Source organism: Erithacus rubecula (genome assembly GCF_903797595.1).
Source record: "Erithacus rubecula genome assembly, chromosome: 6".
NCBI classification, from domain to species: domain Eukaryota; kingdom Metazoa; phylum Chordata; class Aves; order Passeriformes; family Muscicapidae; genus Erithacus; species Erithacus rubecula.
The window spans coordinates 22,535,919-23,505,475 of record NC_136688.1 but is presented as its reverse complement, the minus strand read 5'-3'; the positions used below and the strand labels follow the sequence as shown (position 1 = coordinate 23,505,475).

The following is a 969,557-nucleotide window of genomic DNA, read 5'->3' as shown; positions in this document are numbered from 1 at the left end:
TTAAGTCTTTGTGATCCCACACACCTCTACCTCTGAATGTGATGTTTGTGCTGCTTATCAAAAGTCATAGTTCAGTTTGTCTGGGTTTTCCACTTTCTGCTTAATCACATCACTTTAGATGCTCAGTCCCCTTTGCCTGTTTTTTATCCTAAGAGCACTTAGAAATACAAGCCAAATCCAAAGCCTTATCAAATTTAGTGGAAAACTCACAAAACTCAACAGAATTTGGTGAGAACTTGTAAGCAGCTGCTAGATCTTATTTCTCATTGAATATTATTTCACTAGTTTGGAAGAATTTCAGAGAAAGAAGAACAGTCCATGTAAAGTATTAATGCAGAGGCATCTCAAGAACAATAGTCATTTTTAACAGTTAGTGTACCAATCTAGCATAACATGCTAGCTCTGCTGTAGCCAGCCCATCCTGCAGTGCTGTTTGTTGAGGATACTTAGAACAAAGTCTGAGAAGATATTAGTTAACATGCAGAAACAGTCTTCTTGCAACTTGTGTTAAAAGGAATTAGCAGAAAGTGCACTGACAGGTCACAGATTAGGTTGACAGTGGAGTAGCCACATAGCACTTTCTGTTGCCCTGTTTTTCAGCAACAAAACTACCTTAAAAACTAAACCAAGAGTTAGTTACTTGCCTATTGCTGTTTTTCACTGTGCTTTTGGCAGGAATGCTGAATGGCTGCAACTAAGAGGGGAGATAGCCTATGCAGCTTAAAAATGAAAGCCATAAGACCATTTTGGGAAAGACGTACCCCAGCCTAAGGAAACAGTTGGGAATCTGTTTGAACACAGGGTTATCTCAGCAGTTGGATGCAGGCAAAGGGTGCCTTCTACAAGCAAATATCTTCCCCTTCCCGGGTCAGGGAAGGATAGGGCATTGCTCACTTCCAGATGATAAGGAAAATTATCCCGATTGTTTAGACCGTCAGTTGGGGCCAGAGCCTGAACACATCATGTGCATGAGGCACTCGCCATTAAGAACATCAGCCTAAGTGGAAACTGCATTGCTTAACACAACTTCTGACTTTAATTGTGGATTTTTGCCTTACACAGGAGTTATTGCTTACAGCAGCCAATGAAGCAGACCCTTGCTTACCCTGTCTCCTCCCAAAACTACTTTCTTACTTGTCAGCTCTCAGCTGGTCCAGCCATGAGTGGTGCAGCTGCAAATTTCACTGTCCTGATTGCTCCGCCTAGGAGGCAGCTAGGGTGAGCTAAAAACAGTCATGGGAGTATATTGCCCGGGATCTATATTCAGGTAAAAGTAATTCAACATTCAAGCTGCCCTGTTGCTTTTGTAAAATTCATGTTCTCCAGGCTGCCCTCAGCAGCTGAGCCAGGAAAGGCCTGTCAGCACAGCACAGCATTGTGTCACTGGGGATGTGAGATCTTCTGAGAGTAGCCTTGAAAGGAGACTCTGACCTGCTGTCTCTTCCCCTGATCACTTACTGCTTTGCTTAGCAGAGATACTGGTTATTTCATACAGAAAGTAGACTGTAGCTCAGAGGGGGTAGCCTGGCCTGTTTCAACAGAGAGCATGGGGAGGATCACCACTGTCTCATACCTGCCAGCAGCTCCCAGAGCTCTTCTTGCTTGGCTTCCCTCTTAGGCTTTCAGTCTTGTTAAGGTTTCAATATGTAAAGTCAGGAAGGTTGTTAGCTGCTTATCTAATCTGACCTCCAGCAAAACACTATTTCAACCAGAACTTCTGTATCAGATCTGCAATTAGGGGGGGCCAGAAAGCATTTTACCTTTCACAAGCCATTGCTTTCTTCTGAATATGCATCTGCTTTCAGAGAGGCTGGTGATGTTGCTGCTCCATACTGACGGAAGATCTGAGGAGTGATACTGTCTCTGGGAGTCAAGAGGAATGGGTTTCCTTGCCTTTTTTTTCCTTTCTCCTTAAGTAGAAGTGAGCAGTCATAAAGGGGACACTGCTCATGGCTCTCAGGTGGCTGGCCAGGCTGACTAAGCATGGTTTCGGATCCTGTACACTGTTTAGAATCACAATGAGCTAGAGATTCTTTGCCAAGATGCAAATGGTCCAGGGAAAGGATCCTCATTTTTAAGCCAGCAGTATGAAGTATCCTAGGAGCAATTGCAGTTCCATTATCAGATCAAAGAAACTGGTTTTGACTCATTGTCCTTTTTGTTAAACAATATAATGCCTCCTAATTCAAGCTGATATGTTGTAATGTTGGTCACCCTCCTAAATTTTTGAGCTGGAATTGTTGGACCATTAGTGATTAGAGATATCTAGTCTCCATCAAAATACCCTTTCCCAGATGCTTCCACTTCTATTTTTGAGGAACTTGGAGGGGAAAAAAGTAGAATTGGAAAACTGTGGATGGAAATGAAACCACTGAGTATGTTTTCAAGGACTGCTGAAAGGAAATGACAACTTTTGTAATGAAGCATTTCAGTGTGTCGCTAACCTGACAAGCAAATAGAAATGCAGAGTGGTAAACCAAGGGCATGAGCCACAGACCAAGACAGCAGCTACCAGGATGTATTGCAGGCATATAGACATCTCAACAGCCTCCCACATGCATAGATATCAGACATTGTGACAAAAACAGCAACCAAAAAGAAATTTAGAAGTCAATTTCTGTAAACAATAAAACACAAGTAGAAAGGACATGTTTTTTTAGTCCTTTTAGGTGTCAGTGGTCATTTTGGCACCTTGAGGAGAGACATCATAACGCAAAGTCTGTTCCAAAGTCCAAGGAATATATAGTCTAAAGGTCACTAAAGGGAAAGGCAGGGAATCAGAGGACCTAAAGTAAACTACAGGATGATGATAATTCCAGGATGTTAAGTATTTAAAATATAAATACTGATTGTGGTTTCCAAAAATTCTTCCATAAATTTGTCCCCAAAACCCTTCAATGTCACTAAATACATAAACAGCCTGAAGTTTGAGTGGATGGAGCATCTGAAAAGCAATTCAGTTCTCTAAGTATTTAATTAAGCATATATTTGAGCCACCAGTTTGGGACTACCAGCTGAGCAGCATCTTGTCCTATAGAGTAATGTAGCAAGAGCATCAGTGTTTGATAGCAATAAAAAAAAGTATAAGCTTTGAGAAGTATTAAACAACTGGAATCTTGTGTATTATTACAGGTTGTCTTGATTTTACCATACTGAAAAGTAGCCCAGCATAGGCACAGAGACGAGGGAGGGAAGATGAGCTGTGAAACAAGTTTTATGAAGGGATGAGAAAGGGGGAGCAGAGGAGCAGAGCTGTGCCTGGCTTTGCATGCAAGAGTAAGAGTTAACAGTGACTCAGTGGACAGAAAGGTCAGTGCTAGTGCAGGTATTCAAAGTGAGTTTTCATGGCCTAACCATAAATGGTATTAGTCACCTCTAGATTATCTGGGATTAAGTGTATCATGGATAAAGATACCCCTGAGGTGACTGATGCTGAACTAGCATGGGCTCGCTCACACTGCACTGTGCCACACAGCACTGCATCTTCTGAGGAGCTGTGACCATCACAGCCTCTGGAGACACCAGTCCCTGCTGATGGCATGACACCTCCTTCTCCAAGCTTCCCTGACTGTTTTTGGGTTTCTGCTTTGACTGTGTTACCTCGTCTTGCTGCTTTCTGGGATAATCTGGAGTTTATTGTAGCTGGGTTTTGAACAGAGTGAGAAGGGGCAAAGTAAAGATCAAAAAAAGTCAATAAACCTGATGGACAAGGGAGGCATCTGCAGAGAGACAAAATGCCCTTTTTATTTAGTCATGTCTTACACTACAGATACCACATCATAAATTCAGAGACATTTTTGTAGAGAGAGGTCCTCACAGATATTTTATTTATAATTGATTTTAATATCTTCCACTCATGTCTTCTGTTGTTTGAGTGATAGGCAAGTTGCAAAATATTTCACTCAAGACTTAGGGAATTGGGCAATTAAACATATTTGTGTGTTCTTTGTGTTCAAAATTGATTAATAACGGTAAGATACACCAACATCGCACTTTTCAGCAAAAAGACAGTTAGATAATGTCAATAAATTCACAAATCTCATTGGCATTGCTTCTGTATATGAAGAGCACACATAAGCATAAATGTGGGGTTTTTTTCTCACTAGAAGGAACAGAATGAAAAGAATGTTTCTTTCAAAATTTTTATTATGTTATCAAGTAAAAATCATAGAATCATAGAATATTCATAGAAGGGGCCCACAAGGATCAATGAAATCAATTCCTTGCCCTGCACAGAAGAGCCCCTGAAATTGCACCATGTGCCTGAGGACATTGTCCAAACACTTCTTGAACTCAGGCTGGTGCTGGGACCTTTTCCTTGGGGAGCTGTTCCAGTGTCCAGCCACCCTCTAGGTGAAAAACCTTTTCCTAATATCCAATCTAAACCTCCCCTGACACAACTTCAGGCTGTTCCCTCAGGCCCTGTCACTGATCACCAGAGAGAAGAGATCAGTGCCTGGCTCTCTACTTCCCTTTGAGAGGATGCTGAACACCACAATGAGGTTTCCCCTCAGTGTCTTCTCCAGGCTGAACAGAGCAAGTGACCTCAGCCACTCCTCATAAGGCTTCCCCTCCAGACCCTCCACCATCTTCACTGGCCTCCTTTGGACAATCTGTAATAGTTTCATGCCTTTCTTATGTTGTGGCACCCAGAACTGTCTCCAGCACTCGAGGTGAGGCTGCCCCAGTGCAGAGCAGAGCAGAGCAGGACAATTCCCTCCCTTGCCCAGCTGGCCATGCTGTGCCTGATGCACCCCAGGACACACTTGGCTCTCCTGGCTGCCTGCAGTCTCCACTGCTGACTGCAATCCACTTTCTGTCAACCAGGACCCTTGTGTCCCTTTCCTGTGGCACTGCTCTCCAGCCTTTTGCTCCCCAGTCTGTCCACACATCCAGGGTTGCCCCATCAGGTGCTGAATCAGGCACCTGCCCTTGTTAAATTTCATGTGGTTGGTGGATGCCCAGCCCTTTGATTTGTCAAGGTCTCTCTGCAGGGCCTCCCTGCCTTTCAGGGAGTCAGCAGCTCCTCTCAATTTTTAGTATTATTGGCAGACTTTCTTAGTATGCCTTTGAGCCCTGCATCCAGTTCTTTAATGAAGGTGTTGATGAGCACTGGCCCCAAGATGCAGCCCTGTAGAACCCCACTAATGACCAGCTGCCAGTCTGATCTCACCCTATTCACTGTAAGCCTTCGTGCCCAACCTGCAAGCCAGTTGCTCACCCATCACATGGTATGTTTATCCAGCTGTGGGCTCGACATTTGAAGGATGCTGTGAAAGACAGTATCAAAAACTTTACTGAAATCCAAAGATTACTTCAAATTACTTCCCTTGACCAACCAGGTGGGTTTCCTATGAACTTGTGCTGGCTGTGTCTGATAATCATGTTGTCCTTTCAGATGTTTTTCAATAACTCCCAGAATAATCTTCTTCATATGATTATGCCATTTTCAGGTCATGATAATCATGGCATGGCATAATTTAATTAGTTTGTCTTGCAGTGGACTTGGAATACCACATGGAATTTCAATAAAATCCTCTGATAGTTTGAAAACATTGCAAAGTTCCAGGTCATGCTAGTGTCATTGGTAATATCAGTGGGGTTCCTGAAAACATTCACTCAGTGCTTGCCATCAGGTAGGTAGTTAAACAAGGAATTGGAAATTATCTGAAGTGTATAAATGTCAATAGGAGTTTGTATTTTGTCTATTTGTGAAGCTATTACGCACCCACCCCCTCAGAGCAAGCTGAAGGATGTTGTTGCAAAAAATATATGCTAGAATTAGAAAGCCAGCAGAAGGGATAGGGAAAAATTTTCACCTTGAAGAAAAAAAAAAAACAACCTGGAGACTAGGGCATTTCAGATGAAATAAAAGAAACTGAAGAGGGAACATAAGAGGCCTGCTAAAGGGAGAGGAGCATGGAGAAGGAAAATCGGGAGTGATTGTTCACCATCAAGTTGCAAGAGTAAGTGGTACTGAGTGAAATGATTAGACAGTGTTTGAAACAAACAAAAAGCAATACTTTTTTTGTTCAATGCATAATCACATTTGGAACTCATTGGTGCAAGATTTCATGGACCCTGATAGTATAAATGTGTTTAGAAAGGCATGAAACAAATCTACTGAAGGATGCAACATCTGACTCAGCAAGCACTTTTACCAATGTCTGCCAGAAGCTCACGGGGGAAGATCCTTCTGGATGCATCCCATTTCTTACCATTCTCCTTAAACATCTGAGTTGGGACATCATCAGAGAAAGCCTGCTCTAGATGACCCACCTTCAGCCTCCTTCAGTATTTTTACTTTTATGAGTTCAGGAATACAGGAAGCAGTAATATTTCCGTGAAGAACAAAAAAATCAGTGCAAGAGGCTTTTGTATTCATGAGTGCCAGTGGTATACAGGTTTTGCTCATCACTTGAATGAAGTGAAACTTCTTGTACTGTGGGTTGAGTTTTTTCTTCTAAGAATGGAAGCAGACCTTACATTGTCATTCTTATCCCATTTTTTTGAATGAGACGCAGTATATCTTTTAATAAAAAACTGTTGGGAATCACATAAGTTTGAAAGCTGTGGAGGAAATGGGCTGTGTGTCCCTAATAAACCACCCTGGAGAGTTTGAGGTCAGGGCTAACCCACACAGCAGCTTCTGCTTAGGGGTCACTGCTACAGCAAGGAGGAGGAGGAGGAGGAAGGGAAAGAAGAAAGATTTCAGAGAACATCAGAGTCTTGAGGGTTTATTTCCAGGCATGAGCACATCTGTCTGTAAATGGCTTGGTGAATGGGTATGAAGTATCAGTAGTCCTGCTGAGGTGCACAAGAAAAAAAGGATGGCCATGGGGGGCTGGTTTGCTGAAAAGTCACCACTCTTTCCAAACCCTTCTCCCTGAACCATATAAACTTAGAAGAGGATCACATCCCTCATTCCTGAGGGAACATCTGAAGGTGAAATGTCCAGTAAGCAGCACTTCAGAGACAAAGTAAGGCATGTTACACAACAATGAAGTTCTATTTACAAATATCTCTATGAAATTTGAAGCTTCCAGTTTGGACCTAAGAAAAGGCTTGTGTGCCTAGAAGCTTGTTGGTGTTTTTCAGCAATACTGGTTGATTTCATAATACATATATTACCTTCACAACTTGCCCTTCTTTATCCTTAGACCATGGCAACGACAGCACTACTAAATATAATATTGAGACTTGGCAAAATATATTTTTAACTCCCTATTTTCACATGAACCATGTCTTCCCTTGCTTGCATGGGATACTTGCAGCTTTCTAGAGCTTCAATATAAGGAAAACAACTTAGAGGGCCAGAGAGTACATCAATGGATACTTCTGGGGAGTTCACTCAAAAGTTTAAAATCCTTTCTGGAATGCCTCTGGCAAAGATGAGAACACTGGTCATTAACCTTGATGGATAAAATGAGAGACCTCAAACTCTACATGCCCTCGTGGAGAAGAAATGTCTCCCCTACAGATTTAGAGAAATATTCAAGGAAAATTTTAAAATACATATAACCATTTCCCAACCACCACACCCCTCAGCAATTCTACTTTCACCTAGAACTGAAATTAATTATTCCCCAGAAACAAATGTTTTTCTGCTATTTGTAAAATGCCAAGGGATAGGAAGTTAGTCCCCTTCTACCATGGAGTCCTTAGAGGGGATCAAATAGCTTGTGTTTATTTATCTTTACTAGCATAACCAGCTGTCAGTGGATTATCTCCTTCTGTCATCGATATGGCTTCCTTTCACCATCAGGCAGCTGCAGGGGCAGCAGAGATTTTTTTTCCCCCTGATTTTTGGCTTGCTAGTTAATTGTGTCTCTCACTTTTGGTTGAGGGAGTGAACTGCTTGGTGGAGAATCTGCCCCTGAGGCCAGTCTGTCCTGCTTCTCTACTATACAACTGAAAAATTTAGAAGCTTCTTCTTTGTTTCAATGGTGAGACTAAAACGGTATAATCAGATAAACAATAGCATAATTTTGCACCCTCTGGCTCAAGATACAGCTGCCCCATAGATGTGCTTTGAAATGATACAGGCATGGGACCTCATGGTGGGAAGTGGGGGCATTTTCCACTGGAAGGTAGGATTGTCCCAGATGTAAAATATTGACCACAGTGCAGCAGCATCAACACCTGATTCAAATGAGAATGATTTGGCACTGTACACATTTTTTGGCACAGTTAAGGAAAAGACTGACTATTTCCACCCCTAGAAACTTAATATACAGCATCAGCATTAACAAACTCTAGCCCTTAGCTCAGTCTGAATCTGCATGCAGAGAGAAAACATTCACCTGTCTTTCTGCTACTGCCACCCGCAAACCTGGGATTAACATCTGCAGGGGGGATATGCCTGTGCTCAGCACAGAGTGTGCAGCATCAGGATTATTTAGTTATGGGCCTTATCTTCACCTGGGAGAAGAAACTGAACAGTAATAAGGAGTCCTCCACAATGCCAACTTTCCACATTGCCCAAGCTTCTTTCTGCATTACCACAGTTTAGTGGATGCAGGAAGCTCCATTCTGTTGACTTCAGGCGGGACCATCTCCAGCTGGATCACTTTGAGGGAGACCCCAAGTAAGTGGTGTGGGGTCAGAAAAGTCCCTGTGATACTTTAATCTATGAGGATGTAGGATAACCCAGTAGTGTGTGAGCTGGAGCAGGGTGGTGCCTGGGTGGTACATCTGTATTTGGAGTGCTCCACAGTAATTTGATGGCTGAGATTCCTTTGGATTTTAAGGTGGGAACAGGTCATCTCAATTAAAAGGGTACTGAGATGCTTCTTTTGGGACCAGCTGAGGCTACTCAGTCCCAGGCAGATGGATGATTCTTCAAGAAAAACACCTCAGACTGCCACAATTCAGAAGTGTCCCTTAAGCCTCCATCTGGGGTGATGTGGGACATCTCAGGCTGGCACTGACAGGACACCTCAGATTCACTGCAGAGCACTGATTCTGTGAGAGGCACTTAGGGAGCACTCAACATTCAGGAACCTCCAGATCTGAGTCCTCAATTTGCTAGTACTTATGTTAAGGATACAACCATCTGGATGGGGAGCTAGCTTAAGGAACATCAGTTTTTGGAATTCAAGACTGTATGATATAGAAGAGACCAGAGAACTTCAGTTGTGAGGGAGAATTTGCCCAAGGGCACCTCCATGGTGCTGCCAGGATCCTTGGGTATGGTGGGTACCAGAAGGGCAGAGCTTGGAGGTCTATGGGTGTCTGGATCTGGGAGGATACCTTAGTATGAAACTTAGATGCAAGACACAAATGGTGCTGAGCACCATCTCCCCTGTGTCTCTGGCTTCTTAATTTGGGAAGATCCATTATGCCTTCACCCTCTGGGAAACCCCTGGTCCAAACAGTACTTCTAGCAACCTCTATGCAGTTGGTGGGAGGAGTGTAGGAAAACATTCAAGTCCAAATTTGTATGGGCTTTCTGTGTCTACATCCAAGCTTCGTGGGGCTTGGCCAAGGGGTGGTAAACAGACTTGAGCAGCATTTTTGGGGATGGCAAGCTAGTGGTCAAAGCCAAGAGAGTGGATGGTGTTGCATTAGTTCCTGTGCTGGACAGCAAGGTGAGGGCTTGCAAGCTACAGTGAGGCTGAGAAAATGTCATGGTGAGGCACTGTCCTTCCAGTCCTTTCTTGCTTTAGAGGTCTGATACTATGTTCAATTCTGGGCTGTCACTACTAGAAAGACTTTGTGGCACTGGAGCAAGTCCAGAGAAGGGCAGCAGAGCTGGTGAAGGGTCTGGAGCACAAGTGGATGAGGAATAGTTGAGGGAGATGGGGTGTTTAGCCTGGGAAAAAGAAGGCTCAGGAGTAGCTTTATCACTCTCTACAACTACCTGAAAGGAGATTATAGTGAGGTGGGGGTCAGCCTTTTCTCATAGGTATCAAGTGTTAGGACAAGAGAAAATAGCTTCATGTTGCACCAGGGAAGGTTTAGATTGGATATGAGGCAAAAAATTTCACTAAGAGTTGTAAAGCATAGACTGTCCAGGGAAGTGGTGAAGTCGGAAATGCTCTAAAAACATCTGGATCTAACACTTGAGAACATAGTTTGATGATGACTATGGTTGTGGTTCTAGGTTGATGGTAGGACTTCATGATATTAAAGGTCTTTTATTCCCTTTTTCCCTTAACTTTCCCTTAAGTGTGAGAATACTTCTACCTTTAATTCTACCTCCTCCATAAAATCTCCCTTCTCTCCTAATGCGTATTCTCTCTCACATCCTTCTGTTTCCCTTTGCTGTTGTGTATGTGCCTCCCTAGCTTCCCATCTCTTTTCCCCTCACTCCTTCCCTCCTTTTTGTTCCTTGTATCCCAGGGAGTGTCCCTTCCTGCCTTCCTCTTCCTCCAGCCTCTTCCTTGCTCTCTTGCAACTTCCCTAGCTCCCAGATTTCTCTTCCTGCTAGTGCCCCTCTCCAGCCCAAAAGTCTCCAACTCTCACTCTGTTTCTGGAAAGACTGGCTTGAGATAGCCTGTGAGGGTGACAAGCCTGAAAGGAAGGACTTACAATGAGAAATCGTGAAGAACAAGCCACAGGGAAAGCTGAAGAAGTGAAGTGTGTAGGAAGAAAGTACAAGAAGGGAAATGAGACCAGGGAGGCAAAACCAGAGAGAAGTAAGAGTCACAAATCTCCCAGACATGGTAGGGGGAGAGAAAAAAACAGAATAAAACAGCTGGAAAACACAGTAGAAAAGATAAGGCTGTTCCTAGTTATCTAATGCTGTGGCAATGAGTCAGAATCAGTGAGTTTCTGATCTCCTACTCAAATGTAAACAAATATTCCTTCATCTTTATTGCAGTGGTGCCCAAAGGATGCCAATCACACAGCGCAGCAGGTTTATTTGCACACAAGAGACCTCACAACAAACTCTGGCAGCACTTCTACTGTAAGGCAAAGTCAAAGAGAATGAGGAGGGTACAGTGTACCTGCAAAGCTGTCAGGTGGGTATCAGACTGGGGGTTAATAACTGGTTGAGGTTTTCTGGGGTTTTTTCCCTGCCAAACCTGAACACATGAAGATTACCTGCTGGAAAGATGACATGGTTTGACCTGCTGGAATACTGCTCTGTGGGTCCTGTCCATGAGCCAGCAGTGCCTTTGTGATCAAGAAGGCTAATGGTGTCTGGGGGGGCATCAGGAAGAGCACTGGCAGCAGGTTGAGAGGTGATCCTACTCTACCCAGCCATGATGAGGCTTCACCTGAATCACTGGGTCAGTTCTGTGCTCCTGAGTACAAGTGAGGGATGGAACCCCTGGAGCGGGTTCAGTGGAGGACAACAAAGATGGTAAAGGGACTGGAGCATTTCTCTTACAAGGAAAGACAGAAAATTTGGCCTGTTCACCTTCAAGAAGAGACAACTGAGAGGGGACTTAATCAATGTCTGTCAGTATCTGAAGGTAGGGTGTCAGAGGATGGAACCAGGCTCTGCTCAGTGGTGCCAAGCATAGGACAAGAGGCAACAGGCAGAGAGTGAAACACAGGAAGTTCCATAAACATGAGAAACAACTTTAGCATGTGGGTGACCAAGCTTTGTAGCAGGTTCCCCAGAGAGGATGTGGAGTCTCCTTTCTCCTTTCCTGGAGATACTCAAAAGCCATCTGGACACCATTGTGAGTCAAGTGCTCTTGGGTACCCTGTTTGAGCAGGGAGGTTGGACTAGATCACCTCCAGTGGTCCCTTCCAACCTTCCTGATTCTGTGATGATGCTTGCCCACAGGTGAGCCAGCCTGGCCACTCTGGCAGGAGAGCGTGGCCTCACAGCTCTGGTCCTTCTCTTTGGCCCAAGATATATCAAGCAGCTAGATATTCTGCTCTCCTGCCCTTTGCTTCTTGTAACTGAATCCTACACAGTTCCAAATAACTCTTACCTTGTGTATTCAGTAAAGTCCAATCCCCATGTTTAGCTATGTTACTGCAAAGTGCTAGACACACCCTTGTTAAAGATTACTGTATTCTAGGACTGTGAAGTCTGTAAATTCTACTGATTTTGCTCATCCCTTTGGACCCAAACCATATGAAAATAGTTATGATAGAGAGGGATTACCTTTTCTAGGTACATCTTGCCTATATCTGACCATGTGTCAGTGTGAGACTGCCTCACCCTTTATATTTGTCAGGGGAAGCTAAGTAAAGGTTGTATTAACTGCTATTTACCCTTGTCCTGTGGTATGCATGCAGAAATTCAAAGACAATTCAGAATGCTGTCACCAGCCCTACTAATGGTATTTTGCACTCCCTTTATTTAGTGCCAAGCAAATGGTACTTCAGGTGCTTAATGTTTTGCTAAAAATTAAGATATTAAACATATTCAGCTTGCAATGCTCCATTCCTCTGATACAGTGGCTCTGTCTTCCAGGGGGATGCCTTTCTAGAAATGTTTGTGCACAGCTGCTCACTGTACAAATACACCCTTAGGATCCACTCGTGGTGAGTACCCTCCCTTTAAATCCATGTAAGCTGGTTGTGAAGCAGAAGGGTCACTGAATATACTTTGGTACTTTGTAATCAGTCTCTGAAGAGCAGAAAGTTTCCTTTGGCACCATAGATCTGTTAGTTCCGTCAGCAAAACAGCACAGATTGAAGCTGCTGGCACTTAATATATGTAAATTGTCAGGAATTCCAAGCCACTCATCCACACCAGCTCTTCTGAAAACAAAGTACTGTGCCCCATGTCTCAAATCCAGCACAGTCTTGACCAACTTTTGTTGACTATTTCTGGCATGAACTAGGGAAGCCCTTACATAGATTTTAGCACTTGAAGAGATCACACCTGTTGCAGTGCTGTATTTCAAACATGTAGCAGAAAACAGAAAAACAAAGTGCAAGAGAAGTGATCTGCATTCAAATCTTCTTTTTTCCAGTGGCTTGCTGGTGGTGCACTAGCCAAATCACTGGATTTCTCTCCCTCCTCTTCCTTATGCAAACAAGGGGAAGTGATACTTAGTCATTATTAGAACATCCAGGGATGCAAATTACTGTGTAAATGATTACTGTTTGTTCTCAAAATACATGCCATTTCCCTTTATCCCATTTACAACACTGGCTTAGTCACTTCCAATATTACAGAATCATAACCATTCATTCCTTCAGATAAAGTACTAAAAAAAATGGGTCTCTGATCTCTGAGAGGTGGGCCACTATTTAACCCACATGTATGTGGGATCAAGTTGCTTGGATACTGGAGTGATGGAGGATATTAAGCACAGAGGTGACCAATAAACAGCACAAGAAAGTGCATAATATAATGAGGATATAGCAAATGCTTGTCTCATGTAACATCTGATGGCTAATGAGTATTTGTAACTCAAGTGCAAGAACAGCTTTACTTTTTTGCAATGATACTGATTGCATCAGGAACTTCATAGTAGTACAGAACAGTACATAAATTAAAATCATTAGACTGAGGGGATACACAGCTATTAGCACACATCAGCATGCTTTTTTGAATGTGGATTTTACAAAGTAGGAAATGTCTTCAAGAATCTACCTACATCTTTGTGGTTTTGCAAAGGCGTTTTTTGCTGCTGCATGTGTATTAGTGCCAACTTCTCCCTTACTGATTTTGGAATTATATTAAAAAAAAACCAACCTGATCTTTGACTATATATTGTTGTAGCAAGGAAGGAAAATGTCTTATTGAAGCTTGCTGGAATTTTGAATGAGCTTTAATCACAGAGATACTGGAGACAATTACTCAGGCTGTGGCTACACAGAAAATTGCAGCAATTGAACTGAAGATTGGAAACTGATAAAGCAGTTCAAGGCTGTAGAAAAATCCCTTTCTCTGCTTAGGTCAGCATGGGCCCCACACACCTTTCTTTGCAGGTAAGGAGGAAGTACCAGTAGTCATTCATCTTCATTCTTACAAAGTTTGAACACCATTCCACACAATGTTCTTCTAAGAAAACAAAGAAAATACAGTTTAGATTAAAAAATTCATAAAGTAGGCACCTGTCTGTTAAAAAAAAAAGCTTTAAAACCAAGTTATCTATTGTTCTCTGTCAGACTTAGAGGAATTTTCAAATGGGATCCTTCCAACATCTGTGTGGAATCCATTTTATGCAGTATTTTCATTAACAACCTGTGACGAGGGAATAAAGAGTACTCATAAAATCTGCAGACATCATCTAGCTGGGAGAGGATGCAAACAGTTTGGCGGATGGACTGAGAATTCAAAATGATGTTGCTAAATTGGAGAAAATCAACGACTCAGTAAAGAAAAGTGCAAAGTGCTACACTTAAGAGGAAGAAATCAAAAGCACAAAGAGAAAATGGGGACTAAGTGGCCAGGCAGCAGTACTGTGGAAAAGCAGCTCAGGGTGTCAGCCATGAACTGAAGTCAACAGAATGATGCTGTTCCAAAAAAAGCCTGAGCTACTGCAGGGTGCTGGGTGCACAATGCAGCAGATGACCAGTTTGCTCTTCCTGGCCTGGGGAATGACAGACACAAATGGAGGGTTTCACATCCCAGCAGCAAACCTGAGAAGAGGCTTTGGAAGATTAAGGAGGTTTGTCTAAAATGGGCAGAAATAGAGAATGATACAGTAATCATTGGCTTCTTGCTGACTGCTGGGAGTGGGACAAATAAAGGTTTCTGCTTCCAAACAGAGACCCTAGGAAGGTGTGAAAACCTCTGCCATTTAGGCACAAGGGTGTGAAGTCACAGAGCTGCAGAGGTGGCCCTGCACAGTATCCTTTGCCCTGCTGTGACCTGCTTAATCCAGGGATGCTCTAGGTAAGACCAGGCCTGACAGTGGGCAGCAAATTTAGGATGCAGATGGAAACAAGCTCAAGGCACCTGCTCAGGGTGACCAGGGTTGAATTATGCCATCCTAGAAATGCAGACAAAATTACTTATTTTGCTGTAAAGCCTGCAGATGCCAACATTTAATTTGACACTGAAAGCAGAGCAAATTCCTCCTGCCTACCAAGTTATGGAGAAACGCTGTGGCAGCTGACAGTAAAAGGCCATGAATTATGTCCTTGGCCTTTTCCATTGAGACATTTCTAAACATGCTGGTGAGGAGATCCTGGGAGCCTTCCAGGAGGCAATATAAAGTGCCTAAGTCTTTGTCAGTGCAAGCAGTCACTGCTTGCCTGCCTGTATCCATGTGGACAGTTTTTGTTTCAGTAGCTACTAGTCTCTGTTGTGATTTAAATGGGGAAAAAATGACAGTATTTTCCTCCATGTTCTCAGTTTTCTCTAGAGCTGGCTGTGCTTTCATCAAATACCAGAGCTTTGAATTTCATTGAGGAAACAAGAAAACAAAAAATACAGAAGAATTCTGAAATCCACTGAGTTTTTCACTCTGATTCTCAACCAAGAGAAGAAAAGCCTAGCTAATGCTAAGTGACAAATATGGGTTTGCCAACCCCCACTGGCCAAATCTAGTAACTAATATCTCCTTTCTTTTGGATGAAATGGGATTAGCAGATATATATTGGTCTTGAAAATTGATCAAGAAACATGGGATTCTCGTAAGAGTTGGGAAGCTGAGAAGGTCCATGGTGATCCATCATTACTTTGGAAGCTGTGTCCCCTGCAGCAGACCATGGTTGGAAGGATGTGAGAAAACTGAACTATCCTGTTTGCTGTGGAGTGGGGTGGAGAGGAAAAAAGAGCGCTGTGGCTGAGCAGGCAGAGGGATGGATGGGCAGGTAGTGGGAGGTGAGACTAACCAGACTTGCTGCATGACACTGAGGAAACTTTTCACCTGTCCCTGTGCCACAACATCTCCAACTATAAAGTAAGATCAGCCTAGCTTTTCCTTAAAAATAACTCTAACTAACTTTCTTTATGAATGACTTTCCTTATAAATAGCTTGCCTTATAAATAGCTTACATGGCAAACACTACAGGACATAATGGGCTCTGTGGCATTTTTCATAATAAACACATTTCTAAACCCAAATAGCTCAGTAAAACAGTTACAGATGCTATGCTACTTAAGGGAAGCATGTGCTTTCAAAATGTGTTGTTAGTATAAAAACCCAATTCATTGGACTGATTTAAATGTATTAGCAAGCATCTAACCTGCAGTAATTGCAAAAATCTAATTACAAAAATAAAATTATTATCAAGGCAGCCCTCAATGTTTATGATACTGGATCTATTTTATATAGAAATTCATCGTATCTGAAGTATCCCATAAAATAAACAAAATAATGGCTAACTAAAGAAGGAGCTGTTTTTCGCAAATCTTTTGAGTTAGAGTTAAAATAAGTAACTTTACCGATTAGTCACAGAGTGTTTGCTTACTCGGGCTAGAAGCCAGTCCATGTCAGCACCCTCTGGAGTAAATCCATGTGCAACAGCCCAGTGTCACAGAGATGCCCCAGGTGACAGTGACTAACAGTGTAAAGGGGTGTCTTGTGACCCCAACTCATGTGCACACAGGGCAAGACCCACATCTTCCAAAACTTACAAAGATAAACAAGCTGAAAGCTCGGACTGAGATGGTTCAGCAGGGAAACTGCTTCACTTGAAAGACCCCATCTGCTCCCCTTTCTTGAAGCATTCTTGCCAGTAAGGGATTCCTGTATAGTGGAGCTTCTCCTCTACTTGTAGATTGCAGTTTATATGCTGTGTAATGCTTATTGGTGGCCCTAACATGACGCTATTTGTTGGAGAAAATAAAACACATCAGTCCATTTTTTTCTTTCTCCCAATGGCCAGACAGTGATGATTAGCTGGGAAATGTTTGAATGGGCATTGGCAAGTCAGTGCTTTTTTGCAGTACGGATAATTTGGGACTCTTCATGACTTTGTCTGGGGCTTCCGAAGACAAGTTCACCTCAGGGCCTTCCTTTCCATCATCTTCGCTTTTCAGTTCTGAGAATTACCAAGTGCCAAGACTGGTGGCTGAGGTGGCTGCTGGTGGAGCAGGAAGAGAGGATGAACTCGACCTGGTTAGCAGGAACATACTGATCTTGTCAAATATTTCTGACAAAGCATTCAGTGGTTTTATTTCAGTTAGGGTCAAAGAAACCTTCCCTTCCACAGGATGAAAAGGTCTCATTTAAATTATCTTAAAGGAAAACATGAAGTTCAGTTCTCCCATCTTGTCAAAACAAGGGTCTTCAACCAGGTGCTCCTGGTACCATCTCTCAGGACCATTTCTCTGTACAGGCAGTTGTTTGTGAAACTCAGCTTAGCCCTTTCATAACACCCGCTTAGCACCTTCCAAGAGCCATTTAGCACTTAGCACAGCAAGCAATAGTGGCCAAGGACAAGGGAAAAGAAGAGGGATATATTAGAGCTGACTGCTGTTCGAGGGAATTTGCTTATTAAAGTAGGTTACAGTATCAGAAACAGTAATTGGTACTGTTGTGGGGAAAAAAAAACCAACAAACCAAAACCCGCCCCCCCCCCCAAAAAAACAACAAAAAAAACCCCAAAAACAAAAACAAAACCCAAAACAAACCAAACCCAAACAACCTTCCAAGGATAAATTTCTCCAGACTCTGGTCCTGACTACTTTTTAACCAAATCAAAATCTGCAGTCACCAGAAGCTCACTGGAATCTATGTCTTTGTTCAATATATAATTTTTTTAACTTAGTTGCCATCTTCTGAAGAACTTACTAATTAATCAGATATTTTCCTCCTTTAAATAACTATGCACTACAACTGAGAATCTGCCCATGGAATATCTGTTAAAATGAATAGGATATATGGCGAACTGTTCCAGGACAAGCTGCTCCTGAGCAATATTTCTATCACTGTCAGCTCTGGTGTCCATGATTTGGACTTGAGACTGAAGTCTTCTGTGTCTGATGCTCCACTTGCTGCACTTCTCTGCAGTCTCTGCAGTACCTTGTGGCTGGGAAAGATCTGCCCATCCTCTCTGTGGAGCAGACAGCTCAGCCCTTACATGCATTTAAAATTCTTTATATTTCCCAGCTTATATACAGACAATTTTCTGCATAGTTTCTTACCATATGCAATACAGTGTGTTCAGCTTCACTATCACGTTTCTCGTAGATTTTTCATAAGTTGGCATCACTTTATAGATCTTCCACTGATTTCCACTTCTGTTTCTATGGATGTTCTTTCCTCTGCATGACCTGGAGACAGCTTGGCAACCCAAGGCAGCCTAAAGAGCTACTTGTATGCAGAAACTGCAGGTCCTAGAGTGTGCTGAGCCAACATCAAAGATAAAACATTAAAGATACTGACACAGCAATGGCACTGGCAATCAGCTCTTGCACGTGTGAAGAATCTCTAAGGATGCTTTTATGCAGTTCCTTCAATCCATCTGATTAAGGTGATCTGCTACCGTTTTACATCACTTTGTCAAATGTATGTTTGCCAGCACAGTCTGCTGTCACCAAGAACATTAATGTCTGTGCAACTTCCCATGTTCTGCTAATTATCCTCCATCTGATACAACTTTGATCACTTCTTGAATATGGGATTTTCCCTTTAGCCAAGCACTACGAATGCTTTATAAATCCTAGTTTTTACAAGGGTGGGGAGCTAACCTGGTTAAACTCTGAACTTTGGATTTTGTTTTAAATACTGGGTGGTTTTGCAAAAGGTATGTGTTTGATGCAATTAAGAACATAAGTCAAAAGACTGCAAAAAGTGGAAAGAATTAATTTCTCGCTTATCCCATCCTTCTGCACTGCAAACCCAGGCTCCTGCAGGGAACAGATGACACGACACCATCAACATACTGACACACAGTGAGCAGCAGCACTTCTCACTGCACGGTCACCTTGCTGCCAGGGCAGTGGAGACAGACTGGAGCCAGCTGCCAGCTAGCAACTCCCACCAGTACAGCCGTGGCTTTTGGGGGTTCAATCCTGGGTCTTTCCCCAGCCTCTCAGCAAGTTTGCAGTTGGCATGAAACGTCATGCTGCTCACAACATTCTGCTTAGAGGTCAAGCTACCAGTGAAAACCAGCTCTACCATTCGAACAGCTCTTCTACATTACAGAGCCAGCTTTATTCAGTAGGGAAATAGTTGGACAGGTAATTGCATCCTCAGTTATCTCTTCCTTGAAAATCTTCCTCCATGTTTATATCTTGGACCTGTTTTGGCATTTGAACAAGGCTGGTCTCATCCGTCAGTGCAGTGATGCAAAGTTGTAAAGAACCCCTACACAATGACCTCTGTCGTTAAGAGGCAGCTTTAGTGTCGCCCGCCCTGCATCCTCCAAGGAAAGCTCTTCTCTTGGGTGGCTTAATGAAACCAGTAAATTTTGAGATGGAGCTGAAGAAGTGGCCGCTTAGCCAGAGCAGCCATTCGAGGACTTCTCTCCCACGGCCTTGCTTAAGGATGGAGGGGAGGCAGCTCCTCTCCGCTGGAATGGACAGCTCGAGAGAAGGCTGGGCAGGCCTGACACCGGCTCATCCGAAGGTGTGACCCGGCACAGCCGCTCCTCCCGGCGCTTTCCCCGCCGTCCCGGCCGCCCGCGGGAGCGCGCCCCGGCTGCCCGCGGGAGCGCGCACGGCGGCGCACGCGGACCCGCCCAGGCGCGCCGTGGCCGCGGCGGCGGCGCCCTCTGGCGGCCGTGCCGGGTGCGCGCGGCTCCGGTGCCGCGGCTGCCCGGGCCCGCCCGGCGCCCCTGCTCCGGCACACGAGTGTCCCGGGGCTCGGCTCTGGGGTTTCTTGTGGCTAAAGTGACGTTAAAGACCAGCGGGTTTTACGGGAAAGATTGCGCAAACTTTCCGGAAAATCACCGGTAATTGCATTATGGGGGAGAATACATCGGAGGAGAGAATACTCTGCTCTCCTTTTACGGCCCGGGCAGTGGATCCGTCGTGTAGGTTTGTCTACAAAAACAACCTCGAGGCTTGGCTCAGCACTCCTGGTACACATGGTGCGGACACTGGCACGGCCACGATTTTGGCATAGGCACGGGCTCAGTCACAGCGTGGCCACAGGCACGGACACATTACAGGCACAAACGAGGACATAGGCATGAACAAAGATACGGCCACAGCCACTACCACGGCACGGCTATGGACAAGGACACTTGTCATGGCCGCGGTTATGGACACAACACAGGCATGGGCAAGGATATCACAGACAAAAAGGCCACGGCCATGAGCACGGCCACGGGCAAAAAGACACTTGGCCACAACCATAGCACAGGCACAGGCAAGGACACGGCCCTGGCCATGTCCACAGCCAAAACGCCATGGACACAGCCATACGCACAGTGCGACCAGGGCCATGCCACCAGCAAAGCCATATGCACAGACACGGACAAGGGCACTGGCACGGGCATGGGCATGGACACTGACACTGGCACGGGCACTAGCATAGGCATAGGCAAAAACACAGCTACGGCACAGACACGGACACGGACACGGACACGGACACGGACACGGACACGGACACGGACACGGACACGGACACAGACGCGGAAGCAGACACGGACACGGACAGACACGGAGCCTGCAGCCCCGCCCGCCGGCCGGCAGGGGGCAGCAGCGGCGCGGGCCGGGCCGCGCGCTCCCTCACGGCGCCCCGGCGGGCCGGCGGGCGGGGCTGATGGCGGCCCCGCGGCTGGGGCACCCGCCGGGCGGGGGGAAACCGCTCTCGTCCTCCCACACTGCTCCGCTGCGGTGCTCTCCACTAAAACGAGCAGCAAAGAGTGAGTGGGGTTGAGGTCCAAGAGAGAGGATCAGATCGCTTCAAAAAGAGAGGCGAGAGAGAGGGCGAATAAACAACTTCCCAGATTTTCCTGATTTTTCAATTAGAAAGGGGAGTATCTGTAAGATAGGCGAGGCCCTGGCCCACATACATCACCAGCACAGGCGGTGGCAGGTTTCAGGACTAGAACAGCCATCAGTAGATTCCAGCTCAGCAAGCTCTGTTTTCCTTTGATTAAGAGATCCAGTGCAGAAGGCCAACCACCAGTCAGCTTGAGGGGGGGAAACAACCCCAAAGAAACAAAAAAAGAATTGAAGCAGTCAATTTCTTTTGATGATAAGGGTGAGGTGGCACAAATGTCATCCAGACCGCTGAGCATCTCAGTATTGCGTGTGTTACTCTCACAGGTCAAGTGCAGTGTGAAGTCAGTGAGAATATCCAACTGCCAGGGCGTCTGGGCTGTGTCAGAGAGACTTGCTGCTCCCTGCTCTCTTAGAGCTAAAAGAAAATTCACTAAGTTGTGAAGCTGAATGCTTTTTATTCCTCCCTCACAAGCTCGAGGAGGTGACAGATGTTTCCTCAGGGCCTGTTATTTTAGACACCTCCATGATTTATATATCTCTGCAAGCCTGGTGGGTGGAATTGCATGTCACAGACGAGCTGAAAATAACTTGTATATGCTTCTATACAGATTCTGATATCTATTGGCCCATGTAGAAAAACTCCAAATTGAATCACATGATCTGTGCCTGGCAGATGCATTAAGATGTACTGATGGAGCAATGGTGAGTTAAAGCGAAGTTGAAATGTTCAGTGAAGAACACTGGCAAGGACTCTGGGGTAACATTGTGCACAGCAGAACCACCACGACTTAGCCTTCATTTTGCTAAGATATGCAGTCACAGTCACACACAGAGGAAAAAATCGTATTTAGAACAATATGCGATTCCCTGTGGGATCATATAACTGGATAGACTGCCTTTGGCCTCTGCATGAGAGGTTCAGAAGATACCTGGAAAAGTGTTTGCAGAACTTCATTTGTATGTGTGGGTCCTTCCCACTAGAAGCAGTACTTGGGGAAATTCTGCTGTGCAACCTTGGAGTGTCACGCTGTTAACACCTGGTCAAGTATTTTGGGATAGCCTGGTAAAAGAGGCAGACAAATAAATATGCTACATCCATGCATGCCCAGCACTCCAAAAACCTGTTAGGTGGCACTGCCTATGGCACATAGGCATACACTGGGCTGAAAACCCAGTGACAAGGCTAAGATGTAAGAGAATGTTTTCAGGTGAACTTCTCAAGAGCGAAGGTTTCTGCTTCCCTGCGTGTGTAGAGCCCAGGGAGTTTCACCCAGCTGCTTATTAACTTTTCCCCTGAGTGCTGCCTGGCTTCCTTTGGATACAACTCAGAACCAGCATTCTCTGGGAGACGATAATATTTTCCAAGGCTGGGCCATTCATCCATGCCAGCCTCTAGAGAATATGGAGAAGCTGTGCAGAAAAGGGCCTGGGCACACTTGTCCACACCCTGTAACCCGCAGTAGACATTCACATCCTGCCAAGGTAAACTGTGTGCCTGATTCACAGCCAGGTCTGCAGCAAAAGCAGTGAGTGAAGAGTGGCAGAACTTTAACTCCTTGCAAGGGGCTGAAGGCAGAACTCGCAGCAAATGACCCAAATTATTGGTGGGACGTGTATCTCACAGGGTTTCCTGCCAGAGTTTCTGCTGCACCACATGTCATCTCTGCACTTAAAGCCTTTTTTGTTTGGTGAGTTTTTTTGTTGGGTTTGGGGTTTTTTCCCCTCAAACATCACCTTCAGACACTTGTTCCCACTTACCTGAGTGCTTCCCAAACACTGGGGTTAAACTTACTGTTGTCTAGTTCCCTTTGATCGCCAATATGTGCTGACTTCGATCTGGAGCCTAACCCAGTGCTTTCACTCAGAAATTGTTCAACCTACCTATTTAATTCCTCAGAAATTATCTGGATTCAGCATGTGTTCCTTTCCCTTTGGTCAAGGCCACATGACTTCCACTTTTCCTTGCGTTTTCCAACTTCCCTGTCTCTGTGACTGCTATTCCTTTTCCTTGGAGTCTCTCTGCCACAAAGTGTCACACAAAGTGATACTTTCAGATACATAGTGGGTGTGACAGGAATGTAATTCTGCTCTCGGAGGTTCCTTTAGAAAAAACACCCACCTCTTTAAACACCCACAAGACAAAAGGGTTTAATTTTTATACAAATAATTTGTCCACAGTCAAAATGCTCATGATGATAATGGTGCTGTGCCCTGAGGGAATCAATTCAACTAGCACTTTCCTGCTCACAAATGCCTCAGTCCAGCGATGTCCCATGTTGTATCCTGGTCTGAGACCCATGGCCTCACTCTTGCAGGAGGAATATGCTTTCACCTTTGGAAAACGTGTGAAATTTTAAATGGCACAGCAGGAGTAGAACCCAAGGTCTTCTGCTGGTTTACTCTTACCCAATACAATTTAGACCCCTCTGTCCAAAACTTTGGGTGATGTGAGTGGATAAATGGTATAAAATTGTCATTCTGTCTGGGAAGATGGTAGATCTGTTTGGTCCTGCAATGTCATGGTGTGTGTGTGGCCATATGGAAGTGTTGCAATACCTCCTCTAATCTTCACCCTATGACTGTAGTGGAAAAAATAATGTAGAAATGTCATGTAATTGTTTTTTTAAAACTATGTTGTGTTTTTGTTGGTTTTTTTAAACACCTCCCAGTTCTCCTATACTAGTTGCAGTCCAGGAAACTTTGTGTTTATTAAGCACTGTGTAAATTTGCACCTCTCTATAAATGTAAAATCAATAGCAGTGATAACAGCAGCAAAGTGCTCAGTCCAGCCCTGGTAATAACCCAAGAGTGCTAATTTCTTTGTAAGGTCACTTGTTTCACACAGGCACCTCCTCTCCATGTAAAAACACAGGGTACAGCACAGAAAATATTTGTGTTCTCTGGCAAGACAGCAGACACTGAAAACATGTCATTTGCAGCAGATGACAATGGTGGACAACAACCTGAAGGATTCTTACTATCTATTGTAGAGGCCTTCATCTCTCCACTGAGTGCTGCAAACATATTCTCTTTTAGGAAATCAAATCCTTAGCAAACATCTGGTATCCTTTTTAGTCTCTTCTTATAGCAGATGAGAAATGGGAATCTCCAGTAACCTAATGGAGTGAGCAAAATTTTATTTCTGGAGGATGAGCCGAGCAACAAGACAAAGGCTTGTGTGGCTGACCGCTGTGAACTGTAATCTCCATCAGTGATGCCACCACCTTATGGGCAGTTTCTGGGGTTCACTGAGTGTGTGTAGGGACCATGTTCCCACTTCTCCCAAAGTGTCCTGGTGCTCTAATGGCAGCTCTGCCTGTTCAGGCTACTCCACTTCTATCCAAACTGACAGGTGGAAGGGCTTTGGGCTTTTCACAGCTGGAACTTCACTTGATGGAACTTGTGGCAATAGTTCACAAGCTGGAACTTGTTAAGTATTTACTATGGAAAAGTAGTTTGTATGCCCCTAATGTCTCATTGTCCCCTCTACCTTCTACTATAGAGATTCTCTCAATGGTGGAATTGCTTCAGACAGCTCTGGTTGGCTCCATGCTTTTCTTCCCGTTCAGGTCCCATTTAAACCTGGTTTAAAGTTCCCAGGTGGCTTACAGCTATTCATATAACCTCTGTCATGACTTCCCTAGGGAGAACCTCTACAGGTTCTCTTTGTAGACCTGAGAACCCTCCTCCCTGCCTAGCACTGTCAGTGAAGCTGGTATTATTTTGCTCTGTGGTGGGTCCACAGTCACCTTTGGGCTTTTTCCTTGTCATACTGCTGCAGTAAATCAAATCCATCTGCACATCAGTACCCTTCTGTTTTCTTCTTCCCTGATCTCTGCCTGCTAACACATCCCTTGGTCTGGTGACCTTAGGCATAGGAAGAATCCTCCTTAAGCCCCTATCCCAAAGGTGGCAACTCCTGCTATTAAACAATAATCATACAGCAGAGAGCTGGCAGGAACTCTGGGAGATCTCTGAAGCTCTCCAAGGTGGAATCACCCAGGAGCAGAGCGTGACATGGGCGTTAAATGCTTCCAGCAACTGGGATGCCCCAGCCTCCCCAGCAGCCCCCTGCAGCCCAGGAGACCATCCTGGAGAAAAAGCACTTTCTTGAGCATAGCATAAATCCTTTCTCCTGCAAATAAGGCTGGTGATTACTTGTCCTTCTTCTGGTGAATCTGGAATAGAACTGATCGCTGTCTACTTTATAGAACCTTTTATATAATAACAAAACAGCTTTTAGAATAACTGAGAAAGAGCGTTTGCTCACTTGCAAAGTCAGGAAATTCCCTGCCAATGGACATTCTTTGTCGGGGATCCTTTGCCAGCATAGGCTGAGCACTAAGCCCCACAATCTGCATTTTCCTTTTGAATGACTCCCACAAAATAAACCAAATATCACATCCAAGGAGATTTATTACATCCCTTCCAAGGGCGAAGCATTCCTCAGCTACATTCCACTTCTGCCTTTTGTGCTTAGGAAAGGGGAAAAAAATCGCTGTGATGCCTCTGGATCCCACCCCTCCAGGGCTTCTGTCGTTAATAAAGTCGAGCAGCTGGAGCCAGATTTGTCAGACTAGTCCTGAATGGCTGGCTCGCTCCTGCTGCAAGAGAAGCACCATCAGAGCAGTGCTAGGATTCCTGCTTCTGCTGGAAGACTAATAAGTCGTGGCACCACGTTTCCTCAGTAAAACCACCTTTTGTTGTTCCCAGTGACACCCTATCCCCGTGCAGCAGCTTGCCAGAGTGGATCTTCTCGCTTCCTAGCTGCTTTGCCTTCTCTGCCTCTGCATGATGCAAGAGTTTGCAATGCTTTTTGGGAGCTCAGATGTGCTTTCAGAGACTCTGCTTGAAGCAATTGCTCTCTCCAGGCTTTGCAGTGAAGCTTTTATCCAGATGTGTAAATGAGGATTTGTATAGAGGGAGGGCAAGGTAGTGAAACCTCTGTTGTGTTATCTGAGCTTAATTAAGTTTCTCCCCTAGGCGGTTGCTAATTGGTTGACCCCAGGACTGTAAAAGGGAGCAAATTTACCAGAGCTCATTAAAAGAGCAGAGTTTGAAATTTGAATTTTTTTTTATTTTGTAGATGAATACCTTTGACTGACGTCTTGCTGACTGATATTCATGAAACAAACTCGGTTCAGCAAATGTTGGTAGGTGGATTTGTCTTTTTAATTCCAAATAAGAGAAGTGGTGAGTACACAGATGCCTGTTAATCCTCACTGTGTGCCTTGCCAGCATTTATAGGTATCACTTAACTGGAGCTCTGATACTGCTTTCTGCCCCAGCCAAGGCTATGCTAACCAGCTTGTTGTCCATTCCAGCAAGGTATCAAGCACATTTCCATTTCACAGGCTACAAAAGCTTTTCACAAAATTTACAAAAAACCCCTCACCTAACCAAAAATCAGTTCACCCACCACAAAATGCAGTCACTGCAGGTGTGGGTGAAGGCAGCTATGCAACAGCACAGGCCAACAGCCAGGTGCAATGGTGTAGTAGGTGGAGAAGGGGAAAAGATGCTGTGTTCAAGGGGAGCTGCAGGAAGAATTAGAGTGAAGAGGGTTGTCTTTTCCCAAACAGCTGGAACACGGACTATACCAAACGTTCAAAGATGGTTTCCAATCTGATGGTGTTCACATCTGTCCTACACAGTCTCCCATGTGAGCGGGAGTCACCCAAGTGACAATTGCCTTTTTCTCAAATACATCAGGGCACTGTTTGCAGGCTTCCTCTCCAAGTACTACTCAACCTTTTGTTTGACACAAAGGGAGCTCATCCTGTCAGAACTGAGACATAGCGTGTGCAGTAAAGGCTACAGAAAATAAGGTATGCAGAACAGTGTGGAATAGATATGCACACCTGAATATGTGAAGGATGAAGGACACCATTATGAGCACTGTGGAAGAACAGCCACTGCCCAAGTGACAGGCAGCTATTAGAAGGCAAACTTGCACAACCAGCCAGCAAAAGCTCCTTTTATCACTTGGTCCCAGTTCGCTGCTGCTCCCATCAGCCTTAAAACCATTTCAGATGGGTTTTAAAGCTATTTATAGTGTGGAGGGAAAAGTCCTATTGTGTAGCAAACTCAAAAAGTAGTATGTGCACCCTGGATGTGAGAAGTTGCAGCATATTTGAAGTTTCTCGTGTCAGCCTGTGAGTTGCTTCCCTTTTTTTTTTCTTGCAAAGACAGACTGGTTCTATTCCCTGGACCTATTCCCTCCAGCTTGCCATCCTCAAAGAAGATGCTCATCTCTCCTGAAGAGATTTCATGCATTCTATGAAGGCTTTCAAAAATTTGATGGAACTGTGAACTCAACAGCAACATGGACAAATGACACCTGTCCTACATGGGTTTCACTGTGAACATAACACTACAGTTATGATTACCTACCCCTGTCCTAGGCCTGTTTGCCTCTAGGCCCTTCAGGGCCTTTCTGAGTTGCTTTTCTGTAACATGTTTAACATCTGTGAGCACTTACAGGAAAGTTCCAAGTTTCACACTGTATTTGAAAGCTGTTGCTTTGTTTGGTCTCTAGTTTAGGTAGTGGTTCCCAAGAATAAGTCCCTAGTTGTGGCTGTGAGGAAGAAGGACTATTACTGTCTCTGTAGTGAAATTACACTTGTTGACAGGAAAAACTGACCTTCCAGGAGAAGATGTTACTGAGGAAAGAGAGGGAGCCAAGTGTCTTCTCCTTGGAGCATATGGACTTCCCCCTCCTGAGCGCACTTGTGACCCTCACAACTGCCTCCCTACTGATTGCTCTGTCTGCTTCTTTCTCTTTCTTCTTTTCCTCTCTCCCCAACCACACCCACTATTTAACCATTTAGATATAAAAATAAAAAATAAGAAAACCACCCAACCCACTAGACAGAGGGTTTGCTAAAGAAGGGTAATTTTAAAAGCAAGTCTTTGAGGTCAGTGTGTAATTGTACCATTGGGACTATGTGATCTGAGACAAAAATAATCCACTGGGTATCTGGTCAAGAAGCAGAGGACGGCAGCCTGCAGCGAGGGAAGAGTGACTTACATGGGATTGAGCAGGCAGCAAAAGGCCAGGCAAAACTACTTGCTGGCACCAGAATTAATATTTGTGTAGAATACTGCAAAATATTCTGTCTCGATGGGGTCATTACAGCTGTTGCTCAGGTCATGGCCTCCCTTTGTCTGTGCCAGGAGGCACTGGAAATTTAAAGGGTCTTCCACAGAAATAAATATATGATGTGAAGTATATTTATATATTAACTTGCTCATGAAGAACATTTCAGGTTTGATGTGCAGTTTAGGGTGCTGAGGTTTTTTTAATGGTTTCCATTTTCAAACCCCTCTTTCAGGTTTATGAAAACCTGAATTCTGCAAATGGTTCATAGGACTGTAAACCATGCCCTCAGAATAAAGAAGGATGTTTTCACCCCTATAAATATCAGTTCTTTTCTGTGCAGTTCCTTCTCAGTTATAAGTGACAGCAGTAAGTTATGTGGACCATTCATACATTGTATTTTGTCAGTATTTCTTTTAGTGCATTTTAAAAGAAGAAGCGAGCCTGCTAAGTGCCCAAATATCTCTGCTGTCTGCTACCCCTGTGAGTACAATACAGGGGTTAGGAGGACCACACCACAGTGCTTTATTTTGTTTATAGTTCTGGCAGAGACAATGGCAGCCCCCATCACTTGGAAATAATGATGCTAATTCTCATACTGAGGCAAAACACCAACTGTTTACAGAGAACCATGATTTTCTAGGCTTCAGAGGTGGCTTGGGGACATGAAGCAGACTTTCATCTCTGTTGTTCCTAAGACTGAGTTACTTTCACACTATCCCAGATAAAAGCACCATAAAAATCAGTTTTATTGTGAAAGAAGTTAAATTTGAGAGGAGGGAGTACTCTTGTACATTGATGCCAGTGGCTGGGGGTATAGAGCTTTACCTGAATTGATGCCACTTGTGTTTCTAAGGTGCCCAGCCATGAACTCTCCAAGATTTCACTGTAGTTCAATATTTTCCTTTCTCAAACCACTGTCTGTGCATAAAAGGATTTCTTTTTAATCAGAGGCCAGTGGTGGTTGCAGGGGTCTTTACTTTGTGACCTTCAATTCTGTTTCTAGAAGGAGACAGTGGGTTTCAGTACCTTCTTGCTGTGGCTGTTTTTGGGCCAGCCCTTCCCAGAACAGATGCCACTGATTCAGGAGGTCTTGCTGCCTCCCCTTTATTTAAGTGCTGGTTACACAGCTCTGCCAGGATCCATTGCCATTGTAAACCACGTTCAAGGGATAAGGAATTTAGGGTTTGGAGTTATTGTAGACCAGCCCTAGCGACTTCATGCAATTTTTTCATCCTTCTTACACCCACAGTTCTGCTAGATTAGAGATACTGCACAATCCAGACACTTTCTGACTTGAATTTTAGTTGGGAAAGACACACAAAACAAAGAATTTTGTGTTGTAAATTAGATTTCTCAGATTTCAGTGATTTGTCATGGTAATGTGGCTCAATCTATGCAGTCATAGAAACATTTCACAAGTGCAAACTCTTCCAATGTTATTAACTTCCCCAGTGTGGCAGGGTGCAGTGCCTGTAGGAGGTAAGGTTAATTTTAAATCATCTGTGGTAGAAAAAAGACATGGCACCCTACATGGGGAAGCATTAAACCTACAAAATGAGGATTAATCTAGAAAGCATTACCCAACCATAGAGATCTATTTGGGAAGACTGGATACTTGGCTCAATTGTTTTGTATCCCTTTGTGCCCCTGTACAAGTCCAATGGGGTATATGCTACCTCTTGGTGCAGCTCAGGTCAGTGGGACAGCCCTCAAACACTTTCCTGTGTGTGTTGTGCTTGCCTACAAGCCAAACCAAAAACTGTAATTCAGAACTCACTCAATGGGGGTGATCTAAAAATAATAGGATTAAAACCAGTAAATGATGGTTTCCCAGGTTTGCCCACCTATGTTGGAGCCAGCAGGATGTATTTTCAGCCAGTTCCCTGCAACTGTCAGAAGTCACCTAAGAGCAGGGAAGGTGGGAAGTTTCCACTTTTCCAGGACTTCAGGTGCCCAGGGTTTGAGAGAACTGCTACATGTTCTGAGATACTTGGAGAAAGGAAGATCTGGCAACACTGTTAACCCTGTTTGCCACACAAACCAGAACATCTCATTTTTCTTCTCCTACTACATGTTTTCCTAGAAAAACTGGCTGCTCATGGCTTGGATGGGTGGTCTCTTCAATGGGTAAAAAATTGGCTGTATGGCCAGACCTTGAAAATTGTGGTGAATGGAGCTAAATCCATTTGGCAGCTGGCTGCTAGTGGTACTCCCTAGGGCTCCGTTTTGAGACTGGTCCTGTTTGGCATCCTTATTGAGGGCTTGGACATTGGGATTGACAGCACCCTCAGTAAATTTGCAGACAACACTAAGTTGTGTGGGGGTGTTGATCTCCTTGAGGATAGGAGGCTCTGCAGAGGGCTCTGGACAGGCTCAATGGACTGAGGACATTCATGAGGTTCAATAAGGCAAAGTGCTGGGTCGTGCACAACTTCAACAATCCCAAGCAGCACTACAGGCTTGGAGAAGAGTGTCTGGAAAACTGCCCAGCAGAAAAGGACCTTGTGCTGATCAGCAGTGGCTGCACAGATATTGGAATAAATTGCCCAGACAGGTGGTGAAATCACTATCCCTGAAGGTGTTTAAGAGGCATCTGGATCTGAATGCTGAATGATATTGTTTAGTGGTTTAAGAGTTACTATGATACTGCTGTGTGGATGTTTGAATGTTTGGTGATCTTAAAGGTCTCTTCCAACTTAGATGATTGTATAATCACTGGATGTTAGAGATGCATGGGTTCAGAGCCATGGTCAGGGAGTTCTTGAGCACTTCAAAGAGCCTCTTTCTCAGTGATGCTGCCTTTGGCCATGTTTCATGCATCATGTTTTAGGCTGCTGTTATACTCAAGTTCTTGCTGAATCAAAAGCTGTACAGGAAATGGCAGCAACAAGGGGATCTGCTCAATATGCCAAGGAGACACAGGTACTCTGAGACAGAGGACCCAGGGACTATTGCTTTGCCTTTCCTTGCTTTGCATTGCCTAACCTACCTACCCCACAGTCTGCTGCAGAAAGCATATCTCTCCCCAATTCTGTTTCCTTGCTGGGCATCTCTTTAGCAGTCATGAAGGATTTGCTCAGTGGGGTTTACAGAAGGCAGCTGAAAATTTTTATTTCTTTATTTCAGATCTCAATCCATGAAGAGCAATGCCACACTTGGCAGCAGCTGTATAAGACTAGCTGATCCAGGTAGTCCCTCCCCTTCTTTCTGCAAGTTGAGAAAGTCACACTAGGGGCAAATTCATTCACCAAGGCTTCCCCCAAAGTAGTTCTTGCTCCACAAGAGGGTAGTTGGCTGGCCCAGGTGAGCTTTGCTAAGCTGGGAGAGCAGCGAGGCCAGTTCCCAAGAACAACTGCATGCCCAAGTGATGTGGACAGTGCCAGCCTCACCCAGTTGTCCTGCATCCCACCCCAGCCCCGTGTACTGCTCAGGCAAGGAGAGGAAGGCAGGGGAGTTTGCTGCTGAGAGTGACATGTCTGTGTGTGCCTGACAGCATCTGTTGCCATGGCAATGAGTATTTGAGTCTGAGCCGAGTTGCATCTTCCCTGAAGTTGTGAATTGAGCTTAGCTTTATTTATTTAAAACCAACCATAATGAGTGAAAGAAAGACAAGAGACACATTACAAATCCTCTTGCACAGGACATAGCCAAATGAGTCAGAGGCACTGCAGGCTTTAATCAGCCCACCTGACGTCAAACCTCTCCATCAGAGGAAAGTGCCGCCTGGAAATGTCAACATGCCCAAATGGAAAGGCCAGAAGGTAAATCTTTTCCTGTGCTCACTCACTGAGTAGGAAAGAACAATTAAAATTCAGCCAGTTCCCTAGGCACATCTTAATAGCACTCTGATTGAATGTTTTTCTCCTCCTGGTCCTCTCCCACCCCTGCTGTTTGCTGCCAGGGGACAAGACCTATTGGCTTGAAGGATATTTCTAATGTAGCATCAAACCCCAGATCCTGCAAGAATAAGGTGTTACCAACAACAACAAAAAAGGGCTCTGTAGGAAAATTTTGTCACTGAAGTGACCTCTCCCATAAACACTGAGTTTACCATGCCATGATAGTGGTTCTCAGTTTCACACATGTGAATGCCCAGGGGTAAAAAGAGCAACTTAGCTTGGACCCATGCCACTTGTCAACAGAAAGTTGGAATGAGGGAAAAAAAAGCAGCAGGAATAAGACCATTTTTTTGCCAGAGGTGTCAGCCACCTAAGGGTAGGTCAACACCAATCCCAACAGATGCACCACAGTAATAGGAAATGGTCATGGGATGTTGCGGATCACTTACTGGGAAGAAAAACCCTTTGTATCCTTTGTAACAAAATTCAAACTTTGGGCCCCTATAACACACACAAGGTGAGAAGGAGCCCCCAGCTTTGAATACAAGAAGCCTATTCTCGAGTATATATCTTAAGCTAGGTGTTCAACAGAATGAGGGGTCAGCCAAGGACACCTACAGCTTTATGTACCCCTTTGACAAGCATCAAGCTAGGAAGCCTAGGAAAACCATCCATTCCCAGCCCACTGGTGTATGCCAGGGGTGACAAAGGGACACATGCAGACATCAGGGAAAACAACCACCCGGAGAAGGAGGAAGGAAGGAAGAATGTAAATGCAAACCGCACCACTTAAAAGCAGGGCAACATTCCAGTTACTCCAAAGTGCTCCCCACACCCAGCACTGTACAGCAGCCAACCTGGTGGGCTTCTGATCTTCCCAAATCACTTAACACTTCTCCTCCTTTTATTTTTGTCCTAAATGTGTTTTGCTTTGGTGGCTGATCCTGGCTATGTGCCTGAGACATTACACTGAGGTTGCTTTTCTCTAGATGTCTATAATGAAGGTTTCTTCCACCGTGTTCTCTTCCCCCGGTAGTGAAAGTCTGTAATTACCACTGAGGGGTGAGGCAGACAGCCCTGAAACAATGTCATTTGAATGGGGGGTGAGACATGCCTGAATTGCTGGGTTGTGCTTTTCTCCTCACAGGATTTCTTGTGGATCTGGACCTTGCTTTTAACCCTTGGCAGTACAGGGAACATCACTCTTCCCACACCCCTGACCAGCCTGTGTGTGCTGTATCTGCTTGATTCTGACCAGAGAAGATTCTGTTGGATGTGACCAAGATGTAAGTGTCCAACTTCTCTACTATGCTTGAGAGGTCAAGTGGCACAGATCTGCATAGATTGCTCTCTAGTCATTCATGTGGGTAACTGGGAGTTTGGAGTTAACTCTATATTGCACATACGTGTGTCAAAGCAGAGTGTTGCCATCCCTTGCCTTGACCCATCCAGTCCTGTTCCAGCAGCTCTTCAGCTGCCTTCTGTACCAAAGCCATTTACTTCCCACTCCTTGATGCAAGGTATCTCCTTGGTGTAAAATTCAGTCAGAGTATGCAGCTCTTCATCCTTCCGAGGGAAAGATTGGGGTTGTAGGACATGGTTAGGAGAAATGAGGTGATACATCCCCCTAAAAATGACTCTTCAGGTTGTCTCTAGCCCTGTGAGTTCTGCTTGGGTCCCTTTCACAAGCAGATCTTGCAACCATGAAAGCTAAAAGCCTAGTAAATAAAATGTAGTGCATAGGAATCAGAGGTAGCTACTCTCTTCTGCTGTCCTGCAGATTCCCATTCATACAATGCTTTCAAATGCTAACAAGCTGCTGGAAGGAGATGCCCTCATAATGAAGTTACTCTGCACCCAGTCAGCCTGAAAGTTGTCTGATTCCCCAGGGAGATTGTCAGCCTATGCTCGTTCTGAGGTATAGAGCAGGAAGGGGAGCTTGTGTGTGACAAGTCAAAGGAACAGTCTTAACTTGCCATGAAGAAACGAAGGAATTACAGAGATTTTTTCCTCCTATATTAGTTACTTCCAAAGTGGTGAGTTTTCAGTTCTCATATTTTGTTACAGTACCCATTTACTATTTGGGGGCTTTGCTTTCTGACTGGTAGAAAGGCATATAGCCACAGGCAGCTCAGCCACATTCCAGGAAGCTAAAGGGGTTCTGTGAAGGGATGCTCCTACTGTCTGGTGTCTTGTACTCAAGGCTTTCCTTTTCCTAGGGCTTTCCTCCTTCCTTCTGTCACTCACTCCTTGCTTGCAAGGCTGATTTAAATCTATCCAAGGGCCCCAAGTTTACCTCAGAAAGAATAATAATTGCAGTGCTGAGCTCTGTGGCTTCCCTTTCATTTCCCACATAGCATTAGGGTGCTCACTGAAACCACAGCATTCATGGATGCTTGCCATATGCAAACATGCAATTAATATGCTCTTCACTTTCCCCTCTACTTCCTAAGCAAGATGGGGGGAAAAAGCACAAGTTGGGGTACACATTTCCTTATGACACACACATGTGTTTCTGCACTTCTCTGCAGTGATCCAGCATGGTTCACACCTACCTGGATTTGGTGGTCATTAAAGAAGTGTGTCTGCTGCAGACAGACATTTAATTTGATGTTCTGTGTAGCTGCACACAAAGCAACGGGCAGAACACAAATCATTCCCTCTTTCAGTTGTGGCAGCAGATCTATGAACACTCTGGTTTCACAGGTGTTACCCCCTTCTATGTTTTTAGCAGGGAGCTGCAATGGGTGTGATCTCTTTGCTGGCTCCCCTCCCTGTCCCACTGCTGCTTGCTGGTGGTGGGAACAGGTGTGCTGGGTACCTGGCTGGGAGTGCACACAGCAGGAGGAAGGAAATGGAAAACAGCTGAAGCTGGCTGGAGAGAGAAGTGTGTGTGCAAGAGAGAGAGTTTAAACCAGCTGCTGAAAGGAAATCAAAAAGGAGACAGATTTCCTGGATGAGGCAGGACTGTGGATCAGAGGGAAAAGAGGCTCCAGCCATTACAAATCCTTCCTCAAAAGTTAACTTTTGAGAAAATGTTTTGCTGTATCAATCCCTATCTTAACTTTTTTTCCTGGGTTTTTAATTGTCCCATAAAAAGCTAAATGAAAAAATCACAGCCAAAGGGTTAGATATGTAACTACTTGTGCCATCATACATGACCTGACTCCTAAGAGCCTGTCTGGGGATTGTAGTACCTCTTCTTTGAATTAGGCTGAAAGTCCCATTTCCATCCTCCCCTTGTTCTCTGTGAGCCTTCAGGAGCAGTGGGGACCTACAATGCTGCAGTTGCTCCCTCTGTCCGTGATGAAAACAGTGAGCAAAACCACACCAAAGCAATATGCGGACAAGTAATCAAATCCAGAGAAAAGACAAAGCAAAATGAAGGCAGGACTGTTGCAAAGAGCTACTGAAGGGCCAAAGTATGGAGTCTGCATGACTCCAGAAAACTTCCATGGCTAGGAAGACAGCTTGTGGCAGAAACTGTCTATTCCATCTATATGAACACCAATGCTGGAAAAATAAACAGGACAAATGGTATCTTTCACAGACTTGAAGTAAAAGATTGTCTTTGGTGGCAGTCTTAAAAAGCCAGCCTGACCCCCAAAGCAAAGCAGTTCTTACAGCATGAATCATTCCCATACCAGCTGTCCAGGCTGCAAACACTACACAGATGACCCCTTCTGTAACAACAGAGACTGCATGCAGCAGACTAAAAATCACCGACATTTCACCCTACATTCCTCAAGAAACACTCATCCTCAAAGAGTCTGTGAGACCTCCTGGCACAGTCCTGGGTGGGAGAACCAAAAGCTTCAGCCTGGCTTGTAGCAGAGTGGCCATCCACATGTTCAAGCCCAGGGCTTGATTACCTTGTCTTGTGTGTCCTGCTCACAACAATGCGGGGTGAAGGCAAAGCAAATGCAAAGTGGAACAATGTACGATGAGAGACTTGCAGTTCTCACTCCATGGACATAAAGGCAAGCAGTGGGAGCAGGACCAGGCAGGATGGAGCACAGGAGAGCAGGATCCATTTCTTACAAGAAATGGACTGATGATTCACTTCTCAGCATGATAAAATTAGCTTGGTTGGTCATACATGTGTATTTGCAGCACCAAATATGGTGACACCAGGAAGACTTACCTGATTGTCAGTTTGACTTGTTCAGCCTGAACATATTTTATTGCTGTTTCAACCTCCTGTAATCAGATTGCAAATAAATCTAAGTATAAAATCAGAGAAAACTGGGCTAGGAAGGAATTTGAATGATCATGTAATTCAGCCCCTGCCCCAAAGTTGCTTCCTGCTTTGCCGTATCTATGTCCCAAGAGTTGGCTGCAGAACTTGGTTGTAAAGATGCTCTAGTAAGAGTGATACACCATTCAAATGTTGCAAGCACTGCAGTCGCCAGGCCTCTGTTTCAGCAGTGCTGCTCAGCCTGTTCTTTTCCCCCTTTGCTGCAGGCACCCATGGCCAGCTGCAGCAGCACATCTGAGTTTTTCTGAAATGCCATCACGTCCCCTCAGCCATCATCAATTTACCTGTCTCCACGTCTCTTCTGGAGCACAAAACTGCTTGCCTGCACAAATAACTCTCCTTTTTGGCTTTGGAGGGTCAGCAGCAACACTCTTTGACCACCTAGATGACATTTCTATTGCCTTTAGTGAACTGCACTCATGTTTGACATAAGTCAAGTGTCCATTTCAAAGCTCTACAGAAATGCTAGGGTTGGGGGTTCTCATCAGAGCTCTCCAAGATGTGACAGAGCAGCTTTCCTGTTCAACACCAAAACGGAATATTTGTTATGATTCTTCCTTGCCTGAAAAGGTGCAGCAGTGATAGGCAGAGAACTTGCATCTGGGCAGTTACACTCAGTACTAAAAGCACTGAATAGAAACAGGGTTTCAGATTAGGCAATTCCTTTTCTTTTTTTCTTTTTTTCTTTTTTTTTTTCTGAGATATTTTAATCTCCAGAATGGATTTCACAGCTCCTATCTGACTGTGCCAAAGCATTTTCCCTTCAGAGCACAGACAAACAAGCGAGGTTTACTTTGCTTGACCTTTTCTGATGACACTGCCACCCATGCTGTGCAAACCGTAGCTGACACCATCTGAGCTTCCTCAGCCTGAGGATAAATACAGTGTGTGTCCTGAGAAGCGGCTTCCTTGTGTAAGCTTGGGCGAGTCACTGAATCAGAAGCTCTTGGTTTCCACCAGTGAGTCTTCATAGTTAGGGAAGCGATATCTGTGTTTGGTAAGTGGCAGGAGGGGAAGCTGCCCCTGCTGTGGCTCTGTGACCCTGGCTGTTACTCCATTGCTATGGCAGGATTCAGTCTGTCAATTCTTTGTACCTGAAAACCCTGCTGACTGGGATATTAAAGGAAAGGTGTCTTCCCCCTTACTAGGAGACAGGTTTACTTCTTGCTGAAGGGTCTGGACATATTTCTTCTTCCCATCTTACAGTGGCAAAGGTTTTTGTGTTTCCCTTTTTAAACCCAGTGGCATCCACATTAACAAAGAGGTTTCTTTACCATTCAGGAAGTAGGAACAGCATTATTTTCTCAGCACAACTTCATCCTGGTTGAATTTATGTCTCTGACCTTTTACCCAAAGGCTCTTTACACTTGACTGAAACATAAGGTAAAAGTAAATGTAACTGAAAGAGCTCATTGTGTGTGTGAGTATAAAGGCTTTTGTGTGCAGGATGTGGCTGTTTGTGCAACCAGTAGCCAAGGAGCACCTTGGGTTGTGCTGTTAGTTCTGACAGCCATGGAGAATGTGGAGCGAGAGCCTGGATGGATGAAAACCCCATGTCCAACTCAAGTACAGGTTCCAGCCAGCTTCAAATCAGCACTTCTTTGCCAGAACTTTTACCACTGGCAACTTCTGGTCAAGTTTCCCCCAGGAGAGATGCACTGCGATCTTTGGGCTTTTTTATCCAGGGTGCCTGTGACCAAAAAAGCCCCTTCTTAGAGCTGGGAGGCTCTGTGGAGCCATGAAAACAGGGACAGATTAGTAAAACATCAGGGCTTCTTCAACGGGATTATTATAAGTGGTTTTCCTGAGTGTTGGTTGAAGTAATGATCAGAGAAGACAGGGATCCATAATCCTATTTATCTGAAACCATATAATCTTCCTGAAGCTCTTTAATGGTGCCCAGCTCTTTAATTACGGAGCAGCCACATGTGCTTCTGCAGCCAGGCCTACCTGCAAGCCCACTGCGGGGAGCGGGGGCAAGGAGACCTCCCTGCCGGCTGCCCTTCAGGCTCCGACCCCGCGGAATGTCCATTTTTCCCGGCTCTGCTCCCCGAGGGATGCAGAGGAGCCGTCAAAGCCGGCCGGCCGGCTGCTGACAGAAGAGTGTGTTCAGTTCCTCAAGCTGACACGCCTCTGTCGGGGACCAGCAGCGCCCTCGGGTCCCTGCGCAGCGCCGGGAAGATGACGGGAGCCCCGGGCAGGCAGCGGCCTCGCCCCGCCCGGCGGAGCGGGGGCTGCCCGGGAGGCGGGGGCGCTGCCTCGAGGGGGTGTCTGCGAGGGAAGTCCCGCCCCGGCGGCTCCCGGAGAGCGGCGGGGGCGTGCCGCGGCCGCCCGCCGGCCCCTCGGCAGCGGGGCACTGACAGCCGCCCCGAGCGGCACCGGCGCGGCGCTCGGCTCCCGTGCCCGGCCGGCGGTCGCTGCCGCCCCGCCGCCCATGGGCCGCCGTCGCCGGGGGGCGGGCGGGAGCGTGCGGCCGCATTGAGCCCGGCCGGCCGACCGACCGTGGGGGCGGCCGAGCCCCGGCGCCGCGGGCACCATGGACAGTATCCTGGAGCCCTTCCCCGCCGAGCGGCTCTTCCCTGCCGCCGGCACCGGCTTCCTCGACTTCGGCGACTTCAGCGAGGCGGACTTCCTCAGCAATGTGGTAAGGGACCGCCGGCAGCACCCCCGCTCCGCCGGGCCGGCCCCGGCAGCGGGGACGGGACACGGCGGCGGGCTCTTCTCGGTCCCCGCCCTGCTCCGCCTGCCCCGGCGTGCCCCGGAGATGCAGGTAGCCGGTTACTCGCCGTCGCACGCGACCAGCTCCCCCCTGGACTGGCCCGGCCGCTGTTCCCCGAGGACACCTCGCCGGGGAATCTCAGGGCTGTTCTACACTCTGTTTTTATGAGCCTGATGGCTTGGGAGAAGTGTGCGTTGCCGGGGGGGAACTGTACGACTGCCGTGTGTGAGCTCGGGCAGCAGCGGAGGCACGGCCGGTTGCCGTCGGGAGAGCTTTGGGCTCAGCGCCTCCTCTCTTCTTTGCCTGTAACTTTTCGTCAGAGTGGCATTTGGGAAATGAAGCGTCTACCGCTTGGCGCTTTGGCTGGGCTGATTTACTTTGGAGAGAAGGGTGAGGAGGAAAAGTGACTTGGGAGGAAAATGTGTTGCCAGTCTCAGGGAACCAAAGGGGCATTGTTCACCTCTAGGGAAACTGCCCAGCCTCTCCCAGGAGTCAGGCGAGTTCTCAGTCCAGCAGCTCTCCCTGAGAAGATGCGCACACTCTTTGCTGTAGAGCTTTCCATGGGAGTTTCCATGGGATCCTGCAGCCCCTCTGCCAGGCAGGACCCAACACTGAGGCAGAAGTGAGAAGGGCCCCACCCCAGAGGTGGTTTGGAGCGAGGGTATCTGGCGCTGGGCAGCAGGGCACTGCCTGAACGCGAGGCTCCGCCAGCCTCTGAGCGGCTGCAGCCATGGGACAGTGTGCCTGCCCCGGACTGGGGTCTGAACAATGGCTTGTTACTCCCCTTTGACAGTAGTCCCGTGTTCCCGGTGTAGCACTGTGAGCGTCCCTGAGGACTGCCCTTGCAGTGGAAGCAGGAAACAGGGAGAGGGTGAATCTACTGATGAATCCACTTTCTGCTTTGCTACACAAAAGATAATCTAAAGCCTTTTATGTTGCCTTCTTTGTTTGGGAGACGGTAGAGATGCAGAATTTGCATAAATACTAAATGCACTGCACCAAGCAGAGGCACACAGGGTCTGGGAAAGAGATTATGGAGGCAGCCCCATCCCTCAGAGATCTTGCCAGCTCCTAATTTCCGAGATAGCACTGTGCCTCAAGGACTGATTCCACTGGGCTCTAGCAGAGGCAACAGAGTCCACAGTGTGCAGGCAGACCTTCCAATGGCACGTCACCCCAAGAAGGAGCACTTGCCTTGCTTGCTCATATCTGAGAGACCTGTTGCTAGGAGTTTTGTGCTTTCCCTAATTCAGTGTACATCCAGCATGGATGAAGCTATGCTGATAGAAAGTGCTTTATGCCAAGAGCATTTATTCCTTTATCCAAATTAAAATAGTATGTATTGGCACCAGCCCTTTTACCAGGTGCAGCACGGGCTGTTATCACAAGTTAGGGAACCCCTAACCAATATAGGTGGCACCTTTTCATAGTTAAACACAACTTCTGCCTGCAAGCAGACCCCATGAAAAAAAAGCTTTTGTGTAAGAGTGCCATCTGGTGCCACCTGCCAGGACAGTGTGTTTAAAGTGTGTGGTGGCCGTGAGCAGGGTGGCTCTGTCCTGCCTTATTTAAATGGCTTTTCTGCTTGGAGAGCTGCTTCTGGAAGCAACTTGCCCTTGTCTTCTCATTTAACTGTGTTGCAATGACTCAGGCATCGTTGAGCTCAGCTGACAGCAGAAAAGTGCTTTTTTAAAGGTTTTGGTTTTTGTTTTTTTTTTCTCCTGTGGATTTTTTCTCAACTGCCAGCACCACAAACTTCTGCTGGAGTGAGAGAGACAAACTGAAGCCTTCTCTTCCTGCAGATGATACATATAAGAGATTCTGCAGCCACTTCTCAACTACCAAATCTGTTGGTGATACAAGAGCCAGAACATAATACATCACCCTCTTTGTTCTCGCTCTGCATGACAATGGAGAGGATGGAAGAAATACACTTGGATTTTCTTACTAAATTCAGCAAATCTCCTGGGATCTTGCAATGTGTGGAGAAGTTCTTTTGACACAGAACTGTGCAAGGCAAAGCATCACCGTGCACAATAGTTCACAAAGTTGCCAGTGCCTTTGCTTCAAAGATGGGCAAACTTTTCCAGATATTGTTCAGCAGGCATTTTTCTTAAAACAGGCCAAGCATTTCGGCCAGAAAATGTCACTATGAAATTTTAGTGAGTATGATTTCCTCTTTTCAGAAAGGAAGCAGAAAGAAAAGATGGGTGAACCTTTCTGCAGAGTCTGTGCTCCTTTGGGGCAAGAATTGTGTGTGTCTAAACTACTCTTTTCTGCAGCCTTGGCAGTCCTAATGAGTCATCTTGGTCTTTAAAAAATGGCTCTGTGTATTGCTCATCTGAAGCTATGACAAAGAATTAATTAAGGCACGTCTGTAGATGCATCTTCAGAAAGGTCTATGTGCTTGCAACAGAAAAAAAATTTGAATGTGTGCAGGCTGCCTTTCAGAGACATCTGCCTAGGTTGTAGGAATAGGTTGACAGAAACCTCATGAAATTCAGCAAAAACAAATCCTGACTCCTGCCCCTGCTGGGATGGATGGATGGATGGATGGATGGATGGATGGATGGATGGATGGATGGATGGATGGATGGATGAATGGATGGACTCATCCATCAGGGGTCATGGAGCACTGGTGTGCCCCAGTAGCAAAGGCAGCTAGGAGCAGGAGTGACATGGTAGATAGACACGGGGAAGTGATTATCTCCTTTTTCTTGAGAATTGCAAAACTGTCTCAAATATAGTGTCCGGTTTTGGGTTGCCTGATAACAGAAAGACATGGATAAATCTGAGTGCATCAAGGGGGTTGTACCAAGGTAACTGGGAGATGGAGAGTTTCTCCTGTGAGGAGTGGCTGAAGGAGTTGGACTTCCTCAGCTGGAGAAGAGGCAGATCCAGGAGGACCTAGCAGAAGCCTAACTGCACAGCTGAGGAAGTTACTGAGAAGATGGAGCCAGATTCTCTCATATAGTGCATGGCAGGAGGATGAGTGGTCAAAAACTGGAATGGGTTTAAGTTACTGATTTAGCACTGTGAGGATTTTGTTTGTTTTTTTTTTAATCTTACAGAGAGTGATGTCTGCTTGCTAATTGGAGGGGAAATCTCCAAAGGACACAGAATGCCTCTCTTCACTTAGCTTCTGCAAACCAGACTTACATAGGATGGCTGCTAACAGCACTGACAGTCTCCTTTTGCTCAAGGCCACATATTGCTCTTGAACTTAGACAACTTTGCTCATCCTTTTCTCCCAAAAGGACCTGCCATATATAAAGCTAATCCTTCATGCAGTGCCTGTTTATTAATTTCACTCATTTGTGTCCTGCCCAGTTTCCAGCATTTCTGACCATTTCTGCAAGTAACTGTCTATTTGCTTACAGTATATTAAAACTGCACACAGAGAGCTCTTTCTTTCTTGTTCAGCTCTTATCAGTGCTGTGAAACTCTTCAAAAGACTTATCTCTTGAGTCAGATTCACCACTGTGCTTCACTGGGTTTGTGACATTGGTGTCAGAAGGAAGCCAGGAGTCATGTGTTTCTTCTTAACCCAGCACCCCAGTGGGTTTGTTTATTCCCTCTGCTTCTGTGTTTCATAGTGCAAAAAACACCTTCAAAGATGACTTTGGATATTTATGTAAACACAGCTTTATTTTGACTTTATGCTTTTCAAAGCATATACTTTACCTCCTTCAAGAGACATCAAGGCAAGAAAATAGCCTGCATGCTCTAGAAGCTGCAGAATGGCTGTTCAGGCTGTCTCAGGAGTGCCAACCCAGCTCCTCTGGAGAATGCACACTAATGTTCTCTTTCACTGTGTGATCCTATATGCCCAGGCAATGTGACAACTGGTGTTTTTTGGTGCCTACAAAGGGACAGAATGGGAGAACTGCCTGTCTTGGTGGACTTGCTCCTTGACTGCAAACTGGGTGTTGGGCTTACTGTGTGCTCCTTCCTTTAATATTGTCCTGGACTGCAGGAGGAAAAGAGTGGCAAGACTGTACATAGTGAGCAGGCTGACAATGATGGTGGTGCAACTCACAGGGGAAGCTTCCCCTGAAGATGAAGAGAGGCTATTCACCATGGATGACTGTGACTCTCACAGAAAGCCTGTACACACTTTTACTCCTCTTATGCCTACTACAGGGACATAAATAGCACTTAAGTGGTGCTTAGGTGTTGGGCTGATCTTTACTCTGAGCGAGTTTCATGCTCTGTGAACTCCCTCTCACCATCTCAGTGCACAGTAAGAATGGAGAGCTCAGGTACCCACCTCATATCCCTTGCAGTTGTAAGACAGAGAAATTCTGCTGTAATGGGAGGCTGGGTCTCCAGGACTGATAGTAATCTCTTGTGGGGACACATGCAGCAAGCATCTTGGCCCTCTGTTCCTGTGCCTGATAAAATTTGGTAAGTAACACATTTATGGTTAGTCTGCCAAGTACTGGATATGGAAAGGATATTTTCGTTAAATTTTTCTTGGAACTTGCCAGCCAGATTCCTGTAGGATCTGGAGCACAGATACAGCGACCTGATAGGGCCATCAGACCTGGCTTGATGGAAATGAATCCAAAGATAATAGTTCCCATATCTTTCTATTTCATAAGTCTCTTTGGATCCATCTCATGGTTTCTACACTTTGTGGCTCTGCTGCTCCTTACTATGTCATGGTGGGACTTACACTTGCAGAAGTGCTAGCAACAGGATGAAACCAGAGCTGAACATGGGCCCATGGATCTCTGAGTCTGAGTCTCTGAGCATTGTCACTGTAGAGTCACCACCAGGAAAAATGTTTGCCTTTTGGTGAAGAGGAGGGGAAGAGACTGGAACTTCATTTAGAAGACTCTAGGTCAGTACTTGTTCCAGAGACTGTAGATCATTTGTGTGTCCTATCTGCCAGAAATTGATAAACATTTGGGATACTCTTCCTAAATAAACACACTCATCTGTTGGACATCTGCCTGCATGTGCTGGGAACCCATTGTCCTAAATTATCTTCTCAGCCAAAGTGGGAGAACCCATTAACTGTGTTCTCAAAACTAGGAGAGAGGCTGCAACTTAGAGCAGGAGTGCAGGAAGGCCTATGCCCAGAACAGGATTAAACAGTGGAGACAGAGCCATCATCTTGGTGGGGAGAAGCAGGAAGGTCTTTGGTGAAGTGCTTGCAGAGTAAACAAAGGGAGGGTTTGGCAGGAGGTGGAAGTACATCTGTGCACACAGTCCACTCCCACCGAGGGAGGGTGTCATCAGCACCAGCTGGGAGATGCTGGAGTTGTGTACTGCTCAGTTCATGTCTGCCAGGTGATCCTCATCCCCCTATGGCATAAGGCAGCTGTTCAGTGCCACCACTACCCCTTTCAGAGAGGGACAAACATTAGGTCTCATTTGTATAGATCAGGATGTAAAAAACCTCTAAGACTGGCCCACTATACCTCCTCTTGGTACCAGTACAAGTGGACAAGCTTGTACAAGCCAGTGTGTGGTGGCTTCTGAATTTAATGAAATCTATTGTGTTCCTTGATGCAAAATGTCTTCTGCTGCTCAGGAGCTCATCTGGTACTGCACTGGTCCCATCCTGGGCTGCTCTGGTCTCATCCATGACTGGTGCTATGCTGGTCCCATTGGTGCTGTACTGTCCTTGCCAAAGCCTGGAATGGAGCTGTCTCTGGTAGAGCAGGGATGAGGAAAGAAGAGCATTTTCTGCAGCAACCCCTTAAAGGGAAATTTAGAACTAGAGATTTCATAGCCACAGTTATAGCTGCACTATTTAAAATATGGCCATGCTAACACCTCTGTGACTTACTGCTGTGTTTCCTCTGAGAAAAGTTATTCCTCTGCTTGCTCCCTTTTTTCCTCAGCATTTCTCTATAGGTTCTAAAGTAGTATTTAATTAGCATTTAGTAATTACTTATTTACCATTTAAAGAATTCTCAGTGTTAAAGGAAGCAAATGAAAATGCTTTAAACTCTCTGGAGTTGTCTTTGGGACAGCCACATAGCAGATCCTCTGCACATAACCACAGGCAGGATTGTTCTTGATACAGCAATTTGATTCTCAAGACTCACTTGTTCCAGTGCATTTCAAGGAAGGGATGAGTCAATCCATGAAAGCTTATGCATCCTTGTCCTGTTGTAGACAGTCCACTGTAAGAAACCAGAAGGTTCACAAAAGCTAACTGATGACTCTCCTTGCTGCAGAGTTACAGGAAAACAGGTAGGGCACTAGCAATGAAGCAAACCATTGGCCTATTTTGGCTCAGAGATTTCCCAGGGAAATTCCAGGTCTGTGCAGTAAGGTACAATGCAGTCACCTATACCTCACAGGCAATTATGTGGCCAGCATTGTTCTTCTTCAGGAGACATGTCTGCTGGAGGAGCCAAATGTGTTAGGTCCTCAATTCCAAGTCAATCTTAGTCCTGGGATTACTACATCCTACCAATCTCAGCTTTCTGCCAGGGACTGTATCTACACACCTGAACTGCTGGGACTTGTCTCCATATGGGAGATGAGAAGTGGGAACAAAGGTAGAACCATAGCCATCTTTCTTGGCTGACCCCCATGCTGGCACCATCTTTTTCCTGCTGCAGCAGGTGACTTCTCTGTGAACAAGCTCAGTATTGTTTGGTATCCTCTGACTGAAATAATTGATCCAGTTTACAGCCTGGCACTAGGACAGAGTGGGTGCTTGCATGGAGCTCTTCTCTTACTTTCTCCTGTATGTGGAGCTCAACTTGTGTTGTAAGTTGCTAAGTGTTTCCTTGGGTTGGAGTCTGCATGTTTTGCAATATTCCTCAGAGCAGAAATAGCTAAAAGGTTGTGAAGAGCCAAGGCATGGCCAGAGTAGCAAAGGACTGCAAGTAGCATGCTGAAAGGCAGGCTGTGTCTGCCAACCCAGTTGTTCCCCATGTCTGCCATGCAGTGTTTACAGCTAACTTATTTCCAGCTGCTCAAGAAAACAAATTTTACCTCTGCTTTCCTGTAGGGTTACATCATTCAAAGTTTTCCTTTCCTGTACTTTCCTGAACTGACCCAAACACTCCAGCCTTATCCTCTCACCTACCCCTTTCCAACTTCTTTATTCACTTTCTTTTCTCTTTCTTTGTCTCTTTCCTTTGACTCTTATTTTCTTAAACTTGTCCAGGGCTATCTGCCTTTGAAATCAAGTGGCACTGCTCTGGTCTGGTCTGTGTCCAAGTGATAGATGCTTGACATTTACCTTGATACATTGATTAGCCAGAACAAGGTCTCATGAAGGTTAGAAGTGCACATATTCACATACTCTTTCACTCCTTCCTTTCTTGTCGTATTTTATCTTCTCACTTTCTAAGACTGCAAAAATTCCCCATACAGCACTGTGCAAGGCTACTCTCCTTGAAACTGCTACATAATCTAAACCAGTACTGGAGTAATTACTACCATCTTTAGAGCTCAAAGGTGATGCCTTGTGTGAGGTCATTTATTACGATCACTGTCCAGGCTATTCCAGAGAAAATTCACCCTTGACTACCTCAGCGAAGTTGCTTTTGGCTTCTTTACACTGTGACTTTGTCTTGATTAGGAAAAATGTTCATTTAGGTCAGTCTGGCTGACCCGATTAGCAAAGCCTGCTCAAAATGCAGTTAGCATTTTTCCTAGAATAGATGCAAAACATAATGCTTTCAGCTGAACAATTTGTGCCAGGAGTTCCCCTGCAACAGGGATGTCAGGGCTCCCTTGGGAGGAACCTGGCAGCTAAGGCTGGAGGAGTACTACAACTTGGGCCTGATACTAGCTGTGTTATACAGGAGAGAACTGGATGCTACATTGAGTGTGAACATTCCTATTGGATTGTCAGCATTCCTTCTGCAGGTGAGCTTTCTTAGATGAATGCCCAAACAACATCCTCTATGCTGGCTCCTCACCACAGTGTCATGGGGTCACTGGCTCCTCTTCTCAATGGCATGGCACATCCAGGGGGAGCATTGCAGCTCAGGAATAACCCATCTCTGCTGTTCAAGGTGCTGTGCAGGTGCAGGTCTACCATGAGAACCTGCTCTGGCTCAGCAATATTTAAAGCCCTCTCACTGCTTGGAGGAGAGCTTTCCCCTCCACTAGAGGAAAGAGGTGAAGGGATCAATAAGAGGACCCAGTTTCAGAGCCTCAGGAGTTAATTGTTGCATGTCAGAACAGCTTGATGTTAAATAAGTCTGCTAAATTCATGACAGTTGAAGGAAGGAGCTGGGCAGGTGCTTTTGGCTAAGCTCACTGCTGTCCCAGGAGGAGGGACTGCTAGCCAGGCAGCTCAGGGAGGAGGAAACCAGTTCTGACATTTGTAAAGACTGTTGATGGAAGGTTTCTTTCAAAGACTTTTCAGTTTCTCAATCTGAGAGCTCTTTGCCCAGGGAGTGCTGGAAATGTGGCTCTTCTTTCCAAGCGAATGTGGCAGACTTCTCAGAGTTGATGAGGTGCTGTTGAGCCACAAATACTGAATTGCCAATTGAATGATGTTGGGTTTGTTTTTGTTGTGTTTCTCCTGTCTTGGAATGGGAGAACTGTATTTTAGTCCTGGATCTGCCAGTTTCTTAGTGTGTGATCCTCCGGGTGTCACTTGCAGTGATACAGCTTTTGCTCACTATAAAAAAAGTGGACATCCTTATTCTTACTGAAAAGGAACAGTGTCACCAATGGGTGAAGCAGATTAACAAAAGCTTAGACTGGAGTGGGGTTTTGCTAGTATCTGCCAGGAAAGGTCCATAGGAGCTATTACTTTGCTGGCCTGGTTAGACTCTTTTTCAATGACTTTGCAGCTACACGTGATATTTGCCACATTTTCAATTTGGCTGATCTATTCTCCAATGATATCCCAGCTATCCTTCACTCCTCTCCTGTTCCTTATCCCTGCGGACTGCACATATCTCTATCTGACCTCAGATACTTCAAACTAATCCAGAGTAATCTTTCCTGTGTCAGTATGAATGACTGCATTGGTCAGCATCAGGATTTAAACTAAAGTACTTTAGGCCCATGCTGTTACTGGCCTGACCACTCTGGGCCTTACTGAAAACTAAACAATTTGTGCTTTGCAAATCCAGTGAATGGACTGTACTCATACCTCATCCTCTGCTGTACAATCAGATCCTGGCTCAAGCACAAAACCTAACTTCTCCTTCAATTTGATGCAACTTTCTGAGAGCACCCTGTTACATTTTTTGCCCCAAACTGCTGCATGGTCAGTGCTGGGCTTAGTTCTCAGGCTCCCAAACTATTTCTCCACTGGTTTGTAAATGAGAAGGAGGTAACCAGAATGTCATGGATTTATCAGTCCCAAGTAGGACATTCAAGACCCATGTCAGTTCCTCCTGATGCTCAGCGCATGGTTTTGCACTTTCCCTTTCTTTGGAGGTGTCTTTTCTTCACAGTAACTCTGTCTGGCCTCTTGTAAAGTTAGGATCACTATCATCCATCAGGAGGAGTGATGCAGAGGTTTCTTTTCCGTTCTCTGATCCTTCTCCTGCTCTTCAGGTTTGTCAAATATAGTTGGCAGCAATCCAGCAGCTGGATTAGCAGTAATTAATGAGCAAATGGCCTGCAGCCCTTTTTCAGACCTGGCAAAGCACATACCTTTCACTTTTTTCTTACATAGTTTTGAGCTCTTTGTTATCATGCTGGGAGAGAGTAGAGTAGCAGCAGATGCTGCTCTGGTCAATACCAGGGAGTGAACAGAAGCTGCTGTGCTCCTTTCTTTGCTGCTAATTAGTACCAGTGTGGTAGGTAGAGGCTGCTAGCTAGGACAGCAAAATGGTTTTCTCCCTCCCCTTGTAGCTGCAGCCACAGCAAGCAGTCAGTGGCAGCTGTAAGCAGCTGGGGTGAGCTGCAGCAGAGCAGGAGCAATGCTGATTTCTTAATTTTCTGGCATGCTTCAGGCTCCAGGCAAACAGCCCTTGCAACCTCCTCCTTTGTGACCTGGACCTGAAGTCCCAGGTGAGGTGAAGGCACACATTACTTTGTCAAGCCCAGCAGCCACAGTGTGGTAAGGTCACTCAGCAGCTTTGATACCTACAAGTAAGTGCCACAGACCCATGTGCAGACCAGTTGCCTATCCACTGGTCTCAGATGCTTTTCTGATATTTGATGAAATTTAATTACACAGAGTTGTCAAAGGATTTATTTACTTATTCTTGGAAAGGAAAGAGTGAAGAAGGGATGGAGACTAGGGAAAGAAAGAGGGAAGAAAAACCAAAGATGAGAGAGGTAGCTATGCAGTTAGCATTCCTGAGCCATCTGGACCTGTTGGCATGGCCCCATTTGGAGGGGCTCACGTGTTCATCCACAGCATGATGTAATCTTCATTGTCCAGCATTTGATTTTTCTCCTTGTGCTGGATGGCCTCATATCTAGTGTATGTCTGGAGCGGGCATTTTGATTTCCTGTTGCTATTTGTGGATTTTCCTGGCTGATCCTCAAGAGCAGCTCAGCCGTTTGCATTCCTCAAGCAGAAGCAGCAATGCCACCCTGCCAGCGGGAGCGGAGGCCAGCTGCAGCCAGCCTGCCAGCCTGGGAGAGGCAGCTCTGCACGGGGAACCAGCTGTGGTTTGCACCATGCTGCAGCTGGAGAGAGAGTGAAACCTCTGCCTGGTGCTTGGACCACGGCGGCTGAGCTCCAGAGCCGGCTCAGCCTTCAACCAGCACAGAGAGGGCTGGCAGCACCAGTGTTCCCAGATGATCATGGACTTTCCTGCCCTGCTGGATCTTGCAGCAGGAGGAAGAAGAGTTTTACTTGATCCATGACCTTTGGTAGATTTGAGTAAAAAGCAACTGATGATCTCAGTATCTCTTCTTTACAAATACCAGCACCAGAGAATACCAGGGCTCTTCACTGCCCTGTGAAGCAAGTGGGCTTCCCAGCACATAGGAAGGAAGGCTGGAAAGGATCTGGTCTGACGTTACCAAGTACCCAAACTTGGTAGTGGAAGGCCTGTCATCCCCTTCCCTCCATCACTCAATGCCGTTTGCAGGAGGCAGTGCAGTCTAGTCAGAAGGGTTCACTCAGGTTCCCACCATGTTCTGTGGGAGACTGCCATGCCTCACCAAGACCAACCATCTTTTTTTTGTGTTCTTCCTAGCACATGAAATGAAGATTTGTATATCTGTCTCCATAAGAGCACGCTGTTTGAAGGTGTTTAGGTCACAGGAGCCACACAGGAACAAAACAGCCTTCTTCACTACATAAACTCAATGTGTAGAGGGGCAAACAGTCAAGCCATAGGTCCCCTCCTGCTTTTAAAATCGGAACCAATTCCCATCCTCCTGCATGGCTGGGAAAATCTGAGATGCTCTGAGGATGAAGATGGGATTTCTCTACCATGAACCACTGCTGCAAGCAAACCTCAAACCCAGCAGAATGAGGGGCTGCTTCAGATTACGCCATTCTCCATTTTGACTCAAGATGTGGGTAGCTGTGTGATGATACATTGGGCAACAGTTTGACCTGAGCATCTAGTACTCCCTCCTTAACAATGCCTCATCCTGCCCACATGCCTCCCTTAGCTTTGTTTCCTCCAGGGGCTTGGGAATGGGGAAATTGAGTGCAGTGAACCCCACGGAGCAAAATTATTTTCAGTGGAGAATCCTACTGCCTGGTTCAGAAGTCGTCCTGTTGCATGTGAAGGGAGAAGGGCTTTGTTTTCATAATAACCCAGGGACAGCCTGTCCACCAGGGATGGACTCCCTGGAACCACAGAGCTGAGCTTTTCCACCCAGCTCAGCTCTGTTGAGTGAGAGAGTAGCTCTGGAAAATCATTGCCTCTTTTTAAACCAATTGGCAAAACTCTTGCATCTCTCCTGGGAACAGGCCAGGGATTCTGAGTCACTGCTTGAGTGGGTTGTGGCCAAGGTAGTCGTACCCAAGATATTAAGTGAAAGAGATCCACCCAAGAGTGCCAGCAGAAAGAGAAATAGTCATGACCATAATTAATAATAATATAATGATGAAAAGATTCAGAAATGCACTGCCCACTCCAAAAATAAAGTTTGAGGACAACTCAAATGTTGTAAAGAAAAGAGAGGAAAGAGTTGAGAAAGGCCGCCAAAGCCTGCATGTCAGCTGCAATGCAAGGAGTCCCGTCCAGCTGGCCTGGGTTCAAAGAGCTCCTATTGTCCAACAGCATTTCCAAGACACCATTCAAAACTTTTAGAAAATAAACCCAAGATGCAGGGTGAGATTTATCACACAATAAAGGCAAGCCAGATGTGTGCACCCTTTCAGAGAGAGACAGGAGGAAGGCAAAGGAGTGAAGTGGGGGGTGTCAAGCAGAAGAGGCATGAGTGAAGAGGTTGGCATGAGAAGGCCTGATGCTGTGAGGATCCAGGCAGGAGCAGGGGACTGGATCTGTGCTGGGATACATATTGGGCACTTGTGAAAGGTTTCCTATATATTGAGAACACCATACTTGGGAATATTCACTTAGCATCAAGGTTAAGGGACAAAAAGTGAAGATCTCACTGATGTGTTTTTTCTTTTCTTGCACATAAAACCACAATGAATACTGAAAGGTTGCTTCTTATCCTGAGTTATATAGCTGCAAAATAAGGCCCTGTCTGAAAGAATGTCCAAACCACTGTAGATTTTGTCTTGATTTTCTAAGGCTTACACAGTCTTCATTATTGCTTTACAGCACTGGCTTGGTAGCTGGGTGGCAGGGCTGCAATTTCTTTTGCCAGAAGAATTACTCACTTCCACCTGTAACTTGATTATGTTAAAATCTGTTTAACTTAATCAAATAATAATAGAAGCAATTAATTACACAGAAAGATCATTTAATCTTTTAATATGCTGCTAACATGGATTTACATGACTACAACCTGCCATCACTAGATAACTCCTCAAGTTCTCCCTGCCTGCAGAACAACCTGGCTAGATGGCCATGCCGTACCACAATCCACAGATGAAAAGGTGGCTTTCATTTACTTTTTTCAGGAAAATCTATGGCAGTAAGGACTTGTTAATCCAAGAGCAAAAAGCCTGGGAAAACATTTTAGAGGCTTAAGCTAGAGAGTCCATCTTTGCAGTGACTCATTTGTTTGGTAACTGTATTTCTCTTCTACAACAGTTAGTTGTTTTTTGTGTTGGTTTTTTGGTGGGTTTTTTTTAAGGTCTGGATGTATCTGGAGCCTTTAAACAGAGCACAGTTGCAGATGATGAATTTGAAGCAGGAGGCACTCAGCTCTGTAAGGAACCACATTTGATTACCAGAGTGGCTCCTCTAAGCCCTAAAACCCATGAGCTATCCATCATCCTGCTTGTCCAGGGTGGTCCAGAAAATGGATTCCCAAATCCACCAGCTTCTGAAGAGATCACTCCAATGCTGGGGTGCAGATGTCTGCTTGATCTCAGACCCAGGAGCTTTCACAGCAGGAGTTCAGGGCCTAATAGGTTTCCTGGCTTCAAAGGAACATGGGATCTTTTCTTCTGAGAAGCTTCTGACATTACTTGAGTACATGATACCATGCATCTCCACATTTCAACTTCTTTTCACCAGCTACAGGGTCCTTGGATCTTGCTGTGGAAAAGTCTGGCTTGAAGAAGGGATAGCTGGAGAGCCAGGTATTGGGAAAGGGTTTTCATAGGCTTCCTTTTCTCCTTCAGCTGTGATTTTCATCCCATGGTTGAAGTGATTGCCTGATCTCTGACCAGTCAGACATCCATCCTTATCTTTGGAAATGCAGGGCTTTTATCCCTTGTTCACCAACATGATATCTTCATTCTGCCCCAGGATGGTGTTAATGCAGGCTGCCCCAGTAGTGACCAATGAATGGTCTGAATGTGACCAATGTGACCAATGTCACATTGTGACCAATATGACCAGTAGTGACCAATGAATGCTACTGCTCTTTTTGACCTAGGAAGGACTTCACCATTCTCCAAAGATTCTGTTTTTTGCAGCTCCACTGCTGAGGTGAAAATGGTACCCTCAGCATTGGAGCTGAAGTTTAATTTCCTATCTGCTGCTTAGGGCACAGATTTTCCACTGAGATATTGGCAGAAGGTCAGAAATCTGCATTCCTAGTTGAATTGCTTTGAAAACTGTCCTGGTGCAGGACCCTGTTCAGTCTGCTGCTTGCAAAACCCAACTCTTGCCCAGCCTGGCCACTGAAGAGAGTCCCAGCTCTTGCTCTCAAGATTTTATATGAAAATCCCTCACATCCTGGAGTCACAAACCAGCTGGCCCCAAACTTAGTTGCTCTGTTAAGTGCCCTTTACACAGGCCCAAGGAATGAAAGCCACCAGTAATGTTTGGTATTAGCTGCATGCCTCAGCTTTTGGACTTGAACAGAGTACAGCTCTTCCTCTTTTAAGGCCTGCTTTTCTTTATGGGTCTCCAGGGACCTGCCAGGGGACAAAATATGAATTATCTCTGATTTTGCTCTCTGAGTACTGAAGAGAAACAGTTTCAATGAGACAAATGAAGATGTTTGTAAAGATAATTCAGATCTTTCCTCCTTCTCTGGTTATCTCCCAGAGCAGATTTCCTCTCTCTCCCAGTGTGTCTTGTTGCTTTCTTGCAAGATGCATGGGGCTGACAAACTATGTAAGAGCAGAGATGTGCCAGCTCTGGAAGTTTCAACTCCTTACTGTCCTTACAGAAGCTTCCAAAAAAAGAGAGAAGAAATGGTGGAGTGGCATTTATTCCAATTTATTTTGGTTATTGAATAAACATTCCCATCCCACTGACTGGTGAACGGCTTGAGCAGTTGCACCTCTCTAATTTATTTTTAATTGTATTGAATGTTCATGCTTCATTCCATGTCTTTTGGTGATTGTGTGACATGATTTCACATCAGCATGGCAGTATACTTCACAGAGTCACACAGAATAAACCAGTATTTTCTTTCATTTGCCTGCCTGTTGTCACATCGTGCATCCCTCACTGTTAAGCAGAATTTTTCTCTGAATATCTGCCCAGGAAGACATGCCACATGCCACAATTAAACCCATGTAGGCTTTTACAGGGTAGGTTCACCTCTAGATTTGCAGGGCTGGGCTAGGGAAGCATCCCTCAGGTGTGCAGACTTGGCTATGGACACCCAGTTGTGTTCTGGCTGCTGTGCCTCTGAGGATTGAGGAAGGGTGGATGGGCTCTGCAAGGGAACACCTGGGTGGAGGTGAATCAGGTTAACATAGCAGATAGGCCTTCCCAAAAAGGATAGATTTTCACATGTAAGGACACAAAGTTCACATGAGCTCCCACCCCCAGATTTTACAGCATCTGAAAGCCCCATCATGCTGTGGAGTTAGGGTGTCACTGGGAGCCTGCTGCAAACACAGCTGGGGCTGCCATGTTCACACAAACAGGCAAAGCACCAATTCAGCCAAGACAGCTGAGATCTGGGGACAGAGATGACAATACAGCTTCTCTCTCTAAGGGCTACTGCTCGTGTGAAGTCTCTGCCTGAAGCCTGACCTTGGCTTGAGAAGGAGTGAAGAGGAAGAGACCCCTGCCAGCTTGCCCAGGGATACCTGCATTCCCATGGAGAACAGCTCCTACGCATCTCTGTTTGAACACAGCCCAGCTGCCACCACAATGGCTTAGAAATAAGGGCGGCTTTGTTTTGTAGCAAGCAGGTGTCTTCAGTTCTCCAAGCTCAAAAAAAAAATCCAGCAGGACAAGCTTTTTATTTACCTTTCACAAACTCCTAGAAATTTGCCCCAAATCTTCTGCCCAATGAGGGTTAAGAGCAGCTGATCCAAATGTTTCATCCTGAGAGAGCTGTGTCCAGTTCTGCGTATGGTTTAAGTCCCGCTCTAATTTTTTTTATCAGAATCAGCTGCAAGGCAGTTGTAAGCCAAAGGAAATTTGGGACATTCGCTGCATATGTAGCATACACACAGCAAAAGCATGCTGAAAAGCAGAGGCATTCCTTTTTATCCTCCAGGGTGCCTCTGCTGGGAGGAGAGGTGCTCCTATCTCTGCAGATTCAGCTAGTCTCATGCCATAGGCAAAGCATGTACTGTAGCTGCTTTCCACTCCAGGCCAGTGAAGCCTGTTTTGCCCAAGGGGAGGCTGCCATTTCCCCCCTCCTCCCTGGCACATGCAAGTCTGCTCTGAACCTGGCACCCACAGATGGTGGGACAGCATGCCAATGGCCACACTGCTGTGGCCACACTGCAATGCCACTTGTGTTGTGAATCACCTCAGCCTGGGTTCCGTGCCGTTCCACAGTCGTTCCCGTTGCAGGGCACCTCCAACACTGCCCGTGGTGCTGTGTGCCGGCTGTTAATCCCATTTGTGCTGGACACGCTAGTGCCAGGTGTGGAGACACCAATGTCCATGACTTTAGCAGCACTGAGTCCTCCGTTGGGGCCCCTGGGGAACCCAGTCACAGGCTAGCAACTTTCAACTTTCCACATACCTTCTACTCGCTTCTTTTTATTCTTTCAGGGGCAAAATCATTTAAATTAAAGACTTAATTTGCCCTCTCCCCTTGCGCCTGGAGCCTCTCAAGATTCTCCCCAATGAACTGCAGGCTTTTGAACTCTGAGATGGATATTACACGGCCGCAATCTCGGCCACGGAATTTCCATGCGGTCCGTGTTGTGCACATGGTTTTTAACATCACCCACACCGTCAGCTGATGACTGGGGGGTTGTAGGGCAGGAGGGGTGAAACCGCAAAGCGTTCCTGGCTGCCGGGGGGGTTTGGGCAGGCCGCGGGAGCCGTGTGTGCCGCAGGGGCTGCGGCGGCGTCCCCGGGCTGAGCGGGCCCGGCCCGCGCCGCTCCGTCCTAACCCTGCACTCCTCCCGCGCGCCGCGCCGCGCCGCTGGCAGCCGCCTCCCATTGGCCGCCTCCCGGCGGCGCCGGCCAATGGGCGGCCGCGGCTGCGGGCCGCTGGAAGCGCGCCGCGGCGACCGTTAAACCGCCGCCGTGCGCGCGGCCGGGCAGCCCGCGCGCGCCCGCCCTGAGGGGCTGCGGCTGCTCGGCCGCGGCTCGCCCGGCCCGGGCGCCGCGCCCGCCGCCGCCCTCCCCCGGCTGCGCCTTGGGCCGCCGACGGTCCCTCCTAGCTCCTGTGGCGCCTAGCGCTGGAAATTGTAAATCCAGGCCCTTGGCACGGAGGCGCGGTGGAAGGAGGTTTCCACAGCGAGTTGTGCCTGAGCCTTGCAGGGACAAGAGGAGGCTCAGGGGAGAGCTTATCGCTCTCGACAAGTACCTGAAAGAAGGTCGTAGCCTGACGGGGGTCGGCTTCTTCTCCCCGGCAACTAGAGACGGGGTGAGAGCATGTGGTCTTAAACTGCAAGTTTAGGCTGAACGTTAGCAGGAATTTATTCAGAAAAAGGGTGATTAGACATTGGAGTGGGCTGCCCAGAGACGTAGAGGAGTCATCATCCCTGGAGGTGTTTAAGGAAAGACTGGCTGTGGCATTTGGTGCCATAATCTGGTTGACATGGTGTTCAGTCATAGCTTAGACTCAATCTCAGAGGTCTTCTCCCACCTGTGATTTTGCGATTCTACAGATAGCAGTGAATTTTGGGCCTAGCTCCAGATCAGGTTCAGTCAAGCCCTGCCATCCTGTCTGGAGTGTTTGGTCCACCATGCATGCCAAGGTTGTGATGCTGAAAGTAGTCACAGGTAACTTGGGCATTGATGCAGTGCCTGGGAAAGACAGGGCTGCTGCTGCTCAGGGTGCTGTCCTGCTGCTGGAGGGGAGTGACAGGGTGTTCCCAGGCACTTTGGTGCTTTGGCACACAGAGAAGCAGCAACAGCAAGGGGTTGGTCAGTGACAAGCTGTTCAGGCACACCAGGAGCCTGGGCAGACCAGGCATGGGCCAGCAGGGACCTGTGATAAGTGAGGTACAAGAGCAGTATGGGTTCAGGAGGGAGGGTTGGCAGCCAAGGAGTGGCTGGATGATCACTTGTGCCCCTTGGGGTGCCACATGCACTGACTGGCTGTGTGGAGAAATGTACACAGTGTTTGTCCATCCTGCCTGAATCTTATTAACACTGTTGAGAACTTCACTTTCATAAGGTCTAAAAATTCTCTGCATTTTAAAGAGAGCAGAAGGACTGTCTGGAGTGTATGGGCTCTTCTTTCCTGGAATGTAAAGAAAACCTCGTCTGTGCAGCTGGAGTGCAGGGGGCTTCATTCCTTAGTGAAAGCAGAGAAGGGAAATGCAGATGTCACAGCTGGGACAGGAGATTTATCTTGGCAAGCAAAGAGGAAAAAATTTTCAAAAAGAAAAGAGAAAACTCAGAAGAATCCCCTCCCCATCTTCACTGCTTGCCAGCACGAGCAGAACCTCCAACCTGCAAAGGCCTTTCGTCTCCTGGGCCTGGGCTGCCGCCCAGCTGGATTTAGCCCCTCGCTGCCTTCTCTTTGGAGCGAGACCATTGTGGGACGAGAGAGGCTGTGAGAACCAGGCTGATCCTGAAGGAAGACTGTGTCCAAACAACTCAGCTGGAGGTGGGAAGGGGAAAGTCACAGTCAAAGAAAGGAGGCATGAAAGGGAAAAGGAGGCACAGATGCAGCCAGGATGAGTACAGAGAAGTGGATCCAGGGGGAGGAAGTCATCACCTCCTCAGCCATGCATGGTGCCACTGGGCCACAAGAATGCTACCTTAAGGCATGTGCAACCAGGCAGGGGAGAAAGCTTAATGCCTCAGTCTCTGCTTGGGGCCTCCAGAATTCTAACACCAGCTCTGGGTGGGGGTATGTGTAGAGCTTGCATTTGGATATCTAGATGCCTTAGCTCCCAAGATAACTGTTGTACAGCAGGAAAGGGTGTTTGAATGAGAAGTGCACGCACGCACATACAGTGTGCTATTTAGACAACCCTAAGCATGAGGTCAGGATGAAAACATGTGGTGGAAATATGTTTGGAAGAGTCAGTGCCTATGTCGATCACCAGGAGTGGGAGGGAAAAGAAGCCAGGAGCTGACAGATTCTCACTCTCTCTGCATGGCTGAGGTGGCCTCAGCCTGAGCAGATTCTACTGTGGCACCAGAACAGGTTTAGGCTCTCTGTAGGGCCTAGAAATGCAACGGTTGTTGCCTCCCCATGCCTGTACACACTGGCTCATCCTCTTTGGGTGCTGACTCCCTGTCCTCCTAGAGTTTGAGGGGGTCGGGCAGCCAGAAATCAGGCTTGGATCAGGAAATCCAGCACATCCTCGCCATTGCGTTTCTGTCCCTTGGCTGCCCCCTCCCTGACCGCTCACTGGTAATACAGCTTTGGGAACACATCTCGTGCTATTTCTTGGCTTTGGAGCATAGTTAGAAGAAGAAGGAAGGAGGGTGTGAAAGGGAGGGGAAGATAACAAGGGCGAATAATGCAAAATGAGGCTGTGCTCTGAGCTTTGTATCCCATCTGGAAACTGTTCTCCCTCAGAACACTGCACACCCACTCCCTCTAGGCCAGGATGCTAAGGGTCAAGTTTCCCAGTTGACTGGTCCCCTTTGCTAAAGCCAGACCCATCTGCATGAAAGCTACTTGAAATATCTTAAAGGAGAATCTCAACAGAGTTTCTGAGTCCTTCATTGTTACAATTAGAAACTCTTGGCCAAACCTCTGAGGTGCAGAAACTGGCTGATCTCAGCCTGGTTGGAAGACATATTCAAGGACTTTTGGTCTTGAAGAAGCTGTGAGAGGATGAGGCTACTGTGCTTGTCTATCTCTGTCCATCCTACCTTCATTCACACCCAAGTTCCATGGACTCTTGGACCTTCCCTGGTCTGCTGAGACTTTCATTGTCATTGTGTTGGCAAAAGTCTCCCCAAAGCCCAGCCTAGTCATGTCATTTCGTGGCTGCACATCAAGACCTTTAGCTGTACTGGCCCCAGCCCTGGGTGGGAACAGAGGATTAGTGACCACCCAGCACCTTCCATTCCAGCAAGGGTAAAGCTACTGTCCATTTGGTCAGGTGATAAACCTGCTTTTCTTCATTGCTTTGAAATTTGGAGCACTGACAGTGCCATGTGCTGCTATGATGTACACAGCTCTGAGTCACCATATCCTAGTTCTCTGAAGCCTCTCTCACACATGCAAAGGAAGAGTATGGCTGAAGCTTTCTCTGAGTTTTGCCAGATAAGTACAGCTCCCAAAATCAGGCGGGGTAGGACAAAATTTGCATATTCTGGGTTAACAGGCTGAATCTAAACTAATTAGTAGTGGTTGTGATGGCATCTAGCCAAAATAAACTCTGGGTGGCTCCTCACTCTGTCCATCACAGTTGGATCTTGACAAGAGAACACTCTTTCTTCTCACCATGTTGTTGTCTGCACAGCTGTCTTATACAAATTAGAAGTCTAAAATTAACAATTCAGGAGAAGACAGTCAACCCAAGAGCCCTAGTAGTCTTCCTGGGATGTGGTGACAGCATTCTCTTGGTTCCATAATTTCCATTGTGGGAACTAGCCAGCTACAAAGCCATGCTATTATTTTTGTTTGCTTTACTCTTCTTCTGTTTTCCTCTGTCTGTTGCCACCTTCTTTGAGTAAAACAACAATCTCCAGCTTTGTGTCAGCTCTAGGTGCTCTCCCTCTTTGAGGATTTTGGATCCTTGGTGCCCTCTTTGATAATAATCATAGTTATGGCCAATCTCATGGGCTAGTTCCCTTGTCTCCACCGTCTGTGTTTGGAGATGTTGAACTGGTATATGTGTGAGTGGTGAGAGCTGAAACAGGCTGCTTTGATGAGAAGACTTTGCCAGTATTTAGTTGCCCTGGAGGATAAGACCCAGAAGCCCAGAGAGGCTTCCGAACATTTCTGTGTTCCCAGGCAGGGGTGCAAGTTTCATTTTCTACTCATCACCCATATTTTTCCTTACTGTGCAGTAGGCCTCTCTGTCTTGGGAGACAATGATCTCCTGGGCACTGAACTCCTGCACCTCTGGGAGGACAGTGCTGCCTTCATCCTCATTTTCAAACAGCAAGGTCTTCCAGCAGCAAGTCTGCTGTGTGGTGTCTAAAACAATCAGAGACCTGAAAATACTCCTGCCAATGTTGGTGCCTGTGTTAAGGCTCTGATACTCAGTCCCTTGCACTCATTACTCATCTCTCACCCCTCAGCATCTGCTGGGGTGATTTATTTTAGTTTCCGAATAAAGCCAGAGGCATCTCCGCTTCTTCCCTCTAGGTAGGTTTGTCCAACAATGGAGAGATTGTTTACTGACCAAGGGATCATTGTTCTAAATGTGGGTGGGATGCCACTAAAAGATAATCTGTGTAACTACTGCATGAATGCATTTTCTTGACTCTCTTCAATCCCACCTCTGCCTTTGTTAATGCGCATAAATGTAATGTAAAGTTGTGAAAGAAACTGGGAGCACGTGTCAGTATCACAGACAGCTCTCCCCACAGCTGTCTGTCCAGCTCTGCTTCTCTCCCGTGGCTAACAGTGGTTCTAGTTTTGATGGCCACAACACTAAATATGTTTTGAGCCCAGCTCTAGTGTGTAGCAGCCAACACTCTTAATCCCTTCACTTTTCTGTGGTTCTTGCCCTTACCATAAGGCTATCGTGTTCACATCCTGTGTTTGCTTGTGTTGTTTAGAGAACACAAGACAAAGAACAGCTGTTACATGAGCAGGCACTCTCTGGGGTTAATGCTCAGGATTCAAAACTCTTTATCCTTCTATGCCGTAGGATAGGACAAAACCTGGTTTTCCAGTGCTTTTTAGATAACTATCTAACCCAGTTCCATCTGCTGACTCAGCTCCCTCTGAAGTTACACTCCCCACAGATGGTAGGTGTTTTCAGTTACTTGATTTGAGCGCAAAAATGCTCCTAAGCAACTTGGAAATGTCTGGGTAGATTTTACCAAACTACTGTGCCAGCTCTGCTTTTGCTGTGGGAACAAGTGGAGAAAATTTTAGCCCAGACATCACAGGGAGGGCCTCAACACTAGGATTTAGTATGAGTGTGCCTTCTCTACCCTACACATGCAGTGTCTGGTCTCCAGGGAAGCCTTGGAAGGTTATGTGTTGGGCTGTCACTCCAGCCAGTCAGAGGACAAGTGGGAAGGAAGTGAATGGAGAGAAATCTTGTGTCAGGCAGAATGCAGGTGGCAGGGAGTCCACCCCCACTTCCAGCATGCTCTGTAAGCACTGTGGTTTTAAATTGAGCAGCTGAAGGATGATGGAGGGTGAAAGGCACTGACATGTTGGAGATTGCTGCTGCTTACCATCTCCCTCTCCCACTTGGTGGGAAATGTGGGTTTATTCATCTAGAGCCTGCTTTGCTCCCCAGCCTCACACCAAAGCTCTGACAGCCAGTGGAATGTTGACAGAGTAGTACTGTGCTCAGGTAAAACAAATATACCTTCCAGTAGGAGCAGGAACCTACAGGCTCTGGCATCCGGGGTCCTCTGGCCACCTCCTCCCTCAGTCCTGGCACTGGGGAAAGAAGACTGCACACACCCCATGCTTCTCTAGAAGCCAGGCTCTCTCCTGGGCTGAGCTCTCACACTGGAATTCATTGGCATTCATGTCTCTACTCTAGGATCTACGTGGTCTCTCCCACTCTCATTCATACCCTGTTGCTTTTGGTATTTCAGTATACTGCTTTCAATGCCTTTCTGCCCACCAAGATGCTATTCCAGGCAGGGGGTGGGGGGGACAGACCTAGTCTGACTCTGCTGAGCTCTCTCCAGTTCATTTAAGTTACACAGTTCTGTCTGTGTAATATAGTCACTTGAATCTATCTGTCTTTTCTTTCCTCTCCCTGAGCCAGAAGCCTCAATCTGCCAACAAATGGGATAATTTTTCAGCTGGTGTTTGGCAGCCATCATTTTTCTCCCTGCCCAACCAATGCTTTGTTGTAGCAAATGGAAAAGTTAGTGATTTGACTTCTGAATAGGAGGATATGCCTCAAAGGAAGCAGGTTCCTTGTAGCATCAGGAGCTCAGCTCTGCAGCAGCACTGGCCAGATTTACTGACTGTTACTGGAATGATTAGTGGAATGATTGTTTGTTGTTAACAGCCCATCTGTAGTGTTTAAACTTCATCGAGGAGCTGAATTTCACAGGCATTATCTGGCTGAAGTACAGCCTCATATGGTCCACAGAGGGGCTGTTAAATCCCAAAGGAAATTAAATACAACAGGGGGCCTTCCTGTTATGTTGATCCAACTGATCTTTTTTCTCTGATAGAAATCAGCAGCTGGGTTGATGTTCTCTGGGGCATCAATGTGCCTATTGCTGCTGGCAGAGAACATGAAAAAGTGTCTATCACTAAGGACAGGTGCTGAAAACCATAACTTTCTGCCACACTTATATTTTATCATCACAAGAATCTCTTTCCTTGTTCTCTATACATTTTGTTGTCACAGTGAAATGATGTTTGGAAGACATAGATAGATACTCACAAAGGAAAGGGGAGATAAGATAATGTAGAAAAGTTTCATGCATGTTTGTGGCATAGATAAACATGCAGTGATGTACAGCACCACATCCCTTTCTATCTTAAATCAAGGTGTTCTTGTCAGACGGATGCAGGCAAAGAATAGGAACAGTTTTTTGCCATGAAAAAGGGGCTGATGATGAGGTTTGACTCTCAGTGCAGAGAAAGGCTCTCAGATCCCTCTTGGAGTTGACACTAATGCCCTTTCTCCCCTTGTCTTTCCTCAGCATTTCTCAGAGAACCTGGATCACCTCTCTGACAACATGGAGGATTTCTCCAATGACCTCTTCAGCAGTTTCTTCGATGACCCAGTGCTGGCTGAGAAGAACCCTCTGCTGGACATGGACCTGGATCCACCCACTCCAGGGATCCAGGCAGAGCACAGCTATTCCCTCAGTGGAGACTCTGCTCCCCAGAGCCCCCTTGTGCCTGTCAAGACTGAAGATAATGCTAATGGTGAGCATGAGCTGTGCACACTGCACAACTTTGGGCACATCTGTTAGCAGTGGCTCTGGCTGGCTGTAATGGGACAAACTGGCTGTTCCTTGGACTTGCACATGGCTAATCCAGGGAAGAATTTGATTTGCTGTTGTCAAATACAGCCCACATTTTTCCCTTCCATTTGTGCTCTGATAGTCGCATTACTCCTTTGCTGGGCTTACTGTTATTTACGAGGATGGTAATTGGCTGTGGCTTAGTGTGCTGCCAGCTTCTGGCAAGCAATGAGCAATGTCTTTTTAGGACCCTGCAAACTTGGGTGTGGATGCCCTAGATCTAGCTCTGTTTTGGCATCAGGCAGCGGGGTTTTGGCTTGCACATAGGAAGCATGAGTCTCTGGCTGCAACCAGTGCTGGTACATGTGGAAAGTTAAGTGGCTTCTTTACCAGCAGATCTTTTAGCAGGAGACAGAGAGGAATAGTCATTTTAAAACTTATTTTTAAAACAATTCATTTCAGGATAATTTATGATGGCTGGGTATTTTTAGAGCTGTCCTTGCAGAGAGTCCTGTAATTTGTGGGATTGTGTGGGTGTCCCAACAGCTGATGGACACCAGGCTGCCTGAAAAAGCAGTGGCACGGGCTCAGTATACACAGAAGACAGTTATTCCTTTGAGCAACAGTGAGACCTGGGACAGAGGCTTCCCTCTCATGACTAGGAGTGATCCCAGCTTTCTGCTATAAACACCAAGGCAGAAGGAGAGAAGACTGACCTCTGCTACCTCTTTGGTCCTTGAAAACACACAACCATCTGCCACATTCCTTAGGGGCATCTCAGAGAGATGCTGGGAGAGAGGTTTATGGCAGGCCAAACAGCTCTTTGTGAACAAATAAACACAACTTTGTTTTGCCCTTGAAAATGAATAGGAGGAGCTAAGACTTGAGAATGAGAGAAGCCAAAAGAATGCATTTGTAGAAAGCAATGAAATGAAAACTGCCTGCATGAAGCTTTCTCAAGGACTCCTCTCTGAGACACTTAGCACCACTTCTCCTTCTCTCCACTGTGTCTGCACATGCCCTTTCTTCAGCTGTCATATCTCAACGGCAAGACCATGACTCTCTTGAACAGAACGTGACACTGATCCTCGGGCAGAGGCCAGGATGTAGAGTGCATAACCCAGGAGACTTTGAGATGGGCCTGGCACTTGCTCTCTGAGAGTGCACATCATTTTATAAGGGAATAATGCCTAGCATTACAATGGCAGGTATAGGAGTATCCATGCACTCAGTCCTGCAGCTAGATAATTCAGCTCATCTTTCCAGGGCTTTTTGGCTCATAATTGCATATGAGTCATATTCTAGTGAAACCCTGAGTCAGGTCCAGTATTTGCAACACTGTGCAGTCCTTTTGGCACAGCTCCATCCAGTCTCAGTCCTTTTAAACATTCAGTTCCAATTAATTACCCAGAAATGGTTTCTCTTTAACATTAAGCAAGCTTTGCTCAGTCTGCAGAGCTCCTCAGGAATGCCGGTGCTCTGTCTAGGCTTGGAGCTGGCTGAGGCTTGCTTTTTATCAGCTTTCTCCCAGCTTTTCTTCAGACCTCCAAAACTCTTCCAAATCCTGCCCTTTCCCACATGGTTCCTACTAACACAGGTCAGCTAGGGCAAGCCACTGGGTGCATTGTGACCCTGCTTATCAGTGGAGTCTGCTTTCCAGATGGCTTGTGCATATGGACTGGCTGCTTCATTTCTCAGTACCAGCCCTGAGTTTTGTAGGGTGTGATTTGATGCCAGGAGCAGGGGGAGCCAGGGTTGTGCAGAACAGCAGGCACTGGACCAGCCTCATGTTAGTGCCTGCCTTCCTTTACAGGTTCTGATTCTCACTGCTCTTTGCCTAACCTCCTGAGCCCTGGGCAGCTACAGGTATCTCTCAGCTGTATTTCTTCCCAATAGGTACAGAGTATCTAGAGCAGAGGATGCGTGTATTGACATGGCTCACCCACCGACACGGTGAAATCTGCAGTGATACAGTGTTACCTCTGAAACATCCTTTCAGGCAGTAGAACATAGACGTGTCCACACAACATGCCTACTCCTCAGTCCCTCATTGACCCTATGATGGCTTATTTGTCTCTGATTCTGTAACCCAATCACTCCCCAGATGAATCTCCGAGGGTGGGAAAGAGAGCAGGGTCAGAATGTAGACAGGAAATGGGAGGACGGAATACTTATTTGGGTGTCTGCTCCTTGGCCTGTCTGGACTGACAGCGCTGGGGGCTGCTTCTCACTGACTCAAGTCTGACTGGGGAGAGCCCTTGGTGGTCTGCTCTCCCTTGTCTGGAAACTTGCTTCAGCAACAGCCCTCACAGACAGAGGATACCCCACACATCTGAGAAAAAGAGAAATGCAAGTCTTTGGAACAGAAAGGGTGAGGAGTAAAAGGCTTCAAATGATAGTAAGGAACTTCAGAGCAGTCAGTAGGCAAAATGTTCCCATGGCAGATGTAGGAAAACCATGGAAGAGTTTAAATGGGGGAAGCTGTGAACTCTTCAGCACTTTTCAAAGGGTTCTAGTGAATCGTCTATTAGGCCTGACACAGATTTTGTTGAACTTGCCTGGAGCAGTGGGATAGACTGAAAGATCTCTAAAGGTCCCTCATTTCTGTGAAAGGCAGAAGTCATTCCAAATTTTCTGGACGCAAACACTTGTGGCTTTGGGACATCTTGCCTCCTTCCATCAGAAGGGATTTGTCTGCATACCAGGGTAACTAGGACTTCATTACCAGCTGTGGGTTTGGTGTCCTTAGCAGGACAGAGAAAGCACAATCCATTCTGTGCTCAGTAGGCTCTGCATTGTCTCAGCTGTACAGTGCACCCCTGCCTGAGATGCTGCCTGATGACATTAGCCCTGCTGCATTGTGGGAAGCTCTAGAAAGCAATCCAGCAACACTGAGCAGCACGCTCAGCTGAGACACACACAGGAGCTGCGTCTGTGCTTGAAGATGTCCAGTCACAGAGGCAGATGGAAGGAATGAACATCTGCTAGGGAGACCTGTCTAGGCAGAAATAAGAGGTGCTAGACCAAACACAGGAAAACAACATATTCCATTGACAAGGCTAACACTGTGTTATCATATGTAATTATTGTCTGGGCTTTAACACCACTCTGTCCAAGCAAAGGCCAGAGGCAGGATTCTGCACTGGCCTCTCCTGAAGACAACAGAGGCTGAGTAGGGAAAAGACAATGTTAATGTACCTTTAAGTTTTATCAGATGATACCTCCCACATGAATAGCTGCTTCTTTTTACTCTTCTTCATGCAGGCTTTTCTGGGGCAGAGATAGACCTTTCTCTCCCTCTCCTCTTGTCAGGACATCTTCTGGGCTGAGGCCTGCACTGCAGAACTGCTCTGAGCAGCAGACAGATAGGCAACATCCCTGGGCCTGACTGAGAGTGCTGCATGCAGAGAGCAGTGCAGAGAAGTTAGAGAGTGAGTCAGACTATGGCCTTGTGGAGGCAACTGGAGCACTCTCTGGTGACACACTTAGCAATAATCTGTCCTATGTCAAGCCAAATGTATTTTTGCTAGTCAGATAAAAAGGGAAAGGGAAGGGATGAGGATTAGGAAGGAGGGTGCAGGCTGCAGGCCAGCTAGGAGTAGCCTTTTGGCAGGCTGAAGTATTTGAAGAGCAAAGACCAAAACTTTAGAGCAGAGCCCAGGCAGCTCTCCTGCTCAGCAGTCCTTTTCCTATCTGATCTGCAGTTTATCTGGGATTTCTACTTCCAGTGGCAAGCCAGGCTCGCACCACAAATAGGACAATAGGACAGAGCATGTAGGAGGCGAGGGGAGCAGGCCCTCACAGCTCCATTCAGTTCTCTTCAGACATTCCCTTTCCCTCACTGCTGCTTTTTGTCCCTGCCCGCAATGGCAGCAGGTACAGCTGTGGACAGCAGTCCCCTGAGCAGCCCAGGGTAGAGGAGACAGTCTCAGAGGTGAGACTGAGGGGAGCAGCTGTGGAAGCAGCTTCACAAGCAGGTGCTGCCATGGGCTTCCTTCCACAGAAATGGACCTTCCTCTTTTGTCATGCAGCAAAGCCCTGGCACTTGACACATCATCAGGAGGCCAAAGCAGCACTGTGAGCCTTTCACTGCCATGATGCTTGCTCTCTCACCAGCTCTTCAGCACAGAGATGGTGCTATTCTTGGTAATACACCTGGCTGCTCTGTGATGCTGGCCATGCTGTCTAAGGAGAAACAGTCCAGCATCCTCCTCTCACTGAGCTGTAAAATATAAGTAAGCTCCAGAGGATGAGACCTAGACATTACTGGGGAAAGAAACCCTGCAGCTGTCCTCTGGAGCTTGGGCTGTACAGTCAGAGCACAGCAGGGACACAATTCCTCTATCTCTGTTCTGTCTGCTCCCCACACACTAGGGAGTACACACTGGGGGCTCATTCCCTTTTGTACTTTGTGTTGTGGGCCTGCACATGCTTATGTGGTGACAGTGCTAAACTTGGAAAGGCAACCTCCTCAGTCAGAGGAAGCTGTCTGCATGGCTTTGTTTTTTTCTTTGCCCTGTTCTTGCTGGAGTTTGACTCTCATGTTGTGCATGTTTCAGAGCTGGAGAATGGAGTGTGGTCACTGGGGCCCAAGCTCTGCTCCATCATGGTGAAACAGGAACAGAATCTGCCTGTAGACCTGCCTGAGTCCCAGCTACCTGCCAGCTCCATACCAGTGCTGAACCTCAACCCTCTGCAGAGACTGCCACTCCCTGAGGAGGTGAGCCCATCTAAGATCTGTTGGGAACCCAGGCTTTCACACAGCAGCACCCCCGGTGATGCAGACTCAGCCATGTGACTGCAGGGTCCTGCAAGGTGATTTAGCTACTGAATGGACAGGAGAAGGTGTTACAAAGTCCAGATACTGCATTATTTGTCATTCTCCTCTTGAAATGGCAGTGCAGGAGGCTTTACAGTCTTAAATGTAAGGCATGTTTAATATAATAAGTCTTAAATATAAGCATGTTTCCTTAGTACAAAAGTCAAAATCTTTAAGCTTGCACCTACTGGAGATCTGTCCCCTCCAATATGCCAGTATTTCTGTAGCCACTCTTGGCTTATTTTCATTTTTCAGAGAACAGTGTCAATGTGATGCCAGTAACCTTACTATTCTTGCATATAGACCCCTGCTCTGCCACTGTCTTATTCATGGCTTTGGTCTTGTCACATACCATCTCACTCTTTTTAGTGCTCATTGGAAATGTTGGTTCCACTCCAGGTCCTGCTTGCTTTTTCCTATGAAGCAGCAGGATTTTTTATTTTTGTGTAACAAGGGGCCAACTCTCTTGGTCATATCTAGGTTCTTAAGAAGTCTGTTTGTCTGAAGGAGGTTCACTTATGCCACTGGTATGTGGGTGCAAGTTGAGGGCTTAGTTCAGCTGGCCTTCAGTGCAGCTGTGTTGGATAAGAAGGCCTAACCAGTCTCACACAGACCTTGCCTATCTTGTAGCAGCTCAGTAGATAACAGTACAGCATCTCTGGGGTTCACTTCCTTTTTTTCACTCATATTGAACATCTTCCCATTTAAACAACCATCCAAAACAAATGGGTTCTTCCAGCCAAAACTGTGCATAAACTTCCTCTATTATTTACACAGCTTGAACTTGCTGTGCCCTCCAATCTCTGCTGTGTATGCTCAACAGCCATACCATGGTGCTCTCTCAGCTGTGTTTACAGTCTGGAGGAGTTTGCAATGTGTCTGTTTAGTGTAAAAACTCCACCCTATGGTGGGCTTGGGGCTGGCAAGCCAGGAGGTTGAGGGGCAGCATAACGCACATAGGAGTAAGTCTACGCTTTATTCAGCTCTCAGTCCCTTCTGACTGGAAACAATTGCCCCGTGGTCCTGGTGAAAATCACATGAACAGGACAGCAGTGTTGATCTGTTTCTGTACAACCTCTATACTCCCATTTATTATGAAGGCAGATCAAAGAGGGACTTCCCATAGTAACATAGGGGTTGGTTTAAATTACACTGCTTGGGTCTATCAAAGGAAGAATTGCCAAGAATAAAAGTCATCTCCTTTTTGGAGGTACTCAGCTAAGTACATTGGTTGGCAGCACATATGTCTGCCAGTGCCACTTCCCCTGTAAATGTGTTTGCACTCTGTGTGCCCAGCAACTGAGACTTCAGGGGCTTATGTTTGCACTCTTGGTTTCCTCCATGGTGAGAGGCTCCTTTGGGGCAGAGCTGTGAAATGGGACAGGACAGGCCCCATTAGCAGGGGAGCAGTGGATATGAACAGAATTGGTGGGAGCTTTCTGGCCAGGGGAGGCATCAGTGGCCAAGAACTCTTTCTGTTTCTCTTCCACAGATTCCTATAGAAATGGCTCCAGCACCTGTGATCAAAGCTGAACCCAAAGAGGTGAACCAGTTTCTAAATGTACCTACAGGTAAGAACATAGAATTTCCTGGTCAACTGTATTAGTCAGCTATAGATTGTTAAACAGGGCAGAAAGACAACACCTAAAGGCTGAGCTGTGCATATAAAGAGTAGCACTGGGGCAGAGAGCAATTGAGGAGTAGGCATTTCACTGTTCTAACTCAGACCAGTGTCTGCATCAGAAGGCACACACAAAATTGTTCAGACAGGGACTCCCAGGCAAAACAAGCTACTTCAGAGTTGGAAATATGCAAGAGTGCCTTTAAAATCCTCAGAGAGACTGTAGAGCTATCCAAAAATAACCATCTGAAAGTCAGGAAATTCAGGATCCAGTTTAATTTGAAAGAAACCCAAGCATCTGAAAATCTGCCGATGCACAAATGAAAGCACTATGGGAACTCCCACTGCTGCAGAGAGACATTCCTTAGGCATATTCCCACCTCTATTAAGGCCCCTAGGGCTCTCCAGTACAAAGTGGGGACAGTTTTCAAGTGCTTGGAAACCAACTGAGTGACCATAGCCCCATTGGATCAAATGTCCTGGCAAGTGTGTGAGCCCTGCAGTGATTTTGGAAAAGCTTTGCTCTCACAGAGCTTCCTGTACTTGTGAACAGGCTATGGAGCAAAATATCACAGGCTTTTTACTTCATTTTGGTTGACACTGGAGTACCTTATTGCTTTGTAAATACCTTCAGTTCCTTGGCAAAGCCCTGCCATCTTCTCTGCAGTTCCTAGTTTAGTACATTTGAGGTCAGTCTAGCCTCTGTCTTGGGCAGTGCTCAGTCAAGCTTTTTTCTCAGACTCACCCCATCTTGTGAAACTTATCACCCTCTCCTTTCAGCCCTGTGTTATGGCAGGGCCCTATGCTTGTACTAACAGGCTGACATGAGAGCTATTGACTTGATCTCCTTATTCCTCAGTAGATGACCTGGTGCAGATGCCTCCAACTCCACCCAGCAGCCATGGCAGTGACAGTGATGGATCTCAGAGCCCTCGGTCCCTGCCTCCCTCCAGCCCAGCCCGGCCTGCTGCTCGCTCTTCTACTGCCATCTCCTCCTCACCTCTCCTCACAGCACCACATGTAAGGGGGCAACAGGGCTGGGACATAGGGCTCCTTGCTGCTCAGAGGGGTTTATAGGAATTCCAAGGCTTATGTGGAGGTTCCTGCTCTTGCTGAAATGCTCTGTTAAGGCTATGTGATGTCTTAGCACAAGGATGTGGGGACAAGAAGTGCTCTCAGGAGTGAGAAGAGGCGCAGTGAATCTTGCATATCTACCAGCAGCTACCTTGTTTGTAGCAGATGCTGTCTTTCATCCATACTTTGGGAAGTGGCCTATGCACTAAAAGGATCTTCTGAGAAGGCTAATGAGAGAGAGGAATTACTGAGAACTCCCTTAACCAGACCATTTTAACTGTTGCCCAGAAGTTTGTTGGCAGGGTCCTTCAGTGCAAGTGTGTAGCCAGCCTCACTGTGAAGAAACAGATACCCTCCCAAGTAAAAGAGGAAAGGAGTTGCTAAGCTGTGTCCCCAGGATCAGATTGAGGATAGGAAAGAACACTGCCCTAAATCTGTTTGGTGTCAGTGGGCAGCAGTGTACTCTATTCTGATATGTACAGCCTCTGGCTGCTCTGCAAGGCTTTAAGGAGGATCACTTTCAGGGGTAGAACTCCTTGCTGACACTGATGGATGCTCTCTGTGTGTTTCAGAAGTTACAAGGAACCTCTGGTCCACTGCTCTTGACTGAAGAGGAGAAGCGCACCTTGATTGCAGAGGGTTACCCCATTCCTACTAAGCTGCCCCTCACCAAAGCAGAGGAGAAAGCACTGAAGAGGGTCAGAAGGAAAATCAAGAACAAGGTGACTGCAAAAAATGTTCCCATGATTGCAGAGCGTCCTCGGCTGAGCAGTGCTACAGTTACCCTCAACTCCTCAATTGCACTGCGGCTCAGAAAAGGCGGGATCATGCCTTTGATACACTAGCACCAGCCTCCCAACCCACAAAAATTGTGCCAAGGGGCATCTCTGCTTTCATCCTGTGCATACAGCCATATCTGGGAAGTGTGGCTTCCAGCCCAGCTCCTGGGAGCGTGTGGCATGGGATAGGGTCCACAGATCAGACCAACTGGACTGGTCAGGCCTTGTTGCAAGGACAGGGAAACCAAAGCCATTGCATGGTGCAGGATGGGTGATGCAGTGTTCACTAACCAGGCAGAGGCTGTGAGACTTTAGACTGGGTTTAGAAAGCATCCTGTGGGAGAAATGATGAGACTGAACTAATCACCCAGTGACTCAGAAGTGGCCTGGGGCAGAATCAGCCCGAATGGTCACAGCACATACCCATGTGAGTCAGAGGAGTGGAACGTATTCCTAACGATGCTTTCAGCAGTGAGGGGCATAATGTAAGGAATGGTTACAGGCTACAAGCCAAGAAAGGCTGCATACCTACAGCAACCATCTCCCCCACTTTTGGCCTAGAGATCAGCAGAAATGGCAGACTGGAAGGCAACTCCCATTTGCCTTAAGGATGCTGTGTGTGCAGTAAACAGACAAGATGCATGACCACAAAGAAATGTCCAGAAGCTTATGATACTGACTCCCCTCTGCCCCCTCCACAGATCTCTGCTCAGGAGAGCCGCAGGAAGAAGAAAGAGTATGTGGAATGTCTAGAGAAAAAGTAAGTTTCTTCTTCTCAGTCTTACTTTGAAAAAGGGAATCTTGTCCATGCACAGGCCCCCTTTCTAGTGTTTTGTCTCTGAATTGCTCAAAAAGTACAATTCCTTCAAGGCTGGCTGCCCAGGAGTTTGGTTTGGGATCCTGCCCCTATTCTCCTCCCTCCTAGAAATCTTGTGGGTTAAAGATTGGTCAAGAAGTTTTGTGTTTCCAACTGCTTCATTTGGCTGGTCCCCTGCAAAACACAGGCCATTTGGGCTGCCAGCGAGGTGGGGTTTTGGGTTTCCCCACTAGAAGTTGCTTCTATTTTGTCTGTCCTATAAATGACAAGCTGTCTGAGGGCACTGATAATGACTTTGTCCCCCTCCCTTACACACAAGCACATGACAGCAAGAAAAACGTTGCGTTAGAGTTATTCCCCACTCTCCCCACTTCCACTCTTTGCATTAGCTTTTTCTCCTTGCAACCTTGTTTTTCTCCTATGTATGGAAGGCATAAACCTAAGGTGCTGTCACATGAACTGACTGGGTACAAAATAACTCCTGTACTAGCAACCCCTAATGCTCATTCCCAGGCAAATAAGAATGCTGGAATCCAGACACAAATTCATGTTTCTGTATAATTGCCATCTTCTTCCCAGTTACTAATACCATCTGAGATCAGCAAATGGAAAAAAAAAAAAAAACCCCAAACCCAACTTTAATTAACTCTTCCCCCTGATGCTATTTATCTTCTCTAGTTGTACAGAAATGCTCAATGAAAGCGGATGATTTAGAGCACCTCTGCGTGCATGGGTATGTCCAGGCATCAGAGCACATCACCTCCAGCTAGTGTCCCACATGGGGACCTTCAGGCCAGGGCTGGAGAGTTGGCTGAACTCGCTCAAAGGGCAGGTCCAGGGCGTTTGGTGCTGGGGCCTCCTCCCCAGATGTGGCTGTGGTGCCTGTATGTACTCAGCAGTTTGTTACGCTAAAGCATTGCTATGACAGATGGCTTTCAAACAATGCCAGGTTTAAATGTGAACCAAAAGCAGCATTCAGTGATTTTTTTTTTTTTTTTTTTTAATAGAACATGTCTTTGGTCAGCTTGGCTTACTAAAAACTGGTTTGTCAAAACCTCTACTTGGGCCGTTCCCCATTCAGTTTGACACTTTAGCTGGAAGCCCAGTTTTTGCACGGAATGCCTGGTTCAAAAGCTGTGCTGCAAATCTCCAGCAGGATCAGGCTGTGACTCTGGCTTGCCTTTCTCCGACCTGGAGGCACTCCCCTTCCCTTATCCCAGCTGCAGCTCAGCCACTTTCTGTCGGAAGCCGTGGGAAGGAGCCTGCAGGTTCTCTGCTGCCCTCAAGTGCTTGCAGTCGGAGCTGGCCCAGCATTTGCACAGAACGGCCTGAATTTCACAGCCAGGGAGCAGTGCTCAGGGCAGGTTCTTAGAGAGAGGTTTGACTTTGTCCCTCTCTTCCTTTTTCATGCTTCTTAGGGGGTTTGGAAGTGATGGAAATGTCTGCATAACTTTGGGTCTGTCCTGACTTGGCCTGCCTGTAACCAGGTGCTCCTGTCTCTCCCAGCCTTCAGAAGACCCTGAACTGGAAACTGTCACATGTAACTGTCCACCAGCAGTCTCATCCCTGCTCCTTTGGGGCTGGCTGCAATCAGGTGGACCAAGTAGCATTTGATTTCAAATGACGGATGAAGCTACTGAGCCTCTATATCCCATGAAATGCAAGGAATGCATTGTCTTAATAATCTCTCTGGCCTTTGTGACTAATTGGCTATGGATTTTATTCCCATAGGGTAGAGACGTACACAACAGAAAACAATGAACTCTGGAAAAAAGTGGAGACCTTAGAAAATGCAAACAGGTAAGAGAAGCTAGACTTGACCCTCTGTGGGTAGGGCAGGGTGGTAGGAAGGGAAGTCAGGAGCACTGAAACAGGGGGACAAGAAGAGAAAAGCAGGCTCCCCCAGCTCCTGGACAGGCGCTGCTTGGTGAGGTGCTGGTTTGCAGCCCATGACAGCAATGAGGCAGCTGGGTTTGGTTAGCAAACTAAATGGAATGTTTGTGTTGGGACGCCAGGACACTCCGCAGCGAGGGGAGGGAGGGAAGGCATGCTTCCCATATCTCTTCGTCCTTCTCCCTGCAATCCTTTGGGCTCATACTGCCTTCTCCATTCCCCTCCAGGGCTCTGTCTGTCTCCAGGGCAGATGCATTAAGGGAGGCCCCTCATACCAGCCTCTCAGACCCACTGTTTCTGCTTTTGAGCTCTTCAGAGAAATACAAAGCCCTGAGTAAGCTTGCTCCCACAGCCCCACAGTTTTGTCACCCAAGGCTCTGTATTTCCTCACTCAAAGCTCTGGTGAGCATTTGTGCTTCTAAAATGCAGAGCTGGCCAACCAATCACCAGGGGAATTTGTTTCCTTGGAAGGAGCTAGTGAAGACTTCCACTCTGAAGTTGAGATGGGTAACTGGAGCTAAAAGAGAGCTCAGGTCTGCCCCCTCTTACTGGGGACAACAGGTGTGAGTAAGGGCAGGGTAAACTGCAGGGGATGCATGTCTCTATAACCACATTTATATCAGCTCAGATTGAAGGGACAACCACAGCCAGAGAGCCAATTTCTCTCCCACTCCTCAGCTGCCATGACAGCTCATGGAGTACTCCTAGAGGCTCCGCTGCACACCTTCCCCCCATCATCATGACACGAGTGCAGTGGCCTTGGTTTCCAGGCCTGACACTGGTGCTAGGACTGGGGGTTGCCAGGCATGGTCTGGCTGAGGTGTGCAAGAGCCAGAGGTCTCCTGTCTGCCAGAGATACAGCTGCCCAGCTGCTCTCATGCTTGCCCCCTGGCCTCTCTGGGAGTGTGGGCAGCCCTGCTGTGAAAAAAGTGTGAGCTCCACCCTGAAAAATCAGGAGGCTGGTATAAAAGCCAAGAGATTTTCATTTTTTCCCCCCTAAAATACACACTGTGTTCTTTCTAATTGGGTTTGGGTTTTGAGCACTCCCAGTGGGACACTGTTCTTCTCTCTACATGTACAGGCAGCAAAACAGGATTTGGACTGGGATAAAGCCAGGATTCTCCTGTAATCTCCTGGTTCCAGGACCTGGCATTTTATAAAAGCTCAAACATGCTTGTTTAAAACAGTCAGTGCTCCCAGAGGGAAAGGCAGCAATAGTCTCCATTTCAATAATATGCAACTCTTGGGAACTGCGTGCTCCGTAGTCTCCCTCATCCCAGACTCCTTCTCCAGCTCAGTGAAGGGTTCAGGAACTCTTGGTAACACCTACCACTGTTTTGTGTTATGTGTGCAGATGCCCATGAACAGTTAAATGGGGCAGAGAGACCTTAGCATGTGTTCCAACCAGAGAAGTCAGAGAATGAATTAATTGCTGAACTCAAGATTTGGCTTTGCCTACATCCCTCTGCAGAAATTGCCAAGAGTGAAGAAGCTCGAGGGGATCACATGTTTCTTATTTCTTTCTCCACCACAGTTTGGGGCACAGGTTGAGCTTCAGAGTATGTTTCTCTGAGTGAAGTGGGAACAGGCAAGCCTTTGCTAAAGGTCTGACCTATCTACAAAGTTCAGTCTCCATGCCAGAGCTTGGTTTTCATGGTACACTGGCTCTGCACTGCTCTAGGAATTGACTGATGGGCTTTCAGGCACCCAGGAGTCCTAAATGAATGGGTCATTCATAATAGTGGGTAGGTGCAGTGAAGGTGGTGATAAGACCCTTTTTTGTTTCTTGTTTCCCAAGCCTGTTTGGTCAGAGAACTTAAGCAATATACAGTAAAGGGAAGATACTTGTTTTCACAAGAAGGGAAAATCAAGGTACCATATCAAGCAGGTAGTGGTATTCTTGGCTCACTTATTGGCTTCTACCTCCTTATTAAGTTTTGATATGCATTGTTTCCTATCACAGGACTCTGCTCCAGCAGTTACAGAAGCTTCAGGCTCTGGTAGCTGGGAAAGTCTCCAGACCTTATAAAATGGCTTCTACGCAGACTGGGACCTGTCTAATGGTATAAGCTTAATTTCCATCTTCCTTATTGGCCATGCTTCTCCAGACAGCTTTGTTGATTGCCTGTCTCTGCCCTCTTCCCTGCTGACCAGTTCTGTTGTCAGTTACATCTGCTGTTTCCTTTTGTGTTATAGTCACCAGAGCTGGGTCCTGTGTCATACATACATCAGTTGTTTATGCAACAACATTAGAACCATTCCTGCATTTTCATTGCCTTTTTCTTTGGGCAAAAAAAACACTTTGTTTGCTTTTCATTAGCTATTAGCCATTCAGCAAAAATCTTCAATGAGCTTCCATCATAATGGGCAGAGTTTTCTTTTGCTGAGCTGGTAATGCTTAATGTTTAACTCAGCAGGGCAGATGAACACTCCAAGTATTCATCCCAGTGGGCATTACCTTGTGTTTATCAGCAAGAAATGGCATCTGTTCTTGCTATGCTTGCACATAGGCTTTGTTAAATCCAGCTGGAATTCTCTTTGTCCTTTTCACTAACCATAATAATTCGTGGTTGTCTGTTGTTTTGGTAATCCCTGTTTGCCTCATAGTGGAGGATCATGGTTAATAAATATTGGCTTCATTGAGGAGTTTTAGGGCATGCCAGTGTGTAGCCATAAATAGAGTCAATTGTTTATTCTTCATCTCGTTTTTTGTTCCTGGGGGAAACTTTCTGATCCATAGTAAAAATATAATCTTCACCTCTGTGATGTCTTTGCAGGATTGTCATAGTAGCTGCTCGTGAAAAATTTGTCAGAGTTATCTATATCTGGTTATCACTTCTGTACTGTTAGCAGTCACAAAATGCAAACAGATGGTGAGGTACTTGTCCCACTTTCTCAGCACCCTCAGTGTCCTGAGGGATTGTTTTTGGTCCTGGTTCAATGAGCTTCCTTGGTTCCAGAGCCCCTGCTCTGTAATTTCAAGCACTTCCTCCTTTCAAAAATCTGCTCAAGCTTTTGCTACTCTTTGCTGCCCCCATGTCAGACTAGATTTTAATGACTGTCTCTTTTTTTTTTCCCTGCTCTCTATATTCATTCCCAAATTCTTTCCACATTTTTGGGTGTGACCCAGCTGAGCAAAGTGACTCATTGCTCCTAAATTCAGCAGCTCATCAGAGCACCCCTGGCTTCAGCAATTCAATACTACTACCTGGAATAAACAAGTCTAGAAGAGGTGCATTCCAGACTTCCCCTGTGCTATAGGCTGATACAATATCTAATTTCTCTTCTCCACGATGTCTTATGTCTCCTTGCTGCTTCCTTTGTTGCAGGCATCCCAGCCCACTCAGGCACTCTCTCAGACTTCCTAGCTTTGAAGCATTTCAAGAATTTGTAATTTGCTCTTCTATTTTTGACCAGTTTCTTTCATAAGCCTCTGAGTTCTCATTTTCCATTTTGAAATACAGCATTCCTTATGATGACAGATATGTAGAATCATTGTGTCTTGCAGCATGGGAGTGGAGCAGGCTACCCTTCTTCTTTAGCCCTGTATCATTGCTGCTGGATATTTGTATTGCCACTTCTTAAAGGCTTCCAGTGGTGAGCAGTCCTCACCCTTCTCAGGCAAACTATTCCAGTGCTGTGTTATCTTTCTCAGATAAAGCTTTCTTGCTATCTTGTCTCAATCTTCCTTGCAGCTGCTTAAGCCTATTAGAACTGCTTCAGCCCATTGTAAGCAAGATCTGTTTATTTTCCCTTTTCGAAGCTGCATTTCACATATTTGAAAACTCCTGTTTTTGAGCAACTCTCTTCAGTCTGGTCTGCTAAATCACCGTGATTTCTTCAGTCTTCCCTTGAAGGCTGAGTTACTGAATCACTGCTTGTTCCCAGAGCTATCTTCCAGACTTTTTCCAATGGCCTTGCATCTTCTTGGAAGTGTAGGACCCAAAAGCTGGGCATAGTGTTCCACCTGAAGGTCAGTACAAATCCAGCCAGATAGCCTGTTCATAATGCTTGGGCTGAGATTTGCCCTTTGGAAAGTGACACTGATCTGGACCCATTTTATGCATCAGTTTAACTCCCAGTCTCTTCCGTAGAACAGCTGAAACATGTAGAAACTGATGTCCTGCCACCTCAGAGCTCTCAGCAGGTCTCCACATTTGTCTGTACAGATCTTCCCACTGTTGTCTTGGACCACTTCTTCCCATGGTCAAGGTCATTCCAAATCTGAATATTGACCAAAAACCAGTCTGCTTGTAGTCTCTCCCATCTGCAGATTTGATACAGTCCATCATTTAAGTCAAGCTTAAAAACGCTAAATCTTGCCAGATCTGTAACAGATCTCTCTGCTACTCCATCTGCTACTTCCTCACAGTTTGACAGTGAACCCTTAGATAAATACACTCTCAGTATGTCTTTTTTTTAAAATTGATTTTGCCTCCACCTTTCCAAATGGTTTTGCAGTCGTTTTCTCTAGTTTAATTCCCCTCAGTTTTAAGAGGTCAAATAATGGGATGGTCAAAAGCTGTAACATGAATGTTACTCAGAATCAAGACAAAAGTTACTGTTATGAACTGTTGTAGAGTTTGAAGAAGTGAATCAGAGCATCAGAATTAACCTGAAACAAAACAGAGTAAAAACAGTTTTGTTTTGCAAAACCCCAGCTGAAAGCCATGTTAAAGCAAGATGTTAAGTATACTGCTCTTTCTCAGCCCAAAAAGCCTGTTTTGTTTTAGAAGGAAAGAACAGACTTTATAGGGCTGTCTCCCTTTTTTCCAAGTTGTGTGTTTGGCTGTGGTAATTCCAAGCAACATCCATTCAGATTTTTTTTCCTCTGTTTTTATTGAATCAGGATTCTAAATCTTTCATATGCCTTATATGACATGCTTACACATCATCTATGTTGCCTTCATTTAATGTCCTTACTTTAAAACCATCCATGATAAATCTGGATAATTAAAATTCCTCTTTACATAACACAGTATCCCCATGTTACTAATTCATCTTCCACATCTCTTGGAATCCTCTGGTGGTCAAAATTACCTTGCTGTACCATCCTCTGTGCATTACTTAGGCACAGGTATTTTGAAATAGGTGACTTCTGAAAAGCAGTCAAACCATTGCTGCTGGCATCCACCCAGGTCAAATTTGCTAGTTTTTACATAGGTAGTAGAAATCAGTAACAGATGCATCACCTCTTTGGCTGTTCAGTCTGAGCACTGGGCTGGCAGCAGGTAATTACAGACCATGTATAGTGCATGACTGTTCAATAATTTGTCTCTGTACCATTTCCCATGAGTACCTTTTTGCTCTGTACTGGCAGTTCCCTAAGCTCTATAGAGTCCCTTATGATCAGCACTGGAATTTCACTCTGAAGCTTTAGTGTTATGGCAGAATTTCCAGATAGCTCCAGACCTACCTGAGGGTGATTTCAGGGAGATTTCACATACTTTTCTCCTGTTATCACTGCCTAGTAGCTCTGACTGGTCAGCCTGACAACAGAAGGTACTGGCACATGATCCTGCAAATTTACATGTCAAGCATAAATTTAACCCTTTCCTAGAATCCTGCATCTTTTCTATCAGGTATTAGGCAACTGCAGTTTTGCTATCATTTCTGTCCTTGTGTGGATAGTAGCTTCACTTTGCTCTGTCTATAGTACCTCAAGATTTCTCCCAGTGGGTTTGTTTTCTTTATAGTCCACAACAGCTCCTGCTAAGCCAATGGCCAGGTTCCTTTGGTCAAGGCAGAGTTTGTCCATTCTATTGTCTCCCTTTTTTTAGGTTTCTCAGCTATGCCCTTCACTATCTCTCCTCAATAGGACAGGCAAATTCTCACAATTGGACCAGAAATACTCCAAATAAAGCAACAAGAGGAAGTTTCTGACTTCTCTTCTTGAATTTGCAACAGAGATTAGCACAGCAAGCCCCTTCCTTGTCTGGGGTACCCAGCTGTCACTCTGACCAGATTTTCTTACACAGCCTCATGGTGTTGTGCTGTGGGGGGAATGTTTCCTCATGGCTAGTGGAACTGACTCTGTGCTTATCTCCTTTCTAGGTGCTGGCACTCTGCTTTGTTCTCATCCTGGGATCCCTGATGCCCTGTCTCCCTGAATTCTCTTCAGCATCACAGACAGTGAAAGCAACACCAGCACCAGACATTTACACAACTAGTAAGAGTGAGTCTAACGTGGTTCCTCCATTTCAACTTGTCAAACGATTTCCATCTCTCTCTCGACACTCCCTGGTCAGGCATAGCATCCTCACCTCTGTGCCTACTCCATATGCCGGGACTGTGGCAAGGGAAGACTCCTAATCTGTCGGTGGTACAAACTCCATAACAGCTCCTTGTTGGGCCTATTGTCATTCTGTGTTAACCATTGTCCCAAAACATGACAAATGTCAAAGGAAGGAACATGAGGGGAAAGTTCCAGGGGAGACTGGTTGTCTTCTGAAGAGGCTCTATGTCCAGGGGGGCATTTGCTTCATGAAGCTGGGGGAAGGAGGGTATCCTGCACAGTTACACATGGACAAGGCTGGATAAGCATGTGCTGAAACCACCATCATGACCCACACACTTTGCAAGAGATCTTGTCTTCATTGTTAACCAATGCTCTCCTTTTTTCCAGTTCAGTCACGGAGCCTCCTTTTCTATGATGAGGGTGCTGGCTCCTTAGAAGAGAGCTATAGCTCCTTCCTAACCATGGACCATCCTGAGGGGTGGGATGCCAAAAAAAGGCAGTCTGAGGAGGGAAGGCCTCATCTCACCAGGACACATGAGACAGCTAAATATTTGAGCAAAACGCAGGAGGGTCCTGACCAGAACCGAACGGACCCAACTCTCAACCACCTCAAAGAGCAGTTCCGTGAGAGGTAAGCAGGTGGGACCACCTTCTGAGCCCAAAACACAGCAAGATGTCTGGGGGAAAGCAGCAGGCATGTCTGTCCTCTCTGCTGCAAGCTAAGGACAGCTGAACTGCCTGGGACAGGCTGTCAGCTAAGAGCAGTGGCTGGAGGAGGCCAATGCTGGCAGGGAACATAAGAACAAGCTCATTTTCTACAGCAAAGGTTGGTCCACAAAGCAGCATCCCACGTGCATAAAGATGTGGAGGGCTTGATGACTCATGTGGTCCCAGGTTTGTGTTCCATTTAGTGCCCCGGGGAAGGAGTTCATCCTGGTCAGAGCAAACTAGCTGGGCACACAGAGAGGTGAATTTGCATAGGAGGCTACAATGAACCTTGACTGATGCCTTGTCTTTTCTTTTCCTCAGGGAGACAAGCTCCAGTGAGACAACTGAATTCTTGTAGCAGCTGCTGGACCTCAAGGCCTCATCTGTCTGATTGCAGGATTCCCTCCTCACCAAGCAACTGAGGGGACTTGGCAGGAGAGGACACTGCATTTAGACACCCCTAAACTGGCCTTGGGTTCAGCTCCTCCCCTTCCCCATCATCCCCATTAGTGCTGATCTCTCTGAGGGGAGTCACGGGACTACCAGAACCAGCAATAAGTGTCTGGAGAAGCCCTGAGACTCCCTTTTCTCTGGCCTTACCTCCTGCTTAAAAGAGCACTACCCTATGGATGTGGGCTCACCTTGGAGAGGAGGGAGATCAGGGGAAGCCCACAAACTATTCAGCTCACTCCCCAAAGCCTCCAGACCAAGGGGGCTGTCCCCACATGTGTACCCCTTGGCTACATCAGATGCACCTGAAGGAGAGAGAAAGTGCTGGATTTACTGTCCTGCCTGAGGGTTTTAGGAGTGGGTGATGCTGGTGCTGCAGAGATGGCTCTGGAGAGTTTGAGCTCATTCCTTGCCCTCCATATGTTAGTATATTTCTGCTTCCGTTGAGAGAAAACCTAGTTCTTCCTTGCTCTAGTTTTCTCTTGATGGACATGCCTACGTAACTTCAACACCAACTATCTGCAAAGATCTGCACACAAACGGAGTGGGGGAGAGAGATCCCAGACAGATAAATCACCATAAACATTAGCCAGCAGCTTCTGGATAACCAGAGCACTGAAAGAGAGAACAACTTTCCCTCACAACCCACTTCTCCCCATCCTTAGCACCCCTGTTTTGGCAGAAGTAGTATTTTTCTTTCTGTTCTCAGCTTGGGCCCTACAGTGCAGTGCTAACCAGGTCAGTGGTCTTCTCACTTTCCATTCTGCTGGCCTTCTCCTTTGAGAGTGAGTGAGAAAAACATATTCCCATAACCTAATCCCCATCCCAGCTCTCCATGCCTGATTCTGCTTCATGCCTAATAGGGTCTTCCTAGGACCACCAAGGAGAGCTCTACAACCCATTGGAGGGCTGTCATATTCACCATCATTCCCTCACATCCTCTGTGTGCTCAAGTGTTGTGAAAGCCACTGAGGACATACTGGCATTTCTGGAGACAGGTACATCTATCAGGAAAGAGGTGGTATGTTGGAATTGACCAGGGTCACCAAAGACAGTTTTAGACCTCTTCTTTCTAAATGCTGACAGCAAAGATAGCAAACTCATGCCATACCACCTCTCAGGCCAAACTTGCCAAGTTTGGTGTTGAAGTGACATCATCTCAAGCCTATGCCATCCTCTTTAGCACCAGACACCCATTTCTGACTCTTCTTTGTCTCCAGCAAAAGTCCTGCAAAAGGCGGAAGTGTCTCCTCACTCCATTCCCTCAGATGCCATTTGATGAAAGGACAATGTGGGACACGAGTGTCAGAGATCTGGGATGTGGCAGGTTGCCCCATGTGTAACACAGGAGTCCCTGTGCACTCTGCCAGGTCTCACAGCAGGCTCCAATTCTGCTTGTTTTTCATCAAGCACCCTGGACTCACTCTGCACTGCCCCAGCCTCTCCTATTCCCCCAGGCTGGGAGTGGAGAAGGCTCCCTGTAGAGGAAGGATGGGATGACTCTTGCTCAAGGACTGAGAGTGGTGAGGGAAGGGCTCTCACATCCTTCTTTTCCCCCCTGAAAATTGGTTTTGCCCCTCCAAGTCATTTGGGAAAATTTGGACACAGCTGGCTGCAATCGTGCATGCGTGGCCAGTGGGGTGATGAAGAGGAAGGCTTTCAGCATTGCTCTGCTCTCCCCACGGGACCCGCTGGTCACCAGATACCACTGCATTCCCCATCCTCCACCCCAGCACAAAGAACCACTGCCGGGTCCAAGCATACCCTCCTCCACCCCAACACTTCACTGAGCATGTCCCCGTGCCTCCCACTCCCGCCGTTGTACAGAGATCAAGAGCAGAACTCGTTTGTACATAATGAAACTTATTTTGTATTATTGCCGATCCCTTAAGATATTGTATTTTGGAGACTCTCAGATCCTATTTTCAGTATTGTATTTTATTAAGAATTAGTGCGGGCTTGGCATCTATGAACTTCTTTCTTGTAGCAGCTCATTTTCCACTTATACTCCAGCAGCTGCTTTTTCCCTCTTAGTTTTTTTGTGGTTTTTGTTTTGTTTTGTTTTGTTTTCAAGCCACTCTTTCTCCTTCTTCTATCACTTGCTCTGCAATTGCTTTATGAAGCAAAATAAAAATAAAATAAAAAGATGCAGCATCAGCCCTGGGTTGACCGACGCTTTCATTGAGGCATGGTTGTCACGCCAGCCCACATGCACAGCTCCTCACTTCCTGCTCCCTCTTCTATTCCCTGGCCACATGCAAAATCAGTTCAGTACTGGGACTTCATGCTCCATATCAGGGGCTAGAAACAAACTTGCATGCTTTATTTGCAGCAGCACTGCCATTGTCATTTCGTTTGCAGTTCTGAACAAGTCAACTCTCCTACCTCAGTTTCTTCTCCTCCCTTGAAATACCACCATCATCCTCTTGGAAGGAGGATGATCATGGAAGAAGGTATATGAGTAGCAAAGAGCTACTTCAATGAAGAGGCTGTGCAGGGGTCTGTACAACAAAGGCATAGCTCATAGCATGATGATCCTGTCCTGTCTGGAAAAAAATACTTGTCTTTTAATTAACTGTAAAAGCAGAGCAGTTGCACTCATATGGGCAACGACCTGGGTCCTGGCTGTCTGTCAGTCTGTACCTCTGATAGTCCATTTACACTTGTGAAAACTGACAGGTTTTGACCTGATTTTGTATGAAACACAAACCAACAAGAGATCTAGAAAACAAATTTTTATTTTCTAGCAAGATTCAAGTGGGTTCATTAGAATCTGGTCATTGAAGCAACTCCTTGCAGTCAGCCCTCCATGTCTGGAAGGCAGCCCAAGCAGGAGCTCCTTTCAGAGATGCTATAAGGTGTCTTTATCTCCCACCTCTGGCTGGGCTGGTGCAGCAAGACTGTGCCACAGCCGAATGTGAGGCTTAGGGCTTACAAAGGTCTCTTTCTGCAGATCATACTTTCTCTGTGGAGAGGAGTAAAGCTGTTGCCTCGCTGTTTTGACTGATCTGGCCATTGAACAACACTTGGGAGAGACAGGAGCTCTCTCTTCTGAGCCAGGTCTGTATTGCCAAGGGGGAATTTAATGTGCACTCCAGGGCAGGTTAGTCTGACATGGTTTTGCAGACACATGCAGAGCTCCCTTTCCCTGCCCACCCACCAATGCAAGGAACTGCTGACCTTGTTCTGCAGTTTCTCCCTGAGCCAGAACTAGTTGTGAGTTGAGAATGTGATGTTTTCCCTGCAGGATTTTGTCCAAAAGCAGCCTCCTAATCCTGCGTTCCCCTGCTATGGGGTGGGGCTGCTCCCTGCATTCATCAGATTTTATCCAAAAGAAGAGCTCAGCCCTGCTTTGCTCAGCCCTGTGAAACTTCACGCAGCTCCTTGGGAATTGCCTTCCAGGGAGATTTTGGCCTGAACCCTTCATGCACATTTCAAATCGGGTGCAAGAGGGAAGCTCTCAAAATGATGAGTTCTCATGCTTTGGCTCCTTTAATGCTGACAGACCAATCAGAACCCTTCCATCAGGAGAAAATTTTCCTTCATCTTGACAAATCCTCCTAATTCTGCAGTCTACCAGATATCTCTGAGCTGCTTAAAGCAGGCACATTTGCATCTTTTGATCCCCGCTATGCCTCCCAAAATGCACCAGCCAATCACACCTACCAATTCAGCTACAGCAACTAATTAGAGCAGATTGAGAGAATTAGCAGAGCAAGAGTCACCCTCTTTACAAGTCACCTTCAGCCTCACTCAGTTGTACTTGGGCTGCTCAAAGTGCCCCAGCTGAGTTCTGCCACAACAAGCTGGGCTTCTGCCCATTCAGGGTCACATTTCTCAGAAGCCTTTGCACTCTCAATTCATACAATCCCTGAACAAAAAAATGCTAACAGAACATTTGTTTTTCAGAGACAAATTACTCCCGATCGTTCTGTTACCAGGCCAATTAAAAAAAAAAAACAAAAAAAGAGAATATACTTAGGTTTTGTGGCTTTCTGCTGCCAAGAGGGTTACTGGCAGTGCATGGCAGCAGCCTGGTGGGTACGTTTTCTTTGTTACAGAAGGACATGTGCTGTTAGGGCTCTCAGGAGAGTATCCATGCTCTCCAAGCCTGGCATGATCCCTCTTGCTGTTCCCTTTTGGAGTGTGCTAGCAGTTGTCTCACATATCCATCATGGGATAAACAGGGTTTGGTCCTGCTACCAGGCAAGAAGCCTGGACTTTCGGACACCTTCTGGGGAAAATAGGGCAGCTGCACTGCCTTACACCCCCCCGGTGCTGGAGGGCTTGTTAACAGTGATAGCACATGGTTGGACACTGACCTGGCCTGCCTCAACAAATCTGTGTTGATTTTCTAATCTGGTGGCTGAAATGGGGCTTAGAGGTGACCAGGGTGGAGGTTCTTGTGCCCAGGGAAGGCGACTGTACCTTCACAGAGTTTTACTCAGTAGAAATGCTGCTTCCTAGAAAGCTCATGTCCTGCCTATGCCTGCAAAAACAAGGATGGAGTCTGTATGGTAAATACCCATACACCTTTGCATACTCATGCCCACAAAGAAGGAAATCCCTATCCAGGGCATAGGAGAAGCACACTCCTGCATGTCCCCTGGGTTCACAGGTAAGCACCAGGTGACCATGCTCACTGAAGGGTGCCAGGAGGAGAGGACTGGCCCAACCCTACTATCCAGCCTCATCATCCTCAGGCAGCATCTTCCTGCTCTTCCTAAGACCTCAGGAAGCTCCAAGTGAAGGGAACCCCATTCATGACAGAAACATAAAACATCCAGCAGAGTCAGGTGGGCAGGGAGAGATACAGAGGCCTGTGCAATCCATTACATCCCCTCATGCAGGCATATCCTGTGATGTCTCCTCCAGACAAACAAAATCTGGCCCACCCTGCCTGAGTGACAGCTATACAATCTGGCACATGGGTAGAAAGGTAGAAATCCTCTGTTGGCAGCTCCTCCTCGCAGAGAGGATTTCTGTGGAGCAAGATTAGGCCCCTTGGGAATGCAGGAGGCACCCACTGTCCAGCCCTTCACTCTGACTTGGCCAAAGGTGCTGTTAGTTCAGGGCTGTGCTGTGCCTGGCACACGGGTCTCCTGTGCCTGCAATAAGGGCCTCTGCTTCTCACCCTGAAGCTCCCTTCCTATGGCATTGACACATCCACCAATGAGAAATGTTCACCCTTCCTCCCTCCCTGGAAGTCTGGACCCTGCTCTCACCCAACTTCCTATTTGTATCCATCCCTTACTGGGCATCCACTTCCTCAGCCTGGCAGCCACAAACATCTTTAACCATGAAGGACAAGACAGATGTTTCTCAAAATTCCCTGGGAGCAAGATGGGACCACCATTCTGCATCCCAGTAGCCCCTCTGGGCAGCCCACCTTTGTCCTGCTGACATCCCAGCTGGCACAGGTGAAGGTGGCTCCCACAGTCCATGGCAACAGAGGCTCCCTAGGCCAGAAGGAGCCCAGGGCAGAAAGAGAAGCATCTCGCTGTGGGTGTGAGAAGAACAGGTGCCACTGGATGCCTGCTGCTTCTCCCTTTCCACAGCCTGCTCCCAGCCTCTGTGGGCAGCAGGAGGACATGGGGCAGGGCCATGCACCCATGCAGGGGGTACTAGCAAGCTCCCAAGCAGGTCCCTGTCCTTACAAGTGAGGGTGAAGCTGCTTCCCCGGGCCAGCTGTGCTTGTGCACAATGCTGCTGGGGGAGGGCTTACCCAGCAGCACTCCAGCTTTCAAGGAGAACAAAACCCCTGTGGGGGCTGGAGGGGCTGAGTCACACAGCAAGGAGGGTGTGGGGCTCCCTGCCAGTCACGATTTTGTGGAGGAGTGGGCTTGGGGGCTGCTGTGTCCCGGAGAGAAACAAATCCCCCAGGAGGTGCAGCCAGAGAGAGATGTCATTGTGACTTTTAGGGGAGATAAAGGTTTAGTAACTTGAACTGGAGCTGCCAGTGGGCTGTGGTTACCAGGAAAAACCACAGCAATTCCTCAGTCCCTGCTGCTTCCCTGCTGACCCCCCTGTTGGGGTCACAAGTGGCATGGGAATGTGCTGTTCCACAGCACTCTGCAGCAGAGGTGCCACAGGGTCATATGGAGGTGATGGAGAGTGCTGGCACGAGGGATGAGATGCTCCTGATGACTCCCAAGGTGATACAACAGTCAGAGCAGGTTAAGGACAGGTTCCTGCCCCCATCATGCCAGACTTTCATGGGAAAACACTGGGATTACAGACGACTGCAATGTGCTCTTTGTGCAGTACATAAATGTAGGACCTTGCCATGACACAGGGAATGACCCTTACAGACACGAAGTTTGAATTTTCCACAGCCTAGCAGGTAAAGGCACAGCATGTGAAATCTGGGACAGAAGAAATCAGGCACATGTGGGAGCTTTGTAGGGATCCCTTACTCCAGCTGACATCTGCAGCACCAAGATAGGCTGGGGTTGGGGTCAAAATGTCCAGTCACAGCTCAGGCAAATAAATGATGCAACATTTCTGATGGGTGTGGGCAGAGAACAGAAGGTCATCTCTACCTCTGGATGCCACAATTGGAGAATAATTGACTTGAATAAGGAAAAATTAGGAATAATGTGGCCTCCTTGGTGTCAAGGAGATGAGTTTGAGCCAACTGGAAGGACAGAGGCCATGCTACAGTAATACCTCTGCTCAGATGGGTACCACTGTCCACAGCTGGGGACTCTGTTCTTGGACAGATGTCATCCATGTTGGATGATTGGACACAAAAGCAGGAATTTTGCTCTACTGGTCTGCTGCTGTCATGCACTTTTCCAGGCTACCTGACTTCACCTGACAGCAGATTTGGTTAAGACAAGGGGCCAAGACCCAGCTCCCTGAGCAGCCCTTGCAGGCAGGCAGGTACTGGCTGGACTGTGGGCAGAGAGGAGCAGCTGAGTTGTCACCCTTCTGTGCCATCCCAGACTCCGAAGAGTTAAGTGCCAGTTTCCAGTGTCTCTAAGGTGGCACCAGGCTGCCTGCTGGATGCAGCTCCCCGCAGCCCCCTCCCCACGCACACAGCACACACTCATGCTCACTTTCTGCTTTGTCTTTTGAGAGCGGCTCCAGGCTTTGCGCACAGGCACTTTCCTCGCTGCCTACCTTTCCCCGCTGCTCCCTTTCAGCTGCCGCCGCCGGGGACAGTGACGGACGTGCCTGGCTCCGGAGGGACCTCGCAGAAGGCAATCCAGGCTCTTTTCCTCTCACTCGCAAGCATCACTTTCCCTGGACTGTGCTTCTCCAGCGAACGCTGTGTTCCTCACTCCCTCCCCAGGGCTCTCACAGTGCCAGCGCCTCCGGGGAGCAGCACCAACATCTCCGGGTGTGTGTCAGATATTCCTCCGCTTCAGAGTGGCAGGGCAGTAGAGACAGCAGGAGGCTGAGCTGCTGCATCTGAGCTACTCAAGCTGCTGTCAAGAAGCCAATAAATACCACTGCAAAAAGTTGGACACTGTTTTTTCTCGTGCTTGTGGTCCCTTAGGAAGTTAAGCCTTGCTGGAATTGTCCCACAGCCTTGTGGAGGCGAAGTGAAGCAGCACTGTGGGACCCTGTGGGACAAGATCAGGCTGCCCAGGAAGTTCTGGGGGCAGAGTAGGACTGCTCGCCGAGAGAGGCACCTCACTCCAGGATGGCTGAAGGTCCCAGGAACTGGAGAGACTTCTCCCCTGCCAGGAGTGATGGTGAGGCGGCCAGGGGAGCCACAGCAAGCCTCTGGGGAGCAGCAGATACAGAGAGCACCGGGCGAGCACAGCGCTTGGGCCTCCGCAGCGTGGATCCAGCTTGGGAGGAGATGAGAGGGGCAGTGGCCGTGGCGGAGGTGGAGGAGCAGTTCCTGCACTTGGCCATCAGAAAGCAGGTCTCCTACAGGTAGGAACACCTGAGTCCCCAAATGTCACGGCTGAGCTGGGGCACTGGAGTGGTCTGTCCCTGGGGCATCTCCCTCCCATGGGGTCAGGGTTGGCTCTTTCCACTGGCCACCAGCACATTCCCCCCAGAAACCATCTTAGCACAGACACAAGGCAACCAGTTAGTCCAGTCCCTCCCATTGCATGCAACAGCCCACTCTGCAGTGGCAGTCTCATTACCACTTTTGCAAACCCCCTTATTTTCCTTCTACCCAATTTCCCTTCCCATCCCGAGGCTGTGATGCCTCCTAAGCAGCAATCTGGGCCTTTTGGGGGTACCTTGCAGCAAGAGGAGATCTCTCCTGGCTTTTGGTGTGACTCTTCTGTTGTAGCTCCTGTGCTTACCCACCCCTGCTCTTACCAAACAAAACTGGCAGAGGTGAAGAGTGGTTCTCATAGCTCTCATGGGAGTTATGGGAGCCACTGCCTGGTGATACTCAGGTGAGCTCCTATTCCCAACTCCAACCATAATGTCCAAAATCCTACTTGGGTCAGCATCTCCAGGACTTCAGCTCTATCCTTCTATCACAACAAATAAGGTCTGGTGGTGTCCCATCCTGTCCTTTCTTTTGCTAAAAGGGTGTTTGAGCCCTTCTATGATTTACTACCCCCCATCTTTGCAGAATGGTGTAAGTGAGGAGAAATCCTTTGACCCTGCACCTGCCCAGACTAAACATGAGCATTGGAGTACTGACCCTGCACTGTAGTGAGAGTCTGCAACTGAGAGGAGGGGAGAAAGCAGGAGCTGCCTTCTCACCATTCTCCAGAGCTGGCTTGGCACAGAGGCATCTGTGTCCTTCTAAGCTCCATGGCACCATGTCATGCCATGCTCAGTTTACAAGCAGGTGGAAAACTGACATGGAAAATCTTGGTGCCTTGTCCATTGCCATGGCAGACAGAGGCTGGATGAGCTCTCCTGCCTCTGGTGTGGGCCTTGGGGACCCTGAGGTGCAGAACTCTGCCAGGGGAAGATTTTGGGCAGGAGCTGTCGGTCACCCTGTCTGCACTCCCACGTATACAGCAGCTCCTTTTCCCCCCTTGCAAGGGCTTCAATGCAAGCTGTGAGCAAATTGCTCTCTAATACTGCAGTAATGGGATCTAATGGGAAACCTTATTAGTGCCTGCAGAGCAGGAGGGGACCAGAAGCTGACTCATCTCCAGCACTTGTTATTCGTGTGGTGGGTGGCAAGCAGGAGCCAGGGTGGCAGAGCCCTCCCCAGGTGCCCTGTGTCCATGAGCCTTGCCATGAGCTGGGGCAATTTGCAGCTCTCCTGGTCCTCATTCTGTACCCAGGGCTGCTCATTGAGGCACCAGGCAGAGCTGGGAGGGTCTCTGCCTTGATGGCACAGAGGATGAATTACTGTGCCAAGCAAAGCAGGATTTTCTCCTCTTAGCTGTCTTCTCCAGATGTGCACAGTGCATTTTATGAACAGATTAGCCAGCTGCAATTTTCCAGCCTCCCCAAGGGAGTAAGGGACCATATTGCAACCTAAATTATCAGTCTGAATTTGTTCCAGAATTAGCCAAGGTTGCTAGGGATTTTGTACACCCTGCCCATCCCACCCCAGTCACCCCAAGCAGGTGGCTCAGTTGACATGCTCCAGCACTTACACAAAGCCCCTCTGTTCTACACAACCCTCACAAGGGGTCTTTTTGCAAGGGACTTTGCCCTGTCCAACACAGGCTTTGCAGAAAGGAGGATTCTGATAGGTTGGAGAGAATGCCACAGCAACCTGCAGGCCAGCAGCAAAGGAAGAAATGGTGCTTGGGATGAGCTGCTTCCTCTATTCTGTGTTTTGGACAGCCAAGCAAAGGGAGGGAGAAAGTGTCTGAGGGTGGAAATCTGCTTATTCTGTCCTGTAACACCCATGTAGTTTCAGGTCTGGCTGCTTCCTCAGGCGGGTCAGGTGGTGATGGATCTGTTACCCAGAGCTAGGCTAACCTTCTATCATGTTCCCCTCCTCCAACATGGGAAGTCCTAGGGCACTGACAGAAATCCCCTTGCTGTGCTGTCTAGCTCTGGAGACACTTACCAAACCCTGGCACAGAGTTTGGATGACCTCCTCCGTGGGCTGTGGGCATCACAGTTATCTTCAATGTCAGCTGAAGGTTGGAGGCCCCAGACCCGTTGCTGCCAATCTGCCTGCTCCTGCTGGGACCCATTAGTCATCACGAGGGGCAGGCTGCTATATAAAGATTTTGAAATGAGCAGAAATTATATTAATCCCATGGAAATAAAGTTCCTTCCATAAATAGCTGCCACGGTGTATGGAGGCGCCTTGGGCGGGTGGAAGAGAGCTCAGCACTCAGGTTATATTTAGGGCTTTGAGTAGCAGTTTCGTGCCAAACTTATTAATGATCCTGGCTTGTGCACCAGATTTGCACATTCTGGGACAATTTTCCCAGTAGGGAAGTGCCACTGCAATGCCAGAAGGACCCAATGCCCTCTGTGACCGCAGCAAACTCGGAGCAAACACCAGAGTTGTGTGTCTCAATCCCCAGACAGTTTGGCCAAGGCAAGTTCAAAGTCACTCCTGCTCGCCTTGAGTGTCTCTGCCAAGGTTTTGTGGTAGGGCAGGATCATCTCTATCGCCCAGAGTGGGGTAGCTCCAGTGGCAATAGGGCAAGTTAGAGGCTGGCAGAACTTTGCCAGGGAAAGCCGACCTGGAGCCAGAGAGGCCTGGGACAGGTGGTGGCAGGTTACAGCAGCACCCTGCAGCCTCTCCTGAGCAGCTGTGGGCTCCCTCTCAATTTCATCATTGCTGTCAGGGCGACGCTTGCTGCAGTAGCCTTTGTCATTGTCAGCCCAGCCCGGAGGGGTGTTTACCCAGAAAGGAAACCACAAGAGCACAAAAGCTCCTGTACGAGCTCTCCGCAGGCTCCGTCTATGGGGCGGGGGACGTGCCAGGTGTCAGACTCGCACCCTTCGGCTCTCGGTCGCGGCCGGAGGCAGCGCCCGGTCCAGCCCCGCACCAGCGGGCTCCACACAGCCATCTCCGGCAGCGGGAAGAGGGGTCCTGGGTCCCGCTGTGCCCTCCTGCCAGCTCCCGTCCCCGCCGGGAGATGAGAGGCACCTCGGCTGGCAGATAGAACGCAGCCAATGCAACTCACAGGCTGTTCTGTGCCAGGCAGCTAAATATAACCCGCAGAGTGGAGCAGAGGGGGCTGCTTTGTAATGTAAATAGCAAGGGAGCTTGGTCATAGAGCAGGCAGGCCAGAGGGGAGAGCTGGCAGGAGCTGCTGGAGAGAGGGAGGTAGGAGCCCTGAGGGGCCTAGGGGAAGATGGTTGCAAATCTCTGCTGTCTTCTCTTCCTTCTGCCTTCAGATCTGGACTCTGGATGCTTCTGAAGTCCCAGGACAGCTTGGGCAGTGCAGGGGCTGAGGAAGAAGGAAAGGAGAGCCTCCACTGTCAGCAGGAAGAAAGGGACAAAGAGGGGATCTCCTTCCTCCGAGTCCTGCCTGCTGGCCTTTTAATCGTGTTAGCCCTGCTCTGCAGAGCAGCATAATCAAATTCCCATTCATTTCCAGCAAGCCAAGCCCGCTCCACTCTGACAGAGACATCTGTCTCCGCATCCCTCTGTGCAGCAGGGGAGAGGAGATGGGTGGCACGGCCAGAGGGAAGTGCTAGAAATGAGCAGTTGGCTCCTCACAGACTATGGTTGGGGGTGACAAGTATCTCACTATCCCCTGCCCTGACTCTTTCCAGAACCAGGGACAAGCTCTCCTGGGTCCCACTGTCAGACACAGGCTCTGTGCATGGCACAGGAGTGGGATGGATTTGGAGTGGCATGACTTTGTTCTTGGAGCACAGTGCTGGCATGTGTTCACCGTCATTCTGCATGTTCCTATGTACAAGGCAGTGGTGAACTGGATATGGGACTGCGTGTAACAAGAGATTAAAAACACCCAAAGAAGCAATTCTGGAAAAACACTGGGTTAGTGGGCTGTGTAGGGACACACCTGCAGCATGCCAGGGAGGGATGGTATAATGCAGCCCCAAATTCCATCTTAAACCAGACATACCCCCTGGTTTAAATTGACCCAAGACCCTGCTGCTGCCAGATGGGATGCTCCTGCCCTTCCTCCTGTAGTTTTTCCACATAGGCAAACCAGCTCTCTGAGGCAGCAGAACACAGCCTCCCTCCCCTGCTTGTCCCCACAACCAGAACCCCAGCCCTGCATATGGTGTAGGTGTGCAAGGGGGCCATAGGGTGGGACTCCCCGAGTAGACCAGCAGGGAGGTTGTTACGGGCACTAACCAGTATTAGGGGCAATGCCAACCTGCATCCAAACACTGCTAGGTGGGGAGAGCTGAGACCTCTGAATCAAGAGCCATCCCTTCCCCTGACCACTCCCTCCCTTACCTGATCCCTGTTCACAATGAATCCCACAGGCAGGGAGTTTGGCTGAAGCAGACAGCTTAATCCTTTCAGTACCAGGGTGCTGCACAGACTAGAAGACAAGGGTGCAAATTTGCAGTAACATCCAGCACAGTGATCCACATCCCTCTCCTGTGCTGCCTACAGAGAAGCCTGTGCAGCAGGGTCTGTCTCCTCCAGTCTCCTGGCCAAGAAAAGCCAGGACTGGGATTTCTAGGTGTTTTGCACCAAGCCCAAGGAACAGAACTGTGAAAGGACACATGGACACAGCAGACAGAGAGGATGGTGAAGGACCCAGGGCAGGATGTGTTACTTCTCCAACAGTTCCACCAAGCCCCGGTACTCCTGATGCTCCTGGGTAAGAGGACTAGACATCAACACCACGAGACACAGCATGAAACATGAAAGGGAAATGTCTGCAGGCAGGGAGAAAATGCAACCCATCATGGCATGCAAAGCAGCAGGGATGACGAACCCTTTCCACAATAACAAAACTCTCCCCTCCCTGATCTGCGAGCTGGAGTTAGGCATCCAGGACCTGCCTTTTCCTCTCTCTGTACAGTAATTAATGTAATGGGTTGTGCTCAGTTTCAGAGCTTGCCTGGTGAGATCAAGGTCTGTCAATGTTTTTTTTTTTCCTTTTGATGATGGAGTTTAAAGCAAGACCATGTGCCCCTTTAGAAATGCCATCTGTGCAGGCTGCCAGGACTAGCTTTGCTTGCTTGCTTTTCTCTGGCCTGTAGGAGCTGACCACAGACCCTCTTGGTGATCTGAAGCTTTCTTGGAGCCAGAGCACACCAAATAGCATCTGCTTGTGAAGAGCTGGGGTTTTGGAGGTGGGGACAGGCCAGGCCTGAAGGCTTAGGCTGTGTCACCCCATACTGGGGGATGGGTGATGAATGTCAGGCTGTTTCTCCATTCTTTGGAGGCTGGCTGGGAGCCTCCTAGAGGCTTCCACTTTCCACACTGCCCATTCCTGGTTTATCAAAGCGTTTTTTCAATGACCTCCAGGGCAGATTGAGGTGATGCTGGAGGTTGTTTTCAGACCTCCCACGCAGGGAGGACATATACACCCAGGAGCTGTGAGTGCTCTGGTGCCCTGCAGGGTAAGGATGTGGATGGCCCAGGGTGGGTGGCAGGACAACCCCACTGCCATGGCGCGGTGTACATGGCGGTGCTGGGGCAGTATTGGGACAAAGGGCTGTTTCAAGTCTGGGGGCATTGGAAGAACCACCCAGCAAGGGAGGTGCGGCTCCTCGGCGCGCAGCCCAGCGTGCCGGGACGTGCTCCTGCTTGCTGCGGGTGCGCACGAGGCTTCGCTGGAGACGACCCGGCAGAGGAGGTGGCCAGCGCTTCGGGAAGAAGGCTGCGCAGTCAGCTGCGATGACAGCCGCCCTCACACTTCCAGGAAGTGCAGAGAGAGGAACCAGGTGGAGGGTGCAAACAAAGCCGGGGCCCCGGCCGGGCGGCGGAGCACTGCCAGGGACCTGCCCTCGGGATGACTCCGGAAAGCGGCTGCCGAGGGAGGAAGAGCGAGAGTGAACCCCGGGCTGGCTGAGCGCATCAGCTCATGCTGCGGCAGATGTGGCGGCATCGCTCTTGGGACGTTCCCCAGAGCCCTCCGGGGGACGGAGATATAAGGTACCCACCGAGCTGGGCTCTGCCACCTTCCTCTTATTGTTGGGGGGTTGAGGTGCAGTGGCGGGCGCTGACAGCCCACGATTTGGGGACTGGGGGAAAGACTTCCTGTGCTCGCCCAGCGCCTTGCCCGCAATCTCCTCCTCTTCTCTCAGTGCCTGGGCTTGCGCAGCACAACCTCCCAGCCAGGATGTCACAGGGCCGCCCGAGCGCTTTCGACGCCAAGCCTGCGAGCACAGCAGGCCAGCCAGGTTTTGCCTGAGCTGTCGGTTTCTGGGAAGCCAGCAAGAGTGTCCCCATGCCCACCAGCGCTCCTGGAAAGGGCTGGTGTTTGAGGTTGCCAGTGGGACCTGCCCAGGGCGCTAAGGGTGCGCAGGTGCACCGTGCAGCCAGGGCCCTGTCCTGGCAGCCCCCGCAGCCCGGCTTCCAGCCTGGCTCCGCACCCTTGGGGAGCGGGGAAGCTGCCACTGCGGCCGGCACATTTTCCATGCAAAGGAGGGCTGGGAGAGCTGCTCTTTGCCTGGACTGGCAGCCATGGCGAGCAGGCCAGCCCCTGCCCCTGCCGCTGCCCGCTGCGCGTTGAGCCAGCGCTGTCGCTGGGCGCAGGGAGAAGCGGGTCAGGCGCTCGCCGGGCTGGGTAAGAGCCTCAGTGCTGGCCTCGGCGGCAAGGCCGGCGGTGGCTCCCGGTCCCCGGAGAGGGAGGGCGGTGGCGGCGGCGGCAGGGCTGCTGGCTCCGTCCCCTCCGTCCGGCGGCGAACAATGGGAGGCGGAGGCGGAGGCAGGGGGAGGCTCCGCTTCTGCCGCCGAGCCTCTTCCGAGCGCGGGGCGGCGGCGGGGCTGACACGCGGCTTCCTGAGGTGGCGGCGCCGGGCGCGGGGCCACGGGCCGGGCTCCGCCGCCGGCCCCGATCCCCGCGCTCGGCAGGCGGCGCTGGCGGCGCGGCCCCGGTGCACCGGTGAGTGGCCGCACTTCCTGCCCGCCTGCCCGCGGCCCCGGTGGGGCGGGAGCCCGAGCCGGCCGCGCCCCCCGCCCACCCCCGGTGCCCTCCCCTGGCTCGGAACGGCGGTGGCGGCGGCGCCGAGCCCTGAGCTCGGCCATGCAGGCGGCTCGGCCCTCGCCGTCCGGCGACTCGCCCTCCGCCGCCTCCTCCGACACCGCCGCCGCCACAGCCGACTGCCCCGGGGCGTCGGGAGGCGCCGAGCCCGAGTGGGGGCCGCCGCCGCCGCCGCCGCTGGGCCGCCGCCACAGCAACAAGCGCTTCACTGGCCTCAAGCTCTTCGGGCGCAGGTGAGCACCGGGCGGTGCGGGCGGCGGGTCCCGCACGGCGGGCGAGCTCCGGCACCTGGCGGCGGAGCGGGGCCGGAGGGAGCGGGGTTACGGGCAAGGGCTGCCTGTAGGCGGCTGGAGCATCCGGAGCGGAGGTGGCGGAGCACCGGCTCCCAAAGAGCCGCCTCACCAGGCCCGGTCGAGGGGTTGACCCCTGAGCGCAACCGCAGGGGGATGCGAGACAGAATGTGGGGATGAAGCGGGGTGAGTTTGCTTTTCCCTCCTTTCAAGCTCTTGGCACGAGTGATGGAAGTTGGAGAGCACTGCCCTCCCGGCGCGCTGTCATCCCCTGGAATCGGAGCCTGGTCTCTGGGGGGTTCGCTTCCACCCGCCCGGAGCTGCCCGTGGCCATCCCCGCACGCCCGTCCCCTGCTCCGCCTGCGGCACTGGCGGTCCTGCCGCGCCTGGGCACGGCTGTGCTCGTCCGGTGCTGCTGGCTGGGATCCCGGCTTCGCATGCATCCGTCCCAGAGCCGGCTGGGCTCCTTGTGCCTCCCTAAGTCTCTCTGTCTGCCTCGTGGGGATTTGGACCGTGTAAGCGAGGTACATCGAACTACCAGAACCTGGTACCTCTGCTATCCGGAGGTCTTTGAAAACGCTGAATAACTGAGGTCCAAAGGAACCTCAGCCTCTGGAGATTTCCTGCTCCACACTACTGTGTCAAAGTGGGGTCGAATTTGATCAGGCTAGTGTTGTTGAGTTTTGAGTGTTGCCAGAACGTAGAGAACACAGCTTCCGTGGGCATCCACTCTCGTGCTTCAGCTACTCAGGAATTTTTTTCCTCTAATAACTATTCAGTTTCCCTTGTTGCAGCCTGTGCCTGGTCTCTCTCATGTTGTCACCGTGCATGTCTGGGCAGCATCTGACCCAATCTTCTCTGTACCTTCCCATCAAGTTGCTGAAGATAGCAATAATGTTCCCCCTCAAGCTTTTCTGCATGCCAAATTGCCCCTATTATTTCATCCTCTCCTTGTATGTGATAACTCTTGCCCCCAGCCTTGCTGGTGGCCCCGTGATAAACTTTCTACATCTCATGGGTATTTTTGGCACATGGGAGCAGTTGAAGCAAGATGCAGTGCCACCAGAGTGCTATCACACGTGCTCAATAGAGGGGAAAGGCTCAAATTTCAACCTCCACATCCAAGCTGGACCTGGGAGGGGGTTGCTTGCAAGGTCACTCCATCACAGGGCTGTGTTCTCTGCTCCGGTTTCAGAGCTGTCGGCAATGGCTGCCTTGAGCTCCTGGCAGTCTCTGGCCTGTTCCCAATATGTGTGGCATCTCTTTCTGGGTTCTGGGGCTTCAGACTGCTGTTTCTGCAACGTAGATCAGAGCCAATCGGAAGTTCTTCACATGTCAACAGCTTTTGGCAGTGTGGACACATGGGGAGAGGCAAAGTGGGATGGCAGGAAGAGCTGGAGGAGGCCAGCAGGCCCACCAGGACAGCTGGAAGTGGCCACTGGGTTGTTTAGTGCATTCTCACCCTTCTGCTGCTGATGGAGGAACCCAGTTCCTTCTGGCTCAGTGTGATGAATGCAACACACAGAGCTGCAGGGTAGTGAGGAGAGATTCCCATGGACCTCTGAGGCTGAAGGGGCTCCCATGCACACCAGTGGGAGGTAAACTCGATGGGAAGTCATGCAGGATAATTGGCTGCACGCCACTGAATTCATGCCCACCTGAGCATTGGAGCAGAGGATGGCATGAAATTTCTTCACCTCTGACGGAATTGCGAGGGAATAGTGTGCTACACTTCTTTTTGTCAAGAAATACAGTCAGCCCCTACCCATCAAATATTTTCCAACAGCCATCGGTAAGGAAATTTGCACCCACTTCTATTCTGAGCTTTACCTAAAGCTATATGTGGATGGGAAACAGGTCTAGAGGAAGCTTAGGTAGTGGGGAGGAATTTGCTCGCTAGCACAAGTGGGTCTCTGGCTTCAAGGAGAGAGGTCTCCTGAGGTGGACACCCTGTACTGGATTCTACCTGTAGTAATGCTGGGAGACATGGCCAGGGGAGGCAGAGGTCTGCAAAACGGCAAAAGAGCCTGTCCTGTCTCCAGGGTAGGTGAACTGTCAGGGGTTTTGGAGCAACAGAAGGGTGAGCCCTGAAGCCCTGGCCTCTGGTGGTACGATACATTAGTCCCGTGTTTTGCAAGCAGGCTTATTTCTGTACCTTATAATTGCCTTACAAGAGGGTGGAGTAATTGGCTCTAGAGCTGACAGAGACAAGTGCACAATACATGCATCCGGGCTGTGGATGGGTAATTCTTTTAATTGGGCTGATAAAGAGATTGGGGCTGATCAGATAAGAGGTCGTAAGGATTAAATTGCCTTTCTAGGTGCCCTGTTTCTTGTGCTATGAGTGAACTGCACAGTTTACCCTTTCCAGGGAGGAACTGGGGAAGGAGTGTCAGTGCTGGAGATAATGCCTGTTTCTTGCTCGCCCCCGTGCCGGTGAAGTGGGATGCCAGTGAAATGGATCTTCCCTGTGGGCTTCAGAGCTTCTGTAACAAGTCCCACTTCAAAGGAAGTATGTGTAATGGCTGGTGTGATAGCATGAGCAGGGACCATAGCCACCAGGGGGGCAGCTGGCAGGTGGTAGTCCAGCAGAGCATGGGACCAAGTTTTTGGCTGTGACCCTTTGGCAGGTCTGTTGCTGGAGCCTGCAGGTGAGCCTGGGGGTGCCTGCCACTGCCCCAGGAAAGGTCTGTGGGTGGCACAGCCTGTGGGTAAACGGCACTGAAGAAACTGAGCTGAGCACCCGCCTACATCTTTCTGGGACGTCACTTGTCACTGTCTTTCTTGCAGCTTGATGCTTACACCCATATGAAAGCTGAGAACGATGTGCCACTGGGACAGCAGCCCAGCCTTCCCCATCACTGCTGTGTGGGGGCTGCCCTCAAAGCTGCTGGCCCTTGGCCCCACTTTCCCCTGTGCAGGTGCAGTAGGGAGGCTGCAGCGGAGTGAGCCCCAGGTGCCCTGGGGGAAGATCAGATGGTAGTGAGGAGCCTGAAGTTTGTGCTCTGCAGGCTGGCAGGCTGAGAGCAGCGTTTCCCTCGGGACAGGCTTTTTCATGATGCACCTTGCTGCCAGCTAGCTGTTGAGCAATCATCTTCCTACTTCTCCTCCATGCATGCAGATTTTGTATGCCTCTTGCTCTGAAACCCTCCAGCCTCTGTTCCCTATCCTGCTCAGGGGTGATGGATGCGTAGCTTTCTCTGGGCCTGGACCAGTGTCACCTGAGGGAATCCCCAGCTGTCCTCTGCAATGACACTTGGGCTTGTTTGCAGGGCAGATGGGATGTGCTGAGAGAATTGTTTCCGCTGCTGAGTTTGCTCTCTGTTCTCTGCTCAGGGCCTGACCTCCTGTGGGGCTGCTCAGGGACTTTTTTTCTCAACGGGGGAATACAAAGCACTGGGCATGCTGAGCAGCCATACCTGTTGGCAGCCAATGCAGCTTCACAGCGGAGCCAGGCTGGGACAGCTGCCAGCTCACAGTGGGGCTGTGGGATAGGGCAGGGAAGGATCAGCATGGCGGGGTCTGACTGCTTCCAGAAGCTGAGGTCTTCCGTGGTGTGGACCCTACCTGCCACCTGACTTGTCTCTCCAGTCCCAGGCACCCACTGGCACCTCCCCTGCGCTCCCAGGATCAGGGCAGGGGCTGCCACAGTGACATGTGCCTGCTCAGAGAAGGTGTCAGGACCTTTAATTATAGCATCATAGAATGGTTTAGGTTGGAAGAGACTTTAAAGATCATCTGGTTCCAACCCCCCCACCATGGGCAGGGACACCTTCTACTAATCTTCTTAGGAGCTGGAGCATCCTTTCCAGGAAACCCTGTAATCTCCTCAAGGGGCTGAAAGGAGGGCAGATGATGGACTGCTTTCCTCCTTTGAACAAAAACAATAGGGAGTCAGGCACTGGGAGTGGACACAGGTCTTTGCAAGTGTTGAGGGGAGGGAGGGAGGCAGAGCTACGGGTGGTGAAAGCAGGGAGAGTTTGTGAGCTGTTTGATTGTGCGAGTCCTCTTGGGGACTAAGGAGATGCTCCTAAGGGGAGGCCAGCCCTCTGCAATGGGGGCGATGCTCTCACAAAAGGCAACCTGAGCTCTGGCAGGTGGTGGGAGACATAGTGTAGGATTTCCTTCACTCATCCTGCCGTGCCTGGGGAGCAGATAGTCTCCCAAGAGACTTGGCAAAGCTTCTAAATTTAACTTGCAGCTCTGCTCTTAGTGTAGCTCATTTTTCTTTTTCCCAGGTAACTCTGTGCACTGAAGCTCCTCAGTTATCTCTCAGCTGTGCATTCACTTGCTTGCTGGTTCTTTTAAACCAGTGCGGAGTTTGAGATGTTGAGTTCAAAAGTGGAACGAGGGCTGCAGGCTAAGACTCCTTGACCTTTGGGCCCACAAACAATCTTTTTTGGAAGAGATGGGCTACTGGCAGGAGATGAATGGCTTCTGCTGGAGACTTTTGGAGGTAGGGACTCTGGTGTAGATCTAGCTTGGCAACACAGGCTAGACGTGGAAATAGGGAAAACCTGTCCTGCTGGTTCTTGAGCTGGCACCAGGCTCTGAGGATAATAAGTGGCTCTGCTCTGTCTTTGCAGTTCTGAGCTTTCCCTAGACCAGCTCTCCAGTAATACAAAAGTATACTCTGTGTTTCTGTTGCAACTTGCAGATCTAGCAGCAGCTGCAGTCTGTGTTTGGGAGCTGGGAGGTTTTCTTCTTCTTCCTATCAGGATGCCAGGTGAAGGGTGAAGCTCTGCCAGGACAAGCAGGGAGGCTGCACTGGCCAGGCTGGTGCCCAGCAGGGATGGAGTCCTGTGGACGTATGTGTTAGACCCAGTGCTGTTCTCCTCCTTCCTGCAGTTTAGGGCTTGATGCCTTAGGGTGCTAATTTTGTACTTAACTGTGAACTCTGCCCCCAGGGGAAGCTCTTCCTCATTGTGCCTAGATGAGGAGCTGAGAGGATCTCTTCCCACTCCATGCTGTCCCAGACAGTAGGAGTTAATGGGCCTCCTGTCTCAGCCCTGGCTGCCGGGCAGGTTGTGCTGTCTGGGTTAGGCTGTCAATTCCTGTTTCTACCTGTGACTATTGCTCCCAGCCTGGAAATAGCCTGGCTGAGCTTTGCCCAACTGAGGGCTGTCAGCTCTTTCCAGTGGTTTTGGGTCTGGGGAAATGAGCTAAGCCTGCCCCATCTCAGAGAAGCTGCCCAGCTGTGAGACCTGGAGACCTGTCTCTGGGGAGACTGCAGGATGCTGCCCAAGCATTGGGTGCAGCGTGGCAGGTATAGCAGGTACATGGCACTGGTGGGAAAGCCCCACTCTGGGAACAGACAGAGGTCTGGCTGGAGGTAGGCCCAGCCTTTGGCTCATGCCCTGTCCTCCATGTGCCCTGTGTTGGTGGGAGATTCCTTTGGTGTGTCTCATGGACTGTTGCTGGCTTTGTGACATTATTGCAGGATACCAGCTTGTGGCAGGTTCTAGTCCCAGTCCCACGTGGGGGAACCCAACCAGAATGTGAAAATCCCACCCAGCACCAATAGGCAAGAGCTCAGTGTTTGCCCTCTTCCCAGCTCCATTCACCCTGTCTCCCTTCCCCTGCTTTCCAGGGCATCTCATCTCTGTAGGGCTGGAGCAGCCCTGGCTCCAGCAAATGCTGTGCCTTTGAAGAAAGTCATGTGTCCCAGCTGGCTGGCCCAGAAAGTCAGGGCAACTAACATAGAGCCTTCTTACAGAAGGTTTTCCCCTTGTTTTGGTGCAGCTTGGCTTTCACAGGAAATGTGTATGCCATTGCTTGCCATTGTCGCCCACGTGTGGATCCAGAGCCAGAGATCAGGGAGATTCCTTGCTGCCTGCTCCCCACTGGCTGTGGAGGGCCCCACCTCCACTCTAGGGCAGGACTCCCCAATGGGATGAGGATAAAGAGTCACGAGGTAGCAGTACCCAAGCTGGCTTGGAGCCTCCTCCTGAGCTCCCAGCCTCTGGCTGTGCCTGCAGCCATCCAAGAAAGGGAGCAGAGGCCATGCAGGTGGCTACGTGCTGTCCCCTACCTGTGAAAGTTCTCACTTGGGCCAATTATCTGTATGTTGTCCTGCCTTGCCACCCTGGCTCTGGCCAGGAGCCTCTCAGATCCAGGGCTAAGCCTCTTACTGCCCAAGCTGGAGGTCACCACACGAGGACATGGCATGGGGCACTCTGGTAGCTAGTATATGGCAGCTGCCCCTGCTGAAGTGTGGCAGGGGGTGGGGTGGGTGTTTTCTGCATTCTGTGTGAGATTTTGTGTGAGGCTGGAAGATGTAGGGTTATGAAACTACAGGGCTCCTGTTCTGTGACAGCTGCTGAGATGCATGGAAGGAGGTATGCTGCTCTCCAGTACAGCTACTGGCAGGCTTGCAGGTCAGCATGGGGCCAGGAGATGTTCCAGCAGAGGCTATTGCTGAGGATCCCCTACTTGGGCTCGAACAGTGTTACCAGCTCACAAGTTCTATTGTTGATTGAATGAGTGAGGAAGCAGATGTGGTGGGGGTGAGTGTCAGAGGGGTGCCAAGAATGGCACTTCCCATCTGCACTGGGTCACCCAGAGCTTTGCTACTCAACCCCTGGCTAGTGGTAGTCAGGACTCCTAAGGGTCGGTGCCCATGCACAGGGGCCAGAGGGTTGGGAACAGGTGAACTGCTCTGCCCTGCCCAAACAATGCTGCTCTCTGCAAGGCTTGTAGAGTGCCTTCATGATTTATTTGAAATTCAAATCCATGCCTGGACCCAGCAGTCCAGGTGAAAGAAGGCAGCCAGGAACCAGACCAGCACAGGGAAAGAGGAAGGGAAGCAGGGCTCTCTTTCTGAGCCAGCCTGACACTGGCCCCTGAGTTGTGTGCCCTCTTAGAGCTGTCTGGGTTGGGCTGGAGGTGACTCTGAACTGGGCTGGGTTAGTACTGCAGACACAGGAGTGTGGTGCTTCGTGTTTGTTGACTGGCTCTTTAGGTGCTGCAGATTCCAGCTTTATGGGCATGTTGCCAGCATTGGCCTCCATGGCTGACAGCATGGGTGGTGGCACAGGTGCCATTGGAGCCCTTGGGATCTGCAAAGTGGCAAGGCAAGGGGAGAGCACGTGTGGTGGAAAGACGGCACTGGGGCAGCAAAACTGGGATGGGAGAGGATAGTGCTGTGTGCTGAGCAGCCAGGCATGTTCATGGCTTGCTGACCACTCTCTTTGTGTCCCTAGACTCCACCTGCCCCACAAAGGTGTCTTCCCTTGTCTCCAGGGCAGCCAGCCCAGCCGATGGGGATCCAGGAGGATAAAGCACCGACCAGCGGTGTATAAGTATGTGGTATTTTTATTGGCTTGCACAGGCTGTGCAGTCCCAGCAGCTGCTGCAACATTTGTGTTCAAGAGCTCTCCTCCCTCCCACCCACATCTCACCCCACTTCACCTTCTTGTGTCTGTACTAACCACGGCCACCAAAAGCCGAGCTGCTTGCCTCATGCCTGTGTCACTAACTTTGTTCTAGAGGACAGCTTGCTCCTGGACTTTGGTTGACTAACATGTCAGCTTCTGTTTGGCTGGAGTTTGGATTGAAGGTCAGTTGAGCTCTTCCTCCTCTATATCCTAACCAGTGTGGGCATGAGCACCTAGACCCAGTGCATGCCGAGTGCTTGGAAGACCTAAGGTGACAGCACTGAGAGTGGCTTAGCTGATATAATATAATGCTGAATTAAATAACTATAAAAAATAAAATTTAGATGAAGCAGTCTGAAGTTCAGTAAGGCTATGTCTGCCAGAAATGGTGGAAAAACAGGGCCTGGGACACAATCACCATTTCCAGGACATAGTTGCTGTGTGGGACCCAGTTCCTAATCTTTCCCTGGTGTTAGGGCTAGCCAATACCTCACTCTCAGGTGCTCCTGAGGAGATGTGAAGGTAGGGACAAGTCTCAGGTTCCATTCCTAGGCTCCCTATGTCTTGGTCTTTGTAGAGCAGCACATTAGCCTGGTCAGAATTTGGCTGCACATGTGTGAGGGCTGCAGTGGAAGACCCTTGCTGCTCTTCCTGGCTTCTGCTACACAGTTCCTCTGCATGGCATTCTGGGCCTTTGAGTTTGTCAGTCAGTCTCTTGTCTGTCTGATGTTGTAGACACAAAAATTTTGTCCCAGGGTTGCTTGGCAGTCCTGTGGTTGGGAGCAAGAGGCAGTGTGGCCAGTCAGTGCTCTGCAGAGGGGAGGCAGATGGTTTTGGAGAGGTCCAAAGAGCCACGGGTTGAACACCAGAGGGCATGGTCGCTCTTCGGAGCTCTGGTGCTCTGCTGTGCAACTCCAGCCCTCTCCCTGCAGCTGACTTCAGCTGGGTGTTGTGACATGTCCCTTTGCAGGGTTGCTGGCCTTGACTCATCGCTCCTGGTTTTGCTTTCCTCCCTTCTGCAAGAAAGGGTTTGGCAAAGCATCTGCATAGAACGTTTTTTATGCTGCTGTGGCTGAAGTGGCTGGTGAGCTTGATGGTTTAAACTGGCCAGCTGCAGCCATGGGCTGGCTGATGCTCAGAGGCAAGCCTCCAGCCAAAGCAGCTGTCAGCCAGCTCCCCAGTGCACAGGCTTGTGTGTCCTGGTACCCCTCAGAGCCCCACAATGGCACCCACCCAACATGTGCACCTGGAGCCGGGGTCACTCCTCCCACACTGCAAGTCTCTTCTCTGGAACACCCAGTGTCTCTGTGGGCATGGGAGGAGGAGCAGACAAACTCGGGAAGCAGAGCAAGGTGGCCCTATGTTCCTGGTCTGTGCTAAAGTGCTAATCCATTTCAAGAAGGGAGAGAGTGGTCTGCTCTCTGCATGGGCATTGCTTCTTGCCCTCTCTGAAGGATGATGGGAGAAAAAAAGCACTGATTTTGCCCATCAGTGATTCTGGCAAACATGGGGATGTTAAGATGAAAGAAGAAAAGGAAGCATGTAAGACCAGATGTACTGAGGGCATTTAGAACAAAAAAGGTGGAGGAGAAAAAAATCCCAACTTTTCCTCCTACCCTCCTACTAGTTGCAGTGGGACAAGCTGGCATTCAGCAAAGCCAACAACATTAACATTGTGAAAAAGAGTTACTTCAATTTTGATGTGAGGTGCAGGACTTAGTCACTTGCTGCCATGAGATGAAAAAGTGAAACCAAAGGTTAGATGTGATATCAGTAACAGGGTCACAGTTAAACCAACAAATGCCATTTGTGTGGCAAGTCAGCATGTGCTGTGCTTAGTCACAGGGTCATGATGAAGGCTTGGGAGGTGTCTTTCCTGTCTCAGGCTTTGTGGTGTAGAGAGATCACTGGGGACTGGGTTTCTCAGGGATCTGAGCGGCTCTCCCCCTGCAGACACCTGCAGGGGCTGCCACTTGTGGTGTGGTTTCAGCTGCGTGGGACCAGGATCTCCTCACATGGAAAGTCTTGCTCAGGGCTGCGTGGGCCTGGGGAGCCTCTTGGCCTGGAGCAGTGGTTTCTGCTTGAACACAGCAGACTGAAACCTGTGGCAGCAGCACTGGCAGCCACTGGTCTCCATCACAACCCATTCACCTGTCTGCATGTTAAGGTGAAGTTGCGGGGGTAGGAGGAGAATGGCAGCAAGGTTTGCATGATGGAACTTGAGGACAGGGCTCTTAGGCTTCCTGCTCCTGATGCCTCCAGGAACCTGGAAAATTAGTGACCTGGTCTCTTGGTGGTCAGATTGGAAGGGATTTTGGGGTCACCTGGAATCCCCTGTGGACACCCCTTCTGGCTGTTTCCATTTTTAAGTCCAGGTTCTGCCAGCCCAGGAGGGAGATAGGATTGTGGTGACTGTGAGGAGCAGCAAGTGGTATCAGCAGGAGTCTCTGCTATGCATAGACCACAGGGGGCAGTAAGAGCAGGGTGGGCATTGGGCAGTTGGAGACAAGATGGAAACTTGAACCCTCTGTGGAAATGTTGGATGGGACTCTGAGCAACCTGGTCTAGTAGAAGGTGTTCCTGACTATGGCAGTGGGGTTGCAATGAGATGTCCTTTAAAGTCTTTTCCAATCCAAATCATTCTGTGGTTCTGTGCTAAGCTTCCTTGTCTGGAAGTGGCGCTGGTGAGGAACCACCACATCTCTTATCAGGCTACTTTGCTCTGAATGATTGACAAATTGCAGCACATTTTAAATTTTCTCTTTGATAAAGCATCCTGCCAGTCCCACCAAGTGAGTCTTAACAATGATGGACTGGGGCCTGTTCCTAGAGGCCCTTCTACAGCTGGCAGTGTTGCTGCCCTGGGGCTGTGACAGTGCTGGGACCTGTTTGACTGCTAGTGACAACTGTCTCTTTCCTGGCAGTGGGAAGGGAATTCCGAAGGATGTGTAGATTTCCTGTGTAGGGAGGGAGGCAGAACCTTTCATCCTTCATCAGCTGCCAGTTTTGAGGGGGAAGAGGACTGACCAGGGTGAACACCTCCTGCCTGCTCTGGGTATCTCCAGCTCCCTTTCTCCTCTGGTGTTGTGAGAAAAGGGCTGAATGCAATCCTCAGCAGCTTTGGCAATGGATGAGTTTCCTCATGAGTCCTCCCCACCCTTCTCTCCCACTCTGGTTCACACTGCTCTTTCTGCCATGATGGAGATGACAGCAATGGTGGTAGCTCAGCCTTTGGGCCTGGCTACCCTCTGAGGATTGGTTTCCTGTGAACTGCTTTCAAGACACCCATCGGGGGAGGCAGCTGGCTGCCTTTGCCATACTGGCTGCAGCCTCTGTGACATTTTGTTATGATTGTGTTACTGTAGTCCCGCTTCAGGCCCCAAGGAGCACTGGGCACAGTCCAAATACACACACATTCCTACAGACAGAGGAGAAGAGCTGTCTAATTTTAGCCATGACATGTAGGCAAGGGGAAGGGGCAGGCAGGAGGGGGCAGGGTGTGAAAGGACGAGGTCTCAGCTGCAGCCACCCGGACTGACTCACTCACTGCTGCCTGTGTGTGGCTATCGGCTCTCATCGGGTAAATGACCGAAATAACAATAGCTGGTGACGCATCGAGGAGTGAGCTGGCCTTTGGTGTGACCTTCCCTCCTGTCTCTGCAAAGACCAAAGAGGAGATGGGTTTTGTGGTCCCCAAAAGGGAGATGGGTTGTGTTTGGCTGGGAGCAGATCCCTAGAGGCAGCTGGGGAACCCGGACAGTGGTGAAGCATGACGGGGAAGTCCCCAGCCTGGCTATGAGAGGTCCCATAGAGAGTTTTCACGATGAGGGAAGACAAAAAGCTCCTGAGACATCCGTGGGGCCTGCCTGGACCAAAGACTAACTCAGAAGCAAATTACCTCCTGTGCATGAAGACAGGCTCTCCGTGGCTGGCAGCTTGACTCTCATCAGCCATGCAAACCCCTTTATCCAGGTTCCGAGGAGGCGGGAGGGAATTGCCAGTTTTGGTGTCCTCCCTTGCCACTGCCAGGGAAGCTGTGCCACGGCGGAGCTGCAGCTGAGTGTGGGAGAGCAGCTGGTGCTGTGGGGACCCCTCTCTTTCCGGGCTCGCTGCGGTGAACGCGCCTGCGGCTGGGGGCGAGCCGGCCTCGGGGCCGCTCGGAGAGGAAGTGCACTTGGTTATTTTAACCAGCGCTGTCAGGGTTTGCAGCGCGGGGAGGAGCGGAGGGAGAAGCCAAGCGCTCTCTCCAAACTAGGACTTGGCAGGGGAGGGCTGGCCCGCTGCTGCAGCGCGGCCACTGCCACCCACCCGGCACCTGCGGGACCCCTGCGCCGCTCCGGATCAGGTCACGGGGGCTTTCGCCCACTATCTCCCCTTTCCTTATCCTGCTCGTCCCTCTCCCTCACGTTTCCTGCTTTTGTTTGTGCTGGGTGGGGGATGGGAGGGGCCCTGGGAGGAGAGACAGCTCTTAGTTTGTAGGTATGGCATTTGGTTCCAGACCACTGTGAGGGGCAGGACGAGCAGACCCCAGAGTCATCCCCAAGACGCTCAACTTTGCTTCAGTTTGCTGCCAGAGCCTGGAGCAAGCTGATCCACAGAAGTGCCCAGGGCTCGGGCAGGGGTCTGTGAAACACAGCTGCCGTGGTGCTCAGCGGTTCCTGGCTGTTGTTTCTATGGGGTTTCCCTGCCAGTGGTGTATTTCCAGCCACCCATTCGCTGCTTTCATCCTGCCAGTCCATGTGGCATGGGGGTGGCAGCAGAAAATCTGCAGGTAGCAGAAGATATAGTCCTCAGTTGCTTTGTTTTGGGATAGTTTAGGAAAGTAGGAGAGATTTGTAGACTCCTGGCATATCCTCTGGTGCTGGTGGCACTGTGATTCCCTGCTTATGCCAGGAGCAATGGGATGCTCTTCCTAATCCCTGCTGTGGGCTGGAGGGAGGTATATGAATCCCATCTTTCTGATCAGTGATCAATGCCTGTTTTGGAATGCCTGAGGTTGTCTTGGCTTTGCTTTGGGAGGTGCAGAATCTTACTAGCCCTGGGAATCCCTGCCTGTGTTCTGTATATGCCACACTGCAGCTTTGTTGTTACACAGGGTTCATCACCTCCTTCCTGGGGCTGGTGCCCCGGGCAAACACTGTGTATTGCCCTGCCTGGGGCAGCACTGTGGCCAGTAGTAATTTCTGTGCCAGGATTTTGTCCTTGTGTGCTGGGGAAAAACGCTGGGGCTGTTCTGGGAGTTTGGATCAAAGAGCTGGGCTGCAGGAGTGACCACCCTCTAAATAGCGTGTCCCTCCTTGTGAGGAGCAGAGCTATGTGCACTGAAGGAGAGGACCATCAGTGGGTGTGATAATGGGAATCTGCAAAAGAAACCATAGTCTGGGTACCTAAACCACCAGGATACCCTGCTGAGGCCCCCGCTGCTTGGCTTTATGTATGCTGCTCTGGAAAGGAAGCTCAGAGAGAGAGAGAGAGAGAGAGAGAAGAAACTCTCCAAGTCTTTCCCAGCCTGCATCGCTGGTACTGCTGATGGGACTAAAATAGAAACAGTGTGGCCAGCCTCTCCCCCGACCCCTGCTCAGCCTCAGCCCCAGAACCAGACTGACGGTGGTGGCTCACCCTCTGCATTTCAGCCCTGGTTAATTCATGGCTCAAGGCTGTCAGTCTTGCTGTTCAGCTCCTCAGCCAAATGCAGCAACAGATTGTTTACATCAGTGCTGTCAGGTTTCTTGATTGCCAGGAGGCAGATTATTTACTGTAGTGGCATATAAACTTCAAAACATTATGATGGTGGAAAGTTGTCAAGGGATGTAAATGCCCAGAGTCAGCCCAGGAGGCTCCAAGGAGATGGTTTTGGTTTAAATTGAGATAAAACACTGTCTTCCATGGATTTTGGGAAGGAAATCACATTGTTGTAATGGGAACATTACTCTGAAGGCTAGGGCTGGCAAACTCTTCAATTTATGAAGCCTCTGCGGAAGATCTGAGCTGCTCTGGCAGATGTGCCTTAAAACAGATCTCACGTTTGCCCTGAAAAGGTGGTGAAAAGAGGATGGCAGCACAGCATCATGCAGAGCTTGGGGTGAAGTGGGATGCAGCTGTCATGAGAAGGGTGTTGAGAAAATGCAAGGAACTGTATAAAAAGTCCCTTCTGCTCCCAGCCCCTGTTCTTCCCAGCAAACAAAATGTGAGCATTTTCTTGTGAAGAGCCAGACATGAAGGTGGGATGGCTTTTGCCTTGCTTTGAATGAGGCATGGCCGGGCAGTGTCCTTCCACCTGGCTTTACCACTTGGAGAAGCCTACATGACAAACTATCAAACTGTTGTGTTTCATTTCTTTGCCTTGCTACAGTCCCACCCCAAAGCAGCTGCTGGTCTCTGGTGCTGCATCTTTAAATGTTGTCCATTCAAAGAATGCATCTTAGAGGCTGTATCTCCTCCTGTGGTATCCCAGGTCCTGACTGGCTGTGAGTTATGCTCTTGCTGAGACACGTACAAGATGGGTACAGAGAGGCTACACTGATATAGCTGCCTGTCCCTTGTGAAGCAGTGCTGTCCTGGGACCTCCAGATTGGCCACCCAGAGTGCCCAGTGACACTGACAGTCTTCTGAGAAAGTTGACAAGCGTGCTTAGATATTGCCAGGGATGCCTTGCTCTCATGTCCATGCCCAGTAGCCCTGACAGGGACTTCTATACAGCACATGCAGGGGCATCAGAGACCACAGGGCTGGGAGGAGGTCCTCTGCAGTTGCATGCAGCTGGTTTCTAAGCACTTCCCTTGCTTCCTCACTAGCAGAGAGGTCTGAATTAATCTTGATCAGGCCCAGGACTCACTGAGAGAAAAGTTGAGATGTGTTGCCCTTTGAGTGCTCGGATCAGAAACTGGCTTCTGCAGCCTGGAGAGGCAGCCTTATGTTTGCAGCAGTAATCCCCTCCTCTGCAGGGTGACAGTGCAACTGAGTATGTCCTTGTCCTTGCCCTGGGGATACCATGGTCCTGTGGCTCAGAAGCCTGGAAGGGGCCCATTAGATGGTGGCACTTGTTGCAGTAGGTCAAGTGTATGAATCCTAAAATAGATAAGCATAGCCCATAGCTCACCCCTCATGGTGCTTTGAAAGGCTCATGTTTTAGATGGAGCCTCCCTGCCCCTGTGCTGGGGGTAGCTCCATCTCCTTGTTCATACTGGACCCAGCGTGGGGGAGCTCCTGGCTCTGTTTCATTTGCGTGATGGTAGGAGAGATGACAGCTGGAATGGAAATTCTGAGTAGAAACAAAGTGCACAGTTTGGGAACTTGCTGATCATTGCACACCTCACTGCAACCAAAGCCTGAGGGCTGCACCACATATTGAACAGTATTTTCCCTCCCCCATCTGGCATGGGGACACCTTCCTCAACAGACCTCATCCGTGCAGGTTGCTCTTGTAAGGTCAGAGAAGCCTGGCTGGGGAGCCCCAGGGAGGGGAGAGGTCAGTGATGATGCGTGGGAAGCAGGATGGGAGAATGGGGACAGGATCTCAGCAGGGGTGGTGTGAGGACAGAAGCGTACATGGGAAGATTGAATATCAGAGCACTGAAAAGGAGGTGTGGGGTGTGCAAGCTTATGATGGAAACAGAGGCTGAAGGCAACCAGTGGTGTGCCAGCGGGGTGGGAATGAGCAGCAGCTCTCCAGATGGGCTCCTGGGCCCCTCAGTCCCTCCAGTGCCCTGGCAAGGAGGAGGCAGGGAGGCAGAAGTCCAGGAGATCTTGCTGTCACACAGGAGTGGCTATTAATAACACACTTTCCTTGTGGCTGATCTGTATGAGTCAAGTGTCTTTGCCAGGAGAAGACAGCTTGTAAAACAAAATGGGCTCCTGCTCACACTCTGCCAGCTCTAGTGCCATAGCAGCTCCCCAGAACCCACAGCTAGCCAGGACTCAGGAATCCAGCCAGCTGTCATCAGGACAGGTGCTCGTCATGGAACAGGGCAAAGCTCTCAGACTTGTTTCCCTTGTAGTCCCGTGGTTGGAAAAATGCTTTCCAGTCGACTAATTGGAGATTTGCTGAAAGGTCAGGAGGAGCTGATGGTGTTATTGTGTCCAGACTTCTCTGTGGCTCAAGGCTTGTGTATTTAGTGCCAGACACATCCTGCAGTAGGGTCCTCTTGCCTCCTTTGGTGCCAGGAGAGGGGTGCCAGATTTATCACTGTGTGAAGGTAACCTGAGATCTTTCTTGTTCCTGGGCACTGGCAGGAATAGACCAGGCTGCTGGAGGGACAAGGGGAATTGTAATGCAGAGGAAAGGCCAAGAAGGTGCTTGGCACAAGATACCTTTTCCTATCACTGAGAGCCTGTGGTACATAGGAGTTTGCTCAAGGCCAATGAAGCAAAGCAGAATAGTAGAGCTGAATATCCAGATTCTCTTGCTGATGTGGGCAAAGATTATGTCATGGGGGACATAACACTGCATGTTTAGCCCTAATAGTCATCCTGTCTGGTTTTGGAACCACCATCACCAGATGAGGGATAGCTGCTGGATATCTGGAGAGATTTCTCCGTAACAGCTGATTCACAAGCTGTATGTCCACTGCAGTTACAAGATGCAAGTTTTTCCTCTTCCATTCCTGCTGTGCTTTCCAAGGGTGTTTAGATCTTGCTTGGTTTTGTTCCTGCTTCAGCAGCCAGGCAGGGTGTGTAGGATGCTTTGAGAAGTCTGATAATAAAAAACACCCCACCTTTCAAGAGCTCTGATTGCAGATCATGAGCAGAGCAGAGCTGCTGCCTCCTTCCTTATTCAGAAGGAGATTGAAATGATAGTTATATCTGCTCATAAGTAGAATTGATATCCCAGTACATGCAGCAGTACTTCCTTTCCTTTGCACCCTGCAAATGCCAGGCTGCCTCCATCCAGCCTCTTTACCTCACTGAGCCAAGTAACAGTAATGGTCTACAGTGGAGCCACAGGTGCTGGCTCCTCTCCATTTTTTCTCAGTGACAAACAGTGGAGATGCCAGTAACGTGCTGGTGTTAGGCCCAGAGCATCCAGGGCTTAGCTCTTTTTGGGCTCCTCTCTTCCTAGTGCATGGCTCTCCAGCTGCTCTGCACGCAGCTCTGCTAATGCATTTCAACCATGGGCAGCCCTGGCAGTTGGTCCATCTGCTCCACCAGCAGCAGCTCTCACACCTGCAATACAATTTGGAGCTCAGGTTGGAAGTGAGATGCAGGAGGTGGGGATATGTACACCCAGCATATCTGAGCTGCACCATGCTGCTGTCATGGGCTGTCAGATGGCAGTCTTGTAATAACCTTCACCACTGGTGGTCAGAGCTTGATTCCACGTGCCATTTACAGACAGCCCTGAAGATAAAAAGGTTTGTAGTCAGCTAGTGCTCAAATATAAATGTCAAACCAAGGTTGTTCTAGCATGTTTCCTCACGAGACTGGTGGAAAAAGGAAGGAAGCTGTGTTAAGAGGTCTTCCTGCCCACAGCAGCAACACAGTAAGTGGTACAGCAGCTTTGTGCTGGTGGAATATCTGGGGCAGGAGGGAACAGCCATTCAGCTCATTTGAGGAGCCCTTGGTCAGTATGTCTCCCCTAGGAACTAAAGCTGGCCAAAAAGGGTCTGTTGCAGTGTGCCACATCCTGTGTTCTCACTTGTGTTTTTTAATAGGTTGTATGTGTTCTGACAGTTTTTAATACCTGTTGGTGGTGATGCTCACTGGCAGCCATCTGAACATCATCCAGCATGTGTCAAGTGGCTACAAAAGCCAGCAGCATCCTGGCCTGTATCAGTAATAGTGTGGCCAGCAGGACTAGAAAGTGACTGTTTCCATGTACTCAGCACTGGTGAGGCCACACCTCGAGTGCTGTGTCCAGATTTGGGCCCTCCTCCTGTCATTGAGGTGCTGGAGTGCATCCAGGGGACAGTACAGCTGGTGAAGGATCTATAGAACAAGTCTTAGGAGGAATGGCTGAGGAAGCTGGAGACTCCTGGGAGACCTTGTTGAGCTCTACAACTACCTGAGAGGAGGTTGTAGCAAGGCGTGGGGTCTTCTCCCCAGTAACAAGTGATAGGACAAGAGGAAATGACCTCCAGTTGTGGGGAAAGTTTAGATTCTCTGATTCTATGCAGTTTATTGTGCATCATCCTGCAGATGATGGGGATAAGGGACATGAATGGAGCACTAGTGTTGGGAACAGGCTGGAAGCAGGATCACCAGTAAAATGCTGATGCACTCTGCAAAGCTGCATGGGCCTTGGTGGATTGAACCTTCTGGTGACCAAATACCTGCCTGCATTGCTTCCAGTGGTAGGAATTGAGAAATACTTCTGAGGAGGGGATGCTTTGTCTTTGCGTTCAGTTCAGCCAAGCTTTAGCTGCCCTGATGCTGCTCTCTGGAGGCCATTGCTTTCATTCCTGCCTTCCTTCTTGCCTTCCTTCCTTCCTCTTTACCTCCCTCCCTCCCCTACATTACTGAGTACAGGCATGGTGATAAGACTATAGAAACTGAAGAGCTGGCTTCCTTGTTTACAAGGCTGGAGGAGACCAAACCAAGCCTTGTCTTTTCCAAAAATCCCAACTCACCTTGGTACTCATCTATTAAAAAGAAAATTCAAAAAACCTCCAGTTTGTCCAGAAGATAAAACCTATGTCCCATCTTATATGCATTTCCCAAATAAAAAGGGAGGGAGCTTCTGATAAATTCATCTGTGTGGGCCTTGGGTCATTGGAAGTTTGAACCGGAGTGATATCCTGAAGATTCTCTGATATTAGTGAAGAGTGTAAAAGAGCATGGGAAGGGAGGAAGATAGAGGAGGGGGAGCAGATGTCAGTCTGTGTGGTGAGCAGCATGTCCAAGCCCTTGTGGTGGGTAGAGGAGATGCCTTGCACAGTATGGAAATCACTGGGAGTGGTGGTGGCTTGTGTGTGCTTGTAGGCTGCCATGATCGAGTCCCCTGCCTTGGGAACAACTGAAGAAGTTTTTCTTCTACCAAGCTGTGGGTTTTAATGTTTTCTTTTTTTTTAAGTTTGCCTTGAATAAATTCTCTAGCAGCTGAAGGGAGGTGGCAGCTGGGAAAGCATGAGTTTTCCATAAAGCTCTTTCTCCAATGAGAGGGAAGTTTTGCTCAGGACAGATGGGATGATCTAGTTCTCTTCTGCCCTGCTCCAGCCTCCCTCAGCTTCCAGCTCTCCCAGACCACTTCTACTAAATTTTCCTGCCCAGGTTTTACTGGCCTGGTTCATTTTTTTTTCTGTAGGACTCTCAAGGAGTTCATTTCAATTTGCTGCAAATTTGGTGGGACTGGTGATTAACCAGAGTGGTTCCTGTGAGGAAACCAGGTGGATCAGCATCAGGAAAGTGGCGGGGGTAATTGAGGTGCCAGGGCTGATTGGCACTCGGAGTGCACAGGGGCTGTCCGTGGTGGAGAACAGGGAATTCAGAGGGTCCCAGCTAGGTGATGGCACCTGCCCTGCCATTGCAGCCCTCTGGGCTGAGCTGTGAAACTTGTGGAGCAGTAGAGCTGTGGGGAGCAACACCTTACCACACACCTCAGGAAGCATTGCCGTGTCTCCCACTCCCTGCTTCAGCCCTCTGCCCCCTGCTTCCCACTGTCCCCTTGCCCTGACAGCCACAGCTGGCCTGGGACTCATCGGCAAGCCTACTTATTTCCTGGTCTCTGTTAACAGCCACCGGATGCAATGGAAACCTTTTTTAGGCGGCACTTTGGGCGGAAGGGGCCGCGGCGCAGCAGCGTGGTGGCCGTGCCCACGGGCAAGGTCAGGCGCCGCTCCCAGGTGGGGCTGCCCTCCAGCTCGCTGGCCCAGTGCCGCCGTGGCTCGGGCACCCCGGCGGCTTCGCTCTCCTGCCTGGGCCTGGTCCGGCGGCCCGGCACCCGCCGCCGCTCCAGCACCACGCCGCCCTGCCTCAGCCCCAGGTTTGCCGTGCAGAAGAAGCGCGGGGGCCAGGCGCAAGCTATTGATGCCCAGCTGCTGGGTTCCGCCGTGCTCCTGGCCGGACTCGTTCCCACGGGAGAGGAGCAGGACAGGGCTCACGGCACTGACAGCTCCAGGTCTGAGTCTCCAGAGGACGGCGGAGCAGCAGCGGGAGCTGAGCAGGCCCAGCAGGAGCACGGTGCTGAGGAGACGTGGCTGGCCATGCTGCCCCAGGCGCGGCCGCTGCAGGCGGCCCGCCTGTCGCGGGGCCCGCGCTGCCTGCGGCGCGCCTGCTCGCACCGCCTGCCCACCGAGGCCACGCAGGGCCGGGCTGCCTACGGCCTGCCGGGCCGCTACCGCCGCCTCAGCCAGCGCCGCCGCTCCAGCGACGCCCCGCAGCCGGGGCTGCTCCCCGCCGGTCACCCGCGGCTGCTGGCCCAGCGCTCTGCAGGAGCGGCCGGAACCAGGTGCCCCCCTGCCACGCTCGCTGAGGGTTTGGGACCGGAGCCCGCCTGCCGCAGCGCCCCGGACGGCTGGAGCCCCCGGCTGCTGTATGTATGGTGGCAGCGTGCAAGCAGGCAGTGCCTTGGGGAGGGCAGAGGTGGGCTGCAGACCCAGGTTTGGTGGGGAGGGAGGGAAGAGACTCAGCGCCGTTGGTCCTGGCTGCCATCAGTGTCTTGCAGTGCTGCTGGTCTACCTTGAGCATCTTCCACTCGGGCCAGCTCTGCCACTGATGCGCTTGGTGCAGTTCCTGGGGCTTGTGGGTGTCTCCTGCCAGGCTGGGACCAGAGGAATGTGGTAGGCCTGGTTACTGGCTGAGGATGCACACTTTTTCCTGCTGGCTGGATTTCCTGCTTGTTACCTTCATCCTAGCACATCTGGGAGAAGCTCAGTAGCCCCAAACAAACATCTGCTTTTATTCTGGCCAGTTGTACTGGTGTCTGGAAATAGCCTAGGCTCTGAGGTGGGAGAGATGAAGGGAGACTGTTGGACACGGGCTGTAGATTGGCTGTGCAAGGGCAGTCCCACCACCACAGCTCCCTGGATACTCCCAGGGTGTTTTACTATGGAACTCTTAGCCCTGAGGGCATTAACCTAGCAGGCCCAGTCTGTGCCTTTTGTTGGGTACAGGGTGAGCTGAGCTTTCAGCAACATGGCCAATACCTCTTCATCCCACAGGACTATCTCACAGGAACAGGTACCTCTCAGCCAGCTGGGATGGAAATTCACCTCATTTCCGGCCACTTGGTCCTGAGGAGGCTTTTCTGCTCCAGCCTCATGTTGTATCTTAGAAGCAGGTTGTGTTTTGCATATATATTTAATAGCCAGCCCTCTTGTGTCTTCCAGGAAAGCCATTGCCAAATCCAGTCTCCAGCACATGGTAGCCCAGCCGAACCCGGCACTAGCCCTGAGGAGCGACTCGGAGAGGCAGATACGCAGCACTGTGGATTGGAGTGTAAGTTGTACTGTCTTTTGCTGGGCATTGCATGGAGTAGGCTCCAGACCAAGAAGCAGCAGGCTCTTCCCTGGGTTGAGGCTTCCCAGGTGACTGACTTTGACACATTTATGGCCTCTGCCATTGCCACCAGCTGGTGCCAGCATCTGTGCTCCTGGCAGCACTACTTGATGCTGCAAGAGGGAGGCTGTGGAGGCACAGGTGGTTCCTGGAGGGATGGCATAACTACTCCACTGCCAGCTTTTCTGCTTCTAACAGCCAAGATCTGGTGGCTGGGGCCAAGCAACAGGAGTAAGCTCCTGTTCTTTCACAGGCAAAGCCCTGCAGGTTTTAAGCTGCACCTTCAGGCTGAAAAAAAAAGCTGGTTCAGGAGAGTCCCCTGCATTGAGTTTGCCCTGATGCCTCCTCTCTGGGTGATGAAAGCAGCTCCCCTGTGCAGGGCACTAGAGGTGGTTTGTAGGTCTTGGAGTTGATTTCCTGGGGCCCTCTTGTTTACAACAGGTGGGCCATGGCAGCAGCTTTGTGAGGTTTCCTCTCTGAAGCTGATGTGTGCATCTTGTCTCCTGTCCTCCACCTAGCTCCAGCTTCCCACCCCCAGCATTGTCCAGTATCTTGTCGCTTGCACAAAGTATTTTAGGGGCTCAGGTGCCTCTCTGGGGGTGCTCTCAGAGCATGTGTTGTCTTGTGTCTTTCAGGAGGCTGCGGTGTATGGGGAGCACATCTGGTTTGAGACCAATGTCTCTGGGGACTTCTGCTACGTTGGGGAACAGAACTGCATGGCAAAGCTTCTGGTGAGTCACCTGGGGCCACCCGCCTTGCCAGCAATGGCCACAAACCCAGCTCTGCTGTCACCTTACTGGGAGACCACAGAGGCCACACTGCTGCTGCTGCTGCTGCTGCTGGGGGACATGCAGGGTCTGGGGGGCTGCCCAGGCAGGAACTGTGTCCCTCCTGCCTCTCCATACCAGAGGGCCAAGTCCCTAGTTTCTGCTAATGCTGGTTCTCAGTTTGCAATGGGAACCTGATGCAGGGCTACCACTTGCCTGGAGGGTTCCAGAGGGAGAGTGTTGGGATTCCACACCCTTGGAAGGACAATCTGAATCCAAGACCTTTCAGTAGAGGAGAAAAGAGAGTTCTGTAGACCCAGGCCTGTTTCCTCCTGGCCCTGCCGTCCTCCCTCCCAATTTACAGGCTCAGTCCTGCTTGTGGTGCACGACACAGAGCACTGATGCCACCCTGTACCTGTCACCCTGCAGGTGCCTCCCAGACCAGCTTCCATGGTGCTCTCAGGCAGTGTCGGAGGACAAGGACTGCAGGACAGGACAGCAGGGAAAGTACCTCCCTGCTCTGTCCCAGACTTGAGAATATCTGCTATAGGCTCATGCTTAGACTCCTTCACTAGATGAGAAGTCTAGGTTGTATCTAACTTTACTGTAGGGCTTGTTCTGCTTCCCAATAAATAAGAAGGAGGTATGATGGGAGGCTGAGCTTGTCAGGCTCTGAACACTGTGTATTTTCATTCACATATATATTTTTTCCCCCCTTTTCTTTCCCTTCAGCAAAAGCCTCTCTCCAGGCGTAAGTGTGCAGCCTGCAAGATCGTAGTGCATACACCCTGCATTGAACAGCTGGAGAAAGTGAGTAGGGCCTCTTAAGCTCTCCCTGCAGCTTGCAAAACTGTAGCAGCCTTTTCTTGGGCAGTGAAACACAAGAAGATTGGGGAACTGCAATGTGTAATTGCAAAGAGGGGTATTCTGAGGAGACAGTACCAAAATGAGCATCTGGTGCCATGACTGGGACTCCAGGCCCCATTTTGTTCAGTACAAACCAGAGGTTCTGGGCCTTGTTGTAGTGCAGTAAATTCCAGTAGGTTTCCTTCAGGTACAATGGTTTTATTGATTCCTCTCATGTGTTCAACTTACAGATAAATTTCCGCTGCAAACCTTCCTTCAGGGAGTCAGGATCCCGGAACATACGGGAGGTGAGAGATGTGCCTTGGATGCTGCCCACATCTGCATCTCCCATTTCCACTTTACTGATAAAGGCACCAGATGCTGCCAGTGTGTTGCACATCCAAGTGGAGGCATCATGTTCTTTCCTGCTCCAAGGGGGTGGTGCTGTAAAAGGGATGTTTCTCTGCAAGGCAGCAGCAGACTGGATGTGAAGAGTTAGGAGTTTGCAGGCAGCAAATGCAAAGCATCCAGTAGTATACATGTTCTGAATCTCCTGGATCTACATGGGGGGAACCTACAGACAGTGTTTATTGGGAGAAACTTTGACCCTTGTGTTGGGTCCCCAGGCACATAGATGGGGCTGTGGCAAAAAGCAGGTCCCCAAGTCTCCTGCAATTTGGAAGGAAGTAGTATGGGCTCATTTCTAGCTTTATCACTCAGCCCTGACCTGGGTGCCACAGGTGGCAATGGAAGTTGACCACAGTAGTGGTATCAGAGCCCTTCAGCCCATGTTGTAATGTACTGGGCATAAGCAGTGGCCTGGAACCTGTGTGCTGACCTGCACTGGTGGAAGCAGCTGTTAGCCTTCATGCTTCACCCTCCAGCCCGTGGAGCCAGTATAGCCTGTGCAGTGCTCTGGACTGAGTGTGGGTGGCTCAGTCACAGGCCATTTTGGTAACAGAGTTTCCCCCTGTGCTGTGCTGGCACAGCAGATCTAGGTGGGGAAGGATATTCAAACACAGGGCTGCCTGGTTTGAAATGCTGTGTGACCTCATAAAGCTAAGCTTTCAGCATCACTTTAGACCTTCTTTTCTTCCTTTGTTTTTCTTTCTGTGTCTCCTTCCTATATTGCTCTTAGTCTAGCTCCCTTATTTGTGCTTCACTTACCCTTTGGGCTCTGCTAACAGCTTGCTGCCTCTGCTTAATCTTCCATCTCTATTTTTCTTCTCTCTAACCTCTACAAATCTTTTCATCCTCCCCTTTCTTGCTTTTTTTTTTTTTTCCCCTCACAAATTCTGCTTCTCCATCCTGTGTTTCTAATGCTTCTCAGTTCCTCCAAGGCCTCTTCCTTCCAGTTTCCCTAAACAGGTGCTCTCTGGCCTTTGTGGTGCCAGGGATTCCCCTTTAGGTTCATCCCATTCCCTAAATGTCCTTCTTGGACCCAGAGCTGAGCTCAAGGCATAGCCCTTCTTCTGCTCTTGTTGGATTAATATCAACTAAAGCCAACAAGACTCTTCATCCTCTCCATGTGCTGCACTCAGAAGAGGCAACACTGGATGTAACCCAAACCTCCTGCCAGTTTCTGCCTCTCATCATCATGATCCCAAAAGCTATCAGGAGCAGGATATTGGGCCCTGCCATGCCAGCCTGTGTACTTGCACTCCCTTTCTCTTTTTGCTACTCTCTCTGCAGTGCCATTCCCAATCCAGGGCTGGAATAGTAGGATGGGATTTAGGACAAGTGGTGCTTCATCACAAAACTTCTGACTCCCTCACAATCACTTCTGCAGTCCCACTGTGAGCAGAGGTGCTGGCAAGCAGTCTTGCTGCCCACACTGGGACTGAAGCAGGCTCAAGATTGGCCTGGGGAAAGAGCAGGGGGAAGTGGGTGTGGAGGCTTTGGGGCTGCTGCTCTTCTCAAGGAATGTGGAGTGTGGCTGTTCACTGCTGAGCTGCAAGCACTTCCATCTTCTTGCTGTGGGCACAAACTGTGTCTCTCTAGGGATGTTCACACCTTCCACCAGCATGTTTTTCACCTGGCACTAGGGGCATCTGGGCAGAGATGTTAAGGGACAGAGACGTGCTACTGCTTGCCCACTCTCCGTTGGCTCTGCTTTGTGTGATTCTCAGTCTTCAGTTCCCTTGTCCTCCTTCCTTTTGCTTCTGTTTTAATTCCCTTTTCTTGGGGCATCTTAATTTGGCCACTTGCCCCCTGATTCTTTGGCTTTCCCTTCTCTCAGAGGGTAAGGGGCCGGTGCCTATGAGTAGTGGTTTTGCTGTAAGAGCAGAGTTTGGTTGGCCTGAGTCCATTTCTTCTGCCTGTTCCTGTGTTCCTTCATGCACTGGGCTCTTCATTTCCTTTTTTTTCAATTTTCTTTTTTTCTTTTCCATTTAGCCCATTGTTGTCCGACATCACTGGGTGCACCGGAGGCGGCAGGAAGGGAAATGCCGACAGTGTGGCAAGGTGAGAGAGTATCTTGGGCTTTTTTCTCAGCCTGAAGGAAATCTAAGATCAAGCCAGAGACATGCACAGGGCTGGGAACCAGGGACATCCACCACTCCTGTTTGGCAGCAAAACCAAGACAAATGCCCTGCTTTGCTCAGTGAAGCACTATGTAAGTGCTTCCCGCATAGAGTAGTTCTTCCCCTGGGCCCAACTAATCCTGAAAAAGTCTGTCTTCCTGACATGCTTTCCTTGAGCAATAAGGACACCCCTACAGAGCACAGTGGCCTCCCTGGTGCTGTTGTGGTTGTTGGGACTGTCTGACAGGATCTGGAGGGCTCCAGCTGCAGACATGCTCTCCTCGTTAATATCTCTTACTGTTGGATGGTAGGAAACTGCAGGAATTCCCTAAGCCTCTTACCCTTTCTTCCATAGGGTTTTCAGCAGAAGTTTGCCTTCCACAGTAAAGAGATTGTAGCCATCAGCTGTTCATGGTGCAAACAAGCGGTGAGCAAAGCCCCCCTGAATGCCTTACCAGTCGGTTCTGCACTAATGACCTCTACTTTCTGCTGGGACTCACCAAGCTGCTGCTCTGCAGCCTGCCCTTAACAGCTCCTCCTGCTGGGAGAAGCTGTACTATGATATTTGCAAGCTCGTTTGAGAAGCTTTCCCTTCATTGCCTTCCCATTACAAAATTCCTGCATGGTTTCATCCAGCACTCCCTGCATTGGCATGGGGTACCTGAGAGGAGAGATGGTGGCTGTGCCCAGCAAACTGAGCAGCTGAGTTTTCTCTCTGTCTTCTCCTTGGCCAGTATCACAGCAAAGTATCATGTTTCATGCTGCAACACATTGAAGAGCCCTGCTCACTGGGGGCTCACGCTGCTGTTGTTGTTCCTCCCACCTGGATTCTGCGGGTCCGGCGACCCCAGGTAAGTCACTTCAGCTCTTGGGGCTCCTTCACAGTTCCCATTTGCCCAGTGGCTGCTCACAGAGTTTTTGTCTTTGTTTATTTTCTCTCTAGAATCCTCTCAAATCTAGTAAGAAGAAGAAGAGGACATCATTCAAGCGGAAATCCAGCAAAAAGGGGGCCGAGGTAAGGTATGAGGAGACTGGGAATGACCTTGTCTTGGAAGGACAGTGGGACTGAACAATGAGGAACAAGGGAATAAAAGTGGGCTTTTCTGGGTCTGAGGTTAAGGAGGTTGAACTGGAGGGAGGGTGCCTGCTGGCAGGGTATATCCCACATTCAAGGTTTATGGGGTTGCTAGGATGTTTTCTTCCTCCTGCTTCTGATCTGCATGATGTTAGGGCTCAGCTGGAGCTAGCAGTTTGCATTTCTCCAGCTTTGTTGAAGGATCTATGGTATTTCTTGCAGGAAGGGAGGTGGAAACCCTTTGTCATCAAGCCCATGCCAGCTCCTCTCATGAAGCCCTTGCTGGTGTTTGTGAACCCCAAGAGCGGTGGGAATCAGGTATGGCCTTATCTGGTTTGTCTAAGACGTTGCTGTGACAACATTGCCATTTGAGTACTGAGCTCTCATCATTGTTTTGGTGATATCTCAGCTGCACAAGACCCCACAATGCTAGTTTGCTGCCCAGCTCAGCCAGGGTATGCCTGCCCTCTGCAGAATGGTGTTGTCTTAGCTTGTCTCCAGGCAGGACCAGATGCCTCCTTCTGCTGTCCGCTGAGAGCTCAATATTACCTAAAGTCTTTCCTCTCCCCATAGGGAGCCAAGATCATCCAATCCTTCATGTGGTATCTCAACCCACGGCAAGTTTTTGACCTCAGCCAGGGTGGACCCAAGGAGGCGTGAGTAATAATGGGGGCAGCACCTTTCTCTCTCCCATCTGTGTCCCAAGATTCTTCTTGAGAGCTCTTCCCCCAACTCATGGAGGGAGACATGGATGTGGCTTTGCGAATGCCAGTGGCTCTGAGAGGCAGCTGCTGTGTAACACCTGCAGTACCTCTCCCCTCCCCTCCTCAAATTTTCTGTTCCCTACAGGCTGGAGCTGTATCGCAAAGTCCACAACCTCCGAATCCTGGCGTGCGGGGGAGACGGCACGGTGAGTCTGCAGCCCCTCCATCCCATGGTGCCTCTTTGCTCAGGCCTTTCCAGTGAGGACAGCAGCCTTCCTTGTTGTAATCCAGAGCAGGGCAAACTGTGCACACTGTGTCCATGGTAGCATAGCACTGTTCCAGGGAATGCTAGTCTGTAACACGTCTGGATTTGTAGCCCTTTTGAGGGCCAGTGTCCTCACTGGGGTTACTGGCATCTCCTGAGCACCTGATTAGAGCATTAAAGATTGTAAATAGCCTGAGTTGTGGCTAAGGAGAGCCCCATCTCTGCCCCTCTGCCGCTGCTAGTGCTCTGAGTCTCCTCTGCCTGCCTGCTGGTCCCTGAGATAACCAATGGTTTCTTTGCACTCTCTTGCTTGAGCAGGTGGGCTGGATACTCTCCATTCTGGACCAGTTACGCATCAACCCACCTCCTCCTGTGGCCATCCTACCTTTGGGGACAGGGAATGACTTGGCCAGAACACTGAACTGGGGTGGGGTAAGTGATGGGCACAAGAACCCACTGCTGACAGAGCAGGGCTGAGTGCTTCAATCCTCATTTCAGACACATGGTTGGAGATTTGCATGGGCTGGTGTTTCAGCTGCCTGTTCATGCAGACCAACAAATAAGTTCAATTTGGATGTTGCCGTTCTTGACATTTGAATGGTTCTGCATTAGATTATTCAAAAGCAATTGCTTTTTCACACTGTTGAAGATTTTTAGAAGGAAGATGTATTGTTTTAAATTTCAAGTCCTGCTTTGTTGTGCATTCTCGTAGAGTTGATCTCTTCTACATCTTTTACTCTGGGATGCCTTGCCAAACTCTGCTGTCTGGAGTATCTCTGTGGGAGGCAGGCACGAGACTCATCAAGTCCTTCTCTTCACCAGGGTTACACAGATGAGCCTGTGTCCAAGATCCTTTCCCACGTGGAAGATGGGAACATAGTGCAGCTTGATCGCTGGAACCTCCGTGTGGAGCCGAACCCTGACACAAACCCTGAGGAAAAGGATGAGGCCGCTGCTGACAAGGTGGGACGCCTCCTTTCCATGGCTGTTCCCTATGCTAGAGGTCTGCATTCTCTCCTCTCCTACTGACTCAGTCAGTTCCACCACCTGGGGCTGCATTGGTGTTTCCCTTTCACTCCTCCAATTCCACCATTCTGTTCATGGCTCTGAGCCGCAGCACTCATGGCAAGAGTGTATGTAGCATTCATAATTAAATGCCTACCAAAGATTTTTAACCACAACTTGCAACAGGTATAAGCCCAGTCTTCTGTGAGGCTGTTTTCTTTAACAGAAACAGTGATTGCAGAAACCTCAGAGAGTAGAGTGTGTCCCAGTGGACCATTTCTCTTACCCCTAGGAGCCAGGACCATCATCTCAGGCTGGCGACCTCTGTGTTTTCCTAGGGAAAAGGCATGCAGGGTCCCTCAGCCTCATGAACACTGTAGTGGCTCTACTGTGATCTGACCTTGTCTTTGCCATGGGCACATGCTGGCAGCCTCATTGTTATTCCTTCTTGCTATTTCAGCTGCCTTTGGATGTCTTTAATAATTACTTCAGCCTTGGCTTTGATGCACGGGTGACGCTGGAGTTCCATGAATCCCGAGGTACAGGGCAGTGGCAGGACTTGGTCGGGGTCTGTGGAATGGGCCTGTTTTTGTTTGTGGGTTCCTTGGAAAATAAACAAGACAATTGCTTCAGGGACAGAGCTGGAGGTGAAACATGAGGAGCAAGTCCAGGCTGCAGAGAGGGAAGAGGGGTGCCTGCACAAGAAAAAAGCTGGGGCCAGACCCCTGGCTGAGGCTGGCTGGAGAGCTGTGTCTGAGGAGAACTGGCAAGTGAAATATTTCCATGTGTAGGCCAGTGACCTGGACTTTTTTCTCCTTTCCCTAGAGGCCAACCCAGAGAAGTTCAACAGCCGGTTTCGGAATAAAATGTTCTATGCTGGGGTGAGTGTGTGTGGGATATCTGAGCCTCCCATCATAGCAGCCTTAATGTCAACTGCAGCACAGGCATGGACCTGGCTCCTATCTTCACCCTAAACTAACTCATTTCAGTTACATGGACCTTCACATGCACCCAAGCTAATCCCCCAGCCCAAAGCTGGAGGGTTGCTGGAGGAATGCTGTTGCACTGGGAGTCACAGCTCCTCTTTGGCTGCAAGTGCTGCTGGCAGTACAGCTTGCTCCATGGCCTGCAGTACAGTTGCTGTATTGATCTCCTGCCACTATTGTTCTTGATCTCAAGCTCGCGGGTGGTCACCCAGGCAGGACCTCCCTGGAGCTGTGGGAAGGCAGGCTGTCCCCCCTGCAGAGGAAAAGGAAGCCTTTCCGTAGTCTACACACTACTTTGGTCTTTTATTATATACCTTGGACCAGTTACAGCTTCCTGGCTAATTACACAACCCTCCTGTGTCTCACCTCTAGAGCTTTGCATCTCAGTATTATCTTTGTTCCTGTCTTCCCATCCTCAATATTCTTTCTAGCCATGTGTCTGGTGGCTGGTATTTGAGCATTACTAAATGCCAAGTACTGCTCTATGCCATCTCACATCTGTCCTGTTTGTGTCTCTTTCCCTGTCTGCACATTTAAACCCAAAGGGGACCCGTGCTGTCCCTTCTGGAATCTCTAGATGGGGTCACTTCAGCTCTGTTTTATGACACTTCATTACAGCTTGAGACTGAACTTGTCTCTTGTGACTTGAGTCTCACTGGAGGAAACTCATCTTGCCAGCTCTTCCCTAAAGTCAGGACTGGACTGGCAAGGGAGTATTAGAGCATATTATTGAAGGTGCCCCAAGGTTCTTGGTAGGCAAAATAGCAAGAGGAATGGATTAGGTTGTTTTGGAGGAGAAGAGGACTTCTGCTGGTGGATGAAAAGGGGGTTTGCAGGTTTCAGCAACTGAGGTCTATGGCAGGTCAGTGGCAGGCTGAGTTTCAGGTCAGTGGCAGGCTTCCTGCCCATTCTGGTGAACACCTGGGCACTAACTCTGTCTCTTGCCTTGGCAGACGGCCTTCTCTGACTTCCTCACCGGGAGCTCCAAAGACTTGGCAAAGCATGTCAGGCTGGTTGTGAGTATGCTGGGGTGCTCTGGTCCAGGGAGAGGGTGGGCTGTGGAGGCATGAGGAGTGTCCCTTGGCACACTATGTGAGGATTGAGGAGCATATATGTTCCTGGGAGAATCAGCTTCCCCTGACTTGGACAACACTCACTGTAGGGAGAAGGGAAGCCATTTCTCCCTAAGCGGGTAAGATGGACCAGGCTCCTCCTTACAGCAGGCTGAACACCCCTGTGTTGTTTCTAGTGTGATGGGACAGACTTGACCTCCAAGATTCAGGACCTGAAGCCCCAGTGCCTGGTCTTCCTTAACATCCCAAGGTGAGCACCCCCAGGACCTGTCTTTATATGCTGGCCTTTTCATACCTGTCTTGTAGATCCTTGCCTGGGTTTGGGGTGCCAGTCCAGGCATTTCTTCCTGTCCTTTCACAGGTATTGTGCAGGCACCATGCCCTGGGGCAACCCTGGGGAGCACCATGACTTTGAGCCCCAGCGCCATGATGACGGCTGCATTGAAGTTATCGGCTTCACCATGACATCCCTGGTGAGTCAGTGCTGTTGCCAGTTGTAGGTAGCAACTGGGAGAGTGAATGGTCCCATTGACCAGGTTTCAGCCAGCCCACAGATGCTCTGTGGAGGAGTTGTGGTGCTGGCCTATGTGACCATGTCTGCTCTTAAGGGTTTAGGTGAGTTGCTGTCACGCCCTGGTTGGTCTCTGTGAGTCTCTTCTCACTAAAATGAAACCTGAGACCCTCAGAACTTGATTCACTTGTAACATCCAGCTGACAATGGATATTTCCCTCATCCACGTCTCAGTCCATGTTCTGGTCTCACTCTGGACTCTTTCACAGGCTGCCTTGCAGGTCGGTGGCCATGGGGAGCGGCTCTGTCAGTGCCGGCAGGTGGTTCTCACCACGTCCAAGGCCATCCCCATGCAGGTGGATGGAGAGCCCTGCAAGCTGGCACCTTCCTGCATCCACATCTCTCTGCGCAACCAAGCCAACATGGTGCAGAAAACCAAGCGGCGCAACTCCATGCCTCTGCTCAATGAGTAGGTTCCTCAGATAGATCTGCCACTACGTCTCCAAGGAAGGCTGGTTGGGAAGGAAAGGGATGGGACTGATCCATGACTGGCAGAGGCATTTCAGTCCTTTCTTGGAGAGGGTCTGGGAAGGGATCAGGTCACAGAAATAAGGCTGGACCCTGATGCTGGGGAAGCTGCTCGTGCCGAGCTCCCCACCTTAGTCTGTACAATATTGTGCTCTTGCCTATTTGGAGAGGGAGGGGAATAAGGAGAAAGCAGGCTGTCACTTTCTGATATTTCTGATATTTTCCTTTTTCCTTGCCCCCTGCACACAGCCAGCAGCCAGTGCCTGAGCGGCTGCGGATCCGGGTGAGCCGAATCAGCATGCGTGACTATGAGGCACTGAACTATGACAAGGAAAAGCTCAAGGAAGCCTGTGAGTGACCAGCTGAGTGACCAGAGGGTGGGAGCTGCAGTCCCCAAGTCTGGCAAAGCCTGTAGCTAAACTGTGGGAGGTACTGGGAATGAGGCATGGGCTGCTCCCTGAGTTGCGCCTGTGCCCTGTCCTGCAGCTGTGCCACTGGGGATCATCGTGGTTCCAGGAGACAGTGACCTGGAGTTGTGCCGGACCCAGATTGAGAAGCTGCAGGAGGTGAGTCTCTGTGTGAAAAGTGGTCATGGCTGAATACTGATGATGAAGGGACTCAGGGAAGCATTTCTAAGCTGCCTTGACCTGCACACACCACCACACACACACTTGCTTTGGGTCACACTAAGAGATCACGGTTTGCCTTCACCGTGTGGTGGAGGCAGGGTCCCAAGATGGATGCCTTGCTGCTCCCTCCTGTCTGGCAGCTTCTTTTTCAGCATTGCTCTTCTGACTGTTCTCCAAGCCTAGAGACCCTGAAAAAATGTAGGGTAGTATAAGAAGCCAGCACACACATCCTGTGGGGGCCTATAACCCTTAAACTCTCCACAGGCTCTGTGTTTCCTGTCACAGCTCTGCCCTTTCCACGTGCCTGGATTAGGTTTATAACCCCTCCTACTCTTCTCATTTGCAAGCACTAATTTTTGTGCTCTTGCCAATGTACTAGCATGTGTCTGTGACCTGTACACAGACTGTGTAACTCTTGCTCTTTGTGAACAATGCCTTCTAAGCCCACAGTGTGGCTTCTGGTGCTGCACTGCTCAATCGGATTGTTGCACAGAAGATTGAAGGGTCCATTCTTAGTCTGCTGTTAGCTGGCTGTTGTGCCTATGGGAATCCCATCCAGTGTATGCATAGAGTTGAGCTGCAGAACTGCTTGCCTGGGCTGGCATACTGGCATCTGCCTCTTGCTGCGCCTGTATGTTTGTCCCCTGCCCACTTTGTGCCTATCCACTGGTGAGGACACACAGGGAGGCACATGGCTAGCAACTCCTAGGTTCACAGGTTAATGCTTTCCTGCTGTGTCCATGTGGTACACCAATGCCCCTGCAATCTCCTGCACATTTCTAACTGTGCAGTGTGGCTGTTGTTCCTCGGTCACCTCATAGTTTACCTCTTCTCACTCCTTGGGGAAGCACTGTGCTCCAGCCTTAAAGCCAGGCAAGGACCGGTTACCTTGGCCAGACAGTGTAAAGCCAGATATGGCAGCACGTTGAGCAACTCCAATGGGATGAGAGAGGGGCTGGGGGGTTGCCCAGACACAGGCTGTAACAGGACACCTTGCCTTTCTGCAGGATTTCCCTGCACAGCCCTCTGCTTTAGAGCGCCTGCTCTTTCAGGTGTGTATGGCCTCTTTCTGTCCTCTGGGCCCATCTGTCATGTCCACTGTGCTGATCTCATGGGCTCATCTTGTGACACTGCTCTACAGTCAGCTCCAGTCTGTCCCATGGTGCTCCCTGTTGCAGTGTGCTGTGCCTGTGTTCAATTTCATCCAAGTGCCTGTGGTCTTCTCTGTCTGCAGGGACCTCCAAAAGCAGGAGCAATGCTCTGAAGTGAAATGCAGAGGCCATAAGCTACATCTTTATCCTCTCTTTTATTATGCAGGAGGGAGATGGAGCCAAGCCGAAGACACTGTCATTCCAGAAGCTGTCACCCAAGTGGTGTTTCCTGGACTGTGAGTATTACCCTCCCCTAGGAGTGTTGACTGGGTCTGATGATGTACTAGCAAGGTCCTTTGGTCTGCCTGCTCAGTGGAGGTGGGGGATGGAAATCCATGTGACTGCAAAGATCCAAGGGTTATCGCTGCATTAGAAACCACAGAAACACCTGAGAATTAGGGCATAGAAATTACAGTTCCTATGCCCAGAAAAGTGGAGGAGTCAGTAGCCCAGCTGAAGTGCATCAACACCAATGCACGCAGCATGGGCTACAGACAGGAGGACCCAAAAGATATGTCAGAGCAAGAAAACGATGACATAGTTGCCATCACAGAGATATGGTGGGACAAATCACACAACTGAGATGCTGCACTGGATGGCTATAAACTCTTCAGAGGGGTCAGGCAAGGACAAGAGATCAAGCTGATCTCTTCCTACATTGAGGCAACCTGCTAGGTGGATGAGTGAAAAGCTGTGGATGCTTTCCACCTGAACTTCAGTAAAATGTTTGACATGGTTTCCCACAGCATTCTCCTGGGAAAACTGGCTGCTCGTGGCTCAGATGAGTGCACTGTTCAGTGGATAGAAAACCAGCTGGATGGCTGGGCCCAGAGACTGGTGGTGACTGGAGTTACATCCAGCTGGTGGCCGATCACCAGTGGTGATCCCCAGAGCTCAGTATCTGGCCTGGTCCTTTTTATTGTCTTCATCAGTCTGGACAAGGAGATCAAGCACACCCTCAGTCACTTGCAGACAAGTTGAGTGGGAATGTTGATCTGCTGGAGGCAACAAGGCTCTGCAGAGGGATCTGCACAGGCTGGATCACGGGCCAAGGCCGATTGCATGAGCTTCAAAAAAGTGAATGTCCCACCCTTATGTCACAACCATCCCATGCAGTGCTGCAGGAAGGAGGGCTGGAAAGCTGCCCAGCAGAAAAGGACCTGGAGGTGCTGGTGGACAGCAGCTGGACATGATTCAGTGTGTGTGTCTGTCAGGATCCGATTACTAAGATTCTTAGAAATGCCCTTGCCCAAATTAAGGTGCAAATGAGACATTATGCGAGTGACAATAGCATAGGTTTTATTTGCTAGTAAATATCAAGAGAGAGAGACAGAGAGAGAAAGAAATAGAAAATAGGTGTGGGGGACAGAAAGAGAGTAACAGGGACAGAATAAGGAAAGTATCCAGCAATGCTCTGTTGATCCTCTCCAGCTGGTCTTCTTGGTGGTGAAGGTCCCCCCAAAAAGCACAGAATCTGATGGGTCAATATACGCTCTCTCCAGGCAGGAAAATCCAGACACCTCCTGTAGAGGGGAAGGAGTTTGCCATGGTCTCTTTCACATTTGTTGCATCACATGCAGTCCTGTGGTGCAAGGCCTCAGGAATGACCATGGGGGGCCTTTGATGGATTAGTGCACCCCCTCAGCTGCCCCTCATGTGAATGTCCCATAGATGTGGCCTTCCCTGGGTTGGGGATTCCATAACCCGTTTGTGTAAAGGAAGGTGGGTTCACAGCCCCTGAGCAGAGGTTACAACACAACCAAACTTCCTCCCCCCACCTCGGATGGAAGGGAAATCTGTGCAAACCTGCTCCCAGCAAATGGGTCTGTGGGCTCCCCCACCTCAAAGCAAGTCAAAGATGATTAGCAGAGCTGCTGGGTTTGGCTCATATTCTTTTTGTTGTTTACTTGTGTGTTTCGGGTGATTGAAGCGTGGGTTTTCCCTTTATCCAATCTTAGCAGTTTGACTTTCAGTCCAAAGTCCCAGTCAGGTATCTTCAGGGAGGCTTCTTTGGTATACAGTTTTTGTTATAATTAGCAAAATTTTGTATCAGTGTTTGAGGCATGACCTATTTCAGGCTCTGACAGAGTCCAGGTATGCAAGGCCAATGGCATCCTGGCCTGTATCAGCAAATGAGTGGGCAGCAGAACCAGGGCAGTGATTGTCTCCCTGTACTCAGCACTGGTGAGGCCATGCCTTGAACCCTGTGCCCACTTTTGGGCCCCTCACTGCAAGAAAGGACACAGAGGGGCTGGAGCACATCCAGAGAAGGTCAATGATGCTGGTGAAGGCTCTGGAGCACAAGTCATAAGAAGAGCAGCTGAGGGAGCTGGGGTTATTTAGCCTGGAGAAAAGCAGGCTCAGGGGAGACGTTATCTCTATCTACAACTACTTGGAAGGAGGTTGTGTAAAATTGTGTAGGTTTCTTCTCCCAAGTAACAATTAAGAGGATGAAGGGAAATTAATGACCTCAAGTTGTGTCGGGGAGGATTTTTTTCCCACTGAAAGGGTGATCAAGCATTAAAACAGGATGTCCAGAGAAGTGGATAAGTCCCCACCCCTAAAGATACTTAAACGATGTGTAGATGTGGCGCTTAGGGACATGGTTTAGTGGTGGACTTGGCAGTGTTGGTTAAATGGTTGGACTTAATGATCTTAAGGGTCTTTTCCAACCTAAGCAATTTGATCATTCTATGATTCTATGAATTCGGGGTGAGAGAACAGACATTCACTGACAAGCCACAGGGAACCATTGAGCCTTGGGATTCACAGATTTTGAGGTCTTTGGGGCTGAACACAGCAGTGTTTTACCCCAGGCTGTGTGTCTGGCTGCTGACCCAGCGTGGAGCAAGGGGAGTCAGTGGTTCTCTTGCCCCTGGAGCTGAAGGCAGCTTGGTGGTGTGTTTGTCACTGTGAGACTGCTGGGGATGCTCTCCTGTGTTGTGCAGGCAGGGGGCTCCCCTGCTCCAGCATGCTCAGAGCCAGACTCACCATAACTCGCAATGTTATGAGAGAGCAGCCTCCCTGCTGGGCTCCATGCCAGCTGCTGCTTCTCCCCTGCCTGAAAGTAACTTTCTCTTCTCCCTTTGCCTTCTCTGACCAAGAAGCTCCCTCTATACCTGGAAGCTGGCTGAGTGAAATGCCTGTTGATAGCATTTCATCTCTCTGACATCCCAGTAAGCAGAGTTTAGACCACAGCAGAGCACAGCCATGGGTTGCAAAGTGGGTCTGGGAAGCCTCATGCTAGGCAGAGAGGGTGCATCTTCTCTCCCTTCAAGGTCCCAGCCCTTTGTATGGTGTTGCTGGTGCTGCTGCTCCCAGGTGTCACTGCCAGGACTGCTGTACCAGGGCTGCTTTACCTTCTCCTGCCAGTCTCCCAGCAGCAGGTTCTGGGCTCAGAAAATGTCAGGAAAGACACTCAGCACAGGCTCATTTAAGTGGCTGAATTATAGGCCTTGAACAGTAGCTCCCTGGATGCAAATATCCAGGATAAACATGGCTCTTTCAGTCCTCTCACCTGCTCTGGCACATCACCACTGTGTTTGCAGAGAAACTTCCTTGGGTCTGTGAGGATCCCACTGCAGCAACCTCTCCTGGACTGGCACCAGCAGCCTGTCAGGATATTGGGGAAATGCTGCCTGCATGGGAATCCGGCTGTCCTGGCACTGTGCTCTTACCTGTCCTGGTCTCCCTTGGTGATGTCCTGGATGCCCTGCTCCCCTAGGGGTGTGTGGCTGTGTGTGTCTGGCTCCAGCACAGCCACTTGCTCTGTTGGAGCTCTTCTCTCTCTGTGGTGATCTCTGAGGAAGAGGGATGAGCAGAGGGATGCATTCAGATAGGCTGAAGGCTGATTTGAAGCTCTCCTGCCATCCTAGGAGATGGGAGCTTGGATCTATTACTGGTGGTGGTGTGCTCTGTTGTGCCTGGAGTCACATGCTGTGAGTGGCCTCATGGAGGCCCTTAGCCAAATCAGCATGAGGCTGAGGCTTCTCTTCTCCCAGCCTCCTGTAGTGCACCCATTTCTGAGCACTGTTCATGTTAATCTCGGCAGTTCCTCACCTGGTATAAGTGAATGCTGAGATGTGCACTGCATAGACCTGAGCTTCATCTGCTCGGCGTAATGCTGGAACACCTGAAAAGCCATGGCATCAGCTAGTTGTGTTTTTGCCTTACCTGTGGCTCCCTGCCAGGAGTCATTGAGGAGGACATAGCAAGCAAAGGCATGTTTCACAGTGGCATGGTGGCTTGCAGGCCTAAGGGGCTGCTGTTTGCTTTGTTGTGTCCTCTGTGCAAGCCATGAAGTGGCTGGATAGCTCACTGTCACTCATGGTGGGAAGAGGCTTTCTCCCTTGTCTCACACCAAGGATCAGCCTGTCTCATTCTGTTCTTGTCTTACAGCAACCACAGCTGATCGGTTCTACAGGATAGACCGCGCACAGGTGAGTGCAGCCTCATCCTGCCCCCCTGGGAAGGTGCCCCACCCTGCACTCAGACCAACAGGCAGGCATAGGCTTGCAGGCACAAGTCTGTTCAAGCCACCGTTGCTCTGCTGACCAAATGAGTGGGCCACAAATCCACTTGCTGGGATATGAGGGGATGGAGTTTTGCAGAAGTAGGTCTTGCTTCTGAGGAAGCGTGTCCTGACTTGTGTCTTTCAGGAACACCTCAACTATGTGACAGAGATCTCTCAGGATGAACTCTATGTGCTGGACCCAGAGCTAGTGGTCACTCAGACTGTGAGCACTTCTCCTGCCATGCCTGACCTCGTGGATTCATCTGCCACATCCCCTGGGCACCATTTTGCATTTCCCTCCTCTTCCTCCTCTCCACCCTCCTCTCCTGCCCCCAGGTTAGTGTGAATGGGGGTACTGGGCCTCAAGAAGAATGAGCAGTGATGGGAGAGCTAGGGTTGGCTTCGCAGCATTGATCCCTGGGCCAGATTACAGGGGAGCTCCCTGGAAGTAAGCAGGAATTCAGTGTTGAGTAAGACCAAAGGATGAGATTCCATCCTGTTTTCCTTGTACCTCTGCCAGTTCTTCCCTAAGCAGTGGGGCATCACCTGGTGGCTCAGCCATGGGGTCACACTCCAGCACCTGGTCCATGGGGCAAAGGACATGGGTGTCTTTCATCCAAACTAAAGCCACTGTTGGGTATGGATGAGCAATGGTGCCAGGAGCAGCAGTAGAAGTGGAAGTGGGGGTGGGGAAGAACCCAAATCAGGGAAGAAGGAGTGCCACAGGCAGGTTTCTCCATCCCTCTAATGGTGGTGTGCCCATTAGGGCCATCTGCTACTAAGACTGGCAGGGTTAGTTATACTTCCTCTTCTTCCCTTCCAGCGCTGAGCCTGAGCACTGCCTCACACATAAGGGTGAGTGGAGTCCTCCTCCTGATCATACTCCCTCTCAGGTTGCACTGTTTTGTTTCCCTGCCATGGTTTTTTTTGGCCCATCCTTTCCCTGGTGAGCAGGGAGGAGCCCTGTTGTTCCATGTGTCCTGAAACATGGAGCCCTGCGGGCGGGTGACCCAGAGGTGAGCATGAGAGCCCTGACAGTGATTTGTGGAGTGGCCCAGCCAGGCGCCGTGCTGGCTCCACCATGCGGGAAATGGTGTGGCAAGGGGTTAATCCCCCACCTGCAGAGCTGAGCGCTGTGGACTGGGTTGGGAGGCTGTCTCTGCCTCTCCCTGAGGAGGTGGGAACACTAGAGCAGGGGCCTCACCGAGGTGAACAAATGGAAGGAGTTTCCTGAAGCTTGATTGGAGCCTGGAGGTGTGAGTGAGTCATTGGTGAGAGGCGTCTTGGCTGCTGGCTGATGCCCAGGGGACCTGCTCCCCATTTCCATCACAAGTTATCCTGCCCAAGGGCAGAGACTACTCCCCCTGCACATGCACCTCCCTGGGCCTGAGGTCCAGCTGCACCCTGAGCTAGATGGGTGTCTCTTTCCTCCCCCTGGCTTGTTCCTTACATTCCTGAAGGTGGAGGAGCCATGTAAATACAGTTTGACCAAGGGATTAATCCCTGGAGGGGCTTGTGCTCCTGCTCTGGTGCCTGACTCTTGTCTCCTGGATTAGATAAGCAGTATTACAGATCGACTTTTCTGACCTTGATGCATCTCTCTTTGCAGATGACCTGATAGAAGCTGCCAAGAGTGGCAACTTCAGCAAGGTAGGTGCTCCAGCAGCCTGCTGCAATGAGCAGCCAAGGCTGGCTCCTGGGCTGGTGTGCCCCTAGGGCTAAGAGAAGCCCTGCCAGCCATGCTCCCCAGTTGTCCTGGAGCAGCTCCTATCAAGGGCCTTCCTTTAGGAGTGGTGGCTGGAAACCAGGTCCTAGGGTACACAAAGGGAAAGGAGGGGAAGGGACTTGGTAACATGGCTGAGCTGGACAAAGCTTCCCACTAGCCCCAAGTATTCAGACGTCCTCTCAGACACTCCGGGCACATAATGAAGGGGCTTGGACCTGGGAAATCTAACTCATCCTGAGCAATCTGACAATCCTGTAGTTCCAAGAGCTGCACCGAGCTGGAAGAGACCTGATGGTGCGAGACTCCTCTGGCCAGACCGTCCTCCACCATGCTGTCAAATCGGGAAGCAAGGACATCGTCAAATACATCATTGAGAATGGTGAGCTGGAGCCAGAGTGTCACTCTTAGCAAAGGAGCCTGGCAGCCAAAAAAATCAACCCTCTGCTCAGAGGGAGTCTTCCTGGTCTTAGATCCCTTTCCTCTAGGTTTGCTGCATCATCCTTTTGGTGTATGGGCTTTTCCTGGCATCTGTCTGCCAGTAGTGGGGTGTCCACATGGCTATTGCTGCATCCTGGCAGGGATCAGCGTGTCTCTGAGAAACATTTCTCAGTGTCTTGCATCTGCCTTCAGGGCAGCTGACCTGTTGATTTTGGCAGTTCCCACTGAAATACAGACAGCTTTATTTTTATTTACATATTTCTCTATAGTAAGGCCACAACCATTTCTTCTTTTGTGGCATTAGCTGGGCTATTGCTGACCTGAGTTATTTGGAGCTATGACTTTTGCAGGCAGCATGAAAATAGCAGCCCCTATGGAATGATGCAGACTGTGACCAGAGAACAGGCAGGTCTGTCTCTGCCCCAGAGCCGGTCTCACTCACCTGCACTCTTTCTTTCCACAGCTCCTTCAGAAATCCTTGATGCCACGGAGGAGGAGAAGTAAGTCACTGCCTGACTTGCATTACCTGTTGGCCAGACCCTCTGCAAAGTGACCAGTCATAGGGCCGCTTCAGCTGCCCTTGCTCTAATTTCCAGCCATAATTCCCAGTCCATTTTGGACAGACAGCCCCTGAGTAGCACCCCCTCCTCTGCCAGGGCTGCCTGGACAAACATACAACTCACCATCAGCTCCTGCTACTGCTGAATTGCTGCCCCTTGCTGCCCCCTGCATGTGCTGCTTGTCCCTGTTCAGGGGACGTCTCACATGTGCCGCTTTCTCCTCCCCAGCGGTGAAACCAGCTTGCACCAGGCTGCAGCCTTACGCCAGCGCACTATCTGCCACTACATCGTGGAGGCCGGGGCCTCGCTCATGAAGACAGACCTGCAGGTGACAGCGGGAGCGGTGGCAGTGGGGCTTTCTGGGGCAACCAGGGGGCTGCAAGGAGCAGAGCCAGCAGGAGAGCAGAGCAGGGGTGCTTTGGGTGAGGTGTTTGCCAGTCAGAGGGGAGCTGACATGCAGTACCCGTGCTTGCCCAGTAGAGCCCAGCTACAGAGGGGTTAAATCCCTCTTCTCCTGGCGCTTCTCTCCCTGTTGTTTTATTAAATTAGAAGCAAGGGGCTGGAATGTCTCATCCCTGTCTCCCTCTTCCCACCCTCAGGGGTCAAAGCAAGGACATTCTCCCTGAAAGCTCCCTCCCAGCTGCAGGACTCCCCCGCTCTCCCCCTCAGACGGTCATGATGGGGAATCTGGGAGCTCCTCTTGGCGGGTGAAGCTGGCCTGCAGGGAGCAGGAGCAAGCAGTGGCAGCACTTTTCCTCACATGCTGAGTTAATTGAGCTGTGCCTTAGTGTCAGGGAATTGTGCCAGCCCTGGCAGAAGACCTGCAAAAGGGGAGGGCTTAGGGCCATATTTTGGTACAGGAGGTTCCTGGGGCTGGCATATTGCAGAGAGGATGTGGTCAGATGTCTCTGATGGAGACTTGTAGTGATGGGCTGTAGCACAGGTGATGTAGAACCAAGTGGGTGTAGAAACCAAGAAGGTGCAATATGTGGGTCTGGGACACCAGTTGGGAGCCCAGTTGAGGGTTGTTGGTGCTGGTGGAGCTTGGGGTGCAATTCAGACAATGCGCATCCCTGTTTGCCAGCTGCCAGAAGGCAGTACAGATAATCTCTGGCTCCCCGTCTCTCTTCTTGGTCCTATCTAAGGCTTAGGCTTTTCACAGTGCCCAGAGTGGGGCTGGCCTGTACAAATACTCAGCTGGCAGAGGCAAGAGGAGAGGGCAGTTCGGGGGACATGGCCCCTCGCTGTCCCCAGCCCCCGCATTTGCCTGAAGCAGAGGAGCAGCCCCCAGCCTGCCAGCACAAAAGGGAGCCTTGCTCAGGCATGCGCCTGCCCCAGGGAATGGGTTTGCATGTGCCTGTGCAAACGCAGCAGCATGCCGGGTTTGTGGCTGCCTGTGCACCCCGCTGTGCTGCTGCACTGACCTCTCATAGGCTCCAGGTCACAGCCTGCCTGCACAGGCAGGATCCACCTCATTAGAAACACCAGCAGCAGTCCTGTAGCACGGGTTTGGAGCAGGCTGATCCCACTCCCTGCGGTGGTGAGGGAGGCTGAGCCTTATCAGTTGGAGTGCCTCAGCCCAGCCGGGCAGGGAGGCCCTGGCAGCTCCGGTTTCAGGCTGCAGGCAGGCAGTGATGCAGAGGGGCTTCTGCAGGGGAACAGGAAAGAAGCTCAATTCCTCCTCTGTTAAATGAGTGATTGCATTCAGAGGATGTGGGGAGGAGGCCATCAAGGAGAGCCAGCACCAAAGGACAGCATGGTCTCTGTCCCCAGATGGTGTGGCTGCCTGGGGGGTGTGTGCAGGAACATGGGGTGTGCCCAGTCTTGGGGTGCACATCCCAAGGAGATTTCTCAGTGTATGATACCTCTTTTCAGCCACACACAGATGGGCTTTTGTGCACAGCCACATCCAGGCCCAGTGGAGGGCTCTGCATGTCTGACCATTGTTCCTGATGGAGAAGTATGTCTGCTCTGGAGGCTCCGGCATGCTGCTGCAGCTGCCTGTGCCCTGCTGTGCACCACAGGATGAGCCAGGCAGGATGGGTATTCCAGGGCTGTGGCAGAGTTCCAGGTTTCTGTGGCCTTTCTCAGTGGCACAGCAGAGCCTGGGCACTTGGAGAGGAGGAGCGAGGAACAGGGGGAGGGAAGGGGGAGAGGAGGCAGAGCTGGGAGCTGTTAACAGATTTGCTTTTTATGGAGTGCGGGAGTTCATTAGTGGACACAATCCAGATGGCTGCAATAAGCTGGTGAAATGTGATCCTCCTCCGGGAGCTGGAGCGCTAGTGAGGCTGTGAGAGGGAAGGGGGGTTGGTATTCCTGGGCATTCCCCAGACATACCCCTCATTCCTTACCCTTTCCCGCCTGCCTCTCCAGCACAGGGGAAGAGCAGGTCATGGGGACCACCAGCCTTTGTCTCTTCTTTGGGTGACTTGTGATGCCCAGGGTCAGCCATACCCTAGGCCGTGCCTGGAGCTGATGGCCCTTCAGGGGACAGCTAGCAGGCCTGCAGTGGTCAGACTCCTCAGGAGAACACTGATCCCATGGTGAGCACATGGGCATTTGGCTGCTGCCTGTCTCGGTGTTCAGCTGCAGGCTCTGCTGGACTCTGAGGGGTCCACGTGGGTGACTGGGGACACCTTTGGGTGCCAAAGCAGTGTTTAGGCAGTGTTTGGCTCTCTTGACTTCTTGCCTCCCCTGTGCAGGGAGACACCCCAAAGCACCGTGCTGAGAAAGCCAATGACCCCGACTTAGCTGCCTACCTCGAGAACCGACAGCACTACCAGATGATCCAGCGGGAGGACCAGGAGACAGCTGTGTAGTGCTTGGCGTGCCTTAGCCCAAGCCAGCTCATGCAGGATGAGAAGAGGACAATGCCAACTGGCAGAGCTGTATCTGGCCGAACCCTCCCCAGATGCCAACCTGGTCCCTGGAGATGAGTACAGAAGAGTTCTGCCCCAGGCTGGGCTGGGATTCTGTTTATGAGGACAAGATATTTCAGACTTGAAGCCTGATTCTTTGTGTGTCCACCCCTTCACCTCTCATCCACCACATTCCCTGCCCTAAGTGGGCTCTTAACCCCCAACCATGTTGGAGCAGGCCAGGCTGAAGCCCCCAGTCACCCTTGTTCATGGCAATAATGCCAGTGCCCCCTCCATAGGCTCCTACTTATAATCCTTGTGGGATATCATTGTTCAGCCCCTCTCTCTGCTGGCAGTGCCCCTCCTTTATATGCTTGCATAGGTTTGTGTCCTGTTCCTCCTCTCCTGTCTGGCACAGCTGTGGGAGGCACAGGCTGCATCGACAGACTGCAGAGGCTGTAAGCTGCAGACTTCGCCCTAAGGGAAGCACCACAACTTACTGGCCCTGCCTTCTACCCTCTTCTGGGGCTGCACCAGGTCTCTGTGTTGCCTCCCCAGAGCCTTCTGAAGCAGGAGGGAAGTCACTTGTGCATCCAGCCTTTCCTCAGAGCATCTGAGAATGGTGCAGCTGGAAGTAGGGCAGCAGATGCCCTCCTGATGGGCCTTCAGTGCTCAGTGAGCCATCTGACTCAGGGCTGGGATGGCATGGAGGAAGGCTACCAAACCCTTCCACCAGACTTCTCTCTACGGGGCTGGGTGGAGCAGTTTGCACACCCACTCTGCTGAACATCTCTATGTGAGCCTGCTGCAGGATGGTGGAGAGCTGCACTCAACTGGGGCAGTGGCAGCAGTGACACCTGTTGTATTTCCCAAATGCTGACTTGGATACAGACGCCCTCCCTGCTTCAGTTTCCCCCTCAATGCTAGACTTTGCATGGGGCTGGATGGGCAGTGCTGGGGTCAGTGCTGCTCTCAGGGATCTCCTTCCGCCCCACAACCTGGCAACATACATCCTCTTAGTCTGACTCCTGCTATTCTCCAAACTGGGCACAGGGCTTTGCAGGGAAAACTCAAGAGCTCACCCAGCTGAGACACAACCCACCTGGGCAGACCATGAGCTCACCCTCTCCAGTTTTAGCAGAAAGGATTGGGATTCACAGGAACCATCAGGGCTCCTAGGCCTGAGTCATGACTGCAATCAGATGAATTTCACCAACCTCCTGCTACGGGGCATGAGGCACCACAATCCATCTCCTCTGTTGATGCTGGGAGCACTTAATGCCAAGACATCAAGCCAGGCCTTCAGCAAGGCTTTTGCAGAACTGAATCTCTGAGACTAGGAGATGCCCACAGAGGAGGAAGCTGATGGCTCTAAGCCTGGCATATCTGCTTGGCACTTTGGGGTGGGCAGTGGTTGTGAAGGGGGTTGCTGTTCGCAGCTTGGCTCCAGGAGAGGATACTGCTGTGCAGTCCCTCTGCACTCACATGCAGCTCTGCCCTCTAGGGTAGTGCTGGGTGGCACCATTTGAATCCTTCCTACTACCAAGAAAACAGTATGAGGATACTGTAGGGAACCAGAATACCCTTCAAACCTTTTGTCCAAGGGCAAGGAAACTTGAAGGATGGGGGATGCTGTAATGGGGAACACAGGTGCAGGGCAGTGCAGGATGCCCAGTGGCCAATTGCCAGTATTGGCAAATAATAATGATCGTGTACTAATGCTACAGCTGGGACACTCCAGAAGTGCCTGGAGTTCTCATCAGCACTGCTGGCAGGCCATTAACAGGCAAGGCACTGTCATCTTCTCAGAGGTCCACACCACTGCTGCCCCAGACTGGATGCCCAACTTGGCCAGAGGCATCTAGAGCCTCAGCTTTCCCCTTTCTCCCTTATAGTTTTTGTACAGGTAGTTGAGAGACACACTGTCCCCCTCCCTGCCTGGCCCCTCCGTGCACCTGTGAGCTGAGTTGCTGTGCAATTCCAGGCCTGCTTATATTTGGTGAAGAAGGAGGGGGTGTTGGTTGCCCTGCCCCCTGAGGGCAGGGGTTCTGTGCAATACCTGGGTCTGTGTTTCTTAGATGCTGTTGTAGGACTGTATTTTTGTAACTATGTGAGGGTGCTGGCTCCAGCCGGCCTAGGGCCTGGCACGAGCCTGTGTTCCCATTGCTTTTCAACTTTGACTGTTTGGATGTTGTTTCTTGCCATTGAAATAAAGAGATTGATGTTTTAGTTCCTGTCTCCTGCTGCATCCTCAAGATTGCAGTTGGCACTGCACAACAGATGCCCTGCGTGGCACAAACAGCATTGGATCCCAAGGCCTCTGCCTCTGTCCAAACTTTGGGGTACTTTTGGGAGCTCCCTGCTGGCCTACATCCTCGTTCACTTCCCATCACAGCATCCTTCTGGGACTGTTGCTAGATACAGGGTCTTTGTCCTGGGGGACTTTCTCCTCCATTGTGTGTCATACATCAATGCTCAGTGTAATGTTGGAAAGGGAGAAAGTGCACTGCTTTCCCAAGTGATCCAGAAGGCCTTGGAAGTGTGAGTCAGCTGCCTGTTATTCCACCTTGGGGCAAAGGCAGCAACTCCAGCGGCTGCCACAGCTGTCAGTGGATACTACAGCAGCATCCAGCCTCCAGTTTCAAAACATTTGCTGGCCTTTTTTTGTGGTGAGCTGTCCTCAGCCATGCTGCTCTGCGGGAGATGAGCCTGCTGGGGCTCTTCCTATTCATTTCCAGCTCCAGCAGGGAGTCTCGGCTTTTGCATCCAGTGCTGAGCACTGAGGGCAGGGATTATCTGCCACTCTGGTGGAAGGACTGCTCTCTGATTACAAAAGCAGAGGATTAGGGACACTTCTGCTTCCAGCCTCAGACTCATGAGGATGACTGTGGCCAACACACTTATCTCCTGGAGAGTTTCCTTCGGAAAAGGAGGTAATCACAGTGACCAATGGTGTGCTAGTGATGGAGCCAGTGGGTGATGAGGATCTATACTTGTATCTTAAACTTGGATTTCTAGAGGCAGTTTGGCAGCCTGCCTGGTGCTCCTGCCAGCCCCTTTCTGCCCAGAGAAGCAGCCGCTTTCCCTGCCTGCATTGTCCCTTCCACCCCCACTGTGCCGCTCTTTCATGGTCTTCAAACATCAGCTCCTACCCAGAGCTAACAGTGAGGATCTGTAGCAGGTGTAAGGCACACTGAATTGTCCTGGCCTCCCCAGAGACCAGGTGTACGTGCAACTGGAGGAGGGGGCCTGCTCTGCTCCAGCCTGCCCAGACCCTGCATCCTGGCCCTTGGCCCACACCTCGGCAGGGAGGCTGTCAGTAACCATGGCAATTGGAGCCTTCCAGCCGCCCCAGTGTCAAATGTACAGTGGGGAAGAAATGCAGTCCCACTGTGTGATGACTCTGATAGGAGTGTTGGGAAAGGGGCAGTGTACCTTTGGGGCACTCCTGCCCTTCTCTCCAAAGGGTGTCAGCATCCCCTCTTTCTCCTTTTCAGCTCAGTGCTGGGGGTTTAGAGGTCTGTCTGCCCTCCTGTTGGATGGAAGCACACCTGGGGGTGTAGGCACCAGGTGCATGTGTGCAGGCTGGAGAAAGCCATGCAAGCCCAGCCCCAGCTAAGCAGAGTGGCAGCCATTGGCCCTGTCAATGATTACCTGCCACACACCTCAACAAGTAAAAGGTCGTTGCTCTCCCATGCATGGCTGTGTCCCTGCACTGGCACTGCTGCAACATCCACCATTTCCCTGAGGACCAGGCTTTGACCAGAGATGGAAAATGCAGAGCTGACATGCCATGAATTAGCTTGTGACGTTTTTAGAGGTAAAAAACTCAAGTTAACCAACTGCAAGGAAATGCATCTGGGTTAGTCACACTCCCTCTCTTTTCCTCCTTTCCTCAGCATGAGGTTCCTTTCTGCAATCACAGCCTTCTGCTTATTTGAGCAGGAGAAGGGGCCATTTCCCCCATGTGCCTCAGAAAGAGCCCAAAGGGACCAAGCACAGCCACTGCTGAGAGTGATGTGCACCAATGCATCTATGCTCTCTCACACAGCTAGCATTTGTCTCCTGGTCCCCTGGAAGGAGTGAAAATTTGCACAGGGCTTCACTGTAGCATATGCTGCTGTGCCCTGGGGACTCCAGCAAGATCTTCAGCTCCTGGCCAGAAACAGCTGAAGAGAAGCAGCAGTGCTGGCTCCACACCTAGTTCTTTAACACTTCTATAGGCCTTGGTTTGCTCATCACATCATCACAACCTCGTGCTTCAGACGTGCAAACCTGATGTACACCTAGATCCTTCTCTCTTTTTACATTGGTATTTGTTGTCTCAATGGCTTTCTTCAGTTTGAGTTTAAAGGCCTAGCAATGGGGGGAGGCTATTGGCTTTGCTTCCTGCCCAGCTTTCAGGATCTATCTCTGCATCCTGGGCTCAAACACACAGCCTGGCATCTCCAGACCCTTCACCACACAGTACCTATTGTTGTGTGTGCAGCAGGAAGGGGAGATGACATGTTCCCACATTTACTAACCCTCCTCAAAACCTCTGCAGATGTTTAGGAAACTACTAGCAGAGTGGCAATTAAATGTGGCAATCTCTTGGAAAGTGTTTCCTGGTTTCAAAGCAGGTCATAAAAACCAGCCCTGCCCTTGCCCTGCAACCCCACCTGTCGCAGCCCTGCTCTCAGCAGACCTCTTCCAGGATAAGTGGTGGAGAAATGGCTCCATTCCCCACCACAGCCCCATTTTTCTGTCATGACATTCTCCCTTCTGGCTGCAAACTCCAAAAGGGAATTGGCTTGACTTCTGCCTTGCTCTCCTCCCAAGAAAAGGTGGTGGATGGTGGGAAAGGAGCAGTCACATCTGCAAGGTCCTTTTCATCTCCCACCAGCAGTCGATAGCACCACTTGGTCCAAGGAGAAGGGCTGCAGCATGGCTGAGCTGGGGACAGGCAGGCAAGTCACAAGGGATGGAACTGGGGAGACACTTAGCACAGCATATAAGTGATGTGCTGCTCTGGGTGGTGAGCAGTACCCCTTTCCTGGTCACTTCCCACGAGGGGCAGAGCAAGCAAAGAAGGGTGAAAAGGGCAGAGATCGTGAAAGGTTGGTCCATTGATACCAGTGGCCTTGATGGAGAAGGAGGCATCCGCAGAGCTGGTGGAGACACAGGGTGGGCTCCCTTTATTCCACTGAGGCTCGGGGGTGCCCTCGGGGCCAACTTCCAGCGGAACTCAGAGCAGCAGCGCCCAGGGGAGACCCTGCCCGGCTGTTGAGCTGTGCATCCCTTCGGCCACTCGGTGATGGTGGGGTGCGTGGTCAGCTGGAGCCGCACGGCTTCCCTGCTACCGCACCGCGGGTACGGGTTGGAAGGCACAGCAGGAAGACGAGAGGGGACAAGGGACAGGGGCCGTGCCTGCAGGACCTGACGCCCCCCGGGCCCCGCTCAGCCCCGGGCGAGGGGCCCGCGCTGCCCCCGCCCCACCGACCGAGGGGCCAGCCTGTCCCCGGGCCGCCCCTCCGCCTTTGTGCCTGCCGGGGGGCAGAGGAGGAGCTTCGGGAAAGTTTTGGGCTAAAAACCCACCTTTTTGCTGCCAGCCGAGCCCGACGTCAGGGGCCGCTGTGCGCTGCGCGGGGCTCCGCACGCGGCCGCCACACAAAGGCAGCAGCTCCGCTCTGCTCCGCTCCGCTCCGCAGGTGAGTGCGGCCCCCCGTCCGCAGCTCCCGGCTCGGGGTCCCGGCCCAGCGCCCCGGGCACGGCGGCACAGCCCGCCCGACCCGCGGCCACCGGCACGGCGAGCGGCGACCTCCCGTCACCTCCCCGGGACAGCCATCCGGGAGCGGGAAGGGGCTCTGCCGGGTGGGAGACAGGCTCCGGCTGGGGAGGAGCTGCAGAAAAGGGCGACTGGGACCGGGGGCTGTGACCAGGGGGGTGCGGGATCGCCTGAGGGGAGCCAGGGAAGAGCCTGGAGATGCAGAAGGATGGAGTTTAGTAGGGCAAGACGGAGAGCAGGCGGGTGGAGGCAGTGGACCCGTGTCCTACCCCCCATTCCTCTGGGGAAGCACCCCACACTGGTTCGGGGAGAACTCAGCTGTGGAGATCCCCCGATCGGAGCCCGGGGAGCTGCCCAGGAGCGGGGCTCGACCACCGCCCACCTCTCCGCAGGGCGAGGAAAAGGGGCTCCCCGCGGCTCACGGCACAGCATCTACATTGAGCAGGGAGGGAGCAGAGCGCAGAGGTGTGGAAGGGCGCTGCCTGCTCCCCTCTCTGTCCCCAGGCAGGGACAGAACCCTTTTCCTTTAGAGCACCTCTCCTCTCCGCGAGGGGATGGTGAGGCCGCCTGCTGGAAAGCCCTACGGCCCCTGGTTCTGCTTCCCTCAGCACCTCTGGGAAAGCCTCCTGGCCGTGAGAACGCCTGGGCTCACGGGCACATACTCGGCGTCCCCTTTCCTGGCAGCAGGGAGCTTCCCGCTGTGGCGGTGCTTGGCACTCCAGCCGCGGGGTTCCCGGGCGCTGGGCTGGCCGCTCCAGGGCCGGGCTGCCTGCCCGGGGGCTGGAAGCTGCTCAGCTCAGCCCGCCGGGGGAGGACAGCAGCCCTGGGCCCGCCGCTGCCAGAGCCAGCTGCAATTTGAGCCGAGCACAGCCGAGCCGAGAGGTCCCACTGCTGGGAAAGGGGCTGTGAGGGGGGTGCCAGCCCAGCCGCTCCCAGGAGCGCATGGGGACACCATGAGGGATCGGGAGCTGGGGAGGATGTGTGGCCCGCACTAGGAGAGGGCAGTGGCCCTACCTGGCCCGGAACGGTGTCCAGAGAGAGGTGTAAGCTTTCCCATTGCAATAATGGGTATTTGAGCTGTGCTTCAGCTTCACCAGGTGATTTTTCTTTTTAGAACTTCAGCTTCACCAGGTGATTTTACTTTTCTTTTTAGAGCTGATCCTAGATCATAAAAAGCTAGGGCAGCTAGAGGAGGGGGAAGGGAGCACAGGGACTGATGTTATGTGAGAGGCAGCCAGCATCTGAGGAGAGGAGCCAGGGCCCCTCAGGGATGCAGGAGCAGTAGGGCTGTGTGAGCATGCCCAAAGGTGCTGTCAGCCCAGCCAGGAACAGCCCTTGTTTGCCTGGCTGTTTGGAAAACCAGTTGGGAAACTGCACCCCCTTTTCCTTATGAATGCTTTAGGATGAGCCATGTCTGAAGGTCCCTGCTGACTTTTCCCTGGGGAATACAATGTGCTGGGCCGAGCCTGGGAGCAAATTCAGGGACCCCTGGGGCTGTAGCTGGTCATCCCCTCAGAGGGAATTCTTCTAGCATCCCTGTTTCACATGGACATGGCCCCACAGCACCCAAGGCAAACAGAGGGAATCTGTGAGGCAGGGGTGAGCACTGCAGCAGGGGCTGTCTGCCCTGGGGGCTTGAAGACCATGTCAGAATGGCCTGAGCAGAAGGTGCTGGGCTGGGAGGCAAGTGCAAGGAGCACAGGGAAATGCTCTGCAGCAAATGATGGGAGAAGTTTACAGAACACCTGAAACCAGGGGGATGCTGTGAATAATGTGGATGTCAGAGGTGCTACCCCATAAGACCTGCTGCAGAGAGTGGGACAGCCATGTCTCTAAGTCAGCTCAGCTCCAGCCTTGTCATCTGCAACCAGCCCATCTGGGCTGAGCCCTTGTTCCCTTTGAAGGCAGGTGGGTGGGAGCAGAGCTGAGCCACACTGTGCTCGGCAGGATGGCTCCCAGCCAGGCTGGCTGAGGGGGGAGACAGATCTCAGCCCCACCACTGTGCCCTCAGCCAGCCAGTCTGTGTAATTCCCTGTGACAGTTCAATGCAGAGCAAAGCTGGCAGCTTGGCGGCGGATGCATGAAAGGTGAGTGCACTGGAGCCTGAATAATGTGGGATGCTGCTCTCTCTGGCACACTGCCCGGGGAGCCCAGGGGAGGGAGCAAACCATGACCCCAGGCTCTTCCCTGCCCTGATGTCCCCTGGGGACTACGGTTCATCCTGTTCTCTGCAAAATTCTGCCAAGCCCATCACAGAGCCAGGGCAGGTGACATGTATTTTCTGGATGTCTTCTGCCACACAGATATGGGTAGCATCTTAAAAGGCTTTGGGGGGAACAGGGAAGATTTGAAACGCTGGCTCTGCATGCCTGCACTCTTGTTCCCACTGAGAGCAGGATCTGGGACTGCAGTGTTGGCAGCAACATTCCAGAGTCTAGTGGTGGCAGCCAGGGAAGAGCCATCACAGGGTCCAATGCCACTGGGGCAGGGGGACAGGGCACAGACCCCAGAGCCAAACCCTTATGTATGCACAGCCTTGTCCCCAACCTGCTCCCTGTATGCATGGGTGGCATGGGAAGTGGGCTCAGCACTCCTGTTCTATCCCTCCAATGAGCTCCCACACTGTGGATGCTTTTCCTGGTGTTCAATCCACTATTTTAAATTTTGGACCTCTCATGAAAGCAGTTTTGTTTTTTTGGGCTTTTTTCCTTCTCCCTGGCATCCTCTGGAACTGAAGTAAGTTCTGTGGGAGCTGTGCTCCCTGGCCCCAAGGCTCTTTGGTATGGGGCAGCAGCCTGCTGGGTCATGGATAAAGGATCCACAGGGAAATATGGGGGTAAGGACTGTCAACTGGCATCCGACTGTAGGACCTTTCCCAGATGCTGTGGGATGTGGATTCCCCATGAAGAGCATTTCAGCCTTGGGGGAGCAGGGCCTTGGGGGAGCTGCAGGGGTGGGAACAATCTCTCAACCCTGCAGCTCTGTGGTGGGAGGCAGTTGTTGAGGTGCACAATTAACCTCCCTGTTGTAATTAGTGAACATACTCTGTGGGGTAGCAACAAGCAGGGCACAGAGATGTACACACACATGTAGGTGTGTGGAGGCAGCTGCTGTCTTATTCCCAAAACCCACCATGCCCCTCCTCGACACCACATTGCACTCCAGTCCACCTCACTCTCTGCTTCCTCCACAGGCAGGATGCAGGTTCGGAGCCTCCTCCTCCTCCTGGCGCTGATCCTGGTGGCTGCTGCTGCCGAGGCTGGCAAGAACAAGAAAGGTGAGGGGCAGCCTGGAGCAGGGGTCAGTGGGGTGGGGGGCAGAGTGGGGCATGCTCCCCTGTCCCTGCAGAGAGCACCCACTCCACTTTTCCACACAGAAAAGGCAAAGAAGGATGGCTCCAAGTGCGAGGACTGGCGCTGGGGACCCTGTGTTCCCAACAGTAAGGACTGTGGCCTGGGCTACCGCGAGGGAACTTGCAAAGATGAGAGCAAGAAGCTCAAGTGCAAGATCCCCTGCAACTGGAAGAAGAAATTTGGAGGTGGGCATGTTGGGGTGGGGTGGTTGGGGACCACCCTGTGCTGGGTGACGGGGGCTAATGACCCGCCAGATCCTGGCTGGTTCTGATGGCTCTCCCCTCTCATCCAGCTGACTGCAAGTACAAGTTTGAGAGCTGGGGAGGCTGTAGTGCTCAGACAGGCCTGAAGACTCGCTCTGGCATCCTGAAGAAAGCCCTCTACAATGCCCAATGTGAGGAGACTGTCAATGTGACCAAGCCCTGCTCCTCTAAGATCAAGTCAAAGTCCAAAGGTCAGTTCCCACCTCTCCAGACCCCAGGAGGGCTCTGTTGCAACCCTGGGCAGGGGTTTCAGAGGTACCTTGGCCTGTTGGGTTGGCTTTGCTCATGGTATGGGGGATTTTGTAGGATGCTCTTTCCTTTACACTGTGAAATCCAGCTGCTAGCTGGGTGGGATGCAGGAAAAACCCTGTTGTCCCCACAAGCCATTACCATCTTTGGTAGGATGGGGATTCCCTGCTCTCCTCACTAGGACTGGTGCAAAACATGGTTTGGCATGGAGGGAGGCTGCCTGCAGGGCTGCAGCCACTGTGCTGTGTTCAGTCAGCCATGCTGGCTGCATTTCTATCACAGCAGTGTCTGGGGGACTGGGAGCTGCCAGCAGATGCACTAACTCTTGTCTCCTGTGCTTCTTGAATGCAGCAAAGAAGGGCAAGGGGAAGGACTAGAGCAGGAAACCAGCGTCCTCATTGGCCTCCCAGCATGGTGCCTACAGGACTGGATGTCCAACTGCAGCTGGCCCACACTACAGTCTTCCTCCTCCTCTCCTTACTCCTTTCCATGACCTCCTCTTTCACTGAGATGCCTTGTTTTAATCATTAGTGTTGTAGAGAGCAAACCCACCCACCCTGCAGGATAGGCTGCCTCCTTTCTTGCTGTCCCATGGGCACTGCCAGTGCGTCCTGCTCACCTCCTCTTGGCTGTTGTTGGGGTTCACTGGGATGTGCTCAGAGAGCTGGGATGGAACACACATTTTTCCACCCTCCAGCACAAATAAGTTTCCTTTAGCACAGCCTTTTGCAAGCCCAGGAGCCTCCTCTCTCCTCCATCAGGTGCCAGTGCTGGAGGGAAGGGCTGGGTGTTGAATCCCTCAAGGACTGCTGTCACCTCAGGTGGTTTATTCCAGCATCCCTTTGGCTGGGGCATGACTTACCTGGAGCAGTTGAGGAAAACACAATCATCATCCTGAGAAGCAACTGTCTCTCCTCTCTGTCACTTCTAACCATGTGTGTCCATGCTGGTGCTGCAGCCCCTCTGCCTTTGCCATGCCAACACCAGTGCTGGGTGGGAGCTCTCCTTTTGGATTTTTTTTTTTTTCCTTTTCCAATAAAAATCTTTTTAAAAAAAGTCTCAGAGTTCCCCTGTTGTCCCCACATGACACTGCTATGCTGGAAACCCCAGCAAACGTTGGTTTTGCTGACTCCACTGGCACCAGCAGTGAAGTTACCATGCAGCTGGCAGTGCTGGCCTGGGTGCCACATGCACATGGTCTTGGACAAAGCATCAGACCTCACAGCCTCTTTGTGAAAATGCTTCAGGCTGCCCCCCTTTAGTCTTGGCAGAAGGGATGGGCTGCAGTGGGTAACACTGGGAAGCAAGGAAGGAGCCACCCGAGTGAGGACTCATTCATCCCTCATACCACAGCATTAGTTTCCTGGTCCAAGGTCTTTATTTGTCTTGGGGTGTGTTGGGCTGTATTTAAAAATACCCAGAAACCCACCAGGCATTTTAGGCACCCCCAAAGGCAGTAAAGGAGGGGTTCCCATTTGGGTTGGGGGCAGGTTCCTTTCTGCAAGTTCCTCCCTGGCATGAGGACATACAGACACAGTTTGCCAGTGCTAGAGTAGCCCCTGCCTGCACCTGGCTGCACCAAGGCTTGGGAGCAGCTGGGAGCAGCCCAGGTGCTCTGGGTTGCACACCTGAGCTGGGAGGAGGCTGGAGGCGCTGGCTGAAGCCCGCATGCTGAGGGCTCTGCTGCAGCACCCAGGACAGCATTGCATCCATTTACAAAGCTCAGCAAACACCTCCTTGGCCTCCCTGGAGGAGCCCCCTGCACAGGAATGGGGCTGGAGGCCACCATTGTCCTCTCCTGCCTCCAGAGCTATGCATCAGGCTTCCCATACCACTGTGGGAGAGCAGGGACCTGCTCATGGCCCAGAGGGAGCATGGGGCACCTTGGCCACATTGCAGACCCTCTTCTGAGACCCCCAGGTTCCCCCTGTCCCTCACAAGAACAGTTATTTTCACAGTCACTGCTACCCACTTCTCAGGAGCCCCATTCCCCTGGGCTGTGGAGCGAAGTCCTGCACCACACCACTGCTTTTCTTTGCAGTTTTAGTTTCCATTGTTGTTGGAGGGAACTGGGCTTCACACTCCTCACCCAGGAGTGAAGTGCTTGGTTTAGCTGTCTGTTTTTCCAGCAAATTGCTGTCTGAGGGCAGAAAGGGCATGAAGGGGAGAGCAGAGCCAGAGCCTGGGAAAAATTCTGCCCCAGGTCCCTGGGTGAGGATGTCCAATGACACTCTCAAGGGAAAGGAAGCAGCTTGCCATATCTGTTAGGGTCCAATCTTGACTGCCTTCACAGAGGGCCTGGCTGGGCCAGCAGGACTCCCCATTAGCATGCCTGAGCCAGCCTGGTCCCAGATGTCTAGCAAATGTTTGACCCTGGTTTCTTTTCATTTCTTGGGTAATAAACACTTTAGAAGCCAATGGAAAGCATCCAGCATTAGCCCATCTGCATGCAGACAAGCTCTGACGCCTTGGAGATGGTCAGCTGGGGAAAAAGGCATATCCAGTCTTAGGAGAAACACTGATGCCATTTGGCCAATCTCAAGAGCACAGAGCCGGTCCTGGTGACCACATCTCCTCTTGCCTCTGGCTTTCCTGGTGGCTCCCCGAGCTAGTCCCCAGGCCCAGGGTGACTGGAAGGCCCTGAAGCTCAGAGATGCCTTGGATTTTTGTCAGCGTTGGATGAAGGGCATCATCTGCAATCACTGCACAGTCTGCACTGTTGTGAGTGGGGAGCAGAAGAACCCCCGCTGGCAAAGGAGGCAAAGGGAAGGGTTTCCATAACATTACTGAAGTGGTCCCTGAGTACCAGTTTATCTGGCTGTGCCAATGTTCCTATACTGGCACATGAGAAGGTGCTTGAAGGTTTTCTTGAAGGTGGCATTGCAGAGGGCATAGCAGGCCGGGTTGATGGTGCTGTTGACATAGCAGAGCCAGTAGCCAATGGACCACACGGTTTCGGGCACGCAGGTCTCACAGAAGGTGTTAATGAGAACCATCACGTTGTAGGGCGTCCATGTGAGGATGAAGGCCAGCAGGATGGCAAATATGGTGCGGGTGACTTCTTCTCTCGGGCAGCCATCTGGCGCTTCTTCCGTACTTGGCTCCTGGCGATGCTGGCAAACTTCCTGGCAACATTGACTGGGCGGCTGTTGGCCAGGGAGTTGTGGTTAGAGGCACCTGACTTAGCTGGGACGATCTCAATGGCGGTGACACACTCAGTCCCAGTCTGCTTGGTGACAATCTTAATCTTGGACCACTTGGATGTTGGGTTCACCCGGGGGTTGGCTGGACTCTGTCCTTGCCCTGCTGGCAAGATTTCTGCTGTGGGCTTGTCTTTTGTGGTTTGGGTCATGCTAACAGTGCTGGACTCATTGGATGTCTCCTTCTCCTCCTGATGGCCAGTGGCCTCTGTCTGTGCAGATGGCTGGTCATCCACTTTCCCATTCCTCACCTCTTCCTTCACCTCCACGGCCCTCTTGGGAGAGTTATTGTTGTTCTGTTTGACCATGGGGCCCTTGAGGAATCTGAGGGACTTGGCTTTTCTCTCTTTCCTGCTCTCAGGCTTGTGCCTCCTTACCCTGCTTCTGCTGGCCAGGGAGATGTGGATGTACAGCACCGTCATGATAACCACGGGCAGGTAGAAAGCAGCAATGGCTGTGCCAAACGTCACCGCTGGGTTGGAGAGGAACTGGATGTAGCATTCCCTCTCGGGGACTGTCCTCTTGCCCACAACGAACTGCCAGAACAAGATGGCAGGGGCCCAGAGGACGAAGGACAATATCCATGCGGCCGCGATCATTAGCCCTGCCATCTTGGTGGTCCTCCTGGCCGGGTAGGTCAGGGGCTTGGTGACACAGAAGTAGCGGTCGAAGCTGATGATGAGCAGGTTCATGACAGAGGCGTTGCTCACCACATAGTCCAGAGCCAGCCACAGGTCACACACCACGGCCCCCAGCGGCCAGTAGCCTTTGATGATGTACACCGTGTAGAGGTTCATGGAGAAGACCCCGATGATGAGGTCTGCGCAGGCCAGGCTGAAGAGGAAATAGTTGTTGACAGTCTGGAGCTGGCGGTTCACCTTGATGGAGAGCATCACCAGGATGTTCCCCACCACGGTGACAAGGCTGAGCGAGCCGGTGACAGTGGCAATGAAAACCAGCTCCACAGTCTTGTAGTTGGTGGGAGGCTGCACGGCCACCTCGGAGTGGTTGCCCAGGGTGAAGTTGTCATAGGTCAGGTTGGCCATCTTTGCCTGCCAGGGCTGAGCAGAGAAGTTGTGCATGGGATCTGCAAGGACAGCAAGGACAGAAAGGGAGAATATTAGACCTGCCAGCCTGTCCTGGCAGCATTTCCTCAGCTTCCCAGGCCAGCACTGCTGTTAACTAGTGCTCAAAACCCTCCTGGCATTCCTGGACTTCTCTCTGCCACTCCAGGAGTCTGTTGGAGGCATTTTTGTGTTTAGCAGCAGAGGAGGCATACGAGTTGCAGGGAAAGAAGCAGGAGCAGCCCTAGGACAGTCCAGGGTGTGATGGTCCCTTCTTTGCAGGGCCAGAGTGTGATGGTCCCTCTTTGTATATCCGGTGGGAGCACAATCTCCTGTGCCCCAGAGAAGCACACAGGGAGGCCCAAAGGCTGGGGAAAGGGGACTGCAGAGCCCAGAGGGGTTGCACATACAGCACTCACCACCAGAACAGCACAGCATGGAGCCAGTGCCCTTGCTCTCACCCAGGAACATGAGCAGGTTCATGGTATGCCCCAGGCATGTCCCACTGCCCTCCCCAAAGCACTCCCCAAGGGGGGCCTGACCCACAAAGCCCGTGCCTTGGTCTGCTCAGCTCACCTGTGTCTCTCGCAGCAAACAGCTCCTTCTGGAAGATGAAATCTGGGAGAAGGAAAACAGCAAGTTACACCACAGCTTGTGAGTCCCACATCATCTTACCAGGGGCACCAGCTTGTCCAACACAGGTGGCCCTGACCAAAGGGTGACACTGCTGAGATATAGAAAAGCCAAGAAAGGCTGAAGGTGGGTAATTTGGCACTGCACAGTACACAGCACAGCAGGCTCAGGAGAGGGAGGGAGCTGCCCCAGTGTCATCAGTCAGTGATGCTGGGAAGTGATGACCCCTTCCCCCAGTCCCACATCACAGTACAGCTGCAGCCACCCAGGCCACGGAGATGTATGGTGTGGAGAAAGACACCTCAGCATGATACATGGAATTATTTATGAAAAGTGATGAGAATTATAGACAGAATTACTGCCTTCATCCAAATCAAGATGCCTGTGGTTAATCACCCAAGGTAAGAGTATAATGGACCTTAAAAAAAATCAATAGACAAGAAGTGCTGTATTGAGATAAAAGGGAATTTCCTGGAAAACAAAGGAAAAGCAAAGGCACTGAGGGAGTTGGCTTGGACAGAAGAGCTTCCCATAGAACCTGCCTCTCCCACACCATCCAGGCCCCCAAAACATGCTGAGCCTTCACTAGCCTCACCTTGGCTTCTGGGGGCATCCCAACCCTGCCAGACAATCAAGGGCAGCTCTTGCTGGTGCCCAGGGCAGGGGTTCAGCCCCATGGGTGGTGGTGCCAGGAACCCAGCAGGAGCCAGTGAGTGTCCCCTCAGCAGGAGCATCAGCACAGTGTGTCTCTGGCTTGGGTGCTGGCTCCAAATGCCTGCTGGATGACTCCTGAAGCTGATTTTGCTGAATGTATAAACGTGCCATTAACACACACCTCTTCCAAACACGATCTGGCAGGCTTTGAGATCAGTTTGTCTTTTTTAAGTATTTGGAAAGAAATGCCTTTGTCTTTCATTTGTGGTGAGGGTAGGAGATGCTTGCCGTCAGCAAATAGCCAGGTTTTTAATATAAGCATTTTCTAAAGAGATACAGGTGTAATTAAATGGAAATGTGGCTGCTGAGATGCTAAAGCCAGGGTCTGATGTAGCCATTTAGGCAGCTTCTGCATTAGCAAGGCAACAGCTGCAATAGTGGCAGAGCTCCTCTTACAGGTGCAAAGGAAAAAAGTGGGTGAGGGACAAAGAAATACCTCTCTACCATTATCGTCTAAGTGTGTCTGTGAAGACAAAAGGCTTTTAAAAGAAAGCAATGCCCTTTGGTAGATGCTACATGCCAGACATGGATGGGGTGAGGAAGCCTGGTAGTACTGCCCAGCTTTGCACCCACCTCCAAGCACAAGGGATGCATCAAGGGAGAGGGAAAGAGGTTTCTCCTGCCATTCTTCCTGGGCACCCAGCCAGAGATGTGAGAAGAGGTGATAAGTGTATAAAATGCCTTAGAAATATATAATCATGGCAGTTTGGGGGTTGGTTTCAGTACAATTGAAATGAGTTTTAATTTCTTCACTTTGGTGAGATGGGGAGATTTAACTGTCATTCTTGTAACAGCTAATCAAACTGATCAGACAAGCTAGCAATCATGCAGACATCTAACCCAGCTCTTCCAAGAAGAATTTGAAAGTCTTGAAAAGAAACCTTTCCATCGTCTCTGCTAAAATGTGGGTTTCAGTTTTCTCACTTTTGTTCATGAACTGGCATCCTCTTCTAAGCGTGTCTAATTAATTATCAGCCTTGACAGAGGCTTGTGTTCTCAGCTACCCAAAGTAAGAAAAATCCATCTCAACCCCGAAGTGCTCTGTAGGTGTCCCAAGAGCCGGAGGAAAGGCTGCGGCAGCTCCACAGGCGAGCCTTTGGATGCCACCCAGAGGTCATGCTGCAAACTGGTGTGAGGAGGCAGGGGCAGCTGTGCCTCGGGGAGGGCTTCAACACTGAGCACTGTGAAAAGAAGCCTTCACCTAATAGCAAAAGTAAAGCAATCCCCCGTGTGAGGAAAGGAGGAAGACTGAAAACGCTGAAAAGTGTGAAGATAACATACAACACAGACAGAGCAACACGTGTGAGCTGGGAGCTCTGTACACCGTGTTCTCTGCCATACCCCAGTCCACCAGGCATCCCTTCTTTTCCCCTCTACTCTCTATCCTCCTGTCTCACTCTTCTGCTCCCAGCACTCTCTCTGAGCTCACTGGGACTGCTCAGCACTGCCTTTGCCTTCTGAGCAGAGGAGACAGCTCAGTCTGGAGCTAGGAGAAGGCCAAAGATGCTACAAATTTGGTAGGTCTGTGCAGCTGACCAAGCCATGCATCATGCCTGAATGGGCAGTAGAGATAAATCTCTGCTTTTGAGATGGAGAGCATCCAGGCTGTGTGGGAAGGGTCTGGGTGGGGGCACAGCCCCCAGGCAGTCACACTTCTTCATCCCCATCATGTGTCCATGTGTCCAAAGATGGAGAGAGCACACAGGACAGCTGTGGAGCTGCAACAAACTCACCAGTGTGACACCATCTCCACCTTCATGCCGGCTGCATCACTGTTCCCAGTTCTGTGACACAAAGACACCAGACACCAAGGGACAGCTCCAGAACTTGATGTCTCTCCACTTAACACCTTCTCTGTGTCCCCCAGTGCCCAGTGCTTGCTCCCTGCACCTTCAGGAGTCCATTTCTTCTCTCCCTCCCTTCACAGCCCCCATCTTACATCACCCTCTCTGTCTCCATTCCCTTTTGCACCCCATTTTCATGATGACACCACAGACAGTGAGGAGACAGAGTCTTGACAAAGCTGAGAAAACACTTCAGAAGGGCTCCTGGGGCTGAGACCCCTACCTGTCATAGAAACTGGCTTTTCAGCCTGCACACAACCATTCTTTGTCTGCAGTGCTCTGTGGGTGCTCTTCCATACCTGCTTGCACTAGCCAGTGACAGCAAGCTCCCTCAGACTTTTGGCAGTGATTTAGAGCTGGTTTTCTCCTCTTTGAAGCCATTGGGAGACTCCAACTCTTTACTGATAGCATCCTCTAGTCCAAGAGTTTCTGTGGCTGCTGCGGTACTCACCAACCATACCATCAAGGGAAATACCTTTCTCTTCCCACAGAGCCACAGATCCAAGAAGAGAAAATTGTAATATGGGTGGGGTCCAACCACTGCGGGCAGTGGGCACAGCAGGGTCTTCACTGTTGCCTGCAATCATGGGTGTGACCACACTAGTGGGAGGAATTCAACTCCCGAGCAAGAGCAAAGCCGGCGCTCTGTCACAGGGTGACACCCGAGACCACAGCAGAAAACTCCTGCTACTTGCTTGCTGCAGCTCATGTGCTCTCCAGCAAGCCTTCCCAGGCTGTCAGCTCCCACAAACTCACAGCCTCTTGCCAGGCAGGAGAGGAGACAGCCCTGTCATGGACTGCTGCTGACCTTCCAGTACCCAAGAATCTGCAGTAGCTGGAGGCTGGTGCTCCATCAGCTGCAGTTCGTGACTGAGCACCTGCTGAGCTCCCAGCGCACATGGGATGGAGGGTTTGTTCCCTCCCGCCCCTGCTGTGGAAGGAGCTGGCCACCCTCCCCCCCGGCACAGCAAAGGCAATGGCAGAGGGAGGTATTTACACACACCCGTGTGATGGGGGCACCTCAAGCTGCGGGATGAGCTCCTGGAGCAAGCAGCCCTGCTGCCCCAGTGTTCCCTGCCTCCTCTGTACTGCACAGCCTCCCTCTGCTGCACTGCCCGTCCCACATGTCACCACCAGCCATCTCCTTTCCTGTTTAACACTGTCCCCGTCCCAGCATCATCCTCAGGGCTGGGGATCCCCAGGGAGCAGGTGCAAGAGGGAGCAAAGCCATGTCTGGTCTGCATGTGGCTGAAGCAAAGCCTCTGGGAATGAGCAGAGCCCTGCAAGGAACCCAGCATAAAGCAAGTCCCACACTCACACACCGGTCTGGGGAGGGAGATGTTTGCAGGGGAAGGAGAGGAATCAGAAAAAGCTGTGCTTCAGAGACACCTATGAGTGTGAGCTATTCCCAGAGGAAATGGGATTTAGCCCTGCATGGGTTTGAAGCAACAACAAAACTGAAAGCGACCTGGAGCCCAGGGACAGGATGGAGGGGCTGTGGCTGTAAACTCCTGGCTGGATGGAGCCTGTGGGGCTCTGGGCGCTGCCTGTCTCTGGGACGGAGGGAAGGTGGCCCCTTCCACCACAGGCACATTCCAAGGAGAAGGCACACATTGACCCCTGCTCTGTCTGGGTGCCAAAGGCTGGGCCTGGGCACATCACCTTTGGTGTCATGTTTGGAAAGAGCCAGACCAGCCCCATTGGCAGTCCCCTGCTTGCCTTGGCTTTCCTAAAAGTGCAGAGAGGATAAAAATCTTAATGGGATTCATCCTGTCAGGTCAAACTGCTGATGTGATGTGGGTCTGGGCAGCTTGTGCAGCCATCCACCACAAGGAGGAGAGGAGAGAGAAAAAAAAGGAAACAAAAGATGCTAGACATTTATGGCTCAGGCTCACAAAGGGAAGGTATACTTAGGGTAGGGTGGCAGTTTGCACCGCTAATTGCATTATCTAATAGCTGTTAATTAGTTCTTGAATCATGGCACCACTTTACAGCTCATGAAGGGTTGTTCCGGTTGACAGATTCACACCCCTCAGAGTGTGAAAACAGAATTCCTAGATACTGGGAACAGGCACCTTAGAAATACAACACACGAGAGAAGACCAAGGGCAGGCCCTGTGTCTGGCAGGGGAGGGCTGGTCTGCTTCCGTGCCTCTGCATTGGAATGATGAAGGCAATAAACAACCAGAAAAACAGAACGGAGATGAGGGGCCAGCGGGATCTGTGTTAAAATGGCAGGGCTCCCTCTGCCCTCTAAGCTCTGGCTGGTGGCTGTGCTTTCACCACTCTGGTCAATGGATCCCTGAAGTCCTTATCCTGCTCCAGAGGAGATCTGAGCCATTGAAGAACAGGAATTGTTTCTTGTCAGTTATCTATGGGGTGGTTCTGGGCATTTGATTTTTCCATTGAATAATATATTCTTCTTTTTTCCTCTGCTGCTCAACTGGTTCTCATGTGGCAAAGCAATTTCCTCCATTCCTACAAGTTAAGAACCTCTGATATCTTTTCCTGGAGCCACTGGACTAAGCTCAGTGGCACAGGAGCAGCAAGTTTTCAGGGGGCAAGGGGCCAGAGAATCATCCCCCCTAACCCGTGCCTGACGCATTTGCCATGTCCAGGGCCAGAAGGGAATGCTGCAGCTGGGCAATGCCACCACCTCCCAAGCAAGCCAGGACCATCCCTGCCTTCACACCTGCTTGTAACTATGTGGTTAATGCTGGCTTTCAGAGCAAAGCCGAGGCGTCCAAGGTGGCTGCACCCGGCTGTGGGAGCTGTGGCTGTTGAGCTGCTCCTGCAGGTAATGCCCAGCCCACCAGGCTCACCAGCATCCCACAGCAGGCACAGCTGCACCCCCTGCCCAAACTGCCCCCCAGCATTTGCCTGTATCCCTATTGTGCCCTTTGTAGGTTGTAAGGGGCTGCATTCCATTTATTCACAGCATAACCAGACAAGAAGCAAGCCAGTGAGAGTGTTTTTTAAAAAGTAATTGAAAGGTCACTCCTATAAATAGGCTTCCAGCACACTGGTCACTCTGACAATTAATTAACCACCTGTCACCCAATTATTAGGCTAAATAAATAACCTGTCAGTGGAACGCTGCTAGCAAGTGCCTAGCAAATGAAGTGCAACCTTACCCTGCTGTGCCCAGCCTGCAGCTCCCGGGCTCCGGCGGCTCCAGCAGCTCCCGCGCCCGCGCTGGCTCCGATGGTGACATCCCGGGGACAGGGCTCAGCACGGCGGCATGGCACAGCGGGACAGGGCGACACTGGGCCCTCCCTCCAGTGCCCCAGGGCTGCAGCTCCCTGCTGGCGGCAGAGCTCAGCTCAGTGTCGCTGAGCCAAGAAGGCGCTGGGCTTCCAGCTGAGCCTGGGCTGGAGCCACACTTCTCCCCTCCCATCCAGTGCATTAATGCTCTCTGCCTCAGAGAGATGCTCATGTACTTTTATATGCCTGGGCTGAAGCTTGAACAGAACCCAGCTGTTTCAAGGCAGTGCAGCAGAAATAACCCTGCTGCAGCTACAGGTCCCACGGCCGGGAAGGACTCTGGGACCAGCAGCAGAGAGGAAGGAGGGGAGAGAGAGGATTTCAGCAACAAGTGACTGCCTGGATTAGCTGGGCTATCCCAGAGAGAGGTTAGTGACAGGGAGCAGGTACCTGTGGGAGAGAGAAGGGTGGAGGAGGGACTGGGGGCTAGAGAGGCAAGTGTTGCAACACCTAAGAGCTGCTTGCTTAGAAGAGCAGATCCCCTGCCCCAGGAACAGGCCTTGCCTGGGAATGGCGAGGAGGAAGGACTTGGCTCTTTTTGGGAAGCCAGTTGTAGGGAAGCCCCTTCACCCTGCCACTGCCCCACACAGCCACAGGTGCCAGGTCTCTATCACCCACCTGGGGGATCTGCCAGGCTGTCCCAGGTGCCAGGGCTGGTGCTGAATAAGGCAGGGGGTGGTCCCTGTGCAGCATCCTGCACTCACCCTGTTTGTCCCCAGGGTCCCACGAACCGTAGGGTGGGGATGCAGCTCAGGCAGTCAGAGATGTAGTACTCCTCTGGCAGAGCATGGGCAGGGGGAACATGTTTCTCTGTTACTCATCCCAGAGCTGAAATACCACAGGGAGCAAACAGTAAGGTGCTCATCTGAAATTTTAAAGACCTGACAATGGAGCCCCTTGCCCCATGGAGCAGCATGAAGCTCTGCAGGGCTTTGAGAGGACTAATTAGCCAGCTATGCAATGGATGAGAGAAAAGAGCTGATGCCCTGAGCCAAGGGCAGAAAATCAGGAAGGAACAAGAACCTGCTGGATGGATGTGTATGTGAGAACCCTAGTCCTGGGGGCAGATAGCAGATGGGAATCTTTGTGGTGCTAATGAATAATGAAACTGAAAATATTTTACCCCATTTGACCATAAGACCATAAGGCCAGAGAATTTGGAGTTGGAGGTGGTGCCTGAGCAAAGGGAAGAAGAGGAGCTGTGGCAGAAGGTGGGCAGGAGAGCCCAGGGCATGGACAGGCAGAATGGAAGATGTGGGGGTCACAGTGCAAGGGGAGGAGAGCAGGTAGGAAATCCCCATCCCTGGTGATAACAGAGAAAGGGAGGGATGGAGAGGAAGGAGGTGGGAATAGTCTCAGTCTGCCAGGGAGGCATTATTTATCTTCTCTACAGAAAAGTCCTGAGAAAACCTTCTGAGAAGGAGAGACTTCACACACGTTGCCTGCAAACCTCTCCCTGCTGTCTTCTCTGGAGGCTCCCTCCAGCTCCTTGCTGGGCAGATGGGAGCTGTGCTGGCACTGGAAACCTCTGTGGGCTGCAGCACTCTGGCTCAGGCAGGCCAGCTCTGCCTGGAGTCACCTTTGTCACTGCAGGATGGTGACCCCCAGCCTGTTGTGCTGGTGCTGAATAAGGCAGGGGCTGGCCTCCATGCAGAGACCCACAGCACTCCACACTCACCCTTTTTGCCCCCAGGGTGCCCATGAGCCGCAGGGTGGGGATGCAGCTCAGACAGTCAGGGTTGCAGTGCTGCTCACCCCACAGGACAGGGCAGGGGTTTAGCCACCTCATTGCCTAGGACTGCACAGTAGCAGAGGGTTTAATGAGCTGAGCATCACTTATGGGCTGTGGTGAGTTATCTGAGCTCTGCAAGAAGCTTAGAGACCACTGTGCTAGCCACTGCTCCTAAGTGCTGCAGAAAGGCAGGCCCAAGGCCAGGCAAATCATGCCTGTTTTCAGCAAAGGCAGATGCCAGAAGGGTTTCATTGCTCTCCACTCCTCTCTATACACATGCATGCACTTTTTTGGCCTTATCTGGAGCTGCACATGATGTAACTGTCAGCAGAGCAGGGATCCAAACTACCCCAGAGGCACTGGAGACGGAGAGATGCTGGGTACTCTCCTTCCCCTCTCAGTCATGCAAAGATCCCTCACGGATCTCAGTCCCTGCTCAGCAGAGCCAGCCTGCCGTGCTGCCTGGCTAACATCAGCACTGGGAGGGTCTGCAAGTGAGGGGTCAGTGAAGCAGGCGCCATGGAGGCCCCTGGAGAGCTGCTCTGTGACCTGGAGTGGAATTAGGGGCCTGGGACATCGTGTTTGCAGACTCGTGTTTTCAGACCTCAGTGTTGCACAACTGCAGCTGAGTTTCCCACAGACAAATCAATCTAATTCTGCTTAAAGAGGCTGAAGGCATTAACCCATTAACTGGCCAACACAAATCAACTTCACCAGGAGCCTTAACCCTGCTGACAACATTTCACCTCCAGACACTTCCAGCTGAGGCTCCTGGTGTCAGCCCCCACTGCCTCCTCTGCCAAGCTGCAAGGTGCTACACAACATGCTAGATTTAAAAGCAGTTGTGGTACCAGAGGAGGTGCTTCTCTGCCTGGCTGTCTTGGCTGGAGGAGCACGGCCACAGTAGCTCAGTAACACACTGATAACTCAGGCTGAGCCTGCTGAACTCCAGGGGCTCCATGGTTTGCACTGGGTTCTGCCTTTAAAGGACAAAATTCCTAGCTGCTGCCCCTCCTTCACCAAGTCATCTGGGATGCAACTCCCCTTCCAGGCTCTTGATGACAAGTGAACAGCCCTGTGCTTCCCCATGGCCTTCTCCAGCTCTCTCTGAGTCACTGGAAGAGGTGGGAGAGGTTCCTCTGCAGCCCCACACCTCAACTTGCCTAACGCTGGGGCAGGAGGTGGGAAAGGAACAGGGCACTTGGGCATCTCTGCCACTGCCTCTGCACCGAGTGGGAGTGGAGCTGACACTGCACAGGACATAAAGGCGTGATGGGGACAGGCTCACAGCACTGTCACTCACACAGCTGGTTTGCAGGGTCTCCGGCAACAGTTTCGGGGATTGTCAGAGGGACGAAGCACTGTGCCTACAGCCATTGCATCTGCAGGCTTAAACAGGCTGGTGAGGTTAATTTTCTCAGCAAATTTACATCACACAAGGTATAAACAGCCTTTGTTGGAGTTCCTCCTCCATGCGGTGCAGCCTCAGGGCTGAGGGCGTCTCTGGAGGGTCCCGAGAGCAGCCCCGGGGCGAAGGTGTGAGCAGCTGAGCCCGGCACGCAAGGGGTGGGGCTGGCGAGCATCTCCTGCAGAGCCTCGCTTGCTGTGCTCACAGTGCCAGGGGACTCGGGGTCAGAAGACAGGTCAAATGATGTCGTCTTAGCACAGAGACAAGTCCCAAGAGGACCAGGGCATCGATCTTCAGGGAAGGTGGGATGGCTGCCAACACAGAGTGAGGACACCCAGCTGTCTCTAGCTGGGGGAACAGGGACTGGCTGTGTGTCTCCTGCTAAAACTCTGTCTCTTAGTATCAAGGGGAGGATCTGTATATGAGACACCCTGCCCTGTGTTCATGCACCAGCGAAATACTGGAATCATGGGCCAGTCTGCCCAGGGAACACTTGTCTCAGATCGATTTGTCCAGGAAGTACCTAACTCCTTGACGTTTCAGTAAATGAATTTGTCTGAATACAGAGCAATACATACCTCAGTGTGTTTGAGGGTCTGGATGCAGCAAGACTGTGCCATGCCTAGAGGGTTAAAGGGATGTCCTGGTGAGTTATGCCCCGGGGATGGTTGAGGCTGGCACACTCCTCCACTTGGCTGTGAGCTGGACAGCAGCCACACATCCAGGCCCTCACCTCCTGGTCTGCCTGGGCCCTGGGCTGAAGACCACATGAGTCTTCCTAAAAACTAGTGTCTGTTTTCTGACTAGCCCCACAAATCCCTCAGAAGAAGAATGGATTTGGTACAGCTCCAATCACCAGCTTGAAGAGGCTTCAACACTGCCCGGGTATGGAGCCCTGCTGTACCACTGGTACCTGGCACACTCATGGTGAGTGCTGGTGATTGGGCAGACTAAAGAGCAGTTAACGGGGGATGCTGGGATGGGAATGAAGGGATGAGAGGAAGTTGGTGGGCATGATCTGGTCCAAAACATCCATTTCCTCACTGTATCAGGTCCTGTACTCTCACATCTCCCTGTAACATGTCTTTTAAACAAGCAGTTTTAGAACCAGCCCAGAATGGATGATGAAATGCAAAGCAAACTTCCTCCCCTGGCTTACTGGAAAGCCATAAGGGCATAGACCCATGTCAGACTGAGGAGCAACTGGGTCAAAAACAATGTCCACTTCTGCAGAAGATGCCCATCAAAGTCCTGACTTAGCGTGCCAAGGAGAAGGGGTCAGCTTGCACACATGGAACACTTGCTGCGTGTCTGTCCATGTAGAAAGAGGAGCTGTGTTTGTGCAGAAGGCAGCAGCCCCTTGCAAACAGCCTCCATTTCCCTCTCCTTTTATGACTGATCTCCCCGCTGCCTTTGCAGAGCTCTGTCTGCCACCTCAGCTGTGCGCTCACCAAACCTCTTCACCTCTGTGGAGCTGCTGGACAGGGCTCAGCAGGGCAGGCAGAGAAGGGATCAATACAAAGGTGTGCTAGGGACAGCTCTGCAGCTCCTGATCTCAGTATTTTTATTCCCTGTTTTTGTCTCTTTTCCTACTTTATTTTTTTTTTCTCCTGGGGAGATATTTGTCACTTTAATTTTAAAGAACAAAACAACAAAACCCCAACCATGACAAGACCTAACATCAATGGGATGTTCGTGGGGACAGTTAAAAGAGAAAAACCATACTCCTTCTGCAAACTCAGAGTAATTGGATCAGAGTATTAATTAATCATTTCAGTTCATTTCTCTTCTGTGAAAGAAAACAGACTGACCTGCTGAGACGGGTACGCCCCTCGTGTGAAAAAACAAACCACTTTTACCGGTAGCCCTTCTCCTCCTTCTCCTGCCGGCTTTCCTCTGCCCACTCATCAGGTCACTCCCAGGGCCACGGCTGCTCCATCCAGCAGCCCTGGACACTTGCTGCTGCTCTGAGCAAGGGCACATGGGCTTGGCTACTGCAGGAGCCAGGGCTGCTGCCCAGCACTGCACACCTGCTCCTTCCCCACCTTCCACACCCAGGGCTCCCACCACCGGCCGTCCTGGCTGAAGGGGGAGCCAGGGATGGGTTGCTGGTTAGGATCCCCACTGGATGCCCTGCTCTGTGTTGGGATGTCTCTGGGGGCCTAGTCCAGGCTGGAGAGCAGCAGCAGGTGCTCGGATCACGGGAGTGAGGGCGATAGGAAGCAGGAGGTGGTGCCCAGCAGTAGAGACAGCGAAAGCATCCTGGTGTCACCTGTGATCTCAACGTGAGCCTTGTCTCTGGTGCTGTTTCACCAAAAGCCTGGGCTCTGGGATCACGGCACCCGAGTATTTTGACAGACAGTGCCTGCATCAACAAGCCACCCAGCTGTATTGGTAGCAACCCTTCCAGCCCCTCTATTCACTCTGCAAGTTTTGGCAGGAGTCAAACTACTCTTGGAGGTCAGTCAAGGCAGTTGTGATAAAGCAGGAATCCTCCAAATGCCCAAGCAGAGCCGAGCTACGAGCAGGGCACAGGGGAACACCAGCTGTTCCTCAGGTTGGGAAGCATCTCTCTAGCCTTTGGGTTTCCAAAGACCAGCTATAAAAATCCATCCACAGCACAACAGAGGGGTTGAAAACAGGTCAGACAGAAGCCAATGCTGCTTTTATTTAAGAAAAATGACAAGTACTGTCCCCTGATTTGAAGCCAGTGTCATTATTTTGGAAAAAAAGAAGGGTGTGGCTGCCTGACTCTTGTCCATGACGGGCCAACAGAGAGCATGGGGCACCTGTCTTTACCAGCAGGAAAGGTGCAACAGGGCCAAGAAAGGGCTAAAGGGAAGATGAGATCCACCGAGGGAGAGAGTGGGGAAGATAAGTCTCCCTTGCAATGCACAGCCCGGCAAAGTGTTCTGTGGAGAGGGGGCAAACTTCTGCCTAGTCATGTCCTGGGAGGTGGCCACCAGCGCCATAGGGGTTTGCCCAGTATGGCGACAAAGTATCCAAAAGATTGGGGATCCTGTCCCTATTGCTCTTGTTGGAACTGTGAGGGAAGCAAGGAGAGCATGCAGGTAATTTCTTGTCCAGGGATGTCTCCTTCCCAAAGAAGGCACCAGGAAAGCCAATAACCCCCGTCCTGAGTTTCCTCCTGGCGGGGGGGGGGTGCCTGCCCCGGACCGCAGGCTGCTCGTATTCCCTACTCAGGGTGCTGACAGGGCTGTTTCCTGGGTGACAAGAGGGACCCGAGGTTCCTCGGGCGACGGATCCCGGAACGGTGTTGGTTTGGATGCGAGCAGCGGTGCCAGGGTGCCAGACATCACCCCGGTGCCTGGCAGGGCTGCACGGCTCCAGACATCCCGGGGCAGCGAACCAGTGCGAGGGTCCCGACCCGCGGGGCGACCGGGAGAGACGCAGGAATGTGGGAAAGTTGGCAGAGACACCTCCCCCATTCCTGGGGGAGCAGCATCCCCGGGGGCGCGCAGCCCCGGCCCCCCGCACCCCAAAGCCATGCTGAACCCCCGGACCCTGCGGGGACCCCCGCGCCCCCCGCCTCGCCCCGGGCCCCGAGCAGCACTCACCGGGCAGCCCAGCCCAGGGCGGCGCGGAGCGGTTCTCAGCGGCCATGGTGCCGCGCCGCGCCCGCGGGGGCTCCGGCTGGCATGGCCCGGCTCCGGTCCGGCTCCGGTCCGGCTCCGGTCCCGGCTCCCGGTGCCGGCGGCGCCGCGAGCGGCGGAGGGGCGGGGAGAGGGGAGGGCCCGGAGCTGCCGGCTCGGCCCTGGCCTCCTCCCCCCGCCCTCGCCCTCCCCCGCGCCCAGATGTGTCGCCCCCAGATGTGCCGCCCCCAGATGTGTCGCCCCCCTCGCCGCCACGAAAGCGCACCGGGGCGGGGGCGGGGAGGGGGCTCACAACGTCAGGAGCCGCTGCCAATCCCCACGCCGCCGATCCCCCCGTGCCAGATGTGGCCTCCCGGCCCTCCGGCCAGATGTTGTGCGGGAGCGCTCCTGCAGCACCCCGGACAGCGCTCCCGGGATCGCCGGGCTCCGGCCCCTCCCCGGCACCCACCGGCGGGGATCAATCCCGATCCGCTGGAGCCGGCAGCGCCGGGAGCAGCGGCGTCCCAAGGGGACAGAGCGAGGAGCTGGGAGACGCAGAGAGGGGCCCGGCACAGACAGGGTAAAGAGAGGCCTCGGCGCTTTCCCTGGCCCCCAAAAATCTCTGCCGGGCTGTCACTAGCGCTCGGAATTGGGGTGTTCATGCAGAACAAAAAAACTCGTCAGGCATCTCCGCAATCGGCTGACTGGCTGTCCCCCAGATCTGGCTTTTGGTAATGAGAAAGTGTCGAACAAGAAGAAACAAAGGGAGAAGAAAAAACACCGGTACACCTTTCCCCTTCCCTTCACTTTAGACCTAGAGCAACTCCCTCACCCACCCTCTACCTCTCACTTGTGCTGTCTCACAGACACACACGGGTATCATTTCCCCATCTGCTCAGCTCTCACATGCACATGCATACACACATAAACAAATAAATGCCCCACTTTAACCCTTCTTCGAAGCAATGCAGATGCAGATGGGTTCCAGCCATCCAGCCCTTCACTCCCTCATCCTCTTCTCATACCTCTCTGGCTCTGGGAGGTAGCACTTAACAGAAGTGCAGTATTTTAAGTCAGTGTGTCATCTAAAGATGTGTCCAGTTCACAGACTGGACCTCTCTTTTCCCTAGATCCTGCAAAGTGTTATCTTCTCCCTGCAAATGGAGACACATTTCTGAATTCCAGCAGAGAGAACATTATTAAGGTAATTCAGACAATTTTCTCTGATGACACATCTCCCGCTCCAGGTGCATCTCTGCACCCTGAAAAGGTTAAAGCCTTTTGGCACTTACATCTGCTGCTGCCTTTGCACGCCAAGGGGCCCCTGCCACAGCAGGGAGGCAGATGCACCACCATTATTTTGGTCACCATAGGGCACATTCTGGCATTTCTTTAGTGAGTTCAGTCGACCTTTTCCTTCATGCCTTCTTTGAAAAAAAAGAAGACAAAGCTTTCCAAATGTTGGCTGGTGTGAAGCCATGCAATTGCACCAAGTGCAATGAGGATTTGCTGGCTCTTTCGAGTTTAACATCGGCCCATGCTCTTTTTGCAGTCACTGACCAAAACCTGTCAAAGACTCCAGCCAGTTATTTGGAATCTCTTGCCTTGAACAAAGTCCTAACCTCACCACCCTCTTCTCCTTCTTTCCCCCTAAAAACCAATGTGAATGAACCTTTGTCATGCTCTGTGAGAACTCATCAGACTTGAGGGAATATCTGCTTCAAAGACAATTTGATTGTACTGGAGTTGGGTTATTTGATTGGACTCTTGTTTCAAACTACAAGCCCCCATAGAAAGACAAAAGACTGTAATGAACAGTGAGATGTCTCCTTCCAAAGCTGATCAGCCATGGAGATAAAAATGTGCAACCAAATTGAATACAAAACTTTTCAACTTCTAACTCTTAGCTTAGCTATATGCACTCATTAGTCAGAAGCATGTTTTCTGAAAGCCTGGACTCACTATACATATTCCAATTAAAGACAGTACTTGCTTCTTCTGGCTTGACATATTCACACATTCCCTTCTCGTGGGCTGCCAGCTAGTTCCACCAGCCTCTCTTGCTGCCACCAAAGAGACATCACCTTCCCTCCTGGGCCATGTCAGCACTGGTCATGAACAACTTAATCCACTCCAGAATCAGACCTCAGCTCCACCTCTTCCCCTGGCCACAGATGCTGGAACAGTCTGTGGTGTGGGACAGGAGGGACTTGTGGTTTTCCCATGGAAGAAGGCAAGGACTGACTTGACTTCATATTCAATGGCCCAAGCAAATCAAGAGCCTTTTTTACTCTCTTTTGGGATTAAGGCCTGTGACAGTCTGAGACTCTTATATTTGGATATTCTGCTATTCTGTTGGATTGACCCAGCTTGGTCTGGAGGAGTAAGCAGCCAGCAAACCCAGCATCTGTCACCTTGTAGGAATCTGGGATACTCCTAGAGCTTTCTATTTTTCTTGCAACTGCACATCTCCCATTTCTTCACATCAGTCTGCTTCCAGCCTCTATTTTTTTGGAATGGCTTCTTTGTCTTATTTTTTCTTTTCTGCCACGCTGTGCTGTGCCTGCTCTCTAATCAGCATTAGCTAGTCTTCCATTATCAGCTGGCAATGCTCCATCACACTCCTCTGTCTCAAAAATTGCCCTTGCACCAAAATACCATGAACACCTGGGAACAGACAAAGCCACTCCTCTCACCTCTGCCTTTGAAGGGGGATATGCAAAAACCAGTGGCAAGTGACCACCCTGATACTCCACCCTGGCTTGTTACAGTCCCTATCCATAGCCATCCTGAGGCAGAGTGGTTACACCACTGAGCAGGTGTGCAGAGATGAATATTTTTGAAGAGCAGGAAAAGCAGTTATGGGTCACTTACTCTGGCTTCCCCCACAAGCCCAGGAACATCCACTCATTATCCCTGACAGATTCCCAGTAACTATACTCAAACATGCAGCAGCCACAGCAGCAGCCAGCCCTGGCTCCTGGCACACAAAGTAATGCCAGGCTGTGTCTGCTGGGGGACTTGGGGAATTCACTGCTGATCCTGCAACCCTACACTCATGGCAGGGCATCCTCAAGTAAAGGGGCAGTTTTCACCCAGCCCTTTAGCACATGGGGCATGTTCAGACACACCTCTGGCACTGAGCTCTGCCAGGGACAAATCTCCTGACCCCACAGCTCTGGTCAGGTCTCCCCCTTCTCTCCACAAGTCCTCCCCTAGCCTGACAGCCCCTGCCAGCCTCCAGCAAAAGCACTCCAGCCCAAGCCTGTCCTCCCATCCTGCTCACAGAGAGGGATGGGATATGCTGCATATGCTCACATGCTCTCTCTCCTTCCTTTCTGTCCTTCTTCAAGGCACTCAGGCTTTCTTTCTGCCTCACACACCCTTTCATGCTCCACTTCCCTCCTTCTGCCACCAGATCCCTTTGCCCTCCGGTGGATCCAGATTGCCTCCCCAGCACAATGCAGGCAGCCAGTCCCCCTCCCTCTGACAGACGTACTCCCACTTGCTGAACCCATCTACAAGGCTTTAATATTCATAAAAGTCAACCTTAGTCTAAAGAAAATGTGCTTGATGACGAAAGTATTTACATTGCAAATCACTTTTAATAGCCCTCTGGTAGTCAGCCTGGTGATAAATGCTAATCCATCTATCAGCTCAAAACCAAAATAAACCCAACTCAGAAGGGGAGAGTCAGAGAAAGAAAAAGCAGCTGGTGACAGTGAGTAAGGATCAGTTCTCTGGACCACCACTGCCACAGGAGACAGGTGTGAAAGCTTCACTCAGCTGCTGGTGAAAAGAGTAAAATGTCCCAAAGGGAGCAGAGGCAGCTGCTCTACCTGCTCTTGGCCAAGCAAGGAGACACCCTTCACTCACTGGATTTGGCATTGCCTGGCAGGACAGAGCTGTCTGTAAATGCCAGTGCAGCAACTCAGGCTCTCTGCCCATGCCCAGGGCTGCAAGCAGCAGGCTGATGGCACCCATGGGTGGGCTGTGTGCTGCTGGGTGAAACACAGCCATGGGGGACATGGATCATTCCCCTGAGCCATTGTCATCCCTGTGGGAGATGGAAGAAGGGATGGCACCTCGTGGTTACTTGCCTCTAATAATTTGCCTAAGGGCATGGGATGTCATATTTGTAAAGGACCTAAGAACTGTTTAAAAGGTCTGAAATAAATACTGCTTTCAGTCTCCCACACCTGTTCTCCCCATTGAGGAGGTACAGGATCATCTGTGCACAAATCCTCCTCTTCCTCATTAATGCAATGCCCAGAGAAACAGCCCTTTCCATTCACTCCAGCTGTCCCTAGGGCACATCAGGAACAAATGGCCCCAAGCACAAGTTCTGCAGGAGGACATGTCAGTCACTCATGGTGCAAGGTGAGCCAGATCCCAGACCATGCTAGGACACAAATCACACTGCAGGGAGCAGGGCAGGAGGACTTGCAGGGTCAAGGAGAAACAGGTTTGCTGCAGCCTTCCTGAGAGAGAAGGGGACTGAAGGCACCCAGCCATGCTCTCCTGCCTCAGCCAGACCCCCAGGGGTCATCCAAAGCCACATCTTCTCATGCCTCATGGCATGCCTGAACTGGAGACAGAGGGAAAATATACCAATGCTGAAGCTGCATTAAGCACATCACTTAGTGCTCAGCTGTTTTCCAGCCTCCCAGGCTGCTTGCAGAGACAAGGTAATGAAAGATTCTTTCATTATTTGGAAAATGTCATTTTTAGCAGCAGTGAAGGATGCCAGAGCCACAGCCCCAGGGAGCGAGTGACTATGTTTAGCCATGGAGCAGATGTGGCCCCAGTGGCTGGGGTGATGGCAGCACCAGAGGCTCCCATTCACCGTGGGGTCCATGGCAGGGCACAGCCAGGAAAGCAAGGAAGAGACACTCTGGCCCATGCAGGGAAGCCAGGTGAGCAGGGCAGAGTAGTGACTAACACAAAAAGCCATCCTCCCACGCCTGGCTGGCCCACAGGTATGCAATTCACACCAGTCCACAGGCCCACAAGCATCCTTGAAATGCCAGGGGAGCACCAGGCAGCTGTGCTCTCAGCCTGGCCACGAATATCAGAGCTTAAGTCAAGCAAGGGGATGTGGCAGGTGAAGTACACTCCGTCACCTGATGCCACCCTTGGAAATCTGCCTGTTGGGCACTGCCAGTTGCTTGAGCTCATCAAAAAGCAGGAGGGCAGCTGCAGCCTGCACCTGATGGGGCACCTCTGGAGAGAGTCAAACACAGCAGCCTGCACCCAGCCTGGTGCACTGCAATCCCTTCAGTCAATAATCATCTGCTTTTTGTGTTTTAAAAGATTGCTGCTGCTATTTTAAGGTTGCGCTCGGTTTTGTCACATTTGCCGTATAAGCACGACTTCAAATATTCAATATAATTGTTTTGTTGCAGTCCCCACTCCTGCAACTCTTACTTGCTTTCTGGGTAATGGAAGGGGGAAAGTGCTTCTGAATCACTTATTTTATACCCATTATAAATAAAAAAAAAAAAAAGAAAAAAAGGAAAAAAATGAGGAATGTAAGCTTGTGCTGTTCTCCTGCCATTTCTCACATGGCACAGATGACAGCACATCTTCCCTGGGACTGCTCTGCCCATGGGAAGTGGATCCATGTCCATGGATCTGGCCTACAGAGCCAGGCAGCTTGTAGGAGTTCTGTGCTTGCCTGCAGTCACCATGAGCTCCCCAGACCCTCTCCCAGGCACTGTCCCACACAGCTTGCTGCCCAGCCATCAGGGAAAAAGCAACCAGGGGCTCAAGCCACTCTCCCCTCTAACGGATTAGTCTAATTAGTTAAGTTTCCAATTCACTACTTCATTAATTCATGATTTCACTAACCCACCATGCTTACTCACATGGCAGTTCCCTTGCTGGCAATGTGAGCCCAGGCTTCCTCTGGCATGGCATGGAATCCCCAGCACCCTGTGGCCAGTGCCAGAGCCTGCCTGCTGCCACCTGCCCTCCTGACACCTTCCAGCTCAGGTGATCCATGCAAACCATTCCTGCAGGGTTCTGCAGGACCTGCCAGCAGCTGTTACAGAGCTGCAACAGGAGAGGATGTGGAAAGGAAATGCTGGTCCCTGGACTAAGGGGATGAAGCCTCTAAACCTGGCAAACCTCCATGGAGCCGACACCACCTTTGGCACATGCAGCCACTCCTGGAGGAGAAACTCATCCCAAATGAGAAGATAAGCCCCAGTCCCACAGGGGCAATGAACCACTCAGCACAGCCTCCCAGTGGCTTGCCATCCTCCCTGCCAAGGCAAACCCAAGCCTCTCCAGGAGCTTCCCTGCAGCCCCCAAGGACTCTCCACTGCAGGGGCAGAGAGCCAGCAGCCCTGCAGCACAATCACCCTGCCATCAGATTTGCTTCACCGAGCAGCTCGGCAGAGCCTGCCTTCTAAAACACATGCAGCCTAATAAATGCACTCCCTGTTTTAAATATATCCTTTAAAAAACAGCATTTCCCTCAGTTTGAGGAAATTGCTGGTACTGCTGGGGGACAAAGAGATCCATGTGTGCACATCTCACTTCAGGCAGCTCGGCTCTGATCCCCTCATGGACAGAATTTGTGCTCCACACGGGCACATTTACCTCACATAGAGGCCCCACTGAAGTTAATACTGCCTACAGTATTCTTCACAGGGGAAGAAACCAAGAGCAACACAGCAAGTGTGCAAAACCCACAGCAGGTAAAAAGCAGTCATCTGTTCCCGTGTCACTAAAGCATTTAATACAGCCAGAATGAAGCAGATCCTTGCTTTCCCAAAAAAGATCTGCATTTCCCTGTGCCTGGCAGGGACCTGGCCCTGGTGCAGGGAAGGTACAAGGCCGTGGATCTTGTACCATGGGTCACTTGTTTTCATCCTGTGGGTATTGAGTGTGTTGTTGGGCACCTCCCACACATGAGGCTGGCCCTCCTCTCCCCTCTTCTCCCAGCCTCTGTCCACTGAAGTTCACCCTGGGCAGAGGAGCCCACCATGGGTTGCCCACGGTCACTGAACAGCCATGCACTACAGGGATGAAGGCAGCCTGCTGCCATTGGGGTTTTGCATTTTCCACAGGTCTGTGCCCCCTCACCCAGCCCCAGCACTCACCAAGGAGACTTCACCACCCCAAGCCAAGCCAAAAACATGGCTAAAGTATTTTGTTATGGCAAGAGGCCATATCTTGAGGCAGAGCCAGGGACAGAGGAGGCTTGAGGCTGCAGGATACAAGAGCTCTGTTCTCTGATGGCCAGGCTAATAACCCTGTATTAAATTACAAGCCTGGGTTCAGTTGTGGTTGTTTTGTTTTTGTTGGGTTTTTTGTAAGCTGTCTGTTTAGATTTATCAGCGTAATTCCTGATACTGCCTTGTCGGACATCATTACGATAATCTCACTGCTGTGTCTGCCAGGGAATTGGGAGGCGAGCAGGAGGCGGCTGCACAGCAGGGGAGTGCTGGGGCCTGGGCTGCCTGCAAGGCACAGCCCAGGAACACTCACCCCAGGGCTGGCCACCCTGGGCAAGCTGGAGGCACAAGACGCCTCAACAGGACTCAGAAGTCAAAAAGAGCAAGCTCACACTGAGGGACAAGAGATCCAGTCTCCAGCCAGGCAGATCTCCATCCCTCCAACAATCTCAGTGAGAGGAAGAGACCTCAGGGAAAGGGGCACACAGAAAAACCTGGAGGATGTGGGGAAGTTGGAAACGAGCAGCTTCTGTTTTGGTACTAATCTCTTCCCTTAATTCAAGATAATTTTATCATTAATTTAAATAAGGTTTCTCAGGGTAGAGAGCTCAAGAAGAAGAAGGCAGGAGACTGCTAGCCCAGCTCTGTCCCTCCCTCCTTCCATGCTGCAGCCCTTCTCTGCTCTGTGGGTGTTCCCTTGCACACACACACACAGGTGTATACACACATGCACACACAGAGCCTCCCCGTGCTCCCCATGGCCAGGCCTGCTCTGCTGCACCTTGGCACAGCTCCTGCCAGACCCCAGTGGTGACTTGGCTGGCAAGCCTGGCCAGGCAGGCAGTAAAGAGCTGCTTCCTGGGGACCTGGTGCTGAGACCCTCACTTGAGGCAGGGGAAGCTCCAATGCAGCACTACAACTCCTCAGCAGCTGGAGTAGGATCTGCAGCTTCCCCTCCCAGCAGCCAGAGTAGTTGGGCTGAGGAGCTGCCTGGGGCAGGAATCTTGGAGCTTTGGGATTTTTTGGGCATGACATAGAGCAAAGGTGCCTCTGATTAAGCCACAGGAAGCAGCCCCCTCTCTACTGGGCAGGGGCTGGGGGAGCCACAGGTGGGAGGCAGGTAATCACATTAGCAAAACAGATAAAAATACCAGCCCAGCCTGGAGTTTTATTAATGAAAATGAGCCTGCGATGGGAGGTAATTTCCAGCCCCTGGGTGATTGGGCTGGAGGATGGAGCTGCAGATAGGGATGAGTCTAGGCAGCCAGGCAGAGTCAGAGCCCAGTCAGATGCAGCCAGGGACCAGAGCTCCTTCCAAGAGGGGGTTGGGTATGTGGCCTTGAAACCTGGAATGTGAGGAGAGGAGCTGTCAACTCCCCCAGAGAGGAAGTGCTTTTAACTACCTCACTAGAGATGCAGTGTTATCAGCCACTGTCCCTTGGGGGAACTGGCTGAGGTCACCACGGGAACAGGGGGATCTGCAGACCCCATTTCACAGCACTCCTATGCCCATGCTCTGGCTGTACCTTTTCCACCTGCTGGTCCATGCAGCTACCTGCTCCAACCACCCTTTTCCAACCCCTCCAGTCTCCCTTCATGCACCCCCTGGGCAGCTGCTCACACCAGCACTGCTCTCCCCCAGCCCTTGTGGTGTGCCAGCATCCCCCAGTACTGCTGGCAAGTGGGATGGCAGGCATTCCCATAGCATAAGGAAAACTAGGATCCCCTCTTGCTACTGTAAAGTGGGGAAAATCTATATTCATTTTCAGAGCTGAGTGAGAACAACACATTTTGAGGGTGAATTTTCTTCTCAGGAATACTACACTTTGATGAGCTGAATTAATTCATACCCAGCTGAGCGTCTGACCCTAAATAGGCTGTATGACTGAAATTTAAAGAAGCATTTTATTGTAGTGACAGTGTTTCAAAAGAGGAAAGTAAGCAGTTGTAGTCTTATTTGTTTGAAAGGCAAAACTATTTTATGAAAATTTACCTTTTTCACCCATTCAAGACCTGAGATCTGGCCTGGAAACCCTGCAGCATGTCTGGAATAGAAGTCAAGACCTCTCCCACCTTAGCTGTGGAGCAGGAGCACATCAGCCTTGTGAGGCAGGCTGCAGAGGAGAACCCTTCCAGCACACAGAGTCTGTCCAGAGACTGCAAGGAAAGCAAAGCAGTGCTTAATACGTTTCCCCCAAATAGCTGAAGATGCCAGCAGGACGGAGCAACCCTTTGGGGCCACAAAGGGTTGGTGCAAAATCAATGGGGCTGCAAATGGGGTCAGAGCAGCCAGAGAGATAAACCCTGTGCTCCTTCCAGGCTCTAAGGGCTTTTCCAGCTGCTTCCCAAAGGACAGGTCTTGTTGCATCTCCAACCATCCCTACAGCAGTAGCTGCCAATGCCTCGGGGAGACCCAACCAGCACCACAGCTGCCTGCAAAACCCCCCTGGTCCCTCAGCTGGGCCAGCCTTCCCACGCTGGAGATCACAGTCCCTGCATCCATCACCTCCCCAGTGAATCAGGCAGATGTGCCACTGGCCAAAGTGTTACTGCCAGCCCCAAGCTGGGATGCTTCAAATAGCTGCGCACTGCGATACAAATTGTACTTTGATGAGGTACATTAGGCCATCTGGACAGCCTTAAACAGCCCTGATGAAGCAAGGGCTGCTCGAGGTGGGAAGAACCTCAGCAGTTTCAGGGCTGTTCACTGTTCCTCAAGCTAACATTTGTGCAGCCATTGAGGAGTTCCATGAAGGGAGGGTCTGCCCAAAGGCAGAGCTTCAAATGACTGAGCAGTGACCCCCACGGTGGTGTGGGCAGGACATGGGCACTCACAGGCTGGACTCTTGTCCATCAGAGCCCACAAACCTGCACCACCCTGGGGTGTCCCTGTATATGGATCCGAATCCTGGCAAGCATCAAGAACACCCTGCTCCCATTAGTCCCACTGACTCTGTGGGAAGCAGTGCTCCTAGGAAGGAAAGCCCATGCTCACTGACGAGTGTAAGATAAATAATGTTCCAGAGGGGGAGGAAAAAGAATGCAGGAGATGGTTGCTAGAGAAAATTACCTAGGCAGGGGTAAGAGCCAAAGGGCAGTGAAGGAAATGGGACAGGAGCTGAAGGGAGCAAGTGCAAGCCCAGACAGCACCAAGGCAGAGAGCAGCATGTGGGACCTGGATGGGAATTCTGCTCACTGGTGGTTTTCTGACTGCTGGTATCCCTGCCCTGAGCTGGCTCTTTTGTGGCACCTCGGAGCCCTGGTGGGGTTTTAGCTGAGCAATCTCTCAAGTTTAATTTCCAGAGTAGCTTGTAGGGAATGAGCTCAGTCCCTGTGCAGGACAGGCCAGTGGTGCTGTGGTGCCCTGACCTTCACCGCTGCTGGTGCCGTGCAGCCCCGTCTCACTGCTGTGACCTACATTCTGCCTCCCCAAACATACGGCTTGCACTTAGCTGCATTAAACCCACAGAGTGCTGGATAGGGCTAATTTCTGATCAGGCTGTCAGGAAGTATTATGTCAAATACCTTACAGGAGCCTAAGCATATTATGCCGACACAGTTACCTTTGTCAACCAAATCTGAGATCTCATCAAAAAAGCAATGCTGGGCTTAGCCATCCTCAGCATCTCCGGAGCAAACCCATCTCCAGGGCTTCTCCTGGGTCACTGCACCCCAAGCACTGCCAACCACTCAGCCTGGGGCTGCAGCTCTGCGGGGAGCAGCCCCAGCCCCCCTTACCAGGAGCCAGCGGAGCTTGCGTGATGCTGAAATAGAGTTCATGGAGCAAGATCCTTACTCCCACCTTGTGGGTGGGAAAGGCTGGGTGCAGGGCAGCATCTTGTGCTGGGTTACTGCTGCTCTTGCATGTGCAGCTCTTGTTCTTCTTGACTGGGAGCCATGGCCCAGGTGCTCCCTATGCATGAAATCACTTAATCTCAATTATCACTTACCCTTGCCAGTCACTAGGTACCAGAGCCCTAAAGCTGCTGTTTAATGGCTGTGCTTGTCCCCTCCTCAGCAATGCAGGACCAGCCTCAGTCCCTCCCTAAATAATTGTTTTAATTAGCATTTCCTTTGATGTAGGTGATTAACAGAGGGTTGCTGGCAAGGCTTCCATGGGAACTTTTGCAGTGGGCAGACAGATAAGTACAACCCTCTGTACTGCTGTAGCACTTATACATTTAAGGATCAGTCTCCCCAGTGGCTGCCAGTCAGTCTTCATTAGCCCCTCTGAGACTTTTCTAATTCTGCCTGAAGCTGGAGGGGGAAGGAGTTTATGGCCCCTGCCCAAGCATGCATCCCTGGGTGGGGTATGGCCCTGTCTGGCAGGACAAGCAAACCCAGAGGTAATGATCCCCAGGGAAAGGGCAGAGCCATGACCACAACACTCCGGGGGAGTTTGACAAGCACCCAGGGGAAGGAGAGAAGCTGGGCTTGGGCACCAGCCAGCAAAGGGCTCTCAGCAGTGCCTGGCCAGCAGCCAGCAATCACCACTTACTCATCCTCCCATCCCCAAAGCCTGCAGAAAACAAATAATCTGCAAATTAAAGTTTCCCTGCAGTGGGGCGGCAGTGCCCCATGCTGTGCTGGAGAAGGAACTGGAGTCCATCTGCTACCAGAGCCAGCTCCTGATCCTATCAGGCTATTACTGTATTATTGGACTGGGGATTGAGGGACAGGCTTTAATAGCTGTGATGGTATCAGGAGTCCAACATTAAACTCCAGGAAAAGGCCATGAAGATGAGTCTAAGAAATAGAAAGAACCAAACCTAAATTACCACATCTCACGTTTTTGCAATGTCTGCTGTTTATCCCAGCCTCTGTGAAGCTGAAGCTAGGAGCTCAGAGTATAAGTGTGGAAGGCCAGGGAGCTTCGGGTGTTTCCTGAGCTGGGAAAGAGCAGGGACTCCAAAGTTCAACTCCACCAGCCAAACTGAAGCAGGGTGGGATGCAAGGACAGAAAGGCAAACCTCAACAGCTGCCAAAATCCATGTGCCTGCCTGAAGCTCAGAGGATGGCCAGCCACAGCTGAAGTGAAGGCTCAGTGGGGTGGCAGAGACCAGCTGCAGCTCTCCACATAAACAGTGGACCAGTTTCAGCAACAGATCTACCTGGAGACTTCTGTGTCTGGCTGCCTTTTCCAGTGGTGGCATTTGCTCCCTGCTGTGCTCACATCTCCCATTGCTCACACTTTGCCTGTCCCCCTGAGCTATTTGAGCTGCTTGCATGGGCCCCTCAGTGCCTCCCCTATGGTACCACTGAGCTGGAGGAGCCTGGCCTGTATTGGCAGGCAAGACCCTGGCACAGAAGGTGGATGCTTGAGACCAAGCAGCAGCATATTGATTTTCAGATGAGAGGCAAAGGGGAAGTCTCCCATGTCTTCTCTGGGACACTGGCTCCTGGAAGCAAGAAAGCTGATGCTCAGGGCCAGCATCCCGGCAAGACACCTTGATCCCTGCCAGCTCCTACGGGTGCCACATGCCATCAACAACTGCTTGAAAGGCAAAACAAAGAGGAGCCTAGGGAGCTGCTGGGAGCAGATGAGAGGCACTCCTGCTCGAGATGCTGTGGGGAAAACAAACCCTCGTGCTCGGCGGAGTGCATGGAGCGGCTGTTTGGGCTTCCTGCCTATTACCACGGCAGGAGGGGGGAGAGGCCTCTGCTCCTGGGGCCGAGGAGAGAGGGACACGGGCATTAATTGGCTGGCAGAGAGTGGCAGCTGGAAAGACTGCCTTGCCTTGCAGCTCCCTCGTGTGCTGAGGGCCCCCTCCATGCAGAAGTGGCAATGGCATGACATTTATGCACTGCGCACCGAGATCCCAATTAGTGGTGGATGGCTCACATGCTGCACATTTTAATTAATTTGCCTTTTCCTGTTGAAGAATAACGTGACAGATTGGGACTGAGCCGAGAGGGCAACTGCTCCCCAGCCAGCAGTCTGAGCAGCAACTGGAGGAACCAGTTAATGGGGCTTGGCTTTGGCACCAGTAATAACGGGAGAGTCTCCCCAGGCACCCAGCTGTGACCAGGTCCCTGCCTCTCCTTCCTGCCCAGCACCTCTCCTGGTGCTCACATACAGCTGGGGTCCCAGCACCATCCAGTTACAAGGTCACCCCACAGCAGCCACATGCAGGGTGGGACTTCCAGGGGGGTCAAACAGAAGTACTTGGAGATGGAGCAATAGATAAGGCAAGGAGTGAGGGCAGAAAACCCAGGACTCACAGGGACAAGCAGGCATCACCACTTCACTGTACCACCTGCCAGGGCTTCAGCAACCTTCTCGGGGATCCCAGGTCTCCCTCCAGACAGCGCTCTCCCTCTGGTGTGGTCCCAGGCCCAGGGATGCTGGAGCATTCACTGACTGTAGCAGGGCCTGTGCAGGTTTCCATCTGTGAAGGATTTATACAAGTCCCCTTCCAGCACAGAAGCTCCAACCACTACCTCCTCCCACTGCCCCAGGTTTCTGGCACATTCTCTCTTCCTAGCTAACCTAAATAATCTTGTATCATCAGCTGTTTTCCTCCTCTTTCAGCTCATTAGGGCTTTAGAGAACACTGGCTCCTACTGAACCCAACCAACCCACCATTAACCTCATTCCATGCCAAGAAATGGCTCTTACTTTTGACTCCAATTCCTACAGCTTCTCTCTTCAGGAGGACTCTATCCCTCACCCTTGAGGTGACTAAGTTTCTTTAATAGCCTCTTGTGAGGGACTTTATCAAAAGCCTTTTGAAAGCTAAATAAAATTCTCTGCACTGTATTTCTCCTTTCCCCAGGATTTTGTTAGCACATTTAAAGGCTCCTGACAGTCTATGGCTGAGAAAAGCTTTCACTTTTTAAGATTATTTCCTGCTCCTACGCAGCAAAGCTTTCATTTTGCCTCCTAAATTGGGCCAGCAAGTATGCACAGCTCTGCTTTGGTTTCCTGAAGCAGCTCTTGTTGAATTTCCATGTTGCTCCTGGCACGGCATTTGCCTCAGTGCAGCATTGTCACACTGCAGTGAGCAGGTAAAGCTGCAAGGCTTGGGGAAGGAGCCCCAAGCTGCTGTGGTGCTGTCCCTGGCCTGGGCAATCCCACTGCCTGCTGTTCTGTGCAGGGCTCCAGGCCTCAGGTCACCACACAGATTCAGGGGTGTTGCTTGAGGGCACAGTTACATCAGCCCTGACTGAAGCAACTGAGTAAGACTGCTGGGCTGGAGCAGGGTGGTCCAAAGCAGATAAAGAGTTTTGTCCCAGAAGAAGCATGGGAAGCATAATAAATAAATTGCATTGGGTGGGTGTGGGTGAGCCCATTGCATAAGTGGGCTCAATTTTCCCTCCTGTCCCCTCCTCACCCATTCACCCACATAGCTCCATCAGGGCTCAGACAAGGATAACCTGAGCTTGACAGATCCTAGGTCTGAAAAACACTGCTCTCTGTACACATAAGCCCTGTACACATCATCTCTGTACCCATCACCACTGAGGGCACCTGCTCAGTTGTGTAGCCACAGCAGGTCATCTACAAAGCATATCCAAGGCAGGACCAGAAGATTAAGCCTGTCCCCACCACTCTTCCTTAAAGCCTGTAGGGAACACAGGCTGCAGCTGGGCTCAGCCGTCAGCAGCCTTTGGCCCAGGACTACAAAGCTGCCTGCTCTGACCAGGCCTCCACCTTTACCTTCAAGTCTTGGATGGAAAAGTTCTTTTAGAGCTTCAGAGATGTCCCATGTCAATGTCAATAGCAAAGACAGCAGCTGTGGTTGCTCTGGCTCCCACTGGAGCTCATCCCCTGTTCTGCCACAGTCTCCTCAGTGGGGGCAGGTCTGGACCAAAGGGGAGCCATCAGCAGATGAGCCTGGCCAGAGCACCCAGCAATGGTGCATTCCAGGCTTTGAGAATCTTCCAACACCAGACTGAGGCAGCCCAGAAGACACTTCTCCAACTGAGATGGAAATTTTTCTGTAGATAGCTTGGCTCATCCCGAAAATGGGTATCTATAAATGCTCTGCAACACATCTACCAAGAATGGGCCTCAAGATTCTTCCAGGAATCATGCAGGGAGAGGGAAGGAGTGATGTCAGCCTGAGCTGAAGCAGTTTTTTTTCCAGGTTCTGTTTTAGCTTGTTTTCAAGCAGAGCAATAATCAGCTCTGTCTAGACCTGCATTGCCTTGTCTGTCCATCTGAGACACAGTTCTTCTGGCTCCCAACTGCCAGCACATCCTCAAGCCCCTCCACAGTAATACAGGGTGGCATGAAACCTTCCTTGCCACACGAGGGAATCCCATTTTTCAGGCTGCTCTCCTGTCAGATCAGAGATGTGGTTGGCTTGGGGCAGGTTTTAGAGCCTCATTAACACTCAGCAATGAGGCCTGGCAGTAGCTGATTTGATTTAAGGTTCATTTCCAGGCTGTGATTTAAGGGAAGATTTGCTTAATGTTCTCTAACAGACTCTTCTGACTGGGAGCTTGAGTGCTGCCTAATGACAGACTTATTTATTGTAATGTCTTAGCAGCACAGAATCTAGAGGAGCTGGGCAGGAGCACAGCAGCTGCTGGCAGGTGCTCAGACAACAGTGGAAACATCCCTCACACCACAGTGGTAACAGGGGAGTGTGCATTCCTCCATCCAGAACAGCCAGATACTGCAACCCTCTTCTGAATCAAGGGGTCAGCAAGACAGACCACTCTCTGTTTGCCCAAGATGTTCAGCACTGCACCTCTACACACCTTTTCATGGAGGATGGGTGAAACACTCCTCTTCCTCCTTGCTGCAGTACTTGAATGATGGGAAATGCAGAGGTGTCTGCTCATCTCCAGACTGGTTAAAATACAATTTGCAAGCAAGATTCCCAAATGCACCTCCTGGTTTCCTAGTTTTGGACTTTCAACTCACAGGCTGAGTCTGCTTTCCTCCTGGGAAGCCGGTGGTCATCATCTGACATTTGTATGCTGCCTAGAGCATCTCTCCCCAAGGCCAAACACAGAAACAACCATCACACAAATGAAGACAGGAGGTCAAGCAAGGGTTTGTCATATTTTAATGACATTGATCTTTGGTGTTTCCCTCGTTAGCACTCACACTCTCCCCGTACTTCCTCCACAAGCCTACTAGGGATGGAGAGTTACAAACGAAAAGGAAAATCACATTTGAGACTAAAAACAAAGTATCAGAGCCTTGACTTCTCCACTAGAAACTACATGTACAAGGTCAAGATTTCACATGCAACACCTTACATCACAGACCCATACCTCACACCCTCGCCTGGAGCTGCAAGAGACTTCCTGCCCCCTGCCAAGGACATGCAGCTCAGTCCTGGCACCATGAAACCACTGGGGTGGCTCATTCATGTTAATATTGGCACAGCTTACAACATCCATGTGTGAACTGCATCCTGACTAGAGAGCAGTACCCCTTGTCCCTCTGCCCATCCATACGGTATCTCTGCTTCAGTTCCTGCCAAGTCCTAAACTAACTCTAAAACGGAAAGATCCCACCTGTGAGCATATCCTGAGCCATGCATGTTCTGGTGAAGCCCAGTTCTTCCAGGAAAGACCACACCATAGGCAGGACTGGTCTCAGAACACCACACTATGGGGGAGCAGTGCTGTTCTATGGACAGGGACTGCGGCCTGGAAGACTCCTCCACTCCAGCAACAAAGTTGGAGCATCACGCCTGGGTTTGCCCAGTACTGCTTGTCTCCAGAGAGATGCTGCAGGCTCCCTCCCTTTCTTCACTCTACTGATCAGCTCCACGGGTATAAAAGGGCAGGAAAAAGGAAAGGAAAAAGGCTTTACAAAACGATGACACACCAAGTTGCAGGGCTTAGCTCAGGGGATGCCATGGGGCTTCAAAATATGACTGATGCGCAGCAAGTATGGTTTGTATTCCTGTTAACTCTTCAGCAGTGGGAATGTTGGAAGTTAAGTATGCTTTCTTCTTGCCCATGGCTTCCCTTGCAATTCTTATCCCTTTCCCCATCACCCAGGATAGAAAAGCCCTCTGAACCACCAGCATTCTGTTAGAGCCACCCAGCCCTACTCTTCCAGCTCCTGGCCAGCTGTGAGGTACAGGTCTCTGCTGAGCAGTACAAGGGTAGCACCAACACACACCTCAATCTCTACCTGTTCCGCGACTCCCCACTGGTGCTGTCATTACCATAGAAGTTGGTACTGTCGGGAAGATGGTTATTATTAGTTAGGTCACTGTATTCAATTGGTCCCTCGGTGTCCATGGAGGGCTGGGCCTGCTCTGGCAGGCCCAGCTCAGCAGCGCTTTGTCCCTCGCTCGTGCTCGGGGCTGTCCGCGGGCTCAGGCCGTGCTCCGGCAGCTGCACGGGCTCTGCCAGGGCGCGTCCCTCCGGCTCTGTGCCCAGCTGCTGAGAGCTGGGCTGCTGTGCTGAGGTGCCCTCAGCTGCACTGGGCTCGGCGCCAGTCTGAGAGCTGCGGTGGATGCGGTGGCTCACGATGATGTTGTTGCCAAAGCCGCCCATGGACGCCATGGTGGTGCTCTGCTCCCGCTGAACCACGGCAGTCATGCCACCTTCTGCCATCAGCCTCTGAATCCTACTCAGGGCGTCCTCCCCACTGGCCCCATACTCTGGACCTTCACCTGCAAAAGAAAGCAGAAGCAACTCTGGTGCATAAGGCAAACTATGACAAAAATAAAGCATGCTGAGCAGTTACATCATGCAGTGTGCATGTGCTGAAGAAGATAGGTTTTATTCTAGAGGGAGTTCAGTATTTTATTTCCATAACTTTCCACTCGCTTAAGTGTCAAACAAAGGCACAGAATTCTGTCAAGAAAATGTTGGTCGCTTCCACAGGTAACTCTCACAGACCTGCATGTCCAAGCCTTGGAAAAGCAGCTCTTATCTAGCCATAAAGATGGAGGAAAGGGTGGTAGTCAAAGAGGCAGAATGCTTTATCACAGCTGTAGAGACAATCCTGCCATTCCCATGGGGACGGGAAGAGAAAGCTCAGTTTGCACTGCAATAAAACAAACATTTCATCATGGTGTTAAAGAACGCTATGGCTTTTCCTGCTTCACCTGTTTGAGAAGTAGGCAGATGACACGATGGCAATGTTCCCAGTGTCATTCTAGGGAGGACATAAGAAGCTGGCCAACAGCAGACAGCAGCTACAGAACATGGTCTTCCACACTAGCTACTACCAAGTGTGTAGGCTCCTGCTCCCCTTGACTGATATCTTTCGAGGAATACAAAAAAAACATATTAAGACCTACAGTTTTTGTATACTCTAACCTCTGAGGTATCCCTTTATAGCTGGACTGTAGTGAGCTCTGAGAGAAACATCGTCAGATACCTTGGTTGCTTAAGATTACTTCAGGAGAACAAAATCTCACAAAAGAACTGAATATATAGGAGATTAAATCACCATGACAGGGAAGTTCATCCCAGTTCAGTTTCTCAACATCCTCCTTTTGCTACAAACCCTACCCGGAGCATTTGGGGAGAACAATCTGTAATAATAAACTGCTAGAAACATTCCACAGTGGGATCTTGCTGATTCTTATTAAAGAAATAAATCTCACTCCCACCTCTATGAAGCTATCACAGTGGTGATTTGAGGAGAAAGCCGTGAGCTCTCCTGGCACCAAGGAGATGAACAAAAATGTCAACAAGGCTAGATGCAGGGAGGAGTTAAAACACAATAAAAAACAAAATGCCACATTGGCTAGAAAACAAAAACACTTGGGGCTGTGGAGTTTAATATCTTTATCCATGATTGGGATGAGGGGATTCAACTGCACCCTCAGTAAGTTCACAGATGACAGTAAATTGGTTTGGAGTGTTGATGTGCTGGTAGAAAGGATCTGAGGAGGGATCTGGATAGGCTGGGTCATGAGCAAAGGCCAATTGCAAGAGGTTCAAAAAGGTGCCCTTGAATCACAACAATCCAAGGCAGCACTACAGGCTGGGGGAAGGGGGGCTGGAAAGCTGTTCTGCAGAAAAGAACCTGAGGGTGCTGGTCAACAGTGGCTGAACATGATCCATTGTGTGTCCAGGTGACCAAGAAGGGCAGTGGCATCCTGGCCTGTATCAGCAGTAGTGTGGCCAGCAGGACCAGGGCAGGGATTGTCTCCCTGTACTAGTACACTAGTACCATGCCTTGAACCCTCTGCCCAGTTTTGGGCCCCTCATTGCAAGAAAGGACAGTGAGGAGCTGGAGCACATCCAGAGAAGGTCAATGATGCTGGTGAAGGCTCTGGAACACCAAAGAAGAGCCTCTGAAGGGGTTATTTAGCCTGGAGAAAAGCAGGCTCTGGGAAGACCTTATCACTCTCTACAACTACCTGAAGGGAGGTTGCAGCCAATCTCTTCTCCCAATTAACCAGCAACAGGATAAGAGGAAATGGCCTCAAGGTGCACCAGGGGAAGTTCAGGGTGGACATTAGGAAGAATTTTTTCACTGAGATGGTGGTTACTCATTTTAAGTGGAGTCTCAATTCCTGGAACTGTTCAAGAGATGACTGGACATGGCACTTACTGCTATACTTTAGTTACACAGTGGTGTTCAGTCAACGGTTGGACTTGATGATCTTGGAGATGCTCTCCAATCTAAATGATTGTATGATCATGTATCCAGCATGAGAGCCAAGATACTCAGCAAAGTCCACACCATGCCACTGTAGAGACGCCATGTAGTCAGTGACACCTTTTTCCCTTTTCTCATGAGCCCAGTGGTACCTGCATCAAGCACTGCTAGTGTCTCCCAACACTGGACAAAGTTAATTTCATTCTCAAGTAAGTCTGCCGACATACTGCTCTGCTGTAAAACTATTATGGACATCAAGGGCAAATTGAAATCTCACCAGTAGAGTAAGTTTCTGCTAGGAATGCAAGAAACCTGCTATATCCACTAAACCTATTCCCTAGATTAGAGCATCAGTGGGATAACAGAGACACCTGTAACCACATGGGAATCTGCAGCATGGCCTTAGAGGAATAGGCAAGAAGACTTCCTGGACAGAGCCTGACCCACAACTCTAGCAGAGAAATCCTACTCAGGATGTGGCTGATGGATGAATTAGGATGTGGTTGATGCATGAACTAGGAACTTGGCTGACCATTACAAAGACTGAGGACAGAGGCAGCTATTATACTGGAAACTCCAGTGTAAAAAACATGCATGCCAAGGGATATTGAAACATTAATCATGAGCAGAACTAAGTGGAAGGTTTGAGAAGCATGGTTTTGGATTCAGTCATCACTTCCTTCTGAGGGCACAGTTGTACTTCATTACCAACCATCTGGCCAGGCCAGAGAAGCAGCTTAAGAAAGCCAAGATTTGCAACCTGGTCTAGAGACATGCCAGACAGTCCTATCTACACAAGTCCTGAAACAGCAGGTACTGTGCTCTTGATAGATCACTTACTATAAACCAGTCCAGTACAGAAGCACTGGAACAGCAAAACAGCAAGGACTTCCAGCCAGCCAATGCTCCTCAGCCTTACAAAAGTGTTTCACCGCAGCACTCTGCTCTTCCCTGCCCCTAAATTACCATATGCCATGGCTGAATTTCCAATTGAGGCATCTGCTTGCTCAGAAAACAGGCAAGGGCTGATGCCCCAGCAGGAATCAGCAAGGCATGAGCCTTCAGATCCCAGTGATACAGCAATGTTGGAAATTCCCAGCCCATCAAGAGCCAGAAGTGAGCCTCACCATCCAAGCAGCCAACAAACAGCTCTGCCTTGGGGACTGTCTTCCCCTTTCCCTCTCAGGTTTCACTGAGGATTTTGGCTGACTAGTTCAGAGCAAAGCTTGATGTGCCATTTGCCTTGAGCTGAGCTACAGCACATATTCACACACAGCCCGTTTCTACTGCCTGGTGACTCCCACACACATTCTTTCACCAGGCTGCCAATGCAGACTACATTAGTACTCAGAGCAAGTGAAATAAGCTGACTTCCATTTGGTGAAGGTTCAGGGTGTGCACACAGACACTTATCCAAAACAACAACAATGCTGTAAAACCACACACGTTTCAGCACGCTGCAGTGCTGTACTCCTACAAATGTTTTCTACTGTAACCAAAGTGACCTTTCCAGAGGTCCAAACTCCCCCTGTCTATTCCAAACACAGAACAAAACATTACTCTTGAGAGCAATTATCCCAAAGACCAGGGCATTTCTGTCAATGTAGCTGACTGTCTCAAACATTTAACTAAATATTCCCTAGCTAATGCATCTGCTTTTAAAAGTCCTCTGCTATGCTACTCCAGCAAGACAAGAATTTGACACAGAAAACCACACAAAACTTTTGATGGAGTTGGGCATAAGGCAGGGGATTTCCACTTATAAACTAAGTGGATGCTGAAGTACTTATAGGGAGTACAGCTTGTTTATCTCAGGGCATGGATGGCACACCCCTGATGAAATGCAAAATCCACAGAAGCAAGGATGAGATCAGATTCCCCAGTATCTGTGCATTATACTGACATTGCTCTTGAATTTTCTTCTGTTTTCAACATTCTTCTTTCTAAAACCAGCAAAACCATGTTTGCAAACAAAGCTTCAAAATTAGAACGAACAGTAAGCACTGCAGAGATATCTAGGTCTTCAGAGAACATAAAATAATAGCTCTGAGGTGTGAGTTGACCCACTAATTCAGATGCTCAAAGATAAAAATACCAACATTTTTACATTAATTCATCCCTTGCATAAGAAAAGGGAGGAATACACCACAGTATAACCAGCTATGAATGATCATATCTCCCTTAATGCCACAAGAAATACTATTAGCTCCTTTTCTTTCCAACCAACCCCAGAAACATGTCCACATTTCCTTTCTGAGGTAGTTAACCCAAACAATTCCACAGAACTCAGAAAAGACACAAATGCTTTAACTTGTAAAATTTTTCTTAGTAATATCTCACTTTGGCTATTCATATGAGTGAAATTACTTTTGTAATGAGAGTTTAAAAGTAGCCCACATAATTTAATCTCAAGAGACCCAAGTACTTGGAGTAGATCACGCTATAAGGTTTGCACTGTACATACTTCTAGAATATAAGTCTGGCTTTTAGGTAGTGGTTTTCAGGGAAAAGAGAAACCAAAATTTGCAGTTCTATAGGACATATGACGCAGATTTTACAGATGGACAGGCAGATGAAAGGCTAAGGGATCTACCCACGTTTCTACTTGGAGAATGAGACAGATCTGGAAGCTGATCCCTGGTGTCCCAGTTCCAATTTCCACACTAATTGCACAAAAGTCACATCACATCTGACAACAGCATTGCAAGAACGTGTTCAGCTAACATAAAACAACATGTTTCTTCTTGTTAGCATTCATGAGGCTCGGCTGGGGACTGAGTATTCCTGCCCAAGCAGCCCCTTGACACGTGTTCCTAATGTCTCAGATTAAATAAGTTACATCACATGCAGGCACACTGATTGCTTCTAAGTGCTCCTTAGGCATCCTCAGGATGCTTTGCTTATATCAGAAAAGTTTTGCTTGTACGTGCTGTCCTCTCACTACCAATAGTTTGAACAGACAGAATCTCACAAATCCAAGCCTACCTTTTACAACCCTCTTCCCTCTCAAATGCATCTGCTGCAGCCTCTGAAAGCAGTTGGAACTAATGGAAATTTGTACTGGCTGGTGATAAACACTTCAATCCAACAAGTTAAAAACTGTATATGGCATGACAGTAGTCAGTATGTTGCTCCCCCAAAGACAGGCAAAGTAGCAATCCACTGACAGCAAATATTCTGATGGCTACAATTTCAGTAACTCATAACATGTGCCTACTTGCACAACAAGCATTGAGCCAGCTACCTGAACTGTAAGCCCCAAAGACAATGCAGATGATAGGAAATGAGATGACAATTTTTCAGTTATTTGCTGTTGGATTTTTTTTTCCTCTTGAACAACTGAATTACCTGAAAGATGTATTGATATACTCTCAACAGCCAGGAGACAGCATGGGCCCACTATCAAACAAGTGCCCTGCAGCTCTGCAGAGGGACCTCTCCCTCAGCCTGCAGCAGTTTTGGCACAACTGCAGACCCTGCAGTTACTGCCCCTTTCACTGTACTCCAAAGATTCAACAGCCTGAACAAGTGGCAGCCACGGCCTGACCCAGTCTGGACTGGGAATTACAGTTTCTAAAGGTTAAAGCTCTGGGCCATTAAATCTCATTAGGAATTTTTGTTGGGTTTTAAGTGAAATTCAATTTGCCAGTTGAATAAAGATCCCACTCCCATCATGCCTGTCTATTTGCAAGGAAAACATAGTATAACGCCCAACAGATTGTTTCTAATTAAGGGTGCCTCAAAGTTACAACTCTATCACTATTTCCACTATGTCTGTCAGCTTAAAAGAAAACAGGAGACAGCTCAAATACTGCTTTAAGCATTTCTTGGTACCTCTTCTAGTTTTCTCTCAACTCTTACTACCTTCCCTTTATGTGTGGCGTGGGAGCAGAGTTCACAAGTCCACTATTAACTGCTGCAAAACAGAAAGATTCAGACATTAAAGGGATTCACTTCTAACAAAGTCATCATATACTCATTCCTCCAAAGGAGGTAGAAAGATAATCAGAGCAGCAAAGTCCCCGCAGAGCTTTGCATGAGAAAAGGAAACTATTTATACCCGCACAGAACTTAATTAGATTTCTGATGCAATTCTGCATACTTTTTTTTTGTACAGTAAGCACATATCTGCAAGAAATGCCCTAAGCCAGAATTCCCCACAACAGCAGTGCTGACAGAACAGAGGACAGAAGCTCACTCTCAGGGTACAAGGTTTCTTTTTCTTGTTTGTTTGTTTTTTTTCTTTTTATTTTCTTTTTGTTATTGTTGTTTTTAAACACACAAGGGGTTTTTTTCAGTTGGTCAGTTGGTTTGGGCTTTTTTGCCCCTCATGGCAGGGTGATAACTAAACCACTTTCCTTTACATTACTCAGAATCAAACTTGATTTATCCATTCTGCTGCCAATAATGCTGCTAAGCCTTTACATAGTGATTTCCATCTTCAAAGCCCCATACAAAACACTAATTAATCTCCACAGCCCCTGGTGTGCTGTACTATGGGAAGATTTATTCCCATTTGGTAGATGATTAATAATTTGCCTTGGGTCACACCCCAAGTTACTGATAGCATTTTTTTTCCTTTTTGCCTCTGACATCTGGATCATGCTATTAGGAAACACAATTTTTCTTCTAAGAGGTAGAGTTAGGGTATTACAGTAGATACAGTGGGAACATTAGCCATCAGAAAAGCACAACAGCACCTGATCTTGCTGGCTGGAACATATTGGACGTGCACCACAAGAATTGATGATGCTGGGAAAACAGCTGGCTTACTGTCACCAGCAGCCAGTAATGCCCATGTATAATGTCAGGCACAAAGACCCAGATGAATCAGACCACTCCTGCTACAAGTACCTGCTTCATGTTAGGTCTTTGTGCTATTTTTCTGTCATGGATAACTACTGATTTTTAGGATCCTTTATGCTTCTGACTGTTATCATCTTCACAGTTTTCTGTTTCAAGTTACTCTTGAGCCATTATGCTGGAATTTTCACTGAGGATGCAGCCAGCATAGAAATTAAACAACAAGAGGCTAAAACTTGGCTCATCTCTGGTTGAGACATTTAAACTGGAGTAACTCCTTTGTTCTACAGGTCCTAATATACATGACAGGAGTGTGACAGCCCATTTTGCAGCTGTGGCCATTTGCAAGGGGACATATGGTAAGTCAATGTCTAAGGTAGAAATCGCACCAGATGTGGAACTTAATGATCTTTCAAGCAAGAAAGATAGATGAAGAGAAGTACCTGTCCTAGGCTTGTTATTTACATTCCTTTTCTTCCAAATGTTACAAGCTTTGCTTCTTTGTAAAGATATCCTGCCAAGGAACTGGTAAATGACAGCCCTTTCCCCAGCTCATTAATAGTCTAGCTACCCATGGTCTAAATCTTGGAATTGAAAGGTTAGAAAGAACAAGATAAAAAAATGATCAGATGATTGCAGAACAGCAGCAGCAGAGAGAAGCAGTGTTGGAGAACTCTCCTGGTTTGACTGACTCCCAAAGCCTGCATGGCCTTGATGCAAGAAGGTCCCACACTGTACCATGTTCTCAGTCTGTACCCCATTCAGTGGAAGAACCAGTTCCCATGAGTTCAGCACTTGTCCAGACAGTCTGTGTTCCAGTATTATTCACACGCCCTCAATTGTACTAACCTTCCAGAGAGGTTAATCTCAGCTCTGCTGAGATAAGCAGACGGAAACCCCAGCAGGCAGGAATTTCCCACTTAACTTTGTACAGAAGAGCTGAGATCAGAGAAACACAAAGCCATATCACACATGCTGGATACTACACAGCAGAAACTGTAAAAGAGTCACATACTAAAAAGTAACTTTCAAAGTGACAGAGAACAAGCAGGCAAACAGGCACACACAGGCAAGTTGTGGGCTGCCTCCCAAAGCCAAGCAGCAGGTTCATCATGAACCAACAACTTCAAAACTGTCTCTTCGATTTTCTTGTCTTTCCTATGTATATAGTGCCAAACCCCTACCTAGCCAAGCCTTCACAGCTGAATGAAAGCAGAATGTTACAGTATTGAGAGAAGAAGCCTGGATTAATCAACATGTTTTCAAGAGATCAGTGAATTTATCATTAAACAGGAATTGCACAGTAGCCGTTTCCAGCTTCTTGCATGTTGATAAGTTTTCCTGGACTGCTAACCACTACAGATAATTTTGTATAGCTGGGCACTGTCATGTACCTCACCAATCAAACTAAATAGAATCCTCAAAACTGCTTTGTGAGTAGTAATTTAGAGCATTTTATTTTGCATCCACATGTTGAGCTTGTGAAGCCTGCAGACTGTCTGTAGTTGGAGACCAAGCTGAACTCTAACACAGAGGCAGAAAAGGATAACTCTCAGCACCTTGCAGCCTTACTGATGGTTAGGAGTTCAGGAGATGTGTGAGGAATGAAGGCAGTACAGTTGATTCTACAAATACACAATTATCTGGAGAAGAATTAATTTTTCTTCCTCAAAGCACATGAAAAAGACAATTTTTCTATTCATATGGTCAGAGATTCATTCTCCTGATCATCTATGCCTGGCTACAGGCAAATTAGGCAGGAGAAATATTTGTTGAAGAGATAAAGGAGTATCCAAATGCACTGCCAGGATGTGGAACATATGTGGAAACTCCTAAATCACTAGGTAAGCACTGTCAGATAAACCACTGGTAGATCTCCTACCTTCACCAGTCCCTGCAGAGGTGGATTCCTGCTCCTGTACCTCCCTCTCTGTCTGAGTCTCGGCATTCTGCAGCTGAGGTGCCAAGGTCTGGGTACCCTGTGATGTCACAGAGGTGGGGGGATTTCGGGGTTGTAGGCCTATGGCATTCATCAGGCCCATGTCCCTGTCTGTTCTCCATGTAGCTCTGCTGGTTCTGAAAAGAGAAAAACAAGTAAGACGAGGATCACTGGAGGCAACATGCCCAAACAAGACTGAAACACAAATGTGAGGCTCTTCTTGCCTCCAGTCCAACCAGGCACCTGCTTGCCACTCTGAGGATGGGGATGAAAGGAACTCTGACCTCTCCCTATTTACACACACTGGTCTCTTGAGTTTTAAGCCAATGGAGTCTTAGAGTCCACTCACCCTTCCACAGAAGCAGCGTGACTCACAGGCACAGAGAGATGTCCCTGCAGCATCATTAATCCTATAGAACAACTGTCTTGGAGTCAGTGCACTGAGGAGGCAGCACAATGTGCAGTGCAGAAGCACAAACACAAAAAACATCCTGCACTGCAGGATGTTTTAACTCCCCTGGATGTAGCCTGTATCCCTTCCCTCCTTTGGACTTCCTGGTTTGTCAGCATCACACATGAATGCACTCCAGCAGGCATTTCTGCCCATTCCAGTCAGACAAGAGAAATCCTGTGTTCTCAAAAGCAAACAACAGGAACCACCTCAAGGCTCATTAGCTTCTCAGACTCGAACAGCTGAAGTGTACAATGCTACAGCTGAATCTTGACAATGCCACAACACTCTTTTCTAAACTGACCTCTAAGTGCTGGGAATGGTAAAGAGATTCAAGGAAAAGACTGCCTCATTCACAATCTTTTTTTCATAAGGCTTTGAAACCTGCTACACTTTTTTGCTCTCTTTGAGCTAGCTCATTCTGGACCAATATTTCTGCCTTCAAGCTGCCATTATACCAGACTGAGTATGCACTGTCAAGAACTTAAATAGTGGCAATATCCTCTCATATAGAAGAGTAAAGAATCTCTACTGCTTATTTTTCACCAACAATCAGACCAAGGCTGTAGGGCAGCCAACACATTAGCCTTGTAAACAAGCTCACAACCTTCCTGGTATGCTGAAGCTCACAACTCAGAAACACAACTAACACCTTCTTGCTAAGAACAGCTGCCTTAAGGAGAAATACTTGTAACTGTGGCAAGAAGCAATGGACTGCACTATCACCCTTGTGTTTAGAACAACAACATGTACATCACTGGTCAGACTGGAACAGCCAATGTGGATATCAGGGGATTTAGCTTTATTTTTAGAGTTTAGTTTATTGCTGAGAAACAGTTGTCCCATGACCAGCAATTAAAAAGATGAAAATCAGTCACCAGGTCAGCACCATAGATTTGCCCTTTTCTCTGTGAACTCCCCCGTTCTTCAGTTACCCTCCCAAGGCCATTTGCTTTACATGGTGTCTTTGACACATCAAGCCCCACAAGTTCCTCCCACAGCTGTTACTGGGGCCCTGAATGACACATGTACTTTACTATCACTGGCACTTTTGGGCACTGAATGTCACTTGCTGGAAAAAGGTCAGGTGACCCAAATAGGCAATGTCAAAGGGGGAGAAAATTGCATATTTAAAGCTGCCACTGATAAGGGAACAAAGAAGTGATGTTGTCAGAATCTAACAAATTCAGCAGAAAGGGTCAGGTGTCGCTAACCCAACACCCAGGAGACTCACCCGGGCCGCTCAGTATTCCTGCTGCTGGAATGCACAGTGAAGACATTCTCATTCAGCTGGTCCCAGTGGTACTCAACTCCAGAGTTTAAGGCCCTTAAAATGCCAAAGAAGGAAAAAATATTAGCACGACAGGACACTGTTCAAGCCAGCACACATTACACCCCCACACAGCATGAAGAATAGTGTTGATTCCTGACCTACAGAAACTGCAGATCTACCTCAGTTCACATTTTCATTAAAAGGGCTTGTCAACATAAACCACCCTGCAAACATAGTGCTGTATTACCAGATTACTCTGGAATATTCCATTCATTTCAATTCAGTATTAACACCAAGACACAGCAACAAGAGCAGAGAGATTTTCAGGAAATGAAGACATACAACTGTGTGTATAAAATCAGGTTACCCTAACTCCAAGTAGCTACACAAAGAATTGGAATGGAAAGGCCAATTCTCCCTGTGGTGTCTGCAAGCACTTCATGCACTAGGTAATGGTCAGTAAGACACTGCTCTTATTCAACATTTAATTTATTTGTAACTGATTCTCATTCTACCAATAAATAACCTTTTATACATCCCTCTCACTGATAGCCACTGTGGAGCAAGGCCAGATGTAAAGGATATTTTAACTAATTTCCACAGAAGAGCTTGTGCTGCATCAACAGCATCTGTGTCTGAAAAGTCCAAACTTGAATTTTGCACCTCATGCTACTAAGTATAATGGAATAGCCAACACTCTGGAAACCTCTCACAGAACATTTCCCCAAAAGATACACCAAGTCAGGGCTTACTGCTCACAGGAACAGACACGCTTATCAACCATTGCTGAAGACAACAGACAATCACAGACATGAAACCACCATAATGCTGCAAGTAAACATCTCACCAAGAATAAGGTGAGAGCAAATCCAGCTTACTCTGTGCCATACAGAAATGTCACAGGATGGGCACTCACTATGCAGACCAAGGCAGCACAGAGATCTCCAATCTACTGCTGTATTCCACTTTCAGAAGCACTCTGGACTGTATTACCATGGAAGGCCCTTCCTGGAGTGTTTGCCACACCATGCTGACAGCTCATATGAACTGGCCTGGGAGTTATGAAATGGTGCTGTGTACCACTACATAGCTGCTGGACTGCACACACCTGATGGTGCTGGGTTCAGAGGTAGCAGTTCTGTGCAGTGGTCACAGCAAAGCAAGTGGGGGGAAAAAACCCAAACCAACAAAATAAGGCCTGTGTAAACACAAGGGAACTGTGTCTGAAGAGCTTCCATCACCCTGCAGTTAGTCTCAGAACTAGGGGTAGTCCCAAAATCTGAAGGAAGGATTCATGACAAATACTTGGTAGCTGGTTATGGCTCAGGCACAAACAAGATGTTTTATATACATATAAAAACTGTTGTTCCTGTAAAGAGATGCCTCAGCAGAACAGGCAAGAACCCCAGCTCCCAGGATGCTGCAGGTCAGACACACTGCACTGGGAAAGCAGTATATACTGGAGGCCTGGGGCTAGGCTGCCAGGATGACAGCACCCCAGGTTAGGACCCAGGGTGAGAGATGAACAGAATTAGGTCAACAAAATCACACATGGAGGCTACAAGAAGTAACCAGACATTGCTTTTCTGTTTTTTATGCTGAGCTAGTCCTGTGCTGCATTATACTCCATGAAAGCACTTGCCAATGAGATGCTGATTTACAAAGGGTTCTGAGTTTACTGACAGATGGGAACTTGTCATTAAAACCGTGCCAGTCCCTCTGGCTGCTCCATCCCCTGCCTAATATACTGGCTGAGGCTTAGCTGTCACACTTTGTTGTCTGCGAAGGAACACAGTCCCTAGGCAAGAGATACTTTCTGACCTCAAAGTTAGTCAAAATTTCCATAAAAAGTCTACTGTGCTTTGTATCTACAGCTATTACACAACAGAGCTAAGCTGACCCACGCTCTCCTCCCTCTTCTTCCACATGTCTTCATGCTACCAAAGAACAGGCATGGTCCCCCACAGCTACATACATGATTGGCATTCTTGCCTATGTGTGCCTTACTCATCATGGCCAGCTTGCCAGCTCCCAAGACAAGAAGCTAGAAGACTGCAAAGCTTCCCCTAGGCCAAGATGGGAGCTGACATACCGTATTTCCTCTCCTCCCCCAAACACTGTGTTCCTGCAGTACATAGAAAGTCCATCTCCTGCACACACACTTCTTTGAGTGGATCAATTTCATTTTTACAAAAGCATCATGCTACCAACCTGAGATGCAGTACACCAGATGAAAAGCTTCTGGCCTTGCAGGAGCTATTCTGCAGGGTCTCACTACTGCACAGTTGGGTTGCTGGATAGCAAAGTCCACTCTAACTCCATGCCATCAATTTGCACATGGTGAAATCAACAGGATTCAATTTAATATATAACTTTTCATACTGGTTTTAAACGCTGCAATTTATCAACTGAGCTTTGCTGCCAGGGTCCTATTAGCTATTCCTTTACTGCCAGAGAATCAAGGGCTTTTCCTTCCTTCCCTAGAAGGAGGACCTGTAGCAGATGGTGCCACTGCTCCAGCTGCTAACTCTGGGAACACTGATATACAGGCTTAAGCCATGGTCACTACACCTGGCCACAATGGGAGTTCAACATTCTCAGCACCACTTCAACCTGGCTTTTTAGTTTGGTCTAAGTGTGTCTCCCTGCTGGGCAAAAACAGCTGGCAGTCCCTGCAGCAGCAAGCATCTTTAGTGCCACCTTTCAGCACTGTCTCCCTTTGGCTGACTACACAACTCACCCTTTCCCAACTCTACCTCTTGCAAAAGTCATAAGGCCCTCATCATCTTTGTCCTCTTCTGTATGCATCTGTGTATCTCTGAGCTGGAATCCACACTGGTCTCTTCACAGCCTAAGATCAATATCAAGATTGCTCCTGATTAGGTTTTCCAGCCTTTAGATGACTGATTGAGCCTACAGAAGAGATGTTTAAGACTGCATGGAGATACAGCGAGCAAAGTGTACACCTGAACTTATCAGAGGGCATTGTTTGGGCACTACCTTTTATATGAAGACCATAATTCCTCTTCTTAATGAATCAAAATTTCATCAAAGATATGCTGCTATTGTGTGGGCTAAATGCCAGTTTTAACATCATACTTGCATTAGAAACTTGATCACATAATCACATCTTAAACCAACTTCAGTACACAACAAGATGTATGTGATAATCAAAATTACCTTGGTTTAAATCAGTTAAGCTTAAGACATGCTCTGGTTTAGCCACACCTATCTAAAATAGTGCAATCTCCCTTTTCAGAAAGCCTAAAGGTTTTTTAGCTCCCATTGCAAAATACTGCTTGAATTTTGTAAATGAGCAGCCTTTCACAGTACGTTTCCCAGGAGATTTGCAAATCAAGGCCTGACGATTCATTTCAAAGAAGCAGAGCTTACACTGGAGAAATGAATATTTTTCAGGTAATGTAAGCATTTAACTTTTGCTTCATCAAACTCTAGACATAGAAATGCTAGAAGCACTTTACATTTTTCAAGGCATAAGGTAGAAGCTCTGTGTAGCATGGAGCCACTTGGATGTGGATACAGTAAAAAGGACATTTGTTGCCCAGGGCTTTAGGGTGAAAAATTGCAATTCTCCACACTGTGTCAGTCATGGACAGTGAAGTCCACTTAGTCAAGTTCTTACTTTCTTCCCTTTTATGGCTGTCACTAAGCTCTTTAAGCCCTCCCTGGAAATTTCCATTAGCTTTGTTACATGCAGAGCTGCTCACAGCCTGGATTTCCCAGCAGGGATCTGTTCTAAGATGGACTTTTCCTTCACGCTTGTGTCCAGCTCACATTATTAACGAGCTTGGAAAGGATGAAGGGCACAGACTTGCAGGCTTTGCAGAAAGTCAAATAAGGATTCAGAGTGTAGCCTGTTAACTACCAAGAGCCAGCAGCTTAGCAAGCCTCTCCCTCTACGTGGAGGTATTACCTACACAGCTCAGTTATGTCTCCAGGAAGAATCTAGGACCAAGTACCAGGAATTAATGACAACATTATTAACAAATTACAAGAGAGCTGAAATACAATTTACTGCATTTGCTTAACCAGTATTTGAAGGGTAAATTGACAAAGCACAGGTCAGCATAAACAGACTCAAATGTCTGGGTAGCCCCCGCAGCTGGCAAATCCAAAACTGGGAGCTGAAGAGGAGGAGGGATTAGGATGAAAATTCCCCAACTCTACCATAACAATACAGCTCAGGAGCATGACAGCAAGACAAAACAACCCATAATTTGCAAGTAGGGTATGCATGTCCAGGAAGGCATAAATAGCACTTACTACCTTTTCACTTATATCATCAGGGGACGATTTAAGTGAAATCTGAAGAAGGCAACAGCAATGAACAAATGCACTGCTCTCCTCCTTCACATCCTGCCACATGGAAAGGCCCAACAGCAGCCCACTTTTTTGCTATAGTACCAAATTAAACTTTGATTACAATCCTGTTGCCTGCAATCCCATATAAAAATATCAGCACTCATTATGAAAATAAAAACTGTGGCTAGCCCAACACAGAAAGGAAGATGCACAGTGATGCCATTGCAATGCACCTGATATTCATGCTGCCAAGTCTGCTTTCTACACAAAAGAAAATACTCCTTAAAGCTGATTTCTCAAATATACTGTCCAGTACTCAAGATCACTAAATGCAAGCACATAAAACCAGGTTAGTTTACAAAGGATTTGAATTTACTGAGACATGCTTTCTTCCCTTTGTGTAAACTTGTCATTCTTAAGCCATTCAAACTGTATCAAGGAAACAGAGTGAGCTACAAGAGAGCAAGGTGACACTATGCTAAGGAACAGTAATCTATTGTCCTGATTTGGGAAGGAAGAAGCAGCACACACTATCTCGTGCAGTGAATTGCAATGCTGGCCAGATTCCAGATGCATCCTTGTCAGCAGCTCATTATCTCTGCCAGTGTGGTGATGATCAGCACAGCAAGCCCATCCCTAGCTCCCATGATTAGCTAGGCAACGGTATTGTTAGTACAAGGCGAAGTTTGGCACTCCCAGCAGCTGCCTGGATAGGAAAACAATAATTTCTAACGCCCTACTTCATAAATATTTAGCTTTCTGTGCAGGCGATGAACCACGTGCAGAGACAAATCCAAGTGAAAACTGGCTGCAGTGCAAGCTGTATGGAACCAGCAAATGGGATTTCTGGAGTCATTCTGCAGGGCAGTAGCTCCCCTTGACCAACAAGAGGTGGCAGCTTCATTGGCACCAGCCCATGTGCAACTAGCCCAGGGAAGGGCACAAGACTCAGTACAGGAATTCAAGGAACACAAGATCTGCAGTTTATGATCGACAACCACAGATATTTAAATGACAGATGACATCATCCTGTTCATCACATTGACATGAATGATGCATGTAACAGCAGTCTCATTTTTACTTCTCACATAACCCACTAATTTTCCAGAATCCTGCAAATTTTGCCTGTGTGAAAATCAGCAACCATCCAGAAACATATCCTGACACCTATTTGAATTGTCCAAGGTGCAGAAGCAGGACAGCAAGCAGCTTGGTGCAGCTGGTAGCTGTGTGCCTGCTTCAGGGAGGGTGCCAACTCAGCTTAGAATACTTTGAGACAACTGGTCCTGTTCATTTGATTGTGCACTCCTGACAGCTGGGTTAAATGCTGGGTTTTTTGAAAATGCTGTATTCAAACTCACACCATTTACATAAGGTCAGCCTTATACAGCTGGTGGCACCAGTAGCCAATATTCAGTAGTTCCTCTGTCTCAATTATGTGAACACATACAGGTTTGTTCTGCATACCAGTGGACATCTGAAGCTGGATCAAGCTCATGATCTTGTGGCCAGTGGCTAAGATTTAGATGGAAGGAATACCCCTAACAGCCATCTTCCCTGAGCAAAATTTTGGTATCTTAGCTAAGGAAGAGAGTCATCAGTCAGCTAAGCTGGTAGGTACTTCAGAGAGAAAGAAGAGGGAGTGAAACAAAACAGAGATTAATACAATAGGAACCTAAACAGAATAGTCTCTTCTGATCTACAGGACCACAATAGCTAAAAACTAAGTGACTTCCAGGAGTCAGCATCTGCAACCCACCTACAGATTGTATGTAGAAGATAAGCAGACTCATAAAATAATTTGAAATGGATGACATGCCACCTGAAAGCATTAAGAGGAATTTGTCTTATATTCCATGGGAGAAGTCTTCAATTAAGAATCAGTCTTCCAACACATTCAACAGGATTAACAAATGGAAATTAAGCACCAAGACAATGACAGTGCAGAAAGAAAAGAGTTTAGTATAAAAGTGTGGATGATTATCTTGGGGACTCAAGTACAAATATTGAGGTTAAGAGTGCTGCACTTAAAGAAATGCAAGATTGCACAGAAAAACCTGTGTTGAGAATAAGGACAAGTAAAGTCCCTCTCTGACAGCCTTCATTCTGCCAAAACACCAGAACAGTTTTTAAAAGCAATTTTCCCAGAACTTTTTGCACTACTGTCATGCAAACACGGTGTCATAGGAAGTTGTAACTTGTATCGTGTTTATGATAAAAAGAGCACAGCACCCAGGCCAAATAGCCTGGAATAAACAAGGCAGAAATAGATCAAATAAGAATTTCCTGAATTTTCACTTGTTTTCTTCACACTAAATCTTGCCAGTCTGCCATGGTATCCTTTGTTATCAGCTCCAACCACACCATGCACCAGGTAGGGGCACCTCTGGAAGGTAAATCAGAGATTCCAGAACACACAGCTTAAAGGTCTTCAAGCGAGCACAATTCAGCTTGATATTATCATACACACAGCTCTAAAGATAGATAACTTGCTTAAGTCCTCTAAAGGCTTGTTAATTGCTTGAAGTGATTACAGGCAGACTATACTCCAAGTAAGCTTGAACCCTCAGAATATCTTAGGCTGTTTATGATCTACCAGCACTTCCAGTGGCTTAGACAATCTAGGATGTTAGGAGTCTTTGAGGGCGTGCAAATTGCTTATGCCTTCTAAGGCCTTAAAACATCTTAATCTGCTACAACTGCTCAGAGCCAGTCACTCTTCAGTCATATTTGAATTTTCGTTACTCTTTTAGCAGAAACTAACATTGATGAAGCAGACTTGTTTTGTAGATATTACACCAGCAAACTAAACCAGGAAAATGCATCTAGAACACAAGAAAGCAACATCAAAATAAGTTTTTAAAATTAGCAAGCGTAGCAAATCTTATTTTTAATGGAACATTGGAAGGTGCACACACAAAGCTGCCAAGCTCCAGAACCAAGATCTTGGTTTGATCAAATCTCAGTGAGATCCACAGGACAAACAAAGTTTTTTAATCTTCAGCAGCTTTGAAATTATCCAACTGAAAAATATTCTGTTTAGCATACAGGGGAAACTGTCTCAAAAAAAAAAAAAAAAAAAAAAAGGAAAAGAAGAAAAAAATCATCAAGAACCTCAAATTGCAATTATTACTCCAATTACTGACAGTTTGTAGACATGAAGTTAAGAGCATTTGCAGAAGGATTTAAAATAAGGAAAGAAAATGAAAAAAACACATAAAAAACCTGGTAGTTTTATTTGTCAGCTGTATTCATTAGCAGAGTCCTGCTGGAAAAAAAAGGCATAACGGACACCAAATAAAACTCCACAAATAATATGGATTAAAGACTGGAAAATTAAAGAAAATCTTATTGGAAAGCCAAGGAAGTAAACAAGTGAACAAGGAAGGTCTAGTATAGATCCGTGGAGAAAAGGTTATAAGACAGCCAGAGAACTTGTGCTGCAAGAGAGGGAAAAGACATTCTAAAAATAAATATGAGGAAAATGGTATTAGAATGAAAAAAGGTCTATTCGTTTGTGAGGCTAACGACAAAAATCAATGATGTTTCAAAGTGGACAAGATATTGAACTCTCTTCTCTGAAGTCTCCACTTATAAAATATCCAAGTGTACTTGTGCATTTAGGGAGCAAGAAATATGCCAGACATAGCAGCTAGTTGCATTCATTTAGAATTTTTTTTGAAGTTAACTTTTTTGAGTCATTCGCACCTGTTTTTTAATGTTACCAAAAAAAAAAGAGGAAATGACAAAAGGGCAAAAAAGCCAACTTAGTACCATTCTTCAAAAAGAAAACCATACTTAAAACTGACTATTATTGTCTTTTTAAGTGTAACTTTTATTCTTAAAGAGAGCAATATAACAAATAGAAAAAAGAAAGTATATTGAAACAATGAAAGAGTGAGCCACACGCAGTAGGCAGTTAGTAAAATAATTGCTCGCATGAAATTTAACTGCTTTTGAAGACAGAATTAGAAAAAAGTACAGAAAGAAAAGGTGGCAGGTGTGATCTGAATAGATGTAAGTGAAGCATTTGGTAACTGTTTTTACAGCACATGGCTGTGCTCTTACAAAAAGTGCTACTGAGAACTAGTTAGGACCTGCAGAAGCCAGTGATGCAGTACAAACTGGTGAATACCAGGCTACAATTTCATAACACAGAGCTCTGCACCAAGTTCCCTTTCTCATGGTGGAAAATAAATGTCACTAAGTAGTCAGTGCTACAGTATATCTTGAAGAACTGGGTGAAGGAAATGAACTTGCTAATAACTGACGACTTAAAGCAGCTTTCAAAATTTATCTTTAGGAATCATAGACATACTAAGTGGAATTTTATGAGGGGAACTTTCACTTAATGCCATGAGTCTTCCTGGATATCCCATTCACATACAAAAAGGGAAAAAGAATAAAAAATGTTATTAGAATGGAAATACTGCTTCAAGCCTCCATTTTAGCACTATAGTTCTAGTTCTGTAACTCTAGTTACATTGCAACTGCAATGATCAAGCCTCTTGGCACTGAGGTTTACCTAGGCTTCCTTGCAGTATTTGGAAAGAATTAATTTTGTTTTTTTTTTAAATGCATGAATAACAGAATCCAAATGTATGCTTGCAGGATGCATCTATAGTGCAAAATTGACCATCTTTCATCCTTTTATCAATGAAAAGCATCTTTTATCCTCATTTAGACAATTCAATGTATCTTGTGGTTAGCAGGCAGCAGAAGTCCAGGACATGCATTCATTTCCCTGTTAAAGACCCACTGCAGATGCTGCCTTTCAAAAGGCCATTTGCAGGGAGGACTCAGACATAAATAGTATCTACAGCTAGCCCAGTTAACAGTTGTGAGAACATTCCCTACGCAGGGCTGCTAACATCCCTTGGTTACACATGAAGGAAGACAGCTCCTCCTTCTGTCTCCTTGTTTACTCCATCCTCCAGAAGGTATTCTTAAGAGGCACAGGATGTATCTTATGCTGCTGAAAGCATCATGGCTGGAGGCTGCAGAGCCTGAGGAATGGAGCCAGCCAGAGGCAAGACGTGCTGTGCCAGGCAGCTGCATAGATTACCATCTCTTTACCAATGCTGATAACTAGATGTAGACACATTGTCCCCATCAGTAGATGGGAGGATATGCCATTCTCAGAGGAAAAAAAAAAAAAAAGATTGGCACACACAGATAAATGCAATGATCACTTTCCTTGCAAAGCATAGAAATTCATCATAAAGAGAATTTTCCCAGAATAATTTCATGTTAGAGGCAGATCTCACTCCAAAGAATTAAAATATGCACACTGAATAGCACTAAATCAGTTTGAGACTCTCCACACCTACTTCCCAATGAAAGAAATCTAAGGAATGCTGCCTCTGAACCAGATGCATCTTAAGGGGTATATGAATTCCATTACCAGAGGCTCTGACTGCTGAAGAAATCCCTCCTCTCTTGTGGATGCCTGCATTTAAAAGCTAGCCTTAGACAAGGTGCTTCAGGAGCTTGAAGTTTTCTCAGAACAGTGAGGTTTCTGGAATGGTACTTGCAAAAGCATGTGAGCACTGAGCCCTTCCAGAACCTGTTCCTGAGCAAAGGCGAGTGGATAGTCAAGATGAAACAACAAACAATTGATATTTGGATCCCTGCCTTTCTCCCATGGCAGCTCTCCACAAGCAAAGACAGCAAAGGGCAGCACAAAGTCTGCTCCTGACCACTTTTGGTCTCACATTTTTTTATGTTTCACAAGACAGGTTATGTTTGAGATGCTTCATCAGGGATGTTTCTGAAGGGCAAAGCTCTTGTTGAGATGTAAAAGGATAGGAAAGGTTATGAGCATTAAGAATCAAATTCCTTTTTAATTCAGGAGAGGTGTTTCTACCATGTAAGACAGACATGAGGATTTCATTCCATGACACAAACCCAAAGATTCAGAAACTGAATCAAACCTCAAAGTATGCAGAATCAAGAAAGATGCACAAAACTTTACTGAAGATATCAGTTACAAAGGATGTCAGGTAGAATGTAGCAAGGTGAAAACATTCTTGGGGAGGCTAAAAAGCACTAGCAGACATGCAGAAAAGTTAGTGTGCAGCAGGACAGAGGATGGGGGGAATTCAAACTGTTCTGTATCACTTCCTGTGATAGACCTCCAGGCCACAGCTGAGTAGTACATAGTTCACTTCACTTCCTAAATGGAGCACACTACCTCATGTGGTATGCCTGAAGGGATTCCTGTTTATTCTGACATGGCTCTTACACTGAATATCACTGTTATTAATTTAGTGTCTTGATTTAACTTAGTGGTCCCTACCCTCGAAAACATGGCAGCCTCAGAACCTTCCAATACCCCACTTTTGGACTGAACACAAATTCATCTTAACCCAAAAAGCACAGATTACCACATGTTAATATGAAGCCATGTGCAAGCAGATAGCAGACTCATGATCTAACGTGTATGCAAGTCTACCAGTCTGCAACTTTGACAACAGTGTTGTATTGGCAATTACAAGACCCTAGGGAAAGAAAAAGGCTGTTACAACCTCATAAAGACTGCAACCTGTTTCCAAGCCACATCTAAGCCAACACTCTCTTATCAGCAAGATTTGCCTGTGAATCACAGACCTGAGTCCTCTTGCCTCAGCTCCAAGATTAGACTCGTGAAAAGTAAATATTTTCTCCTGTTGATCACTTGTAGAGGAAGTTATTTCTAAAAGCTGGGTTACTGTTGCACAGGAATCCAATCCCCTGGGTTCTTACACATGGGCCATTCCTCAAAGACTCAAGATTCAGAGGGTAAAGTACACAAAGTTTTTAACAGATCATACAGATCTGCTCTCACCTCCCTAGAGCACAACAGCTCTGAGAGCCAACTTGTCAACACCTGTTAAGATGGGAACCTACAGTTTAAAATATCAAAACCTGCCTCATGGCTCAGCAGTCCAGTCTCACCTTCAGTCTCAAGTATTCATGTCATACACTTGTCTCTGCAAGCCGAGCTGCATTTCCAAACAATTGGGTCTTTTGCATCCACCCAATCAACGTACAGGCTATTGCAGAAATCACCTGGCTGCCACCTTCCTCTAATTTGCAGTAACAACCTAGTCATAGTCAATTTGTACTTTCTTGCTCTCCAATAAAAACATATATATATATATATATATATATATATATATATATATATGTATCTAGTTCCAAATTGCTAGCCCCGTTATGCCAGTATTGAAGCAGCCAGGTGGCAATATGCTCACCTGGATGACAGATGAAATATTTTCATTTATATAGGTGTTGGAATAGTCAGGCATGGATTCACCAAAGGGAAATCACGCTTAGCCAACCTGATTGCCTTCTACAATGGGAATACTGGTTGGATAGATGAGGGAAGAACAGTGGATGTTGTCTACCTTGACTTCTGCAAGCCTTGTAACACTGTCCCCCATGATATGCTCATAGGCAGATGGGACCTGCAGGATGGAATAGTGGATTGAGGTGGCTGAATGGCAGGTCTCAGAGGGTCATGATCAGTAGCACAGAGTCCAGTTGGAAGCTTGTAACCAATGGTATCCTCTAAGGGTTAATATTGGGCCCAGGACTGTTTGATTTGTTCATCAATGACTTAGATGAAGGGGAAGATGCCTCCTCAGCAAATTTAATGATGACACAAAGCTGGGATGGCTGATATCCCTAGGTACTGCACTGCCATTCAGGAGGACCTCAACAGGAACACCAGAAGGACAGAGAAGAACTGACTGAAATTCAAAAAAGGCATGTGCAAGCCCTGAACCTGGGAACCTGTACCAGCACAGGCTGAGGGCTGATCTGCTGGAATGCAGCTCTGTGGAGAAGCAAATGGGGGTCCTGGTGGACAAACTGTTAATGAGTCAGCAGTGCCCTTGTGGCCAAGAAGGCCAATGAAATCCTGGAATGTACTAGGAAGAGCTTTAACAGCTCTTTGACAGGTCAAGAGAGTGACCCTGCCCCTCTACCCAGCCCTGGTGAGGCCAAATCAGAAGAACTGTGTCCAGTTCTGGATTTCTCAGGACAAGAGGCACATGGAGCTCCTGAAGCAGATCCAGTGGAGGGCTACACTGATGACTAGGGGACTGAAGAGAGGGTGTCAAGAGGATGGAGCCAGGCTCTTCTTGGCAGTGCAGGCCAAGAAGCAAATGGGCAGAAACTAGAACACAAAGTTCCACCAAAACAAGAGGAATGACTTCCTTATGTGCAGGTGACTGAGCACTGAAACAGGTTGCTCAGTGAGATTTCACCATCTCCTTCCCTGAAGATATTAAAAGGCCATCTGGTCACTATCCTGAGTTATGTGCTCAAAGGGATGCTGCTTGACCAGAAGATGGACTAGATGTCTTCAACAGTCACTTTCAACCTTGACCATCCTGTGACATACATTTAAATAGTTCTTGTTCCTTGGATATTTATGGAAGGCTATATAATCCCCTCCTTATCTTTCCTTTCTAGCCTTGATAAAGACTCCACACTGCAGATTTTCCTAGCTGTTCTCCTGATCCCACTATCAAACACTCTAAGCTACTGTGCCAGTTAACAGGCAAATTTTAAACTATTCCAGCTTATATATTGAGCTTCTTCTACACTCATATTAATATTTTGCCATCTCTGCTGTTAAGCACCTTGTATTTCATCCTAGAACTAATTTTTTTCTTACAGCCTCATGTATTGATGGCTTAATCACCCACAATCAACCAAAACCTCAGGTCTTTCTCCTCCTCCATCATTTCATCTACTGAACTCTGTGTAATTAGTCATTAAGTGCACTTTGTACTGTTAAGTTCTTATTTCTATAGCTCCAGTCACTTTCACAGCAATCCAATTCCTTTGCAATACTTCAATTTTTTCTGCAATGACAAAGCTATGCGACATCCTCAGCAAATTTATTCAATGCACCCTTACCAGCCATTAGTGTAAATAGTATTAATCAACCAGCTCCAGAACTGTTTTTGTAAAGAAGTCCAATGACCTCTTTTTTGACAGAGTCCAGATGTCAGTAATGTTGTATTCTTTCCTTCAACCCACTCTTTACCTGGTCTTGTTCTAATTCTTCAGAAATTAACCAGATTTATTGTAGTTCCAACACAGCAACTGCCTTACTAAACCACAGATATGTTAGACTTGGAGCAAATCCCTGGCTGACACTTTTATTAGAAATAAAACCATAAAACTCTCAAGGACAAGTACAGAACCTACTGTACTCCACTTTAGTCAAATCACAATGCATTTGATCCCACTTTCCATGGATTTTATTTTACTTACCTTCAAAATATACCCTATAAATTTGTGTACTGAGATTACAATTATGGACTGCCAACATAATACAACCTTGCCATTTCCATTCTTAACTAGTGTTTCTTTTGAACACTGGGAGGAATATTTGCTTAGCATCCCATCACGAGTCCATGGAGCTTCAAGTTATGCCTTTTTGTCTTCTTTTTTCTGGTCAGCTTGTACTTCCAGTCTACTCATTTAAATCCTCTATTTGAAGAACAGCTGCTATTTCAATCTGTTTATATGATTCCTGTAGTACTTGGTTTCAAATGCCTCCATTGCATATGGGAATTAAGACCCAGGGAATCACAACAATCTCTGTTGTTTGCTACTGACCACAGTTTTCTTTGCCAAATTAGAACAGTGGAGGGATTTCAGCAGTAGAGCTTTTCCTGCTGTTTGCTAGACTATCCTCCATACAGTAGTACTCTATCAATTGCTGAATCCTGCATTTAGTATTTGTCTTCCACTGTATTACTGTGTATGGAATCCACATAAATATTTTTCATTTTTCTCCCTCACTTCTAAAGTTAAAGTCAATACACATACCAATCTCAAACCAAGTTTATTAAGTCAGGAACTACTGAGAGGGCATCCACATATCAGGATTTTTCCTTTCTCTAAGGATCTGACATGTAGATCTGGAACAGATACCACTTCTACTCTGATAGAACCTCATTCACCTTTGTTTTCTGATATTAGTGCCTCAATGCAAATTATACAGCTCAGTGAGTATTTATACTTTCATGGTGAGATTTACAAGTCATTCTTGACTGTTGTTGGTCTATGAAATGGTGTAGTTGAGAACAGAACACATCAGGTGTCCCACTCCATAAAGAACCCACCAGTCCTTGTGGGGACTTTACAATTATCACCAGAAGCATCAATCACTCTAATCCACCAGCAGGAAACCTGTTGAAAGCATTTTTGTCAACCCACCCAATAAATCTCCCACTTATACAGCCACCTTGTTTCATGTTCACATACAAAACATTCTATTTTTGTTGGGATTGTGCATAATTAACATGGTGAGCTAAGGTTTTACACAGATGTTGCAGAAGGGCTGATTATGCTTCCATAACATAGCATGAAAGTGTTTATGTTGACTCTTTAATTAGTGAGGTGCCAAGAAGAGACATGTCACTCACTTTGGGGTACTGCAAGCACTGGAATGTGGAAATGTGGAGTGGAAATGTAATATAGGGTGTGTGAAGTCAGGACAGCCAGATCAAGCTTGACTCTGCAGTATTCAATCAAAGAATCCACCCTCAGGGAGACTTCACTTCCCTGGGTTCTCATCCAAACTCATCTCATAAACCATAATCAGTAGACTAAATCTTAACTACTTTTCTATGCTAAAAATAACTTAGAATATTCTCCAGTTCAAGAAGAGCCATTATTCTCGAATAATTCCTCTGCTTAGAAAATACAGCAACTGTTCTTAAAGAAAGCCACTTATCCTGGGAGTGATTATAGCTTATTCCTAACAGTAGCTTGTAGAACTTTGTGTATAAATAAGGCCTTGATGAAAGATCTTGTTCAAGAGAACAAGGAGGCTGTTTGAAAAGCACTGCCATTCTGTACTACCAAAACTGGTCTAATCTGAATTCCAACCACAGACTTCACCAGAAGGCGGTGCTGAATTAGTCACTGTTACAATTGTATATATTTACTTTGATTTAAGCTAGTGGTTCTAAACTGACAATATGACTCTCCTCAAGCACCACATGCCTGATGTCATGGCACAACAGATGGAGTCCACATGCATGTGGTATGACCACCAGCAGTGCTGTAAGTTTCTAGCTGCCAGCTTTTCAGTTCCAAGGAACTACAGCAAGTGAAGCACGACCCAAAAGAATACCAAGGTAGTTTAGTACCAGGAAATAACTGAAGCAGAGAAACCCCTGAAGTGCTCCTGCAGCATAAAAGAAACATGGTTTCAAAAGAATACTTGGACAACACAATGGAGAGAAGGGTTCAACAAAATATGATTCAGATACTCCTCAAAACACTGAAAGCAATATGTGTCACTGTCATCATCTGTGTTAGACCATAACTAAATTAGCTTGTGTTGAATTGTAAGCTTACAAAGGGCCAATTACACCCTTCACAGCTCTATATAAATTAAAGAGAACTGAAATGTACATGTCACACCACTGGGCTTTAAGTAAGGATACCAAAATAATTCACTGGCTTGCTCATAATCATGACAAAAATCTTTGCAGTTCACAGAAGCTCTTGCTTGAATACTGTAAAAAGTATTTGATAATTCTAGGCCAGCAACTTTCAATTTGGTTGGTGGCCTTCAGGAGACCCTTGAAGGCTGAGAAAAGCGAGCATATTACTAACTCAAATTTCCAGTCAATGAAAACCTTCAGCAGTCTATAAATCCAGAGAGACTGAAAGGCACTACACTAGTCATACAAGAAATAAAGAATCCAGAAATCGACATGGGAATAAACATGACATGGGAAATAACATGAGCTAACGAGATGCACTTCAAACACTACAAAGTTTACCATCAGCAAAATAAATACTGATTCTAAGAGACGCTGGTAAACACTGTGGCAGTCCAAAAGAAATATTAGGAATTGTGATTTTTTTGGATCCCTCAAGCACAAGGAAAGCCATGTTATCCCCACCACCCTGAGAATGGCTCAAGCAGTTACATCTCCATGTGAGCAAGCGCTTACTCTGGTCGGCAGATCACCAGGTCCCCTTTGTTGGTGCCATACGCCAACCCCAGGCCCGGCTCGGGCAGCCAGCGAGCAGAGTTTATGCTGACGTGTCTTCTCTGGTCGGCAGGCATCGGGTACAGAACGTTGAAAACTCTCTGCAACAATAACAGCAGATTACTTGACAGGACAATGCAAGGCAGGAGAGCCAAGAAGGCTCAAACAAATTTCCCTGCAGCAGCACAGATGGCCACAGAGACGTGTCACTTCACAGGACATTGCAAGAAATCACTAAATCAGCACTGAGAGTAAGCAGCTGCTAGAAATGCACATACTTATGCCCTTAAATCTTTAATAGGCTGACTGGCACACAGCTATGAAGCATCCAGCAACCAGAACAGGGTACACTTAGAACAACCCATTTAGCCCAAAAATATGATACATGGAAACATAAAAACGAAAGCATGGGAAATAGAAAAAGCAGTAATGAGTCATCCTGGCTATCTAGAATAGACAGAGACAAGATGTTTCAGTGTACTGGACCATTAAAGTATCGGGACTCTGGGTAGGACTGAAGACTGCATTTATAAGACCAAACCATTATGAGAATTTCTGCAGAAATTTAGCTACTAAACTGTTATCACTGCAACTAACATAGACTTGGAATCTGGACTTTCAATGGGATAAATCCAAGGTGAAATATAGTTTTTTATTAGATTTTCTAATGGGCAAGCATCCAGCCATCATAAAACCTTTCCTCCAGACTCCACAGAAAAGGGGATGGTGGTGAACCAGTAAGCAGAGAAGGAAATGATGGTATGCTAAAACAACAGGATAAATCTTGATGCGAATGCACACCAACCACTACTGCACTGCTGAAGTAACTTGAAGTAAATAATTAGAAGCCATTGGGATGGGACTTATTGACTAAATGGGGCCACTTTACTCCATAGCTCTGCTGTCCACTGCATATCTTGTGTGTTTGACAATTTAACTTGAGAAGCATGAGTCAGGGATTACTTAACTAAGTGCTATCTAATAGCTAATACCCAGAACCTTTACCCTGACCATCCTATATGCAGACAAAGTCAGAGCAAAACAATATAGTTACATTATTTCCCATCACCAGTAACAAATTTAACTGCTCCTCTGAGAAGGCCACATTAGACAAGAAAAAAGATTTCTCTGTATGGCAGAAGCTGGCTGCTCTTTGCCTACTAACTGCTGAGTGATAGCAGTTAGTGCATTCAGAGAAGCCCAGCATCTTGGCAAAAGGAACAGGTCTTTAGGGGCTTAACAAATAAGCCAGGTCTGACCCATCTCTATCATGTTGGTCCCATTCCCCTGCCCTGCCTTGCTTGCTGGGGCAGCAGGGAGGGAAGAGCAAGGGAGAAACAGAAGTAGGGGGGAAATCAGATGCACATCTGTTACCATGGAGATTAGGGTGCATTCTTAAATGGGAAGATTGGATTTGGAGGAGAAGGAAGAAGGGGAAATGGAGGGATCTGCCAGAACCAGGAGCATAAACTCATAAAACAAGTATTCTGAATCTCTCAAGACTGCAAGGGTCTTCCATCATATCCTTCTTTGGCAAGTCAGAAACAAACAGTTTCTCTTCTACTGAGAATGGCTTTGTCATATCCCAGGAAGTCACCACCTCCCAGATGGCATTACCCCTTGCACAGCTGTTGTCCCACACGTTCCATAACCAACCACACCAAGGCAGGAGACTTGCTGGTCACAGCTGAATTTTACTGCTTTTCCTGCTTTGCAATAAATAGCACCCCATGGAAAATGCTCCTCCAAGGACATGAGTCTGCTTTTGAAACCTGTAAGTGCTGGCTGAGGGCTGAATCTCAAAGACAAGATAGCTTTAAAATTCTGCATCAGAATAGTTGCTTCATCATTCCACTCCATTCAATTCTAAACAGCTTGTCACGCTGAAGAGCTCCCCTCCCCTGCTGCTTCCCACTCCCACGCTAATGGGACAACTCCATGCAGTGTTAAGGGTGATGACATCCGTGCGTGTGGTAATTAGTACATAAAAAGAGAAAGCAGCTGTACTGGCATAATCACCACTCGCAGCAGTAACCAGGCCCCAGCTAATCAATCTGATGCAGTCATACAGACTGTCTGCTGCAATCGCATCCATTAGCAAGACCCCCTACTCTATACACAGAGTGGAAAAAAAAGTTCAAGTTCCTTCAACATCAGCAGGTCCTTCTCTTCAAAGAAGGTCAGAACTCTGCCAGGAAGCATTATTTGCCATAGATCACAGCTAATTCCTTTTGGATTTCTTTTCTTTTTTTCCTTCTTGTTTCAATTGCTAAATCTTATAAAAAGTTACTTCAACCCAAGTAGTCAGCCTGAAAACATATCACAGACTGACCATACCTCCTTGCTGTGGATTGTTCAGGCTTTGTAATTCTGAACTTCCAGGAAAATTACTCAGGTTACTACAGGAATCCTACATAAACACACAACTCTCCAGCTTCTAGGTCAAGTGATTGCTGCCAACCCTTAAATCTAAAATTAACAATACAAACACAAAAACGTGATAATTCAACAATTTCTTTTCATTAAGACCAGTCCACAGATTAATTGCAGACCATGTGCAAAAGCCACGTTGATGGCCAAGGGTTCAGGAATCAGTTCAGAATCACCATTGTAAAAGTGCAGTGATTGATCTTTAAAGAGCCCCACCATACTCTACCAGTTTCCACAGAGCTTATTTTTAACAGTGTAGCACTTTCAGTTAGGAAATACACTATACCACCCGTTATCAGCCCATAATCACCGTCAGCAGTCACACAAAGCTTCCATGCTCTTCACCATAACCAATGTCAAACTGTTCTTAGCATCACTACACTATACTATACTATACAGCATTACTATACTACCAATTCACACAGCCACACCATTACATGTGGCAATTGAGCATTTTACAAAGTTGGCAGCTGCCTTTATGTCGAGATGCTCTTTTGAAATAGTTTTGAATGGTATGTTTAACTACAAACACTGTGAAGTCAGAGGAGTGTGAGCTTCAGAACCCATCCATGAAGCTTAAGCCCTAACAGATAATACAATTATAGCAAGCATTGCTGTTCTTGCAACAACAATGACATCTAAATATCATTTCAGTACATATGACAGGTCCTACTCCTTCCCTTTAGGGCCCCATGATCCAGCCCGAATTATACAGAACAGTTGCTTGACCTGTACTTATGTTTGTAGAAAAACATGTCTCCACACTTTGCCAGAGATTCCAGAAGTCTTCTGTCATTTCAGGGAATCCATGCCTCCTTGAGGTTAGGTAATGTCAGGAAGTTAAAAAGTCTCCCTGTAGAAAAACCAAAACTGTCTAGGTAGCTAAACTTCCACACACAGGGCAACTTATACCAAGGGAAAGCAACACTCACTAAAGAAACAAGTTGGATGCTTCCACTCCACATCTCTGTAATCATGAAGTGTGGGGAAAGATTTGGTTGAGCAATTTTTGTCTGCATTTTCTATTTCCAAAAACTGCACTAGAAGCAACTACTTATCTCTTTGGTGTGCCTTTTCCATCCTCACTCAACAGGAGTGGGCATGTACATCATGCACCAGACTCTCTAAAGCTGCTTTCATTGCTTCATAGCCATAGGAGAAGATGGTTCAAAGAAAGCAGGGCTATAAGGCATGAAGATAAGGAAAAAAATAGGCCCTCACATTATTCAACAAACAAGCTGCATTTGGAGTGCAAAGGCCACTTCAATGCCACTGCTGCTGCTTCCCCTCCAACTTGTCACTGCTGTCACATCAGTACAGTCACACCTGTCACAGCCACAAACTTAGGTATTTACTTATGGCAGAATGCCAGGAGAGGCTGCATGACAATCAACAGCCTCAAGGAATCTTTCTCAACATCTCTTCCTCAATGTCAAGCTGACAGGCCCAGGGCACAATACATAAGCACAGAGCTAGACAGTTAATTTATACCTGCCCTGGAGCGGTGAGAAAACTTTTTGCTAATAGTCTCTGCTACATCCTCATTATTCAGCTAGTCCTTCTGTCTTCCCCTCCCATTCTGTATTAGGGAAGATGCTGCTTTTTAATAACACCCTTCAAATTCCACCTTTCCCCCATTTCTGGCATGTGGCAACACTAAAAAGCTGGACAGCACAACTGCCAGGATCCTGTCAAGCATCAAAGCAGCAGCAGGCTGCCCCAAGCCTGTGCTCCTGCTGCCAGTTGGCCACGGTGCTGCTCCGCTCGGCTGATCCAAAGCAGAGGCACCGCATCATCTGCACAGCCACCTCTGTGCTCCAGCCCTTCCCTCCTCCAAGGAGAGCAATGAAAAGCAGGGGACTGCTGAGCACTGCTTGTTTGGCAGAGTGAGACCTTTCTTCTCTCTGGCACTGAGGAAAGAACAAACATGTTTTGAAGCTGGAGAAGAGAAAGTTTTGGCACAAGCAGGTAGGAAAACTCAGCAGGAACTCTTGCTTTTTATCTTTTTTAATTCAATAGAGACACTTCTGCTCTCGACTAGATGCATCTGCTTTCGAGATGCCAATAAATTTCCAGCCATTACCTCTGCTTAGCCTAAGCAGTAAGCTGGCTATTAGATCAGCCTTGATAAAGACTGCTTGGGAAGGGGGTGCAGCTGTTGTCTCCTTCACATGGGGAGATCCTGCCATCCCTGAAGCAGATAAGGTGGGTTTGTAAATCACCAGCCTAAAACATAATTATTAATTTTCAACTGAATTAACACTGCCACCAAAGGCTGACAGACAATGAAAACACACAGGGAAAGAAATATCTGATGTGTTAAATGCTATAGAAACCTCTTTGAGGACTGGTAAAATACACAGTTTCACAGCTACTCTGAGCTGGGTTGCCAAAGAGCTCCAGAAAGGATCATTTATCTCTGCTGGATGAATACAACTGTAATGGCAGCCAATAATTGTACTTCTCACCTCCACAGATTAAAAGTTTGTATTGCTAAACAAAGTGCTCTTCATATTGGTACAGGTTATACTACCACAGTGATTGTAGAGGCTGCAAACCTTTGTCAATACAACTGCAGCTATACCAGAGACTCTGGACAGCACAGGCACTTTGTACCTCAATTAGCATTCTGTGGTATGTGAAATATGTCACAGATGCAGCCTTAAAATCACAGACAATCCACAATGAAATTACATCTCCAAGCAAGGCCTACATACAGTCTGAAACTACTCAAAGAGCATTAAAACAAATGCAGAAAATTATTAACTCCAATTGTATTTGTCAGAGTAGCAGATAAGACACAGTGACAGCATGAAGGCATAAACACAGCAAGTTTGACTTAATTTTTTTTGATTGCAAGAACCTTGTCAAGAGTGCATTTAAATCAAGTAATTATTTTTTTTTGCCTCCTCCCAATAGTGTACTACCACTGAAATATCTTACCTGACATTTTTATAATGCCAACATGTTAACTAGCATACCTCTGACACCAAGGTATCAGGTAAGTTTCTGTAAAGCATCTACCACTCCATTGAATACACTATATGTCCTTTGCCAGTAAGCCTGCATCCCTGATTTGTATTATGCAATCAATTAGCTCATGTTTTTTGAAAGCCCAGAAGTACAATAAGGAAAAGACATTCTAACCTGATCTCCTCATAGCAATATATAAAAATAGCACTATATTTTTGCTTAGATTAGATTTTTTACTTTACTGCCTATTAGTGAATTTCACAAAATACGATGAAATTCAGGTTTAACACTTGCACTGTCACAAACTCCAGAACCCTCTACAGTAAAATTCAAGTCTACTTTGTCTAAAGCAAAGCAAAGCAAAACAAACACTCCGTGGGATAACTGACTGATTGCTCAATACATTTATTCATAAGACAGTGTACAGCAGCATTTTGAAACATAACAACTCTCCCCTTTGTTTGGAGTCTCTGTGCCTATATGCAGATATAAAGAAAAAGACACCCATTTCCCATGATGAGATGGGGCAAAAGATTTGCTTTCTTGCTCCCAATTTCTCCTATCAGGCAGGTCTGTCTATGCTGCTCAACCCCTCCCCCACAGCTGATTCCTGCTAACAACATAAACATCTTTCCCATAGATCTTCTCTGTTAAAACGGAAGAAGTGAAAAATAATGCACTTATCTTTTTGGATTTGTCAGTCCTATCCTCAAATGGATTTTATCGTCCAGTGCTCAGCACAAATACAATTTCTTTCAACTCCATTTATCTTCCTCAGATACAACAGGATTATATAAAAATCTTTTCTTCAGTCTTTACCAATATAACAAACCTCTTTCTGCCTTTTTCTGCACCTGTTGTCCATGCAGAAAATCTTAGCTTTGCTTTCTGAGCCACAGCAAATTAAATGAGAACTCTTAGTTTTCATCAGCAACTGAAACCTTAACTGTGGATAGTTGATCCAATTTCTGAAACAGGCCATCACCAGAAATTCCTGTTGGAGGGATTAAGAAACTTTCTGCAAATACAAAAGATTGTTGGTTCTTCCTGGTCCTGGTTGATCACATAATTTATTGTTGATATTTCAAATTCTGAGAAGTCTCATTAAAGCACACTTTATCCTTTCTTTCTTTAGGTGAGCTCTTTGCATTATAACTGGCACTTTATTTCACAAGCCTGCCATGCAACTACTACATTTAAAAATAACTAGTGGGAGCAGGGTCCTATGAAGAAATGGATCATCTTAGGTAACAAAGCTCTCACTCAGGAAAATAACACACTTGCACTTGAAGTGGCTCATTATTTTACCACCTGTCTTTCAAAGGCTGTAAATCCAGAGTAATAGCTCCAAAAACCCCCTTAGGGGACTGGTCCAAACCTGGATCCAAACATGGTTGAGTAAGCAAGAAATCATTAAACAAACGAATTATGCTTTCATTTGCACATGCACAGGGTTGGAAAAGATGAAAGGAGAGAAACAGAAATGCCAAAGGGATTGGAGTGACCAAAGGCAGATACACGTGTATATACATTCAGTGCAGATGCACAAGCAAACTGAAGTGTGAACAGGACTGTAGCCACTGCAATTCTCTCCTGCAAAAATCACCACCTGCTCTCAATGCTGCACCAATCCAATACAGACACGGTCATTTCTCTGGCAATAGGAACTGCAACCTTTTTCATTTTTGCCCTTAACTCAGACTGCTAACCAAAACCAGTATCTGTGAATTCCTCATCAAATGTCATGCTGAGACTGCAACAGCAACATCTACAATGTGTTAAAAATCCAATGACAAGAGCAAAGGATTTGCGCACAGCTGCCATTCCACTCTGTTCTCCGTCTGCTGAGCCTCAGTAGAATGGCATACAAGATCAAATGTCAACAATATGTTGATGACAGAGCTACATGCATCCTCATCTAGGTGAAAAGAGGCTGTCATCCAGCTGCCTACATGTCTGGAAGGAATAAATATTGGAGGAAAGACTTGGTTCAAATTTAATGCAAGGAAGACAGTAGGAAGTAGTACTGAAAAACGTTCTTATGAAATAGCAAATGACAATTTCTTCTCAGCCCATGCCCAGTTCAATATAGATTGGTAATAATTCACTTTGGCTCTCTTCCCCCTAAATGACTTGAGCAAGATGACTGCACATAAATAATCTCAGACATGGAACCATGCTTGCCATAATTTCTTAAATCTCGTTAAAACTATGCACCAAACTGCACCAAGCTAAGAGTATCTACTGTGGGGCAAACAGGCTCAAGGCTTTATCTGAACTGCAAGAGCTCTGCTCTCCAAATACTGGATCTCATATTAAACAAAACGTCCTGGCTCTCAGTTCCACATCCCATGAAGTAAAAACATCCTGAAGAGATGTCATTTGCCTTTTCTTCACACCAGTTTGCTAAAACAGACATTGCTCCCATGTTTAACCATCACATGAGATATTAACATAGTATTTTATGAAGGGTTCTAATGAGTTTTTAGTTTCCTCTGTCTTAGCAGACTTCAAGCAGACACAGCCGAATTGGTCAAGACAGCAATATAACTAAGTCTTACAACACACTATTCACTATTCCTGCATATTTCTGCATACATACTCAAATAAGTACATCTGTGTAAATATTCATGTCATCTGCACCCTCAAGGTTGTGCTGCATTTTTCAGTGATATTGAATACAGCTATTTTTTACAGCACCCTACATAAGTAGTGTTTACTAACATGGGTTTTGGATATCATCTGTTTTCCTAAAGATACCTGACAGAATCTGCCAATACACAGAATATATAAACTACTTGGTCTCAACCAGACAATTATGCTCCATGCTATTAAAAGGAGGGATTCCCTGTTTCAGTCAAAACCAGGTTCTGTTTCCATGTCCTCTTCCTAGTATAAATGTACCTGCATCTATGTGATTTTACTTCGGCCAAGAGTGAAGAGTATCTTGGGGCAGTAACTGGAACATATTATTTGCAATTCTACTTGGAGTTGTCAGAAGATCACCCTGTTGACCTGAAGATGTCAAATCTTTGTTAAAAGAAGACCCAAGGGAACACACCAACACATTCTTCAACAAAACAGCAAGAGGCTGGTACTTGTACACTATTCTTGTTCTCGGAAATATGTTAGTTCACATTAACTCTTTCACTAGATGTAATGTGTTGCAGTAAACCAGGTCCTCATATTCTCCTGACCAATTTTATTTTCACATTACCAAGGATTCTGATAAAACTAACTTGTGCTCCAGTGAAGTAGATGTGCAGGGTATTGGCTTTCAGGTTTAAAGCTTTATGACTGCAGGAGCTTGCACAGCTCACCAGAGTCAGTGAGTGACCATTGCAGACCACACTGGATACAATCTACTGACATTTGCATGAAGCTCAGAATGCAACAGCACTGAGGAAAACTGTGCATCTCTTCACATATTCTGTGCATTGTACTCATTAAGAGTTAATATGCTAGAACAAAAAAACCTTGGCTTTGTGCTAAAACTCTGAAAGTCTTTCTGTTTCAGGCTCTTCTTCTTGCAGTACTTGGAATTCTCCATCTGTTTACAATGTAAATTGTAAACACAATTTATGTAAACACAATGTCAATGTACACATACTCCGTTCCATCCAGGCTATTGACCACTTAATTGGAATGTTTTCCAAATAGCAGCAGTCTTGTCAAGAACTAATTCTGAATCTCCACAGCCTGAATTTTTTCCACATCCAAAGCAAGTGCAGCATTTGAGATGGGGATTGGTTAAGTCACTTTATCCCTACAAATTGTATGATTTGCTCTTCAGCTTCATGTCAATCAAAATTTTTATCACCTACCTCAATTTTTGTATCCTCAACTTAAAAGCTACTTTCAAGGTTTTATTTTAATTTGGATTCCAGTAATCGTGTTTTGCTGATATTTCCAACTTATCTTCCTCTGGGTAGAATGAAAAACATTGAACATTGCAAGGGCATTGGCATTTGTGAATGCCAGAAATAAAACTACCTTCTGGCTGCCTTTCTCACTAGTACCCACTGCTATCAGACCCAGGGCAGTATGATCCTTTTCCCATGTTTCTAAGGACTTTCAGGTCCAAAAAAGATTGTAACTTTATGTTCTTCTAAGTCCTTTAACATCCATATATGCTTGGAAGCACATGGAATTGAAAAATCACCCTAAACCGAACAGCTTGGAAACAGACATACTTTATTTAGAGACAAATTCCACCAATGTTTTCAAAACAGGCTACAAAACCTATCTGTACTCCACATTTGGAGTCCTGTCTCCAAGCTTTCTATCTCTGAAACTCAAATTGCAGACAATTCCCAGCATCACTGCTATGTTTACCACCCCCAAGCTAGATACCTGCTAAAAGCAATTCCTTCCCTGTACTCTCCAGCTAGGAGATACATTTCAGAGATTTGCAAAAAAATCCCCCAAGAACACAAGTAACAAACACTTGATGTTCATGCATACCCCTCCTGTTAAAAGTCAACACTACTAGAGAGCTTTTGTTTTTCAGACTGAAGTTTAAAAATTATTCCTTAGCAAAGCCAGGTTTCCATGTGAAATGCTAATCAGGCCAATGTGAAGGGAGTGAACAGAAAAAGCATGAACCTCTAGCTCACAACTACCACATTTGATGAGAATTCATGACTTTATTTCTGAACAAAATTCGTAACTGCCAAATCACGACAGCCCTGACCTGTTGTGAACTCTACCCAATCTCTCTGAAATACTAGCAGCAAGATGTATACAATGTACACTTGTATAACAAGGTGCTCCTTAGTACAATCCAAAGGTGCTGTACTTCTCAGAAAATTACATCAACAGCCAGTGGATTTCTAGTACAATTAATTATTAAAGTTTCATGTAACAAAATTCAAAACCTCTATTTTAACAGCAAGATGGAAGAAACTTTCCAAGCGATAGAAATCTGCATTTCACTGACTGTTAGTTAAGGATGTGGAAGAAAGGTGAATTTGAACCAGAAGTAATCACTGTATTGCACTGGTCAGCAGTGGCTTGGAGGCCCTGATACCAAGCCCTATTCTACCAGTTCACTGACTGCAAATCCAAAGCCATGAGGGAGGCAGGGAAGAATGCAGGCAAGAAGGAAGGAAGGAGCCAGGAAGGAAGGCAGGAAGGAAGGCAGGAAGAACTGTCTAACAACTTACAAGAATTCTCAAAGAATATAATGCAGCATTTCTTTTGGGAGTTTTGGAGTAGGGTATAATTAAAATATCCACAAAATATTGCTTCAAACATGGCTCTGACTCATTTTTAATTAAGAGTTTGAGTAACAAGTGCTTTGTACTAGAGGCTGTTGGCAGAGAGGCAACAAAAATGCTTTCTGATTCTCTCTAAGGTGCATATTAAATTAGATATTAAATAATACAGTTTCACCAGGTTTCCTAAACCTTTTTGTACTGCATGTTGGCCAAGCTATAAACAGATTTTTACTCAACTGAATATGAGTATGTCAGCCACTGTAAGTGCACTAAGAATATTATGAAGTTTCCTACTTAAAACTCTATTTTCATTTTGCATGTCTTGAAAAGTATTATAAACTTATGAAACAGTCTTACTGCAAAACTCAAGCCAGAAGGAATACCTGTGGTGGATGCACTAATTTTTACAACTACATGGAGAAGTAGTATTTATGAAATTAACAGCTGTATGCTTTCTAAGCTTGGTCCTATGGACTGTACAAAGACAACCAGCAGCACACCAAAATGCTGAAACAATACTCAACAGGAAGGTTCTTCAACCAAATTAATTCAAACTGATATAGCTGTGACCCTGTGACACATGCATAAAGCTCCAAATCCAAAGCTGTCAGAAATAAGACATTTTTAACATCTTTAAACATGACTTGGGAAAGGGAAAACAGCAATATAGTTAGCAAATCCTGCTAGACTGGATGGAGTTTAAAACGTGGGGGAAAGGTTTTTGGAAGCTATAAATATATGTGCAAGAAAGATGAAAAAAGCAACCTTTAGAATACATGCAATCCATCTGGAGGAAAAAAACCCCAGAATTACAGCAGATGAGAAAGACAGAAGTGCAGTGATGTGGAGCAAGTCTGAAAAGCAGGAGTAGGAAAAAATTGTACAAAATTTTCAATGCACCAAAACAGCAACCCCCCAAAACCTGACCCCCCACCTCAATGGTTTCCAACTGCATATGCAAAGGCTGTTGTCCAAAAGAAATAGAAAAAAACCTACCCTCTGTGGGCTTCTGTACTTATCACATTATATACATTTTAACACATCCCAGAACAAGGGAAAAAAAAATGAGAGAGAAAAAGAAAGAAAAAAAAAAGAAAGGTTTTTTGGAGAGAATTCAAAAGAGAAAAAAAATGAAAGCTGGAAGATTAAATTACAAGAGAAGATTAAAGAATACAAAGCATTACTTCACTAAATGGTGACTAAGAGCAGGGGTATAAGCATTTGAAGACATGGAGATGAAGAAACATAAATGAAACATTTAGACAGTGAGCTTGCTGATTTAGCTGGCTACAGAAAAAATGTCTCCAAAAGTAAGGGCTAGAAGCCATAGCAACTGGAGTTCAGAGCAAATGTAAAGGACAGATGAGAGGAAGACGTGATATCCCCTAACAGGACTTCTCTGTCTTAACTTATGATATGGTAAAAAGACTGTGGGAAGGGCTACTCCAGTTTCTGGCAGAAAAAAATATGCATTTCACTTGGATCTTAAAATAGCTGATAAAGAAACAGTACCAGGGCAAACTAGATTTTTAAAAGTATCTAACAGGATGCTAAATCCACGTACTTTGTGATCTTACATCTACACAGCTTTCACTAACTGCACCTATAAACCAAATTGTATTTTTTTGCATAAATACACTTTCATTTCTGTCTCTTATTTTGAGGGGCTTATACCAGAATGGCAGCTCAGAACCAGGTCTGAAGAAGTGCTCACTGGCCCATCAAAGAACCACTTCATCATTTATATTCCCTTGCCTTATAATATGGAGCAGATGATGACAATAAACAAGAATTTTATATATGCTGGTAAAGTGACTCTCTCTGAAGCACAAACTGTCTGAAAAGCACCTACAGAATCCAAAGGAGAATCAAGGAATTACTCCCAGTGACAAGTGTCTCCCCCGTGTCAGGTCACTAGACATATGCCTCACTGCAATGCTTGTACACAGGGAAAACAGTGTATGGCCAAAAGTAATAATAATTAGAGAGGCCTTCAAAAAAAGAAAAAATATTTTAGAAAAAAAAGAGACAGGAAAGATTTCTCACTGAATGAGTTTCACTAGGGTAAAATTATCCCTTAAACTGAAAAAGTTTCACGACTAGTTTTTCATCTCTGAAAACAAGTCAGCTGAATACAAGAACTGCCACACCTTGGTTCATTTCACAGCTTCTATCTTGGGACCAGTCTCACTCCCACACGGATCCTAAAGCTTCACCAGTTAGGGTTACGCCCAGGGTTTGGGTTACCCTGAGGGTTTGGGTTTAGAAAATCACAAAGCCCACAGCTCCAGGCACAATGCAGCTGCAAATGTGATGCCAAGAGGAACACAAGACTGCCACAACATGGCTCCCTCCAAACCTTTCCACTCATGACCAACCACAGCTTGGGGCTGCTTTTACTCCTGTGCCTAGGGTACCACCTAGGGTTAGGGTTCAAAAAACCACAAAGCTTTCAGGACTAGGCATACTGCAGCTGCAAAGTCATGCCAAGTGGAACACAAGACTGCTATAACTTGGTTCATCTCACACCTTTTATCTTGGAATTAGTCTCACTCCCATGCAGATTCTAAAGCTTCGCCAAGGGTTAGGGTTACACCTACAGTTTGTTGTACGCCTCAGCATAGGGTTTAGAAAACTATAAACCCCTCAGCTCCTGGCACTCTGCAGCTGCAAATGTCATGCCAAGGGGAACACAAGACTGCCACAACATGGCTCCCTCCACTCCTTTCTTCTTCAGACCATCCACAGCCCAGGCTGATTTCACCCCTTCACCTAGGGTTAGGGTAATGCCTAGGGTTAGGCTTCAGAAAACCACAAAGCTGCATGGTCTAGAACTTGAATCCAAAACAAATTTCAGCTTTAGAAATGACTTAGTTCTGACTCCTTAACTCTCTTTGTGCATTATGAACAGGAGAACTATCATGGAACAGCTGTTGTGCTTCACTCATTAAGAAAGTAACACACACATGTTCTCAACTCTGCCAGGTAGTGAAAAGATTAAGTTTTCCCTCAGGTACTAAATGAGTCAGAGCACATCATGGATCAGCTGTCCCAAAAAGCTGAAGAACATAAAGATACTTCCATTGCCAAAATATGCTTACATATAGATTTAGAACTAACTAATAAATAGCCAGCAAAGCCTGTTGGGGAAAAGCATGATCAACTGCAGTTTGCAGGTATGATACAAAGTTAGGCTCCTACCCTTCCTGAAACTGCTGGTGGCTGCTGTCCTAGAGGTTAGTTTCTTTTAGGAAGGACAGAAAATGATCCTGAAGCCTCAGCTGATATGCTGCCTCAGCAAAGCCAACTGTAGTACCACAAGCAAGATTCATATCACCCAAAGAAATACAAGAGACCTACTAGGTACTCTGAATGATGTCTAGCCCTAGCAATGTATTCTACAACATGCAATGCATTTGTTTGTCATCAAATTTGAAACAAGAGGAAATTTTCACCGTTCTGTTGTGCTTATATTCTCCTGCCACATTTGCATACTTCTGCAATAAATTTCCTCAGATGTTTATTAGTGGGTCTGGACCACACTACCTCTTTGTTATCATAACCCAGCAACTAAATACCAGGCTGGAGCCAAACACACAGAAACAGAATACACATATACTCACCCTCATAGAGGTTTCTCCACCATGGGGCTGTTGCAGCCTGAAAACTTGAGCAACCATGTGTTCTGTAGTGGGGTGCAGCAGGATACGTCGGGAAGCCAGTCCCACCATAACATACCTGCCCATTGGAGACAGGCTCACAGAAATGGCATTAGGTCCTATGAAGAGAAGAGGGGTTATTTCTCTCATGGGTTGACATCCTGCCCCATGGCTCATCCTCACAGCATTTTCATTCTCTTCCAGCATTCCCATAATGTATGCCATACTAATCTGATTCTTACACAGGGTAGAGAATAAGGAGACCTGCACAAGTTACAAATTTTATAAGACATTTCCTGGCTGCAGGTGTTCTGTCACTAAGACAATGAAGTTCTTCAAGGAACAAAACCTATTCTTTAGAAGCTCCCCCATACTAGCACCTTACTTGTCCAGACCATATCAGAAGCCTCTCCCCAGCAGTCCTGTGCCTTTGGCTGGCTACATTCCTGTTGCTACAATTACTGATGTTCAGGCTACTGCATTTCTTACTGAAGGCTGAAGCTCTGAGGCTCTCACACCCCCACCCACCCTGACTTCTTGCTGTATGCTTACCAAATCGCTTTGTGTAAAGCATCTCGCCCAAGTTGTGAGGCGCCAGAGAATATACAGCCAGTATTCCTTCATCAGGGAAGCCTCTCTGACTGCTGGGAATGAAGGCTGCCAGCAGCTGCCCATCAGCAGAGATATCACAGCTGGCATCATTGTAAATCTTGCAGTTTTGGACAAGCACATTCACAGAGGCTGCAAAGAAAGACATGAATAGTGATTAAAGTACTAAGGTTGAACAGAATAAAGATTTAAACTTAATGGTGGACAGTGGACAGTACATGCAAAAAGGCACTCAAGACATTTAGCTTCCTCCAAAATCTTAATACCCTGATTAATGTATAACTTGCTCCAAAACGGAGATAAGGCACTGCAATGAGCCCAGGAAATTAAATTTACTCACCTCCTGAAGCCTTCAGCCAAGAAATAGTAGCAATTGCACTTCATCAAACCCCTCCCTTTGTTAAGCATAACAGTATCCTTTGCGAAGGACAGCACAGTTTAAACAAGCCTCAAATGATGACACTGACAAACTCCAGCAGCATTCTCATTAGAAACAGTACACCTTAATTCGCTTCCCCTTCTCTTGTGGGGCGCCTAGTTCCCGCTCTCCTCATCTCCAATAAACAGGAGATGAGTGAAAAACTCCTCCCTGCAGATACAGACATTAATTTCTGACAGCTGATTTCTACACTCATCTTGGATAAAGTCAGTGAGAAAGGGCAGACACTTCTCCAGCCAGTCCTCCATTTAATTACTCCAGTATTTGAGATAGTCACATGTATCAGTGAAGTAACTGTTCAGCAGACTAGTGAGCAACAATCCACAAAACAATAGTTTTACTTTAATCCCTGCTGGTAAATTGCTGGGTTACCTCATGCAAGTGTTTTCCCCTTTGCACCTTGCATATGAAGACTACAAGCTCTAGTACAATAAGGTTCCAGGGTCTCTAGGCACCATCTACATCAACAGTTCAGGGGTGCCTTGTTACATGGCTGGAGTGATGTTCACTCTACCAGCCTAACCTAAATGTGCTTCTGTTTTTCAGGAGGTTTGAAGCTCAACCTGTATGCACTATTTTTGGGATAGGGAAATCCCATCTCACATGTTTGAAGCTACAGCACCATGTAGAACACTGTCGATTTCTACAGTCCAGAAAGGATCTAAACCATCAGACTATGCCTAGCCCAGAAGAGGCCTTAATGTGTTCAGCTCCAATTTGCAAGCAAGGTTTTGAAAGGCACTTCTTAGTCTAGATTCCTTATTAGTTTAACAAGTATCAGTACCAAGAATGCTTTGTGCATATTTCTGAAAATCCAAACTTGCAAATTAAATTAAGGCTGTAACACAGTATTTCAACAAATCATACCCTTTGTTTCCAACACCTGTGTAGAACAAAGCTGCATCAGGGAATTGCTATGAGAAATTACTGTTGTCTAGGTCACTTTCCAGCCAGAAGAGTTTCCCAGCCCAGTACATGCCATGGCTGCATAGATGTTTGCAACAGCACAAAAAGTAGACATGAGAAGGAAGCAGACAGGACTGCCCTTAAAGCATTGCTGATTTAAAGCATGCACTGAATCTCATCTTTAATTCTTCTGGTCTCAAAGATATTCTCCTGGGAACTGCTTTCCTCTGTGGCTGAGTATCAACTTTTATCTACTGTTCCATTTAGGAAACTCTGATGAAAAAGAAGACAAGGATTAAAAGTGGACTATGTAATTACATTCTGTACTAAACCACCTACACCTGTACCCTAAATTTATTCCAGTCTTGAAGCTACTAAAAACAGTAATTTTCAACCTAGTATAAACAGAAATGTCCTGAATAGAAAAAGGTAAATAATTGTAGTCACTATCAAGGCTGCAATACCAGCACATGAAATACACATGGCCCCTAAAGAACAGGTGGTTCAAAAGATGACAAAATTCCCGAATGTTTAGTCTGGTTAGTTGAACAGAAAGACAAGAGAATAAAGATTATACTCCTGAATTAAAAAAAAAAAATTAAAATGTGCCCTTTAAAAAAAATCTAGCCTTTATTTATATCACAACAAGAGAAGATGGGCATCAACACAAGAACTGCAGAATGTGCTGTGAACCAACTAAAGGATATATGACAACAGATTGCACCACCATAACCCCAGCCCAACTGGGAGGATTCCTGCTGAGTGACTCATTCCAAAACCAGTCCTATTTATTAGCTTTATCAATGGGCTAGGCACACAGTGGAGCTGGTTGATGAATCCTCTTGATGAAGTTGGGTAACTTCATTAACAGAGCATGACCAGACCACACAGTGAACTGAAGTACAGAGAGATATAACAGAAGGGAAATGAAAGAATTCTAGGTTGTGTTGACATTTACAAACTTCTGCTTCACCTAGGAACTTGAAAACATGAGAGAATCAACTTTGGTTATTGTGGCAAAAAATGAGCCATCACCCAGTCATAACAGTGAAAGTGACAGCAATCTTAAACTGCACTGGGGAGCACAATTCCAGCAGAAATATCAGTGCTGATACACAGCCTTGTGCCAAGATCACATGTGGGACCCCTGGGCACACTTTGGGCCAGCCATGTTCAAGAGCATTAAAACCCTAAATGATAACATGTCCAGCAAAGAAGGTGACTGGGGAAAATGAAACATGAATTTTATGTTCAAACAAACAAAAACACCAGCCCTGGTTTTTTTTTTTTTTTTGGGGGGTGGGGAAAAGGAAATGGAATTGTGTACTGTTTTACTGTGTTTTCAAAAACTACAGAAAGTGCCAGAAAAACATCTGTTTTCTACAAATAATGTTGAAAACTGACCACTACCCAGGTAAGTAGGTAACAGAAGCATTGAGTTTGGAGATTAAAAGGTTTCAACAAAAAATAGCAATATTTCTAGAACAGTCTTTTCAACAGACACAAAAGAAGCAAAGAATTTAAGCAATTAGAAGATGGAATATTAGGAACTACAGTATGTGCTTCCCTAAGGCAGCAGGCAGCTTGTCTGCTTGGACAAGGGGTCCTTTCTCATCAATTCCTTTGTAGTGGTACTCTAATCAGCAGTGATCCAAAAAACTGGGAGAAACAAATAGGGGAAGGAGAACATACTAAAAAAGTGAGTATTGGGACTCTCACAGATACAAGACTTTACTTAAAAGAGAGGCAAGCAAGAAGACAGCAAACAGAGCAAATAAACAGCATGCATGCAGAGCATTTGCTGGAGATACAACTATGAAACATCACCACCACCAACTGTGCAAAAAAAAACTTTCATTATTGGAAAAAAAAATATAGTCCAATCCATTTTTGGGGGGTTTAAGAACTGCTCTCTCTTATTCCTATTCAGCAAGATACAAAAGTTTGTCCTGCACCTCTGCTGTCTAGCTGCAGTTTCCATGAGACAGCCATGGCTTCTCAATATTCTTAATTACTGTTATTTGATGTTCAATATTAGAAGTCACAAGACCATAGACTTGCTTCCTCAGAGCACAAGTATGGGTGCAATTAAATCCTAGAATGGTTTGAGTTGGAAGGGACATTTATGATTACATAGTTTCAACTGTCCTCCCAAGTGCAGGGACACTTTTGACAAGATCAGGTTGCTCAGGGCCCCATCACACATGGCCTTGAACATTTCCAGCAATGAGGTGTCTTCCTCATTTACCATATGTCTTTTTAAAACAATGTTGGGTTTGGATCACCAGACACCTGGGTCAATCATATAACACATGTTCACTCATTTTCTATTACAGGATTTCTCCCACACACACCTGCTCCTTTGCCAGTACAGCACGGAGGTTTTTGGTGAGCAGCCCACAATGAAGACCAACATGAAAGGATATCATCTTATTTTTAAAGTTTATTGCATATGTTGAACGTCTCTTAGCAAAACATAGTATGTGAGCCCTCCTGCCAAAAGAAAGCTAATCTTTTCATCTTGATGTGTGCTTGGAACATAAAACATTACAAAGCTGTGCTTAACAGGAAAGAGTACTATTTTTTTTCAGTCTTTCATTACCTGATTCACACTGGCATTATGGTTCTCTGCTTTGCCCTCATTCATGAGTCATGAGGACTCAGGCAGCACCTACATCTGGAATCAAGAGAGCTACTGTGCAACCAGAAAACGTCTATAAGTGACAGGTGGAAATCTCAGCAAGGTTTCATTTTAAGGACAGCATTTACAAGGTTCTCAAGAGATGAGAAAGATAAACATACCCATGCATTTGACAAAGTCAGAGGCTATTTTATTTCTTTGAGCCTGAGGCCCGATCTGTGAAGATGAAGTCAATAAAGAAGATTTTTAGAGGAAAATTACTGCTATTTTTGGAAAACTACTTGCAAGAAGACTGCCCTTTCATCTCCTGTTTTCTTTTGTCGTTAATGCAACCACAGAGCTGACAGAACAGATCAAAAGAAACATCAGAGAACAAATTAATCAAGCTGTTGTGCCAACTTGGACATTAATTATGCTTGAAGCTAGAGAAGGCCTGGAATGCCAGCAGCAATAGCACTGTTTGCCAAAGGAAAACTGTGCTGGACACACCACCACCTCCTAGACACCCTTAGAGATGGCACTCTCTTAACAGCTGCACCTATTTTAAAATTTGCTTAATTTTTTTTTTTCTTCTACTAAGTTACCCTGCATTCCACTATGGATCACTAAGTATTGATTAAATCACCTTCCTCAAGACCCAAGCAGTGTTAGAACAGGACAAATTTCTGATTCCTAAACAAGACCAGTTCAACACTAGAAACTGCCAAGAGACTGAAATTATGAGCAGAGAGTAGCATGAGAAAAACACAGTAAAAAATATGAACAACAGAGAAAGCTTTCAAATATTTTACTGTGAAAAGCCTATATTCTACACTGTTTTCAATACTTAGTTGCAGGAATTTTAAGGATATGCAACACTCACTAGAAGAATATTAAATAAATGCAGAAATAGCATTGTCTCTGCTGTCAAATAAATTCTCCGCCCCAATGCTGATATGACTGACAATTTCAATATAAGACCAGGTCATGTTTATTTCAGAGCTATTAAAAGCAAAACTGGCAAAAGGAGAGAAGAAATCTGAAGCTATCTTTTTCCATTTTGCAATTAACAGAGAAAGACAGGGCTGAGACTAAAATTCCACAAGTCCCTGCACAGCCATTTTCCCAGGACTTCCAGGATCAGCTTTTGTGTTCCTGCTGGACTGAGCCTCAGTGAGGTTGCTGCTGCAGAGCCACATCCTGAGCCCAAGGCTTCCAAGGGTGCTGGGGCCCAGACACTGAGATCACAGGACTGCACTAATCACGCTGCTGTCACTTACTCAGATGCATCCGCTTCAGTGGAAAACATCCTCCTTCCAAGCTATCCTTTCTTTGTTTAATTGTTACAGGAAGAAGAACTGCTCAGAGATGGAGGTTGGCCACAGAGTCATTGCTTTGATGGAGAGAGGAGCTGGCAGGCAGTCCCAAACTTCAGCTGCATCATTTCATCTGCCTGAACTCCTTAACCACTTGTGTCTTAAGCCAGTCCCAGGAGGTACAACAGCCCCCTCTGTGTAAGTAGATTATCTCACAGGACCACCTCTGATTTACAGGAAACAATGGGAGGAAAAAGAGGAGCTACCGAGGTCACAGCTTTATTGGGAAAACGGTTTATTTCCAATATCATAAAGAATCACAAAAACTCATCCAACCCACCACTCCACTGTTACTCCTTTGAGAATGAGACTCATGAACACTCTGAGTTGGAAGGGACCCACAAGGATCATCAAGCCCAACTCTTAAGTGAATGGCCCACATGGAGATTGAGCCCACATCACTGATGTTCTCAGCATCATGCTCTACTATCTCTAAGTCATGCACCTTGCCAAATATGCAGCCTTCCTTTGTTCTGTGCCTAGGCAAGCTTGGCAAATACCTGGCTTAGTGTAAGCACAGCTGCTACATCTTCATACATCCCTGCTACACCCTGGCAGAAAGAGATAAGGCTAACAGACTAGAAATGCCAGGATTTGGCTTGGCATATAAAAGAAGAGTAAAAATGAACATTTCCAAATGGCCAAAAGACAAAATGGACAAACCAAGCACTATGAAACACAGCATGGGGAGTCAGAAGGGCTGGGGATGGACTTGTAGCTGGAATGTGGCCACAAGAAGGGCACAATGACAACAGAAACAATACCCAATTTCCAGCTAATTGGAAGCTTTTTCAGAATAAAAGCATTTTGGTAGGTGAAAAGGAGAAGATTGAAACACTGATGTATTGAGCAGCAGATGGTTCTTAATTTCTATGGGATTTTATAAATTATAAACAAACATCTTATGTTGTTTTTGTTTTTTTTAATTAACAGCCTTCTCCTCAGCAGCCAGATGAGGCAAAAAAATAAGCTATGAGCAGCTGAAGCACTCTCCAACCACTCTACAATTGCAGAGAAGTCCCAAAGAATTTAAGTTTCTTCCCCATCTGACTTCATCTTTATTCTGTTCCAGACTGGCAGGAGCTCCAAAACTATTGCCACCATGTGGCAAAACTTTGCCTTCAGCACCAATCCTTACAAGAAGCTGGGAGGGAACATGGTGCAAACCCAAACTGTTCAGAGGGATCTTCCACAGCACAGAGCATCGTGCCCAGTGTGTAAACTGGGGAGTTGGTTTGGGAATGGGATGGGCATTGGTCAGTGAGTTGTGCATCACTTGTGTTTCTTGGCTTTTATTCCCTGCCCCACTTCTCCTCTTTCTCCTCTTGCCCCTCCTCACTTCCTCTTTTCATTACTACTATTGCTATTGTTATCATTAACTTTATTTCAGTTATTAAACTGTTTTTATTTCAAACCTCGAGTTTTACCTTTTTCTGCTTGTCCTCCCTATCCTGAGGGGCCAGGAAAGAAGTGAGTAAGTGGCTACATGGGGCTAAACCATGACAGCCAGACTGGATGGAGCTTAGAGCAACCTGATCTATTGAAAGATGTTTCAGTTCATAGAAGGGGAGGTGAACAAGATAGTGTTTAAAACTCCATTCCAGACAAAATTATTCTTGGATTCTGTAATTTTGATTCTCTGCATCTCTCCTACTATAGTGTCACCATACATTCACTTTCTGTGGGTTCTTCAAGCAGCAGGACACTACCCCACAGACACATCTATTGGCAGATAGGCAACTTCTGGAAAAGCAGAATGCACAGAGCTGGGACTGTGAGACTTTTGCTCAATTAATTTTAGTGACTACTTGTGAAAGCAGAAGTCTTTCTGAAAACAGAATCCCTGTCCTCCCTAAAAAGTCAGTCCCTTGAAGTAGAACCCAATCTCCTTTTGCTGAGAAATCAAGCAGTGAGTCACATATGCACAGAGATGGCCTAAGCTAAAAATCACTTGCACAAAGAAACATTCATGAATATCTACCTCCTATCTTCACCCCAGGCTGCCACAAACATTTCTGCAGCTGTGCAACAGCTATATCAGGACAGCATTCTGGGTTAAAAATAGCCTTTCTAGTCAAGTTAGTTTTAGCCTGAGAATGTCATTCTTTGGTCAGCTGACCACAAGTATCAAACATTCTTGTGCCTGCATAAGAAGTCTTTTCCAAAGCAAGAGCCAGCTCATGCCATAGAACACAAGTGAAACTGTGGTTTAATTTTCACAAAATTAAAGAGAAAACGAAATCAGCAATATTGCTCAGATTCCTTTTCCAGAAATAGCTTCTGCCTGAGAAACAGGACAAATCACTGCTTTTGCAAATGACTATAAGGTACATCTATTTCCCTGGGCTTGCAACACTAGGGTAAGCAACAGACTAGGGTCCTGATTCCCAAAACGTATTGCAGCACTTGAACACTCACTGATGTCAGTAACTTAAGAGAAATCAGACACAGTTCATTAGCAGGTTCTAATTTAAAGGTATAAAGACATTATTTCTCTAGAAACTTGTTAGTAAGAGAATACAGACATTAAATATAGAATTCTAAGAGAATGGTACATGCCCACAAAAAGGCTCACAAAAAACAAGCCCTACTTACACATGCATTTGCTGATTGCAAGAATACACAAGGTAGATATAGTGGGAATAGCCCTACAAACTTTTAGTCAACTTCCTCAAAAGACTAGGCATTTTACAGTTCCCAATGCAACATGATAAACAAGACCTGCAACATACAGCTGCCTTTGAAAGATCCTAGAACTTACCCTAGCTCTGGTTAGCATAGACTTAAAATAAGATATGTGTGTCTTTTCCAACTCACCATTGCTGATTTCAGGCAGATCAAACTTAGTGAAGTCCCACCACTGGAGCCGATAGGTGGTGTTGGCAATGTTGCTGGCCACAGCTGACTGCCCATCCCCAATCACAGCACCTGCAGAAAAGGGGAAAATAATTAGCAATTTAACCTCTACAAGAATAACCAGAAAAAAATCTGGGGAGACAAAACCATAGAAAACCTTTCAAAATCCAATACTCAAAACTCTATATTCTTAAAGAAACCTTATTTACAGAAATGGAAGCACATCTTCAATAAGCCACAGAGTACAGGAAATTAACAGGAAAGCATTTCCCTGCAATACATTTCTGAAAGAAAATAAAGTTGATAAAAGATAAGACTTGCCCAGAAACACAAGGCAGAAATCCTAATCAATTTATTTGGTGCAAATTCATTCTACTTATCAACAGCAGTGAAGCTGTATTTTCACAGACTCAAAGTTGTCTAGTACAGCTATGAAGGCAGATCAGAATACAAACTGAGTGAAAGCAATGCCCTGGCAAATTACACACATTTGTGGATATAATCACTGCTCCTACTGTAAACTTGACTCAGAAGATACAGGTTGCTTACAGTATTTGTCACATAGTAAGGGTTGTAACAAAATACTGGCTTGGAAGACCTAGAAGCTGGCCCTTTGCCACATCGTGTGGCACAGCCCACAGCAGGCAAGGGCTGCTCTGACTCCAGGCAAACACCATGACCCTTGCTAACTGCCCCAGGATTTGGGCAGCAGACCAAAATCAAAAGGCTAAGCACAATTCTTCAGAAGCTATCATAAAGAATCTATTTTTCCCAGCACAAAGGAACAGCACCTGGTTACTCAAGTCAGCACACATTGAGACAGCTGAGATGCATTAAATGGGCTTCCCAGGGAGACAAATGGAGATGAGACAGTTCATCCATAATAGTACTACAGTCAAAAATGTCAAGCTATTTGCAGTCTCTAATGCCTTCATGGACAGGCAGGCTATGTACTACACACACATCCTGGCAACCAAAGAAATCCAGCATAATAGAATTTGATAAGGGAGAGCAATGGAAGATCACTCTCAAGCACAAATGACTAAAAGCAAAGCCTCCAGTGTCTATGCAGCCTGGATTTCAGCATCTCTGCACTGTCTCCAGTGGGAAGTACACAGCAAAGTCAATGCCTTCAGTCTCCTGGAAGGGCTGGCTCAGGACTTTGTAGCCACAGTAGCAGTAATAGAAGAGACATCACTTTGACAACTCTGTCAGACCCCTGCACAGAGTTAAGAGCTTGCTAACTGCTAGTAAGTTACACTGGTGTGGAGAAAGATGGAGAGAGTAGGTGGCTGGATAGTTACTTTTCCTATCAAATCCCACAAGACCACTCAGGCATGGGTAAAATAAGAAAGAAACCCAAAATGCCTGAATACACAAACAGGTTTTTTGCTTTCTCAGCAAAAGAAAGAATGAGGTGGGCAGAGCAAAATAAGTAAGCAAATTCTAAACTGGTGTAGATAAATAAATACATCCAGAAAGCTGCTTGAGTACTGATTTTTGGTTCTAGAGAAAGCTCAGAAATATACCAGGAATAAGACTTCTGAGCAGACAGCTTTACACGGTGCACTCAGCTCTGTCAGGTCTCCAGCAATCAACCAACCTCCATTGTACATCTGCTCCATCTCTGTACCTGCCTCTGTCAGTGCATGGATCACTTGGAGAGCAGAATTAAAAACATTTCCATTGCTGTAACATATGCCCAAGGCCTTGTTCTCTATATCCCTCAAAACAAAGGGCTCCTCTGAACAGAAGATATGGACTGGAGAAAGCAGATTCAACGAATTAATGCAATTACACTTTGCAAAGAGAAGTAGAAGGACAATTCAATTTTATGTTGCTTCATCTTCAAAAGTCTTCTCACTGCAAGCCTGGATTTGGTACACAAAGGAAGCTCTTCTGTGTCTTGCCTTCAGCTCTCAGGAAGAGAAAAACAGGCACTCTACAAATGTGAAGCAGTGGGACTTCCTGCAGGGAAACAGTAACTAACATCACCAGCAAGGTAGGACCTGCCTTATAGGACCGGGTCAGGCAAGAACACTCTGTAATGACAGGCAACAGAAGTTCTACTGAGGGCACATAATTCCAAAATATTGATCTTATTACAGATGACTATTAGAAAGTTACATCATCTGTTCTGCAATGAGAACAACCTTCATAGGTGTAACAAATAATATATAAAATGGAGAAGAACATACCTTAGGAAAACAATTGTGCTCTCCCTCTACATCAGAGAAGCTTAGCAAAATCACTAACTGCTCCACAAACAGTAAGTTCATCTGGCTCATACAATTGCTGCACCTACTGCTAAAAGTACCATAAAAGCAGCTGGCAAGCAATTTGATTTTTTTTCTGTAAAATTTCTCATCTTCGCATCCCTTTTCCTGTAGCCCTCAGGTTAGTTACGGTGTTCATTTAAACCTTGCATCCTCTCCACCTCCAAAGGCAGCCACATGATATGCAGAGAAATTAACAATGGAAAAAAGCAGTACTGCCCCATCTACAGGACAGCCCCACACAATTTCAGAGACAGCCCAAGTTATTGAGTAACGCTAATGCTTCAGGTAACAGATACCTTTATCAAAAAGATCAGAATACAGGCAATACAGTTCTTAGTGTGAATGGTGCATCTTCAGAAAAATTTGGTCTATTTCTCAAAGGTTTCAAAACAGTGTAGCTAAAACTAATCAGAAATCCATGATCTACATATTTTATTAAGTAATTATCTCCACTTACACTGATTATGTAATTGAAGAGTGCAATTATTAAATTAGATCTATATACATATAACAGAGTGGAATATCATTTGTATCACAAGTCCTGCCAGATGCCTCCCACATACACACATGCACTGTCCTACAGTAAAGATGATTAAAAACATGGAAACACTTTAGACAATGAATTAAGGGAGGAAAACACCAAAACACCCCCTAGCACAGAAATATGGTATCCTAACCTGTGTTGTCCTCTTTGGTTTATGGAAACCATTTTAGATCATGACTGGAAGACTTAGGAAAGTTAAAATCCTCACTACAGAGCTTTTGTTCACCAATGCAGCATGAGAACTCATTCTCAGCTGGCTTTGCCCAGTCAGGGTTTCAGTCTGGATGAGAGCAGAAGGTGCTGTTGCTTGTCAAGTTGTAGTGTATGTAACCTGGAGGCAAACAACACACTTCAGCTTCTCAAATTTGGGCAGCAACAGATCAGCTCTTACAGGCAGCTGTTCTCACCCAGCACCTGACAGTCCTGATTCCTGGGTCCTCCACTGTTTGATGGGATCACAAGTGACTGCAGTGAGTACCCAAGGGTCTTGGGCTTGTCATCCTCATGAACAGAACGACCTTTTTCTGCAGAGATGATGTAGACTTCAAAATGCTGAAATCCAAAGTGAGGGCCAATTGAAATGCAGTGAACGTAGGTTTGATTGGCAGCTTTCCTGCGTCTGTCTATCACTGCGTAATAAACACTGGATGATGGCAGAAATGAAGATAAATGCTTTCAGCAGCCCCCCTTTTTCCCTCCACCACCCTGAACTCCATCCACCCCCACTCAGCACATGACAAAAGAGTTTAAAGGGGGGGGAAGAAAGTCTTAACAAAGACTTAAATAAAAAAATCCTGAAATCTTTTCTTATAGGCCACCTACACGTGACAGATATTTATCCATCAGTCTCAACCTCCTCAGAGGATCCAATGTATCTTGGCATATGGAGAAATGAACTCTTGCCAGTCAACTATTGCTCATTTATGAATCAAGCCATGCAAGCCAATGTCTGAGTTTAGACTGAAAAGGAAAAAAGGGGTGCAAAACCTGTTCCCTCAGCACTCCAGCATTCCCCCAGTGAAAAGCAGGCTAACTTCAGACTACGAGCATCAAACTCTAAGAACAACCAACACTCTAGAGCTACACAGGCTTTGGGATACATGTTTTGGGAACAGGAAACATCTACATAGCATGGGAATTTCTCTTCCATGTATTTAACAGAAACCAAAGTTCCAATCTTTTTCTAGGCTAGATCCTTTACCCTTAATTTGTTAGTGTCTGGCAGGTCCCTCACAATAAGAGAAAAATTTATTATGATGCTTACAGATTAGTTTGAGGAAGCTGAAGAATCCCCTGAGCTAATTTGTGACTCAGTTTGAGGACCCCAATACAAAATTCCCCCTAGACTAGTACTTGCATCTCTTTGAGAAGTAATTATCTTTTTATGAAACCATTTGTAACTGTAGCTGATACTGAGGTTAATCTATAGTTGTAGAAAGATTCTATCAGAATTGATGGGTTTTATATTTATTTGTTCTAAGTTTACTACAGTCCAGGCTCCAGGAAGTCCAAAACACAGAACAAATCTATATGACAAACAAAAGAGAAGTCTCTGCTGCAAGAATAAACCAGATTCTCTCAACCAGTTCTGAAATGATTACTACAATCTAGCAGAGATACAACAGGTACTTACACATTTCCAACCCTCAAGTATTCTATGGGATAGCCTAGTTTGGGGGTCTGCCTTTGACAGTAAATATATTAAATTCTGAATGTGAATTTGACATGTCCCAGCAAATCTCTGTTCCAGGCTACCTCAAAGACACTGCCTTTGAAGTGGAGGAGCTAACTATCTAAAACTGGGCTAACGTTGTAGAAACAGTATGCAGAGCAACCTAGTATTTTCCACCATTTCTTTTGCTTGTTCTTCAATGTACAAGCAAGCTGTAAATAGGAAATGGGCAAAATTATTTTCATGAGTGGATGCACAATATGCTACTAAGAGTAGTTCAGCATATGCTAAGCACTGAAAGGATCTTAGATTCAACATTAATGAAGAAGGCCTCTAAGAAGTCTATGCTCTCTGAAGGCTGAACCTTCAAAAGGCTATTATTTTTTCTTTATTCCAGATGTATAAAATAAGAAGAAATGTCATTTCCCATTCATGTTCATTCCTACTGCAAAATTTCCTTTTAAAAGGGGCAATACTTGGCATATTGAGTTCCACAGTCCTATCAGCTATGGGAATTGGAGCAGGGCTCAGCTGTAGGTAAGTGAAGATGACCATCCTAATAGGAGCCAGTCAAGTGCCCAAGGGGTCCACTTATATTGAGTACAATGCAAACATCATATAGGAAAGGGAATTTTTTAGTCAGAAGTCACAGACTTCAAAAGGAAACCAGTTAATTTGCAACAAGCACAAACAATAAAAGAACAGATGTCTGGCCAAAAGCCTCCACTTCCAATAGAATCATGATGCTCCTTGAAGTCTTACCTTCTTATATTTTATTTCTTTGTCTGATCATCTAGCAATTAATAGAGAAATGTGTCTACTAAGCATTTGTCTTTGATGGTAGAGTCTATTTTCCCCTCAGGGAAACTAGAAGACATTCAGATCCTTTTCAAATGTAACCCCTCTTATCTGTATTGTTTGCATCTCATCAAGCAAGCTGGCAATTCTTCTCCTTAAGAGAATTCATACTCTGTTGCTATTCACCATATAGATCCCCCTGCTCATGTCACCCTGCTACACTTCAGAGTTGGAGAATCAGATATGCAACAGCACAGACAGTTTCCTGAACAAGCAAAAGTTGGGCCAATAATATTTGCACAGAATAGAGGATGGGGAAAATCCTGTACTCCGTGCAAATAAATTATCTTATTATAGCCTTTGCATATACACATTGGAGCAACCAAATGTCTCTGCTTAGAAAGGTCTCATCCTACTCAGGGTGACCAGTAAAGAACAAGCAGTTTCATTTCCTTGCTGTAGCTACATTGACCCTCTCAGCTTCCAGTAGCAACAGATTGTGGCCTAAGTCTCACAGCTGACACAAATTTTCTCCAACCATCCAATATCAGATATGCAAACAGAACAGGAAAAACCCCAAACAAATAAACTGTGAGGAATACACAGAATTCCTTCCTTCTGCCTCCCAAATCTCTACCAATCAGCACCTCAAGTACAGCACTGCCACAATAAAAGGCCGAAAGAATTTAAACAGTATCTGCACAGCATCTTTTATCTGTAAGATTCATAATCTCTTATGTTATAAAAGAAAAACAAAACAACAACAAAAACCAAACCAAACCAAAAAACCCCACAACAAAACAGAGAAAAGTACCATCTGAACCATGGGCAGACCAGAGCACCTTACTCACACACCACCTTAATGATGAGTTGAGAGCAACTGTTCAACAACTACTAGAAAGAAGGAATGAATGAGACAAGTGAGATCTTGATTTTGGCAACTGAACAGAAAGTAACAGTTGTATGTTGTTAATGATATATAATTATTTGGCTTAAGCACAGTTTGAAAGCTCATTCTTACAGGGTAGTAAGTACAATTCACTAGACAACCAAAAATCCAACTTGCAAAAGAAGAAGAGCTCTAAGTCTTAGTGATGCTCTTACATCTGAACAACTCAAATGAAGCTGTTAAATGCTTTCTTCTTTGTAAGAAAGTTCTTATGAACAAGGACTGTTTAGGTTCAGCTGTTTGTGTTCTCATTAGTTGTTTATTTATGATGTTTTTAGCTGCAGTGCATGGGAAGTTCTCTGGGAAAGATCCACTACACCATTGCTTTGCACTACATAACAGCATGCATGCATATACATTTAAAGGGCAAAACATCATTTGTTTAGGGGGTATCATGAAACTCCTGGAATTCTGATGCTGGATACAGTACTGGAATGGCATATAAAGAGATGCAGGTGCTCCATGAAGCCCCAGGTAAAAATAAATGTCATAGGTCTAGATAAGTCAAAAGAAATCATCCTGCAAATTGAGATGCTGCATCATTGAAAGAGTTCAGCCAGGAAAAAGTTATGGATATAAAAGAAACACCTGTTAGCCTTGGCTGAAACAATTTGCAAGCTGTTTGAGAACTGGGTGGTCAAACAAGCTCTCTCTTTTTTCATTTAGGCCCTTGCTGGGAAGGGTAGTCAAAGCTGGAACCTTCCTATCAGCAAACTGCTGGAGCTGTTAAACTTGTTTAGAGATCTCTTCTCTATTCCCATGCGATAGCAGCATGTGTTAAAAGCATGCCTCACACTACCATATGATTCAGGCAGTAAAACATGTTTCCTTCAGTATAGCCTTTTAGGGAAAATATTCAAGCACTAAAAATATATTCCAATCTGCATTTCATTTAACTAATGTTTTGGTTTGACCTTTTCTGCATACTTGTAGCCTTTTATAAGATTTGTCTGTATGCATTTAAGAACCCCTAACATAAAACAATGAGTAAATGGTTGGAGAGAGGGATTTTTCTTCACTTCCTTCATCATTTCTATTACAAAATTCTCTGGTACTTACAGAATCAGCAGTAAGAGGCATTAAGCTACTGCTCAGGAATTGGAGTCTGAAATCTACTAACTTGAAAATAGTGGGGAAATAAAGACAATCTTTATCTTGTCAGTGTGAGGAAAAACAACAATTTGGGTTACAGGCATTTCTGCGCCTGGAGGTCCACATCAATCTACTTAAAAATCAGTAAGATAATACATATGAAATCTGCTCCCAAGCAACTGCTTCTGCAAAGGAAAAAGGTTTTGCAAATTAATGGAGAGTACAGTGGGGGGAGTAGTGAATGAGTCCAAGACACACTGATAGATGAAAAAGCAGAAGAGAGCTGAACTCTGCAGTTTCTAAAGAAATGTGTATTTGCTTCCTCCACCTCTGAACCCCCAAATGCAGGCACGTTCAGAGCCCTGCTTTCTTGCAAATTTCCAGAAATAGTAGGTGACTCTCCAAATCAAAATGCCTTATCTCTCCTGCCAGAATTCAATGAAATCCCCAGTAATGGGAACTGGGAAGATCTCAATAGCTGATGTGTGCTCTGTGTGTCTGGGGTTCCTCCTCCTGCTTACTCTGCAACCCGTGATGCCTCTGCTCTCTCCCATCACCAAGTCCCTCGCACCATTACCAAGCCTGTCATTAAATGCTTTTGGAAGTCCGCTTTTTAACCTTCACATCTGTGTTTATTCTCTGCACAAAACCAGAATGGAATCTGTGCCTGGCAGGCATTTCCTTTTGTAAAACTCCTTCTTCTTTCCTTTTCTGACTTTTCAGAGCATGAAATGTGCCTGCTAATCCTAATTGCCGCAGATGGAGAGTCTTGCAGAGACTAGACAAAGGGGGCATCCTTCCACCAAGCAGCTGTAAGCAGACACCAGACTCTTAAGTTCTCCAGTTTCCAGAGCTCCTATCTCACTTTGTCACATTTCTGAAGTACACAAGGACAAACTTCTGCAAGTAGCTATACCAGGAATGAGACTTCCCTTTCCAGACTTAATTTCTCCTGCCTAAATGGCGCTCCCAGCACAAGACCGCAACTGTGTGACCTGACTCAGGATGGGCGGTCCTCAAATACTGCTGCTGTATGCCAAAGAAAAAAAGCTAAATGTCTGGCTTTTAAGGGTCATTGTGCCTATCTATATCTCAGCATCAGCTCTCTTACCAAAGAAAAGCTTGGTAAGGTCCCACTGGCACACCCACACAGTTGGCCTTTCCATTAGTAGTGCCTTGGCCAGGAACAGAAGCACCAAGAAGCTGAATCAGTATGGTATTAAGACATTTTTGCTGCCAACAGCCATTGAAGAAATTACCCTTCTAGCTTAGCAGTGTCTGGATTCAGAGGAATATTTCCAGTGCAGCAACAAAAAACTGATTCAGAGGGTTCCTGCCACCTAACCAGAATATGCTTACCACCCAAGGCTAATGCTTGTGTCCTCCACAGTTGCCACATCACACTGTCTATGAGGTGCACTGCAGTTCCCTCATCTAACATAGATGCTAACATGTATCAGACTAAATAGCGTTGCCAAAGCTGTTGACTATAGTTTTAGATAATTCCAAGGTCTTGGGATTTCTTGTTATTGAGACTGTGTGGCAAGACCATTGCCAACTAGCCCATATTCCACACAGGTTATACTTTATCATCAGTTCCACAGCTCGTTAGTGTGGCCACAGTTTTAGTTCACACTAAGTAATTCCCCTTGCTAGGAGGCTCAAATAATGTTGTAACAGCACTCCCATCTAACCAATATAGCTACACCAAGAGACAGATGTAGAATAGACACAAAAATAACAAGTCAAACTGCTTTATACAGAAAAGCCTTTTCCATTGTGAGTGCATTTTAACTACATGAAATCCTATTAATCCAAACAAATCAGCAAGCCAAATTCCTGCTACCGCCTCTGCAGCTCTTACTGCAAGAATGTGTGCTTAGCACAACTTGAAATGTGCATGTCTTATGCCAAAACAGCCATCTGCAGTGGAGAAAAACCCTCAGCAATATCCTTGTAGAGCACCTGCATGCCTTATCAACTACCACATTGCAAAAATACAAACTTTCACCGATCCAAGAAGCAGTATGCTCCCTGGAAGGGTTTGAAATCTGCAGATTTGACATTGTATCAGTACAACAACAAGCTTACACACTGGAGCCACTTTTCATTGTGGAAATAGCAGTAGACACTATTAATAAAAGTGCTAAGCACAAAGACATATTCAAAGGCTTGTACTTGCCAGTGAATGGAAGACTTGCAAAAGTTATTACTATCTTTAAACATATTTCAGGACTGCTGTACTACAGCACCAGCCCAGTGCACCCAAAACTGATAATGAAAATGCTGTGTCAGCTTAGTGACACAGACTGAGCTACCATCACAATACAGAGCACTAGCTAAACATGCTCAGTGGTGGATATTCACAGGAATAATATCCTGTGGGCAGGACACATCATGAGGTATCACCAATGTAAAGAGCAAGAAGAAGAGAAGGCAGGACAGGAACTGGAAAGCAAGCAGACAGACTTGCTGTTTGCAGGGTAAAGCAGTGAACACATAGCCAAAAGAAAGAAGCAAACAAGCAAGCTAAGAAAACACAAAATCTTACAGTAGTTTAACTCATAGGAAGGCAGTTTAAATTTAAAGCATGGTGAGATGGAAAGGAGGAAGCCCAGGCTGGAAGAACGTAATGGGGAGACCACATTATTCCAACTGTAATAGAATGAAGCAAAAGAAATGTACAGCAAATAAAGCACTATCCCAATTTCTGAACACATGGAAGAAGTTTTGAGGCTGGTTTGGCATGATCTAGATGACAGCAATGGAAACAAGACTTATTCCTTATTGCCATAAGCTTTAATGCACAAAGCAGGTTGCTGCACCCAGCAAGTGCACAGGGATCTCTGTTTGGAGCCAGTGTAGAGATTCAGGCTCAAGGGGTGACCCAGATCCCAGAGTATGCTGTGCAGGAGTGACACAGCATGTTAGTCCACACCTTGGCAGACCACGTGCAACAACATGAAACTAACTATACAACATCTGGAACAGTGACACGTCAGGGCTCCCAGGAGTCAGGAGACCACCAAGAAGTTTGGCCAAACTCATAACCTTGCAGTGACTTCTGTAAATCAGTGCCACAGCTCAGCTCATTGCAGACAGGTCCAACCCACTGAAATAAAACTGACTCCAAGATCAAAGGAGACTACCACTGTATCCCATTATTTTTAAAAAGTGTTAAAAGTCAAGCTCCAAACCACATCCAGAAGAACTAAGGCAGCAGAAGTACTTCTTAGATACTCAGCATGCAGGTCTTGCACTGCACAATGAATAGATACTTAGATGGGTTTTATTTCTTTTTTAGGGCAGACTTGACCTTAATCCATCTGAAATTAGCTCATAATGCTTCCAGAGGGTCCTTAATAGACCTGCCCAAGAAGCTGCAGTACAAAATAACCACCACAGCTATTCCATACAGTATTTACAAGCAGAAGTGGAGAGAAATTTCAAATTATGAATATAGGGCAATCACAATTTACTGGTTTACAGTAAAATTTTCAGTTATACACAATCAAAATTGGGAGCAAGCTGTGTTTTACTGGAGGGTAGGAGTAACTAACTAAAAAGGAACTGGTGAAATGTTCCAGGATCTGGAACACAGCAGCAGAGGTCCAGCTCCTACCAGATCAAAGAACCAGCAGTGGTACACTCTAGAAGATGACGAACACTCCAAGCTAGCCTCTCAGTCCTAGGACTCATTGTAAAATCACAGTTCCAAATGACGATTTTATTAGATCTCACAAGTCATAGGACAGCAGAAGTTAGGCAGTAGCTCACTTAAATCACAGGAGTGGTCAGGGAGACCAACATCCAATTACATCTAGTTTCATTGCAAGCAGAGAAGTTATGACATCTTTCACTGTTTCTTGTGTTGTCAGACATGCAGTATCCATGAATGAGGGTTCTTCCATGGAATCTCATCAGCCAAGCTGGGCCAGGAAAATATAGAAACACATTCCCCTTGCATAACTTACATGCCTTCCACATACAGAATCCAATAAAGTCCTCAGCACAATGCTTTCTCACTTTACCTTTTAAAATCTTTGCAAATCTGCTCATTTCATTTTGGCCTATGAGGTCTTTCCCTAAACTTTATTGTTGAGTCCCTCTCCATCACAACTTACAGTCTTCCAGGGTTTACCATCATCCCTTCTTTTATTTCATCTTGCCATGATTTCCAGTCTATAAGCACTGTTAGTTACTTGTCTCCCTTCAGCCTTGTTTCTCTCCCACTCTGGCAATGTACTTTTGGATTTCCTTTACACTTTACAGTGTCCTCACATAATGGGGTTGTGGGGATGGATATGTACATGTTGGGTATTTGCCTCCTTCCTTCCCCACCAAATTTTGAGCCTGATCCACCTCTGATATCAGTACCCATTCCACCATCTATTGCAAGACAACACTAAGCAAAACTGCCACCAGACCAATTCCCACTACTACACTTTTCTACTCTGGCACCTCAGAGAAGCCCAGAGATATGATTCAGTTGATCTGTGGTTAACCAAAAGACAAATCCTCAAACAGCTTCTGTGTGCAGCACACCAGGAGACATCACATGGATGGGAGCATGCATGCCCACACCATGAATGCTAATACGAACAATTGTTTGAAAGAAGACAAAGTGTTTCTCCAGCTTAACTGAAACCCACGCCTGCAATCCCAGCTACCTTTGACTCATTCCTCAAACCCTCCCCTCCTCCAGCTTCCATTTGTCTCTGCGCAGAATCCCAGCTGCTTAGAAGAAAATTACCAAGTGACATTACTTCCTCTACCTTTTCAACCTTCCCTTTCCCTCCTGCAATTCTTCCAATAACAGACAAAAGCATGTTCCCTTCCTTCTAAGCACTCCACTCACCTCTATGATTTTTCACTTTTTTGTATCAATTTGTACCCCTTGCCATTTGTCAGTAAACATGTGTATGCTCTTCTCCTCCCTCCCACAATACAAATATGCATTACTTTCTTGCATCTCTAAATTTCTCAGTGACTCTAGATCACAGTTTTGATGTCTAGGATGAGAAGAGGAAATGTATTGTCCCATATGTCCTTCTCATCTCTAGCTTTCAAACTGTGTATGAACTCCTGACAGTCTTTTTCTCTCCAGCATATCTTCCATCTCAACTACTACTGAACCTGCTCTACTTCTAGCGATCCCCTTGCTGGTAAAAACTCAGAACTGGCAATCTAACTGTCCTCATCAACTCTTTTTTAGCAAAGGTACTAACATTTTTGATTCTTTCACTACCACTCCAACCAGCTCCAAAGATGTTGAAAGAGACAACCAAGTAGTTATGACCATCACTACAACTTTTTTCACATTCTGCTGCCAGCCCTGAAGTTATCTAATGGGCCATAAACCTTACACCTCCTTCCCACCTGCAAAACCTGGTGAGTTCAAGCATATTGATATAGCTGAAATTGTACCTTGTTTCAGGCAGTACTTGAAGCAAGGGGAAGAAACTGGTGAATCTGGTTCCCAGAGCAGCAAAAGTGGAAATCAGAAGCCAGGCTATGAAGGAACTCAGAGTCCAGAGCTGTTATACTTGCAGAGGCTGGCTCACAGCTCTTGCTGATTTTGAACTCTAAGAAACATAACTCCTGCCTGCCAGGGCTTTTTGATTACAGCCCACACTGTGCTCAACAAGAGAGTGTGTCAACCTACTGCTCAAGAAAGCAAAACACAGCTTCCTTTAGCAGCATTAAGCAGCTCTTGGTTAGTTCAAAATCAGCTCTGAGCTCCTACAAATGCTGGAGACCATTCCCATTTCAGCCACATTCCAGAGGTGGTGGGTACACTAATTAAAAAACACACAGGGCATGGAGGCACACATGAGGTACACCTCCACCTTTGGATCCTGTTTATATTTTCTAGTGTACATAATCTCTTGCTATCTGCATTTATTTTTGAGTTCTGAGGCAATGAGTTAAAAAGCTAATAGGAACTTACCTAGTGCTCTCATTCTGACCAGAGCCTGTGTTTGCTACTGTACAAAAGCTGTTTGGCTTCTCTGTTCAGTTTTCTTCAAGAACTTCCCTATCTCATGCAAGACTCTTAACACCTTCCACATCTTTAACAACCCAAAAGCACTGATAAATCCAGCCTTCATGTTTTGGGGAAAGTCTGAAGCCTAATTTAATTCCTAGGTTCTGTCCTTGCCACAGGCATTTTTTAAAACTCCTCCAGGTTCCACACAGGGGGCAACTTTAAGGGGCTTATGTTAAGGTAAATCACTCATGGTAAGATAAACCCACAAGTCAAAAGTAACTCTAAGGAAGCAAGCAAGTTGTCACTAACCCTGCCAAGATCTTCCCATATATCTTCCCCCACAATCACAGAAAGCCAGCAGACCAGAAGTATAAAACCAACAGTACCAGCTGAGTAACGATACTACGTGGAAGAAAAACCACTTCTGCAGAATCTAATAGCTAATACAACCTTTGATTTGTATGCATTAAGTGATAACAGATTGAGACATTAATGCTCAATCACAAATAAAACATCCAGTGGTACAATCCTATCTACCTGCAAAAGGGAGTGAGAGATCAGTACATGGCATTCCTACCAGATCCATTATTCAACACACACTATGTTGCCATAGCAAGAACTTGCTCCATCTTTATGGCAAGGTGGCTAGAAAAATGTCTATGAAGATATTCTATACTGGGTGCAGCAAATCTGGTTCAGGATTTGATTTGTGCTGTTGGGTCTGTTCCCCGCTGCCCTGACCCATAAAACACATTAGTGAAAATCATGACAAATCTCTTCAAAGATGATAGCCAAATGTGGCAGGCCCCTGAGGATTGTTACCCCTCTGCACTGCAGTCTGCACGGGTTCCTGCCTCCCCTCTGCGCTCTGGAGCGTGGGTAAATTTTTTTATTACTTTTTTTCCTCTTTTAAAAGGAGGCAGCAAGCTCTGGGAAAATACTTTTATGGCTAAGTGAGTTTTACCACCCACAAAGAGACAGGTCCCCAAGGGGCCCTCACCGCCCACAAAAGATGAGCACTTCTGCAAAGCCCTACCCCTTCTGATATAATGATATCTAGAAATTCATCTCTTTAACAAGGCACACAAAAGGAATCAGCCTGCACCCTTCATTTTTAAGAACATGATCACCTCTCTCCAATACCTTTCTGAAACTCAAAGGCAGCTTTAGATTCACAACCACCAATACAAAGAAAGGCTTACTGGGACAAAAGTTTGCACCAGAGAGCACATTATACAAGCTTTCTCAGATGCAATGTTGCTTCCATCGTGCAGCACTGGAACAGATCATAGCCTGTGACACAATGCAAATAGCAGGAAGAACCTCTCTGGCAATGGGACCATGAAGACACCCTATGAAAATTCCTGTACATGTACCAGGAACTTTAAGACCAATACTATGATCATAAATTTTCCTTTGAGATTCAGCAGTAATTTTGTTAGTTTAAACACCCCATGTACTGGAAAAAAGCCACCCATTTCAACAATCAGTTACCTCAAGGTAAGTGGTGAACTTTATGCAGTAGGACTTCAAGAAATAAAAGAAACTCCCAACACCACTGCTCAAGTATCTGTCTTTTTTTTTTTCTGAGCTAAATTGTTCTGATATCAGGTTTTCCATCTTTATATGCCTTTTGTCTATTGTATTAAAGGCTGCTCTGTGAGAAATCTTTCCTCCACAGATATATCTAGACCAATCAAGTAACAACTACCCACTACTTCTTGGATCAGCTAAGTACATTAAGCTTATGTCATTCTATAGCTGAAGTTTTCCTCAGCTGATTCTTCCTACAGCTATATTGAGTCCTTCTGAAATGTAGATACAAAGAGTTGCACATGGATTTGAATATCATCTGGAATGATGTCAATAAAACCATATAAAAACACAACAGTAGTTTCATGCTCCCCTATACTGCCTGCCTACATAAGGTTGCAGAGCTGTAGCATCATGACAGGAATTCATAATCCATTGGTTCACGCTGTGCTCCCCAAAGCCATTTGCAGAGTCACTACATTGCCCAAAATGAGGCTTCACAAACTACAAATGGGACACACATTACTGGTCCCAAAGTACCTCATCTCACTCTGGGCTGTAATAATGCTCAGTCACAATGGCATCATTGCTTGGATCACCACTGGGAACAAAGGGCCCTCCAAGTAAATAGATTTCGACTACCACTTTCACACTCCATGTTTTACCATCTACAGTCAGAAGTGGATTGACCCCAGATCCCAAACACCTGGTTCTTTGAAAGGTCAACATCAATTAAGAAAGTTTAACAACTGGATTGTTTCTCAAACCTCTTCTTTATCTGTCCAAAATCTTCCCTGTTGTTTCAGCTTAATTCAAGGGCTTTGAGTACCATTGTTTCCGTTTAAACAGTCTTCCACAAATGCATATGAAAGCCTAGAAGTGCTGGTAACAACCCTGCAATTGCACGATCATCTCTTCTGGATATAGGAGGGTAGAACTGCAATAACCACTTTCAAGGCTCTGTGTGTGGGGGCTTTTAACCCTTTAATAGGGTTATCTTGTGGAGGACAGTTGTACACACTGCTCTAACAACTACTCTCACAGGGCAGCATAGCCAAGGACAACCCAAAGCAAATGGTCTCCACAATTCCTGAAATGAAGCCAGCCACAGACAGTAATTGGCACACTTGAGTAAATGCAGATCTTTACAACTGCTGCTAACCTCAGTGCAGTATCACTTGCAGACAGTATTCAAGAATCCCCTGTCACCTCAGACCTCATTAAGCATTTCCTGTGAAGTGGCCTGCACTCACTCTGACCAGAAGAGTTGTGCTTGTTCTAATCTTACTTGCAAATAAAACTGCAAATTATACTCACAATGTACAGCCACTGATCAGACCAAGTCTTTCTATGGACATCTCTACTACATAAGCAGACAACTGAGAGGTTTTCAGCTTCCAGTTACCAAAGGGAACACAAAATGAGACTCTTGGCACAAAATTAATATAAACTCGTGGAAAGTTAGTAACAAAGCAATCTCCAGTAACATCAGCTCTCTCAGACAAACCTTGAAAGAGCCAAAAGTCCTCTGCAGTAACAACCATCATAAGGTTTTACAATAGAATTAGCAGACAATGCCAGCCAATACATACAACCAGAAGCACCTGTACCTACTCCTGCAACAGGGTTTAACAGAACTTCAACAAACTCTATTCTCACCTACACTGAACCCCAACATTATTTCACAGTCCCTGTGTACTCAGTCAGTTCAAAGAATCACTGAGGACTGAGAGTGGAAAGGACTTCTGAGATAATCTACATTGTTCCCCTGCTCAGAGCAGGGTGAATTACAGCAGGTTACCAGGGACTCTCCAGGCAAACATGGATATTTCCAAAGATAGAGACCCCATAATCTCCATAACCAAACTGTTTCAGAATTCAACCACCCTCAAGAAAAAGTTTTCTTGAGTTCAAATGGAATTTCAGCTTGGGTCCACTGCCTTTTATCCTTTCACTGAGCATTCCCAAAGAATCTGGCTCCCTTCATTCCCTCAGTTACTTATACATATTGACAAGATCCAGTCCAAGCTCTCTCTTCTTCAGGCTGAAGAGTTCCAGGCTGAGTCTCTCACAATCTATTCTCTCAAGTCAGTGTGTAAACCCTTACTCATCCTTGTGGCCCTTCACTGCACTTAATCCAGTGTGTCCATGTCTTTCTTGAACTGGAGTCCAGAACTGGACAAAGTACTACAAATGTGGCCTTACCAGGCCTGAAGAAAATTATCACCTCCCTCAACCTGCTGGCAATGCTCTTCCTAATTCAACACGATACTCTGATGGCCTTAATTTCTGAAGGGCACATTTGCTGGCTCGTGTTCAACTTGCTGTCCACATAACCCCAAGTCATTAATTGCAAAGCTGCTTTCCAGACAGTAAGTCCACAGCCTCTACTGGTGGTCATTCTCCCCCAGGTGTACAATTCTGCATCTCTCTTCACTGAGCCTCATGAGATTTGCTGGTCCACTTCCCAGTCTATGAAGGTCCCTCTGAACAACAGCATAACTTTCTGGTTCATCACCTACTCCTCCCAATTTTGCTGTGAGTGCACTCTGATCCATCATGCAAGTGATGAATGAAGATCTCCCCTTCTAGATAACATCCTTTCTGCCACCAGAGCAGGATGTAGCCTGCCTAATTTTAGGCATCTAAGTAACCCACAGCAGAAAACTACTCTTCCAAAGCTCCCTATTTAATCAGTGTTAAATATACTGGCAGCTCCACAGAAGACTCAGAGCACCTCATTTCAGCTCACTTCAGAAGATGAATCCTCAGAGCAGAGGCTTCTTTTTCCCTGCTAACTATGCAGGAAGCTTGGCCTCCCAAAATTGACCCCAAAATTACAGTGTAAATACCTCCCATAGAGCACATAGCTGTGGATTCTTATTTCCAGTTGACTCACATTCCTCTCAATTAACACATTCCCAGACTTAGCAGATTGTGATAAACTATGGCTTGAGTTACAAAAGCATAAAGGAAAGACAAGAACAAAAAGGACTGAGCAATAGCAGGCTTTAAAGTGCTAATAGCATGACTGACTCTTTAGCTTGCCTTTACTGTGCAATATTTAAGAGATTCATGGAAAATTGCCAGTTCTCAGGTATGAAAATTCTTTGCATATAAAGACATTGATACACAAAATTTAATTCAGAAATTAAACTGATTTTGGAATCACTAAAGCCTTTTGAGTACTCTAGTCTCTGGATAGGGGATACCATCTTACAAAGGCTGTGATGCAAGTTCATTCTATCTGCCCTACAATCTCCAGTGCTTTGCACTCTTAATGTTCCAACCGAAGTCACAGATGTAAATAGAGAAGTCTTTGTGACCACAGAGCACGTCTTTTGCTAAGTGGAAGATGAAATGAACAGAGAGACAGAGCAAGCAGGGCATAATAAGCAGCCAGATTAAAATTATTCCATACAGAAAGCACCCCAACACTTTCTGGCTGTTTATGCTTTTTGTGTATGACAGCATTCAGCAGGAGTGAACAGCAAAATAAGGATGAGTAACTACTCAGAGTCTCAATACAGAATTTGGTATTTTAGATGTGAGGGAAAGGCTAACAGGAAAAACACACACAACTTCTTCCATCACAAATGCATATGTTAATGGCTTTCTATTATACTACCTATCACCCACCTTCAGGAGACATCTAGGTAGACATCTAAATCCCATTTAGCTCAGAGGAGTATTCATCTGCATCAAAATGAATGCCACCAGCTTAGGAACATTTGAGGGGGTCTTTGCACTGGACTAGCATTTCAGAAGAGATTGCCTGTAGGTCATTCAAAGGCTAATTGCATCAACTACCTATCAGCATTCACTGTGCCAAGGTACAACATGCAGGATGACACAGAATACAGCACCAGAAAAGAGGCAGCTGGGCTGCCAATTAAAGCACAAAGCCGGAAAACACAAACTCACTAGTGTCTTGCAATACAGGGAAAAATTACTGCAGTACTGTAAAGATGGACCTGCTAGGAAGAATGTAGCATCTCTGTATCAGCTATCTGATCCCAGTGTAAATGCAAAGTTGAGCTTGTTTTTTTAAGCATTAATTAACTGTCTTCTATCTTCTGGGAAAGGGATTTCATTTGAAGAATGTATGCTAAGAAGTTCACCTTCTGACCATAATCATGATGTGGTATAATCCTGTAGGCACAGCTACAGAATCCATGAACTGGAAATCAAGAAGGGATCTAATAGTACAAGAAGGTCAACTCACAGTATATGACTTTATTCTGCACATAGTACATCAAACTACCACGAGATTTTATTTATGAGATACTCTAATTGAGCAACAACATTAAAAACTTTCATGGTTCAAGGCTGACCTAGGAAAACACCAGCTGGTGAGACATAAAGGCAGATAAAAGCTGAGGTGAAAGCTCAAGGGCTGCAAATAAGTTTTTAGAATACACAAAGCAAATTTATAAGTGAACACTTAGATAGGAGAATGTCACAAAATCTTTGCCACATATCCAAAATCCTACTGTCTTCAGAAGCTTAAGTACCATGTTGAGGAAATAAGCATCTCTGAGGATAGCCCTGACCAGTCCCATGAAGAGACACTTTCCATCATTCCCTCCTGTAAGAAGTTAATTTATTTGCAATTCAGCCATACAGCCTCTTTTTTTTCCTTACATTTCTGCATGAGAGGCTGCACCTTCACAGGAATTATAAACTGTTCTCAAGTCTGTGATGAAGGTGACAGGTATCTATAGCTCTCAAGTCACAGAAGAATCTGAGGCATATTTTAAGCCGCTTATATCATTTAGTGTCCACTGACGTAGATCACAGAAAGACCATAAAAATAAAGTTACTCAAAGGTTCACATATTTCCATATTTAGCAGTACCAAACAGACTTATAACAGAAACATGCAGCATAGAAAGCCTCACAGCTATGTTCATTGATTCCATTATTCTACAGAACTGTCTACCGTGAATAGCAGGATTAGATCAGGACACTAATTCAAATTCACACAGTTGTCTCAGATGAAAAGGCAGAAGCAAGCCAATATCAATAAGCCAGTGATGGACAGCTGAAGGTACAGACTCAGAATAACACTCAAATCTCAGAGAACTCAGATAGAAAATGCATAACTACTAATACTGAAAAAAACATGGGTACACCAGAGACAACTGGCAATGTGTCTTTTGATGGCCTTCTGAAGCTCTCAAGTTATCTTTGTCTTACCCTGCACAGCTGTGCATCACTACAAGCACATTTGAGGGATGGGAGCATCTCAGAACAGAATTAACAGCATACTGTACATGACAGAATAGGATTACGTCAAGACGAGGTGAGCCTAAGGAGGCAATCACACCTGAAATGCCAGAGGAACTGGAGATCTGCCTTCAACATGGCTTTGAAGGCAAAGAAGCCTTTTATCATGATCACTTCTATCACTAGTGCAGAAGTCAAAGGTTACTGTAGGGTTAACTGTACTTGCAATGGCAATCAATACTCAGTGCAGCTGCATGCACCACAGGCTCACCAATATCCATTTAGCTGGTTTTAGGTTAGAGCCATTCACTTGCAAACATTAGCCCTCAATACAGCTAGACTGATCAACAGGTTGGGAAAGTGCACCAGAAGGCACCTTAACTATTGCATGTCACTGCTGAGAGGTCATCACCATAATTCTTACTAGGAGAACTTTCAGATGCTCAGTCACATCCTTCCCATGCCAGAAGGATGGCATTTATCCATCTTAGCTACTTTTCACCATGATGAAACTTCATACACTCTAACAACTGTGTGTTAGCAGTTGCTGGCTGAAGTATAAAAATCCACCAGAAGACCCATGACTTTGAAGACTCCAAGGAAGTAAAGCTTTAAAGAACAGCACAGCTTACGGGATTTAGGGAAAACAACAGCCAAACTTCTTCAGCCACACATTGAAATTCTAGACTCCCATTAAAGGGATCAACTGATTTTTAGCTTCATCAATACCCTCAGCTCCACCCCAGTGTAACAAGGCTACAGACAGCTCGCTTTGGCATCTCCAGCAGAGATATCCAAAACTGAACCCTTATTGCTCTTGTGGCAGGCTGTACCCTGAAGAGGTATGGGATATGGAAAAATCTGTAATCAAGTTCATTCTATGTCTACATGTAAGTGTTCAGTCTCTTGTCTGATTTTTTCACCCTGAGATAGCAATGAAATCACTCAGAAACTGTAAATATAGAATTTGCATCACTCAACCCTTAAGCTCTGCTGAATATGGATCTCCCCAACGAGGTGGAAGACTCAGAGCAACTGTGCTGGATTGTGTTTAAGCAGATAAATGTCTGGTGGCAAAGCCAGAACAGATAAGCATGACCTGTGACCACACAAGGAAAAATATGTTGTTTGTTGAGATACACATAACTGAATAGGAGCCTATTAAAACAAAGTGAGGCAAGACAGAAGCATTTCACAAAGCTAGGTAATTCTACCATAAACTTTAATCTGCAGGTCTCCTAATGAGTAACAGAAATGCCAACAAAATGGCATTTGTGTCAATTTTTAAAGCCTTCTGCAAAGTTCCTTGGGAAACACTGATTCTTTTCTTCCCCTAAGCTTCCACTGAACTGAAACTAAAGCCTTCTTTGTTTCACTATACCATTAGCATGTCTCTGTCCATCCCAAAGCAGTCAATTACTATAAAGCCTGAGACAAAAGTTCACAGGGGGGAACAAGAGGTCACAAGCACTTCAGTGGCAATGATGCAGACCTTTTCTTTTAGATGTATCTACTGATTTTAAAAAATATATTAAAATGGACATCCTGGTATGTGCTACCAGATGCCAAAAAAGATTTTTAACTTGGCCATCACAACTTAACAGTGTCCTGCTTCACAATGCAACTTAGGGCAAAGAGAAATTTATTTAAAAAAAATAAAAAGACTTAACAAAAAACAGCAAATAAATGAACCAAAGAAACAAACAAACAAACAACAAATGCAAACAAAACAGTGGGGAGAAATACTCAGCTTACAGAAACATTTCAAAAAAGCACTAGGAGGTAGTAAACACAATGCTGAGCTGTGTGTTCCTTGTACATATTAACGCTGCCAAGCTTTGCAGCAGTGCTAACTCCCACTAGAAAAGGTGTAACCTCATCCCCCAGAACATCTCTTTGGTATCTCCTGGGAAGTGTAGAAGGGGGAAAAAAAACTTGAAAAAGAAGGAAAAAGAAAACCAAACCAAAAATCAAACCCCCACTGTGTTGTCCCACAAATGGCAAAGGACCCAAGAGACTCTAGACTGAAATGGCACCAAGATGCTGTATTCCACTGATAATGAAGTGAGAAACCAAAATATATTTACTGCTTTCATCACCACTTTAGCAAACCACCACTTCAACTGGCTTTCACTGTATAGATGTTTCCTTGGAGACCACAACTCCATCACTTAGGGCAGTTCATCAAGGAGAAGAGAGGGCACAGGGTGCCTTGCAGCCCACACTACCAAGAGCCTTAAAAGAGCTCAGGTTTCTTGATGAGTCTTGAAATAAAGGGGAATATGGAAGATTGAAAAATATGCTAGTGTTATACCAGCATTTTAAAAGGTTGAAATAGGATGAGACTGTCAGTCTTGTCAACCTGACATTGATTCCAGACAAAATAATGAAAAAGCTGATATAAGACTCAGTTAATAAAGGATTAAAGGAGGACAGTGTAATTACTGCCAATCAATGTAGACTTTACAGAAAAATATAACTTGTCAAACTACCAACACTTTTTGGTGTGATTACAAGTTTCAATGCTAAAGGTAACAATGTTGATGTAATATATTTTCACATGGTGTTATACTTGGTGCCAGAAAGCACAGTGATGCAGCATGCTGTATCAGCTGAAAGATCTGAACTGCTCAATAAGGAGGCAGGCAGGTGCTACTGGGGCGAGTTGCTGTTCCAGTGCTCCATGCAAATTAGGCTGCTGGCATGGAGATCTCTCTGTCTGTCATGTTGACTGGTATCATTTCATTCTCCCCCTGGGCTCCCACCTACTCTTACCCATCTGTTGCCACCTTTCCCATGCTTTGCCTGGAAGTACCTTGGCACAGGGATGGCCATCAGTCCCCTGACTAGTACAAAGGGCTCTGATTTGACCAAAGCTCTGCCTGGCATGTTAGTCATTCTGCCCAACCCACTGCATTGCTGTGCTAGTCCATCTGCATAAATAACCTGTAATTTTTAGGGGTTCATTAAACTTGACTCTAAGGATTTAGTCTCAAGGCAGTCTTCCCTAGAGTGCAGTGATTGTCTGTGTTACACTTGCATGAGAATGACACTTAAACAAGGGAAAGCTGTTCACATAAAGCAGAGAGCTGAAAGTAAATGGACACAACCTGACAGCAATAGTTCTGACATTAAGAAATTTAGTCAGCATACCACAGTAATTCACACACTAACATCTCCATCTGCTCCTTTGATTTCCTCTCAGCATATAGCAATAAATGGGGCAGTGGACAGGAGCAGAAGTATAATTGGATGTATTTTCCCAAACAGCAGCTCTCACTTACACTTGATCACAGAAGTCTACTGTCAGCTTTTAAAAAAACCTGTCAGGTTAGCAATACAGGGGTTTTTGGCATCTCTTCTCAAATGCTGTAGAGGTTACATAAGAAATACATTTGGTATTTTTGCATTTAAACATAATTCAAAAATGACAGTCTGGATACATGGTAGAATGAAGCAATTCAAAGCATTCAAGCTTAGATTAGCCTGTGTTAATGGGAAAATAGATGACTGATTTCTTCCTCAGCCAAGGCTGTCAACCTCACCCATAACTACCAGGCCAGGGTTAAAGTACTTTTGAGTTTGAATAGATGCTTTTCATCATGATACTGAAGAAAGAGCTACCACAAGCCTTGGCACAGGCTAAATATAAAGAAAAGTATACTATCAGCAGTGTAACTTTCAATGGCTCAGAAATACAATACTGAAAATGACAATGCTGCTGACCAACATATCGAAAGTCTCTGGCTATTCCACAATTGCATCCTCATCTCCTAGTTCTTGCCCATCATGCCTCCACTTAGTATTTGCAAATTCAACACTCCTTTTTTTTAAAAAACATTTTGAAAGCTGAAAACATGGGTAAAATAAACCAAATATTAAAACAACGTAACACATGCTTTGGAAGAATTAATTTCATATTTAAATCAATAAAAGCCTTTACTGTGGAGCCCTGGCCAGTCCAGTGTGAAGTTCCACAACATTGCCAGAGCTTGTAACAAACCTTGCCTTATGAAGGCCCACAGCATCACACAGCAAAAATTGATTTTATTTTTTGAAACTCCCATAATTACAGTTTCTGTCTTCCTTTCTTTTCCTTGGCATATATGCAAGAAACAGCAAGCATGTGTGTTTTGGGGCTCAAATTCCCCAAAAAATGGAGATGGACAAACCAGGCTATTTCCTAGCCACAATGGAACAGGCAAAGTGCAAGGGGGACTGGAGGAAGGATGAAAGCAAGTGTCTCCAGCAATGCTGGGCGACACAAGAGCTCTGCAGTGTTGCCTGGCAGCAAGTAATTTTCTGCCAGTGTGCTGCTTCCACGTGCCAGCAGCCAAAACCCACACAGGCAGCAGGCACAGGCAAGTACATGCGTCAGCTAACGCTACAGGTTAGCTCCACTGTTTCCTAAGGGATATAAGCAGAGGTGCTCTGGATGAGACTTTGGCTAAGTACTTATGGTTATTGCAACAGCACTAGGAACACTCAACCCAAAATGTCCAGGGAGACAGAAGTCTGGAAGATGATGGAAATCTATAATCAAAGACAAGACCACTGCCATACTAAACCAGCACTGCAAAACAGTTCTATCAGCAGGCAACAGTTCTATCCCAAAATGCTTGGGAAAACTCCAATAAAAACAGGTTAGATAAATCCTGTCAAAAATGGCTTAGGCATAGATGATTGTGCCTTAGGATAAGGAAAAGGGTCATGCAGCCTCTTGAGAAAACTTTCAGCACTCCATTTCAGTGATGGTCCTGTGATTACCTAAAGGAAGGAGGAAAACCACATCCCAACCTACCTGTCCGTACATCACCTCTTGCTCTTCCCCAAGCTCCAAAATTACTCCCCCGCACTGGGGTTAATTACAGAGCAACTCAGACCCAGCCAGGAAAGACTCACCCTGAAGATATGTGTCATCTATAACCATCTCATTCATGAACTGCCAGACTGCCATACTCCTCCTCCTCTTTCCCCCACCTCCCTTCCCACCTCCGCTTGCCCTCTAAGGCTCCCAAATGCCTGTGTGCTGTATGTGGTGGCAGCTGAGTTTTTTAATATGCACTTATTAAGATCCTAATTGAATCCCACATTGCCTTGTGTGCGTCTTCCTAGCCGGAACATGAACAAGGCACCCTATAATTCAATTAGAAGGACCTGCAGCAAGCTGATCATTAGTCTGTCAGGTTGCTTAAAAAAAGACATCTAGGAATAGGGAAAGAAGTTAAATAAAGGGAGAATTATTAACACCCGTCCCAAATTCATGCAGACACTTCCACACATATACGTGAAGCATAGAATTTGCAGTGCTCAAGCACTTGAATGATAGCTTACTACATCAATCCAACAGTCCTTCCTCTTGCTTCAGACAACTTACATAGAACCTCAAAAGTTGGAATTAATTTTCGTCATCAATCCTTCTCTGCTCAGATTCATGAGAAAACACCACTAACATACATGACTACTGCAAACAAGGAAATCTCATTACCTGCTAAGACCCTGTTGACAGAGGAATGGGTGGCCAAGCCAGGCTGTCCCCGTTCATGGAAAATCCCAGCATAAGGCAAGTACTCTGGCAGCAAGAAGCGTCTGCAAAACAAAGAGAGTAAAACATGGAGAAAGCCACCCTGTGTACTATAGCACTGAAGAGCAACTGCAATTACTTTGAGAAAATGCAACCACATTCCAGCAGACTACAGTAGGGAGAAGTTTGGAATCCTTTGCTTAGCCAACTGCTTCCCTTCTTCAAACAAAAAAGTAAATTACAGATTAGATCCTCCTGTGATCGCTGTGGCTGAAAAGATCAGTACTAAACAAATCCCCTACCTCCCAAAATGGTTTCTTAATCTCAAACCAGTACATTGTGCTGAGAATCTTTGACCAGATTCTTTTCTCCTATTCTGCCTTCACATTGTGACCTCAACCTGGAAGTAAAAAGCGCTACGACCATGCTATCTTTCAAACATCCTAGGATGAGCAGCTCATACTAACATGCCATCCCAGGAGTCCCAGAAACTGCAAACCAAGGATACAAAAAGCCCTGTGCAAGAAAAGGAATCCACCTGAAAGCAGCAGTGAGCTGCACAGCAACTGGTACCTCCAGGATTTCCATCCCTTTTGCTCTTACACAGGTGCCTTACCTCGGGACAAAGCGCCCCAGTGAGGGTGCAGACATGCGCGCATTCCGGGGAGCTCGGTGCCTCGAGCGGTCTCCATTGTCCCTTCAGCAAAAGAAAGAAAATCATCCGACGTTAAAAATACTATGTAATGAAAGTATTTTCCAAGAAACAAAACCCCACCAATGACATTACCTAGTCAATCTGAGTATGCTAAAGAGATTCTTAAGCTTCCAATGTTTCAAATTCATACAAGTAACTGCACCAAATCCTCTTGACAATTTTATTTAAGAGTAACCTTAAAGTCCAATTTCTTCACTGTTTGACAATGTCTCAAAAGTATCAACAAAATCACTGAGAGTCAATGAATCAATGTCAACACCCGAGCAAATGAAAGAGAAATCTCAGAATTTTGACTAGGAGAACAAAAGGCAAGCTCACCCCAGTCCTCAGAAGAAACTTCTGTTAGTCAAAGAGATCTGTTATAGTTCACATTTTCATTCCCAGAATTGCAGGCAAAAGAGCCTAATCTGCAGACTTCTTTGGTGTTCCTTCCCTAAAGGTCCAGTTTAAGTGCCATCAGATCTTAAAACTATCTCACTTTTCATAAGCTTTTCCAGTTAAATCAGAAATGTTAGGTGGCATCAGACAAAATTGCACCTTCTAAAAAGCATCTCATCCTGTTTCACAATAAATGTCTGGGCCTTGGGGAATGAGGGGCAAGGGTCTATTATCTATTGTCCTACAGCAGACACAGGAAGGCACTGCACCAGGAGGGCAGTGCAGCACTGAACAGGCTTCACAGAGAGGCTGCAGAACTGCTACCCTTGTAAGTCTCAAGATAGGAGCTAGACAAACTCATGGATGGCCCAGTCTGATTTTGGTAATGACAGCTGTACAACAAGCAGGAGGTAAAACTGGAGGACCTTCAAAATGCCCATCACACAAAATTCCTGAAATTGCATTCCTAGGCCACAAGGGGACCTGTAATTATACAGCATTAAACTGCACAGAAAATAATAAGACTCCATTAGTGACTCTGGAGCTTTGAAAAAGACCTTGACAGTACTTCCTTCTCTGTTTCAGAAATTTACTCTCTATGACCTTGCACAAGTAACAAGTCTGTTCTCCCTGGATTCCAAATCCCCATCTGTAATTGCAGCCCCGTCTCCTTCCCAAGCAGTTGTGGGGAGAATATTACTTGCAGAGCCTTGAAATCACTAGGAAACTAAATATTCCTTATGCAATGCACTAGCAGCACATTTCTAACCCACTCCAGCAAGCTGTGCATTTTAGAATTTTTTCGTTTTGCTTTTTTGAAGTCAGTGAGCAAGAAACGTGGGCTGAGAAGAAAGTCTATTACGTGGCTGTTTCCCACACACTTGAGGAACCCAGGAACACAAAAGCAGAGGTTCTTCTGCAAAGTTCGTTAGCATTTCAAGCTATTTCATCAAAACCAAATCTAAATCCAAGCTCAAAGCCTCCATTTCTCCTCCCACTGTAGATACAGCATTTGCAGTTCACAGCCAAAGCCGCACCTCACCCTCAGGATTTTGTGTAACCAGCAGGGTTCCTGAGATCAGAAATGCAAAATTTATCACAGGCCTCCAGCCTATTAAGATGCAGATCAATAACAGAAGGAATCCTGCAAACTTGAGTGCTGACATATCAACCTTTGTTGCTGAAGAGAAAAGACCAAAGGAAAAAGAAGTGCAATGTTCCAGATCCTGCCACACACAGTAAGAGGTAGCAGAAGACAAGAAATACTTTTTAAAAACCTCCATGTAGCAGCTTTTGCAACAACACTGATATGCAACCCTGGAAGAAAAGCAACAAAGCCGTTTTCAGGTTTGCATTTGCTTTGGACATTTACTAGAAGTGGAAAATACTTTTGAAATGGACAAATATCAGCAAAAGGAACAACAGAGCATGACTACACTCTACAGAACTCTCCAGTTGAAGAGAATCTCAGCAGCAGGTTTCAAAAGGAATGAGGAATTAGCTCCAGCAAACAAAAGGAGATAAAAGGGCAAAGTCTACAGACTAAATCAAGAAACCTAGAAGAACTAATTTTTCAAGTTAAATTGCCACTAGCCATGGGTCTTAGCATCCACAAAAACATCTTCAAACACATTTTTTTTCTACAAGGTGACTTTCTGATGTGAGAAGTCCATCCTGTACTTCTTTATTTATTTATTGTGCACACAATCTCTTGACAATATGGAAAAATGCCCAAAAGGGAAAAATACAGACTAGTCTTTTTTTTTGTTTGTTTGTTTTTTGTTTTTTTTAGTTTTCACCATGACAGAGATAGCCTCTACTAATTCAAAACAGACATACAATTGTAACATCCCTTAAAAAAAATTAAAACCTACATCCCAATGGCCACCTGCCCTATAACTCAGACTGCAGGCAGCAAGAAACAGTGGCTATCTCTCAAGAATGCTAGAATTCCTATCTACTGTAAGTAAAAGTGTAAGATACACTCCCCTGGGGTAAAGAACAATATTACTAAACATTAATCTGAATTACTAATGTATAGAGTCATTTATACCTAAACTCCCATGCTCAACAACTACATGCAAGAGTGTCTAGTCTAGCGTTGCAAAGCTAGAACTGCTGATATTACCCTGGTGCCAGCTGAAGATTATTTCTGCACCCTCTAGAAAGGAAAATAAAAAATGCCTTACAGATCAGTGAAAATGGGTGGCACTTTGTGTTATTTCTGTACCACATACAGCCTGCTGACAGAGGGAGGAGAGCAGATGTTAGCACACTGCAGTGCCATCGCGAAGCACTCCAGCAAGAAATCAGAAGTTTCCAAGGCTCCCTAAAGCACTGATGAAGATCTAATGCTCTACTTTCTATTTAGTGTCAACTACCTACAGATTCATTAGCTAATGATTCACAGTGGATAGTTTAATTAACATTACCTGCAGAAGTGGAAAGCAAATCCCTCAATGTGTGTATGTGCGCCTGTGTCTACATAAAAAAAAAGCTTCTTATATAAAGCAACTCAATAACCTTGCTAAAGTAAATGAAATAAACCACAGCAAGGTGACATGGGAAATGTAATACTCTAATTATTAACAGACTAATTTGTCTCAGCAGGAAAACTGCAAGAACCAACAAATGGTCAAAATAACTTTTAAGGTCTGGCTCTAAATTCAGGTTATTCATCATTTGTTCAGATACCATGGTGGGACAAATTAAAAAGAGAATAAGAGCTGGTAGGGGAGAAATAGTATTAACACTAACCTACAATGGAGCATGAAAAGAAAGCAATTCCCAAACATTCAGGAGAATGATGGACATTTAATAGGGCATAAGAAGGATGCAAGTTTATCCTAAATTGGATAAGACAGTCAAATCCCCTTGGATTTTTCTTCTGTAGTCTTGTTTGCTTGTTGAGAGAAAAAACTGACCAATGTAAATTTAATGGACCAGCAATGCCAGCTCTGAAAACAGAGAAAGAGACATAAAATTTTATGTCCTTAAGTTTGGAGAAAAAGGCATTCTTTTTCATCTGGTAACTTGGCTACTGCATTAATAACAGTGGATACAGAAGACAGGACAAAAAAAGCGCCATGTTCTGCTTTTCTGTCTTGGCAAGAATACACTTTAATATTTAGAGATTGTTGTATCAGGAAGTGAAATTAAACACACAGCATGGGATTTCTAATGCAATCTGTTGGTCTAACTGTTCCCACTGTAGTCAATATTAAAACTCCCACTGACTACACTGCCAATAGAATTAAGTCAACAATGACCACGTTGAAAAACCGTTTAATTATCAAAGCCAGCACCAGTAAACCATGTAAGTTCAGAAGAATCAAATTATATCACACCAAGCCAATTATTTCATATTTTCAGCATTTTATCACATTTCATGCAATCCAATTAAAAATGCTGTATGAGTTTGTATTGTAAAGGTCAGACACTCACATACAATAGAAATGCTACATAATTACTTGAGTGGCATCTACTACTTCCCTTAAAGGCTGACACTGGAAGTTGCACCATCTTCATGTAGCAGAAAAAAAACAATGTTTGAAGCACTGAGAAAATCTGAACTATCTCTACTGACTTGCTATATTCTTTTTTTATTAACTGCAGTAGGTTACTTCAGAAGAGATAGGACAGAGGGCAGGAATAGCCCAAAGGACTTATCAAGAGCTCAGAGGAGGTTACAAGGTACTGCAAACTTATTTGGCTTCAGTGGTTGGTCAGGTTTAACTGCAAGTCCTCTAAAGAAGCTGCCTGGAAGATGTCACATTAAACTGGCCATATTAAAGCAGAAGACAAACCCAAGACAAAGTGTGTACTGTGTTCTACAAAGAGTACAGAAGTCAGGGGTAAAAAGATGATGAAGTGAACATTACTTTTGCTGGTGATTCTAAGAACGTGTCAATTGCTTTCCAGCACCATCCTGATGGGTAAGGCAACATACAGTGTTGGGAACACTATGACAGAAAGTTAGCTACAAGTTTCACCAGTAAGAGGAGCAGCAAATATCAGATATTAACACTAGTTTTTAATGTCTGATCCTGCAAGATCATTAGCATCTCACAGAAATCAATTTAGAGAAAAATGGGAGCACTTCTAGTAAATAAGCCTCTCAAAACAGAGAAGTAAACACAAAATAAAGAAAACATTATCATTCTGAATATTTTAGTGAGATATAGACATCCTAGAAGACAAAAGGAAAAGCCACACTGCAAGCTGGTTGTAATTCTGCACAGGGGCATAGCAGCTAAAATAATATCTCCTGGATCAGTTAGACTGGTGTCTTATTCAAAAATAAGTATGTGCTATTTTACCCACAATCCTCAAGTCTTGGAGAAGCTACAAACTCAAACCAGGAAAAGGAGATCAACCCACTTCTGGCTCTGAGGACAAGTGTATCTCACCTAAAACCTAAAACAGGATTATGTTGAAGATGAAACATTAAAGACATTAAGCTTATGTAAGCAAAGAGTTATTTCCACAAGTAGATACAAAGAAAGAAGTCAGGAGCATAGGCTCTAGCACAAAGGGTTCAAATATTGACACCCACAGCTATTAAAATGACGACTGTATGGTTCCTTTAAAGTGAATCTAAAAGAACATACACAATCTGGTAAAAATAAAAGTTATACATTTATACACCCATCTTTGAAGGATATTACCATTACTGAAGGAGAAGTACTTCAGGCAGAACTGAAGGAAACAACAAGAAACAAGAAAAAAAGCGCATTTGTTATACAAAAAGACTTTCCTGGCACTAAATGCACGACTGTGGAACTGGACGTCAAAAACAACTGAAGAATAAAAATAGTAGAGAAACTGCAAAGAATGATGGTGGCCAGCTGGAGAGACAGGAACTAGAATAGATTTTTAACACAGTAATTGATAAAGAAGTTAAGCAAGTCACCCAAGGCTTGCCATAATTTTGTATTCTTCTGAAGGCTCTCACTAAGAGCTTTCTGAAAGGAAAACCAGAGAAAATGTGCATCTACTTATCAACTAAAACTTCCTATAAAACAGCAGACTGCTGAGTTACTAATGGCTCTGCTGACCAGAGAGAAGCAAACCTCCCAGCCTTGATTACCTCTCAGAGCACTGTTCAGAGGAAAATGTATTTACAAGATTGAAAATGGCACTTCAGAAGATCAAGTGTTTCAGAAAAGCATCACATATGAGAGGTCAAGAGAAACAGCAGTACTTGCCTGTAAAATGCCAAGGATTAACTGCTTCAGAGAAAGACTGATTTGGAACTAGAATGAAGCACTCACTTTTTCTAGGCACATGATCCAGCTATTTTTCTTTTAATCATCTCACTGTGTGGTGGGCTCACAAATTGATGATGTTGTTTTAGAATAAGACTCATACACTTCATAGCTACGGTGAATCATTAGAAAGCAGAAACATCAGCAGCCAGACAAAGCTAGAGAGGCATCAACTTTTGTCTCTTTTTAAACAAAAAAAATAGATTTCACAGTTATGCTTCCAAAGGAAACAGAATTAAAACCATGACTTCACAAGCAATGCTAATCTTTTAGACCTATGGGCTTCAAGAATGCAGAGCACTACCTGCTTTGCATGGCCAGCAACAAACCAGTAACAGCTTGCTTCCTAATTACTCTAATTTGCACTGGACTTCACCTACTAGGTGGCCTAGTTTGACTACTGAGTTGCACAGACACAAAACAAAAGCAAAAGGAAAACAATGGAGTTTAGATTTGGCAGAAAAACTCAGAAGTACCATTTGACATCAAAACTGTTTCTATGGACTCAGGCAAGCAGCAGTATGGAGTATAACAGGAGCTTTCCAGCAGCTGCCACCTTCCTAAAGGTTCTTCACCACCCTGATATGAAGACACTTGCCTTGCTGGAATGTGACTTAATGATAAAAACATCATGCTGGAGAGGTTAGCAAAACCCTACAGTACTGCTACAAGGAAACAGTTATTGCCTGTTCACTGCATCGATGCAGCATTACTAGACATTATGACCAAATAAGGGTAATATAAAAGACTGTCACAAAAGATTAAAAGAATAGGGAAAGTGAAGCTGCAGGCTACTATGAGTAGATTACAAGACAAGCTAACACTAACTAATCCTTGAAAAATTAAGTTCAAAGAGTTGATTCAGTATCACTCCCATTCATCCGGCAAATGTAACTTTCTTAGCCTGAAACTGTGTTTAAGATGATGAATTTACTTAAGTTGCTGTGTATCTGGAAGCAACATCCCCATGCTAACTGCCTTAGAAACATCTAGCAGAGAAGAAAAAAACCCCAGAAAGTGACCACTAAGTTACACATATTTGCATCTGCTTTGAAAGCCAGTTTTGAAAAGGCCCATCTCCATCAAAAACAATGATGCAGTGCCATATGAGGCAAAAAACAAAGACAGATGAAAATAACACAAAAATAGATGAAGGAGCCCTGAGAAAAAAGAAACAAAGGCAGACACTTAAAAGCAATTCTGCTTTATGTGAACTCAAATAGCAAATTGCTAGCAAGAACATTATTTGTAGATGCTCAAGAAAGATTGATAACAAACGGTCCCATCTAAGATTTCCAGGAAAAAAAAGCTACATTTTCTGCAGAAAACTGACCTGTCATGGATCCTAAAAATCCATTTCCATCAGCACTTGAGTGACATGAAGAGCCTATTGAGATTGTCACATCTCCTATATGTTAACTTCAGATGCAAACATCAGGATGGCAAGGAGAAAAATTAAAAACTCCAGCCTAATTACTTTTAGAAAATTTGTAGTTTGGATACAATACCACTACTTCTACAACAAAAGGCTACCATGATCAAGTAATCCCTCTCATCCACCTTCATTATGTCCTATGACAGCTTAACACTTGGCATCCCATTCATCCAAAGGTAAGGTGTCACCTTAACCTACAGACCCCTAAGAGAATAATCCTCTTTCTTTACCTCTGGGATTCCTCATGCTTCTCTCTCCACAATGACAGAGCTTATCTCAGCATTCTGGAGCTGTAGATCAAAAGCTCCATACTTATTTAAAGTGTCACAAAAAAGCTTTAATCATTCAAATTTCTCCTTTCTCTTGCCAATAAAACCTGGCTACTATTTGAAGAAGTTTCTTTTGCAAAAATTGAAGATTTGCACTCAGAAATACATGAGTGCATGGTGGACAGCTGTGAAGGAGGGCAGTAAAGACCAAGGCTTTACAAAGAGTCCCAAGTTCTACCCATGTGCTCTTAGTAGTTGATGTGCTAAGGGAAGTCAGAAGGTGCACAGTGAATTGACTGCACTGCTGCAGGTTAGTCCCACTCCCACTGCACTGTGTCTCTAGCACACAGTGATACAGACTAAAAAGGCAGAGACTGGATTTAAACACATGCATGGACTTCATCACCAGGGTAAGAAAGAAGCTATTTCAGTAACTGACAATCTTCAACCTCTCCCTTCCTTTAAACTCCCAAAATCTTTCTGTTGCAGGCATCAAGCACATGCTTATTCTCACCATGATACACAAATCCCTGCTTGAAACTCACTTCTAGCATTCCACTTGAGGGGCAAAATTTGGTTGTGAACAGAATTCATAACCAAACCAACTACCCAAATACACACTACTGAGCAACCACATTGCTACAGCCATTTTCTTCCCTTTTCTCCCCCATTACATAATGTTAGTTCAGACACAACTGCATCCAGACAGGTACTAATTAATATTGTCAAGTATCAGCATCCCAATCAAGGTTCCTAAAGAAGCTAACAACAAAATATACTTTAAATGTAGACTTTCCAAAAGAAGGATGATTGCCTGGATATCTCACAAATGTCTAATCAGACATGCACTCTTCTTAATACAGAAAGTTAAACCAGAATATCATCTTGAAGTGAAGCACAAACCAGAATCCCAAAACAAACCTTTCACCTACAGAAGAGGCCAAAAATAATCTACACACTATTCTCCAAAAAGAATTAAAATTACATACAAGACACTGGAAGTGAGACTAGCAGCTTTAATACAGTAGCAGTTGGCTGGCAGGTTGCAATCTTAGAACCATTCAAGACAAGAGGCTGTTGGAAGAATTTAGATTTGGCAGTTCTTGCCAAGACAGTGTCAATAAAGCAACCAAAAATGGCAGGAGGCAAGTATGACAACTACTCATGTATCTTATGCACTTATGAGGAGGCCCTTGCAAGATGCCCATCTGAGAAACCACAATTCTGGGTCCAGACCATGCCTTAAACAAAAGGATTTTAAAGTAACAAATAAAGCCAGATAACATCACTGAATCTTGTAAGCTTTCCTTAGGTGATTATCATCTTTGCAAAGCAAGAGCCTGCTACTCAAAACTAGAAGGTCCATTAGGGTCTCAGTAAAACAGTCCCTACAGTTCTCATATTTTCTGTCTGGATGCTTGTGGTGTCTCGAAAAAAATTAAACAGATGAATCACTAAAATAAGACTTCAGGCCTTTGAGGTAAAGCCCATCTTGTTATAGAGACACAATAAAGACCTTCCTAGCCTGTGACAATGCACAACTGAGTGGATCCATGCCAGCACAAAGCCACCTACAAGGAAGGAGAAGGGATAAAACAGAAGAGGGAAAAGCTGGAGACATAAAAGAGTGCAATCTCCAAGCTCCTTCATATCTGTATTCTGTCAGACAGCCCACTCTTGGAAGGAGACAGTGGAGTCAGCCACAGTCACACCTTTAGCCTTAGCTTGAAAGCCTTTTTTGAACTGTAGTAAAGGGTTTGAGTCAGCTTTCAGAGCTGGTGCACTGTCCCATATATTTGCCTTTCAGTCTGACAGATGAAACAAACCTATATTTCTGTATTTATTCCCATAGTTATTGCAGACAAAAAGGGACATGGCCAAAATTCACCTACATAAATACCTTCACATTCTGATTTTGGTGACAAATTCAGAATTACAAGTGAAAGAAATGAGATTGCACTAGCCAAGGAGTCCTAGAAGCATCACCCACAGTCTTCAACATCAGAGAGCTGTTCTAGACAAAAGGAAGTCTATGAAAGAGACCAAATCAAAATTCTTGAAAAACTCAAAAGAAAATAGTTTAGCTTTAAAAATCTAAATTTACTATGTGATGCAAACATAAGATACTCAAATAAGAACTTGAAATTAAAAAGTTGGATATGTGTAATTTGTCTATAAAGAACCTATTTTTACCAGTTATGCTGGAAGACTTAAGTGATGTCATTCTTCATTCAGAGATTCTTATTCCACATCTCAGGAAGTCTTTTTATTTTAGCTAAGGATTCTACTAAAGCTAACCTTAAAACCCACTCATATCAATCTATCTGGTAACAACCTAATATTACAATCTGTATATATATTACAAACTGTATTAAATGCTTTTATGTAGACATGACTAAGTTTACAATTGACAGTTGCATTCAATAAGCAGTAAGATGACAACAGTGACAGGTTAAACACAGGGAGCACATGTAGAGAACAGCTTATTAGACTGAAAAACACAAGTATAGTGTGTCTTCCTCCTCCTCTCCAGTCCAGAAAAGCTGGTGTAGAAGTAGGATATTATTAACACCTATAAAAACCACTACTTCAGATTCTTATACCAACACTACTTCTATTGTCATCACAAACTACATATACTTATGAATGAATTCACCCTTGACTGAGACACAGGAGAGGCTCTAAATTAAATTTAGAGCCATAAGCACACAAACAATGCATATGCCAAGTTTTTCATGCCCCATACTAGGCCATTAGGTAAACAAAACTGAAAAAAGACAAAATTAATTTTTGAGGAGGAAAAAAACCGCTGAATCCCACTAAATATGAAAGCACAGGAAAGCTTGTCTACCAGGCATCCTTGCCCAGTGCTCTATGCATAATGAAACCAATTGATGTTTAATGTCACTTAGATCTTTCTCCTAATCTCTGGGAAACCAAAAGAGATAATTTACTAATTATATTAGCCAGATTAGAAAGATAAAGTACCAAGGCAATTTTCTGGCTTTTATGGGGGAAAGAAAAGCTCCTTCTATTTCAGGAGAAAAGCATAAGCTGCAGACAGCCCGACACAGCAGCAACACCCTTCCCTGTATCAAAACTGGAGACACAGCAAAGTTAGAGCATCTAAACCACAGCAAGAAAAATCATCCATGGAGCAATACATGACTGCACAGGTGAACAAGCAAGGAAGTAAGAGAACAAACAAGAAATAAGAACTCTGTAAGACAGTTAATTGTGAAGTCTCAGCACAAGAAATCAAATGAGTCACAAGAAGTTCCAGCTCTAAGAACCCCTGCACAGCAGCCCTCTTTAATCAGCCAAGAGAAGTAATGAAGCAGAGAAGTAAAAAGACAGCAGGTCTTGAATGCACAGAGCAGAATTTGATATGAAATATTCAACCAACAAATTCAGGCACAGCACATTAAGGAATAAACACTTCTTTTTGCTCAGTATGAAATGAAAGACAACCTTAGTATGGCTGATTGAATTGCTTTCCTGACTGGGTACTCTTACTGCGTGAACATTTTCTGCAGGGGAACACACTTCTGTGTGCCTCTGTGAAGGAAGAACATATCATCTTTTACTCCTCCAGCAGAACAAGCTGCCCCAAATAAAATGGATTAATGGAAGTAGTAAGGTCTATGCTTCCAACACACCCACTTCACAAAAACAAACCCAGCATCCAGCATATTTCTGCTCTTCCAGACTACAAAGATGCTTGAGAAAATGCAGAAGAGTCACTGCCTAATAGCTTATCTGCCCTCATTTACATTTTACACAAACAAAGCCACAATCAGAGGGAAAGACATTCTCTCATGCTGTACTTCAGAATATTCAATTGGTGGAGCATGAAATGACACCTTCACAGAACAACTTTCTAAGAAAAAAATAGCCTACCACCACTTAAAAGTTAGAAAGGGATTAGAATCTTGCTTTTGGGAATAGTTACTGTGACTAGTATCCTTCATAAAGGGACTTCACCCTGACACAAAGGTCATGGAGCTTAAACAACATGTCATCTCAACTATGTGCCACTGCAGCAAGTGAATGTGCAAATTAAAATAGTAGAGAAGTTGACAGCATCCTTTGCTGGCAGCTGCAATATAACAACACAGATTTTTTTAGGAGTTCACAGCTCCCATCAAACACACACCCCTACTACACTATAACCATAAACTACTTCTACAACCATGCTCAGAATTATCCTATATTTTAATTGCAGTATACACAAATGAGGTAAGATTCAGTGAAATACTTAAGGCTACTCAGGGAAAATCTCATATTTAAAAGGAAATTACTGAAGACAGGCTAGAAAGGCTACATTCTCTTTGCTGCTAAAATGGAATTTAATCTAAATTCCTGAGCTTTTGGTCTACATGCCATCTAAACAATACATTACTGTACTCTTCCATTTATTAGAAAGGGTTGGTAATAAATTTTTTGCTGGGATTACACTGGGTATCACTGGAAGTCCAAAAGCAGATGCAGGAGAACAGAAAAAATTGTCAGCAGAACCACTCAGAAGGAAATACAGTGGCTAATAGGAACATTCTTCTAAGGTTTGGATGCAGATCTATTCCTCACTTTTTGACACAAGATTCTTTTTTATCTTCTTACAAGAAACTCAGCCTTAACACAGATTCACAATCACCAAATTAAAAAAAAAAAATTAGCAAATCAAACCAAAAGAACCCAATCCCAGGAATGTTAGCTAATTTGACAAAGCTACAGAGATAGAGCAAGAAAAAGCAACAGGACATGTTTGTCTGTCTCCTATAGACTTAGCCCAAAGAACTAAGTCTTGCAAAGCCTCTTAGTGACTCTTGTTCTGTCTCAAGATTTGACAACTCTAGTAAACTCCTGGTTCCCCATCTGTTCCATTGGAGAAAAAGATTCTAATTTTCTTTATTTAACAAGTCTTCTAATGTGTTGAAGGTAGCCTACAACATCCTTAATTTTCATAACAGAAATGACAAAACCTATTTCTAGCAATCAATCTTCTAATTATGGATTGAATTACTTAACCTGTTCCTACAAGAAGCCTAAGGTGTCTGTGATTAACAGCAGGGAATCAGCAAGCAGTCCTGTGTTGACAACAGACATAAGCAAGAGGACTAGGCAGCACACACACTTACTCAAAATCTTCAAATTCCAGATCATTTCCCTCCACAGATGGGTTTGAGTTGTCTGAAGTGGAAGCAGAGGAGGAGGAAGAGCGGAGACGGTTTTGCTGATATCGCATAGAGCGCTGCCGAATGCTGTCCCTCCGGGAAAGATACTGGATCATCCTCTGAGCATAATATGCAGCAGGAGACAACCTGAGCAAGAAAAAGATACACAAATACTCATTACATAAGTATAGAATGACAGCTAGTCCTAATTTTCCTTTTGAACTCAAAGTGCCAGGCCAGTAACAGCCTATCACAAGATTGACTGTTTGCATTTTATCCATAAGATAGAGTAAATAAAGAAAGCAAGGAAACATAGTTTTCCCTTTATATGCTATACTCCCACGTGATCCCCTTTGCAAACAGAAGCACCACACAGTACCTACAGACAAAAAGCTCATCCACAGAACAGAGAGATTTGCTTGACTCTCTTGAGCTCACTGATTCATGTATTACCAGTTCACTCAAGTAAACTCACCAAGCATCACTTTATAAGAACCAAGCTCGGTCCCAATGTGAACTCTGCCTGCAGTGCCAAACAGCAGCACTGTTCAAATAAACATTGAAGGAAAGTGCTGCTGTTTTGATTGTACTTAGGGAGTACCATGGAATATCAAGCAGAAAAAAAAAAAAAAAAAAAAAAAAAAAAGAAGGTTTCACATCTTTTACTACTTTGTAATCTAAATGGTAGGGATTTTATATAGTGGCAATTTCATCAGATCCACTAGATATATGTTAAGTGGAGCTTTAAAAGCCTTGCACCCCACCTGAAAGGAAATCTTTCCTCTGTAATTAATTCTTAATTCTCTCTCATGCATAATCTAGCATTTGTTTGCATCAGCTATCACACACCAGTATTACTCTCTTGAGACAGGTAAACACATACTACTCTCTTTTCCTACCCTGCAGATACCCACAGCTCCTCACACATTTTTTCTGTGACACACTTACTCAGTGTTAAAATCCAGACACCTCAGATGCTGAATTTATCATTTCATTAGCCTTATTTGGTTAGACTTGAATTCTAATTTGGAGGACAAGTTTAGGAGACAGACTACAGGTTCAGGGGTGTGAAAACTTAAGCTGACAAGCATCAAAAGGGTAAGAGGAACAATACACTCCTGCTGCTGATTCCCTGCTGAATCTTTAATGCTTTGTTTAATGAGTTAAACCTGTTCATGCTTACATGAAGAAGGTGGCTTTGCTGGACAAACATCACTTCTCTCTATTCCCCATAAGACTTAATAGGTCAAATACAAAAAAGCAAGGCATTACAGAAGCACATTCACAAATGAGAAGCTGTCCTCTTCTCTGGGCTTTTCCATAAGCCAAAGCATTTGTGCATGCCTAAAAACAAATCCATGGCGTAATACATACAGAGAGAAAAAAAAGAGGAAAAGGAAACAAGGCAAACACTGGAAAATGTGAACAGTGGTCTCAGCAGTCCAGCAGTGTATGCACTGGAACATTTTTTCCCCAATATCACACCAAAGGAGAATTTTACATAAAAATATGAAGAATGAGTTCAGCAGTCTTCTAAAATTATGCAGGACATCAGAAAAAAAAACCATGGTGATGCTTGTTAGAAGAAAGAGTAGGCAATAAAGAGTGGCCATAACCATTGACAAGATGCCATATTCAGCTTCCTGACAGCACATGGTATGTACACTGAACAGATATAAAAAAGGTCTCCAAAGACAACACAAGAAGCTTAACTCTGATACACAGAGAGAAAGGTGTAAGGGATAAAATGCCTTCTAACTGGTTACATTTTTTCTGGAGTTATATCCAACAAACCCCCTGTGATGGTTGATATATGCAATCTGGGAGCATATGTAATTCTTGTTGAGTATTTCTATTTAAAAAACATTACTATATGTGTTTTTTGATGACAGCTTAATCTGATTCTTCTGCAGATTATTTTCTGAGCTTAGTACATATGGAAATTGTGGAGAATGACAGAACAGCCAAGCTGACCTTAGTGAAGTTCAGCAAGGCCACTGAGAAATATTGCTGCAGTCTACATCAAAACATTCATTCTGAGTCTGAGGGAACTTAAAAAAATATTCTCCCCGCCTCATTGCTGACCTAGGTTATTCAAATATAGCACCATTACAGACAGTAAATGTAGAAACAAAACTAACACATACACAGGCTCTCAAAAATACATTTTTCAGATCATGTTGTCTATATACTCTCTTAAAAAAGGCTCAGTTGGAGACAGCTTGATCTTAAGAAGGTACATATATTTTATATATATATATATTTAAAACACATAAACACAGAGACACAAACATAGATGTTTATTAATAGATACAGATGTGTTCATTTCTCCTTTGTTTCACTTTTCCACATTGTTACTTAATTTCTCCAAGACATAGCTTTATATTTGGATCTTAGGATGCTACAAAAACCCCATCAAAATGGAGTGATACTCCTTTTAATCACTTTTCAAATCTCTAACTAGTTAAAGGTACAGTTAAAAATATCCTACTAGTCCAGCATACCAGAAAGGTTTATGAAGGAAGACTCTAATCCTATCCCACTCAAACTTCCAGCTGGTACTGATCACACCTCTATGAATCTCATCCTCTGAAAAGGACAGTGATATTCACTGGTACAAATTAACCCCCTGAGAACAGTTTTGAAACTGGACTTTTCTTCCAAACCTCCTAATAAACTCAAGCTACTATAGCTTCTACCACAACCTAAAGCCACTTGAACTGTCACATGAAAAGCACTGTATCAGTTCTAAAATGGCTTCAAGTAGAAAAATATTTTTGGCCATGCTCCTTATGCTAGGAAATGTCTCAGGCATTGATCCCTTTTCATACATTTCGTTGAGCTTCATCATAGCAGACATCTAACAGAAGAAGAAAAAATCCAGATATCTAGGCAGACTCTTTTTCTTTTTTAAAAGGCAGCTCCCAGTGAGTTAGAATCAGTTCTTAAAAATCTCTGCTCTCTCAATCTGCCTGCTTTGGACAAGGCATTCCAAAAACAAGGAACGATGCACTTCTAGCAATATAGCAACTTTTGGTACTGAAAAAATTAACTTGAATGTAGCAATAACTTTAATTTAACATTTGTAGAATATAATTTTCATCTTTCCAAGTAAATAAATCCCTTTTCCTGCTATTTAACCAACTTCCATTTAGAAGCTTTTACATTTGTCAGTATTTCTGACATGCAGTTGCCAAGACCTTCAGCACTCACCTAGATTGGTTTCCCAGATCTTATATACAGCAGCAGACACCACCTTACTTCACTACAGCTTTGTCTACATCATTCCTAAGCCTTTGCATTATCTTTACAAGGCAACCTTCTTCATGATAAATGGAAAAAAGCCAAATATAAGATTTCACCTCTACAAGGCTTTATCTACCAGAGACAGTTAGCAAGGAGTCATTTACCAACACAATTATATTATCTGGTCAGTTTGCAACACAGCCTTTTATTTCAAAACTTGTACTTAGAAGTATCATCTATATAAAAATGCAGATTTTGTGGTTAATGATGAAGAAAATAAGATAAGCCACCCCCCTCAACCTCACAAAACAACAAATCTCCTTCAGCAACCCAAGATTTAATTTTCAGTGGTATTCCTGTACTCTTCTTTATGATAAATCCTAGTAGCCTTCAATTCACACAGCTATGCAAGAGGTTCCCCAAAAGGTTAAATCAGATATATTTTACACTTACTGAATCTCCTCATTCATAGGTTTCTTAAACCCATCTAAAGAAAGCTTATTTGTCATGATTTATTCTTTGAAAGTTTCCAAAGCTGCTTGCTGTTCACGATTCTATCATTTCTTCTGACAGAGTCTTTGGGTCACATTATCCCATCTGTGGCTTTCTAATATAACTGCAAAGATCATTTCTTTCCATTTTTGATAACTGCCACATTTGCTTTTTCTAGTCCTCTGAAACACTCCCACCTCTTTTGAAGATTAAGCAGCACTACAGGTGTTTCTGTGTCTAATGTCAATGATTCATGACTCTTCAAAAATAATTGTCAGTATTTTGTTCTTAGTTAAGCATACATAGCCTTCTGGCTATGCTCTCTTGTACAGATAAATTTATGGAGACAATTCATGCTTCCAAGCACGTTGTCTGCTCACACCAGCTCCTAATTGCCTTTACTGCATTCGTTCTTTCTCCTGAATAGACTATTTGTTTTTTAATTCATTTTTCTTCAAAAGAGATTTTTAATATATTGATATAGCTCATTTACTGTTGGGCCTGTTTGCCACCTAGCGTTCTCCATCCCAAATAATTTCATTAATTCTTATGTGTTTACTTCAACAGTAATTCCTTCCTGTTTTCCCCATTTTCCCCCAGGCTTAACAGCATCTGCTCACTTGTTTTGCTCTCTTTCCCCATGGCAAGTCCAATATTAGAACCATTGCCAGAGGTTTCAGTGTGCTATTCTGAAGTTATGCTTTTGCATATAAAACCTAAATGCCTTTAGACTGCATTTAGCTCTTACCTGGCTGGATCTGGGTAGATTGGATGTTCCCGGGATCCTGCTCCATCATAGCGAGATAATGAAATGAGGGAAGACTCCAGCAACCTTCTAGAAAGGAAAAACAAATTATAACATCAAAGACCATTCAGGAACAACCCTCCTATATATGACCTACTTTCTAAAACGTCTTAAGACTATTTCTATCACTAGTGCAGAGAATCCTGCAACACACTGAACCACTCGCTGATGGCATAAGTGTTTTCAAGACACAGGTATTCAATGCTTTATGTTCTCACTGCAGAGGAGAAAGAACACCTCAGGTATAGAAGAAGAGTAGTCCCATATCCACTTCCAAGTTCCAAGTGAAAGATGTAGATGCCACTTCTCTGGAGACAACCCATCCAAATGTGTCAGGTCCATAAACACTACCACTGCATTGTCCCTCTGTCAAATTCTCACCTACTCAAAGGTGGCTACACGTGGGCCAGGGAGCAGGGGAAAAAGAACACGTGGACTTTAAGGGCACCACAGGTGTTTATTCATTGTAACATCTTGCATCTTAGTCTCAAGGCTCTGAAAAAGTATTCAACTACAAAAAATAAGAATGTTCTTTTCCTCTGTATTGTAATCAGCCCCAGGGAGAGATACCAAACATTCACTCAAGAAGTCAATGCATGCAAATGCAGCCAGACAGCCTGAATATACAAGAAGTGAGACTGAGTCATGAAGGCAGCAGAATCAAAAATATGTAGCAGGAACATGTCCCCCACCCTGGCTTCTACATTCACCTCTGTCTAGCTTCTGTCATAAACCAGAGGACAGCACTGTTTGAACACTGACTCATGGCCTGTTGCAGACATAAGATTAACACAAGACAGATGATCTGGGGTAGGTACAGAAAGTGGAAAAAAACAACTTCCACAGTTTATAAGATTGCTGAGTTCCCTTTCAAGTCTTTCTACCTCAGAACTCCTGCTAAATTTTGTTTTCCAGTCTGCAACTTAATGAAAATGGTTGACGTTTGAAAGTCAAAGAGGTCCAACACCACATCAGTTCTACTCAGTCACACACAAAGCTATTTAGAAAGATTTGAATATTTCAGTCTTAACCCCACACTCATAATAATAATGCCTTTGCACTGCAGGACAGCGAGTATCAACATGGGAAGCAGGAAGAAAGAGCAGATAAAATCCACACCCAACCTCCCATTTCTAGCCACAAAAAGAAAAAATTGCAAATGAGACATCTTTTTTTCCTAGTAGCAGCCCACCCATCAGGATCTCAAGAAAAAATTTTACTGTCTTCTAGCAATTAAAACAAAAACTACTTCAATTTTACATTATAGATATAAAACACATAAAACATCAAGAGATTGCTCCAGTTTCCCAGTTGGAAAGGTGTGTGTCAGCCTGAGCAATTCAGTACTTGCTGCAAAGCACTGGGACTATGCATAAGGCAAGAAATCCTGTCCTTTCTAGCACAGAGTTGTTTGGAAACCATTTGTCTCATTCAAGAACAGTTATTTAATCTCTTAAACTTTGAGTTTAATTAATTCCCCAGGTTCCTAGGTTATTGAGTCAAAAGCTCTAACATTCAGTACTGCTTGGTATTATGAATCCCTTGGCTACCCAAACAGTCATTATACTTCAATCCTGTCTTACCAAACTCTTCCTTCTGCTCCAATTACACATCAATATATACAAAAAGCAGCCAATCCAGAATGAACAGTGCTACAGCTTTATGAGGTATACCTCAAGTCCTATACCTGTGAGGTATACAGGTATACCTATTACTTGCATCACATATAAACTGCTTTAATTCCTTCTAGGGGAAAGGTAGGCAGATTAAAATTAGCAGAAGGGATATTCTACCTACTCAGGCAGCTGGTCACTTCTAAACCAGAGTTCAGAGACTAGGTTACTGCCACTGCAATACCAAAATGCTTTTGAGAATCTGCTTTTCTAAGCTGCTCCAAAAAGAGTATTTTGCAAGCAACCTGGATATGCCAAGGCTGCCACCCTATTGGAACATCCTCCCTCATCACTGGTCTTAAGGAGAAAGAGCTTACAGAGCATGCAGGTTCTGGCAGGGTTACAACCCTAGAAATAGCAGCTTCCTCCTAATGTGAGTGAGCAATGCATATGGTGTTCTGATAATGTGTACACACAAGTAATCATCAAACTCTCCCCTATCAAAAGTCTTGGTGCCTATACACTCCACATCCCACCCTCTTTCCCAGCCTTTTAGCATCTGTCCTTCAAGTGACACAGTCAAATCAAAGCCACAAGGGAAGATAACCAGTACATGCTGCATGGCCTAGCAAGCCCTGCTAGAAAGAAGTCTCCTGGTATTCTCCACCCATATTTGTCTTCTCACCTTTGGAAAATCTGGCAACTGCCTAAGATGATCATTGACTTTGAGGGATCACCTTCAGAAAGAATCCAGCAGCTATGCTGAAAGAAATCAAAACCTATTCTAAGCAGAGGACACCACCAGGGTGCAGGAGCAGAGCACTGTAACTTGTGTGGGTCTGACAGGAGACCCTCTACTTGGCTTGGGAACAGCACTTTTGGGAATCTATAATTCTCACCACTACACTGCAACAGATCCTAGAAATAATTATTTGAAGAGTCTTGCTATAGCAGAAACTTGGCACCTCAGATGAGAACAGATACTTTAGTAACCATCAGTTGCCTGAGCCACAGGATGGCCAAGTGTCCACATAAAGAGACTTTCTCTGGGCTTCAGCAGCCCTGTAACATCACCTGAACAGGCTGCAACTCCATCCCATGCAGCAACAGAAGTTGCTGCAGCAGGAGCATCTCCTTCACCAGAAGGGCTCCTGTGGAAGACTGGTAGTTACCTGGTTGTAAGGAACAGGATTACAAACATCCAGATTACATTCCCCAGAGTCCTCTCTAAGCCTGCACTGGCCAAGTTGAATGGTCTCAGTTAAGATGGCCTTTCCAGCAGAGCCTTCCAAACCTGGCAAGACCAAACCCAACTCCTGCTCTACCTCACTGAGGCACACAGGCAACATACTGGGGCCACACTCAGATCATGTGGACAAAGATAATTAATTCACTTAATAGAAACTGCTAAAAGCTAGAGCTGATTTTAAGTCTGATTAGCAGATGCTAATTATCCTACAATTGTGCCCTCTCAGATCACAGTGCAATGAACAGAGGGATATAAATACACATAACTGGCAAAAAATCCAAAACAAGGCAACAAGCAATCTTGTGAGATCCAGACAGACCATCTCTGTGCTTAATGCTCCAGAGAATAACAATATCTGCACTGAGGCAGAGTACTAAGCACAAATAAAATTCATTTTTAACTAACTCATTCAAGCCTTAGCCCTTGAGACCCAAAGTTACAAATCCAAATGCATTTAGTACTGACAAATGGGTTCAATAATAGATACATTGCTATAATCATCAAAGTGTCTCATCCATGTCACTGAGAATGTAATCTACTGTCCCTCAGGAAGGTGCAGATAAATATTCTTAAATAAAGTCATGCTGCACTCTGCCAAGTCTTAGGTGTTACACTCACAGCTTCTGGCACCCGAAATCCCAAAAGAGACACAGACTACTTGTTTTCAGTAAACCCAAAGTGTAAGGTAGTCCAATATCCTACCACAGTAAATATAATGTTGGGAGCAATTCTGCTAAGGAGAACAAACATAATCCATGGATGAAGAGAAGTGGCTCTATTTCAGTAAACTGCTTGCCACTAAATATTTAAGTTTCCAACAGAGAATCATGAAAAGAGAGAACAGAAATGTATATTGCTTGTATCTCCTTCTGAAACATTTCAGCAGATCATGCTTGACTCCTGAATCCCTTCTGCAGCTTACCTCCTCCTCTCCCACATCCCCCATTTTTGCTATCCAGATATATAACAGGCTAACACTAGGCTCTATGGAAGCAATTGCTCCACTGTCTCTGTCTAGACAATATGAAATTGTCACAAATGACATCTAAAGTACAATTAGCAGAGAAACTGCAATTTCTACTCTCTTCCCCCGCTCACCAGGAAAAAAAAATATCACACATTATCATCCTCCAGGTTGTCAGTCAATCCTGCAAATGATGAAGATTAACTCTGCTCACCCTGAGAGATGCTTCGGTCCCAGCTTACTAAATTAGGAGGAGGGGGATTGCAGTTTTTGTTTGGTTTAGTTTTTTTATTAAAACTACTATAAGATACAAATTGCCTCTGTTCAGCAGCATGGAAATCTCAACTCTCTGACTGAGACCAGGCTCTTTTTTCTGTCAAACATCATCAGCTCTGGAACTGCTGCTCTACACTTGCTCTGCTAACTCAGGTCCGCAGCAATCACTAGCAAGCAGGTAAAGGAAGCAGACTCCAAGTTACAGGACACCTCTAGACAAGGGAGAAAGAGTGCACAGATACAAGACATTACAAGCCAAAAAGGAAGATTATTCAGGAATGAAGCTGAATGCCAGGAGCTGCAGCTCAAGGAGAAAAAGGTCATGAAACAACCTCCTCATAGCACATCAGCCATTGGACTGTATCCCCATTCTCCCCGTGGGCGTGAGGATCACCACCAAAGCCTTTTGGGACAGAGCAACTCATCTCAGCAGGCTTTCAGAACACATTTAACTGCAGCAAGTTAACATTTCAGTAATAGTTTCTAAGGATATGCAACCCCTACACCACATCGTAGATCTGCTGTCACAGCATGAGCGTTACTGAGTAACGCTACTCCAAGCCACACTGAGGGAAGGGTTTTCCTCCCCATCTAAAAGGGAGGTGTTAACAAACAGCACTGAGGTTGTTTCCTTGGAATCAAAAGGGTGTTCAGTCAGCTGCCATCCTCCTAAGCTGCTCTACACCAACAACCAGGGCAAACCAGTAAAACGAAGCACTCACTCTGAGGACAGCAATCACACCTACCCCTCCCCTACTCCCAGCCTTCAGCTATGAGGAGAGCTTAAAACAGAAAATTCCTAGTTATCCTTTGAAGGAAAAGTATATTGATGACTCTTGGCAGCCTCTGACTTTCCTCCCCTGGTTTTATGTCTTCCCTGAAAAGACTCTTATACTGCATACTGCCCATTTGGAGGTGAAAATTATCACACTACATATTACATTCCTTTTTCAGCCCTCCAATTTACAACCAGCATTAAGTTCCCCTGAGCACTCAACCCTGTGAGTGTGCTCCTGTGGTTTCTCATAAGGAGATAAAGAATAGCAACAGTTTAAAACTAGATTCCCTTCAATCATCTTCCCCTTACAGCCAGGCAATGCATAACCTAAAGATAATAAGAAAGCTAAAGCATGAAAGCAGCTAAATGTTCTTCAGCTGTCTAATGACACCAATACCCTCCCTCAAACTTTGAGCCCAATTTACTGTTAACAAACCAAATTAATTCTTGGAGATCAATTATAGCCTTGATAGAGCTCTAGAAAACTATTTTAAATAAAAATCTCAAAGAACCCAATCCACTGGCTTGGACATTCTTTCTTTCCCTTTTCCCAGAAGAATAGGAAAAGATTATTTCAGACATCTGTATTGTGTTGCCTACTTTCAAACAGCAAATTGAAATCACGTAAGCAGAAACCATCAAGCATTTTGTTCCACAGCTTCATTTTCCATAAAAGTTTTGTAGTCCTTGTCAAACAGAAAAACACTATTGCTCTTCACCAGTTTCATATTCAAGCTTAAAATAAAAAAGCAATCAGTATGCAGTTCTAAAGATTGCCTGAAAAAAAATGATTTCTAAAATTAAGTTTTTAACATAAGCTGTTCTGATACCTCTAAGCTAACATTTCTAGACTGCTTCAGCTTTCTATGGTTAGACATATTTAGCCTGGCATCAAGACTGGATTAAGACAGGTCAGAAACAGATGCTTAAGAGAGAAAATATAGCCAAACAAAAGGACGAAGCTTTTCTTAAGAAAGTTGGAACCATCTACAAGAGATAAATAACCTGAAAATATCACTACTCATTAAACCCTCAACAATCACTTTTACAGTTCTGAGTTAGCTCCTCCATCCCCTTCTTCACAACTGTGCCAAACAGCTTATCCTCAGTGAGGAACTAGAGTTGGTGGCTGTCTTTCTATCAAAACCCTGTTAGACATCCTTTTCATCACCTCTTTTTTTTTAAGGTATTCCATACAATGAGCAACCTTTACAAGACAGTTTTTTTGGTTTTTTTTAGGGAAAGCAAAGATACAATATGTGATCAGAGGCAAGTTCCAAACACAGCCTTTGCAGAACACTTTGGTCTGTTTGTGGGAAAGAACTTAAGTTAACTCTGAAGGTGCAACTAAGGACAGAGAAGACAGCCTTCCCAGCTGGAGGTGCAGAATTGTTCATAGGAGCAGGTCTGATATAAGGCAGAAATTATCACAGAAAGTGATTTTTCCCCCTTCACTGATTCTGGGCAAGAATCCTGTAGAAAACAAACTGTAAGGATTTCTTAGTCAGAAAAGAGACAGCACATAAGGCCTTCAGCCAAGATGGGAAGGAGTGCAGAGAAAAACAGCACAATTATACAAAACAAGGAAGTGTCAGTAAGAGTTTGAACAGCAGAAATGAGCACTGGGAATTGAGTTCTCCTAATTACAAGATGGGGAGCAGAGTTTCAAGAAAAGCATGGTTAATTAACCCTTTAAACTTATTTCAATTTAGCTAGAAAGCAATACCACATTATGAATTGTGCTATTACTGCACATCTGCTCTTGGACTAAGAACTCCAATTTCCATTTACCACCTGATGCCACAGGAGCTACACAGCAACTTTAGAGCTCATCACAGGGAAAGTGGGTGGCTTCACAGAAAGTGACAGATTATTTTAAGAAGCCTCAAGGCTGCACAGTTAATCTATTACTTTACCTGCTGAAAAAGGCCATGCATCAGAACAAGAGACAGAAGAGCATTATAGAGAGGCCCTCATCATACAGTATCTAGGGAATGATTAGTTCATTATTTCAACAAGCAAGAGGGAACACACATCCACAGCAGACATTAAAATGGTCAAGACCAGCTGTAGCAAGCAGCATTGATTAGTTTTGGCAATAACTCCAACATGAAAAGAACAGTGAAAAATCCTGCACTTCCATTTTGCAGGGGCAAAGCTTGAGGGAGGGAAGAAATTGAGGGAAGAAATTGAGGGGAGAAGAAATTAAAATCAGTTCAAGCTACTGCACATGCTATTTTGCTCTACAGTGGCAGTTTCACACCAGTGCTCAAGATGGGGCAGGCACCCATGTCAAGCTGAAGACAGATACCACATTTCTCCACCTAGACCCATAACAACATGCCATTATACCAGAAATTCAGCTGGAGGATATGGGTTTCTAGTTATTGTAAGTTTTAAAAGCATGGCCAGAACATAACCAACACACTGAACTCCCGCAGCCTGCAGACAGCTTTACTCTTCTGAGAGCTCTTCTGCCTACCTTCATCTCTATGTCTGCTTCAAATTCTCCTTGTTCTGGGAGTTCCCAACAGCACAGACTCTGTGGACAGCAGAAATCTCTGCTTACCCACACACAGAGATCTGCGTCAGCTTCTGAGATAATTACATACGACTCATGTTTCTCCACAGAGAACTGAAGAGGAGGTGTCTTTCTTGAGGAGGAAGAAGCCATACTGTTATCTTCATAGGTTTATAAGGCTATGAAAACAGAGGTCTCATCACAACTCAAGCAATTCCTTTAAAATGCTCTTGTTCACACTGGAGTAATGAAGAAAGTCAGGTCATCTGTTGACTGGAAGGGTAGTTCAGTCACTTAGGCCAGCTTTCCCACTTCAGGAAGACAAGGGAATGATTTCATACTAATGCATTTCAAGCAGAAAAATGAGTCAGTTTCCTGGCAGATAATGAACCCTGTTTATTTACAGCCTTCAGTTTCAGCAGGTGCTCTCTCAAGAAGAGCAAGGGAGGAGGTCACTTACATCAGCACACAAACAGCCATTTGGTGCAATCAGTTAAATATGTATGGGGAAAATGTTTAAAATGCATGTTAGCTACTCAACAGACCAGAACAGCTCAACTGAAGAAATCTAGAGTCATCACTATTTTGGTTACAGTTGTATTACTGAGTCGGATCACAGGTCTCCCTCTCTCCTCTTGCCCCAGGCCCTCAGATTAGGTGAATGCTGCCCTACTCCAAGTTCTCCAGGCCAGATTCTGTAATAAGCAGCTAATAATTGGATAAGGGCACTTTGTCCCCAGACACACCACGCTGTGAGCATTTCTAAAGAGCATGAAGAGTGACTGCACACATAAAGTATATGTAAATTGAATGCATATCTAAAAATTACGGGGTTGTATTACAATAAAAAAGCACACTACACTGCCAACATCTCCAGCTCTTCCCCACTGTGAAGAAAGCTACAGAGAGCTTTTAGATGAGCAAGCAGGCCTGAAACAGAAGGTCTGAGAGCCTGCCCAAAACTTGTTTCTTGGCAAAAACCAAAATCAAATTGAAACTTTGACACTGTTTTAATGTGACTTACCTGAAGCAAGACTTCAGGCTGTAAAAATCACATTGAGACAGTTTAAGCATGTCACAGACCTCATTAATCATAAGCTGAGCATCATCTCCTATACAGAATACAATTACATGAACTCAAGGCACATAGGTAAAAAACACAGAAACAGGAGCTACTGTGCCTGGTCAAGTGAGCTTGTCTGGACATGCTGCCCACCCTGCAGCAGCTGGATTAGGTGGCTTCAGGGAAATTATGTGCAGACAGCAGAGGAGACAGACATCCTAACAAAGGATGGCTTTCAAGAGGGAAGCTATTCACACTTCTTCCCTCTCTGTAGGAAAGTCCAGAACTGATATGATTTATGGTATCCTCAAATAACTATCTCTTTGAAGTCAGCTTTCTTTAAACTTCTGAGCAATTTATGTTTATTCAAGATCTTTGGTCTACAGTCACCTCATATATGCAATTCCTCAAAAAAACAAACAACCCCACAAAAAAACCCACCCAAAACAACAACAATCAACATCCCCCACTCAAATAACAACAACAAAAAAAATCCCACGACACAATTTAAAAAACCATACACACACACACACACAAAACCACCACCAAAATACTCAAAACCCCCACACAATTCTAGGTCTCAATAGAAGCAAAAATAAAAGCTAGTTGGGAAGCACATACCTCTTCCAGTCTCACTAAAACATCACCTTAATTCAAATTCAGTAAGCTTCCTTGTTGCCACACTGCAGAAAGTGAAATTCCGGAACAGTTCCCACAGAAAAGACATCTGTAGGGAAAGAGGTTTCTGCTGCCTGGAGATTGCAGAGGAACAAACTTTAGCCATTTCTTTTATAGGTGAACTCCTCATTGCTAGGCCTGGACTAAGAAGAGGAGTGGAAGAAGGGCAGTGGTTCAAATGGGAAAATACCGTGAAGGTATTTGAGAAGGAGTTATTTCTATACCTGCCTAGTTTGCAAGTCAAGCTGCTACAAGAGGAATGTGGGGAAAAGAATTTCTTTTAGTCTGCTACAGTCCTTGCTGCATGTTTAAATTCAGGCCGAGAAAAGGAGAGAGAAAAGGAGAGAGAAAAGGAGAGAGAAAAGGAGAGAGAAAAGGAGAGAGAAAAGGAGAGAGAAAAGGAGAGAGAAAAGGAGAGAGAAAAGGAGAGAGAAAAGGAGAGAGAAAAGGAGAGAGAAAGGAGAGAGAAAAGGAGAGAGAAAAGGAGAGAGAAAAAGAGAGAGAAAAGAGAGAGAAAAGGAGAGAGAAAAGGAGAGAGAAAAGGAGAGAGAAAAGGAGAGAGAAAAGGAGAGAGAAAAGGAGAGAGAAAAGGAGAGAGAAAAGGAGAGAGAAAAGGAGAGAGAAAAGGAGAGAGAAAAGGAGAGAGAAAAGGAGAGAGAAAAGAAGAGAGAAAAGGAGAGAGAAAAGGAGAGAGGAGAGAGAAAAGGAGAGAGAAAAGGAGAGAGAAAAGGAGAGAGAAAAGGAGAGAGATAAGAAGAGAGAAAAGAAGAGAGAAAAGAAGAGAGAAAAGAGAAAAGCAGCCCACGCCCTTCTGCAAGTTTGGTGAAAGCTGCAGGTAAATGTCCAGCTTTCCTGGGGGAAAAGCACTGGGGGAAACTCAGCAGCAGGGAGTGACCTCCATTAGTTACTGCAAGAAGAGAAAGCAGCACAAGGCACCATTTTTCTCGTCTACCAACTCTCAGTGAAGAAGAATAAGCCTCCAACAACCTCACATTATTCTTAAATCAGGAAACTAGCAAAGGCGGAGGAAGCAATGTTTGTGCAAGAAAACAGGCACTTTTTTCACTTGTTCTTCCACATAACTAGCAGCATACTAAAGAGCTCAAACTTCTAGAACTTCAGTAAAACAATCTTTCCTGCCCACACAGACACAGCAGGCTTGGTCTGGAAGGGTGACAGTGATAACCCCAGAGCTCACATAGGCATTAACTGACCACTTAGGTATCATGGAAGCCTCTCCTATAGTTCAGGCTGTGTTTACAGTCTCATGATAAAACTAAGTTGTATTTTCCATTTTTAGTAAAGGCCAAACAAACAATACTCACCAAGTTTGTCCACAGCCTGCACATCTCACACATAAACACTGCTAATTATCATGTTTAAATGTTCATGTCACCTTCAGACTATTATTTCACTTTATGCTCCCAACAGACAAAATAGGTCTTTGCTCACTCTTACATGTCCTGGCTAACACTCCCACCAATGTGCAGTCTGAGCAGCCAGCCTCTTCTCCACAGCTCAGGTGTGCCCTTCTTCTGCTTAAGCCTCCCTTTCTCTGTGAACTCAACACCACTGCCATAATATATATTAAAGACTTGAATAAGCAAGCCACAACTTGGAAATTAGGAAAATTTCAATTAGGAAAAAAATAGCAACTACAAGGATTTTGAGAAATAAGGAATGGAACAAAAGGCAGAACACACTAGGCATGTGTTCTGTCTCCACTATAAAACACATTTGTACCTTTACATAAGGTAATTCCCTCCTGCTTTAGTTCCTCTACCCCAAAATGTAAAGTGAATAACAATACCCTCCTCTCTGATTTTGATGGCAAATGTCAGTCACAGAACTGTGTCTTCCTAGGCAATTCTGTATCCATGGCAGGGGACAAGGAAGTATTCTGGTTGTTTAGCTTTTAAAGCAAAGATATGAGTGACATGCACCCTTTCACTCAGTGCTTTGCACAGTAACAATGTTACCAGAAGTCAGTACATGCAGAGATCCGATCACCCTTGGCCATTTACATCAAAAACCAGAGCTGCACATAAGAAGGCTCCACCAGCATGAACTCAGGAACAAAAGCTGCAAAAGTGACTATACTCTTTTCCATTTAATATACAGCAGCAATCATTGTTGGGCAGGAATGGGGTTGCTCCTATCCTGTCAATCTACTTTAACCACAGACTGGTCTCAATTCAATCACAAGTCAGCACTGCATGTAAAACTTAGAGCAGGAAGAGGCAGCCCCTCAAGGCCTTGAGCAAGCCATACCTATTTGCACTAGAATAAAACCAAACCAAACAGAATAAAAAACCCTAAACATATTCTTTGCCTCCTTATGGAAAAGCTCCAGAATTTAGGTAATAGCTCAAGGCATACTTGAAGAAAAGAACAAACAGAGCCCCAGGGAAAAAGTAATTGCCCAAACTCCAACCAACATCTGCCAAGCAATGCTCCAGAAAACAAGCTCCTTATTACTAAAGTCTGAAGTCGTTGGAGGGGGTGAGCAGCCATTAAAATGAAAACAAAACCTTTGAGAAGGGAGACTACAAAGAAAGGTTTGTTCCAGGCTTGGTAGGCAATAAGCAAGAAGACCAGACAAATTCCACAAGGTTGGAGAGGTCTTTTAGAGCTCTAACTCATGAGCATTTACATATCAGAAAGACAAAATACCTGTCTCACCTCAGATCCACATCTGTCTTTCAAACCCTTATAAAAGTCAAAAGGATAAGCTCCTCCTTTGCTTGCACACTGTACCAGAGCCATTTCCCGTCTGGATCCCCGCATTGACGCCTTTCTCCAAACACTGCACGACTCGCAATTGTAGGGTAACTACAGGGAGAAGCTCCCTTCGGGATGGGGAGGGTCCTCATGCTACCCTTCACACAAAACTCGGAAACTTTCAGGTTCACAAAGGAGACAGAAAGGAGCAGAAGCAACATTACCCCCTTGTGGCAGCAAAGCAATCTGGAAATAAGATCTGAGAAATTCAAAGGGGAACAGACAAGGTGTTTCTCTTCACAGCTGCTGTATGGAGAGCTGTGTGTGCCCAGAAAGGCCATCAGCATTGAAGAGAATTAAGAGGAGCTGGAGTAACTGTACTACTGTACTACCAGGTTCACAGCTCATAGCAAGAACAAGGCAGGAGGGACCAGAGCCTGCAAATGAAACCTGACAAAATGAAAGACACAGATTTGTCCCTGGACCCTGTTACATGGTTCCAGGGAAGATGGTTTCACGTCACTCGTGCACAGTGCATCCAACAGACTAAAACACAGCAAAGCCTTTGGTAAGCCATGCCAACTTCAACAGGTCAAATATTTACACAGCACAGTGGACTCTGCCTTTCATACACTCACAAACAAAATAAAGGAATTTATACAAGGATCCCCAGACAAGAATTTCCCCACTTCACACGCTTGCTCCTTTCTGCCTGTATGCATGACAAAAGTGCCACCTAGGATGGTTCAAAAGACTTCTCAGATTTTCACCTAACTTCAACAATATATCTTGTCTGTCAAACTAAATAGGTGAGGCAAGGTGAAAGCATCATGCATCCATAAAATGCAGGCACAGAGTTACTCATACCACAGCCTAGAGAATTTGGCCTCTGGAATGAATGCAATGGTGTGGTTAGAAAAGTTCAACATAATCAACAGACAAAGCTTCTTCATGGAAGAATAAGGACAATAAGCATTTCCTTGTGAAACATAAGTTTCATGCAAACCTGCCTCGCAATAGAACAGAACATACCTTTTATTTGCAGTAATGTACTCAAATCTCTAGATAAAATAAACAAGTAAACTATATAAAAATTGTCGCCCTCATGTATTACAAGCAGCGAAATCTGCAGAGGATAGTTTCCCTCTTCCTTCTTTTCCCCATCTATAAGAATTGTTTCACTGAATAAGGTTTGAAATATGTTAGCAGGAACATGCATCACTACTTGCTCCTTGCATCCATTCCAGAAATACTGTGACCTAGGATGTCATGCCAGAATTCAGAAACTAAAATAAATTTATAACCTAATTATTTTCTTTTTTTTCCTAAAATCCCCACACTAATACTGTAGATGTCACTTGTGTCATACTAAAATAGCCAAAGAGAAAATCTGGATGAGTTTTATTAGTCAGCATTGCACCCTACATAGCATTAGCTTCTGAACTGATAGATATTTCAGCAGACATCACTGCTCGATTAAAACGTGGCACCAGCTCCTCTCAAACAATCAGCTTACTAGAAGAATCCTCTTTCATTCCCTGTTCAACTTTTCATTATCAACCTGAATGGGCCCACAAAGCAACAATGGCTTTAAGTACTTAGAGGATCTTTTCCCTCACTGAGATTACAGTATTAATACAATACCTCCTCAACTCATTTTTAAATTAACAAGTAGTTATAAAAAAATTAAACTAGCTATCATCTGTTGTTTGCTTAGTTATCCTTCCTTCATCCACATCTTTCCAACAGCTTCTCTGACCAATTTTATGCAGCACATTTCACTTGGCAACTTCAGAGATCTCTGAGATTCTTTGCACTTTGATGTTAAAAATGAGGCAAAGACATTCACAGGGGAAAATCCCCTATATTTGAATTAATGAGGTCAGCCTGGAGAACCTCAGAAAAGCTGAAGCTCAGCCTCATGAACTTTTGCTTAATATAGACCATAAACTCTCCCCGAACTCATGCCTCATCAGCACAAGCTGAAGCACACAGCTCAATGCCACACTGCTTTCAGGCCAAGATGAATGTGACTGGACTCCTTGTACTGCTGAGGCTCCCAGTGACTTCTCCTAACAGAGGTGCCAGAGCTGTTAGTTAGGAATAGTGTCATTACATGCTTATTATTTGTGATGAGTCCAAGGTAATTAGCCTAGGACCATCAGAAGGAGCAGAATTCTCTCAGCAGAACAAGAGCAGAATTACCCAGCTGACACTGTTGCATCAACAGAATTCAAAGAACAGCCTTCACTAAACTACCCTATTAACTTAATTGACCCTCAATGGCAATGTTTTCCCAGAAAGCTACTTCTCAACTAGGAAAGCCATGTCAGGGAATGAATCCTGCCCATGGACAGGTAATGAGAACAAACACAGTTTCCAGAGACAAATTTTATCTTGAGTTTTTCGGCTGACCTTAGAATATAGAGCTCAATTGCCCAATGAGGACATCTAATGGAGAGACAAAGAAGAACAGAATTATAAAGCACATTATGAGCACATTTTGGATTCCAACACTAAGAATTAACCAGAGGCTGACAGGCACAAAATTATATTGATTGGATATGTGTATGCAGTAACTACTTGTACCTTCAGATATGAGGGCTTATCCTCCCCCTTGTATTCCATCAGCACCTTCAGCATTACACATAAATCAGGACCCTCAGAACCCATCCTTGCATGCTTCTGTAGCTCCAAAGGTTAATAGACATTTTGGACTCTGCTGTGCAGAAGTGGTTCCAGCACTTCCCATCGTGAAAGCCCACCCTAGGTCTGGGAGACATGAAGGCTTGGTGTGAGATGTTCACTCTATGCCAAATTTAGGTAAGTGGGTGCTTGCTGACTTGTTAATAGAATCACAGGATATTATGAGTTGGAAGGGACTCACAAGGATGATCAAGCCCAACTTTAAAGTAAACGGTCTGTATGGGGATTGAACCCACAATCTTGTGCTATCAGCACCATGATCTAACCCAACTGAGCTAATCTCTCACATTCTATAAAGAAAAATATAAACAACTAATTTGAGAATGGCAGAAAATTACACCTGCAGGATAGAGCTATCCTGCATGCAGGGTTCCTTTTAAGGTAAAGGATTTCATAAAGCCCTAAGCCCACCCAATGTGTTTAATAAGAAGGGAAATCAAGTTTTACTTCAAGGAAATTGCCACAAGCATTTAATACCAGACTGCCCACTGCTTCCAGCTTCTTACCACAAACTCTACAGACAACCTTACCTTCAGGTAGAAGGGAAGCAGAAACCCCTGCAGTGCCTGTTCTTTAGAAAGGCCTGATAACAGAAGCAGGAGATTGGGAAAACAAAAGAGTCCCTAGGAGATTACCAACAACTGTTGCCAGAAAGGTTTCACTAAAGATTTCATCTTGCAGGAATCCCTCTGGAATTAAGCTCATGCATTGAACTACCCACTCCAAATTGGAAGTCTCAGCAAAAAGCACCTGTTTGCTCAGGTAGGCAAGTAACCCTTCACAAATGCTACAGGCACTGGAGCAGGCAGCAGCAACCACCATGGATGACAGGCAAAGTGACCCAGAGATTTAGTCATAAGACTCTCGTTGTTTGACTCCTGCAGGCTGGGGTGGATTGAATTATATGCCTCAGGGCATTTTTAAATTATACAGTAACCACAGAAAAGATCGTATCTACATATCCCACTATATCTCATTGTCCAAATATGTGCCAACTGTCTGATCAATAAGAAGGTTATTTGCCCTGTTATTTCTGACACTACAGTGACTCATCTCAGAAAACGAGACACAGTGGAGATGACATAAGTATGTACCACTATTTCAAAAGAAAGACAAGGCAAAGTGTCATTTTAAAGCTAAATTTGTCGGCTCCTTCTTACTCTTATGCCCTTTAATAGGGGACAAGAAGATATCTGACTTAAATTAACAGTAGGTAAGTTTAGGCCCAAGAAGCAGCTCCCATGTAATCAGCTTGAGACTCTCATTATGGCAGGCTATTTAAGAAAAACCAAAAAACTGGGGCAAGGATTTAGAAACAGATGAATAATTTTATGACCACCACCACTTATTTGCTATGCAACTACAGCAACAAGAAAGGCAGCCACTGTTCCAGCCTCAGTATAATCAGCTTATCTGCACAACTGAGGAAAGAATTCCCTTTTCCTCAGGCACTCCTGTGTACAAAGCTTTCCTAGTTACATCTGCATCCAACCTGGAAATTTTGTTTTTCTACAGCTCAAAGCATCTGTTTCAGAGAAACAGCAAGACTGAGCCTTTCCTCTGGTGAGAGCACAAACCACTTGACAGGAAAGATGTAAAACTGAGACCCAGTCTGGAAACCCTATCCAAAGTACCAATGTAGCTGTATCATCCACACAAACCAGTGAAGATACTTTCACACAAAGGACAGGTCTTTCCTGATGCAAATTCAATTTAGCTTATGCAGTTTCTTGTATTGTATCTGAAGCAGAAGAAAACTATCCTTAAAAAAAAAAAAAAAAAAAAAAAAAAAAGCATCACCTTCTTCAAAAAGAAATCAACAAAGCAAATCAGTATGTCCCTAACCAGGTCAGGTCAACAGGAGCCACTTTCAAAACTTACCTCTCTTATCAGGGGCAAACCAAACGCATATATCCAAACCACTGACACAAAGCTTTGACTTTTTTACCTTTCTGGGCAACACTAAGAAAATTATTTGTTAACCACTTTAACTTAACAACTTACTCATACCCAGTTTTCCACGCCAACCCTGGGCAGATTCTCCATGCATAGAGTGTGATGACAGGGTGTGTGTGATAGGGGTACAAAGAACAGCATTAATGCATCCTGAGTTTCCAGGTTTCTGCGAAGTCCCAGAAACACCAGGAGCACACCCCAGAGCTCTGCTGCAAGAGCCCATCCTTTTGCCTGTCTGTACTATCACTGAGAGGTCCAGTCTTTGCCCTTACAATCTTCAGAACCCATCTGCAGCATGACAATGGCAGCTATAAATACATCAACACCAACATCTCTATTTTCATCGACATGAATAGTGCATGGCCATATGAGAAAAGGCTTTTAACTCTGAAAATATTGGAAAACCTCAGACTAGATGGGAAAGGTTTAATAAAAAATAGAGGAGGAAGGGCAAGCATGTATCTTACCTCCTGAGTGAATCCTCCTCTGAGCTTTCCTCAGGCATTTCCTGGTTTAAGGCCTCCTGTGATACATTCCCAGGTCTGCTTGAAGCCGACTGGCTGTAAACTCTTTCCCAGTGCCCCGTCTCCTGGTTAAAGACCACTCCCACGGTCCTCTCCTCCTGCGGGGTGGAAGAGCTGCCCAGCTGCAGTCTGCTAGAGGCAGGAGCTCTGCCCTCGGTTCTCTCTGCAGGCTGCACCTGGCTGGTATTTGGAGGCACACCCTCAAATGTGCTTTGGACCTGCCCTGGTGTGTAGCTAGGCGTGCTTCTTTCCCAGCGCAGCGTGTCATTGTTAAAGGTCAGCAGGTTATGACAAGCACGACAGCGGTTCAGGTGACCCCGGGACAAATTGGAATTGTTTTCACTGCTTTGTGGAGTCTGCTGATGGGAGGGACCTGGTCGATCAGGCTCAATGTTGTTGTTGAGCATTTCTTGAGCCTGTTGCGACTGGCTGGGCTCCCCACCAATCCCCTGATCTAACTCCTGAAGCCGGTCATATTCCAGGAAGAATCGCCTCAAATCACACTGGAGCTCATTACGAATGCTGGCCGGATTGCTCGGGCCAGCACCACTACCACTGTTCACCTCAGCCCCTGGGGCCAGAAAGCCCCTCCCTTCTGTTGCAGAGGTATAGACTGATGCCTGGGAACCTCCCTCCTGCTGTCTGAGCACGGACAGCAAGCTCACGGAGGAGGCACTGGTCCTAGGGGGGGGCATGGCTTCCAGCTCGGACCGAGAGCTCATGTTCAGCACTGTCCTGGACCAGTCAGACCCACCCAAGCCTGAAGCCATCTCTCTCGCAGACTGTTGGTACCGGGACTGGTGGCCTGCCAAGGACCCGCTGAAGGACCGCCGTGTGGGGCCCAGGCTAAGGTTGCGCAGGGTGTTGCCAGCAGTGCTGCTCTGAACTGTGCTGAAAGCAGAGGGCCTGTTAAGTATCCCCTGCTCCTCCTGCGCTACGGATGCCTGCTCTGGGGGTTGATAAGGCTCTGTCTGCACAGAGGAGAAGGAAGTGCCAGTGGCCCCAGAAGACGTGGAGGGTGCGTTTTCCTGGTGTGGGAAGAGAGAAGAAGGAAGTCTTGCACTAGAGCATCGGCTGCAAAGGCACAACATCCCCAGGTGCTGGCAGCACTCTGCTGTGGGATAGCTGACTCTCTCCCGGAGCCTGTTATAGACAGATGCCCTTGTGTTCTCACTGGCTGGAGGCGGAGGTGGTGGTGGTGGAGGCGGTGGAGGGGATGGGGTAGCAGAGTCTTGAACACTGTTTTGCTCTCCCACCTGTATGCCAGAGGAGCGGGAGGACAACATATGCAGGAAGTTGTGCAGAAGGGGTGTGCGCCTCACAGGCTGAGACGGAAGGATAGCGCGCTGGCGATAATGCGGCATCTCTGTGCTGTCCACGGAGATTTCCACTTCTTCATCGCTCTGCAGAAGGAAACAAAGTTCAGTCACCTCAAGGCAAAGTCCTGTATTTCCAAATAAACGGCAGAAAGTCAGCTACCAGCCAGACAGATGAAAGGATGCGATAAATCCCTTCCTGAAGGCCTTGACTTTGGAGGAAACCAGTTGAGATGACTTCTAAGTTCATTTTATAGATCTGAACAACCTATTCCTACAGCCCCGTGAGCCTTCACAACACACTGTTCATACAAACAGAAGTACCAGTGTCTGAGGGTCAGAAGCCGAGGGGAGAATTACTTGAAATCCTCAAACAGCTTCAAATCCAAAAGAACATTGCAAACAGAACTGAAAGAATAGGACCACTGAGACCTCTGTCCCACCATTAGTCAGACAGAGAGGGCAAAACAAATACATGCTGGAAAGCACTTTATTAGCCATGCATGTAACACAAGAACATTCATGTGAGCAATGAAGGTGAAACAGAACTCAGGACTTCAGCTTTTCACAAAAACACAAGTCTGCTTAGAAACAGACTAGGGCTAAAGTACATAGAGCACCTTGTAATTAGCCAGTCATTGTAAATCCTGACATTCCCCTTACCTGCTGGTTAGAAGGGTTAACTATCGCTGTGAGCAAGTAGTGTCCCAAGGGATCAAACCGTACCAGCCTAAAACAAAAGCAGTGACAGAATATCAATCATCAGTTCACATTCCACATTGACACAGGAAGCTGAACACAGCAGGGAAGAAAACCCATGACATATTTGCAATGAGAACATTACTACATTATCATCATCTTTTTATGAAGGATGTCAAAAGTTTTTTATGCATTAAGAACAAAATGCACCTATCTAGATGAAAATTGCAGTTATTTTCTAGTCCACAGCAACACTATAGCAAAGTTAAAAGCTGGAAATAAGTATTGCTGTATCAAATGAAATGGCCAGAAAATTTAAAGGAATCCATGTGTTTATATTATAAAATTGATTTGGTACAAAGGGAGAGATTAATGTTCCTTGATGCCACATCATTGTCTTGTTTTAGATTGCTCAAAAGCAGGCATCAGGTTTCCAGCAATCCGATTTCCTCTACACTGTGCCAAAGTAATAGCTCAGCATTCTGTTCCCAAAATTGCTGGTTTTTCTCATCCTTATGGCTGACAAGTTTAATTACTAAGCTTACAAATCAACATGAAGTAAATTCTGGACATTTAATGGACACATGCCCTGTTACAAATATAAACAACCAAGCTGATCTATTACTTTCAATTGGTTTTCTTCCTGCTCACAGAACTGGTTTTCTACCAGCTGAGTCAAGGAGCTGCAAGCAACACTTCTCTCCACTGCCTGAGTGCAGAAGGTGCAGCCTCCCAGAGGAGCCTCACACACTCCCCAGATCTGACCCTTTTTCACATACAAGTGTTCTCTTCACCCAGAGGCAGGAGCTCACCTGACCCGCTCCATCTCACTGGCTGTTTTCACCACTGCAAAAGGCTCCCGACGGCTCCAGTCCCAGAAATGTATCTCATTGGCAGTGGCAATCAACAACAGCTGAGCCGTAGGATGAAAAGCAAGTGATGCAATGGCATTGTTGCTATCTGTGAACCAGCTCTCACTTCCACCCTAGAGTGAGGAGTCAAGAACCACAAGCAGTTTATCACAAAGTGTGCTATCATTAAGTTTCCATGTACTTGCAGTGCCCCGCAGCCTGCCTAGAGCATGGCAAGTGGGGCACTGTCTTGGCAACAGCTGCTCCTAAACGAGGTCAAGCGCCAGGTCTAAAATGTAACACTACTTGCAACAATGACCACAGATGTATTTTTGTAGGTAAGTGTGTCTCAAGCAGACTGCAAAAATGCTTCATTTAAAAAAAAAAACAGAGAAGCCCATGTGTTTTGTCTCTGCACCATTTACCAAACTAAGTAGAGCAGCAGCTTCCCTAATGAACAGTTCAGATATGTTCAGTGGAATAACAAACAGCATGTCTCTCACAAAGGCTAAACAGGCACCTTAAGTTCTCCAGCATTACGTGTACCACTGCAATAAAAGAAACAGGTGCTGTTAAAGAAGCATGACCTACCTGGCAGGACTGAATGAAGAATCTGTCACCTCTCTAGAGAAGAGAGGATGGCTATGGTCTGTTCTATGCTTTTAGATACATGTCCCAGAAACACTTCCAAACAGCTCTCTTACCAGGTAACATTTGGAAAACAAACTCAGCCAAAAAAAGTCACCACCCACCAAATATCAAAGGAACATATGTTTCAGGAAAGACTTACATGTAAATCCCAAATTCTAACCTCCCCATCTAGGCATCCTGAAGCAATGAGGCCTGGGATGGTGGGATGGAAGGTGACACACCAGGGAGTACGGCGATGTCCAACCAAGGAATGAACACACTTGCCCGTTTTCACCTCTGTGATGTAGATGTTATGGTTCACGTGTGTGGAAGCCATTAGGGTCCTGGGAATGTAGAAAGTATGACAAACATTAGCATGAGAAGAATACAGCAAATTCAGACCATGGTTAGCTTCATCCCAACAGGGTCTGTTTACATCTAACCCAGCAGCTCTCCCACACAGAGATCAAAGGGTAAGAAGCTACTGTTTCAGCAACAGTCATAAAGCTTCCTGTAGCCAGATTTCAGGGTCCATGCAAACATGAGCTCATCTGAATCTGCAAGCACAAACTTGACCTTGAACGTCAGAATGAACATGCAGCTCAGAAGGCACTCCTGAGTGTCAGTCTGGGGCAAATACTCCCAATTCTCCACCTGTCTCAACCAGTGTCAAATCAAGTGATACTATGGGAGATCCCACCTCCATTTCTTCCAATACACACATCATTCTGCTCTGTTCTTTATTCCTAGATATCCCAATGAACGTGTCACACCATTTGGGCATGTTGCATTAAACCATCCTTTACTCCCTTTAGTTTCTCATGAAATGCCACGGTGTCTGCACAGATCCTTTTTCATTAGAACTTCGTATCACCTGGGTACCTCAGAAATTAAACACCATCTATGCTCGAAGCTGTGAGATTAGGAAGGTGCACACATTCCATCCATGCGTGTCAGGAACCAGAAGTTTCATTCAGCTGTTCAGGACTGGGTAATTCAATGGGCACAAGCCTCCGTCACTTTTGTAAGTGTAGGGAGACTGCTGAAACAGGGAATGAACTAGGAGTTAATTACCTGTCTGGACTAAACGCCAGCAAGAAGGTGGAGCGTGGACTGTCTGGTAACTCAACTTTCTGAAAAAGCCAACAAAGCAGGAAGTGTTGCAAGAGTCATATGATCATACTTTAACTGTAAGCCACACAGACAACAAGGGGAACCCGCTGCAGGAACATATCTAGTATCACATCACTGCAGGAACTGAACAGAGCCAGAGAGCATATCAAGCGTAACACATCAAAGGCACAATCACAAGACAATTTATTTCAAATCCCTGCCTCCCTTACCCCACTCCAAGATCAAGCTATGCAGCTCTATCCCACAACCTTACCTTGCCCTCCCATTTCATCCATCGAGTTTTATCCTCCACCAGCTCCTGCAGAAGTCGCTGAGCACCCAAGGCTTGGGTACCCCGTTCCCTACCCCACAGGATGCGGACAGCATTCTTCTCTGGGACAACCTTCATGGCTCTCAGCTACCAACACCACGCCTGCCACTGAGAGGAGACACCAGCAGGTTCCAGATGACAACCACCACCAAGCTACTAACAAGCTATCCACATTTCAGTAGTTTATCTTCATGGAAACCTAAAAAGATAAGAGACTGATAAGGAAGGCAGCTTTTACTTTGATCACCCAGATGAAGTGAAAACTTCAAAATCCCAAAAATACTAGATTTGAGAGACAAATCTTTCTTCTTACACAGTCTTTGCTACCTGCTTCCATTATCAAGGCCCCACTTTGACATTTCTACAAAGATTACTTTGAAAGCATCTAACTGTTCCCTTGTACATGTGCCTTAGGCATACTACACATATGGAGAATTAAAAATTTGCCTTCAAATTCTTTCCCTTTCCTTCATCTCTTACTGTATATAATAAAGGGAAAATATTTATGAAGATACAGTCTTTATACCTTGATGATTTAGGTCCTATCTGGGAAGGGTGTCTGAAACCTAGAGGAACAGTATTACCAAATTGACAATATGGGGAATCTCCCAGGAACTACTCAAATTTCACTAACAGGCCAAACTGTAAAGGTCAGACAATTGACAGACCTCAAGTCCAAATTATTTTCGACTCCAACAACAGCTTACAAAATATGAAAACAATGTATGGGACAGGTCCACCAAGATTATTCCATTGTCTGCACATCATCTTTCAATCTGCATTGCTCTTAGAACAGCAGTTCACCCAAGTAACGGACAGCTGCAAAGAATAATGCTTTAGAAACACTTTGAGCTGTAAAGGAAAGCTTTAATACCACTGTCTACAAGAAAAAGCTATATAAATATAATAAATAAATAATACAGTGATGGATAGCAATGAAGTCACACAGCTTTGCAGTGGTGCCATACACTGGAGTTTGCCACAAAAAGCTCTCCAGAAAAGATTCTTAGAACAGATAAACTAAGAAACACTGCTGCAGTGCTATTACATTCTGATTCCAGCAGTGTGCATGCTACTCTGACATCTCTTGATAACATGAGGATCTGAAGATAAACCCTACTCAGTTCATGTCACACTGAACAAAACCATCAATATTCAATAGAGAAGGAAATAACAAATTAAAAAATTAAAAAACACATAAAGAAGAAAAAAGGCTCATGTGCACAAGAGACAAATTGTTACATGACAGAACTAAGAATGGTCATCAGCAATATTTTCTTTCCTCCCACGCTCCCTAAAAAAACTCTCATGAACAGATGATTTAAGACAGCTGCAGATCATAGGGAGGAGCTGCCTAAAGAGATAAGCCAGGAAAATGAGCTCTAAAAAAGCACACCAGTTTTTATTTGTAGAAGTAAAATAAAGAGTACTGAAGTAATTAACAAGTAAAGACATCCATCTTCCTAGAAAAGAAATTCTCCACAGTGAAAGTCAAGCTAGTTGGAAATTCTCTGATGCTTAATGTGAACAGCATGGGGATCATGTATTTTAGAGAAGATGAACTCCATGGTGTACAATAAGCCTTCTTTTGAGAATCTGTGAAAGTTAGTCAAACATTAGGTAGGAATTATTCTACAAAATAAAAGCCTTACTGGAAAGCAACACAATAACTAAAGATATCATGCTACACGAGAATTCTTAAAAATAACTGTACAGATTAAAAAAGCCCAGATCCAAAAAAGCTAGAAGGATAACTGTGACCGATATATCCAAAAGCACAATATAATACAGGAATTCCTAAACTAAAAATCTTCTTTAGCTAAATGCTAATAAATCCTGATCCGGATTCCACAAACAGCCCCAGGCACCCCTGTTCAGAAATTATTGGATTCTGATATAAGCAGAATGGAGGAGAAGGCCAGCTCAGAACAATACAGGCAACAAAAAGTCTACCTTACAGGAGGAATTGTACATCTAGTTTAACTCTTAATCTAGTAAAATTAAGAAAACAGTAGGTGAATATTCTATATGGGTGTATTCAAGGAATTTGGATTACAACAACCCAAGAATAAACACATAAACAGGACACCAATGGAAGACTGGTCCTGCAGTCAGAATAAGCTGGAAGTTTGAAAAGATTTAAACTTGGGAATATATTTTTGATAGCTGTGAAGGATAAACCATATATATAAGTTGAGCTCATGGTAATTTACAAGCAGGACAACAATCACTCATGAGAAAGAACAAGCTCTGACAACCTAGAACATTTCAGTCCTACCAGAATTAATGTTCCCTAAACTACAATAGCAACAAGGAAGTCAAGAGGTTTAATAAACGACTTTAAGTTTATTTATGCCATGGACAAGCTACAAATTGGAAAATAAATGGGGAAATAACTCCTACAGCTGCAGTCAGTGAAGTTCTAATATTCACATTATTGAAAGACCAAGTCATCTCACTATATAAAACCAAGTATACATACCTTAAGACAGCTTATCTAAATCTCTGCATGTGTGTCCTAATTTATTCAACTAATCTGGCTATAACAAACACTTTATATGTGAGCCTGAGTGTTTGAACTTCATATTCTTTCCTCAGAGACTGTACCTCATTTTTCAGCTTCTTCTGACTCATGTCTTTATCCCATTTTAAAAGTAAACAAAGGAAACACCCAGGGCTCTAATGCCTTCACAGTACCTTGCAAACCTGCTCAACATTTTTAAAAGGGATCTCTTCAGAAAAAACTGAATGTATCCTTCTTGAGCAATGTTGAGATTTCAATGTTACCTGGAGTTCCTTCACGAGCCCAACTGCAGTCTTTGTCTGAACCAGTCTGAAAGCAGTAACTAACTGCTCCACTAGCTGGTGACACATTCAGCAACACTTCAGACAGGCAAAGAAACTCAGAGCCTTCAAATGAAGAAACAGATGCAGTGTAGCACTGGCATGCAGTGGCATTATCTGACACTATCTTTGCTCATTTTAGCAGGAAGCCTTCAACCTTTCTGTTGGAACATGCGTGCAGCTTCAGGTTGTTCTGGTGTAAGGCTTTTGGGTTTTGGTTTTGTGGTTTTTTAGGTTTTTGGTTTGTATAGGGGTTTTCTGTGAGGGTGTTAAAGGAGCCAATTTTTTCTCTAACCTAGTAAATATACCCACTTGAAACATCACGTACAAATATAAAGCATGTTATTAAATACCATTAGCAGGAAAACCATTGAAGTACCAACCATATTTACAGCTATTCATTAGCCATCTGACTAACAAAGTTTAAATTAAATACAGGGGAGTTTGAAAATACTTCTTGGGACTCAGCATAAATACAGCTTGCAGCTCACTGGATCAGGCCTGTTCAGAGGAGGGGTGGACTGATTCAGTAGCAGTGTCTATTACAAATACCCACAACTATCACAACTGATAAACAGCTGACGACCTAAAGAGGGATTGGCATTGTTCAGTTTTCTTCTTGTTGTTGAGTTAGTTTTATTTTGTTTGTTTCTGGAGGGAAGAAGGGAGATTTGGTTGGTTGGTTTAATCAGGATGACCAAAAGTGTCCAACAACTGCAAGATTAGCTGATGCCCTGAATGTAATCCAGAGCACCACAGAAAATTCTGAAAATGGAGAGTCAAGAATTTTTTTCTGTAATTGGCAGCTTTCTTTCCTTAAGTGTTTTCTCCCTTCAGGGTATTTCAGGACAACATGCTGGGCTGTTTACAGTTTTAGAAAGAGCATTACACAGCCTGAACCCAAGCCTTTTACTTGCTCTATACCAGCCATTCTCAAAGAAGCCTGAAGAATTCCCAGTATTGGAGTAATGTAGGTTCACTAGTAGTCACTTTTACAGATGCTGAATCTCTAAAGAACCACAGTGAAGCTGCAAATTGGTGCTATCTCATAATAGTACATGATTCCCTGAAAACAGGGATAAAAAGGTCTGAGAAGAGGAATAAAAAGAAGCTCATTCAATTTGCCATAGAGTAATTATGCAATGGCTCACCACTCCAGTTCAAAACTTCAACACTTTACAGAGATGATGGCCCCACATCTCTCAATGTGTCCCCTCCCCATCTTTGTTGCTATTAATTTTGTGGAGATTCTGGTACCACCATGCTGGAAGCACAGCTGGCTTTGATACAAATAGTGCAATAGCACCTTCATGTTATTCCATTCTTCATGGGGGAAAAATGTTATTTCACATGGCCTTCAGCTCTCAAGACTAACCTATTACCACTGCAAAGAACTTTGTGGTTGTGTGCTGAGCCCAACACTAAAAGCCTCTCCTAATGCATGTGCAGAGAATCAGTGTAAATAGCTCCCTCAGTGTTTAAAAAAGTAAAAAAAACAAACAAAGCTGCAATCACTAAATGATATTTACAATGGGAGACCCATCCAGAAGATACAAATATCCACATAATTTCAGATAATTTTACTGCCCAATAGATCTCATGTGACTGATGAAGAAAGAGGCAATATAAAGTGAAATATCAAAGCTGTCACTGACTTTGCAATCTGAGTTCCACAGAGAGAATGTATTTATAAGACTCCCTGTAAGAGACGACAGGGAAAAAAGCACATGCCAGTAGTTTTGATCTCCAAGTCCCTTTGTCAAGATTTGAGACTTCCAGAAGATATTGACTGTAAAACAGCCATGATCCACACAGAGCTGATGGGACAGAGCTGTATTCTTTGTATTAAAAGAACATGCATGGGGAAAAAAAAGACTCAAAACACAACAAAACCAAAACTGTGGTGAACAATGAGGCACACCACTGTCTTGCAAAACCACAGGCAAACTTGTGTCTCTAGAAAAGAGGAGGAAATAGATTATTACACTCAACTCCCCCAGCTCTGGCCAGATGCCTACCTATCTTGTAAGCCAGAGATTTCAAAATGCCTGTTCTTAAGCAGCATGTCCAGCACTAAAAATGCCATTGCTATTATTCCAAAGTGCAGCATCTCGTGTTTTAATACCAGCAACAAATTAAAAAATCCAAAAGAACTGTTTACTGCATTCAATAAATGTTAGTAATTTTTCATGTAATAAATATTAGCAATAATTTAGCATTACCACTATTGCACATGTGGGTGGGTTCTCCAAGAGCAATCAGATCATCAGACAGGCATGAAAACAGTGTATGCAGCACTACAGGCCAAATGCCTTATCTTTGCTGACAGTGATCCTAATGAAGGCTGCAGTCACAAGACAGGCTATTTCCTCTAAGGATTTTCTACAAGTCGGTTCCCCTTGTATTTTATACAGCTTAACTTTGAAGCAAACTGCCTTACTAAGACCTCTTGTGCTTTCAGAGGCTCAAAAAAGCAAAACGTGCCCATCAAAAACAGCCAAAGATCATCTTGTCAAGGACTATGAACTACACAGCCCTTCCTTTTGCAGACACTTCACTGATAAAACAATAAAATCTGGTTCTGACACCCACAGACTGATCTCCAAGAACAAACCAGATGCCTAGAACATAATTTGGAATATATACAAGCAATCACACAGCTCCAGGGACTTCCTAGTTCCCTTCCTTGTTTACAGTCTGTGTTTCCCTCCCTTATGCAATATGGAGATTTTGAGTCCATCATTTTCCTAAATTGCATGAAACAACACCATATAAGAAGTCCAAGAAACACTACACCAGATAGAAGTCCTGACTTGTACTTGCAATTTTATTAAAAATACTTATTCAATCAATATCAAATGTCATGCCATTCTCACTAACCTTTTTTGTGTCTCCACCTGAAAAACTGAGGGAAATTTTCTACAGAGTTTATGTAAAATCAAAACTAACAAGCTGATTTGCCCTTTTTGCACTGAATCAACTCAGTTTAGCAAACAAGACAATTCGAGGAGTCCTAGTTTGGTAAGTCCTAGTTTGCCAGTAGTACTGGCATTTGAAAAATGCTATAACAACAACAAAATTAGTAAAAAATAGGCAACATGACTCATATCCCAAATAGTTGCACAGGTCAAAACATAAGTATTGGAAGAACAGGACTATGCTCATTCTTAAATGACAAGGCCATATGAATTTCTGGCATTGTACCTGACTGATTAGCAATATATGTTTAAATTTACTTCAAACAACACGATCTGTCTTCCCATAACTCCATTTCTGGTAGTTCCAGATGAGCCTTGAGAGGTATTTGTAGAGGTATTAGGTCTTCTCAAGTTAAAAACAAACCAAAAAACAAACAAACAAACAAACAAACAAACAAACAAAAAACCACATCAGAAAATATTTTGCATAGAGAAAACTTCAAGATACTTTGCAGTGGTATCTAAATGAACAAAAAATCTAAAATTAAGCTATATTGGACCAGAATCTTTAAACAAAGTTAATCCACAAAAACAGTCTACAGATGGGTAACAACAACTATCTTAAACATGATTAAACAAAACAATAAAAAAAGCAAAACTAGAAGCCATTATTTTTGTTCTGCTTCTACTTGTGTCCTTGATTTTGCTTAAAAAAAAAAAAAAAAAAAAAAAAAGCTGCTTGATTTAAGAATTTAATTAGAACAAGAGTCATTCTTCAACTAAGTGCCCCTAAACATGGAGAATAAAAAAACACTTAGAAGTGAAAGAAAGTTTATGATGCAACTATCCAAGAGAATCCAAAACTAATACCATGAAGGCACTACCATTATATGGTCCTGGTTTTACTCTTCCAAGTTCTTAAATACTCTCCAAAGTATTATAATGTAAGCTGAAGTTTTCCCTTGATTAAAGCCAGAGAGAGATGGAAAGTAATTCAAAAGCACATTTTCTGTAGACGCAGTAGACACACTGCTCTAAATTGCACTCACTGCAATAAGTGTTTACACATAAAACAGGATTCCTAAAAAACAAAACTTGTCTCAGTGCTTCATGATTGAAAAATTCAATACTGTGCTTTAAACTGCAACTACAAACAGCTCAGGAAATTCAATTACATTACAAAGATCTCAATAGTACTTTGTCATTTCAAGATCCTGTATGACTGCAACAAGGAGCTAATTGCCATTAGAATCTTAATTTGTCTTCCCAGTCTGAATTAAATGAGACAAATACATATAAAAGAACTTTTCAGTCAAAAGAAGTACATTAAAATTCTAGCTATTTACAGCAAAATCATGAAGACATGGAAGAGAAATTTGCAGATATCAACTCCTAAAGGTCAGAAAATGAATGGTAAATATAAAAAGGGAAGTAATAATAATAAATGTAAGTGATCACCCACGTCTGGAGTCTGATAGTTTCATTTAACAATGAGAATATGGAACACTTTCATAACTATTATTATAACTTCCACATAAACTTAATGAATTCTTGAGAAGAGAGATATTAATTTCAATCCAGAAGACAGGAAGAGAATAAATATAATTTCACAAAGCTATAAGGTAAGTCAAACAGCAGAGCTGAGATCTGGAAGATTAAGAATTTGTTTCCACAATTCCATACTCAAATCATAGCATATTTTATTCAGTGCTATACATAGCAGGAGGGAAGGGAAGGGAAGGGAAGGGAAGGGAAGGGAAGGGAAGGGAAGGGAAGGGAAGGGAAGGGAAGGGAAGGTAAGGGAAGGAAGGGAAGGAAGGGAAGGGAAGGGAAGGGAAGGGAAGGAAGGGAAGGGAAGGGAAGGGAAGGGAAGGGAAGGAAGGGAAGGGAAGGGAAGGGAAGGGGAAGGGAAGGGAAAGGGAAGGAAGGGAATGGAAGGGAAGGGAAGGGAAGGGAAGGGAAGGGAAGGGAAGGGAAGGGAAGAGAAGAGAAGAGAAGAGAAGAGGAAGATAGAGGAAGAAAGAGAAGAGAAGTAGAAGAGAAGATAAGAGAAGAGAAGAGAAGAGAAGAGAATAGAGAGAAGAGAAGAGAAGAGAAGAGAAGAGAAGAGAAGAGGAGAAGAGAAGAGAAGAGAAGAGAAGAGAAGAGAAGAGAAGAGAAGAGAAGAGAAGAGAAGAGAAGAGGCAACAGAGAGACAGAGACAGTAATACAGAATTCAGATTAACCCCCTAAAAATAATTCTCAGTTAGACAGAAAAGCAAAGGAATGTTCAATTCAAAATCCCATTATTTACATTAATAGTCACATCAAGGTTCCTCAAGCTCAAGGGCCACAGTCAAATGCCATCACACATTCCACAGCAATGTGGGAGTGCCAACACTGCAGAGCATCAGAAACAGCACCACATACCCCCAAGGTGAAGACAAAGTGTTTTATGCATGCAAGGCTGCACTTAAGGCACATGCACCTTATCCAAGTAATAAAGAAAAAGAAACTGGAAACAAGAATATGTTTTAGAAAATATAATTTCTCCCTCACATGGACATATGGTAACAAGACAAAAAGCAAAAATGACCCACACAGAAGCTGAAGCCTTCACAAAAAGATGTATCCCAATTATAGAAGAGGTGGGAGACAATGAAGACTTAGACTCTGAGCAAAGAAACACAGACAATTCTTGACACTGTTGCCCTTCTTGGCCTTAGGTTGAGTCTGTGGGAGAAATATAAAGGGAGGGGGAAAAGTGTCCAAAACATGAGTCAGAGACTCCTCTCAGCAATTCTGTGCTGCTCAAGGTGGAGAATTAGTAATACACACCAGGAAGAAGGAAGCAGGAATCATTCTGCAAGGACAACCCAAAACAGCTCACTGAGAACATGCAAAGTGGAGCTGTGTGAGCACATGGATTAAGACGATGCTCTCCCTGCACGAGCCTGACACCTCATCATTCCATTCAACAAACACTTTACAAAAACTGGAGACAACAAACAGCTACTAGACAACAATCCCAGGCAGAACTCCTAACAACCAAGTCCTGAGATGCAGACAAGTACTGCTGCTTCTTGTAGAGGAGAGCAGGTCTCCTCTTGTTTCAAGCAACCCAGTCAATGGGTCTTTCCTTAGGCAACTATATCTGTATCCTGTATGTAAATATCCTTACTATATCCTGTAATAAACTTCCAATAAAATATTTCTAATATTAATCCTCTTCCACTGCACATCACATTGTTACCCACTTTTCTAAAACAAAATTCTTCTGTCTTTACCTTACTAATATTTTGTTTCAATCACTCTCCTGCCAGGACAGCACAGGGCTAATAACACAAAATGCACAAAGTAACTATTACCATGCACTACACCCTTTATCAGGTCCCCAGAAACTCAGAAGAGGAAAAAAAGTACCTCAGTTCTGTTTGCATTAGTTGTAAGTCTTTACATCAACAATAACTCTGCAAGACCCAGTCAGCTTGCTAACCATGGCATAAAAGACACTAGAGTTTCTTTCCAGAAGTTTCTTAAAAAAACAATTATTCAAATGCCAAATTTCTGGCAGACTGGATCATTGCTTGCCTTCTTTAGAACTGGTTGTTACAGCTGCATAAAAGTTAGAAGTGCTGCTCAGAAAATGGAAAAGTAGGAAACAACTAAACAAGAATCTAGAGGGTCAGTTATGACTCAGAAAAGGGCAAAAGAAAGAAAACTAAGAAGAAGCTGTCAGCAAAGTAAACATTTGGCAGAAACTGCCCAGAAACTCAATTTGAAAAGGCATGTCCAGACATTTGGATCCAAATACATACTTCATTCCAAGTATTAGGAAAAATATAAGTGTTAGTGGACAGCCCTACTCATTAAGAACCACACTACCACAAATAACACACTTATTTGTGACCATCAAAATAGAAATGGACCAAATTTTTTTAAAAAAATTACCCAGAGAAGCATCATTTGTGGACTCCAGAACTGGCACTCAAGCTATACTGAAGAGTTATAAATGTTAGGAAATGCACTACAGCAGCCCTTCAGAACACAAGAAAGGATTATATATTTAGCAGAGAATTTCAGGTCCTATTGCCTGCATCACTCAGAAGGCATTTAAATCTGCATGGATTTAACCCCATACCACATTATGAAAACTGACCCAACAACAAACTTAGCAGACCTGTAAGGGACTGGCAATAAGTGCACATTACCAGCAGGTCATTCTTAGGTCCCTTTTTAACATTCCCATTAGCAATTTGAAAGAGGATGGGAGTGGCAAAGGCAAAGAAGCCAGATGACATTTGCAGAGGACACCAAGCTGGGTGGAGCAGTAAACAAGGACAAATATAGAAAAACACACTGGGTTTTTAAATAAAGACCAAAGAACACTTCATACAGAGGAGAATACAGAGCAGCACTGAGCACTGACCATATTAACACAGACTCCACATTCATACAATTGGTCTTCCTGAAGATGGGCTTGCATCTAGATAACAATTCTTGAATTTGTCCATTCCCACAGAACAATACTTGAAAGAGTATAGTGAGAAACTCGTAACTACCTACAGGATCTCTTGAACATGAAATGCTGATTTAGTACAGGAAAGATTGCTTTACAAAGGCAGCCGAAGGCATGGTATTGACAGCATCACAAGTAATCCAAAAAGCACTACATGAGCACTACAGAAATTTATGTGCTGTCAGGAAAAATATGGTAGATGACAACAAAAACGTTCCCACAGCTGGTGAATTAGCTGGGTTCGTTTCTTCACAAGACAAGCCGTAACTAGAGGCACACCTGAATAGATTTTATGCCCAACACTACTTTCACAAGCAAGTGTTCTGCAACACACGGTGAAAAGCAGAAGAGAGAGGAGACAACACTTCCTGCACATTTTATTTGGGTAAGGCCAGAAAACAACAACAACAACAATAAAAACCATCTCGAAGCAGCAGGGTCAGAATGCAACTGGACCGAGCCCGGACCAGAGGCCCCCGGACGGTGCCGCGGGGGTGGCAGGAGGGACGGGGCGATGAAGGGGAAGCACCGGGCACCCAAGCTGGGACAGAAAATGGGGTCTGAGGCACGCTCAAGAGGGCGGCAGGGGGCACGGGCGGCCCGCCGGGACTGCGGGATGCTCTCCCCGGGCGCTCCCGTCCCCGCCGGCCGGCGAAGGCAGCGCCGCGGGTTTCGCCCTCCCGCCGCGGCGCCCGGCCGGGGCAGCGCGCCGGCCTCCCCGCTCCCCTCGACGGAAGGCCGCGGTCCCGGAACTCCCGTACAAAAGCGCCGGCGGCGAGCCCCGACCCCCTCCCGACCGAGCTCCACCCGCCTCGGCCTCGCACGGGTCGGCACCGCCGCCTTCCGGGGCGCCGCCGCGGGGCCGGCCGCGCCCGCCCGGGAGTGGCGGCGCGGCCTCGGCGCGGGGCCGGCGGCGCGCGTAGGCCCGGAGCGTACCTGCAGCGGGGGGGCCGGAGCGGGGCCGGGCCGGGCGGGCGGAGCGGCCCCGGGGTCGGTCGTCGCCGCCGCCGCGCCGAGCTCCGGCCAGGCGGGCCAGCCGAGCGCCGAGCGGGGCCCAACGGCGGCGGCGCCGAGCGCGGGACAAGGCCGGAGCAGCCGAGGCTAGAACGCCGCCAGGCAGCGCCAGCCGAGCGACGAGGCCATCCACCGCCGCCCGGGGGAGACGGAGGGCAGGCGAGAGCAGGCGAGCGCCGAGAACTGCGCCTCTGCACAACATCAAAGAAACTGCATAATTTAGCTCAGAGAGGTGTGGGATTCTGGAAAAATGCTCTTAACAGAACGAATGTGAACTAATACGTACAATAGTCAGACTGTATAAAACGGATTGGAAGTTACTGCTCTAAACTTCCGAGGTAAGGGTGGTCCAGACTTAAAGGGAGAAATGGGTGTTAATGTCTTCACAAACGCCCAGGGCTGGAAGAACCGGCCCGGTGCTGGAGCATTGGCTGTGGAGCTCTCCAGAACCCAAACTCCAGAAACCCGAACAGGAGTTTGAACTCCTGAACTTTAGGGGAATGTGTAGCAGGCGGATCGGGAAAGCTGCACCTTCCCAATGTCTCAGCCAATGGGGAAAGGAAGAGGGTGATGTGCAGTCGGGAGCTTAGGATAAAAGGAGGCTGCGACTCCAAAATCTTGAGACCCCGCAGGGGTATGGCCCAGTGAACTCTCTCCCTTTATTCAAATAAAATAAATAAAGTTGCAGGATTCCTCTGTCTCCATTGTGGACACTGGCTTTTCACAATGTGATTTTCTGCATAAACCAAATCAGAAATCTCAAAGCAATTTGCAGAAAATAATTTTTTTTCAAATTTTTTCAGCTTGGAAAAGGCTTGTGGATGACCTAACTGCTGCTTTCTGATACTCGAAGGGAAAGAAGAGGAAAGATGGGGCAAGACTACTTACAAGAGTGTGTAGTGACAGAACAAAGGGGAAGGACTTTAAATTGAAAGAGAATAGGTTTAGATTAGATATTAGAGAAAATTCTTTATTCTGAGAGTGGTGAGGCACAGGAACAGGCTGTCCAGAGAAGCTGTGAATGCCCCATCCCTGAAGTGTTCAAGGTCATGTTGAATGGAGGGAGCTCTGAGCAATCTGGTGCATGAGGGAAATGAAAAAAGTATTTTCTGAGGGAAAAGAAAAAATGTCTGGGTGAATTGTTTTGAAGGAAGCTGCAAAAGAGTATGTGGTGGAAACTGCTCCCTACATTTCCTGAGTGAAGGGAAGGGTACTGACATGTGAGTCAGGCAAGAATATTGTTCAGTGGATTGGTTTTGTCCAGTGTGGCCTGATGCAGTTTTTGCCCAAACTGACAAGCAGTGAGATCAGTTTTGAAATTAAACTCTACCACAGGTGACAGTGGCTGAAAGAAGACAAAACTGAGCAGCAAATGTGTTCCAGGAAGTGCCTTCACTCTGAGTTTGCTCTGGCCTCTGCACATGCTGGGAAGAGCTATTCATAGCGTAAATTGAGAAACTCCAGCTTGTCATTAAGTGACAATGTTTGTACCTACACATGTCCAAGTCTCACTTGACCTTACCACCACCCACACAGCTCATTCAGTGTCTGCTGGTGTTTTGGTTTAGTGAGCAGTATTTTTAGCACAGACCATCAGACGTGATTATGAGCCATCAGGCACCATATACGGCAGCAACTCTTACCTTTAAAATGCTTTTTTAAGAAAACAATGCTTGTCTGCTTTTTTCCTAGGTAACAGGAGCAGGAGTTTTGCTGCAGTGACCAGTAGTAGTTCTTGTATAATACTTTGTGTAAAGAAAACTGAATTATATCTGAGATCTTTGTACATAACACTTTATAGCTCTCATGGAGGCTTCTGAAAAGATCTTGTTTACACGTCACGAGGCATACTTGGTTTTCTGTGAGATAATAAGTGCTGACTGCCACTGCAAACCTGGCAGAGTGCATCTAACCCTGCATCTCCACCCTGACTGTCAAAGTGCCTCACACATTGGTATTCATCCAATGTGGGGCATGGTCTAGCTCGCTTCTTCTGAAAGGGCAGACCCACCATGTCAGGCAGTTGCACTGCTACTTTCAGTAGTTACAGTTTTGTAGTTTTCTGCATTTCCTACCGCTTTTGTTACATTTACTGCCAAGTAAACAATAAAATCTAAGAAACAAAATTTTCTTAGACTGCTGTCATGAGATCCTTGGAAACACTTGTGCCTTTTAGAAAGAAAACACTTCCAGGAAACTGCCCAGCCTTGTGCCAGCAACAACTGCGTGCATCAGTCATCTTGTTCCAGAAGTAGATTGCCAACAGTGCTAGAGCAGCCTTTCCACACCTCTGCTTTGATCTAAATGGAGAACTTTTGCAATCAGTTCAATTTCTGTGACACAGTCAGTCCTTGGTGTTTCTTTTACAGCAGCCAACAAGATGACCAATTTCCTGCTGCAGGAGAAAACCAGCCTCACCTCCACTAGCCTATTTCCTGATATCTGTTGAGTACCCGACAGAGTCACCATAGCTTGACATCCTCTCCAGCCTGTTTGGGAAAGAAGCAATGTTCAGCCCTTATAGATATGAGCAAGCACTAGTTTGTGCCCAGCAAAATGCCATATCCCTCCTGGAACACAGCTGCCAGCTTTCAGAGAAATTACTAGGGTTTGTGAGATGTGCAAAATGGCAAAATGGTGTTGAGCATGAATTTATACCTGCAAGCAAAAATATAAATGTTGGCTTTGCTGCTCATGAGTTCATAGTAGAAAGGAGCTCATGTGGAAATTTAATTAGTGTGAAATACTATTTAAAAAAAATCAATCATAAGTGTTCTGAATTACACAGTGGAATAGAACCGTTGCTTTCTGCAAGGTTTACAGATTTTTCCATCACTATAAATGACAATTTTCCTAATTTTCCCACTGTTGTCACATTAGTCATTGTTCTCCAGGTCAAGTGAAAGGGGCGTCTCTAAACATCACGACAGCAAAAATGTACCAATTAAACTGAATCTCTGAAGAGACTGGGAGAAGTTAGGAAATCTGCCTGAAATGAAGAGAGTCAATTTCTTCTTGTCTCACATCTGCTTAAGTCTTTACAGGCTTAAGGAAGAGGAAGGAGCTTATTTGCTCCAGATGTCTTCCCAGATGAACTGTTAGCCACAACATTAGCTAAAATGAGTAAGTAAAATCTCCTGACGAACACGACAGGCTTCCGAGTCCACTGATTCCATTTGCTCATATTCTTCTTCCGATTGTTCCATGTGTCCTGTGGCCGGTGCAGACCACACATCCAGTCCATGCTGCAGGGAGATGTTATGAAGCACGCAGCAGGCCAGAATGATGTGGCTGGACTTCTCTGGAGAATACTGCAGGGTGCCTTTGGAGCCATCGAGGCAGCGGAACCGCGCCCGAATGGCTCTGAGCGTGCGCTCGATGACGTTGAGAGTGGCAGAATGGGCCATGTTGTAGCGGTACTCTGCAGGCGTCTCGGGGATGTGCAGAGGGGTCATCAGCCACGTCCGGAGCAAGAAGGAGCTGTCACCTGTTAGCAGTGGAAAGGAGCAGGGCAGGTTACACACCTACAGCTAGCCACAGATTTCAGCCTGGTTTTCTGGTACAGCAGATACAGAGTAAGTTCTTCCTTTGGCTGAAAGAGAAGCCACGGAAGAAGTAATTCTGGTTTACAAATTTGACAAAGTAAAGGCATTCAGTTTTACACTAGAAAATCCTGGAAGACTTTCCACAGAAGAGTCTGAAAAGAATTAATCTTCTGCACAAAACAGGGGAAAACAGTTGGACTAGGACAGTACCTAGAATTAAAAATCGCATAATTCAGCATGGAAAGGCAAAGAATACTGAAAAAAGCTATTAATAGAATGAATGAGGATTAACACATACAATAATCAGACTCTATAAAACACACATCAGAAGTTAGTCTTCTAAGCTTCCAAGATAAGGGTTGTCCAAACAGAATAATAAATCTCAAAGCACTTTCATGAAAGCAATTGAAAGTAAATATATCACTTGTGCCCAAAGGGTCTCAGTAAGGAGACAATATGTAATAGACTTTCTACTGAAAACAAGGATGAAAAATTGACTTACCAAGTAGCCAGCCATCTTTATGTAGCTCCGTTTCAAACTGGCTTGTGAGGGCTGCCTGCTCTAACACCGTGCAGTCAGGCAGGCTGCCTGGCCAGTGTGTTTCAGCACTAAGGAGGGCTCCTCTGGAATCACACACCATGAGGCAGTTCAGGGAATGGAGACCCTTTCGGTTCACATAGGACAGGTCCTCAGCATTTGGTGCTTTGATTGCCACGTGGGTGCAGTCAACCACCCCCAGCACTCCCGGCATTCCTGCCAGCCCATAAAAGTCATCCTTCAGGCTCTGTACAGTAGCTTCATCTTTAGGAAAGTGAATAAACTGTGAAGCTCTTTCCACCAGTGCCTCCGTTACATTGGCAACACAGCGGCTCATCGAGGCTTGGCTAATGCCAATAGCATCTCCCATGCGAGTCTGGAAGGAGCCAGAGGTGTAGAAACCCAGCGCAGCAAGTATTTGCGTCTCTGGACTGATGGCCCTGGACCGCTGTGTAGGGCGTGAGAGAGTGGCTCCCAGGAGATCCACCAGGTAGCAAATGAACTGTCGGGGAAAGCCGTACGTGGATACTAGATACTCATCCGTGACATCCTCCAGCTTGAAGCGATCCAAAGTCCTGTGTCCGCGGCCATAGAGCAAGAGGTCGCAGTCAAGAACCGCGATAGGTACGGCCATGGCTGACGGCCAGGGGCGTCCTCTGGGGATCCTCTCTGACGGGGCTTTCCCAGAGGCTTCACCTGCATAAAGCAAAAGAGGATACTCAGAACCGTTGTTACTGGTGAGCTTTCACACTCCGTTATCATTTTCCTTTTAGTCTGATCATCTAGCAAGTCGTTTTACTTTTCTTTTTCTGGTTTTAAATACATGGGCATCCAGGTGGGTTCACCGCGGAGCCGACAACTCTGCCTGGCGCTGGCAGGGATTTACCTGCCGTGGCGGAGAGGGAGCTGGAGCCGTCCCCAGTCCCCGCCGCCGGGACACGGTCTCGCAGCCCCGGCGGGCGCTGCCCTGGCCGGAGCCGTCCCACCCCTTACCGGCCCCGCGGCCGCTCCCGGGCGGTCCCCGCCGGCCCGGCCCCACATTCGCCGCGATAGATTCGCCACAGACAGGGCTGTCGGCGGGAGCGGGGCCCGGCGCTGTTCTGCTTTTCTCGGCCTCAGGGACCTCCTGCCCTGGGGGAAGGGGCTCAGCGGGCCGCGGGCGGGCGGGCTGGGAGCGGCGGCTGCGTGTGGAAAGTGCCGCTGCGGACACTCAGGCACCTCCCTTCTTCCCTCCCTCCCTTCCTCCTTCCTTCCTCCCCCCCCCCGCCCGCAGCGGATGAAAACAAACAGCAGCGATGGCGACGGCGATGGCGGCGGCGCGGCGCAGCCCGCGGCTCTGAGGGCAGCGGCAGCACCGGCCCGGCCCCCGCCGCCGGCCGCGCACCCCCGCCGGCGCTGACACTCGCGGCGAGAGCCCCGACCGGGAGCGAGGAGCAGGAGGGGCGCCGGCCGGAGCCCCGGGGCGGCTTCGGGGCTTGGAGGCGGCGGTCGCGGTCCCCGTGGCCGGTCGGGGCGCGGCGGCGGAGCGGGCCCCGCGCGGGATGAGCCGCCGCGCCGCCAGCACTGCCGGCCCCGCGCAGGTACCGGGCCCCGCAGGGCCGGGCTGGGAGCTCCGGGAGCCCGCGGCAGGCCCTTCCAGGGGAGGGGGCGCGGCGGGGGTTTAAACCTTCGGCTACGGCTTCGTGTCCCCGTTTTACTTCGCTTCGCTGCTCGCGGGGGTCGGTTCCCGACTGCGGTTCGTTTTCCTAACGACCAGTGGCTGTCAGTGGAGCCTGCGAAAGACGTGGCCCCCTGTAATCTCAGCAAGTGTCATTTATAATCAGAATGCTTCAGAGCCCATTGGAAATAGTAGAATGTGAGACCTCATGCTCCATTGTATATTCTTCCTGTGAGATGCGAATTTGTGGTATGCTTGGAAAGAGCAGAGGTTTACAGGTGGTCGTATCTTTCTTTCCTGTTGGTGATGTGGCTCTTAGGGCACAGTCAGTCATTCCCGTGGTTCGAGAGGAGCAGATACACCTTCCATGTCAGAGAACAGGTAGAAAAGGGATTATTTGGACTGAGCCTACTAACTGCCTTCTTACAAATCCAAAAAGCAGTGTGACTAGGTACATACCAAGGGGGAAAAACATGGCAAATTACTGCCTTAGCTGAAAATTAGTTGGCTGTCCAAATAAAGTTTAGAGCATCTCCAAATTATTGCTGGAGTGGCCTGACCTGGAGGACCCTTCCTTTTTGTGTCAAGAAACAAATGTTTCAGATGGGCCAGGCTGTCTGTAGCTGTTCAGAAGGATCATACAGGATCACTTTATTTTGCTTAAATGGTATTGTATAATCTTAACATTTCTGAACATGTGTTCATACAATAGTTGAGAGGTGGTGATTATGTTGGTGGTTATAGTACAGCGTATGTAGAAGCAGATTCTGGTTTAGTCTGTATACTTTGGCTTGACAAACAAACTGAGAGAATGGACCTTTGAACTGACACCATTTTTAGACCTTAGGGAAGTACAGAATGTAACTGCTAGTCAACAGGAATTACTTAATTTTGTTTCTAAGTCACTGGAGCTGGCAGTGCTGGCTTTAGTAAAGTATTTACTAAGCTGCAGAGTCATTTATAAAGTGAATCTGTTTCCTGATCAGGAGGAAAAATTACCTCTTTATCAGTCAAAACCTGAATATATAGTGAACTACAGAGCCTTTGATTACATAAAAATGTTTATATTATATACAGCAGAAACAGCTTTTCTGCTAGAATTTAATCTTGAAAAGAAAAAATCCATAGACTTTAAAGAATGAGAGTGTCACACCTTAAAACTTAGAACTGTTTGCTACTTCTCTCTGAGTTTCTGACTAATCTACTAAGAAGGCAAAATGGAGATTAAGTAATTGTAGGATACTGAAGTTTGACTTGTAAGCCCAGTCTTGAAACAGAGCACTGTGTTTATTAAGGTCTTTTTATAGTTGCTTATTAGTGTGCTCAAAATGCCTGCTTGCAGTGAAGTTTCTTGTTCATTCAAGGGAGGATGTGTTCTAGGCACGCTTAAAAGCTTCAAAAACTTGCATGTGCTTTTTGATACTGCATGATTCAACGAGGCTTTTGTGAGCTTCTCATAGAACATCCTTGGGGATTGGATTTGGATTTAAAAAAGTTCTGGAAGAGTGCTGTGGGTATGGAGCACAGTCTGGGGGGCACAGTCAGGTAACTGGGAAAAAACATCTGGGATGAGAGTTGTCCACAGCCCTTTCCTTACAGCTACACCCACTCTGGTTTCTTTCCTCTTGTCTTTTCAGTTTCACTCTGGGATCAGAAACATGAGTAATTGTTTTGCATTAATGAATGTCTGGTTAAAAAGAAAGCAAGATAACTTTAAGTTGTAGCAGCCATGGCTCAGAGAAAAATATAGGAGATGATGGAAGCAGCCTCTACATGCTTTCCCCAGCAACAGGAATAATGCCTGGTATAGGTCAGGTGCTTCTGCTCCTTTCCTGTTTATGTAGGTGTCAGAGAGATGTACTCGCTGAGTTCCCAGGTGTGGAACACGTAGGGCAATGCCCGTGATCCCAGGTGTCCGGGCACCTGTTGTGTGCAGGGTTACAGGTGTTGCTGACAGCCGGGCTGCTCCCCGCTGGGAGCACGGAGCCGGGCTGGGAGCCGGGCTGGGAGCACGGAGCACGGAGCCGGGCTGGGAGCACGGAGCCGGGCTGGGAGCACGGAGCACGGAGCCGGGCTGGGAGCACGGAGCACGGAGCCGGGCTGGGAGCACGGAGCACGGAGCCGGGCTGGGAGCACGGAGCCGGGCTGGGAGCACGGAGCACGGAGCCGGGCTGGGAGCACGGAGCACGGAGCCGGGCTGGGAGCCGGGCTGGGAGCACGGAGCACGGAGCCGGGCTGGGAGCACGGAGCAGAGCTGGGAGCCGGGCTCGGAGCACGGAGCCGGGCTGGGAGCACGGAGCACGGAGCCGGGCTGGGAGCACGGAGCAGAGCTGGGAGCCGGGCTGGGAGCACGGAGCACGGAGCCGGGCTGGGAGCACGGAGCCGGGCTGGGAGCACGGAGCCGGGCTGGGAGCACGGAGCAGAGCTGGGAGCCGGGCTGGGAGCACAGCGTGCCGGTCGCTGTAGCTCTGCCGAGGCATTAAGGGGAGGGCTCTTGCAGTTGCTTGCATCATGCAAACAGCGCCATCACCTTATGCTGATGTGTCCTTCTCGTCAGAGGAGGGTATAAATAGCAGCAGAACATGTAGGGCACAACGCTTAGATATTAAACTGTTGGCTGAAATCTGCCTCAACCTTGGGAGAAGGAATAAGGATTTAATCAAAAGAGCCACGTGTGATGGTTCTCCTTTGAAGATCCTGTTTCTGATGTTTCTGTTCACAGTCTGAAGAGAAAGGTATATAAATAAAAGCAATAGTATAAAAATGAGTGCTGCAGTAAGTCAAAAAGTCATATGAACAAGATGCTTGTTGCATCATGTGCTGGCAAAAATACCAGTTTACTTAAGGGATTACCTGGTTTAGGACAAATCAGTCATGTGTATTTTTCTAACCTAGACCAAAGGTTATTCCCTTCTAGTTGTTATTCAGTATAAAATGAGCCAGTGTCTTCCTTGAGTTAAGCATAGGCTTGTGCAGTAGCACTTAACAAGGAGCTGTGCTGGCATTGCAACCTACAGGACATGAGAAGTTGATTGAGTTTGCTGGAACTAAGTTAAAAGAATTTCCTTCCTGTTCAGGTCAGCTGTGGCAGCTAACCTGAGAGTAGCAAGTAATTTTGTAAATAAAAAATTTGCTGTAATTCTAGCTCCATCTTAACTCTTACCAAGACTGATTCTAAAGGTGAATACCATTCTAGGCCTTAGAAAGTCTCAGCCAGTCACCATAAGCCCTCCTACAAAAATGAGATGATGGTTGACAGATGAGAGCACTTAGACATTTCAGGACCTGAGTTCCAAAGAACTAGTTTTCCCATAAAATTACTTACTCCTTTCCAGGAAACCTTGCCTGATGCTTTCTGCTCTGCTTTGGTCTCTGGTGGGTCAACTGTTGCTGGCATTTGGAGCTTGGGAGCTGACAGTATGAATCTCCAAATTTTTCATGAATGTTATAAGTAGTTTCAGATCTTCCAAGAAGAATCCCAGTTCTGCTGTGGCAGGGCAGAACTGTGAGGCTCTAATGTTTTTAACCCTCTGGTGGCTGTTTCTCTCCTCTAGAGATATTTGGGTCATTAGAATGAATTCCTGTACTGCTCATAGAGCCATGCTGATGACCATCTTTGTTTCCTTTAATAACAGATCAGTGAGCCTAACACCTTCCATTAGTTCCCAAGCATCTTGAAAAAGTTGCTACCAGAGCTTTTTTCCAGCCTCAAAAAGCCAGTATGGGTGCTTTTTTTGACAGCTCTCCCACAATATCAGGATATATACTTCCTTGCACCTTTCTGCAGGGGTCACATAACACTTCTCACATTAAAAGACAGTATGATTTTTTTTTATTTAGTATTTAAATGTCAGCATTTTTTAATGCAGTATTTTATTGCCTATGTCAGCCAGGTTTGTCAAAGATCTCAGATCTCCTCAGCCCTTACAGTTCTTAATTAAGCCAAAAGTATAGTAACAGGTTGTTCTTGCCTGGGGGTTTGTTTGTTTGTTTGTTTGGGGGGGAGGGGTGTTGTGGTTTTTTTGTAGTGGTACATGTCTGTACTAAAGAGTTATATTTTTTTAAATTTTAAATTTTGAGTACTGCATCAAAGACTTTAAAATCTGACTTCCTTTTGCACCACTTGCAGGTCTGTAATCTGAAAGGGTCTGTAATCTGTCTAGCAGAGGTAAACACGGGGAGAGAAGGCATAACAGTTTTAATAAGGAGGTTAAAATGTCCAAAGGATATTTTAACCTGATGTGGAATCACTTGTGTTGTTAGTTCTCAATTTAAATTATAATTTGTCATGAGAACAGTTTAGCTTTAGATGTGGAATGTAGCCTAGAACTTTCAATGATATTATATATCCAGCTTGCTTTTTCTAGTCATTCAGAAAGCAGCACTATTCTCTATAAAATGCTCTGTAAATTGCAGTACTCTTGGCTTGCAGCCCTCTTCGATTGATGCTCCTAAAGCATTAGGCCTTTACTGTCACAAAGTGCAGTATTTTAAATAGAAGTGCTGTATATGCACGTTCATTAAAGACTGTATTTTCTGTATGAACAGGGCTATTGGCCCTTTCACCCTGCAAGCTTTAATTTGCATAAATAGCATACCTTGCTGTAAGTTCAGTCTTTGCTTAACAACTGAGCACTCGTGTGCAGCAGCTGCTGGTGCTCCCTGACCTCAGCTCGGCGGCGTTCCTGTGAGGAGCAGCACGTTCCATCAATATGGGATGCCTGACAAGCTGCTCCAGGCTGATTAGCTGTCTCAGAACTGCAACAGGGGTTAAAAGTGAATTAATGCTTTCAAGGCTTACAAGCAAAAACTACAATGAATGTTGCTAATGAAGGTGTTCCTCCCCAATGGTCTCTATGTGATTATTAACTGATGTATGAAGAAACTGAGAGAAGAATTGTGATTTATCCCAGGCCATGTGACACGACGGTGGCAGAAATAGGATTAGTGCCTTGCCCTGCCTTGCTTCAGACACTGTGCATGTTCATTGTGTTCCTAGAAACAATTGTATTTTGAAAAACAAGGCAGTACCAATGTGAAAGCTAAGTATTTATTAATAGAGCTTTCAAGAGAACTGAAGAGAGAATTTTGGTCTGTTTCTTGACAAAAATGTGTCTTTTCAGTTGGTTGTAGGTAAATTTTGTAGCTGTATAGTTTTACTGCAAGTACTATTTCTTGAAAGTAAAGAAGCAGTGTAGCCTGTTCCATCAGTGGTTTATTATATAGATTTCTGCTGAAATACCACTGAAATACTGTTGTAAGAATTTCAGGCAGAAGAAAACAATTTGGCTTGGCTTTAACCAGTGCTGATAGCTGAAGATACATTGTTTTTGAAGCAGAGACCTCCCTGTCTGATGGCTGATTTGGCAAAGAATGCAGTCAGTGTGATGTTGTGGTGTTCTGGGTTTGTTTATTTGTTTGTTTTGATTTTTAAAATTAAGCTAGCAAAATTGTAGAACTTGTACTGTGTTTTATTTGTAAGCCTTCTTTGTTTTTTTTTAAATTTTGATCTTTGCACTGACCAAATAAACTACCTATACACATTTATACCTCAAACTCACATCCCAAAATTTTTAACATGTTTGGATTTTGACAGGTAGAGGGCTTTGGTGCTTATCAGTTCTTTTCAGGTATCCTCTGATGGCAAAAATATTTTGAAACCTGGAGGAAGACTTCATTCCTAGACCTGTGCTGTATTTCAGATTGCCATATGCAATGGACACTGATCTCAGTTCCCAGGACAGGAAGGACCTGGACAAGTTCATCAAATTTTTTGCTTTAAAGGTAATTTTTCTCTTTTAGACAAATGCCTTTTCTTCCTTGTTCAAAAAAGCCCCAAAAAACAAACAATGTACCTGGTGTGGCTAGAGTAACAAGACTGAGGTTTGGATTTGTTGTTTTTTTGTTTTGTTTTGTTTTGCTGAAGAACAAAGCGAGAAAAGCTGATGTGAAATTCAGGAGATTCCTGAGAGCAACTAGAAAAACATCTTTTCCCTTTCTTTATACCCTCAAATCCTCTTCCATCCTCCAGCAGCATCTTGCTTTAGTTGTAGGCACTTCACACCTCTGTCAGCTTTGGGTTTCTAGCAGCATGTCTAACCCCCCAGCTGTTAGGTACTTTGTTCTGCTGGACTCCACTCTTTCAGCCTAAATTTTTATATTGCATCCAAAGACAGTAATACCAGAATGTTTTTTTGAATTATGTTAATATGTAATTATAAAATTTGGCCTCACTAGGTGCAAGTATGAACAGTGGCTTTGGTATAAATGTACAGATTCATTTGGCTTTAGTTTAGTGGTCCAGGCTTGGGATATTTTTGTAAATTTTTCTGAATTTTCTATTGAAAACTGCAAATCCTGATTGCAAAAATTGACATAGTCTCTTAATGTTGTTACAGGGAAAGGTCAGTCTGAAACTATTTTCTTTCTGAAATACACTTGCCTGTTAAATGTAATAATTTAAATAGATTAGAATTGAAGATTGATGTAGCAAACTCTAGTTCTCTACCTCCTGGTCAGCCCTTTAATTTTTTTTTACTTGGAGCTTGTGTAGCTCAGGCTCTGAACTGAGGGCTGTGCTGAGCCCAAAACATTTCTGTGTATCCTTTTTCTATTGCAGACAGTACAAGTGATTGTCCAGGCCCGACTTGGAGAGAAAATCTGTACCCGCTCATCATCCTCCCCAACAGGTTCTGACTGGGTAAGGTTGTATTTTTTATGGAGCAACTCCATAACTCTCTGTGTGTGCTGAGAACACCATGTGATTATTACAGTCTTGTGCAGACAATAATTATTCATAGAATGGGTACTATATTTAGTTAGGTTCATTTGTGATGTTGCAGGGGGGGCTTGGTGGTTGTTGTTCATATGCAACAAATCACTCTGGACTCTTACAGGCAGATGAATGGAAAGAGAAATGATGTCTCTCAGCAGCTCCTGCCAGCTCAGGCACATTTCCAAGATCTGCTTGGGGGTGGGGTGATGAGTTCTTATCTGTCAGAAGTTTGCTACTCTGCAATTCAGACATTTTAGTAGTGGGCTTTATTAAATCTGAAAATACTCAAGATACTCTGTGGGTAAAGATAGGATTGAAGTGAGAGAAAAGGAGCATATTTTTTATAGCAGGATCAAGAAGTACCTTTGAATTAGCAGCCAAGGGAATCTTGGTAAATATGAAAAGCTTGAACCCAGCTTGGAATTTTCTGTTTCATAAATATTTCAGTGGGCACTGACCTAGTATGTTATATATGGGTCTGTGAGCCTGTCTGAAATGTACCATCAGGCAGTTTTTCAAAGAAATAAAAAAAATGTAACTATGTCTTTGATTCTGCAGTTCAATTTGGCAATCAAAGATATCCCAGAGGTTACTCATGAAGCAAAGAAAGCCCTGGCAGGACAACTGCCTGCTGTTGGACGGTCTATGTGCGTGGAGATTTCTCTCAAAACCTCAGAGGTGAGGAATGAGTCAAAACAGATTCCTTTTTTTTTTTTTTTTTTTTTTTGGTGGGGTTTTTGCCTAAATCTTAAGTCAATTACCAGAGCTCCTGCCTTTTAATCCAAAACCTTGTGAGAATATTTAAATTTTATTAAGTTAGGTGATGTGCTAATGAAGAGAAATGTATTGTTTAACAGAAGCAATTCACTGCAAAAATCTGAGGCCAAACACAAATGACACAGCAGCAAAATCTAATTTTTTTAAGAAACTCATTTTAAGAAAATTAAATTATTAAATTTTTAAATTTTAAGAAACTAATTTCTTAGACTATGAAGAACTTAGACATTCTGAGGAAGGCATTCCCTCAGGTGATACAATTGTGCAGGGACACTTCCAGTGCACCTTTTTGTATTATTGAATCACCAGAAAGTGGGAGCCAGGAGACAAATCATTGAGAGGTGTGGCCAGTAATGAGATTTGAAAACATCTGTGTTCTGAAATGAGCCTTTGTTTGCCATCTTTTCTTAATCCAGGGGGATTCCATGGAGCTGGAAATTTGGTGTCTAGAAATGAATGAAAAGTAAGTACATTCTTCACATACTCTTTGTGTTTGTAGGTCTTAGCTGATGAAATGGGTACATGTGGTTAATCTATGGTGATCAATGAGTACACACTGGCTGTGTGGCAATGGGCAGCTCAGAAGGAACTCACCTCTTTGTCTAGAGCAGCAGTCAAACTGTTCTAACACCAGTGTCAAGAAAATAAACTAGTAATTTAATTCCTTCTTCATTCTTCCATTACAACTAGTAAGTTTCCTCAGATACAAGAATCCATAGTCTCAGTAATGACTAATGTTTCTAATAATGAAAAGATGTGTTTGTTTAGTAGAAGGCTGTGTGGCATTTTTCAGCATTTCTTCTACAGCAGGTTACTAGGTCAAAGCAGCATTCTCAGCTGCTTGGTCAGTACAGGTAGTCATACTGGGGCCTTATTTGTAATTTTGGCAATAAAATAAACAACTGGCCCAGACTAATTTTTATTTAGAATAAACAAAAGCCACTGCAAACCAAAACGAACAAGAACCCCAAACCAAGAAAACTTACTTGTGGACAAAAGACTAATTTTTTTCCTTTGTGTTCTCTAGGTGTGACAAAGAAATCAAAGTTTCATACACTGTATACAACAGGCTGTCTCTACTTCTGAAGTCTTTGCTTGCTATAACCAGAGTAACTCCAGCCTACAGACTCTCAAGGAAACAAGGCCATGAATATGTAATATTGTACAGGTAAAGCAGAAATTTCCCATTTGGAATGCAAACAGCAGAGACTGAAGACTTGCCCAGTGTAGCTGCAAATGTAGGTTAAAAGGGATGAGTAATAATAAAATTAAATTATTTGCATAGAACTACTACTCATCAGTGACAGAAGAAAACTTTGGTCTATCACCTTATGGCCTGCACTTGAGCAATTGAAAGAAAAGCTAAGCACAGGCAGTGAAGTGTTTGCTTATTATGTTAGGAAGAGTAAAAAAAAAATTCTACATGCAATCCCTGGTTAAATTGTTTACTAGCATCCAATTGTTTGGTGTCTGGCCTGTGTTTGATAAATGCCTCTCTACATTGCACATAACTGCAATGTGTACTTTTGCAACATAGATTCAGACTCTCTCCTGTTACTCCATTTTAAAGATGCATCCTCAACTCCACTTCCTGTAGTTCTTGCAGTTTACTCATCTAAATACTGGGTTCAACTCTGTTTAGCCTGTGAGTCTGACTGGTTCCTGGTTCATAGTTGTCTTCCTGACCCTGTTTTTGGCTCTGAGAAAGGTCTTTTGACATGTTTGCATAGCTTATTTATATGATTGAAAGTCTCAGGTTTGTTATAATTTGTGCAGCTGAGAACTCAGAAGGAAATTACAGACATTTTCTTATTTTTGCCTCCATTGCTGACTTGGCATGTATTTAAGAGCAGTCTCTTTACAGCATAGTTAATATGTTATGTTGTGTGATGAGCATCAGCCTTTAGACTCAAACCTATCTGTGATGTTTGTATCACTTCACATTTTTGATCTGAACTTTAGACTTAACCACAGAGGCTTAAAAAAGAGAAAATCCTGTTTGGACTATGATTTTCTCTTTTTCCTTCTTTTTACATGACCTGTTCTTCTTTTGAAGCAGCTGTAAGTTTTTTTGAGATGGGCATTCCAGCCATTTATTTTGGGCTTTTTTTTTTCTTGAAGAGAAAAAGCAGTTCCAGCCTTTCAACTCCCAAAATTAAATAAGGAATAAGGATATGTAGAGCACTATGTCCCATCTGGATCTAACAACATTTCTTTTTCCTTTTCCTTCAGGATATATTTTGGTGAAGTCCAGCTGAGTGGCTTGGGAGAAGGTATGATTAGGCAACACACAAACAATAGCAGAATTATGTTTCATTCTGACTGCCTTTTGGTTACTATTCCCAAGTACCATAAGGAAAATTCGTCTGAGGCTTACATCTGCTTCTTGTCTGGATCTGCCAGTTCAGCCTTGGGTCAGGCAACATATAGACAAGCACAGTGGTGGTACTTGGACAAAGTCTTGGGTGACTGCCATTTTGACTCTAGCAATACAGAATTGAAGTAAGAATATGGAATTATGTTGATAAGGGGCAGGACTGGTAAAGGAGATCATGATCTACTGAGGAACAAGAAGCACTTCAGAACAATATTGTAGACCAAGAAGCCAGGAAGCAACATCAGAACTCTTGCAGGGTGAAGCCTACCAGCAAGGCAACCTAGTGCTGCTGTTTTGTTATGGGTTCTATGTGTGCTTTTGGAGTTCACATTGAAAGAGATAATGGAAACAGGACTGAAATAAGATAATGTAACCTCAGAATAAAAAAGTATGGCACATAAACAATCAGGGAAACTGATAATTACTCCCATACTTTACAGGTTTCCAGACAGTCCGAGTTGGGACAGTGGGTACCCCAGTGGGCACCATCACTTTGTCTTGTGCCTACAGAATCAACCTTGCTTTCATGTCAACCAGGTGAGAAAATGTGATCATGCCAGAGACTGTTTTACAATAATTTACTGTTAAACCCCTCATATTCTGAGCCCCCAAATCTTTCCCTTCTGCTTATCCTTTCCTGCTGAGATTGTCTTACATGAAGAGCGCTCTCTCTCACGCTTAAGCCTTGCAGCAAGGGGAGTATTTGGGTAGCTCTGAGCCAGGCTCTAGAACTCCAAAATGTTGGTGCATGCCTGGAGTCACAGGACTAAATTGTAAAGATGCTCTGGTCCCATTGATAGACACAAGGGTTTTCAGTGAAGGCACCACAAATTGAGAAGAGTAGAAAGAAAAAGCCAATAACACCATTGCTTGTTGCCTTGCAGGCAGTTTGAGAGGACCCCTCCTATCATGGGGATTATAATTGATCACTTTGTGGACCGTCCCTATCCCAGCTCTTCACCCATGCATCCCTGCAATTACAGGTGAGGAAATACTGAATTGAAGTCATGGGCCATGGTAAAGGCATCCATTATGCCCAAATGCAGAGCCTTTTCCACTATTTGCCGACAGCATGGGAAGGGACACTGGAGAATTAGTGTCAGTAATATTAGTATAGTTAAACATGTGATGAAGGGTGACATTTTTCTCCTCACATTGAGATGACTTGAGTGTAGCAAGTCCCAGTGTTTTCCCAAATTCTTCACAGTGGGCACAAAGGATGTTTAATCTTGGCTGCTTTCAGGAATTTGAAAGTGTAATGGTTAATCCTGATGCAGAACTACGTGTCTGGATGCATGCATCCATGGATATTTCCAGGGAGAAGATCAGTTTAATTTTTCTTTGGAGATGAGAGGTTTGTCTTCATTAAAATGAATGTGAGGGCATTCAGCTTGGGACCAGTGATGTTGTTTGACAATGGTTGTGTAAACAGCAAAGCCAGTAACACTAGCTGGTATAACAAAAGCATTACTTAGAAACACCTGTGTTATTTTAAATGGGTAGAGGACAGACACCAGAGGAAAACTGATGTTTTCCCACTTTGTTTTCCTCAGTTCTGGCAAGTGGATGAGAGCCCTTCATAATTCTCCTTCAGCTACACCCAAATACTCTCAGCCTCCCTGCAGTGTTTGTCCCAGTGTGTTTTACTATTTGTTTGTTTTAAGGAATATTTCCAGTTAGAAAACTTGTTTTTTCTTGCTGCTTTAGAGCTGGTGAGGACAACGGTGCAGTGTACCCCTCAGTAGAAGATTCCCAAGAAGTGTGTACCACATCTTTTTCCACCTCTCCTCCATCTCAGGTAAGAGAAACCAGGCTCTTTCTAGATGGAACAATTGCTGTAAGAATAGTTTGCATGATCCTACATCAGCTATTGTGCAAACAGAAAGCCTCCTGCTGCTAATTAAAATTTAATGTGTGGGTTACTTATGTCATTAGACTCTTGAGTAAAGTCTACTGAAATTAGATACTAATTTCAACAAAATTCCAGGGGCCTAGATGGGCTGAATTACTGAGAAGGGTTAAAAGAACCTACTCCTGTAGCTGGATTGAGGTGTGCTTGTAGAGGATAGCAGTATACTTACACATTTACATACCAATACTGCAAGAGGAGGAATTCAAGACATTGATGCCAGGCAGCCTAAGTAGGAGTAACAGACTGACATTGAGAAGGAAACACTGAAATACCAGGAAAATGCTGGAGAAAAACAAAAAAAAGACAAAAGCTGTATTTGTTGGACTATCTAAAATTATTTGGGGCAGCAGGAATAAGTATTGGCAAAAAATTGCCCATGCAAATTTTATTTAAGTTTCAATTTTAAAATAAATAGATGATAGTTTCCTTTTGAATATCAAACCCAGAAACTTCCAAGTTCTTTTACTGTCTCATGTATCTGACTCCATAGTTCTGTATTTTGAAGACTTGGCTAGAGTTGCAGTTGTCCTATCACTTTAAATATTCAGGATTGCCCAGCCAAGCAGATGGCTCTACTGACCTTTAAAGACAATCTAAAGACTCTAAATCTCTTTCACAGTCAATGTGAAACACAGAATGAAGTATAATTGGAATTCTGTTCCAAACTGAAAGAACTTGCTATGGGTCTTTTCTTCTAATTCAGAGGAATTAATATACCAGGTTTAGCAGAATGTATTCTGCTGTATGAATTAGGTAGAAATGCTTCTCTTAGGAAGCATTTTTGTGCCAAAGTAATTTCAGGTGACCAGGCATCAGGCAATGTTGAACTAATTAGCTCACGGTAAGTCTGATGGAATAAAGCTTCACTTATTCTGCAGTACACAGTTCAGGAAATGAGTTTGTGGCTGAGTTGTGTCCTGTGTTTTCCTAAAGTGGGATAAATACAAAAGATTTCCTAAGGAAATTTCCACTGGCTTGCTTGTGCCAGTGTTACTTAACAGTAGTAGTGTATGTAACTACATTGAAGTTGACATTTCCCCAGGGGTCATGAGGCTGTCATTGAGAGGAAAAAGCTTTATGAAACCCTTGAACCTTGAGGATTCACAATTAGTTTGAGCCTACATTCTTGCTTTTTCTGTGGCTCATAGTTGCCATATGCTGTGCCTTTATTTGTAAAGCAACTGCCAGTCTTTGTTACCACAGTTAGAATGGTAAGCCTGCCTTGGCAGAGTGGTCTTTGAATTAAAAGGGAAAGAAATTGTTTTCTCCAGCTTTCTATATATTCTGTCCAGGTTAATGACAAGGAAAATACTAGGAACTGTGTCATTTTATGGGCAAGTTGTGTGAATCTCTACGTGCCTTCTCAGTAAAAGTGAGGCTTAACCTGTGTGATACAAGGAAATAGTTGTTACCTTCTCTGTGAGCTTGCATTTCTGTGTATGTTTGTTGTGAAGTAGCCCAAAATTCAGGAGAGTCTGGCCATGACTAATACCCAGAAATGAAGCTGAAGCTTTCCTCAAAGTGAAAACCATTGGTAGCAAAATGAATGGGAGGAGATATGGGACTGAACCAGGTTTGGATTGCCCTTTTTGCATTAGCACCCTCTGTGAGACTGTTCACTTCTGGAGTTTTGCTCCTGTTGATGGAATTCCTGCTTCACATCAGTGTGTTTGAATTGTACTGTAGTCTACTGTACCCTTTATTCTAAGGTTGCAGCACAGAGCTGCCAAAATGGGATCCCTCAGAAAGCTGGAGGATAGGGAGTATAGATGGATGGGGAGCACTAAAATACAATTCATTTGCGAATTTATTTTAAAAAAAGTACTTTTTCTGGCATCTGTTCAGCCTTCTTACTAATTGGCTGGTACCAATTATAATTAACTGTGGAACAGAGTCTCTGGCAGTTACTTTCTGTCAGGGTTCACTGGAGTCTAAAATACTACCTGTGTTCAGTGGTTCACTCAGATTGATCAAGTCAATTCTTTACAAAGTTAACGTGCTTCTGGCAGTACTGAGACTGCTGCTCTCTGTAGGTGTGGCTGCTGCAGCCAAAACTTCTTCACTAGCATTCAGTTCATCCAACTCTTCATAATTCTTCTCTGAAGTCCTTCTTTCTCTCTTTCTCTCTCCCCCCTCATTCTCTCTTTTCCTTGTTTCCTCTGTTTGTCTGTATCTGTGCACAGTGTGTTTTTACTGTCACAAAGGCACATTTTCAGACCCCTCCTCCTGTGGTGACGGACACCTTGAAGGTCCCAGTGATGGGACTGGCCTTTTCACATCAAGTGAGTTGTCAATAGAATATGTCAATAGAATGTCATGACCAGAATACAAGTTCTGGCATGACAAAACAAATACGGGAAAATACAAATTTGACAATGTGGAGTGTTTGTTGTGCATGGGAAAGACTGGTGGACCCACAATGAGCCAGGCACTTTACTGAGACTGGCTTCTTAAATGCCTTTGCAGATGAAGGTCCCCCAAAGACAGGACAAGCACCCCTAAATACACAACAGCTGTCAAGGATTGTTAGTGAAAGACACAAGTAGTAAGACACAATTCTGAGTGCTTTTTGTTAACAGTCAATGTCCCTAGAGCTGCACTCAGCTTAACTAGTCTGATGTGAATGAAAATGCTGTTCCTCATTTTGATCCTGTAAAGAACATCAGCTTTGGTCCTGCTGGAGCTCACACTGATCTCTGGAAGTAAATGTTCTTCTTGAGGTCGGCAAGTCAAAACAGCAAAGTTTTGTCTAATCTGACTGGGTAGATTTCTGCCTGGGATGTATAAGGAATTTCTCCTAGGTTTCACTGCTTCCAACACTTAATTCCTAAAGCAATCTCACAGGGGTTAGCTTGCCGGTTCTCTATCTGCCACATTTATGGGCCCATGTATTCTTTCACTGAAGCTATTTGAGCAGGTCTGGAAGATCACCTGTTTTAATTTGCAATGAGAGTAGGTTCAAACAGTTGATAATGAAATTGTTTTGGGATGAAAAAATATTAAATACTAGCTCTTTAGTAAGTTCATGATGGCATTCATGCACCAGTGCCAGTGCCAACCCACTACACCAATATTTGAAATAGGCCTGTAGAACAGAGCTTACCTGAGACTGGATGTCAGTGATACCTTGCACAGCCTCCTCCTACATGTATAGGAAGCCAATCTTGTTTTCCTGGCCAGGCTCAGGGTCTCACAGCACTAAGAATTTTTTAGAACAATAACCTGCATTATTGATTCCAGTAAAAATCTTGCATCCTTCTGCCAGCCTGAAATGCTGTGCCTCTGATTTTTCCTTCTCCAATGACTGGTGATTATTCAGGTTGTGGGCATTCCCCTTCCCTTTCCTCTCTCCTCTCCCTTTGCCCTTGTTTTTTCTCTTCTTTCTTAGCTTTCCAGCTCTCGTCTTTCCTATCAGCCTGCTGCCCTGGGAGTTGGATCAGCTGACATGGGGTATCCTGTACTCTTTGCTGGTGGCTTGAATGCTGCACACCCTCACCAGGTACTTGTAGAGAGTAGAACTAGCGTGGCTGGTATTGCAGCCATTTGTGTCACTTGTACACCCGAGAGGCATTGAAACTAGTGCATGCATTGGTGTCCTGTCTGTCAGGAATGGAAAGAAAGTAAAGTAAGTACAGAGAAAGCACAACGTCCACAGGAGTTGGGAATTGGCTCCTCAGCATCCCTGACTTTACTGGGGTACGGCGTCATATGGAAAAAGCTATGCCAAGAGAGCAGGCACCTGACCTGTTTGCCTGCAGCTGCTTGTCACTGATTCCAAACATTGCCCATCTTACAGAGCTGCTGCCCCTGTAGCTGACCAAGCACAGTTCTGTAGGCTAGACATTGGATATGCTGTTCATATTGACGTACTTACATTAGTTCATCAGACAAATAAGCCAAGTTGACAGAAGTCTTTTTCTGCTTGTGATACTGGTGTTACACCAGTTCTGCTGACACAATGTTAATAAAACAAAATGAGTTGGAATGGTCTTACAGTGAGCATCTGATCCAACTGCCTGACCAGTTCAGGGTTGGCCAATTTAAAGTATTGTATTAAGGCAATTGTCCAAATGCCTCTTAAAAACTGACAGCTTGGGGCATTGACCACCTCACTAGGAAGAGAACACTGTTGCAGTTTTTGACCACCCTCTCTTTCTAATGTCCAGTCTAAGTCTCCCGTGGTGCAGCTTCAAACCACTCCCATGCATCTTATCACTGAATCCCAGGAAGAAGAGATAAGCACCTCTCTCCATTTCCCCTTCTCTTGAAGCTGTAGGGAGCCATGGGGTTGCTCCAAGAGCATATAAGTATTTTTAACTCCTTTTCTCCCCATGAAGTGGAGGACTTAAAGCCAGAGAACTCTGCAGTGTAAAACAGGCCTGAAATGGATAGGAGTAGAGTAGAAAGGGAGTAAAAAATAAGCTTGTATTGTGATAATCCACTCCTACATGACATCTCACCAAGGCTTATTAGGGGCTAGAGTGCAGTCATATGCTAAAACCCCCACAACTTATGCCCAGTATAATGGAATCTACTTTGTATTGCCCTGTGGTATTGGTTTGATTTTGAGATCTCTTAACTTGACTGTTCCTTTCTATCTCAGTTGATTGGTCCAGGCAAAGAAGGGGGAGTTCCCCCAGTTCCTAGCCAGCCAGCACATGGCACTCAAGCTGACCAAGAGAGAATGTGCACCCCACTGGATGGAGTCCATTACTCAGCAGCTACTCCTTCTAGCAGGTAGGCTGGTTTTAATGATCCACCAGTTTTGCTAACCCTTTTATAGTCCTACAAGTTTTAAGTTTTTGTTTCCCCTTTTTACCTATTGTTTGTAGCATAACTATTGTCTTTCCATCCCTCAAATCAACTTACAGCTTTCTCTGATTGGGACTTCTTCAGCCTTTCTCCAAACAATGATCTTGCCCATTTATTTAACCCACCTAGTCCATGTAATATCCTTCTTCTATGTAATATATCTTCTTCTATGTTAACTTTATTATCAGTTTTATAATTTTCAGTCTTTCTTTCAATCTTTCTGCTGGTTTTGCTGATTGTAAAACAAGATGCAGTAAGTTAACAAATGAATCTTAAATTCTGTAGCGACTTTATTTGTGTAGTTGCCAAATCCAGTTGTAGTTGCGATAAATCTGTTTACCATTTCAGTAAGAAACTTTAGGCACAAAGTTACTTAAAAGAAAACAATGCAACCTCAAACTGTCCTAAATCAACTCCCTCACAGCTAATTAAATCCTTCTGGTTGTTTTGATCACCATATTTATTTCTTGAGAAATCTCTCTTGGGGTCACATAGTTGTGAGTCACAGAGATTTTGCTCTGGAGAAACAAAACTCACTTGCACTAGCACTTTCCTGGGTGTGCTATCTAGGTAATCCTCTTTCCATGGGAAAAAACTATTTTTTTTTTTTTGTTTTGTTTTAAAGTTCTGAATACCTGTGGTAGAAAAAAACCAAAAACAAATAGGTCATGGAGGTACCTAATAGCCATGGAGTGAATTAATCATACTGGGAGTGGCTGTTGTGATGTACCAGACTGCTGCATTTGTAAACTGAGTGACAGATATAATTGTGGTTCTTGCCATCTCTTCCTAAGAGATCTGTGACTACTGTGTTACTGAAAAAATAGTAGTGATGAACAGGAATTGCTGTGAACACAAACAAGTTGAAATTCCATTTCCCAGAAGAGAAGCTTATTTCAGCAACTTTACATTAACTAAATAGTTTTTGTCCAGCTTTAACCAAAAATCTGATTCCAGAAGTGTCTACTTTCCTTTTGTACTCCTGACTGAGGAGGACGTTATGGTACAAGGACAGATTTCTGTTGTACTTCTTCCAATATTAGGAGTAAACCAAGAAAAATGAAGGAGTCTTATTTATCTACCCTATTTGTGTCAGGAGGCACTAATTATGTGGTTTTTTTCTCCCCCAGTGAGGACACAGAAACAGTATCCAACAGCAGTGAAGGAAAGTGTGGCTCCCCACATGACCTTTTGGAGACCATCTTTATCCGGAAGGTTGGAGCTTTTGTCAACAAACCTGTTAACCAGGTAATGAGCAGAAGATCTTCTCAGAGAGCCCCGTAACACCCCTCTTTTCTCATCTGTTCATACATAGAGGAGCAAAAAGCATTCCAATGCCAGGGCAACCTCAGAGACTGGGAGTGCATATTTCTGCCTGCTGCATTCCCTACAAGGTTTTGCCAAGGCATATTTTGTTTTTCATAAAACCCTTTTGGGATGTGACAGCCATTGAATTTGCTCCACTTTGTGAATACCCTATTTGAGAATAGAAGACTTGATACTCCACTTGGATCTCACAATGATCTGCCACTACCACAGGTCCATAAACTAGGAAAGATGGCAGCAAGCCTCCCTTCCTTGATGGAACATGCAGTAGACCAGTTCATCACTAGAAGCAACAATCCGTTAGGGCAGCTTAGATACCTGCTTAGTTCCTAGGGCTGCAGTTCTAGGCCTTTTGGATGAAGGAAGGAGAATTGTTTCAATTTGTAGCAGTTCATTAATCTTTGCCTATATTATATAAGATATGAATAGAAGCAATCCCACCTTAAGTATGTAGCTGCATTAGGTCAGCTGAGTATCATCTCTGGATTTCGTGCCTTTTAAATGAGGTTGTCAGCCTCCTGCCTAACTGCTGATGAGACTTTGGACTGTTTTTAACTGGCTGACAAAGATGTTCAATATCCTTTTATGTGCTGGGTAAGCAGAGCATCTTAGTGAAATTCTGTTTGCTAAATCTCCTCAGGTGACCATGGCCAACTTAGACATTCCTTTTGCCATGTTTGCTCCCAAGAATGTTGAGCTGGAAGATAACGACCCCATGGTAAGACTCTTCCAGAGGTACATGTGCCTTCTCAGCATCCCTTATGCAGACATCTATGCTACTCTCTGCCTTGAATACACTTTGGTTTTGGAGAAAATAACTAGTTATTCAGATTTTTTTGGTTTCAAGAAGTCTCTTGTGTTGAATCTTGGGCTGTCTAGACATGCAAATAACAGCATGTGTTTGCAGCCCCTGCTCTAGTTAATGCTTATTGTCCAATCTCCATACCACCCCCACACTGCCAAACTACACAGACATGACTATAAGATCAGTACTCACCATCTTTGATTTCTCGGGCAGGTCAATCCTCCTGAATCCCCAGAAACGGAATCTCCTCTACAAGGCAGCTTACACTCGGAGGGCTCCAGTGGCAGCAGCACAGGGAACACCCATGATGACTTTGTCATGATTGACTTTGTAAGTGCCCTCATCAGAGCTCTTACACAACACCTGCACCTTAGGTGGGCTTCACATGCTGGTGCGATGGCAAATGATGTCAGAGTAGTTTTCAGTGGGAGTGGAAAAGACACATCATTCACACTAGGGTGTGACAGTTCCAGAACTGCAAAGACACTGGTATCAGGAATCAACAGCTACAAATTAAATCCCATTTCAGTTCTCTGCTAACATCTGGGCTTGGCATCCTCTCTCTTTGCACCTAGAGGAGCCAGATTCCAAAAAAATGTTCTCTTCCAACTGCTCAAGTGATACTGTGATATCAAGTGGTATTGGCTGTTGTTCAGTTATTTTAATATGCATTATTGCAGCAACAGTTGTAATGCCAAGATGTTTACTGATAGCAGGTAACGACTTTACCTGAGATTATAACAAAAGGGAAGCTAGTGTCTCTGGGAATTAACAGCAGTGTCTTTGATTCTAGAAACCAGCATTTTCAAAAGATGACATTCTTCCAATGGACCTGGGGACATTTTACCGTGAATTTCAGAACCCCCCTCAACTTAGCAGCCTCTCCATTGACATTGGAGCACAGTCCATGGCAGAGGATTTGGTACGGAACCCTGAAATTTCTGTTTGTGGGAATCATATGTACTTTATAATGCTCTCCCTGTTCCTAGTTTGAAAAAAGTATCTTCATAGAATGGTAGAATAGTTTGGGCTGGAAGGAACCTTTCAAGGTCACCTACTCCAACCCCTCTGCAATGAGCAGGGATATCTTCAACTAAATCGGGTTTCTCAGCCCCATCTAACCTGGCCTTGATTATTTCCATGGATGGAGCATCCACTGCCTTTCTGGGCAGCCTGCTGTAGTTTTTCACCAGCTTCATAAAAAAATTCTGTCTTTTATCTAGCATGAATCTACTCTCTTTCAATTTTAAACTATTGCCCCTTGTCCTGTCACAACAGCCCCTGTTTCCATTTTTCTTAAAGGTCTCCTTTTAGTACTGAAAAGTGACAATAAGGTCTCCTCAGGGCCTTCTCATCTCCAGGCTGAATGACCCCAAGTCTCTCAGCCTTTCTTAACAGGTGCTCCAGCCCACTGATCATTTTTGTGGCCCTCCTCTGGACTCTTACCTCTATTGTTACAGTACACATGTAACACTGTAAAATGTCTTTCCTATACTTTTCAGAAGAGAGACCCTGCCCAAAGGGAGTCCAGCATTAATATATTCCAAGTAAATGCAGATTTGTTTGTGGCACACCTGAGCCTGTGAAACTGGCATGTTTGTCTTGAAGCTGAAGGCTGCTGCAGCATGCTTGCTCTGATTATCATTGAAACCCCCCAAACTAATCCTGCCTCTGGGGTGTCTCACTTAGTGGCAAACTGACTTTGCAGCCTGAGCAGAGTTTGAGTTCTGGTGTGGCTGGTGGAAATCATGTCTGGGTGAGTGCTCTATTAGGCTGTCTGGCATTGTACCATACTGTGGAGAAAAATGAAAACCAGAGTCTGAGAGCAGCAAGTGACTTGATAAAGGCAGTGACGTGACTGGGTGCTGCAGCTGGTGGGGATTGCACAAGGTGAGGTCCCAGTGCACCTCCTGTTCCTGCAGAACTAACAGACTCTGGGCAGAGTGCCCTGCTCAGGGTCACTTGCTGGATGCTGCCAGAGGGCTCCTGGTTTTGTGCACGTAGAGAGTTGAGCCCAGAGCATTGGTGAGGGATTGCATGACTCAGAAACAGATTTTTTTTTTCCCCTGGTGTGTTTAAAACTTCCTCCTGTCTGCTGTGAATGAGCCCTGATCATGACCTTTCCTTACCCTTCCAGGACTCATTACCAGAGAAGCTGGCAGTCCATGAGAAAAACGTCAAAGAATTTGATGCTTTTGTGGAAACCTTGCAGTGAACTCTTTTCCAGTTCTGCTGCAGCAATTCTTTCTCCTCAAGGCATCCTGGAGATGACATCAACAAATATCTCCATCGCCCCTGCTCTGCCTTTTGTTCACATTGACTAGATCCTTCCATCAAGTGAGCTTTCTTTTCTCTCTTCAATGACAGATACGACTCATCTGCTGGTTCTTCTCAACTCTTCCACCACATAGTTCTGGACCGCTTTTCCTGTTCACAGGCAGTTTTAAGACTTCAGTAGGGACACAGGAGGTCAAACTCCAGTGTATGGAAACTTACTGTCTCCTCAGTCTGTGTTCTGTATGGAGGGGCTTTGTGCTAAGTTGCCATATGCTTCCTCCAAAGGTCCTATGGTGTAAGTTCCCTAGGTAGAGCTTCTTGCTAACAGATGTTTCCCTACAGTCTGATCCTGTAAGAGCATAGAAAGCTTTGGCTTATTTCCAGGGTCTGTGAGTTCAGCAAATTCAACCATTTGAAGTCCAGGACATCCATTCCACAGAACTGGGCATTTCATCCTGACTTCAGAGTGTGTGCTTGGAGCCCAGGGAGAGATGCTAACTTTGGGACCTGCATAATACAAGTTACCTTTGTTTTCCTGCTTCTAAGGAACTGGGTCTCTACACAGTGATTTTTTTGCAAAGCCCTCTGTTAGGTGGCTGATCAGAAGGAATGAAACTACAGGAATGCTTTCCACATTTCCTTCCCGAGTGCCCTGACACTCGACCATGTTGAATTTAACAGTGTTGACTGTTGGCAAGCCTGCACGTAGCAGCTGTGATGATGCTGAATTCATAGTCTCTGCTTCTGAAACATAACTGTAAATATTAGGAATCCTATTTCTTTAGGGTTATGTAACTAGGAGTCTTAGTTCAATATTTTTTCCTCTAATCCTTGCAAGCCTTCCTGCTTTATGGTTAATAGATGATCTTAAGAATTAAAAAATATTTATTGCTTTTAAAGAAACTTATATTTAAGAGATGTTCTGTTTTCACGTTATAGTGCGGGTCATTCTGTCCTTATCACTGCGAAAAGCAAGTGTGCCATGGAACCCTGGCCAGTGAGACTGGTCTCTCTTTGCAGGAAAATATCCAAGATATTTATTTTCTAAGACAGACTTGATTAATATTATACTCTGGATTGGGGACTGTGTGTCCATTACATCCAGTCAGGGCTCATTGATAAAATGAAATGCACACATCAGTGGAACGGAGTGGCAGGGACTTGGTAAAAAGCTGTTTTCTGATAGGCGTGGATGAATTTGTAGTGTTTTTTGGCCATTCAGAAAGCAGCTTCTTTAAAGAAGCACACTTTTTTGGGAAGCTTATGGTACTTTTTAATCAGCTGGTTTTTGAGTAGCTGAAATTTTATTTTTGTAATTATCTGGCCACTGACAGTGTGACTGGCTGGCATTACTCTGTGGGTGATTTGGCTGTTGCATGTCTTCTGGCTCATGTAAGGATAGGAGGAGAAACAGTGACACTAAACAGAAATTTGGTGGGGTTTTTTGTGGTTCTCTCTCCTCCTCCCTCATGTAACTAGAGTGAGAAACTGCAAGACTCCTTACTCTCCAAAACCACATTTTTCCCTCTTCTTTCTTTGACATGGAGTTGTGTTGTTTGAGTACTGAGAAACCATCTTCATTTGCCCAGAGTGGCTGAGTAACCAGTTGGTGCAGTATGGCAGCTTAGCTGCATTCATAGCTGGAAGAGATTGCCTGCAGCTGATGGGGGAACCCCAGCTCTACTCTGGAACACTATTTCTGTGCCACTGCTGGAGCAAGGAGCCAAATTCACAACAGAGCTTACTGTTAGGCTACAGCAATGCAGTTCTCTGAACTTTAGAAATTTTTTGTTGAGAGGTGTTTGGTGGGAGGCCTTGTAAGTTATAAAACTCCAGGTAAGAGCTTCATTGAAGGAAAGTTGCCCACCATAACCTTTTTATTTTACTTAGCCAATTCCAATTTTTAGCAACTTCACATGGAAATTGTTTTGTCCATTCAAAGCAAGAAAGCTTCCAAGACTAAACAGTTTATAACACAGCTTTAGTTACATGAGCTGTAACAAATACCAGATTCCCATCCAAGAGCCACCTTGTTTCACAGGTGGAAAGGGTTGCAAAAGGGTGCAGGAACACAAGAAATTAATGGATCAACTCCCTCTCACCTGTGTCCAGGAGGCTGGTCTGCTACTTTGTAGGAAGCAGCTCATAGACAGGTGGTTTAGAGACCTTCAGTCTCTAAAGTGATACTATCTGGGCTGCAGAGCAGCAGAGATGAGGTAAAGTGCTGGTTCACACTGTACAAATAGAGAACAGTTGAGGTTAAACTTCATCTAGCCAGCACTCCTGCTGTGCTCATCTGCTGCCAAGCTGTGGAGCTGGCAGGGAGCAGTGCCATTCTTGTTAATCCCACCCAGGAGGTCAGGGCTTGTACTTGTGTTCCTTTATTGATGGAGTTCCTAACGTGGCGGATACAGCTCTCACATCTCATAAGGCAGAATGTCACTGTGGCACATTTTCTTCTCTTCAAAAGGCTAGAAAATTGCCTATATAAGCCGCTAGTATTGAGCTGGATGGCCATAGCAATAAGAGATTCTCCAGGGCTGAGTTACTTGCCTCTTCTCTGACATTCCTCAGTTTCAACACACAGTTGCTACATCTAGGCTGAGTTCCCTGACACTGCACAAATGCCCTGCTTCAGTCAAGATCTAGCTGCTGCTGTGGCCTGCCACAGAGTGTGTTATGAAGGCTGTTTATTTTAGCAGCTCTCTGCTTGACTCAATATTAAGGACAGTATGTACGTAGCTACTGATTTACAGATACTTTGGGTGGAGGGGAAGGCTCCTCAAGTGTATTGTTTTGGAAAGTCTCCGGTGTACTGCAAGTATTCAAAGAATTTCCAATAAAACTTTTGTGTAAGCAACACTCTCTGCATTTTTTTGTGTATGCCAGCAGGTCTGGGACAGTCCCAGGCTCATACTTGTTTTCCTCCAGGAAACAGGAGAGTTAGGGGTCTGTCAGTGAATGCAGGACAGAGCAAGTTGCTGCCTCCATCAGAGAGGGCAAAATGGACTGGTACATTATAGTTGGAAAGGTAAGTGAGATCCTACTGAGATCAACCTACTGGAAAGACAGCAAGGGACAGACGGAACAGGTGTCTGGAGGTGAGAGGAACAGTCATACAGTGTTTGACCCTGCTGCCCTCACCCGTGACTTGGGTAACTGAAATATTAACTCATCTCCAGAGAAAAATGGGTGGGAAAATGAGAAAAAACATACCCAAAGAATTTGCGTTGTACATGGTTGCTACTACACTCTTAAAGCAGCACAGGAATGTTTTGAGTTGGCAGGAGAGACAGCAGAGACTAATCAAATATGGAAAGAATAACCAAACTTAACAGCTGTATTCTAGTATTAATAAAAGTTAACCCTATATAACACCCAATGCCAGGTTCGGTGCCAACACCTTCCCTTTAAAGGAAAGACAAGATTATAAAAATCTGTGTATTAATAACAGCTGCTGATTAAAGCTTCAGTGTAAAGGGTGTCTGGTTATTACAAAAAAGACACAGTGGATAAAATGGCAGGAATGGGGGGAAAAAAAAAAAGAAAAATTACTCTGTGTATTAGAAGCTTCTATGAAGGGAATATTCCAACTTAGGATACAAGGGTGACTAATAAAAGCAATCTTAATTACATCTTCAGAAGGTAACACAATAAACTGAGCATCCCACTGCAATCTTAGGGATACCAATTTGTCTATCTGCATGTATATGTGTGTCTTCATGAGTGTCATTTCATGAACTTAAAAAAGACACAGTACAGTGTCAAAACTCACAGAAACCATCCTGTAGGATCTGGGGCTTATTACAGGGCTTTCAGTATTCACCATTTACACCATGTCACCAGTAAGACAAGGGATTGGAGAAACCATCAGGAACTAAGTGAGAAAGTAAACAAGGTCACGAACAATTAAATACCATCACCTTGCGACCTTATTGTAGGTATTCATAAAAAATGTTCTCAGAACAGTGTCCATAAACCCATGGGGCAGCTTCTCAGGAGAACATGTCCAGTTGCAATGGTGTTCACACTGCTTTCAGTACTGCCCATGGTTGCACATAATGTAGGTCCAGCCAATGCCAGATGCACCTGCCCTTCAGCTCCTCTGAGCTGATGTTGCTACAGCATAATGCCAGGCAGGTCACTGTGACAAGTACCTCTCCTGTTACTCATGTAACAGGCAAATTTCAGTCTTCAGGGAAAAGGCAGTGAACTGAATATGAATCAAGGAGAGAGAGCATGGTGGTCCTAACAGGACTACTGTTCATCAAATTAGCAATCCACATACACTGAAATGAGAAGGTGCAGGCTTCTGCTGTACCAATCACCTGGCCATAGGACAAATTTAGCCAGATAATCCTAAGGTAGCTCCCACTTGGCATCCTTGGGAATCCTAGGAAGATGGCTCATCATGACAGAATGATGGTAATGTGGAAGAACAACCCTCTTCAGAAAAGAGCCAAATCTATACTAGTTCATTTTTGTTTTAACTCTCTTTCCAGCCCAAGGCTCCTGCAAACTAGTATTTCTTCAGAGATACTCACATAAGATGCATGTCATGCTTTTTTCCTCCCTTGCAGCATGGTTGTGGTTGGCAGTATAGACAGCCTTTTTTCTTGTAGATATGCCATTGCTGCTGCCACTTGACAGACATATCTGGATGAGATTACATTTTGATTTTTATTGAAATACAAAAAGTGCAAACTGTGAAATACAAGATTGGTGCAGATTAAAAGAAAATAAACAGTGTGAACTGTGAAAACCAAGGCCTGCACCTGATGAGCATCAACAAAGAAGGCAGGGAACGTCAGCAACAAAAGCAAAGCTGAGATTTTTGCACAGGAGCCCCTGTGCATAAAAAAGGAAACTGGGACCAAACTGGCCCTCAGCTCTCTCATGTTAGCACACAAGGCATCTGGATGGCCCCAGACCCCCTGCACCACCCAAAAGCTCTGGTGTCAGTTCACAGCTTGGGCCACCATGCAGTGATCAGAGGCCATTAAGACAGCAAGAGGCTTAGCAGAGGGGAATGTTCTAGGTGCTAAAAGCAGGAGGCTGATGCACAAGTACCCCTACAGGAAGAAATGGCTAATAGCTAACCTGAAAGGTAAGCCAGGGAAGAGACCCTTGGGCAGGTCTATAGCAAGGAGAAAACTGACACAGACCAGCGCCTCAACTGTGTACCCGCCCCGACCTACACAAGGCAGAGAAACCCAGCCTAGCCAGCACCCTGCCCATGTGAAGAGGGAATTTAACCCCCTGGCCTTGGCAGGTGCAGACTCTGGTGACCACCCACCTGACAAAGGCTGCAGGCAGGCCCGGGCCAGCTCCTTGCTCAGATCACAAGAGGAATATTTCAACACAAGGCATTCAGGAGAACAGACTGCAAAAGCAACCCTGGTTACTGTGCCCGCTCCAGGGCTCTCAGCAGCTCCAGCACAAGGAGCAGCAGAGGAAAGGGGATATTTACAGTGGGTCCCTTCCAGGATTTGCAAGCACTTTCCCACCATGAGCAGCAGTAGTTCCCTGAACACTCTCCGAATCTGCTCCCTGCAGGCACTGAACTGGAGCAGGCTTTTATCCCTGCCTGCAGGGGGTGAACCAGGCTCTATTTTGCTAAAAAAGGAAACGTCATTTCAAGAATTCAATAAAAAAACCCAAAAACCCACAAAACTAAATCCCAAAAATAACCCCCTAAAATAAACCACCAAACTCCAGTCATAACTCAGATACTTGCAGTATTCCCCACTTTCCCCCTGGACAGGAGCTACTCCAGCACTGCTCCTCTGGCTACTGGGCAGGGAGCAGTCCTTGCTGCTCTGCAAGCCCAGAGCATGCCACTTTCCCCAGAGAGTGCATAGGGCCAGGCCTCATGCACTCAGGCACTTGGACTCCAGGTTGCCCAACTTGGGCATTTGTCCCAGAAGTGAGCTGGGCTTGCCTTTCCTCTAGGGAGATGAAGGTGAAGTCAGTGTCAGCTGCAGATACAATCAGAGCACCAAGTCTCCTTCTCCCCCTACCAAAGCCTCCACAGAGCAGGACGCCTGCAGGGAAAGAGGGGCTGCACTGGGCTCCCTCAGCCTCCATAGCCTTGCCCCTTAAACATGGGCAAATACCTCTCTTTACACTAGTCCACCCCACAGCACATCAGCCCTGCTAACTCATTCTAGAAGAGATCACAAATGAATTAGGAGCAGATTATCTCTCCCTCCAAAACATTTACTTAGTTCCTGCTGTGAATTGTTCAGGATGAAACAATTCATATCCTGGCCAAACAGGGAAGGATCCTACTCTTGGAAGAGGGAGACTTCAAGTCAGCAGCCTGGTAGCCTCCCTAGGGTAAAATCTCCTGGGATCTAGAAAAGATCAGATCAAGTCCTATCTTAGAACATCTCTTGCTCCAGTCTTAGTAATGCTCACTTTCTTGTTCACTGCTCCCACCCACATGTGGGTGTGCCTCCTCCAAGCCAGCTGGCTGGACCTGTGCTGCCTTGCAGAGCTGCCTACATTTGCACCTATCCTCATTCCAGGGTTTAGCAAAAAAAGCAATCTCCTTAATTCCTGCAGGAGATGCCACCTACTTTGATTACACCAGGGGCACTGACCCATGGTCAGTGTTTAAAGGCAGGCTAAAATATTATGAAAAAGCAAATTCTATTTAGCATCCAGTAGATTTTAAAAAACAAACAAAAAAAAAACCAAAAAAACAACAAAACAGTTCTGCTTGGTCCAAAAGATTTGTCCCTGAAGCCAGATGCAGCAGGGAGGTCTGGCCCAGGCACACAGGGCACAAGATACAAAGATAAATCACACCAGTGAAGTAAGGCTAGAAGCTCCCTCCTAAAACCCTGACAGACCCAGGCTGAGGAGAAGGCTCTCTAAGGTCAGGTAATGGGAATGAGACAACCCAAAGCCAACAGAGATGCTGTAACAGTATCACAGATGCTCCAGGGAGCTGCCAGGACCACCCCACTCTAAGCCTGCCTTGCAAAGAACATGATGTCTCCAACTGTACCCAGGGCATGCAAGATGCATCTGGCCAGATGGCAGGGTGGAAGGCATGAATCCAGGAGGAGACACAGCAAAGGCCCTTGGCATGGAATAGCTGTTCCCTCATAGCTTTGGCACGAATGCTCAGCATCTGGGCAGAAATCTGTAATCCAGGCCTGGTGCACCCCATGGTGAGGGTTAGCCCCAGTCCCCAGACCTTCCCTCAAGGCCATGCTCTCTGTTACACTGTGCTGGGGAAAATTGTGCTCAAAAAGACAACTAACTAGTCAAGGCGGTCTGTGCTAGTCAGCACAGATACATATGCCTGAAGAGGAGGCCTTGTGCTGCTGCAAGGACAGATGGTGATCCTCATGGTGTTCAGCAGCTCAGTGCCAGCAGGGCACTTACTCCTGCCATTCACAATCACCAGCTGTCAAAGGGTCACAGCTGGCCTGCATACACAGCCAAGCCTGGCATGAACCTTCCCAGCCAGCCTGGAAGTGCTGCTGGAGGGACAAACACACCTGAGCTGCATAATTACGGGAGGCAAGTCACCCTCTACAGTCCAGCAAACACTGAATAGTACCTGGAGTGGGTGACCCCAGAGGGACTGGGCTTTGGGCCAAAGTCACCTTCATTGTTTAGAGTCTGACAGGTAACACAGGCCATTGCTGTGAGCCTGTCCTTCACCTGCCTGCTAAAGCAGGGGGTTTAGAGTGGTGTTTGCAAGTGCAGGACATGCTGCTACCTGAAACACAAGGGCTGCTGCTCCCTTCCTGCTTTAGCTGCCCCTGGGGAAAGGCAGGATGCATGTACAGTGCTGAGAAACAGCACTCACAGTAAGAATGTCTCCATCACAAAACCCAGCAAGCCTGCCCTAACCCAGACAGCCCAGTTGAGGCAAGGAGAGGTGAGCTGGGACTATCGGGACCTTGAACAAAAAGATCTGTGCTGAGGAAGGAACTAGGAGGGCAGAAAAACTGCACATAAAGGGAAGGAGAAAAGGAAGGCAGGTCATCTGATAGGGCAGAAGACTGGTGATGAGCCCTGGAGGAGCTGCACTGGTAGGTTAGGACTACAGTCTCAGCAGCTGGGAGACCAGCTCCCCTGCCCATCCAGAGCTGCAGGTCTCCTGCTCACTTATTTGCACACTTTCACCATCATGTCCATAGCCCCCAGTCTGCTCATCACCCAGAAGATCAATGGTTCCTTTGTACTGGAGACAGCTTGGTCACAGCTCCAAGACAAAGAAGGGGGAAGGTGGGCACAGTGTGCAGGTATGTGCTGGACTGGATTCAGGCCTCTGCAGCCTCAAACAGCTCCTTCTGGTGGTCCAGCAGGAATTTGGTAAAGGTATTGATGGGATTGATGGCTTTTAGAGTAATGGCCACATCTTTGGCCCACAGCAGATTTGGGCCAAACACAACTGCCAGGTTGGTGTTTGTCATCTTGTTTCTGTCGCTGTGAGCAGAGACCTATGTGGGAAGGAAAGAGACCATTGTGAATCCTACAGAATAGCACAGCAGCTGCCCTCTACTCTCCCTAAAGCCAGAGCTGACAGACTCAAAGAGAAAATGAGAGAAGAAAAGCTGGCCAGGCCGTATCATAACAACAAGGCCAAGAGCACTGTCAGTATCTCTAGATAAGTCTAGATCACCACTCACAATCATTCCTCCTGCTTGAATAGCCTTGCAGAGGCTTTCTTGGCAGCAGAAGTACTGCAAAGCACTGATACCCCTCTTTTACTCAACTACTTCGTAGTTCTACCTCCACCCTGGGGAGCTTTCAGCCTCCTTGGTATAGACCACACAGGCTGTATGCCTGCACCTTTTAGGCTGAGGCCTGCCTGCACCTCTTAGCATTATGACAAGCAAATGTTTAGGCTAGTGCTCACCTGCACCAGAAAGGCTGTCAGTAAACGGAGCACTTGGTAGTTTTCTTCTGGCAAATCCTGGAGTGTTTTGCGAACAACATCCACACGTTTCACCTCCTCCACACCTAAAAAGCAAGAGAGATGGGACAATCATCAGCACCCATCCTGATGGCAGTCATAAGGTATGCCATGCATGTCCCCACTAAGACATCTTTGCCCTTAGCCAGTGCAACATTCAGGGAGTAGCACACTTGTTACAACTCACTCTGGAAGCTGACAACATGGCTATAGAGGCCGAAAGTGAGGAGAGGCTCAGGTAGCTCCCTCAAGAAGGTCTTGAGAATCACAGCAGGGAGGTGGACATCTTCATACTCCTGGAAATCTACAGGCACACCTGAGAAAGTAGAGCAGAGACTCAGTGCTCACTGGCCATAGCAGCACCTCCTCCAAAGGACAGGACATGATGGTCAGAGCCCAAAATTAAGGAAGGGGCATTTTAAATAACACAGAATCCTGAAGTACCACATCTTCTAACAGAGTGGAAAAATATGTCATATACAAAGCAGTGCTGAATCCAGTCCTACCTCTTTAGAAATCATCAAAAAAAATATGACTAAGTTTCATCCTGGTCATCTTAAGTCCCTTCAGTATAATCAGAGTAAGATGGCATATCCCACAGCAAGAAACAGGGAAACTTTCAGGAGAAAAAAGGCTAGTAAGGAGAGTATGAGTGGGAAGGAATATGCTTTCCACACAGCAGAAGTACCAGATACTTCTCCTTTGCAATACCCCAAGATGAGGGCTCACCTACACACCTATCAGAGAAGGAGAGAATCCATGCTGGACTAGTTCCAACACAGTTGCAGTTGGACAGCAGTAATTAGGGAATGAGAGGGGCTCTGATGTGTTTGGTACTTACCCATATTGTATTTTTGCTGGACCTCTCTGACAACCTGCGTATTTGCTGATCTCCGGAAAATCCCCTCTGTATTAAGAGCTGTGAAGTGACAGCAGACGGAGAAGAAAAAAAATCAGCCATGTGAAGAGTCTTTAAAAATGCTGGCCTTAGCAATTATAAATCCATGCTGTGGGGCATTCAGACAGATATCAACAGTCCCCTTTTTTAGAGTACCACAATTCTTTCTGCTTCCACTATTAGACAAAGGATACAAGGAGCATTTGGCTTCTTTTATACAAGTGGGAACATGGACTCCTGAAAGAAGGTCTCCTATGCCTTCCACAATCTCACTTGAAGGCTAACTAATCTAGTTCAGGATCTACACTCTATTCTAGACTGCTGTTCTTCATCTTACCACAGTCTTGATGGGAGCTTGGACAGAACAGAGGTCACTGATATGAGATTGCAGCTTCCCCGAACACTTACCATGCTCCTGCAAGTGAGCAATGGTGTCTCTGACCACCAGAGGAACAGGAGACTGATCAGGGCTCTTCTCCCTGAGACTGCAGCAAAAAACAACAGGTTACACATGACTTTTACACAGGACTGGTCCTGCCCAATATGAAGCCTCCAACTCTTGAATTTGCCCACACAAGCTGTACTATGTATGACCTTGCTACCCCCATCCCTGGTTCAGCCATTATTCCAGCCTTCTGTACTCTTCACCCATCATGTTACATCATTCACTGGAGCAACTGTGAGCTCATTACTAGACCACTGGAACGTTTTTCCATCTTCCGTAAAAATCTCTGCTTGTATATGCCAGAGCAAAGGGTTTCCCAGAAGGCAAGGATGCTAGTTATGAATCAGGTGAAAAGGGTTAGGCTTCCTTTTCCCTTTCCCACAGGAACACGGGGATAAAGAAGCCGATGCATAAGAAAAAGAAAACAATTTGGTCTCCACATTCCTGTGACAGAAGATTTGTTAACAAAATGACTGTCAGGGAAAACCTCATGACACCAAGATGTTCGCTGCCATCCCCACATTCAGTTGTCCAGACCACTGATAGCTTGGAGCTGTTCACCCCTCCCAGGCTGCTAACAAGCTCAGGCACCATGGCACAATGGCAAACACCATCTGGAAATGTTGCACTGAAGCTGGGGAATGTGTTCCCAGACTGCCTCAGAGGATATGTCTAGTTACACAGTACTGGCTCCTCATTCCCTGGAGAGGCAAAACCACAGTCACAGTTAAAAATACCTTAAACACTTACTCAGTATCACCAGCCCTTGCCAGTGTCTGTGTTTGCCTTTGTAACTGTAGGAATGGGGAATGGGATTCACTAGAAGGGTGAATAGAGGTGCTTTTGAAATAGAATTCATGATGTGGAAAACAACTAAGAAACAAATCTGCAGCACTGCTAAACGTAGTGTAGTCCTAAAGAGATTTCTCTCAGCTTCCTACAGACTTCTTCTGCTTAAAAGGAATTTTCTAGTGCCATATCGCTGTTCCCATGGCCCTTACTTTGCTCCTCCCTTAGTGACCCTAAGTAGCAAAAACAATCTGACCTAGGGATCAAGAGGGTGGAACTAAACTGAGTTAGTCAGGATCTGAACATGAGCACAGAGATCCTCAGGAAAATGGTTAAAGATTCATAGGAAGTCTGAACTGCAAGAAATTTCTCAGCTATTTTCTGCTGTTTTTCAGTAATAAATATAGTGACTTCATATCAAGCAAGTCAGGGCAAAAGCAACACAGTCCAGAAATACTCACTACTGTAGGGAGACTCCAAACTGCTGGTTTGGCAGCGGTGGGCGTGGGGGTGTTGACTTCTGGGGCGTTTGCAAAGGTTTCTGTAGGGATCTCAGGTATTCATCATACCTGCAACAAAACACAGACCAGTAAAAAGCCACTTCACCTCCCAGGAAGTGCATAAACCCAGCACTGCACACCCACTGATAACACCACCAGACTAGTATGGTTGATTACACCTATGCAAAACCACCACAGGCAGCTCTGGAGTATGAGAACAAACATCTGGTCACCAGAAAAAAAAAAAAAAAAAGCAGGACAAAAAAGAGTATCTATCTCTAATCAAGAGTTGGAGTAGCTGAATAACAGTGTGGGCAGGAGGCCAAGATAGCACTGCTTGTGATGAGACAGATGCATATGTGGGTGTGGGACAGGGAAGCAATCTGGTAGGACTGATATTATGGCAACTTTGGGAAGCCCCAAAGACAAGCAGAGGAGTGCAGAATGAGCTATGCAGGTACCCAGACAACACAGATGCACACCATCAGCTCCAGGTCAGTGATAAGGTCAGTATCTTGCAGAAAGTCCCCAGGGGGTGAGTGGGAGATACAGGACTGGGTGCTCCATTGGGTGAACATTTTTAACTCAAAGACAGAACAGGGGCCAAGGACATACAGAAAGGCCTATAGAGAGAAACCAGTCTTAAAGGCAATTTGACACCACACCCTGCAAAACCACTGCCTGAGTAGAACAATCTCTTCCTTCCTTTGCCAATCTTTACAAAAAGTCCCCTCTCACAGAGCCCTAAGCAAGGGGGAGACAGGCAGTATTCTCACTTCAGCACTTGGCTTGGGATCCCCAACTGTTCCAGCTTCACATATTCCTCCAGCTCACTAAGGTAATTCACATAAAAAATCTTTCGTCCAAATTTAAAGCTGAAAAACAAGAGAAAGGTAGATACGTGAGTAATTGGGAAATCCAGTAACAGAACTGACTTCTTATAGAAAAGGAGAGCAGGGGGCTGCAAGACACATCAGTGGGGTAAAGGGTAGGTATGGCTGAGCAGCAGAGATGTCACCCACATCACTCTCCCACTCCATCTATTTTACCAGGAGATGCAAAGACTTTCCAAGATACATTAGAAGCCCCAGCAGCAGCAGGCTCCCTGAAATGCTGGATTTCTACTTCCTATGTTCAGCAGTATGCTTCAGAAGATTTTAGCCCCAATTATTTCATAGATTTCAGTTTCACAATAAATTAAATATTTGAGCTGCAGATCCTGCAACTTTTTACTTGTACTTGGCTGGAGAGAAAAGGAGTAGCACAGAGCTGCAAACTCTGTAGGTTCCTAAAGACGTATTTCTGGTGTGTGAGTATTTCTCACCTCAGAAGTGGGAAGAGATAGAAAAAGGTGAGAGACTCCAGGCTTGGCAGCCTGGGCTCAGCTTGCGCCCCTCTGAGAATGCCCCATTGCTCCCCTGCAGTGTGAGCATGCAGGTGAGTGTCCAATAGCTTCCTTCCTACCTGATCAGAGGTTTGAAAAGTATCAGCAGGGTCTTGATGAACATGGTTGGGTGCACAATATACAAGGCTTTGATGTTCTTCTTGTACCTGTCAAGAGAAGCCCAGTAATGACAAGCTGCACTTTAAGCACAGGAACCAACCTTTCCACAACATTAAGGCACCCTGGTTGCTTCATCCCTTTTGCGCTGAACCTTACCACACCCTAGCACCCATGGCCTCTGCTCTCCCAGGCTCTGTAGCTGTGGCAGCCTAGAGGCATACTACCCTGTATTCCAAGATTCATCTAAAAGCAGTGAACAGCCTTCCCAGGAACCTACAATTATACCAAGGGGCTGACACACTTGAACCAGGTCCTGGGTTTGCTGCTTGCCTGTTGGCTTAAAGGATGTAACTACAGAAGGAGCTGTTTATCCTATGATTTAGTCTGCATTAAACAACAATCCACCTCCTTAAGCAGCAGAAGAAGTGACAGTAAATTCTGATCACCAAGCTACACAAGGGGCCTGAGGAAGATCTCTATGTCAGGCTACAGAGCAGCAGGTAACAGCCTTGCTTGCTGCAGCTTTACTCACTTGCGATCAAATTCCCTGTAGGCATCCCGCAACCAGCTCAGGGATGGTTTGTTCTCACTGGTCAGGCCATGGTGCAGGTACACCAGAGTGTAATCACTCTCCACATACTGGTCCAGTGTGAATTTCAGGTACCTGAGAAGAAAGAACTGATGAACTCACTTTGTGCTCTGCTACAGAGAGGTTCTTTTTGTGCCATAATAGAGGATTTGCATCTCCAGCAATGGAGGTAAGCACTGAGAAGGACATGACCAGCCAAAGAAGCTACTGCAGATGAATCTGTCCCCAGGAACCCAGCAGTTGAGAATTAGGTCAGATTTAAGAAATTAACAGCAGCCTACTAAGGCTCTACTTACCCCAGCAGTTTCACATGATCTAGTTGATGACTTGGGGGCATCCGGCAGGCACTGAACAAAATGACTTTTCTTCCGTATTTGTCATCACCTGCAGATAAAATGCCAGAGATTACAGGCAGTTAAGGACTTCATTGTGGTCTTGGCAGCAAGGGCTAAAGAAAGAACGAGAAACCACCATAACAAGACACAGCTGCCAGCAAAGCTAAATCTGATTTTCAGCAGTTATCATGGGCCTAGCGTGGAAGCAGAAACCTGAACACCAAGGGCCTGGCAAGTCAACAATGAGAATGAAGAACAGATTCCCTGCTCCAGCCCTGAAAGGAGAGGAAGGATTGGAAGCCAGGATACCTTGGAGCACACAGGGATGGAGGCAAGAACAGAGCAGAGTGCTCAGAGCATTAATCCTGCAAAGCTGTCCCTGGCACTGCTCCTGATTCACACATGTCCAGGGAGACACAGGGAAAACTGCCCCCCTCACTGGCACAATAACTCCTTCCACCCTGCACACAGGCCCAGACTAACTTCTAATAGTGTGGTGCATCTGTTTCTTGCTTCACCTGAAGCTTAGTCCTGCACACGGAACACAGGCCATTTCATACCCTGGAAACCAAGAAATTCCTAGAAAAAGAGCAGTTCCAGTTGCATCCCAAAGATGAGAAAAAAAGCATCATCATAAGTCTCTTCCACAGATGGCCCAAGCAGGGGTGTTGGATTCTCCAGGGTGATTGTAGAATAAGCTCTTCACTGCTTCCTAGATTTTCCATCCACAGAGAGAATTTTCCAGCCTGAGACGGAAGGGGCTGCAAAGTGCAGCGCAACAAAGCGTTCTTTGTAAAAGCCATGCAGAAAACAGTCCCCATCACACTGGAGCCAAATAACCCATAAAGCACCATCATGTCACAGAGGACACTCCCAGCCACCACTCGAGGCTTCAGAGACAACAAGCCAAGTTTTCCCCAAAGCAAGTCTTCAACCGTCAGTGGACTTGTGCCAGCAGAGATCTCAGCCCCATGAACAAAGCCCAAGCAGACAAGCATGGCCAAGCTTAGCAGACATGCTGGGGAATAGAGATTTGGGTAAGTAAGAACCAAACCACAAATCTTGTGGACATACAGAGTCTGAGGGAAAGTCTGGTTCTGTCCCAGACGCAACACCAAATCCATTTTCACAAAGATGACTTTTTTTTAGCAGCAGTGGAGATGAAATGGTTCTTTTAGTATGAAGGGTGAATGTCTTCCCACCTTATTAGTTACTCTGCTCTGAAACCTGTGTTTTCTTGTCAAGCAGAGAGTGCAACAGCGAATGGGCTGTTGAGGTTATACTCAACAATCCCCTCCTTACTCCTATATGGTAAACCATTTCACACAGACCACAGCAGAAAAAGCAGCAAGGATGACTACTTATGCAGGACAGACCTGCAATACATCATTCTTCTTGAAATAAATCATTTTCCCAGCATGGATTTACAATATTCATGCAGCCATTTTCTTACCATTGCACAGGCTCTGGTCCTCAACTATCACTTGGCTACATTTGCCATGCAGCAACTGAGGTCCCAGAACAGTAAACCTGATATGTCTGGGAACACTGCCTGTTTGTACCAGATGATCACTTGGTGCTGCAAATGGCAGCCAGAGAACTCATACACACCAGCCACGATATTAACATGCCACCAGCCCTCTTTTACCGTCATCTAGCCACAGAAAAGATTCTCTTGCTACTTGTTCATTTTTATTTTCACTTTGCAGGTCCCATTTTCAAGTCAGTCACCAGACAACACAGAATTTACCGATGCACACAAGCCAGAAATTCTACCAAAGCTAAGGACACTGTGGCAGCACTAGGTACGGACCAGGAAAGGGGCATAGGCCATCACATTGACATACACATGCGGAGATACGGGGCAACTGGGAAAGACGCATGACCTGGAATGCAGGACTAGGAGAGAGTGATGCAAGGCTCATCTGGAACAACTGGATACAGTCACAGCCAGGCGACAAGACCAACATCACATTGTATATCCCATGGTAGCCCACTCTCTGCCTAGCCCAAAGTTTCTTGGTAGCTTGCTATGAGCTTTAGGGCCAGGTCTAATGTAACAGAGTTGTCTAAAAGACTAAGTGCAGGTTACAAAGTCCTGGGCAAGGAACATGGCATATTGTGACCCTTCCCATTGGTCTTGAGTAACTCATATGTCTCTACCTGAAGGAAAAAGGGCCCTGCCTGTATAAAGAACCAAGAAGATGCAGCATTTGAGAATATGTTGAGTTTTATAGTCATGAAAGAGAAAGGTCAGAAAGACAAATCTATGCTAAATTCAGAAAAGGTGTTATCTTCAGTTACCTGAGAGGCTGCATTTCACACCAGAGTGGATGTCTGAGGGCCAGATGCAGACTGCAAGCTTAATCAAGGCAGGCCTTTGAGGTGTGCAGAACAGCACCATGTTTGTGCCATGTTGTGAGTGGCCATACACTCAGCTCAGGCTTCCGGGCACGGATTATCAGACCTGACAAGTCACAATCTGGGAACAACATACCTTAAATAGCTTTCTCTGAAATGACATAAAAGCCTCTACAGCAAGACCTATGCAAAGTCTACAGTCTTGTTCCTTATACAGCCTCGCTGAAAACGTCTGGGATCGCTGGTAAAGAATAAACAGACAATCCATGATTCTGCCAAAGGCGAGATGGCATGTATCCCCTGGACAATTTCCAGGGCAAGTACATCAAAAGATAATCTACAGTGCCCTGGATGCCTGAAAAAGGAGTGGCCTGTTTTGCCTTCCAAATCAGAATGAATTTATGCACAAGGCCTACAAAGGAACCAGCATGCCCTTTTCTAAGTTCTGTGTTTTGCTCCAGTTTCATCACACTGAGCTCAGCCTGCCAATAGGGAAACTTTCAAAACCATCAACTGCCATTCTTATTTCTACCTGACATATATCTGATCAGTCTCCTTGCTCCAGACATGACAAAATCAAAAGTTCAGCATCAAAGCTGAACAATCAATTGCTCCAGTTTGTAAACAAGAACCTAAAGTTCAGTCCATGCATTCTTGTTGGAGGAAACTACCTTCAGGTGGCTCCTCTACCTCCTATAGAATAGATTCTTATCAGGTTTGATCTTTCCCAGATGCTCTATCCCTTGTACTTTGCTTTCCTCTTTGCAGTATTAATCTTATGCATCTAGGTTTTCACCCCTTGTTTGCAATTGCAAATAGCTGAAGTTTCCACCAAACACAACTATACAGCATGAAGTAATCACTTGGCTTTGCAGGCTGCCTCCTACCATCTCCCAGATGAGGAATGCTCAATAGTTAACAACAAACCAATAACCAATTATATACCATCAGTACTCACAGAGTGTCCCAACTTTCAAAGTTCGTACATTAAAAATATTTTCAAGGTACACTGGAAAGTGATTCAGATTATTTTGCTTTTAACAATGAAGAGCAAGACAGTAGCCAATAACTAAAGCCTCTCCAGTCAAGACAGCTGCTCATCTAAAGAGATATGAACTTGTAGCACTGATGGACAGAAGCTCCTGAACACTGTTATGGCACGAAAGCCTGAACTGCGCTTCTCCTCTCGCTTGAAAAGCAACATTTCCAGGGCATTTCTAAGACAAGGAGGAAGGAAAATCACAGCTGTGTTTCCAAGCCATGAGTGCAAGTCCCAACTTCTAAAAGGGCTGAAACTGAAATACTGAGATAGATGCTTCAGATTGAAACCTGCAGCAATGCGAAGGTATCACAGTAGAAAGTCACATCAAGATGTCAATAACGTCCCAAGATAGGGCATTACATGAATCTGCACAGCTAACATGGAAAATACACCCTTGGCATGCAAATCCTGTTATTTACTATTTCTAGGTAAATAGAAATATATCCACTAAATATCCTGAAATATATATATAGTTTAGCATTTATGTCATGATTTGAGGCAGCCTAACTGCAGTCTAGAGACTACTCATTCCTACCTTCATCAAGTCACCTCAGTTAAGTGCCCACCTTGTTGAAAGATTCAAATGAGAATATCCCAGTACTTTGATACTGAGAGAACATGGATAAAACCTGCCACCAAAAGCTAGCGTTACTGCTAAAACAGCAAAGTTAACAGAGTTCAGGGTGAAGAAAAAGGCACCAAAACAGAATACTGGACCATTACTGCATAAGTTTCACAAAGCTTAGCAGGTTTAATCAGAGACACTGTCAGTTAAAAAGCACGTCAAATGTAATTTCATTTCAGCTAATTGTGCTAAGCTTATGGCATAGCTGGGAAACATTTAAGTATAGATGATTTTAGTTGCCTATTGAATTCCAGACTGTATTTAGCCCTGAAGGAAAAGAAGGCAAGGAGCTCAAAGCAGAACTATTTTAATACATGATTTTGTCCACCTCAATATTCCCAATATCGAAATGCTGCCAGAATCAGAAAGCCTTATGAAGTAAATATAACTTCAACGGATTCAAAAATATACTAGAGGGTCAGATTAAAGAATGCAGAATTGGAGGATGTCTGAGAGCATAGAAAAAAGGGCAAAAAGACTCCACATAATGAGGAAATGAGAATAAGCATTTCCATGAATTGTGTGAAGGTCTTAGCAGTAAGAATTTCACACCAATAGAAGTTTTCATGTACATTGAGAAGCATGAAAGCACCAGCAGCCAAGTTATTGAGACTTAGGACTGAAGTCCGGAGAGTATTAACAAATGCTCAGCAAGCCCAGGGCAGTCAAGCAGGGCAAACAAGTTACCAGAACACATCATCTCTGCAGCCTAATGGAGAAGAAATAGATAACAGCTGCTTTCATATGGAGAATCCAGCTTAAGTGCCAGCTGTTAGCACATGAGTGCAGCAGCAGACCATGTGAAAGAATAGGAAGCAATCCTAGAAGGTACTTCCAAAGCACATATGATAACAGGATAAATTGGAGTTCAAACTGAACTGGTCCAAGCAGGCCACCACCATGACAGGACAGAGTAAGATTTACACTGAGACCCATGAGCCCCAAAGTGCCCAAAGTAAAGCCCACACGCCAAATTTGGCTCAGATGATTCTGCTGTGCCTGAGGCAGAGGTGCAGCCCTCAGACAACAATTTTGTGCAGCCTTCGGACTCCTGAAAAATTGACAGTGCAGCCTAAGGCTGAGCAAAGTTTGGGCTCCCCTGAGACAGTCCAGCTACAGGCCATGGTCATGCTAAAGGAATACCATGATCTACAGAACCAAATGTTAGTGCCACAAAAAGTCTACCTACCTGGTTGGGCCCCATCAAGTGCACCCTGGTCTGGAGGAACAGAAAAAAAGTTATAGCAAGCCAAGCTTTGCATCCTTTTCCAGAAAGCAATCATGAGGATAAAGTATGAGAGCCTAGCCAGATTGCCACCAGGATGCATTTAACTGCTGTCTTACAGCATTCAACCTCCTTCCATTACATCTTTCCCCCTGCTCCTCTCCAAAGCAGACTTATCTAACAATTAGAGGCAATAACAGCAACTCTTGATTCCCAGATCGCTTTTTTGAATTTGCAACTAATTCTATATAATGACATTTCTTGTCCTTATGGTTACATTTCCTTTGCCACCAAAATGGAAACTGCCACTTTTAAAAGGGTCAATTGCAATTAATTATGAAGTCCTCTGAACAACTTCAGAAGTGTACAGAGAATAGCATCATACCATATGAGTAACACATCCCACACCTGTAACGCTTTTTCATGATTAGTAGATTCTGAATTTAAAAAATGAACTGCCAATTAGAATAATAAAAAAAAGGTTCCTCTAGTTTATGAAGACATTTACTATCACACCCAGCCCCTTTCCATCACTCTCACAGCTATACACTCAACAGATCCACATGAGCCTATCAAGACAGGAACCTTTGCAGAGCAAGGCTCTAGGAAGAAATTCTCCACTCTCTTAGCGCCCCTTAGAAACTTAAAATTTCTTAAATGCTCTCCCTTCCCTTTACCTTGCATATCAAAATATGGTGCACAAGATGGGCTTGCTTTGGATGGACTCAATCCTACAAAGGCAATTCATCATCTTTTATCATACAAAATATTCTTACACAAATGAACAAACAAAAAAGTTAAAAGCCAGAAACTATATTCAAAAGCAGCAGAAATGCAGACAGTCTGTTTTAATGAAGCCAGTAACGATGTACCATGCCTGAAGGGAAATGGGTCTTTGCTGAGTCCATTAGCCCCAAAGACACTTTGCAACACACCTTCAAACACAAGTTTTTTCTGCCATTTCTACCTTTGCCTGCCTAGAGAAACAATAGCTACTGTTGCTCCAAGACAGATTTTACTTCCCCATCTCAATCACCAACACTTAAAGCAAATCATCAGCTCTAGTCACAGCTGTGGCACCTGCAGCCACATTTGTTGGGGAGGTTTGATACCAGATTCACCAATGAAAACAGGTTTACTGCTGAAATTGCAGCTTCAGTCCAGTAACACAAAAGAAGACACACTCATAGCTCTACACCTTGTTTTCCCACTTCACTTACAGCTTTTCTGGGAGAGCAGCCCCACAGACTGACAATTAACGGTGTGAGGCAGCAGATATCCCACGCAAACTAGCAGAAACATGCTTTGAGCTCCAACAGAGTTTTGAAATCACAGGGCAGGGATTGTGTAGCTGGAGTATATACTGACAGCCACTTTCCTGACCACTGATACATACCTTCAACCCTCCATAGCAGGGAGAAATTCATATACCAATACATGTTAGGCCCCCATTTTCTTATCCCAAAAGAAAGCAAGGCAGTTATTGTGTGAAATGGGAATACTGATGAACCTTATAGCCATAGCTTTGCATATTGACCACAAAGAACAGATCAGTATTTCAGATGGGGCAGCAGAACAAGGAACACCTTGCCAGAGCTGACATGAACCCTGCTCTTCCCACAGGTCTCCAGTACAAACTGCCATCTCCAGAGACCTCCTTTAGATTATTATTAACTACCTGCCTTAGTTTTGCAACTGTGCTAAAATTCAAGGCCAAGACTATGTCACATTTAGTCTGCCTCAATCCCCAAGAAGATGGAAGCAGCACCTTTGCCATGTAAGAACTGGCAGGAGAACACAGAAACTCTCAACATAACAGAAACTTGGGATAGCTCTTTAATAGCCCTCAACCAGGAGCTCGTGTTTCCTCTGAATCAGCTATGTGACGTGAGCAAGGGAAAAAACATACTTTGGAGAAGTGGATTGTGCAATGACATCAAACCTCCTCTCTTTCACCTTCTGGGCACATGTAAAGAGGAATTTCACTGCTACAGTGCTCACAAAAAGAGGCACTTGGAGTCAAGAAGAACAAAACCACACAGAGATCTCTCCAGAGCCTGCATAAAACAGTCCATAAACACACACTTTAAGGCAGATTTGAAAGAACCAGCAGAGCACCAGCATCTTCCTTCAGAAAAGCACTCAGTCCCAAAACCAAAAGAATGTTTCCTTATACAAAAATGCTGTGATTCCTAACAATACTCCAGTTCTTAGTACTCCCTCAGGACTGTGGCCCAGATGCCTTTTGCTGTCATCTCTGTATAACACATCACCACATGGGACAGCAGTGACATGCCTGCTCCTTTCCCATGGACAGCCTCTTCCTGCAAGGTCCCAGTCCCCAGAAGAGACAGGAGCATAGGGCACAAAGGAGGGTCTCCAGGAAACTGTTGCACTAGTTTTAAGTGAAAATCAAACCCCCAAAAACCGTAATTTTCCTAACAAATTCTGCAAAATGTTTTTCAGTACTTTCCCCGCTTAGGTCAGATAACCAGGCTTTTCAAATCCAGCATTTCTTGGACTGAATCAGAAATTAAAGACAGCTAGAAAATGAGTGTTCTAACTTTTTATCATCAAAACTGGATTTTATTAACACCATGCACACATCCAGCAAGAAGCAATTACTTTTCTGACCACACAGGATAACACTGGGATCACGGAGTTCAGCCTGAGGATGGGAACTAGCATTCTGCTTTTGTCTCAAAATAGCATCATCATCCCAGAACATATTTCAGGGCAGGCAGGAACAGAATTAGCCACAAGCTTTCTGCTCTGAAGTGCAAAACAGGGAAGGACATGGGAGAGAAAGCTAATGAATCAATAGAATGGATAAAACTATCCTTGATCAGCTGCCACTTGCTAATATTTACAAGAGAACTAAGGTAATTTTGTTTCAGACTCAGCATAACCAGTGTTCATTGCACCTGGAGCTGCTGACAAACATAATTTGTCAGCAGGGCCAGACCTGAACAGTTTCATATTAATACTCCAGTGAGATTTTTATTCTCCAGGCTACCTCTAATAGGATTTTTCCAGACTTTCCCAGATAGTTTGTCTCCAACAACAATCCAGAGAACACTACCCAGTCAGATACTCTGAGCAGTTAAAATCATCAATTCCTACCAAAAAAAATTAACAGCTTCACCCCGGAACCAAGACTATCAGTCAGACCCCTTTGATCAACTCCATAAATTCTCCTTGCGGGAGATGAGAAACCAGAAAGTCTCAAACCTACATGGCAGCAAATCCTCTATCTGGAGCTGTGCTTTAAGCTCTCCCAATGCCAAGAAAGGCATCACACCGTGTGTGGGAACATCACATGCTTTCAGACACATCAGCTACTGGTGAAAATTGACCAGCAAGAGCCAAGAACAGAAGCTTCTCTGAGCTGTTTCTGCACTACACAGAGACACTGCAGGGACACACAGCTCACTAGGAATACAAATTTAAACCACAACAGGGAAGAGTTCAGAATGCAGGCATGGCTCCCAGTCAGCCATCATCTCACCCCAGAATCTTTTCAGGAAGCTGGCTAATTCTTCATTTGCTACCCTAGACCATGTCAAATGGCTGTGTTCCAACAGCCACTTACACACACCTCCACTGCAGTGATAGCCCATTCAGAGGGCTCGTCAAAGAAAAAGTCATGTTACCTCAGAACAGAAATCCCACAGAAAGAGGGGTATTTATGTCAGGAGGCAGCAAAGTATATTCTTGGTTTGGGCTGACATTCCAGTCTTATCAATGTCTCTGATCTGAACTCTGCTAAGCACTTTGTCTGAAGCTTAGTATAAAGCAAACAACTGTATCATTTAACTCACCCTTTCCCAGAGTCCTCAAACACCAGTTACCTCTGCCATTCACATACCAAATATTCTGGCTTTTACCACTGAAATGGCAGAGTCCACACATCTGTCCCTTTTCAGTTTCAGCAGCAGAGACCAGGGTGCAGACTTCTGTAAATCCCAGTCCTGAAACTCCAGCACCATGGAAAAGAAGCTTAGTAACACACTTGTTAATGAAAACATTTCTGGCAAATCTGTAAGGCATAATGGCCCAAATGTCAACACTTGGCCTGTCAAACTGAGCAGGAGACAATAAACAACAAAATTGTGAGTCTGCCATCATAATTTTGTTCCAAAAAGATGGAACATGAGAGATCAGGAAAAAGAAAGTTCATTTGAGAAAACTGCCCAGAAAAGAATGATATCAAGACAACTCCTACCAAAGTAAGTGCCTGAGACTCTTTCCGTTGTGATCAAACTCTGCTGCAGAACAACCCTGAATCAGGAGGACTCCAGCTTGTGCCTCTGCTTCCTTGAAAATTCACATGTGGGGCAGGGACCAAGCTACAGAGAGATGGCAGTAGGAGGGGTAGGAGGTGGCAGCAGGAGAGGTAGGAGGTGGCTATAGTCAAGCTGGCAGTATGAATCAAGTCACAAGTTGAAGAAGTACTTCTTTTGTTTTTTTTTTTAAACAAGGAACACAAGACAAACTGGCCTATCTTTCACTCAGGCTCACCATAGCAACCTAAAGAATACACCCAAAACTCTTTCTTATGGAGGTCCCAGCAGTATATCACCAAAGGTTAGTGTACATAGAATAATATGGACAAGAAAATACAAAGAAAATCCAAATGCTTGCAACCCTGCATGAACAGGTCTTTCCCTGCAGACCTATTCCCCCCATTTCAGATTTCTGTATGTGTTATTTCCGGACAGGATGGCAAGCTCTGAGCACTCAGATAGGAGTGATGCCCACCTATTGTGGGTTACTCAGTCAGCTGAGGACCTTACAGCTGCTTAACTAGGTAATTTCTGAGGCATTATCAAACAAAAAACACTTTCGTGCTCAGGATGTAGTACATGGCCATATCTAAAACAATTCAGCAAAAGCAACTGAGTCCTGATAATAATATACTCAAGGCAGCAAGAGCCAAGAAGTAACCCAAGTTTAGCTGAAGTCAATGGAAAATTATACATATCACAAACATTCAAGAAGTGTGGTGCTCCTTCTGTGCCAACTGTCATTGCCACTTGGGCTTGGCACACAGATGTCCCCAAAGCCTCATTAGAAAAGTTCTTCCTCAGCACAGCTGCAAAGACATCAAAGGAGAAAACAGAAAGGTTCCTACCTGCTACCTCCACAATGTGGTGCCTGGCAATATCATAGTAGGGATCATCCCACTGTAGGTGAGTGACAGGCTCAGGGGAGCCCTTGGAGTCATCTGCATAGAGTACAAAAAAAAAGCAATCAGAAGTTGGGATCTGAAGTACATTGGCAAGTACAAAGAGATAGACATAGAATAAAAAATGGCACTTCTGCATGGGAGGGAGTAATGTATGCAACTGTACACCTTGAAAACCCATTTTTGAAATTCTGAATGGGCAAGAGCAGCAATGACTTCAGGAGAGTCCTGTCAGTCCTACGATATCCATGTGTCCCTCAGAATGTACACTCTGTCAAACAACTGTTCAGATATGTCACAAATATTCACAAAGACAAAACCCAAGGGCACCATTATGGCTTTCTAGGAAAGGAGAATCTTAACACAGTGCCTTGATAGATGGTCATCCTGTATACCCTTTAGCTAATTTTCCTGACCTGTTTATTCATAGTTCATAGCACAGGATTTCAGAGCAACAACTCAGATCTCCAGCCCCACCTTCCATATGGAATGGAGACCATTCCAGTCCAGGAGGCCAAACTCTCCTGCAAGAGACCATAATGAAGGACACTCAAGGATTTGCAGCACATCTATACTGTCAGCACCAAAATGCAGCGAGGCACAGGACTAAGAAGAGCATATTTACAACAGCTAGCTCTACACTTTTTAGTGCTGTTCAATACTGAGGATGATTCACTCGGGTGTGGTGCAAGCTTAATGTGTCTATAAAGCTTTTAAATTGAGCTGAGGCTCTCTGCATATGTAGATATGACCACAATGTTGCAGGACAAACAACTGCTTTTTTGCTGAAACCCAGATCCCAAATAAGCAGGACACTTACCTGATTTGGGAAAAGCAGGGTCTTCATCTGATGGCCAATTCTTATCATCTATGGAGGCCAGTTTGAGCTGGCTAAGGGACTGGTTGGTGTCATCCAAGTTGAGGTCATCCTGAAGTTCCGAGAGTGGGTCTGTAGCCATGGTCCCCAAATATTGCTGTTTATTTTGCAGTGTCTAGAGCATGGACTGCAGAGATTAATAGGTGAGACACAGAGATCACAAATCTACCTCCCCACACAGATGCTTCCTCTTCTCACTGATTTCCCCCCAATACTCCCCTATCTTTACTTATCCAGATACTGTTTCCCCTCCCCCTTAATACAAACAGAACTCCTCCTCCATGCCAGACGCACGACATGTCAGATTCTTTCATGCCAATTGCTAACAAAGGCCATCAAGAGCTGTACCAACCCTCTCAAGGAATCTCTGCTTGATCACAGCTCTGGACAGAATAGTTTTTCCTCTCCTGAAACAGAAGCAGCACCAGGACTCTGAGGAAGGCGACAGGCTGCACCAGCCCCTGCCTGACACACTCCCTGTATGGCTCTGAGTTCCCCCTCCCTCTGAACGGCTGGCACAAAGCCCAGCTGTTTCCACAGTTGGCCCAGTGCTGGAAGCTTTCCCAAGAATCAACCCCCCCTTCCCTCTCCCCATAATGGAGAACTAGAGCTCTCAACAACACTGAAGTGGGTGCTTCAGTGTGCTGGGATCTAAACAGAGCAGTGAAAAGCTCCTTAAAACAGGAATTTTTTAGGTTGAGCTAGTAAAACAGGGAGAACAATACACATATGATACTCATCTCCTTTCAGCATCACCCAGTAAATCCTTTATCCCTCCTACATAATAGCTAGCAGCAAGGAATTATCTATTTCATTTGAAGCCATACTGCTTGAATGAGTATTTTTCACCAAGCATGCCATAAGAAGACCAAAGAATTAAGAGGGTCCAAGAAACAGACAGCTCAGTGCATTTGCTGTTTGTTTGTGCATTTGTGTTGTCTGCAAATATTTCTGGTTGTCATCTGAAACAGAAGGTACATTAAAGCTGGGTCTGAGCTAGCACAGCATACAGGACCTCCTATGAGTACTAACTCTTAGGGACAATCCTTGGAAAGCAGCTGTTAGCCTCTGAATTCAGTCTCCTGGAAGTAAGCAAAAAGCATTAAAAAGAATAGCTCTGTAGATCTGGACTGCTCACACAGACCACATGGATAGCAATTCAGTGGTCAGCAGGCAGCAAGCCAAGAGGAACTGTGGAAAAACAAAGTGGCACCTTGAATCAGCAAGAGTCTCTTTAACACTGTTTCACAGAGATGCTTGTGCTTATTTTGCTTTATGAGGAGAGAAAAGGGTTCAAAGATCTGAGGAGGCACAACACCTTAGTGTGAAAAGTATATTCACAGTAAAGCTATTTCCTTTAGCAGAATGGAGAGGGGGCAATGATGTTTCACATCTTCCACCCTGAGAGCTTGAATGTGTATATTCATCCAGAGAAAACAATGGAACAGTTACTCAGACTGAACACAGAGGACAAAACCGGTGAGAGACTGAGCTCTGGAAGGTGTCACATCCATGCTCAGGTCTATACTTGCTACCAAGCTTGAGGATGCATTTTGAGAGCACAGAAAATTGGATATTCAGTGGTCTTCCTCTGCCTTTGGACCATTCCAAGCTTATTATTTACTTCCTGTCCTCCCTTATCTGCTATTCACCAGTTTACAAACAGTTTTCACCTTTCTGGGCTGGAAGGACTGGAAGCTATTGTTAATCAAATGCAATGTTTCCCAAAATATGAAAGAGCATGACATAGACAGGCTGTAGGTCATCAAGACAGCACATGAGACACACAGGGTCCCACCGCTGCAGCCATGCAAAGACCCAAGCAAAATTATTCCCTGTCCTCTGGCGAGGGCTGCCTGACCTCTGATCTTGACAGGGCAAGGAGCAAGAATTCAGGTTCCCTAGCATCGTGAGCTCATGCTGGAACCATGAAGCAGTGGAGCCAAGGGACAAGCACTCCCCACCCCTAGCAGCTGATCTGATTTCTATGGTAACAGCAGACACTCACTCCTATGACTCAGCGAGCTTAAAGTACTTCCCACAGGAGCCCAGCAGCCCCAAAAGCCAGTGCTCCGTGCTGAGGAAGCATCCATGGCTCTCCAGGGCAGCTTCTCATCATTCACAGCTCTCAGGGACTTCCTGGCCTTAGTGGGGACAGGAGACCCACATTTGATTGCTGCCATCACTGAGACGCCTTTCATGGGAGATTCTTGGGGATGCCCGGTAGCAACCAGTTCCCCAAATCCAGTCCTGAAACACTTGGGGACCAAATCCAAATCCCCCACAGAGCAGTGATGGTACTGCCACAGGGCCAGCAAGTCACCAAGTGTCCTCACTTGACCCTACACAGATCACCACTTGGCTTCACAGTCAACTTGCAGCACTTGCGCAGAGACAGAAGAGCAACTTCTTAGACAGCACTGGGGGATTTCCCCTGAGGCATAAAATTAATCTTAGTGTGGCACCATGTGGAAGAAGGAAGTTGTTACTAGGGTCCACACTGCAAAAGGAGCCCAGTGGATAGTGTTCTGGCCTTGGACAGACAAGACTCCCCAGATACCTTCATATGCTTTTCACAGCCAGCTCCATTCCTTGGCTATAGGTTACTGCTCCATGGTGTTAATGGAAGCAGGATCCAGAGCAGAAGACCTCTTAGATTTCAGTCCTTCTTATGAACTAGACTGTAGTACCCAAAGAGCCCCAGAAGGTTTTGCAGAATTTTCTCCAGCCCTTTCCCAACATGCAAAAGGCAAAAGCACAGGGTCCCACATAACCATACAGTAGTTTAGGACACATAATCCTCTAAATGCTTGGGAACTAGTATGGTCTGAGAAGGAAAGAACTGGATTTACGATGTAAGACACAAATTGAGGGTTTTTATATAAGGATACAAATTTCACTTTCCAATAGTGCAGCTGCATGAGATGCTACCCTGTGTACTCAAAAATGATTCCTAGGAATCTGTCATTAAATGGAAAGTCCATATGCATCATGGTGATATAGTTGTTAAAATGGGTGAAGTCTTTGTTAAAAACATTTCAGGCTTTTTTAAAAATAAAAGAGCATTTCAACGGATTTAACTCCGTTTAAAAACTGCACCAGTTTTACATAAATGTCATGACAAGATACACATGGTACATTCCATATAGCAAATAATAAGATAATAAAAATTACATACTAGATTTAAAAACCAAAAACTCTAGCCAAACATTTAATAACTAAAGAATCACACATAGTAGCAGAAGCATTTACTTACTGCCAGGCTCTAAAGAGCCAACTGTTACCTTTTCTCCAAGTATTTAAGTATGTTTTCTGCAACTACACTGCACCTGAACATTTGCTGTGCAATAAAAAATAATTTTCCTAGATAGGAGAGACATGATGGAGAATAGCACATTCTGCTAAAGTAGAGAACTCAGACCATTAAAATACAATTTTCACACAAATTCTGATCTGAAGATTCCTTATATAAGAATTTACCCAGGAAAGACCATTCACTTATATCCAGGAAATCTTGGTAGCTGCTGTTCATGCAAACTACTCTTTTCTGCAATTTTAGTTTCACTACTTTTCTCCCATTTATTTCTAAGCTACACTGGCTTGGTAGTTTCCTCTTCCTGTTTTTCTTCCAGAAGCACAACTAGTTCAGAAGTGAATTACACTTCAAAATATGTCCATGCATACATTACCACACCCTGGAGCTGTACAAACAGTAAAGAATTACAGAAACAAAGTGGCCTCTCTTCTGTGCAAGATGAACAAGCAATGGTCAGATGCAACACAGTCCCAGTTCTGGGATTATTTTTCTGACTCTGCTGCCACCCACACCTCCACCCAGTTTCAGCTTATTTGCACGAATGTCCCTTTCTCTGTACACATCAATCAAGACCCTGCACTTTGCTATAGTGTTAAAAACAAGCACGTTGCAAGAAAAGGAAGCAGTTACTCAGCAGCAGACTTTCAGAGTACTCACGTGCATTAATGATTTCCAGAACCAAGATTCACCCACAAAGCCCACTCCATGCCTTCCCTCACATCAAGACTGATGATACCATCGAGAGCATCACTACCCTGAAAGAACCTAGAGGTCAAGGGCCAGACCTTGCCATAGCTCACCATGACCACTAAATTCAGGACAGATGCACTATTACCCAGGGAAGATCTCTAGTCCTTCATTATTCCAACAGCTTTTTAATTGAGCAGCCTTCCTTCCCTAGTCATCTCAATCCGTTTGCTGAAGGCCACCTCCGTGCCCGCTGGAAATCCACCCTAGCGAGCAGCCAACCTCCCCTTACTGGTTCTCCGCAGGGTCTGAGGGCAAAAGGGCTGAACTCTCCCAGTGTCCTCTCCGGAGCTGCTGCACAGAGGACAGAGGTTGCTCTCCGGGCTGTGCAGGACCCACCCAGGATCCACGCGTGAGGGAGACAGTGGGGCACACACAGCCCCACGCGGGCTGCACCCTTCCTTCTCCTCATCATCATCCCCGCCACCACACATCTGTTCTCTCCCGTTCCCTTCGACTCACCTCGTGTGAGAACCCTGAGCGAACCTCAAGATTGCTTACGACACTCACAGATCTGCCATTTACGCTGCAGAAACAAAGGTTCCCTAGTACGCGCCAACTGCCCGAAGGCAGGACAAGCACCAGCCCCTGCTGCTGGGCACCGCGGTTAATGGCAGCCAGCGCCAGCCCCGCCGCAGCCGCCGAGGCCGGGAGCAGCCAGCAGCAGGCCCGGCGGCGCCGCTCCGGCGGTACCTGCACCGCCAGCCCCGATCGGCGGTGACCGGGACTCCGCGGGCAGCCGGCCCGGCTCTTCCCGCCCAGGTGCCCGCGGCGCCCCGCCAGCCGCGCTCTTCCCGCGGGCGAACCGAGCCGCTCCCTCACGCAGCGCAAGCCCGGCAACACCCGGACGGAGCGCTCGGGGCTCCGGGCCCAGCCCCGACCCGCTCAGCCCCAGCCCCGCCGCCGGGGCGCTCTCTCGCCCCAGCAGCGCCCGGACAGGCCGGCGGGCCCCGCTGCTGCAGGCAGGGCCCGGCCGCGCACCCCACGCCGCCCCACCGGTACCGGTGCCGGTACCTGCCGCCGCCGCCGCCCGTCACCGCCGCCCGCCGGAAGCGCAGCCTCGCCGCCGGGGGAACCCGCCCCGCCCCGCCCGCTGCCGGCCCCGTCCGGGCGCGCCCGCCGCTCCCTCGCAGCGTTCCGCCGGCACGGAGCGCCCCTGGCCGAGGGGCGGCTGCGGAGGCGCGGGGGGCCCGGGCCAGCCCCGCAGGCGGAGCCCCTCGTAGGTGCGTGCCGAGGCCCGGAGTGGGCGGGATGAGCGGCCCGGCCTCCCCGAGCCTCGGGTTTGCGCCTGCCGCTGTCCCCGGCACGTGTGCGCCCTGCGGCATCGACCTTGCGTCGCTTTTAGGAGCTACCGGCCGAGAACAGCGTGTCGCCCTGTTTTATGCCAGTCGTGACAATACGTCCTAGAAATACTGCTCGTGAAACAATAGGAATGCTGCACGGGTACTGTCTGTAGTGATAAATCAGAGATTCGTCCCTCTTCCCCAGCTTAAAAGGGAAAAAAGTCATAAAAGTAATGATTCTCATGGCAGAGCCCCAGGATTACTGCATAGCAGAGTATCCATTTCCAGCGTTCATCTTCGTCTTAGCCAGTAGCAGTCATGTCACATAACAGCGTTAATTCACCCACCATGCCTTTGTGTTTGTGCAGAGGATCCCGACGTGTCCAAGGCAGTAGCTGATGAAACCAGAGTCCTCAATGACCCTCTTAGCAGACTGCCCTCCAAGTATTTCCACAGGGTGCAAGAAGCTTCCAAGCATGAGCCATGGCAAACCAGGGTGCTGGGGACTGAGAATCAGCGTGTTGAGCACATCTCAACCATGGAGACCAGTGGCAGGTGCAAAGAAGAGCTGGATAAGGGTGTGGATCCCAGGTCTGCAGCACAAAAAAGTGGAAGCAGGACAGCAGGCAGCAAGTCCTGGAGACCTGGATTGGTTATCTCCCTCAAAAAGGGTTTGATTCAGTGCTCCCTTGGTTGGCAAGCCATACTCTGGCCAGTCCACTCCAGAAGTGCCTGCAGGACTTTTGTGGCAGGACAACTGGGCAGGAACTCCAGAAGCTCAGTCCTACAAAAGGAGAGACTGTAGAGATTTGTGAGAAGGGGAGCAAAACCTCCAAAAACTTCAGACTGGCATCGCCAGAACATGAGGGGAAAGGCTCACTGGAGGATCCTGAGTGGCAGGAGGAGTATACAGAACTGGTAGAGGATTTTTCTGCCAGCCCAGAGCCCCCCCTCTAAGTTCTGTTCCAAAATGGAATGATCAAGCACAGGTGGTGCTCCAGAGTGTATGATAAAGCCTTCCTGTAGCTCTGCCACCCCAAGAAGCACCACTTTGTCCACCCTTGCACACATTGGCCCAGGGAGTGTGTGGCCATTCCTGTGCACCCAGTGTAACAAGGTTTGCTGCCCCAAGTGAGACTTGCAGAAGCACCAGGTGCTGTACACTGACCAGCACTCCTTGTCCTGCCAGCAGTGTGGCAAGGCTCTCTGCATGCACAGGAAGATCCATTTGGCCGCTGGGCCTGGCCCAGCTGGTCCCAAGGGGTGCCAGTGTGCCATATGTGGGTGTCACCTGGCCAGCCCCAGCTCCTTGTGCAACCACTTGTGCCTGGACGTGGGGGAATGCACTTTCACCTGCAAGCAGTGCAGCAAGTCCTACACCCTGGTCACTGAGTCATTGGCCACTAAACTGTGGTGCCATCAGAAATCCCACCTGGCTGGCAAGCCCTGCAAATGTGAGCTCTGTGGCATGAGCTACACCTTTCCCCAGAGCCTTGTGCACCATGTGCTCACCCACAAGGTGGGAAAGGACTATGAGGAACTCACCACTTCATTGACCTCACTTGCTGTGGACCTACCTCAGGCAGCAAGAAAGAAGCCACAGAGGAAGGGCTAGCAGGGGGAGCTTGTGGCAGAGCCCACTCCACTCATGGTGTAGGAGCTGAGGCCAGTGAGTGATCACAGCCAGCAGTCACTGCATTGCTACTTACCAGTCTTAATGCAGATCCCAGAGCCTGGGCCACACAGGACAAAGGCCATGTGTCCATCAGCAAAGGATATAATCAAAATCATCCTCTCTGAACATGAGGACAAATGCATTTATTATGCAGGATGAGGCCTCACTGAGTGGACATCATCCAGGATGGGATGGACTTCAGAAGCCGTGGCAGAAGTGGTAGAGGTCAAGACTCATACCTGGCTGTCCCAAAATGCCCTGGCTGATCTTCTTCTGCACTTACAAAAATGAGGTAAAGAAAAAAAATAAAACCTATCTCTCTCATCTCTGTGTTAGCAACAAGGTCCTGTGGCTCAGCCCCAGGCAGAATTAGCAGTCTTGGAGGTAACTGCCTGTATAAACGTGGGTCTTTGCCGTAGCTGCTCGTTGAAGCTATGAGCCTAAACATGCCTCATGCTGGGCCTGGCACAGGGAAGCCATTGGCTGCTGATGGGAATAACTTCCTAGAGAACACACAGCGTTAATGAGCAGTGCTTCAGTTCTGCCTGTGTTACATTGTCAGTCAGTGACAGTGCACTGCAGGGAAGGCAGGAAAAGTCTCAAAGCAGAGACTTTGAACAGTGCCTTCCTTTCAAGTTTTTTAATTACTGTTGCTATTCAAGCACTTTTCTGGGCTTTTACTGTTGGAGCTAAGCAACATTTCTGTTCATTTGAAACTCATGCTGCTGCCAGACATTACTAGTAAGCAGCTTCCCAAGTGTTTAAAAGGTACCTTGTAATATGAAGAGCATTTTCACAATTAGCAGAAGCAAAGTCCTGCCTTGGAGCGAGGGCTGAGTGTTCCTTCTCTGATGTCATCTGTTTTGATTGCTGTCTGCTTCCTTCAACTTACAGTGACCAGATAGTCTGTTTTAAGACATGAAAAGGATAGTTTTGTGTCTCACTGTGCAATTTTCAGTGTCCCCAGCTGAAAGGCTCCTCACCTCTCCACATAAAGGTTGACTAGTTCATTCTTGCTCAGAAGATTTTCCATTTCCTCTACACATTTAAGTTGGGGTCAATAATTTTTTCCATTGTTTCTCTTCACACATTCTTGCTTCTTCTCTTCCCCTTCTTTCCTACCCCTGCACCAAAACATCAAAAGATAGCACTGCCACTGCTACATCCCAATATCCTCTCTGCTCCATTTTATTCAGTGCCTGTTTGTCAGCTGAGGCATGCTGATGTAAATTAGTACTGTTGCAGGAAGGAAGTGCACAGCTATGTGAACTTGACCTCCTAGGAAGGGCTGATAATATCAGACCTAAAAGGTCTTTCAGACTTGCCTGCTCTGCACTCTTTTTACATGTTATAGGAACACCACTTTCATTTGCTGAATTCTCAGTTTTAGCTATTCTTGCTCTCTTATGCCTCTCTAACATCTGCAATTCCCCAGTGTTTTTGTTTAGTCTTCTTTAGTGGCTTTATTAAATTCTCTGAGGTTTTTATATCCACTGTGCAAGAGGAAAATATAGAGGCACCAGGGAATCATAAGTAGCACAGTTCCCTTTTGGGGTGCTATGAATGAAGTTATGTGACATTCCTAAAAGCTGCTCTTTGCCATTTCTACATTAATTTTTTTTTCATGAAATTTTATTACCTGTTTGCAGACAAAGTGCTAGAGTGAGATCCATGACACTTGGATGTGATGTAAAGATAGAAGGGGAATTCGGTTGATAAACCTTTGTGTGTCCTAATTTTAAATTATTTTCTCTTTCGGGGCACGTGACCTAAGTCTTCCCTGAGTGTTTGGAGCACAGGCATGCAAGGGGGCTTGTAATTGAAGCTGCAGTGCTTCCTACTGTTCTCTCTTTGGTGCCTATCCAAACTCAAATATTGACACAGCTGCAAAATGTTCTCACTGGAGCTGGGCTCATGTGCTGTGTTTGAAGCATGTGCCCTCTGTCACAGCAGAACTGGGAGAGAAAGGGGAGCGATGGGGGGAAAGGGTGGGGAGAGCCCAGACCCCTATTGCCTAAATAGCTGACCTGCTGCTTTATTCTAAGGTAACAGGAGAGAAATAGAAGGAGCAATTATGAATTAGGAGGCCTTCACAGAAACACTGTTCACCTGACAGTTGATCTGAGTAGGTTGGGAACATGTCTGTGCCATGCTGCACGTATCACTTGGCTGCAAGATAAACTTAGCTGGCTAATTCTGAGGAGCCCATAGGTGACTCCCATGGGCCCCTGGTGTCTTTGTCTTAGAAACAGCATGTTCTCATATGAACAACCTTTTGCTTGACAGCAAAATGATGCATAAAGTTGTTTACTTCTAGGAAATTCCTACAAAAGCCCTGAAGACCATGGTGCTGGTGAGCCTCAAGATGGATAGATCTGTAGAGGGTGCCATGGCCTGACTAGATAGCAGTGCAGTGCTATATAGCTTAGTGTTTGCAGCATCTGAAGGGGTGTGCGATTACCTAATGCTGTACCCTTTCTCATAATGGTATTTTAATGACTGCATTGTGGGCTCTGAGTGCTCTTTTTCATTGGGATGCATAATAAGCCCTCCTGCCAGTGCATTATATTTGGTGCAGTTGTCAGGATCCTGGTGAGAAGGGAAGGATAGCAAGGAAAAGGAAGTGTGCCTGCCTGGTGCCATATGCTGGCATGGGGAGCAGTTACACAGCATGCTGCCTTTCAGTGCCAGTGCCAGCAGACCTGTGGATCACCCAGCTGCCTGGAGATCCTGTGCACCCATTACCATTACAGGTTAGGCAGCAAGCACACAGCTCTCCTGGGTGGTGAGGTCCACCATGCTGGCAGGGCTTCACCGAAGCTCTGGGGTGCTGCTGCAACACTCCTGGGTGACAAGTGCCAAGGTCTTTTGCATGATTGGGGCAGGGCCACACCGGGTGTCAGAGATGCACACAGGTGTTGCATTTAAAGCTCACACCGTGGTCAGGGTTCAGCCCCTGGCCAACTTGTAAAGTGGTTTAAACCTGACCAAGGTGTTTGAATGAAAAGGAGTAGGCTGCAAGGGAAGGAGACAATTCTCTGGGTCCTTAAGTCCCCCCCACAACTGGCAGCTCCCTGGCCCTCAGGGCCAGGGGAACCCCTGGGTGAAGGGATAAGGGTTTAATCTTTCTGATTGTATCCAAGACATTGCTTTGATCAAACTCTGTAACTCACTTTAGGAGTTACATGGATAAATTGATAAATGCCTCAACTATTGAACCAGCAAACTGTATCCATCACAGGGCATATAAAGATCCAAGAAAATGGGCCTAGGCCAAACCTGCTATATTCTGCTCCCTGGAAGTTGAAAAAATAGTTAACACAGGAAAAAAAAAGCCAAAGGCTTTCTTTACTTAAAAAGAGGAATCAACACAAGGAAGGAAAGAGATCAAAACTCCCAATTGTGTTACAAGTCATAACTCTGGATGGTAAAGGTATTTTAACTCTCTTGTCCTAAGAAAGACATTCATGGGTGAGTAAAGGCAGAAAGAAAATGTAATTATAAAAATTTGCTTATAGGAATGGAAGAGTTAAATATTGGAGGGGTGGAAGTCAACACTGGAGAGGTGGTAGCTGATGCGTGCTCTGCTGCTGCAGAGGCTAACCACAGGAATGGGAGAAACAGAGAGAAATCCTAAAAGCACATTATGGAATGAGAAAGTCCACAACGTGAAGAGTCAGCATCTTTAATTACTAATATTGTTGTGAGACACCCAAAAGGGCTAGAAAGTGTCTCAGGATTTAGTGAAAATCTCCAATTGCAAAGCAAAACCAAAGTAAAAAAACAGAAGAAAAACCTAAGTAATAGATATAGCCTTGAGTAATCTAGAGATAAAAGGTTTGCCTTGATAGGTGAGTTTGTCTTGTATCACTGGGGAAAGAACTACAGCTAAAAAAAGCAGCCAGACATAGTGACAGAATCATCATCAGTTTCAGTAAGTTTTTCAAATAAATGCTTAAGCAATAAAATGAATGTAGGAATCAGAACAGAAATAATGTTAAGGGAAGATGGAATAGGTAAGTATTCAAAGATATTAATATCTGTCTAATAACCAAGCTTCACTGCTGTATTGTATTGCATTGCTTAAAGTTAGCCTTTTATACTGCATGATCCCATGGGAGGGGTAAGACCTTTGCTTTGAAGGAAAGACAAGAGGGTAAAAACCTAGGCAAAAGTAGAACAATGTTGACATAAATTGTAGTGTAAAGACTGCCTGGTTATTATAAAGAAGAGACAGAGTTGCAGAAATGAAAGTGATTGAAGATACTGAAAGCTGCTTGTGCTTCCTCCTCCAGTGAGGAGTGGAGGTGGCTGTGTGGGACACAGCAGCAGCTCTAACGTCACCACTCTTCTTTGTGCTCTTTCCTGTCCCTGCCTGTGCTCTCTGCCTAAATGCTGCTTACCCTGCTAAGTAACATGGGTATTTCTAAGGTTGTGTGCAATCCCTTGCACACACTCTCCACCCAGGTCATTTCCACCCAAGGAATTCCAACCATTCCTATAAGTGTCTCTCAAAAATCCAGAGCAGGCAGTAGAGATATGTGTGATGAGAACAGGAGATACTCTTATGTGAGGAAGGAAGCCTCTGCAACTGCTCTTTGTACCAGTGTCCAGAGTCATTCCTCAGCCACCCTAATGCTAATATTTGCACTCCTTCTATGGAGATAAACATTACAGATGTATCAGCTGCACAGAGGCACAGCACAAAATATGCTCCCTGCTGGCAGGAGACACTTTTATTCCATGTGGCAATTCCTGAGACTCCCCCCACACTGGCCTGCTTTTTTCTGTTTTTTCACTCTTGCCAATAGACTGCTTGCTGTAGCAATCATTAGAGCCTTCCCAGCTCTGGTAGTCCAGTTCTTGACTTAATAGCTGATGTCATGACATCCAGAGCATTCCTGTCTCCCTGTTCCTGGAAGCCCTTGTTTTCCTGGCTGGTTTTGGGTGTGCTAGCACCCTGCTTGTCAGAGTTTCTGTTTCCTTTTGGATGGACTTTAGTACATTCCACTATAGGGGGGAAAAAAGGGGGAGCCCAGCCTTCATGCTGCTTCATCCTCCTCCACTCAGCTAGGAATTATAAGGCATTGGGAAGAATGCTGACCTAACTGGGAGGAAAATTTAAATTCCCAGTGGGTTGTCAAAGGCACCCTTTCTGCTCCTTGTCATGGGCAAGGAGCAGAACTGTGTATTGTGGTGTATTGTGGTGCCAAAATAGCTGAGGCTGAGCTTGCTGATAACTGCAGGAAGGAAAGACAACTGAGCACTAGGGAGAATCGGGGGTGTTTGCAGCTAAAAAGAGCAGGACTGGCAATGGCTAAGGAGATCTCAAAGTCTTCCTAGTGTTCCAGGCCACTAGAGTACAGCCTCTGAAAAGAGTCAGAGGCAGGAACCTGAACCAGCATGATGAGGAAGCAGTGATGGTGCCAGTGGCCACACGGGAACAAAGCCAGGGAAAAGGAGCAAGCTCTCTGGCTGGGATGGCTGTGAGCTGGCAGAAGTACCTCTCTCCAGCCCGAGCTCTTCCTGTGCCCTGGGACAGACTTGTCATCTTGCTACTCATGCCATATTCTCACATATGGAATAGGAAGTTAAGTAAGGAAAAGATGCTCTGACAGGAGGGAGAGATGCCAAGAGAAGAAGGATAAGAGTCCCACTGTCCCTGACACACCACGACCTGAAGCCCTGTTTCTTCATTCTGGTTCAATATTAACCCAGCAGGGCTGTGACTCCACTTATTCTGCTTCCTTTGCAATTCCCCTGCTGCCAGGGCTGTACAGCATGGCGCACACCAAAACCAGCATACTGAGAGGCCTGCTCTTCTCCAGCCTTCTGCACCTCACCTTGAGCCATGCTGAAGGTAAGACTCAAGAGCAGAAGTCGCAGATGACAGAAGGAAGAAAGATGGGGTTAGTTCTTTCCAGGGGTACACAGTTTTCTTCCTCAAGTCAGGAGTACAGGCTAAAAGCTTGAAGCTGGGAGTAAAAGGGTGCTGAGAATGGGGTGAACATAGGAAGATGCAGCTGCATCTCTCAGCTGGTGACAGAAACTCAGTGGATTTTATGGATCACCTGGGAAATGGCAGGGAAGGGGACTATAGCTCAGTCCAGGATCAAGTGTAACACAACTATGGTGCTTTAGGGGATAGAGTTCCTCAGCTGACCAGTGACTTCAATTCTCCATTGCCTTCACAGCTGTCCCTTATTGAAACTTTAGGTCATAAAAAATATGCCACCTTCCTGTTCACTGCTCCTTTTCTTAGAGCCTCTGTCTTTTCATAACATGAGATTAAGGCCTCTCAGACCCACTACTGTGTAGGGGAAGGTCTGTCTCTAGGCCCAAATCAGGGGCTCTGAACATGAAATGGAACCCAGCTGTGCTTATCTCAGTGTTCTGAGGCTGGCAAGACAGAAATACAGAGGCTGGGGACAGGGACAGCAGCAAGCTCAAAGTAAACAAGCCTCTATCTAACTACAAATGAGCCCAGCAGCTTTGCTGAGGAAGCAAAGTTCCTGTCACTTCTGTTCCCTAAGTGATGGGAGTGTCACAGAATGAATTCTAGAGAGCCTGCTCTGATCAAGTGTAGACCTGGCAGGGCTTCTCTTCTCTGTATGGTGCACTGGGGGAGGCTGGGATCACCACATCAACTGCATGTGATTTTTGGAAACTGCAAGGAGAGACAAAGGTGCCCTCTGGCTGTGAGCAGCCCTTTGACTGGCAGTGTTCTGACCCGATAGTTTTCCTGGAAAAGGGGCAGGCATTGTCACTGCTCAAGCGCCACCGACGTGCCAACAAGGGATTTCTAGAAGAGATGCTTAAAGGGAACCTGGAGCGAGAGTGCCTGGAGGAGACGTGCAATTATGAGGAGGCTTTCGAAGCCCTCGAATCCATCGATCAGACGGTATGTACCAGGAAACTTTCCCCCAGCCAGCCTCTAGGGAGACAGCAGCAGGCTGCACACACAGCCAGGAGCCAGGGTTATAATACTCAATTCTGTGAACCAAAGATGAGGCAGATGTGTGCATGCCCCACAGCAAGCTCAGGCTTCCTTAGGGAACTTCCATCCTTGAGACACTGCAGGAAATACATCTGAAAGCTCAAGTACTTTTCTCTCCCTCCCTATGCATGAAGTGACAAGGTACCATTGGTAGCATCTTCCACCAGCTCAGCATGGTACCTCACACGTGAGCTGTGAGGTACAGAAACTCACAGAAGCACTGGCATAGTAGCCAAACACTGAGTTCAGGTGCCTCAGACTCCTTTGAGCTGAAGCTTTTGCACACCTTGTTCCTTTTTCTGGTTTCCAGACTCACCTACTCTGCCAAATTTGTGCTGCATCCTTTCGGGATTTACTCCTAGCCCCAAGCCTGGTGCCCCTGCAGAATTTCACACCAAAAAATACAACAGATAAACAATTAGGACCCTAAGCCAGCAAGACACTACCTCTGTGGAGCACTTCAAAAGCAATCAGCATCAGGCTGCATGGTAGAGATGTAGATGCAAAGAGCTACATGCGCTCTGTGGCCTTAGAAGTTCCAGGTGCAGCTGCTTGGACTTCTGCAATGTAGCCCACTGCACTATGGAAAGCTCTGCAGGTTGATGAAGGTTGTAAACATCTTTGGTCTCTTTAGAAACAACAGTACTGTCTTGATTCCTGAGTCTGATGTGTGAGAATGTGCTTTTGTATCAGATTTTTTTTCTTTGACTCCATAGTAATTGGTATAAACAGAGCTAAGTTAGTCTTTCCTTTTGTTGTGATGGGAAGTTCTCTTACTGGTTTGAATTGCAGTAGCCAAGAAAAATTTGATGTTCTGTGCCCCTAAATATATTTATTTATTTATTTATTTATTTATTTTCTTTTTTATAGGACATATTTTGGTCAAAATACCAAGGTAAGTTGTTTTGAGTCCTGCAGGTACTCTTATCTCTTAGCATGCACTGTCTCATCCTGGAGAGATGGCTCCCTCTTTTAACAGCTCATTTTCTAGGGCTAAGCACTTATGTTTTGTCTCTAGATGATAAACTGGTTCAAATGATGATGCTGATTTGGATTGCTTTCATATAATGTGTCTCTTTTTCTTATTTTGCTAGTATGTCAGGGCCTGGGAAATTCCAGGACACTTCTGGATGCTTGTCTAGAAGGTATGAACTTCATGCTGACCTCAGTCTACTAGATACAGTGAGTGCCAGGAATTTGCTTCCTGCAGAGATTGTACAGAAAAAAAATAAACTGATGTTGGAGAAGCCGTCTAATTATAAAGAAAAATAGCAGGGGAGGAATTTGAAATTATTTCTTATTCTATTTCCCCACTAACCATTTCAACAAACGATCTGGCTTGTGCACTGAAATAGCATGGGGTAAATATCCTTATCCTTGCAACACAATCAGGTGTGAGCAGCCTCTCAGAAAGGCTCTGAGCCAAAGCAAAGCACAGAGCTCCCTCTGATGAGGCAGAGAAAGCTTAGGCTGTTTGCTCTTCTCACAGGAAGAGGATGCCTCTGCTCTGCAGGCTCATGCACCCAGCAAAAGTTAAAGGGATATGTGAGATGGTACTTCTGACCTTGAAAAATGCAACATCCAATTCCACTGACTCTGGCTTACATTGTGTTGGGATTTTGACAGGTAACTGTGCTCTGGGGCTGGGCCAGAACTATCGGGGAACAATTAGCCACACCAAATCTGGGACTGAATGTCAAGTGTGGACAAGCAAATATCCACATATTCCTAAGTAAGTTCATCTCCTGCATACTCCTTAAGAGTTCCCTGGGGTGTCCTTCCTTCCTAGCCTAACCAGCCTTGTCTCTCATAGATTTAATGTCACCATTTATCCCAACCTCATTGAGAACTACTGCAGGAACCCAGACAACGACTCAGAAGGCCCATGGTGCTATACTCGAGACCCAGCGGTGGAACGGGAGGCGTGTCCCATCCCTGTGTGTGGTATGCCCCAGCACTCCAGAGAACCCTTCACTCACAGCAAAACACTGCATGGAGACTGATACTAAATCAGTCAAGGAGAGGGTTAAGGAGGGGGAATGCTTACATGAACAGAGATCAGTAGGAGTAGGGAAGCTACATCTTAAAAGGCTAAAGGAGTTGAGAAAGAAAAGTCACTGAGTTGCCCATACATAATGAGCTGTTTTCTCTAGATTACGTTAATCTAGATCTAAATTAAAACCAGTGTCAGCAGTCCCTGGAATGTACTACAGTATTTTCTAATCAGTCACCCCAAAGTCCTGGCTCAGTTGTCTCTAATTTGTGACAGCCATGAGTCATAATGTTTTTTTGTCTGAACTCCTGCCTTTAGGACTAAATACAATTGGTGCTTGACTGCCAGCTTTAGCATTCTCTCCTGTGGAGATGTGCAGTTTAATATTCACAATCTCAAGTAAACTTAAGAAGATTCCTTTCTCTCATCATTGCACTGGACATGGAGGACGATCCCCCTACACTTACCCGTTCCCGTTTCTAATAAGTACAGAGCTATCTCCCCTGGGACGTGGCCTTTGTCTCAGAAGAAGCGGTAGAGAGAACCTTCTCACACAGCACAAGTTTCTCTTCCAAAAACAGAGACTAGAAGCAACAACTCATAAGCAAAAGTTAGAGATCAGCAATCATTTTGACATATTGAAATTTTAAAAGACATTACCATTGCTCTGGTCTGCAGAACTGAACAAACTGAGAACAAATACTGCTCTGCTTTGAGGCCATTAGGCATCTGTACTGCCTCTGTTAACCAGTTAATTTCTGCAGTATACTGCAGACCTGCAGTATCTTATTGTAACATTTCCATGTGCATGGATATAGCAGGATTAGAAAAGCCTTGGTTTTGTGCAGTTTTTTTATAATCATGTTGACATAAGTCAAAAACAGAAGCAGCCCCACTTATTAAGGTGAATGCTACTTGCCCAGTGACTGTTGTGAAACAGAGTGAATAGTCAAATGGGGTTGCTCTTCACATGAGGATTCATTCCCCGTGCACATGGAGAAGATACCTTGAAGCCACACAAGAATGGGTTATTGGGAATCCCACTCCTGCAGGAAATGATGATTAAAACTTGTAGTCATTAGGACACTTGCAAGAAAAAGTGTGAAAATCTTGCAGGGAAATTTCCCCCTTATCATTAGATTTAGAAACATTGGCAAAAGTTAAATTTGCCATTTTAGTAGAACACCACAGTAAAAGGCTCCCTCAAACGTGGCCTAGTTAAGCATTTTAGAATAAGGTCTTGGAGGACCTAATATAGCAGAACAATGATGCCTGAGACACCTATCCATCCCTTGAGCTGGCTCTCAAAGATGCCCCAGAAGGGAGCACAATATTATTCCTCACATCTTAGTGACAAAGAGAAGTGTGAGGAATAGTGCCAGCCTCACTTCACAGACTGCTGGACCACCTCCGACACTACAATATTTTAGAGGGCCACCACATGCATGGACACACAGTAGGAGCTCCCAAACATAACAGGAGGCCCCATGGCTTTAGTAAAGGGGCTCTGGTGCTATTTGCCAGCAGAACTTCTGAGTACACAGCTATGGCTTAAATCACAACTCTCTTGTCTTTCCAGGTGAAGACAGAACAACAGTTCCATTTACTCCACCAGCCACAGAACCTGCACCAATGGAGCCTTGTGAACCAGAGAAAGGCATGCTTTACACAGGGACTCTGTCAGTTACTGTGTCTGGAGCTAAGTGTCTGCCATGGAACTCTGAGAAAGCCAAAGAGGTACTCCATGGAAAACACATTGACCCAGAAGTGCAGCTGCTGGAGAATTACTGTCGGAATCCAGACAGAGATGAGGAGGGTGTCTGGTGTGTCACAGATCAACCACCCTTCTTTGGCTACTGTGATCTGCACTATTGTGGTAAGAAGTCTGCATAGGTTTGGGTAGGCACAGATTTAAGGCAGTGGCAAATAACAAGAGGAGTAGAATGAAGTACATGGCCTGGGAGGGATAGACAAGGATCTATGTGCACCATGCACACAGGCATCCTGTTTGTCCATTATCACATGTACTAACCTGCCTTAGGTGCATAGCACTATTACCTCTCTCAGGTGTTCTCCCTGAAAACTCACACTGGTGGACAAGACACATTAAAAAGAGTGCTGGTGTTTTAAAACATCATTCCTTCATCACAGACCCACTGTGTGGAGAAAGGAACATTTACATTGCTGATAATTATGGCAACTACACTTAAGTCTTGTACCATGTTTGTCTTTCTATTCCTCAGACAGCTCGATAGAGGATGAGAACCAAGAGTCTGAGGGAATATCAGGACGTTCTACTTCTCCTAAAGAGTTCAAAACCTTCTTTGATGAAAAAACTTTTGGTTCAGGTGAAGCAGGTGAGCAAAAACTCTAGATACAGCATGTTTGCAGAAGGGCTGTAGCTTCTTCCTAATCACAGTTCCTCAGAAACAGCAGCTAGCCAAAAAAAGGGGAAGAAAAATTCCTTTAAGAACTCTTAGAAGTCAATATCCAGTTCCTATCATACAGCTAGTAAGCACTTCCTTTCTAAGATCTTCCAGCTCTGCATTGCTGACTACAGACAACAGTTCTGCAGTGAATTGAGTAACAAAGCCAGATTGCTTGTTTTTTCAGATTGTGGCATTCGTCCTTTATTTGAGAAGAAAAAGATAACAGACAAAAGTGAGAGGGAGCTGCTGGATTCCTACATAGGAAGAATTGTTGGTGGGGATGAGGCAGAAGTTGGCAGTTCCCCCTGGTAAGTATTGTCTTTGCATAGTCTTTGGGAAATGTGTCTTCCTTCTCTTCAGTGCAAGCAGGTAGAAATAAAAGGGCTTTCCTATCTTAGGCAGCATGCACAAATTACAGATTCTAATCAAAGCTTCTCCAAGTGGTTGACAGAGCAGTACTAAAACAGCTGGAAAGAAAATCACCTTTTGAATCAAGTATGCAACCACTGGAGAAAGCATGTTAGTGCATTTCACCTTCATGTCTTCCTCTTTCCAGCTCTGCTGGAACAAAAAATGAGAAACTTCTTCAGGTGAAAAAAAATGGGGTAAATGGCCTATTACATAGTATATACATGTCCAGGGAAGACTTTTGATAGAGAGCTACTTAGACAGTTTTGTCAATATAGCACAGTGCTGTTTTCCTGCTCACTGCCAATTCTGCACATTTTGCATGACACCAGGACCCATTTTGTCCTACTAAGGGCTTACTTCCTCCTCATCTCTCAGGCAGGTGATGCTCTTCAAAAAGTCTCCCCAGGAGCTGCTGTGTGGTGCCAGCCTCATCAGTGACAGCTGGATTCTGACTGCTGCTCATTGTCTTTTTTATCCACCCTGGGACAAGAACTTAAGTACAAGTGACATATTGGTGCGGATTGGCAAGCACATAAGAGCAAAGTAAGAGTATGAATGAAGTGAGAAGGAACTAGGCTTCCTCTTGAAGTAATGAGATACTTTGGAGTTGTGCTGTCATTGAGTATCCAAGGAAGTATATTATAGCTAATGTTACCTGCCTCTGAATAACAGGATCTAACGGGGCTATCATTTGCTGCTCTTACTGATCATGAAGGTTAAAGTGAAAGAGAGCAAGGAAGCCTGGTAAATCTAAAAGGGTGCTCCTATGCAAAGACAGCATTGTCTCAGAGGGTACAAAGCTGAGAGTATCATAAACTTCAGAAGACTCTCAGCTGCTACTGTACAGCAAGTTCTTTCCTTCGTAACTATTTCAGATATGAAAAGAATAAAGAGAAGATTGCTCTCTTGGATAAAATCATCATCCATCCCAAGTACAACTGGAAAGAGAACATGGACCGAGACATTGCACTCATGCACTTAAAGAGACCCATCAGCTTCAGTGACTACATCCATCCTGTCTGCCTGCCTACCAAAGAGGTTGTGCAGAGGTGAGAAGAGAGAGACTTTTCAGGGCAATTTGTAGTAAGAGTGCCAGGCAGGAGAAAGCTGTTACAATACCTTTAATTATACTTGTGCTTCCTTCTACAGGCTGATGCTGGCAGGTTATAAAGGGAGGGTAACTGGCTGGGGAAACTTGAAAGAAACATGGGCCACTAGCCCCACCAACCTGCCCACAGTTCTGCAACAGGTCAATTTGCCCATTGTAGATCAAAGTACCTGCAAGGCATCCACCAAAGTTAAAGTAACTGACAACATGTTCTGTGCAGGTAAGTAACACTGGAGTCACAGGCTCAACTTGCCACAGAAGTCAAGGGCTCTGAGCTCCTGATGTGATTAGTGCAGCAAGGTTACTTTGTGATAACTTGCAAGTGCCCTCCACAAATAACTTCCCTATGAGAAGAAATTTCACAGCACTCAGAAAACATGAAAGCTGGAGAACTTAAAGCTAGGAATAAAGTTTGTAACACCAACCTGTGTCAGGCACTAGTCTAATTCTACTATGTAGCAGCAGCAGGAGAACTAAGCAAAATAAAATTATATTTTTACCAGTTCACAGAGTACTTCAGTGACTTCCTAAATTAAAGGCTGTATCGCTAATGTCCTGTCTACTAGCTTGTCTCAATCTTTTGGAGCCCATTTGTACTTACGGCCACACATTTTGAAGGCTTCCTAAATCTCTTCTAGCATCATAATCTTTTTGAGTGAGAAGGGAAGTGGAGACAAAATTCAAGTTACCAAGAGATTTAGGTACCAGTTTGATAGTTTCTGCTGTATTCTTCATTCTTATCAGTTCTTATAAGCAAGCCTTGTGATTTTTGACTAAATTTGTGCTGTTTGCTCTAAACACATGTGATTGCTTGAATCAGGATGGAAGCCAATTATATGAGAGTGCTGAAAATACAGAGCTCTTATACATTCGTTTTCTAGACAACATTTTTTGAAATAGCTGAGATGCAGACATACAGAAAAAAATGGAGACACAAGTAATGGGAAAATGCAGAGATATTATCTAGTTCATGAGGAATGAACAAATTCCTCTTTCTCTTAATAGTGAGACATTAGGAAGACAGCTGGGAAAAGCAGAACTTACAGTGAAAGGAAGATGAAAGTGGTGACACCAGTATATTTCTACAGCAAATAGAAGAACAGGGAACAAAGATTATTACAAATAAGTTTCTAAGCACAGTAGCTCAAGCTACAGCAATTCTGACGAAAAAACAGGAATGAAAGTACAGGGGGTAGATTCAAGAATGCTGCAAAGACAGATGCAGAGTTAGAATTTTTACATAAAACAAAAGTCCAAGAGTTGACAGAATCAGCAATCTCATGGGTCCCAAAACATTTATGCCATTTATCCCAAAACTTGAAAGAAAACATGGCTAACACCAGCCACTCTCCCTACAGTTAAATGTCCATTTTTCTTGTTTGTAGGTTACAGCCCTGATTCATCAAAGAGAGGAGATGCCTGTGAAGGGGACAGTGGGGGACCTTTTGTAATGAAGGTATGTTCAACAAGTTCAAGCTTATAAGACATACGGAGATAGGTTTGTTCTATGCTGAACTTCAAAGTCCAATAAACAGCAGCAGAGTTGAGCCATTGTTGAATGGCTGAAGCAAACCCAGCTCATGGCCAAGATGAGCAATGGAGACAAATCCTACAGTCATCCAGCCCCATTTTTATACTGAGCTCTTGGCATACTGGAATCTTACCTGGCAGAATGCATGAATGATGGCCAATTCTTAATTAGAGACTTAAGAGTAGAGACAAAATTACTCCAACAAACTCTGTTGGAGATGCCAGTCTGACTCCCAAAGTAGCATCCATCATTAAACAGGCTGGGGCACATCCAAGGTTTAGATCTGAGAGGACAACCAAGTTGCTAAACAATTCAGAGCAGAAGTCTTATGAGGCGTGGCTAAGGGAGCTGGGCTTGTTTAGCCTGGACAAAAGAAAGCTTAGAGCAGACCTCTTGAAAGGAGGTTGTAACCTAGATAGCACTCAGCCTCTTCTTCCTGTCAAGCAAAGGACAAGAGAAAATAGCCTCAAACTGTGCCAGGGGAGGTTCAAGTTGGACATCAGGAGGAGTTTCTTCACTGAAAGAGTACACTCAGTGCTGTGTTTTAGTTAACATAGTGGTGTTTAGTCAAAGGTTGGACTTGATCTTGGAAGTCTTTTCCAGCCTTAATGATCCTCTGATTTTATCAAAGTCTCTTGCTCCCTGTGCCAGTTCAATTTTTTTTCTTTACTTTAGAACCCAGATGACAACCGTTGGTATCAAGTGGGAGTAGTTTCATGGGGAGAAGGCTGTGACCGAGATGGCAAATATGGATTTTACACTCATGTATTCCGCCTGAAAAAGTGGATACGAAAAGTCGTCGAAAATAATGGGCGATAGATGAAGTATTTACCTTGCTTGCTCTCAGTTTTGCTACAATGCTCCACTTTAAAACATAAGCATAGAAGACCCTGAAGTAAAACAAGTTATATCCTTATAACCTGACAAAGGAAAAGTCTTATCCCTTGAAAATAAAACCTCTGAAAGCCATATTCCTTTTATTCATGCTGTTTAGTTGCAGTTGGATCTAAGTCATGACAGGAGCCAGGAGCACTGCTGCACTAGATATAATGGTAGTTACCTGTTGTGCTTCAAACAAATTCTCCTTCCTCCCTTCCATCAGCTATAATCAACAGGTTTTGGACCTCACATAATGGCCTGTCAGTCACAGCAAGCAAGATTATGCCCTTATGTACTATCCCTTTCCTCCCTTCAAGACAAGTAATTTTCTGTTCTAGTTTTTGACCCACACATGTACCAGAGATAACTACCCTACAGCATCTGTGGCATTACAAAAAACACCAATGTCAAAGGCAGAGCAATTAGAAGCTGTTTTGATCAAACACTGTTCTCTCAGTTACAACAGCTGTGTGCAATTCATCCTACAAAGGGAGAGCAGCTTGAATACATTAAGCAGCACTTCCAGTAAGTTCCTACACAGCAGGTGGTGCTGGGTCCTCATTGACTTCAAGGTTCTGAAGGAAGCAATTCATGCAGTCATTGTCAAAACCTGCAAAGGAAGCATCCTGCACTATACCTGTTTGCTTGTGTTATGAAAGCTGCTTAGGGATCTCTTCAAAAACAAGCTTCAGTCTTTCATAAAATCCTCTTTAGCAGGAACTTGTGAACTACTAAGGACCCGGTAAACACAAATTCTTGACCACCCAATTTTGTTTGGCCCTACTAAGACAACCACGAGACTTAAAAATTCTCCTTGCTTCCTATGGCACCACATTTCTAGACTTCTCACTCATAGTGCCATAAGGTAAGTCACAGAAACAATCAGTGAAATTAGCTATACTAAAAAAAAAGTTATTGATCAATTAGTATCTGGCCATCTCTGTTTAGATGGCTCATTTGGGAAGCAAGTTGAAGTAGTGCAATTTGATTGGCCAAATAAAGGATAAAAAACAACCTCTCAAATCTGAAGAACAAAACCTCAACAGCTCAAGTTTCATGACTGTTCAGTCACTGATAACTACAGACATTAAACACTGAAAATATTTAGTCCTTCTAATGTTTAAATTTTAAGCATCACTACTCCTTTACTACTATCAAATAATCTGTGACAAAAGAGGGGAACCACGACCATACAGTTTCTGGAGAAAGTCACTGTTCATATTGACTTGTTACAAACAATACAGAGGAATAATTTTTAAAATTCAGTTTAATGTTATTTAAATATTGTCTGGGCTAAAGATTAGGCTTTATTAATTTATGTGCACAAGTTTTAGTTCAGAACTCCCAGGATATTGAGTCCAACCAAACACTACAAAGACACAGGGCAAAAACTCATTCAGAAAAACAACTATATCTTCTGCTACTCAATTATTCCTGTATTTCACTTCTGATTCAGCTTCAAATTTAAAATAGTTTATGCAGGTTTGCAGGCATTGCTGTTATAACATCCTGAGATAATTAACAAATAGTTCTTCAGAATGTCTGCTGAATATGGTAAAGGAACATATGGATTAATTAAAACATCACTTAGTTTCTTTCAGAGAGCAGCTAGTAATTGAGAGGTAGTGGCAGTAACTCTAGTGTCAGCCAACACAAACTATTCACAAACTTCCCCAGTTTAAGTGCACAAAACCACAGCACTTACCAATAAGGGCCAAACCTTCACTTGTAACAGAGCTGTGTTCCACAAGTGCATGCCCATTTCAGGTTATGAGAAGAGACTGTGACTACTAAATTGAGGCAGTGGAGCAATGAATGGCATCATATCAGTTAACACAGGATGGAGAACGCTTGCAATCGCCTGCTATCACAGTGTGCAAACTCACCATAAGCACCAAGCAGCATTATGTCAACTGCAACCCCTGCCTAGGGGTCCTGTGACAGGAAGATTTCAGACATCTGCAGAAGCTCTGGCATAGATCTGTTGTACAAGTACTAATTTAAAGCCATGTTTTTACTGTAATCAGGCAAGACAGTTTCAGTAGTGGCTCTTACATAGACGCTGCTGGTCCATACCTAGCAAACAACAAAAGCAGCAGTTACATGGAACAGACTAAAGGCTAGCATAGAAGTGTGTTATTTTAAGCCTGCCTGCCCAACTCTTCAATAACTCTGTTCTACCTATGGAACAGATGTGCAATTTATGCTTCACAACCAGTTTTCACATGGAAGTGCAGTAGCAAGGTGAAAATACATCACCTCCACAGAAATGAAAGGGCTAGAAAGGATACATCACCTTAATCTTCATTACTTGGAGCTTCTGAAAAAGGCTAATCACTCATTAAAAAAAAAAAAGTGGCTACAACTTTTGCAGACTAGTTCTCTTGTGTGTCTTAGTTACAATATGGTAACATCTGATGTTTAAGAGCAAAAAGAATGTAGTGAGTGAGGTTCACCTGCATGAGGAACACTACTTAACCAGATGAATTCAGGATAAAGGAGTCCACTGACAGTGCATCACTGCTACTCTATTCCATATCAACAGCAGCAGGCTCCCTCAAAGAAAGCTCCCTCAGATGGGACCACACAATCTGGGTAAAGGCATCACAATGATTAGATATTTCAAAATAAGCATTTCAGCAAACTAAGTATTGTCAAGTTACAGAAACTTATTCTAGAACTAAAAAAGCAACTATATGAAAAATGTACTACTGCTTATAGGAATAAGAGTGCAAAGTCTCAGGACTGCACCCACAGACAGCATATTTCCACTTATCTTCCTCAGAGTGTATCCAAACCCCAAGGTTCATATCAGCTTAGTTCAGTTTCTAAATGCCCAGTCACTAACATTCAGGAATAGAAAGTGACCTCTAACCAGCAGTCGCTGCTGTTCCTATAGAGGCTGATATAGTTAATGCAAACTTTATTTACAAAAGACACTTAAATTAGTTACTTCATGCCATGTGTCCATACAGAATCAACAGTTCAAGGATTACATGGAGAAGAATTCACAAAATTAAAAGTGAAATCACTAAAGGTCTTCTAAGAGTTAAGAACTAGGAAAAGATTTTAAAGACAACTTTACAAATAAAAACCCCAAGTCATGAGAAACTAGTCTGAGCAAGAAGATGGTTGTTTACAGGTCTGTACACTAAAACTAATACACAGACAGCCTTCTATTGTCAGAGATGCTCACTGAGAAGCAGATTATGTACAAATACTTGTGCCACAATGACTCAACCCCCCCAAAATCCACTGTATTATACATAAACCAGTTTGTATACATTAGGCCTAAACGAGGCCATTTAACTATGAAGACTTCTAGTTTAGTAAACTAAAGCTGAAGACAGCCCCAAGCAACAGCAATACCGTCTCTGTGCATCTCTATTTGCGACTGCTTTTTATTCTCTCCAATCGTTTTTTCAAGTCATCAATATTGGCTGCTGCAGAAGAGGGTGAAGCCAGGGTAGTTCCAATGCCAGAGGAATGAGTCTGATTGGAGTCCAGGTCCAGATGTTGGTACTGCTCCCGGGACTCACGCAGCTGGGAGAGCTTACTGTGAAGCATATCTGTAGAGGATGCAACTGTAGGGAGTGTTGGTTTAGAGAGCAGAGATGTCAGAGGGGGTCTGTCTTCCTGCTATGAGGGAAGAAAGTAAAGTGTTAAGACATATAGTGGTGAAGGCCATATAAAAAGTACAAATCATAATCAATGGCTTTTCATCTCTGCATAAAGCAATGAAAACAGAGGAAAGGGAAGGAGCGCTACAACACAAGTAGATCTGGAGCAATAAAGTCAGTTGCTGTCAAAGTCAGAACCATGCAAAGCTAATTACAATACTCAATTCTTATAATCTGAGTAGTTAATGTTTAATTTATTTCAACAGAGACACAAAGAAACTAATCTTTCAAGATCAGACCAGAGTTTCACTGAGACAGACTGCCAGAGTCTTGAACAGCCTAAATTCTAACACAAGAGAAAAATCCCTGCCTATGTGCAACATCTGCAGACAATGAACTTTCTGAAAGAATGAGAAGAGGAAACTTTAACTGACTGGCAAGACTGAACCTGTCACAGATTTAGTGTCAATTCACTGTTCTTTTACCAACTGATATTCCCATCTGAGTTACTTACCTTGCTACTATCATCTAGGAAACATTCCCCCCCCCCTTCAGAGCTCTAAGCTGATACTCAAATTTGTGTCGAAGGTTAAAACAGCGATTCAGCTGGATGACTATTCCAAGGTAGAACATCACTTCTCATGTAGCTGAATTCAAATTTCGGGAATTGGCACTAGATTCCTAACACACATTGAACTCTAAGAAATTCTGGTCCACACGTTTACAATACTAAGCTCATTGAGCATTCCTGTACTTCAGTAACCATACATCAAAAAAATATAAAAATTCAAAGTTTTAATTCAGCTTTCATGGTTGTTTCAGAGCAGAAATATCTAGAATTTCCACATCATTGATCTCTGAGGTGTTCCCATGTAGAGAACAGCTGTTGTTTGAACCTGAGACTCACCTTCTCAGCAAGAGAAGATAAGCTACAGACCTGTAGGAACAACCTGCACATAACATCAGTGATGCAGACAGAGTAGACTGAAATATAAGCCTACTTGGCCAAGTAATGAGTTTAAAGCCATTTATATTAGGCATAGTGACATGCAGTGAGTAGCTAGGACATGCATTATAAATGAAAGATGATAAATTCTGATTGGAATCTGCCTCCTGGCATTTGGATTCTTAAAAACAAAACAAAAACAAAAACAAAAAAAAAAAAAAAAAAAAAAAAAAAAAAAAAAAAAAAAAAAAGAAAAGAAAGTGCAAATCAAGTGCCTCCCCAGGGGATTCACAAGTGTTGTCAAGTACAATACCTTTGCGTTGTCAAGGCCACAACGCTGCCTGAGGATTTTTAATCTTTCCAAGTAAACTGAAGGCCCCACTTCCTCCCCATTTGTGTTTCCTATAGATGAAGATACAGTGTGGGTAGATGCAGGAACACATGTACCTTCCATCTGAGAAGAAATTCCTGGAGGATAAGGGGAAGGAAGGAGGAGAGTTAAAAAAATTGAAAACATTAAAAAGTGAAAACCTCTTGGTCAGTTCCTTGAAATAAGATACAATGGATGAAGAATTAACCAACCTACTTCTTGCTAGTTATTTGCATTTGCTTGTATAGATGTATCTGGCTTTTAATTTCCTTGCAAAAGTGACAATTGAAAACCAAGAAAAGAAATGGAGAAATTTAAGGAGTAGCTGCAGAGCAGCTCTAGAAGTGCTGATGCCAATAGCTGAAGAGAACAGTGTGGGGAGAGGAAGATGCTGATGTGCATCAGCATAAAATGTCCAATGGGAGAAATGAGCAACTGGCAAGGTGGGAAATACTTGGAGTTGTTTGTCTTTTCCTAGTTCAGTTGTACTTTTGGGCTTACCACTGATTCTAACCCTTCTTTATCTCATCTGTGCAACTTGAACGATTTTATTCCAACTCAAGTCTCAAAGAGTGATTTGTGGAATGCATATAACATGGTTTTTAAAGGTTCTCTACCAAGAGACTAGAAAATGAATTTACATGATGAAAAAAAAAAATTCATTATTAAAAGAAATACAAATTCTAAGATGTAGCACAAACAAGGATTTGTTCTCACTAATTTGCTAGGGTGTTTAAAATACATAAAAGGATAAGGTTAAGCATTTATACTTTACTCTAAATAAAGCATTGTTGCAATATGGAACAGCATGTTTTATTACATCACACTTAAAGTCAGGGAAGGAAAAAAGACAACTGTGGCATGTAAATTTGATTTTCAAAACTCTTGAACTAGTATTTCTCAGTTCCACAGACTTTCATGATGAAAAGTAGAATTTTCTGTCCTACATAGTTGAACACATTTAAAAACTTCTGAAAGAACCTCGTCTTATCCATTTTCCTAAAGGAATCTACAATACATGGGTAGGAGAAGGAGCAGCAGTAGAAAAAAGGCTAAAGTTTTATAGGACACTATGAAACAAGTAAGAAATAAAAGTTTGAGGTAGTTCTGCTAGACTGTGTATTACCTTTTATTGTCAGCAAATAATTTGTCACATTCCTTCCCTAATATTTCATTAAATATTCCTTTCTATTTATCTGCAATGAAAAGACTCAGCAACAAAGAGTTTTAGAGTTTAATTCGTCCAATTAAAAAGCTAATTTATTGGAAAGGGATCACCACAAGTTCTGCTGAAACAGTTCAAAGTGCATAAAATAAGCTTTCCAATTCTGCAGAAAAGAATAATATTAAAAAGCCTCCTATATGTTTTTAGTAAAAAGGTGAAAGGAGAATCTGACAGCTGCTACTTCTGCTGTTTTAAACCAGCTTTATACATTGCAGAACCAATTCTTGATACCAGACACATGAAAACACGGGCTAATGTTCAACCCACACTACAGGACATGGATTAGAATCACATGTTTGCCAAACCTTTCAGATGTTTTCTACATTTAGTGTGGTTATAACTTGTGGTTTTGTAAACAAAGAATGTATACTGCAATGGTGCCTTCTGAAGCAACAAAACCAGCAAGAAAATACATGGCTTGCTTCAGAAATCCATAAATGTATGCAAATACTAATTTCTAGCAGGAGACATGTAACTAATTGTTCTACCTCTGCTCTCATAAATCAGTTTTGCTATAACATGTACCTGTAGAAGTAGCAATGCGTCCTTTCCCTTCCCGTTCTGTTTCTATCAGTCGGAGGCCTCTTTCCACATAGCTTTGGAAGAACTGTGAGGAATTTTTCAGGAAGGGCTCAATGTCTGCATCAGAATATTTCTTTTTGTATTCATACAGTTCTGCCAGACCCTGGGAGAGAAGAGTTGTTATGTATTACTGCTGCATACCACCATTCTAGTGTATCATGCTCTCTTTCTTGCAGGAAGGGAGCACTCACCTCCTTGGTGTTCTCCTTTGAGCCAATCTTCTTAAATATTTCTGCCAAAATATCATTGACTTTGGCTTTTGAAGCCTTTTCCTCCTAAACAAATAAGCAAAAGGAGACTTTAAAAACAAAGTGAATAAAACCAAACAGAAATCAGACACACCCATGACACCCTCAGACCTGCTAGCTGGATACAGAGCTTCCAAGATGAAGAAAACCTTGAAGAGATTGGGGTTCTACACAGCCATTTTATACAGAGAATGTGAGCAAGGACATAATGAAGCTGTAGGACTACTCCTGAGAACTTAAATGTTTAAAATCTGTTTTGGATATGGCTAACTTTTAGTAGATCAGATGCAATACCATGCAGCATAAAACTTATGCTGCACATCTGAATTTCCTGGAAAGTACTTCATCCCAGGATACACACAGAATAGCTGGGTAAACACACAATAAATTTCCAAAACAGCCATAAATGAAAATTTCATTTTAGAAGAGTATTTCCAGCATCAGTTGCATATTGAAAAGGAAGTTATTACTTGATATTCCACAAACACAAAATTAAGTTTGTTTCTTAAATAAATTTCTTTTTACACTCCCTTCCCCTGCCAACATATTTCCTTTACTTACTATGCGAGAAGCTCCTTTTTCTGTATCCTTATCAGCTTTTCCAGTCTGGTCCATGGAGTGTTTCACTACTCTACAGAGGTGAGCTTCTAGCTCAGATTCATTTTTGTTGTCTATCATTGTTAAATGATCTAAAATCTAAAATGATAAAGGGGAATTAAAAAAGAAAAAAAAATACTCTAAAGACTGCATGAATATCCAGTTTAAAAATACATGACTATTGATTGCTCTGACCTTGGGCCCTTTCAACTTGCACAGCGTGTGAAGCAGAGTCTTCAAGGTCCTAATAGGGAACTCACTCTTACATTGCTTCAGCTTCTCTTTGGGAAAGACCTTCATGAAAATGTGGATATCTAGCAGAATCCGATCCAGATTGATGCTATTAATGGTTTCCGGAAGAAGACGCACCATTCTCCACAGACACTGGAATGAGAGGCTTAATTAAAGCAAGACAACTCAAGAAAGAAGCAGTTGATTATATAATGAGAAGTTACACAACACTATCACTGAGCCACTTCACTCTGCTAGCACATCATACAGGCACATACTGTGTCTGCTGCTCAAGCTATATTTGCACTGGTAAGTACTTTCTCTTTGTAACTGGCAGTACAGTACCCACATCTTTCTTTAGAGCTGATGCATAAGTGAGGTGCTGACTTCTCTACCTGTAACAGGAGACTGAATGCTTTGTGGGATGAAATTTCAGCAGATAATATACATAGGCTATGTACACCTACACACAGCACAAGTTCTTTAGGTATAACCTCATTAAGAATGCCTGAGCTGTCTTTAAATCATGCCAGTTACAAAATGGTGTTGTATGGTAAGAAAAGGTTATGCTCATGCTTTAAATCCAGACATTTGCTTTATTCACTCTGCCTGTCAATACAGATGACAGGATACAAGTCAGCTCCAGCCTGGCACTTTTTGAATCTATGGTACAGTGTGGTGCCCAAGCAAATAAACCCAGCAGGTGACTGTACACCTCTGAATGGAGTTTGTACTAGTGTACACAAGTTTCTATTAACTATAAACTATTAACAGGTGTAAAGCTCCCTCAAAGTCCCTATATGTGACATCTAAAGAACCAACATTACAGAAGCTGCAATAAATATTTCAAGTTATAGACACTCAATTTTTTTAACTCTACCTGTTCTTTCAGGTAAGATGATTCAGATAAACCACTTAAGCTCAAAATCTCTACTACAGGCTCACCTTCATGACAAGTTCTGAAAATTTAGGAGCAACTTCTAAGTTGGCTGTTGCTAGAAGACTGTCTTGGAGCAAAACAATCAGAGCACTAGAAGGGATAAATTAATAAAGGTTACACAGAAAAAGTGCTATATACAAGAAAAAAAGGTGCCAACTCACCACAGAATACCACACCAAAGACTGGGAGTAGTCCAGCAGTTGTGCAACAGCTCTTTCTTTCTTTCTTGTATTTTACAAGAATTTAAGAGACAGTCTGCTGAACTTCAAAGCACAAAGAACCATACTAAGCTGGTTTGTTTAGCCTGCCTTCAGCTGTGCAGTCAAATTCTGATCCCAATCAGTGTTAATTCTTTATTAGCTAGCTGAATGACTCTACAGACATTGCTCTTTGTTTACAAAATGACTAACAAACTCAGCTAGTTCAAGGAACACGAGAGAACAGATAAAGAAGAGCAGTAATTGTGCCATTTTCATTATATACCTCAAGATGTTGGTCTGGTCAGACTTCTCCAGAACTTTCACCACCAAGAGGTTGACTGATCGGATGACCTGCTCACCCTCCTCAAGATCTTCAACCCGAGAATCCAGCATTAATGTAATAAGACCATGCATTAGGTCTTTAAGCACACCAGTGGATGCCTCTCGAGCCAGACTCTCTATCTGAAATAGCTAGAGAATGAACAAAGTGTTAGTTTCCCCTGCACACGGATGCTTTAATATAGCGACTTCTCTAGACTACACTGTCAACCATGACATCTCCCTGTTTCCCACAACAGTAAAAACAGCCAAAATTATGAAGAAAGTTATTTCTACTGACTTTTGAAGATACTCAGGCTACTAACTCAGCACTCAAAAAGTAAAGAATACTAAAACCAGAGCTTAACAGAAGTCTGTATTTTGCAGAAGCAGACCCTCTTCTCTTCCCCAACTTGTAATTCCCTCTCTCAAAAGGTGCACTGATGAGCAGTTGGCAACAAACCTTTGTAAGAAAGACTCTATAGTGAGCTAACCTAGATACAGAACAGACATTCCATTCTCCCACATATTCTGCAGAGAAATTATTTGCTCCTCACCTTGCCTTTTACAGCAAGGCCTTACCGTGATCATGCTCCCAATAATACAGCTGTAAAGTCTGACAATCTCATCTTTGTCCAGCTTCTCATCTGCCATGTGTGTATTGTAGATTAACCGGAGCTGCATAAATGTGGCTATTAGGAATTGGTCAATGTGGCCAGACATAGCTTCTGCTTTGTCCTCCTGTTTGAGCACCTCATCAATCTAAGATATAAAAACAAAATGCTCTAGTAAAGTCAACATAATGCAAACAGTGCAAAATAACAATAATTTAAATACTTTTCTATAGGAAGGGTTTTGCCCTGACCAATCCATTTGCCGAGGCAGTTGTATTCTAAGCTTTCATCCAAAATCAGCAGCTAGAGACTTGTATTGCTAATCCAAACACAACCAATTACTGGTATTTTAGAGAACTGCAATCCTATCCTGTACACAAATGAAAACATCAACAGCTGCATTATAGATTCTGGAATTTACAGCCTTATGAAAGCTCCTGGACAAAAAAATTTCTAAGTACTTAAAGCTACCCTAAACCCATGCAAAAACTATGGCACAAGACAATCCTTTTCCTAAGGATCTCTAAAACAGTTTAATTTTAGAAGTTAAGTCTCTGACTAACTGGCTCTTACAAACTCACAGCACAAATAATTTGACAAAATCAAAAATGTAACACAGAAGCACTAACAAAAGAAAAGCATTAACTTTATTCTACATCTTCCAAGTGGAATTTCTATTGCTAAAGCGAGTCAGATGGCCCCTGTGCACTTAGTTTTGTCATCAGGGAGATTCTGAGCAGAGCCCACGTCACCTGACATGATTGCTCCACCACAGTGCAACTCATCACCCTCGCAGACAAAGTTCTGGTAGAGAGTGATTATTTGCTACCTTAATTTACTTACCTGTGTCAGAGCCTGGATGCTCGTATTTATATCACCACTGGCTACTTGGGAAATGACAAAGTTGATAGTAGAAGCTGTGTTACTGTGCATGTCATCGAAGTGTGGAGACACAGCACGGATTCTAAAGGGTTGAAAAAAGGATTCATTACTTTTTGGAGAGCTAATTTACTATACATTTAAATGGTGTATTTCAGTGATGATTTAGACACAAGGGAAAAGGATTTAATTTTTCCCTGAGAGGATTCTCAAGGAAGTAATCACTCCTTTTACCATGCCTATTGCACTATTTGTAAAGACATTGATGATGCATTTACAGACTCAAGATCCTCTAACTAATGTGTAAGTAGAACTCATGTTTTTAATTAAAAACAACTGCTCTCCAGATTTCAAAAGAGTACAACAGACCTTTGTTTTGCCATCTCTTCAAATAAGCTGAATGTAGAAACTAGTACTATCAATTCACCTTCTCAAAATACTTTTTAGGCAGCCTTGCTGATTTCACTTAGGAGTTAAAACTAAACTCACTTGGGCTCAGGAATCAAGACTGGCTCAAAGATGTCATCCAGTTTGTGCTGTACAAGTGCTGGCATCTCACATCTGACGGTTCCATTGTCATTTTCAATTTCATCAAGGTCCAGCTGAAATTCCCGTGGAACTGTATGTGCTGTCTCAGAGTGGCTGCCCATGTTGCGATTTTGGCTACAGAAACCAGGAGAGAGTTTTAGTTTATTATACATACAGAAGAGGCAAGAATATTAGCACTAGCATTCACTGGTAGTCCTAAAGTTCTCATATAAAAGCTCCAAACAGGTTTTGCAGTTTGGATTATATTCAGGCCCCTTAACTCCCTCCCTCTGCCTTTCCTCTTGTCCTTAGTAAAACAAAATTCTGTCGGCCAGAAGAGCAACTGCTACTTACTTGCCCTCCTAGTTTCTCTCATAAACCACAAGATGCCCTGTACCTGTGCTAGGTATGCATGGTTTCAGGTAACTAGCAGAGTTTACAGTACTAATAAATGAATATAATTTTAAAGTTTTAGTGGATTTTTTTCACTTTTGGTTTTTTAAGTAATGGCAAGGATGCACACGTACAGAGCAACCTCACAAGCTCCTCTGAATCTAAGGTTCCCTGCATCCCCACATGACCTATGCTGCACATCTGATTTTTCAAGGAAATATTTTAATATATAGTTCTTAGCACAGACTTTTACTCCAAAATACTGAGCAGGTGGCAAGGAATAGTTTCTGAGCTTTTTGGTTTGGGTACTGTTGTCCCAGGCTTTACAATTCACATATGCTTATCCATTTCTATGCTTTATGCTTTATGTCTAATGTAACTAGAACAGGATTCAACAAATACCAGGTTGAATGCAACACATTGAAAGTTTTTCCAATATTTTGAACAGCTGCTAAATGTGGAAGTGCTGTATCTGTCTGCAACTTGATCTACAGTCACGTTGGCAGAAACCTGTATTTGGTTTTCTTTATTTTCTTTAATTCTATAAATAACCTAGAACCAGCCATGGCAAACCTGTCACTCTCAGGAATGGATGGCTAGGATAGAAATTGAAAGACATAAGAGCCTTGCTACCAAGGAGTTAGTGGGCAGTACTTACATCCTATAAGTGCGATACATAATTCTGTCCATGGAGAAGCAGTGAAAAAAGGCACAAGACCATTTAGAAAGATTTCAAGACAGACAAGACAAAAAAAATTCAGACATTTGTATTTATATTATTTGGCCATTTTCCACAACATGCAAATATGATGATACAAGAATTAAAATGACATTGTCAGACATAGTAGCACATACACTATGCAGGCTAGAGACCATAATGTAATATTACATACTTGAGTTTGGAGGACATGTCCTCAGCTTGTCCCTTGCGCATCATGCTGGTGTTGGCGCTGATGCTCTGCGTGCGCTGAGGTTTCTCCTCTGCCTGTCTCACTGGAGCAGAAGAGGGTCTCTTGGCTGACCGCTTTATTCTTTCCTCCAGCATGCTCATGTCTTTCTCTGAAAGCTGTAACACACAATGCTTTTGCTCAACCTGAGTTGTGTGGGCTTTAGAAATCTCAGTCACCTACAGGATTCACACCATACTTATTAGTGCAGACTGAAGTTCTCTAATACAAAGGTGGGAACTGCCAATGCTACCTTCTAGCAGCAAACTCATCAGCACACTCTGGAATGTCAGGTGCTACTTCAAGAGCTAATTAACCCATGCTGACAAGCTGTAATACAGAATACATCTATTTCTAGCCCACATAACTTTCAAGAAATAGTTCATCTTGAATTCAAACAATAGTACTATCCCATGTTTGTAATTGTTGCATGTGTTGCTGCAAAAACCCCCAACAAAATAACCCCATCCACCTTTCTACATTGCCTATTAGCAGACAGGCAGTGCTTTAACACTCTTGATCCTGCCACATAAGCCAGAGTTCTTCTGACATTTGTCCTGTTCAATGTACTCATAATTCAATATGAACACCACATCAGGCAACTTATTGCTCCAACTCAGACAGTAAAAAGATTCATATTTACCTGTTTATCTACCAGACTGAGACTACCAATAACTCCATCTGAACACAAGTAGGCATTACAATTTCATGAGAAGTACTCCCCAGTACCCCTATGACTTAAAAACCTTCCTGAGAACCCATAGATGAACTATACTGAAGCTCAGAATGACATGGTTAGAAAGGGCTGAATTGTTCAGGTGCTAGTTTTTTATTTAGCTTGAAAATTCAACAGCCATGTAAAACTGAGGCAGAAGCAGACTGCACTCTGAACAACAGTTAAAAAGGATGGAAATCAAAAATGTTAATGAAAATGTAGCATTAACTCTCATGGGAACAATTACCAGAGAAAATAAGAGTCACATTAAATTTCAACTTTACAAGATGCTGGAAGTTAAAAAAAAAAAAAAAAAAAAAAAAAGAGGGGCAACCTTGCTTCTCCTACTTGTCATATTGTCATATTCCATAAAATACCTATTCAATAGGTATAATAGGTATATAAAATACCTATGGCATACGACACAACACAACAAAGCCGCAAAGGCATTAAAATATCTATCACATTCCAATGAGTTTTAGTGCTGCTAGAAACATTACCAAGACTAGAGAACAGAACTGTAAAAAGTGATCTAAGTGAGCTTAATTCAGATTAGAATTCAGTGAACTTGATCTGATATGCACAGTAATTATAAACACAATGAATCTAGCTTTCCACTGCTGGACACTGGAAACAGTATTTTCCATCTTTTACTGCAATTTAGATTATAATGGCTAAGAATGATTTTCAGAAAGCAAAATGGCATCAATATAAAGCAACATAGTACTGACACTTGAAAAATGAAATGCAGTAAGGTAAAGCAAGTAAACCCAACTTACCAGACTTCAACTGCAATGCTCTTGGATAAGCTGGGCATAAAAAAAACCCCCTGAGGACTTAATGGAGCCCCAACAACTAGTCTTTTTTGGCCAAATAAGTCATCCAAATATTCTGAATCAGATGTGCTACTTTTACAGTTGACTGTAATGCATATTACTCTTTATAAACAATTTAATTCCCATGAAGCTCCATGTTTTTCTCTTTTTCACCCCAGTTTTCTTTTTTATTCATGCACATTCAGATTATATACATCTCTTATTGGAGACAGGCTGAGAGTTGGGGTTGGGAGCATGCTGAAGAGAAGGCTCTGAGGAGACCTCGCTGCATTCTTCCAGTACCTAGATGGGGCCTACAAGGACACTGGAGAGTGACTTCTAACAGGAGCATGCAGTGATAGAAAAGTGGTAATTACTTTAAAATTAAAGAAACTAAATTTAATTAGATTGGATTAGAAACTCTTGATTGTGAGAGTGGCTGAGGCAATAAAACAGGATACTTAATCCATGGAAGTGTTCAAGTGTCTCTGCCCATGGCTGGGTGTTTGGACCTAAATGGTTTTTAAGGGCCTTTCCCAAACTGTTTTACGATTTCATATATTCTACAATCTGGGATTAACCAAATAGCCATAGAAGGATCCAGTTATTTTCAAATTTACAAAATGGTCTTGATGCCAACAGCAAGATGTACCACGACCAATCACAAGCAAAACAGTGCTAATCCCCTACAAAAGTGTAAGGACTTAAAGAAAAACCAAACCACCACACCCCAAACAAAAAAATCCCAAACAAACAATCTCACAAACCAAACCAAGCACAGCATCCTAACCCCCATAAACTTATTTGTAGTTATACTGACATTTCCAATCAGCTTGAACACTTGGTCGCCATGGACATTGTAGACAGTCACGATGGTGTTCAGTGCAGCGTTGCGCACAGTGTTATCCCGGTCACCAATGTGAGTTGCCATTTCTTTTAAGGCTTTCCCTGGAGTTGGCTGGCATACATTCATGCCATACGATTCAACCAGACATCCAAGCTCTTCCAAGCATTCTAAAAGAAGAAAATAGCATATGCACATTCAACTTTAAAGCTGCTGGGAAGAGAGCCCTCCCAGTTCCTGTGTTGCTTGCACAACTTGAGCATTCACTGTAGAGAATTGCTAATCACTAAGCTGATTACAGCAGACTACTTCACAGATAGTATCTAAAAGCTGTCAGTCATGCCTCTACACTTCAAGTATTTCCCATAATATGTAAGAGCAATGTTACAGTTAATATCACATTCAGCAAACAGTTGTGAGCTTGCAATACTCTATTATGTATAGAACTTAACATTCTGCTTATACCAGGGTAAGATATTCTCAAAGTGACCAGGGAGTTGTTTGAACTACGAACACCACAACTTGATCATAGGCATTACTTGTGGTGAGACAGATGTAGAATGTAGAGACATTTCCTGATCAGATTAACTGATTCCCTTGGTGAGCAGGAAAATAGTATTGACACTGTTCTCCCCAGCACTGTTTCACTAAGAAAACAAGCCTACTCAAGGACTCATAATACTCATAGCGACTTAAGAGATTACTTGTCTTTGGAAGGTACAAAGACACCAAAAAACAAAGCAATATGATACTACTTGAAAATCTGATCCCTTAAACACTTGCAAGCATCTGCATAAAATGCCACATGCACACAAATCTCACATCCCACCCAACATCCTTAGGCTGGGTTTTTCAAGATGCAAATCAAAGCAATTTCAAGTATTTTGGACATGTGCAGTTCAACAGGTCATTGCCCACCTGCACGTTGTTTGGAGTTTTTTGACTTTGTCCCCTCCATAATAAAAGGGAACATCTTGCTGGCTGGATAGATGAAACACATTCTGTTCAGAATGGCACGTACATCCTTACGGATGACATCTTTCGGTTCTCCTACCTAGATGAAAATTAATATTTAAAAAAAAAATTAAAAAGAGGGGAAGAAATACAGAATTATTTTACACAGTCTCATAATACTTCTGACTATTCTAAATAGTCTTTCAAAGGCCAGAATCATTCTCAAGGCAAAATCCCTTTTTTGTCAATGGCTTTTAAAGGAAAACACGCAATATAGGATCATAAACATGAGAAAAGACAATCTTAAGATCATCAAGTCAAACTGTTAAACCAACACTGCCAAATCTACCACTAAATCATGCCCCCAAGTGTCACATCTACATGTCTTCTAAATACTTCCAGTGATGGAGACTCAACTTCTTCCTTGAGCACCCTGTTTCATTGACTGACAATCCATCCAATGAATAAATTTTTCTGAATATCCAATGTAAGCCTCCCCTACAACAACTTTTGCCCTTTTGCTCTCATTCTGTGCACTTGTTATTTAACAAAAGAATACCAACACCCCCTTCACTACAATCTCCTTTCAGGTAGTTATGAAGAGCACTAAGATTTCCCCTCAGCCTCCTTTTCTCCAGGTTAAAAAAAAACACAGCCTGTTGAATCTCACACCTGCAACCAACTGGATTTAACTCCATTCACAATAAATTCAGAATTAATTCACATAATGAACATATAGAATGATAATACAGAATGAACATAATGCAGTGTTTGATGGTATTCTACCATATTCCTCACAAAAAATATTAGTTTCTGTGAAAAAAATGGTACCTTTAGGATAAGATATGGTATGAAAGAGGACGCTTCATTTTCAGTGAGGTGATATTCTTCTTGACTGAGCAAATTGAAAAGCAATTTAAGGTATTCAAGTGCTTTCATCAAAACACTTGTGTTGGTATCAAAGAAACGTAGGGTCAGCCATTTCAGGATCAAATCGAGGCAGCTGATGACTCCATCTTTTTCACTCTCCAAGTGCTTGAAGGAAGTAAAAAAAAAAGTTATGTAAATGGAACACACACATATACACTGTTCAACAAGAAAATAAGCTAAGCTATGTCTGGTAAGAATTTATATTTACTGGTAGATTCTTAGAGCCATACACACTCACTTTTAATTTACACAGCTTTCTGAAATGCTAGGAGAAGTGTCTGGTGAGGAAATTTTCCCTTCTCCTGAGATACAGTATTAATACCAACTTCATCATACATAGAAGTAATTTTCAGAGGTATGTTTAGGTCTCAGCTATACAGAACAATGACCCCTGGCTCCTCAGAGAATTTCTATTTTAATTTGAGCACTATCTTTCACAGCAGAGACTAATTTTAACAGCCTCATCTTCTACCACAGAACCAAACTCACCTCAATCATAACAGCCAGTGCTTTGTTGTGGTGCTGAAAGTCTGCATGAAACATCTCATCCTGTAGCCATTTGGCCACACAAGTGGACATCTGAGTTTTTAGCTGTTCAATATATTCATCACGGGGAGTAGTGAAATTCCACTTTAACACCTGTAAAAGGCAGAATTTAGAACCCACAGGAAGCAATACCTTTTCTTCCTGACAGATGTATTTTAATTCTGCCTTAGAATCCATTTTCAGAGCCTTCTTATTGCCACTAAGTAATGAAAAATAAGCTGTGTTTTTGCTCGCCTCTTTTTTACATGACAAGTTTTCTTCATGGTTATCCTTATGCCATTATCTTAATAATTATCAGTTAAAGTTGTCATTTTTAAGCACTAGACAGGCATACCTACTAGAAAGTTACAAATAACGTGCATATTTTCAGTAATAGAATTTCCCTACAAATTGCAAAGAGGGGCAGTTCAAAATAAGCATATTAAAGCACTTGCAATGTACCCTAGAACTCTGACATTGTACCTGAAAACAACTGACTAAGCTTAATGGTACTTCAGAACTTGAAAAATATTAAAAGGCCTTTGACTTTTATGACAGTGTATAAATGCACAAAATTTGAAAATCAAAAAGAAACACTTAGCCCACTACTGATGTATGAAATTCAACTCAAGAGTCAGAGTCCAACAGATGGACAGTAGCTAACATGCTACAGCATGTTTAATTCTAAATTAAAAACTACAGAATGTGCTAAAAGTCTCCACTTCAAACCTTATGAACACATTCTGATTTTTCTCACCTTCAGAGCTTTCTCTTCTTTCATCCTCTGTTCCTTCCCATTTGGAACAATGATAAAAATGGGCCCTGATTTATCATCATCTTCCTTCAGATTAGGCTTGCTTGGCACCTTCTTTCCCTGTACACCCTGAAAGAAGCAAGGTATTAGCAGGCCTCACAAGCCATATATATGCCTCAGTCCCAGCAACTGCAAGCATTAGATCCTCTCATTAGCCCCCCTCATGCTGCCTATGTTTACAAGAGCCAGAGAGAAGCTGAAAGAAAAATGTTGATTAGAAGTTTAAAAGTTTAAAAGATGTGCTCAGCTGCTGTGGAAGCAATACTCATAACAGTGTGCACAGTAGTACCCTGTGAATCATCACTCAGCCAGTGTGCTAGTCAGCCACACACATCCCTAAACCCCAGTGTGGTACCTGTTTGATAGACTGGCTCTTTGTCAGACTTGAACTGCCCTTGCTGAGGCTTGCATTAGCTTTGGACAGGCGGGCATTACCCTTGGACATATTGCTATTAACATCTGACTGCTGTAAATAAGCCATAGAAAAGTCTTTGCTGTGAATATGTTAAAAGGTTTGGAATGAAAACTCCTAAGAGTAAACAGCTGTCTGACAACAAAGGTCTTAACTCTACCAGCAGAGTTCTGACAGAACACTGCTTTGACTTCAGCAAACCTAAAACATCCTTCAAGGTTTGTTCTGCTAATTCTTGCCATGAATATCGACCTACAATCAAATGTGCTTGTTACAGCAATACTTCAGACAATGGAAACAGTGGGACTGTAGAACAGTTTGGGTTATTTTTAGTTATATGCATAGGACAAACTTCATCATTAACAGCAAAAAAAATCACTTTAACACAAAACAGAAAAACCTAATCAAAATTTAATGTAATCAGCTGAGATTATTATGTTTTTAAGCATACTCCTTCCCTTTTTGCATTTTTGATTGAGAACTTTTTACCCTTCATATTGTAAGGCAGAGATTAATTTATTTTGATGCAAGGGTTCAAAATTAACACTCAAATGTATTAAAAAATAACACTCAAGTGTAACATCAGACCTGGAATGGTAAGAATGAATTCTCAAAAGCACACAATCAAAGAGGCCAAGAAAATTTAGAACAGACTGAGCTGCTCGTAAGACTGATTTTTGGCAATACGGACTTTAGGAAATAAATAGGTAATGACAAAAGCAGTAATCAGGTAAGTGGTATGGGAACATCTGTCATTTCAGAGACAGACAAGCATGAAGATTTTTAATAAAAGTTGTCCCTAGCAAGAACTACACTCTTCTACCTATAATAGATTACCAAACCACAGCTACTAACTTCATGAAACTGATTTTACACAAAAGGCAATCAACATACCTTAGTTTTAGAGGAGAGTCCTCCTGCTTTGGCTTTTTTGAGATCAGGCTTGGATTCCATGGTATTAGACCCCAAATCATCAGCAAATGCTGGAGAAACAACAGATGATTTAAAGTTATCCAGAAGCCCATTTTAGTTTATCAGATTTCTGTTCTTAGGACATCAGAAAAACTGTTTGTGGATACTATATGCTTAATCACACATGTCTGAGGTTTTAGACCCAATGAAGAAGTCCCTTAAATTCCATGTTAACATACCAAGTTTTCCTAATTAAGATCATGGTACGCCAGCCAACATCATTTTTCAAAACCATTTTAAAATGAAGACAAATACTGTGTAGGCTATTGTCTAGAGCTGCAATTTGCACTTGTCTTGAGCAGGCAAGCTAGTCCCAGCAGGTAGGACTACTACTTCAAATCAATTGTCCCCTAATCCCATCACACAAGCATTCTGGCAGTCCCACAGTGAACTACACTGAGAAAATAGTCTAGATAGAAAAATAAGTTGAACACATTTAAAAAAAAATATATTAAAAATCAGATTAGTTTTAGAAAAAATCCTTCCTATTTAGCCCAGCTTGGTTTTAGCTTCAATACCAAGCAGATATTTTCAAGTTTTCAAATAGCAGCTGACAGATGGTTGTGTGGAAAGGAAACACCCTCCTACACTGGAAGCTGATTCAAATGCAAGAAAGGCCATAAGCTTAACTATGCTGAATATTTCTTCTCCAGCTATGTATGTTTATTCCTCTGGCATGTAAAAAAAGCTTCAAAATCCACCATTTTCTCAGTCATTCCCAAAATGTCAGAGTTTACCTGATGTAGGTTGGAATTTGGCTGGAGCTGCTCCTCCTACCACTCTGGAAGATGCTTTAGCAGGAGGAGCTGGTTTGGCTGGCATGTTGGCTTTGGCTTTCTCAAGCATGGCCAGTACCTGGTCTTTGGAAGTTGGCTAGAGAACAAAAAGTGCAAAAAAGAAGTGATAAATTTAATAATGTCTATCATTAATCTTTCCAATACATGCTACAGACAAGAAAAACAAAAGCAGTTAGAAATAATCCATGCTCTGTTAAGCATCTCGAAGGATGGTCATCTTAAAACATCATTGTTCTCAGATACTTTTGTTCTGAGTTAAAACATATTTTGTTAAAGTTTCTTCTCCAAGATCTATGGGAAATATGTAAACCAGCAATGTGTTCTAGGTGAGTGGTCTTCAGATACCAATGGAATGCCTACACATCACTCAAGGGTCCAAAAGCCAAACCAAACTACTAGAAATGATGTTGAAGTAGGAGTACACAGGCATAGAGTAGGACAGGAACTGGTATGGAAGCTATCTGCAAGTAGATTTTTTTCAGAAGAAAAGCACAGTGAATAAATATCAAGCTCTGGAAGTAATAAGCCTTTAATGGCAGTAATCATTAAGCAGAGAAAGCTCTAGCTCACAGCTCCTGATGCCATTTTTAGTCCCCCTGAAAATACTCAGTGCAGACAAGCTTACATGACTCAAAACAGCATGTCATGAGACTATGAATAGGACTTAATATTCACTCATACAAGTTCACTTGATCTAATTTCTGTAACAGAAGTACCTTCAGCTTGCCAGTGGCTTTTGCCATCTTCTCAAAGCCAAGATGCATCATGAAGAATGGCAGGGCATCCTGTGCCTTTTTGCGCACATCCCCATTTCGATCTTCAAGGCAGGAGTACAGGTGAGGCACACACAAGAGTAGGTCAGAAGGAACAGAACGGAGGGCAGGCAACTTCTCAGCCAACCAACCAAGAAGCTGAAACAAAGTTTTAAAATAACTTTTGAAAGAACTTAAAGAACTGCTCATAGTGCTGTGTCTGGAGTCTGAGTAGTAGTCCTCCACATACCATTACATTCTACAATATAAGTAGGAAAAACCTACCCAAACTTTTTTCAGACAAATATTTTTGAACAACAACAAATTTTATATCAGCAATTACAAAAATTAAAAGTACAGCATGCTAACACACAACTATCTTAAAACTTTAAGCCTGGTCTCTGCAGGCTGTTCCTTCCTTTTGAAAGGAACAGAATTCCAGCTGCGCTTTTTAATGTCTCCAGTTCTGTTCCATGGTGAATTTCAGGGAACACACACTAGCTCTTAAAACACTATTCAAAACAGACAGAAGTTTCATTTTACAGGCACTGAAGTCTAAAAGACTGCTATAATGCAGGAAGAAAGTTCAGCCTTTTGAAGTTTAAAGATTTTATGACAGTACAAATACACAGCCACTTGTTTTCCCATATAATGGCAGCATTGTGTCATTTCAGTCTACATAGAGTCCATAGCACATAAGGCTATTTTGATTTGACACACTTAAATTTACTTGACAGAAGCCTACCTCTTGTCTTAGGAAAGGATTTTCTTTTTTGAGCTCTTCAGATAGGTCTTCCCCTTCCAACCACTCCTTCATGCCAGTTTGTTCAGCCCAGGCATTCACAGTTGCCAGTGCAGCAGCACGAACATTATTCTGCAGCAAGAAAAAGATTTAAGAAGAATAAACCTAAAGAGAGGTCAGAAGATTACAACAGAAGGAGCAATAGTCATCCTTCCTATGAAAGCAAAAAGCTTTGAAATTTGTTTTTATTTGCAGCTTGAGAAGTCTAAGATTCAGAAGAATTTAGTTCCAATGACAATATTAGCTGCAGCAATTTCCAAATCAAACACAAAACTTATAATAATTTTTTAAAAAAAGTTTAATAAAGAGAGTGAAAGGGTCTCTCTAAAATTACTTTTATATGCTACCATTCACTGACAACAATTCTAGGAGTCCAGCTCTCAAAGAAGCTAAAAAATATTGTTAGTGAATTACATAGTGCTTAAAAGAGACTGCACATTAATAAATCAAGGTAAGTGGATTATGGAGCCTGCTATTAGAGCACTCTCCTTTAGGATACACATGAGCAAAAGTCAAATCAGGAATGAGAGAGCCCTCTAACACCTACCAATTTCCATCTTTAGGTTTTTTTCCAAGCAAAATTTAGACCAGCACCCTTTTTAAAAGCAGCTATATGTAGTTATGAGAAGCCAGATGGAAGATTTAACAGCCATGGTTCTTTAAAGCATTATCAGTCTAGACACGACTCTATACATACAATCCTCTCCTGTAAGCTGAATTTCTGAGAAAAGCTAATAATGTAGCAGACTCATTTAGTTAAGTATGAGTAAGTAATATCTAGGCATATATGTAAACAAGAAGTCAGCATCCTTGCTTTACCAACTTCTCCCATCTTCTATTTCATTGAGGAAAAGAAACAAATCATGTGCCGCAAATAAACACATGCTCATCAACCTCTCTGACAAGTCCTTGATTCCCATCATCCAAATTTATCTTCACTAACACTTCATTAGTTTCCTCAACTATTCAGTGGGTCCACTATAAGCATATTGAAGTAGGACCCAAAATGGACCATCCTCATCTTCAAAAGCTTGACAAACTTGATAAACAATTTTGTACTTGCAGTACTTTAAAAAAATCACCACTGTAAGAGTGTTTAAACAAGCATACAATCTTCTGCCAGCATTATAGTGCTTACAAGTTATGTTATTATTATGCTTTTTAGTAACAGTCTAAATTAATCACAATTGGTGTTAACCCTAAACCACGTACTCATTACTTTCCTACCAGTCTGGGGTTCTGAGCAACCCAGTCTACTGGAAAGCATCCCTGCCTATGGCAGTGGGGTTAGAACTAGATGGTCTGTAGGGCTCCCTTCCAACCTAAAAAGTTCTATGACTCTACGGAGGAGCTTCTGTTATGTCAGAATAATTGGTGAATTAAAAGAAGCATTTAACAGTCAGATAAAATCTCAGACCTTGAAGACTCTTTAAGAGAAAATAATTTGAACCATGAGACTTTTATCTAGCCTTAAAATCTGTCAAAGTCCTTCCAGTGTTTGGGACAGGTAGATCCAGCTTCTGCTCTTTTTCCTACTCACATTCCAAGCAGAGGCAGCTGAAGTATGCTATCTTTGATAACTGCCTATGACTTCTGGCACAAGATACTGGCACCTTCCCAAGCCTCTTTACCCATTACTTCAAATAGCTCTTCCCCATGGCCTTAAGCTTGACTTTGACACAGCATCCTGGCAAACTCAATGCTGATGTTATTTATACAAACTTCAGTGTCACTTGTGAATGTCCTATGTCTACCTACAGTTCAAAGGTCTTGTACACAGTGACAAAGACAACAATGTATACTGCAATCCACAGTGATACACTAGAAATTCTACAAGAAACCTTACCAAGCAAACCTGTTCAGTGTTTAAAACAGTGTACTTTCAGCAGCAGAAATATGCACATAGTCAACACAACCACTCAGAAGGCAGATTGTTTCACTGGGTTTAGTTACAAGGAGGGGAATACATCTGAATATACATACATTCAGGCACATATTTATACTTAAATATTGTCATTCAGGCAAAAACTTTTAAGAAGGTATTAACTACCATTCATTTTTCAGGCATAGCTTAGATATACCAAAAGCAAAGAGATCTTGATATCTGTCCTACCTTACTATCTCCTAGGACTGTGATGACAGGAATCCCCAAATTCTTCACATATTGTTTGATATTGGGGCCCATTGCTGTTGCTAGTTGCTGAAGAATACTCAGTGTTTGCTGCACCTGCACATAAGGAAAAAAAACATTTAAAATAAAACAGTGTTACAAGCATTTGTGCAAAATCTGCCAGTTATACGAGGAAAAGAAACATTGCTATACATTAAGCTTTTTACTTTAGAATGTCTGCTCAATAACACCTATTCCAGGCCTTCAAGTTCATCACACTGAAAACCAAAAAAAAAAGGTTCCATGTTCTGAGTGAATTAAATTTCAAGTAAAAATACTTTCAAACAATCTAAAATTCACTTGTGTCGCAAATGAAGCAATTAGTCAAATTCTTTTAAGACTTCCTAACATTACATTCAGAGTAAAGGTAGATTTTCCTTTCTTTTGAAACATTTTTGAAGTAAAAAAAAGGGCAAATATTTATTAAAGTAGGCAAATATATCATTTGGAAACACAGTTCACCGTTTTCCAACTGCTGATTTAATGACATTGAAAGAGATCACACAGTAGTAAACAAGGTTCAGAAATCATAACTACCTTAAGTTTTAAGCTGGAAACAAATGAAACTGGATTTTGAAAAACATACCAAGATTTTATTGGAGTCATTGAGACGACCCTTCAGAGCAGCTGGAAGTTCTCCTATGTTTGGCTGTATGAACTTTGCTTCATTTATTATGCTTGTCACTTCATCTAGGCCTTCCTTTCTGATCTTCCAATTTTTATCCCCAATCTTAGACACTAGTTCTGCTGTGATCTTATCGCTGCAAGAGAGAAACAGGTGAAGTGTCTGTTTACTTAGTAATATCTCTACTAGTATTTAAGTGCTTTAACACCATAGATTTCTGCTTAGAAAGCATTTATAAATGCAAAGTTTTGAATTGCAGTGGAAGTGTATCTTCAGGTGCTAGAATCCAAACCTACCCAATATCTGTTCTTGGCAAGAGATCCACAACATCATTCCCAACCTCCTCCTGTTCTTCTTCTTCACCATCATCCACACCTCCCACACTGTGCCTGGAAATGCCACGAGTTGGAGCTGGTGCTGTCTGTCCTTGCATCTGCAAGCAACACAAAATCAGAAAAAACAATTTCACAATTTTTCATTTGACATGAAAAATAAAACCACTTGTATGATATGAATGCACTGGCTCAGGACAGCCTTCTAAACCATTACACGACTCAAAAACACCCTGGAATTTTTAAAGTTCATAATGAAATAAATAACTATTAAGATAGTAGCTACACAAAATGAATTTGCAGCCTTTGTGCACCATCTTAAAGAATCTGGTTCAATTTCAAGCCCAAGGGTTAGAACACAATATCACTACAAATTCCATCTATCAAAGTTTCAAAGTAGCTTTTAATGACACTTGGTAGGTAGCAAGAGAGCTCCACTTCATACCTTTTCAAATTCTGCATCTATCTGGGAGAGCAGGGCTGGCTTCTCATCCTCAAAAAACATTCGCAGAGAAGGTCCCACATAAAGATACATTACTCCCAGCAATGTAATGGCAGAAGTCCTCACAGCCTGACAGAAAGAGGAAAAGCACTCAGTCTTCAAATTAAGGACTGATAATAATTCATAATAAAATAAGATTCTAAATTTACTCACTGGGTTAGTTGCAGCAAGAGCTGTCTTCACATTGCTGATGAAAGCTTTGACATTCAATCTGTGGAAAAAAGATGTCACCCATAAATAAAACACAACACAGGAAACAGCACCAACAAACAAAATCATCACAGTATATTAAGTAAAAAAGATATCCCTAGAAAGATTTACACAACTAGCTTAGATGCAGAAGACACGTATACTTAAAATATCATCACAGGTACACAAAGGAAGTTTTAAATTCCTCTATCTTCTATGTTATCTGTGCAGCCTCAAACACTGCTGTCCTAGTAACACATCTATACACATTACCATGCTGCAAATATATACTTTTAGGGGAATTACTAAAGAAGAGTTTATTTCCCAGACTAAATCAATGTCACTATCCATTTAAAAACCACAAAATATCTTAAGACAGGCATAGTAACTGCCCAAGTAGTCAAAGTGGTATTTGAAGTTTTCCCTGCCTAGAGATTATTTCCTCAGGACTAAACTCTATTACATATGTTTGACCACATTGAGTAAAAAGAATAGCAATTAAAAATGAAGGCATACTATCCCTCACAATGCCAAACATAAGAACAGCTGTTTTGTTGGCTAAAACTTCATCCACCTGGAATCAACCTCAAAATGCCTCCCAAGGAGGCTTAACATGCATGCTGGTATGTACTCTTCTGTAGGTTGTCAGATTCAGTTGTGGTTTTTTCTTTTGAACTATAAAATATAGTGGTCCACCTGGCTGCAGGTGTATCCAAATAGGAGTATAATAGACATGCAATTCCACAGCTGTGTCCAGCTCACACCTGTAAGGACCTTAAGACAAATACTCTTCAGAGAAGATCAAGTGAGGAGTAAAGTAGCTAGTAATGCAATCACATCCTATTATACTAGTAATGCCAGGTACTTTCAGTTATATACTTGAGAGCTACAAGAACATGGCTAGTATCAGATTTAAGGAACTAGTTCCAGATTAGAAACATTTTCATTCAAGTTTCTCTTCACAATTTACTTAAAAGACTTACCCAGAAAAACCAAACTCTTTAATTGCATTTGCAAGCCAGTTCAAAGTTTCTGATTGATTTTTAGGATTCTTCTGAGAGAAAGCCATAGCCACAAGCTGGAATAGAAGAGAATTAAGTGTAAGCTTTCACTGACAAACCAGGTGACACAGCCCTGTAAATAAGTAAGTGAAGACATCCAGAAAAACCACAGTGCAAATGAACAGAAAAAGCTGGGGTAATGGAAGAGGAAAAAGCAACTCTGTCACTGCAGCTAAGTACAACTGGAACCAAAGTGAACCAGAAGTTCCTGCAGTAGTTAAAGGCAGCCAGAGACACCCTTGTTACAGATTTGTACCTGCTTCAGCAGTATTTAAAAAAAAAAAATCAGATAATTATTTATTATGACTGTACCTCTGAAGATCATGAAAGAGATCTTCCTAGGAGCTGTGCTGAATCACATGAAGGACAGGGAGGTGATTGAGACAGCCAGCATGGCTTCAGCAAGGACAAGTCCTCCCTGACCAACCTCATTGCCTTTTACGATAAAGCAATTACATCAGTGCAGTTACAGATACCATGTAACTGGACTTCTGTCAGGCCTTTGACAAGGTCCCCCACAACATCCTCCTCTCTAAATTGGAGATACGTGGACTCTTGTGGATAAGAAATTGGTGGAATGATCCAGAGGGTAGTGGTCAATGGCTCAGAGTCCTGATGGAAATCAGTGACACACAGCACTCCTCAGGGATCCATACTAGGACCAGTGTCATTTAATGTCATAAATGACAGAGAGAAGGATTGAGGGCTTCCTGAAGGCAAGTTTGAGATGAAACAAGTTGAGTGGTGGACTTAACACACCTGAAGGATTGGATGCCATCCAGAGGGAGATGAACAAGCTTGAGAAGTGAGCCCATGAAAATCTGAAGAGGTTCCACAAGCCAAGGTGCTGCACCTAGGTCAGGGCAACTCTTGGTATCAACACAGACTGGGGGACGAATGGAGAGAGCATACACAAGAGAGAGCATCCAGCCCCTCCAAGGAGGCTGGACACAACCCAGTGATGTGCACTCACAGCCCAGAAAGCCAACTGTGTTCTGGCTGCACCAAAAACAGTGTGGCCAGCAGGGAGAGGGAGGGAAAGCTGCTCTTCTACTCTGCTCTGGTCTTGAGAGACCCCGAAAACAGTGCTGCATCCAGTTCTGGGGCATTCAGCACAGGAAGGACAAGGATCTGCTGGAATGAGTGCAGAGCAGGGCCATCATGATGAAGAGGATGGAGCACTTCTCCTGTGAGGAAAGGCTGACAAAATTGGAATTTTTCAGCCTCAGTAAGGCTCCAGGGTGATCTTCTCATGGCCCTTCAGTACTTGAAGGAGGCCTCCAACAAAACTTCTGAAAAGGTCATACAGCAGCTGGACAAAGAGGAATGGGTCTGAACTGAAGGAGGAGTTGCCCTATCCCTGGAAATGTTCAAGGCCAGGTTGGATGGGACTTTGAGCAACCTGGTCTAGTAGAAGGCATCCCTGCCTATTGTGTGGGGAGGGGACTTAGATGATCTTTAAGGTCCCTTCCAACTCAAAACCATCCTATAATTATATTTTCTATTTTAGAAGAATATATATAACTGCTACCTCAGGAAGCATCTCAATAGCAAACAAATCGCTTTCATGCAACATAGAAAAATTGAGGATTTGAGATTTAGTCCTTAGACTGAAAGGACACCCTACATATTATTTCTGGTTTTATTTAGTGAAGTAACACCTTTGCTGCTCACTCACCTGCTCAGCAGTCCAAGGCAACTGACATGCTTCTGCTATTGCTGTCATGGCCTCTTTTGCATTAGTTCCACATTTCACATCACCAACCTTGTCTACAAGACCATCCAGCACAACCTGTGCTGAAGTTTTGGAGAAGTTTCCTTTCTGTGCAATCAATGCAACTATATGCAGTTTCATCTGCATCACCTGTAATGTCAAAAATAGCAAGAAAGTTGCTCATGTCTCCATGTATTTTAGACAATTTTTTCTCATTATATATAACTATAGATAGATCTAAGAATTATACAAATCTGTGGGTAAACACTAACATATGCACAAAATTTCTATTTGGATATATATACACAACTTTAAATATGCAAAAGTATTTATGCACACAGATATTTTGTACACACATACACATAGGTGTTTTGTGTGATTATACACAAAAACTATGTACACACACTATTATATATACACACACAACCAATAATACTGGGCTGCCATTATCTCCTTTTAGAACTTATATACACACACATATATATGCCCATGTAGACATATACGTCTAAAGACAATCTTTAAATACCTTAGATGACATCTAGAGTCTCAATTCTCAACAGAAATAAAATCCAATTTGAGAGTTTATATTCTCATTGATTACAGATAGAACTGTGGTCACAGTGACATATGCACTTACAGCCTTTTCGCTGGAAACTACTTTATGTTAACAAAAATAGACTAGTTAGTTATTAAAGGATAATGTATTACCTGAAAATTTGTTTCCTTCCAACCAGGTTTCTTGGCCAGCATTCTTACTAGGGCTTGGCAAGGCATTTCACTTCTTTCCATAAGCTCAACAGCCTAAAGGATAAACATTAAGTTTCCCAATGAGTCACAAATTATACAAAACTCAAACAGAAATTCTCAAAGTATTTTCTTAATACTGAATTAAATTACAAAAATTCTCAGCATAATAATTTTCCAGAAGAGCCACTTTTACAAGGGAGTCTGAGGTACTGGACCAACATTTAAGCTACAGCATTTAGGTCACTACTAATGTCCTTTAACAAATATCCATAACAATCACTATTGGCTGTTGCAAACCCAGGAATTTAACACCTAATTAAAAACAAAGAAACAAAATGCCCAAACTATCCACCTGCCCCTCAAAAAGCTGAGTTTGTTTTACACATGAAGTATATTATGCAGCTTTCATATTGGAATGTTGACTACACAGCAGAGATTAAGCCTGAATATGATTTAAATTACTGGGGTTTAGCTGTTGTTAGGTTTATTCATTCAACTAAAATGGCAACATTTTAATAAAGCAGGCTTCTGCAGCACCATTTCAAAGCATCCAGTCACCATTTCCAAACTCAAGTTAGTCACTTTTCCCACTAAAATATTAAAACCTCAGTCATGACTGTACTGGTGTATTGGTATGAACTACTTGTACATCTACAGTTGAACCTTTTTTGAATGTGAAGTCTCAAAGGTCTTCTGATAGATACCATCTGGCTGTGGATGGATACCATGAGGGACATTTGTTTTTGGCTTTTTTTGGTGACTACGTGAAGCACTTTCTACTAGCTGTGAAGACTGCTAGTATTGTATATGCCTCTAAATATAAAAATTTCAACTGGCAAGTAGTTGATGATAATAAATTGTTGCCTAACACACAAACAGCAGGAACCATATTGCAATAGATTTGGCCTAGTTGTTACAAAATCTTTTGCTTAAATCTAGCTATCTTTGAGGTTGTGCTTTACAACTATTTGGAGTTGTAAAAAGAAATATCCTCAATCAAAATACAAATATTTTGACAAAAGCATAAATCTCTACATTACGGTAAGACTTACTCCACTATTGTTATGCAATTGAAACAATGTAAGCCATTTGGCTTTAACAATTATTGTTTAATCAATCTCAAGTGCTGACATTCAACTATCACTAGTAAGTATTTCAGGAGACTTAACAGGCCTAAAGAGCTGAAGAAATTTTTACTTGTTTTCTTTCCCTACTACCTCTCATCAGCTGTTCCAAACATACCTTCTGAAACTCCTCCATGCAGGCAAGCCTCTCTTTCCAGTTACCACTGTCCAACTGCTGGATACAAGAAGCTGGAAGGACAGCAGCAGCTTTCTCTTCACATACTTCTATCTGCAGACAGATCACAACAAGGTTAACACTCCACTGTAACCTTTCAGAGGAGGGCTGCAATCTTAAGGACAGGTAATATACTGAACTGACCCCTTGTATTGTGGTGCATTCACAAAACAGGAAAAGGGTTCTGTTGCCAACTGAAAGATTTTAGTATGAATTGTAGTTTAGGGATCTTACAGGTTTAGAAAGCTGCTAAAATTGCACTGCAAGAAAAAAGTGATCTCTGAAAGGATGAGAAACTGCAGACAGTCAAAAATAATCTTCAATACCAACTATTCATTTAAAGAATCAAGCAGAGGTAACCTGAAATTTGCAAGGTAATTTTGGATTAAGGCTGAATAAACACTACAACAACAAAACAGAAGTTGATGAGGGCAGACAGGAGAAGACCCATCTTCTATCTCCATTTTATCAAAATGGAAAATGAAAGTTATTCAGTGTTAAAAAGTTCCCTTGTTTCACTGGTGTCTGCATCACCTTCAGGAACTGTATGCTCATTTTCTACTGCACAACTAGCAAAATAAACTGAATACACAATAGAAATTTTTCACTCTAAGCAACACTCCAAATATAACTATAGTTTGGATTGACAGTCCAAAAAACTTGCAGATGCATTTAGCAAAGCTTTCGTAGGTTTTTTCTAACTGTCTGACCCACAGATACCCGAGCTCACCTGGTGCCCTATCAGGAAAGTAGATAGATGCTCACCTAACATGCAGAATTCAGTAATTTTTTTGAAACATAACTTCATATGAAAAGCACAGAACAGATTTTTATTAGTTAATTTAATTATTATTTGATTTCCCTTCAGATGTCAATGTAAACTCCAGAATAATGTATTATCAGGCTTTTAATACCAGAATCCTTCAGCAAATCATGTGTCCTAAATTACATATGAAGCATTACTGCTTTTTAATCTCTTCCTACTTCAGGAACAACAATATACTCTGTTATAAAAATATAAGCATGATTTATTGCTTACTGCCTCATATGGCCTGGTGCCAACAACAGCCTGAACAACAGGTGTATTTACCAAAGACCCATTTCACAAGTTATAAATCTACACTGCTTTCACTTCTCCTAACAAAAACAACCTCTATGAAAAACTCTGTAGTACCTGAAGAACTGATTAACCAAAGCTGCAATCTTTGGTTACAGAGGGCTTTGTAATTCCAAGAAAAACAGAATACTCACAGAGAGCTCAGACTCAAAGATTTCTTTAGTCTCAGGACCCTTCTTGCCTTTAGCCCCAGCACCTCCTGTACCTGCAGCTGTAGCTGGTTTGCCTTTTTTTGGTGGGACCCCAGCCTAGAAAGCAAATGGACAACTTAGCAAACATCAAATAGGTCTCTAGTTCAGATATCAAAAGAACTGCTGTTTTTCCTATACTACACCTCTATTTTCTAATGTCAAAAAAGACATGTCTCTGATAGCATAACAATTGCAGGCAGAGATAATCTAGATCTTATTTAATTAGTATATTGCTTTTAGACTACAGGCTTTACAAAATGTAACAGGAAAATCAAAGAAAAAGGTGAAAAATGGTGCATTTGTGAAAGTTGAGGAAATAATGACTTGATTTGCGTGTTTTCCTATGGATGCTGGTTAGATACTAAACTTGTGACTGGTATCTCTTTCTCAGGTTATCTGAGTACCAATAGATTTTTAAAAAATTTACCTATTCTTCTATTCCCATCCGGGTATACCACCTGAAGAACTAAGCAGCATATTACTAAGACCATCTACTGAAGTCAATTTCTAAAATCCAAAGAATAATATTAAAGAAATACAGGCTAATAGTCAAATTGCTTCAAAATAAATAAAGGAACAAACAAAAAACAATGCTGAAAAAATACCCAATACTTAATTAAGTAACCTTACTAGTTACAAGAAATGTTGACTTCAGCCAAGTATTACTCTATTACAGAGCACATCAATGCTACAACATCTGAAGCTCCTCTGAATGCCTCCAATCTTTTATCACTATTTCAAAATCAAAATCTAATATTAAGACATAATGATACAAACTGTCTTGTCACTTAAAATTTGAGATTTCATTACATTCCCAGAAAAATCACAGATTCCTTCTGCTGTAAGGCTCACCTACTCCTACAAAAGGACAGTGATAGCTCAATGGAGGCAGATGTTCAACAGGCCACCTTCAATCTGCAGTAAGTAACTAGTGATTCTATCACAGAAAACTGATTTTCAGACAATCTCTTACCTTCACTGCAGATGCTTTTTTCGGTGGTCCTGGTTTGGTTGCTGCATCTTTTGTTTCTTTATCTCCTGCAGGCCCTGGAAGAGCAGCTGCCTTTCCAGCAACAGGCTTGCCTTCTTTTTTCTCAGCTGCTCCTCCTGGTTTTTTACCATAAACCAATTCCACCTTTTCAGCACACTCTTTAATCTGCCAAGCAGTGGGGGGGGTAGGGGGGAAAAAAACTATTTAGCTACCACAATTGGATGCAAAGTGTCCCTTTACCAGCAGTGCCTAAAACTTGACTACTGTGGAAAAAATGTAAAGAGTTTAAGTTGCTAACTTGACAAAATTTTGTTATCTGGTGTTCCTTCAATAGTAACATTAACCAATCAGTGGCACCAGCCTTGTATTGCCAAAATAATTCTCCTACTTCAAAATGAAGTGCATTTATATACAAAGAAAACATTGACATCCCACTGATACTCATAGATGCTCTAAAACTAAGTCTGAGCACCTTAAATTATAAAATCATCATTCAGTCAACATAGCTGTCAGCTTATGCAAAAGTATAACAACTTTGCTGTTGGGAAGTAAGTCTGTAACACCTAATCCTATGTAGTAATAAAAAAAAAATAGACCACATGGTTGTGACCTAAAAGCTTGTTTCAGACAATGAAGTGTTAAAAAACAACAAACTCCATATACCACCAACCAAAACCACAACTAAATATCACAACTCATCTCACAGACAATACAGCCAGAAACTTTATGTAAGAAGGAAGAGATTTGCAGATTCCCTGCAACATCACTAACATTTAAGTAAAAACACATCTCCAAAAATCTCTGCTGAAATTAACTAGGCTAAAGCACGGTCTTTCACCTTCTCTAGCCTAAGATGCATCTTAAATGGATAAACAGACTTTTTTACAACATTTATAACAATACTCACCCGATCAAGCTTCAGTTTGTCTACATCTGCTAGAAATGGATTCACAGCTTTCTCTCCAGCTACTTTCAAGGCAGTGCCTAATGCTTCAAATCCAGCATCTCTTACTTCAGGAGCAGAATCATTGATGTGCTGCAGAGAAAAACAATTTTTGTCATGTGACTTAGGGCTCATACCTAAACCCCTTATTTAAAATATAAATCTACTATAGACTAATCCCTGACATTCCATTGCACAAAGAAAAAGATTATTTTTCACTTTTGTATTCCTATCTACTGACCAAGTCTACTCTCTCAGCTACAACCTTTCTTATCTTTTGGTTTTTTTCCACAAGAAGAGATTGAATATTCATGCTTTAAACATCATGAAAGTTCATAAAGAGTTTAAAGTTCTGTAATTTTGTTCAAATCTCGTTCCTTTAAGCCAGGGATATTGCCTACATTAAGGAAAGGGCTATTTGAAATAAGAAAAAACTAAAACATCATTATCATTTATACTAATAAATGCTCTAGTATCACTGCCATGCATGAATCTATGATAGTTATTCTTTTATTCATAGCAAATAATAGTATTCCAACAAACTTGTTAGAGATGTGTGCAAAAAGCAGTGTCTGGGATAATAGTTGTAAATCACTGTCTTAATTTATTAGAAACTTAGTGAGTCTACAGCTTCAAAAAAGCTGGAAAAAAGGAAACTAAATTGTTCCCCTGACTAAGAGTGACCTTCATGTTTGACATCAGCCAAAACTGACTCTGTGGGCTACACAGCACACAAGAACTCTCTGGTCTCTTCTGCACTACCTTTAGGTCTTTCTCCCTAAACAATCCAAGGTTTCACAGCAGTGCTCAAGTCAATCCCAGAGAAAGTATCAACTCCTTCTGTTTTACTTACCTTGAGAAGTGCAGCACAGAAAGGTTTTAACAGGCTTTTTGGCAGAGTAGAAGGTGTGCAGTGTCGGAAGCTTCTTGCAATGAAAAGGGATGTTTGTTGCTTAATTGTTGGGTTTTTGTTGTCCATTACTGCCAAAATATCTTCACTTATGTTCTGCAATGTGGTCTACAGTGTTAAATAAAAAAGTCATTATTTCAGTGAAGAGAAAAGCAAATCAAAGTTAGAGACCAATTCTCAGACAATGGAGAAATTTTCACTCTTACTTACTGTAAGAAAGATTGCATCAATGGCCTCCTGCAGTGCCTGCACTACCTGGGGTTTCTTTTCTTTGAATTTCTCCAGGATTGTTGGAACCACCTATGGAAAATGGAACAAAAGTGTCAACCCTCTCTTCATTACTATAACTGGAAAGCATGATAGTCTGTGCCCTGGTACTTTGCAGAGAAGCCAGTAATTCAAATATCCCCTCCAGAAGTACACACAATTCTTACTGTTCTCCAATATTAAACTCATTCCAGTCACTCTATTAACAAATACAGTTTTTTAAACAACTTCATAACAAAAGGCAGACATACAAGTTCATATAATTATAGATTATGGAATTATGCTGAAATACAGAGCAACAGAATGGAAATTAACAACTTCACAACATAAAAGGTGCTGTGCTCTTGTACTCTATGAATCCAAGAAGGCATTTAACCTCTCTTCTTTCCCAGCTTTCTGATAGCACTAAGCATGGCTCATTAAGAAGTCCTCATCTAATTCACAGCTGACAAGATCAGGATTCTAAAGCAATCTGAATCCTCTCTGCAGCAATATTTTTCAGATCTACCCCCTTGAAAAAGTAGATCTGACAGTAACCTACGCCATACTAGAATTTGACAGTAATTTCTACCCAGTCTAGGTGCTCAGAGAGTCACTGCTAAAAAAAACCCAAATAAATAAAACATTCAAGGGGAAAAAAAAAAAGTAAAAATAACTACACTGCAGATGTTCTAACGTGCCAGTTATATGAATAGGTCAATATGAATAGGGATCTCAACCCCTTGTGACACACTGTGACCTTGCTCAGGTGGTATCCTTTTTTGGGTCATGACCTCTAAATTGCCAGTTCACAGACTTCAACACTCAAACCTTCAGGTAATACAGATGGCATCACAAAGACCACTGCAGGTACTAGACACCCCTATACCCTACAGAGAACAAAGTCATAAGGAGATATTTAAAATCATTTAGCCTGTGTTTTAGAAAATGCTGACAGGCAAAATAACCTTTTTTTGATGTGGAAGTTAGAAGCCATAGCCCTGAGAGAGGGAAAGAAGAAAAATTAGTCCAGGGGTACAAATGCAGTTAAAGGTGAAGCTTGGCACACATATACTCAGTTACAGTGAGGAGTATGATTCTATGCATGATTTCACTAGTCTCTTCAGAACACAGATTAGCATTGCAGTCCTATATTTAAGTAATAGAGTTTATAATCATACAAATCTAGCAACAATTCTGTTTTGTAACACTTCAATGCCCACTCTCAGGAGAAGTCTACATCTTCCTCACAAGTAAATAAATCCAGCAAACAAATCAAGTCAACTGCTAAAATGAGTACTGAGGTTATGCAATTCAGAGCTGCCATTACAGTACTGAAAAAGTCACATGCTCAATGCCATTTGCTTGGCAACCACAGAGCTACACCCTTATTTTAGAACTTTGGCTTTTTCAACTACTAACTCTGTAGCTATAAGGGTTAACCTTCAGAAACCAACTGTAAAGCAGATGCAAGAATGATTTTTATAACTACAGACAGCTTTCAGAATGAAAGTGATTGTGCAAACTGTTGTTCAGAGTTCAGGAGATCTGAGTGTTTCTGAAGCAGTGAGACTGAGCAACTTCCAAATTCAGAAACAACACTATCAGCAGCCAGGCACATCAATTCTCTAACCCCATTACTCTTGCTTACCACATGAAAAATTTGATTGAGCAGCTTAAAGAACATAGGTTTGAAAAACAAGTGAGAACTGCAACTCACTAAAAGCTCCCTCTGTTTCCACATACTAGTTAAGTTCCCCTGTATTCCCTGATATCATTTATTGATATGAGAAGAGCAGCAAAGGAGAGCACAAACAGCACTAAACTGGAGTACCAGAACATTTTGGTACCAAAAATCTCAGAATATTTGGCTATTTAAAGCAAAAAAAGCCCACACAAAACCCAGGCAACAAGGAAACAGAACACCCACCACCTACCATCCCCCAACATTCAAAAAACCCAACCAACATAAAACATACACCATGAAGGTGTTAGGTAGCACTCAGATTTAAAAGCTCTTTTTTCTACTGTGGCCTACAAATGCATTCCTGTGGGGGTCTCTCTAGGATGAGGTAATGTAAATAAAGTTCATTTAATGGCAGAACAATTCCATTTTCTTAGTACAGAAAACTTAAATTGCATGAAAGTTTCATGTTGCTGAATATGAATGAAGAAGGTACTTTCAAACTTAAGCTACAAAGATCTAGGCAAGTATATCAGTGCTTACTCTTTTAAAGGCTTGGTAAGCATTCCTAATTGTACAAAGAATACCTTTGATAAATACCAAGGCTTGACAAGGAAAACAAAAAAGGTGTCCAGCATGAATAAAATCAGGAAAAAAGCATATACTCTTACTTACATGCCCTGCATACTGTCCAAATTTCTTTCGGAGGCCTGTAGCTAGTCCAGCAAGGCATTTGGCAGCCAAAGCAACTAACATAACATTTGTATCCTTTCCAACAACCTGCAGAGAAAATCCAAGTGTCAGAGACATGGAAGAATTTCTTAAAATAATCAGTGGGGCACAGATTGGGTTATTTGCACAACTCTTCCAGCTAGTAATTTTCTACTCATGAGTATTATATCAACTATATCTTTTAAGCTATCATACAAATAAATTACAAAAAAAAAAAAATAAACTATATGTGCACTCTGAATTTTATTTACTACCTTTTTGAGAGCTTTCACTAAGTCTGCATAGTCTCCTGATTCCAGCTTGGGATTTTTCACCAGCAGTTCAACAGCCTCTAGAGCTTCTTTTCTTTCTTGCCACTTTTTTGCTTCCTGCAGAGCAGATTATTTACATTACTCTATAAATATAAACAGTTCTAGAGAAGCATACTTGCCACAAACCTTAGATTAAAAACCTTTATTCCATCCAGGGAAAACCAAGGTCTCCCTACAGTTCAGTATCAGTAATTGCAATGAAATATGAAAAACAGTCCTTTCCCAGGACATACTTCAGCCCAGTAAAATTACAGCTTTCTTGCTACTAAATCCAACTTTAAAGTTGATTTATGATAGCCCATATGTTATTAACACTAGCTTGTTATTATCCATGGGCAGTAAAGCACATATTGCAGAATTGCCCATAAGTCTTGAGACTCATCAGCCATACAAAGAATTAACAGGTAGTACTTAAGTTTATGCTTACTATTTTCTCATAGAAGTCTTTGGGAAGCTTGGAGAGAATTTCTACAGCTTCAAGCAACTCATATGCATCTACTTGTGGTACCGCCTCTTCCTCATCATCATCTCCTGCAACCAGGAGAGAGAAATATAAGCAGAGTGACACAAAATTTTGACTAGAGCACCACCTAAGGCTCATTGTTTACAAAGTGCTATCAGCAGTTGTGATTTTGCTATTTCAAAAGACAGATACTTTTTCACAAAGTTTCTGCCTCATACACTTTTTTCTTGTGTAGTGCTCTCCTTTACAATTTAATACATCCCTTCACAAACTCTATGCAATATACTTGGCAATAGAGTTCAGAGATTAAATAGTTTACCTCCATCTGCCTCTCCTCCAAGTCCCTGCTGCTGCTCAAATTTTGCTTTCAGCTCCTGTTGGGAACGCAGGAACCTGGTCTGCTTAGGAGCAGCTGATGACACTTTGATCCATTCTTCCTCCAGTTCTTTTAGCTGCCAAAAGGGAAAAGAATCATCATATCAGAGACATTATGGACATACTCCACGTCAGCAGGCCATTAAAGTTTTCCCATTTCAAAGCCAAGATAGCACTACCTTTCACCATTATATTTTTCCTGCCACTGAAGAAGTGACTTCACATTCACTGTTCAGAAGTCTTTAACTAAGTATATCCACAGAAGAGAATTATTGCAAAGCATTTATGTAAGAAAAAATAGTGAAGCAGTCAGAATAGTATGGCCCCTCTGTAGGCACTGTGAAAAAAAAATGGCTGAGCATGAAGGAAGCTTTCCTTTACAGCCATGCTATTATTACACACTAAAACTAAGATGAAACAAACATGCTGAGCTACATTTGATGAAACAGTTTGGTTATTTTTTAATCATGCCCTTTTAAAGCAAGCCACTGCTTTCCACCTGAACTTAATTAACTCAAATGGGTAGGAGGAAAGGATGCTTAATTTATGAAGTTCTAAATGATGAAATATTCTATTTACCTATATATCTATCATAATGCAATGCCACTTCCCGAAGGGAAACTGTCACATCCTGAGCTTTATCAGAATGAGAGGAAAAAACTTCAGGAAAAAAGAAAGCTATTGACTTGAAGACTTTCAGTGCAAGGGTCTTTTATAAGGGCAACCATTTTGCTACATTCTACTGCTCAGTTGCCATCCTCAGTTTCAATATGAGGCTTCACCCCACAACTTCATGTATGTTCTGAGCAACCAAACATTGTTATGATTTTCTTACAAATGACTGAGTGACCAATGTTTCGGGTAAAGTTAAATGGAGCCAATAAAAACCATTCCAGTTTGGCTTTAAGAATACCCAACATCACAGAATCAGGAAGGATGAACATCCAATGTCTGGATACAGAAATACTTCCTGCCTACCTGAACAGAATTTATGTTCTGCAATGGAGGTCTCAAAGCATCCCTTATCCAACGGTAGATCTCCACAGCAAGGAGCTTGGCTTCATCTCGAACAGCCTTTTCCCGAGATTCAAACAGTTTTGGCAGTACTTTGATGATTGGCTTCAGTGAGATTATCTTTGAACCAAATTCGCTGAAAGTTAAACACACAGAATAGCATCAGTGTCCATGAACAGGGAATGATCCACAAATAATAACTCAGTTTTCCAAAAACAGTCTATGAAAGTCCTCTGGTACACATTTAGTGATTTTGTCATTTACTCAAACTATTATGCTAGGTATTGAGATGCTACTGTAGAATTTAAAGAATATACACCCTATCAAAATTAACCTCCACACCCATCTTGGAATTACAAAATCAGGCCTCTCAAATTACTTCAAAGCACTTAATCCAATCCAGTGCTTAAATCAGCTCCCTTGCCAGGGGGAAAAAAGACAAGAGAAAAGAAAGAAGTTGTCCTTAGAACAAAATTTGTATGACCTACTTTTTTTTTTTTTTTTTTTTAATCAGAATAGAATCTCCTTTGTCTATCCTTGGAAGCAAACTGCAGTAAAAGCATTAGTCAGTTTTTCACTTGCTGGACCAGATAATTATAGTGAGCTTGGGTCATCTTCACAGAAAACATGTGCTGAAATGTGTGTCACTGAAGGAACACATAAAACAAGCTTCCCCAGCTCATCACCCTTCCATGACAGAAGATTCTACATGCTGTTACACTATTACACAAAACTTTCTATTTCAATCACTGGTGAATGAGAACACAAGAAATTTATTTTCAAACTCATAGTAAATTGCTGTAGTTGCTAAGGCATCGTATATAAATCACCTCAAAAGCAGTATTTTTTTTTTATTCAGAAACATTTCTTCTTAATTCCAAATTAACCTTTCTACCAATAATCTTTTCTTATGGTTCCCTCCCACTCAAGTTCCACATTAAAAGCTACCAAAAAAGGCTCCTCAAGAACTAAAATCTACAGGTCTCACTTTTTAGAAATTCTAGTGCACACCATTTTATTTCCATATCAGCTGTTAAAAACACTAAGTACAAAACTTTCAAAAGGGGTCTTGTAAGTAGCATGATTTAAATATGTGAACAAATGAGTTACCCAAGAATTCAATTTTTCTATCATGACTCTAGAAGACAGAATATTGGGGAAAATGCCTATGCAAACTTACTCATATGTAATTCATATAATCTAATCTAACAAGAAAGAATAGAAACCTCAGCACAAGATAGAAAATATCTGAAATGAAACTAGTTATGCATTCAAGCTACCCACCTAGGTACAACACAGACTTTTTTATCAATGCAGAAAGCCTACCAAAGCATAAGAAAAATTTAAGTAGCAACACAGCTCAAATGCAGAAGATGGAGTTTAAGCCAAGAGGGCTGCATGAGCATACTTGATTTTAGCATCACAAAGATAATAAAATACTGCATGTAAGAAAAAAAAAAAACATGTGGCACATTTTACAGAGGCAGTTAGTTGAAAGATAGTGAGGAAGGAGATTATGCAGGTTTCTAATTACACTGCACTGTTAAAAGGACATTTAACCAGATAAGCAATTTAAAATAGCAAAAATATATTCTTAAATATAGGACAGTAGTTTCACTTAACAGCAGTGGTTTCACTTAACAGAAGCATAGGTAATGTGTTAAGCCCAAAGCTTTATTTTGACATTACCAAAGCCTGAAACAATCAGTTTAACAAGGATCATCTCTATGTATGCCTCAGCAAGTTCTCTAAAAGATATATAACATAAGGCACTCTCTACATACATTGCACAGTTTTCACATGAGCTACTTAGAAAGAAGTGTTTTAATTAATCTTTAAGTATTTAACATTAATCTAGAAATTTTTTGCTTCCTTTAAAAAGAAAAAGCCCTAATGGTCAGTAAATTATATATACACACCAAGTATAAGAATTTCATAAAGCCCAGTATTTTTCACTCAAAGGCAGCAAACAAACTTGAGGTGGAACTAAAAAACAATCTAATACTGAAACCTACAATATCACTTAAATTTGATTTGATTTTAGGGAGCACTAGCTGCTCTCCTTTTCAATAAAGGAATTATTATAGGGACAACAGAAGCTTACTGTGCAATTAACTTTTTTGGTTTTTCTTTCTTTCTTCTAAAAACACACATTGTGTACCCAATTAAATATGCTCACATCAGTGAGGAAAACAGTAGTTTAAAATACCAAACTACATTTTTGTTTTCACATCAGTGAGTTTATTATAGACATTCAGAAGAGAAGATTCACAGCCTGGAACAGGACATACTAATCTTGACCTTCTCTCGGTGGCTGGGAAAATGGAAGTCCAGTAAACAGTTAACATGAATGGAAGAGATCCAGATGAGGCTCATACAACATAGAAAACCACCACATCTAATAAATCCAGTGATGCTGTCAACTGTTGCTGTCAACAAATACAAGTTTAGGAAAGATGCACTCTGCTCAACAATAACAAGGGCCTGCTAAAGACTTCAGCAATAAAATTAGACTCCACATATTGCTGGGGTGAGGAAAAAGCAAAGAAGAAAAACCACAAAAATCACCATGAACTAACATCTTACCTTAGTGCTTTCCTCAGTGTCTCTATACATGCTACTATGATTTTTGGGTTTTTGTTGTCCAGACCCTTAAGTAATTCTTCTTGTATTGCCTCTCCTTTCTCAATTTCTATATACATTAGACATATATCTTCACCCAGCTCTTTTGCTCTGGCCTTTGGCTGATTGAACACTTTATTTACAACTCCTGATGCTACTTCTCCTGTTGTCCTGAAAGATGAGAGAGTATTACTTTTGGAATATTTATATGAATTAAGTGTTCTACATCATTATCCACAAAAAAACCACACACAACACCAAATCCAGATTAAAACCCAATAAGTCTTTACATAAAAGGGACTACATCCTAAGATAACCTTGAAGGAAATAACATTTTCTAAGGGATAACTTTGACATCTAGCTTTATACAAGAACACAGATCATAGTTAATATGATTCTAATACTAGACTATATCAGTGAAGAGTAGGCATTCTCAAGAGTGTATTAAAATTCTCTAGTTGAGGTTCACAAATATGTGTCATGTCCTGGAATTAAATATGTTGCAATATGTTAACTGTATCAGTATATAATCCAAGCATATGCTATTTCCCATATACTTCCAAGCTTCAAATAGACTAAATCACTGGCACCATTTTTAAATCAAGGAGTGTGCAAGGTTAAGATTTTCAAACAAAGCTTTGGGTTTATTTATTTGTTTTTGAGTAAGGCCTTTAATAATTTCATCAGGTCATAAAGTCAGTGGACCAAAGCACTAACCCAGCCTGTTGTGTGTTTTTATTTCATCCTCAGGAATATGACCTATTTCATGAGCTAGACAACACAGAAGTACTAAAACACATCCAGTGAAAAAATTGGCAGGTATGAAGATTCATATTACTTTTGCTGGATGCAATGTCACATAAACCTAACTATATTGTATCTCATGTATTAATTACACAAATATCTCCCTGAAAAAAGGCTTCCACCTATACAGATAAGACTGTTTCAATCAAACGAGAACAGAGATTCCATTTCACAGCATTTAGAACACAACATTAGCAATTCACATTTTTTGCCATTGCAGAAATTTTTACTAGTGCCTTCAATAGTTTTTTAGAACACTGCAAGCAATTTGTGGTAAGTTAATATGCACACAGAGGCCATCTAGAAGGAATTCTGCCATTGAGCAAGTTCTCTGGATTAGAAAGCAAGTTCTGCTCTTAACAACAGAGATCAGAATTGTTTGTGGCTACTGCAGAATTTATGTGTAGCCACAGCCTTTGTCAGGGAGAGGCACATTAAACTGTCCTAACAGCCTAAGAGCAGCAAGAAAAGGCTACTTACTTCCCAGCTACATGAGCATTTTCAACATAAGCAAGTGCTGCTTCCAGTCCTTTCAGCTGAGCCACTGCATTGGAGTCAGTCACAAATTTCTTTATCAATCCAAGATACTTGGACCATTCAGGACTCTTTTCATCATCTATCTTCTGGAAGAGCTTAAGGGCTTCTTCATAACCGTTTAATCTGGCCTTCCATAGCTGGAAGCAGAAATTGGACATTTAAATGTTGTGCTATTACAATCTTAACTCACCAATCTCACAAAGCTCTTCAATCATATTTGAAAGTATGCTCAGCAACCTGGCACCTGCAGATTTCTCTTCAGTGTCTATAAGAATAACATGCAAGAGGACAAAATACTTGCTTTTCTCCCGCCAAGAATGATCTGAATAGAGAGATGTCAGTCTTCTCTCCTGCTCTTCAAAAGTTCTAGCAACCACCAATGAGGAGGTGGGAACCCAGCAATAGTTTCAGCCACAGATGAGTAATTTCTCCACGTGAATGAGTGTACTGATCTTTCAGTGCTCAAGCTTACGCCATATAACGCTACTGAAATCTGCTTAATAGAGGTTATTCAGCCTCTTGGTTGGATAGAGCTGATGCAGTTTCAGATCTGTTAATACTCACACCATGCAGTTGTCAAGATTACCCAATTACAGTGTATTTAGATACAGAAGCACTACAAAATCACTGTGATGAGAGATATGCAGCAAGCCAAATCAAAGACTGCTTACCTTATGTTCACATTTCTGATCAATGGGCAGTTTCATCCACTCACTGTCATCCCCCATTGTAAATCAGGCTCTCTCTAGAACTACGGTAGTTTCTGTGGAGATAAGGACAAGTTAGAAAACAGAAAAATACATATTGGGTGTATAGATACTTATACCTAAAAATACAAAACCATAAAACCGAAACAAAAATGCCCCTCAAAGAACAACAAAAATACCAATCAGTCAACCCACAACCCCCCAATTCTGTAGCAAATCTCATTGCTACTAAGCAATCCAAGGTTGCAATTATATTTAGATGCACACTTTAAAGACCAGACCACTGGTTTCTTAGCTCTAGAAAATTACCAGAAGCCATTAAAGACTAGAGAGCAGTGCAATTTGCAGTATTTCTGACACTACAAGTCTTGATCAGTGAAACTTTTAGTAAGCTGAAAAGGCATGCTGACTATAACCTCACCTAAGCTTGAGGAAGAATGTACTATAGCTAAGGCAGAAAACCAAAGCGAGTTCCCATCAACAATAAAAACTGACTCTTACTGACACGTGCTTTTAGCAACAGGTGTCATCGATAAGTGTCAAAAATAATCATATGCAAATGTAAGGACAGTCATTTTAACAACTTTACAAACAGCACAACTGAAATGAAGTTACTGAGAAGAACAAAACCCATTTTTGCCCTAATTCTAATGTAGCCAGCGTCAGCAACTGTCAACAAGAGATCAATTTCTTGCCATGTGTACAGCTTAAATCCTTAGTCATTCAAGTTTTAATGGTTTCCCCCTTCTCCCATTCCTTTAGATTAAAATAAGAACACTGACTATTAGGATATGACAGATGAGATCTCAGGCTCAATGCCCATTTCAGACTTATTGTACAACTAACCTGACTGCTCAGAAAATAATGAGAGAACATGTCTGATGCAGAGAGGTCAGCAAAATGAAAATAGCAGCAGTGGTAGAAAGGGCTCCCAGTGTTATTTATAAGCATAAAATTAAACCAGACAGGGAGTAACACATTTCAACACACCAGAATGAATTCACAGACCAAGCCAAAAACTCTATAACCCAGCCACACACAACAATTTATGGGCACAGAAGTACACAACACTAGCAAAATGCTTCTAAAAGAAATTCAGCCTATAGCAGCAAGGCCGTAATACTTTAGCCTACAAGATATTTCACCTAATACTCAGAGGTTCTTCGCAGAAAATTAATCCCTTGAATTAGGGGTGTATTTTCACTCACATAAATTAATATAAGCAAGTTCTTCAAAGCCTTCTGTCAGCCACACAACACTAACACAAACAGCTAACTCAATAGCAAAACTAGGCTAGCAACAGCACACAGAAAAAAAACATTTTTTACTCCTTCCTGGATTAGCTAGAAGATACAACAAGAAACAATAAGAAACAATTCCAAAAGCCCTACCTGTCACCAATACAAAGCCCCACAGCAAATTACACTAAGCTTGCCTTAAATATTTACAAGTTCCTATGGATGTTAATACTGTTCTCACTATAATTGCATAAACTATTAATTTGCCCAGTGGCAGCAAAACAAGAGTCAATGTCAGAACACAAACTGACTACATACATAAACAAGTGTATCCAAATGGTTTGTCCTTCTCATTTCCTTTATCATCAAAACAAATAACAATATGGCTATTTTCTCTTGACATTAGCACAGTGGTACCAAGTGCGCTTCTAAAGAAAAAAAAAAAAAAATTTAGGGAGGGCCAAAGAACTGTAAACCACTGAGAATGAAAGGACCTGCTCTTTATGTAAGAAACAAAGTACTCAGAAGTGAGGTTACCTAAAATGCATTCTACTGTTAATTCTGCTTCACTATCTTTTTTAATGTTCAACTTACAAAAAAACAAAACAAACCCCCTCAGTCACAGCATGCCTCCATGTCTGTAATCAACAAAAAAGATACTCTGAATTAAAATTTACAATGACAATCGAACTCAAAGGCCATTCCAATCCCAAACAATCGCACAAGGTCAAAAGGGCAAGTGAGTTACTGCATCCAAACCCCATCTGCTTTCATCTGTTTAAACTCCTGCTTATGCTTTCTCTGCCCCAACCTCTCATTTGCTCTCTTATCCCTCCTTCAGCCTACTGAGAGATAATGAAATAGAAATCAGACTCCTAATTCAAACCCAATGCATTATACCTATTAAAAAAATCAACTAAACTCCAAACCCACTAAAAACCAAAAATGCACACCAAAACAACAAAAAAAAGCACACCCCACACCCAAAAGCAAGAGGCACATGGCAAATATAGAAGTGTGGGGTTAAACATATCTAACTCTATGAAGATGATTTCTCTCCAAAAGCAAGAAATGAGACTGAATTCACATGAAAAGCTTTCCAAACAACCCACCTAGCGATGGATGCAGGCATGCCCTATAGTGAACACAGTTTCCAGCAGTAAAATTCCCCATCCCTCAAGTTAGTTCTGCAGTCAAGTGCCATCAGCAAAGACAGCTTTGCCAGTATAAACTGAGCTTGCATTAGGAATATATTCATCTGAATGAACCAATATAGAAATAAAGGAGTACTTCCTCAGGGTGGATGCAGACAACATAAATAGATGTATAATAAAGTCACATACAGCTTAGCAAAGAACAAGCAGAGTGAACTTCATAGAAAATTAGGCAGCTCTGATTCTTAATCCGAAACTTGGAACTAATTCAAGCTATTGCCACTATAAAGTTTTTTGCTGAAGGACACATAAGGAACCAATATAAGGACAATAGTTATTCTGAACAAAAATGGGAAGAAAGCACAAACACACCTGCCAGCAACAGAAATGCCAGGATAAAATTTTGGCACCTGTAGTAGACATCTACATGGGTTTTTTTTTAGGAAACTGACAAAAGCATGAACTTCCTACTTCAACAATAAAAAGAAACATTTATTTCTCTCCAGAGATTTGTTCTGCCAAGGAAAAAATTCTTACTCTAAGACAATCCTCAATCAAGTACTACAAACCTCAATTCAGTTCAAACCATAAAGTTGACAGCAACTCTATTAAACAGGTTTGTCTATTACCAGACTGATATTGATTCACAATTATTTTTATCCTTATACATATACAATAGTTCACTGCCACAAAGTGCAATCTCTTGCTTCTACACTAGTGACACATGACAGAATCTAGTACTTCCCATATCACAATGTACTTAACCTGGGGAGATCACACATGATAAGAGAGACATAGCAAAGGGAGCTGAATGACCATGAAACAGTATTTCACCTATTTTTTTCAGTCTGGACAACTCAGTTCCCCCACTATTTTTAGTCATTAACATCTACAATCAATACTTCAATTACAAAATGGGTTAAGTTGCCTTCTGTACTGAATCTAGCATCTAAAAATAGTGATAAAATTATACTCCCCCCAGTAATTTACAAATCCCTTTAGAACAGAATTTCTCAGAAAGTATTCCACAGTCCCAGAGGGAAAAAACACCCAGTCTTTCTAGCTTTATCACTGCTCATGTCTGTCCTAATGCCAAGATTTTGTACTGTCTGCATCTTGCATTTACCAGAATAAAAGATGGTTGTTTCTCTTTTCAATTAAGTCACTGGGTTCTGTGCGATCATAGAGTATCCCACATTTGACAAAAAAGCTTTCCTTAAAAGCTTCTTTGCAAAGACATTTAAGACTCAAGTCATTACTTTTTAATATCCAAATAGCAAGTGGCCTCATTGTACGATAACACAGCTAAATTCTGTTATTACTAGTGAATTTGCAGCAATGAAGTGTTTGACCTACATACATTTTTTTGTTGCTACGACTTGGAACAAACAGAATTAAGTCTTTCAGTAACAACATTCATTTTGGTAAAATCCAGAAAACAAGACCTATGGAGCAACTGAACTGCCAAAGTAAGTTTTGAGAGAGACATTTGTCATAAAAAGTGGTCAATTCAACATTTCCAAAAGCAAGTCACCCGAGAAATCTGTAGTGGAGATGAATAACAAATCTTTCCTGACAGTTCTTGGCAGGGCAAGATTATATTACAGAACAGCAAGAAAATGAAGACCACCAAGGAAAGAACAGGATCTTCTGAGGGGAGAAAACACAAATGCAGCAGGAGTGGAAAGCATTTACAAGGCAGCACAAATGCAAGAATTTAAAATGCAAAAGTGAGAATTCCCAAATGAATATATATAAGTTTGGGAAACAAATTAAAAGACTATTAACACATAAAACACATTGAAAGATAATGAGAAAGCATGAAAACATAAAAGTTTGGATTCACCATATACTACTCTGAACAGCTCCTACTCAACTTCTAAAGAAATGCTTATCCAGCTACAATTTGGAGAGCTGAACTGCATTAATAGCATAACTTATAGTATTGGGCACTGCTAAGGAAAAGTATTTCCATCATTAACATCCTAAAATGGGATTTCTTTTGAAACACACATTCATCACCTATCACTGTATCTTATTGTGAAGTGTCAACTTTCAGACCATTTTCTACAGAAGATGTACAATGGCAAACTAGGAAGCCATTTTATACTAAACAAAACCAACTGTTTATTGATACTGATTGTCTTTTTCCCTACTCACTTACACCTATTGAATATTACTGTGCCACAAGAACATAATAGAATATTTTCATATTTTGAAATATTCTCGAAAACTTTACTCAAGAATAAGTTCTGAGAAATTAAGACAGGTCTTTCTAAAGGAAAAATCCATTTTAAATGTTCCTATACAGTGGGGCACAAATTTGGAGAGTATGTAGTTGGATGTCACATTTCAGATAAAACAACACTTCTTGGCAGACAGATCTCCTTTAGTGCAGCCACAGTTTTCCCGGCAGAAATAATTATTTGTTTGCTTGTTTATTTCTTTAATGGCAGTTTTAGGTCACATTTGCTCTTTGGCACTGAAATGACAATGTTTCACTCTCTTAGAAGTTAAGCCCAATATGTTTTTCTTTGTATTGGCCAGCCAAACCCTCCCAGTAGACACAATATAAAATAGCTCAGAAAGAAGGTTGAAAACTCAAGTAATCATAGCACAGCAGATTATAAAAATGGTATGGAATTTTAAAGGCTGGCATTTTCAATTGGTAGATGGAATTATAAGTTGCAAGATACACAGACTCTTGAAAAAAACAGAAAGACTTCAGAATAATGAAAAGAAAAAGGAGAAATGCGTGCTAAAGGGAAGCTACTGCTTCAGCAGTAATGAAATGGCATTCAAGAACAAACAGCATTAAATTCTCTCTTGCTTTCTCTAACTTCTATGTCCTAACTCACCTCAATGAAATTTTAAGAGCACAAATGACAAGCTAAGATACATAAACTCTTAATTTCTCTGGAAAAAGACATTTTAATACATGGCCTAGGAAAGTGACCAGGGCCATTCTTTTCCATTCATTTGAAAGTGAGAGACAATGCAAAATAAACTGACCTTCTGTTACAGCTTAAGATGAAAAGCAATTTGTAACTGCATGGGTAAGCCTGGAGTGAAGCCAGTCTTAGAGAGTCGAGAAGGGCAAAAGGGAAAAGGGTAACACACGGGCAAGTGCACAGGCATGCACTGACATAACTCTAAGGGTGGACAGCCGAGAGTGAAAGGTGTCAGTGGGACAGTGCTGGTAAGCTGCAAAGCCCCCCATCCCTCAAGAGGCTTTGTAAAACCAGGCATGAAAAGGCTCATGTGATGTTCTTTAAAAGGACGGCCTGAACTGCTGATGAAGGAAAGCTTCCCGCGGAGACATCACTAGCTCCCTCCTTCTCCAAGGGAAGCTCCTCCAGCACGGCTTCCCTTGTGCAACTGGCTGCGCCCCCGCCATGCCCAGCACCTTCCAGAAGCGCTCCCCCTCCACTTCTGCCCGCAGCCCCCGATGCGTCCCCGCAGCCCGGCGACGTTTCCCGTCTGGCGGCAGGCCGCGGCCGGGCACGGCGAGCAGGCCGCCCGTCCGCCCGGCATTGTCTGCGCCCGCCGCCCTCGCCCCACGGCCGGGCCGGGCCGGGCCAGGCCGGGCCCTGCCACCGCCGCCTCGCACCGCCCGCGGCTCGGCCGGGCCTGGCCAGACACTCACCCTGACAGCTCCGGGCCGGCTCCCGGCGGCAGCGGGCGGGAACCGCGGGCGGGCCGGGACCAGCCCCTCCCCGCCGCGGGCGGGGCTCGGGGCGCCGCGGCCGCACCTGGGCGGGAGCCGGCCCGCGCCGGGGCCAGACAAAGGCGGGCAGGGCAGGGCAGGGCAGCGCCCGCCGCGCCGCGCTGACCCCGCAGCAGCCCCGGGCGCATCGCGCTCCCTTCCCGCCGCCGCCGCCGAGCAGGCCCCGCGGGGCCGGGCGAGCGGCAGCGGGCGCTGCCCGGCCCTGCCGGCGGCTGCGGTGCCGCCTCTCGGCAAGGAAGGGGCCGCCGGGCCGGCGACCGGTGGACCAGCTTGGCCCGCCAGGCCTGCTGTCTTCATGACTCATACCTCGAACGCCCATAAGCCGTCAGAACAATTACTACTCTAACAGAGAGAGTTGCGCTCATACCCGAGCATGCAGCAGACATTAACCCAGGCCACCAATCATCCAGCAATCCCTAATTGAAGGAGGGAGCGGTTCTGAAACCCGACAGGAGGAACAAGGCCAGCCGTGGGGAAGGAGAAACAGTGCCTTCCAATGGAGCTACGAAGAGCCTGGCACCATACCATCCCCGCATTTCGTGCTGCTGCGAGATGTGTAATGACAGCACTCTGGTGGAGCTGATTCATCAGCAATCTCTCTAGCCCATCGTCTGACATTTTGAGATGCCTTTTCTATGGTGACAATAGCAACTGAATAAGCTGGTATCATTTGCTTCCTCTTCAGAAGTGCATCAAGCCATGTGATGTAAAGCTGTATTTCTCCAGCCATCTTTTTAGCTAGCTGAAGAAAGAAGCCTCTTCCAGGCACCGCCAGCACCAACCATTCCCACTGAATAACTGTCCAAGTTACTTTTCCTACCACCTCACTTACCCCCGCAACAGGAAGGCACGAACACACACAGCGGCTTCTGCTTTTCAACATCTGACAATTTGCAGCAATCGAGCTATCACAGACAACCACAGACAATGCACAAGTGCTCAGGTCAAGAGACTCTTTATTCAAACAAGCCAGAGCAACACTGCCCGGTGCAAGGCAATATTTAGTCTAAACAAAAAGGTACAAGGCTTTTCAATGTCACTTCAGAACTCCACCCATGTAACATGAACCGCTGGGAACAGTCTACAACAAAGAATCAGCAAAGCAGCACCATATTAGTCTTGAACTATGTTGTCCTGAACCAACCACTCTGCTGCAGATGCAAATGTCTTTAATGCCATCCTTCTCTAGCAGAGACTTGACAAACCATTTACATTAAATAGTTTACAAACAAATTAGCAACACAAGTTTATACATTTCTTTTACAAACCATATAAGGACAGCTGCTAGTAGTGTGGAACAGAGGAAAGGTAGGAAGGGGGAAAAAGGGAAACAGATGAACACTGACCGTGATTTTGAAAACCTTAATTAAAGGTTTGCAAGCATTTACATCTCTCAAGTGTCTATGCATCCTGCACAACAAAATCCTCCAAATTAGATAATTAAGATAGTTATCTCTGCTCCACAAAACATTCAGAGCAGTTTCTAATTGGATGTACTGTTCAAGATATGTATAAGATGCATAAGAAAGGGCAAACAGAAGTGTGGCAGATGACAACTAGGTAGCAAATGAAAAATATAAATAAAGGATTGACTGAAGGAGTGTACAGCATGCTAAGTACTTCTCAGCTGTAAATTTATCACCAAACACACAGTGGAACAATTTATAACATTCCACAGAAATTCAGGTTTTCTGCATTGACTATTAAATAGATACAAGATCTCCCTGTTTTAGCAGACACTGGTATGAGAGCACAGACACACTGTGGCAGAGGCCCAGCTTACATAACTGGCCCATACAAGAGGAAGGACAATAGCCAGCATGAAAGTTAAGTCCACCAAAATACAAGTCCTATGTGTACAAGAACCAGGAATCATGTTCCATCACCACACATTCCCATTTTCCTATCAGAATATCAAGGTAGAAACACTCCATCAATACAGATCTAAAACAGACTGAATAACTCCCATACTTCTAAAATTAAAATTTCAAGTCGTCACATAATTTTTTCCTATAGCAGGTCTCCTAGTTAATCTGCTAAACTCTGTGTTTTTGAGAATTACTTTCAATACATCTGCAACCATTTGTTCAGAAACAGTCTGCTGTACCTGAAGGCCATTTGCCAGTGATTCTACTTTGACACATCACACTCTCAATGTTGCTTATAAGGCTTAACCCTATCACAATTTTTGAAGTAGGAAAAAAAAAAAAAAAAAAAACCAAAAACCAAATGGCGAATCTGTAAGTTCAATATGGGGGAAGCTACCAAAAGAGCAAAATTTAAAGAAAGGCCAAATCTAAGGCAAGAAAACCAAACCAAATTCTAAATGTTGGACAATCAGCTGATCTCATGTTGGACACCAAGGAGTCAAAACTATACAGGCAATTTGCACTCAATCTGGTTCACTTCTGAAGGTAGAATTTCTCAAAGTTTTAGTTAACAGACTCCTGTGAAGAGACTTTTAGAATACTCCAATATTCAAGACTCCATGGATTCTGAAGTAAGCAGCTTCACAGTTTCAAACGAATAGATTAATTGAAAGCCTATAGCAACACTTTCTTTTATACACAAATAACACATTAGGAAGGGCTCCCATTGCTGGTAGCTCAACATCCCAGCAACTACTCATCTCCTTCTCACCTGCAAAAGGCAGGTTCCTCAGCCTCTGTCATCTGATCCAAAAACTTCGAGTCTCCCACTGACAGAGGACCAGATTCTGGAGGAAAATCCTCTGCATACCAACCTGAAAACTACTGTCTTTGCAAGAATCACAAGACTGTCTGATTCAGAACCAGAATCAAATGAAATGCGGGAAAAGTGTGTGTGCGGAAACATGGGACACACACATCTATTCAGCCCTTCCTCGCATATACTGGAGGGGATTCAACAGGAAACATCTCCTGGTGAGGGGCTCTGGTAATCATTTGCACCCAACAACAGAGCTACAAGAGATGAGCTCGCGCCTTTGGTTTTAAGCCTATAATCAGCCCAGAAAACGTTTTCCTTAGGACTTTCTAGAGAGGAAACCGATTCTGCAGGCAGCCTCAGGGGACAGACTGAAGGCGCCCGGTCCGCATTTCCCTTAAGGGGTGCGCGGTCCCCCTACCGGCCCCAGTCTCCCGGGCACCTCCCACCGAAGGCCCCCACCAGCGGCCCCAGCCCCACAATGGACGGAGGCGGCCACAGCGGAGCCGCCGAGCCCGCGGCTCCCACCGGCCGCATCGCGCCCCGCTTGGCGGGCGGCCTGAGCGAGCGGCCCCTCCGCAGCGCGGCGCGGTACGGCACAGGCCGCGGCCATCGCCGCTCCCAGCCGCAATCCTCGCGCCGCCGGGCTCTGCGGGCGGATGCCGGCGCAGCCCGCGGGCCCGGCCATCCCCGCTGGGAGATGTCGCGCCGCTGGGACTGCGCCTCCACAGGGTCCCCGGGAAAAACGGGGAGGCTCGGGCCTGGCGACGGAGGAAGGCCCAGCCATCCTCCCGCGGGCGCAGACGGCGGACGGAAAAACGACCGGGGCTCACAGGGACGGGACAAAGACAGCGGGTCTCACCTGGGCCCGGCGGGTCGGGCCGGGGACGGTCCGGCAGCTGCTCGGCGGGGTTTGAAATCGCCAGCACCGCCCGCACCTCCCAGTGTCCGCCGAGCCCATTGGCCGCCGCCGGCCCCCCCCACGCAAGCGCCCGCGCCCCTTATTGGCCCGTTTGAATCCGGCAGGCGCGGCGCGTGCTCTCCGCGCGCTCCCGAGATGGCGGCGCGGCCGCGGGAGCGCGCCCCCGCTCGGGAAGCAGCGAGCCGTGCCCGCCCGCTGCCGGGACCCCGGGGACGGCGCGGGACCGGACTCTGCCGCCGCAGCAGCGCCTGGCGAGGGCTGCTGGTGCTAAGGCAGGCCGCAGGAACCTTTGGCAAAGGGCTGAAGCCTCTCAGAGCTGATGGATCCGGCTTTGGGAAGGTCCCATTACAGAGGAATGGGCCTTCTCTTGCCTGTGGTCAGCGAGTTTGCAAGAGCAGCAACTCAAGAAAGGACTGAGAGGGGACCTCTTCAGTGTCTATCAGTACCTGAAGGGAAGGTGTCTGGGGATAGAGCCAGGCTCTATTCGGTGATGCCAAGCAATAAGACAAGAGGTAACAGGCAGAAACTGATGCACAGGAAATTCCACATCAATAGGAAGAACCTCTATACTGTGCATTGGAAGATGACCCAGAGAAGTTTTTGTCATTCCATCCTGGAAATGACAGGATCTATCTGGACACTGTCCCGTGTCATATGGTCTGGGGTGACCCTGCTTGTTCAGGGAGATTGGCTCAGGTGACCCACAGTGTCCTTTCCTCCCTGACCTGTTCTGTGAACTGTTTTTGGAGCACAGTGTGTTTTTCCCTCCATTGTTTCCTACTACAGCTTTAAAAATGGAAGGAAAAAATTTTGTGGGTAATCAGAATAGAAGACAAGGGACAGCAGAGTGCCATACACACAACTGCAATTTATCTATACCACCCTCTCCTCACCATGCCATGCAAGCACCATCAGTTTTTTTAAAGTCAGGAAAATTTTTCATGACCTGACTGAAATGGCTTCTGCACTGCGTTTCAATTGTGAAATGAGCAGAGATAGTTATTCTAAATGCTTTAGGTAGTTCTTTCATCAGAAAGGGACAGAATGTGTTACAAGATTGGCACCAGTACTGCAGTGTGTTATTAGTGGATGTTTCATTCATTACTCAGCCTTTTGCACTATTTAAATTCTTGGTTATATAAAAAGGCAACAGAAACTTAAACAAAACCCCCTACAGAAAGAAAAAGCAGCTCTTCTTCAGAGCTTTATTTTCCACTTGGCAGGGGTTTGAGATCTCTACAGTCCTAATACATGCCAAAATGAACAGCCCTTCCTGCTGTTGCCATGTTAAAAAGGGAGGGTGAAAAAGTAAGGTGGGGCAGAATGAGAGATATTACATGTGTGAAGGAATCTGCAAAAGTGAGGGTAGATATTGAGCCCTTGATTCAAAATCATAGGGGTATAGTGTGTGCTACCATCAGATTTCTAAGAACTGTTCCTACCTTCTTGCTCCTCTCAAATGAAGCAAAGTTGAGGTTTGGGAGTTCCCCATTCAAAGGAGAGTCCAAATAACACGCATGATTCACAACCAAAAGCCAGGCAGAGTGGTTAAGAAAAGCTAAATTTATATTAAATTATCATCAACCCCTAAAATATTGAACACAGTGGTTAAATAACTCCAGAAAATCCAATGTCTCCAGTGAGTAACGTTAAAACCATTACACAGGAACACACGGAAATCACTGACGTTAGCTTGGGACAGACAGGAGAGAGGTTTGCTTTTTACATAGTAAATCAGTGCTCAAGAGATCATCCTCCAGTAGCCTTTCTACATTCTTAACATCCTAAGTGCAATGAGGGTCTTCTCTTCCCCAGAATGGGGAACCATGATGCATCCCCAGGCAGCATCTCACTGGGGCTGTCTCCAGGAAAAAGAAACAAATTTTTGCCCACCTCACTGGTGGAGGAGGCTGTGTGATATTTTATTTCTCCTTTTGACCATAATCATTTGAGGGAGGGAGCAGAGAGCAGTTATGAATGGTTGTTAGGCTGGAGTGTGCAGGGTCTCTCCTAAGAAGCAGCAGAGAATATTGATCAAGGTGGGGATCACAAACACCATGAGCTGATGAGAAGACTGACTGTGTTTTTCCTTTCCACTCCACCCTTGCAGACACTCCAGACTTGGACAGCAAGTACTCTGACAGGGTGACTTAATCTTAAGTGACAGGTCTGGGCAGATGTTTCCCTTCACCCCTGTCCCACCTCATGAGTTTGGTGCATGGTCACATAAGCTATTGGGGAAAAAAAAAACAACAACCCATTCCAAAACCCAAAGAAATCCTGCTCTCCTACAAGTCAGAGCCTTCCTCCCCAACCTCCCCAGTCCCAGCCTTGATGCCCCTGCCCCTACACATGGTTTCTGATCAAATAGATTCTTCTGCCTACACTTGAGCCCTCTGGTGCTGTCCCTGCATGAAATAACTTAGATGGGCATGGTCCATGTCAGTGATATGCACTCCTTTCTCAGCTCCCAGTCAAGTCCACACCTCAATTCAAAAGTGCCTCTGCCCAACAAAATCAATGCTTCCAAGGCTGGAGTCAAACAAATAAATAATTAAATAAAAATCTAATAAAAAAAAGGATAAAAATAAATCCCTCTGGGAGTAGGGAAGAGTCCCACATTTACACAGGGAAATCCAAGTCTTAGCTCCAGTTCATTTTCCACAGGAATATACACCAGTCAGCCCAGTGGTGCAGTTAGGGACAGAGTCTCAAGCCACCTAGCCAGGTCAAAGCTGCAACCTTCCCCTATCTACAAAGCTATTTCTGCTGTGAAAAGTACAGGCAAACCACTGGCAACTGTTGTGTTTTTCAGGGGTAGTGGCCAGGCCTGTTAGTATATAAATAAGGTTTGAGCAGAGTAGGATGATTCTCCTTTTCAATCAGCTGAAAACAATACTCCACGGGAGATGGAGCCTCCCCCTACCTCTGAACCATACCCCAGAGTATATTTTGCTCTCTTTACACCATGGGTGGGAATGCACTTGACCTCTTTCCAGGCGATAAAAGAGGTTACAAAGTTTTCAGTGAGAAATTCTTCAATGGGAGGTTCTGCTTCAGATGATCTGGCTTAATGCTTAATATTTTCCCATGTGATTTGAGGGGTTAATATTAATTTCATTTTTGAAGTGTCAAGCAATATTTTCTCTTTTTTCTTTTTGAACAAACAGATGACAAGAGAATATGAAGAGGTGTCAATAGTCCTTGGGAGCATGCAAGACCCAGATCCAAATGCTGCTGGGTTTTGGCTGCAAGGGCAGGATGACATTCCATAAAGGGTAGGAGTCTTGGAGGCCAGAACAACTGAAGCTCATGCAGCTGATGGGGAAAATTATTTGGCAAGGAAAGCTATTTAGTAGTAACAGAAGAACTTAAAGTGCAATTCTATCTGATAAACAACTACTTAAAATGGCCCTTGCAGCTCTCTGATTATTGTCTCTCATTCTAGGTCAAATGGGCTCAGCCTAGTAATAAAGCAGTTCCTAACTGTCAGCACTGAGCACTCCCATGGGAAAGAGTTGACCTAGGAATTCTCTCTTTTCCCTTATTATGGTAATCAAAGGTCCTAAAGGCCAAAATAATTGGGACCTTGCAGAATTGGGACTAGTGGGAACCTAGCAAATTTTTCTTTTTTTCTTTTTTAATATATCAGTTACACAAAGATCAGTAAAATTTAGGTCTTGCTGAGATCCATTTGCTCCCATTAGCTCTGTAGAACTAAGTAAAATGCCAATCTCTTCTTGTCTCAAGTTCAGCACTCAGACTCCAGCACCCACAGGGTACTGAACGATTCTGAAAGGGCTATTTGCTGACTCTTGTTTTTCCAGGGTAGAAACATATTTTAAAAGGAAAGGGGAGAACAGGAACAGTGTCCACTGCCAGCAACAGACACAGTGCTCCAATCTGAGCATTCCTTAAAGTTTTTAGTAGCAGATATGAAAGTAAGCAGTGATACTCTCATGAAGTGAGTCTTGGCAACTGTGGTTACCCTCTTTATGCCTTCACAAGATGACCTGATGCTGTGTCAGTGTCCTCTTGAGCCCCAAAGTATATCCCATCTACAACCATCTCTCTCATGTCAGAGACCCCTCAACACAAAGCCTCAAAGAGTGCTGCTAGTGCTGGAATGACTAGGGGTACTTCTGTGACCAGGAGCCAGCAATGAGGCAGCTCTGCTCTCTTCATGGGCATTGATCCTGAGCTAGATGGCACAGGACTTGCAGGTTGCCAGGGAACAGAGACTCCAAACCAGATTCAGGCCAGACGAGTCACTGCAGAAGTTAATGTGGCAGCTTCCAGGAAAAGGGAACATATAAATAAACCACAGACAGTGAAAATGAGTCAAAAGGGTCTCTGGGTTCCAACCAACCCACCCATCCTCCTTCTCCAACCACAACAACACAGCTGCCCAAGCTCCATGCTGAAAGGCAGTCCAAGTCTCAGGCCCCTTGCAGGAGAGGCTGGTCTCTGTGCCCTTCCATGCCAGGCAGGCAGTCCTGTCTTTTTTGTGCAGAGCAGAGGGTAGGGAGTGTACGGCTGTTTCCAAAGTCACGTGTACTTTAGACCTCGCTCTCTGTGGAGGGCTTGCGTTGGTGTTTCCAGCCTGTGTCCGGGAGTGAGCCCCGCCGCTCAGGAGTGGCTGCTGCTGTGTTAACACTGCTGCATTCAGACTGTTCTTCCTGTAGCAGCTGCTCAGTTTCGGTGTCATCCAGTGAACCAGAGCTAGCCTGGATAGAGACCGTATCTGTCTTCATGCAGACGTGGTCCCGCAGGATCCCTCCACGGGAGCTCCGAATCTGCTTCAGGTCATCCCATTCGGAATCATCACTGGATAAAAGGCATATTCCCTCCACAATCTTGATCTTCTCCTTTGTGTAGCTGTGGTCAGGACCAGTCTAGGGAGAAGACAGATGAATTTAAAAAATACGTCTATGGAAAAATATGGCAAAGAGCAATCCAGAGCTGGAATGAAGACAGTGAAGCAGACAAAAAGCTGGACCTCCATGTAAACAGCCATTGGCTTTAGCTGCCACAATGACAGAACCCATTTTAAGCTTCCTTTAGTTCTTTAACACCCCCAGACAAGTCCTTCTTGCAAGGGCTCTCATTCCAAACTCCATGATTCTTCAGTGGAAGGGGGATGAGGATGAGGCTGCTCTTCTCATTCAACTATACCATATTCCCTGACAGAAGAGAGTAAGAACTCCGAGTCTTTAAAATGAAAGAAAAAAAACCCCACCAAACAAAATGGAAAGAAGAAGCAGACAGAAAAATGTCATGGTAAAAGTAGGCAGGAGATCAATTCTAGGTCTACATATCTTTACATCTAGAGTCATTCTAGATTCACCTATCAAAGCAGCTGTAATACCACTGTTGAGTCCAAGCCTCACAGCGACACAGGGCAAGGAGATTATAGGGAAACAATGAAAATTATCAGAGGCTAAAGGGACCACACTGAGATGAAAGTAGTGAAATCTAACTTGGCTTACTGACAAATAAGGAGCATCTGATCTACCCCTGAGGAAAAACTGCAGGGGGTAGGGAAATATACATCTGTGTATATAAAAGAGCACCAGAATTAAGAGAAAAGTAGAAAGGATTTAGATTCCCAGATAAATAATCCTGATTTATCCTTAATAGATAAGGCTAAAATGGCTGGAAGATTTGGGGAATCTATTGGATAGTACCTTTGGAAATCAGTAAGGGAAAACTCTCCCCTGTGTAAGTCTGTGATCTCTGCCAGAGAAACTAAGTGATCTAACAAATAATCATAAATAGTCCTAACAGAAATTGCCTTTTTAAAATATAACTGAGTATGAGTAGCCAAAGCCCAGACCAAAGAATCTGCCACAGAAAATTACTGACAGACTAGAGCTAGTTTAAGGACATAAAAGCAGGGTGGGGAAAACCAAGAAAGAGCAATTAGTATGGACAGAGCTTGAGCCACACAACAGAGTTTGAGTGAGGGAGGCAGGATCAAACACACAGAGCAGTGATACCTGACGTGAGGATGTGGACGGAAATCAGAAGAGGGAAGATGAGAAGCTATCTGAGTGATAAGAAAGCTTCTGAGGAGAAAAGAGAGGAGAAACTAAGTGCTGCAAGGTATCTTTTAAACTCTCTCCATCGTGTGGCACAAAGTATGGACTTCTGAAGGGCCTTTAAAATGCTCTATTTAATAAAGACTCTATTTTTTTCCCTTATCCCACCCCTCCCAGGTCGTGCACAGCCAGGAGTCACATTCTTGTTACCAAACCCTTTCTGGCTGCCTGATTCCCCTGGTGACCATCCAAAGCAACCTTGGTGCAACAGTCACTACACAGGACATGTATCCAAGGAAGACAATTCCAATTGGTTCATGTACTTTTGAGGGCCAGTACCCAATGCAAATACAAGACACTGTGGGAGTGGGTAAGAAGCAGAGAACTAAAGACAGGTCAAATTCAATACAGGTCACTGAGGAAGAAGTGTTGCTGGCTGATCACCATAGCAGTCTGAACAACTCACTGAAGCTATCCTCCTATGTCCTAGAAGTAAATGCTCAAAAGCTGCAATCCTTCCACATAGTGAGATCTGTACTACTCAACAGCAGCTTGAATTGGGATCCCATGTTCTTAGTAGCAGCTCTTACCTCTTTCTTGTAGCACAGCTGGTTGTACATGGTTGGTTTGGGGATAGATTCAATCTTCACCTCCTGGGTGGATGTCCGATATGAAGGATTACTGTAGGTTAGGTTCCCCAAGCCGGGGTCCGTAAACTTGGACTTATTATGCCTAGAGGGAGAGAGCTGTCAGAAAAGTCACAGGAATCTACTGCCAGGATCCAAAGTTCCTGAGTGTTCAGCAAGTGGATGGCTTCAGTCATCCCTACTGTCCCTCAAAGAGAGAATCCTGGCTTCACCTGGCTCTTCAGCTACGAGTCCATTTACTAGCTACCAGTACACCAAGGCACTACCATGTAACCACAAAAGTTATCGTGGCAGTAACTGCTGAAGTTATCTGTCAGAAAGCATATGAGCTCACACATTTATTGAAATGCAAATTATCTCATATCCCTGTCCATAACTCCATAAGCTTTCTGCAGAAAATTTAGCCAATAAGGTTTCAAACAATAGAACTGCATGACCAACACTTTAGAGGCACAGGACTCAAACCTTGCAAATAAAATCATCAAGCACTCCTTCCAATGGAGGAAAAAAGGACTGTAAATGACAATAAAGAAAGATTTAGTGCTTTCAGGGACTTTCTTCTCCTACAACCCAAGAATTTACAATTGGCTAGAAGAGGGAAAATAGATCACTTACCTATATATAACTAAAGCAGCAATAAGTAACAAAATAAACAAGATGCTGAGAAGACTTCCAATAATGTAGCTGACGTGCAGTCCTTCTCCTGAAAGTGAATACCAAGGGTAATTTATGCAGTCATTTTATATTTCACTGGATAATACCAACTTTGGTGTAATGTTTAATGCTGGAGCTTTACCCATACAGAACTACATAAACTAAAATGTCAGCATATTAAGGTTTAGCAGAGGATTTTGTTTGGCTTCATATGAAACAAACACATGGTAAACTTTCCTCCCACCCAGGCCCCAAACCAAAAAGCATCAAGATCTTTGCAATGGGGCTGTAATGGAGGAGTTAGACTCTCTTGCAGACAAGTTATTCCTGCAGTGGGAAGCAATTACCACAGTCAACCATTTTCAACTAAACACAAAGGGGACAGTGAAAAAGAGTATTATTAATGGGAAGAGCCAAATGGATGAGGAATAGGATAACAGAAAACAGAACTGTTCTTCAAACCAAAGAGTCATTTGGAGAAGTCCCCATCCAGGTTAATTAATGTTTTTAGAGGCATTTGGCTCTACTCAGATGGCATTTGAGTAATTCAAGAATGAGTTTCAGAAATTTCAGTTTCAGACACTATGGACTGGAATGCCCTGAGCACATCTGGAGGAACAACCCTGGTGGGGAAGAGTTAAAGAAAAGCAACTCACCCATGGTGGCCAACACTGCCTCATTGGCACGAGTACACAAGCCTTGCCTAGCATCTTTGTCAGAGCAGCTGAATGACAGAAAGATAGTTATTTAGTGAAAGTAGAATCAACAGTATCAAATGTATTAAAAAAAAGATGGAATGGGTAGCACTTATATCCCTTCCCCTTCCAATTAAAAAACACAGGTCTTCCTTTCTCTTCCTCAGTATTCTTCATCCAGAGAAGAGACAATCATATACATTCACATACACATATACATATACATATGCATATACATATACACACGTATATATATGTAGGGAGTGTGCATGAATCTATCAATTATTTACAGTATCTTTACATCTTATTCATTCTAGATTCGCCTCTCAGGTACACACAGGTGTACTCATATCTTTCAGGAAAATTTCAGCATCAGTGCTGAAACAAAAATCAAAATGTCTCAGAGTCTGCACAAAGACCTTTCTGTCCAATAAATCATACTCAACAAAGTGCAAGTTTTGCTCTGTAAATAACTCAACTATATACTATAAAACCCCTCTTTTGTTGAGTTATTTAAATAGCAGGATGCAGGGAATTAGAAGAAAAGAGTCTCTCAACTACCTGCATTGTAACTTAAATGTTAGAGTTGCAAAGGTTCTGTTCTGCCCCAAGTAAACTATCCTGTTCCCAGGACAGAATCATTTCCTCAGCTGTGTGGGTCTAGTCTGAGATGTTTCAGTGAATTGAAGCAACAAACTCCTCTGTCCTTGTCTCAGAAACAGGCTCTCAAGATTAGGAGATTCAAAAATCAATCAAATGAATGACACGTGGGCTAAATTTTAACACTTCAGTACAGTTAGCCTATACACACTTTTCAACAAAACAGACAGAAAGAATCTGCAGCTGTTTCTTGCCATCTCAGCAATGACCTGCACCTTTGTCATGATAGTTTAATCCATTAAGAACGTGAAATCTGGAGCTGGAATATCCTCTTTTGGCTAGGGATAGGTATATTTGGATGATGGCAAGCAGAGGGGGCTTGCATGTGACACCTTGCAAAAGTTGGCAATTTCACACCCCAATCCCAAGAGAACAAGAACACTTACTTTCCTTCCACTGTTTCCAAAGATGTGAGAGGTTTGATTGTTGAAGTACCTAGTCTGCCAGGTGGTGTTTGGCTTCTCTCATTTACACTGGTTGGTTCTGGACCAAAGGGCATCACACCAGGAACTAGAACAACAGAGAAAAATAAGCAGAACTCCAACTTTGTGGGACAAGTCTGATAGGCCATTTTCAAAACTCTCTATAGCTTATATGAGCAGCCTTTCCATCTCAAACCAGTCTGTCAGCAGAAAGGACAGAAGAAGGCTCTATTGCACACAATCAGTGGCCTTAGTTTCAACATACAACTCTGCATAAGATGTATCCACTGGAGAGCCTCAGCTGCTCTGGTTGCCACTGCATAAGCAGTAGCAGTGGCTCACTTATGGAAGCTACTAACAAGCGACACTCAGTAAACTCACTTGTAGAACAGGGCCGCCCATCTGGTTCATCCGGACATGCACAGACAAAGTCAGAAGCCCTGGCAAAGCAGAGGTGAGTGCAGCCTCCATTGTTCACTCCACAAGCATTACTACCTGGAAGGAACAAACAATTTTCTAAATACGTTACATCTGAACAAAAGGGAGCTCAGAGCCTCTTTCCTGCTCAGCCAGAAATACTTCTTAGAAATCAAGCAAGTTATTATGGGATTGGCATATGCCCGTCATCTGATTACTAAGAAAGTGATGACAATATTCAGACACTGAATTAGATTAGGGCAGTCTTGAAAGGAAGGTACTGAAAATCTTTAGACAGAAGCCCAGACAACACAGTCGCCGAGATAAAAATAATAAAAAGCTCACATACTTCTGTTTTAACACAATATTGAGTGAAAAACAACAAAGTAACATTTGCTAATCAAAGCTTTAACAGAACACCATTAAGATCTACCTGAATGAAAAGGCATACAAGGCATGTGCTAAGGGAAGATGTGTGAATAGTTTGAGCATAAAAAAGGATGTCATCCTTACTTGACATCCACAGTAGTGCAGTGGTTCCAGAGCTCTGTTGCTCCACAATTAGCATTTGCCTGATTCAAGGTCCTTATATTTACCTGTCTGTCTCTGAGGAGAAACCACAATGATATCCATCAATCCCTCAACATTGGCTAGGACTGTCTCTTTGTTCCGCCCAGAGTATTTGTCCACTCTCTGGATAGATTTTGTTTGCCAGTCAGTCCAGTATATCCATCTGTCCTGCTGCTCAGGGAGACAGCAAAGAAAAATTATTAGCATGTTTAGTCATATAGACACAGGATGCCCACAAAAAACATATCCCAGTGGCAGAAGGCCCAAAACAAAGGCCTTTTCATACCCTTATCCTCTTACTATAAAAAAGATGGCTCTCTACACCCCACAGTTCAGACAAACTTCCTTTGTTAGCTCCAGACAAGATTTAAGTACTACCCCCTCAGCCTTTTTGGTTTCCTTGGACTGTAACACTTCCCTGTTCCAAATTCCACTGTACAAACTCATCAACATACTAAGGAGAATGGTGGCAGCAGGAGAATCTTCTCACCTGTGTCAGAGCAAAGGGATGTGACACCTGGCTGACCAACACTTGCCGTAGCTTCCCATTGAGATCACAACTCTCTATGCGATCGAGGTGCGCATCCACCCAGTATATCCTGAAGGCACAGAGAAAGAGGTGAGATTCCATCACACAAACTCGCTTTACTTTCTTGTCAATTATTGGACAAGATTGTGGAATCATAAGATGGATCAGGAAATAAAAACTAAAGAAAGTTTTTCACCTAAAGAAGAAATTCCCAAAAACCTCAAAACCAAAACCAAACTCACAGCGCTACTCCAATTAATGAAGCTAAGAGGGCTAAAAAATGCATTACATCCCTTAACCCTACACAAATATAGGAAAATCTTTCACTGACCTCCTGGTGTCATAATCCAAAGTCAATCCATTGGGCCACCCTAGGTCAGTGTTAATCAGGATTTTACGTTCAGAGCCATCCAAGTTTGCCCGTTCAATTTTAGCAATGTGACCCCAATCTGTCCAGAAGAGATACCTGAAGAGACAAAAGGTAAGTGTAAGAAGAAAAGACCAATTCATTTGGCCTAAGGAAAGTTTTAGTTATGAATGAAACTGCCAAATTCTTCAGGTTCAAAGAAGATAATATAACCTGTAGCCTTCTCACAGCTATCTGCCCAACCTCCAAATTCACTGTCTGCCTGACTAGTCTAAGTCACTCAGAGTCACCCCCTTGCTGATACCTGCAGATGCACATGGCACATCTCCTCTTCCTCCTACAACCTCCTCTTCCAGCCTGCCTCTATGCAGCCCTTCCTCTTGCCCCACCTACCATACCTACCCCTTCTTGGGAAAGACAGCAATGGCTCGAGGTTCATCCAGGCTGTTATTGATCAGCACTTTCCTGGAGCTTCCATCCAGTCTAGCCACTTCAATGGTATTGCGTCCTGTGTCTGTCCAATAGAGATTCCTGGCAACCCAGTCCACTGCCAGGCCATCTGTAGTCTTCAAACCCTGACCAATAACAGTTTCCATGTTGCTGCCATTCAGATCAGCCCGCCTGGATAGAAATCAATGACAAACAGTAGTGAGGAACAGGTAGGTCCTGGAAAACTGGATCTACATTGATCACAGGCCCACTGCATACTACTATATCTCTAATACTTTTCCCCCTAGTCTCCAGCAGGTTAAACACACCTTCAGCATGAGTTCACTCATACACATGATGTAAGACAAAGTGTAAGTAGTGGTGTAGTGCTCAATCTCCCCAGTTACTGGCACACTCAGCACAATCACTGGGTGACCTGGGCACCAGCCTAGCCATTGACTGGCACCTACCTGATAACATCAAGAAATACATCTGTGTAGTAAATCTTGCCATCCACACTATCATAGTCCAGAGAAATGACATTGTTCAGCTCAGGGACAGGTATGTGCACATCTGTGTGGTCACTGGTGTCCAGTGAGATACGACGGATGGAAGCACGGCTAGAGAAAAGCAGGTAGGTCTCTGGAGAAGAGTCACATGTCTGCTCATCTCTCTTCAGCTGGATGCCAGTGGGGCAGGCACAGGAGAAACCAGTGGGGTGAGGCAAGCAAAGATGGGAGCAGCCACCATTACGAACTCCACATTTATTGAAGCCTTTAGAAATAGGGAAAGCATAGTTTTAGGATCTCACAGACCAAAGCTTTATTTTAAATGTTACATACATGCATAACTTGCTAGCAGCTGAGTTAATGCTTACTATCCCCAGCCTTGCTGGGAATCTACAGCCCTTCGTACAGAGACACTCTCCCTCCTCTCTGAGATTCATGGTAGGTATGGGCATGATTGCCAAGGAGAACAAGAGGGTACAGAAGAAGAGGGATCATTAGAGGAAAAATCTTAACCTGCATTCCTTGCTAATCATAGTTTTCCCACAGAAAAAGAAACAGAAATGTCCACAGATTTATGCAACTGCAGTTTAACTTTATTACTGCTGCAAATGGTAATGTTGAGAAAGATCCAACCCTGTGGGGAAATAGTGTAACAATGCACCAGAGGCCAGGCTCACAAAGAAGCTTCTGTTTCAACTTAGCTGCACACAGTGGCAAGTAAACAAAGGCATCAGAGAAGCCTGCTGGAAGTGCCTGACGTATTAGGGTCATATAATTTTTTTTAATTGTAAAGAACCCAGCATATATTTACCAGCAGGGAATAAGCCCAGGAGACAGGTGCATGAGTAGGAAGAAGACAATGTGGATATGATGGCTAGACTTTTGGTCAGCTTTAAGTTATGTTGCCAAGTTACGCAGTCAAGAGGGATGTTCTACTGTCAGTAACCCCAGGAAAGCTGCAGAGTTTTCTCTAGAAGTACATATTGGGGAAATTCTACCAAAATAAACCCACAGCACAAAGTAACAACTTCCATTGAAAAGCAAGGAGGCAAGATGGGGTGTTACAGAATCCCCAAAGAGTAACAAAGAATTGACTCTGGCAGAGAATAGCTGGACAACATGATCTATTAAGAGCAACTAAAGCAGCAGAGATTTTGCAGAGCAAAGAGGCAGACAAGAAGATGAAGCCTGAAATGATTGGGAAATAATACTAGAATTTTTTTAGAATGCTTTGAAAATAATATTTCAAAGCAACTGGTTCAAGAAGCATTAGAGTCTTTTGGAATTATAAAAGGGAAATTGTCCAATGTGTACAGTCAGTACACATGTCAGTACAGTCTGGTGAAGTTTAATAAAGCATGACTTATTCAGTTCTCCTAAGTAAGTGGCTCTGCTGTGTGCGAGAATGAGGTTGTCAGTGCAATCCAATGAAGGAAATGGGACAATGGGGTCAAAATGAATGCAGTAATCAAAGCTAGTCCTACAGATCTGGGTAAACAGGGAGGAGTGCAAAAAAAAATTAGTTAAAGAGGGAAGAAGTGATGCCTTAAAAAAGGCATCAGAAGAAAAGCTGATTTTTGAGAAGCAACTCTATCACTCCTGCTTTACTCCAAAGGACTCTTTCCAATGACAGCTCTAAAGGACCCCCCCTTGTCACCACTGACACCTGCCAACTGCGGAGCAGCTTACCCAGGGGCCGTGCCCTGTCAACAGCTTGGATATCCATGAGGCCAGGCAGGTTTGCCCTCACCAAGATGACATTAGCACCAGTGTCCTTGTCAGCCCTGTGAATGCTGCGAGTTTGCCAGTCAGTCCAGTAGATGTAAGAGTCCAGCAAAGTGAGGCCATAGGGATGTTGCACTGGAGACAGCAGGGTGCGGCGGTTCGCACCATTGAGATCCGCAGACTCGATCCGCTACAGGAAGAAGGAGAACGTCACCTCATATTCAAAACACTTCTCCTCTTGCTAGCACTTACTGTAGCAAGTGAGAAACAGTCTTGATGAGTGATGTTATTCAGGTTCACCCTCCCTCCATAGCACATACTCTCAGAAAAGCTTATGTTCCCCTTGGTCTTTGGACAGTTTTTTATGAGCTTCAAAGCAGACTCCAGGCTACCAAATACCCAATGACAAACAACACTGAAGAACAGAATCAGACCTCAGTGTGTGCATCGGCCCAGAGCAGCTGGGACCCAGCCTTATCCACTGCCAGTCCGTTAGGCCAGCCCAAGTTGTTGCTGATCAACACCACACGTCCAGAGCCATCCATCCCAGAGCGCTCCAGCTTGGCATTCTCACCCCAGTCTGTCCAGTACATATACCTGGGGAAAAGTCAGCAAGTATTATGGAAAAGGAGATCAGAAGTCCTGTGTAACTCCTGGACAAACTCTTGATAACACTAACCCCATTTCATGGTATAAAGCTATTGCCCGAGGACTGTCCAGGTTCTGCCAGACCAAGACTTTCCTCATGGAGCCATCGAGGTTGCCCACTTCAATCCTGTTTGTTCCTGTATCTGTCCAATATATCTTCCTGCCGACAGCATCCACAGCCAGACCATCTGTTGTCAACAGACCTGAGAAAACAGAAAAACATTTTGGTCACTGCTTATTCTCCCAATTTTGTAAGGAACTTCTAGTATTTCTTTTGTCCATCTCATAGGCAACTGCTTTAGGCTTTGCTTGCCTTTCCACCAAAAAATGTATTCTACCAGGGTATCAGAGACCCTGTCTTTTCATACTGCAGATCAAAGCCTCCCTCACCTGTAGTGATGATGTCCTCAAACTGTGAGCCATCAAGGGCAGCACGACTGATTTTCCGCAATGTGCTGTCTGACCAGTAAACCTTTCCTGGGTTGAAGAAGAAAGAGACATTTGAGAAAGCCCAGAACAGAACAAAACCAAACCCCGAACAACCAAACAGCAAAATTCTTAAAAAACAGATCCAAGTTTCTGACCACCCACTACACCATTCAAAATGGAACTGATTGTACAAGAATAATAACAGCATAAGATTATTAAGATAGAGTGATAAAACACTGCAAATTTTCTTGTTCCAATTCTCCCCCAGATTATGTAGGACCTTTACAAAAGGTCTAACCTTCACACAGGGACAGAGAATACCTAATACCATCAGCTAGTAGTAGAGTTCCACATCTGACTTCTCAAAATTAGATCATCTGCCTTCCAGTGCAGCACTGTTTACATCCAGCACAGGATGTTTACTACACATGAACAACCAGAGTCTCAGCTCTACTGTTGTAAAAGGCCTCAGCAGGAGGAACTTCCTTAAATCTAAAATGCACAGGAACCCCACTCAATATTGCAGGCAGGTTTTTTCCATATAGTTTGGTTTCTCTGCTTTCCTGTAAGGATATTCCTTTCCTCACTGGAAACAAATTATTTGCAGCACATGCCCAAATCCACAGCCTACAGTAAGATCTGTGCCTGGGTCTTTACTCAGATATTTAGATAGGAAGTTACTTGTTGCCTCTCAAACACAGTCAGATACAGTAAGAAGTTCAGACCTTCATGAGGATCCACTCCAATTGCAATGGTGTTCTTCATGGTGACATTGACTGAGACAACAACATCTGCAAAGTAGGGGATATCCAGAGAGACCATCCGGATGTCAGTCCTTCTAGCAAAGATCAGAAAGCTGGTCATTCCTGCAGAGTGGACAATGGACAGATATTAGTGAGGAACAACTCTCTCAACTGTAGGCACCATTTATCAAATGTTCTAGAGGTTACATCCACTTCAGTGGAAAAGTGTCTCAGACAGATCTCAGTTTATGGACAGTTGTACATAAGCATCACTTCATTGATCATCACTTAATGCTTCTTTACATAGTTGAAAAGCATTACACTTGTAGAAGAGTTACTTCTGCTAATATATGGGAAATGGAAATTAGGAGTCACTTTTTTCCTGCCAGGGAGGAAAAGTGGATCACTATAGCCTGAAGCCAAGTGCCTTCCAGCATCCTCAAAAGAGGGTCCACAGGATGAGTGTATACAGACCTATTGAAGAATATATCACCTTTTAGTTTAAGAATTCACCTCAATATTAGGGCAAAAGTATAGGAAAAAAAATGTTACATTTGGTTTACTTGTCCAACATAATTTCAATAAAAATGTCTCTTTCATCAATCCATTTATCAGTAAGTTTCTTCATAGTAATTCCCACTCCTATTGAAGGTACAGGCACCAAGTAGGTCTTTCAAGGTGTAAAGCAGGTAAGCACATAAAAGTGAAATTTGCTCTCTAACAAGGCAGAAGGAAAATGTAGCTCTGATACAAAACTTCAATGAGGATTCTACAGACAACACTTACCAGAGGAGCAGGTCTTGCCATCAGATAGCAAGTTGATCCCTGTAGGGCAAGTACAGCTGTAACCTTTTGGAAGAGGTGCCAAAAGGCACAGGTGACTGCAGCCTCCATTGTTAACTTCACATGCTGTATGTACTATGGAAAAGAATAGAAATCCATGAGCCAGTAGCACTGGCACAAAAAAGAGATGTAGCAGCTAGAGAAATGCATTCTAGAATGCCTTCAAATACCAAGTCAAGAGGTAATTCTCATGCTCTCATACTCGACACAGACATTTAAGACAATGAGGGCTGACAGGTCAGCTCCTTGCAGGAAAGAAGTGCCACAGAGCAGAGCCTGGGCAAGCTCTCAGCTCAGCTGGGTGTGAGCTCTCTACCTGGTGGCCTGTGCCGGTGGAAAACATGAATATCCATAAGATTCTCCAGATTGTCCTGCAGTGTTTCCCGAGACTGTCCAGTCCTCCTATCTGCACTCTGGATGCTTTTGGCCTGCCAGTCTGTCCAGTAGATTCTCTCACCATAAAGAGTAAGTCCAAAGGGGTGAGGCAGATTGTTCCAAATCAGCACCTGCACAGATACCCCCACAGCCCCAAGAAATGTATTACATATATTTAAATGTTTTTAAATTATTTTATGTATATATTCATTTATATATATATATGTATATATAATATATATGTTAGTGACTATGAAGTCACTAATGAGAAGAGGCTTCCCTTGCTCCCTCTTAACATCAAAACATACAATCACAGCAAAAGAAGAATGATGAGGCAACCTTAGCCCTCAAACTTCTCTCATACAGTTTCAAATTGAAGGGTGTTCTTTACTCCCAGTGAAAGCTATGGACCTGGATTTGCAAATTTCCCTCTCCATTGGAAAAAAGAGGCAGGAGCTACCATTAGTTTGTGTTCAGGCTCCCAGACCTGCTCCTCAAAGACAGCTTCCTTACCTTCCTGTGGCTTCCATCCAGACTGGCATACTCGATGGTCTTCATGCCTGCGTCTGCCCAGTACAAGCGCTGTGACTCGTAGTCGATGGCCAAGCCATTGGGCCACGTCAGGTTGGAGGAAATGATCACCAAGCGGTTTGAGGCATCCATCCCAGCACGTTCAATTTTTGGGTTAGCTCCCCAGTCAGTCCAGTACATGAACCTAAGAAGAAGCCCGCACAGAAGTGAATGCCCACACTTTTTCACTGCCAGACAAACAAGGGAGTCTGGTGCCTTCGGGTCAAGCTCTAAAAATTAACTGATTATTTACCAATGTGCACCACTAGTCCTTTGCACTCTTGCTGCATTTGTCTTTCAGTGATCCACTCAAGGAAAGAATAGCACTCTTTCATTCAAGGAATTCAACCTCTACAGCAATGGCTGACAAACTTTTTCCTATTCACTCTATTCCCACCTCCACAAGGTCTGAGATCATCCTTCTGACTGAAATTCTAGTTAATAAGCAGGGAGCTTGAATAGAAATTTCACAAATTTTCACAAAGGCATATGAAAGAGAGAAATAGAAAACATCTAGATGGCCCAATTCTCAATATTTTTGTACCATATCTTTAGTTATAACATCCCCAGGATAAACAAATTAAAACACCAGCCAGCCCCTGCAAGCTCCACAGCACAACAGGCAATCACCTCTACTTATCTTGTTCCATTAGCATCTAAAATCGTCTCTAGTTTCAGTCATTAGTAGGTTGTAGAACAATACTACCAGTGAGAAAGAAAATGGTACAAAACCAAAGAACCAGAAAATCTTTAGACATGCAAGAATTGTTATGTCATCCCAGAAGAAAGAATCTCTTACCCTGCAACAGGGTCCACCACAATATCTCTAGGTCTGTCTAGGTTCTCCCAAATTAGGACAGTTCTCATGGTCCCATCTGTATTGGAGACCTCTATCCGATCTGTTCCTGCAAAAGTTGAGAGAGAAAATAACAGAGATCAAACTGAAATTGCAAGAGCTAAGGCAAAAAAACCTCCATACAACAATGCATTCTTCCCCTATATACATCTATGTTCTTAGCTGGGAGATAGGTAAGAAATCAGGCTTAAAGTGTCACTTTCCATCCTCTCAAGTCATCTCTGTGGCTCTCACTGATGTGAAGTCCTGTATAAAATCCACCTCTTACCTAAGCCCCATGCCACAAGAGAAGAGCTAGAAAAGAATAATCTTTCTTATATCTCTCTCAACTATGACTCTCCAGCAGGGAATATGCTGCAAGTATTACCTGATGTACCCCAAGGTACACTGTTGGAAGATACACAAGTACACACAAACACAAGCTCTGCAGCAAGACAACAGTGACTAATATTTTTAAAGAATTAGTAATGGTGATACTGCAAAGAGACTTAAACTAAGGGTTGTGCCTCAATTCATGCTCATTTAGAAGCACAGAATGTGAAACTCCATCTTTTTGCTACACAGAAATAATACAAATTTGGAATTAAACAGTCAGAACTACCCAGTGGATTTTCAGTTTTCAAGACTAGTAAGGAAGACAGAAGTCTATGTCAAGCAGAAGATCCCAGTACCTGCATCAGTCCAGTACAGTTTGTTGGTAACCCAATCAATTGCAAGTCCAGCTGGACTTTCCAGGCTGGTGTCCACCACAACCTACATGAAAACAAAAAGAAAAAATCCTTAGGGAAATTAGACCTTAGGGTCCAATGCACTACCCATACACAAACAATGTTAACTTTCAAAAGGCAAAAACCTGAGCAGAGCAGTGCTACACAACAGAGAGCACGAAGGACTTAGAAGTCCAAATAAGGCTTTTATTTGGAGAAATATCTATTTTTTTCTGCCTGTTCAAACTACAAATCCAACCTTTGAACTCTGCCTCATTTATAGTACCATCAGCCTAGAAGTGTGTGCAAAAAGCATTCCCAAAGAGCATGACTTGTGTTCCAAATGTAGAACATAACAGAGAATTTAATATTTCTTCCTTTCAGATTGTAGGGCTACAACAAAGGAATTCACCACAGCCCACAAATCACCATGCTTCATGTCTCCATTCAAGGGTCTTCATACACCCAACTGTTTATGAAGTATCCAGTGATCTCATCAGTTTGCCAGAGCTAGGCAAAATAATGAACAAAATATCCACCATGAACTGCAGCACCTTAAAAAACCAGTGTACCCCAGTGGCTTCAAATCTGATGCTCAAGGAGTTTCCTGGCCAGAGGACTTGCACACCCAGTGAACACTGTACCTCCTGGTTCGATCCATCCCATTTTGCTCGGCTGATTGAGTCAGTGCTAACATCTGTCCAGTAGACATAGTCATCCTTTGAGTCCCAGTCTAGAGCCACAGCACTGCGAACATCAGCAAGGGGGATGACATCATCTGACAGGTCATCTGTGTCAAAGCTGATCCGACGGATGTCCATCCTTCGGGCAAAAAGCAGGAACTTGTCAAGACCTGATCAAAGGTCGAAAGGTCTTCTTTTAATTTCTCTAAGTTCAACAATACAGTGATAGACAGACAATTCCCTGCTATATCCACAACCTTAACCACCTACATAGCTCTCACTGGCAGGTCTTTGGTCTTTTTGTTTTTTTTTACTGGAAGCAAAATACCACTGGGAGAGGATGGGCAAGGGGGGTCAAAGCGGTTGTGAGCTCTCTCCTGGGGTGTAACCTATGCTGAGGGAACAAGGGCAACCATATTCTTCAAAGGATGGCATAGAGGTCCCTCCAAATCAAATAGCTATTTAAAAATAGCTCTTGAGAATCTGGGAGACAGTTGGTCTAATTATTTCACATAGTTGCAAACTAAGAGAAATGTGGCAATGATGAGGACTGAATTTTTTGCTCATCACTGACATAGCCATTATAGGAATTTCAGAGAGACAATGAGCTGTGCCAGATAGCATGGCACCTACAGCAGCCCTGAAAGAAGGACCAAGGGTGGAATTTGTCTGCATCCCCACCCATGAAGCCTAGTGAAGGCAGTGAGATACACAACAGGGGAATGCATCAAAAAAGTGAAGCATCCTCTGGCAGGACCCTTAGTACTTCTAACTCAGTCTATCCAGCTGCATTTCCTTGGAAGCAAGTGCTGGTGATGCTTAGTCCCACTGCCAGCCCTCTGCCACCCCCTGAACACCTGAGCACGTGGTCCCACCTCACTTACTCTGGGCACAGGCATGGCTGCTGGTCTTGCGGAAGCCCGTGGGGCAGGCGCAGGTGTAACCCCTGCTGCTCGGCAGGCACAGGTGAGTGCAGCCTCCGTTGTTGTCCCCACAACGGTTTCTCCCTGCTCAAGTAGCCAAAGACAAAAGCAACCACACATAAATCAAAGAGTAAAGAAAGGAGGAAAAACACTACTTGAAGTGCCAAGATCACTTGGATATAACTTCCCAATAAGTTAATTGAAAATAAGGAAACATATAAGCTAAAGCACTAACTCCATTTTTAGGGCTCAATTTCAAAATGAACTATTAACACGATCCACTTTGAGGGCAGATAACAGCAACTGAAGAGGAGTAAGGGAGGTGTCAGTCATTACGATGCCCACTTAGGATTTTTCTCCTGTCCCAAAACATCTCTTGCATAAGCAAACCCCAAGTGTTTCCTACTGAGAGGTCTCCATCCCCAGTGCCAGCAGGGGGAGCTGCAGTAACACCCAACTCCAGTACCCGGCAAAAGCCCTCAACACGAGGGCGGTGGAGCAAGTCCTGCCACAGCCCCGGGCACAGGCGGGGGTGTGTCCACACGCTAGGCTCAGGCTCTCATTCCCCCGCGTTACCGGGAGTGGGTGGCTCTGTGTCTTCTACTGGCCCAAATGAGTCTCTACCCGCTTTGCAGTTACCTGCTGGCTGACGCTGAGGATGCAGCGTGTGGATGTCCATAGGGAAGTGGAGTTTGTTGCGGATGATCTCCTGGTTCTTGCCAGTGAATTTGTTGGCACTGTTGATGCTCTTGGTGTGCCAGTCTGTCCAGTACAGACTGTCCTCAAACACAGTGATAGCAAATGGGTGTGGGAGCCCTGTAATAGACAGTCAATATAGGAATAAAATCATGACTCAGGCTAGCAGGGAGACAAGGGAATGCTCTTTTCATTGCCTCTTCACCACACTCAATCTGCTCAAACACACTTTACACTAATTTAACAGACAATACCACTCTGCTGTCCTATAATCATAGCTATAATGTTAGTGGGCTGGAATGGACCTTAAAGATCATCTAGTCCCAATGCCCCCATCAAAGGCAGGGATACCTCCCACTAGACCAGGCTGCTCAAGGCCTTATCCAGTCTGGCTTGGAACAACGACAGGATTGGAGCATTTGCAACCTCCATGAGGAACCTGTTCCACCACTTCACCACCCTCACAGTAAAAAATTTCTTCCCAATACCTAACCTGAATTTCCCCTCTTTTAATTTAAATCTAATTTAAATTAATTTTATTTTGTATCCAGTACTCCCTGTCCTAACACTATGGTTCCTGATGAAGTTCCTGCTTCCTGGTAGGTTCCCTTCAGATACAAGAAGGTTGCAATGAGGTCTCCACACAACCTTCTCCTCTCCAGGCTGAACAGCCCCATCTCTATTTTCAGCCTTTTTAGGGGAATGCACCAGTCTTCTTATCAACTTTGTGGCCCTCTTCTAGACTTCCTCCAATAGTACCATGCTCTTATGTTGGAAGCCCAGAGATGGATGCAGCATTCTAAGCGGAGTCTCACAAGAGCACAATCACCTCTCTCAACCTGCTTTTGATGCAGCCACTGATGACTTGGTAGCAAATTCCATCCCTCAGTGGTGGCAGAATTCATTCCACAGTGAAAGAACAGATGACAAGCACAGATGCAGGACCCAGTGTCTCAAAGTCAGATCAGCACTGTGCTACTCTATGGTCTTTATTGCAGAAAGCACTCCCTGAAGAAAGCCTGTTACTTACCTTGGCTAATAACAGCCTTCCTATTGCGTCCATCAAGGTCAGCCCTCTCAATGACATGATGTTTGGCATCCACCCAGTACATTCGATGTCCTGCATAGTCAATGGTCAGTCCATTGGGCCAGAAGAGGTGCGTGTCCGCAATGATGCGCCGATTAGAGCCATCCATGTTGGAATACTCAATGCGGGGAGTGTTGCCCCAGTCAGTCCAGTAGATAGTACTGAAGGAAGCAGGGAGAGACAGCTAGAAAACTTGTGGCCCACCTATTGCACCCAACATCACTCCCTAGCAGGGAAAAACAATAGCAGTCCTGTGACATCAAGCATGAGACTGGGTCACAGCCATGGGAGAAGTGAAAAGTAACACCCAGCCTGCTGGAAGTTGAAGGGCTCAGAGCAGGATTAAGGCCCTGAAGGGTCCCGCCATTGCCAGCCATGTGCCAAACTATCAGTCTTGAGCCCCGAGGTAAATTTTGCAACCAAGAATGGGGTTTTCAATGTTCAACAAAAAGCATGTACATGGAGGGCTCACTGCATTTCCTCCTCGTTTCCCATGTTTTCACTCACCCCTCCATAGGATGTAGAGCAATTGCTCGGGGCTTCTCCAGGTTCTGCCACAAAAGCACTTTCCTGTGAGTGCCATCCAAGTTTGCTACTTCAATACGAGATGTCCCAGAGTCAGTCCAGTATAATTTGTCATGGATCCAATCAATAGCAAGTCCACCTATGTACAAGACAGAATTAGGCACAGAATGGATTTGCACAGAAAAATAGTTCTCTTTCTCTGTCCACCTCACAAGAGGCACAGTTTCTTCTTCTGTCATCCAAGATTAACTCCAGGGGGACAATCACCTCACACCCATTCCATCCAACCCATACCCTTCCTCAGGGAGATGCACTTTGTTCTGAAAGCTGGGTACTCACTTTTCTCCACTCACTCACTCACCCACCCACCCTATACCGCTGTCTATTTTGTGAGGACGCACCTGGGCTCTCCAGCCCTGTGGAAACCACCTCTTCCACATTGCTCCCATTCAGATTGGCCCTCATGATGCGATCAAGTGTGACATCAGACCAGAACACCAGCTCCTTGCTGTGGTGGAAGTCAAGGGCAATGGCATTTTCCAGGTTGTTCAGGAGCAGCGTATACTCAGAGCGATGAGGCAACACTTGTCGGATATCAATTCGATTGGCAAAGAGCAGCACGGGCTCTGGCCCTAAGAAATACAGGAGACAGCATTGGAGCATTTGACAGCATTTGACTGGGTCCTGCCTATTATTCTCTCTGCTCTAAGTCCCAGAACAGAGTTTTGCAGTACTGGCAGCAGAAATCAACCCCCAAGTGCAAAACACTTCAGAGAGCTGCTTTTACATCCTCTATACAACATCCTAACTCAAAGATGAGCAGTTTTAAACCTTCTAGCAAGCATTAACTCAGCAAGAAGTGATCATTCCAGGTCCTTCCTAAACCTCCCTGACCTCAGCCTCTGAAATCATGTCACTAGACAGCCACTTGGCAGCCGGACTAGAGTTTCTTTTTCGTATATGCATTTCCTAGCCATGCAAACACACATACTCTACAGTCAGGGCACAGCTGAAATCTGTTTCAGCCAGATACAAACTCAGCAGGTACTTCCACTGCAAAAAACCCTCTCCAAAAAATCAACATCCTTTATGGATTTTACTTGGGGAATTCTTAATCAAATTTAAAGTCTTTAAGTGGAATTTCTAATTCCTCAGCTCCTACATTAGAGGAGGGATAAAGTTAAAGAAGTGTATAGATATCTTTAAAAAACCCAGCAGATCCCCATACAATAGCCACTTACAGCATTCAGAATTGGTGACCAGCATCAAGGGTCAAACCACAAGGAGGTGTGATACACTCTTACTCATTGGAAAGGCTAAGACACTTCCTGAGCAGAGACAGAAAGCTCGTTTTGTCCCAGGTTCTGAGTCACAAGGAATGACAAAGGACTAGGAAGAGAAGGCAAGCACTGTTTCCCTGGCAGGGAAAGGAAACAGTGTAGTACCTCTCTCCACGGTCAAAATCACACAAAATTTTCACAAGCATTTTTCAACAGCAGGGGTATATGTAGCACAGATCCAGGTACTTCCTCCCTTTCCATGTTTGTTTGGTGAATAGCACGATGGTGCCAGTGAAACACTAGAGACATAATTACAAGAACTGGACCAACAGACACACACCAGTTGTGTTGCTAGGTTGAGCTCCCTTTTACCTAGAGCTTTGCAGCTACGTTTGTCAGGTCGCAGCTCGTAGCCTTGCTCACACCAGCACTGGAAACCTCCTTCACTGTTGGTACAGCCTTGGCTGCAGTAGCCTTCCTCAGCACACTCATTCACATCTGCATGTTACAGAGAAAGTTACCATTAGATAGATCGTCAACAAACTCAACAATCTCACTAAGAGATTACATCTGCTTCCATACTCTGATTTTCACCCTATCATAGCTACCACTTCAAACATACCAAAGCAGCAGAGAGGAAGCTACTGCTCCAAAAACCCACCTTGGCATGATCGGCCATCTTCCAGGAGCCTGTAACCAGTGTGGCAAGTGCACTGTACCATCCCTCGTACCATCTGGCATTTCTGAGCACAGCCACCATTGTTGACATTGCAATTCTCCTCCCCTGTTCGTGGACCTGCGGAAGAAACATGTGAAGATAACTGAGCTGAAACCACAAGGCAGCTGCTCTTGCCTTCAGCTGTTAAGCAGCAGTTACCCTTCAAAGCAGGCTGAACAAGAGGGGGAGGACACAAGCTGTGCTGGAAGCTTCTTCTTTCCAGCCAGAGCTCTCCTCTGCAGGCCACAACTGAACATGACAACAGAGCCCAGATTAATGTGTTTTTAGGATTCAGTGTCTCTGCAGACAAATGCTGATACCTGAGATAATCTTTTCCCCATCGTTCCTTGTGTGCAGTTTTTAATTGGCAAAACCAACAAGGTTTTTTTCCTCAGTCTTTAACTCGCTCCCACTATCACAGCTCAGACTTTGCTATACAAATCCTTTAGTAACACCAGATAGACTCCCACACATTAATGGGCCTCCATTTATGTCTAAGACTGAGCTTGGGAGGACTTACGGCAGTTTTGATGTGGGCTCTCATCACTGCCATCTCCACAATCGTTTGCTCCATTGCACAGCTTCCTCTGGCCAATACAACGCCCATTCCCACACAAGAACTGGTCTGGGGCACACTGAGGGGTGCCTGCAACAGAAGAAAGGAGAAGTAGCACATCACAGCTTACCAATGGAACAATAGTCGTAGTGAAGAAAAGAATAAATATGGAACATTTTCTAAGATTTAATAGAAACTTCTTATGAGCACAAATCCATAACTTCCTCTTCCCTTGAATTCAGCTCATCTTGCACTCCTTACTGCTCTGCTTATTTTTATGCTGATTTGGAGGTCTGCAAACTCTGCCAGTCTGAGTCCACTGTTGCTTTACTGTGACGTTCATCAGACTAGTTTCTCTTAGAATGACAGCATGGTCCTGCCTTACCTCCTTGTGATTCCAGAATCCACAACCCTACCTAGCATATGCAAAGGAGAAGTCAGTTCCTCACTTTAATAATCTGATCTGTCACACCAGCACGGCTATGGATCTTAAGCCTGCCTAGGAAGGAACATCTTATCTAGTCCTAACTGTGGTTTGATGGACTTGGAATGAGATTTACATGCATCCCTGAAATCTGAGCTCGGGCAACAGTATTTCACATGACCTACATGCTTCAACTTCTGCTGCTGGCAAGGAGAGTGTACAGAATTCTTGTAAGCAAAGCAATACTGTTTGTAGGTACATTGCCAATCTGATTGTTTCTTCAGCAATAACTGCACTGTCCTGTTGCCTCTTACTTCTTGTACCTCTCGAGCTGACTTGATTAGCAGTCCCTAAATCATCACCCTCTGATAATCTTACAAAGATAATAGGACAATACAGCAGAGAAACAATCAGATTGGCAGATTGCCTGTAAACAGTGTGGAAAAGGGTAGTTGTGAGATTAACAAGTACAGTTAAGAATTACAGACACACCAAGTGGGAACATGAAACCAGACCACATGCAGATTCACTTTTCAGAGCACAGGAATACTGTATATGAAGGATTCTGAAACTTGGACTTAATTTGTCATATTGAACATAAAGATCCTTACACCAGTTGACTCTCTAGTATTTTAGGAATCTTCTCTATGGCCAATAAAAATATAAATCTGCTCTAAAACCAAGAGGATTTTAACTCTTGCTACAGACATTGGGACACCACACTGTATTGCTTAGATGAGCCAGTACACGTCCTGGAAAAACCAGTTTAATTTTCACCATAGACTTTTCACTGTCACCATGGACCGAATGCAGAACTGCACAACTAACATTACAGTAACTATACCTTGTGTTTGGTTTGACATGGAGATAGTGAATTTCAGTGTCTCTGGAAGATGTGATTTCTTTCAGTACCTCTAAATACCTTTGTTATCAGGATGAGGAAACAGGGTTACCAGCTTGTCTTCAAATACAATTACTTTTTCCAGGATCATCGCACTGATGCTCTCGCAACAGCTGACTAGTCGAGAGCAGCTGCTCTCAAATGACTACGAAGTGTGCTTCTACAGGCCCTCTGAGCTCAGCTGTCCTCATAGAACCAACGCTCCACTCCCCAACAGCCCCAAAACAACAGGTACAGTTTAACAAACCCATTTTGTAACCCCTTAAACCACTATTCACAATACACCGATCTAGAAGGATCAGTACAAATAGCTGGGCTCCACTCACTAGGATGAATTCACAGGCCAGAACACTCTATTCCTCAACAAAGCCTATAGGCATCCTGAAGGCTTTAAGGAAAAGAGAAGATTCTAGACATTCCTTGAATCCTACCGTAACAGTAGGGCATGCTGAAACCCTCCTCATCCCCATAACCACAATCATACAAAGAAAAAGAAATATGTGGAATGAATATTAGAAAGAATAACTCTTGAGCAAGTATCTAAGGGGGACGCTGACACCCTTAATCCTCTAAAACAAAGGCTTTATTCTTCTCTTCCACTAAACATCCTTTTTGATTCCACTGCTTGCTAGAATTGTTCAGCAACTTCACAATGCAACAGAAAAGCTATCCAGAACTACCTAGAAGGCATAAGTTAGTACAGCCCATGTGACAAAGGTAGTAACTTGGCACATTATTGATGTTTCCAAGTCTGAATGGAATTGTCCCAGAGCTCTGTGGTAATTCACAGTGTAGGGACAAGACAGGAGAATACTTGACCAGAAAACACCTTCACCTAAGTTAAAGCACACAGACTTGCACAAGCTGGCAAGCATATAAAAAAGGCTACAGATCCCATTCTCTAGGAACAGAAATTCTAGGCCGAACTCCCTGAAGCAATACTAAAGAGACTTTACTACCTACTACCGTCAGGAAGGAGACTTAATTAGCTGCTAAGCAGCAAGGTGGCAAGTCTGACCTGTGTTCTCACAGTTTTCCTCATCACTGTTGTCAGAGCAGTCATCTTCCCCATCACAACGCCAGGACAGACGGACACAGCGACCCGACTTGCAGCGGAACTGATCAGCTGTGCACATAGACGTAGCTGAGGGTCCAAAAAAGGAATGATAGATGAGCAAGAAGGACCAGAAGAGACACAATTCCCAAGCTAATCATCCCACTCTTTTGCATCCACAGAAACAAAATGTTTCCACCAGTTGCCAGCACTCACTGCAGTTCCTCTCATCTGACTGGTCATCACAGTCGAAGTCGCCATCACACCTCCAGCCAGCATTAATGCACAAGCCACTGTTGCACATGAACTCTCCAGAGCGACAAGGCTGGTGAGATGCTGCAAAGATGATAGAACACAAAAAGAGCAAACTCAGACCACTGTAACAATCCCCAAAGTTCCTCAGTATACTACCCTTACCCTCCATTATTAAGGGATTTGGTCCTGAGTAGATTTCTTCTGGAAACTGTAGTAATTCTTGTAAGGAGAATTGTACTGACTACACAGTTCTCATCACTATTCTCACTTTTCAGAGTTAAACAAAACCCCTAATAATGAAGTAGCCAGCTTATGTTCGAACAATTAGATTGCCATCTACACTGTAATCCCTTCTCCAGCCAACACAAAATGCATTTAGGTGTGCAACTCATTCTTGAACAAGGACATCACCCTGTGCTAACTTACAGCAGTCAGATTCATCAGACCAGTCCCCACAGTCATCATCACCATCACAGTGGTAGATGTCCAAGATGCAGCGTCCATATGCACACTGGAACTCCTCCAAGCTGCAGGTGGCAGCTGGAACATCTGATGCTAACAAGGGAATCAAAGAAAAAAACATGTGAGGTGACAAGGTACAGTCCAGTTTAGAGGCAATCTTCTCAGTCCCATAATGGATCGGCAAATATTCTTTGCTGCTTTTCTCTGCATGATTTGTATGCTTTTTCTTCACTGAAATATATATATATATATAAAGACACTCATGCAGACAACCCAGTAAATACAATTTTTAAAAAGTTACAAAGGATATTAGGCTATAAAGATGTAGCTTTTCAAGAACCATTAAATTCTAGAGAAGCAAAAAGATATAAAGGAAGAATTGATGGGAAAGCCTCAAAAACGATGCCAGAGTGGCACCTTCCATCTTATGCTTGAAATACTATTTCTTAGGGCCAAGAAAGTGTTTAAATTGTTTAATATGTCTGATAAAAGGTAGATAGAAAAACAGAAAAAAAAAAAGAAACCTTAGGGATAGCTCCATATTAAGTACTTAGGTGTGTTAGAATGCAAGGTTAAACTAGGGAATGATTCCTTTAAAATGGTAACAAAAATAATCACTTGAAGACCAAAGAAACCAAGCAAGCAGCAGGGTGTCCAGGCCAGCACCTGACCTCTGAGGATTTCCCCCTCCCTTTTCTCTCAAGCTCTGGCCAAAACAACCATGTCTATTCAGTAAGGGGCACTGCCAGAGAGATGACCCTGGGTAAGGCCAAACAAACTAATGGCCAAGGATTTGCCTCCTGCTCTCTGTTCAACAGTACACTAAGTGGGAAGACATGAAAAATATTTTGAGTCCCACACAACAGAATCTGACACCTGATACTGGTGTCAGATTCATCTGGAGAGTGCACTGTACGTTTCAGATATACAAGTCTCCCAAGTGAGGAGTTCTGAATATAAATCTGTTAAACTAAAAGGAAAAGAAAGACTCAATAGAAAGAGTAGTCTAGAAAGTGAACTATACCTGTTTCTCCAACCTGAAGAAATGGGCACAGCCTGAAGGCATGAACTAAGAGCTTTAATTCAGTGAGTGTCAGTGGCTAGACATGAAAATGTGCGTTAACGTGTCCCTCACCATAAGAGCCTGAGTGTTTCGGTTTCCTTGAGAAAATGAAGTCAGTGACTTAAATCATCATGTTGTGTGACATGATGACACACACATGCCCAAAAGAAACAAAAAGAAAAGAAAAAAATCCAGACAAAAAAGAAGACTGTAATCCCACCTCTTCCCAGATGAATGACAAACATGACTGTAGATAAGGAAAAGATGACAACCAATGAATGAAGATAAAAGAACAGGAGGTAGCCAAACTGAACTTCTTAGCAAGTTACTTAAAATGTCTTATAGAGACAACTGCTAGCCAGGACTGAAACAGCATTTCAGCTCAAAGAAACAGGGGCACCACTTCTGGGTGCCCCTCCACTCCCACAGGAGGCAACATTGGAACATCTCTCTTCCCTTCCTGAGGGTCTATTCATGGCCTTTGGTGTAGTGACAGACAAGGGAGCGAGAAAAGCAGAGAGCAAAAGGAGAGGGAGAGACGCTGGCTTTCTCTGAGAGTCCTTTCCTGGCTTAGAAACGTTTGCAGCCCCTGGCTTTCTGCCAACTCTCATTATCTGGAAAGATAAAAGACAACTCCCCCACGCATCCACTCCCCCTGCCCTTCAGGAGCTGGCAGCCCTCATCCCCCTCCCAGAGCCTTTTGAAGTTTCCTGCTATCTAGAACAAATTCTGCAAAATGCCTTTGAGAGCAGGGAGGGGGAAGGGACCACTGCAAGTTCCAGAGATATGGACAGTGCTCACAGACTCAGGAGAGGCAGTGTGGGTTAGAAAGGGGCAGAGATTCCTGTCCCACATGCTACAAGCCTGTGAAGGTGAAGAAGGAAACAACTGTTGTGGGTTCTCATGCCCCAACAGCATCCCCCCTTCTTCAGCATCGGTCACTTGCTGGACAACATTCTGCAAAAAGCATTTAAGTGAAGAGACTGGGCAGGTAGGAGGTGTCTTCAGTGCCCAGTACCTGAGGGTGCTTTCAATAAGCAGAGTACCCCTCCACTTTCAAAATTTCAGTCAAGAATCAGACAAGAGGAAAAAGAAGAGAGTAATATTCTCGCCTTCCAGCTGCCTTTCAACTCCTCCAGTTTTACAGAGTGCTATATTCAGTAAACCATAAACCTCCTTGTCTGACTCAAGGTCACAGTTATGAGAAAGAAGAGAAGCAGCAAAGCACAGATGAAGTATGTCTGTGAGGCAACACAAGAGACACCATTCTTTTGTGCCCTCTGGGGTAGACAGCAGAAGGTACCCTAGCTGCCAGTACAGGCAGAACTGACTTGTTTTTGATCTCTGCTGTAGAAAACATGCCAAAACCCAAGGCAAGAGAGGTCCAAAGGGCTACTTCCTGTGATTACAAAGGAAAGCACTTACGGCAATTCTCTTCATCTGAGCCATCCTTGCAGTCTGTGTCCCCATCGCAGAACCAGTGCTCAGCTATGCAGCTGCCATCGCTGCAACGGAACTCCTTCTCTGAGCACTTCCTCATATCTGCAGGGACAGCAATGCAAACAAAGCCTTGGCTTTTTACAGAGTACTCAGGAAAATACCACACCATCTTTCTGAAGCTCCTGGGGCACCCAAACAAGACTGCTCATTAAACCATCCATACCCAGGTCAGGCAGTGCCTGAGCAAAACCATCACTGTTCACTGAACTGACACAGAGTGCTGGATTCAACAGGAATCCAACGGGACTTCGCAATGCTATGTCAAGGAATTAAAGGTCTCAAGTGTTTGGGTTTTTTTGTCTGGCAGGTAAGCCACATAGCCCAAGATCTAAGCCAGCCCTTGGAATGGTATATCTCACAAGTTCAGCTAAGAAAAACCAACTAGGAGCCTTAGTAATGTTCAGGGAATCCTAGAAATGCACAGGCTGGATTCTGCACAACTCCCTTAAAGTTCTGTGAGGGCAGTATTTACATTACTCACCACACTGCTCATCACTGTTGTCCCCACAGTCATTGTCACCATCGCAGTGCCACAAGCTGCGAATGCAGTATCCATTTTGACATGAGAACTCATCTTCCTCACACTCCCTTGGAGCTGCAAGGACACAACAGGGATAAAGTGAAGGTAAGGCAAAAAGATTTAGCTTGCAGAGCACCAAATGTGTGACATATTACAAGTCAAGCAACATCATCCTCCAAGGACGGTGATGCTGGAGAGCTGATTCTCCTAACAAGTATCAGGAGATCCACTAGGATATTTCTTGAGTGTCTCTTTTCCACTCCATTCACACACCAACACGAGAGCAGGCTCTAAAACTGAGAACATAGATTGAAGGAAGTAGCTGGAACAGAGAGATGAAGCTACCCACCCTATGCCGGTATATATTCTAGCACAGTCCCAAGCCAGACTCAAGATAACCCTGCACAGAAAAAATCCACGCCTCTTTTTAAATGAGTTAGCAGTCCCTAACATTATCTAACAAATAACCACTAGTAGTGTTGCATTTCCACCTTCTTTTCACAACAATGTCAAAGACATCTTCAAAGCAAAGAACATGTTCACTGAAGAGGGAGAGAGAAAATTTGAACTTCCTCTTCTGAACACCTCAGTATTTGCAGCCTCGTTGCACTCTCCTTGCCAGTCTCCTAAGGAAGCTTGTCTGCAGACCAGTAAGGAAAGGAGAGGGACTGCAAATTTAGCACCTGAGGACTTTAGTCCAACAGAAAACCTCCTATGGTTACTGCTAGTCTGAATAACTCTCCAGGAATTTCTTATGCACAGAACCTTGTCTTTCTCCTTTCATTAGTCTCCAAATCTTTTGATCACATCTTTCTCCACTGTTGTCTAAGATGTGAGGGCATTTAAACCTTTTATGAAAAACAGAAAACCAAAGAAACCCAGACTTACATATCTTTTCCTTCATTCATATATTTGAATAGACTGGAAAATTCAGCTTAGTCCTGCATTCCAAAGCATCACACAGGATGTCAACCCTTGAACTTTGCTTCCCAGTTCTTTGCCCAAAAAGGCAGGCAAAGATCAGAGATGTACTGACAACCAGAAAGTGAAGTAATTTCCATGCATGCAGTGGACATGGAATACTTTACAGTTGAGAGCTTTATTTCCACATTTTTTCAGACAGGGTTCCTCCATCAGACTCATTCTGGAGCAACCATGCAAGCAACTTTGTGTAGGCAGTATCCCTACAGCTCCTCCCTATTCTCAAGGAGTCCTGTTTGAAGGGATAGGATGCTGGTGACAGGCCAGCACTGCAGAAAAGTCAGACAGTGGAACCTGAGGCCACAGGAAGTCAGCCAGACAGGCAGTTCAGTAGGATTTGGCAGGGGTTAGGTGTTTCCACTAACAGGGGAGGGCATGAAGAGCCCAGCTCAGGCAAGTGCTTCATGGGACATTAACTAGCAAGACTTCAGGGCATAAACGGCTCTACAGCTGAATGGAGAAGCATCCCCTCCCCCAAGACAGGCAGCTGAACAGCAAGCCAGGTGCCAAGGCAGCAGGGTTTACAGGTACACGCCTCTCTCACAGGCAGAATCAGCTTACTACAAGCCAGAGGTCCAATTCAGTGGATAGACTCTTACATTCCCATAATAAAAAGAGCCAACTTTGCCCAGTCACAGCAGGCAGGCACAGCACCTCTTCCCTCAGACAGGTGACTTACGGCAGTCCTGCTCATCAGAGTCATCCTCACAGTCATTGTCTCCATCGCAGACCCACGATCGGCGGATACACTTTCCATTGTCACAGTGGAAGTCCAAGGGGGAGCAAGTGGGCAGCACTGAAAGAGCAAAGAAACATCTCATGGAGCTGTAGCCAGCTTCTTTCCTCAAAACAAAGTTTCTTCCCTTCTGGGGAAGCAGAGTTAAATCTCTTAGAAAAAGACAAAATTTCAAGTAATCAGGAAGAGCTTTTCCTGAGAAGAGGGTCAAGGTAAGTCTGTAGCTTGACAGTCTCTCTTCCCAAAAGAAATACTGACCTTTCCACAATAAAGTAGCTGTCACAATTTCCCCCACTGAGTTCTGTTTTCCTCTTTCATCCTTGAGCCTGCTGTCCTCTCATAACTGCACTTGTTTTATAACAAGCAAAATTAAACTATCAACATCTTTCCTGCATGCTTCCCAGGGCAGCCCATCCTGTTTCTATTACACAGCAAGTTCCTTAGAGTGAGAACTATCAGAAGCAAAGTTTTGACTTTACAAAGTAACGTGCTACAGTGTGTCTCAGCATGGGGACTCTGTCGGGTTTTTTCCCAAGAAATTTGCAAGGATAAGCTAAGAGGCAGGAATCCACTGCTGGGGATAATTTGCTGTACCTCAAGCGTAGACATCAGAGTCCAAACCTTGCTCGAGGTTTCCATCCAGAAAGAAAGGAAGAAGAGGACAGACATGGGATGATGCTTGCCTACACAGGAGTCTGTTTGCAATGGAGTGGAACCACAAATCCATAGTGTCTAAAGACGCCTGGAGCCACAAAACTGGAATTCAAGGGGGAGCATCAGCCTTGTTCATTCCCCCACAGATGAGAGGAACACTCAACCCTGAGAGGTTCATGCTTTTAAGTGCTGCCAGCTGTGGTAGGCAAGGGGCTGCACAGGACTGTTCCTGACAGGTGTGCTCTCCAAAGCACAGCATTTGCTCGTCGGTGTGGCGGGGTGAGGGCTAGAAAGGCTACTGCCTGAAACCCTTTCATCCCAGCCCAGCCTGCCGACAGCAGCTCCCATCTGTCACCAGGCAGGCCAGCCCTTTTCTGCTATGCTGCTACTCCCTTTCCTGCCAACACTATCCTGGAGGTGGGAGTGAGAGCAGAGGGAGGTGGGTAAAAAAGGAAGGTGAAGACAGCAGCCACACACAAAAGGAGGATGATTTAGTAAGGAGAACAAATAGTCACATTTTCAGTTTTTCCAGCTTTCTCAATCCTGTTTCCCCTAGGCCCAGGACTGCTGCCAGTGTCCTGTTAAAGAAGCATGGATTATACATACTAAATCATTCACTGCTCTCCATAGCAAGTCCTCCAACATCTCTCATTAAGGGCGTATCATAAAAGCCCTCCTCTGTAAGAATATATTGGGGCAGATAAATTCAGACTTTCTCTAACATCCTTTTTTATAACCACAAATTCGGTTCATCTTCTCAGCTTCAGTTCCTGAAGTGTGGCAGGCATTTCTGTATCTGAGGACAAAACTGCAGATGTAATTGCCCTCAATATTCAAATAATTTGGCATTGGCCCTTGGGAAAAGGTCCTCCCATCATGTCTAGGCTACCCCATGTAGGTATCTATCCATCTCATATTCAGGTACTTCTAGACTCCAGAGGAGTATGAAGGAGAGGGAAGCACAAAAATCTGTATTTTATCTTGACAGCACCCTGGTCTTCCAACGCATGACCCCTCTCCTTACACTGCACTTTATCTGGGCTGCTGCAGCAAAATGAAGGAGTTTCCTCTTCTTCCTCAGGGCAGGCAGAAGTAGAAAACTCTCCACTTTCTAAACTCTGCTTCCAAAGAAAACCAAGATATTTTTGGACTCAGACAACCAGTCCCACAGATCAGACCTCTCTCCCCTAAGCACAACTTCCAAACACTGCACACTGAGAAAACCTTTCCTGGCCTCAGCTGCAATTTCAGGACTAAGACCATCCTCCCAGCATATGCTTTAGCATGACTAATCACCAAAGGACTGCACAGGAGCCACCTGGAAGAGAATTTGCATGCTCACTCTCCAGGGGAGAATTCTTCAGGCTCCCAGAGGTTAAGCCATTAGCGCTGGTTCAGAGCGGATACCATTATCCCACTGAACTGCCACATCCCTTCATGAGGTAACAACGTAAAATGAAATTCCACCCCTACAGGGAGCATTTCAGCCAATTTCATACTTCCCCTGGATATAAAAATCAAGCTTTAAGCACAGGGGAAGCGAGCAAAACACAGAGTGCCATATACAAAGGAGGACCAAATTCCCCAATCCAGCAGAGAGCAAGTGTGTGCTAGCCCAGACAACACTGGGGTGGGCGGCAGGGTGGAATTATTAGGGAGCTACAGGAGCTCTCCTATAAAGGAGAAAGAAAAACCACAAAGCCACTTGAGACCAAAAAACCTAAACTAATGACTGAGGGCTGATGTCTCATAGAGCAGAGGAACTGCAAATGGGATCAGGACAAGATCCACATAAACTTGTAACCTGAATCTAATAATAGTCAGAAACAGATGCTTCCAAAGAAAATGCAAGAAATTCTGGGAGCAGTTTTCACATGAGGATAATCTCTGCCTTCCTAATCCCTCCCTCCCACTAAAAAGCACACTGCTTACACAGAAACATTCCTGTTTCCTTCTACTTGTTCTAAGCACATTAGGCTCCAGTTCCACTGCACAACCCTTTGCTCTGGGGTTGTTACTAATCAGCTCTTCCGTTGGCCATTTATTACTTCATATTTTGATGAGTTTTATTTCTACAGAGTTAAAGCCGAGGCCATATCACTAGCCCACAGTGAATGTTTAGTACTGTTGTAAATACATCTGAAGTATTTGGAAATTCAAAGCTAAGAGGACATCCAAAAGTTAGGAGGTCACACACAGGACACTCAAATAACCACCACTATGTCTTGTTCTGACACAATGGAGCAGCTATACAGTCTGATAAGTGTTCATATATCTAATTTTAAAAACCATAGTCAGAAGATAGGTACATGTAATACAAATGAAGCAGCAAGGACTCTTTTCACAGGCAAAGGTGGAACAAGATCTCTTCATCTTGCTGAAGGACAAGCTGGATTAGCATCAAGAAGACTAAAAACTGAATCCCCATATTCTCATCCTAGCTTGATATTGATGCTTGACCCTGGGACAATCCTGCCTCTTTAACCCTCTTCTCCAACCTGTAAAATGAAGGATATTTATTACTTTCTGAAACAGCTGCAAGTCCTTCATAGGCATCACTTCCACTGATAAGAAAGCAATCATAGATTGTAGTAACATGCTTTCACCAGTACTCACAGGAGAATTAGGCTATGCCAACAGTAAACACAGTTAAGCCTCAATCCCCCTTCTCTGCTCAATTCCAGCTTGATCTCTCCATATCAATGAAAAAACCAATATTTTCCTAAAAGAGATGAGTAAAGGCAAGTCCCAGGATGGAGTTGAAGGCAGGCAAATGCCCTGACAGACAGAGACTAACTTGCCTCCCCAGGCAGAGCCAGAGGCAGGATGGGGAGCAAACCCAAGGAAGGGGAGCCAGTGGGAAGAACTAGGCTGGGCAAAAACAGCAAAAGAGAGCACATCTGTCAACTGACAGTGAGCAATACAAAAAGGCCTTTGAACTTCCAACCATTTCCCTGAGCTCATCCCTCTGCATGGTCACACTGGACATCATCCAATGTTTCAGCAAAGCTAGGTCTATCATAAGCCTGCTATTCCTCCCCCTCTCCCAACTCCTATTACACAGGACACTCTTTTATTGCCAAGCAGAAGGAGAAGGGGGAGGGTGAGCGAAAAGGGAAGTTTATAAGGTGAAACACAGTCTGAATCATGTCCCACTGTCCTTTGAACACTTGATCCCTGTTGTCTGCGGTGAGCAGGTTGCTTTGTACCCAAGGACAGCAAGCAACTGGTGTTCAGAGTTCTGGAACGCAGAGAGGCTTGAACAATACCAGCTACTTAATTAGACAAACTCTCATTCAGAGTGAAGAATGAGAACTTAATTTTAAAAATAAATAAAATAAATAAATAATAAGAAAAAAAGCTTCGAACATTAGAAAAGTGCAGCCTGACCCCCAGCTGCGTTCATATTCATGAATGTGTATAAACACATACATACCCACAAACAGATCTGTTTGCTAAGATCTGCAGCACAGCAGGCAAAAAGTCCAGGGACAAAAATAGAGAATTTTAGTGCACTCTCAGGAAGAAAAAGGAGACACTGCATTTTACTAACAAACATTTTGTAAAATCTAGTTCCAGAATAACATAAAATGCTATTTCACTGCTGAACTGTATTTAAGGATGTTGCCAGTTAAAAAGGGAAAAAAAACCCCAAAAAACATTGAAATACTATCAGCATCCAATCTTCCACAGCCCTTTGATCACAAGCACTCTGCCTGAGGGGGCATTGCATTAATTCTGGAGCCTTTTAAAGGAAGCATACATACTCCAGGCGCAGTAATAACATGACAAAGTTGCAGATATGGAACTGTTGTGTTTTCAACAGAGTACTGACTCTTGAGTTTTTAAAACTTGGAGTTTAGAAGTGAAGCTTAACCTGAGCCATTGCATCTGAGCTCTAGACTCATGATTAAGTGAATGGCAGAAGAAAAATTATTCTTCCAAAATTTTCGTTAATTGCAATGAAAGACCTGTGAGATTTTTATCATAACCTCACCTTGAAAATTTTTGTTGTGGGGCTGATGAGCAGGTTATACTGATAGCCCTGGGTAGAATGGAAGAGACCCTCTACTGGGCTTGAATGAGCTGTATCTCAACAGGAACTGTGTAGATTTCTCCACGAGATGAGAACAACAGATCATTGTCAGTAATCGGTAAGGTAAAAGAAGTAAATTTTTCTTCAGTCTCTTCAAATGAAGAGGTATTGTAAAACAGTGCATGGAGCTAAGCAAGCAAGTCTGTGTCCCAAACAGTGACACATTTACAAGCTGTATGATAGAGATCCAAAATTCAGAGCAAGAAGGCTGTTCTGGGGGGATGGTTATGGGGAGATTTGGTGTATCTTATGAGAAACTATTTATCAGTCTTCAGGCCAAGTTTACTCAGTTGTCCTTTCACCCTTGCCACAGGAAGTAAGACTCATTCACACCACGCAGGACTTCAAAGGGCGTGCAGGAGGGCAGAATGAAAACCATTCCTCTGCTTGCATGCGGCTTTCGTTAGGGACAGGCCAAAGCAGTCTGCTGGCACAAGGCAGGAAGGCAGCCGAACTACTCTGTGCAGTGAGGGCTTCCAAGCCAGACACTGCCAGCAAGCCAGAGAGCTGACACCAGACCAAGTCTATGGAGCTGGCATGACAGCTGGCAGGTTGCTTATTGCTATTATTACTCTGGCTTGTAAACATGATCCCGAGCAGGAAGCAAACATGTCACGGAGTAATTGGCTTCCATCACAGCAGGGCTTCACATTTGCCAGAGAACAATTTCTATCGCAGGTAAGCAGAAGCAGGGCTCTCCCAAAACCAATGGAAAATAGAGAGGCAGATGTTCCAAGGATATCAATACAAATGTAAAGTGTCTGGGTTGTGCAGAAACAGTGACACTTGAGGAAAAATGCAGTGCAACCAACTCAAGAAGTGGTAATTTGTTTTAGAGTGTGCAATACTAATACAAAACAATACAATACTAAAAATCCAAACAAAGTAGAATGCACCGTATTTTAAGAATTGATCTCAAAACTGAAAATATCTCTCAAAAGAAGTGTTTCCCATGTCTATTTCTGTTTTTCATAGCTGTAATTCCACTCACTACCAAGTGTCTTGCTTTTTTTTTACACGACACACTGCATTTCAAGCTGTTATTCTTCAACCAAAATGACAAATTACCAATTCAAGGCTAGAAAATTGCATTAATACATAACTTAGCAAAATCCAACCAACTACTCAAGCATATATGCAGTACTACATAAACCCAGGTGCAAGACTGAATTTTGATTTGTTAAAGTAATTTTCACCTTCACCCCCAGACACTTTTACTTTCTTGCTTTTTTAAGAGTCCAGTAATCCAATGTCTTCCATTTTCCTCTCCTCTTCCCAAGGAAGTAGACAGAACTCATTCTTCTCTTGTTGCAGTGGCTTACAGTATACGTACGAGCGTATGACATAGAGAAGAAAAGTACACTTTAAAAAGGTATGGTTGCAGCTTTATTTCTCTGGAAAGTTTGGACATGCACAGGAGAGAAAAGAAAATCCTGTTAACTCTAAAACTAGCTTGCAGCAGACCGGTGGAAAGGTGGGATTCCTTACAAACACATCTGTTCACTCTTCCAATCAGAGACGTCTACTTGATTATTGCAATTCCTGGCTGTAAAATTCAGAACTGCACATCCACACAATTGCTGGAAAAGAATCTCAATAGCCTTAGCATCTCAGAAGACTCCATATAAAGTGGTTGCAGACTGAAGTCCCTAAGTCAGGAAAAACAATAGGGCCTACTCCAGCATGAAGACTAGCCCCATGGTTTTTGAGGAATTTTTTAAGTAGATGAGTAGATGCTAGATGACTTCATCAGAACAATCCAAATCTTCAGCTCAGTACTTGTATTAAAAGAAATGTAATAATTTCAGTCAATAAATAAAACCATAAATCAAGTTCAAAACAGAGAAGCTCAAAATTTTACTCCAACAAGGAAACTTTAAGCATGTCACAGACAAACAGCCAGGGAAGGAAAAAAAAATTAGCGAACCAACTGTTCTTGTGTACTGTGTGCATCACTACTGATTTGAGAGAAGCTTAAATTGATTTAAAGTTCAAGTTGCTGTTTCCAGGGGCTCAAGCCCCACCCCTGCTCTTGCACTCCTGCTGCCCTGCTTATCCTTTGCACAGTCAGCAAGCAGAGAAAATGGAAGGTTAACCCCACAAATGAGTACACCTTCAAAAGGCTCCTGTATGCCAAGCAGAAGAGAGGGATTTAGCAAGCAACCTGCTATAACAACTAAGCAAGACATGAAACAGCACAGACAACTACCACAAACCTACATTGTAGAGCTGATCTAGTTCTTACAGGCTAAGAATAGTATCATACTTGGATTCATAATGAGCAGCCTCTCAGAGCAAGATATAACAAGCTTAAAGGGGTAATTGTTCCTCAAGCTCCTCCAATGCAACCTTGCATGTGTATGCTGAAGTCATGCACTTAAGCAATGGGGTGAAGGATGCTGTAGAAATGTTAACTTTTATTTTTACTTTCTTCTTTCCACTAAATTGAACTTCAAGTACTGCTGGTTGTCAGCTCAAAAAGTTCTCTTTGTATCTACTATACAAGGATGCAATATGTAAAAAGGCAGCTCCTGTTCTAGTCCTTACCCTTGAATCACTTTACTGCTCTATATAAATGGAGCTCCTTATCTCCCTTTCCATCTTGTCAAACCTACTGTTCTTTGTACATTCTCAATCACTAAATTGCAGAGACCTACAGCCCAACTTATATCCTGAATAGATCACAGAATCACCAAAGCTAGAAAAGATCCTCAAGACCATTTAGTCCAACAGTCAACCTATACCACCCCCAAGACATATTCTCAAGTGCCACATCCAGACACACTACAACCTCCAGTCAGGTAGTTGTAGAGGGCAATGAAGTCTCCCCAGACTTCTTTTCTCCAGGCTAAACACCCCCAGCTCCCTCAGCTGCTTCTCCCAAATTATGTTTTCTACACATGTTTTCTAGACCCTTCACCAGCTCCATTGTGCTTCTCTGGACATGCTCCAGCCCCTCACTGTCCTTCTTGTCATGAGGGGCCCAAAACTGGGCACAGGACTTGAGGTGTGGCCTCACCAGTGCTGAGTACAAGGAGACAATCACTGTCCTGGTCCTGCTGGCCACACTATTGATGATCCAGGCCAGGATGACATTGGCCTACTTGGTCTCCTGGAAATACACACTGGCTCATATTCAGCTGCTGTCAGCCAGCATCCCCAGGTCCTTTTCTGCTGAGCAGCTTTCAGGTCTGTAATATTGCCTGGGGGTATTGTGACCCACAGGCAGGACCTGACACTTCACCTTGTTGAACCCTGCACAATTGGTCTCAGCCCATTGACCCAGCCTTTTCCTCACCCACTAAGTGGGTCATCTTGTCATAGAAGGAAATCAGGTTGATTAAGCAGGACCTGCCTTTTGTAAAACCATATTGTCTGGGCCTGATGCTTGGTGGTTCTGCACATGCTGTATGATGGCACTAGGATGATCTGCTCCATGACCATCTCTGGTAGCAAGGTTAGGATGATAGGCCTTTAGTTCCCTGGAAGATTCTTCCAACTCTTCTTGTAGATGGGTGTTTTATTTGCCAATTTCCATTCAACTGGAACTTCTCTGGTTAACCAGGACTGCTGGTTGGCGAGTTCTTTCACCCTCATTACTTTTAGGTGCATCCCATCTGGACTCATAGACTTATGGGTGTATAATTAGCATAGCAGATCACAAACTATCTCCTTCTGGATTATGGGGGCTTTACTCAGCTCTCTGTCACTAAGTTCCAGCTTGAGGAGCTGAGTATCCCGAGGACAATTGGTTTTGGCATTAAAGACTAAGGCAAAGAAGGCATTAAGTAACTCAGCCTTATTCTCATTTCCCTGACACTATGCCACCCTCTACATTCAGCTAAGGGTGAAGATTCTCCTCAGCCCTCCTTTTGCTGTCAATGTACATATAGAATTTTTTGTTGTTGTCTCAACTGCAGTGGCCAACCTTCTTAGAAACTGTAAATTTAAAAAGGCAGAAGTCAACCCCAGTTCCCACATTCTCTGCATCACTTTATATTCTGTCTCTTACATTGTCTACCTCTATTTTATATTCTTTCCAATCTCCAGTGCCTGAGACTATCAGCAGATTGCTCACACTTCAGTACTGCTTCCTAGTTTGCACAGCTTCCAGTCAAATAGATACAGGCCAGATCTCCTTAATATATTATATCTTACTGTGCAAGACCAAAAGGTTCCTCTCTTTCAGGCCACAGAGACACCATAAATCAGCAGATACCAAGAGAAGAATAGAAGAAAGAAGCATGAAAATAAATGTTCTTTCTTGAAACACAAAATCTGCCTCTACTTGTAATACACAGACTTGCCAAAGAAGAGGTGGCATATTCATCTTTAACAGCCCTTGGAGGATTATACATTCATAAACTTGTCAAATTGCTGTTTGAGACTGTTTGAAGTTTCAGAATCTATGTTTTGTGGCAAGGAGATTCACAGTTCAAGCCTATATTGTACGAAGTAACTCTTGTTGGCACCTCCTGTAGTTCCTGTGGAAGATCTTATCTTTCACAACCCCAAGTCCTACCATGCCTGCTTAGCTTGAAATTTTTGGTGCTGGAAGCTGTTGAATTACAAAGAAAATCATATCAAGAAGTCACTTGTCTAAATTGTTACTGAGCCCACAAAAAAAAAAAAAAAAAAAGAAAAAGTTAGAACTATTCCACCAACATCCCTTAATCTCCTCACCTACCTGCAAAAAAAAAAAAAAACCAAAACAAACCCAAAAACAAACCAACAAACCAAACTCACAAAAAAAAGGAATATTTTTCTGTGCTTAGTAAAAAGCCAGTAAAACCAGCTTAGCTATTATGCCTTATCTCCCCAAGACTCGAGGTCTTCTATGTTGCTCAATGTTTACAAAATTTTAAGATACAAGAATTGAGAAGGAAGGAAATTTTCAAGAAGCTGGGTTGCCATCTCCCATATTTAAGGAAGATTCTTTAAGAAAATATTTAAAAGATTAGGAAAGCTCCTTTCCATACAGTAATCAACCGCAGAAACCAGGGAAGGTTAGAGAAAGATCCAGCAGAAGAAGATAAATTTCTCTCTCATGTCCATTGACAGGAGCTTTAAATTTTCCACTCTAGGGCAACTTTTAGGAAATTAATTTCATGAGACCAGGCCTTTTTTCCCACTTTTCAATTCTACCATGCTCTGTGGAATCTAGAGAGATGAGGTAAATAAAGGAACTTACTTGTGTCTCCACAGAAAGAGGCTTTTTCTATTCATCTCTATCATGCTACACCCACTCAGAGTGACATTTCACATCAGTTCTCACCTAGCTGGGCTCAGCTACACAGATGCCAACACTGTGCAGATAGACAGTACCTGCAAGTTAACGTCTCTCAGCAGATCTGAAGACCAATGAATATTATTTCAGTGTTTGCCTCTCCCTCCCTTCACAGGAGCCAGGACAGAAACTAGAATGTTACTTAAGAGGGCAGACACCCTCAATACATCTCTTCACATTGTTTATTTTCCAGCAATATTTACAGCAAAACCATATAATTTAATTTAGAGATAGTGCTTTTGCAAGGGTGGAAAAATAAGACGTTTTTCTCTGTTCCTCCTATCCCTCTGACATATTCATGTGCACTCACCATCTAAAACCAACTGCAAAAAAAGCCAAAGTTGGGCTTTAACTGTGTTTTATATCAGTGGACAGTAGCTTTATTAGACTCCAAGTCAGTCAAAAGTATGACATCTACAATTAAAAAACTTCTGTCATACAAATGGTAGGATGTGCCTGTAAAACAGGGAAGCACCCACAGAGAAAAAGATACTCATTTTTCCCAAACACAAGTCAAGGATGGTGTTCTTACTGCAGCCATCTTCATCACTGTGGTCCCCACAGTCATTGTCTCCATCACATTGCCACTGAGCAGGGATGCACGTGCATTCACCAAAAGCACTGACAGCACAGGTAAAATGATTACGTCCACAGGAGCACTCAGTGCTACTTGCAACACCTGCAGAGAAAGAAAAAAAGAAAAAGATGTTTTGAAGAGATTCCATCTATTTTAGAGTAAACATTAAATACAAAGTGACAGAAGTTTTTCTGTTCATACACTACTGTGTATGAACACATTCTTGACTGCAAAGGAAAATGTTCACCCTCCTCACATGCTGATTGGATTTTTTTGCATCGTTCCTTCTTTCTGCAATTCAAACAAACCTAAAGCTCTTAGATTAAATAATAATAATTAAACAATAACAACAAGGAAATACCTACCCCAAGTGGTAATCACATGCATACTGAACTATTTTCAGGCTTTTTGGTTTCATTGATCTCACTCATACATCTAGCGTACCTCTGATTAACTATAAACTGTATCAATCTAAGCAAAACAAGAAAACAGGCCTCATCATTTCCTTAGTTTCCATTCTAATTGAGAAAAGCAATATCTGCAAAATCAATGTAATACTTCTGCAACTCTTTCAACAGCAGAATGCCCTCCAGTGAAGACATCCACTTGTACAAGTAAAGCAAAGATTTAACTTCAGAGGGCATGCGCTTCCTTGAAAAAGGATTACATTATGTTTCTTCTGCACAAAACTGGCTGAAGAGCTTTCTGCAGGTTGCAAGGCCTTCACTACAAACTTCCTATTTCTATTAAGTCTCTCATGGGCATAAAAACCTCTTACTCATTCACTCATGTACACTACAAGTTACCTTTGAAAGGTTTAGAGCAAAACATACAACCCAAGGTATTACTGAATGCAACAGAAAAACAGCCATCATCTGGTGTAATGAGGGATAAAGACTAAAAGAAGAGGAGGTGAATAAGCAATGAAAGAGGCAAGAGTGGTCAAATCTTCAGAGGACTTATCAGATATGGTCAGGGCAAGGGCTGGCTTAAAAGAACAGCAAGTGGGTGATGTAGCCAAAAGGCAAAAAAAGCAACAGACAGTCTTAAGAAAAACGATTCATCATCTATGTGACATTTCAGACTAGTAGAAATAAACTAAGGAAAATTCAGAACAATAACCACCCACAAAAATCAAACAGGTTTCTTCAAAACAATATGAAAAATTCAGGACAAACCATCTTCTACTGTCACCTACAATCTTTTAAAAAGGCAGAACTAGTTGTATATTGTAGTCAAAGTAGCTGCTGTTTTAAATTACCTTTTCCAAAGCAATTTTCTACCATTATCCTCAAAGCACCCCAAAACACTCATGCCAGCTACTTTAAACTCCAATACCCCTTTCTGTTGGAGTACACAAGACTGCTATCATCTAGGTAGGAAAAGATCTCTAAGGTCACCAAGTCCAACCATTAACTCAACACTGCCAGGTCCGCCATTAAACTGTACCTCTAAGTGCCATATCCACAGGCTTTTTAAACACCTCCAGGAATGGAGACACTACCATTCCCTGGGTAGCTCCAGGGTTGGCAACCCTTTTGATGAAGAAATTTTCCCTAATATCCAATCTAAACCCCCTCTGACACAACTTGAGGCCATTTCTGCTCATTCTGTCACTTTGTGCCTAAGAGAAAAGACACCTACCACCCTACAACCTCCTTTCAGATAGTTGTGGAGAGTGATAGAATCTCCCTGAGCCTCCTCCTCTCCAGGCTAAACAACCCTAGCTCCTTCAGCCCCTCCTCTGAAGATTTGTTCTTTAATTCTTTCACCAGCTCTTCTGGCCCTCCCCATGAGCAGCATGGCAGCACAGCTCTGCAGCAGCAAAGAAAGAATTAGTGCAGCTGTCCCAGTCTGCAAACTGTAACTTAATCTGCTGTATTGTCAAACACACAGTTCTCTTCAAAGTTGCTACTAATATTAGCTTATATATAAGCACACACATACTAAATCTGTTCTTCTCACCTCATTAAAGTTGCTATGTTCCATCATCTCTGCTTGGTGACTTTACCATGCTACTGAAACTGTTGGAAGCTGAAGGACATGTTATGACCCAGATACCAACACTCATGTGCACTAGCTGGTGTCTGTAGAGCTGTTATATAAGCACACTTCACTTAACTATTCTGAATTACAACCTTTGCAGATCTAATGGTTTGTGATTTGTGACCTTTAGGGGAACTAACCTTCTAGTCATGATAAATCATGATCTACCCTAGTTTTGCACTTGTCAAGCAATGCACAATTGTTGGGAAAGCACACCGATTCCAACCTATGAACAGTTTCAGAAGCAAATCCTGAATGGCAAGTCTTTCCCAGCAAAAAGAACAAGGTGAATGAAAGCTGGCACACCTGAAGGCAGCAGGAATTTTCTCAATGATTTCAGTGTGGATAATATTTCACCTTTGCTATCCCATGACCATTTCCCAGTGCTCAGAGCTCCAGTGACACTACCCTGTAACTGTATCTGTAACAGTAGAGGGTCAGGAAGGATAAAGATGAGAAGTGTGTTTTTTCCAACTCCAAGCGGAAGTGGTGCACTTGGTGTGAGAAGCCTTAGCAGAAGATCTACTCTCTTACCTCAAACTCTCATTAAACACTGGGAGCGTGAGACAGAAGGCTGAAAATCACACCTATAAAGCTCCAGTGTCACATTTCAATCCCAGTTAGTCAGTGGCCCAGGACAGGACGGAAATCAGCGCTTGCTGTTCAGGCACCTGGACCAACAATCAAAGGGGACATATCTAATTGCACTTCCACACATTATTCTGGAACAGGAACAACAAGAGGCACCTCTGGGCTTAGCAATGACAAACATTTTTCCTGAAACTTTACATCACATTGCAGGCTTGGACATTTCACTAACTCCGTATTGAAAAATCTTTTCACTTATGCAGGAGGCAAAACCCTGACATAATTTAGCAATGCAATATATACAAAACAATACAAAAAAGCTAAACAGACAGATTGCCACATGTTGAGCTGACATCACTCAATTTTCATGGCCTCTCCTGATCCCTCATGTGACCACAAGAAAAATTTCCTACTGTCATTTGCCCATGGGTATAAACAACCAAAAAATCATATTCACTGTCTGTAGTTTAGTTCCCTCCAGAAGCATAGCAGCAGGATCCAGTAACCAAACAGTTTTCCAGTAAAGGACACAAACAATCTCTAGATTTTAAAAACAGGAAGTCAGTCTAAACACAGGCCTCATACTTAACATCTGCCATCACCTTAAATTTAGCATCGTACATTCAGTTTCTTCAGATTCTTCCAAATATCCTCCACATCTTCATATTTTTCTGATAAATAAAATGTCTCCTGAGGAAGGGTGAGTTGCCATTACCCCTCTTAAAACAATAGTTAGGATAAATGTAGTTTTGTGTCTAAGTTGGCAAAGCAGTTATGTCATTTCTGGCTGAAAAGCAGAAGTGAATTATCATCCTTTTATTCTTCTCTCCCCCCCCCTTTTTTTTTTCAGTAGGGAAGGAGCAAGGACAGGGCTACTTAAACAGCAGGTTGTTACTCTGCTTCCCTCACCTCCTAGCAACTCTTCATCAGGCCAAAAAATATAGCCCCATGAAGCAATACCCAATACACAAAGCTTCATTTTGCTGATAAGGTCACTTTCAACCTCAGAGCTATTACAGAGCAGTCCTGTACTTGCCACAGATTCATAAAAATAATGACATTACAAGGAAAACTTAAGTAGATAGGGTAATTACCTTTAAAAAAACTGGGTTTTGTAGCTGTTGCTTTGATAGAAACAGCAGATTTCTGGTGGAGAATGAAAACAGACCTGATGGCATGTTTTATTCCAAAAAGAAAGATTCTCACTCCCTCTTCAGTAAAAATAATGACACATGGCAGCTCTTAATACTATTTTGCAGCAATTCAACCTTTGACAGGATTCAACATGCAACAGCCCAGTTTGGAAGGGATCTCAAAGAATCACCTGGTCCATCCTTCTATGGAAAATGGAGGCAGGATGAGACTATTCAGCTCCCTGTACAGTTGCATCTTGAGAACCCCCAGTGATGGGGACTCTATCATGTCTCTGGGGAAGTAGTGGGCAGGTAGCATGATTGTGCTCACTGCAAAAAGCATCTTTTGTTGAGATGAACACATTCCTGTCAGTCTCTGATGGCATTGTAGCACTATCAGAGTTCTATCACATTCACATATGGATGAAGTTTCCTCAGTGAACAACTGCAAAAGATCCTGGCTTCAATGGCCAATGCCTTTCCAAATTTTCTTTTATCCAGGTATCAAGAACCAGATACCAGTAAAAGAGACTCCCACTCCACACCACCCTGTTGATTGTATCTTTTCCCTCTGATCCTAATACAGAATCTCTTACTGTTTTGTTTTTTTTTTTTTTTAATCAGCAGCAGGAAGTTCACAACCACCACCAAACAAACCAAAGGGTTTGTTTGCAGCACCCTCCAACTCTTCATGTACATGTAAAATGGGATAGCACAGCTAAAACCATGGCTAAGTATCCCTTAAGTGCTTCTATACTGCAAAGAAAACAGTACAAATAGCTTTAGAAAAGCCAGAACTACAAAGAGATTTGGCATTATTTACAGTTGCAGACTGTTCAGCTCAGAATCAGAAGCCTCTGGAAAGAACAATCATTCTTTTGGTCCAGCACTGAGTAACATATGGATCTGGGTTTCTCTCCCTCCATGGGCAGGCACCTAATTCTGGCCTATAGAAGACCTTCAATGGAAGGCAGAGATCTTTCTGCAAACCTCATTACTACAAGAGACAGAATCAAAAATATGACAATACCATCTTTTATAATTTTAACTCTACCACAGAAAAATTATAGGAGAACAGAAGGTGTAAGTGGATATTAAAAAAGTGTGAAAATACAGGACACATTTGACACATAGAGTAAGAGAGAGGGAAAAAGAAATCCAGGACTGTGTAAATGGAATTGAATGTAATTAATGGAATTGAAGTGAAAGGAGAGAACTAGAGTCCTAATAGTGATGGGCATAAGTCTGTAGGGTTTTTTCTACAGAGAAAGCATGGAGGGGTATCCCCACATGCATTTTGAATACATCTGGAATAAGCATCAGAATATTTTGCCCTGACTTCAAGAGAAGCACTGAATTTCTTTCTTCTGTATTTTAAGAACCCACGAGCACCTGATTGTTTGCTTGGGATTAAAATTAGTGAATTCTGTAGCATAGCTTTTAATAGCCCTCTTAACACCTTGCCCACCTGTTGCTAGAAGATCTGTGTTAGATAACAATTATCCCTCTTCCTCCACTTCCAGGCCAGGCCACTTTTGCATTCCTATCACGTTTACACACCTTGATGAGGGCAGATGTTGGATATGTCAGATGGTCTTGAGCATAGTTCAGATACTTTCCTTCTTTATCCTGCACTTCCCTGAATTCCTACAGCAAAAAAAGCTTAGCTTTATTTGCTTGCCTGTCTTGGGAGAAAACAAAAATTCTGGATTCCTCTCTTACCCAAATAGCAGTTTCCACTGAAGGAAAAAGTACAGTTAATCCAGCTTTAGAAGAGGGATTTGCTGACCATTGTTTAAACTCAGAGCTCTGCTGGCAGACACAGCAAAGGCAACATTACAGCACAACAGCCTGATGTCAGAAGGGGCACAATGCACTGATAAAAGCCATCAGTTATCTCTTCTTTTCTACTCCCATCACAGAACCATCTGAAGCAGTTCTGATTGGGTACCCACATGGTCTTCGAGTTGTTGAAGCCTGTCTAGACTGAGGTTAACATCACTAGGAAAAACAATCCAAAAGTTTTCAAAGCTTTAAACAGAATTGTTACAGTTTTGTTTGAGGAAGTATGTAATAGTGGTAAGGTTAAGGGAAAAACCAAAAGACATAACCCTCAACAAAAACACATGAACCAGAGAAGAGACTGAAGATATTACTGCTTTTTGATAATGGAATATGGTGGCTACTTATGCAGTCTCCAAGTGAGAATGAAAGTCTCCTAGTCCTAGAAGTACTCCTTTCAATTTGAAAAAGCAGGAATACCTCAATCCTGAACCAGCTTGTTCCCAATTAAACACATGACTGAACAAAGTGCTAGGGAGAGGAACATTATCAAGCACAATCACCTTCAGTTACCATATTAAACTGTACAACTGTACACCTGAGATTCAAAAATGTTCCATTTAATATGAACACAAAGAATAGAAAGCATAAAGAAGAGAATTTCCACAGGGCATCTGCTAATAAGGACTTGAAGAAAATAAGGGGTGCAACAAAGTGCAAACTGACTGAGTGCTGGTGCAATGGGTATGACTCAGTTACAGTGAGACTGGAACAGGAGCTGTATTTTCAGAAACACTGCATGAGGAGATAGGAGGCCTTTAAACACATGCTTGAGTCTCTGGATTCCAATTCTGGTCTCACAGAATTAAAGATCAGCAATCCCACTGAAAACCTCTACCTGTACCCAGGGAATAGGAAAGCATTTACAGAAACAACTATTGAAAAAAAAATACTGAAAAAGAATTTGATTTGAACATAGAAAGACTCAAGGATTAAGAAGCAATTGTTAGAATTCCTTCTCCCAAAACTTTGAAATCACAAATTAACACCTTGCAATAATCAATGTGAATGTAAGTGTGGTTCTCTAGATACATGTCCTAACTCAACCTATATCTTCTACAGAATTTGACAAAACTATTTCTTCCCTTATACAAGTGGGTATACTACTATTATGCCACCACAGTGTACTGAGGCTTAACGTTTAATCTGTTTCCACATACACAGAGTCTTTGAACAGAAGGTGCATTATTATTGCCATGAAAATCTTATTCAAATTGGCTGGGTTACCAGCAAACACAGATCAAGAAAGTCAGTTGAAGGACCATAAACAAAAGATAATGAGAAATGGCAGCAAGTCAAGCTGCAGGGGGTAGAGATAGCTAGTAGGTATTATAAGGGATCAGCATTAGATCCAGTCCCATTAAATAACTTCATTAATGATCTGGAAGAAAGAATAAGTATCAAATTAAAGGAGCCTGCAAATGATACCAAAATAGGAAATATTCTGCTCCAAACACAACACAGGAAAAAGAAATAATATAGAAGGGACCTTAGAAGATTAGAATTATGGGCAGGAAATTAAGATTCAGCCTTTAAAAAATATTTTTTTAAACTAGTGCATCTGGTGGAAATTAATTTGAAACAGATTGAACAAATTAATAGAAAAGGCTGGGACGGAGGAATGCCTGGAAAAATCAAGGAGCAATAATAAAAGACTGGCCACTGTTTTCTGCTATGATACAATATGGCAGCCAAAAAAATGCTTTCAGCTAATTATGCATAAATGCCACATCGTGAAGGAAGAAACATTCTCCCCATTTGCAGAAATGGAGTGTAAGATTAAGGTCCATACTGAGGCTTGTACAGAGAAATTAAGCAACATAATCTAATCACAGTAACAAAACATTTATTAAAAGTGTTATGGCACACAGTTCCCTCAAGACTCCAAAAAGATTCTGTTTGAAGCCTGAACCAACATGGTATATTTTTATTCCCTCCTGACTATTTAGTTCTTGAAATCAGACAAAAGGCAACAACTACAGATTCTATGAGGTTTTTTCTGAATAGGAAGTCTAGTATCCTCTATTTCCTAAGAAACTTAGTTGCCTATGGAAGTAGCTCACGGTGGACAATACATGAAGTCACAGTACAGAAACAGGAACCTTTCAACCACTAAATCATGTTAAACACATCAAAATCTAGGCCTTAAGTTCTTGTCCAAAACTAGGCAACAAGTATCAGGTAAATTACAATTATTTAAAAAGGACCAAGAATTTTAATAAACGAGACTAGACAGAAGAAAGCTCTGAGTGACCACATCTGCAGTGCTGTCTCTAGCTCTCAGCTTCTCAGCACACAAGACATGGAGCTCCTGGAGCAGGTCCAGTGGAGGGTTATGAAGATGTTTAAGAGGATAAAGAATCTCTTTTATGATTAAAGGCTGAGGGAGTTGGGCCTGTTCAGCTCTGAGACAACTGAGAAGGAACCTCATCAATGTCTATCAGTATCTGAAGGGAGGGTGTCAGAGGATGGAGCCAGGCTCTGCTCAGTGGTGCTAAGAGGACAAGAAGCAGTGAGCAGAAACTGAAACACAGGAAGCTCCATTCAAGCTCAAGTTCTTTGCTGTGCAGGTGAATGAGCACTGGAACAGGCTGTCCAGAGAAGTTGTGGAGTCTCCCTCACAGGAGATATTCAAAAACCATCTAGGTGCAATCCAGTGCCATGTGATCTAGGATAACCTTGAGCAGGGGGTTGGACCAGAATACCTACTGACCTGACCCATTCTCCAACTTCTTCTCCCAGCCTACTCTACAGAATCCTGTGCAGCTCTTTCCTGGGATCACCAAAACCACTTTGTAAGGACCTGGTAAAACACCTCAACTCTAATTTCCAGATATTTTCACTGAAATGTGACCATACAGTGATACATTTTGCATATTTTGTAGTCATTAAATGGCAAACATCCTTTCTGTAACTACAGGGTTCCCTCAAACATTTGGAACTGGCAGGAGAGTAGAAAACACCAGTTTTGTTCTGTAGCTCCACATGTCTGTCAAAAACTGCTGACATTCAAGAAACCATGCACCACATCAGTCTGCTTCAAACATCATGTCCTATGTCAACAGAAATAGCCCTTTAAAAAAAGTCTTTGAGCCTTTCAAAAGATGAGAATTTGGTGTGATGGTTCTCCCACTCTCTCTACAAGTAGGTACAACAACATTTGATAGTGGGAATATCTGTTTTACCAAGAATCTATGGAGGTGCAAAGACCTCAGAAATCCATGAGCTGCAGTATGCTACCTCTGACATTCTGCTTCTTACCTCCAAGGCCCTAACTGGAAGAGACTGAGCCTCCTACGTACCTTTAACCCATATATTTATATTTTCTCTGTGGACTAAGCCATTTTCCCTACCTTTAAACCTAGATTCCAAGGAGCAGGGACATTGTTTCCCACCATGTGAATTTTTTTTTTCATGTTACTGTTAAAAGCATCCCTTCAGTCTTGGCATTTCATTACCTGTAGATTTTCTCTCTCAAGCAGAGAGCATGTCATCCATTTTATATTATGAAGTGCAGAGTGATACCTGAAGACTGCCATCAAGAAACATGCTTTGCTGATTTTAACATGAAGCAAGATTTTTTTTTACATAGCTGCAAGCTCCTGTGCAACTGCATGTCAATAGAGAACTAAAACAAAGAATCCAAGCCATTCTAGGCAAATCAGGTTTGTCCCTGACATGAGGCTTCATGGAATCACAAGAAGTTAATAATTTAAGTCCACCTTCTCCCTGTGCTCCTTTTATTTAGAAAATATAGGCCCCCTAGAAATGAGGCAATTTGCTTGCTAGGCTTTTCCATCACCTTAGGGCCTGATTCCTTTGAGAAGAAAAAGGATGCCATTCTTAGGTATGCAGCAGTTATTTTCTGTGCCACCAGAATGAAAGAGAGCAGCTTGTGCCTTTTCCTAGGAGAAATTTTCTGCACCTAATGTGACACAGAGCTATAGGACTTACCCCAGCATTAAATTACTTGCCATTCAGGATCATTCCACTCAAGCACATTACAACAGAAATTAAATACTGTCCACTGTCCACCCAGAAATGGACTGAAAAATAAAAGGTTACTGCATAACATCACTCAAGGACATCATCCAGCCTAAAACATTGCGGGAATGTTTAGCTGGGCCACAAGGGCCTGACAGGCAGAGCTACAGGACTCAGATCCTTTCAGAATACACTCACAGGCTAGACAAAACACTTTAAAATACTACCTTAAGCCTACATCATGCTTTGCAAGAATTAGTCACTTCAGCAACATGAGACACATAACTTTCCATTTCTTTCACTGTGGTGCTCTTTTTTAAACCCACACACTAACAACCTCTACCCTTTCCTGTTCCATAAATGCTACAAACAATTTACTGTTCACTTATCATGAATCATGTAGTACACTAAAATTTAGAAAAATAATAGCACAACAGCAGAAACATTACCAGATGACTTTCAAAATTACTAAGTGACAGCTAGAGAAGCAACCTGCTGTTTAAGCAGGTAATCCACAGGAAAAACATACTTCTGATGTATTTCACCTAGTACTATCACATATGAGTTTCACTAGCATGACAGCACTTATGAATGAAGGTCACTGAATGGCCAGAAAACTTTCTGCTATATTAAAGTTCATGGAAGTTAAATACTGGACTTTTCCCAATTCTGGAACAGAAAACATTGGCATTTTAGGTTCTGTGAGCTTTCCTTTAACTCTTCCATTACTTCATAGTCAGATTTCTCTCACCCTTGAAGTAATTATCCTAAAGTAATCCTTACATTATTTCAGCCACATGAACACCAAGGGTTTATTATATTCACAGTAAGGATATGCTCTGTCACTTCTGAGAAACAACCTGAAAGAATCAGAATCACAGAGCTATTGAAGAAATTCTAAAGTTTTGCAATCTTCCCCTTCACTGAATGGAGAAGAATGCAAGCAACCTACAAGACCTAATGAAAACCAGCTTAGCATCTGTCACTCATAAACACAATATGAGCAAATAAAGATTTAATTTGAATACATGCATTCCTCCCTCTTCACTTCTCTTATTTTAAGTAATTTAAGTATTAACTTTTAAGGCAAACAATCAGCACTTTTCCAACATTTATTCTCCTTCTGCTCCCATTCTCATCATGTTCTCTTCCAAGCATCTTTGAGATTTCACTGAATTCCTTGCTTCACAGCTGACAAAGATGAAGCTGTCATCTCACCACTAAGTAAATATGAATTGAGCTAAAAAGAAGCTCACTCAGTTTTCAGTTTCATACAGGAGAGCTATACATTCTCCTGTCTGCACATAGTGTTGAACACTAATGGCTTCCAATCATGACAAAGGCTATTAAGGAACCAGTTACAGGTCACAGCATTAACAAAAACTGAAATTAATGCCCATTTGTTTTAATCTGCTGGCTGTAAACTGCACTGATTTACCTGCAGTGTCATGAGCAGCTAAGGTATCTCGAGGTGGGGCAAACGAAAAATGGAGTGGTCAAAACATGGCAACTAAGAGGAGGAAGCACCACTGTCATCTTTGCTTGAGGAGTTGTGCTCAGAGGTTTCAGGGATCCAAGGCAAACTAGAAGTGACACTTTTCAATCTGGGTAGCAAGGATAAATGTGTTTCAGAAAATTCAGAATCCAGCCACTTCCTTACTACAAAGTCTACAGGAAAACCCTTTTCCTTTTGATTCAGAAGTTCTTTGAGCTTCTAGCTTCTTCTCTCACACCACCCATGATCTTTGTCAATTACTGTATCAGTGCTTGTCCAGTGCTTTCTGGATTTATGAGTTACCCATAACTTTGCTCAACATGATTTCAAAGCTATTTTTATTCTGTCTTCAAGGTTTCATCTGGCATTGGTTCTCTGACCTACTCTAAGTAGGTCAGTCCCAGGGGAAATTATCAGCCAGCTTCCTTCATTGTTCAGATGCTCCAGGCATTGTAAGGGCATTGTACTCTCCAGAAGTTCTCTCCAAAACCCAGAAAACTCTTTTTTTTGTTTAACATTTTTAAGACTTCTGTCTTGACCAGTCCCAGAAGACAACAATACTGACAGCCATATGCTTCTTCTCAGAATGTAAAAGTGAAAGCATTGAAAAGTCCTCCTTCTCAAGGAACTTAAGGTTCCAGCAGGACTGCAGTTGTTCAGGCACATAGTGGAAAGAGATTGACTCTGGATCCAAAAAAGCCTGTTTTGGCTTTTGTAGGCTACATTCAGATTCTTCCCATAACTATGGCATGATACAAAAAAGACCAGGTTCCTGGACATGATAGAGGCTGTTTTCTTATAGAGAGACCATTTTAAGGAGTTTATTTTGGTCTTCTGCAAAGAGGCCCTCATGTTAGCAATGGAGCATCTGAGCTTTGTAGCCTTCCAGCTCTGCCACACGAGAGACTGGGAAGTCAACCACAAGAGCTCAGCTTAGCAGAGGAGTCCTCCAGGGAAGGGATAGGATACACAATGTGGTTTTGTGGCAATAAGGAGGCAGTAGCTCGTTTTTGCAATCCCACGGGCAGGAGGACTTCAAAAGCACAAACCACAAGATAAATGGAGCTATCTTGGGACAAAGAGAGTTGTTCTGTATGTTGTTTTCTAAAAATTAACTCCACACATGATATTATGTTGCCCTCAGAGGATGAGGGGCAAAGGGGCAATTATTAACTGGCCAGATTGAACTGGAAAACTGAGCTGGGTCTGGCAAAGAGAGAGGTACCACACAACCACAGAGACATCACAGCAACTGTGCTGCCTACCAGAGAACTGGATTAACTTAAAAGTAAAAAAGAAACATTTACCAGAAATATTTTATATATATATATATATATATGCACACATATACACACACATTCAAAAATGCAAGTTTAATGCAAATATGCTTTATGGGCTCAGGTGGGATAAGTTATTTCTAACAGAACTGCCAACATGAAGAACAAGAATGTCAGTGCTGGGTTACTGCAGGGCAGCTATACTGTATATCAGCCCCTATTTAGCCCACCCACATTTGTTTGCTTTCAGAGCAGCCCATGAAGCACCAAACTACACCTTCCACAGCATCTGGACTTCAGACTTCTTTGCAACACTTAGAACATGGTCATAAAACTCTTCCTCTGCTTAAAATGGAAGTCTCAGGTGCTGCCTCTACAAACCTGCAAGTTCCACAGTTCATTTATACTCACACCCCAGAAAAATTAACCACAGTAGTGAAAAACACCAGAGAATCCCTTACAGCCAGTTTCATACTGTTTACATTGGGCTTCACTTTCAATTAAATAATAGCAACAGCACTGAGGCAGGGAGAGGAAGATACACAAAAAGCAAAATGGCCCAGTCATGGAACCACATCTTTCTAGGTACGTGTGTGGTCTCTAATAGTACAGGGTTAAGTTGCTTTTTTCTACTAATGAACCACTTTAACACCTCTTAAAAACTTGAGACATATTATCTTCAATACAGGAGTAAAAAATTGAAGCCAAACAGCACAGAACTGCAAGTATTTGGATGCCTAAATCGATTAAAATCAGTAGAAAATTAGACATTTAGCTATCATTACACAGCTGGCTAAGAGACTTAGACCTGACTCTGAATATACTCATACCTCCCACCACAGGCAATCTTCATGCCTGGAAACCTGAGCCTTAAGTGACTTCCCAAAGAGCTTGTGGCCAAACTGAGAAATTAAAACAGGTCCTACCCAGTCCCAATCCACTTCTTAACCAGGGGCACAATATGGCCTTCCAAACCTTGGTTCTTACCCCAGAGAGCTTATTGAAACAAACTCAAAGGAAATCAAAGCCACTGTTGCACAAACATGGAAGGATTTACACACACTGCTTGGGAAGTCAACACCGCCTGCTCCACCTCACCAGTCTGCTCCCCTATGCCATCTGACCCAAATTAAGTCAGATCCAAGTTCTGCTTCCAAAAAAAGAGGTCAGAGCTAGGCTCCTAAGATCCTCCTGGGGGTTCCCAAGTTCCTGTATTAGCCTTACAATTCTTAAAAGGACAACAGTAAAAGGAAGTCCAGTCCTGAGGCCACTGTTAATCTAATAAACACTGGAATTAGATTTCTTCTCAGTGAAGAGGCTGCCCGCCTGATGGCACAAAGCCAACATTTAAATGCTACTGTTGCTCAGAGCCCTAAATTAGTTTTGGATCTGGGGAGTTTGCCTTGAGCTACAGCCAAAAGAAACATAGGAACTGGAGGGAAATTTGTTAAACGTTAACAGAGCGGCAGGAAAGAACTACAGCAGGACTAGTAGGTGGTGGGGAAGAGGAAGGGAAGCCACAAATGAACAGCAGAAAGGGAAACAAGAAGCCATAGGAAGTGATCAAAGAGTAAGGAGATTTTTGTATAGAAGTGACTCCCCCCATCCCTCCCCTCCACACATAACTGCATGAACAGCAGACTTTTTAAGTCCCACTTGCTCACAGGGTTTTTTGCACTGCAGTGGTTAACATCTACTTTCCTTCTCCATGTTCCAAATACAGAATAGGAATCTCAAGAAACTGTCATTTCTGATTCCTTGGGCTACACTGATACTGAGTTAGCATGAAATTTGACTCTCATCCTTGGTCAGTTGAGAATGAGTAAATATTTCCAGTATCCCTTGACAGGATCTCAAGAGATCCCATGTTCTCAAAGGGAGTGGTATAGAGCTGTCTGCAGGAAAAATTTTTGTAGTAGTCTCTTTTTCATGAATAGGATTCAATGAAAATAGTGCAAGATCCTGTCTGTTAATGTTGCTCTTCGCTTTACTGATGAATTGTAGGATTTAGCATCATGCTTTTCTTCCTTGAATACTTAAACCCTTGATCTAATAGAAATGTCTACATAGAGAGAGTTTAAGAATGACATTTTGAACTTTTTTTTCTTTTTGCAACAGGAATTAAGCATTAAGAGTCCACCAATTGACAGCTGCTTCCTGTGAAGCCATCAAGCCAGAGAACACACAACTTGCATTCTGAATGAAGTGACCAGAGATGCAGGACAAAAAAAGGAAGATAAGCAACTTCCACCTCAGAAAGCTCCTATGACAATGTGACCTGTTTAGTGGATGAGTTAAAGGCTCTGGCTGTTATCTACCTCCTCTTGAGCAAAGCATTTGACATGGTTTCCCACAGCATTCTCCTGGGGAAACTGGCTGCTCGTGGCTCAGATGAGTGCACTGTTCAGTGGATAGAAAACCAGTTGGATGGCTGGGCCCAGAGACTGGTGGTGACTGGAGTTACATCCAGTGGGTGATCCCTCAGGGCTCAGTATCAGGCCTGGTCCTGCTTATTGTCTTTATTAGTCTGGATGAAGAGATCAAACGCACCCTCAGTCACTTGCAGACAAGGTGGGTAGGAATTTGATCTGCTGGAGGGCAGAAAGGGATCTGGACAGTCTGGATCAAGGGCCAAGGCCAATTGCATGAGGTTCAACAAGGCCCAGTGCCAGGTCCTGCACTTGGGTCACAACAACCCCATGGAGCACTACAGGCTGGGGAAGAGGGGCTGGAAAGCTGCCCAGCAGAAAAGGACCTGAGGGTGCTGGCTGACAGCAGCTGAATATGAGCCAGTGTGTCCAGGTGGCCAAGGCCAGTGGCATCCTGGCCTGTATCAGCAGTAGTGTGGCCAGCAGGACCAGGGCAGGGATTGTCTCCTTGTACTCAGCACTGGTGAGGCCACACCTCAAGTCCTGTGTCCAGTTTTGGGCCCCTCACTACAAGAAGCACACTGAGGGGCTGGAGCATGTCCAAAGAAAGGCTCTGGAGCACAAGTCGTAAGAGCAGCTGAGGGAGCTGGGGGTGTTTACTCTGGAGAAAAGGAGGCTTGGGGAGACCATTACAATCCCCTGAGGGGAGGTAGTAGTGAAATGAAGATCAGTCTCTTCTTCCAAGTAATAAGCAATAGGACAGGAAGAAGTAGTCTCAAGTTACACATGGGAAGGGTTAGTTAAGATTTATTAGGAAAAATTTCTTCACCAAAAGGGCTGTCAAGCATTGGAACAGGCTACCCAGGAAAGTGGTAGAGTTACCATTCCAGAGGTATTCAAAAGGCATGTACACATTGTACTTAATGACACAGTTTAGGGGTGGACTTGGCAGTGCTTGGTTAACAGTTGGACTGTTGATCTTAACTATTCGATGAATTGGAAGGAATGAGGAGCTTTAGAGACCAAAAAAGCAACTCCTCTGTCATTTTCCCAGAGCCCACAAAGGACCTTTGTTTGCTCCAACCGTATCTCCACTCTTTCCACTTCTCTACAGAAACATTTCCAAGCCAGTGGGCACACATGTGCACAGGGTGCTGTAGAAAAAGATAAAACGACTGGAGAGCACACTCATTAGAGGACTTATGTGCCATCCTTTACTGTGCCACACTTGAAGCTGAGCATTGCTGGGGGGGCAAGAGCATCTGCCCCCCCACCAATCTCCTCGCACTGCAGCACAGAGACCCCTTTCAAAGCTTGAAGAGTCTATTTGAATAAATCATCTGTGCTTCTCAACAGAAGCAAGCTACAAACAGGGTATTAAAGAAGAAGAGAATGAGCAGAGAGCATTGAACCATGTCCAAACACTAAATCAGATGAGCAAAAAAATAGGTTAAAGAAAACCACAAGTATCACAACATGGAATTTTTTCAAAGCTTGTAAAATTAAATCAATTTATAATAAAAATGAGCTTTTAGTCCTAGAAAGGGTTTTCTAAGCATTCTGAAATTCCATCCCATCCCTGCTGAGAACACGTATGTCCATGCTGCCATCCACTTTCCAAACCAGTCCCCAAATTGAGCTCGACTACAGCTTTGTTCTCACACACATTCTAGCATTCCTTTATATACTTACCCAGTTTCCATGCTCTTCATGTTTCTACCAAGTTCTTTTGCAACATTCCCCAAGCAGTCTGTGGAACTTTACAGGTCTCTTCACAGAATTTTTCCTACTGCCACGCTCAGGATTGCAGAGGACATACAGATATAGGTGGACAAGAGCTACTGAATTCTGCAAAACTATTAAAATATAGCCAGCAACATTTGAGCAAACCCTTGCACAACCTCTCCATGGACAAAACGACCCTAAACCCTATTTTCATTCTTCAGTTCCTTTTCTTTCATGAGATACAGTCTGTTTACAGGTCTCCTGCTGTGCACACAACTCCTTCCCCAAATGACAGAAGTCCTCTCTCTCACAAACACATATACACAGACTGAGCAATGTTGACTCCGGTGAGGATCCCCCTCCCCCATTAGCCTTGTAAAGGGTTAAGGCCCAGTCATCACATGCTGGTAGGCTGACAGCTTTATGTCTGTAATGTCTGTGTGGATTTCAAACTCTCCCTTTAATCGGGTTCCATTGCAATTAATCAGTGGGTTTCTTTATAAGAAAAAAAATAATAATAATAAAAAACGGCGAGCATTCTATTCAGCCCAATTCAATCTGTCCAGCCAAATCTCACGACCAGCTGGAATGCCCCTTTCCTAGCCTGCCCAGCAGGATGCCCAAGAATGGCGTGTGAACGTTTCTCTCTGCTCCTGCTCCAGCGTTAAAATGAACAATAGTCCCTGCCAGTGTCATTCTTCAGCAATTCATCTCTTCCTGTCGCCAGACTCTTTCGTTCCTTCTTGCCCCTTCCACCTTTTTTGTATCAAAAACAACAGCAGATCACCAGCAATATAATAAAATAAAATTGTATTTACTTGGGAGATTTGAGGGAAGGAGCAAGAAGGGGGTTGAGAACAGCAAGAGCTCCCGCCCCCCTTCAGCAACGAAGACACCAAAAGGGAGCGTTCTCAAGCCCCAGCTGACCTGCTCCGCTCCACGCCTGCTTTCCCTGCTCCAAGGAACATCAAATTTGCCAGGGGGGCTCTAGGGGGGACAGGGCCCTTTTCTTCTGGAGGATGTTAGAACTGTAATTACAGAGAGGCAGTTTCCGGAGGGAAATTAACATGGATCTCAACTCATGTTCCCTGTGTTTTTCATCTACAGACCTGTGGCCTTTACTCAACTTTCTCATTCAACAGGGAATGGGTCAAAAAAGGCTGAAAGAGGCTGTGAGCACAGCGTTATGGGAGACCTGGACCTCCTCTTCCTGCAGGAGCAGAAAGGGAAAGGAACTGCTATGGGACAACTCCAAGTAAAAATATTGTATTATGTACAAATACACTCCTCAACAGAGGAGGAAATATGTAAGGCAATTGAATGCATCAAGTGGTCCATGAGGAACAGATTAACCACAGAGGTAGCAGTAAACACCATGCTAGGAGACACCCCCACCACCAGCTCTCCCTCCACTGAAAGGAAATGAGGAGGCAAGGCCTGGAAGATTTTAGTAAATTTAGTTTCACAGGTGTGAATTTAAAAGGGTTGCTTCCTGGTACGCAGAACTGAGCAACAGCACCTTATGCAGCATGCTTCAGAAGAAAAATCCAGCTGCTATCGATTACACAGAACATTTAAAATCCATTATAAACAAGTTAGAAAAAGCTTTAATGAAATCCCAGAATTAAATTCACCTGCACAGCTTCTGCGCTTTTATGGCACCACACAACCTCCATATTATTTGCAACACAAACTCTTGAACTCAGTTTGCAATTATTATATGGTATTCATTACCAGAACAGTCAATCAATCCATAAACACAGATTCACCTTCACATCTTACTTCTTTAAATGGTATCATCAGCTCTGTTTTCTAGATCTGTGACAAAGTCCCACGACAGAAACCCAAGTGTCCAACTTGTCTCCAAGTGTACAACTTGAAAAGCCAAAGAATGGTTTGCACAAGAGTTGGATGCTTGTAAAACACTACAGAAGGGGAGTAATGCAGGTGATATGGAAAGAAAACAAGGTGTCAAACAGATCAGTCTCAAGCCTCTCAAACTAGCAAGTCCCTTTTTTCTAAGACTATGGACAGGCTACAGAAAAGAATGTGAAAGACAAAAAGTTGCTTTGTGTGTGAGTCACTATAGGAAAGTGGGACTTGAGAGTAAACTATACAAGCTAGATGTATGAGCTAGAGAGAGGAAAATACAGTACAAGGCAGTGTCCCACCTCACATCCACTACTCAGAACCCTCCTTTCACCTGCCCACATTTCTTTCTGCCTCTTAACAAGCTTCCCTACTTCTATAATCTTCAATTCTCTCCTACTACTCCTTCCACCTAAACTTTAATTTTAATATCTTCCATAAAAAATACCCATAAATTCAAACTTAGTCCAAATCAGATGCCTGTACAGTCTCTCTTCTCTCTATTCCCACTGAGTACAAATACTACTAGTTTAAGTCAGGTGCAAGCTGATGGCAAAAGAATAGTGCTTTTCCATCTGGATCACTTAGATAGCAAAAATTTAACCCTTTAAAATTACCTGAAATAATCTGAACAGGCAGACAGGTTGTATAATTTGGTATTTGACATCACAGAGCTGCACTGTTTTTGCCTGTATCCCTTGTGGGATGACAGACTCAGCTCTCCATGCTATTTCGTGCATTGCAACACAATCTTCAACACTCCTTTGTGGCACACAGAAATAGCCCCCTGCAGCTGTCTTCTCCTCCTCCTCATGCCTGTAGGGCAGCCTCTCAGAAGACATTCTCTGGACCAAGGTTGTTCTGGAGCTCTTCTCTAGGGGCAGTAACTGGAGCAGAGCTCCGGTAACTCAAGCCTGTGACTGGATAATCAATGTCCACCACGGTGAACACCAAAGAGGCTTTTGCTGGCAGAGTTTTTAACTCTTACTCAACACATACAAACACTGATTGAAAATTTTTAAAATATTAGAAATATTTGAATATTTGCAAAGTACTTACAACTGCCTCGTGCATGGGTGAATTCCACAAACCAAATAATCCTTAAGCTTCTTCTAGTTTAGGATTGAGTTGTTTGGTTTTTTTCCCTAGTGTATGAGAGGCTTTCTAACATTCTCAGACTTTTCTGTACCATGGCAAGGTTTTAAACATGGAGGGGAGAAGCACTCTCCCTCCTTATTCTCCAAACTCACCAAATAATTTCTAACTTAAGTTACACAGACAGTTTTAAGCAGAAACTCTTCTCTCTCTCTCCCTCAAATTTCAGCCTGCAAAGTTTAATCAACTGCAAGAGAAAATCGGGCAAGGATTGGAGTAGGCTTGACCCCTAATGCACCAACTCCTTTCCTACATATCATCCCCCTTCTACTCCTGAAGTATCAGGAACTTTCTTTGTAATATCCAATTCACTAACCCAGTCAAGCTGAACTCAAAGCAAATGTTCTCAACTTGTGCTTAATTTAAAGACTTGGGCTTCTATTTTAGTTCTCAGGACAAACTGCTCCCAAAATCTTGTTTGTTTTTCCAGCCACGTTAGTTGATCTAACTAAAGTAGTTCTCTTTTCCTACAAACCTTGCCTCACTAGTAGTTGTGATGTTCTATGGATAGAATGCTTCTACAAATATGGCATCATCAGTAATAGAAAACAAAAGGGCAGTCACCAGATGCCAGCGAGGGTAAGGGTGCTTGAACATCTCCATAAGGACAGATGTTATTCTACCTTCTTTTTACTCAGATCTGTATTTGGCCTATTAGCAACTTCCTCCTACAAATAAGGATTCCTATTCTGTGCTCATCTCCAAATGAAAGGCAAGGACATCCCTTATTTAAAAACACTGGTTATATCCATGCCAAGAACTTTACTCTCAGCTTTACCATTGCACAGCAGTCTCACTCATCCTGCATATGACCTTGGACAGAGAGTCCAGGAAGCCCAGTCTCCATATGTGCAGTCCCTAGTTATGCTCAGTGTGAAGCATCTGTGGAAGCATGACCTTAGAGCAAAAAGTATTCCCTCTTCTGGGAGAACATTGACAATGGTAAGCACCTCCTGCCCAAATTCAATTTGACATAACACACCTGGAACAACAATTATGCTTCTGGTATCATTCCTAGTATAACACAAATATCAGGTCTAAGATAACATTTGAACCTTTAATACACATGCAACACAGCTTAACCAATGTAAGAATTTAACTCCAAACCGTAGGAATGCCAAGCTTGCTGCCAGACATGCAGAGGTGAAAAGCAATGGAGGTCACCTGGCTAAATTTTTCTCATAATGCAACAGATAAATGGGCTCACATGATCTCCTCTTGACCCAATCAAGCAATTTCATGTTGTTTAGGTATCTGCACTGCAGCTTTAGAAACAGGAGACAAAACCAGCACATCAATATGAGCCTACCTGTCTATCCCAGGGCTATAGCAGTGGGTACAAGCAACATCCAAGACCAAAATCTATCAGACAGTGAAGGTAATTAATTTGCTTTAAAGGAGCATCACTACTCTGATTTCTTCCAGTCTGGAGCTGTGATCCAGATCAAATAAACTAGAAACTGAGGAATAATTCACAGGTAATAGAGAGAATGGGAAATCAGCATAAACCCTACAGAACAGCTAAGCAGAAATAAGCTAGACATAACTTAGCTCAAAAAAAGGTTGTACTTTCAGTCTACACCAACACTTTGGATTAAAGTACATAGAAAGGGCTTGTCAGCTATGCTTCCTTCTTAAATAAGAACAAAAAAATTAGACTGGCAGAGCTGAAACCACTACGTGTTGTCTGCCTTAATCTCCCCTCTCCTTCAGATCCAACACTGATGCTCCCCAAACCCTCTCTAGCTTCAGCATGGATGCTGACAAAGGTTCCTTTTAGAAGCCTGGACCACAGAAGCCAGAGATAAATCCGTCCACCCATATCTATTTTTGTCTCTTTTACACATAGAAATTTCCTTTCACCCTCCTACCTCTCAAACCCATCTCACCCTCCTCCCCTCAAAAGCGATTAAGGAAAAGCTGTAGAAATATTTGCCCAAAGCTGGAGCCTGTTGCTGGGCCCAGCTGTATTGTTGGTAGGAATACACACAGCAAACTTTCACTGTGAGGAGCCCTGCGGGACTCCGGGCGCTTCGGGGAGGCTTTGTGAGCCCAGCTCTGCATGCACTAGCCAGGCTATTGTGAAAGGGAAACAGAAAAAGTGTTACAAACCCCAAAGCTCTCCCACTCTCATTTCCCCCCACCTCCCCATGTGCCCCCCTTCCACCAGCCGCCACCTCCCCCAAGACAAATCGAGAGGGGAGGGGGCCACTGATGAAGAGACTGAAAAGGTTTCCTCAGTTAGATTTAAGGCAACAAGTCAGGGCTGCAAGGAGTCCTTTATCCACCAGGGAAGCCTCCCACTGCTCCAGAGCTGGGCCGAGCGGGGATCCTGGGGGCCAGCTTTCTGAAGGCTGCCATTGATTTGTCACTGATGATAAGTGAGGCCAGAGTCGTTCCCACCATCGCCTGCAGAGGGGACGACTCCCACAACGCCCGGCAGGGGAGAGGGGCGGCAAATGAGGAAATGCAGAACCCGATGGCTGAAAAAATCCCAAATGCCTATTTTTCCTCTAACGAGCTGCAACAAAAAGGAGCAACCGTGCTGAGACCGAGGCTGGGGACAAGAGGCAACAGTGCACAGGGGCAGTGCAGTCACTCATCAGTGGACAAACCTTCCCCAGGGAGAAAGAGCAGGGGGGATTTCTTCAGTCTTAGCCTCCTAAGGGCCTCACAGTGCCAACTCGGTCAAACAATATTCCTTCAAAACCTCTCCAGCTGCTCCCTTGCCAATAGCTTTTAAACCTGTTCTATTTACATAGAGACACTCTTCTCTCAAGCACATGCTGCTGGAAACTCGTTCTTCTGCTTTTTGGGAGGGGAAATCTTTTCTCACAGTACTAAATAAATGAGAGAGGCTAATGAAGCACGATGTCTAAAAGGTGAATTCCCAAAGCAACAGGAGATCTTAAAGGAGCACCAGAGCTCCCCCAGGGAACATACAAATAGAGCAGCAGCTGCCTGGGCAAGACCAGATGCAGATGGGTAAACTGAAAGCAAGACAAAAGGTAGAGGGGGAGGAAGGCTGAAAGAAAAAAAGAAAAAAAAAAAATCAGCAAAAGTAGTAATGATCCTTGGCCTTTCTGATGTAACTAGTTAGGAAAAACCATCAGAACTGGTTCAACTTGCATTATAAAATGTCTGTCTTGTGCTTCAAGACGCTGAGCATGTCCAGGAGTAAATAGGACACCTTTCCTTCCTCTGCCTGCCCTGAGCAAAAGCCCTCAGCTATCTTCTGCCCCAGGCAGGCTGAGGCACCCATGCCTTGTAACACGGCCTGAAGAGCAAGAGGCACATCTCCAGAGGGAAAAGAGAGTCATGCCTGCAGCTTCCTTCCAGTTCAATCAGACTAGACCCAGCAATCCAGAGGATCTTATCTGGCAACACATTACCTCAGGACACTTGTGCACAGCTCCTAAAGCTCCAGTTTATAACCCAGCATGCTGAAATAAATGGAAGTTGCCAGGCTGTAAACTGACATTCAGCAATATTTCACCTCATATTCAGCCACTCAGAGGCACAGGGCGTATCACTGGGAATAGTAATTATTTCAGATATTCTACTTAAAATTTCTTGGTATACATGAGAGCACAGCCTCCATGGACCCTTAAATTGGGGATGAGCACAGTATCAGAACCTTAACCAGATAAAACCCAGTCCAAAAACTTCACGAGTTCAGACATTAAAAATACACAAAAAATCCCCACCCAAAACCCCATTCATATTTGGGAAATAGCCAGCAACCAGTTAGATCAAAACACAAGCTTAACATGCTTCTTTCCAGAAATATTACTAACCAAGCAGCCACATCCTAAACCAAACAAAGCTTTTGAGCAGTCCTAAAGTGCAACCCAATTAAAGCCCATTAAAGACCTCTGCCTCCTAACAAGAGAGAGCAAAACATCTCCTGGGCTTGGTGAACCACTCAGACCACTGCCACTGCTTGGGGACCTGGAAAAAAAGGCTTATGTCCAGGAAGACCCCCAGCTTGCACACCTGAATAATTTCAATAGTTACATGAGAAACAGGATTCACAAAGACAGTTTCAGATGGATTCATCTCTTAACAGTCAATTTTGCTGCATCTGTTGCCAAATGGAGGGAGGGGATTCTTTCATGTCTAACAAAATGCAAACTCATGAGAAATCTTCACCCACAGCCAAGTTGCTTCTGTGGTCCCTTCCCTTTCATGTGCTGCCTGTTTTCATGAAACTTCTATTCTCTGGGACCAGTTTTTTGGGGTGAGAAGATATGCACACATATTGAAATAACCACTGCTTCCATACAAAAGCAGGATAAAGATGCCTGCGGATTTTTCTCATGAGAATAGTCTGTATTAACAATATTATTAAGAAGTGCTTCTGATACTACTTCCTGGACTAAGTTCCAGGATTTGAAGTGCCTGTCTAAATAAAAGATTCCTCATAAAGCTCAGAAACCATTTAAGCATACACATCATTCAGCCCTGGAAGAAGAATTTTTCATACTTGAAAAGCTTTTAAACTCTTCTGTGTCCCCCATGCAAGCATACTTCCTTTTGCTAGAACCATGATCTCAGGGCCAAAACCATGAATAGACTGTGTGATGTCTCCTGTCTTACAGATGCATTTACCACAGTGACTCAAGAGCAATTTTCCTTCTGTTATTCCATCATACTTTGGAGAGTAGGGTACAACAGACAAATTAGGTTGAATCAGGCTTTTGAGCCAATTTGTGGGCATTTCAAGACATAATATTATTCAGCCAAATATAGAGTTCTTCCTCTGATCAAAGAGCAACCAAGCCCATCAGTGCTATAAATGCTACCTAAAATGACTGGATAACAGTAGAGAAGTGACAGAACACAGGGCTACTTGTCTACTTGTAGCAGAATTTTATCTCCAGTAATTACAGTCTACCTTGAGAAGTTCCTGGGAGTTTTTTCAGTTGAGTACAGACTTTTTTTCCTCTCTTTCCACTCCTAAGTGGAGGAGTTATTATTTTCCATAGTTGTGCAGTAAAATTACCTTTTTTTCAGTCAGGAAGAAAAAAGAAGTATTTCTGAAGTGTGAAGTTTGTATCTTGACTAAATTTGCTGAATTTTTCTGGTGTCTTATGCTACCATTCCCAGACATGATAAGGACATAACATTTATTCCTAAGGATCATTCTCTAAGTAAGAACATCTGGTACATTTGGACCTTCAGACAACAAGCCTTGATGAGTCAAGATCAGGCCAGCTTAAGTCACAGCACCAACTAAGCTATATAGCATTCCAGTCATGACAGCATCCATCTCAGCTTCAGAGGCTGAGCTCAGTTAGCTTTCCCATTTCCTAGTCCTTTATTCTGAGGCTGAATGTGGTCCACTAAGTCCAGATTCTGAGAAGCTTGCTTAGCTTCCTTCCCTTCATTTTTTTACTGTATATTATCAAACAATGTGGAATCACAAACAGCAACAGCATTTGGGAAATCATTCCCATACCTCTCCTTAAAACTCCACAAACACTTGGCAAACTGAATAGATAAATGATGATTTAGGTATCAAGACCTCTGAGGAATATGTCTGTTTTCCATTGAGAATATAAAATTTTCTGCCCTTCATGCTGTAATCTAGTTTCTTGACTTCTTTCCAGGTATCCCCCTGAAACAAACCTTCTGTGCACAATAAGCAAATGACAGAAAACAGTCTTGATTTAACTATGTCTAAGTGATAACACAGCTCTCAGGTTCTCCAGAAACACAATGATGTTTGCTCAGAATGAGAAAGAAGCTTCAGGATGGTGATTTTATATTCATCAGTTGTGCTACCCTAGAGCCCTTAGTCCTCCTTCTCTTACTGCCAGTCCTACAACCCCCATAAAGTGGCGTAGCTTTGTGCAACCTGATTACAAAATGGATGAGCAAAAGCGGCGCAGTGGGCAATGAGCTTCAAAAAGGTGCAAACTTGAAGGATATTCCACCTCCTCCTCACCCAGCCCAGTTTGATTCCTGCTGGTGCTTCACTGCTTGCAGAAGCATGAAACATGAAATGTCAGAAACTGACAGAAGTAGATGGGATCATTTCCTGTTTAAGGCTTTACAAATGTATTTACTACACTGGGTCTTGAGTAATTTTCTTCTTGCAGTCTGTTTATCAAGTGCTTGTACATTCAGAAGCAGGATAGGCATGCTACTGTGCTGAAAATTCTTATGAAAATGAATAAACAGAGTGAATTAGATTATTCCATACTTGAGTAAGTAAATGTTTAAAAATGTAATATTCTAATCTGGGAAAAACCCACTGACTTTAGGGTGCAGAAAAAAAAAAAAAAACAGCTATTAAGTAACCAGTTACCATGGTTATTTTCTATACCGTCAAAAGAAAAAAAGTCTGTAAACTCCAAAATAAAGTTGTCAACTCTCCTAAGAGAAAAGTAAAAAAATCCCAGACCTAGCCATTAGCACACCTGGCCCAACAACCATAGGGAATCTTTATGTAATAGCTTGCAAAGATGGCACTCCCAACCCAAGTTCTGTACAGCTGATCTCCAGCGGGTGCAGGGAAAAACACTTGAGCTATTGGGTAAATACAGCCACTGGAGCCAATTGTGTATTTACAGAATTCTACCCAGCAATCTAGCTTGCTGCTACAAAGCAGCAGAAAGGAACATTTAATAATTAAGTAAAGTTGGCGACATCTAAACTATCCCAAATCAGGAATCTAGGGTTAAAACTTGGATTTCTAACCGAGTCCAAGTTCAGCTTCTGGTTTCAAATTTCTTGACCCTTGTGATTACATAGTTAAATACCATTTTGTGATCCATCCTAAGAGATGCTACAGTCAGGATAAGGGAAAGGGTGGAAAGAGTGGTGGACACAGAACAGATCTTTGTGAGCTGGGTTTAGAGACCCTCCTCATTAGACTAGTGCCAACTGTTTATTGAATATACTGGCAGATAACATGAGCATGCACTATCCAGGGCAAAAAGAGCAACTAAATCCTCTTAGAAGGACATTACATCTGAGAATAATTTTCACTCTCCCAGTAACAGACCTCAGACACAACAAACATGTCTAATTGTTATAATCTTGCGTGCAGTGTATCAGAGGGGGAAAAGAGCAATTAGAGAAAGGCAGCTTCAACAGAAAGGCTGGAAGAAGCATCACCACAGACTAAAAGGCAAAGCTGAAATGGAGCCTCTATCTACTACATTAATCAGTATTACATTGTGGGGTTTTTTTCTCATTATTTTTACATCTGTCAATTTAATACATGTAGAAATAATTAATTCTTCAGAGCAGGGATTGTCTTGATTGTATGCACATGCTGCATGTAACACTGTGAAGCTCTGATTTCCATTAGAGTGAATCTTTACATGATCCAATTGACAATTCATGTGTAAAGATTCATCCTATGTACATCTTTCCCTTCAGCCTGCCACAGATTCATTCAGGGAGAACAGGAATAGCCATTTAGACAGTTTATGTTTTCCCACAGCTAGCTCTGTCTTCCTGTGACTAACCAGACACTTTGCATCAGCACTGCCACTTCCATGTCAGCTCGGGAGGAGAGTGGACTGTGCCACCTTTTGTGTGCAAGCCCAGGCCAGGCTTGTCAAATCACATCATCACACTGTATTAGCAGAGAGTGGTAGTGAGAGCAAGCAAAACTCTGATCCAGAGTCTGAGAATAAGGGTCAAAAACCAACCCTCTGCTAGATATCAGTCATTTAAAAGAAAATATTAAGGAAGAAGAATCAAGGAACTAGCAAGGCGATAAAGCTTTTCATATTCAGATTAGCCATTTTTCTAGCAACAACTCACATTAGTCTGTGGTAGCCCAAGAAAAATAAGATAGTAGGCTTTTTCTTCCAACTCTAATGAATACAAGTTTCCACCACAAAGGGCATAACCAATTAATGTACTGCACCAGTTGCAACATCTATGGGTTGATCTTTCACCACACTTGGACGCTAGTACAGCATTAATACAAGTACAAGTAACAATAAAGGAGGCCTATTCTTATGTGAGCCACAAAAATTAAGTCTTGGGCTTGAACTCACACCTTTCCTTGTTTCTAGGGAATGCCTTTCCAAATTGTTATCAAGTCAAAGCAAAGGAGCAGCAAGTCAGTGCCAAAACTATGGTCAGTCTTGCCTCCCTCTGTCCTTCCATCAGGTCTATACTGATGAGCTCACTGAAAAGCAATTCATTTCAGTTTGCCAATACCAAACAACCTGTGGTTTCACCATTCTGCAGGCCAGTTCGGTGACAAACCAACATGGACTGATTCATCCAGCAGACATCTACACAGACCTATCAAAAGGACAAGAGAGTGAGACTGCTCTCTGGGGCAACCCACAGTTACATCAGACTGGGCCAACAAGAAACCACACCCCTGGGCCAAGGAACCCAGCAGCAGGAGGCCAAGCCACATAAACTGTGGGCAGAGAACAGTCCTCAGCAGTGACAACATTCTAGCATCCCCACAAAAAAAAAAAAAAAAAAATCTCTCAGAGATATCAAGTTTACCAAAAGAAAAGGCAGCAGGAGCAAAAACTCCTGCAATTCTGCTACTCCACAACTTGGGCTTTATATTACCATAAAACTGTATTTAGATGACAGTATTTCCCATAAAGCAAGCTTATACTAAACCCTACTCTGAATCAGTAACATGCCCTTGTAAGTCATTTGGAGTTGCATTCCTAGTGCCACCTGAAACAAGCTGTGTCCAGGCAAACCAGACCTCCATGCTCCAGCTCACTGTTTAATTGTTTTAAGCAGTGTGTTTAATTTACCAAGTTTAAATACAAGGAGAGGACTAAATTGATAGATATGAAGGAACAGAGGATTGGCAAATTCAATTCATGATCCATAAGTCATGTCTTCTAGGATCCTGGTAAAAGACATGGATCTGCAGAAAGGCAAGTGGATGATAATTGGGGACAGTTGGGACATTGTTTATTTTCTGCTAGCAAAGACAGCAGTTCAGGCCTCTAAGGATAAATCAAATTTCTTAACCAGATGGAAGACATTTCATTTCCAAACATCATCCATACAACAATGGATCATGGAAAGAAAGGAGCCAATTCACAACAGCAACAAGAAAACAAAATTACTAGAGATTTTAGAGATGAGTTCTCATCAAAATCTGCACTTGCAAAGAGCCTCATGTTACATCAGAACTCACACCACATCCCACCACAATTAATTCAAGGACACTTTTATTGGCAAAACAACCTCTGCAAGTGTTACCCACATGTAAAATGCTGCACGCTTGAGTTTCTTCCAAAAGTGGATTCAATATATGAAGGGCCTGTCTCCTATAGAGGTTTTAAGAGGAAGGGATACATGGCATGGAGTCCAAAGATAGAAATGAAAATGTTCCAAATAACAACATTTTATTTCTAGTAAGATAAGTGTTCCTTGCTGTAATATATTTTATCTTTTACTCATAAGACTATGAAATTTTCTTCTAAGCCTCTCCTTTAACTTCTCATTCCAACATTTATTGTTTATGGTATTCTCCCTGTAACCAACTTGCAATCCAAATTGCACATGCCAGCTCAGTATTTGGTAAGTGTCTGACTTGATTTTGCACATTTCACTTGACACTAGGTGCCAGCAGAATAACTTTGCACAATAACTTGTGGCAATCTAGCTGCCTAGCAGGTTCAGACTTTTTTCTGCTATAGAAACTGGCATTCTGATTTAGATTGACTAATTCCCATATGAATTTTGTATTAAATTATTTGCTTCCCAAGCCTTAAAAAGAGTGTCAAAACCCAGAAGCAATGTTTTCATAAGCACAGATAGCATTTTCATTTGGTTTCAGCCTATGGTTCTTTTGTGCCTATTTAGGTGGAGACAATTTTTGCTGCTTTGGATGAGATTGCATAAAAATAATTAGTTTTGGTGCTGCTAAGATCAGCAATGGAAATCCTCCCAGTCCTACTCTGTAGCAATCATCACACAGATCTCCTAGATCTAGTAATTCCATGTCTTTGCACATCTGAAAATAAAAAAGTTTAGCTCTGGAGTTTGTTCTTGTGGGAGCAAAGTATTTAATTTACTCTTGATTAGTATAGGAGGAAGATTTCAGCATTGTACTCAGTTCTAATGGTTTGAACAGTCCAAACACGTCCTACTTGCTAGGGCCATTTACACAGCCTGCACAGCCACACAGAGCCTTAAGCATGCAAAGGTTCCTGAAGTTCATTACTGTGGGGCTGTAGAGGGTCTGTGCTGTCTACCCACCTTAGCTCAGTCCCATCCCACAATAGATAATATTCTCCTTATGGAGTTACTGTCATTTTGCTCCTGTGATCCACTCCTTTTGCTTGTCTCTAAAGGGCATGGAGCCATAAAGCACATACCTTAGAGACTTTGGAATGGAGCCTGCACAGTCAGAAAAGCTGGCTCCTTAGGCTACCTGGTCTTCTGGGGTGTAACTCCAATGGCTCTCTGTCCTCACAACACTTCAAGAAGCAGTTTTAGCATTGCCACCACATTTAGTTTAAGATCTTGACACAAGATGCAAAGCATGTTGTTACGATGTTCCTCAAGAAAAAACCCAGATAACACTCCATGCCTTTCCCAGATTAACTAATGCACTGCAGTGTATTAGCCAGCAAACGTAGGTGTTTTGGCAGCTGTCCCAGTCACTTAATCGAAGCCTGAGCTCAGAGGCTGTTTCGCCTGAGCGGGTAAGTCAAGATGTACATACCTAAGATGTCATCTCTGCCTCACTCCCTTCCTTGCTCGAAGGCTTCTGTCTGAGTACTGTTTGTTTTTATCCTACAATTGATGAACTGTACATAGGTCTAATTTGCCCTGTATCTCCCTTTATTTCTATATTGTAACTGTGTTAGTTTTCACCTTGTGTACCCAATTAAGCTAAGTGGGGTTTTGCCAGGCATTTAAAGGAGGCAAGTGTCTGCCACCCCCTCTTTCATGCCAGTCTGTTCTAAAGCATCTCATCACAAAAATTGCTCACGGGTCCTTTCTCAAAAAATAAGCATCTGAGTTTCTTTTATTCTTTCAGCATACACATTATCATCATCAAGTTTGTGTTTCTATCACAACCAACCAAGAAAAAGTTACTCCAGAGTATCACAGGAATTGTCCTTTTTTTTTTTTAAGATATTCCTTTCAATCTTAAAAGTTTGCTCCCAGACTTCTAAAGACTTAAGGGTGAAGAAATAACCATAACAAGGCAAGAAAAGAAGCACCAAAAAAAAAAAAAAAAAAAACGCTCAACATTTTCTAGGGACAATTGACTGGAAAACTTAAACCTAAGAAATTTGCTTACTTTGTTCCAGTCTGGAATTTGCACTAAGAGCAACAAAAGATTACAGCTCCTCATCTTCCAGTTCACAGAAGGCAGGTCACAAACAAGCGAAACCTCAGAGAAATAACAGGCTTCTCCTGCTAGTAAGCAAGCTGCTTCAAGCCAAAGTTTGTATTTGAAGGTTGCAGAAGTCAGGGAACACCAAGGTTGTTCTTGCTTGAGTACTGGTAGCATAGGAATTAATCAGAATAACTGTCAAAGATGACAAATCTGTCCTTCTAGAGGAGTTGAGGCATAGACAGGGGATTCACCTGCTTCCCAGATAAAAGGACCTTGTGCCCGGGGAAAATAAACAACAAAAACAAAGCCCCTAAAACCAACAACTAACATCCAAAAGGTATAAAGGTCTTCTGTTGTTTAAGGTAATGCTGACTGCAGGTCTGCATTCTTCCATAGTCAAAAATGCAGTGAACAAAGGCTTACAGACAGTATTGATTCATGAGTGGTGGCAGTTCAAACTGGAACACAAGGTTACCACCCTTGTGGTGGAGATAACTGCTCGGCAATCAGCTCTTCATGAGTCAACACCCTCTTGCAGCTGCCGTTCACTGGATCAGGGAAGAAGACAGATGCAGAGGCAGCCTTCCCTAAGATAGCAAAGGGCCATAATGACATCAACCAGACCAATCAGTCCTTCCCTGTTTCCACAACAATCCCCAAGACGACTCCCTTCAACACTTCATCTCTGTATGCATACAGCTCTGAGCTCAACCTGCTCTTTCCTCGCATTTAACTTGGGTTTGTTTGCAAGGCAATGACTATGGCTCTTCAAGGACTCCTGACCCAGTCTCTCTTTTCTGCACCATGCTTTCTAAGATTTAGACACTGAATACTTCTATTTGAGATCCATGCCAAAAATGCAGGTAATCCTCTAGCATTCCTATTTAGCAATGAATATTCGCTCCTGTTTCTTGCCTATTAAAGTCTCCAAAATTACAGCCTCCAATCTATCTCCCCTTTCCCATACCACAAACTCTAGTTTTCCCTCACAGACAGACTCATTATGTTTTTCCTCATCCTAATAGGTACTGTGGCAATCAAGGCCCTTTTATAAAGGCAGCACAAATTAGTGGCATATCCTCCAGCCACAGGCTTTTCAGGAGTAACAGGCTTCGAAAAATCACAGTGAGAAGAAGAATACAGTCTCTAAGGCCTCAAAAACCTAATTTCTTAAATTTGTCAAGCCTGAAGAAGTGGCAAAGTCTGAATAACAAAGAAAGGACAGCAGTAAAGCTGGCTTCCTCTTAACAAAGGCAGTTTTAATTCAGAGAATTATCCTACCTCCTGGTTCATCCTCAGAAGCTTGTAACAGAAGCAGGAAATTACAACCCCAAGACTTCTCTCCTTTTTTTCCTCCCTGCCCTCAGAGTTGCAAAGAAAGGATTTGACTATTCAGCAGTTATGGAAATTCAGAACTAAAATTGGGTGGGATCACAAAGAAAAAAAAAAAAAAGAAAAGAAAAAAAAAAGAGGGGGAAAAAAAAAAAAAGGAAAAAAAAAAAGAAAGAAGGTGTGTCTTTATTTTATTCTAACCCCAGATCCCACGGGACAGTTCTGATACACCAAATGGCTGCACCTTAAGCAAGAACCTCTCCCAGCACCACCAGCTGTCACCAAGTCAAATGAACTGACGGAGCTGGAGATTCAGGCTAAAGAAGCAGAGTGTGTATTTCCTTCTAACCTTACATGGTCCCAGAATGCTTCTTACCAGCCTTTCAGAGAAGGCTGAGAACATCAGATGTCTTTGTTTTAACTGTTCACAATAGTGACTCACTCTTTCACAAAGCAATTCTTAATGGGGAAGGGGAAGAGAAGTAGGCTGGTTTTCCAGGAAAGGAGCAATTTTCTGCCACCAGACTTACACTTGTTTCTATACCCAGACTTCTTATCAAATGCATAGTAATCTCCTATTCTCATTTTACACTTTTGTCTAAGCAATTATCTCCAAAATTCTAGCTTCTCACTTCAGTTTTGCCCTCCCATTTCACACATATTTCCAGACAATACTGTCCTCCAAAATACCTTCCTGGGCATCCCACTCAGAAATCCTTCTGGCTCATGTGTTCCCAAGACTGACAGATTCCACATTCCACCACTGCAGACAGAGGTGGTGATGGACTTATCTCATGGGTACACCATCTCAGTGTTCTGCTAATGTCTCCCTTTCCAACTCTGACCCTATTGCTAGGCTCCTAATATTTCATAAAATCACTCCACTAGGTCAAGGACTCTACTGTCACAGATTCCTAACTACCTGTCACATCCTCCTTTAAAGCACTAGTAAAATAAGTCTTTCCCTGTCTCAGCAGTTAAATTATGCTCAATGCTCATCTTCACTTTCAAAATTTCCATCTTTTATCCTACCTAATTAACAACTCTTTCTGCCATCAGATCCCACATAATTACTCCACTTGGATTTCCTTACACGACTCTTCTGTTCCTTTGCCAGCTCAAATCCTTGGCTCTCATTTCTAAAATGCCTATCTTTGCTCCTGTTAATATCTATATTCCTATATCCCTTTACCTTCTTCTCATGGTTTACACTGCTCTTGCATCTTCTTCCTCATCCTTATTTAAACAGTTACCACCTTTCAGTAGTCTTTGATCTCAACTTCTACCCAAAAACCTATCTCTACTCTCGTTCTAAGAAGTGATTGGAATGAAAAACTTTGGAAGCTCTTCCCATTAAACCAAAGCTAAAGGAAATTTAATTAGAAAGCAATACCATTTTAATATTGACCTTATCTATCCCAGTAGAATTATCACACCTCGATCCTTATCAGATTTTAGATGTACAATTAAGACTTTAAAGCCTTTGGGGCAAACGTAGCCTCTTCCTTCATGTTAGAGACCTACAGCACCTAGACCAATCCTTAAGGAAAACACCTCAGAAAGTCAAAGAACCTGATTTTGCCAAGGGTAACACTACTCCACTGTGATTTGGAAATTACCAGAGAAGTTAAAAATCCTCACTTTTTGAAACTTCACAACTCAAGAATAGGGTTCCCCTCAACAGAAATAATGTCTGACCATGTCTGAGAAGAAAGGAACTGGGTACAGAATGCACTGAAAAGGTTCTTCCATGGTACCTCCAGCTCCTTCCTGCCTCAAATCCCCAAAGCCATCACTTATCCACTTTGAAACAGCAGGAGAGTCACTTCTTTTTTCCTCCTCTCTCCAGAAGGAACACAGCAGAAATAAACCTCGAGTGATAAATTATGCACCACTTTTGTGTGGCTGCCTCTTGGCCAGACGGGAAATTTTTCTCCCAAAGCCTTTTGTTTCCAGCTTTGATCCCAGTGTTGGATCTGCTCTGTTCAGCTTTCCCTCAGCATGGAGGTGAAGGGAGAGCTGACACAGGCCAAGTTCAGGCTTACTGCAAGTCACAGTCAGATCTTCCATTAGCCTTCTCCCCTCCCCCTTTCCAACTGGAACTCTCCTTGAGTTTGAAAAGATCCTATTAAACATTTTCCAGAGGGCCTTACAGAGGATACATTATTTTGATGGATGCTGGGACTAAAGGAGGAGGATTTCTAAGTACAGTGAAATAATGGAGTTTGTTCTAATGGGTTTAAGAGATGCCCGGGGGCACCAAGTAAGTTCCTTCTCTGCAAATCAAAAACACAGAAGACCAGAAAATGGAGCCGAACAACTGAACGCCAGGAAGCGGGGAAATCGGGCTCTATTTAACTGCTGCTCTTGGTTACAGCCAACTTCAGGCTGCTTGGAAAAACAGCACACACACATATCACTGGCACAAACTTAACAGGAGAAAACAAAGAGACAACAGGGGTCAAACTGGGGGTGGCAAGTAGGAGAAGGATGGAAGGCTGGGTCCCACCCCCTACCAGAGAGTCGGATCAATTATCCTTGAATACTAACAAGATTTCTGATTAAAGAACTGCTGCTATGCAATAGAAACAGAAAGCTCCAGCAGCTGGGAGGGGCTGTCAGCCAGTAACAAAGAGACACAGAAGACTATGCCCTGCTAGGGCATACGGAGGAAGTCACCATGCTGGTAGCCAGAAGAGGGGTCTCCCTTGCCTGGAGTCATGATAATGTCTCACTGGTAGATTGTGCTGGTCATATGCTGGTAGATTTAACTCCAAGAGTAAAATTGCACCTTGACACTATAGAACATGGAGACTGTTTTCAAGCAAATATATTATCTACTGGAAGATTTGCTGGACAACACTTCTTTACACAACCTCATCACTATAGTACAGGAAGGTGAATTCTACTCTAAACCATTTAGGGAAAAAATCTGGTGCTTTTTACATCTGAGTATTGCAACACCAGAAAGTTGCTATCAACATACAATAGATTGAGAAACAAGATCTGCACCATCTTTGGTCATACACTTTTTGACAAACCTGCAAGTGGCAGTACAAACATTGAATAGGCATCTACATTACTGTCTGTTAATCTTAATGGTTTGTGACTTGCTGACTGGCAGCTAATACCAGAAGACCCTAATCACCTAAGAACCTCATGACAGACAAAGCTTCTGTTACTACTTTTCAACTCACAGGTATGCTAACATGCTTGTACCAGAATGCTTAATACATCTCATACCATCAGAATCGGGCTCATGACACCTCAATTCCCTTTTTTTCTTTCTCTTCCATATTAAATTATGTAATTCCCTGATATGAGGAATTTCAGTCATTCACAATTCAGCACTACAAAAGTCAACAAACATCAGCTCCATTTGATGTTAATAAAGTCTTTATGAAAACTCATTTTCCTGTCCTTACACAGTGAGCCTCCTTTCATCAAGGCTCACAACAGCCTTGGAGATCTGCTGCTCACAGAAAGAAAGACTGCAGCTCAAGAGTCCCCCAGACTAAATGCACAGGCTGGAATGTTTCAGCATCTAACAGACAGTTCTGCATAAGAGGCAAAAAACATGCCAGGAAAGCTGAAAAACCTGAACATGAATTCTCTCACAACAGGAGGCCAGTCAAATACTCCCAGGTAGCAGTCCCAGAGCAACTAGATATACAGCATGAATAAACCACAAGTCTACAGAATAACAAGCCCCTGGATCCATACACTTACTATCTTTAGTACAGGGAAATGGAAACCTACAGACAGAAGAAAGAAGAGATTCAAGGAGCAATATAGTGCCCAGTTTTCACTCAGCAGAGACAAAAAAAAATCCCGTAGAAGAGCAATACATAACCTAACAGCAAAGAGCCATTGGCACCACAGACACAAAAGTAAGAGCCTAACCATCAAGAACATAAGATTCATAGTGGATGACAACTACATTTAGTGTGTTCTGCCATGATCTGTGTGAAACACAGCTGCTAAATACAGTATGCCATTTAAGGGAGTGGGTTTGTTGTATGCCAGAGCTCCAGCTCTGCATGTTTTATGAGGTAAAGCCAGACATCTTAAAAGATGGTCAGTTTAAGTCTACATATATACTATCTGACTATGCAAACCCATACAAGAAAACATCAATAATAGCTAATCTAGAAGTAACAGCAGACAAGAGAAATTAAGTATCCACCTTTCTTTTAGTAACACCTTCCAACACTTTGCAACAGAGTCGGTAAGATTTCTGTGATTTTATGATCTTTTGACCATCAGCGAAAGAAATGCAAGTATTATTAAAAAGAGAAATAGTCACAAGCAGCAAAGGAATTAAGTGAAACTGCAGAACATGCACTTACTAAATAAACCTATTTTTTAAACCTTGACTGGTTCATAAGATAATATCTCTTTATCAGTTTTTATAAGTGTTATGAAGCATACATTCTATTGTGTTCCACTGTAAGTTGCATTCTAGGGCAAATGGAGTTGGCCTTGGGCAAGACAATTTCTACTTCACTTCCCACATTTACAAAACAAGGATAATATTTGCCTATTTCACAAGACTGCATGAAGATTCAAGAGCATTATCAGACTACAGATCATTCTCACAGAATTAATGTTTTAACTATTTTTTAATGTTAATTTCACTAGTCTGGAGAGCATTTACAAGTAAAAACAAAATACAAATCACTTCAATTTCTTTTTCCAGTTAACATACAGAAAGTACTGCTCTCTGGTTTGAACTTCAAAAAATTTAATAATGTTTATACCTAACCACTTCTGTAACTTCAAGGAATACAATGTAGAAAAATAGCTACCAGTTTTCTGAAATCACATTTTGTGTCCCACAGAACAGAACATCCCTCTTCAAGGTACACAAGACACTCTGGAAATGCAAGCACTTTATGTAACTACACACCTATTAATTTTCTTGCTGCATACACCCACACTCCCAAGATACAAGAAGAGTTTCTCTATTGCAGAAAATAGTGCTATAGCAAACAACTGAAAGCTTCTAGAAAGATAATATAAAACTGCTTATATACATTAAATAAAACAATAATGCTAACTTCATACTGGAAGATTTATGCTATGTATTTTTCCTCTATGTTTTAGTAGACAGAATGGTCAAAAGCAAAACAAAAAACCACCACTTGCAACATGCTGCTCCTTATTTTAGAAATATACAGAATGCTACTCAGTGCTATCACCACTTTGGAAAAAAGAAAGTGAAGATAATTCAGAGTGATCAAGAGATCTGTGAATATCATTCAAATTGATGATTGGCAAACCCCGGCATCTCAGCACACCCAGGAAGTGGAACGTTATCAGCTCCAAGTTGACAGTAAGAAAATGGGTGCTTTACACTTGGCTGCTGTCGATTCTACAGCTAGTAATTTCAAGCACAGGCAATGGAAATGGTGATTCCCACTGCAAAATATACTTCTACAGAAGTAACACATCCAGGTTTCCAACTGTAAAATGTAGTCAAGATGTTTCAGAAGTGAAGCTCTGATATTAGCTATGTATTTTTCTGGCAAAGCTCCAGAAGCCAGAACAGCAAACACATCAGCCAGACAGGTTCTGTGACATTCTGTATTTATACTAACACAGACCATCTTAACACCAGGTCCTTCTTCACTCCAGCCACCAGCAGTGCATGACATTAGCATTAAATTCCCTCTCTATACCTGTCTTCACCTGCAATGCGCTTTCCCAAGAGCTCAAGGTACTTGCAGACCTCTTTTGTTGGTTTGGAGTTTTTTTGGCACAGACTTCTCCAGTTTGATTTGCCACTATCCACTACAAAAGAGTCAAAGGTCAGTCTTGCAGACTTGTTTGTTTTACACTCTCCTGTACTGAGGCAGAGCAGTAAATGACCAATTGTTTCTAACAATTTACTTGTTTGGCATGGCAACTTCCACGGATGCTTTATGACAGTTCAGCTGCACACCACCCCTGCAGGTATTTCTAACGGACAACTCTGAAAATTTTCTAGCTAAGTGAAGGAACACTGACTCATTACAAATTTTGGCCACTTCCATCCTGGTATCTCCTCATGTTTTTTTATTCCTTCAAATAGGAAAAGAGTTTGTTCAGGAATTGTGTCCTTATTTCCTTATATTTTGATGGAGGAAAGAGGATATTCACTTCTGGAAGCAGCTGGCACATCCAATCATAAACTTACAGTCTGACAAGAGGATACGAAAAAGTGCACTGATGGGAAAACTACTTGAAAGAGAAGCAAGCTGCCATAAAAAAAAGCATCCTAGAGACATCAAGGAACAACCACCTACTAGCAAACTTGCATTTTACAATCAGACATCCCCCACATGGCTGTTAACAGCCCAGACACATTAACTAGGAGCACCTGGGTAACAGCCAAAATAAAACACATCCAGATCTGTACCTACACTAAGATGTATCTTTTAGATTCTTCTCACTCCTAGAGGGCAACTAAGTATCTGTGCAGCATTTGGGAACTCAAGAGTACTTCTGGCTCCTAAAAAGCAGGCTATCTGATAGAGGGAACTACAGCCCTTTCTAGTCAGTCTATTCAAGCTGGCTTCGCACATTCTTCAAAGCTGCCTGCAATTAGGTTTCTTGTTAGAAGAGAAATAATATTACTTGAAACCCAAACTCCCTATGATTGTGCCCCAGGGGCAATACTTGTAGAATGATGGAGGTCAGCAGCACTACTGCAAATGCTTCCTGTAATTTCAGAGTAGCAGAGGAGAAAACGGATGGGTGAAATTATACAGCAGCTGCCAAAGCAGTGAAGGGAAAGAAATGAGGTAGGTATCTCCTCTCCATACCCCTCCCCCAAAAGCCTTCTAACTCTTTTTAAACAATTTTGCGAACAGTTTAGATGTTTTCTTCTCTACTCGGCGCACTTGTAAAATCAAGAACCACCACACAAGACGAAGAAACAGCAGATGCCAGTTGATAGAGCAACCATCTCTAAAAAGCTGAAGTTTTCATGGCGAGCCTTCATGGGACTACCTCCCGGCTAAGAGCGCAGCGAAACCCTCCCCTCGTCAGTATTTTTGGTACGCCTGCTCTGGCCCCGCTGTGCCAGGGCGCTGCGGGAGGACTCCCAGTCCCCGCCGAGGCGAGGCAGGTAGCCCGGGGCGCCACCGCGGAGCCGGGCTGTACCTTTAAGGGGCCCGTCGCGGCGGGTGCGCGGCTGCATTCCTGCTCCGGAGCGGCGGCTGTCCCGACACGCCGGGCACGGCAGCCTGCGAGGCAACCTGCGCGCCCGCCCCGGCCCGGCCCGCCGCTCGCACCGCGGGAACAAAGCCCGCGCCCGCCGCCGCCAAACTTCCGCGGGGGGCAGCGGCCGCGTGGGCGCTGCGGGCTCTCCGCTGGGGAGAGCCAGGGCAGCGCCTCTCCGCGCCCCGCGCTCCGGCCTGCCGGGGCACTCCGCCGGCTCCAGCCCGCCGCGCCGGGACACGGTGAAGGCGAGAGCCCCGCGTCCGGGCGCGGGACGGGGCGCGGACAAAGCGCGGCGGCAGCGGGGCGGCGCAGGGCAGGGCAGCGCTCCCCGGCCGGCGGGCGCGGGCAGGTGAGCGGCGCGGCCGGGCAGGACTCTCCGGCCGGGCAGGGATCGCCGCCGCCGAGTCCGGGACGGCAGCTGGGCCCCCCGCGCTGCCGCGGGGCAGAGCGTGCCGCGGCAGCCGCTTACCTCTGGAGCGGAGCAGCGCTCCCAGCAGCACCAGCAGGAGCTGCGGAGGCGCGGGCAGGAGACAACCCCCGCCACGACGCCTCATGGTGGCAGCGCCCCGGCCCCGCGCCCGGGCCGCCCGCAGCGCCGTCGCGGGCTCCTCCTGCGCGGAGCACCCCGGCACGACCGCCGCCCGCTCCGTCCGCAGCCGCGGCAACTCCGGGGCCGGGGGCTCCCTCCCCGCTCCGCCCGCCCAGGCCCTGCCCCGAAGGAGGAGCCCTGCCGGGGCAGCCCCCGCCCCGCTCTCCCCAGCGCCGAGGCAGTTCGCAAACTTTCGGCGCGGCAGAGGCGGTCCCGCGCCCGAGGCTCCGCGCACCTCCCTTCCCCACCCCGTGGGGCCGTGGCCCGTCACCGCGGCGAGACCCCTGGGCTCGCCCAGAGTCCCCGGACCCCCTCAGCCCTTGCCCCGAGTAGGGCTCCCTCTCTGCGGCGGGGAAGCCCTTCCTAAAGCGGCTCCGGCGCTCGGAGCCGTCGGTGTTGGCTCTGTCTGTCCCAACTCCCGCGGCATCGCCAAGGAACATTGCTCCGGGCTCTCGGCTGCCCGCCGCAGGGTGCCCGGTATCCTCCGGTCCCAGCGCGTTGCCACCACTTCCCTACTTGTGCCAGCTAGCTGTACCCAGGACAAATAGCCGAGCCCTTCTCCCCTTCCCGTCCCCGTTTGCCCAATTCCCTTCCAAAGGGAAATAGTCACGAGCCCTTCGCCCAGCATCCATGAAATACCCATGAGAAACGTCTGATTTTTCCCTCCGTTCGTGACAATATTCTGCTGTTTGGTGTTTTCCTTATAGCCGCGGTGTCCGAAGATAGCTAACTATGTATGAATCTCAGGTACCTAGAAAAAGATTTACGGTCGTTTCCTGCAGGAGTCGAAATTAACACTTGGACAATTGGCTTCTATGTCTTCTGTTCTGTGCTGCGTTAAAAAGCAGGCAGGCTTTCAGTGAAGATCACCTTTAGAGCCAGTTTTATGATTCTTTTGACGCGATTTGACATTTTAATACATAGGGTTGACAATGCAAGGAACTCTTGTTAAATAATTAATCTCAGTTGATTTCAAAGTGTAAACTTGAACAGAAAACTGACTCAGATAGTCCAAACCCTGGACCACAGGGGAAGATGAGAATTTTGTCAAATTGACACCAAAGGGCCAGTAATAGAAACGATCTTATTTAAAGCCTTCCCATAGATGAATCCAGAGGAAGCTGCAATTAATCCCATCCTTTAAACAATCACAAGAATAAGAAAATGGCACAGCATGAGATTGAGAGAATTATGCCACTCCTATTAAGTGTAAAATGATGAAGACAAGGAGTATTATTAAAAATGTCAACATAAAATTAAAACAGGGACTGAGTCTTGACAAATTGTGCTCAATGAAAAGAGAAAATAATCCAACACAGTTTCACTGAGGAGATCTCCCAAGAGCAGAAACACCACAAAAAACAAGCAGCAAATGATGTTTAAATCTACTTTACATGGGCACCAAAATTTTTTAAAAGCAGATTTTTTTTTTTCTCTATATGCAGAACCACTGCTTCAAGAGAGGAACAGATCCACATTAGTGCAAGATAGGCAAAGTGTGCAAAGCTGCAGAAGAGTAACAACAAATACAGGCAGTCAAGAGGGACTGGTTGAGGTGAAGTGATTAAAAAACTTCTCTATTCCAATACTGACTTGGAATCAGTGACAGACTGAGGCACAGAAAGTATATGCAATTACTGTAAAGTAATAAACTCCAAGATTTCAGAGTTTAAGATGGTTGAAAGGGGGGAATTCTGAATAGGGGGTTAAAGTTAAGAGAGAGAAAACAATAATCTCACACTGACTGGCTGACTGACTAGAATGCAAAACTCTCACAGTATCTCTCTAAAATACAGAGCAACCTATCCAAAATTAATTTAAGTTTATATTTTATACTAAGGCTAGATTTTCAGGTAGAATAACTCAGAGGAGTCCTTCTGACTTCAGGCTCACAGAACCTTTTTGAAGTTCAGGTGCTGAAGTACTGAATATGATAAAGAACAGACACAGGGCCCAGACCTTCCTGATAATTATATACTTAAGTCATGGAACAGGTAGCTATTCAGATGAGTCTTTTCCTGTGTTTGAAACAAAAGCCTCTTTAAAAATATTGTCCTAAATGCAAATAAATTCACCAATTAGCTCTTCAGTTCTTCTCTCCTCAGAGAACAAACGTTTATACCCACTCTGTTGAAGTGTGTTTACCAGTCCTCTGCATCCTACACTGTATTCTAGCAAATCGCTTTCCTCTCCAAGATCAACTTCCTTAAACTTCCTTAAAGCTCTGTCTTATTAGGAAATTTTGAAATTCCCTGGTGAAATGTTAGAGAAGCACATAGTATTCTTTCACAAAAATCTCCTAAATAGGTTTCAGTCACACAGATGAAAATTTATATTATGAAGTTCTCAATTACCCACCTGTTGATAAGTCTTTTAATATAGCCCTGGATACATGTGGGATCTTTGAGGAATATTTGTAAAGTAGATTTATGCCAGGTAAAATGGATGTTTATAGTAAAAGTAGAATGCACCAGTTGCTAAATAATGTTAGTAAAATTTAACCATATGCTTTGGTATTGCTTCTTTTAGACCAAATAACTTTAAGATTATGTAAACATCAGAACACACTTCAACCCATACACAACCTAAGTTCTTGCTTCTACCCACACCTATGAGGGAGAAACATCACAAAGTAACCTGCAATAATATACAGACCACTGATAAGTGATATATAACAAAAGTATTGTGAGATAGATGAAAAAGAAGTAATTAAAATACATTTAACAATTAATTTATATTACAACATCTCCAAGCAAAAAAAAAAAAAAAAAAACCAAAAACCCAAAACTCCACCAGTCATTATAAATGGATCAGGAGGAAGATTATTATCCTAATGGGCATTTTGGGACTTAATTCAGATACACCCCCTCCAAAAAGAAACAATAGAGAAATAAACCAATCCAATGATAGAAAATAAGTACTATGAAATAACACTAGTAGTTTGCATAATTTTCAGGGTGATTGTAAATAACAAACCTGTGTCAGGAAAAAGACAACCAAGAACATGGTGTCATTGGAAAAAAAAGAAAGAAAAGGACCAGAACGAGGCAAGAATTGTTAGGGGAAATACACTTTATCAATTTTGAAACTGCAAAGATCTTAATAAGAGGTTTAAAGAAAGAAGAGGGGAGAAAGAAAAAAATAGTCTAAGTCTTACCTATCAAAGAATTTTTAAAGGATTCAAATGAGCTTTTCCTTGTGAAAATGTTTCTCCACACCTCAAGTTTCCTAGAAGAGAATGACACAGAATGACACATTGAGTAGCTTAATAGTTGTGTTCAGAAAGGTTTGGAGCAATCGTGTTTCAAATACTTAAAATAGAGTGAATTAATTTACTAGAATGAAAAACACACATGAAAAATGAGCAAAATGCATTTGTGTTAAACCAAGTTTCCTTTTTAGAGTAATGTAAAGCTCATTGTGTGAACAGAAGGCAACAGACATGATACACCTTGTATGGCTTTTGGCATCATCTCACAAGACACTTTCATAGAACATTTTAAATACAGATGGGAAGGTGTGCAAGCATCTGATAGAAGGAAACCACAGTGGTCATTAGTCATTATTCATCAAAAGACAAAGGCACTTCAGATCTCTTTCAAGATATGTCCTGAGTTCTGCTTTGTCTACTATGTTCACTGACAACTCATACAATGCAATATTTATGCTTGTAAAATCTGTGCTACAACAATTGATAACCTCAAAACAAAGGCAAAGGGCTGAAAACACTGGGAAGGATGAGATCAGATACCGAAAATCCTACTGACAAATTGGTCAGGTTGTCAAAAAACCAGCAAGGAAAAATACAGTAGTTAGAAACACATTATTCATGGGAAACAGAATGAAAAATTAATAAACTGAACTGAATTTTGGACTAGACAAAAATGCAGCATCTTAGGATAACCAACAATATAAACCAACAGTGTAGCAGCACAGCCAGAATGTGTTGAATTCTGGAACACCTTAACAGGTGTGCCACACATGAAACAATTTGATTTCTTAAATTTGCATAATAGTGAAGTCCCAGTTGTATACTGTGTCTGGTCCTGCCTGAACACCATAGAAACATAAAAACAAATGTAGAGAAACAAGAAAAAAATAAGAACAAGAAATGTATAAATCAAACCCTATGAGAAAAAGCTGAAAGAATTAGGTATGCCTAGTCAAGAAATAAAAGCTTCAAGCAAGATGCAGCTTTCTGATATTTATAAAAGCTAATTACAGAGATGTTGATCAGCCATCCTCTATGGCTCCAGTAGAAAGACATGAAAGAGTCAACTTCATTTGCAACAAGAAGTGCTTAAAAGATTTTTCAGATCAGCATTCCAACTGAGGATTTTTTAGCAATGGAGCAGACTGTCTAGGGGGACTGAGGAATCTCTTCCACTGGATTTTTATAAGAACACAATTTGATAAGCACACTGGTACTAGCCTTGATATGTTTGGTCTTGATGCAGTACAGACTGGACTAGGTGATCTTTTGGAACTCCTATCAAATTTTGGGTTCTACAATGGACATAGTTCAGGAAATTCCAACTGGAAAGATAATTACAAACTCTGAACTCTGATTGACCAAATTCTGTGAGCTCCACTAGTGAGCTCCACTAATAAACAGAAAAGCCAGGAAAACACCAAAACATTTCCAACAGGGCTCCAAGTTCAAGATAAAATCATAGGCATTAGAACATGAGGTTTCCCAGTACCCCTTTTAATTTTTTTAGTTATTTCACTGGTACATTACCCACATCAGCTCCCTCTTCCATACCACCAGTGAACTAAAGAGGTGGTAGCTTGGATTACCAGGTAAATTAAAAGTCAGATTTTACATACACGTAGGACAGTTGGGTGTCCAACTTCACTGATGTAAAGGAATAATTTAATTTTCCAGAGAGCTGAGGAATTGACAGGTTTTACATCTGGTTACCTAGTTTTTAAATTATGGCCTCTGTGTTAAACACATTAAATTAAATTTTATCATTGATATATATTTTATGTTATCACGTTTTCCTTTGTTGCCTTCCCTTAAGTTTTCTAAGTACTGGCACTACTACTGTGTACCCAGAGATGCTCGTAGGTGCCATAAACATTCAAATATTGTCACCATTGTCCCCTACAGTGTTTCTCAAGTTACTGCTTGCTTAATAAAACCATATGTCATCTTCTGCAGTGTTACCACAATTGTTTTAATTTACAAAAATACAAAATTCAAGTTAGAAGGTTAGAGTTTCTGTGTTACTTAATTTTCTTCACCTTTCATTTAACTGCTGTTTTCTAAGCATTCCAATTGCATATATGTTTCGGGAAACTTTATGATCATCTCATGGACCACTATTAATTGTATTTGCAGTGCAGACCAGCAAAAATAAAGATAACATTAAATGGCTACATTCAAAAGCTGAGATATAAAGAAACTTGCAAAAGGTCCTTTGTAATGTAATGTCCAAAGTACAGATTCATCTAACCCCACCCCTTCTCATGTGTGTGTGTGTGTGTGTCTAGAAGGTGGGACAGAAACTACCTCTGAGGTGCTTTAATCTTTCACTCTTGGGAGAAGAAAAAAAAAAAAAAAGATGAAAAGGAAAAAATCCCATAAGTAAATTGACTCTCAAAACAGGAAAAAAACCCCCAAAACCAACAGACCAAATCAAATCAAACCAAATCAAACCAAACCTTTCTTCATGTTTGCTTTGAGATGGTAGCTCTTCCTGTGTTTTTGAAAGCTGGTTCTGCTCCTTCTTTTTCTGGTTCCCTAACATCCTCTATGTAAAAATAATGCAAATAAACACCCTCTTCTATTCCTGATGACACTCCTCCCTGCAGTGAAATGGCAATTATCCAAGCTTTGCACAATGTCTGTATTGCAAAGGTGGCCCATGGCCTACCCTTAGGAGCTACACAGCTTAATACCTTGACTCTGGCACAGAAAAAAAGGAAAAGAGGAAGAGCTTAAAATGGAAATGTTCTCTTAAAAGCCAGCAAAAGAAGAATTCAGTTTGAAGACAGAAGCCTAGCCACCTTTATTCCCCAAATGCATTTAAATGGATAAGTAGCAAGTTGTGTCTCCTAAATTAATTTTTGACTCCACAGAGAAGCATTTTCTAAAGAACTGAAGACCTGTGTCTTTCTTTGACTTCTAGCTATTAATGCAGTTTTCCATCAATAGTCTCTGTACTCAAGAAGAAGTTTGTGGTAAAAATCAATCACATGATCAGAAAGAAACATGACCTTGTATCTCAGTAGAGAGACCATGTAGAATATCTTCAATGAGCTGACTTTTCCTTTCTTTAAAAACCTAGGATACATAAATCGGGCCTGTAAAGAAACAAGTAGTCATGGGAATAGATGTGAAAGGCATAAACATCTTTTTCTCAGCTCACACACCTTTCTTGTTTGCAGAAGCCACTTTGGAGATGTAAAAATGCAGACAGAATGATAAAGAGAGTTTTCTTTTTTGAAGATGATTCACTTCTAATACTTTATTGGCATGATGGGTCTGGCAAGTACTGCCAACACAAACAAGATATAACCTTTGAGTGTTTCTGATAACATGTCAACCATCTGCTTTCCTATCATGTGGCTGAATCAGAGATACCTCTTAACACCTCTCCCTCTGTCATACTAGTTCTTGATAAATGTGAGTGAGGGAACAAATTAATTGCTCTTTACAAGCACTGGGTGAGACCTGAATAAAGGCACAGGTGGGAGCACGATCCAGACTTGCACACCCCCTTTACATGAGTCACCCACACATATGTACACCTCCCTCCCAGTCACAGATACTTGTATCCATACCATTGCAAGTTTAGGATTTTAGAAACTTAACACATTAATAGGATATTGGCATTCTATGAGTTTAAGGTAATTGGGTTTGTGTATTGCATTCCATCTGTGCTTCATTCTAGGTCAGCAGAGTTGTTAGAAACTATCAGAGACTTGAGTGAGCAAAACCCAACACTTCTAATGCACAGGGAAGACCATGTCATAGTGACTACAGGTCTCTGTTGTTTCTGTTTCACATAACTTAGAGCACACTGAATATGTTTAATAAATACTAGAAATGGACTCTACCACAGGATTTGAGAGAAACTCTGATCCACATCTAAACTTTACATATTCAAGGAACATCTCTTTCTTCACTACCACAGTGTAAAATTTAACACTTAAAGTTCAAATCTTATGGATATTTTCTTAATATCTAATGTTATAATCAGATTCAAATGCAGAATGGTCAATCTATTTTGTTGTGGTATAGAAGCTAAAATGATAAAATTAACAAATTAAAAGAAAAAATTAAAAACATTCCTCAGATAAAACTTAATTAGATCATAATTTTCTACTATATTCTGAAAAATGTTCCATGCTTCCTCTAGTCTGTTTAGAATTGTCTTAATCATCATTTGCTGTTTCAGTCTCAGTTGGTTTATATTCTCCCTAAGTGATTTCCTTCTCTTCCTAAGTACTTCAACCATTATGTCATCATCCAATCTCTAGCTTCTCCTCTAGTGACTCCATAAAGTTGCTACTCTTGAAAACACCTTATGTATTATGTAGCAAAAAGGAAAAAAAACATTCAACACTATGTCCTTTTACACTATGGACTGAATCACCAGGCTACAGATGTGTGCTTTTGCTGAAAAAATATTTTGACTGCAACTCCTGTACAGCAGCAGGGTTCTGCAGTGCTTTCTTCCATATGCCCTTTTGTGTAGCTAACACACAGAATTAAGAATGCTTTTGCAAGAATTCCACTATTTTAATGAATCTGAGATCTCTTCTTTTGTTTTGTTGGTTTTTTCCCCTTGATTCATCATTTCCATGCAGAAGACAAAATATTTTCAGAGTACTTTGCATGTGATTAATCTCTGTTCTGCACACAGGAAGTTTCACACCTTTCCCATGAGAGCTGGCCACTGCAGCCATCAGAGTTATGGCTTCACTTCATTCCCCAGACATAACAGCTCACTCCCAGTCAGATCTGCCTGCTCTCTTGCACACACAGAGAACCATTTAATTATTATAATTTTCTCACACAGACACCTTGTCTAATGGATAACAGAGTTTGGCAGTTTATGTTTGTTAGGAACATTCAATAAGTAGAAACAAAGAATAAAAATTGCTGGCCTTTTTGAGTTACCCCCCAGGATGAGCTAAACCTTGGCTGTCAGAAATGCTTCCCATGCCAGAATTTCATAGTGATATTTATTTTTACCAGGCATTTTAGACAATTTTTTTTTTGTTTGGCATAAGAGATCCTTCAAACTCTGCCAGAAATGGCTGTTTTTCTTCTCTGCATCATTAGTGGGGCGACATTCCAACAGAGAAGGGTCACTCGCTTGGTACTTAAGTACTTTTAAAGATGTTGTCCTTTCCTTCCTGATGTGATAATGGGAACAAAAACTGGAGGAGATTCTTTCAACAGTTTGCTCTTACCAAAAAACCCCAACTTTGCTTACTAAACACTAAACTCAAAATCAGAATTTGGACAGTGCATTTAATACATGCCAGGAATCTATTATACAACTTACAGCTACCATTGATTTGAAAATGAATGCGTGGCCTCCATGAGCCACAGAACCTGTCTTACCACTATTCCCTTTTCTCATAAGCACATCATGCACAATTCAAAAGTACTCCTATGGTTGAGGACTAGAAGAATATTTCAAGGGGTTTTTTTCCCCCCTCACCAACTTGTATTTAAAAGACAAGGATCTTGGAGCTTATTTAGACCTAAATCATCAGCAATACAAACAGATCTCAAAATCAGATCAGATCTCTCTTTACTTTCTTTCTGTCCACCAGTTCAAGAGGGAAAATAAAATCTTAGCAACCCAGATTAAAATGCAGTTAACCTAGTAAACAAATTAGAAATTATGATGGCATCATGTTCACAGCACAGTTTCCAGTATGCTTGTAATATCCTACTAGTTAAGTATATTTCTGACTTAAGACTTGCAGGTACAATTACTGGTGTCACAGTTAAGCTCTGTATTGGTACAAATGCTGGCTACTTAAGAGAGCTGCTGCTGCTCATGTTATCTATCACTAGCTGAAAAACACACAGTTGTTTCCAGAGTTCATCTTGTGGTGGAGGTTAGAAGAGAGAAACTTGGTGAATCTTATTTCTCTAAAGATCTTAAGGAACAGTGTAAGTCCTATCTGCTTGTCTAGGTTTTACCTGAAGAGGTAAACCAGTATTAATATGGCATTATTTGGGAAAAAGAATTCATTTACTCGTGCAAAACCACTGTGCTGTAGGTAAAACCAGATAAACAGGTCATTCAGTTTGAGAAGGCTCAGATTAGGAGAAGCACTACAAGTACTGGATCTTTTTCTGTAAATTACTCTTGAGGAACTAACAATATAAAAATATAGATTTCATCACATAATTTCATTGTGGTTTTGGCTGACCTTTTTATTTAAGATAATCTTATTTTTAGTGCATGTGTTTAGAGAGTTTGGTCATAATTCATATAAATAATTATTAATTCAAAAATTTAATGAGATATTTTTATGGGTTTGCAACTGACTCATAAATGAATCATCCAGCTTCAGTGCCATTGATTTTTAAAATTACTTACAAAATAGAATTCTAATTTCACTTACAAGATTTCCAGTAATTTACATAAATAATAGCATGTGAAACTCTTATCTGCATTTCTTCAGATCTCTCCTCAAAACTTACCTCTGCTACTCTGCCCAAAATAATAGATTATCAATAAAGATTGACAGTTAAGTCAATATTTTTCTCCTCACAGTATAATTTGGTTTTCATGTGTCTTTTCATTATCATACCTGCAATTTTATTAATTATTATGTACAAGGAAAAGCTCATCTGGAAAACACGTGGGAAGCCTCGAAGAACACAAAGCACTATCAAAGTCAAAAAAGCTGAGTTCTGCACAAGACAGGCTCTTAGCTAACTATGTTTTAAAATAGGATAAAGCTTTGGATGGCTCAAAGGATAAACAAGAAAGGCTAGAGACATTTTCTTAGTGTTTCTGTGAAACTGTCTTACATTGATTTCACAGTCAGATGGAACAATACTGAATAGAGCTCACAGCTTAGTTCTTTGTACATTGTAGCAACAGCATTTCCATCAGTCATTTGAAGAAAAAAAAGTTTTTTTCCTCTAATACATCTAACAGGCTGTATTGTAACTACCTTAGCAATAATTGTTAAAATTCTAAGCAAATGAAACATTTCATTTCAAGAAAAGTAATAGAAGCCAGGCAAAGTGACACAGTCTGTTTAAAACAAGGCATTTCCTCTGGAATTTTTTTCTTGATATCTAGTCCTGTTTATTATTCTATATCATATTCTCTCTGAAAGAGGAGCTGCTTCTCAGGAGAACTTTGTCTAATAAACAGAAAATAGTTCAGTTCAACATTGATAGTATAATTCAGGAAGATGAACATAAAATTAGCAGAGAGTAAGCTAAGCAATTAACATAGTAGGGGAAAAGTGTATGTTTCTGGAGAAAAACAGGAATCTGATTTTAGCTGAGTTGCTGAGAAATACTTACAAAACTTACACAGGAAAGAGGTTTACAGTCCATGCATCTTAACCTAATAAAGACATTTTATTTCATGGCATAATTTAAATTACACCACTGTTTTCAAACTTGTGGTCACATGGACTCTTATGTAACTAAGTTTGCTCTAAGTTTATTAAACATATGATTTATGAAATTCTACTTAAACCGCACTTCAAAGTGAATTAAGCTAAATCAAATCAAGATCATATAACTCATTGTGCACAAAATGTACCAATGTAGTCCAACTCATGATCCTCCTTGAAAGACTAATTTAGATACACAAACATCCCTGGTAAACAAAATGCAGCAATTTTAGTTAAGAGATGTAAGCATCACCATGATTCCAAGGGTAGATGGTGAAAGTGTACTCCATAGGCTTGCCCTGAACTGATATCTGTACCTCTGATAATCTACCAAGGGGCTGTGACAGGGAAAAATAATTCTTTTCATCATTCTTCCAGCTGTGTCCAAAATAACATTAAGCCCTTGTTAGATGTGTCCCTCTGGGACCACCAGATGGTTTGCAGTGGCCCAAAAATCCTTCTCAATTTATTAAAATGCACTAGACTAGGGTTCTAAAATCAAGTTGGTAAAACAAACTTAACTCCTATGGCCAGGCTGGCAGCATTTCTCTCTTTTCAGGTCATGAGTGTTGTCTTTTCAGGTGAGTGTTGCTGATCTGTTATATCACCTAATCCAGGTTCTGGCAAGCCAAGGGAGAAATAATAGTAAACAGAGGAGTCAATAAATGGCTCCAGAAATGACATCTTGTTTTCATATAATTTTCTTTAAGTTGTTAACAGTCAGGCACCATTACTACTGAAACTTACTGTTATTAAAACTGCAAATGGAACCAGTGTCCAAAAGGTTTTCCTTCACTGTTCCGGAGGAAATAACAAAGTCTAACCCATAGAGGCAAAGAGTAACAAGTGAGAAAAGGAAAGGGAGAAAAAGGGAAAGGGAAAGGGAAAGGAAACAACAACCCCAAAAGAAAAACCAGAGAGATGTCAGAATATGTAGTATTCAAAAAGGCCTCTTGTAAATCAGTGCTTGAGATACTGAACACAGCTAAACTCTGGTTTACAGAAATGGTTTAAACAACAAAAAGAAAACAATGCCCAACCTGTGGAAGGCTCCTACCAGCTCAGCTGACTAGCATTATGGAAGAGGTTTTTAAACACCAGAGACACTGGTGATGTGTGTAACAACATAATCCTGTGTTTTCTCATTCTGCTTGAATCCACTTCTTTTCTAAATTCTGCCAAATTTCTGGGCTCCAAAATATCTCGTATCAATGTATTCTGTAATCTAATTGTATCTATTACTAAAAAAAATCCCATATTAAATTTATAGCCTATAACAAAATGCACAAAGTGCAAGACTGAACAAACTGAGTTTTTGAATGAGTTTCATTGTAGCACAAATAATTTTAGATAACATCATTTCATATGTTATGTTTATCCTCTTTAAGGGAATCTTACATTTTTTCAGTCTTTCTTCACTCTGGATTGGCTCACTGTTTGCTCCCTAAACTATTCTCTCTGTTCATCTTTGAAATATTTATAGCTAAGCAATATGCTTTTAAAGACAGAACAAAAGACAGAGGAGTGGTCCAGGCAATCTTATGAGGGATATTAACAGTTAAGTAATAACATCTTGTTTGCCCTTTTTAAATGTGGCTGTCCCTGAAATATAGATTAAAGTTGAGTTGCCAATGCCTCAGCATTTTCCTCTAGTGGAAAAAAAGGCAGATCATATGCATGTACAAATTAATTTAATTTCTGTTCTTGGTCATTAAAAACACAGACAATACTTACAGTCTCTTTTTCTTTTTTACTCCCGGGATTACATCCTGGATTGGTATTTTTTCTAATAGTGATGAAAGAAACTGCGAAATAATTTGGGAATTTTAGCCAGATCAGCTTCTGGGAAAGAGAGGCCCAGCAGGCTTGCTTCCAGCCACATGAAGAGCTCTCTCCTTTTCCTACATCCCTGGTACAATGGCCATTCCCAGATGAATTCCCAGCCAAGAACAGGAAGAGCCCTGTGACTCAGGACTTTTCTGCTCATTTCTACTTGAATCTACAGAAGGAACATTTTCTGAGGCTCCCCATATCTACCTCTTGTGATAATTGATAAATGATTTGTGTTAATCATAGAAGTTTTGGAGTTTGTATAAACCAGAATATTTAAAATAAGAAAAGAAGGGAAATATATGATTAATAAAATAAAGGGAAATATATGATTAAATCCACTCTGTTTAAATCCCCCTGTTATGAATACTGGGTATTCCAGTTTGTAAAAGAAAAAAAAGGGGTTTTCCATAGTCTGAAAGGGTTTTTTTGCTGAATCAGATTTCCTGCCTTTGTGTAATCAATCACAGACTATCTGCTAAAGATCAGGCTTCCCACTTCTTCTGTTTTTTATCTACCAAGACCAGATGGTTACATGACCAATTGTCCGAAGAGCTGTCCCATGGAAGTTTGGAAGATTCTTTGATCACCACTGCTTAGCTTGCAAAATTATTACAACAAAACAATAACAATTATTGATTACTACAAGGAAAACCATACTATAAAAAGGGAGCTGCAAACCAAGTTCGGTGGGAGCATGGGGTGGGTGGTGACCCCTCACGTTTTCCCCAGTGCTGAGTTGCTCTGTCTATATAAAATAAACCAATCTAAATTTTGCTAAATATCGAGACTTTCTCATTTATAACATTCTCCTGAGTACAAGGGATGCAAAAATTCCAGCTCTGGGATAGTATTGACGGAGGGATGGATCTATGAAGGATCTCGTTGGTGATTCGCACTGTCAGTCCTTGCTCTCTGGGACGAAGCTGCTGCACATTAAATCCATTAAGCCGGGAAGTGGTCAGAGCACCAAGGCTGGCAGAGCTCAAGAAGCATCCGAGCAATGCTCTCAGGCTCAAGGTGCGATTTTTGGGTGTCCTGCACAGGGCCACGAGCTGGGCTTGATGATTCTGATGGGTCCCTTCCAACTCAGCATATTCTATCATTTTAACTTATTACAATTCACCTTCAAATCAAGGTCTTTCCCCCACAGTGTAGTCCTAAATAATCCCTAGCAGAAGACACCTTAAATTAGACAACTTGAATCTAATCAGAATGACCTTGCTGTGTCGGCTGTCCGGCCTCGCCCTCCCCTCTGTCCCTGAGGCCTCCCCGGGCCTGGAGCGGCATCGCGGCCTCCTCGCAGCTCCTGCTGCGGGCACGGCCCCTTCCCCGGGCTCGGCGCCGGCCTCGCCCCAGCCGCGGAGGGCACGGCTGGCGGGGCCGGCTGTGGGCGCGGAACCGCGGCGCCGAGGGGCGTGTTCCCGGCCGGGGCGAGCGGCCGAGCAGCGCCGGGAGCGTCGGGCGCCTTGGAAACGGGCGGAAGCCGGGAAGGAGCGGCAGGAGGAGGATGCTGAGCCCCGAGCGGCTCTCGCTGCCCGGGCCCGAGTACCTGGGTGAGGAGCGGCGCGGCGGGGAGGGGAGGCTTCCTGAGGGTTCTCTCCCGCCGATGTGCTGCGGCACGGGGAAGGCCGGCCCGTCCTTCCCGGGGGCTGCGGGGAGCGGCGCCAGGCTGGGCCGGGCTGAGGGGGCTCCGTGTCCGCCTGGGCTGGAGCGGGCAGCAGCGGGCCGTGGCAGAGCGGGGCTGTCGGGCGCTGAGCTGGGGGGGCTGCAGAGGGCACAGGGAGCATCCCCCCGGTGCCCTGAGGTGCGGTCTCCGCCAGCTGTGAGCAGTAACCAGCGGCGTCCAGCCTTTCTGTGATAGACTTCACCCATTACCAACCTGTTTTGCTCACTGATCCATGTCAGTATCCTTCTTTTATGCTCGTTTCCCAACAATGGGAGGGAGTGCTGCTCTTACGTTGCGAGATGGTTCGAATGTTGCCTTTTGTTCTGAGACAAGGTAGCATCGGTGTTTCTTACATAAAGTGAAAATCTTTTAACCTGTGAAACAGCTGCTCCTTTGAAGACCGCATCCTTTTAAAGCTGGCTGTAACGCCTTGATGTTCCAGGAAACTAAGGAGCGAAGTGATTTGATATTAACGTGTCAAATAACTATAATTAGGATGGAATAAAGTCAATATGACTTCATTTAATTGCTGAAGAGGAGATGAATTAGAAGTAGTAAGCATTTGGGTTGTGGTCAAGAGAGTGTTTGTGAAGTGAAACTTTTCAGCCATTACTTCCTAGGCCCAAGAGACTGTTCAGTAATAATTCTTATAAAGGTATACATAATTTTCTGTGGTTTTCTTGTACAAGAGACGGTCAGAAATTGAATAGATTGTTTTGTGCTACTTATTTCATCATGATTTTGCTATTTCTGTAGGTCAAAATGGAGCAAGAGTGTAGAAACACTGCTGTAAATGGAAAGCCTGTTTTGCAGGGGGCACTAGACTAAGGAGTTTTGTTTAACTATTTAAGCAAAGGAGTGATATAAATCTTTTTAGAGTAGAATCTCATTGTGCTGTTGCTGCTAGGCTGCTGTTGGAGTATTTTGTGCCTACCTGCATAACTGCAATGCTGTTCTGTGTCAAGGAAACTCAGGGCAGAAATAAGTTTGCTTACTGCTTTATTCAGGGTGACTCTCATGGGACTCTCCTTGCTGAAGTTCTTATCACTGTTTCCAGTTGTGGAGTTTTGGGTGTTTGAGAACAGCATCACAGCAGCCATGTAGACACACTAGACATCCCCTTTGGGTTTGTGCTATTCTGTCACACTATCTCAGCATTTTCAACCCATGTGCTAATAGAGAAGTTCGTCACTTTTCCAGAGTGGCTCTATGTTGAAAACTGCAAGTTTTCTTTTTCTTAGTGAGCCAATGTGCTTTTTGGTTTTTGTAATTGTTTTGAATGAAACAGGCACTTTTAATTGTGTAACTTGTCAGTAAGGATTGAATCACTTGAAACAATCTAGGAAACAGACTAAAAATACTTAAAGTGTGAAAATAAACCAGCTTTCTGTTGGACATTTGAAGGTAAGACATGAGATTTCTTAGATGTACAAGACTGTTAGGTGCAAGCAGCTTTACTATCCACTTCAGTGAGCCTCCTTTTATCTCTGTGCCACATGCTGGAGTTTGGAGTTCCCTTTTAATTTTGTACAACTTTATAAATGATTCTGACATTGGGGTCAGAAAAAGATTTGTGTGACCATGTTAGGTTGAGGAATAACTTGTATAAGAGTCTGTTCTGTTCATTACTTAATATACCTTGGGTTTAGATTGCAGTTTCTGTTGTCTATTAGAGGGGGGAAGCATATTCTTATTAGGTATAAATGTTACCAAAACCAATGCTTCTGCCTTCGTGAGACTTTGTAATTTGCCAAATTGCACACAGATCCTTGGGAATTTAAGGAAAATTAAGGAAATTAAGGAAAATGCTTAAAAACCAAAACAACCCTCAACTCCCCCTCCTCCCACCCCAAATAAACATGCCTCCCCATATGTTTTTCTAAGTTGCTTTTCTGTTTTCTACATTGACATTCTGAAATCACTGTTATTTGGATTGTTCTGTTGTGCACCTCAAGGTCTTCTTAATGCAGTTGTCTGACGTGGGGTTGTAAGGAACTGTGATAAAATTCACTTTCTATAATTTCATTCTGAAGTTGTGTTGCCCTAGCTTGCCACTTAAGGTATTCCCTCACAGACCAGATGACCCTGCCATTTCTGAGCTGGAATGGGTGACTCACTCAAACTCTTCTTCCCCTCTTCCCTTTCTCATTATCAAAACCAAGCCAACACATAAATTGAGCCAGAATAACATAACATAATGTGCTACTTGCTGTGTTATTCCACACCTCCTGCACCCCCCCCCCCCATCTGAGATAATTCTTCTACAACCAGTTAGATAAGAGAGAAATAAAAGCAATTGTGAGTTAAAATAGAAATGAACAGGGAGAGAATTAAGTATTCACTTAAGATGAAAAATAATCACAAAGCTTTGTTATGCCAGAGTTCCTGGAATATGAAAATCGGGGCAACATGACTCATGCCACAATGAGACAGTAAGCAGAAGAAAAGTGACCATTACTTAGTGAATGGGAATGGAGAGGAGGTCTGCAGAAAGGCAGCAGTAAAGATGATGTTTTTACAAGCAGGACATTATAAACAGTATTTTCACTGAATAAACAACATTTATTGTTTGGGTATAGTGATGATAATGTGTTTCTCATTTGATGGATGAGACTGGAACTACAGTAGGCAAAATGAGGCATATTTGAGACACTTTTTCATGCCTTTCTCATTATGGTTTAATAACTGGTGATTGCTCAGTTATTTATAGCAGGCAGTGGAGCACTTTGTGTATTGTTCTGCTCATGCAGCTGTCTCTGAAGCTTCATATTGTGTTACTTCTCTTCTCCCCTTTCCTGTTATCGAGAAAAAGCAGTAGAGTGTTGCATATTTCCAAACTTCTATTTTCTATGTATTCTCCTGCTTTCTACTACCCAGCTCCAGGACATTGTTTCTTGGCCATCTTTGCCAATATAAGGCATGTAAGAACACAGATACTCTGCTAGAGAAGTGCCTTATCAGTAAAGCATGGGCCTATCAAGTGCCAGAAACATGATTGTGTTTCCTCATCTCTCTCATAAAAATCCTTGTGCTTAATGATTAGGAAGAGTATACATTCTTTTGCAAAACAGAGAATTTCAGTTGTTCAGAGACTTTGCTAAAGCCTAAGTCTTGCTCTTCTTGTGAACAGTCTTAAGAAATGTTGATCTGGAAAGTGCAAGTACAATCATTGCCTTTAACAGCATAGTCAACATATAGGCTACATTTTTATCCAGATATCTGAGCTGACACTGATTCTCCTCTTGGTATAGATATTTGGTGAACTTTTGTGAAGCACTGTGGCTGAAAGATCTTATGGTCTAGAAAAAGAGAAGATAATACTTTTTTAAAACAATTATTACTTGGTCTGTAGTAGGAGATAGGAGAACTGTAATGTAGATTGTATCTAATGTGTAAGAGTTTGCTTATAGAAATGTTAGCTAAATTTGAACTTTCTTAGACTCAGTCTAGTACTTTGTCCAAAAGATGGAGGTTTCACCACCATAGTGCTGTTGTACCACAGGATTTCCACCTTAACTTGAAAGGTACAGGTGAAATCTGATCCTGAAGGTAGAGTTCCAGAACAGGAGAGTATGATCCTTCTGAGCATGGATAGGTAGGGAACCATTAGGCTATTTAATGCCTTATAATAAACTGGAATGACAATTTCTTCCACAATTAAAAATTTTAGATTTAAACAAAAAACCTCCAAAAACCCCAACCAACCAAAAAAAAAAAAAAAAGATAGTTCAACAATTTGCTTCATTGAGGGGGTGGTTTCTTGCAGCTGTGTGACACCTTGCCAGAATCAGTCTGCTGGAAGGACTTGCACAATTGAGTCAGTCTGTGTGCAGTATTATGCTCATTGTTTGAAACAAATTCTCAGCTATGGTTAAGATGAAATTATAAATGGAAACATTTCTTAAATTTTTTGTTGAAAGTAGTTTTGAGACTTTGAACATATGAAATGTACTTTAGTTACACTGTGTGACCCCTTGGCATGTGCTCCTGAGAAACAGCATGTCCCACGTTACATGATACCTCTGGTTTGACATGGTCTGCTTGAATTTATATGTTCTGTGCTTCAAAAAACATTTTGCTTTTGATGGTTAATAGGAAATTACCTGTGAAGCTATGCAAAACTGGAAGGAGCTATGACAGTATAGAGATGTAGCATTTAGGTTAATAGTTTTGTTCACTTCTCTTTCCTAGGCTATTTCTTAGCAACATCTAAAGAGATGAAGTCCTTACTGATATCTGAAAATATTATCATGAGCATCCTGAAAAAACATTAATGCTGGAAAAATTTCCTAAGTTGGTGTGATTTTGTTGCAGTTTATATCCTTACTCTTTCCCTCTTGCATCAATATTGTTTTGGTAATGTTTGCATGAAATTGATTTTATGTTACTATAGATATATCTTTCCAATATGTGTCATAAGGTAGTGTCCTTAGTTAAGCTCCAGTGTAGAACAAATACTGAAAGGGTATTTAGGTATTACCTGGTGCTCTCAGAGTGTATGTTCTCACTGATTAAAAAATGCCAGAAATACTCCAGATTCATTAAAGCTTGTTTTGCTCTCGAGCTTCTGATAACTGAAATGAATAATAATGTTAATTGCATCAAGTAGTGTGTATTTTCAGTACTTCAGCTGAGGAGGAGGCAAATAAGTAAGAAAAGCTGGTCTTATTGTCCAGGAATTCCCAGTCCTGATTTATCAGAATATTCAGTTATGCCAGGAATGACCTCAACTTAAAAAAAACAAAAAGCTTTCTTGTGTGCATACAGAACAAATTGCTTTGATAGACAGCTCTTGTTTCAGAAGTCATAAGGAGTCACGTCTCCTGCAGAGTTAAGCAATAATATTACCACTTGGATAATAAAACCATTACACATACCCAGTATCATGACTTAAAGATGACATCTATTTCTTTCCTTCCTCACGAATTTCTGGCTCTGAGAATTTCAGTGCCTATATTCAATTTTGTGTAGTGTTATTATTTGCATTAAATTTTATTTCAAGACTTTTCAAGTATCAGTGCTTGTTCTTACAAAATGTGTAATCAAACCTAGAAAATAGTGGATTGTTTGTTCTCATCAGAATACTGAAACAAGTAATTTGATGGCTTACAAAAAGACTATTTTTACTATTTTAAAATAGTAAAATACATATGCAATATTATTTGGTGTGGTTATGGCTAAATGGAAATAGCTGTGATTGTCTAATCTATTGTAGAGAAATCCATAGAGGTTATGGATTGACTGTGGGTGTAATCCTCATTATGCCTTGTACTTGTAAGCTGAAGGTTTCTATGACTTGGTCTGGCCATGCTTGAAATGAACTGCCACTGCTTGGCCCTGAATTTGATTCTGTGCCAAAAGTGCATTCATTCCAAAATTCATTTTAAACATTGGGCATGTGAGTGATGGTGGAGTGTGAGCATGTGAGTATCAGAGGCCGTTCTCTTAAGTGCTGCAGGGGGCAGTTTTGGCAGAGCTGTACATGCTGCTACTGATTGGACTGAGGCTCCAAGTATAACATAACTGCTAGTGATTTAGTGATAGGAATTAAGATATTCTTTGCAAAGGTGCTTACTTAGCATCAGGTTATGGGCTGCCTGAAAAATCCTCTGTTAACTTAACTCTGTCAGATTCCAGTGGAAACCAACTGTTAGTTTTTAAATCTGGCAGCAAAGAGTGTGGCACCTAACAAATGAGTCTGGCAGGCACACTGGCTTCCTGTTTGGAGTAGTTGCCTGGGATTGCAGAATTGAGAATTTTTGTTATATTTACAGAATGTGGGTTGCATTAGAAAGTTCTGTATGAGTAGGGATTTTCTGTTTACAATAAGCCTGAAACAAACAAATGCCAAGGATGATATCCTGATGTAACACCTTCTGTGTGGAAACTGCAGTATACTGCAGTTCTGTCAGGAAGAAAATTAGTAGAGACAGAGAGCTGTAATAGCACAGTGGCATGAATATTTAGGCTTTACATTCTGATTTGGGCTTGCTGCCTTTTTATTGCAAAGTGGGCCTCAAGAATATGAGCAGCCAGTACATAATTATCCCTGAATTTTCAAAAACTATTAAAATGTATGAATCATCTCATTTATTTTGCCTAGAACTCCAAAGATTTTTGAATATGCTTGTATAAATGGTTAATGTTTCGGTAGAGTTCCAGTGTTTGTTATGGAAAGTACCATTTGTATAAATTAAGGAACTACTCTTTTGCTATAACCAGACTCCTGGCACTTTATTTTGCCTCTCTGGCCTGCTAAAACCTGTCTGCAAATTACATTTTGTTCTATGACTTTCCTATATAGTGTAGCATTAGTTGGGTTATAAAATACATTGCTTGCATCGTTCCATGGAACTAGGCAGTCAGTGAACAGGAAGCCAGAGCTGGAATTTGGTTTGGCAGTGTGAATTGTGCTACCTGGAAAAGAGCATAGCAGCCAAAGGGACAAAGAGGGAGACTTCTCAAGGAGATTTCAAGTGCTATTTTCTTTTAATTTCTCTGCTTACAATTTGTTCTTTTCCCCACACCTCTACCCACTCTTCTGGGAAATAGGTATAGAGGCTCTTTGCCAGGATCCTTAGGCTATGCAACAAAAAGCTTAGGAGAAATACCCTTTTACAAGTAATTGTATTCAACAGTTACCTATATATTTTTTTGTGTACATTTTGAAATGTCTAAAACTCTATGTTGAAGGTAATTTATTCTCCAGGAGCAGATTCAAAAAGTATTTGTTATGGGGGTCAGCCACTATGTGCTGTGTAGCACAGTGGGGCCATGCCTGTCTATTCCCAAAGACTTTTAGGGGAAGTTCATGACTCTAAAGAAGCAAAATAACATAAATATGGTTCACTGATAGTGGCTATTCTATGAAAGGAGAGTATACTTCCCCACAAAGTGTTGAGAGTGGTTTTGCAGGTGAGCAGAAGTTTATTGCAGGCTGAGATGAGTGGAAGTCTGTCTGCTAGTAGCATTTCCTGGCATAATCTGGTGCTGCTGACACCTCAAGAGGGGCCTGGGGAGATGATTGCTGAGTGTGAGAAGGAGCACTTCAGGAGGAGGGAGGAAGCATGGGCTGAAGTAAAGTTACCCAGTAGTTGCTATCTTGAGCCTATGACTGAGCTGCACGGACTCATTCTTCCCTCAGGGGACACAGGTGCGCAGAGCTATTTTTCTTTAATCACTCACATAAATTAAATTTATTCCTTTGCATTAAAATAATTAAATAAAGCTACGCCCTATATCTTTTAGTGCCAGATAATATCTTTAAACCTTTGGCTCACCATTTTGCTATCAGCTGCAAGGTATTTTCCAGGGTGTGCTTAACCAATTTTACCATTGTCCTGAAAAGTGTTCTAGGCAGAGAAATCCCCTGATAGCAATCAATATTCATGCATACTTTTAATCACTTTATCCAATGGGAATAATAATTTCCGGGCCTCTCCTGAGGTCCACCTGCCCCACACTAAGATGAAAGGACCTTCTGTGCTGTGTATCAAGTGGCACAGGCTTGATGCTTAGCAGGATATTAAACACAAATTAAAATGGTTTGGAGAATATTGATGTGGGTCTGAGGTTGGCCAGTTGCTGGTGAGGGGGTGATTCTGCCAAGTCTGGAGCAGATTGGCAAGGAGCAAGAACAGCCCTTGCCTTTCCTATATTCCCTAAGGGTTTTCTCCTGCTCTTTTTAGGACACGACACTACTTGCAAAGGTGCAGTAGGTTACGTGTTTAGGATGGAGGTGTGTGGTTTGGGAACAGGGTTTGTGTGCTTTCCAGGTTAGGAATGATTTTCCTGGGTTCGTTGTAACTTGCCTTCTGATTGTTGAACTTGTAGATTTGGAAAGTCTACTGGCTGCTAGCTGGCACATCACCTCAGACTCGGCTCTTTGTTGCTCCAACTTGATTTCTAGCCAAAAACATCAAAGAGACTCAGTGGTAAATCTGTGCTGCTTCCTCCTTGGCAAATGCTTGTTTTGTTCAATCTGCCCCCTGTAGAAGCAGCAAAACAGTTTGTGTTGCACTAAACTGTCTTTACTCAGGAGCCTTATAAGCAATTGTAATTCTGTGGTGGGGTACTGGCAGATCCACCATTTGTGAAATTCTCCCATGTTTGGCCTAGGCAGTTATTTGAGACTGGCTGTTGAGCAATATAAATCTCTCTTGGCATTCAGACCTGTTCCCCACCTGCCACATTCATTGATGGTTGTTTGGAAACAGATGTACTTTTATTTGCACCTTCAGGAAGAAACCTTTACAGAACAACCTTAAAGCTACTTGGCTTTGGTATAGAGGGAAGGGCAAGGAACACCTAAAGCTCTGCAACAGCCCCATCAAAACAGCATTGACAATCTGTGTGGGAAAGATGGCTCAGAACAGAACTCCTCTGGAGTAAGCATTTTCCAGTGAAACTGCCTCACAACTCCTCTCTGGGGATTCTAAAAAAAGAGTCATCACTGTTAATTACCAACTCTCTGTAGCCAGGAAGGAAAGTGGGGATTTAGGTGATGAATTTTGCTATCAATTCCTGGGAGAAAGGAGCCTCCATTCTAACTGAGGAAGCAAATGCTTGATGTCTTGTGTAAGGCACACAGCTGGGCTTGTCTGGCCCTGGGCTTTGCAGGCCCCTTCTATTCTAACTTCTGTCTCTTATTCTCTTTTATTTACAGCTCAACGACATGTCCTCACATACATGGAGGATGCAGTGAGCCAGCTGCTAGAGAACAGAGAAGATATTAGTCAGTATGGCATTGCCAGGTTCTTCACTGAATAGTAAGTACATCAGGATGCTGCCAATAGGGTCAGCCTGAGGGGGGCTTTTGGAAACAGACAGAGTACATGGAGAATGGAGCTGGACACGTGCTGGTTATGTTGTGAATGCTGGATTTTACTGGGTTAGCCAAGGGCTGTCTGAGCGTGTTTTGGAAATGTACAAGGGTTTTGTACAGTTCAGTACCTCTTCTATTACAAACATTTGTGTGAAGCAGTCACTCTGGGGAGCAGCAATTTTAAAAACATGGAAAACAAAATTCTGCTTGTCTTGGTCAGGACTGTTGGTATCAAACTGCGTGAGAAATACTGAAAAAACTGTTTTATAGACTGCTTCTGCTTTCTGCAGCACTCATTCTTCCTTTTTCTGAGTATAAATTTGAACTATCTCCTTGTGTGACTGTTGTCCTATTGACTGCTTTATTAGGACACCTAAAACCTGCATAAATCATTAAATACTGGATGTGAGCACTATCTCTTCTTACTAATTAGCAAAAAAAAAATTTGAGGGAAAAGCTGTGTGCTTTCTGTCCACAGAAAGTAATACTGACATTAGTCAGCTGAGCAAATAGTCAGTAAACAAGAGTTTAGGAAAAATAAAGAGCAGGATTACAATGACCTCCACCCAGTGATAACATTTCTTCACCAGAGTTGAAGGCAAGGTGGCTTTGAAATGCTAAGCTGAAATTATTATCCCAGCATCTCTGCAGATTACATTTAGTTTGCATCTAATTTCAAACTGACACTTCTGTGCCTTTTCAAAACTTCTGATCATATATACTTCAAAAATCAAATGGTGAGCAAGAAGTCATTCACACAGTGAAACTGGTCAAAACCCTTCTCTGTAGTATTTCTTCATCTTGATAGGATAACTATTTTCTTTTCACTTCCTGTTCCTCTTCTCTCTTTAAAAGAGTAAATAGTGACTCAAGACCATTATAATGAACAAAACCATCACCATAGAGTAAAACCCTCAGATTGACTTAGTTGCTAGAAATCTTGTTTTTCCCATTTATTTTCAGAGATATTGTTTTGACAATGTTTTTTTGTTCATAGTGAGTGTTTCGTGGAGTTTCTGATTTCATGAAAGACAGGAAAAGTCTGCATGTTCATTCATTCTGTAATATAGAACCAATAGTTCTCTTTTTTTCTTTTTTCTTTTATAAAATATCTGGAGTTTAGCAGATAAAACTGTGTCCCCATACCAAAATGCAAACAAGCTTAGTAATTATGACAGCTGTGAAGATTTGAAATGTGGATTCCTCATTTAAAGTGGAGAATAAGTGATAGCCTATATGGGTGTAGAATGTGAAGTTTAATACTATGAAAATGTCATATGTTCTTGTTCTGAGGGCCTAGTGGTGAGCCCTCACTATCCAAAAGATTTCTGTTCGTCTGCTACATTTGTTTTGGCTGTGCTTTGAAGGCTGCACTTCTCTCCCAAGCAAATAAACTTGATCTTTAGTCTCAACATCTTCAAACTCAAAAGATAACTTGTAAGATTCCAGAAGGTTTGTGGGCACTCTCCCAGTGTTTTCCTTAATCCATGTTTTTCTGCAAGAAAGGATTGGAATGTGCATGTTTTGAAGTATGCTACAAGGATTTGAGATGAAGGGACTTGGTATTAGGATGTCCAGTTTTTAAAATTGTCCTTTCCCTATTTATGCTAACTTAAAATTAGAGACCAGGCCCAGGGTTTAGAAAGCTAGCAGGCAGGCCCAAACAAGTGACTTCTTAAAAAGGTGTTTATGGGGTAAAAGTATGACCTGTGTAACTTTTCAGAAATTGAAATTAGACTGTCAAGGACTGGTGTTACATATTTTCCAAACTCCTCTCAGAGGGCATATTTTTCAAGATAGTGGTGTTCCATGGACCTCACTGCTGAACAACTGGTTTGGGTTTTTTTTTGGTCTTGTTTTTTTTTTTTTGTTTTTGTTTTTTTTTTTTTTTTTTTTTTTTTTTTTTTTTTTTTTTTTTTTTTTTTGTTTTTTTGTTTTTGTTTTTGTTTTTGTTTGCTTGTTTGTTTTTTGGGTTTGTTTTGGTAATTAAGAAAATTTTGTTGGGACTTAGCATACCCGAGTGAAATTTCAGATTTGAAAATTAGGCAGTCATTTATCTCTGTATGGATTAAGCAGTAAGTATTTTGCTGGCAATGAGTATTTCAGTTGTTTCTAAGAAATGGAATTGGGTATGTATTTCACTGCTATCCACCAATCCATCATCTAGCACTGTGATTGCTGATTGCAGAGGGCTGACCTTAATCTCTACAGTTTTCTTTCCAGAATAGTTCTAGTCTTCAAGGATAGTTTTTTCTCCCACTTTATTCCAGTGTTCATTTGTCCCAGTCATGTGGACATCTGCTTTCAATCTTGGGAGTACCTTGAGGCTCCTCTCATCTGGCTCACTCCTGACCCTTACAGGAATAGGGATCAATCACCCCTCTGCCAATTAATCCACATCTTTTAGTTAAATAAGTAAAATTATGCCTCTCTTAGGACTAATCTTGATTTTATAGATATGCTGATATGCTACTGGTATTTGTTCATTACAAGCCTGAGAAATCTCAGCTCTGCTCTTGAATCTCCATGAAATGCAGACTCTTGAAAACCCTCTGTGTAATTACACACTAATGCTGCTTTGCTTCTTCCAGCCTAATGTCTGTGCCAGCATATCTTAAAGGAACATGTTCCCCCTATACATTATTTATCATCCTGTTTTCTTGATCTTTCCTATACTGAAGAAAAATAGGGCCCCCATGCTAATGTATTTGATCACGCAGAGGGAATGTACATAGCATCCCACTTTATATTTTCTGGGCTCTTAAAAGGAGTCTGTGTGTCTTTTTTTTTAATTTCATCTAAAAGAACTAGCAAAAAAAAAAAAGATTAAGAGACTTACTGCTAGTACATTTTACTTTTCTTGTAGGCTAACACTTTGCCTGAAACTTTCTCTTCCAGCATTCAGGTAGATGTGCTGCTCTGTTCAATACTCTTTGGAAAGTTTAGAAATAATAACCAGTTGTAACTTACCTTGGTTAGGAGACTGTTATTTCTGTAACTTTGTCTGCTTGATAAATCAAACACAAGTGGACTGAGAAATGGGAATGGACTTTTTTTTTTTTTTTTTTTTTTTTGAGTCTATATTCTTGTCGCAAAACTCTTCTCCTTTTCTTTTGTTTCTGGTGAAATGTGTCCTGACCACCTGCCAGCTGGAGCATGACTGAGAAAAGCATCTTGCTTTTAGCTTGCAGATGTAGTGTTGCTTCCACTGGACTCTGCAAACTCATGTCTGAGATCCCCTTTTTCTGTAAAGGATGTTTCTGTTGTCTTTAACTTGAATGCCCCTGCTGGATCTTGTGTGACAGTTTAGCAGTATTTATCTGAGAAGGCATCTGTGATGTGTGTGACAGGGTTGGGGGTCAGATACTGCTTTTAGATCTGTTGTGTGCCTGGCAATTCAAAATTCCAGCTCTGTACTGTGTAGAGCCCTGTTTTACAGGAAGGAACATTTGCTTTGTTCCTGGTAACAAGACTGCTGCTGCTACATAGTTTGGGACCCTGGGAAGGAAGATGTTATCTTGGTGAGAAGTATCAACTTCTAGCAATGAAAGTACCTCATTTTCTCTTGCTGTCTGGATTGGCTGGAACAATTTGTTCAACTCTTTCCTTTGGGACAAATATGATACCACTCCCTTGGCTTTCTCTGGCAGTAGACACAGGCTTTGGTATCAGACAAACTTTTGGCTTGTTCAGTCCTTTATTGCAGTGCAACATTACAGAAATAAATCTGTAGAGTAAACAATGTCCTCCTCTTTGAAAAAGTCTCAATACCCTTGAGGGAGGAGGACAGGGGGGAAGGGCCAGGAACAAAACAGATGGGATGCCCATGAGAACTAAGCCACTCAGTGAAGGCAACCTTAATTGGCAACTGGAAATAAGCTGAATTATCCGATTATGAAAAGGAGAGATTCTTAGAGCTAGCTTAGAGCCATCAATTTTCTTTTTTCTTTGCATCTGTATGCATAGGCCTTATCACCATCATCATCTTGCTGTCATCTGCTCTGCATCTTTCCCCTTTTCAGAGTAACTTGTTTTGTCTTGTTTGCAAGGATAGTGTAAGCTCTTCAAGACAGAAATGGTATTGTACTGCATGTACTTTACAGCACCTAGCATTGTAGAACGTCGACTCTGTGCTTTGTACAATTACAGTACAAACAGCAAAAACAGTAGTGAGAAGGTCCTTAGGGCTTTGACAAGTTGTGCCAGATTTCTTTTCTGAGACATGAAGCCATTCATTAGAATTTCTCAGTACAACTGTTTGGGGGAGGGGCATTGGTTGTTGGGTTTTTTAGTGTTAGTTCTTTGTGATTTGGTCAAATCAGTAGTATTTGTGAGGTATTAATACTTTTAGGATATTATCTAAAATATTGATATTCTCTCTGATATAATCTTCTGAGCAATTGCAAAAACCCCACAACATTTCATGTGTTCTTCAAATACTGTCCTGTTTCCTACATGTCATCCGCTCTGGAGAGAAAAAGATAAAATTATCCCACTTGATGCAAGACTGTGCTGAGCCATGTGATCAGTATCAAGCTGCTGCTGTCAATGACCTAGCTGTGCAGCAGCCCTTTGGGCTGAAAATCTCAGCTGGGATAATGTGCTTGATGGTTCCTGACAGGCTTTTACTTGGGATTCCTTGATCCCTAGGGCACTGCGTAGGACTGCTGTCTGCCTCTCCTTTGCTCTTCAGCTATCAGTGGTAAGAGAATGAATATATGAACTCAGACACAGCATTTGTGCCAAAAGCTCTGAGGAGGTTTTACAGCTAATGTGAATAAGTTGCTGTGAAGGAAACATTTTGAAATGTCTCTCCACAGAGTACATGGATTTGCAGGATTGAATTTGTTGATAAATCTTTCTGGGGAACCTACAGTAATTGCATATTTCTCCACTAAGAGTGTTGCTAATGGACACAAAGCCTTTCTGTTGGTGCCTTTATTGTCTTCCAGTCTCACCTCTACAGAGAAGCATTGTCAGAAGGGCAAACTCCCTTTCTTGTAATTGAATTTCTCCAGCCCACCTTACATACGGGATTTCAATACCTCCTGCACACTGTGCACAGGGTATGTGTTTTGTATGAGAGCTATGGAAGATTTGGAGGTTGTAGATAACTCTAAGATTTAAATTATGTGAATTTTGTCTGTAACCTGTAGATCTGTCACCCAATGTTTTTATTACAGAATTGCTTTATGACAGAAACAGCATTGGGATTTTGATATGACAGCCAGGGTCTGTGAACTCCTGATTTTCCCAGAGTTGTTTCTCTGTAACAAACATTGCAACAAGTCCTAACCTGACAAACACGGTGGTTGGGAAAACTGCTGTTGTGTAAACAGCTGGAAAAAATGCATATATTAATTTCAATAACACAATTCCCACTGTAGTTTGTACATGTTGCCAATATATTAGTAAATGTAGTATTTTCTTACATTATTCTTGAGAATCTTATAGATGAGTGGATACTCAGATGTGTCCCTTGCAAAGAAATACAGGGGGGATAAAAAGGTTAAAATTTTTTTTGGTAAACAGGATTATCTTTAAAGAATTGTAGTAAAGCAGTAACAGAATTGAACTTAAAAGAAAGCATTTACCAGTGATGCTCTGTATGGTAATATACTCCACATAAGGAACTTCTCATACTGTTTAGGTGACAGAAGAATCCACAGGATTTGCTAAAGCAAACATATAAATGTTAGCACTCTATATCAGCATCTTGTCAGCACAGGATAGTTATCCATGATAACTGCACTTACACACTGACTTGACCTGCACTGTGCTCTTGCTCTTTGAAGAAAGGTAATCACAATTTCCATGTGCAGTGTGATCAGATTATGATGCTCCTAGTATAGATTGACTGGAGTAGCAGTGCAGTCTTTGCCCACTTCTTTCCTATTCCTTTACATCATGGAAATTACCTATTTACTTGTGGTCTTTTTCAGAATAGCTGAAGCAGGAGTTGGCTGACTACTTTATGGAGACCTTATGTAATTGGATATATTTTATTTGTTCTTACAGTCTTGAAGGCTGAAATGCAACACATCTGCCATGAAATTGAGCTTCCTTTAGGTTAAAGCCAGCTGCATATAGGTGGTGTGGATAGCCAATAAAACTGGAAAGAAATTTCCTAAAAGCCAGAGTCCAGGAATGTGGCAAATGGTACAAGCGTCAAGACAATATAAATCTGAGTTAACTGTGTACTTTTTCTTTGTATTAGAGTTGAAAACTATGCTCTCTCTAGCTTTAGTTTTTAACTCTAGTAAAACCCTTATTTATGCTTCCAATTTTTTTTATTGCTTTTCATCACAGTTGCTGATATTACTAATACAGATTTGGAGAAGTATATGATCCCAGTTGGGAGTTAAAATCAGACTTTTGTGACTTCGAAAGTATGAACTTTTACAAGCTGGGGGATGAAGAGATTGAGAGCAGCCCTGCCAAAAAGGCTTTGGGAATACTGGTGGATAAGAGGCTGGACACGAGCTGGCAATGTGCATCACACCCTTTCTGGAAGTTTTCTGTTTAGTTTTACTTTCTCCATTAGTCTGCTTTTTAAAAAAAATTATCTGTGATAGTCTCTAGTTCCCGCCCTGTTCTTGCATTTCTTATCAAGCATATCTGCTGTAGTTTTGTTTGTATCCTTGCAGAAGTGAAAGGGCCCTCAAGTCAGAATTTGGGATCTCTGGAAAATCTTATATTGTCCATCTTCCACTGAGGAAAGTGCGTAGTAGAGTTTGCTGTGATGGAAACTAGATATTCAATACTGATGTAACTGACAAGCAACTTTTTCCATCATTCTGAAAAATTGCTCAGTTGTGCTTGCTTGAGTTACTGTTGGAATATATTGGAAAAGATGAGAAAGATAAATAGTGGCATATCCACCACAGATGTAGTGGGACTACTTACAGTCTTTTGCATTCAATCTGCAATGTGTATATAAAGCAATAATCTCACTTCATGCTTGGTGACATGCAGGAAAAATTGGATTTCCTGAAGTATTTCTAAGTGTTGTGAAGGCAACTCTTTTAGTAATGTGAAATTGAGAACTGGAATTAGGTAGAAATGTACACAAGAACAACAGCTTTGGAAGAACATAGCAGCATAGAAAGTTTGGTACATGGTGGCTTTTCCCACATTCTATGTGGGGATTTAAAAATTATTCTTAAGAATGGAAGGTATAGTTTTATAATTTTCTGTTAGTATTATTTTCTTTTTAACATACTATTTTCTCCAATAAAGCTTTTGAGTCTCAAACAGTAAGAGTACCACTGTTGCATACATGGTAACTTCATGAATAGCAGTACCTCTCTCTGTATTACTAACTCACATGGTTTAGTTCTTGTTTTAATGAAGCACTTTGGCATGAGTCTAGGCTACTTTATGTTTATAGGAGATCAGTTTTAGAGTTCTTGGCTTCCATCTGCCTAAACCTGTAAGGCTTTCTATTAAATCGGAATCAAGTAGTGTAAGTTTGAGGAATACTTTATTTTTTCCCAGAAATATCTTTAAGGAAAGATGGATCAGAATTGAAGTTGGGGTTTGGTTTTTTTGTTGTTGTTGATTTGGGTTTTTTTCCCAGTTTTGTGTTGTTGGAAGAACTTTATTCTTCGCCTGCAAAATGTTGAGGTGCCACAGAAAACCTTGAGGAACATTTCTAATTGCTTTGCTGAGAATATATATGTTCCCTTGTGAACAAGGCAAACAAATGGAAAGTTTTTCCTAAAGTAGATATGCCAAACTAAAAATCAGCAAATGTTTGCAGCAACGGGGTCAGATAAGATCCTATAATAGTATTCCTTAACCTTTACAGGATAAAATCCCTTAAACAATAGCAAAAAAGGCAAAAATCTAGTTTCTAGAAATCTGCATGTCTTCAAAGAACCCGGTGTTTTCTGTGCAGTGCTATGTTGGAGCCATACAGATCCCAGAATACATTAGCTTTAGTAACTTGCAATAACGATGTCCTGCAAATTTAATGTTATTGTGTATCTTCAAGTGAATTAAACAATCTGGTCAGCACTGTAGCCAAGCAGTTGTAGTGAGGACAAAGTGGTTTAGCTAAGCAATCTCCACATGCAGAGTTAGCATTAATGTCAAATGATGTAACTTCATCCATATTAAGGAATTTTGGCAAGGTTCATTTGTTGCCATGATGAAAATATTGGAAGCTGCTCAGTCTTTGATGTACTATAGTTCTTGCCAAGGCAACTGAATAGGTGAGAGAGTACCAGTTGTAAATTTTTTCTTCTGAAATTCTCCAGTCAAACCAAGGCTGAAATGAGCAAATATGGAATCTGTTTGCATGGCACCATTATTAAATCTCTTTGGAACAGGTATTCAGTTATATTTCAGTATTTTGTATACCATCAGAGTCATAATGTGATTGGGCTGCTACCTTTTAAAATAACTAAAAGTCTAATTTATAAAACATGGAACTGTCTTTACAACAGGAGAATTCATGCAGAATGGAGCAAGCAGGCTCTTATACTTTGGCCTCAACTTTCTGAGAAGTCAATTTGTCTTTACTTGGGATTTTACTTTGATCTTAGGAGTTCAAAATGGATGCAGTTCCTCAACATTTTTCAAATGCATACTCCTCCTTTGGTGGACATTTTTGCTTTGGTATCAAAATCCATCTGCAGCTGATGTCAGTTCATAGCTACTTTCTGAACTGTTAGACAAGAGGAAATCAGGGGGTTATCTTGTGTGGCTTGTGTTTTTAAAAGTGTTTTTCATCTTTGTGCCATCTCCCTTGCCACAGGTTCACGGTATGGTTTCTGTGGCATCTTGAATGAATTCCACAGCATGACAAGGAGTACAGAAATACTTGTTGGTTAACAAAGGAAGCCAAAGAATGGAGATCATGGCTGTATGATAATGAAGCTAACAGGGGACTTGCCTCTCCCATACTCTCAGAATACAGAGGGTTATAGAGCAGTTTAGAAGGAATTTTCTTCTTGCCCCAAAATGTCAAGTTGGACCAGTCTGGACAAATACTAAGTAGATTAGCCAGCGAGTTATCAGTTTTCCTTGTATAGTTATAATTCTGGATTGGTTTATTGTTTATGTATTTAGTTTAGGTTTGGGCAGAAAAAGGAAGGGTTTTTTGAGCGAAGCTGGGTAGCAACGTGCAGTGATCTCCCTAAAAGCTAGTTATAATGGTGTTTGTGCAGCTTCCTGTGGTGTGCAACTTGCATAGTTTCCTACTGTAAAAACTGAATCTCTGTTTATCCCAGCAAGAACTCTCCAGACTCTGAAACACGGAGTAGTCTGAAATTGCACCTGATCAGTCTGAAAGAGCTGGTCATGGGTGATTGATGCTTATCTGTGAAGGCTTCTTTACTTTTCCCTTAAGCACCTTGGAGGGCTTCTGCAGGGCTATTTACGGTCTTTCATTGTGTGCCCTTTCCCATCTTCCTGAATACTAGGCTTCCCAGCTCATAATTCTAAGAAGAAGCTTTATTTCACAGTAGAAAGGGGCCCCAATATGTGGCCTATTATATCCATATCAGCTTGCTTACCCTTTTCAAACAGCTATTGTGTTTTAATAGGGCCCTGCCTGGCAGGGGGAGTCCTTAATTCCTGCTATGTAAGAATGGTCAGCTTGAGTTACAGCAAACTGCAGGATGCTGCTCTGATCAAAAGGCCTCTGTTTTTAAAGATTCCCGTGTCCCCACCCCTCCCCGTTTGCCTCTTTTTTTTTTTTTTTTTTCTTTTTTTTTTAATCCTGGGCTAATAATTTAACACAATATGATCATTTTAGCTTGTGAATTGCAAACCTTGAGGTGTTAAATTACTGACCTAGCATATGAAAAATTAAGGGAGAGGGACTCTAATAAATATAAAGGCTTTCTGGGTAATAACAACCAAGCACAGCAGCTCCTTTAATCCTTTCCTTCTCCAGAATCTGTAAACTGGTCTCAGAGGGTTTGATTTGCTACAAAGCAACATAAAAAAGCTTGTTCACTGCCTACTCTGAGCTGTGTCACAGGTGCTGTAGTTAATTTCCTTCATCCCAATACATGGCATAATCTCTGTACCACCTGTATTAAGTCTGCTAGAGATTCCTGGCCTATATCAAGAAGTCTGAAAGCACATAATTAAAATTTGTGTCATTCCTTTCCCCCTTTCCACACCCATCAGCTGAAGTAAACTTTAGTGGATGAGACAGAAAGGATCTCAAAAAATCCAGTGTCTGTGTTTGCAGTGTTATAGCACCCAGTCTTGCCAAAATTTTGTAGTGTTAATGATTTCCTATCTGCCTGGTTGTTAGAAAAACCATTTTCCCTTAAAGCCAGTCATCAGGAATAACTTTTAGCATCTGTTTTGTCTTAACACATTTCTGAGGAAATGTCTAAAAATCTGCTAATTTCATTAGGGAAAGATGGTGGTTTCCTTGAAGCTGACCTCAGTGTCCCAAGTTCTAAGATCTGTGGAATTTAAAAAAGCACTTGAAACAGTGGCTTTTAATTGAGGAATGCTCATGGTCCTACACTACCTTCCAAGGTGAATAGCTAAAAAAACAGTCCAGTGATTCATCTGAATATTGCAAATATTGTAGTACACTTAAACCAAGAGGTGAAGAATAAAATGATCTTAAGCTACTTTCATACAGCAGGAATTTAATAAGTACAACAGTGATAGTGACTTATTTTTTTACCCAGTTATGCTTCCAGTTTTAAGTGTTCCCTCTCAGGGTTCCTTCTAGGCAAGGTAAACCTCACTTTGCTATCTCAGAGCATAGCCTTGGGCTAAGTGCAGTGAATCATTTGGGGATGCTTTGTTGTGGATGAGTTATTTAACATCAGAAAGAGCGTGTTTTTAAAAGCTTTTTGTATTTCAGTATTTTCTATTGCTAGAGCTATTCTTTGTTACCCATTGTAGCATAGTCTCTAATCCTAATACTCCTGGTTATCCCTACTTACTGTGCTTTAATTCACACAATGAAGCAGTCTTGGAGCTCTGAGTTCCTTTCAGATAGAGCTAAACTGGAAGATGTGTTCCTTCTGCAAATGAGCATTCAGTCAATGGGACTAGATTAGAGCTAGTCCAGAGCGTGTGTCAAGAAAAAACAAATCCTGGATGCCCATAATATTGACATGAAATCCTCTGCACTGTTTTTCTCTACAGATGCTTTGGTCAGTGTAAACATAGCCTCTGACAGCAACTTTGCATTTGAGACTACCTTATTTTTGCTTGAGACACTCAACTCTGTTTTAATAGCTTAGACACTTGTGTAGCTGGCAAGAAAAGTGTGTGTATGTGTATGTGAATGGTTCATGCTCAAGAAGCCTTCAAAATTTTTTGTTCATCATGCTCTCGATAGAAAACTCAAGCAGAATGCTGTCAATTAAGAAAAAATGGTCATTATTCGCTGTTTTTCATTTGGTAGATGAGAGGTCCTGTAAGCTTGCTCAGCTCTTTGCATGGTAACCAAAGGTGACACCTGCTAGTGGTACAGCAGGGTCCTGGCAAGCTCTTCCATCCTTCTCGAGGACTTGGGACTCTGCATTGTGCATATTTGGCTTTGCCTGAGTTCAGCAGGCAGAGGCTAACTGCTATAATGGGTTTCAATTGAGATGTTACCATAGCATCCTGGGACTTTTACAATCTATTTAGAAGTCCAAAGGTTTGAAAAGAGTGCTTGAAAGTTTCTGAACTCTGGCAGGTTGCCGAAATGTAAATACACAAAAGACAAAGCCTTGTGAAAGCTGCTCTGTTCAGAGAAGCAGCACCTGAGTGCTAGAATTCCCAGCACAGCCATTTTTGGGAGCTGGGGCTGTTTATCACAGTCTACTCCCAAGCCTTTTCTTTTCCCCTCACGTGTCTGTGCCATCCCAACAAGCATAGCCTGGATGATGCAGCCCTGTCAGTAGTGGTGTTGGAGGAGATTGTTCTGGGATTTGGCTGCTCTGGGTCATGGGAAGGAATAGAGTGAGAAAGCTTCCTGAAGCCCTTACTGTAAAAATTTCTTTAGGTATCCCCATCAAGTGAGAACCTTGCTTTATTCTCTCTTTCTTCAGGATTTTCTCACAAGCGAATGGAAAAAGCTGTTTTGTTAACAGAGTATCCAGTTGCCTAACAATTCTTGTGTGAAATATTAATGCTCACAGTAAACTGGTGTTAACTAATGAACATTCAATTCCATTTGTAGTCTTGGTTTCAGCATGACAAATAAAATCACATCATTAGGAACTGTTGTTACTCTTCTAATTTGCCTGCTCTATTTACTGGTAATGTAGAGGACTGAAGCTTGGAGGTTTGGAGACTACCACAGTTGTTGAAAGCTTTCTTCTGGAAGGAATCTCTTGCAGATGGCTGCACTTTAAATTCCTAAAAGAGGAAAAAGAGAAGTTAACTAGAGAAGTGAAAAATTATTTTCCCTGGTTCTGGGTTGCCAAACTGAGGACAAAGTAATAACTTGTTGAGGTACTCTGTTTTTTCCTAAGTCTTTCTTCTTCAATGTGCTGAAAAGCTCTGGCCACTTAACTTTGCTAACAGTATAAACTGTTCATTGAGAGGAAGACAGAGGGAAGAATCTCAGCAGCTGTTCATCTTGCTAGAATGATTGAGCTTAATGGTGAAGTTTCTTCCTTTATTGTTGATATCTTGCTTAAGCCATTCCTTTGAGTGCAGCTTGTTTCATTTTTGTATTCAAAAGGAATTGGAAAAAAACATCTGTTTGCATGTATATAAAAATCAAGGTAAGGTGTTGGTCATATGCCCTACCTACTGTTGGAATACCTGTAAGAACTTGGGTTGTCATAATTTTTCTTTCTTCCAGAAATATTTACCTGTAAGATTGTAAGTTACATTAATGGTAACTTCATCTCTGAGAAGCTGTTAAAAAAAGGTGGCCAAGTTATTTTGGTACTGCTCATCTACCCATGATTCCCATAGGAATTTCAACATATATAGTTTATTCAAAATATATAGTTTTCCTGTCTCTTGTGGTGATAGTGACCCTGTCTAAGAAGAGATTTGTTTTTAGGCTACATGCTGGGTAGCTCCCATCATGGGCTGACTCTTTTGAGGTGAACTTTCACTAGTTATAAAAATGAATTTATGAAGTAGGATGTCTGAAATGTAGCTTCTTAACTGGGATAAAATTCTGCCTCCCAAGCTTGTAATCTTGAGCTTTTGGGGGAAAATCCTTCTATTGTATAGTTAAACAAAATCCTCCTTTACTCAACTAGCTGGCGGCACTTGGCTGCCAGCACATCCAGGTGTGCTGATGTTCCAGCATATCCACCCACTCTTTTAACTGAGTAAGCAACAAATGATATCATACCCTTCTGCCTGCTAGGTTTAGAGCCATCCCATGCTGAATGTGCAAGTGACTAGAGTTTTTGCTTGTTAGAAATAAGAAGTAATATAGTAGGGCTGTCTGCTGTGAATTAACAGTATGTTAGCTTCATGTCTGGACCTTTCTGCTAGAATTGTGTCAGGATCTGTTTTCAAAATTTGCATGTTTTGTAAATGTTCCAAGCACCATAATTTGGTGCATTTAATTGTATTATTGTGCCTTCATTTTCTTTCTCTTCCAAAACGTCTCCCTTATGTGTGTTATCTTTCTGAAAGCTGCCTTCTTCTATTACATCAAGTTTCTTCTTTTTCATCTGTATCCTTCTTCTCTCCATCAGTCTGTCAAATCATCAGCGAAACAATGCAGATGAGAAATGAAAGAAGTTGTACAGGCTGTGGTTTGGGATGAGAAGATCTGAAATTCCATTTCCAGCTTTGTCACAGGCATCTTGTGGGACATTTTGCAAGTAACTTTACCTTACTCTGAACTTGATCACTCTAAGGCAGTGAGCGACAGCACTTTGTAATGAATACTCTTTACTTGCAATGATAGTCATGTAATTTTGGCATATTTTGATCCAGCACATGATTTATTTATTTACTTCAATCTCTTGAGACAATGGTTGTGCTTTACTTTACATGAATAAGGTTTCATAAATATGAAATACTGTATTTGTCCATGATATTTACAGAAAGAATATTCCTGATTCCAGGATTCAAGTGTCATGAGTGTTTCTTAATCACACGGTGATTGTAGTTATTTTGATTTACATTTCCTTCTGGGTAGAGGGGCTTGAAACTGTGCTCTGGACTACCTTTCAACACATGACAACAGATTGTTTGCTTGCATGTGTTTGAGAACCAGGATATTAAAAATGAGAAATTGTGATTCCTTTTGTAAAAGTTCAACGGCTTTTCTCCACCCAGACACACACACACACACTTACACCCACTTACACCCAGTTGTTACATGACTTTTTAAATTTTGCTCAACTCTGTCTGGTATTATTCTCTTTCAAATGTGAGACCCTTTTCTGTACTCTGAAGAATAAAGTAATTTAAAGCCTTTATAATTAAAGAGGTGATTTAAAATTGCAAACTGGGAGGGTTCACACTGACCACTGGATTTTGTCTGTTGTGGAGATGCTACCTATGGAGAGGATCTGCTGTGATGAAAGTAAACTTGTATCTTTTCATTAATTCTCTCCTGTGAGGGAGGGTTAAGCTGCTGTCCCAAGTGAATGTTTTAATGATCTCTCTGGAGTGTTTCAAAGCTTTGTCCCACTTGCATGATGCCGAGTGAAATGCACAAAATCTATCTTTGAGGCAATCCTGTCATTATACCTTTCGGTATATAATGTTTGTATTTGCATTTCTTTTGTTCTTGTATGTTGAGCTTTACCATGCCCAAAGGAGAGCTTCTTGCACTTCAGAAAAACCTTTGTAAGACAAATGTTTGCTGTAATAAGTTAGCTTAAAGTGCTTACAACTCATATTTTAGAAATTTATACTAAAATACAAAACCATGAGCATCAAATTAACGTACATCATAATGACCAGCTACTCTTTTCAAAATGAATTAGTGCAAATTTTGTTTAGTAATGTGTCAATCCACTTTTCATCAAATTGGAGTAAATTTTATACATCCAATAGTCAATTTTCAGTAACCTAGAAATGATATCTTGAGGGTTCTCTTAAAGAGGATTTTTTTGTGGCTTTAAAGAAAACTGTAATGAAAATAGCAGTGAAGTTCAAATGGTACTAAAAGAAAGGGCATCTTCTGGTCAAATAAACAACAGTAACTCTTGGCGAGCCATTTTCCAATGGATTGTTTTCAAATACGTGGGTCTTGGACACTCCTTGCTGGGTTTCTTTAGAATGAATTTTACTTTCACAAACCTCTAATTCCTATAATTAAATTTCAATGTGTGGTTTTTGCAAATAGTCTTCTCTCTAGAGAACAGATGAGTATAAACTTTAGAGATTTGGTTTCACAAAATGTAATGGCCAGTGGTTTTCTTGCTACTGTTCTAGTTGTTCCCAGAACATTCATGTTGGTTCAGCTTTCTAACATTCTTGTTTTGATTTCATGTCCACAGTTTCAACAGTGTGCGGCAAGGAACACACATTTTGTTCCGTGAGTTCAGCTTTGTTCAAGCCACCCCTCATAACAGAGCTTCTTTTCTTCGGACCTTCTGGAGGTGTTTCCGAACTGTGGGAAAAAATGGAGGCAAGTATTACAGCATCTGCTGCTCTCCTGTTACCTTCACGTGAAAACTGTTAGCCAGGCTATTAATGTGTTACAAATACTGACCCTTCACATTGTGTTCTAATACTCTAACATTAGTAATGGGGAGACAGCATCGCGTTTCCCTGTGGAATGGTTAAAAATGGCTCCCAGAATAAAGCTGTGTAGAGGCACCTTGTTGGCAGTGCTACTTTGGTTACAGAACAGTGTGTCAAGTACCAATAGATCAGAGGGCCTGTGCATTGAGATGGATAAGAAAGAAAAAGTGCTGGAGGTTGGTGGCTGGGACCTAGAGAAGGTTAGAATATTGAGTATGTAGCATGAGGGAGGGGGTGCTGAGATTCTCAGCCAGTTGGCTCCATTAGGAGCCTGCAGAAGGCTGGGTTCATAGTGGTGTGGGGTGGTTAATGCTGCCACCTCAGCTGTACCTGAATAGTCCTGCCAGAGCTCCTAGAATGCTGATGGCTGTGGAAGAGGGACCACTGACAACTGTGTGACCTCTTCCTCAGCCCTACCCACAAGGAAAAAGCTTCAATTCCAAAATAAATACTCGGCCCTGTGCTATCATGTCTAGCTATTCTTATATTGCACTTGGTATATTAGGTATTACAGAGCTGGCCAGAGTTCAAAATAAACTCCTGTGACTGCATGCAACTAAAATTATGTTTTATTTTACTTTTTAATTTAGTATTTTAAACAAATACACTCTAAGTTTTTGTACAAATACAATGTTGGTGGGTTTTTTTTTTTTACTATAAGCCTAATTTTTTTTAGGCTATTCAGCCTCATTTCTTCTTGCAGAAAAGACTAGAACTATCTCTTAAATATAGATAAAACCTTGCCTTCTGGCTAAGCTTTGCAACACTTCTGCTTTTGATGAACACAGTTTGACAGACCGTGAATAAAGACCTTTTTGACATATGCCATCTAGAGCTTTGGCAATTAAGCAATCATAGTTAAACATGACAAAATCTGTAGTAAGCTACTGAAGTAACTGACTATGCTATCTGTAACACCTTCCTCCCAGTGAAAGATACTTTGTTATAAGTAATTTACTTTAGTTCAGGCATAATATTTTAAAGATTTCAGGTAGATTATATGATACTAATTTTGCAGTATGCAGTAAGGACATAACTGATTTGAGATCAGGTCATAGTCAGGAAAAATAAAATGTGGACTCCTAGAACGTATTTCTATGGTGGAGTTAGAGACAACAGTAAAGAAGTCATCCACCAGAACTGCAGCTGTTAGTGGTAAACCATATTGAAAAATTGAGAAGCAGCTCTCTGATGCAAATTATCCATTGCAGTACTTTCAGTGCAAGTTTTCATCAAACTTCATTTATCCAGCACCGACCCCAGCCAGATGAAGGGCATTTGGATTTGTCAAAAAGAATGGAAAAGTTTTAGCTTTGTAATAATATCTCCTTTCTGTTTAATGTTCAGTAGTTTGTCTAACTAGAGACAGAAATGTATCACTTCAGATAAATTACTGTCAATATTTTCATCCACTTAGTCCAATTTCTCTTTTTCTCTAGCCATAATTATGGACTAAAACCTTCATATTTCTCATTTCAGTTTTATTTGCTATGGAATTTTTTTTTTTCTATGCCTGTGTGTAGGGGAACTCATAACATTCATGACCACTTAAGGATTAAACTAATTTACTGAGAAGCTGAACCTGTGCAGTGTGGTGGGTGAAATTTGGTCATTACCACACTGAGGCATAGACTAGATCTGGGTTCTTTTTTTGGCTGTGTTTGTGTGGGAAACCTGTGCTGAAGCAGACTCCTGGAAATGACTTGTGGACTCCTGGAGAGAGGAGGCCATGCTGGAGCAGCTTTGCTGACAGGACTTGTGAGTCTGTGGGGAACTCAAGCTGGTGCAGTGCATTCCTGAAGGACTGTACCCCATGCAAGGGACCTACTCTGAGCAGCTTGTGCTAAGCTTCAGCCCTCAGGAGGGTATTATGCTGCAAAAGTTTTGTGGAGGAGTGTGTCCCATGGGTGGAATGCCATATTGGAACTGGGGAAAAGAGCAAGGAGATAGAAATGGCAGAGGCACTGTGTGATAAACTTCCTGGTGTCCCTGTGTCACTTGGGGGTGGGAAGGTGGTGAAGAAATCAGGAGTGAGGTTGAGCCCAGAAAGAAAGGAGGGCTGGGTGGAATGTTTAAGATTTGGTTTTATTTCTTACTATCCTATTGTGATTTCATCAAATCGAGTCTGTTTTGCTTATGGCAGTAACTGATGAGTGAACTCTCCCTGTCTTACTCTTGCCTCATGAGCATTTCATTATATTTTCTCTTGATTGTCCAGTTGAGGGGGGAGAGTGACAGAGCAGCTTTGGTGGGCACCTGGTGTCCAGACAGGGTCAAACCACCACAAGGAGGTGGGTGCATTATAGAGTCCTGGTAAGACATTCTGCTTATGGTTATATACTATGCAACAGAGCATGGGACAAACAACCTGCTGTTCCTGAAATTAATAGCAATATAGCTTACCTAACATAGGAATATTGCTTTGGAGACCTGAACTAGAATTTCTGCATTTGATACCCTGTGTCAGGTGTATGGAGTGTTAGTCACCAAATGGCCACTTTATGTGAATGGAATTTCTGTGTGCAGAAACAGTTAAAATTAAACCCTTTGTTTTCCACAGCAAGATTCTGATCTGCCCCAGTTTTCTCTCTGGGTTTTTTTCTGGGCAGGGATTGCTCCATTCTTTGTCACTGATTTATGTCTGTGAAGAACTATGAAGGCATCTTTTGTCTTCCTGTGTCAGAAGTATTACATTCACTAACTTCCATGTCTTCTAGGATGTTCTTGGTTTTATTTATTTCTTTGTCATAGATGTTTTTACTGCTGTTTCCCTATCTCTCATTTACTTTAAATTTCATTCCAGATTTGAATTTCATGTTTTAGAAGTGAGTGAGTGGTGGCTTTTTCCTAATTTTCTCCATCTGTGAAGGCTATCCCTGATAATTGACATAAATGTCAACCCTGTGAGAATATAAGTCCACCTAATAAATAACTTACATCAAAGCTTGTACCCTGTCTGGAGGGAAGCAAGAGAGAATATTAGAAATTTAAGATTATGCAATTTCCAAATTTATACAAACTCACAAAACCCCAAACAAAGAAAACTCCCATCTTTTCACTTCTGAGTGTGTAATTGGAATTTTAGAAAAGTAAAAATACAAAAAAGTCTCACAAATAAATTAAGTGATTGCTTAATCTGGCTGCTAGCTGTTTCTCCTTAATGCAGGGAAATTCACTGCTTTGTCTGTCAGTTTTAACCATGGAATGTGTATGTCATTCACCCAAGCAGATGCATCTAGCCATGAGTTCTCAAATGGTCAATAATAGAGAAATCTGTCTGAAAACAAGCAGTGTTTAAGTGTAACAATCTGTGTATGTGCAGAACCCTGTGTGCAGTAATTGAAATGGACTAACATTGCTGTATTTCTTGGGAAATTGCTGTAGATGTTACTTTTCTACTTAATTCCTTATCCTTTTGAATTACTGGGAAATAGCTCTTCATGGAGAAATATAGCAGATTTTATGTTATTTTATTTTTCTATGATGTTAGCTCTGTTACTTGATGGGTTCTGGTTACATTGACCTTTTTAAATCCTTTTGTTTGGAGACTAGATTTATTTTTTCTTTTGTCTCTGAATAGCAAGGGAAAATTACTAACTTCAATAAATGTAATGGTAACACTTCAAAAAGTAAAGAAAAGTTTGTTGTTTGAGGGGGTTGTTTGTTTGTTTTTTCTTGAGAGGATTTCTTTTTGGTGATATGCTGGATCTATTTTACAGGATTTTCCAGTCATTTTAGAAGCCTATTAAGATGTGGAGTTCTATTTTTGAGTGTACATAAGCATATCTGGGATTCCATGCATTGGGAATGTGATACCAGGACTGAAGGAAACAGATGAATGCGATCCAGTGTCAATAAACTGAAGTTTCTTGGTGAAAAAAACTTCACAGAATTTCTAATGACAGAATCATAGAATATGCTGTGTTGGAAGGGATTCATCATGATCACTAAATCCAGTTCCTGACCCTGCACAGGACAACCCCAAGAATCACATCATGTGCCTGAGAGCGTTTTTCAGATGCTTCTTGAACTCTGTCAGGTTTGTGCTGTGACCACTCCCCTGGGGAGCCTGTTTCAGTGCACAGCCACCCTCTGGGTGAAGAACCATTTTCCTGATACCCAGTCAAAACCTCCCCTGACTCAGCTGCACATCTTCCTCATGTCTTCCTCGAGTCTTGTCCCTGGTCATGAGAGAGAAGAGATCAGTGCCTGGCTCTCTACTTCCCTTTGAGAGGATGCTGAACACCACAATGGTTTCCCCTCAGTGTCTTCTCCAGGCTGAACAGAGCAAGTGACCTCAGCCACTCCTCATAAGGCTTCCCCTCCAGACCCTCCACCATGTTCACTGGCCTCCTTTGGACAACCTGTAATAGTTTCATGCCTTTCTTATATTGTGGCACCCAGAACTGTCTCCAGCACTCGAGGTGAGGCTGCCCCAGTGCAGAGCAGAGCAGGACAATTCCCTCCCTTGCCCAGCTGGCCATGCTGTGCCTGATGCACCCCAGGACACACTTGGCTCTCCTGGCTGCCTGCAGTCTCCACTGCTGACTGCAATCCACTTTCTGTCAACCAGGACCCTTGTGTCCCTTTCCTGTGGCACTGCTCTCCAGCCTTTTGCTCCCCAGTCTATCCACATCTGATGGGGCAACCCTGGATGTGCTGAATCAGGCACCTGCCCTTGTTAAATTGCAGAATTACCAGACTTCTTATTTGTTGGGGTCTCTGCAGGGCCTTTCTGCCCTTGAGAAAGTCAATAGCTCTGCCCAATTTAGTGTCATTGACAAACTTAGTATTCCTTTGAGTCCCCCATCCAGGTCATTTATGAAGATGTTGAGAACTAGGCCTAAGATGGAGCCCTGTGGAACCCCCCTAGTGAGGGGTGACCAGTCTGTTACCCCATTCACTCTAACCCTTTGTGCCCTCCTTTTAACTTGTACCAATGATATGCAACACTCACAGAGGTGGTTAGAGGACAGCTAGTGTTTGTTGAAGCATAATGATCAGTTAGCAACAGATTTCTCCCAGAGGAAGGCAGAATGGCCAGAAGTCTTGTTTTCCCTCTGCTTGTGCTTAAATTGACCTCTTGGAATCTATCTGACCTGCTCTTTTGAATTGTCTGTTCCTCAGGACTCTTTAATTAAAACTGTGCTTTCTCAGTTTAAACGGCCCCTGCAGAGTTCTGCTGTGAAGCCTCATAAGGTCAACATATGCCTCTCCCAACCCCCATGGCTTTCATGTCTTGCTGGTTCTCTGTTTTTAATTAAAAAGATTTTTCCTTAAATGCTTTCCAGCCAATTAGAGAAATTTTGTGCTGAGAAACTTGTTCCAGGCCTGATGTACTGAGAAGTGAACAGAAAGCTCAGTCAGAATCATTGGCACTTCTTTTCTAGAGTCCCAGCTTTCTTTGGTGCTTTTCAACAGCTTTTCTCTTTTTTTCTTTGCACCTCCCCTCCTCCCAATTTGCTTCCAGCAAAAATAGCTGTTGTTTGATACCTTAGATATAGCACTGAAATGTAAAACTGCTGCAGAAAGTATGTTAGAATATCTTGCCTGAGAATCCTTTTTGCAGACACTTGCCTCCCCTTCAGACAAAACATACTGTTACTGTTCATATTGAAATAAAATATTATAAAATGACCATGTTTCTTGCACATTCATCAAATGGTGTGATGGCTACTTCTTTTCTTCTGCACACTTGAGTTAGGAAATTGGAAGCCTAGCTGTCTCTGGAGCTTGTGGAAAGGGAGGTTTACCACAACCAAGCACACAAGCTATGTCATGAAATGAGAAGGGTGGTAAGCCTGTATGACTAGCTCTACTTGAGTTTGCAACAAATGTTTTAAACAAATGTCTTATCTATATAATTCATATAACTTGGAGATGGAGAAGAGCTAAATGGACCGCTGTTCTCCCAGCTCAGTTTTGAAAGATGCTATTTTAATGCATTTTTGCTGACAAGATTACTTTCCTGAGCTTACAAAATCCCTTCCTTTGCTAGTGTAATTCTAATGCTTGCACGTGTTATTATTTATATTAAATTACTCTGCCTTTTTTTACACTCTCTTGTGTAAGCTTTAAGACTATATCCATTTTTAGCTTAGCCAATCTCTGCTAAATGAGTTGTTCAGAAAAAATGTGGTGACGATCACAGTAAATATCAGAATATTTTACCTTTTTCCTTTCCTTTTTGTTACTAAAACCAAATCAGATTTTAATACCATGTTATTGTAGGAAATCTTTTGTTGTGAGATCTCATGGCATGTCCTAAAGGTAAATAAGCTGTGAATTTTAATGCAGTGTTTTCTGGAAGTTCTTTGCAGTGAAATAGCCTTGGCTGAAATGATTGATCTCCAGTCTTACTCAACGTCATAGTTCCTTCATGCTACAGTTACAGCTGTTGCTATTTATGATTTATCAATGTAGCTCTGCCTGGAAGCAGTCATGACTCTGGAATATCAGGACAAAGGATTTCTGAAGCTAGGGAGAAATAAGTGGAGGATTACATTTTAGAGATGGTGAGATATATCTACAAGCCATTGTAAGTTAAAACATCTGCATTACACAGATCTAAAATGCATTGCAGTAATCATTGGTAGAAGTGGGTCAGTGATGGAGTCTTCAGCTAGTCTCTCCTTGAATTCAGTTCATGCCACTCTGTCAAAGGCTGTTTGTGAAATTAAATGTAGTACTCTGAAAATCCTCCTTGTCTAATCTGGTTTGGGGTTTATTTTTCACCCCAGTATCATATTTCCTTTTCAACTGTCTCTGAACATACACCAGCTCTTCTTCACATTCAAATGTTTTATTTCAGTTTCATATTCCAGATGTATATCTCTCTCGATTTTTCTTTTTTTCTGAAGACCAATAAACTTTTCGGTTTGTTTTTTTTTAGTGTTTTCTGGCTATTTTGTGTCTTTTGACACTTCTTCGCTAGTTGTGTCATTGGTAAATTAAATTAATATGTTCTTTACTTTTTGTCCCAGTTGAGCGAAACATTTAAATAAGCAGTGATCACTGCTAAGTAATTCTGCTAAGCAATTATCCAAAATTCAACTGGTAATTATTATTACTATTTGCTTTGCAGTCTTCTGGCAAGTTTCCCATCCCTATGACAGCATTCCTATTCAAACCAAATGCAATGAATTTTTTTAATTAAAACTTTTTTAGGTTCCAATATAGTCTTGAAGAGTTAGTATTACAAATTGTGGGGAAGTTCCCTGGAACAAAACTAGTTCTAGATTGTTTGACCTGGCCTGGGATTCTGAATGCTCCATGTTTCTTATATTAAATAAACTTGGTCTGTCTCTTCTTTCATTTGTGACATATCTTGAAAGATGCTCTGCACACTTCATATGCATAGGCAATCATCCAGCAGAATGTCTGTGAAGCTTTAGTTTCATTAATTAATATGTTTTATTATATTGCTGATCACTTCTTCAGCAGGAGAGATGCTGAAAGGGAGAGGTAGAGAAAGTAAATTAAAATCTTGTTTTATCTCAATTACTTATAGTCTGACTTTCTGCAAAGAGGTTTTGAGAGAAGAGACTGTGAAGCCCACAGCTGCTTTCAGCCCAATATTGACTCTTAGTCTGCCCTGGGAAGTCAAAGTGCTTAAATTGAGGAATGCATTATCTTCATCCCTTGTCTGTGAACCCTAAAGCATACTTCTGCCCATGCTATTGGCTTCAAGTGTGTGTCTATGCTGTGTAATGCAATGTTTACATAGACTACTAAGCTTGGGGTTTGTATTTCCATATGGTACAATTCAGCACTATCTCAAGATACTAGCTTGGGACCTGGAAGTTGCAGAGCTATATTGCTCTGACAGCAGCCTGAGCCTAGTTGATCTGTCTCAGCAGATCAGTTGACATATGGGGTGTGTCTGCACTCATTTCTGTGGAATAAACTCTGGCATCTCTGTATTGAGCTGCTGTGAGCAGTGTAGATGCAATCTGAGGAAGAAGATTGTGAAGGAGCAATGTGTGTTCAGCATGAACAGAAGAGTAAGGACTCTCCTTTACACACATGAAATTAAGTCTTTGACATAGCCTTGGTACTAGGAGATATCATTTTAAGTGAAAAGATAACTACCTTTTTGTCCAGCTGCACAAAAAATCTCTGAGCAAGTAATTTTTGTGTCTTCATCGTCTCAGCTTTTTTCTCTCATGGTCTTATTATTTATAGTTTCCATCACTACTCATTCACTTTCTAGCTTTCCTAAATTAACTCAACTGATTTATATAGTGTGGTCTTCACTTTACAATATGTATCTCTTGTTGGATTGAGCAGACCTGACCTAGATCTAGAAGATTTTTCTGCTTGTTCATTGGGAATTTGCACAACTACAATTTCTAACCCCCCTGTTCTTCAATTTCATCTATTAGTTATACTCACAAAAGCTTTACATTCAGTTATTTTGATAAAATAAGCTTGGGAATGCCATTTATTTCTTTGGAGGAACTTTTTTTCCCTGTGTTGTTAAAAGGACTGGCTGTATTTCTGTTTCTGTAACTATATTACAGAACTCTTCCAGTAAGCTTTTTCTTGGTAGGCAAGATAATTTGATCCTAGAACTTAAATCCCTTTGGGAAGTCCCTGCTTTGCACTATATTTTGAGGCCTTGGTTCCATTCAGTATGTCCATGTTTGACTGAAGTGTGATGCTGAATTAAGTACAGAACTTCTTGCATGTTTTTAAAGTTGCCTTACCTCAGTAAACAGCTCTAAGTCTGGTTTAAAGCAATATGATCATGTATAAGTTGTTGTATATGATGAAAAGGATTGTTGGCTTATAGCTTGTTATGCCTCTTTCAAGGATGCTAGATGAGTATCAGTAGAAGTGATCTGCACGCATGATTAGTACTTTGATATGCTACTACTACTCTGTGAAATGGGGATAAGGTACTACTAGGGAAAACCTGTAATCTGCAAATGAGTTATGAAATGTAGTTGGTAATATTTATAAGTTAAGCTTGATTTGTTTTGAATTTGTCACAGGACATGATTGTGGTAATGTACAGTCTGTGATACTTTCCTTCATAAACTGATCTGAGAGGGATTTGCATTCTGTGCTCCTACTAAGCATGAATCTCATAACTTCTGTTGGAAAAATGGACCTTTCTTTATCTTGGATGAACAGATGCCCATCTCCTCTTGACCCCTTTTTCTCTTTAGAGCCATTATCCCATAGGATTCTTCCAAGGAGATCTCTGAAATTATTAAAGTCTATTCTCTTGAAATCCAGGCTGTGGTCCTTCTAATTGCCAGGTAGATAAATTTTTAAAACTTTTATAGAATGTTTTTTCAGGTATAAAGAAAAAGATCTTAGAAATGCTTCAGGCACAGGAAAAGCTTACACAGAAGTTTACACTTTCCTAGACTGCGATGTCAGTTAGCCAAAACCCAAAAATCCATAGGATAAAAGCCTTGCTAATTCTAGTGCTTGCATAGATACTTGTCAAATCTTGTCTTCTCTGAGGTTTTCCTGCATTAAGGTGCAGACCCACAAACAGTCAAAATTTACATCACCTGATTTAATGAACTTGTACGGATTCTCCAGTAGAACTTGGGTAATATTTGTAATGCAGTAACCTGGCATTTTTCAACAGAAGCCATAGCATCAAGGAGGTTTGCAGAGTACACAGGGTACACAATTAACCTAAAGGAAACTGAACATTTGAAAATAATTTTTTTTCCTGTTTGGAAATGCAAGTATTTGAGGTTCCAAAGTGTCACTAGTGTTCATTTTCATAGAGGAGAGGGTAGGGAAAGATTTCAGGAAAGGCAACATTGTCCTGAATAAAATTTTAACTTTTCCCCTTTAGTTCTTTGTGTTGTAGGACAAACTCATTGTGAACTATATTCATCCCCTTCTCTAGTCAGCTCTTTACCTGCCCATTTTTTTATTATTTATCTCTGTTTTGATCATCAGTTTGTCAGATATTTGTTTTCTTCCAGCTATGGTATCTGCTTATCTGTTACAACTTTTCTCCTTACTCTTTCTGCTGGAGTTAAGGTATTGCATATTCAAAGTGCTCCTCTACTCTTCAGTCAAATTTCCCATATATAATTCCCAGAACAACTTATGAAAAGAAGTCAAGCTGTCAGTGCTTTTGGTGTGAAGCTGTCTCTGCATCACTATCTTATGCCAAAAACAAAGCTTTTTCTTTGTTTCCTCTTTTCTCATCCTCATTCCCCATGCTGCTATTAGGTATTTCTTCATTTTACTGGCAGAGGGACAGGTGTGCTGTGAGAAGTTACAATGCAAAGCAAATGCTAGTTAACATGATTAGGGTAGCGAGCACTTAATATTGCAGCTTATTCCTGAAAGAATTTAATTTTTTCTGTCTACTTTGATTGGAACCTTCTCTTATCAGACCCTTGAAATTACTGAGCAAGTGTAATTGTCCTTAAGATGTTGAGAAGTGTCTCATGGCTTTCTTCTGTGATGGACAGGACCTCAAATGTGATGTCTTTATTTCAGAATGATGATTACTGATAATACTTTTCTGTACCTGCTCTCTAAGGATCTCCAGGTATTTTACAGACATTAAGGAATGAGGCTTCCCAAAATTCTTGACAATACTATTTTCACTTCACAGCTCCAGAAAGTGAGACAGGTAAATGAAGTAATTAGCTGAAGTTCACATAGTCAGAGTTCAAGATGTTTGGCTTTTTGATATGCTACTTCAATTTTATATACTAAAGTTGTATTTTTTACAGATACAGGATTGTTTTACTGTGGAAGAAGTAGGAAAACGCACGTTAGTATGAAGCAACATTTTCTACATAAATTATTTGTAAGAGTCTGTCATCTTTTTTTCTTTTTTAAATGTTTTGAGAGTACTCGTCTCACTCAGAATAGTAGATCCCTGTACTTGAGCTGTGTGGGAGGATGCAGGATGTATTTGTAGTTTTTTTCAAGTTTGATGTTACAGCCCTCTTTGCTACATGGTTTTCTCAACAGTCTTTAGAGCAAGATAGAAATCAGTTTAATTAACATATGTCATCAAGTTCATCATCTCTGTTGCAGAACCACATGCTCAGTATTATTTTCCTTATAACTCTTTGCTCTTCAGGAGGGGAAGATTATTTCATGTGTTTGCAATACCAATGTGTACCATCTGAAAGTGCCTTGGCTCATAAGCAGTCTGGTGCTTAGCTGGTAACTGTATCACTTAGAAAGCCAGTCTTGGTGTACAGAGGTTTCTGGCTTCTGAAGTAAAACTGGCAAGAGATTTTCCCTTTTGAAGGAGCTCAAAATAGAAACTACTTTATATGCTGAAGTATATTCTTTATTCATCTTCCCTCATTGTAAATTCAGACTATTTTCCTTTTATACAAAGGTTGCAATCTTTTGTTGTTTTTGCTTAGCTTCAAAGTACTAACTAGTAGAGTCTTGTTCAAGCATGTTGTTCTTCAAGGGACCACCTTATAAAATAGCAGGCTTTTCTTTCCCCTGAGGTCCAGTCTACTAGGAAAGTTGCATACAATGTCTAGTGAAAGAATTCTTAAACATATCTGTTCTGTGAAGGGCCATCTTCTGAATTCTTTCATTTAAAAAGTAAAAAAATGAAGCTTAGAACCTGATCTGGCTATGTCATGTCTTGCTATTTATCTGGAAAAACAGGCTTAAAATCTGAACTCTGGGTCTCAAACCCAGCAAAGTGGGATTTTGGCATTTGCTCTAAAGAGGCTGTTCCATGGGAAAGTTGAGGATGTGCATGGTGTAGCTAAAGCCAAAACTAAAGAATACCTGCTGGACCTTGTCCCTTGTTGCACGTTGTGTCCTTCGTCTTGTCCTGCGCGTGTACAAGTTTGATGCCCAAACTGGAGATCTAATGCACTTCTTTAGTAGTCAGCAGAAAATGTCTGATCCACGGGGTAGCTTTGAACAGTTCAGATGGGCTTCTGGTCAATATCCTTCTCCTTGTTTAAACTAGGAATTTAGGTAGAGCATCCTTTTCATTGAGGCTCTTCAGTTCAGAGCTTGAGGAGAGACAACATAAAAATTACATTTCAATCTGCATTTCAAACATTTTCAGTTTTCTGGATCAGTATGTTAAACCCTTAACAAAATGTGTCTTTCTAATGATGCTGTGTTAATTTATTCTGGAACTCACTGTTCTGTAAAGTTCATGAACACATTTTGGGAAAGTTTTTTATTCCATTATGCTTTTTGTCCCTTATAAATCTTCCTCAGCTTTTGTATCTAAAGTATCCCCTAAGCAAAGCAAAGGGAAGTGAATACTGTATTAAATCTTACTAGACTAGAGGACTTAAGAAACAAATCAATGGTCACTGAAATCGAATTTGTAATCTCTTCAAGTATTTCCTTTGAACCCCAGCTAAGATATCTTTTAGAACTAATATTAAAGGAAACAAATCTAATAAAATGTTATTTATCTGTTTCTTGGCAAGTAAACACTGCTAGCTTTAGCAGATTGTGGTGGGTTGACCCTAACTGGATGCCAGATACCCACCAAGGCTGCTTTCTCACTTCCCCTCCTTGGCTGGAGAATCAAGAAAAAAATATAACTAAAGGCTTGCAGGTCAAGATGAGGATGGGGAGAGATCACTCACCAGTTACTGTCATGGGGCAAAACTGACATGGCTTGTGGAAATCAATTGAATTTATTACCAGTGAAATCAAGAGTATGATAAAAAGAAAAAACCAGATCTTAAAAACACCTTCCAGCCAGCCCTCCCTTCTTCCTAGGCTGAACCTCACTCTGGATTTCTGTACCTCCTTGCCCCACCAGAGCTACAGAGGTATTTCTCCTCCAGTGTCTGGAACACCTCCTGCTCCTCCTTGTGCACTGACCTTTGTGTGAGAGCTGTTTCTCTCACATAGTCTCACTTGTGTCTCCATCTGCAGCTTGGGGTTTGGGGTTTTTTACCCCTTCTTAAATATGTTATCCCTGAGGCACTACCACTGTCACTGATGGGCTCAGCCTTGGCCAGTGGTGGGTTCAGGCTGGCATTGGCTGTGTCACAGCTGGGGGTGAAGCTTCTTAAAACTTCTTGCACAAACTGTCCCTGCATCTTCACCCACTACCAAAACCTTGCTACACAAATCCAGACACAGCAAATAAACAGGGTTACTAAAGGAAGCAGTTTTAAAAGAAGTAATACAGCTACTGAAAGCTTTGTTTGTTATTTCTTTCTCTGTTAGAAGAATCTATCTGGAACATCCCTATACACACACAGAGCCTGGAGCTTTGTTTTACAAGGTCTTAATGCTGATTTAGAATAAATAAAATTAGTTCTTATGTACTCAAAATATTATTTCTGATAATAGGCATGCTTTGGGTGCACATAAAGGCCATTCCTAATCAGATAGCTGATACTGAATAGGAGTTTGAACTTTTTTTTTCTTGGTGCCAAGTGGAAGATGTCAGCATTTTCCTCTGTTCTCTGCTGTCCTTGTTGTACTTAGTTTGCTAGAGCAAATGTGGGATAAGTAAGGAAATTCAAACTGGCAACTCCTGAATCCTAATCCTGTTAATCCGTATCTTTGGCAAATCCCTTAATCTCACGGTACCTTCATTTTTCTATTTATAACCTAGAGTTACACCTGTTGCATTGAATTAAGAAATCTTTGGACATATGAGTAATGGCTGGAGCAGTAAAACTAAGAGTATTTAGCTATATGTGCAGATCAAATTTGATGGAATCAAGGCCTTAATGAGCTCACATTTTTTTGTTAGTCATTAACAGTTAAATTTGGACAGATGCATGTAAACTTGAAGCTTTTTTACATTAAAATAATTTAAATATTTTTTAATGCAGAAAAGAGTGAGTAAAACATTATAAATACTTGAAATTTAAAACTTTACATAAAAAAGCCTTTAATATCAGTCTTTCTTCTCTTTTTTTCTCCTCCCCTCCCCTCCCCCAGTTCAGACTCAAAGTTTTTTCCTATGGGAATTTTCCTGCCTTTTAACAGTTCTTTGGATGGTATTAAAATCAATTCTGGAGGAAAGGAGAAAAGGCTTTATGATAGATAGAACTGGATTTCAAGAGCTATAGCTATTCATGTGAAAACTAACCAAACCTGCAGAGATTAAATATGAAAGTGGCAGATCTGCTTGTTGTGGTTTGGTTGCACAGGATTGTCACAGACAATGTACAGAATTATCCTGAAATCTTTCAGACCTGGAACAGTTTCAGAACAGTGTAAGGTGTACCATTCTTCTTAGCCCAGTTGTTAGTGTTTCCTCCTTTGCCTTTTCTTACACTCTTTGTATTTAAGCATCTGCTAAACGTTTAATAAAAAATTAGGTGTTGGTTAAATACATCCAATACTCAATTTGTGGATATTTGTACATTTCTAATTGGTACAAACTGAACATATGAAAAAATTTAAAAATTCAGATTAGGAAAGTGTCATCATACAAGCAAATCTGTCGTAATTACCTTTAATTTTTGTTAGCATTTTATATGTAACAGAGATACAGGTAGAGAAGAATTTTCCTTTTTACTCACTTGTGACTACTCTGCGGAGCAGAGACCTCTCTGTTATATCAGTTCTAAACAATGGCTCTAAGGTATTTTTAGAAGAAGCTTAAGTAAGTGTTAAGTTAATCTAATATTTTAAGCAGCCTCAAAACACTGAATATTTTGCTTGCAACTAAGTTAACTCACTTTAGAAAATTATTTGTCATTTAGGATCTTTTACATGCACCATAGCAAAAGGAGTTTACATAATTCCTAAAGTTACACAATAGTGTTAGTTTTGAAACTGAAGTGTGGTGGTAATTGAGTGTAGAGGAGCCTGAATCCTTAAGGAGTTAAGTGTGTCATCAGACATATTCCTTACAACCTAGGAAGGTGATTGTTCAAGTTAAAGCCAGAAATTATTCTAAAATCTTGTTTTTAGACTATAGTAGCTTTTTGAGGAAATACAAGAAAAAATAAAATAATAAAGAAAAAATGAATAAAGAATTAAATAGATTGTACCTCTGCAGCAGAGATGATTTAAATAAAATATCAAGAGAGTTTTCCTCAAAATACTGCAGTTTTCAGTTATTGAGGTATCCAGAAGTGACTTTTCTTCAGGAACCTTTTTCGGATCACTTGGAACTTAAAATGGGTTCAAGGTAAATGCAGATTTGACAGACATTATTATCCTTGAGCTTTAAAGAAAAAATAGCATTTTATTTGTATTTGATAATTTTGAGAAGAAGCAAAACCAAATAAGCAAAAGTGATCACAGTGAGAAAGAATTAATGTAAACCTCTCACAGAACATACTTTCAATTAAGCCTCTGAGATTGACTCCCATGTGCTGTAATTTGAAGTGCAATGCAGAACTTCTTGGGACTTGAATGCAGTGAGAGCTGTACATAGACTAATTTTTCTGCATAAGAATTTATTTTCCCTTTGCTAATTGGGGAATTCTCCAGATATGCTCAGTACAGTGTTCTTCTATAATTGCACTACTTGTACTGATTTTTTAAAAGTGTTTGTTTTTTTTTTTTTGTTTTTTTTTTTTTTTAACTCAGATCACTTTCATAATTAAATTTCCCTGAAATCTTGACACTGGATTATTTTAGTGAGATGAACTGGGAATCGATTGGGTCATTTTTCATGGAATTCAATTTCCACTTTAAATGAACTACTTCAACTTCTACTAGAGTTAATATCTTTGAAAATTGTTACAGAATTTGTTTGCCCACTTCTGCATGTGTAGCAATGTAATTTTTTTCCAGTTACTCTACGGTACAGATGAGAACCTGAAGGGATAATGTGTTCTGCAGTTTTTAGCCTGGTCTGGATGGTACCTCTACAAAATATCCTTTGGTTATCTTCTGCAGTTTTAGCATGTGACTTCTATGCCTGAGAGTCTGAACACATCTAGAGATCACTAAAACATTGTAGTAGTTCAGTTGCTTTCTGCATGCACATTGTTGCAGGCTTTAGATTCACTGAATAGATAAATTCTGATAAAATTACTGCATGAAATGCCCTTGCTTCCAAGTAGCGTCAAGTGGTTTGGAAAGGGCCACCAGTACAATGACAGGAGCTTGCAAGACAACAGAAGAAAGGCAAATTACTTCACTGGTTTTGAAGGAGTTTCAAAGTTCTAAATATTTTAAATTTTTCTTGTTGAAAAGTCCCAATTCCAAAATGTTTTACCTGAGTCACAGGTGAGTTTGAAGAAGCTGCCCCGTAACTACATTATCTATATAAGCTTTGTCTAATATGGAGGTGAAAGGTGTTGTAATAGAGATGTTTTTAGGGAGTGGGATGAAGCATGATGTATTGCATTATTTGTTAATGCAGCCATTTTTGATTAGCAGTGCATAAGCAGGTTAAGGCATAGAGGAGCACCTGTTCCCTGGCCACTGAGTATCAAAGTGTATACTTTTGTTGATGAAACAGCAGAGTATCTGTGTGTGAGTTCAAACATCTGAATAACTGGTAGCTGGGTTTTCTCCATGTAAAATTGCAAACATTCTTCTCATATCGTACTATCCTCCTGTGCATTCCCTCTCATTCACTTCAGTCCCTCCCTGAAAGCCTTTATTTTGAGGGCAGAGTCTGCCAAAGATGCATTGTCAAGAAAAACAGCTACCCTATGAAGAACTGGTGTCACTCATGAAGATGTGAGAAGAGTAAGTGTAAATAAACAGCAAATTATTTTGAGTTCTATGTAGTATTAATTCTAGTAAGGTATACAAGGACATGCAGCTTTCTGGATAAGATAGAGATAGCATTGTTTAGAAAGAACTGACTCCTGCACCCAGTTAAATGCTTGGCACTTTATCCCAGAAGCCCCATTGTAATGAGAACTGACACTATCCTTATCTTAGCATTACTAGAGTCCAAGCACACTTCTAGTGTCCTTGGTTTTTTCTGTTGATGAGTTGGTGTTATCACGTGAAAGAGAACCAAGAAAGTACATATTATGTGTTCTGTAGAGTTGTCCAGTATTCAGTTAAGTGCTGTTGCCAGTAATGCATATTATGATCTTACACTGTATCTTTAATGTAAATAAAGGAAATATACAGGACTATGTTCCACCCCAAATGAGTTGCCCAGGAATACTGCAAGTTGAAACCTATTCTTTTAGAATTTGTAATTTCATTACCTTGGAAGCAATATAATTTTTCTTTCTTCACAATCATATTTTAAAATGGCTTTAAAACCAAACCACTATGCTTCACGTGGGTATGAAACATAGTTGGTTTATTCTGCTTTGCACTGGAAAAAAGCTCAGCATTTAAGGTATCCTAGTGATTCAGTTTCTTGTGGTAAGAGCTAGACAGGAAAAAGAGACTCTGGTCATATGCCTAAGATAAATTGGAAACTGAAGGTGTTGCCTTCTCAGAATTGAATGCATCTGGGACTTTACTAATGCCTTAATTAAATCTGCAGTACCATGTCAGCATAACCTGAACTAATTGCTGGCTAGTGAGGTACTGCCTTCTTGCATCCTTCTTATGGCAGCTCCAGCATTTGTTCCATCTTGTGCTGATCTGTCTCAGCATGCTAAACTGGCAGCAAACTATTCAGTACTTCTGCTGCTTGAGTTAGTTTTCTCCCAGCACAGCACATTGAAATGTGCCAGTGCAAGGTCACAGAGAGGTGGAATGCAGAGTGTGGTACTCTGCACCCATGGCCGGACTCAAAGTGCCAACAGTTCCTAAGTGCAAAAATCCCGGCGCTGACAAACCTGACCTTAAAATACAGGTCTTATTGCTTTGTATTCATATTTAGTCTAGTCTAATTAGGTAATGTGCTCAATAGATTAATATTTTGCTTTAAAATCTCCTTTAGAGAATTATACACTTGTTGCATTTATAGCCAGAAAGTACCATTAGGCCATGAAGTTTGACCTGTATAGCACATCATTAAACTTCACTTAGTAACACCAGTATTGAGCCAAAACACTTTTGTCTGACTGAAAAATAATTTGCATATCTTCCAGAAGGGCATTCAGGTTTGATTAAGTCATGTGAGCCTGAAGGGGCCGAAGGGCCCCTGGGAAAAATAGCAGGAGGAAGCAGTCAGCTGCTGGTGCTGCCAGAGCAATTAGGCTGGCCTGCAGCCCGGTCCCCATGAAGTACTGAGCTTTCATGGGAAGGAGGGCTTCTGCAAACTGCCTGCTCTCCCACACCTTCTCAGGAGAGCTGAGCCATGTGTAGTTGTTCTGCAGACATGCACTAGGGTGACCCTTGTGCATGCTCCACACTGCTGGTGCTGAGAGGACAGTTGCTTGTGAAGATAGAAGGGCCAGGTGAGAAAGAAATTGTCCTGACAGAAAAGTTGTTTATTGGTAACTTGTGTGTTTTGTTGGAGGTCAGAGTTTAATAACATTATTTGATTTTGAACTGAAACATCTCTTTGGGAGCCAATAAAATCAGATTCCTGAGCACACTGCTACAATCTCAACTTCTGGCAATCTTTAAGTGTGGTTATCTTCACCTGTTTTTGGGTTTTTTTTAACTTCATTAAAATTATGGGGTTTTAAGTGTTTTAATAATTTGTTAAAGTCAATTCCTTATTCTTGTTTTTGACAAGCTAAGTAAATTATTACCTTGACCCTCTTCTCTGAGGCGTGTTTTGTAAACACGTGGTCATTCCTGCATCACCTCCGATTCCTTTTCAATTCAACCATCATTCTAAAATTGTGGATATTTTAGATTGGTCAAGTGCTGGTAATTGAGCCTCTCTACTTGACATTGCTGTGTTTACTCATCTCAGGACCGTATTATTCTCCTAACTGCATTTTTATGAGCGTTTTTCCTGACCACCTTCTTCACCTGTCTTTGTAGACAGTGTTTACCCTCTGCATTCTTTGCTTCTAGATACAGTGTTTCACATATGAGGCTCTAAACTAGAGGTGACCCGACTATGCTCCTTAGGTTTTTTTCATGTTACTACTCCCTCCTGTTAAATTTTTAGTTTCCTCAGTTTGCATATGGCTCACAACTGTCAATACTCAATTATTTTTCTCTTCTAGGCCATCAGTTGAAAATTTGCTATAAAATATAGAACTGAGGAGGTATTCTTGGGGATCTCAAGAGAAGTGCATATCCTAAGTAGTGATTCCTCATCCTTATTTTGAGATGTAGCAGTTAATGTAGTTAGTTGTTGTCTTGAGTAATTCAAAATTTTTAATCACAGCATTGTTTGTATGAAGTGTAATATCTCAGAAAACCTGTTTTTGATGCTTTTTTACAACTAGGCTTGTGTTTCCCTTTGAAAAGATTGCTTAGTTCAGCAAAAAACTTGTCTTCATGTTTCATAGCTATCAATTATTTAATGAAAAAATGCAGTATTTCCTGTTTGAATATTTTATTTGGAAGTGCTATCAAAGTGGCCACGGTACAGATGCCCAGGTTATCTCAACTGGTGGCAGTACTTTAGGTGTTGTTTTGACCCCATCCTTGCTTTCCTCAGTACACTTCTCTTGTTGGGTATGCACTTCACTCAGAGTAAGCCCCAGTCTTAGAATTTTTAAGTGCTGCAGTGACTTCAGCTCTTTTCTAGTCCTGTAAAATTTCCCAGGTGTTCCAGGCTTTGAAAATCACTTCTCAGTAGTGCTGAGAGCTTGTCAGCCAGCCCTCTTCAAAATTCTCACAGATATTAAGAACATCTGCTTTTAATTTTTTAATATGTTAAGTACCACTCCACTACTGACATCCTTGCAAATTATCATTGAAATTGAAAATGTTTTGGATTCTACAGAAAAAGGACAGTATGTATCAGATTAAATACAGCTCATGCTTTTTCTGAACAGTACTTTATTTTTTCCCAATGTAGCAAAATGTCAAGAGGACTATCATTACTACAGTCTTCTCCTGATATGCATATCATTATCTTTGTCTTTTTTCCCCTGATTTTTTTCCAGCTTCATTTTGTTTCTGTTCCCTGTTTCTGTTCTGCAAATTCTTGGCTTCTCAGTATTATTTGCTGCTGTCAGATGCTTTTTTAAAAATATTATATTATTTGTTTTTATACTGACTAGGAATCTATGAAAGAATTTATACTAATATTAGATGAATTTTACTTGAATCTTCCACTTGAAATGTATCAGAAAAGTAGTTAAAATATTAACTAGGCAGAGAGCTTGAGATTTCTCCCACTATCTGAGTTTCATCTTGAGTAGGTTGTGCACCTTTTGGAAAGGAATATATCCCAGAATATGGTGAGTTGGAAGGGGCTCATAAGGATCATTGAGTCCAAATCCTGGCCCTGCACAGGATCAGCCCCAAGAGTCACACCATGTGTCCAAACACCTCTTGAACTCTGTCAGGCTGATGCTGTGACCACTTCCCTGGGAACCTGTTTCACTGCCCAGCCACTCTCTGGGTAAAGAACCTTTTCCTAATATCCCATCTAAACCTCCCCTGACAAAAACTTCAGGCTGTTCTCATTGATCCGGTCTTTGGTCAGTGCAGAGAAGAGATCAGTGCCTGCCACTCCTCTTCCCCTCATGAGGAAATCTGTGGTATTTCATCCAAATAAATTACAATGCAAAAATGTGCCAATAAAGATGTTTGGCAGCACTGTGACAATGACATTTTTATGAATGATGCAAGAATGATAAATATTATGAAGAAACTAGGAGAAAATCTATAATAGCACATTGCTTCAAAATAGTGTTTCCATAATGGAGGAAGCATTGATATAATTTATACAGACTTGAGGCAGTTTTCTGCACATACCTGATTTTAGCATTTTTTGTCATTTACAGTGTTGTATTAGTGTAATGTTTTTCCTTGAGCTTTTTTGACATAAACAAGGTCTTACATTACTGAAATAATTGATGACTATCAACAGACCTCTTACTCCATGTACTGCCATGTATTCCATGCACTGAAGAAATTCCATAGCAGGTGGTTCTTCTTCATTCAGTTTATAACTTGTGCATAAAATTAGGTAACAGCTTGGATAAAGCCTTGTTCAGTTCTTTGCATAACTTCCAAAACATCTGAAGGAGTAAACAGGGAAAAATTTCAGTTTCAGATACAGGCATTTGTAACATAAGGTGGAAAATTCAGTGCTGAGGCAATGCCACAAGTTTTCTAAAAGGGTTATTTTCTATAAATGAATTTATGTCTACTCATCCTTATTTTATTCTATTGAGTGGATAGATTTTTTTAAACTGTTAAAATACAAAAGCTGGTTTTTCAGTTTATTCAAGTTAGAGTGGTTTGCTGTAATGATGTTTGTCATTTATAAAGCTGAATAATTAGTCTTCTAAATGATAGAAGCTACAGCAAAGGCAAAATAAGCCTTATGTTGGCATGTCAGTTCAACTGTGGGTGGATTTTCAGAATTTTGAACTCTTTAGCTATTAATAACCCACTCTGTGCAGAGAAATCTAATCTGGTAATTTCAGAATTAATTATCACACTTTCAACCACCTGATAGTCATGAGTAACTCTTGAAAAAAAATCCACCCAAACCAACAAACTCCAAAACTTCAAAAGGGTATGTACTCCCATTACTAGGAAAGAAAATTGACTTGTCTGGAATACCTTAAGGCAAACATGGCACTTTTGAAAGAGATGCACCTTTCCAAGTCAAATACATAAACGCATGAGAGGGGGTGGAACTAGCTCCACTAATGACTTTTTTGCCCAGAGCAAGGGATGTTCCAGTGTTGTTTAATAAAATGCAGTCTCTGATGCTACAAAATAGAGACTCATACACCACTGCTGAATGCTAAAGTGAGTGACTGGTTAAAGATTCATTTGTCCTTAATTAAGATGACCTTAAATTTCTTCACGCGGTGGCTACTGGAGGTTATAATTGGAGGCACCTGACACTTATTCACTAAGTTTAGTTCAAGATTTTACTCTTGTAAGAGATTATTCAGCAGATAAATTCAGAATGATTTATCCCTTTAATGCTCTAGCTTTAATAACCATAAGCTATTTCCTTAATGATTTAGAATTGTGTGATGCAGGAGATAGTTAAGCTTACTCTCCAGGAGATTAATTTCCTGCTTTTGCACTGGCATTGACTTCTTTTTTTTAAACAGGAATATTATGGATTTCAGGCACATTTTCTAATTGCATGTGCTATCATTGTCTGTCACTCTCTCAAGTGTGCTTTGGAGGAAGGGACAATTTGGATTGCATTATGAGGAAGGTGATGCATTGCTTTCGGACACTGGAGAAAAGAGTTTGCCTGGGAGTCATGTGGCCAGCTGTGCTGCAAGGTGTCTTGCAAGGAAACTCCTTCTGCTCAAGGCAGACAACTGAGCCTGGTGGCCACATAAGGACTGTTAGCTTGGCAGTGATGAGAGAAGGAGTAGTCCTTGCCTTCATCGCCACTCCTGATTTTCTTCCCTTTTCTTTGTGGGAGTGCAGTTGGCTGTGTAGTGAAGACAGCACAGAGCTGATCCAAACAAAAAATAACCTGTAAAAAAGAAATTTCAGTTTCATTAGTTCTTGTGCTGTTCATAATGAGGCTGTAAAGGCAGCTGTGCTGGAATAATGGAGAGGATGGGAATGAAATGTGAGGGAGAATAAGACTTCCTTTTGCAGTAGAAGACTCGTATAAAATCCATATTTATATTACAGTTTTTTCTGGTAGTGTTATAAAGGGCCTGGTAGACTAGGCCTGCCCCTAACACCATAAAAAACTTCTTCAGAAAGCAATTTATATATAACTTCAAATCTCTTGTTTACAATTGTAGCATAAGCTATCAACAGCTTGTTGAATTTGTCTTCTCTGGCTTTAACTGCATGTGGAAGAGTAGGATCCAAAGCACAAAGATGACTTATTTATTGGCTCACACAACATTTACTACAAACCATCCTGTTTGCAGGTATTTCTAGTGCTTTCCTGAACTTTCCATATAAAAAAAATATTATGGATGCTTAACTGAGAGATATGAAATCCTCTATGGTATAGGTCCTGGCATTCTTTCAGTTTATTGTTCTTCTGTTCATCCCAAAGTTGTCAGAATATTTTTTCTATTTTTCTAAAAGCCTGCTGCTACTACAGCCAATGAAGTAGCTTTATTCTTTTTCCTAACTCTCTGAAGTACATTATAATATGCTATACATACAGAAAAGAGTTTGAACAAAACTATGTGTGTTTTACTCAGACCATGGGTGTAATGAAGTTGCTTTTACAAGCAACTTTAATATATCTCTGCCCTTCTCAAACTCTGAAAAAGGCTCTAGGGGAACCAAGAATGTTTGCCAAAACTGCTTAGCCAAATGCCTAAACATATCCTCCAACCACACTCGTAGTGCTTGAGCACAGCAGACTCAGACTGAGTCAGACTGAGTGTTTCTAGAATAATTCTGTTTCAGATGTTAAAATTAGTGGATGGATAATGAAAGCACCTCTGCTGACTGCAAGTACATTAGAATAGCAGAGCAAAACACACCACTGCAGACAGTCAGGAGACTAACATTAATCAAGGTGTTCACCTGTATTTTGTATTGAAGCTTCCCAAAACAAACAAAACCACTGAAAACATTATTCAGGCTATTACCAGTGGTTCCTTAGTCTTGACAGTACCAGCTCAATTCAGAGCTGGTTAGCCTGAGGATTCTTTCTCCTTACTAAGTAGTGCTATCTCTTGCACTCATCTTGTGAGCATATCCACTTGTATTAAAGTGCCTTAGTGTGGCAATACTTGAAAGCCCTCCTTCAGAATTTGTTGTGCCCTGTGTTTTAACTGAGCAGTTTATATTAAACCATTTCTGCTTCCCTTGCCTGTTCTCTTCTTCCTCTCTTCTCTACCCTTCTTTTTCCTGAGTAACTGTAGGGTGAGAAAAGAAGCAGTTTTGTATTTCAATGCACTTAATGTAGCCAAGAGGTTTGTTCATTGCTGCTTTGTACTTTCAGGCAAACGAGAAAATTTAGATTAATAGGTTGTTTATTCTTTTGCGTGTTCCTCAAATCAAAGGCATTGGATTGCATTATTAAAGCAGTTTTGTGTGGCAGGCTTGGAACTGTCCTCACTGAGCTGTACATGAAGAAAAACGATTGCTTTTCATCCCCCACTCATTATGCAGATTGGCATAGGAACACTGTTAAATGTGGTATCATGTACTATCACTTAAAGACCTTCCTTCTGTACAGCTAATGTTGGGCTCCAATTTCACAGGATGATCTATCTTGTAACAGACAAGGAAAACCCTAGAAATAGAAACAAGTATGTCCTTAAGTTTAAAAAATTTAAATACTAACCAGTTTAGTAAGTGGAGGTTTTGTTCAGAGCACTATTGACTGTTTGCTTTGTTGTGCTTTTAGATCTCTTAATTGAAAATTTGGTTCATTTGTTTTTCTTCCATTCAGTTAGCAATAATGCTTAATTTAGGCTTTCAGCAATGATCTATGCAGCCAAATAAATGAAAAAAAAAAAAAAAAAAGCAGCATTTTGACACCAGGCTCATAAAAGAAGGATCTAGCTAGTGTTGGGTAGCTGACTTAAATTCATGATTCTGTCCTGTGGATGTTCTCTACTGAGCAGGCAGTAGTGTATCTGGTCTCTTAACACATTATGTACTCTTGATTCCTTTTTCATTCTGTGACAGCAATCTCTTCTGACCCAAGGCCTTCTGCTTTGAAAGTGAAAAGTCTGGGGTACATGATTTAAGAGCAGAAGAGATGATTGCGCCTGTCTTAGGTTAATAGGAGGAAACAAGTTTCTTTGCCTTATTGTTCTACTTCAGCTCTAGCTAATGTTCAGAGCAAAAAAGCACTGCATTCATCATCTTAAAAAATGGCAAGACTTCTACTGTGTGCAACACACCAGTATGGCTGGGTGTACAGTGGGAAATAAACCATTACCAGACTGGCTGAACCTCTGACCTCTCCTTGTGTAATATCAGGTATTCTTCTTCAGTGTCAGACCTGATGCAGGATGAAGTAATTATGATTTTTCTTTTTGTCTGTTGTGTTCTTGATTCTGCAGTCCCTTTTCCTAAATTAGAATCCTCTAGTTGGTGTGACTGAAATGTACATTCTCTCTGAGATACCAGTGCTAGGTTCTCCAAGTCTCCCTACTGAAAATGTTGAACATGAATGTTATGTAGACTTTTTTATAAGGTACTCTCTCATCTTCCACCTGAATTATGTAGAATTTATCCAACCACTTTCTTATTCCACTTCTTGATGTTGGTTTGTATTTGTATACAGATCACTGGGTTTTCCCTGTCAGGTAACCATTTTCTTTGTCCAAGGGATCTCTACCTTTTTGGGGAACTGAGTGCCAGTACTTTGTTTTTTAGGGGTTGGTTTGCTTGTTTTCAATCTCAGCATTGAAAAGTGATGTGGCTTTTCTACCTGAAACACGCAAATGTACTCGTGTCTTGTAACTGCTGTACCAGATTTCTGGGGACAGTATCAATTTTGGTCTTTTTAAATTGTTCATTCATGTCATGTTTTCTATTCCCTCTAGTGCTTGTAGGCCATGATAGCCAAGTTCATAAAAGAATTACAGCTGTTTATAATGTTACATATCAACTTTTAACCTGTTATAATATGCTCTAAAATAATTAGACCACTATGTTCTTCTCCTGTATTCCTAGGCAGGGGATAAAATGTGACTGGATCCCAAACATCATATGTGCAGCTGTGTATTTAATCTGTGACAAATATGACAATCACTGAGGTGAACATTGTCACTTTTTTGAGAACATCATAAATACTTTTTATTTTTCTGCTTAAACATTCTAGATACTATTTGACCTGCTTAAATTTACTCCTTGATTTTTTCCTTATAAATTTTTTGAGACATTTTTGAGTCAGATACATCTGTTAAGTGATATGAAATTATCATTAATCTTGTGTTGGTGACCAGTAGTATTCACACTTAGAAATACTAAAATACTGAAAAAAATAAGAATACATTATGCTTATATTATCTAGACAAAACTCTTCTGTCCCTATTCCTATTTTGCATCTGAAGACACATTACTACAGCAACAAATTTGTTCCTGCATCTCCACATACTCCTGCTGTACAAGACACTTCTAGCAGTTGTATGATTTACTTTTTGTTTCCTAGTAGATATAATAGAAAGTATTTTCAGTGCTTCCTTTTAACATCTAGAATAGTTAACATTGAAATTAGAATCTAATCTGTCTAGCTCTGAAAGTTTTCAAATCCACGCTGTATTCATGGAAAGATTTTAGAGTGATACAGACAGCAGTTCATAAAGAAAAGGAAATCAGAAGAGAAGCTAATTAAATTTCCAAATAATTCACTGATTTGTTATTTCAAACCTTAACTGCAAACCAACTAATGATCATCTTCCTTTTGCTGTGGCAGTGGCTGCAGAACTGTGTGTCCTTCATTCAGCAAAAGTCTGTTCTGGTCACAGCTGTGTATACAAAGCTGCAAGTGAAAATGACATGTACACATAAAGGCTCTCAGTCTATTTCCCTTTGTAGCACTCATCTGTTTGTTCTTTACCAAACCCCAGAAAACATCCTCCTAAAAGGAAAGCACAAAAGTAAATAGTGAGAAGATTTGTTTTTTCCCTTGATAAACATGTCATGCAAAGTGACTTTCCAAACATGTCCCATTTAGTGGAGATAATTTAGAAACCTTGAACTTCATCATTGTTTGCTGCCCACAAGCATGAATCCTAAAGGCCCCTATTCTTTCTGTTTCCAATTCCAGGATCAGTTAAGTCTTGTTTTGGCACATGGACCCATGTTTTCCAGTCCAAAGAGTCACTTTCTGTATTTTTCTAATAACTGAGGAACTGTCTCTTGCATTTGTCTGCTGAACGTCTCTGAGATTTCTTAGAGATGGGATATTTTTTGCTTTCCTTTTGGATCTCCTATGTGTTAATAATTTCATTTAATCTTAAATCTCTTAAGAGCTAGCAGTACTAGTTTTGGAGCCCTTAGTACTGCATGTAGGCGGGGACTTGGCACAGCAAAGCCTGAAACAGATCCAGACAGAAGATAACTCATGTGAAAGACAACTGAAAGGATGGATGCTACCTTTAAGCATGGTATGAAAGTGAGAGGAGTATGAATTAAGACATTTGTATAGCATCCCCTTTTTTACCATCCACTTCACATAAAGTACTACTAAAACACAACTACATCTGATGCAGTGAATTGAGATAGAGTTCTTTTGCCAGAAACACCAGGAAGCAATTTTTTTTCCATCAGGGCAGTATTAAGAACTATTTCTAATTGCTGGGAGCAAATAGGACCTCAGCTTTCAAGCTTTGCTTTGAAAGATGCAGCACATTTCCTTTGAGTCAAGAACACATGCTGAAATATATTACATTTAAGTACTTCTTACAGCTATATTGCTGTACAATTTGCACCATCTGATTTTCAGACTTGCTCCATAAGTCTTAGCATCGAATGGGAAAAAAAGGGCAAATGTTGCAGGAAATAAAAGGAACATGTGTGTTCTAAGTCTTCAATGGCTGGAGATGCTTAAAGAGCAGCTTTCATCTCACTCCTCCTCTGAGGGTTTACCATACTTCCATTTCCATGATGGTTTTTTTTGCTGAACAGTCAGGATATTGTTGCATGGGAGATGAAAAAATCTAAGTGAAGCCACAAAGAATACAGTTAGAGCAATGTAGCTGAGGCCCCAGCTGCTAGTAAAGGTTAATACAGTGTTACTCACTGTAGATGGCCCATCTCACTGGCTGTTGCTATTAATGGATTAGTCAGCAGTAACTGTGGGTTTTTAGTACTCCTGCCATCTTCTGTTCTAGCTAAGGAGAGTCCTACATATATTTTAGAGATGATGTTTTGTTTCTCTTTTTTTTGTTGTCTACTCAGTAGCCTGTATCACAGCAGCAATCCATCCAGGATTTTACAGAAAACTGATCATGTTTCCTGTAGGAGAAATCACCTGCATCTCATATCTAGTAAAAATAATTTGCTCACTATGCTAAGTTATCATCTCACAACTAATCAGTTAAGTGATAATCCTTTTCATTGCTCCTGCTATAAAGATCCTTGTGAAGATCTTGAAGAGTCTGACCTCGTTATGAGGCTGAAAAAGATTACAGAACTGAAGTCTGGTTTTATTTTCAACAAGCCAGGATTATGGTATGAATTCCTCTCTGCACTTGTCTTCCAGTAGATGGCCTTTTATTCCCTTCTAGAAAGCACTATGCAACAAGAAAGTGTCCTTTTCTCTTTCTGCAACAACTTGTTCTTTTGTCTAGTTTCTTACACTTCTTTGATTACCATAATATATGCATAGCATCAGTGTTAGGGCATAATGCTTGAATATTTAGGACATTTGCCTGAACTTTCTTCCTGCAAAATATTCTTAACTTGTGGTTCATGGAAGATGGTCCATGGAAGTTTATTTAGCTGTTAAATAGGTGGCATTTAAGTTAAACTTTGACAAAGATGCATGATATCCATAAAAAAACTTTCAGGACTAGTGGAAAAGTTTAGAACTTTCTTAAAGAAAAGTAAAAAAAAAGGCTTTGTTTAGTTTTTTAGAAATTCATATTTATATTAAATTCTTGTTAAATATGTATTTCTCCATTAAATTAAATTACATTAAATATGTATTTCTCCAAAATTAACATTCTTTTTCTCTCTTTTCAATCATTAAAAAAAAAGTATCTTTTGACACATAGCTCAGTAGAGTATTGTAAGAGTTAAAATCAAGGGACATTACAGAACCTTAGCCAAAAGCATACCCTTAAAAGGGGCAGTTGGATGCCTTGTTGTTTCAGGTTTCTCTTAGTGCATTCATTCTGTTCTGTATTCAGACCAGTTCTGTAGTGGTGGTCATTTACAATCATTAATCTAGCTCATTGATATTGTAATGGGCTCAAAGCATTCTCTGTGAAGCTTACATGCTCCACTGCATTTCCTTTAAATAACTAATGATGACTTCTTCAGTCTTGTCATTAACCAGATTACCTTTCTCCAGCCAGTTGTCTTATGGATTTGCTTTGTTTGAGGTTCATTTTCTTTTAAAGTTTTCACAGCCATAAAAGAGAGTCAATATTGGTGTGTTTAAGAGCATTTTACATGGCTGAACAACACTGCCCAAGCATAGGTCCAGATACCATACTTATTTTCATGAATAGAGACTTTAACTGTTAACTCAGAGGCTCCTAAAAACAATGCCCTTTCTTTTCAGTTTTTTTAAGCATTATAATTTGTGAAGGAAAATTGGAGAAAACTAGCTCACAGTCTGGGTACTTGGGATTATACTGCATAGCCTGTGTGTAAACCTCTAGTAAATATACTGTGCAGTGAAGTCAAAGAATGACCAGGCCTGCTGATGGCTTTCAGTTCTTGGGAGGTGCATGTTTATGTCAGGTAGTCAAATGGTTCCAAGTGCACAGAGAAGGATGTTCTAGATCCTTCAGTGCCTTGTGGATCAAAACCAACTTTTTGAGTTTCAATCACAGTGAGTTGACTGTTTTGTGTAATTGCATACTGGTGTCACTCTTGGTGGCATGTGGAATTCTCTGTTCTTCACATGCCTGAATTTGTCTCCTTCACGACTGGGCTCATGATGTTTCAGAGAAGCAATATCAGAGTGCCTGCTCTGATGACAGCTGTTGGCAAAGGTGCAGTCAAAAGTTTGCAGTGGATTAGTGAAGAGTTAGTGTGGAGCAGCATCAGGAAGAGACACACAAGGCTATCCCAAATCATGACATAAATTATGCTGAAATGATTTGTCTCTCTTCCATTGGGTGCTTGTAGCAGCTGCACTGTTCTTTGAATGCTTCTTTCAAAGAAGTCACTAGAAGAGGAAAGTCCAAAACATTCCTATTTTATTCATTGTACTGAAAAAATTGTTGACTGTTACACTTCATGCTTTTACATGCCACCTCGTGCCATATGAACACGTATTTGAAAATACTTCATTCTAGCAGAACTGGTTCATTGGAACCTTTCAGTGATGTTTCCTGGAAATGTTGTGTAGAAAGACACTGGAAATCAAAGAAATCTTTGATCTTACTTTGCTACAGCAATCTGCAGCATTTCCACAGTTCACTGTGTGTCCTCCTTATCCTCTACCTCCTTTTTGTTTTAGGTGAATGTCATCGCTTTCTTCTGCTCCCTGGCCCTGTGTGCATGACACAGATGAGCTGTCTGCCAGCTATCTGTATTTCTTGGGGCTCCCAAAGCAGAAAGGAAATACCAAACACTAATTGAAGACTGGCCATATTGTCACTAGTCCTAGTACATATCCAAGGGAGGAGGGGTTGTATGTAAGGTCCTGCATTGAATGAAATACAGCTGCATACCACCTGCCCATTTACTCTGCCCATCTCGTGATGTGTAGCCATGAATTCTTCAGTTGTTTTGAAGATCTTAAGCTTAATGACAACTTGTTTTCTTGAGCAGAGGCTGATCCACATCTTGTCTAAAGATTACTGCTGCTGTTTGAGAGCTTGGGGAAATGATGGTCCTCTTCAGTGAAGTGTTGCTGGCATTCCTGTATTTCACGATTAAGAGTGCTGTGGGTCCTGTTTCAAGTGGTTGAGCAGTCTGCCCCCCAGATGGCCAGAACTTCAACAGGAATGTTTTCTCCTTATTGTTTACAAGACCAATTAGCTCTGGCATTGGATTGATTATTTTCTACATGAGTGACTGGAAACTTCTCAAAGTGAAGAAAAGTCAACTGTTGAACAAGATGAAAGCAGGCTAATACCTATAGCTGGGGACATCTGCTAATTATGTCTTTAATAATATTATAGTGAAAGGAAAAAGTAATTTCATGGTGGACAAGTATAAAAATGTCAAATGATACACCATTTCAGTTATAACTTACTTTCACTTTGAAATGGTACCTTATTTCTAGTTTTCTAGTTTATCTGTCTTAAAAACCATTTATCTGTCTTGGGTTGTTATGGTCTGGGTTTGCTGTGCCTCTGGAACATGATGGGTCATACATTCTTGTACTGTAGTCCATAAAACTAGTCCTGTGTCCTTTAGAGAAAGCTAAATGTCCTTAGAGCTCATACTCAATGAGCTGAGCATATCTTTAGGATTATGTGTGCTTTGGAATACAGATGGATTTATCTTTGTAAATGTTAAAGGACGTTGCACAGAGAAAATTGACTGTCCATTTAAGTCACCATCTGGTTCCTGTAGTCAACTGTGTACTGGAAAATTTAAACCAGACTCTTTTGTTTGTAATTTTCTATCTTCTTTTTCTGCTTCTGGAAATATTGCCAGAAGTTGTGGCGGCTTCTCCTTTCTTAATGTTTGCTGTTCTTGCACTTTAGGAACTCAGAATTCTTTAAGCCCAAACTACATTCAAAGTCTCATTCTAGACTTAAAACAAGAAATGAAAGAGTTAACATTGTCTTTAGTGTTGCATTAGGAATAGTGTTTAGGTTCCTAAAGGGAAAAGATGAAACTTCAGTCATGTTTCAGATTTTCTGTGGATTCAGGAATATCACAGTGCATCAGTTAAATTCTTCCAATATTGGAATGTTTTCTTTACAACCATGAGAGCTGAAATCTTTCTCTATGTTCCTAATGAAAGTTTGAATTTTTCAGTTTGTGGAAGTGCCATGTTAGCCACATAAGCACGCCAAATGATAGCCTTGGACTGTACCTTTGGCACTGCTCATGGTGCCCTGAGTAACATTCACTCAAAGCTGAAGTAATGCTGCCACATGAAACACTTCATACTAAAGGGTAATTATGGGGCATTTGAAAGAGACTAGAGGATGATTAACATTTGTATAAACAGAAAGAATCTGGATTCTGGGGATAGAATTGGAGAAGTTCTGTATAAATTCATTTTCTGTTTTTGTTAATCTGGCAAGTGGTTTATTGATAAAAGGGCTCAAGATAAAAGTGCAGGAAAACAATCGCACCATCTAGAAGATTTAACTCTTTTAAAAGCTTTTAGCTTGCTCAAAGTAGGGTGCTACTTCACCCATAATGGACTCACTTCTCAGTTCATATGAACTGTCCCAGCTACTTCCAGAACAAATGACTTCATTCTTCAAAGCACTTCAAAACTAGCTTTCTGCTCAATCACAATGCTAATCCTCTCTCTTGCAGCACTCCCCCAACAAACCTTTTCAGGTCAGTCTGCTTAGCTCTCCACTATCTTCGTCTTGAGTCAGACATAGGTTGTTCCAGGAAAATCTTAATAAATCTCTTTTACTCCTTGTTTTTTTGCATCACAAACTGACTCTTTTTACCTATTGTCAGCAGGAGTCACCTAAGTCTGCTGTTTGCAGCCATGCTCCTTTTGTAGAGTGCAAAACATCTTATTTGTCAAGACTGCTTACTTGCAGCAGCACCCTTCCTTTATGTCTGGCAGGATTTTGCTCATATTCTCACAGGTTGGGAAAGCAATCCAGGGTACAGCCAGTTGTTGAAGGTACCTTTCTGTCTGAGCCAAACTGTAGTAATTCTGTGAATTCTTCAGGTACCCTGTCTACTTTTGCTGTCATTCATGTCATGTCAGACACAAAGGCTTCTGGGGTCCTTCCCTGAGGATGTCCTGGGATCCTATCTGGGAGGACCTAAACAGTATTACTGGAAAGAGTAGGTTTGTGAGTAACCTGAATTCATCTGTCTCCTTGCATAGTAAGGATGCCAAAAGTTGTGTCTTAAATATGTCTGATACCAGTGTTCACAAACCATCACAGCAGGCAGGGTGCAAGTATAGCAGGTTAAGCTGAACCTGCTTTTGATTAGGAAGATCACTAATCCTGTGATATTGCCTTGCATACGTCCTGGACTGTAAGGATTAAAACATCTTAAGCAGGGAACTACTTAAGCCTATCAGTTTTTCTCTGCTGGGAAGGGGCGAGTCTGTTGTCCTTATCCACCTCTTCCCTCTTCCCTGTACCTGGTTGTGCTCTTCCTTTGCATGTGCTTTCATCACATATTTCTGAAAGCCAGTGCAATTCACTAGCCCAGGAAAATAGTTGAATTTTCTCAGCAAGAGGCCTGCTGAGTGTCAGAGCTGGTATAAGAGGTGGTTCAGAACCATGTGTCCACTAGCAAGTGATGGGAAAGGAGAAAGAGCAGTGAGCCTGTCCCGTTTAGCTTGGCTTAGGTGCAGGTTGAACTTCATCATCAGGAAGACAGAGTTAATGCATCCGGTTGTTAAAATAAGAAAATGCACACTAGTAATTTATAAAATGTATAAAATATAGAAATAATATATGCTAGTATATAATGAGATTGAGCCAGACCCTACTACAAAGCCACAGTATTTAAAGCTACTTATGCCCAAGACTCCAGGTTCTTATGTTGATCCATGATACAGATTTTACCATTATCCACTTTAAACTATTCACTAGAAAATCTTCCTTTAAAAAATTGTTTTTTACTAACCTGGCATCAATGTTTGGCTTTTAGAGCATTTTTCTGTTGCTTAGAAGTAACAAATGGGTCTCCCTAATTTTTGTTCTGATTTTCCTACAGTCTTTAGACTATGATTTAATGATTGTAGAAACTGTCTGTATACAGCTTAAGTGCAAAATTAATTCTGCTGTACATGTCTTACGTGAACATGCTCAGTCCTATCCATGGATTAATTGCCCTAGAATTCTTGGCTTTCTGAATTATTATTAGCACTAGATGTGTGGAGGAAATTAGGCCATTGGTATCCTTTGAACAAGGCATGTGTAGGGTTTAGCCTACTGGCCAGATGATACTTGTGAAGTTGCAGTATTATCAATGCTCATGTGTTTTCATTTTTTTGTAAAATTGTAGTTTCTGTAGACAGCATGAGAACACACAGACTTTTGTTTTGGGGGGCTTTTGGTTTTTTTGTTGTTTTCTACAAGATTGCAATCCTTAATGGATATAGAGAGAATCCTATATATGTGGTACTTGCACCAGAAACACTAAAAGCTAAAGACCAGCAAAGACTCTTCTAACACTTAAAAAAATAAAATAAAATTAGGCTGTTCTCTGTTATATTTGCAGAAGACTGATTTACAGCTCTATGCCTTTATGACTCTTGAATGACTTCATGACTGTGGTAGAAAAACAACCTGTGGAAATTGTGTGTCCTAGCATAATTCAAAGGGGACAGCTACATTGCCCAGGGCTCCAGTCTGCTTGAATACTGGTTGTACATAAAAAATTATGGGAATGGGGAACTTTAATGTATATTCATCAAGGCAATCCTTGTGTTTCTGGGAAGCTGATAATGTGATGTTCTGGGGCAGATTTCATACACCAGCTGCAGTAAATATTCTCCTACTGCTTTGGGCCTTTTTATAGCTGTCACAATGTTGTGACAGTGTTGTAGATAGCTACTTCTTGTGCTGAAAGCAGCCTAGATACAGAAGCAATGACTGCAATTCAGGCTGAGTCCTAAATATTTATTGGCTTCCTGGTAGATTTTACAGCCTTCACTGAGCTCCAAGCTTCTATGTCTAGGCTGCTGTCACTATGAAAGATAACTGGTTTTAAGATAATTCAGGTGTGTCTACACTTCAGCACAACACTGACAGAGGAATTAACACATCATTTAGTATTCCTGGAGTTTGCATCACTCCCAGTTGTGTGCCATCTGTTAGCCACATACAAACCAGAAACAGCTTTAATATATGCCTTAAAAGACAGGGAAGTATAAAGCAGCTGCCTCCATGTTTTTCAAGGTAGGCCATTTTTATCCAGAAAATGGTACCTTCTAAGCCTGTACCACATGGAAAAAGTTCTGTCTCCACTATAGCTCTGAAACATGAGAAACAGTCTGCCTCAGGCACTGAAAGACAATAAACTACTCAGAGGACAATCCAGTCTGTAGGAAAGGGTTAGAATTTTGCTAGTGGCATGGTCTCAGTAGCAGTACAAAGCAAGAATTTGAAGTCTAGTAGAGCAAAAATTATGCTGAATGGTCGAAGTACTTACTTCCTGTTAAGCTCCTTCTTAGTGAGCTCTTGTTTTAAAATTACTTTGGAATTTGTTATTAGTTCTTTTTTTAGTAGAAGAGTGAAGTGTTAGTTCAGCTGTAAATGAACATGATTAACATGGAGACTGCAATCTCCATCCTTAAGCATATGGTTATGAGCAAATTTGTTCCACAGCAAGGGCATGGTAGAGTGTGTATATCTCACTGCCCTGTGCTGTGGGGTCAGATTTAAACACTCCATGATTTGCTTCATTTGTTACTGGAACTTGAGATGCAGTAATTTGTGGCAGCAACCAAAGTAGCAGTTGTGGATTTCAGTTTTCACTCATTCTGACTGGTACCTTCCTTCTTTTCTTTCTTTCTTCATCATGCAACATTGAACTCTATTTACTCAGCTGTGGCCTGGAGACAGGAAGGAGCAACGTGGTCATGCACCAAAACTGCCCTTGTTTATTCCAAGCAGCTCTTGGCAGACAATGTGGTACATGGGCAAATGTAATTTTCTGCATGGTCTTCACTGACCTTACTGTAGGGGATAGGAAAACAGTGATCACAGCAAACTGAAGACACCTCCTAAGGTCTGTGGTGATCCCACTTCCTGTAGAAAAGGTACCCAACTATAGTCTGATAAATTGGTATGATTTGTTGGTCAGGCGCCTGGGGTGTCTACAGGCTGAGTTTTGTTACAGCCTGAAAAAGTCTGCCTGTGTACTTCAGTGAATAATTTGGTGCCATTTCCCCAGGTGTTAGAAATAAAGGGTTTCTTTACAGCAGGAACTTCTCTGCACCACTTCAGCTTCATGGGCAGTTTCTAGTCTAAATGGACCATGTGCCCAAAGATTGAAACTGTAATGAATTCCACTTTTATTGACAACAAACTTCATTCTCCAATGTGCTGGTTTGGAGAGGATCTCTGACACCCTTTCCCAAATTCTTTCTGAGAAGACTTCCTCTTTTATTCTATGTCGTTTTGTTGTTTTATGGTAGAGGAGTAAGGATAGTGCTGTGATTTGGCAAGAAGACAGAGAAGAAAAAGTTTTTGAACTATGTTGTTTCTGCCAAGTAAGAGATTTCTATTTATGCCTCAAAACTAATGCTCTCTTTGGGCCCAGTTACCTTCTGAAGCTGCTCTTGTCTATCAATCAGATGGGGACTGAGAAAAAAGTGCAACTTTCTTTGGAAACTTCATCTTTAAAAAAAAACCAACCTCAAACTCCTTCACCTTCAGGGAGAAAAGAGGAGATTAAAAACCAACATTAATGAAAAGGACCCTAGCTGATTAAAGCAGGCAGATTATCCTTCTAGAGCTTGTCTGTTCTGAATGCATGAAGGATGCTTTGTATACTGCTGGACACCACACTGAAAATCTAAAGGGGATCAAAGCAGAGGAACAAATACAACTGGGCTAAGTAGGGAAAGAGGTAGAGGGTGAGGTAAACAGATTTAACTTCAGATAAATGTAGTTATGTCTTAAGTAGATTGAATAAGATACAGTATGAAGAAAGAGTTATTATAATGGCCAGTTGACAAATGAAAGAAAAAACAATAACAAGCAAGATATGTAAGGATGCATAAACAGGAATTTCAATTTAAGCAAATAAAAAATGGAAATTGAGTATTGCATAAACTTTCCAATTGGTGTAATTCCTTCAGACCAATATTTAGACTTTTTAGCAAAGATCAGAAATGTATTGCCCAGCATTATTCAAAGCTAGATTTAGAAATCCTTGAAGAACAAGAGGTCCATACTATCCTGTTCACTTATGAGAAAGTGTTTGTTTGAAGAAGAGCTTTTATATGCCCATGTTCTCTGTTTCCATGTAACCTGCTTCCTGTGCTAGGTCTGTGGATAATCACAGAATCACAGAAGGGGTCACTGAACACAGTGGGTCATTTGGTCCCACTTCCTGCTCAAGCAAAATCATCCTAGAGCATCCTAGAGTATGCATGGGATTGCATCCAGATGGTTCTTGAGTATCTCCAGTGGGAGACTCCACAACTTTGTTGGACAACCTAGTCCATGGTCACTGCCACAGTAAAGAAGTTCTTCCTCATATCCATGTGGAAATTCCTGTGCATCTGTTTCTGCCTTTTGCTTCTTGTCCTATTGCTTGGCACCATCAAAAATAACTGAGCAGAGGGGCTTCCCTGGACCTGCTGGCCCTGCTCTTCCTAGTGTACCCCAGGACACCATTGGCCCTCTTGGCCACAAGAGCACTGCTGGCTCAGGGGCAGCTTGTTGTCCATCAGGACCGCCAAGTCCTTCTCCACAGACTTGCTCTCCAGCAGGTCAGCCCCCAGCCTGTGCTGGTGCATGGGGTTGTTCTTTCCCAGGTAAGACACTGCACTTGCCTTTGTTAAATTTCAGTTGTTCCTCTCTGCCCATCTCTTCAGCCTGTTGAGGTCTTTCTGAATGGCAGCTCATGTAGCCAAGAAGGCCAATGGCATCCTGGCTTGTATCAGCAGTAGTGTGGCCAGCAGGACCAGGGCAGTGATTGTCTCCCTGTACTTAGCAGTGGTGAGGCCACACTTCGGACCCTGTGTCCAGTTTTGGGCTCCTCACTGCAAGGAAGGACACTGAAGGGCTGGAGCACATCCAGAGAAGGGCATCAGAGCTGGTGAAGGCTCTGGAGCACAAGTCTTGGGAGAAATGGATGAGGGAGCTGGGGTTGTTTAGCCTGGAGAAAAGGAGGCTCAGGGGAAACCTTACTGCTCTCTACGTTTACCTGAAAAGAGGTTGTAGAGTGATGGGGGTCAGTCTGTCCTCTCAAGTAACAAGGTTAGAGAAAATGGCCTCCAGTTGCACCAGGGAAAGTTTAGATTGGGTATTAGGAAAAATTTCTTCACTGAAAATGTGGTCAAGCATTGGAATACCCCCCACTCCCCACTCCCCATCCCAGGGAAGTGATGGAATCACCATCCTTGGAAGTGTTGAAAACACATGTAGGTGTGATGCTTAGGGATGTGGTTCAATGGTGGACTTGGCAGCATTGGTTAATGATTGAACCTTAATGATTCTAAGTTGTGGCTGTCATCTGAAACAAGGTTAGTTATTTGGATGAGAGCCTAATGAAGACTAACATGTTTGTGGCAAAAGAACTTATGCTGTGTACCTCAATCCCACTGCCAGTGCCCTTGAGATCCCCTCCCTGACTACTGCTTGGCACTACTTTCACCTCTGGCTCTTTCTTCCATACTTTGCATTCTTCTGTATATAGAAGTACTGCAAAATTGCTGCTGTTCAGCTAGTGTTCTTAACTCCAGTCCACAGCCTTTTGGACTGTGAACATACAATCATGTAGGGCTTTTTGACATCAAGATGTTTCCATTCCCTCGGGATCCTAAAGCTTCCCTAAGAATCACCTCTTTTAGACTCCTTCTGCTGACCCACAGAGTTCCTTCTTGACCAGTCTTTCACAAAGCTACTCTCTAAAACATGAATCATTTGATTGGTTTTCTTGTGTTTTTTGGATCTTTGTTCTGTGCTGTGACCAGATTTGTACACATTCTTCCAAAAGAGACCATCCAGCTGCCTTGCTGAATGCCAAAGTAATAACGTCTGTGGTTTATACTCTGTAGCCTTCCATACACAACCCAAAAACCTTGTTTGCCTTTGTTACTGCTGCCAGATGTTCTGTGGATGATTTTCAAGTGTCTTGTGGGGAATGTCACCATGCCAGTGAATTTCAGCAAATTTAAACAACTTTGAAATGATTCCTTTTTCCACATGGTTATATTCAAGTCAAACCAAATTGTGTTCTCACTTGAAACTGCCCTATTTTGGTTACCCCTTTTTCACACTGAATCACTACCTGTTACCAGTTTCTCTGCAGGAGCTTGTTCAATAGGATTTCTCTTCATCAGGCCTCTTTCAGATGGTGCTGGAAATTCCATCTGAAGAGCCCAGCTCTGAAAGTTATATTGTCTTTAATACTCAGACTGCTTGAATTGGGAGTAAAGGGAATACGAGGATTTTTTCCTAGAGAGGAAGGAAGGGGAGGGAACAGCCTGTAAAAGAATTACAATATTCTCACCTCTCTTTTCCTGCAGATTTGCTGACAGCACAGGAATACCACTGCCTGCTGCAGTTGCTCTGCCCTGACTTCCCAATGGAACTCACTGAGAAAGCAGCAAGGTTGGTCTTCATTCTCTCTTTAGGCAAGTCCAACATGCAGGGACTTAGGAACTAGACCTGTGGGTGAAGGTATGAACAGGGACCTTCAGATTTTAAGGTTTTAGAAAAAGAGACACCATCTTTTGAGGTTAAGAACAGGGTGTTTCTCTAGCAGTGAAAAAGTGTATATTTAAGGTATACAAAGACTGAAATATCAATGCAGAATGCTGCTGTTAGCTCTATGTTCAGATGAGTTGCAGATAAAAGAATGTTAGCCAATATGTTTTTAACTGACATGATTTTTAAACTGTATTTCAAATACTGTTTACCATTCTAAAATGTTCCCTCTTGCCCTAGCTTCTATGGTTGATCACATTTAAACACACTAACCTCTGAAGGATTGCCAGTATTTTAAAGTATGTTTGGTAAGGACATGGCAGCTAATCTGTTTAAAAATTTATTTTAATCTAGACAAGACAAAAAGCAAATAGTTAGCTCAGGGCATTGATACTGTGATATGGAATATTTTACTGATTGTGCTTGCTGATTCCAGTCCAGCGCAGGCAGCTGATTATTAACTATCTGATATTGAAAATGTAATAAGGTACACACATCTGTTCAGTTGCTTGTCCCCCAATGCCAAACTAAGAACAAACTCTAACCCTGTAGCAGAGATGAATCTGCTACTTCCTTTCATGGAGGTACACAAGCACCAGTCCTGTGTGCTGGTGTGTATTTCATAGGGCTTCAGCTGAACTGAGCAGGAATTTGTGATGGTGCATGCAATGAAGGAGACTTCAGCATATCTACACATGTTGTGATGTTTGTGTCAAGGAATTTAGTCCACAAGGCTGCTGTAAACTAGAGGCCCCACTCAGGGGCCTGCTGCACTGTTGTGCATGTGTTATAGAGACAGACAAGCTGGCTTTGGGAGCAGGTGTTGGAGAGATACAAGATCACTGTCAGGGGCACCCAGGCTCAGGTGGGGATGACCTCACTCCTACTTTTGGCTGGCTAGTGATTTACTTGCACACTGCTAGCTCTGTAAAAAAGCTAATATATTTGAACAATTTAAATAAAACCTGTCATATTTCTAAACCATTTTTCTCTTTGCTTACAACTGTTGCTCACTCTCTTGTCCTTTTTCTGCTCTACACTTCCCATTGTCCTCCATGGTCTCTGCCTGCTAGAAGGGTGAGCTCTGCAGCATGTGTTGTCCTAGTCTTTGCAAAAAATGAACAGGGCAAACCTAAAGACATTGTTCCTTCTTCACTCTGCACACCCCCAGCGGTTTTGATGCTAATTTTCTTAGGAAAGGAATGAAATAAAGTAGCAGCAGGAGTAGCCACAGCATTCAGTGATACAGCCAGGAGCTGCACTGGTGCTGCTGGGAGAGGGCAGTCATAGCTGTGGCCTCAGTGCTGCATGACTGAGATGGTCTCACAGCACAGTGCAGTCCACTCCTGCAGGAGCTGTTGCTATGCTCTGATAACAAACAATAGGACTAAGATCAGCATATGTCAGAACATAATAACAGAGGCCACAACAATATAGGTTTTAATTTAAAGACTTTAATCTACAGAGATACCTTTGATCTTGAGAGACACCTTTTGGCTCTCTGAATCTTGAAATTGCAGGACAGAAAACGAAGGAATTATTTCTGGTTTGATGCCATGATTTTAAGATATGTACCTGAGCACTAATTTTTCTATTATAAGAGAAACACAAGGAACTCACTGCCCACATTTGAGTCGTGACAGACAGGTAGTTCACAGCTCCTATGCTGTTTTACTTGTGTGAGCTCATGTTGCACTGATTGGTACTAATGGAACTGGGGCTTGCAATTCAGTGCCCCTGTTTTAAAAGATTGCCTAAGAGTGCAGACTGTTTTTTATGTTTTGCTTATTTCTGCCTCCATGTCTCAGTAAATAAACTAAGTCTCTCAAGACAACTTATTGGAGCCAGCCTGGCTTCAAGACAGATTGTGTCAGTTAGCCTTTAATGGTAGAAGAAAATGGTAAATGTTCTTTCAACTTGCCTCGTCTAGAGATTTTCCTGGGAACATCCTGTATAGTCTGGATTTCTGAGATTTTAACCACAATCAGGAGACCATAAAGTTTCCCCATTGGCACAATAGTAAGGCTTTCCTGCCAGCCAAACCCACTTGTACCCTGAAAGACCACTATACCCTCTACCAGAATGCCTCAAGTGTAGGCATTTTTCTTCAGTCCTTTCTAAAGTTTCTCCTTGATTTTCATTATTCACTAACTGCCAACTACTAACTTTTTAAATACATCTGTGGCCTCAGGGTTTAAAGTCTAATTTGGACAAGAAAAAAAAATCCCTTGTAATATGAGATACCTGATGAACTATTTAAAGCTGCAGTTCAGACTTTCAGATTTTGTCCTCAATTTTGGTCCTGCTGTCTAGGTTACAGTCCATAGCTAGGTTTTTCTCCTTGCCAGATATTTCAAGGAAGAGGTGCAGATATGCTGCATATGATGTTCTCTCAGCTTCCTTGAGTGCTTAGTCAGCTGGCTATGTGGGGGAATTGCCAGCTGCAGTCAATCTCCTCATAAATGATTGTATTGGATTTAAAGACTTCTCAACATTTCCGGCGTGCAAACCCCTGGGCCAAGTGGAGTCGGTAACCCAGCACCAGACTGCACCTGCTTCTATTTAGATGCTCCTCTGTCACATATGTGCTGTACAGGCTTCCACAGAGGCTCCTTGCTGTCTTTAACAGCAAAAACTGTCCAACAGATTCTTATAATTCTCAGTACTTCCTCATGCTCTCCTCTAAGTAAGTGACTGGAGCTTGGTGCTGCAGAGCACTGCCATTGACCAGAGTTTTAGATTTAACAAGTGAAATGAGTTTCTTGTTACAAAGGTTATGTAATATTGTTTCTCTGCATAACAAATATGTTAAACCACTCTCCACTGTTGTTCTCCTGCATCTTTGAGAAGAAAGTTTCTGTGCTTTGAGGGTATCTGGGAGACAGACCATCATTTCAAAGGAGGGCGTGCAGCTCATCAGTGATGTGGCCAGTTGCATTTCCAGTGCTTAAATAGTGGTTGGAAATGCCAGTGGCTGAGCAGTATTGCCTGAGAAATGAAGATGCTCTGCCTGCCAGCTTCAAAGCCATTTCCTTGATGTGGCCACTGACAATCTCAGTAACATGCTTATTAGTGAGAATTAAGAACTGAAGCTACTGCTTTTTTAGACAGGAAGATAGGAGGCTTCTGGAATGTAATAAATAAATCAGAAGCACTTTGACATCTTCAAAGGGTTTTGTTTTAAATACTGGCTTTTCTCCTGGGGACCCTCTTAGCCCCAGTCTTTCTTCTTTGAGATAATTAATTCAAGCTGCTCTACATGTTTGATTTTGCCACAGTGAACAGAACTGGTCTGAGTGGCAGGGAAGTCTTGCAAGATACTATGTTCTTCTAGGTCAGCCTCCCACACAGCTCCCTGGAGTCTTTTACATGAGACAGAACAGTGTTTCCCCAGCAATGTGTTTAGACAATTGATGCTGCACGAGTTGGTGTGCAGATTGCATCTGGCCCTGTGTTCAAAAGGGTCCTACAGGACAACCCATACTTTGGCTGTAGTGAACTGACAATCATCACGTGGCACAGTGTGCCATATGCTGACTGTACCGTTCAGGAGACCTACACACAGTTGGAAAGAAATGCCAATTGCCTTTCATTAGCATTGCCTGAATATTCTGGGCTTTTTCCCATCAAAGTGGAGTGTTCTGTTTTTTAGTCTAAGCTGTCATTGATTAGATGAGTTTGATTTTCCCCGCTTCAGAGACTGACCTTTTTATCCTTAGGTAGTGGTGGCAGTGACCAGAGCATTGTTTTTGTTTTTGTTTTCATTTTTGCCCTGAAATCACAGGTTGTTTTTTTCCTGAAAGGGAGAACTGGACTTTGCTATCACTTACATTTCATCTTTATGGCCTGTGGCTGGTATTTTCCATATTCAAGAAATATTCTTCAAAATAGGGATGCATGTAGTTCCCAACATGCACCTACGACTCAGCAGGGGCAAAGAAGACTGTCTCTCGCCCAAGAAGTCTTCAGTTGCCTTGGAACGATAGTCAAATAATAGACCTAATAAGAAAAGAATCTATACCAATTCTTTTATCAGGAAGGGGGGGATAGGATGTTCCTAGAGTGCAGTTAGGAAGATTGTTGGTGCAATGTTATTTCCTCTGTAGTCGAGTTTGAATTGCAACTGCTGTGATCTTTATGAATCTGAAAAATATCCCAGTTTGATGAATTTTGATATACAGCAGAATAGCATGAGTGTCATTCTGCTTTCACCATTTTACTATTTGTGTAACTGTCCTGTCTGTAGCTACATTTAGTCAAATGCTGGACTTCAGTGATCCTTGTGGATCCTTTTCAACTCAGGATATTCTACAATTCTATATAACCATGTGAACCTGCCTTGCAGTTTTTTGTACCAGTGTTTGTTCCATCATGTCCACCAGTCTTTGAATGTTGCACTGCTCTGTCCACACTGTAGCTGAAGTGTGTGATTGACAATCAAGATCTTTTCCTCACTTCAGGTTCTTAGGCTGCCTTCATTTGATATTGGGGCATCCACATCCATGCAGCAATGGGTGTTCCCATTTCTGTCTCCTGACTTCTTATACTGGGCCACTAGCAATCCTCAGTTGCACAAAGTTCCTTGGCTGCACTTTCTCAAGATCTGGGGTTCCTGGTTACAAACTTCAGTTTTTTGTAGATGCTAAACTGTTTCTCTCCTCTTATCATAGGATTGTGCTGATGGACGATGCAATGGATTGCCTGATGTCTTTTTCTGATTTCCTCTTTGCTTTCCAGATCCAGTTCTACTACTCAGGTAAATGTCAGGAAGCTGTTGACTTCTCCTACTTGTAGCATTACAACTTTACAGCTTCATAATCTTTGCACTTTTTTGAAACTTGATAGGATAAGTTTTTTTAACAGAAAATATATAGCTAATGGACTCTACTGATGAAAAGCATCACAGATGTCAAGAGATTAGGAGACTTAATGAGGAGATTCCAAATTGTTGTGAATAACGACATACCCACAACTGCTATGTCTGATGCATTTATTTATATTGGCCTTGAGACATAAATTTTCAGCTTTATCTAGACTATGTGAACAGCAAACAATCAACTTTCACTAGGAACATTTTTTCCCTTTCTTTATAGAAATTATTCAGTCCTGCAGGAGACATCATAGAAAAAGCCCACCAACTGGTGCCTTTAAAGGAAAAGCAACTGGGCAAATCTATATAATTTTCCCTTTAATATTTGCTCAACCATAAGCTGGTTTCAGCTCAAAGAATTTCTGAACTGGGTATAATTCCCATGGATTTAGGAACCCTAAGTGGACTCCACTCCCAAGAACTTCTTCAGCCTCCCCTAGAAATCACATAAAATTGTAACCTCCACACCTTTTGGTGAAGAATTGCACAGGTTTGACACCTGTCCTGTGAAGAACCACCTCTTTTGTTTGGTTTGAGATGCCCTAATTGGAAAGCAAAAGGAACAGATAATCCATATGAACAGTCTTCATATTGTTGGTCATTTATTGTATTCTTTCCTACTTCCTCAGTCTGAGTTTTAACTAGATGAAATACTTCTAAAATTCTTGGCAGGGAAAGTACAAATCAAATAATATTGGTTTGTGTGTGTTTATTTTCTCATGCTCACCCATACATATACATCTGTAAAATCCTCAGGTATTTTTAAACTTCAGGAGATGAGGTGGAGAAACTTGGATGAGCACTCAAGTGTTTGTCCTGTACAGGAAGACTGCTTTAAAATACATCATCATGTCACCCTAGCATTAGAAGAAGCATTAGGAAAGCATTAAATATGCTCCCAAGCACTGGCTAGCATGCCACTTTCTCATCTCCGGGCACACAGCACTTTCTAAGATAAAGCTCATGGATTTCTGTCCACTCACACTGAAATGGCTCCCTCTGATGGATGTAGAAACACTGTCTGGAAGCTGTTGTGAGAATAGTCTGTGGTCAGAGAGTAAACTTGGGTGGCCTTCTGATCTGATCCAATCAGTGAATTCCCATCTTTCTAGCAGTTAGGAGTCCACTGCTATCCCTATACAAAAATCTCATTTTTTAACACTTCATGTATATACTTCCCTTGTAACTCTGCTGTGCATATAAAGTTGTGCATATCACAACTTTATCTATGATAATTCATTGTAAAAAAACCAGTTCAAAATGGTGATTTTGATTTGGGCAAAACCAGGCTTGTAATTCCTTTAGTCAGGGATAGAAAATGTGTTTAGAAAGTTTTCTCTGATATAACAAATATTTTCATGGAGCTGCAGAATCTCAGCACAGCCTCAGGGCCTGCTGACATTCTGACTTTCCTCTCCACCCTACTCACGCACAGCATTGCACTTCCATTCACTCGGAACTTAAATGCCACTGGAGTCCTGGCAAGCTCATTCTTGTGTACACACACTCAAAGGTCCCATCCCTGTCCTGTTCACTCAGGCACAGTGCATACAAGCAGCCTGCCATACACTCTCCCACCAACCCACACACATGCAAACCACTTTAAATGGAATCTAGATTTGTAAACTGCTGACCACATCCATAAACAAACTTGTTTAAAATTAGGCTCCTGCAGTAAACACTGGGTAGTATGAGGAGCCTGGGGAGAGGCTTTCTGCCAACTCTAGCCCTGACCTGCCCTGGCCCTTCTTCTAGATCCTGTGTTATATTTACTTTGGAGCAGCACAGAGGCAAGCTGGGATACAGCCTGGAGCCCTGACTAACACGCTCCCTTTCCTCCTGTTGCAGTTCAATAAAATTTGCTCCCAGCTTGGATGAGTTCTTAATCAGTGGCAAGAGGTGGAGAAGGAAAACATTTTAGACTTCACAAACTAGTTTTGTGTTTGACATTAGCTTTCACGCTTCACTGTTTTACCAGTGTGCTAGTTAGCCATTGTTCCCTTGAGATCAATTTTTTCAACAGAGTGAGTGACGTCTTATAATCATTCTAATAAGAAGAAGACAGCAACTTCTATGGAAATGGCTGTATGGGCATGCATAATATCTGTTCTGAACATGCAGGATGCTGTAGAGTTGTGCTTATTTACACTTAGTGCTATGTACAACATAGAACAACAGTTTAAGCCACAGTCTGGTAGGTCAGGAGGATGCTTTGTGAGTTTTAAATTGCTCTCTGTTCTTTTAGAGTTCCTAGAAAGTGTGGCTGCCATTTATCAAGACCTGCTGGCTGGTAAAAATCCAAATACTGTGATTGTGCCAACATCATCCTCTGGGCAACATCGGCAGCGCCAGCCCCCAAATAACTGCAACCCACTCGAAGGAGTAGAGGCTTCTCTCTTCTACCAGTGCCTGGAGTCCTTGTGTGACAGATCAAAATACAGGTATGAATGGAGTCTAAAATACAAATTCTGTCTCTGGAGACCCTTTGTAAGGTTGGAGCTGTGAAGAAAGAGAGGACTTTGAACGGGATTATATTCCCACATGGCTCTCACTGACGAAATACAAAGGGAAACATAGCTGAACAGCTTTAACAGAATGAGAGAAATCATTTCATGGACCAAAGAAACATGGGGTTTGAACTGATTCTTGAAATAATAGATGGATTTGTGTCTCTGCTCTCCATCTCACTTCTGCATTGATACTTTCATCATGGAGAGATCCATCATGAGTTAGCTAGAGGGGATAAACAAGTGCAGTTGTGTTCTTGGGAGGTGAAAGAGTCCACTGGGTGGATGGAGTATGAAGCCTTAGTACCTAGGTGAGTTCACACTGTCAGTCTGTACCTGAGCCTGTGTTGGAGCTGGTCTCCAGCTACAGATCCCAGGCACAAGACTAGCTATAATTCAGCAGAGGATGGAGCAACACCAGACCTTACTGTATAGCTTTGACAGACACTTCCATCATAGTTTCTTGCAGGTAGCAAGAATATGCCCTTCTAGAAGGTCATGGTCTAGAAACACAAAATAACTCAGGACAATAACTCATAACAAGTTCCACCTGATTTCTACTTCAGGTTTCCAAATCCAGATTTGTGATTCACAAAATTACTGCTAAACTGCTGTCTAGTGCTATAGATATCTAAGCATGGAGTTGATGGGTTGTTTTCTTCTTTGTAACAACAAAAGCTCTACATTCCCTGCATGTTCCTAAGAACTTCAGATGGGAAGAGTACTGTGGGCCTATCTGGTAGGTCAGGCTTTGCACAGCACTGTGGGGGGGAGCCATTCCCAGCCTTTCATGCAGTAGCTCAATACTCAGTCAGGCTTTGATAACCACTTCTGCCTGAGGGATCACCAGTCCTCCCCCACATGTCCCAGGGGTACCACTACGCAATTGACTGTTCAACACTTCCTCTTTATGAGGCAGTTTGATTTTGTATTAAATCCTTCAGGGATTTCAAGAGCAAGAATCACCATGAAAATACTGCTTAGAACTCAGGACCAAGGGTTAAGGTGAGTGTAGAAGAAGGGAATATGCTAATTTAGTCCTCACCTAAATATTGTTCTCTGACATATTTAGGCTATCATTGGAGAGGTTTTCTTGCCCCTTGGATGACTATCACTGATAAAAGTGCATTAATAACCACACTGAAAGTGTTCAAAAATGTGTAGATGTGGTAGTTAGGGACATAGTTTAGTGATGAACACAGCACTGCTCCAGTAACCACTGGATTCAATGGTCTTAGTCTATTCCAAACTTAACACTTCTATGAAAGTTTATTGACTTCTGAAAGAAAGTATTTCCCAGAAGATTTTTGAATCAATGTGCTAAGAGTTGGGATGTGTATGCCTCTGAGTGAATCTAGGCATTTCTCACTGTCCTTGGAATGAAGACACGTAAAACTGCTCCTAGGGATATCCCCCAGCTCAAAGATCTTGCTTAGCAAATGGGGAGCAGATCCAGTGCTCAGTAACCAAGCTGGTGGCTGTTTTAAACTGAGTCAGAGCAACCTGATAAGTGTTAGAATAGGTAAAAGGTAAAATTTCTTGATTTTGAGCTGGGTCTTAGAAAAAAAATTATAATTTAGGAGACAAGATGATCTCTGTCTCTCTTTTTCTAGCTGCCCACCTTCTGCTCATGTGAAGGAAATACTGAGTAGCGTGCAAAGAATGACCTTTTATGGATTCCTTATGGCTCTTGCAAAGGATCAGGGCATCAATCGAGCCCTAGGTAAGACTTACCTAAATGATACAGCTCTAGATTTTCAGTCATTCTGTATTTCTGTGGAATTTTCTTTGTAATTATAACCCACATTTTACACTGTCAGGAAGAGAGTGCTGGGAGAAGATTTCCATCTTTTTGTTGATGGATTAATTTCAAAAACATAACACTGTGCCTTACTGTCTGCCTGAAGCTGTGGAGCTTCCTCAAGGAATACTGAATTGAGATACCATCCTATGTTTTAGCCCTTTGTGCTCCCATAGATTTTAAATGGCTGCTCTCATCTATAAGAAAAGAAGGTACAACTAATGGAAAATCCCTGCTTCTTCTTGGCTAAAAGCCCAGTCTTTCCCAGCTCTTCCCCGTGTTCCTTCAAGGCAGTGTGATCTTGCAAGTAGCTATCTATGGCCTGATGGAAATCTGAACATAAAACAAACTGCTACAGAAATCTGTACCACACTGGTGTGGGAACCATAGGGATTACCAACCAGCATCTCACTGTTTGCTTCTACGTTGTGCTGGTTTGGAGCAAGGAAACAGTGTTACATTGGCAAAGGACAGTATGTAATCCATCCATAATTCACTCACAGTTTCATATTTCCCCCATGTGCCTTGCCCTCCTACAAAGAGGAACAGAAATGGTTTTTCTGTTTGACAAGACCAATTTAAATGGCAGCAACAGGGAGGGTGGGCTGTGTGTGGAGGTGTTCCCAAACACTCATCTTTGCCCATCTCCACTCAGCAAATCATGTGGCCATTAAGGGTAGATGTCTCTCTCTGTCTTTGCTAAGTATCCCCTTCCTCTCCTTCTGGGCCTGAGTATCTGCCAGTCCCTAATTGCAAAGAAAAAACTCAATGAAAAGGTGCACCTTGCCTGAGGCTGCTTCTTTTGCACAGGTGTGTGTCATAGCACAGTAAAAGTGTGTCTTCCCTGGCTGAGCCCCTTCATACAGCAAACCATTTGAGCTGCTAATGCTCCTCTGGGGCAGGGCAGATTATATATCAAAGGTGCACGAATACAGCCGTGCAATGCTCTCTGAAAACAGGCTTAGAAAGCAGTGTATTCACTGGGAGGAAGGTTGATGCCTGGATGGCAGCAAGCATTTTTTTCCTTTGCCCTATGAAATCCACTTCTAGTCAAGCATAAAGAAAACAGATGAAAAGAAAAAAAAAATCCTCCATTGTGCCATCTACAAAGTGAGTGGGTTTTCGTTTCCATTAATGTAGGCCTGTCCTCTGGCCCTCTGCCAGGCTCCTGCTGAGGCCTCTCTCAGAGGAGGGGCAGCAACTACAAGTCTGACAGGTGCTAACATTTTTGGCAAGGAAAGGAGGATTCTTTTCCTGGTGTCTTTTAATCTCTCCTGAAGGGTGATTTCAATAGTCTTTGGTCTGTAGGGGATCAGAAGCTTCCCAAAGCCCTTCAGCGAGAGCAGTTTCAGGCAGAGGAGGTTTTGGTCTCACAAAGCCAGCAGCTCCTCTTGAGGAACAGGGATAGAGATTAGGGCAGCTTGTTCAGCCTGGGACAGTGCTGCTGAGTTTGCCAGGCAGACTGGAATCTGCAGTGTATCTCCAACATCAATGTTGATTTGTGAATACTTCAAGTGCCATTTATCAACTCTCCCAAGTAAATCTTGTGCCCTAGAGACTTCACTGTGCATTCTGCAGCTAAAGAAACAAGTTAAGCTTTAGTTGTTTATTCTTTTAATTGAGCCCACAAAAAGAAGCAGACTGGGACACTTCCATGGATCTCCTGACAGTTTTGCAGTGCCAGACTTTCCTGCTCATTTACAGGAGTAGAAGACCAGAACCCAAATAAATGGGGGAATCGGTTCTGGTCTAAACTTACTCTAGTTTTCAGACACTCATCGCTACATTTTTGATGACTGCTGCCAGTCTGCCTCTAAGGTGGCTCTCCAGCCTCTCCTTCAAGAGCAAGGTAGCAAACAGCAAACAAATTTTTGTCCCCTCAGGGAATACAAAGCCCCTTCCCAAAGGTATTGAGTGTAGCACCCAAGTCTCCTGAAAAACCTTAGAAATAGCATTCCTAATTGTACTGTTCATACAGATTATCAAATTTTTGTTCTGGTGTACAATCTGGTAGGCAATCTCTGTTCTGTTCTCTGTCATTTATGTGAACACACTCTCCCATGACCCCTGTACAAGGTGGAGTTTGTTAAAGAATTAGGAAGGAGGACTTTCCTAAGAGTGCCATCTTCCTTTCTAGCTCTATTAAGGTCCCAGTATTTTCAGACAAGAGCAAGGATTATCAATCAGCTGTTCCAGTCCTGAACTATACCATGTCCTTTATCTGGAGAAGGGTTTCTAATGTGAAAAGGAGCCTGTTGGTCTTACACTGAGAAGGTACCCAGTTACTGGCTCAGCCTTTCATGCTCATGCCCAGGCAGCAAGCAATGCTGGAGCACAGTTCATCCACCCTTAACTCCTATAGGCAATGCGCATGAGAGTCAAGCCTGGCTTTCCTGAGTTGCAAGGAAAGCAAAAGCCTAAAATCTGTGTTTTGATCCCCAGGATGAGTGTGCCACAAGAAAGGCAGGTGGCACAAAAACATAAGTAACCCTGGGTGGTGTAGTGCATGCTTCAGGCTGTGGCACTGACAACACCATATCTATTATATCTGGTGCTGGTGACTATACTGGGTAATGAATAGAGACCCAAAGCTGACATCTCCCTGACAGTCAGTACTCTTAATTTTGTACTGTCAATGAAAACTGCCAATCCTCAGGGCTCGAGGAAGTGAGACTACTGAGGCTGCCTCCTGTTTCATCTGAGCTCAGCTATAGCATGTATGAAAGACAGAGAAAATGAATCATCATTCTTTATCTGTCTATGATCCTCAACATTGTGTCCATTTCTCTAAGAGGTATAAGGAAAAGTGTTCTCTGCCTTGCAGGCAAGATTCTGGATGGTGCTATGGCTTTTCTTGAAGAATGAATAGCCTAATTCTGCTGATACTTTCACTGGTTGTTTTTTTTTCTCCCAGGGGCTCTGCCAGATAAAGGAGACTTGTTTCTGGACCCTGCCATGGATCAGGAACTTGAGAAATTGTAAGTGGAATTGCCTAAACTAGAAGGTAAAGCAACAGATTAAAGGTAGCATGCCAAAGAAGAGTATAATAAAGTACTGTCCTATTCCTCTGCTCTACTACAAAACAAGAGAGGAGCTAAAAGATCAGCCTGAACAGGAAGGGCTGCTTTCTTTGTGGTGCCTCAGTGCAGTTAACAAAATCCTTACAAAAGTCTTCAGAAACAGGGGAAGAGTGTGACTCAAAGAGGGATCTAGAGGAAGCAGCAGTCTCTAATGAACAGGGAAATTGTTTGGATGGTGATAAATAGAGAGTGTTGGAAGGAACAAGATCAGCCCAGAAGATATGTTTAAATAGGAGAAGATTCACATAGTCTGTCTGGGAGGTACCAATGCAACATGTTTCCCCCCTATGCCATGAACATCTTTTCATCCCTGTGCCAGTTTTAAGTCTTTCTCCCAGGTTCACTCCAAGAGTGCTGCAGTAGAAGTTTCTGCAACATGCTGCCTAGCACTTGTCTTTTCTCTTTCAGGGTAGCTCAGGTTTCTGGGCTTTCTGTCTCTGTTCCTGCCAGCTCCAGCACAGACACAGCAAATATGCCCATTCGTAGCTCGCCCAGGATTAACTCACCTTGGAAACCTCTACACCACCGTCGAAAAATGGATGCTGAGAGTGAAGGCTCCAATGAAGAGACAGACTCCTCTGAAAACTGAAGGTTGTCAGGGTGGGCACCATTCCATGGGTTTTTCCAGAACCCCCTGGAGGAACAGCACCGCCTCCCAGAGCATCTGCTCTAACAGTGGGTTCTGTCTACATCAGCAGTGTGTGTGTGGCTGTGCTAATCCCCAGTGCTGGGTTCACCCATCTTTTCCCAGGAACAGCTTGCCTTTTTCTTAGCTCCAAATCTGTGCTGGAATAGCACCTCTGCAGAAGCCATTTACAGCTAGAGTTATGCTTCCCTCTGCTGGCAGGCAAGACAAGGCAGCAGCTGCTAGCCCTGCCTCTGCTTGGAACCAGCCGGGTACTCTTACTGGGGTGCTGCCTCCCAGTTCCACAGTTCAGCAGGTGCTGAAGCAGCAGGAGCACCAGTACAGGCCACTTGCCAGTGTTTTGGTGTGTAGCTCTGTTCAGATTTGGCCCAGATAAGAGTGGTTAAATCTCCAGCAGCAGCTCTGCACTTGTGTTCCATTATTACTCCCCAGAAAGCCGCATCTATATATAATCAAAGGTAAGGAAATTCCTGACATTCCTAAAAAAGGGCAGCTTAGTTATTGCCATACAACCTGTCTGCTTTGTGCTTTCTCCTCCATGTGTCCAAGACTTGCCAAAGCAAATACAGCAAATAAGCTAGATTGCAGTAAGTACTGCATGGTGCTGTGTGGATCTGCTGTTGTACTGAGTGCTCTACTGTGAGGTCTCCCTGTCTCTCCAACAGCATATTACAGTCATTTGGAAAAGTGAATTTCAGAGGATTTGGAAGAGAGGGATAGGGTTAAGTTGGTTGGCCACAAGTGGCATGGCTTGCAAGCATATAGAGCATCTACTGGGGCTGGGTGGGCAGAAGCACTAAGGGAAAAGGAAGCAGTCTCAAATGAGATCAAGTTGGTTTTTCTGGTAAATATTGGTATTGTTGGAACAGCAATGTAGCCCTTAAAACTACAAAAGTAAGTAGCATCAAATTGCATTAATGGCAACCAAATCTCCACTGACCCAAATGCTTTGTTAAGTCCAGCTCCTGTGCCCCAGCTTGCATAGACTAGTTATTTCTTGGGGAACTTCAGTTTCTCATGCTTCTTGGGAGCCTCTGTGCTCCTCCTGGTTATAAAGTGCTGCAGCACGGGCCACCAGCAACTGGTAACCCAAAGCTTGTAGCAGGGTGCTGGCAGGGTTATTTATTTATTGTAAGTTAATATATTTATGATCTGTGCATTCTCTCCCAGCTCGGTGAGTGGCTGTGAACAGCCTGGCAATAAAGCACGCTGTGTCAGGCCTCTGCTGTGTCTGGGTCTTCTGGGCTGCCTGGCCCTCCTCATGGGGAGGAGTATCTGGTGGGCAGGACCAGTGAGGGCTCCAGCCACCTTTCAGGGCCCCAGGAACCCCTTGCCTCGGCTGGGGAAGGCGCTGGCTCCACACCCCCGAGTGCCTGGACCACCACCATGCCCTGCAGCTGCACCACTGCTCCCTGCAGCCTGCTTTGGATACTGTGACATTGACACAACTGTGTCAGAGCACAGACACAAGGAAGACCCAATCCCTTACCCTCCTCATGCCCCACCAAGGTGAAATATCAGCATAAAGCAGCCGAGTAACCCTTTCCCTCCTGCCCACAGCTCCACAGCCCCTCAACTGGACAGGAGAGGTGAAACCCATGCAAGCCTCTTCTCAGTCCCACACTGAAGGCTCCACAAGAAACAGCTGCAGCTACTCTTTTGCTAACAGTTTGCAACTAGCCCTTTCCCACCCTTCTTACTACCTAGTCCTCAACACCACAGTCTAAGGAAAAGCACTCTTATTAAAACCAGAGACCAAGCTGAACAGGACTAAAATGACAGTCCTCACTGCTGCACCTCATGGGTAAGTCAGAAGCTCAATACTTTGATCTGATTCAAAAGTTGGGCAACAAAATAAACCAGGGATACAGTAAATTTCTTTACTTCTTTACCTGGGCCTTTTTTGTTGATGATGTAGTTAGAAGCTAAAAAAATAATCTTTGATTTTTTTTTTCTCCCGCATTCATATATGCTGGTTTAGAAGACAGTAAAAAGGACTAGATCATGGTAAAAGGCAAACCCTGCAAATACAGAGGACTCCACAGCACCATGGATTGGGAGCAGTGATGAGAACAAAAAACAGTCATGTCACATGATGTTCAGAAAAATAGCATTCCCCTTTTCTCTTTCACTTGGTGAGCTAAGGTATGGGGCAAAGAAAGACAAGAGCACTGATGAGGGCAGCCCAGGAGTTCCTGTCATATCTTTTACAGCAATGAGGTTAACCCTGTGAGAAGGCCTGTCTCCACTGGCTCGTAGATAGCAGTGGGTATGAGGGCACACTGAATTTTAATAGAGTGGAATCCAGAGATACTCAGAAAGCATCCTGGGCATAGCCATATCCTGACCCCCTCAGCTTACCTTCTCCCCTCCCCACCCAACCCAGACAAATAAGACAATCCTGCAGAGTTTACTCCAGGCAAAGGTGGCATCAGTGCCTCTTGCTGGCTTCCCTTTCCAGTCCCTGGGTCATCAATATGAACCATAACGATCCTAAGGAGGAAACAGACAGAGAGACCTTGCTACAACACCTCTGTGCAAAATCTAGAGACAGATACAAGAAACTGGGGTTGGGGGGGTGTATTTTAATTCAGTGTGTGGTTATCTAGACAGGATGTTGTACAAAGGCAGAAGACGAAATGACCTTGACTTCTAAAATTCTGCCTGGAATTTTTGGGAAAAGTTGTATCTGACACAACAAGGTGTCCTGTGCAGCAGGAGGGTAAGGCTGGCCAAGTAGAGTTCACTGGCCACCTGCAATTGCTCACCTATTGTACTGCAGTCAACAGCTATAAAAGACAGGTGTCTACCTGGGACTTTCCACATAATTTAAGAAGATAATGGTAATTCCAGTGGAAGCCAGGTTATAGTGAAAGCCCCTGAACATGACAACAGCCTTTCTGAAGGTGCCATAATGTAGCCTCACCTGAAGGGAGTTCATCACCCCATTGGCCAGGACAGCCATCTTGCCGGCAACTGATTTCACTCCTTGTTTGAATTGTGCAATGTCAGCTGCAGGCAGGACATTTCCAATAGACACACCACCTACAAGAACCAGGAGGAGTTAGCCCAGAGTCCCTCAGCTCCAGAAAGCACCCTGATCACCTCCAGTCTAGATCTTCCAAAGCTGTCCCCTTCCTCAACCCACTGAGTGCTAACAAACCTGAATGTGCATTGTCAGCCTCTCCAAACAGGTCTGCAGAGCTGATGGCACTGCTGCCAGAGAGCTGCTGCAGTCGGGATCTGGCTTCATACTGCACCAGAAAACAAAACAAAAAGGTTATACAGGAAGGGAACAAAGTAGGATCTGAGCAAACAGAAGGAGGTAAAGCCAGAGCTGTACCAGTGTAAGAACTGCAGAATGCATCTACCTCAGCATCTGCCTCCCTCCCAAAAAACATATCCGAAGAGATAGCTTTAGCCCCTGCAAACTTCTGCCGAGCTTCATTGGATTCCACCATGGATGGCCTGTTCTCCATCTCCCGCCTACTGGTAGGTCTAAGGAAACAAGAGGAGACATCTCAGATTAAGCTCACCAATACAGTAAAGAATCAGACTTCTGTCTCAGACCCCATCTAATCAAAGAAAAGCAAGTCATCCTTAAGTGTTAATTACATTGTGGCTGTCCTCTCCCACCTCAGGACAGTCAGTACTTGATGATCACAGAGATTGTATAAACTTATGGACATGACAGGTAAAAAAGTGTCCAAGACCCTTTCACTTGAGGCACTTTTTCTTGTCTGTGCCTATGTAAGTAATTTTCTGCAGCACAAGGCTCCTGCTGTAATGCAGCAGCATTTATGCCTCAGCTCCCTCACTTATCTTTTGTCCCCTACACAAGGGGCACAAGGTACACTAGCAGTGGCAAGCACTTTACCTCTCTGAAACTGGTCGAATGCTGGAAACGGTCACCTCTGGTTCCTCCTCTTTGTCCATGCCCCATGAAGAGTCTGTTTCCCATCGTGAGCCAAATGAATCTTCAAATGAGAAGGGACTGTATTTGTACCTAGATACCAAAAATAGATAATTTACACCAGACAGGAAATTCAGGAATAAGCAAAGACTACACTGAAGGTAAGTCTTACTTGGGGGGCCCAGATGTGAAGCTTCCACCATCTTCAAACAAGTCCAGTTGGGAGCGGGAAGATTTCGCTACCAGTGGCGTCTCCTGCTCTATTACTTGCATCTCAGACATCACCGAGTGTGAAACAGAACTGGCACAACAAAGAGGCAGAGTTAGGGCTGATGGATCTGACAGCATCCAGTCCCTACAACCAGTCTACCTTAAAACTGAATCTGGCCTTCACAGGCAGAGAAGGTGACACAAGTTTTGAGGGTGAGTTGTGGTATGTCAGCCCCCTCCACCACTTATCTATGCTCCTTCAGAACTCTTGAGCTACCTTCTTAAAGGAAGGATTCTGCAGGGGGACACCTGTCAAGCAGCAGGGCTCTAATGCTAGACACTGACAGGCCACACAGATCTGTGGAAAAGCTCAAATGAGAACCAGAACCTTTGAACAGCCCCTATTCCTTCTTGGGCCTAAAGCATTTTCAGTCAGAGACCAGCATATGAGCACTTTAACTCATCTCCTTATCTATTACAAGAACAAACTACTGCCTTCAAGAAACTTTTCCAGAGCAGGGTACTTCCAAGACACCTGTCTGTCCTATGCCATCCACAGCCAAGTACCTTCTGGACACCAATCCCATGCCCAGCCTCTCTGCTTGTTCACGTTTCTTCCCTTCAAGGTTCTGGAGCTTCTTCTCTTCCTTCTTCCGATCAAGCTGCAGTTCCTGATAAGCCAGTCGCATTGAGGTGACTCTAAGGGAAAGAGCCATGGTGAGTGCTAGCTCATTACCCTCCCTCGCTGCCTGTGCCGTAGAGGAACAAGTGGTTAAATAACCCTGACCACCCTTCAAATCAGCCACTTTCACAACAGCTCTGCGAAAAATGCTAGCACAGAAGCTATTGCTTGTTTTGCCATCTCCTCCACTGGGATTCAACTCTTCTTTGGCTAACCATTATTTCTTTACTGTAAGCATCACAGTGTCTATCTTCTCCCCACCCCTACACCCAGAATGAACCATTCAGTTCAGCCTTTGGCTTTTTCAGTCCTGTCCAAAGGTGAACAGGAACACATGATACAGAAGTATCTGCTCCCCTACACTCTTCCAGGAATGCTAATTTAAATAAAATACAGCAATATAACTTGTGCCTTGCTGCAAGGGCCATATTGTCATGTAGCTACTGCACTTCCTCTCATGCAGTATGTTCTGTAGTCACATTTGGTGATCCTAGGGTGAACAGCATTAACCTCGCACTACTTCTGCCTTAGGTATGCAAGGTACTAATCCCAAACAGGGCACTTACATGGACTCCTCAGCTTGTTTCCTGGACTCCACTGCCTGCTGCTCCCTCAGCTGTTCTGCCACCTGGGCTTGCCGCTCAATCTCACTGAAGCTCTGGCTGCTCACTTTCTGGGCTCCGAGACCTTTTTTTGCACCCAGCTTGAAAAACAAAACCAAAATCCTGTGAATTCTTCATCCTACATTGTTCATTGTAGAAGAAAAACTGAATCCTGCTTCTTGCTGCACCAATGAGGCCTTCAGTCTCCCTGTGTAGTCACAGCCTGCAGACCCAAATGAAAATCTTGCAACACAGTATGGAAGAACACCCAAGAGTTAACCCAGCAGTGGCCAACACTTAAGAGATCAACCACATATGCTTCAGACCACAACCAGTAATGACCCAGAACATAATTTCTTTGGCAGTAATATACAGGCTGCTTAAGGTCTCCTTTCCCCAAAACAGATCTCTATGGCTTTGTCACACAGCTTTGTTAAGCAGAAAGCGAGGATGAGGGAAAGGACAGAAGAAATGCCAGACATGCTTTACCTCCCCTCCATAAAAGAGATCAGACATACCCCTTTCTTGGCAGCTCCTGGCTTCTTCTTTCCAATGAGGGAGGATTTAAGTTCTGCAAAGGGAGGCAAGCAGCAAATAAGCAAAAGGGAATTAATTTAAGAGGCCAAAATTAGACAGCAACCCACATGAACATCCACCACAGTCCAGCTGCAGTAGCGTCCAGGGCACACCATGCAGCTTCACATCAGAAGTCTGGATGATTTCACCCAGGCAAGAAAGATGCATGTAGAAGCTCCACAACTGCAGGCTGGTGCCCTAAAGAAGCCTGTCCATTTCTGGAGCAACTTACAATTGAATTAAGAACTGTGAATAACTCCTCTGAATGTTATTCAGTAGGTATCAGGGTAGTTAGAGAAAGACCAATAAAATGCAGCTTCAGAGGCATGTGAAGGTCAGAGCCTCACCAATGCCTTAGGGACAAAGCAGCAAGAACTCTAAAGTTGTGTTTACATGAATGTACAAAAGAAAATGAATCTAAAGTGCAGCAAGCTGTAAAAGCAATGGGTTCCCCAACACCTTGCACTTGTCACTCTTGAGGGCATGCCACACTTGTAAAACCAGACAATGGCCAGCCAAGCAGCAGATGTCTGGGGAAAAGTGTAAAAACAAAGCAGAGAGGGACTGCCCAAAACATCTTCCAGCTTCCTATAGGTAAGTCCAAAATATTTTATTACCCCTGTTGGGCTTTTGTGTGTGTGTCTCCTGATTTTCTACAGCCACATGACTTTTGTTAGCCCATAAATTATTCTTGACATGTTTTCTAATCTTTTCTAGTTTTATGATAAGTCTTTTTAAATAAGGGGATTCAAAACATTCATACTATCTGAAACTGTTTTCCACTCACTGTTCCTAACAATTGAAGTTGTTTGGATTTGTGTTTGGGGCATTTTATCTTTCAGGAAACATTTAACAGAAATGTTAATAAGGTCTCTTTACAGATATGACATATCTGGTTTAGATCTCAATACAACAATATAAGCTTTGTCTTGTTCTCTTCCTCTAAGCACAGGAAGCTAAAGTTAGAACTGAAGGCAGAATCTCAGGAGGGGCAAGCAGAGTGCTCTCAAGCAGCCAGTGCAGGCCAGCTGTTAGCCAGTTACCTCCAGCAGGAGCAGCCCCTTGTGTTGACAGATACATGGACATGTCTGAGGAAGAGATGTAAAACATGGGGAATGAATGACTCTTGAGGACACAGGCCTTCCACCCAGAATGAACCCACTGTGGGCTAGGAGCATGCTGTCAATAAGTAAAGAAGCTCCAGCTAGATGTTCTGTGTGCAGCCAGGACAGTAATGGCAGGGGAGAATCAGATACAAATCCCTATTAGTCTGAAAGCTAAAAATTCATTTGCCTACAAAGGTTCCGTGGGGAAACAAACAAAAACCCCCCAGCCATGTGGCCTTGATCACCCAAGTTCTAGATATGTAAGTGCCAATTTTTGTCCAAAGCTCAAAACCAGGAAAATGTGCTTTTGGGAAAGCAACAGCTTTGAACTCGATTATCCAAAGGAGGAGGAAACCTCTAGGGAACTGTGACTTAGTTTTGGGCTTCAGGAACATCCTAAGTACTAGTTCAACATGGAGATAAGCTTATTTAGATATTCTGAAAATTGGCTCATTGCCTCCAGCTTCACTGAGCTTATTACTGAGCAGTGGGTATAAGAGCAAGACTGATCTGAGAGTGAAGAGTGTTACCTAGTGGAGCTTTAGGAGACGTGCTCAACAAGTCAATTGATGGACCTTGGCTAGGATCTGTGGGCACAAAATCAGAAGAGAACAGTCAGCACATTGATTCTCAACACTTTTCTTTCCAGTATGTCCACAGTTCCACTTCATCTCTCCTAGCTCACCTGCCCTCACAAATAAATCCTGTTACAGCTTAAAATATGCAATTTCCCAAGGAAAACAACTTTATGTCTTCAGAGAACAAATTATTCCTTCTGCAGTGTTCTTAACACAGTAAAAGAAAGCAAACACTCTGCAGAGAAATATAGTTTCAAATTACAGCTATGCCCCCCAGGTTCCTGATTTCCTTATCCTTCACCCTAGAAAGTTTTCTGTCCTATGCCATTGTCAGACCCATCAAATTCAAGGGGTAGAGAAGAGTGTTTAGACAAATAATTACACCTGAAAGCATGGAAATGGGTCAGCTAAGCCAAAACTGTTTTGTGTGCATTTCAAGAAAAGTGAAGAACTGAGCCCTAATGGAGCAGTGTTTTTAGAAGTCTCCAGTAATTTAACTGAACTTTATAAGAGTGCACAGAACTTCCACTCCTTCAGGCCTGAACCAAAGGGTAAATTCAGCCTTTCCAACAGTGGTACAGAACTGTATCCTCCTGGAAATGAAGGCAGGTTCTTGGAAAAACTATTCAGTAAAGAACTTACTTGAAACTTCACTGCCTTCTGATGACTTTGCTGCTTTTTCTACCTCTGGAGAAGACTGTGCAGGATTCTGGCTGGCATCTGCTACATCCCAGGTACTGGAAGACTGCAAGGAGATACTCATTCCAGTTATTTGCAGAAGATGAATGAACCAAACAATCCTGAATTTACTACAGCTTTAGTGACCTATATTCAACTTTAGGCCAAAGGAAACTTATTCCAAACTTTAGACTATGCCTTCCTTGAACATAACATATAAACTAGTCCACATTCCCTTAGCAGGGATAAAAATTAAAAAAACAAACAAACAAAACAACAACAAAAAAAAGGAAGCTAAGCTGAATGTAAGGCCAGGAAGAATGAGAGTCATTTGACAAGCTGGCTAATGTCAGAATTTCCCAGGTTAAAGGAAATGAGTTTAAATCTGGGACAAAATCTGAATGAGTTTTCCTGGTAAAAATTAATCTCCACTTCCACTGTCTCTATTTGCCATACAGCCAATTCTTATATTACTTGAGAAAATCAGCCTGGCATGGTACAGTTGCCCAAATCCACTTTACCAGGATCTATGCACTGAAAAGTTTCTTCTAAATCAGAAGTTCAAAGTAATAGCTAGTTCTTGCTTTAACTGTACAAAGAAACTAAGCACTAACACAGCACACAAAGCATCTTCCAGGGCATAGCTGGTAGCTTTGAGTACTTCTTGAAGCTAAAGATGGTCTCAAAAACAAAGAATATGGGTATTACAGGGACTGTTCAGATCTGTGACTGTATCCCAGGCAGATGACTTGAATTTGACTTCCTCCACATTACTACTGAAAAATTATACAATTTAGAGTCCTTCCAAGCTAAGTGGGACTGCTCCTGGCTGAACAGCTGGATATTGGAGAGCTATTAAGGCTGCCTGGTTTAGGCAGTTCTTCTCACCTGTGTGTGCTCCATGAAGAAATCAGCATCGCTCTTGTCAGGGGAGTGTCCAGGGGCTCCACTCAGTCCATCTATAAGCAACTAAAGAAAGGAGAGGAAGAAAAGAAGGTATCCTACAAGATTCAGCATCCAGCAGTACCCATCTAGCACTCCAGAGCTCTCAGACTTACATCAGTGCCATACTTGGCCATGGCAGCACTTGCCAGCTGCCGGATCTTCTCCCTGTACATCTGGGCAGCTCGACTGTTATATTTAGCATTGGCATCTGTGGTGGTACAGCCATGCTGGCGGAAGAAAGCAGTCTGAAAAGAGAAGAATATTCAGTATCCTGACTGCTAGATCACACTCAAGCAAGCACTAGACAAACTCAACAGAAAAAGAAAACTTCCCAGAGCCAGAGGATGACAAACTGACAACACAGCCTGAACAAACCATTCACTGATCAGCTTTCTACAAGAAGTCTCACTCCAGGGGCCTATGAAAATCATCCATCTTCTCTACAGAGGGATGATTCTGAGTCACAGGGCTGAGCATGAGCTTTCAAACTGATCAGTGTTATTAACTCCTATCATTTAAGGAGGCTATGCTTCTCATTTAAATGAGGTGCAAAAAAATGAGAGATCTGCACATCAGAGAACAACACATGCAAAGGTCACAGTCTGACTTCCAGGCACACTGGACAAATGCCTCCCTTCATTACACATTTCAAATGAGACTAGTACCAAGAGAGCCACATAAAGGAAAGGGACAAGAAACAGAAGATGAGGATTAGCAAGAGGGAAAGCAAGCAAAATGCCTACAGAGGCTCCTCACCGCATTGGCATTACTGCCCACTTGCATACACCTCAGCTGGAACCAGTTCCAATTAGAATCAAACTCTGTGGACCTGTGTGAGAACCAATTATTTCTGTTAATAAAGACCAGGGAAACCAAATGCAAAACCAAGCTCTGGCCTAAAATGGTCAGATCCCACTACTATTCCAAAGTGTAGCAGGCAAACGTGAAAGAACATTTGGGAATTTCTTTGCTGCTGTGAAAAATTAAATTCAACTTTTAAAGTGAGAAAAAACGCTGGCTTTTATCCAAATTTTGAGGATCTCTCCCTTATACGGACTGTTTGGAGGGCAGAGCTTGAGCTAGGAAATCGCAGTCAAGAACTTCCCTTCTACATGTGATCTCACCACAACATGAGAGACTCATATTCAGCCCATCCCACAGGTTAGGCCAGAACACGTGACAAAGCAACTGAGAATACATCCAAGTAAAGCTAAGGGACACAGAGTATCTCATACCAGTTACTCAGTTTCTCTCAAAAAGTAAAGGTCACAGTTCTGTTAACTTAAAATGCTCATTTTTATGAGTACTGAAAACAAGAACTAGGCTGAAAAGCCAATACCATTTTTCCATTAGGTTGATTTTAACAAAAGAAAAAAAAAAGGGGGGAAAAAAAAAGATTAAACAATATTCCTCTTTTTGCCTTCCTCAGCATTACTAAAAAGTATATACACCACACCGCTGCCTTACTGGCAAGATTCACACACCACACTCTCCTCTCTGCTCCTACAATGCCAAGTTCAGCCAGCGTTTCTGCAAGCTTAGCGAAAGCTACATGTCATGCCATTCCACTTGTGGTGCTTCGGAAACTCCATTTTGGAAGTGCTGCGTGACCCAGAACCTCCAGCGAGCAAACCCCATAACCCCCGAGGTGATCGCTCCGTGACAAGGCTTCTCTCCCCGTCCCTGCGTGCTGCCAGCCCAAGGCGGGACGGCTGCTCCGGGCCCGCGGCGCTGCCCGCTCCCCACGCACCTGATGAAGCTGAGGTGCACGCCCAGGGACCTGTGGACGCCGGAGCAGTCGATGCACAGGAAGACCCCGTAGGTGATACTGGCCCAGCTCGGGTTCTTGGCGCCGCAGTCGAAGCACGACTAAAGCGAAGGCAGAGGGACAGAGGTTGAAAGGACGGCTCTGCCGCTCCGCCACCCCCTGCCGCAGCTCGGCGGCCCCGCCGCTCAGCCCAGGCGCTCCCCAAGGGCCCCTGCCCGGCCGCCCAACAGCCGCCGCAGCGCGGCCCGGAGCGCACCGGGGCTCGGTTGGAGCGCAGGCCGCGGCCGCAGAGCAACAGCCTGGCACGGACAGTCCGGCGGACCCCGGCCGCTCCCCGCTACCTTGTTGGCCGGCGCTGCCCGAAGCCTCTTGAAGAGCGTCTGTATCTCCGTCTTGCTCGGCACCGTCGCCATGATCTCTCCTTCCCAGACACCCCCGCGGGACGGCAACCGGCGGGGCCCAATCGGCGCCGCAGCCGCGGTAGAGCCGTGCCGGGCCGGCCCCCCCGCCGCGGCTGTGGGTCTGAACGGCGAGGGGCGAGCAAGGTCCCTCTTTCCCTGGGTCCCGGGATGTGGGGCAGCGTTAGCTCCGGGTCACCTCGGCCGCTGCGCGGGGGTCACGGCACCGCCTTACACACACGGGGCGTTGCAGACCCCGTGAGCTCGGAGCACTCGCGGCAGTCCCACGGCTCCTTACGCCGCGCTGCCGGCTGTGCCCCTCCTTCTGGGGCCGCTGCGGGCCCGAAACGAGAGAAGGGAGCTTTAGAAAAGCAATGGGGCAGGGACTGCCGTGGGTCACCTGCTACCGGGGAGAGAGCCCAGAGCAGCGTTTGCAGGGATCACCTGCCCCGGCAGCCGGCAGGGCACCGGGCCTGCTGCACTGGCACAAACGAACGGTGCTTTGGAAATGATTTACAGAACCACGGAATGGCCTCAGTTGAAAGGCACCCCAGAGATCATCCAGTCCAACTCCTGGCCCTACACAGGATATCCCTAAGGGTCACACCTTGTGCCCGAGAGCATTGTCCTAACACTTCTTGAAATCTGCCGAGTAAGCTCTGCCGAACTCTTCCGTGCCCTGGGGAACCTGTTCCAGTTCCCAAACACCCTCTGGGTGATGAACTCTTTTCTAATATCAAACCTAAATTTCTACTGACACAACTCTAGGCCATTCCCTGGAGTCCTGACACTGGTCATTAAAGAGAAGAAATCAGTGTCTGCCCCTATGTTTCCCCTTATGAGGATATTGAAGATCAGGAAGAGGGATGAGGTCCCCTCAGTTTCCTCCAGGCTAAAAGACCAAGTGACTTCATCCATGCCTGGTATGGCTTCCCCATCAGACTCTTCTCCATCTTCAGGGCCCTGATTTAATCAAGGGAGACCTCTCAAGAAGCTATTCCTTGGCTATGCAGTAATCAAGGCATCATGAGGCAGTAATCAAGGTAGGCAAGTTGTTATTTCAGAGCAAAGATGATGTCAGGGCCCTTAACTGTTGTATTACCTGCCTAGAAGCAGTAGGGTATTGGCTAGAAAGTAATTCAGTTATAATGCAAGAAAAATAGGAAAAAATATGGTTGTGCTGTGAACTAAAAGTCAGTGGCATGTCATCCATTTCATTCTTTAGTGAAAAAAAAGGGACTGCAGAGCAATGAGAGGTTCAGGAGGATGAGTAACAACAAAAGTTAATCAGTAGCATGGTATTACAGATATGGAATGCATTGGAATTTCCTTACCTCTGAAAAGAGGTTTGCTCTGTAGCACCAGCTTGTCACTAAAAGAAACTCTTAAATTTACTAATATCTGGGCAAGACAACTTCAGTTTAAATTTAAAGACTTTCTTCACTCATTTCTACATTATCCACAGATGTTAAGGTAGACAATAAAATTCCTTGCAGTGGGAACCTAGAACCCATGGAAGGGTCATGTGTCATCTTAGGAAGATACATTCAATATTGGGATATAGACATGCAATCAGGAGCAATAGAGTTGTTAGGGGGGAAAAGGGGGGAAAAAAAGCCCTGCAGAAAAACCCTTGCAGGTTTAGCAGGGACTTGTGTTCTGGGAATCAGCAAAGCTCTAACTGTATGATCACAGCGAGATCTGATATGGTAGGCACATGCAGTAAGATGAGAGGCTTCTGGCTGTCACATCTGATTGAAGCTGCTCTGAGATGAGTTTCTGAGCTGGGTAGTGAAGCCTGATACAGCCTGACAGAGCTCATTCTTGGCAGCAGCCTTGTCTTAAGTATTCCCTGGTTTCTGTTGCTTTTATTCTACTACCTTAATGGTGCCTATATGCCATTTCTGGAATTGCACCACATGTGCTGGGGAAGCAATGCAGGTAAAAGTAACTGATAGCATTTTCCTCACAGCTATTTTCAGACAAGTTGAGTTCCCTGATGCCATTCATGGTGCAGCTGTCCTGGCAGTCATACCAGGAGAGCTGATGTCAGGGTGCAGTAAGGGCTGGCTGCACACTAGGCCAAGGAGAGCTGTGAGGGGCTGTTCCTGAGGCCAGCAGCCAGGACCCTCATCAGGCATGGCCCATTCCCACAGCACCTGACCACAGAGAGCCTGGCAGGCCTGGCATAGCATCTGGATTTGACCAAGAATTGAGATGATAGCTGGACAAGCTCATGGTGATGAGGTTGCTTGCAGTCAAACTGGGTCAGGATCAGGCCCAGTAATTGCCAGGTCTGTCTGTGGTGATAAGACAAGTCTGAGGTCAGGCTGACAAAGCAGCCCACAGGTTAAGATCAACAAAGCACAGCCAGAGACTACTACTCCTATAATATCACTCAGACAGTGCCTGGAAGCTCTGGGCTGAGCTTAAATGCAAACATACCCTCCCCAAACCCCATGGGCAGGGGCTTTGGGTAGAGCTGCAGGTGAGGCTGCTCTGGACAATGAAGGCCTGTTAGTGCATTCAGGACCCTGACATGTGAAGCTGCAGAAGGGCAGGAGAGGGAGTCTCTCATGCCAAGTTGTGTAAGCTGCATCCTGTGTAGAGGAGGGAGTTCAGATGATGAGGGTGCATTGGGAGTGTTTGTGTTCATGTTGGCTGGAGCTGCCTCAGCCTTAGTCGCTTGCTCCTGCCCTGCCATCATCTGTTGTGTGGTGCTGCTCCTTTCCTCTGCTTGTTTCTTTCTTCTGTTTGGGAATGGGATGGGCAGCAGTCAGCAGGTGGTGAGCAATTGTATTGTGCATAATTTGTTTTTCTTTGGTTTAATTACTTTTCTCTTATTGTTGTTATTGTATTTTACTTTATTTCAGTTATTAAACTGTTCTTATCTCCACCCACCAATTTTACCTTTTTCCAGTTCTCTTCCCCATCCCGGTGGGTGGTGTGGGGTGGGTGGATTGAGCTGTGTGATGCTTGGATGCAGAGTTCAGTCATGACAGAGAGAAATGGCATGTGCTCAGGAGGAGCCGAGGCAGCCTCAGAGGCCAGTAGGTCAGTGTCACACTTTGCTCTGCCAGTCTGTGCTAGGAGACATGGGGAGATGCAGTGCAAGCTCCTCTCCTCCACGGAGGAAGCAGTTTCTGTTCACTGCATTGTGTCCTCAGAATGCTACAGCAGGATTACTTCAGCTTCTCTATCTCAGCAGGGTCTCTTGCAGGCATCCAAACCCATGCTGGTTGCTCCAGATCCTGGCAAGGCTGCTGATCCTGTCCATCAGTTTTGTATGAAAGCAGCAGGGAGAGCATGCTGGTGGTCTGAGAAATAATCAGTTTCTTTTTGTTGCTTTTGTCAGTACAGGAAAGACCTCCTGCTGCTGACTGTTCCCTGTGAATTAGTGCTGTCACTGCACTGTTCTTCCTATTTCCTGCATCTGTTTCTTTTGCATCTCGTGTGCTTTAGTGCTGAATATCTGAGCTCCAAGCTGGCAGTCTCCTCTTTGGCTCTCAGCTTCCCTATCCACCTACATCCTATCTGACATCTACCTCTTTCCTCCTGACTGCTGTGACACCAGACCCTGAGCCTGATGTAGCCTTCTAATCAGAGGTCACCTTACTTATTTATCCACCTCTGCCAAAAAAAGGTATTTCCCAGCATTATCCTAGAGAGCAAAGGAAAGCAAGGGATGATGACCAGGCATGATCTTGAAGACTGCCATACCACCAGGGACACATTTTCAATACAGAAGTCTGGTTATCTGAGGTTACTGTCAAGGAGCTGGAGAATTCACAAGGGAAGTGCTGTGATGAGGATAAAACATGCTCTGCACTTTCAGGCCTGAGCCAAAGGCAACAGAAAGTGCTTCTCTGTGAATTTGTCCAAAAGCAGGATGGTAGAGGGGAAAAAGGGATCTTGCTCTTTTCTCACTGCCCAGTAAAGAACATGGGTGACAGGACTATCCAGGAGGAAGATGAGGTGGCTGAGTCCTCCTCTCCTATTCAGACCCATTGGCCTCTCACACTTTTGCTGAATAAGAAGTTTTGGGAAAGGGGCTGGCAAATTCAGTAACTACCCAAAAAGTAACAGGAAGATATAGTTTCCCATGGATCACAATGTTGAGTGGTGGGGTACCAGAAATCTAAAATGATGCCTTGGGCAAAGAAGCAAATCCTAACACAAATATTTTTAAAATTTTCCCCCCCTCCTTTCTTACTAAGCAGTTCACAGACACTAACTAATCCACATGATTTCCCTTGGGGATAGCCAGTAAGTATGAGAAAAAGCCCTGCTCAGTATTTCAAGGCAGCCTGGCTATTTTCAGTAGTGGAAGGAGCAAACACAGCCATGAATGGAGGAGAGGAAGATCCAGTAGAAAGTATTCTCCTTCTCACTACAACAAGGGACAGCAGGTATGCTCCTTCCCAGCTGAAAGTGTGTAAGAAGATGCTCCTAGTTATCTGTGGTTTCAGGGATCATATGAAAAACTTTTCCTTAGGTTAGGTTATGTTTCTGTCAAGTCAGCAAACTGTCCTGCCATGTATTCACTTGGATTGATGCAAGGCAAGCAGCTGGCTGAGGGTTGTGGCTGACCAGGCTGCCAGTGTGCTGGACAGAGTGTAATTAGTAGCTGCCTCCCTAGGAAAAAGTATAACACCAAGGCAGGCAGTCATGTCACTCACTGGCTCCATGCAATGCTTGCAGCAAGATCTAAGATAAGGAGCTAATACAGTATGTGTAGAGTGAAGAAAATTTACAACAATTTTACTGCAGTCTTGCAGATGTGGTTTGGAGAAAAGCCAGCAAAGGTTGAAGGAAAACACAAAATTTAAGGAACACAACAGATGGGTAACTTGAGAGATATTGAGGAGTGTAGTCATGGATGGCTTGCTCTGATTTGGGGTTGTGTTGCAGCCAAAAAGCTGGCCCTGCTGCATGTGCTGTCCCTTGCACCCAGTCTGGGAAGTGGCAGCTGTGGACTGAGTTGTGTCCTGAGCCCTGCTCAAACGCAATTGTCATTGTACTGCTGAGCTGATCTCCTGCTTATGTGAGTGCTGATTAAGTAAGGCAAGGGCTGGGAAGTCTTGAAAGGGAGAAGAGAGGACTGTCCCTTTCAGCTGTGCCAGTGTTGCTGGGCTGCCAGGAAAAACTGCTGCGGTTTGATGGAAAGGGTGTCAGGAGTGTAGGGCCAGGGCAGGAGTGTGCTGCTGCTGAGTAGTTGTTAAGTGTTTGTGTGTATACACATGCTTTTCTTTTGTTACTCCATTTCCAAATGTCTGGTAATATCAATCACCTCTGGCCTGGCAGGTGCTTTGGACTTGGGAAGCTTTAGATATCCCCAAGTAGGGGTGTGCTAGCTGGTGTGACCTGGGGTTTCCCAGATCTGAGGACTTCTTTAGATCTTGCTCTGTGGTCTGTATGGAACTGGTAGGGCTGTCCACCCATCAGACATGACTCTTCCAAATTTTCCAGCAGGTGTGTAATGTCTCTTCCCTGCAGATCACCCCACTCAAGAGTTTTCTAAATAAACTGAATCCCTCTAATACAAGGACTAGTTGCCTGCAGCCCCTACAAGTATTGGGAGCATGCCTTAAGCAGAAGACAGACCCATGAAAAAAAGGCACACAGAGCTGACCAGAAGACAAGGTAATAAGCAAGCCAAAATAAGAAAGCTCTTTTGAAAATAAAGGATTTTCAGAGTGGAATCAACACTGTCAAATAGGTCACTATGAAGGATTTGGGTGCAGGGGGAGTAGGTAGCAGTGCTTCAACTCCATAGGTGGCTGCAATGTGTAGAGGGGATGCAGGGCTACTGGTGAAACAAACATCCATAGAATTATGGATGCAGCATTCCTTAGGAACTGTGGAACTGTGGGGAAGCTCTGAAGAGAATTTGAGAGAAAGGGCTACTGTGGTCACAGCTGGGGGCATTGACTGTTTTAGTGTCAGCCTCCTGCTGGAAGCAGGAACAATAGACTCAGGAAGGAGGTAGTGAAGTCAAAGGGGGCGAGTGGAGGACCTGGAAGAAGACTTCCAGCTGCTTGGAAAGAAAGGAAACGCAGGGAGGAAGGGACCACAGGATGTGTAACTAAAAGGACCCAGTGAAAGTGCTGAAACTGAAGAGGAGAGCTTATGGACCTCCACACTAAGGGGGAAGAAGTTCTGAGCACCACTACACTGTCTTGAGGTGTCTCAAGCTGCAGCTGTATTGCCTTAAGCTGAGAGACTGACAGAAACCTCTGCAAGCAGGGTTACTGAGTGATGAAAAACAGGAGAACATGGCCAGAAAATGGATATGCTGAAAGCAGCTGAGGTGATTTGGCCTGAAATTCAGTTTGGAAAAGTTCACTGGAGCCATGCTTCTTAGTCAAGATGTTCTAAAGATAACTGGCCAGTTTCTTTCAGTTACAGAAGCTACTCCACTGCTCCCTTCCCCTCCCTTTCAGCAAGGATTTGTTCATCATCTCATATTAATCCTCTTTGATCTGCAAAGAACCTAGGTAGCTTGGTAAAGTCTCACTCCCTTGCAGCCCAGAGTTTTTTAGTTCCTTGCAGCCTGGACCTGGGGAGTAGTTCAAGACATGGTTGCAAGTTTTTTCTGTTTCTCCTTTTTTGGTTTTAGGTTTGGTGCAAGATCCCTCTGAAGACACTTTGCCTTGTATCATGCTGCTTTACTTTTATTTATTTTACACAACCTTTGCTGCCAGCCTGCAGTGGGTATTTTCCAAGCACATTTCCATGGGTCAAGATGGGTTTTGTGGTACTGGCTTTGTCTCATGTTCAGCCCCATGATGTGGGCACAGCTGGTCTCAGTTTCTAACTCAGGGCAGTCGCCCTAGATATGATCACCTACAGGTCTAAGTGGTGTTCAAACCCATTTTGGCTGCAACAGCAGCTGTCTTCTCAAGCAGAAGGGATTTTTGCAGCCTGCTGTTCCTAATCATATGGTAACAGCTCCACAAATGCAACCAAGGCAACTACAGTTCATGCAGAGCCTGCTCTGCAGTTGAACCTGTGGGAGACAAGAGAGCTGAGCTCCACAGCCTCACAGCTGTGGCCTTGGGCTGGACCTGCAAAGGGCAGGAGCAGAGGCAGTGCAGGACAGTTTTTAACAGCACTGATGGGTCTCTGTGCAGGATTGCCACATACTTGCACCTGCCTGGGTGCTCAGTGCCAAGCAAAACAGCCACAAGGACACAGGGGATGGGAAGTGGGATGGAAAGTAAACTGAAGCAGCAATGGCCCCAAGCTCCAGGCAGGGCTGTGCAAATGCCATCCAGAGCTGGAGGCTAACCACAACTCAGCTGCCATCCCACAGCACAGCTGGTCTGTGGGCTTTGTGACCCAGATTTTGCCTACAGGGCAAAACCATTACTGGGTTAGGCAAGCTCAGCTGTGACTTTGGGGAAATAGGTGTGATCTGTCATAGAGAATCTTTAATTTCCTCTTTGTAGGAAATTCATCATCAACAGGAAATCCAAGCTTTGCATGATAGTTTCAAAAATCTTTTCCAGGAAGATACCAGAACCAAATGAATTATCTGCTAATCAGAGGTGTATGGGCTTTCCACAAAGAATGGCTTTATTAAAAAATAAAATATGACTAGATAATTATTCACTGTGTTGCACATCAGGCACAGAGATGCATTTGTATTTTTTTATAAAAACCACGGGAGAAGAACAGGCTTCACTGGCCTTCTGGAATTCAGGCACAGCAATTAGTTTATGTGTACATGTCTCACACAAAACTTTTGGCATGGCATGAAGTTTCAGCTAGAACCTTTGTGGTTAACAAAACCTCATTTGCTTCTGTGGAAAACCAAGTATCCAGGCAGAGCTATTACTTTAATATAAGATCATTAGATGTGGGTTGGGTTACTTTTTTTTATCCCCCTCCTTCCCTCCAGCCAGATCTTTACTACACAGGCTTACTAATCCAGATGGTTTTGGGTAGCTAGGACTATGTGCCATGCCCATTTGTATAGCATAGAGCTATAGTCCAGCCAAGGAATTTTTCACTCTCAATGTGTTGTCTGCTGTTCATTATCTCAGCTCTTGGCAGGGATTTCTGATGTGCAAAACATTCCTTAGGGAACTTGTTCACATAAGATGCAATATGTCCCTATTTCTGGAAACTTTCAGGCAGCCCACTGTAGTCAGGTGGTCATGTTTTCCTAGGACAAACAAGTCTGTTCAGACTTTGCCCTGTGGAATTTCAGGTTGTTTGTACTGTAATCAGAGGTCCTGTCCACTGGACATTTCTGTCCTTTAGCACATCGTGGCCACACCTAGCTCCATCCCTAATTACAGCCTGACTAGAAAGCAGAAGAGAAGTTAAAGTCAATTTTCCATGTCATCCTCTGTAGCTTCCTTCTACTGTTTTATGACCTTAAATCAAAGACTGACATTAGTGTTTGAAATATGCAGGTTAATCAGGGAAGCTTCAGTATTGTTTATAGGACAGCTCAGGTAAATTTAGCCCTGTTTTAGTCTCAGTTCTCTCAGAAGCCTGGCAGGCATGGCTCTCTTCACATTCACATGGCTAGGACAAAGAAGCAACAAATCATTCCATTGTGGGTTAGCAAGTGGAACACTTACTGCACAACACTAATGATACATTTATCTAGGAACACAGAACTGAAAGCAGACTGGATCTTTAAATAAATCCATGTGCTTATACACCAACACCTCTAATTACATGGCATAAGTTTAGAGGCATCTTCAGATACTGAGCCTAGAATACTAATTAAATTAATAGCTAAATCCAGGCATTTTTAATGGCTGTTGCTTAGATATTTAATTGCCTTTTGTAAATACTTTCTCTTTTATTGAGAAATGACACAACAGACTCTGAGCAAAATGCTTTAGCCTTGTTCTTTTGGTTTGCACCTCTCTTCCCCATTCATGAAGTACAGTGCTAGGGATATTTCAAGCAAAACCTTTCAACTGTAAGTTCCTGTGGCCTCACAAAAGCACTATAAACAGCATTAGTCTCTCATCTCTTTGTCCATGGCAGACTACACTTTAAGACATCCAGGCAATGAGATGTTTGTGATACTTTAATCTTCATAAATTAACAGTGTTTGAATGTGTCCATCCCCTCCTCTGTTTCAGTCTGCATTTTGGCTTACTAGTTGCTGTTAATGCAATACTGGCCATTTAATCCTGAGGTTCACCCATGACTGCAGACTTTCTTATGTGCAGCACCCTTTTTCCAAACAGCTCTGAAGCAGTTCACCCCAAGTGGTTGGTGGAGGCACGACTGAGTATTGTGAGTCTGACTTAGCCAGGTCACTCACTTGCTAGGCCAGAAAAAGAATGTCACTACAGAAGGTTACTACAAACTCAAAATGCATTTCAGCAGCAGTTTCAAGCAGTACTGAATAAGTAATTTTTAAACAACTGCTTGTTTGCCTTTGTTTCTCCCACAATGGGACCTTTTCCAGTTTTTTGTTCCCTCAAGCTCTTAGGCTTATCAGTCCCTATGCTGCAATATGCAGAGCACTAGGATCAGGATGCCAGGTCTTCCCAGCAGCCTCAAAGGCAGAAGGACAGGTGAGATAAAGATATTTGATACATCCTCCCTGCTGAATGGCACTTAAAAACTGGACATAAAGTGCACTTGCAGCAATACAAGACAAAAAGGGGAGTTACCCCTCTATGGGTAATTAGTGCCAACCAGCAGGCAGCTTCCACAGTGCAACCCTCATCACACAGGGTAGGGGTATTTGGCAAAGCAGGGAGTGTACTTTTAGCCCTGTGTAAGTCAAGAAGATATTGGAAAGGAAAAAAAGAGGGTCTCTGTTGTGCACTAAGTGCTCTTGATGAGAGGTGCAGCCAAAATAATCTAGATGCATTAGAAACCCCAACATACACAATTGAATTTAGGAATCCTAAGCAGAACAGCATTGGAACGTGGCTGTAATTTTGTTAAAACCAGCCTTCAGCATGTGTCAAAATCCATTTTAGCTCAAGGAGCATTCAGTAAACTCCAACTTGCTGCACAACAGGTCTGTTCACAACTCATTAGTCTGAACAGCCATACCATGCAAGACAGAAGCTTCTTTCTCCTGTGCCTCAGCTATACTATCATTAATTCCTGGGGTTATCTCAATAAATATGAGGGAAGTAAAAAGGGATGTTCAGGTTGAAGCTGTATCACTTATGCCAGCTGCCTTACCAGGGAAGCCAACAAGCTTGCAGGTGAGGAATACTGAAAACTTATAAAAGACATGGGAGAATAAAGAGCTTTCTGCCAGTCAGCTTGATGAGGCTAAAAAGGGGAAGCAATAGTAGAAGTTCCCTATTACCCTGCATATCCAAAATTCCTTGAATGGGAAGCCTGGAGGCAGGACAGACCTCAACACCCTATGGATGCATGTGCATTGAAGTCAAGGAAATATACTTCCTCTCTTTTATAGAGATCCATGAAAATACCTCCTTTCACTGAGTGCAAGTCAAAAGGATTGGTTTCTTTTTGCACTCCTACACTACTGTAGTGCTCAGAAAAGTCTTTATTCATCCTTGTTTATTTTTTAGAAACCCTACAGATCTAGATGTTTAAAATGAAGCATTAGTTACATGGAATATGTGCCTTTAAAGTCCAGAAGCTGCTGGATATACTGCAAAGGTGGGTTGGGGCCAGGAGTGACCCAGTGACCTCTGCAGGAGATGCTGGTATGGCTGTGAGGCACTGGCAGGGCAGCAGCAATCATGATCCAACCTTCTCAACGTAATTAGCAGGATAGAGTCCAACCTGACCAGTGAGAAGGCGACCCTTGCACCAGCCCTGCTCATCTTCCTCACTAATCTTCATTAGTTCTTCACCTAAAAGTAAGAACAGTCATCAGGAGGCAATCTTGAGAAAGTTAACATAGCATTTTTACCCACCTAAGATGACTTAATAAAAAACAAGACTATTGGTCTCCATCATCAGACTCCTCTCCCCTTACCAACACCCTTGTCATAATGCAGTTTAATCGAAGCCAGAATCACTGATCTCCCCAGTATTTATACTCAGTACTACCACCTCAGCCAAGGAACTTAAACAGACCTTCGCTTATTCTATTCAGCATCAGAAATCTTTTGTGCCTTACAGTTCTGCCAGCTTTTCTCTCCCCAAGGAACATAGTTACAAGCCAGAGTGATCAGAGATCTGAGACAATTTTTTCTTAGTGTATCCTCTGATAGGCAAGTGAGAAGGAAATACAAGAAGCCACTAAGCTCTGGCTGTTGGGACCCAAAATGCCTATTCCATCATGGAGTGTCTAGTTTGGCCAGAAAGGCATGAAATCAACTGATTTCTCATGACCAGGAAATAGTTATAACATTCCCACATCTGCTTTGGGAAAGGGCAGAAAGATCCCCTCTTCCATCAGTAGAAGGTAATACTTCTGCCAGAGAGGGAGGTCTTACTGCATCAGTGGGCACATCCCACACTGGCAGAGTCTCAGAAAGTCACTGCTGTTAAGCTGAAGCCTATATTAGTATGTGTTGCTCAGAGCAGATTCAAAAAGGAGATGACTACAGCTAACAAGTCATACCCCATTTCATCTGCTGAGTTGAAAGAAAGAACAAAGTCAATGTTAGAGCACCCATATTGAAGGATATTTTAAAGCAACAAGTTACTGTTAGGAAGTTCACTAGTATGGTAACACTGCAGCACAGATATTGGCCTCGGGCACAAGGCCCTGCTACTGAAGGACTCCAGTGACTTTAAGTGGGTGTGTTTTGGAAAGGTACAGCACAGAGATACCATGTAAAACACACAACAAATAAGATCAGACACTCCCAAGATCACGATGTCCACTTGAAGATGAGATGAGGGCACATGCAAACTTAAATTTAACTAAAGGAAGAAAAGGAGACATCTGTTTGCTCCAGTGCTCAATCTTCTGTTGCAAGCCAGTATTTCCATTTTCGAGATACCCATTTTGAGCAATTTTGAGCTTCTCCCGAATTATCTACCTTCACATTATTTGAAAAGACAATCCAGAACACCCATGTAATTTTTACATCAATGGTTCAAGGGAGAAGCAAAAGGTTCAGGGGACAATTCAGAATAAATGCTCTAAGAGGCAGGGGTCTGCTCTCCCTGCACTTGGACCAAGGCATGGACAGTCCATTTCCATGCAGCCTCACTACCTTCTGGTCTAGAAAAAACTGGATTTCTCACTGTGTCATCCACCTCAAAGGAGCTGGCAGTGGTCACATCAAGGGAAGAATAAATGTCAGTTTTCAAGTGGACATCCAATTCTTACAGAGTGTTTCATCATTGAGTGAGCCCAAGTGAGGACAGTGAAAGGTTAGTAAGAGATTAGTGCTTCTGTACCTGCTTTAAAGCTCAGCTCATCAGCCTCCTGTCCTGTGTAATCATAGAGTGCTCGTACCCGTACACCTGGTACCTTTAGGTCTTCCTCGTGCCCATTGGCATCCAGGCACTTCTTGGGAGTGTCCTCATCTGACCACTCTGAAATGTCTTCCTTCCCTCCACTGTGGGTGTGGAAGGTGAGAGGGGACAAGAGGCTTGTTAGCATACTGATCTTCCATCCACCTCCTCCTGAATCATGCACCACCCTGACTCCCCCTGAGACTGCTCTGCTGTAGGACAGGGTGCAAGAGGCCCAAAAGTCAAGCAAGGGTGAACAGGGAAAAGAAATCCCAGGAGATACTACATTTTGTTGCAAGCTCCCCAGCATTAGAACCCTGAGGCCCAGGAGGATAACTCACTCTCAAAGTATTTTCACATACACACTCTTCATGACCTCCTCCTGTTCTAGCAGACCCTCTCACACAAGGAAAGCCAGTCCTAACTGGAGAGCTCAGCTACATCCAGTGTTATTCCAGCCAAGAATAAGAGAGAGGAAAAGCTGTGTTTTGCATCCCAAAGAGATGTCTGGAATTATGTTTTTCAAGTCAGGGACAAGAGCAGAGGGAAGAGCAGCAGAGGACAGACAACTGGAACCCAAAAAAACCCTGCAGAGGCTATGTTCCATACTAACTTCACATGGGTTGGTGCCTTCAGGGTGTCATAGAAGAGGCTGTTCTGCTCCTCTTGATAGGAAAACCTGTAGATTGGCAAATAGGGCCCCTGAATCCAATTAACTGTGAAATACAGTAGAGGCCTTGAAAAATCTCTATATCCCCATTCTTCTCTGCTCAATTCACTTTGGCCAGAACCTACCCTTTAAAGCAGAACAGCTATTGGAACAGTAGGATGAGTCTGTTCTGCCTCTCCCTATTCTCCAGGCTCACTTCCTGGCAAGGGAAGCAGCTATACCCAAACTTGTCAGGCACTACACAGCACCATACCAGGGAAAAACAGTAACAACTTGTTGCCTTTGTTTAGGAAACCACACAACTCCCAAATCTTCTCATTTTGTCTGGGAGGAAGAACTGAGGAAATGCATGTCAGAATCAGACAGCACTAGTAAGACTGGTCTAAATCTTGTCACTAGAAGTATCTTTGCCAGGAAGGCACTTTGTGAGGCAGAATATGCTAGACAAAAAAGCCCAAAAAACCCTAAAAACCCAACAAAACAAACCCAAAATCAAACAGCTACCCTAAACTGCATTTTCTACATGGCCTTTTCCAGAGTGCCACAGGTAAGGCCATGGACAAGAAACAGGAAATTAAGGAAGAGATTACTCCCATCAATCCAACTCATTCATGACCCTAGGCAGGACTGTACTTTTCCTAACCTGATGTATCCCAGTATTCAGCCTTTACCTTGTCTGCAGAGGGGTCTGTGAGACAACACCATCTCGTGTAGGCAAAATGCTGGTCAGTGTGACATCATCAGCCATCTTGCCACTCTTCTCCTTCTTGGTGATTTGCCTCTGTGTTTCAAGGGACCATTCCTGTCCAGGGAAAACCAGTAATACTGTCAAGCCACTCAGATAGAAAAGCTCTGTATCTTTTCTGCCCAATACAGAATAACAGAAGACTAGGTTGTACTTCAGTAGCAGCTGAACTGGTCAGCTCAATAGCCTTGCTGGTATAGCAGGCTCATCTCTGTTGAATCCCAAGGTGCAACAAGAGAGGCTTGAGAGAAAATCATGACAGAAAGCTGTCCTACAACACTAAGCACCACCTCCTGCTCTTTGACCTTGCAGCTGGATGGCTTGAATATAGCTTGGCAGCCTACGTGTGCCTCTTTGGGCAGCTGACAGCTTGCAACACAATTTCAGAAGAGCCCAATATCCTGAGCCTGCTGAGCAAAGGCACGGTCTTTCCAACACAAGAGTAGTGATCACTTATTTCAGATAAGCAGCTAAGTGTTTGGAAATAGCATTAACACACTCTAGAATGCTCCCCACCTCAAACTGAGGCCAATTCATTGCCATGCCCGGTCCGTGAGTGTTGCGCCACCACTTCAGGTCCTCCTGGTTGTCTGCAGCCATGATGACTTGGTGGAGATCCCGATACAATGCATGAAAGCTACAACCAGAACAGACAGAACCACCAGTAGTCAACTCCCTCGGCACTTTCCCAAAAGCCAGCTATGAAGGAAGAGATTAACCTCATGCACAATTACACAGTATCCTCAATCCCACAGGATTAAGGATGCTAGAGTAGTACTTATTCAGTCCTAGGAAAACACAGCCTCTCTTACTGGAGAGTCAGCCTGGCAAACAGGACAGTCTTGTTTGGTGTGGCAGTGCCCATCAAGTGCCAGCTCTCAGCACAGCTCATTAAGTGAGCACTGAAATAACTCAGCGCATTCTTGCACACATACAGGGAGGTGGCTCCGATTTGTTGCCTCTATCGTAAAAGGGACACAGAAGATTTTTGGCTGCGCCTGCAACTTGTGGGCTTAGGGGCATTATTTCACAAAAGGTCTCTCTACTAAGGGCAAAATGGGTGGAATAACTATCAATACTAGAAGGCAACAGAGCTATATTCCTTAGCCTGGGATTACATATAACAACATGGAGGCATTTCATAGGATAGAAGTACACACACAGGAGAGTACTGGACAGTAGCAAAGAAGGAAGGGTTCGAAGGCAGAAGATCCTCTCTGGGGAGCCTGGCACTGCCTACAGTCACAGACCCCAGCACTGGTGACTCTAAAGAGACCAAATGCCAGTTCTAAGATACACTTGGAAGGGGGAAGAATGAGATGTGGCTGATGCAAGAAAGCAGCTTCTGGAGACACCAGAACTGGCACCCTCACCACAACCTGAGTACTCCAGGCTGGCAGAATTCCCCTCTGCACCAGGGCCAGTACCTTTCACTGGTGGAGAGATTAAGATGCTGGTGCAGATTCAGAAGCATCTCTTTAAAGAAGCACAGTCGCTTGCGCTCTGCCTCCTGACAGCCCTCAAACACCTGCTCCATGTCCTCCATGTAGCGGGGATTGTAACGATTCAATTCTTCCAGCATCTTCTCATACTGATCCTTGCACTGTAGCAGGAACACAGCAAAGGTGAGTGAGATGTGTTGCCTTGATGGCAAAAAAGTAACAACCCTCCCTACTCAGGCTTGGGACTGGCAAGTTTTTTCCCCACTGCACTATTGAACAAATACACCAAAGAAATAAGAAAAAATCCAATAGCTGATGTCCCAGTCCATTGCTCTTCTAATATTCTTGCAAGTTTCCTGTTCTTCCTTACTACTCTCTTCCACACTTTCCTTCTTGTGGACAGACAAATCAGTTATTTTTGGTAGCCAAGTCTTCAGCTTTACAGGTTCCACCCTCTGCACCAAATCCCTTACAGTTTTCTCCTTTTTTATTTTAAATTTATTTATAGATTAGGATCTTGCCTAACTTCAAAGACTGAGACCTTAGTTACTGAAATCTGAGTCTAGCTCACTAAAACCTCAGATGATGGGATTTCATATCTTAAAGGGTTCAGCTGAGGGATATTATCACCAATGCTTTTTCCTTGAAATGAGTATCCTTGTGACCCCTGTCCATTCAATACACACACACACCTTCTCAGCCTCCTGAGTGCACTTCTCTACACGCTCTTGCAACTTGCGCATCTGCTCCTGTGAGACAGACGAGTCTGCCTTGGCATGGTTCTCCCTTGTATGGGCTGTTTTCTCCTCCTTCCGGGCTGCATGATAGTTTTTCTTAGAAGTCTCCACCTGTAGGAAAAGGGATGCAGAAAAAGCTGTGATCCTGCCCATACTGATCCTCCAATACTCAGAGGAGGCATGTTAACATTTGTTAGTCTGCAGTAACCTAACAAATGCTAGTTCAGCATTTAGTAAACAATGGTCCAGTGGGAAGAGGTACCTTCAAATGATCTCTTTTTCAGTGCTTACCTGCTGTGCAGGAATACAGAACCTGTTACCAAAGTCTTCCCATGTGGGAAGTTATAAAACCACAAGACATCCATCCTTCTCTGGCTAACCTAGTTTGTTTGCCCAGTGGCTCTCAAAATCAGCCAGCCAGCTCAACTACCCTCATCTCTCTTTCCCCATTCACACTTTGCTTACATCTTTCATCTTCTTCACCCAGGGTTTCTGAGCCTTTCGGAACCCGTCCTCTGCGTCCTTTGTTTCCTTGAAGCCTCCAATCATCTGCTTGTGGTAGGCCTCCTTCTGCCAGGCCTTGATCTTATCTGAATCTTCACCAGCCAGGTGGTTCCGGACAGCCAAGTGAATTTCACTCAGTTTGTCTGCAGCTGTCAGGAAGGCATGCCAGGCCTTTTCCAGAGTACCATACTGGGGACCTGCAGGAACAAGCACCGGAGGGGCTGTTATACCTACTGCCCACAGAAGGGAATGCAGATTCTTTTCTTCCTACATACATCTACCAGTATGGATTCACTTCCCTAACTCTGCCCCATCAAACAAGTCAGCACTGACTGGTATCCATAGGAATCTAGACTGGCTGTTAGAGCTGGATGAGATGAGCATTTCTTTGAGCAGCCTCAGCTGTCCCAGATGGTGCCTGCCAGGAGAAGGTGTCTGTAGAAAATCCTCTTCCCAAATCTGGCCTGAGCTTTGGGACAGAAGGCAACATTGGTTCATGACTGAAGCTAGGCTTCTGTTCCACAGACCAGCAGGTCCTTTGGGACATCTGTTACTCATAGTGTGATACACTACGAGTTCAAGCACACTGCCACTAAATCACAGCATTAGTAGTTATTCTCAGAGTAGAGGAGAAGACAGCTAACCCATCCTTGAAAGGGGGTACATCCAGCTTGATTTAAGACTTGGCGTGCCCAAGGACTTGCCAAACTAAGCATGCAGATTGATTTTTTTAATAACCAAGCACATGACAAGAGACCTCTCCAAGTGAATCAGAGGATTGACTAACAAAACAGGCAAACACACAAGAAAGTCACCCCCTTCCTGGGGAAGGGAAGCCTGTCCCTCAAGGAAACAGCATCACTTCAATAAGAGACAGCACTCAAAGAGGGGAGTGCAATGGTTGCTTCCTGTTCCCAGTCTAATATGCCAACTTTACCTCTCTCCACATTGGTCCTCCACTTACGGGACCACTCTGTTAGCTGCTGGGCATAGTTCTTCTCTATCTTGGCTCGCTCCTGGAAGCAGGAGATGAGGTCATTGCAGAGCCGGTACCCATCATCCACGCGCTTCACTGTCCGCTTGTAGTTGCCAGCCTGAAATGTCACACATCATTATCGTTTATACCGTACTGACTCACGTTCCTTCAGTACAGACAACCTCCATCATTGCACAGGGAGGGAACACGGGCTCTTCTGAAGCCTTCATTTGGGCTCAGACCCTCCTTTGGTAGTCTCAGCAGACACAGGAGGGAAAAAGCTGAGATGCTTTGCTTGCTTCTCTCACAGCTTAGATCAATGTCAGCTGAACAAGGAACTCTCATTCCACAGTATCTATGGAAGAGTCACTACTCCCTGCAGTAAGACACAGCATGGTACTGAACCTTCCCACAGCTCCTCCCTTCCACTCCTTAAGGGCAGCATGTCGCTCACAGACCTGGAACTCAACCCTCTAATTCCACCAGTGGGTGGTAAAATGACACTCCTACCTCCCTCACACTCCAATTATCCTTCCTTACCTCCCAGAAACTGCCCCCAGGAGCCTCCCCGCCAGCATCATCTTCTGATGACATCACCCTCTTTTTCTTGCAGCAGGGAATGTTTGCAGATTTCAGTTAACCTGAGAAGAGAAAAGTGATTTCAAGCATAGCACTAGCTGGGCCTTTGCAGACAGCATAGTTCTCCATGACTCTGGGATCTGCGGGAGCCCAAGTGGCTGCCCTGTAGCCAAGTACTATCATCAATGCCCCTACAGCAGCAGATGGCAAGGTCCAGCAGAGATGCCCAGGGCTGAAATGGCCTCCTCCCTCCCTGCAGACAAGAGGCCTCTTTGGCAGGCCTGTAACACATTGGGAAAGGATGTTGTAGAAACCTTGGCTGTGCAGTTACTGGAGATGCTCATGAATCCAACCAAGGTCCTCAAGAGGGTAACAGAAACTGAGGTAGCTAAAGCTATTTAAAATCTGCCTTGAAAGATTTAAAATAAGTCTCATGTCAATGGAGATGACTCCAGCTTCCCAGTATGACTCAGGATTACAGGATTACAACAACTGACTGGAGAAAACAAGGCTGAGCAGTCAGCAGGCAGGCATGTCTTGAATGGGGAGGAGCCCTGTAAGCTGCCCACCAGCTGAGCTGGGCTTGAGCACAAGTACAAAAACATGCTGGGGCATACCCAGCCAAAGGGCAGCACAGCACACCTGCCTATTACCCAGTAGCACTGCTTCCCTAGGAACATCCCTGCACAGCTGCTTTTTTGCTACACTCACTGCATTAGGTTCAAAATCTAGGCTGGAATGTAAAAGGTTCATCTCATTGCCTGCTGTCATAGAACTTCTGCCCATTCCCCTGTGCTAGCCTGCACTGCCAGTTTGTTCCTGATGTGCTACAACACTATGAATTCCTTGGGGAGAGGTTCAGTAATTTTCTTGTGCAAGAATGAGAGAAGGAGTAACAGAACCTAAGCCCAGTCACTTGCTGACAAACCCAGTTCTTTCCAGACAAGCCCAGGTTAATGCAGCATGCATGGCCTTTGCTGCCACTTCTCCTCTTGCACATTCCTAGTTATAAAAAGCTTCCCTCACACCCCAGAGAGGTATCTGCTCATTCTGGCAGCCCACAGAGCACACAGCAGAGATGAAGATCAGGTCAAGAGTCCACATCTCCCACCTCATGCAAATCCTTCTTGGTGGCATGAGCCACAAAGTGAAGTGGCCCAACCCAGACTGCAGGAATTTCCGACATTTGGCTATGTTTGCCCAGTGTCACCCCATGGAGTGTGCCAGAAGCGTATTAATGCTGTTCCTCTGGCCTTCTTCAGAAGGCTGGAAATACTGAATTACAGTCACTGAAGCAAGTTGTTAAATGAGATATGACATTCAGGTACACAAACCCTAAAAAATCAATTCCTCCACCATGCCCCCAGCTGTCCCCTTCTTCGCTCCCCACCAACTGCAAAGGTATCTTACAGGCTCCAGGGTATGCAACTTTACTCCTGGTCCCAATAACTACATACCTGAAAGCCAAAGCAAGATGCCACAGGGGAGCAGTGGGAAACCAGCAAGTGTGTCTCAAGATCTTCAGACTCTGGAAAAAGACTGGAGGAGACAGAGAGGGGCACAGTCAGACACTCCTTTGCAGGGATGATGCCTGTTCTGATGCACTGCAGTCCTAGGGTGTCCCTTTTCTACCAACCACTTAGGAGTGGCACCCTCTGAAATAGCAGCTGCAGCCACTGTGCCTCCCGAGATGCCATGTTCCAGCACGTAGGAGAGATGCCAAATCCTTGTGTCACAAGATCTAGCCCCAGAGAGAGTTAAAATAGAAACACTGGGGTGGCTGACAGCACTGTGCAGGAAAGGTAGCATCACAACAGCTGAGCACAGGGAACAGCTTGGGCCAGAAAGGCCTAAAATAAACAGGCACCCCATGTGGAGTCTGGTGCCCCCTCACTGCACAGTGTCCAGTTTAGCAAACCCCACCACCTCCATGCTCTAGTGCATATACTTTCACACACAGCTGCCTTTGGGAGAAAGAGGGAAGGACACACATATACCTTCTTCAGTCTCTTTTACCTAAAGACAAAGAAGATTTATACACAAGTCAAAGAACTTGATAGCTCTACATAAAGAAAAAAACAAAAAGCCACCAAAACTCACCAGAACGCATATTCTCATCTACAGTCCCTACAGCAGCAGAGCACTGCACTGGTAGGATGTGGCCCTCTAGCAGGAGAGCTTTTCTGTCCCTTGCTCCTTTCTGTAAGCTATTCCCATCACATCCTCAGACATACTTTATTTTGCTATATGATAAAGGTAACTGTCATCAGCTTTCCACAGAGCAAAGAGAAGTAAAAGGTCTGCAGAAGCTAGGAGAAGCAAGGGAAGAATAAAGCATTTTTGTTTGTCTCACATTTACATCCCTGGGGATTTACCTCAACGCAAAAAGTTTATTTACTAAAAAACAAAAAACCAAAAAAACCCAGACAAAACCAACAAAAAACCTCAACTAGAGACAAAGCAAGCAAAAAAATCCCGTCTTAGTCATCAATATGCACTCAACTGAGGCTAGAAGGTTAGGGCAGCTGAGAGTAAAACTGCAAAACCTGGAAGTGGGATTTTTAGCCAGATGGTAACACAATTTTTGAGAAGAAATGAAAGAAGGTAGGGAAAGAGAAAGAAGGAAAGAAAAGCAGACTGGGTTATTGCAAACTAATGACTTTTGATGAGGAAGGGGAGGGCAAGAGGATGAGAGGGAAGAGTTGTGACTGAGTGGTGCAGGTCACTGGATAAAATGTTAAAGCTCATCAAAAATTTTATAAGGTTTCCCAGTAGTCCCCAGTAAAACCAGACTAAACATTCCTGAAATTGCTATGATTTAAAAAAACTTCATGAAGTTATGTAAAAGTGTATTTAAAAACCATCCTTTCTTTCTCCTGATGAAGGCATAGATCAATTATACATAACACATGAATGTTGTATCACTTTTTCCACGCTACTCCCTCATCCTCACTTTATCAGGAAGCAATGAATCACAAACATGCCTTCCAGCTCTGGTTTCCAATTCAGGCTGACTACATGGTACTAGAATTTGGGGGGTAATTGTGGAAAGCTGTTGTATGGCAGTATATGTGTGTTCATTTGAGGGACAGTCAGGCTAAACAAACATCCCCAAAACCTGAATCCATTCTTTCTGCAGTTTCCATGTTAGAATTTGAGTTGTGTCTGCTTGCTTTCTCAGGAGTTACCAACTCCAAAAGCCAGATTTACTACCCCTAACAGGTTCTGAAATATAATAGTAGCAGAGCTGGATCAGACTAAAGTTTATCATGGCCTCATAGCCTATCTAGACAGCAGCCAAAAGGAGATACCTTCCCTTGCTTTGACAACAGAGCAAGCATACATGATGCCTCCCTGCATGCTCTCCGAGCCTCTAACCACTTGCTGACAGGAACTTCCCTGAGCTGGATGTGCCACCTATGAATGAGCACGTAACAGATTTCTCTTCCATTAATTTCTCCAACGAGCTTTTGAACTCATATGATTTTTCAGCATCTGTAATATCATGTGGCAAAGTATTCCACAGCTTAAGGCTTTACTGTAGTCATCAGCACAGTAGCTGGGGGCAAAATGCAATGAAGTGGTATAATATTTCTACAAGTTAATCTCCATGACCTGAGTAGCAGTCTGTTGAGTACATATTTCCATAGCAGTTGTATAGCCTTTATAAAAACCCAGAAAAATCCAGCTTGATAGAAGCAAAAAGGTCAAAGAACAATGATCCTTTCCTGCTGGGCTTTTTCTGGACTTTGCATACTTTGTGAGGCCATGTCAGTCAGCAGATCAAATTGGATCTTCATGCAGACATAGGAAAGGTACTTTGTACTGCACAGAGGGGCTGAAAAGAACAGCTGCTGCTGTCACCCTGAGTGAGCCCTAGAAGAACAAGTAGATTGCCAGTCCACCCCTTCATGCCTATCTATTCCTGAAATACCACGTGGTGTGATCCACTAAGGGTTTGAGACCAGGGAAAGCCCAAGTTTGACAGGAAAAATAAATAAATGTGCAAAAGCCTGGAGGTTGTTTTACACCAAAGATGACAGGGATATCTTGTGGACAGCCTGATTTAGCAAGAGCCACCAAATGATTCAGGAGGGCTGGCAGAGCCTGCAGTATAAGCAACATAGCTGGAGTTATATTGGATTGAGTAGAGTTTTATGTGGGCCAGTACCACATACAAGACTCTTCCTGATGCCACTGCCACCTCTGCTAAGAGGAGGCTATCTAGCAAATCATATTTACAGGGCAAAGGAATTTTTATCCCTACCTTCTCATCTTTCTTTATAGGCTCTCACAGTTAAGAGCTACTTAAGACCTCACAGCAGCTCCTGCAAGACGAGGTCTCTGGAGAAGAGGGAAAGAGTGACTTCACTGCTATTTATTTTCATACCTCCAGAAGATTACAGATAAAGGCAGCACAGACACCACTACAACCAGCAATATCAGGCAAATTGATCCATGCAAATGACAGCTACAACTATTCCTGTTTGCTGTGCTGGAAAAGATACTTCCCTTCTTCCCCCACATACCTGCTCTCTCTTAGGAGCCAACATAATTATTAGGTCACACCTGCTATCAACTTCCTATTAAGTTATCAACAAATGCTTCTTGTTCTTTAGCTGCAGAAAGGTGGAATGGCTCATGAGTGTCTCACTAGTACTGAGCTCCACTCAGGAAAATACCAGAGGGCTCATTGTGATAGAGCTGTTTCTACCTTGAAGCCAGGTTGTTATTCTCACTTGTGATCCAGTCAGGGACATGTCTCAGACCACAGACCTCAGACCAAGGCATCAGGCTAAAACTTTCCCTTTCAAAAACATGTGAAATCTATTATGCATTGTAGGATGTGCTTTGTTACTTCCTGCTTTCACAACATCTGTGCAACGGGGTCCTAATCCACAAAGAAAACTTTCAGATCCAAAAGTAATAATAGCTCTTCTCCATTGAAAGCTTTCCCTTAGGCAGGTAAACCACAGAAATTCCCTTCCATCTACACCACATTCCAATACTTCCAACCTCTAAATGCCCAAGGCACCACTTGTATATGCATTGCTTGACTGCCTCCTAAGAATTCTTGTAAGCAACTGTTTTCCTAAGTTCCCCAACATCAAGCCTCTGAACTCTACAAAGGCTCAAAGGGCTACAGCCCTGCAGGAATTCATCTACAGAAACAAGGCTTGTACATTGCACCAGACAAGGCCTTCTGCCCAACTCCTCTTCCCTTTCCCAACTACAACAGCAAATTCGGAATGCAGACACATGTAGGAACAAACTGAGTTACATTTATATAGTAACAAATTGAATTAAATTTATCTAGTAACTGAGTAACTGAGATTTCCAAGGAGACACATTTTTATTGTGGATCAATTTCAATATAGGTCCTAAAGCCAAGCTAAGCAAAAGTTTTAATCAGTAATTGCTTGCTACTAACTAATTTCCACCTCATGACAACTGGCAGGAATTCTACACTTTTTGCAACCAATTTGTTTGATTCCCCAGTCATTTTTCTATATAGCACACAGTGGTGAAGGTATTCTTTTCCCTCCAAAAACACAGGCACTCTGGTATAGGTTGCAGATAAATGTTTCAAATCTGAACAATCCAAATACAGAAAAAGATGGCAGCCCCCCTTCCCTTACAGAATACAAGTATGACATCCTTTTTTTTTTTTTTCCTTTTAACTTGTCAGAATGAAACTAGAAAGCTGAAGCCAGGAGGTTCCACATCACTCCAGCAGTGTAACAAACTCAGCTGCTGTTGGTACAACAGAGCTAGGAAGGTCCCCAACAGAAGGGGTGAAATGGGGCATGGGCCAGGGTGTCCTTTTCAGACTTACCATCTCTGGAATTGCACATCCAGTAGCTCTGAACCAGTAAGTGAGATGATGCCCAGTAATGTGCTCTCCACTGCATTATATAGGAGGTCTGGTATTTACAAGCATATTCACCTTTTTGAAGAGGGGACAGTTCTTGTCTACTGCTACAAAGGGGCCAAGTAACACAAAGATCCTCCAAAACTTCCTTTAGAGGTATTTATCTTATTGCACTATCACACCCTCAACAGTCACCTGACTGGGAAAGGGACCAAGCCAGTCCCTTTCCCAGTTTCCCAGCCTCTCCCTAGGGACTGAAGCCTGCCAGGGCTAATACAGTTTCAAGCAAGATTTCAGCTCATCTCTCCAGCCAGGGAAAGGTCAGAGAGACACCAGGCAGAACAGTAACTACACACAGAGGTCATTTCAGCTCTGTGCAAGCCTCTAACAGAAGCCTATCTCCCAGTCCATGATTCTTTAGAGATTATGTGGTCATCCACTAGCAAAATTCTCCATGATTATACCAAAGTACTAAAACACAGACAAAATCCTGTTCCACTTGAGGGGCTGAGCCCCTGAGTCCAGACCACAGCTTCTTTAGCATAGAACAAGCCAATATACCAATGACAGATATTCCCCATGTGCCACCCCAAGCTCTTTTCAAAGTGTTCATACAGATCTCAATCTTTCCTCATTTATTAGTTATTCCCTGTCAGCAGCCAAGGCTACAGGACAGGCTTCTACTAATACATTGCTGCTGATCTAGGGGTTAAGATTCCCAGCTGACATAGCTTTACCAGTCAGAAACTGTTTAACCCAAGAAAAGGGAAAAAATCTGCTTTCATTTTCCCATTTGATGTAGAGGATCTTTAATATTACAGGAACACAGATCTTTCTGGTTAACATGACAGTACGAGACAATGTTAATGAAGGAATGTAGTGGGCTATCAAGGTACGTGTTACATTTTTCCCCAGTTGTTCTTTGTATTTAAAAAAAAATAATTATAATGTCAAATACACAGCTGAAGGAGGGAAGAAGCCAGTGCTGAACCATTGTGTACCATACTCAAACAGGGCAAAAGGCTCTGTTCATTTTTATTCAGAATGGTTGCTGGAATAATTTAAACGTGTATGTTGTATCTATGTGTTTAGCAGCTGCAGCTGACAGCCTAGTAAGAAGCCACACATACAAGTTACCAGGAACAGCACTACCCTAGTTGTTTTCTTAGACCTGAGAACAGCATCATTCTTGTTCCACTCTTTAGTCACAGCATGCCCACTTTCCAGCTCTCACACTTCCTGTCCTACCAGTCTCTCAGGGCAAGGTTTTAACCCAAGCAGATATTGAGAACCTGTAATCACTACTCTCCCACTCTCTGGCTCTCGCTTGTTTGCTTCTATGCTGGATATTTCCCAGGGTACTTCCCACCCTGCTGCATCAGTCTTTGCAAGCAAACACATGCACTTCCTTTTTCATCAGATGGGACCCTGAACAACTGAAAGTTCTTTCTTCCTAAATCACTGATAAACAGGTGTTTAAAAGGTCTAGTCAAAGTATAGTCTAGTATATCCCCCCTCCTCAGCAGTCTCAAGCCACACAGAATGCAAACATTTCCAGGATTTAATCTGGTAATGTTTTTTTCTGCACTTATTGATTAGTTAGATCAATATTTCATCCTGTAACACTGGAACTTAGTAAGTTATTGTAGTGGCAGGTTGGACCAGTCTACCCTCTACAACTAGGCTTGGAGTAAGAAGTTTGGTGTGTTTGGATCTTTATATGAACAGCACTGATCCAAACAGAATAAAATGCCCAGGACTCATCTAACCCTGAGTAAAGAAGGCAAAAATAATGGGAAGTGGTGATCAGGGGTGTTTCCTGTGGTTGTGGATGGGGAGTAGGTAGGGGGGCAAACTCCAGTAACTTCCTGCCACTGGAATATTCTGCTGTGATTTAATCACCTTGCAATGCCAAGAGCAGGGATCAAGTTTACATGAATGCATTAGGAAGTCCTAAGGAAGTAGACTGCAATCAATGCAACCAAACAACCTTTGTGGGAGCCACAAGCCAGTTAGCTCCATGCTAACAATGAGCTTCTGCTGGTTTCTTGCTTCACTAGACTTCACAGCAGTCAGAAGCCTCCAGCCTTCTCTACTCCCGTCTCTCACTTGGAAGCCACAGTGAGTTTTTAACTCATCTGTAGTTCTGCAATTTCTGGGTTTCCTTTACCAATAGTTGTCTTTTCCACTGGATGCTTTTTGAAGAAGGAGAATGGGAGATAAGAGTTGGCAAGAAATTTGTCCTTCAGACCAAGTGTGTGACAATCATATGGCTAGTTTTTTCAAAGTATTGCACTTCTTTATCTATGGTTGCATCAGATAGATTTCTGGGTTTATATGGTAAAAGCTGATTTACTAGAACTGCTTATTATGTGAATACTTTCCTTCCAAATACTCACATAATGGAGACAAAAACATGAAATATCAACTTCAAGGCATTTTTGAAGTTCATCAAGTTCCCCGCAGAGTCTTGAGTCCCAAACAGTCTGGAGAAAGGAGTATAACTAACTCCTTGACTTGAGAGCTGAATAAGGTAAGATTGACTGCTAGGGCATCTCTTATGGTAAAAAGAATGAGGTTAAAGCATCACACCCATAACTTCTGTTCCAGGTGTGACCAGTTCCTCCACTTTGAACTTTTGTTACCAGAGTTAGGTTCAATCTGCAGGAAAATCTAAACAGCAAAGAAACAACTGCAACTTAAGGCAGATTTCAATACCACATGAATTGGAAGGACTGTAGAGTAGCTTTTACACAGTCATTTTGCATAGTCTTTTACAGAAGCAGACATGTGAAAAAGCATAATTTGCTCTGTGGACTGAAGAGAACTTACATTCCCTTTGTAGCATCTCCTGGTTCAAGAAGAGTTTGGGAGATCAGCCAATTTGGAGGTACTCTACTCCTAAACATATTCATACACCTTTCTGGCAGACTTCCCAGAGATATACACAGGTAACAAGGTTGAAGTAGGAAAGCCATTAGGAACTGGCCTGCACTGTGGAGATTCATACTTCACTGAATCATAGAATGGTTTGGGTTGGAAGGGACCACAAAGATCATCCATGCCCATCCGTGGACTTGGATGCCACACACTAGACCAGATTGTTCATAACTCCATCCAATCTGGCCTTGAACAATATCAGGGATGAGAGCATCCACTTCTCTGGGAAACCTATTCTAGCAATCCTTTGAGTAAAGAATTTCTTCATAGCATCTAATACAAATCTTTCCTCTAGTTTAAAAGCATTCCCCCTTGTCTGATCACCATCTGCCCATGTAAATAGTTCCTCTCCCTGTTTTTTATAAGCTCCTTTTAAGCACTGAAAGGCTGAAATTCTTCTACTGAAAGGCCATGAATACTTCACACATTCTTCTTGAAGTTCATTGCCCTGCATGTCATGGAGCAACTTTTATCTACTTCATAGTATCTGCATAGAATCTGCTTTTAGTATCAGTAGTGCCTCTTAAAATAAATTTTTGTGTCTCAGGCTGAAAAACAGGACTATTAACACTTCATATTCCAAATGTTATTCAAAATACTTTAGGAGAGGACAGGCAAACAGAGCAGTCAGCCCAAAGTGTACACGTGACAGGATAGGTTTTAATGTTCAGCATCACTGGAATGTCATTTGCTTTCTCAGTCCACTGCCCAAAAGAATTATTTTGGTTTCTGGTCCTCAGGATTCAACCTGACATGTGAGGAAAGAACACTGGAAGGCTTTTCAAAAAAAAAAAAAAGCACAAGCACAACAAAGCAATCCAGTGGGCTTTATTTCCCTGCAATGCTTCCTGAAGCAGCTCAAAACTGTAGTTGTTTGCTTGCATTGGAGTAGAAACCTGCTGGAGTCAACAACTCCAAGCCTTCCCATGGGTTACCACAGCTCACCAGTCCTCATACAATGCAGAGCTGACTGAAAACATTGAGAAGCAGAAGTAAAAACCTGTAATCATTCAAGAAGTGAAATATGCTGCATCTTCTCCCCATCCTCCATGAAAGCTTCTTGCCCTTGTCAGAAAAGGCAGCAAGGCCACCTCAGAGCTCAGCACAGCAGCTGGTGCAGCTCAGCATCCTCAGGGAGAGGTTGCTCAGCTGCCAGACTGGGAGAGGTTTGGCTCAGAGCAGGGGTACTGTACTGAGGGATGACAGAATGTTACTACCAACAGAAAAATCATCTGTAGGTGACTGAAATGACTGACTATGTCCCTTCAGAGACTTGCCAGGAGGCAAGTATCTTCCATACCATACCATATCTTCCTGCAAACACGAGAGACACAGCTTGGGCAAGCTCACAGTAGGGACAGCACTGAGGAGGCTGAAGACTTGCTAGCACTTATGGCTTGCCTGCAGCAATTCTAATGCCTGTAGCTAGGAAAAAACTTAGTGGCAATAAACAGAGTCCTACCACAGTCACCTATTAAGAGAGCATAAAATCCCACACAAACCTAATGCCTCTGGATCCAGGCCTCCGGTACCATGGAGATCTCTCACATGCCTTTTCAACAAACTACAGTGCCCAGTGACAATCACTAGATTTAACACACAAATTCCAACTATCACAAGTCTGAAAGGCCCATTCCCATCATCCCATTCACAGTGAGGAGAAACCAGTGAAGGCTCAAATGTGATTAGAATGCCAGTCACATTTACTGCCTTATAGCAGTGCCCCACTTCAGCCCACATTTCAGCATGAAGGAACTTGAGACTAATGTACCAGTCACTGAAACAAAGCTGGATGATTACAGCAGAGGATGCACCAGGTTCTTTGCATTTGCCTTTGTGCTGCTGGAAAAATTTGTGCCCAAACAGTCAGAGTGCTTTCTGATGTTAAATTACAGTGATCACCATGCTCTAAGGTAGTAGCAAAAAGCTACCACTTGAACAGCTTCTTAACTGCTCCAAGAATGCCAAGTCCTTTTGTAATTCTTCAAAGAGCAAAATCCTAAAGTGAAAACTTCCAGATACAGTAGTCACTGTTTTCTGACCCATCCACTAAAGTCTTAGACTAAAATATTAAGGCTTTTTTTTTTAATCTATCAGTCACAGTTGCCTCTCACAGAGTACCCTCTACACCCACTGCACTGAGTAACTAGTGATAAAACAGCATGCCTGATCACAAAGTCTGTTTCAAAAAGATAAGAGTTCTTTAAAGGCCTTAAACAGCTCTCCTATTGTTCAGGCATTTCCCCATGAACTCTCAAGAGCAACCTAAATTCACAGATCACTGATCATCTGATGGCAAAAATAGAGGCAGTTTATTAATGCTCTCTGATCAAGAGTATAGCTTTTTCCACTCAGCAGATACTTTTAGCTTTTGAGGTCCCCAGTTCAATCCCTGGATGCCAGCCATGACATAGACCAAATGATTCAAAACAACAACTGAATAATATCCAGACCTTAAGACGGCCAGAAAAAAAGAATATACAGTGTTTGCCATGCTTGCTGATATCACGAGTTCTGACAGAAGCTCACATCACCCCGTTGTGGTGGTGAAGGCATTCTTACAGCTTTGCATCTCCTAAGAATCCCATTATTGTGTTACTGATTTTGTACATATATATGCATGCATGTATGTAAATATATATTAATTCTCTGATATATAATTATTTTCTTTTTGTTAGAAATTCACAATCATCTAGAGAAAGCCCAAAAGATTCAGGCTAGATCTTGTATAATCCACAAAAACCTAAAATTACCAAAAGCACCAATCATTGTCCTGTGAAGAAATTAATTTGGGTCCATAAAATTTTCAGCCTTTTATGACTTGGTTACACACACAGTCTGCCAGTGACCTGCAGCATTTTGGTGCAGTCCAGTCACACACAAGCCTATTCTCTTGTTGACATTTCATAATAGAGTTCCAGGTGGGCAGTTGTTCTCAGCCCTATACATAGATGATACACTGAAGTTACGGCTTTTTATTTATAGCCTGAGAAGAAGACAGTCTTCACTTGAACAAGTGCAGGCAAGCCAGAGAAGTTCAAACACACAGGTCAGATGGGGAAAAAAAAAAAAAAAAAAAAAAAAAAAAACCAATAAAGCAATACAATAGACCAGGCACAGAATAGGGAAGGCAGCAGGCAGCTGATCAAGCTCACATATTCATTCTGTTCCAAGCTGCAAGTCAATGGACAATCTAGTAAATATTTTAGGGAACTTCTAGAGAAATACCATTAATTACACAGAACACTATCAAAGCAGACTCCATCTCATACAAAGCACATTGTGGACTTCAGGGAAAGATGAATCCTTGCATGAAAGAATGTGCTCAGTTATGCAACTCATGGGGAGAAGCTCCACTTTGACTCCACCCAGAGACCAGCTCATACCTGGAGCAAGGAGTATCTGGACCCTGTCATTTTAGCCCACACACTGCAGTGGTGCATTCTGCTCTTATGCCTTCCCGAGAATCACTTGAGTCACCCACTGTAAGGCTTAGTGACTTCTTGGTGACACTTCAATTCCAGGGTGGAGTGGGAGGCTCTGCTTGGGTTCTGTACTGCAATCAATTACCATCATATCAGAAATTCCTTTGTGCAAATTAGACCAGTAGTTGATTTGAAGAGAAGTTCATTTCCAGTTTCAGGAAGTAGGAAGCATCAATTCTATAAGGAAGGTCAAAGAGTGAACAAAAAGGCCAGACTACTTCCTAGGGCCAGACAAGTGTCTGGTGGTGGTCAGCTAACCTCATCTGCCCTGCCAAGCCCTGAGCCTTCTTGCATGCCTGAAGAACTGAAGCAAGCAAAGAACACATAGTTGGCACAGAAAGTGGTGGAACAGGTTAATGCGTTTGGGCCACGCTGGCTTCACTTATCGATAGCTTTGCAGAGATCATGGAACCCTCTTCCCGTGCCCACTGACAAATCAGACTGTCTTCTCAAGCACTGGATATTCAGGCCCGCTAATACCCTCCCTGTTTATCAGCTTTCTCCTGCCCTAGGCTGGAGAGGACACGGTAACCCCAGGAGCCTGCCAGGGGCCCAGTGACACGGCCGAAGGCAGCACCCCTTGTGCCTGCCCCTCGCCCTCCCCTCCTTGCTCTCGGCAGCCAAAGAGAGGACGAAGACTAACAAGGACAGAACTGTCCCCTCTGCCCAAATTCTCCATCCAGCTGCCCGGAGGCCGGTTCACAGACCGGCGACACGGACGCCCGAGACAAGGGACTGCAGCCCTGCGAGCAGCGGCCCCGGCGCGGCCCCTTTCCCCAGGGGGTCCTGGGAAGTTCGCTTTATCCCCACTCTCCAAGCGCTACCAGCGCCCGCGGCTCCGGTTTCAGAGTGGGAAGCGGCTCTGCGCGGATCCGGCACAAAGAGGCCCCTGTCCCCGAGGCAGAGCGGAGGCGCGGGCTCCGGAGGGAGGGAGGGAGGGGGAGCCTCGGCAGCCCCCAGTAACGGGGCGGCGGCAGCGGGCCGGCCCCGGGAGGCCGGCGGCGGGGCACCCGGCGAAGCTCTGGGACGCAAAGGGAGCGAAATTCTGGCGAGAGCTTCTGCAGCCCCTCGCGAACAATCCGCCGGGACCGCAGCCCCGCCGCCCTCCCCAGCCCAGCGTGCCGCCGCTCCCGCACCTACCGGGGGTCTCCGCTGCGCCTCCAGACCAAGCGCGCCGAGCCGCCTCCCAGTCCCCTCCTGCCCACAGCCAGCGCCCAGCCGGGTACCGCCTCCCCCACCCGCCCCCTTTCCATGAGGAAACTTTTCCCTCGCAGTTGCCAGCGCGTCCCGAGACGCGCTGCCCGCCGCGGGAAGGCGGCGCCGGGACCGGGACGGGCTCTGCCGCCAAGACCCCCGGCACCCCACGGGGCACGGGTCCGAAAGGCGCCGGGCCCGGGGAAGCGGAGCCCGCCGCGGTGACCCCGCCGCTTACCTCGCAGACGGCGCGGCACGGCGGGACGCTCGGCGGACAGCGGCCACCTGGGGGAGGCGCGCCTTGAGCCCTCCCTCTCTTTCAGCCGCGGGACTCGGGGGTCCCGCCCCGCCTCCAGCAGCGCCCGCGGGGCGGGCCCGGGCTCGGGGTGCTCCGGTGGCAGCGGCGGGGCGGCTGCGGCGCGGCTCCCGCCTCCCCGCCCCCGGCCCTTGATCCAATTAACGGGAGCGGGCTCTGCCCAGGCTGGTGGGGTCGGGGGAGGGTACCGGGAAGGCACCGCCGGCTCCCGTCGACGTTCCACTCCACCTCCATGTTGGGGACAGCCTGGACCGTGGGGTGAGGAGGGGACTGAGGGAAGTCTGCCTGGCCGGGATCCCCCTCGTGGCGGGGCGGGAGGGAGGCAGCCCTGGGAGGAGCTGCCCGCTCGGCCCAGCCCTGAGTTGGGCTCCTGTCCCTGAGTTCGTTCATCTGTGTGCTGTGCCGGCCAGCTGACCCGTAGGGCCCGGAGCCGCCCTGGTGGGCTGGAGCAGGGGGCTCCCCAAGGCCGGCCCAAGTGAAATGCTGTGGACTCGCTTGTGAGGGTGGCATGGGTCACTCTCCCTGGGCTTAGAGAGTGGCACCACCTCAGTTCGCCTTAGCATCCATCTTTCACCCAATCCTGTTAGCTGTTTTCAGTCACTCTTGCATTCCTCCGAAAACCTGAATAATTCGGACCTCATCTTTAAGTTCTCGGAGCCTTTCAGATGACACCAGCTGTTTTCTAAATGCCAAGGAGTTTGCCTGCCAGCGTTTGCTTTTGTAATCCCTGCCCCCCCTCCTGAGTGCAATTTCCCCTGGGGCAGGGCCTTTTCTAGGAGACCTTGCTGGCCCGCCTCCTCTTGACTGCTTCCAAGTGACTTGGGACACAATTCCAAGAACCAGCTGTGGGTTTGCAGTTATGTTTATTCAATTGGTGGAAAAAGGAAAGACTGAGAGCCTTGCAGAAGGAAGAGAGGAAAGAGCATGCCATAAATCTGCCACTTCTCTGGAGCAGTACTTGGGTTTGTGCCTTTCTTTACAAGTGCCCTAGATTTCATAAGAGTCAGAAAAATAACTGTGCTGATGCCCTTCACATATAGTCAAATGCCATGTTAGAAAGTGGAATCAGAAACCATTCCACTTAATTTCTTCTAAGACTCTGTTCGCTTTTACCAGCATAGGGTCTCTGGAAAGTGGACACTCATGACAGGTCATTGTCTATGGTGTCACAAACTATGGAGTATTCTTAAAAAAAGTGAGGAAAGATGCTTATCTTGTCCTCGAAGTTAATCACGGTTGAGAGCATAAGCAACAACTTTGTCTTTTACTAAAAGAAAACTGAAACCAACTCTTTGGCATAGATATTCTCTGTATCAATTAAGTTCTGAGTTTTTGATTTCCATTATAAAATTAATGTACATTAATGAAGGTCAGAAAAGGCAAACACCTGTCATCCGTTGATAGTCTATATCCAGTGTTTGCCCTGTGTTTTCATGCTGACTTCTATATCAATATCCCATGTGCATCTAAGATAGATGCTGTCCATGTGGGACCTGGCCACAGCCAATACTGACAACATGGTGACAGTACTAAATAGCATGGCTGTTGCAATCCTGTCCTCCAAGGCTGGAATGGCTTGGGGAAGATAGGGTGCTCGGGTTAACAAGGTCATAACGATAGTGGTATTTTTGTTCATTTTCCTGGTATGGACAGCTTAACATTGGTCATGGGACTGAACATGGTCAGACAGCATGATATTTACTCCTTCATCTCTATAGGGTTTTATATTTTGTTTTACTTTTTCATGGAATATAGGCTTGTTTTCATATGCATGGCAAAATTTAGTTGATCTAATGATATATATATATATATATATATATATATATATATATATATCAGTAGTGAGACTAAGTGTTTGGTTTCATAATTTCCTCTACAACTAAGGTAGCCAAAAATATTCATGCTTTGGACAAAGATCCTGGCAACAAGGAGGCAGAACACCTAAGGGTATTAGTAACACCACTAAACTGATCTTAATTACAATATAGCTTTACCTGACCCAGTGACAAGACGATTCTGTGTGAGAAAACCATGTCCCATGACTGAGGCAGAGCCTCAACATAATTGTTCATCTGAGAAAAGACATAATAAAAATAAGCCTAATATCCTGCCCATGCAGAATTCTACTCCTCTGACTTTGTTGCATACTGCAGTTCGAAGTGTGAGACTCGAAATACATGAAAGAATATTTTTTCAAATTAGTCTTTCTGTTGCTTGCTCAGAATACCATCCAGACACTGAACTGTGGGATATGAGGTCAGTGGCATCTCATCTGCTGTTCTTAGTGGATAACAATTACAAAAATATCTGGTGATTCTCTAGAGAGAAATCAAACTTGGTGTTAGTCATTGACACAAACACTCTATTTAGCATTTGGCCTCATCTTGAGTACGGTGTGCAGTTCTGGGACTCAAAATTTAAGAATGATGTTGAAGTCCTCTGTGTCCAGAGTTTGGCTTGTCTAGATTGGAGAAAAGCAGGTTAAGGGGTGACCTCGTGGATCCCTACAGCTTTCTGAAAAGGGCAAGTGGAGAGGGAGGTACTGATCTCCTAGGATCCAGTGATGAGATGCATGGGAGTGGTTTGAAGCTGCACCAGGGGAGGCTTAGACTGGACATTAAGAAGCATTTCTTTACAAACACCAGAACAATCTTCTTGGCGGTGGTCAATGCCCCAAGCTGTCAATTTTTAAGCGGCATTTGAACAATTGCCTTAATACCAGACTTTAACTAGGTCAGCCCTGAACTAGTCAGGCATAGATGTTTATTGTAGGTCCTTTCCATAGGAAATCGTCTTTTCTCCTCCTTTCTATTCCATTCAATTTCTAAAAAATGCTAACTGTGATAGCTCCAAGATGCAATTGTGTAGGTTACACTGGTTTTTGCTAATGGGTACAGTTCTAAGACAAATGTTGTGTATTACAAAAGTGCCTGATGAGACTTTAAGACTTGTTAATTGAGTTGATGTGTATGTCCAAAACCAGATTATGTTAGTGATTATCATTTTTGTATATGTTGTTTGTTAGGTTGCAATACAGGATGTGACCAAAAGTATGTATTCTATCACCACCTGCTGAAACCAGGTGGGGCAGTGATCCATATCTCCGTGGGAGATATTATCTGCTAACGGGCCATCTGTTAAAACTAGGTTGGGGCAGTGATCTTTATCTTTTCCACAACCCATCCTTCCTCCAGGAAGATATTGTCTGCTAATGGGCCATTAAGTCCCACTGTATGACTGATAAAATTACATCATCCCATTGGGAGATCTTCCACCTAGGAGGAGAAGCCAAGCCTTTCCTACCTGGATAAAAACAGCTTTAGAACACCAAAGTAGCCTTTTTTTCCTCTGGATTCCAGAGAAAAACTGGACCTTGCCACATCATCACTGGACCTTCCGAGGAAAACTGCACTCTTCTACAGGACTGCTTCAACTGAACCACATCTGTCACTCTGGGGGACTGCAGCCAATATTTAATGGGACTGCTACCAACACCCTGATTGACGGCGTGTCAGGTTGTATTCTGACTCTGTCAGTGTTTTAGGTTTGTTCTTTGTAAAACTGTACTTCTATTTAAATTTTCCTAGTAAAGGACTGTTATTCCCATTTCCCAGATCTTTGTTTGAGAGCCCCTTAATTTCAAAATTATGATAATTTGGAGGGAGGGGGTTTACATTCTCAGTTTCAAAAAGAGGCTCCTGCCTTTCTTAGTAGACCCCTGTCCTCCAAACCCTGATACAGCAACTAATACAACTTGTTACTGTTCAGATGAAAAGCATAGACACTTGCATATTTGTTTTTTTGGGGGGGTTTCTGTGCATTTTCTAGTATGGGAGAAAATCCATAGGTAACTGTAGTTATAGCACAAAAGACAGTAGCACCCGAAACTAAACCCTACAGAAGGCATGGCTATGTACAGCTATTTTAGAACCTGTATCCACAGCCACGTGTGTGGATGACTGGACCTTAATTACTCAGCACAGTTACTGGTAGGCCTGAAGCAGGAGACCTTACTGCTCCAGGCATGAGGGATAATGCTCCTCACACAACATGGCCACAGACAGCAGCCTCCTTTGCAGGTGTGGGGGAAGTGCTAGTAGCACTGTGTTGGTAGAGCTCTTCCTTCCCCATTCTTGTCAGCTGTGTCATGTAGGATCTGGTATTATCTGAGCTGCCCTCCATGAGACTTTATCTGCTTTTGAAGTGCCTTTTGTTGTTGATGGTGTTGATGTTGTTATTTTCCAACACCAGGTGCAGTTTACAGCTTTAATAGGACACTTTGGCGCTCTAGAAACTAATGGGGGGGCGTATGATTTTACGTGCTGCACCAAATAAACAGGCAGACGGATGGGGCGTTTCAGGCCAGCGTTGCCCTCGCAGCCGCCTCCCGCTCCCGCGGAGGTGGAGGTGCTGCCCGTGCTGATGGCCGGGCAGGCCGGCAGGGGCAAGGGCGGTGAGGCAGCCGGGGCTAGAGAGCCACCCCGAGCCCTCCCGGCCTCCCCCGTCGCTGCCGCTGCCCCCCTGCGGCGAAGACGGCGGGAGCCGCCACGGGCGCTCTGGGTGCCGCTCTGGAGGGCCGGGCCGAAGGCGCTGCCCCCGTTCCCGCCCCGGTTATGAAACCGCGGGGGAGGAGCCAGGGCCGGCCGCCGGCCGCGGCGGCGCCGGGAGAGCCGAGGCCGCGGCAGCGCAGGTGAGCCAGGGCGCGGGGGGCTGCCGGAACGGGGGCGCTGCCGGGGCGAGAGCCTGCGCTGTGCCCACCGAGCTGTGTTTTACACGGGCAGAGAGCCGTGACGGCCATTCAGGAATTCTGAATAAGCTCAACGTGAGCGCAGGCTCAGGCTAGAGATGCTCTGTGGGAAGGAGCTGCGGCTGCGGACGGCGTTTGGCGCACGGCCCGCTGGCTGCAGAGAAGGCTGTGGGAGGCCCGTGCGTGCCCTCAGGGGCCCGGCGGCGCTGCGGCCGGCGCAACACCGGGCACGAGTGGCTGGAATCCAGCGCCTCAGAAGAGCAGTTCCGGTGTGGCTGCCAGGCGGTGCAGGAGCCCAGTCCAAATACCAGGTGGTGGTTGTGAGGAAAAGTGGCCATTATGCAGGAAGTGCCTTCTGAGCCCATTTGTTGCAAGGCCAGTCAGCCCTGGCCATCGTCATAAATAGTCTGACCTTTCACTTAGCTGAATCTAAAGAGCTCAGTGTGAGCTATTGCAGAAACACTTAGGGTATTATGCGGTTTCAGAGATGTACTTTATGCAGATCTTTGGGTTTCAGGCTTAAAAGTCTGGTCGAGGCACACATCTGTCAAAACATATTCTAGTGCTTTAGGATATGTTAATTTTAATATGTAAACAAAGAAGATTTTATTGAACCTGTTCCTCTATTCAGTAAAGAACAACAAAGCTTGTGTCATCTCAATGAAAGAGGATACAAGTCTGATCACTAATCACTACCTTCAGACTAACTGGGAGATGTTCCATTCCAGTTTTCCTCTCTGTCTTCTGGTTAGTAGTGTATGACAGTCTTACCTTCTATATTTTTTGCTTTCAGTGGTCAGACAGAATGGCTCCAGTGAACCAACCAAAGGACAAGAAGCGTGAGAGGGCATGTCAGCAGGGGCCAGAAGAGGCAAAATCAGCCGGGAAGAGGAAACGGGACTATGGAGAAAGAGGGAATGAGAAACAAGAAAAGAAGTTGTTTGTGAGAAAAACATCTAAACCCTCAGGGAAAATTGGTAAGATGTCCTCAGATTCTTACTCTTTCTCCCTACCAGATTTACTGTAAATGACAGGCATTGACTAGTTGAAGAGGGAGAATGCCAAGAAACATGTTCAGACATGAATGTTTAGATGGGGTTAGATGTTGAAGTAATAGGCAGACTTGTGTTGGGGTAGTACATCCTCCAAGTTTTGTCTAGTGAGTGTGCGTGCATGCATGAATGTTTAAGTTTTGAGACTCCATATCCCTTGGTAAAAGCCTGAAGATACTGTTAGAGCTCATTTGAGAGTGATTTAAGTTTTGTAGACTTCTTGTATTACCAGATGTCTGCTTTAGTGTAGGACAGACCAATCTTGGTAATACATTCTTAGTATCATGCAGTTCTGAATGCAATTGTTAGTTTTAAGTTTGGTGTCCTACAGCATCCAATCTGAACTGGTATTTGCATGCCATTCTTTCCCTGTTCTAACTTTTGCTACAGTAATTAAGAATTCTTTCTACCTCTGTTCAGATTAGAATTTCCTCCAATTACTTCTCCTCATGGGCGTTCAGTGTCTAACTTAAGTTAAAAAAAAGATTCCTTAATGTAATGCGGAGTTGTGATTAATTTACTGGAATGTTTAGTGCTTTGCATTATCGAGGGAGTTATCTAGACTTTACCTACAGCAACTTCATAGAATCATTTAGGTTCAAAAAGACCTTTAAGATTGTAGAATCCAACTGTTAACCCAGCACTGCGAAATCTACCACTAAACTATGTCCTGAAGTGCCACGTCTACACATCTTTTAAATATCTTTAGGAATGGGGACTCATCCACTTCCCTGGGTAGCCTGTTCCAATGCATAACAACTCTTTCATTTAAGAAATTTTTCATTCATTTCAAATGTTCAAAACTTCTTGTAGTGTAACTAAAGACTCTTTCCTCCTTCTTATCACTTGTTACCTGGGAGAAGAGACCAACTCCCCTCTCCCTACACCCTGCTTTCAGGTGGTTGTAGAGAGCAATATGGTCTCCCCTCAGTCTCCTTTTCTCAGATAAAACCTTTAATTTCATTAGTGGTTTTGGAGATCACTAGAGTTACTGCCTTGTGTGGAGATACTGTGTGTTTTCTCTACAATTTTGGTTTAAGGATCCAGAAATTGCTGAAGTGTTTTTCAGAAGTCAGAGATACAGGGGTTCTATTACTTTATGCATTTCCATTCTGTGGTCTGTAAGTTCATACCTGGAGGAGTTAGCAGGGTGAACAATGACTGTGGAGGCAAAATGCTCTGTTTAAAAGGAGTCCTATTTCTAATTGTAGATAGTTAAAACATCTTCTGTAGTTAATGCAGCTGCATGATTTTATTGTAACTTCATGACCTGATTTTTCATTTGGTAAGCATCTGCCATTCCTGTAAGATATTTTAGAAAAATGGGGCTAATCATATTTTTTCTTTAACTCTTTTTTAAAAAGATTAAGACCTTTGCATTTGAGCTTTTCTATTCTGTGTTCCAGTTTGTATGTGTTTGGATTTTTTTTTCTCCTGATCCATATAGGACAGCTTCCATTTCTTAAAACTAAATCATCCTTTTTGGAGGTTTCTTTCAGCTGATTCTAGAAATGCCTTAAGTTTTGTTTCTTAACAAATTATCCTTCATTATAAAATGGAATCTGAAAAAATTACCTCAGTTTCTGTCACCTTTGAAGAAGGAAATGTGGATACCAATTATTCAGTGAAAAAAAAGAAATTAGAATAGAAATACTTTTGTACCTATTTCAGCATGTGTGACAAGTGTTCTCACTATATTGGCATGTGAACAAAGAAATGTGCTTTTCTCCATCATTGCATTAAAGAAAGATTTAATTTAGGTTCTAATCATACAGGATGATCCATGTGTTTTCAGTCGTCTGTGGGTATTTTTTTAATAAGTGTCCTTAAATGAAAATAGTATTTTGTGTTTCCTAAAACAACGCATTTGACATTTAGATCCCCTGGGGTGTTAAAGACCATTGGTGTGGGGATGATTAGACTCAGACATGAGACTGAACAGATCTAGTTTTTATGTAAAGGTCCCTGAAGACAAAAATTTGGAACATGAACAAAATGTAGAAACAAGCTGTGCTCTCAGCAAAAATCACTCTAAACAGAAAGGTTTTCAGGCAGTGAGGTGTCAGCAAGTCTATTATGAAAAACAAAACTCGTGGCACTGTAAGCAGACTGTATGGGCTACAGTGTTAGCAGACAGAAAGTTCTGATTCATAGCAGGCATTTCAGGAACTGTCTGGGAGCTCGTGTTGCCATACTTGGGAAATTTTCAGGTGTTCCTGCTGAGACATGTGACTTTTGCTGCATGCAGGGGCTTACCACCTCCCATGGCATGTTTTCAAGTTGCTGGGGCTTTGGATAGCAGCATTGTGTTTTGGGTATGAAACATTCAAATTGTATGCTGTCCAAGAGGTGCACCACCCATCTGTGGCATTGCTTTAGTCCTTTCCTATTGTCTTTGGTAAATCTTTGGGAAAGAGAAAGAAGGTTTAATAAGAGGAAGAATACACAAAACTCTGGTGGCCTATGGGATGCATTGGAGTCCATAATTGCAGAAGCTGCTGCACCTTAGATGTGTAAAAATTATTTAGAGGCTTTTATCTTGTGGCTGAAGCTTTTCATGGATGTAGCAGCAAATGTAGATGTTTTCCTATATTGTTTAGTGAATGTGACAGGTATTGCTAATCAATAAGTTTTACTCTTTTCTCACTGGCAGGTTGCAGTGGAAGTGGATTTGTGATGAGAAACAAGAGAGTCCTTCCCTCTCAGCTGGAGCGGCGATGCAGCATTGTTCATTATGTCTACCAGAAAATGCTGGGAGGTTCCATTCAGGCACAGCTCAGGCAGGTGAGGAGTGTCTCCTTCAGGACCTGTTGGACATCTCAGCTCCCTATATAAAAATATCTTCAACACAAGCAGAGGAACTTTAAGGGACCTGAAAAGTTCCCCACATACACAGTTTGTGGCTCCAAGTCTGGTGCACCCTTAAGTTTCTTAATCCTGTAAAATGCAAGACCTGAGATGTCTTTCCCTTTTGGTTGACCCAGCCCTGTCAGTTTGTTTCCTCTGTTAATTCTGTACTTCCTTGAATCATATTTAAACTTTCCCACTCTCCCAGTTGAGTTATTGCACAGAGATACTTTTGCATGCTGATCTGTTTCACGATAATCTTGTATCCACTTTACTTTGCCAATCTTGTCAGGTTAAGTGTTGATTTTTTCCTCTTCACAGACATAGCCATCAAGTCCATTATGTTTCACTGTTTCGCAGAACCGAATGCCTTTTCCTTTGAAAATTAATTCTTTCTGTAACATCCATAGGTGAGAAGAACCTGGGAGAGCTTTGTTGTTAAGCATTCTGTACAAACATACTAACATTAATGACAATTAGACATTGTTAGCATTCCTCATTCAGAGAATCTCAGGGATGCTAGCAAAAGTCATAATTCTCTTTGCCTTTTTAACAGAGATTGGAGCTGGCTTTTCTGCATTCTCTTTCCTCATACTGCCTCTTCCGAAGAGCAAGTCCCTTTGACAGGAGAGTGACGTGTCTGGAATGGCACCCAACACACCCCAGTACGCTAGCTGTCGGTTCCAAAGGTGGAGACATCATCCTTTGGGACTGTGAAGTACTTGCTAAAACCTGCTTCATAAGAGGGGTAAGCCTTTGTATGTGAGGAATGGGTGGGAGGGAAAAGGGGAGTACTATGAAATACTGCAGATGAAAACTGAAGTTTGATGAGAAGCACATACAGATCTCGGGTTTCAGAGTAGCCAGTTATGGATAGGACTGAGATGCAACAGCATGTCTGTTTTTAACTCCCAGACTTTTAGCATTGGGGGGAAATGAGGCATGGTGATTAAGTTCATAATGATGCAGCACTTGGTGTGTGCTCAGTGGAAAAATAATATAGCAACTGGCAAAACAGTTATCTTCAAGGGATGCCAGAGACAAGTAGGCAGAGAGGGTCTGTCTGGTTTAGGTCTTAATCTTTCTCTGCTCGCCTTTTATTGTGGCAGATGAAGAAACATCTTTGGGGAGAAATGAGGTGCCTTTATCTCATGTAAAAAACTAAGGTAGAATGAATGGTTTATACATCTGGCATACCCCTTATTGCTGTATTCAGCCATTTCCATTCCAACAGAAGCCCAAAGACTTTGTAACTTTTATCACTTTTCTAAGTTAAGATAGATACAGGGTGAGAGGTCTATCTTCCAGAAATTCCAGAGTCACCTATTTTTGTAAATAGTGTGGTGTGAGACAGCAAGGGAGTACCTTGCCTGGGGACTGAAAGAATTGCAGATTTGTCCTCCAGGAGGGCAGCTCCTGGTTTAGATAACTGTCATGAGGGAGACATGGTTGTCTTTCCTGCTTAGAGGTCTGTGGTGTGTTTCACTGTTACTGTTAAAGACATAGCAGTGCCTGCAGACTTACAGAACACACTTTTCTCCTTCCCCATCACTCAGTGGATTTTTCTTTTGTTCATCCCCTTCCTTGTAGATGGGAGCTGGAGGGGCCATCACAGCAATGAAGTTTAACCCTTTTAACCCTAGTCAGCTGTACACTGCGTCAGTTGCCGGCACTACCACCCTGCAGGATTTTAATGGCCATACTGTCCGGGTCTTCACCAGCACCGAGGACTGGGAGTAAGAATACAGTAATGCTTTGGGCCTCTGTGTCCTGCTGGCAGAAACACTACAGAGAGCAAGAGAAACAGAGAGAGATATGTTTGTCTCTAATGTGTGAGAGCTGGGCTTCTTCTTCCCCATATACATGTTCTTTATCCTCTGAATTTCAGGGAGGCCTATTTCTGTTTTTTCTTGAAATGGGGTAGTGGGTAGGAAAGAGCTTTTCATTAATGGGGAGGGACTCTTTGATGCTGCTTACCTCCTGGTGTACATGAGTGAGTGGGGGTCCAGTGGATTTCTTTAGTTGTCTCTTCTTAACTCATCACAAAGCTCTGTGCCCTGGGGACCTTGTAACCTCTTCACCTGCTAGCAGTGCTGCTTGTTGTCAGATGGTTTTTACAGGACAATTCATAGTTCTCTCCATGCTTCTCCACAAATGCCACTAACTTCAAGGAATGCCTGCCATTAGGGTCATGCCAATCCATCCCACTGAGCTTCTGATGCTTATCTAAAACACCAAAATTAAGAGTCTGGGTTCCTTCTTTAGTGAGTGAAAAGAGGAGATTAATTGCTAGAAGCAGCTCTCAGAATTATCTTCTCAAGACTGTTGTTTTTTTCCGTGGACTCATGAGAAAGCTTGAGTGCTTCAATTAGTTAATTAAATTCTGTGGTTGAAGGTGAGATAATTTGAGTTAGCTTTCACTTTACTTTCCCCCACCTTATTCTGAGTGCAGCTTTCATGGTTACTTTTTACTTTGGCTGTTCACCTACAACCTTGTAATAGGGCAGAAGGTGAAATCAAGTCATGCTGGGATGACTGGTGGGGTGTGAGCAAGGAGAGGTAAACTAGATCCTGAGACATGAGGATCTTGTGAGATGCCTGTCACAACAGTCATGGCTGAATTTGAAAGGGAATGAATGCCATTCTCCTTCTACTGTGAAGACAGGCAGGCTCTATGGGCAGGCCTATTTAAGTCTTCATTGGCATCTTGAAACCTAGTATTTACAGTGAGACTTGACTAAGTAGTTGTTCTGTGAGCAGCAGATGGAGTGCACTTCAGTACCAAAGAGTTTGGGGACTCCCAGCTAGCTCTCTTTTTTTCTGTCTTTGTGGAGGGTTTCCACTTTTCTTCAGTAGACAGGCTGGAGGAAAACAACATAACAGTAACAATATAACATAACATAGAATATAAGATTACTATGCCAAGGGTTAGCAGAAAGATTTGCACTTGGCTTTTCCTGCTTGTTGGTACCTTGTGAAAGACCAGATACAGCACTGGAAGCAGCCTATAGGGAGCTAGTCAATTTAGTCTCTGTAAGAAAAGCTTGGTTCTGGGCTATCATGAGATTTTATGTAGTTTATGAATGGAATGGTGCTAAGCATGGTCTGAGCCAGGTGGTTCACTGCAGATTAGTCCTACCTCTATCATAGAAGCAGCAGTCCTTGCTACTAATGAGGTTTGCACCCAAAGTTTGAGGGCTCAGAATGTATGTGCATGGATTTGAAACAGGTTAGAAAAAAGAGTTCTTGTGTATGTGCTGTGCCAGAAGGCAGTGCTTGTACCTAGATCAACTGACTCTATGTACCAGGAGGTGACTGTTAAATTAAGATTTTCACTTTCACTCTAACCTTGATGTCTCTTGGCTTTGCGTGTATTTCAGAAAGGGCCAGGAGATTCTCTCGGAGACATCAAGTTCAGTCCTTTTGAGGCAGAGAAGCTTTATGTGGCATCAGGTGATGGCACCCTAAGTCTGCAGGATCTTGAGGGCAGAGCGGTGCAGGTGATCTCTCGTGCCCTGGACTGTAGCCACGAGCATCATAATGTTTGGTGAGAAGAGGGCACTGCAAGGTTAATTCTCTGTTCCTTGGGGTTAATGCTGTGTTATCTTTATCTCTGCCAGTGTTAGGAGACTCTTGATATGAACTGGTACCATGGGGAGCTTGGAGACAGGGTCTTGTTTGCTAGGCAGCCACAGGGCACTTAGGCTTTTACATTAGCTGAGCGTGCTGCCCACATTTTCCCATCTTACTTTCTGGTGGTGCCATCTCCTATCTTGCAGACACTGACAGCTTTTCACTTCATGAAGCATGAGGTGAGAAGCGGAGGGTAACTTACTTCTCTTCATTGTTGTCAGTAGTCTGTTTTGTCAGTGGCAGCTCAGGTAGCATAAGGAAAGCCACAGAACATTTCTGCACAATCTGAGTATCAGTTTATTGAGTTTACCCTGTGCCCTTTTGCAGACTTCAGGCTCACCATATTAATTTCTATGGCCTTGAATTCTTAGAATAATTTATCTTGCAAGTGAAGCTTTTGCAACAAGTTCCCAAAGGACCCCAGCTTTATTCTCACTGCCTTTCTCCTGGGAGAGCTGGCATTAAGACATATGTCTTTATCAGATAAATTTATATTCAGTTTTGTTTCCTGGAGTATGAAGTTGAGACAGTTTGATGTGCAACTTTTCAGTATAAAGCATGTGTCTTTACTGCTGCTTCAGTGTTTTGTGGAAAATGTAATTTTAAAGCTGTTTCTCCACATTTGTCAAAGTCCCAAGGATGTTCTGATCTTTCCCAAGGTATTTTCATGTGCAGGCACCAAGTGGTTCTTCAGACTCAGTTATGTTCCACTGTTGCAATATGTTACACTCCACCTAATAAGCACTTCAAAATGCCTTTGAAGTTGTTTCACATTCAGTCACCAACAGAAAGCATTGCTGATAAGGTGTCCTTCCTCCTGATACTCAGGCCCACACCACCGGGCGGGAGATTGCAGTTACAGTCTGTTGCAGTCTCCGTTATCAGGGACGAGATGTGAACCAGAATTCCACTGCCTTCACTGTTCTGTAGGAACAGCACTGATTTGTGTATTTCCCTCTAGTTGCTGGTACTGCAGTGTGGACGTTTCTGCAAGCTGCCGTGTAGTGGTGACAGGTGATAATGTGGGCAACGTGGTCCTGCTCAGCACTTCTGGTGAAGAGGTTTGTATGGCTCCATGCAGCATCTCCTCTACAGGAATCTTCATGGCTCATATGCTTTCCTATTCTACAGGGACCCTGAAAGGAGGAGCAAGTGACCTGCAGCTCAGGAGATGAGTTCACATTGTTTGGGTGATGAGAAATCCTCCACTTCTGCCACCCAGTAGACATTTTACATTGTTGAGTGTAATGGTAATAATTTGTAAACAAGGAATTTATTACCCATTATGTGCTACCCCTTCCTTAAGAGTATTTGCTACTAGTCAGAGTAATTACAGGGTAACCTGAAGATGTGAGCACCCTCTGCCAACAACCGTCACACTTCCAGAAACTTAGTGTCCCGATGGGAGTCATTTAGGAGGTACTGATTTGTAGTACACCCTTCTATGGATCTGAGGGTAGGCACGGAGCAGTAATGCAGATAGTATCGGGATGGAAACTGCACTTCTGCTGTTGGACACGAGAGGGCAGGCGGAGGCAGACTGTGAGTCTGGAGTAATAGCGAAAGAGGAAAGAATAGCTGGAGTGGGCCCTGCTTCAAGAGCCTGCTATAGTGTCACACTGGCACTGCCCTCTCTCCTGCATGTAAGGGTAGTATCTGTGAAAGTTTGCCACCCAATGAGCTGTAGCCAGAGGCAGCTGTGTAGAGTAGTGGGCAGACTCAGGAGTGCTCCAAGTGACTTGTCCTTATCCAGCATTAGTTGCTGACTTAGTTTTTTTTCCCCCTGAAAGAATATGACAGTCTTTTCTGTGGTTGGGAGATATTCCTTATTGTAGGGAGGATGGGCCACCTTCAGTCTTTAGACTAGAGATAATCTTCTGGCTTTGTGTAGAAATTTATTAATGGACACTTTGTGTTTATTTGTTGTTGTTGTTAATTGAAATATTTGTCCTACCCTCATTTTTCTTTGCTCACATGTTTCTAGAAGCCAGTTATATCTCTTTCACCTTTTTTACTTAAAGGAAGGTTTTTTTTGTTTTCCATACCATGCAGTTCCTTCCTTTTTGTTATCTTGGCAGCAGATTTTCTCTACATGTTCCAGTTTGTTTAAATCTCTCTGCAAGTGAAAGGCTGGCACTGCTTAAAGTCTTCCAGATGTGATCTTGCTTTGTACAGTGGCACTAATACTTCCCTCCATGATGGCCCAGGGTTGTGTTTTCTTTTCTCTTCTCATAGCTGTAATAATTTGAACAGATCAGAGTTTTTCTAGAATGAAATAGTTATTTACCAAGGTCATACTTTTCCTTTCTTGTTTCCACTGAATAGACTCTTGCTGTATTTTAGAAGTTTTGTTACTCTATAAATATGAGACCTCTTTACTTGGCACTAGTAGATTATAATTTCATTTCTTTACTCCAGATATTGATTATTTTTTTCCTACATGATTTTCTGTTTGCTGCAGATCTGGAAGCTGAAATTGCACAAGAAGAAAGTGACTCATATAGAGTTTAACTCCCAATGTGAATGGATGTTTGCCACAGCATCTGTGGATCAGACAGTCAAAATCTGGGACCTCAGAAACATTAAAAACAAAACAAACTTTCTTCATCTGCTTCCACATGAGAAACCTGTCAATGCAGGTGAGTTAAAGATTCCATTGCATAAATGTCTGCAGAGTCCACTCGGCTCAGCTTTTATTGTGGTGGCAGTGTTAGGTTTTGCTCAAATTCCAAGTTGCATGGTAATGAAAGCAAGGAAGCTGTTGGGAATGTGTGGCCAGAGGCAGGGAGGTGGCTAGGGCAGCTGCAGCACCTTCTATAGACTTGTGATGCAAACTGTGACACTGTACCTTAGAAGTGAGTTTGAAAGCAGCAGTGGCTGAGATTAGAAAACTGAATTTATTGGGGGCAATCCCTTCAGAACACGCAAACTGCAGGTGCCTATCTCATTATTCCAGTGTTTTTCCATTTGAATGAGCAAGTTCCTTTCTTTGCAATATTTCCTCCTGTGATCCTGCAATGAGAAAAAAATTTCTTATTAGGTAACCCAGCACAGTATGTCTCTGCTTACTTTTTTAAGAGTTTTGAGATTGTTTGAGACAGGTAGTCTATCTTGTCAAAGTCCTATCTGTTGGGACACACAGCCATATTTACATCCCAATTAAAGAAATAGTGATGGATTTTCAATCAGCAAAATGTGACACTTATGTTTCTTGTCAGTCACAGCATTGTGATCTTTAGTTTGCCTGTTGTCTCACTTTCCTAGCTTACTTCAGCCCAACACATGGTGCCAAGCTTCTGAGCACAGACCAGCACAATGAAATCAGGGTTTACTCATCTTCAGACTGGACCAAGCCACAGCATCTGATTCCACATCCACACAGGCATTTTCAGCACCTCACACCTATTAAGGTGAGTTAAGTTTAAGAGGAACATCATGCTTAGTGCTAGCAGCTGCAAATCAGAAACGGTCTGATTTCTGGTCAAGATAGTACACTGGTGGGTGGATATTTACACTGCTGCAGCTCCCAGTGGAGCACTGTTCCTCCAGCAGTGGGTGAGATACAGTAAGAGTTGCTCCCATTGTCAGTGCTGAGTTGTGTCCCTTTCTCTGAGCTCTCCATGACTCTGTTTTCCATCAGGCAACGTGGCATCCTCGCTATGACCTCATTGTCGTAGGTCGCTACCCAGACCCCAAGTTCCCTGGCTACACGCTGAACGAGCTGCGGACTGTGGATGTGTTCGATGGGAACACCGGCCAGATGGTTTGTCAGCTCTACGATCCAAATGCTTCTGGCATCATCTCGGTGAGTTGAGTGCTGCAGCTGAAAGGGCTGTAACACTGCTCTGTCTCTGGGAAAGGGGCATGGCTTAGAGACTAGAAACATATCCAATTTACTTGTGACAGACTCATGCTGTCATGGGATATGGCTGCCAGCTAAAACTGCTGACTCAAGCAGGCTAGTCCATGGTCCATTGTGGGGTTTTTGTGATACTCTTAGGGAACACTGTTTTTTCCAGATGGTTTGTTGCTGTTATATAATCTGTGGTGCTCATAGGACTGTTACATAAGCAGTGATGTTCTTACAGATTATGTGTTTTCATTTTCAGCTCAATAAATTTAACCCTATGGGAGACACACTGGCTTCTGGCATGGGTAAGTAAAGAGAACCTGAGGCACTACACATGTGGGTTCTAGTCCCAGAAAAGGGCTGGCTTGTTGCTCCAGATTAAATCAAGTTGTGAGAGGTTTGCCAAATCCCACTTGCTAGTAGCCCTTTACAACTTGCTATGTCTGTGAAAGAGATTAAGACCTTCCTTTCACTCTTATACCTTTGCACTTGGGAAGCAGTTTGGTAGTCATCTCCTGTGAAACATTCCTGAGAACATCAGGTCTGGAGTGGGAAGCCTCCCAGCACCTGGGAGCCACTGCCACCTGCCGTCCATGAAGCAGTAGAAGAAAACAATGGAGGGAGGAAAGCCTTTTCTTGCTAGGCTGTACCATTTCCCTTTGTTTAATTTCTCACTTCCTAGGCTGTAGACCAAGTTTAGTCAGCATTTTGCAGGTTGTGTGGGATTAAGTTAGCTGGCTATAGATTTAAGTCTTAGACCTGTGACAGATGAGACTAGGAATTACTTATATATCTTGGTTAGATCAGATTTCCATGGCTATATAGGCACAGCATCTGCAGTAACTATTTTTGCATCCTCTATAATTTGGGAATACCTTAGATAAAAGTATTTTGAATTTCTGGCATGTAAGTGACATAGCCTAAGGTATTAGGATTCATGTAGAGTTTCTGATGTATAGCATTTAATTTTTCTTCTCAGGCTTTAATATTCTGATCTGGAACCAGGAGGAGATGGCAGCCAAGAAGCATGAACGTCTTTTGAAAGCCATGACAGACACAGAGATGGAACCATGAGAGAACAGGGGATTGGAAGCTGGAATTCATCCAGACATGGAGGGCAGAGGCAGGTCAACCCTGGCACAAGCAAACTCAAAAGCTAAGTTAATGTCTGGGGAGCTGGAGGAGATGAAAAGAAAAAGCAGTGATTCTAAATCCTGGGGAAGGAAGCAAAAAGAGATGGATCTAGAGAACTGATTTAGTATTTTGATCCTTTCTGAATCCCAGGGTACAAACTCAGTTGTTTGCAATAAGCAGTATAAGCCATGCAAAGAATTAGACTTTGTCCTTCCTCCTTGGATCTGATTTTGCTTCCCTGATCCTCTTGGCCTCCCTTTCTATTAAGTTGTGTCAGTATTTGGTTCCTCCAAGTGGAGTTACTAATTGTTTTCTGAGGCACTAGGAAAAGATCTTGCTGAAGTTACTGCTTTCAGCGTACCAAACCACTTGTCAGAGGTTTCAATTTCCTGTAGTCTGCAGTGGAGCAGCTCATGACAGGATCCCCAGCCTGTTTTAGTCCAACCAAGTTGAGAAACCATTTGCTAGCAGGATTGACATGCTGAAAAGATAGAATGTTCACAGGGGTGAAGTCATGGATAGCTTGGGTATCCTAGGAACACCAAGCTCTCCCAAATGCAAACTTGAAAAATGTGTTTGCTAAGACATCAGGCTTAGCCTGTTATCTGCTTGCAGCTGTTTAACTGGACCACAAAGAGCAGCATGCCAGAGGTCTCTATCATTGATTGCAGGGACAGTATGAGCTGGGCACCTACTGATTTTGTAGTTTCTATTTTCACAGTTCTAGGCTGTTTCTTGCCAATGATAGGTAATTTTTTCGCCCATGCCTATGTGCTTCAGAATGTTTGATAAGAGTGTTATAAAGCAGAAATGAGGGATTTCTTCCAAATACTCCTGCTCAGAGCGAAATCTCAAAACTGTTGTTAAACAGTTAAGTTTTGTTTTTTCTAGTTTGTTTACAAGGCTGCCCAGGGCCTTGCTGCTGTCCCAGAGGTTGATGGGATGGGCTCCAAGCCTGTGCACATTATCCATATTCATCTTTATAGTTTTGCAATATTAATATCAATAAAATTTTGTACTAAACTAACATTTATCGATAGAGTGGCTGCTTTGAGGATACTGGCGAACTGTTTTTGTAGAGAAGTTTGAGACCTTTCTACAGGAAGTCTACCAGATGTACAACCGTGGTAGGAGTACCAGTCTTGGTACTGGCTCTGCAGAGGACCCCTCCAAGTTGGGCAGGATGCACCATCAGCTGTATCTATGCATAGCTGCTGCAGTCAAAACCAGTTTATGTCAAATCTCCTTGTGCTATGTGTGGGATTGTGAAACAGGGAATTCCTTTGGGGGGTATGCTGCAGTAAATTCTGCCTGCTTTTCAACACTGAGCACACTGGTGCTAACCCTGTGAAGAAGAGTAGAGTTCAGTGTGAAATTGATTTTAATAATGAAATGTATTGGAACAAGTACAGAAAGTCATTCACAGTCAAAATGTCTAAATCATCATAGAAACCTTTTCTGTGTGTGTGCAAAATTTGGTTTTTTTAAAAAACAACAGGTCTGGTCCTCTTAAATGCACTTTCTATTACCTCTTTCTTGTGCCTGTTCTCACAGGCAGTAGCATTTTTTTTAATGAATGTCTTGCTGTGCAGGAGACCTAGCTTGTATTTTCAGAGGACAAAAAGGTGAGGAAGATGCTGAGAACAGCAAGCTGCTTCTGCTGATTTAGGGTTCCCATGCTGGCAGATGATGATTACGGTGTGGAGAAAAGTCCCCATGGTACTCCTTAGAGGGAACAAGAAGAAATGTTTGTAACCTAAGAACTGGCTTCTGCATCCAAGAGGGGAAGGGAACTGCACCAGAAAGGGAAGTAAAAGTAGGAAGTGAATGTGCAGTATCACCATGTGAAGAGCCTGTGCTTCTGGTGCCTGCTGCAGTCTCTCATTTTCTGCCAAAAACTACAAGGCAGGTGGCGCGCACTTGGTGTGAAGGTCTCTGTGGCAGCTGCAGTGTGCACAGAGGCCAGGGTGGAGACAGTCAGACTTTGGACAAAATGCCAAGTGTGACAAAGGAATCCACAGTCACCTGCCAACTCTGATCCTTAATGTTCATTTTTTCTCCATCCAGTAAGAAAGATAGGAAGAAAAACTATAGAACTTGGCATTTAGTCTAGTCTTAGGTGAACAGCTCTGCTACATCTCTTAATTACAGCATAAAAACATTCTTCTAGTAAAACATACTCCTTGGGCTGAAATCCAGACTGCCTGGAGTACTGGATACTCCCTTTAATAGGTCCTTGAAGTTCAGATATGGAAAGTAAAATTTCAACTTGGGATCTTTAGACAGAAACCAAATTTCTTATCTAGGGGGACTTTTCTTTCTAGAGCCAACATGGCACAGGAAATTGAGTGTGAGTTTGCTTCTGTCACAGGAATTGCACACTCATGAAGCTCTTAGAACTTCTTTGGGTTCTGCTCTGATTCTATTCTGAGCCAAATCCTAAGACTGGTTAAAAATGCTAGGTTTTCAATCTTGTCCTGATTTCAATAGTACTCTCTTGACCCACAATGTGAAGAGGGGAAAAAAACCTCAGTTGCCAGCAGTAACTACTTGACAGCAACCTCAAGAAACACTTCACATGTCTCCCACTATCTGCAGCAGTTCCCTCTGCATGGACAGTAGATGAGTCTTGGTGCATTGTTGGTGAGCTGCACCCTCAGCTTTTCCACCATCAGCAGCCCTATGGTGTGATGGAAATGCATTCAAAGTGGGTTGATCCTGAAGAGAAATGCAACTGGATGTGGCAGCTGCTGGAGGCCCAAGCTTCTCTGCCACAGTCATAGTGAGTGGTAATGGTTAGAGTCACTTGAAAAGAAGAAAACTTGAAACTGGCCATGTTGGGAATTCCAGACTGGGTAAGCTGTACGAGGACCGGGGTACCACACAGTATATTGGCTTCAAAGTTAAGGTGTCATTTCTGTAAAGTAGCTCAGTTCTTTTTCTCAGTCCTTTCTAAAGGATGTCACCTTCAGAAAGCATCCAGAAATCAAGTCCAGCTTTGTTGTGGGAAGCAAAGGCCAAAATAGAAGAATGAGTAACTGAAGGTACCCAATCATCCTTAGGGGCAACACAGCTCCCTCCTACTGCCTGGGAAGGAGTTGAAGCAACTGTCAGGCCTGCTCTTCTCCTTCATTAGAAACGTGTCGGTAGCCAGGGGGCTGAGACTGTATGCGAAAGAGTACAGTCAAGAGGAGAATAATAAGGAGAAGGAGAATGGATCCACACACAGCCAAACCCACAAAGAGTTCTGTAAGGAAGAAAATAAGTGGTCAGCATGGTATCATCCAGACTTTCCCCTTCTGCCACACTCTGGTCAAGCCTGGGCTCACCTGTGTCGTGAATACTGCTTGACACCTTGCATTCTTGCTCCCAGTCCTGGGGAACAACAGGCTCTGTGAGTTCCAAGAATCTTTGCAATGGGCATTTATGCTGACAGCCAGGGATTGTCAGTGCGAAGGGCTCCTTCCCACTCTCATTTCGGTAAAACATCTCCACAGAGAAGTTACTGAAAACGAAACACAGTAAGATGTTTTCTTTTTCCTTCTAGTTGAAGTCATCTCTTCCCAAAAACTCAGTGTGCACACCCTTTCCTTTATTCTGCTACAAGGAGCAAGATTGCACACCCCAAGAGTGGAGCTTAGCCTAGGTATCTAACCCTCAAAGTGAAATCACAGCAGATGTCTTTACTGCAGCCCTCACCCATCATCCTCTTGGTACAGTTCAAATAAATGACATGAGGCGTATGGTGCTTGGATCTTGTTGAAGACATCTAGAGCCATCTGCAGTGCCACAAGTGTGGTGTCATGCTGAGAAAGAGGGAAAAAAATCAAATCAGTCACCCTTAGGGATGTGGCAGGGCAGCTCAGACTGTACCAGTAACGGGCGAGGCAGTGCTGAGGGGACGTCACCTTTGTAACTTCCATCTGGGAAATGGGAGAGGAACTGTACTGCTAGAACTGTATTGATCTAACAGTGGTCTGTGATGGTGCCAGAGCAGAGGAAGTGAAACAGCCATATATATCCTGCACTGTTTTCTGAGAATTAATTTCTAGAGAGCAATTTGGAAGAGATGCTTGACTTCCCAGGCAGTAGGCTGCTGGAAAGGGGAGACAACTGTATCCACACTTCTGAAACCTCACATTTGAGTAGCATCAACCCATCTAGCAAATAAATAGAGCAGTGGCTCCCCAAAGTCTCATTCATGAGCCTGAGCAAACATGAACAAGGACACATTGGGAATTTTCCTCAGGGATCCCAGAGGAATGATACCAGATACTGCATCTCCCACCCAGTCAGAGGCACTTCATGCACTTTAGGGAAGCTAGAAAGGGTTAAAACTAACACCAAGACCCAATCCCCTGTAAGCAGGAAATGGCTAAAAGCCAGCCTGAGTTCTAACTTACCGCTGAATAGGCAAGTAGTTTTAGGTTCTGATGGGCAGAAACATTTGCTGCTTTAGTTAGATTTTTCCTTATGTGATCCAGCAGGACCCCTGGGGAAAGAGAACAGCTGGTAAGAGGCAAAAGCCAGACAGAGCAGCACGAGGCTCCCTCCCTGGTGCACTCACCGCCTTGCAGACGAGCTTTTTCTACCCGATTGTGGATCCCAAATAGAAATTCAAAACCAAAGTCTTTTAATTCTCTCAACTGAGTCATGACATCTGGAGTCACCCATCCAGGCAAATCCATTTTGTGTACTTGCTAGAAAGAGAAACAGAACATTTATGTGCAGGTAGCACAGGCTGCAAATTAAACAGAGAAGGGGAGGGTATCTGGAGACCTGCCCATACTGCTGCTGCTTTCTTACACTATTTTAAATATGCAATATGCCCCTTTCCTATTTGTGTTTGACTTCACACTGCTATGCTGCATACAAAGAATATATATGGGTTTTGATGTTGTTTCAGAAAATAATAATGAGAAGAATAAAGACTGCAACCTAGGAGTTACATTTCTGTGAAAGCACAGCTGGAATGCAAGGTTATATTGTAATTGATACAGTAATCTTAGGGTATTAACTTTACATGTGGCTGATTCTGCCCTGCAGATGGCATATGGTCAAAGAAAAAAAAACAGATAAGTGAATGAACATAAACTCAGGGTTTCTGGTGTACCTGCACCTATTTCCCTGGAGGCTCTGAGAGCCACTGACAGACACTGGACAAAGTTAGCAAGTGCTCTGTGGACATAACAGTGGGATGCACCACTGCAAAGTCCTGTACTCAAACCCAGGAGACTGAGAACTGGAAACCAAGAGTAGAACTTGCTTTGCAGCGAACTCATTACATGAAAGGATTAGTTATAATAGCAGACAAATAGAAGTTGTGGTTTCCCAGCATTACTGAGAACAATTTTCTTTACCACATCCCATTAGACTTCCAGGAGTTGAGGCTGAAATGCTTAAGGGCCCATTCTATCTGAGTGGTTCAGAGAAATTCCATCAGCAGCTTAGATATTTAGTCAGTTCTTCATTAATTTACAAAGAGCATAGCTGGTAAGTTCAGCTCTTTCTTGGATGTTTTTATTGTCTCCATGCAGATAGTAGAATGACTCTGCTGGCTCAGGTGAGAAAAACAGTCCTCTTCAGGGCACTTTTTGCATGACTTACTAAAAAGGAGGAAGACCAAAAGAGCTGAAGAGACAAATGAGTCTGAGGGAACAGTTCTGAGTGAGAAATACTCTTTCCCTAACAACATTCTGGTTTTGCTTTGGGACTGTGGGCTGTTCTTCGAGTTCTTGGGGATTATAGTGGTTGTCAGCTGGCCTTCCAGGCCCTATCTGCAAGCTCATTAAGTGACTCTTAAAAATGAAGATCTGAAATTCTTGATCTCTCTGACCAAAGGATATTTTGTTACCAACAGAAGTTGATTGTCACAAGACAGAAAATCAGGTTTCTGATACAAAGGGCAAATTGACATAGTACAATGCAACTCTGGACTGGAATATTCTCGGCTTGCAGCAACCCAAGCTGCTGCTTTACTTAGCAAAGTGCAATTCCCTGCTAATTTATCTTTTACACCCTCAAAATAGTGCACACCACTGTATACTACTGCCAGTGAGCAAAGCAGTCTTGCACATCCATATAATTAGTGTGACACAGTGTCAAAATGCTTTGGTTTACTATGTCCATAATTCAATAATTCACTAGTTTGACATGAAAGATATCCTTAATTCACTTCATCAGGCTGTACAGTTACACACTGATAAACTTGTGTGTAAGAACTAAGTCTTCTGGATATGTGCTCTTTAGTTTAGTGTTATCACAGCACAGCTGACCCAGTTTCTGGTTTTAAGTCTTCATGAGATGTGCTTTTAACAGAAATCAACTCATATATAGTTTAGTGCCCCTCTCCCAAATGGTAGAGTAACATCTGTCTCTAGAGTCTTTCTCTGATAAAGGACCCTAGAATAGGCCAAAAACAGATGGGAGTGAACCCCACTTAACTTAGGATAGAATTATTTTTTTAAAATATGGAATTAACAGGAGCACAGAAAGAAAACTGATTGATTTAAAGTAACAGAGGTAAAGGTAACACCAGGAATAGTTCTAATTAAGGTCCCAACTCAAATCATAAAGTTAATGTTTCTTCAGTTTGCAGAGATCTCATTTCTACCCTATTGGATTTAGGCTTGTCCACAGAGATCTAAAGATTTCAGATTGCAGTAATTTTCTAATGGCTTTCAAGAAATCATTATAATGCAGGTGGGACTTTCTCTGACTGACATGATATGTATCTGAGCTACACAGTGGGAGGTTATAGGGTGCAAAAATAGGTAATTCTTGGCACATCCTCTAGTGAGTAGGAACTGTTGTTCTGAAATTAGAACTTTACTCCTAATTGGAGGGTGAAAAGTTGTTTCATGTGATTTTGTAAAATAATTTCCACCGAATCCAGTGAATCCTAAAGACCAGATTCTGATGGGTGTAAGATGATGGCCAGACTTACTTCACAGAACAGCGTGTCATACACACTCCATACACTCTCAAGAGAGATATCCCGGATCCCAGTTTCCTTTGCCACCATCTGCAGGAATTGCTGTAGGTTGGAGAAGAGAGAAAGGTCTTCAATTTTCTAATCTCATGTTGTATTATGTGCACTGGTATCCCTTCCCTTTTCTCTGATCTGATTATATAGAGGTGATAACTACAAGCCTAGAACCATCTTACATCATACAAACAGTCACTTACCCAGTTCTCTTTGGTCTTATTTACGTATTCTGCTGAGTGCCGTGTTTCAGTCTGTAGCTGTTCATACCGTGGACAAGGCGTCAAAGGGAACTTCAGTAGCTGGGCAGAGACAAGAGCAGCCAGGTCACCAAGAATGCTGGAGTAAAGAATTTGCAGTAAACATGCACAATATAATGAAACCCTGACTGCATCTATAAACAGCCTCACTTAGTGCCTGATGACATACTCCAGACCATCTGTGGTCTGCTTGGGTGTTGCACCTGATATATTGAATGAAGCCCCTGAATCCTCTCATCTTTTTCTGAAAATAGGAAAACCTCTGCAAGGGAGGTCCCAGGAGAAGTTCAAGAAAATCTGAATCAAGACTGAAGCAAATTTTTGGACACTACACTACTTGAGTAGTCAATACATGTCTTTCAGATGAACTTACCCTTTCGTCAGACTCGGGCACTGTGTGCACAGGGATAGGCTGCCAGGAGATGTTGGGGTTGAACATCTCTTGTCCTCCTGGGGGATAGAGGCCTGCTAGATTGGCCTCTGCACTCATCAGGGTCCGATCACAGTCCGTGCTGCGGATGAAGATCTGCCAGGACAGGGACAGTGCACCATTACTACACTGCAGGCTCCTGCAGGTGGTGGTGCTCAGGCACAGGACAATGCACTTGCCCAGGAACGCTGCCGAGCGCCCTGCAGCTGCTCACGGGGAGCAGGAGTCAAAGGGACCAAGCCTGCTGATGCTGGCCTGGTCAAAGCTGTAAGGGCACACAAAGACAATCTGCTGTCTAATACTGGAGCTGGTCTGGCTCAGTGGGATGCCTAGGTGCACTGCACAGAGGTTAGAGACCGACAGGAGTCCGAGACCGAGGAAGAGTCAGAGAAGAGGAAGACAAAGATGGGCACAGATAGGAAACGTGCTAGATTTGCAGAGCAGGACTGAAGAAAACTGTATTCCATTGTCAGTTATAGGAATGACTGCTCAGGGAAAGAAATGGCTTCTTCAAGCTTCAGTTTTTCCATCTGAGAAACAAAGACAAGAGTGATCTAATAGGAGAATAAATAAAAACAGGAAGGGCTGGGATTTTATCTGATCATTGTGGGTTCTTGGGATTAATGAGCCAAGACTTGACCATTCTAGAGCTCAGAAGAGACAGCTCTGAGCCAGAAAAAAAAGAGAAATTAGAAAAATACAGCAATGTTCAGAAATTCAAAATGGTAAAACTTTAGTATTCTGGTATCTGTGTACTCAAAACAGTTAAGGGGAAACGAGAGAGAAACCAATGATAAAACAAAAAGAACAGGAAATCATAAAAGAATGTCCCAGGAAACAGCATGTTAGATCCAAAACAACAACAAAAAGCCTGAAGAATGAAATACAATGTAAAGATAGGGATTTCTTTTAATGTTAGGAGATAAACATAATATATATATACTCTGTATAATCTCTCTCATGTGAAGTGTACCTCAGAAACTTTAGAGTCACAAGAAAAAAAAAGTCCAACTGGTCTTTTCTCTGATATCAGTGTTTGCCCACTTTTACCTCTTAACTGTGGCCTGAAAAAACTGACCCTGTACTCATTAGACAGGTTTGCTTTTATCCTTGGTAAGCTCTGAAGGAATAAAAAGGAAATATTTTAAAAGATAAGGACCTAATTCTAGAAGTATCATAAAACCCCCAAGCAATTAAGCCCTGAGTGTACATGCTTTCTTCAGCACCTTTTGCCACAAGGCTCCAGCTTGTCGCTGAGTCAGGTGACAGACGGTCATATGGTGTCACCCAGAGGCAACACTTCTTACAAGGGAGGTTGCTCAACTTGAGCAAGGGTTCAGGCTTGGTTAGCAGAACAGCTTTTGTTTGCACACGTCTTGGTTTATTTTTCTTTCTCAAGCAAGAGAAGGCAAACAGTTTCAACTCGCAGAAGCTGTGTAAGAGTGAAGTATGTTTGGAAAGAAACTACTGAAAATACTTAAAGGATCTGTGTTTGAGCCAATGCTGGAAGTTTTGTTGATGAAGTAAATGTCAAAGAAAGGATGTAATCTGAACTGTGACAAGCTGGGTTCTCACTGGGAAGCCCTAGAAGTGGAGAAACAAGGAAAAGTATATGGTTATTGTTAGTTTGCTCCATCTGTTGAATCACCTTGAGCTCAGATAAAATAATTGAAGTGGGAGACTGAAACGCGACAAGGGGCCTTGGCTGCCTGCTGTCCATCTGAACCAGCCTCTCATCTGGACACCTGTTCATGTTTCAATTGACTCAATACCAGTTGATTATTAGCAGGTGTACTTGGGAGGATTTTTGATTTCCTTACTTTTTAAAAAATCTTTTATAATTTGCTGTGTGCTCAGTATACAGCTCCACAAGGGCTCTGTGACTTTAAACCTATCAGTTTCTCAAGAACTATTATAAAGTGTGAGAACACCCTAATGAGACAGTGGGGAATTAATCGCTTTGGGCAACTGAAGCTGTCAGTACATTACAGGTGAAAGGAAATTAGAGGGTCATTGCTAGCCAGTAATTACTACTTATATTTACAGGCTCTGGTGAGATTGTACTTCAAGTGCACTGGGGAGGGCAGGGCCAACCCGGGCTGCATTCTTGTGAGCTACTGTAACAGGAAAAAAAAAATCTCACAAGCTCGAGTGAAAAAAAAAAAAAAAATACCATCTACAACACACATCGCTGTTTAGCTCCATGGACTCTAGAGTGGGCGACTGGAAAAGTCCCACTACTCTGGTTGGATTTGCCTTCGCACCCGCTGCAAGGGCAGCGCTGAGACAGTGCCAATCCGTGCCCCGCGGCCAGATTCAGCACAGAGCTTGCGCTTGGGCCTTTCTTCTTCTTCCTGCAGTGGGAACGGGCTAAGGAACGAACACACTTGGAGACGAGTCCCGGCGCCGGCATCTCCCTTCCCAAAGGAGCCCCCCGCAGCCCCGGCCCGTGCGCACCGTGGCGCTGCCCGAGCCGAGGGGCTGGCACTGACCTCCTGCCGCCGGTACGAGTCGCTGAGGAAGTCGCGGTAGCGCCGCCGCAGGGCCTGGCCCAGCTCCCACTGCTGCCGCATCCCCACCTGCAACGGCACCGGGCGTCACCGGCGGTCCGGACCCCGGCCGGCCCCCGCCCCGCCTCGCCCCGCTCCGCTCGCACCTGCGTGAGCTGCCCGAATCCTTGGGGCCAAGCGCTCTCCTGGTGCGGGTCCCGCGGGAAGGCCTTGATGGGAGAGCGGTCTCCGTGCCGGTACACCTGCGGGCGGCACCGCGTCACCCCGGCCCGGCCCGACCCGGCCATCTCGGCCCGGCCCGGCTCCCCCCGCCCTCTCCCGTCCCCCTCACCAATGTCACGAAGCGGAGACTGCGGGCCCGGGCGGGCGGCGGCTGCAGGCACAGCGCCAGGAGCAGCAGGATGACACCGCCCCACCCGCCCGCCATGGCGCTCGCACACCGCCCGGAACCGAGCGCCGTCGGCCGCGGGCCCGCGCGGACGCGGTTTCGCAGCGCACAGCCCCGGCCGCGCTCCCGGCGCTGCGCCCGCCCCCGAGGAGGAGGATCCCGGCGGCGGGACAGCCCCGCTCATCCCCTGAGCGGCCGCCTCGGGCCCGCCGGGCTGGCGGAGCTGAGCTCTACCGTCAGCCCTGCGAAGGCTTCGCCCCGGGCTGCAGCTGCGGAGGCGCTCGGTAGGAGCGGGGGGAAGTGAGGGCGCAGCGGTGTCAACCCCGCCGCAGCTTCGCTCTAGGACACGAGGCTTCAGTGTTCTGACGTTGTCCGTGTGCTCCTGGTAAACTCGTGGGAAGAAGGAGGGAAGGCGGCCTGGCACGCACAGCCCGGCAGCCGTGGGTCGCTAATCGTCAGCCGGAGCATGCCCGTGTGGAATGGCAAGCTGCTGCTGCGCCTGGCTCTCGGCAAAGAGGCGGGTTTTGCCCACTTTTGGTCGTTCTTTACGAAACTTGGTCGGATTAGACGAGTTTGAGACAAAAGCTTAGCTTCTGCTGCCGCCTGGGCATCCGCTGGATCGTTGGCCGAGGATCTCGTGGGTACCATGTAGAGGGAAAAGTCATAGGCAGTTCAATGAGCTTAATGCTGGTTAGTGTTGATTTCCACAAAGAAGTGCGTAGAGGCAGGTGAATGAGGTTCTCAGCTTTTTCTTTAAGGAAAGAAGGAAGGACAGCTCTCGCGTTGGAAAGAAGTCTTGGATTCATGAAGCACAGCGGTTCATAACCCAGCTCTTTTGTACATATTTATTTGTTTAATACTTTCCGTAGTTTCCAGCGTTAGGAAGTTGTGCGTAAGGTCTTAATAAGAGTGCCAAATTGTTTGTGAAGCAGAGGGGTTATTTCAGGGCAGGGTTGGTGCAATACACGACGCTCAGTTGGACGGAATAACGTGTTTAATTTACTCATGCTCGAATGCTCGGTGAATTTAAACTAAATTCTGTTTCCTATCTTTAGGACAGCACGAAGCCGCGTTCTTTTTTCTTTTTTTTATTTCTTTGTTTACCGATACCGCATCACTGAGCAGGTTCTTGGCGAGCGCTGGAAGGACAAGGTCCTCTGCGGAGGGGAAGGCGCGCCGTTCCTGCGGCACCTGCTTTGGGATCGTTGTGTTGCTGCTGCTGGTTTCGCCGCGCTGAGGGCGGGCCGGCAGCGGGGGCGCGGTGACTCCCGGCGGCGGGAGCGCACCGGGGCCCGCAGCCTTCGCGTCCCGCAGGACCCGCGGGGGCGGAGCGGGGCGGGCGGCGCCTGCACGTGACCCGGGCCCGCGTGACATCACGGCAGCTCCGCCGCGGCGCCGGGAAGAGCGCCGGGAACAACGCCGGCGAGAGCGCCGGGAGCAGCGCCGAGCCGGGCCGGGCCGGGCCGCCCCTCCCGCCGCGGCTTGAGCACCTGCGCCACCGGGGGCGGCGGCCGCGCTCCGCCGGGAGCCGCGGCCCGTGCGGGTAACTTTTAGCGCTGGCTCTGGCTGTGGGGGCGGCGGCGCCTCCTTCACGCCGCCCGCGGGGCCGTGACTCACGGCGGGGGACGGGGACGCGCTGTCCCGCCCCGCGGCCTGCGCCGGCCCGGGCGCCGCAGCGATCCGTGCCACCGGGAGCCGGCGGCGCAGCGCCGCCCGCCCGCGTCGTGCTGCCGGCCGGGCCGTGCCGTGCGGCGCTGGAAGGTGCTGGAAGAAAGGGCAAGCCGGCGGCCCGTCCCGCTGAGGAGCCCGGGGCCTGGCGGGGTGCGGGCCGGGCCGGCGGCGTCCCCCGAGTGGGGCCCGGCGGGCGGGAGGGAAGGGGTCACTCTCTCGGCCTGGGTCCGGAGCCCAGCGCCGGCCGTGATGCGTGTCTGCCGGCGGGGACTGCGCCGTTGTGCTGTCGGAGAGAGTCCCTTTGCTAAGGGGGTCGGAGGCGTCTGGGGAGCGGTGTCAGTTTCTGTGGCTGTTGTGCGTTTGGAGAGTCCGGGTTTCTGTCTGCTCTCTCCGGAGGGACTGTCCGGAGATGTTTACTTGCTTTGTGGTAACTTGTTAGCTTTCCTCTGTGCTCCACTTGAAGTTCTCAGTGTCATTCACCTGTTGCATCCTGTCAACCCAGGTCGCAAGTTTTCTAGGACAGACACTTGTCTGTACGGCTGTCGGTTGCATGGTGCTGTTAAAAGGTAGCTTTGCTTACAGTGGTGGTTGCTCCTCATTGTGCCATTGCACTGACGCTTATGGTGCTAAGGTCCACAGATCTGGCAAGACAGGATTTCGTTATGGCCTGGAAGGAAACCTTGGATCACTGGTGAAAGAGAAATGCTCTGTCTCCTGCAACTTCCTTCCCTTCTTTTCTTTTTCCCAAAGGGACAGCTGGGCCCTTCTCTGCAAGGCTTTTTTGAGGGAGTCTCCAACACTGAGTCACATTTCTGACTAACAATTTGGATCACTGTGTGTCAGACAGTTTCTGGCTATGACTGCAGGTTATGTTTGTCTATAGGGAAGAATCCTCTCAGATCTGCTTCTTGTTTCAAGGTACATGGAGTTCATCTGCTCTTCCTGGGTGTCAGAGAGAAGGCTTTACCTGAGAACAGACAAAAGAAAACAGAAAACCCGAGTTTTATTTCCTTTACTGAGTGATGGGCTTAATTTTTTAATTGGGTCTGAATCAAGATGTAACCCCTTTGCTGTGGTAGAAAAACACTCCTTATGATTTAATTATGGAAACAAAAACTGTTTGAAGACTTTAGCCAGTTCTTGCTGAGCTCTACCGTTCTATCATGTGGGCTGTGAAAAAGAGGGCATTAGACGTGGTACCCATTGTATCAGGGTCAGAAGGAGGTTGGCCTTGCTGCACTTCTTTGCCACTTGACTATGCACCTCTGGCATATTCAGTAGAAGATACCTCTGCTGTGACACAGGCAGACTAACTGTGTGACTTCCTGGTGTGACCCCTTTCTGAAATCTAGCAGTTGCAGTGGTACTTCTGTCTTATACATGCATATGCCTGTGCATCATTTTTCATACAGGAAGGCCAGCTTTTGCAGGAAAATAAACAGGGTGAAAATACTTAATAACTTTCTCCCAGACCTCCAAAATAAAAGATGGAGGAAACAAACCTAAACCAGCCTGAGGGAGGACAGAAAATGGGTCATTGTGGAGCTGCATGGGAGTTCTGTAGTTGCCAGAGGAAACTTACAGCTACTCGTGTTGTGAAGGGATGCAGGGAGAAGTACCACAGCAGGGACTATTTATATATATAAATTGCCTAATCTAAAAAAATAGGGACAGGAAACTTTATCACAGAATTAGTGTGTCCTGGCAGTGTGCCTGGGGTTGCCGTTGCTTGCTTTTTCCAGTTACTGCTGCTGCAGCTCCCTGTGCCCTGTCAGCATGTTTCCCTTACCAGCTGGCTGTGCAGGGAGGCAGGGGGAGGCTGTGCAGGACAGGCTTGCAGCAGTACAAATACAGAACAGGAGTTTGCTGCCTTGTCCCTGTCTTACACCTGCAGGAAGAGTTGTGTTTCCAGTGTGTTAAAGTGCATTTGATTCTCTGACTTTTCCTTTCTCTGTGATTAGTCCTTGCAACTCTGCATGCTTGTTCTGAGGTAAACAGAAGGATTAATGTTTTGCTGTTGTTGTATTTTAGATCGAGTGCCGATGGTCTCACATCTCAGAAGTATGTCTCTTGTAATTAGATCTGGTCTATGATTGTATGGCTGTCAAGACTCAGTTTTCGAAATTTCGAGTTTTGAATTTAAAAAATCTTTAACTGTTGCTGTTTTTCAGAAGTTGTGATTCCAATCTGCTTGAGGAAGAGTATAAAATATAATGTGCTTTGTCTTGGGTGCATTGAAGGATGATTCTGCTTTCTGCTTTGGAAGCAGCTGCTGTGAAAGTCTCATTGTTGCAGATGTGTGGGTCTTTGCATGTTGAATAGGAAAGCTATCAGATTGTTTGTCACTCTCCCTCTTTTCCCTCCCTCCCCCACCAATTAATGAGATTCGCACACCTGACAGCCTTGGAGAAAAGGCTTCCAGAACTGTCATAGGTGTTCCTGCCCAACCTACTTGATTTTTTAGGTCTATTTGAAACTGTTTTATGATTCCATACAAAGATACCTTGTTTTGTTGGGGGAGAATGTTCTGCTGATCTGCTCTAGGATGCGTTAACTTGTTTTCCTTACAGCATTATAACTCGGGAAGGCAGAGTCACATTCTCTTGGCTGTGTGAAGGGACCTCATGCTTCCTTGTGATAAGTACAGGTCTGCATTAAGGATATAATCAGGTTGAACTTGGTCATTAGATCATTCTTCTGCTAGTGTACAAGTACTGTGTTTGACTTAGCATTTTCATTGTAGTTACTTCAGGTTTGAGAGAGGTGTATAATACTGTTAAATTAGAAGAGGCTGTCCATGTTCAGTCAGACCTTAAATAATGTATCAGTTAGAAAGGGTACAGTGGCTTCCTTTAGCATTCCTGTGTCAATTTTGTTCTGTGACTTCCTGCTCGTGACCAAATACTTTTTTTTCCATATTTGGATCATAGACAAATTCCTTTCTTGTGTTCCCACTGAAAGGGAGACACCCCTAACACTAGTGTATCTTGTACTTTTATATCTGGAGATCTTAAAACCAGATTTCCTGTAAAGCAAAATTACTTGCTTTATGGAGTGTCAAAAACAAAATGTTAAGGTGATTTGCATAATCTTGGTGTAATATTATAAATCACTTTGAAGTATACACTGTCAAGCTTTTAACAATTGTATTTGGAGAGGACAGAGGTTAACTAAGGTTGTGCACAGAGGAAAGTAAGCATTGCAGACCTTCCCAGTAGGTTTAGGGAGGGGGAAAAAAAAGTTTATTTAGTGGGAAGTCAGTGAAGAAATGAAGAGAAAATGTTGGAGAGTGAGAAATCTAATTCTTGTTTTGAGCAGACCCAAACTAGTAGCTGTAAGGATTAAGTATGAAAACTATCTCGTGGGATGTGAGAATTGAAGCAATTTAAAAGCCATGTTGCAAAGTCAGGTTGTATTGTGTACTCATAGAAACCTCTCTGAGATGTAAATAAGATGTTAGGTGAGTATCAGACTGATTGCTAAATCACATGACTGACAAGAGAGTAGGTGTATCCTGGCATATAAGGCTTTCTAGTTTGTTTTAAGATTTAAAAAAATATTGGCAAATATGCTCATAAAATTTCTTAAAAACAATAGGGCATGGAAGTCGTATCCTCTGTCCCTCCAGGGAGCAGGGCAGTGTTGGCCCACTGGCCCTACTGCAGCTATGAGGCAAACAAGGTCAATTGGTTTAAATCAAGGCTTCCCACTTGCTGATAGAAATCATGATTAAAGTTAGTGATTTAAATAATTCATTTAAAGTTTGTTTTGCATTTGGTAATTTCTTAAAAGGCAGCTTTAGTGTAATCAGTTAGGCTCATCTATTAGTGCTTCTTGCCAAACAGGACGATACAGTGTATCTGCATACATGTATTTATGCTATTATATCACAGTAAATGTTTACATTACAAAATGGTCAGTTGTAATTACTGGGTGAATTTCTTTCCTCATGACTTGTACAAAACTGCATTTGAATAAAAATGCTAAATCAAATGCACATTTTTTAATAATTATACTATATTCACACAAATCATGCACTGGATACATAAAAGAAAATATGCTTGCTGGAGAGTGCTATTAAATAACTGATTCTATCAGGGTAATGTTATCTGTATTTTGCAGAAAGAATTGGTTGGTTTTGGCAATTGTCTCTTTCCAGATCTTAAAATGAGCATAACTCATCATTCCTTGTCTTGTTTTCATTTGGAGATTGTAGGAGAGAGGTACCTCCCACCCATTTTATGCTTCCTCCACCAGCTTTGAGCGAACTGAACTAACTTAATTAGTGAATTGAAGAAAGAAATCTTTCTGCTTTTTTAAGAAAGAATTCTTTTGTACTGACTCTGTGAACTTAGTGACTTCCTTTCGTTTAGGAATTGGACTTTTTAAACGTTCTCCAGTAGCCATGTCATGCTTGAATAGGGCCTGCGTGTGTTTGTTTAAATGGTTGTTTTAGAGTTCATAATAAATTGTCATTAACTTAGAAAATAAATTAACAAGTGTAATCGTGAAGACTGTGTGTTAAACCCATTTAAAGGAAAATGCTTGGAATTTAACTGGTCTTATCTAGAGCCCTTATGAAATGAGGGTGAACAGGTAAGCTTCTGTAACAGCTCTTAGCATGTCTTGGTTGCCATGGACATACATGCAGAAATGTGCCAGCCCCCAAAGGACTCCACATGCCTTGCCAGAGATTTTTGCTGGAGGAGTTCACAGTCAGAGGTGCACACATAGTGGCTTTTTGCATGTCTGCTGGCAGAAGCTCACATGCAGCTTTGTGTGGGCACATGCACTTGCACTGGAGCAGCCTTTGGGACTTGCTGTGGTGGTGCATGCCTTGACATGCAGGCACACATGCACACTCAGAGTCCTGTGGGCAGCTCTCAGCAGCGTGCATTGACTTGCATGAGAAGTGCCACCAGGGCAGGCAGCTCAACTCAGCCAGCTGCAAGCTCCAAGAGTAGGAGAAGCTGTCACCTGGCCCTCAAACAGCAATTCCATGATTCCAGTCTTCCTGTTGACTGTTTCCCACCTTTGGCCATTGTGTGCAGGAAAGGAATAATATGTTGATTTCTGTGAAAGGGCTAGGAAGAAGTTCAAAAGATGGCTTTTGTGTTTACAGCTGGTGAGATGGACATTCTCAGGCATCTGCATGTCTGGACAGGAAGCCAGGTAAGGATATGATAAGTAAGGATATGATTTAAGGTCCATATAGCATGGGGACAGGCAAAATGCACCTTTAAGGAAGGTGTCAGAACCTCTTCCTTTACAAAGAAAGAGGGAACTTCTGTTGAGGAGTCTTTAAAGTGAAAAATAAAAATTTAAAGTGTAAGATATGAAATAACCATGCAACTGTACAGTCATACAATGTTGCCTGTGTTAATGTTGTGTATGTGAAAAGTGGGGATGTAACTTTCTGGCTGGTATTGGACTGAAGGAAAAATTTTCCTTGGTCTGCAGAAAGTACCCAAGCTGCTGTTTGCTCTTGTAGAAATCAAACAGGAGTGGGGAAAGGAGAAACCTTTGCCTGAGAGAACATGAATTTTCTCCCTATCAGTTATACTTAGAGGGCATTTTCTAAAGGTCTGCTTTTAAGCAGCAGACTAGGGGTGAAGGCTGAAGAAAAAAACAAGAGACTGCAGACTTTGTTCTCCCTTGTTTCAGTATCATCTTCCACTGCTACTCCCTGATACTTGCTCTGGGTGGTGCCTTTAGCAATGTCCCAGAATCAGTGGGCCATCCACACCCTTCTTCCTTGACACAAGGATCAAAATAAGAAATGGAGCCACATGTTGGCTTAGTCCCATTGCCTACTCCCACACACTTGTACACATGGTGCATTTTGCAGCCTTGATCTTGGGTTTGTGCTTATTTCTGAGAAGTCAAGGTTATAGGAGTTCTCTGACAGGATAGTGTTTGTTTGCTGGCTTTGTGCAGACCCTGCTGGAGCGTGGGTCTTTGCAGGATAGCTGGCTACTCGTTTGTCTGTGGGTCATGTGTGATTGTTCCATTCTCTTGGCAGGGTTGTGCCAGAGTTGGGAACAGACTGCGCTCCTTGCAGCAGGATGCTTGTGACAAACTCAGATGGTCTGATGCTTACGTTCTTCTGCATTTTTCTGTTAGAGCCTTTGTGCAGACCTTCAGTCTGTTCTGATCCACTGTTGGGGCAATAGGAGAGCATTGGTCTGTTAGCACCTCTGGTCTCTTTGTACCTTGGCAGTGCAGTTTCTGCATGGATGATGCTGAGAGTCTGTGGCTCTGTTTTCCCATCTGGTGGGTGTGCCGTGAGTGCAGCCATTTCACTGGCTGGGGTTTGAGCGGTGGATTCTGTCCGCCTCTGGACTGTTTTTGAGCTGAGTGTTTGTGGTGATGTCAGGCAGTGTGAGAAGGGAACATGACTTGGCAGGACAAAGTCTGCAGAAAGTTCAGCTCCACATTTGGCCAAGAGCTTTGAAGGGAATGAGATCGACACACACATTCTGCTACACAGCCTGTCACACGCCCTCTCACATGCTCCCTTCCTGCCACACAGATCCCTTTCTCTAGTTTTTACACCTTTAACCCTTCCATCCTAGCTTCTGCTTGGTGATTTATAGAACTCAGAGAAGCCCTCCTTGTTTTGTTGATACTGTACCTTATAAGAGTTCAGTTGCAATGACCCCCAAAGCAGAAATAGCCCATACAGGCCAGAATCCAGAAGAGTAGTCAAAAGCAGGGCAAGTTTACTTTACAGCAAAGCTCTTAATAGTCCTTTATTCTGACCTGCACTCTTCTGCCAGTCTTCACTGTGTTTCTTGGCAGCTTTTCTGATCTCCTTTATTGCTCTGCTGCAGTCTTCTGACTGATCTGTGTTTGGATATGTACATCTGCAATCCTCCCTCTCTACTCCTGCTCTTCTAAGAGCAGTATTAGCAAAACCTGACGAAATAGATCCCTGATCATACTTGAGTGGGGAATAGACTACCAGTCAAGCTTACTCTGAAGCAGTTTCAAACTCTGTTACAGTATCCCTCTGATATGTTCTTTATATGGGTATTTCTGTACTACCATAATTTCTTCCTGACCTCTGTGCTACATCTAGGCATGATCCTTCTATGAATGGGAATTGGTGCTTTTCCCCTACTGCCCTGAAGGGAATCTTAATGAGTTTCCTGCCTGTTTTGCAATCCAGTACTGTATTTCTGGTTTGCCTGTGAGCGGTAGTATTTGTTTTGATTAATGCTTTTGGGTGGAATAGTGCTTGGATACAAAGTGTTATATAGAGGCATTATTAAGAGGCTGTTTCCCAGAAACAATCTTGTATCAGTTATGGTGATGTGCAGCATGCTGATGGAAGTGCTCCTGGGGTGGGAGGAAAGGAGGAAGTCAGAAAAATGAACAAACAATTTTACTGCAAACAGCGCTCCTCTTCTGTTCTTCCCTCTTTTGCCTGTCTTCTTCATGTCTCTAATTTCATAGGTAGAGGATGGAGAAGACCAGCTTGAAAGAGAAGGTCTGGAGAAGGGATAGGAGTTGAGGGGTTTTAAGTTGTCTTTTTGTTTCTTGTTTTGGCTTTGCCATGAGATATCCTATGGCATTGTGTCTTTTGTCATCTTCTCTTCCTGATAAAATGATGCAGCTCCTGCTTTTTTGCTTTTATCTGTGATAGTAACTCAGTGCTGTGAGTGGACTGTGCCGTGTTCCTGCTCAGAGGAGTCAACAGCAGTTTGAGATTCTGTGTTGAAGAAATGTCCTGAGACTGCCTGGGGAACTGAGATTTCTTTCCCTTTTGTGATTCTAGCTGATAAAGGTGCTTGGCTAGAATGGGCATGGATCATGAAATATTGTTCTCTTACTGCATAGTTGAGGTGAAATAATTTTTAAAGGAAACAATCCAGTAAAAAACTCCAGTATGTTGTGGGATTAGTTATCACTACCATTTTCTCTCTGCAGAAAAAAAGGCCTGCAGTGCTTTTTTCTACATAATCTTATTGGTCCTCTTATTCCTTATGGACTAGGTTTAACCTTTTTCCCTGGTATCATCACTACCAGGATGTTATTTTGGGTATTCATTCTTGCTTCTCTCTTTTGAAAGTTCTGATCCCATGCTTCAATTGCAAATAGGATTGGGGTGACTTTTCAAATCTGCTGAGTCAGACTCATGTTTTCTTGAAGAAAGGCTATAGCATCTGTGGGACTAAGGGTTATAAAGGAGCATGGTGGAGCTTTTGGTCTGTAATGTGATGCTCCCAAAAATGTCCACAATTATTGAAGAGAGAAGATCTCTAATTCTCCCCATTCCCTTCTAACTTCTATGCAAGCCCCATTTAAAAAAAATTCAGCTTTTTGGATCTAGTTGGTTATTATCATTGCTTCTGATACCAGTGACACTATTGCTTCTTGTCTCTTTTAAACTCTGTTCTCTGAGAAGACAAAAGAAGCTCTGGGTTATAAAACTGTTGCTTCAAGTAATGCCTGACTGTTATGTTTTGCACAGCTATGTATAATTGTGCAGAACAAGATATTGATGGCTGAGTAAATATAGAGAAGACATGCAGAAAGAAACTGAGTCTGTGGTCCTGTTTTCCATGATGTCATTCAGTGGCATCTATAAAGAAACTGAGGTGGTGGGGTCAGATTGCATTTTTGGCCTTCAAGTAGGATGTGATGAGCTGGCACTGCATGAAGGGTGTGTAAGAGCTGGTCAGCAGCAGGATTAATGAGATGCAGACATCTCAACTTTAATTTTGTTAGTAGATTATTTTGTAGTAGGAAGTTTTGTTGGTTGCTTGAACACTTTTTTTTTTTTTTTTTCGTGGTGGTTTGTATATTTGGTGCTTTGGTTAGAAATGTGAAGGAATGACACTATTAGCCAATACGGGGGCCCTAGAAAGAAAAACAGACATGTAAACCAAAATGACCTTTGCATAGATACATTTAGATGTGCAACGGGAAGAAAAGTCTTACTGTAGGATAGCTAAATTTGCTTGGAGAAATTGAGTGCTACTGGTAAAAGAATGTTGTTTTCAATTTAAAGTGAGTTTCCATAGGGAAATATTGCTGTTATAGTTGATGGTGACACATTCTGTGAACAAGGACCCAGGCTGGATTCCCTCCCTTCCGCTTCCCAAGAAGTACACAGAGCTGCCCTTTGCTTTTCTGCTAGCAGCTGCTCCAAGTGTTTCATCCTCCTGGGAGGAGCACAGATGGGATTTTTCCTGTAGGAAGCCCCTATCAAAGACTCAGTCGTGCTTCCTGCCATCTGAAGGTCGATGCTGATAGTGGTGTTGAGCTGTCAGTGAGCTGGAGTCGTGGCCAGACACAGGGGATTATTGCAGTTCAGATACAAACAGCAAGTTCTGTTCATGCTCGTCCCTGTGAGTGCTGCAGAAGTTGATGTCCCTCTAAAGTGACTGCTCTGTCTCCTCCCCATGTTGGGACACTGGCTTCACAGTTTACCTGGCCAGACAGAACTTAGGAGGGATAACTTGTCATTTTACAGCATGGCTTGGAGGGGAGGAGAAGATGGAGGGATGCTGCTACTGTCACATCTTCCTTGCTGTAAGCCTGTGTGTGCCCTGGTTTTGGCAATTCCTGAGATGGCTATACTCTAAGTTAGTCAGAAGCTTGAAAGCTGAGGTGACAGTAGAAAGCCTGGAAGGGCTAAATTTTTTTTTTTTTTTTATCCAGATCAGGACTGTGTAGTTTTCCAGAGTTCAAAGGAACTTGTGTCAATGGCCTTTTAAAGGAATTTCATGACAGCAAGGTGGCTACATCACTCCTGATATCACTTGTTATTCATTTCCAGTTCATTAACCGGGGAAAAGTCTGATCTTACCATAATCCCTCCCTCCCCTCTCCCTTCCCTCTCTTCCCCTATCCACTTGTCTGCCTCTTTCTGTCTCCCGTTGTCAGAGGGACCAATACTTCCTTGCAAACAGGAAGAGGCGAGAGCAGTCCTGTGTGCAGTGTGAATGAACTCCAGTAACCTCATCTCCTTTCTCCTCCGCTCAGTTGCAGAACCAAGGACATCCGGCAGTTGGGAGGGAGGGAGGGAGGAAAAATAAAGGCACTGCCCATTTCAGGACTTACCCACCCTGAAAGTAGTCAGGGTATGCTCTCTTTTCCTCTTGCTTCTTGTGTTGACATGGCTATCTTTGATCAGGCAGAAACCAAGAGTTGAAGGGAAGGGCAAACCCAAAACATCAGCCTTTGCCAGGCAAGGTATAATGAGAGAGCAGGGAGCACCTGCTGCTGGATGAGGTGTGTGAGCAGGAGAGCTGACTTGAGAAACAGTTGCTGTTGGAGCTGAACTTTGCAGAGCCCCTAGTTTCCTGGGAGTCAGTGCATTCTGTCATCATCTGATTTAAAATTTGGGAAGTCATATTTCCAAAATGAGAGAGTCCACAGGTTCTGCAGGAAAGAAACCTTGTACTCTGCAGATCATGGATAAGGGGCAGGTTTGGTTGTTTGGACTTTTTAGGTGGAGCAAAGCAGAAGTACTTTGGGCTTAATTCTGCCCTGTTTTATTGCATTGTGTTTGGTCATACAGTTGTGCTTTGAGATTCTAATTCATTTTGCTAACTCATGTGTTCACTTGTTTCAGTTCTGTGTTCCTTCTTGTCCAATGTAAGGTGAAACTGGTTTGGAACTCTTGTTGCTCCCGTTGTTTGTTGATAACAGACACTCTTCACCCACAGAATAGCTAAGTCATATTAAGTTCAGATTAATAAATGTCCATAGAACTCTTTGCATTTTGGTTGTAATTATAAGGTCTAATTCTAGAAGGAAAGTTATGGAGAGTTCCAGTCCCCAGAACTCAGCTTTAGGGTATTTTTTTTCAATAGCCAGACTTTTCCCTTCTCAGTGTTCTTTTAGGAATACTGTCTTTCAGAGTAACACCTTCCAGGAAACAATTGTTACATCTATTTTCTCTTCCCAGTACTCTTTCAACCGAGTGACATACATTTGTTTATTTTAATCTTTTGAGTTGTTAGTCACTTCTGCTGTTGTTCTCTGAACTTTGTGGTGGTTTCCATGCCTGACCTGGTTAGGAGACATGCCTTGTGTTGAGACCAAATGAAACCCAGCGAGAACTGAGTGCTGCAGTGAGCCCACTTCAAAGGGAGGGACAAATACCTGGGCAAAGGCCTTGCCAGGAATCAGCAAAGTTATGGATAATAAAGGAGTTGGTCAGCAGCAGGAGTAAAACCCAAAGTAAGGCAGGGGACAGGGGAGGAAGGTGGGATTAAGACCCTCTTGAAGGCAAAAGATCAGAAGGTACCTGTGCAGCTGGGAGTGACTCGTAGGATGCTTCTGCATAATTGTCAATGGTGGCAACAACTAAAAAGGCTCACAAAGCAGTGCTGCAATCTTGGGCAGCTACTCATGGTCAGCTGAAGCTTAGCTGGACAGCAAATGAAAGCAATCAGGCTGTAGCTTTTCTTTATCAGCTTGGAACTGATGGTGGCTCACAAACTCTTTCCAGTTTGTGATTGCCTTTATGCTTCTGAGAGGTCAAAATGGATAATGTGATTTCAAACTGTGTCCCTGCAGTTCTCTGAGAGAGGGATTTACAGCAGGGGCACTGAGCTAGTCTGTTTCCTGAGAGTTACAGAGCTGTTTTTTCCATTCTTTGTAAACATACTGCTCAAAATAATTGTTTACAGTATCCTGTTGCACTGCTTTTCACATTTTGCATTTTTGTAATTTTTCACTCCCATTGTCAATCTGAAGTTACTATTTTTCTACATGAATTCTGACAGTTTTTACATGAAATATTATTTAATTTTCTGTCTTGAAAGGTACAAGGTGTCTCTTTCAACTTTTTCCTAATTGAAACATGTCATATGTATACATATATTTTGCCTCACTCATAGACCTGCTCTCTGTTTCAGCATTTCTTGAAAAATGTGATGATGTAGAGGGAAGGAAAAAGAATGAGCCAAGATGGGCTGGGAATAATCTTTGTTTCTCTGAAACAGCTACAAGGTAGTACCAAGATCCTAGGGAAGACTTGTGGAAGTACTCTGGCTGCTACACCAGACACAGTATAGGGAAAGCATTAGGTCACAAAATATGATTATTCTGTATGAGAGGGTTGGAACGGTGGTGCCTCTCAAGGGGTTTAGTTCTTTGTAGGTGCTATAGAGTCCCGTGAAATCTCTTAACTGGTGAGTTCTGTTTTTTTTTCTTGTCCATTTAGATCTGCAGCCAGCATCTGATACCCAAGGTTGCATTACCGCTGTGTGAGTTGTGCATTTAGGTTTCAGCAGAGGTTATTGTGCACTGCCATGGGCCCACCTTTCAGAGATAAATGCTAGCAGCCAATGTGAGTCTCTACTGCATGTCAGAGCACGCTTAGAAGCCAAAATGTGAAAATGTATCCCTGCTTTAGTTACCTCTGAAAGATCGCCTTTCCTGTCAGATGTATTTGTTCATCAACAGCCTGGTAAGGCCCATGCAGAGAGGTGCTGTCCTGTTGACACACAGTGAGCACAGTCATGTTAGCATATGCATACAAATATGAGGTCTCTTCTGCTGATGCTGACATGCTGCAGAGTGCCTGCTTGTGATTCGTTACTCAAATATAGCTATATATGCTTGCCTTGGCAGAAACTGTAGGATATTGTAATTTACAGGGCCAGGATTGTGATGAGTAAATCCTGTTTTTGAAGGATCAGAGACTTGAACAAACTTTCTAAAAAGCTCCTCTTTCCTCTGAGCCTCCTTTATTTGGAGGCAAAGGGCTTGTTGTACTGCTCCTCTGATTATTAGTGTGTTACACAGTATGGTTCCTTCAGAGGTGTGCTTGCATCTGGTCTGGTTTCTGATCCTTAAGCCTTTCATGAAAAGTGCCAAACTAAGAATACCAGGGAGAGGACAGCACTCTATAGCAGAAGTGTCATAGTAACTGCATTTGGCTCATTTGGTTTCTGTATATTCTGTGCTGCCCAATGGTATCTCCTTTACTGGTCCTCACTGAACATGGGACTATAATTTGGTATATTCTAGCATAGTCTATTGATGGCAGGTCTGATCAGAGTCTTCCAGAAGAGAAAGTGCTTCAGATAGCTTAGAAGAGGACTCGGCTGAGGGAATGGGATGAGATTGTTGCTGGAGGAAGTGATGGGTGTTTCTGGCATTTAGCATGAGGTGCAAGAGCCAGGGTTGCCATCTTTAGTCTCTGAAAAAAACAGTACTTTGTTGTCAGAGTGCTGACCTGGAGATCATCAGTATCTGAGTTGTTTTGTTTTCTCAGAAAAGAAGGGGAGATGGAAGGAATTGAGTCAGGGGAAGCTGATAGTGACACGTTTCAGAAGTGTTTAGTGTCATATTTGAGACATGGGTGGCAAGGGCTGGCAGAGATTTGTTTCCCTCAGCCTTTCATCTCTACTTTTTTCCTTACTGGAGTATGTGTGCTCATGAGGTTACTCTCTTCAAGATGCTGCATTTGAGAGAAGTGATTGCTTCATCTTTTGTCGCATGGCCAGTCCTGGTTTCTAAAACTGAAGGAGTTGAGACAGACAGCGGGAGGCAGCACAGCAGACTGTGTCAAGAAGACAGTGTTCTCTTCTTACAGTTACAGCTTGCATCACCTTTCTGCATTTTTAGTTGAAGTGGTGGTGCAGATTGGAAGGTGTGAATCTCTAATAGCATGATTATTAGCACAGAACTTTGCAAGATTTTTAGTCTTGTAAAAACAATCCTCGTGCCTTTCTGTGAAAACCAAGCCTTGGGCCTTGTAATACAGCCTCTCACTTGTGTAAATGTGAGGAAAATGATCTGTAGACTTCTTTGCCTAGCACCAGCTAGATAAAACTGCTGTTTGTGGCTAGGTCAGTTTTCCACATCCTGCAACTGCTATTGCACCTACAGAAGAAAAATTGCTCTGTCTTGGGAGCAGAGAAGACAAGTAACCTTTTCTATTTGGCCCATTCTGTTTAGTGAAGTTTGGAGGCTGGTGCATGAAGCAGGAACACATTGGGTAGTTTTCAGCACAGATAGTAGCTTCTGTATTGCAGTGTCCTGGATGTGCATATGGATATATATTCCCCTCCCTCTTGGTGGCTTACAGTCTCTCAGACACTCCACTCTGGGATCCAGCTGTCTTGCTGACAGCAAATTTCACTCTTGCAATGTCAGTTGTTGTGCAGATCACACAGCTTTGAAATCCCATCAGACCTTACCTCCTCTTGTTTTCTGGAATAAGTTTCAGTTGTGGCTGGGATACACTAAGAATGGATCATTGAACTGAAGGCCTGGCCCTGAGCACTGACTCTCAGTCCCTCAGATGGGTGATCAAGCCCTTCCTTTGAAAAATTGCTGCAGTAGTGCTGCTGGTGATTCATTCTGCACAATAATTAATCTTTGAGTGAGTCTTTTGCATGGTTTAAAGGAATGTGGAGATGCAGAGGCTTACTCTTAGCTGTCTTGTTTCATGCCCAAACATGCCCAGAGACATCTATGTCAGCATCAGTGAGGAGCTTACATAGGACTAGCAATACAAGTTGGGTTTGGATTTACTAGAGTAAAGTTCCCATCTCTATCTGATGCTCTGAAACCTTCCACAAGGTTTTCGGATTCTGCAAGATTTCTTGGGGAAACTTTTTATAAAAAAAAAGTTGATTGTGGTAGCCACATTGTTCCTTTGAGGACTGTGAGTTCCTTGACACTGGTTGCAAATCACAATGGTTAAGTGGTCCTCTCCCATAGTAGGACTTCTTCCTGTTTGTAGGTTTAAGTTTCATATTTGCTGTCCTGTTTTTATCCTAGATAGTCTGTTTTTTCAGCTCCCTCAGGGAAGGGAGCTCTGAATTCGTAATGCTGTCTGAGGCTGTGTTTACAAATGTCACGTGAATTAATGTGCCCTGTGGTTTTAACACCTGCATCCACAGTGTAATTGGAGATGACAGGAGCTCAGCAGGCCTGACAGTGTGACTTGTTTTTGTACTTGATGCCTGTTTCAGAGTTCTGGGAAGAGGTTCATTTTTGGAAGCATTGCTTTCATTTTTGTTTTTGACATTCTGAGAAAAGTTATGTGGTCTGGTCCAAATATCCATGAGGAAAGAGGGACCTGGGACAGTGGTTCTCTGCCTCTTCATTGTCAGCACTATAGTGTGTGAGGCATGCCCCTGCATGCTGATGCTCTTGTCTGGGCTGCTTCAGAGCTTTCTGTCACCTCCTGTCTTTCAGGGACTACAGGCTTCCAGTCCTGAACTCAATCACTCAAACCTGGTACAGGCCTTTCACGCAGTTGCTTTTTAAATCAGTTAATCTCTTTAGCTTGCATTGGTAAATCGCTGAGTGAAGATCAACTGACCTTCAATCAGATTAGGGGTGTGTTTACATTAGCAATTTGCATCAGTTTCACTGAATCCATGTGGTCAAACGAGTAGGGCCCTTTTCTGTGCTGGTGGGGCTTTTTGGAAAAAGTGGTTGGATTTGCTTTCCAGTTTCAGATTCTGTAGTGGAGCCAGGGCTGTATAATGAAGATGCTTTCCAGTATGGTTTCTAGGTTCCAAGAAAGAACCTCAGAAGGTTGGTGGTGAATCCATTTCCTGAGAATGGCATCATGGCCATTTCCCATAGGGAGGATGCTGGCTTTCAATTTCTTACTTGGGTGAGGGGAGGATTTGTCATCCTTATTTTTGATGCATCATCAACCTTTGTCACAGTCTTTGGCTTCTGATAGTAAGAGGGAAATTCGATCTTATGTAGTCGGCTAAATAATTGTATGAAAAATCTTTTTTCCAATATTCCGTATGCTTTGAAATTCATGCACCAAAATTCAGAGCAGCTGGCAGCACTGAGCTGTTTGTTACTGAAAGCTTTAACAAAGGCCACTGGTTATAATGCCAGGAATTTCCCTCTTACACACTTGGAGAGATCAGGGATGAAGTGCACTGGTAGTATGAGCAATAATGAAAACTTGTCTTGCTTTGATAAGTCTGTTGGCAATGGAAGAATAGTTTTGCACCTGGATATGCTAGTCTGGTACCTTTTACCACAGTTTGTTAAAATATTGTGTTTCAAGAGTATAAATATTGATAAAACAAAGCTAATTACGGAAACAAAATCTCAAAGCTTGCTTGTAATACAGCTTGTAATAGATTTTGGAAGTTAATAGTCTCCACAGTTGAACTCTTGCCTCTTTTGCATGTTTGTTTTTTCCACAGGTACTTCCTGACTTTCAGTAGGAGAGAGAAACTAAGGACTTTGAAGATAGGTACCCGTGGCCCCTTGCTTGGCAGAAACAATTCTGCAGCGATGAGATTATAGCGAGCCCTTCCTGTGTGGCCTCCATGGGTCCCACTCAACTCAGCACACAGGATCATGGGAAGAGGGTGGCAAGTGTATTTGAGATGGAGGAGGAAGGGCTTCCGCTCTTCCCCGGCTCAGAGAACCCCCCTGAGCATGCAGGTAAGCAAAAGTTCTCACTAAATCTATGCAAGATAAAAGCTATCCATTCTTTCAGCTGCAAGCAGAATTGATACTTGGCAAAATTTTAGGACAAGTTCTGCTGTGTTTGAGGCACTCAGAGATGATGTCTAAGAATAGAGTCAGTTATTCATAGCTGAAGACTCAGTTTATCTAAGTGATAAGTGCATTGAATATTTGCTTATATGACCTTCTAGAGGCTAGGTCCATGGCAGTAAGATAAATTATTTTTTTTTAGCCTTATCAATAAATAAAGCTTTACTACAGTTGACAATCCAAAAAGGGTAAGTGATGCAAAGAGATGATAGGATTTTGCAGATTCATACAATGGGAAGACAGTAGGAGTTTCTCCATGTATTTCTTACATTAACTGAGGGTGAAGAGTATCAGACATAGAACTGAGATTCTATAGTTAAAGCTGCTGCTTATGGACACAGTCCTACACTTTCAAACTGTAAGAAGACAGTATAACATCTCTGACAGGTAACAGGAAGTAAAGGAAAGCATAAGTGCATAGGGTCATGATCTTAATGAAAATGTGACAAATTAATCTATTTGCTCAGCAGTGAAGCACTGGGCAATCTTGATAGAAAATGAAGAGAGAATCTGAATGTTGAATGAGGACTCAGTAGAGTAGAAACAAAGAGAGTAGTTAAAAGGTGGTATGAGACTATCCAGTAAAGTCCTTAAAAGGGGTTTGAGGACTTGAAATGAAAGAGATTGATTGATAGATTGTTTGCTTATAAAAATATAAGAAAAAAAGACAAAATGTGGAAAATATTTATTTAATAGGGCATCTACCAAGAAAGGAAAACCTTAATGAGATCTAAAGATTCAGAGGTGGCATTCATGCTTTCATTATTCATTTTACATTATTTCTGTTATCTTTGACTACAGAAAATAACAATAATCATGTGTATAACTAAAATGCTTCATGCTCAGAGGTGGAAAATAATTTGCATAGATCAAAGAATAAGCCTATCTGTCTCAATAAAGCAGTCATAGAAAAGGTATTAAGAGAATAAACAAGACGTTTATGTAATGTCTTAGACAGCTAAAATTCCAAAAGATGGACAGATTTGTCTGTGGAAGTCATTGGGTTACTCTGCTGTTCCTTAGAAGTATATGAACATCACTCAAGGCTTCACCAAAGTTGTTACACCATTTAATCTGCCATTGCATGTGTTTAGACTAAGTAATCTGAAATAACTGTAGGCATTGCATAATTTTTGCTTGGTAATGTATTGTGTGAAGAGAAATATAGTGGAACAAGAGAGGAGATTATCCGAAATTTAACCTTGCTGATGACATTTTCTTGCTGTCCAAACTGCAATGAGAAGTGGAGGCTAAAATGAGTGACCTCCAGGCCTCTGTAAAGTCAGTGGGATTGAAAATTAACACCAAGATTCTTACGGCTTAAAGCTTGTGTTGAGGAGCACAGATAATATCTGAGACTGACCTAAAACTGGTTAGCATTTCAGGAACTTGTGCAGAATAGTAAATGTAACACAAGGATAGAAGTATTTGAACAGTAAATACAGAAATGAGACACACAACTGTAACCCTGATGCTGATCAAGAAATGCAGTAGCCTTGTTCTTCAAACTAATCATCAACTCCTGTGTGAAGACTTTCCAGGCATATCTGAACAAAATATAGACATTTGTCAAGACATGCTGGTTGTAATCTTTATAATAGCTGCCATAGAAGAATCTATAATATCTCACATACAGAAAACTACCTGCGCTATGAGCTGTGTAGAATTTCAAATGTCAGTATAGCTAGAATTAAATGGATGGAAAAGAGAGAGGTCTAATAGGGAGGGAATGCACAGGGTACTGGCAAGCATTTGACTGGAGTGCATATGGTAAGATGTGTTGGAGCAGACCAGAGATGTTTTAAAATGCAGAGCCACTGATAAGATTAAAATCTGTCCGAACTGGGAGCTGCTGCACAAGACCATCTGAAATGGGGAGCAGTAGTGAAGGCCCCATGTTTGAAAGAACAAGCTTTAGTTAATGAACTGTCACTATGAGAGTGTTTTGGGAGTGGGGAGTGCTCTTCTAGAAGAGGAAATGACGGCTTCAGGGTTCCAAAGGCTCACAGAGCTTGTGAAGTGTGCTGCTGAGTTAGCTCATTGCAGCCAACTCCACAAGCTGCCGTCTTCTGTCTCGACAGTTTCCCCAAGTGTTCCAGTACAAGGATTGTCTGCTCAGTCTGGTTTTTGTAGGGTCACAGTTTCAGCACTGGCTTTCTGTGACTATTGAGTTGAGAGAACATTTTTCCTTATTCTTGTGCATATGTGTGGCAGAGAATAGAAGTAAGAGATCTGGAGGTGGATTCTGAAGGAATTTGTTTTCTGCACAATCTTAGATTTCAACTCAACTTTTTTTTGCAGGTCTTTCTCACATTGATAACTTTAATTAGAAAGTGCAGAAGAGCACTTGGCCTGAGCATGTTTTGGCTCTTTCTCTCCATTTTTGGAGGGGAACAAGTACAAAGCTGTATTTGTTTATATTGTTGAGGTGAAACTTTGTGTCAGTAAGTTTGTTGCAGAAGACTTGCTTGCCTAGAAGGGCTTTGTGTGAAAAGGAGAGTTGTGTGCTTGGGAGATAGTGGGTTTGGGTGAGGATGTTGGTTGTCAGGAATGGGGCAGACAGCTGCAAACACCACATTTCCTTCACGTCTGTGGGTTTTCTTTTTTTTTTTTTTTTTTTTTTAACTCACTATTTTTCATTTTGGTAGAAAATCCCCCCTTGAAGCGGAAGAAGGGCCCAGCCCCTAAGATGCTGGGGAATGAAGTGTGCAGCGTGTGTGGGGACAAGGCCTCCGGCTTCCACTACAACGTGCTGAGCTGCGAGGGCTGCAAGGGCTTCTTCCGCCGCAGCGTCATCAAGGGCGCGCAGTACGTCTGCAAGAACGGCGGCAAGTGCGAGATGGACATGTACATGCGCCGCAAGTGCCAGGAGTGCCGGCTGCGCAAGTGCCAGGAGGCCGGCATGCGCGAGCAGTGTGAGTGCAGGCATGGGCACGGCGGGGCTCTGGGGACCGTGGATGTGAGGCGGGGAGCCCTGCGACCGCCTGGGGAGCGGGGATGTGGGAGCTGTGCGGGCTGGGTGTTGGAATGTGCGTGGGAAGTCACCCAGAGCTCAGCAACAATCATGTGGCAAGATGAGGCTGTTAGTGGAACGCTGCTGGTGTGCTGAGAACCCCAGCCCTGCTTTAGTCCCTGTAAGAACTCGTGGAATACACCAGCAAAGGAAAGACTCACATGTTCATCAGGGTGCTGTAAAGTGTGTCACTAACGTCAGGCTTGTGACCAGGACTGAAAGATTGGTCACCGTGCTCCTTGAACAGCAGGCATTTCTCTTTGCTTCGCCTCCTACTGTGAGCTTGCAAAAGAGGTCAAGGGCAGCGCCACAGTACTGCAGCTGTGTTTGTGCATGAGCTGATCTCATTGCTCCTTTTAGTGATCTCTGCTATTTTTTCCATGCAAGCCATAAGACTGCTGTTTCTGAATATTCACCAGTATTTCTGCTTGCTTATCAGGAACAGCCCTCCTTGGCCAAGGTATTCAGGTTCCATGCCTTTGCTCATCAAGACTGAATGTATGCTCAGTTATGTTAGATCTGTGTGAAATCTTCTTTTCTGACATCCAGCACCCAGAGCAGCTAGGAACAGCAGGTGTTTTAGAAACATCTTATAGCATAACTTTGCAAAAATTGTCTCAATGAGCTAGGAAACATGCTGTTCAGTTTTTCAACATGAAACACTACATCAGTATCTTTGTCTCACTGGTTAGTATCAGCATTATGTGTGCTGTCTTTACCCCATTTCCCTGTTCCCAAGACACATGTATTTGAAAAGCAGTAATACCAGTTGTTCACTTTGCTTCTCTTTTGTTGCAGGTAGATACAGAGAGCCTCAGTATGTTTCTGCCTTTGGTCATTGTTTTGTGTTGAAGACAGCTCAGGAAAATTAGGTCAAAAGGAATCTTGGTGTTATTATCAAGAACTTGGCAATTCTTGTCGACTCTGTAATCCCCACTGCAAATTTGCCTTGTTAGTTTTGACAGAAACTGAGGGCTTTTTCCTCCAGCTGTTTCTCTTGGAAGGTTGTTCCAGAACTTCCCCCCTGGTAATTGCTGGAAACATTCTTCTAATTCCCAGACTGAAGTTATTCATGGCCAGTTTATTGTTCTTAAGCCAGTGTGAGCCATAAGGTTAAATAATTCCTTCCTGACAAACCAAGTCAGTTAGATTGCTTTGAATTTAGCATGGTGGAGGAGCTTGCACATAGGCAGTTTTCAAGATTCATTAATAACAAAGTAACATGTTACCAGATAAAAACTTTTTAATGCATCAGAGTCCCAAGACGAGGGACTGTAATCACTTGGATCAATTACTTCCCTCCTTAAACTGACACTGTAAGTAACATTGTTTAATCTTATAGATCCCCCTTATTGTGGTAATTGTACTGAATGTCTTTGCTGTTAGAATTGTAAATATTTTCTATGGTGCATGTATCTGTGCACACATCCCCCCTGTTGTAGGTTAGGGATAAAGGTTATTCTCAACTTGACTGTGTTATGTTCTTTGTCTATCCTTGCAATCCCAAGAATGCTGTCTTACAGTGGCTCTCCTGTTCTTTTCTTTGTTTAATATGATTCTGTTAAGAAGTGCAGTTATATATTTGTTCAGTTTTAAGACCTGCTTTTCTGTGTAGCAGCTGTTGAATCATAGAATCATCAAGGCTGAAAGAGATCTTTTAAGGTCATCAAGTCCAAATGTCTACCCAGCAGTACCACTGTAACACTTAAACCACTAAACTATATCACCGAGCACAGATCCAGGTGCCCTTTAAACACCTCCAGGGATGGTGACTCCATCACCTCTCAGGGCAACTTATTCCAATGTATACTCTAACAAGGAATTTTTTTTTAATACCTAATCTGAATCTCCCCTGTCTCAGTTTAAGGCCATTTCTTCTTGTCCTCTTACTGTAGGCATGGCAGGAGAGATTAACCCCCACTTATTACTACGTCCTTCATCATCCAGGCCATACTATATCCTTTTTTTTCTATGTTGTCTGTTCATTTTTAAAAATGGCCAAAGAATCTTTCAGCACTTTCAAAGTCTTGTTTGTAAGGTCAAGCTTTGTTTATTTATCTTTGTTCCTGAAGATACAGAGTTGTTGTTGGTTTTTTTTTTTTCAATTAGTTCCTCTTTTGCTTCCATTTCTTCCGGAGTGTCAATCTCAGCACACAGCCTGGTGCTGTCAGCAGCCTTGCTGAGGGTGCCCTCAGTCCCACTGTCCATGTCACTGACAAAGGTGTTCAGCAGTGCTGGTCCCAATACCAGCCCCTGGTCTTCACTTGGACATTGAGCCATGGGCCACAACCCTTTGTGTGACCATCCAACCAAATTTTTGTCCTCCAACTGATCTATCTGTCAAATCCATGCTATTCCAATTTAGAGACAAGGATGCATAGCTCCTGAGCTTGGAGGAGGCCATCCTTGGATATTAACTAGCTTTCTTGGGCCCCTCTTCCCTCCAGCACTTTATCTGATAGTGCTCTACCGAGTAGATCCCTGAAGAGGCCAGAGTCTGCTCTCCTGAAGTCCAGGCCAGCGAACTTGCTTTGCACCCTCTCTCTGTGATGCCCAATATGATCACAGCCCTGCAGGTGTGTGCATGTCTCTAACTACTCTTATTTATTCCCTATGCTGTGTGCATTTGCATAGAGGCATTTAAGTTGGGCTCCCAATGAACCTGACTTACTGGATGGAGTGGTAGAAATTTCGTTGTGCTGCTCTTCAGGTGCTCTCCTGCTGACCTGCATACCCTCTCCAGGCTCTGGGCATCTCTTGCTGGCCCTGACATCAAACTGGACTGGGAGAGGAGAGGGGTGGATTGAGGTTCCTGTCCCTAGGTGGCTTTAGTTTAAATCCCCTTTACTGCTTGGCAAGCCTATGAGAAAAGATGTGCTTCCCTTTCTCTGACAGAGGGACTCCATCAGCCCTCAGTAGAGCAGATGCCTTTGAGTTGTTCTGTTCCTTACAGTGTTTCATCCAAATAACATCTCCCCTTTGGCTTAACAACTGAAAGAGACTTGTAACCCTATTCCTGAAGGACCTGTGGTTGGTCCTCAGTACACTTAGGCAAAGTTACTATTCCATTATTCATCTTGGGGTATGTTACTGCTCTAGAGTTTGCTGCAGATGGCCTATATAGCGTATTATCCTTTCACTCTCAAACTCCCCCCAGGACTGAGTTTGACTTTTGAAGAGGGTGAAATGACACAAGCTGTTAAATTAACAATATTGAGAAAAGACATAGCAGTAGGATAAAATAAGATATGGTGGATACACCATGGCATATGAAGGGAGCACCTGTTGTGACATGACATTTTAGGGAACTGCTTTGTGTGGAAAGTCACTGTTGTTTTTCTGAGATCTGCAGGGCATCATGAGAGGAGCTTCTGCCTTTTGTGAACACTTTATATGACAGTATGATTAGAAGAAAAGCAATGGAACAATTTGAATTAGGGAATAGAGGGAGAAACAAATAAGTACCATTGTTGGCTGTGTTGCGTGCACCCTGCTATGCCCAGTACAGGCGGCTGTGATCTCTGCCTCTCCATCTACAGCACATTACCCTGTGTTTAGTGTGGTTTCCATTGTCTTCCTATGATGGATCATGAGCTATTCCTGCTTTAGATGTTCTGTCTGAAGAGCAGATCCGACTGAAGAAACTGAAGAAGCAGGAGGACGATCAGGCTCGGACAGTTGTGGTGCGTCCAAACCCTCCGAATCCACCAAGCCCTTCCCACAAACTGACGCCGGAACAGCTGAGCATGATAAAAAAGCTCGTGGCCGCTCAGCAGCAGTGCAACCAGCGCTCCTTCACTGACAGGCTCAAAGTGACGGTAAAAACTCTACCAGAGTTATCAAAATAAGAAAAAGTGACGTTTGGGGAGCTGCATTTTAGGTAAAATATTTGGGAGAACTGAGTTATTTTGGCATTGCATCTGTGGGCTAAAGCTCTGTAAAGAATAGCAAAGGATGATGTTCTGAAGTTATTTTCTTTTCTTGTTCTTTTCATCTTTTATCTTTGGCTCCATCTTTCACAAATATCTGCTGTCTCTTCCCATTCCTACAGCCATGGCCCCAGATTCCTGATCCAAATAACCGTGAAGCAAGGCAGCAGCGTTTTGCACACTTCACAGAACTTGCAATTATCTCAGTGCAAGAGATCGTGGACTTTGCCAAGCAATTACCTGGCTTCCTGGAGCTTACCAGGGAAGATCAGATCGCTTTACTGAAGACGTCTACCATAGAGGTGAGAGTTTGACTTCACCCCAGTACATAGTAGCAGAGATGAAAGAATTTGGGGTTACCCATCTAGAGAACTAGTTTAATTTCTTTTTTGAGAATATCAGACTGAAGGACCTCAGCTGTGGGACCATTACTGCAGTGCAAGGTTATATTGGCAAGATGCCTGGTTATGTATTGCAGTGCCTGATTATACAGGAAGGGAATGAGGCAAGTGCCTTGGTAATGGTAAGCAGGAATTTCCCGTTTCCCAAAAGCAGACACCACAAAGGATGGCAGCAGACTTTATCTTGGCATTTTTAAGCACTGTGAGAGAAACTGGAGTGATTTTGTTTGGTGGTGTTTTTTATTTTTCCAAAGATGCTTCAACAGTCAGCAAGTTATTGATGTTGTAACATTTCTTCCTGCTTTCAAATTGAGTATATCTTATTTCTGGCTTCAGGTGATGTTGTTGGAGACCTCTCGGCGCTACAATCCTGAGATCGAGAGCATCACCTTTCTTAAGGACCTGAGCTATAATCGGGATGACTTCGCCAAAGCAGGTGCTGCATTAGACAGGTGTTTCTTTCTTTCTCCCCAGTGTCTTGTGTTCTTACGTATTTCCCTTTTCAATGTGGGCCGCTGGAAGTAGTTTGTGGCGAGAGGTTTAGAACAGGACCAAACCAATAGCCCCACAAATCTTTTTTTATTGCTTTTAATATGTGGTAACAAGCTCAGTTCATGTATTTTTGTAGGTGTCAATTTGCTTGGGAAAATCTGGACTCTTAAAGCATGAAAATATTGCTGCAAGTGTCCACCTAGGGCTAGTAGTTGGTGTGAAATTCCTTTCTTGTAGAGATGTGATATGGTGGTGGAGCTGTATCAGATCATACCAGTCCAAACCACAGTATTCTCTCCTTTGCAAGTGTATCACTTGCTAATCCGGATGGACGCTTGGCATGATGACATTACCATAATTACATTTCAGTTGATATGAAGTCTGTACTGTGCACTGAGGATCCCCAGAGACTGCTTTAGACATTTTATCATCCTATATGGTATCCTGTGGTGTTGTGATCTCTGAAGTATATTTTTCAAGGAGCTATAAATGTAATTTCAGATGAAGTAACAAGAAGTGTGTATCTTTAGCATTTCTAAATCAGCTGATTTTTAAATTTTAATCCTTGAGTAGCTGTTTAACCATTTGTACTTGAGATGGCTTTTATATACAACTTTTCTTTATGACACTTTTCCTGGTAGCCTTTTCTTCAGGTTATTAGAAAGGCAAAAAGCAGGGAGCTAGAAAGATTCCCTCCGTTTTGTTCCTCCTTCTCTGATGCAGTTGTAATGCAGGAAATTAGAAACTGGGATGCTATTTTGGAGGAAAGGCCAAAGTTTTCAGTGTGATTACGTGGCACAAAAGACTTGATTTGACAGTGGTCTCTGCTATGACAATAAATATCAGTGCATTTCTGTCTGACTGCATTTATCAAATGAGGTAATTGGACGGCTAGGTCAGGCTCTGCCTCAGGTCTCTCAGTTCTTTGAGCTGAAGGAAATAGCATAGTTCAGAATTCTTGGAACTGCATATTTTCAGCTCATACATACTTCACATGAGCCTGAAGTGTAGAACTAAAGCTTTCTTTGAAAGTGTGAAGGCTACTGAGTATGAAGGAGGTGATGCTGTGAGAGTATAAATCAACAGTATAAATGTTGTGCTTGTGACCTTCTGATGGTGTTTTGATGGACTTATCTTTTAGCTGATGTTGTGTTCCTTTAGCTCAGTACTGTGCTGTGGTGCATTTAAGGCTTTAGGAAAACCCAGAAAGAGTGTCATTTTACAGTTAAAACCTGACTCCTCAGCCACTGTTGGTGCTAACCAGTAGTGGATGTAAAGTGGATGTATTCATTAGAGCATAATGTAAGGGTTTTTCTGTGCCTGTCCTCCCCACTCTCTGGTGTATAGCAGTTGATTTCTGTCAGCCTTTTCCATGAAAGGGAGGGGTAGAGAGGGGAGACAATAGTTACTGCCTCACCTTGTTCTCTTCTGTTTGTTGCAGGTCTGCAGTTTGAGTTCATTAACCCCATCTTTGAGTTCTCAAAGGGAATGAATGAGCTACAGCTTAATGATGCTGAATATGCACTTTTAATTGCCATCAACATTTTCTCTGCAGGTAAAAAGCCAGGAAGATCTGAAGAGCTGCAGCAGTGAGTCAGAGGGCAAAGGATGTAGAGCAGAGTGAAGAGACATTTCATACAGAAAAGGAGTAATAGAGTGTGTATAGAGTCTAGTGATAAAGGGAGCATATTAGTCATTATATTCTGAATTTTCTACTGCCACTTCCAGAGGAAATTGAATTCCTCACTGCTGGAAAAGTGTGCAGAAAAAACAGCCAGTATTTATCTTCCTCATTTGGAAATTGCTGTTTTATAGCCCCTTTAATGTCCTTGGCACCTCTTTGGTGTGATGCAGGTCCCACAGCATGAGTGACATCTAGTGGGCAAGCAAACAAAGCAAACATACTCTGGACAAGAGGCAGTATTACTCCAGGCCAGGACAGGGCTTTGCCAAGAAGCCACCTCTACTCTTCTGTCTTGTGACCTGATTAATGACTGTTTTTCTTTGTTCCTGTTTTCTAACTGGCTCAGCTACTGAAGAAACTTTCCCATTTGCTCTTGAATAGGTGGCTTCACATTTTTTCTGGGACAGCAGCATGAGACCGAACAGCACTGTGTAAATGTGCTTGGTCTCTCTAACCTCCCACCTCTACATGAGGTGGATTGGACTCCCCATGTGCAGTAGGCATCACTGAGAAAGAGTAGTTACAGGTGACTGACACAGCTGCCAGTGTCCTGGATATATCTCCTAGCTGTGCTGCGTGAATGTGAGATGAAGTTTTGGGAAGACACCATAGGAGGAAGTGGGGTTAGACAGAGATGTTAAATCCAGTGAAGCTGCCCACAGCAATCTGCTTACATCTAACCTGCTGTTTGGCAGACCGACCGAATGTGCAGGACCAGTCCCTGGTGGAGAGGCTGCAGCACACCTATGTGGAAGCGCTTCATTCTTATATTTGCATCAACAGACCAAATGTAAGTGCCTGACCAGGACATCTCCAGTGATGATGCAAATGGATTTTCTGTTTATGCAGGCAGAGTTCCTGCTGTGCTGTCTGTAACAGGTCTCTTGCTGCCTGTACTGTCATGCTTGTCTCTTATGGGCTCTTGGATAGCAGCTATAATTGCAGGGTTTGTGAGCTGTCACAATCTGCTGTCCTGTATCATGTTCCATGGTTCTGCCAGCATGGAAAGTCTGGATTTTTTGGACATGATGTACTATTGTGCAGTAGTCACACTGCATCCTCCTGGAGAGTGCTGGGTCTAGAGGAAGTAAGGATTGTGATTACGGTATATCATCAGATGTGGTAGTTTTTTTTAAAAACAAAGTTTTAGATGAATTTACTGACAGCTGTCTGTTTGTCCCTGCAGGACCGCTTGATGTTTCCACGGATGTTAATGAAGCTGGTCAGTCTTCGGACACTGAGCAGTGTCCACTCTGAACAGGTGTTTGCCCTTCGGCTGCAGGACAAGAAACTCCCTCCCCTGCTCTCAGAAATCTGGGATGTGCATGAGTGACTGCATGCTCCCAGGGCGCTGACATGCTGACATAATGCCATCTCCCAGCCTTTGCTAACGAGAAGCCAGCCTCCCCTCTCCAGAGCACTGAACCCTGGGCTGGGCATGCAGGGAGTGATGAGCCTGGGGTTTCAGTGTTGTCCTGAGACTGTGCAGGAGGCAGCTGGGCTAGATCAGATGGAGGGGTTGGTTTCACTGTAGTGCCCATACCCCAAAGGAATAACATGAAACATTCGAAAACGGTAGAAATGAAGACCTTTCCCCCTGCCCCTCAACTCCTTTTCCTTCAGTCTTTCTCTTCTCTAAGCATATGCTGAGGTTTCGCCCACTGATCCTCTTCTTGCTGATTATGGAAATGAATTTGCAGGAACTTGCCAAAAACCTCTCTATTGAGAGTAACCCAGCTCAAAAGGCTTCTGCAGGGTCCCCAGTGTACCTGGATCTGAGGAGCTCAGGGAAGTCAGTGTGGATGTTCTAGGGGTTTCACTGGGTTTCATATAAATAAAATCTCTTGAATGTGCTGCCCTTTACAATGATTCCAAGAGAAGTAGCTTTCGTTTCTTTATTATGAGACTTCATCTCTAGAGCTGCCCTTTATTCTGGCCCTCCTTTGGAAAAAGGATTTCTGTAATGTGTAGTGCCCTTTGTCTAACAAGGAGGTCCTCTGCATAGGGAACATTGTGTATCAAAAAGATGTCAGGCATAAAGTAGTGGATTTTTTTAAATGTAATGCATCACGGTTTTATCTCATGGTGGTTCTCAGTTCAATTTACCTTTGATTTGCTAACTGCTGGACTTTAGTTCAAAATGAATCAGGGCATAGATTTTTATCTTTAGAGGTGGAATAGAAGAAAGATAGGTGGGTAGGCCTGGTACCTAGGTAAGGTGGGTATGGTGGAAGGATCTCAAAACCTTCCAAGAATCTGGAGCATGTGGTATGTGTTCCAAGGTGGGTGTGAAGATGTATTGACCAAGGAGAGAGGACACACTGCATTTAGTGGAATATGTGGGCATTGCATACACTGTGGGCTGTACAACTCTCAGATCATGGGCTGCAGGAATATATTGGGTGTAATCAGATCCACTTGCATAGTCTTCCTTTTGCCAAAGTCTTTCCAAGGTACTTGCTCAAGGTTTCAGTGATGATCATGGGATATGGAGGTCCCTCCTGTATGAGGAGTGCCAACTGCTTCAGAAGGACACTTGGGTCTGGTATCCTTTCTTCACTTCGGGCATTGTGAGATCCACACTGGATTTGTGGCCCAAGTTTTAAGTATCTTCATCCATAAGTATTCTAGGATTTACAGCAATATTTTGTCTGACAGAAGAGAAATATACTGTTATAAAATATGTTCCTTATTTTCCAAGAAAAAAACATCTTATGGCTGATCTCAGAGATGTGACTTCAAGTAGCTTGGTCTCATGAGTCTTCTCTGTCCTAGGGGTCTATGTTTGCTTTCCCAGTGAGAATCCCAAGAGCATAGGTTCACATGGCTCGGGTTTTTTTGTCTGTCTGTTTTTTGGTTTGTTTGTTGTTTTTTTTGGCTGTGTATCTGAGCGCTATGCCCGTGGTGAGGGTATTGTGTCCATTTTGCACTTGAGGTTGGTCCCCTGCCACTGGCCTTCACTCTGCACCTTTGTAAAGCACTTGTAACAATCTGTAAAATAATCTGTTGTTTTTTATAACTCATTGCAATTGCAGAAATTCTTGTTTAAATCTGTATTTTTAACTAATCTGTTTGAGAAATGTTAATGTTTATATAAAAGAATAAAGCCTAATACAGGATTTTGACATTCTCTGATATGCTGTCCTGAGACTGGGGGAGGGTGGAATAAGTTCTTGCTGTAACAAGCTCAAAGCTGGTAAGAAATGATGAGTATCTATGTTGGGGAGAAGAAAGAAGTGGTGAGAAGGAAATAGCAGTGCAACCCCAGGCAGTTTCTTCTGGGCTTTCACTTTCATATGAGATTTGTAGCTTGGTATGTGCTTTACTGTGTGCCAGAGCTGGCAAATAGGTGAAGTGGATTAAGTGTCTATCAGAAAGATCATGCATTATGCATGCACCTCACCTTGATTTGTACAGCTGCATTCAGAACGTATCCCTTTTGTTGCATGTACTCTACTCCATTTTCTGCATTTTATGGCTCACCAAAATCGAAAGGAGTCCAGTGTGCCCCAGCTGTCAAGCAGATTTCAGTAGGGCCTTGCCTGACCTGCTATGCTGCTCATTTCTGATGCATTCATAGGTGAAACGCCAGGAGTAGTTGAACACATGCATTACCTCAAAGGCAGCAGCAGGATTGGAAAAGTGGAGAGCTGTCCAGCATTAGCTGCTTCCTAAGTGCTTGATGGTTCCCTGTTCCAATAGGAAAGGGAAGGCAGTGGTGAGTTTAGCAAGGTTCCACACCACAGGCTTTTCTGCTGAATTCTCTGTGTTACTCTGGAGTATAAAATTTAAATTCCAATCTACTGAAGCAGAGGAAGAAGGAATAGGAGTAGGCTTATAGGAGACTGGAGCACAGGCTATGAGAGGGGGAGTAATGAGCAGAGCTCAAGAACTCATTAATGCTAGGTGGATTAGAGGATGGCTGGGCCCTGCTGTCAACAGGAGCTGCAGCTTAACTTCCAGCTTTATATTCTCTGGGCTGCATCTCCTTAATTTGAAGGGAAAAACTGCATGTGAATTTGAGGGATTCTCAAGGTACAATCTATAACATTGCTGTGGATGGCAGTGGTGAAAACTGGTTTTCCTCGCTTCTGTGTTGTGGTTTAACCCAGAGTGCCACCAAACCCCACACAATCACTCACTCACTCCCCAGCAGCAGGGCTGGGGAGGGAATCAGATGGGTAAAAGCTGGAAAAGTCATGAGTTGGGACAGAGACAGTTTAATAGGGAGAGCAAAAGCCACACACAAGCGAAGCAAGGACTTAGTTCACTGTTTCCTGTGGACCAGCAGGTGTTCAGCCATCTCCAGGAGAGTGGGGCCTTATCATGTGTAATTGTTACTTAGGAAGACAATTGCATTGCTCCAAACATCCCCCACTTCCTTCTTTTTCCCTGGATTTTATATGCTGAGCGTGATGCCACATGGTTTGGAATATCCCTTTGGTCAGTTGGGGTCACCTGTCCTGGCTGTGTCAGGAAACCACGGAAAGCAGAAGAGGCCTTGGCTCTGTGTGAACCCTGCTCAGCAATAATAAAAACATCTCTATATTATCATCACTGCACAAATCCAGAATACAGCCCCATACCAGTCACTGTGAAGAAAATTAACTCAATCAGCCCGAACTGACACACTCTGCATCCCTTTTCATTATGTAGTCGAATACAATCTCCTTGTTTAGATCTTCACATTCTCATTTTTTTTGAAAGTGCAAATCAGTACAGAACCATTTTTTGTCTTTTAGAAGCTTCCTAGGTTAGCCCATGGAGCTCAAGTAAGCAGGTGTGGGGGAAGAACCATCTGTGAGATTGGTGACCCTTTGTACTTTTATTGTTTACAAAGTGCTATCTAGGCCTGAGAATCAGTCTTGCTGCTCTAAGTCTCTATACCTGATCTATTTCAAATTAATTTTGCTGATTTGGCTGTTGGAGAAATCTTGGGGTGCTTGAATTGCAATCCTGGGAGGTGTTCCTGGTTGCCTGTACCCTTGTTCAACAGCTGTATTGGCTAATGATACACTCAGATAAATGGGAAGGGAGGAAAAGTATTCCTGAAAACCCAATTCTGAAGTGTTCCCGGTTCTCACGACGCAGCCTGGTCAGAAGAGCTGTTTCCCTCCAATCCCGCCTCTATCCCGCCTCTATCCCGCCTCCGTCCCCCGCATCCCGCCTGCCCCTCCGCGGCTGCAGCGCCCCCTGCGGGCGGCGGGCGGGGCGGCTCCCCCCGCGCGGGCTGCGAGTGGTTCGCTCCGCCCGCCCCCGCTGCCCCTGCTGTGCCGGCTGTGGCGCGCGCCGCCGCCGGCGCTCGATGCGGAACTGGGCGGGCGGCGCAGAGCGGCGGCGGCGGCGGCGGCGGAGCAGGTGAGCGGGGCGGCCCGGCCGGGCGGGGCCCGGTGCCCGGTGCCGCAGGCGGCCGGCTGCGTGCACATGTCAAAAGGGAGCCTGCCCCACCGACCCTGTGTGTGGGTCGGGCTGCGGAGCGCGGCCGGCGGCGCTGCCGGCGGGGACCCGCACCCGGACAGCTGGCGGCGGGGCCCCCCCGCCCGCTCCGAGCGCTGCCGCAGCCGCCCGGCCGGGCGCGGTGGGGATGCTCGGGAGCGGCGAGCCCTTCCCCAAGGTCGGGCAGAGATCGCGGTTCGCCGCTGCCGGAGCGGGGCCGGCTGGGCTCCGTCGAGCCGAGGTGCCGGGGCGGGCGGGGTCGCGATGTCCCGCTGCGGCCGCGGGCTTCGCCGGCAGCGGCAGCAGGAGCAGCCCCTGCGGGGTCGCTTGCGGGTTTGCAGCCGGGCCCGGCGGGCTGTGGGCAGAGCGGCGGGGCCGGCCGGGCAGCGAATAGCGGCGGCGGTGTGGGCGCGGGGCCGGCGCTCCCGGTCCCGCCCGGCCGCCGCTTCTCCTGGCTCCTGCCCGCTGGAAGCGAGCAGCACCCCGAGGGGACGGAGAGGGGCGGCTCGGGCGGACAGAGCCCCTTGGAAAGGGTGAGGTGTGCAGCCGTGTGAAGGGGTTGCTGCGGTAATGTCACTGGAAAGGTGCTTTACTCCTTGGTTTGTAAACAGCAGATCCTGTTACTCCGCAAGACAATAGAATAGGAAATCCACTTCGTACTGGTCAATTTCGTATGAAGTGGACTATAAATCAAGAGCCTTTTCCTCTCCGAAGTGGGTGTCACCACCTTGTTGTGTTGCTCGCTTTTACTGTCAGGTGGAGGAGGGGAAGAAAGCTTGGTCTGTGTCACTGTGTGGAGTCACCATAAAGAAGTGTTTCGAGAAATAAGCTTTGAAAAACCTTATTTGTTTCCCGTCTTGCTTCTCTCTCTATTCCCCTGAACTCCTCCATATAACACACTGTTTTTAGTCATACGCAAAATAACATCCCTTATAAATTTGCAGCCCCATGGAGATGGGGTAGAACTGTGATCTGGCAATGTGTTGTGCTCTCCCTAGACAAGCCAGCCATTTTCTCTACATCCAGTGTGACTGTGGGTCAGCATTTCTGTTGGTGTGCTGTCAAGTGTCCTTGCTGTGCTCCTTGCACCATCGCTTATCTGCAAAAAGGATGCTACTTGTAGACACAAGTAAGGGGAGGGAGGATTTATTGTTGTGTCCTGAGGGTCACATAATCAAACCAAAGTCATTCAAATATAGCTTATTTGGGAACTGTCTCTATTTTTGGACCTAGGGAACTGTTTTGGATTGGGCACAAGTACTTGCTGTTTTCAGCACTAATGAAAAGCTGCAATCCTGACACATCCAAGAGAGCACTTCTCATCCAACATAGCTAAAATGCAGTTTTTACAGGATCTAATCTGGCCATCCCTTCACAGCCTGTTATGTAACACTGAACTGATAGATCATTCCAGCTATAAAATACTATTTTTGCCTTAGTGTTGTATTCTTAGAAAATGCACAGCTTTTGAATACCATTTAATGGACACTGTAATTAAATGCACACTCGTTAAGTATCTTACTGTGTGTTTAACAAAATGCAAAATCATTAGCAAGTCTCTAGAATGCTTTTGTTTGTAGAATAATACAGCCTTGTCCTCACTAAAAGATCTTGCACCTGCCTGTCCAGTGGTGCTGTAGCTGTATCAAAAGTCTGGACTCCTGTGTTCTTACCAAATTAACAGGTTCCAAGCTGTAACTGAATTGTTTTCCATGTTATTGCATTGAAAACAATTCTAAATTTACTGGATGGGCAAAAAAAAGGGAAACAGTATTCTCACTGAAAGAGTGTTGTCTACACAAAATGCATAACATGGCCAAGACACAGTTCTAGGATATGTTTTATATGCCCAAAGCGGTGAATGATGGTGAACCAAAGGCTGTGTGGAAACTGACCAAAAAAAAAAAAAATCTTCTAGTTTAAAGTTTTCATGGAAAAACATAAATATATATTAGAGGGCAAACCTCTTCTTCAACCATGGTACCATCCTGTAACTCTTTTGAAAGCACTCAGGGTGTGTATGTAATGAATCACAGAATCTCAGAATGTGCTGAGTTGGAAGGGTCCCGCAAGGGTGTCTGAATCCAACTGCTGGCCCTGCACAGGACCATCCCTAAGAGCCACACCATGTGCCTGAGAGTATTGAGTCCAACTTCTGTCTGTTTTAGAAGGATGTGGGGGCTAGAGGAGTAAAAGTTTTGAGGATTTTTAACAGTTATCCTTGTCCACCTAGCCCAAGTAGCTTTTTAGGTTTTAGAGCATCAGGACTGATGTTTCAGTAGAGATGGTAGAAGCATCAGTGCATTTCAGGCCTTACTAAAACCTTTGTTCATGTCATCTTCCTGAATTTAATTAGTGTTTGCTTTGATTTTATCTGCCTTGGGCTCCAGGGCATAGAGGCTCATAATTTATGGCTCTTCCCCTCTCACCTCAAGCATTATCAAATACTCAGGTTCTGTATAGAAAGAATATACTAGGCATGCCTCTGTCAAGATGTTCAGTCTCATCTATTTAATATCCTCTATGGCAAACCAGAAAAAACAGATATTTGTGAAAATTTTGAGTATTAAATTAGAAAGTCACAAGTATTGCTAAATTCTAAGAGAATAAATTTCTTCAGAGGTTTTGATTTCCAGCATTCCAGCTAATAGATTTTCTCTGATACTCCTTCCGAGATACATTTGTTAGAAGAATGGCTTTCTTTTTGTGGGGGGAGAAAAATTGGTAGAGATTTAGTATGTCAGAGGGGAATAACAAATGATATAAAATACAGTGTCTTCCCTGTCATTTATACTGTCATTTTTAAACTCATACTCACAACATGGTAATTGATACTTTTATGTTAAAACTTAGTACAGAGGTGAATGGTTCACTTATTTTCCGTTAGGAAGGAATCGGAGACAGGGAGTGCATGTGTTACAACCCAGATGAATTCCTGAAATATCCTTTGGCCCTGCTGTGCCTGCATTTAAGATACACTGCATTAAATTTCCAGGCAGTTGATGCAGTTATTCAGTGAACTGATAGAAAATACAGATACAGCTTCTGATTAGGGATTTGCAGCAATGAGGAAAGGATTTAGAAAAAAAGAATGAAAGAGCTTGATATGCAATATTAATATCATGTCCCCAGTTTAAAGAGCTTTCATCTATCTCAAGATATGAATTTTCATGAAGTAAAAACATTGTCAGTGACCTAATAAGAAACTAAGTGAAATAAAAATGAGTTCATGAAGCATCAATTAGAAAGGAATGTATTTTAGTGGGATAATCTGTTAATCTGTGGAATAACTGATATTTCTTTTGAAGACAAAATGCTTTGCTGTTTTTCCTTCTCTACCTTGAGAGCTAACAAAAACTTACATCAACCTATTGCTCACTCTCTGTGGCTGAACCTGTGTATTTCAGCTGGTCTTTGCTTTGTTGTTCAAGCTAGAAAATAATTTTAGATAAGTTAGACTCTGTCACAGGATCTCCTTAAACCTGTCAAAACCACATGGAAATTACTGTTGATTGTTGACAAACATGCTCCCGATTCTTTGGAACTAGAATAACCAGCTGAAACCCCAAACCAAGCAAACTGTTGTATGTACTGATCCATGTACCGCCAGGAGCTCTGAAATATCTTTACACTGGGGAGTTCCCAGATGGGGAGGTTGTGCTTGGTGGTGCCCAGAAACCACTGAATTGTGAGAGGTTGTGTTCACTTTAGATCACTACTACTAGCAGGATCCTTGCAGGGATTTAAAAATAAGAAGTGCTGCTTGCATATGCCTAAATTACCTAAGCTGAGGCAGTTCTCATGCTGTGATCCCAGACACTGCAGTAAAATGAGAGACTTGTGTTTCTGGGTTGCTGTGAGAAATAATGCATCAGTGTAGCAGCAAGGAAGAAGATTTTATGGTTTTCTGTTTCTTCTACAGCCTTCATGATTTCAAAGCAGCAGCATTTCTCAAAACAGAGCTGGTCATCATGTTGCCTTTGATGTATTCATTAATGTTTGTCAGATATCACCTTTGTTTTGTTTGTAACTAATCTCTAAACAGTTGTGAGAATCAGGGAATTAACATTCGCTTTTTTATACAAGTGACAAAGATACGTTGCTGTCAAATTTGTTATCTGATGACCTCCAGGAACTGTGTGTTATCTTTTGAGCATAGCAGCCTTTCATTTCATATCCTGTTACTTTGTCACATCTGCAAGACCAGTGCCCTGGTTGAGTCCTGCTTGCCGTTATACTCTAACTGAATTTCCCATTGTCAGTGTAAAACTTTGGATTACCTTCTTGCCTGTAGCTTTGACCAGCTTCCCTGGATCTCTGCTTGCCTGGGTGTCTTGCCCTTGCTCTGGAAAGGCCCTTGTGACAGGAGATGAGGACATGTGCCTCCGCCTGTTTCCATGTCATCAGTTAGTGGGAGGAGTGCTTTTTGTCATACAGATAATTACGAATCAAAACCAGTATCCACCAAAATTGCTGCAGCCACAAATGCTGAGCCACTGCTGCTGTGCCTGTGTCCTCTTGATAAGCAGTTCAACTGCTCTGCTGGAGCCACGAGCTGGGCACACTGCTCCTGTCCTCCAGGCCACCTGCATTCTCCCTTCTCTCTTGTCTGAGGGCATAGCCAGCAGGGTGGTGTTTTCCCTCCTTCCCTTGCCGTGGTGACTGCCACTGCCAGTGTCTGGAAAGTCCTCTCGGGAGCCCTTGCTCTGTCATTTGCTGGCTCCCAACAGGCGCTTGAGGCGGTTCCTGTCCCTTCTTCACTCTGAGCTTGCTTCCCCCAATGTTTACGTGTGGGTGAGTCTGCCAAACTCAGGCTCCTCACACCCCAGAGCTCTTGTAGAGAGAAAATGGGCTTGTCTCTTTTATTTCTTTTCACTTTGAACCAGCTGGTACTATGATTTATCACCAAAATTAATAGTAGGATCAGTTTGACAGTAGGGATTTCTGATCTCCCATGGTGTTGATGAAGAGAAGGGGAAGGTGTGTAGGGGGAAGGAATAACAAGCAGGTGGCACACATGGGCATACAGGCTGATTGCTTCTAATACACAAGGCAAAACAGATGTGGGCTCTGAGGTGTTAACAGCCAAATGACTGGATTATTTAAAGTACTTTATTTTTTGGCTCACATTATCCATGTGAACAATGTTTCAGTGTTTCCACACGGGTTGTGAGCATTCCCCCCTCTGTTTTACAAATGGCTGTAATTTATTGTTGGGATCCCATTTGTCTGTGTGACTGATTTCCAGGAAAGAGTTGAATGTGCCTGTATCTACTGGTGGTGATGCCATGAGTGATGTCTCCTGGCCCAGAGCTGCTCACTGTGGCAAGGGAAAGCACTGAATAATTTAGCAGCTGCAGCTGCATCCAGCAGTTCTCTCAAATGTCACATGCTTGTTGTTTTCTTGTTAATTATTTTATGGCTGTACATTTATACTATTTGGCTTTTGAAAAAAACCTTCTGGTGCCTGCATAATGGGAACTGTGGCCTGCTGCTCAAGTGGGAACTGGGCAGAGAGCTGGGAATGGAAGCATCTTGCTGGAGTCTAGGCTGCACTCAGAAGCAGCACCAGAGTTTCTCAGCTCAAAGCTCAAGCCAAAAGCAGTTCTGCTTTGGAAAAGAATTTAATGCTGTAGTGGTTGCAGGTGGTGTGAGGCTAATTTGGCCTGGGGGCATTGTGTGGGTTTTGGTTTGCCCTTCCTTTCTCCCACCCCCACTCCTTGCAAAATGTATGAGTGCAGATTTGAGGATCAGTGGAAAGCTGATGAGGTAGAGAAAATGAGAAGGCTCTTGTATTTTGTGATGGTGATTTTTCACAAGGAGGGGCAAAAAAGGACAGACTTCAAAAGAGTTGGCCTTGTGTTACTGTTCTCTCATGCAAATCTCTGGAGATTATTTTTGAATAAGAGATTACTTTAAATTCGAACAGTGTGGAGCAGGAGAACTGGCCAGATTGGCAGAGGGTTTTTATGCCAGAATTTGTTGTATGATCTGTAGTGAGTGGTGCCCTGTAGAGTGATCCTGCCTGGGAAGCACGTTTCACACACTAAAGGAGGGGAGGGGAATAAGGTCTTTAACCTAAATTGAAGTGTGTGAAATGTCCTGTGGCTGAGGCTAAAATCTGTCATCTCCTTCCTATTAGGAAGTGAGTACTATAAAAGGGTGTGCTTTTCCTGCATTAGTTTATTGTTGATGGTTTTCCCCAGGGGTGTAATGGAATAAAATGAATAACAGTATTTGCATAGCATTCTTCCTCACATGTGTATCTCTTGTTGCTCATTCAAGCCCTGGTCTTGATTTTTCTCCATGGTTTTCAGGTGCCTGCTGGTGGGTGCAGCTGTGGCTCTGTGGGGCAGGTGCTGCTGGAACCACTCCTTTGCCTTTGCTGCAAGTTCCTGTCAGGATTGTGTGTTTGTGTTAGCACACTCTGCACGTTCTTCCTGTGCCTGCACTGCGTGTCTGTGGAAGTGTCCTGGGGGCACCTGGATAAGCGGATTTTGTCAGCTGAGTTTGGTACTCAGCTCTCCACAGGCAAGAATGACTCCTGATATTTGTAGCACTCGTGGATATGGAAAGCTCATGGGTTGGGAGGCATTTAGCATGTTGCAGTGTCATCTGGCCTGGGGCCTGCAGGTGCCAGGCTGTGTTTCAGCACTGACTCCAGGCAGCCCTTGTGTCTGGGTGAAGCTTGGGGGTGGTGTGGGCAGTGCTGGGAGCACTGGTGCTGGAGCAGAGGGGGTGGAGCGCTGCAGCTGCTCTATAAATATACCCGACAGGCTAAAATCTAGGGACTAAAAGATTGGGTTGCTATGGTGATTGATCTGAATCAGATTACCTGTGGGTCTGTTTTCACAGCATGTGCATGTGTGCTGACTGCGTGATCTTGCATGTACACGGGCTGCTTTAGCCAAGCTTTTGGCTGAAGCAGGAAGGAGAGAGGAAGCAACACTGAAGGGCTGACATATGGCAGGGATGGGGAAATCTGTCACTATAGCAACCAGGAACCTGAATCAGTCCAGCTTCACTCGTGATGCTGCAAAAAGGTTCTGTCTGTGTGCCGTGGTACTCCTGTTGGTGGACTAATTCTGGTCATTTTCAGTCTATCTGTCAGCACCCCTGCCCATGCTACTTCCATTTTGCTCTCCAAAACTAATGTGGAGGCTAAAGACGCTTGGCTATGTCAGTACTGTTTTCAGAAGGCAAAGAGATAATATTACTTAGTAGGAAAGATAGGAATCTTTAAATTATTATAATTATTGAGAAAGCCTTCAAAAGAAGTCTTCTTGTATTGTCAAAACCTGTTTTCCCCATTCATTCTTTAATTTTCATTAATCTGATTTGTTCTGTCCTTTCCCTCAAGTTTACTGTAGATGAAAAGTGGGAATAGTTGAGTTGCATCTGCTGTTTCACCTGTAAGAAGCTCTTATTGATTGAAGTGATGCATGTACTCCAGGGTGGATGCTTTTAGAATTTGCCTGCAGTCCTGTTCTCTACTGGGTGATTTCTTATGCTTGGAACTATCCCCAAGGCATTTTGCAGAGCCACACCTATGTTGCAGATTAGCCATACTAGATAAATATGTCACTGTCTGTTAGGTATGCTTGCAATTCTTTGAAAATGCCCTTTTTTTTTCTATCCAAAGTGGAAGTATCTTCTTAGGGAGTCATAATGTTGGCATGCACTGCTGCCTTGCCAAGGTGTATGCTTGCACACAAAGCAGCTGCACCAGTATAGCAAGTCTATCCAGGTTGGATTTAAAAAATTGTTCCATGTTCAGTCAAGTTCTGGAGAAGAGCAGGTGTTCTCATCTCTGTTGTTGTCTGTGTTTCTTGTGTTAGCAGAAACACTGAAATATCTGTATAAAAGCAATAATGAGCTTCCTAGAATGTTGCATATTTTAAAGTATAAAACTATTAGCAGTGTTGTTAAGCAGAAGAAATGAAAAATGGCTCATGTGAAAAGATGTCTGCCTGTCTGCTTCTTTAAAAGCTTAGTACAAGCAAAAATAGCATGTGCTATACTAGAGATAATGTCTGGGATAATTTGAAACATAATTGGAAGAAGTAGTAACCAAAATTTCAGTGGTAAAGATTTCATAAAGATTATTAAAATGTCTAAAGACAGGTCAAAGCTACCATGAACAGTTCACATTGTGCTTCAAATTATGTTGTTTCCAGTTCAGCAGGGAATTAAATGGTGTTCCTACCCACACAGGTGAGATTGGCTGGTACTGAGTTACTCACACCTGTTTCTCACAGCTTAGCAGATAGGTCAAGGTGTGTGATGAGAGAAGAAACATATATATAAACCCAAAAGTGGGCATTGAAACTCCTGACCCTATCTGTGTTTGTTTCAGCTTTCAGTTTAGTTCAATTGGTGAGTCTTGAGTTCCCAGAAAACAATGCACTAAGGTCAGGCTCTTAGAGCTGAACTCAGTACAGACTGTCTTGGCTGAGAGTAAATAGGAATTCAGGATGTTCCAGGCAAACTAAAAATTTAGTTCCTTTGGGTGTGACTGAAAATTTGGTCTTTCACAAGGTGAAATTCAGTGAACTGTAATTTACGTGGCTTCTGTCCTGTAATTTGTTCTGTTTCCTTCACAATTTCCTCTTCTTTCTCTTACAAATTAATGTCCCATGTATGCTCTTTATTCAGTCATTGTGCAAATTGAATTGTATGATGCTGATTTGTATTCTAAAGGCATCCATGCACTGGTGAACTGTGCAGTATGATCCCTTTACCAGGTAAAAGCTGGAGATAATGGAAGGGGAAGCCTTTCTGGTACCATCTTAAAGCATGGAAGAATTGTAAGGAAAGCAGGGCTTAGCACCTTCCTATTGTAAATTAATCTGTTGTTTTCATACCAGTTTTGCAAGCAATGATGTAAATAGCTGCAGGGCATCATGCAGTTCAGTGTAAACTAGCCCATCAAAGCTGGAAGCCTCTGTGAGGAAAGCACCTGCAGGTGAGTGTGGTGGGTTGACCTTGGCTGGATGCCACTTTTCCACCAAGCCACTCTATCACACTCCTCCTCAGCAGGACAGGGGGAAGAAAATAAGATGGAAAAAACCTTGTGGGTTAAAGTAAAGGCAGTTTAATAAAGCAAAGATTGCATTCATGGCAGCAAAGAAGCCCAAGAAATTTTATTATCTGTTTCCCAGAAGCAAGTGCTGTTCAGCCATTTCCTGAGAAGCAGAGCTTCATTAGGTTTAGTGGTTACTCTAGATTCTAAATGTTTTAAATAATGGATTATCTGCTTTTCTCCTCCTCTCTCTTAGGTTTTATTCTGAGCTGATATCATATGGGATATCCTTCTGGTCAGTTTGCCTCTCCTAGCTATGTCTCCTCCCAAGACTTTGCATACTCCCCAGCACTGTTAGGGGCAAGATGCTGGAGAGGCAGCCTTGATGCTGTGCCAGCACTGCTCAGCAGTAGCCAAAACACTGATGTGCTATCAACATCTTTCCAGTTAGCAGCACATCACTGGGAGGGCTGCTGTAGGGAGAATGACCTCCATCTCAGCCAGACCCTTACAGTGACACAAGTTGCATTAACAGTTTGTTGTATTGGAGTTATTCTTTGACTAATTTGCTTTGTTCCTCTAGATTTGTGTCTCGAATGAGAGGGCTCTTAACAAAGATTGAGGACTCCAAGAGATGGATGAAATAGGGTTACTGCACAACTCATGTCTCTTGGGCTAATGCAGGACATGACTCTGACACAGATTACTCTAAACTGATAAAAAGTCTGCTGTGGTTCTTTTATGCTGCCCTTATCCATCATGTGCTGTAATGCTTTTCATGAGTGTGTGTATTTGTTTATATAGACTTTTATTTCTGGGAGGACTTTAAATTGCAGAATATTGTGCAGATTGTCCTCTAAGAAGTTGTGCTTCAACCTAAAATGTGGGTGTTTGGGGAATTTTGAAATGCAGAGTAATGCCAGCAATGTTTGTTGTTTTGAACACTTTTTTCATCTCTCAAGTTACTGGTAAGCTGTGGCTTTGTGCTGGTTCTTGCCTTTTGTCTTCGTGCCTAAGCTACGGTGCCAACTTTTACTAGTGAGTATTGCTGACAGCTGCTACAGTGTGTGGGTAGTGTGAGTTCTCACCAACCCATTCACCATCCATATATGTACTTATTTCAATTTTGGTGTTGTCTGAGACGTGATCTGTTGGTGCAGTGTGTTTCTGTGGTGGGCCTTCACTTCTCTGTTTATCTCCTTTTCTAGAGTTGAAGTTACAGAAAGTCTCAAGTGCTGTTGGGCATTCAGCCTTCAAAGGGCTGGTTCCAATATGTTTGCAAAGAGAAAAGACACTGCACAAGATCTTTTCAGAGAAAGCAATCTAAAGTTAAAGCAGCTTGAGAGAGAGAAGAGGTTTTGACGTATCAATGTCAAAGCCTGTACCATTTCAGAGTCAAGATAATCTCTTGGTTCAGGTCCAAATTCCAACATGAAAGAGGAAAAATTGAAGTATCTCTTGGTTGTTTGATCTATTTCTGTCCTAACGTACTTAGTCTTTAAAATCTAGGAGGTATTGGAAGGATGATAGAAAATCTCTTAGACAGCACCTGAGGAGGTACTGTCTGTAGTTCTGTGATCACATTGTGTTCAGTCAAGTCTTCCTGATTCCCTTAACTGCTTTCTCCTACCTTTTCTTTGTGCCTGCAAGCATTTATGGGGCACTTGGTGAGCCAAGTAAAAGAATAAAAACCTGGTAAAAACAGAAGTGGCAAGGCACAAGAAGGGAGAGTGTTAGGTTTAGTCCATATCAATTCCACAGTCTGTTTACCAGTAGCTGCACAAACTCTTGTGCCAGCACAGAGAAGGGAATGATTGGCCTGAAATCAAGCTTTTGGCACATGGGGAGGGGGAGGCAGGACTGGGACGCTTGTTTGTGTTGTCTTATACAGATCATCAACTGTGGTGTCTGATTCCAAGCAGGAGTAGGAAGATGAGTTCCAACAAAGGCTGATGTAATGCTCTTCTAAGTGCTGTCATCAGCCATTGCTAGATCTCTGAAGAAGACATAGATTGGATAGAGGAAGGCAAAAAACCTACACTTGGTTCTAATTCTTCTATCTCTTGCTCCAATCCAACAACAATTCTTCTTCCCAAAAAAAGGTATTGTCCTCTTATGCCTCACTGTAACTTGTGTTGTTAAGTGTAGCAAATCAGTAAAGGTGGCTCTGGAAACCCTGGCACAACATCTGCATCAGTCTGGTCTGCCTTGAACTTGTGTTACAACAGAAAGCAGAAATCAAGGAAAGTGCTCAGATCTTTTTTAAAAAACAGAAACTTCGGTGTCTGTGGGATGTAGCTTCAGCCATTGCAGGGACAGTGAAAGCCCTGCATATATACCTTATACTTGTCTGCTCAGATATTCTTGATATGCCATGATTTCTGAGGCCTTCATAATGCATCCCTTGCTAACTCCTGTGCAGAGCTGTGGGAAATGTGTGTAAGGAGTTGCAGTCATAAGACAATTTTCTCCACCTTCAATAAGGGGTTGGGTAACCTCTGTTTTTGAGGTTTGGTTACCACTAAGTAGCAGAATTTCCTCGAAATTGTACTTCCAGGTTGCATTGCAATGACTTACTGCTGTGCCCCTGTCTGTGGCTGAGCAGTTTGTTCCTTAAAGAGTTCTGGGTAAAGCCATTTGGAAAGAAAACAGATAATGTACTTCTTCAAACTGGAGACCAAAAGGACCACTTGATATCCCAATTTCATCTTGTTCCTCTTGAGTTTTTCTATGCCAAGATATTTGCAGAATATCAAGGATCAAGAGTTTTTTAGGACAGATTCTACAATGTTTTCAATAATGTCATTAAAACGTAGAAACAGAAACTTTGCTTCCTGTGTCTGTATTTTCTCTGTTGTTCAGAGAAGATAATTTACAACAGTATTGCTGCTCAGAGAAGATAATTCATAGTGCTGTTACTTAGGAATCTACAGTGATTGTAGTCGAGGATCTACTAAAATCATACCTCAGACTTTCACAAAATGTGAGATTTTTATATGTGAGGGTTAAAGTTTCTTTCAGTTTATTATTCCTTAATTAGTACTTACTGACTAGTACGACTTTCCTTTTTTTATAAATTGCATACATGCTTTTTTGTTCTTGCTGTTGTAATGTTTTTGTGTTCTTACTGCCATTTGGAGAGCTAATGAATAGAATTTCCCTGCTCTGTTCTTGCAATGTGAAGGACTGGGGAAAAACCAGATCTATTGCTGGGCTTTGAATGTGACTCTGAGAGGCTGACAATTTCAGTGCTTATGAAGTAATGAGGGAAACATCAAGAAAATTACCCGATTTTGCTGAGATTTACAGATTGTTAGTAAAGATGTTATACTTTTATACAAATAAAATCTAAACATTTATGCTGCAGAACGGAAAGGTTTTAGTATGGTAATAATAATTCTGTGATGGCCTTAGGATGTAAACATGAACTGAAATGGAAACCTTATTCTGAATATGCCCCGGAAGGCAATCAATTCAAATTTCTAATATAAAAAAGCTCTTACTAAATATTTCATTGGAATACTCAGTAAACTTCTAGAATACTTTGAGCATCTCTAATTTTCAGAGTTTCTAAGACCTTTCAGTTTCAGGAAGTTTCTGTTTTCAGGTTGGTTTCAAACACTGTGGGGAACACTGTAATGTGAAACTGTATTACTTTTTAAAACTTTATTTTTCTTCCTGTTCGTTCATGAATTCTGTGAACTGTGAATGAATATGAACTATCCAGAATTTTTTTCTGGATATCTATTAAGCATAATTATTGGCAAGTAGTAATGCTGCTGTAAAATCTCAGTTTTACCAAGAGGATCTTTCTATCATAAAGTATTCAGAGAAATTAGCTGCAGAAGGCATTGGTATGAAGAGTAAGGAATGAAGTTAAACAAGATAAATAGAACTGAATGAATGAAGTGGAAAACAGAGTATGATTTACAATATGCAGTTTTGCTATTGCAAACCAATTCTGTAGAGCTGCAGTTCTGTATCTTTACAGGAAAAGTGTTAGGGATCACAGTCTTTGGGAATTGTGGAGATCATTCCTGCTGACAGCCACTTGCAGGTTTGGGATGCTGGGATGCATTTTATGAAAATGGATTTCTGATTTTTACTGTTTATCCCACAGCTAAAGTTCAGGCTGGTTTTTTTTTTTTTTTTTCTTCTGCCTTGCCTGTTGATGCTCCCTTCCCAGGCACTCTCAGGATCTCATGGATTTGCCTAAGCAACACACAAACCATTTAATGAGTAGCTCTTTGCCCGTGGTAGGCAGCTTTGTTTGACTGTGTTCTCCCTTAGAACAGAATCATAGACTCATATACATTGGGAAAGACCTCTAAGATGATTGACTCCAACCATTAATTCTTGAGATACTCTTGTACTTTTTTGTGTGTTTTTCATCTCTCTGCTTTTGTGGGCATATGGCTGTGTTTTTATACTAATAGAGATATGTGGATGACCATGACTCACAGAACTTTGAAGCTTTTGGGAACATAATGAAGTTGCTTGTATGTTTGGATATTCCTGTTTGTGCTTTTGACACTCTTGCTTTTCTTGGTTGTAGATTGGGCTTGGCAAACAGCTCCAAGCAGGTTCTGTTCCCCGAGGCAGCGATCACGGCTGATGGGATAACTGACCACTGGATCAATGAACAGGAATTCCTTGAGATGACATAGGGAGGGGCATCAAGGACAATGGTGCAGAAAAAGAAAATCTGCTCTCGGCTACTTGACTATCTTGTGATCATTGGAGCCAGGTAATGTGAAACAGTCTCAGCAGAGCTTTTGCTTGGGCAGTAGAGTGGGGATAAATAGCCTTGCATCCATTGATGAAGACTTGCCTGATGCTCAGGAAGTGCTGTCTGAAATGTGTGCAGACTGCTCCCCTAAGGGGAGCACCTGCTTGAGCCAGGGCACTTCTTGAAAGATACTAGTGCTGATAGAGTTTTTTAACTTGTGGTCTTTAGACTTCTTTTCAAGAGTCTGCAAAGGATGACTAAGAAAAGTGAATTTATCTCTCGCTGTCTGGTAGTCTATGTGTCTGAACTTTGCTTCTGCTGGCATCCCTCAGGACAGAGGGATTCACAAATTAATAATGTTGAAAGCTAAATGCAAGTAAAATACAAGTTTTCTACTACTTTTGTTACTAGGAATGTACTACTAGTAGAAAAATACTACTTTTCTGACTTTTGAAATGTAGTCTGTAAACTCAGTTAAAAAAATCGAACTTGCTTTACTTAGCTGTTTCTCCCTCTAATACTTATTTATCCTCAAAGGAATGGCATGAATGCTTTCTGGTTTTAAAAAGATAAAATGTTATGCATATTTACTTAAAGCTCATATAAAATGCAGGATTGATGTGTTCTGTTTGTCAAACATATAGGTGCTCAGTAAATGTTATTTTTCCCTATTCAAAGTTTATATAGCAGCTTTCTGCAAATTCTGTGTGTATCCCAATACCTATTTTGCTTTCATTTTGAAATATCAGTGGTTCATGTGCATCAGCCTGTTGCTGTACCTCTTGCTTTCTTTTCAGAATGCTTTGAATGCAATATTTAAAATAGGCTGAGTGGAGGAAATGGCATAAGCCTGACTAATAGTTATTTTATTATTGCATTTTATGGACAGAATACTGTAATAGTTTAATACTTCTTACTGTCTGTGGGAAAACAACCAAGTTTTCTATATGTGTATCACCAACTAGGAAGAGGAGGGACAAATGTTAGCTGCCTTCTCCAGTGAAGCTTATAGGGTCTGATGATTTCACTTAGGAATTTGCTACCATCACTTCTGGACTGCTACAGTTCTCTTGCTTTTTGCCAGCCCATGCTGGTTAGAGTGCTGCTGCTCAGATGTGCTGTCTCCTCTGGCACTTTGGCAAATGCCTATGATGAGAGATGGAGCTGACTAAAGTAGCTCCTCCTGAAAAGCCCTTAGGAGCTCCATGTGGCCTTTACTATTATATCTTTTTATCTACTATGCACAAATAGCAATGCTTTTTGGAACTGTTAGCTTCAAACTTTCTCAGAGTCTGAGAAAACTCTGCCTATATAGCTCATATTACAGCAAAGGCATGAAGTGGTGATACATGCACTCGTTCCTTGTTGATGTCATTTTTTGGACCATTTGCTGCCAAATAGGCTCTCTAAATAGTACCAGCATATTTTGACATTTCTTTTTTGTCAGATGATGCATTAGTTGTGTCTATTAACATATAAAAACATTTTAGTATCTCTCTTTGTTTTTCATACTGTATTTCAGTGTCTAGCTAGACAGGCAGTATAAATCTTGTTACCAGTTTTATTATTAAAGTGGTTTTACATAATTAAAAAAAAATATTAGTTTGGAAGAATTAGTCAGCAGAGCTATTTACACCAGTGATTTTCTTTTGTAAATTATGAACATTCTATTACTACTTGTTTGAATTTTTTCACATCTTTTACATGAGTAAAGCAAGTGTCATTTGTATTTTGAAATATTAAAAGTGTAATATCTTGAAAGAATCTAGAGGAAAATTAGGAAACAACAGTATTGCCTTTCTCTCTTCATGTTTCTGTAGTGATTTGTGTTGAAAAGATTAGTGAGTCACAGTGGTAAATAGCTGTGCATGTTGCGATACGGTTTTTATACAAATTACACTTTAAATCCCAGTTGAACATCAAACACACGTTTGTTTGGTTGCTTGAAGTTTTTAATGAAAGTGTTTTTAGGATGAGGTTCATATCACTCCACTGTTCATCTGAGTTCTTTCCTTGTAAATTCTTGCTTTCCCAGTAAGGAATTGATATTGGGTTTTCTCATTAAATTTTTCATCTTGTTGATAAATGGCTGAAATCTAGGAGCTTTCCCTCTTACTATGTATTTGGAGAGGGATAATGTGTTTCCTACTGAAGTGTTGCCCAGAGACCTGTGCAGTTAAAATAATTTTGAAAGTCAAAGTCAGAGCAGCATGACAATACAGTATTCTCCTGGGAACAACATATTCCTGGAAGGCTTTTTCTTAATCTGATTTGAACAGGTTCCTTGCTAATGATTGTATTGACTTAGACTTCTTTACTTAACCTTTCTGCCTTGTGCTAGTGAGTGAGTTTTGTTGCTAGTGATTGAGAAGCTGCACTTTCCCTGGATAATAGGGAAGAGAGAAAACAAAGATGAAGCTGAATCCACAGGCTCCTGACACATTAGGCAGGAAGTTCCTAGAAATATTTATGATTAGTCAACTATATATGGGATTTTTTGTTTGCTTCCTTGTAGGCACCCAAGCAGCGACAGTGTTGCTCAGACCCCTGAACTGCTGCGGCGTTACCCTCTGGAGGACCACGCCGACTTTCCTCTGCCGCCCGACGTCGTGTTCTTCTGCCAGCCAGAGGGATGCCTGAGCGTGCGGCAAAAGCGCATGAGCTTCCGCGACGACACTTCCTTCGTCTTCACCCTCACGGACAAGGACACCGGCGTCACGCGCTATGGAATCTGCGTCAACTTCTACCGCTCCTTCCAGAAGCGGGTGCCCAAGGAGAAGGGAGAGGGCGCGGGGGGACATCGAGCTCGAGAGGGACAGAAGGTCCCCAAGTCTGGGGATGCAGCAGCACCCCCGGAGGAAGTGGGCACGGAGAGCTCGGAGAGCGGCTCTTCCCTGCAGGCTCCCAGCGCAGAGTCCACCCCCGACGTGAACCGGTCCCCGCGCACTAAGCGCCTGGCCAAAGGCAGCCATCGCTCTCGGAACAGCACTCTGACTTCCCTCTGCATCCTTAGCCATTATCCCTTCTTTTCCACCTTCCGCGAGTGTCTCTACACCCTCAAGAGACTTGTGGACTGCTGTAGTGAGAGGCTGTTGGGCAAGAAGCTGGGGATTCCTCGTGGGGTGCAGAGGTATGTTGATTCATTTGCACATTAAATTGTGGCTGCAGATGTGGTTGCAGAAGCAGCCAAACAGCAAGGGTTGGCCTTTTTCACTGTTTAAACCCAGGTTCACAGTAGGAAACGGAAATTTTAATAACAATTTATTTAAAACTTCTCTCTCTGATTCTGTAAACTGATGTGATTTTCATTTATGATACACCTAAGGAGGCACTACCCTCCTGATGACTGAAGCTGAGTGCTGATGCTGTTAGTGTTGCTTTGGCATTTAAGCTCTGTGGCAGTATGTGTCAGGACTGATTCTCTGGGAAATCAGAAGCAGCCAAGAAATAACAGAGAATTTCCACTTGGGGCAGGAGGGAAATGAGGAAAATGTGCTTAACAAGCTTATGAAACAGTCTGAACTTCAGCGTGGGAGAGAAAAGACTAGAGAAGCAGGATCAGCTGAAATAGGTCAAAGTACAATATTTGAAGGAGAGAGGGAGGAGAAGTAGAAAACAAAGCAGTTGTCTAGGAAACATGGCAATGGTTTTGGTGACAGCAAATTGACAGGAACTTGATGTATATTTAATATAATGTAGTAATCATAATTTATCTGCTGTTGCAGTGTTGAGTATGTAACAGAAGCAGTTACACTGTAGGGTGTGGAAGGAACAATGTTTTTTATGTATTTCAGTCACGGATGTATATCTGTGCTACTGTGCCTGACACCTTCATTTCTTTTCCAATGTGCTAACTGAATAGAAAAGGTATGAAATGAATCTTTGGAGAAGCAGGGGATTATCTCAACAGTTTGAAGGACAGGACTGTGAGATAGTACACAATGTGAGTTAAGTAGCTTGGTACACTCCAAATTAAACTTGTCAAAAGCAAAAAATGACAGGATTATAATTATTATAATTTTTATCTTTGTAAGCTCTTTACATTTTGCATGTAAATTCCTATTCATAGAGAAGTGGCCTACTTCTTGGGCTACTGCCCTGAAATGAGTGTTCTGGGCTAGTATGATTCCCGCATTAGCAGATTTATCACTAGAGTCCACTGATGGAGAATAAATTATGTTGTCAGAGCAAAACTTCTTCCCTTAATGGATATATGTGTTAAGGAATGTTATTTTGTCACTTGGTTTAGCCTGATGATTACTGAGGAAAAAACACCCCTCTGAATTTCATGATTTTCCTCTATTTGGTATTTGAATGACATGCAGTATTTGAAAAATTTGGTCCTATTGTACATAATTCTTAAAGAGAATAATTTAGTGATGGATGAGGATTGCAAGAGAAGGCATACTGAGCATCCATCTCTGGGCAAAGTAAAGCAGCAGGTTTGAATTACCGTGTAGTTTTCTAGTGGTGACCTGGAAAAGTAGAATAGTTTTGAAGTGGTGGCTGAGTAAAGGTGAAACTGAATCCTTACATCTAGAAAAAGGTGGAGCACACCTCTTAGCAGCCTAATGTCTCGTGCATGTCAAGTAGCTGAAGGAAGAGTGCAGGATGAGAAGCATCACAGTTCCTCAGAGGTGTATCATGTATTCAGCCTAATGTAAAATTGCCCATATTTTGAGCCATCCAAATTTCTCTAATTATTCAGTCTTTGTGAAATGTCCAGTGTCATACTCTTTTTTTCCTTTTCGTTTTTTTTTTTTTTAAGTTGTGAACTGTAAGATAGAACCTCCAATTTGAACCCACGGCTTTCTAAGGGATCTGTTACTGTAACTCAAGATATTTATCAGGCTGAAGCTGTTTGGAGAATGCATACAGAAGGTTTCCAGCCTTCACTGTACTACAGGGTAAAGGGCTGAAGTGGACAAGACTGTGCTCCCCTTGTCAGACCCAGTTATGAGTGTTGATGCTCTGAAGGCCCTGAGCAATGCTGTACATGCTTGTTGCCAGCCTGTCTGTGAACTGCAGGTTGCAGATTGACAGCTTAGGGTGTGGAAAATTTGCTGCTTATTTTGGTAAGGTACCTAAATGTTTTCTACGCAGCTTTCAGAGATTTAGCTGAAATAGATCCATTTTTTCCCCATGGGTTATTCAGCTTTTAAGAATGATACATTGCAGTTTAGGGTAGAATGATGAAGGGTATTTTATCATGCCTAAACATCTGGCAGATCTTGGATGTGGCATATTTTTATTATCTCAGGCTTAATTCCTACTCTTGCAATGGCTTCTAGACTTCTAGAAGCAGAGTCCTGCAGTTAATCTGCTACAGTTCTGGATGAGATAGGAGAATGTCCTGTGTGCCTGCTGAATTTCAAGCGTGAGGATTATGAGAGTTCTTCAGAGATCTGGACCTGCCTGAACCCTTTAAGTGTGTGAATGAAGTCTGAAGTGACATCCATACCTGTGTTGATTCCTGCCAGAGAAAGATTCATTCTTCCTCATGCTGTGGGTTGTGTCAGTAAGCTTGAACGCCTGTCTTCCATTCCTTTGTGCGATCAAATGTTTGTTAGTTGCCTCTTTCAATCCTTGGTGGATGTATCCTTTCTGTGGAAGAGCCTTGCAGAGTGGCTGTCTAGTGAAGTTCCAGGAGCACTAACCTTGGCGTTCTCCCTGTCCAGGGACACGATGTGGCGGATTTTCACAGGCTCCCTGCTGGTGGAAGAGAAGTCCAGCGTGTTGCTTCACGACTTGCGGGAGATCGAGGCGTGGATCTACCGGCTGCTCCGCTCCCCGATGCCCGTTGCTGGGCAGAAGCGCGTGGATGTGGAGGTGCTGCCGCACGAGTTGCAGCCAGCTTTGACCTTTGCTCTTCCTGATCCATCCCGCTTCACTTTGGTGGATTTCCCGTTACATCTGCCTTTGGAGTTATTGGGAGTGGATGCCTGCCTGCAGGTGCTGACCTGCATCCTTCTAGAGCACAAGGTGAGAAGTGAGGAGTTGATCTTTGATAAGTATGTAGGAAGTTTTGCCCTCTTCAAAATCTGGGTAGGCTGGATGTGTAGAAGTGTCTCTCTGCACTGCCTGGAATTAATTTTCTGAGGTTCCTGTTTTGAAAAGTTCTGTTCTGACTCCAAAAAACACCCAAAGCTTATTTGCAGACAGATTAATGGAGGGTTACTCAGCTCACAGCCATCAGATTTGAATCTGCAGAGATCACAAATCTATGGTCTTTGTACACACCTGAGGGGAGTATTAGAAGTGAATGGTTGCTGCAGAGCTAATGGGAGTTTCTTTGGTTGCAGGTTGTATTGCAGTCCCGAGATTATAATGCACTTTCAATGTCTGTTATGGCCTTTGTGGCCATGATCTACCCATTAGAGTACATGTTCCCAGTGATCCCTCTGCTTCCCACCTGCATGGCCTCTGCAGAACAGGTACATATTTTTCCTTTATTGGTCTTTCACAAAAGATGTTTCTGTGATGTCTAAAACTCATATAGTTGTAGTCCTTTTTTCATTCGCTGTCTTCTCTGAGATTGTATCAAGGTCTGCCTTGCAAAGAACATTGCTTGAGTGTGACTATTTAAATCATAGGTCACACCACTTATGCAGGGTATCTTCAGAGAATGCTCAGTGAATAGAATGATTCAAAGCAGTAGTTCATGAACAATAGACTAAACAGCCATAGATTGACAATAGTATGATGATATTTACCCCCTTCCCCCTCTAAGCTGAGTATTAAAGTTTGTCAAGGAGGGTCCAGTATAATATTTAAGGATGCTTGAGGGCCAGAGTTCAGAAACTATTGGCTGTTGTCTCAGAAATATGAAGTGTTGTGTTACTTCAGCAGGGAGCCTGGGTTTAGCCAATAGTCATCTCTTTTCAGGAGCTCATTATTCTGCTTGAAAAGATAAAAAAAGATAGATAGGACATCTTACTACTTCAGTGCTATCCTGCAACTGATGCTGCAGATTTGTTCTTGTGCCACTCCTTGGAGGTGACCAACAGTTCTAGATTAAAAGAATAAATTAGCCTCCCAAACCAGTGGGTTCAAGCTGCTATGTGCCTAGTTGATTTAAACCTTTTTCCTCTGCTCATTCCCTTGTCAGAAGCAACCTGAATTTCCCCATAGGTTTTCCAGATACATCTGAAAAAATGTGTCTATCTTGTACTTCTTAGAGATGGTATTATTTTTAAACCAAATTACCACTACAAGCATAAGGGTTAAGTCCTTGTAGGTGCCTATTTACAACGGCACAGACTCAGTTTGAGCTGAGGATGTATTCATCCATGACTTCCTGCTGTTCAACTTAGTCTCTTACTCTGAATTTTTTTTTTTTTTTGACCATGATAGACATGGGAAGCTGTTTCCAAAGAGCCATGTAGCCATATAAATTATGTCCTGGGTGGGAGTGGGACATGGCAGATGGAAATGTGTTTTCTCCTGGATGAAAATTGAGGCTTTCTGAGCAGGAGCCTTTTTTCTTTTTCTCTTTTTTTGTGCTTCCATTGTATGGTATTTATCACTTATTTATCAATGCCTTTTGTGTTGTCTTCTCTGCTATAAACATACTGTAGTCAGTAAATAAGTATTTGGGAAGAGCATGGTGATATCAAATGCAGATCTCGTCCTTAGTAAAGTCTGTCTTTCTCTCAGTTGCTTCTAGCCCCTACACCTTACATCATTGGTGTTCCAGCAAGTTTCTTCCTTTACAAACTAGATTTTAAAATGCCTGATGATGTGTGGCTTATTGACCTGGATACCAATAGGGTAAGTGGCACCCATAAGAACTTCTGGCTTTCTTTCCAGGAACTCTGTACTGTCACCAGTGTACCCACTGAGAATTTAGAAATGCCTGACCTCAGTCTGCCTTTGTCACTCCCATCTCAAACTTCAGCATTCTATTCCTTGTTGTGTCTCAAGGTCCCCTTGTCTTTTGCATTTGGCATCCTTTTTCAGTTAGTTGATCTGGCTATATCATTAGAAGGTAAATCCTCAAGCAAATTATACTTCTTGACTAATTGTCAGACTGTGTCTTACAGCCTTTCCTAAGAAACCCAGTCTATTAAGAGCCTTCACAGCCTTGGTGGTCATGATTCAAGTGGGGCTATGTATCTCACTTTCTCCAAGGATATGAGCAAGGCTGATTCAAGGAAAATGTGTGTAACATCATCACTTGATGGAAAGTGTGGGTTGATTCAAACTTCTCGTTTTTGTGATAAATGATAAAATTACTCCGCTGTTTATCATATTGTAAACAATAACAACCATAAAGAAGTGAAAAGCAGGTGTCTGTGTCTGAGTTTGTGGGTTTTCTTAAATTCTTATTTTACTTTTGTGTCTTTTATTCCTTGGTGTCTGAAATACTGGAGATTCAAGGGATTCTGTTTTGGAAATGACTACAACTAGGGAAATATTAATCTGTTATTGTGCTTAATTCCAGGTGATTGTTCCCACAAATGCAGAATCTTTGCCAGCACTGCCAGAACCAGAAGCTTCAGAGCTGAAAAAGCATCTGAAACAGGTAATATGCACTTTGGGGAAAGGACTCAGATTCATTAGAACATAGCTTATGTAGTGCTGCCCAGCTCTTCTGCTACAGTGGATAAGAATGCAAATCAGTGAATGTAAAGCTGAAATGTCCCTGTACACAAACAGATGGTTTCTTATTTTTACTGTTGTTTGGGGCTGACTTGTTTCCAGTCGATGCAGAAAGTTCCAGTTTCCTCCTTTACATTTGCCATGTGGGCTTTAAACTCTGACTTGATCCATCAAGCTATGATCATCTTTGTTTCCCCTCCATTCACAGATCTGTGTGTGAAGTGTCAGTCTCTCCTCTCAGGTCCTGCTAAGCCATTAATCAGCTTGGGTCATCCTGGCTGATCGTGTCAAGCAGGTTTTATCTCTTTATTTCTGTTTCCCTTATGCACGCTGCATGCAGTATCTAAAGGTAAAGTGTGTTACAAATGTGATGAGGTTTGCTCTTTTTCTTTCCTCATAGACCAGGAGAGCAAAGTGTGTAACCTCTCTGATATCCCAATACCTGCTGCCAGCACAGATGGAAGTGATGTGTTGCCTGGAGTTTTGTTAGATCAACCTTCCCCCCACTGCTGCCTCACCCCCTTGCAATTTCAGGCACTATTTAGCAAAACTTTCTCACTAGTGCAAGGGCAAACTCATGTATCAGAAGAACAGATTGCAATTTTTTTGAAGACATATTTAAAATTCTCAGAGTGTTCACCCAAATTCAGCCTACATTCCCTGTGTATTCCTATGGACATTGTCATTAAGGGTTTGCCTTTGGCAAAGGAGTGCTGCTGGTACAAAGTGGACAAATTGAGACCCACATTACTGAGGTTAACACTTCTGTGTGCCTTGGGGTCTTAGAGTCAATAAATGAATTTCAGGATATCTGCTTTCAAAGTGTTGTAGAGTTCTTAGCTGCATCGTTAAGGGCAACAGGCTTGCCAGTTTCCAGAGTGGCCATATATGAATGTTTGGGGGTGGGGCAGTTATACCTCTTTCCTAAGATGTGTCTATTTTGTGGTCCCTTTTGTTTTCCTCTCATTTGTGATATTTGGTAGTAATAGATATTTTTTTCCTTCCATCTGTTTCTCTGTGGTCATGTGTTCGTCTTGGCTCTGATGGGCTGCTGTGGTGTTATCATATGATCTTCCATCTTGCCTCCAGTGTCTGGTTAGCATGACTGCAATCACTCAGAAACAGCTGCTCACTCCTGACAACAAGGTTCTTTATTTTATTCTTTTCCCCTCGATTTTCCATTTTACCCTTTCCCTTTGGATTTTTTTTATTGTTTGTTAGTTTCTTTGTTTTGCTTTTATATATTTATTTATTTTTATATGAAAAGATGAAGCCTCAGGGCAAATGGGAAAAATGAGGAAGATTAAGATAGTTCTGGGTGTCCAGGACTGATTCACCACTTGAAGACTGTTCCTTGAAGACTTTATGAGGGTTGAAAAGGTAGCTTTATGGACAGATGAAGATTTCATTCAAATGGAAGGCGGAGGTTTTCAGGGATACAAGCATATGTTTGTGTAGGGGTGTCTCCACATTTTCCTGGAATATCAAATTACTGGTTGAATAGCCACCCTTAAGGGCAAGTTTCAAGGCCTGTAGTTCCCAAGATGTATTCAAATTTCACATGGAAATAACTCTACAAGCAGTAGAGTTATGGAGTGCTGTACTACTACTGGTCCAATTAGGACTATCAATTTTCCTGTCATGAATGATCTAGCAAAGTGGAATTCTGTGCTTTTCCTTGGCTGGCTCCAGGACTGTTTCAGCATTGAGATAATTTTGACAATCAACATAAAGGAGGGCCTGGAGATGCTTGTTGACTCATCGTGGAGGTGGTTTAAGACAAATTAATGGAGCATGCATAATTGTTGCAATTGCCTAGAGGGCAGGGTAGCTCTGATCTTTTGTTCCTTGAATAACTGTTCTTGCTGAATGTGTGCATAATGTCCTTCAATAGGCCCTGGCCAGCATGAGCCTGAATACTCAGCCCATTCTTAATCTAGAGAAGTTTCATGATGGGCAGGAGGTGCCTCTGCTGCTGGGAAGACCACAGAATGATTTGCAGTCTACTCCCTCCACGGAATTCAACCCTTTGATCTATGGAAATGATGTGGACTCTGTCGATGTGGCTACCAGGTGAGACTTAACAGGAAGGTAGCATTGGGTCTTCATAAGAAGGCAGCACAAACATTTCCATGGGTGAAAGCATCTGTCAGGTACTATTGTAGATTCTACTTGACATCATGTGGGGGAAAAAACCAGTAATTGGAGTGTTTATCTCATATCTGTTACCTGCGTGAGCATAACTGTGTATCTTGAGGGGGTGTTTTGCTTCTTGCATTTTTCTATAGATCATCCACTTTACCTGGATTTGTCAGTCTGATACTGTAACCTCAGCTTTAATCACAAGCCTTGAACTACAGAAGAAAAATGTCCTTGGACTTAGTTGTTACCTCAGCTAGTAGAAACAGGAATGATATCCTTAACTGAGTGGGTGTTTGTGTTAAGATGGTGAACTAGAACAAAGTAATTTTCTGGGTCTTGGTTTGTTTGGATTTTTCTTTTATTTTTTACAAGAGAACTCTTTTCTAAGAAGAGTTAGGTTACCATTCTTCAAAGGTTTGGAACATTGTCTGGCACACCTTTTAAGGGCTCTCTTTCTTCTTTTTCATTATTCTCAGTGTCTTTATCTAATATATTGTTCTCTGTTTCTCTTTAGGGTTGCTATGGTGAGATTCTTCAACTCACCAAATGTTTTGCAAGGTTTCCAAATGCATACTCGAACCCTTCGCCTCTTCCCACGACCAGTGGTGGCCTTCCAGGCAAATTCCTTTCTTGCCTCTAGGCCGAAGCAAACACCTTTTGCAGATAAACTTTCCAGAACACAGGCAGTAGAGTACTTTGGAGAATGGTCACTCAACCCCACTAATTATGCTTTCCAAAGAATTCATAACAGTAAGTGTTGGTCTTGCCTTTCCTGCACTTGGATGTAGTGCAGGAACTTAAAAACCAGGCATTCTAGGGAAGGATTTGATTTTATACTGTAGTAATCCTGCTGGGGAGGAAAATCTAGTTCAAGGAATATTTTTCTCTTTTTATGTATGGCCTCAAGTGTTTCCTGCTATTGGCTAGTTGCTCCTCCAATTAATTTTACCTCTTGTTTGATTATGGAGAAGTCTTGTAAGTTTCCTAAAGACTGTCCCTTTGTGCAGGATTCAGTAGAGAGTAGTGTCACCGTGAATGAAGCCTTTGACACCAGTAAATGAGTTTGATTAATGCTCTCCTTGGTTTTTTGTGCAGACATGTTTGACCCAGCCCTCATTGGTGACAAACCCAAGTGGTATGCTCACCAGCTGCAGCCCATCCACTATCGAGTCTATGACAGCAATTCACAGCTGGCTGAAGCCCTGAATGTCCCAGCAGAGAAGGAAACAGATTCTGATCCCACTGATGACAGGTTAGTGGGGAACATGCCTGTAGTCACGAGAGTTATTTCAGATTGCTGGACCTCTCCTGCTTCTCATTTGCAGCCTTTTCCTATAGCCTGATAGGCTGTTGTTTTATTTATTGTCTGGGCAGAATACTGACACTAATGTAAATTTGCTCACTGCTCTGTTATCACAGCAAACCTCTTAATCCTTTGCTAGTGTATTAATTTAATGTGATTCTCCATTCTTATTTTCCTTTTTTCTTTTGCTACCTGTATGCTGCTTGACATTTGTCATTTCCTCACACTCTAATTCTCTTTTCTTCTTGCTGTTCTTTCTCTGATTATTTCTGTTGCAGTACTACAAATACTCCCACTCATCCTACCACTCTTACAAATCTCTGTTCCCTAAGCTTGTTAGTACTACCCACTGCCTCTGACCACTTGGTGTGATCAGTAAAATGAAAGGAAACTTTATATAGTAGTTCTTGGCCATATTTCTTAGAGTTTTGTGTCTAGTTTAATTCTCTTTCATTCCTTGCTGGATTGTAAGATGTTTCAACCTTGGACTTGCACATATTTTGCATTGTATGCAGCACCAGTGGTCTTAACAGAATGGATTTATCACCAGTGTAAAAAGGAAATGCTTTTACTTGTGGTTCTCAGTTCCCTTTAAGTTGCCCTACATACTCACACATGTTTTGGGAATTAATACACTATTCCCTACTCACTTAAGTTTGGCCTCATTAACTTTGCTAGGAGATTTTAAATGTCTTCACATAACTCTTCACCTACCTGAAAGTTATGTTTTTTTGCTCTTATTTTTCGTGAGGTTGGCCTGTGCAGTTTGTTCATAGCTACTCTGAGATTTTTAGGAGGTCCATGAAAAACAGTGATGATTCATATCTCTAAAGTGTCAGAGCCTGCTGTTGCTTTGATGCTGCCACTCATCTCTCTCTCTCACGTGTTGTGGCAGTGGCAGTGACAGCGTTGACTATGACGATTCAAGTTCCTCCTACTCCTCCCTTGGTGACTTTGTCAGTGAGATGATGAAATGTGACATTAATGGTGATACCCCAAGTAAGTAACTTTTGCTTTTACTTTTACAAGGTTCACATAGGTTCCCTTTCCCAGTTCATCTGAAGCACTTTGGGAAAAAGGTGTTCCCTAAATCCCTGAACCAGAACAAAGTATTGTTCCACTGTGGTCTTGCTCTCAGGTAAAAGAGTGTAGGTAGACTGAAAAAGGGCATTTCTTCTGCTTATAAACAAAGGACACTGTGAAGAGGAAGAACAGAAATAGGTGCTACTGAACAAAACTGGTTCACTGGATCTGGAAATAACCTGCTGCTGCCAGTAAATACTGTGCAATATGGACAGCAGAGTGTGAGCTCTCTCCCGCCACTGCATATTGGCTCTCAGTGCTAGCTTTAAAGTATTACTCTGTCCTAGTGGGGGCAGAAAAATGCATTCTCTGTGGCTTATATGGAAGCTGCATAAACACTCCCTTTGTTCAATAAGCTACATTTAGAATTCCCAAAACATTTCCCATGTCCCAAGGACAAGAGATAATAATCATAAGCTACAACAAAAAAACCTGCACTTCGACATAGAAAAAACAAGTTAATGGTTATTGTAGTTGAACAATGAACAGTCTTGATTCCCAAGATCACTATAGAATGTCAGGCCTTCAAAACTTTCAAAACTCAGTGGGGCAAAGCCCTGAGCAACCTGCTTTAATTTTGAAGGTGCACCTGTTTTGAGGAGAAAATTGGAATGGATGACCTCCAAAAGCCCCTAACAACCTAAATTTTAATGCAAGTTGATTCTGTTGAGCACTCCTCATCTTCTAGGGATATTTACTTAGATAGGCTGAGGAAGGTAGTGTTACTTAATGAATAATGATGTGTTTGCAGATGTTGACCCCCTGACTCATGCTGCCCTTGGTGATGCTAGTGAAGTGGAATTTGATGATTTTCAAGAATATTCGGGGGATGCCGATGAACAGATCATGGACAGTGAGAACTCCCAAGAGAATAACCAGCCTCGTTCAAGTTCCAGTACTACAGCCAGTAGCAGCCCCAGCACTGTCATCCATGGAGTGAATCATGTGTGTACTGAGATGAGTTCAGCCTCAAGATCAGCGTATTAGGATATAAAGAATGGGAGAATGCACATGGTTCTTTCTGAGAAGGGCAAAAGCTAATAGGACTGTTACACCATGCACAGATTAAATTGCATGCTCACCCTGGACTTTCTGAGCAAGGTGGAGTTTGCTGGGACAGACCATTCCTGTACAAAAAGTTCTAGTGCATTGAGAAATGCAGCATTAGCAGGAAGAAATGGTCCAGGCTGGGACTGCAGGAATTAATTTTACAGAGTCTGAAAAGACCTAATGTCTTTATAGGAACAGGGAGTGGGGTGGGGAAACTCATGAATTTGTGGTCTTTTAAGAGGAATGGGAATGTGGTATTGGAAAGCCATTATCCTGAGCTAATACTTACTAGTCAGAGCTCTTTTGAAGGAGAGTAAGTCCCCAGAACAATACACTAATACTGCATTGTATATAAAATCTTAGCTTAGAGACACAGATAGTGGGGATGTGGTGGGGGCTCTGTAGCAAGCAGCAAGGACTGTGCAGATTTCCCAGTTTGAAATAATTGTTCTTGTCCTGCCCTTCAGTTGTATGTAACGCAAATTAGCGAACAGACCAATGATTTGACTGGTCCACAGGAGGCAGCAGACTCAGCAGAAATAGAAGAAAAATTGGCTGCTGGATTTTCAAACCATCTCTCTTCATTGCCACTGCAACCAAACTTTCCCAAGATAAGCTTGGATCGTCGTGAGAGTGACATTGCAGCTGGCAGCATGAGCTCCTCAGAAGGGGTGGTGAGGAAGCGGGAGTATGACAATCCATACTTTGAACCACAGTATGGTTTTCCTACGGAGGATGAAGATGATGAGCAGGAAGAGAGCTACACCCCAAGATTTAACCAGAATCTCAATGGAAGCAGGTGAGTCCTTGTCTCCTGCCCTTGTGTACAGCACTTCTGGGGTTTCTGTCTGCGTCATGTAGTTGAACATTCATGCACTCAAATGTCTTTGGCAACTAAGATATATTGTTGATCACTTTCATTTAATATTGAAATGCTGTCAACCCTTCTGGTTTGAATAAATGCACTTGCTTAGTCCCTCAGTTCCTTACTTTTATGTAAGCAGTATAAGACATGAGAACTTACAGTTCTATCTAGAACATTCTAGTATATGGCATACTGATTTCTGGAAACTGTTTTGGTAAAACTTTGTCTTTTGGGGGAAAGATACTGCATTGATTGGTGGAAATGGGTTTTCTTGTTACTCCTTTCAAACCAGATTACCAGTGCCCTTTTGTAGACAAGTTTTCAGCATGCCCTGAAAGGCTATAAAAATCTGAATGTAAAGATGTTTCAGTTCTTATTTTATTTTATTTTATTTTATTTTATTTTATTTTATTTTATTTTATTTTATTTTATTTTATCTTATTTTATTTTATTTTATTTTATTTTATTTTATTTTATTTTATTTTATTTTTTTTTATTTTTTTTATGTTATGTTATTTTATGTTATTTTATGTTATTTTTTACTTGTTTGGGTGGATTTTTTGTTTCTTTCCCAGAAGGTGCAGGTAGTGTGGTAAAAATTGCTGTGATGAGGCCAACATCAGTCTCCCACAACCATACAATGTGTTGATTTGGGGCAGGAAGGAGAAATGCTAATAACAGTTGTACTTAATTTCTTTAAAGGTCTCAGAAGTTACTTCGGCCAAACAGTTTAAAACTGGCCAGTGATTCTGATGCAGATTCAGATTCCAGGGCCAGCTCCCCAAACTCTACTGTCTCCAACAACAGCAGCGAAGGTTTTGGGGGCATCATGTCTTTTGCAAGTATGTACAATGCATTCATTAAGCTAGTTTTATTTATTTTATTAGAGTGCTCAGGGAAATGGGATAGAGAGATGGCTAGTCAAGAGAATGAGTTGGTTGTATAATTACCAGCTCCTCCAGTATTCATGGTGGCTTACTGACGACTGCTGACAGCTACTGCTTTATATATTCTTCAGTAAGAAGGACTTTGGTTTTATGATTAGCCCCTTGAGTTGTATGGCACTTTAGGGCACAGATCAGAAATTTCTTTGGTTTAATTTAAACAAAGCATTGTGCAATTTTATGAAATTGATAAAAAAATCTTGCCTTCCATGCTGCCATGTTGTGTGTTTAAGTGCTAAATTCAGTTCCTTGACTGCCTACTTTCGATTATATTTTATTTTAAAAAATCACAGGTGTGGAATACAAATCCAGAATCTCTTAATGAGTTACAGAAGATATGGCCACTTGAGTCTTGCAATACAGTAAAAAGCAGTGAAAGAAGTTTGTAGCACTTGAAAATGTATTAAGTGTTTCTGATAAAAATGACTGTTACTAAAATAAGGCTACAGAAAAACAAAGAATCAAAGCAAATTGAAATAATATGTTAACACTTTAATAAGTTGAAGTGTTAATCAGCTTCTTTATCTAAATGTGATGCTTTCACACTGTCTATGGGCATAAGCAGATGATGGTGATGCATAAATGTGTCCATAAGATCTGCCTGTACCAGGAAAAATATATGTTTTTTCCTAATAAATGAAAAGCTTGTATTTCAAAGCATGGTTCCATGGCAGATTAGCAGTGTTTCACAAGACACAGTACACAGTCCTCACTTTAGAGTTACATGTTTTGCAGATCTTCTATCATCCTGTTTTCTTTCTTACATGGCTCTCTCAGCCATTCACTTGTTCCCATAAACAGGATCAAACTAGAAAGTAGAGCTAAGGTGATGTGACCTAAGTGCAGGAAGACAGGAGGATTTTGCTGTTGCATTTCAGACTTGAAGATCCAACATCAATTGTTGTGACACGAATGTGACTTATGTTGTTGTACTGTTTAGAATAATCTGATTACAGATGTGGTTGCAATGTAAATGAGGGCATGTTATGGTTGTGAGACTTCTGGGTAGTGAAGAAGAACTTAATCATTAAGGATCTGAAATAAGATGGGGAATTGCAGGATCTTTGGGTGTGTACAGTGAGCAGTAGGCATTTAATTGTTTTTGTCTTCTGTCATAGGTAGCCTCTACAGAAACCACAGCACAAGTTTCAGTCTGTCCAACTTAGCCCTACCAACCAAAGTTGGGAGAGACAAGAATACTCCCTTTCCCAGCCTGAAAGGTAACCATTTTTCCCTTTGTCTTCTACTGCCTTTTCTGTTCTTATGACTTGGCAGTCTGAGGTCCTACCCCTAACAGGAATCCTGGGAGTGATGCCTGTTGGTCGTTTGGGTAGTACCTGTGTTAAGGAACAAGACAGAAAATTGTTGTGATATTTCTTAGTCATTCTTTTTTCCAACAACTGGGCTATGTTGGGATGAGAGAGTGTCTGGTCTAGGCTGAGTTAATAAAGAAAACCAACATTCATAGTGTATTTTGTTTTGTTTTATTTTTAAGTACTTAGTATAAAGAGCAAGAACCAAGAGGTATGTTCTGCTTTTGTACTGCCACTATCTTCATGCTTAGCCTTAGGTAATTTATAGAGTGATGATGGTGCATTTGTAGATGGGGGTAATGCCAGCCTCCCATGGAGGCTGCAGATTATGTTAGTTTTGAAAGTGTTATTGTCTTTTCAGATTGCTAATAGAAAATCAAATTATACCCGGGCTTTCAGTTCTGTGAGAGTGAAGATCAATCCCTAGCATATGTGCACAATCTTTTCATTAGAACATCTCCTGTTTGTCTGCAGTATCATTAGGTAATGTGTCTGAATAGGCACTAGAGAAATGTTATTTCTAACACATGATTGTTAGACATCCTGGTCATCCTTGTACCAAATGTAATACTGCAGGGGTGACCAAGCTTGCACTGGTGTTGCAGTGTTTTCAGGTGCTATACTGAGGAGAGGTTTTATTTTGCTTTTTGAGATATTCTATCTGATTAGAACTTACTGCTTTTGTTTTAATGTGTTGATTTTTTTCATTTATTTTTTCCTCCTCATCACTTTTATCGGTAAAGATTACTTTAATCTGGAATTGGGAAGGGATGTGGATGAAGGTTGGTATGGTGTTTTGCTGACCTTTGACCTTGTAGAAACAAAGACCAAAAGCTGGATTTTGTGTTTCTGCTTTGGACTTTGTTTTTGAGACAAGTAATCATTTTCTCTGTGTGTAAAATGAGGAGTAACAGGACTGGTAGGGTGAAAACACTAGCAGAGACTCTGCACAGCTGTTTTTGACAACCTTTTACCAGTTGGTTATGTTTTCATGTCCAGTTGTACTGGATAAGAAACATGCTTAGTGTCAGGGTTGTTTCCATGGGTAAACTTAATGATTGATTCCATGCATTGGAAGAAAACAGTGATGGGGTTTGCCATTCCACATTCATGCTTTTGTGCCTCATCTTCTGCACTTTGGTTTTCTTTTCTTAACTATTTTAATCCTGTAGGGCCTTTAATGTTACTGTGCAGATATGAGGATGGGATTTCCATGGAGTAGCTCAGTCTGTTTTATGCATGTGCAAGTGTATGTGTGTGAGTGTGTGTGTGTGTGTTCATTTACATGTGCATGCTGGCTCACTGGGATTCCCACTGGGCACTTCAGTGGTTTTAGATGTTTTTGTCTCTGCTGTAGAGATACAAAGTTGCTGCATTAACATGTTCTTGTTGCCAAGTGTGTGTTTCTAACTGTAATGGGAAATGATGCTGGGACTCCATTTCATTGCTGCTGTTTGACCACTTTCCGGCTTCGTTTTTAATTTTTATTTCATGCGCATCCATAGATATTTTTTCCTTGGTGATGCAGATGGTTTTTGTAGTGCCATTCAAATACAATATGTACAATAATACAATAATGTCCTTGAAGATGCAGTACACTGGTTCCACGATGCCAAATTTCAAGTCAAGCACTATCTCTTAAGATAAGTCATTCTGGCCCTCGTGGTCTTGGGCTTTCAAACATTCTTCCTGCTCTAGTGTCATTTGGGTTTTATTTTGAGGGAGGGCTGGGAAGAAACTGGTAGTTGGATTCTTTTGATGCTGACAGTGGGGAGCGTAGATATTTCAGTACACTACTAATTGTATATTTTGTGTCCCAGTATTTGGGTTAAATACTATAATGGAGATTATTACTGAAGCTGGCCCAGTAAGCAATGAAGGTGGGTTCCCTACAGCATGAGCTGTGCATGATGTAACAATTTCCAGCATTCCCTGTGCCTGACTTCGGGCTACCTTTCTCGCTGGGTAACCAGTACCACATGATCTATACTAGTCACCATCAATGCATTATGCTTTTACATATAGTGACTAATTTGAAGATGGTTCTTGTTGTGGAACTGCATGCAGAACAGCCAAACTTTTCTTGCCTCTCACCTCCTGCTCCCATTACCATCTTCTCTTTTTCTCTCTGCATTACTCCCATTACTGTTTTCTGCCGATGTGTGATGCTAGAATATGATATATGCTGCTGCTTTTTTGGAGTTTCCATTTTGTTTGAAGTCTGTTACCTGTAATTTGAATAGGTGTGTTAGCCAACTTTAGTCTTGCTTGTCCCTGGGATCAGATTGTTTTGTTCCTGCCCTTTCCTCTCATTCTGTTTCCTGTCCTCTTTAGGAAACAGACGGGCCCTTGTTGATCAGAAGTCTTCAGTGATAAAGCACAGTCCAACAGTGAAAAGAGAATCTCCATCACCTCAGGGACGAACTAGCAATTCCAGGTGATATTTTTTTCCTGCTTTTCAAGTGTACAGTGTAGTTAGAGTGGCCGCGTACCTGGCCAATGTTTTCTCAGAAGTCTAGCTGCTAAAAAATAAATACTAGTTTTCTGTTGCCCTAGACCTGGGTATGGTATTGTCTGAGGAGATTTGGTATGGATGTCTTACAGGTAATAGCACACATGCTTATTTTTCTGTGCTCCAAAATGTATCCTCCTTCTGTCTGAGATCCAAAATGCTCTATGTTTCTACTTTAACTCAGTAGTTATTCTTTGTAGTTGAGTGTTCTGAACAAGGTGATCTAGCTCAGTGGAGTTTTAATGCACCATGCAGGGTGCAACTGAGTCTAATGTAGCAGTTTGGTTCCATAAATTCATGTGAAGTGCTTTTCTCAACCTTGGGACTGGATTCAGAATGGTGCAAGTACACATTACCTGACCTATGCTTTCTCCTCTCTTTCTTATGTAGCAGTCATGGGTAGAGTGAATTTATTTTGATCTATTGCATTTGGGGAACAAGTAAGAATAATAACTGCAGTTCAGCCTGTGAAATGCAGCAGGTTGCACAGAAGTTCCTTCTTACCTTTCCCTCTGTGGCAAAAGAAGCTGAGCAAACACATGCCACTCAAAAGATGTGCCAAGGCTGCTGCAGTAATGCATTAGTAGTGCTGTACTTCCTCTTCCACAGCACAGATGTGGGGGCTGTGGAAGAAGGTTGAGGCATAAAGGATTCCTGTGGTTTCTGAAAAGCGCAGTGAAAGTGAAGGGTAGAGTGGTACCTAGAGGAGCTAGAGGAAAACCTGATTATGGCTTTTTATAGGAAATAAAAGACAAAATAAACTATTTGATACTACACCTATGGAACAGAGCTTGAGCTTGTGCAGTTACATTAGCAGCAGATAGAGCTAGATGTCAACTACTGTTGATAGGGAAGGTACTTCTATGTGTGCCCTGGCCACAGCTCTCTTCCCATGTAAGCCAAAGTAAACAAAGGGGAACTAACTTTTGCCCACTTTCTCTTAAATGTGCCAGTGAGAACCAGCAGTTCCTGAAGGAGGTGGTACACAACGTTCTTGATGGGCAAGGTGTTGGCTGGCTGAACATGAAGAGAGTCCGACGTCTGCTGGAGAGCGAGCAGCTCCGTGTGTTTGTGCTGAGCAAGCTGAACCGCACCATCCAGTCAGAGGAGGATGCTCGGCAGGATGTCATCCAGGACGTGGTCAGTGCTGAGCTCTGCAGGCTCCTCACACTCACTGTCTGCCAGGGCTCAGGTCACAGGAAGTTTTTGTCAGTTGTGAAAAGCTGATGTTACAGCATACAGTTTGGGAATTTATGTTCTTGGCTTATTTTCTCACTTCTGAAATAGCATCACTGATGGGGATTTCATTGCAGGAGATCAGCCGCAAGGTTTATAAAGGCATGCTGGACCTGCTGAAGTGCACTGTGCTGAGCCTGGAGCAGTCATATGCAAATGCTGGCCTGGGAGGCATGGCCAGTGTTTTTGGCCTGCTAGAGATAGCACATACTCACTACTATAATAAAGGTAAGAAAAGTGTTCATGAGAATACAGTGTTTATGAACCAAACAAGATTGGGAAGGTAGCTGTTTCTGTGCCTTTTGATATTTCATGGTTTTTCAACACTTCCAAAATGGTGAGAATTGTACCATTGTTACTGAAGCCTTATAAAGCCTGAAGCCTCTTTTGTGTTTCTTACATGCATGTTACTGGACCAAAGCAAAATAATTGCCATGCTGATATGTAATTGAAAATGGAAACCTAACACTTCTACACCTGAAGTGGAAATTCTGGAAATGGGGACCTTCAGCTAAAACTGTCCTGGTCCCAGTCTTGGAAAGTTGTTGCAGGCAACCTCAGTAGGGAGGGAGATACTTGTAATGTGGAATCATACGAGACTTACATCTCACCAGCCACATTGCACTACACAGTTGTTCTTATATAAGTAAATACTCTTAGAGAAGAAAGTATGAAAATATCTCTTTATTTTTCAACTTTTTCTTAAGAATCTGATTCTAATGCAAAATAAGAAAACGCATGCTGAGGAAGAAAGTAAAAGCTGACAAAAAGCTTTGCTTAGTATCTGACATCTCTGTAATCTCAGATGCTGAAAAGTTACTTATTTCATTGTAACAGAGGAGTAGCATCTACTAAACCCTTTATAGTTGGTGTTCTGGGTCTTGCACCAGGGTTTTTTTAATGAGTTGTCTTAGATACACCCTGTGTTCCTTTTCAGTCATTGTTAGAATGCTGAGGAAGGTAAGGAAGGCTGTACTAGTGAAACAGTCCTGAATGTGGAGAGTAGGCTGATCTTGGTAATTAGAAGATTTTAGTCTGATAGTGATTCTAAGGAAAATTGGAGTGACTGATGTAAAACTCAGTAGTTTTAGAGTGAATAGCCTAATTTGATGGTAAGTAGAGTTTTCCCAGCAAACTAATTGTGGTCATGACAGACAAAATTTGTTGCAAACTTCTAAAGACTCTTCTCATTACTTCATAACATACTTAATTTCTAGACAAATTTTAGCTGTTTTTTATGTTTCGCTTGTTTTCAATTAGTTGAAATTAGTATTAGAAATGTTTTATAGAGATTAATGCCTATGTTGCTATTACTGAACATATAGTAATAAACAACTAATCCTACAGGAAATGAGGAATATAGCTTCTTTGTCTAGAGTAAGCTGAATCTTAATGAAGCATGGTCATGATTAATTATAAATGGTCAAACCAAGGACTTGTTTTTAGGAAGAAGGATAGTTGGCAATAATAGTATTGGGAGGTATATCCTAGGAAGCATTCTCCTGCTGCTGTATGTGAATTTCCCACTACTTACTCTGTCTGTAAAAACTGGGAAGGGGGACACTGTGTATCTGTGAATACACATTTGGAATGCAGCTACCATATAGTATCTTGATGTATCAGTAACAAGACCCACAACTGAGGCAGTGCTCCCAGTTCTGGTCATTACATCTTGCAAAGCTGAGGTTTCAGAAAAGAACTATGGGGCATTGGGGAAATACTTTTGCTCTGAAGGATGGAAGTGTTCATTCTGTTGAGTGTTAGGTGTTGATTCTTTTCAGTTATTCTCTAAATAGAAAAGCGTTACTGATAGCAGAATCTTAAATCTACTGAACAAAGGTATCACAAGATCTCATGGTATGACAGATTTAGATAATAGGATATGAAGTTTTGACTATGAGATTCATCAGGTATTGGAATAGTTTGTGCAGGAGTCTTTTTGGAAGACCTGGTTTTAATTTTTCTTTTCTAAAAGTTTGCTGTAATTCAAACTGTGAAGTTTGATACAGAGAAATAATCCAAACTGTCTTTAGGGACATATGGTTATAGGAAGTCTCAGAGATAGATGGAAAAGCTATAGCTGATTTGTATTTTTGGGTTTTTTTCCCCCTAACTGAGGTTTCATGAGGTTTTTTGTGCTACCCATGAAACTGATTTGTCATCTTTGCAGTGTGAGAGGAACTTATCTTCTATAAATTGTATTCTTGGTAATTTAGTCAGAGTTGTTTAATTTTTCACAGTTTGGTAGAGGAGGTGCTACAGTTACTGTGTCAGAGAACATTGCTAGGTTTCAGTTATACAGAAATGAGACACTTGAGTATCCCTAAAACAGTACTCTGGCTTTCTCCTCTACTGTTTCCACCAGTGTGTTAGACTATCAGCAAGTCATGTTGACCTATGGGAACAAATGTGGCACTGAGCTGTTTCATTGCCAGGCTTAATGATTTAGGTGAGACCATCTGTCTCATGTTTCTTCTCCAGCTCTCATTTCCTTTTTCCTTATGTTTCTTTCTAGTTATTTATTTATTTATTTATTTTCTCTCAATACTGTTCTTTTTATTTAAAGAACCAGAAAAGAGAAAACGAAGTCCTACAGATGGATCAGTCACTCCGGTTGGCAAGGATCCTGCATCATCCCCAAGAGTGGAGCCAAAACCTGCAGTGCAGCTGCCAGTACCTCACCTAATGCCAAAGCCACCAAGCCCTGCAGGCAAAGGGCCAAGGGAGTTTGACACAAGAAGTCTAAAGGAAGAAAATTTTATTGCTTCCATTGGTGTGTATTGAGATACATTCAAAGTGAAAGGGGGACTTCTGATTTAACATTAGGTTCTATTTGCATTCTCTCCATTTTAACACACTACATTGCTACTGTAACATGCTTCATTTACACCTTGGATCACAAGGAACAATCATATGTGTTTTCACCCTACTCTCAGATAAACTATCTACTGCAATTTTCTCCCAGAAGCTGTCTAATCTTAATTGTTTCTATATTTCATTACACCTTAAACAGCCTTGTTTTTTGCTCTGTGATTGCTGTTTTCAAGCAATGGGAAATGGCAAAAGAGGAACAGGGACAGCAGGATTTCAGAAAGGGCAGCTGTGGAAGGGAAACATGAAACATTCTGTCATTGCTGACTACCTGTGAATTATGTAGATTGTATCCTGACGTAAGTGGGATCCAAAATTTACTGTTTGTTAACAACAAAATTTCTAAAAATATTTTAGTTATGGTGTTACAGTTCCAATGAGCAGGACTGATAGATTTTCCTTCTGTGCAATAGCAAATAGAATGTGTGTTTTTCTAAACAACATCTGCTAGGCTGATCACTGGAGATTTTCCTGTCTTACTCTAGATAGTATAGCTTTTCCCTATGTCTTAGGTAAAAGTTTGAAGTAGGGCTTTCAGAACTGCTTTATTTAAAAAGGGCTTTGCAGACTTTTTGGTGGAGGAGAAAGAAAAAAATTGCTTTGGTTGTATCCTGTGGGCTGTGGGTTGTAAACATGAGAGGTACCATGAGCATATGAGAAATTTTTTGTCAACTGCAAAATATGTCCAACTATAGACGTTGCTTTTTACAGCTGTTTAAAATAACATTTTTGTGGAATCACTGTTTGAAAGAATAATCTTCTGGAAGTGTGGTGCTGTGAGGATATAGGTGTAGTTTGTGGCATAAGACTTGGGAATGTGTGTATTGAGCAGCTAAGTGCTCTCATACACACAGAATAACTGCAGGCTGGATGCTGTCAAGTACTGAACCCTTTTGACTTGATTTGCTTTCTTGTTTAAAGAGGTAACTGCCTTGTTCAGGGAGGCAGCTGCTCAGAAACTAGTTTTGTACTCCATTTGAAAAGCTGTCAGGAAGCTGAAAGTGTTTCCGATTCAGATTTCCAGCATTTCAGTTGGCTGTTTGGTTTGCTCTGAGTACTTCATTACTTTTCTGTAGAAGAGAAATAGGAAAGTATGCTTCTGGCAATACTAAGAATAAACCAGGCTCTAGGACAGTATTGTTTTAAAGAAGGAAGAGAGATCTTTTGATAAGATTGCTAAGACTACTTCTTCCCCTTACATAAATTAAAGCCTCATAGAAATGGAAATCATAGAGATCAGATAATTCCTGTTTGTGAAGTGTCATAAGAAGTGCTTTTCAAAAGAAGTGCTACATAATATACCATGTAAACTGCTGTTGCCAGAACATTAGCCTTAAACAATCCATGGCCTTCAAGGATAGGCAAATGTACATTCTCATTGGTGGTTCTGATGCTATGATGGTTTCCACTTATCTTTTATGAAGCTAAATTACAAGAAGGATATGGTTTTGCCTAGACTGACCAAAGTTCAAAAGACTTGAATATTTTTCCTGAAGGCTTTTATTCTAACTACTTTTGTCTTTCACCACAAAACATGAACTGGTATGCAAGTCACTTTTTAGGAGCTTTGTGTAAAAACACTAGTCTCCATGTTCATCTGACTTGTGTGATCTAGAAGTAAAGGGTGTTTGTCTTGTGTTGCAGAGAGATAATTTAAAGCTGCTTGCCTATTATACCCTTTATATTCTGTCATGGAAACTTCAGAATAAGAAAACTTTGGATATACAGGACTGGTGTTATTCATGGCTTAGCAGTGAAATGCAGATGTTCCCATTCAAACTAATTTGCTGAGTGAAGAGCATTTGCTAAACATGTACATGTTGCTGAAATAACAATGTATTTGTAAGTAGTACCATTTAAACATGGGAAAAAAATGTTTTTATGTGAAGATGATCCAATGGTGGAATGAACAGGTTGGGTCCACGTGAAAAGGTGGTGGATTCTCCATCTCTGGAGAAAGTGAATACCTTACTGGATGTGGTCCTGTGGCAGGCAGCTTTAGTCAATCCTGCTTTAAGCAGTGAGCTTAGACTAGATGATGTCCACAGGTCCCTTTGAACTTCAGCAGTTCCTTGGTTCTGTGAAGTTTGGAAGGTACTTACAGCCTCAGGTTAAGATATGTAAATAAAACTTTGAAGTAATCTCTTGGTATTGTATAGATGAAATCCAAAGTGGGCTGCTAACCTTTTTACCTAGATACAGGAGGAAATACTAGAATGAGAAGTCTTCAGAAGGATGGAGTAAAATAATGTACAGTTCTGTTTGCAGTAGTAATATGTAAAGGGTATGTTAGTGTGGTGATTAAACTGCATCTCAGATCTAGAGCTGAATCTGTACAGTTTTCTGGCACTACAGGAACAATGGCTATGAACTTCACAGGGTTTCCTATTTCTGAGGGGAAGCAGGATGGCTTTTTACCAGCTGAACTTTGATCTTGACAGTGCTTTGATACCTAATTTCTACCTAGAAATTTCAATGTGAAAATGATGCTTCTGATACTCATCAATTGCTTACTTCTGAGGTTCTTGTCTTCCAGGGTTCATCTGTATGTCTTTTTGTTAGGACACTGGTAGCTTTTAAGTTGATAGTTAATTCATTTACCTTTATATTAGTGATAAGTTTGGTTTATTGCATACTTTCCATAACTGTTAATGAAAATGTCAGTACTTACTGAAGTTTCCATTACTGGTTTTTAAATAATTATGTAATCTGGTCAGATTACTTTATTTTGGCTGTTTTCCTTAAACAGAAAAGATTGTGCTACATACTTCATCTGCATCAGGTCTCTTTTGGACCTGCTGTCTTGTTTTGTTCAGGATCATATAACAAGGCTGTAGGTGTAGTATTTTATGCCCTGTGAGTTTGTTTGAAGTTTTGTTTTTCTTCTTCAGTTAAGTAGTTGAGAGTAAAATCTAGTCTGTTTTTAATGTGCTAGGATATACTCTACACTAAATTAACAGACAAGTCAGCTAAAAGTAAGTTAATGGCAGGTGTTCCAGCTTTCAGACTGGTGATTTTTAAAATAAAGTCATAAAGATTGAGCATGGAAGAAGCCAGATGCTTTCAAAGCCCTTTAACAAACAAATTCAGTCCATCTTAGAGATTGTTATCTGTGTCAGTGTATGCTTAGCTTGATAAGCCTGTAGGGTGCTGTTTGAATCCCTCAGCAATTTTATCTTATCCATCTGTCTGTTTATGAAGGTTGAAGGAACATCCATCAATCATGAAGCAGATCTAGAAATTGGTAGGCTAGAAACCATCTTTCTAGCTTTTTCTACCTTGTTGCATTTGTCTCACTCTTGATGTCTTTTTCATAGTACTTTCAAGCCTTCCTCCACAGTTGTAACCTGTCCTGTAATTATTTTTTTTCAGTGGACAATTTGCTTAATATAACTTATTTAGAACTTGTCTTGCCCTTATTTCTGCTATTTGCAGGATGGAATGGGTTTCTGACAAAGTTACCTTTCAGATGCTCAGGAAGTTTTCTTAAAGAGTAGTAAAAGAACATTTCATTTCTTTTTCCTTCTCTTTGCCACTTTTCTAAGAGGACCTTCCTCTGTAGTGTCCCCAACTTTAATAGTGAGAGAGGACAGTGCCTAACACTTAGAGTCAGCTCAGCATGGCAGCTTGTAATGTTTCCTTTGGCCAACAGGCCAGCACCTGGAATGAGCAGAAAAGGTGACTGCATTTCAGAGTTGAACAATGTGAATGATAGAAAAGTGCAAGTGCCTCATGACTGTTTTATCCCAGGGCTGAGTTTCAAATTCAGTTTTAAGAAAATTTCAGAAGACTGTTTTGCTGGTCTATGCATTGTATACTCTCTTATGGAATTCACTGACTTGATTAGAGTGCTGTGACTTTGAGTTTTGGAAGCTGGAGTGAAGCATGTCTGGTATCTTGCTCATTTTAGTTCTTTGCCATTTTCTGTTCTCTATTCCCTGACAGGAGCAAGTGGATGCAGAGAAGTTCAGCTCTTTGCATGTAGGACAGGTTCATAGGCAGAGCTGGACATTTATTGAGAATGTTGTCAGGTCAAAAATAACTTGTAAACTTTGTGATAGTATGTAAGATGTAATATTGATTAAATGCTGTGTTAACCTACACTTGAATATTTTTGGAATTGCTGCTGCTGTTTTTGTGTCTTTCTCCTTTCAGTGATATAAACTAGAGACATTAAAATGTTTCTGTTAATTAGAGCTTCTGGGATGCCTACATTTTAGAGGAGTAAATGTCGGACAGTTTTAAATCCCTTTGTCAGAAAAGGTGATTAATTATTTGTTCATAAGAGCTGTTTTTCCTTAGTTGATTCACTGCTGTCAAAGTGTGGTCTGAGGAGGGGAGGGGGGATGCACCACCAGAACTGTATGAAGTCATCTCTAATGTTTGAATACTGTTACTAAGAGATGAAGCAGTGCTTGATGCCCGATACTGATTTCTTTTAAAATGGTGTTAATTAACCCTTCACTCAGTAGTTGTCATAAAATTCTGCCTCTTTTTTTTTTTTTTTTTTTTTTTTTTTTTTTTTTTTTTTTTTGAGGTGAAGGGGTGGGGTTTTTATTTGAATTTTTTTTTCCCCATTTTCACCTGTCTGACCAGTCGCTGACTCTTTCTCTTTCTCTCCTGCTTTCAATGCATCTTGGGTAGAATTGTGGAACAAGCACCAGGAAGTGAAAAAGCAAAAATCTTTGGAAAAAACGAGTAAGGAAATTCAAAAAAATGTAGAAACTGACTCCTCCAGCCTCCCCATAACTGCCAACTCCCCAGGTGCAGGGTGAGCTTGCATCTATGGCACACAGGTTTTATACTCACAAGAACAAAACCTATCAAGAAAGTCTCCATTAAAGAGACCAAACATATCTCTTTGCCTTGAGGAAATTATGTTGAAATGTCTCTTCTTTTTTTTTTTTTTGCCCCCTTTTTTTTTTCTCCCCCAAATATTACCTTTAAAGAAGAGGAAGCAGATGTTCTGCATCCTCACCAATCAGATAAATATGGAAGAATTTTAAGATACTCCATCTCCTTCCTTGAAGGTTAAAACTTGTTTAACAAGTTGTTGACATGGATATATGGATTGATTAATGTTACTGGAATGAAGAATTCCTGTTTGTTCAGGCTGTGGCATGGTGGATTTTGTTAACTGGCATCAATCATGAGCAGTCAATCTGCAACAATAAATACTTCTGAGGGGGAGAGAGAAGGTGTATGTGAAGAATTGTGTTTAGTGATGGCTTCTAGGAAATAGTCTCATAATTAGGAATCAACCTGATTTTGTTTTTCATATTCCTTGGTAAAGAAGGAGTGAAATAGTTTGAGGCTGTTGCAGAGTCTAGATAACAGTCTAAATCTACACAAATCTGAACATCTATTGAAATATAATAATGAATAGAATATTGAATATGTATGCTCTGCAGGTGCAATACCAGATTTTGCTCTTTTGGTTGTCACTGTTGTAAATAGGGACATACAACTTAAGTCTAGCAGCCACTTTATACAACTGTGTTGTGGTAGGTGTTTCCTGACCATAAGATTAGTTTATACTTTGCAGAGCTGATGCTGCCTATTTTATAGACTGATGTTTGGGAAGGATTAATAGCTGAGATGAATGAGTGAAGACTCCAAACATTCTGACTAAGCCTGAGTTTGCTTACATCAGTTTTTGGCACATCAATTAAATACTTCTGTTTAGTAGAGATTAGCATCTGGAGTTAGTTCAGAGAGAATGGGGTGAATGGGGCAGTCCTGCAGTACAGCTTCCTGTACTTAAGTTGTGAGTTTCTGTCTGCCGAGGAAGAGTGTGCAAGACAGACACATAGAACACACACCTGCTCTCCCAAACTGAGCCTTTCAGGTAGGTGCCTACATTGGGAGGGATAAATGGAGGTTTTAGTGTTCCATGTGTATTAGACATATGACTCCATAAAGAAGAGAAAGGGATGTTTGTAAGTGCCTGTAAATTGACAGTGACAACAATGTAATTGTGGCTGTTGTGCTCCTTACACTCAGTTACAGCCCTCAAATATCTGAACTGCTTCAGTCAGTTTCAAATCCTTTAAAAGCCAAACTGCCAGGAATATGTCTGAATTATGTGCTGGGACAGGAAACACCTAAATTGCTTAAAACACACAGCTGAAGTTTAGTGTTATTGCTGTAGTAATGAGATATAAAACTTTTTGCTGTATCAGAACTAGAAATGATGACCACTTGAATGAGTGGAAATAGACCTCAAGAAGGGACCTGTGTGTATTTCAGTGGAAAATAATGTTTCAAATTCTTAGAAAAAATATTTTTAGTTATTTTTCTTCATAAGTTTTGTTTATGCTTTCTCTTTCCTAGAGTCTTTGAAGTGTTGATTTACAGTACTAAGGCATTTGGATTTAGAGACAAAATGCTATAACAAATGAAGAATTCTTTCTGTAAACGTTTCACAGCAAGAGTTGGTGGTTGAGTAGTGAGCTAGTATGGTCTGCACAGCCCGCTTATGGCTTTGCTATTCATGAGTTTGCATATCATCTCAAACTCACTCCCACAGATTTTTGTATATTATCCTTCTCTCTCTCTCTCCTCCCTTCCCTTTTTCTTTCCTTTTCACTGTCTTATCCTCTCTAATATTGCATATAATACAAACATGTTCATAATTCCCAGGTTATTGCAATCTGTGGTTACAGAGATAGTGGCATTGTTGGCTTAGAGATACTGGCTATAGGCATGGTATATAATACAAATATTCCAGCAGCTGATCATGTCTTCCTGGTACTGAATAGTTGGCAGATATGGCTATGGCAGAAGTATTGCATTCAGTCTCTTCCCCTTTGGGGGAGTATTAACATTCTGTGTACAGCCTATAACACACACTTTTCTTGCTTTCTTACTTACTTCATTCTGTGCTTATCCAAATTTCTTTTCAGGCCTCTCCATCATTCTCTTTTCCTTCTGCCATCTCATCTAAGGACAATAGATGATACGATTCTAGAAGTGCATGGGAAATTGAACATAGTGTTCTTTATCCTTTCTTTCCCTCTTTTTGTTTTTTGGATCGTTGGGTTAATGAATGCATGACTTAAAAGCTTGCTGATTCCCTCTCTCTCTCTCCTACCTATGTGATTGCCAACTCTGGAGAGCCATTTGTTAATATAATTGGGGAATGTTGTGAAGTACAGCATCATACAAGCTTAGTCTTTGAAAATCTTGCTGGGTAACACCAATTGTTACTGTTTATTTTCTTGTTATGTGTTGCCTGATTTTTGCCTAGATAGTTGCAGTGGGCAACCAAAAAAAACTCAGTCCAGGACTTTGAGCAATTTAGCTGTTCCAAAAAGAATTCTGACTTTTAAGTAAATAGGTATTCTTTTTTATTACCAAGAATTAAAGGAAGTGGCTTCCTAGAGTTGAATGTCAACTGCTCTGCATGTGTTATTGTAACTGGAAGCTACATGACTGTTGTCTGTCCTCCTATCTCTCTTGAATGGCTAAGAAAGGTACTGTTTGATTATAGTCACTCCTGGACTTCAGAGTATTTGAAATTCAAACTAATGCTTAAAGGCTAGCAGATGTGATCTGCTGGCCTTGTTGTTTTCAGTACCAAGGAATAATAAAGAAGGCATTAAAAATCAAATAAATGAGAAAGCATATATGTTTTCTTGGTACTGTTCCTGCTTCCAGTCTGTTATCTGCTATCCCCATGCTGTTTTTTCTTGTTGCAGTAATTATTTACATTTTCCTTTGTTCAGGACCAGATGCTGTGAAACAACTTGATTTGGGAGAAACAGATGAGAAGAAATCCCAAATCAGTGCAGACAGTGGCCTCAGTCTGGCCTCAGGTTCTCAGGTCAGTGGCTTCTATTGCTTGCTTTATTTATGTGGTAAAAGACAGGATTCTTCTATTCTCTACTTAATTATGGGAAGACTTCTAAGGTTTGAGTATTCTTGAGAGGCTCATTTGGTAAAATTTCTTCACCCCTTTCTCTAGGGCTTTGGTCATTCTAAACTCAATTACAGAACACCATGGTGTCTTTGACACTCAGACAGTAGTTTCTGTTTGATTGGCTAAATAAACTAAGGAAGCATAAGGCATATGATTCAAGAGCCCAAAAGAATGGGAAGTGATGTTCTCTCCTTATGGCAAAAACTAATGTGACTCTTCTTGTCCTTTATGTATTTTGATTGCAGAAGAGTGATTTTGACTCTCTTCCCAGTGGAGGACCAACAGTTATGGTCAGAAGTACAAGCCAGGATTCTGAAGTCAGCACTGTGGTAGGATATGTCCAGAGTGAAATCTGGATGTGATTGACTGCTTGTTAAAGTGGGGGAGGGCATTTTGTTGCTTAGATTTTGTGTGGTATGGCAGCAAAGTGTCACACATGCATAATGTACTCTGAGTTCTCTCTCCAGAGCCTCTGAGTGGGTAGCAACCATGTGTGTCTGACAAAACATATATAGTGCTTGCTTTATGAGCAGATTGCAGCCTTCACAAATGGTGCTCATTGCTGTTATGTATTCCTCCATATTGGTGTATTTATGGAACTGGTGGATTGCAACAATTCTGTAAATATGTCTTAGTTGTGTATAAATCATCTATAAAAAATAGAAGTTTAAGAAAGGTAACCTGAGGGCAAAAAAGACAGATTGTTTTATGCATTAAAAACAAGAACAAATTCTCTGATGTATTATCTGTTGAAGGTAATTGCTTTATTTTTCTCCACAGGTTAGTAACAGTTCTGGAGAGACATTGGGAGCAGACAGTGACTTGAGCAGCAATGCTGGTGATGGCCCAAGTGTGGAAAATGGTGGCAATTTGGCAGGATCCAGAGGCACTGTGTCAGACAGTGAAATTGAGACAAACTCTGCTACTAGCTCTATCTTTGTAAGGGCATTGCAGGCTTCTTTTTTTAAAAAAAAAAATCTCGTACAGTAATACTTCAATGTGTGTGCATGTACAGAAGAGCATCTCTTATTCAGTTCTCAGGGTTAATCAGCTGTGGCATACAATATTACAATGTCAAAGATGTAGTTTTGTCTGGATCCACATACCTTTCTTCATTTGCTGTGCAATAAATGGTTTTTTGAAAGTAGTAGATCCACATCTTGCATCACCTTAGAGACTCCAGTAATGTTTAATATTAATGCAATATTTCTCTCAACCACATGAACGGCATTGTTCATCCTTAACTAAAAGGAAAATTTCCTGTTTCTTAGGAGAAGCTGCTTGATAGAGTAAAGGAGTGATCCATTTTAGTTTTATCAGCTGTTCTGTTTCTTTAAAGTATTACTTTAGTCCTATTTGAAGTTTAATCACAACTTTTAAATGTATTTGCCTAGTTGGAAGATCTGTATGCAGTAAAATCCAAATAATTTGTGAGCGCTTCGTTTTGTAAAGTCCTTGGTTGTTATGTATAACCTCTAATATTATCTTACCAAGAAAATAATGATATACTTGTTTTAGCTAAATTAAGCTCTCAGCAAAATGAGAAAACAACTTGTAGTGCCTTAAGATTGATCTCACTGTTCATTATTTTATGATAATGATAAGATTGTGAAAACATTTTAGGGCTTCTACTTCTAATGCTAAGAAACAAACATGCTTCTACTTCTAATGCTAAAGAAACCAACTGTTTCTTGGCAGATTTCTACAAAAAGCATGAAAATTACTTAGCTGTGTCTGCTTCCTTTGTTGCATGAGGGTATCCTCTCAGTTACTGAACAGTCAGACTTTTAGCATTTACTTTTCTGCATTTTTCTACTGAATTAAATAGAATAGAATTAAATAGAAGCTAAAATTCTGAGAACCCTTGCATGAGATTTAGAACAAAGATGATGGGTGTATATGATGTGCAATGAATTCAAATTTTGCACCAGTTTACCTGGTGCTAGAGATTTGTTGTCACTGTTCCTGCTGGCTGTTTGTCCCAACTCTCACTCTTCAGACCAGATGATATGTAATTAATTGCTTAATGTCATATCTTTATGAATGCATAAGTGTGAAATACAGGGAATGACAGAAGAGGTTCTTTCCTTCAGTCTGGGCCTTGAATTTTTGTTTTGCCTCAGTTTTCCTTCAGGCAGGCAGTGTGCTTCCTCTGTTTTGCTTTCTCTATTTGTCTCTCTTTGAGCTTTCTTTGTCTGACTCTGGATGTTTAAGTATATTGTGCTGCTCTTTGAACAAAACAATTGTTATGTGAGTGTTTGCAGCAGAAGCTTTTTGGAAGTGTAGCTTTCAAACTGTGTCTGTTAAACCAAACAGGGCAAGAGAGAGCCCTGAAGGGTGCAGAGTTAAATTGCTAATACCTCTTGTATTATTTTCAGGCCAAGTCTCACAATCTGAAGCAGAGTGTGAAGGACAGCAAAGGGAGTACTCCAGGGAGAGGTCCAGAGGATGGGAACCAGCGTGTCTATCTATATGAAGGACTTTTGGGTAAGCTACTTTTTTTAGTGGGGAGGGAATCTTTCAGGTTGAAGTTGAGATGAAATCACGTCTAAGACAGACTGGAATTTTCACTTTCCTTGACACTGTTTTTAACCTCTCACTGTTGTCCATGCTGGTAGAATAGGAAGACACATCAGTTTTGCTGGGGAAATTGAATAAGTGTAAGAGGAGATTGGAGTGGGTGGTGTAGTTTGCATAAAGTGAAGCCTGTCCAAGTCTCTTGCTCTTTTTGAATATGAATTCTTTAAACAATATGAAGAAGGTGAGTAAGAAGTTAGTTATGTATGCAGATGTAAAATATATCACTGATCTTGATAAAAGATCATTCAGCTAAAGTCACTGAACAGAGGGGTGAACTCAGAATTCTAAAGGGCTTCAAGAGTCTATCCTTGAATTAGGAGTACATTGGCTTTTTTGTATTTTGTCTGGACTTGCTGTTAATCAAAGGCTCTCTCTTCCTGTGTTTTTCATTCCTTCCATTTATCGTTCCTACCTGCTTGGAATGGTGCAGGTAGGGATAAAGGATCTGTCTGGGACCAGTTAGAGGATGCTGCAATGGAAACCTTTTCTCTGAGTAATAATCTTATCTTTCCATTCTCTGTGTGTTTGCTGTGATCTGTGTCTGTGTGAGATATTCCTGTCTCTTTTGAGCAGTGTTAACATTTTATGGAAGAAGTTATACTCCTTAAAGAATAGAGATGAGAGGTGCTTTACTGTAAGAGATTAAAAGTATTGTGCCATTAATTAGAATGAGATATTTGTCTTTTTCTTTTCTTTTACACTTTTCTTCAGTTGTGCTATTGCTTGTACTTTACAAGTAACTTTAAATTTTTTTTTTAATGTAGATTCATTGTGTGATGGTTTATGGTGTTTTCAAGGAGTGGGAATGAACAGGAATTAATCTTAAAGTATGTGACTGGAGTAAACAAAATAAGTGATCAATTTTTTATACATTGCATAGGCAAAGAGCGTTCAACTTTGTGGGACCAAATGCAGTTCTGGGAAGATGCTTTTTTGGATGCTGTGATGTTAGAGAGAGAAGGAATGGGGATGGACCAGGGACCTCAGGAGATGATTGACAGGTAAATTCTTCAGTTGACCTTTTTCCTCCTCATTGTTTCACCTGGGGCTGAAATAGTAAAAATAGTAGTGAAAAAATTATTTTATTTCTGCTTAACATGCTATTGTCACTTTGTAAACCTAGTTACTATACCTGACTGTTCCAGAGGGAGCCTTTTGTCTCTCTGCTGGTCAGTATCTCCTGATACTGAAATACTTGTCTTTAGTTATGACATATATATTTTTAAGCTCTTGTGGTGAGACATTTCCAGAGAAACGGATAATGTAAGCATAATAACAATATGAATGGAATAGACTAGATCATTAGTAAAGCAAGAGATTTCTGTGGCAATATGACTGTATTCTGGAATAATAGTGTGTTGATGTAAAGTGAAAGAATTAAATATTTCCAGAAGTGGTATTTTGAGCCTTCTCAAAATGCAAAGTAACTTAAAGGTGTTTGCATGGCTTGTAGTTAAAACAAACAAGAAACCCCATGAGGAAACCACTTGCTAGAAATATCTGTGGTTGCCTAAGGCTTGACTGCTTGTAAGATATCAATCTTGACTAACTTCCTCTTCCTCCCCCCAGCTCTGTTAACAGCTGATCATTCTGTGCTCTTGGCTACTACATGCAGCTTTACTGCCTCCATCTATGCCATCATGAAACATGTAATCTGGTAGCCAAAATAAGAACTAGTTTGGGGTGCTAGTTGCAAAACTATTATTCCAGAAACTGCCTAACTTACTGGAAAAATAGAGTGCCTGGTGCACTTCCTTTATCAGCTTTCTTCTGCCTTGCAGCTGTATTTAAGCTCTAAAGCTGGATAGCATGTGTGCTGAGTTAATGTGTTTCTCTTTTGACAGTTGTAGTTGCCACAGAACTGTGACTGCAGAGAACAGGAAATGGATAAACCCAGTGGACCACTAACAAATTTCCCACTGAGCAGATGTTATTTGCTTCAACTAGTTAATAATTAAGAGAAATGTTTAACTACTGATCACAGTGTTTTCCTGGAAAATGCCCATTTGACTTAGTGTTTTTAGAGGTTGTGTTTGCCATACACTTCACAAACAGTGCTGTGTCCTCTGCCAGTGCTTTAGTGCTTTAGAAGTAGATGAAGAATGCCTGTGAGTCTGCTTCAGATGTAGCTCTTCTTTCAGGTACCTTTCCCTGGGAGAACACGATCGAAAGCGTTTGGAGGATGATGAGGATCGCTTGTTGGCTACACTGCTGCATAATATGATTGCTTATATGCTTATGATAAAGGTGACTTCTTGTTCTTTTTAATAGATTGCAGCTCAGATTTAAGCAGTATATTTCATTGGTGCTGTCTTAAAACCATGCATCTCTTTATAAAACTCAGAACTGTGGATAACAAGGGCAGTTTCTAGTAGAAACTACAAAGTTGGAAGGCTTTCTGTTACTAGAGAGATGAATTTATTTGAGCTATCAAAAGAAGCATAATCCTGCAAACCCAGTGCTTTGGTATTTTATTTTCTTATTTTGCATAGTAGGTTTTAATTTTAAAATATATTGAAAAGTACAATGCTTTCTTTCAAGCACAAGGAATTCTTGCAAAGGAAGGAAGCAGATTGAGTTTGTTTTAGATATTCCACAATATTAAGGTCATAATGCAAATGTGTTAAAAACAATATTTGATCCAGCTTGAAATCAGCACTAAAACATGAATGTACTGTCTTTGAAGCCTTTAGTATCAATGGCTGGCATTCATAATAGCCTTTTAAAATGGCATCTGAGGCAGAGATATTTTGCTTCTGAGCTTGCCTGCATCTCATCTTCAGGAGGAGCCTTTTGCTGTTGGAAGACTCTCTGGGAGTGTTTGTTAGAGCCACATCTTAGTGACCAGGAAACACATGGTGAAAGAACTCCTCTGTTACATACAAAGTTGTGTTGAGGGCTCCACAGTTGCCTAAATGGAGTCTGTGCTGAGGAACAGGTGGAGAAGCTGGTCTGGCAATGAGACTCAGAAGTGGTAACATGGAGAACTGAGGCTTTTGATGTCAGTAGTTGGAAGTGTTGGGTAGTGGAACTGCAGCTTGTGTGCGTGGGCAGGCAGGAAATCTGTTGTGCAGGGCATCACTTGCACAGTAGCAGGAAAATGTGGGGTACGTGCAGCTTGGTCCTGTACTGCTGAGTAAAGAGGCATGAGTGAACTAGAGATCAGTTGTTTTACTTCTTAGCAATGGAAACTAAGATATGTTTGGGAGACTGGAGTTGCCTCCTGTGAATAGAGAAGAGTATGCAACTGTCTGTGTATCTGCTTTCTAGGTGAACAAGAATGATATTAGGAAAAAGGTGCGTCGTCTAATGGGAAAATCACACATTGGATTGGTGCACAGCCAGCAAATAAATGATATTCTAGACAAACTTGCCAATCTGGTAAGTAAAACAGTGATGAGTGATATACCTCTGGGACAAAATAAAAGAAAAATCCTATGTAAATTCTCTGCAGTACTAATTTAAAAATATGAAAAATAATTAATTGAATTTTAAATTTTTTATTCTTCACATGTATAGAATAAAGACTGGGACTATATGACCCTGTTTATAATGTTTTAATATTACACAGTTATCAGTTAGAGCTGCAATACCAATATTTATAAACATGACACTTATGTCCCACAGTTCTGCACAGCAGTAATGTTTTTTTTAATAACTTGTTGACAGGAGCCTTTATGATTACTATGACTGTAAGAAGTATTTAGTTTTCTAGCAGTTTCCAGGCCTCTATAAGACTTATAGCAATCAGTTTCTGTACAAAACTGTTTCCAGTATTCATACAGAGTAAACCTGATGTCCTGTAGTGATCAATAAGAATACAGGGTAAAGCTTCAGTTAGTAAATCTAGCTAGTTTTTAACACAATCATCACCAGGGTGGACACAAGTTAGGCTCTTTTAAAGGTGATTTCTACCTTTAGAAATTACTTTTCTGCACAGAAAATACATAAAATTATCTTATAATTAATTGGGAAAAACCAGACCGGTTTACTGCAATGATACCAGAGCTCAGACACCTCATTGTCCCATACTGAGCATGGTACCATGTGAATGTTGTATGCTGTGGTAACTCTGACAGTCACACTTGTTGAAACTAAACTTACTGGAGTTACTTACTACTTTGTCCAAAATTGTCTCAAATCAGCTCATTAAATATTGTTAAAAAATCTTCTTTCATTTGTGTCACCTAATGGATTTTTTTTCAAAATTCATTAATGATTGCACGTGGGTTTTTTTCTAGAATGGACGGGAACTCCCTGTGAGACCCAGTGGCAGCCGCCACATCAAGAAGCAGACTTTTGTAGTACATGCTGGGACAGACACAACAGGAGACATATTTTTCATGGAGGTAGAGACAAGAATAATAATAATGCAACTAGTAGCAGAAGAAATAAGAGAAATAGCATAAAAATCTTATGTAATATTTTGTGTTACCAGGTATGTGATGATTGTATTGTGCTGAGAAGCAACATTGGAACTGTGTATGAACGTTGGTGGTATGAGAAACTCATCAACATGACTTACTGTCCCAAAACAAAAGTGCTTTGCCTCTGGCGCAGGAATGGTCAGGAGACACAACTGAACAAGTTCTACACAAAGAAGGTTTGTATCTTTTTAATGTACACAGTGCTGCAGGGATAACTGCACAGAAAAAAAACAAATCCTTTGCGTGTCATATTCCATGTTTAATCAAAAAGTAGCACTGGTTACTGAACTGCAATGGCTCTTTAGCAGCACTGACATCTGAAACTGGAATTGTGCCCTGCCATTTACTTGAAGATAGTTGTTCACCAGAAAGTAATTCAAGAAATGATACATAGCATGTTAGAAGAAGGAAAGCATCAGTATTGCTAAATATTCTGTGAACTTGCAGGCTTGTGAAGTAAAAATATTACAAGGGATTAATGGGCAAAGCCTAAATATGCTCTAGAAGTTACTAGTATAAATTTTTATCTTAGAATCATAGAATGGCTTGGGTTTGGGGGGGACCTTTTATATACTTTCAACCCCCCACTGCCATGGGACACATTCCATTAGTCCCACTGTCTATGTCACTGACAAAGGTGATAAACAGCATTGGATCCAGTGCTGACACCCAAGGAACACCACTTGTCACTGGATTCCACTTGGATGCTGAGCCATTGATCTCAAGTCCTATGAGTTTGTCCATCAAATTTGTTCCTTTCTAGTATAGAGTAGCTCAGCCCTCACTGTGTCCTGTATCTTGGGCTATGGATGGAAAATTTTCCTAAATGTACCTCTGAGATTATGGCTTAATCTCAGAGTTGAAGGAAGATTAAGAGAAGGATATGCCACAAGGAAATTGATACAAATAACAAAAAGATAGATATTTTTTATATGCATGACTAGCAATATTGATTGCTGGAAGCTGAAAGAAATGGAGGAGTTATTTTGATGCTTTTTCTATAGTAAGAAACTGCATAGGCTTGGTTAAAATGTGTCAAGGCATGAACTCTTCACTACCTTGTGTGGTTAAATGCTATGAAATAGTTTATCATTGTGTAAAACAAATATAAATACTAACTAGTAATTAAGTGTGCTTGAACTTAAATAGGCTTTTGGTCATTGGTCACCACATGGGCCATGTTCATTTTGTAGGATCTTAGAATCTTGCTGTTATTTTCTATCCCTATCCCTTAGTAATTTGATGAAATAACATTGTATTACTCTTCTTATATCTGTTAGTGTCGGGAACTGTACTACTGTGTAAAAGACAGTATGGAGCGAGCAGCAGCAAGGCAGCAAAGCATTAAACCAGGTACAAGATTTTAAATGTTGGTAACATTTGTTGTTTAATCTGCAGTCAGCAATTTTTTTTATTAATAACTTCTTTGAACACAATCTCCTTTTACTTGGATATCTTGGGGTAACTCTGTGCATCCAAATGCAAGTAGCAGATTGTTGTCTTTAGCAAGGGTGTGTTTGACAGGTGTTTTAAGAATTGGACAATAATTTAGTATTAAAAATGTATTTAGTATTAAAAATGCACTTTGCAGCTGATCTGGATAATACAAAAGAAATTAGATGAAAATGTCTAGATTATTCACCTGTTAATATCCTCTATTAAATTATTATTTTAATAATATTTTGACATTTTAATTCCTTAAAACAATACCATGCAATGCAGCTCACAAATACAATCCTCCTTCGTGCTGCTTATGTATCTGTACTTTAGACTATGCTCTCTATGGTATTATGTGATTGCAGGGTCTGACTAGGGAGAAATGACATGTGTCATTTAAAGCAAATGAACAATACCCCAGTATGATACACAATAAATACAGGATGAACTGACAGTGATTTTACTTCATATTACCAGAATGACATTTATTACAATACTTAAAATTCTAGTGGTTCTCAGAAAGCTGTCATTATTGAATGGACTCACTGAAATGGTCTCTGCTATTCTTAGTTGTGTCCTTTTGCTATGCATATCAACAGGAATTATGTTCTAACTATTTTATATTCCCTTTCCACATACCATGTCTTGGCTAACTGCTTTCTGCACTCTCCCTCTCTGGATTTTTGTTTTGGTTTGTTGTTTTTGTTTTGTTGTTTTGGGTTTTTTTATTTTCTTAACATCACAGGCCCTGAGTTGGGTGGTGAGTTCCCTGTGCAGGATATGAAAACTGGTGAAGGAGGTCTTCTTCAGGTCACACTGGAAGGAATTAACCTGAAATTTATGCACAGTCAGGTATGAGGGAAATCTATGAGAAGACTGAGCATGAAGCTTTTTGCAGAATGCCTGTGTAGGTGTTTCCTCTTCCCAGAGTATCAATAAGGACAGAGGATAGCTTGATGTGGGGTAAAAAACTTATATATATTTACACTCAAACCCACAAGCATGTATCTATATATATATATATATGTAAAAACACAGTGAAATTAAATATCCTCAGGAAAACTGTAATCTGTTAAAGAATGATGTTGATACATCTTTCAGCTTCTTGTTTCCTATGATCTGAATTGTCTAAGCACAAAACAAATGTTAGCCTGTATTAAGGGTCAGAAAAAGTGATCAATAATAATCTGAGCTGCTATAATGCATCACACTGTGAACAAATCCTCATTGCATAAGCAGTCAGCCTTAAAGATACAGTGTTTGAGTACTGCAGGTACAGAAGGCAACCTTCTGCATTATATTTAACCTATTGTATTTTAAAATTTTAGAAATTATCTGTAGAAGTCTGCATGAAAATAAGATAGGAAACTGGCTCTTGATGTAATTCACAAAAATAAGGAAAAAGTACTGATTCCTTTTTCTTTCCAAATAGCAGATATTGTGGGCATAGAGGAAACACAAGTAGAATTGTCATTTCTTCCTTTCTCTGGATGTTGTTTCTGTTGCTTCCTTTGATCCTTGTTTTTTTTTTTGCTTTGTTTTTTTGTTTTGCATATATTAAATGCATGTTATGCTAGACAGTAGAGTCAATTTTTAGGGGAGAAGGGAGACAGTGTGTTTGTGTGTGTGTGTGAGAGAGAGAGAGAGAGAAAAGCTTCTGTCAGTTCTCTGTGGAGTGTTTTTTCCTTTCCTCCTGACTAGACTTTTCTCCCCACACAAGCTTTGTTTTTCTTTGAGGATACATCAGTATAGATCCCACTGGAAGTGCACATGCATCTCAAACACACATGCTCAGAATCTTTAATACTTTTCCCAAAGTCACAGCAGCACCATGTGCCACTCTGAGTTCATATGTGCCAGTATAAGGAGTGTAGAGTTGTAAACCTCCCAGCAAGTTTCCTTGCTGTCTCTTATGAGGGTAGAACTTGGATTATGCCAAATCTGCTGTAGAGTTTCAGACCTACTCTGTGATGGAACACTCTACTTGACTAAGTTACAGCTTTTATTTTTGCATTAGGTGTGCTGAAATAAGAACTGTTAAGAGGAAGTTATTGGCTGTACAGAATGAATTTTCATAGTTCTTGAAAATGGGAGGTTTAAAGCCTTTGAAAATTAAATCCTGGTCTCAAAGCAACAGTTTGGTATCCTTATAGATGGATATAATAGAAATTATTTTGTCCAAAGGTAAGGACACAAAATAGGAATGTTCTGTTTGCTACTTTGCCCAGAAGTCAAAAAATTCTGCTCAAACAAATGCTCATCTCTATGGAGATGACTCCATTTCATAAATGAAAATGCAGGCACATTCACATTGAGTGAGAAAAGATGTATGAAAAGACAGCCACATCAGCAGCAGCATGGTTTCTTAAGTGTAGCAGACATCTTTGCAAAACAAAGACACTCAGTGTTAAGCACATAGTGGGCACACATGTGCAAAAGAAAAATTCCAGATTCAAGCCTTTTTTTTCCCCCTTGAAAGACTGAAATGACATTCAGAAAGAAACTTTAGGGAAACTTTGTGGTACTGTCTGGAGCATTACTTTAATTTTGTACAGCAGCTGCTGAGACCTGTGCTACTACCAGAACTCATAGAATACCAGCTTTACAACATCCTTTCTTAGAAAGACTGGTGTTCTATTTTGCTGTCTGTCATGAAGATTCCTATCTTTTTTCTGGAAAAGAGTCTGAGCAGATCAGACCCTGGACATATGCCAGCAATCTCCCTCACCTGAAGGATTATTCCTTCACTTTATCACCTTTCCAATGCCAGATGAGTTGCTGTTACTTAAGATGGATATTGTGCACTTCTGGAAAATGCACTGCATTTATTCAACATGTTTAATTCTTGGTCTGTTAGATTATATTGCCATCTGACCAGGGCATTCAGTGCCATTTAGGGTGTCTAAGATACATATCCTGTTTTCCTTCTCAAAGTGTCTAAGCAGATATCAAACATGTATCATTTGAGGGTTTCTGTAGAATGGACACCTGTGGCGGTTACATAAAGGATTCCTACTAGTTGCACCATGCAAAAAAATAATCCCCTCCAGTTTCATAGTCTTTGGAGCTAAAGGATGTTGGCATTCTTATTCTGACACTCATCAGCCAGTCTGTTTTCTTAATAAAAGATGTGCTATTCTGGATGATTTTTTCTTTTCAATTCTTATATGCATTGTGTGAATTGCTCCCTAAAGTGGTTGATTTCAAAATATTTGTATATAAGCATCATTAAAACCAGGATCCCACAGCACTTTTTCAGTGTTGAAAATGGCATTTTCTACTTCTGTTGAGTTTGAATGGGGATACTGACCAACAAAAGCCTACAGGATCTCATCAGGCCCAGTTTTCTCTTCATCTTCCTCTCCTTACTTAATATGAAGGCTCTGTTCTTGGCTATCTTTCCAAGTATTCTTTTCAATTTTGTGGCTTACTATTATAAGGGATTTCTATTGCTTGGCTTGGTTGGAAATCATAGAATTAATTTAGAACATAGGAAGAGGGGTTTCCACTTTTTAAAAGAAAAGTATAAGTGGAACCTACCTGAGAAGACTGAACATAATGCTTCAGTGTGAAGCTTGCTATTTTGAAGCTGTTTTTGAAGGCTCTTGTTTTGCAGTGTGTGTACTTTCTTAGTGTCTTGTGAGTACCTTAGGAAATGTCTCAAATGCATGGTGGGGCTACCTGTCAGTGACATGTGAGAGTTGGCTTTAGTGTTCACAGATTGTCTCACCATGCTGCAGCACATGTAAGTTTAAGGATAAAAAATAGCAGAGTCTCTTTGTGCCTAGCAGGTCAGAGGATGTTCTTTAGAATAGGGAGGAATCAAGTATACCTGTGGCATTGGCAGATCATTCTGAGTTCACATCTACAAAATCTGTTGTAATGTTGTGACTCAGTAGCCTGTGCCTGTTACAAATCCATCTGTGTCAAAAATGGATGAAAGCTGATTAAGATGCATAAGGCACATGCTCATCTACAGTAGGATTCCACACTGAATGCTCTGTCTTGAGGAACCACAGTTTCCCTAGGGTAAGTAACTGCTATTTCCTTTATGTGTGTTTTCTGATGGAGTGAGAGGAGAGCATCTCCTTTGTCCCTTAAACAATGTAGCAAAGAATTGCCCTTTCACTCATATCTTCTGAAAATGGATTGTAATTGTGACAAACTTGATAAATTTTCATCTTGCTCATAGGTCTTGTGAAGATGCAACACTCTGTAACATTAACTCAGATCGTGAGCATCTGGGGATATCAAGTGTCTTAGGCAGTTTTCCTAAATAAAATGGCCCATGTTTTGTTTGAGCCTTTCTATTGAGGTTCTGATTTATTTTACTTCAGACTATTAGCAAAAACTTCTCACAGAGATGATTACAGAATAACAGAACTAAGTGCAGTAAAGAAAGTATTCTCTTATTGATTTGTTCATTCTGTAAGTATACCTTAAAAAATAAAATGTTTTTGACCAAGTAAACTGATACATATAATGAATAAAAACAGACAAACAAAAAAAAATTATTAAATCTCTTTTCCCTTGAGTGTTTGAACATAAGCAGAAAGCAAGATTTTTGGTTAAGTAAGTGGAATTTTTGGATTTTTATGTTGAACAAAAAATATCTCAGGTCTACTGGTTAGTTCTCTGCCAATAAAAATAATAATAAAATTCCTTTGAGTAGAAAATCAGTATGTCTTATCTCAGATGTACAGTGCATTTACTGATCTCTCTTGATAGAGAGAAAGCCCTTCAAAAAACCCCAACAGTTTCCAGCATTGATATCCTTCGTCTTTCATGCGTAGCATATCATGCATGACTACATTGGTGTTGCTAATATGGATTCAAGAGAGTTGCAGTTTTCCTTTCCCTTCTTTCCAAGACAGTGAAGTTTCTACAGTACCATTTTAAAGAAAGGTCCTGAGATCATGGTATCCTAAAGGTGTAGGCACTCGAAGTATCAAACACCACTATTGTAATACAGTTTTGCAAGGACCTCTCTGAGGTGTTTGATATAAACACTGAATATTAGGGCAATGTTACTCTTAGTGTTACTCTTGCATTGAAAAGCAAGTCTACTAGAAACTGGGATATGGATTAGAGACCTTAAAGGACTTACTACAGCTTCTTATGTCTGTGTACTGACTTTGACCCTTCTGGAGTTGTGCACATAAGAAGGGGCTGTTTTGTATCTTCAGACAGATTGGATGTTTAACAAACCCATTATGCAAATAGAACTTGTTTATTCATGCAATCTTGACATCTATGTTCTGGGTGGAAAACCTCGTCATTTAGTTCAACTGCTTTTGTCTTTTGGGGTTCATGTATGTAAAACATGACTTTAAGGCAGGTTTGTTTTCCAAATGACTTGCTCAACTGGCAGAGCCATATGTGAAGTGAGTAAACCATAGAGAAGGATCCAAACTCACCCATCCTGCTTAAAACAGCGAACTGGTACAAACTGTTAACAGGAGATGGTTCCAAGTGTAACTCTCAAGATTTTATGTCATAAACTCTAGTAAAATCTTACATGGCAGAACTGTCAAGAGAGGAGAAAGGTTAGTGGTTCCTCATTGGATTCAATTTGACTACGTGGTAGGTTAGGAGGATCAGTATCAGGGAAGTATATTGCCCCTTACCTGCCCTCTGTGCTGGAGGAGGATGCATGGAGGGGCAGAAACTACCTGGGATGGATCAGAGGCTACAAATAGTGCCAAATTTGGGAGCCAGCTTTATTCTCGTCCCCCTCTTTTACTGTATTTCAGGTGTGTTGGTATTCTTTTTGCAATAACTCATTTGAGTGCCTGAAGGGGTAGCAATGTTGGATATGTCAGAGTTACTAACTCCTTCGTTTCTCTTCCATGCTTTCTCCTCCTGCAAGGAGCGGAAGGTACTTCATCTTCTGCTGTCTTCGCTTCTTAGCACTTTTAAGTTTTTTGTTGATTTCTAGCATTGTGGCAAGTTTGTCTTCTGAATATTTATTTCACCCTTTATTTATATATTAAACTGTAAATGAACTGGTAGTGTATGCTATAAAACTTCAGGTTGTATCTGTTGTGATGATATTTTTGTTTAGTTTTGATTTTTGTTTAAAAAAAACCTCCAAACCCAACTAATTTTATGCTACTTTTCCTCCTGTTTTTGTAGGTTTTCATAGAGCTGAATCACATTAAAAAGTGCAATACTGTGCGAGGAGTCTTTGTCCTGGAGGAATTTGGTAATTACATTATTTTGATATTAGGTCTGTACTCACATGGCAGTAACTCAAATTTCCAGTCCTCAGATTCAGAGTTGCACTGCAATTTCAAAGATGGGAGAGAATGTAGATTGCATATAAAGAGTTGCCTGAGAGATGGGTGACTTGACATAAAAATTTGTGCATTAATTTTTTTCATATTAAGATTTGTGGTCTAGATGCTTTTTATTATTAGACAGAAAGAAGGTCCTGAGTCTTCTGAAATAACAAAAAACCAGACGTGTGAATTTTCTTTGGAATGTTCCTTTTTCATCTGAGAAACCACATTTTTAAAGCAGGATTTAAAGCTGATCTTTCTCAACATACATGCTTTCATTACAAAGAATTACTGTTAATTGCAAAGCTTTCTTTTTGCTCTAGGTGTAGTTTAATTTTTGTTGAATGGAGCAGAAGCTGTTTTGTCAGGTTGTACTTTATTTATCCCGTGGTTTTTATTTTAGAGCATGAATGGAAAAATAAAGGTTAAGGAGAGCAGAGAATTTGTGCTATTTTGGTCAGTTGTTGCTATTGCATTTCTGCCTACACTGGAGGCTGAATAAAATTTCAGGTTACTTTTCAGTGTTAGTGTCAGTCACAATATTCTTAACTAGAGTCTGAAAAATATGAGTGGCTTCAGATTCAGCTCTCTGGAAGGGTGATTAACGTACTTCTCTTGAAACCCAAAATGGTTTATTCTTCCAGCATCTTTGAGACATTTGCTTTGGTCTTAGGAGTATGTATGAAACATCTAAAAAGAAGCTGAAATTGTCAACATTCCGTGGTATATCAGCATACATACTTTGGCCATTAATCAGAATCTGAATCAGCAGCTCCCATTTCCAAGACTATCATTGTTCTTTGGTACTTTGAACAAAATGTTCTGATTGAGGGGTTCTCCCTTTAATTATAGAAGACTGTTAACATGAGATTTCTGAAATTAATGTCATTGTCCATGACAATGGGTTGTCTCCTTTGGGTGACACAAAGTTCTAAGCAATGAAACCATTTTGATTGTTGCAGTTTGTTGTTTACTGTAAATCTCCCAGGTGTTTCAGATTTGAATTAGTGAGCAATTTTTTCCAGTTTTTTGAAAATATTGTTCATGGTTCATATGATCAGATCTGTATATTTAAACCACAAAAATTTTCTAATAGTTTAGGTAAGTTCTGTTCAATTTCTGTTCCTTTGATAACATGTTTTTACCCTGATAGACATGATTAATTTTATTACTTACAGAAATTTCTTAAGTTAGTAAAAGATTATTGATAGGTTTTGCAAAAATGAGCATTCAAAAGCCATAAAATTAGCTTAAAGAATGGCTTCAGCTTCTGAAATCTTTACTTAAAAGAAATTACTTGGATTAGAAATTAATTTTGGATCATCTTTTGAGGTTTTATGAGGCTTCTTTTAGTTGTTTATATTGGACAAGAAGACAGTGTTTGACTTGGTTATTTCTAGTTAATTTGTATTGATGACTCTGTAACAGAGCATTTAGCCCCTAAATAATGTCTGTAATAAATGTAAGAAAATGTAATTCTTATGTTTTTACAAAAGCTTTTGTAATCAAGGACCCATTGCAAAAGCTAGCATTGTCATATGTAACTTATTAAAGGGTAATTTTAAGAAGGAATTAAAAATAAACTGGGAGTTGAAATCTACAAGCAAAAACTGAGAAATTAAACTACTTGAGTTAAAAATATCCTCTCTCACAAAATAGAGGTCAAAGACAAGAACCAATTTAGCTGTACCAAATGAAATTGACAATTTGCCCATCCAGGTAATACTGAGAAAATAAAAAAAAAAGGAGGATGTTGCAGAGGAGCTAACTTTTTTCTTGTACTGAGGTTAGAGTCTACCTCAGAGCTGTTTTTTGAATTGTTATAAAGGTGAGAGGATATGAAAATCTGTCCTGTTTAAGGTAAATGAACATGTTTAGTAAGAGTAGACTAAAAGCATTCAGCAAAAACTTGCTTGGGCTTCTCGAGAATGAAGTTAGTGTCAAACATTGGAAACCTTGCCATCAGATTTATTACAGTAGGAGCATATTGAAGTAGTAGATGCTCTTAGAAAGGTAAAGGCTGGTAAGTGTGCACACTCCAGTATGATGGGAAGTACTTCAAAGGGAGATTTTGATTTTACCAAGCATGAGAGCTCCAAATTAGTGATAGCACAGGAGGAAATCAAAGGTCTGTTTGTGCTAATGCTGGATTTAGATGGCAGCATCACAGTTGGACTTGTAGTTTCAGAGCAGGATACAAGCAGTTCAGGAATTATGTCCCACAAATTAAGTAAGTGAGGAAATGTAAGGTTCTTCCCTCTGGAATTTGAGTTACTGCTGTGTACTTGTGCTTTACTTTCTTGTGGCCCCTTCACTGCCGCTGCTATGAAAACCTTCATTCTCCAGCAGGTAAAGTGGTCTCCCCTAAATTCATTTTGTGGTAGTACCATATTTTCATTTACAGGACCAAATGCTGCAGGATGGTGCTTAATTTACTCTCTTCATCCACTCAGTTCAGGAGCATCAGGAATAACTTTAATGTTAGAAAAAAAGTGCTAATCTCTCAGTTTGAGGCTTGAATCTTTGAAAGCTTGGGTCTTTTCTTTGGGGTTTTTTCTTGTTGTGGTGGTTTTTCTTTTTTTCTTGTTTTTTTTGTTTTTTTTTTTTTGTTTTTTTTGTGGGAGGGTAGTTCCTTTTTTTCTTTCTTCCTTTTTTCTTTGTATTCTGCAGTGGTAGTGCTTTGACATTTGTATTTGTAAATGCAAACCCACTCTTAATCTTCCTAACTCAGTCCTCTCAGGAGAATTTTCTGCATTGGAAGGACTGTGAAGGAGTACTTTAAGTAAAGACAAGGCAACTTACTGTGGAGAGACAGTACCTTGCCTAGCTGCTCTCCTGTTCCCTCTTTTCCTATTCTCAATTATGATACAGGACTTTACAGCTTCCCTTCTCTCCTTCCCTCGTGGCACAAGGTCCTTACAGCTTTCCCTTCCTGCTTTTTGAAGAGTATTTGAACAGTTGTATGTTATCCAGTGGGCAGTGAGACTTACACAGCTGTAAAAGTCCTACTCTATTTGGCTGTGCATCAGCCTCACTCCCACCTTTATCCCCTGGTGACATGGAGTTAATTTGGAACATCTGGTGCCAACGGGTAAGGTAGCTTGGATGTGCACCTCCTTATCTCCCCAGCTTTAGTCTCTGATACCACTGGGCAGTGCAGCCTGGGTGTGCACTTCCCTTGTTTCTTAACCCTTCATGCAACTGCCAACTCCAAGGAGAGTTAGAGTTGAAAAATAAAACAAAAATAGTACTTTTTGCCATCATATTCTGTACTTTTCAATAGATTCTTTTCAAGAATGACAATACCATAACATAGGAGAATTAGTAGGTACTGGTTTATATTTTGAGAATTTTCTCCAACCCAGTCTGCACTGCCTACTCTTGGCCCCTTAGAGTGTGATCCGTCTCCCTCTCCAGCGTTTAGCTGTGTCATATCATAGTTGAAGAGATGACATCTGCATGGATAGGTTTTGTTGTGGACTTTTCCTGGTTCTTCATACTGAACTCATCTGCCTCTGTTATTTTTTTTCTTGTCACTAGTACTATGTGTAATAAAACATTTATCCTTCCTCTTTGAACCTGGAATGATTTGGTTTTGCATAATTTCTGTACTGCTTCTTCTAAATTATTTTGTTGTGACACAGAAATTTCATGGCAAATTCCAGCTATTCTGGAAGGGAAGTACTCAGAGTTGGTCATGGTATTCCCCTGATATAGACATTTTAAATTTGCCAGTTGTATGTTCTAGTGTGGTCTTTGTTCTCTTCTGGTGATTTCCCATGGTATCTGTTCACAACATTTGCAGACCAAGTGCGGGCACTGTTCAGATGCACTGCACACGAACAGGGTGGTTACAGTTTGCTTTTTTATGCATTCCACAATGACAACAAAGGATAAATTTCCTTTACCTATATTATGCCAGTTTTCTTTCCATCATCTTGAGACACTGCAACAGAACAAGGTCAGATTTTATGGATGATAGATTTTTTTCATCAATGCCCTAATCCTCTTCTTATATAAAGATTTCTATAAATCAACCAGCCTGGTATTTTAGGAATTTGTGTCACTGAACTCAGCATTTTATTTTAAGGCAACTCATTCAAAAACTATGGAAGTTTTCAGTGAGTATGTCAAGTAAATGCCATCACACACATCCTATACAGGAGAAAGAATATCTTGAGAAACTTAAAATAGAGCTAGGAAACAGTCTTCAAGTTAAAAAAAATTCTCCCTCAGCTCCTTTTTTTCCCCCTGGGTTTCACTAGCTTACTATACAGTGTCCAACAGTTCTTTTGAGATGTATTACTCAGCAGAGAACAATTCAAACATCTCAGGAGTAAAATCATTGGGACTCACATAGTGACAAATTCCTATGGAATTTTTGGGTTATGTTTTATTGTAGTAGGCATTAGGCATATTTTGTCATTTAGCATATTTTTTCATTATTTTTACTGTCTAGCAGGAATAAGTAATATGAGAAAAACCAAAGTCTCTTAAGAACATTCAAATATCTGCTGTGCCAAACAGAAGCAGTGAAAATTTTTGCCAGATTGAGTAATTTATTATGATATTATCAGTGTCTTCCAAGGATGTATATAATGTAAATGAAAAGAAGTAGAAGTATGTAGAAGTGAGGGATAGTGAAGTGCCCTGTACCTGCACCTGCTGTCTGTCTGCATCCCTTCCCTTTCCCATGGGAACGTTGTGCTATTTCTTTCCCCTTTGCCTCTCGTTTTTTGAACTTTTTGTTTTGTCTCTTGCCCGTCCGGTTTTAGTTCCTGAAACTAAAGAAGTGGTGAGCCACAAGTACAAGACGCCAATGGTGAGTTTACTGTGATGCCTCTGGTTCTCTAGAGGATGTGTCTTTACATTTTCATGTTGAGGAAAGAATTAGACTGAGACTGCAGGATTTGCAGTGAAACACCAGCTGCCCCTTATGGTGTTTTCATTAGGGGTAGACAGCAAAACTTAGTGATTATTGGATCTATGAATGCTAGAGGAACTCAGCAGTAGTGCAGGAAGCACTGTCTCCTTTTTAAAGAGATAAAGGTGAAAGGTAGCCAGTTTGGCATTGAACTTTAGCACAATATGAATTGGCAGAACTGTTCATTTTAAGACAGTGCAGAACACAACTCTTACTTCATAGAACCTATGGAAAGGGAGACTACTTCCTAAGAATAAAATTACTGTTAACAGTTTACAAAAAATTCCCATCTACTCATGAGCTATGTCTTGTGAGAGAACAGTGGAAGTATTGATTCATGCTGTGTAGATGAGTTCTTGTTCTGGTATAGTGTTCATTTTTTTATAACATTTTTTGTGAACACCAGCAGTTGATAATGATACTTAGCACTTTGTAGATGATCAGGCTTAGATGCATTCATGAGGAAGAAATACAAGCCAATGATTATCATCAGAACTGAAATTTCTGTTTAAGTCTGTTTAAGCACAGTGTGCACATTTGGTGGTTTCATGGAAATTCAGGCCTTCAAGAGAAGAGAGAGCAAAATTATTTGAAGAAGATAGAGATATTTTAGAACAAAATGCTTGGAATATATGTAGTTTAAATAGCAAATAGCTGTATCTGTTAGTAAGAAAAGCCAGTTTAATGGAAAAAAAGTATTTTATGGAAGTGTTTTAGCTTGTACTGTAATACAGCAAAACATGTTGTTATGCTTATTACCTTTATAAAAATTTTAAATGTCAGTTTAAAGAACAAGAATTTTTAAGATCACCAGAACAGCTGGTATTAGAAATAGTAGTTAAGTCCAAGTCTTACCTCAATGAATTGTGCTGCCAGTCACATGGTAAAAGAGGATTTTCAGTTAAATAATAGTACAGTTAATCAGTTAAATAATTGTAAAACTGAGTAGTGCTATGTGAAACTCTCTCTTTAGTTATCTCTTTCAACCCTTCCCAGAAAATATCTTGGAATTTCATGCAACAGACCAAAAGCAAATACGCAGATGGTTTTTTGAAAGCCAGTTGGCCAACTTTCTAGCTTAGCATACTGTTCTTAAAAGTTATTAAATCATACTGTTAAGCAGCTAATGTTTTTATCCCAAAGGAATTGTTTAGCTTGTTATGTGGCTCTTCTCTCTGTCTCAGTTAGAAGGTGGCAGAGGACACATGTTCCTGATTTTGTCTGTAGCCAGAGTAGTTGTCCCATGAAGGAAGACATGCAGGAGAAATGCATGCAAATGTGCAATGGATTTTGTTAAACTCTTAATCTGAATTTCAGTATCTCTTCTTCTGAATTCTTATAGGCTCATGAGATCTGCTACTCCGTGCTGTGTCTCTTCTCTTATGTGGCTGCAATTCGTGGAAAAGAGGCAGAAAACAAAAGCAAACCACCTCGACCAGTTTCCAGTTGATCATGATACTTGGAAGTATCTACCCTTTGGCACACTGATATGCAGTACTCCCAGTTTTACTGCAGTTACTGGAGCTCACTTTCTGTCTTCTATGAGAACTTGATTATTTATGTATGACCCTGTAAGTTTTTCCCCATTGGAAAACCTAAGCCTTTCCTTTTCAGTCTCCTTCTGAATTCATCCTTCATAGAGTTTTTAAATGAGCTTTTAATCAGACAGTTTTCAGCATCTGCATCCAGCTGTGACTGATTTACTCTGGACATTCCTTTGAAATTCCTTTTTTGTTCAGATGACTAACAGCTTGAGTTTGGTTGTTTTTTGTTCTAGTGGTACTCGTTACAATTTGATCACTTTACAACTGCAGGCTTCTGCTTTCAGATTCTCTGATATGTGCACAGTGGAAGCAGCCTGGTCCTGTATGTTGATTCAGTGTTGTGTTTTTGTTGTTTTCCTTCTGTGTTGCTCATTTTCAATTACCAACACGGTGTTCCTGTCACATAGTTCTGCAGTCCCTTTTGGTAGAGATGAACAATTTCACTGTCATAGTCTTAAAATATCATGTGACAGTTGAAGTTTTGTTATTTAATTGGTCCTTCTGTGCAGATGACTGCTTCTCAAGTGAAGAGAGAAACTTTGAAGGTAGTATAATGTAAAAAACCTCAACACTTCATGGGTTCTGTTTGTTTTCAAATGGGTGTTCAGATAACATTTGTAGCTACCCCAGCAGTAGAGTTCACAGATACAAATAAGCACTCCCTAAAGCACTTAATCACAGGGATCAGAAAATGAATAAGGCAGTGTAAAACTTGGAAACATTATTGGCAGAAGCACAGTACAGAAATCTGCAGAACATGTTCAGAAGCCCAGAGGCTTTTGCTGTCTCCAAATTTTTTGAGCTATTGCTTTTTATTTTATTTTTTCAATCTGTACCTGTATATGAAGGGATCTTGAAAATATTGTGTTTATGTATAAAGAAACGTAGTTAAAACTGTCCATCACATTCCTTATTTTAAATAAGCTGGATATGAATTTTTTTTTCATCCTGTTTTTGTTCTTGAACTGTACTGTACTTGTCTGGAAAGCTCTTAGGATGCTGGAAGGTGAGACTATCTAGAGAAAATAATGTTACATGTAAAATATTGGGAAAAATTGCTCTGATACAAACTGTTGTATTGTATGTTTTGACATAGAATTCTGACAAAATGCACCCAGAAATAACCCTGTTTTGGCTTGGTCAGGGTATCTACCATTTAAAATGGAATATACTAGTTTGGTTGAAGATGATGTAAATATTATAGTATCACATCTATTTATAGAAACTGTACAGCTCTCTGAATGTGAAAATAAAATGTCATTCAACCAGCAATTAGTTTTCATCCTCCTGTGCTTTTCTATCATTTTTATTCTGAAACAAATGTAATTATATTCAAAGTACACTACACACATACATGAAATAGTGGAAAAGACTCTAAATGGGCTATTTACATTTCTTTCCATATAGGCAGCTTTAAATAATTCAGGGCTTTTTTTTTTCTTTCATCTAACACAACATCTGTGTCCTTTATCTTCAAAGTAGAAGTGTTTGAAAAACATGAATAGGGAAAACAGACACATCTGAAACATGGAATTTCTTTTGCATGCTTGCAAGTAGAAGTGGTACATAAACGATCTTTCATCCTAACATTAAAACAAAACTGAAATTAGCAAATAATGAAATTACCTGGTTTGTATTTATTTTCTTTATTTTGTCTTCTGAGACCGTACATTTTCTTATGGCAATATCTGAATTTGTAGCATTTGTAGTTTTCTGCATACTACTGTATTTCAAGTACAGTTAAGACTGCAAGCACTTTGGTCTACAATACATTTATGCAATGCTGTGTCCTGCTGCAGTAGACAATTTCAATTTTTAGGTTGTAATTATGTTAGTAGGCCTATTAACATAATCAACTTAAAATTATGGGGGGAAGATTATTAAATACATAGCATAATTTACTATATACAGCTCCTTTTAAAATTACATAAGCTGCTGTCTGCTTTAGGCTGATGAGAAATGTCAGTGCAGAATAAGACTTTTAAAGGACCTGATAATAAAAATGGCCCTCTGTCCATTTTGACAGAATTTGTTTTGAAGAGCAAGTGTAGCTAAATATAGTCCTTGCTGTTCTGTGATTGGGATGAATCAGTAACAAGCTCAGCAGCTGCACTGACACTGGGGTCCTGCTCTTTAGGTGAGACTTGACTTCAAAATTGAGACATTTTTGCAATATATAAAATCTTTTGCATACTTGATGTTGGGGATGTAGCACATTCATCTGAGCCAAAGATGTGCTGTGCAAAGTCTCCACCACTAAATCCCAGTGCTGCTTCTGGGTACCAAATACAAATACAAGTTGGATTTTAAATTGTACAAAACCATAAATCATTTGGAATACAGTCTTCCATTCTTTCCACTAAATCACTCTAAAACACTAAGAGGTAGATAAATTTTGTTTTGGTGGAAAAAAATAATTACAGTGATTTGCAAATGTTTTTAGTTATGTCCCACTCATTTTGATATATAAGTAACAACTTGGCAATAGCTAAGAACTTAGAGGCCTTTAAACCTTCCAGAACCAAATGGAAGGCTAACAGACTAATTGGTAGCTATAAATCATACTAGAAATTTCTCAACACTTAAAGACTAATTCCTACGTTTTTACCACTAGGAGGAGCCCGTGCCTCAGTTTTAAGGATTTCAAAATTGCAACCTTTTTATTTTAATGCTTGTGTTATTTCCAAGGCACTTACACAAATGTGACAAAAACCATCAACTTGCCTTAAAACTTCTTTATGGCTGAGCGGGTTTCTTTATCTGCTACAATTTCTCGTTTGTGGAAGTTGGTTTACAAAGTGACGGTTATTAAGTGTTCTCTGCAAATACTGGAATTTGTGAGTAGTGTTCCTGGCAGTTTTCAAAGTGGAACCTAAGTTACTAATTTATCTGTACTCTGGTTATCAGATCTTCATTTTGATGTTCCAGAAATGCTCCTGTTTTATTTGTGAATGAAGTGTCCACTTCTAATATGAGTGGATCCACATTTTAAAAGTTTAAACATCAGTGAGTGTTGCGACACTGGTACTTATTAAGTGATATTTGTTAAAGGTATGTCTGGAAAAAGCATTTTGAAGGTCTGTTGAAGGAAAGAGCTCATTACTTTAAGGAACCTGTTTAAAAATTTCCTGCACCCTGATCCCTAACTTCGGATAATCCCTACCATTCTACTTGACCACTTTCAGAATAGCAGAGTAAGATGAAATGTTATTAAATGTAAATTAAATGTTATCTGGGTATTAAAAAACTAAATTGCTTGTAAATATAAGTCATTAAGAATTACAATTCCCACTAAAGTTCTAGTTTAGTAATCAAAGTGGATAGGAAAATTTGCTATGACTGTAAGCCTTAGGAATCTTTATATTACAAAAATATTGACAATATTTCTGGAATGATACTGCTTATGCCAGAAGAGGGCTTTTGGCTCAGTCTGTTTCTAATAGGGACGCAGTTACCTGCAGCTCATAACAAATGGTAACAAATCAGCTGCTTGCCCCAGTGTCAGGCATGGGCTCCTGTTATCACTGAATTCAGAACTAGGCAGAAAATAGAAGCTTCTCACAAAGAGCAATATTTACATCCCAGTTTCCCTTGATTGCCAAAGGGATGAAAGTTAGATGATGTTGCCTCTGAGGCAAGATCTTCCTTCTGGGAATAAAATGGTTTCTGCTTAACTCTGACTGCAGTGGTATTTACAAACTCGAAGTCTCTGCTCTTAGACAAGCCAGGTGCTGTTGAAACAAAACATCTCAGAGCTCCAGAGGAAGTGGGAATTGGGACCAAGAAGCAGCAGCTTTGTGCAAAGGACCTTGTCATACAAAAGCAGTGCCAAAGAGCTTCTTGCTGTTCCAGAAGTCACAATTTATCCAGAGACATCTTCTTGTCACAAGGGCAGGACACTCCAGGCAGCTGAGTGGGGACTTTACCTGTGCTGGTGGTAAAGGCTTCACTCAGAGCCCTAGCCTGTGACACCTTGGAAGCTGCTCAGTGTGAACAACAGCTTTGAGGTTCTACAGCCATTCCCAGTGTGGCCATTTCACCAAAATAGTGGAAATGTGATGAAGCTTTAAACAATAGAAGGTATGGGACCTCTCTTTCCATCACTGTGTCTGAAGGTTTCAAAGCTTGATGTTGATGATAAGGGAGATTTGAGTGCAGTTGAGTACATGACAGGCTTAGAGAGGACCTCTCAGGCAGGTACTGTTCTCAGATATGATAAAAATTATCTTGTTGACACCAAGGTTAGTAAAATCATAAATTCACTTTGTTTACAGGTGTACAATGTTTCAAAACTTCTGCAGCATAGTAATTCTGGCACTGATAGATTTTGTTTTAAAGCATCAGTCCAACAAAGAAGCATGTCTGTGTCAGCCAAGGGCAAACAGTCCTGCTTCTATTTGCAACAGTTACTATAGTGATAAACGTGGTTTAGGAACCTACATAGAAATAGAAATCCCCATCTCCCAAAATAGCTCTATATAAAAAGGAACAAAGGGTGTCAGGAAAAACACCAGTAAAATTCTAAATAGTCGCTTCCTTCAAGTATGTGAAAATTCTGGTTCTGTATTCTCATTCTTTCTGCTCGTTTTTGCCTTTTCAGTTTCTCATGTTAACTCCAGTGAGTACAGGTTTATCCACGGTGCTCTGGGTATGAAAGAACTCTCCCTCTCTCTTTACATGTTGTCCTGGTTGAATTCCTGTTTCCTCACACATCCTTGGCCTGCACTCTCAGGGCTCAGCTCTGCCCCTCAATTTCCCATCAGATTATTTCCATCTGTTTCCTTTGGTAGCCTTTTCATACATTCTTCTTGCTTCTGTGGCTATCATCATCTCCCAGCCTCTTTGCTCAGGCACTTCAGAGACTTCTGCTCTTCCCAGCCACCTGCTCAAACAGTCCCTGCCCCTTTCCAGCTTCCTGTCATAGTCTCTCATCCCTCTCTCCTGTTCTTACCAAATGCTCTGTCATCTTCTTTCATTCTCAGCCTTATTCCATGCTTACTCCTCTTGCATTTAAATCAAGTTATTTTTGGTGGAGTGCTGAAGAGTGCTATAGAGGGAAGGGAAAAGGTTTCCAGTCTTAGTGCTGCTGTTCTGTGATTGCTCCCAGCAGCAGCTCTTCCCTACACTGCTTATTAGAACTGGCTCAGCCATTTAATCTGACATTAAAAATAAATAAATTTGCCTAAATCAGATTGGTTGCCTAAAAATTTTCATAAATTGTTAACATTTTTTAGTACTGTAGGAAACAAAAAATCATAAAAGCAAATACTATTCTTTATAAATACACAGTCCAGTTATCCCCCCTTATACCAGTGAGGAAGAACAAGTCCCATTTTCAGGTAGAAATTTTTGAGGACTTTCCTATGATCAAAATCTACTATACTTGGGGTTTTCTTTTCAGGCATCACATGCAATGAGCTAACCTACAAAGCAGAAGAGAAGCTTGGATTTTTTGGCCATTTTTTTCCCTGGATATATAAAAACTGTAAGTTTTGAGAGTTATATTGATACTTAGTCCTTTTGTGATCATAATTTCCTGGAATATATCTGAATTTCTGGGGCAATTATTAGCATTATGACAGATACCAAGGAAATGCAACCTTATTGAAGGTTAAATTGTATTCATCCATAACTTGGGTTCATGTATTTGGGTCCCACAATTTATACTTCCAAGCAAAACAATGGAAATTGTGTATGATATTATTTGTGTTTGCTAAATACATTGTATAGAACTCAAAATCATGTTCAGGCTATTATCCATGATTGAGAAGAAAAAGGGAGTACACTTAACACTCATTTTTGTTTTACATTTGCAATATCCACTGATGTTTTTTATATTTTAGATTATTTGTCTTTGGTACAGCTGTCCTAATACACAATTATTGTCTGAAATGTGTTCATAACTATGACATTTATCTCTGCTTGCAGGGCTGGTTATTGTCAATGTTTCTGTCTGGCACAGAAAGCAGATGCTTGACTATTTTTTTCCATATCTGGACGTAATAAGTGAGGCTGTTCTTATCTGTTTCTTTTAAACTTTCACCAGTTCATGCTGTTTAGGATGTGTTGCTTGTGCAGACTGCTGTGGGGACCTTGCCCAATGACAAGTAAAGGATATCTCCATGACAGCTTTTGTTTCCCTAAAATAGAGTTCTCTTCTTGGGAAGCACTTGAAAGGTATCAGTGGGGCTATTTTTAATGTCAGCAGACTGTTCTTATAAAATTCATTGGTAAGGAGACAGGAACAGCTTGTATCTCTAAACCTGCTCTGAGACGACATGTTAGTGACAAACTTCTCTCCTAAATACATACAAGGATTTTGTTTCAAAGGAATTCTGTGATCAAAGCAAAGCAAATTATTTTTCTGACTTCCAGAAAAGTATTTTCTCTTGCTACTGTCCTTTGAATGGCCATTGTATGATTCAATTTAGTAAAAAGTTCTACCAAATAATATTTTCTTGTGTTTTGATTCATGCTACTCAATTGTAGATCTCTCTTGAAATGGCTAGAACAATAATCCTTTCTCATAAGGAATGAAACCTGCAAGTGAGATGTACTGAGACTTTCTTTAAATATCTGGCATGACCTTCATTGAAATATTTGTTAAAATAATATATAGGAACCTCTTGATCTCTCACTGTAATTTTCAACAAGTAGAACTGAATTTTGATATGTAATTTGGTACAGTAAGGCTAGAAAAATCTGGAAACGTTGGTAAAGATAACTTCCCTCTTACAGAGAGGAAAAGGAAGATAATCTCAAAACAGGTGAGGCACTTTTCATAAACATTCTTCTGGGACAATTTAATTTGCATTTTATCCCACTATATCACGTAAGTTTTGTAACTTAGGCAGCAAAGCTGCTTAATAATAACAGAATAATAGAACAGTTTGGGTTGAAAGGGACCTCTGAAGGTCATCTAGGTGACCTAGGCCATCATCTGTACCATCAGCTTGTGCTAAAATCAAGTCATGCATTGGCTGAAGTGATCATCTAAACTGAAACTATCTGTCAAAGACAAGGTTCAGAATTTAGAAGCAACTAAGGAAAGTGAGATTTTTCCAAACATGATACTGAATGCATGTACTTATCTCTATTTTACACTGATTTCTGCCTAGCATTAGAATGCTCATCCAAGCAATAGTGTATTAGCAAATTTAGGATCCCTTCATTTTAGAGTATTTCTGTCTGCCTGGCTGCTAGTGTGCTGTCAGATACAAAAAACAACAGTCACTTTTATTCTGCAGCTGTTACCAGAGATAAACCTGCTAGTTTTAAATAATAGTCATGGATCTCTGATGGCAGAATACAGAATAGGCTGCAACCTGAGAAGCTCTGCCAAACACTGTCATGAATTGTGTGTGGACATAACTGTAATTTCCTTCTTTAGCTTCAAGTGATCCACTTCTTATTTGTTAATAGGAAAAAATCATTATCTCCATGGGAGACCATCCATTAATTCCCACACAGCCTCTGACAGCTTCTGTATAACCCCACTGAAGAGGGAAAGGATGAAACCCAGCAGCTTTACCTTAATCCACTGTGCTCACAGCACAATTTGAAGAGATTTTCTTCAGGCTTTGCAGACCTGAGCAATAATCTCTGAGAGCAAGAGTTGATGAGTGGGTGGGGGGGCACTGAAGGGGGGAGCTGGTGCTGCAGCACAGGAGCTCTTTGGCCCTTTTCTTTGTTATTTTAAGAAGTAATGGTCAATCATTAACTCATGTTGCTCTTATTATTTGCTCACAGAATAATAGTCAGGATTTCAGGGACTAAGGCAGTCTCCAGGAAACAAGGTGCTCAGATAAGGTTTGTTTACATTTGACAGTTTAATTCCAGCTGGTGGCTTTAATGAAGAGTATTACATGAAGATTCCAATTGCCAGGAGTAAGTAAATATTGCTTACTTAGAGTATTTACACAACAGTGCTGAAAGCACAAATGAAACAAAAGAATTGAAGCTGTGGTGTGAAATGTTGCTGTCCTAGGCTAAAGTGTCACAGGGTTTGTTTGGCAGATGATGCCACCCTGAAAGAACTGAGCTAGTAGGAGTACTGGAAGTGCTTTTTCTTGTCATAATATTTTAGAGTTCATGTTTCTTACCTGAAGTGAAGCACTGGGCTTTAGTAGTGTTCTGCAACACCCCTGTGCTTCAAATGAGTCTTATATATGCAAATTCAAAGGATCCAAGTATCTCCATCAGGTTTATAGTTCATAGCCTGAAGGAAAGGCATGTATACTGAACAGGCAGCCAGCAGCCTGAATTGATAGGATTTAAATGGAAATTGTGGAAGCATCAAAACTTAGGTTCACATCCAACTGGATAGAAATAATGAGCCTGAAGAGGTTGTGTTTGTCTAAATTATAGGTATTTTTCACATGGACTGGTCTTTTGACTAGAGCAATAACTGATGTTTATTCTTGGTGGGGAAAATGGAAGGACTTCAGTGGGACTGCTGTTTTTGACAGTAACTGCTATGAAAGGCACTTAGTGTGCTGGAAGAGAATGCTGCTAGATAGGAATTTTCAAACTTTGTGATCTATGTTAAATTTTTCTTTTGCTATTGAACTTACCTTGCACACTTCTAACTAAACAACTACAAGGTATGAATATTTGCTGTGACATTTAGAGATAAGGCCATCCATTTTTACATCAGAGATCTCACCCAGGAAATGATAGTGTAAACTGTCTTTCATCAAGTAGCCTCTCAGGTGTGATGGGGGAAAAATTGGGAGATACTTTATTGTTCTTAACCAGATAGGTCTGGGAGAAGCTTCTCAGTGTATATGGTTTTAATCAGTTTGGGATGAAGGTTATTTACTTAAGAGTTTCTTTATTAACAGCATGGTGTTAATGGGCAGTGACACAGCATCTGTGTCAGCCACTAAACAGATACATGACAATAGTATATGCTGGCAAAACATCAATAAACACCTACCATTTTTTTAAGACCTTCTAGAAAAAATTACAGGAAATTGAGACTCTGCAGGTGCACCTTCCCCTTTTCCTCTTTTCACTGTGAGGAGTGGTTAGCATTTGGAACTCGCAATTCTCATTTTTATGAAGATGTTTTTAGAAACCTAACTGGTGTTAGTGCTTCTTTTTTGTAATGCTTTGGATTTGCATGTGCCTCATTGCCATTGGAAGTGTTTTTAAAGTGCAGCATTCTTAGCAGGCCCTGTGGAATTAGGCTCCAACTCTTGCAGTTCAGTCACTGCATTGCAATATGTGTTGTTTCACAGATGCTGGATGGTCCTCTTGGTCCACTCCATTCTGGCCATAGGTTCTTTAGAATATGGGTCATCTCTGTCTTTTGTTCGTGGTATGTGGCTTTTTAAAAAAATAATGACGTTGCTCAGAAAATGTAAGCACAAGACAATGGAAACCTGGCTACATATTTTCCTTTTTAAATGTTATTTATTTGTTGAGTAACAACAATGCACAATAGGCAAGTGTTAAGCTGGAGTAAGTTTGCTTTGGTTTTAGAGGATATGCTTTTTTTTTCTGGTATCATAATGAAATAATTAAAATACACACCTCACGACCATCAGTGCTTTTATTATGAAGATGCATTTGCTTTTTGTTTAATACAACTAACACACTGTGTCAGACGTGCTTTGCCATCCCAAGTGGCATGTTGGAGACAGGAGAGGAGTGTTTGGTTCCTTTGTGTAGATTCTTCCCAAAGCCAACTTCCCAAATAATCTTCAGACTTCTAGGTGAGAAGCTAGAAATGCTATTGTGACATTGGCTTAGACAAAATTATCTGCAAAAATGCTTACATATCACACATAGCCTTTCACAAACCTTCAGGAAGACTTATGTCAATGACTTTATTACATTCATTCCAAGCCTCTGCTTCAATTTTTTGTATTTAGTTGCAAACACTCCTCCTTGCTAGAATTTGCACTGTTTCGTCTTAAGTGTGAAATTATCCTTGTAGATTCATGTGATGTCTCTGATTGGTAGCAAAAACCATCTAATAACTGGAATTCTATGCTGGTGTCTTTTTAAAAGCTAGAAAACAAGTAGTGAGTAATTATCAAAGGAACTATTTTGTATAAAAAGCAGAACAGTAGCTCTAGTCAGTGGTTCCCAAATGGTGTGTTTTGGACACAGTTCTGCTCAAGAGCACAGCAGTGGATATTTCAAGCACTCAGTGACAGTAAAAACAGCAGGAATGAAAGTTACATTCTGTTGTACAGAGATGAGAATAATGATTATATACTGTAAAAATATCTTACTGCTTCATTGTTCTGAGCTACTTGTTTCTTATGGAGAATGTCAGATTTCTGCAAAAAGAAAATGAAGTGAACTGCAGAATTGCAGGGTTTATACTTGTTTTAGACATTAGGAAAGGACTAAGGTTTTTTTCATTTTTACATAATTTTCCTGGTTTTAATACATATTTTATGTATGTAATAGGGGAAAAGTTTTATCTTGATTTCTTTCAATTTCGTCATGTGGAGACAAGAACAATCTAACTACAACAGGTATGAAAAGAGGAAATGTCTGAAAACACATAGAGTAAGCAGGACATTACAAGACACTGCTGCCTTCTTGTACATGTGTATTAAGTGACTTCTAAGATAAGCAGGACTCCTAACTGAGCAGAAATTGTTTCATTAATCTCTTCACTTTTCTTCTTTTCAAGTTCCATTCTAATGCTGAGACAGAGAAATGGGGAGAAGGATTTATTGTCAAATACATTGCATGATTGTTATTATACTACTTCATTCTTTTAAAGTCTAAAATGCACATTACACTTCTAGATGCATTTAAATGTTAACTATGCTTTCTTTGTTAAACAAGATTGTTGATATTAGTTAGCCCTACTTTAATAAGTAACAGTCTCTTAGAGGGAGTGCTTACAGTGAATCAAGAAAAAATGACAACAAAGTGTTTTGTTATTTTTACACATTTGTACACTGGCACAGTATATTAAAGGTGGAGAGCCATGAAATACTAACTATTAAAAAACCAAACTGAAATCAAATAAATGCACATAACTCCACCAACTTTACAAACATTCTAAAAAGTCTCTACCCTGAGTGTCCAATGATTGTTTATTCAATCATTTAATGATTGTTTATATCTGACCAAACAGCCATTGCTCCTTTATCCAGCTGAATTATTTTTATTCTTACCTTGGCTTGCAGATCAACTGGGATTCAGAGTTTTACTGAGGTGCTGGAGAATAAAAAAAAAGTTTAAGATATTATCAGACATTAACGAATGCTAATTTTAAATTGAGACTCGGTACTGAGGGTGAAATATGGATGTTCTCTTATAGCTGATTTTATCTGATGATTCTAAGAAGATTTAATGTTCCTAAAGCAAGCTTCAGATAATGATAAAATTAATCTTTGAGCCCTGAGGGTACTGGCACCCAGCACGTGAAGGTGTACTGCATGCACATTCCTGATTTAGCACCGAGTCAAATACTCAGCTCAGTGCTGTGTAGAAATACCTTCAGGCTTGCTGTGCTAAAAATGAATTTCCATCCATTACTGCTATGTAGGTCACTTTTGCAGCTTTTGCTGGGTTTGAGCTCTTAAAGTAATGCTACATACATTTCTATTGATAAATAGATACTTTACTGGCAGCTTTACAAAAAATATTTAATATTTGCTATATTTTTATTGTGTTCTAAACTGGAGCCTTTTGTTCCTGGTCCTTTTGACAAACAAAATAATTTGCTAGTGTTCTAAAATTGTTTGAGATGTAGCATGCACTACCTTTTGCATATGTCTAATGGCCAATGACTTGATTTAAAACTTTCAGTTATGGAATAAGCACAAAATCTAATGCAGTTATCCTCAATGCAGTGGTTGTAGATAGACTTCCTTTCCACTGCTAAGTATCTGCTCTAGAAATAGAAAGTCAGAAGTGCAATAATTGTATAGCATCAGACCTGTATGACATAGCAAGTAACCTAATTCTATCATAACGCTTCAGGATGAAAAACAATCTTTTTGATGCATGTAATTAACAAACTTTTTATATACCACTCAAAAAGTCAGGGTTAGATACACTGGAACTATAATTTTGCTTTCTTTTAACTACCCATTACTGTCTCTCCATAGCAGTGCTAGGATTATCCATAGGATTCATCTGATTACCTCTGACATCCAGCCTGCACTCTATTTCAGCTTCACCACACTCATTCACAGCTTTACAGGTGTAAATGCCACCGTCGAAGGGAGTGGGTTTTCGGATCTCCAGGGTCAACACCCCCTGCTTACTGAACATGCGGTACTTGGCATCCCCAGAGAGATCCATCTTGTTTTTGAACCAGAATATCTTTGGCTGAAGAACAAAAAAGGACATTTTTAAAACAGAAGGTACGGAATGGAAGATTTACACCTGATCTTGCAACCTCAGTGTAGCCATCAAAGGCTAAATAGTATTATGAGGGTTATTTACAATCAGTGTTAATAATTTTTCAATGAACATCTCATTCAGTAAATTCATGACACCAATAATTCAAAAGTTCAGTACATCTGTTAACTCATAAATAGCATATAGAAAATGTAGGTTTGTGTCCAGTTTTATTGCAATAAAAAAAAAAAAACAAACAAACACCTATTAACTGTCTACAAATTCATTCATTTAGGAGTCATTTAGTTGTGCTTATTAAAATGTATTTGAATGCTACAAGTGTCTTACAAAAGAGGAAACAGATTGTTAGAACAGAAGTGTGATAAAAGTCCACAGATGCTGGGTGGCCAAATTAGGATGCCAAGGTTTGGTCCAGGAAAGGATTTTCCAAACCCTCTAGCTAATCTTTAGAAACTTCAGAAATTTAAAGATGAAGTTCTGTTGGCAGCTGCTATGGAATGAAGTAGTTGCTTCTATTCCAGTTCAAGCTTTTATGTTTTGTTTCCAGTACCTGAAACTGTGTCTTTAATTTTTATAAGTGAAATTTTGAAAATGAAAAATCTTATATGAAACAAACTGCTCTTATTTCAAGCTCATTAGTACATACAGTGACGAAACAGTCTTTAAAGATTAATTTTACGTTTATCTGTTTTTCTTTCAGAATTCATGTCTTCTGTTTTTTCCATCCATAAACCCCAAAAGTACTACACTGTTTTTACAGAGTGCATTCACATCTACTGAATCACTTTTGTCTTTGACCTGTGGTATATCAATCCAGTATATCCTACCTGCCACTTACTTAATTTTCTTGACAGATCTCTGGTGGAATTTTTCCTGCCTTAACATTTTTTCCTTGTTTCTCTACAGCCTCTTTATCTTTCTGAGTATATGTCTGTTATTATACTTCATTACTGGCAGGGTATGAGTATTGCCTCTGCCTGCAGTAGTAACTTTTTCGTGCCATACAGATAATCCTGAGATGTGCTTAAGAATCTGCAGTTATTAAGAATTGGAAAATTTCATCCACATAAGGTAATGAGAGCTTTTGCAGAGTACTGCTGCAGGTATTGAAACATTTTATCAAGGTTAATTTGGGCAGTGGAAGTACAAAAACGTGTCTGGAAAAGCTGATTTAAGAGTATTAGGTGAACTGGAGGATGAGGACTACTTGGAAGGAGGAGCAAGCATGCCTGCATTCCAAAGCCTGTCATTATTGTACAATAACAGCTGTAAAATTGAGTAGTTTTTAAAAGAATCTTCTTAAAACCATGGAAACAGAATGAAGTGGATGCAGATGTACAAAAATGTCAGTTAACCAAGAGGAAATATTGTCAGTAACAGTCATTTCTAAGCTGAGGCAGCTACTGGAAGATGGATTTTGCCTAGAGTTGCTGGTGTTTATTCTGCAATGTTAGGGTGTTTTTTTTTTTTTTTTTTTGGAAGCTATTTACATGAGTATACTTCCTTTTTACTTTTGAGCTTTGTCTGGAGTTCCTTCTTTATTCAATGAACTGCAGCAAATGATTTTTTTTTAATTTGGGCACTCAGTTACACTTTTTGTTCTATAGCAATCAGATCCTTGCACAGGTATGAGGTAGTGAAAGAAGCTGAAAATAAGCAGCCAGACATGAAGAGATTATACTAATTTAAATTTATTACAAGATTATGTCATAATTTGGTAATTCCTTCACTGCAGACAAAAATCTTATTTCCCTTTTCTGAGAAGTCTAAATTTAGCTCCTAGCTGATACAGTTTTTACTGCTTGTTCCTGATTATCAAAATAATACATTTTTATGTACTCTTTGATAGGACTTGAATAAATGTATTTAGAATGAGAAAATATTCCTGCAAGATTAAAAAACCAAACCAACAAAACACAAAAAAACTTCACATGGGACCAGGCCTTATTCTAGTTAGTTTTGCAAAATAGCTCAGACTGTCAAAAACTTCTATGGATGCACTGGTGTAACAAAAAGCTGCTGTTCCTCTGTATCATTTGGTTAATGGAACAGTAGATGATATTCAGCTGCTGTTTTCTTCAAAGTCTGAAGAGAGCAAAACAGAGATTGTGAGCAGATTGTTTTGTTATTGTTTGCCTTCTCCAGTGAGTAGGTTTTGTGCAGATGTGGTGCATTTCCAGTGCTGTGGTGTCACCACAAGCAATGCCTGTCCTTCCCTGTGCCTACTTGTCCTAGGTTACAATGTGAAGATATGCCCAAAAGAATGTATTCTATCACCATCTGCTGAAACCAGGTGGGGCAGTGATTCTTATCTCTGTGGGAGATATCCTCTGCTAATGGGCCAGCTGTTAAAAACCAGGTGGGACAATATTTTTTCTTTCCCATGACCCATTATTCCTCCAGGAAGATATTTTCAGTTAATGGGCCAATGAGTCCCACTGCAAGACTGATAAAATTACATCATCCCACTGGCAAATGCTCCACCCGTGTGTAGGAGCCAAGCATTTCCTACCTGATAAAAACTGAGATTTGGAACACCAAAGCACCCCTTACCCACTGGTCTCCAGAGGACAAGAGCTACCAGGCCTTTCTACAGGATCACTACTTCAACAAGACCATTTCATCTGGACTCCTACCACCATGCTAACTAGCAGGGTGTCAGGTTGTATTCTGAGTCTGTCAGTGGTTTTTCTTTTGTACTATTGCATGTATTTTATTTTTCTTTTTTTTCCTATTAAACCGTGTTTCTGAATTGGAAGTCTCTCACTGGTTTTGCTTTCAAAACCAATACACCCTTCTCTGTGCTGCCCCCCAGTTCTGCACAGACCCAATGAACTCTCCCCCTCCTCTCTGCTGCAGCCCCAGGTGTGAGTGAGGTGGGACCTGGCCAAAGGGTGCCCTCTGCTTCTCCTTTGTGCAGCCATGCCCCGCTCAGCCTCCCTGAACTGACCGGAATTCCCAGCTTGCTGCAACAATCTCAGTGCCAGCAGTGATGGGTACCTTGGGGATTCCTCTGACAGCACAGCTGAGGGTGGTGTTGTACCCTGCAATCACAGAGCGGTTCACCAAAGGGTGGGTGAATTTGGGAGCTTCGGAGAAGTCATGTTCTTTGTAACAAGGGGGTTTGTAAGTGGTGCCTGCGATTCAAAGAGACAAAAGAGTAAGAACCACGCTGTCAATTCTGCTGACTTGTGTACAGTCTATCTGTCATTTATTTTGTCTGTATGATTTTAAGAAGCTTCAAAGCTTTTGCTATTTGTGATATAAAATGTCTTTAAATACATTTCATTATAAAATGCATATCATATTTGATGTGTTAGTTAAGGTAAAAGGTCCCAGGAATCATGGGTTTTCAGCTTCTGTTAAAAATATGATAGCCGTATGTGTACAGGGAAGATCTTCACCACAGACATCTTCAACTTTTAACCCCAACATATAAATATAATCCCCCAGTTATTTTATTTACTTAATATAGTTTAGGAATGTATGATTAAATGCTTTTTAACTGATATCTGTATTAGTACAGGAGATCTGCCTAGATAAGGCCTCTTGATGCTAAAATTCTCTAAGTGCTAGTTACTAAATGATGAAAATATCTTTAGAGATGCAGCTAGTAAAACTGTATTTTCCATTTACCAGTGTATTACTTCCAGTACTTAGTGGCTTTTGCAATCTTTATTTTGAAGAATATGTTACCTGTTTTTTGGATGTAGGCAGGATTTTTGGTGGTTGCAGCAGTTTCACTCAATCCACACAAATTTTCACTGAAGATTCGAAAAAAATACTCATTTCCCATGATCAGGTCTGACACGATGCAGTTTGTGCGACGATAGTGATCAAACACAGTGTACCATTCCTGTAACAAGACTGTACTTTTTAGAAAGATGTTATGAGAGGTCAGACATGGTGCTAGTTTTGGAATGGAGAGAATTTTTTGGCTACAAGGAAAAGACAAGCAGACAGGTATTTAACACTAACCTCTAAAATGAAAATTATGTTGCTTCTTGTGAAGATCAGGTGATCTATTTTCTTACTTTAATATTCTGGCAGTGTGATAGATGTATGAATACTTCCATTTTGAGAAAAAAAAAAATCCCTCAAGTCTCTACCTTATTTTAGCCATATTCATATCTGGGGAATCTGATACCAGATGTGTACTCTGCATTTGACTACTTAATGCGATCTTCCATGAGAAAGATATTTTCCAGTTTGACTGGCATGCACCCCTCTCTCAGTATATACCCTGGTATGCCTAACATCTCACTCTTCTTCCCTCCCCTTCAATGTTTTGCTGCATTTCTGAGAAATATAATTCCTAATAAAAAGTAGAATCCCACCTTCTAAGGAGAGCTGTCTGTGCAGTCACCATCAGAGATTGCACAGACTTGGTCTCTTCCATTTTCTAATGTGCATTTAATTTAACCTTTCACCTTTAGGGGGTTTTTTAGATTCTATTTTTCAATGTGTACTTGCCTCTGAGGTGCCATAGGACACCTTGGACACACAAATGAGTGTCATGAATTTAGTCGTTTCCCTCAAGTCTCTGTATTCCTGGAGCAGGTGCTGGTTTAACTCCATACAAAGCCACAGACACAGCTCAAGTTCTTACCATTGTCTTTTTGTCAGCTTTCTGAACTGTGTAGCCCAAGATCTGAGCATTGCCATCATCTTGGGGAGGGGTCCACTCCAGGGCTGCATTAAATCCCCAAACATCTACAAGCTTTATGTTCTGAGGAGGACCAGGCTTGTCTGCAGAGGAGACATAAGAAAACACCTTAGCTTTTAGTTCAAGGTCCAAGAGCTTTGTCATTTTCCCATGCAGGGAAAAAATTAGAACTTGATAGTAATTTGTAACATTCCACAGTAACACACTTCATTTATGTGAAACTAAAACTGTAAATAAGGAAGGTGGGAAATTTTCAAATATCCTCTCAATACTTTCTCAGAGGCCTGAATTCTACTGAAAAATAGACAACACACTAGAATTAGTAAGATGGGGACCAGACAAACTCTTCTTTAAAATGTGATAAGTAGTTTGTGTTGTTTGGATGGATGTGATTAACTTTTTACCCCAGTTTTATTACTTACTTTGTTAACTGAGGGCAATTTCTTGGCCATTTATCTACATTGCTATAATAACCAGGGCAATGAGGTATGTAGGTTCCAGCTGAGGAAGGCCAGCCATTTGGGAATACATCTTTTCCCTCTTGGCTCAGTGCTTGTTAGCTTGCCCACTAGGTGACTTCTCTGTAATGACTAGAAAAAGAACAAACTCTCAAATAGAGAGGGAAATCTGTGTCCTTTTCAAGCTACATGGAAATATAGAGAAAAACAATGTAGTCTGAAATGATAATATTTCTTTTTCTTTTTGAGGATCATTCATATCTATACCATGTTGTTTAGTCAAATACTGTAAGATTTAGATTAGATTAAATAACATTTCTGTCTTTTATAATTTGAGGACACCAGTTCATCTTTTTGATGTTAGATTGTTGAACCCAGTTATGGGACCTGCTGGGGACAGCTGAATAGTTTACCTTGCTATTGAGTGAAAAACAGTTCAAAATCATTCTAAACAGCTGAAGGGAAACTGTCTCCCCATTTTGTAGCTAAGATGAAAGAATTAAGAAAATGATAAGAATCTGATGGATGTATTTTTGAGATGAGCAAAGCACAGAGGAATGTAATTATAGGTGGTTTCTAATTTAATTCCTTAAAGAAGGATATGCAAACCAGCAATAAATCAGTTTTTTTTATTAGGGGAACTGTGACTTTCTCCTTCAAAGCAAATGTGCTAATTCTCTTTTCACTGACAAACTTTGGAATTGAAAGCTGCTTTATAATTAGGTTTGACCCCTACTGTCCTCCTTCAAAGTGGTGCCAACTAGAACACTGCATGCTGTCTGATAAGGGATATGGAATGCATGGCTCTCATCCCATTGATCATCCTCTTTCTGCCTATCTTGCACCAACATTTCAGAGAAAAATGAAATGAAATCTTCCATCTTCAGTGCTTTTCAACTGCCACCAACCAGGTAAAGCCTTCTGACACTTTCTTCTCTGTTTCTGAAGTAGGGAGTGGCAATGTGTTGTCAAATGAACAACATTGCTTACAGGGATATGGAATTGCATTTGTTGTTAACTGGAATCACAGCTTAAAAGAAAAAACCCCTAGTTGTTTTGTTAGATGTGTATCTTCATTATACAGAAATCAAGTAATCTAGTTTGATTTAAGAGAAGAATTCTTAGTACTACATACCAGTCTGCACATGTGTGGAGAACAACCTTAAAAAGGCAGAGATGAATAAATTTGTTCCATGGGTTTTTATGTTCTTGATCTTTGTGATTCAATGGGATAATGCAATCTGCAAGAAAACCTATTCAAAATTTCTTTGTAGAATGGTAGAGTATATCTTTCTCAGTAATAACCAGTTCATCTCTAGCTTGTGAATAGAGGATGGGAAAAGTTGAACTTAGTGATGCTTCTGACCCAAATTACTTTCTTCTCTAGGGCACTGTGTCAGAGTGGGGATTTATATTCTAAGGAAGTATTCTGTGTCACCCTCAGCACAAGCTCAGCTAAGGAGTTTTGCAAACTAATAATATTTATACAATGGGAAGAAGGGATAAAGTGTGAATTATCTTTCAGAGATAAATTATAATTTATATTTTCAAATAACGCATAATGAGAAAAAGAATTAATTCCAGTTAAAAAAATATAGTATAGAACTGAAGTTTGCTTTGGCCAATAGAAGTCATGAGGAAAGATAATTTATTGTTTCATGTAGAGGGTAAAAGAAATTGAGGGAACTGTATTCTCCAGAGACTGGAGATATTTTTAGTTATCTAAGAACTTTCTAAAAGTCTTTAATAAATACTGTATTCCATAGAAAAAGTGCTTTTTTTTTTTTTTTTTTTTTTTTTTTTTTTTTTTTTTTTTTGATCTATAGAGTAAATGGTAGCAACTGTTTTGTCAACAAGGGAAGGTGATGGCAGTAACAGAGTTGTTTCCTCTTATTTGGAGCTGATCTGACTCATCACAGCAGCAGAGCTTTTGGTCACATGTACTCTTGCCTTACCCCAAAAAAGACAGGGGCTGAAGCCACAAGCATTATTTCTTCATCAGGGAGACTTTTTCCAAGAGAAGTTAGCTGATAAAAAGACACCTCAAAGGATCACTGACTGACTTGCTGTGTCTGAAAGACAGGCTGGCTTTTCAGCCTGCTGTTCTACAGCACCTAAAGCACCTCTAGGAGTGTAGAAAGAGTGCCTGAATCACCTATATTTATGTCCTGCCAAGAGAATATAAAATCTGGGGGGAAAAAAGTGCAGTTGACAGAACTGAGAAGAGGTAGTTCTTATGAAAGAATAGCAGAATCAATAATCAGAGCAGATGCCCTGATTGCAGAAATATCTGCATATGTTACAAGTCCTTCCTCTTCTTGGGCATGAATTAAATGAAATGTACATACTCCCATTTGTTTGACCAAACTGCCCAAGAAGTACAAAGTTAATGCCTGCCCTCCAACTCTTACTTGTGTGATAAGATTAGTTCCTTTTTTCAATCACTGTTTTTCTGTATGATGTAACTCTCTGACAATGGTAGAAGCATGTGGTTTTGTGACTTTCTACAGTATTAAACTGCAGAAATAGGCAGAAGATACTTGGTGCTATGGTCCAAGAGCAATGGGCAGAATCCAGAGTCACTAACCAGCTGTAGAAAGATAATTTGGAGTGTAGGGTGCACCACTCCCCTTGACCTGAGTCATGGAGTCAGAGAATGGCTTGGGTTGGAAGGGACCTCAAAGATCTTTCAGTTCCAACCCCCTGCCATGGGCAGGGACACCTTCCAGCAGACCAGATTGCTCAGAGCCCCATCCAGCCTGGCTTGAACACTCCAGGGATGGGACAGCCACAGCTTCTCTGGCCACTCTTGGGGCTATTTTGCTTTAGCTGCCATTTCCTTATTTTCCTCTTGCAGAACTGCAGCAATCCTGTTGAGCAGAGGCAGCTGCTGGTATTAAGACATATTTGCTCCAATTTTTCACTCCGTTCTTGTTTGCTGTTGGCACCATTGCATACCCATTGTGCCAACATAATTAATAAAACTTTAAGCAGAGCAAAGTCAGCATTTTTAATTTCAAAACATTAGGAGTTGAGCCAAAACCCATGTTCTAAAAATGTATTGATACACTGGAAGAAATTTTGGACAACAGTGTGAAAGTGTGGGGAAAGAGAAATAAAAAGAGTTATCAAGAATGTTAAAAAGAGTGGTAATGAGGAGAAATAGAAAAGCTCTGACTGAACATTAATGAAATCTGAATTGGCAAGATCTCAGAATATCTCTCACATAATCCCAACAGAAGTTATGGAAACTTTGACAGTGCATTCCTTTAAAATGACATTAGAAAAGAGACTGGAAATTGTGTAATAGAAAATAAGCCTCAGGCTAACTAGACACTCTTAACAGAGTAAAGCATTAAATGTAAATTTTCCAAATTCACAGGGCTGTGCCTTCCAATTTTTAGAACTCTAGAGGTATATTATGGCAATGATTTTATCTTCCCTGTCCTTATCTAATGAAAAAAACTCATTATAGGAGTGCATGCATTCCAAGATTCATATTTCCTTCCTTGAGTACAATATGGCTATGCCTAAGAACACCAGAACTCTCAAATTCTATCTCTCTTAAAGCGATAGAAAGGAGATTGATAAGGATGATCAACAATATGGAGTGACATCTGTTTGAAAACAATCAAAAAAGAGAGTGAAACTCAAGAAAGTTAACTGGAGTGAGTGTGACTAAAGGCTATAAAATCATAAGTAACATGGAAAAGCTGACTAATTATTAATTTTTTTTCTGATACAAAATTGTAAGGATGTCAAATAAGATTGTCAGGAGACAAATTCAAATCAACAAAAATAGGTGTATGTACTTAAAAGGAAATTCCTCATAAAAGGATGTTTGGATTGTCAAACTAGACCTGGATTAAAATACAGACTGAATAAAATTAGAAAAAGATCACTAAAGAATTATAGAACACAAAGAATATCTCTCACCCTCTGAAGGTCTCTAGGACACAGATAATTTCAAGGTGAGAAAATGTAGTAGAAAAATAAGATCATATGGTGGCCCTGCTCTGAGCTTTGTCCTACCATCTGCAACCAACCATTGAAAGAGAAGAGATTCTAGAAATGTTGGATCTTTGGGTTGCCTCAGTCTGGCCACTGTTTTGTTTTGCATGGTCTGCCTAATTCGGATGTTGTCAGGGTCTTACCTATGATTTGTATTGTTATTGCAACTTTATCAGACATGTTTTCTATCTGAAGAGTGACTTCATATGCTCCTGAGTGATGAAGCTCTGCCTTTCTGATGAAAAGGATTGTGTCTGCGCTGCTGTTCCGAATTCCCACATCTTTGGAGTCTAGGGTTTGACCATCTTTCAGCCAAGTGATTTTGGGTCTTGGTTTACCCTAAAGATAGAGAGAGAGAATAAAAAAAAATAAGGCTTTAGTATCTCCATTTTTCTCTGAGAGATCTATAAATCTAGAAAGTTTAATATAATACATGGAGTAGAGATAGTAAACTCAATAAATAATTTGCAGTTTGTTTTTTTTCCAGAAAATTATTTGCTACCATCTGTGTGGCAACCATGCTCTGAGGATGCCATTGATTTAGAGACTGAAATGCTATTGAGAACAAATCCAGAAATACTATTCTTGTGCTGGTCTGGTATTCTTTCCCAGGCATCAGTGAAGCCAGTAGGTGATTTGACTTGTTCTGATTGTTATTAGCAGAACCCTTACACACCTGAGGACTTTATTAGCTCTGCTCCCTTTCTTCTCCCTTTCTTAAAAGGTTTGATGCTCTGTCCCCAGGCATTTTTAAGATCTTTTGGGAAATTATTGTTATCTTGCAGTCTTGGATGTGAAATTTTCTGTATAATTCTTTGTGCACTGCAAGATTGCTTTGGTGGCTGTCAACTTAAGCAGTCAGTGTTGCTACACCCATGAAAGATGGCATTGTGGAATCAGTGAGATATCAGTGGTGTGCATCACTCTCATCCAGCCATTTCCAGGAAAAATGGTAAGTACTATTTAGTTCTTCATAAGTTATTGGAGTGCTACTTCCACAGTACAATTCCAAACAAGGAATCCCAAGAAAACAGAAAATGGCCATAACATATTTATCAAGTGTAGTAATACAGAAAATAACTCCGTGGGGGTTTTCAAGATTCTGCCAGATTACCAAGGTGAAACAGTGCAGCACAGGCCTGAAGTAGTTCAGATGGGTGGGAGGAAAGTGGGACCTTACAAGGCAGCTCTGTCAGGCTGCCCTGGAACTGGAGCCTAAGGCACTGAAATTGGGGCACTGCCTCCAGTAAACAGCAGAGAAAGCAGCTCTGGAAGGTTCCTCAATCCACTGGGTGTCAGGAACACACTCTGTATCTCTTCCCTTAACCTACAGAGGGAGATTAAGATGTTCAGACTCTTGGTTTTGGTGCCTAAAGGTAGACAGAATAATAATGTGTCTTTGTGCATTGCTGCACCTTTATTTTGGTTTTGTCTGATATTTGCTCAGAGGGTCTGTGTACTGTTTTGTTTTTTTTTTTTTTTTAATGGTATTAGGAAAAAAAGTTACCTTTTATAAGAGTCAGGCCAAGATTTGTCCAAAATTTTACTTAAAGGATGTCTAAAACATCTAGAAATGGCTATTTGTTCCTTGATGCTCTTTCCTCTAACTCATCAGATGTATGGTAGTTTATTTTACATCAGGGCTGATATACACCTTGATTGAGCAATGGTTTTGGATCTTCCATTTTCTCTCTCTGGTAAATTATTTACTTACAGCTTTCTGCCAAGGAGCATAGTTAAGAGCACCTCAAGTCTGCAGCTCTGAAATGATAGATACAAGATAGTTTTGTCCTGATCTAGTGTACCTGCACCCTGGTCTCATTCATAGAATCCTCACAAACACCTATTAGAGCAAGAAATGGCTTCCTCTCTTTAGCTGGAATATATGGTAGAAATTCTGAAACTAATGAAAGAGTATGGGTTGTTTTGTGTTTTATTTTCCATATCTGTGTCTTATTATTGGTGAATTATTGGTGCCAAGAACTGACTCCATTTTACTTCCCACATATGCATGTATTTTAAAGTGACATGAAGATCCTCCTTGAATTATCTGCCTAAATAGTGTAGTTCTATGGGCATTCATCTAAATTTCTTCTTTGTCAAGACAAATGCTTGGCAGGTTTTCAGCCTGATTACAAGATTGTTGTTGCTGGTGTTCTAGTATGGTTGATCAGATATGTTCGCTCACAGCTCCTCCTTTTTTGAGGTGCTGTGAGTGCCAGTGAAAGCTTGCAAGTGTTCAAAGTGTTGGTTTTCATATACTCTTATATTTATAGACTGTGAAAAGCATAAACAGATAGAAAGCATGTTCCTAATACATATGTCAGAGGATTGGATTTCTGCAATGTGTAATAGATAATCTGAGAGAGAACAGTGAGTGACAGAGTGGCTAAATAGCACCAGTGAAGCTTCAGGGTGTTCACAGCCAGGGAAGAATGAATTTAAATGCTCTTAGATATTTATATTCACACATATATGACGGACAAAAAGACTTCTCAGTACTACTGTGAATTTTATCCACTGATAGCCCATAATACCCCACCAATCACATGCCACATAGTTAATTTTGAAACAAGAATGTGTCGATTCTCTTTCTTTCACCAGAATGTTCCACCTGCTTCATGCACTCAACAGAAAAAAGATGAGTAACAATGTTTTAATTTCTTTTTGGGACGTTTTGATCTAAAGATTTAAATAGATCTACCAGTAGTATTAAGCCCAGGATACCTTGGCAGTGTGCTTCACAGAATATCATTGTAGAGGCCACAGAGATCAGTGGAAAGGTTGCACAGGGACTGTAAATTGTAGAAGACAATTTACTGACTTCCACTTTCATTAGATACTAGATACTACTTAGTCTTTTTCTGCAATAGAAATGACCAGTGACTAAAAATTTTTCAAAATGTACAGGGAAAAGTTCTTTTTGATTTGCTTTCTTGGAAAGATCATCAGTACTACATATTTTAAATAACTATAGCCACAATTCTTACACTGTGAAAGCTGAAATTCAACACTATGACAAATTTAATTAGCTCAAAAAGGTACTCCTTAAATTAAAGTCTCCTGTCTTTGTTCTCAGAGTAAAATCTGGTGTTGATAGATAGATTTTTAGCATTTTTTGTTAGCCTTACCCTTTAGGAGACAAAATCTTATACCAGAATGTGATTTGTCAGCCAATAACTTTTCCATCAGTTGGTTCAATTTGCCCAAATTTGACAGAGTACTTGAAATCTCTAAGATTAGCTTAGTACAGCTCTGTGAAAAATTGATGACAGGGTGAAATGCCAAAACCTCAGTTAGTGTCTCCACTGAGGAAAAGTCAGGGAAAGCTCAGTCTTTGAACTATTTTGTTTGGCAGCAGCTGAATGATGAGACAGGATTAAGTGAAGCTCTGGATGAGTTGCTACATGCACTTACTCTGGCCAGGGAACTGAGGACGTGTCAGGGGAGGAGGGCAAAGAGCTGGCAAATCTCTGCAATATTGCAGTGAGGCTGCTGCCAGCAGAGGAGGTGGCTGGATGTGCTGCAGGGAAGGTGCTGATGTGGGGCTGCTGTGGTCTAGCACCTCCCTTTTCCTGGCAGAGTCTTGTGGGGAGCAGAAAAGTCCTTGACTCTGTATGCACTGCTCTCAGCAACAGCTAAAACACCCCAAAATTATCAATGCTCCTTCCAGCACTGGTTCAAAACATGACCCCATAGCAGTTGAAGAAAATTAACTCTGCCCAGTCATAACCAGCACATAAAACACAGATCTCTTAAGTGCTAAGCTTTATTCCCCTGCTTATGGGACAGTTTGTCAAATTTGTGCAATTTTCCTTCAACTTCGACATCCAAGCAGGAAAAATATCTGTTTATTTTAGCGTTTTGGTTTTTTTAATTTAATAATTTCATAACTCAGAAATAGCAGGTGTACAGACCTTGAATTTTGTGTGTGGCTAGACATCAGTGAAGAAGTAATTTTGGAGGTAAGAAATGTGAAAGAAAAAAATCACTGTGATGATGCTGAAATAAAGCATTCAATTCAAGAAAGTTACTCCATTCTAGGGCTTGCAATTTTGTACTAATCAGATATCTTTGTGAAAAAATTATTGTGAAAAAATTTACTTTTCACAGGGCAAAAAGACACATGCCTTTAAGCTTACATAGATTTTGCTCTAATAATTTTTATTTTCTTGCTGATGCTGCTCAAACAAAAGAATACAGGTGATGTGTGCATATATGTCTCCTTTGTGGAAAAAACGTTTTGCATGTCTCCAGCATCTTTTATGAGAGAATTTCAAAGTTCTTCACTAATAACAAAATTACATTTCTATAAATGTCAATCCTGAACTATAGAGAACTTTCAGAATGTTGAAATTTTAACTGAGGATTTAAGTGATATATCTGTTATTACTGAGGATATCTCTGTCAGAGCCAGAGTCTGTAATTTACAATTTCTTTTGCTATTTCTCCCTTAAGAAACCATTTCTATACACACACTAATTCTTGCACTGTATTGATACTATAGTCTTGCATCTGACAAAAGACATGTGGGGTCAAATGGTCAGATAGTTGTCTGGAAAATGTCAGGAAGAGGTAACTGGTCAGGTCAGTCCTTGTGTATATTTTAGTAATTTTGTGCATGCCTTAGTGAAGAGTGATTACTACATGCACCCTTGATAATCCTCATGCTCTGTTTTTCGTACCTTCAGCTCATGCACTTTCTGCACCTCAGGGCCAACTGAGGTCTTCTCTTTATGTGCAAACTCTGATTTTTGCAGTCAGAAATTAACATACACACTTTTGCCAAAGATGTTGCCCAGTGACATCCTATAGCTTGGTTCCAGAAGAGTAATTAGTTGGATTCTTACACTTTTGTCTACTTATCTCTAAGGTTCCTGCTGCACTCAGTAAGTAAAAATTGCCTTACCCTTACTTACACCACTTTTTTCTTCTTCCCCAAAAGGTGGGAATAAGGAAGAAACTCTGACTGTATTAAAAATATGACTGAAAAAAGTGATTCCCTCCCCTTCTCAAATGCTTGAGAAGTTTTAATGAATCATCAGCCATTCTTAAGTAATTTTGCTCAAGCAGTGAAGCAATGGGAACTTGCATTAGGGAAATTACTTTAGGTAAGTAGTCATAAATAACCATAACAAAATAGAAGCTGATACATACCTGGAAAGGGATCACAATATTGACTGTCTCACCCACTTTCTTCACCAGAGTCTGTCTGAGGTGGCGTGGCAGCCAGAATTTGGGACGCTCTGCAGTTAAGCATTAGTACATTAAATACAAAACTTCTGATAATATGCAACATTACTTACAGCAAAAATAAGGCAATGGATAATTGTAAGCATAAAAAAATTGTGGAAATACTGTTTATACTTTTAGGGAGTAGTTCAGTCTCTCAGTAGTTTCAAATGTATTTGTCTACTGGATAAAAAGTTAATATTAAGTCACAGTTATATATTTACATCTGAGCCTGTTTTCAGTGACAGCAGCTTTTGTGTCAAGCAGAAAATGTGTCATATCTGAAATGCCAAATTTGGATGACTTCTGTTGGATGTGAGTCTTCTATATGGACTTTGTTTCTTTGGAGATATTGTTCAGTTCAGTAGAAAGGATGAGACACGGGATGTGTTGGAGTAAAAGAGTGATTATAGATGATGATTATCTATTGGTATATTAATACTGCAGGTGCTGTAAATTGCCATTTGGAGGTATTTGTGGACATACTCAGAAAGCACAGCAACTGACATTCCTTTATCTTGCTACAGTCATTCAGTTACGGTTCTTTCTTTGAGATGGATGTAGTGGAATCTCTTTGCAGCATCTTTTCACTAATGAAAAAGGACCTTACTGCATGTTTTTTCATCTACTCTCTGCTTTCCTCTACCTCACTGGAAAGCTTTCTGGACTCTCCTTTTGTCCTCGTTCTTTCCTCTGTCATTTACAGAAGGAATTTCTTCACATACAGTTGAAGCATCTGTCTTCATGACCATTTGGTACTGCGATGCATTAAAACTTTGTTTTATTTACATTGGCTCAATTTACTGCCAGTGAGACTTTGGCAGACACTTCATGTGAGCCAAGGTTGAGGAATCCACTATTAGCAGCTCTTGATGTCTTTTGGACTCCAGTCAAATGGGTCTTAATCTACTGCTGTTGGGTGATACACAGGGGGGTAATTATTAATCTGCAATAATTAACTAAATAGATCTCTTGCCATAGCCAACACAGTCATTTCGCAGTAATATAAACTGCTATATGTATTTACAGAGAGGTAAATATTAAATAAATGTTTCTTAAATGCTGACAGTGCCATTGCAAGAGGTGAAATGTCCATATTTTGAAAGCAAGAAGTAGAATTTTATTTTAAGAGCTATGCTTTACAGATATGAGACCTGCGTGCTGTAGAGATGTTCTCAGAGTCAGAAGACACTGAGTAGAAGAGCAGTTTGTGTGTCATTCTCAGATAAAGGCAGAATTTTGGCCAGAGGAAATAAATTAATAAGAGTTATGCAGTAGAGATACTCACGCAGGATCTCCTGAACAGTGACAGGCTCTTTTATTGTTGCTGCTCCACTCTCCCCAGCCAGGTTCACAGCCTTGATCCGGAAATGGAGCCTGTCCCCCGTGGCCAGGTCTTTAATCAGCGCTGAGGTGCGCTCGGTCAGGCCAGGAAGGGCAGGAACCCAGTCTGTAGCTACAAGTACAGTATTTGCATATTGCAATAATACAGTATTTTTCCCAACAGGTGTGCCTTGTTTGCAATTGAAAGTAGATTTCTATTAGGATAAAATGAACTCAGGTTACAACACCACACTTAAAAAGGAATAAAATATGTTGGAAGAAGAACTATGGATCAAGGAGATGTTTACACATAATGATAAGGGAATCATCTTTGGGTAGTTCTTTTGGCATTTTGTTTTATAGAGCTTAGAGCTGTGGGACTTCTTAACATTTATTTTTACTACATGGAAAGGGGGAGAATTTTGGAAGTAGCTTTAGCTAATTCTATATTTTTTTTTCTTGGAGTAAATGTACCTTCTGTGGCTCTCCCAACAGATCAGTGTGTTCACATATGCTGAAAACAATGATAGAGCACATAGATGTTGGAATTTATTGTTTAATTCTCAATTGACACAGTAAAACAGAATTCTTAGTGCTCCCTTATTATAAAGCACAGAAATATGACTGATAAAACCATTCTGCTATGACAATGATTTAGAGATTCTGGTAATTCTATAGTAATGTCTTGTTAAAGACTGTAAATTATTTCTGCATAAATTATGCCCTGTAAACCCTCTAATTTAGATTATTTGGCAATCGATCCTAGTGTCAGGGAAAATGTCAATATTAGAGTGACTATAAATTTGTTGTTTGACTTTTATGGCATAAATATTACATTGTAGCATCACAGAACATTGAATTTTGTAGACATGGTGCTGTTAGATCCTTTATTACCCATACAAGTACTAAATGAGGTTAGGTAATGGTTGCTTTAAAGTTTGACTGATGTTGGAACAATCATGTTATTTTATTTGTTCTAAGGAATATGCAATTCAGGAATGATGCAGAAGTATAGTAGTGACTGTAGAACAGCAATCCTATTTTTGTATCATAAAATAATTGTGTTTATTAAAGTTTATGATGATTATGAACGTGACATTATGGATGTAACTTCCCTGGTTTTACAGTCACATTGTAGTGAGTATGGTGATGGTTGGCAAGGATGATAGACATGGATTAGAGTTAAAATTTGATCATGCTGGACATGGTTAGGTTGCTGGTAGTGTATTGAGGTGAAGTCATTGCAATTGTAGCATTTTTTAAATTCTCTGTTGCTTCTGCCCAGTACTCATGCTTACTCACATCCATCTTTGCAGTATTCCAGCATGTAACCATCTAATCCCCCAGCTCCAATCCGCTCAGGGGGCCTCCACTTCAAGGAAACAGTGCTGTCAGAAACATCTTCCACTGTGAAATGGGTTGGTTCACTTGGAGGAGCTGTAAGGAAATATAGACAAGTAGATTCTGAGAAATGGCAATACAACTATGAGAATTCAAAGGCTAAACAAGGAGTGATTAACCACTGATTTATGTACCACTGTCTATACTAATAAATTTACCTGGAGCTCAGTTGTGAAGTGTAACATCTGTTACATCATTTAACAAAAGCACAGAATAAGGTTCCTATAATAGGAGGGGGAACAAGAGGTTAAGAAAGTAGTTTCTATTCACAGATGCTCCCTTATGAGAAAAGCCACTGAAAAATGAAGACTTGTAGAAGGAAGTCAAATTGCCTTCATAAGCCTGCAGAGAAGTTTAGAAATGAAAATATATACCTTTTATATTCTGTATTTACACCCTGATTGTAAGTGGACAAACTTCATATGGTCAGAGGACCAAATTGAGAGTGGCTAAATTTCACTTCGCTCACATAGTGATGAAAATGACCAAAAGTTACAATTACATGTTTACAGAAACACTATTTCTGATTTGTACATTTGCAACAGAGACATACTTGGAAAAAAAAAAAAAAAGTTTGGGGATGAAAAATTTTGATTTAGATGCATATCTCTTCAGAACAGGTGTGTCATGGCTTTTTATAAACCCACAGTTCAGTAACATTACTAGCTAAATTCAGTCTTCTGCAGCATGACTATTATCTACTAATTTAAAAATTATGAAGAAAAGCCCTTACTAGAGGATCCAAAATACTCATAAATGTTACTGTGAAATAATTGATACCAAAAAAAGCAAACAGAAAATAACTTTTTCAAGATAACATTTAGGGTGCAGGACCATAAAATTTAGTATACATACCATAAGAGCAGTCATGTTAACAAAATGTATGTTTGGCATAATCAGTGTATATGTATATGTACATACATAATAGATTTTACAAGGTTAAATACAGGTTCAGAAATTATGGAACTAATTGAAATCAGTCTTATTTTCCAAAGTTATTCTAAAAAAACAAAACAAAAATACCACTTAATTTCATTTCTGTAAGTGTCAAAAATTTTCGTATTCACATGGTAGCAGGGACAGCACACAGGGGGCAAATGCAATTGAGAGCATACACAACCACACAGTACACGATCAAAACCCCAAACCTCTTCTCTGAAGAAGTAAGTGTGAACTTTATCCTTAATCAAGTAAAACTCTGCCTATCCCATGAAAACTTTGGACCTTTTTTTTCAGTAGCTCCACTTGATGGCTCTTGTTTGACCTCTTTTGTTGCAGACCAGCCGTTGTGTGTTTGAAATCCAGAATTAAGAGACTCTTCTTGTAGTTCAGCCTTCCCTTCTGACTCCTTCACTGCATCATCTGCTTTTGCATTATCTCCATCAGCAGGCTGTCCCTCTTCGCTGTTATTTGTAGATTTAGAAACTCTAGTCATTTTAATCTCCAGCTATTTGTATTTTTGTGGGTCTTCTCCCCAAAAGTCTTAGCAGGCAGGCTTCCTGAGGACCCCTTTAGTTTGCTCCTTGCTCAGGGACTGCAGGAGACACTGTGCTGCTGTGTTGGGAAGGATTATTTATAGAAAATCATTCCTCAAATATTTTCTTAATCATCTATCCTTTTAGCTGTGGAGAGGGCCAGGATTAAGGGAGCACTGGACGGGATACTGTGATATTTGCACCCATAAGGGAATGGGAGAAGCTGAGAGGGACAGGGAAATCTCTGTCAATTAGTTCTCCTCCTTTCCAGATCCAGCTTGCTTCTCACACTTCTAATTATAACAACTAAAAATTCATCAGCAATTTCATGAAACTGGAACCTCTGTGCTCTTCAGGAAGAGGAATGAGAGATAGAGAAGAGGAACATTACAAAGGAAAAGGTTGATTAAATATAGAATATAGAGACTGCTGATAGCCTCTTTCCTGACACATTGTTTTTAGCTGCAAGAGCAGTTGAAGAGAAGAGCTCACAATTGTCCTGTCTTGGTTTTATCCTAGCAATACTGTGGAAAACTCACCAATTGGCATGAAGGGCTGTGAGGCAGGGCTTGGCCGGGACATGCCAATAGAATTCACAGCATAAATCCTCATCTCATAAACCACTCCTTCAATCATCCTCTTGGCTTCGTAGGTTAGCTCTTTCAAAAGGTCAAAGTTCAGCCTCATCCATCGATAGCTCTTCTTCTTCTTTCTCTCTAAAATATAGCCTGGAAAGGACAGCTGTTATGATGTGAAAGAACTGGAAATTGTTATCTCACATGAAGGAAAAAAAGGAAATCCTTTTAGGCAAAGGAGAAATTTCCTTGAAATGTCTAACATGTAGTATAGAGTTAAAAATTAATTTCTTTCTTCTATTCTGCTTCAATTCGCTAATCTTGACTAGCAGCCTAAATCCCCCACAAACAATTAATTGGATGAATAGTTTGACAATTCCTTTTTTTTTTTTTTTTAATTAATGCTTTATGAAAGAATTGAAGCTAGATCTCTGTGTTCTTTGCAAAGTGGTGGAAATGCAGAATGCTTCCCAGACAAACCAGATCTCAGCTTGCTTCAGCCCTACATTGAGTGAAATATGGCCACCCACCATTCTTTGTGCTCTGATTTCCTTGGGAAGGAAAGTGAGCCTGAAAGAAAACAGAGAACAAAGAGAGCCGGCTGCACTGCAGAGCAAATCTGTAGTTCAGCTTGAGGTGTCATCTGTATGCCTGGAATCTATGTGTTAGCACTTCTTCACTCAGAACATCCACAGTCTTTCCAACACTACCATGCTGTTTTCCAGAATGACTAAGTGAGGCTGGATTATCGGTATAAAAGACAAACTTCTCATTTCCCAAAACTGGGAATGGAATCTGTGATTCCTGATGCTTAATATGGAGATGGTTGCATATCACATTGGAAACATACATGCCAGATATTTTCCAGCTGACCTGCTACAAAGGACTACTGAACTGTTTCTTTCCATTTAGCTGTATTAAATTTCTGCTGCTTCTCTGTGTTGCAGATAGCATGGCTGGATGTGATCCACATAGGCTTCTTTTAAACAAACTTTGCTATGAAATCTATTAATCTTTTAACTAAAATGAATAATCAGAGAATATACTGAATAGTCCTGTACACATGCCATGTATTGAGTGTGTTGTGCAGGTGTGTTCCTACCCACAGACTGCAGAGGTCTGTACAGGTATCAGGGCTCAGCTACAGTAGCCTAAGTCCATAACAACGACTTATAATTGAGCCATGCAGGAGAGTGAGTGATTCAGTGCCTGCTGCTCACCAAGGTCATGGCTATCAAACTTGCAAAAGTCTTTGTTGTACCTAGGAATTATGATTCCCACTTAAGGTGTCTCCAGGGATGAGGAGAATGACAGGCACATTTGATTTGCTGGCATGCTGTAGGCACAGACACCATGTAGCCTTTGCTGTCAATGCTGAAATGCAAGAAGAGCATGGAAGTCTACAGAATGTTCTGGGAGAGGAACAGTGGAAGTATTGTTAAGCTGACAGGTTGTATCATCACTTTAAATGCATGAGGATGTACTGACATGCTTGTTTGTAGTAGCTTTCAGAGATAAACGAGTTAAAGAGTGAGCAAAGAACCTGTTGTTCCTTTGGTATGTTCCTGTTTTTTCCTCTCTTCGGGGTCTATGAGACTGAGAGAAGTTTCATCAGGTCAGTTTCTGGGGGGTTTTGCCATTGTAGATAAGCAGTGTTAAGCACGTAAGTGCCAAAATGAAGACATTTGCAATTAAAAGCAAAACAGGCAGAAAGGAGGAAAAATGACAATGCTGGTCGTGTTGGTGACATTTGGTAAAGCAGATTATTTCCCCAAATGCACCAAATGTGTGAGAGTTAAAGAGACTGTTTTAGTAATACAAAAAGCACACAAAACCCCAGGAAAGGTGAAGTGAAGGTGGGGTGTGAATTTCTTTTTTATATCTGTTGGATATGGCTAATAAAGACTGTATCTGGCTGCCTACAATGCCATCTGCAACAATATGAAAAGAGATAAGAATGAATATGCCTTCTCCCCTGCCTTTTAAACTTGCTTCTAAAGCTCTGTTTGAATGGGTGGTTCTGCACCTTGGCTTTTCCTCTCCCCCTGCTGAAGAAACATCAACAAAACCCTTCCTTTGACAGGAAAAACAAAGAGAAGAACTTTTCAAAATATGTGCCCTGAAAACCCTCAGAAACAAAATCATGGGCTTTGTATAGTCAGTGAGGTGGGGGCTGCTTGTGGCAATAACACAACTACTGGTAAATAGCTTTGCACATAATATTTTAAACTGCAGAATTGTTGCTTGCTTCCTGTTAGAATAGATGAAACCACAAAGCACTGGGCCAGCAGTACCTTGTTTATTCCTATACAGGTAAATTCTTTGATTTAAATGAGATTGTGTGGAAATGAATAAAGTCCAAACATCAAATAAAACTTCTCTCTTCCAGATACTATTATAATCAGGGGATACTACTATGATCAGGGGATTAAAAGAATTTTAGACATTTCTAGCTTTGGCATCCTTGTGGGAGTCCATATAACTTTCAATGCATTTTTTATTTTGAAGAAACTCAAGCTCCAGAGATCTTTATTAAACAGATGTTAGCTTATGGATTCCAGAGGAAAATTTTCCCAAAAAATTGATCAAGACCCTATGTTATTTTATTTTTCTTCTGAGGATCACAGAGATTTCTATCTAAAACTCATCATGCTCTGTGCAGAACTTAAAGTGGTGTCAGTGACAGTCTTGATTGTGCCTGCCCATTTCCTGCGTCTTATGATAACTTTGCACTCTAGTTTTTAGTACTGATTTTAAGATCACTAAAATGATCAAAACTGTTTTATGACCCATTGTTTTATATGAAGTAAAATCATAAAGCAGTTTTCTGCTATAAGACATACATTGCATGAGTGCCTGATATTGCAGAGTCTGGAGTTGGTGACTGAGGTGTTTTGATATTCTTAGGTGGGCACAAAGGCCTGCATACTGACTTAAAACTTCAGTTTTGAATGAGAGTAGTTATCTTCAGCTATTTTTCATATCACTTTTTGTGCTTTGATAACTTGTGTGTGAAATACTTCTCTGTATCCAAATCAAATGGCACAGGCAGGGGGCACTCTCTCCTCAGAATTGGAGGCCAGAGCCTAGGCTGGTTTGGAGATAGTAGCTCCTATCTCAGAGTCAGCCTTCCTCATGTCTGAACAGAGAATTCTTCTGCTCCATTTCCAATGAGCAGCAAGAACTCCATGCAAAGCTGTGGGGACTTTGTTGTTTTGGACTCTTACCAAGTACTGGTTGCCCACCATCGTATTTAGGGGGCTGCCAGTGCACAGTACAGTAATCTTCTCCAATGTTGCTGATTGTGGGAGCTTCTGGAGGGTCAGGAACATCTGAAGAAAGTGTGAGAATGAATGAGAGTTGTTATTGTTTCAATTTCTTTATGCAAGTAAATTAAATATTTTTAACACTTTTTTTTTTTTTTTTTTTTTCTGTGTGGTATTGATCTAGTCATGTCCCCCAGGAATCAGTGCTGGGTTCAGTCCTGTTTAATATCTTAATTGATAGTCTGGATGAGGGTACTGAATCTATCATTAGCAAATTCATGGATGACACCAAGTTGGGTGGGAGTGTTGGCTGCTGGAGGGCAGGAAGGCTCTGCAGAGTGGCCAGGACAGGCTGGATCATGGGCCAAGGCAAATTGCATGAGGTTCAACAAGATCAAGTGCTGGGTGTGCTGCACTTTGGCCACCATAACCTCCTCCAGCACTACAGGCTGCAGGAAGAGTGGCTGGAAAGTGGTCCAGTGGAAAAGGACCTGGGGATGCTGGTCAACAGTGGCTGAACACGAGCCAGCAGTGGCCAGTTGGCCAAGAGGGCCAGTGGCATCCTGGCCTGTATCAGCAGTAGTGTGGCCAGCAGGACAATGACAGGGATTGTTCCCCTGTACTAGTACACTAGTACCATGCCTTGAACCCTGTGCCCGGTTTTGGGCCCCTCACTGCAAGAAAGGACACAGAGGGGCTGGAGCACATCCAGAGAAGGTCAATGATGCTGGTGAAGGCTCTGGAACACAAGTCATAAGAAGAGCAGCTGAGGGAGCTGGGGTTATTTAGCCTGGAGAAAAGCAGGCTCAGGGGAGACGTTATTGCTCCCCCCAACACCCTGAGAGGAGGATGGAGCCAGATGGGTTTTGGCCTCTTCTCCCAGGCAGCCAGTGACAGGATGACAGGACACAGGCTTAAGTTGCCTTATTACTTAAACCAGGGAAGGTTTAGGTTAGACATTAGGAAGAAATTCTACATAGAAAGGGTGGTTAGATTTTGGAATGGGCCACCCAGGGAGTCACCATCCCTAGAGGTGTCAGTGTAAAGACCAGATGTGGCACTCAGTGCCTGCTCCAGCTGACATGGTGGGGTTGGACTTGATGAGATCAGAAGTCTTTTCCAACCAAACTTATTATGTGATTCTGTGATACACCTTTGTCAGATAGCAACAGTAGGTACAACCAGAATGTAACAACTCAGCCTAAAGTGAATCCTGCTCTTTGATCTTCTTTGTTAGTTTGGTTTCCCTTAAATACCACTGATTATTCAGCTCCCATTTTCTTCCCAGACATAATAAAGTTTTTGCAAAAATGTAAGGCAATTCTGTTCTGTAAGATGAGGCTTGCTCCAGGGTTTCCTGTTTTCTCTAGAATAAATTTTATAAAATACGACTGCATTGTCACATATTCTGCCACTTTGGAGAAATTCATAGTAAATATCCTGATTTAATATTTATAAAAGATGGAAGAAAAAGTATTTATCAAGCAATTCTGAATTTTAATACTGTAAGTAAAATTAATTTTCTTTTGTCACTTCTGATTTGCTTATAACTTTTCCTTTTGTTATTTGTGCCAGGGTATCAGCAAATTAAATATTATTAAAAATTTATAAAACTTACTGACTCAAAATCATATCCCTCCCAGGTCTTTTGTGACTCATTGAAGAGCCTGTCAATCTGTTCATCTTCTATCAGTCACATTGTCTTTCTTTATTCCATTAACCATTTACTGCTTATAGAATGAAGTAATCTCTGCTTAAAGACATCAACCACAACAAAATGACTAGAAATTTCTCTTGTGTCTGATAAGCATGAAGCATGTACTTCAGAATGGAATGTCATGCACAAAATAATAGAATCACCTGGAACAGGAAATACATGGATGGCTACTGGGAGTTGTTCTCTTAACTTTTTACCTCTGAAAAAATTACTCCTGCCAAATTTATGATTGATAATGTTCCTCTCTTTATGATCCTTTTCCATTTTTATAAACTTAAAGTCAGAACTTGTATCAGAGAGACTTTCAGACTTTTAGAGAAGGATGAGTTTCAGAAGACTTAAAATTCTTTCATGCTCTGGTTGTTTCTTTCTTTCACTTACCAATAACTTTGACTGTGATATCAGCCTTATCTTCTCCAACTGGATTCTTAAGTATAACTCTGTAAACTCCCTCATCCTCTTTTTCTGCCCCTTCAATGATGAAGACACAATGGTCTTCATGCATCTCCACACGGACTCTGCCTTCAGATTCAAACAGGAGCTATGAGTGAAAGATAAAATCATTGCAAGTTGTGCCAGGGACAGCCTAATGAGTCTGTGTGTAAGCTGGTGAAAAACTACAAATCACTGAATATTACAATAATTATCCAAAAGCTGTAAAATTTTTCAAATTCTATTTGTATGTAGAAGAGAGAAAATACAAACTTTGGCTCACTTAAATAACATTTTGGAAAATTGGTTCTGGGAATCTGCAGGTTGTTAAGATTCACCACTAGTTACACAAACCCAGTTATATTTTGAAGAAGTAACTAATACATCCAGAAATTCCTACTTGGGGCAGCTGCTAACATTACTGGGAAGAGTTTCAGGGATAGCAGTTGGTTACTGTATAAATTAAAATGGGATTATTTTAACTGTTGCTGGCATCATTATGATTTTTGCCACTCAGTAATGTCATATAGGGAATCTTTCTGCTTTTTGCTGAAATTCAAACAAAATGACCACAATTTAGTTGTACAAATGTAATACACTCCTTTCTTCCTTATGTGCCTATGTACCTTTAGATTTAGAACAGGAACCATTAGAAAGAATTCTTGTCCAAATAGTGATTAGTGCAGCAGGATCCTAACCCTGAGAATGGTTTATTGCTGTAAAATGTAAAATATTTTTTACTCTGTCAAGAGAGAAGTCATGAAAGTTGATGCAAAGTGAGCCCTGTTTCATTGCTTTGTAGTGCATCCACTCTCTTGACCCATTGTCATCTTTCCATCTGTCCTATAGGATTTTGTCCTAGTTATTATTGAAGCTTACAGGTTACTGTATTTACAAATAAATCTAAAAGAGTTTTCAAATAACTGCTTTGATTCCTTGTGACCCAGTCACCATGTGCTGGTGATTGACAAGATTTTCTCAATCAGCTTCTTACTCTAAAATTGCTCACCAGATGTCTTGTGCCCAGCAGGTGTCTGATAATTACCATTGTGAGGCAGGATAGTGGGCCTGATGAGCTTCTTGAGACACTATTCTAGCTGCTGACTTAAATTTTGTTTCCTTTTGAGTATGACCTTTTATCTGGAAAACACTAAGAACGCTTGTGTGATTGCATAAAAACCAAGGAACTTACCTTATTATCAGTATTTAAATCACTGCTGTTTTCTGAGGAAGTCATGGAATCATCATTGTTTCGAAGTAGGTCGTTTCTCTAGATAAGCAAAGAAACCACAGAAAGTCAGCTAAGGCTGAGCAGAGCAGTAAAGCTGTTTCTGCAACACAGAGAGGAATTTGGTAGGGGGTTGAATATGGAGGTGTGAGAAAAGTGAGGCAGCAAACAGACCTGGGAAGGAAATCTACCAAAACCAAAGTAAAAAGCAGAAATGGAAAGAAAAAAAAGTATCAGAACATGGTAAATTAAGGGAAGGATAAGTCAGCCAACTCAAGATTTGCAGTTCAGCAAGGGAAGAAGCATCATCCCTGCAGTATTGCTGTAACTGGTTGTGAGCCTGGTTACTCTGGTGCTAGTTACTCTATATGTGTAAGTACAAAAATAAGGATTGCCTCTCTCTGTAACAACGGGATAGAAAACTGATGTAAATATTTTAACACTCAGAAATACAGTCAGGTCTGTAATACTCATCAAACGTCATGTTTTGAGGCTGGGCTACTCTTTGTTTAGGATTTCATTAGTAAGTATATTTTACACAACCTTCAACCAAGACTGGCTGCTTTTCCTCATATGTTCAGACCTCACACCTCAGAAGTAGCACTCTATAGTGGTTGTCTGATATCAAATCAACATTTTATCAGAGAAACTTCTGTATAGAAGAGTAAATTTCTGGCTTTTTAAAAAATGTGTTTTCATACTAATTCTGCATTACAAAAAAAAAAAAAAGTTCTTGTTGCTATTAGATATTCTAACCTGAACAAGAATGGGGCATAATCATGAAGAAATAAAAGATTGGAGGAATTAACATAATTGACACATTGTTTTTTCTATATCTACACATACAAAAGTGTAATGATGCTGTAGAATGTTGTGCAAAATATTTCTGTTTTGTGCTAGTTATAGCTCAAGAGCCCACAGATGGTGAGGGGTGGGGATATTTTGAGATACCCAGAAAGGAAACTCACTTAACATTTTGAGTCTAGCCTCTAAATTCTTCCTCTGATGTTTTATAATTGCTTTGATCAGATAAATAACAGGGTTCCTCTATTTTTATTATACCAAATTCAGTTTTATGTCACTAGTCTGATAAGATGATATTTTCTTCACAAAGTGTAGAATCCTTGATAAAGACTAAAAAAAGAAGCTGCCATCTCCAGAAAGTGATTGTTCTATCAGGTGAAGGTGATGGGCATGACTCATAATTTATTTATTCTTCTCTGAGGTAGGAAAAGAATAAACGAATATGGTATCCTTCTATCTGCATGTACATACGTCTTCTCATATATAGTCAGCCCCTTCTTTTGGACAAAAAAAACCAGCGAACAGTTCATGAAAAGGAACAGTTCAGGATGAATCACAAAACCAGCTATGTCCCAAGCAGCTGCAGTGCAGGTATTTATTTTTTTTTTCCCCTTGAGATTTAAAAGCATAAAATTGAAAGGAAGATGGAAATACTTGTAAATAACTGTAATCCAAAGTAATACCTTGAAAAGGAAAAATAAATTTGCTGTTGTGAGTTTCCTCAAACACTGCTTCAGGTTGCATATTACCTTGTTTACTTTCTGCCAGATGACAGTGGGTGTTGGATCTCCTGATACAGGAACATCCAATCTCAGTTTGTTCCCAGCCACCACAACAATAGTGTCAGGGGATTGGCCCAGACAATCAAGGTGGATTTTGGGGGGTTCTACAGTAAAGGTAGAGAAAATAAGTTTTAAATATAGTTTGAGTAATCAGAATGGAAAAAAAAACCCCCCATATTCATGCATTTAATTTAAAATGAAAAAATATGCTGCTTACTTTGCTATTGAAAGCATTCTTTCTTGCATATAAATAATGACTGCTGCTCTTACCTTCTCTTGGTACAAAATCTATCTTGACCTCTGGTGGGGGGGAAGAAAAGGGAAGAAGAAATAGATCAGAGGAAGGAGAAATAGATCAGAAAACAGAATTTAAATAGCATCTGCACTCACAATGTAAATTTTAAAACTGATTGAAATTTCATGAGGCATGTTAATCAGCAGATTTATACAATAAATTAAAAGAAAAACAGGCTCTGTAAGCCAATGTGATAATGGTAATGCAAAATAGCAGGGAAAGGCAATGTGTCTACACTGAGGTATCAGAAAAGAGATTGGCATTCTCTTTCCTGGTATAACCATGATTATTGTCACTACTTATCCCTGTGGAATTCCCATTACACGTTCTAAGATAACTTACCCAAAAACTGAAGCTTGGCAGAAAGGTTGTAGGCAAATCCTTGAGGAATGAAGGAATAATCAGCCTCGTCCTCTGGTGTTACATCCTCAATAGTGAGCTTGTGGATCCTGGAAACATGAACAAATTTATTCCACTCCCTTGCCTTACCTCCCCAGGAGAAACAGGGCTATCTCAAGAGACAAGGTGCAGGCTACAGGATACAAACAGAAATTATTTCTTCTTCCCTTGCCATGACACAAGTCAACAACCACCAGGGCTGTAGACTGCTGTGCTTTCAGTGTTAAAGCCAATCCATATCAGCACATGGTCTATGAATGGATTTTTTTTTGCCAAGGTAGATTGTTTGAAGAGGGGAAGCAGTTTCCTTGCTCTACTCCAGTCCCTTACCATTACAAGGGCAGTTGTAACACTGCTGACTGGTTTCATTTTATTTGATTGTGAAGTTCTGTAACTCTGACTACACAAACTAAAAAGTTATTCCCCATCCCCGTATTACTTAAAGTTATAAACAGAATATAGAAAAGAGTACCAGGAAAGACTTCACCTAGTGTTTAATGCTGAATCTTCTTTGTCTCAATTTCCATTAGTAGCTAGACTGCTAGGAAACCTGAGCACAGAATTAGTCAGCTATATATGCACTAATTTTTCTGTAGGGTTTACTGACATGTACTAAACACTACTGTTAGTTTTAAAGTTATCAACAATGTGATTTCTGGATTGTTTGAATACCAAAACACCCTGTAAGCCTAATGAAAGTGAAGATTTACTTTTGCTGAAGCCATGCATATGACATGCACCAACTCAGAAAGACTGCACATACCAAAACCGGTCTGTCACTAACAGCTGGTTGCATATGAAAAGCTGGAGCCAGGGCAAAGTCTTGCTTCATATTCTTATTGCCCGAGCTAAAAATTCTTATGGATTGCACTGCAATACCCAAATCTGTACCTGCTTTCTGAAACAAGACTGACCTGCCAATATGGGAGATCTTTATCCTTTCGTCTGGGATCACCTCCTTTCCGTTTTTCAGCCAGATTCCCTTCACGTTTTCATCAGAAACTTCACACTTGAAGACTGCCTGGTCACGTGCCTTCACTGTCAGGTCTGCAATGCTCTGATAAACTTCCAGCTTCTTCTCTGATATTGAGAGAATAATCGATACACACACCAAAAATCAGAATAGCTCTGCAAGCCAGTGGTGTGAGTTTACTGAGTGGAAAAGGCAAGGGCAGAGCAAGCTGTCTATGGAAGGAGGAAATATGAAGGGAAGCACCCAGCATGCAGGGCTTTAACAGGGCTGATGGCTGAGCACCTGCTGTTATCAGAGTATCTGCTATATCCGGCACACAGGCCTGAGCTCTCCTTGGAACCTTTATTATCAAATCCCGTGCCCCTTATTGCATCTTCTTTTTCCCTGTCAGCAGTATTATGCTACCACTCTCCACTATCTGGAGAAGGTTACCTTCAGCCTGTTCTCATTTTTCATCCTCTCTGGTTCTGGGATGCTCCCTGTGCCTACCTTGCACAATCAGTTCAGCCACTGACACCCCACCATTGGTCTTCACAGTGTAGTGTCCACTGTCCTCCTTGGTGGACTCATTAATAATGAGATACTGCTTTTTTCCATCTTTCTTGAATCGGTATTTAAATGTTTCTTCTCGTGTCAGTTCAATCCCATCCTTTTCCCTGAAATACCAAACAGTGTTAAGCCATTTTTTTGTGGTTGAATGAGGAGAGTAAGGGTCAGCTCAATGTTACTAAGGATTGGAAGACACAAGGTGAATCCAATTTTTGTGTCATTTCAAGTTCGCAAAAAGGGATTGTTGCATAAATGTTAGTGGAACCAGAATGCCTCTGTCCTGACCATTAATTTTCCCTAGGCACTTGACTTCTGGTTCAAGAGAATTCATCACAAGTAATTACTTGATTTTTTCTATTTATATGCTATAGGTGAGTGAAAGTATGTTAAATAAAAGTATGTTAAATGCTATACAAGGTAAAGGGCTGAAAATACACTTCACCAGCAGGGAATTTACTGTCTTAAAAGTGGCTATAAAGTAAATGGGAATTGATGGGATATTACTTAAAAGTCTTAATTTTCCTGATGTGAAATACAGCTGCTATAAATCCATGATTTGTGGGCACTAACAAAAGGAGAAAATTTTAGGATGGATTCAAATTAATGTGTATTTTGGATTTTGTAGCTCTTTCCATCCAAAGGTGCCACAGTATACTTAAGACTTCACTAAATTAAGCTTCACCATCCAGCCCAGGAGGAAATTTAATTATTGTAATTTCCAGTCATCAAGACAGGAAATGCTCAGGGAGGTCTCACACTGTTTAATCAAGGTCATACAAAAATACATAAGGTGTTTAAGGGTTTTCTGTTCCTAATCCTAAATAATATAAACAGGCTACAAGAAAATACTTGTAATTTCTTCAATTTACTGGTTTTGTAGCATTACATTTTTCATTTTGACTTGAGTATATTTCTATTAGGTTACTTGAATACTGCTGCAGTTTGTAAATGTAAAAGGTTTTCTTCTTGATAGTTAGTCACATGGAAAACCACATACAAAATACATGTGATTTTTATAGAGTAAGAGCATTCTTTCTACCTTTTTTTTTTTTTTTTTTTTTGTCATTTCCCTTATTTGTGACTTATTTGTGACCAGTGACTCAGCTACTATTCAGTTTTACAGAATAACAAATTGAAATGCTACTTGGGACTTTTTAAAATACTATAGCTAATTTCTAAGTAGATGTATACAAGAAAACTTTTACCTCTGCCAGAGTCTGTTAAAGTAAATCACGAGATCAAAACTTTAAGCAGAGACAAGGACCCTACAACTTGTGACTCGGATGCTCCTGATGCAGTTCAGAATTCACACAGGTTAGTCCCTCATAACTTTGTCACAGCAGAGCTCACTGGAGCTAGAGTTGGTTTAGTGAAGGACTGGCCTCCTTGCCAGGTCATAGACAGGGGAGTAAAGGAGGAGACAGAGGAAGCCTTTACCAACCACTCAGAACACAGAGCTCAATATTATTGTCAGGATAAGGTATCCTTTTCTCTCCTCTTCAGAACAAGAGTCTGAGACAACATGTAAGATGATCTCCTAAGGCTGGTGTTGTGATTCATGCAAATTAGCTCGGCAACAAGTGCTACAGTGAGACACAAAAACCTTTGCTGAATTGCTGAGGATGGACTGTAATCCCAAAGTTCAGCATGCTGCTGTCACTAATGCAAAGCCAAGCACCTACACTGTGGCTAGACTTTTGGAGCTGAACTTTTACATTTATTTTTCCATTGTCTATTTTGATACATGGCTCATGAAAAATATCTGAATGTTCTATTCACCCATTGGTAAGAAAGACTTGTCCTGAAAACTTGACTAAATAATGAAAATAGTCTTTTTGTGTTTTAACTTGCATTTGTTTTACTGACTAGCATATTGCTTGTCCTGTGGATGATTGGAGAGTTTGCAGAGGGGTATAGTGGCCAATAGAGACTGTAAACCTTGAAAAAGAACTCCCAGACATAATTTGACTTAAAATAATACACTGCTGCTGTGAAAAGCAGAAAACCTCTTTGAGGCAATATTACAGGCCTTCCTTTTGCAATTAGAACTATAACATAGAGGAATCTGTTGATATTAAAGTGTAAGTGAAGCATCATATATAATCATAGAAATATTGGTTTGCAGAACACCACAGGTCATTGGACCAGCCTCACATTTGAAGCAGAACTAGTGCAGTAATAGGTAGGTCAGCTGTGGTTTATCTTTCCAAGTCCTGAACATCTGTAAGATCAAATATCTGCTCTCAACTTTGCCACTCAGTGTCTCTTTGTCTGAAAATTATTTCCTATTTCCTGTTTGGATTCTGAGGGTTAATTGGTTAATGTCTTCTGAGATATCACTGATGTAGTTACTATGTGATAATTGGGGCACACAGACTTATTGCTATAAATACACATTACCATGGTTTATTTTGATTTCGAGATAAGATGGTACATCCAGCACTCAGAGATGGAAAAATTAGATCAAAACTATGTACTTTATTGCATCATTTTCTTCAAGTATTTCCAAGACTATCTGAAGTTTAGAAAAAACCATAGTACTGCAAGAATTGTAGCAGTGTGAAAGCTTTCTTGATAAGAGAACATTATTTTCTGATTGCTCTGAAGAGGCCCACATAATGAATTCTCCAAGCCCTAGTCTGATGGCCCTGCCTCACCCTTATTTCTGTCTCATGCAAGTCACATAATTGCCTTTGTTCATGTGCTTGTGGTTTTATATCCTGGTTTGAAGATTTAAGAACTATAACAGGTGCTCTGAGTTAGTGCCTGTTACTTGGTTTAAACTGTTGAACATTTCCCTAATGAACCATAAAACTGGAACTCTTTCTCCACACTGTGTTTCAAGTTTTCCCTGGACACTTCTCTCTGCTGTCCAAAATGTTCCCTTTTGTTGCCAAAGCGCATTGACAGTGTCACATAACAAAACCAGTAAAATGCAGTGTGAATGTCTAACTGCTCAGTTTTCCCCTGCAGTGATTTGATGAGTTTCTCTGACCACTTGCTGCATTTCAGACTGAGACAGCTGCTGGCTTGCCCTTGTCCCATCAGATGCCCATCCCACAGATAACAGCTCAGCGAGATGTATGGGAGTTGTTCAAAGGCACAGGATCAAAGTGTGGCAGCTGCACTGTGTTCTGAGAGGGACAGATCTGGCTGTCCCCATCTCTTGTGACCAGGCATCTGCAGGCAGTTCCGAACAACAGAACGCGTGTCCCTGTACTTGTGGCTTTAATAGAGTAATGCACAGCCTGTACTAGCTCTTGCACTCCATTTAAATTCTCAGTTCCTTCCTTTGGGACAGCAGATCATTAGTTGGCACTTTCCAGGAATGTAATGGGCATTGTGGGAATGCTTGATAACCGTGTGCCTGAAGCTGTTAACAAGCACAAGGGAATTCCATCTGCTAGAGAAATGAAGTGAGAATAGTGAGTGTGCGACACGGCACATGAGCCCTGCTTGTCACTCCTGCCCTGCAGCATGCACCTTCCAGCTTCTGCTCAGCTGGAATGCCCAAGAAAACAGGACCCATGGTCTAAATGTTTGTCATCTTAGTCCCTCTCACTGCATGAGCATAATGAACAGCTTTGCAGGATGACCACAGCAGACGTGTTCCCCCTGTGTCTCAAGAGACAGTAACTTTCTTACCTAAGAAAAAATACTTTAAAACCCAAATGCCTCACTGCAGTTGAGAAGACCAGAAAAATTCAAAAAATACAACAAACTCACCACAATATGGATCTGATTAATTTGGGCAATACTTAAACATTACTGAAATATAAACATTGTGCAAGAAATTCTAGAGACGCTGTAAAATACGTATACTAAATCTAAATTTTTGGGTCATATCTTTTCTCTCTCCTCAATGTTTGACATATAGGAGGAGGAACAATCTTTTCCTGAAAGCAATTATGTAGGATGCCTTCTCCCTTTTCATTCCCCACCTCCTGTATGTTCCATGGAAGGAGATGGTTTTATGTAGGTTTGGTTTGCTTTGGTTTTTTTCTTCCATTCCCTTACCATTTCACAGTAGCTCCTTCCTCCGACACTTCACACTCAAACTCCACTCTCTCTCCAACCATCACCATCTGATCCTCCAGTGGGTGAGTGATCAGGATTGGAGGTTCTGGAAATAAAGAGAATGTTACTGAAACAGTATTCTGAAAGGCTGAAGATTAAAGGTAGATTTCACCACTCTCTACTCCCCAGGAAGAGTCCCTGGACAAATAAATGGTGATGATCTCTGTCTTAGAACTTAAAACTTACTGTCCCAGATCACCTTAGCAGAATTTTCAAATTACTTTTTTGATGAGTCGGAAAAAAAAATATAGGATTAAACAATTTTCATATATATTCTGAAATTCTAAAAGCAGGCATTACTTTTCTGTACTATTTGATCTGCATGTAGAGATTGGGGCATGTGTTTATCTTGACTGGAATAAAATCTTTTAAAGTAAGTTTCTAGCCCCACTGTTGAGATGTAAATAACTTTCAAATGAGAATTAATGATAATGTCATTGTAGTGCTTTCCTGGTTGCTGTTAGGCAAAGTTTTTCTCAATTTAACTGTAAGAAAAATACCTGCTTCAATAGATCTCAGAATTTGTTAGTACATTTAAGACTTTCCTTTCCTGTAAGATAAATCTGAGACTAGAGAAGATGACAGTAATTCAATGCAAAATATTAGAGGATATCTCTTTTCTCTGATACCATTGCTCACCTTTTACAAATAATTCTGTGAAGCTCTTCTCATCCCCTACCACACATTCATATGCTGCATCATCAGCCAGAGAGCAGTGGTTTATGGTCAGTATTCTCTTATTCCCAACAGCCTCAAAAATATATCTGAAAAGGGAATTTAAATGTAATTACCAGGGAAAAATCCTTCTGGACCCAATCACTGTTTTCTCCTGCCTGGAAGAGAAACAGATTTCTTCTCTTTCTCTGACATCAGTGGCAAGATTTGTAAGGACTCAAGCCCAATAGGCCTGTCCTGGTGCAGTGAACAGCAGTAGGGAAAACTAGCACAGGAAATTATGGGGAATCTTCCCCAGGTGTGAGATATTCAAACCTTGTGAAAGGTGCTGGATGCTGTTCTAAAATCCAGCATAACTACCATTAAAAATGGCTTCAGCACAAAATCACAGGAAATTTGTTTTACAAACAAGTTAAGCTGAAGTATATCCTAGATCAAGGGAAAGCACAGTTGAACCTTGGATAAACACACAAAGAGCAGAATGTAATCTCAGGACTTACTTGCTGAGTTGGTAGATGGAAGGATCCAGTCCAACATGTGGTTATATGGAGCAGAGGGAAGAAAAAAGAGAAAGTTACAATGACAGCAAACTGCCCCTGAGCCATAGCTCAGCTTCTATTTCTCCCTGTTTATTCCTTTCCTTCTAAGAAAAACTAGATTTTTCACTTTGCCCAAGCTGTAGCTCATTCCTTTTTGGATTTCTCGTATTTCTAGTTTACCTGCCGCTCACTTGGATCTCCTGTCCATTCTTCAGCCATTTCACATCAGCATCTGGATTGGCAACTTCAACCATTAATTTAATCTTTTGTCCCTTGTCTACTTGGTAAGCTGGATCCAGTTTCTTGAGGAATGCTATGATGAAGAATGATTAAAAAAATGTTTATGATTTTTATACTTGTTTTTTGTTTTTTTTTAATTCTGGGTCATGAAACAGATCTTTATTCCCTTTCATGTTGTTTACCATCATCTTAAATCTTCCCCAGTTTCTGCATCCCTGTTAAAATTTTTACTCCTTCTGTCTGATCTTCATGCTGTGCCATTTTTCCTTAACATAAGATGACAAGAGTGTGTTATAAACCAAAATAAGCAAAGTAGACTATTCTAAATAAGATGTGAGTATGTACTTCAACACATCTTAAATAGAGTTACAGCTCCCTATGTAGGAAAATTATACTTGGTCTTCTCAGTACTGATGAATGGCTGTTTGCCTTCTCTGTTTCATTTTAAAAGTCAGTTACAGTTAGGCATTTAATACTTCACAGAACTACAAAAGGCTCAAGAATTCTAAAGGTATCATACCAATAAATACCAAATTGTTTAAATATATCATTGCTGCCTGACATAGTGACTAACTGGGGTAGGGGGCAAGTAAGGGATGTTGATTTATGTTCAGGGAAATATAAGGGCCAGGCTTGTGGAACTGGTAAATTGAGTGTGGTCAGTATATCCAGAGTTTCAGAACAAGGAATGCCAGAGTACTGGGCATAGTTGCAATCTTTGGTAATCAGCATTTCGTATGTGAAGGCTGGGTAATAACTGGAACAGGAAATTGCTATTTCTCATGGTCTTGTATCTCGCTGCTGTAAAGAAGATATGAATATATTTGGAAGAAATGCATCTCACCAACCTGTGCTTTTTTTCTCTTCCTTCTTGATGCGTTTGAGGCGTTTCAGCATCCCACGCAAATCTGTGATACCATACTGGAAAGCAATTTTCTCATATTCCGTAGGAGGAGCTTTCCTCAGGATATCCCAGACATCAACATCAGATTGTGATTCAGATTTTCCTTCACCTCTGCAGAAAGGGATTAGAGTCTCTGAGTGCTACTATAGGAGTAGTTTAAAAAAATCTATAGGGTTGGCATCTGATGAAGCCAATTCTTAAAAAATAAGGAATACTCTTACTTTTTATTATATTTTTATGTGAAATCATGAAAGAAAACTGGTCACTAGTTTTAATTTTATTTATATACATAGAGATTAAAACCCTTAAGGGTTTTTCTAACAACCAAAACTAATACATTTTAACTTCCTTTAATGATGGATAATGGAAACATAAGGAAACTTATTTTCTTGTCATGGTCAATGCACAAAACATGGAACGTGAGAAAGCAAGGAACTGAATTCATATGGTGGCAACAACCTTAGAAAAAAGGCACTTGGTTTATGCAAATGAGAGACGTATTCTTTTCTACTCAGGACATTGTTTATGTTCATTAAAAAGAATCACAGATTATTAAAACTTCTATCATCTGTTGTGAAGAAAATTGTTATCTGTACTAATCTATAAAACATAAAAGGACTGCTGAGTAGTGGCAACCAAGACAGTGTTTACAATGAAGTACTTACTTTATATTTTAACCAAAGAACTAGTGATCATGGAAAAATTAATGTTTGGTTTAGTAAAACCAAGGGAAGATTTGGCTGTCTGGCTTTGGGAGAGGCATTCTTTTTTGTCTGCCATCTTATTTTTTGTTTGAAAGATCATAAATAGAAAAAGAAATGGGCACAGCCTTACCGGTTTGAAGGGCGCAGGAAGCTGCTGTGCTCCAGAAGGATGCAGAGAAGTGTTTGGAAAAACGTGGGCAAGAAAAAGGGCATCATGTGTTAGTGCAAAAGAGCCATGAATGTCATCTTCACCCTTAGCAGAATGTACTTGTGCTTCAGTGGCAGGGGGATTTCATGCAAATACTCTGAATTGGGCTTAAGGGAAATTCTGATCCATATGGAAATCTCACACTCAATCCCACACTTTGTACAAAAACACTTTGTTTTTGCCTGCCATAGTTTGCATTTTGGTAAATAGAGAAATGGTGGAAGAAGTAATATTTTACTAAAAAATTCCTAGGAGAAGGAACTTTCTGTGGGTGCTTTTTCTGATTTTCACCAGGACCAAGCAGATTCTAGAGCAGCAGAACACTCCCTTATAATGAAGTCACATTCAGTGGTAAACCCCAACAAGAGGACATATTATGCAACGCATGATGCAGAGAAAAGTGGAATGTTATTGGGTGAATTTCCATTTTTTTGCAGGAAAATAACACTCCAATTACTCTGTGAGAAATGTTACTACTTAACAGTACTACTATAGTCAGTCCAAACAGCAGAAATAACCAAGTCCTTTTATTGCCAAAACCGCACTTGCTTGTAATAGGAGCACTGTGTTTATTAAAGTGCTGCAGTCCAAGCTTGGAATTTCCAGCACCTTGTAGCTCTTGAACAGAAAGGAAGCAAGAGAAGGGGATTTCAGCTCAGTGAGACTGAGCTGAGATAGGGCATGCAGTATCTCAAATCTTTGAAGTGGTTTAGCACTCGCTAAGCCCAAAGCCCTCACCAGCACTCACTGACTTGATAGGAGGAGCTGAAGTTTGGAGTGCCTCTGATAAGAGCAGCATACTGGGTATTTGCTTTGCCATAACACTGCACCAACCTCACCCACAAATTTTACCAGTGTTCCTCTTCCTTATGCCTATCATTTAATATGAGGCTGCTGCCAATGCTTTTTAGTTTTGCCTAGCAGGAGACAGGCAAACTGAACCGATTTGCCACATAGATCAAAGTTTTTTTGACATAAGCAGTTCTTGGGTTGTTGCCCTGATCATATCAAGGAGTGACTTTTAAATATTTCTCAATATATGTAAATTAAAATAGATATATAAATACTAAATACTATATAAAAATGAGGGAATATAATAATTTAATATGTATCTATTTCTTTTTATTAGTACTGTCAAACTTCCGTGGAGAAACTGTATCTTAAAAAATATAAAATCATAGGAAATAAGAAAGACTTAAGAGATTCAAATATTATCATCTTCCTTAAGACATTAAATAAATATTGGTAATTTCTCTATCTGCTTACTTATAGGCTTGTCTGTATACACACACTATATCTGAAAATTTACAGGTAGGACTATTCATGGAGATTTCAAAAATGTTTTGAAATAATCAGAAAAATCTTCCAAAGTCTAATATCTCTCACTATTGACAAGGCTTCCCTAGTTTTTCCTTTAGCTTTTCCATTATTCAGTGTCATCCCATTGTTTTATCTTGCAATACTTTTCTGGTGTATGCAATATAAGAAATTTGAACATAAGAAAGAATATAGTCTCTTCTTCGGAAATACTAATTTTTTAAAAATTGAAATTGAAGACTTTTGAGATTCATGCAATATGGGACTAAAAGCTAGAAGCTGGAATTTCTGTTTAACTGAGTTCTGAAAATGAAAAGAAAAAGATGTTTGCCTTCGAGCAAAGTTTTCCCCATCCCAGTGCTCGTTTTCACTGTTTTACATTTGTTAAAACATTCTCTTTGATCCCAGAAAGACCCAGAGTTTGCCCAGAGAAGCTGTACTCCTCACTACCAATAGGAACTAAGCAGTGTACCAAAAGTAATAGAGCACTGGGACTCATGAGATTTCTCCCACTCCTCTGTTCTTCTCCCTGATGCTGGGGATCCGTATTCAGAGATCACCTCATAGGTTAGCTATGCACTTGGGGGCATCAAGATGCAGCTTAGTGAACCTGCTGTAAATGGAATATGCAGCTGATATATTTTAAACATATGTGGAGGGGTTAAAAATAGTTTTGTACATCCCAGAAATGGTTCCTTCCTATCCAGTTACTGTCAACTGATTGGACCCTGTCAGCTGTCACCTCCTTCAAGGTCTCTGCTCCCTATCCCATTTAATAGTCCTGTGACAGCTGTTCCCTTCCTCTTCCCAATGACCTCTCCTTGGCCCATGACATCTGTATGTCAACACCAGTTAATTAAATTACAGTGATAGGAGATACAGTGTGAAATGAAGCTCTTTATTATAGCGAAGCTATTTATTATAGAATGATCATTACCTGTGGATCGAGGGACACTTGTACAGTGGTGTAACAAAGCAGAAATGGTAAAAGAATAATTCTCAGTTCTGTTTGAATTTGCACAGCTCTTGAGAGTTCCCCAGCATGAGATCCCTTTTCCTGTTCTATTTTAATGAAGAATTCCTTCATTCCATTATGAGATTTTATGCCTATCTGTTCTCATTAACATAAGGAGTCTTCAACCTGAGGTGTGCAAAGCCTGAAGAGTGCACAAATTACTTCTGAAGTGGCCATGAAAAACAACTAGGAGCAGTGAATTTATGTTCTCAATTCACTAGGCAGAGATTTGTAAGTCAAGAAATGGCAGAAGCACTGTTAAAATGCAGTGAAATTTATAAGTTTCTTTTAATAAACTACACTTCTAGCCTAACAAATAATGAATAGTTAAATCAATAAATTTAACATTTCTGTAAATACTGAAGATTTTTACTGCTTTTTTGAGATTGATCATTCCTCAAATCCAATTATGAGAGCAAAAGGGAAAGGCTTGAGGAGAGGGGCTCATAGTACTCAGCACCTCATTCCAGCTGAAGACTCTTTATGAAATTATGCAAATATTTTCATGCTGGTTGTTATTTATTTAAAATTTTATAAAGAATATAAGCAATTGCTCTATGCTTTGCATCTTCTAAGGAAACTAGAGTCTGTTTACAACAATTTGGGTTTATGCTAAAACAAGGAACTGAGGTATCAATATCAGCTATATTAATTTTGAGAGGTGTCTTTTCTGTCTCATCTGTCTGTCCCCCTGAAGTGTTCTGCTTTTGGTGGGACTGCAAAGCCAGGATTCACCTGCAGGCAGGTGCCCTGCATGGAGTGTGACACAGGGGTTTGTGCAAAATGTGGCCTTGTTTACCCCACTGAAATTTGGGTGAGTTAACTTGAGGCTATTGTGGCTTTATTGCCTTCTGTAGAAAGTTACTTCATATGTCTGCACCATCCTGTACTCTTTGTGAGGATAAAACACTCCTTATGAACACTGATACTGCTACCTGATTCACAGCAACACTCATCCAAGTAGTTCATTGTGAAAACTTAAACTAGGAAAGTTTATATTTGCAAAACACAAATCTAAGTGGCAAGTTTTTATAGTAGTTTCAGGTGCTGGAAAGACAGAGGGAGTAGCCAGGGTCAGTGAAGAGAAAGAAGCAAGCAAAACTTCATCACCTATTTGATAGACAACAATAGCATGCAAATGATTTTTCTGATTCTACTATGACAGCAAATACTATAACAACAGGAATACAAAGCAGCAGGTTATTGAGAAAAATCTGGAAATTAAAGGAAATTTTAGAACTGGGTATATGAAAGAAAGTGATGGTAAAAGCCAAAGGATGTTCAGAGAAATACATTGATTGTATCAAGTTGTCTTAACTTTAACCTTAAAGCTGTTTAAAAGAATTTTGTCTCAGGAATTAGCAATCTATAATTTTCTTTCACATTATGCAAGCTTTGTCATGTTCTACATGTAAAGAAGACAAACATGCATGCATTATTTCAAATCAAATGGTTCTTATGTTCAGTCTGACCCATGCATTTATGATACATTAAATAAAAAGCTTACTCTCTGTTGGCAACAGTGGAATCCAAAACATTCAGGTTAAGAGTTTGGTAAAAAGAGAAGAACATAAGTAAATAGGTAATGAAAACAAATACATCAAGGAAGGATGAGAATTAGAGAAGAGATAACAGCAAAAAAAGTGAAAGTATAAGTTACAGAAATAAATAAGAATGACAATTGGAAGAGTAAAAAAATGTCACCATATTTATGCAACAGAGAATATCTGTGTAATTGATAATATATATTGAACAGTGTAATAGTAACATTTAGGTATCTAATAAAAAAGCTTGTCCACCCAGCTCTCTGGTTCTTAATAAGACAGCATTATAAATTGTATTTTAAATCCCCACCCCCATGAAGAGGGCTGCTGGAAACATGTAATTACCTGAGTCCAGGCCTTTTCTATCTTGGGAAAGACAATTTTTTCCCCTTTTTTTTTTTTTTTTTTGTCGTATATAAACCTAGCAGAAATGCAGCAAATGCTGTATATTTCAGGAAGTAGCCATAATTACCTGTCATGTTTATCCATTTAGAGCTGCTTTAGGGAAACTACAAGGATTCTGAGTTTATGAAACCTTCTCTTATTCCAGTTCTGGTGTTTCAGAGTTGTTCAGCAGAAGCTTTTTTTCTCTATGGATTTTTACTCACCTTTTTTTCAGTAGGGAGCTGAAATTAAACTCTGCCCCATCATCATGTCCCTCGGTACTGTGTAGCAATAGAAAGCCACAATTAGTTTCAGAAGGAAATGGGAATAGCTTGTGAGATTATAGCATCATATAGATGGCATTTTTGTAGGGGAGCAGTAGATGGGTTTATAATGAATTAGAATGTGCATTGACATGGAAGGTGACTTAAGTAGGCTCTGTGCTCATGTTCATTTGCATAAAGGTTTAAAAAATATATGTAACAGAGCTGTATTTTTTCTGTGCTGATTGTGCATGAAGTTGTACAGGTTATTAATTTGGTAATCATATTGATTTGGAATGCATTCATCATCATGGAGGTGTTGCAGAAGCTTCACTCTTTCCTCTTTCAGGAGTGGATATTGTCTACAGTTGGGGCAGTATTTAACCAAGCTTTTTGTGGAATGCCTCACCATCCAAAATCCCTGTTTCTACCCCTAATATTATCCCAGCTGTAATTGTTTCTTGAGGCCCTTTGTGATACCAGAATTCATTACACTGAAATAAAAAAGGTGTCACATCATTGGTGCTTGGGAGAGTTGAGGGAGGAATTCTGTGTTCTGGCTTTCAGCCTGAGATAAGGTTCAAGATGCAAAATTCAGTATTTGTTCAACAAGCATCATGACAAGCAATGTTGTGGTGAGCTTGTCTGTGAAAACAAGAAGCAGCAGGCAGGAGTTTTCTGATGTGCAGTTCAGCCTGTTACATACAGTGAACTCAGACAGAATGCACAATGTTATTTTTGGTATTCTGGACCCAGTGGATTCTAGTTGTGCTTCTGAACATTTGTAATACTGACCTACTCTGAAAATAGCATGAAGTCACTAGAATCCCTTCTTTAGATTTAATTCCTAAAAAAGGGTCATCTTTACATTCAGAGAGGATTTTGTACTTTCTTCATCTCAGCCAGCCTGCTGTCATCAATGGCCAGCTGCTCTTTAACATCTCTGTTGTCTTGAATACAAGAACCTTCCATCTCACAGCATTTGTATCCTTCCAGAAGCAACACCTTACATTTAATTATTGTTTTGTAAGCAGAACTTTTTCTTTCCACTTGTGCTGGTGGTAGTTGTAGACCATAAGTTGTGGACTGTCAACACAGAGTCCTAGCTGCTTCAGAAAAAATCAGTTTGTCTATGAATGCAAATCAGAGTGTTGGGAAAACTCAGTATTACAGAAAAAAGAATTTTCAGAAGTAAGAAAAGAGCCTCAACAGAAAAATGACAGGCATTTTAACAGCACTGTTAAAAAAAAATTAAACAGAAACCAGTACCAAGCTTCTTGGACAATATAAGGTTAAATAAAAATTTAGTGTCTCTGTAATTTGAAATATGTTGTGAGAAGAGATCTTTAAGAAAATATTGTTTTTTACATCTTTGATTACTTTAAGAATAGTACAGTACTGGAAAGGATGATTTCCTGGGTATAAGGCTTAAACAGAGAAGAGTGGTTTTGGCCCTACTTGCAGGCATACGTGTCTGCAGGCATAAAATGTACATAAAAATAACTATTATAATCCCAAATCTGGAAAGGATTTCCTGTGATAAAATATTCAGTAAATCAGGTCTGAATCAGCTGGGAGAATATTGCTTCACAAGTGGTAGTTAAAGTTTCAGGAAAGACCAGCAATCAATGTTTAGCTTCTTTGAAGAATAAGACTCTCATAATTTCTTTAACATGCATAGAGTTAAGTCTAGTTTCAGAACTCCTGTTTTTGCTATAGTAGAAAACATTATGAGCAAAATGCATAGAGTGAAAAATTTAATGATAATATGATAAGGAGTGTGCCAGGAAAAAACAGATTTTCATTTGTGTTGGTACATTTCTGTGAGCAACAGCAATTTTAGTCAAATTGTGCTCAGTAGAGAGAAAAACATGTAAAACAGAGAGGGCAGACATGCACATACTTTAAAGTTACTTTTTTTCTTCTGACAAGGGTGAGAAGATGTCACTTGCCAAACACATGCGTTTTCTGTAGATGAATCTGCCTCTCACTGAACTACCAAACTACTCTGTTCTTTATTTATCTGTTTTTATCTATCCTTTTATGTTCTTATATTTTATCTTTTTAATTTTTCTTTATGTGTCTTACATGACTTATTCGTATGTATTAATCTTATATAAATACTACACATTATGACAGTGATTTATTTGGAATTTAAGCTTCAGCTTAATTCTGTGAGTTGATTCTTTTCCAAAGCAGAGAGAGACAGTTCATTGAAAGACTTAAATTTGTCTGCTGACACAGTCAGTGACTACCTGAGAAAGGCTGAAGTCATCCGTCTCCCCCCTCCTGCTAGGCTCCTGAGTGAGGGTACCAAAGACAAAGCTTCAGATTCAAACAGTTCAGTTCAAAATCTGGCTTCACTCTCACAGGAGAAACTGACAATCTGAACAGACTGGAGCTGCTCACACTGCACTCCCTTCGAACTGTTTTGGAATTCCTTTGATTGTGCTAACAAGAAGAGAAACTCTTGAATCCTCCTTTAACTGTTGTGACATAACACAATGCAGTTATGCACTGAGTGTCCACTGTTTCACAGTGAGGCTGGTCAGCTTTCTACAGATACCTGACAGGCTTAACTGTTGACAAATTCTGCTCTCCTTGTTTAATTCCTTGTGATAAAAGTTAGAAAAATTCTCAAATAGAAATAGGACATATAGAGAATACTCAGAGTTGCCACAGATTAATCGGGCCCTATAGAGAAATAGATGTCGGAATATTCTTGGACTAGTAACTTCTCAAAAATACATAAAAAACTAAAATATAAATGTATTTATTATTACACAAAGGAAAAAGACAGCACAAATTAATAACGTCTAAAATTAAAAAAAAATTCCAACCAATTTCATGAATCTGACTATTAGAAGGGAACATTATTCCATTAAGAGATACATCAGTTCAGACAGTATTAAAGATGGGGGGAGATTGAAGATTGGCCTTTTCAACACTACTCTTTAATATATAAATGCTTAATTTCTACATGTACCTGAAGTTTCACACAGACACAGCACCATTATCTTCATTCAGCTAATAGGTATAGGTATAGAAGATGAAAACACAATCAAAATGCTGCAGGAATGTTATCAATCATATGCTGCTTATAGAGCTCACAGCAAACTCCACTCTCCTTGTTTAGCAAATGTTTGTACTGAGGTATTTCCTCAAGCCAGACAAAATCAAGACCATCATCACACAGTATTTTTCCAGCTCTATTGGTCTGTATCTGGAGTGCTCTTCACAGGCCTGAAGCTCTTGTTACGATTACACAGATTATTGATTGCTAATTGAAGGCAAACATGATTTTACACTAGTACAAAGTCTAAACTCTCTTGGGTGATTTCAGGAGTTGTAGAGTATTTTAGCATAAATATTTTCTTAGTAGACATCTTTGTTTTTGTTTGTACAACAGCTTTGCTTTTATATTTTTATCTGGGAAAGCAAAGAATTCCAGAGGGATGTGTGACCTGATCTGGACAGGTTTCTGCTGTGCTTACTCACGTGCGGCGGAAGGCAGCTCGAATATCCAGATCTCCACTTACAGGTGCTTCTGATATGACAAAAAGGAATGAAGAAAAAAGGGAGAGCAAGTCAACAAAAGGCAAAAATACCCTGCTATTTCTAAGGTTTTCCTTCACAGACATTTTTAGAAACAAATTATTGTCTTTTAAAGAGAGATTAATTGCATACTGAATGATTAATGCATAATTTTTAAACATGAAGGCTTCACTAATTAGCTTTCAACATCCAGTGGTTTTTTTCATAACTTATTTCTGTCTCATGTTTCATAATAACCTGGAGCCTGATGGACTGTCTTATCTCTTGCTTGTCAATTCTGCTGCAAATTTTCAATTCCAGTTGTGTCTTCACAGAGTATTTAAGCCCTAATGAGACTATGAACTGGACACCAACTGAATACCATTATTTATAATAAATTATAATCTATCCTCTGACAGCAGAGGTAAAGTCTTGAAACTATGTAGAGAGGTACAGAAACTTAATTGAGGATGTAGTATATTACACTACTGGTATAAATTGGTGTGGTGCTGCTGTTGGGAGAAAAATCATTCTCAGTTGCTGCTCCTAAGTCTTATGAGTCCTAGCTAATGAAAATCCAAAAATTAACACTGCTGATCAAGCAACTTAATAAACTTTCGTCAATACATTAGGTTCACTGGCAGCTGGACACAAGTTAATGTTGCTGCCCCTTCAACAGAATTGCTGAAACAGGAAATGGTCCAAACATTCAGCTCTTTCAGGCAGTCCAGCTTATAGTGTTTTACTTAAACTTTTTCACACTCAAGGCAAATTGGTGTTTAAAATGTACTTCCTTTTCAATTTTTATAAACTTTTCGGTATAGCACTTGTGAGGGTGGCACCATGCATTAGGTGAAATGAGACATCTGCTCTTAGAGCAATTTTATTTCACAAGGTCCTTCTCTATGAGTTGAATTTATTCACATAGGAGGGAAAAAGGAATTGACAGTGGTGTCACATGTCTAAATCTTTTTTTTTTTTCAAATATCAATTTTTAGTACTGAATATTTGCCAAAATAAGAATGAACTTATCTTCTATTCTAGTGGAATTAAACGTCATGAAAGAATGAATCTGAAACCAGAATAAAGCCGGAGAAAATGTGGGCAGTTTTGCATCTTTGTGTGTGCTGTCTTTAAAAGCATCACAGTTCTGACTAGAGTGATGACCAAATTGTTCTACTGATCTTAATCCCATTCTCCTTTGTGGTCCCCTCTAGGTGTATCTCTAGATCTTCATGTCTGTGCTTGTCTAGTAACCATTATGCACAAGAAAGAATTGTTGGTGGCCAAAAAAAAAAAATCAGGGGCAGAAATATTTAAAAAAAAAGGATGGGAGGAATTCACCTTACCATTGACTGTCAGGTTGAAACTAGAGCTATCAAATTTGTCCTTGGTAGACACCTCACATCTGTACCCTCCTGCAAAAGTCATGTTTGCTTCTATGATTTCCATTTCAAAGGTGTACACCTAGAACAGACATCAATGATACAATAATTAAGTTAGAAAATGAAATAGTGGAACACAGAGAGAGGGAATTAATGGAGAGAAATATACAAGAGAATCAACTATGTCTTTGTGTCCTTTTAGAGCTAAGAACCTCCTGAGTGTCTAACTCATTCCTGTAACAAAAAATTACCAATAATCCTCAATTCAGTAGAAAGAGCTGAAGAGTGCTGTCAGTTCAGGTATTCCTGAGGATACGTTATATCAGCAAACTATGCTGGGACATACACTAATGTGCATGCACATATTGCATGTGCATTAGAAAGGGGAATAAAGCTTTCACCAAGCAGTTTCAGCTCTCCCCAGAGCGCTTACAGAGCATGCCAAAGTTCAGCAAAAGGAGTGGCTCATGTGAGAGAGTCTGTCCAGTTCATCCAGGAGAGGGTGGTAGTGGTTCATGTACCACAGAGGATCCTAAGTCGTGGTACAGACTCCTGTGCTCCTTTGGACAAATTTGCGGTAAGAAGTGGGTCTTACTCAGCTCCTTAAAGCACTCCAGACAATCCAAGAGAACAATAAATTCCAGCACTAGGAGGGGAATGATTGATCTATTAAGGCCAAGACAGACTATGCTAAAATACTTTTCTGATTATTGTTTTCTCTTAAGTATACCAAGCTCCTTGAGAGGAAGATGAAGGGAATCCTGCAGTAGCAAGTGCAAAAGTACTCCCAGTCCTCCAGGTGTTTTCTCATTTCACCACAGATAAAGTATGCTAGAGTCCATTTGCAGAGCTTGTCTCTTGTCTGTGTGGCCGAAATACTGCCTTACTTCTATGGATAAGTATAGTCCTGTGTGTTGCTTTGGGTACCTTAGCATCAAACCATTTCTATTTTATTATATTTTCCTCGGATTAAAAGTTAGTACTTAGAAGACAGAGAACGCAAATCTGCCAATTGTACCTTGGTATTTCGATCATAATTGTCATGTAGCTGGAGATGTTTCCCCACTTTGCTTCCCAGGTCCATCCACTTTCCTTTGAACCATTTCACTGATGGCTTCTTCAGCAGGCTCTCACCTGCAACTTTGGCAGTGAATGTGATGTTTCCACCTTGTAGGAGAAGTAGATTAATGTAAGATTATGAATAATGTTTATCTGTCATATCACTGCTGTACCCTGTTCTTGGAGAGCTAATAGTCAAGCAACAGGTACAGTTTACATACTTCACTTGACTAACATTTTGCACTCACCAACAGTAACTTCTCCATCCTGTGGTCGTGCCACAAAGAGCCCAATGGGGTCCAGAGGTGATTCTGGTTGGGTCTCAGCAGATGAAACTGAAATAAAAATAATAATTGCTATTTAGAATTTTTCACATCGAATTATAAAGTGAATTAGTTAATTAATTTTAAAATACCTCAGTAGATTTCTTCTGCCTCTGAGATTCCTTATTCTTTATGATCTGCTTTCATCTACTGTCTCTATCTCACCTTCTCTAAGGAGACTCTGTGTATGTTCTTCCCTTCTGCTAATAAACCAGATTTTATGACAATGTTAATTCTGTATTACCTTCTGTATTTTGGCTGCTTTCTGCTGGTGGAGCAGGTGACTCTGAAGCAGCTGGGGCTGGAACAGCTTCTGCAGGAGTGACTGTTTCACTCTTTTCTGGGAATGAATGTAAACCAAGATTAGAGAAAGTCATATTTCCTCTTTCTTTCTGAAGAAATTTTGCTAAAGAACAGCCTTTAATATATGTTAGGAAATGCAAAGAAATTAACTTTGTTTCCTAGAGCTTAGAGGATGTGCTGGAAGCAGAAGGGGCCCACTGAAGCTGGATGATGAGGTTTTTTTCTTTTGCTGAGCTCAGAAACAACTGATGCCTGGTTTTTAAAATCCTAGAGTATTGATGTGTAGAAACTTGTCAGCTGATGAATATTGCTATTATTTGTTGCAAACATCAGTAGTCTAAACAGAAAAGGTAATGAAAAATTATTACCTTTGTAAACAGTTTGCTCATTCATGAGATTTTGTTTAATGATGCTGCTGGAATGTAATGTTACAAAGGCTGTTGTGTGCAGCTTGGAAAAAGCTCTAGACACTGCTAGTAAACAATATGGATAAAGTATTTTAAAAATCCATCTGTAATATCTTCCCCTAGCTTATAGAAGTTTGTATCCTCTCAATTAAACCATGACCTCAGAGACAAATTCAGGCAAATGCACTTGGCACAATGGAGAAGACAGAATTGTCTGAAAATGGAGTAGGAGTGAGCAACTGGAGCAGATGGAGGGAGGTAGAATTTCTTGAAATAGATCAGTTGCAGCAAGATATTTTTTCCCTGTAGGTAGTGGAGTCACTTCCAAATAATAATGGCCAACCCAGTTACTCTGTAACATTACATATTCTACTCCACTATGCTCCATAGAATTATTTGCAAGTTATCTGCCCATATCAGGCTCTACATGGAACTAACCAGAAAGAGATGAGGAAAATGTAATGAATGCAGTTTGCTTTCAGGATAAGATAGTCAGCAGGACCTGCTGCTTGTATTTCTGCATGTTCTGACAGCTGGCAGAGTTGTCCCAATCCATAGGACAGGACTTCCCCTTACACATAATCTGTCATGCCCTGTCTTTGCATCTAGAACAGGACATCTTGAATCATGTTAAACATTCCTCAGTTTCTTTTCAGCTGACAGAAAGGTCTCACAAGGTCTCATCACGTTGCTAGAACAAACAGTGATAGCAAAGAAAAGGAAGTGATATGGACAACCCGAGTTTGTGGCTTTTCACCAAGTTAAAAAGCAAAAAGTCAAATACCAAAAGTGGTAAATGGATATAATTTTGGAGGGGAAAAAAGGGATCTGGAAGGTCAAAATGTTTTAAAAAATGAGTGATTTCATCTATCCCAAGCATCTAAGTTTTTAATGAGAAAATTCCAGAGAATTTGACTCTTGATATTTATTTCCAGGAAAAGCCTGGTGAAGTTTTTGAACTTCCTTTGTAAATGGTCTTTCAATGTGTACAAAGGTAATAATAATGGGAGGTACACAAATAATACAAAGGTTACTCTTCATATTCAAGCCCCTCTTGAAATACACATTTTTGATAGCTGGAGATTTTGAGAGAATTTTGAGTAATGTATGAGCTCCTAGAAACATTACAGTATAACTTGTAAATATTTTGTCAGTCATTACAATTTTGTATTTGAATTAATTAATTTAAAGAAAATACCAGTCTTAAAATCAAGCATCTTAGTTTAGGACAGAGTGAGGGTTAGACTAGCTTTGGTTTGCTTTTCAGTAGCTAAGTGTAAAAGCTTGACAGAATTATAAAGATGTACATTGACATTTCCCCTATGATCTCCTCTCTGTGCACTTCTGACACCTGGAAAGAGGTGTCAGCCACAGGAATTTATTCCTCAGCTTAATATGAATTAGTAGCTTCAAATAATTGGGCAAAACAGATGTATTGCTGGTAGAGAAGTTTTACAGGGTTAAAAGAGGCTAATTTCCATGGGCTTTATCCATGAAGGTGGGGGGGGGAATGGATGTGGGTCTGGAAATACTGATGAAACCAGAATTGCTCAGGAAATGCTTTACCTGGTTCTTTGACCTTGAGTTCAAATTTGACCTTGGAACTTCCAGCTATTACAGCATATATCACATCATCTTCTTTTCCTACGTTATTGATTGTCAGTGAATGCTTGTTTCCCTCTGTCTTGATGACATATTTTTCACTTTCAGTAATTTCTGTGCCAGCTCGCTGCCATTTCACCTTGATGCCAGATTTTTCTGTCTCTGCTTCAAACACAGCTGCGTTTCCGGCTGTCACCTCTGCTGTCTTTGGCTTCTTGGTAAATGCAGAAACTAAAAAAAGAGAGAGGACTCACTGAAATCTGTTTTGCAATTGTGGCATATCTGGTGTAGTCAGCTGTTGTGGCTGCAGACAGCTGCTGTCTCCTTTCCCTCCCATCTGCCCATGCAAGATATAAATTACAACAGCTTTCCACAAAGAAGCTGTGGAATTGTCTTTGAGTTTATCAAGTTCTGTGCCTCACTGAGATGTCATATCTCCTCCCATTGTTATGAAATCAAGTGGAATCACCTCACTTTCTGCCTTCCTCCTTTTTCCTCCCACATTGAGCTCTGATTTTACATAAGTTAATGTTCTGGTATGTGGCAAGATGGCATGGTATACATTCTCACATATCTAGCTGTCTGCATTAATTTGCCATGCACTTTTATCTAGAATTGTTAATTTTGTCCTAACAGCTGCTTAATATGGTTGTTACAGAGGATCAGGATCTGTTCTTCAACACTGCAGTTTGTGCAATATGCTGTGTCCTAATACACAACAATGAATTAATTGTTCATCTTTAATCCTTCTGTTTTGACTGATCAAGGCTTTAGTGCAAAGGGATTCACATTCCTATGATGACCCTTGTAATTTCATTCCAGCTAAAATGATATGAATTGTTGTTTGTATCAGAAGTTCTGCATTAAAAGCTGAAGTACTTGCCTACATGACACTCTACAACAATTTTAGTTGCTATATTGTTGTTTAATTAGAGTCGGCTAATTACTTACAAGGCAGATTAAAGTATTTCCTGAATGTGTCAAGATGGAAGAAAGCTTATAATGAGAATTAATGAAATTATTAATACTTTGAGAGAACAAGTGTAAACCAAATGATATTTTAATCAATATGCAATCAAAATAGGACAGCAGATAGGAAACTGTAAACAAGAATGTATCATTATTTTGATCCATGAGTATCCTAATCTCCCTCAAGTTAGATTTTGGTAAAGTAACTTATTTTACTAATTTCTTTAATCTAACTTATTTATATTTCTTCATCGTATTTTGAATCAAATTTTTCATTTCATGCTTGTGTTTTAGTCTTAATAAAATCTGTTTTCATTTGCTAATTGTCATGATCTATGTCATGTGTAAAAATACCAGCAATTAGCATTCTGATTCATACACTGCATGGTTTGTTGTGCATCATTCTGTCATCTTTCTATTGACTCACCCCTGTATAACTACATTTTTATAAAATACTAGCAATTTCATCACATCTAATTTCATCAGTCACCTCTGTGGCAAATTGTCTATGCCTCTACTCCTTTGGCAGCCACAAGAACTCTTCCAAACAACACGACAATGGTTATAATTAGCTTTGAACTTTTAGTTCTTCTCTATAATAATGGCATGAAAATGTTTTTAAAGGAAAAGTTTGTATTCGTGATCAAATGTGCTTTAGTTCATGTAAATGGCATAATATTAATAATGCCATCTATTCTTTTTATAAAATCTCTGTTCCTGTAGCATGTCTTCAGACTGCATAATGCAGTTGACCTTAGTGGAGTTACATCTGCAAAGGTTTAATCTGATGGCCTTTGGTCTTTAGTTGTAATATGATTCATGTTTTTTGCATTGTTTTGCAAAGGATTTGAACCTTTTTAAGCATTAGCCAAAATATGAACTACAAACACTTTAGAATTTAGTTAACATTGAATTTTTCTTTTCTTCATTGTATAAAAACCAAAATTACATTTTTTCAACTTTTTGTCCCCCTCCCCCTTTTGTATTTCAGATGAAACCCCAATTTTAGTTTTCAATCAGCCTAGAAAAGCCTTGACTGAACTCCTGTTTTTTTCTTCTGCTTTCCTTCCCTGTTAAAAGTGTGGGAAATTTCTTCTGGGAGTGGAATGTTCCTGCATGCTTGTAATTGAGTTTTTTTCTGATCTGGTGCAATAGTTCTTTAAAATAACAGTGCTGTGTGGAATACAGAGCAATGTACTGTAGTGTCCTACAGCACACTGCCTGTTCCCAGTTGCACACCTTTTGATATAGTATTACCCTTCCATAAACCACACAGCAGGGTGTACATTGATGCAGTGTATCCTGAATAATTGCAGGAGAGTTACTGTGCACAGCAGGCTGGACAAGCAGGATTCCAGAGGCATGGCAAGGTGGCCAGGGTCCTGCACAGTGGGGAGACAGGTGAGCCCTGGTCCCACCCCACCACTGACTCACTGGCTCCTTTCCTACGATGCTACAGACAAAGCAGCAAAGAGGCATGGCTTTACTCTGAGTGCTATTATCATCACTCTTCTATTTAAGCACAAAAGAATCTATAAATATATTAATTACCTAACAGCAAAGTGATTTGTAAAGGTTCCAGCCCACAGTGTCAGGGTTTCATGACATGCATACTTGGAAGTAACTCTGTGATCTGCTGCACACCCCATAAAGTGATTAGGTTTCTTACATTTGCTTTGTAGATGACTCAACAAGAACAAAATTGCTGGTGAGAACACAGTGAGAAATCTCCACCACTACATAATATTTCTGGCTTTAGGAAATCTAAACACATATGCAGAAGTTTATAAGCAAGACTGCTTGTATTCCCTCCCCTCCCCCTTTCCTGCCAAAAGACTCACTTGATTCCAACCTAAAATGATTATGAATATTTCTGGTAAGTACAGAATTGGAAAAGCCCAGGAGAACAAAGGCCTGCAAGAACAGTTGTTGTGTACCCACTTTTTCACTGCTAAAGGAGGCTTGGGTTTTAAGTGAGTCTTTTTCCTGTACTTTGGATTCAGTCAGTGCAGGGCAGTGTCCAGAGTGCCTTCTCTCTATCCAACTGTTTTCTCTTTCATCTTTCACTGCTCTTTTTGCAAAGGAAAACTAAAGATCTGGGGCTGGAGATTTTACAGGAAATCACTTTGCTGCAGAAGAGAGATTTCTGAACAAGCACATGAAGAAAATACCATAATTTTTCCTCTTGGGGAAAAAAGGGGTTGCTTGGCAGAGTAAAGAGTTCAGTTATTCCCCACCCCTTCATTGTGGCTGCTGCTTTAAGTAACATGTAAACCCAAGTCGACCAGAAGTTTTCTTTTTCTTATGCAGTTATACCAATTTAATTCAGGTATTTCCTCATTAGGAATACTCCTAAACACCACCATCTAAAACTTCTGGTCTGTGCTGAGGGCCATACTGTGCCTGCTTTTATCAGAAACACATTCCCCATCTGACAATCTCTCTCACTTCAATGTTTGGCTTCTACCCAGATAGACCTCCCTGAGTTCTATATATCCATCCTATACTCTAAACACTTGAATGTGACCACCACCATGAGGCTGTGGAAAGCCCAGTGACTGTGACACCTCTTGTGTGATGTTGTGGGATGTGTCTGCCAGCCACTGACAGATCCCAGACACTGTCCTGTGTTTATCCAGGCTCCAGGTGCCCATGCATTTAGGAGCTGTAGGGCTGGGTTCCTGCTGCCCACTGTGTTAACTCTGATTCCTGGTATGCTCCACCCAGCCAGCACAAGGGGAGAGAAAAGAAAAGTGACACTAGTACTAGCACACCATGGCAGCTCTGGAGAGAGAGCAGAGACCCATGAGAGTCAGCAGTGCTGATGAAGACAGGAATTATGAAGGTGCTCTGTGTGTGTGTTTAGTGGGGAAGGGATTGGTGTTGCTGTGGGGATTTAATGGAGGGAGACAAGAGGGATGTGAAGCTAATAAAAGAAAATGAGCCTAGGGCCACTTTGTACCAACCCATTTTTCAATACTTCCCCTCTCATAACCCAGGCTTTCCTAATCTCTTTTAGCTTCCATAATGCAAACACACTCAGATAATTTCTGAGTAACGTAAATCAGCACATTTTGCCTCAGGCAGAAGAGGAAACAGCTGTATGTGGTCTGCAGTTATCTTGCAGAAACCTTTTGGTGGTTAAGGCTGCAGCTACCAAACTTGCATCCTCTAAAACTCTTGAAACACCTGAAGAAGTGCACATCAGCCATAACACTAGACATGTTACATGAGTTACAGCTTAATTGGTCAGGAATAAAAACCTCTGTGTGGAGAGCTTGATCAGATTGCATTTTGAAAATTTATTAGTAGGTCTTTCAATCAGGAGGATGAAGAAAGATAAAATTCATTTGCTTTGGGTCAAATTAAACTAAAATGAAATAATTTCAGTTTCAAAAGTAATTTTCTGTAATAGTCACCTAAATAATATAACAAAACTAGTATTCTGCCTTCATTTTGCTGCCATTTATTAAATCTTCATATTAGCACCACCATGCTTTCTCCTTTACTTTCTGACCTGCTTTGAAGCAATGTCCTTCTGACATCCATCATCAAAAAATTATTACTATTATGATTTAAGTCTTTTTCATACTCTGCTATGCAAAACCAAAGAAGTGGCTAAGCTACTACCAGGGTTTCTATCTATTGTACTAATAATTGTTTCCTTTACTCTCTTATTGAACTATCTATTTACTGGGCTTTTATTTTATGAGAGACTGCTTTTCTGTTGTCTTTGTACAGAATTAAATTGTTACTGGGTAGCTGCTAAGCACGATTGTTCCTCTAATAAGAATAAAAATTAGTAATAGAAGCTAGAAGAGCAAAACTTATTTCATTATTGTCAGAAAAAGTGGAGGTAAGATGTATATTAAAATAATGTTCAAATTACCAAAATAATTTAATTTGCTAACAACATCCCTAAATAATCTGGCTTAGAATCACAACCACCAGCTGAAAACCTATTCCTGAAATACTGGAATTTCAAAGTACGTGTGAATCATGTGAAATGAAAGTGAGCAAGAAATGTGGATTCTACAAGAGTGATTTTAACTACATAGAGTGGTAGAGGAGAATGTGTGTTAGATGATATTTTCAGCTGACATTTCTGCCTTTCTGAAATAAAACCTGCTAAAGGTATAAAATCTTGAGGAGAATCTAATGTATCTGCCTGAATGCAGATGCTAGAAACTACAGCAGAAATTTGTGAGGAGTGAAATTAGACAAAATAATCACAGGTTTCTCCCAGAAAGCTGAGTTATCTTACTGTACATTCTCTGTATTTGGTGTTAAAATATGTGTTGGTTAATACATTTGATTAATATTACAAAAGTAGTATTAGCTTTTGGAATTTATTTGTTAAGACTTCATGTTGAAAATTGGTCTTTGCTTACACTTGGCACCCAGTTTTGCTTCTATATCATTTGCTCTTCCATTGAGTTAAAAGCCAAACTGAGGATAAGGAGACTTCAGTGATGGAGCTTGTAAATTCTTTTCTGAGGAAATATATAAAGATGCTGCACATTCCTCAGTCAGGACCTAAGTGGCTTCTTGCAATTACAAGCTTAATCATTCCATGATCCAAAAGCTATTGAAAGACTCAATCTTATCATTCCTTGCCTACTTCAGCAGCTGAGATTGCAAATTCCTGCAACATGAGCAACAGGCAAGGAATAGTTTCACTAATCAGTCACCTCTCTCCCTATGCATCCATCACACTTTCTGTAAAAGGGGGACAAGAATGTTCAGCTTTGTTTGAATCTTAACTTACAAAGGAGGAAACTATGTCTGTATGAATTTAGGGATTTTCCTGGTGCATAGAGTTTGTTGCAGTATGTTGTGCTAGTGCTTGCAAATGTGAAAGAATGATCTCATAGTCAAACTAAAATTCTGCAGTTTACTCTTCAATACACAACATTTGTTATTATTATTACTACTATTATAATAATTATTATTATTAGTAGTAGTAGTATTATGGAAGTCTCTGTGTACTTACAAGTTATTTGTAAATTCTTGGTGAAATTTCCTAAACAGAACTGCAAAATCTAGACTTTTCAATCTATAAAATATGTGAGCATAAAAGTTGACTGATTTTCAGAGAAGGTGAGTAATACAGACTTCTCCTTTTCCAGCTATAATTATGCACACACTTCCCATTAAGTCCCATTTATCTACTAAATTTGGTGTTTAAAATGTTGTTGGTATTTCCTCTTAATGTCATAAAATATTGTTAGGGAAATGGTTGGGGTTTTTTAACATTTCTGATTTTTCAGAACAAAAAATCATAAAAATTTTCCGAACAGTGAGCTTGTGAAGAAAGATTACCTATGAAATATTTAAATCAAAGGGAGAAGAATAGAAAGTGTCTGCAATAGAATCCTGCAAAAAGTGGCACTTTTCAAAGTTTGATTGAACACTGACACTAAACTCTTACAGGTCTTATAAATTCTGTTTCTCTTGTGGATAATGTAGATTTTCTAGAGTGCTAAGACAGTTCTTTTGGCATTCTTGAAATAAGTAGGGGAGTGCTTTATCCTGAAGTATTTCAGTTGGGCAGTTTAAAGTGAAAGAATGGTGGAAAATTTACTTCATCACACCAAACATATTGGTTTATTCAACCATTTTTGGTGGGTTTTTTTGGTGGGATTTTTGGGGGATTTTGGTGGGTGGGTTTTTTTACTTGTTTTTTTTTTGCTTTTTTTTTTTTTTTTTTCGTTTGTTTGTTTCTTTTGACATGTTAGAAGGCCTGCTAAATCAGCAGATACAAGCAGAATATCTCTGACCATTCTTTGGCATGAAGAATTTTCTTTTGCCTATATACCAGATGCAAAAATTTCAGTAATACAGACCAGGGGCTTCCTTGGGCTCTTCAGTAACCTAACTATGGTGTATGAAAGGAATTGTGGTTTATCCAAGTATGAATTGCCCAATGGTTATTTGGCCCTCCTAAGATGGTGTGCAACATTATCCCATCTTGAAATGGCTTGAACTGTATAAACAACATGAAATAGAAAACCAAAGGGATTAGTGTCTCCTGGAGACTGAGAAGATCCTCTCTAAAAGTTGTGGGGCATGTGACTGGTTCTGTCTCGGTCAGAGTGGGTAACAAGAGCTTTTCCTCCCCCTGCTGTGATAATCCCAGTGTTTGGTCTGGTTTGTTCATAAGAACTGTGTAGGACTAGTGATGTTAGACACCTGTTAGATTTCTCTGGAGAGATAAATTGGAATAGAATTTCTCCTCACCATTAGCCAGCAAAAGTGGGTATCTTCACATACAGAGACACTGCCTCTCATCCACAGAGAATGAAATTGTTAATTTAAAGGCAATTAAACAATTAGAAATCAGAAGTCATAATGCCAAGGTGATCACACTGTAAAATTTTGCCTACTCTGTTGTATTTCTTTTTGTCTGCATTCACAACAATTAGACATTTCAATAAAACTTAAAAATCATGTGACTTTAAAAGCAGAATATGAGTATGATTTTCTCATTTTTTGGGGTGATTACTCAACCTTGAAAGTTTACATTTTCAAGCTACAATTTCAGGATCTAACATGTATTTATTTTTTAATATACAAATCTTCTTTCATTAGAAATGGCAGCCTTATGAATATGAAATTATGTTATATTTGTAATACAGTGGGAGGACTGCTGACACCACTGTTGCTTTAGGGTTATCATAGAGAGGGAACACAAAGAATCTTGTTGCTTTAACCATGCTTTAGTGCTTTGCAGCTTGTAGTGGGAGAGCCTTTGGGTGTGTAATGGGTCTGCTTCTGGCAGTGGCTGATTTCAAATATTTTAGTCAAATGAAGGTTCTTCTTAACAAGCTCTTCTTTTGTTATTGTGACCATAGGAGATTGTCTCATTGGCCAAACTTAGAGGAGACCTTGGCTGCTTAGGCCTTTGCAAAACTCAAAGAGCACAATTAATGACTCTCCACAGCTGGCACTGGCTAACTCTGCACACTGCCCATTATTAAAAACACGTGCACCTTGTGCTGTACATTCAGGTAGTGGTGATTCTGGGTATGCACTGCATCAATTAAGTGACAACCCTCAAGTGGAGAATCCCAGATTTACTATAAATTTCTCCAGACCCAGCTACTGAATATGTTCACACTTGACAAACAATCATAAGTTCACTTTTGTCAGTTGTTTGGTTTTTTCCAAACTTGTGGACACAAAGTGCTCCTGAGGCATCTTTCTCTGCAGGTGTCCTGAAGTTGAACTGTCTCCTCCTTTTCTTCCCAGGCTCTCTTGCTCCTCAAAACACCAGAACCATTGCACCTTGCACCCCATCCTAGGCCTCCTCTATGTGGGCAGCCTCCAAGTGATTTCTTATTTGAAGATTTTTAGATTAAACCATTCATAAATCTGAAATACCTTCCTGGCATTTTTCTGTGGCTCTGTGACCTGGACTTTCTGAAAGGGCTTGTTATCTTCTGGCTCAAGGGGAAAGGATGAAGAAGGGCAAGGGAAAATAAATTGCATATATTGTTCACAGTACAGTGTTGCCTTTATTTTCTAGAGTTCTATTGTCAGTGGTTGAAATAACTAGAAAGAATAAACTCTGAACCAGGTACTGTTTGCTTTCATTTTCACATAGATTTCATTAACAATAAATACCATCAAACTTTGCCAAAAATACATCTACAAATTGTCAAGGGAAAAAAAAAACCAACCCAAAATCAAAGCAGGAGAGGTTTATACTATTTAACTGTCCAAGAGAGAAACTGCTTTTATTTTTTTTTTTAGAGTCCTAAAGGTGACTAGGAAAGGAAATGAGAAATTAAAAGCATCTGAGAGTGAAATGAGTTTCACCCCTATTTTTTCCTCCTCCAAAGTCTCTTGAGAAAATTCTGTGGCTGAGGGTTATCAAAGCAGACAGTGATTTCTCTGCAAGATCATTCAATATCTCTTACATTTATAACTTAATAGAATAAAATTTCTTTTTCCTGTCTACTTTTTCCTTTGAGGCATCTCATTTCTCTAGTATACATAATCTACTCACGTTTTTCCTGTCAAGCTGTTCTCAATTTTGTCTATTAGTCATGATCCTTACCTGCTTTCTTTACAGGCTCTGGCATCTTCCCTTAGTTTCTGGTGGAGCTCCCAGTTGTATGTGGAAAGCAGGGTATGAGTTACACAGGAATGTGGCTGCAGGGCTTTTGAGACCCCCTAAAGAACCACTTGCTGGAATCCCCCACCCTGCTCCTCCCCCTGATCCCCACTGTTGTCAACCAGGGCACCTTATCAGCAGCAGCACCACTTGACAGGCTACATCAGCTGGGATAAATATAGCCAAGTTCCAGGAGCCTGGAGCTCCAGCCACCCAAGGCTGGCTACCAGAGCTGTTGGTATAAACCAGAGCACAATGAGATGCTGCACATGTGTCTTGCAGCTCCAGGCATGTACTGCAGGGAGAATTCCAGCACTGCTGTGTTCATAGCACTCCCAGCAAACTGGATCTGATGGTTACAGCTCCTGCATGCTGCTTCCTGCTTACTCTAAGTGTGTGTCTGCTTGCATTCTTACTACTTATTTCAGGTTTTGTTTTTGGCATAATTGGGTCAGAGCTGAACAGACTCTTAGAAATTGTTTCTCTTGTTTCTTTTTTCAGCTCTTCTACCAAACACTGTATTTGTAGAACTGACTGTGAACTTTAAGGAAAGAACTTTCTTTTGCAGAGGCACTTACACATTACTGACATTTGCAGTCACAAGTAGAAAGCATGACACTACTTAAATAGTTTTAGTCCTCCCTCCCCATCCACCCACTTGATCCACAGCATGCATTTCTTGATAACTAGCAAGATTTTTTTTCTTTTTTCAAATATCATTTTAAAAATAGTCCCAAGGTTCTGTTTTATACCACTAGAAGTTTCAGTTTTTCTTAATCATATAGAAAAGATCTGGGGGAAGAATCTCACTAGAAAATTATTCTTGTATGGCCATTTCATGTTCCAATCATTCCTTCTTATTTATTAATATATTTATCATATGGTAAAATAGTAACTGTGAACAATCATTCTTTTATTATAATGATGGTTTATCAATTTTCAGTTTCAAACTTTACCAGAAAAACTCTGGGGGGCCAAATATTTAGCACATGTTAGCCACCACTAGTATTGACAAAATAATAATAATTTTTTAAAATTATATGTGGTGTTCATTTTTTCTCCCCAGCTTTACTATCCCATAAAAAAATAATTTCTAAAGGATTTAATCTTTTGGCACAGAGTTCAGAATAGAGCAGTGTGCAAGCAGCTCATCAGTCACTGTACTCTGTGTGTCTGTCTTTCACATCTGATGCCCTCAGTAGGCTGATAGGACAAATGTAAACATGCAAGAAACACAAACACTCATGCACCTCTCCTGATATGGGACCAAATACTTCTTCCCTTCCCTTGAAGCAATTTTTTATGGATGAGTGAGGAAGATGGGCAGGATGTCACCTGTGTTTATTTTCCATTGCCTCTGTTTCTAGTGGAGCCCAAGTTACCGTGATATGTATTTGACTAGATTGTGCCTGACATATTTCACTGGGAGTCAGGAAATCTTGGCTATTTGCTTTGACTTGAAACCTTTCAAAGGGCTTGGGTCTCACTTCTTCCACACAGTGACAGAGCTATGAGGATTTAATCTGATGTAGGGAAATTATCCTAATCCAATACAAACTTTGCAGATTTTTTGATTTTTAATGTTATTTAAAGCAAAATTTCAAATATATTGCTATGTTCAAGACTGGGAAAAATTAATGTTTTGTCTGCTATTACACCCTATGTTACCAGGTGGCAGCATTGTTGTAAAAGCAAATTTTTTTCTAGCATTTTCTATATTATGTTATGTTAATCTTTTAATGATAAAATGGCTATGCAAATGAAATACATAATTTCAATGGCTACACTGACCTAAAACAGATGTGCAGTGGATTGTGATACCTACTTTCTAGTTCACTGTGACTCTAGATAATTGTTTAGCAAGTGTGAGAAGTTTTGTCCTGTGTTCAAGTGAAACTGATGTACAACAGTGAAGCAACATGTATGAAATGTCTCACGACCTGTGCTTAAAAAGTGAGTGAGAGGAAAATTCTTTCTTTGTCAGAAGAATCACTCTGAAATTATTGTTCTGTGCTTCAGACAGTGGCTTTCACTGCATAATTCAAAATCAAGATCAAAATGACAGAAATTGGTGGCCTGCAGTGACAGGCTGTGTAGTTTTGGGTAGCTGCACCATGGCTTTTGCAGAGAAAACCAAGGATTTATTATTTATAGCCAAAGTTAACAGCACCTCCTTCTAAAAAGACTATCCAACTTCTTATTAAAAGGCTATGTATTTAGGTGCTTGTGACTGCCCAAATGTAGCTATCCAAGTGGAAAGTCTGTATATTACTTTTCTATTTTGGGCTTTCTTTCCTGGTAGTTTCTGTCGTGCCATTTAATTTCTTGTCTCTATTTCTGTTTATTTGCTTCTCTGCCTCTTTGTTTTGTTTCATGACAACACCACCTCCTCGCTGGTTTGGCAGTTTGCGAGGACAAGGCAGTGAAATTGCCTCAGATTTTGGCTGCAGATTTTCTGGTGTGAATGAAGGTGGGACAGCTGAGGTGGCTCAGCACAGGCCCAGCAGGACTCATCCACTGAAGTGCTCATAGAGCCATGAAATATCCTGAGCTGGAAGGGATCCCCAGGGATCATCAGGTCCAGCTCCTGACTTTGCAGGGGACAGCCCCAGTACTCAGACCAGGTGCCTGAGGGAGTTGTCCAAATGTTGCCTGAACTTTGGCAGGCTCCTGCTGTGACCTTCTTGGGAGTTCTGTTCTTATGCCCACCCCTGTCTAGGTGAAGAATCTATTCCCAATATCCAACCTAAACCTCACTGTTCCCTTTGAGTTTTTGAATCATAGGGTGCTGGTGTGTACAGAGCAAAGCCACTTGACTTTACCAGCAGAACTTGAGTCTACAGGTGATTTGGGTGATGCTGGTCCTGCTTGAGCTTTCCTCTTCACAACTATTTTAGTGCTCCAAACATTGTCTCCCTCAGGCACACCAAAATTAAGGGGAAAACCAGCAGGGTTTGGGGAAAAATAGTTCAACTTCAGAGAGGGAAGGGATCACACCAAGTTGAGTGGGAGGAGGAAATAAAAATCTGTGAATGAAGGGCATGAATGAGGAGAGAAAATTGTTTTTTCTAAGTAATATGGGAGGGATTTGAAATAGATTCTCAAAGGACAGGAATATTAGATGGGGAGCTGGGATAGAAATGGGGCAGAGGGAAGAGAACTGGTGGTAAGACTGAAACTGTAAGGGGATGTGGGATGGGAAAACTATAAATGGCTGAACAAATACACTGGAACTGAGAACCATTCACATAAAGAGAAGCTGACTGGAGGCATATGTGAGAAAAGTTGGCCTGAGAGGAAGCAATAAACTAGCTGGGCAAAAGTTGAAAACAGGCATTGAGAATAAAGCAGATGCAATCTACTAAATATGGAGGCATCTACTGGCTGCATCTAGCATGGAGAAGAGCTGAACAAAGAGCTGGGAATTGATAGCTCAGGCTGGCAGAGGAGGGAAGGCATAGTGTGAGTGAGCAGGAAAAAATGGAAGAGGGCATATCTAGAGAAGAAATCTAAAATTATATTTCTGAAAGCAGACACCCAAAACTCAGAAACTTAGGTAAATCTAAAAGAACCCAAAATGATTTGTATAGGCAAATGCCAGCTCAGCACCCAAACATTCTTCACTTTGCATAATGCAGATGAGTCGAAGCATTCTGCACAAAGCCACCAGTGGCCAAAGGGCTTCTTGTACCTCGAGTGCTGCTGCTCTGCTGCTGGGGAGTTAAAACAAGCTCAGAGGGAGCCCTTAAGGCACTGAAACTGCATTCCTTCCTACCACAAAGCCGCTTCCCCAATCCTTTGCATAACCTTGGTCTCCCCAATACCTCCTCCCACCCTTCTTTCTCCTGCAGCACCTCCTGCTAACCCTTATCTGCTCCACCACATCCTCATTCCCCTCCTGTCCATAGACTGCTCTGCTCATTCTCACGTACTGCTTTGGCTCCCCAACAGCACAGAGTAACATTGTGGGGAACTAAAGCTGTGAAGGAGGAGGATGTGGCTGGATGAGTGGAGAGAATGGAAAGAAACACAGAATGGAAAGAGAGTTGCCCTGACAAACCTGATCTAATAGGCCTGCTTTGAGTAGGAGGTTGGATGGGGTGAGCTCCTAAAGCCCAGCCCAGGCTGCTCTGTGTGTGTGCTTATGTGAGGTGCTCAGCTGAGGCAGACACTGATGAGTTATGAGTGAGGATATGAGAAAGAATATCTCAGCCTACTGCTGTTTTCATGTTCTTTGGAAGAAGTTCACATTCCCCAGCTCTTGGAATAGGACTCTAATTATTTGGTTTATATACAGGCCTCTCTAATAGCACAGGCTCAGCTGATCCAACTGAATTTGCAATGCACATATTTGTTAGAGAAGAAAGGTGAAACTTGGTGAAGTTTTAGCTGCTGTTACAGTTTCTTTAAAGAGCAAGCTCTTCACCTACTTGAATTAATGGGTTCATTACAGTAGCATTTTTATTACAAGCACTACATTTTTAGTGTTTTAAGTATATGGGTATGCAAAACTATGTAAATCTGATTTGAATATTTCTTAGAAGAAGAAAAACTGGTGAGATAGCAAGGTGACACACAAAAGAAATTAGAAACAAATGCAGATTCTTGGAGTTGGTACCACAGTCTGTGTCATATCATAATCTTTTCTATCCATAATCCTAAATTTTAAAGACACAAGTGTGGAATTTCCATTGAGAACATACTGTTCTGGGCATTGTCAAAGGAAAAATGCTCATTGTGTTGTCATCAGTAATAAAGTCTTTGCTATGAATTTACAATTTGCAGCTAGAGTACAAGGAAAATTTCAAACAACAGTATAAATAGACTGAATTGAACTGTCATGGGATGTATGTACTTGTTATGAAGCTGGCAGTATAGCTGGAATTGAGTTAGATGATTATGAAGTGAATTTTGTTGTGTGGAGATTTGAATGAGGGAGGAAAAAATAATAGAAAGAAATGGAAGAAAGGCAAGGAGATTAAGTGATACAAATAGAGAAATAAACAGGAAAAAAGGCTTACTGAGGAAAAGAAACCTGGCAATGTACAGAGCCTAAGCCCTGTTGTAATCAGAATTGAAGACAAACATAGATTGTAAGACTCTGTCAGTGTATGCATCTGGAAATGAGGGTATGGAAATAAAATTTCTTTATAGAGGAGATGAAAAACCTCCAGCAGATATACTGGGATGTGTATGTATACATTTTTCAGGAAGGGATTCAATAAGTGTGGGTTGTCAGACAAAAATAAATAATAGCACCTTTAACTGCAGTCTGATGCGAGTAGTAGCTTACATCTAGAAATGTCTAAAACTCTCTTTGAGTAGAATTTAAAAATACATGCTACCACTGTATATTATATTAGCAGATTATCAGTATAGTTAGTGCAATTTTTCTACTTTTGATGCCTCTGATGTACAGCTAGAGGGAGTCTAATATATTGTAGGTGCAGTTCAGTGTTTTGAATTTAGCTCACTTATAGTTTCCTGCATAATCTTTCCACAAGAATTGATTAGGAACCACTCAGCTGCTAATAAAGCTGATTTTAAAGCAAAAAGGGCCAAATAGAAGTTGAAAATCCAGCTGTAGTATGAATACTTGCTTTGAAAGGGGATTGATGATCTCTAACAGCAGTGGGCAGCAAAATGTTCCAATGAATTTGTGCTAATCATGGGTCATCTCTCCAAATAATGTCTCCCCCCGACCTTTTTTGATCACGTCTGCCTGTACTTGGCCACCTTCAGAGAAAATGGAATGCTTGCTCCTCTGTAATTTTGCAGAACCTGTGATTTAGTCATATTCATTTTGGTATTTTTTGTCTAAAACAGTCGAGGAGCTCCTGCTTGCCTGTGCAGCTGAATGGTGATAATTCAGCTTGCTCAGACAGCCCAGTGTCCCCAGCAGTTGGATGGTGTGGCAGAGAAGCAGCACTCTGGCAGAGAAGCATCATCATTTGGTCTCCTTCACAGCTGCAACACATGATTATTCACTCTTTATGCCACAGATGAAAAACCTAACCAGAAACAGATGGGGAGCGAATATTTTTAGAAACGGTATTTCAAAGCCTTAACAAGAGGAAGAGAAAAAGTTTTCAGCTTTGGAGATAAAATTTTAAACCTTCTTGTTAAAGTATATTCAGTATTATTTTCAAAAATGTTTTATTTATTAATTATACTGTCCACCCCAAATAGTTTTCTCAGAATCTTCGATTTCCATGTTTCTTATGGTCAGAACCAGTGTAAAATGCAAATTGTTTGATTCAAATATTAGTAGTTGGTCTAAATAACATTTTATAGTAATGCACAGTGCTCAAATAGCTCATGTAAAGGTTCGTGGTGTTTCTGTTTGAATGTTTATTTTTATTTTGTATTATTTCTCCAGCATCTGATTGGATTTTATGCAAGACTTGCTAGGGAAATGGAAAAATAAGTGTCATATATCTTAGAAAGCTTTTTGGTAAGCTTGAAATGGCTTTTGTGATATCCTAAGCATCTCCACAGTTAACTCACCAGTTGGCTCTTTTCAGTTTATCATAGTTTTCCTGCAAGAGGAAATGATCCTTCTCCTCCAAATTACAGTATCAGAGAATGATCAGTTCTGCTTTTGAAGCTGTGTTTGTGATAAAGATATTTTTATGAAGAGAGGAATTACTACTGTAGTTTTCTTGATTAACAAGTCTGCAAGTCTGATGAGTGCAGATGTCTTTAATCTCTTTTAAATTCCAGGCTAGCTGTGGAGAGTCCTCATCAGTACCAAGCACAGAAGTCCTGAGTTTCTAGCTCAACAAGGAGGAACTTTAATTGTGTCAGTGTTGAGTGTTGTTCTAATCTTCTGAGAGCTGCATTCAACACTTTCAGCTTCTATCCTGAAACTTCAATGTGGATGCAGATGGAATTATCCTAGTCCAATTTAGTGAGCATTACATTATTTCCTATAGCAAGTAATCCTTCCAGTACAATTTTAGAAACAAAATATCTTCTTAATTTGACTTATCCTAACTCTAAATGACTGAGAAATATTTGACATGGTCCTCAAAGCACAGTAACTAAAAGTTGAATTATAAGATTTTTAGAAGCATGAAAGATAACTCTCTGTTAATTTTTGGTACTGACTGATGTATTTATCATATTCATGAACTGGGAATAAGAAGTGGGAAGTAGTACTTGGTTGATTTTTTTTAACCAGGAGCTTCTTTCTTGTTTGGCTCCAAAGAGGCACTGTAGGCTGTGATGTCACCAGGCTTTTCACTTCCACAGTGAGATTGTTGGTGCAGATAACACTGCCTGTGTTTAGATTTAATTTTGAGAACTCAGGTCTGTAAGAAGCTCATCACTTTCAACTATTTCTGGTTTCAGTGAGGAGCAAGCTCTGAAAAATTTCAAGTTATTTAGTGATATTTGGCATGCTGTACTGCATTTCATTATCATTGAAAAACCCCCTTCTCTTCATTCTCGTTCTGCCTCATTTCACCTCATCTATTTTGGGAAATTTGTGATGATATTTCCTGACTTTTGAGTGATTGAAGCAGTTGAGATACGTTAAATAATGCTAAAACTTAAAATGCTAATTTTCTTACTGTTGCTTGAATTTGCGTTTAATTTCTGTGTTTAGATGTACTGGGTAAATTTACCATGGTGTCTCAGGTATTGAATTATCATTTATTTTGCATTTTGAGTGTTATCTGTACAGTGCAGTTGTTATTAGTTACTATTAATTGTTTTACAGTAGGGATTAAAATCCACAGTTAAAATCTTGAAACTCTTTTGTACTGGAATTCTGCAGAGACATGATTAAACACAACTTATTTCCAAGAAAGATTCATAAGCTAGAATCAAGGTATCACTGTGGGGGAAAGCAAGACAAAATAACAGGAGCAGGAAAATAAGTAAAACAATAGAAGAGTATGGTTAATTGTAACATTCTAAACAGGATGGGAGTATAAATGCAATTATTGATATACATGACCAGAAAATGTTCAAATGGCAGGGTTTTTGCACGAGAAAAAATAATGAGAAATATATACATAGATGTATTTTTAAATCCTCAGTACTGTAGTCTCTTTTACAGTTATGTATTTCATCTCTTACCTTTGTAACTTAGTTTGACACCACTGATGATGTTTCCAGGTAAATGAAAGAGTAGCTACAGATGGGTAAGGCCCTCCAACCCAGGGCACCTTTTGTTCAGACACCACACAGGAGCTGTATCTGCATAAGTGAATGTGTGCCATCTGTTTGTGAAGTAATCATTTATTATGCAAACATCACAACTCCATTATATCTAATTTTATTAAATATGTACATGTTATTACTATTTAAAAGAACAGGTATCATTCCAAGATCTGCAGACTTCTCTCTAGCTCTGAGAGCTGCGGCAGAGCCTGTATTAATGCTAGTTTAAAAGCTGGAAGCTAACGCGGTGTCACTGCAGTGACACAGCACCACCTCTGGAGGCAAAACTTCATCGGCTGTACTCTTTAGTTACAATCAAAAAAAAAACCCAAAAAACCTCTCCTGACAACAATATATTTGTACATTGTTTAAATTTCCCAACTCTGTCCAGCTTGGAGGATGGAAGCAAAGAATTCTGTCATGATTAGGGTTCTCAGATGCTGAAGAAGGGAATTCGTACCAGAAACATCTGATGATAAAGGCTGTGTAAAGGCAGAGAAGGAGGCACAGGAAGCAAAGAGAAAGATGCGTCCATCTCCTCTGCTGGGATCCAGCCAGGAGCTCTCAATATTTTTCTTGCTCAGGGTCCCATGGCCTCAGTGAGGATAATGTTTCCTATCAGTGCCCCCCCTTCCCATCACCTCTCCACTAAACTGGTAGGTCAGCTTCTTCTTAACTTTCTTGACCTCGCCTGTCTTGCCATAGTTTCTCAAAGCCCGTGCCATCTTCTGGTAGGTCATTTTCTTGCGGTTGCCTTTCTGGATGCCCCAGCGATGTGCCAATGCTTCTTTGTGTTTGGAGGAGAACTGGAAAGTACCTTTCTCCTTGTCCACCCACCAAATGCTGTCCTTCATGTCCCCGTTGCGAAGAAGGTCCAGAAGGAACTGATACAGACGGATCTTTTTCTTGCTGCCTGTGGGAGAGTCAAAGAAGAAAGCCAGTGGAGAATTAGTATTTGTGTAACACTGCGAGGGCAAAGTATGGGTTGATGTACCAAGAAGAAAAATGCAAAAATAAGTAATTCCAAAGGCTAAACTTCTGAAATTAATCTGCTAATTTGAAGCTAATTGAAAAACATTTCTAATTCAAAACTAATGTAAACCTAATTTTGAAAGGTGATACAGAATATGACTCTCAGGTACTGAGTAAAGAGAGAGAAGTTTGGGTTTTTTTAATTGGTTCTTCCTTGGCTTTCTTGTCTTAGTTTTGCTGGCAAAAGCTATTTCCATTTGGGAAGCCTGAATAGACAAAGCCAAAGGAGGCAGGGGAATACATTAAGAAATGAGGTTTGAGATACTTACAGCTGTGAAAGATTCAGAGGACAGGGGAGTGCAAGGAGGCAAGAAAAGAAAAGCTTTGGCCATGGCATAAAATACTAGCACAGCAGTTCTACAGTTTTATTCATTATCATCATGGTAATATAACACCTGCTCAGTTCATAGCTTGACAAAAATCCTTCTGTTTTCACTGACCTGTTTCTCCATGCATAATTCCAGGCCCAGGGTCCACACCATCATTCTCCCCATCTGACACCTCCAAGGGAGGGCTCTGCCTCTCTATGTCCTCCTCATCAGAGCTGGGCTGAGGTGGAGAGAAGTACATCCGGGGCAAATAGGACACCTTTTGGAGAACAGAGTAGTAGAGAGAGAAGGCAGTGATACAGGGTAAGGCATCAAGATTAAAAAAGGAAATGTGATGAAGAGAGGCACAGAGAAAAGTGGGAAGAAAGTAAGAAGTATTGGAAAATGTCCAGTGTAATACTGAGTGACTTAGTTGTTGACATTTATAATAAATACCATCCTATTAAGAAACACTTGCATATAACAGTCAGCACTTACATATGTACAACAATGCACCTTTACAAGAGGGAAGAATGAATAACATTGTGGATTTCAGGACTTTCTCATATCTTATATCCTGTGGAAGCAACACTGCCCCTCTTCCCCCATATCACCCCAAAGCTTGCTTTCTTCCTAATGAGTTTCTGATCCTGGTTGTCTATTCCCAGGGTGAAACTGCTCTTCAGAACAACTTTTTTCCTAACACAGACCATCTGGAGCTAAATTCAAAGAGGTGAACAGTTCTGCCCTATCATGGCTGGATTTGGCTCTGTTGTTCCTCTTCTCAGGCATAGTACCTACTGACAGCACTGAAATCCTATGGGATTGCATCCAAATCTGGAGATGGGATTATACTAATTGGTTAGCTTTCTCTCTTAAACTTTCCCCATGGGGAGAGGAGTAACCTTAATGCTAAGATAAAGGATATATCATATCAGCCCATATTCTCTTTTCCCAAATGGCTCTCTGAAAATTCCCTGTTAGGGGGGAATTTCTCATCTACAAAGCTAGCAAGCCAGTTTTTGTGTTAAATTCTCTTGCCCTTATATAGAGGTGTTGTCAGAAGCAGTGTGGAATATACCTCAGCTCTGTAAATTCTCAGTCGTGGTCTGGTTTGCTAGGAACACTACCATTGCATCTTCTTATTTAATAATGTGAAACAGATCAGTCTGAGGGGCAGGGAATAAAAACCTGGTCCCTACATAAAAAACCCCCAACCAACAGCCCCCAAACCCAGCAGCATGTCTAATGCAACTTTCATAAAATGGGACAGATGATAGTCCTTGAAAGTGAGCTCCTTTAGTACTGCTCTTCTCCTTCACCAGGAAATGTGACTGCTAGGGCTCAGGGTTTGTCCCAAGCTGCTGCAACAAGCCTGGATATGAAGTTCTGTAAGGAACAGCTTTTCCTGGTGATTCAGGCAGATTTCAGCCACGAGGTACTGGGATGCAAGCAAGCCTAGAATCTAGGCCATCAGGTCTTTTTGTGATTTTCTGCTTTGTTTGCAAAGCACCTTCTTATCCAACAGAGAGAAAGGGACTGAGAAAGCTGCGGATGTTCAGCAGACACTTTATTTCTTCCATGAAGGGGTCCAGGCAGTCGTCTGAATATAAGGGGTATTAAAGGGGCTTTATTAGGGTTAGGGTGCCTTATAAAATGAACCAATAATATCAAAGATTGAAAATCTAACCAACTACTTAAAGGTTTTAGGTAAAAATTGACTAATCACCCAAGGGATTGAAAAAGGACCAATTAACTCACAAAGAGACAAAGTGGGGGTCTGCAAGAAGGGGTGAAATTTTCTAGCATTAGTCATTCAAAGGAAGAAATTTCTTATCTAGGGGATGATTTTCCAGGGAGACCCTGTCAGGATTTCTGCTCCTTCCACAAGGAAAGGATGCTTTGAGCCTGGTGCCCTCCCCAGGGGCACACTGAGGTGGGCAGTGGGTGTTCACGAGTGGCACCACTCATCCTGTGCTGGGCTTGGCCGAGTGGTGCCTTTCAGAGGAGTTTTGCACCACCTTAAAATGTGCCAATAAGGCTGTGCAAGGGCTGGTGGGGCCCAGCAGCTGGCAGTTAATGAGCTGGCAGATTGGCTGCAGGAAGGGCAGCATTGGGCAAGAGTGCCTGTAAGCTTCCTGTCAATCCCCAGGAGCGAAACTGCAGCTCACCACAGTCACCCTCAGCTCCTTACAGTTGAGAAAGCTGCAGCCTCAGGGCTGGGAAGGGAGGGAGGGAGACACTGTGCCATGGGGGAAGGGGAATGACAAGGTGGGACAGTGTCCTACAGGGGAGGGAGATTGGTGCTCCTGCAGAGGAAAAGGCTGTGAAAAGCTGGAGTGTTTTGGGAGGTGGTATGGGAGTCAGGAGCAACTTCTCTGGGGCTGCAGTGGGACAGAGGGACAGTGGCATGGGACATGATGTCTTCCAAGCCAAGGCAGCTGCAGGGCCCAGCCTTAGAGGTTGAGTAAGCTTTCCCCACCCTGTCCCCACTTTCCCTGACTGCTGTATCTTGCCTTACACTTCCTCTGCACCTGAAATCCAGCAAGGGCAATACAGTGTCACACACTTTTGGGACAGCCACAGAGGACTGCCCTGTGTGCTACAAAGAGTCAGGTTACTAATACACTTCTGGAGAGAGAAAACTTAAGGAACTACTAGCTACTTTCCATGTTCTGGTGTTTTCTCAGGGTTTGGCACCTACATGTGATTTTCCCCTTTCTAAAGTTCTCACAGCTTTCCAACCTTCTTTTTCATTCTCCCTTCAGAATGAATGTTTTTTCTTATTTTATTATTTCTGAGGCACCTGTTGGCAGGCTAATGAATCTTGTTCATGAACGGGATAAACTTCAAATTTGATTTCACAAAATAATGTGATACCAAATGAAAATTAAAGAAATATCTCTGCATATTCTTCCTTTATTGCAAACAATAACTGATATTGCAGGACAAGCATGCCAGTTAAAAACTAGCAAATTTAGAGGAGGATTAAAACTTGCTTCCTGCTTCTCTTTCTTTGCCTGGGACTGAGACACACTAGAAGCTGAACTTCAGAGCATGCCAAGTACTATTTGCATGAGCTATTCTAGGAATAAAAGTAAAATAATGTAAAAAGTCAAAGATCCCCTGCTGGTAAGGAAAAGGAGGGTGATGGTGAATTCTACATACTAACAACTGCAGCTTGGTGGGGTGTGGGACAGGGAGATCACAATGCTCTTTATCAAAAGTTGTAACAAAATTAGTTCCCTGCCTTTCATCCTGAAATGAAAGACCATAGCTGAGTAGTATGAACGGGGATTAGCAGAAGTGCCCTCACTTGTTTTTTGGCTGTGTTTCCAAAACATCCCTAAAGGGGCTCATTTTCATCCTTTGCCCTTGGCCAGAGGTAAAGTTGTTGGTCATTAGGTATCAGCAGTTGCAATGAGCAACTGAAACAACTCGAAGCTTCCCACAGACTGCTGTTCCATGATGCATTTTTTTATATTTGTAACTTTCTGTTCCTAATTCTTTGTTTGTATCTACATCTTATATTCTATTCCTGATTTTTCGATGGCTTGCAGTTTCCTGTTGTGAGTGTTAACTTACTCATTCTATTTTTTCTCTTTTTTCTTTTTGATTAATACAGTATTAAAATACAATTTAAGTTTGCTTTGAGCAGAGAAACCCAAAATGGTAAGCCCATGCATGTGTTTTTTCTCACAAAGTTTCAGCAAGGGTACTGTTACATGCAGCACTGTCATCAGCAAACACTTTTCTCCAACTTCAGCTCTACTCTTTCTTGTATTTAGAACTGTATTTATTTCATGTACATTGGGAAACTCTTTAGCACAAGATCTCCCAGCTTTCTTACTGCTCCCAGTAATGATTTTGGACATATTCTTGTAGGGTTAAGAGTGATTGACACACCTGGTGTGCTTAGTATCTTTGCAGTATGATGGAACACCTTCTAATTGCAGCTAAGTGAGAATTCACTACTGCTTTGGTGACTAGTGCACAGTGGAACATCTTTTTTTGTTTTTTTTTATTTTTTTTTTTTTTAGGGAAATTCCTGGCTTAATGTAAAACCTGAGCATAGACAAGACAGTGTGCTTTGGTTAGTGACTTATTTACTCCCAGACAGAAGCACAAGTAGGGTCTTCTCAGCCCGTGGCAAAATTGCCAGTGACTTGTCTTTGTTAGCATTTCTCATACAAGTCATATAAAACTGTCAGGGTTCCTTGGAAATATTTAAAACTTGACTACTACTTCAAAGCTCAGAATTACTTTTTAATAGTCATGGGTACCCTCACTATGATACAAAGCTTCTCAGGTCCAGTTCATCTGCAGAATTGCAGACCAGTAGATTTTCATTCCAAATGAAACAAAAATTTGAAATTCCAAACACCTCCACAAAATGCAATTCTCTTTTTAGACAGCATGGGGAGCATGGTTTCTCATTATCCAGGTAAAAAGATGTTTAAAATACATTTTTCCTGAGAATGAAGAGCTTTACATACCCTAAGAACCCGAGTAATTCATTCCAGCAATTTCTTTCCCTTGATAGTGTGCATTCCATAATGTACTATTTCCTTTAGCATTAATTATCACCTGAAATTCTGAGCAGGGGTTGGTAGCCATACCTGATGGTTGAGTCCAATGTGTGTGGTTGGGATTGCAGAGTCCAAGACATGCATTTGCTCAATCTCCATGTGCCTGTAGAGCTGCTGCAGCTGGGGAGGCTGCACACTCTGCAGCTCTGTGAAATGGTTGTCTCCAAAGGTCTCAAATTCACTGTGCATGTGGTGTGGATGATACTCCCAATAATGATCTGAAGAAAATAAAAATAGATTGTCTGTCATTACAAGATTAAGAAACATGGTATTTACCTGGCTTTCATTGATTCTTACTCCTGTCACTGCCATTTCTGCCCTCTCCAAACCACTCCTGTTGACTTGTCTCTCTCTGCTGACAATCTATACCCTGTAAAGTTTCTTTTCCTAATCTCATAAATTCCTGTGACTGGGAAGTATTACTGGGAAGTATTTAAGTAGGACAGTACTCTCAGATAGTGAGATGGATTTCCATGATAATTTAACACAAGATACAAAAGATGTTAATGCTGGCACCTTTCTCAAGAAGAGACCGTAACAAGTTTCAAAACATTGTCATTCTTAAGACAACAAATTCTACTGATTTACATACTGTCATATTCTTTTTACACTCTTCCTCATGGCATGGAAATGAGGAGGTGGAAAAAGATGTGAAGATTATTCTGCAGCTATTTTTAGTCTTTAATTTACTGTGCTAGCAAAATTTCACAAATGTTGCAGAAAAGGCACTTTTCTAGATATTTCCTGCTGTGCTTCGTTTCACACATTTTTAAGTACCAGTAGTAGAGAATAAAAGGATAAACACGTGGAAATCTGGTGTGCACTCTATACAGGAAGGCTAAATTCTAATGCAGACTCTATCTTTTTTATCTCTTTGGTACATTTGAAATTTCTGTGATAATTCAGATTTTTTCAAAAACATAAAGAAGTACTTAAATAACCACTATCACATTTCCTGATTAATTTATCTTTGAAATGAAATTCCCTATAATTTTCAGTTTTGCATTTCTGATTTTTTAAATTCAACATACACCTTCAAGGTTTTAGAATATTACATTTGCTGCTCAAATTTTTAAATTTTCCATGGGAAATATGAAGTATTGCTAATTCTATTTCTCATATACAATAACTGCATCCACAATTGTGCACGTCTTTATGTGCAACCTGTTTTTAAAATCAGTGTCAGTACTATGTCCTCTACTCTGACTGAGCTTGCAATTGATCTTCCAGGCTTCACCTTTTTGTGCACCATTTTATGCATGGCTGAAATTTCTTTATGATATTCTATATAATTATATATATATACATTATATATATATTATATATTATATATAAATTATATCTTACTCTTCCATGTTCTCTTCCCTTATTAAATTATTAAAAATAATTTCTGTCCTGCCCCTCACGTGTTTTCAGGTTGTTGTCATGTACTCTTACAATTTATTTCAAATTATCACTTAACCTAGCTTCAGGTCTCAGTCTTTCAGTGTGAATAAGTATATTCACCCCCCTTCTTGTGCACTTCTCCAAGCTCTCTCCCAGCTGTTGACATCCTTCCAATAACACAGTGGACAGAATTGAACATGTTCCTCTAAACATAGTTAAATTCATAAAAGAAAATTGCCTTGTTCTGCAAGATAATGTTATCGTTCACAATGTCTGGATACTAATGTGCTATGAATATTTTTCTTAAATATTAAGTTAGTTCTTTTTCTCATCTCTCATCTCCTCATCTTTCCCATTTATGTTTCAAACAGTTAAATGTAATCACTCTGAGGATTTGAAATCCAGGGGAGTGACTTTGAATGTGGCTTCCTTTAAGGTGAACTCAGTGATATGTTTATGCCAAGCACTGTTGCACCTGAGAAGCTGTAAGCTCTTTAAGCTGCCTTTGTGCTCAGACCTGTAGAAATTTATTTGGAAGCTCCATCACAACATTTGTGACACTAACACTTATTTTTTTGTCCTTTCTGCTTTTCTGATTCATGAATAAACCTCATCACTACATGTGAAAGGGGTGGAAATGTACTTATAAAAGAATCCAGGGAGCTGCTGCATTATTTTGTCATTTCTTCTCTTTGTTGTATGGCACTTTCTATGGGTTAGGATTTTATAGCCCTAAGATAATTACAATATATGGTTGCAGTTTGAGAGAAAAATCTCAGTTTCTAGGGTAAAAAAGTGAGGTTTATGGGTGTAAAGAATGCAGGTGTTTTTACATCCACATCTGCTTCAACCCAGGAAAACAGCAGAGTGTGTGAGTTGAAGTCCATAATTTACCTAAGGCTGTGTACTGGTAGGAAGCTTAGAGCACTTCCAGTGTGAAACCCTTCCTTGGAGTTGGTAACTCATGTTTTCTCTGGGTTAAATTACTGCAGATTTCTCTAAGTAGAGGCAGCCACTGAGGTCCAATATACCATGGGCATCTCTGCATATTAAATTGTTGAGAATGCATCACAGGAATAATCTAAACTCTTGTTCCTCAGAGTGATCTGGCTCTGCTGGTTGTGTGGAAGGTGCTCTGTCAGAGGGTAATGCATATTCCCAAAAATCCCTTGTCATTGATAATTTACAACAGCACATGAGATCAGTGCATAACTGGGAGGATGACAAAGCCCAGGAAAAAGTCTCTGAGGCTGTCAATGGCAGGTCTTAGCTGTGCAGTATCTTACTAGCAGCAAATAGGGTGGCCAAGAGAGAACAAAGAACATTTCTAACATGCATAGCCATGAGTATCTCTGCACACTCTAGGTGCTGTACTTTTGATTATTTTAATTTTTTTAAATCAGCAGTAATGTTTTTATACTTTGAGATACCTCTTCATTTTCTTTAGCCTATGACAAGGTTACTGTTGCTCCAGAACTCTTCTAACTTTTACCTTGGCAGATTAATTAACCTATGGAATATTATTTATGCATACTCATGATAATAACTAAGTAGTAATTATCATATTAATTACTAAATTCCTTTTTGATGGAATTAGATGCTGCTGTAAAAATAAAGTAATAAAACAATACTATTAGCACAGCATATAGGATTTAAAGTAATGACACAATAGTATTATGCTAAAAAAAGATGTATGTCAGAAATTACTTCAACACAAACTTATGCCCAAATATTCAAGTTGTGATAGGCAGCAAAGTCCTTATTTCTTCTAAAATAACTATAATATCCCAGTAACGCTTAGGAAAAACAATGTTGGTTTAGTAACACCAGAAGAGAAATTACAAATCTGTTTCCACAAGCCCTTCTGCAGTTAACCATCCTGACTAAGTTATTGCACATGAAAATAAAAAGAGAAAAATTTAAATATCTGTGTCTGCAGATATTTGAGTTACCAGAAACTCTTTACTTCTACACTCTTTGTTAGTGTTATGTCAGTTACACACAGCAATTTTGTTCTTTTGTCTAAAACATGGGGATGGAAGGAAGAAAAAAGGAGATAAAAATTCTAGAAATGGAAAGTGCCTGTTCTTTGGGTAAAGGAAAATGTCATTAAAAGCCAAGCTATACCTACAAATGGAGTCATTATGAGAAATTTCATGTGAAGTGAAAGAGGATGTGAAAAAATTCTCTCTTATAGAGACATGGAGATCGTGTTTGTTTTGGTCTTCTATGTAGTGAAAGGTTAGAGGAAGGACAATAATGAATTCTGAACTCCCTCCCATGCCAGAGAGGATGTTGGCCTGTTGGGAAGCAATAGCTGACCTCAAGGCATTGTGTTAATATCCACCATGGAGGCAGATTCTCAATCCTCAAGTGAGAAAACATGACTGAACCTTTCCATGCACCTTCACATCACTGTAAATTGCTTTGCTCCTCTTTGAAGAGATGAATAATGGTAGAACCAGCAGTCAGAACATGGAACAGGCTGGAGGAAGGTATTTACAATAGATGTGGAGCAATGGGCTCAGTCTGCATTAGGCAGTGTGAAATGGGGCAGAAGTTGATGAGCCAGCTCTGGAGCCGGAAACGTGACAGCTCTGTCAGCACAGGGCTCTGCCCGGGCTGGGACACAGCTGTGCCCAGGGCTGGGCTGGCAGCTCTGCCCAAGGTCTCTGGGAGGCTCTGCCCTGGCCTGGGCTGATTTCCCAACACATGGTGAACCAGCAGAGAGTTTATTTCCCAGCTCCACACTGCGTAGCTTACGAGCTCCCATCTGAAAAAACAGGGCAAGGAAAAAACCCATAGAGGAAATAAAAATATTGAAGGATGCTGGAAACTCAATGTCTTGATCAGACACTACAAAATTACTCTTGAGAAGAGTGTAGTGGTCCTGGGCAGAGCATTGGTCTTATCTAAAACAATATTAGACTCTGATCAGCTCTCACTTCACAAACTTTGTGACTTTAATTATGCCAAATGTTCAAAAGCCTATGGGTCAAGCCCCATCAAATCATGTGAATAGGTTTGAAGGGAGGGGATTTTTTAAATGAAGTTTGGAATTCTTTCTCTCTTCCATATAGCATTTAAGACTAAGGTTCACATGTTTGGACTTTCCTCCTCTTGTATATGGACTAATAAAATCAAAGCTGGGGTTCCTAAATGTTCATGTTACTCCAGGATGTGGAAGAAAAATAAAATCCCAGATCATGAAATCTAGTAAGTTCCATGAGGCTAGCAGTGAAATGAACAAGGGGCAGCACTCAGCTTCATACAAAATGCAATTTTTACTAAACCTATAATGTTTGGTAATAACATAGAGACAAAGCTGCAGTGGAATTTTGTAATTACTAAGATTGCATTAGTGTTACAAAATATGCTGTGTTACACTTACAGACTTACAAGCCCAGGGTGGGGTGATGGGCTAATACATGATCACTCAAAGCAGCTTCTGTCCTGCATGACTTTCTATTTATTACAGTATTTAAAACACACTGCTGTACAGAAAATAATCACACAAAATGCTTGTGGTGATGAACATACCATGCTGTGGTTTAGCCTGTTAATTTCAGTGTTCACTTATGGAAATGATTTCCTATATGTTACTCACTAGTGGCACAGATCTACAGATTTTTTGGTGGACTTTAATACTATTTTTGTAAAAATGGAGTAAGGGTTTCCTTCAGTACGATATTTGAGGAAAAGGGAAAGTAATGCATGTAGCAAAATCTGCAGATTAAGACATTGCCATCTCCCTTTCACAAAAATTAATTTTCTTGCAGTAAGAGAGAGGTAGTCTGACACCTCAGGAAATTTTCCTATTTCTTTAGCAAAATCAGAAGTATTATTCTGTCTAGTGGCATCTATTTGCATTAATTGCTAGCATCAAGGTGCATAGTGGTGCTGAGTAGACCTGCAAAATTATTTTTATATATTGTCAGTGATCTCACTGTACCCCAAGTTGAATATCTCTCTCACAACTCTGTTCTTATTTCTTCTTTCTATCCTCCTATCTAACCAGGTTCTTGTCTCTTTCACTGCTGTCACTGCAGCACCTTTTTATTCCTTTCTCCCTCAATTTTTTGATCATTGTGCCTTTTTCCACTTTGTTCTGAACACTTAGTACTTATTTCTAAATGTACTTTGTGGCAGCCTTTTCCTGCTCTCCTGCATGGCTCTTCTCAAGACTGTACTTCTGTCATGTAAACAAAATGAAAGCCAAAGCTGGGTTTTTCAATGTTTATTGGAAAGAAGGAAACTACAATCATTTGTGGGTTTTAGTCTCCATCTGTATTTTTTGGTTGTTCATTGCTCTTTTGGACTGTGATCAATCCAGGATAGTGCCAGGCACAGATATTTATACACAGCCAACTACATTACAGGTGCTTGCATAAATAAAAATTTGATTGAAATGTGCAGGCTGGGTTTAGGCTGCCTCTTCCATAAGCATTTGCTGTAGGAGTTAAAAATAAGGTTTTGCGTTCTTTAGGACAAGTGTAGCACTACTTAAGACAAAAAATTCTGTTTAAAGTTCTGTTTATGTACTGCTTAGGTTATAACCCATATAGGTCACTATCCAGTTTTTGTAGTAGTCATTATGAGGAGTAAAATCATGTTAGTATTCTGAGAAATATAGCTTAGGAACAGCCTTTCAATAGAAAAATGGGCAGTAAACCAGATGGGTGATAAAATTGTGAAAGATAAAGAGATGTTTTTGCTTGAGGTAGCCTAGACTTAATGTCAGAAAAGTTATTTCCCAGTGCTTTTTCCTACACGACATCTTTTATATTTATTGTTTAATTGTCCCAATTGCCTTTTGAGATAATCAATGTTATCCTGTTTTATGAGTGTGCAAACAGGTAGGGGGTATAATGTAAAAACCCTGAATTTCCATGTGGAATTTGCTGGGTTTGATTAGTGAGACTTGACAGATGCCATGAGATAACTTATGAAAACTGAATTAATTCTTTGTCTTCAGGTGTTGAGAATATCATAGGTGTTTCCTGAACGAAATGTAGAGAACAAATTTAGGTAGGAACCTCTTTCAGCTAAATGCTCAGAGTGATCTTACCTAGTAACTCACTGCTCTTTAAGTTTCTGCTGCCACAGACAAAACAATGCTGAGCTATGACTAGTTCACATCTTAAATTGTAACAACCATGGGTCTAGTTGCTGTGTCAGTGGGAATCTTTCAGGGAAACTCCAGGATCTGCAGGGACTGCCACCAGTGATACAGCAGGACGGTGCTTTTCCTTCCTGAGTCAATATTGACTCTGGTATTTCCAGGGTGTTGCTGCTGGACCATTGTATTGCACTGCAGACAAAAGTCACAAAGACTCTCCCCTCTACATTGATTTAGAGTCCAGTGCCCAGACAACATTAAAATATAGACACCAAAGCTTCGAAAACACATACATAAATTGAAGACAACATTAAAATATAGACACCAAAGCTTTGAAAGCACATACATAAATTGAAGCGATAAATAATCATACACCATTTTTACATTGAGCTATGTTTACATACAAACAGGTACAAGGAAGTTCTACATAGATTTGGAGAGAGGAAGTACTTGGGTGTACTGGAGGAAGAGTGAAAGTTAAAGTTAGGTGGGACAGCATGCAATAGAGATCAAAAGAAAGAGAAAAATATATGGAGTTGAAAAAGGCAAAATACCAAAGAAACTTAACTAAAATAAAAGCACAAATAGATTATCTAGGACCTAAATGAAATGGGAATTGGACATGAGAACCCAAGGTTGCAAATCCATGTTCTCAAAAAGTTGAGGAGCAAGCTGAATGCTTTTGATCTGCAGAGGAAAATAAAAGCAATAAAGTAAAGATAATGAAGGATAGGGATCATGAGATCCTACTTTCCTGGAAACTCCTTGCATCAGAGAGTGCTTTTCAAAATGCTCTTTCAGGGAAACCATGTTGCAGTTGCTGATTTGGATGGAACAAATAATATAATAATATTATATTATTAATAATATACTTTTTGTTCCTGATTCAAAAATGTGTTCTTATACATTATAGATCACAGCAATAGATTTGTTATTTTCTTGTATCTCCTAAATCCATTTCCTCAGGTAACTTTATGCTCCAAGGAGATTTTTTTTTGACTTACCACCATGACTCTCTCCATCACTGTTGAGATACTGGTAATAGTCATGGGGCTGTCGGTAGAGGTCTGACTCATAGGGTACCATATCTTCAGAGGGCTGTAAAAAGAAGAGGAATTTTTAGAACAGTAAGTTTACACAAATCCTTTCCAAATTATTCATATAGTTCATGCAGGGCTGATGCCAACCCATTTTATACTGCTTAGGGAAAGAAAGGGGAGATTTCAAGTTATTATTCAATCAGGAGAAATAAAATGTGTGACACCAAACACTAGGTTTTTTTGGGGGGGGGAGGTGGAAATAAAAGAGTAATCCCAGTAGAAAAGAGATCCAGCCTGTGTAGAAGAACTTGCCCAGTTGTAATACAGAAATCTCTTGTATCACACACTCCAGCCTTCTGAGGATACTGCTTTAGAGCTGTTGTAGATATTAGGCACAAGCAAAGGTGACATATTTTCTCTGGTAGTAACAGACATATTCTTTTATTGGTGATGATGATGATGATTATTATTCCTGCACACAAAGAGAAAGCAGAAACTTGTCTTGCCTAAACATTCTGATTGTTTCTACAAGGTCTGACTAAATGGGGGCAGTCTGCCAGAGGGCATAAACACATTTATGACAGAGGGCATAAACACATTTTCTTTCTCAGTTACTGTCCAAGGTGGCCTCTAAATATTTGCTGGTCCAAGTCAATTGTAGAGGGCTTTTAGATACACACAGTGAAGACTTGAGAAGTCCAAATGTGGGGCAAATAGTGAGTTGTGACCGTCTGGATGCTTAGCTGTAGAGCTGAAGTCCTCTCTATCTTCTTAAAACAGGTGACATAGGGTAACTTTCCCACTTCTCTTCCTCCTCAGGCCCAGTACTCCAATGTGAATACTGACCAAGATCTCACATTGTCGCAATAAAAGTTGCTTATTATTAGCTGTGCACAATTTTGTTGCTTCATTTTATGTTCCTTCTTGTTTATTTCCAGAAGGAAGAGTTAGAGAAGACAGTGTCTGTCACGGGGTTTTGTTAAACCTTGGTCCAGTTAAGTTTGTTACAGTATTTCCTTCCAATCCAAACAAAATCTTGTGCCCTCAACAGCAAATGAGGACTCAACCACCCTCTCTTGCCTTTTTTTGGAAAGGAAATTATTTCTAGTATTTCTCGGTGTTAATAGAAACATTTTAATTCTATTAATGACTCCATCATAACTAACTTTGAAGGACAAATATATAAAATAAGATGATAACTTACATGAAGGGCGTGTTTCTAGTACTTACATTTCAAATGCCTCTCTGTATGTCCCAAATCCTTTCCCTCCTTCCATGAACCTGTCACATTTTTGGAACATCTGCATTTTTAAAGTTTATGCCATGGTGACAGCATGACAGAAGTACAGGAGAGCTTCTATTTTTCTTATCCTCTTGACTTCTTGAGAGCATGGAAACTAAGGTAGCAGCTGCCACTAAAACCCAGATGGAGATGGTAGATAAGTCGCTAGCTAAAGGAAAGGACCTATTTTTTTTTTTCCTGGTTTCTTTAATTCTTCTGGTTAACTCCTTCAGTTCATTCTGTAAGAATTTAGGGATTTAAAGATTGTTCCTTTCTGAAGATTAAGATCCCAACAAAACACTTTCAGAAATTACTTTGGAACTTGGTAAATCCTTAGTAGGAGCCATGAGTTGTATAGTGTATCATTAAAAGGCACTGGGTAAGATTGTCCAAGACTTTATGACTTTCAGCAAATACACTAACTGGGAGTCACATCCATGGAATATTTAAAGCCTCAAGAGGAAATTCATCACCTGGCTACAAGCTCCAAATATAACTGGTGGTGGTGGATAATTGCTTTGGGGAAATCTTGAGGAAATGATAAACCACAATAAAGGCTAGCTAAGAGAAAGAGTAAGGAAAAGGATCAAGTAATTTAATTGCATCCACAGCAGGAATACCAGTTGCAGGACTCTTCTCTGGTCTCCAGAGATGTACTGTAGCTACAGTCTCAAAAACATATGTGATAACAAAATAATTGCCCTTTATTGACACAGGGATACAATGGGAAGTATAAACTATTTTCCAGATTTCAGGGGGGTGGTCAAAGATGACAGTACAGCATGCATTTTCTCAATGTTTCTGCTTTTTCTCTATGTATTTTCTTGGTGTTTTCTCTGTGGTTATATGTTTTTACCCATCTTCATTCCTTCCAACTTTTGTGTGCTCTGATCTCTGACAAGAAAAAGTAATGAGCCTGTGTTTTGCTTTCCTTAGGATGAAGTTGTGAATGGAATTTCTCCTTTTCATTATCTTTGCAAATCAATTCATTCCACTCCCTCATTTCCTTTCCCTAAATATATGCTTCCTGTTAAATACATAAAATTATGCATTCATATTCAGAATTTTAAATTATTATAATTTGTTATAAATTAAAAACTAAATTTAGAATTAGTATTATAAATATAATTCAAAGGAAGGCATTCATGTTCTGTGAAAGGGAAAATGTCTACATCTAAATGGAAAATGCATATCATACTAGTTGGGAAAAAGGAGGTCAAAAAGTCATATAAATGTACATTGTTTGAAAGAAAAATCTCTGTTTCTCCTCAACTAAAATACTAGAAACTAATAGAAATCATTAAGAAGTTAATACCTAAATGCATTGAAGTTTTTAACACTGATAACTATTTAGCCAAAAGTAAACTTATTTTGAAAGAAATCAGTATCCTGTCAGTCTAGGCTTAATTTGCTAAAATTTTCACTGATAAAACCAAACATCTATCATTTATATCTTTACAGAAGTACAGCTTGGCAGCATCAGTCCAAAAGTAGATAAAAAAATACATATTTTCTGCATGGAAAAGAACATTTGGCTTTTCCTAATTGTGCTTTTCCTTTGTTGTCTTTTCAAACTCCCTCACTTCAGACCAATATACATTAACAGACAATAGTGTCTCACAGTCTGACAGCTGAGAATAAAGTATTTTACCATTCTAAAGCTACTTTTACAGCTCACAGGGCACAAAATGCATATTCAATGACCAGAGCTAAAGGGAGGTGTGTTAAATAGACTCTTTAAACAATGATTCCCTTAATATTTACATATCTGACTGACTGCAGAGAAAGTTGCAGATACTCAACATCTAAAAACATTTTTACATAGGGCATTGGAGTACAATAAACTATGATTTAAAAGTCTGGGACTTAAAATCTCCCCATTATGAATCCTTGGAATAATTGTCCTTGGATCTGTTTGCTGTCCAGTGATCCTTTTGATAAAACATGTATGTGTGTATCCTTGTTAGCTCATGCAACTGGACCAATCCATCCCCACAAAGGACTTGCAATGCCACTGCTTTCTATCCTGGTGTCTGATCCTCAAGGGCACAGTAACTAACATGGCAAGATGTACATTAAATATTTAAAAATCTACTTCTCATAAACTTAATCAGATGGTGGTTAAAGGACATAGAGCAGCATGTATTCTCTCTAATTATCCTATGGGAAGGTGGGGTATTTCCCTCTATTTATTAGAGAGGCAATAACCTGTTTTTAATTGCTTTCTGGTTTTTTTGTGGGGTGGGTTGTTGTTTTGTTTGATGGGGCTTTTTTTTGTTGTTGTTGTTTGGGGGTTTTTTGGGTCTTTTCTTTTTTTTTTTTTTCTTTTTTTAGAAAAGTTTCTTTAGAAATGTTGTCTCTAATTAGGGAGAAGTGGTTTCACCATGTACTGCTGTTGCCTCTTGTGCCAGTCTTTACCCTCTTGCCCTGTCCTTCTCTGGAACCTCTCCACCCACACCCATTTCATCATCTTACTGGCAGCACTTCCATGACACTGAACTGTTTTGTTACTCCTGAGAAAAAGCAAAGAATAGCTTATGTTTGATAGTTAACTGATGTGAATGCCCATTTGTTCCATCGGTTGTTTCCACGCAAAAGAGTGACTGAAAGCTTTGTTAGGATCCCATAGTTGTGGTTTAAAGCTGGTATCTGCTTTCATGCATGCCATGAGGTGCAGTGCACTATCTAAGACAGTATTCTACCCTCAAGTAAGAGGTCAGCAAACAATAGTTTCTGTCACAGACTTTGATAAATGAAGAGTGGCCTCAATCTTCCATCTTTGCCCTGAAACTCAAGGCAAAAGCCACAAAACCAGTCAGAGAAAGCTCAGTTGGCATTGGTTAAGAGAGACACATTGGACTCAAATGAATAGCAGTCTGAAAATCTTGTTACTCCCCAAGACTTTGTCAGATGATTCCAGGAAATCGTAAAATCACTAAATGCTGATATTTTTATTATCTTGATATAACTATTCACTGGCATGTGATCCAAAAATACTTCAGACAATTTCCAGTGATGTGCTGCTGAGACAAGCTTTAAGGCCAAGATTAACTATATTTCCTTGGAAAAAAATGACAGTATAACTATTTTAGAAAAGATGAGTACAAGTATTAGCATGATTACTCATTGGGCCAGCCTCACTGGACCGTGTTGACAATGCAGTTGTGTGGAACAGAGTATTTCTGTGGGGCATTTTCACTCTCATGCAAAAACACTTCATTCAAAGCTGTCATTTCTACAGGTGGCTGCTTAAAAATTCATATATGACTGGAACCCTCTTCAGGCAGAGGTGTTTGACTTAATAATTTTTTGACCCATAACACAACTGAGTTCTATCATGCATTGGAAGACACAGACCCAGACTGCAGAATTTTTCCCCAACAAGATTCCTAATCTTCAGAGTAAGATGCAGTACTCCCAAACCATTTAAACAGTGTTTTCCAGGTGAAGGATAAGAATTTCCTAGCACAGGCAAGAGAAAGCAGTTAGTGACCCACCCTCAGCTGCATGGGGAGGGGTGGAGGAGGGAAGTGTTGCTGCAGCCCCTGCCTAGAAACAGGCTCGTGTTCCCCACTGAAAAAAGTCCCAGGAGACACAGACACGCAGGGCTCTAGCTGGCAGTGCTCAAAGTGCACTTAGAGCAAATTTGAAAGCACAAAACACAAAATTATTCATTTTTCTACAGTTTAATCACAAAAATAAAAATCTAATTCCCCTGTCATGTGGTTCAGTAAGATGTAATTTTGTTTTCACTGCCAGTTGTATCACTCATCTGAACACAGTTCAGACGGAATATTAAATGCAACACAAATTAGAATATAGGCCAAACTGTGTTAGATTTTTCAGGCAATTTATTCAACATACTGGGGGGAAAAAAAAGACAGAAAACTTGGCTATGTGTTAATGAATGGACAGAAAATTAACAATTGGGGGTTTTTTTTAATAGAGATGCAGTTTTCTGGGGAAGATAAGGACAAGGTTTGTGTTTCCTTTAATTTTGGGGGTTTTTTAAGCTCAACAAGTAACATACTGAGAAATCTCTCTATATGTTTTTATTTTCTTGGTTTCTATTCTGATTTCTATTCTGTTGCACTTACAGTGGACCCGTTGGGAAATTCTGGGTATTTAATAACAAGAAAAATTATTTTTAGGGTCTTCTCACCCTTTAGGTAGATAGGTGATTTCAGGGACACTGAAGATAACTGAGAAAATAAAGGTTCTCCCCCAAGAATAAGACAAATACTTTCAGTCATCACAAATTCTGAACATGACAGGAATTCAAAGGGCTGTCTTTGTGGATGGAAGATAAGAAATGTCTTTAGTCTTCATTAAATGAGACAAGACAACACCACAACTTGATACCAGTTTTTGTTAAAAAGCCCTTGGATCTGAATTGTCTCTTTTTGTTCTCTGATACATGTATAGCAATTACTGTAAGCCATCTACCACATTAAAAGCCAAGTGAACCACCTTATCTGACACCTCTTCAGCTTCTACAAACTTAATGAAATCTATTTAAGGCCTCTTGTACCCATTCTGCTAAGAGATTTTCCGTTAAGGCTGGTTTCTGAACAACAGGTTAGTGACATCCATTTCTTCATAAATAATAATTTTTGAACTCACCATATGATAAATTACAGCAGTACAACAATGCTCCAGATTTAAGGAAAGGATAGACATGCCCCATAAGCACACAGAAAAAATTATATCTCAGAGAAAACATTGAAGGACCCAAATAAGGACCATAGGATTTTTTCCCCATTTGCCAATTGCTATTTCATAGTCAGTGAATTCAAGAGAATTTAGTTCAAGAAAAGATTAACTTAAAAACTAAAATGCCATCCTTGCAAAGAACACACAGAGTCCTAAAATCTACAATACGCAAATCAACATTCAACAACTCTTCTCTCACAGATTAGTAGACAGTGCAATACATAACTAAGTCAGAGATTTCAGATGATTAAGAATCACAATCTGAAGAAAGACAGCTTTTATATCACATAGGTGGCACTGAAGAAAAGAGATTTACTGACTTGCTATAAACGTCCCGTACAAAAATACCATACATTTAATCTGTGAAAACAAATGGAGATCAAACTCAGATACAAGTTTGGGGAGGAAATGTTAATTTCCCTTTCATTGCAGTGTTGTCACTAGTTTTATATACTGACCTAAGCCAAACATCCTGGCATTACAAATACAGACCAAGACAGATATTCGTAAATAACAAAACCTGGTTTACTTTGTCTTTTGCTTCTGAGCCCAATGATCCATATTACAAATAAATCCATATACTCACAGGGGGAATTAGGGGAAATCCTTCCATCTTGCAAGCTTGCAACATTCAGCCAACTTCTGAGTGAATTTTTCTTAATTCAGTTTTCAAACATCCGGAATAACTGACTTGCAAAAAACCATATTTAAAACAAAAGGGTGGGGAAGGAAAAATAAAGAAAAATTAAAATTAAATTTAAAAAAAAAGAAAAAAGTGAGATCCTTGGACTCTGTGAAGTCCCTTAGCAGTGGTGGATCTCAGGATAGGAGGACCCTAACAAGTTTTCATAGTAGGTTCTGAGGTGAACTTCTTCCCGAGTTGTATGCGGAGTTCCTGATTTTATCAAATGTCTGTAGAAGGCAGATAGCCCCTGGGTCTATCAGCGTGCTGTGACATCACTCTTGAGCCAGTTTGCATAAATCTCGTTTCAGGGAGCAGTGGCGCTGCAGCAGGAAGTCTGCCCCAGCCTTGGACAGGTGCTCTGCTGTATAATCAGCCTGGGCCTCTACCAGCAGCGAGTGGCTGCAGCACTCTGAGAGCTCCCCACTCTACACCACCCATCACAATGGTGCTGCTCAAAGGTTTAAGGGCAAAGCATAAACACACACTCCTGGCAACTTCTCTGAGGCCAGAGCAGTGGCATAGACTTGCCAGTTAATAATAGTCCTGTGTTGAAATTACGTGGCAGTACTTAGCAGGCAAAAAAAAAAGGAAAAAAAGAATGTGCAGTTTCAAATACACAACCTTAGTTTATACAAAACACTGAAGTTATGCCCATGAGACTTCTGCCATCAGCTTTGCACGAGAGTAAATTCAGTGAAAGGTACTTTGTCTTCTTACTTGTTTCTTGTGAACTCTTTTTTTTTTTTTATAATTCTTGCAAGGAGAAAGTGAGTGGAAAAAAGGAGAAATTAATACATGTCCCTCACTACGACTTCCCTCAGGTCCTGAGTGCCTTTAACAGTGAATAGAGTACAAGGTGTATAGACTCCTGCCCAAAGAGTCAGGTGCAGAAATACCTTGTAGAGATTTTGTGTTAGCTCTGCTCAGCTGGTTTTCTCCCCTCTCTTTATCCCAGTATTCTGCTGCATTTGACTGTGCTGATCAAATGCCCTTCATACACAGGTCCTGGCAGTGGCACAGGGCAGGATGGAGGGGATGGGGCCTGGCTACAAGGGGAGAGAGCTCTCATTCTGCAAAATACCTTCTTGCTTCGCAGTTAGTTACTAATGGCTTGGAAAAGTGAAGTTTCTTTGTCTGGTTTGTTCCCCTTCAGTCTATGCCTATGTGCCACAGGTTCTGCTTTTGAAAGCAGCCTGTTCACCACTCACCTGGATCTCTGTGCAAGGGGAATTTCAGCTACTCCAGACTTCCTCCCTTGTACACTGGTAAAACCAGAGGCCACTCACAAGTTCCTCTCATTCCCCACCCTCAGGAACTCAATGAGCAAACCATATTAGCAATGGGACAAAATCAAGAACATGATGGGATATTAACTCTTGAAGCCTCTGGCTGAATTTCATCAGTATTAGTTGATACATAAGCATTTAACTCTTACTTAATTCATACCATGATCTCTTGACTTCAGCCTGGGAATAAGCAAGCTGCTTAACAGTCCACTTCTGTCACTGAGATGGTTCTCAAGTCTCCCCCTGGATACCAGCCTGAAAGTAATCAAATCACCTGGGGAAAAAGGAGAGAAGCAAACTACCACCCTGATGATAAAATGCAGTGCAAACAGAGGAGAAGGGAGTGAACACACAAATCTTACAGTGGGTAATTCAATAATAGGTGATAAAAGCAGTTGTGGAAATTGTGTGTCTGTTAACAAGGCTATTCAGAGCAAGCAAGATATGCTATCTGATTCAGTGCACACTGGAAGATAGCTTAAGCAGCTTCTGCAAGTATTAAGAATGTGTTTTATACAGAGAAGCTTCTATTAAAGTGGAATGAAACTATATTCCATAGACTGGATGATATTTCTGTACTGTCATTTAGCACAGGAAATTGCCTAATAAGGACAAATATTTTGCACCAGCCTTACTGCACTCAGGGAATGTTAGATTGCCAGCAATATCAACCAGGTTCCAACACACAGTAATCATAAATGCACCAAGGCAATCGATATAAAGAATTAAATTGACTCTCTGTATGCTGAATCAAAACTAAATTATATACCATAAGGTTTCAGGGCCAGTAGAAAGTCCAGCAGTTGAATAATCTTCCCAGGAAAGAGGGTATCTTCATAAATGGAAATGCTCAAAGCGAAATAAAACACTTGTTTATCATATTTGTATAGCAACATCACTAGCAACAACCTTGCTAAAGTTCAACACAGACTAATTTCTCACAATTGTATATAACTGGTATTTTATCCTGTTTGTAAACACAGCATTTTCTCACCCCTAAAGCAGGGCCTACTAGAGGTGATACTTTTGCCCCAGATCCTTGCAGTTACCTTATTAGATGACTAACATGCAGAAACTAGATAAAGTTACTAAACAGTTATGCAGCAGGGAACTGATTTCCAGAGGTATGTGTTGTGAACTGCTACTCACAGAATGCATTCTGACCTTCAAAAAGGCTTTTGAAGTAGAGTGGGGATCCTTCCCGTACCTCTAACCATTTTTTCTTTAAGCTGCTTCTAACCACAAACTACCAAAGCAAAAGCAGCCACATCACAGAGAGGTCTTGTCACCTCAAACCTTCTCAGTGCTTGGAAGGTAATTTTCCCCCCCTAATAAACCACAGACAGCCTCACTCATTCTGTAGTCCTTTAGCCAGAAACAGGTATTCACACAGATTCTGCTACTGAGTTTTCTTGTAACAGAAAGACAATACCTCTAAGCAAGGGGTTCCCCTATGTGTTCCATATTCTTCCCAGTACTATGTTTTAGCATGGAACTTTTTTTTATCTAGACCTGATATGGCTTGTAGGTCTTGTATAGCATCCTTTAACATTTACTATCCATTGAGATGACAGGGGTCTCTGGCTGTGGAACCTGTGGGGGTCTGGAGGACAGACTTCTCTATATAACTGCTGGTTGCATGCTCTGCTACTGAGTTGAGGAGATGAGTTGAAAGATCTTTGTTTCATACATAGATATGAGAGAGTAGGAGGCAGAAAATGTCTGCTGCAAATTTTGGCTGAAAAATAATTTACCTTTTTTTCTCACGTGGACCTGCACCTTAGGAACTTGAACAGTCTGACTACAGATTCTCCTGAAGTTTGTGCTCCCAGTTCTACTGTGGCAGTATCACTCACTGATGTTCCCTTGTGATACCCACAGGTTTATTGTCATGAGAACATTTGAGTAAAGACTTTTCCTCACTATGTGGACATCCCTTTCCAGAGCTGATGCAGTTTGTACTTGCAAAGAAATGCTTTTTACAGTTCAGCTTTCATGAGCTCCTCAGTTCTACATAACAGCATCTATACAAAGGCTTTTGCTAGTGGGAAATGTCATTAAAATGTCATTAAAACATCAGTTTTAACCAATTTCAATGTATTGGCAAAGATTTTCAAGCATAGACTAGACTGCATCCATATCAGAATGAAGAAAACCACTTTCCTTTGGAGGAAGAGAAAACTTCATGGATGTTTTAAGAACTACTATGACATGAAATCCCTTACAGAAATGAAAAGCATTTTTTTTTTCATTTGATTAGTAACTTTTAAACTCTTCATAAAACAGAATTCAGCAAAGAAGAAAATCTCTCTTTGGCAATTTATATGGCTTTAAGATCTATTTACATGTCAACTGCATTTTATTATTTACTGTATTTGGGAAAACTTGTTTGTGTTTTAAGGCATTTTCAAATAACTCTGAGATTTTATGTGTTTTTAATGATCTTTTGCATTTTGTGGACAACAGATTTTCAATTTACACAATTCTTCTTGCTTGCTGTCATCCAATTTCTCAAACTATTTGTATCATTTCAAGCAATTCATATGGAAGAGTGCTTTGACACCATCTACTTTTGAAGTCTACGTCCAGTGTACATCCTACCTACAGTCAGCAGCACCAGTAAGGTGAAGGTAATATTGTCTATCATCTCTTCATAAAGAACCTCCAGTCCAATAGAGGTTACCTTTCATCTCCACACTGCCTCCCCCACCCCCCAAGAAATCAGATACTTCTATGGTAAAAATTAACTCATAAGGTTAAGGTGAATCTGTGATTTGCCTTGAGAAGAATATATTTGTAGAGAAAAATTCTTGCTGCTGATGGAGGCTCAACACACCCCATGTTTCTTTTGAAAAGGTGCCACTTCAGACTGATTCTAGTCTGATGCCATGGAATTCCCACCTGCAGCTGGAGACCTGCCCTACATCTTCAGTTTAATCTGAAAAGAATCCAGTTTATGCATTCCAATACTGCTGTGTGGTTCAAAGTGTAGTAAGTGGGAAGGATCAGGATATGGATTTTAGAAGTGGTCTTATGATCTGAACTATATTGTTGCTCTACATTCACTATTGGAGAGGATTCTTACCCTGAGTCTGTAGTGACCTCTGCCAAGCTGTGTCACAGAAATCTTTGCTGTGTGGAGTTTGATTTTGATATTTAGACAGCAGCTCAGCTGTATATAGTCTTGCTCTCCTAATATAAATAATACTTTCCAGACTTGCACCTTACTAGGATTATACCTCTTAGCAATCTCTCAGAATTCTAAAGAGAACAACACTGTTCACAAATAAACGTGCTTAGGTACCTGGTGGGTTTGTAGCTGTGCTTCTGGCTCTCTGCCACCACTTTGACAAGGACTTTGTGCTTGGAATGTTGCATGGAGAGGGGAACTGAAGTGTTCTTACATCCTCCCTGTGGATATTGGCTGCATAAGAGCTGAAGCAAGCCCTAGGTCACAGCTTTTTGTGTGTGACAAGGCAGAAGTGTATGACACACTCAGGAGTTTATTATCTGTAAAAACTTTTTACCAATTAGAAAAATTGTGTTTTAATTAATTACAACTCATTCTTTTGTAACCTCAGACCATCTTTACTAAATAACTCACATGCAGTTAGATTATTCAGTTTTCTTTTTTTAATTTTTTGCCTGTGATTTTTCCAGGTGTCTTGAAATATGCTGTTATGGGTTTGACAAATGCCATGTCAGCCAGGTAAAGACTACAGGCCCATGGAAGATGTTGATAAATTTTTGTTTGGTTGCAGTTGTTTTGCTTTATTTTTTTGGTACTATGCTTTTTGCACAGTTGTTCTGCTAACAAGATGTGGGTTGATACTTTATTTCCTCCCTCCTCTGGTTTGCATGACTGTGGCTATTGGTCCTCTAATGTTGCAATCTTTTCATTTTAATGCAAGCAATTTCTGTACCTATAGTACAGTAGGTACTGTACTGAACTCTATTTCATGTTTTTGGTTGTGTCTATTACATCAAACATTAAACAATTACATTATGTATTGCACATCAAAGAAACAAATATTAGGGGGGAATAGTTCTATGAAGGGTCTTAAAAGGACATCAAAATTTGGTTTAGATATGGTAGTTTAAAAGAAAATAGTGTAGAAATACAAAAGAAAGTTTTTTAACAATGATTTGATCTCTCCCTTAAAATGGAGAAAGGAGAGAAAGGAAGAAGAGAATTGGAAGCCAGGAACACCAGAGAGAAGGAGACTGTTGTTCAGGTCATGGGTGGGCAGTTGAAGCAATGGAAGGAAATTTAAAAATGTTGTTCTTACAGGTGTTCTGCAAGAGGAAGCACATCCTTGATAAAGCCTGGTTGTGTAGGTTTGCACAATGTCAGAGACAGCCCTCAAGGACAGCAAGCCTTGCAATAGCTTTGCTAATAGAAGGAGGAGAAGGAAAACTGAGAGGTTTTGTTTTGACCATATTATCTTAGTGATAGTATTTTAAAGAATGTTACTGAAGAATAAACTAAGTGGTGTATATCTTGGAAAATGAGAAAAATGAAATAATCTTCCTGTTTTAGGAGAAGAAGCAGTCACAAATCTGAAGAAACTAACCATGTGGAGAGCCTAAGGATTTCAGAGCAGTGGCAGTGGGGTGCAGAGGAGCAGGATGCTTTGAATCCAAAGTGCTTGTATATGGCTGAGGGGGAAAAAGGGAAAGAGGAACCTGGGGTATCTTCATTTGTAGGACTGGATCAATTGACAATAATTACCAGAAGGAGTTAAACATTTTCTGGGGTTAAAGTGAATCAGAATCTGCACACCATGTGCTGGAAATTCCCTAAATGATTTCAGTGGTCATTAAGAAAAGGGAAATGGTTCTTTTCTGAGTAGGAGATGATAGGAGACAGAGGAGTAGACACCAAAACAGAGCCATGGCTGAGTATTTATAACTCAGATTACAGGACTCCTGCCAACTGAGAAGGGGGCAGACTCTCCCAATGGCTTTTTCTGTTGAGTGGGGGTCTTGCTGGTAACCACTGTGACCCTCTGTGACTGATAACACAAGAGGCTGAGATGCTTACAGTTCTGCTAGAAATACTGCGTGCAGTTATGTACAGCATGGGTAAATACAGGTAAAGCTGCTGATAAAACATGCTCTCCTGATGAATGAAGCCTCAACTCTTCTGCAGTGACCTTATTCCCACTCCCATGCCCTGGACTTACCCAAGTTTCTTGTCTCTTCAGTCACAGACTTCACCTATATACAAAGCCTTTAAAATTTAAAGTACTAGATTGTGTATTTTAAACAGTGATGAAATTTAGCACAGTTTACAGCTGTTACCAGAGTTATTTTCCTTTAAATCAATAAGTTTTGTTTAACCAGTAAAAAAAGTATTATATTTAGACCTATATTTTACAGTCAGTAATTAGGGATTTTTCAGCAAATGGTCTGTAGGCCTTTGCAAGTCACTGAACCATTTCTGAGGAATCTGAGACAAATTAAAAAAATAACCCTCTTATCAGTGAGCTTAAGCTGGCCATGTAAAATGCATGCATGTTTGCACCTACATAGAAGAATTTTAGAGATCTACAAGTAAAAATATTTTTTAACTCTGAGACCTAGAGGTACCTCTATTTTATTTTCTTCTGAGTACCATTTGTCATCATCCCCTGGTCCATAACAGGCTGTAGGATCCTACTGTGGTGAGAAAAACTAGAACATGTCAGTCCCAACAGCTTCTCCAGTAAACCAATGGCAAAGTTTGTCACTGGAGTAGCAGGGAGAGTACAAAGACTCCAGGAGTGCTGGTGCTGTTTATCTCACTACCCCAACCCACAGTGTTTCCTCAGTCCTGCTCCTGCTCCTTCCCCTTGCTTCTGCCTGCTTTGCTAGGAATCTCTTCTTGAAGCCATGACTAAATAAAGCTTTTCCACTGTTTCATTCCTAATCACTCCTGTAATCATAAACTTTCTTAACAGTGCTCTGCTCACTTATCCACCCTGTCTCTGGTGGAGACTGAGGTGTTTGCTGTCTGAGGAATTTCAAAGATTTCTCAAAAAGGAAAATCTTAATATTGCATTTTGTTCCACAGCTATTGTTCTGGTCATGACACCACTTTGCCTGCTCAGTGCAGATTCCTGCTAACCTAGAGTCCCTGGGCACTACTGCCCACCCTGTCACAGTTTAACCTTCCAGAGGCTGCCACTCTGTGCAGAAGTTTTTTACTATGTGTTTAGGAGATTGCATTTCCACTTTTAGTGTATCCTACGTAACTGTGTACATTTAGTGGAAAATTCTGCTTTGAGCTGAAGCTTTTTTTCAATGCACAGAGCATTTTGAGTGCTTTGGAATCAGAATGATGGTGGTGGGTAGAGAATTCGGAGCAGATCCGGCCTGCAGTGAAACACAAACCCACAGCAGTAGCTGCAGGACTGAGCTCACCATGTAGTTTCCAAACAAGCTGACAGCAGTAGGAATCGTGGTTTATAAAAAGCTGCCAGCAGTGCTGAGCTGGTGAAGAGAAAGAGGAAGCTAGAACGGGAAAGAGAAAAACATCACAACCAGAGGCAACTTCACTTCTCTGCCTTTACTGTTTTTAAATAGATTTGACTCTAAGCTGCTGTTGAGGGTGCTGTGAAATCTTACAAACTGATCTTGACGATATTTATCCCTTTCCAAATACCACCTGCAAATCACACCCAGATTCAAGGGGACTCCTCTGTGGTTTTGTGCATATATGTGAGAATCTAAGTGTGTGAGTAGGAATAGGCAGCATGTCACTGAGATTGTTGCTCAACAGCATGCTGGTAATAGAAGTTTACTAGAACAGCTCTTGCCATTTCACTCCCCCTTCGCACGATATGCTGAGCTGTTCTCCCGAGATTGCTTCCTGATGTTTACATCCACTTCATTCTGTGGATTAACGTGATTATTCTTCTTGTTCTATGAAATGTTAAAAACTGCTTCTCACCCTCAAACCACCAGTGTCAGACAATCATCTAAGGCACTATTGACCAAATTGTCTGGCACTGGGAGGGAGGGCTGGGGGAAGATGTCCCAAAGAGCTCAGCTGGGCAGTGGGACACAGGCTTACTGCTTCCACTTTGGCTGCTACAAGGGCTGAGCTAGGTGATGGAAGATATGCTGCATCCAAGAGGGAGAGTAAAAGGTGAACTCAGAAAGACAAGAAATAATGTGAGAAAGACTGATGATTAAAATTAGTTGCATTAGCAACTGCTTTATTTTGTGCCATTCTGGGTTCATAACTTTGATTCCTTTTAGTTGAGATGGGATTGACTTTTTGTAGGGCTAGTGAAAAGAAAACATTGCAGAGGGAAAGACCTCCGAGGCTTTGCAGGTGAACTGCATTTTATGTTACACTGTATAGTTCTTTAAAGAAAGACCTGACAGGGTCTGTCTGCATGCTTACTGCTCAGAATCTGAGCCCAAAGAATCAAGATTAAAGTCATGCAAAGATGCCAGGGTCTGTTTTTAGTGGCTGTGTCCTAGGGAGAGGGCTGCCATTGGCACACCCTGGAGGAATTGAGCATGATCCGTGAGGATAAGCTGAGGACAATCAGTCTGCAACCAGCCTGTCAGGGGAGGCAAGAGGCAGCCACAGAACATGACTCCTATGATTGCCCAGCAGCTAAAATGCTGAGCCTACTTGCAAAGGGTTAAGTGCACACAATTCATAATAATGATTTATTTTCCTTCATCATTGCTTTTTTTGTTCCAAATGGATTAGTACATTTTCTTGCAGGGCCTGAGGTATGAGGATACACCAAGGTGTTTTTAGCTCTGGTGCCAGAGCCCTTTATATTTAGCAAACAGCTATGGGTGGGTACTGGGATCTGCAGTGGGGTTTTTCTTATTCTTGCTGAAATATTAACATCAAATCTTCAAGAGAGTTAACACTAAAATTATTGCTTTTCACAAGCTGCCTCGTGGTTATGTAAGAACGGCCTAGTAAAAAATTATTATCTTCCTCGGAAACTCCTTCAGAGAACAGTCCCCATTTTCTCCATTCCCATTTTGTAGGATATCAGAAGAGACCAGTCTTTTCTTCATGGTCACTTTGTGTAGGCTTGGAGAGAGACACTGTGTAGCTCCCCTCCCATCCAGTAAATACACTTCATTTTTCTACAGTGCACACACTCCCAGCTGCCTTTCTCCTGCCATGGAAAGAAAGATTCTTTAATATTTTTCTGTTTATTCTCCTGATCCAATCTGTTCTTAGAAAGATCAAAACTGAATACAATTATTTTGCTTACTCATAAAACCATGATTCCTGAGACAAGGATATTTTACAGGTTCAGTTATCCTCAATGCCCTACATAGACTTTCAAAGAAGTAAGGGCAAAATTTTCACTTTGACAACAAAGGACTGTATCAGGCTTGGTGCTTGGAATGTCCCTGATGAAAGGTGCTTGGCTGAAATATGAAAAATAGCCCAAATCAGGAAATCATTACTACACTGTTTCAATGAAATTAAAATATTTTTCATTTTGTTTTTTTTTTTTTTTAAGTAAAGTCTTAATCTATCCCAAAATAATTTTCAAAATCTTTATTCTTGAGTGTTTAAACAATCAAGACTTAATTTTTTGAAACTATGTATCTTAGCCTGTAGTTCTAAGTTTAAAAGGCATTACATTCTTATTAAATCTGATTTGTGTTTATTTTCCTATAGAGAACCACCTCCAATTTGGAAATCTGATGAGTTGAATTTGTCAGATATGTGATAGTCTTTTTATTTACCAGTTTTTCATCAAAAAATTATTTACTGTTTCTGTTTATTGTTGCTGTCACTCCAGAAAAGGCAGGTTGTCCAAACATCTCTTGACAGACCCTCCTTACAGTGTCATCCTGTGACAATAAGGCCTCCTAAAAGAGTAACTAAAACAACTGATAATTTAAATGTCAGGGAGTTTACAGTCTCTCAGGGATTTTCCCCTAAACTTAATTCCTACGTGTTGGGATACTAAACACTCACCTTAGGCAATAAGGGCCTTCTATCCTCAGAATAAGACCACATAGTTTAGAGAGCCACAGTCAGACCCCAGAGTGCAGCAGCACCTTCAGGGTCCTCCAGACAAAAAGAGCACCTGGGCACTAAGGCACTAAACAGAAACTTCAGCTCAGCCACAGGCCTGGCCACGCCACTGAACATCACCCACCTCCCCAGCATCAGACTGGAGATCCCTGCGCAGGGAATGTTATCCAGGGATCTTTGTGACAGTTTGCAGCACATCAAAAAAGGAAACACCCTCAGAGAAATATCTCAGTCCTCAAACATTTTCTCACAAATCCTGTCAGCCAGCAAGACCTTCCTCTTCTTTTAGCATTTTAGCACACTCCACTGAGACTAAAACTGTTTTCTCAGCCTTAGATGCATTACATTTACATTACATTACTTTGAGCTCTGATTGACAGGTTAAATGCTAGATTTTGCAGGAGACCTCTGTGGGAATCTGTAGTGGAGTGCTCATCACTCTAGCAGTCAGAAACTGCTGGTTTGTCATTAGGGAATCCACTTGGCAACAGTATGAACAAAAAATCTGAAATATTTGTGAAGTGATTATGTACTCCTACAGTTTCTGGTTTTGTGTGCATGGCTCCCCAAGCCTCTTTTTTCCTTCACATTTTTCATGTGCCTTATACCAAGGAGATGTTGGAACATATGGCTATAAAGACAAGGTACTAATTTTCTTTATTTTTCTTCCAGCTGTAAAAGGATAAAGGACACACAGTTCAGTACCAATTGTTCAGTACCAATTGTTCAGTACCAATTATTGGACAACAAAATTAAGGCCTTTCACAATGCAAATTTACTACGAATGTATTCTATGCTCAGCAGCCTTGCACAGGAACATTGTTTCTTACAATAGAATTTCTCTGGGTAGTTATAAATCACTAGATTAATTATCTCTAAATTTGTGAATATGTTTCAAAGGACCATGTTTATTTTATTTGACTGCACTGGAAATGCAAAGTATTTTTTAGTAATTTTCCCCATAGGTTCAGTTTCTTCAAATTATTTTAAAAGATATTCAGAAAACAATCAGAAAACATACCTTGTAACAGTTTTTTGCTAAGCTTTGCTACTCCTTTCATATTTTGAATTGGCTTCGGTTGTATTTGTCTCCAATATTTGCTTAGGTTTATATATAGAAGGGGCCAAAGAAATTTCAGCCAGGCCAAGAAGGTTTTTACTTTTTTTTAATAGTCTCTTGTTACAGTGATGAGAGAATCCTACATGTTTTCCCAGTTTGATGAGGAAAGGAACCCAAAAAGCAGGAATGAAAACAAGATGAAGAACTTTTCTTTTTGTAGTAGTATTTTTATGGGCCTTTTACATGAGAACAGAAGATTTTGTTCATCCATATTCCATAACATTTTATCCAAATTAAAAAATCTGTAGATTTGATATACACACATGGCTGTGGTCCTGAGCAGACAAGACAGGTTACTGGGAAACCTCTTGGGCTCTGTATTCCTAACTACTTATATTTGAAGTGCTATCCAGCCTTGCAATTTCTCACAAATATGTTCTTTTATGCAGTGACACTTTTTTTTTTTTTTTTTTTAATTCTGGAAAATGCTGTCACCACAATTTTTCCCTCTTTAACAGACTTAAGGCTTATCTAACTGATATAGCTATAAGTTCAAGCTTGCATTTGTGCTTGTGCCTGCTGAACACCTGAAGTGCTCTGTGAAAGGACAGGACTGCAGAGGTTCCTGTACTCTGCTGATGATTACTGTATGGGAAAGAGTCAGGTTCTGGAGTGTCCAGCATTGCATATGCATTATTTCCCTAGAACTCCCACATTCCAACCTTTGCTAGTGCTGTTTCAGTTGGTGTTGATCAGTCTGTGTTTATCAATCCTTGAAAGAGGAATAGGATTGGTTTTAGTTTACCTATTCAGGGGTTTCTGCTGGAGCACAAACCATGGACAAGTGCACTGCCTGTTACCACAATGCAATTTAGAGGCTTTTTCTGTAAAAGCCTGCTGTTATTTCATCTATGTTCTTGCTGCTGATAATCAGTGGATAAACAACTTTCATAACAGGACTGCAATGCCCCCACCCCCAGCTGACAGTTGAGCTGATGGTTAGCCACGGGCTCAGAGCAGCCCTGGGCAGCCCATTTGCAGAGTGCAGCCTGCCTGTCTGGCCAGCAAGGGCCCTGGCACCCCCAGCATGTGCTTTCAGAGAGCTGGGCACCTTCAGCACACAGGTCTGGAAAGCTCTGCTTCCTCACACAGAGGTTTTGGAGCTACTGCAGTACAGCAGTAATTGCAAAGTGATGGGATTTTATCCTCTGTATTAGGATAGGACATTTTTGGAAAGTTAGTATTACTCATCATGCCATCCAAACTGACGGACACTGATAAGTCCACAGATGACATAACTCTATAGAGTTTCTCTTTTTTTACCACCATCCACATTCGGGTTTTTTTTTCCACCATCCACACCTTTTAGCATTACATTTCCTCTCATGTTCCAAGACCTGTCTGCAGCTCTCTCCACTGCTTCTGTTTGCAAACCCCTCAGGTGAGGTTATAAATAATTGCCCCACAATAGCCATGCTAGGCCCATATTGCTGCAGACTGAGCTGCATGCCAGACTGTCAAAGCTCTGTGCGATTGATGGCTGCAGTCATTCTGCTTTTAGAGCCAGGAAGGAAAAATAAATAAATTATCTTGCAGTGCACCACAGACTAATTCTCAGAAATATTTTTTGCTCAGCAGTAAGGAAACTGGGAAATGCTCTTTCTTATTCTAAAGTTTTATATGCAAAATCCTGTGTAGATACCACTAAGCAGTTTTGATGGAAGTTTCAGGAAAAAAAAATGTAATTAAATGAAGGGATGCTTGAAGGTAGAGCCACTGACACAGATCAGGAAGATATCTAATGGGTTATCCTCATTGCTTGCACACTCCAGCAGCTCCAAGGTATTCATCCTATGTACTGGCAACTCAGAAACCCTACACTTGAGCTCAGAGAGAGATTCAGATTAAATCAGTGAGTGAAAAGAGGAGAAAGTGAAACAAATGCAGTGTGAAGAGAGGAACTCAAGCTCTTTCATATTCACTTCTCCATGAAAACTCAGTGCAGGCCATGACAAGAATTCTGAAAGCAAAGGGATATTCAACCATATGAAATACTTATGTAAAACACAGTCTGAGATTGTAAGGGGCCAGGCAAGAATAGGAGAGTATGAGGGTCCAGGAAGTGGAAAACGATATGCAAATATTTTCAAGCACTTTAGACAAGGCAGCACGAAGTTCAAACAGATAGACAAAAGCAGAGTGTTAGCATACAGGTAATGGAATATAAAAGTATTCTTCAGTTTGTTAAGTGCATCTAGCCCAAAGTAAACATTTGACAGTCAGTAGGGATAAACATACTTTGAGGGATATGTCTTACAGTGAGATCAAGGAGAAACAGAGCCATTTGGTTTAAATAGTAGTGTCTGTTCCTTTCTGGGCTGGCTCCAAATACCAAGAGTGACTACACACATCTCCCCATGAGGGTCCCCCCCCAGTCCTTCCTTTTACCATCACTCCCTTCAGCCTTAAGAGAGATCTTTTATGGTCTTATTTTTTCACTATCTTCTTTCAATCTTGCATAGGTCTTGTTTCCAAAATGTAGACCTGGGCTGCTTTTGGGCATGGAATTGATGACAAGAGCAATGTATTAAGCCTTTAATGATGAAACAGTCTGGAGAACTCTGGGAAGCTTGGATATGACCTGAAACAGATCAAGAAAAAAATCAGTTTGCCAAAAAGATCTAGTGCTATGATGGATAAAAAAATCATAGAGGAAAGCCTAATATTTAAATATGTGAACTTAGTGCATGGTAAAATGCACACTGCCTTGTATACACAAGATTTCTCAAGCATATTTATTAGCATACATTAGCTAACAGGTGTTAGCCTCAAATTTCTAGATAATCTAGAGGGTGATATGAGTCTGAAGCTCTAAGTACAGTATTAATTTAACTGCCCTTTGGAGTTTTGTTTTGGGGGGGTTTGGTGTTTGCTCTCGCAAGCAGGTTCTTCAAATGTTCATTTCAATTTTGAGAATGTCCTACTCAGGGAAGCATCTTCTGTAATCCTGGTTATACTATAGTTATTTGTAAACAGTTTGGGGGGATCTCTCATGTTGATACTAAGATTTTGATAATCATAATAACCAGGTAAAGTTGCATCAGAATAGATTTATTCTGCATCTTTTATCTTACAGAAGATTTTTCTTTTGTCAGTTTATTTTCCCTTCCTTTCCTATCTTTTGCCACAGATTTCTCTTCTTATATAGTAAGAATAAACTGAATTACTGCATCCTTGAACCCTTCAAGGTTTTGAATATTTATTTTGCTTGAATGTTTATCAAAACCTGTGTAAAAGTGGTTCTGAGTTTCAGTAATCTTTCTGTCCATCTATGGCATCTATGTCCATCTACTGACTTGTAGTTTTATTAAAAGTTTCTTGATACTTCATATTTTTCATATTAAAAAAGATAATATTTCTTGCAGAGAATGGCTGTAGCTTAGAATATGGAAATTCAGTGAACAGAGAAATATATTCCAAAAGTTACATGATTTTAGAACTAATTTCATGATCTATTGTGGTTTGGCTCTTGATTTTTGACTCTTTGGTGTTCTGGGTATTTCCTACCCTCTTCTCAATGAACGAGCAGGTAGCCCAAAGCCACAGAGTTAGAGTTCCAACTCTGGAAAGATTCTGGATTTTTCTATAAGAACGGGATGATGATTCATTCTGTGCTCTCACAAGACAATCATGCATCTGCCCCTGTTTCAAAATCAGCAGCCCCGCCAGCTCGTCTCCATCGGCCTTGAGAAAACAGGAAGCAGAACACCACAGGAAGCGGTGCACTCTTACACCCACCCCAAAAACTTAGCTGCTGAACCTGTTGCAAAATGTTAACAGAACCCTGCAGGGTACACTGAGAAAGAGATGAGAAATCTGCTGACCTTCCAGTGCCTGTGGAACTCCTGGCTTCGGTTTCTCAGCCCAGCCTAACTCAGTCACCATGCCCTGTGTCTCCCAATTTAAATCCCCCATTTCTAGGGTGCTCTTAGCAGAATGCAAAGGCTTTTTCTTAATTATTTTGTCTCACCCCTGAAGTCTGTACAAAAATGCAGTAAGAAGCTTCTTGTCTGGAGGGCTGACAGACTGAAATATAGAAATAGAGAAGGTGGAGAGGATTGTGTTTTGTTGATCGTGATTAACTGTGTACTCATTTCCTTGGCAACATGGAAGAAATGGGTGTTTTTAGAGGAGAGGTTTATCAGTATATCTTGTGACTTGGATGTTTTATTAAAAAAGTAAGATTACTTCTCACGCTCATGGTTGCAGAGAACAGTTTACCACAAGTTTTCAGAGAATAGAGGTGCTTTCTGCTTATAAAAGGAGGACAGACTGCTCTCAAGTAGGAAACCATTCCTTGGAGGTGATGTGGGGCATGGAGTAGAGCTAGGAAAGGCTGAAAGAGAACAGGACACTCCACAACAAACGAAGGAGACAAAAGATAAACAACATGCAAAAAGGCTTTAAATTTGAGAACCTTTTTTGTCATTTTCGATACTAAAATAATCTTGAAAATTTATTCTGCCAAGTCAAAGAGGAAAAAATGCAAGTTTATATGCTGGATGACAGGCAAGTAAAATTTTAGTAGAGGATTAGAGATTTAAAAAGCAGGATTTCTTAGTTAGACAAGTTGCTTCAAAAGAAGTCCAATCATATGAAGGCAGGAAAGGGTCAGGAGTGGAATTTGATGTCAACTATTGAGACTAGATCCAAGTATTATATTTCTGTTAGATGTTTCAGCTATCCAATAAGGCAGATTTGATCTGGTCATGGAAACCAAATTATTTCTAAATTCTTGTTAAATTTTCTGAGTTGTTTTATCAATATTTAGAGTGAAAAGGAATTACCTAGATTTTCTTTCCTGTTTTTGTTTTGGTTTTGGATTTTTCATTGTTGTTGTTGTTGTGTGGGGGGGTTTAGTTTGTTTTTGTTTGGTTTTTTTATTCAGCCAGTAAAGGTCAGTTATTCCTTTAACTTCAACCAAATTGAGAAAAGCAGTCAGATTCCTGAATCTAGTTGGGAATTGGAGAACATTAAGAGCTATATTGCAAGAGTGCTGAAAGTCTTATACAGAGACTAAATGTAGATTTGAAGATAATATCTCCTGAACATTAAACAAATATCCCCAGGAAGTTGGCTTGGTTTTAATAAAGCAGGAAAGTTCTATGTAGAATCTTCAAGTGATCTTGCCTGGATGTGGATTTTAGACAAATATCTTATTTAGAATGGATGAATGCTTTCTCTCTTTGTCACTAGCTCTTCTTTCTTTGTCACAGTTCAATTGAACTTAATCTAGAACAAATGCAAATGTAGCTCCACTGAAATTAAATGGAATATTTTACCTCTGCTTTAGTATAGAGAGACTTCTATCCAAATTTCTGCTCTCCAGATTGCTTCAGAATGGAATTTATAACACTTCCAGCACAGATTAATTTTGAAAATACCTAGTCTGAGACAAAAACTTCATTATACTTCCTTCTGAAGCAGTTCATGCTATACAGATTGCTTCTGTTTTGCACAGTCATTCAGCAGGCAACGTCAGTCTGTCTTGTAACTCCCCTCATTGCATTAACTCTCTTAACAATATACACTTTGGAATTTTTCTAAAGATCACAAGCATGGGTTTTTTCTTGCCATGAAATAAATTTTCATTTCAGTGTGCTCAGAGATTAGTGACATGACTAGTTCCAAAATTAGCATATCCATATTCTTCTGATTTTGACCTTCTTGTTGGTTGTTCTGTCTGTTGGCTGTTTTCAAACTTCTAATGACATTATTAAAATCTTGACATTTATTGGACAGAGTTCTGCCATGCTGGTTGTGTCTTTTCTCCTGAAAATGATAGTTACAGTTTCTCTTGGTATCAGGCTAAGCAAAATATAAGATTGACCCTGTTGGTTTCTGCCAAAATGTCCTGGTTCACACACTTGTGGATTTTGCATGGAGAGCTTAGTGATTTTTTTTTGAGGGGGGGATGACAAATCAGCATAAAATTAAACTTCAAGATATATCTTACCACACTAAAAAAACAAAACAAAACAAAAAAACCCCCAAAAAACAGTTGCTCACTAAATTTTGAGGTCAGCATTGAATTTTGTCCCTTTGGGAATATCGTTCATGTCCTTAAGGTTGGACTTCTGGAACTCCTAGCCATATAAAGGTGAAAATAAGCCTAGTTTGAGAAAGGAAGAGATTCTTATAATTTCTTTTACTGTGAAAATACATACTGGATTTCCACATGGAAACCAAACACTTAGAAAAGTAACTATTCCATCAGTTCTTCCTCATTTATTTTATTCAACTTTCACTACAACTCACAATTGTCTTTCAGCTTTTTCCAAAGTTCTGATAATTTGTCTTACAACTATTTTGTGCTTAGTATTTATTGAGATTTACTTTTTTTCCTTATGAGCTGTCCAAACTGAGTGTTTTTAATTTCTGCAGATAGAAATTAAAGTCTGGATGAAAAAATCACACATTGTCGTTAATTGTCATTGCACTAAAACACACAGCCAACGAAGATGATGTGGGAAACCAGGGAGTTTCAGTACTAAACTCTGTGTGCTTATTAGACTAGATCATGGTCTCTGAAATTTGTGCCTTATTAGTGGTCTAATATGCAGTATGAAAATAATCTAATGTATGAGGCAAGAAATAGAAGGAAGGGGGTGCGTTTTATGCAAATAAACCCAGAAAGTGTTCAGGACTAGTGAGTTTTAAGTGCTTTACAAACTGTCAGGCTCCTGTTGTCAGAATTTTTCCATGTTTCTCATTGGAGAAAGCATTGATTTGATAGGATTTGACATTGCCCTTTGCAAATCAAAATTGCCCTTAAAGCTAGGAAAGACACCCTCTGTGAACAAAGATATGTGTTATGGATATTGTATTAAACTGTATCACGTAGGTGCAGATTGGAAAATGGAAAGCAGTCTTTAAAATATGGACCTTGTAAGTGATTTGGAGAACAAAATCTGTCCTACAGGAGTCTACCTTAGCTACATTTGATGGGCTTTCAATCAATTATTTCTTACTGTTTTTTCAGAGAGAACTTTTTCAAAGTCTCAAGCTGCTGCTTTCCCTCCTGCCTATGGCCAGGCAGTCTGAGCTGGCTCCTCTGGTTTTCCTTTCAGCTATTGCTGCCATGAATATAGGAAGCCTTAAGTAAAGCCCATAAATGCTTTGATTTATGGACCTTCACTGAGAGGAAGAGGAAGCACCGTTTCTCCATTAGCTGTGTGCTAACACGCATTTCTTACTGCAAACCCATCTGGGTTTTTATTTAAAAATCACCCTGCACTCTCCATCCTGTGCCTTCGTTTGTTCTCTTAAATTCACTGGCAAGGTTTTTACTCTGCTTATTTGGTATCTTTACTCGATTTTCATCAGTCAGCAGCTTCTTTTAATTCTTCATAACCTAATTTTGCTAATCTAGTACTCTTTAGGATCTCCTTTTGTGAAATATGTTTCAGATTTATTTGGTCATTCCATTGTTTGTTTGTTTGTATTCTGACAAAACTGAAAGACTAAAAAAGAATTGGAACAATGGAGAAAGAAAAAAAAAAAAAGGAAGGCTGAAAACTCAAAACACATTTTCATCACTTTCAGCATAACATCTATTTTAGTCCATCAATTTATCAATTCAACCTTAGATAAAAGCATATTTTATTACATCAGCTGAAGCATAATTGTGTTTAATTTCACTACTTACAGTTTCTACAGTGTGAAAAGCAGACAGTTTGTTCTCCCCTTATGCACTTCAGACTTGATTTTCATAGTTCTTGAGCTCTATTGATTTCACCTGCACTTTTAACATTTAGACTACTAGATATTTTACCAATAAATAATATAATCCTGAGAACTGAATATGATCTACAGAGTATTTTATAGTATCAGTAGTACTTTAGCTTTAAAGAAATCAGTATCTAAAATATGTAAACTCTGTGTTTTGAATTAAGGGGTTTCTACACGCCAATTCTATTCTGGGCCCACCAAATTTTCTTAGATGTAGTGATTTCCTTATGTCAGGATTATGTGACAGAGCTAGAGCAATGTTCAGGACAGAGCTGACCTCAGAGAAAAAGCAGATTTTTGTTTCCCTTCTTTGTGAAAATTTTTAGCCATCCTAGACTCACTCAGCATTCTGCTTGCCTCAGGTTTCAGTTATGCAGATGCTCACAATACTTTTTCCCTTTGAGCAGTCAGCTTGACTCTGAATCAGATGACAGAATGGTTGGACAAGGTTGTCTAAGGACAATGTCTGTGCTGCTCTGGACATTGCAAAAGAACAGACTGCAGCTGCCACAGACCTGCCTGCTAAACCCACAGTTGCTTATTCTGTAGCTCTCAGGACTGTAAGATTTTTCTTTTTACTGCATAGAACTTCAGAAAATCAGGCAGAAGATTGTTCTTAAGGTAGGCTAAGAAACACTTGGAGGAGATTAGATCAGATCAAATCAGATATTCTTTTTTTTTTCCCCATGTTTCCTAACTTATTTTTAATTATTGTTTTCCACTGAAGAGTCAAAAACTGATTTTGGTGGAGCACCTTCCAGAACCATTACTTTCATTCTCTAGTTTTCAAAACTATGGCTCAATCTCTATGTGCAATGAAGCTTCATTTAGGATTTGTATTTTCTGTGAACAAAAATAATTAAAATTTGCACAAAGAGGAAAAATAATTAAAAAGAAAGAAGTTTTAAAGAGCAGCCAGAGCATTTCTATTCTGCATTTTTTTCCAGTTGGTGATAAAGTTGACTGTCTCTCTCCCCACCCATGCAAACACTGAGCTTTGTTTCTGTAGATCACAAATGGCATGATTTTGCATTTCTGCCTGCAGCTTTGGGTGAAGTAGAGCAGTGAGGCTTTGCAGAGTGGCACAGCTGGGTGAAATGTTTCTTGCTGTCTTGATTCTTTCTTTCTCTTTCAAAGTGAGTTGTACTAATCCTTGTGGGAAGGAAGAAGATGGTGGTTTTGCACAAACATTCTCAGCGACTATTCTTTACTTTGGCAATCTTGGAATTTCCCTGAGGCCTTTGTTTCTTGCAAGTTCTCTGATACAATTTTTTTCCCTTCAGTTTATTTCCTAAGTCTTTGAGCCTCCACCAAACTTGGTCACCGTCTTCCAGTAATATAGTGGAAAACTAACCTTTGACCCATCCAGACCCTTTGGAACACCAGGACTGTAAAAAATTTAAAAAAAGATGTGGAGGTATGGCTGCTGCTTGCCTCTGGTAGACGGATTTTATCAGAAAAGGTAGTGCTGATTTGTATCACTCAGCCACACTAAGGTTATACAAAGAGCAGCAAAGCCCCAGGAGCATAACAGTCGGTCTGCTCTTAACCTCAGACCTTTATCTCTCACAGCCAGCTTCCTTCCACACCACAAGCACCACGAGCTATTTTACTCTGAGGCAACACTCAGCAACTGGGGTCTATCTGCCCAAAGAGTGGAGCAGAAGAGGAGGATGGCATGAACTTGAGTTGGGTGGGCAGCACAAGGACTAACAATCTTGGAGCAATGCTCTCACAAACCAGTGCCAATCTACCCCCTGCCACAGGTGTGAGCTTTGGACTGCTCAGGAGGGGCTTTTCACCATTTGTCCCAAGGTGTTGTCTTTACCTCAGGGTGATGAGAAGTGAATTTGACTAACAACTGCTGAATGAGGTGAGAGAAAGCTGAAGGAATCAGAGGGTGATAGCACCTGCTCCAGTCTGCGGGGAGGCACCCATGACTAAAAGCAGTGTCCCCCCTGTCCCAGGGGACAATATGTCTTGTACCCAGATATATATGGGGCAGCGGCCTCCCTAAAGTTCCATTACTACACAGTCACATCACCCCATGTATGAATTGAAATTTATTGAACCCCACAAATAAGTAGGGAAACTGATTTTATCCTTTTATGCATTCTCTGTAACTCATCCCTATACAAGGAAGAGACGTGCATATTGGAGTTCAGCAGGGTGGGAACTCCTAAAGCCCTTGGCAAGGGATAAATCCCTGACTGTATAAACCTGGAGAACAAAGTGAAAACAAAGGAAAATCTTAAAGCCCATGGATAAAGTTTAGTCTGAGTAAGAATGTGTTGGTATTTACTACTTAATCACTAACAAACAGATATTTGGCTGTTGAGGGTTTCATGACCAATGTTGCAGCAATCAGAATAGTTTTTTTTACTCTTTACTTAAGCTGATATACAGCATAAAATGATAAACTGTCTATAAAGATGAGATGGGGTAGGCAAAAAACCCTAAACCACCGGAGACAGCTGCACAGATCAGCAGCTGTGACACGCACAGGAAATTTGGATGGAAAGAACCATTAGTGCATTGAGAGCATCTCCTTGTCTGTTAGCAGGGCCAGCCCCCTTTTTGCAGATTTTGAAAAAGCAGGTCCTTCATGACAGATGTGGGTGGGTTTAAGATTTTGTACTTGTTAAATAGTCTCTCAGGCAAAAGGTCTTTACAGATATTGTTCTGCCTCACCTTTTCTAGTTTGAACCTGCATCCATCCTGCAACAGAAACAGGCCTGTCCTTTGCATTTTAATGAGTTGTCAAGCCACCATTTTGCTCAATGTTATCCAGGTAATATCCAGGTTCCTGGGTTGTTCTACAGCAGTTTCAATTACATGACAAAACCCATCCTAGGATAGGCATATGATGTCTAGGAACAGCTGTTTTGCAGCCATTTCATTGAGTGATGGATGCACGTCTTAATTGTTAGAGGAAATAAAGAGCAGGCAAGATGTACATGTCTCTTGGCCAAAATGCACATCTCCCATAAAGCCTCAAATACTACAGGTTTGCTTTGCAGACATCTGCTTATTCTCTCAGTCCCTTAGGAATGGAGAGTACTGAACAGTTGATAAACACAAGATCAAATTTTAGAGACTTTGTGACAAGTCTGTACTTGGACCATCCTGATTTCCTGCTCATAATATGACCAATTTCAAATTAATTCTGAGGAAAAAATCCAAAGGAAATGCGGCATGCATAACTGGATAAATTTCATGGCAACTCAGAGGGGAAGAATATTCAATCCAAATTTTAAAACTTTTGTTTTGCCCTATGATAAACTACCAAGGATACACAGTGGAAGTTTTTTGAAGAACTACAGCTGGAAAACAACTAATTGCACTGGCAAAATCAGAGGTCTGAAGACTCGTGTAGCTCTCAAGCTCATTCTTCTCTGTAATGTCAGACATAGAAACCATGTGTTTTCTGTCAAAGTCCCACAGCAAACCATGTGGAAAACAAAGAGCTATGAATAACTCCCCCCCAACATGAAAGGTGACTAATCTGCTGCTTCCAATAATATCACTCTTCAAACCCCTAAAAGTTTCCTTTGTCTTTACCTGTCCTTGTATTAAAGCCAGGTGATGTGGGCACAACTGTGCTCTTTCCCTGACCACCTCTCCTACTACCTCTGGTGCTCTCTTTCAGTCTTCAAATACTTGTAGAAATGTCACTTTAGCTAACTGTAACCTCTGAATTACATTTGTGGAAAGGTAGATCTCATGAAGGAAAATGGAATAGCAAATGCTGACACAGGAGAACATGCTCCACTGTTTTGGGTCTGTCTTGTAATCTAGGATATTGAGTTAATTTTCTAACTCCTTGACTCATTAGATGGCCACTTGCCACCCTTTATGCCTTTTATTTTCCCTCTTGGTTATGGCAGGCATATGTTTAGTGCCTTATCTGAATTAAAAAAGTGTGTCTAAAGAAGAACTAAGTGTTTTGAGATCTGTTAATTGAAAACAAAAGCAGCAATACCAGCACCAAATGGTATTACCACAATGAAAAGTTAGCTGAAACTAAGCTACAAATCTTAAAATCCATGCAAGTCCAGGGAAAAAAATAAGGCAAATTAAGAACTTCCTCCCTCTGTCCTTTCTGCCACTCACCCTTTATCAGTTATGGAGCATAAATAGGCACTCACTAGGTCTTGAATCTGCCCAACATTTAATGGAAATGCAGTGTCAAAAGTGGTGTCAACTTTACTTAGTATAGGCTAAAGATCACAAAGGGATTGTTGTTCAACAGCCGGTGGTATTTCAGCACAGTTCTATAAACATTTGTGTAACAGTGTAACAGGATGTTTTCTCAATAGAATTGGGATGGATATGTTTGAAACTATGAAATGCATAAAACACATGATAGGGAAGTTTATGCAGAATTTTATGGTCTGTTTTTAACTAGACACTTAGTAATGACTATGCAAGTATTTTTAATTTTGTCCTGTTTTAGTGTATTTTGAGCCAAATAATGGTAGCTGAATTGAGCAAGAAAGATGATTTCATTTGTTGTTAAAAAAGACATTGTTCACATGACCTAAGTCACACAGTTAATGTAAGTCAGTATCATATTTTTAAAATTTATCTACTTTTCTCTCCAATCATTTCTTCTATAGGTTCTATCATTCACATTTTACATTTGATTTCTAACGAGGTTACAATATTTTTTCTTACCCAGGTATAATTTCAGCCAAATGTTGTTCTCACCTACTTCTAAAATAATAGCAGAAATAACAATTTTGTAATGCCTTAAAAGTCAATGATTTGTGTTGGCTACATTATGTCATAATTCCAGGCTAGTTTGTTATTTTGAATTCATTATGCATTTTGATAATCTTAGAGTGAGTCATAGTTAGTGGGGAAGACTCAATAAATGAAGAACTGAAATTTTTATTGCTTTTCCATATTTTCTGTTAGAGTACAACTTTGTCTGTTTATTAGCTGGTTGGAAAATAAGAATTTGGAAGAGAACAGCAGAGGAATAGGATTCTGGTGAAGGAAATAACTTTGTTTTCATTTGTGAACTAGATTTCTTAATTTGGAAATTTTCCTAGATTTTTCTAACTGATGTTGTAGTTTTAAATTGAGTTTCTGCAAGAGATCAAGAGGTATTTTGTCCTGGTAAATTTTGTGTACAGTAAAATTCTGGAATTTCCCCCTGAATACTTCAGCAACTCTATGTGGGACCTATGTATTAGTTTAAAGTAGGAAAGTTAAATCTCACTGGGCTACAAAAATATGGCTTTGAAAATTATTTTTCTGCACATAAAACTTTTAAATGCTTATGACTTTATACACAGAAAATTTTGATCATCATGAAGTTTTTTGATGGCTTGCTAATGATCTCTTTCTTTCCTTGTGTTTTGCCAGACCTTTCAGACTTCTCCTTTGACATAACTTACTCTTGTTCCCTGTGTATTTTTAATGTTTTGGTAACTTGTCTCTGGTCATGTCTCCTCCTGCCTCTTTCTTGTCTTTTGTTAATGTCCTTCTTGTGTCTGTCTATGATGTCTAAAGCTGCCAAGTCACCCTGTTCCATGCACCTCTTTCCAGACACAGCACTGCTTTCTTTCCTCAACACTTTAGTTTCTTGGGAACTCTTACAGAGCTGAAAAGGCAAACCATAGTTCAGCTCCATCTGCAGGCTTGTGAATAAAGCCTGTTGCAACTAAGCACCCCAACAAAATATTTCTGTAGTGCAAAGAAGTCCTCTGTGTGGGAGGTCAGCTTTACAAAAGTGCAGTGGTTCATTTGAAAAACTCCCTTGGGGCTCTGACCTTGTAGGCAAATCTCTTAGAATCTCTTGGTTCCAAATGGCTTTTAATGGTGAGCTGTCCAGACAGTGTCTGCTCAGCAAGACTATCTTTTCACAGGCCAGAATCAAATCTTGGTTGTGTCTGTACATGGATTTTATCTCAACACAAAGGAGGAGAACTCAGAGTGCTTCATCTCAAGTGCCAGTGCAGGAGGAGCTAGGACAAAAATCAGTGACTCCATTTTGACACAGGCAGGAAACAATGAGAGGGAGGGGGCCTTGTTTCTACAACATAAATAATATTTTTGTGACTCCCCTATTATGATTCAGCAGCTCTGATGTCAATTTACAGTAACAAAGGAGACGGGAGATGGTCTGTGTGGGAAGGAGTGTTGACAAAAGCATCTTGTACAACTTCCTCTGGGCTCCTCAGCTGTGTTATCAGGGGTGGGCAGCTGTGTAGGACAAGCCCAGCATTAGGGGAGCAAAGCCCCAGACTGCTGAGAAGAGGCCTGTGGTAATAGCAACAAATGAGGCTGGTAGATAAGCTTTCAGACTCAGGATCTGTGATCCTTGTGGGGCCACTGGCTCTGCCAACCAGCAGATGTATTTCCATGGTGGAAGTAAATGCCTGACCTGGGAAAAAACATATAGTGTTCAGAACACAGCCCATTTCTGATATTGCAAAATTTGAGATGCTCAGAAACATGGGATGAACTTAAAAATGTCATGGCTGGTTGAAACATTTTTAGATCCTTGCAATATTAATTTGGGGTCCTATTTTTTGTGTACAGCTTTTTGTTTTGTTTTGTTTTTCCTTTTGTCAGTTTCAAGTTTCAAAATCTTTCAAGCTGTCTAATTAAAAACTTCTGAAACAAAGAGAGATTGAGATTCTGTGGGACCTCTTGCTATGCCAAGAGGTTTGGCTTCTGAGAACACAAAACAAAAGATGAAATACAAAATATATATATACAATACAGTACACCTAGCATGAAGATGTGGGGTAAAAAGGGATTTGGCAGTACTGTCTCACAACTTTTCTCAGCTATCATTATCACTATTGTATCTGATACCACGCCTATCCAACTAAGATCAGTTTTACAAACCTCATCTTTGAGATTCTATGCCTGCATCCCAATTTTCTCCTCCTAAGGTTTACTTTGAGTTGGACCCAACACAATCTTTCTTGCCTCAAGCTGCTTGTTTCCTTCTTGAACTAGACCTGCTGACTCTCTGCTGAATTTACTCATGCTTGCACATTTCTATCCTTGATCATAGCACCAGGAAACCATTGCTGTGTACTGGATTGCTCATCTTGATCCTGCATGTGAATTGTTCTGTTTAACCATAACATCAAGTTTCCTTAGATTATTGGTGACATGTTCTTGTGAATGTTAGTTGTGATTCAGTGACAATGCCCTTTGCTATTCTTCTTCTGAACCCTCCTCCATAATGTCTGCCACTGAGTTTCAGGCTTGTCTGTGACACTCCCACTATTACTCTAGTCCTGGGCTTCTTTGTCAAATAGAAAAGAAAAAAAAGGGCTTCCCCCACCTACTTTGAGTACCTCGGATGAACTTAGCTATCAATTGCACTTTTTTTAGTGCCAGCTTTATACAAGTTCTGTCACCTTAGACAAACAGAAATGGAAAAACCCTGATCTCACTGTTTTCTTCCGTCTTTGAGAACTTATTTCATAATGCAGGATGCCAGACTGAAACACAGCAGGTGATGTCCTCCTTGGTCTTTTTACAGAGCTATTTGTATCAACCTACTGAGTAGTTATGTGTTTTATTCAAATGGAGACAGCATAGATTCATCAAGACTCTGGAAGGAGACTGTAAACCCCTGAACTCTACACTGTTGTGACTTCCTCATTAGAAGAAAACTGGACTAGGCTGCAAAAACTTCACTTAAAATTTGAGTGGCCAATGCTCATAATGGATTCTCTTGAATTTAAGAAGCTGGAAAATTTAATTCTGTCTCTGCTGACTTGAGGTAGGCACTGTTCTGAACCACAGTAGTAGCTTTGGAGATCCTTTTGAACTCCATCAACCCCTCCATTACACAGGCCTGATATTTAAACCTTCTCTTCACACCAAGCATTACAACTACTCTTGGAGCTCTGCCAGGTGATGGCTCCTCTACTTGTAGTCGGTAGCTCTGTACAGTGTGAAACCTACAGTAAGGTAAGTGCCAGCACAGGCCTCACTACTCACAGTAGCTGAGTGTAAATCTTGGCATTCAGAATATGGCCCTCACCAGGCAGGGATGCAGATCTCACTGGCTGCAGAGAATGGGAGTGTGAGTGTTGGTTATGAAGTATGTGTATGCCTGCAGCACTGATACTGAAACGTGCACACAGAACTGCAGCCTGTCCTCTGCCAGCTGAAGGGCAGGAACCACAGCTGGGTCTCTACCCTGGAGACATGAAGCTGTGCTTCACAGTTATAGAAATCAGGTTTTTCATCACTGAGCACTGAAAGACATAAGGAAACCTTCTTTCATGGTCAGAAACCAGCATTAACTCCATTTAGATCTAAGACAATTGTCTATCAAACACAAAACACATACCCAGCTTGGTAAGGTAGTATTACGACCTTGTTATTTAAGTCTGAAACTCCAGTGAGGAACAAATGCATGCTGATCTTCTGCTAGAGGTTTAGATTCTGCTAGACCTTCCAGCACTTTTTTTTTTTTAATGATCACATAGATTTCCCTTCCATTGCTCACTTACGCTTGTTAAGATGAGGTAAATCAGCATGAATCTCCATTCTAACTTTTGTAAATCCTCTACTGTTTATCTGCCACATTTCACTTATCTGTCTTAACTTGATCTCTGGTTTTCTCTTTCCCAGACCAGGCCCATCTTTTTTCTTCTTCCTCCAGAATGACACTGAATTTTGCCCAGATTAAAAAGCACTGACCAGGCAGTTCAATTATTCCTTACAAACACTAGTAAAGTGCTAGTCAGACTGAGCTCCCAGCTGGAAGTTGTGTGTCTGTGTACAAACTCGGGCATAAAAGGAGTCACTGGGGCTATTGGACAAACTTGAGGAGCACACAGAGTTAATATGCTGACAGAAATACTGAGCTTTACATTTGAAAACCCAAATACAAAAATAATATGATGAGTAAGACTAAAATTCCCTGTTCTGATCTTCCATGAGGCCAGCTCCCCTCCCCACCCCCCTCCAGGGCTCAGCAGTCACTTCTCCTTTTCTGCCGTGCCTTGCAGAAATGTCTCCCGGGATGAGTCAGAGCAGGACTTCCAGGCAACAGTGTTACTGCCTTCGGCCCCACCAAACAAAGGGCAAAAAAGCCTCGACTGGGGCCTCGCAGCTCCTTTCACACACTCTGAGGGCTCCCTCTGATTCACCTACCCCTCGATACTGTTTTTTCTGAATCAGAGGATCACCAAAAACATGAAGTTGACTGGGACCTGTGGGAGGGCGTTTTGTCCAGTCTCCTGCTCCAAGCTTCACAAGTAGATCAAGCTGCTCAAGGTCAGGGCCGGCTGAACTGCTGAAAATCTCCAAGAGATACCACAGAAACCTTGAACATCTCTTCCAGTTGCTGACCTTTATTGGGAAAATTTGAAATCTTTCTGCCCTGTCCACATTCATGGTCTGTCCCTGTTTCTCAGCTTTCCCGTGCCCTCTGTCAGAGCAGTGAGCCTCCACATGCAGTCCTTCAGAGATGTTTGGATGTGATCTCTCCAGAGATTTTGCTGGGGCTCTGCAGCAAGCAGAGCAGTTTCAGGGCACCGGTCATGTGCCACCCTTTTATAAAAGTGAGCTGCTTACTGTACCACAAGAAAAAGTATGTTTTAGAAGGTCCTGGCGACAGAGTACAGAGAGCACTATTAGGTGCGACAAAGCATGAATTTACTAAGCCGCTCTGACCCTTTTATTAGCAAGTTTTGTGGTGGAAATTCAGCTGTCAAACGTCTTTCTGGGAAGACCACTCCCCTGCGGCGGCCAGGGAGCCAGGCTGCTCTGCAGGGTGCCCGTCCTCCAGCCAGAGCAGAAGCTTGTCAGGCTTGCTGAGACACCGGAGGCTGTGCCTGGCTAGAGGAAAGCCTCCCATGCTGCCGGAGTGACACCATGGCTGATCTCGGGCTGTTGGTGGGGACAGGCCAGGAGCGGCACCCTCACTCCCCGCGCCCGGCTGGGCACTCAGGGGCCGGGGCCGCGCCCAGCCGCCGACTGCAGCCCGTCTGGGGCCGTGAGCTCCCCGAGGTGCAGGTGCCTCACACAGGTGTGGCTGCCCGTGTCCCACAGACGGGCTCTCACCCCAGGCCACACCCGCTTCCCTGCGGGCGGCATTCCCGTTCCCCGAGCAGCTCCGGGCCGCGGCTCCCGGCGGCGCCGTTGGGCGGGCGGGCAGCGCCGCCGCGCGGGGAGCCCGCGCCACTGCAGCCGCGGGGCTCGGGGCGCTCCCGCGGGAACCGCCGAACCCCCGCCTTCCCCTTCGCATCCGTGTTCCATTCTGTCCAGCCGAATACTGCGGACGGATTTCGCATATGGGTCACCCAGCTAATAATATACTCCTTCATTAATTAAAGAAGGACGTTAAGTAGTAGTAGTAGTAATAGTAATAATAATAATAATAATAATAATAATAATAATAATAATAATAATAATAATAATAGTAATGTATGTAGCATTTGTCATTAACTAACGCTTTGTCTGTACTGTGCTCCACTGCTACCTCTTGCCTTTTGTGCACACCAGCCTTTGGGGGCTGTGCATGAGGTGTACCCCGTGTCTCTGCCTTTGTGGGTAAACTATATTGGGTTTACTTTTTTTGTTTTTAAAGCCCCCTCAGTTCCACCATTGTCCCGCTCCTGTGAGAATGACACAAGAAGACCACAAAGGTTAGGAATTAAGGGTAAGCATTGGAGACACTCGGGTAAGGGCATTGGGGAGCTAAGAAAATCAATTACAAGTCAAAGAGAACTGAATATATAGTGACTGTTTTGCTAGTCTACCTTTAAAAAGTGATCTGTTTTTTTATCTTCAGCTGAGGAAATAACTTGGTAAAGAATACAGAAACCGAAAAGTCTTTTTCAGATAAATCATATTGAAGTGATTCTGTGGCTTGAGGGAGGTAGGAGAAGGTACCAGATCCCTGATTTTTTCATATGGATCTCAAGACTATCACTGAAAATTTCTCTGCACAGCCACCAACTGTGTGAAAGCTCCATTTGATGCACAGCAGCTGACGCCTGATGACATGAGGTACAGAGAGAACATTTAATCCAGAATTCTTCCTGAATTGACTTACAGCAGGATGTCAGAAAAGCTGAGAGCCTTGGAGTGAATTCCTACATACTGGAGTCAAAAGCAAACTCCCACTCATTTCACTGAGACCCTGCTGATTGACTAGCTGAAATTCTCGGTGTGGTTTGGTTTACCTGAGGGGTTGCCTGTTGTAACTGTGATAATCACAGCTATGATCCATCAGCACAGGGAACTGTGTCACTGGAGCAAGGCTCAGGAAGGCTGAGGATAGTTATTCAAGCAGTAGGAAAGCAAAGCAAACAAATCTCATAAATCATACCATTTGAGAGCAAAATGCATAATACTTTGTCTTAAAATTTGCTTTCAGAATTCGGCTTCCTATACAAGCATTCTGCTTGTAAGTAAGAAACATACGACTTATCTTTAACTGCATTTGCAGGGCAGTAGCCTGTAGGACTGTGCTGCTGTTATTCAAATGCAGAAAGAGCAGCTAAACCATTGCAGGCGACTGCGGCTGACTTAATTCCTAACTCCTGCTCCAGGGCATGACATTGGTGTGATGTAATGAGACTCGGGCGAAACCGCGGAGAGAAGCACCAACATCAGCACTGCCTTCTTGGGAAATAGGATTAATTCTGAAAACTGGAACGAGAATCAAGTTCTGTGTGTCAGGGAAAATGGTAAGAGATGGAACTTAAAGGTACATCAGTACATTTCGGAAAGTGTCCGTATTGTAAACAATACAGGTCCAACCTAGCTTGGCTTGTATAAAGGTATATCTTTATTCTCTTCTGACCTAGTTTCCTAAGCACACGCAGTTTCTGCAAATCTCTGCAAGAACCGTGGGTAACCTTCACCACTAACAGGACACCAGTGCTTAATGAGCCCTGGTATTTCACAAGTTACCATGAAGTTGCTATGAAGTAGTGGAGGAGGAAGCAAGTTTGTTTAAAAGTCATTGTAACTTTCAAAAGCATTTCGAGGCTCTCTCCTCAGCCACTCTTTCTTCTGCTCTAACAACTTCCAGAAATTCTGCTCCAACCCCGGTTTCACACTGAGCTTGTCTCTACACATCTGTAGCCCAAAGAATTTATAATCCATTTAGGGAGATTAAAAAGCAAAGGAAAAAAAAAAAAAAAAAGCAACAACAACAAAATCCCAAACTCAGCAAGCATGTTCCAGAAGCCTCGCACAGCAGGCGCGTTTGTGCAGCCCGCGTCGGGGACGTGTCCGGGCACCGCAGCGCGCTCGGGCCGCCAGGGGCTGTTTGGCCGTGCCCGTGGGCAGCCCCGCTGCCGCTGCCGCCGGCCGGACACAGCAGCGGCGGCCGGAAGCGCAGCACGGCGGCGGCCGCGGGTGCCCGGCGGGGCGGCGGCGCTGGAGCCGAGGAGGCCGGGACCGACGTGGCCGGCCGGGGGAGGCGGAGCCGAGGGGCCGCCGGGCGGGGCAGGCCGGCGCCGAGCCGCGGCTGGATGGCAGCGGCGGCCCGGGGCACGGCGGCGGTGGCGCACGGTAACTGCGGCTGGCGGCCCGGGGGCGGGGGGCGCCGCGCCACGGCGGCTCCGCTGCTGCGGGGCTCGGGGGGCCGGGGTGAGCGGGGGCGGCAGCGCCACGCGCAGCGGAGCCAGTCCGGCTCTGGGGGGGTCCGGCCCGGCCGAGCGAGGGACAACTTTGGGAAAGACGCGGCGGGGAGCGCCTGGCGGGGCCGCTGCTGCCGGCGGCCGTGCCCGGCCCGGCGGGACCGTGGGTGCGCGCCGCCCGCCCCGGGGCCGCTGGGCTCCCGCTGGGCTCCCGGGGGAGCGGCGCCGGGCGCTGCCGCTGCGGGCGTGCCCGGGGCTGCGAGCGCAGTCCCCGCGGGACGCAACCGAGAAAGTTTTGGAAGTCCCTCCTCCGGCGGACGATGCCGAGAGATGGGCTCGGCGCAGGGGCTGCCCCCGGGCCGGGTCTGCGCGGCCACAGCGGCACAGGGACCCCGGGCGGCACTATCGCGCTGCTCCGGAAAGGTGCGTGAGCAGAGCTCATTACTAATTCGCCCCGCGGCAAATGTGTCTCGCTTTGCGCCGCTCAGCGTTCCTCTAATGGAAACCCGCGCTGTCCCATCCGCCGCTGTGTGACAGACAGTGACACGAGCGGGCCCGCCGCGTTCATCCCTGCCGTGAGAGCGGGGCCGGAGCCCGGCCTGTGCTCCGGGCAGCCACGGAGAGTGGGCTGGGAGGAGAGAAACCCCACCTAGCCCAGAGGGAATGAACGCCACTGCCTGGTCCTCAAACTTCCATCCTAGCGACGAAAGGATGCAGGATGGGGAGGAAGTCGCAGTCTCCCGAACTCCGTTATTGTTAAGTCGGTTTCAGATGCCTTCCTTGCCAGCTCGTAGGTTTGCCCCGGGTCTGTGATCTGCTCTGATCTCGACCCCGTTGTTTGTAAGGCTGTGCATCCCCAGCTTTTAGCTGCGCACGCTGTCAGTTGCAGAAACGTGAGTCAGTGCAGAGCGGTGTTTTATGAGAGAGATAGGGCAAGAGGGAAAGGTCCCAGCAGAGCGGTGCATTCCTTAGAGACGGGCAGTGATTCAGAGAGAAGGGAGTGCTCAGGGAGTACTGGAGACCTTTTGTGCTTCTGCCGAGGTCAGGGTTTCCAGGAGGAATTCAAAACTCTCCGCAGGGCTAATGGAGGGAGGTGGTTTATGCAGAGGTTTTTTGGCTGAAAATTATGCTTCCTCCCTGGAAAATAACTTTTTTTCCGTTCCGTGCAGTACTCTTTTGCAATTCTAAGACGGGGCGACTGGCTTCCAGGGAAAACACTTGTAAAAAAAGGCTTTTAATTTTTTTTCCGTCCAACAGCATCTAAAATGTTATTATGTGGCAATGAGCTATTGCACCGAGAAAAGAAATTGTGTGGTCTGAGAAGGCAGAATGTCTAGGAAGAGAGTAATAGATAGAGGCATGGTCGTCATGTCAATATTTCATTTTCTCTTTTCCAGTAGGTTTTTGCCTTGGCATTTTAATTTTGTCCATGTTTTTTCACTCACTGCCTGCTACAGAGGTGCTCAGTGAGCCGTGTGAGGTAGGGGAGGCCCTGGGAACGTCATGGATCTCCTGGCTTGGTGTGCAGCTTCCTCTGCCTCTGCTCAGGAGCATGTAAATGGCAAATTCTCATTTATTTGTTCTTTCTGGGCTGGAAAAACCTAATGGTTATTCCAGTCCTGAGGCAATTGCAGGAGGAGTTGAGCAGACCTGAGTCAGACACGTGGTGCTCTGGAGAGTGCTGCCAGTGGTCATGGTCACCACGCTGGGAATCAGGCACAGCTGGGAGCTGTGATTCCCCGCTGGAGAATTGTCAAAACCAATAAGTAAACGACCTGCTGACTGTTTTTCTCCCTGGGCTCTTAAGTATGTGATAAACTCTTCATGAGAAAACATATCTCCAAACCTTGTTATGCCTCTGCCTTATGACCAGAGATGTCTCTGAGAGCATGCAGAGCTTTCTCTAGAAATTTCTCAAGATGTTCTCTGACTGTGTTTCTAAAACAGATGCTGTTGTCTGAAATTAAGGGTAGGTAGAGACTTCCTCCACCCTTTGCAACTGTTTTGACAGGGTATTATTTTCCTCTTGAGCATTTTTTTCCTATGACTATGTTTTCACTGCTTATTTTTTCCCTCTTAAATATTTGTCATAGGAGCAACCAGTTTGAATGTTTGAATTTACAGGCTTTGTTAATGTACTAATGAGATGGAGAAGCAAAGGGGCTGCAGAGATAAAAAGTGCTGCTATTTTTTAATTTTTTTTTTTTTTTTTTTTGAGCAAGTGGTTATGATGTGTTAGGAATAGGGAAATGCTGGGAATATGCTAAACAATTAGTTGGACACAAAGAGCAGTTCAGGTGTGTCCTGGACGATATACTGAGTTTCTCGTAGATGTTTTATAAACAGGAGGAATTTATTGGGTGAGATACGGGGTTGTTCCTGAGGCATAATGCAATGATGCACAAGAGTAAAGAAATGTGCTGCTTTTTCCTCATATGAGTAACAGCAGAATAAAGAAAGACCTGTGGGCCACAGAAAGTTGACCAGCACTAATGTGAGTTTGGGGAATCAGTTTTCTACACCTTTATACACATTTGTTTTCCACCACCATCCCCTTTTTGAGGAACCTTATCCCTTCTGTGGCTGGAAGAGGACATGAAGCCAGTCTGCAAACCTTTTTTCAGAGTCCTGGACATGCCCTTTGTCCTGTGTGCTACTGCATCTCACTCTCTAAGACCCTTTCAGGTGTCCTTTGGAGCTTTTGTGCGTTGTGAACGTGGAGAATGAAATGCAAGAAATCGACCTGTTGAATCAGTTGCACTGTTTACTTTTCCAGATTGATTCTCAAAAGCTGTGACAATGTTACAGAGGAGATTTGTGCTGCTTCCCATCATTGCTGAGCTTTGTGTGTTTGTTGCTTCTTCATAGGCATGTGTAGTTGTATAAATTCTGATTTATTTTTGGTGTGTTCTTCACAAAGTTCTCAGTCATTTTATAGGTGTAATCCTATCCTAAAGGATGAGGACATCCATCAGGCCCACTCCAGGGTTGGAAGGAGTGTAGGCCTGGAGAACTTCAAAGAAGGGATCTTTGCAGTGAAATGGTATCTGCATCAGCTGTTTCTTCTTCTCAAAATAAACAACAACAAAAAACCCCCAAACAAACAAAAAAAAAAAAAAACCAACAAACCAAACAAAATAAACAAGCAAAAAAACCCCAACAAAAAAAGAGTGCTGGAGATTCTGCATCCTAGATAACCTGTTTCAGTGTATCCCCATTTTGACACTATGTATATTTATTTCTTTATATTCTGGCTAAATCTTGTTTGCCATTTAAACTGATGTGGCAAAAAAGTTGAGCACTTTCCCCCTTTCTTGTGACTTTTAATGTATGCAGGCTGTTCTGTTCCTTTGGTGTTATCTTTTGAAGACTAAACACATCCAGGTCTTTCAGTCATTTTTCCAGGTTGTGCTCTCAACACTCTAGTTTTTTGTTTCTTTCCACTGCAGTGTCTGACATTTTTGCATGTGTTTTATGAGGAAGAGTATGTGGGGCTGGATGTTGTCTGTTGGCTAAAGTCTCACCTGTGACACCTAGAGTGACACTACTACTCTGTCCCAGGATGACATTTACCCTTTTTGTAGCAACAGAAGCCTGCTGGCTTGTAATTAATTTCTCAATCAGTGTGTGCTTTTACTTTGTGGCATGTGGAAATTACTGTTCTGTCATTTCCATTTGATTCCACACCCTTAGTGTGCTGATTTGTTTGTACAGATCTTTACTGAGATTGGTTTGATAGTGGGTTATAGTTAGGTGTGGGGCTCCTGCAGCCAGATCAAAACACTGCAGTAAGACGCTCCAAAACCCTGAGCTGCTTTGAGCTTGCTGTGTTGAGGGATTTTATTTTTTTCTTGTAAGAGAAAAGTGATAGCATTAGTGGTCCTTGCTCAACCAGCCAAGCCAGTGCCTTCAGTGTTTCCTTCTTGCATCCCTGCTCCTGATATCTGTGGTCACTGTGCTTGGAGACTGGTGTTCTTCTTCAGAGAAGCCTTGGGACCCTGTCCCTTAATTTCTTTTTGATTGCTTTTGATTGCAGCTTGGCCTTCCTCCTGCAGTGTTTTTGTTCAGGGACTGAAATTGGCAAAGGGCCATGAGTTTAAAAAAGTAGATTTTCCTGCTGGTTTGTTCTGATGCTGCTCTCTGGTGGAGTCTGGTGTGAGCGTGGAGAGGCAATGCTTCATGAAGGAGGGGGGGACAAGGGGCAGCACTGCCCTTTTTATCCACAGCTTTAGATTGGCTCCAACACCCTGAATTTTGTCTTGAGATTTTCAGGTCCCTTTCTATCTGGCTGTTACTTAATGCTTTGATATCTTTATTAATTTCTTATCTTATAGGTAACTGCAAACTGATCATTTAATTTGATCAAGAGTCCTTCAGAGGATCGAAGTTACTGGTGTGTAACTTCTCCCACCTTTTTTTTTCCCTTTTATAAAGGTAGGTGAGGCATGATGCTTCTCCAGCCTTCCTGTGACCTCTCCATACTCCTGTAAATTTTCAAACATGGTCACTGATGCTTCAGAGATTAGACTGGTTTCTTACATGCTTTCAGCATGCAGGTGAATGCTGTTATTACCTCTCAAGGCTGTTTTGTGAACATTTGTTAGGTCTATCTTTTTCTAACCCACCATTTTCTCCCAGTTCCAAATTAATTTTGCTTATCATATTTCACTTTTTCTTCTGGAGATTGAAGGAACATTTTACTTCACACTTTACATAATTTGCTTTCCTTCCCTCTTTGTCAATGAGTGTAATTATCTTTTTTTTTCTCTTCTAACGTGCCCTCTTCTCCAGTTCTCTTGTGACTGCAGAACTCTTACTAACAGCTGTGCTGATTTTGACTAAGAGACCATCTACTCTTCTACTAAAGGATAAAAACAGGACAAATAGATATGGTATTTTTCAAGTACACTTCCATTCTCCAGCTCCTCTCATATCAGGGAATTTCCTGAGTCTAATGTGAGCTGTTTAACCATTAACAATCAATAGATTTGTCTTTCTAGTACTTGTCCTGTCTTTGGATGAGCACACGTGAAATTTTTCATTGTATTTGGAGAAGTACTACTGTACAAGTTAGCTGCTGATGAAGGGTCATGTTTGTTTGTTTTGGAGCTGACCCTCACTGGCTCCATGTGGATGGGTGTCAGCACTTGTGTCTGATGAGATGGTGAACAATCTACCCTGTTCCTCATCTTTTCACCACCCATGAGTTTACACACCTCTGTTATGTGGCCTGTCTTGCATCCTAAGTTGTTACAGGGGTGCTGTTCCATGGCAAAGAGAAGCCTTACCTGGTGGCATCTCTGGTCAATACCTTTTCCTGGAGCCTTGGAACACTGAAGGACAAGAACAAGGGTACTTTGGGTTCTTGTCCAGCCCACCTGAAGGAAAATACTGAAAGCTTGGTGCTTTCCCAGAATGTCTCAGTTCATACACCCATTGATAAAGAGCCTCTTCATCCTTTAGTGCTGTGTTGAAATCAAGAAGAGTTTCAGGTGTTCCTCATGGGTATTCATACCTGTGCTAAGACACTTGGTGTGGCCAAGCTTTTTCCTCTGGGATAGTGGAACAGAGGGTTGAACATGTTTTCAGGACTGCTTTCCCCTTCTCTTTTCAGAGATTGGCCAGCCCGGCTGAGACCACTTAGCAATGCCAAAACAAAACCTGCTGCTCGATGGGACACTCTCCTTGTTCCTGATTGCGGCCTGTGGAGCTCAGCAGCTCCCGAGGAGTCATGTTGCTGCTGGTTCTGGTTCTGTGTGTGACAAGGAGGCAGAGTCCTGGGGACACCTGTTCAGCAGCGAGCGGCTGGATGCTTGGATCTGCTCCCTCATCGGCTCCTTCATGGTGGGGCTGAGCGGGGTCTTCCCCTTGCTGGTGATCCCCCTGGAGACGGGGGCCGCGCTGCGGTCAGAAGGTAATCCTGCCAGCTGCACTGGCCTTTCTGAAGCCAAGTCTCCTGGCATGTCACAGCAGCACAGTGCTCAACGGGACCTTGTCACAGAAATGTCGTTCTCGAAAACAGAAAGTCTGTTTTCAGTGCTTTAGTCCATACCTGTGAATTTGAGAGGAAGCCCTTTGACAAGTGTAAGCCCTGGATGGAGTTTGTGTAAAGAGTACTGTTTTTTCACCCCGCTTGGTTCAGGACCCTCCCACACACTGTTGTCCCAACCAAGTGGTGCAAGGGCTTTTTCTTGCACTCCATTTGGTTTTTGCTCTCTCCTTTGAAAGCTTGCTTTGCAGATGCTTCTGATTTGTGCTTCTTTGTGCAAAATCCCAGCTGGAGATGTTTTGGTTCCTGGCTGAGTAGTGATCCGTTTTTTTGCTTCTTGTTTCTTTTTTTAGCTGGGTCACACCGTTTGAAGCAGTTGTTGAGTTTTGCAATTGGTGGACTACTGGGAAATGTGTTTCTCCACCTGCTTCCTGAAGCCTGGGCCTACACATGCAGTGCAACAACAGGTAGGAGAGCCTGAGGTGCCTGGAAGCAGCTTGTGCTGTGCCTGTTCTGAGTCTGCTCCACGTTGAAAGCTCAATACCAGCCAGTCTGGGTCAACCCAAAAACTGGTCTAGGCTGGTATCCTTTTTCAGGTAATGTATAAAAGCAAATGCCTAGGGAAGGATGTGAGAATAAAGAAAACCCACATTTAATCTTTGTACTCAGCAGTCCTCCAAAGACTTTAGAGGCTTCCTCAGTAGTAACTTGGAGTGGTTTTCTTGTCTATCGACTTTTCCTATCATGCCTTGGACTCCTGTAAATCTCTGTCAATTCTCCTTTGTCCCTTCTGTAAGCAAAGAGAATGCTTCTTTAACCTGAAGGGAGGTTAAGGACGTGTATGTGTCTGGTACATGAGCACGTTCACCATCTTAGTTGGGGATCAGGTGCACCTTTTTTACAAATCTGTCCCTATAACAGTGTTACTCCTAGAACCTCTTTCTTGGCATTTACTAGGGCCCCTCTGTTGGATGCTTTGATTTATGTGTCATGGAACATTGTCTATAGAGCCACAATTGGGATCAGAGGCTGGGGCAGGGGAAGAAAAAGGAAATGGAGGTGACAGAAACTTGTGTTTGCCAGCAAACTGGATGCTGAGTTGGTATAGACCTTGTGGTATCAGTGTAGCTCCTTCATCCCTCAAATAGCCAGGGTTGCTGAAACCTACAATGTTTGTATCTCTCTACTTCAGCAAACTGCTATCATAGAAGGCAAGTGTTGTTGCATCCCACCTGTTGAGAAACCAAGAAATCATTTTCCTGCTGAAGATGTGAGACAGGAAAGATGATGTCCTGGTTTCCCAGATTTTTGTGCACCTATGTCCTGGGGTTTCAAATCTGCCAGGCCTTTAGTCCTCTTCTTCCTTACAGCTCTAGCACTGTCAGCAGAACCTGCTGTACTTTTTTCCACCCTTTCTACAGTGGTTCCCAAATTGCTCTGTCTTCCTGCTCAAGCTTGTTTGCTTCTCCCAGACTGTCCTGAAGCGTAAAGGTTTCCTTGACCCGTGTAAGTCCTGTTACAGAGTCATTCTGTTCTTCCATTGCAATGCAATTTCTATTTCTGCAGTGAGGCTGAATGGATTATTATCACACAAGCTTGGCTGTAATTGAAAAGAAAGTTTATAGCTTTGGGCTTAATAACTTGCTGAGGTGTGGCAGAAGGGGGAAGGTGAGTTTGTAACTCCACTAATGGCAGACTTCATGTCAGGGCTTGCTGCTCAGTAGGTACGGCTGCTGGATTTTTGTTGATGTAATATTCACTTGCTTCTGGAGTTCAGGGAAATTCCCAGCGTTGTCAGGAAATATTCTGGGTTGAGCTGATGCAGAAAAAAGGAATGGTAGCTCTCACTCTGAGTGTCTCGAGATAGTGATATCTGTTAAATCAGGAATGAGCAAGTTAAACTAATCTGTTTTGAGATGTGTTTACTCCTTCTACCTTGCAGGGAGTTTTTCCTCTGTCATTTATTTTTTTGTCTTGGAGCTGCATGGAAAACTATGTACTTCATAGAGACATGAAGATTTCTCTTTTGTCCTTCAGGAGAAGGGCAGAGCTTTCAGCAGCAGAAGCTTCTGGGTCTCTGGGTGATCATTGGTTTCCTGACCTTCCTGGTGCTAGAGAAGATCTTCCTAGAGAAAGAGGAGGAGTATCCTGGTGTGGTAAGTTAGGAGCCTGAGGGAAGAGAGTGCTCTTATATTTGAAGCTCTGCACTAAATACTTCATCTGCTGTATCTGACAATGTCAGGAAATTATCCTGTAGTTGTGAGTACCTCAGTATTGCCCTTTGAGGGTTTTTTGCCACTTTTTTGCCACTGGTCTGTAGGAGTAGGGTTCATCTTCAGGCTTTTGTTTTGTGGTTTTAACTGAGATTTCTCACTTCTGGTTTGGTTTTGTTCTTTATGTGGTAAGTGTGAAAGAGAGCTCCTGTTTCGTGGGGACTGGGAGCTGTAGCACTCTGCAAATGAGACTTTTGCCCAAGTAAGATTTGAGGGGTGACAGCTTGCTGATGCATATTCCACTGACCCATCATGACTCATTCTCTGGGTCCTCAGTCAGAACAAGGGCCAGCCTTCTTGAAGGTGTTTCTTCTTGGTTATGTCCTGGACCAGATGTTTGTGTGGGCGAATTTGTGTGGTAGAAGGGGATTATGATTGGCCAGGTAATCCTAAATTCAAAGGAGTCACCCAGCTGCAAAGGGGAGATGTAGAAGAGGTAGCAGAAGGTAATTCCAGGACAGAGGAGAGCACCTAGTCTTCAGATATCTGCATAACTCCTAGTTGCAGCTCCTTTAGATTGTTCAGTCCTTGCTGTGCCATGATTTTGGAAGGTGAAACTGCAGGTCAGACACTACATAAGAGCAATTAACTGACTCAGTGTGAGACTTTAATGCCTGAAAGGAACTTCATCACCTCATTTAGAGAGAGGCTGAAATCCTAGATAAATAGCTTGGAATGTTTGGAAGATGGTGATCCCAGCTATAGAATAATTCTGTAGACTTAGTTATTCTGATGCACTGGGGAGAACAAGACTCTTTTCTCCCATCTCCTGCCCAGATGGAGTTGTATTTCTTTGGGCAGCAGCTACTAACAAGAGGGGCAGCTCAGTCCCTTACATTTCTAGTGGAACCTGCCAAGGGGCTGTGACTCCAATTCCTCCCCTTTCTGTTTCTCTTGAGGGCTGGCAGGTCTTAGCTCTTGTTGTCTTTCAGGGCAGATGTCACAATGCTCTCTGAATCTGTCTCATTTCTGGAAGCTGTTACTAAAGTGGGGTGTCAAAGCTGGTGAGTCACATTGTAAGGACAAAAGGATTAAGGGTGAAGGTTGGATTTCTGATCCTGATTCATTCTCATTCATCACTGAAAAAAAAAATCAGTGACAAGTTTGTTTCCCCTGATTTAGGACTGTTCCAAAGCACCATCTGGAAAGATTCCCAATGGAAGTGGCTGCCCCCTGCCAAAGGGGTCCTCTCAGTCCCAAAGAACACGAACTCAGTGTAATGGCTCCTCTCTCCAGCCTGGTCCAAAAAACAACAGAATCAAGGTAAGAGATCCACAAACACACCTTCACTTTTTAGTCAGGAATTGTCTGTGGAAAGACTGTGCTTGAGTGGGGAACTCAACATTTGAGTTGTGCTTAATATTGCTCTGTCAAAGTGTGTCCTGGTCATGGCAGGGAGGAAATAGCAGGCTTGGAGAAAGTCTACACTGCAGCTTATGTGGAAGAAGCAAAGTTGTATTATATTATAAGTCATATATGTTATAAAGGTATAAGTCTGATAATGTGTGTTTTGGCTGAATTCTGATACCAAAATACAGAATTTCACATTATGTTACTCTATATTTTATAGTCAATATGTCTTTATTTGCTTAATGTTTTGCACCATGATTTCTCTGTTCTCTACTGCCTGCACTGTACTGATTCCGAGCTGCACTTTTCCTTCTGAGGCACCTTCTGGAAGTGTTTTGACACCTTTAGAAAGTGTGTTGAAGCTACCCAGTGTAGAATTTAAAAGTTCACTCAGATTATCAGTTTACCTGCTGCTAAAAAGGACTTCTTGTCCACTTTTGTCTCCAAACCTGTATTTCCCATTACTTCCTTTGCACTGGATCTCATATGACCTCACAGTGAGCCTATTCATGGAGCTAAACAGGCAAAGAATTTGCTTGTCTACACCCACACACCCACCTCCCACCCCCTGGTCTATTTCTCTCCTAACTTAACTTCTTGAATCAGCTTGGCATGCAGACAGGCAGCCTGTAGTGCTGGGATAAGGGAGATCAGCAGGCTCATAGGACTGGAGGTGGAGGAGGAAGAGTCCTGCACCATTGGGAAGTGGATAACCTTTAAATTGGCTTTGCTTTCTGTTCAATGTTACTATCTTCATACTGTGGAAAACCCTTTTCTGGGTGAACATTATAAGTGAGAGAGTAAACAACCATTTTGGTGAAGGAGGACCTGCAATTTGAGTTTGAAAGCCCATAAAAATGTGCAAGATTGTATGAGATTAAATATGGAAAGTGTGCTTGCAGGAGCTAGCCCAAAGCTGGGTATGTGGTCAGGCAGAGGATCTTCAGTCTTTCTATTTTAAACCTGTTTTGTTGTAACTTTATAGCTCTTTCTACAGAACATGAAAGTTATGCTGAGGTCACTGAGTATTTTTGACATGTCACATTCATGTAATTTGTACATAACACTGCACAAACTGCAAGGTTCCACATGGATGTTTCTAGAGGTGGTTGTAAGGAGGACACCAATATTACTGGGTTATGAAACATTGTGCCCTAATTTTGAAGGGTTTATATAAGGAGCTGTAGACTACTGATTTCAAGTAGAAATGAAACACTGATAGGTGATACAGTTGCTCAGGGAATGATACTAATATAAAAAATAATAATGTAATTAATGCTAATTGATATGAATTTATGTAAGATAAAGTCTTATCAACTGGACATTTTCCTGCCTTTTATTCAGGCATAAAATTGTTTAATAAAGGTCATGACAAATGTATATAAAACATAACCTCCTCCCCCATTCTAATTGATTTTGCTAATATTAGCTGTATTAAAAATCTGGTTTCCTATGTTATCAAAAGGGACTGGTTTAATGCAGTCCCCCTCAAATCTGTTCACTGGTGGATTATGATTTCATTATTTAAAAAACAGTATATCTTCACATTTGCAGGTACTGTGTTACATAAATGGCACATTGTGACTGCATGAAGTCAGTGATAGCAGCTAAACTGAGTAACCATCAAAAGTGCTGAATTTTTAACAGGTTTTGATACATGCAATTATAAGGAATGGATTAAGAAGGACTGCAGATCATATTTACAAGATAGGGATAACTTCTGGTTAGTCAATGCCTTGGAAAAACATATGAGGATTACAGTAGGAAATTGAACACATTCTTCCCTCATGGTGCTACAGCCAGGATGGGTGAGTAGGAAATAAGATGTAAGAGGAGAGGTTCCTCTTTCTGTAGAGCAGTAGTGAAACAGCTATCTGACTTTTCCCAATAGTGCTATTCCAAATATCCAAAATACTGCTGATAATTTGTAAAGGAGCCTGGGAAGAGATGAAATAAAATTTTTAGTTTGCAGTACACAGTAAGTGGCTTTCTTTAGTTTAGCTCTGTAGTCATGACAGATCAAGGGTGACTTAGAGTATACAAGTACTCATGTTAGAGGAATGAGTAAATTTGAGTAGTTACAGCTATAGCAAACAGCAGCAGACTAGAACTTAGAGACAACTCTCTAACTGAGGGTAACTTGCCAATGGACCAGCTTGCCTTAGAGATAGCAGATTTTTTTGTCACTTTTGAGCTGTAAGCTGTGATTTAAGCTGCTCTATGCAGAGTACATGATAGCTTAACAAACAATGATCTTTGTGCACAAATTAAATTAAATTCTTTCAGTTGTATTACGTCGAAGGTTTAGACAACCATGGAGAGCCCTTCTAGCTTTAAAATCCCAACACATCTGTTCAGTTTTACAGACAGATATTCATGAATTAGAACCTAAAGATTTAATGGGTGTAGTTTTAACTTTCTACCTTCTCATCTTATCATCTGAATATTTTAATAGTCTTCCTGGTAGGGTGGAAATTATCAAACCTACCAAGATACTCCTGCGTTGTTAGCCTGTTTCCTTAGGCAACAACATAAGCAGTCATTCCATCTGTCTGTCCATCTGTTCTGCCCTTCATTTTCAATAACTTTTGAACCCATAATTAATTTCCCTCGAGTTCAAGAGAGGATGGGAGTCTTGAGGGTGATTGGATTTCTGCAAGATCCATAAAAATCAGCGTGACAGCAGAGGGGGAATGCAAAGGGATGCCCTGATGAAAGTTGCATTTGGAACTCAGGTGCCACATGCTGCCTGGCAGATGTGCCTGCCTGCAGCTGGGCAGGGGGGTCTCACTGGGCAGGGGGGTCTCACTAGGCAGGGGGGTCTCACTGGCCTGGCCTCCTGGGGACAGGGCTGCCATGCCATGTGTGCTGGGGAGGGCAGGTGCAGGGAAGTGGTCTTGTTGGGAGTGAGCAGAGTAGGTAATTGCAAAGGAAAGAGTGAAATCCATAGCATTTTTTGGTTCTTTTATTCACTCAGAAACACCTGGTTTTTTTGGCAAACAAAAAGAGAAAGATACTATTTAAATGAACAAAGTCACCCTTCAGGACTTAAAGATTAGTAAATTGTAGTGAGTTGGCTGTTGTCCACATATATATTAGAACTTCTGCTTTTTAGCTGCTGCTATAATTTGTTCTAGCTTGAAAACGGCAGGTGGGAGGTTTCCTTTGCCTGCAAACATAGATCAGTTCTGTCCCTCATTGCAGCCTTTATTCCCTCAACAAGTAAAAAGATTGTGTACAGTACTTTTGCCTTGCTTATTCTTTCTTTTTCCCTGTGGCACATGGGGTCCTGGCTGATTTGTGGAAGTATGTTTTATTACACAGTGACATTAATTCTGAAGCATGAACATAAACACATCATCTGGCTGTGCTCTTTATGAGCAACGAGAACATCCTATTAGGGATTTGCAGAATGTAAATGTCAGAGGCTCATAACTGTCAAATCAACCCAATTTATTTCTGAGCGCTCCAAAGCTTTGCTTCTTTCAGTGACAGCTTTTGCCCAAGCCACTGACAACAAAAAGTCATCATGTTTTAATCATGAAGTCTATTTTTTCCCTCTACGGTGGTATGGGAAAGCATTTTTGTGTAAAACTTCTGTGAATAATTATTATTATCCCGTGGGGAGAACGCCGTCACATAAAAAACAACATGAAAAGGAGAATTTTAGTCATATTTGGCTGTCTAGGAATTAGAGTATGAAGAATGAGAAGTAAAACTGTTGCATTTTTAGGTCTGCCTGCATGCATCTGTTTGGGTTTCCTTTCATATAAAAACATGCAGGGATCTTCTTTTGCATTCATTGTGGACATGTTACTTAGATTATTACTTAAAGGTGGGCTAGGCTTTCCTTAATTCTTAATTACCATATTTAATCTGTGGTGCACTTTAAAAAATTTAGAGGCTACAAAGGTGCTCCAGGACAGTGCAGTAAAAGTGCCCTGCAGAAGGGTGGTGCTTTGGAGAGAGATCTGACAGAAGGCTCCTGAGCTGTGGCATACAAATGACAGAAAGATGCCCCAAGCAGGGGTGATAAAACAGACCAAAAAGAGCTAATGAAGTCCATCAGCACTTGTGGCTCAGCTGAACTTTGGCATCTGATGCTGTGGTGAAGTAAGAGGTTAATGCTTCACAGTTTCCAGTCTCTGCTCTCATGGATACTACTCTGTATCTGGAGTTCTTGCAGTCCAGGGACAGCCTGATACATGTGCTAACACCTGGTTTGATAAGAATTTAAACTGAAGTGCTATACAGTGAACTGCAGTATCTCAGGACCAACATACAGTAGTTTTTGTTAAATATGATGGAAAAAACCCCAAAAACCTGTGAGCTAAAGAGCTGGGGTGGTACCCTTGTAAATTACTTCAGCTCAAATACTCAGATTTTGTCAGGAGATTACCCTAGTTAGAATGATAGGGAATTTTAATATGGAGATGGATTTGTGAGGATGGCAGCTGCTTTATGCTTATAATTTAAAGAAATGTGTTTATATGCAAATGCTGATACATGCTATCCAGCCTTCTAGTAGGTGGTTTTTTGGTGACTGTCATCACTATCTTCTCTTTTGATTCTTTGTTAAGGGAAAGCAAACCCACAAGCACGAACTTTTTTGGTAAAATGTTTGAAGATTTATTTAGTTATAGAAAGCAATTCCAGCAGCATTTGTTCTGTTGCATTGTTCTTGCCAGCTTTTGAAGAGGAGATATTTAACAGTTGGATATTAAAGTACATGACTTGAAAACAAGATCAAGTCATATTTGAAGCCAGTCACCTGTGCAAATTAGTTGTTACCTAAAATTGGTTCGACTTAGAATTAAATATATTCTTGTATTTTGACTTTCTTCTTTTCCCTTTTTTTTTCTGTTTCTAGAGCTCTTTGTCATTTGCATACAGTAATAATTCTAATCTCAGACAATACTTGCCTACCCTAAAACTTAGTTTACTCTAAAACCAAAAATTACATTTAATTTGTACTCAAGCACAGACACAGGTTAAGATTTTCAGCAGAAGCATTGTGCTCTGTCCTTTCCCATCTTATTGTGACTGCATAACCCATGTCTTAGCTGTGTGCTTTCTTTTATCTTCTTACATCTCTTCCTTTATCAAGGGCTCTTCCTTCTCTCTGCAGATTAGTGGATACCTCAATCTGCTGGCCAACACCATTGATAACTTCACACATGGCCTGGCAGTAGCAGCCAGCTTCCTGGTTAGCAGAAAGGTAAGGTTTCTGTCCCCAGCTGTACTGAAATGGAGAAGCCTTGTCTCAAGTGTGATACAACATGCAAAACAGCCAAAAAATAGGAGTTCCTTCCTATTTGCTGGAATTTTCTGAGAAAATGCAGGCTGCAGTAAAACCCAGCTCTATCCTGATCCTCTGATGCAGAGCCTCTTTGAATTTGAGACATGTTAGTCATTTGTACTGGCGTTAGGGGATGGATTAGCTCATCTACCCTCATCTATTCAAAAGGCAGTCCAGAAATAACATGATGGAGATGGTCACCTCAGAAACTGGAACACAGACAAGGCAGAGATGTTTATTGCATTTTTGCTTTGGTCTTCAACACTGATGATGGGCTATGGGGTCCCCATTGCCCTGAGCTGGAGCACCATGACTGTGGGAATGATAAACTCCCAGTCAACCCTGCACTCATGTGGGATCTGCTGCTCCAGCTGGATCCCTCTAAGTGTGTGGGATCTAATGGGATTCATCCAAGAATACTGGGATTGTTTCCTAATCACTTTCTCTCTGCTGCAGGCTGGGTTCCTAACCACAATGGCCATTCTCCTGCATGAAATCCCACACGAGGTGAGAGGGCTTTGTATCCTGCCATCGTGAGGGGGCTGACAATGTGCTTCATCTGCTCAGAGGGGGTCTGGGAGACTGACAACACTGAAAACCAGGAACAGTCTTGAAGCACTGGCCTTGTTGTGAGTGGCCTTTGTGACTGAGAATTTAGTATTCAAGTTTATTAACTGTCAGCCCCTGGTTTTCTTAGGTTGGAGACTTTGCAATCCTGCTTCGTGCTGGCTTTGACCGCTGGAGTGCAGCCAAGATGCAGCTTTCCACAGCTCTGGGGGGAATTCTTGGAGCCTGCTTTGCAATATGTGCTCAGTCACCAAAAGGAGCAGGTATGGTTCCCTGGGACCTCTGTAGAAATGGGGGAGAGGCAGTGCTTGTCATCCTTGTGTATCTTTCCCTTCTGTGTTGTCTCCTATGGCTCTGTCTCAGTAATAACCAAAGCTTTCTCTATTTGTGTAGGAGAAACAGTAGCCTGGATCCTCCCTTTCACTTCTGGAGGATTTCTGTACATTGCCTTGGTAAATGTTGTGCCTGATCTCCTGGAGGAAAAGAATCCTTGGTAAGTGCTCACTTCTGTTCCTTCAGCAATTTGTGCTGCCAGGGGAATATAACCCTCCTCTGTGCCTCTTCTGGAAGTGAATGCCAGCTCCCCAAATCCTAAGACAAATCAAAACAGACTGCTGTGCTATCTATTGCATTTCTGGGACTACAAATACCCTCTGTAACATGAGAGCTTTCACCTGGGTGAGTCCCAGAGATTGTGCTGGCAGAGTATGCAGCAGGGCCAGCTAGAGCAAGTTCCTGGGAAGCATATCCAGTAAGGATACTACTGCCCAGTCTGTTCAGCTTCCAGCATATACTGGTGTAGGGACTGTCTGAACCAGGGCCCCAGAGAGGTGTGTATGTCTGATAACCACACATGAATCTATCCTTCCATGCTTCTCTCATCCCTTTCTGACCCTATCCAGTAATTTGGGCCTGTGCAACCTCATTTTGGCAGCAGTTTGCAGAGTTTGACTCTACTGTGTTAAGTGATGCTTCTTATTATTTGTTTTTTACACTCTTGCTATTGATTTTTTTATTAGGTATCACTGTATTGCTGTGTGAGTAGAAAACTAATAGTTTCCTTCTCTTTATCACTCAGCGTTTCATAGTCATTGTAATTCATCTCAGACCTCAGACATCTCTATTCTGCACTGCTATATATATTCCAATATTTGGGTTTCCCCCGTGTATTATTTTAGTTTCTTGCAGTCTAATTAAGGCTGTAGCAGGTCCAAATCCAGCTGTTCCACAGTAAAGGCCCTCTTGTATCCTGGCAGAGCTGCCCCTGAATGTTCCCTCCTATTTTAGTTGTAATTGGACAAATAACTTCAGTAGTTTAAATAAGATGCCTTTGTTCACCTAGTTAATTTTGACTGAAACAGTGCTCAAAAAAAGCAGCTCCACAGTTCTATCTGAGGAGGTAGGAACTTTTTGTGGAGAAATGTTAATTTGGGTTGGTAACCTCTTGTGTTGGCAGAGGTTGTTGGCAGAATATACAGAAGTGGGAGGCACACAGTCACTTCAATCCAACAACAACCTGAGATAATGCTAAAAGAATGGCCAAATGTATTGCTGTTTTGTTTTTGTTTTTTTTTTTCTGGAACTGTGGTTGTTAGCTGGATGAAGTCCCTAAAGTGCCTGTGCACATGCTGCATAAGTGCTGGTTTCCTCGTGAGTGAAAGGACATGAATATGTATCTGAATAGCTGCATGACTGAATCAGTTTGAGTTGCTTTGGAAGCCTGGAGCTGGGCCTTGCAGCTGAGTGGAACAAGTCCATGCCAGTTTATAGACAACTTTTTTTCTTGGGGTGCTGGGAAGGTCTCATCTGTGTTGAGTGATGTTTTTACAGCTGTTGTGTTCTCCATGTGGTAGATCTGGAAGGGCAAAGAACAGACCATTGGAGAGCTCTGTGCAGATATCTGTGGGGATTGCTCTATGGCTCCTCCTAACTTTGCCATTTCTTTCCCAGGAATTCCTTGCAGCAAATTCTGCTCCTGTGTACGGGCATTACAGTCATGGTGCTACTGGCGCTCACAACGGAGTGACCTCTGCGCAGACCTCATGATGCCTCCCAGAGCCACCACCTGACTCTGAGCTTTACAAGCAATAAGGAACACTAATGTTACTTCCTGTGTGTGTGTGTGTGCAGATCTGGCTGCTAGTATGAGAAGCAGGTGAGAGAGAGGTCTGGCTGTGCAAGACTTCATTCCCTGGCTCTCCTATCCCTGTTCTGCTAAAATCCACACATGAGGGCTTCTGTTCTTTTTTTTTTTGTTTTGTTTTGGTTTGGTTGTTTTTTATGGAGCAAAAGATACACTGGGCAGAAATTAACTGAACAACTGCTCCACTATGAAAGAATGATGTTTTATTAGGTTCATTCCGATGGATCTGCACCTCCCAAGCTCTTGCATGAAAACAACAGAGGTGATTCCTGTAGCTGATGAAGATAAAGGATTTTTCCTACCACTTTAAAGGCTGGAGGCAGAACAGGCATGATAAAGCAACAATAAAGAACTTTAGCCAGAACCCCCTACCCATGAGAAGTTGATGGTGCTATGAGATAGAGGGGAAGAGACCCTTTCCAACTTGATATCCAGCTGTTCATTAACACCACTTGTTCCTAAAGGTAGTATTGGCTCAGCAGTCCAGCTCTTTTGGTCTATTTTGTTTACAGTGAAATTGAGCCAAAAGCTTGAGGCACTTTAGGGTAGGTCACTACAATTAAATGGCTCAGCTTAGAGATTACTTGCCCAGCCCTAACCACACCATTAGCCAGCACAGCCCAACTGTTTATGTGATAAATGATCAGTAAATGTTTCTCCAATTGCCAACTACCAGCTCACTCACATCTGGAGGGAAAGCCATGTAGTTGTTGTGACTGAGCTCCCTCTCCTCATAACCATTAGATGAACACTCCTCTGAGCCTGCTCATGAGACCTGATTCATGCACCATCTGCCCCACACCGTGTTTCAGAGCTTTCTTGAGGTGTAGCATGTTAGAGCTGCCCAGCATGGCAGAGGTGCTTGAACACTACAGCCTGGTCACCAACTGATAATTCCTGGTTAGCTTTTCCTCTGTACAGTGTAGACTATTTAAGAGTATACTGTAGATGGTAGCCTATTTCTGGAGTTCTTACCTCACAGTGGAGTTCATCTGTTGAGGATGAATGAATAAGAAATAATACTGACAGCTTTTAGATGGGAAGGTAGAAACTGCTGGTGAAAATATTTTTAAGTAAGGTGAGAAAGGGATATGAAAGGGTGACAGTAAGTATGCTTTAAGAGGAGCTTTCTGTTACGTGATGCTTGGGATAAAATTTTTGGCATTTTGAGACCAATAAAAATAAATAAAATTTCTAGTGCTTTCCTCCATCCCAGCTCACAGGGCTGACCAGGCCATAATTCCACAGGGATGTTCAATTGCCACAGAGACATGCACAATTACTAGATCTTCCCTTCTGTAGAACTTAACTTTGCTTTGCTTAAATTTGTTTAAAAACAGATCTAATTGAACTAGCAGAGTCCTGAACACAAAACAGGTGCCACAGTATGATTTACACCAACTTATCTCAGTCTTTTTACAGCTTTTGTGAAGCAGTAGAGCTCTCCAGTCTGCCCAGGGCCTTACCAAGAGGGCTCGTGCCTTGAGAGGGCAATTTGGGTCAGAGCAGCAAGGCAGGTAGGCTGCCCACAGCAGAGGCATTACTTCCCTAAGAGATTCCTGAACTGTTGACACAGTTCTTTTTTATGACAGCTCCTGTCCTACTTTTCAGTGAGTGCTGGAGAGCTCATGATTGCAGTTCTGTCTGCCCAGGAACTGCTGTCTGAAATTTTTTCAGCTTTCCTTTCCCTGGACTTACATCAGTAACTAGTTTCACTGCAACAAGGAGGGAAGCTTAGTGCAATTTTTTATTCCTCTTTACAAAATTACCTTCCTGTGCCAAGTACTCTCCATCATTCAGTTGCCATGAGGTCTGAGGATAGCATCCACTTCCTTCTTTCCTGGAAGGATGATTAATCCCGTTAGCCTGCAGGGACTGGGGGAGTATGCCAACCCTCTGGTTCTAGCTTTGGGGGTTCCTCCTGCCCAGGGACTGCAGCTAAGCAGACCATGTAACAGGGCTCTGGAGGAAGCAGGATTGCACAGAAAGTTGTGCCTGCTGTTTCTCAAGATGTCTTTCCCAAAATAAGGCTGGCATTTAAGTTGAGGCATTGCCAGGTGAGTGCCCATGAGTTGGCGTTGTTGCATCAGCACCAAGCCTTGCCAAGACTGAAAACCACAGTCAGGATTTTATACTCAGCGTTCAGGAATGTGAAGTGGATGACACTGAAGAAAGAATTTCTGAGCTGTTTTTCTTGGCTGCTATCACAGGCATGGATAGTCTGTGGTTCTTGGGAAGATACCCTGGTAGGAGGTAGCATGGGGCTCGTGGGAGGGAGGGGTTCGATAGATTTCTACTGCGTCAGCCCTGGGGCTGAGGACTGAGAGCCTGGGAGGAAATGGAGCATCACTCCACCACATTTGTCACTTTTGGAAATGCAGAGAGAATTGTATTTTCTAGCTCTATTTTTTCAGCTGCTCTTATGCATTTTCCCCCTTCATCTGTATTGGTCTGCTCTGCATGGAGACAATAGAGATGAAATAAATGGTTTTCCATGTCAGTTTGTGTTACTGGGTTATTTTGTTTGGTTGGTTTGGACTTTATTTGAAGTTCCTACTTTGATTTAAAAATTCAATTCAGATTTCATTTGAATTACAGATACATATCTCTGGGTTAGTCTAGATCAATCTGGACTCTGGGCTGCTGTCAGACTTTCCCAGTTGAAAGGAAAGTTCTGTTCCAGTTTCTTTATTCTGCTGCCATGGAGCTGTTGTCCAGGAGCAGTGTGGTAGAATCTTGACCGCTGCTCTGGGGTCCCTGAAAAGCATTACCAAGTAAGCTTCTCCTCTTTCAGGGGAAAGCTTGCATGGTAACTTTACTGTTCAGAGAGTTTTGTAATCATACTTGACTGTAATAAGTTATTTTTTTTTTAATCAAAAAACCTCAAGGCCTGTCTGGTTTCAGTTAACACTAAGCTGCATACCTGTCATGTTGGACAAAGGTGCAGTCATCAGAGGTTGTGTGTTCCAATTGCTGAGAAAAGACAAAAGGAAATTCTCTACCCTTCAAAAACATGGGTTCAGAAAATGTCTTATTCAGACAATCAGAAAATCTTCTATAAATGGTGTGTTTATATCTCTTCTTTCCCAAAGTCTTCTGTAAAAAGAAGGAAAACCATAATCCATGAGCTGGAAGAAGATGAAGGCAGGTAGGTAATCAAGGACATGTCTTGTCACAGTCTGTGGATCTTGCCAGTAATCTACTTTTTGGAATCTCTGTCCCTGGATTTTACCACACTGTGCTCTTGGGCTGTGCTGGTACTCCTGCCCTTAGTGTGATGAGCCTCTCTCCCTCATCCCTTTTTTCTTCTCAAAAGTGATCAAAATTATCATTTATCAGCTATATCTTTCACAGGGTCTGGGAAGAATGGCTCTGGCACAGTTGCAGTAGCACAGAAAGGAGAACTGTTAGAGTTTAATTCATGGGAACTTTCTAAGATGCTGATGTTGTTGAATCCCCTGTCTTCTGAAGAACTCATGTGGAAAGTAAGGTGACATAATAGGATTACAGACTTAGGAAATGTGAATATTTGGATCTTTCTGGGAAAGAGCTCTTACAATTGAAGAATTTTTCCATGTTAGCTGGAGCAGTTATTGTATTTGAAAATTATTTTTCATTCCTGCTGTAGAAGACTTAATTTAGCTGGTATGTGTAAGAAAATTCTTTTGACAGCAGCCCTTTCAATTTGTCTGCCTTGAAGGCACTAGTGTGCAGCTGCATGGATGGTAATCCCATCTGTCCAGTGCAAGCTGCGGAAGAGGATCATGCAGAAATGTGGATAGAACAAGCTCCAGCTGTGGCTGCTGCATGTTTCCACCAGGCAGAGTGCTCAGGGGAGAGAAGCAATACTCTGTTCTGGGTAGTGATGCTGGGACAAGTGCTGCAGAGGGTGTTTAGGTTGTGCTCAGTGTGGCCAACAGACCAAGAAGTGACAAGGGAGAAGTGGTGGCAGGGGGAAAGGATCAGAATCTCCTATAGTTGAGCATTTGCTCCTGGGAAGCAATTAAAATTAAACAACAAAAAACCCTCAAAGCTAAGGATTTCCAAATTGGACATTAAATTAGCAGTTTAGGCATAGTGTGTCACTAGGTCATTTTATCTGGAGGCCAGAATTGATGAGACAATGCCCTAATAGCCGGCTTTGGAAACTTACTGATAGTGCTGCAGCTGGAGGAACAAATCCTATACAACAAGCGGGATCAGAAGGGATTTTGTGCCCCTATAAAATGCTGCATTAACTAATAGCTTGGATTTAATCTGCTTCTCATTGTATAAAATAGATGGACATTTTTAAGGCCTTATTTTCCATTAACTGATACTGAAGGGTGCAGGAGAAGTCATAATCCAAATGCCAGCACATGAAGTTGCGGTTGGTGTTTGCATTCCGTGCACATTTGAAAAACTGCCGGCTCCCGTGGCCTGAGCAGGGCTGGGCTCTGCCCCTGTGCCCTGGGCGAGCCAGCGGGACAGGGCACAGCGGGACAGGCCACAGGAGGCTGCGGAAAGGCTCGGAGGGTCGCTCAGCCCTTCCTCCGCCCACCCATCCCCGGTAGCTGCCCGCAGCTCCCCGCCCTGCCCTGGGCACGGGCGGGACCCGGGTCAGCGGAGCAGGGCCGAGCGCGGCGGGTCGGGTCCCGAGCCCGGGATGGCGGGGCAGGGCCGAGCGCGGCGGGTCGGGTCCCGAGCCCGGGATGGCGGGGCAGGGCCGAGCGCGGCGCGGGGGCGCGGGCCGTGTCCCTTCCGGGGGCGGTGCCGCGGGCGGCGGCCCCAGCCGGGCTGCAGGGAAGCGCCCGCCCCTGCCGCCCCCGGCGCGGTAAGATGGCGGCCGCGGCTCAGGCGCTGAGCGGCACCGGGCTGCTCCTGGCCGCCGCCGCCCTCGCCCTCCTGGCCGTGGCCATCGGCACCGACTCCTGGTACGAGACGGACGCGCGGCGGCACCGCGAGCGCTGCCGCGGCTTCGGCCACAAGCGCAGCGACCCGCCCGGCTCCATGTCGGCGCCCAGCTCGCACCTGCCGCTCCGCGCCCGACCCCCGCGGGCGCTCCTGCCCGGCCGCCCCCCGGCCCCCGCGCCGGCCGCCGCCGCTTCCGCCGCGCTGGACTCGCACTGCGGCCGCCGCTTCAACTCCACCGTCTCGGGGCTCTGGAGGCGCTGCCACCGCGCGGGCTACGAGCCGGACAGCGAGGAGCTCATCCGGAAAGGTGCGGGGGGCGGGGGGCGGCGGCGGCCCCGCCGCTGTCCGTGGTGCTGAGCGCGGGGCCGGCGCGGCCCGCCGGGGCTGCGGGCGGGGCGGCTGCCGCTGCCGGCCGAGAGCGGCCCGGCGCACGGAGCCCGCGGCCCCGTGGCTGCCGGTGTCCCCGGCGTGCGGGGAGCGGCGAGCGCGGCCCCGACCCCATCCCGGGGTCTGTGCGCCTCCCCCTCTGCTGAAAATGCTGCAGTGCTGGGTGGGACCGCGTCCTCAGAGAGCCCCTTCGGGGGCCCGGTGCAGGGCCTGGCTGCCGGTGGGCGGCCTCCCAGCCCCGACACTTTCTTCTAATTGAGTCCTGAGAAGCGTGCGGTGTTGTTTATGGCGCTGTGGCTTTTGCAGCAAGGTGAAAGGGACCTGTTGTTCCCATTCTAGCACGAGGGAGTTCTCATTGCCGCGGTAGATTGCCAGGCTTTGGTGGTGGCAGATGTCACTCAGGGCCCCCAGGGTGACAGGAGAGAAAGCTCTGGATCTTCTACTATTGTGGCACATGGTACAAAGCCAAGCAGGCCATGAAGTCCTGCATTTGATAGTACTAACAGCGTAGCGGGCTGACCCATGAAGTCAACGGGTTATGTATGGTTAATGATAAATAACAGGACTTAGTGTTCCAGCAGGTACATATTAGCACAGAGGGAGTAGGAGTTGGGAAAAGTGCTTCCATTGAGGCACAAAATGGAAATGCTATCTTAAGAAAGCGAGAGCAGTTCTTCAGCTTGGCTTCCAACTGTGACGCCAGTCCTGCACAGCAGAGGCTGGATAGACTGGCACTGTGAATCTCAGCTCGTCTTTGTCCCTTCTTTCCAATGCACAGCAGTGACTCTTACTTCTTGAAACTCTAGTGCTGTGTGCTTAGCTTTTTATTCTCCTAGGGTCCATTTTATGCGATTTCATTTTTATTTCCATGCTGAACTCCTTTCACTAAAAGGGAACTCATTAATTTCTTTCTATTAATTGTGGCTGTCATGTAAAAGATTTATCTCTTTTTTTGCTTCACATCAAGCAAAATGCTTTCTGCTCCCACTGAGATTAGCTAAGATGGGGGGAAGGGGTGGGGAAAAAATACTAGTTTGGTGCTCAATACTTCTCTTTCTGAGGTATTTTCTCAGCACTGTAACAAGTCACATAGAGAGGCCAGTCTGCATTCTACATGCAGGGCATTACAGGGTGGTGAATGGTCTTCCTCACTGATGTGTAAAACTGGAAGGATTCTAAACCCAAAATGTTTTCTGTCTACTCTATTTCCTTTTTTCCTCTCAACTGTTCTAAAAAAAGACCTTGCCTTTCCCTACAAAAAGCCTTGCTCCCCTTATGTTCTTTGCCTATTAGGTCTGCAGTTGCTACTCTAAAGATTTGTGTGTCATCTTATAAAAGGGAAATTATTAATAATAGTTCTTGTAGAATCAGATCTTTAAATAGATATGACTCTCTTATCCCATCTCCTGACCTGCTTTACTAACAGCCTTTCCTCATTCCCACTGTGTCTGTCTTTTCTCTGACAACTGTGATTAAGCAGCCGTTTCCAACTGATGGGCAGGTGTGCTGCATCTGAGCTGTTCTCTCAAGCATGGTACCAGATCTGGGGCTTCTGAAAAGGAAAAGCAGGTATTTTTTTCCCCTGGTGTGACCTGAAGATCACTACTGTGCACTGCTGAAATTCCTACTTCCTCCTCAATTTGCATTAAGATTTTAGCTGGCTTTTTGGTGATGTGTGATGCCTTTCTTTATTCCTAGTATTCCTTAATCTAGATATTTTTATGGTCTTTAAGTGGCAGAGGAGTAAATTTTATTTTTTCTCACAGTTCTATGGTAATTTTGGTTTGGGTTTATAGTCTTCATTTTTTTCTAGTTTCTCTGGAGTAAGATTTCTTTCCTTTCTGCATCTCTCCTGAATTCTGAATAAATTACTTAAGTCCATAAATAGATATATAGATAATGGGTTCCAGTCCTGTATTTATCTACTGCTATTAATACAAAGCAGTTTCATGGTAACTTGCATACTTGTGCATTGTAGCTAATGATGCATATACAAGTGTCCATTTATATATCTAGGATATTTTAAAAAACAAAATATATTCACTTCATATATTTAAAAAGAAAAAATGAGTCAGAAAATGTAGTGCAAAACTGAGAGGTGGGAAATGTTTAAATGTAAGAAAGGAATGATATGTGAGATTTTTCTTAAAATATAAAATCTCTATTTCAGAACTGTGAAAAAAATACACAGTTTCATGTAAAAAAATACAATTGAAAGGGAAAAGAAGAAATCATGTAAAAGCCACATGGGGATAATGGAGATTAGCAATCAGGAAGAGATAGAAGCCAAAGAACTGAACCATTTGGTGGGGAAGTTCTGTACATATATGAGAGACTCTCTGAGTGTAAGAACATGAGCACTACATGCCATCTTGTAGAGCTTGTGCTATGTGGATTCCACATGCAATAACTGATGCTACAACAAAAAACATTTGCATGTACTGTTCTAGTAGCAAGGTCCTGCAGGGTTTTATTATATTTTGTTTGGGAATCTTCTCTACCTATTAGTAGAGTAAAAATGTTGCTTACAAAATGGTGACAGTAGAAAATGATGAGCTGGGAAAGATCCATTCTAACAGGATAACTTGGTGGGCTCATTGAACAACAATGCACTTTGACATCCCTACACTGAAGGAATTAAAAAATAGAAGGTTTGCCACTGGTTGATAAACCAGGTATTTTATTGCTTTTTAGGCTTGCTCTGAAAAGTCTCTGGGATAGGACTGGTGCATTTCATATGTACTGAAAAGACTTCTTGGCACCACAATGTAGCTGAGAAGGTGAGGAGAACCACTGGATGCTTAAGCAGAGGAGCAACAGCTGGGGCTTAGAGAGGCCCTTGAGAGAAAACTGCTCAGTCCTGGTGTCTGTACTTCCCATTCTTTCTGTCTGATGATAACTTGGAAGAGTTACAGGATTCCCTGTGAGGTCTGTGAGGACCTATTGTAGTGGCATGTTTAATAAAACTGATCTGTTTGATCATGGCCCTTGGTAAGTATGATATGTCAGTGTGATCTGTGAGAGTTCTTGTGGTATTTTAAAGGAAAGTTGATTTATTTGATCTGATGGCCATTGATGACAATGTGGGCAGAGTGAAGGCATGGCTGTGGTGCTCCTCACAATTTTGGGTAGAAATGTAGGAAAATACCAGGAAGCTTCAATGGCCATTTGGTCCTGGGGCATGAGGGAGGAGAGGGTCAGTCCTCACATGGTATTTAGTTGTTAACTGGCTATGGCTGCTCATGGGCAGGAGGGGATCTCTCCCAGTTGTGTGAGAATCAGCTGCTCTGATACTGGGCCATGTAGCAGAATTGAAAATGAACCCCTCCATTTCTTCATGAACCTCTGGCACATGTAAAGAAAACTCAACGTGTCTCAAAGTTGGAGACAAAACCTAAACTGAAGGTCAGGGTGTGCTAAGCCCAGGATTAGACTGTGTAAAACAGCAGGGTTGGTGTTTCTATGTTTCTGGCAGCTTAGGAGCAAGGGTATCTGCTCTGCCTGGGTATCTGGCTAGTCTAGCAAGCATCCTTTGTGTTCACTCAAGAGAAAGAACTCATCAAGAGACACTAACATGTACTCTTCTAAGGGCTGTGTGAGTTCCAAGGGGAACCTGTCTGCTGCAGGTTCTGAGGGGTAAAAAAAACCATGTTGAGGACAAGGTGTTAGAAACAATGTTGGCTGTGAGAAGGCACAGCAATGTAGCTGGGCCATGAAAGTGTCAGTGTGACACGCTGGATGCAGTTCATTGCAGTTCATGTTTATTTTTTAATCAAGAAAATTGTACATGCAGAGTGACTCTCACAGTGTTCTGTTAAGGCTCTTGGAAATGCTGGGATCAGGCTGTCTATCTAACCTTTGTCTTGGATGTGTGCTTTATGGTAAACTAAATGACCTGTGCACCTGCCTCCTTCTGTCCTGTATTCCCAATGTACTCCTGTGCCAAAACAGACAACACTCACTTGTTGTTCACCACGACTCTGTTCTATTCAAGCCTTTGCCTGAAGGCAAAGGTTTTAATTTTGGCAGGCTTTCTTATGGTGCTTGTCTGAGTGTGTTGTAAACAAAAGGGAAATCACTTTGCTAGCAGGTTTCTGAAATGGAGGGCAGCATGCTGTCCCTGTTTTATAGACTGTGATATCAGGTATGTAAGGCTCAGGACCAAGGACTTATTGGAACTTTGAAACACTTTTTACTTACCAGTAACTTTGGGACTGCAAACCTGATTTTGATTTTTACTTTTTTTCTAGAGTACTTAGAGAACAAGCTGTTATATGACTTTAAATGCAGTCCTGTGGAGTATCTGGCCATATTTGAGTGCATGGCATCTCTGCAAATGAGACCTAGAGATTCACTGAAAAAATGGGAAATACCAACTAGTGATGGCCAGTGCAAAATCGAGGTACTGAAGGTTGTCTGGGAGCGTGTTAAAATTTCTGGGAGAAAGTGCCTTAGATGTTCAGCTGAGAAATCACACTCACTGCTTCCCCAAGTCTCTGACTTTCTTGCCTACCTATTTCAACTTTTCCAGCAGATCTACAGAGAGAGGCCTCCCTTGTTTTGCCTGAAGTGGCTCACATCAGAGTGGGTCCAACCTGTGCTCTCGGGAAAATGGAATCTTGTTGGAAAAATGGCTTGTGCTGGTGTAATCAAAGGCTGTTATAAAGTCTGTGGATTAGAGGTCAGCACTGAGCAAAAGCCCTGAAGTCTGTGCACGCCTGAGCTTTTTTTTTTTTTTTTTTTTTCAAACTTGCTGTTTTAATATTATTGTATGTGCTACTATATAAAATTAGCACTTTGAATTCTGGGGAAGAAGATTAGGAGTACAGTTTTAAAACCAGAGGCAGAATGAATTGAACCAAAACTTTCTAAATAACCAGCTTCTGAATAGCCAGGTTTTTTTCTAAATAACCAGAGAAGGTAGAGAGGTTTTAGTGTATCTTGGAATAATGAAGAGCAAGTATTTTTCTTGGTGACATCTTAGCTGAGAAGTCCATAGCTTTGATCAAAAGGGATGTATGTCTCTAGTCTTTGCTTTTTCTGTAATGAGCTATAAAAATAGTAATCCTCGCTCTTGTTTAAAATGCTGCTTCATATGTACTACTTTCATGGTCAGGAAATATAAGTGCACAGATCATACTTTTAATGAATGCAGTGCATTATAATCTGAAATCTGACGTCATTAGTTTATTTTATATACATATTTCTCAACAACACATGCAAATTGTGTCCATATTGAAATTGAGTTCAGTGAGCAGTTAGAGGTGAAATTTGATTAGATAGTGTGATATGTTGTATATGGCCTAAGTTCTGAACTCAGATGTCTGCAGCCTTTGCAAATGAACTGGCACCCTCTGACACTGGGTTGTCTTGCTGATGGTTGGCTCAGGTGCTCTGCAGCCTTGTCCTGAGGTAAGTGCAAGCAGGGAGCGCTGCTCAGCAGGAGAGGCCACTGGCTGCAGGTGAGGGACAGCACCTCTGTGTATCCTGTGCAGCTGGAAGTGCTCTGTGCTGCTGGGGGAGCAGCAGGAAGCCACAGCAAGGAAAGAGGTGCTGGGAATCCCGCTTGAAATAGGAGGAAATTCAGATCACCATTCCCTCCCTGGCCTGATGGCTGGAATTGCCTGGGCCTCTTGTATGCAGCTTCTGATCTTGTGAAATGGGGGCTTCCTCTTTGCAGGTCCTTGCAGAAACCAGGTCAGTACAGTCCCAGTGGACATAGTTAGAGAACAAAATCATGCTTTTCATTGCTGTGGGAGCCACACAAAGCTCAGTTCTTCTCCTGGGTTTTCTAGTGTCTTTTGCAAAGCTGATCACTGAATCTGCAGCTTCCTGCTAGTGATTGTTCACCAGCTTAATTAGCTCACTGGCCAGTTGATTGTTTTTGAATGTTTCTTCTGCTCCAACATTCAAACAGTGGTAATGATCCTGTAGCCATTGTTTAAGAGGAACTTTTTGTACTATTTAGCTATTTTACCTTTCTGGTTGTTCTCTTCTACTCCACCAACCATGTTTATTCTCCCTCATTTTCTAAATTAAAATTCCATTTCAAGAAGAGCATGTTTGTAGGTTCGCATTTACATCTGGGGTACACTTTTCTTTAAGCTATAATGGAAACAAGCCTACCTGGGTACTACTGTTCATGGAAAGTAAAGCAAAGAGCCAATGACTATTGGAGTGAATTCAAAAGATTCTCCTATGCAGTTCACTTTCCAGCATTCATTCAAGATTTTCAAAGTGTTTCAATTCTGTCTTTGAGATGAAGCTGTTGGTACTTGGCCACGTTCTTGTCTCCTTAGACATCCCAAAAAAGATCATAGCCGTTACTCTAGAAAGCTTTTAGAGATGTTTTTCCTGACTGTCATTACTGTTTAACTTCAGCTGTTGCTTCTTGGAGAGAGCACCTGCTACCTGCTTTGCCACTGTTTCTTTGTAGGTTCTCTCCCCTCCTAATCCCAAAGCCTTTGAAGTAAACGGCTCTTTTTTGGTTCCATTTGCTCTGTTCCTGAATTAAGGCTGCCAACTCAGCAGCAAGTCAAGGCAGAGGGGTTTCATGCTGCTCACACTGATGTCTCCCTACAGGAGTCATTCAGCGCTGCACTGCTGTGAAGTACCACTACACCTCCAGCTCTCTGCCTCGCAACCTGCCCATCAACATCACCAACACCATCCGCCAGGATGAGTGGCACGCCCTCCGTAAGTAGCCAGAGCAGGCCACTGGAATGTTTGGGTCACTAAGTGCCCTAATGCAGTGCCAGCTGGGGGGCTCAGAATCACCTCGTGTAAGTGTGGCACTGGGCTATAAGCATAGATACAGATTGATCAGTGAGGAAGTGCAAGCAGCCAGCTGTGGAATTGCAGGGGGACATGAGATTTGGAGGGGTTTAAAGCTGGGAATTTAGGAATACAGATTTGTGTAGTGAATTGCAAGGTGTAATTGTATTCTGGGTCTGGGCACAGACAGTTTCTAGCTGGCTTACAGAAAAGGTGCTGCATCACTGTATAGATCATGTTGCAATTTTCTGTGTGTGCACCAGTGACCTGATGCAACCCCCTGGACCAGTTCTTTTAGGGAACATCTCAGTTTGTCTTTGCACCAGCACCTGGCCTACGATCTGCCTCATGTCCAAGTCCTTCCCACACAGATAACTCACCTGTAGCCTGTGACTGAGGATGATTTAATCAGTTTTCTTCTGCTCCTGCTTCTCTCTGGTTTTGTGTTCTATTGCTCACATAATTTAACATAGCTCCTGTCATGTGAGAGTCAGTGCCAAGGAAAGCCTAGGTCAGCTGGAGACTGAACTAGGAGGAGGCAAGAACAGCAATTTTACTATGGATAAGAGAATGCTGTTCATGTTACTGTTGCCCAAGCTTTTTCTTGGAGCTTGTTACTGGAGGTGTTCCCATAATACTGTATTGATCTGCTGTCTGCTTCTGTCCTCCCACTATGTCTCTTTTCAGCTCACACTATGTGCCTCCTATGTGCTAATCCTTTAGTCTTCTCCAGTGTCCCCTCTTGCTTCTTTTCTATTTTCAGCAGAAAATTTTCTCCCCTTTTCTCTATGCCAAAGAAAGACACCACACCAAAAAAAAAAAAAAAAAAAAAATTAAAAAAGCCCTTGCAGTATTAACAGGAGTTCGTGATGCACCCCTTCTGTCCCATGCTGGGGAATATTTGGCTGATACTTCTCTGGATCAGAACATAAATGCTCTCCAGTTGCACAGTGCCCAGCACAACAGAGCCATTTTAGATGGATTCCCTTAGTTTCAGTGTAATGGGCAAACTGTCTACCTCAAAGAAGCTACAGGAGGAGAAATCCATGCTTGAAGTATAAACTTTAGAACCAGTTAATCCACATCTGTCTGGACTCTGCCCTGGCTGTTCTCTCTAGGTACTGCCATCTTCATGTTTTTTGTCTTGTTTTCTCCTTTTCCTTCAGATCTGCGGAGGATGACAGCTGGCTTCATTGGCATGGCAGTCTCCATCATCTTGTTTGGGTGGATCATTGGTGTGCTGGGCTGCTGCAAACAGCAGGAGCTCATGCAGTACGTGGCTGGGCTGCTCTTCCTAATGGGAGGTGAGAGCCTTTCACTTCTGCTCAGGTCACCACATTCAGTATTGCTGCCTTGTAAAAGTAACATCAGCCCACAGCCACACGAAGCAGTTACTTAGTGCAGCAAACTGTCAGCACAATGCAGTTACCACTTCCAGCACTGGGCAGGACATGTGCTTGCATGGCTATTGCATGTTCTCAGTAGATTCCAATGTGAGTGTGTGAGCCTTCTGCTCCAGAGAGCTGGTGAGCCACGGGGGGACCATGTGCTCAATGAGCACAGTCCTCTGGCTTGCTCCAGTGTGGCTCCTGTCAGACAGCTCAGCCCAGTTTTCCCTAGGAATCATAACAAACAGACATAAGTTAATGTGGAGCACCTTTCTGTACTGAGAGATTCTTAGATCTTCATGTAATGCAAAGTCCAAACCAGCCAGGCCTGGGAGGACACTGGCCCAGTGATAAGGACGTGAACTCAGTACTTGCCAGGGGTGTTATATCTGTTTGCCGTGGGTGGGAGCAGACTTTCTGTATGACCAAAGGTTTTTCTGAACTTTGATTTTTCGACTTGAAAATGGACAGTATAGACCTGGAGTCTAGTGTTCTAGTGTATATTAGATGTACTAGACTGCCTTCTGTCTTCTTAAGCTTTTTTCTCCTCTATATAGGTATTCAGTGAATGTGTAGCAGATGACAAAAACCTGGGCACTCTTTTTGGGTCTGAGGTACAGCTGGCAGAAGTGTGGGTGTTCGTAGTGGAAACCAAAAAGTGCTGTATTTTGCAGCCCTGGAATTCAGTGAGCTAGTTACCTTTCATAGGAGAAGCTGCCCAAATAGTGTCTGGAACCTGATGACATTAGACACTGGAAATAGTCTCAGGAGAATCAAAGCATGATGAACTATGACTGAGTTCAAAATTGCAATGAAAGGTGCTAAGGTAATACTGGTTATTTGTGAAGCAAGGTATCCTGCCCTGCAGTTCCTGCCGTATAAGGAGAGTGGCTGGTAGGACTGCAGAAAAAACCCCAAGGGTAATTCTTGATTTTGAAAATTCATGACTTTGCAAATACTGAGGGGAAAAAAACCAGAGCGTAATTAACCTTTCTGAGGGCAGTGTAGAACCCTCTGCTTTTCTCCTGCAGGTACTTGCTGTATCATCTCACTCTGCACATGCGTAGCTGGGATCAATTTTGAGTTATCCCGCTATCCTCGCTACGTCTATGGGCTGCCAGAGGACATCAGTCATGGCTATGGCTGGTCCATGTTCTGTGCCTGGGGGGGCCTGGGCCTCACCCTGCTGGCTGGGTTCCTCTGCACATTGGCCCCATCACTCAACACCTCCCGGGCATCCGTACAAAAACCCAGACAAGAAAATGGGGCCGTGTGACCCCAGAGGGAGTGAGGAGACTCTGGAAAGCGCAGCCTGGGCAGAGCTGTGGGTTAACACCAGGAAGAGGTGGCATGTCAGCGTGTGGAGAGCAGTGCCAGAGCTGTTGAAATGCCAGCCCATGGGACACTGCTGCAGCCTCCAGTCGCAGACACGGACATTGCAAGTAACTCCAGGTTTGAATTATTGGCAACTTGATCATTGATGGTTTAAGGGGGACAGTTCTTTCAATTCGTTTTTCTTCTGTTTACAAGGGATTAAGTCCAAGATTGTGTCTTTTTTTGTGCTGTTTTTTGAACTGTACCTCCATGGTCCTGTTATTGTCCAGTTGTAAGGGATGTTTACGCACCAACTCTATTGCTGCAGGTCTGTGTAATTCAGACCCAATTTAGGGCAAGGAGCTAAGTGAAGTTGGCTTGAACACTTTTGCAACAGGCATGTCTAGTGTTGGCTCAGGCCATCCTTTCCCAAAAGAACCTTGATCTAAGCTGAGGTTTAGGCCAAAGAATTAGCCCATTCTTAGTATTAATTTATTTAAATCAGAAACCTGTGCTATTCCATGCTGTGGATTCAGCTATCTACTCACTACTCAAAGTGTTTCCAAAAGGAGCTAGCTGTAACTGAGCAGCAGGACTCCAAGAAAACTCTACAGACTCTGGGAAAGCAGAGGAAAGTTTTTCTCAGCTTCTTACAGTGAAGGTTACTCATTTGGCTAACATACCCTTGTTTTAATGGGGAGATGTATGCAACATGCAGCTTTTAAACTATTCCACCAGAGGTACATTTTTCAAAATGTCATTGAGCTGCCAGGATCAGCTTTCACTTCTGAACAAACTTGTGGGTGCAACTCCTGTTCTGTGAAAGATGAGTAACTCTTCTCTCTGAGCTCAAATAACAGTAGTGCTAAAATAACAGATGTACAACCCCCTCTAATATTAGTGTCCAAAGGAACCACAGAGTATTTTCCTCAGGAACATGTGGCTTCTGCTCAGTTCTCCACTCGCCCCCTTCCAATGTCAAATGCCCTGAGCGCAGTGTGTCCAGAACACGTGTGTTCTGCTGGAACAAGATCCCTCTTCAAAATGAGCACTAAGGACCTTGGTACCAGCACAAGTACTAGGGCTAACTCAGGAACATCAGCCAAAGTACTTTGGAGTGCATTTTTCTTTCATCCCTCTATTCTTTTTTTCCTTCTCACACCCCCACCCCTCTCCCAAGCATCCAAAAACTGCACAGGTAAAGATGAGATGGCCAGCATTTGGAGATGTTTACATTGTATTTAAAATACAATACAGTGGCATGTAAGATACTTAATGCTAAAGTCAGTGTATTTATGAAAAGTGTAATTTTTAAATGGAAGTTGTAATTCTCAACTGGCATTAAAAGTACTGAAAGACTTGCTCAGTGGATGAAACCTTGAATTGACTAATGACCTGACTGATTCGCTCACATACATGTACCAGCAAGTGTTAAAGCTCCAAGAGTTAAGTTCAAGTGATGAGGTTAAAACATCATTCATGTGTGACTTGTGTTTACCCTTGCAAAATGCTTATTCAAAAGTTTCAAACTCTAACAAGCCTGTTCACTGGCTGTGCAGGCAAGAACTGGGGATGCTGTCTGAGCTGCAGGTCATCACTGCCACAGTACACTTACTGCAGTATAGCCTCTTGGTCCTCATGAGGAAGTACCAGAGCAGGGTTTGATCCAGTTCTAGCTGAAGGAGGGTCCAAAGGCAGAATGATGGGCACAGTGGACAGGAGGCTTTCAGCCTCCCTCACACAGATGTAGAACCACTGAGCAAGGGCAACGGCTCCAACACATCACGGATTTGTTTTTAAAGGGAAAAAATGTTTTATTTTTTCCAGACAGAAAGTAAGTGATACAGTCCAGTCTACTCCTGTCCTCTGCCAAGGCCACAGCCTTGACTGGGTAGGGATCAGGCATAGTACTGCAGATTGGCTTTTTTCTTTGCTTGAACCTCCAAGATTCCTTCCATGTAGTCCTCGTGGGTGAGCTCTGTAGCTCCACGGCGGAGGGCAATCATCCCCTGCCCAATGAGACAATATTTAGAGAGGCACTGTGAGCACCACACCACTTCCAAATAATGATTCCATGCTAGGTTTCACATTTCCCTCCCATCAGTGCCATTCCTATGGGGGAATACTTACCGCTTCGACACACACAGCCTTGCACTGGGCTCCATTGAAATCATCTGTGCAGCGAGCTAGTTCCTCATAGTTCACGTCAGGGCTGATATGAGCAAATGGGAAAAAAAGTCTGAGAGCATGTACCAAATAGAAAAAGCACCCTAGGGAGTTTTCCTCAGCCCTACAGTGAGCTCTCAGTGAGTGACTGCCAACCACTTGTCAGCCCTGAGGTACCACTGTGAGTGACAAAAAGAGCCCAGAAGGCCATACCTGACATTCATTTTGCGTGAATGAATCTGCATAATTCTGGCTCTGGCCTCTTCATTAGGCATGGGGAACTCAATCTTCCGATCCAGTCGTCCAGAGCGGAGCAAAGCTGGGTCCAAGATATCAACCCTGTTGGTTGCAGCAATCACCTAAGTAGAAGTAGGATCATCAGTGTGAGGCACCTGGAAGACAGGCCTCTTCTCCCCAAAGACTAACCAAGCTTCTTCCCTGGACATTGTTTTCCATCCCCTGCTAGTGCACCCTCAGCACTAGCACACCCTGCTAGCTCCCAACCTTGACTTGTGTGTTGGGCTGGAAACCATCAAGTTGATTAAGCAGCTCCAGCATGGTCCTCTGCACCTCCCGATCACCGGCCTTCTCACTGTCAAACCTGAGGGGAAACAAGGGTAAAATTGTCAGTGTGAACCTGACCACCCTGTCACTATGTTTTTAATCACATCAAAACACAGAATGACTGCAGTTCATGCTCCTTAGCTGAGGTGGTCCAAATTTTTCCTTGAAACTACAGTCCTACCATGATGAGGACTGCAACTAGAGTAACTGTCAGCAGCACCTAAGACTTATTTAGTCCTTACAGCTGAATGGGGCTTATGTTGTCTATGCCAAATTAGTAAATGAGGATGAACATCTCCAAGTGCCTGTTGCAGTGATCAGAAAACAGTTTTATACAGCAGGAGACTATCAGACAGATCACAAATCTGACAAACTTTGCTCCTGAGCCCAAGGATTGTGGCAACTGCTATCCATCTGTGACTGTGTTCACACTTTCTTTCTGAGAAAGCCATGCTTTAAAAGGCTCTGCTAACATGCAAAGGCAAAGGAGACTGCTAGGCAGCTCCCAAGAACTTGACAACATGGACTACAGCTCACCTTTTAGTGCCAATGGCATCCAGTTCATCAATGAAGATGATGGAAGGAGCCTTTTCCTTTGCGAGAGCAAAGGCATCGCGTACCAGCTTCGCTCCATCACCAATGAACATCTGCACAAGTTGTGGACCGGCCAGCTTCAGGAACGTGGCCTGGGAAGTGAAAGAGAATCAATCCTAGGCATCATTTCACAATAGTCACTTCTGAATACTGTAAGAAGCCCTTAATTAAAGCAAGCAAACAAGCAAGCAAATCAGGAAAATCCCAGCCTTTGTAACACAAATTTGCGTGTGTGACCTTCTTCCCCTGGAGGTGTTCTTACTCTTTGTCAGGTACTATTCTACAGCAGCACACACTTTCACAGGTTCCTTTTACCTTGGTCTGGGCAGCACATGCTCGAGCTAGAAGTGTCTTCCCTGTTCCTGGAGGCCCATACATGAGGACTCCTTTGGGTGGCTGTATGCCCAAATTTTCAAATTTCTCCTTATGATTCATTGGCAGGACAATGGCCTCCACAAGCTACAACAAAAGAAAAATATTAATACATAAGCCCATTCTTCTCCATGGATCCATGCTGTCTGCTTTTGAGTTGAAGTTCAAAGACTGCTGTCCACAGTCACATCAAAAACTATACATAAAGTATTACCTCTTGGATTTGTTTATCCAGCCCCCCAATGTCACTGTACTGCTCTGTGGGCCTCTCATCCACCTCCATGGCTTTCACCCGTGAATCATACTCAGTAGGCAGAGTCTCCAGGATCAAGTAAGAGTCTTTGTTCACCCCCTGTAAATACAAGTCCTTTGCTTCTAACAGGTCCCTCACACAGCACTAAATAAACATGCAATCAAAGCTGATTTACTAGAACTCAAGGATGCAGGAATAACTAGCTTTGACACTGGCATTCATCAAATCACCCCAGCTTGGCAGAGAGGACAATGCCACAGTCAACCCTCCACATTTTAAACGAATGGTTCAGTTTATTTACAACAGAAAAACAGGGTTTAAAAACTTACTAAGTGGTCTCTAAATTTTCAGCACCTAATTGTATGTATAAAGGACATATACCCTAAACTGCTTTTCTTTACTACAAATCTAATTGAACCCATAATACCTTTCTATTAAAACTTTTGTAGAGAAATTATCTTGGGGAAATCTGGACAGATTTTTATTTTGCCAGAAAACGTGCAATTTTCTAGCCACCATCGTATCTAACTATCACAATAGAATCACTCACCACCAGATCTCCAGGCTTCAACTTCTCAGCATCAACCAACCCAATAACCGGCAGGAAATATGTCTGTAAGAAAGAAATTAAAGTGAGCAAAACCAGGTATACCAGGACAAAATCCTTTGCATCACTTCTCACACCTGGTTGGGCACATGGGTCTTACCTGACGTGTAGAGGTCTTGATCACAGCACACTTGCCCTTTCTCTGTGAATCCAGGTCAATGTTGGCTCCATCCTCCTCCTGGTCATTTGGGTCAACATCCAGCAACTGAAAACCAGGATGAAAGAGTTCATGATAGTGTAACCAGGCTAGCAGGATGGCCCCAGGATTAATGCTTCTAACATTACATGCATTGGAAGAAATAAAACTTTCCATCATCCATCAACAGTAGAATCCTGAACGCATAAAAGCCCTCCTGTAAAAACTGATTTCTTCCTTTCCTTATGAAGCAGCACACAATAGTGCATAGAAAGATGTTACAAAATTCAGAACAAAGTAGTAGCTAATGGCACTGATTCCTTCTCCCACAGAGCAGCTCACATTAAGGCTTAGGATCATTAAGTTTTCAAACAGTAGTACAGACCAATCACCAATGCCATTTTTAATAGTAAACTATCAGTATTCTTTTTCCTATCATAAAAATTACTGAATTACAGAAAGAATGTGATGGAGTAACAGAGCCGCAGCCTTTCATTTGCTGTTTCACAAGTTTCAGAGAGCATGTGTCCAATTTCAGTTGCTCAAGTTTACACTCAGAAGGGCTGTGTCACTTTCTGATGGTTGTTAGGTACAGACCCAAAGCCTAAGGAATGACCCAGAGAACAAGTGGGCAAGAGACAAGCATTTCTAGGTCACAGATAAAACCAAGAGAAAAACCTGAAAGTCCTGGCTCTGGCAGCATTGGTAGTCTGAGAATACTTCAGGTCCTGAATCCCTGATGAGCTCCCTGCCACTATAAACTGCACACACTTCTCATGTCACTGTGTAAGAGCCCAGCATCCTCACCTCAATAACATTGGAGACAAGGTATGGCAGGGTTTTATTCACTTTTATCTTCTCACTGTTCTCTTTGATCTTGTCTTTCATGGCCTGGAGCTCGTGAGTCACTCTCAGTACCTCACTCTTCATGATCTGCAATTGGTACACAGAAGAAAGAAAAAGGAATACCGTCAGAAGATTGAGGCAAGATAAAATTAATAGATTATTTCAAAAGCAAACAGTTACAGAAATCTGAGGAATAAAGGGAAATGTAATATTAAAAAAAAGCAAAGCCAGCAAATTAGCCAAAATTTGTTAGGAATCAAGGCTATGCAGTCCATTCTGGTCTCTAACTAATCAAAAACCCCACATAATTTCTTCCCAGTGTCACTTGGAAGCCTCAACCTAATCAGTGCAATAGCTCAGAGGGTTGCAATGTGACCTACATAACAATATGGGCCAGATATGGCAACTGGGGTTTGGTTTGGTTGTGATCTTTTAATATATCCAGATACAGAAGTAACTACATATACACACCTATTTTAGTTATGTTTTGCAAGGTGGCTGGAACTTCATGACCTTTAAGGTCTTTTGCAACCCAAACCACTCTATGATTCAGCCTGGAGAAGAGAGGGCTCCAGTAAGACCTCATGGTGGCCTTTCTGTATTTAAAGGTGTCTTGAAAGGAAGATGAGGACAGACTTTTTAGTAAAACCTATCGCAACAGGACAAGGGGTAGGGGTTTTAAATCTCAAGGGGGGAAATTTACACTAGATAGAAGAAATTTTTTTACAGTAAGGATAGTAAAACACTGCAGCAGATTGCCCAGAAACATGGTGGATGCCCCATCCCTGGAAACATTCAAAACCAGGCTGGACAGGGCTCTGAGCAATCTGCTCTAGTTAAAGACATCCCTGCTCATGGCAGGAGTTGGCCTCTAAATGTCCCTTCCAACCCAAACTATTCTGTGATTCTATTACCTATAGGGAAGAAAAAACAACTAAGAAAAAACGTTCAGTACTCCCCATCCAAGAGTGAGTACATTTCCAGCCAACACTAAGGTACCAGCACAGGTGACTGACACCTCCAGGCCTTTTCTCCCTTTCCTGGTTAGTCACACAGTGTGCAAATACAGACTTTGTGAGCCCCACTGAAGTGGCTGAGCACCGAGAGATGTGCTGTAACACATTCACAGGACAGATTGTTACAGGAGTCAATACAGAATCTGTTAAATAAAAATGCAAAAAACTTAATTATTTTGATTTAATAAAACAGCCTAGAAAACATTCAAGGAAAACAATGTGAATGGAGGGTTCTGACAAACATTTTGCAACTATAATGCTCTTACTATAAAATGAAGGCTACTTCTACTCCTTACTGTAGTCTGCAATTTAAAAATAAGACACGTATTAACTTTACTGTCTCTAAAGAATAATAAAGTACATTAGTAAGTCAGAATTATTTGTGGGGCCTGAAGCAGTATAGAATGAGGTTACTCTGTAGAATTTATGAAATATTTAATCTCAGTACTGCTATTGAGATGCTGCTACAGCAGCAAACATTCTATATTTGTAAATTCTCTTTTATGCAAAACGTGTCTGTCTCAAGACAGGTCTATCTACTTAACATCTTCATGAATGAACAAGCAAGAGGATGGAGTATTTTCTCACAATGTTTACAGATGACACCAAATTGGGGGGTATAGTCTCTGCATTCAAGGGCAGAGCTGCCACACAGGAACCTTACAAAATATGAGGACACAGGCAAAGCCCCACACCAGGGAGGGAAGTGCACCTTGTAGTGGCACATACTAGTGACTGTCAGGCTGAGGAATGGACCTGGGGGTCTCCATAAGACAATAAACTGAACAGGAGCCAGCAAGCGTGGCAAACTGCATCCTGGGCTGTACTATCAGAACTATAGGCGGTAGATGGAGAGAAGTGTTCGTCCCCTTTATTCAATACTTTTAGGTCCTAACCTAGAGCACTCAGTCCAGTTTTGGTGTACCCCCATATAGCAAAGACACTGATAAACAGGACTGAGTTTAGGGCCACCAAGATGGCTGGGGGCTGGAGCATGGGGCCTGTGAGAAACAGCTGAGGGAGGAGGGCTTGTTCTGCTGGAAAACAACTGCTGGGGAAGGAGGTATTAAAGAGACTGAACCAGACCCTTCACAGGAGTACAGAGTGGGCAGATGAAATAACAAAGACTGGAACAGCTGCAGCTCAGACTGTATGCAAAGCAAATCTGTATCCTCACAAGGTCTATCAAACAGTAGCACTGAAAACTCCGTGAAATGGTGCAACATCTGCCTTTAAAGGCTTTCAAGATCCAAAAAGATAAAGCCCTGAGTAGCCTAGGTTATGGCTGACCCTGCTTTGAGGAGTTTGGCCTGGAGGTCTGCTCCAGTGCCTTCCAACCTGAATTACCCAAGGATCCTGCCAGACTTATGCCACAGAACAGACTTCCCCCTCCCCTGCGCCTACGAGCAGGGAGGGCCCTGTAACTTTAGCTAAAGCATCCGTGGCTCCATCCAACAGCCGCCCTCAGCTTCCTCGGGTCCATGCTCTGCCCGTGATTCTTCCCTGCCTCCGCGGTTCAGTATTCCTCAATCTGCCCATCTCGATTCAATTAACCGTGTTGAATTTTCTGCCGTTCCCGTGGCTGTGCTAACCCGCCCGCCCCGAACAGCAGCAGCACAGAGCTCCCGGGAGTGCGGCTCGGCCCGGCTGCGCTCCCCGGCCCGGCGCGGCCCCGCCGCTACCTTGATCTCGCTGTCGAGGAGGCGGGTGCGCTGCACGATCTCCTCCGTGGACATCTTCAGCACCTCCTCGCCGACGCCGTCCTGCGGGGGCACAACGGCAGCGTCACCCTCGGCCCGGCCCGCGGCTCGCCCCGGCCCCGCCGCCCCCGGCCCCGTCACCCCCGGCCCCTACCTCCGACTCATCCCACACCGACGCCATCTTTCCGCCGGCCCGCGGGGGCGCGCACGGCGCGGCGGGTTGGGAGCGGCAGATTCCGCGCTGCGGCTTCCCGGCGGAGCAGGGCGGGGGCAGCGCTCCGGGCGGGACGTGCGGCCCGGGGCTTCCGCGCACCCTCCCGTCCCCCGGCGCTGCCGCCGCCGCCCCGGTCGCGGCCCGCGTCCCCCGCGGCCGTGCCGAATCTGCCGGCGGGGCGGGAGCTGCCGCCGGGTCACGTGCCGCCCCCAAACCTGCTGAGTGATGGCGGCGGCGCCATCGCGGGGCGGGGCGCTGGAACAGACGGGGCGGTGTCCCGGAGAAACGCTTTATTACAGTCGGTGCCCGTACACAGAGCGAGGGGAGGGAGTAGCGCGGGGCCGCCCCCGCCAGGCACAGCCCGAGGGGCCCGCCAGCGGCTCCGTCCGTGGCCGCGGCGCTCAGACGTAGCCGGGCTTCACCGAGAGGCGGCGGCAGTTGGGGCAGCCGCGGGTCCCGTTGGTCTGGAGGCACCTGCAACGGGAGGAGGGCGCGTCGGCTCGGCCCGGCCCGGCCCGGCCCGGGGCTCCCCAGGGGCCATTGCGCACCACCAGGCTATTGCTGCTCCCCGGGGCCCTCCCGCCGCGGACACGGACTGGAGCGCTTTCCCCCTTCCAGGGAGCGCCTCGGCATATAACTCTGGAAAAATTTGTTCCTGTACTGCTGGAGACGAGTCCGCAGGGCTCGTCGGGCATCTCTCCCTGACCACTTGTTTGGTCCTAATTCTGGTGTCAGTGCGCGACTTAGTTTTAAGATTAATGTGTTTTGTAACACTTGGGTTTCTTCTATAATAAAATGATGGTACAACTAACTTCTTTCATGGTAGTAGCCTGGTAATTGGCTGAACAAATTCATCTCTGTGAGCCACTAGCCAAGGGAGGAAGTGAGAGAACTCGGGAAAAATCCAAACTGCCCCTGGGAGTAGAGAACTGATTCCCCAGGAGGAATCAAATAGTCTGTGAGCTGGGCTGACCACCTACAAAAGCGAGGACATCAGTGAATAATCATCTAGAGGACAAGTGGGAGTGTGATGGATATGATGGCTAAATCTCACCCTCCAAGGCTGTGAGTCTCTTAGCACTGCAATGGGATCCTGCAAGGCAGGATCAGCACAAAGGTGAGCAGGTAGTCAAGACAAAGACCTGGGGAACAGCATGCATAGGACTGCTATGGGCATAAGCAGCTCTTTCCCATGGCTAATGTCATACAATAATATTTAGTATTTCCAGCTAATTACTTCAAGTGGAAGAAGTGGGAGCAAGGTAGTGCCTGGAGCTGGTTGTTCTTCTCCCCAATGGACTCTCCACACATGCCACAGTAGAGCTCCATCTCCTCCACACATTCATGGAACTTCACTACATGGTCACGCAGCTCCTGCTGCTGCTCCTTGCTGCGGTAGATCCTTTCACAGAGGCAGTGCAGCTTCAGCAGGCTGAGCTGCACGTGGAGGACAGAAACACCAGACAAGTGAACAGGGTGAACACAGACCAGGAACAGGAGTGGGAATGCCACAGCCCCATCAGCCAGCTGGAGAAACATCAGCAGGTCTCAACACTTCGTGTCATTAACCCTTCTTTGTGTCACAAAAGCTTTGAGACACTCGGCAGCTCTTCCACTCATGGCTCCCTGAGCTACCCCCACGTACAGCTTCACTTTGCTTTGCCTCCAGCCAGCACACAGCTCAACAGCTGCTCAGGGCAAAAATGTTTTTCAGGAAGAGACCTCTAATCCTCTAGTTCTCTGCCTGTTTCACATCACATTTTTGCTGCTTCCCACTCCCCGTTGCCTATCCCATTGTGACTCCTCACTCACTTTTCAGACTTGCATACTGATGATTATCTGTACAACTGCCCACAACCAAACATTTCATGACAAATGAAATCCCAAGCTCTCACTGGTTAATAGAAGTGCTAATGAGCAGCAAGAAGTCTGGATACTTCAGTGTTTGATATCTTATATTGCCTGGCACAAGACTATGAAGAGTGCTGAAAAGAAGCTGTAGGATCTTACCTTGTTCCCTAGGCCCTCTGCCAGCTCCTGTGCCTTTTCAATGCTTTCCAGAGCCTGTGAATTAAGAGCACTGATTGTTAGTTCTCAGTCAAATACATAAAAGATAGGCTTGTATGAATGTCCTATGAGAATTATTTTAAAAGTAAGGAAGTACAGAGTAAAATTTGGATAAACAAGCATCCCTGCAACTCTGGAGAATCAAGAAGGATTTTTTGGGAGGGCAGATTTCCCTCCCCTCCCTAAAATCAATGCATGAGAAAAGGTTGGTTTCTGAAAGACCACAAGTAATTCAAGAGTTACATTTCTGTTGCAGATGCTCAATGTCAATGTTGGCAGAGGCTGGTCCCCAAACAGAGAGAATACAGACTAATTTAAACTCAGTCCCACATGCTCATTTGGGGCTGGGATGAAGTACAAGCAAAGCAAACCTTGTCCCCATCTTACCTTGCAGGCTGTAATTGTTGGGCAACTCCAAGTTCACTTGTACCAGAGGTGAGGAAAGGGATCACCAGCACCAATACACCACACTCATCTATTTTTTCCCTGCTGTTCATATATCCACCTTGCCTTACTTACACATGGTGTGATGTAGGAGTGTTCTGCTATCCATTTTTTAAATCTGAAGGAAATATTTAGCATAGCAGCTGTCACAGCAAATGAGCCCCTACTTTCCCCTAGATGTCACAGTGTTCTTTTCTGTTCTGATAATTAGTCTCTCTTTTCCAGAACTGTTGAGACCTGCTTCCTGTTTGTCCAAGGGGAAGAAGATGTCTCCCTTGTGATGCATGTTACAAAAATTTTACCCTGTAATTTCGTGTTACTGCTATTGTAGGAGGAGAGGACAAGATGAGATGCAAAAATGCAGTGTGAATGCAAAGGAGATGGCATTAGACTTGTGGTGGCAGCAACAGCCTAGGATAAGGAAATGGTAGGAGAGGGAAGCAGGAACTGAAGACCAGCAGGGAGAATATAAGTGAGAACTGTGCTTAGGAAGACTGAGTATTTACTGGAAACTCCTGAAATTAATGACTGTGAATCAAAGTGAAATGTGTGGGGTAGGGGAAAATATGTTGACAAGTCTGGGGACAGTTTGTCTTGGACAGGAATATGAGAATGAGGGCAAGGAAGATGTGAGCAGCCTGGGAGGATCTGGAATAGCATTGATTACATTACATACAAATGAAATGGACTAACTGGCCAAACAAACTTGGACTAAAACAGACAATCTGCAAGTGGGATGAGTAGCATGAGAAATGGAAACAGGGCCTGGCAAGTTGAAGAACAGGCTTGGGTGAATATTCAGGGATGAGACTTCTAAGGAGGTCACATTTGGTCAACAGACATAAGGTCCCTGACCCAGCATGGCAGACTTCCCTCTAATGCCTGGGATAGAATACAAGATTCCTCCACTTTCTTCTTCTGTGGGATTTGGTGAGATTAGAATTCTGTCCAAAGCCTTCATCATGTGATGTGCTTGTGAGAGCTGCTTGGTATCAGAGGCTGACAGTGGCTCAAGATAGAATCAGAGAATGTATGGGTTTGATGAATGCCCTGAATATTCTGTCCTGCAGAGGCCTACCTGCTGTGTCCTGTCCCACTCTTTTGACACTGAGAAACCTTTCAAGTCCACAGTTTCTTCTTCCATTGCTAACAAACATTTTGTTTACTTACTGAGATTGCATGGTGTCTCACCCAACTGATTCCCTGAAGGACAGCACCCTGAACTTGTTTATTCTGACATATACTGAACATACTGTTATCTGGGATGCTTCATTTGAGCTGAAATTCTTGGTGTCTCAATATGAGCAATGAGTGAATTTTCATCATATTTAGACCCAGTCTTGGCACAGTGCCACATCAGCATCTTGATGTGGCACTGTGCAGTACTGCAGGTTGTTCAGAGCTAGTTCAGGGCTAACCTTTGAGCATTTCATTCTGTGGCCAAGTAATGTTCCTGCTGTGAAATGTGCTGCATCTAGTGCAGTCTGGACTTTAACACACATACAACGCCAATGCATTTTCAAAATAAGTAACTTCACCCTCTTATTCTATATTGACTGGTTGTCTATCCCCCAATAAATTACTGATTTCATTCCTCTGCATCACATCAGAGTTTATAGACTGTCAAAGTTTCTCCAGGAATTTTATGCCACATTTATCTGCAAAGCACATGGTGGAGCTGTAGAGCTGCCTAAACATCATTAGCACATCAATGAGCTTAGTCATATAACTAAAAAGTAGGCAGGGGAATCTATTTCAGAGCATAAGGCTTCCTTCCTCCAGTGCTGGTTTCTCAGCATAGAGCTTTAAAGTGATCAGGGTTGACTAATGAGGCAATTCTGTAATTTAGCAGTCTGAGTCAGAATGGATGCTCCTACCATCAGTAACAAATTTCTGCCTGAGAGAGACTATTCCGAGAAATATAGCTCTACAAGCAACAGACCCTGTTGGTAGAACCAAGGGGGTACAGGTCTCTTCTGGACTGTACCCTCACCGAAGTGCAGTACAAGACTGTGCTCTAATCTTGTCCTACTCACTTCTGTAGAAACAAGTTTTTAACTGACCTTGTCCAGCTCCTTTTGAATCATCCAGCACTTAGTCACTCCTAGCAGCACCTGGATCAGGCCCAGGCGGTTTCCAATCTCTGTCATGATGCTCATGGAAGAATCATACCGAGGGAAGGCTGTCTGCAGAAGCAGGGAGGAAAACACGTGCTTTGTTTGCATGAAGTGCTTTTCATGCCCTCTTGCTGTTCCCTCTCTCCTTCCTGGCAGGAAGGAGCCGTACCTGCACGTCTCTGCGGCTGCGGTGGATATCTGCAAAGCAGAGCAGACACAGTGCTTGCAGCGGCCGGTCACCGTGCTGCAGGGCAATCTTCATGGACTCCTGAAAGAAATTGCCTCTGGTCAGCAGAAGAGCTTGTTCCTGGTTCAAAACAACAAGGCTGCGACTTTGCACTCTGATCAGCTCCAAAGAAGTGGCACCATCTTTTAAGGCAAGGAAAACCTTTTTCACGTGTTCCTAACCATTCATAGACCCAAATTTTGAAGCCTGCTGGGCTACAGAAACCACAGGTCTAAGATTGGAAGGCAGCAGGGAGATCTGAAGTCAAGAGTGGATGGCAGGGTGTGTGTCCCGTGGAGAGCCCCCCAGAGCCTGTACCTCACAGCAGTCCATGGCATCTGCCAGGCGCCCCAGCTTCCGATAGGCCACGGCCATGTGGTACTGGCTCATGGCGCGGTACTTCAGGCTCCAGCCCTTCCCGTAGTCGTTCACCAGCTCAGCAGCTTTGCAGGGGAAAAACAAGGCTTTCTCGTAGTCCTGCAAGGCAGACAAGCACACAGCAGTCACAGCAAAAACACAGCAAACGGAGAGAAGGAAAAAGCCCAACTGTTTTTTATTTACTAACACTGCAACAGCTGCCAGATTTCTGTACATCTTTGAACTCGTGCTGCTCCTCTTCCATGTGCAGTATGTTGGTGGATATCAAACTGTGAAAGGTGGAATTGCTATATACCAAATTCATGTTATTCTCTGGGTTCAGGACACTGGGGCAGTGACCCAGCAAATTAATTTTATGTAGTATGCCATTAACTTTATTCTGCAGGAACCATTTACCCTCCTCTAGAAGCAAAGGCTGAAAGCTTTTTCTGCTCTTACATCTGTAACATCTACATGGACCTTTCATTTTCTCCATGAAAATGGATGTGAGTTGGGATCTCCCAGAAGCTCATTATCCATCATTGCAGGAAAGAGGAACTAAGACTCATGGCCTCATAAAATTCACAATAAGTAATAATACATTTTAATTTTTAAACATTATACATTTATTTTTAGATACTATATTTTAATTTAAAATTAAGTATTAAATATTTAATTTAAACATAATACATTTTAATATTTTTTTGCATTTAAAGCATGTAAGAAGTAAATCTTATTGTACAATAATTATGTAAAACTGATCTAAATATCTAAAACCATTCTCAAGTAAGTTGCATGAAACCGCAGAAGTGAAAAATTCCTCATATTTTTTTAATTCTCCACAATGCACAAAGGAAACCACAGCTTCTCAGGTTTTCTTTCTCCCTTCTTATTTCACACCTGTAAAGTGTTCAGCACCATGTTATTTTCTTTATTTTTGGTCACCACACTTCACAGGATGAGTCTTCAATGAGTGAAGAAATTGGGACTTTGTGACAAAACCTATTTTTTCTTGTTTGTACCAGAAGTTAGAACTGGCAAATCACCCCTGTGCTCAGTCCTTGCCTGGTTTTACCTACAGCTGATTGCAGGCAGCTCTTTCCCTACAATAGTGGTAGAAATAGAGAATCCATGAGTTTTGGCTGCCAGCCCTGTCTCTCTGATGTGATCTTCTTTGAAGCTAAGTTTGATCTTTTCAACACACATATTCACAGCTGCTGCTGCAGTGCTGTACAAACACGACACTAATCCTCCCATCCTTACTGTGGAGGAGAGTACTCCATTTGGATTTTGCAAAGGGATTTTAGCTTACAGTGCTCTCTCAGTACTCCACTTCCTATAGGACAGACAGAGGCTGGAGTTCAGGTGATTTCCAAAGCCTCCCTGAACCTGTAGGACGATCACCCTCTGTCCCTGAGGTTACTGTACCTTTATCTGGGTGTAGAAGTTCCCGAGGCTGCAGCAGACTCGACATTCCAGCATCTTGTCGTCGTTGTTGTGCGCGTAGCGTAAAGCTTTCTCAAAGCACTCCAAAGCCTTCTGGAAGATGCTGAGGCCCAGGAAGGCATTGCCCATGCTGAGGCTCACCTGGCCATTCAGCTGCAGGCTCACCGTGGTACCCTGCATGTTCAGGCACGTCTTACAGTAGGAGATGGTTTTCTGGAATTCACAGAGTTTCTCGTTGCTGCGAGCCAGGTTCAGGTAGCTCTCTGTAAGGAAATCTGGGTCTTCCAGCTCCCGTGCTGTGTCAATCTGTACCACTGCAAACTTCAAGTAGATAAGATAGTGTTTACAAAAGTGTGTGGTTTATTTAAATGCAGCTCAAGCACCCATAGAGTAGCACCCTGTACTGGAGAAGAGGCTCATCTCTGAGCAGGGCAGACAAGGCCAACAGCACATGAAGAAGCATTGTATGCACTGAGGAGTTATCTGGTGGTTTAAAGGGCCTATGAAGACTCTGAGGAAACCTCTCCCTCTCTTCACACAGTCTCTGGGCAGGGAAGATGAGCTAGGCTGGCAGTAAGGGGAAAACAGCTGTTAAATGGCCCTAAAGAGAAGCTGGGGAAGCAGGAAACATCTGACACAATGCAGTTCTGTTTTCTTTCACTCAGTGTAATGTAACCCACTTTCTCTGGAATTCCTAAGCTATTAAAATACCCTATTAATAGAAGAAAGGAAGCTACTTCTTTAATGAATTTTTTACTAATAAATTACTGTCTTGATCTGGACAGTTTTAGTTCTATAACCTCCAGGATTTGTTGCATACTGTTCTCTGAAATGAAATCCCTTTCAGGCTGCAAACTCTGTAACTCTTATGTTTTATTATGAAGAAAGCACACTGCTGGCTTGAATTGGTATCAGTAGCAAAAGTAAATAGCTAGCAATTTTCATTAGACATTATCAGTTAGGATTATGGATAGTGAATTCCATGGGAATCAATTACTTCCTTTTTGTATAGTGGCTACATGTAATAATTTAGGCTACTAGAACATTTTACATTTTTTAGACACAACAAAAACAACAAAAAAACCCCCAAAATACAACAAACAAAAAGAAATGAAACCCCCAAACATCACCAATCATAAAGTGTGTATGTTGTGTTTGTAATAATCTTCTCAGCTTCCATTACAGTTTAGGAAACCTGCTATGTGGACTCAGTGATGTGCACCAGCTCATGCTTCCCCACATTCCCTTGACTTTGCACAAGCTCTTCAGTATTTCCTAATTACCACACCCTCTTTTCTTGGTGTGAAGTAATTTTTCCTCCTCAAAAGAGGTTGAACATCACAACCCTTCTTAAATCACTTTTTATTTTATGCCTTTTATTTTGACCCTTTTTCTCCTGGCATTTTCCCCTCTCAATGGCTTATTGCTAAAGTTCTCTTTTCTCTATCCTTTGACCAGTTGCTGTGTAAAATCTTTAGTTTGACTGAAGATATTTCTCTTTCCTAATACTTTGTAAAATTCACGTACTCTGATCCTACTTTCTGTTCTCAGGTAAGGAATTATGTTTGAGTATACTAAGCTCACTCCTTTGCCTTTTATTTCCCCCATGAAGTCTTCAGTATTTCCTTCAGGTAGCTACATCTTACCCTTTTTTCTTCTTTCTTCCCCAATCAGTCTGTTGTTTTTTCCAGCACTTAATTTCACACCACTTAATATTTGTTTGTCTTCAAATGTTTTCCAAGTGTATTAATACTTCTCCTTTTTTCTTCATCCTAAGTATTTGGTTTCATTATAAGGCTTTGACATGTGCATGGGTTTGCCATAAGATGTGCCCCTCTCCCCACTCCAATTTCAAACACAGCTACCAAAAACTTTTCAGTGAGATGTACACATCCTCTTACTTCTCAGATCCACACACCAGCTTCTTTTTGTTCATTTAATTCAACTGTTTATCCTCATGAGCTTGAAATGTAACTTCAGCTGCTTTTTACCACTCTTCCATCAAGCCCCTATATCCTTCCTTCATTCTTCTATACTGTCCTGACAACTGGAAGCTGCTCTCTGACCTCAGCTGTGAGACATCTGGGATGTCTCAATTACCTCACCCAAACAGCATCTTCCTTTCCCTCTTAAACAGCCTCAGCAAACAAATAATAGTAATTAAAAAAACCCAATATAAGATCTATATTAGAATCAGCCAGAAGCTGAACAAGATAACAGACATATCTCCACAAGGTCTATACTTATTCTACAGAATCCACTTGGAGTTCTTTTATGCTGATATGCACACTGTAAACAGCTTGTAGTGGACAAAGGTCCTGTCTCATACATTTTCCTGAAGCCTGATAACACGGTGTGCCTGTATGTGGGAAATAATCAAGAGAGGTTCCTATGAATAACTAGAGAACTTAAATAAGCTAGGAATCCTGAGGAACCAGACCCAGTGAAAAATCATATCCTGTGTATCTTCTGTGGGCTGGAGCTCTTGGTGAGCACAGTGATTACAGCAGCTCAGAACATGCACTCAGTATTTCTGTCACACACAAAACACCCCCCACTTCAGGTTCTGATCCAGCCACGCTCCATTGTGGGTGTGACACAATGGCATGCATTCATCTCCAGTTCACCTTACCTTGAGCATGTCTTTGTATCTGCCCATCTCTGCATGAGCAGTGATGAGGCAACCCAAAACCCGAAACCTGCCAGCAGGATCCGCAGACTTCTCCAAAACCCTCATCCAGACTCGCAGCGCCTTTTCCGTCTGATTAGACTGGTACAGATGGAGTCCTTTCTCTATCTGTTGCTTTGTCTGGTCCTGACCCATCTCCCATGGATTAAAAAGCCTCATACACTAACCTCTAAGGAGAGCAAAAAGGATGTGCTCACAAGAGAACACAACGTAAAATGCCCCACTAGAAGAGGGCAGCTCAGAGGGCCCAGAGCCATAAAAGCCCAGCCATGTCAGGGGCTGGAGCTGTGTAGGCAATGGCAACAAGTGGTTGCTCAGCACTGAAGGCAGAATCCCAAATCCACTAGGCAAACATCTTGCTTGCTAGAGCTCCATCAGTGCATTCGTCCGTCCAATCCCGTAAACAAAGAGGAAAAGCACGACAGGGAGAGAAAAATCTCAAGCCACAGGAGTGAAACTCAATCTGAAGAGCCAGGGCTGGTCTCCTCCCCATTGGCTGCAGCTGCTCCTGCCAGTCCAGCTCACGTGGCTCCCAGGAATTCTAGTCAGGCTGCCCAGCTCCCAAGGTCACGGTGCCAACTGCCCACCCCTGCCCGCCAGTATGCAGCTTATAAATACCCCGGGGAGAGACAATTGGCTGCAGTCACAGCCTTGGGATGCCTCGGCTGGCTCCTTCCTCCCTGGCCATCCCCTGAGACAAACACTGCTGCTGGTGGGTTAGCCTGGGAGGAAGCAGGCTCAGGTGGAATAGTAGCTTTAGGAAAAATACATGCCTGGAAAGTTAGGTGTGAACAAGGCAACTTCAGTGTGTTCACACGTGCAGTGTTAGACTTGCAACAATGTACTTTGATACTTTGCTAGGCACAAAATTCAGCCTCCCTTTTGAGGACCTCATCATGGACTGTTTTTATGGACACAGGTCAGATCTGTTCTTGAGCCTTTGTTTTTTGAACCTTTGTTCTTGACTGAATGTTGCTCCCTGCCATCAGGTGAGTGTGGCAGTCCTTCAAAAGTTTCCAACAAAAGTTGTCAACAGCACTGCTTAAGTTCTGCATCCAGAACTTGATGATCTTTTATGAATAACAATAAAGACACAGAACAACAGATATCTGCACTTTTTGGTTGCAGGATAGAAGTGTTAGCCCCATATAGCTTTATGTCTCTCACACTGTTGAAAAAATCAGACTGGCTCCTCTAGGAGTCACTTTTAATACTCTAACCAGTGTGCTGCAGCCTTGGTGGTCTAGAGATTAATTCAGTCCTTCTTAAGAAGATACACCAAACCTGGGGGAAGGGGGCAGGTGGAGAATGTTTTTCAGATGCAGAAGTTTTGTGATCCTTTAACTGGGCAAAGAGAAGCAATTTGAAGTTTTAACAGACCTGCCTGCAAAAGCAGTCATGTCTCCAGCTGCCTGCCTGCTTTTTGGTGGCAGTTCTTTCCCAAACAAAGGTAAATACCTACAGAATGACCTCAAAGGGTACCAATCAGACTATCCTGGTCTGTCAACAAAAGCCCAAGGGAACCTTCCTGAGATAATATCCTTAAGGAAACCAGGACACAAAAAAAATAATGATAGTCTACCTAGAGGCTTTATATCATAGCAGTCATGATATCTTAAGAGATTATATCTGCCCTTTATCCAGAATTCCCTAAGAAAAATATTTCATAAAGAAAAATGTTTTGAATTGTAGAAGGGTTTTGCTACAATAAGACTGATTCTCTTTTGGGAACTCATATACACGATGATATTTGTATTATTTAACTTAGCTTTGTTTTTCAGAGACGTATTGTGCTAGATGATATTTCAGCATAGACTATATGCAGTCTCAAACTCTGGAAGTAGAAACTATGGAAAAATCTGCAGCAGCTGAAGAAAACTAATGGTGAGGCACTGCTGGTTAATGTGCAAAAATCACTTCAGTGCTGCTGAAACTCCACTGGATCCTGCTGCGTAACAGAATCAAGCCAGGACTCAGAAATGGGGAAAACAAAAATTATATCATTCTTGGTAAATCAGACTATGCAAAATTAACCTTCCACAAGTGAGCTGCCTGTGACTCAAACTCATCCTGAGATTCTTTTGGACCACATTAGCAAGGCACTGCTCCCTTCCCCACACAGCACAGCCAAAATGAAAAGAGGGTGCCTTGCAGCCTGACAAAAGCCATCTAATAGGAGATGATCTGCCCTGCATTTTGTTAAGCTCACTTCACCTCCTTGCTTTTGAGCACTATGAAACAGTGCTTAGTTTCTCAGGAATCAATTTGCAACTCATATGTTGAGATAAAAACACCCTAGTAAAATATGGACTAAATTAATCAAGTTCAAACTGGTCATTTTCAAAAAACCAGGAACATGCTCTGATATGGAACATACCACTCTGAGCCAACTGCAGCTGCCTAAATAAGGATAAAAGATCAACACTGACTGCCTGTGCTACTTCAAAAAAAGCAATGGCATCTGTCTGTGGCTCAAGACAGCTATAATTTATACAAGATTCAGGTACAGCTTCTCCAGTTTAAAATCCAGTTTCTCCTCAGGAAATGCAAATGAAGGAGCCTTAGTGGTGCTTGGCAACATCAGATTAGGGAATCTTACCTGTCATACATGCAGTGTGGCTCATCACACACTCACTTCTCAGAGTGACCACACTGACCTGCTTCTCCTCCGCCCCACTGCTCTTCATAATGTCACTGGTGACTCCTGGACGTATGAAGAGAGCAGAATGTGGCAGGTAAAGTCAGGAAGACTGGAGTCAAAACCAATACTGAAAGGTGGAGGTGGATGTGAGAGGAAAAATGTTTCTCCTAAACCTTCTCAGCATCAGGATTTCATCTACAACTCTGTGTATTTCCTACAAATGCTGATAAATATAGCAACTCACGTGGAAAATGCTCATTGTTTTCAGAGATTAATACACTGGCTCCTAGGTGTAGTTTGATTGTGTACTGATTGGTGGTGGCCTTTTAAATTGAAGAAAAAGCCTTCAAAAATAAAAAAGCAACTGACTCGAGGGATCCAGACTCAGTTCTGTAAGATGTAGCTTACAAAGCTTTGATTGTGTAAGACAAGGTGAGTGAACTTCTTGCACAACCTGGAATCTTCTATTCTGACTAAACAAACCCTTTTTCTGATTCAATTGTTTCTCTCCATCCTTGGCCTCAAGTTGTATCTAAACTGAAACCCCTCCAGCCTCTCTTCTCAACAGCTGCAAATTAACTGCAGGGATCCCAGCACAGTCTGTAACAGGTGGCTCTGAGCCTCGTGCTGCAATTGGTGCACTCAGGGCAAGGAATGCAGCACTGAATCCTGATGCTTTGCAAGTGCTCTCAGATTTACAACCATGTAGGAAGTGATGGGGTGAAACAGAGTATGCCACATAACACGGAAAAAGGACATGGAGGAGAAACATAGCTGTCCCACAAATGCTTCCAAGTCTCCAAAATGCAGGACAGCAGAAAGAAAAAAATCCATCAGGGAATTTTAGAAGCTTTCAGAAATGCAGCAAAATCATGGCCATTGTGGCACTTTCCTTCTGAG

At 43.1% G+C, this 969,557-nt stretch overlaps 23 protein-coding genes across 86 annotated transcripts; 11 read left to right on the top strand and 12 right to left on the bottom strand.

Moving 5' to 3' along the window:
- Positions 1-20,519: 20,519 nt before the first annotated feature.
- Positions 20,520-83,045, top strand: CREB3L1 (cAMP responsive element binding protein 3 like 1). Of its 12 annotated transcripts, none has more exons than XM_079309463.1 (13): positions 20,520-20,631; positions 25,800-25,866; positions 62,223-62,451; positions 67,049-67,209; positions 68,801-68,879; positions 69,789-69,949; positions 70,576-70,725; positions 71,484-71,542; positions 73,331-73,399; positions 75,456-75,555; positions 79,547-79,661; positions 80,118-80,361; positions 80,760-83,045. In XM_079309463.1, exons 2-13 carry the CDS (start codon positions 25,861-25,863, stop codon positions 80,794-80,796), a joined length of 1,410 nt encoding a protein of 469 aa, XP_079165589.1. In that variant the 5' UTR covers positions 20,520-20,631; positions 25,800-25,860; the 3' UTR covers positions 80,797-83,045. The 12 variants fall into 12 exon arrangements, with proteins under 12 accessions (XP_079165589.1, XP_079165588.1, XP_079165584.1 ...); XM_079309462.1 differs by having other exon boundaries at positions 20,523-20,631; positions 79,547-79,667; XM_079309458.1 differs by lacking the exons at positions 20,520-20,631; positions 25,800-25,866 and adding an exon at positions 38,210-38,556 and having other exon boundaries at positions 69,792-69,949; positions 79,547-79,667.
- Positions 83,046-95,674: 12,629 nt separating this feature from the next.
- On the top strand, positions 95,675-141,370 carry DGKZ (diacylglycerol kinase zeta). Of its 2 annotated transcripts, none has more exons than XM_079309216.1 (31): positions 95,675-96,120; positions 116,816-116,924; positions 117,620-117,715; positions 118,484-118,561; positions 118,849-118,905; positions 120,992-121,060; positions 121,475-121,546; positions 121,854-121,970; positions 122,063-122,134; positions 122,417-122,512; positions 122,768-122,850; positions 123,044-123,104; positions 123,482-123,595; positions 123,986-124,126; positions 124,629-124,707; positions 124,994-125,049; positions 126,108-126,170; positions 126,404-126,477; positions 126,589-126,700; positions 127,008-127,207; positions 127,516-127,616; positions 127,753-127,832; positions 129,213-129,282; positions 133,445-133,485; positions 133,705-133,895; positions 134,383-134,414; positions 135,169-135,209; positions 135,544-135,664; positions 136,187-136,223; positions 136,512-136,611; positions 138,986-141,370. In XM_079309216.1, the coding sequence occupies exons 1-31, from the start codon at positions 95,930-95,932 to the stop codon at positions 139,100-139,102; spliced, it is 2,871 nt and encodes a 956-aa protein (XP_079165342.1). In that variant the 5' UTR covers positions 95,675-95,929; the 3' UTR covers positions 139,103-141,370. The 2 variants fall into 2 exon arrangements, with proteins under 2 accessions (XP_079165342.1, XP_079165341.1); XM_079309215.1 differs by lacking the exon at positions 95,675-96,120 and adding an exon at positions 115,223-116,019.
- Positions 141,371-144,682: 3,312 nt separating this feature from the next.
- Positions 144,683-150,047, top strand: MDK (midkine). The gene is made up of 5 exons (XM_079309210.1): positions 144,683-144,831; positions 148,102-148,185; positions 148,285-148,446; positions 148,554-148,715; positions 149,125-150,047. The coding sequence occupies exons 2-5, from the start codon at positions 148,107-148,109 to the stop codon at positions 149,148-149,150; spliced, it is 429 nt and encodes a 142-aa protein (XP_079165336.1). The 5' UTR covers positions 144,683-144,831; positions 148,102-148,106; the 3' UTR covers positions 149,151-150,047.
- An 85-nt stretch (positions 150,048-150,132) lies between these two features.
- On the bottom strand, positions 150,133-166,325 carry CHRM4 (cholinergic receptor muscarinic 4). Its single transcript, XM_079309209.1, is given in 4 exon segments — positions 150,133-151,831; positions 151,834-153,060; positions 153,614-153,655; positions 166,211-166,325. Coding segments are annotated over 4 exon segments (1,563 nt in total). The 5' UTR covers positions 166,257-166,325; the 3' UTR covers positions 150,133-151,583.
- Positions 166,326-182,412: 16,087 nt separating this feature from the next.
- Positions 182,413-310,606, bottom strand: AMBRA1 (autophagy and beclin 1 regulator 1). Of its 3 annotated transcripts, XM_079309214.1 has the most exons (19): positions 310,412-310,604; positions 299,159-299,414; positions 298,846-298,904; positions 297,932-298,115; positions 297,103-297,275; positions 296,255-296,321; positions 295,532-295,678; positions 294,219-294,373; positions 277,170-277,256; positions 272,648-272,830; positions 260,062-260,142; positions 259,410-259,510; positions 233,799-233,909; positions 225,584-225,772; positions 224,996-225,150; positions 210,712-210,851; positions 194,375-194,467; positions 192,633-192,826; positions 182,413-184,001 (listed from the first exon to the last, which is right to left on the bottom strand). In XM_079309214.1, exons 2-19 carry the CDS (start codon positions 299,291-299,293, stop codon positions 183,511-183,513), a joined length of 2,745 nt encoding a protein of 914 aa, XP_079165340.1. In that variant the 5' UTR covers positions 299,294-299,414; positions 310,412-310,604; the 3' UTR covers positions 182,413-183,510. The 3 variants fall into 3 exon arrangements, with proteins under 3 accessions (XP_079165340.1, XP_079165338.1, XP_079165339.1); XM_079309212.1 differs by having other exon boundaries at positions 294,219-295,678; positions 310,412-310,606; XM_079309213.1 differs by lacking the exons at positions 298,846-298,904; positions 310,412-310,604 and having other exon boundaries at positions 294,219-295,678; positions 299,159-299,290.
- A 2,582-nt stretch (positions 310,607-313,188) lies between these two features.
- Positions 313,189-315,705, bottom strand: HARBI1 (harbinger transposase derived 1). Its single transcript, XM_079309237.1, has 3 exons — positions 315,566-315,705; positions 314,537-315,268; positions 313,189-313,976 (listed from the first exon to the last, which is right to left on the bottom strand). Exons 2-3 carry the CDS (start codon positions 315,204-315,206, stop codon positions 313,600-313,602), a joined length of 1,047 nt encoding a protein of 348 aa, XP_079165363.1. The 5' UTR covers positions 315,207-315,268; positions 315,566-315,705; the 3' UTR covers positions 313,189-313,599.
- Positions 315,074-340,152, top strand: ATG13 (autophagy related 13). Of its 11 annotated transcripts, none has more exons than XM_079309225.1 (19): positions 315,074-315,196; positions 321,932-322,013; positions 322,849-322,929; positions 323,563-323,682; positions 324,198-324,244; positions 324,809-324,949; positions 326,014-326,054; positions 326,599-326,695; positions 327,043-327,141; positions 327,866-327,956; positions 330,254-330,352; positions 331,459-331,569; positions 332,674-332,807; positions 334,013-334,130; positions 334,849-334,926; positions 335,227-335,343; positions 335,807-335,935; positions 336,516-336,560; positions 337,151-340,152. In XM_079309225.1, the coding sequence occupies exons 2-19, from the start codon at positions 321,945-321,947 to the stop codon at positions 337,226-337,228; spliced, it is 1,695 nt and encodes a 564-aa protein (XP_079165351.1). In that variant the 5' UTR covers positions 315,074-315,196; positions 321,932-321,944; the 3' UTR covers positions 337,229-340,152. The 11 variants fall into 11 exon arrangements, with proteins under 11 accessions (XP_079165351.1, XP_079165350.1, XP_079165349.1 ...); XM_079309224.1 differs by having other exon boundaries at positions 315,169-315,309; XM_079309223.1 differs by lacking the exon at positions 315,074-315,196 and adding an exon at positions 315,823-316,152.
- Positions 340,153-341,951: 1,799 nt separating this feature from the next.
- On the bottom strand, positions 341,952-367,909 carry ARHGAP1 (Rho GTPase activating protein 1). Of its 8 annotated transcripts, none has more exons than XM_079309231.1 (14): positions 367,687-367,909; positions 362,553-362,736; positions 361,679-361,771; positions 356,509-356,538; positions 351,253-351,340; positions 350,900-351,031; positions 350,328-350,414; positions 349,640-349,738; positions 348,825-348,932; positions 347,538-347,614; positions 347,073-347,150; positions 346,419-346,547; positions 346,175-346,278; positions 341,952-345,755 (listed from the first exon to the last, which is right to left on the bottom strand). In XM_079309231.1, exons 2-14 carry the CDS (start codon positions 362,689-362,691, stop codon positions 345,576-345,578), a joined length of 1,344 nt encoding a protein of 447 aa, XP_079165357.1. In that variant the 5' UTR covers positions 362,692-362,736; positions 367,687-367,909; the 3' UTR covers positions 341,952-345,575. The 8 variants fall into 8 exon arrangements, with proteins under 8 accessions (XP_079165357.1, XP_079165358.1, XP_079165359.1 ...); XM_079309232.1 differs by lacking the exon at positions 367,687-367,909 and adding an exon at positions 367,183-367,543; XM_079309233.1 differs by lacking the exon at positions 367,687-367,909 and adding an exon at positions 365,170-365,425.
- Positions 367,910-375,333: 7,424 nt separating this feature from the next.
- F2 (coagulation factor II, thrombin) lies at positions 375,334-387,229 on the top strand. Its single transcript, XM_079309146.1, has 14 exons — positions 375,334-375,490; positions 376,368-376,531; positions 377,498-377,522; positions 377,722-377,772; positions 378,254-378,359; positions 378,441-378,571; positions 380,200-380,496; positions 380,864-380,977; positions 381,234-381,357; positions 381,836-382,003; positions 382,336-382,509; positions 382,610-382,788; positions 383,954-384,024; positions 384,775-387,229. The coding sequence occupies exons 1-14, from the start codon at positions 375,412-375,414 to the stop codon at positions 384,916-384,918; spliced, it is 1,827 nt and encodes a 608-aa protein (XP_079165272.1). The 5' UTR covers positions 375,334-375,411; the 3' UTR covers positions 384,919-387,229.
- A 655-nt stretch (positions 387,230-387,884) lies between these two features.
- Positions 387,885-439,053, bottom strand: CKAP5 (cytoskeleton associated protein 5). Of its 5 annotated transcripts, none has more exons than XM_079309130.1 (45): positions 438,901-439,053; positions 429,199-429,290; positions 428,471-428,664; positions 427,151-427,357; positions 424,529-424,700; positions 423,495-423,627; positions 423,140-423,243; positions 422,656-422,769; positions 422,345-422,449; positions 419,950-420,039; positions 419,683-419,847; positions 418,794-418,922; positions 417,869-418,051; positions 416,839-416,952; positions 415,531-415,641; positions 414,250-414,342; positions 413,506-413,691; positions 411,750-411,844; positions 410,731-410,788; positions 410,521-410,646; positions 410,040-410,176; positions 409,705-409,879; positions 409,062-409,175; positions 406,892-407,020; positions 406,111-406,305; positions 405,335-405,470; positions 404,520-404,608; positions 403,569-403,679; positions 403,157-403,282; positions 402,364-402,513; positions 401,776-401,979; positions 400,909-401,044; positions 399,967-400,160; positions 397,563-397,735; positions 396,238-396,411; positions 395,713-395,833; positions 394,838-395,017; positions 394,221-394,408; positions 393,743-393,827; positions 392,762-392,950; positions 392,531-392,665; positions 391,913-391,996; positions 391,665-391,824; positions 389,858-390,012; positions 387,885-388,614 (listed from the first exon to the last, which is right to left on the bottom strand). In XM_079309130.1, exons 2-45 carry the CDS (start codon positions 429,253-429,255, stop codon positions 388,363-388,365), a joined length of 6,228 nt encoding a protein of 2,075 aa, XP_079165256.1. In that variant the 5' UTR covers positions 429,256-429,290; positions 438,901-439,053; the 3' UTR covers positions 387,885-388,362. The 5 variants fall into 5 exon arrangements, with proteins under 5 accessions (XP_079165256.1, XP_079165254.1, XP_079165255.1 ...); XM_079309128.1 differs by having other exon boundaries at positions 387,885-388,617; positions 438,901-439,049; XM_079309129.1 differs by lacking the exon at positions 438,901-439,053 and adding an exon at positions 435,273-435,327 and having other exon boundaries at positions 387,885-388,617.
- Positions 439,054-440,508: 1,455 nt separating this feature from the next.
- On the bottom strand, positions 440,509-522,804 carry LRP4 (LDL receptor related protein 4). Of its 4 annotated transcripts, XM_079309145.1 has the most exons (39): positions 522,573-522,804; positions 482,730-482,876; positions 472,104-472,220; positions 470,405-470,518; positions 469,849-469,965; positions 467,325-467,453; positions 466,860-466,979; positions 466,608-466,733; positions 464,229-464,354; positions 463,652-463,786; positions 463,363-463,488; positions 462,112-462,342; positions 461,693-461,849; positions 461,129-461,346; positions 460,042-460,218; positions 459,364-459,489; positions 458,441-458,649; positions 457,761-457,842; positions 457,033-457,138; positions 456,177-456,378; positions 455,605-455,794; positions 455,232-455,363; positions 454,428-454,568; positions 453,664-453,750; positions 453,305-453,476; positions 453,060-453,222; positions 452,590-452,815; positions 450,862-451,165; positions 450,365-450,583; positions 449,927-450,061; positions 449,557-449,665; positions 449,093-449,237; positions 448,461-448,574; positions 448,044-448,167; positions 446,959-447,026; positions 446,264-446,351; positions 445,592-445,733; positions 444,960-445,028; positions 443,716-443,855 (listed from the first exon to the last, which is right to left on the bottom strand). In XM_079309145.1, exons 1-38 carry the CDS (start codon positions 522,655-522,657, stop codon positions 444,984-444,986), a joined length of 5,454 nt encoding a protein of 1,817 aa, XP_079165271.1. In that variant the 5' UTR covers positions 522,658-522,804; the 3' UTR covers positions 443,716-443,855; positions 444,960-444,983. The 4 variants fall into 4 exon arrangements, with proteins under 4 accessions (XP_079165268.1, XP_079165269.1, XP_079165270.1 ...); XM_079309142.1 differs by lacking the exon at positions 444,960-445,028 and having other exon boundaries at positions 440,509-443,855; positions 522,573-522,803; XM_079309143.1 differs by lacking the exon at positions 444,960-445,028 and having other exon boundaries at positions 440,509-443,855; positions 459,364-459,486; positions 522,573-522,803.
- Positions 522,805-536,516: 13,712 nt separating this feature from the next.
- On the top strand, positions 536,517-614,425 carry CSTPP1 (centriolar satellite-associated tubulin polyglutamylase complex regulator 1). Its single transcript, XM_079309160.1, has 9 exons — positions 536,517-536,695; positions 545,474-545,576; positions 561,037-561,167; positions 600,120-600,204; positions 604,971-605,056; positions 607,416-607,611; positions 609,291-609,400; positions 612,393-612,456; positions 612,967-614,425. Exons 1-9 carry the CDS (start codon positions 536,650-536,652, stop codon positions 613,145-613,147), a joined length of 1,002 nt encoding a protein of 333 aa, XP_079165286.1. The 5' UTR covers positions 536,517-536,649; the 3' UTR covers positions 613,148-614,425.
- Positions 614,426-615,302: 877 nt separating this feature from the next.
- ARFGAP2 (ARF GTPase activating protein 2) lies at positions 615,303-625,678 on the bottom strand. Of its 2 annotated transcripts, XM_079309147.1 has the most exons (17): positions 624,604-625,105; positions 624,245-624,363; positions 623,251-623,323; positions 622,608-622,739; positions 622,438-622,518; positions 621,514-621,616; positions 620,824-620,880; positions 620,231-620,275; positions 619,130-619,182; positions 618,576-618,712; positions 617,895-618,026; positions 617,290-617,418; positions 617,082-617,210; positions 616,576-616,702; positions 616,368-616,458; positions 616,131-616,249; positions 615,303-615,697 (listed from the first exon to the last, which is right to left on the bottom strand). In XM_079309147.1, exons 1-17 carry the CDS (start codon positions 624,673-624,675, stop codon positions 615,677-615,679), a joined length of 1,620 nt encoding a protein of 539 aa, XP_079165273.1. In that variant the 5' UTR covers positions 624,676-625,105; the 3' UTR covers positions 615,303-615,676. The 2 variants fall into 2 exon arrangements, with proteins under 2 accessions (XP_079165273.1, XP_079165274.1); XM_079309148.1 differs by lacking the exon at positions 620,231-620,275 and having other exon boundaries at positions 624,604-625,678.
- Positions 625,679-632,213: 6,535 nt separating this feature from the next.
- PACSIN3 (protein kinase C and casein kinase substrate in neurons 3) lies at positions 632,214-656,628 on the bottom strand. 4 transcript variants are annotated; one of them, XM_079309152.1, is made up of 12 exons: positions 656,427-656,628; positions 644,155-644,236; positions 642,659-642,759; positions 642,080-642,236; positions 641,104-641,339; positions 640,594-640,749; positions 639,887-640,062; positions 638,976-639,096; positions 638,386-638,516; positions 637,658-637,723; positions 636,988-637,148; positions 632,214-635,483 (listed from the first exon to the last, which is right to left on the bottom strand). In XM_079309152.1, exons 3-12 carry the CDS (start codon positions 642,710-642,712, stop codon positions 635,368-635,370), a joined length of 1,374 nt encoding a protein of 457 aa, XP_079165278.1. In that variant the 5' UTR covers positions 642,713-642,759; positions 644,155-644,236; positions 656,427-656,628; the 3' UTR covers positions 632,214-635,367. The 4 variants fall into 4 exon arrangements, with proteins under 4 accessions (XP_079165278.1, XP_079165277.1, XP_079165280.1 ...); XM_079309151.1 differs by lacking the exon at positions 656,427-656,628 and adding an exon at positions 656,135-656,399; XM_079309154.1 differs by lacking the exon at positions 637,658-637,723 and having other exon boundaries at positions 656,427-656,627.
- Positions 656,629-661,210: 4,582 nt separating this feature from the next.
- On the top strand, positions 661,211-674,804 carry DDB2 (damage specific DNA binding protein 2). 2 transcript variants are annotated; one of them, XM_079309149.1, is made up of 11 exons: positions 661,211-661,562; positions 662,052-662,228; positions 664,957-665,087; positions 665,707-665,898; positions 668,531-668,697; positions 669,745-669,844; positions 671,245-671,422; positions 672,048-672,193; positions 672,424-672,588; positions 672,893-672,938; positions 673,613-674,804. In XM_079309149.1, exons 2-11 carry the CDS (start codon positions 662,057-662,059, stop codon positions 673,705-673,707), a joined length of 1,392 nt encoding a protein of 463 aa, XP_079165275.1. In that variant the 5' UTR covers positions 661,211-661,562; positions 662,052-662,056; the 3' UTR covers positions 673,708-674,804. The 2 variants fall into 2 exon arrangements, with proteins under 2 accessions (XP_079165275.1, XP_079165276.1); XM_079309150.1 differs by lacking the exon at positions 668,531-668,697 and adding an exon at positions 666,741-666,886.
- On the bottom strand, positions 671,709-684,542 carry ACP2 (acid phosphatase 2, lysosomal). Of its 2 annotated transcripts, none has more exons than XM_079309156.1 (11): positions 684,284-684,542; positions 684,099-684,194; positions 683,935-684,021; positions 681,386-681,538; positions 680,956-681,054; positions 680,714-680,803; positions 678,335-678,467; positions 678,171-678,259; positions 677,467-677,573; positions 677,097-677,272; positions 671,709-671,795 (listed from the first exon to the last, which is right to left on the bottom strand). In XM_079309156.1, the coding sequence occupies exons 1-11, from the start codon at positions 684,377-684,379 to the stop codon at positions 671,731-671,733; spliced, it is 1,191 nt and encodes a 396-aa protein (XP_079165282.1). In that variant the 5' UTR covers positions 684,380-684,542; the 3' UTR covers positions 671,709-671,730. The 2 variants fall into 2 exon arrangements, with proteins under 2 accessions (XP_079165282.1, XP_079165281.1); XM_079309155.1 differs by lacking the exon at positions 671,709-671,795 and adding an exon at positions 675,131-677,014 and having other exon boundaries at positions 684,284-684,532.
- NR1H3 (nuclear receptor subfamily 1 group H member 3) lies at positions 684,489-715,164 on the top strand. 3 transcript variants are annotated; one of them, XM_079309158.1, is made up of 9 exons: positions 684,489-684,624; positions 702,169-702,412; positions 705,175-705,441; positions 709,149-709,357; positions 709,591-709,770; positions 710,206-710,305; positions 711,803-711,916; positions 712,741-712,835; positions 713,232-715,164. In XM_079309158.1, exons 2-9 carry the CDS (start codon positions 702,295-702,297, stop codon positions 713,376-713,378), a joined length of 1,230 nt encoding a protein of 409 aa, XP_079165284.1. In that variant the 5' UTR covers positions 684,489-684,624; positions 702,169-702,294; the 3' UTR covers positions 713,379-715,164. The 3 variants fall into 3 exon arrangements, with proteins under 3 accessions (XP_079165284.1, XP_079165283.1, XP_079165285.1); XM_079309157.1 differs by lacking the exon at positions 684,489-684,624 and adding an exon at positions 685,703-685,883; XM_079309159.1 differs by lacking the exon at positions 684,489-684,624 and adding an exon at positions 691,134-691,183.
- A 2,155-nt stretch (positions 715,165-717,319) lies between these two features.
- On the top strand, positions 717,320-785,538 carry MADD (MAP kinase activating death domain). Of its 17 annotated transcripts, none has more exons than XM_079307643.1 (36): positions 717,320-717,403; positions 731,059-731,250; positions 733,748-734,362; positions 736,911-737,214; positions 737,535-737,666; positions 738,889-739,002; positions 739,676-739,756; positions 740,923-740,979; positions 741,728-741,906; positions 742,490-742,725; positions 743,071-743,227; positions 744,174-744,277; positions 745,113-745,306; positions 745,930-746,210; positions 746,979-747,118; positions 748,339-748,440; positions 750,354-750,413; positions 750,868-750,970; positions 751,999-752,185; positions 752,359-752,509; positions 754,848-755,054; positions 759,797-759,850; positions 762,880-762,977; positions 763,319-763,402; positions 763,854-764,012; positions 765,452-765,560; positions 766,534-766,654; positions 767,795-767,900; positions 768,924-769,034; positions 769,895-770,002; positions 770,092-770,256; positions 771,361-771,433; positions 772,263-772,369; positions 777,653-777,722; positions 782,574-782,620; positions 784,065-785,538. In XM_079307643.1, the coding sequence occupies exons 2-36, from the start codon at positions 731,189-731,191 to the stop codon at positions 784,170-784,172; spliced, it is 4,986 nt and encodes a 1,661-aa protein (XP_079163769.1). In that variant the 5' UTR covers positions 717,320-717,403; positions 731,059-731,188; the 3' UTR covers positions 784,173-785,538. The 17 variants fall into 17 exon arrangements, with proteins under 17 accessions (XP_079163769.1, XP_079163766.1, XP_079163767.1 ...); XM_079307640.1 differs by having other exon boundaries at positions 745,879-746,210; XM_079307641.1 differs by having other exon boundaries at positions 744,171-744,277.
- An 8,441-nt stretch (positions 785,539-793,979) lies between these two features.
- Positions 793,980-855,862, bottom strand: MYBPC3 (myosin binding protein C3). The gene is made up of 33 exons (XM_079307668.1): positions 855,709-855,862; positions 846,642-846,908; positions 844,610-844,705; positions 844,291-844,377; positions 844,002-844,150; positions 842,948-843,065; positions 841,563-841,611; positions 840,320-840,364; positions 838,026-838,082; positions 833,464-833,487; positions 832,574-832,740; positions 831,666-831,798; positions 830,911-831,035; positions 830,212-830,317; positions 826,135-826,301; positions 825,587-825,752; positions 824,616-824,722; positions 824,249-824,278; positions 823,946-824,082; positions 822,357-822,434; positions 821,114-821,273; positions 818,977-819,081; positions 815,714-815,902; positions 813,601-813,735; positions 812,264-812,431; positions 810,901-810,989; positions 805,887-806,082; positions 801,218-801,357; positions 800,305-800,464; positions 799,609-799,745; positions 796,389-796,575; positions 795,414-795,456; positions 793,980-794,933 (listed from the first exon to the last, which is right to left on the bottom strand). Exons 1-32 carry the CDS (start codon positions 855,731-855,733, stop codon positions 795,446-795,448), a joined length of 3,810 nt encoding a protein of 1,269 aa, XP_079163794.1. The 5' UTR covers positions 855,734-855,862; the 3' UTR covers positions 793,980-794,933; positions 795,414-795,445.
- An 8,171-nt stretch (positions 855,863-864,033) lies between these two features.
- Positions 864,034-884,326, bottom strand: SPI1 (Spi-1 proto-oncogene). The gene is made up of 5 exons (XM_079307667.1): positions 883,990-884,326; positions 877,373-877,466; positions 869,894-870,081; positions 865,407-865,554; positions 864,034-864,847 (listed from the first exon to the last, which is right to left on the bottom strand). Exons 1-5 carry the CDS (start codon positions 884,032-884,034, stop codon positions 864,531-864,533), a joined length of 792 nt encoding a protein of 263 aa, XP_079163793.1. The 5' UTR covers positions 884,035-884,326; the 3' UTR covers positions 864,034-864,530.
- A 31,276-nt stretch (positions 884,327-915,602) lies between these two features.
- Positions 915,603-935,946, top strand: SLC39A13 (solute carrier family 39 member 13). 2 transcript variants are annotated; one of them, XM_079307664.1, is made up of 11 exons: positions 915,650-915,757; positions 920,160-920,259; positions 921,440-921,739; positions 922,168-922,281; positions 923,852-923,970; positions 925,210-925,350; positions 930,566-930,655; positions 931,193-931,243; positions 931,434-931,566; positions 931,697-931,796; positions 933,254-935,946. In XM_079307664.1, exons 3-11 carry the CDS (start codon positions 921,472-921,474, stop codon positions 933,327-933,329), a joined length of 1,092 nt encoding a protein of 363 aa, XP_079163790.1. In that variant the 5' UTR covers positions 915,650-915,757; positions 920,160-920,259; positions 921,440-921,471; the 3' UTR covers positions 933,330-935,946. The 2 variants fall into 2 exon arrangements, with proteins under 2 accessions (XP_079163791.1, XP_079163790.1); XM_079307665.1 differs by lacking the exon at positions 920,160-920,259 and having other exon boundaries at positions 915,603-915,757.
- Positions 935,947-938,212: 2,266 nt separating this feature from the next.
- Positions 938,213-949,565, top strand: LOC306802937 (transmembrane protein 178B-like). Its single transcript, XM_079307666.1, has 4 exons — positions 938,213-938,646; positions 945,309-945,422; positions 946,667-946,804; positions 947,920-949,565. Exons 1-4 carry the CDS (start codon positions 938,265-938,267, stop codon positions 948,162-948,164), a joined length of 879 nt encoding a protein of 292 aa, XP_079163792.1. The 5' UTR covers positions 938,213-938,264; the 3' UTR covers positions 948,165-949,565.
- A 426-nt stretch (positions 949,566-949,991) lies between these two features.
- Positions 949,992-963,648, bottom strand: PSMC3 (proteasome 26S subunit, ATPase 3). The gene is made up of 18 exons (XM_079307654.1): positions 963,310-963,648; positions 961,843-962,001; positions 961,468-961,566; positions 961,245-961,367; positions 958,681-958,734; positions 957,908-958,107; positions 956,611-957,144; positions 956,439-956,519; positions 953,702-953,827; positions 952,859-952,963; positions 952,702-952,764; positions 952,113-952,250; positions 951,842-951,985; positions 951,470-951,618; positions 950,873-950,969; positions 950,582-950,727; positions 950,333-950,414; positions 949,992-950,211 (listed from the first exon to the last, which is right to left on the bottom strand). Exons 6-18 carry the CDS (start codon positions 958,010-958,012, stop codon positions 950,101-950,103), a joined length of 1,881 nt encoding a protein of 626 aa, XP_079163780.1. The 5' UTR covers positions 958,013-958,107; positions 958,681-958,734; positions 961,245-961,367; positions 961,468-961,566; positions 961,843-962,001; positions 963,310-963,648; the 3' UTR covers positions 949,992-950,100.
- Positions 963,649-969,557: the final 5,909 nt, after the last annotated feature.

Bases quoted from the DNA above. Each gene is read 5' to 3' on its own strand.
- DGKZ (XM_079309215.1), top strand. From the start codon at position 115,235: ATGGAAACCTTTTTTAGGCGGCACTTTGGGCGGAAGGGGCCGCGGCGC. The intron at 121,971-122,062 runs GTAAGTCACTTC...TTTTCTCTCTAG, and splicing joins TGCGGGTCCGGCGACCCCAG to AATCCTCTCAAATCTAGTAA. The intron at 122,851-123,043 runs GTGAGTAATAAT...TGTTCCCTACAG, and splicing joins CAGGGTGGACCCAAGGAGGC to GCTGGAGCTGTATCGCAAAG.
- ARFGAP2 (XM_079309147.1), bottom strand. From the start codon at position 624,675: ATGGCGACGGTGCCGAGCAAGACGGAGATACAGACGCTCTTCAAGAGG. The intron at 624,364-624,603 runs GTAGCGGGGAGC...CCTTCGCTTTAG, and splicing joins GGGCAGCGCCGGCCAACAAG to TCGTGCTTCGACTGCGGCGC. The intron at 620,881-621,513 runs GTAAGTTCTTTA...TTGTGCCCACAG, and splicing joins AGAAGGCAGTGAAGTTTCAA to ATCCTAGCCAAGGTCCATCA.
- SPI1 (XM_079307667.1), bottom strand. From the start codon at position 884,034: ATGTTGCAAGCTTGCAAGATGGAAGGATTTCCCCTAATTCCCCCT. The intron at 870,082-877,372 runs GTAAGTCAAAAA...TATTTTCTTCAG, and splicing joins TGATGGAGAGAGTCATGGTG to ATCATTATTGGGAGTATCAT. The intron at 864,848-865,406 runs GTCAGTGAAAAC...ACTCTCCCACAG, and splicing joins AATTATGCATGGAGAAACAG to GCAGCAAGAAAAAGATCCGT.
- MYBPC3 (XM_079307668.1), bottom strand. From the start codon at position 855,733: ATGCCAGAGCCTGTAAAGAAAGCAG. The intron at 844,151-844,290 runs GTGAGTGCAAAA...TTCTCCTACAAG, and splicing joins GGATGGAGAAGTTACTGTTG to GTGGAAACATCACATTCACT. The intron at 801,358-805,886 runs GTAAGACCCTGA...TCTCCTCTGCAG, and splicing joins AATAACAATACAAATCATAG to ACAAGCCTGGTCCTCCTCAG.
- CSTPP1 (XM_079309160.1), top strand. From the start codon at position 536,650: ATGCTGAGCCCCGAGCGGCTCTCGCTGCCCGGGCCCGAGTACCTGG. The intron at 536,696-545,473 runs GTGAGGAGCGGC...TTTTATTTACAG, and splicing joins GCCCGGGCCCGAGTACCTGG to CTCAACGACATGTCCTCACA. The intron at 545,577-561,036 runs GTAAGTACATCA...TCATGTCCACAG, and splicing joins GCCAGGTTCTTCACTGAATA to TTTCAACAGTGTGCGGCAAG.
- DDB2 (XM_079309149.1), top strand. From the start codon at position 662,057: ATGGCTCCAGTGAACCAACCAAAGGACAAGAAGCGTGAGAGGGCATGT. The intron at 665,899-668,530 runs GTAAGCCTTTGT...CGTGTATTTCAG, and splicing joins AAACCTGCTTCATAAGAGGG to AAAGGGCCAGGAGATTCTCT. The intron at 671,423-672,047 runs GTGAGTTAAAGA...TCACTTTCCTAG, and splicing joins TGAGAAACCTGTCAATGCAG to CTTACTTCAGCCCAACACAT.
- CREB3L1 (XM_079309454.1), top strand. From the start codon at position 38,449: ATGGACAGTATCCTGGAGCCCTTCCCCGCCGAGCGGCTCTTCCCTGCC. The intron at 62,452-67,048 runs GTGAGCATGAGC...TGCATGTTTCAG, and splicing joins GACTGAAGATAATGCTAATG to AGCTGGAGAATGGAGTGTGG. The intron at 71,543-73,330 runs GTAAGTTTCTTC...TTATTCCCATAG, and splicing joins GTGGAATGTCTAGAGAAAAA to GGTAGAGACGTACACAACAG.
- ACP2 (XM_079309155.1), bottom strand. From the start codon at position 684,379: ATGGCGGGCGGGTGGGGCGGTGTCATCCTGCTGCTCCTGGCGCTGTGC. The intron at 684,022-684,098 runs GTGCGAGCGGAG...GTGCCGTTGCAG, and splicing joins GATTCGGGCAGCTCACGCAG to GTGGGGATGCGGCAGCAGTG. The intron at 677,273-677,466 runs GTGAGGGCTGCA...TTTCGTTTTCAG, and splicing joins CTGTACCAAGAGGATGATGG to TAACTTCTCTGTGGAGATGT.
- NR1H3 (XM_079309158.1), top strand. From the start codon at position 702,295: ATGGGTCCCACTCAACTCAGCACACAGGATCATGGGAAGAGGGTGGCA. The intron at 702,413-705,174 runs GTAAGCAAAAGT...TCATTTTGGTAG, and splicing joins GAACCCCCCTGAGCATGCAG to AAAATCCCCCCTTGAAGCGG. The intron at 711,917-712,740 runs GTAAAAAGCCAG...GCTGTTTGGCAG, and splicing joins CATCAACATTTTCTCTGCAG to ACCGACCGAATGTGCAGGAC.
- AMBRA1 (XM_079309212.1), bottom strand. From the start codon at position 299,293: ATGAAGGTTGTCCCAGAGAAGAATGCTGTCCGCATCCTGTGGGGTAGG. The intron at 259,511-260,061 runs GTAAGGCACCTG...TTTGTTTTGCAG, and splicing joins CTGGGGCGCTTTGTCCCGAG to ACGCTTCTTGCTGCCAGAGT. The intron at 184,002-192,632 runs GTAGGAGATCTA...TTTCTTTTGCAG, and splicing joins CTCTGCAGGGACTGGTGAAG to GTGAAGGTCCAGAGTATGGG.
- MADD (XM_079307631.1), top strand. From the start codon at position 731,189: ATGGTGCAGAAAAAGAAAATCTGCTCTCGGCTACTTGACTATCTTGTG. The intron at 739,003-739,675 runs GTAAGTGGCACC...GCTTAATTCCAG, and splicing joins TTGACCTGGATACCAATAGG to GTGATTGTTCCCACAAATGC. The intron at 755,055-759,796 runs GTGTGTATTGAG...CATCTTGGGTAG, and splicing joins AAATTTTATTGCTTCCATTG to AATTGTGGAACAAGCACCAG.
- HARBI1 (XM_079309237.1), bottom strand. From the start codon at position 315,206: ATGGCCGTACCTATCGCGGTTCTTGACTGCGACCTCTTGCTCTATGGC. The intron at 313,977-314,536 runs GTAAGTCAATTT...CACTGCTAACAG, and splicing joins TAAAGATGGCTGGCTACTTG to GTGACAGCTCCTTCTTGCTC.
- SLC39A13 (XM_079307665.1), top strand. From the start codon at position 921,472: ATGCCAAAACAAAACCTGCTGCTCGATGGGACACTCTCCTTGTTCCTG. The intron at 925,351-930,565 runs GTAAGAGATCCA...TTCTCTCTGCAG, and splicing joins CAAAAAACAACAGAATCAAG to ATTAGTGGATACCTCAATCT. The intron at 930,656-931,192 runs GTAAGGTTTCTG...TCTCTGCTGCAG, and splicing joins GCTTCCTGGTTAGCAGAAAG to GCTGGGTTCCTAACCACAAT.
- LOC306802937 (XM_079307666.1), top strand. From the start codon at position 938,265: ATGGCGGCCGCGGCTCAGGCGCTGAGCGGCACCGGGCTGCTCCTGGCC. The intron at 938,647-945,308 runs GTGCGGGGGGCG...GTCTCCCTACAG, and splicing joins CGAGGAGCTCATCCGGAAAG to GAGTCATTCAGCGCTGCACT. The intron at 945,423-946,666 runs GTAAGTAGCCAG...CTTTTCCTTCAG, and splicing joins GGATGAGTGGCACGCCCTCC to ATCTGCGGAGGATGACAGCT.
- ARHGAP1 (XM_079309231.1), bottom strand. From the start codon at position 362,691: ATGGCTACAGACCCACTCTCGGAACTTCAGGATGACCTCAACTTGGAT. The intron at 361,772-362,552 runs GTAAGTGTCCTG...TACTCTATGCAG, and splicing joins CCCTGCTTTTCCCAAATCAG to ATGACTCCAAGGGCTCCCCT. The intron at 351,032-351,252 runs GTAAGTAGAGCC...CTTTCTTCTCAG, and splicing joins GATCATGTGAAACTGCTGGG to GTACCTGAAATTCACACTGG.
- PSMC3 (XM_079307654.1), bottom strand. From the start codon at position 958,012: ATGTGTGGAGGAGATGGAGCTCTACTGTGGCATGTGTGGAGAGTCCAT. The intron at 952,765-952,858 runs GTAAGACCCATG...TCTTTCTTACAG, and splicing joins TCAAGACCTCTACACGTCAG to ACATATTTCCTGCCGGTTAT. The intron at 951,986-952,112 runs GTAATACTTTAT...CTTTTGTTGTAG, and splicing joins TGGATAAACAAATCCAAGAG to CTTGTGGAGGCCATTGTCCT.
- LRP4 (XM_079309142.1), bottom strand. From the start codon at position 522,657: ATGAGGCGTCGTGGCGGGGGTTGTCTCCTGCCCGCGCCTCCGCAGCTC. The intron at 472,221-482,729 runs GTAAGAACACCA...TTGCTCTTTCAG, and splicing joins CAGTGATGAAGATGGCTGCA to TGCTGCCCACTTGCTCCCCC. The intron at 454,569-455,231 runs GTAAGTGTTGTC...TCCACTCTGCAG, and splicing joins TGGCAAGACCTGCTCCTCTG to GAATGACCAGCTTTCTGATC.
- CKAP5 (XM_079309128.1), bottom strand. From the start codon at position 429,255: ATGGGGGATGACAGTGAGTGGATGAAACTGCCCATTGATCAGAAATGT. The intron at 422,450-422,655 runs GTAGTAAATAAA...TTTTCTCTGCAG, and splicing joins TAGTGAAAGCTCTCAAAAAG to GTTGTTGGAAAGGATACAAA. The intron at 418,923-419,682 runs GTAAGTAAAACA...TTTTCTCTGCAG, and splicing joins TCTGTGCTGCACTTCTCAAG to CACATCAATGATTCTGCTCC.
- F2 (XM_079309146.1), top strand. From the start codon at position 375,412: ATGGCGCACACCAAAACCAGCATACTGAGAGGCCTGCTCTTCTCCAGC. The intron at 377,773-378,253 runs GTATGAACTTCA...GGATTTTGACAG, and splicing joins TCTGGATGCTTGTCTAGAAG to GTAACTGTGCTCTGGGGCTG. The intron at 382,789-383,953 runs GTAAGTAACACT...TCTTGTTTGTAG, and splicing joins TGACAACATGTTCTGTGCAG to GTTACAGCCCTGATTCATCA.
- ATG13 (XM_079309225.1), top strand. From the start codon at position 321,945: ATGGACACTGATCTCAGTTCCCAGGACAGGAAGGACCTGGACAAGTTC. The intron at 324,950-326,013 runs GTAAAGCAGAAA...CTTTTCCTTCAG, and splicing joins GAATATGTAATATTGTACAG to GATATATTTTGGTGAAGTCC. The intron at 335,344-335,806 runs GTAAGTGCCCTC...CTTTGATTCTAG, and splicing joins ACTTTGTCATGATTGACTTT to AAACCAGCATTTTCAAAAGA.
- MDK (XM_079309210.1), top strand. From the start codon at position 148,107: ATGCAGGTTCGGAGCCTCCTCCTCCTCCTGGCGCTGATCCTGGTGGCT. The intron at 148,447-148,553 runs GTGGGCATGTTG...CCTCTCATCCAG, and splicing joins CTGGAAGAAGAAATTTGGAG to CTGACTGCAAGTACAAGTTT. The intron at 148,716-149,124 runs GTCAGTTCCCAC...TCTTGAATGCAG, and splicing joins GATCAAGTCAAAGTCCAAAG to CAAAGAAGGGCAAGGGGAAG.
- PACSIN3 (XM_079309152.1), bottom strand. From the start codon at position 642,712: ATGTCATCAGAAGATGATGCTGGCGGGGAGGCTCCTGGGGGCAGTTTC. The intron at 639,097-639,886 runs GTACTGGCCCTG...TTCTGGTTGTAG, and splicing joins AATCTCTCCACCAGTGAAAG to CTTTCATGCATTGTATCGGG. The intron at 637,149-637,657 runs GTTAGTATGGAA...CCACACCCACAG, and splicing joins AAGGCACCAACCCATGTGAA to TGGAGGGAAGGAAGACATTT.